The 978356-nt window shown below is 45.3% G+C and overlaps 3 protein-coding genes across 7 annotated transcripts in view; 1 reads left to right on the top strand and 2 right to left on the bottom strand.

Annotated features, from left to right (window-relative positions):
* Positions 1-74911, bottom strand: part of ZNF451 (zinc finger protein 451) — a 776596-nt gene extending 701685 nt beyond the window's left edge. For all 4 annotated transcript variants that reach the window (XM_078647977.1, XM_078647979.1, XM_078647978.1 and 1 more), the window contains exons 1-2: positions 74578-74911; positions 36735-36815 (exon numbers count right to left, since the gene is read on the bottom strand). In XM_078647977.1, the coding sequence (XP_078504103.1) occupies positions 36735-36815; positions 74578-74733 (237 nt within the window). In that variant the 5' untranslated portion in view covers positions 74734-74911. The remainder of the gene's footprint in view (positions 1-36734; positions 36816-74577) is intronic.
* Positions 74912-121413: 46502 nt separating this feature from the next.
* On the bottom strand, positions 121414-609175 carry BEND6 (BEN domain containing 6). The gene is made up of 9 exons (XM_078646806.1): positions 609084-609175; positions 375253-375431; positions 374307-374452; positions 373612-373704; positions 255519-255696; positions 223034-223251; positions 211398-211590; positions 161612-161750; positions 121414-122360 (listed from the first exon to the last, which is right to left on the bottom strand). Coding segments are annotated over exons 3-9 (945 nt in total). The 5' UTR covers positions 374430-374452; positions 375253-375431; positions 609084-609175; the 3' UTR covers positions 121414-122359.
* A 291874-nt stretch (positions 609176-901049) lies between these two features.
* DST (dystonin) overlaps positions 901050-978356 on the top strand; it is a 1569532-nt gene continuing 1492225 nt past the window's right edge. For both annotated transcript variants that reach the window (XM_078647976.1, XM_078647975.1), the window contains exons 1-2: positions 901050-901172; positions 901291-901522. In XM_078647976.1, coding sequence (XP_078504102.1) covers positions 901170-901172; positions 901291-901522 — 235 coding nt within the window. In that variant the 5' untranslated portion in view covers positions 901050-901169. The remainder of the gene's footprint in view (positions 901173-901290; positions 901523-978356) is intronic.

Here is a 978356-nt window from a genome sequence, read left to right as displayed (position 1 = left end):
TGAGGGTGAGAGGGTGTGTGAGGGTGAGAGGGTGTGTGAGGGTGAGAGGGTGTGTGAGGGTGAGAGGGTGTGTGAGGGTGTGAGGGCAAGGGTGAGGGGGTGTGAGGGTGAGAGGGTGTGTGAGGGTGAGAGGGTGTGAGGGCAAGGGTGAGGGGGTGAGAGGGTGTGTGAGGGTAAGGGGGTGAGAGGGTGTGTGAGGATGAGAGGATTTGTGAGGGTGAGAGAGTGAGAGAGTGAGTGAGGGTGTGTGAGGGGGAGGGGGTGTGAGAGTGAGGGGGTGTGAGAGTGAGGTGTGAGAGAAAGGGGGTGTGAGGATGTGAGGGTGTGGGGGTGTGGGGGTGTGAGGGTGTAGGGGTGTGAGGGGGTGGGGGTGGGAGGGGGTGGGGGTGTGAGGGGGTGGGGGTGTGAGGGGGTGGGGGTGTGAGTGTTAGGGGGTGTGTGAGGGTGAGGGGGTGTGAGGTGAGGGGGTGTGAGGTGAGGGGGTGTGAGGTGAGGGGGTGTGAGGTGAGGGGGTGTGAGGTGAGGGGTGTGAGGTGAGGGTGTGAGGTGAGGGGGTGTGAGGTGAGGGGGTGTGAGGTGAGGGGGTGTGAGGTGAGGGGGTGAGGGTGTGTGAGGGTGAGAGGGTGTGTGAGGGTGAGAGGGTGTGTGAGGGTGAGAGGGTGTGTGAGGGTGAGAGGGTGTGTGAGGGTGAGAGGGTAGGTGAGAGGGTGTGTGAGGGTGAGAGGGTGTGTGAGGGTGTGTGAGGGTGTGAGGGTGAGGGGGTGTGAGGGCAAGGGTGAGGGGGTGTGAGGGTGAGAGGGTGTGTGAGAGGGTGTGAGGGGGTGAGAGGGTGTGTGAGGATGAGAGGATTTGTGAGGGTGAGAGAGTGAGTGAGCGGGTGTGTGAGGATGAGGGTGTGAGGGGGTGTGAGGATGAGGGTGTGGGGGGTGGCGGTGTGAGGGTGTGTGTGAGGAGATGTGAGGTGAGGGGGTGTGGGGTGAGGGGGTGGGTGAGGGGGTGTGTGAGGGTGAGAGGGTGTGTGAGGGTGTTGGACAGGCCACATGAAGGGCCGCTCTCCCCCGGCCCAACCAGGCCCGAGCCCAGCCACGCAAGTACCACACACCACCATTGCACGTCCACCGTCCCCGCAGGGACCCCTACACTCGAACCTGTTGACCGCGTAGGCCGACCCACTACCGGCCTGCGCGCCCATCCTGGGCGCCATCTTGGACACTCCACCACGAGGCCGCCTGGCCCCCGATCGACCTCAACCCTGGGCCTGGCCAGGCCTCAGACATTCCGGCACCAACATCCACCCAGGAGGTGAGCGGGCTACTTGGTCAGTCAATGGGAGCAAGAGGTGTCAAGGGCTCTCCCCCGCCAAGTGCCGCTCGCCCATCGCCTCCCCGGGCGCTGGCTCCACCCCCCTGCTGGGTGTGTCAAGGGCTCTCCCCCGCCAAGTGCCGCTCGCCCATCGCCTCCCCGGGCGCTGGCTCCACCCCCCTGCTGGGTGTCTGGACTCCCTCATCCCGGACCTCCCGACCTCCAAGTGCGAGGGTCCGGACATCAAAGCACACCAGCCCTATAACTGGGGCAGCTCCAGAGCAGGACGGGAGTTGTATCTTGGAGTCGAGAGACGCAAAGAAGAACTCATCCTTGACGGACTACTGGCGCTGCCGTAGCTCTGTCTTGTGCACCCTCGTCTTGCCTGCTGGCGCTGCCGCGGCTTTGGGAACCACCCTATCCTTCATCGTCGTCGGGACCTGCTGGCGGGGCCGCGGACCGTTTGTAACCACCACCTTCATCGGGACCTGCTGGCTCTGCCGCGGACCGTCGTCTTCCTTCATCCATCTCGGGACCTGCTGGCTCCGCCGCGGCCCGTTCATCGACACCACCGAGCTCGAGGATTGAGAGCTATTTCCATCTTTTTGGTAACAAGACTGTCCCGCTACCCTTTTCCCAAACAGAGACCAGAATAGAGGGGACCCCTGAGTCCAGACCTCCTTGTACCATTCTACCGTACTTAAAGAATTGCCTATAAAGTATCGTTGAACTTTATCCTTGTGTGGTGTCCGTCTGTGGGGGGGAAGTTACTTGTCTGTACGATTCACTGGAGACGGCTCTCCCCGGAGACCTCTCCCCTTATCCTCGGCCGACCCTCCCGGTCCGTCTAACATTGGTGGCCAGCGGCGCGATCCGAATCACCGCATAAACCGTACAGAGAGTAGCTCACCCCACGGCGAATCACGATGTCAACTAAAGACAGCGGATCAACGGAGAAATTCCAGATGGAGAAATTGGATGAGTACAGCCATCGTGAACTTAAACAGTTCTGTATCGAATTAGGTATCGCTACCACCGGACTAAATACCAAAGATGACTTTAAGCAGGCCCTAGAATCTTGGGCAGAAACCGGGGCTGCCGGAACCCCCGATCAAAACATCGCAGCACAAACCCCCATGGCCCCTGAAGAGCGAAGAACGGGCCTCTCGCCAGACGAGATCCAGGAACGAGAAAGAACCCGACTACACGAGCTGGAAATGGCCCGGCTCAAAATGGACGTTGAACTGAAGTTGGCCGAACAGAAAATCAACTTAGAGCACCTGCGTCTCCGAGAAGAAAGAGAGGAGAAACAGAGACAAAGGGAGCTCGAGGAAAAGAAACTGGCATATGAACATGAGCGGAAACTAGCTGAAATCGACCTACGCAAACAGAATAAAGAAGCAGGGGTGTCCGAGCAACCCCACACTCCAGGGGCAACAGAGAAGAAGGTACACATCCCCAAGGATGTCGTTCGAGAATACTTCCGAGAGGACGACATCCAGCAATGGTTTAAGGCCTATGAAATCGCTATGACTGCACACCGGATCGATAGAAGCGATTGGGGGGCCGGTCTGTGGGGGAGATTCCTCAATGAGGGCCGCGACGCCCTGCTGCAACTCCCGGACCACCAGATGACCTCCTATGACCATATGAAAGCTGCACTCCTCACCCGCTATGGCCTCACACCCGAGATGTACCGTCAGAGGTTCCGAGACTGCACCCGCATCCCGGGTACAACTTGGGTGGACTATGTCAATTACTTTAGCCGAGCCTTCGAAGGCTGGATCAAAGGAAGCAAGGTCACAACCTACGAACAACTGTTCAATCTTATGGTATGGGAGCATCTGTCGAACAATTGCTTCATTGAACTTCGCCAGCACCTCCTCGACAGCAAGTTAACGGATCCCCGGCAGCTCGCAGCCGAAGCTGACCGGTGGGAGATCACCAGAGTGGGTCGAAATGGGTCCTACGAACAGAACCGGAACAACAATGGTCAGCACCGTCCCCGAGGAGGAGGAGGCCAAGGACGCGGAAGAAGCAACGCTCCGGTCACCCCCACTACCAGCACCACCCCCCCGGCCAACCGGGGCAGCACCCCAGCGCGACCGGGATATCGAGCCAATGGTACCTGCCATCGATGCCAACGAGTCGGACACTATGCAAACGACCCAAACTGCCCCCAGTACCAGAGCCCAAGACCCCGCCAAGTAGCCGCTGCTGCTCTGGGGGAGGAACAGATCTCAGAGGAACAAGAAGAATATGAACAGGAACACCAAGAATGGGAGCCAGCCGCCATGGCTCTCGCCTGCCTAGGGGGGAGAGACATGGTCCCGCGGGTCCCCCTACCCGCTAATACCCAGAAGTACAGCCAATGGGTGGGCATCAATGGACGCCGGGCTGAAGCCCTTCGTGACACTGGGGCCAGTGTAACAGCCGTCCGCTGTCACCTGGTGACCCCCGGACAATACTTACCAAACATTCTCTGCCCTGTACGTTCAGCCGATAACTCAGAAAGTCTGTGTCGGATGGCCTGCGTCCCCTTCGAATGGGGAGGGGTCTCCGGCATGTTGAAGGTGACGGTCCGAGATGATGCCCCCGTAGACTGCCTCCTGGGTAATGACCTGGAAAGCTCTCCATGGGCAGCAGTCGAACGAAAAGAGCACCTGGGGATGTTGGGCGTCCCGGACTGGGCGTGCGTCACCACCCGGTCCATGACCGCCCGTGCCAACCCCCGCCCAGAGGAACCCGAATGGCCGGCGCCACCGCCTCCGGTCGCCCCCGCCGAAACCACCGACCGTGACGTCCCCCCCGAACCAGCTCAACCTCCAGACCTCGCTAACCCCGACCAGTGGCCTCAAGAGGGGGGGCCCACGCAAGAACAATTTCGCCAAGAACAAAAGACCTGTCCCTCCCTCGAGGGACTCCGCCAGCAAGCGCTAGCCCAAAGCGCAGGGGATACCTCCGGAACTCACTGGGTCTACTGGGACAATGATCTGCTGTACAGTGAGCAAAGAATCGCGGAGCTGGGGGCCAGCCGAGTCCTAGTGGTACCCCTCCGTTTTAGAGACTTTCTGCTAAACCTGGCCCACGATGTCCCCCTGGCAGGACACCTGGGTCAAGACAAAACCTATAGCCGCCTGGTGACCCACTTCTTCTGGCCCAAAATGAGGGACAATGTACACCAGCATTGCCGATCTTGCCCCACGTGCCAAGCCAGTGGAAAGAGCGGCCGCAAACTGAAAGCCCCCCTGCAACCTTTTCCCGTGGTCACCACCCCGTTCGAGAGGGTCGGAATCGATATCGTAGGGCCCCTGGACCCGCGCACAAAACAAGGCCATCGATTCATCCTGGTGCTAGTGGACCACGCCACCCGCTACCCGGAGGCTGTTCCCCTGCGGACTGTGACAGCCCCGGTAGTCGGCCGGGCTCTGATGGGGATCTTCTCCCGGGTGGGCTTCCCCCGGGAGAACGTCAGTGACAGAGGCACGAACTTTATTTCGAAATATATGAAGTCTCTCTGGCAACAGTGCGGGGTTACCTACCGGTTCACGACCCCCTATCACCCTCAAGGAAACGGACTCGTTGAGCGGTTCAACCGCCCGCTCAAAGGGATGATCGGGGGGTTGGAAGAGCCCCTCCGTCGCCAGTGGGATGTGCTGCTGCCGTGCCTCCTCTTCGCCTATCGAGAGGTTCCCCAGAAGTCCCTGGGCTTCAGCCCATTTGAACTGCTATATGGACACCCCGTGCGGGGGCCGCTCAGCCTAGTCAAGGAAGGCTGGGAGATGCCCCCTCTAAAGAACCCACCAGATGTTTTCCGCTACCTCCTAACCCTCCGCAACCAGACCCGGCGATTCCGAGAACTAGCAAAAGCCCACCTAGAGGCCAGTCAAGAGGACATGAAAAGGTGGTATGACCGGAATGCCTCCTCCATCGAATTTGAACCTGGGCAACAGGTATGGGTGATGTCCCCCACCGAACCCTGCGCCCTACAAGACAAGTGGACAGGGCCCTTCAAAGTGGTCGAGCGCAAGGGTCCGGCTACCTATCTCATCGACTTGGAATCTTCCCGGAACCCCCTCCGGGTCCTCCACGCTAACAGACTGAAACCGCACTTTGTACGGACAGAACTCAGCCTCCTGATGGCCACAGACAATGGGGCTGAAGAGGACTCCGAGCCCCTCCCTGACCTTCTACGAACTCGGGAGAAAGACGGCTCCGTAGATGGGGTCCGACTCTCAGAGGCCCTCACCCGAGAGCAACGCCAGGAGTGCCGAGTTCTCCTGTCACAATTCGCCAGCCTGTTCTCCCTCACCCCAGGTGTCACTTCCTGGTGTACGCACGATGTGGACACGGGGGACAGCCCCCCTATCCGCCACCGGGCCTACCGCGTGCCAGATCGGGTACGGGCCTGCATCCAGGAAGAAGTAGCCAAAATGCTCACGCTCGGGGTCATCGAGCCCTCAGACAGCCCCTGGGCCAGCCCTGTAGTACTGGTCCCCAAAGCAGCTGCCCCCGGCACCACACCAGAACTCCGGTTCTGCGTCGACTACCGGGGCTTGAATGCGGTCACCAGGACAGACGCACATCCCATCCCCCGGGCAGATGAACTAATCGACCGCATGGGAGCTGCCCGCTACCTCAGTATCTTCGACCTGACGGCGGGCTACTGGCAAATCGGCCTCACACCCCGGGCACAAGAACGTTCTGCCTTTTCCACTCCCGATGGCCATTACCATTTCACAGTCATGCCCTTCGGCATGAAGAATGCCCCAGCAACCTTCCAACGGCTCGTCAATCAGGTCCTGGCGGGGCTCGAAGGATTCAGCGCCGCCTACCTAGACGACATCGCTGTATACAGCAACCATTGGTCCGAGCACCTCCACCACCTCCGAGCAGTGCTGCAAGCCCTTCAGCGAGCTGGCCTCACGATCAAGGCCAGCAAGTGTCAAATTGGGCAAGGGTCTGTAACCTACCTCGGGCACCAGGTGGGAAGCGGCCTGGTGGCCCCTCTGCAGCTAAAAATTGCCGCCATCCAGTCCTGGCAGCCCCCCATCACCCAGACCGAGGTACGAGCCTTCCTGGGCCTCACGGGCTATTACCGAAGGTTCGTGAAAGACTATGGTACTATCGTGAGGCCCCTCACAGAACTCACGTCAAAAAATCAGCCCCAGAAAGTCAACTGGACCCCAGAGTGTCAAGCTGCATTTGAACAATTGAAAGCCGCCATGTGCTCCGCCCCTGTGCTCCAGGCCCCCGACTACAGCCGGGAGTTCATCGTCCAGACGGATGCCTCCGACCATGGCATTGGGGCAGTCCTGTCTCAAGTAGACACCGAAGGCCGTGATCAACCGGTGGCCTTCATCAGCCGGCGACTCCTACCACGGGAACAACGCTGGAGCACCATAGAGAGGGAGGCCTTCGCGGTGGTATGGGCCCTCAAGAAGCTCCGGCCCTACCTTTTTGGCACACACTTTCGGGTACAGACCGACCACCGACCCCTGCAGTGGCTGATGCAGATGCGGGGGGAAAACCCGAAGTTACTACGCTGGTCCATCTCCCTACAAGGGATGGACTTCACAGTTGAACACCGGCCTGGGCCAGATCACGCCAACGCAGATGGCCTGTCCCGGTTCTTCCGCCTCGACGAGAAGAGTCCCCAAGAGGATGGGTAACTCTCCCCGCCTTCAGCTGGGGGGGACGCATGTTGGACAGGCCACATGAAGGGCCGCTCTCCCCCGGCCCAACCAGGCCCGAGCCCAGCCACGCAAGTACCACACACCACCATTGCACGTCCACCGTCCCCGCAGGGACCCCTACACTCGAACCTGTTGACCGCGTAGGCCGACCCACTACCGGCCTGCGCGCCCATCCTGGGCGCCATCTTGGACACTCCACCACGAGGCCGCCTGGCCCCCGATCGACCTCAACCCTGGGCCTGGCCAGGCCTCAGACATTCCGGCACCAACATCCACCCAGGAGGTGAGCGGGCTACTTGGTCAGTCAATGGGAGCAAGAGGTGTCAAGGGCTCTCCCCCGCCAAGTGCCGCTCGCCCATCGCCTCCCCGGGCGCTGGCTCCACCCCCCTGCTGGGTGTGTCAAGGGCTCTCCCCCGCCAAGTGCCGCTCGCCCATCGCCTCCCCGGGCGCTGGCTCCACCCCCCTGCTGGGTGTCTGGACTCCCTCATCCCGGACCTCCCGACCTCCAAGTGCGAGGGTCCGGACATCAAAGCACACCAGCCCTATAACTGGGGCAGCTCCAGAGCAGGACGGGAGTTGTATCTTGGAGTCGAGAGACGCAAAGAAGAACTCATCCTTGACGGACTACTGGCGCTGCCGTAGCTCTGTCTTGTGCACCCTCGTCTTGCCTGCTGGCGCTGCCGCGGCTTTGGGAACCACCCTATCCTTCATCGTCGTCGGGACCTGCTGGCGGGGCCGCGGACCGTTTGTAACCACCACCTTCATCGGGACCTGCTGGCTCTGCCGCGGACCGTCGTCTTCCTTCATCCATCTCGGGACCTGCTGGCTCCGCCGCGGCCCGTTCATCGACACCACCGAGCTCGAGGATTGAGAGCTATTTCCATCTTTTTGGTAACAAGACTGTCCCGCTACCCTTTTCCCAAACAGAGACCAGAATAGAGGGGACCCCTGAGTCCAGACCTCCTTGTACCATTCTACCGTACTTAAAGAATTGCCTATAAAGTATCGTTGAACTTTATCCTTGTGTGGTGTCCGTCTGTGGGGGGGAAGTTACTTGTCTGTACGATTCACTGGAGACGGCTCTCCCCGGAGACCTCTCCCCTTATCCTCGGCCGACCCTCCCGGTCCGTCTAACAGAGGGTGAGAGGGTGTGTGAGGGTGAGAGGGTGTGTGAGGGTGAGAGGGTGTGTGAGGGTGAGAGGGTGTGTGAGGGTGAGAGGGTGTGTGAGGGTGAGAGGGTGTGTGAGGGTGAGAGGGTGTGTGAGGTTGAGAGGGTGTGTGAGGTTGAGAGGGTGTGTGAGGGTGAGAGGGTGTGTGAGGTTGAGAGGGTGTGTGAGGTTGAGAGGGTGTGTGAGGTTGAGAGGGTGTGTGAGGTTGAGAGGGTGTGTGAGGGTGAGAGGGTGGGTGAGAGGGTGGATGAGAGGGTGATAGGGTGGGTAAGAGGGTGAGTGAGGGGGTTTGAGGGTGAGTGAGGGGTGTGAAGGTGAGGGGTGTGAGGGTGAGGGGGTGTGAGGGTGAGGGGGTGTGAGGGTGAGGGGGTGTGAGGGGGTGTGAGGGTGAGGGGGTGTGAGGGTGAGGGGGTGTGAGGGTGAGGGGATGTGAGGGTGAGGGGATGTGAGGGTGAGGGGATGTGAGGGTGAGGGGATGTGAGGGTGAGGGGATGTGAGGGTGAGGGGATGTGAGGGTGAGGGGATGTGAGGGTGAGGGGATGTGAGGGTGTATGGGGATGTGAGGGTGAGAGGGGATGTGAGGGTGAGAGGGGATGTGAGGGTGAGAGGGGATGTGAGGGTGAGAGGGGATGTGAGGGTGAGAGGGGATGTGAGGGTGAGAGGGGATGTGAGGGTGAGAGGGGATGTGAGGGTGAGAGGGGATGTGAGGGTGAGAGGGGATGTGAGGGTGAGAGGGGATGTGAGGGTGAGAGGGGATGTGAGGGTGAGAGGGGATGTGAGGGTGAGGGGATGTGAGGGTGAGGGGATGTGAGGGTGAGGGGATGTGAGGGTGAGAGGGGATGTGAGGGTGAGAGGGGATGTGAGGGTGAGAGGGGATGTGAGGGTGAGAGGGGATGTGAGGGTGAGAGGGGATGTGAGGGTGAGAGGGGATGTGAGGGTGAGAGGGGATGTGAGGGTGAATGGGGATGTGAGGGTGAGAGGGGATGTGAGGGTGAGGATAAGGATGTGTGAGGGGGTGTGAGAGTGAGAGGGCGTGAGGGTGAGATGTGTGAGGGTGAGGGGGTGTGAGGGTGAGTGAGGGTGAGGGGGTGTGAGGGTGAGGGGGTGTGAAGGTGAGGGGGTGAGGGGTTGTGAGGGAGTGAGGGTGAGGGTGGGTAAGTGAGGGTGTGTGCGGGTGGGTGTGAGGGTGAGTGAGGGTGTGAGGGTGGGTGAGGGGGTGTAAGGGTGAGGGGGTCAGGGGGTGAGGGGGGTGAGGAGGTGAGGGTGAGGGGGTGTGAGAGTGAGGGGGCGTGAGGGTGAGTTGTGTGGGGGTGAGGGGGTGTGAGGTTGAGGAGGTTGAGGGGGTGTGAGGGTTGTGAGGGTGAGGGGGTGAGGGTGGGTGAGAGGATGAGTAAGGGTGTGTGTGGGTGGGTGTGAGGGTGTGTGAGGGTGTGTGAGGGTGGGTGTGAGGGTGAGGGTGGGTGTGAGGGTGAGTGAGGGTGTGTGAGGGTGAGGGTCCAAAGTAAATGGTGGCAGGGCAGACATGATAAGACAGAGAGAAGAGACTGCGTGGTGACTGCGTTGGTCAGTTTCAGAATCAGGGGGGGCAGAGTCAGCACAGTCTGCGAGGGATCAACGTGTCTAGAGGCAAAGCATAGCGGATGTAGCTTGCAGCTATCAAGTCGAGTGTTTTCAAGCTGAGTGTCCCTAGAGAGATGGCAAAACAGCAAAGCATTTGAGGAGCAAGGCTACTGTAAATAAACAAGCACGGTAGGCTTTCACTTTCGTCCAGAAAAAACAAGAAAGGTGCAGAGAACGCCGTACAAAATACGGCTTCCCCGCGAAACGGATGCAAAAAAAAAAACAAGCTCTCGGCATTGCTGTGGCGTGTGCGGGGCGGGGGAGCGCATTCCTTTGAAGTCTGATGCCTAGGCTCAGACAAATGGTGGTGTGCGATGTGCACGCGGGGGGCGGGTGAGCGGTAGCCTTTGAAGTCTGATGCCGAGGCACAGACAAATGGTGGTGTGTGATGTGGCTGGCGATGATGTGCACGCGCATAGCTCACATGAACTGTACGCGATCCGCAGCTAGATAGACTTTTCTATTCCGCTTACTATAATCTCGCCTTTTTATCTCTGCGGGATAGAACAGGCGAGACCTAAAAACTAAGAACAATGGATTGGGATGCGGCCGCAAGCGATTGTCAGGGGCTAAGATCAATTTAAGCACTCCATTCATCACCTTTTTATTTTGGCATAAGCGTGACGTGTATGCCCAGACATGGGTCCTGGCTTCACTGTGTCACTGAAACACCCAGACATGGGTCCTGGCTTCACTGTGTCACTGGAACAAAGCTATCCCCTGCTGAAAAGCTCATAACAAGGGCAAAACTAGTCTATGGTTGCTTGTGTTCCGGTTCAGGGAGGACCTGGCCTGGCAGGTTGGGGTGAACTGTTCCTATGAGGAGCAGGGTGAAACCTGATTTGCCTATGGTGGGTCCAAACTGTGGTGGCATTGCAGCAGAAAATGATGTGGGATGCTGCCTGAGTGACAGTCAGTGGCTGAGATTAATAAAACAATTCCATCCATTACCTTGCTGTTTTTGCACAGAGTGGAGTAGAGCACAGTAAAGTGGCAGAGAGTAAAGTGGCATACAGTGGAGTAAAGTGATGTCAAGTGGCGTAGAGTCAAGTGGCGCAGGGTGGAGTATAAAGGCGTAGTGTGTAGTGGCATGTGAGTGAAGTACAGTGTCAGAGTATAAGAGCATACAGTGGCACAGAGTGGAGTGTCATATAATGGAGTGGCGTATAGTGGAGGATTAGCACAGAAAGGAGTTGTGCGGAGTGCAGTATGCATGGTGTGGTGGCACACTGCTATTGCACATTTTCAATTGAAATGATCATCATATTTGCATAGACATACAATAATACTGATAAAACGAAAGAGTGCACACAAAACAAATTGTGGAAATCTGCATCACTGTATTGATTTGTAATCATAGTATTTAAAGGTTTGTATCCACCATACTTCAGAATTACAAAAGAATTGCTTCATTTGCGCTTTCCTAACTGTGATAAATTGTGAAATACTCAACAGTTCATTTACTGGCGTTTAAATTTTGTTGTAAGGTAGAAAAACATATAATCCTACAGCCTTTACATTCACATTTCCAGCACCAAAGAAGACTGGCACATAAATCGTCCCACTTTGATTAAGAAAAGTAAACACCAAGTTCCTTGAGGTAGACCTAGCCTAACATTTGACCCCCGTCTTTGAAATGACATCAAATGTGACAAGATAAAACCAAAATGTAAAGGCATGGTTATTTCTCATTCACTTCTGAACTCCAGCATGGTTATTTGAAGGGTGATTCTAGATCCCACTCTCCTCTACTTCCAGCGCCTATGGCATGTGTGTGAAATTGAGGAAGAGTATTATTTGAGGGGCTAATGTTTAGCATGGTTAAATGTTAGTGACGTATAGTAGAGTGGCAACGAGTGTCATCGCTGAGTGGTCTAGAATGACATACAGTAAAGTAGCACAGAGTGGAGTGTCAGAGTGAAGTAGCGTAGAGTGTCAAACTGTGATGGAGTACAGTGGTGTGGAGTGGTGTAGAGTGCGGGAGAGTGGAGAGGAGAAGCAGAGAGTGAACTAAAGTGGCATATAGTAGAGTAGAATAGAGAAGTGCCATAGAGGAGAGTGGAGTAAAGTGTCAGAGTGGAGTGAAGTTTAGTGTAAAATGGCATACAGTTTAGCAACACAGAGTGGAGTAGAACAGTGTCAGAAACTGTAATGAAGTACAGTGTTGTATAGTGGCGTGAAGTGGCAGAGTGCTGCAGAGAGGAATAGAGTGGAGTAAAGTAGCATGGAGTGGAGTCTAGTAGAGTGCCATAGAGCCGAGCAGACTATCGTAGAGTAGTGTGATAGAGCACAGTAGAGTGTAGAGTGCAGTCGAGCCGTAGAGTATCGTAAAGAAATGCCATAGTGCAGTGTGTCATAGAGATTTGCCATAGAACAGAGTAGAATGTTGTAGAGTGGAGGAGAGTTTCATAGAGTGAAGGAAGGTAGGATCCTTCTAGCATGGTTACCCCCACATTTTGCCTTACGTTAGTGTGTTTTTTACTAGTCTGACTGGGACCCTGCTAATCGGAACCCCAGTCACTGTGCTTCCTCCCGAAATCGGACTATGGTAAGTACTTCTGTACCGCCACAATTGGCTACTGGGGTACCCCTATAAGTCCCTAGTATATGTATCAAGGTACTCAGGGCATAGGTACACCAGGGGTCTCCCTTGGGCTGTAGCATGTACTGCGCCACCCATTGGAGATAACTCAAACTGTGACTACAGGCCTGCCACTGCAGCCCGTGTACACTGATGCTGGCACCACTTATGACACTTAGAAGGTTTTTTTTTTATACTGGAGTTAACTACACTTAAAACCTAAAAATCACCCTAAGGCAGGCCTTTCACTCCTGAAGGCAGGGTGCTGGGTTATAAGTGTGTGGGTGCCCCTGCATGAGCAGGACACCCCTACAAACCCCAGAGTTGATACTCCAGGCTTTGTCAGTGCGGTCAGCCATTTTAATACATATAGTGGCCATCCGTCATTACGCGATGGCTAACTATATAGTGGCTGTGCCGAACCTGGGCATGTTTGGTATCAAGCAATTTGGAACCATACCCCAACACCATTACCGGTGTTGGAGGTATGATTGCATGCACTGGGTGGCTCCTCCGGGAAATCCCCGGTACTCCTGGTAACTGCCTTCCAGGGTCTGCCAGCAAGCTAGTGCTGCTGCCGACACCAGATAGGATTCTGCCCTCCTGCTGCTGAGCTCGGGTAGGGAAAGGTAGACCAATAAGTTTCCTGTCACAGGGAGGTGTGACCACCTCCCAGACAGAACCTAGTGCATTAGGCTGGGGTGGGGCGTTTCCCAGCACCACCAGACTACTTTGAAGGGCACATTTGGTGACCTTCTTGTATACTCAGGTTTGAGCCAGTTCAGGGGTGCCCTTGGCTCCCGCTCTGGTGTGAAATTGGACAAAGGAAATGGTAGTAGCCTCCCCTCTGTCCAGCCCCTCCTCTGGGAGGGAGGCCTGAGTCATCCTAACCCTTTTCCAAAGGTATTTAAAGGCTTCCCTGTGGATGGATCCTGAGATTCGTTGTGGGACAAACTCAAGCCTGAAGCCACGTCACTATTGGACCATCTGGACACTTGGATTTTGCCTGGAACTGATACTGCATTGCGGAAGACTCCTGCTGCTCCTGGTCTCGCTGTTCTGCAAGTCTTCTTAGTCATCTGTGTCTGCGCTTCATCCAGGATCTTCAACAGACCTATGGGCATCAAAAACAATTAAAGTAATCTTCCTTGGAATGAAGGAGTCACTCCCCTGCATCTGCAGGCGGACTGGTCTGCTGTTCCTGACATCCCACGGACTTCTAAAGGCTCAGCAACACCGCGGGTGGTTCTGCAGCTCCCTCGAATCCGGACCGGTCCTCTCTGCAATTTTGAGGTTAGTATCCCTCGTCAGAACCACTGGGACAGAACCCCTGTGCACTGTGTCGACTTGCCGTTGCCAATGATTATAGGCTCTGCACTCTAGAGATCTTTGAGCTACAAGAAACTCCAGCATCTCTTCGGGCCAAGACCAGCATCCTCACCGCAGCCTCTGCACCGCAGGCCTTCATCTTTGGTGAGCTGCTCAAGGTCTTCTTGCGACTCTTATGCTTTCCGCCTGTGGGTCCTCTCCTCCTTCAGTGGGCTCCCCTGCAGGCTCAGGCCTGCTCTGCCTATCCTGCTTGTGGAGAGTCTCTTGGACCTTGCTAGTCCCAATGTTGCTCCTTCTTCGCTTTCCATGCCTGTTGCAGCTGCTAAGAGTGAAGTGGGGGTGGAGCAGAGGGAGGTGTGGGAGTTGGGGTGGAGCAGAGAGAGTTGGAGCAGAAGGAGGTGGGGTGGAGCAGAGGGAGGTGGGGGGAGCGCAGATGGCACTGGGTGGTGCGCAGATGGCACTGGGTGGTGCGCAGATGGCACTGGGTGGTGCGCAGACGGGACTGGGTGGTGCGCAGACGGGACTGGGTGGTGCACAGACGGGACTGGATGGTGCACAGACGGGACTGTAGCCTTAAATCAATGGAAACTGTTTTAGCAGAGTAGTCCACTTTGAAATAGGCAACCTGGGATATGGAACAGAGGAAGCAGCCAACAGGTGAAGGCTGTTATCCCTTGGAAATGCATTCCTCCATTTGTTAAGTATAGGTTCTGAGAAGCCCAACAAGGATGGCCTGGTAGAAGGATGTCGGGGAGATGAAAGGTGTGTCCAGTATGGAATAGCAGTCGGAAGGTTCCAAAAGCAGTCCGTCTCGGATTATTGATGTAAACAGAATATCTTGGGCAATGCCGGTTGTTTCTTTTCTTTCCATTTGTTAATTTTCTTTTCTTATTTGTGATTGGGATCTGTAATATATATTATGTATTCCATTCCTTACTCTTTGGATAGAATGAAGCTCAGTTTCCAATCCCAAAATTCCATGACTTGATTTCACCGGGTGGAGCAATGTTCTGCAAATTCATAGAACGGTCCTACTATTGTCTGTCTACTTTAGCTTTTCGCTATGTATGTGAAACGTCGTGCGGCAAGGATTAATTTTACATATAGCTTCCGTATCCTCTCTTATGCGTTCTACCTTGACCTGGCCTGTAAGAATTACACAGTTAAAGTAGAACGCAGATAATGCTTCAGGGGCTTGTCAATGTGCAAAAACCCTGATGTAAAAGTCCGCATTGCATGGACTTCCTCTAGTAAAGTCCAGGTCAGTACTTCACTTTGTCCTGGCTTCTGCCTTGTCTGTTGTGCATAGTTTGGCAGAATCTCTTCTACAGTCCTAACTGGTTAAATCCGGCTGACCGATACATGACATAAATGGTTATGTGTGCAAACAATCTGAACAGAAAGGCGTAACACACTTGAAACAAAAGGCAATATATGAATATATATCTTGGTGTAAAGGCACTACAACAGTGTGGGCAGAAAACCTGACCGAAAAGTCTGAGTATGCAGAAAATTTGATAATAATGCAGTATGTGCAAAGAACCATATTGAAAAACAGTGTATGCTGACAATCCCAACTAAAAAGGCATTGTTTACAAAGCACCTAACAAAAAAAAGGCACTGTGTGCAACAGTCGGATTATGGACACATGTATACCATAGTTAAGGTTTCTCCCCCAACTCTTACATTTGGACAGGAAATCAAACTGAAGCAGAAGTAAGTGTGCTGGTGTTGTCCACTAAGACTCTAGGTTATTTTCAGCATTAAAAGGTTAGCCTTCTTGACTCTACAAGAATATGTGGACGAACAGTCCAGGCCTAGCTCCAGTGAGGTGAAGCAGGGTGACCCGGCATACAGTACTATGTCTATCTCAGTTGCAGTAAAGATGTGGATGCCTAGGCACTTGTGAGGACACAACACTTCAATGACATGTTTGTAAGGGTATTTATACAGTACGAATGGGGTGGAATTACTAGAAAGCGCATGCAACATAATACAGAATAAAAAGGTTTTGTCATTGGCATTCCTCAATTTCACCAGGCACTTTTGTAAAAACCGCTGAATTTTTACAAATGTGCCGATTTCGCGGGCACTATTGTAAAAACCGCTGCATTTTTACAAAAGTGCCGATTTCGCAGCAAACCGCGAAATCCTGGAGGGTCAGAAGCAATATATTAACTGTAGTGCCTTGGAGTCCTATCTGATGTGCATGTGTATCTGACAAGGATTATGTCTTACATTTTGTGTTTGTCACCTTTATGCTGGTCATAATGGTACTTTGTTAATCATCAATCTCCCTGTTATTTATATGTATCGTATGCTTTTTTATGAGGAATAATTACCTTTTTATTGTGAAATAATTGTAAAGCTTCATGTGGTTTTATCTTTTGTATAATGGAATGTGTAGGACAAATGATTTTTTTACATTAAAGTGTCACTTTAATGCTTTGGATATAGTATTCCATATTTTAATGTATTGTTAATCACTGGACTTGATTTTTCTTAATTTACTGGGTCAAGGGAGTTTTGTTCTTGTTGCCCCAGCGGTTCTACAGGCCCTCGGCCTCACTTCTAACTCTCATGTGGTTCTTATACCACTTTTTTTAGTATATGGTTTGTGAGGCCCCGAGGGCAAAACGTTTATTGTGTGCTATTTAAGTACTTGTATTGTACTTTTGCATCTAGCCTCATAAAGAGACTAGAGGGGTTGTGTTTAGAATAAATACATATATTATATATATATATATATATATATATATATATATATATATATATATATATATAAATATATAAATATATAAATATATATATATATATATATATATATATATATATATATATATATATTCACTGAAAAAAACCATAGGTTTCAGGAGTTATATAGTTTTTTTCAATGGTTTTGTACGAGTAAAATGTCCAGCTAACTATAACACCACTAAAACTTATAGTTTTTTGAGTGAATTTCAAAGGTTTTTTAAAAGCTAATTCCTCACTATATAACTCCTGAAACCTATGGTTTTTTCAGTGAATTTCAAAGGTTTTTTAAATGCTAATTCCTAACTATATAAGGCTTGAAACCTATGTTTTTTTCAGTGAATTTGCAAGGTTTTTTAAATGCTAATTCCTAACTATATAAGGCCTGAAACCTATGGTTTTTTCAGTGAATTTCAAAGGTTTTTTAAATGCAAATTCCTAACTATATAAGGCCTGAAACCTATTGTTTTTTTCAGTGAATTTGCAAGGTTTTTTTAAATGCTAATTCCTAACTATACAAGGCCTGAAACCTATGGTTTTTTCAGTGAATTTCAAAGGTTTTCTTAAATGCTAATTCCTAACTATATAAGGCCTGAAACCTATGGTTTTTTCAGTGAATTCGCAAGGTTTTTTAAATGCTAATTCCTAACTATATAAGGCCTGAAACCTATGGTTTTTTCATTGAATTCGCAAGGTTTTTTAAATGCTAATTCTATTAGCGGATAACGCTTTTATATATTAAAACGTTTTTTAAATATCAAATGCCTGCTTTGCTAACAGAGTTTTTAAGCACAGGCTCTTTTGTCTCTGGTGGCCATCTTGGGAGACTGCATATCAGAATTTTTTTAATGAAATATATGAGGATTTGAGAAGTCACTCAAAATGTGCCCTAATTTTTCTTTCTTCAGCACTAATCATAATTTCTATGGCAAAATGAACCCCCTCATTTTGTTCCTTTGCAAATTAAATTTTTTAAGTGTTAACACTTTATTCCAATCAAGATGACTTCAGGTGTGCCATACTTTTGTCATAAGTAAGACTGTTAGCGCTCTAGTTGTTCTTTAGAACACTCTGGGACATTCTGTCATTGGGCTATAGTTGGGCTACATCTGGCTGATATTTGGGCTTCATTTGGTTTTTTTTTGTCTCTGGTGGCCATCTTTGGGCTACATTGGGCTACATTTGGGCTCTAATATATATATATAGCCCAATGTAGCCCAATATATATTTTTTCAAAGTTCATTTTCGTAAAAACCACTGGAGCACATATCTTGAGACATAGCAAAGGCACATCGGGGTACCAGTCCCTACAATTTTGCCAAGTTTGGTGGAAATCCATTCAGCCGTTCGGGCTAAAAGTGAGTCCAACCGCCCTATGGAAATTAACATGGGGAAAACACGTTTTGGGACCCCCCTTTTATCTCGGCCCCCGCTTGACGAATCCCCCCCAAACTTTCAGGGAAGGACCGGAGCGCCGCGAGGCAAAGTTAAGGAAAATTTCAGGAAGATTCCTCAACCGGCGCCAAAGTTATTCCCAATAGAATGTTGCGATTTCCCTATGGAAAACAATCCTAACTATATATACCTACTGGCTATCGCCAGTAGGATATATGGAGATAGATAGATATATATATATATATATATATATATATATATATATATTACCTACTAGCGGTCGCCAGTAGGTATATATAGTTAGGATTTTTTCTCTATGGGTTTTTTGAAAATTCTATGTCTAATAACTTTGGCGTTTGTGGACGGAATTGGCTGAAATTTTCAGGAAAATGGCACATTTTGTTTCTGAGCAGCCCTTGAAAATTTGGGGGGGGTTCGTCCAGTGGGGGCCGAGAAAAAAGGGGGGTCCCAAAACGTGTTTTTAACATTGAGTTTTCCATAGGGCGGTTGGCCTCACTTTTAGCCCGAACGGCTGAATGGATTTGCACGAAACTTGGCAAAATTGTAGGGACTGGTAGCCCGATGTGCCTTTTGTAGGTCTCAATATATGTGCTCCAGTGGATTTTGAGAAATTAACGTTTAAAAAAAGATATATATCTGTAACAGCGGACCGGTTAGCGCTCTGGTTCGCGGACTTTTCGCGCAACGGAGCTTTGTGAAGCGAAGCTGATTGGTTCTCCGGCGTCCGTCAACATTCCAAACAGTCCGTAGCGGCCGCCATCTTGTCTCTCGGTAGGATCGAGAGACAAGAGGAGGTCAAAACAAAGGGGGAAATAACTATAAGGGGGCATAGTAGATCCTCGCTGACCCCCTAGGTTTGATGTGGAGGTTTTAAAAGGGCCCCGCGGGGCAAAAAAAAAAAAAAATAATAATAATTGAACGGCTGAATGGATTTGCACGAAACTTGGCAAAATATTAGGGACTGGTAGCCCGATGTGCCTTTGCTAGGTCTCAATATATGTGCTCCAGTGGATTTTGAGAAATTAACGTTCAAAAAAAGATATATATCTGTAACAGCGCTCCGCTTCGCGTAACGGAGGTTTGCGAAGCTGATTGGTCATTCTGTCACTGGGCTATAGTTGGGCTACATCTGGCTGATATTTGGGCTACATTTGTTTTTTTGTGTGTCTGGCGGCCATCTTTGGGCTACATTGGGCTACATTGGGCTTCATTGGGCTACATTCGGCTAATTAGCAAATAGCTCATCGCAAACTAGGAATGGTAAAGAATCGCTATTTATTCCTTAAAGTTCGCTATTTAGGAAATGCAAATAACTTTGATGATACATATGGCGGTTCATCTCTAACAAGATAAGAAGCATAGGGATAGATTTATGATGACTGGCGCATCACCAGGGATGTGTTAGTCATTCTGTGCCGCTGTTCCGTCACCTATGGTGTGCTGCATTTACAATGCGGCGCATCATGGGGCAAAAACAGCACAGATGCGTGATGTATCTGTGCCGTAAAGGTGGCGCATTGCTGGAGTTGTATCGCAAGTGTGATGAAGCTCCAGCAAGGGTCGGGGGTGCCCCTGTCGCAGGGTTTCTGTTCTCACACAGAACTGTGGACAGAGGATTGGAACCTCGGCGAATTAGGGTGTCCCAAAACTCACGTTAGTAATCAAAAACTATTTAGCAAGCTAGGTACAGTGTCACATTGGATATAACAAACTCTCAATGTTTAGACAATCCAGAATATGAACTTATAGTACCTCAGGATACGTGGAACTCATGAACAGTCGGTCGTTATATATTTCTTAGAAACCAGAACATGGAGTTAAGAAGAACACATGTGTATTTGAAATGTTTATTTACTAATGCCGTCTTCTCAGGCGTAGTACCTTAGATAATAAAAGTACACATATTATCAGTAGCAAAATTACCAGCATAGTTACTAGTACATAAAAAGTGAATGGTGATAGTATGTTAACATGCTGTAAATGAATAAGAGTTAGCAACACTTATAAGCAGCCGCGGGCCGTGGAGGGAGTTACGGTGAGGCAGGGAGGCGGGGAGGGGGAGAAGCAGGGTGGAGAATACAAGTACACATATTATCAGTAGCAAAATTACCAGCATAGTTACTAGTACATAAAAAGCGAATGGTGACAGTATGTTAACATGCTGTAAATGAATAAGAGTTAGCAACACTTATAAGCAGCCGCGGGCCGTGGAGGGAGTTACGGTGGGGCAGGGAGGCGGGGAGGGGGAGGGGCAAGGTAGAGAGGGCTCCACCCTGCTTCTCCCCCTCCCCGCCTCCCTGCCCCATCGTAACTCCCTCCACGGCCCGCGGCTGCTTATATCTCACCCTCCCTAATACACATATTATATTATTTGCTAAGAAGGTCTCTTTGTGTTGGTTTAGGGCGTGTCCATACTTTAGTGTCTTAGATTTGAAGGAATCACATCAGCATACACCAGCTCTCTCTTCATGTGAACCGCATCAACTGTTGTGTATGTGTGTTCGGCAAAGCAATATAAAACCCGCCTCATGCCCAGAATTGGCAGAAGTTGCACTTATGTTATGAGTATGAAGTCGTGGAGATCAGACCTCATAACAATTCTGTATCGTGTTGTTCTTGAAACTTTAGCACTCGCTGTACAGATATAGTTTAACAAGTAAAGCAGATAGTAGATCAATAACATATTATTCTCATGTAAACCACGATGAACTACTAGGTGGAAAGCTAAAGCAACAACTAAGTGTCGTGTGCAGAAGTTGCAAAAAAGGAAAAATGGCGTTTAAACCGGTAATGAGCCCATGCTAACTTAACACGGTGTAAAGATATCCAGGACCTAGATGACACCTCCTCATGATCCGGAAACGAACTGAATAAGATAATAGAAGTGCCATCTCATGAGAGCAGATTGCAAGTTTATATGTGGACGGTCCGCAAGGTAAAGCATTAAAAACTAGGAAAATTCAATGCTAAAGAAAAATAAAACAGCCAAGTACTTTATCGAGTCTTAAGCCAATAGGCAAGGTAAATAATAAAAACTTGACAAATAAGTCAATGAATTGTCAATGAAATGCTAGTACTCAGCATATCAAACATGAAAAAGGTCTATGACATAACTGTGTATGCAAAATAAGCTGCAACAGCCTCCAATAGGAAGTCACCGTCTTCATCCGAAAACAGTTCAGCCATCCAATTTAAAAGCGGAAAAGAACATACGTGCTCTCCCAGCACCGGATCCTCTATCACCATCAGAGGACAGCTCGGTGGGTTTTCAAGAAAGCTGTGTTCCAAGAAAGACTGTGCTGCCGCCAGTAAATTCCAGGGACCAAGTAGTCCATGCATCAATGCCACAGCCATAATCCTTTCGCCAGGACAAATCAACTCGTGAGTAATGATAGGAGTCATCAGCTGATTAAAGTCGACGTCAGGAGAAACCGGTCCGCAGAGACACAAATCAATGGCCCAATCGAAATCACAGGTCAGGCAGTGAAATACAGGCTGGACACAGGTGAAGTAGGAGAACCGAAAAGATAATCCATATGCCGTGCTTAATATCGCCAACGGCATTGTGCCATAATATTCTAGCATGCGATTGCGGAACAGTGTCAGCAGCTGCAGGGTCGGAGGTTGCATAGGAGGGACATCCATATTTAAAAATGTAAAAAAGCACAAGAGCGTCCGCTGGTAATGCAAGTAAAAATGCAATCCACGAACCAGAGTGGAGAAAATGGAATGAAAGGGAGCAGGGATGACTCCAAAGATTTTCTCAAATGAAGTCACGAGACCACTGGTAACAACTTTAAAAAAGTGTGCCAGGGATTTTGTGGAGGATGCGTTAAAGATAGTCGGAAACATGTTGCTGAAATTGAAAGGCAAACCTGTGTACGGGTGTTCGCTATGTGAAGTACGAAAGTTTCACGGGCCGAACTCAAGGCCACCTCTCTCTGAGACAAAAGAGCTCTTATTCTTGTCATGCCGTTGAAACGTGTCCCAAGGTTGGTATTTGTGGCCAGATTGAAAACTCCCTATGTTCATGTGTGGGAGGAAATAGAACATTTCTGCAGCAAATAACCCGTTCACTTACTGTTACGATAAAAGGAATACTTTTAATTAACTCAGAACAATCTTCATTATTGAGCATCAAATAACTACCATTTTCCAACAACTTGAACGTGGGGATGATAGCAGGAACTGGCGTGCCTTGCAACACGCAAGCCATATTTGGTCGGTGTTTGTTGCATGAACCGTGTAACTGTATGTGCCTACACATTAGTGAATGATCTGGCGTCTCAGTGCATTCCTCTCCATTCAGATAAACTTCTTGATCATCTTTGAAACATCTGTATGTGTATGGAAGCGACCAGACCTCATGAACAAAAGCACTACCTAAAGGTTCATAAAGACCTATTGGTATATATTTCATACAATTTGAAAACTTATATAAAGCAAAAGGCAGCGTTATTAAACCGTGGATAAGGCATGTTGCCAAAAAACCCGCAATCCTCTGCTGATGATGTCACTGAGCATGTCATGAATGATGTAATATGTGACATCATCAGTAGTGGATTATGGGTAATAGTATCTCTAGTTTACTCCCCTATAGCTGTCTTTCTTTTAACATAAGTGTGTGTTTCCTTCCCTTATACTTACTGTTTTTGGTTCGCTTCCAGTTCGCGTACCAGCGAGCGAACTAGGAAGCGAACTAAGAGAAATAGAGGTTGGCACAGTTCCAAATATTGTACCAATTTTTTAATAACGGGGAGGTAGTTCTGAAAAGAACTTTTTTTTTTATTTTTCTGAACATTTTTTTACTGTTTTTGAATTTTTCGGAACAGTTTTATATTTTTTGGGGTTTTTCTTGGAGGGGGCAATGAAAACGATTCATTGTAAAGGGCTCAACAGGAGCAACAAAACAAAAAAAAGAAGTATTTATTATTTTGGGCGTTTCGGACAAACTTGCATATGATAGTCAATAGCTCTGTTGATCAGAGTGATGCTTCTTTCTCCGTAGGAAATGAATCCATCGCAAAATACGCAGGTGTGTTTTACTTCACCAAATCTCATTTGTATATTTGGCACCATCTCCCTGCCCTCTGGTCCCGTTACTTCCGGTACAACAGATCTTCTGGCCATAATAGGGAGATTATCTAGGTCGTTCCGAAACTGTGCAGCACTGTAGTTGTTAGGATGCCACCTAGTCATATGGCGATGCATTGTGTAGTTTCCGAAACTGTATTTTTTGTCGGTCCCTCTGGACAGTCTATCTTGACATATAAGGCAAGTTACGTATCTTGCATTTACTTTTTTCTGACCTTTGGGAATTTTAAAAAATTGCCAAATGAAGTTTTCTTTCCGGTGAGACGTCTTGGGCTGCTCAGGCAAAAACTGCCTCTCTTCGTGCTCGTCCTCCTGTTCCTCTTCTTCTTCTTCTTGTTGAATTACAACTTGAGCAGGTGGTCCACTCTTCCTTGGATGTGGTGGAGGTGGTGGGGAAGCACCAGCTGAAGCTACTAAAGAAGCCATTGCTCAGTGATCACAAAGGGTCTTTCTCTCACAATGATGAAAGTCAGAGTGAGGAAAGAAGGAGGGATTTTCATCATTTGGGAAAAACAAGAGTTCTCAACCAATCAAAAGTGTTCATTTTAGATTATATGACCTAGTCTTACATCATTAGGAAACCAAAAGTGAAATGAACCAATGAAAAGTGTTATTACCAAGTCACATGACTTGCTGTGTTTACGTTAAGCGCTTTGCAGGGCCTCCCTGTTTGCTTCCAGAAACCTGCGCTTTGGCACTCGCTTCGCGTACCAGTTCGCTAACGTAGCACGTCATATGACGTATCAAGCGACAACGTGGAACGTCATGCGGACGGGAGGCGTCACGATGTTGTTTTCTAACGCGGCACTTGCGGTAAAGAAACGTTTACCGGCTCGCGGTCTATTTCGCGGCATCAAGGTCAGCTAACGGGAAGCTTCCCGATTCGCGAAGCGGGAACGAAGAAAAAAAAATATTTAAAAAAAAATTTATTCATAAACATATAAAATATATTTTTGGATTTAAAGAAGAATACATTTTACAGCTACAGATATTAGCTGTTAAAAAACCAATGAAATTCACAGAAAAAACCATAGGTTATAGACCATATATAGTTAGGAATTAGCATTTACAAAACCTTGAAAATTCACTGAAAAAACCATAGGTTATAGACCATATATAGTTAGGAAATAGCATTTAGAAAACCTTATTTTACTCACACAAAACCATTGAAATTCCATATATAGTTAGTTGCACTAACTATATATCGCGCACCTGCAATCCACTGCTGATGATGTCACATATTACATCATTCATGACATGGTCAGTGACATCACTGATGACATCACTGATGACATCTCAAATGACATCACTGATGACATCACTGATGACAACATCCAGTGACTGTATGCTTCTGTAAAGTTAAAATATGTCTTACATATTGAAAAATGAGTGGATGTATAAGTGTCTGGATGAAGGATTTAGTAGGTGCATGACTGACTGTATAAGTGAGTGATTAAATGTGTCTCACTGAGTGCATGGGTTAGTGACTAAACTGTTTTAAATTGTGCATCATTGTGTCTGTTGTTTTGTAATCTGATGCATGTGTTGATCATTAGCTATATGACTAACTATATGGGTTATTGATTAGTTGCCCAAGTATTTGTATGGGAGACTGAGTGTGTGTGTGGGTGTCTGGGAGGTGTATGACTCTGTGCATAGATGTGTGAGCAGTTGATTCACTAGATGTATGGGTTCAAAAGTGCATGTGGAAACATCTGTATGGGCGGTTGACTGTGTGCATGAGTGTATTGGTGAGTGAATGGATATCTCAGTGCTACATGTCAAAGTAAGTACATATGTAAAACACAGTACATGTGATAGTTGACATATATAAATAACTGTGCATAAGAGCCAGTGAATGTGTGAGTGGCTGTATGGATTATTGTGAACTTGTATCAGGGATTGTATAACAGAGTAAATATGTGTTATTATATGTTCCAATAAGTAAGGTGTGTATAACTATATAGTTGAGGAAATCGAGGTGTGATTGATTCTTTGCAAGACTGACTAGGTGTGTGAGTAACTCCATGGATGAGTGACAGTCTGTGAGTGTCTGTTTACACTGAGTGTATCTAAGGTTATATTAGAGTCTGAAGAGGTTCATTGTATCATCACATGAATGATGTCATCAGTGATGTGATCAGTAATGTCAAATGAGATGTCATCAGTGATGTCATCAGTGATGTCATTTGAGATGTCATCAGTGATGTCATCAGTGATGTCACTGACCATGTCATGAATGATGTAATATGTGACATCATCAGCAGTGGATTGCAGGTGCGCGATATATAGTTAGTGCAACTAACTATATATGGAATTTCAATGGTTTTGTGTGAGTAAAATAAGGTTTTCTAAATGCTATTTCCTAACTATATATGGTCTATAACCTATGGTTTTTTCAGTGAATTTTCAAGGTTTTGTAAATGCTAATTCCTAACTATATATGGTCTATAACCTATGGTTTTTTCTGTGAATATATATATATATATATATATATATATATATATATATATATATATATATATATATATATATATCCATACCACGAAAGCAACTCCTTCTGGATCTCAGCGACCCGTGAAAGGTGGCGTGCACGCCGGCGGAGTAAAGCCGACCAATTTGAATGTTGAAAACCAAACGAACTATGAAAGCACGCTCTCAGGACAAATGAAGAAGTAAACACCGGAAGGTCTGAAAGTGCTGTTTATTCCACAACGCGTTTCACCGTAAAACGGCTTGATCACGTGGAAAGCTGAATGAGAGGCATAGTTTTAAAGTGGTAAAACAGTAAACACAAACATAGGACTGGTATTCGATAATCACACGTAAGTTAAATTGCCCAACTGTACATAAACTCGCATGTTAAATTCACAAGCGGGCATGTATTAGAGGTGCTGCATTGTTGAACCTTAAAACACATATGAATAACTGGTAATATCGAAAATTATCGCAAACCAAAATTAAACATATAATATGAATCCCAACACTGTGGGGAAGTCTGTGAATCTGCGCATATGATATGCAGGTAAAATAACCCCCAAATTGTTGCATATATTTGCACTGAATAGTGCCGATCGTGTGGCAGTAGAGTCCCGCCGGACCCCGCCCCCTGTACCGCCCATGGCGTACAGAACGGCAAATGCCTTCACAGTCCAAGAATGTTATTGTAACAGAGCGCCTCCTCTGTAAATCAAAAACAAACAGCACATACCTCATGCTCTACAAGGGCCCGATCAAGTATTCGCAAGTGCTCGAATACACAGTGGAAAAATTATACCGTCCTATAGATAATCTGTCTCTCAAACAGTCAAGTGCCCATAAAGTGCCGACGCTGGAGAAGAGAAGGGAGGATTCCCGTGAAGTGAAGTGATGATGAAAAAGGGCCCCTCTCTTGCTCCTGCAACAAAATAAATAAGTACATGATTAAAATTGTGATGCAACATGAAACAGCTAGACATGTTGGCATACAAGTAAATGATATCTCTAGAGCTACTAATATCTTAAGGTATGGAAGACAACAAAGGACGTGCAATATAAATACATTTTACAGATCACATACTCATATGTATAAATGCTCATTCCTTCAAATGCACAGCCAGTTCCTCATCCTGGTTAAGACCCCCCGGAGTCTTACTCTGGAAATCTATGATCAATCTAGATTCCCTCTGTCGGAGTTTTAGAACCCTATTGCCTCCTCTAGGATTCAATGGTATCTGTTCTAGAATGATAAAACTGAGATTCTTGACATTGGAGTAATGGTGCTCCTTAAAATGTCTTGCCACAGGGTATTTGGGGTCAAAGTTGGTAATGGCTCTCGTATGTTCCAAAATGCGCTTTTTGGCCATGCATGTGGTGCTGCCTATATACCATTTGTGGCATGTGCAAATGATTGCATATACCACAAATGTAGAGCTGCATGTTAGAAATGGGGTAATTTTCTTGGTGATCCCATTGTAGGACACTTCCTTGCAAGATTTGCTGTTGGCGCAGGCCTTGCAATGGCCACAGGGAAAGAAACCATCTAAACCTTGAACGACAACTCCAAGGGCAGAGGAGAATATCACCAGCGAAAGCGAATCAGATGTCTCATTAAATATAACGGCACCCGCCAAAGGAAAAAAGCAAGTGACTTTTTTAGACGAGTACCGGACTCTGAGAAGGGGTCGTGTAACAACGAGGGAGACACCGGTACCGAAGCCCCGAGGACGAGGAAAAGGAACACGCCGAAGAGGACGCGGAAGGGGAAGAGGAGCAACAGGAGGATACGAATCAGACAGCGATGGCAAAAAAGACAAGGGCTATGGCACAGTGGGAACCAACAAAGGACGTGCCAACAGGAGAAAGTACTAATGGATAACGAAACGGTAAATATGACCATAGTAAATCTATCCAAAAGAAAACTTAACATGATAGAGAAGAAAACACTATGCCTAGGTCTGTCATTTTGTCCCTCATACCCTTCACGATACACTGACAATAGAATTGATTTATTCAAATACACCCGCAAACTTAAGCTCAAGAAGTGGTACAAACTTAAAGGTGATACAGGCCATATCGGTGCAACATCAGTTGTCTCCAATGTATATAACTTTGATGTAGGAGATTGTGACAATTTGAACATGGTCATGTCATTAGGCATAAGCGGTACGCAAGCAGAAAGATCGTGCAGCAACACACAGTTACTGACTGAATTGGAAACTGATATGTTTGCTACACAAGATGCAATGGCAAGCAGCACCACACAGTTACTGTCAGAATTGGATATTTGTACTGATGCAGCAGCCAATACGGATTTTAAGAAAAAATCTAGTTTCTTGCCAATACTGCCACATGATAACATTGATGTCTTTCAGGACTGTGTTAACAAAAGTCTCAACGAACTTAGACATAAACACTACAAACGCAGATCCAACGAACAATCCAACATGACCTACAAACAAAGACAGGCAGTGAAATCTCTCATGGAGGATAAGACTATAATTATCCGTCCTGCGGATAAAGGAGGGAATATTGTCCTGATGGACAAAGATATGTATATTACAGAGGCAAGGAGACAATTGTGCGACAAACATTTTTATGAGCCCATTGAAATGACTCGTTATCATGACAGTGTTACTAGTTTGTGGGATTTGTTATTTGATTGGAAGGAGAAGGGCATTCTTACGTGGGAGGAATTCGAATATTTAAAATGTGATTACCCAGTCCTCCCGGTGTTATATTTACTGCCCAAAATACATAAGAATGCCACTACACCCCCAGGGAGACCTATTGTGTCCTCACGTGGCAGTGTGTCGGAAAGAGTATCCAAGTACATTGACCATTTCCTAAGGGAGTATGTGATGGAACTCCCCAGTTATGTAAAGGATACTAAAGATTTTTTGAAGAAAATTGAGGACTTAAAGTGGGAGGTGGGTTACGTGCTGATAACCTTAGACGTTCAAAGCCTCTACACCATAATTGACCACAACCAGGGTTTGCAAGCGTGTGAATATTTTCTCAAAGACAGGCCCATCAAGTATAGGGAACATACACGCATGCTTCTGTGTATGATACAATACTGCCTCGAGAATAACATCTTTTTATTTAACGGTGAACTGTATAGGCAGGTCAGTGGCTCAGCAATGGGTTCCTGCTTTTCACCTAGCCTGGCCAACCTATTCATGGGTAAATGGGAGAAGGACATCCATTCTGATCCCATGCTACAACAAGATTTTGGAAATGTAGTTATGTGGCTACGCTACATTGACGACCTCTTCATTGTGTGGAGAGGTACGTTAGAAGAGGCAGACTTGTTCATCAGCAAACTTAACCACAATGATGCAAACATTGTCCTCAGTGGGAATAAAAGCTTGACCGACACAGAATATCTCGATGTTAAAATTGAGATCATGGACCACCAGGTGCATACTAAACTTTTCCGCAAGGCCACGGCCGGAAATAGCGTTTTACACGCTCTTAGTAGCCATCCTGAAAGTCTAAAATGGAGCATTCCATTCGGCGAACTGTTGCGGGCAAGACGCAATTGCAACAATGATAAGGCTTACAGAGAGGAAAGCATGGTCATATTGGACAGATTTAAGAGCAGGGGCTATCCTAACTGGGTCCTCAAGAGAGCCAAGACGAGAGCGGACTCCATAAAAAGGGTTGACACCATTTGTGACAAACCTAACGATGAGAGTGATGAGGACAATGTGACTAGACTTATCTTGACCTACAGCACAGATTTCCAGGCTGTTAGAAAAATAATATCCAAGAACTGGGAAGTCCTAAAAAACGATAACGTGATTGGGAAAGAGTTACCCAAGAGACCCAGTATCACGTACAGACGAGGCAGGAGTATCAGGGACATGTTAGTCCACAGTGACATTACCACTTATTCCCCAGCTAATGTTCAAGGTTTAGATGGTTTCTTTCCCTGTGGCCATTGCAAGGCCTGCGCCAACAGCAAATCTTGCAAGGAAGTGTCCTACAATGGGATCACCAAGAAAATTACCCCATTTCTAACATGCAGCTCTACATTTGTGGTATATGCAATCATTTGCACATGCCACAAATGGTATATAGGCAGCACCACATGCATGGCCAAAAAGCGCATTTTGGAACATACGAGAGCCATTACCAACTTTGACCCCAAATACCCTGTGGCAAGACATTTTAAGGAGCACCATTACTCCAATGTCAAGAATCTCAGTTTTATCATTCTAGAACAGATACCATTGAATCCTAGAGGAGGCAATAGGGTTCTAAAACTCCGACAGAGGGAATCTAGATTGATCATAGATTTCCAGAGTAAGACTCCGGGGGGTCTTAACCAGGATGAGGAACTGGCTGTGCATTTGAAGGAATGAGCATTTATACATATGAGTATGTGATCTGTAAAATGTATTTATATTGCACGTCCTTTGTTGTCTTCCATACCTTAAGATATTAGTAGCTCTAGAGATATCATTTACTTGTATGCCAACATGTCTAGCTGTTTCATGTTGCATCACAATTTTAATCATGTACTTATTTATTTTGTTGCAGGAGCAAGAGAGGGGCCCTTTTTCATCATCACTTCACTTCACGGGAATCCTCCCTTCTCTTCTCCAGCGTCGGCACTTTATGGGCACTTGACTGTTTGAGAGACAGATTATCTATAGGACGGTATAATTTTTCCACTGTGTATTCGAGCACTTGCGAATACTTGATCGGGCCCTTGTAGAGCATGAGGTATGTGCTGTTTGTTTTTGATTTACAGAGGAGGCGCTCTGTTACAATAACATTCTTGGACTGTGAAGGCATTTGCCGTTCTGTACGCCATGGGCGGTACAGGGGGCGGGGTCCGGCGGGACTCTACTGCCACACGATCGGCACTATTCAGTGCAAATATATGCAACAATTTGGGGGTTATTTTACCTGCATATCATATGCGCAGATTCACAGACTTCCCCACAGTGTTGGGATTCATATTATATGTTTAATTTTGGTTTGCGATAATTTTCGATATTACCAGTTATTCATATGTGTTTTAAGGTTCAACAATGCAGCACCTCTAATACATGCCCGCTTGTGAATTTAACATGCGAGTTTATGTACAGTTGGGCAATTTAACTTACGTGTGATTATCGAATACCAGTCCTATGTTTGTGTTTACTGTTTTACCACTTTAAAACTATGCCTCTCATTCAGCTTTCCACGTGATCAAGCCGTTTTACGGTGAAACGCGTTGTGGAATAAACAGCACTTTCAGACCTTCCGGTGTTTACTTCTTCATTTGTCCTGAGAGCGTGCTTTCATAGTTCGTTTGGTTTTCAACATATATATATATATATATATATATATATATATATATATCTTGTGTGGTGTACTTTTATTTGATTATTCAAGGGATTATAGACTGGTAAAACAAGCTGCTTTACATTCCTTCAAGACGTAGCCTGAAGGCTGCTCTCCACAGCTATCACTAGGATAGCTTTCTATAAAGGTTGTCTTAAACCTACCATCAATAAGGGTCGTTTAGACTGGTGCAAAGTGCCCACTAGAATAGTGGACATCATATGCCAGGCCAATTTCAAACACATAGTTCCCCAATGCGATCACGATCTCAAGATTAGGCATTTCTGTTGGTAGATCTGCCGCCTGTCTCCGTAGCCTTATATCATATTTTAGAAATATTGGGCGCAGGTGTCGTTTACGCTGCTCGAATACTGTTACACAATCTAGCAAGATGTGCTATATATCACCTTTAGTTCCCAATATGCACTTACAATAACCATCATGATGCAACATTTTTAATTTTAATTCATCATTTACCAGCCAAGGGTTTATACCAATTCTCATCCTTAGGATCTCCTGTGCGTACCAGTGGTTTGGCAAAGTATCCAAATAGGGAAACCAATTTTCATTTAGCCATGAATCCCTCATTAATTGTTTTTTCTTAGCCAGATATTTCATATCTGCTCGTCTGGAGACTTCTTGGCTATGGTTTCTAAGACCATTCTTAGTGAATTCTACATACAGGGATTCTTGGCAGCACTTCACGTTTATGTTCTCACATACCGATAATATTTTCTTCCTTGTCTCCTTAGCCCATTTTAGGTTGCTAGATTGGATCTCTTTTCAGGACCATTGTGATACCTTCTGGCTTGTGTCTATATTCAACGTTTCCAAAATCCAATTAAAGGCATTTGTGCCTGTATACTCCAGGCAATTGAGCATATCTCGGTTCTTATTGCTTGAATCATCGACGAGTGTGGGAGTGTCAGCAATGTTTTCAGGCATTTTCCTTCCTCTAAGTTCCAATCAGACTTACCACTTAAATATAGGTCTTTTGCTCCATAGAGTACTTGTGGAGGCATCATTGCGCTAAAAGCCTTTAACAGCTGTCTGTGGGACATATCACCATAGTCCCGATTACATTTTTGCAGTCCACAGATGGACGTAAAGGCTTTAGCTGTCTGGGCTTCTAGGTGAGTATGCCACTTTAAGTTACTTGCAAACCACAGCCCATGGTAACGGTATTCATTCACTATTTCTAGTTTCAAATCTCCTAAAAACCAATTAAATCTAATATCTTTTTTCCCGAAACATAACATTTTTGTTTTTTCGATATTTACAGGTAAAACATTTTGATCACAGTAGTCTCTAAAAACATTTAACTTTCTTTGGAGGCCAATTTCAGTCTGATCCAATACCACCAAATCGTCTACATACAATAGGCAGGACACTTTGGCTCCGTCCATTCTCGGACTTGCACTTCTTTTAACCTCTAGGGTTGCCGGTAGATCAGCTAGAAATATGGCAAAAAGTAGAGGGGCCAGCACACAGCCCTGTCTAAGGCCATTCTCAATTGCTATTTTTGGTGTCAGTGACCCTTCTGTGTCTCTGATTACTTGTGCCCAGTTTCTGCTATTTGGCTCTTTTATTATAGCTAGTAGACCTTCAGGGATATTTTTCTTTACAAGGGTTTCCCAGAGGCAATTCCGGTCAACAGTCAAAAGCAGCTCGAAAGTCCACAAAACAGCAGCACAGCTTACCATTTTGTTCTATTGACTTACGTGCCACTGCCCACAAGGCGAAGCAATGATCGACCGTGGAGTGGTCTTCTTTAAAGCCCCCCTGCTCAACTGGTACAATTGAAGACTCCTCCACCCAGTTCTTTAGTCTATTCAGAATTGTTTTTGCAAATACTTTTTCCTCTATGTGTAGCAAATTAATGAGCCTGTAGTTTTGAGGTACGTTCATCTTGCCTTTTTTATGGACAGGCCTTATTACAGCCCACTTCCAATACTTGGGTATTTTCCCTGTATCCAAGATTGCCAGAAACATATGGGTAAAAAATTTCACCCACCACTTCATCTGTGACTTTATTATTATTGATGGGAGGTTGTCTGGTCCTGCTGCTCGTGTTAGTTTTAATTTAATTATTGTATTTTTTACATTCTGTTCTGTGAATTCCAGTGTTAGTTCTTCCATCATCTCTTGCCAGGGCTGGGGCACTTCTACTTTTAGGTCTCTACGAGGGCCATACAATTCCGTCAGATACTTCTATATGCTGCCTCGTCTACTACATAGTTCATTTTACCCACTGGGTGGTCGGCTGCTGCTTTTACCAGCTTCCAAAATTGTCTTATATTCTTTAATTCAATAGATTCCAGTACATTTTCCCAGCATTTATCTTTGTAGGCTCTTTTTGCATTTGTAATTAACTTTTTATATGTTATGTTATGTTATTTTTACTAATACCGCGCACAGCTGCCCCAGCAAAGGGGCGTCCTGGCGCCTTAACAAGGCAAACACAACACTAAAAAAGATCCGAAGGGCAATAAAACACAGAATATTCTCTCTTCAATTTATTAAGATGATTTTGTCTCTTCAGGTCGTGTTTTTTTGCTAATGCTTCTTGTTACTTTCCGTATCTCTCTTTTTTTCTTTAGGCAGTCTACTGAGAACCATTTAGGTCGCTTAACTGTGTCTGTTGGTTTATTTTGTCTTTTTTTAATTCAATTCGAAGGCATTGCACCACTTGAGCTAATTTTCCCCATACCATTCCAAATTCTGGCCCCCTATATCTCCCAAAACTACCTTCTGTTGGAATTTTCCTAATTTTTCTATGTACTCTTCCGTTAGTCTGGTAGTCACTCTTCTAGGATATTCAACCTGTTGTGGGATTACTTTATCTCGGGGTATCGGGTTTCCCCCTTGGATCTCCAACTGCAGGGGGTTATGGTCACTACCTTCCTTCCGAAGTATCTTAAATTCCCCTATTAGATAAAAATTCCAAGCAAACAGAGACATAATCTATTGGGCAATTTTGTGTGCCTATTTTAAATGTTTTTTCTGCTGGGCAGTCCGATTCAAATCTGCCATTCAGGCAGAATAAGCCCTTCGTCCCTAGATAATTTCCCAGAGCTTCATCCTGACTTAAGGGTTCACAAGCTGGAAAGGTTGTTTGTTTTATTTCATATGCATCCAATATATCCCTGTTCCAGAGATCTACCTTCTTTGGGATCAATTTGTGATTAAAATCCCCCAACAAATAAAATATATCCAAACAATACTTTTCACATAGAGAATCTATATCATCTTTAAAATGCTCCAACTCAATTCCGTACTCCATGGCGGACTCCCATTGCATATACACATTTATGATGATTAAATGTTCATATTTTTTTCACTAAGTCAGCATACCAAAGCCATTGGCATTTTACTGTTAACGAAATCACATTCTTTGCTACTTTTGCAGTCTCTAACTGACCCTTCAAGTTGTCAAACTTGACCGGACGCTCCTGTTGGATGTCAGGGGGAACTGGACCGATTAAATCGGCCTCCGGCGCCTTAAGCTTGGCTTCTAATGAGGAGACCTCATCTTTATATTTTTTATTCCTGAAGCTTGACCTGCTTGAGATTTGACCCCGCAGGTAAGCTTTTAGAGAATCCCAGACTACTGATATAGGAGCCAAATCCAAATTAACCCACCAAAAAAATTCTATTTCTTGAGATAAGAAGTAAGTCTCCTCTTCCTCCAGTAAAAGGGTACGGTCAAAGGACCATGACCTGGAGGGACTGAGTTTTGGAGACTCTAACCCTAGTAAAATACCATAGTGATCCGCAAGATGTGAAGCCAGGTAAGAGATCTCCTTTACTCTTCCTCTTAACAGTTTACTAACCAGCACGTGGTCTATTCTAGATGTATGCCGATACTTAAAGTTCCTAAATGAGACTCCTAACTGTTCACCGGATCTTTCCCTCCATATATCTGAAATGGCGAATTGCTTCATGGCTCCCAATAAAAATTCCCATGATTTGGACGGGACCATGCCTCTATTATTTGGTGACTTATCTAGTAGGGGATTCAGAACAATGTTAGTACTACTGGGTCAAGTAGATCTACCAAGTGAAGAAAAATAGTCTTTAGGAAGGAAGGGTCGTCATGGTTAGGCCCATAATAACCAACCAGGGTGAGCTGGGACCCATAATAACAGCTTTCACAATAACCCATCTACCACCAGGGTCCGCTAACTGGAACAGGATTCGTGCTCTGGCTGATTTCTTGAAGAGAATTAAAACCCCTTTAATGTTAGCTGACTGGCTAGTGCAGGCATATGGACCAACCCATTTTTTATTTTTCAAAAGGGCAGCTACCTCCTCAGTAACGAGATGCGTTTCCTGGAGGACAACAACCTGTGCAGGGGAATCCCCAAGGTATTGCAACATCTTGTCTTTCCTTGGTGTAGTACGCAGGCCATTGACATTCCAGGACAAAATCAGGAAAGCGCTCATGGTGGATCAAACCGGGAAAACCACGAGGGCCAGCACCAGCACCGAAAGCCAACCCTACAACCAGCAAAGCTCTATGAAAATTCCATAATTATTACTCTAAAAAGTAAGATTGGTACTGTTAAGAAAAGGAGAATGAGGACATTTGTATTACATTTTTTACCTTGCAACACCTCCCAACCCCACCGTGCCCGCACCCAGAAACCGTCGAAAACCCCCATCCTAGAAATCTGGACGAGAGTCCAGGGACTGCATCCCGGAGGTCCCTACCCCCACCACCTGATGTGGGAAAAAGGAGGGGAAAAAAGGGGGAAGAATAGAAAAACCTGCAGCCCCAGATGGCGGCCGGAAACTTTAAGTTCTATACTATTCTATGTTATTTATGGTCCCCCTATATTTGTCTCCCTGTTTTCAGGGTTATATTTTTCCTTTCATATTTAAACTTAAGGTGTCTAACCACAAACCTATGCTCTAATAAATTGTATCTATTTTTTCCCCCGCACCTGCTACTCTAAGCCCTTGGTCGCTATACTGCTGCGGGTGAGGGTGATTACAATAGCCCGATTTAAACTGAGACCCGGCTCCGGATCCTGCCTTATAAAGCCTTCTTACTGATGGCAACTCATCTGCCTCCTGGACTGATCTTAAATTGTACCTTTTATTATTGTACATAACCCTCAGGAAAGCGGGGAATTTCAACTGAGCAACTGCGCCTAACTTTTTGAAATCCTCAAGCTTTTTTCCCAGTTCCCACTGCCTATCCAGAGTGTGCCTTGAGAGGTCAGAGCAAACTTCAAAAGAGTGGAGATTTCGTACACTTGGCTTGGAGCTGCAAAAAAATGAATGAGTATTGGCAGCAACTTTTTATTGCCCTGGCACAGATGACGTGGTTGACGCTAATAGCGTCTCTGATGGTGGCTCTTTTGGGATACACTGAAAATATTGGCACTGGGCAAAGAAAGTATGTGGCATTTGGGTTATTACTTGCCAAGCAGATGGGGACGTGGCAGAGCACCTAAGTTTAAGGAATGGATCAAGGATTTATTGTTCTGGCAGGAGCAGATACTTAACTGCGCAGAACTACTCCCGTCCAACTCTCGGCCAAAGGATATATGGGACCCGCTCAAAATATACCTGTTAGCTCACACAATGGAACTAACCGACGAACAGGCACCAGGATGTTTAAATAAAAAAAAAAGGGTAAACCCCACTCTGGAGTTCCATATAGGATTAAGATTGAAGTTCCTTTGCGGGATTAGATAGGAGCGATTGTGTAAACTCTGAATATCAGAATATCTCCCCCGCTCACTCTCCCGCTCACTCTCACTCTCCCTCAGCTCTGACTGGGAGGCAATTCCACACTTAAGGAGTGATGTAATGCTCTATAGCCGAAATGTTAAAATTAAAAAAAAACGTTTGTTTTTTAAAAAAAAAAAAAGGATTTTACACTCCTTTGACATTAGAAGTGTTGGCTTAGTAAATCTACATGTGAAATGAGCATTTTGCACTTACCACAACCTGAGAACAGCTGGGCTCTTCATCATCACTATCAACCAGGTCAATGAAATCCAGGACAGGTCGCGAAACTGCCTCCTAAAAGAAACACCAACAACCAAATCTCAGTACTCACTAACAAGCATGTTATCAACATAGAAAGCACCAAACCCTAGAAACATTGTACAAGACTCTCCTGGCAGAAGGTTGTGGATGAGCACAAATATCAAAAGCGTGAACTTGATAAATAAGGTTATGTCCAAAGACTAATAAAATGAGCAAATGCACATTTTTTTGTGTAGATTTTCGACGGCGGGTATTTTAATGAAAGCAACATTTTGTTGGACAAATTTCATAAGAAACAGGAGCAATGTAAGACTCCTAGCAATACAAGTATGAACAAAAGGTGAAAAATCTGAGACACAGAACAAGTAAGTTATACATGTAGGTGTTCGTGGTAACTTTGCTTCTCTTAGTTTCTAAAATATATCAATACTTTGAAATGTATTGAAGATGTTCTAATTACAAGAAATCAGGATGGGTGATTTGTCCAATAAATGCACAGGTAGAGATATTCAAACATAGCAGAAATCAGCAGCATAACTCGGAAGACACCACAGCGCCAGTATTCAAATTTTACTACACAAACAAAAACCTACCCTCAAATGACTGCTCGGTTAATGAAGATAGCTTGGCCATGGCAGACATTTAATTGATTAACAGGGGAACCTAATTTATTGTGATCACCAATAAGCTTTGAGGGTAGTGTGAAGACCTTGCTATTCACTTGTAATAGTTGTATTGGCACTAAATGATAATGCTTAATGTACAACTTAATTGCCATCCTAAATTACTCATATAATGGCAGTATTATTGAAATACTGGTAAAGTTAAAAGTGGACAGAGATGGACCGTGAGCTAACTTAAGAGGCTCCACTATGGTGAGGAATGTGGCTCACTTGGAGAGACAACCTCTCTTGCTCAGTGGGACTACATTTGTATATCTCAATTGGATAATATTAGGACGAAACACCTATTAAGTACATCTCAGTCATAAGTGAGAAGATATCTATAATTTTGTAATGCCCCCTCTTCCAAAGTTCAGCCCCCTCAATTAGCAGTTGAATGGTTAAAGACCAAAAGAGTATAACAAGTGTACCATATATTGACCGTAAACTGCACAGAACCTTCAAATTAACTGGGAGAAGGTCCTGAGTTCATTGGGCAAGGATTGTAGCAAAGTAAGGCTAAGGAGTTGGCAATTTTGGCAAGGTTGTATCTGATGCATAAGTACCTACACCATGCGTACTACTCACCTATAAGCCATTTCGGGATGACCAGGACTACATCTCCAAATTGCCTTAAATGCTGGAGGCATGTTGTCTGGGCTTGTGAGATATCTAAAGCTACTGTTTCTGGATTGCTTGAAAAATGTCTATGATGTACCTTTGGTGAGTAAACCTCATGCCTAAACTGTCAATGCTAGGTATTAGGGATGAAGAGGGCTATACCAAAGTTTTCAGTAGTGCGCATTTTATTAGGCCTTGAGTTTCTAATCAATAACACTGACGGAGCTAAATAATAGTATTCAGCCTCTCTCCTCCCTCCAACAGTGGTTGAGAGAAATGAACAGGTGCTCTATGTTTAAAGAACTTTTCTCTAGGGCAGAAGGTGCCCAAGTAAACAAGCTAAGTTATTTGGGGACAGTGGGGAGACCATATACTAAATCCCCACAGAGGAGGATACAAGAAGCTCCATGCAATACTGGACTCTTATTGAATAATGCAAGAATTTTACAAGTGATAGGAGTAGCAATTTACAATGTGATATTTCCCACCAACTATACTGTTACCAATAATAAAAAAAAGGAACGAATAGCTCCTTTAGACACAATTTTCAGTTTTTCAAGTAAAGTAAAACTAAAATATCATACTGTTAGCAAATAATAGTCAACTCAAAAATAAACTATTATAGGATAAGGTACTTTTAATACGGATTTTAAGATAAATCTTCAGCGTGCATTCTCAGTCTAAGAATTTGGGAGTGTGTGGAAGATAATCGTACCAGTAGCCCAACTTGTATTAGTTTTATTCAGAAAACTGCAATAAACTACATCTCACTACGTCAGCTAAAAAGCCATTGTTTAGACCCTCCATAATTGCGTGATTGGGGGAGAAAAATGCAAAATCAGACATTCTGTAAAAAGCCAGCTCTTTTTACAAAAGTGCTTGAGAAATTTGAAGACTGTGTCCTCCTTGAATTGGTCCAGCTTCATGCCACTAGGCCTATAGAGAGAGGGTTTCAGAGCAGGCAGGCAAGGTGTTTATTTACTCCTCACCTACTTGCTGTTTCCCATTCTTCGTGTTGTATTGGAGGGACGCAACGACTCCGACCTGCCACCGGGAACAAATAACAAGGGGAGCATGAACCTTAGAGACCATTGGGACACCATGATCAGGTAGGTTATCCCTGTCCAAGCCTTCAGCACCAGTGGGCTGCCATTTCTTCACCGGGCAAGGAACTAGAAGGGTGTGAGGGTGAGATTCTGCTGGTAAGCAGAACAGTGTATTAGGACAACAGGTCAACAGAATGTAGGGACTGAGTCTCTCTACTTCGTCAGTACCCGTCAGTCCGATACTGGCTAGCTCACAGTGCCTCACCCACACTCCCAACCTTTCCCAGATTAACAGATGATTTCTGCAACCTCAAGCATTACCATCTAGCCCCCAAGGGAACCCCAGAAACAGATCCTCCTCTTTTGTTATTAAGTTACTCACTGATGCATTCACATAGTAAACAGAAAAGAGACATGAAGAAAGTTTACAATACATATATTGAAATTATTTCAGTCGATTATGAAGCAAATGTGCTGCGATCATTAGCCAGGTGCAACTAAACAAAGCCATTGGCATTACTAACAAACTGTATAGGACAAACATCCCACCCATGGCAAATGATATATGATATATACGTCTACTCTATGTGAGCACAGGGATATATATACGATCTCTGGGATTGGCCTAGGAGCTCATACTGGATATATGCAGTTAGGTTGTCCGCATCATGAGTGTAACCTTAGATGAGGCAGGACTGCAAGGTATTTACTGCTGTTATTTCAGAACAATAATCTCTGCCAGAATTTTCCTCTCTGCCCCCAAAAGGACAGGAAACTGTTTATATGATAAACAATTGTGTTACAAGATGCAGCTGTGTGCAGGTGGTCTGTCCAGATGTTAGGAGCTGTTGATGAACGAGCAAGGACACCGTACACTATGTTGTTAGGTAGTCCCAGCAACCTTGTACAAAATGTGTAGACACAAACCCAAGAAGAGTCCCTGAATAACAAACATGTACAGCACATTCTCAGAAATACTGCCACAAAAAATACATGTGTTATATGTTGTTATGCTGAGCGAGCAAAGGCAGCCAAAAATGCAAAACTAAGGGAGGACCAAAGTGGGTCCAGAAGAGAAACCACCACAGGCGGAATAGAGTGGGAACAAAAATAATTTTTTTAAATGGGCCCGCCACCCATGAGGGCATATTTTTGTATCAAGTTTAAGACCCATGGCAGGCATGGTGGCTTTATATTTGATCAAGTTTCGAGACTGCAGTCCACAGGACAAGCAGTGGACCTTTTTGATTAAGTTTAGGGCCTGCGGCAGGCTCCGAGGGAATTAATGTTTGAGTTTAGGGCCGCCGTCTGCAGGGCACGCGGCGGGCCCATGGGAAGGGGTGACATTTGAATTTAGGAGCCTGTCATCCAAGTGCTAGTGCTAGCGTGGGGTACAGTTGTTTCAGTGGTGGGGCTGCCATTTGGCAGTTGGTATGGTAGTGGTCGGTTTGTTGGGGTAGGGGTGGCAGGGTAGAGTAGAGGGCAGTGTTTTGGCAGAAGCAGACAGGGTAGTGTTTCAGTATAGGTGACAGTATGGTGGAGCTGTGGTTTTTTAGGGCAGCGTGGTAGGGTAGGTGGCAGTGTTGTGGGGTAGGGAGACATGGCAAAGGGCCAGTTTGCTTTAACTCGATTTTGTTCTTTTGTAGTCCCGGAGTAAAGAAGCTGCTGGTACTAGAGCAGTTGGGCTGTCTGTTAACTACAATATATACTTGCAGTTGCACAACTTGGATGCTGTACACTTCAGGGGAGATATTGCATGTGGAAAAAAGCGCAGAACCTTGAGGGCCAGAGCCATATTTGTGATGTTCTACTTTCAATTGATTAGAGGAACACGCCACACAGTTTGCATCATGTCTATCCTAGACAATCTTTGCAAGTGTAGAGATGGGACTCTTTTCAAAGGAGTAGCCCAATGTCAACTCATGGTTTTGTGGCGGAGTTCTCTGTATTCCGGTGTGGTTTTTCTTTCTACAAATCAATACACTCTGTTTTTTGAGTGCATATGATTTATAGCATTTTGCAAAAAAGTGTTCAGTGTACAATTAATTTATTTTATTTTTTGGGGGAGGTAGGCGGGGGTTGCGTTTTTTAGCTCACACATTCATGTTTCATCCCTCTTACATCAGAGTTCTGATGCGTCCATTGCATTCATGTTTAAACTGTGTTTGTCTTTTGTTTGGGGTGGTCCTAGGGGGTCCGCCCCATTCCCCAATAACTGGAATTCACATGTTTTTTTTTTTTCTTTTTAGTGCATTGTTCTGTTTTACATCTGCATTGGTGGGTCTGTCCAAGCATTCCATTCCTTGGAGCCACAGGCATTGCACAGCACCTAGGTTTCAGTGTTTATTTTTGTTATTTATTGAGGGTGGTTTGGAGCATCTTTTGGATTTTCCATACACACCATTACTCTGCCTTTTCCATAATATTGTTGGATTACTGCATACCAATGCATCTTCTCCCTTAGCACTGTTGCCTGATCTTATTCTTCCCAGCTCGCCCCAGACTGCAAAAGCCGGGCTTATGTCCTTCTAGGTTTAACCCGTTTCTTGCGTCGAACTTTCAGCGCCAGTGCTGAACGTTCTAAGAAACGGGTGGGGCCGCGTCGGAGGTAGTGCTCGCAACGTCCAACGGCAGCACTAAAGGGGTTAAACTCAACTTGCACAAATTTGTTTTGAAAGGTTTCAGATTTCCCTTTCTATGCAGGTGGCTCATCCTCACCTTTTTTGTCCTTTTCTCAAAGCAACCTCATTTAAAAAAGTGCTATGTTTTCCATTGTGGTTCCCTTTCAGTTGCCTGTGTCATTTCATTTTTTTGTTGTAAGTACTTTAAAGCAGACTTGGTTGCTTTTGGAAATACTTTATGCCACTTTTTTTTGTTATGTTGCCCCCAACCAACCTCTTTCACCCACCATCCTCCACACGACTTGCCTTAGAGGGACCAAACAATTGTGCCATGTCACTGCAAAGGACTTCTGCCTTCCTGAATGCATCTAAACTCCATGTATGTAACTTAGCTTCAAAAGGTTTCCAGTGTTCCTTTCTTTGCAACTGACCATGCTCTTTTAACACTGGGTTTGCCCAACTCCATTTGAGTTTTCCAATGCTGGTTTGTTTAAAGGAGTTTTTCTTTATTTTCTTTAATTGCAAGTGCTTTAGAACAAAGGGCCTGATTTAGATCTCAGTGGATGGGATACTGTGTCACAAGTGGCAGATATCCCATGGTGCATTTGGAAATCGCCGTTTCCCCAATTTTTTCAACAATTATGTTGCCTTTTTCCCCCTTGGAACGCATCAAATGATACCAAATATATTTTCAGGCCAGTCGAGTGACTGCACCACTCACCCCCTCCTTCCCCCCTCTCAAAGACCACTCTAACATGCCTCGAGGGCCCAAACAAGTGTGCCATCTCCCTGCAAAGGAATTCAGCCTTCCGGTTTGTATTTAAACTCCATGTATGCAACTTTGCTTCAAAAGGTTTCAAGTGTTTCTTGGCCATGCTGTTTTAACACCGTTTGATCAATTCCATTTCAGTACCGCTCCTTTCCATTGTATACTTGTTTCAAAATTTTCCTTTATTCCCCACTTTATTTGCAAGTGCTTCAGAACAGTGTTTAGTGCATTTTTTTACTAACTGACTCCCTACATTATCTTTTTTTTAAAAAATATCTTCTTTATTGACATTCATGATTTTAGTGCAATACAAACCATGCATTTACCAGCATGGACAAAAGGTGCATATTCCAAATATCAGTGACTTTTGACATCTTCTATATAGTATATAGGATTGAGTAGACAATAGATTTCATCAACAAAAATCAATTCCCAGGTTATTCCCATTCCTTAGGAAGCTGCAACCTCACATCTGTCGATCTTAATGCTAAAATCTTGATATGTCGAAATATCTTACGGGGAGCAGTTATGTCCACAGTCTGTGCTTCAGTCCCACACATTCATGTCCTTTGTGAGTCGGTGTGTATGTCATTATGCAGGGCAAGAAGAAGAAAAGAAAAAAAAAAAAAAAAAAAAGAACTGAAAGGCATCATCAGCAAAACATTAGATACCAATCCAAACTTAAATGCAACTAAATGTAACAGGGGTCCACTGCCTATAAAGTGAATCATTGCTTTTTCTTTTCCTGCTTTTGGGGCTAATCCTCCTGGCATACCGGGGGACTCCATGGGGAGGGAGAGAGGATTGGAGGTTCCCAAGGGTGGGGAGGGAGGGCAGGGGGGAAATGGAGACGGGGGGAAGGGGGAGGTAAAAGAGAAAAGTAACAAGAAGAGACAAGGTGGGGCAGGGGCCTCCCGCAGCTTCCCCATGCTGTTATGTACCTAGGTCCGTCCCCCCTCAGCGTGATCCCTCAAGCCCACGAGCACAAAGCAATCTCCAAGCCTGAACAGGACCAACCTTTATCCCTCACACCCCCCCAGAGTCCGAACTATCCGTCTGTGAATCTCGGTCAGTCTTGTTATGGGTATCCCAAGCCCCCAGTATTTCTGTCCAGCGGTGTGGTATCTACCTGCTTCTATCTCCTTAGGCTATTGAAAAAAAAAAAATGTTTTTCCTTCCAGTAGATGGTTTCAGGACAGCAGTCTCAACCCTCATTTTGTCTCGCCTTGATTACTGTAATAGTCTGTACCTGAACCTGAACAAAAAACTTCTATACAGACTACAGACAGTGAAAAATGGAGCGGTGAGACTGCTAACTGGCATACCTAGGTTTGCCTCCGCTCGAGATGGACTCCGGCAACTGCACTGGCTGCCAGTTACAAAACGAGCACAATTCAAAGTACTGTGCACGGTTTTTAAGGCACTGAGGGGCAATGGCCCGGAATTTCTGACCAGCTGCTTTGAATGGTATGTTCTGGGTAGAGCGTTGCGCACCAACGATGGAAGGCTGGCAGCCGTCCCACGAATAAACAAGCATTTGCAATGCAATAGGTCTCGCATTAGGAAAGTTTGAGCTATTGGTCTTGTAAATAACAATTTTTTTTATTTATGTGTTGGTTTTGAAAATAGCTAAATTAATAGCTTTGTCATTTACAATGCCAATAGTTATAACTTTCGCAAATGTGAACCTATAGCATTTGTAATGCAACATGCTTTGTATTTACGTGACTTAGATGTATTGATATTACAAATTACAAAGGCTTAATTTTTTAAATAATTAATACTTAAATAAAAGTGATTGTAATTTATAATGGCAATAGCTTAAACTTTTGTAAATAACTTTTGTGAAGATTATGTTCAGTGTATTTTATTGTGACGGAAATCCAAGACCAGAAGTGAAATATTAACATCTTTTTGTGACATTTGTAATAAAGCTTGAAATATTGAGAGAACATATTTGAACCAGTTGTTGTTGAATGGTTGCACAGATTGATGCTGTGGTGGTGCTGAGTGGTGCTGTGGTGGTGCTGAGTGGTGATGCTGAGTGGTGCTGTGGTGATGCTGAGTGGTGCTGAGTGATGCTGGGTGCTGTGGTGGTGCTGAGTGATGCTGAGTAATGCTGTGGTCGCGCTGAGTGATGCTGTGGTGGCGCTGAGTGATGCTGTGGTGGCGCTGAGTGATGCTGGGGTGGCGCTGAGTGATGCTGGGGTGACGCTGACTGATGCTGGGGTGACGCTGACTGATGCTGGGGTGACGCTGACTGATGCTGGGGTGACGCTGACTGATGCTGGGGTGACGCTGACTGATGCTGGGGTGACGCTGACTGATGCTGGGGTGGCGCTGAGTGGTGCTGGGGTGGCGCTGAGTGATGATGTGATGGTGCTGTGGTGGTGCTGAGTGGTGCTGTGGTGGTGCTGAGTGGTGCTGTGCGATAATGTGGTGTTGCTGAGTGATAATTTGATGGTGCGGAGTGGTGCTGTGGTGGTGCTGAGTGATGCTGTGGTGGTGCTGAGTGGTGCTGAGTGGTGCTGTGCGATAATGTGGTGTTGCTGAGTGATAATTTGATGGTGCTGAGTGGTGCTGTGGTGGTGCTGAGTGATGCTGTGGTGGTGCTGAGTGATGCTGTGGTGGTGCTGAGTGATGCTGTGGTGGTGCTGAGTGATGCTGTGGTGGTGCTGAGTGGTGCTGTGGTGGCGCTGAGTGATGCTTGGGTGGCGCTGAGTGATGCTGTGGTGGCGCTGAGTGATGCTGTGGTGGTGCCGAGTGATGCTGTGGTGGTGCCGAGTGATGCTGTGGTGGTGCCGAGTGATGCTGTGGTGGTGCCGAGTGATGCTGTGGTGGTGCCGAGTGATGCTGTGGTGGTGCTGAGTGATGCTGTGGTGGTGCTGAGTGGTGCTGTGGTGGAGCTGAGTGATGCTGTGGTGATGCTGAGTGGTGGTGTGGTGGTGCTGAGTGATGATGTGGTGGTGCTGAGTGGTGCTGTGGCGGTGCGGAGTGATGCTGTGGTGGTGCTGAGTGGTGCTGTGGTGATGATGAGTGGTGCGGTGGTGTGCTGAGTGATAATGTGGTGGTGCTGAGTGATAATGTGGTGGTGCTGAGTGGTGCTGTGGTGGTGCTGAGTGATACTGTGGGGGTGCTGAGTGATACTGTGGGGGTGCTGAGTGATACTGTGGGGGTGCTGAGTGGTGCTGTGGTCGTGCTGAGTGGTGCTGTGGTGGTGCTGAGTGATAATGTGGTGGTGTTGAGTGATAATGTGGTGGTGTTGAGTGATAATGTGGTGGTGTTGAGTGATAATGTGGTGGTGTTGAGTGATAATGTGGTGGTGTTGAGTGATAATGTGGTGGTGTTGAGTGATAATGTGGTGGTGTTGGGTGGTCCTGAGTGATGCTGGGGTGGTCCTGAGTGATGCTGGGGTGGTGCTGAGTGATGCTGGGGTGGTGCTGAGTGATGCTGGGGTGGTGCTGAGTGATGCTGGGGTGGTGCTGAGTGATGCTGGGGTGGTGCTGAGTGATGCTGGGGTGGTGCTGAGTGATGCTGGGGTGGTGCTGAGTGATGCTGGGGTGGTGCTGAGTGGTGCTGTGGTGATGCTGAGTGAGGCTGTGGTGGTGCTGAGTGATGCTGTGGTGGTGCTGAGTGATGCTGTGGTGGTGCTGAGTGATGCTGTGGTGGTGCGGAGTGATGCTGTGGTGGTGCTGAGCGGTGCTGTGGTGGTGCTGAGTGATAATGTGGTGGCGCTGAGTGATAATGTGGTGGTGCTGAGTGATGCTGGGGTAGCGCTGAGTGATGTGGTGATGCAGAGGGCAGGAAGGCATAAAAACGAGTCTAACAGAGGGCAGAAAGGCACAAAAACCGAGTCTAACAGAGGGCACAAATCCACAAAAAAACGAGTCTAACAGAGGGCAGAAATGCACAAAACCCGAGTCTAACAGAGGGCAGAACTGCACAGAGTCCTTAAGACTACAGAAACAATTCAATAAACAGGAGGTATGAAAGCACAACGTTTGGAGGAATATGACACCAAAGATGTCAGGTCTAATAATTAGTAGTGCATTTTAGTTACAAATGTCCATAAAGTGTCAAAGTACAAACCTTAAAAAAAGAGCTTAGAAACAAGAACTGCTGCACTTGAATAAAAAAGTGGCCCAATAATTGTGAATACCTAAAACCTGAATTTGGTATAAAGAATAACATTGAGCAAATGAGATCCACACGATAGGTACTGTCATAAGCTGTCCGAGAAGCAGCTTTCCCACATTGTGGTCAGATTAAGGCGTTTACAGGAGAACCAGTACTTGCAGTCTATTCTTGAATGTATTTCTTTGTCAGTCAATATGGAATCCATACACGGAAACGGTAAAAAAAAAACAAAGGATGCTTATAATAAAACAGCGAACTCGGTATGTTTGACTCTCCTTCCGCTAACCCTTCAAATATGTGCTAATCCTTCAAATATGCTTTCAACACGTGCTTCTAATGAATTTATTTTCCTTTTGGTAGCCACGGGGAGATTTTTGATTTGCCTAGAATCACAGGGGACACTTGGACGTGCATTAGACTTAGCGTAAAAAATATTATATGTAGATAGACATACCATGTTAGCCAAGAGTATTAGAATAAGGCATTTATTCGGCTGATAAAATAATTGATTTCCGTTTTTTGTGCTCAAAGACCACGAAAGACATTGCACCCAAATGGGTTACTATTTAAATGATGAAACTTCCACTTCGTCCCATCTGCAGCCGCGTATGATATAATGGCGAACACTTCCCACTGTCCTCTCCGATGCACGTATCTGACATCTTTTCAACTTGGCCCTAACAAAAATAAGACAGCTACAAATGGGGATAAAGGTGAAAGGGATACCGATAAAACACCAGAAAGTAAACAAATCTAATTATCACACTAGCCCCCCCTCTACGAGGAATACAGCCCTTAAAAACTCAGTTTATCTTACAACGCAAGTTTTCACTCGTTTTACTTTTAATAACATAGGGAATCATACACATTATTCCAACGACAAGCATGCCATCTCGATGCTTACACGACCCACTGACTTTCAAACCACTGACACAGGCGGTGTTAATTTACTGTAACGCAGTAACCAATTGGCTGTGACATTTCTATGAGTCACCCTTATTCTGATTCTGCACAGTTAATTACTGGCGTCCTGCTATGCCCCTTACTCTAGGAGACTGAGAAAACAAACCAGGGCTTAAATTTCAGCTGTTAAATGACTTTAAGCTCCGTGAAATGGACTGACATTTATAAGAGAACAAAACCGACATACATCAACAAGGCTGCTGGCTATACAAATCCACAGAAATTCTCCTAAAAACTTCAGCTGCAATGCAGCGCTAAAAATACACTGAATTGTGTCGAGCAAAGCAGTCAAAATACCCCAGAATGCACTGCTCCTGGCTTGCCCCCGTTGATGACGCCAGGGCTTTGGCTTCGCTCGTAACCCTCTTGCTTGTTATGGGGGTTTAGTGAGATTTCATAACATCTGGCAGGCAGGGAGAACTGAAGCAGAGTCAGTCACACGTCAGGCTCCGACTGTCATCCAACTTTCTTTGTACCAGCCCTACTTTCCTCTGGGAGCCACTGGCCTGCCGTGAAATCTCCAGGTTTCCATGCAGGCTAGTAGCACTCTGGCACCAGCACGATCTCTGGAGAGCGCCTCTGTGGAGAGGGTGCCCGGAGAGCACATCACGCATCCCGGAGCCAGGAGGGGAGGTTCCGCTCGGCGGAAGCAAGCAGAGGGAAAGGGTAGGAGAGAACTTCAAGCGAGACGAGAGTAAACATCAGAGGAAGCAGCTTGACAGTGAGGCGATTAGAAAGCGCTTACGGCCCCCGACAGCAGTACTAGTTACCCAGTTAAATAAACAAGTCAAAACGAAACCTAAGAGCCGCGCGCGTGAGCTTCTACCGTAGACAGCTCACGTCGCGCGGCTCTTAGGTTTCGTTTTCCAAAGCGCATGGCAGAGTCGCGCTCGCACACATGCGCGCTCACGAGGTCAAATCCGAGATCCGAGACGGAAAGCGCGTGCACCTCCCTGTCCCATTTACAAAAGTATACTAAAGTATACATGAGGTCCGTTCGCTACGCTCGACCTAAAAAGGCCAGTTGGGGAGGCAAAAGCTTTTCCTATTGTGCGGCGATAGCCTGGAACAGTCTGCCGGCGCATCTAAGGAATGCCTCTGAGCTCCTTTTTTTCAGAAAGGGGCTGAAGACATGTTTAGTCACGGTATTGGCACCCTTTGTTCCAGTGAGTCAGTGTGTAGCGCCAGGACACCCATGGGTATAAGTGCACTTTATAAGCTTATATAACATAACAAATAACATAACATGGTTCTGCCAAAGGTTTACGCGTCTTCCAAGATCAAAGCTCTCATTTCCGCTCTAGCCCAACAGTCAACATCTTTCTCCCAGTCTGCTATCAGTGGGCTCCTCGCCACCTTCCATCATAGGGCTATTCACAGCTTAGCTAGCAAGAAGGTCAGATCTACAAATCTGTGCCCCATCCATTTGGATTTGGGCCTCGGGTAGAGACCCAGCAAGCAGACTTCCAGACAACATGTCATATCGTGGGCCAGGACCGCATTTACTATTTCTACTACAGTGGTCCAAAATGGCTGTCGTTCCAGGCAGGACCACCTCATAGGATCAAAGTTGGCATCTAAAGTTCGACACCTGGCACAGGTCAGGTCCACTCTCTTGTATATTACATTTAATTGATGAGGTGTAAGGTATATTCTATGCAAAATATTAAATTGTAATAGCTTAAAAGCTGCATTCCTTGACACCTTTTTCGGGCTTCCCAAAACCTTCTTCCATCCTTTCTCAAACAGCTGCCTACCCAGTGAGCCCTCCCATTTCTCCTGTTTGTGGGGGAGAGGATTCTACGACCTCTCTGTAATTGCCAGGTAAAGCAAATTCCCCAAATGTCCTGCAGACCCTAGCGTCACCACTGCTTGCGGGACCCCATGGGTAGCAGCCTCTCCCGTGCCACTGCCCCATAGTTCGGCCATCGCTCCCCTTATTTTATGGTAGTTTACAAACTGTCCCGGGGTTAGATCATGGTACTCTAAAAAATCATCGAGCAAGCAGATCACCATCTTTGTAACAATCCCCAACAGTCAAAACTCCAGCTCCTTCCCAACCCCGTAGCTTTTTCTGTGTGAAGGGAGGGCCCTTTCCCATCTGAGGAATTCCCATAAGGGGTAGTGTCAGTGCATATGGTAACACATCCAGAGTCCTTTTAGTGCATCTGTCCCAGCACGCCACCGCCACCTGAAGTACAGCCATGTTTTTGATCTTTAGGCAGGGGCTAATCATTCTGGCCAGCAAGGCTCCCCGGGAAGTTCCAGCCGGCAGCGATAGCGTCTCTAGTCCCCGTCCATCTAGCCAGCCACTGAAGCTGTGCTGCCAAGTAATAAGCCTCAAGATCAGGGGCTCCCAGCCCACTGCCTGCCAGAGGTATTCATAGTGTCTGAAAAGAGCCACATTTGCTCCGGCCACCCCACATTAAGTCCCGCAATAGTGAATCCAGGTTCATAAACCACCTCCTCGGGATCACTACTGGGAGGTGGACAAAAAAATGTAAAACCTTGTTAACACTAACATCTTGGAAAGCGTCACTCTCACCATCACTGGTAGCTTGAGAGAGCGCCAGAAGGTTACATTCGCCCGCAGGGATCTCAGGGCTCCCCCCAGGTTTGCTTCCATCAGACCCATCTGCCGATGGTATACCTGTATTCCTAGGTATTTAAAGGAGCGGAGGGTCCACTCTAACTCCTCCGGGGGGTCTAACGGGCTGTTAACCCCTTGCGTGTGTGGCAAATTTTCACGCTGTGTGGGAGTTTTTATTAGTGGGTGGGATTCGGACGGCCGGGGGCTGTCCTTGTCACCTGCCCACTGTGGCGTGTGACGGCTCCCGGCTGTCACAAGCTTGCAAGGGGTTAAGGTCGGGCCGCAGTGGGAATATACATTTTTTTTATACTTACGCGCAACCCAACAGCTCCGCAAACTCCTACAATGTACGCATCTCTATCGGGATCCCGCGAAAACCATTATGTAAATAAACCAAGATATCGTCGGCATATAGCGAGACTATATGCTCAGTCTCGTCTGGCCTTATTCCCAGGTTCCCGCTCTCTTGTCTAAGACGCTCAGCCAGCGGCTCTATCGCCTAAGCAAAGAGCAGGGGCGACAAAGGGCACCCCTGCCTCGTTCCTCTGAAGATGGGGTATTGGGTAGACACTGTGCCTCCCGTACGCACTCTAGCCCTGGGGCACGCATACAAAAGGTAGACCCATTTCAGCCTATTGTCTCCCAAATCCATCCGCTCCATTAATGCTAACAAAAAGTCCCACCACAGGAATCAAAAGTCTTTTCCATGTCTACAGCCATCTCCACAGCATGGTACATCACATGGTACAACCTCCTCAAATTATTGGATGTTGAGCTTGCGGGGATAAAGCCGTTTTGGTCCGTGTGGACCAGTCCCTGCATTTGTGGCAGGAGCCGCAACGCGGGCAGCGTGCTGAGTATTTAAAAATCAAGGTTCAGCATGGACAGCGGCCTAAAATCTGCAGTGCTCACCACTTCCTTCTTGGTTTTCAGTAAAGGGATCACCAGCGCGTCTCTAACCGATGATGGAAGATGACCTTCTTTGAATGCCACTAGGTACATTTGCACCAGTCTTGGGGCCAAACAGTCTACGAAGGGGATATAAAATACAGCCGGGAGGCACGTCGGCCCTGCTGTTAACCCCCGTGCCATTTCTTTGATGCCAGATCTGATTTCATGTAGAGCAACTCCACAGTTTCCCCTAGCAGCCCGGTCCAGACCACGCAATCCCAGTCCTTCCAGGTAGCCAGTTAGCCTGTCCCTCTGTGTTTTGGCCAGTTTCCTGTACAACCTCTCATAGTAGCCCCTAAACGAGTCATTAATACCTTTCAGGGAGTAGATCGCCTGTCCACTAGGATACTAGCAATTTCCCAGCTCTGCCACCCTCTACATGCTGCCGTTCATGGTAAGCCCAGGAATCCAGCATCCGTAACCCATCCCATGTGGTGAGGTAAGTGGACTTCACATCAACCAGTCGTCTGACTATCCACCCCTGTTCCGGACTCCCTATTTAGCAATAAAATCTGGGCCTCCAGGGTGTTAAGTTATTGGTTAATTTCTTTCCTAGCTCCCACTGTCTGTCCCATACATTGCCCCCTGATTACCACCTTAAAGGCGTCCCGTTCAATCAAAGTGGAACTAGCCATTCCCTGATTTTTCTAGAAGTATGTTGTTTGTCTAAAACTGTTGTCCTCGAACAAGTTGGGGGCCCTCTCAGGTGTGGGGCCAAATCGCATCAGTAGTGGTCTATGATCTGAAATGGATCGCCCCAAATACTCTACCTAAGTCAACATCGGGGCCAGCCTGTCTGAGCAGAACATATCCAATCTAGTGTGCAAGTGGTAAAGGGAGGAGTAGTAGAAATATTCTCTTCTGAGAGTTATGTACTCTCCAGACATCCAGCAGCTCCCACCCTACAATCCAGCCCCTCAGGCCTTTGGTGGTTATAGCCGCTGTTGTGCCCCTCAACGGGAGTGTGAACCTGTCCATGTTTAAATCACATATACTGTTAAAATCTCCCCCCAGAATCAGATCACCCTCCACCACCCCCGAATGTGGTTTACAAAGGCGTCAGGAAAGCTACCTGGTCTTGATTTGGTGCATACACGCTCTCCATAGTCACCTCTTTACCCTTCAGTTTGCCTTTTACAATCACATACCTGCCATCAGTGTCAATTATTGTACGGGAAGCCTGGAACAGTACCCCGGGTCTAATCCACATAAGCACCCCCTTGCAAATGCAGAGTACCCAGTCACATAAAATTGCCGTCAGCACCTACACCGCAGTCGAGTAACCTCTGTCGCCGTAAGGTGGGTCTCCTGCAACATCACAATGTGCGCGCCTCTGCGTTTTATGTAATTAAGGTGGACCTAGATAATACGGGAGACCCGGTGGGGTGACCACATACATATAGCGGAGGGTGGCTGGGGCTCACGAGCATCAGTACCATTCACATGGACCGGACCGGGCCTAGCATCTTTACCTATTTCCGGATAGATTGAGACACATTGGACGGAACTGTAGAGTGTACAAGAGAGGCCGACCAGGAGACGGAAGGTGGGTGGGGGGGTAAAGGAGGGTAGTTGGGGTTTAGCATTTATATAAGTCATGATTTTGGTGTTTCCAGACCGCAAATGAGATAACTTCGAGGTTGGATTAGAAAAACGACTCATACTGGTAAAGATATGCTATGTAACGATAATGATGAGGAAAACGGAAAAGACTGGTATGTAACATGATGTGACAATGTACAGTAATGTATGACACCCTATGACAGTCATGAATAAAGAGTTTAAAATTTTTTTTTTAAAAAGGATACTAAATATCGTTCGGAGGGAGAACCCATACCCCTAATGTTCCAGGTCAGGAGCTTAAACTCCTCACAGCCTGTCCATGACTTCTAGCCCTACTGATGAATAACATCCTGCCCCCCACAGCCCTCCCCAACACCCCCCATCAATGCCTTCAGTGGACCCCATAATGTTGAACAACAAACCCAACTGTGAAACTCCCCATCCCGTGAGTGGACTGACAACGGTGAGCTGCGCAAACTTACAACAAACCATCACTCTTAGCAGAAAGCAGCCTTTCCCTTCAGTGGCGGTATCTTCTGGTGAGGGGATGGCGAAAAGAAAAAACAAAAATAGAAGTCAGACAGTTCAAGAAGTCGGGTCCCACTTGCAGCAGGGGGCCATCCCTTTCCCACGGCATGCAACCAGTTCCACCATTCCGTCATAGTGCCGCCGTATAGAACCACCTTGAGTGTGCGACGTCTTTAAGCAATGCCATCTGGCGTGCACGGGGTCAGCTTCGGAAGCCCAATATAGTTTCCAGAGTTATCCTCCGAGTTGGACGAGTCTCTGACCTGGTCCTGCCCTCTAGGCGACATCAGGTGTGCCACGGCTTAAAATGCAGCCTCTCTTTCCTGTTGAGCCTGAGAGGGGGTGGGCCTCTGCAGCTCCTTAATCTTCTTAGGGCGAAAGTGCCGACCCCTAGCCCCTCGCTTCTCACCTTTCCCGTCCAGCTGTGATTTGGGCAGGGGTACACCTTTACCCTATGCCTCCAACCAGGTCCAGGTCCAGGCATCCTCCGGCGTGCTGCAGAAGTGGATAGCGCCATCTAGTATGACCCAGAGCCTCGCTAGAAACATCAAGTAGCCCTGCCTCCCGGAGGGCTTAATGGAGTGAAATGTAGGAGGCTCTCTGTGCCTGTCCCCTCGAGGTAAAGTCTCAAAACATGGATACCTTACTGTTACCCAATGTTACATGGGATCTCGACTGTTGCAATATGGCATCTCTGTCTCTATAATGGAGGAGTCTGGCTACCACCAGTTGCTGAGGCCTCCCCAGGGCTGGTGCTCGTCCTGGTACTCTTTGTGCTCTCTCCAGAGCAAAGAATTGAGTGAGTGCGCCAGCCGGCATCACCTCCTGAAGCCACTTTTCAAGGAAAGACACCATGTCCAACCCCTCCACGGCATATTTCGCTCTCCATTCAAGCTCCGTCACACTTGAGGTAAGCTTCTCTAACCAAGCCGACCCTTGCTTTTGGTTCGGTGCTAGTTTCGTAAGAGAGTTCTTGACTTCCGTTACGCTGTCCGCCAGCGTTCAGTGTTCTGCTTGCAGGAGTCCCAGCCCGACTGACACAGCCCCGATATCGTGTTGCAGCACTGTTTTGGTGTCAGAGATCGCCGCCAGTATCTTATCCAAAAGTAGATGTAAAGAGAGGTCTTAATCTGCAGTGTCCTCTTTGCCATGTCCACTGTGTTGGGGGGGAAGATTTGCGGGTGTTGGGCTGGGTGTTCCCGGCCTTGGCCTTCGGGCGCCCCATTTTATTCAGCGGAAATCTGGGTTCGGCATCACCTCCACCAACAGACTGTGCCCCCCGCTCGATGGATCCAGCGTGAGGAGTCGGCAGGGATCGGGGCACGAGCCGCCTCCACCTTCCCACCCTCTCCAGGTGGGAATGTGTTGTGAGGGAGACCAGCAGAATGTACTTCTCAGACCCCCAGTGACACTTCAAACTTAGTGCAAACACGGTGATAACAACAATTTCATAGGCCCGAGGAAAGGCGTCCGGAGCACAACCTAAGCCCCCTTTTCGTTTCACCCACTGGTCTCCCACCTGCATCACCTCCTCAGGCCATCAGGCCTCTCAACACTCACGAGCCATCATTTTCTATGTGCATCACCGGGCAGTGAGACGTCTAGGTCTGAGTCGTCTCGTCGTGCTCTGTGCCTCCTGGGGCCCACTTACAGCTACAGAGGTCCAGTCCAGAACAGGGTAGCGAGGCCCTAGCTCTCAGTTCTTCCCGCTCGCCAGGTCCCACAGCAATGGCTAAGGACAGTCAACCCCTTCCCTGCAGCGTTCGTTAGTGTCAGGGGCCGTGCTAAGTACCTGCTCTAGATGGGCATAGGGGACGTTAGAAACATGATAATAATAATAATAGTAAACATACGTGGATGCGCGGCACATTACTTGGGGAACAAGCATTTCAGCTGGAACACGGGTAAGGACCTGAGTGAACAAAGTGAACGATAGTGGGGTACAGAGCAAACAGCAGGAATGTGAAAGCTCATTGAGGCATGCAAGGCTTAATGAGCCTTGACAGAAACCACATGGCGGCTGCGCGCGTGAACGCAAGCGCTAGGCCACCAAAAGCCTGTGGCAGCACTTTAAAAACCTGTGCACTAAATTTCTCGCAGAGCAGCGCATGCGCTGGCTTAGCGGGACCTAAAAAGGGGAGATTCCTGGTGAGCTAGGTAAAGTGTCCAGACTAAGATAATCCTCTGTCGGTCCCCACATGCAGGTACTCCGTTTAATAGGCATACGTATACTTTAATTTACTGAAGCTTTAGTAATCTCCTTCCCTCAGTCACTGAACTTTCCTATTAGAGGAGTGGGCATGAAACCAGTTACAAGACTAATAAATCACACAAAAACAACAAATAGAATGGACACAGAGTGCCAATCCCAGCAAAATAATTACAATATGCCACCAGCTGACCAAATTTAGTGAATGCGGTTAGCTGATGTAAAAAGTTAAAAATCAAAAATTCCAGAAAGACATTAACCCTTTCCGTGCGGGGCTGTTTCTCCCGCAGCGCCCCGGATCTCATGACGAGGTCAGCTCGTCATGAGCTACGGCGCTCCGGTGCTCATGACAAGCTGAGCTCGTCATGACCACGCCCGTTCCAATGGAACGCTCAGCACAGCAGGGGAATCAGCCCAGCATGCGAGCGTTCCATGTAACGGGCGCGGTCATGACGAGCGCAGCTTGTCATGAGCACCGGAGCACCGAAGCTCATGACGAGCTGACCTCGCATTCAGCACTCAAGGAGTTAATTAATATACGCTCCATCTGTCCATACGTGTATGCTGCCTCTAATTAGCACTCTTTAGATGTGAAGAGTATAAGACCGTAACGCAGCCCACAGCAGCCCCTTTGTCACAGAGGATCCTCAACTTTTCAGGCCCTGAATAGGCCAGCATTTGGCACTGGCAGTGTGGGGAGCCGCTCAGGGCCCTGTGCTCAGCTAAACAAAGGGGTCCCACACCAGTGTGCCTTAAATGGCATCGCTTTTTCCCTCTTCCTCCATAGAGGCCAAGCTTTCAGATTGCTGTGTGACATTTTCATAATTTCAGTGCATTTATGAGTGACATTTCAACGACTATGAGTGATACTTTCTTGCAAGCACACTCAAGCAATGATGGTGGAAACATATAAATATCAGAAATTACACCCATTTGAGCAATAACAAACTCCAAGAAGATCCTAAAACTGCTAAAAAGCACCAGAAATGGTCTCTCTGTCCATGTGGGACCCGGCCCAACAGTAAGGATTTGTGAGGACCCACCATAAACATGTTACACAAGGAGAAATCTCAGCTGCCTAAGTGTCACACAGTCTCAGCTGACTCGGGCGTGCACATACTGTTGAGCATCATTTTGTATTATCCTCACAGGCTGCGGTCAGCACAGTAATCTCCCATACAGCATAGCCGACAGCGTATGACCGTCAGAAACCTGTTTTTAGGTCTTGACTGGGCCAGCGCATGCGCTGTAAAGCGAGACATTTAGGAGTGGAGTTTTAAAAGTCCGACCACAGTTTTGTGTGGCATACAGTGTGCGGTTACGCGCACAGGCACAAGCAGAAAAGCCATATATACTTTCCTCTAGCTCGGCCAAGCGCGCATGCCTCGCTTCAATGCCCCTCCCCCACCACAGAGCGCATCTCGCAGCTTGTTCTCTCTATCTTGTCACGTACTCCATTTTCTCTCTCTTCTTCTCTTTCTCCTCTTTCTGTTTCCTCCCTTGTCTGCATATTTCCTCTATTTTCTATATTTCTCTACTTCTCCCTCACTCTGTCTCCTTTTCTCTCTGTATCGCTATCCATCTCTCTCCTGTTTACAAGTTCTTCATCTTTGCTGCTCTGTTTTCCTCTCCGCTCTGTTTTTCGTCCCTCTTTCTCTGCCTCTCTCCCTTTCTATCATTCTATCTCCCTCTCATTCTCTCTCACTCACCCTTTCCTCTATCTTCTCACCTTTGTTTGTTGCCTATGGGTCCTCTATCTTTCTCTGACCCGCTCCCCATCTATTTCTCTCCCCCCTCTTCTTCTCTCTCACTCACTCCGATTAACTGATAATCATTGTCACTTTATCTTTTTATGTTGTGTTATGTTCCAGTTTATCTATCAGTTTTTGTCTGTCTCGCGAATTTTTCTAGTTGCTTTATGTCTGTTTTCCTCTTTATTTCTGTCAATTAACCGCTCTGTGTCTTTGGATTAGTCAGCGTCTTGTCCAAAAGCCCAGCTCAGGCACTTTCACAGTGTGCCCCGCGTGTGAAAGTGCACAGCTTTTACGATTTTCAAAGATGTGCCTGAGCTCTACTGAAAACAAATCTATGAGATGCGTCAAACTTGTTTATAGCACATTCATTTAACCACAGTCAGGCAAATGAAAGGATCCAAGTATTACAGCGAATAACTAATTATGTACGCTGCTTAAAATAATAATTATTAAAATAAGGGCTTTATCACCAGTGACAACAAAGTGTAAGCCGATGCGTTGCGTGCACTAATGAAACTAAATTGTAATGAAATGCGGTGCAGAAGCATCTCATTACATCTAGATTGGAAGCACCGTGGTCTTGTGTGGTGGTTACTGAAGCATTAATGGAAACATGATGGCATGTTTCACATATTGACTGTCAGATTCGGCTCGCTGTCACTGCCGTTGTGAAAGGCAGGCTCCTGTAGGACTGTGGCTGCAGTCTTTTGAATACTACAAGCCACTACTAACTCTCTTATTACACCGCTAGCACTTTGATTCTTTCTCCGAGCACTTTCAGCTGAAAGCTACAAGAAATGTACAGGGGCTAAAATTGTTTATTTTCAAATGCTGTTGTCTTCCAACATTTCCATAAAATCTGTTGTAGCAATAAAAACCAATGGGGCTGGTGTGAGTCTCCTGCAGTTCCGGACGGTAATTAAGTCCCTGTAAATACTTATACTGTCAGATGCGATTTTTTACTGGGCTCGTAATCAGTGGCATATCGTAAAATGGAGCCTCCTCACACTGCAGAGGTTTCCCATATTTGGCAGAGATTCTTTACCCGGAGGATAAATGGGCCCCCCCTGAAGAGCTTGGAGGGGAGGGGTGTCCCCATGCACCGCAGGGCGCTCCAGTCCGTAGTTAGTGCGCCATTCTGATTCACGCCCCTTGAATTGAAGTAATGACGTAACACTGCATGTTTTTCCCCTTCAACTGTATATACAAGTGGTACAAAATAGATCACGTCTGTGAGAGTTCACCTGGCAACAGTGAACATTGTATGTTGGCCTAAATAGTGACAAATCACACACTCATTCTTTACTTCAAAGAAAAATGTCTTGAGTCCGTACCAACAACTGTACTACTCTGTGCCACTATACTCCGTGCCAAGCCACTCCACAGTACGCCACTGTTTTTCTACACCCATCTACTCCACTTTACACCACTCCAATCTGCTCTGTGCCACTCTACTCATCTTTACGGCATGCCTCTCTACTCCACTCTACTACATTATACTCTATGCCACTTAATCCACTCTGCAATCTGCAATCTGCCACTCTACGCCATTCTGTGCAACTCCACTCGAAGCCACTCCAGCCAACACCACTCTTTGCCATTCTGCGCCTTTCTATACTCTATGCAACTCATCTAACTCCACTTTACGTCACTTATGCCACTCCACTCTATGCAACTCAACTCTACGCTATGCCGCTCCACTCCACACAACTAAATTGAATTTTACGGTGCTCTACGCCCCTCTACTACCTTCAGCTCAACTACACACCACTATCATCATCTCCCTCTCACACTGTCTCTCCGACCTTTCTTCTCTCTTCCACAATCTCACACATCCCTTGCAGTTCCTTCCCCACGCTGTTTCTCCTCTCCCTCGCTCTACACTGCAGCCTCCCTCTCTGAACTCAAACAAGTAGGCCACGCCTGCTAAAACTATATATAAGAAAAAACATAAAACTTTCCGTTGAATTTGAACTAAACAGCCCCACCCACTTTTGGATTCTGTTTTAACCGATCTTTGATTCTCCAGGTAGGTAGCATACATTTTCTGATACTGCACTGTGGCTTACTGCTAAAATTATTAGGCGTGACGTTTTCTGTGTTCATATCATCTCGCATTCCTTCTACCCGTTCAGCAACAGAACTGCTTCAGGGAAGGGAGCGGCTGCATGATGACTCCCCGTAGGAAAGTTTGTTTCTTAACCGTAGCAATTTACAATGGTAAGCACCAGGACTGTGTTGTTAGATTAACATAGTAGAATAGCTTTCTTAATTGGGTGTGAACTGAACCAGAGAGCGCACAGCTAGCAAGAAAACAAGAATTGGCATAGCCAATAGGTCTCGCATTTGGAAACTTATAAGTGTTCAACCATGCAACAGTTGATGTTGTTGCACCAAGGATATTGTGCTGCATAACTAAATACTTATAAGGTCCCAAAAGCGAGACCTATTGGCTATGCCAATGCTTGTTAATTACCCCCGGCAGTTTTGAGAAATAACCCGCAAACGCAAAGTAGGGGACAGAAACCCACACCTGGTCACAGCCAAGGCCGCAGCCGGCAGCCAGTCGCCTGTTAGCTATTCTCATTCTTTGAGCACTAAAGTCTCTGGGACAGTGACAGTACATACCATACTGTCCAGTTTTGAACATGCTGTAGATTAGACGATCTATATTAAGACATCCCAGTCAGGTGGGTGGGTGGAGAAGAGTTAATTCCACAAGATAATCAACTGGTGGTATGTTTTTCACAACAGGTTGTCAGGTTTTTCTCAGTTTGCCCCGGTTGCCAGGTGTGAGGTCAAGCTGCCAGCTGCTCTCCGCTGCATGCAATCGAGAAGGCTCCCAGTTTCATCCTGAGTATACACTGTGTGTGGTTCACTGGACATACGTTATTGTACGTGGGAGCTCTGAAATCCCAGAGTATTTGCTATGTTTGTCTAACAGTTTCAGCGTTTTAGCCCTGCCAAGTGCAAGGCATCGGTTAGTCTTTTTTTTGTGGTATAACTGCAAGCATTACAGTTTGCCACCGAAATTGACTGATGCTTGGTACTTGGCAGAACTGGCAGAAACCGATGCATTAGGTTTCACTACACTTATTAACTCACACCAACAGAGGAGAGCTGTCTCTGGCTAGATTCACGCCTGAGACAACAGATTACAAAGATCCTGCAAACTGGCACCAGTACAGTAGGCGATCCCTCAGGTTGTAAAGGGATTACAAAAGTGTTGTTATGCAGCAGAACATTCTCCCAGTTTACAGAACTCTTTTAGGCTAACACCTTATGCAGCAAAGACCTCCTCGTGCTTGCAAGCCTCTTACGACACGGTATGGTATGTACATGTCCTTGTCTTAGTATGTGTTTGTAGCGGTGTACGGAGGCCTGAGGGGCGTGCTTATAAGCACCTGGTGGATGTCTTATGTTATGGGAACTTGTATAGCGCATGGCTACCCCAGCAACGGGGCGTCCCAGCGCTGCGGACATGTCAGGGGCTAGTGCGTCAGAGCATGTACTAGATGGGCGCAAACATCCAAGTTTTTATCAGTTTTCGGAATTGCAGGTGATTTGAAGTGGCCCGAGCTTTTAGCGGGATGGAATTCCAAAGCTTGGGGGCCAAATGCCTGAAGGAGCGGCCACCGGTTCTACTCCTCCGAATCCTGACAGTGCAAGCTAGAAAAGGGTCCGGTGAGCGAAGTGCGCGCGTGGGAGTATAAAAGGAGCAAAGTCCTTGCAGAGTTTGGGGGCCCGCGTTATACAAAATTTTATGGGTAAGGCAGAGGGTCTTAAATTGAATACGTTGCTGTATCGGCAGCCAGTGCAGGCGCCGAAGAAAAGGGGAAATATGAAAGGTTTTGGGTAGGGCAAACAGAACGCGAGCAGCAGCATTCTGTGCTCTTTGCATCCTATTTATCACCGTCATATTGGAGCCTAGCATAAGGGCATTGCAGTAATACAGGTGAGATAAAACTAATGCCTGGACTATAATCTGGCGGGTAGGGGGCTCAAAGAAACCCAAAATGGGTTTGAGAGAACAGAGACGCCCGTAGCAAGTGCCCGCCACTTTTTTTGCGTGGGATTCCAGATTAAGTAGGTTATCTAGTATCACCCCCAGATTTTTTACTGACTCCTTTGGTATAGGACCTGGTCCCAGCGCAGAAGGCCACCAGTGCTCGTCCCATGTTTGCGTGCCATTGCCAATTAGTAGTACCTCTGTTTTGGAGGAGTTTAACTGGAGACAGTTGTTAGATAACCACCGTGATATGGCCAGGATATCTTCTTGGAATTTAGTTTGGTCTGCCACGTTGTTATTTGAAAAGTTGAAAATGAGCTGCGTGTTGTCCGCATATGATATTAACTGGATCTTACGTTCCCGGGCCATCAAGGCCAGGGGGCGGACGTACACATTGAACAATGTGGGACTGAGCGCAGACCCCTGCGGCACCCCACATTCAAGAGGGAGTCTGCTGGATGAGTACGGCGGGGCATGCACCTGGAAGGAACGGTCAGATTGAAATGACGCGAACCAATCCAGGGCCGATTCCCTGACTCCGATCTCCCACAGCCTCTCAAGTAGTATCTTGTGGGAGACCGTGTCAAAAGCCGCACTCAAATCCAGCAAGACCAAAATAGAGGTTGCGCCCATGTCCAAAGAAGCCCTTAGATGTTCTGTGACTGTTAGCAAGGCAGACTCCGTACTATGATTAGCTCGGAAGCCGTTCTGGGAGTCATCTAGAATCCCATTGGACTCCAAGTAGGCAGACAGAATGGAGTTGACATGTACTTCAGCCACTTTCGCAAGATAGGGAAGCAGCGAAATGGGTCGAAAACTATCTGGCCTAGAGGGATCCAATGATGGTTTCTTCAGGAGGGGCACTACTTTGGCATGTTTGCACGATTTGGGAATGGAGGCTTGATATAGAGATCGATTAATCAGCTCTCGGCCTTCCTGCAGGACAGAGTCGCTAAGTGATCTGAACAATTCCGGTTTGATGGGATCATCCGGAGATCCTGATTTTACTCTCAAAGCCAGGTGTTCCACCCCCGTCTGCTCTATAGCTGGAAAAGTTAAGAGGGAGTGGGGTCGGATCACGTTTATCACTAGCAGGGTTAGGGAAACCCATGGGGCCATCCGGTTGTAATAGGTCGTATATCCCTTTGACTTTATTAATGAAAAAACAGGATAGTTCTTCACACTGAGCATCTGATACTATCAGGTTGCCTGAACCTTCCGGAGCCTTAGTCACATCTTTCACCAAGGAAAAGATCATTTTGGAGAGGTTGGTGCTTGAGGTGAACAGGTCTGTATAGTAGGTGGCTTTAGTTTTTTTTATACGTTTGTGGTACGCTTTGGTAGCCAGTCTAAACTTATTTTTGGCCAGGGGGTCATAGGATCGTCTCCAGATACGCTCTAAAAGCTTACATTGTTTTTTAGTTTCAGCGAGCGTCTTCGAATACCAGGGGTGGGACTGATCTCGCTTAGGCCTCGAGCGTTTCATGGGGATAAAATGATCCAATGAATTATTTATCCACTCCCTATAGGCTAAGTCCGCCTCCTCAATATTGTTTGACCAAACGGGATGGGAGCGGTTAAGCCTGGCTTCAAATAGGGCATTATCTAAACTATTCCAGGGGCGCCTCCAAAGAAAGGGGGGGGGGAATCTCCCTGCCACTAATTGGAATCTTTACTGATACAGAGACCAGGAAGTGATCCGTCCAGCTGAGAGGGCTAGGTGGTTCAGCTGTAGCTTCCTCTATATTTGTGAAGACCGGGTCCAGGAGGTGACCTGCCTGGTGCGAGGGCCCCACAATCAGTTGATGCAGCTGGCACACCTCCAAATCGCCAAGAAACTTCAATATAGTGGGAGAGTCTTGACGCTCAAGATGTAAATTGAGGTCGCCAAGAACACTGAAGTTAGCTGATTGAAGCGCTAATGACAAGACAGTAGATACTAGCGACTCTTGGAATGCACTCACTGGCCCTGGAAGATGGTATACAAGAAGCCCTGTAAGGGTAAAAGTGTCAGAAACCCATATCTTAAAGAGTGCGCATTCGCTGCTTGCTATACTTATGGTCTTGAGGGTACAGTTGTATTTGGATTTATAAATTTCCCTATTCCACCCCCTCTACCAATAGGTCTATTCTGAACACTTATGAGGTAGCCTGGGGGAAGAGCCAGGGCTAGAGTGGCCGAGGAGTCCTCAGATAACCATCTATCTGTCAAAAACAGAACGTCAGGCATCTCATCTGAGAGAAGCTCATAGACGTCCTTGTGATGTTTCACAAGGGACCTACAGTTCAGGCTCAATATATGTAACTTAGAGGAGCTAGTAGCCGTTGCGGCTGAGGAGGATGGCGGTGGGCAGGCCTCAGAGGCCTTAAAGCCACACTGGTTACAGTATATAATAGGGGAGCCAGGGTGCCATCCATGCGTCATGCAATCAGCCTGCTGTCTGAAAGCAAGCAGCTCGTCTCGAGCATAAGGCGCCATCGCTTGGTCAAATGACCAGGGGTCTAGGCGTCAGGCGACGGACCAGCGCGGACGGGCGCGCCTTTGACGAGCCTTCGGCGGCCCGCTGCGCAGGAGGTAGTGGCTCAGCCTAAAAAGGCACCGGTCCCGCCTCTGTTACGCCCTCGAGGGCCGGGCTAAAGGTCAGGGATGCCCTCCACACAAGCGGCACAAGCCGTGGTGGAACGGGGCGGCGACCTAATAGAGAGTGAAGATTTCCACAGGTAGGCTTTCACACAATTCAATAACGATTTTAAAAAGAGCAAAAACAATCTCTAAATGAAGCACAAGTTAAAACAAGGACAAAGCGCTGCTGCGGCGCCTAGCGTCTCCGGCGTGTCCGCTGCGCGGGAGGTAGTGGCTCAGCCTAAAAAGGCACTGGTCTCGCCTCTGGCGGTAGTGTTACGCCCTCGGGGGCCGGGCTAAAGGTCAGGGACGCCCTCCACACAAGCGGCACAAGCCGCGGTGGAACGGGGCGGCGACCTAATAGAGAGTGAAGATTTCCACAGGTAGGCTTTCACACAATTCAATAACGATTTTAAAAACAGCGAAAACAATCTCTAAATGAAGCACAAGTTAAAACAAGGACAAAGCGCTGCTGTGGCGCCTAGCGTCTCCGGCGTGTCTGTCAGAACGGAGTGTAAAAAACAAGATGCAGATTCCCTGCTTTTGAAACCACTATCAATCCGTTTAGGTGGCTGCATGCCCTGCTGTCAGTCTGTGGGCGTGGGAGACACTTAAATCAGGGAAGGGAGGGGAGTTCGGGAGAGGGCAGGGTAACCTCCGGAAGCCAGTACTGCTGAAGTCCAAATAACTGACATGTTAAAGACCATATAAACACGTGAGAAGACAAAAGGGTCACTGGACAAAACTGATTCAACCTGGGAACAAAGCAGAAAATAACTAAAATAAAACAAAGTAAGATTCATAAATTGAATGTCGACTTTCCCACACTTTATCAAATTAAGAAAAACAATGGCATTGTTTTCCACCCACATTTTCTTGATGCTCACTTAATGGCTGAATCTAGCAGGCTTGCTCTTGCATACAACGGATCACTGTCAGGCCATTACTACATTCCGACTGGCACCCTTACGGCAGGCGCTGCGATGGCGCACTGACTGCAGGAATGAATGTAATAATTAAAAGACAAACACTCTGTGGCTGCACTGCACCCCTGGGTCTCTCTGACCTCTCAGCTTCACTTGCAGACAGACAGGCCCAGGCTGCCAAGCACCGCCATGCAATAACCACTTGCCTCCTGAGAGAGTCATCTCGACCAGGCCTATCCGGTCCAGTGACGGTCCTGGCCACTGCTGCTGCACTGCTTACTCCAGTCTATCTCACTGTGCCTTGTGGGCCGTAGCTTCGAACTCCGGGAACAGCCCACTTAATCAGACTTTCAACGGCGTACACCAGGGTGTGAAAGTGGCCAAAGGGGACATGATGTCAAAACCGATCTCAAAGGAACATTATAAAATGCCTTGGACGGTCATTGGTTGTGTTATAGTGGGGCTGGGCTCTTCATAAGCTTGCCAAATACATGCCAAGAGCCTTGTGCTAGCTCATATTTCACGTAAAAAAGAGCGACCGTCAAGTTACCTGCAAAGCGTGTGTCCTGCCTCACAGATGCCACTCTGCATGCTTCTGCTCGCTCCCGAGGCAATACTCCATGATAGTGAACGTTTGGAAAAAAGTGGGACATAAAACCATCAATAGCCATTTGCAGGCTCCAATGTTTACAGGACACACACAAAAGCCAATTCAAAAGCGAGGGAGGAGTCAGACCCCATAAGTACATACAACAGATCGCCACAGCGCATGCACTGTAAGCTTGACCCAATAAGCACGCCCTCCAGCTCTAGCATAGCTAATAATGGTAACCCCTGCCTGAAGGCTGTTTGCAGAGACCAAGTTCCTGGTGGTTGAGGTATAAACGGATTCTGGCACCCAAGTATCCTACTCCTGTGTGATGAAGCGCTTTATGAACTAAAACCAGCATTTTAAACAGGATCCTCTATCTCAGTGGGGGTCAGTGAAGGGTACAGAGATGAGGGGACACATGCGTTCTCAGCAGTAGGTTGAGGCGAATGTGGGGTGTCCGTATTCTGGACTTACTGGAGTCCATTTAACCACGTAGTCTGGCAGTCCCAGATACAAAGCGTTCATATAGTCTAATCTTGATGTGATAAGTGTCTGGACATAAGATTTACTGGCAAAAAATACAGAAATGTCTTCAGAACGCAGAGCAGCTCAAAACAAGAGCCTACCACGGAAATAGTTTGCAATTGAAAAGAAAGACAGCTGTCAAATTTGACACTGAGATTTTTGACTTCTCTTGCAGTCCACAAAACCTATAATCAGACTCCTTTCCTTGATGCTCTGAGCTCAAACGTTTAGAACATTGAGACTGCCTCTTCCCACCCAGACCTCACCTGAATGCTAGTGCAGGTCTAGTTTGCCCAACTGCAGCTCCTATATTGTACAGTACAGCTCGTACATGCACATATTAGTGAAAACAGACACTGAATTAAATCAGGAAACACCACGCTGTAATGACAAAAGCATTTGGAAGTGCTGCTTAGTAACACCCCTACATAGAAAAGAATCAGAGTTTCTATGTGGTTATCAGTTGGTGGAAGCCTGCGAGTGTGCATCTTAAAGTAAATCGACAACAAATACTGGCTCACAATGACAGTTCAGTCTTTGAATCTTGGATTTGTACTGCTCAGTCTGTGGTGGTGATGGCAAATTCTTTGATTCCTTCAAAGCATACCACATGGACAATCAGGCTACGTTTCTGAGACGTGTAGCAAGAAAACGTAACAGCCCAGTGCTCTCTCAACATGACAATCGGATGCCAACACCATCATGTATGGCTACTGTCTACATCTCTAGCACCAGTTACACTGCTATGCCACCTCTTTGTGCCTAGACTATGCTCAGGAAAAGGACAAGTGCCTGCTCAATCTCGGCAAAGGAGCTACAAGGCAGAAAATGCTGATGCACAGGGACTCCATCTATAAAGTGGACAGGACAGGACTTGTGGGGTGGTTGGCTTAAGTCCAATGGAGTAAGATGCATTTTCCTAGACATCGTTCCACCAGTCACACCTAAGTGATATGACACATACTTCTATACCTGAATGCGGGGGTGGCAGGGTATCCACTGGAGTGCTCAGTTTGTGGCCAATGGCCTGGAAAAGACCAATTTACAATGCTTGAGACAGTTTGTGCATAAAGATTGTGGGACACAGGTGACAGAGCCTCGGACCCGTTCGCAGTCCCAGCTGAACCTAGAGCAGACATTGAAAAAATCTGGCCTGGGATTTCTCCGAGACGAGTGCAGACTCCGTGAACCCAGCAGGTGACGCGCAGTCCGCAACTTGGGGTTTGGGAGATGGCATTGATGGACTAGCATCAGCCGATGGTACTAGTGTGTGGAAAAGGCCCCAAGAGATGAGGAGGCTCAGCAAGAGGCTGCAGGAGAAGCCCAGGAGACATTTCGAAGTGGATTGTAGCCTAGAGATCCATTTCTTTGCTCCCCTTGTTCTGGCCTCTCCTGCCCCCACTTTATCACAAACCAAAAGATACAGCCATTGGCAAGAGATGTATGGTGGTAAATGACACCAAGGGGATAAGGGGAAAAACGGAATCACAGTTCGGTCACAGCAGAGAACACAATCACATTCTGGCCTGAGTAAGTCAGTGAAATATTCGTAAGGAACATTATTTAATGATGATGAAAGAACTTGTAGAGTGCACAAATTCAAGGTGTCTTGCAGCTGTAAGTAACTGAGGTCAGAGAGCCCTTATTAATTGCTAAATAGCCAGGTTTTTAAGGATTTCCTGAAGGGTAATAAAGCAGCAGCTGGTTTCAGATTTATAGGGAGACTTTCATGTTAAGGCAGTGCAGATAAAGCGCCTGCCTCCCCAAGAGGAACGTTTGAAGGAGGAAACAATCAAGTTTCTGAATGAACTAGACTAACGTTCTACTAGGAAAATACCATTTGAAGCTTTCTTTCAAATAGTCAGGGCCTAGTCCGTGGAACACTTTGAATGCAATGCAATGGGTCTTGAAGTTAATTCACTGCTTAACGGGGAGCCAATGTAACCTACTTATGGCCTGTGATTCGGATTGCAATATAGGTATGTTCAGAAGCATCTGTGCTGCAGTATTTTGCAATGTTTTAAGTTTGTTCAAGGATCTCTTTAGCAAGTTTTGATAAAGGTCACTGCACTAATGAAGTCTAGATAGGACTAGGGCAGTGACAACTGTATTCGGTAAGTCAAAGGGAATGTAGTGAGCAATTTTCTTTATTAGCCTAAACGTATAGAAAGAAGAAATGACCAGATTAACTCGATCTTTATAGATCAGTTTCTCATCAAATATAACACCTTGGTTTTTTACCTTCTTACGGGTCAAGGGTGACTGCAGAGGCAGACTTTGGGTCTGCAATGAACAACAGTGAGTGAATGTGACGATGCCATGTCGGCTTGCTGAGAATGGGCCATGTACCAAGATGTGCAACTCCACATTGAGTAATGGCTGGCAATGCCATAATGCCTTGGCACGTCATAAGTAGCAGCAGTTGGTCCAGTGGACTAATAAAGAGAGTCATGAAAAAATTAGATTATCAGGGTGGAAATACACTGCCTGGCCAGATAGAGAGTAGGGAAATACCAGACAGCGAAGGAAAGATAGACAGATTCCGAGTATGGTTAACAAGCACCCAGGGCAAGCCCAATCAAACACCAGGGCATGGAGCTGGAAAAGAGTCACAACATTTAATACTGATGAGTAATAACACCCCAGTACCAACTAATGCACCAGCCATGGAGACTCTTGGAGGCAAGCCATTCAAGGACAAATTCTAGGATATTAGAGAAGATAACACACAAACTAAACCAAAAGTACCCAAGAATAAAATAAACTCTGCAGTGGTAGACATTTCCCTGCCTAGTGAAAACCAACATACTGGCAGATAGGGTCAAGGAGAATCAGGAGAAACTATTGACTTTAAAACCCTGCCTGCAGAAACAAGCAATTGTACTGACGGAGAAGGGAAAGATATCTGGGATACAGGACAGAAGACATGGGAGGCTGTCCCCATCATGACATAAAGGTTACTGGCCTAACAAAGAATATAAAAGAAGTAAGTATTGTCAAGCATATGAAAGCATATGAAAGAATAGCTGAAACAAGACAGTGGAACTAGATCTCTCTAGGCTATAGGTGGTGTAAATATTAAACAGAGTTCCAACGTTAAAGCACCCTCTGTGATCTTCCCCACGACTGATGTAGGTGCGCATACTCAACTACTATGACAAATATTCAGCTGCAACTTGCTAAGGAGGGCGGGACATTTCATTGGTAAAAAACTACAAAATTAAGCTCTTTCCCGACTATATGGAAGTACTGGAACAGTCCTGGGGCTCCTTTATATACATGAAGATGCACTTAAGAGAGGCAGATATGAAATATATGGGGTTTCTTTTTGTGCACCCTCAAGTAATTAAGGGTGACACAGGGGCGTAGCTAGAGCTTGTGGCGCCCGGGGCTATCCATCAGATTGCCGCCCCTGGGGTGGGGGGGTGCTGGGGAAAAAGGACGGTGGGCACTTGAAATAAATCCCACCGCACAGCCCAATAGCCCGTTAACTGTCAAAAGCAAAACCTTTTATTCACATCTTTTTTGTAGAATCAATCAAATGATTTGCATCAGCTTTTAGCTTGTTTACTGCTGCAACAAGTTCGCAAATAAATCTCATAATCAACCCCCACCTGTCTCAGCTGCTTAATAGCCCTTCTTCAGCCTCTGTGGTGGTATTTCTACCTCAAAATGTATTAATTTTTGCAGTTTTCCCAACGTTGCCTTTAGACAGTGGCATAATTTCTAACTGACAATTGATTAATTAGATAATTATGATGAATGGGAAAACTTAATAAATGCATGCAAGTTTATTGATTTGCATACACTGGCGAGTCGTAGCTTCCTTGGATCACTGGTCTAGGATTATGGAGCAGGTCAGGCCTCAAGCACTAGTATGCCACAGTTGTCGACAGTCAATAGAACACAGTTATGAAAAAAGTCGGTGAACAAGATTGTACAGCCAGAGACATTCTTTGTAAAGGAAATGGCTTTTTAAACGAGTGTCAAGCCTAAAATACGTGGGCAATAAATGGATTGAAGAAAACGCAGCATTTCAAGCTCTGAATGCATCACCTGAAACAGGTGGAATAAAGCCGGTGACCCTGCAATACAGGCAATAATGAGAATGGTGTCATTCTCTGTGTGCAATGCTCTCCAATAGCAGTTTCGCAGAGGGAACAGTGAATGGGGTGTTCTGATTGTTACAGTGCTGGGCAGGACAGCACCAAGGTGTGCACTGACAATATGCATTCTTAGAGGAAGCAACTTTGGTAATTAAGACTGCAACCGAGAGCTCCCTAAACAGCGCAGAGAAGACCTTGAAGCACTTTAAGGCAACCCCACACAGCTGGGGGTTGCACATGGACAGCGTCGAGAACCCCCGCACACTCGTTCCAGCACCCTGCATTAACAGCATAACAACATCACCTGGGGGCGAACATACAGGGGCCTCACAACCTTTGAGTGGGGTCCTTATTCAACCCCAGGCCAATGAACGAATATCTGTGAGCTACTGGAGAATATGGGCCCCTCCTGACATTCTGCATGGGGTGGTCAGCTGCGTCACACCGCCGCTCCTATTTTTATTTATGTATGCATTTTTATATAGCGCGGACTTTACCCGAAGGCGTCAGACCGCTTCACAATAGGAACAGTAATGATACATGAGGAGAAAATTACAAGTGAACAAATTACAACAGCAGACGTTAAGTTACATGAGGCAAAAGTGACAATTGTGAGCAAACAAAATACAAAAGGTAGAAAACGGTGCATTACAGGAGGAAAAAGTGACAAGTGTGCAGGTTACAAGAGAAAACAAAGTACAATTAGAGGTATAATACTGCAATATATGGCAGACACTCAGGCACAAGAACAAAAGTTATGTAGACAATGGTGGCACTTGTGCAAGTATCAAAAGCCAACAAAATGTGAGAGGTAGCAAACAGTGTGTTACGAGAGAAAAGTGGCGTGTGCATGTTACAAAAGAGTCTTTTCAAGCAGGTATAATGACACTAATAGGAACTGAGAAAATCTACCAAGCTCCAGTTCCATCACTGCCCACATTGTATTCCACTGTCCTGCCACTCACAGATTGTTTAATGCTAGGCAGACATTGTCCACAGCAGGAGGCCCTCAAGGCTAGGCCCCGCTCCACATCTCTTGCCCAACAGTATCAGGATGTACAGTCCTTGCTCCCCCATCACTTATTCATATCTGCCCTCCTCAAGACATCTTTGCCAGGGTGCCAAATGAAGGCCGAAGGAAAAATGGCACATTCCCTGTTTACTCCTGTTGAGACTGGACAAGGGATCTAGTCATTCTACATAATATGTTTTATTCCAAAATGGTATAGTGCCTCGGACGTTATGAGTGCTTTACCAGATGCTTCAATCATGCTATATGAGGGCTCCTATTCAAAGTCTCGACAAACCACAGTACGTACCTTGCTATTTATTTTTGAGTGTGCTGCCTGTTCTAAGCTAACAACCTGCTCATTTGCTACACACTCCGATAACCTACCTACAATACCACTACTTAGTATTACATAATGCTTTCAAAATTATGTTATTACCAATATTATTAATTCTCCAGATAAACCTTAAATACCTAACACTGAAGACCTATTTGAACACTCTCTCCATCCACTGGCGCATGATCTCCCTCTACCTCGCTTATTCTCTACTTTAAATTGCCTCTTGCACATTAGACACAATTCTCTCCTCTTCTGCAACCTGCACCTCACATAGTTCTATCCACTCCCCATCTCTTCAAACAGAAATCCTGGTGTTTTTTATAAACCCTTTGATGCACGTGGAATGATTTATTACTTTAAGCACAACAGCAGTACGCTACCACGTAATGAACATTAGAAAAATGCACTCATGTCTCCTAATTCTATTAAACAAAATGTGAGAGGAGCAAACAGTGTGTGAGAGAAAAGTGGCGTGTGCAAGTTACAAAAGAGTACCAGACACAGGTAGAAGGGTAAATTATAATACTGCAATAAATAAATGGCAAACACTCCAACCACAAGAATACACTGGGAAGGCATTTCCATAGTCATGGAGTCTGACGAAGGTTGCCACATACTTGGTTGGGCGCAGTCAAGCGGCCCCTGGCAGCGCCCACACTGGGGGCTCTGGACGTACAATTCAGCCTCACCTTGTACTGGATGTCCGGCACCGGGATGGCCGCTGCAGCCGAGAACTGAATTATTGGCACCCCTCTGGTCTGGAGGACTCTGAGTCTGAGCGCAGTGAGCGAGGCTGGGCGGGAGGGAGGGGGGCAACAACCACAACGGTCGGAGCCGGAGGACTGACGAGGACGTCACTAACGCTGCGCGGGACTTAGGCCGCGCCCGCGCTGCAGCCTGCACACCCCTGACCTGCTTGTGAGGTTTTTTTTAACATTGCAGCAGGCACAGTGCAAATGCGGGCGGCGGCCGCGGCACTGGGGGCCCGTTGCTGCCGCGGCCGCCTTAATAATTTATGTGGGACACTGTGCGCCTTGTTGTTCCCGGTTCCCCCAAGAATCCCAAATAAATTCTTAAGGCCGCGCGGCCGCAACGGGTCTCCAGTGCCGCGCGGCCGCCTCAGAAATGGTGCCGCCTGGGGCGGGCGGACCGCCTCCCCCCCCCCCGCTAGCTACGCGGGTGGGGTGACAAAAGGTACTTTTTCGCTAAACAGGAAGGCTTTTGGAGGTGTGCGGATCAACAAGGAATAGGTGTGGAATTGACACAGTCACCGCCACAGAAAGGAGTCAAACACCAGAGTAAAACAAACCGGCACTTCCCAAACATATATTTTTTTTTAAACACAAACGTCCCAGAACAAGAGTAAGGGAACAGCTGTACACAAAGGAAGCAATAACGGATTCATTGGAGAGACAATCATACAAACTTTGCGGCAGGCTCAGGGTTAACTGAAAGAGTCCAGCTTGCATAGCCAATAAGATCAAAGAATGAAGATGAGATGCTAGTGCTCAACCCGCAGATGTCAGATAACAAGTCCTTAGGCACTAGATCAAGTTATCTATGATAAGGACCTGGAGATTAACATCTCCTTAACTTAAATTCTGCAAGAAGCTGAAGACCTGGCTTTTCAAGTAGTCCCACTAGGCCCTAGGTTTGGCTATAATCACACTTGTTCAGCAGCACCAGGCAGTCCTCCCGGGATAGTGCACCCTATAAATCTTCATAACATCAACATAACATGTGCAGTACTCAAATTTCTACCAGTGTATCTCCACAGGCACACATCTAGTTCTGCCCCAAAGACCAACAAAACACAATCTGTTCGCGACTGTACAAGAGTAGAAGGCATTGCATACCGCTGTATCTCTGGGGCTCACTAGACTACACAACAGGGCCAGCAGTGACAACTACCGAGATGTGTGATTTGGCCGTCTAGGTAGGGGTTGTCACAGGGAGGGCAATAAGTGTGATGAACAAAATAGGATGCGGCCAATGAAATTAAGGGTGTGGCATTTTCTATTACTTTCACATATTAATATTTTGGCAAGTGTTCCTCCTGCACACACATCTGCACAGAACTGCAACACATGATGACCACTGCTCTGTGCAGTGCACTCTGCTGTGATCAAGAATTGGATGAACATGTATTCTGAACACATTTTTGACACACTGACGGGCACTGTGAAAACACCACACTGCTTTGAGCCTCAAATCCAGAGCTCTCAATCGTGCCTGTTTAATAAAAACTCTGAAGTGACTCAGTTCGTTAAACGCATTATACAACCTTAAAAAAAATGTACACGAAATTAAATACACAAACCCAACATCCTAGAAATAGCTAACACTTTAGGGAAGTAGGTACAAAAATAGTGGTCAGGGTTTAATGATTATCACATAGGTTACCTCGTAAAAATCTTCACATTAATGAATTATTTAAAGCTTCTTCTGTGCAGTACAAAAAATATTTATTCACACATATTCAGTGTTCAATTTCATTATCATAGGAAGTGTTAAAATTAGAAAGTTAACGCGAGCCAATTGCTTCATTGGTTCATACACATACTGAAGAGCATGAGTCTCAATTTTTCAGTAATAAACTTTCTCCAACATTTTTTCACATTATGACATTTTAACGCGCTCAAGGTGACAAAGAAAGGAGACAGTTTAAGTGGGATGGGTGTGATTGGGAAAAGGTGAGGACTGGGTAAAGGATGTTGTGACCATACTACAATCAAGGTAATATTCAGTACAGCCTTTACAGACTAATTTAGTTCATTAGTTCCAATAGATTCTTTAACATAGGGTCCGTATTAATCCATAAGTGGCATCCTATGCTAAGAAGGTAGGTACATTCCGGTCTACGTTTCGACCCCTGGATTAAGGGTTGGTTGAAGCCTCATGCTGGGGTCTTCATCAGGACATTAACGGTGCGGGAGCGCCTGTAATTGATATAGTTATAGTGAGTGGAATGTATCAAGGCATTCAGCGTGGTTGTACTGTGGCTAAGTAATTAAACACAGACTTCTTACAGAATAATAAAACATGACATATAAACAGAAGCTTGGATTCACGTTTTCAAGTACATTATTCAGAAATCGATCAATGTGTTTGCCACTGAAGTTATGGCCAGGAATATCGGGCCCGATAGGGACACGTTTTAATGTCAGTTTAATTGCTACCGGGTCTGAGACGTGGTGAGTCAGCCCATTCAAAGCCCTGCTCACAGGTAGACGTAGGGGAGGAATACTCACACTCACGAACTCGATTTCGTCCTCTTTATGGGTTGGCTCCTCTGCTTCCACTTTTAAATCCGTGCGCTCCTTGGATTCCACCTTCAATTCCTTGGCCACCTTCGCTTCCACCTTTAGATTCTTGGGTTCACAGCCACTCGGGTTAGAAGCCTCCATTCTGCTAGTAGTGAGCTAATTTTGCTGTCTGCGTGAGCGACTACGACTGTTGATGATCAGGTGGGCGATAATCCAGGGAGCCAGGATTCGCCCAACACGCCCCTCTCTTCCACCGCACTGTGCTGCTAACGGACTTACTTCCCGCCTGGTGCTCTGAACAATCAAGTTCCGGGTTACTACGTCACCTCCGACTCCTGCGCATGGGCGAATAGTACGCTTCCTCGTCGCCACGGTAACTAACGTCTATGCAAGAAAGTGGTATCCGGAATGTCCACGGAGAAGCGATGTAAAAACCAGAGGAAAACGTCTACTAACTCGACTGCTGTGTTTTAATGCTGCCGTGAATTTCAGAGAAAATGATTTAATAGCCAAAAATGTTAGAGCATTCTCTTTGAAGTATCACGGTGCAGGAATATAACACCAATACGCAAGTATGTATTTATCTGAAGTTATTTATTTTAGATAATAAGGACCACAGTCAGCTGGTAAGCAGAGTGGCTGTGATGCAACAGCTGGTGAGATGAAATGCCTGACGCCCACGGTGACGTGAGCTAAATAGGGGGAGAAGATTTTAAGTGACGTTGGTAAGAACCAACCAATAGGATGCAGTGGTAAAACCAAACTCGCTTCAACACCAAAGATATGATATACAACATCTTCCTTTCTTTTACAAAGAAAATATAAATATACAACGTAGTCTCTATACAAGTTGGGAAAACGCGATAACCTTCCCGAAGTGGTGCATGGCCCCTCAAATACTTTAGAGGGCAGAGCATCATTACTTAATGCAATACTGTGACTTGAGTCTTCGAAATTTGGTGCATGTGCATCTTGAACAACAGTTTGAGACAAATGTTGTCTGTCACCCTGACACCCTTTTTCAGAACCATCATGTGCTGGAAGCATTGAGATCCCGTTAGTGGTGGAAGCTCTAGTATTGGGTTTTTCATTGAGCGAATGGTCATTAGTTCCTAATACACCACTTTCCTTTGTACAAAAATCAAACTACACGTTACTCCGTTCTGAGTCTGCATCTTCCTTACTTGCCTCAAGTATCAAGTCTTTCTGGCCGAATTTGAGTTTGATGACGTCGCTTTTGCTCCTCCATTCTAACTTGGGCAAACAAACTGATCTACTCGACACTTCGACCACTTCATTAGGCTCGTAGTATTTGGATTCTCCTTTAAACTTGACAAAAGGGTTCTTGACAATCACCCAGTCACCTATGTGAATGTCCTTAACCCCTCCCATGCTCATGACGAGCTCAGCGCCTCATGAGCCACCGTTCCCGTGACAGTTAGAACGCTCACACGTGGGGCTAATTCCCCTGCTGTGCGAGCGTTCTACACAAACGGGTGTGGCCGTGACAAGCTCAGCTCGTCATGAGCACCTGGGCGCTGTGCACGCCCCCACCGCCCCCCCAGCACAGCAGGTGAATCAGCCCCGCAGTGAAGGGGTTAATAATGGCCCTATGAATCTTATCATGGTATTCTTTAGACTGTAATTGGTGCTCCAGAATCCTTTCCTTTACATTAAGCTGTGAATCCTGAATTTCAGCCACTTTAGAATTCATTTAATTTAGATTAGAGAACTTGGGAGTAAGAATTGTGTTACTATGTCTGCCTCTCATAAGAAAGAATGGAGAATGTCCAGTTACACTGTTGGTTGTGTTGTTGTACATATCTACTCTCTCCTGAGTGAATTCTTTCACCGGAAAACCTGCTGCAAGTGCAAGTTGAATACTGTAGTGTGAATGAGTAGTCACAGACGCAGCTTGCTGTGAGTAGTTTATTAGGCTCAAGAGCAGCACAGCGACAGCCTCAAGGTACAGCATCCAACTGCCAATGCCATGAACATTCCACTCGCAACCTCGGAACTCCCAACACATAGGGTTCCAACTACCAGTGCCATAAGGGCACAAATACAGAATACTACATTATCCTCATTTCTGCAAACAAAAGGAAGAAAAGAAAAGAGTGGAAAGATGGACAGAAAGAAACAGAAAACTAAGGAAAAACCAAGAAGGAACGAAAAGGAAAGTAAGGAGGAAAGAAAAGGAAAGTAAAGGAAAAGAAAAGAAAACAACCCTGACAGACACAAAACAGGGTAAGCACCTCACAACGCAGGACAGAGAAAGAAAACAGAACTATCTGAACCTGACAGGAATCCTGGGTACTCTCACACTCCTGCGAAGTGTGGGCGACAAGTCTTCATTACAAGGTTTGCTGCCTGAATTAGTGGATTCAGAGGAGGCAACTTTAACTTTGACAACCTTACAAACATTCCACCAATGATTGTTGTTGACTTGCACGGCATTGCCACAAACCTTGTTGACAACAAACGGTTCAGAAAATTTACTCCTGCCTTTGGTGACATGAGCAGGATTCTTAATACGAACAACATCACCAACACAGAAGCCATGAGACACCACCCTTTTCCTCTCATCAAAATGGCTTTTCTGCCTAGCCTGGGCTTTGTTAACATTTTCTCTCACAAGACCATCAATGCCATCTATGACACCCATCTTGACCCACTTTGACATCCAACCTGGACAAATCTTAGTCGACGGTTTCCTCCCTCTTAGAAGCTCAAAAGGGGAAAAACCGGTGGAAGAATGTGCGGTCGTACGGTAAAACCATAGCATGGAGCGAATAGCGTTCTCCAACACACACTTACTGGCAATGGCCGATTGCACACAGTTGTTCAACACACGGTTCATTCTCTCGACAAGGCCATTGGACTGGGGATGGTACAAGGAACTCTTCTTGTGAGATACTCCACTTTGGGTAAGGAAAGACTCGAACTCAGAACTAACAAACAAAACCCCATTGTCGGTCATGATGCATGAAGGAAAACCCTCCCTAAGAAAGATATCCTTCAGGAACAGAATGACATTAGCGGAGGAAGGCTCATTGATGAACCGAACCTCTGGCCACTTTGAATAGTAATCAATGGCCACGATAGCATATCGTGAGGTGGGAGGTAAGAGGTTAAAGGGCCCGACCAGGTCAACTCCAATCTTTTCCCAAGCTCTTTCTGGGAGTTGAACCGGTTCCAGGGGAGGCGTCCTCACTTTTAGACTTTTGTCAGAATTATTGCATATGACACAACCATCAATCATTGAATCAACACACGTATCCATTTGTGGCCACCAAAAAACATCTCGCAACCTGCGTTTGGTGAAAGTTTTCCCTAAGTGACCCTCATGTGCACCATCCATAAGACGTGCCCTCAAACTCTCCGGGGGAATCAGCCTACCACATCGCAAAAGAATACCATCCTCTACGGTGAGTTCTTCAGCAACTTTAACATACGTCTGAAAAGGTCCAGAGACATACTTTTCCCTCGGCCAACCAGACTTCAAAAATTCAATGACACGAGCAAGGATAACATCCTTTGCCAATTCTCCTCTCCATTCAGTTTCATTCACAGCACACATGCCTTCTAAATCTAATGCCGCCACAAAACAATCTTCTTGATCATCTTCCCTCTCAACCTCCGAGTCATTGCAAGAGATGGGAAACCGTGAGAAATAGTCAGCCCTGACATTTTTAGCACCAGGCAAATAAGTAATGTCGAAATCATACTGTAGAAGTTTGGTAGACAACCTTGCAATTCTAGGGGTGTGCTCTTTAATCTTTTCACCAGACAAAATTGAGACCAAAGGGCTGTGATCTGTGCGTATAGTGAAATGACTGCCCAGAGAAATGAATTGAATTTCCTGACTGCCCACCAGCAGGCCAATAACTCTTTCTCGATGACCGAGAAATTCATCTCTGCACCACGCAAAACTCTTGATGCATAAGCTATGGTGTTATCAACCTGACCATTCTTCTGGGTGAGCACCGCCCCTAGACCAAACCCGCTAGCATCAACGGTCACCACACATTCCTTATTGGGGTCAAAAGCTCTGAGAACACTGTCACTCACTAGCTGAGACTTGATCCAACGAAAAATTTCATCACACTTCTCATCCCACACAAAAGGTACATTTTTCTTGAGCATGTTGGTTAAAGGTTGAATCTTTGACGCGTAACCCTTGATGAATCTAGAGTAGAATTCACTCAAGCCTATAAAGGATTTCAAACCAGGTTTATCCAGGGGAGGAGAGGCGTCCACAATGGCTTTCACTAACCCTGGACGTGGTTCAACCCCCTTGTGAGAGACTACATGCCCAAGGAATTCCATTTTCTCTTTAAGGAAAACACATTTCTCCCTTTTAAGAACAACACCCTTGCTTTGCATAATGCCTAACACCTGACTCAAAGAAACATCATGTTCCTCTTTGCTTTGCCCAAAAATCAAGACATCGTCTTGAAAAACGATCACTCCAGGAGTGTCCTTGAACATCTGACTCATTAACCTCTGAAAAACTGCTGCCGCAGAGGCAAGACCAAAGGGCATTCTACAGTATTGGAAGCTGCCAAAAGGCGAAACAAAAGCAGTTAAGTGCCTAGACAACTCACTCAATACCACCTGGTGGTAAGCAGATGCTAGATCCAACTTAGTGAACCACCTAGCACCCCTGGTTAGCGTCAACAAATCTGTAATCTTAGGCAAAGGGTGCGAGTCAACCCAGATGTTCCTGTTGAGGCTGCGTAAGTCGACACAGACGCGTAAATCTCCATTCCTTTTCCTTGCAACAACAAGAGGAGACAACCACAACGATGACTCGATGGGTTCAATAATCCCCTTTTTGCACAAATCCATGAGCTCCTTTTCAAGACTGTCCCTGACACTAAAAGGCACTCCCCTTACCTTATGCTTGACTGGAATAGCCCCTTCCTTAACTCTGATTTCGTGTTCAAAGCCTCTAATTGTTCCAAGACCTTTACTGAAAACGGAAGGAAACTTAACGGCCAAACCCATCACATAGTCATCAGTTTCTACAACCGCCAAACTCTCTGAAAGTAAAACATCCTCTTCCATTCCCACCTGTTCTCTTGCACCCGGTCTTAATATTAACCGAAACAAACCACCATGGAACCACCCCAAAATGTTAAGACCCTTGCAAGCCACATAAACTTTCCCAAAAATTTTCCTCCCCCTGAACTGAATGATATCCTCAAAATACCCATCCAAAGCTATTCTGCGTCCCTCAAAGGACACGGGAGCCCTATCGGGAGGTTCAAGTTTTCTTCCTGGCCAAGTCTCATTAAATAGTTCTTGGGTGATCATAGTGACCTTCGCTCCCGAGTCTACTAATAAAGAAATGATTTTATCACCCACACCAAAATTTTCATATGGATTAACACAATCCGCAGGGTCACCAACAATGACCCCATCATCACGCACAGCTATGACCATGTCTTTGTCGACTTTGGTAAACACATCAACGCAATTCTCACCCTCACGAACCACAACAACCATATCTCTAAGATCATCTTGGATAGTACTAATGTAAGTAATGTGCAAGTTGAATACTCTCTTTTAGGAAACAGTTGACCCTTTCGACTTGTCCATTGGATTTTGGTGAATAAAAGGGAGGTTTCTCCTAATGGATACCTTTTTGACTTAAAAATGTGACCATCTTCTCTGAGACCAGTTGTTTCCCATTGTCCGATAGTAAAGTTTTAGGTAACCCTTTGTAAGAAAGTGACTCTGTATATACTGGACCAAAGTAAGGTACAGTGTGTACAGAGACCACAGTCCCCAGAGGTTTGGCAGAGGCTAAAGTTAGATATAACCTTACTCTCTAAAGTGGTAGCTTGGTCGAGCAGTAAGGCAGTATCAGAGGACAGTGTAAAGCATTTGTTGTACACACTCAGTCAGCAAATGGTCTCACACACTCAAGAACTGAACGCTAGGCCAATTGTTTTGTATCAAAAGATATAGTTGTTTTATTTTAGAACCAACAAGGTATCAAAATATACTTTCTCAGAATGAATTACTTTAGTTAAATACTTTTCAAATAGGCAATAGACTTTTTGATCACAATAGTTACAGTTGTTGCAATAGGCAACACAATTTCAAACATAATGCAACATTGAGCTAAATGGGAATTTCTAGTTAAATCCAATTAGTTACTTTGTAGATTACTTTTCTAACCACATGACTGGATCCTAGATTCAGTCCTGGGACATGCACTGTAAACAGTTAAGTAAAAGCGTTTTGGTTACAGTAGTGATTTTCAAAGAATATTATTGTATTTTAAAAGTTGACACTTAAAAACTTTTCTAGATGAAATTACCGATGTTATCCTATGGAAGGAAATTCAGTTTGCAGGTAAAGTATATTTACGTTTACTTTGGTAATCCAGTGCTAGGATCCTAAGTTCAGCACTGGGACATCTATCTAAAACAGGCAAGTAATTACGTTTTTATCGTTGGCACGATTTTTAAAGAATATTTCTAAGTTTCAAAAATCGACACTTAGAAACCTTTTCAGCAAAAAGCCGGCAATGATATCCTATGGAAGGAAATTCAAGTTACTGGTAAGTACGGTTAAAATTACTTTTCAGGGTCAGTACTGAGCTACAAGATGCAGCACCGAGGTCTCTCCTGATAACAGGCGAGTAAATCGGAATTCGTTGTTGGGCTGATTTTAGATGAATATTTTAAAGTTCCAAAACTCCACACTTAGAAGAATTTCCAAGTCAAACCAGTCAATGTTAGCCTATGGAAGAAAAGTGAGTTATCGGCTTTTAGGTAAGTACTCGACTGGCAGAGTTAAGGTTCTGGAAATAGACTCAGGGGTCTCCCAGGTTCAGGTAGGTACAGTTGGTACACCCTGAGCGGCACAGGGGCAGGCGGGTGCAGAGGTAGGTAGGCCAAATGTTATCCAATGAGAGGCAGGGGGCTTTCGGTTGGTGGCTGCTGGCAAATACGCGGCTGTGGGATCTGGGCTCCTGGTCACTTGCTCAGGGCAAATGGGGCAGTAGGTTAGGACAAAGGTTGCACTGCCAGAGGCACTCGGGCGGCTGGGTACAGGGGGCTTTTGAGCCGTCGAGCGCTCAATGTTATTCAGTGGAGATCTTGGCAAGTGGACAAAGGATGCAGGCTCGGGGACAGAGGATCTTCAGGAGCGACCAACACTTCGAGGGATAAGTTGGGATCTTGGAAGATAGGGAGGCACCCCGGAGTAGGGCACAGGGGGCCGTGGGGCGCCGTATGCAGGGGTGTCTTTTGACGTCGGGAAATCTTACCCTCTGCTGGTCGGTTGGAGGGGTCCCTGGTTCTGAGGCTGCTGGCATCATAGGGGTCATCGAGGAGTGTCCTTGGGCACTGGATTCCAGGTCAGAATCACCAGGGGGACGTCCTCAGGGTCTTTATCCACTCAGCCACCGGTCGGCTCGGCGGGTGCAGAGTGGGCTGGGTTCGCGGTTCTTGGCTGGCACCAGGGGTATTGCTGTTTGAGCAGAACCACTGCTCGTGGGAGTCCAGTCTCTAAGATGGTCAAGGCAGGCAAGTCCTCCGGGGTTCTCGAGGTTGCTGTCCGCAGGAGACGCCGGTATTTAGCAGGCGCAGGTTCAAGGATCAACAGGCCTGTAGGGCTGGGGCCAAGTCAGTTGGTGTCATCCTCTTGTTAGCAGCTGCTCGGCAAGTCTTCTTCTTCTTGGTCTTCTTTCTTGTTTCGAAATTGGGATCTGAGGAAGGAAGGTTCAGGGTGCCCCTAAATACTAAATTTAGGGGCGTTACAGGTAGGGGAAGGGCAGGGACCAATAGGTCCCTGTCCCGGGCTGAGTACACCCCATATCCTGCTCCTCTCCTGTGGGAGGGGGGCAGGAGCCTATCTCTGATTGTGCAGGGCTCCCCGTCCTCAAGATGGCCGGAGCCCGGAGTTGTGCTTCACCTCGCCTCTCCCACCTGAGGGGTGGAATTGGTACAGGCTGGCACAACCCCTTTCCTCACGTAGGGTTTCCCGCCAGTCTCCCCGCCAGAATGGGGGTCAGAACTGGTGGGGGCCAGTTGCTGAGTACAACAAGTGGCCTGGAAAAGCTCACAAAGGCGGTATGCCATTGAAGCTTCCCCCTGCCCTTCCTGGGGGAGGAGACCTAGCACCTCGCCCAGGATGTGCATCGTTGCAGGCCCAGGAGAGCAGGGGCTCTCCACCCAGGGGTCCAGCAACATGTCTGCTGTGTGGCAGCCTAGGCAGCCTCTCAGACAAGACGTGGATTGTAGGTTAGGTTTCAGGGGGCTTCTCTAAGATGCCCTCTGTAGTGCATTTTACATTAAATCCCACACTGGCATCAGTGTGGGTTTAATGTGCTGAGAAGTTTGATATCAAACTTGTCAGTCTTCGACGTAGCCATTATGGTGCTGTGGAGTTTGTTATGATAACCACCCAGCACCATATACTCTTAATTGCATCACTGCACTTATAGTGTCCAGGAATGGCCCTGGGTACTGTAGGGGCACAGGGCTCATGCACCTGTGCCCACAACACTGGCATAGGGCACCCAGCTAGAGGGATGACTGATTATGCCAGGGCAGTGGGTTTTTGGGCATGACACACAGGGATGTGTGCCATGTCGACTCTTTGTTTAGTTCTGTACCAGGACACTCAGCCTGCAAAGGCAGTGTGTGTGTGTCAGGGTACAGGGCCCCTAAGGGTGGCACAATAAGTGCTGCAGCCCTTAAGGGTCTTCCCAGGTCACAATGCCCTGGGTATCTAGGGTACCATTTAACAGGGGCTGACATGTGGCCAGAGATGCCAATTGGGTTTTAGTGTCAACACAGTTTTAAGGGAAGGAACACAGCCCTGGGCACCTGATTGGCAGGAGCCCAGGACACACTCAGTCAAAGCACATCAGCAATTCAGCAAAAAGTGGGGGCATACCATGCAAGAAAGATGGCATTTTCTCACACCCTTCTAAAGGAAAACAGGACTCTAGAAACCTTATAACACAATTAGAATCTACAATTGACACAAATTTGAAATAAATCCATTTACTGTAATAGTCGCTCACAACAATTAAAAATTTGGAATCATGATCTAACACATTGAATGGACTGGCAAAATCAATAGCTATTTTGCTTCAAGAAGAATGAGGGATGTGAACCAACTGCATTTCTTGTACACAAGGCTTTCAATGTTTGTCAGACTTAAGACAAATTACACAACTATCTACATATAAATTAACATCAGAGTCCATTCTGGGCCACCAATAATATTGTTTTAGCAATTTCTTGGTCATTGTTGAACCTAAATGGCTTTTGTGAGCAAGATCAATTAGATTTTTCCTTACTTTTGTTGGTGGAATTAAGAGGTCCCCCCTTAAGAGAAAACCCTTTTCAATACAAAGCTTGTCAGCAACTTGAACATACGTTTTGAGATCAGCAGATAGATTCCTGATAAGCGGCCATTTACTCAAAATATACTCTTTTACGTTGAGAAGCACAGGATCAATTTCTAACAAACTCAACCATTCCGATTCATTGCAAACTGTGGTAAAGGAAGATGCACAGTCTAGTTGTATAGATAGAGCAATCCTTTATTGTAGCTTGGTTCCAGGATAGGTAAGTAGGAGAAGATAAAAGCTACAGATGCAGCCCCACTAGGAGTAGGCTCCTAGCAGCTCAGCCTGAGATGACCAACTGACACTCTAGACACAGATAGGCACTCAGGCATTCTACGATGTCATGAGATGACCATGTTATTTTATGTTATTTCTGAGGTATCGTACTTGTCTTTCTCTTAATTTTCTGCTGTCGTTCCCCAAGGAAGGAGGATGTGTGGTAAACTGCTTCTCCACTATTCCCCTCTGTACTGCTCTGATGGAATGTTCATGACATCATAGAGTGCCTGAATGCCTATCTGTGTTTAGAGTGTCAGTTGGTCATCTCAGGCTGAGCTGCTAGGAGCCTGCTCCTGTTGGGGCTACATCTGTACTTTCTATCTTATCCTACTTACCTATCCTAGAGGCAAGCTACAATAAAGGATTATCTACTTATACACCTGGACTGTGTATCTTCCTTTACAACACAAACCTGTACGGATTGATTGAAATCACTCACATAAGACACTACCCATTCGGTGTTTTCTTCAGCTCTGGGTTCAGTAACATTCAAAGGTAAGCGTGACAAAATGTCAGCTCTTACTTTATTTTTGCCAGCTATGTGTTGTATAGAAAATTGTACTCTTGCAGTTTTGCTAATAACCTAACAAGCCTTGCAGACACTTCACCATTTCCCCTGCCATATCCCTCCATTAATAACGTTAATGGTTTATGATCGGTGATTAACTCAAACCGTTTTCCCCACAAGTACATTTTGAATTTGTCTACGGCCCTACACAGACAAGGTGGTCCTAGACACAATTTATCTAACACATGTAGATGCAATATTCATTTTAACATCTGAATGGTCATTTTAGGACTTAATCCTGAAAGAAAAAAGGAAGAAAAACAACAAGCCAAATGCGTTTACGGTTTTGTCAAAAAAAAGTACCCAAAACGCATTTCAGTATGGTAATATAAATTCACAATTTAATCCATATTCATATATACATAGTTCAATAAATCCCAGAGGTTTGGAGAGTTCTGCCAGGAGCAGTAGAAAGTGCAAAGAGTGAGTGCTCAAGTAAAAGAGGGAAAAATTAATAAAAAAGAATAAAAAAATGAAATCCAATGGTTATGACAAAGACTAAGGTTCAATTCGCTTAGTGTTGATCCTGCCCCATAAAAAATCAATCATATGGTTTATTTATGATCTTTCAAAAGGACGGGGGGGGAGACGGGGTGCAGGCATCAAGAAAGGGGGGGGGGATCGTCGACGTTTCGACCCTAGCGCTGTAGAGGGAGTATCAACACCTCAGCTGCGGGTCTTCTTCAGGACAGAAAGAAGGTAGGAGAGGGGAGAGACCTAAACTGCAGAGCAGCGACACCCCAACAATGAAGGTGACCACCAATTAATGGTGTGTTCCAATGTTCCAATAATGGAAATCTTAAATATCACTCATCCCGTTAGTGGAGAGGTCAAAAGGCAGGAAATGTATCCCAAAGGCCACGGTGACTCTTGATTTGGGTCAAGGGAAGTAAACGTAAATTGAATTCGATTTGCCCAAAAACAAACGTCAATCCTCTCAGTCCAAAGTACAGTCCTGTAATCTATACAGCCGACTTCCTACTCAGGTGCCGTCACCGCAGACGTCATAACCATTGGATTTAACTTTTTTATTCATTTTTCCCTCTTTCACTTGAGCACTCACTCTTTGCACTTTCTACTGCTCCTGGCAGAACTCTCCAAACCTCTGGGATTAATTGAACTATGGATATATGAATATGGATTAAATTGTGAATTTATATTACCATACTGAAATCCGTTTTGGGTACTTTTTTGACAAAACCGTAAACGCATTTGGCTTGTTGTTTTTCTTCCTTTTTTCTTTCAGGATTAAGGCCTAAAATGACCATTCAGATGTTAAAATTAATATTGCATCTACATGTGTTAGATAAATTGTGTCTAGGACCACCTTGTCTTCTATATCATATGATACCCAGGTCCTTTGACTCTCTCTGGCTTATACGGCCCTACACAGGCAAGAGCCTCCCTCTCTATTGTGAATTTCTGCATCCAGTAGTCGTCTTGAAATGAAAGCTACAGTGTGAACATTATCTTTGACTTTCTGTGTGAACACAGCACCAATGCCTACTGAACTGGCATCAACTGTAATGATGTTAGTACCCTCTGGGTCATATGGTTTTAAGGATGGGGCCCTGACAATGGCACTCTTTTTTTTTTAAACCTTTATTTTTCTGTTTTTTGCAAAAAGAAAAAGGACTGAACATTAAAGATACAAAGCAGTTGGATGAATCAACAGTTATGAAAAGCAATAAAACAGATCTGATACAGCGAACATACATAAAACATATTGACGCATGATATTGTGCAGTGGACAAAATAGCTTCACATAGCCAGGGACAAAAGTACAATGAAACACCACATAGAAACAAACAATAGTCCCACAATACGGGGTTAACGGCAGCAAAGATCTAACCTACTCCCTCAGGGGTAATGCCGGCCTGTGTTTGAGAGTTGTGTGCAGCCTTGCATCGGGAGACATAGTCCCTGTATGGGCCCCATATATCAATTGGTCTGGATGAGCTGGGGAGTAGGGTACTGAATTCTTCGCAGTTGATATTGCAAAATGCAAGGCTGTTCAACCAGGAACGCAGTGTAGGAGCGCGCCTCCTGCCCCACAACAGTGCAATCTCCCGTTTGGCTAAGAGGAAACCCAACGCAGCCAGCTTACGGATCTTCTTGGAGAAGTTAACCACATAGCTGAGAAGAGCAATCTCGGGGGTGGGCAGGAGTGGCATGGAGAGTATGTCTCCTAGCGCGGAGTGAACACTTAATGAACTTGGATCTTAGGGCAGGTCCAGGTGAGGTGAGCAAAATCGGCAAAGGGGGCTAAACATTTCTGACAGTGATGTGGCCTGGAATTGTCAATTCTGTGAGAAAGGGCGGGGGTGAAGTACAACCGACGAAGGAATTTAAAATGAAGTAATTTGTGTCGGCTGTTCAAGGAGATGTCACTGGTGGCCCCGCAGCAATGGTCCCATTGGTCATCTGAGATCGGTCCACCCAAGTCCGCTTCCCAAGCAGCCCGAACTCTGGAATCGTCTATGGGTCTGAGGGCAGCGCACTGTCTATTCAGTTTAGAAATCAGGTGTGCGCTATTCGGGCTCTGAATCAATAGAGTAAGGGGGGAGCCTCAACCGGGGCCGTGGGGAAGCTAGGAAACCTGGCCCGAAGAGCAGAGCGCACCCGGGTCATGATGAACGTGTCCATAAACAAACGCTCACTAAAGCGAGCCTCCTCTGTTATTGGAAATGCGAGTCCATCAGGAAACAAGTCCCCGAAAGTATGTACATTAAATTTTTCCAGGGTGCGCTTGACAAAAGTTTCCCCAGTGATCGGAAGAAGGGAAGAGTTAGGTAAAGGCAAGGCAGGGGAGTATAATAAATCCAGCCCCATAAGTCTACGTAATTTACATCAGGCCCAGCATGTGGTGGAGACAGTCTGAACATCCAGAGGATCCCGAGGCAAGCCTGAGGGGAGGAGTGTAGGGAAGCTGTCGCGGGAGCACCAGATCTGCCTCTGGTTTTAGATATGGAATGCGCGCATCCAGGGGAAACCAAGCGGATGCGTAGCAACACTGTGCCACCAAATAATAAAAATAAAAATCCGGGACACCAAAACCGCCCGGTCCATCGGCAAGGTCAAGATCCTCCAACTGACCCGGGATGTCTTGTCTCCCATAACCAGGCGCAACACTATGGAGCAAAGCTGCCAGAAAAAGGCTTTGGTGAGTGGAATGAGAATATTATTAAAATAATACAAAAATCGAGGCAGAACCACCATCTTAATAATAGCCACTCTACCTGCCATGGACAGTTGCAGATGCAGCCATTTCGTGACTCCAGCGTGCTGATAGCTCTGCCATAATTGAGGCGAATCATAGAGGCAGTGTCAAGATGTATATGGACCCCGAGATATCGAACCGAGTCATCACACCATTCCAATGGGAACTCACATTGCCAGGGCTTGGTGTTAGCTGTAAGGGGAAAAATTACTGATTTATGCCAATTAATGTGGAGCCCGGAGAACACACCAAACCGGACGATCTCCCAAATTAAAGGGGCCAGATTGACCTGGGGCATGCGAACATAGAGAACGGTATCGTCAGCATACATTGACAACAACAAAGGACCAGTACGAAATTGAAGCCCGCGTTGTAGGTGATTTTCTTGGAATTGCCTGGCTAAAGGGTCCATGGCTAATATAAAAAAAAGAGGGGATAAAGGACAGCCCTGTCTCGTGACCCGCGACAGAGGGAATGGCTCAGACAATGTGCCATTAAGGCGCAGACGAGCCAAAGGTTTAGTGTATAATAGAGCCACCGTAGCGACAAAACACTCCGGCATGCCCATACGACGCATGATTGAAAGGAAAAATGGCCATTCGAGAGAGTCGAACGCTTTTTCAGCGTCGAGCAAAATAGCAGCGGCAGGAGTAGAGGGCTCAATTCTGTGTAACACTGTAAACAACGTCTGAAGATTGAGAGAGGTGGACCGACGGGGGACGAAGCCGGACTGTACCGGGGAAATAATGAATTCCATTAACAATGATAGTCTGATGGCTATGACCTTGGCCAGGATCTTGTAATCCAAATTCAACAGGGATAGCGGCCTATAAGAGCCACAGAGCATGGGGTCCTTACCGGGCTTAGGAAGTAGGATAATCACCGCCTCGCGGAAAGTAGGGGGAAGGATACCGGCTTCAAGAGCCTTGGCATAAACCTCCACTAAACGTGGTACCAATATGTCCTCATAGGCCTTATAAAAGTCAGCGGAGAAACCGTCGAGACCTGGAGCCGAGGATGCACGCAGGGAATCAATAGCCTCAACTACACTGTCGGGAGTAATAGGGGTGAGAAGAAAGTCTTAAATATAGCGCTCCAGTGTTAAATCGTAGCTTACAAACGTGAACATCACCGGCGCCATCTTGCCTAACAAGAGCCACTGTCCGCACGTAAACGGCATCCATTTTAGGTGCCGCGGCCATCTCACGCTTTGCGAGTCACCTACGATTCACCCTGACCTCGCAACCATCCCCTGTGCCCTGATTTAGCATGACCAAATGCTCTGAGGTCATAAAACCTTGTCCTCGTGACAAGACCCCGGAGCCACTTCCCGCCCTAAACACATTTGTCCTTTCATCCTCCACACTCGAGCAGGCCCTTCTGATAACCCCCAACTGCACCTGGCCACTCGATCCGGTCCCAGGCTGTAAACCAAGTCTTGCGGACGTAGTTTATTGCCCCCACACAGCAGGACTTGTTGCAAGAACAGAAATGCCTGATCTTATCACTTGCATAACCCTTAGATCTGATCGATCCCACACATTTACAGATCCTGTCGGAATGTCCAGCTGCGAGATATCAATCACTAATTAAGATCCGGGTGGGGGGAACGACAAACTGTTGGGACTCTGTGAGAACCTGCTGGGGGCGGGAATTCCTAGGATGTTTGACCGCCAATAAAGTTACTGTAAATTTTATAAAAAGGGGAGCAGAGGAGAAGTTGGTATAACACCTCCAGAAGACATTCCTTGTGTCAGACCTGACGTGTTCTCCTCTGGAGCAATAAACCTGTTCTTGCTTTCCAGTTGCCAGCGCCTGCCTCTTTATTTTTGTAACTATCGATATTGGGAATTAGAGGCATCTTGTGCCAAGCAGCCTGGGTATTCGTTAGAGATTGGCTGTTTTTCCACAAATTGGCGTCCCAACGCGGGGCCCATCAGCGACACGAGGTCCGGTAGAGAGGTCCTAATGACGGAGTGAATGACTGCAACGGTCGGGAAAGTGCACCTGCCTGAAAGAGACCCTCGTCTGGCGGCCGATCATCCGAACTTCACCGGTTCCGAACGGACCTCTCTCGAGTGACCTACGGTCCTGACTGGGATCCCACAGGAGTGCCACGGCTAATACGGAGGAAAGAGGACGACCAGGCGCTGGAAGTGGAAGACGAAGAACGGTCCGGGTAAGGTCGTGAAAATGACTGCTGCCGAATGATTGATTATATTGGAATTGTTTGGATTGAATACTAGTATTGCGCTTTATTGGTTCATTTAGCTCGTTAGCTATTTGGTACGTTGGTTCTTTTTGAGATATTCCCTGTTTGCAAACAACGAAGAATAGGAATATTCTCTCTCTTTGCAGGCAGCGAAGGATAGGTAGTGCGGACCTTTGTCCACAATTGTTTGAGATCTTTATTTGTCCGATTATACGTCATGCCTATCTTCTCCCCACTGATTGTTAATTGGTTCAGCCCGGACCGTTTATTAGAGGTCAGTCATCCGGCTCCACCGGAGGGCACCCCTAATAAGGACATGTATGTGAAATATGGATTAGTCGCTGTAGCTTATAGCAAACTATGGCACAAGCACACTAAGAAAGATCGAGAAAATCAGTGGCCACTGACGGGATCTTTTGATCCTGCTAAAATAGAAAAACTAGAAATAGCCTTACGCGAAAAGAAAACTACACCGACTATGCTTGACAGCTTCGGCTTATGGCGAAAGGAAATAACACAGCGAAAGAAAAGAGATGAAGCGAAAATAGAAAAAGAACTACGAAAATCAGCTCACCTAGCTGGCAAAAAGTTAGAAGAGGAAGTTAAAGAAAGTGAAAAAGCCAGGAAAGAGCGAGAGACAGAGATCTCAGGTCAATACCCGGTTAGAGCTCCCTCAACTCTTTACCCTGAGCTCCCGTCGAAACAAAGAATAGACGACGATCTACTCCTAGATCCACCGATTATCTACATGCCACCTCCCAATGCCCCTACCCATCCTCTAGTGCAACAACAAGAATCTCAGAATACAACTGAAGGTAGCGCCAGGGCCTCGGTATCCACGGCCTCTGCGCCGACCGAGCCTCTCACACCTAATACCTTGTCAGACAACACATCAGAAAGAATTGAAGTAAAAGGGCCGGTGAGAATCCCGCGATTGAGTAAAAGTGAGCGAGCAGGCATCAATAGGATAGTTAAGACCCTAGTAGACAGGAAAGAAACAGAGGAATACATAACGGATATATGTAACTCCTACGTCGACAACCGCAAACGACACTTTGTCGTGCGCTTTTGCTATCACTCACTCACAGCGTATGAGGAAAAGTATAGGAATAAAGGGCCCGAGCGACTCATGACTCTGTACAGAAAGGTAGATACAGGAGACGAGAGTGAATGCGATGTAGCAGAACTTTTCTTCTATGCATTAGAAGTCTTCCGCCACCTCATGGAGCAAGGGCAGGTAGACAAAAATACAACATCTGCAATGACGGAATCCCCGATAGAGAGAATAGATAACATGATGTCCATTAAGGAAGCTGCTCCCTATTGGGTCCCCCCTAGAGGACAAGGAACTCACGATGACATAAATCACCAAGGGGCATATGCATCAAAAATCGGTATTGCATGTCCTTAATAGCGAAAAATAAGGAATCGCTATTAAGGACATGCAAACCGCGATGCATCAATGAATTCGGTATTAATTACCGAATTGGTAAAAATCGGTATTAAATAGCGAAACAACGTCAGCGAGACTAGCAAATACCGAATTAGCAAATACCGAATCGGTATTAGTGAATCTGGTATTTGCAAAATCGGTAATAGCGAAAACGGCAAAAATATGCGACGCATCGGAAGCAGGCTGATGACATCACTACCAGGAAGTAGGACAGTCCATGCTCCATTCTGTGCCCGAGGAGCTCAGAGGAGGAGGCAGAGCACAGGAGCTGAGGAGCCAGACTGAACCAGCAGCAACCAGGACTAGGCAAGCAGGTCAAGATGGAGAAGGAGGCCCCCCAGCAGGGAAAGGACACACACAGACGAGGAAGCGCAAGTTCTCAGACAAGGAACTCAAAATCCTGATAGAGTGTGTGACCAGCAACAATGACTGTTTGGGAAGTTGTCGCTGAAGGTGCCTGAGGCTGAAAAACGAAAGATGTGGCTGTGCATCAAGGACAAGGTCAATGCCTGCGGAGTCACCCACCGCAGCATCGACGATTAAAAAAAACGCTGGTATGACCTGCGTAAAAGGGCCAAGGAGAGGATTGCGCAGAGGGTCAAGGATGCTGCAGGCACAGGTGGGGGCACATCCAATGTGACACCTAACACAGCCCTGGAGGACCTAGTGGAGTCTACCATAGAGCCGGAAGCTGTTGTGGGGGTCACCCATCTGGACACCTCAGGTGCTGCGGAAGGAGGACAAGGTAAGAAGCATGGCAGCGTAGCAATGCAGCGTGTAGTCAATCCCTGCCCACTCCCCCATGGCAGACCCAGTGCACATGTAGCCGTGCCTCAAAAACATAGCCTCACCACAGTGTTGCACCATGGGAGTTGTAGTCAATACATGAATGAGTGCATGTCTGACCCCAGAGGTGAATGAAATGAATACAGCAGCAAAGGGCCATATGCCTGTCCAAAAAACAGCTTTATTTAGAGACAACAATGCCAAATCCACATAGAATACATTTATATTAACTATGCACTGTTTCACACACAGATGCATCCCCCATGGATTCTGACGGCAGTGACCGCCACGTCATCTCGGAGTCACCAGTGCTGACCGATGCGGAGTGCTCACAGGGACATGAAGCCATGTCCTCCCCTTCACCACCACCATGGACAACACCTCCACCATCCATGCGGAAAAAGACACCACCACCATCACCACCGCCATCCTCACGGAAAAAGACACCACCACCAGTGCGGTCAACTCCGCAGAGCCGCAGGGCAGATGTTCCCTCCCTGGTCGAGATTGAGTCAGAGCAGAGTTCAGCACCCCAAAATGTCCCACGCCAGGCTGTCGTCACTCCAACCATCCAAACTGCAGCACGTCAGCGGGTCAGACAGAGGTTGTGCCCCTGGTCAGGGCAGCAGCAAGACAAGTGGATCCGTCCGAAGGGTACGGAGATATGGAGGCCCGGATGCTGCGTGTCCAGCGCCTGCAGGGGAGACACATGGGTGCAATGAAACTCTCCATGACAAAATTGTGCAACAAAATAGGCAACATGACTGACGCTGTGCATGAGCACACCACTGCCGTTGCTGCTGGCAACAATGAGATCAAGCTTTGCCTGCAGGAAATGACACGTGCCATAGTCACAGGCCAACAAAGTGAGCGCCGGCGTCACAAGCAGGTCATGCTCGCTTTGAATTCCACCAACAAGGCCATCAATAAGCTGTGCAACAGCACAGCTGTGCTGTCCCGCAGGTCCGTGTCCCTGCAAGTGGACCTAGGGCATTATTGTGGGGATGTGGCAAAGGCCCTTGAGAGGGTGACCACTGCAGTGGAGCAACTGCAGCCTGGGTCAGCCAGTGTCAGCAGTGTGGGAGTGGATGAGGGGAGTGAGGCAGCCTCCAGTGTGAGCAGCGTCTCCCTGCCGGAGACTAGCGGGAGGGGGCGCAGTGTGCGCAGCGCAACTGCCACTGACACCCATCGTGGAGAAGCAGAGGAGTCACAGGACAAGAGACTGGGGGTACGCGGCAAACGCAAGTAGACATGTGGCAAAGTCTGACTATCCATGGTGACGTAACCATGGCCCAATTATAGTGCCACATGCATCACCCGTGTTGAGAAGGGACAATTTAAGTTTAACTTCTACTGCAGCTGCATCATGTTTGAGTTACATATTTCTGCACCTGTCAGGTGTTCATTTCCATTAAACCCTTCCAAATCAAATACTGTTGTCAAGACACTCTCTTACCTGTCTCAGAAATGATGCTGTGTGATGTATGTCTGCCTCCGTTGCCCTTCTGCTGTGTTGGGCACATGCGCCTGTTGGTGTTGGGGGGGTTTGCTGTGCACGTAGTTCATCCTCTCCTTCCACATCTATGGGTATCCCCCTGCGGGTGGCGATGTTGTGCAGGATGGCACAGACTGCTATGATCTGGCAGCAGGTCACTGGGTCGTACTGCAAGGCACCTCCAGTCTTGTGCAGTATTCGGAAGCGACTTTTGAGGATGCCGAAAGTACGCTCGACCACATTGCTTGTGCTGATGTGTGCTCTGTTGTAGCGCTGCTCTTGCGGTGTAATTACAAAAAGGGGGTGGTGATGGACAGAGTATCTGAGTTAATCAGAACACTCCTACCCAGTCAACAGATCAGGGCTTGATCCATCACCGTTTTTTAGCTCACTGCACCATCCCAGTTCAGAACCTGGCTATATGCAAATTAGTCTGTCCCTGGCCCAGTGCATCATGGGAACAGGGCAGACCAAAATACCAAGCCAATTATTCACTGGAAAGGAAACAAGCTTCCGGGGACCGGTTTCTGGCATTACAGCCGTCTTCGGCCCGGCTTGCTTGAATCCTGATGGTGCAATGAGCAAGGGACTCATGTCTGAGCATACCCTTCCACACTCATGGTGGCCAAAATAATTACAAAAAGGGGGTGGTGATGGACAGAGTCTCTGAATTAAGCTCATTGCACCATCAGGATTCAAGCAAGCCGGGCCGAAGACGGCTGTAATGCCCGGAAGCTTGTTTCCTTCCCAGTGTAAGAATTGACTTTTGTAGTCTGGTCTGCCCTGTTCCCATGATGCACTGGGCCAGGGACAGACTAATTTGCATACAGCCAGGTTCTGAAACTGGGATGGTGCAATGAGCTAAAAAACGGTGTTGGATCTAGCCCTGTTCTCTTGACTGGGTGAGAGTACTCTGCTTAATTCAGAGACTCTGTCCATCACCACCCCTTGTTGTAAATAATTTTGTCCACCCTAAGCGTGGAAGGGTATACTCAGATGTGAGTCCCTTGCTCATTGCACCATCAGGATTCAAGCAAGCCGGGCCGAAGACGGCTGAAATGCCAGAAACCGGTCCCCGAAGCTTGTTTCCTTCCCAGTGTAAGAATTGGCTTTTGTAGTCTGGTCTGCCCTGTTCCCATGATGCACTGGGCCAGGGACAGACTAATTTGCATACAGCCAGGTTCTGAAACTGGGATGGTGCAATGAGCTAAAAAACGGTGTTGGATCTAGCCCTGATCTCTTGACTGGGTGAGAGTACTCTGCTTAATTCAGAGACTCTGTCCATCACCACCCCTTGTTGTAAATAATTTTGGCCACCCTAAGCGTGGAAGGGTATACTCAGATGTGAGTCCCTTGCTCATTGCACCATCAGGATTCAAGCAAGCCGGGCCGAAGACGGCTGAAATGCCAGAAACCGGTCCCCGGAAGCTTGTTTCCTTCCCAGTGTAAGAATTGGCTTTTGTAGTCTGGTCTGCCCTGTTCCCATGATGCACTGGGCCAGGGACAGACTAATTTGCATACAGCCAGGTTCTGAAACTGGGATGGTGCAATGAGCTAAAAAACGGTGTTGGATCTAGCCCTGATCTCTTGACTGGGTGAGAGTACTCTGCTTAATTCAGAGACTCTGTCCATCACCACCCCTTGTTGTAAATAATTTTGTCCACCCTAAGCGTGGAAGGGTATACTCAGATGTGAGTCCCTTGCTCATTGCACCATCAGGATTCAAGCAAGCCGGGCCGAAGACGGCTGAAATGCCAGAAACCGGTCCCCGGAAGCTTGTTTCCTTCCCAGTGTAAGAATTGGCTTTTGTAGTCTGGTCTGCCCTGTTCCCATGATGCACTGGGCCAGGGACAGACTAATTTGCATACAGCCAGGTTCTGAAACTGGGATGGTGCAATGAGCTAAAAAACGGTGTTGGATCTAGCCCTGATCTCTTGACTGGGTGAGAGTACTCTGCTTAATTCAGAGACTCTGTCCATCACCACCCCTTGTTGTAAATAATGCTCTTGCGGTGTAGCTGGGTTGAGGTAGGGAGTCAGTAGATATTCACGCAATGCATAAGCGCTGTCACCTCCAAATTCTCCAAATTCACCGTTGATCAGGCGCCTGTGGAGGCCACAGTGACGGAATATGTAAGCGTCGTGTGTGCTCCCGGGGAATTGTGCTACAAGGTCCGTAATTATGTACTTAGCATTGCACACAACCTGCACATTAATAGAATGATATGACTTCCGGTTGCGGTATATGTATTAGGTGGCTGATGGAGGACAGATGGGGACATGCATGCAGTCAACACACCCTATCACATGGGGGAATTGTGCCACCTGGTAGAATTCCCGTTTGGTGCGGGTCAGCTGCTGGGGGGTTGTGGGGAAGGTGATGTGGTGATTCATGAATGTCAGCATGGCCTCTAGGAACCGGTGGAAGAAGCGTGATAATGCGCTTTGCGACACGCCTCCAGTCTCAGCTATTACCCCCTGGAAGCTTCCAGACGCCAGCAGGTGCAGGCAGGATAGGACCTGGACATGGGCTGGTATGGCGTTGGTCCTATGGGTCTCATGCTGCAGTAATGGTTCCAGATCTGCTATTAAGCGCATGATCATGGCACGGTTGAGTCTGTACTTATCGTACACCTGTTCCTCGGTCTGCCCCAGCAAAGTGATTCGCACCCTGAAGACCCTGTCCTGGATCATCCTCCTGCGCTGAGCCTGGGCGTTGATCCTCCTCCTCCTAGCAAGCACGTAGAGGGCAGCCATTTTGGATGACTTGTGGGGTTTCCCAGGGCATATGTGAAGGGTTACTGATTGTCAGCACCTGCTGAGATAAATATATATATTTTTTTTATCCTTCAAATAACTTTACCTCCTGATTCAGATTCCCCTTATTTTGCTCATGCTAAATAGCGATTTTTGCGTTTTTCGGTATTAGCGATTGTTCATGCATTCCATTGCGATTCTTTAATAGCGATTTGGTATTACCGAGGTCAGCTTTGGTGTTCGTTATTTCTGATTGTTTTATTAGCGATTCGGTAATTTACCGAGGGGATGTTGTTAGCGATTCTTTATTTTTTACCGATTTTTGGTTGATGCATGGCATTTTCAGGTTTAGCGTTCGGTAACGGCCTGTTTTACCGATTCGGTATTTTACCGGGAGGTATTTTGCTTGATGCATCTGCCAGCAAGACGCTAAGGGAAGGGTGGTCTATAATTGGGTATATCAGCCCTGGGATAGACAGGACATTCTGACGTTCCGAAAATCCCTGCCGGACTTACGAAAGAATCCTATCGCATTTTACACGGAGTTAGGTACAGCCCTAGGGTCGACAATTATGACGCTAGCCGACACCATTTGTTCTTTGGGCTATGTCTGCCAGCCAATGTGTGGAAACAGATCAGGAAAGTAGACCACACAGACCTGTTCGGTCAAACCTGGGGACAACTCAATGGGCTGGATAAACAGCGAAACCCTGGACAGAAACCCTTGAAAGCCATACTAGACCTCCCTGACAAAATAGTGCAGAAGGTAAAGACCCTGATTCCCGAGAAAAAGATAGATTGGTCTATCATAACAGCTTGCCACCAGAAACCTCAAGAAGATGTTTCAGGATTCTTCTCCTGGTTCGAGACAGTGTTTTCCGATTATAGTGGACAAGACATGTCCACTGCGACCGGACATCACTTGTTCGTACAAAACTATGTTAAGGGTCTGTTGCCAGAAGTCTCACAGAAACTACAGACCAGTGAGAGCAGTTGGGCGGCCTCTAAACCAGCGGCCATCCTCCAGATGGCCCAGTACTATGAACCCCAGAAAAACGAAAACGAAAGGGCCAACGAAAAGAAAAAGAAAGATTTGAAAGAAAGAGTCATGATAGCGCAACTACAGGGTGTAAATTCAGGAAGGGAACAGTACAAGGGAGGATATCAGCAAAATACCCCTAGAGCACCACCACCTAGAAATAACGTACCTACCCCATACAACGGACGCCGAGACTTAGGGGAAGATCAGTGTGCATTTTGTAAGGGGTGCGGACACTGAAAATCCCAATGCCCGATCCTGGCAGAAATAAAGAAAGAAAAAGGAACGAGAGAATTAGCAAATGGACCAAGAGGTAGAGGACAAGGAAGAGGGTACGCAAACGACGTTAGTGAAGAGAGGCCAGGTAGGACAAATGCTTTTGACCGCCCCCGACAGAACCAGTATCAGCAATCAGACTACGACAACACGTATGACTTTGCATAGGAGAGCCAAGGGCAAGGGAGGGATCCAGTCGAGCTCTATGTTGATCAGCAAGGCCCTTATGTTACCGCAAAGGTCCTGGGCACAGAGTCACCATTTTTGGTAGACACAGGAGCAACACGTAGTGCACTATCCAAACGACTGATTCCAAGGGCACCCTTGTCTGGCTCACATGTGACCTCAATAGGATGTAATGGTACGCCCTCCACTAACCCTTTGTCCAGGCCCATCCCTTTTAATCTAGAAAATAAAATCATCGACACGACATTCCTTCTCTCTTTCAACACCCCAGACGCCATTATGGGTCTTGACTTACTGAAGCACTTCCGTGCAACTATTCGATGTTCCCCGGACGGAGTGCGAGTCATCTTATATGACAACCACCAACATCAGAGAGATAGTCCACTCCAACGCATGTATCCCATTTCCAAAGCAGACACTTCCCACTGGACACTTTACCATCGCACTTGTGGGCTAGGGCTAACTCAGATGTAGGACAAATGATTATTGACACAGTGCATGTAACGATACGACAGGACGCGACTCTGCCAAAGATTCCGCAGTACAAAATCTCACCAGAGGGAGAGAGAGCACTCACAGACATCATTCACTCACTCGTAGAAGAAGGAGTAGTAGAAGAAGTGATGAGCAACATTTGTAACAGCCCTATTCTGCCGATCATAAGGAAACAGGGAGAGGGAGACGAAAAAGCCTACCGCTTTATCATTGACCTAAGGGAGGTAAACAAGATCGTAGTGCCCGAATATCCAGTCGTTTCCGACATTACCACCATCCTGACCCTCATCCCATCCACTGCCACCATTTTCACTGTTATCGACTTCAAAAATGCATTCTTTTCTATACCCATTCATGAGGACAGCCGCTATTCTTTTGGATTTACACTAAGATCCCGCTCATTTAGATTTTGTAGAGCACCACAGGGGTACACAGAAAGTCCGAGCATCTATAGTCAGGCACTCAAAAGACAGCTGGATGCCATACAACTGCCAGACGGAGTAGCACTGATACAATACGTAGACGATATCTTGCTAGCAGCAGACACCACTCCAATAGCAGTCACTGACACCATTCAGTTACTACATTTCCTTGCCGAGAATGGGCACAAGGTCTCCCGCAAGAAACTGCAATTCTGCCAACACTTAATTGTTGATTTAGCTTTCAACCTACAAGAGCGTTGTGATTTATATGAGAATAATATGTTATTGCTCTGATATCAGCTTTGCTTTGTAAACTATGTCTGTACAGAGAGTGCTGAAGCTTCAAGGATAACTCAACACAGAATTGTTGTGAGGTCTGATCTCCGCACCTTCATAGACATAACATAAGTGCAGCTCCTGCCAAAATTCTGGCTTTAGGCGCGTTTTATATTGCTTGGCTTAAGGCACAGATACACACTTGATGCGGATCGCATGCAGAGAGCTGGTGGAAGCTGATGTGATCTCTTCATACTAGGATCTTGAGGTATGGGCCCGCCCTGCTAAAACCCAAAGAGACCTTCTTAGATATTAATATAATATGCTAGTTAGGGAGGGTGAGAATTAGGTGTTGTTAACCCTTATTCGTTACAGCATCTTAGCATGCTATTACCTTTTGCTTTCTATGGACTAGGAACTATGCTGATAACTTTGCTTCTGATAATATGTTTCCTTGTATTATCTAAGATACTGCGTTTGAGAAGACGGCATTAGTAAATAAATATTTAAAATGTGCACGTGTCCTCATTTACTCCACGTTCTGGTTTGAAATGATTGTATAACGAAAGAGTGTGCATGTGTTCCACGTAACCTGAGGTATCGTAAGTTCATGTTCTGGTCTGTCTAAACGTTGGGAGTTTGTTATGACCAATGAGACACTGTAGCTAGCCTGGTAAGGTGATTTTGGGTACTGAGGTGAGTTTTGGGCCATCCTAATTCCCCGAGGTTCCAAATTTCTATGCACAGTTCTGTAGGAGAACGGAATTCCCGCTACATGGCGCCCAACCGTTGGTGGTCTTATATCATGACACTCGAGTAGTATATCATTCAAACCTTAACCCCTTCCCTGTCGTTTCCGGAAAATGGTGGTGTCGGACGAAACCTACCTATTTTTGAAATAGGTCTTTTCAAGCTTGAATCTTTCTAAAAACGGTTTCCTTGAACTACTTCCCAGTTGTGCTACAAAGTTTACTTTGTTTTTCTACATTCCTGTGCAGTCATGGCCCAGCCTGTGGACATTCCACAGCATAGTCGCATTGCGGTGCGCAATCATTTGCAGACTTACAATGTTCCCGTTGATGGCTTGGCTGTGATTTTAGTGGTGAGTGCGGAAGCAGCTTACCCATACGAACTCTTTTATTCGTGGGTGACATTTCCGGCTGTGGACGCTAATTCTGGTGTGTTCCACACTTACACTCCCTCACCTGTGCCGAATGAATATACTCCGTACAGGGCACTGGAGGTTCCTATTGATCATTGGCAGCATCGCGTTTGGTTTGGTGGCGCCCTACCCCATTCTTTGACCGCTCCGAAGTTAAGTCCTTTGTCCATTCCAGGCGCAAATGGGCCTGTTTTGGCTGGATTTACTCCTCATCCTCAACACGGCAACTGTACCTTGGCGGAGGTTCGTAGACTACATGTAGTTTCTATTGCCGTGATTCGTGCATTAGTGCAATACATAGGTCGTCATCTCCCGGGTGGGTCCCCGGGGGGTCCGGCTCTTCCGGCGGGACAGGGCAGTTTAAAGCTCAGTCCAGTGATGGTCAATGCTGTATTTGGTAAGCGTCCCCAGGAGAAAGATGATTTTCCTTTCTGGCTTGCCGAGAAATTTGACCAGCAGGAAGCAGTATTTCCTAATACAACTCCTGGTGATAAACATAGAATCTTAACGATTAGTTTACCGAAGGATTTGGCCCCCGACCTCGTTGACTGTGAGACCTGGGGAAAAACATTTGCGACGGTCTATGAGAGGTGTTATGGCACTCCGTCTATGGCTGTCCTGCCTACGATCATAAAGCGTGTTCAAGATGATCACGGACCGGAGGCAGCGGTTGAATTGGGTATGCACCTGTGTGGCTCCTTTGATATAGTTTGCGATCTCATTCTTGCTAATGTCAAGGGGGATGCAGTGAACTTTCAGGTGGCTAATGCTTTGGAGGCGGTTCCCGATGCCGATAAACCCAGGCAGTTAGCGAGGATTATTGTGGCTGCTTATAGAAAAGTGGGTCGCAATAGCAAGGGTCTAAAGCCTTTTTCTGTGAAAGAAAAAAAGCAACCCCAAGGGCAGGCTTCAGAAACGGAAGTTCAGCCCCAGTCTAAAAAACAAAATTGGCCTAAAAAACAGAAACAGGGTAAGCAACAGCAACAACAATAGAAGCAGGAGTCTCACCCTGCGTCGCCGATGCCTGCTCAAACAGAACGTGTTTATGACTTGCGCGATCGCGCGACGATTAAATCACCTGATCGATTTCGGGTTTCTGATCAACGCTCTCCTCGTTCCTTTCAGGATTCATCGGCCCCGAAGACCGGTGGTGGAGGAGGCGGAAGGGGTCGGGGTGGTCAGCAAGGTCGTGACCAGCCCCGCCAGACAGACGGCACAGGACAGCAGGACGGCTCAACGCCGAAGAGACCGCAGTTTGCCAAAAAGAAAGTCGCGGCTTTAACAGCGCATCGATATGCCACAGATAGTGAGAACGCAGCTTCGGAATCTGACATGGGCTCTGACTTTGCTGAACAGCGCAGCGGAGATTACCATTGTGAGAGAGGCCAAGCGTCCACTACTGAAGGTGACAGCGACTGATATTTATGTTGTGATAGAAACAGCTGATACAAGAGTTGCTCCCCCTGATAGACTTTATGAAATTGTCCTGTTAATAAAAGGTGACATACAACGTACCATCAAAGGGGTATTTTGGGAAAATCTTTCGTCTACGTATGACATTTTGCTTTCGGAGGCTGATTGGCCCCCACCTTTTGTGCTCGCAGCGCCGCGAGGGGAGGAGGTAATTCTCCCTAGTTTCGCGAACACTGTCTCGAAGGAGCATGCGCCACATTTTGCGGAAGAGTGGGCTAGGGCTCTAGCACCGGCTCTGTACCGCAACCAATGTGGTTGGGATAAATTGTCCCCATGCCACGAGATTCCTTTACGGTCTCAGCCGCAGCCTCAACCTCAATATCCCATACGGCGTGAAGCCAAAGCTTCCGTCGCGGCAATCCTTGAACAATTAGAATATCAGGGAGTTATTGAAACATGTGTGTCACCGATGAATAACCCTCTTTTTACTGTGAACAAGCCTGACGGTTCATATCGTTTGGTATTGGATTACCGGCATTTAAACTCGCATTGCCGTAACTGTGCTGTACAGAATACTCACGGCTCTGCCCTAGTGGATAGTCTTGTGCGTAAGCGTTTTAAGACCACGCTTGACATTTCCAACGGTTTTTATGCCCACAGATTGGATAGCTTTAGCTCCCAATGGACCAGCTTTACTTGCGCCGGGGTCCAAAAACAATTTCGGCGTCTCCCAATGGGCTATAAGAATAGTCCTGGTATATTTACCGCCCGCATAGTCTCTCTCTTAGAGAGGATCGACCCAGATGCTTGCTCGTATGTGGATGACATATATCTCACGGACGACGAAATTTGGGAGCATCTGTGTCGAGTGAACTCCATTATTTGTACCTTTGCAGACATGGGTTACAAATTTAACTTTGCAAAATCGCACATTGCAGAGTACACAGTGTTGTTCCTGGGCTAAGAGCTCAACAATGAAGGTAGAGGTTTGGCACCTCACTTCTTGGAGAAATGCGCACAGTTGCGCGCTCCTACGACGCTGAAAAAATTGCAGTCTTTGCTGGGCTTCTTAAATTTCGAGAGGACATACATTCCGGAATATGCCCAGCGTATCAAGCCTTTGTATGCTTTGATACAACCTACTTTTTCCAAGTCATGCTGGCTGCCTGAGCACTCGGCCATCTTGCAATCCTTGCAGGCTGATCTGCTCGCTTCTAAATTCTTACTGACTCGTGATAATTGCACTAACCTGGTGATAAGAATCATTCCAGGGATGGTGGGTTTCACGTACCTCACTTTTAATGTAAGAGACACAGTACCTATTGCTTACAAGTCACACTTGTACACTTCGGCTGAAATGCGGTTTTCCACTGTGGAGAAAGTTTTAACGGCTGTACAGATGGCGATTCTTAAGTAACGTGCTCTGTCACAGGGAAAACGCATGTTGGTTGTTACACCCTGTCCTCACTTAGAGGCAGTCACGAAAGCCAGTGTACCAAATTCTAAAGCTTTGCACCCTCGGTGGATTCAATGGGCTGCTTCCTTGACGTCCACGGATGTCACGTTTATTTTTGACGCCTCATTACGGTCGCAGGAGTACTTGCAGTATGAATTCGTTCATCCTGCTCCCCTAGCTATGCGACCTTTGGAGGACTTCCATTGCATAATTTACACTGATGGTTCGGCGCAGGTTGCGCATGGCTCTAAACATGCCTACGTTTCCGCATGCGCCATTGTGGTCGGTGCCATGGTGAACGATGAGTTCAAGTCCAGAGTAGTGCACACGCAGACTCTAGGGGACTGCACCGCACAATTGGCAGAGCTTCGTGCTCTCTTACTAGCGTTGGAGTACGCTGATCCTGGTGTGACTACTCTTATTGTGAGTGATTCTTACTACTGTGTCCAGTCTTACAATGAAAACTTGTTCTTTTGGATTCAGAATGATTTTCGTGATTCCAAGGGTATCACAATAAAACATAAGATGATCTGGGTTCGAGTGGCTGAGCTTAAGGCTACATTGCCACTCGTTTTTGTAATTCATACTCTCAGCCATCAGTGTGTGGGAGTTCACGCTGTCGGTAACTCGCTTTCTGATGAGGCGGCGAAATCAGCGGTATCTACATATTTAGTTGCAGCAGTTACACGGTCCAAAAGTAAGATTGATGATGACATCTTGGCGGCTGTTGCTGCCACTGAGAAGGGAGGTAAGCATCCTACGGGATTCCCTTCGAAGTACACATACCACTTAAGTCCCGAAAAGGTTCCTTTTGTGAAAATTCCTGAAGTTGGAGAACGTTTGATTCCCAACTCGGATCGCAGGGCTACGTTGCTTACAGCGGCGCAAGAAGGTGTGGCGTCTGCGCATGCGAGCGTCTCGGCCACTGTGGCTCAATTACAACAACGTTTCTGGTGGCGTGGACTGTACAAACAGACGCAAGACTATGTCCTTCAATGTAACATTTGCCAGCAACTTAAACCTTCGACTGCTGCGCGTCCGCCACAGACACAGTTGTACATATCTAATAAACCACTAGGTTGTGTTTATTTAGATCACTGCGGTCCTTTTTCCTCTGATACTGCGTATAAGTACATCTTAGTAGCAGTTGATTCATGCACACGCTTCGTGTGGGTCTGGCCACATCGCAGCGCTGATTCACGGACTGTCATAAGAGATTTGCGTGTCTTTGTAGGGATTTTTGCCTGTGAAACCTTCCATTTGGATCAGGGTCCGGATTTCGCCTCTAAGGCGTATAAGGATGCCATGACTTCGATGGGGGTCCAAGTCAAGTTTTCGTCTCCCTACAGACCTGAGGGTAATAGTGTAGTGGAGCGAATGAACCGTGACTTAAAGCAATCATTGACAGCTCGAGTTATAGGCACTGGCAGAAACTGGCTGGCCCACCTCAATGGCGTGCAGCTTGCTCTTAATAATCTCCCTAGAAGCTCTCTGGGTTGTCGGACCCCATACGAAATGCTCTTTGGCATCAAGATGTACGTCCCTGACCTTGATGGTCTAGACTGCGTGGCTCGCGCGACAACCTTTGACGTAGATGAACATTGCAATGTTTTACAGGATCTACAAAAGACCAGAGACAGTCTTGCAAAGGAACATTTGCCCTCCGCATCGGATGTTGCGCTGCAGATCCCGGTAGTTGGCTGGCTACCCCAAGTTGGAGAACTGGTTCGAGAGAAGATCGATAACAAGAAAGAATTTTGTCCTTCCTACAGAGCTCCGGTTCCCGTCCTTGGCGTGAAGGGCACAAGAACAGTCATTTTACCACCACTTCCAGGTCGTAAGAAAAACAGGTTTATCTCAATTGACAATGTCAAGATACACAGAGTGGCCGATTCTTCTTAGTATGACACCGGCTGTTTCCTGTCCTTCCATTGTGAGAAATTCTGTTTTGGCCACTGCTTCTAATCCTGAACCGGAGTGACCATCGAGTTACCTGCAATTTCCAGTCCTTTATTAAGTATCTTGCCTGGTACTGACCATGATAAAATAGACTACACTTACCCCACTGACTTATCTATGCCTGACCTGCAAACACGTTTGGCCACTGAATCCAGATTTTCATTTGACACTGTTTCTAATGCCTCGAAGAAACCCTCACGGATTGCAGTTTATGCGAGCCTATTTAAAAAAAAAATGTGATTCCCCCTTGGACATATATTTGGCTGGTACTTTTTTCAATTTACCTTTTTATGTCAATTGGTTTTGTGTTTTATTTTTTTCGAATTATCAATGGACACTATGTTGAGGAAAGAACATGCATTCGTCATCTCAATGGAACTTTGCCCCCCCCTTTCCTCGTCGCATTCTGCACATAGACTGAAGAGAGACTTGACGTTTGTTAACATCACTGCTTGGCCTGTCCTGGATTGAATTGTGTGGGATGCTGTTAGATTTCAAATTCATGGCCCTACGGAGGTTGTTAATGTCCCTAATGTGCTTAGAGTGAACATGGGGGATGTAGTGAAACAAAACATACGTTCTGATGATTGGGATGTTCAGGCCGCAGAGACTTTGTTTTCTGATTTGAAATGCTATGCTGCCTTTGATGCTGAAGATTTGTACTTAGAATCTGCTAATTATGGTGATTTGTTTTGCTTTCAACATTTTGGCAATCACTTCTTACATAAAACTACTTCCAGACGGAATACTGTACATTTTACACAATGGGAGCATTGCCCAGCTCCTAAACAAGGCAGTTCCAGTACTTTTTTGAAAAAGTACACTTATTTTACCGACTTCAATCAGTCCAATCCTGAGTCCTTTTATTTTAAAATGACACAGAAGCCTATGTCCAAGGTTAGACTTACCGATACCAAATTATTGTACTCGAAGTCCTTTCTCGATCAGCTGGCTGTTGGCGGCTATGAATTGTGGAAGGAAACTATTGACCTTAAATCAGTTTGGGGTTCTAAAAGCTGGCAGGTACAAGGCACTGAGGCTTTGCATCGTGCTTGTCTCATCCCGAATCAAATGTTGTTTTTGAATTCCTCTATTTCACAGACAACATGCTTTGGATTGGCTACTTCTAAAAAATTAAATACACCTACCATCCCTGAGTTAGAAGAATATTCTGGCTGGGGTAATTTTACTCAGTTTTCAGTTAGGGACTTGCAGACCCTTTTGCTAAATTCATCCTTTAACATATCCAGTATGGATCCAAAAGGTTGGCTGATGTGGCACAGAAGTGCTGATTCATGCCAGCACCGTTTTCTGGGTTTATCTGATGGCTTTAAACAGGTCAGACCTGATCCACTTTTTGAAGCTGACCACTCTGTCACAACATACTCAGTTGGCAAATTATGTCAAAATTGGCTGAAACACTCTACCTTGGCTGCGGTTAAACTACATCTTTCTAAACTGAATGAAGATGTGGATTTAAATGATTTCATAAAAGGCCCGGCTAGTGGTAGATCAAAAAGATGGATATATGCGATTTACAATGAAATCTGGAAAACATCACAGATTGAGGCGGCGACACGCCTTAGAGCTATTGATCAAGCTAATCTAGAAAAAGTGCTTGCAGTGGTAGATAATAGTATTAACATGCTTTCTTCCCGCATTTACACGTTAGATAACATTGTGTCCTCTGTACTGGATATAGTGCAGGATGAGGTGTCTGTATTGTACCATGGTCAAAATCAATTGCGTTCTATCATGCAATTTGCGTGGACCCTGCAGACACTGAAGTCTGGCAAGGTGCCATGGACCTACATGAATGTGTCCTCCCTCTTTGCCCCCTTTAATTTAACTGACAAGCAGCGCTTGCTTTCTATGCGTGATGCCTCATTTTCCATGTTACATATTGAAAGATTAGAGTCTTTGCCTTTTTCTGTGGCAGAAGCCACTGCTGCAACGTGGCTTATCCACGGTTTAATAACATTACCATTTGCTTTATATAAATTTACAAATTGTATGCGTTATGTTGCTATAGGTCGTTATGAACCTTTAGGTAGGGATTTCCTCCATGAAGTCTGGTCCCTCCCATTTACTTATAGATGTATAAAAGACGGACAGGAAGTTTATTTGAATGGGGAGGAATGCACAGAGACACCAGATCACTCTTTAATGTGTAGACACATACAATTACACGGTTCTTGCAACCAGGACCGCCCTAACTTAGCCTGTGTTTTGAAAGGAACACCAGTTCCCGCAATCATGCCCACTTTCACTTTACTGGCAAACGGGAGTTATTTACTTTTAAATAATGAGGATTGTTGTGGGTTAATTAAAGTTGTTGCTTATGTGGTGACAGTATCTCAACGTGTGGTTTGCTGCAAAAATGTACTGTACCCACCCCCGCATGGGAAAAGGGATGTTTCCATCTGGCCGCGCATCCCAACCTTGACTGCGGAGTTCAACGGCATGAGTAGAATAAGAGCTCTTTTGTCCCAAAAAGAAGTGGCCTTGAGTTCGGCACGAGAAACATTTGTGCTTCACATAGCTAACACCCGCACAGAAGTGCAGGCCCTTTTAAATACTGATTTGCCGTTGCATATCAGCGAATTGGTTCATTCAATCTTTAACGCATCCTCCACGAGTGGGCTCGCGCATTTTTTTTAAGATAGTCAGCAGTGGTCTTGTGACTTCATATCGGGTCGGGCGGGGGGTCGCTCTTTTAGGGTGCGGGCAGCCGCGCTCTGGAACGCTCTCCCCTTGAAACTCCGGACCCTTGGCGACTTGCTTTCCTTCCGCAAGGCCGCTAAAACCCTTCTGTTCTCTGAGTTATGTTAAAATCCATACCCCCATTTTTAAATAATATTTTCTGTTTTCTGTTGTGTTGTGTTCGCCACCTTGTCGGTGCGCCGGGACGCTCCTTCGCTGGAGCAGCCGTGCGCAATACAAATAGCCCTAACATAACATAACATAACATAACATTTGAGAAAATATTTGGGGTCATTCCTGCTTTCTTTCATTCCATTTTTTCGAGTTTGTTTGGTGGATTCCCGGTTTTGCTGGCACTGGCGGCGGGCGTTCTGGTGATATTTTGCTTTATTAAACATGGATGCCCTTCCTGTGCAAGAAGCCGCGCAGCCCCTCCTGGCACTGTTTCGCAACAGGATGCTTGAATACTATGGCACTCTGCCGCTTGCGACTTTAAGCACGGCATATGGGTTATCGTTTCGATTTTCCTATTTTACATGTGTCCAGCCTGTGTTTCATTGCCTCAGCTGCGATTTTGACTGGGCCATTGATTTGTGTCTCTGTAAGACGGTTTCTCCTGACGTCGATTTTAATCAGCTGATGAGTCCCGTCGTTACTCACGAGTTGGTTTGTTCTGGCGAAAGGATTATGGCCTTGGCAGCGATGCATGGACTAATGGGTCATTGGAACATACTCGCAGCAGCGCAAGATTTCTTGGCACAGAGCTTTCTTGAGAACCCACCGAGCTGTCCTCTGATGGTAATAGAGGCTCCGGTATTAGAAGAGCACGTATGTTCTTTCCCACTACTAAATTGGATGGCTGAACTGTTTTCGGATGAGGACAGTGTCTTCATGTTGGAGGCCGTTGCTGCATATTCGGTCTTGCCCTAAAAAACTTTCTTGGTTTCTGATCATGACACCTTTTTCTTTGGATTTTTTGCCTCCCGGGCCTATTGGCTTGAGTAAAAGTGAAAACTGTATTGACATTTTGGAATATTTTCATGACACTTTTTTTTCTCATCAAATTTTAGAATTATGATATTGCCCATCGCTCTTGAACTCTGCTTTCATGAGGAGGCCCTTATCTTATCTTATCCATGCTCGGATCATGGGGGGGGGTGTCATATAGTTACTGCTTATCTATATACTGTGTTAAGTTAGCATGAGCTTATTATGTGTTTAAACGCCATTTTTTCCTTTTGCTGCTTCTGCACACGACACTTAATTGTTGATTTAGCTTTCAACCTACAAGAGCGTTGTGATTTATATGAGAATACTATGTTATTGCTCTGATATCAGCTTTGCTTTGTAAACTATGTCTGTACAGAGAGTGCTGAAGCTTCAAGGATAACTCGACACAGAATTGTTGTGAGGTCTGATCTCCGCACCTTCATAAACATAACATAAGTGCAGCTCCTGCCAAAATTCTGGCTTTAGGCGCATTTTATATTGCTTGGCTTAAGGCACAGATACACACTTGATGCGGTTCGCATGCAGAGAGCTGGTGGAAGATGATGTGATCTCTTCATACTAGAATCTTGAGGTAAGGGCCCACCCTGCTAAAACCCAAAGAGACCTTCTTAGATATTAATATAATATGTTAGTTACGGAGGGTGATAATTAGGTGTTGTTAACCCCTATTCGTTACAGCATCTTAGCATGCTATCACCTTTTGCTTTCTATGAACTATTAACTATGCTGATAACTTTGCTTCTGATAATATGTTTCCTTGTATTATCTAAGATACTGCGTTTGAGAAGACGGCATTAGTAAATAAATATTTCAAATGTGCACGTGTCCTCATTTACTCCACGTTCTGGTTTGAAATGATTGTATAACGAAAGAGTGTTCATGTGTTCCACGTAACCTGAGGTATCGTAAGTTCATGTTCTGGTTTGTCTAAACATTGGGAGTTTGTTATGACCAATGAGACACTGTAGCTAGCCTGGTAAGGGGATTTTGGGTACTGAGGTGAGTTTTGGGCCATCCTAATTCGCAGAGGTGCCAAATCTCTATGCACAGTTCTGTAGGAGAACGGAATTCCCGCTACAGCGTATATGTGACCAGGTCACAAGCAGAACACTGGACTGATGCTAGGGCGACCGTAAGGGACATACAGATGACAAGCACACAGAGCGAACTGACTGAATGGGCACGGGTGGGTCTGAAAGATGAGGAAGGCTGCCGGAGGACAAAAGACTGTGACAAATGGCTGTTACCAGACGCCTATCTGATCCCCATATTGACCATGGCACACTTACCCGCAGACATAGGATCCGCCCCATGACTGAACTAATCACGAGGGTATGGCATAACAGCAAGATTGCAGACTCAGCAAGACGTTTGGAACAGCAATGCAATGGTGTGCTTGCAACACAACCGAGGGAAGGGGACAGCAGTACCACGGGGAGGGTTTGGAGTCCCCGACCACCCCTTTGAAATCCTCCAAATGGATTACATACAGTTAGAAAGGTGCCATGGTCTCAAATACGTCTTAGTTATTGTGTGTGCCTTCAGCAAATGGGTGGAAGCATATACCTACAATACTGCCAAAGCTACTGCTAAGGTGTTGCTACAGGAATTCTTCCCTAGATCCGGCCTTTGTCGAATTTTATGGAGTGACAATGGCCCCCATTTCGTAGCAGAAGTGATTCAAAACATTCTGAAAGGCTTAGGGGTGAAGCAAAAGTTCCACGCCGTCTTTCACCCCCAATCAGCGGGCCTGGTAGAACGACACAATGCCACACTAAAGTTAAAATTGGCAAAGATAGTCGCCACAACTGGGCTGAAATGGCCCGACGCACTCCCACTGGCATTACTATCGTTGCGTTCCACCCCAACCAAACACAGACTGACACCATATGAAGTAGTCTTTGGCAGGCCTATGAACATTTGGGCGGCACCGAAACCAACCACTATTAATGATGTCCCGGACATATTAATGTCTGATTACCTGTACAAGTTAACAAACGAATTAACGCTTATCCACCAACAGGTGCTGCATGCCATTCTGGACGTGTCCAGGGGCCCAGGACATGATATCAGACCTGGGGATTTCGTCTTGATCAGAAATTTCCAGAGGTCGAAGAGTCTGGAACCCAGGTGGACGGGCCCCTGGCAAGTCCTCATCACCACCCGAACTGCTCTTCGAGTAGCAGGGAAGAAAAATTGGCTGCACGCCCACCACTGTCGGAGGATTTCACCAACCCTGACAACCAGCAAGGAAGTGGACGTCCAAGAAGAGCTCCTGACCAAAGATCGACCAGCCTTGAACTGCTACCCACAGACAGAGACTCTAGAACTGGCAGAGTATCCCGTCCCCACTGTACTATCCAAGAAAGGGTACAACCTGAGGTCGACAAAAGGAGGGCGTCTCGACACGCAGACCACTAACTAAGTCAAAAGTCTCAGATAGGTAGCCAACACTACAAAGGCTACCAGGAGATACGCTAGACGAAGTATGTGGTCCTGTGAGTCATCGAGACCCTTGAAAATGATAGAAGATCCCGGACGACCGAAGAACCGCCGCAACGACACCAAGACTGCCAAAATTCACACAATAAAGACAATCACACTCATAGCAGTATCTCTCACCAGCCTCTTGCTAATGGTCGCAATCTGGATCATCGAAGAGAGTGCTCCTGCTTATCGAACATTGATGCCCACTGTGCAACCCACCACTGAAAAAGAACACTATATGGTGTCACTGTCACCACGCCTCCGAGAACGACGTAGAAAGTTCTGGAATAACTCTTTCGTCCAACTGTTGCACCAGCACAATCTTGTTGCAAATGCTACCAACTGTTGGGTCTGTGGGCTGCTGCCACATGCCACTGAACATTCCATTCCTTTCATCCCTTCACCTTTCTCTGTTCATGGGTCCTGCCTTGCTTGGTTAATGCTCCTACAAGAGAGCTACAAAGACAATGCCACATCCGATGGGACAATAAAACAATTCTATAACGAGTTCTGGCTGAACAAAACTGGAAGAACGGCTGTTCCCTTTTGTCCTCTCACTTCAAATGCAACCTTCCCAATGAACATTCCTGCAAAAGAACGAGTGGAAATGCAAGTGTTCACTAATCCAGCTAGACCCACCTTCTCCTTTCTAAAGAAAAGAACAGCTGCAACCACAACTGTGGCCCTATCTGTGGTGAACCTCTCAGGTCTTGTCTGCGTCGAAGGCCATGGGACGAAAATCGTGGGCCACAGTACTTGTCGCATCACCAGGACTCTACACACTGCCGACCCCCCTTCATTTGTTGCATCACCCAATATGTACTTCATCTGTGGTACTAACGCCTACACCTGGCTCCCAAAAGGCTGGGGGGGCACTTGCTACATTTCCTTTGTTCTGCCTCCGACCTACACTGCACCTGCTGGACATCACCGAGAAAAACGGTCCGGAGACACAGACCAAGCAGATTCTGGTGCATCCCAGTTTCTCGACACAGTTTAAGGCCTTGTTCCACTTTGGGGTCCGATGGCAAACAGCCGGGCCATTCGACACCTGTCTCAAGCAGTAGAGACAGCTTTGAATGTAAGAGCTGGCATCCTCACCAACAACACTGCTGAGCTTCAAGCGGTCCGCCTGATGACTTTGCAAAACCGTCTTGTTTTAGATGTGGTGCTAGCAGACCGTGGAGGACCATGCCACATCATCGGTGCCAGCTGTTGTACCTTTGTCCCTGACAGCTCGCCTTCTGTCTATAAGGCGATCGAGCATCTGCACAGACTGGCATCGGAGATCCATCAAGAACAAGAGACTTGGACACTTGGAAGCTGGTTTTGGGGCATATTAAAAGAATGGGGGTGGAAAATATTAATGGTCCTCTTGGTTCTGATTTTTATAATATGTGGCTGCTGTTTGGGGTTACACTGCATACCGCCCTTGTGTTCTCTATGTTTGAACTCTTTGTGCCCCAAGACTGTAGATTCTCGCATAGAACTAATTAATGTAATACATGACACAGAGATACAGAACATTATGGGGATCGAAATAGATTAGCAAGATGTCTTGGGAATGTTCAAAGGGAGGACTGTTAAATCGTAGCTTACAAACGTGAACATCACCGGCGCCATCTTGCCTAACAAGAGCCACTGTCCGCACGTAAACGGCATCCATTTTAGGTGCCGCGGCCATCTCACGCTTTGCGAGTCACCTGCGATTCACCCTGACCTCGCAACCATCCCCGGTGCCCTGATTCAGCATGACCAAATGCTCTGAGGTCATAAAACCTTGTCCTCGTGACAAGACCCCGGAGCCACTTCCTGCCCTAAACACGTTTGTCCTTTCATCCTCCACACTCGAGAAGGCCCTTCTGATAGCCCCCAACTGCACCTGGCCACTCGATCCGGTCCCAGGCTGTAAACCAAGACTTGCGGACGTAGTTTATTGCCCCCACACAGCAGGACTTGTTGTACAAACAGAAATGCCTGATCTTATCACTTGCATAACCCTTAGATCAGATCGATCCCACACATTTACAGATCCTGTCGGAATGTCCAGCTGCGAGATATCAATAACTAATTAAGATCCGGTAAAAACTGTTACCTATGCCATCTGTAAACTTAATGCCACTTTGTACAGTCCAACAACTACGGCCATTCAACGAGTCCGGAAGGCAAAATGATTACCTTCCCTCAACTATTCGATACAGGCGTTCCCAGGCAAATTTGTGCAAGACCTTGAAAAGATCCACTGTGCAGCCTACAAAAAGCTATTCTGTCTTCCAGCATGCACAAGGAACACTTTGATTCACCTGGAATTTAACCTTAATTGACAATCTTTGGAAGAACTGGCAAGCCTGACAAAATTTTTTAATATTTTTATTTTAATATTTTTATTTAACCACTGTGGATTCAGAGAATTCAATGAAGTCTATTATAAACAAAATATTCCAAAACCTGGGCAACCCGTGGTCAACTGGTCTTGCCTCAGCCAAAGATCTCTTGAACCTAGCTATAGAGAACTGGGATCCTAATATATTTAAGTATACCACTATTAAAACATCAATAAAAAAGCAAGTAAGATCATGCTCTCGTAAATTGGACATCAAAGGTCTGACAGCTAGAGGCTTCCATGAGACCCAAAGTTCCCCTTCTACATCATATGGCCTCAAATCAAATCTCACGCAGCCGGTGGGGAGGCAAGCCCTACAAAGGATTCTTGCAGCCAGACTACACGCGCTCCCTCTAAAACATCTGTATCCTTCAGTGACAGTAGGACCAGCGATTACGGAGTGTCGCCTCTGCTATTACAAGCGTGAATTACTGGCCCATATCTTACTATGCTGTACTACCCTGTTGCCAGTCAGCCGAATACATCTAAGGCTCATTCTCCTCCAACTGGTCATACGGACGGCAAAGGAGGCCTCCTTCAGCTATAGTTGCTGGACACAGTGAAGCATAGGGCCAACTTTGCTAAGTTCATCTATCATGCCCGTCAAGCCTTAATGGACAGGTCAACCTCTGCACCGCATGGAAACTATCATGAAGAAGGTCCTATGCAGTCTGGCTCCCACTGAAAGTTTGACCGGCGTATCTAAAGGACTAATATTTATTGCATCTCATAAAACAAAACACCAAATGGTGGTTTTAGGAATAAGACGTGTATATATATCACTATTTTATTCAATTTTAACTATCTCTTTTATATTGATCTTTTTTTTGTATTGGTTTTTATTAATTACACAAATAAAGAATCATTGTCATTGTCATTAGTGGTGGTGTTGGTGGTAGTCTTGGTATTGGGATTGATGGTGGTGATGTTGGTGGTGCGTTTGGTGGAGGTGGTAGTATTGATGGTGGTGGTATTGGTGGTGGTGGTGTTGTTGTTAATAAAAAAGGCTATTGAAATTAACCTATCTGGTGGCTTTAGTACACATTACATGTAACACAGATGTGCTGTTGTCAGCTTCAGCCCATTAGCACACGATTATGTGCTACATGGTATTCAATTGACTTAATTTGCTAATCATTTCTAAATCCATTTTACTTGGGGAGGTAGAAACCGACACTAGGTAATGCCAGGTTAAATTGATTGAAAGCGGGCGCCCGTGTTACGGGGGCAGCCGTACTGCTTAAAAAACACTAGTGGTTTCAGCTGTAGCAGCGCATGTCCGGCCTGCAGTAAGGTAGTAAGAGTAATTCAATAAAGTGAATAGTGCTTACAGAGTAAATAACAGGTCCTGTGTAACAACCGAAGTAAAGGGGCCAGTCGTCATGGGAGGGTACAAATGAAGACAAGGCCATACTAAGGAGGGACTAACACCCCTATTAACGAATCCGAAGGCAGCATTTACGAAAGACAATGACACAAGTCAACGAAAAATATGGGAGGAGAGTGGGCGCAGCTTCTCTCCCATACTTTACTACAGCAGTCTTGCAGAGCGAGCAGCGTATGCATGCTGCAGCTAGGCACAACCTTAAAATATTCTTCAAGTGACATGGAGAGCACGGGACCCATGTCTGGGCATACCCGTCCCACTCAGGGTGACAAATACAAAAAGAACAATTGATGGACAGAATGCAGAACAATTTCAGATATTCATCCCAGTGCAGAGATCTGGGCCTAAATCCATTGTTTTTTTGCCCACTATGCCATTCCAGTGTGGACCTAACCATATGCAAATCAGTCTTGACCCTGCTCCCAGGATGCTAGTTTCAGGTCCAGGGAGGACCTGGCTTAGCAGTTCGGTCCGGACTGTTCCCAAGAGGCACAGGGTCAAGACTGATTTGCATATGGCTGGGTCTAAAATGAGTTGGCATGGAGAGCAAAAGAACAATGGATTTAACCCAGATCTTTTGACGGGGGTGAATGTATGATTTATTCAGCATTCCGTCCATCATTTGTTCGCGTAGCACTTTTCACCCTAAGTGGGATGGGTATGCCCAGGCATGGGTCCCTTTCTCACTGTGCCACTTGATTCAAGCTAGCCTAGCTGATGACGGGTAATAACCAGAAACCAGTCCCAGGATACTTGTTTCCGGTCCAGGGAGGACCGGGCTTGGCAGTTCGTTCCTGACTGTTCCCATGAGGCACAGGGTCAGACTGATTTGCATATGGCCATGTCTGAACTGGGGTAGTGGAGTGAGCTAAAGAATGATGATGGATTAAACCCAGATCAGTTGACTGGAGGTGAGTGTTTGATTTGCTCAAGCGCTCCGTCTATCATCCCCTTTGGTATCGCTTTGTTCGCCCTAAGTTGGCAGGGTATGCCCAGACGTGGGTCCCTTGCTTACTCTGCCACTGGATTCAAACTAGCCTGGCTGATGATGGCTGATTAGCCAGAAACCGGTCCCAGGATGCTTGTTTCCGGTCCAGGGAAGACATGGCATGGCAGTTCGGGCTGGACTGTTCCCATGAGGCACAGGGTCAGACTGATTTGCATATGGCCATGTCTGAACTGGGGTGGTGGAGTGAGCTAAAGAATGATGATGGATTAAACCTAGATCAGTTGACTGAGGGTGAGTGTTTGATTTGCTCAAGCGCTCTGTCCATCATCCCCTTTGGTATCGCTTTGTTCTCCCCACCTTGTGAAGCACAGAAAATGGCGATAGTCGAGAAAATGCAGTCAGTTATGCAAGCGCTGTCATGCACATAAAGAGGCCATGTCAAAGCCAATAGCAAACACTGCCGTAAAGCAAGAAAAAGTCAGAGAGCAAGACTGACATGAAGCCATGTCGAAGTCAATAGTAAGAGCTCATATCAAAGGGTACTGTTCTACTCCATAATTGTTATCACTAGGCAGGCATATGTAAGATCATTCTACATTAAAGCTAAAATAAAATAACACGTTAAAGTCAGTTTAAGATGGTGATAGTTGATGGTCATCATGGGGTACTCAACCACAAGAGTGGCTCATTCATAACAGGAAGTTAAGGTCCTCTTCCCACCTAGTCCTCAACGCGGCCAGAAGCAATTGTTGGTCCGCTCTCAATGCCCGTTAGAGACATGACACCACTCGTATAACCCCTGCCGCAAGTGCAATTCTTTGGATAGACACTGCAGCTGGGCCAAGATGTAATAGAGCTTGAAATCCGGGACCGCTAGTCTCCCCTCCTCCATCAGCACTGCAGTGTAGCCAACACCACCTGATCTCAGCCTGATCCCCAGATAAACTCAGTATTCAGCATTTTCAGTTCCCTGAACTGTGCTCCCGGGATCCACAAACGTAGTGTGGAGAAACATAAAGAAGTTGTGGAAGGGCCACCATCTTTAGGAGAGCTATTCTTCCTTTCACCAAGAATGGGAGCGTCCTCCAAAAAGTCTCGGAGGCTCTCAAGAAACCAATTGCTCACCCTATTTTTCCCTCCAGTAGGTCATCTTTGTTGTGATAAATCCTGACCCCTGAGTATGTCAGACATGGGGGGGTTCCCATTGTACCCCAGTTAATTGCTCTAGAGGGTCCTCTTTTTTCATTATGGGGGAACAGCCTCGACTTCTGCTAATTAACACGCAGCTCTCCTGGACCGGAATCAAGCATCCTAGGACCGGTTCCTGGCTATCAGCCGTCTGCAGCCAGGATAGCTTGACTCCAGTGGCGCAGTGAGCACGGGACCCACGTCTGGGCATACCCTTCCCACATAGGGTGAACAGCAAAACACACAAGATGATGGATGGAATGTTGTACAATGGCAAAACATTCACCCCCAGTCACAGATCTGGGTGTAATCCATCGTTATTTTGCTCACCAAGTCACCCCAGTTCAGACATGGCCATATGCAAATCAGTCTTGACCCTGTGCCTCATGCGAACAGTCCAGCCCGAACTGCCAAGCCATGTCTTCCCTGGACCGGAATCAAGCATCCTAGAACCGATTTCTGGCTATCAGCCATCTTCAGCCAGGATAGCTTGACTCCAGTGTCTTAGTGAGCACGGGACCCACGTCTGGGCATACCCTTCCCACATAGGGTGAACAGCAAAACACACAAGATGATGGATGGAATGTTGTACAATGGCAAAACATTCACCCCCAGTCACAGATCTGGGTGTAATCCATCGTTATTCTGCTCACCAAGTCACCCCAGTTCAGACATGGCCATATGCAAATCAGTCTTGACCCTGTGCCTCATGCGAACAGTCCAGCCCGAACTGCCAAGCCATGTCTTCCCTGGACCGGAATCAAGCATCCTAGGACCGGTTTCTGGCTATCAGCCGTCTTCAGCCAGTATAGCTTGACTCCAGTGGCTTAGTGAGCATGGGACCCACGTCTGGGCATACCCTTCCCACATAGGGTGAACAGCAAAACCCCCAGATGTGGGTCCCGTGCTCACTGCGTCACTGGAGTCAAGCTATCCTGGCTGAAGACGGCTGATAGTCAGAAACCGGTCCTAGGATGCTTGATTCCGGTCCAGGGAAGAAATGGCTTGGCAGTTCGGGCTGGACTGTTCGCATGAGGCACAGGGTCAAGACTGATTTGCATATGGCCATGTCTGAGCTGGGGTGACTTGGTGAGCAAAATAACGATGGATTAAACCCAGATCTGTGACTGGGGGTGAATGTTTTGCCATTGTGCAACATTCCATCCATCATCCTGTGTGTTTTGCTGTTCACCCTATGAGGGAAGAGTATGCCCAGACGTGGGTCCCGTGCTCACTGCGCCACTGGAGTCAAGCTATCCTGGCTGAAGACGGCTGATAGCCAGAAACCGGTCCTAGGATGCTTGATTCCGGTCCAGGAAAGACATGGCTTGGCAGTTTGGGCTGGACTGTTCACATGAGGCACAGGGTCAAGACTGATTTGCATATGGCCATGTCTGAACTGGGGTGACTTGGTGAGCAAAATAACGATGGATTAAACCCAGATCTGTGACTGGGGGTGAATGTTTTGCCATTGTGCAACATTCCATCCATCATCTTGTGTGTTTTGCTGTTCACTCTATGTGGGAAGGGTATGCCCAGACGTGGGTCCCGTGCTCACTGCGCCACTGGAGTCAAGCTATCCTGGCTGAAGACGGCTGATAGCCAGAAACCGGTCCTAGGATGCTTGATTCCGGTCCAGGGAAGACATGGCTTGGCAGTTCGGGCTGGAATGTTCGCATGAGGCATAGGGTCAAGACTGATTTGCATATGGCCATGTCTGAACTGGGGTGACTTGGTGAGCAAAATAACGATGGATTACACCCAGATCTGTGACTGGGGGTGAATGTTTTGCCATTGTGCAACATTCCATCCATCATCTTGTGTGTTTTGCTGTTCACTAAATGTGGGAAGGGTATGCCCAGACGTGGGTCCCGTGCTCACTAAGACACTGGAGTCAAGCTATCCTGGCTGAAGATGGCTGATAGCCAGAAATCGGTCCTAGGATGCTTGATTCCGGTCCAGGGAAGACATGGCTTGGCAGTTCGGGCTGGACTGTTCGCATGAGGCACAGGGTCAAGACTGATTTGCATATGGCCATGTCTGAACTGGGGTGACTTGGTGAGCAAAATAGCGATGGATTAAACCCAGATCTGTGACTGGGGGTGAATGTTTTGCCATTGTGCAACATTCCATCCATCATCTTGTGTGTTTTGCTGTTCACCCTATGTGGGAAGGGTATGCCCAGACGTTGGTCCCGTGCTTACTAAGCCACTGGAGTCAAGCTATCCTGGCTGAAGACGGCTGATAGCCAGAAACCGGTCCTAGGATACTTGATTCCGGTCCAGGTAAGACATGGCTTGGCAGTTCGGGCTGGACTGTTCGCATGAGGCACACGGTCAAGACTGATTTGCATATGGCCATGTCTGAACTGGGGTAACTTGGTGAGCAAAATAACAATGGATTAAACCCAGATCTGTGACTGGGGGTGTATGTTTTGCCATTGTGCAACATTCCATCCATCATCTTGTGTGTTTTGCTGTAAACCCAATTCTAGCCCAAATATGACATGGTGAGCCAGTGTGATACTCAGTGGATTCTATGGTACTAGTGGAGGTGATCTGCTGGGGCACCTGCATGTACCACCAGAATAAAGGCTTCATTTATACCCTGACCGTGAAACCTGAGGCCACCCTAGTGCATGTGCACAGAGGAACAATAAGTTTCATAGCTATATTTTGGGAGATTTCTGTTCATCTTGTGTATGTGCTGTAGGGAGGCTGCAGCCATATTTTTTCTCGGTGCCATACCCTGTTGAACTTCATTCTATCTGTCTCCTTATTTGGAACTGTTCCTTTCCCTGTTTTGTACTCCGCCTCCTGGTTCTCTGTCCCCTACTTTAGAATAGTCTTTAGACCCTTTTCCACACTCCTTTTTTTTCTGAATACCTGCTCTCTAGCCCTCTCTTATCACTTCACTCATCTTCTTATCCGCTCGTCATTTTATGGGTTTTTTCTGCCTTTTGCAATCTGGGACGCAGGAGTTGTACTACTGGGCATTCTAACATGCTTTCTTTTTTGAGTGAGGGGGAACAACACAGGCGTGTTGTCATGAGAACCCATTTCCTATCAGTCAATGGAATATCAATCTTTTGCATACCACATTATGATTTAACATATTCCTTTTACCTGTTATAACTGGAGATTCAACATTAGAGGATTTCTTTGTTGTAAATGTTGCTCACTGAGCTGAATCCTTGGGGGTCAAGGAGCAGTTGCCCTACTTGTCACACTATATTGTTGTTTTGATTCCTAACATATTTTAATTAACATTCAGCTGCATAAAAAAGAATAAAAAATAGGTCCAGTATTTGGCCCTTTTTGTAAATAGGCTTTTGAACTTAAGGATAAGGTTGGTCCATTCATGTGATGATAACGATTACACTAAACATATGATGTTACAACATATAATATTTGTATAATCTTTACTTCACAAGTTTACCTTTAATCGCACGCAAGAAAATCCAGCCATAACTCAAGGAGACCACCTATAGCACATATATATTTTTTATTTTCTGATGAAATGGAAACTTTGCAAAAGGACACCAGCAGTTCTGAATTGGATTCTACATACGTTTCAGGTATCAGCCGCAAATTTAAGATTAAAGCGCATATCTAAGAATGATGTCAGGAAAAGTGTAGTAAATGTTGCAACCTTTTTCTCTCTCTCATCTCTAACTTTTCTGTCCTTTCCTCCTTACACCTATCGCTCTATCAAAAATCTAACCAGCAAGGGGGTTACCGCATAAACAGCACTGTACTAATGATCTATGCTAGCTGTGGTTAACCGTGCAGCAGTAATTGTAATTGTATATAATTTATAAAAAAAAAAAGAAAAAACAAGTTCTCATTATAAACACAAGTTTACTACTTTCTATTCCGATAATTTGCTTGGTCCATTGAGCAGGCTAACAATTACAAGTTGTACATTTTTAGGTCTTCCCTAGAGATAGCGTAAGCTTTTTTCTTCAGCCTCATTTTTTACAAAAAATAAAATCAGAATTAAAATACATACATATATACATAGACAGAGAGATTTTCGGTGGTCTCTCTTCATCCATTTGAATATTCAAATGCCATCCACATTTTGCTTCCATCTACAATAGCCTACAGTATGGGGCAAAGAGTTAACCCACTTCAACCAATGGTTTGTTATAAATTGAGTGATGTCATTTTGCTCTTGCACTTGTACATCTGCTTAAAAGATAGCCATTTTCAGTGCCAGGGTTGTTAACCCATTGTCTGACTTGATTTTTTATTTTTTTATTTCAGCAATGGATAACTTTTTTCTGATGGGTCATTAAGCATTTAGTTTATTAGTAAATATATGAATGCCACCTTTAGACATTTTCAAATATTTATTTGTTTACTTTTTATTATATGTTCACTTTTAATGTCTACTACATATGTTCGCAAAAAAATAAAAATAAACAATGATAAAAAATCGCAGGTTTGCCAAGGCTAGATATATTGGCTTTGCAAATGCCTTTTCGAAATGGCACAAAGAGGATATTTTTATCCATGAAAGAAGTCACATACTTGCCTGATAATTACTCATATCTGGACAGTTATCCCTGGAACATAACTTACTGTTGATGAAAACAAGAGAAAGCAAAAACCCTTGGGACGTAATATTGAGAGAAAGCCTGATTTTGACAATGTATGCACAGGAGACGTTCTTTGATGGCACAATGGCACATTCTGAGAAACTCCCATGAGCAAATTGCATTCCTCAAGCAAGAGTCCGTTTTGCAGCTGTTTCTTCGCTTCATTGCTTCTCCACAATTGCTTATCAAACAGGCAGTGATTCCTCAGAAGTGTAAGGATTTTATCTAGGAAAATGACATCAGAAGATTTAAATGCTGTGAGGAAATTTGATGGAATACAACAGTTAATCTTAATGTTTTAAAGATGATTTTTTCCAAGTACAAACTCAAGTAGGATAACAATAATGTAAATGATTTGGGATGATTATACCCTGGGTCTCGATGGCACTTCACCAATTACGGTCAGTATTAGGTGTTTAAGTATTTGTCACTTATGGGTGCTCAGGATGGAGGCAATCATCCAAAACCTCACCAATCAGATCAGCCGATCCTATAACTATTTTCAAAATCCTAGCACACCAAATACAGATTTTAACAAGTTTTCAGACTTCAAATATTCAACATAGGCATTAGCATCATGTGTATTTTTTAATATCTTTTGCTTGTTCAGGTTCCAGCCGGCACGTGTTTCGTTGATCGGGAAAAATAGAATAACAATAATATTAAGCACAATTAAGCAAGTTACTCACCTTCGGTAATGCTCTTTCTGGTAGAGAATCTACCTAGCTGCACATTCTTCACCTTTTGAATATTCCCCAGGCATCAGCCAGTATCAAAACACTTGTTCGTAGTTCATCTGAAAGTGGTGCTATACGGTTCTGCTCTGACGCTCTTCCACTCCGGAAGTAATGCTCAAGCCTAGAAAGTTGCCACTCTCATGTGCTGTTGTCGTTTGCTTTTGAGACTGTTTGCGCCTCCATACGAGGAGCCCCAAAAGCAAATCAGTATATCAGTGTGCCGATTCCTAGACCTAGGATCTCATTTGGCGGTACAGTCCAATCACAGAACGAGGAGGAGTGGAGTGTCGGTGAGGAATCTGCTGCTAGATTGAGTCTCTACTAGAAAGAGCATTTCAGAAGGCAAGTAAATTGTTCTTCTGATAGAGACATCTAGCCACAGATTCCTTACATTTTGAACAGATACCAAAACAGTACCTAAGGGAGGTGGGCTGTGGATGGACTTAAACCAGAATGTCCAGCAGGACAGAGTAGGCAAAGTGTTCTTCTCTGTAGACTTGGCTGTCCAGACAATAGTGCTACATGACCGTATGCAGTGACATCCATGTGGCTGCATGGAAGATGGCTAGGACAGCGACTCGGTGAGCCAATTCAGTGGTAGCGGCTTTGGCCCTAGTGGAATGGGCATGCAGTCCTTCGCCGGTGCATAGGAAATGTTAATGCAGAATATGATCTAGCAGGAGATGGTTATCTTCTGCACAGCCTTGCTTTTGTTTGCACCAGCAAACTCCACAAAGAGCTGATTGTCCACCCGTTGGTCTTTGGTGTGATTAATGTATAAGCTGAGTGCTCGTTTCAAGTCCAAGCTATGGAGTCTCTCCTCCCCCTTAGATGGGTGAGGTGGAGAATAGAACTCTGACAGAGTGATGGTGTGGCTGACGTGGAATGGTGTCACAACTTTTAGGAGAAAGGAGGCCCTAGTACGCAGAACCAGCTTGTCGAGAATGAGGATGGTGTATGATGGATGAACACATACACAGCGTGAAACTCACTCACTCACACGCTGTACAGAAGTTATGGCAATTAGTAATACAGTATTGATGGTGTGAAGCTATACAGGGCAACTGTGAGTGACTGAAATGGAGTACATATCAGGTACGTTAAAACAAGATTGACGTCCCATTGGGATGTAACAAACAGAGATGAGGAAACGTGTTTGAGTCCTTTCAAAAAATGCATCACAACAGGTGATTTAAATAAAGAGGGCTCATCAGGCAACTGTAAGAAGACAGAGAGAGCTGTAAGATAACTTTTAACTGTGCCCTAAACAAAGTCTTGATGGGCAAGATACACAACAAATAATAATACATCAGACAATTTGTCCTCCTGGGGTTAATATGGCGAGTTCCACACTTAGTCACAAATGTATACCAATGACAGGTATATCGAGTTTTTGTAGAGGGACGACTGGCTGCCAAGATGACATCAACTAGCTTTGGAGGAAGGGTGAAGATGTTCAGCTGTCAGGAGTGGTATCAGCTGAAAGGCATACAGGAGTCCTGAGTTCCACTTGAGGCTGAACATGTCTCAGAGCAAAAGAAGCCTTGGAAACTCCAAAATGCAGAAATGCTGATATTGTGCATTCTCAGCACTGGTGAACATATCGAGCCAAGGTTCTTCTCATTTGTGGAAGAGACCATGCATCACCTCTGGGTGTAACTGCCACTTGTGATCCACTAAGTGCAGATGGCTGTGTTCATCCACCTTTAATGAGCCTGCCAGGTGGTTCACTAGCAGAGACATTCATTGGTGGTGCAGCCATTTCCAGGGGAAACAGCGTTTACATCGCATGCACTACAACGCATGCGATTACAACGCAGTTGTTACAACAACTGCATTTTTTACAACGAAAACCATTACATCGCAAGTCATTTATACGATTTGCTGTAGGGGGGCGTGCTAAAACAAGGAATAGTATAATTTACTGTTACAACACCCTACCTACTGCTGCACAAGCTGGAGTTGGAATAGTAAATTATACTATTCCTAAGTCCTGAGTGCTCCTACAGCATGTTGTAGAAACGATGTAATGGTTTGCATTATAACAACAGGGTCATTGTAACGACCGCGTTGTAATCACATGCGATGTAACATCGCATAATAATTTCCGGAGACACAAGGCCCTCTGGCAAAGGGTCCATGACCCCGCCCCACCCTGCTAGTTGCAGTACCACACGGGGGTGGGGGTGTTGTTGAGGACGTTAATACCACCCCTTAAAGGATGGCAGGGAGGCTTTCACTACATGGAGCTGGGACTTCGCTGGAGACCAGAGGCCTCTGATCTCCACCTCTCACAAATGGCCGCCTCAACCCAGAAGTGATGCATCAGTCACCACTATCAATTCTGGGTGTAGAAGAGAGAGGGGTCAGCTGCTGATGCAATCACAGTCCAGTAGCCACCACTGCAGATCTTGGTTGGTGAGATCTCCTTGGTGTTAGGCTCACTAGGACTTTAAATCCTAATGCAGATCCTGCATATGCCACCTGGCATGCTTGATCTGCAGGATGGAATAGGCCATCAGTCCCAGCAGCCTCAGAGTTGACTTAGCTGAAATCCAGGACTGAAGCTTAAAGATTGGGATCATAGCCTGAATGTCCTGGACTCTCTTTACCGGGGAAAGGCATGAAACCGAACTGTGTCCAGAATGGCTTTGATGAAAGAGCCCCTCTGAAAAAGGAATCATAGGTGACTTTCAAACATGGATAGTGAACCCCAAAGATGATTGGAGGTTTGCCGTCATCTGGAGGTGGTCGACTGCCTTCAACAGCCAGTTGACAATGCAGGGGAAGACTAGCATCCCTGAAGTGGAGAGTAGAGCATACATAGCTAGAAACCTTAGATCTAGTTTAGTGGCACTCTTTTTGTTTTTACTCAAGCAGTTTACCTTCCAGAGTAAATTATCACTCGGACTAACTAACCTGTTTTAATTCACCCACTCACATCTAAACATACTAGGCCCTTACCCCACTGCACACAACGCCAGGAACAAAAGATCCCCGCCAAAGAGCCCCTTACTGGGTGCCCGTCAGGTATTGCAGCGCCGACCTGACGAGGGGCAGGCTCATCTGATGAAGCATGACACCGAGCTTGCTAGGTGTGTGAGAGCCCTAATTCCGACAAGGGAAATTCCCCCTCCCTTTTTCCTTCAAGGTAGGACGACCACCTTGTGGTGCTGTTTCGCCCACCTACACATGCAAGTTATTTACACAGATTTCGAGGAACTTCATATCCTCTTTGCACACTGGAGCTGCCACCACCGCCATCGCTTTTGCGGATACCGAGGGGGATTAGTGAGACCAAAGGAGAGCACAGCAAACTGAAAATGCTCTTATCTCACCACAAACCACAGGTAGCTCCAATGAACGGGCAGAACAGGGATATGGAAATAGGCGTCCTGCAGGTCCAATGCCACTACCCAGTCTCCAAGGTGGAAGGCAGACATGACCTGGGCCAAGATGAGCATATCGAACTTCTCCTTGCGAAGGAAGAAATTGTGAGGCAGCAGATCTAGAATAGGCTAAAGACCTCCATCCTTCATGCACTCCAGAAAGTAGCGGAAATAACAACCACGTCCTCCTTATGGCGTTGACACCCTCTCAATAGCCCTTTTGGCCAAAAGGCCTTGCGCTTCCTGCTGCAAAATGGAGAGATGGTCCTCTGTCAGTTGTTGGGTAGACTTTGAAAGAAGTGGCAGGAATGAAAGGAAGGGTAAGGCACAACCTTTGCAAACAAATATGGAGGACCTACCTGTCCGATGTGATTGTTTGCCCGCCCAGATAAAATCAGTAGATTCTGCCTCCCACCTGGTAGCTGTAACCCTGCAAGGTTACATTAAAGGGGTTTTACAGGTGGGTTGGGGAATGGTGGTCTGAGCAGCATGCTGGCCTCGGCCAAGGGACGGTGGGCACCATGGCCTCTCCTGAGAAACTCCTTATTTCTTTTTGGGTTGGTATATGCTGGCATTAGGGAATGCAGCATCCACGAAAAGAATGTTGTAAGTGGTACTGGTAAGGCTTAGTGGAAGGCCCAGTGAGCAAGCGGTAGCCCTACTCTCCTTGAAATGTTCAAGGGCAGAATCAGTCGTATCCCCAAAAAAGAGAGTGCCATCGAAAGGCATGTCCATCAGAGAGGACTGGACATCGCCCAAGAACCCAATAGAACCTAGTCACACATGTCGGTGGTGTGCAAGTCACAAAAAATTGTGAACACGTCCACATCACAACCATCCTGAATAGCCTCTGATAGAACAGGGTGAAGATCCTCAGGGACACCTGGGAGAACTTACGACATCGGGTCCTAGAGGGCATGAGTGTAGCAGCCTAGTGATTAGAAAGCATTAATCCGCCGTAGGACCAAACTGGCATTTGAGAAGAGGCATATACCAAATATTTCCACTCGCTTTGATTCCCTGTCAGGTGGAGTGGTAGGAAAATTGTTGGGGTTGGCCCATCTGGTGGAGGCCTGCACTATGAGGCTCTCAAGAGAAGGGTGCTGTGATGGAAAGGCTAGGTCCCCTGGAGCAGGACGATGGAGTTTCGCAATTTGTCTGTTAATTAGAGGGCTGGTTATCCCAAGCCCCTAGTAAGGTATTGGTCAAGATCTCATTAAAAGGTAGGCGAGTCTCAGAAGCAGTCTGGCCAGGAAGGCAGGACTTCCCTCAGGCCGTTGTGTTTTACCTCCATAGTGGGAAGCTGGAAGTCAAGTACCTCAGCTGCACTATACATAGGAGATTGTCTTTTGACTAACGGACGGCGGAGCCTCTGTGATTTATACTGAAGGTTCCCTTTGACCGCGGGTGATTTGGGGGAATTACAGCACCAGAGGCATCCCTGGTGACTTTGCTTGAGAGCGTGTATCTAAGTGTGGTGATTTACACACAGAAGTAATACTCGACATTCTTCCCCTTATATTGGATATTTTGGAAGGAACGCGTGAACCCATCTCCGTGGTGCAAGAAGTTTTTTATAGCCCTCAGGGTGGTGCCTCGGCACTCCCTGTTGGGGGGGTCACGTATACCACCTCTTTACAGTACCCTTGTCCTGACGAAGCCAGAAGACACAACTGGCGGAAACGCGACCGCGACTGCGTCGACAGATAATTAACAGACAGATAATTAACAGTGTTTGCTTCACCCCCTCCTACTTTTTTTGTGTTTAGGGTACATAGTTGTATATTTGTATATATTGTAATTACTTCTTTTTTGATTACTGTATATAGTCTGGTTCTTTTTCCCCCCCGGTTTTTTGACCCAATATTTTGTCCTGTGTTAAAATTATAATCATTTATTGGCAGAAAAGAACATTTAAAAAAACAGGTTAATAAATTGTTTCCTGTTATGAAGTAGTGTTGTTTAATTTATCCCTTTATACCTTTTTTGTTCTACTTTTTCATCTAATTGATGTTCCTTGCCCAGGTATGGGAGGGTAATATGGGCAGAACCCCTGTTCATTTCGCAGCACTATACATATCTGGCATATGCCACAGATTCTTCATTGGCCCGGAGGGTATGGGAGAAAAGGGCTGACTTAGAGTGGGTTTCTCGACCACTAGCATCTTGCAAGTCTTCATACCAATTGTAAGTGGCATAGTGTTATGTTTATTCTAGAGCTGCATGTGTCAGGGATTCCATCTCCATGGTAGTGTCTCGTGTGAGACGGTTACTACCAGGAGATTTAAGTAGGCTGGCAGCTGGAGTTGGTGGTTCCCTACTTCAAGAAATAAAGATTCGTAGAAACTTACCAGTGTATGTCTCTTCTTAACACTGGCAACAAGGGAAGCTTGTGAGGGACAAGCCTGCCACCAACTCTCCCTTTCTTCTGAACCCACGAAACGCCATCTTCTCCTTATCGACTGCAGTCCAGAGACCTGTGAAGTGGCATCTTCAAATGTGCAAATCCATCACCCTGATTAGAAACACTGTCAGAGCCTTTGCCGAAAAGAGAGCAGGGCTGGACTGGCCATAGCGGACACCAAGCATTTCCCTGGTAGGCCGGAGGAGTGGAGGCCGGTTTTGTGGCCATGGGTGCCGGTTTTGCAGCAGTGCTGCAATATCGCCCCCCTGTCAAAAAAGCAGGAGCAGTGTTTCTTACTAGCACCCGACACCCCCCACCGCTCCCAAGGCCGGTGGAGCAGCAATCTGCCAGGGCTGGTTGCTGTTGCCAGTCCGGCCTTGGTAGGAAATGTTGTCTGCCTTGGAGTGCAAAAGACACAAACTTAATGGACGAAATGCAGAACAAATTAAAACATTCACCCCCAGGCTCAATGTGCCACTGGAATCAAGCTATCCTGGCTGAAGAGTGGTGAAACCCCGAAACTGGTCCTAGGATGCTTGTTTCCGGTCTACGGAGGACCTGGCTTGGCAGTTCGGGCTGGACTGTTCCCATGAGGCACAGGGTCAAGACTGATTTTCATATGGCTGGAACCAAACTGGAGTGGCGTAGTGGGCAAAAAAACAATGGATTTAACCCAGATCTTTTGACTGGGGGAGAATGTTTGCATTGTGAGCATTCCGTCCATCATTTGTTTGTTGTAACACTTTTTGCCCTAAATGGGATGGGTATGCCCAGACGTGGGTCCCTTGCTCACTGTGCCACTGGATTCAAGCTAGCCTGGCTGAAGAAGGGTGACATACCCTGAAACCGGTCCCTGTATGCTTGTTTCCGGTCCAGGGAGGACCTGGCCTGGCAGTTCGGTCTGGACTGTTCCCATGAGGCACAGGGTCAAGACTGATTTGCATATGGCTGGGTCCAAACTGGGGTGGTGTAGTGGGCAAAAGAACAATGGATTTAACCCAGATCTTTTGACTGGGGGAGAATGTTTGCATTGTCAGCTGAAGTGTAGTTCATATATTTCCAATAGGCTCTGCGCATTGGAATAATATATCCTATAGAAATGACGTAGGACTTATGTCGACTAGGTCTCTATCGAAATATATTAGACTTAATTGTGAGTGCCAGCTAGCTCAGAGGTCACTAGAAACTTTCTCGAGTTCACAAGAAGGGATTTAGTTTCTGACAACCGCATAAACACTGTGTATCAGCAACAAGAGAGAAAGGGTATGAGTGGACACTCCTAGACCCCGGACTGATCCATGAAAAACAACAAAGGAGTGACTTCGTAAAAGAAGGTAAGAACCTAGGAGAAGGACAATCTCGGTTCCAATAATTCTGTGGTAATGGTTAGGTAAGCCAATACCCACTCATGCATTGTGTCTTAATTTTAGTCTATGTGATGCTAACTGTTCCACTAATATACCGCCTGGTACATAGCTCCCCCCCTGGTGGTAACGAACTTAAACGGAGGAGCTCTTCTCTTTTGGAAGGACCCTCACTCACCACTAGTTGGTGACATGCTTCATCATCGGGTCCCCGCTAGGGTGACCGAATATCACCCTAGCGTGCTACAATGCCTGATTACAGCGGAGCAGGATGTGGTGAGTGGAACAGTGCCCAAATTAGAAGTGACTATACGTGATGTGCTAGTGCAATTTTAAAAAATGCGTAGGTTGTAACCCTTACAAAAAATTTTAATAATGGTCAACCCGCATTAGCTAAAAACAAAATGAGCGGACTAACCGAGGTTCTGAGTTAAGGAACCTGAGTCCTAAAAATTGGTCGACATGTTTCTGCTGTTTTTAGTGCTTTTTGCTCAGCATTCTTCAGGACCTAATATCTAGTCCTCCGGTGGTGTGCGCGCGCTAAGGCGTACCCTCCCGGGAGGCTCTAAATGTGAAAGGATAATTTATATATAAAATATGTGTGAAAAATCACACATCAGTAACCATGTTCATCTCGTGCCATTTGCAGAAACAATCATAGAAACAAAAAACGGGACATACACATGCCCCTTCGGTGAGGGTGACGCGGGTATGTTTCACGCGGTGGCTTATTCGGCACTCGCGGCTCCCCGCCCGTAACCTACGTTCTGGTCAGGTCCCTCCCGGAAATGGTCACAGCCATCTTACCTTCTTTTACGAAGTCACTCCTTTGTTGTTTTTCATCAACCGCATAAACACGACAACTTTGTTTCCCCAAGATAAAACAGATCATCAGAGTCGTGGAAGCAATAGATAAATATTTTATTCAGTCAATCGTGCATGCTTCGTTTCACCAGAGGTGCAGAGAAATAGATAGACAGGCGTTTTCAATAAAAGGATTTATTGAACAGTCTTCTTTCTCAAACATAAGAAATGAACTGCTACAATCGTAAAACTGGTTGCAAAATATAATGCATACAGTAAAAAGAGTAGAATAAAATAATACTGTTAGAGCATTGTATGGTTCCTAAACCATAGATAAATACATACATAAATAACAGAGGCTAAAGGTACTCTACTGGTGCTTAAAAAATACGCCTACCCTGATGTACCTAACCTAAGCTTATTACGAGGGAAGAAGTAAGTGAGGTGTAGCATAAATGTAGTATTCTTTGCCAAGAATCTGTCCAAGATTTCTCTTAGGGTCTAATCAGCTCCGTACTTTGATTTTGAATGAAGAAGGTCAGGCTCAGGACTCGATTTCCCAACAACCTGCAAGGGTAGCTTGGAAACACTGGAGCTGGATTTCTCTGCAAGAGAAAAGAAAGCGTCTCTCTCAGTGCGTCTGCTGGAGGGTCGGCTTCCTTCGGCACTTGCAGTAGTAGGGCGCGTCAGGCAAATAGATAGTCGAACTGCTCCAAACCACCGTGTGTTTGCTATGGCAAGTGTGGGCATATTTATACCTTGAAGGAGCCGAGATTGACGTGAAGGTGGAAATATTAATGTCATTAAAGACTCTCAGTTCTTTGAAAACTCCAGGAGTTCTTGGACAAGTCAGTATTCGAGCAAGGGGAAGTCTTTAGCTGCTGAAGCCGAGTTTTCCAAGAAATCGTTGTAGATTTTCGGAGCTAGTGGAAGTAGCCCTGCCGTGTTTGGACTGCATAAGCTATGTCTAAATATAGTTATGATTCTTATGCCTATATAAGGATACAGTGAATTATACCTATATAAGGGCATGAATCGGGAAAATTACAAAAAATGTTCCACAACACCCACTCCACGTTATCATGTTCATCTAAGTTCAAGCACTAAAACATATAATCTAGAGCATGTGTTTTACAATCCCACCCAAAAATACATGAAATGTATTTAAAAAATGGTTGTACACAAAATGAGCATTTGTACAGTACGCATTTAAAAGCAATGATCTCGGGGAGGAGCCAAGATGGCGACCTGAGCGGACGTGTGGTCGCTCGGCTCCGCCGGCTCTAGAGACCCGCGCCTACATCCTGCCCTTTATCCTGCGGACCCCTTAGCCTGCGATGTGCGGGAAACGGCGCCGATTCTGACGGTGTCCCTCGGATCTCTCCGCCCGCCCGGAGTCCTGTGTTCCTGGACGGATCGCCTCTGCCCTGGGTCTCCGCCCGCTCCTCGGCGCCTGCCGGATCTCGCTTGCCCCGCAACACTTACTCTGCAGCGGCGGCTGAATATCACACGGGGGTGATTTCACCCGACTACTGCTTGGCTTACACCTGCTGTCGCGGCCCTGCTGAGAGCTCGCGGAGCTGCACCGGGACGATTGTGAGAAGACTTGCACGGTCTCCTTTGTTTGTGGCCGCCATGATGCTGGTCGGCTTTCCTTGTTGTTGTGCCTGCTACCGGTGAGCTCCTCACGGTCCTGTCCGTCTCCCTCGCAACCGGCTGTCCTCTGCTTTCGTGGCATACAGGAGGAGGTACGGTTTGCTACAGGGACAACAACCGCTTCCTGATCGGGTCCCGCGACCCCTCGTTTCTCCCCCTCCCAGCACCCCGTGGACTGTGGGCAAGATGGCGGTGCCCGATCTCCGGCACTGTGGGGATAACACTGTGCTTTCCTCTTGGGGGGGCGAGTATACCTTCGCGCAGGGGGCCGTAATTGCTTCTTCCTCTGGGAGTGCGGACCTACGTGATTTACAGCCGGTATGGACCTACAGGGATGTTATGACGATCCTGGCTGATGTGCAATCGGAGATGCGGAATAGCTACAATGTGCTGATCGGGACACTTGATGCTTGTGTTCATGGTGTGAGCCGAGCGCAGGGAGTCCACCCCCGGCAGGGTTTGGAATTGACTTTGCTGCAGTCTGCCAGCCCTTCACTGTCTCCTGGTGCTACTGTAGCGATTGCGGGAACTAGTGCTGAGGCTTTTGAGGAACTGTTGCCGCCCGTCAGGACTGCTGATGCAACATTGTCTCCCCTTTGTTCTCCGACTGGCTGCCTGCCTCGTGTACCGGTTTAGCTGTGTTTTTCACCACTGACATGTTCCCCAGCCCTGTCCCCTGCTCCTTCCTTGAACAGTTTGTCCTCCCCGTATCGTGACTTTTGTTGCCTGTATACCTCGGAGGAGCGCTTTACTAAGGGACTACTACCTACGGGGGACAGGCGATGTTCTCTCAGCGATTGTGCACCTCCCCCATCCTCGGAGTGGCCATATTTCTTCATTGACTCGTACTACTTCGGACTGCCAAGTTGGTTGGGTGATAGAATGAATCCCAGGTCGGGCCAGGGCTAGACGATCCCCTCGTTGCATTGCTATTCTGGCGGGTGTGGGCTCTGAGGGACCCGACTTTTGCATTTCACATTGGATACTGCTTGCTTACTCTCCCCAATGGTTGGTTCTTTGATGGAATTATTTGCTAGCGATACTGGGGTAGAGAATGTTTGAGGTGCTGGCGGTGTCCGAGTGTCTGTGATGTGGCCCTCCTCCTCTTCGCTCCTTGATGGGACTCCAGGGATAGATTTCCTTCCTTACTCCCTATGTCGCTAACGGGGTGCTCCTGCTGTTATGACTCTGCTCTCTGAACCATTGCTTGTTGCATAACGTTATCCTGTCTCACTGTGTGCTCCTGGTGCTTTGGGCCCGAGCCTCCTATGACAATCTCCTTTATTGAGGACTGCCTTGCGGGTGGGCGACTTTGATGAGATGGACCAGGGTCGGAGGTGGTGATTGAGGTGGCATTCATCGTGGGCTGGGATCGGAGGGGCTCCTGAGATTGGGACAGGGCTAGACGGCTTCCTGGTTGTATTACTTTTTTGCCTGGTGGGGATTGAGGCTGGAATGTTGTACGTATTGGTTGCATGGATCATAAGTATGGTGTAGATTGTTTTCCCCCATCTGTCTCTATTATTGCTAGTAGTAGTTCTGCTCCACAATCATGGCGTCCTTCGGGGTATTGTGACCCTTGTCAATGGCATAGTCGGCACCATTTACTGGCTACCCTGATATATTGCGGGCTATCGGCTCCGCCACATTCTCTTTGGTTCCTGTCTGCTGGTTATGGGAGTTTGTTGTGGCAGGGGGGCTATTTATTTAGGGTAGCGTCCATCTTGCTCTCCTTTGTCTGCGTTCTCATTATGGCGGCCATCTTGTCCCTCTGTTCCGACTGGGGCGGGCTTCTGCTGGGCGTCATGATGTAGTGGTCGCTTGCGGCCTGATTAGCGCTGGGGATCTCTGGGGGTTCCCTTTTGTTTGACTAGCTGGTATGATTCCGAACTGTGCAGCCTTTCTGGCGTCTGTAGTGGTTGTAGTTCCCCACGTTTGTTCGGCTCCTGATGTCTGTCCTGGTATTTTCGCACAGGGGGTGGGACTCTGCGTATCCTGTTAACGCCCTTATGGCCGGGGTGATCGTCCCAGTATTGCCTCAGGGACCCGAATGTATCTGATTCGATTCTCCTTTTGGTAGTGTACTTCTCGATTTTATTGTTTCATTCGGTAAAGGGAGCTATACATGGCTGGAGGACCGGGTGTCTTGTTAGTGTTGGGGCTCCTCCCCCGTTTCTTTTCTCTTTTGGGAATGGTAGAATAGCTTGTTCTTTTCTTCCTCCCGATACTTCAAGTGTGAACATCTTTATTTTCTTATCTTTTCTTCTTTCTCTTCTCTTCTTATTCTATATTTCGGGTTCTTTACTGGGCGACAGGCACTTTGCCGGGGGGGGGTAGGCCGTAGCCTCCGGATTGTTGTAGGGTGGGGGGGTAGATTTAGTTTTCCTCTTTAGTTTCTATGGGCCTTATTTCTCTAATTTCTGCGCTTTCCTGTTCTGGTTTTCAGTTCTGGGTATGCAACATGGGTTAATAGGGAGTGGGTGGCGCTGGGGGTGGTACGTACATGTGGACTGCAGCTTCTGTTGTTTTGTATGGTACTGCCATATTGACGGGGTGTTTTTTCCTAATGTTGTTCTTATTTATGCCGCCTGCTCCTGTTATGAAACTAATGTCCGGACTCAGTTCTTCTTGACTCTATTCTTTACTGATTTATATTTCAATTTAATCTTAGAAATTTAACCTTCAATGCTCCTTTTCCTTGACGGCATGACTCCATTCAGTGTAACTGTTATTATTTGCTGCTATTTTGCCTACTGCCGCTGTGGAACCGCATTGATCGCGTCTGTGCTTAAAAGTCCCGTGGCCGACCCGATGGTTGTAGGCCCGTATTTGTTCTCTTTTTGTGCACAATAAAGGTTTTCAAAAAAAAAAAAAAAAAAAAAAGCAATGATCTCATTTGTAAGCATATTATATGATAATGGTAATGCTAACCGAATGAGTCACAAAATTTACATTTATGAAATGGCTCTAAATACAGAAAAAAGGTCGAGACCATCCCATAGCAGAATATACAAACAGTTTTGGCTTTGGTATGTGTATTAGGTCAATATTGTTCCTAGGAAGTATTGAAAGAATTCTTGTTCTCTAAGAATAGTTCTACTTTAAGCAGATTGCATTGTGCCAAAGTTCATTTTTGTTTTTGGAAAAAGTCAAATCAAATCGTAGAAAAATACAGTTCCAAAGTTAGAGGTTTTTGTTTTGAAAAAGTGAAGGTCGAATTTCAGAGTTCGAAAGAACGCTGTGTGCTAACTTCAAAAGTTATTCTCGTGTCAGGAGAAAAAATTAAGTCGTCAAGGCTGGCAAAGAAATCGTCTACCACAGTAGATGAAAGTTGAACTACTTCATTAAGAAGGTCAATTGTGCACAGGTGTGAAACATCGCCGTCAGCGTCAGTCGAATTAGCAATGTTCACAGCAGATGGTACCTGTGTGCCTGTTGGTTCACGTATCTCACCTCCAGTTGGAATTGCCGGTGAGATCTCAACGAATGCAGTTATCAGGATTGGTAGCCGTTGGGGGCAACACAATACATGAGCCATTACTGGACCCAGTAAAGTGTCAATATCCGTTGGCAGTGCTGATGGAAGTGTTAGACAGATATCTAACACGCATTCCTCTCCACAAAGCAGGCATCGTAGAACAGGTAAGATGCAATCTTGCCAGATTGATCTGAATGACAGGAACCATGTGGTATTCAGATCTCTCAAACGAGCCAAGCCAAGGATCTGTGCTATTCTGTCACAATACTGCATGGCCTGGAGAGCATTCTCCATGGTGATTTGGGTATCGCTGGTGGCCGGATTTGCAATAATGGAGCAGGAGGAATAAAAATAGGATCCCTGCTACGAGTCCCAAGATGAGAGGCAGGCCGCCAAACACAGAGTGAACGAGGTTAGGAAAAATGCCCAGGACTGCTTCAAAGGGTGCTAACAGTCTTGAAAAAATCGTCTTAAATACATGTACAATACCGCTGGTATCAGACATGTTTAAGATACGACCTAACATTTCTGTGAAATTTATTAGGCAGTTTGTTGATAATAATGCATGCATCTCTGCAGAGGACCTTGCAACTTGCAGATCATACATCTCTTTGGACGAGGTCAGTGACACAGTTTTTTGTAAAAGAATGGCTTTCATTCTGCTTAAAGTATCAATTCGTATAGAAGAGATGTTCAGTGAAGGCCATAGTGGCGACTCCCTGTCTGTCTTAGTTTTCGGAAACAATACTTGCATACAACAAGTGACCCTGGCTGACACACTTACGAGATATGCTGTCCCTGGCATCATGCCACAACAGCTGTGATCATTCAGCATTATGTAGCTTCCATTGGAAAGCTGCCTAAAAATTGGATCTATCACCGCTGTCGGGGAACCCTGCAGGTAGCATGATAAGTTGTTTGAAGAACCCTCACAGGCTCCATGTAAATTAATGCCTTGACACAGAAGTGTACCGCTTAATGTGGTTTTACAGTTTTTTCCACTAAGAAATACCTCCTTTTCCCCACTCCAACATTTGTGTGTGTATGGTAAATCCCAGGTCAACATTATGTATTCTTTACTCAACCTTTCATACAGGCCTGCTGGTATATGTTTTAAGCAATACTGAAACTGGAAAATCGTCACTGGTATCGTGATGGTGCCATGTATTATCCATTCAACTGATGGTTTCTCAGAAACGGCCAATGGTAATCTCTCCAGTTTTTCTATGCTCAGCACCGTATTGTCTGCTCCCCTCTGTGCCAAAGAGATTTGTTTATCTGTAAGGTTAAATACAGTAAACAATGACGTGGTGTTGATTAGACGCCAAGGCACATAGCCAGAACGAAGGTTTTATAACGTCCAGCCTAACAGCATTATAGAACGTAATTGAGACTGGCCATGTTGTAACATTAGCACGTCCTGTTCCATTATATCTATGGCAGAGGATACAATGCTGTCCAAAAAATAAATTCTGGACGACAGAGTTGTTAACCCATTGTCAACTATAGAGAGTGCTTTCTCTAAATATTACGATCAATTGCCCGTATTCGTTCAGCTGTTTCCATTTGCGTGACTTTCCATGCATGTAAGCAGCATATATACCGGCATATATGAAACGTTTATGACGTGGTTTGTGCAGTCCAAGTAAGAATTCTCGTAAATCAACGCCATCTTCAAGTAAAGTTAAGTGTTGCTTTATTTCTGGGAGTGTGGATTTCTGTAACCATTCAAGGCACAGTTTTCCTACACTGTAAGTTGTTATTATCCCTGGATGTTGTCTCTGGATATATGTTGTATCTGGCCGAGTTACTGTAAACCCTTGTGTCTTGTTCAGGAATCTATCTTGACAGTTATTCATGTCTGTGGGCCAGATTAACCATATTTTCTATTAAGGATTTGTTCTGTTTTAAAGTAAACTATAATGTATGTCTACCTCCTCATCTGAAGTTAAATTACCATCAGGTGTGGGCTTAGGTATGGTTGGTTTGTTTAAATCTTTTATCTTAGCCAGGTCAAGACAAGATGTCTGTTGGACAGTTTCATTTAAGAACAGTATTTGTTCTGGGATGATGCAGGCTCTGAACAATGCTTCTAAACCTTGTACCTGCCAGTCTTTTGTGCCCCAAACAGTTTTCGTCTCAATGTTGTCTTTCCAAAAGTCAAAGCCTAATGTGGACAATTGAGCATAAAAGGCCGCAGAATAAATTTGTTTAGTATTTGTCAACATACTTTTCATGCCTGTCTTATTAACATTTTTAAAGTAAAAGCTTTCTGGGTTTGTGACATTAAAACCTGTAAAATATGGAAATTTTCTATAGAATGTTTTAGAACTACCTTTTGGAGGTGTTGGACAATGTTCCCATTGATTATAAGTTAAAACATTTCTAGGAATTGCAGATTTATGCAAATAATGATGACCTAAATGATTAAAACAATACATTTCTTCATAATTTGATGAACCTTCTAAGTATTCATGTTTTGCTGACATTTCTAAGTCTGCCATCACGTGATTAACAGTTTCAAAGTCCCAATCATCAGAAGATGTACTAGGGGAAACAACATCACTCAAGGAAACCTTAAATTGGTGTGGAATCTTCAGCAGCTCGACAGGGCCATAAATTTCATAATCAGTTCTATCCCATGCTATTCCACCTGCTAGAGGAACCGCTGTGATGTTCACTGATGACAGGTCTTGTTGTTCACGATGAGATGATTTGTGTGGTTTCAGGAGCAAGTTGAGGTTCTTACTTGCTGTGTCCATTTTAATATGTTTTCCATCTATCAGTTTTCCCAAACTTAAAACAAGAATGAGCCATAGCAGGAGATAAAATACACCTAACCCAATCCAAAATGCAACCCATGGTGAAACCAGATATGTATTTGCAAGCTCTTGACCAAGTTCCGTTAATTGTTCCTTGAAATATTTGTTTGTTTGCGCTGTTTCAGGCTCACTGGGATCCTCAGAAAAGGTATTGAAGTTGATGAAATAGCCAGAGGCAGTTCTGTCAATTGTTGGTATTGCATACAGATTCGTTGTAATTGCTGGAGCTACTTGTTCCCTTGACATGTTTGTATAGTCAGATGCTACTTCATTGTAGATGGGAGTTTTTTGACGAACTGGAATTTGGGTTTCAAGAGGCACAAGTTCCATGGCTTTATTGCATAGTCCTTCTTTTCTCATTGCAGAATCTTCAAAGGTGAAGAGTCTTTCAGTTTGAACCTTTTGGATAGTAGCAAGATTTGGTCGTCTGCTACATCTTGGGAGTCCACTGGGCCTACTACTTATTATCGGCCACATGATGTGGTTTTACCAGGTCAATTGATACAGACCGGTTCTCGTTTCTTCCAGCAAGAGGCGGCAGTAACACTGTTCTTGATCCTTGGACTGCTAGTACAGGTACTGGTTTTCTGTAAGAAGGCCCAAATTCCTTCTTGTACACTATTTTCTCTCTGACCAGATCCCCAATCTTTGGAATCCAGACAGGTCTTGCTGGGACAGGTGGTTTTTTTTCAGTGGTCGTTGGCTTTTCAATGGTGTTGCTTAGACTTCTTCTTGTTTCGTTTAAGTCCTGTAAAACAGCCAAACGATCTTTGATATCAAAGGGTTTTTGTTCCACCACTGAAGTATGACGATCGAGGTCTTCAATCATGATTCTAATACCAAAAAATATTTCATATGGAGTGATTCCACCCAGAGAATTTCTTGACAGGTTATTAAGACTACGTTAGACACTTATTAGGTGTTTGACCCACCCGTCACCCGAACCTAATACCCTAGCTGTTATAGATTGCTTTATGTCACGTTTTTTTCTCTCCACAACCAAATTTCCCTCAGGATGGAATGGACTTGAAAACCGCAATGTAACGCCCAAGCTGGACCCGGCCTACTTGTAAGTCCGAGAGCTAAACGCAGCAGCCTGGTCAGAATGTAGCGTGCTGATTGCGTATGTGCCGATAAAGACTCGCAAATCTTTTATAACAGTTCGGGCATCAGCCGAGCGCTGAGGCCACATCCAAATGAATCTTCTGCAAGAATCCACTGCGACTATGATGTATTTATATTTACCATCCCTCTGAAGGGGACCGCAGTGGTCTTGGTAAACACATGCTAAAGGTTTATCTGAAATTAGAAGGGGCGTCTGGCAGATTTCACATTCCAAAACATAGTTTCTGGTTTGTTTCCTCATGCGCGGCCACCAGTATCGCTGTTTTAATGATGAAACTATGGCGGAAATCAATCAATCAATCAATCAAAGCATTTGTATAGCGCGCTACTCACCCGGAGGGTCTCAAGGCGCTTGGGGAGGGGGGGTCCGCTACTGCTCGAACAGCCAGGTCTTGAGCTGCTTCCTGAAGGCGAGGTGGTCCTGGGTCAGGCGGAGGTGGGTCGGGAGGGAGTTCCAGGTCTTGGCGGCGAGGTAGGAGAAGGACATTCCCCCTGTGGTGACTCTTCGGATGCGGGGGAGGGCGGCGAGAGCGTTGCCGGTCGATCGGAGCTGGCGTTTGGGAGCATAGAAATTGAGGCGGCTGTTGAGGTATCCTGGTCCTTGGTTGTGCAGGGCTTTGTGTGCGTGGGTGAGGAGACGGAAGGTGATTCTCTTGTTGACCGGGAGCCAGTGCAGGTCTCGCAGGTGTCCGGAGATGTGGTTGCGACGGGGGATGTCCAGGATGAGCCTTGCTGAGGCGTTCTGGATCCGCTGGAGTCTCTTCTGGAGTTTGGCGGTGGTTCCGGCGTAGAGGGCGTTGCCGTAGTCCAGTCGGCTGGTGACGAGGGCCTGGGTGACCGTCTTCCTGGTCTCGGTGGGGATCCACCGGAAGATCTTGCGTAGCATGCGTAGGATGTTGAAGCATGACGAGGAGACGGCGTTGACTTGTCTGGTCATGGAGAGGGATGAGTCCAGGATGAAGCCCAGGTTGCGTGCGTGGTCTGTTGGTTTGGGTGCGCTGCCCAGGGCGGGGGGCTACCAGGAGTAGTCCCAGGCGGAGGGTGAGGATCCCAGGATGAGGACTTCCGTCTTGTCCGAGTTCAGTTTCAGGCGGCTGTTCTTCATCCATTCGGCTACCTCCTTCATCCCTTCGTGTAGGTTGGCTCTGGCGGTGGCGAGGTCGTTGGTGAGGGAGAGGATCAGCTGGGTGTCGTCGGCGTAGGAGATGATGTTGAGGTTGTGCTGTCGTGCGATGGCTGCGAGGGGACTCATGTAGATGTTGAAGAGGGTTGGGCTGAGCGAGGAGCCTTGAGGAACGCCGCAGATGACTTTGGTGGCTTCTGATCTGAACGGTGGGAGGCGGACTCTCTGTGTCCTTCCGGCGAGGAAGGAGATGGTCCACTGCAGCGCCTTCTCCCGGATTCCGACGTTGCTGAGGCGCTGTACTAGGGTACGGTGGCAGACGGTGTCGAAGGCCGCGGAGAGGTCTAGGAGGATGAGGGCCGCTGTTTCTCCGTTGTCGAGCAGGGCTCGGATGTCATCGGTGGCTGCGATCAGGGCGGTCTCGGTGCTGTGGTTGGTCCTGAAGCCAGACTGCGAGAGGTCGAGGGATCCGTTCATCTCGAGGAAGGCGGCCAGCTGCTTGTTGACGGTCTTCTCGATGACTTTTGCGGGGAATGGGAGCAGCGAGATGGGTCGGTAGTTCTTGAGGTCGGAGGGGTCGGCTGATGGATTCTTTAGTAGGGCGCTGAGTTCGGCGTGCTTCCAGCTCTCCGGGAAGGTAGCGGTGTCGAAGGAGGTGTTGATGATGTCCCGCAGGTGGGGTGCGATGACAGCGTCGGCCTTGTTGAAGACGTGGTGAGGGCAGGGGTCTGTCGGAGATCCGGAGTGGATGGTGTTCATCGTGCGCATGGTGTCTTCGGTGCTGATCGGGGTCCAGGCGCGGAGGGTGGTGGTGGGGGGCGGTGGTTCAGTCGTGGCGAGCGTCGGTTGAGTGCTGAAGCTGTTGTGTATGTCCGTGATCTTGTCGTGGAAGTATGAGGCGAGGGAGTTGCAGAGGTCTTGCGAAGGGGTGATGTCGTTGTTTCCGGCGTTGGGGTTGGAGAGCTCTTTGACGATGTTGAAGAGTTCCTTGCTGTTGTGTGCGTTGTTGTCCAGTCGTTCCTTGAATGCAGTTTTCTTGGTGGTGTGGATCAGTTGGTGGTGTTTTCGGGTGGCGAGCTTGAGGGTAGTCATGTTGTCCGATGTTGGTTCTCTGCGCCAGGCTTTCTCAAGGGCTCTGCAGTTCTTCTTCGAGTTCTTGAGTTCGTCGGTGAACCATGGGGCTTTTTTGCTGCCGGGTCTGTTAGGCGGGGTCCTCAGAGGGGCGAGGTCGTCTGCGCAGTCGCTGATCCACATCGTGAGGTTGGTGGCCGCTTGGCTGGGGTTCGCTGCGCTGGTGGGTGGGTTCCTGCTCAGGGAAGTTGCGAGTTGATCGGCTGTGATCTTGTTCCAGCTTCTGCGTGCAACCTGTTGCTGGTGGTGGTGGATCGTGGTCCTTTTGAAGCTGAAGTGGACGCAGCTGTGGTCCGTCCAGTGGAGTCCGGTGGCGTGGCTGAAGGCGATGTCCTTGCTGGAGGAGAAGACGGGGTCGAGAGTGTGTCCGGCGTAGTGGGTGGGGGTGGTCACCAGTTGCTTGAGTCCGAGGTTGGCGAGGTTGTCCAGCTGGGTGGTGGTGTTGCGGTCGTTGTTGTTCTCCAGGTGGAAGTTGAGGTCCCCGAGGAGGATGTAGTCAGCGGAGAGGAGGGCGTGCGGGCTGACGAAGTCGGCGATGTCCTCGCTGAATTGTGTGCATGGTCCCGGGGGTCTGTAGATGAGGGTGCCTCTGAGGGTGGTCCTGGGGTTGATGTGGATCTGGAAGTGTAGGTGCTCGGTAGGTGCGAGGGTGTCGTCGGTGTTGTTCGTGATGCGGATGGAGTTCCTGTGGATGATGGCAATGCCTCCTCCGGTCTGGTTGACGCGGTCCCTCCGGATGATCTTGTAGCTGTCCGGGATGGCGATGGCGATATCGGGCGCTGAGGAGGCGTTCATCCAGGTTTCCGTGAGGAAGGCGACGTCTGGGGCTGTGGTGTCGAGCAGGTTCCAGAGCTCGACGGCGTGTCTGTGGACCGAGCGGGTATTGAGCAGGATGCAATTCAGGTGGCTGTTGCTGATGTTCATCGAGGTCTTGGGCACTGCTGGAGTGGTGCAGGTCCGGATGCAGGCGAACTTGCAGGCGTTGCAGCAGAAGGGTCCGCGGGTGCGTCTCGGGGTGGCTCGGTAGCAGCCCGGGAGTCTGCCGGCGTTGAGTGCGTAGAGGTCGGTGGCGGCGTAGGTCCGGCGGGAGGGCTGGTGGCTGCGGGGGCCAGGGGTCCTGGCACTGGGCGCGGTCCAGGCGCGGACGGGCGCAGACGGGCTTACCTTTGACGCACCTTCGGCGCTCAATCGGTGCTCCCGCTGCGCGCGTCCACTGCGCGGTCGCTCTGGGGGCGTCATAAGAAGGGTGCCGGTAGGGAGGGTCTGCGGGGAGGCGGGAGCGAGTTAGCCAATCGGCTGGCGGGGGGGCGGGGCCGCGGGCTGGCAGCGGCGGGAAAAACAGGTGCGGGCGGCCCTGCGGCGGCTGGGGCGCTGGAGGAGGGAGGAGGGAGCAGGCGGCGGCGGCGGCGGCAGGTAGGCACAGGAGCAGGTAGGTGCTGGAGCGGGAGGCAGGAAGAGCGTGGGGGCGACCAGGCCGGTAGAGGCTCTGTGGAAACACCTGCGTGTGCAGAGGCAAGCCCTTCATGTGCTGCTAAGATTAGTCCTAACCTGTGTTCCATGTTTGGGATTACTCTATCCCCCACTCCAGGGATTCGAGCAAACTGAACATTATTTGCATCAGTTATAGATGAGTACTTGAGTGGAAAGCCTTTTGGTAATGTTTTACCACCGTCCTTTATTGAAGCAGTGACAGCTTGCATTATTTCACTGTTTTTTTGTTTGTTTTTGAATGAGTGATTGCAGCTACGGAAGCAGTTTGCACAGCTGCCTTCGCGGCTTCATCAGCCAATGAATACCCTTCAACGTGAACGCCATCACGCTGATGACTCAGTGTATGGATCACATGAGTCTATTGTAGTTCTTTCTGTAAAAGAACTACTTGTTCCCAAAGCATTTTATGCTTGATTGTGCCACCTTTTGCGTCTTTAAAACCATTTTGAACAGACTGGACGCAGTAATACAAATCGCACACTATCAGTGTGGGGAATTCGCAATCGGTATTTTCAAGCGCCATCTTGAAAGCCTGTAGTTCAGCTTGCTGAGCTGTACAGTCTCCGAGAGACTGAGTTTTTGTGAGCATGGGTCTGAATTTACCATCGCGCCAGCGACCTTTAACAATCGCACACGCTGCAGTATAAGCTTGTTTACCCCCAATTGCGGGCTGTTCTGATCAGTCTGTATATAATATACTGCCGTAATGTTCTAGTGGCAGAATTTCAGTAGGTAGAGGACATTCTTGTTCATATTGGAGAAATTCTTATGTCTTCAAGGAAGGGTCAAAAACATATTCAACGTCTGTCGCAGCAAGAGAATTAACCCATTGTATCCATCTTGGATGTAAAGCTTTTGCACTTGGAATGCTTGCTTTTGTTACTGCCTCTAAGGCAGGTACAGGAGTAATGATCTTTATGCGTTTAAACTGCGCGAGGGCTCTCACTTTTGTTACTGCAGTTTGAACCGCTGTCAGAATTTTTTCTGTTGAAGTGAATTTTATTTCAGCTTGTGTGTACAAGTGTGACTTGTAAGCTATTGGTACCTTTTCACCTTCATTAAAGGTTAGGTATGCAAATCCGCATTTCCCTGGGATGATTCCGATTACAAGGTTGCGTTCATTTACACGTGTCTGCAAATATGTTTTCGCTAACATGTCTGTTTGCACTGAACGCAAAATTTGTGTGTGTTTTTGCGTCCAATTAGTAGGTTTGAAATCAGGTTTGATTAGTTCGTATAGATTTTTAACCCTTTCTACGTAGTTTAAAATGTACGTTCTTCAGAAATTCAGGAATCCTAAAATTGACTGTACGCTTTTCAGCGTTTTTGGAGGTTGGAGCAGCGCACATTTCTCTAAAAAGTTTCCTGCCAGGCTTTTGCCTTCACTTGAAAGTTTGTATCCCAAGAATAGGACATTGAGGTGGGCAATTCTTGATTTTTTAAAGTTGAATTTATGCCCTTCAGAGGCAAATCCAAGTGTTATGATGTTCACCCTGGTCAAGTGCCTCCAAGTCATCATCTGTGAGATACATGTCATCGACATAAGATAATGCCTCATCATCGTACGTTTGTAGTAACTCTGTTACTCTGGCTGAAAATAATCCAGGACTGTACTTGAATCCCTGGGGGAGACGACAAAACTGTTGTTTTGTCCCCATTATTGAGAAAGCGGTCAGATACCTGCTTTCAGGTGCAATGTTTTGACAGTAGAAACCGTTTGAAATATCTAATGTCGTTTTGTATTTTTTGCGAAGAATGTTATTCATCAGTGCTGCACTGTGTGAATTTTGTACTGCAAAGGTTTTGCAGCAGGAGTTTAAATGTCTGTAATCCAAGACTAGACGATATGTATTGTCTGGTTTGGAGATAGGAAACAAAGGATTGTTCATGGACGAAGTGCATGTTTCAATCACCCCTTGGTATTCAAGTTGATCTAAGATCTCCCTGACCTGTTTTTTAGCTTCTTGCTTAACTGGATACTGCCTTCGAGTAGTTGGTTGATTCTTTAACTGGATTTTGTGGTGTGGAGAATCCTCATCCCATCCCACATGATTTTTATATAATGCTCGAGCCTGGGACACAGCCCCTTTTCTGGCATAGGTGTATTTTTTGTGAATAGGAATGTGATTTGAGAAGGCTGGCATAATGATCTCTTCGCCATGTGGGCACTCCCTGACAAATTCAGGTGGCCAGTCTTTTTCAGCCAGAAGAATGTCATAACCCTTTGATAGTTTTTCCCAAAAGAGTGCTTTTATTTTCCTAGTTATGTCCCTCTCTATTCGGAGTGTGACTTCATATATTTTGTGTGGTACACTAACCCTGGTTTCAACTTGAATGCATTCTTTCAGATCCACTGTCTCCAGATGATCCTTCAGGATCTTGCGATCTATGGTGACCTCTGCTGCACTGTCGAGCGTTGTCTGGGCCCACTCCCCGTTCTTGAGTTGTGTCCTCAAGATCCTCGGCATGTCTGATTTTAATACTTGCTACCTTCTTTTTGCTGAATTGAGTTTTCTTATTTTTTTAAACGTGTTGATCGTCTTTGGACTTCACGCGTTCTTTGTGTTCTGATCGTCCTCTTCTTTTGGATTTCTGCGAGGAAGTCTGAAAGGTACGAGAGGATCGTGTATCAGTATCTTGATATCTATCAGGTTTTCTTAAATTATCCATATTTCTAAGGTTATACCTTTTGAGGAGATCTACCTCTGGACAGAGAACGCTTCTCTTTAGGAAGTGACTATCTACTGTTTTCCCACCTCTTTTTAGGTATAGTGAGATTGTTTTTGATAAAAAACTTTTTTAGGATTTTCTGTCAGTTCAGATTTTACTGGTTTCCCACCCAAACTATCTCTTCCTAGTTCTTCATGGGATTTTTCAATAATTCTAGCAAGTTCATACGGTTGCTCAGTAATATCAAGTTCTTTTAATTTTTGGCGGATTGCCACGGATGCTGCTTCACCTTTAATGTTAGCCAATAAGATAACCGAGACCTGTTTGTAATCTTTTAGTAATTTCATGCCAAGATTCAAGGCAGGTTCTGGTCCGTATTCATTTTGAATCTGTTTCAGGACGTCAGGTATTACCACCATTGACAGAACACCATGTGTTTTTGTGTAGATTGAAGCATAGACTGTACCCCAAGTGTCAAAGTCCTCCACGTGTGGTGCTATTCCCATTGGTAAACAGATTGTTAAAATCCTGTGTTTCTCATGAGGTGTACTATCTGGAAATACTGCCTCTATTTGAGTAATTGTTTGAGCTAACCAAAATGGAATTTGTTCCCTTTTTGCGGGCAATTTACCAATGACTGATTGTATAGTCTCTGGTGTAATTTTGTTTGTGTTCCCCTGATGAGGGGTGTGCTGTGGAATTCTTTTAACAGGTTGGACTGTTAGAGTCCGCATGACATATTGTACCAATTGTCTATGGATTTTAATTCATTGTTTTAGCTGAGCTAACAGTTCTACATCTGACATTCTCTCAATGTCAGGATGTGGTGTATAGCTGGCTAGTACCGGCCATGTTGCTCCTGGTCTACCTAGTGGACCAAGCCTGGTAATGTGATTTTGATGTTGTAGGGCACCTTTAAACCAGAGCTGATGCTCTTGGTAAGGTAGTGGAATTTCAATGTCCTCGAAAGGAGCGTATTCCGCTGGTGGTTCCTCCATCTTGTAGAAGTGGAACACATGTGTTGTTGGATTTGCTTGTGGAAAGATAATCCATTAATAGAATATTTCTGTCTGCCGATATTCATGTGCCTATATGACAAATATGACTCTACCACCTCTTGCTGATAGGCCATTTTCTATAAGCTTTATAGCTGTGGCTTTCCTTACGTTTTCCAGGATGATTACAGTATCCACGTCGTCTTCATTAAACCCTGTTGTGTCAAAACTTGGTCGAGGATTTCTAGATCCACCGGCCTCGGTGTTGTTGTTATTCAACATTGTTTAATGAAAGTTTGCAGAGCACGTTTCAAGGAGATCAAAGATAAGGTGCACAATATTTTGGAACACTGTATCCCTCAACGTTGAACAAACCCAAAACTAATACTTAGGATTTTTCGTCCTACTCAGTTTAAGGCGGATATTTTATCCTTTAAACCACTCCAGACGTCTATTGGAGTTTTTACGGGATAAAGGGGTCTCTGTGAAAAGCACGACTGAGTTACTCTAGTATCTAGCGTTAAATTAGTGCCTTACCAAACTTTGGGCGCCATGTAGTGTAGTTCCTATATTCCCAATATGCTCTGCACATTGGAATAGTATATCCTATAGATGTGACGTAGGACTTATGTCGACTAGGTCTCTATCGAAATATATTAGACTTAATTGTGAGTGCCAGCTAGCTCAGAGGTCACTAGAAACTTTCTCGAGTTCACAAGAAGGGATTTCGTTTCTGACAACCGCATTAGCATGACAACTTTGTTTCTCCAGAGGTGCAGAGAAATAGATAGACGGGCGTTTTCAATAAAAGGATTTATTCAACAGTCTTCTTTCTCAAGCATAAGAAATGAACTTCTACAATCGTAAAACTGGTTGCAAAATATAATGCATACAGTAAAAAGAGTAGAATAAAAAAATACTGTAAGAGCATTGTCTGGTTCCGAACCCTAGATAAATACATACATAAATAACAGAGGCTAAAAGTACTCAACTGGTGCTTCTAAAATACGCCTACCCCGATGTGCCTAACCTAAGCTTAGTACAAGGGAAGAAGTAAGTGAAGTGTAGCATAAATGTAGTATTCTTTGCCAAGAATCTGTCCAAGATTTCTCTAAGGGTCTAATCAGCTCCGTACCTTGATTTGGAATGAAGAAGGTCAGGCTCAGGACTCGATTTCCCAACAACCGCAAGGGTAGCTTGGAAACACTGGAGCTGGATTTCTCGGCAAGAGAAAAGACAGCGTCTTTCTCAGTGCGTCTGCTGGAGGGTCGGCTTCCTTCGGCACTTGCAGTAGCAGGGCGCGTCGGGCAAGTAGATAGTTGAACTGCTCCAAACCACTCTGTGTTTGCTATGGCAAGAGTGGGCATATTTATACCTTGAAGGAGCCGAGATTGACGCGAAGGTGGACATAATAACATCATTAAAGACTCTCACAGGCACATGCATCAAAGCCAATTGCATTCGCAAACGGTGCGAATCGCAATTTTCGGCCGTTTGCGAATGCAATCGACTAATTTGGAATGCATCATGCCTTTCGCAATTTTAGGAATCGCAACCATGTCGCGATTTCTAAAATTGCGATTGCATTTAAGAAATCGCAATTTCAGATTGCTTAAATGCAATGCATGATCATTTTTTAATTGCGAATTCGCATTTTGGAAGTGGTAAAATAGCATGAAGATGACCTTCATGCTAATTTACCGAAAACGTTCAAATATGCACAAATTGCATTTTTGAAAGTATTAATTTACACACACACACGCCCTTGGGGCATGTGTGTGTGTAAATTGCATTTGAAGTTACATTTCAGGGGTGCAGGGAGGGGTTCTTTGGACCCCCCCCTGCACCCTTGAAATTGCATTCACATTTTGCGAATCGCAATTTGAAATTCGCAAAATGTGAATGCCTACCCATTCATTCCTATGGGCCTTTAGGCCCATAGGAATCAATGGGAAGGGTTTTCCTTAATTGCGATTTGCAAATTGTGAATCGCAATTTTTCATGCATTGCAGTATGCGATTTCTAAATTGCGATTCCTTAATTTTCGCAATTTAGGAATCGTAAACGGGTGCAATGATGCATGTGGAAGTCAGTTCTTTGAAAACTCCAGGAGTTCCTGGACAAGTCAGTATTCGAGCAAGGGGAAGTCCCTAGCTGCTGAAGCCGAGTTTTCCAAGAAATCGTTGTAGATTTTCGGAACTAGTGGAAGTAGCCCTGCCGTATTTGGACTGCATGAGCTATGTCTAAATATGGTTATGATTCTTATGCCTATATAAGGATACAGTGAATTATACCTATATAAGGGCATGAATCGGGAAAATTACGATAGGGTCCTAAAATGTTCCACAACACAGCGTTCTGTCCATCATTTGTTTGCATCATGTGTTTGCTGTAACACTTTTCGCCATTAGTGCGATGGGTATGCCCAGATGTGGGTCCCTTGCTCACTGTGCCACTGGATTCAAGCTAGCCTGGCTGAAGAATGGTGACATACCCTGAAACCAGTCCCAGGATGCTTGTTTTTTGTCCAGGGAGGACTTGGCCTCGCAGTTCAGTCTGGACTGTTCCCATGAGGCACAGGGTCAAGGCTGATTTGCATATGGCTGGGTCCAAACTGGGGTGGTGTAGTGGGCAAAAGAACAATGGATTTAACCCAGATCTTTTGACTGGGGGAGAATGTTTGGATTGTGAGCATTCCGTCTATCATTTGTTTGCTGTAACACGTTTCGCCCTAAGTGGGATGGATACGCCCAGACGTGAGTCCCTTGCTCACTGTGCCACTGGATTCAAGTTAACCTGGCTGAAGAAGGGTGACATACCCTGAAACCGGTCCCAGGATGCTTGTTTCTGATCCAGGGAGGACCTGGCCTGGCAGTTCGGTCTGGACTGTCCAAGTGAGGCACAGGGTCAAGACTGATTTGCATATGGCTGGGTCCAAACTGGGGTGGTGAAGTGGGCAAAAGAACGATGGATTTAACCCAGATCTTTTGACTGGGGGAGAATGTTTGGATTGTCAGCATTCCGTTCATCATTTGTATGCTGTAACACTTGCGGAAAGGAGTGAGCAGAAATTCTTATCGGATTTGGTTGGGATGTCAGTTGAATTTGAACCAGTGTTAAGTCAGAAAGAATAATCAGGGTGCCCTCTTCAAGCAGTGTAGTCGGCCTCAGCGACAACATGCCTTGGCCTGGATTGGGTAAGACTGCCAAGGGTGGTGTTGGTTCTGGAGATAAGAGTGCAAGCAGCTCAGAGGTTCCAGCTGGAGCCTTGTGCAAATCCGTCGCTGGTAATATAAGTGGTAAGACTCTTGGATCTGTAAGGCCCTATTGAGCACCGGAGGGATTTGACAAAATAACTGTAGAGTCAGAACATGGCTAACTGAAAATCTTGGATTTGGTATAGTGTGGTTGAAGGATCACTGACATAACCTCGACAGACCAAATATCGACTGGACAAAATATCGATAACAAATTATCGACTACAAAATTATCGATTGCCTATACTTAAACAACAAACCACAAAAATATCGAAACCACAATATCGACTACAAAAAACAACGACTACAACAATATCGACTAACAACATTATCGATTTCTAAAACATCGATTATCACATATTTAAATGAAAAACAGTCAAAATATCGAATACAAAAATATAGATAGCAAATTTATCGTTTTTTAAAAATATCGACATTACTACATCCTTGAATACATCACTTTATTATCTTAAAATTTAGTCATACTAATCATAATTAATCATATATTGTTTATATAAATCGATAAAATATATTATATAATTTCCTAACATTTATAACACAAAATAAATACAAACATACATTTTATAATACATAAACAATATTTCCAACAACTAAACATTTCTTACTGCAAATTATATATATTCCTCCACTTTACAAATATAACGATAACATTACCTATACTAAATAAGGCCTTACACATTAAAAAAACGTTAATTGGCGTCACCCATATAAGGAAAGCAATTAGCATAACAGGTAAAAAAATTCAAATCCACAAATAAAAACAGACTATCAATTTAAACAACCAATCCTATTTCTGAAACAATTAAACTAATACTATATAAACAAGATTACAGCAAACTAAAAATGCAGCCTACATCTCCTAACTAAAGGAAGACGAAACTCTGCAGGATTTCTGAAAGAAAACTGATTGACTTCAACATAAAGACAGCTACACCTATCTAAAGTAAGTACTACTACATTATTAGCCATCGAAAATGTAACTCTCAAACCTCACACCTATATTTATAAGCCAAATACCTAAAATATATGTGTTTTTTTTACTACTTATCCTACAGACAAAAAGAAAATACAGAAGACCTACACAACACCTGGACATCAAAAGTTAAATATAAATAAGTAAGTATATAATTGAAATGTAAATTCGACATTTAATAGATAGGTAACTAAATAGAAACTAGCTAAAAACATCTATCAAAATATCATAAACAGTAATAAAATATTTGTACACATTTTCTCAACTTCCACAGGTACAAAAAGATAGACACAGAAAATAACAGTTTGAAGAACATCAACACCTGAAAAGATCTACTTGAAATCATCACAAGAATTACAGGTAAATTAAAAATGTATTAAACTGTATTATTAGAATACAACATTATTTTTACAAAAAATGTAATGACATTCTCTTTTAATTACCTCCTAGCACTACAATACAATCATGACTGAAGGAGCTAAATTCATTTATTCACAAAAAGGGAAAATGCTTCCTTGTTACATGGGATATGTCTACACTCAAGAGAAACAAAAAGATTTGAAAGTGTTTTGGAAGTGTACGAAATATTATGCCAACAAATGTTATGGTAGAGCTATAACTCAGGAAACTACTGTTACTTATACTAAGGAACATAATCACCCACCCAATGTAACAGAAATAGAGATTAGACAAATGCTAGATTCCCTTAAAGAAGCTAGTACTAGAACTGATCAACCAACAACTGCAATTCTGAAACACCATTTAAGTGTACTTCCCCAACATGCTTCTAGTCAATTACCATCTATCGAATCCCTTAAAAGAACTGTAGCTAGACAAAAAAGAGCAACATGCACTACTCCTCCCACACCAAAAACTTTTGAAGAAGTGCTAATTCCCCCTGAACTCTCTGTAACTCACAATAAAGATAATTTTATACTCTATGACAACAAATCTAAAGATAAAAGAATTATAGTGTTTGCCACAGCAAACAACATGACTAAACTTACCCAATGCCAAACTTGGATGATGGACGGTACTTTTTCTGTATGCCCCAAACCTTTTTATCAATTATACACCCTCCATGGTCATTTCCAAAATGCAAATATTCCATTCCTTTATGCCCTCTACCAAACAAACAGCAAGCTACCTATCAAGAAATACTAACTGAAGTCATTCAACATACTAACAACTATTTTCCACAAAAAATTATCATTGACTTTGAAAAAGCAATGATAAACAGCATCCTTAAAACATACCCACACACAGCAATACAAGGTTGCTATTACCATTTTAATCAATGTATCTGGCGACATCTACAAAAATCTACCTTGAGTATCCAATACGCCACTGATAGCATATTTGCTTATCAAATAAAAAAACTCATCGCCCTAGCCTATGTTCCACTAACAGATGTAACTGAGCACTATAACTTATTAATAGACAGCCCCTACTATAAAAGAAACGAAGAAAGACTAAGCCCTATGCTTGACTACTTCGAAGACACATGGGTAGGAAGGCTACACAGATCAGGCCATAGAAGACAACCCAAATACCAAATAGCTTGGTGGAATGTCTACCTTAGCACACTAAATAAGGAAGCAAAAACAAACAATGCAGTTGAAGGATGGCACAATGCCTTCCAAGCAACTACAGGCCGAGGAACGCCTACCCTTCACAAATTAATACAATCCTTACAAAAAGAACAGAGTTACCAGGAGCTCCGAATGGAGCAATCAGTAACTTTGATCGGACCTAAACTCACCAAAGAAACTAAAAAAATGTATAACACACTCCAAAGTCAAGTTACCCTCTATCCAACTAGCAAAGGACTAGAATATCTATCAATGATTGCAAAAACTATTCTTTAAAACATTACATAACTATACACGTTAAATTAAGCATATTTTTTTCTAAATTCCTTGATTTTAACATGTAACATTTTGCAATTAAATTATCAAATACATAATATTAACATATATAAAATGTATTTAGATAATGTATTTACAAAATGTTACATACAACGTAAGTAAAGCAAAAATTAAAACAGTTTCCCCACCCATAAAAAATTTGGTAAATACTTAAAGTTCTGTTGCAGCTTCAAACGTAATCCAATTCCAAGCAATCCATACGACACCATTGCAAAAACCCATACAATCCATGGAAGGCCAAAAAAAATGCAAAAATACAAAGAAATCCATAGCGACTCCTTTCCAATGTAATAGACACGATATACGATAGAAAACCCGAAAATAGTAATGTTGAAAAAAATACGCTCCTGGAAAAATTGAAATCCAAAATAATTGTGTGCAAAAATAAGAGTATATAATACTCGTCACACAACTCTGATTGAAAAATAAGAAACTCCTCAAAAACAGTAAAACGCGACGATAACCTGCAAGAAATAAAATACATACCCACCCACACAAAAACACCCATACATATATAAAAACACATATTTATACACCAAACATATTATCTTTGTAACATTTCAACATATTACCTCACCTCACACACCTACAACTAAAACGCGGTAAAAATCTAATATCGTACACTCTACCTAACACCTAACACACAATCTTCTCTTAATAACCCTATCTACATAAACCTAAACACACCACACATACACTAACAATAACTTCATTAACTTGTAAAATACAATTAAAACAAACTTACCCTCGCTAACGCGAAGCAGCATCCAACCGCGATCTGTTGAAGCACCAAATACGCCTAAGTAACATTACGCGGTTAAAAAGTAGTCCCTGTATACAGCAAAATCCTCTTTAATTTCTATATTCCAACACTAAAAAAATACACTGAGTATTATATTAAGTGTAAATAATTATTTAAATTGTAGAAAATTATTTCCAAAATATTCATTACTTTCAAATAATTATTCAACTGTTATGTGATACTTTAAATAATATTTGATGATTTATATATACATTTTAAAAATAATGTATATGTTAAACAAATTTACATCTATAACTTTGTTACAAATAATTTGTTTATAAAAATAGCAAATATTAGTTAAAACATTATGTATGTATATAAAAATGTATTTTTGTGTTTATCTATGTAAAAATTAATATTATAAATATGTTCAATATTCATAATATTAATTTAAAAATATGAATACTTTGTAAGAAACAAAAATGTTACTGTTACAAAAGAAATGTACATATTTATCTATGACAATATATTCAATGTCTATGTGAATAAAATAATTGTTATTAAATGAAAAGTACATATTACCATTATTTTTCTTTAACTATTAAAATTACAATATATGTTAATAAACATAAAATTATGTTAATATCATTTATGTGTTAAAAACATATATATGCACTTCATATATTGTTTTGGATAATAAAAACTGTTTAATAAAAAATTTCAATTGAATTTAAAAATAAATCTCTACTTACAATTTATTTTTTATATGTTAATAAACTGTTTTTCATTTATTACATTAAACCCTGTGTATGTTTCCTTCTTTATTATTGTATATAAATATTAATTACATATGAAATATTCTATATAAAAATGCATTAAAAATTTTAATAATTTAAAAAATGTATTAATCTTTTATTTACTACAATAACAATAATTATAATTATCAAAAAAAATTCTATGTAATGTTAAAACTTTATTATAGTATCCTACCAATAATAATTATTTATATAAAAAATGTCTTCTTATTTCCACTGCACAAATTATAAACTCACAAAACCATACTACACATTAAAACCATACAAATTACAATTCCCATTTCACCAATTGTAAACTCATGGAAGGTGCTGGACACTGAACCCATACTAATTACTATTCCCACTCCAGTGGGTGCAACAGTAGGGAAAGTAAATACTTCATATATTAATAAATAAATAAAAAAATAATATACATTTAATTTTTTTAACAAATGATTAACTATTTAATTTAACATAATAATTAATATATTAAAAATACTAATTAACTATCATTATTTCTATAACTTACCTATTATTACTAAATTACAACTAATTACCAATAATTTATTTGTTAATTATAAATTAAGTTTCAATTTTTTTCTATTAAATACAATTAAATAAAATATGTATGACGTTTGAACACATACTTTTACAACCATACCTTTACAACAAAACTTTAACAACGCAAATACCATTATACCACATTTATTTACAACGAATGTTTTTACAAAGCAAAGACCTTTACAACGCCTAGCATTACAACTTAAGTATTTATAATTATATAATCTTGTATTTAATGTAAATTAATAGAAAATAATTTAATTAAATGTATTTAAATTTAATTAAATTAATGAAAATGTAAATTTACCTTATTTGTACCCTGTACCCCTCTACCCTAAAACCCCAAACTGACCCTGAACCCTAAAAACACCCCTTTACCCACAAACTGAAAACTGACCCTGAACCCTAAAAATACCCCTTTACCCACAAACTAAAAACTGACCCTGAACCCTAAAAATACCCCTTTACCCAAAAACTGAAAACTAACCCTGAACCCTAAAAATACCCCTTTACCCACAAACTGAAAACTGACCCTGAACCCTAAAAATACCCCTTTACCGACAAACTGAAAACTGACCCAGACCCCTAAAAATACCCCTTTGCCCACAAACTGAAAACTGACCCTGAACCCTAAAAATACCCCTTTACCCAAAAACTGAAAACTGACCCTGAACCCTAAAAATACCCCTTCACCCAAAAACTGAAAACTGACCCAGAACCCTAAAAATACCCCTTTACCCACAAACTAAAAACTGACCCTGAACCCTAAAAATACCCCTTTCCCCAAAAACTGAAAACTAACCCTGAACCCTAAAAATACCCCTTTACCCACAAACTGAAAAATGACCCTGAACCCTAAAAATACCCCTTTACCGACAAACTGAAAACTGACCCAGACCCCTAAAAATACCCCACAGCCCACAAACTGAAAACTGACCCTGAACCCTAAAAATACCCCTTTACACAAAAACTGAAAACTGACCCTGAACCCTAAAAATACCCCTTCACCCAAAAACTGAAAAGTGACCCAGAACCCTAAAAATACCCCTTTACCCAAAAACTGAAAACTGACCCTGAACCCTAAAAATGCCCCTTTACCCAAACACTGAAAACTGACCCTGCACACTAAATATACCCCTTAATCCACAAACAGACAACTGACCCTGAACCCTAAAACTACCCCTTTACCCAAATACTGAAAACTGACCTAGAACACTAAAAAAACACCTTTACCCAAAAACTGAAAACTGACCCTGAACCCTAAAAATACACCTTTACCCAAAAATTGAAAACTGACCCTGAACCCTAAAAATTCTCCTTTATCCAAATACTGAAAACTGACCCTGAACCCTACAAATACCCCTTTACCCAACAATCAAAACCTATAACATTTTAAATATAATTATATACTTACCAACACTTACGTCGTAATGGTATGCGTTGTCAAAATACCTGCATAGTATAAACTTTTTATCTACATACATGCATTGCTATGGTTTTTACATTGTAAAATTTTCATTGTAAAGGTAGTGCATTTTAAACGCTGTGTGCAAAACATTATATACCTTAAGTAAATATTATTATTTCCTTATTTATTATTATATTACTTCCCAGTCTATTCCCCTATAAACAGACAACCCACTACAGAAAATTATAAATTTAATGCAACATAATTAGCAAATAATTAATTAGATAAACTTATTTAGAATTTATATTTTAAATTATGAACATTAATGTTTACATTAACAATTATTTAAATATTACTACAAATTAAATAATTAACATATTTAATACATTAAAATTAAATTACTTCCCACCCTATTCCCCTATAAACTCACAACCCCCTACATGACATAAATTATTTAACATAACATAATTAGCAATTAATCAATTAAATTAAATTATTTATCAATTAATTTTTATATAATTTAAATACATTATTTAATTAACAAATATTAAAATATTACTACCAATGAATACATTTACCTTTTGAAATAATTATAATAAAATTACTTCCCACCCTATTCCCCTATAAACCCACAACCCGCTACATGACATAAATTTTATAAATTTACATAATTACCTATTATTCAATTAAATTAAATTAATTACCAATTAAATTTTATTTAATTAAAAAATATGATTTAATTATCAATTATTTAAATATTACTACCAATTAATAAAAATACATATTTAATTATTTAAATTTAAATTACTTCCCACCCTATTCCCCTATAAACCCACAACCCGCTACATAACATAAAATATATAAATTTACATTATTACCAATTATTCAATTAAATTAAATTAATTAACAATTAAATTATAAATATTTAAAATATAATATTTAATTAACAATTAATTAAATATTAATACAAATTAATTAATTAACATATTTATTTATAATTAAATTACTTCCCACCCTATTCCCCTATAAACTCACAACCCGCTACATGACATAAATTATTTAAATAAACATAATTAGCAATTAATGTATTAAATTAAATTAATTACCAAATAAATATTATATATTAAAAACAATTAATTAACAATTAATTAAATATTAATACCAATTAATACATTTACATATTTAATTAATTATATTTAAAACACTTCCCACCCTATTCCCCTAAAAACCCACTACCCGCTCCTAGAAATTATTATAGTATTTGAAATATTTTTTTAAATTATTAATTATTTTTTAAATTATTTCTATATAAACAAATACAAAAATTACATATATTTTAACAATAAATGTAGTAATAAAACATTAAAACAATGTACATTTAACTATTAGATATTATTTATATCCATATTAATAGTCGATATCATGACAGTCGATATCATGACTGTCGATAACACAACTTTCGATATTTTTAAACTACTAGAAAAATCGATATTTGTTACTAACGATATTACTTACTCGATATTTTAACAATCGATATTTTTTTAAAAACATAAAAATCGATAAAAAATACATCGATATTACTTACCTCGATATTAATGCCATCTAGATATTCTGGAGTCGATATTATGTCCAGTCGAAATAAAAAACTCGATATTAAGACTGCACACCGTGGTTGAAGGCTCTAGAAACTCGGGTTGTTCCTTAACCACCTTCAGAATCGGCTCTGAAGTTGTCTGGCTTCGGGATGGGGAACAAGACCATTGGCGCTGCCCACGAACTTCATCAGGGAAGTGGGAATGGCATGAAGGAGTGAGATTCCGGTTCAACTTTTTACGTTCATTGCACTCACCTATGGATTAGCAGCGTGATGAAGACAGGTCTTGAGGGTGCTTTGAGAGTGGCTCCGTTGGCTTCGGGGAGTAGGATGAGATGAGTGTTTGACTTGGAGCTGGACTTAGACCAGTCCTGGTGCCAAGTTGTCTTGAGCTTGGTGCCATAAAACTTTCCCTCGTGTTCCCTGAAGGCCTTTGGGTTCATCAACACACAGTCCTATAGAGTTGTTGCTCAACCTCAGACACCACAGGCAACTCTGGTGGTGATCTGTCAAAGACATCGGTTTGAGACAGTCCTTACATGTCTTAAAACCTGTCATCTTAGGGGTGACATCCTTACACACTGTTGATAATTTTGGAGAAATATCTGATAAACAGTCTCTGAGTGATAAAATAAGTTTTGATTCCATGTCTAGAGACGTGGAAAGAAAGGATTCAATGTCAGCAACCAGGAGTGGTGCCTCCATAGACCCCACACATCACACCTGGAGCAGAATGGTGGCAGTGCGGAACTTCACGGCACCACCTTCCGGCACGCAGAGGTACTACGAAAAAGTTTTAAAATCTATTCTGATGCATGGGAATGTTCAAAAGGTGAGGAATCTGCACCTAGAATTGTCTACAATAAATTAATGCATTAGCTGTGAGTGAAAATGTGTCACAACACATCTAGGGCACCTTGCTTCAGAAAGAAACACAGTTCAATAGGTTTAGATGCTATTACATATCACATTTATCAGATCATACTGTTAAAATCCTGTCATTTATTCAGTTGTACCTCTTCACGGTTATTCTTTAGTTTATCACTGTCAGTGTAGGCCTGGCTTAGGCCTTTGTTTGCATACTTTAAAGAATGGGAGAGTAGTTTTGGAGTGTATTTGCTTCTTTAAGAATTAGTGGAGTGGTATATCCTCAGTGGTGTGCTGGTACTTTGCACAAGTCACTCGCAGACTAGAGGTAAAAGACAGATAAAGCATATTCCAGGGAGCACTTTCAGATATTGTGGAATGGGGAGTGAAAGAAACTAAATTATTTGAGATACCCCAGTATCCCTTTATTATTGGGTTTCACAGGCAAAGTTAGAAGAGAAAAGTATAGGTTTTATAGGGGAATTAGTCCCTACCCATACTGGCTTGAAGAAACATCTTTCTTTTTACCTTCAGGAGCATCCATACCACCAGAGGTAGAAGTCTTTGAAAGGGCAGTAATAAAAGACATCGTAGCCATGAGTACAAACTTGTGCCTACACAAAAATGATGCGAAAGCAGAAGGCATTGCCGTAAAATCATTGAGTACCAGGAATGATTTAGTTATAAAATCAGCAAAACACACAAGATGATGGACGGAATGTTGCACATTGGCAAAACATTCACTCCCAGTCACAGATCTGGGTTGAATCCATCGTTATTTTGCTTACCATGCCACCCCAGGTCAGACATGGCCATATGCAAATCAGTCTTGACCCTGTGCCTCATGGGAACAGTCCAGCCCGAACTGCCAAGCCATGTCTTTCCTGGACCGGAATCAAGCATCCTAGGACCGGTTTCTGGCTATCAGCCGTCATCAGCCAGAATAGCTTGACTCCAGTGGCGTAGTGAGTTATAAAATCAGCAGATAAGGGCAGGCCATTGTCCTTCAAACCTTAAAGTGGTGGGTAAGTAACTTTTCATAATGTGTAAATATCTGAATTAAAAGTCATATTTTGGTGGTGTGGCATTTCATCAACTGGGCAGCCTATGCAATAGTGTTAGGTAAGGGTCAGCTGAGTGACAAAGTTAGAGATTTTACAGCCATATTAACCAGATTACTCTCTTTCCTCTTTTGGCTTGTTTCAGGCAAGCCTTATAGCTCAGTGTACTCACTCATTACTGGGTTTTCAAGTAAGTTCCAATGTTAAATTTGTTTCAACACTGGAACAGGTCATTTTAAAGGTGACCACCCTCAGGGCTATAAAGACATCAACATAGTCCCCTGGCATGTGCAAAACCAGATCACGGAAGTGAGGGCACAACCAAACTTGCCTGGAAATGCGTTCTCGATTCCATGGCAAGACCCTACATGGGTCTTCTGTGCAGACAAATGCTTGACCAGGCAGGTCAGGTCCCTTTAAAGACTAGGATAGGTGAGTGCACCAAGTTATGTTGAGGGTAGGGGTCTGCTACAGGGATGTGTGTGCTCTGGCCAAGAGATAGTGAAGGAACTACTGTCTCTATAAATCTATTAAATAGAGATTAAGGTCTGAAAATAGTACATGCGTTTTCCTCAGTACAGTGGAATTTTCCTCTACTCCAGTGGTACAAAAACTACATTTGCATTGCCGACCAGTGTAAAAACAGCAATTGCTGTAATTGGTGAAAAACTGCATTTTTGTTCAGGTCCAGATACTGTTGCTATTTTCCGTCAATGCAAATGTTGATACCAAATTGCACTGCACTGGAGCAAAGTGTGTAATACGGCTCCTTGCCTATGTTATTGGTGAAAAACCTGAGTTTCACTGGATGGGTCATAACCCGATACACCGTTCTTTAGCAACAAGACCTCCCAAGACATGCAGCAATTTGCCCATTAAGATCAAATGCAAGACAAAAGTACCGCAAAATCAATCAATACATGCATTCATTAAATAAATATGCACTATACTATGCAAACTTGGAATTTGTATATATTCACGAATTTAACAAACTGGTTCAGCCTAGTTCAACGACTTTTAGCTGATACATCTCGAAGCTTTAAGACACTTTGAAAGGCTTATTCAAATATTCAAAACATACCAAAAACTGTGGTTCTTGATGGCAGGAGAACTGTGATCTTTACTGGCATTTTGTTTCTTGGTACAGTTATTCAGTTTTTGCCCCATCATTCTTCTGATTAAAGCATCATCAATATTTGGAAATAACTGTTTTGTGACACCTGAGTAAGAGAAAAGAGAGTAATTGATTCAAGACATTATTTCAAACTGACAAAAAATAATGTGAATATTTTAATTCTAAAAGATATTCAGGGGTGCGGTGCTGATTGTGTCCCAAGATGATACAGGAGCTTCTAGTCAAGCCCTGCATAAATGCACTCCCTTGTATGCCAGTACCACACAAAGGTTGGTGGGTGCACGAGGGGTAAAAATGTGCCTGGGAGGTTGTCAAAAGTAGTCTTACATATGTGGGTTCAAGTCCTTGCGTCCTCTCCTGCATTCTCAGAAAACTGTATGCAGGAACACTTCAGACTCATCTGTGCTGGGGTGGGAACTCCAACGGTGACCAGCTGCCCAAGTGAGTGAAGGGGCAGCCGGGTAGCGAATGATTTCCTTGAGGAGGTTAGGACATAGGGAACCGCGGTGTGACTGGAAACATGGCGGGTTGATAAAACCAAGCCATACAAGACATATTGTTTGGGTCATAAAGGGCTACAATTCTGAACAAGGAATGTAGGGGCATATTATCAAGACAGGCGATAAAATTATTGCCGCTTTAGCGGCAGAAACCAGCCACTAAAACAGCGGTAATTGGCTTGATAATATGCTCTATGGAATTCCAATTGAAGGCCATGTTAGATGTCTTTCACATCTAACATGGGCTTCATTTGGAATTCCATAGAGCATATTATCAAGCCCATTATCGCCGTTTTAGCGGCGGTTTTCTGCAGGTAAAGCGGCAATAATTTTATCGCCTGTCTTGATAATATGCCCCGTAGTTCTTATTAGTATAAGTCAGGTTTAACACTTTGGTTAAAACATTGCTGTTTATCTCTCCTTCTCAGCTAGATATTGTTATTTTGATGTCCTATTTCTATTTCAATAAAAGTTAGGCATATGAAGTTGTGAATATGGGTCCAAAGTACTTGTAAATGTGACACTCTCCCCAGACAGTACAGAGGTGAAGGTATCCCTTCATGCTCGTGGTAATGGTGCCTGAAATATAACTTTAGATTTTCCATATTGCCATTTAGACTGGAAACATGTGAGAAGTTTGATATCTTTTTTTGAACTTAAAAAGAATTTTGATATCTTGATATAATTTTTTAGGTCTCGCCTGACCCAGCGCATGCGCTGCTCTGGCGAAGGGCTCAAAAAATGTTACCATTGCCAGCCTGGCTAGCCTAGAGCTACAGTGCATATGCACGGGCGCGCTCTTAGGAGCTGAGGCGCAAAATGGCAAACATTGTCATACTCATTAAGCGCCCAAGATCACTTTGATGTTCTTGTTCAAAGAACACGTTGTTGTGTTAATGCTTTGCTGCGCCCCTTTGACTTACAATCTGCGTTCTCTTTCCATAAACTTGATGTTTGTGTTCCTTTATTTTGAGATGCCTTTAGTATTACTGTCACACACACAACCACAACCACACTCACAACCACATGCACAACCACACGCACAACCACACACACAACCACAAACAACCACACACACACAACCACAAGCACACACACAACCACAACACATACAACCACAACCACATACACACACAAACACAACCACACACACAACCACAACCACACACAGCCATGCACACACAACCACACATGCACACACACAAACACACAGACAACCACAACCACACTCACAACCACACATGCAACCACACTCACAACCACACACACAACCACACATACACAACCACACATACAACCGCGCACCCACACACAACCACACACACACAACCACACACAACCACACACACAGCTACAGCCACACACACTCATCAACCACATACAAAACCACACACACAACCACAACCACACACCAAACTACACACACAACCTCAACCACACACACACAACCACACACACACACACACAATCACAACCACACACACAAGGACACACACAAGCACACACACAAGCATACACACAGCCACACACACAACCACACACAACCACAACCACACACACAACCACACACACAACCACAAGCACACACACACAACCACAACCAACCACACACAACCACAAGCACACACACAACCACACACACAACCACACACAACAAACACAACTACATACACACACACAAACACAACCACACACACAACCACACACACACAACCACACATGCACATACACAACTACACACACAACCACACACACAACCACACACACAACCACACACCCACCCACACAACCACACACACACACACACATACAACCACAACCACACACACACACACAACCACAACCAACCACACACACAACCACAAGCACACACACAACCACAAGCACACACAACCACACACACAACCACGCCCCTTTGACTTACAATGTGCTTTCTCTTTCCACAAACTCGATGTTTGTGTTCCTTTATTTTGAGATGCTTTTAGTATTACTGTCACACACACAACCACAACCACACACACAACCACACACACAAACAAACACACAACCACACATACAACTACACACACACACCACACACACAACCACACACACAACCACACACACACACAACCACAAACAACCACACACACACAACCACAAGCACACACACAACCACAACACATACAACCACAACCACATACACACACAAACACAACCACACACACAACCACATACACACACAACCACAACCACACACACAGCCATGCACACACAACCACACATGCACACACACAAACACACAGACAACCACAACCACACTCACAACCACACACACCCACACACAACCACAGCCACACATACAACCACACATACAACCACACACACACAACCACACACACACAACAACACACACAACCACACACACAACCACACACATACAATTACACACACAAACACACACAACCACACACACAAACACAACCACACAACCACACCCAAATACAACCACACAAACACAACCACACACACACAACCACACCCAACCACCCAACCACACACACAACCCCAACCACACACACAAAACCACACACACCCAACCAGAACCACACGCCCAACCTCACACAACCACACCCAACCACACAACTACACACCAACAACCACACACACAACCACACGCACAACCACACGCACAACCACACACACACAACCACACACACAACCACACACACAACCACACACACACACAACCACACTCACACAACCACACCCAACCACACATACACACAACCACACACACAACCACAACACACACAACTGCAACCACACACACAACCATACACAAAACCACCCACACCCACCCACACCCCCACACACAACCACGCACACACACAACCACACACACAACCACACACACAACCACACCTAAGCACACACACAACCACACACACAACCACAAACACAACCCCACACACAACCACACACACAACCACACACACAACCACATACACAACCACAGACACACAACCACACACACACCTCACACAACTACAACCACGCACACACACAACCACAACCACACACACAACCACACACACAACCACACACACAACCGCACACAACCACAAACACAACACACACAACCACACACAACCAAACACACAACCACACACAAACATACACACAACCACACACAAACATACACACAACCACAACCACACACACAACCACAACCACACACACAAATACACACAACCACACACACAACCACACACAACCACACACAACCATACACACACAACCACACACACACACAACCACACACATGCAACCACACACACACAACCACACACACAACCACACTGTCAGTGCACAATTTCAACAGGCACAGACAACATCAGTCGTCAGTGCACCCTTTCACCAGGCACAAACACCACCAGCTGATAGTGCATGCTTTCACCGGGCACAAACACCACCAGCCGTCAGTGCACACTTCCACCAGGCACACACCACTAGATGTCAGTGCACGCTTTCACCAGGGACACACACACCACCAGCCACCAGTGCACGCTTTCACCAGGCACTCACACACCACCAGCCGCCAGTGCACGCTTTCACCAGGCACTCACACACCACCCGCCGTCAGTGCACGCTTTCACCAGGCACACACACACCACCAGCCATCAGTGCACGCTTCCAACAGGCACACACACCATCAGCTGGCAGTGCACACTTCCACCAGGCACACTCACCACCAGCCATCAGTGCACAATTTCTATAGGCACACACACCACCAGCCATCAGTGCACACATCAATTGTTAACTCATCCACAATTAACTATTGTAGCAATCGCAGTATGGCGCACTTTGCTTTTTAACATATTCATCTAAAGCGCAGCATGCCACCATTGCTACAAAAATAAATACACATTTTTTTGGCCTACAATTTATAGACTTTTGTTGCAATTGGTGTTGCAATATTTACCAATGCCAATAGCTCAAACTAAGTTAATGCGAGGCCTATTGCATTGCAAATGCTTGTCATGGTTAGGTTTAGTTAAGATTTGGATTTAAAAAGCAAATGCTTCTTCCTGTATTAGTGTTATCATACATGCATACACATATACTTTCTAAAATAAAGCAGTGCAGCGACCAAAGTTGCTGCACTGCTTTGCAGAAGGGGGATTGAGCAGCACAGAGTCATATTTACTAAATATGGCTTGTTGCTTCTCTCTTCCACTGCACTGGTTCAAGAATATGCTGCCTAACACCACAGAGACTCCTGTACACCATGTGCAAAGAAGTATGATGTCTTGTTTTTTACTGGAAGTATACTATTCCAGTACAAAACCCTATGCAATGTTTAAAATATTACACACATTGGTTATGTGCTTGACAGTGCAGCATACGTGCAATGTGTGAACTGTCTTGAGAGAGAAATATATTTCTCCAACTTTGCGCCTGCCTAAAGAGATGTTACATTGTTTACAACAGCGCAGTTCGGCAGTTCTATTAGACAGGGTTTTGTGTAAAAAAATATGGATACTTGTGTTGGAACACCCAAGTGCCATCCATTTAACACTCCCTAGACGCAAAGTGGCACAAAGCAGTGCATGAAAGAAGCCCCCTCTACTAGCAAAAAAACTTTTGAAATATTCTCCCTGTAGGAAACTCAGATCTAGCACTCTGGACCTCCTTCAGGTTCCCTGAATTTGCCGGACCTGCTCCGGGGGGGGATGAGCCTTCACATATCTTGCGCCAAGATACTGGAATCAGCTCCCCCCCGCTCTGCGCAAAATTTCAAGCTACAGCCTCCTTAGGAAACAGCTGAAAGCCTTTCTGTTCTAACTGGCCTACCTATTTTCACCCTGGTTTTCTAATCCTCAGAATACTACCTTCTATGCAGTGCCGAGATGCCCCAGGGCGATTTTTGCACTTTATAAAACACTTAAAATAACATAACAACATAACAAATTGATATTTGCTTAGAAAAAAGGGCACTTTTCCAGTGTTGAAGAGTAAATACGTTTTCAAGACTTTGCACTGTCTTGCATCACTTTGCAAGACTTTGTGGCATTGAAAAGTCTTTATAAATCAGCCCCATAATCCATAATTTGCAATCTTGTAAAAGCATCTGTTTAGGAAGCATAACATGTTTGACTTATGGAAAGTAAAGAAGAAACTAAGCAGTATCTCTGGAAACTAAACTGGAATCAAAATTGCAGAAACTGACCAAGTTTGCAGTATGCTGCCGAATTGGAGGAACCCCTAAATCACAATAGTATCACACCATGAAAATGGCAATTTACCGTAAAAATCAAATATGACATAGATTTTACATGGTTGGGAGACCTTTTGCATTTTTTCAAACTTCCAAAGTAAAATTCGTCACACTAGAACAAACAACACTAATCATTGTCAACATTTATAAATCCCTTATTTCACAATTTATTAAATTGAATTAAATATTTTTTTTAACTTGGGGTAATAGATTACATAAACATAAATATTTTGACACATTTCTAACATGTTTTTTAGTAATCAGTGAAGCCTTTCCATTTACAACATTTATGTATGTGAATGCAGTTGACTGGAGTGTTTATAGGAGATGATTAAATATAGCCGCAAAAAGGTACCTCGTGATGTTAATGGATCTGCACTTTCATAATTGAGTATGAATTATGAACACAGTCGAAATATCAATGTCCATCAATAATTTTGGGAGTGGAGCCCGTGTGCTTTGCTTAACAGTGCTAAAGTGTTTTAGCTGTCATTCTGCAATAGGTTACCCGTTGTATATTTATACTTTCTTCAATATGGCTACTTGGTGTCTGTAGTCATTTCTTAGTGTTCTTATCTTACCAGTCTCCCATACTACCTAAGAGTGTTCTATCTGTGATGTGAAGATTCCAGCCTTGGCAGTTGATGGTCTGGTCAGCTGTGAGGTTTACTGCTCTGCTGTGTAACTTAATAAATATATCTTAATAACTTCCTGCTGCCTACCTAAACTACTTACAACATTTTGGGGACATCCGAAGCTGACCGGACCAGGGGAGCAGACCAGAAGAGAAGACCAGGAAGACTAGCGCAGCACGAGCAAGACCTCACAAACAAGAACCCACCTGAGTGCGGCCGGTAACAATAAGAAAAGCAACCAAAAACCTGCTGACACAAGAAAGCTTGAAGAAATTAGCCGCAAGTTAGAAGGAAAATATTAACTAAACAAGCGTAAGAGATCACAACCTAATCCTGTGAAACGCATGAATATAAGGTGAAAGTAACTGCATGTGACAGAGAAATCCAAGAAAGAAATCGTCTACTGCAGCAAGAATTTTGAGAAATCCTCATTTACTGGAAGTAACTAAGTATGGGCGGATCTAGCGGATCTCGCGTACGCGAATTTGCGTATTTACGGATTCGCAATCCGCAAAATCCGCGAACTCTCGCGGATTTGCGGATTTTTGTGTTTTTTGTGTTGGCGAGCGTTCGCGAGGATTTGTGGACCATTTCGCAATTGCGAACTTACTTTTCGGCTCGCAACGGCCGCGACTATGTTGTTTCTACGTCTGGTTTATCATCACAGGTTCACAGCACCCTCTGTTTCACCACTGCCACCCTCTGGTACACCCATGCCACCCTCTGGTACATCCTCACTGCCACCCATTAGGTTTGTTTATCACTGTAGATTATGGGGGTGAAAAAAAGCAAGCACACCTGCCCTGCTTCAACTGCCATGAATTAATTTGGGGTTGATTAATGTGTCAGTGATTTTGAAACTTCCAGTCTGGCTGGCACCTGCTTCCTTCCTTATCTGTAATTTGCTTTCTGTTGCAGTGAAAGCAAGCACACCTGCCCTTCTTCAACTGCCATGAATTAATTTGGGGGTCATTAATGTGTCAGTAATTTTGAAACTTCCAGTCTGGCTGGCACCTGCTTCCTTCCTTATCTGTAATTTCCGTTCTGTTGCAGTGAATTTTTTTTTTCACAGGACCTTTATGGTCTACTTGTAGCTATTCTATGAGCCTGCTGTTTGGGTCATAGCAGGGTCATAGAATAGTTGCAAATAGGCAACTGAACTCTGGAGGGGCCCCTCAGGAAGCACTAGAGTGAATGGTTACTAATGTTAAGTTTGAACTTTTGCACCTGCTGATTGCTTTCAGTTTAGCAAAAATCGTTTTTCTGCAATTTCGCGCCATTTGCGGGGCGCGAATCCGTGCGAGATCGATTTCGGAAGCCGCGAATGCGTGCGAATACACAATTTTTTTTTTGCGGCGTGTATGTTCGCGTGATTTTGTGCATGTTCGCAAGGCGCTTGTAGCGATACGTTTGCGAAGTTACCCTAACGGTCGTACACGGGCGCGGCCATCTTGTTTGCGTGACGTAATTCCGTTTCCGGCCGCTATGTGTAATCTCGCAAAGTGTGCTGCTCGCTAGTACAATTTTGCGCGTGATCGCGAGGGAAATCTCGCGCGAACTTACCCATGCGGTCGTGAACGGGCGCGGCCATCTTGTTTCTCATTCATTGCTATGGTTCTGGGCATGCTTTCTGTATCCTCTCTGAATCTCTTCCATCCTTTGCTTGTTTGAAGTTTTTTTGATCTATTTTCCTTATTATCTATCCCTCTATTTTTCTAGCTCTATATTTTTGTGTTTTCTGCTACTTTTTGTTAATTTTAAACTACTTTTTTAAACTCTTTCCTTTTCTTCTTCCCTATTCTATTTCTTCTTTATTATTTACATTCATTTCTGCCCAGACCATGGTAAAGGGAGCCGGGAAGCACCCTGAGAAGAGGAAGGGTCCCGCACCCGTGCCCGGCTCCCGTGCGGGCGTTTGAGGGGGGAGCTAGTGATGCCACGGGAGATCTTTAGCGCGGAGGAGGTGGCCGCACTAATATTCCATGTCCAGCGCCGCCTCCCCAAGACCATCCTGGGAGGCGGCAAGATTGCAACCGGCTATGGCATCCGGGAGCGCCGGAAGCGGTGGGAGAAGGTGTGCCGGGCCATGCTTAAGCTCTCTGGGGTCCGGCGCACCTATAACCAGGCCACCCACCGCTGGACGGATGTCATGGACCGGGAACGCGACTTGCTGGACGCGCTCGGCGTAGAGGTCCCCAGGCTTGGTGAGTAGTAGTAGCTATTTCTAGCTATTTCATCACTACTCTGTTTTATCCGGCTCTGTTATTTGCAAATCTTTGTTCTTTACCAAGAGCAATAATGCTGCCGATTACATTGTAGGTAAATTATATTTCAAAATCTTCTATGCATTTCAGGTGCACTGCTCTCCTTCTCAGTAGCCTTGCTTGCTACTATGCTTATTTGTTTTGTATTTTGTGTTCATTTCATTGGCCTGAGAAATTATGTATGAGTGTAGTGTAAAGAACTGCGTAATGCTAGACACTAAGGGTCATATTTTCAATTACCGGCACATCCCTGCAAAGTAGCAGGGATGCGGCAGTAATTGTGCGCCATGCCACCACCACCACCCATGGGCCTAAAACGTCACAGAAGCCTTACGCATCTGTGCCGTAAAGGCGGAGCATTGCTGGAGTTGCGTGCCAACGATGGCGCAGCTCCAGCAATGCTCTGGGGTGCCCTATCTCCCCAATGCTGCATCAAGCCGTACGTCGGCATCAAGCAGGCGCAGTGTTTCAGTCACGCATCATTGTCCTAAAAGTGACTGATTGACATCTTGTAGATTTCCCTCAGCCACTTTTAGGATTCGTTCCTGTGCGGGAACGCCCTCCCTTGCGCCGGAACGCCCCCTGATGGCGCAGGGCTTTACAACGTGATGCATCTCCCATATGCGTCATTTTTTTTTATATACGCCGCACCATGGCGCCTCTTTTGTTCTGCCGCTGCGTCACAAAAGTCACGCAACAATGGAGTAAAATGAGCCGCAAGGGACTTCTAAATCAGCCCCAACAGACTGAAGTCCAGTACTTCCTTTAGACACATGGCTATAAGAAGAAATAGTGGTGGTGGTCGGTGGATTGATAGTTTGAGTATTCACTGATCTGCAAGCACGATGGACTTTGTCTGTCACTTCGCGTGCTGCGGACTGCTGCCTGCCAGGCCTAGGCAAACCTTTTTAGTAGTCTGTTTAGTGAGTTACATAGGAACTTTCGAAGTCAACGGTCCGCAAATCAGGCAATACGAATAACGTAGTATACCATATGAGATTGGTCAATATATCCTGTGGAATAGTTGTCTATCTATTTGCTATTTCTCCAAAATATTTTGTTATTGTTCTTTTGAAATGTTTGATTTGGTTGACAAATCTCATCCATGTTTTCTGGTCTTTCTTTCTTTCATGTTGTACATCAGCTCCCCCCAAGGGCAAGAGGACACAGGAGGAGGAGGAGGGTGCTGTTCAGGAGGATGCAGGCCAGGATCGGGCAGGCGAGGGCTCCTTTGCTGGCCCCAGTAAGTTTTAATTTTAATATAGAGTACCTATTTTTTCCTAGCGTTCCTCATTCGATTTTTTCTAAATCGTCTTTGATCTTCTTGTAGACTGGATCTAAATTCTTATCCTGCCTCGACTATGACTCCCTGTGGTATTACTAGATTATTCTTATTAGTCTGTCTGTGTAGCTAACTAAGATTGCACATTTGGCAATTCCATTGGACTCCCATTCTAGTCAGCAATAGCTCTATGCACTGAGTGCAGTCCTCTGGGATTGTCCATAATGTCTTTTCAAGTCTTCTAAATGTTTATGCTTTGACAATTGCCAACAATAAAAAGGTGAATGACCACCAAGAAAGAATAAGATACTACTTTACTTTTGGTTTGGATAGGAGGACAATCCATTCTACTACTGTTGCAGGGACAAATCTGCACAAACCGAACTATGAACACTAAATAGTGCATTGTTTATCAATTATAATAGGCGCAGGTAGACTTTCTTTCCACATACCTCAGTGATATCAGACTTTGAAGAACCCCCAATCTCCTTACTGACTAGATAGTGTGGCAGAGTCATTTAGCTCCCAAAGTCACCGATGATTGATCCCCAATGATGATTAGATTATCCAACGCAGGACAAGAGTACGGAGTCAGTCAAGAAGTGTCAGAGGCACTCATGCTTGCAAAAATTCCAAAACCTTTAGATCATCCACTCTAGTCTGGAGGACCAAAAACCACAGAGTCTATTTAAGTTTAAAAGCTTATTAAAACTAAACACATTTATTAAAATACACTTTGTCATAAAAGTAAAAGGTTAACTGAAAATGGAAAAGTGCTTAGTGCTAACGATTAATTGGACACATTTCTTGTGGTCGAGCTGAGCTCTCACCTGGTTTGAACTTGAGCTTGACCCTGATCGTGTTCTTAGAAGTCAAGCTTCTGTTAGGAGAAAAAGTGGCGTGTGTTAAAAATAAAAAGCAAGCATTCATCAGTTGTGCCAAAAAGTGCAGCAAGACAACAGCCTTCCCTGGAAAAAGGGACATTTTTACTTTAGAGTATACAGTTACAAATTATTACATTGTATTTCGTTTTTTTAACATTTCTTTATTCCTCCTAGACCAAATATTATATAGTAGTGAGTGGTGTATTTCTAACATTCTTAAATGTACTTTGTAGGTGTAACATCTGGTGGCGGGGCCAGCGCGGAGGTGGTGGTGTTGGACGAGGACTCTGGGGAGGATGCGGTGCAAGTGCCGGACGTTCCTGTGAGGGTTCACACGGTGGTGGCGGGAAGGGGTAAGCTATATATTCCTTACTTATTGAGATTGAAGACTGCATAGTGTGCTTTCTGCAGGGGTGTATAATAAATCAACCAGGTAGTAGCCTCCTCTAAATGTACTTCGACTTAGCTGTGAAGTTTTTGGTGAGAAGAATCCCAATGAACTTGATGGATGGGATGAACGAAAAGCGAAAGAAGGGTGTAAGTAAGTGTGGAAGGACGAGAAATTTTATGACGGCTGGCAAAGAAGAATGATATGTGTTTGCTTGGTCCCCGAGGTGGCTGGGAAGGAAAGAATATGGTATGGTGCATGGCTGGGTCAATGATGAAGCAAAGATGGGTGGAAGGAGAACAGCCTGGGTGGGTGAAACAGAAACTGTATGTGTGCATATACTTTGAATGGATGGATGCCTGGAGCATGGTATTATCTGACTCTTAGATAGCATATGTGTATCTAGAGAGAGTAGATGGTCACTGGATGAACTAAGTGTTACCTTGAAGAGCATGTAACACCGCACCCGCACGTCCGTTCCAGTGTAGGGAAGGCAACTGGCAACTGGCAAGGAAAAGAAATTGTAAATTTGTCCAATACTACCATGAATAGTAGCAGTAGTTTGTATTGCAACTGCAAGCACAGCATATATCCGGTTATTACGGTGGACACTCCGTACCTCTCTTAATAACTTTAGTTTAGTAGTAGTACGTCATTCATGTGTGGGTGTATCACTGTTCACTCAATAATAAGCAAAGCACCTAAAGTCATCCCATATGTCATCAAATACATCCCATGTGAAGTGATAGATAATCAAATTATTTAGCTTCTTCATTTTCCTTTTCTAGTACTCATTTGCACTGTAGGGTGAAAGGTAAATTAATTAAGCAGTAGCCCTTGTAACAGAGTATTCTCAGTGCCACCCGTAATAGAAAAGTAATAGCTTCACCACCTGCATGTACTGGAACGGTACAGTAACGCAAGTCTGTCTCACTCATCATGGTGTGCGTCTGTTTTTCTCGGGTGCAAGTTCACTGCGCTGGCATTCTGCCGGCTTGCATAAGATAACGTACCAATTTTCCTAAACAAGAGAGAAGAAGAAGAATAAGACTGGTGTACTGTCATAGTCGACTGTAATGGAAGTCCATAGTGGTCGTAGAATTTGTTCATTAAACTCCCACTAATGTTAGAGCAAGGATGCAGAAGTGGGAGGTTAGATAGATACTGTCCTCAATAGTTATGTACTGTGCTTTCAATTTGCTACTTGTACTGTGACACAACTTTCGGCTCAATCACTTTGTGTTATTAATGTTAAGGAGCATTGGTTACAGACTATGTCTTTCTTTCTTCATATAGTTGCTCCTTCCAAATCGACATCACGGAGGGAGCAGGCTCGAATGGCCCGGCAACGGAGGCTGGATGCCACTGTCGCCGAATATCGGCGGCTGGTGGCCCTGGAGGAGGAGGACACGCAGTCAACCGGTGGAACCACAACATCCTCCACTGGGACAGCTGCATCCTCCTCCGTGCCCCCACGGGCTGCCAGCCAGCGCAGTGCTCCAGCGGTACGGAGCCGGGCTACCAAAGCCAACCGCCACCGCCAAGCAGCAAAGACACCAGCTGCCCCCCACAGGAGCTGCAAGGCACGCCAGCGCCGCCTAGGACTCAGAGTGTCCTACCTGGAGCAGGAGGTCCATAACTATAAGAACTTGGTGGAGGGCCTCCGCTTCGACCATGCCACCCTCCGCAAGGAGTATGATGCCCTGGCCGCTAAATTCACCAGCACCCTCCAGTAGTGTAGTGTCCCTTGCCCTTTTTTTAGAGACTTTTGGGGGGTGGGATTTGGGAAATGGGTTCTTTTTGGGACTTTTGAAAGACAATCGTTGGGGTTAGGGAGGGTCTTGAGGGAGATTATTTTGTTAGGGCTACATAAATATACTTTTTTAAACTTTATCTGACCATACCTGTTTTTTACTGCTTTTGAGTCTGGTGGGTGGGGGTTTAACAGTAAGTTTGTTTTCCTGAAGAGTCCTAGGACTTTAGTAGTACTACCGTCAATCTCTCGTCTAGTCCTAATACTCCATTATACTACCTCCCACCAAACGCTTATCTTACCTGTAATTTGTGTTTGAAATTAGGGCTAGGCCCAGGGCTGGCTCCACGGGAAATGGGGATTAAGGTTGGCAATCCTGGGCGGATGAAATGTCCTCATTGCGGTGGTACTAGTGGTGTGACACAGTGGCAGTTGCATGCCTATGGAAAAAAAGAAAACGAAACCTGGTTTGTCCTTACTGTAGCATTACAACGGTTACGGTACGATAGAGAATATAGCAGGTGACAGTACACTAGAACAGTGCCACAATGTAGCCTAACAAATGGTAAAGTATTGCAAGTATAACTATTACTTGCGTTGAATTTATTTGACATTGGCTCCTACTACTACAAGAAATAGTACTGAAGCTGAGTAAGTCTAGAATATATCCTCGGATTCCTTCACCAGCCTGTTGCTATGACCTTATCCTCCCCAGCAAGTGTGTGGAATTATTGATGTCATTTAGTCACACATCAAGCAAAACCACACAGCCCGGGGGAAGAGGGTTAGGGTTTGGAAAATGGATGGGAATGGGGGTTTCTTTTTGGGTAGGTTTTGTTGAGAGAAGAAAAAAAAAGCACAGCATGGACAAACAATAATTGAAGATAAAGAAATGGCTGTAGGGATCAAGTTAGAAGCAGAGAGAGATCCAAGAAATGCAGTCAGACTCATAGAAGAAAACAATGGATACTGCATCTGTATGTTGTTGGAGTTGTCCTGTTGAATTTGGTAAGTAAGTTGCATGCAGCAAACAATTCCTCTTATTAGCGGCACTCCTCCATTCCAGCTGACGCTTCGTCCATCAATGTTGGTGACCACTGACAGAAGACACCCTGTCCACTGCCTGCCTGGCGGATGTTGACTGAAACCCGGCCTGTAATTATTGAACGGAAAACAGGAAGTGCTATTACAATACCACTGATAAATAAATATAAGGTATGTACGCTGTGTGGTGCAAAAAGTCACACTTTGATTTTCCTAATAGACAGTACAATATTTTTGAAATTGCGTACTCTGTCTGAGTCACCTTTTGAAGGATAAATAAGTATGGCCAAATTAATTTAGCGGATCTTTCCCCTCAAGCTAGGTGTACTGTAAACTGTGTTTTAGAACAAAATTAGACCTTCCCAGCAATGCTCCCACCAAGACCCTTACTAAAGCCAGTCGCAAAAATGTAGAAGACCCCCAATCAGATCTCAAAAAACGAGGCCTAGCAGAAAAATGGTGACAAAACGTACTTTGAAAGTAAAAGTAGGCCCAAATACCCCCTTACCCACCGTGGATTGTATTCAAACCACTTGCAAGCAAGCAAAAGTATCCATAGCCAGTTGCAAAAATCTAGAACACCCCGAAACACATGCAATCCTGCTGCTAGGGCTAACCCTAACGAACCATAAGTTACAAAAAGTGCCAAAAGGCTTTTCCTTATGGATTTTGTCCAAACCACTTCTATCCGGTATTAGACCTTCCCAGGAATGCCCCAGACCCGCCAACCCACCCGCAAAAAAGCACGCAACAACACCCCCAAACAGCCAAAAAGCAAAATCTCATACTTACAATATCTCTCGACCTTTGGTCCAAACGCGCTGTGCAGCTAGGTCATCCTCATAACTCCTGTTTTCCACCACGGATTTCCTGAAAAGCAAATGCAATCAAGATTAGACTGTCACAGCAGTGCTCCGACAGAGACACCAAAACCCACCCACAAACACCAGGAAGCCCCCCAAACAGGCCCCCGAAAACGCTACATTGAGCAAGATGTCAGAAGAAATAGCAAAAAAAAATTCTGCATGGATTTAGTCCAAACCACTTCTATCCGGTATTCGACCTTCCCAGGAATGCCCCAAGACCCGCCAACCCACCCGCAAAAAAGCACGCGACAACACCCCCAAACAGCCAAAAAGCAAAATCCCATACTTACAATATCTCTCGGCCTTCGGTCCAAACGCGCTGTGCAGCTAGGTCATCAATCATCATAACTCCTGTTTTCCACCACAGATTTCCTGAAAAGCAAATGCAATCAAGATTAGACTGTCGCAGCAGTGCTCCCAGACCCCAAAAGTCACCCACAAACACCCAGAACCCCGCCAAAGAGCACCTCAAAGGCAAGCAAGTCAGCAAAAACGGCAAGAAATTTCCGCCTCATATTTGGTCCAAAACACTTTTATCCGTTATTAGAGCTTCACAGCAATGGGCCCAGAGCCGTCAACTCACCCACAAAGAAGTAGAACACCTCCACAAGTGCTGAGTCTTTCTTCATTGGGCGTAATCCAGCCCTCTGCTTTGAGGGAAATAGGAGTCTGGAGGAGGAGGATAGAGGAGCATGTTCTTCTGAACTTGTGAACCTGAGGAATGTAGACTGCGGCACCTTCAAATCAATAAGCAAACAAGTGAAGACAGTTCTGCTGATGGGCTTGTTTTTGTGATTAGGTGATTAAAGTTTGAATTAAATTAACTGTGCAAAACAAAGAAAGACAGACACACAGGAATAAAAGTGAATAAGGACGAAAAAGAAAGTTATTGATTCATTGTCTCATTTTCAGGGCTCGGTGTCAGGGAATAAAAATAAGAGTTTGTCATCATACTCTGCGAATTCAGGCAGGATGAGGTCAGCGTCACCGAACAGAGAACAAATTCCCTCATCTACGTTGCTGTCCTCCTCGTCTTCATGCGGCGTGCTTTCTCGTACTTTGTAATCTGGTGGTATGAGGTGCTGATTCATCTTGATCATTGTTAGCCTTTCCACATTTTTGGGCGAGAGGCGGCTCCGTTTGGGAGTTACAATGCACCAGCAGCACTGAAAACACGTTCAGAAGACACACTTGCGAGTGGGCAAGACAAGTAGTTTATAGCCAGGTTGGAGAGCTGTGGCCACAATTGTTTTTTCCCATGCCAATACTCCAATGGCTCATCATTAAGAAAGACCTCTGTTGAGTCATTCAGATAGTCCTGCACCATCGACTCAAGGTCCTCAACGGTTCCTCCACTTTGCTTACTTTTTGCTGTGCCTGTGACCTTTTTTCGAGAACCATACTCAAGCCAAGATAGCCAATCCTCTTCAGCAGCCAATGTTACTCTTGTGTGTGGTGCAGATGATCCGGTTGCCGGTGTCTTTAACGGCTGAGAGGTCACTTGTGCCACAGCCACAGGTGCAGAAGTGGATTCTTTTGACTGGGGATGGCCTGCTGATGCTGATGCTGATGTACTGCCTTCTCCTTCAATATCCTGCCGTTCTTTTTCAAACCTCTTGGCTGACCAGCCTAGCCAACGTTTGTACTTTTTAACATCTTCATCAGCAAAAGGAAAGAATGCTTGGCCTGCCAGTGCCTTTTTGTAGCGTGGATCCAGAATAGTAGCACAAATGTAATGCTTTTCTGAGTTGATCATTTTAAGACGTTCATCACCACGTAGGCGCTCTAATAATTTCTCCGACAAAACAAAAGGGTCTTTGTTTTTTTCATCTTTTTCTAACTCAGAAGACACCGCCTTCAGTTGGTGCTCCAGCATGCACAAAAATGGGATAGCTTTTCCCAAATTACAGTCCTCCTTGCTGACTGCACACGTGAAGACCTCAAAAGGACGAAGCATTTCTGTCAGGCTTTTAACTATTTCCCAGTGCGCCGCATCCATCCTCAGGTCCTTCTGAGCTGTACCCAGTGTTAAGAAATAGTGATCGAGTACCGTATACTGCTCCTACAGACGCTCAAGCATGTAGAAGGTTGAGTTCCAACGTGTTGCCACCTCCTGGATGAGTGCGTTCACGGGCATTCGACGTTCATGTAGCAGGCTCCTCAGATGCTTCCGGGCCTTAAAAGAATGGCTGAAATGGTTGCACATTTTTCGGCAGGTGGCCATTACCTCGCACACTGGACTGTCTTTATCACTCAAGAATTTTTGAACTACCAGGTTGATACAGTGCGCCAAACACGGCACTCTGAAATAGTCACCCAGCGCCATGGCCTTAACTACATTGGCGCCATTATCCGTGGAAACATAACCAATCTGGCGGTTTTTTGGGGACAGCCAGTGAAAGACCTTTTTGTTAAACTCGTCCAAAATGTTTCGTGCTGTGTGACTTTTCTCCAAGCCAAACATGGCTAGTGTTGCATGTTTCCGAGCAGCTTTAAAAACTTGGTCCGGGTCAACACCTGCGTTTAGCTTTGCTTTAACCCCTGAAAAAGAGACCCAGTGTGCAGTGATGCACATGTAATCAGCGCCTGCGCCACTGGTCCACATGTCTGTTGTCAGATGTATAGTGTGAACAGCACTCTTCTGCAAAGCTGCCCCAATCACCTCCAGCACATCTTCATGTAGTGCTGGAACCGCAACTCTGGCAAAATAGAACCGGCTAGGAACCTTCCATTTAGGGCAGAGCGCTGCCACTAATTCTAGAAAACCTACCGCTTCTACAAAAGAAAAAGGGAGAAGGTCCACAGCTAGCATTTTAGCCAGCTTAGTGTTATACAGACGCATCAGTGGGTGGTTGCGTTCATATGGCGCGTCTGAACAAAACATGGTTCTAATGTTGCCCTGGACCAAGCATTTACGGGATGATAATGACTTCTTTGACCCAATTATGCTCGCTGGTGAACTTTTTCGCGTTGGTGTCTCACTCGCTCCAACACTCTTAGTGTGCCTCACATGGGGTGTGCTGCTGACAGGGGTACTGGGTGTAAGTGAAGTGTTTGACACGTCTTCTTCCTCCTCGTCATCATCAGATGAAACATCAACGTTTTCTTGACTTCCAATTTGGGCTTCCTTGATCGCCTTTAGGTGCGCAAACCATTGGACAGTGTGCTGTCTCCTAAGATGACCTCTCTGGCCTCCGGTACCATAGTTGGTACCAAGCTTACCACGACTAACTGCAACCCTACAAATGGTACAAATGGCGAACTTTACCCTTTTTAGGCAAACAGTAAAGAAGTCCCAAACTGGGGACTTGAAGTGTCTGTGGGGGCCCGAGGAGGCGGCGATACTGGTGGTGGTGGTCATGCTGCTAATGCCAGATGAAGTGGAGGATCTGGATTGCCCAACTTTTGTACGTTGTGCACTTTCACCGCCACTAATTAAGGTTGAGGTGGATGGAGGTCCCTTCTTGTGAGAAAGAAATATGGAAGCGGTACGAGTTGGTGTACTACTTAACTCCAATGATTGTGGTGTTTCAACTGCCTCCTCGTCGACAACATCATCATCATCACGCTCAGCAGCTTTTTGGGCTAGGGTCAAAATGTCTGTTTGCTGCATGCCCGCTGGGGCTGCAGTGACCTTTATGATGACTGGGTCGTCGTTGTCAGAGTCTTCATCAGCAGCAGTATCCGCCACTTCTTGTTGAGCCTCATCATCACACTCCATAACTCTGAGACTTTTGACGAGCTTCCTTTTACGCTTAACTACCTTTGTCAGATCATGTGCCTCACTCTCAGACGGCAGTGGTGCTGGTTCCCAATTTTGATCCGTATCATCAGAAGGAGGTGTGCTTCAAGATGTAGACACCACCCTTGATCTCTTCCTTGCTAGGGGTGTGGAAGACAATGAATGATCATCAGGAGGAGTGTCTTCCTCAAATGATACCTCGCCTTGATTGTCGATTTCCTGATGTGCCCCTACTTCGGGAGGAACAACTATTGTGGGCACTTGTGACCCTCCATGCACCTCTGCTTGCGCATCTCCTTGCGCTGCCTCTCCTTCCACATGTACTTGGGCTTGTACTTGCACATGTGGTTTTTGTTGCGGCTGTGGTTGTTCAACACTCGTCAGATGAGTTACAACAACCTGTGTTGATTGAGGGACATTGCTGCTACTTTCTTGCAATGAGCCAACATCACTGGTCGATGGTGATTGAACAACTAGACTAAGTGCCTCTGCAGCAGTGAAGGGCTTGGACTTAAGTTGGCGTGGTGGTGGTGGTGGCACTGAGTCCAATGGAGCGGGGGTGCTGTTCCCAGCTTGGTCCCCAGCAGATCCCGCTGCTGCTGCAGGCATACTTTTTTTTTTACTCCCAAAAAAAGCGGCGGCCGGCACACCAGTCTCCTTGGTAACTTGCTTCTTCTGCTCCTTACTGGCAACTTTCTTGCTAGAGGAGCTACGGGTAACTTTTTTTGGGGCCATCTTCTTCAGAGCAGGTCAGAACAGCAGGCAGCAGTTGCACGAGTTGCAGAGTTGTCTGTGTCCAGACGTGACGTCGCGTGACGTTATGCTGCACACACACACCGCTGCAGGACTTCTTCCTGGTACTGGTGGTTCTCTTGAGTCTTGTGCACCTAAAAGCAATGGAAGACAGAGGAACATCAGTTCAGTTATACACCCCAAAAAATCGAAAAACACAGAAAAATCAGCACAATCCCATGCCATCCATGATGTTTACATTCAAGACACCCCACAGAAAGACTAGGCCCATGCAACACTCACTACCCCTGGGCATAATGGATGAAAAGTAGGAAAAATAAGTGCAGGCCTCAGACACTGCCTCTCTTCAAAATGGCCCCTTGCACCCCAAGCACATGTTGCCTGTACCAGCCAGCACTCAAGATGGCCAACACCACCACCACCCACATGGCCAGTCCACATCAACAGTACACCCCAAAAAAACAGAAAAACACCCAAAAATCACCACAATCCAATGCCATCCAGGATGTTTACATTAAAGAGAGTGAGACCCCACAGGCACACTCAGTCCATGCACCACTACCCCTGGGCAAAAGGCCACACCAGCAGCCTCAAAAAAACAACAAAAAACACAAAATTCAGCACAATCCCAGCCCATCCATGGCCTCAATGGTGTTTAAATTCAAGAAGACACCCCACAGAAAGACTAGGCCCATGCAACACTCACTACCCCTGGGGATAATGGATGAAAAGTAGGCAAAATAAGTGCAGGCCTCAGACACTGCCTCTCTTCAAAATGGCCCCTTGCACCCCAAGCACATGTTGCCTGTACCAGCCAGCACTCAAGATGGCCACCACCACCACCACCCACATGGCCAGTCCACATCAACAGTACACCCCAAAAAAACAGAAAAACACCCAAAAATCACCACAATCCAATGCCATCCAGGATGTTTACATTAAAGAGAGTGAGACCACACCACAGGCACACTCAGTCCATGCACCACTACCCCTGGGCAAAAGGCCACACCAGCAGCCCCAAAAAAACGACAAAAAACACAAAAAACAGCACAATCCCAGCCCATCCATGGCCTCAATGGTGTTTAAATTCAAGAGGACACCCCACAGAAAGACTAGGCTCATGCAACACTCACCACCCCTGGGCAAAGGGCCCCACCAGCAGCCCCAAAAAACGACAAAAACCACAAAGTTCAGCACAATCCCAGCCCATCCATGGCCTCAATGGTGTTTAAATTCAAGAAGACACCCCACAGAAAGACTAGGCCCATGCAACACTCACTACCCCTGGGCATAATGGATGAAAAGTAGGCAAAATAAGTGCAGGCCTCAGACACTGCCTCTCTTCAAAATGGCCCCTTGCACCCCAAGCACATGTTGCCTGTACCAGCCAGCACTCAAGATGGCCACCACCACCACCACCACCCACATGGCCAGTCCACATCAACAGTACACCCCAAAAAAACTGAAAAACACCCAAAAATCACCACAATCCATTGCCATCCAGGATGTTTACATTAAAGAGAGTGAGACCACACCACAGGCACACTCAGTCCATGCACCACTACCCCTGGGCAAAAGGCCACACCTGCAGCCCCAATAAAACGACAAAAAACACAAAAATAAGCACAATCCCAGCCCATCCATGGCCTCAATGATGTTTGAATTCAAGAAGACACCCCACAGAAAGACTAGGCCCATGCAACACTCACTACCTCTGGGCATAATGGATGAAAAGTAGGCAAAATAAGTGCAGGCCTCAGACACTGCCTCTCTTCAAAATGGCCCCTTGCACCCCAAGCACATGTTGCCTGTACCAGCCAGCACTCAAGATGGCCACCCCCACCACCACCCACATGGCCAGTCCACATCAACAGTACACCCCAAAAAAACAGAAAAACACCCAAAAATCACCACAATCCAATGCCATCCAGGATGTTTACATTAAAGAGAGTGAGACCACACCACAGGCACACTCAGTCCATGCACCACTACCCCTGGGCAAAAGGCCACACCAGCAGCCCCAAAAAAACGACCAAAAACACAAAAATCAGCACAATCCCAGCCCATCCATGGCCTCAATGATGTTTAAATTCAAGAAGACACCCCACAGAAAGACTAGGCCCATGCAACACTCACCACCCCTGGGCAAAGGGCCCCACCAGCAGCCCCAAAAAAACGACAAAAACAACAAAAATCAGCACAATCCCAGCCCATCCATGGCCTCAATGGTGTTTAAATTCAACAAAACAGTTGTATCATGCACCCATAACCAACCCTGGTCCTACTGGATACTGTGGCTACCCACAATATATTTTATTTAATGTTCTGAAAAAGTTCCAAAATTGTAGTTGCAGCAACTGTAATGCCCCAAACAAACTTACTTGTGAAAGTTGATTTCTAATCCAAAAGTGATCCAAAGAAAGTCAAAAAGGCCTCAAATCCAAATATCCAGCAGCACCCACAAAAAGTAATCCTTCCAGGTCAAGGTCCAAATGAAAGTGACCAGCACATGAAGAAAGCACTGGGAGGAGCCTGCTGGACAGGAACAGGAAGTTGGAGACTGTGGGGCACTTCCTCCCCCCCCCCCAAAATGGACTCCTTGCAAAAAAAAAGGCCATGCAAATGTCAACCTGAGGAGTGATTCTGATAAAAATCATCATTTTCTGAAGGTTTATCCTGTTTGCTGGTGGATTTCTTGTGCTGAATTGCAAAATCTCTATTTCGCGAGTGCGAGATTGTTCCTGTCCGCCGCAACTACGTGTTCGCAATTGCGAACTCTCGCGAGGCGTGCTCTGCAAGGTGGCAAGCCGCGATTACGTATTCGCGGGCGCCAAACTCCCGCGGGATCCTGCAGCAAGATCCAAAATGGCGCAGCACTCGCAAAATATGATCGAGAAAAACAACTCGGCAAACGCTTAATGACGGAAAGTGACCGCCGTGCACCACGCCGCGCGCCGCAATATTGTATCAACAAGCAAAAAATCCGCCGCGAGCGAATTCACGGATTTTCGACAAATCCGCGAGAGTTCGCGGATTGCGAATTTGCCGAAAATCCGAAAAATCCGCGAGCGGAACGGATTTTACGCCCATGCTTAGAAGTAACATTAAAAAAAGCACGTGTTTAAGCTGGAAAATGGCGAGCTTGAAGTGAAATACAATTTTCAACCAAAACTAGGAAAGTCTTAGATCAACTGCAATTATTGGGACAGAACGAGTGAAATCCTTACTTCAAAGATTTTGGAACATCTTTCACGAAGACTCAGGTGTTCAGTAGCAAGAGACGTTTATGCTCAATCACAGGTGAGCCACCCTACTTTTCTTTGAATCCTTTGCCGTTTGTGTGCAGAGAGATCCTTCTGCTAGGCGTTCATCTGTGCTTTGATGATGTCTGAGAATCTCCATCAGTTCTAGCGGAGAGGCTACGCCTTCTGTGTTCCAGCGTCTGATCGTAGAGGAGAGCGACGTGAATGGTCACGACGTGAGAGCAACGTGAAAGGTCACCTAGCATCGAGAAGCCATCTTGTTGCCTCATTCCATTAATTACAGCAACACCGATCCTTATTGGGTGAAGAGAGTGAGTTATATGTTGTGGGTATTTCCTCACACACAGTGTGACTCACGCGTAGTTGGCGGCCTCACTCGCAGTTGTGCCGGTATCCGATACTGGTAAGTGGACCTACTTTTTAAAACAAGAATTAAAAATGCAATAGGTCTCGCCTTTGATTAAGTTAAAGCCATTTGCTTTGCTAAAGGAAATGTATAGCAAAACAGATGGCTTTAACTTAATAAAAGGCGAGACCTATTGCATTTTCAATGCTTGTTCTGTTCAGGGGGAATTTGTGGTGATTACGAGATAATTGCAGCTCAGAGCCAGGGAGAGGTAATTAGCCCAGATTACAGGCGTTCAACAGGAGATCTTGGACTTGTTTGTGAAAAGATAAAATGCGTTAACACTCAATTAATCCCTCAGAACCTGGGTGATAGGAGGCGAAGGAAAATTGCAATTTAAGGCAATTAAACAAACAAGTCCGAGCGGCTGGCTTCGAGCTCCCCAGAAGGGGGAGAAGGAGCTGTCGGCTTCTATGCCTGACTTTGAACAGTTTCACCACAAAGTGCTGTACAATATCACACTGTCTCCCTGAGCCCCAGTAACTGCACCCTCAGTTCAATCTGCTTATTTGTGAGGGACGTAGAAAGCGCCCGCTCCGATACAAACATTGGCACACATCGGGATTCGTATTTTTAGTAATATAACTGTATTTGAAGTAGCTGACGTAGCAAAAAGTGACTGTTAGGATATAGTACAAAAAATACTAATGCTTGCGTAATGAAACACGTTTTACGGTTTTATCTTTTAAAGTGTTAGGATTTTGTGGCATATAAATAAATAATACCGGATCTATTTTTGACTGGATATAGTAATAACAGATAGCTCAATAAATAAGAGTCAAGATTCGAGGTAGTAGGAGTTTGCAGGTTTAATACAGCATAAGGACAGGAACAGGACAACCTGCAAGATCTGGGATGGCTAGGTAGCACAACTTTAATAACAGTGCACAAGCATATATACTAAAACAGTTTCATTGCAGTACATACAATAGGCGGAACAGTGGGTGTGGTGCATAGCAGTCGCGAAAGATAAGGATGAAAGTGGGTGTAACAGGAGGCGTAATACATAGACATGTGATGTAAACGTAACAGAATATGTCATAAATGGGGCGGAAACATGGAGGGGGCTACCTGAGGAGCCGGGACCTCTAACCTAGTGGTGCGCGTAAACTGACAATGACGTATTACTAGGAGAAGCTGGGGGCTATGACTTCTGCGCTAGGAGCAGAGACTGAAGTCTGGAGAGTCAGGGCGACATGTACCCAAACACTATCTAGTATCTGATGTTTGGAGAACATGTTGATAGAATCCAAAAGTTATCGGGGTAAAGGCTAACAGATTCTAAGACTGGTGCATGCATTATTCTACACGTAGTGCGTGTTGAAGAATATTAAATGACCATTAATACAGTATTTTCTCTTACATGGAGACGTAAAGACTAGACGATGACTGAAACTATTGATGCGATTCAGTAGCTTAGGAATGCAGAGAAGGAGGGCTGGACTGATAACTAGAATCATAACATACTCTTGGCAGACTCAGAGGCAGAGCCAGGCCGAGCCGGGCACTGTGAGGCAGGAAGTAAGTGAAGGGTCAGGAACACAGGTGGGGGCTGTATCGCTCCTCAGCGAGGGCTCAGGAGACAGGAGCTGAATCTGGTGTCCGGGCCCTTTTGAGGCCTAGAAACGGGGACTTTTCAATGAAATAACGTGCACACTGAGAAACGTGGCAACGTAACTTTACATAGGCCTAATACTCGTAGCTTTCACGAGAACTGGAAACTGGCATACTAGAGATGGACACAACTGTAATTGCGTCCTTAATCAAACATGGGGAATACATATGCATATTAATCATGCACACATAACATAAGATGGGGAACACGTAGGGACACAGAACATGGCAAAATTTACTTTTCCACATTCCCTCCTTGTCACTACGTTTCCATCAGGAAACATCAATATTCATGATACCATCTATCATTTCATATAGTATCATTTGCTCGTCTCGAATTTTCTTGGAACGGGATTTAGAACGGGACTTGGGACTAGGAATACAAGAGGTAGCACAAATGCCGCAAATCGCAGGGCCACATTGTATACAGAGGCAGCAACTAAATATGATCGCTACTGCAATACCTAGAAAGGACAACACTTTCCATCCCCAGGCGGAAATTATATTCCAGAACCAACCGGACCATGTCCAGGTGCCTGGATCTTGGTGTAACAGATGGGCAATTTTATGGAGTCTGGTTATAGCTGAATAAACGGACGGCGCGTTATTAGGAATAAAAATGCAGCAACTAGATCCGATGACTCTACATGCCCCGCCCCTATCGGCCAGTATGACGTCAAGGACGAGACGATTCTGGAGCACGACAATTCTCATAAAGGATTGCTCTTTGGTTAAGTTACCTAGAGCAGAAGTAGTCTCAATCACTACTGCTTCAAGTGTTCTGGTTAATCTACGTATCAGTTTACTATTTACGACAGTACCTAGATAGGGGAAGACACCTTTATTGATATCTATGTATTGTTCTAGAGCAGTTTCAGTATAATCGACAATCGGGAGGTCTCTCTTGTGTCTAGTATGTACTAGGTGGGAATTCCTATGATAGTCAGGTGGGGCTAGGAAAACTGGTGGCAGAAGGAATGCAATGTAACAGGTTCCCTCCCAATCGAGGGGCAGACGAACATATGCGGTCTGACCACAAACAAAATAAGAATGACGTGAAGCTTTGAAAATAGATTTCCTGCTGTCACTATACTTGACAATAGTAGTACAATCACTATGTCCTACATGTACGGAACCATTCTTTCGGACACATAATTCACCTTTAATGGGTAGTACTGACATAGCAGGTAAGTCTGGAGTAGTATCAGACTGAACATTCAGGACCATGAAATTCGAAGAATAATTACCTAAATTATAAACTTCATTTTCTAGATCTAACCCGGTTCTGTGGGGAAGACCTTGCTTGTCTGGAAAACATGTACTGTTAAGAAAAAACATAACTGTTGAGGATGACGTTAACGTGGACCATGCTCCACACGAACCGTTATGTGAAAATGGATAAGGAAAGAGTGGCAGAACTCCCTTCGGTGTCTGGAAAGGGGGGAGTCGACCACACACCCAACAATTAGTGGCATTGCTGGTCTGGTGTGAATAATGTAACATGCGGATAAATGAGTTATTACGCATAGCAAGACGATAAGAAAGTTCATGAGGAGACAGATCACTAAACGTGTGCTCTACCGTAACATTAGAAGACTTATTTACATGAGAAATAGGAAAATACAAATAAAATGCATAACTTGTGCAGGTAGTCATAAGGCTGAAAAACAATATGAAACTTAGAAAAACGATACATCGGATTGAGTTTTGACTAACTCTCTCACTATGGGGGTCTATTTTATACATGTCAGAAACCGGTCTAACCGTTTCACCTAGGGGAGGACTTAGACAATCAAACTGGCTGACTTATTTTACTAGACCTTAATTTTTTCTTATACTCCTGTTGCAGAGTTTTCTCTAACAGGGAGGGATTTGTATCATTGTCTTTTGCGGGACAGTCCTTGAGAATAGTACTTTGGCAGTCTTTGAAATCCTCGGGAATGTTCTTGGAAACAGTCTTTAGTCCATAAAACTTCTTTACATGCGACAAATGCACCCAGCCCTTCCTGCCTTCCAGCTTGACGGCAGTACGGGTGGCCAGGAGTACTTGTTTTGGCTCCTTCCAGCGAGGCTCCAGCGGACTTGAACGATCAAAGTTCCTTACAAAAACCAGACTTCCGGGAACGATTTCATGCGGTGCCACCTCGGTATTGTCTGGAAATGCGGCGGCAACCTGTGAACGACAAGAGTGTAGGGCAGACATCAAGGAAGCTAGGTAATCTGTCAGCATATTACTTGAAACATCTGTAATACTTCGGGGTCTAGGTGTACCCCACATGTTAGGGGGGCGGCCGAATACGACCTCGTACGGGGACAGACCTGATCTGGAATGTGCGACCATGCGCATATAAAACAGGGCGACTGGCAGAGCTACTAGCCAGTCTACACCTTTTTCTTGACAGACTTTGGCAATGCGGATTTTCAGGGTCTGGTTATGTCTCTCTACGAGACCGGCTGCTTCAGGATGGCGTACACAATGGAACTTCCACTGGTACCCTAACAACAGGGAAACGTGTTTCATCAGCTCAGATGAGAATGGCTGGCCGTTATCAGAATATACAACCCTTGGGAGTCCATAGCGGGGGAAGAATTCACGAACCAACTGCTTGGCAGTGGTCGTGGCTGTGTAATCTGGGACTGGATATGCTTCTGTCCACCTGGACAAAGCGCATACAACTACAAGGACATACTTGAAACCTCGACATCGCTCCATCTGAATATAATCCATCTGGAGGACTTCAAAAGGGTGGTCAGGGGGCTGGAATCCACCTTGTTCCACCGGGACACTTTTACCTGGATTAAACTGGCAACATATCATACAGGTACGGACTTTCTGCTTGGCTGCAGCTCGTAAATGCTTGTTGAACCAAATGTTCTGGATACTGTCTAACATAGCTTTTTCTCCTAAATGTGCTGGACTATGTGCGGTATTGATAATGACTTGAACCATAGAGTCGGGGAGAAACCATGTGGCTCTACCCTTCGTTACCCATCCCTGATCTGTCTGGACCCCTCCTTGTTCGGACCATTTCTTGATTTCATCGGGAGTAGCATGTAACTGGATATCTATGACATCTTGAGTAGGGTCCTTAACTGTCATACAGGTAGTCGGATCTGGAGTATGTGTCTGTGTCTTGTTAACTGAAATGTCTGGAGTCTGTGCTGTATTGGGAAATAATGTCAGTAACTTTCGTATGTGCTTTGCATTTCATGATAGCAATAGATGTCGGTAAGTGTATAGCATCTAACAGAGCTTGAATAAGGAAACCATGCTGAATCTTGGTTCCATGAGAAGTCATGAAACCTCTCTCCTGCCAGAGCACTCCAAAGTCGTGTACGACTCCAAATGCGTAGCGTGAATCTGTGTAAACATTAACTTTCAGGTTCTTGGCGTGTATGCAGGCTTGTGTCAGAGCAACTAGCTCTGCTGCTTGAGCAGACAGGGTGTCAATACGGTGTGTTTCAATAACTTCAGTGTCAGTAGTCACTGCATACGCGGCTACTAGTTCTCCTGTACTTGTTCTCATACATGAACCATCCACATAAAGTGTCAGGTCAGGATCTGGTAATGGAATATCTGTCAGATCTTGTCTTGGCTTAGTCATAATGTTAACTACTTCCACACAGTCGTGTGTGGCAGGATTTGGATTAACTGACGGTAACAGTGTAGCGGGATTTAGAACGTTGCAGCGTCTGATTTCTATGTATGGCTGGAACAGTGTCAGTTCATAACCTGTCAAACGTGCAATTGTCAAGTGCTGAGTCTGTGTTCGGTTTAAAAGAACTTCCACGGAGTGTGGAACTTGTACTGTCAGAGAGTGTCCTAATACTATGGAATCACTTTGTCTGATAGCTAGTGCTGTGGCTGCAACTGACTTGAGGCACGCAGGCAGAGCCTGGGCTACAGGGTCTAATGTGCTCGAAAAATAAGCACAGGGCTTGTATTGTCCTGCTTGATCTTGTGTGAGAACAGATAATGCTGTACCATCACGTTCTGTAACAAAAAGTGTAAAAGGCTTACTGTAGTTCGGTGTAGCTAGAACAGGAGCTTGGCATAGAGCTTTCTTTAGCTCATTGAAACTAAGAGTATGTTCAGATGTCCAAGGGAGGACAGTCGATACGGCTGTCTCCTGTGTCGTTAACTGTATCAGTGGTTTGGCTAGAAATGCATACTGAGGAATCCATTGTCTGCAATAAGAAGTAAGGCCGATAAAAGCACGTACCTCCTTCTGGGTCTTGGGCTGAGGAAGACTCGCTATTAACTGGATACGGTCTGGCGTCAACTGCCTACCCCACTTGGACAGTAAGTGGCCTAAGTAGATCACTTGCTGGACACAGAATTGAAGCTTCGAAGGGGACACCTTGTGCCCCATCTCGGCAAGGAAATACAAGACTGTAAGTGATGCTCGCTCGCAAGCACGTTCAGAACGGGCTGTAATCAGTAGATCATCGACATACTGGAGCAGGGCAGTGTCAGCTGGCATGTGAATGTTGTCTAGTTGTCTCTTAAGTGCTTGACTATAAATACTAGGACTTTCTGTAAAACCTTGAGGAGCTCGTGTGAATTTATAGCTCCTTCCATTTAAACAAAAACCGAAAAGGTACTGGCTGTCTGGATGAATGGGGACACTGAAAAACGCGTTCTTGAGGTCTATGACTGTGAAAAATGTTGCTTCGGAATCAATGGCTGTCAATAGGGAAGAAATATCTGGAACAACTGGATACTGGGGAATAATACATTTATTGAGTTCTCGAAGGTCAATCACTAATCGATATACTGGGGGTGCATTTGGATCAGTACGTTTCATGACTGGAATGATCGGAGAATTACATACATTGGAGTCAGTTTCTACAACTACTCCTTGAGCCATGAGCTCGTCAATAATTTTGGATAAGGCTGCTACAGGCTCAGGTGGTAATCTGTACTGTCTGATTCGTGGTAACACTACACCTGGTTTGAGAGTCACACGGTGGGGTGTGATTTGCATGAAACCAACATCAGTTGGACCTTGCGCCCATAGATGCTGCGGAACATTTGACAATCTTGGATCAAAATCTCGTAATACATAGTGACCCTTGAAGTCACGTAAAAACAAACGTATTCCCTCTGGGGAACAACATATAACTGCACCTAATTCTTTCAGTGTCTTAATGCCTAACAGATTTTCTGGACATGACTTCGTAAGTAATAGATCAGTAGTACGGGACAATGGACCTACGTCTAGAGTAACTGGCTTAGATATCTCGTTTACTATAGGCTTTCCTGAAAATCCAAGGGAAACATTTCTAGAGCCTGAGAGCGGAGCCCCTGGAACCTCGGCGTGACTTATGGTAGTCCTACTTGCCCCTGTATCAATCAGAAACTTTCTGTCTTTCCCTAATACTTGACTATGAATATAGGGACCTTCTTGATCTACAGGAATCTCGATGAGAGGCAAGCCTACCTCCCTCTCTAGGCTGTTTCATGAGTACTGCTGGTACTCTGGATACTCGGACTGTGCGTACTGGTACATCTGCTGTGTAACATGCTGTGTTGCAGCAATAGGCTGCGGTGCTGGAACTGTCTGTTGTGCATTCTGTGGCTGAGAAGTCTGTGAAACTTGTTCTTGTCTAGGCGGACGTGGTCTTTCTTTAGTTTTACCGGTAGCTATATTATGTTTCAGAACTGCACACTCGTTTATAAAATGACCTGGCTGTTTACAATAATTACATGTCCCTTTAACGGGAGCTGCAGGATGACTGGCTTGATTCGGACCCCTCGTCTGACTGTCTTGTGGAACAGATTGTGCAACTAGTACTTTCATTTTCGTGTCTTTCATACGTTTTCTCTCGTGTTCTTGCTCTTCTCTGATTCTATTCTGGTGGTACTGGAGCATCTGTAACATCTGGGACGGGGTACTAGCTTGCCATGTACTTTCGACTTTTAAAACTCGATTCTTAACTTGTGGACTTGAATTCTCGACTAATTTAGTAACAAAAAGATGAGGGTATGACTCGCTACTCGTCTTCAGTCCACTGTTTATAATGAAACATTTTTCAAATCTAGAATAAAAATCACTAGTGTCTTCGTCTTGTTTCTGTTTACAGGCTGAGATTGCATCCCAGTCTTCCTTTTTAGTGGCTAATAATCTGGGCAAAACTTGTATTAACAGTTCTGGTAATTCTTTACATTTCTCTCCAAGACCGGTACCTGGTACTCGTATCTTATCTTCAGCTTCTAGAACCGCCCAATCGATCTTTTTCTCTCCCACCTCCCATTCTTTTTCCTTGAGTTTTTCGTATACCCCTGCGGGCAACAGGACTTTTAACATTTTAATAATATCTGGATACGTGTATTCTCCCATACGGAGCATGTCTTTTAATTCTCGGTGGAACCCTGCTGGATCTTTGTCATGACAAGGAATTAATTTCTTCATCTCTAAGAGTTCCATCTTTGTAATCGGGGTGTAAACAAATACTCGTTGCATTTCACCATCTGCTGTCCTGACCGGGTGTACTTCTCGTAACGGATTCTGTCTATCTATGTAAAATGGTTTACTTTCTGGAGGTGAGACATGAACAAAATGCGGGTTCAAAAACATACTATATTTATGACGCTGTTCTAGAATGACACTAATTAAATCGGTACCTAAACCTTTCCATCTATACTGGAGTAATTTGTTCAGGACATCATGTAACGGACCTGGATCAGAATGTTGACCCTCATACAATGTGATGAGGTGCTGAATCATATACATACCCACCAGTCGCTGTTCGGCTGGGGGCAGTTTCAGAAACATTTGTGCCACTATTTCGTCTGAAAAAGTGGTAGAATCAGTAGTCCATCGGACTGCTGATCGGGCTAGTTCTTGTTCATGCATAGTACTTAACTCACTATAACCAATTCGTGATTTCAAAATGTGATCGGTAGCTTGAAATACTTGTTCTAGAGAACCTTGTTCTGGTGCTGGGAGATGAACAGTTTTCTTGTGTTCTAGGCGTAAATGTCGGTCTAGAATTCTAGATTTACCTACATACGCTATTCTGGCGGTATTCTCGTCGTCTACCTCTTCAGTAGAAGAGTCATTTTCTTTCTCGCTTACTTGTGCTTCTTTACGTTGTTCGTGTAACCTTATTATTTCTTTACGTATTTTCTTGTACATACTCTCTATACTATTGAGTGTCTTGTGCTTACCCTCGGCTATATTATCACTCCACCTTGTCAGGGTTCTCATTTCTGTCGGATCTTTGGACGGGTAATCTTGTTCCCTTATTAAACAATTAATCAGAAACTTTAATAACATCAACTGGATCTCAGCTTTTCTGAGAGACATGACTTCACCAATACTTTCTGAATCTTGTCCTGTACGAATGAAACGATACATTCTGTCTAAATCTTCTTTCATGTTCGGTAGGGTGACCAAATACTCGGACACCTGTCTTATACGTATGGAATATAGAACCATACTATCCTCGCCTGGAACTGGATCATAACCGCATTCAGTAAGAGCTCGCCTGATTTCTGCAACGGACTTATATTTGGGTGTACGCTGTAACGCACGTTCATGTAACTCGATTGTTCCTAGACGTCTACTTGGCGGCGGGGTACCAGGAGGACCTCCTCCTGCGGCCCCTATACTGGAATCATCGACTGATACTCTTCGTGCTGGCAGAGTGACTGATGTGGCGGGGATTTGTACTACTGGCTGGACCGGGGGTACCGTAGCAGGTACTGCAAGAGGTGCCCCGGTGACTGAAGGAGCAGGATTTACATTATTTACAGGAGCTGGTGGAACAGGATTTGCATATTCTGGGACTGTGTCGTCCAAATAGGACGAGAGAAAAATATCAGCTGCGGTCGGTTTGTGACGTAGCTTGGTCGGAACTAATGGTGGCGGAAAATTACTGGATGTCTCCGGGGTCGCTTTTGGCAAGCCCTCGGCAAGAAGAGGATACATACCCTTAATAAGGGCATGCCTCTGTCTGTCTGACTGTTCGGTTTTAACTCGTTCACCTATCTCGATTAATTCCCTTTCTTGGGCTCGTTCTAAGGATTCTCTACCTAATTCTGACTTTCTGATTTCTTTTTCGGTTCTTTTATGAGATTCTTTGCGCCATAACTCGATGGCATCTTTCTGTGACTGTCTGGCTTTCTTTTTCCATAATGCTTCTTCTACTCGCATGATGCACTCGGCATCCCACGTACCTGATACGGGCCATCTATACTTTTCCTCTAACTCTTTGGTGTACTCCACCCATAAATCTAGATACAATATGGCACTTATGCCATGCTTTTGATACATAAAATGACCTGGACTGTCCCTAGGCGGGACAGGAACTGCTTCTTCTAACAGACCTTTTCTAGTTTTTAACTGACGTAGTTTGGAAAACAAAGGCATGACTGGACTGTAATCTAGACACAATACAATACACAATGAACACGATAATTACACCACTTTCATTCCACGTCATTAAAATACATGAATGACATTTTAAAATAACAGTCTTGACAAAATACTACCTGGAATACTGAAAATAGGATACATGAATTTTCTCGAGAACAGAACTGACTAGAACAGAAACTAGATGCACTGCTAAAACAGTACGAACTTACCGGTCTCCTAAAGAGACACGTCAGGACCCGCATCCACCGAAGTGGACACTTCGTTTTGGGTCTGTGTACCACCAAACCCACGGACCAGAGACAATTAAATTGACCCTGTCTAGATACTCCCCAGCAACGGTACTCACCGGGCAGCAAGAACGGAAGGCCTCGGACTGGACTGGACTGCTTCGACGCCGGACGGACACACTTCGGACTTCTGTTACGGGTGGGCCTCCGGATACCTCGGACCTTGGACTCTCGGCTTGGGCTCTGGTCGGGACTCGCCGCGTTCCTCCACCGCCTCGTCTGGATGCTGGACCGCAACCTCCGTCTCCTCCGTGGGCCTGAGGGATACTTGAAGCAGAAATATCTGCACGTGCACGGTATGGTTCCGTCACGGCTGCAGAGGATCAGGGGGCATACGTGGCTTCACCGGCGCGTGGGGAAAGGGCAAGTCCCTATTCGGGCGCCATTATGTGGTATATAAATAAATAATACCGGATCTATTTTTGACTGGATATAGTAATAACAGATAGCTCAATAAATAAGAGTCAAGATTCGAGGTAGTAGGAGTTTGCAGGTTTAATACAGCATAAGGACAGGAACAGGACAACCTGCAAGATCTGGGATGGCTAGCTAGCACAACTTTAATAACAGTGCACAAGCATATATACTAAAACAGTTTCATTGCAGTACATACAATAGGCGGAACAGTGGGTGTGGTGCATAGCAGTCGCGAAAGATAAGGATGAAAGTGGGTGTAACAGGAGGCGTAATACATAGACATGTGATGTAAACGTAACAGAATATGTCATAAATGGGGCGGAAACATGGAGGGGGCTACCTGAGGAGCCGGGACCTCTAACCTAGTGGTGCGCGTAAACTGACAATGACGTATTACTAGGAGAAGCTGGGGGCTATGACTTCTGCGCTAGGAGCAGAGACTGAAGTCTGGAGAGTCAGGGCGACATGTACCCAAACACTATCTAGTATCTGATGTTTGGAGAACATGTTGATAGAATCCAAAAGTTATCAGGGTAAAGGCTAACAGATTCTAAGACTGGTGCATGCATTATTCTACACGTAGTGCGTGTTGAAGAATATTAAATGACCATTAATACAGTATTTTCTCTTACATGGAGACGTAAAGACTAGACGATGACTGAAACTATTGATGCGATTCAGTAGCTTAGGAATGCAGAGAAGGAGGGCTGGACTGATAACTAGAATCATAACATACTCTTGGCAGACTCAGAGGCAGAGCCAGGCCGAGCCGGGCACTGTGAGGCAGGAAGTAAGTGAAGGGTCAGGAACACAGGTGGGGGCTGTATCGCTCCTCAGCGAGGGCTCAGGAGACAGGAGCTGAATCTGGTGTCCGGGCCCTTTTGAGGCCTAGAAACGGGGACTTTTCAATGAAATAACGTGCACACTGAGAAACGTGGCAACGTAACTTTACATAGGCCTAATACTCGTAGCTTTCACGAGAACTGGAAACTGGCATACTAGAGATGGACACAACTGTAATTGCGTCCTTAATCAAACATGGGGAATACATATGCATATTAATCATGCACACATAACATAAGATGGGGAACACGTAGGGACACAGAACATGGCAAAATTTACTTTTCCACAATTTGGTGAGGGAAGCGTCGTTGTGAAAAATGATAAATAAAAAATAATTTGACATACAATGGGTAGTCCTCCCTTACGTAGATGAACTTGCGTAAACACTGTTACCATAAAATATGTGCTAAACCTCATGTGTGTTTATTTTCAGAAATCCGTATTGGCAGGAGATGTAGATGGTGAAACGTGCACAAGACAAGTTAAGGGATGGCAGCTTCCAGACAGGCAATGAAGATACGCATTGCAAGGAAAAATGTAAGGAGCTACATTTTTTGGGAAATGTTTATTCAAAAACAGGAGAGAAGAAAACCTAACAAGCATTTGCAATGCAATAGGTCTCACAGTTGTGAGTTTGAGCTATTGGCATTGTAAATGGCAATGCCTTTTATTTTCTGAAGACACACTTGTATCCGGCTGGCCCGAGTGCCCCACGACCCAATATGAAGCGCGTTGAGTTCATGGTGCTCGCCATGAATTCCTTAAATAAGGGCAGGGGCGCGAGATGGCGGAAGAGCACACACTGCGGCCCCATGTTTGGGCTACCCTCCCTTACCCTCCTGCGCACTTTCTCTGCCGCAATCCCTACGTGGTCTCTGGAGAGCAGGGTATCTGTTTAGATCCAAGTTCTAAATTTAGCCCTGATTGCCTGTTGTCCCCTCCCGCCCACATCCTCCCGCTGTTGTGCCGTTTGTTCGGTCACTCCCAGGCCTCGTGCCTCAGTACCTCAATGCCAAAATCTATGCTTCAAAAAAAAATAAAAGCATAAGTCTGAACAATTAACGGTGAACAAACGTGTATTTTCTCAAAACATCATTCAATATCGCAAATGTGGTTTTTGTTTCTAAAATAACCTGGGAGTGCGTTTTTCTCAACACCCAGCTGCCTCTCTTAAGTGTTCTTCTGAAGACCCTGAATAGGTTAGTGCACCTTTAAGAAGCACGCACATGGTGTCAACGCTGTATTACTTTCCGCCCAGTCTGAGATTTATTTACTACAAGCTGCATCAATGAAATGCCAAGAGCCCGCCAGAAATCGTAATGGCGTGGTTCGCCGATGTCCTGCAACAGCTTAAACCATGCACAAGGGCCGCACTAATGACAGCACATATCAGGCCCGGTTCCAGGAATTTTTATTTTGGTGGGCCCAGGGTGCATTTGGGTGGGCCACTGCGAGCTCGATTTTTCGCATATATGTCTAGGCAGGCCTGCTTCAGGGACATCCTTTATCTCTTCTTAGTCTTCCAAAGCCCAGTAAAACACACTCTTTCCCAAATCTCTTTCTAAATGTGATCACTCTCAAAAAGTGTTTTTTCCATGTCATTTCCCTTTGATGGAAAGAGGAGGTTTCTGAGGTGGGAGTATCAGGCAAGTGACACTTCTCGGGCTCCCTATGTGCGAGCCTTCATGGAGAATCCCTCTTCATTACTACCTCCACCTGACCACGGACTCTGCTACGCACTCCCTTACAGGCTTGATTATCCACTACTCCTCTCCAGTGCACCTTATCTCACAGACGACCTTGGGCCCCAGCCCCATATCAGGCACCATCGGGCTCCACTTTATTTTTCCCAGTAAAAACATTAGGAAAATCACCTTCAAACTTAAAACATTGAATATAGCAGTAAATATAATTAGCACGCACTTTAAAGTATTTTCCACAGTAGCCCTTATGACCCGACTGCTAATTAAATAAACAAAAACAGAAAGGCCGGCTTCAGCGCTGATGCGAAAGTCTTTTCTGGCGTTGCGCCAATAACCTCTTTCTCTGTAAATACCTTTACTCCCACCTTCCAACAGTGCCCCTCATCTCCCAATGCCCCCCTCTATTGACCTCCTCCTCGGATTCCATCAAAGCCACACGCCACAAGTGCCCCTCATCTCCCCATAGCCCCTCCCCCTATTGTCCTCCTCCTCGGATTCCCTTACTGCCACCCTCCACCAGTGCCCCTCATCGCTCCATAGCCCCTCCCACTACCTCCTCCTCGGATTCCCTCACTGCCACCCTCCAACAGTGCCCCTTATCTTTACGTAGCCCCTCTCTCATATGCATTTCATTTGTCGCATAGCGCTACTCATATCAGTGTAGTGTGTGTCAGTACTTTACACAACGCACACATTATACAGATACAATGAATCATACAAGTATGTAAATCAGTCTATAGGGAATGTCACATAAGCCAATGAGGATTACAAGGTGTATGAATCCCATGTCATCCATACTGGTTGGCAGGTTATTTTAAGAGGGTTTGGTCTGGGGAAACACAACCTTAGGATTTAAAGAGTATTCCATGGGGGTCAGCTTTACTGTTAAAAATGTATATCTGCCCAGACATACTCATTTTAACAACATTAGAATAATGAAAGACTGGGAAAGTTCTAACTATATCACAAAACAGAAAAAGCGAAGTTCTAACTATACCATTCATGTTTGTATGCAGCTCTTAGTTGACAGTTCATTGGTTACAGTCCTATGTTAGGATTGTAACTTCTGAACTGCAAGTAACACACGGATCTCTGTGACAAAGGCAGTAACCCACTGAGCTATCCTGGGCTTTAAGTGGGCCTGGTCTCACTGGGTCTGAGCATCGGCAGTTTTTTTAAAGGGTCCTCGAAACGGGTCTCTATCAGGCTCTGTTTTGTGTGCTGGTCACAGGTAGTCCGTTTTTTTCTGAACTGCAGTCCGGAAAAAAGTGCCAGGGCACAAAACAGAGCCCGATAGAGACCTGTTTCGTGACAGCAGGCACATCGGTGTACCCTGCTCACACTACTCACAAGTGGAATGTTGCGGCATGACGTCATGCCAGGTGAGCGTTGTAGGGAGAAGGGAAATCCTTTAAAGAGAGTCATTTTCTCTCTGGATTTCCCTTCTCATTTTGAAACTCAGGAACAGCAACATTGTTTTGATGTCACCAGTGCTTTAAGTGGAAGCTTTTGCAATTATATACAAGCAATAGTTGCTGTTATTTATCTTATGCAACTAACAACCATTGACAAAGCCAATAGTCCTGACTTGTAGGTATGATGTTACTTGTTGTATCAAATACCTGGATGCAATGACAGAAACAGCAAAATACAAGTTAGGCCGCACACTGCTAAACACAGATTTTCAACGTACTGTTTTTAAGCCACGTCCTCAATTACATTGGCCACGCCCCTTTGAGAGACCCCCCAGTTTTTTCATCCCACTCAAAGCCCTGGAGCTATCCACATAAAATACAGTTCATCTGCATTTGAAAACTACTAACAGACAAATGATTGCTCTCCAGCAGGATTATTAATCACCAGAGTTATCTGGGCATTTTGTATTCTTACTGTTGTCCTTCATCGGCCATGATAATGATAAAAACAGTTTAAATGAAGCACCCACGTATGTGTCCTGCAGGGCCTGTGCAAATTTTAAAAAGAAAAATATATATTGACACATTCTCTTACCTACTCCATTAGTCAAACTTTGTGTCACAGCCTTTATGTGCCACTGCAGGGGTCAGGAAAGGTGAATAGGAATAAACAAACTTATTTTCTCCTGTGCTGCATATAAAAAAATATAAACACAGCAGGACAGTAAGCAAAGGTTACCAAAGGTTACCCTTGTCAAAGAAAGGATTTGTCGCCTTTCACCATGCAGAGATGAAGGGGTGAAAAAATAAACAACCCTCGTTAACATATACATGGTCTTTAAAGACCTGTGAAGTCTCTAAAACTGTCTGTGTATGTGCGCGCGACGGGGGAGGGTTGAAGCACTAAGATCCCAAAGACGCCTGCCTTCAAGCCCTCACTGTGAGGGCCAAGACTCCTGTTTGGGTGGGCCAGGCTCATGTTTGGGTGGGCCTGGCCCACCCGGCCCACCCGCTAGAACCGGGCCTGGCACACATCAGCAGCACCATGTGCTGCATGGATCTCATTTGGCCCCATGATAAAGCAATGTAAGGTTTACGTGCGATTCGGAGAAGGGGTGTCAAAGAAGCAGGAAACGAAAACTGTTCGGGAAGTGAAAACGTGAGATTTTTACCCAAGGGTGTCTGCAGCATCCTGGCGAGTACAGCCCTCCTGCAGTCTCCTAGCAACGCTCAACATATTCGGGAGCATGTGACTGCCAAGCCATGGGAAACACAAGCTGAGAACCGACACCAGCGCACGTCACGGTGTGTCACACCTCCGAGACGTGCCGGGCTTGAGTTCGAGTGGGAAATGGTCGTGGGTAAAGGGTTGGTGAATTGGAGGAGGTCACTTAGTTTGAAAGCGCTGTTTGGAAGAAAGGGTCACGGCTACAAACAGAATCAGCTGGCAATTAAGATAATATAGCGCTTGACGCGGCAAAGGCAGACGCTTCTTGGTGCTACATCTAAGAGTTTTAGTGGCTACAATACTCAATCTCTAGCATGAAAACTGAATTATATTAATCCCGGTTTCTTTATTCGACCAATTTGTGTTATACCCGGTGAAGAACTGGTTTTCCCCATACCTCGTTTCACAAATATTTACAACACGTGATCTCTAAGACACAAGTTAACAGATAAAGACATGCGGTACATAGGGAATATGTGGGTTATTATTTAGATTGGGCAGACTGACGTGAATCTGTTTGGGGAGGAGGGCATTTGTTAGGTCAGAAGACATAGAAAATAGAAAGTGCTCTCTCACATTGAGATGTGCCCTTGTGGGAAGTCATGGGAGACAGTGGTGAAATAGTGAGGCGATTGAGATTGTTAAAGGTAAAGACAAGCAAAACACCATGAAAAAATGCCACACGAGGATGCACATATTGTGGAATAATCGGGGGTTGTGCTGACTGGGTAGGGCTTTAATAGTTACGGTTGTTATGATGGTGGAGTTCGCTGGGTTAAGGGACCGAGGGCACGGAAGCCCCAAAAACTGATGGAGGACCGGCATAACACAGGGTACCGGTGAATAGTGGTGGGGGTTTGAGGGGGGACTGGTTGGAAGGAGCGAGGGCATAGAAGTCCTCGGGGAAAAGGGAGACAGACAATATGGGGTGGAACTGGCATAGCACAGTGCAGCGAGGCATCTGTGGGTCACAAGGTGCAGGGGCACATGGCACATACCCCGCCAGTAACGGATGGACATGGATTGGGTGGGCGATGGATACTAAGACAGAGGGCACGAGGAGTCTCTCGGGGCAGATGCCAAGGAGGAATCCCACAGAAGGGCACCACATGCAAGGCTCGCAGCCTGTCATCCACTCGAGGGGCGTGCCTCCCTCTTGTTTACCTTTGGTGTCCAGCTCCACATGGATGATGTTGCCCATGACAGAGGTGTTGTGGAGGTGCAGCACCGCCTCCTTGGCCCCTTTCACCGAGGAGAAGACAACCTTCGCGATCCCCAGGTGCTTCTTGTTCGGTTGTATAGGATTTCCACCTCCGCAACCTCGCCGTACTTCTGCCACATGTCGCCCAGGAAGTTCTCGCGGATGTTGTCGTTCAGCTTAGCGAACATGACCTGCTTGGGGGGTACAGGCCCCACGTAGTACTCGTCGATCTGAAGGGGGCAGAGACACGTGTATCAACAAGCGACCGTAAAACAGCGGCAGAGTCTCTTCAGTGGAGGAGACGGTTCTAAAATGCGGGGCTAATATTTTAGAATGGCGAGGGTGGTCTTAGAGCTGAGGACTCAAGGTAAGCGCATCACCATGTTGGATTGGGGGTTGTTTTCGCTTTATTCAAGCCTGTTCTGCTGACTGTACTCTCATGAGAAGCGCAGCAATCCCAAACCAGAAGTGGGTGTGGCAGAACGAAGTTTCGTGGAAGAAGAAGTTTCTTGAAGGAAACACGGCGCCAGCCCGTATCTCTGTGCCGCTGTGAGTACTGAGGGCGATCTAAAAGGGCATGCAGGTAAGTGACCAGCAGGATTCTGCCCCGGAACACCATGGGTGTCAAGTCCCACAATGTACCTCCGAAGGCGGCGGCGGCGGGGTGTGTGTGTGTGTGTATGTGTGTGCGTGTGCGTGCATGTGTGTGTCTGTGTGTGCGCGCGTGTGTGTCTGTGTGTGTGTGCGTGCGTGCAGGTGGGGGCTGGCTGTGTGTGTGTGTGTGTGTGCGCGCTGTTAGTGCATGCTTGCCAAGCGAAAGCAGGGGCTGTGTGTGTATATGAAAGCGCGTCTGCGCAAGCGTGTCTCTTTAGAAGCGCGTCCACAGACATCAATCGGCGCGTGCCCCAGTCTGTACCACTTGGCAGGCAAGACGACAACAATAGATCTCCTTGGCGACAGCGCTTTCGCGCTGCATCACCAGTGAGACCTAAAAAAGGACTCGCAAAGCACAACACTGCTGGTATTATGCTGTGTATTTTGCGATTAAAGTGAATGCGCTTTAAGCATTGGCAACTGTTTTAAATCACGATCACGCTGTCAAGAAGTATTGACTCGGGGGAGGAGCCACGCTAGCAACCACGATGGCTGCATAAGCTCCCGGCTCAGCCGACCTCCGCCAGTTGCTCACAAATCCTGACGATTATCCTGCTTTCTCACCGAACTCCTGTGCAGCTGAGGTGTTCCTGATTCTAAAGGTGCAATCCCGGAATTTCTAGCTGCTTGAATAATGAAGATACGCCGTGTTCCATTCTCGGCCTAACCCAGAGTTGAAGCCGGGGCCTTGATTTCTAACCCAGCCGGGTTGGAGTTGAATAACATCGGCCGCGGGACGTGAGTGGCGTCCGGTCTCCCGAAGTGGAGTATTACTTGTCCGTTTCGGATCGTGGATCGGTGGCAGTTTTATCTCACATCTAAGGCGGCATGACGCATCGGTTGCTGTGGTCGGGGATCCGCTGCCCGGAGGCCCTGTTGGGCTCCCGGGGTCGACGGACTTGGTTCCTCGCTAGCAGCGACGGTGTTGAGATCGCGCTTTTGAGAGTGCCCACAGTTGTCATCGGATTTGCCTGTGCCTGGTGCCCCGGAGTAGTCGACCTCCAGGGTTCAGAGACCTGCTTGGTCGCTTCGCGAGGGGCGATGGAGCGGGTGGAATGTATACCCTCGCTGAATACTGTAATGGCCACCATTGAGGAGCTCCACTCACAGGTCACCGCCATCATCCAGAGGATGGTCGTAGCGGCTGATATCATCTGCCTTAGACCGGACTCCGACCCTTTGTTGGTTCTGGAACACGCTGTTTTACCCGCGGAGCAGGAAGCGTCTGAGACGGAGGGCCCCGTGCTGAAGCAAGACTTTGTATCTTTTGTCGACCCCCGAACGACGGCTAGCAAGCCCCGGACTATCGAATCCACATCATGCCCTATGCCGATGCCGCCCCAGGTGGACATGGATGAACTTATATTTCAGAATGAGTTCTCCAGTGACTGTAGGATTGTTACCTCATCCTTTTTCTCCTGGATGGTTCAAATACGCTCTAGCGATTTATCTCTGGTGGACAGCGGACATCGTTTGACTCTTAGACTTTGTGTACTATTATCCTGGCCTCAAGCCTTCCATACTGACTTTGAACTTTCTCAACATTTTGATACTCTCATTGGGATGGCGGATCGAGCGGACAGGGCTTGCACGAAAAATCGCAGTGGCCAGAGTTGACTTTGACTGGATGGGTTTGCACAATGACTTCATTTGATACAGGATTTGTAACCTATACTAGCGCGGGAGTTGGGTGGTTCTTACAAGATCCCCCCCGTCTGACTTTTATCGTTGCATTGTATTATTCTGGATACGTGTAGGGGCGGGTTGCTACTGGCGGGGAATAAGGGAGACCGGGGGCCTGTTTGATATTTCCTCCTCCACTCTTTCTTTTTCCTTCTTTTAGGTCTAGTTCCGGGGCGACAGGCACACTGCTAGTGGGGATGGGCTGTAGCCATTGCAGGGGTGCAGGGTGGGGGGATCGGGGAGGGGCTTGTTATTTTGCCTTAGTTTAGTTCTATGGCCTTTTTTTTCTTTCCTTTTTTCTTTTACGAGAGACGGGTTGTTTATCCTGTATTGATTTCTTATGTATCGGGGTGTCTGACTTGATCTTCATTCTCCTAAACTATGGGTGGGTGAGCCCTGCTGGCTGCTACTTTGCTAGATTGTTGATCGTACTTCTCCTTATTGATGTACCAAACTAGGTTGACATTGCATACTCCTCTGAATTGAATTTTCCACATTGATTTCTTCGCTCACCTATCGCAAATTTTATTCTATGTATGACACCCGATATATGTAAATTTCTCTTGTTTTCTTCAATAAAACCCTTTAAAAAAAAAAAAAAAAAAAAAAGAAGTATTGACTCATGTTTTCAAAAGACTTTCTAAGCGCATGCACTGCCAGTATTATGCGTGTGTATTTTGGAAGAGAAACAAAAATGCACATTTAGCATCACCAGCATTGCCCAGTTGTTAAGAAAAAGTATTGATTAATGTTGACATCAACGAACGGGTGCACTTTAAAAAATATATATATAAGAGAGAAACCTTCCTTGATGTTGTCTTCACTCGTAAGTGCTTTTTAAAGGCAGTAACGATATTCAACCTTTGAGAAGAGTGCCACCTTGTAGTCATTGTGTTATTTTAATGTGTAGTTTATTCTCATTAAATTTGGAATTGCAAAGCCACAATTTAGATATTGAATTGTAGATCAAAACGAATCTCAAGCAGCATCTGTGAAGTGAGAGCAAGATGTGAAATTAATAAAACTTATTACTGCATTGCTTGGAATTTACATGTGAAGAAGCTTGAGCACATACAGTCATGAGGCATTGAAGAGCAGTGCAGAAACAGTAATATTAGCACTACAGCAAAATCTTTTACATCAAAATGTTCAAGATTAGTTTGGTTAACTCAGCATCACCACAGAATTGATCTAATTCCAGCTTTTGAGAGTGTTGCTCCTATGTAAGTGTAGAGATATATAAAAAAGAAATCAGACTGGAAGTCATAAAAGTGATTACACCATTCAGAAGGATTAAAAGAATATACACCTCAAGAAAAGAAATGCAACTAGAAATTTGGAAAGTGTTTTTTCAACAATGACCTGGAGAAAACTATGCCAAGTGAAATGCGAATCTAATGGGACTCATACTTCAATTTAGGCAAAATGAAGGACTGGTCGTAAGTCCAAGGACCGGCAGAACTAGGAGGGACAAAGGTCCTGGAATCGGCAGAGGTCTTAAGTGGTCGTCACAGAATCACGATGGAGAGCTGGTACAGAGAGCCCACTACGGGGACAAGGGTCCCGGAATCCGGTAGTGGTCTCAAGTGGAAGTGGGCTCAAGTGGAAGTGGGCAAACGCCCCAGTGCCACAACAGGTTGTCCCGAGACCTAGATGGAGAGTCCTGTGGTCTAAGGAGACAAAGGGTCCATAGTGAATAAAGGTTCCAAGAGGAGACAAATGTCTCAGAAAAAAGTGAACAAAGGTTCCAAAAAGAGACAAAGGTCTCAGAGAAAAAGTGAACAAAGGTTCCAAAAGGAGACAAAGGTCTCAGAAAAGAAAGTGAACAAAGGTTCCAACCTGTCCAGAAGGGGACAACGGATGTCACAGAATCAGCATCGGTAGTGGACAAAGAGTGTCCCAGGACCGGAAGAGTTCACGACTGAGATTCGTGACAGACAAGAGCTCCAGTGCCACGACAAAGTTTGTGACAAGGTGGTTCTTTGAACCGGGATAATTGTTCCGCGATTTGAACCGGGCTGTATAGCCCACAGTACTGAGACAGTTTGTCCAAAAAAGAAATAAAATTTATAAAGGAACTTAGTGGCCCGAACTACCAGAGGAAAAGATCCAGAACCTAGACACCTGGTCCAGAACTTGTTTTTGGACTGTAAGTAAACTGGCTCAAAATGTTCTTTGGGAACATCCTTCCAGAACATTTTGAGAATTGGAGGCTTTTGTTGAACTTTCCTATCTGTTCGGAAGAAGTAAACTGTCTCTTCCCGTTTTTGCTGGCCACAATGACGGATTGTAGAGAGTAGACTGTCTCTTTTTGTTTCTTTGTCAATCTAAGGGGAGAAGGTGGTCATCATGATCTTCATGATCTTCATGTTGATCCTTGTTTTGATCCTGTCGCTTTGCCTTTGTAATCTGGAAGTCCAAGAGGTTGCTGACCTCCTATGTGTTATAGGTTTTCTTCTTCTTGTTTTCCATGCTATAACTCTTACTAGGTGTTTGAGTCTTTCATTTGTGTTTTATCTGTAAAGACAGAAGATGTGTTGTATATTTATACTTTCTTCAACATGGCTACTTGGTGTCTGTAGTCCTTTTTTAGAGTTCTTATCTTATCAGTCTCCCATACTACCTTAGAGTATTCTATCTGTGATGTGAAGATTCCAGCCTTGGCAATTGATGGTCTGGTCAGCTGTGAGGTTTACTGCTCTGCTGTGTAACTTAATAAATATATCTTAATAACTTCCTGCTGCCTACCTAAACTACTTACAACATTACCCCAATAATATTAAGGTTTAACATGAATATGTCTAACCAAAGTTTCTACTTTAACAAAAAATCAACAGCAATACAGGGAAACATTGTTCAGTGTCTCTAGAAATAGTAATGTTGAAGGAAAATAAACTGTTACTTTTGATTTTCAGGTTTGGAAGTTAGTTAATATGCTATTGGACATTGTGGATCTCTTGCAAATTTCTTGTGGGACTGATACCGGGAAGCTACAATATATTGTGTCAAATGTTTTCTCAATATCTATTACTAATAACATGATTGAGTTTTTTATTCGATATGTCTATCCATTATGATCACTCCAATGTTATCTCTGTTAATGGGAGCAAATTGTCCTAGTGCTACTAATTTTGATGACATTTGCTCGATACTTGTTGCTATGCATTACTTTGGAGAAACGTTTGGAGCTACAATTTAGGTTTCAAACATTTGTATTTGGATTTAACAACCCACGAGTTGCAAGAAAAATAACTGTAAAAAGAAGCAAGGGATCTGAGAACATCCCCACTCCCTCAGCAGTGCCTTTTTCTTCCTGAATTTGGATTCAGATCCAGAAACAGTTAAATATGCGCGTTGCTAAGTAACATTTCTTTTTCCTAGTGGCTTCTTTCGAGATCTGCTCTCACAGTTAGATTGAACTCAGGGTCACCGTGCCACATGAAGCCTGTTTCGTCGTAGGGTCTTTCTGTGTGATCATGTAGCACTGGACAATCAGACGTCGCTCTTTCGCCTCGTTCATTTTAAGATGCCCATGAAACATGCCATTGCTCCACATAGATCACAGGCAAGATCCCCAGTGCTTTCAGCTGAGCTCCTATTAAGTTCTTATGAAAAGTCATGATCCTGTAATTTGTGTCAGACAGCACAGAATCTAGCACTCCCCGGCCACCCATAATCAAGAGGGCTCCCTTGTGTTGCCGTGCCTGGTATATACAATCACTCAGCGGTTGGGAGGCGCAGAGGGCTCCAAATTGTGTGACATGAAGAACATAGTTGGCAATAAAGCCATCCTAAAGAGATGCAGCCCTTCACCTCCTATCCCACATATCTCTTGGATTGCTGCAGGCAGATCTGGCTGCTGGCGGCTAGGTGCAAGTATAGAGACATTAGCATGGCCCAAAGAGGAACCCCGCTATCAAGTAAGGAACAGCACTGGAGCGGTAAGAATTCAACAGAAATGTATTATTGTAAAAGCCCACGACGCTCCCAGGCATCCGGTCGGAAATCCCCAGCAGGAGGAACTGCCGTAGAACCAGACCGTAGCCTAGGAACCCCAGAGGGAACTTTTTATTTATTTTTATTTATTTATTGAATGCGATTTTATATAGCGCGAACATTACCCGAAGGTGTCAGAGCACTTTACAAAAGAACCAGTTGCGTTACATAAGGACTTTGGATTACATGAGTTACATAAGAGATACAAACAGAAAAAAATTGCAAATGTACAAGGTGTAAAGTCACACAAGGAAGAGATAAAAACAGGAGAAATTGCAAATGTACAAGGTGTAAAGTCACTCAAGGAAGAGATAGAAACAGGAAAAAATTGTACATGTACAAGTTGAAAGTCACTCAAGAAGAGATACAAACAGATAAACTCTAAAATCACGTAGGAATGGTAGTAAGTATAAAAGTGTACTACATATACTAGTGGTTAGAATTCTATATTTACAAATAACAAGTTCACACAGGAATACATTTTAACAGCAATTAGGCTTGGACAATTATATAATACATATTTACATATAAATTTAAGGCCGTCCAGGAAAAAGAGAAACAAGGGTCATCAGACAAAATGGTATGTCCAGGTCGTGGGTATACACAGAGACCATCTCAAAAAACAAAACAAGGCGGGAAGCACAACAGTCACGAAAGTCAAGAATCAGGAGAAGAACACAGAGAGCAGGATTCCATGGAGTAAAGTCAGAGGGGGGACACAGCATAGGACAGGATTCCCTGGCGAGGAACTGGCTGTTGAGATGGGCCGGAGTTATCCAGAGGCATTATGTCCTCCGCAGGCGCCATCTTAGAGTCAGGCAGCGCCGATTACATTAGAGGGCATGCGGGAAAGACCACGCGTCCTCAACAACTGATATAGGTGAAATGTGTACACACTGCGAGGAGGATGCAGATAATGGAAGCTTCTTCAGTGAAAGACACTTAAGAGGGTAGAAGCCCAAATGGAATAAAAAAACAATCTCTAATTTACGAGTCCTGGAAAGAATAAACTAGGGACATTCAGTGTGAAAATGGGCATTGAACGTGATGGAGCATTGATACCTCAAAGCCTTGCAACACTACCTGAAGAATAACTAGTAACCTTTAAAGTAGTGTTCTTCTGCTACCTAGAATGACAAGAATAGGTGTCTACCACCTTGAATTTGAAAGATCTGAAATGTAAGTAAGCTTTAGCTCCAGCTTGCATTTGCCAAAAGCTTGGCACCAAGGCCCCTGCTACGGTAAGGAACCAACAATGGCCGCTAGAAGGATAGTGATGCCTGCAACACACTTGCACATTTCACAAGGTGCAAAGCCACACTAGGTGACAAATGTACATGATGCTCAAGAATGCTAACAGAAAAGCTGTTAGGTCTGCGGTCACCAACTAATCAGGAGGGAATAAGGAAGCCACGCGACCAGACAGGTAGCAACAGCAGAGGTTACATGAGAAAGGAGAAGTATGCAGAAATCAACAAATCACATGAAGCGTATGTGTAGGAGCTTGAAAAAACACACAAATATAATGGTGCATGAAAATAGACAGAAGCTTCTCATGTCCAACTGCAAACATTAAATGTCTTTCAGTGATCTAGCAATGTATATTTATTGGCAAAATAAATTGAATAAAAATACCTTATCAGTATCAATGGACAACAGTAAATTCCATCCACCGATATTCTCTGTAAGCACTAAATGAAGGGAGGTAAGATGAGGTCAAATGGAGGGAAAAGAAAAGAAAAACACCTCCCTGGGCATTAGAGTTACAAGGTGTGGCATTCAAAGAAACAAAAATATTTGGTCAAGTATTTGTTTGACGTTCTCTTTCTAACAATCACTATGATGTTGAAAACTAGATGATAATATCTTCTCAGAACTTAATACCTTACAGGAAGCCTCAGAAAATTGGAGCAGATAGTATTTGCTTGGGAATCCCATGAACACATAAAAAAGTGTTGTGTTGAATGAGTTGTTGAATGAGGTCTTGGGTTGTCCATACACTGAGCAAGGAGCATCACAATAAGTCACATTGTTTCATATGATGAGCATTAGGGGCTAATTTGTCCTCTATGTCGTCCGTAAGTCATTGTCTTAAGAGCGTCAATTGAGTGCTGTCAGGCCATCGGCACCTATGATAGGATAGCATGTGAAATGTTCTTTGTTGCAAATCAAGGAGAGTTTCAGGTGGTTGGCCACAGTTGCTTTGAGTGCTCAAACATTGCCTTCAAAGAAGTGGGAATGTTGGGTAATTGCCTGGTTTGGGACTCCACTGCCAACAAATGGAATAGCCCTAATGGAGCATGCATTTCTAACTGTAAAAATGAACAGCAATGAACCACACAGAACCCCTAGTTGATACTAAAAGATGAGTTGCCGGTTAAAGGTAAACAGCATTATGAAAGCGATTTATCTATGAATTTGAGGCCCAAAAGTGGATTTTAATTCTCTTCAAGTATATGCACATACCCAAACACACACGCACAGAAACATATAATGCCGCATTCGAGCACTTAGGCCCCAGTGATGAGGACTGACTAAAAAGTGCCACAAGAGTGCGAAATGGAGATCCTCAAAATTGATGGATGTCAAAGAAAAAGTGTTTCTTCTCCAAGAAAAATGTTTTCCCCAAGAAAAAGTTACTTTACCTTTGTTCTTTTCTCACCATGCAAAAATATACCTGTTTTTTTTCATTTGAGAAAATAGAATTCTCAAAAGATTTCCTGGGTTATGTTTGGAAAGATGTGCCTATAAATTCAACAGTTTTGAGACTTCGAATACGTTGTGAATCGACGTTAGACTGAGGATTTCTTCTGAAAAGCCATACCCCTACCTTCTTCAAAGTTGAGCCTATTATGTCATCTCCCAAATTTGCTTACAGTCTTATACCAGAATAAATAATAGTCTCTTCTCAGCAGGTTTGCAACAGGTATACATTGACAATGCCCTCCCCGGAAAGCCTCGCCTAGAAATCCGTTGATAGGCCCCTGGGAATTCATTTATTGTCCCAAGTACCTTCCCTCCTGCATTCCACGTGGTAACATATTTAAAGCTTCTAATTAAATGCCATTTTAAATAGTGATGCTATGTTTATACCGTTTTGAATTTTTCAGGTGGTTTCCATTACATTTACCATGTACAACCAATATGCAATTTAGGTGCACCACAGTTCACCGAGCTGCCCATAAAATGATCTAAGTTCAGATAAATATATATATTTTTTAAATTGGATATGACAAGATCAGTACATTAAAATATGAAAGAAATCACCTATTATTTCCTGTACTTCATTCTGATTCATTGCCGGCTTAGCTGCTCTGTCTTTTGAAGACGACGATTTTGCTCCGGTCAGGCTATGCGTAGCCATATACTCGTGGGTGTAAAGAGCTTGCATTAAATCATTGATAAACTTTTGGGGTTTACTCTTGTTACAAAGTGCTATTTGCCATTTTTCAATCTTAAACTGAAATATAAAAAAGACATTGACAAGTATGTAACAACTATTTGTAGATACCGTAAATGCTCAAAGAAATTTTTAACTATGTATTAGTACAAACTGGAATCCAAACACTTCTGAATTTGGTAACTTTTATTACCTTTTATTCAACTTACTGAAAATAAAATGCCAAACTGGTACAACACATTAACTTTCGAGGTTGCTCAGGCATCTTATTTAGACGATATTCAAAACTAGTTTTAAAAGGATTAAAAGTGTTAGCCAAGAGAGCATTTTTCCCATGCATTGAAAACAAGCATTGGCAAAGCCGTAAAGTCTCACCTAAATGAGAGCTACTGGCTTTGTCAATGTTTTCTAGCCATGTTGTACAGCAGCGTGGCTGAAGTGCAAGTTAGAAAGAAAAATGATAAGACTCGGCTAGTGCTTGCTGTGTCATATCTTTTTTTTCTTGCAGGACGGGAGGGGGCAAACAACAACCTTTGAGGTAGGCAGGACAAGCAACAACAGCGCAGAAGGGCGACAGTAGGGATGGGCAAGGAACAATAATGCAAGTGGGACAGGCAAGCATCAACGCAGGACGGAGCGGGAAGTAGGAGTCAAGCAACAACAATGTTGGAGGGACGGGGCAAACAGCAACAATGTGGGAGGGGGCTGCGCAAGCAGCAACAGCGCCCACAGGTGCAAAAGGGATGGGAACAGCATGTAACAATGCGCAAGGAAGCAGCAACATGGGATGGGGTGGGCAGGGCGCTGCAAGCAAGCAACAGCACAGGAGCAGGAGGATGGGACAGGGCAAGCCAGCAACAACACAGGAGGGGGCAGGTTGGGATGGGGCTAGCAAGCCACAATGCAGCAGGGGGCAGTTTGGATGGGGCAAGCAACAAGGTGGGAGGGGCCAAGCAATGGGAGGGTGGAGATGGCCTTCCAACACCTGCACTCTGATGGAGTGCCACAACTAAAAGAAAAAAAGTCGTTCTGAAAGTGCAAGTAGTAGAAAGTCTCTGGATGAGGAAGCAGTACTTGGGCCATGCTTCAGGAGAGGGACAAACACAAGAAGAGAAAGCAAAGACAGGGCGCGCTGATCAAGGGGATGCAAGGAAAGGAGGGACGATGAAGCCGACCAATGTTAAGCAATGGAAGGGCTCTAAGCTCCCTCTAAGTAAGCCACATGTCTCTCAAACTAGAGCTCATGTGCAGTCTCAGGCAAGACCTATGAAGAGTTACATTCAGACCCATTACAGTTGGAAGCAACATCTTGAATTTATAACTATACATTCCTCAGAAAGGCTCACTTGTCAAAAACATCATAAATCCAATCTAAAGCCGGTAAGCAAAATTATGTTTAGATTCACCTTTATTAAAATGAGGGCTTTGCAAATTAATCCTACCCGATGTTTGCATTTCCTGATTGGGGCTATTACCTCAATTACAAGTGGGCCATTCCATTATGATATATGCAGTAATCTCTGTTGCTTTAAAGCTTTGCACTATGTGTAATTTTATTCAGGTATATTCCAACATTCAGTCTGCCGATATTTACACAGGGAAAGTGCCTCGTAAAGAATAGTTTGGTAAGCTGTGAGTTCTGTATGCTATTTCCCATTTATCTGGTGCCGACTCATAATAGGTGACATACTGTCCCTATTAATAGTGCATCATGTGTCGTTATTTTCTGGATAGGGAAATACTCCATTCCTGTATAATGCCTTCTAAAATTTAGCACAGGGGTGTGCGATCACCATATCAGGGATAAGTCGATTGGGTCTGTCCGCGGCATAACCTGGAAGGGGGAACTTATGGAGGGGAAGAACATCGTGTCGGGGCGAGGCAGGGGCCCTCCTCTTCCGAATAATCACAGGGTGGGCACTAAGCTTGCGAAGGAGAACAACAGGGTCATTAGCTGTGTGCTACTCAATGTGAGGTCGATGGCCAGACACAAATACCAACTTGAGTGTCTAATACAGACAGAAGATCCGGATGTACTATTTCTTACAGAGACCTGGGCCAACGATAGCAGTGACCCTGATTGGAACATCGCTGTCCCTTCAGGCTATACAGTTGCAAATATCAACCGAGCTGAAGGAAGGGGGGGTGGTTTAGCCATAATCCACTGATCCTCGCTTACTCTGCAGGCTATGCCTGAGAGCCTGGAGGGTGCAGAAGCAATGAACTTCACTTTGAAATCTGACAATACCTCCTCGTTCTCTGGCTTACTAATTTATAGGCCCCCTGGCCCTAGAGCCCCGTTTTCAGCGGCAATCCAATCCCACCTAGAGAACTCCCTGGAGCACGATTATTATACTATTCTGGGAGATTTTAACTTTTACTTTGAGAGCACAAATAACCCGGAGACACTTAACCTCCTGGACATACTCTCTTGTCATAATTTGGAGCAGATTGTTAATGAACCCACTCACAATGCGGGCCATACCTTGGACGCTATCTGCACTAATATGCCTCATGTTGCAAAAAGCAAGGTAACGCCAATGGTATGGTCTGATCACTTTGCAGTGTTTTTCACCATTCTGCTCACCAACTCCTCTATTAGAAGGAGACTTAGGCCCCCCCCAGGAAATTCCGGGCTTGGAAATCAGTCACCAGGTCAGATTTACTAGGTGCTCTTGAGGAAAGAGTAGGGGCCTACCCTGATGCCAACCAGGCGGCTACGGCCTTACAAGTCAGCCTTCTTTATACGGCCAACCTGGTAGCACCGGAGAAGGCACTTAGAGTGCCGCAAAAACGGGTTTCCTCTCCTTGGTATTCGTCAGATTTAAAAATGGCCAAAATTAAGTGCAGACAGAAAGAGCAGGTGTGGAGAACGAATTATGACCCATCCCACAAGAAAATCTATTGTGCTGCACTAGAGGACTATAAGAACCTAATCATTCAGACAAAAAACCTCCTATTATTCTAAGAAGATCCAAGATGCTGCCCACTCTAGTAGAGAACTATTCTCCACTGTTAACACCCTTCTGAGTTGTCCACGGGGCACTAGATTTCAGCCAGACAAAGCATTTACGGATAAGCTGGCGTCCTACTTCCAGAATAAGGTACAATCCGTGTATAACGATCTGTCTAGAGCAGCTAATAGGATACAGATCAAGCAAGATGGGCACGGTGGCACCTGTAGAGCACAAAGTGGCTTCTCACTGTTTTCCCCTTTGGACGAGAATACACTGGCTGACTTGCTGTTGAAAACCAAGTCAGGCTCTCCGATGGACCCTTGTCCACCTTTCGTGCTCCATCTGGCACCGGCAGAGATAAGTGCCCTACTATTGCCAGTCTTGAATCAGGTCTTGAGCTCGGGAGTCTTTCCATCAGCTTGGAAAAAAGGCCTGTATTCGCCCCCTGCTAAAAAAGCCAAAGTTAGACCCCTCCGATGAAAAGAGTTATCGTCTCATCTCCTGCCTGCCGCTGCCAGCTAAACTGGTGGAGAAAGCCATGAATGGGGAGTTATCTTTCTATCTCGAGACACGCCATATTCTCGATATAGCACCCAGCATGGCTTCCATGTAAATCATTCCACGGAAACGGCCTTACTGATGGCAGCGGAGGAAATTCGGAAAGGGATGGATGAGTGAGGCAGAGTCACACTGGTTCTGCTGGATCTAACAGCGGCCTTCGACACCGTAAATCATGAGGTACTCATCCAACGGCTACAGGATGTTGGTGTCGAGGGCCCAGCGTTAGATCTCCTCACCTCCTTTCTATCTGACAGGGAAAAAGTCATCGTCTGGAATGGCCATCAGTCAGACAAATTTTCCCTCCCAGGAGGAGTCCCTCAGGGTTCGGCGCTATCGCCCACCTTGTTTAACATTTACGTCTCCCCTTTGGCCAAGATAATAAAGAACCTGGGCTTCAAGCTAGTGTCATATGCTGATGACACTCAGCTGATCGTCTCTGTGTCCCACTCTGTGGATTCCAAGGCTGCTGATTTCTCCGGCTGTATGTCGGAGGTCATGGAGTGGATGAACTTGAACTTTTTGAAGTTGAACACAGAAAAGACGGAAGTCCTAGAGTTTGGACAGAAAGCGTCTATTTGGAACCATAGCTGGTGGCCCACATCGGCGGGAGCCTGTCCGGTTCCATTGGCGAAAGCAAGGAACCTAGGGTTCATTTTCGATAAAGATCTGTCCTGGAAGCCTCAGGTGAATCAGGTGGTCTCTGCCTGCTTCTTTACGCTTAAGGGGCTACGAAAGATTCTACCTTTTATTCCATATCATCTTAGGAAATCTGTCATAATCGCTACTATCTTTTCTAGAATAGATTATGGCAACACCCTCTATTTGGGAGTAGGGTGCGCTCAAATGGCCAAGTTGCAATCTATTCAGAATGCCGCAGCCAGACTACTTCTCCACCTGCCTAAATATCACTCCACCTCACAGGCCATCAGGCAGCTTCACTGGCTCCCAGTTAAGAGGCGGATTGACTTTAAAGCACTCTGTTTGGTTCACAAAGCATTGGCGGGAGTGGGGGCCTCTGACCTTCAAAACCTATTCACATGGTACCAGCCAAATCGATCTTTGAGGTTTGCCTCTCAAGGGCTGGCTATGGTCTCTAAGATCAATAGACAATGCTGGGGAGGGAAGGGTTTCTCCCATCTGGCCTCTAGGCTTTGGAACTCTTTACCACAGCAGTTAAGACGAATTTCCAACCATAGGCTGTTCAGGAAGGAAATCAAGACGTGGCTTTTTACTCTATAGGACATTGGCCAGCACATATCTTAGTTACCATGCACAGCGCCAAGACGCCTCGGCATTAGTGCGCTTTAGAAATACCTTCACTCACTCACTCAATCTGAATTGGGGCCCTAATGTATTTCTCTAACCGAAACTTGGAAACATTATAATAAAATGTCTATTTTAGGCTATTTCACATTCCCAAGTGTGCTGCATGTCCTCTACTATATGGAAAATGTGCCCGCGGATCCAATGCTCGGAAAAACACAACATAATCCTGTGAAATCTATAAGCCTGGTCCTTGATTAAATCTAAGCACTTTGTTATTTTGCACCTTGTATTCAGATTTTAGAATCCGTTTTTTACGACCAATTTTAGCTGAGATATGTTTTAAAACACACCAAGATTTACTGTTTTTACAACACTATGAGTCCCCAACAATTTGTTATGCAATATTGAATTTTATTACTCAAGCAAGGAGTTTAAGGAAAGAATATGCAGTGTGACTCACCATCATCATAAACTTTATTCGATTTGACAAGTAAATCATAAAAGCACAAAAACGACAACACATTCAATGAAAATATGTCATGGAGTAAAATGCATAATTTAAGTAAAATACTAAAAATCATTAATGCCAAATCCTATAAAACCATAAGAAATACATACAAATAAGTTAAGAAACGAAATGGCAACACTATAAGACTATTCCAGTGTACATTTCTTGGCAATTCTGTCACCCTCAAAAGAATCCCATTCCCAGCCTGCAAAAAAGATAAAGTCCATATGAAGATGCTATAGCGTACGCTAAGAATTGATACACTCAGTTATTTCCGTATTATTAGGGCTCCTCTTATAAAATGTAAGACAGCAACACAAATATCAAAAGAGTAGAGAGACTGTAAGTGATTAAAAACCTTCTCTATAACACACAGTAATGACGTTATGGAAAGGCAATGCTGAAGTGCAATTTAGTATTTTATGTTGACTTTATTGTGTGTGATCTGTTTGTAATCTATTTTTTACTCTGTGCTTTTATCGCCTTTTTGACCGAATAAAGATTATTTGATGATGATTAAATCTATGATGTGCAATTTTCCAAAATAAAGTGTTTTTCTACATAATATAGTGCATATATGAAAAGCAACACAATGACAGTTTCTGAATTAATCCAGAGTCCAAGTATATTTTGGAAAAAAGTAGACTTCAGTATAAATAGTGCGCACAATGTAATCTATCTAATAGTAATTCCTAACTTCACCACTTGTTTCAGTCACTTCCAGCCTTATTAAAACAATCTTGTTAGTGAGGAACAGAATGTAAAAAGCAGTCTCTAGTCATTTGAGTGTTGTTCAAGTGTGGGGATCATTATGATGACAGAAGGATCGCCATCGCCGGGCCGGCGGTGAGGTCTGTCAGCCCTGCGGACCGCGATTCTCCCACGCCATATTACAATGGCAGTGGGATTCAGATCACGACAGTGGCAGAGGCAAAGCCCGTCTGCCATGGAACCACCACAAGCAATTGTTACGATTGCCTGGCGGAACGGTCTACATCCACAAAATGGTGGCAGTGTCTAGCAAGCAGTGATGCTGTTAAAAGGCAGGCAGAGTTTGGTTTCAGGGGCCCGTTGCGGGCCCCCCTTGTGTTGGGGGCAGGTGAGGGTGCACTGGGTGGGTGCCCATGGTACCTCCTGACATTTCACTGCACCAAGTGGCAGGCACAGGGTAGTGCCTGCTATGTAGTGCAGTGAAATGCACATCATGCTAATTTTTACATCGCAGTGGTGCTGCTGTCAGCAGCCACTGCTGCAATGTTTAGGGTGCGGAACAGGACCGCTGCGGTGGCGGTCCCATCATAATAGGGTATGCGGGACCGCCGCATGCATGGCAGACGACGGTCACGGTTTCCACCACCATGGTGGATGGAGCCAGTCCGTCCGCCATCGTAATGAGCCCCTGTGTTTCTACGAATAACCAAGCACCATCAGCACCAAAAAATACGTATACAGTTCCATTGAGAAGTGTACGGGCAATTCGTTGCTAGCTCTTGAAAAGTAGCGAATCCATAGCCGCTTCAGTATGTCACTTTAGAATGGACAGGGGCACGAGTAGGGACTTGAAACTAAAGATCCAACTCCACTGACCAACATACAGGAAATTAATAAGAACGGCGCATTTAAAGAAAGATGAACTTAATTAGACAAGCCTTCGCACAGCCAGAAAACTAAGGGGCTCAGGCACATTTTGGTGTCTTGTTAACAATCTCACCTGGGGAAAAGAAAAAGAAATAGTAATATCACGCCAAACAAGTGGGGGAAATATTTACAACAATTAAATAAAATGCCAACCCCACTGTTGATATGGCCTGCAAACACAGGGGATACAGAGGTGGGGACACTGTCCTGGGAACTGATATCAGTAGCAGGGTGTCCTAATATATACATTAACATGGTTGAAGTAACATCAATCAGAGCTCATCAAATCATGTTGCTCTGAATCAGTTAATATATAGGCAGCTATGGGGAAGGGTGCATGTGAGGTGGGGTGCTGTGCCCTAGGGTGCCTCCAAGTGATCTGATGCAATAATAAGTTTTAGTATAGCGCCTATAGATTAATCCTCCAGATTCTACCTAATCAGACAGTCAGTAAAAAGTAAATTCAATTCAATTCTTGAAAAGTAGCTAATCCATAGGCACTTCAGTAGGTCTCAGGTCTGAGCAGTGGTAATCAGCTCATGCAACTTAACGATCCTGATCTAAGTGATCCCTTTCTTACGTGGTGCAGGTCACAATAGAGTACAAGGATGCTAGCAGTAAGGTAGAAAGGGAGAGTGAATCTATGTGGCTGTCTTGTTGTTCTTCCTAATTGTGCTTTGGTACAGATGTTGTTAAAGTGAGCATCAAAATTACATTATCTTCAAACCTCACCATGGATGGGAAAACAACTCATATTTATTTGGGTGTTCTTGGTCTTACTGGTGTAGCTGCAATGATGTTGCCAGGTTCAAAACTCTCCATGGTGAGATATGAAACCAATATTCCTATTCCAGATTTGTTTCTAAGTTCTAGCTTCTACAAGAATTTGAGTTTTTGAATTGTACAGCAATGTGTGTTTGTACCCCACTTTAATACCATCTTCTATGACATGCATGCTTTGCAAGACATATTTACCAACAAGCATTTCAGGTAAGTTTTTTGTGGTGTTAAATCTGTGTTTGTCTATTCTTACATGTAGCTTGTTAGACCTGATAGCCTTAGGGTGGTCTTCCCTCCAATTTTTTGCCTCCCTCCTACACTTTTCTGACCTCGTTTTCGCTGGCTTTAGGACTTTGCACACTTTACCACTGCTAATCAGTACTAAAGTGCTTGTACTCCCTCCCCTAAACATGGTAATATTGGCTCCTCTCCAATTGTCTTCTTTAATTGACTTATAAGTCCCAGGTAAAGTGCACTGCATGTCTGCAAATGAAATGCTACTAGCGGGCCTGCTGCACTTGTTGTGGGTGACAGCTGGGCTTTGTGTATTCCCCCTAGACAGCCACACACAATGTGAGCTTAGGTGTGACTTGATGGGCCGGCCTGGCAGGATGGGAGAGAGCAGCTGGACCCAGCCTCACTTACACCTGAATAGGCTGTTTCCTTTCCCCATGCAACGAGCTGCATATCCACCTGTAGTGAGTCTGGGCCAGGCTAGGAAGGGATGACCTCTGTGCGCTTCAAATACATGTTTTTGAAGTCTCCCCACTTCAAAGGCACAACCTGGTTTAATTACTAGACCTCTGACACCACAAATTAAGTACACTTCTGGACATGTGAAGATTCTGCCAAAAAGAAGGACTTGTATGGCGCTGAAGGACTGCCACTCCGCTTGACTGCTGCCTTGCTGGATTCCTGCCTCTTTGTGTTGTTCTTCTGCCTGCTGTTCCCCCGGCCTGCATGAGAGGGACGGGACCTGCATCACTTGAACCCAGAGTGACTCCAAGTGCTAGCTGAATGGCCTCCTGATCTGAAGTCTCAGGGACATAAAATACTTCCAACCACCCTCCTTCTGCACCTGTACTCTGCCATCTGTGTGTCTGCCTTGCCAAATGGTGCCACCCCAGTCCTGGACCCTTGGAAGTGGGTCTAAGGTGTTTGCTCCAGCCAAACCCATGCATCTTCTGTCGAACCAGCGCCCCACTGCGGTTGCATGGATCAGAACCGGCACATAGCTCTTGTTGTGAGGATCAGAACCAGTGCATTGCTTCTGTTGTGTGGTTCAGAACCGGTGTATCGCTCCTGTTGCATGGATCAGAACTGGCGCATCCCTCCTGTATCGTGGATCAGAACTGGTACATCTCCTCTGCTGTGTGGATCGGCCTGACGCATTGCCTTCCGAACCACCACTGCATGATAATCTTCCTGGTGCAAGGTCTTCACATCCCCGTTGATGGCATCCTCGATACAGATGCTGAATCACTGCACCGCAGCTCTCTGCTGATTGGAGCCAACGCATCGCCGCTGCTGTGTGGATCAGTACCGGCGCATCGCTGCCACTGCATGGATCGATACTGACGCATCACCTCGGCTGCACCCCGCATCTTTGATGCCTCTAGGATTTAGGTAATTTGGTTCAGAGGACCTCACTGGGTCCCTTTATTCAGCTCACGCTCCATCGCGATAGGACTGAACGTTTGACTTTGTCCTGGACTGGTGTGACCAGATCTCCCAAGTAAGCACTTATTGCTTCTAAGTGCTATTTCACAGTTAATTCTTTAAAAATGAATAAGTTAAGTTCTATTTATTGGCTTTTTGTTGTTTTGGTCTTGATTTATTTATTAAATCAAACTCTATTATTCCACCCTTGTGAGGAATCTTTTTGTGTGGTATTCTCACTGTTTTACTGTTTAAAGTGTTGCACCAATACTTTACACACTGCCTATAAGTTAAGCTTGGTTCAACAATGATGTGATGGTGCACTTTGTCGTTTAAGGTGTTAACCAGTGAGGCTGCAATCTCCACTCCAGGTATCGAGTTGGCTGAGTTCTTCTAGTCTTTTAAACGGCTTTAAGAGGACTTGAAGTATTATGCTCTTGCAAAGCCAAGCGGAACTTCTCCTCAGAAGCCCATCAAAGATATGGCACATAATGAGGTTTTCATACTTCAAATGTCCCTGCTCAGGAGCTGTAAACCATAGGACTCATACTGTGGAAGTAGTGATCACGATCGTCTGACATTGACATGTTGTTTCAACTAGAATGCCCAACTGAATGAATAATTTAAAGGTCCCTAAAAGAAATTTTTTAATTTCATTTTATCAAAACTAAAACTGAGAAGAGCGGTATGCAATCAAAATGCAGTAAATTCAAAGATAGGGATGCTCCTTATCATCAACTCTAAGTCACACTTGAAATGTTGGTCAGTTTGCAGTTAATGGAAAGGTGTGTCTAGGAGGTAGCAATGCAGACAGGTACCCATATAAGCGCTACCCTATATGAAAACACAGTTTTACTCTCCATGCCATTTATGTAGTTCCTATCATCTGCCCAACTGTTATTCCACACATATGCAACAAGCAGACAGGAAATAAACCACCAGATTGGCATTGTCTACCTATGGCAAAAACAGTGTTTTGTTCAATAAAGAAATACACAGGTTTGAAACTTGACAGGTATTGCTTAGAAATTGTTAAAGCAACGCTTCTAAAAATAATATATTCCAGAGTATTTGTTTGTGAAATGTATTAAAGTAAGGACAGTATGAAGGGGCATAAAAGCTTAAGGGTATTGAGCATAGGGGTTAAGTGTTGATGGTATATGGTTTAGGGTATGGCATTAAGAATTAAGGGCTTGGGGTGTGAGGTTAATGGTTTGAGGTACACAGGATACAGGTTACGAGTTAGGAGTAAAGGGTTGGGGTACAGGATTAAGGGTATAAAGTGCAGAGATTAAGGGAAGGGGAAGGTTAAGAAAATCGGGCTGACGGTTTGAGGTATTGGGTTGAGTTACATGCTTGAGATATAGGGATTGAGGAGCAATACGTTACGAAAGAGGGTTTAGATTAAATGTATAGGTTGAAGTGGTAAAAGGTATAGGGTTAAATGTTAATGGTAAAGGGTTAGGGGGCAAAGTTAGGGGTGTAGGGTTAAGGTCTGGGTGTGATGTTAGTGGTTTGAAGTACATGGCTAAATTTTAGGATACGCTGGTTTGGGATATGAGGTCTGGGATTAAATGTATGGGGTAGCTCATAATTCAATATGTTTACTCTAATATGTGATGGTGGGTGTTACAGTTACATTTAACCAATCTGTGCGAGAAAAAAATATGAAGGGCTGCTATTCAAATCAACACTGCACTTAATTTATTTCAGCAGTGCACTCTTTAGTTTCACAGTGATGCAATTAGAAGGCTTAAAACGAACTGATACTGTTTCTCAATTTACCGAAGGTACAAACTGCAGTTTTATCTGCAATACTCCTCTCTTTAGTCTAATTCCTTCGTTTTAACACTATTGGTATCTATGTACAGATTGTGCCCACGGTGACTCCATTACAGCCATATAAAAAACGGGGCAATTGTTGCCATCAGATACGAGAAACACACATAACAAAGGTGTAATCTAGGAAGTATTGGTAGTTTGATGTATTTATCAAATATTCTATTTATAAATGTATTTATCAAATACTCCATTTATACATTTACCATTTGATGCACTGCATACCATTCAGATTCAATGGGCTCTTAAACCAGAAAGACCTAACAACACACTAACAAGGAAAAACATCACTGACCTGCTCAATAACAGTTGGCTCCTCTTTCACCACAGTTAGCAACAGTGGAGAGTTGCAGTTGCTGTGCTTAGCTGTATTGGACTCTGTCAGAGGCGTATTTTGTGTTTGCCAGCTGGTCTGTGGTGGGATGTTAGAAGCGGCTGGGGTCACCCCGCCTTTGAGTAGTGCTTCTGCCATACCCACTAGCTCCTCAAAATGTGTAACAGCTTTAGGCAAAACTGAAATAGCACAAAACAGTCTGTAAAATATGTATTCATAGCAAAGAGTTACATAGAAGCAACAGTTATTACATATTAGAACAAAGACCGTGGGCCATTAAGTCAATCTTTCTCTTGCCGGAATTTAGAGTCTTATCTCACAGCACATGAACTATTCCGGTGCCAAGGAAGGGGAAAGCAAAATGAGTCCCCAACAGCATACAAGTCTGCGAGCATCCCAAAATATTGACTTCACAATGAACATGTCTTCAGGGAGTTTATTCAACAGAATAATTGCTCTCATCAAAAAGAACCTTTTCCTTTGACAGTGACTGAAACTCACCTTTTAACCTTAATATCTTCTGTGTAATCTATATCTTGTTCTGTGGCTGCCCCCTTACCTGACCCTCATATCCCCTAACAATAAACTTATACAGAGAAATTGCATAACATTATTTCTAAATTGCTTTTATAACCAATAGCACTTTACCACAATACCAAACCATGTTAGCCCATTTCAAGACTTTCTCAAAACACACCACTTTGTTAGGATCTCACCAAAATATAGGTGCTTATGTAATGTAGGACTGTATAAAGGAATGTATGTCAACACATCGCATACTAATACCACGCGTGCCATTACAACGCGGGTATTACTATGCGATGTCAATGACATCGCATACCATTGCATCGCATACTTTTACAACGAGTATGCCTTTACCACGCATGCCATTACAACACAAAGGCATGCGTGGTAAAGCCATACTCGCAGTAAAAGTATGCAAGGTAAGTAAAATCCGTACCCCTATACAACACACTACTCCCACCCCTACTCTACCCCTAACCCAAAAACACTACCACACTACCCCTACCTCTACACCAGACACTACTCCCACCCCTATACTACCCCTAACCCCAAAACAGTACCACACTACAAGACTACCCCTACACCTACACAACACACTACTCCCACCCCTACACTACCCCTAACACAAAAAACACTACCACACTACAACACTACCCCTACTCCTACACCTACCCTAAACCTAAATCACTACACAAACACTACTACACTACCCTAAAACCTAAATCACTACACTACATAAACACTACTACACTACCCTAAACCCTAAATCACAACACTACCCTAAACCCTAAAACACTACACTACCCTAAACCCTAAAACACTAAACAAACACTACTACACTAAAACCTAAATCACTACACAAACACTACGACACTACCCTAAAACCTAAATCACTACACTACATAAATACTACTACACTACCCTAAACCCTAATACACTACACTAAACAAACACTACACTAAAACCTACATCACTACACTACACTAAAACCTAAATCACTACACTACATAACCACTACAACACTACCCTAAACCCTAATACACTACACAAACACTACAACACTACACTACACTACCCTAAAACCTAAATCACTACACTACATAAACCCTACTACACCACCCTAAACCCTAATACACTACACTAAACAAACACTACAACACTACACTACCCAAAAACCTAAATCACTACACTACATAAACACTACTACACTACCCTCCCTAATACACTACACTACACAAACACGACAACACACACTAAAACGTTTTTAAATAAAACACACACAACACAAACATTACCACACTACTTATACAGTACCCTAAACACTACAAACCCCTTTACCTCTCTCCTCTCCAGCGTCGCCGAGGGATCCTGCTTCCTCCTTCCTGTTTGGTTCTCGTCATTGTGAGGAAACAGCCTAAGTTTCCTCACAACGACATGGATAGCCGCCCCCGCCGCCATTACATCGCATGCGTTGTAATAGCGCATGCGAGGTAATGGTATGCGTGGTTTTTTAAAACGCGTTGTAACATCGCATGCTCTGTAACGCATGCGATGTAAAAGCACGCGTGGTAAAACCTGTGTTGTAATGGCTGTTCCCCGTATCCTTTCTTCTTGTTTTGTCACGGACAGAGACGCCGCCATTGAACACGCCGGGCCTTGACCCTCAAACAGGTTATTATATTGGCATTCTACTACCGCCATTCCGGATTCCAGACTCCATCATCGTCCCAAAGCTCTTGAACGTTCTCCAAGCAATTTGGAAATCTAAACGGGAACGTGCGAGGCGCAGTACCTTTACAAAAAAGTATCTGCTCATGAGCCTGGCTTATGCGTGATATATATGACGTGATCCAAGTGCAGATCTTCGGACGTTAACTACTAATGAGCATGCTTTAATGGGACAAGAAATAATTAGAATGGCCTTAATTACAATGAGCTCCAGATGATGAAAAACTCGGAACGTTTGTTATAGTTGTATTCAAACAAAAGATCAAAGACCGTGAGGTAGTGATAGGACAGTACATCATATACTGCACTATATTTTTATCTACGAATCCTGAGAAAACATATGAAGAAATCAGTAGAAATACGCTGATATTGTCCTGAAGAAGACACACTGGTTGTGTCGAAACGCGTCGACAGACAGACATCAATTCCGTCAATCAGCCTTGGGAGTTATCAGAGCTTTTTATTTTTCCCCAATAGTAGAGTGAATACTGCAATTGAATACTGTATTCTTCCTTATTATCTTTTTACAACATTTTGTATCGAAATGAATGTGTTTATCAAATGTTATCATTGTTATTAAATTTTATATCATTATGATTATTGGTTATACCTTTTTTCTTTTACTTGTGTTTATAATGTCACACTAAGTTGTTGCCAGTTGTCTACACCGTTATTGCCTGGATGTGAATTTTTTGCTATCAATTGTTCCCCGTATAAAGTAATAGAGTCATGTACTGGGTTAGTTAAAAGATAGAATTATTACACAAGTAAGGCTGAAAGGAGGGGATGCTTGTTGACCGAATTCACTTGTTTACTTTTTTTTTAAACTGGCAAACGAATACCCACAATTTTTACTTCATAAACCCTGCCTGCACCTACCATCTGCATCCCATTTTCTTACACAGTCACCAACTACTCTGTTCCTTTAAGGAAAATGCCATTATACACAGATGTACAAGTGTACTAGTTTGCATGATTTTGACCACACCTCTATAGCTTTCAGAAAGGAAAACACTACTTCTCTTTTTAGATGGTTAGAAAACAATGTGTCTGTCAAAGGACACTAAAAGCAAATAATTGATGACACACAGATAAAGAAAATAGTCCTTTAAAAAAAAACACTAGTTATATTTTATGAATATAGCATTATTCTACTAAGTGCAAAATAATAAGGAAAACTTTCACAATTCATTGTGTGAAAAGCCATGGAGATCCACGTAGAAGGATGATCAAAGACAAAGTTCAATGTGCCTCTGGGTTAGATATGAGGGCACATCACGATATTACAACAGAGCAATACAAATAGCACAAGATCATGACAATATAACTCAGGTTAACATGACAGCACAAAATACGACACATCATGACAGCACACAACACACACAAACATGCACTACAGTACAATGATCCAATAAAAACATACAACTGACCACAATACAGCAAAATAGTGTCCTGCAACAGAGTAGTGGAACAACACCACAATAACACAAATCAGGAAAGAGTACAAGATACAAAAATAAAATAACTCAACATCACTACAAAACAAGATCATCAGAATGACACATCAGAATGTAAGAGCACAACAACACATCACAATCCAAAACAAAACTAGCCAAAACACAGCAACAGAAATGTACAGCAACATAAATGTGCAGCACCACAACACAAGACAACTCAACTCAACAACACAGCAACATACTTCACCCATAACTCAAGCTTCTCCTTCACCCACTTCACTTGATTGAAGTAGGCATTTACTACTCTATTTTCTGTTATACATCATATGCAGTGTAACCTGTTTGACATGAAAAAATGACACTGTGGTGTGCCTCATATGTGAAAAATGGATTGCACTGTTTGAGGATTTAGTGTATGCCTGTCCACCCCTCAGGAGGCCATTGTGTTGATTATAGCTCCAGCATGTGGCCGGAAGTTATATAAACACTGCAGCCTCTCTCGGGGTTCATGACTATACACAGTATTTCCCCTTTAGCAGTCTCCCTCGGACAGATCCAAGCGCTCATCTCTCCCAACTCACTGAAAGCTGTGCTTACAAGTTGTTTCCTTTGTTCATAAAATACTACATTCATTGTGTCTCTATGTCTATTAATTCAATCTTGAGTGGTTCAATGTCAAAAGACAATTTAATCTTCGAAACCATTTTAGGGATAAGCGATTGTCATAGCCTGCCAAATTCAAGTCGTCCCTTTCCTTCCCTTCGCTTTTCTCTAAAAGGTGTTCATCTACCTCCCCTTTTCATTAATTCAATACGTCCTTCCTAATCACCTTCTATCGGACAAGGCAGTGCGACCTAATAATAAAACATCTAAATTCTCACAAAGGATCTCCGATTTGGAGAGTTGCCCAATACATAGAAAAAAGCGCAAGCAAAGGACACACAATGTAATAAATTAGCAGTAGAAACTTTGTGATAAAGCTATTAGACTTTTACTATCAGCATTGAGTGTCCTGACAATCGAAATATTTTAGTGCATTTATTCTTTCTTTTATTGTTCCCTCAATGTTGTGTATTTTTTCTATAATAATAGTTTTAAGAAAGACTTCTGTACTTTGTTCATGTTTATGTGGCTGAAAGGTCAACAGCATGAAATACATTTTGAAGATGATTAGAATAAAATTGGAAAGTTTACATAGTTTGTAGTGAATTGAGCACTTTAGCAAGATATCTTTATGGCTGTATTGTATAAGAGGTAAGAAAATATGACTTAAAAACTAAGACAGCCATCAACAGATATAAAAACATCAGCTGAAATACTATACTGATGTCCCTCCCTGACAGCTCAAAGTATTAAACACAGTTCAATTTAAGTCACAACAATTATTTCACAATGATTAAACACAGGGATAATTATTTCTCGTTAGTGAGAGTAGGCATAATGCCGGTAAGGGTGACTACTACATCTGTGCTGCATCACTACTTGGGATGTCTTTGAAGTTTTGGTCAAGTGGGAAGGAAGGGACAGAGGTGCTCTTACACAAAAGTTAGAACTCTGGCAGTTTCAAATGACAGGAAAGACATACTACCACTGGATTTTGCTATGGGTAACTTTGCTGAAAAGGTACGCGGAAAACAGTATTGGGGAAATCTATCATAAGTGTGCTTTAGGATAGAATAGTATTCCAAAATAATCTCGGCTCACCCTCTACTGAATTGCTGCCAGTTATTTCTGAGAGTTGAACAAGAAGCATGTTCTCCTGTGCCTGAGTTTCTGTTGTACGTAAACTGCCTACCAGAGTTGAACCGGTAATATTTTCAACTTGTCCCGTGTCCTCCTAGGGTACTCTGCCTGTCTGCTTTGAGGTGCATGCCTCTGCTGTGGGAAATCCAAGTGCCTGACAAATCCTAAGTGGCCTGATAGATGCGAGGAACCAGAGACTACAGATGTAAACTCTTGTACATTGACAGACAATTTGCATTTACCACTAACCTTTTTGTGCACAAGACAATAAATAAAGAACTGTGTGGTGTTCCACTGAACCTTTGGTGTGTTAGGGTGTTTTTCTTTTGGTGCCTAGCCAGAAAAGGGTACCAGCCTAAAAACGCTTGAAGCTTCGCTCTGTCAAATCTTCATCCACAGTGCCATCTTCACCTGGGCTTAGAAAGAAGACTTCCAAGGCCAAACATATTCTTTAGGTTTTGATATTTCTGTTTAGATTTAATCAGTTTGTACCTAAATCGATCAATACATTATCTTTTCAAAGCCTGTTCCTTTAGTTTCTATGCTTAATCGTTTTAATCTATTATTGTGGTTAGTAAGGACTTATTTTATGAGCTTGCTCCATCCATTAGTCTTTTAATGCTGTTTAATCATCTACCCCAATAAGGACTTCACATGATACCTGTACGAAATCTTTGGCCACCTTTAGGAGGGTCCTGTATGCAAAATATTGACGGAGTTACGCGTAACACATTGACCATTCACCCACTTCAGCCATCCAGGAGGATTCCTGATAATATCTAAGGTCAACATTATGAAAAATTAAACAAAAAGAATGAAAACACGTAATCAACATTGGAGACAATCCTCCTAGTCTCTGTGATAAAATACTGGCAGATATAGTGAGTATTGTTCTATGATTCTGCTTTCAGTTGACAGGAAAGTTATCAAAATTATGTTCTAATCAACAATATTTTAAAGTTATACCAGGAATCAAACAGTAGTGCCATGTTATGCTATACTCTTACAAAGATCACTTACCTTACACACTGTATGAAACATACCCAACCCAATTGCCAGACATGTGGCACTTTGTACTGCATTAAACAGTAGGTAAGTGCACATCATGCAATGAGTGCTGTCAGAAAGAAGGCACCAAAGGTTAGGCAAGGTGACCAAATGGGAGAAACACCAAGAATCCTTGGTTCGCTGGGGAGACAGAACAGTGCCTGCTGTTAGACCTAGTAGGACTGGGGATCTAAATGTATCACCTAAGAATGTCTTTATACAAGCTTGGAGGATGGCCTTTATTTTCAAATCATGAGAGCTTGTTTCTGACTGTCACTGTCAATGTTTCCATTGCATATAAATTAAAGACTTTAACTCACAACAGATTAATACTGGGAAGATATGGGGCCTTCCATTTCTGAGCGATTCTCATTCTAGTAGCTAATGAAAGTTGAGAGTTCAGCTTACTTGTAGGGGACAGCAGCAGGTTTAAAGACTTTTCATGATAATAATATAATCAATGGCTTTAACAGCTTTGTACACTGTTCACGTTCAAATAAGAGATAAGCCCTCCACGAGTCTTTGATGAGCCTGCATATCCACCAGTTATGATGGCAAGTGCCTGCCTCATCACATCCCTTCCAACATGCGTATGAAACCCCAAAACATTGCCTTTAGTCTCACTGGTGTCAAATACCATCCTACCGGACACAATAGAATCAGCCTTATGATACATAAATACGGAATCAAACTGGCAATAAATATATAATCTTTATAAAATCCTTTCAAAATCATACTAGGCATGAATCAAAATGAGGAAAGCACAGTGCCTTCTCAAAAACATGAACAATCATCCCATTAAATCCCTATCAACCTCTTCTCTTTCTGGCTCTAATGGTGCCTACTAGAAAATTGGCAAACATATTTATTAGGCAGCATCTGTAAGAAAATTAAGTCAGGTCTTGTTTAAGAGAATTGTTTTCCTTTCAGTAGTGGTCAAATGAATTGATTACGCTACGCACTATAATATTCAGAGAATAAAACAAAATGAATTGTATCTTGATCGGAAAAGTAGTCACAGCTGCATGCGGGCACATTTTTAGTTTTATTCCAGCCCACCGGCACAGGCGTAATCCAGTGCAACAGGTTCATCCTAAATCTTGTTAACAGAAGGCGATGGATGAGGCTTTGTAACTACTGTGAGGTAGGGTTCTATGTGTTGACAAGATTCCGTGATAACATAAGCTCACACGGAGGGCTTACAAAGCTCCCTGCTCTCCCTGGATGCTTGCCCTACAGAGATATGTTTATTTACCCACATAAGATCCCCTCGAACAATCCTATCAGGGCAGCTGTATAGATCTGGTAATCAAAAATCCCTAAAGGCTGATCTGTTATAACTAAGACAAGGAATATGATCAGCCTTATCCAGATGCATACAGTCCTTCAGGATTGCCTTGTTCAGTTCCAATTCTGGACTAAGCCATATTGTAACACATTTGATTAAGGGTCATAGATTTAAGGACCGAGAGTTGACATCTCAAAAACTTATTCTTTGTTACCTGTAACTAAGAGGGCTCTTCATATCCCCAGATATTGCTGCCATAAGATACCAGGGCACAACATATATAATGATACATTTTAATCAGTGCCTTAATAGGCTTGGCCCCCAAGCTGCTTACAAAGTCAAACACCGAGGCCACTGCCCTAGCCATAGCATTCCTTTTTGGCCCATGAACCCTTACCGTCAAATAAGTTCCAGAGGTAAGAGGTTTTTATCCTAGAGATCTCACCCCCCTTCTGGAATGTATTTACTCTGTCCCTTTTCGTCCAGGTCCCAATACCATGGTATATGATTTACTAAAGATTGCACACAGGTCCAAATTATTCATAAAAATAACAAACAAATTGAGCAGATGTTGCAGACCTACTGCTATCAATGTGAACAACACCTCGTCATCAGTATACAAAAGAGTGGGAATGAGATAGGAGCCCGCCCAAGGATGTCCATAGGGTCCTCCCCAAATTATTAATATATACTGTAAATAAGAGGGGGGTCAGTATACATCCCTGTCTAAATCTCTGGGAGACCTGAAATGGTGCAGTGATGTTCTTAGCCCAATTATATCTAACTACTACAGACAGACCTTTATGCAGTTTGTGTAAAAACACACACCACATCCTTGTCAAGACACATGTTAAGGAGAATGAACAACAGTTTACTTCTTTTGACCTTGTCAAATGCCGACATAAAGGTCAGATGTAACTGGCCCCCTCTTGGCGATAGTGTTCTTCCCTATAATCAACTGCAAGTTCAGGCCTTGATCCAGGGTGCTTCTACCCGCTCTAAAACTATACTATAAATCGGACAAAACTTTATTTTCGTTCAACCAAGATGATAATCTAGAGAGACTGGCTCTTCCCATGTCCTTAACTACGATGAGTGATATTGGTCTGTAATAACACGGGTCATGTCTTTCTCCTTTTTTGAACACTACAATTATGATTGACCTAGACCATGTTTGAGGGATACCTTCTATTGCTATTGCATTTAAAGTATTAGTCAACTTTTTACCCATTTCTCAGAATGAGTTTAATAAAAATCAGTCCGCACACAATCGGGAATGAGCGTTTTGTTTTTAGACATGCAGGCAACTGTCTGTTAGCTTTTCTTCATAGAAAACCAAGTTAGATTTAACATGCATGACCTTCACAGCAGGGTCTGATATGTTAGCAGAGTCATAGCCACTTGTTGCCTGAAACTACTCTACCCAAACCTCAGGGGGTATTTGACACTCCAACAAACCATTGGTGGCACCTGTAAAATATAGATAGTTTACTATCTCCAAAAATCTGTCACTATTTTTTAAAGAGTTGTCCCGAAGAAGTGGATCCTATGCTTCTTTACTAATAGCATTCTTCCAGTTAACATGTTCAGTCTTGTAAGCCTTTCTGCATAGGGCAACTTCCTTGCTGGTGTTTGGGATTTTCTTAATAGCTAAGACCACGTTTTGGTGAAACTGTGCACAATTGTGGTCAAACCATCTACATTCTGGGGTCTTAGATTTCCCTCCCATAATGGTTAGGTTCTCACAGATGAACTTACAGATCCTGTGGAAGGCAAGTAACAATCCATCAGAGTCTGTAATGGACTCTGAATGAATGCGGATGTCCTGCCCACACATGAGATTTAAGTTTCCCAATCAGGTCTGCGGGGCAACCTTAGACCACTTCAGATTACGACCCTGAGCTACCGGTTTGAGTTCCAACACCTCAAGACCTGTTCTAGACCTGAGGTCTTTCCCCAGACACCATTCAATAGATAGTTGCAGGGGTTTGTAATCACTGAATTGACTCCAGATGGCCTTGTAATGCTTGTCTAAGTAGACTAAGTTAGCATAAATCAATATGTATTCAATAATGGAGTTAGAACTTCATCCAATAAAGGTAGGGATGGCTTCTGTGAGTTCTTCCTCACCTTTGTCATGGTTAGGGAGCACCAGATTATTGCCAGCCATAATGCGGCTCAGTCAATCACCTTGTTTCTTATGCTCAAAATGAAAATCACGATCTAGAGGTGTCTCCTCTCCAACGAAACAAGGCAGAGAACATAAATAAATATTAAAATCTCTGATTAAAATTACCACACAGGGGGAAAACTGCGTATCCAAATAACTGTCAAGAAACTTGTTTAGTGCCATTAAATGATTGTAAGGGATACTCTGCAAATAGGGATTGTAAACTGTTAGCACTAATAGACTGAATGATGTTAACCACCAATAAAAACTATGAACCCATTTTGACCCGAGGCACTTAACTAATAATATCAAGAGCAATAAATGTGAGTAGGCCATCCGCGGCTCTACCCCTTGAAAAGGGGATGTCAGGCAAAAAAGGAAGTGCATTCATCCAAATAAAAAGTTGCACCTGTATCCCAAGTCTCTTGTAGTCCCACAATACGGTTATCTTTTATTAGGCTCAAACATCTAACGTCAGATTGCTTATTGATAAGGTCAGCAATATTTCAAAGACTTTTTTGAAATGATGATCCTCTTATGTTTTATGACAGGTATATGACTTGGTGGCTGTCCATCTACGCTCCCCTGTAACACAGGTACATTAGTATCAGGGTTAATCAGTCAGTCATTGCAATCAAGGGTACTTATGAATTCAGATCTATTCTCCACCTTTATAGACTCGATCACAACTTGCGGACTCGCCTGTAACCCTGACGAATTCACAAAGGGTCTCTCAGGGATATTTCGTGGATAAAAGTAACCTAAGGGTAAATTCTTAATTTCTGTTTTACGCAGGATTAATCCGTGAGGCTTGACATTATAATTGCCTAGCACGATCTGACTGATCAAAGTTAACAGATACAGAGCTCGACGGTGGAACACGTATCAGGTGTGCTGATTCAGGAGGCAAGTGGAGTCTATATCTAGGAACCTATGGTCTTTTTAGGCAAACTATGGGCAAAGGGAGACACTGCCTCCCCTGTATTTGTTATCGTCTTCTTGTGGGGATCTATGAATCATTTTACCCTGGCAATTAGAATGCAACTGGAGGTCTAACACCCGTTCATGATTCGAGCTTCTGTTTTCTAGATTCCTAAGATGGGTGGGCTTGTGTTCACTGAATTTTTCTCTGTCCGAATTATTTGACCTGTGTAGGGGACGAGAGGGAAGATGGTACGTTATTAAGGTACCTTGAGGGTCTATAGGGAAGTTTGACATCTCTTACAGGGACGGGTATTACCCGTATTAAGATTTGATTTAACACTCCCCACAGGGCCTGGATTCATAAGCTTGGACTCTAACAATTACATTTTCTCAAAGAGACTAGCTAGTGCATTCTTAATTAACAATTACATTTTCCCACATAAGTTATTCAACAGTGACTCAACACTTGACATTATGCAGCTCGATGAAAGATTTAAGTCCTGTTTACTAATGTGGGACAGTACTTCATGCTTGTGAGTGGGACCACCTTCAGTTGTGTGAACTTTCCCTAGACAAATTACTTTTTCACAAACATGTCCCTTTTTTCTTTTTCTTTGCAGACTGTGTTGATTCAAAGGCAGAGGCACATGGCTCATGATGTATGTCAACTACTGTGACCCCCTTCTGTGCTTCATCCCTTAAAAGGGGGACCCCATGGATACAGGCCTCACCACTCTTATTTTCCTTCATAGGGCATGACAAAGGAATTTTAGGGGATTTCTCTGGTATGCCTAGGTCTTCTTCTTCTGGATTTGATCATTTAAAGCTCCCATCTCCAAGGTTAAATATAAAATAGCAGGACAGTCCTGAGGCCCCCATGTAGCCACTGCACCAGCAGAGCGAAGAGACTTCCTCTTACCCATGATGAAGCAAGATCAAATTATAAATGGGGTGGCCTGGCTACCTCTGAGCTTTAATATTTTTGGGATCTAAAGACCCACCCCGCAAATGTGCAAACACGCTGAGATTCAGAGCTGGAGGGAGCAAACCCTCCCCAGCAAGTGTACAAACACGGTAGAAGTCAGTGCTGGGAGATGAAGTCCCACCCCAGCAGGTATGCAAACATGCAAAGAGTCAGTGCTAGGGGACGAAGTCCCACCCCAGCAAGTGTGCAAACGCGCAGAGAATCAGAGCAAACAAGGAGCAGGATATCAAGGTGACCTTACAAATGAAGTGAGACTACAGTACCTGGGTAGTATGAAGTGGTCTTGTTGAGACAATAAACAGTGTTCAGACACAAAGCCACGGAGTGGCCCTGCCTCTCCCTGGCGCTGATGGACGCTAGACAGACCCAGCCTTGGGCTGGGCTTCGCCTTGGCACAGCACACGCCGCTGGAGGTGGTGGGTGCTTTTAAGCACATGGTGCGGGAGAGCACCGGCACCCCTCCTCTCCCGGGGCAGGTATTATGGGACTCGAAGTCCCAGGCAGCAAGGCAGCTACAAGCAGGGGCGTAGGAGACACTAAAATTCTGGGGGGGGGGGGGGACAGGGACAAACTTGTGGACTTCCCATTGACCCTATACAAATCACCGCCCGTTAAACAAAAACAGTTGCATAGTTTTGAAGTGAAATATTGAGAAAAGCAGGCATGTAGTCACAGTTTGCATGTATGCTTTATTGTTATTTATATTCACATAGTAATCAGACCAAATGTTAAAAAAATGTGTATATGAATCTTGCATCTTCATGCACCAAACAAAAAAGGTCGCTGACTTTGGGTGAGGGCGTCATGTTTGTAAGTGCATTATGGTTTGAAAAGTACCTGCTGCTGCATTCCTAGTAACCAGCAATTTTCAGGCAATAATAAAAATGTGAAGATAACTTCGGTGATTAATGATCTTTATTAAGAGAGATCAGAGGTCTGACTACTGGAAGTTTTGACTCATGGTAAGGTAGCCACAATGTGTTAATATGCCTGCTGCAAAGAACGTGTACCAGGCAGATCACAACATGCATTTAATGTAGATTCTTTTGCTATTTGCAGTTTATAAGTTAAAATCCTAACATTGAACAGTGAGCTATTAACCGTCATCAAAGAGCTGCTTGAAAACTGCAAGGTATAGATTAGAACATTATGATTTTTACCCAGTCTTTCATTATCCTAAGGTTGGAAAATGGGTTCATTAGGATGGAAATCAATTCTGATTATTAAAGAAAACCCCCAACCATGGTGTTATGTTTTAAATTCTGGGTTTGTGCTTCTCTAGTGTTGCAAAGCCATCTGTGCCCTGGGCACTCCCCAACTTTTTGCTGACTTGTACTGGTGGTACTTCACTCTGACTGACCCTGGCCTCTGACATGTTGAAAGAGACACTTACAAATACAGTAAAAACACCTACATACAATAGGGTGCACTATGGGTTAGGGTACCTCTATGATTGACATGACCTCTCCTAATCGGCCCTAGTACATAATAGGGCATGGGGATTGAAACTACCTTTAAGTCCCTGGTATATATTAGGGAATAGTGGTTTAGAGGCCGGCAGCCCTTCCTGCACTTGCATGTATGCACTGCTATAGCCTGAGGTCAGTTTAAAAGCAGGCCCGTGTTGGAGGACTGCTTTTAAAATGCAAATTGTGTTCAATCTTGACTTTTGGGTTTGGGGCACTTACAAATTGATAAACTACAATGTTGGGGCATGTTAGGTATCCCCAGGGGTTCCCCCAGGTGTCCCAGGGGCTAGAGGTCAGGTATCTGCAAGGAGGACCCTTATAAAAATGAGTGTTATATGACCTGGGTTTAGTGAAATTGCAAATTTCACTGGCTACATTGTAGTATAGTGCTTTTGTGCTAGGAGCACTGTGAAGTGAGGATCTGCAATATATCGATATAATCAGAACCCCTAAAGTCTTTCCCATGCATTCTAGGGGTGGGGGGTCCTGTAGGTATAAGGAGGATCCTTATATAGGCCCTGGTATTGGAGAAATCGGCCAGTTAATTTTTCGATTGCAGATCCCCAGCCCATAGGTTAACATTGCAAGAGGTTATTCATTAATAACTGGAGAAAGGAAAGCCATACAACTAGGATTAAAGGGCTCGGAAGACTGTTAATGATAAATGCAACAATGTGGTATTGTTGAATTTATTCTAAAATGTACAGACAAGAAGTTATAAGACTTTCTTGTCTGCAAACCTCAATTCAGCCCTCTAGTGTCCTGCCTTGATTTGTCAGAGGTAAGTGGATTGGACTGGCTGTTTGAAGAGGTGATAAATGACCCCTAGAGTTAGGAGGCCTGTCTGGGAGTGGAGGTTGCTGGGCATAGGAATGCCAGAGCCAGGGGGAGGGGTAGTAAACAGGGCTCTTCTAGAGAAGGAGACAAGCAGGAAAAATCACTTTCATTTACACCTATCCCACAGCCGGATGGGGGGATTAAGGAGGAATTCCCATATGTAAGGGGAGTGGACCTAGGTAGATGAAGCCAACCTGTAGGCTGGTTTAGTTCTGCTCCCTCTGCTGGAAAATCAGCCATGATGAATTTTGGAGAAATTGTACTCTCTTTGGGAAAATAATGCCACACTTTAGAGGATGTGGTCATACCCATGAGCATTGCCCTGCACCTCATTGGACAGGAGTGTCGTCCTTCTTGACCCAGAGAACTTGGAATAAGTATCTGAATGGGACAAAGAAGAAGGGTCCCTGCTGGGGAGTTTAATTTGAACCAACCAGGCACTGGACTGAAGATTGTGCCTGTTGCACAATCTGGAAATACAGTCCTATGGACTACCTTGCTTCAAAAGGACTAAAGAGTGGACTCCCTGCAAGCTGAAGGTTAACAGAGCACACCTAGACCACCAAGAATCCCCAGCCTGGAGAACTACCAGTGAATTTGAAATGGTTTTGTCCAAGGGTATTGTGGTAACTGAAGTCCATTTCAAGGACCATCTTGGAGATTCCAGACCCTTGGAATAAGTGTTGGACACCGTGAGACCCTTTGGAAAACTTCAGGAAGAAGTTCCAGAGGTTTGGAGAAGTTTGGAGCAACTTTGGTAAAAAGCTCCATAAGTGGACCGGCTCACTCTGGCCAACCAAGCCGACAACCATCAACCATGAGTTGGCCTGGCGTCCAAGTGCCTCCTGCTGAAAAGCTCCAGGGGTCCGACTTTCAGAGTTTGATTGGGCGTAGGCGGAAACCCAAGCTGGCGAACCCTCACCGAATCGGGCCTACTGAAAAGCTTGGAGGGACCCTGCAAGAAAAAGCTCTGCAAACATTTGTAATTATGAACTTAGTAAAGGTGACCGGGGCCAACCATGAGAGCCAAGCCACCCACCATCAACTGTGTGCCAGCCTGCATCCCTAGCTCGTAACGCTGGAAAGCTCCGGAGGTTGGACTTCCATAAGTTTGACCGGGAGTTCGTTGCAAGGCAGGCCGGCTAACCCTCACCGAATCAGGGCTGGCTGAGAGCTTCGACGGACCCCGTGAAGAAAAGCTCCAGAAAAGTAAGTCCCCAAAAGGGGATATACGTTTCTATGTGCTATATCATGCTACATTTTTTAAAAGTCATATTCCCGGTTCTCTACATTGGATTTATTGCATTTTAAAGAGAAAAATATTTTGTATTTTTATAAATTGGTGTTGGATTTTTATTGTGTGTTGTGTCTTAATTATTTACTGATTTGGTGTTTTTAAATGCTTTACATACCACGCTTCCGTGTTCACATGAGGAGTTGGTGATTTGGTCCCATATTGCGGAAAGAGAGACTAGTCGATTGAAGGCGACGCTGCATCTGCACTAATGAAAATGGGAGCTGTGGCCCCTTAAAAGTTGGAGGCAGAGACGTGCTGGGTTGAACATTTTCCCCTTCCAGCGCTGTATTTTGTTGCTAAGACACCTCGTTTCCGGTATAAGTAATATACCCAGAGTGATTGTCTTAAGGATCTTATGGTTAAATTGCCCTAAAGTCCTGAAGAGGCCTATACTAAGAAAAAGGCTGAAACGCGTCGACTGCATATATAAAGGCATCAACCTAAGAAAATTGTGATACTGTTTATAATAATACATAGATAAGGAGCTTGATATAGAACGAAGGGAGAAAGGAATTGACCCTTGGAAGTCCTAATAATCTTTATGTTGATGACCGAATATAAGGAATGCTGTGACATAACTATTAGTCAACGTCCTTCCACTGAACTATTTACGGGCTGTTTAGACCAACAAATTGTTTGTTTTTGAAAAGAATTGTCTTTTGTTTGTATTGTATAAATTGTGTACCGTTGTGTTTGTATATATACGTGTTGGCATAATAAGTGTTACTACTAAAAAACACAAGAAAAATGAGCTTTAAGAAATAATAAATAGTCTTGGTAATCCCTTTAAGAGTGATTCATGTATTTTTAGCTTATGTAGGAATAAGGTACTGTGATTCAATTGAGATGTATTCGTGATCATTAGTTTAGGTCAAGAAAGGACAATTAACAGTGTCTTTTCCATAATTATGTTATAGCTTACACAAAACGGTACCATAGGCATTATTTTTGTTTTTACTTACATACCTGCTCAAAGCCAAGCTACCAAGGGTTGAGCATGAGAATAATTTTTGAAGACCGGTACAGAGCTATATATTGAGGTAGTGTCCTTATTGCCGGGGACAGATATACATTTGCCCCTACTATTAACTCACTTTCCAACATCCAGACCAAGCACTCTTAAACAATACTGTCTACAAGTATGGATGACATGTGACTCCTACACCCTGTAGTTTTATTTAACATTTCCTATACACAGATTTACACACCTATGATTGACTGCCTCTGTGTAGTGTGAATGATGTAAAGTGCTGACACCCTGCACTGGTATGAGTGGCGCTATATAACTAATTAAATGCATCTGAGAGAGTGATTATGGAGACTTGAGCAGCACTATTAAAGGGTGGTAGTGAGGGAATCCGTGGCAGAGCTGGGTTGTTGAATACCAGGGCTGTCTATCTGATTTCATCTCCTGCCTCCTTTATCCACCACTATACTCTCCCTCCACATTATCTCACTCTTCCAGGTTCTTTCTCATCTTTGCTTTCCCCTTTTTCTCTGTTTTCCATATTTCCCTTCCTCCTTCTGCCAACAACTCTTGATTCCTTTCTCTTGTTCGGTTTTACAGTCTGATGGTTTAAATAATGTACCGGTCTCTAACAAAGAATACAGTTACGCCTCACCTTCAGACACCAACTTAAATTAAGCATTTTTAGCTTGCAGCCCACAAAGCAAAGGAAATGCCAGAGAGGCTATTCTGGCCCTTTCTGCATTGTATATCCTTCCTGAAGAGCAGATACACCTTTTTCTCTCCTTTCTGCAAGACACAAGGGTCCCAGCCATCTCCCTTCCCTATGGAAGGGAGAAGTGTGTGTGGCGATCAGTCTCTCTGACTGCCAGGGAACCACCCGCCATTGTAATATGGAGGGCAGTAATGCAGTCATCAATGGCGGTGGGACTGTCAACAACGCGGCGATGTGGCAGTCCCACCACCATTATAATCCCCCCTTAAGTTTAATGTGCATGCAAATCCAACATCACCAACCCCTGGTAAGTTGCACTGCTAGTGCTGAAAAAGTCCAATGGAGGTACCAATGGATGAGGTGGACTGGCCTCAAGGGTCTTGTGAACTCAGCGACAGAGTCACTGTCGCTCTAGTGTGTGCTTCTTCGTATGCCTGCTCGCAAGACTGGAAGTGAACTGCATGGATTGTGTTGGACAGACCTTCAAGGTTAACTCACACTTGCCACCGTTAGGGTCCACCTGCTGGTGCTAAGACACCAGGGTTTCTAAGGTCTATCAGGCCTTCTAAGGTGTAGCATCGGAATGAGCTCTGTCAGGAGTGTGGTCTCGTGGACTGGTCATGAAGGCTGAAAATGGTTCTCCAGTTCCAAATTTGGCAGCTCTGGCCAGAGTGCAACATCCTCTCCCCCACTGAACAACATACTGTCCCACTGGGAGAAACTGGCACTGCCTTCAGCTACAACCCAATTGTGCTGAGACTCAATTCAAATGATGCATTGGACAAGAGTAAAATGCTGCCTGAAAAAAAGTAACACCCTGTAAAAAGCAAACACTGAATGCAAGGATGAGCAAAGCATGTGAAATGTAAGCAGGAACAACATGGTAACCTTAACGGTTTTAAACTCATTATTCAGAAATCAGTAAGTGATTTTGCCTGAAAATTTCAGGACATGACTACAGGACCAGGAAGGGACCTGTTTCAATGTCCATTGCTTATATCCTTACAAAATGTAAGCAGTTTGGTTTAAAAAAGACCAAATCCCTCAACACAGAGCTGCGGTACACGTTTTATAGGCTAAAATAATTAAAACCATTGAAAACGCTCATATTAAAGCTTTTCCACTCCACCCCTCCACCAGGTATTGCAGTCCCTTTATGAATGGTACACTTCCCCATCCTGGGAAAAAAATGTTGTTCAAAGAAAGAAGATAAAAAGAAAGTAGCGCTTCACTGGAAAACTCTGTAAAGCAGCGCTAAGGTGCATGGGTGTAAATAACAATCTGGTCTGTCTGCTGACCACTCTGTATTGCTTTATTTGGATATTTAATTATTTTTCTTATTTTAAAACTTTTTTCTCTCCGTCTGAGGTTGTACTTTGGAATAGAAACCTGTCAGAAAATCTGCTCGTTTTTTGATCCATTTCACGGGGGAACAAATAAAGAAAAGGAGAGGCAAGAGAGAGTATGTAACAGCTGTCTTTTGAAATCAGCACTTAAGGATAAGCGAGACGGAGACAGAAAGAGATGGAGGAATAAAGAGAGAGAGAGAGGGGGGAGGAGGGAAGCATACAGAGGCAGAGCAGGAGAATCGGACACTGTTCTTGCCTTCTCTGGGCATGACGGAAAAGAGACGAGATTTTTTACCTTCTCTGCCTTTCCCAGACTGGCCAAGCCTTACTGCAGAATAACAAAGGGCAGAGGGCGGGTGGCCTCTATGATTGCAGGCAGGTGAGGTCACAGGTCAAGTACAGGGTCATTTGGTAGCGCTTTCGCGCGCTAATGGCCCTGCGAATAACAAGGGAGAGGGGAAATTCTTTTGTCCCCTCATCCCTCCCACCCTGTACCCCGTGTCCCCCCCATCCCAAAATCTGGGGGGATATGTCCCCCGCGTCCCCCACACTTCCTACACCCATGGCTACAAGTTTCCATGAGTATTCTGCGCGGCGGGAGGTGGTGGGCGCTTTTAAGCCCATGGTGCAGGAGAGCAGCTGCAGCTCCTGCTCCTGAGGCAGGTATTATGGGGCACAGAATCCCAGGAAGCAAGGCAGCAATAATTCTCCGTCAGTATCTGTCGTATCGCCTCTACCTGACCCTATGTAGAGACAGGGCAGGCGGAATGGAAAGGGGCGGGGAACAGGAAGTGACCTGGGAAAAGGCAGTATGGAGGTAGGCACAGAAGAATAAAGACGTGTCTAACCATAGCTCCTGGCTCTGAGTCTTTCTTGGGGGTAAAGCCGGTACATTGGTGATGAGGGTGGGATATCTACAGCCCACAGTACGTACGCCCCTGCCGTAAGTGTACGGCCGAAGACTGGAGACCCGGCAGCACCGCGACAGAAAAGGGCGCGAAGAAACCGCTAAATCGCGGAAGAGCTCCGCGCGTCACCTGGACGCTGCCCAGCAGGAGCGCTGCCTAATAGAAGGCAGCCCAAGCGCAGGAACCATCATCTCAGCTCAGATCGCATCGGGAATCAGCTGAGCTTCGGCACTGCGCGCGGAAGGCGCAAAAGGAAGGAAGAGAAGCCTGGAGCCCTCCCCAAGCGCTGTAAGTGAAAACAGAGCAAGCGAGGGATGTGCCTGAATGCCGTGTGAAATCGGAAGCCTGGAACGTTTTAATACGATTGAAGAGAGGCAGCTCGAGATTCAGTGTGAAAGAAGAGTTTGTCCTAAACGGCGGCCATTTTGAAGTCAGGCACTGGCCATAGACTCCTATTGAATTTTCTGCGGCGGCCATCTTAAGGTCAGGCAAGCCCTAACAAATCACCAAAAAGCACAAAATCTAAGTAGCAGTCAGTCAAACAGTTGATAAGTGGAATCAGGATGACCACTCAGCTTAATACCTCGCAAACCGCAGGTACTGGGGCCGCGGCCCAACTCCAACCATCGCCTCAAGTATTCATGGGGGTATCCTACTTACGTCCACCAGACCCATTGGAACTGACTTCCGGAAACAGTATGGGACCCAAATGGAAAAGCTGGGCGGAGGATTTTGAAGACTTCATGACAGGATCCCAGATGCAGGATCCCAAGCAAAAACTAATAGCGCTGCGAAACTTGGTTGGGAAGGACATTGCGCAAATCATCAAAGAACTGCCCGCTGCCAGCACCGCCTCCTATGATGATGTGAAAGGGGCCCTGGACCGAAAATTCCTACACAAGCATAACCTGGATTATGAGCGGTATACGTTCAATTTAGCGTCACAAGTAAAAGATGAACCTCTGAGTGATTTCATTGCGCGCATCAGGCGCCTAGCCCGACACTGTGAGTTTGACACCTTCACCACAGAAGATGCGTTGCGACTACATATAATCGAAGGCTGTCAGTCCGAATCCCTGCGTCGGCGATTACTAAAAAAAACCTACCCTCTGGAAGAAATAGAGGAGATGACACGAATAAATGATCAAGCGGAGGATCCCGAAAAAAAAATGGAAGCCAACAAGCCTGAAAAGAAAGAACAGGTGTTCAGGATGCAAGCCCGCACGGACACGAAACGTCGCTCGGATCACCACAAATCAAGAAAATTCACACAGAACTCCAGGAGGACGTCATCGCGTCATGAACCGTGACATAGTAGAACCAGCAAACCTGCGTCGAGGTGCTACAGGTGTGGCCAAGAATACCCTCACTCAGGGCAGTGCCCTGCCATTGGTCAACAATGCCACCGTTGTGGAAGAGAAAATCATTTTGAGGCAGCCTGTCAAACACGACAGTCAGAGTGGAAGTCAACCATGTCACGGCCAAGCACGCGTCACCAGGCTCGAGCGGTAAAAGGGAGAGAAGGGCGCTCCTCTAGCTCGTCAAGATCAAGTACTCGCTCAGCCAGCTCATACAAATCTCGAAGATCAACATCTAGTGAATCATCGTCACCCACACGCGTGTCGCAAGACAGCGACGAATATATATGCATGGTGTCAGATCCGGACCGACTAAAGAAGTACCCCAAATTGGACATTCGAATAGGAAATCACCCTGCTAAATATGTGTTGGACTCAGGAGCCTCTCTGAATTATATCTGCACCCTTGAATACCAAAGCATGAAACCCAGGCCAAAACTAGAACCAGCAGCCGTCCGAGTTTACACATGGATGTCCAGGAAACCGTTGCCATGTCTAGGCCAGTTTAGCACGACACTAGCCTACAAAGACCGACAGATCCAAGCCTATGTTCATGTAGTTGAAGGTCCTGACGCAGCAGACTGCCTCCTCAGTTTGCCAACTGCAGAACGCCTGAAGCTTGTTGAACTCCTCTACATGACAGAAGATGCCCCAGATATCGTCAGTAAATTTCCGAATCTCTTCAAGGGTCTAGGGAAGCTCAACCAGTTCAAAGTTAAGTTGCACATCTGTGGCGCAACATCACAGAAAGGTACCATTTCACCTACAACAGGCAGTGGATGATGAACTACAAGACCTACTAAAAACAGACATCTTCGAACGCTCCTCGGGACCCACACCCTGGGTATCGCCGGTAGTGGTGGTACCCAAGAAAGGGCAAGATAACAAAGTGCGTTTGTGTGTGGACATGCGCCCGCCCAACCCGGCCATCGAAAGGGAGCGACATCTGGGATCCCACATGAGTGACATGATCGCTCGCCTCAACGGGGCGACAGTTTTCTCGAAACTGGATCTCAACAAGGGATACCACCAGTTAGGACTGCACGAGAAATCACGTTACATCACAACATTCACGACTCATCAAGGACTTTTCCGCTACAAATGCCTTAACTTCGGGATATCTTCGGCTGCCGAGATATTCCAGGAAGCCATCCGTCAAGTGATTCAAGGTATCCCGAACGCTTTCAACTACAGCGACGATATCTTGGTATTCGGAAACAATCAAACTGAACATGACACAGCCCTAGACAGAGTATGCCACGCACTGCTAAACGCCAGTCTCACTTTGAACCCAGACAAATGTGAATTCCACAAATCAACTCTAAAATTTTATGGTCACATCTTCTCAAAGGATGGCATGAAACCAGACCCAGAGAAAGTATCAGCCCTCGCAGATACTCCACAACCACAAGACGTCAGTGACTTCCGATCATTTCTAGGGATGGCGAGCCATTGCGCACGCTATATCAAAGACTACGCAACTATCAGCTACCCACTCAGAGAACTCACTCGTCAGGGTCAACAATTCCTATGGACATCTGCCTGTGATCAAGCATTCAACAAAATCAAGAAGGCTGTAAGCTCTGCTATCACCCTGTTATATTTTGACACCAGGAGAAAGACTGAAATAACCGTTGATGCCAGCCCGGTGGGACTAGGCGCCATCCTTGCACAATACCAAGAGGACTCTGACCAACGCCACATAGTCGCCAACGCCAGTCGCAGTCTAACTGACACCGAAAAGGCATACTCGCAACCTGAGAAGGAGAGTCTGGCTGTGGTATGGGCCTGCGAACATTTTCATCTTTTCGTGTACGGAAAGCACTTTACGCTCATCACAGACCACCAGGCCCTCATCACAATATTCGGCAATCCCAGAGCTAAAATGCCCCCGCGCATAGAGAGATGGGGTTGCGTCTCCAAGATTACGTCTATACCATCGTCCACAAGCCTGGAAAATCAGAGAATCCGGCGGACTACATGTCCCGACATCCTCAACCACATACCAAGGAAAAGTGCTCCCTGGCAGAAGAATATATCCATTTCGTCATAGACAATGCTTGCCCTCCTACTGTACCACTGGAGGCTATCCGTGAGGCATCCACTCAAGACCCCACGTTTCAAAATGTCATGGACCGCATACGCACTAACTCATGGAGACACGTGAAGGACAGCTCTCAAAATACAGCTCATGACACCCAAGAACTTGTAGCATTCAAACATATTCAAGAAGAGCTGTCAATCAGCGTGGATGGTTTACTACTCAGAGGAGGGAGGATAGTAATCCCGCAGAGATTACGACAAGGAATCATCAACCTGGCCCCTGAAGGCCACAGAGGAATGATCGCCACCAAGAAACCGCTCCGGGAACGTGTCTGGTTCCCGCTGCTCGACCAGATGGTAGAAAACACACTCAAGGACTGCATCTCATGCCAGCTAGTAAGTCGTGACGTACCGCCGGCTCCTTTGCAGATGTCGGAGCTACCGGACGGGGTATGGCAACAAGTGGCCATCGACTTCTTTGGCCCTCTAAAGTCGGGCAAGTACATCATCGTCATCATGGATGAATACTCTCGATTCCCCATCGCACATCAAGTATCCTCCACCAAAGCGACAGCGGTAATTCCGGTCCTTGATGAGACCTTTGCAGCCTGGGGTATTCCCGAAGGAGTAAAATCAGACAATGGGCCACCGTTCAATAGTCATGAGTTTGCTGAATTCGCAAAGCACCTAAATTTCAAGCACAGGAAGATAACACCGCTATGGCCCCAAGCCAACGGCATGGTAGAGCGATTTATGGGGACACTCAAGAAGGCAGTCCAACAGGCCGAACTTACTCGCCGTGACATACAACAAGTCCTGAACGAAGTAATACGAGCGTACCGCACCACACCTCACAGTACCACAAATCAATGCCCGGCCACCCTAATGCTCGGACGAGTTCCCCGCACACGGCTACCTACTCTGAACAACGTCTCACAATCTCAAGCTGTGACCACTGATCATGACACACTGGTCAAACTAGACCACGACAAGAAGCTGAAAATGAAAGTCTACGCTGACATACGGAGGCATGCAAAACATGCAGACATCCAAGAAGGAGACTAGGTGATGGTCAGGCGCTATTGCAGAACGAAAGCAGACAGCCGATATCTTGCTCACCCCCTGCGAGTCTCCAGTCGGAAAGAGACTATGATCACAGCCGAAGCTGATCACAAACGAATAACCCGGAACATATCACATTTCAAAAAGTGCTCACCCACCATCTGGGAAAAAGTTCGAATCTATGACTCCAGCGCTGGTTCCCTGAGTCAGAGCGAGAACAGCGACCGAGAACGCTCCAGCCCGGCAAGACATGAAGACGTTAAAGGTCACCGGAAACAGGAACTGGAACAGTCCAGCCATCCCCCACGTCACATCAAACGACCAGCACGACTCATTGAAGAACTCTAAGAGACAGTAAGACGGTTTGTACAAAGGGGGGAGGTGTCGTATCGCCTCTGCCTGACCCTATGTAGAGACAGGGCAGGCGGAATGGGAAGGGGCGGGGAACAGGAAGTGACCTGGGAAAAGGCAGTATGGAGGTAGGCACAGAAGAATAAAGACGTGTTTAACCATAGCTCCTGGCTCCGAGTCTTTCTTGGGGGTAAAGAGGGTACAGTATCCTGCACCGCTGAAGGTGGTGGGGGCTTTTGAGTGCACGGCGCGAGAGAGCAGCAGCAGCCCCTCCTTTCCTGGGGCCGGTATTATGGGACTCGAAGTCCCAGGTAGCAAGGAAGCAACAAGTATTCATGAGTATCCTGCGCTGCGGCAGGTGGTGGGTGCTTAAAAGCCCATGGTGAGGGTAAGCAGCTGCAGCCCCTCTTCTCCTGGGGCAGGTATTATGGGACTCGTAGTAACAGGCAGCAACTCAGCAACAAGTCTCTGTGAGTATCCTCTCTATCATTCATGCCTGTAAGAATGTCTGAATTTCACACTAAAAGAGAGTCAATCGGATGGATAACTCATAATTTGCCGTGTTCTGATCACTCTATTCCAGTGCATTAGTGTAATCTTGATAGAAAGCAGGGTGGCACACTGGCTGTTGTGGATTCCAGAAGGCATCCATAGTAGGTTTCACAAGGGCACTCCACACATTTCCTGTACCAACTTGCACTTTGGTTCTGAGGTGACCCATGTGAGGGCCGACATCAGTCATATTGCAAGTATATACAAGGGCTAGGGTGTCCAGGTAACCATACACTGCCCCTTCATATTGTTTGTTGTTGTATTTTTTAGGACTCTGACCGAGTCCTTGAGGCTTAAGAACAAAGTTGCCAATTTTTCTTGAGGTTGCGACCAGCCAATCACAATGCATGATTGAGCATGAGGATCCGCAGCAGATCCTCTGCTGCATCAAATATACATTTTTTTTAGCCTTAATTACTCAAAAACTACTGAACGGATTCACATCTAATCACAAAAAGCACTCTTTCTGGACAAATATCTAGCACATGGCTCCCCAACCTTGGTGGGCCGGGAGATTAAAAAAATGCTCCTCGAGCAAACAAAGGTTTCCCTGACTGCGCCGAAATGGGCAGAGAAACGGCTTTGTCCCTGGGGTGGGCTCCCTGGGACATAGCTACTGAGCCATGCCTGGGGGATGGAGTCCCCAGGGCCATTAATGGCTCATGGAGTGGGGTGTGCGGCCTACCTACCTTAAAGTAAACGCCCCTGGGGGTGGCTCGGTGTAGGGGCCATGAACGCCCTCCTCATTTTGTTTCATTTTGGCCCTGGGTGTGCCTCCCCGGGCCTCGGGAGGATCGGGTAGGGGGACTGCATGGCCCCCCTCTCCATAAAAACAAATTTCATCCCCGGGTTGGACTCCCTGGGGTCTCTGCAGGTTCGGGGAGGGGCTTCATGAATACAGCCACAGCGGTGGACTCCCCAGTGCATAAACATAATAAATGCAGCCCGGCCACCATTTTTTTTTCTATCCCACATGAGTCCCTCAGGATTGTGCCATTTTTTGCTGATTCTTTTCTTTTGTGCACCAGCTGTTTCTTCAGAGTCCCTTCCATGGGGCCTTTAGAGTCAGGGTATTCTTACCATGCCCCCTAATACTATTTTTAAATTTTTTATTTCAGGACAGTGGACTAAGTCTCTGAGGGCCCGATGTAGGTAAATTAGATGTACCGATTCATAAATACCGAATTTTACCGATTCGGTATTCATGAATCGGTAAATCTAATGTAGGTAATTTTTCGGTAAAAAATACCGAATCGGTAGGATTCGGTATTTACTGATTCTGTAATTACAGAATCGGTATTTGTCTTTGATTCCTATGGGCCTTGAAGCCCATAGGATTCAATGGCAAATACCGATTTAGTAATTACAGAATCGGCAAAATTACCGAATTGCCAAGGGGGACAGGGTGTCACTTTGACACCCTGTTGCACCCCTGTTTGTGGCTTGTGTGCCATGTGACACACATACATGCCCTTAGGGCATGTATGTGTGCCACTCATGTGACACAGGTGTACACGCACAGATGTGCATGTGACACACATACATGCCCTTAGGGCATGTATGTGTGCCACATGGCACAGGTGTACATGCACAGATGTGCATGTACACAGGTATTCGTTATTTACCATGCAATAGTATTACATCGTAAATAACGAATCGGCAAGGGCCTGTGGCACTGTTTTCAGTGCCACCTACATATTGATTTACCGATTCGGTAAATTTACAGAATCGGTATTTTACCGATTCGGTAAATATACCGAATCTGTAAATTTTAAGGCCCCTACATCTCCATTTCCAAATACCGGTCGGTAACGGCCGAAATCGGCCGTTACCAACCTATATTTGCCGAACTACATCTGGCCCTGAGTCTTGTAATTGCTGCCAGCAAAAATGTTCTCATGTTTCTGGCAGTCAGTCAGAGCGTTTGCAGGAGCGAGATGGCCCAAGGGAAAAAAGCTCCCTGGGCAATAAGAACACTCTATTTTTAAATTGCCGCTCAAGAGACTCTTGCTGATCCAACCATTCAGCTATGCAATTATTTTTCAACCTTAATTTCTCAGAAACTGCTGAACGTATTTACGCCAAATCACAGAAAGCACAATCGGAGGATCAAGATCTAGCTTCCTGCAGAATTTGGTATAATTCATTTAAGAACTGGGGGTCTCTAGTTGGCAGAGGTAGGTACCATTGTCCAAGTAGGGGCTGCTGCTTCTAGTCAGGGTAAGGGGTTACACTCTTCGAGTAAACCCTGGTAGTGTGGCACGAGCAGACAGGGTTATCTCAAAGGCAATGTGTAAAGTATTTGTACTCAAAACACACAGTAACACAGTGATACAACCACAAATGGACACCACACCAGTTTACAAAAAAAAAGTATCTTTATCTAAACTCAACAAGACTAAAACGACAAACATCCAACATACATGTAGTAAAAAAGGCACTTCAAAACGGTTATTTCAAAAATAAAGGTTGTAGAAAACAAAAGGCTTCACCTGGGGCTATTACAATGTCGTGACAGCAATAACTCCAAAGTACGGCGCCGACCGCACGATGTGCGGCGTTGGGCATGGAGTCACACAAACCCCCAAACAAACAGTATCTTGGAAAACTAAGTCTATGATGAGGCATGGCTTCGAGGAGGTGAGGCGTTGGTCCCGAGGTCAAAGCCAACTCCCTGGCTGCCACAGGGGAAGCGATGCATCATGTCTGCGAGGAGGAGAAATGTGGAAACCAGGACAGGCGACGTCGGTTGTGTTAGAGTGAAGGCATTGGTTCTGGTGCAGCGATGCGAAGTCGGCGAGTTTTTAGAGTCACCCTCAGTGGTTATCGGAGCTGCAATAACAGGATGCAGGCACTGGCGATGACGGAGTCGGTGCAAGCACTGGCATCAGGAATACCATTAACTGCAGGCGTCGGCAGGCGTTGAAGCACGTCAGAGCTGCGAAGCAGGCCGGGCTGTACGTCGTGCACTTCATGAGTGATGCCTCGTGGCCCTCTGCAGGTCGCTGCATCACGGCGGTGTCTCTGACGGCATCAGAGATTGCTTTTCCTGCTTCTCTTAAGTTCAGCTCCCAACAGCAGGAACAACCTCTAGAGGCCCAAAACTGTAACAGGCACCTCCTGGCAGGTCTGAACTCTCAGCAGTAGAGTTCAGGGGAGCTGGGGATGAAATATTTGTGTCCCTGAGACTTCAGAACAGGAGGCTAGCACACAAAAGCCATTGGAGATTCTTCTTCAGGCAGGTTTCCCAGCAAAGTTCCAGTTTTTGTCCTTTCCTTGGCAGAAGCAGCAACTGCAGGCCAACCCCACACAGCACACAGCAAAGGGGCAGTACTCCCTCTCACAGCTCTTCAGCTCTTCTCAAGGTTCCAGATGTGATCTAAAGTTTTGGGGGAGGGTTAAGGTCTACTGTTTATACCGCATTTTCTCTTCGTTCTTCTTTGTGCAAGGGTCTCTGAGCCCAGTTGAAACCGGTTCTGTCTTCACTGGTGCAGTATGACCACAGGGGGTGGAGGCAGCATTCTGCAAGAAAGACAGGCCCTATTCGGGTGCAAGGAAATCTCCTACCACTACTCTAAAATGCAGCCAAGGTCTATTCAGCTCTGCTTTGAATTATCCAGGAAAGGTCAGCCACACCTCAAGTCCCCCTGTGGCTGTCTACAGTGAAAGCACATCCCTAGCTCCTTTCACTCTAAAACCCGGCAGTCAATCCACAAACAGGCAGAGGCACACTGAATGAAAAGAAAATGCCCACTTTCTAAAAGTGGCATTTTAAAACACACAATTTAAAAATTATTGTTACTAAAAGATTTATTAAATCCTGAGTTCAGAGAGACTAAACTTTATTCGTCTATCTTGTCCCAATGGAAAGTTATGCTTGTAAGATGTTACAAAGTATCTCCCATTCTATCCAATGGTACAGATAGCCTTTTAATAGTGAAAAAATGGAATTGGCAGTATTTTACCATCAGGACATGTCACACACACCAGTACATGTCCCACCTTTCACATACACTGCACCCTGCCCATGGGGGCACATTGGGCCTACCTGAGGGGTGCCTTACATGTAAGGAAAGGGAAAGTTAGGGCCTGGCAACTGGGTGCGCTTGCCAGGTCGACATGGCAGTTCAAAACTACCCGCAGACACTGCAGTGGCAGGTCTGAGTTACATTTGCAGGGTTACATATGTGGGTGGCACAATCAGTGCTGCAGGCCCACTAGTAGCATTTGATTAACAGGTCCTGGGCACAGTCAGTGCACTTTACTAGGGACTTACAAGTGAATCAAATATGCCAATCCTGGATCACCAATTGCAATAACAATTTGTACACGGAGCACTTGCACTTTGACACTAATTAGCAGTGGCAAAGTGCCCCAGTGTCAAAAATACAGGAGGTAGAGGTAAAAAGTCAGGGGAAACCATGCCAAAGATGCCAAGTCTAACAATTCCATTAAGCAGCTTTTGCTGTAGCCCTGCCTAAAAAGTCAATAAAAAATGCATGGGGATTTTGCTTTTGGGACACTTCTTTCTCTCAGCCCCCGCTTGACGGATCACCCCAAAACGTTCCAGGAAGGAGCTGAGGTGGATGAACATTTGTTTTTGGGAATGTTTTGTGAAGATTTGTCAAAAGGGGTCAAAGTTATTAGCTAAACAAAAAACACTCTTTCTATTGAAAGACCTAACCATAACTACCTAGTGGTGACGTCACTAGGTCATATATTATCATCAGGTGACATATTTGTGAAATTAAGTACAGTAAAACCTATACTTACCTACATGTACTTACCTTCACAAGATTTTTGTGCACAATATTTTTGTAGGACTTCAATTTTCTAGTAGTATTCCCCGATATTGGAAACACAATCATTCAAGTGGGGCAGTGGGTAGATAGGCACCCTTATATATCGCCCCCCCTGGCTCCCGCAAACGTTTTCTGGCAGCACTGGATGATCTCATTGGACCTCTAGTTGAATCCCCGTATTACACTATTTTAGGAGATTTTAACTTTCATCTCGAATCCCCCAGTGATATAGACTCTATTAAAATCATTAACGATCTACATTCGGTAGGACTCCAACAGATAGTGTCCTCCTCTACCCATCAAGCTGGTCACACGCTTGATGGCCTCTTCACCAATGATCCTAATATTAGCCTGTCAGCGGTCCTTCCGGTGACTTGGTCGGATCATGCAGCAGTCCTGTTCACCATTAAGGCCCATAACCCTAATCCACCTCAGTCCAAAACACATACGCCTAAGTTCACACATGCATGGAACAACGCAGATATACCGCTACTCTCCCAGACCCTCTCTAACTCTCTCTTTAACAGCATTCCCAACCCAGTCACAGCATCCAACCTGTACCGGATCCAGGACGCCTGTAATCAGGTAGTACCAATTAAAAAGACCTTTCCCAATCGTTCCACCCCTTCTGCCCCCTGGTTTACAGAGGATCTCAGACTCGAGAGACAGTACTGCAGAAATCTGGAGAGACACTGGCGGAAGCAATACAACTCTCTGGATAAACAAACTTATAAGGATGCACTGTCCATATACAAGCGTGCAATTATTTCCCAAAAAAGTATCTTTTTTTCCTCTCAAATTGAGGCTGCACAGAATTCCGCTAAGAAATTGTTCCAGGTAGTCAACACCCTTTCCACCCCTAAATTATGTGAAGCCACAGAGGCATCCCAAGACCTCTGCAACTCTTTAGCCGATTTCTTTTCCACCAAGGTTACGAAAATATACACAGCTTTTACCTCCCACCCTCACCCCATCGCTCCCATCCCCTTCTCCCCCTCTCCGTCCCTTTCCCATTCCTTCTCTCACTTTCATAAGGTCTCCTTCGAACAGATCAGTAACCTCATCGCGTCCATTAGGTCAGGCTCTCCCTTAGACCCCTGCCCACCGTCCATACTCAAACAGATGTCAGAGGTTATCACACCCCCTCCTCAAAAAACCTTCCCTAGACCCCACGGCATCAGTCAACTATAGACCGATAGCCTGTCTCCCTTTCCCTTCCAAGATTTTAGAGAGTCTTATGAACAGGCAGCTTTCTGATTTCATCAATCAGAACCATCTCCTAGATGACACCCAATTCGGCTTTCGGCAAGGGCATGGGAATGAGACCGCCTTGATAAAAGCAACGGACGAAATCAGGGCAATTCTGGACCAAGGTGGGACGGCGGTTCTTATACTCTTGGATCTATCTGCCGCCTTTGACACGGTCGATCATTCCATCCTGATCGACCGTGTCGCAGCCATAGGGATCAACCATCTGGCCAAGGATCTCCTTGTATCATTCCTCTCTAACCGCACTCAAACCGTAAAACTAGGCACCTTCTACTCCCCCTTATTTACTCTGCCTTGCGGGGTGCCTCAGGGATCCTTGCTAAGCCCTACGTTATTCAATATATACGTCTCGGACTTGGCGAGGATAATTCAATCATTCGGCCTGAGGCTAACCACCTACGCCGACGACACCCAACTGGTGCTCGCTGTGCACAAAGATGGGGCAGCTGTCGCGTCCAGATTCCAGGAGGGTATGCTAGCTATAAACTCCTGGATGTCAATAAACTGTTTAAAACTAAACTCGGAGAAGACCGAGGTAATTACCTTCGGCACTTTACTCCCCGCCTGGTCATCCACCTGGAGGCCCAATGACATGGGCCCCCCTACACAACCTGTCGCTAAGGTCAGAAACCTCGGGGTAATGTTTGATGACAAACTTACTTTTCATCACCACGTAAACAATGTGGTATCTTCCTCTTTTTACATCCTAAGAAAAATTAAGAAGCTAATGCCATATCTCCCAGCTTCGGCAGGAAAAACCCTTGTCACCACCCTTGTCTTCTCCAAGATTGACTACTGTAATTCCCTTCTCCTTAACGCCCAAGAGAAGGTCCTGAACAAGCTTCAATCCGTCCAGAATGCGGCAGCTAGAGTTCTACTCGGCATCCCCCCCAAAATCTCTACTTCTACGGCCATCCGGCAGCTCCACTGGCTACGTGTCAGAAGCCGGATCAAGTTCAAGGCGCTCTGCATTGCCTATAAGGCCATTCATAACCTAGGTCCCCAGTTCCTCAAGAACGCCTTCTGTATTTATGCCCCCATCAGATCCCTTCGCTCTTCCACTGCCTTCCACCTACCAGTCCCACGTACAAGAACGTCTTCCTGGGGAGACAGACGCTTTTTAGTGGCCACCGCCAGACTCTGGAATACCCTTCCCCATTTCATCAAAACCTCTCCCACCTTTACAACTTTTAGGAAACACCTGAAGACTTGGATTTTTAATCAATAAGTCCGTTACGGCGTTCCCATGTCCAGATACATAGTCCTCATGCGCCGAGACACCCTCGGGTATTTGCGCGCTATAAAAATCACCCAAACATAAACATAAACATAAACATAGAGTAATTTATATTGGAAACACAATCATTCAAGTGGGGCAGTTGGCAGATAGAGTAATTTGTACACAGGCTGTAATAAGAGTTATTAAAATTAAGTGTTTTGAAAATGCAATGGAAAGTTTCCAGTTACTGCCCTCATAAGCAATGAAATACAAGCACACAATATAAGAATATATGTAACGGCTCCTCAAGAAAAGCCTATTTTACTAGTTTGCCTCCTTTGTCCTGCTATTAACTGTGTTTTGGCTTGTTGCAACCATTACCTTGAAGAAGGACCAATGACTGCCTCAGTCGTGAATTCTCTCTCTTCGAGTGCGCCAGCTTCCTCTTCAGACTCCTTATTTTGGCATACAGCTCCAACTTCGATACATGATACATCGGATCATCTTCTTCGCTGCTGCTGTCACTGTACAGTAAGGCATTCGGAGACTGAGGCTCCTCCTGAAAGTAGACAAATAAATTAAGGCTACATAGACTCTCTGCCTTCCACAGAACCATTCCTTCACCATGATTGCATGCAAGGAGAATGCCTTATACAACTCACTACTACTGTTAAAATCAGTGCTCAATTTGAGCAGGTGGTTTCCGGTGCTCCGCACCAGAACGTAATTATCAAGACCGGCACTTATCACAGGCTGCCACATAATGTCACTGTTTGTCTAATTGAAAGGTCAGCACAATAACAGTTGTTTATTAGTTCAATATACATTAAAAATGACTAATACATGTCACCCAAACCATTCTTATATCTTTGGGGGGCTGAAATAGTCTAAGATTTCGCAATTGTAGATGTATGATGGTTAATTGTTGTGTTGGTACTGACACTGACAGCACTTATAAGGGCAATATGTGTAAGCAGCAGGGGCCTCCCGACAAGGACCCTGGCCCTTATTTATTTATTTACAAATTAAGCACCGGTTATCATACTCTTTTCTGCATTGCTGAAAAATAAAAACATATAACAGCCACTGATTGAACTGATTTCTGTCTAATTAAATGAGTCAACTGCCCTACCTTTTACTAAGTAACATAGTTCTTTTGCAGGAATATATCAATTAAAGCATCTGTGACTAAATAGTCCTGTCCTGAGGAGGCCTAAGATGAAGATAGGCTGAAATGTGGTCACGTCGACGACACTTTTCAGTCAATGGAGATATAGTGCACCTCTAAATTATAGAGTGTCACACTGTAAATCATAGAAGTAGTGTTTTTTTGACTTAGAAGTGTGTGTTTACGACTACCTCTGAGTGGTCTGTCCAGATGTGAATGGAAGCCACTATCTAAAATTGTATTATTATTTAGGGTGACTTTGTGTTTTTTGTAGAATTTACGTCCTTGTACAGAATGTGATTATATGAGAATTTTTGTAATTCATTGATAAGGTGTTATTGGCTATGAGGCGATAATGCATGTATGATATATTCATTGTGAACTATAAAACACAGGGAAGGCAAATTAAAAATACCTTCACCGAATTTAGTGTATTATTTATTCCTTCATACCGACTGTTGGTTACTCCTATGTGTGAGTAGTGTGCGACCCCACCCCCAATTGTAATGTTAAAGCTCTCTCGAGCAGTTGGCTGACGAGCCTGGGACCCCACACCTACGCGCCTGAGTGGTACTAAACCTGGTAGATATTTGGCAGCCACCGGCAACCCCAGAACACGGCCTATCCCTGCTAACGAGGGGTGATACCCCGAAACACGTGTCCAGGGATGACGAAGACAGCGAAGATAGCAGAGAATCGAAAGAAGATGCATCGCGGAACACGTAACTACATTTACCATAGTCCTTAGGGGCGATACCGCTGGTGCGTGAGTAGTGTGCGACCCCACCCCCAATTGTAATGTTAAAGCTCTCTCGAGCAGTTGGCTGACGAGCCTGGGACCCCGCACCTACTCGCCTGAGTGGTACTAAACCTGGCAGATATTTGGCAGCCACCGGCAACCCCAGAACACGGCCTATCCCTGCTGACGAGGGGTGATACCCCGAAACACGTGTCCAGGGATGGCGAAGACAGCGAAGATAGCAGAGAATCGAAAGAAGATGCATCGCGGAACACGTAGCTACATTTACCATAGTCCTTAGGGGCGATACCGCTGGTGTGTGAGTAGTGTGCGACCCCACCCCCAATTGTAATGTTAAAGCTCTCTCGAGCAGTTGGCTGACGAGCCTGGGACCCCGCACCTACACGCCTGAGTGGTACTAAACCTGGCAGATATTTGGCAGCCACCGGCAACCCCAGAACACAGCCTATCCCTGCTGACGAGGGGTGATACCCCAAAACACGTGTCCAGGGATGGCGAAGACAGCGAAGATAGCAGAGAATCGAAAGAAGATGCATCGCGGAACACGTAACTACATTTACCATAGTCCTTAGAGGCGATACCGCTGGTGTGTGAGTAGTGTGCGGACCCCACCCCCAATTGTAATGTTAAAGCTCTCTCGAGCAGTTGGCTGACGAGCCTGGGACCCCGCACCTACACGCCTGAGTGGTACTAAACCTGGCAGATATTTGGCAGCCACCGGCAACCCCAGAACACGGCCTATCCCTGCTGACGAGGGGTGATACCCCGAAACACGTGTCCAGGGATGGCAAAGACAGCGAAGATAGCGGAGAATCGAAAGAAGATGCATCGCGGAACACGTAACTACATTTACCATAGTCCTTAGGGGCGATACGCTGGTGTGTGAGTAGTGTGCGACCCCACCCCCAATTGTAATATGTGTAAGCAGCAGGGGCCTCCAGACAAGGACCCTGGCCCTATTTATTTATTTACAAATTAAGCACCGGTTATCACATTCTTTTCTGCATTACTGAAAAATAAAAACATATAACAGCCACTGATTGAACTGATTTCTGTCTAATTAAATGAGTCAAATGCCTTAACTTTGACTAAGTAACATCGTTCTTTTGCAGGAATATATCAATTAAAGCATCTGTGACTAAATACTCCAAAGATACTTACTGGAGTATGTTAATACTCTAACAGTACCTTTTATCAACATGAATGAATATCTCAATGGTCTATCAAATCTCGTATCACTACTCGTAATGTAACAAATGCAAGACTTCAAAAACAAATACCTAAAAATGGTACAACCGCTGTACCGTTCTTCTTAGGAAACGCTGCAGCCACACATTTCTGTTTTCTACCACAGTAGTTTCAGAACCTCAGACTTTCTCAAAGTAGAAACCGAATGAAGCCATCACAGAGCCAGTAGGATGGTAGTGGCTGTGTATAAAATATCCATATAAACAACTACGCCTTCCAGAACAAGTGCTACAGGATAGGTAACATAGTCTAGCTCCAATTAGGTTTTCCCACAGTGATGCCATCTCAATAAAAAGTCTTAAAATACCCCTTAGGAGAAGGGAAAACTCAGACACATGTTGCAGGGCCTAATGGTGTTTCTATCCAAGGTGTTGTTCTTCACCTTGATATATATCAGCTGTCACTGAATGTAAGCTATTATACCTCTGTGTGATAGTTACCTAAACGTTCTGCTTGCAGTTTTGCATTTTCTGTTTTGTGTACATATCTATGGCTATTTTTGCTACATTTATGCGGTTGTAGTACAATAATTTTTGGCTCTCTTTTCTATACCTTAGTTTTCTCTGTAGTTCATCAACATTTTCTTCGTCATGCATTTTTCTCTCCTTATGCCCGGACCCTTTTAATCGAAGTTAACATATTCTGTTCCCTTTCTGTCGTTTACAGAGATACAAACGGCAATGCTCGTCCATTCAGCCTAATGGACAGAGAACATTTAGCACACAAACTTAAAAAAGTTTTCTGATTTACTTTTGCTAGCTCAATTCTAATGTCTTCTATCTGTAAAAGACCTTGTTTTTGTCTCCAGTATCTCTGCTTAATTTTTGCTTAAGGGTCTGCAACTTAAGCTCTGCTGTTTTTTCAGATCAATTTTTTGAGTTTGCATGCTATGCCTGTAATGTTGACTAGCACTTCTACCATTTACTTGTGTTCTGAGAATTTGTACTAAGACTGCATCAAGTTAATTTTATTTATTTCCGGAGAGGCAGCTGCAACAGCATTGGCTCTGCAAGGTGGCTTTGTCGGTATGAATGGCATTATGATATTCTTGGCGACAACACAAGGAGCTGGTCTTTGACTTTGCTTCTATCACACACGTTTCTCTTCTGTCAAACTCATCATGGAACTTTCGGATGCCATTTTGTTTTCTAGGTGCACGCAAAGGTTCCATTGGTAGAGGAGAGCTGTACTCTATTGGTCATCCTGGAGATGCATAAAAGGAGGTTTTGTTTATGCTCAGCAGTTAACCTGATGCCTGTCTTCCAGTTATGCCTTCTGTCCTTTCATTCACTTGCTTGTTTTCAGCTTGTTCTCCTTTCAGATACCTGCCTGTTCTCCACTCTTTTTGTTTCATTCAACTACCCCAAAATCCTACCTGTGTGTGCAGTGAGCTGGTACTCATGCTTTCTTTGTGGACGAAGAACAACATAATAATCACATAACTATTCTGTATGTGGGATCCTTACTCCTACTGCTAGTCACAACTGCTAATGTGTTTCAAAGACAAGACTTTAAATTTCCTTCCACGTATGCTGCACCAGGCTCATGTAAAGTCTATAAAAGGCTGTTTAGTGGCCTATGAATTAGACAGGGGTGAGGAAGTTTCAACAAGGCTTCTAAAGAGCCAAACTCTACCCTGTGGCTGAGTTTGAAGATAAATACATGCTAAAAATCTATTGTGCTAAATGCCAGTCAATAGCCCTCTATGGGGCTGGAGTGTGGGGGCACGCTAACATTAGCTCCTTACAGGTGGCAGAAAACATTTTTTTAAGGTTTCTTCTAGCGGCACCCAAACGAATTTCCACATTAGCTTGTCACTTGGAACTAGGGATACCATATTTAGGGGACTTGGTAGAAATCCAACCACTTTTACTTTGGCGACGAATATTGATTTCTGAAAAGAACCTAATAACAAAGGAAATTATGGCAGATTGCATGGAATTAGACTATTCACTGAATATTACTTGGCTCCTCTATGTGAAAAACCTTTTTACTGACTTAGGGCTTGAGTCTTAATATTATAACACCCGAGCAGATTTGTGAAATCTCGAAGAAGGACCCGAAAGCAAGGGCACTGAGCCATCTGGAAGGCGTAAGGCTTGCTAGTGAAGCAACGAAACCTTCTGCCCAACATGTAATTGCTGTTCAGATTACCCTGTCTATTCAGCCCTATCTAACATATGAGTTTAAAGTATTTGAGCAACTTCTTCTGACGAGATTTATACTAAATCTCTTCCATCGTTTAGTAGCATTCCCAACGAGAAATAGCTGGGATTCGATTTTTATGCCTTGCCCCTGCGATGATACATCAGAGCAGACGACGATACACACTGTTCAGTTCTGCAAATTTTATCATGTTCATCGGAGACTTTGGTTGTTACGTCTGTTAAAACAGTGGGGTTTTAGGCAATGTTGCCCAGCGATGTTGAGATTACAGTTTTTAGAGTCCGAATGTATTTGTTACCACGTCGTCAACTTTTTGAAATGTATTTTTAAACACAGAATTAACCTGTAGAGCATTCTTACGATTTATGAACTGGATAACTTTTTATCATTCTCCAAATAATGATTTTCAATGCTAGTGTGGAACGATTATTTTTTAATTTGTAACAATTGTGTATTAATTGTTAAAAAGCTCTTTTATCTGATTACAACACTGCTTTTATGGTTTTCTATTTTGTAAAACCGAATAAAGAAATATTCATTCATTCACATGTCTGGGCAAATTTCAGCAAGTATGTAGAGACAATAATTAGAAGCCCTTGTGACCTTTCAAATGCCGGTCTTGATATCGATCCACCTTTCAACTATAATTGAATCTACAATCTCTTTATATGGGTAGTATCATAGACAGAGTAGTTGCTACAAGACTGGAGAATAGTTCAGAAGCAGTGAACTGCTCCTAAATCAAAGCTTCCAGTTTGAGAGTGGGTCATTAAATTAAGTCCGCTTTGATCTGTTTTGCTTAGTGTGGATCCTGAATATCAACTACTACAGAATACCATCTGAAACATATCGTGGATAGAATATCGAAGGACAAAATATCAAAAGGTAAGTATGCATAGATTTTCTATACCTAACTCCACATCTGCATACCTTGAAGAAATATATATATTACCTATTGGTGGTCTCTAGTAGGTAGTTATAGTTAGGACCTAGTTTCAATAGAAAAAGTGTTTTTGGTTTTGCTAATAACTTTGACGGCGTTTGCCAAATCTTCATAACATTTTTAAAATGAATTTGCCACTCAGTGCAGCTGCTGTCTGAAATGTTTCATGGTGATTCGTCAATCAGGGGCAGAGAAAAAAGGGGGGGTCCCAAGACGCATTTCACCCATGCAATTTCCCATAGGGATTTTAGATACGACTACAGCCCAAACCCCTGAACGGAGTTAGCCCAAATTTAGCAGAAAGCTGGATCTTGATCCAGAATTTTTTTATTTATATCTAGTGATGTGCAGGGTCCGCGGATCTGACAGATCTCCTGCTGAGATCTTATTGGCTGCCATCACTTCAACCAGGAAGTGGTAGCGGACATTTTGGGACTCTGGACTTTCCCGAGTCCCAAGAAAAACATTTAAAAAAAACACATGGGGGAAGGATAGGAATACCCTTCCACCCTAGGCCTGGTGGTGGGGTCCCACAGGGGCCCTGCCAGAGGGCAAAAACATATTTTTTTTAATTTAGCTGCAAATTCATGGACTCATAAAAAAAACAAGGGCAGTCCTCCAAGCTTGTTTTTTTAGCTGTCCGGGTGTGCCAGATATCAGGGGGAATTGTTTGCATTATTTTAGGTCGGGGAGGCATTCGTTGCCTTTCCCAGGCCGATTTTGGCCCGTGGACCCCAACCCCCTTGGCCTAGCCATATTAAAAGTGGGAGGGGGCATGCTGCCAACCTCCCCTGCTGATTACGGCCCCAGGGACTCATTACCCCAGGGCCCAGCCACAATAACAAAGGGGAGGAAAGCATGTGCTCCCCCTCTCTGAGCCGCTTTTAGCCCTGGGGATCCCATCCCATGGTGCCTAGCCTTATTAAAAGAGGGAGGGGCCAAGCGGGCCCCACTACCGGGCTGATTTTGGCCCTGGGGTCCCCATCACCCGTGTCCCAGATGAAGTTAAAAAGGCAGAGGGGGGCAGGCAGACCTCGTCCCAGGGTTAATTTTGGCCCAGGGAACCCCCTTACCTTGGAGTCCAGCCACAATAATAAAGGGTAAGGGGGCACACGGCTCCCTCTCCCGTGGCTAATAATTGCCCTAGGGACCCACAACCCCCAGGGCTGGCTCCTGCTCTATTCTCGAGTGCCCAGGACACAGCAGTTTCACTGTCCACACTGGCATGGGCAGGAAAACCTGCGTTTGCTCTTGCTTGCTGAGAGCAATTTCAAAGCTCTTACCAAGTGACAGCAAACATGAAGTCGGCTCCCAGTTGGCGTGACCTTTAAAAATGCTCCCACCAGCTTGTAGCAGAACTCAGATCTGTTTCCTTGCCCGCAGCGATGCAGCAGAAAAACAGACTTGAATATTGCTCCTGGCAGGATGGAGCAGCATTTTTAGCTGCTCCCTATGGGTGGGAGCATGCTGGATCTCACTGGATGAAGGGAGCCGCCTGGGGCCGCTGGAGACTTGGGGCTCCTCCCGCGGTCCTTCCCCAGGATGGAATGGAATATGTTGTTATATAGCGCAGACTGTCACCCTACGGGTATCCTGGCGCTCTGATCGAAGTAAAGTTAAACCAATCAGCAGCTAGCTTCCAGCATTTAAAGGAAGAGTAAAAAGGAGTCAAACCCTAGGAAAAAAACATGTTTTGATATGCTTCCTAAACTCAGATAAGGAGTCCATTTGTCTAATATTCTGGGGAAGCTTGTTCCAAAGGAGAGCGGCAGTCACACTAAATGACCTTCCATCCATCCTGGTGACCAGCAGACTAGCACTTGAGGAACGGAGTTGTCTTTTGGGATGATACCAGGAAAAATTTTCTTGTAAAGGAATAAGGCCTGTGTCATGCACCGCTCTGTGGACTAGGCATAAAGCCTTCAATTGGATCCTTTCCTTAATAGGCAGCCAATGAAGTACCCTCAGAGCTTGTATAGATGAGGTGCTGCGCTGCCTATTTAATGCTATTTTTGCTGCTGCCGACTGGACTCTCTGCAACCCTTTGATGATATATTGTGGGGCTCCCAGATATAGGGAGTTGCAGTAGTCCATTCTTTTAAGCACTGTGCTTCTCACCACTAATGGACGGAGTTCTTCCGGTTTTAGTGGAAGCAGCTGACGCAGCCCACGCAGCACCACAAAGCACACCCTGGCAGTCTGGTTGGCTTGTGATTCCATTTGGAGGTCACTGTCAATTAGTACTCCCAGATTACATACTGTCTCAGCTGGTGTCAGTGGTTCCTCCTCCGGAGTTAGTCTCAGCTCGAGAGGAAAACGATTGGATTGCATAGTAGAGGAGCAGTATACTACCTCAGTTTTATTGCTGTTGAACTGCAGGGAGTTTTCTCTGAGCCAATTGGCAGTACTGCGCATGCATTGTTGGAAGGTGTCCACTGATACTGCATGTTTGCCCTCCAAGGAGAAGTCTAACTGCGTATCGGCAGAGTCGTTTTTTAAATCAACTCCAAAAGATTTAATAATAGGGAACAGTGGCTGAAGGTAGATATTGAATAGTATGGGGCTGATCGCTGAGCCCTGTGGTACCCCATACACTACCGGAGTTTTATTGGAGGTAAACGGTACCATAGACACCATTTGATGTCTCCCTGTTAAATAAGACTGCAGCCACTGCAGGGCCTGCCCTTTCACCCCTATCCTGTCCAGTCTCTTTACTAGGATAGGGTGGCTAACCTTATCGAATGCTGCCAACATATCGAGAAGCACCAGTACGGAAGCATTCCTTTTGTCGGCCCGCTTACGCAGATTGTCCAGCATGGTAGCCAAGGCTATTTCGGTCCCAAGGGCATTCCTTGCGCACTCCCGTATTCTCAATAAGCGACATCCACATACTGATGGTCCAGTCGAAGGCAACAGCCGAAACGCGTCAACCGTCCTGTTTTGTTTGCACACGGTGTAATATAATGGAACAAATCACTTGAAGAAAGGAAAAAACGTTGTGGACACCCTCTGTGCTGTGGAAAATATGGTGGGAATCTTGCCAAGTTTTTCTTGAAGATATATATATATATATATATATATATATATATATATATATATATATATATATATACATATATATATATATATATATATGAAAGCTCCAAGTTACCCACAGGTTAAGGATGCACTCATCCAGCAGCCCTTGCTTCAAACGGGTAAAGACATCTCCGCACCCCAGTCTGCAGCTTCTCATGTCTCGATTAAAAGCCTGACGCGTTTCTGAGCCTACGCTCGTCTTCAGAGGCTCGACTTGAGTTAGACGCTTTCACACTCCCACTATTTAACCGCTCTCAGATGAGCGAACTCGTGTGAGTTGGAACGCACTGCCTTGTGGGACTTGTAGTTCGTGTCTCTTCCCTGTATGGGTGCGTGTTCTGCCATTTCATAGCCCTGGATGGGCCCCGGGATGCAGATGTCCATAGATCCCTTGGCTGCTGCTTCACAACAGGTTCGGCGACTTCCGACCCGTGACCCCCATGGATCTTCCGCGGGGGGGTGCACCCTTCGCGGCTGGGCTGCCGCGTGCAAATGAAAGCTCCAAGTTACCCACAGGTTAAGGATGCACTCATCCAGCAGCCCTTGCTTCAAACGGGTAAAGACATCTCCGCACCCCAGTCTGCAGCTTCTCATGTCTCGATTAAAAGCCTGACGCGTTTCTGAGCCTACGCTCGTCTTCAGAGGCTCGACTTGAGTTAGACGCTTTGACACTCCCACTATTTAACCGCTCTCAGATGAGCGAACTCGTGTGAGTTGGAACGCACTGCCTTGTGGGACTTGTAGTTCGTGTCTCTTCCCTGTATGGGTGCGTGTTCTGCCATTTCATAGCCCTGGATGGGCCCCGGGATGCAGATGTCCATAGATCCCTTGGCTGCTGCTTCACAACAGGTTCGGCGACTTCCGACCCGTGACCCCCATGGATCTTCCGCGGGGGGGGTGCACCCTTCGCGGCTGGGCTGCCGCGTGCAAATGAAAGCTCCAAGTTACCCACAGGTTAAGGATGCACTCATCCAGCAGCCCTTGCTTCAAACGGGTAAAGACATCTCCGCACCCCAGTCTGCAGCTTCTCATGTCTCGATTAAAAGCCTGACGCGTTTCTGAGCCTACGCTCGTCTTCAGAGGCTCGACTTGAGTTAGACGCTTTGACACTCCCACTATTTAACCGCTCTCAGATGAGCGAACTCGTGTGAGTTGGAACGCACTGCCTTGTGGGACTTGTAGTTCGTGTCTCTTCCCTGTATGGGTGCGTGTTCTGCCATTTCATAGCCCTGGATGGGCCCCGGGAGGCAGATGTCCATAGATCCCTTGGCTGCTGCTTCACAACAGGTTCGGCGACTTCCGACCCGTGACCCCCATGGATCTTCCGCGGGGGGGTGCACCCTTTGCGGCTGGGCTGCCGCGTGCAAATGAAAGCTCCAAGTTACCCACAGGTTAAGGATGCACTCATCCAGCAGCCCTTGCTTCAAACGGGTAAAGACATCTCCGCACCCCAGTCTGCAGCTTCTCATGTCTCGATTAAAAGCCTGACGCGTTTCTGAGCCTACGCTCGTCTTCAGAGGCTCGACTTGAGTTAGCCGGGAAGAGTGCACCCCCCGGCGGAAGATCCATGGGGGTCACGGGTCGGAAGTCGCCGAACCTGTTGTGAAGCAGCAGCCAAGGGATCTATGGACATCTGCATCCCGGGGCCCATCCAGGGCTATGAAATGGCAGAACACGCACCCATACAGGGAAGAGACACGAACTACAAGTCCCACAAGGCAGTGCGTTCCAACTCACACGAGTTCGCTCATCTGAGAGCGGTTAAATAGTGGGAGTGTCAAAGCGTCTAACTCAAGTCGATCCTCTGAAGACGAGCGTAGGCTCAGAAACGCGTCAGGCTTTTAATCGAGACATGAGAAGCTGCAGACTGGGGTGCGGAGATGTCTTTACCCGTTTGAAGCAAGGGCTGCTGGATGAGTGCATCCTTAACCTGTGGGTAACTTGGAGCTTTCATTTGCACGCGGCAGCCCAGCCGCGAAGGGTGCACCCCCCCGCGGAAGATCCATGGGGGTCACGGGTCGGAAGTCGCCGAACCTGTTGTGAAGCAGCAGCCAAGGGATCTATGGACATCTGCATCCCGGGGCCCATCCTGGGCTATGAAATGGCAGAACACGCACCCATACAGGGAAGAGACACAAACTACAAGTCCCACAAGGCAGTGCGTTCCAACTCACACGAGTTCGCTCATCTGAGAGCGGTTAAATAGTGGGAGTGTCAAAGCGTCTAACTCAAGTCGAGCCTCTGAAGACGAGCGTAGGCTCAGAAACGCGTCAGGCTTTTAATCGAGACATGAGAAGCTGCAGACTGGGGTGCGGAGATGTCTTTACCCGTTTGAAGCAAGGGCTGCTGGATGAGTGCATCCTTAACCTGTGGGTAACTTGGAGCTTTCATTTGCACGCGGCAGCCCAGCAGCGAAGGGTGCATCCCCCCGCGGAAGATCCATGGGGGTCACGGGTCGGAAGTCGCCGAACCTGTTGTGAAGCAGCAGCCAAGGGATCTATGGACATCTGCATCCCGGGGCCCATCCAGGGCTATGAAATGGCAGAACACGCACCCATACAGGGAAGAGACACGAACTACAAGTCCCACAAGGCAGTGCGTTCCAACTCACACGAGTTCGCTCATCTGAGAGCGGTTAAATAGTGGGAGTGTCAAAGCGTCTAACTCAAGTCGAGCCTCTGAAGACGAGCGTAGGCTCAGAAACGCGTCAGGCTTTTAATCGAGACATGAGAAGCTGCAGACTGGGGTGCGGAGATGTCTTTACCCGTTTGAAGCAAGGGCTGCTGGATGAGTGCATCCTTAACCTGTGGGTAACTTGGAGCTTTCATTTGCACGCGGCAGCCCAGCCGCGAAGGGTGCATCCCCCCGCGGAAGATCCATGGGGGTCACGGGTCGGAAGTCGCCGAACCTGTTGTGAAGCAGCAGCCAAGGGATCTATGGACATCTGCATCCCGGGGCCCATCCAGGGCTATGAAATGGCAGAACACGCACCCATACAGGGAAGAGACACGAACTACAAGTCCCACAAGGCAGTGCGTTCCAACTCACACGAGTTCGCTCATCTGAGAGCGGTTAAATAGTGGGAGTGTCAAAGCGTCTAACTCAAGTCGAGCCTCTGAAGACGAGCGTAGGCTCAGAAACGCGTCAGGCTTTTAATCGAGACATGAGAAGCTGCAGACTGGGGTGCGGAGATGTCTTTACCCGTTTGAAGCAAGGGCTGCTGGATGAGTGCATCCTTAACCTGTGGGTAACTTGGAGCTTTCATTTGCACGCGGCAGCCCAGCCGCGAAGGGTGCACCCCCCCGCGGAAGATCCATTGGGGTCACGGGTCAGAAGTCGCCGAACCTGTTGTGAAGCAGCAGCCAAGGGATCTATGGACATCTGCATCCCGGGGCCCATCCAGGGCTATGAAATGGCAGAACACGCACCCATACAGGGAAGAGACACGAACTACAAGTCCCACAAGGCAGTGCGTTCCAACTCACACGAGTTCGCTCATCTGAGAGCGGTTAAATAGTGGGAGTGTCAAAGCGTCTAACTCAAGTCGAGCCTCTGAAGACGAGCGTAGGCTCAGAAACGCGTCAGGCTTTTAATCGAGACATGAGAAGCTGCAGACTGGGGTGCGGAGATGTCTTTACCCGTTTAAAGCAAGGGCTGCTGGATGAGTGCATCCTTAACCTGTGGGTAACTTGGAGCTTTCATATATATATATATATATATACACGCTCTCTGTCCCACTTGGAAATCAGGGCACTCGCGGGTGGGTGCGGTGTGCGGTAATGGGCGGCCGCAGTAACACAACGCTCAGCTTTAGATTTGGTTTTCTTCTAAAGAACCGCACTCGTGGAGTCAAAGTTTGCCGTGCTCACACCATCAAGTCTTTAATCACAAAGTTTAACAGACGCGTTTCAGCATAAAGCCTTCGTCAGTGTCAATTACATTGCGCAGGTTAGCATGGGTATTAGTGCAGACATTCATAGACATGGTTGACGGACTATGTTGTTCTTTTTGGTCGCGCCATCTTAGAGCATGTTTAATACATTTTCATTCACTGCGCGCTCTATTTAACTTCAAGTGTTTTCTTGATTTCTATAATATTGCCGTGTATCGGCCTGGCTCCCCGCAATTATACACTGCGGAGAGGTGCAAAAAAAGGGGGGGGTGTGAAACCTCACAGTCCCCACTATCAAGATTCCCACTCGTCCATCAAGCCATGTATTGGCAGTTCTCTACTTATAAATACCAGCTTATTTCCACCAAGTGCAAGTCATTCCCAAAATTATTCTCAACAATCAAGAATCAAAATTCAAAATCAAAATCGAAATCGAAAATCAAAGTCAAAAACAATCAAACAAATATATCACATTATTGTCAAAAGAAGAAGAGCTTCCTGACGGATTGAGGTCGCTTCGGTCATTCTCTCATTCTATCAGTTCCTGATTATTCGTTTCCGAATTTACAGTTCTCTTGTTTACCCAAACCAGGGAGAAGAAAGAGGGTGAAAGTTATTTTGCTGGGTATTAGGGTTATTTTCCCAAGTGAACAGCCAGTTCTTCTCCGCTATTCAGTCCCCGCGGTGCCTTCGTCATGAGGTCAATGATATACCTGGATTCCAGGCGTCTCAATTTTTTCAGTCTATCACCTCCTCTAGCACAATCAGACATCAGAGAGACAGGAGCAAACTGCAGTATTTTGGCATTGACTTTGTGTCTTGCACTTGGTGGAAATAAGCTGGTATTTATAAGTAGAGAACTGCCAATACATGGCTTGATGGACGAGTGAGAATCTTGATAGTGGGGACTGTGAGGTTTCACACCCCCCCTTTTTTTTGCACCTCTCCGCAGTGTATAATTGCGGGGAGCCAGGCCGATACACGGCAATATTATAGAAATCAAGAAAACACTTGAAGTTAAATAGAGCGCGCAGTGAATGAAAATGTATTAAACATGCTCTAAGATGGCGCGACCAAAAAGAACAACATAGTCCGTCAACCATGTCTATGAATGTCTGCACTAATACCCATGCTAACCTGCGCAATGTAATTGACACTGACGAAGGCTTTATGCTGAAACGCGTCTGTTAAACTTTGTGATTAAAGACTTGATGGTGTGAGCACGGCAAACTTTGACTCCACGAGTGCGGTTCTTTAGAAGAAAACCAAATCTAAAGCTGAGCATTGTATATATATATATATATATATATATATATAATGTCAATCTCCCAGGGGCATTCCACGTGCACTCCCGGATTCTCAATAAGCGACAGAGACCTTGATCATGAGACTGCTTAGGTTCTAAGCAGTCTTGTGATCAAGGTCTCTGCGAGACCGAAACGCGTCGAGTTGTGCTGCTGGCTGAGCTGTTATGAATTAAAATAACATGACCTGCATGGAGTATGTGGATGTCGCTTATTGAGAATCCGGGAGTGCGCGAGGAATGCCCTTGGGAGATTGAAATAATTTAATTACGGCGAGGCTCTGCCGTACTTCAGACGCACCGCCTTTGAGCGCCTGGGAGCCTGAAAGTGGGCCACTTTAAGAATTTGAATGAACATATATATATATATATATATATATATATATATATATATATATATATATATATATATATATATATATATATATATATATATATATATATATATATATATATATATATATATATATATATATATATATATATATATGTTCATTCAAAATCTTAAAGTTTAGTGAAACTTCATCAAACAGGGCCAACGTTATTAGCATCCCAAAAATCATGGAAAGACTGAGTATATATATATGTATATATACTCAGTCTTTCCATGTTTTTTGGGATGCTAATAACGTTGGCCCTGTTTGATGACGTTTCACTAAACTTTCCAAAACAGTGTCCTTTTCTAAAACGGGTGTCCTAAAACGTAAAATCTCTATGCATTTTCCATAGACTTCTTTAAATAGGGCTGCAGCAAAAATTGCTGAACAGAACTGGAGGATTTTGACACAATCAAGTGGGAATCCTGTGTGATTTCGGCAAAAAAAAAAATGTCTGCTGTCATTTAGTAGTTGTAGTAGTAATACTTTATTCGGTTGTAATTAACCATCAAAATGTACACAAACCAAAATACAATAACACTGAAACATATACTATAAAAATACAAATTATCCATTTGTTCTTCATCCCACTTAAAAAAGAATGTATAAAATAATAATAATCATCTCATATTCTATAATAAAATCAAGGAAAAAGACATCATCAGTCCCTTGAGACAAGAACATCCAAACTGCATCATACCATTCCTTAAAACAACATTCCCACAGGAGCAATATGAAAAACAGTGTAATAGATCCAAAAGTAACTGTGCATAGTGCAACCAATAATCATGTGCAAAAGGGCAAAAGGTTTACAGTTACTGTATCCCAGTAAGGGTTCTCACTAAAAATATTAAAATGTTTAAACGGAAGAAATGAAATTAAAAAAAAAATTAAAAATATGTGTTCAGTTGGCACAACGTTAAGCAGCGACCTTTAGAATTGTAATTCTCTTCAACCATACTGCTTGTAGAAATGTACTAACTGCAAATACTATTTTTGGGGTTGTATCGCTTTTTAAAATCCTGATAGCTACCAGATGTCTGTATGTTCCCATCTCACGGCAAATGGGCACAATCCATTTACAACATAGATTATAGTATTCAGGACAAAAAAACATTATATGTGACTCATCTTCATCATTGAGACCACTTTCTGGACAAGTAATAAAATCGTGTTTCATATACCATTTACAAGTAAAGGATTTCAAGGGGAGAGTCCTGTGACGAAAACGTATATACAAGCTTCTAGCTAGAGGTGGGGATATTAAATCTTAAAACTGCTTGCAGGTGGGAAAAAGCTTAAAATCTAAAAACAAATTATTCAGGGAGCCATTTGAGCTATTTGTTATATAGCCCTCATTTATATAAGTCCAATAACAAATTTTCACAATCTTGAGATCATCTTTACAAATCCCAGTTCGGTCATTCCAGTATCTCTGTAACGTCAATTTCCCCAGCCAAGCCAAAACAAGTTTAAGCTAAGGAAGATTCCTAGCTCTTGCATATTTTAATAGATCTATAAGTGAAGCCTCAGGTATAGTCCAAAGTCGGAACCAATAAACTAAAATCTTTAAAACAGCCAAGTCACCAATTCTTTTCAAACCCACATCAAAGTATGAAGGGATAATCGGTGAGCTAGATGGAAGAGAGAGCGATTTCCTAATTAAATTATTTTCCGCTATTGCCAGCAGATGAAGGCCAACATAGCACTAGATCTCTGCGTCGTAAAGCACTGCCCCCTGTGCTTTAGCACAATAGATTTCCAGGGCAGGTGAGAATACATGTGATTCTGTTTGAAATTGAAATCTGATATTAGCATTAGATCTATGCTTTATTGTTAGGGTGGTCTTATTCATTTGGCTTGTCCACCTATAATTGCCCATAAGTCTAACACCCAGATAATCAAAATTGTGTACTCTTTCAAGAACCTCACTACCTACACTGACAATGGGACTCTTAAAACCATGTACTTAGTTTTACTCACGTTTAGCTCTAAACCCTAGAATTGCAAAAGATTTTTTTTTAATTGTTTAAAATTTTGAGCCCCATGGGTGTCTTGAAAAGAAGAAGAGAATCATCGGCAAAGAGAATAATTGGAATCTTCCTGGTCTTCAAGGCAGGGGAATCATTTTTACATTGCTCCATGGCTTCTACAACATCATTAATATATAAGGAGAACAAAGTGGGTGCAAGGACGCAGCACTGGTATACACCTCTAGTTCTCCATTTGGACCCCAGCAAACTTGAGCAAAGTTGTTCTCATGTAATTTGTTAATTAGGTGTATAGGTTTTCCTGGGACCTCCATTTTTATCAAAACTCTGCATAAATTTGGATGTGGGATAAGATCGAACGTGCTGTTAGGTCAATAAAAGTCACATAAAGTTTTTGATTTTGTATTAAAACAAATTTCCAATATAAAATTGTAAACCTAAAAATCTGATCAATTGTGCTAACCTTTGCTATAAAGACAGCCTGAAGGGGGGGAAAGATTTTATTTGTATAAGCCCAATCAAGGAGTTTCTCTAAGAGTTGTTTTGTAAACAAATTGTGGGCATTGTCAATGAAGCTGATCAACCTGTAATTTGAGGGATCACTTGCATCACCATTTTTAGATATTGTTACAATTTCTGGTCCAAGCCAAGAGTTGGGCACCTTGCTCCAGATGCTACTGCATTTGATAATACATTTAAATAAGCTGTCCAGAGCAGGGGCTCTGATTTGTATAAATCTTCTGGGATTTTATCCGGGTCGGGGGCCTTAGCAGAATTTAGGGAGTCAATGGCTCTGTTTGTGTCATCAAGGATAAAGACAACAGGGGCGGTGGTTTCTATAGAGGTTGTAATATCTGAATTATAGAGGTTATTATTACACCTTGAGTCACTGCAATCTCCTGTGGCATGAAGGATAGAAAAATGTGCCACCCATTTGTCAGGCAAGATGTTATAATGATGTGAATTGATCTTATCCGACTTAGTTTGAGCCACAAGATGCCAGAATAATCTAATGTCATTTGTTTTACTGGGGCTAGCAAGTCTTGACAGAGTTAATCATCCCAATGTCTTTTTGCCTTATTCTGGAGTGCCTTATAGATGGATCTTGCTTTACTAATTTTGGTCCGATCACCATCTATGACAGCCTTTCTTAGTGAAGTTATAGGGAGAGGGGCATGAGTAGGCCCCCGACCCCTTGCCCATTTTGGGCCCCAAGGGACCCTATCACCTGGGGCAGGATATAATAATATGAGGAGGGGTGCCTGTGGCCCTCTCCCCTAGCTGTTTTCGGTCCCAGGGACCCCATACCCCGGGACCAATCAAGTTAATTGATGCAGGCAGGAGACAGATCAACAGACTGCTCACGCCTGGAGGGAGTAGCATTAACAGCTGCTTCCCAGGGGCAGGAGTAATGCCTGCTCCCACACCATGGCAGGAGCCTGCTGGGGTTGCAGGGACCTGGGGCTCTTTCCTGCAGCCACCAATGTGTGCATGGTTTCTGCCCTGTGTGGGCTCGGGGCACCCACCTTTAAATGATGAGTGGCCCACTCTATATATATATATATATATATATATATATATATATATATATCTTGCTGCTTGTCTTCGTTCAGTCCTTTCACTCACGGTTGGGTGCTGCATGCGCGACAACAAAAATCACGCTTTAAATGTCAGCTGCAGGACAATAAAATCACCAGCACTCACGGAAGCAATAAGCCCCAAAATGTATTTGGTATAGAGTATGCTGAGAAGCGTTTTGGCTACCGCCTTTGTGAATAATGGATTTAAGAGATTTGCATAACTGCGGGCGATGCAGGTGCCCATGGCCAGACCACGCTCTTTCAGGAAGTAGTTGATGACATTAGATATTTCAAGTCTCTATACGAGCATCGAAAATAAGAAAGGTCTCGAGGCTGTGAACTACTTCTTGAAAGAATGTTCAATGACATTTATTGAGCATAATAAGATGCTGATGGAATTTGTTGACTTTTGTCTCAGCAATAGCGTTTTTCCATTTCAAGGAGAAATTATTCAGACAGATACATGTTATGGTATGTTATGTTATAACAATTTATATAGCGCACTAATACCCTTAGGTGTCTAGGCGCTTATGGTCCGATGCTGTAAGAGGGAAGCTAATTTTTAAAAATACAAGTTTTAAGGTGTTTCCTAAATTCTAACAGGGATGAAATCTTCCTGAGAGAAAGTGGAAGAGAAGGTCCATATCCTGATAGTACTATGTCTGAAACTCCTCACCCCCCCCCGCTCTCCCCCCAGTTCATATTTTTTACTCTGCAGGTGGGCGTTAGGAAAGCATTGGCCAACCGTAGTGATCTGCTAGGAGAGTACCAACTAAAAATGTGCCAAAGAAATTGTGGGCCTTCTCTGTAAAGTGCCTTGTGTGTGATACAAAGTGCCTTGAATTTCACGTGCTAGATGACTGAAAGCCAATGTAACTCTTGAATCCCAGCCCTAATGGACTGGTGTTTGGGAACATCTAGCACTAATCTGGCGGTGGCATTTTGTACCGATTGTAGTCTTCTGATCTGATTGGACTGCACGTTAATATATAAGGCATTACACTAGTCCAACTTTGACCAGGGAAGTTAAAAGTGTTTTTGTGGTCTTTTTAGGGATGAACGGAATAATTTTACACATGGTTTTGATGGTAAAAAATGCAGAAGACACCACCTTTGAAATCTGAGATTTAAGATGAAGCTTTTCATCTATTATGACTCCCACATTTTTAGCCTTTGCTACCGGTGTATGAAGGGGGTTCAGAGTACTTGGTCACCAAAGTGGTGACCATAGAGGAGAAAGCTTTCCAAATAGCACCACCACGGTTTTACTTGAATTCAACTTCAAGCAATTGCTTAGGGAGACCATACAATCCTGAACTTTGATGGAGTAGTTAACATCCTTGTCTATTGTTGAAATAACCAATTGGGTGTCGTCGGCATACGAGGTTGGGATTAGATCAAAACTTCTGATCAAAGGTGCTAGTTCAGACACATAAATATTAAAAAGCGTAGGGCTCAATGAAGAGCCCTTAGGTACCCCACAAGGCAGAATAAAAGGTGCAGATTTAAATCGCGTAATTGCACTGTCTGAGTTCTATCTGCTAAAAACGATGTTAAAAGCGAAAGGGCCTTTCCTCCCAAACCTATGGTCTTTAGACGTTGTATCAACAAGGTGTGGTCCACGGTATCAAATGCCCCGGACAGGTCAAGGAGGATGAGAGCCGCCGACCCTCCGCCATCTAATGCAGTATGTATTTCCTCCGAGGTCTTTATCAGAGCTGTCTCAGTGCTTTGACATGACCTAAATCCAAACTGACTGTGGTCTACAAGGTGGTTTTCTAAGATGTAAGCAGAAAGTTCCACATTATAATTTTTTCCCAAATTTTCGCTGGAAGCGGTAGCCTCGCAATGGGTCGATAGTTGGCCGGATCCGTTATATCTAGATTAGTTTTTTTTAATAACGGTAAAATGCAGGCCTGTTTCAGCAGTGTTGGAAATATTCCTTGTAAGAGCATCTGATTGTAAATGCCAGATAGCTGAGGACTAATAATATGGCTAATATTATGTAGAATCCTCGGGGGCAGGGATCATATGGAGAGCCAGATTTAGTCCTTGAAAGAAGGGTGCAATTTGCCCTGGGGAGATAGGGGTAAAATTTAAGAGAGGGGTACGGTCTTAGCTTCCTGTTCTGTGACATTAGTGCTAGGTGTATGCAAGGCAAATTGATCATAATTAGATCAACCTTTGATTTAAACGCCTGTGCCAGTGTGTTACAGAAATCTTGAGTGCAGTTGGCAGCATCATCCTTTTTAACGGTTGTCAGGTTGTTTATGACCTTGAAAAGTTCCTTACTTGAATTACCCACCATTTCTATCTTCAACGTAAAATATTAGCTTTTCTCAGTGATTATTTTTTTCTTATAATCAGCCAACATTCGTTTATATTGCTCTTTCTCAACTGCATCATAGTTTTTACGCCAGGCTCTTTCTTGCCTCCTACAGGCTTATTTATCTGATCTTAGAGCTTCAGAAAATCATGGTGCAGATGGAGTCTTTCTATTTTTGTTAGCCACCATGACAGGTGTTAATTGAGCAAAATTGGATTCCAGCCAAGAAGTATAACTTCTAGCTGAAACCTCTACTTCCAACTCTGGGTGAGGTAGACTTTGCACTAGCTGGCTTTCCAGTATGCCTAAATCCATATTGTGCCAAGCTCTCCTGCTGAGCTTAGTACTCGCCGTATTAGTTGCCTTGGATCCAGGCAGGTCATATCAAAATAGAACTGCCTGGTGATCAGACCACGTGAGAGGAAGGACAGATGTTATAGAGATGGCTGGATTATTAGTAAACACTCCATCCAGGGTATGTCCTGCTTGATGCATAGGGTCTTGGACTAGCTGTTGGAGTCCTAAATCTGATGTAATGTCGAGAAGTTCCTGAGTCTCTTTATCAGCTAGTGTTTCCAAGTGAAAATTTATACCACCCAACAAGGTAAAACATCTAGATTGGATACCCAGTTCTAGCAAAGGAGATAAATTGTTCAAGAATCCACTTCTAGCACCTGGTGGGCGATAAACTAATAATCCTTTAAATGTTTCTTGACTAGATACACCAATTTGATCAGATACAGCAATTTTAAAAAGAAGGGCTTCGCAATCCGAAGCAGGTAGAATTGAACAGTGGGATATAATTTCACTCCAATTAATTATTGCAAGGCCTCTGCCTTGTTTTATAGGTCTATCGTGCCTGAATAATTTATAACCGCATGGCACAGCAATATTAAAATCTGGGTCGGATGATTCTTCGTCCCAGATTTCCGTAACAAACATAACATCCAACTTGTTATCAGTGATAAAGTCTGCTATCTCATATCTATGTTTAATCAATGACCTGGCATTGATAAGCACCAGCTGAAGTTCTGTATTCCATGTGCTAACATTATTCAAGTTTCTGTCAAATTTCATCTTCTCCCTGCAGCTCTTGTGAATTTTAAGAAAGCACTCTGGACATTGGGGGTTTTCTAATCCCAACAGCTCTTCACATGTAAATTGATGGCATCTCTTGCCCCTAGGATAACCAAGCGCAAAAGGCTCTCTCTAGAGTAGGCTGTACTAGGTTTGTAGTTGGTATTTGGGCCAGGGATCCTGGCCCTAGGCCTGGTCCAGGCATAGACAGGCGCAGATGGGCTTGCCGTGGTACGGCCATGGGCACCTGCTTCACCCCCAGTTATGCGAATCTCTTCGTAGGCTGGTGGGAGAAGCAGGTGGCCTGGGCAAAGGCCAAGGATGAATGGACCTGTAATGTGATTAATTGGAACAGGTACATTGACGATCTTTTCATCATCTATAGGGGCATGGTACAATCAGTGAATGAATATCTGAGAGTGCTCAATGATAATGATTTGACCCTTAAATTCTCAGGTGAGATAAGTCAAACATCTGTGAGTTTCTTGGATTTAACAGTATTCGCAGCAGAGGGTTGACTGTGCACATCTTTGCACAGGAAACCAACTGCTGGGAATTCTCTGCTAAATACTAGCAGTTGCCCTTTTGATAAAAAAAAAACTAGCATAGCGTATGGTGAACTATTACGGATAAAGAGAAATTGCACAAGGGATTGTGATTTCCAGGCAGCAGCGAAAGATGGCATGCAGAGATTTACGACTAGGGGGTATCATAAAGATACTCTCCTTCAAGCAAAAAGGAAGGTGGACACCAGATCGAGATGGGAGCTGGTCAATGAGAACTCACGAGCTAGTGGAATTAGCAAAAGAGAGACAACCCATAACAATCTGAGGATGATCATAGACTTATCTAGCGATGCTAATGACATTAGGAGTGTGCTAAGGTGAAATTGGCATATTTTGAAATCCAATTCCATAATAGGTGAGGATTTGCCTAAGGCACCACTTTTGTCATTTAGGAGAACAAGGACTTTAAGAGACCATTTAGTGGAGATTAATTGTCCCTCCGACCGCAGACCAGCTGCCTTTGGTAAAATAACAGGCTTCTTCCCCTGCAGGACATGTAAGGCGTGTAGAAATTGCCACAAAGTCCTATCCTATAATGTACTCGCTCTTGAGGCACTTAAGAGAATCATGAAGTTCATGAATTGCAATACCAGCCACATGGTGTACTCTTTGGTGTGTCCATGTGGCTTGAGGTATATTGACAGCACCATACACCAAACTAAGGTGCGCATTTTAGAACACCTTAGAGCAATTGCCAACAGGGATGCCACATACCCTGTGGCAAGACACTTTGAGAGCAATCACAAAAGCAACAGGGATCTGTTGAAGTTCTTTTGTATGGGCCATGTCCCCCTTAATATAAGGGGAGGGGATAGACAGCTACAGCTTCGTAGACTAGAGTCTAGGTACATTATAGACGCCCGCATGAATATACAGTGGGGTCTGAATACCGTAAAAAAATTAAAATCACAAATATTGAAGGTAAATAGATAAAAATTAAGCTATCAAACTCGGGATAGTATGGAAAATAGTGGACGAGTATACTAACCTGGCGGCCCTCTTATGGAGCGCCCACTGGAGGGCGGATAACAAAACATGTAAAATACCAAAAATAATTAAACTAAAATAATAAAAAATTAAAACACATGAAAATAAACTGCCACATGTCATGAAATATAAATCAATTTAATAAGGGAGAACAAATACTGCTCATGTATAAGTAAAACGAACCACAATTGCCAGGACGCAATGCGACTGGTAAATACAGCAGGCCCACTAGAGGGCGACAATGCGGACTTAGTTTTGATGTTCAATAAAGTTTTTGAACACAAATCACATAAATAAATCCCGATTGAAGCATTAAATGAATACGTATAAAGTTTAAATGACATAAATGGGGTGTAATCGGATAACAGAGGTGAAACCGAATAAAATGTAATAAAGTGGATTTGCCGTCAGCCCAAAGGTAGGAAGTAGGAGTGAAAATCCAAAGACACTACATTTCCCATACTGTTTCAGCATTGTAAACCAGAAATGATGTAATGTATCACATGTTTTGGCTAACCATTTCTAAATATAGGAGGGGTTTGAAATGTGAAAATATCTACCGTGAGCAAGCCGCTGGTGGGTGGCGAAACGCCTCGGTATTAAATTGTGATGCTGGATTATTGCTGTGAATAAAATTGGAAAAGAACCGATCCTGGGAGAGCGTACTCATTCCTGTGAAGGAGGTGTGTTTAATTAATGACGGCAAGGCTCTGCCGAGGAGTATCGCACCGGTCGGAGAAGCGCCAGGGGTCACCTAAGGAGAGCCAAATCGATGTTTATATATATATATATATATATTCAAAAAAATGACGATGCCGTGTGCAGTTTTAAAATTTTATTCTCTGCCGCTACCAAACGCGTTTCGACTCTCACGCAGTCTTGGTCACTGGTAAACAAAGTTGAAAATCGCGGCCATTTTAAAGTGCATGCATTTTAACTTAATTGTCACGCCTGCTTTGGTTGTTTTTACAGATCGCTCGCATGAAATGCATGAAAGTAAGTCTTTTAATATATTTTTAAGCTGAAATCTGAAATGAATTGTAGCATGTCATGACTAAACTACGAGTCTGTTGTTCATAGCACTCACTTTAAAATGGCCGCGATTTTCAACTTTGTTTACCAGTGAACACGACTGCGTGGCAGTCGAAAAGCGTTTGGTAGCGGCAGAGAATAAAATTTAAAAACTGCACATGGCATCGTCATTTTTGGGAGTATTATTGAGACTCAGCCCGAGGAGTTTATAATAACAACGCAACTCTCGCTCAGGAGGGGCAAGGAAAGAATGCTCGAGCACAGGAAGAGAATATATATGTATATATATATATATATATATATATATATATATATATATATATATATATATATATATATATATATATATATATTACCTACTGGCGATAGCCAGTAGGTATATATAGTTAGGATTTTTTCTCTATGGGATTTCTGAAAACTCTATGTCTTATAACTTTGGCGTTTGTGGACGGAATTGGCTGAAATTTTCAGGAAAATGGCACATTTTGTTTCTGAGCAGCCCCTGAACATTTGGGGGGGTTTCGTCAAGGGGGGGCCGAGAAAAAAGTGGGGTCCCAAAACGGGTTTTTCCCATTCATTTTTCCATAGGGCGGTTGGACTCACTTTTAGCTCGAACGGCTGAATGGATTTACATGAAACTTGGCAAAATTGTAGATATGGTTTGCCCGACGTGCCTTTGCTATGTCTCAATATATGTGCTCCAGTGGATTTTGAGAAATTAACGTTTAAAAAAATATATATATCTGTAACAGCGCTCCGGTTAGCGCCCCGGTTCGCGTACCTGACGCGTAACGGAACTTCGCGAAGCGAAGCTGATTGGCTCTCCGGTGGCTGTCAACATTCTAAACAGTCCGGAGTGGCCGCCATCTTGTCTCTCGGTAGGATCGAGAGACAAGATGTGGTGAAAAACGAAGGGGGAAATGAAGGAAAGGGGGCAAGGTAAACCCCTCCTGACCCCCTAGGATTGATGAGGGGGATATTAAAGTCCCCCGCGGGGCAAAAAATAAAAAATAGAAAATGTGCGATTTTTCGCGGTAGAGGCGCTTCCCGGTACGCGAACCGGGCAGCTAACCGGCAGCGTAACGGGAGTCCGCCATCTTGTGTTTTTTGAGCGTCCGGTTCGCGTACCGGGTAGCGTCCCGGTAAGCGTAACAAGGGGAAAACCAAGAGAAACAGTAAAAAAAAAATTAAGGGAATAGATTTCCAGCAAACTTTGAAAAATTGTAGGGACTGTTTGTTTGATGTGCCTTTGCAAGGCCTCAAGATATGTGCACGTGTGGATTTTGTCTAATTAAGGTTAAAAAAAATATATATATCTGTAAGCGTGCTCCGGCGCGCTTACGTTACGGGTTTTGTTTGCGCTGAGAGATACATCACGGTTATGCGACGCGTCATGAGGCGTCTCACGTGGCTACGTGATACGTCACGTAATAAAGAATATATTTTACAGATATAGATATTAGCTTTTAAAAAACCAATGAAATCCACTGAAAAAACCATAGGTTATAGACCATATATAGTTAGGAATTTGCATTTACAAAACCTTGAAATTTCACTGAAAAAACCATAGGTTAGAGACCATATATAGTTAGCTGGACATTTTATTGACATAAAACCAATGAAATTCCATATATAGTTAGTTGCACTAACTATATATCGCGCACCCGCAATCCACTGCTGATGATGTCACATATTACATCATTCATGACATGGTCAGTGACATCACTGATGACATCACTGATGACATCTCAAATGACATCACTGATGACATCACTGATGACATCTCAAATGACATCACTGATGACATCATGACACACCAATACCAGTTACTACATACGCACTCACTGATTCCTACGTCTACACACACATTCACTCATTCACACATACAATCACTCATACATACAGTCACTCATTATTACAACACTATCATATGCACTCATACACCTATGCAGATACTCACACACTGCCACTCATCCATGGAGTTACTCACACACCTAGTCAGTCCTGTAAAGAATCAATCACACTTCGATTTCCTCATCTATACAGTTAAACACAGAACACCATACTTCAGTGACATCACTGATGACATCACTGATGACATCTCAAATGACATCACTGATGACATCTCAAATGACATCACTGATGACATCATGACACACCAATACCAGTTACTACATACGCACTCACTGATTCCTACGTCTACACACACATTCACTCATTCACCCATACAATCACTCATACATACAGTCACTCATTATTACAACACTATCATATGCACTCATACACCTATGCAGACACTCACACACTGCCACTCATCCATGGAGTTACTCACACACCTAGTCAGTCCTGTAAAGAATCAATCACACTTCGATTTCCTCATCTATACAGTTAAACACAGAACACCATACTTTTTCACACATATACTAACACATACTTACTCTCTTATACAATCACTGATACAAGTACACATTGATATGCACAGAGTCACACACCTCGCAGCCAGCCACACACACACTCAGTCTTCCATACATCCACTCATTCTTCAATATGTAAAACATATTTAAACTTTACAAAAACACACAGACACTAGATGATGTCATCAGTGATGTCATCAGTGATGTCATTTGAGATGTCATCAGTGATGTCATCAGTGATGTCACTGACCATGTCATGAATGATGTAATATGTGACATCATCAGCAGTGGATTGCGGGTGCGCGATATATAGTTAGTGCAACTAACTATATATGGAATTTCATTGGTTTTATGTCAATAAAATGTCCAGCTAACTATATATGGTCTCTAACCTATGGTTTTTTCAGTGAATTTTCAAGGTTTTGTAAATGCAAATTCCTAACTATATATGGTCTATAACCTATGGTTTTTTCAGTGAATATATATATATATATATATTCATATATATATATTTTTTTCAACAATTAGTCAGTCAGTAGTGCGCTCTTCGCACAGTAGGTGCCGGTGTCGAGGGTGGACTGTACCTCACATATAATTATCACTAAAGAATTCACTGCACTCCAGGAGAGTGAATTTCTCAATCTCAATTTATTTGCACAAGTGTAATTTTCACCACAACTGAAGTGCAGTGAATTCTTTGGTGATATATATAATATATATATATATATATATATATATATTCACTGAAAAAAACACAGGTGTCAGGGACGTTATAGTTAGTTGGACATTTCACTCGTACAAAACCAGAGAAATTCGGCCGTTAAAGTTAGTTACGCTAATTATAACTCGCGTCCCCTCAATGCACTGCTGATGACGCCACATATTACATCATTCATGACATGGTCAGTGACATCACTGATGACATCTCAAATTACATCACTGATGACATCATCCAGCGACTGAGTGTTTCTAAAAAGTTTAAGAATATTATATATAGGTACGCAAAGGTGTATTGAAGAATGAGTGTGTGTATGAGTTTCTGAATGTATGGTTTAGTGGGTGCCTGACTGCCTGTATAAGTATTAAACATGTCTTAGTGAATGCATGGGTAAATGACTAATCTGTGTGAATGTCTGTATCAGTCTGTCAGTTGGTATGTAAGTGGCTGCATGGTTGGTGAGTGGCTACATGAGTGTCTATAAGGGTTAATGATTGATTGTCTGAGCTGGTGTATGGGTGCCTGAGTGTCTTTGTGGGTAGGTGGGTGGTGTAACTCCCTGCATGGATGTGTGAGGGGGTGATTCAGTGGATGTATGGGTTCATGAATGCATCTGCGAGGGGCTCTCTGGGTCAGTGAGTGTGCGGATGGCTGTTTTGGAGAGTAAATGGATGTCGCAGTGGTATTTGTGTGAGTAACTACATATGTGAAATACAGTATATGTGAGTGTTGGAGTATATAACTGACTATATGTGAGAGTGAGTGATTGTCAGAGGGGCTGTATGGGTGAGTGTATGCTTGTATCAGTGATTGCATAAGGGAGTAAGTAAGTGTTAGTATCTGTATGAAAACGTTAGGTGGTATGTGTAACTGTATTGGTGAGTAAATGGCACTGTGATTGAGTCTTTGAGAGACTGACTAGGCATGTAAATAATACTATGGGTGAGAGGTGTTGTGTGAGTATCTGTATAGGTGTATGAGTGCATATATCAGTGGCTGTATTAGGGTGTGAGGGGGTGCATCAGATATTAGGTTGATGATGTCATCAATGATGTCATCAGTGATATCATTTAAGATGTCATCAGTGATGTCACTGACCATGTCAAGAGTGATGTAATATGTGTCGTCATCAGCAGTGCATTGCGGAGGAGCGAGTTATAGTTAGCTCAACTAACTATAACGGCTGAATTTCTCTGGTTTTATATGAGTGAAATGTCCAACTAACTATAACGTCCCTGAAACCTATGTTTTTTTTAGTGAATTTCTAAGGTTTTCTAAATGCTAATTACTAACTATAACATCCCAGAAACCTATGTTTTTTTCAGTGAATTTCTAAGGTTTTTTAAATGCTAATTTATAACTATAACATAGTAGTTGCGTTTGCAGAAAGGTGCAGTAAGGGGGCTGGGCCTCCAACCAGCGCTCAGAAATTCCGCTGCGTAGGACTTACAGGAGGTACCAGGAGGGCTTCTTGGCCCACAAAGTCCCTCAGGAGTAAAGTGGACTTCATCCCCTAATGCGTAGTGTGCCAGGAGGTGCGTTTGCAGAGTGGTGGAGAAAGGGGGGCATGGCCTCCAAAGACCTCTTAGCAATACCACTGTGTGGGACTTACTGGAGGTAACAGGAGGGGTAGTTGACCCCAAGGACGACTTTGGGGGCCAACTACCCCTCCTAGTACCTCCAGTAAGTCCTACACAGCAGCATTAGTACATTTTCATAGCAGGCCGTGCCCTCTTTGCCCACCATTCTGCTAACATGCTCCCTGGCACACTCTGGGAGGGTGATTAAAGTCCCCTTCGAAGCTGGTGGTCCTTAGGGGCCAACTAGTCTACCTGACACCTCCAGTAAGCTCCAGATAGCTAGATTGCTGAGAGCTGCACACAGACCATGCCCCCTTTCTGCACCACTCTGCAAATGCACCTCCTGGTGTGCTCTTGGTTGGAGATGAAGTCCCCTTGCCTCCTGAGGATCCTGGGGTTCAACTAGCCCTCCTGTTATCTCTAGTAAGCCCCACACAGCTAGAGTGCTGAGAGTGGTCCAAGGCCACACCCCTTTTTACCCCATTCTGTAAACGCGCCTCCTGGCGCACTGCTGCTTGTGGGATGAAGTCCATGTTAGTCCTGAGATCCACAGGACACATGTGGACCTCATTGCCCCACCAGCAGTGCACAAAGAGGCGCGTTTGCAGAGTGGTGTAAAAAGGAGCGTGGTTCCGACCACCACTCCACTGTGTGGGGCTTACTGGAGGTACCTGGTGGGCTAGTTGGACCCTAAGGATCCTTAAGATTCTAAGGGACTTATTCCCCCAACCCAGAAAGTGCCAGGAGGCGTGTTCTCAGAGTGGTGCAGGGAGGGGGCGGGGCCTCCGGCGAGATGCCATTTTTTCTATTTTTTCCTTAAAAGGGGGCTGTGTGGCCCCCTTCTCATAATATTTTGTGGGCCCTGGGGAACCCATCCCCCAGGGCCCTTGACATATTTTGTGGTTTAAAAAAAAACTGGAACGGGCCAATTGTGCCCCCCCCCGAGGCCGATTTTGGCCCTGGAGACCCCATCCCAAGGGGCATTGCCATATGTTTATAAATATATATATATATTTTTTAAAGGAGGGGAGCCGTGTGGCCCCCTCCTGAGGCCTTTTTTCGACCTCGGGACCCCATCCCCCAGGGCATTGGCTCCTTTTTTTTTAATGTTATTTCCGGGATGGGTGCTGTGTGGCCCCCCCATCCCTGGGCCACTTTTGGCCAAGGTACCCCATCTCCCGGGGCCGGCCCTTACGATGGAGACCTCGGGGGGAGTCCCAATGCCCCCGCTGTCCCAGTCAGCTCCTCGTCTCCTGTGGGAGTCGGCATTGCTTTTGGGCACAGGGAGCTGCTGACATGCAGCTCCCTTTGCCCAAAAGCAATCTGCTTTGCTTCATGGAAGCGAGAGCAGGTTTCCTGTTCTCGCTTCCACAAAGCAAAGCAGAAGTTTGCAATGACGGGGCAGGAGCAGTACTTCCGCCCTGCCATTGCAAACTGCAATGTCCCGGGGGTGGGCACCTCAGGACATTGCTGGAGCCGGCCCTGGGTGGTGGCTGTCCTCATGGCCAAGGAGGGCTCTAGGAGGTGGCGGTCTCCAGGGCTGCATGAGGGGGGCAGGAGCCCCCCCTATGATTTCTTTTTAATAATAAAGCCCCGGGGAGGTGGTTGTCCCCAGGGCTGCAGGGGTCTCCACAGGGCCCCTTCATAAGCATACAGAAATGCCCTCGGGACCTGGCCCACCCGGGGGCTCATTAAAAGGAAGCACAGGACACCAAGCTTTGTTTTTTTAATTTTCTCGGTGGGATTCATGTACTGTACGCGAGTCCTGCCGAAAAAAGTTTAAAAAAAAGCTTTTTTGGTCCTGGCAGTCCCTCTGGGACCCCCTGATCAGGCCTAGCGGGTCAGGGTGTTTCTATTCTGCCCCCTTTTCTTTAACCATTTCCTTCCCTTTTTTCTTGTGACTCAGTTTTACCACACTTTAGGTAAGAATCGCCAGAAAGTTTCTTTATTGCAGGAAGCAACTCGAAGAAAAAGCACCAGCTCACACAAAATAATCGTCCAGTCCTACGCGTTTCATGTTAAAAAAACACTTCCTATGGGGCTCTGGGCTTAGAAGTCAAAGGTGAGGCAATTTTCGGCGGCATCTAATATATTTAATTTACCCCGCCTTGGTGGCCTCCTGGTAAATGTAGTGCACGTCGTGTTTCCCTCGTGGGCAGCATCACACTTTGCTCCGAAATGTGTGCTTGTTATCCAAGTGGATTGGTGGCTGTGTACAAAGTAATTCATGCTGCTTGTTACTCCTGCAATACTGGCACCTGTTCCATACGCAGGTCTGCTGTATGACGGACTTGCAGGGATGCTTGCACAGCACCGGGGCAATCTTCCGCGGCTCAGGCACAAGCCGCAAAACATCCACAGAAAGGTATGCCTGTTGTAGAAGAAGCCACACTTCAGGTAAGAATCGCCAGAAAGTTTCTTTATTGCAGGAAGCAACTCGAAGAAAAAGCACCAGCTCACACAAAATAAATGTCCAGCCTTTCATGTTAAAAAAACACTTCCTCAGGGGCTCTGGGCTTAGAAGTCAAAGGTGAGGCAATGTTCGGCGGCATCTAATGTATTCAATTTACCCCCGCCTTGGTGGGCGTGGCCATCACGATGGCCTCCTGGTAAATGTAGTGCACGTCTTGTTTCCCTCGTGGGCAGCATCACACTTTACTCCAAAATGTGCGTTTGTTATCCAAGTGGATTGGTAGCTGTGTACAAAGTCATTCACGCTGCTTGTTACTCCTGCAATACTGGCACCTGTTCCATACGCAGGTCTGCCGTATGACGGACTTGCAGGGATACTTGCACAGCACCGGGGCAATCATCCGCAGCTCAGGCACAAGAAGGTATGCCTGTTGTAGAAGAAGCCACACTTCAGGTAAGAATCACCAGAAAGTTTCTTTATTGCAGGAAGCAACTCGAAGAAAAAGCACCAGCTCACACAAAATCTGGGAAAATAGGAGGTTATGACCTAGATGTACACTTTAGAACTGCATTCTAGGCTCTGCCTACTGTGATTTGAACTGATCAAATGCAAATATCTTTTTGTGGGATAAACTTGAGTATGTGATTGCTGTAAAATATGATTAGAACTTGAACATTTTGTGTTTGCACGCGATGTTACTGTATGATTTGAAGGAAATATGGATTTTTTCTGTGTCTATGATGACATGTATTATTTAAATGCAAAAAACAAAGACGGAGTGATTTGCACTTTGAGAAAGGTTCTGACCGAAAGGCATCAGTGCGCCCATGTGGAATAAAACTTTTTCTTTATCACAACCTGGAGTGCCTGCTTGTGATTAGGCTCTCATGCTGGAGTTTGGAGCATTTTTAGGCTGAACATAGCGACAGCAGCAGTGCACCCGCACACTGGTAAAAGCAACTACTACCTAAGTAATTGCTTAGTTTGTGTTTGAATGAAGCAGTCCCCGCTACCGCACTTATTAATTATAGGAAGAAGGTTGGGGGACCATGCATTGAAGGTGTTAGATTTGGACTGAATCATTCCCTTGGGTAGAGTCCTCCGCTACCCACATTATTACAGAGAGCAAAGCGGCAGTGCGCACGTCATGTAACTGATATGCACTGGTCAACGCATTGGATTGAAGCTAACGCTTGTTACTAGTGAGTCATATGATGGATTTACCAGAAAATGACTCACTGTGGATGGAAGCAGCTAAAGAGATTTTCAGCGACACGCTTGAGACAGGAAATAGTGGCTGTGTCACTGAAGCTGGGATTTGAAACTCTGGAACGGCATCCCTTAGACGGAAATGGCTAATACAGAAAGATTGACTAAAAAGAAAATTGAGGAATGAGGTAAAGGCAAAAAAACATCAGAAATTCCAGTGCGACAAACGTGATTATGTCTAAGGGAGAGTTCTAACCTTTGCAAGAAAGTACAACATTTATAGAAAAGAAATGCACCGCGAAGGTATGCAGAGAAGACAGGATATTGTATCAACTAAATCCAGCTCGGACCAACAAGAAGAGTTGGGGTATCAGGGTTTCGCGACGAGTATCGCATTTTGAGGCCCGCAGAGTAACTCAAACAAGATCGCCCACCACCAAGAGGAAAAGGAAATGAAGGGCGTGCGGGTAAAGGCGCCTACAAAGACACCGGATCAGAAGAAATACTGTAGGAAGAATGAATAACCACCGGCAGGACAACACCACAAGTGAAGAAGAACCGAGCTCAAAATTGACTGTTTTGAGCTTAGCCAAAAAAGAGGTAACCAAGGAGGAAATCTCATTGTTGGAACTGGGTTTATCGTTCTGTCTACGTACAGGTTTCAACTATGCACGAGCACGTATTGACTTGTACTTCTTTGTACAAAAACTGAAATTAGACAAAATTCATAATATGACGAAAATATCCGACAGCACTGATCATGTAGGTCAATCTTTTTGTGATTTACAAATTGGAGAAGTAGAAGTATTGCTGGCTCTTGAAATGCTATGAATGTGCTGACACAAATATAAATATGGAATACATGTTAAACACCTTAGGCATTAAGGCGGACATCCCCAGTGGGACTGGCTTTAAGTCACCCTCATGGGTCATCTCTATACTACCCCGTGATAACATTGATGTGTTTCATGAGATGGTGACCCAAGAACTTATATCCATGCAAGATAATAGTCCGCAGAAAGGCGACAACTTGTCTCTATCCCGTCAAGCTATTATCAGTCTAAAAAATGATAAAACTATTGTGATAAAATGCTCTGACAAGGGAGGCAATGTAGTTATAATGGATGCCTCTTGGTATGAGGAAGAGATTATGCGACAGTTGTCACAGAAGGACTACTCTGAGGTGATTAACATGGTGACCTATAACAATTCAGGGGAGAGATTCCACCAGAGTTTGATTTTGTGGAGAGATAGAGGCATCATCGACCAAGATGAATTTGATTTTTTAGGACTTGATTTTCCTAGGGTACCAGCCTTTTATATACTCCATAAGGTGCACAAAAACTTAACTGATCTGCCTGGCAGGCCTTTTGTACCTTCCAACAATGGCTTCCTGGAAAATGCATAAATTTATATAAATTCATTTCTCTCTCCCTACGTAGTTGCACTCCTGTCCTTTTGTAGGGACAGTGGAGATTTTCTCACCAAAATTAAGAATGCTACTTGGACTGATACTTATCTTATGATCACCATTGATATGGTGAGCTTGTACACCTGCATTGACCATGCTTTTGGAGTGAAAGCATGTAAGTCCTTCTGAAAAACTAGACTGGCTTGTTTTACTGAGCATAATAAAATGTTGATTGATGTGATTTGCAATTGCCTTAAAGAGAACATTTTCGTTAATTAAGGTGTTTTTTATCGCCAAATTATGGGGCCTGCATTGGGCACCTGCTTCACCCCCAGCTTTGCCAATTTGGTGATGGGCTGGGGAGAGAAGCGGGTGCCCTGGGCAGAAACAACCAGGGTTACTTTGATAGTATCCTAATTTGGACCAGGTACATTGACAACCTGTTTATTCTATGATCGGGTCAGAAGAAAAGGCATGCAAATATGTCACAAAGTTAAATCAAAATACTTATAATTTAAAATTCACAGTGTCAATAAGCTCGGAAGAGATCACATTTCTGAACATTTTTCTGCCAGTTTGGGATGATAAAATACAGACTTCAGTATACCGTAAAACCACCGTGGGTAACAGTACTTTGCATCATTCCCGGCAACACCCTAGAAATTTAATGGAGAGTATCCCTTATGGTGAAACATTGAGGTTAAAAAGGATCTGCAGCAATGCGGATGAGCTACAGACACACACAAGATTGATAAGAAAGAGATTACAAGCAAGAGGCTACGGATCCAGAATATTGAATATAGCCGCCAAAAAAGCAGAACCTTTATTGAGAGAACAACTCCTTTATCCTAATGATAAAATTAAGAAACAACAGAATGTTAGAATGTTATGAGATTGATTATGACTTATGACTCCACATCCAATAAGGTTAAACAACTAATAGGCAAGCATTGGAATATAATAAGGAAAGATCTCACCATAAGTCGAGATTTACCCGAGAAAGCCTCAATCACTTACAGAAAGGGTAAAACCCTGGGTGACATTCTGACTAGAAGCTATTATACCAAGGCTCCGATAAAGGATACTTGGCTTAAATGAACTAGAGGCTTTTTCAAATGTGGCCGTTGCAAGGGCTCTAGATTTGTCTCCAACACTATGAATGTAGATTTGATCTGTCCTGTTTTGGTTTTTGCACTTTGATGGCATTAATCAGCCGAATAAAGTTAATTTTGACTGACTGACTACTCATCCTCAGATGGGAAGAGGAGAATAAACAACTTCTTTAATTGTGGCACTGATCATTGTGTATATGTGTTACAATCTCCTTGCTCCCTCATGTATTCAGATGCACGATCTTCCAGGTGTGCAAATGGATCCTGGAACACCAGAGAGTCATTAGGAAGGCAGATTTCACGTATCCTGTGGCACGTCAATTTTCAGAACTACATGGCGGTGACGTGTCCAAACTTATGTTCTTTGTAATTGACAGAATTCCCGCTAATTTGAGGGGCGGCAACAGGATAGGGGAGCTTAGACGCCTCAAATCGAGGTATTGTTTAGATCTCCATACTAAGACATCAGTTGGTTTAATATGATTGACCATGTCCTACAGGTATAGGAATGACACAAAATCAAGACCATTATTAAAAGAGCAATAAAAATTCATTCTAATAGGATCTAAACAGAAAGAAGCCAACAGGTCCCCTTTGTTTGTAATGCACTTTAGTGGTGTTTAAACAGTAATTTATTTCTGCTGTTTTTATAATAGTGTCACTTGGTGCTTGCACGTGATGATATTTTATGGTTTGAAGGATATATGTATTTTTCTATGTCTATGATGATGTGTATTATTTAAGTGCAAAAAACAAAGATGGAGTGGTTTGCACTTTGAGAAAGGCTTTGACCAAAATGTGTCAGTGCATCCGTGTGGAATAAAACGATTTCTTTATCGCATCCTGAAGTGCCTGCTTGTGATTCATCTCTCATGCCAGAGTTTGGAGGATATATATATATAATATATGTATTTTCTTTTTACAAAACGATAATAATTTTTGAAAAACATGAATTTATTGACTGTTTTAGTAAAATGACTGATTATGTTTGATGATCGCCCATCCAGGGCTTAATCTTATCGTATGTTTAAAAGCCATACCAAGATGGCTGCATTTGAAGCATAAAATTGAGTCCATCATTGTTGTTTTGATGTCATCAATGGCAAAACTTTATTTAAAATGAATTTGTGTGCTGTGAGGTAACAGCTAGAGGAAGGCGCGAAGCCGAAACGCGTCCTGTTGCTGCAATTCTGAAAGAATAAATAATACAACCTTCTCCGCGGAGTGCGGTCCGTACCTTTACTTGAAAAGGAAATTGAGCGGTGATGTATATATATATATATATATGTATATATATATATATATATATATATATATATATATATATATATATATATGATCAAGTCCCCTGTGAGGGACGAAAGGCGTCATGGCTGCTGCATCATTTTGGGAATTTAAATAAATATTGCAGCTGGCAAATAGGGCGTCCATGCTCTTTCTTTGTGCCCTGGAGTAATGGCCAAGTGAGGAGAAGTTTGCTTGGATATATATATGTATATTACCTACTGGCGGTCGCCAGTAGGTATATATAGTTAGGATTTTTTCTCTATGGGTTTTTTGAAAATTCTATGTCTAATAACTTTGGCGTTTGTGGACGGAATTGGCTGAAATTTTCTGGAAAATGGAACATTTTGTTTCTGAGCAGCCCCTGGAAATTTGGGGGGGGTTCGTCCAGGGGGGGTCGAGAAAAAAGGGGGGTCCCAAAACGTGTTTTTAACATTGAGTTTTCCATAGGGCGGTTGGCCTCACTTTTAGCCCGAACGGCTGAATGGATTTGCACGAAACTTGGCAAAATTGTAGGGACTGGTAGCCCGATGTGCCTTTTCTATGTCTCAATATATGTGCTCCAGTGGATTTTGAGAAATTAACGTTTAAAAAAAGATATATATCTGTAAGCGCGCTCCGGGCAGCGCTCCGGTCCGAGGACCTTAAGCGTACCGGAACTTCGCGTAGCTAAGCTGATTGGCTCTCCGGTGTCTGTCAACATTCTAAACAGTCCGGAGCGGCCGCCATCTTGTCTCTCGGTAGGATTGAGAGACAAGAGGAGGCCAAAACAAAAGCGAAAATGACCATAAGGGGGCATACTAGATCCTCCCTGACCCCCTAGGTTTAATGTGGAGGTTTTAAAAGGGCCCCGCGGGGCAAAAAAAACAAAAAATTTTTTTTGTTTTTTTTTGCGTGGGGAGCGGCCCGGTCCGCGAACCGGGAAGCGTTCTGGGCAGCGTACTGCAATGAAAAATGAATGATAGACTTTTCAAATGCTGTATGTTAATTGATTGTTGGTTTTGTTGATTATTTTTTATTTTTTTTTATTTTTTAAGCAATTATTTTTATTGTGATTGTGTTTCATAATTTATTAAACTTTCTAACATTTCATTGTCAGAAATTTCATAATTATCATGGAATATACATTGTAGTCTCTGAGGGTGTAAAATGTCCTCATTTGCAAGGAGGTTATCTACTGCTTGTACACATTGCAGTAGTTCATTGTCCCAAGTTTCATCGAAAAATTCAATGTCAATTTGATCAATTGTATCAATCAATTCTTGGCTGCTCTCTTGCAGGTCCATTTCAAAAGAAACTTGGTTTTCGCCTTCCATTTTGCCTGAAATTTGGATTAAAAAAATATATATTAGTAGAGATAGGGCAATGTTGGGAATAATTTTAAATAGGCATTTTTTATCAGTGAATTTATCTTTGGGCAGTGTATAGTATCAGAGTGGAAGTAGGAATATAAAAAAGTGTATGTGATTTAACGTAAGTAAATTCATAATTATACAAGAGAAGCCTAACTCCATCCATAACTATAACAGAGAAGTCTCTCTAAATCTATAACTACTACAGAGGGATAGTATATATCTATCAGAAAAAGTTTACCATATTAACTTATAGTGCACAATATACTTCAGTTTTAAAAATAAAAACTTACCTTTAGAAAGAAGTTGAAGGAATTAGTGAAAATACTATTGAAATGTACAGCAAGAAGTAGTAGTCAAAATGGCTGTGTTTTCTTCTCTTCCTTTATATATATTCAGGTATATAACCAATGAAATGTCAGGTAAAAAAAGTAGAAAATGAAAGTAACATTTTCATTGGTTTTCAATTCCAACACTTCAGATGTGTTTTGTGAAGTAATTTACCTCAGGGTATTTAGAGAGGTCTACAGGCTAAATGACTAAATGGAATTCCAATCAAATTTGTGAAAATGGTAGGGATTGGTATGTAGTATGAGCTAATCTATATTTGGTGAAATTGTCTCCAGTGGCTTTTCTGTGAACTACTTTCCCACCTTTTTTGATGGTGCGCTTCCCAGGGAGCGACCCGGTACGCGTACCGTTGAGCGCCCCGGTTCGCGAACCTTAAGCGTTCCGGGAGTCCACCATTTTGTGTTTCGGTCGAATTAAGATACAAGATGGAGGGCAAATAATGTTCAAAATGGGTAGAAGGGGGCACGGTAGAGTTATCTTGACCCCCTAGGTTTTCTGAGGGTGGCTGAGGAGGCTTATATGTGCGAAAAAAAAAACATTTAAAAAAAAAATTTCGCGAGGTTAGCTCCCGGTTCGCGTACCGGGTAGCGCCCCAGGGAGCGTACTTTGTTGGAAATTAGTGAAAAATGTTAGAGTAAAATAATAATTGTGAGTGATCAGATGTAGGGTAGCTCTGAGAAGAGCTTTTGGGTTTATGGTACATTTAGGTACTTATAAGTAGGTACCAATGCACATTCTTAAATTCAGAGTGAAAACTCTGTTGCCCTCATCTGAGAAGTGAACTCCATCTCCTCTGTAGATATCTTGCATGTAGTAACGCAAGTTATTGTTGTACAGGGAGCCCATTCCATGGTCTCTCATGTAAGCTGAAACAGATTTGTTTACATGCTTCCTCGACTTCTCAATTTGTGGACAAAATTGGTTTGACCACCTCCATTTCTGTCTTTGGCATATATTTGAATATACCAAGGCAGTCTGAGGAAAAAGTGCCATTAATTGCTCAAAGGTGTCCTTTAAAAGCATTTCCAGACCTACACCAGTCAAAGTGCCCAAGTCATTACCTCCACAGTGCACAATTAACAGGTCAGGTTTGAGCAAATGCATAAAGGTTTTCACCAATGGTATCAATTGGTGACATTTTAATCCTCTGTGGCCAAACCACTTAATTTCCACATCTTGTAAATTGAGGTTAGGTAATTTCCTGTTTTCAACGTACCTTTGAGCCCAGTGAATATAACTATGTCCAACAATCCAGACAGAAAACATGGTGAGAGAAGGTTCTCCTGCAGTCAGATGAAGTGTGGCAATGAAATGGCAGTTGAAAAAATGAGAGTTTAAAATGAAAAAAACTGTGGAGTTTCTGTGTTCATGAAGCAGTAACAGTGATTGGTGGATTTTGATTGCTGAAAACAGAAAGTTAGGGTGCACGGATGTGTTCTTTGAAAGATGTATTTTGAATGGTCAATAAAAAATCATTAAATGAAAGAATGCACTGGATATGCAGGTGCACTGAGAGTTCAGAGTTCAATTGCAACAAAGTTGTGTGAACTTGCAAACACCAGAAGTCTTCCAAGAGGTGGTTGCCATGCAGAAAAGGCAGAAAGGGCAGAGGGGGGAAGGGTTTTCATTTGAAAAAAAGTGAGGGAAGAGTTTTGATTGGGTGACATGAGAGATATGTGTGAAGAATTACAGCATTTCTGTGCTTTTGATAGCTGCAGACTCTGGAGTGCATACCTTTTGCTCTGCTGAAGACAAATTGGTGTGTTTCTGAGACTGTTTTCAAACTCAAAGTATTTGCTAAGGTGAGAAAATATTTCTTTAATTTAGATAGAGAATAGTGTGCTTTTAGGAGAAAATTATGAATTATGTGGCGCAAATTGCTTGTAAATATGCTCCCACATGTGCATGGAAAATTTAGATTTTGAATGTTTGTGTTACATAGCCATGTTAAAAGTGATACAAACATGCTGCAAAGGCAATCAAAAAACGCTTTTATGTGTCTTAAGGACATTTTAAGTAATTTTCCCATGTGCAGTGTTTTGAAATTATGATTTGAAAATCGTTTTTGGGGAAAAGGAATTGTTTTTAAATTAATAAAAAGAAATAATGGTGTATGCTTCTTTATACGGCAATTGACTGTCCCTGATGTTATTTTTCCCATTTTAATGTAAGACCTTTCTCTGTGGCGCAAGTTGCTTGTAAATATGCTCCGACCTGTGCATGGGAAATTTAGATTTTAAATGTTTGTGTTACATAGCCATGTTAAAAGTGACCCAACCATGCTGGAAAGGCAATAAAAAAACACTTTCATGTGTCTTAAGGACATTTTAAGTAATTTCCCTGTGGGCAGTGTTTTCAAATTATGAATTGAAAATCGTTTTTGAGGTAAAGGAATGTTGTTAAAATTTATGTGTGCCATATGTCCACAAATTTCGTTTTCAGGGGTGCAGCAGGGTGTTCTTGAGACACCCCTGCACCTTTGGAAAAATTCCTAATTTGCGATGAGCTAATTGCTAATCGCAAATTGCACCTTCATTCTTATGGGCCTCCTGCTCCATGGAAATGAATGGGTAATTTGCAATTAGCAATTTGCTCATCGCAAATTAGGAATGGTAAAGAATTGCTATTTATTCCTTAAAATTCGCTATTTTGGAAATGCAAAATAGTTATATGATACATATGGCGGTTGATGTCTAACAAGATAAGAAGCTTAGGGATACATTTATGATGACTGGCGCAATGAAGTGGACATCACTTACTTCATTGGTAGAGCTTTACATGTATTATGTCCTCTGTATTCTTCATCAAGCGTAACTTTAATCTGCAATCCTGAGTAGGCCTCACCTTAAACAAACCTCTGGATAGGCCACACCTTATCGTCATCCTGAATTAATCATTTAAAATGCTAGGGACAGATTTATGATAGGTGTATGCCTCTTTTGCGCCACTTAGAAAACACTGTCCATGGGGAAATGACTTAAAATGTCCTTAAGACACATGAATGTGTTTTTTTAAAACGTTTGCAATTTTTTTGGGTCACTTTTAACATGGCTATGTGACTCAAACAGTCAAAATCTAAATTCGCCATGCACAGGTGGGAGCATATTTACAAGGAATGTGCTCCATGGGGAAAGGTCTTATAATGTAATATGGGAAAAATGACATCAGAGACACTGAAATGCCTTATAGAGAAGCATACACCATTATGTCCTTGTCATAAATTTGCAAACCATTACTTTTCCCCAAAAACGATTTTCAAATCATAATTTGAAAACACTGCACATGTGGAAATGACTTAAAATGTCCTTAATTCAAAATTTGCTATTCCTTATTTTGCGATTGCACTGAAGGATTTGCAAATTTTGCGATTCCTTAAATGCAATGTATCAAACAAAAAATATGTAAAAAATGATATTAAGGATTTGGAAACTACCACCAACTTCTAGTTTGTGGTAATTTGCGAATTCTTTTCAAAAAGCATTTTTTTCTAAAAAACAAAAGGTCCCATATGACGCCCATACATGCCCTTAGGGCATGTATGTGTGCCATATGCCCCCAAATTTCTTTTTCAGGGGTGCAGCAGGGTGTTCTTGAGATACCCCTGCACGCTTGAAAAAATTCCTATTTTGTGATGAGCTAATTGCTAATCGCAAATTGCAACCTTCATTCCTATGAGCCTCCTAGCCCATGGAAATGAATGGGTAATTTGCAATTAGCAATTTGCTCATTGCAAATTAGGAATGGTAAAGAATTGCTATTTATTCCTTAAAATTTGCTATTTAGGAAATGCAAAATAGTTTGATGGTACATATGGTGGTTCATCTGTAACAAGATAAGAAGCTTAGGGATACATTTATGATGACTGGCGCAATAAAGTGGACATTACTTACTTCATTGGTAGGCCTTTACATGTATTATCTCCTCTGTATTCTTCATCAAGCGTAACTTTAATCTGCAATCCTGAGTAGGCCTCAACTTAAACAAACCTTTGGATAGGCCACACCTTATTGTCATCCTGGATTAATCATTTAAAATGCTAGGGACAGATTTATGATAGGTGTATGCCTCTTTTGTGCCACTGTGCGTCACTTTTATGATGCAGCGGCGGTGCTAATTTGCAATTAGCAATTTGCTCATTGCAAATTAGGAATGGTAAAGAATTGCTATTTATTCCTTAAAATTTGCTATTTAGGAAATGCAAAATAGTTTGATGGTACATATGGTGGTTCATCTGTAACAAGATAAGAAGCTTAGGGATACATTTATGATGACTGGCGCAATAAAGTGCACATTACTTACTTCATTGGTAGGCCTTTACATGTATTATCTCCTCTGTATTCTTCATCAAGCGTAACTTTAATCTGCAATCCTGAGTAGGCCTCACCTTAAACAAACCTCTGGATAGGCCACACTTTATCGTCATCCTGGATTAATCATTTAAAATGCTAGGAACAGATTTATGATAGGTATATGCCTCTTTTGTGCCACTGTGCGTCACTTTTATGATGCAGCGGCGGTGCAAAAGATTTGCTATGAGGCGACAACATTACAAATTGATGCATTTAGGCAGATATGTCATGGTGTAAAAAAAACGTACCACATGAAACCGATGCAGCAGTGATGCAAAAGATGCACCATGTCGCAAGACAGGCCTCACTTGGGGCCATATGTATCAAGCTAATTAGCATTCGCAAAGATCAAAATTCTACGAATTTCGGCCTTTGCGAATGTTAATTAGACAAATGGTATGTATCAAACAAGTTTGATGCAAAATAAGGAGTAGCAAAATTTGCTATTCCTTATTTTGCAATTGCACTGAAGGATTTGCAAATTTTGTGACTACTTAAATGCAATGTATCAAACAAAAAATATGTAAAAAATGACATTAAGGATTTGGAAACTATTGTGGTAAATTGGTGGTAATTTGTGAATTCTTTTCAAAAAGCTTTTTTTTAAAAAAACAAAAGGTCCCATATGACGCCAACACATGCCCTTAGGGCATGTATGTGTGCCATATGCCCCCAAATTTCTTTTTCAGGGGTGCAGCAGGGTGTTCTTGAGACACCCCTGCACCCTTGGAAAAATTCCTAATTTGTGATGAGCAAATTGCTAATCGCAAATTAAACCTTCATTCCTATGAGCCTCCTAGCCCATGGAAATGAATGGGTAACTTGCAATTAGCAATTTGCTCATCGCAAATTAGGAATGGTAAAGAATCGCTATTTATTCCTTAAAATTCGCTATTTAGGAAATGCTAAATATTTTGATGATACATATGGCAGTTCATCTCTAACAAGATAAGAAGCTTAGGGATAGATTTATGATGACTGGCGCATCACCAGGGATGTGCCAGTCATCCTGCGCCGCTGTTCCGCCACCCATGGTGTGCTGCATTTACAATGCGGCGCAGCATGGGGCAAAAATGGCACAGATGCGTGACGCATCTGTGCCGTTAAGGTGGCGCATTGATGGAGTTGTATCGCAAGTGCGATGCAGCTCCAGCAACGCTCAGGGGTGCACCATCTCCACAATGTTGCGTCAAGACCTATGCCTGCTTCAAGCAGGCGCAGGGTTTTGACGCAGGTTTCTCCTATCTGATTGTAAATGCGGCACACCATGGGTGGCAGAGCAGTGGTGCACGTTAACTGGTGCATGCCTGGGGATGTGCCATTTAACATAAATCTGCCCCTTTACATTTAAGTATGTGCAGGGGACACAGAGTCGGTGAGGCTTATCCAAGGTTAAGAAGAGATGAGTCCTGTTCAGTGAAAAATTAGACATAGGCTTCACCTGCTCAGCATCGCTGGACATGGCTAAATAATAGCTGCAAAATATTACTCTTGTTAAACAATTTTACTATTATAATCTCTGAGATTTGTCTCTTACTCTGCAACATCTCATTGTTGTTATCTTTCTTTAAAGATAAAGACAACCTCAACATGAGCGACAATCTGCAATCAGTTGATTTTGACCTCATCATTGAACTTGTAATTGAAACATCAGTGGATGTTGATCCCTTGGATGATTTAAATCCTGAGGATGAAGAAGAGCGTGATGAGGATGCAGATTTGTCCGAATTATATGACATAGGATGGGAAGCTGACCTGCTTGAGCCTATGGAAATATAAACATTTATTTTTAAAATTTATAATTAATAAAAAGTAAAAAGGTAAACCGTTTAATTTAAAAATAAAGACACCTTCAAAAGCAGGTTATGTGTAGTGTCTTCAATAAAATATTAAAATATGCTCATAAAATTAGATCAGATTCACATATAAAATAGCATAGGTAACATAAATATAAATGTCATTTCTTTTCTGCTATTTCTGTATTGTAAATTTGCAAGGACTAAAAAATCTTCTATTTAAAATGTCAAGTAGTGTGTTAAGTTTTTGATCACTGTTATTGTTTTACTGTTTGGTAATAATGGTTAATAACATTTTTTATTATATTTTACCACAGATTCAACTGCAGATCATTTCAAGATTTCACCATGCCAACAATAGAAAGACAGAGAAAGGCTGCAAAACGTCAAAGACAGCAGGTGAAAGAAAATAAGCAGCAGTCCTCTAACAAAAAGATTTGTCAAGTCACGAAGAAAGCACCGGGTAAGAGCACAAAATATTTCATAAGAAATATGTGTAGTAAAAAAAATATTACTACAGAAAATGTTTCAGTCCATAAAACGAGAAGGAATTCAAATGGAAAGGAAAGGCCAATCAAAAATGTTAGTGCTAGAGCAAGAGATAACTCTGTGCATGATAGTAGAAGGAAACAACAGTTTAGGGAGATTCGTAAACGAATGTTCCGCAACAGGATAATTGGCAATTTGTTAAAAAATATTAAGAAAGGTCAACAGAAATTGGTTTTTTATAAGAGAAAAAAAAAAGTTGAGAAAGTTATTGATCAGGCATTTGAAATTAAACGTAAGTTATTTATTTTGATAATCAATAGAATTAGGAAGCTAAACAAGGCAATTTATGATTTCAAAAGAAATAGTAGATGGAAGAGAATAGTTAATCGTAGTAATTTTTGTGAAGTTTTTTCTGGAGAATGGATGCATAGTTCAAGCTGTGAGGCATTTTTTAATGAGGAGAGTTATTTCCAGGATAATGATTTGGTGCATGCAGTTGACACCAGTGGTCGTGCTTATGAAGTGAAAGATGGTTGTCCAGTTGAAAAAGAAAAACTTGTGACAACAGAGGCAGAAGAGGTGTTAGGTAATGAGGTTTTAGGAAGACGTGCTAAGGGTCCTGTGTACACCTGGAAGTGTAGTAGTATTTGCAGTGTGCGACAGGATTCCATCAATTTGCTTTGTGATTTTGTACGGTCATTTAATAAGAAAAGTTTGAAGCAGAAAATAAGGTTGTTGCAAGAATTAGATCCTTGCAGAGTAAGAGAAGTGACAGGTTTGCATGGTCATTCACTGGCTTGTCTTTCCAGGAGAGTATGCCAGAGTGTTTTTCATCATTTCAGGATGCTAGCAGTGCATCATAATAAAGTGAGGAAATTAGTTAGAATGTTGTATTATGCTAAGAGTCCAGCAATTATGCTTAAACAATTATGCGCTGCTCTTTTGCATGGTTCTGAAATAGATGTGAAGAATATATGTGAAGAAATTGAGTTTTGTTACTTTGGAAGTAAAGAGGAGAATGTTGAAATTGAGCAAGAAGAAGAGGGTCATGTGGAAGATAGTGTACAGGTTTCCAGTACAGATAATTTCCAGAGGGAAATTGCGACGTTTGAGGTGAAATCAAGTGAGAGGCCTAATTTCACTTGTGTGTGTTGTCGACGCACTTATTATAAGAATCAGACTAAGTTAGTGGATTTATATGCAAAAAGTGAAAGGGAAAATAATAGTGAATGGAAGGATTTCGCAACATACTTGATGGTAGAAAATTGTTTTGATTTGGGATTGGATCAACGTGTGTGTAGTTATTGTTGTTGCAAATTAAATCAAAACCAGATGCCTGCTAGAGCAGTTCATAATAATCTGGAATTGGTTGAGATTCCTTCTGAATTGAAGGATTTAAATACTTATGAATCTATTTTGATTCAAAGTATCCATCCCTTTCAGGCTATTGTAAGAATGGAGCCAAAGACAGGGAAATTGCCTCCATCAGATTTACAGAGAGGATTAAAGGGAAGAGTTGTTTATTTGCCTCTAGATTTGAAGAAAAACATTAACACAATTGGAGTAGAAAAAGTGGAAGAGGAACCTCTGGTTATCTTAGTTAATGGGGTTCCGACAAAGAATAAGAAAATATGGCAAGATTTAGTAGATGTTAGGAAAGTTAAAAAGGCAACATTGTATTTGAAAAAAAATAATAAATACTATAAGAATGTATATGTTGCAGAAGAGGAAGTAAGTGAGGAAGAGGATAGCGATTTGTGTGCTGGTCAAATTGAGAAAGTAGAACCCTCTACTAGTGAAGAAATATATGAACATTATAGTGTTCATCCTTTGCATTCCAAGGAAGTCATGGGGAATGCTATTGAGTTGTTTCAAATGAAACAAGCCAAAGGGAGTCCCATTAGTGTTTGGGAGGAAAGTTTGGAAGCTCGGTGTTTCCCACAGCTTTTTCCAACAGGTCAGGGAGGAAGATATGATGAGCGACCTCATCAAATTCCTGCTTCTGAATACCGGACTTTGCGATTGTATGCAGGAGATGCTAGGTTTCGACAATGCATTCCTTATTTGTTTCATCTCCTGTTTGAAAGCGATCTGTCTGGACTGTCATATGCAGTGAACCACATCTTGAAAAGTGGTATACACATGCAAAACATCTCGGCAAGTGACTTTATGGATAAAGTCAATGTCCAAGACAGTATTTTGGATTCTCACCTGATTAATCTCATGGCGTGTCAGCGTGGTACTAATGAGTACTGGTACCGTCGTCATGGTGATTTAAAATGTATGCTGAGGAACTTAGGAACTCCCACATGGTTCCTCACTCTGAGCTGTGCCGAGTATGGCTGGGAAGACTTACTTGAATTTCTACGAGAGGCAAATGCTAACGTAGATAACATCGAATTCAAGACACCCGGAGAACTGTGCTCTTTGGATCCAGTCAATGTATGTAGGTACTTCAATCATAGATTTGAAGCTATGATGTCTTTCATCATGAATAAGAAGAATCCACCTCTTGGAGAGGTGTTGGATTTCTTCTGGAGAAAGGAGTACCAAGCAAGAGGTGCTCCTCATATACATATGTTGCTGTGGATCAAGGATGCACCTAAATTTGGAACGGATCCAGAAGACTCAGTGATGAGTTTCATCCAACAGTATTCTACGTGTGCTGTTCCAAACGCAAAGGAGAAGAAAAGCCTAAGAGAAAAAGTTCTGCGTTTCCAAAGCCATCGATGTGGAAAGTACTGCCGTCGTAAATTCCGAAACAAGGACAAGTTCTACACTAAATGTCGTTTCGGCTTTCCACGACCGGTGATTTCTAAAGGAAGAGTAAACAGTTTGATGTCTTCGCTGCGACACAATGTCATGAAGAAATCACCTAAAAACACTTACAATTTGAAGAGGAACGAAGAGTCCAAGTACATCAACGACTACAACCCGGTGATTTTGTCCATGTGGAATGCTAACATGGATATACAGTTTGTGGCTGATAACTGTATGGCTGTGGCTCGGTATGTGACGTCTTACATCACCAAAAAAGAGAAGACAGAATTGAAGGATATGTGGGAGGACATTTCCCATGAAAAGAGCCTCAGCAAGAAGTTGTACAGTTTCAGTCTGAAGATGTTGTCGCATCGAGAAATCGGAGCGTACGAATGTTCTGACCGGTTGTCTTCAGCAAGTCTCTATGCCAAGTCCAGGAGTATCGTTTGGGCGAGTCTTGGTCTTGCTGCAACGCGTAATCGAGTTCTCAAACCTGTGCGGGAAATTGAGTATTTGGCGGAAAAGGAGCCAAACAGTACCGACATTTTGAAGACCAACATGTTGGATACATATTATCCAAATCGAAGCATTCACCTCGACAATGTTTGTCTGTATGAGGTTCTTCAAAATTACATATTCAAGAGGAACATCAAAGAAGATACTGAGAAAGGAGTGTATGCTGTAATAGGAAGTGAGGGATGTCTGGTCAAGCAAAGAAAATGCCACTTGGTAAACCATCGAAAATTGAGTGGCGAATCTCCTGAAAAAAAGGAGTTTTTCTATTTAGCACTTTTGCAACTTTTCAAGCCTTGGCGTGCAGAAGAGGAACTGCTTGGAGATTTCCTCTGTTACGAAGACTCTTTCAATGCCGCCAAGGAGACCATAGAATGTCCTGCTTTTCCCAAATATGTAGAAATGTTGAATGCGGAAATTGAGCAGGAAGCAACGATTGCAGCCGAGATTGCCAGAGACAGTTCTCAGGACAGTCAGAGTTCTGCTTCATTGAGTCAGGATCCACTAGGAGGACCTGTTATTGAAAATGAAGCTGCCACTGCTATGAATGAAGTGGAAAGAGCCATGGCACATGCTCAAGAGGATGCGGTTAACTTAGAAGAGTTGGAAAGACAACTCAACGTTGAGCAGAGGAAAATATATGACGAAGTTACCATGCAAATTGATCATGGATTAAGTCATGACAAGAAAGAGTGCTCATGTACGTCGTTGAAGCCTGTCCGGCTGTACGTGAGTGGAGAAGCGGGAACTGGAAAAAGTTTCCTCATTAAAGCAATTTCATGCTATTTGCAGGAAAGGACAGAGTCATCGCTGTCTTGTGTTGTCACTGCTCCAACTGGACTGGCAGCACATAATATTAAAGGGATTACTTTACATCGTTTACTGATGCTGCCAGTGGAGCATGACAACAAATTACAATATCACAAGCTATCTGGAGATGCTTGTTTTGAAGTTTCAAGAATCTTGAGGAAAATGAAACTTCTTATCATTGACGAAGTAAGCATGGTTTCCAATGTCATGCTTGCCTTTGTGCATTTGAGGATGCAAGAAGTTCTCAAAACAGAGTATGATGTGTTATTTGGTGGCAAACACATCATTGTTTTCGGAGATCTTCTGCAGCTGACACCAGTGAAAGGGCAACCTGTGTTCAAAATGCTCACGCATGAAGATACCAGGAAGTGCCTAGGCAGCATTGGCAACGTCAATATATGGTTAAACTTCAATTATGCTGAACTGCATGAAAATATGCGTCAGGCAAAGGATGAAGTTTACAAGACTATTCTACAAGATGTTAGAATTGGAAAAGTGACCGAGCATGGGAAAGAAGCTTTACATGCAAGATTACTGTCAAATTTATATCCAGAACAAGATGTTGTGCCTGAGAATATTTTTCAGAAAATTACTGAGAAGAAATCTGGAATATGTTTGATGCCAACTCTTGAAGAATGTGCCAAATTTAACAACAAAATGTTGCATTTAAGAAAAGCAAGAGATTGTGAAACTGGAAGCTATTGATAGAGTAGAGCATATGGGATCAACAATTATTTTGTCTGAGAATCTGAAAACAAAATTGGATTCATTAGAGAAGAGTATATCTAAAACTGCAGGTTTTGAAAAGACTCTGAATGTGTGCTTGAACTGCCGTATAATTTTTTTTTTTTTGTAAAAGGTTTTATTTTGCAGTTTAAGTACAACCAAGAACACAAATAAAGGTCATCTTAAGCATTACATAGTCCACCTTGCAAGGGCACTAAATCATGAGCAGGACCTCTACTGATGGCATAATAAGTCCGTGCCTCGTGAGCATAGCCACAGCACCAACAGTCCAGCGAAGCCAGCAGCAAAATCGTTCGAGGCGGGTGCCAAGGGAAGAAATCCCCAATCCAATGCTCCGTACAGCACATCCATACAGCTACGGACCCAGCAATAAGCAGTAAACTCCCAGAATGACCAGAACAAGAAAATAACAAGTCCCCCCCCCCCTTCCCCCCACCCCCCACATGGTGGTGGCCCAAACAGACATACAAACACTCTCCTCCCCCAACCTATACCTGAAAGAGATGCAGCGACCTCAAGGAAGCCGGACACACAGCTGAGGGCAGACCTTTGGATAGGAAGTCAACCAACGGGCCCCATTGGAACTGGAAATTCTCGAATTTACCTAGGAAGATGTCCGCCATCCTTTCCATACTTAGAAGCTTCCATAGTCGGGCATGCCACAGAGATATTGCCGGAGCCTCCCTCCGTTTCCAGGCAGCCGCCAGCGTAAGCTTGGCAGCGCCCAGGCATAGCCACAGAATCTTTTTGTCGGCCCGGGTCTGATGCTCCAGGCCAGGGTCACGCAGTCCCAGCAGAACAAAGGCAATATCATCCTTTACAGGATAATGAAGGATGTCCCTGATATGCGAAAGGATCTCCTCCCAAAACGGCCTAATCACCGGGCAGTCCCACCAGATGTGGCGGAAGTCCCCAAGTAGCCCGCATCCCCTCCAGCATAGGTCAGACGTGGACGGATAAATGCGGTGAAGCCGGGACGGGCACATATACCATTGCGTAAGTGTCTTAAGATGAGCCTCCCGCAAGTGAAGCGAGTGATTAAACTTCGACACGTCCCGCCACAGGGCCGACCATTCCGTATCTGAGACGTCTCTCCCCAACAATTCCTCCCATAGGCCCATGTAGCGATGCCTAGGCGTCACCGCCGATTTAAGTAGGAGCTGGTATAGGAAGGAGATGGCACCCCTCATGACAGTCGATCGCAATAGGAACGCCTCGAAAGGCGACGGAGGCCGCGTCGCCGCCTCCATCACCCCAGGCGTGGTGGCCCAGTGATGCAATTGTAAGTGATGGAACCGTTCAGCGTCGGTAAGCCCGTAGTCCCTCATACAGTTAGCAAAGGTAAGGGGAACCCGCCCATGAAACAGATGGGTCAGCGCCCGGCAACCTCCCTCCCTCCAAGCATCAAAGATCCCTTCCCGAAGTGCCGGCGGGAAAGCTGGATTGAAGTGTATGGGCGTAAAAGGCGATGGGAAGGTAGTCCATCTCTCATCTGCAGCCAAGGAGTCCCAGACCTTCAATGTGGTACCCGTAGGAGTACTAATGTAGGCGTTCAGCGGACGGTCCTTCCGGGGCTTCCACGCCAGGTCCCAGACCGATCTGCCTGCCACACTCCGGTCCATATGCAGCCAATGTTTCTCGGACGATTGCTGCGACCACTCCACCAGCACTCTCAATTGCGCCGCTTTATAGTAAAGCTGCAAATCAGGAAGTCCCAAGCCCCCCTCAGATTTGGGCTGCCGCAGCACCGTAAATGCAAATCGTGCCCGGCCCCCCTGCCACACAAAGCGCAGTATCTGGGTCCGAAGGCGCCGAAAAAAGTCGGTATGAAGAGGGATGGGTAGAGCTTGAAATAAATATAAGTATTTGGGGAGGAGAACCATCTTAACAGCATGTATTCTGCCCAGCCAAGATATAAATTTGGGTTTCCACTTCTCCAGCTCAATCCGAGTCTTCGCAAACAGCGGCGGAAAATTAGCTGAAAACAGCCCCCCGATTGTCGGGGTTAGGTGAACCCCCAAGTAGACCAGTGAGCCATCCGCCCAAGCCAAAGGGGTCAAGAGCTTCACTCGTTCCACCTCCTCCTGAGAAAGAGTTAGATTCAGGACATGGGACTTGCCATAGTTGACTTTGAAGCCCGCTACCGCCTCATAGGCCAGCAGGGCCTCCCGAAGGCACGGCAGGGAGCGCTCCGGCTCCGTTATTGATAATAAGATATCATCCGCGAAGAGCGTGATTTTGTGTTGCTCTCCTGTGAAAGGAATACCCCGGATCCCCTCATGCTCTCGCACCGCCAACGCCAGAGGTTCAATACTGAGTGCAAACAGGAGCGGGGAAAGGGGGCACCCCTGTCTGGTGCCCCTGGAGTGCGGGAAAAACTCCGACACATGTCCGTTCACTGTTACTCTAGACCTCGGGCCGCTAAAGTTGGCCTGGACCATAGTGAGGAATTTGTCAGAAAACCCAAAAGCAGTCAGTGTGTTAAAGAGGAAACCCCAATCAACTCTGTCGAAAGCCTTTTCGGCGTCCAACCCCACTAGCACCGCTGGAATGCGGAACCTGTCGGCCTTTTCTATCAAGTGAACCACTCTGCGAGTATTATCGTGGGTCTGACGACCCTTAATGAAACCGGATTGATCCGGATGTATGAGCGCCGGTAACAGATCCTGCAGTCTATGCGCCAGGATCGCGGAATACAATTTAGCGTCAACATTAAGCAGTGCTATGGGGCGGAACGACGCACACTGGGCAAGATCTTTCCCGGGTTTCGGCAAGACCGTGATAACCGCCTCCGCCAAGGAGCCGACCGAGGAGCCGGATACGGCCATATCATTAAAAAGAGAAGTGAGGAAGTCGCACAATTCCGAGGCGTAAGACTTATAGAAAACCGCCGTGTAGCCATCCGGCCCCGGCGCTTTGTGCAACTTCAGGCCCTTGATGGCCTCGAGGACCTCCTCCCTGGTAATCGGTGCGTCCAGCAGCTCATTCCACTCGGTGGAAACTCGTGGAAGGGGCAATCGCCCCAGGTACTCCCTCTGTTCTGCCACGGCTAGGCTGTCACCCTTATACAGGCCCGCATAGAAGCGTCCAAAGATAGACGCCTTCACCTCGTCCTTGTGTTGCACCACCCCCGCCTCATCCCGTATTCCCCCAATATACTCGCGCTCCCTCTTATCTCGAAGTTGACGTGCCAAGTGCCGCCCAACCTTATTCCCACCGGAGTAAGATTGCCGCCCCAGTCTCAGCATTGTCAGCTCAGCCCTGTTATTATAATGAGCTCGCAGCTTCCCTCGCACCGCAGTCAACGGTCGGAGGGTTATCCTTGAGGGATTAAGCTTGTGAGCCCGTTCGAGGCGGGACACTTCTTCCTCCAGAGCCTCCCGGTCCTTACGCCGCTCCTTATTTAGACGTGCATTGAGGCCCAAGCATGTGCCCCGAATGGAGGCCTTAAAGGCATCCCAAGTGTTAGCGACCGACGTGTCAGATGCAGGATTAAGCTCAAAAAATTCCCTAATGGCTATCCGCAGGGCTTTGTTGGAAGCATCATCCCGGATCACCGAAGCCGGGAAGTACCATTTTCTCTGCCCACCCCCAGCCGACGACCAACGGAGGCTAAGCACCAACAAGCTGTGGTCCGACACCGAAAGCGGAAGTATGGTGGAGTCTAGGACATCTCCCTTAAGGGCCTGACTAAGAAAAATGTGGTCCAGGCGTGAGTAGGAGTGATGTACGTGAGAGAAGTAAGTGTAATCCCTGGCAGAGGGGTGATAAAAGCGCCAGCCATCAATCAGTCCCAGCTCCCCCACCGTCTGCCGCGAAGAGTCTGAGAAGACCCCCGCTCCAGTCCTATGAGACCCCGAGCTATCCACCGTCTTGTCCCACACCAAGTTGAAGTCCCCCAGGAGGAACAAGCGGCCATCAGCAAAGTCCCCCACCTTCTGCAACAAGTCCTGGAGAAACTTATTCTGACCGGCATTGGAAGGTACACCACTACAAATGAACATAGCTGCCCTTGAACAAGCCCTTTCACCATCAGCCACCGGCCATCCCTATCAGTACGCACCTCCAGGGGCTGGAAGTGCAAAGCAGCTCGAAAGAGAAGGGCCACCCCCCTATGTTTCGTTGATGCAGAGGATCTATATATAAGGGGATACGCCTTATGCTTGAGGCGCAGCTCGTCCCTGCGTGCCAAGTGCGTCTCTTGAAGCCCCACAATATCCAGCTGGTGATCCAGCACATACTTCCACACTTTCTGCCGCTTCTGGGGCGAATTGAGACCCTTAACGTTCCAAGTTCCTATACTAACAGGCATTGTAAAAAAGAACCCCCAAGCCCTCTGAAACCATCGTGCCCGGAGCTCCACCCACACCCAGAACCCCCCCAAGATAGAGGCCCAGCCGAGAGTCCGCCCATGAAATCCCATTGGGAGGCAACTGACGAACCGGGGCCCACCCTCCACCAGCGAACAAACACATCATGACAGAGGCAATTGAGCAGAAACAGCATCTTCAAGGGCCAAATCGACAACCCCTCCTGCAAACCATCCCTCAACCCCCCCTGCAACTCCAAGGGATCCACGCCAAGAAACCCCACAGTAAATACAGAATCAGAACCTCCGCCGAGCCCAAGAGGAGGCAACAGCACGGAAGCCAAGGAGTATCTCTGCAAGAGGAAGGAACATGTCACGCACTCATCAGGCATACCCCACCACCAATCCTCCCCACCCCAACTCCCCCCCACACAAGGGAATAACAACATACAAAAATACCAAAAACCCAGAACAAGAAGAATGATAATACTCATCAGTCCAAAGTTCACGGAGATCAGTCCGCTCCAGGGACAGAATAGGGAGACCAACTCGGTTCCTCCCAAGGTCACGGTCCGGGGAGTCTTCTCCAAAAGTACCTCCATTCTCCCAGACCAGGGGGCCAATGTCCCCTCCAGCGCCGATCCTCCTCACTCAATGCACTGTCATGCCGCTCCCGAGCTGGCCTGCGATTCCGGCTGCGTCGCTGAGGCAACCGAGGCCACAGCATTCCCCCTTTCTAGCAGACTGGAACTGCGGTCTGGACGTCCCCGATCTGGGGAGGACCCCACTCTGTGCCAGGATGATGAGCGGTGGCGCCGCCGAGATGTGGAAGCAGCCGCACCCTGGGACGGCGTAGCGTCAGGCAGACCCAAGAGATCCTTCGCCTCCTGAAGGGAGCGCAGCTGCACCAGTCGATTCTGCCACCGGAAGATGATCCTGAAGGGGTGACCCCAAGAATATGCGATGTTACTGTCCCTCAGGAAGGCAGTCACCGGGCGAAAATTCCGCCGTTTCTGAAGCGTAGATGCCGCCAAGTCCTGGAAGAGCTGAGGGTGATGGCCCCTAAACTGCAAGGATGCGATAGCTCTGGCTTTACGAAGGATGCGCTCCTTTACCTGGAAATCATGGACGCAGACAAGGATGTCCGGAGGCGGCCCCCCCCCTCTCCTGGGCAAACCAACTCGATGGACTCTATCCATTTGGACGTCCTTCACGTCCTCCTCGTCCAGGACCTGCAGGAACAGTGCCTGTATGTAGCCTCGCAGGTCTCCCGCCTCGCCATCCCACGGCACCGCCTTGACGCGGATGTTGTTCCGGCGGGAACGGTTTTCAAGGTCTTCCGCGTGCGCCTGCAAGTCCAAATTTTGTTCCGTGAGGCGGAGAACATCCTGTTGGAGCAAATGGACATCATTGGCCGTGCTTAAGTCATGGTCCTCCAGAGTCGCGACTCTCTCGCCAATCCCGTCGACATCCCGCCGTACTTCCCGGAGGTCAGATGCTAGCTGCGCCCGCAGCTCAGAGATATCTTCTTTGATGGAAGCAAAAAGTTCGGACATAAAAGCCTTGGTAGCCGGGGCTTCATCATCAGACACTCTTGGCGAGCCACTGGGACCCGGGGAGGCCGGCTGCTGCGAAGATTTAGACGCTCCGTCCTTCACCACACGTCCCTTGCGAGCTTGGTTAGACATGATGCCGGGCAGCACGCGAAAGCCACACTCAAATGCAAGTTGGGGCCCCCAGCCTCCAATGGCAAGTCCCAGCGGGAAGGGTGCAGTGGGGCAACACAGATACCAGCTAACCAGGAGCCGGCGCGAAGCTTCAAAACGGCCAAGAAAGCCAGACAAAATGGCGTCGTCCCGCCCTCGTCCCGGTCACCTCCAGACCACCAGGCGTGCGCTCCCAGCCTCTCCTCTAGCCCCGCTCCAGATCTCCTCCAGTGGTCGGGGCCCGCACTATCTAGATGCACGGTAGGGGCGCGTGGCCCATAAGGCCCTCCAGATGCCCATGCACAGTAATCTGTCGCTCAGTCTCCCCGGGCCCTCGCAGACCGCCGCACTCCGGGCTCCTCCGCTCCGCAGGGGGTCAGGACTGTCCCAACCGCGACCACCCAGCCGGGCTGCGGGCGCCTCTCACCCTCACTCCCTCCTCAATGCAGGGTGCAGCACCAAGCTCGGGCTGTGGGCACTGCCAGCACCCACTCCCCCCTCCAATGCAGGGTGCAGCACCTTCAATCGCGTCCGGGCCCCACAGCGCGTCGCAGAAGCTTGCAGCGTCCGGGTCTGTCCGGCACCTCGGGATCCACGTCTCCACTGCTCGCAGGCCTCTCCACACCTCCTGCAGGGCGAACCAAGCTCCCCGGGGCCCGACAGGCTGCGCCGCCCTCCGCTGAACACAGACCCCGTCTCAGGCAGCCGGCGTATGGAGCGGACCTCGGTTGGGTCCGGACGAGCCACTCTCCTCTGCCGCTCCTCACCGAGCTTCCGGCCTGCCCTCCGATCACCCGAGCCCGGGGATCCCCAGGCCTCTCAGACACCCCGTGCCAGCAACAGCCACGAGCGGCTCAGCGCTCCGCCGATGGAACCGGACCACACCGCGGCACTTCGCCGACCTCCGCTCTTGGTCTGGGGCCAATCTGCGCCAGTGAGACCCTGCAGTAAGCCGCTATGTCAGGATCGGCGCCGGAGGGACCTGAAAAAGCGTCTTACTCCGACGCCATCTTGGCCACGCCCGTGCCGTATAATTTTAAGAAGGAATTTACATGTTGAAAGAGGTCTGGTAAATGGATCAATGGGTAATGTTGTTGATTTTGTGAAATACAGAAATAGAGATGGAATTGAATTTTTAAAAATTAAATTTGATGGCATTGAGGAAGTACAGCTAATTGGTCGTTGTTCTGCTAGATTTTTGCTTGTAAAAGACTTATATGTTCGCCGTAAGCAGTTTCCTGTTTGCTTGGCATATGCGGTGACAATTCATAAATCGCAAGGTTTAAGTGTAGACAGTGCATTGGTGAATATTGGCAGTTCTGTGTTCAAGGAGGGTATGGCATATGTGGCATTGTCACGAGTTAGAACTTTATCGGGATTGTACTTGATTGAGTGTGATGTCACAAACATTTGTGCGGATCTAGATTGTGTTAAGGAATACAATAGGTTAAGAAGAGAGTATGCGCCACATTTGCCTCAGTATCCTTTGTTTGAGAAACGTGTGGTAGGCCGGAAACGAAGAAATGAGAACAATACTGGGGAGGTTGTAGCAAAAAGACAAAAAGTCAATGAACCTAAAATTACAAGCAGAAACAAAAAGGATTCTGTTGAAGATGTTGTTGGTTTTCAGTTTGAAAACAGTTCTGGTGTCAACTGCTATGCTAATGTAGTGGTTAATGTTTTGTTTTCTCTAGAAAATGTAAAAGAAGAGATTGTGGTCAATTCTGATCAAAGATTTTGCAGTTTGTTAAATTCTGTGTTAGAGAAATGTAGCACTGATAGAAGAAACATAGAAAGTGTGTCTGAAATTCGAAATCTGTTAGACAGATGTTCAGGCCAAACACAATTCTCTCAAAATATTCAGCAAGATTGTCAGGAGTTTTTAATGTATATGCTTGATGTATTACATGCTGAAGGTGTAGATGTAGATCAGCTGTTTGGGCTTTCTTATCAATGGCAGCATGACTGCGAGAACTGTATGGTATCAAGTACTACTAGTGTAGACTCAGAAAGATTTATATATTTAACTTTGCCAGACAGTAAATCAGTCTCCTTTAATAAGCTAGTAAAAGCAGCTGATCACAACATGGAGTGTAGCCAATGTAAAGCTGAAATGATGTCCACATTATTTATACGAACATATGGCCAGTATGTCATTTTAATGTTCCAACGATGTAGGCCTGATGGAACAAAATTGACAACTTTAATTAAAAATTTTGTAGCTTCGCAGTTGTCAATATCAGGAAGGACTTTTGTAACTGCAGCAATTATATATCATGACAGCCCTTCAATAACATCAGGACATTACACAGCTTATTTAAAGTCTAGAAATGGCTGGTCATTCTGCAATGATTCTGTTTTAATTTTCAAAAAAAAATTGCCGTATGACCTTAAAAACTCTTACCTGGTGTTTTTAAAACCAAAATTTTAGGGAAATAATCTCGGGATGTGCTCTGTGGAATTTCAAGAAGTTCTAATGGCTCCTACACAATTTGGCCTTGAGGATAAGTGTAGTTCAGAGACATAACTTCTAACCATAGGACTGGACGTCATGGAGAAATACGTGCACTTTGAATGAGTTCAGAAAAACTGTTTCTTTTTATAAGCTAATTGAAGCAGCCAATCAAAACATGGAGTAGAGGGAATGTAAGTCTGCAATGCTGTCTACTGTTTTACATTGCTTTGTGATTAAAAGTGATGTAGAGAATTAAATAATTGTAGTAGTCATAGAGGTAGTGTAAGTCTGCTTCATAGTAAGCAGTATCAGTGTCATAGGAAATGTAGAACATGACTGAGCAAGAAGGGGAAGATATTACTATTCCAGGATTGTGAAAATGATCTTCAACATTTTAATTCTGAAAGTTGCGGAAATGCCAAATGACGGGATTGGCTTACAAGAAATCCAAGAGTTATAAATGGCTCTGACCAGATTTGGCCTTGTGGAAAATTGTGGTAGAGAGCAAGAAGTCATTTATTGCATGTAATGTGTTTTTAAAAACGATGGAGATTTTCTTTCAGAAAGTGGCGGGCTGAAAGTAATAACAGCACAAAAGAGTGTAAGCTGTTCATAGGACATCCTTGGACGTCATGGAAAGTAAGTTAACTTTAAGGAGTTCTGAATTTTGATTTCTGATGTTGTATGGGTTTTTTAAACACAATCATTTTGATTGTGTTTTTTTTTTCCCGCTGTTACATGATGAATACCTTCAAGTCACTGTTTTTAGTGAAATTTGATACATTCTGAGAACAGCAAAAATAAACCATTTAAGATGTATAATTAATTCTGTACTGTTTGCATTTATGATGTATATGTAGAACTGTGTAGGAGGCATGGAGAAGGTGAGGCTTCTGTAAGTGTCAAAGTTGTTGCATGCAGTGCTGCACTTCTGCGTATTCTTTCATATGCTAGACTACATCTGCACAATGAGATACCTAAGCAAAGGAAACACAAGTGATGTGATTGTGAAATGAGCAAAATAAATTGCACGTATTTCAATTACATCACCTGTGTTTCCTATCATTACGAATCACATTGTGCAGATCAAGTTTAGGTCTGTCCAGGGAAACATAGGAGATTTGGACTTTGTTGAAGAGTGCAGTGGACATGACTCACTTCATTGGTAGACCTTCACATGTATTATCTCCTCTGTACTCTTCAACAAGTGTAAATCTCATCTGCAACCCTGAGTAGGCCTCACCTGAAACAAACCTCTGGATAGTAGACATCTTATTGGCATCCTGAAGCAATTATTTAAAATGTTAGTGTCTTGCGACACTTTTCTGAAACAACAGCAATGCAAAAGATGCACCATGTTTTAAGACATTGATCCACATTCAGTCCATCACTTGTTGTTTTTTCCATGTTTTAAGATAGGCCTCACTTCATCTGCATCAAGATACTGTTAGTTTAAAATGTATATCTTTAGGACTGTGTAGGGGGCCTGGAGAAGCAGAAGCTTCTGTAAGTGTCAAAGTTGTTGAAAAACTGTTTGTCCTTCAATCTTTTCCCTTGTCTTTTCTAATTTTTAAATACATTTTTTAATATTTTTCAAATGTTTGTTCTCTCTTTCACAGATTGAAAGTATAAAAACAAAAAGTGAGTAATTTAACGACAATTATAAGGTAAATATTTTGTACTGTTTTCGTTACATTTCTATCACATTTAACTACTATTAGTTCCACTGCTTCATTTCTTTAACCCTCAGTTTCCTGCCTTTGCTTCTTCCCTCATTCCTTTCTCTATTACCTACTTACTCAACTCCTTCCACTCTTTTTCTCAGTCCCTCTCTTCTCATAGTTCCTCACTCTTGTTCACTCACTGCGTCTCTATTACTCTTAGTGTCTTTGACTGATCACTCTATCACTACTTGTTCATAATGCTTTCTCTGTGTAGTTGAAGCACACTAAGGGGAATATTATGAACACAGCCAATACAATTATTGCTCTTTTTATTGGCAGAAAACTGGTGCAAAAGTGGTTTTAGTGGCAGTTTTCTGCCACAAAAGCAGCTTTAGCGACACATTTCTGCCGATAAAAGCTGCAAAACTTTTATTGCCTATGTTGATGATATGGCTCTATGTTAATTACATTTCTTTGCTGTTTCAATTAATCTTTTTCTGTTATTTTTTGTTTTCTGTTTTCTATTTTTTCTCTCTGTTATTCCTCATGTTTTAATCTTATTTTGAACATTCACTCACATTCTCCAAGAAACTCTTCTTTGTTAATGTTATACTCTCTTTTTTTTTCTTTCACTTCGTTATCTATTTTGTGTTTCACAATTATACCCTCTTCTGTCTTTTCTTCGGTAAATAGATCTATTAAACAGTATCTCTTCTTTACTCCCTATAGCTGTCTTTCTTTTAACATCGCTCTCTGTTTCCTTTCCTTATACTTACACTTTTTTATTTTTTTTTATTTTTTTGGTTAGCTCCCGGTCCGCGTACCGGGAAGCTAACCCGGAAGCGAACCAAAAGAAATAGAGCTTGCCAGAGTGCTAAACATTCTAGCAATTTTTTTGGAAAGGGAAGGTAGTTCTGAAAAGAACTTTTTTTTAAATATTTTTGTTGTTTTATATTTTTTTTTTATTTTTTGAACATTTTTTGTTTTTTTTGTATTTTTTGAACGATTTTATATTTTTTTTGGTTTTTTTTGGGGGGGGGAACAACAAAAAACAGGCGTTGAAAAGGGCTCAACAGGAGCAAAAAAAAATTACTGGGGGCGGTTAGGGCAATCATGGTGTTCATACGCCAGGTTGAGTGCATTGATGCTCATGTTGCCACAAGCTAATAATGCACGACAGTGCATACATAAGTGAATCATGTGCCCAAAATTTTCTTGAATATTTGGCACAGTTTCCCGTGCCTCTTCTGGTGTTAGAGAAACCGGTATTGTTGGTCTGGCCACAGGAGTTGGTCTTGGATTGTGGTGCATATCCCTTAATTCCGCCCGGCTGTAATTTAGGGGATGTTTCCTTGTCATGTGCCTGTGCATTGTGTGATTTCCAAAGCTATATTTTTTGTCCGTCCCTCTGGACAATTGTTCCTTGCATATGAGGCAGGTGACATACCTCGCATTGACTTTTTTTTGGCCACGAGGTATTGAAAAAAACTGCCAGATGAAACTGGCTTTCTTTCTGGAAACCCGGGGCAACTCTTCTAAAAATTGTGGTTCTTCTCCCTCCTCATCCATTTCTTCCTCTTCCTCCTCAGTGTTGGTCAGGACCTGGGGAGGTGGTCCTCTCTTCCCATGAGGAGGTGGTGGTGGTGGTGGGGGTCCACCAGCTGAAGCCACCAATGAAGCCATTTTCCAACAAGCAAAATAGGTCTTCCTCTCACAATGATGAAAGTCAGAGTGAGGAAAGAAGGAGGGGTTTTCATCATTTGGGAAAAAACAATACTTCTCAACCAATGAAAAGTGTTATTTTTAAGTCACCTGACCTAGCCTTCCATCATTATGAAACCAAAAGTGAAATGAACCAATGAAAAGTTTTATTAACAAGTCACATGACCTCTCACGCTCATGTTACGCGCTGCGGAACGCGCCCCGGTTAGCTTCCGGGTCGCTGAGCTTCGCGCCTCGGTCCGCGCCCCGGGACACTTCCGGGTGCGCTAACGCGATACGTCACAAGATGCATTTCGCGGCAACGCGATACGTCGCGCTTTCGCGCCGCGGATCGCTTCCGGGGAGCTGCGTTTCGCGCCTCGGTCCGCGCCCCGGGGCACTTCCGGGTGCGCTAACGCAGTACGTCATAAGACGCATTACGCGGCAACGCAATACCGTCACTATGTTGATTTCTTACCGGTTCGCGGACCGGGTCGCGGAATCAAATTGAGCTAACGGGAAGCTTCCCGGTTCGCGGACCGGGAGCGAAACAAAAAAAATATTTAAAAAAAATTATTAATAAACATATAAAATATATTTTTGGATTTAAAGAAGAATACATTTTACAGCTATAGATATTAGCTTTTAAAAAACCAATGAAATTCACTGAAAAAACCATAGGTTATAGACCATATATAGTTAGGAATTAGCATTTACAAAACCTTGAAAATTCACTGAAAAAACCATAGGTTATAGACCATATATAGTTAGGAATTAGCATTTAAAAAACCTTATTTTACTCACACAAAACCATTGAAATTCCATATATAGTTAGTTGTACTAACTATATATCGCGCACCCGCAATCCACTGCTGATCATGTCACATATTACATCATTCATGACATGGTCAGTGACATCACTGATGACATCACTGATGACATCTCAAATGACATCACTGATGACATCACTGATGACATCTCAAATGACATCACTGATGACATCACTGATGACATCTCAAATGACATCACTGATGACATCACTGATAACATCTCAAATGACATCACTGATAACATCTCAAATGACATCACTGATGACATCTCATTTGACATCAATGGTCACATCACTGATGATATCATTCATGTGACAATACAATGCATCTCCTCACACTTTAATATAACCTCTGTTACACCCAGTGTTAAATACAGAATATATTTTTTTAAACAATTGACACACCAATACTAGTTACTACATACGCACTCACTGATTCCTACGTCTACACACACATTCACTCATTCACCCATACAATCATTCATACATACAATCACTCATCTTTAGAACACTATCATATGCACTCATACACCCTATACAGACACTCACACTCTGCCACTCATCCTTGGAGTTACTCACACACCTAGTCAGTCCTGTAAAGAATCAATCACACTTCCATTTTCTAATCTATACAGTTAAACATAGAGTACCTTACATTTTCAAACATATTCTAACACATACTTACTCTCTTATAAATCATTGATACAAGAACACATTGATCTGCACAGAGTCACACATCTCCCAGCCAGCCACACACACACTCAGTCTCCCATACAAATACTTGGACAATCAATCAATAACCCATATAGTTACTCATATAGCTACTGATCAACACATGCAGCAGTTTACAGAATACCAGACATAATGATGCACAAATTAAGACAGTTTAGTCACTAACCTATGCATTCAGTGAGACACATTTAATCACTCACTCATACAGTCAGTCACGCACCTACTAAAACCTTCATTCAGACACTTATACATCCACTCATTCAGTTGTGATGTGATGTCATCAGTGATGTCATTTGAGATGTCATCAGTGATGTCATCAGTGATGTCATTTGAGATGTCATCAGTGATGTCATCAGTGATGTCACTGACCATGTCATGAATGATGTAATATGTGACATGATCAGCAGTGGATTGCGGGTGCGCGATATATAGTTAGTACAACTAACTATATATGGAATTTCAATGGTTTTGTGTGAGTAAAATAAGGTTTTTTAAATGCTAATTCCTAACTATATATGGTCTATAACCTATGGTTTTTTCAGTGAATTTTCAAGGTTTTGTAAATGCTAATTCCTAACTATATATGGTCTATAACCTATGGTTTTTTCAGTGAATATATATATATTCCAAACGTCGGTAGCCCAATAAGCCGCACTCAAGACCAACAAACAGGTTACCAGCCTGAATTAGAGGTATGACATCTCACCCCAAGCCAGCGAAATCAGCAGCTTTCCCCTTTCCTGACACGTTTCGAGTAGTTCTCTTCATTAGAGGCAGAGGCTTATATATATTCACTGCAAAAAACACAAATTTCAGGGACGTTATAGTTAGTTGGACATTTAACTCGTACAAAACCAGAGAAATTCGTCTGTTATAGTTAGTTGAGCTAACTATACCTCACGCCCCCACAATGCACTGCTGATGTTGTCACATATTACATTACTCAGTGACATCATTGATGACATCACTGATGACATCTCAAATGACATCACTGATGACATCATCCATAGACTAGGTGATTTTCAAAAGTTTAAGAATGTTAAGTATAGATATGTAGAAGTGTATTGAAGAATGAGTAGGTGTATGAGTGTCTGAATAGATGATTTAGTGGGTGCGTGACTGACTGTTTAAGTAAGAGATTAAACATGTCTTAGTGAACGCATGGGTGAATGACTAATCTGTGTGAATATCTGTATCAGTCTGTCAGTTGGTGTGTAAGTGGCTGAATGGGTTGGTGAGTAGCTACATCAGTGTTTATATGGGTTAATAATTGGTTGTTAGTTTATATGTATGGGTGCCTGAGTGTCTGTGTGGGTGGGGGTGTGTGTGGCTCCCTCCATGGATGTGTGAGTGGGTTATTCAGTGGGTGTATGGGTTCATGAGTGCATGTGCGAGGGGCTGTATGGGTGAGTGAATGTGCGTATGGCTGTGTGGTGAGTGAATGGATGTCTCAGTGGTATATGTGTGAGTAAATACATATGTGAAAGGCAGTATATGTGAATATTGGAGTATATAAGTGACTATGGGGTCTATTAGGATGGTTGGTGGATCACCACCGCCAGTGGCAATCCGCCCGCCATTTCTGTCTGCCGCATAACATTTCCCCCCGCCGTATTACAATGGCGGTGGGGACCCATGCGGACGGAAAGACCGTCCGCCAGTTTTCTATTGGGTGGCAATCAGCCCGATTGTCTACCGGGCGGAAAAGATCTGCACCACTGGCGGCCTGTCCCAGCACCACTAGGGTGGCGGGAGGACTGGAGTCCGCCCGCCATCCTATTAGACCCCAATATGACGGGGGCGATCCGCCCGCCATCCTAATGGGCCCCTTTGTGTTCTGCCAGACAGATAATTCTGAATCCATTTTAAAGCCAGACCTCTGACAGCAATCTCTCGGAGCCTGTTCAGCAGGATACGATGAGAGATGGTGTCAAAGGCTGCCAACAGATCTAACAGCACCATCATAGCCGGTGCGTCCCCATCAAGTGGCATTCTTAGTGTATCGGTAACCTCTAGTAGGGCAGCTTCAGTGCTGTGTGATGCACGGAAGCCAGACTGAGAAGGGTCCAAAATCTTATTCTGTTCTAGATAGCAGGACAAATGTTGATTAATTAGAGTCTCCATAATCTTGGAACAGCAAGGAAGAAGAGAGATTGGCCTGTAATTCTGTAAGTCAGAAGGATCCACCAGGGCCTTCTTAAGCAGGGGCTTAATACAAGCAATCTTCTATTTACGTGGGAATGTGGCCGTTGATAGAGAAATATTATAAATGTCAGCGAGTTTATCCGCTAGAACCGGGGTTAGTTCAGACATAACCGCCAGTGGTACCGGGTCAAGGGTAGAACCCGATTTCGCCTGAGATAATAGAGCACCCACCTGCTCACCGGTAATGGTGGGGAAGAATTCTAGACTCAGGTAGCAGGGGATTTCCTGGAAACGGGCTCTATCGTCAATGACCTCCTCAGACCCAAAGGAGCGATATATTATGTCAAACTTGTTTGTGAAGTGGGTCGCAAGGCGATCACATCATTCCTGTGTGAGTGGCGGGAGTGGATTATTCGCTCACGGATTAGTAAACTCCTTCAAGATGACAAAGAGCTCCCGCGAGGAGTCCTTGGACTCCAGTATGCGGGCGCCTAAATGAGTTCTCCTGGCAACATTACAGCTAGTTAGGTAAGTTCTATGGGACTCTCGATAGCCCTGTTCATCTTGGTCGGATTTGGATTTTCTCCATTTCCTTTCTTTTCCCCTACAAAGGTTTTTTTCCCTTCTGAGTGTGTCTGAGTACCATGGGGCGGGGTATGCCCTGGTCTGAATTTTTACCAGCTTCAGTGGTGCGATCGAATCAAGAACATCTTTTATAAGAGGCCTCAAAGGCATCTAATGCCATGTCACAGTCCAGGCGGTTCATAAATGCAGGGGGAGTATAGACACTACTAAAGGCAGACGCTGCCACCTTTTTCCAGGCTCTGCGAGGTTCTTTACACGGTTGTGCAGAGCCTTGCGGGTTTGAGGGGGCCCAAGAGAAGTTTAATGCCGAGTGCTCCGTCCAGCATACCTTCATTGGGGGTTCTACTGTTAGTTCTACCATGTTGGAAAATATAGTTTCAAATACATGACCTGCCAAATGAGTTGGGCTAGCTTCTCTGGAGAAAGATCAAGGGACTCCCTCGCTGCAAGCAGATAGGTTGAATTCACATTGGCAAGAGCCTCCAGATGGTGATTGAAGTCCCCTACAAGTAGGAACGTGTCAGCTTGTAGCGTAAGTGGGGCCAACCTACCTAATAATGCTGTGCAAAAGTCTCTCTTAATTCCTCCCGGGGGGTGGTACACTAGAGCTCCTGTCCATTGATTATATGGGCACGCAATACTCTGAAGATCAGCAGCTCTAAATTGGGGAGGAGACAGTATCAAGGGTCTTGATATAATAAGGGGGACGCGTGGCAATTGCCAGACCTCCACCCCTCTTCCCTGATCTGTCTAAATGCACAACCAAATAATCTGCTGGGAATGCCATTGCCAGAACCGGTGTGGCATCGTTATTCAGTCATGTCTCAGTAAAGAGACAGATATCCGGTTTTGCATCATCTAACAGATCCCAAATTTCAGCCACATGTTTTGGGATAGATCTGGCATTAAGATAAAGTCCCTGAAAGGGAGCTGTCAATTCCCTCTCGAGCAGCTATCCCTTCCCCACAGACTGACCTCTATCCAAAAGATTTCCCATTAAGTCAGTGTGAGGGATGTCCCGGGGGCGTACGGGGTCTAATAATGCCCAGCCACAGTAAGGGCAGCTCTCATCTGAGAGGGACTCTGCTACTAGAGGAGTATACCTCCTCCCAGGGCAGGATACTGCATCTCCCATTTGCATCAGCCTCTCTCTCGTGTAGCGTATCCTGGGCCAAGGGCCTACCTCTTGGAAAACGGGCAGCATTTTCCTGGCAGCCGGCAGCATCCAGGCACGGACAGGCGCAGACGAACATGCCTTAGGGCGCCTTTGGCGCGCCACTGGCGCGACCGTTGTGCGCGGCCACTGTGCAGTCACAAACACGGTGCTTTTATGCCCCCGGAAGTGTCAGCTGCTGGACAGCTGACCGCTGCTAATGGCGGCGCACTGGTATCAGGAAGTGAGTGAGCAGACTCTCTCCACTCAAACAACTAGTTACCTAGTTGCGGTGTACCGGAGAGCTGCCTAAAATCAGGTAAGAACGAAATCCCCCAAAGAGTGCCCAACATGTAAGCTTTAAAGTAATGAATTAAAACGAATGCCTACAGTTCAAGTTTAAAAAACTGAGACCCCCTTCTCTGAAAGAGAATGTACAGAGAAAGAAGAAAGAGAAGTGCAGAAAGAGGCAACAGAAGTCAAGAAAGAGGAAGAAATGTGCAGAAAGAAGCGAAGTGCAGAAAGAACCAACAGAAGTGCAGAAAGAGGCCTACTTTGACTGTACCTTACAACAGACCCATACGAAGTAGCCTAATCACTAATCCTTCTCCCAAGATGTCTTAAACCTCACTTTTCTCTTGAAGGTACACTATTAATTGACTGCTCAGAATGTTAGGCCTACCTACCATATATAAAACAGCAATCCTAAGCATATCACTGTTGTAAGTCTGACCAAGTTTGTGAAGGTATGCATGCATGTCTCTGCTTTTACCAAGTGACATGTTACATAAAAATAAACATAGAAATACTTGAACACCTGTGTTTCAATCGGTATACTCTGTAAATTTGTGTAGAAAAAGGTGTATGCATTTCTTTCTGCTCACAATACAGGGCACTTGGGTATTCAATAGTATATTTGAGGGGCTCTATAACAAAACCCTAAAAAACTCGAAAAATAGCTTAAAAAAAATAACGCTCCAATAAACCCAAAAAATAAAAGGAAATGTAAAAGAACTTGTTTTAAATAAACAAAATACATTTTCCTTTTTTAAAAAAAAAAAAAACGGGTGGACACCACCATCCGTTCAAGAACCTGAAAACCTGTAAAGAAAATAAAAGAACACCCACCACAATAACAATTACAAATCCACAAACATCAACATTAATAAATAAACTATTAATATATTTACTTTACTATTACATGACTATCCACCACAAATTGTAAAAAATGTCTATTCTGTTAAAAAAATATGTTTGTAAAAAATATTGTTAATATTCCAATGCCACTTAAAAAATGTATGTTAAAAAATATTGTTAATTTTCCAATTGTATATGAAAAATGTATGTTAAAAATATATTATACTTTGTAATAAATTTTGTATTCAAGTCTGTTTTATTTTAAACACAGCGTTAAGCCTACAACCTCGTATCGAGGCCGGCCGCGCAAGATGCAGTTCTTTGAGTGCGGCGCCAGAGCGGCCGGGAGTACAAACTTTAACACAGCGCCTTGCCTACAACCCTCTCAGAAGGGCCGGCCGCACGGCTTGCAGATGCAGTGTCAAAGCGTTTGCGGCAGGCAGGAGGTTATCTGCAGTGGTAAGTAGGATATGTAAAGGGCAGATGGCCCGTCTGTCTCTAACTGCCCAACGGGGCGTAACCGTCTCTGAGAGAAACAAGTGCCATAGTGGCAAGTAGGAAGAAAGAGAGTGGGAAAGACAGAGAGTCCTAGGTGGGGACAGGGAGGGGGGGAAAGCAGAATGTCAGGCACGGGCGGTATGGCGGAGGGCAGCTGGTGCGGGGGCGTGTGTGTCTGTAGTCGCAGTTGCGTTGCGCATGGAAGTCAAGGATGCAGCCTGGCCGGGTCTCTAGGGACAAGCGCGTCTTCAAAGAGGTGCAGAGTGCGGAGCCTAGTGGGCATGTATCGCGCATATTCTATAGAGCAGAGATGTCGCACTAAAGGTTCCCATACCGCCTTGAAGCGCGTAGCCTGCGCCTGCAGCCGCGCTGTTAGGAGCTCCATCGCAAGGACCTGCCAAAGGCGCACAAACCAAGAAGCTATGGGTGGCGCCTCCATTCGCTTCCAGTACAATGCAATGAGCTGCTTGGCGGCACCCAGCATTTGGAGCGTGAGGATCCAGTCGCCGCGGGTAAGCGCCTTGAGCGCGGCAGGGTGTATGCCAAGCAGGATCGTGTTCACATCTTCGGGCAGAGGGAACCCCAGTACCCCCTTGATATGGCTAAGCACCTCCTTCCAGAAAACAGCAAGGGTCGGACACGTCCACCAAATATGCACAAAGTCACCAGTCGCAGATTTACACCTCCAGCACATCGGGGAAGCGTTGGGGAACATCTGACTAAGGCGAAGAGGGGTGTAGTACCATTGTGTAAGTAGCTTGTAGGCATTTTCCCTCTGTGGGATGCTGCGATATACCCTGGGTATATCCCGCCATAATCTGCTCCACTGGGAGGGGCCAATGTCTGTGCCCAATGTTGAATGCCATTTCCTCTGATAGGGATGTGCTGGCGCCAATGTAGGGTGCTGCAGTATGCTATAGATTTGGGAGATCAGCCTCTTCAGGCCCCCGAGAGAACGCGCCAGCTTCTCAAAGGGCGTGTACGCCCGAGTAGCTGCCTGGTACATTTCGTCGCTGGAAGTCCAGTGGCGTAGCTGTATATGTTGAAGGCTAGCTTGTGGCGGCACCCGGAATTCCTCCCTGCAGTCCTTCCAAGTTTTAGGCATGCCCTCAAGGAAGAGATCCCCAGCTACTCTACAGTCCCCTTGAGTCCATTTGTCAAACGCCCGAGTCCGGTGGGCCGGGGGGAACTGCGGGTTTCCAGCTATCGGGGTGTGCGGGGACGGGAACGAGGTCAAACCTCTTGTCACTGCTATGCTGTCCCAGATATCCAGCACCGTTTTCATGGGGATTGCAAGGTATGCACTTCTGGATCGTGCCGCCCGCGGGAGCCAGGGCAGGTCCCATATGGTACGGCCCGTAACCGCTCGGTCCATATGGAACCAGTGTTTATCACTTTCGCGTGCACCCCATTCCACCACGAAGCGGAGGTGTGCCGCCCAGTAGTAGTGCACCAAGTTGGGGCACGCCAGGCCTCCTCTGTCCCTTGGTTCCATGAGGACCTTTTGTGAAACCCGGGGGCGCTTCCCTCCCCAGATAAAGGATGTGATCTCGCGCTGGAGGCTCCGAATACAGTGCAGGGGAATAGGGGTGGGCAGGCATTGGAACACATATAGGATGCGAGGGAGGATCGACATCTTGACAGCGTTGAGGCGCCCCAGCCAGGATATCATCAGAGGTTTCCACTTCCTAAGATCCTCCAGCACTGCTTTGCGGCATTCCGTCCAGTTCACCGAGGACCAGGAGTCCAAATGCGGAGTAAGGGCGAGGCACAAATAACGAATGTGGCTCTCCGCCCATTGGTAGGGTACAGCCTCTTTTAGGTAAAGGACGTCCTCAGTAGACACAGTGAGGTTGAGCGCCCAAGACTTAGTATGGTTTATTTTGAGGCCCGACGCCCGTTCGTAGAGGCAGAGGACGTCGTGGACTGCCGGCAGAGACGTTCGAGGGTGTGTGAGAGTGAGGATCAGGTCGTCCGCGAAGAGCGCCACCTTATTGACCCTCCCCCCAAGGGCTATGCCATGTATTCTGGGGTCCCGTCTGATCAGTGCCGCTAGGGGTTCTACTGCCAGGGCAAACAGGAGCGGCGAGAGCGGACATCCCTGCCGCGTGCCTCGGTGGATCGCCAGTGGTGGTGTTAGCTGGCCATTGACCTTGATCCTGGCCTGTGGTCCCAGATATGGGGCCATAACGCTCGCTATCATTTTGGGGCCAAGGCCCATCTTCCGGAGGACCTCCTTTAAGAAGGACCAGTCCACCCGGTCAAAAGCCTTCTCTGCATCGAGCGAGAGAAGGCACGCGGGGATATCCCAGTGTCGCGCCTTGCCCACCAGGTGGGCCAGTCTGCGCACGTTGTCGGCCACCTGTCGATCTCGGATGAACCCCACTTGATCCGGATTCACCAACCCCGGCATGTGTGGGTCTAGTCTTTTGGCCAGGATCTTGGTGTAAATTTTCAGGTCGGTGTTTAAGAGGGCGATGGGCCGATAGGAGGCACATAGCGCAGGGTCTTTCCCTGGCTTTGGTATTAGCGCGATCTCCGCCATTCCCATGTCGGAGGACGGCCCCACCAAGTCCGAGAAGGAGCTGTATAGTCTCAGCAGCTGAGGGCGAAGCTGGGTTTGGAAGACTCGGTAGAAGGATAGCGGCAAGCCGTCAGGTCCCGGGGTTTTCCCCACGGGGAGGTCTTTGAGAGCCAAAGAAATCTCATCTTCTAGAATGGGCTCTTCCAACTCCGCTGTTTGGGGTGGCGACAGGGGGGTCCCCTCAAAGTCATCGAGGACGGACGCCCGCGCCTCCGCCGATGTAGGTTTCTCCGCGTATAGGGAAGTATAGTAGGCCACAAAGGCGTCCTGTTTGGCTCGCTCAGTGACAGCACATGTGCCATCATGATGCCGTATTGTAGCGATATGAGCTCTGGCTGCCCGTGCCCTCAGCCGTCCCGCCAGCTGCCTCCCCACTTTATCCCCCCCTTCGTAGTATTTTTGTTTCAACGCAAGAAGGGAATGCTCGGCCTTGTTAGTGCGTATGAGGCGAAGCTGTCCCCTGAGATTGGCCAGCGTCCTTCTGGATGCCAGCGAGGGCCGCTCTCTGTCCTGCGCCTCCGCCTGTTTGATCTCGCTTGCCAACTCAGCCTCCAGCTTATATGCCGCTCTTCTCCTCGCAATCGCCAGGGAGGTGATGTGCCCCCATATGGTGGCCTTAAAGGCATCCCACACCACCTGAAATGGCGTCTCCGGAATGTCATTGAGGGCGAAGTACGAGTCTATGGCTTCCCGAATGCTGTCAACGTCTTCCGGGTCTCGAAGGATGCTCGGCGGAAGAGTCCAGCGTCGTTCTCGAGGGGCGCATGTCGTCGGGTCCTGCATCTGCAGTTCCACGTGTGCGTGATCCGATATCGAGATATCGGAGATGGTGACCTTCAGTGTGTCCCAAGCCAGGTCGAGAGATGTGAATAGGTAGTCAATGCGCGAGTACGTTCGGTGGGAATGCGAGTAGAAGGTATAGTCACGGATTCCAGGGTTGTGGTATCTCCACGCATCCACTAGCCCTAAGTCCGTAATCTGGCCTTTCAGCGTGGCCGACATTGCACCCACACCGCTAAAGGCGGCGTCCCCACGGTCCACTTCAGGATCCCACACTAAATTGAAGTCCCCGCCTAGGATTGTGCGCGCCGCGCCAGACTGAAACTGTTCCCGTAAAAGTGTCTGAAGAAACTTATCTTGCGACTGATTAGGTGCATATACATTGCCGAGGGTGTACTGTGTTCCTCCCATCTGTACCGTGGCCCGGAGGAAGCGTCCGTCACCACTCTTGTAGGGCTTTGTGGATCCCCGTCTAATGCCAGCTCTGCATAGAATAGCCACCCCCGCCGTTTTAGTGTCAGCTGATGCCCAGAACTGTGTGGGGTACCTGGGGTGTGTCATGCGTCCAGTGTCTCCCCTCAGGAGATGCGTCTCCTGAAGAAAGACAATGTCAGGGGAGTGCTGTAGGAGGTAACGCCACACCTGGTTCTGCTTGTTGGGGGAGTTAAGTCCTTTGACATTGAGGGTCAAGAGTTTGAGAGGTGCGGGGATAGTCATCGCCATGTTACTAAGGGGAAGAAGGCCGCCTCAACACTCAGCATCTCCCACCCCATCAGGCAAGGGGGGTGCTCCTCCCCCACCCACCGCAAACGCGAAGGCACCCCCCAGCAGCCCCCAGGTCGCCACAGCACGCAACTGGAAAGAAAGCCAGGTGAAGGGAAAGGTCGAGCAAGAAGTAGGAAGAATAGAGCAGGCAAGAAAGGGGAGAACACAGAAGATATATAGAACCACAACAGGCCAACGTGGCCGTAGTACAATGTCCCAGGTTCCGGGCATCCTCTACCCGAGGGTTCGGATGTACTCAGGAATGTCACTTCCTAGGGGACAAAGTGGGGGGTTTCCTTGTCAGAGAGATGAGTCTCAGGTACCCCGAGGTCCGTCGACCCCGCTGCTCGGGGTGGAGTCGGGGGCAGGTAGCGCGGAGGCAGTGTAGGGAGAGTCTTACCATTGGAAGCGGTTCAGCAATGCTAGGCCTCAACCCGTGAGACACCGTACCCAGGCCACCCGGCCGCCAAGAGCAGATGACAGTGGCGTCTACGGGAGAATAGCTGTGCACCATTGTCGTCTAGGATAATCACTGTCCCATCGATGTCCCTGTGCGGTCATCCACCGCGCCTTGTCGGTGCACCCCAGAGGTGCATAGCAATGATGAGAGCGTGGGCAATCACGGAGTGCGGGGCTCCAAGGTTCGATCCTCGCAGTCGTGCTCAAGGGAGCGGATATGTTCTATGATGTCCTGCTTTGCCTGAGACATGGAGCCTGCGTCCATCGGGGGGGATCGGCGGCGTCGATTCACTGTGGTCCACTCTGGCCGGGCCGGGAGCCTCTCCGGCCGGTTGTTGCGAGCGGGACTGCGTTCCGGGGATTCCGAGAGCTTGAGCAGCTGCGCCGCCTCGTTATAAGAGTGGATGGCTTTGCGTTTACCTTCCCAGCGAAAGATGAGAGCAAAGGGATGCCCCCACTGGTAGGGGATCTCGAGAGCCCTCAGTTTCTCTGTCACCGGGCGAAAGACCCTCCTTCTGTGTAACGTGTTAGGGGCCAGGTCCTGGAATATTTGGATCTTGTGGGCGCCATACCGCAGGTCCTGCTGGTCCCTTGCCGCTTTCAAGATGGCCTCCTTGTCTGTGAAATAGTGCACTCGGGTGATGATGTCCGGAAGGAGGCCCGACTTGCCTCCCACTCCGAAGATTCGGTGAGCCCGGTCCAGAAGCGGTAGGGGGGCCTCCTTGTTGCCCCTCACCTCGTGCAGGAGCCGTGCCGCGTAGGCCATGGTGTCCGCCCCTTCTTCTCCGAGTGGCACACCCCGGATGCGGAGATTGTTGCGGCGTCCCCTATTTTCGAGGTCCTCCTGCTTAATCTGGAGTTTGATATTCTGCTCCTCCAGGGTTGCCACCCTCTGCCACAGTTGTTCTAAGTCTTCAGTGCGGGTGTCCACCAGTTTCTCGAGACCGTCAACTCTGCCCCCCAGCTCTGTCACATCCGTGCGCAGTTCTTTGACGCATGACTGCACCTCCGATCTTAAGGACCCTATTTCAGACTTCAGGTCCGCCATGAAAGAGGACATGAAGGCCTGCGTCACCGGCGGGGATTCGGCGGCCGTTGGTGGCACTTCTTCAGCCGATGCCGTTGCTCCTGCCGGTACTCCTGCCGGTACTCACTGTTCGTAGGGGGCACACGTCCCCGCCTCAGGCCTCAGGGAAGTTTCCGCCAGCAGTGCAGGCCACACGCTCACTCTGCACTAGTCTAGCGAGCGTCTTTACGACCAGTATATGAGGGACAGCTCAAGTGCTGGGGGGATCGGGGTCCAGGGCCTGCTCAGATGACCCCGCAGGGCCGCCTCCGCCGGACACACACCGGTGTTTCCCACCGTCCGCTGGGTCGGGCGCCCCGGACACAGACGCCGGCAAGGAGAGACAGGACGGCAGGTAAGCTCCCGGCCTGGAAGACAAGATGGCGGGCGGCTCCTCTAGCGCGCCAATTTGCAGCACCGTAGTTCAAGGCACCACCGGCAGCAAGGGTCCGCCGGTTGCAAGGATCCGCCTGGTGCGAATCTCCAGGGCAGCCTCCCCAGCGTCAGGGACTCCACAGGCGCGCGGTCGGGGTCCGCTGCACCTTCGATGCGGCCCCGCCGCCGCTCTAGAGCCGGGGTCCTCTCGTAGGGTCTGCGGCCAGGATGGAAGCACTTCCCTGGCCCACGGTCGCTCCGTCTATGGCGGCTCCACCTCCGCCGCGTGCAGGGTCCGCGATCGCCAACCCCAGCCGGGTTCTGCCTCGGTGTGTCCGGCCTGCCGCCAGGGGTCCCCTCGCTCAAAGCGCCGCCCGCCAAGGAAGCGAGGCCGGGACGCGGCGGGAAGATGGCCGCGATGCTCCGTCAGCCAGGTCTACAAGCCTGCAGTCACTCCTCGTAGCAACCTCCGCCTGGAAGCGGCCACCAAACGTGTCTCCACTCACTCAGGAGCCTCGCGGGGGATCAGGGACATCGAAGGGGCCCCCGAGGAATGCTTTTAGACGCTTATTAATGCAGCGGGGCGACGGAGCTCGCCCAAGTCGCGTCCGTTTACATCGCCGCCGAAGCCACGCCCCCCGTAATAAATTTTAAACAACATCAAAATACCTGAATAATGTTTTTAATATTGTGAAAAAATTTATAACAAAACCAAATGAGAACAAATAAACTGTAAAATAAAAATAAATGTTTTAACCAATAAAACATGTTTACAATGATAAATAACATACATCTCCTTTCTTTTTTAAATGTACATACAAAATATAAAAATAAAATAACTAATGAACAATAACAATTTACTATTTTTAACTCCAAAACCAACAAAACACAGGGAAAGTGCTGGATAATAAACCAAATTACATTATTATTCCAAATCCAAAAACAACTAAACTCAGGGAAAGTGCTGGATAATTAACACAATTAAATTGCTATTCCAACTCCAAAACAAACCAAACTCAGGGAAAGTGCTGATTAATAAAACATAATAAATTACTATTCCAACTCCAAAACCAGCAATACTCAGGGAAAGTGCTGGATAATAAACCAAATTAAATTACTATTCCAACTGTAAAACCAACTTAACTCAGGGAAAGTGCTGGATAATAAACAAAATTAAATTACTATTCCAACTCCGACACAAACTAAACTCAGGGAAAGTGCTGGATAATAAACCAAATTAAATTACTATTCCAACTCCAAAACCAAATAAACTCAGGTAAAGTGCTGGATAATAAAACATAATAAATTCCCATGCCACCTCCAACTAAACTCAGTGCTGGATAATAAAATATAATACATAACTATTACCACTCCAAATGTATAATTAATTTAAAAAAAGTTTAACTAAAAGTATCTTTATAATAACATTTTAAACATTTTAAATTAATAAACATATTTTTCTACAAATTATTTTTTTTAAATAAATTACAAAATATATAGAAAAATGTTCCCCAAATTAAAAGATAACCTCAATTTTTTTTTTTTTTTACAATTTAAAATGTTACATAAAAAATATATACAATATTTCAAAAAGTACTTTTATCAAAAATATATTTTTAAACAACATTAAAAAAAAAACTACTCCCTACCCTTATCCCCTATAAAAATCAACATCACACTGCTAAATTCTCGAAAACAAGTCTAAAAAATATGAAACATTTACAAACAATATTTTCAAATTACTCCCCACCCTAATCACCTATAAACACAATAGCCGGGTACTAAAACTTTACAAGAATTTTAAAATATTTAAATTTTAATCCTAAATTATTAAATTACGCTACACCCTTACCCCCTATAAACCCAACGTCAAGCTAATAAATATTTCAATTATTTAAAAAAAAAATTAAATGTTATTCCAAATTTCTTACCCTTATCCCCTATAAACCCAGCATCCCTACTGAATATATATTTTTTAAATATTGTAAAATTTTCATTTTTTTAAAAATTACTCCCCACCCTAATCCTTTATAAACCGAACATCCCACTCTTAAAACTTTACAAAATGAAAAAAAGTTTACATTTTATTACAATTTTTTTAAATCACTCCCCACCACCATTCCGTACAAAACCAACATCCCACTGCTAAATATTTTAAAACATTTTAAAATAATTTAAAATAGTATTTTTTTTAATTACTCTCCACCCTTATCCCCTATCAATCTAACATCCAACTCCTAAAACTTTACAAAAATGGTAAAAATATTTACATTTTAATCCTACATTTTTAAAATACTCCACACCCTAATCCCCTATATACCCATCATCCCGCTACTAAATTTTTAAAATATATAAAAATATTTTAAAATAAAAAAATGTATTTTATTTAAATTACTCCTCACCCATATCCCCTATAAACCCAACACTTTACAACATTTTTAAAAATATTTAAATTTTAATCCTACATTTTTTATTTCTCCCACCCTTATCCCCTATAAACCCAAAACCCTGCTCCTAAAACTTAATCAAAGAAAGAAAACAAACATTTTAACAGAATTGTTTTAAATAAAATATATAATAACTAATGCTAAATTAATCATAAAAATACCAACTTTAAAAAATCAATATAATTCACAACAATATTTTTGAGATCGAAATTTACAAAATCGATATTTCTGCATTACAAAAAAATCGATATTTTTAACAACGAAAAAACTACCCTTGATATTTTACACCATTGATATTAATGCAATTTGATATTTCCATGTCAATATTCTGTCTCTGCACCTGGTCTCTTATGTGGGCCATACCATTTCAAGTGTAGGGATCAGTTCCTGGATGGAGTTGGTCAAAGTAACTGTAAATGCATCAATTACAATAGATGAAGATCTGTTAAGGTAATTTATGGACCGATAGGAGTATTATTCTGGGTTTATCATGTTTTTTGCCATGGTTAGCCAATCTACTGTTGCGGCAAAAAGGATCCAAGTTTATGCAAACCTTTGATGTGTTTATTGGTACTTGCTTCCTCCCTAAGGATGGTAAGATGCAGAAACAGTTTGCACAACTTGGGCGCATACTGGCCAAAAGGCGGATTGCCATCCATTAGATGGTGAACGCGGGGCATACAGTGTTAGCGTGGATGAGAGACAATGAGGAATGGGTGGTGTCGTAGGAGCGTAGAATGAGGGTGGTGATGACTGACGAGAAGGTGGAAGTGGATAGTGTGACATGATCCTTGGTAGATACGGATGGACAGGAGCTGTCTGTCAGAACTAGGGCGGCACAACGCGATCTAGGGCCCGCCCCACTCACTATGCGTACATTTATGCTATTGTGCTCTAAACATTTATGTGGCAAGGCACATGGTTCTGTCTCTTTCGGTCGTAGGTGGTTAATGTGTTCTCATGTGCGTTGAGGATTCCATTTGCATCCCTTTAGCATTGTACATTCACACATGTATTTTAATTTCAGGTGCTACGTTACTGTTCTGCTGACTAATTGCAAGTATCATACATTGGGAGTGTTAGTTTATTAATCAGAACGTTCCCAAAATATGTAACACTGCCGTGTTTTAATCTTGTTATTGCTTTACAGGGTTTTAGGTTTACTGAACTGCATTTCCCAGAATTCTTGAGTGAGCATCACGGAAGCATGGTCACGTTAACAACAGCGACCACACCCTTTCTTCCGTGCTCACTATTCCACGGCCATCACTGAGTGAGGAGGTTTGTTCCTGGGGCTCCAGTTTCCTGGTCGCTCTTCAGCCAGCCTTTGAGCCTTGGTGAGCTCTTTACTTGTTTAGAGGCGCTGGGTTCTCTTTTAGCTCCGTGATGGAGCCCGACTCCTTTCTGAGTGTTTCTTCGGTGCTGCCGGCTCCCGCGGTTGGTCCTTGCCATCCCGCTGATTTTCCAGCTGATCTTCTGAGGCACTTGCCGGCTCCTGCAACTCTTGGCACATCATTTAGTAGAGTAGGTCATGCTCTTCAGGTAGGCAAAAGATATTTCTGACAATAGTGAACTGAAAACTGTTTTACAAAACAGGCTCATTTGCATATTATCGAGCGGCTCGTTTCATAGCGTTTTGACAGTGATTTTGCATATTTTTGAATAGAAAGTATAACGAGCTGATACCAAGGGGCACATTAGGATGGCGGGCGGGCAAGCGGAAATCGGGACCACCCGCCTAAAGGGCGGGGGTCCCGACATTGGAATTAGGATGCGCCCGCCACAGTGGCGGGCGCATTCTTCAATTTAACATTGTGGCGGGCGGTGCTCACTGCACCGCCCGCCACAATGTAAAAAAATAAATGCACGCATTTAAATGTCGAAGCGGCAGGCACCGCACGGTGCCTGCCGCTTTGATCATGTAAATGCAGGGGGGTACCACAGGTACCCCCCGTGTGCCACCCCCCTTTGGCCTTCACTCTGGGGGCCCACAGGGGGCCCCCGCAGCAATCACCGCCTGCCTTTCCGTGGCGGCATTGCCGCCGCGGAAAGGCCCCTAAATTTAGCCATTGTAATATGGCTGGCGGTGTCTTTCCGTCCGACGCTGTCCCCCCCGCCATCCTAATATGGCGGGGGGGGGATCCAGGCATTGGTGGCCACCGCCAGCCTGGCGGAGGCAATCCGCCCGACATCATAATGGGCCCCCAAGTGTTAATGTTTCTTTACTGATTTGGGTATGATAACCACTGACCACAGATTCATTATACATGCATATGTAGCACTATTATTATTATTATTATTATTTTGAGACTGTGTATGTAGGAACAAATAGATCATTGGAAAGTTACTCAGAGAAAAAAGATAAAAAGCTCTTCTTAAGTGAAGGGGTTAATAGAACAACAAAAATTAGCAGTGAATAGTCATCAAGAAGTCCTTGGTGCAAATGTAACTGCTCAATAAGTATTACAGATTCCAAGAAGCCATTGGAGCTAAGATTACCGCGCAATAAGTATTACAGATTCAATGCTATATTTATAATTATTTTAAAGTAACAAGACTTTTGTTGTTTGTTAACTTTTCCTTTCCAGATCTCCTTCCCAGCTGTTCCCATCCTAATTTCCTCTTCCCCCACTTGATCACTTCAATCCTCTGTGAAATATACAACCAGAGTTGAAGGTATCGAGAGGTGGGCCATTGTGTCATCTCGTCAGACTCCGAGGAAGACTTCGCCTGACAGAATAGTGAGCCCATAAATTTTGATTCCTCTCGGTCTGAGTGCGTTAACACAATGGCTAGCTTAGATGATTTAATGAAAGTGATTATGCAGATGCAGAGAGATTTAGTAGAGGCTTGAAACGCCACTGCAGTTCTTTCAGATAAAGTGGACCGTAAAAACAACAACGTACTCCTCTCCCTCCAGACTCTCAAACGGCTTCTAAGACTGAACCACAGTCTTCAACTAATATTGCCGTTACTATTCCATCGCAATCCCTCTAGCACCTCCTGAATGTTTTTCTGGAGACCCCTCTAAAGTCCAAATATTTTTAACACAAATTGAGTTACATTTTACATGTAGACCAGCTGCCTTTCCTGATCCTGAATAAAGAATCGCCTTTTTAATCTCTTATCTATCGGGAGATGCAGCTAATTTGACGGTTCCTTTGGTTCGACAAGATATTCCGTTACTTTACAATTGGCGGAGATTCGTAGAAGAATTTGAGAAAGTCTTTGATAGGCGAGCTGTGACTTTGTCTGTGGATCGAGAGTTGTTACAGCTGCGACAAGGAAACAGAGACTTAGGGGGTCATTAGGATGGCGGGCGGACTTAGTTCGCCCGCCATCCTATCGGTCTGTGGGACCGCCCGCCATAAGGGCGGGGGTCCCGTAGGGGGCATTAGGATGCGCCTGCCACTCTGGCGGGCGCGTCCTGCATGTTTAGCATTGTGGCGGGCGGTGCTCTCAGCACCGCCCGCCACAATGCTAAACATGCACAAATGCATTTGCATTAACGAAGCGGAAGGCGCCGCGCGGTGCCTGTCGCTTTTTTAATGCAAATGCAGGCCCCTGTGCACCCCCCACCTCTCCTACACTCTGGGGGCCCGCAGGGGGCCCCTGAAGTGAAGACCGCATGCCTTTTTCGGAAAGGCATCTATCCTGGGCCATCCTAATATGGCTGGCGGTGTCTAATAGACACCGCCACCATGTTAGACCTTTTCCGCCCCGGTCGCAAGGTGACCGGGGCGGAAAAGCGGCAGACGGTCTTTCCGTCCGCCACGGTCACCCCCGCCATACTAATATGGCAGGGGGGCATTTAGCTGAGGATGGCGGGCGGATTGCACCCAAATTAGACCTCAGGGGAGCGTATCATTTGGTACGCATTCGACAAGGAGACAAATGGAAAACCGCTTATAAAACGAGATATGGATTGTTTGAGTATTTGGTCATGCCATTTGGGCTTTGTAACGCCCCAGCCGTGTTTCAGTTTTTCTTAAACAATGTATTACGAGAGTATTTGGACCTATTTGTCATTGTATATATAGATGACATTCTAATCTACTCTGATTCCATTGAAATTCATGAAAGTCATGTTAAAAAAGTTTTGGGCATGCTTCAAAAACATAATCTTTATTGCAAACTATCAAAATGTGACTTTCACGTTTCTGAAGTTGAATTTTTGGGAGTAATCCTCACACCAACTGGAATGAAAATGACAGACAGAAAAATACAAGCAATTGTAGATGGGAAACATCCTTTACAAGGCAACTTTTACCACGCAGTGCCTTTACGACACAACTTTTACAACGCAAACCATTACAACGCATTGCGCTGGGGTGCGCTCTAGGATAGGGAATAGATTTAATTTACTATCCAACACCTTCCCTACTATCCACTGGGACTGGAGTTGGAATAGTAAATTAAACTATTCACTATCCAGCACCCCAAAGCGCTATGCGTTGTAATGGTATGCGTTGTAAAAACCGCATTGTAAAGGCATGCGATGTAAAAGCATGCGTTGTAATGTCGTACATCCGTTGTAGATTGGCCGATTCCTAAAACCGTTCGAGACGTGCAATGTTGTTAAGGTTTTGCGAATTTCTATCGTCGCTTTATAGATCATTTTTCCTCAGTAGTAGCACCTATCACTCGGCTGTTAAGGAAAAAGGTGAAGTTTGATTGGACTCCAGAAGCAAATGCCGCATTTAACACCTTGAAACAAGCTTTTACAGCAGCTCCGATTTTAATGCACCCGGATGTTCAAGAACCTTTTATCATCGAAGCAGACGCTTCAGATGTGGCAATATGTGCCATATTGTCTCAAAGAAAACAACATTTAGGCCAATTACATCCTGTGGCTTATATGTCAAGAACATTAAATCAAGCTGAACAGAACTATACTATAGCAGAAAAAGAATTGCTTGCTATTCATGACGCTTTCAGAGAATGGCGACATTACCTTTTAGGAAGCACGTTATACTGTGACGGTATATGCAGATCATAGAAATTTACAGTTTATGAGTTCAGCAAGAGTTTTAACTCCACGTCAATTACGTTGGATGATGTTCTTCGCAGAATATGATTTTATTGTGACTTATCGTCCAGGACAAGACAATAGAAAGGCTGATGCGCTATCTAGAAAAGATTCCTCTTTACAAAGATGTGAAGGAACACCACAATCCATTATTAATCCTGCTAGAGTGGTATGCGTTTTGACAGCTGACCAATTCTTAGAAGACATCCATGCAAATTTTCCTCCATCTCTATGGGCAAAATGGATCAAGCAAGATACAAGTCAATCAGTTAAAGAAGGAATACCTTTTCGTGGAAAACAAGTATATTTACCCACTAAAAAACTGCAAGAAACAGATTTTGCCTGGCTTCATTCCCTCCCGTTAGCGGGCCATCTGGGACCTAAAAAAACTGTAGAGAAGTTGCAAAAAATCGTCTGGTGGCCAACCATGAATTCAAACGTTATAAGAATGGCTCGAGAATGTGAAACCTGTGCAAGGTATAAGTCCGATCATAGTAAACCTAAAGGATTGTTACAGGTTCTCCCTACACCTACCATACCTTGGGAACACGTCTCGTTGGACTTTATTTCAGGTTTGCCTCTAATTAACCAACATTCGGTTATTTTGGTGGTAATAGACAGTTTAATGAAATATGCTCATTTATTTCATGTAAAAAGTTACCAACTTCAGGTCAATTGGCACAGATATTCCTACAAAACATAGTACGTTTACATGGTTTACCCTCAGTCCTTTTGACTGATTGAGGATCCCAGTTTTCTTCTAAGTTTTGGCAACAGTGGTGTCAAAGTTTACAGATCTCGTCAAACATGTCAACAAGCTATCATCCGCAAACAGACGTTCAAACCGAACGCCTAAATCAAACCTTGAAACAGTATTTACGATGTTACGGCTCCGAAACTAAGAAGTCTTGGTTAGATTTACTGTGGATGGCGGAGTTAGCTTATAATTCATCACCTCATTCATCTACTGGTACTTCTCCCTTTGAAGGTCTGTACGGATATGTGCCTCACACCATTCTTTTGACTTTGCCCAAAGTAAAGTGCAACACTCAAGCAGTACAAGACAAAATTCGTCATATGCAGACCATTCACCAACAGATTCATAAGAGTCTACTTCAGGCCAAGAAAAAGTACAAAGAACAATACGATAAACATCATAGGTCAGGTCGATTGTATAGTCCAGGGGATAAAGTGTGGTTGTCTACAAAGAATTTTGTTTTCAAACAAAGAAACATGTTTCATCCAAAGTTCATTGGCCCTTACAAGGTCATTCGCCAAGTCAATCCAGTAACTTTCAAATTACTTTTACCTAGGTCTTGACAAATTCATCCTGTGTTTCATACCTCTCTTTTGAAACCTGCTGGGAACACAGTTTCTAAACATCCAGCTCCACTCTTGGTTCAGGGAAATTGGGAGTAGGAAGTACAAGACATTTTAGATTGTAAACGCAGGGGTTCAAACTTATGGTACTTAATTTCATGGAAAGGATATGGAACTGAAAACGACTCTTGGGAGCCTGCTAAAAGTGTTCATACTCCTCGTTTGTTGAGACGCTTCCACCTCCGTAATCCTCTGAAGCCGGGCCCTAGACCGCTTAGGGGAGGGGGAGACCTGTCAGAACTAGGGCGGCACCACGCGGTCTAGGGCCCGCCCCACTCACTATGCGTACATGTATGCTATTGTGCTCTAAACATTTATGTGGCAAGGCACATGGTTCTGCCTCTCTGGGTCGTAGGTTTTTAAAAAATTATTTTTTAATCTTTTTATTGAATTTCAAATAACAGAAAACAGAAAAAGGAAAACAGAAAACAAGGCAGTACATTACAAATGTGTCATTTTGGCGCTGTGGGGGGCACATTCTCAAATCAAATGTCAGAAGCATGTGATGAGATTGGGGAGGGGGGAGGAAAGACCAGGAGAAAGCAAGATATCTAGAGTCCCGTGGAGGAAACATCAGGCTGGGAGGGCGACGGGTCAGTGTCCAATTCTGAATGGGGGGGGTACATATATCACCACGGTATGCGTTCCATTGATTCCAGATCTTCCCCCATTTGCGGGCGTGCCCCGGGAAACATACACTGTCTTTTCCCTAAACATGCACCAATCCATGTTTTGTTGTCACACCAGAACTGACGGCGGTCTCTGGGCACCCCACAACTGAGCAATGTCTCTCTTGGCAATCATATTACCCAAGGTCACCCATCGAAGCTGCGCCAGGTCATAATCATTCGGCTCCCAGAAATTCAACAGACACCGTCTCGCCTCAGGCATCGATTGCACACCCGTGACCTCACTCATAACTGCATGCACGCGAGTCCAATAGCGCATCACAGCAGGACATTCCCAAAGGATATGGAGAAACGTGCCTACCAAACCACAGCCGCGCCTACACAGTCCATCCACAGAGAATCCATGCGCACCAGACGGGGACCAGTCACGTATATCCTATGGAGAATTTTGAGCTGGACAAACCGGAGGCGCGCCGGGATAGCCACCTCCCTCGGGGAAGAGATCGCAGCCTGCCAATCCTCGTCATCGAGTTCTAGACCATCGCTAGTCCATACCTCTCGAAGGCTACCCAGTAGGTCGGTCCTAGCATTGATCAACTTTTTGTAAATGAGCGAGATCGTACTATCAGGGACATGCCCATCTAGTATCCGATCTTCAAGCGGGGACGCCTCCGGAATATCTGAGCCCAGGGGAAAGACAGACAAAACCGCATGTCGGAGTTGCGCATAGCGAAATGATTCTCTATCAGTCAACTCATACTCAACTTTCAGCTCCTCAAACATCTTGATTCTACCCTTGATCCACACATCATTCACCCTGCTGAAACCGATCACATCCCACTTATCGAAACCCTTCGACTTCCAGAGGAATCCAAGTTTTTCCGACGCATAAAGCGGGGTGGCACGAGTCGGCTTATCAGCCCAGCCCAGGGCCGCTGTCGCGCGATACCACACCTGCACCGCCGTCCCGGTGGGGCCCGTGAGGGATCTGCCGGCAGATCTCGCGTACAGAGCCCTGTTATAGTCTCCGCCGGGCAGCAGCAATCTATCCATCTCAAACGCCGGGCTCGGCAAGGGACCGTAAGTGCAGTGGTTGATGGCCCCCAACTGAGAGGCCCAATAGTAGCGGCGGATGTCCGGGAGCGCGATACCCCCGTCATACCACGGGAGCGTCAGCTTCGCAAGAGCGATACGAGAACGGCCCCCCCATATCAATTGTCTCTGTAGACTTTCAATCTCACGGAAATAGCGGGCAGGCACAATATCAAGTGTGTTTTGCAGCGCATAAAGGAACCGGAGGAGCGACATCATCTTAAACAACGCCGCCCGTCCCAGAGGAGAGAGAGGGAGCCCACCCCACGCAGTCACATCAGCACGGAGGCGCTGTAGAGGGGGCAACAAATTGCGTTCATAACGAAGCACAGGGTCCAAGGTGATAAAAATCCCCAAGTACATGAATCCCTCCCGCACCACCGAGATAGGACATCCACGAGGCAAGAGAGGAACCTCGCCGCAGAGAACATAGATGCAAGACTTCGACCAGTTGATGACAAGACCAGAATTTTTACGGAAAGAAGTCAAGACGTCAAAAAGGACAATCAACGATTTCCGAGGCGACGTAAGATACAGGAGGATATCATCAGCGTATAAGGATATCCGATCTTCAAACTCCGGAGTCCATATAATTCCCTTCAAGGACGGCTCCCATCTCAGCCATGCCGCCAATGGCTCCAAAGCAAGGGCAAACAAGAGAGGAGACAAAGGGCAGCCCTGGCGCGTTCCCCTACCGAGAGCAAAGGAGGCCGAGACACGACCGTTTACCACCACTTGGGCCAAGGGGTCGGTGTATAGCAGTTTCACCCAGTCAATGAAGGTAGGGCCAAAGCCGAATTTAGAGAGAACCGCCCAAAGATATGGCCACTCCAGCGTATCAAATGCCATGGTGGCGTCCAGTGACGCCAAGATGGCCGGTTCACGCAGAGTTGCCGCTCGCGCAAGGACTCCATGCAAGCGCCGGAGATTCAATGCCGTGTTGCGATGGGGTATGAATCCGGATTGGTCCGGATGAACCAGATCGCCTATGACAGTGACCAAGCGGTTGGCATGCACTTTGGCCAGGATCTTCGGTTCAGCGTTAATCAATGATATGGGCCTAAAGGAGGCGCAGCGGTCACGTGGCTTGCCATCCTTGTAAATCACCACGATGGAAGCCAATCTTTGATCAGGAGGGAGGGGGCCCGATGCCTTCCCCGAGCGAACCGAGCGGATGGCGGTCGCGACCTCATCAACCGCAGGCGGAGCCTCCAGGAGATCCCTTGCAGGGTCGGACAAACGTGGCAGCGAGATATCGCGCAGGAGCAAGTGGGGGTCCTGCTCAGGTCTATCAGATACCGGGGAGTACACTTCCCGGAAATAGTCAGCGAAACAGTCCACAATATCAGCAGGGTCGGTAATACTCACTTCATTCACATCCACAATCACAGGGACCACTCGACTCGCACATTCCCTCTTATCCAGCCAAGCAAGCAATTTCCCCGCCTTATCCCCCACATCATACAGACGTCCCTGCTGTTCTCTGCTCATCTCGTTCGCCGCATCATTCACCACCGCCCTATACTCGAGTTGTTTTAGACCCAAAAGGTGCAGCCTCTCCGGGGTGACCTTGGACTCCAATTCCCCTTCAAGAACGGCGATGTCATTTTCAAGACGGACAACCTCCTCCCGCCGACGTCTCTTAACATTGCCAATCAAGGAGAGGGCCTGGCCCCGAATGACAATTTTGTACGCTTCCCATAACGTGACAGAGGAGGACACTGAACCCACATTTTCAGCAAAGTATTGATCAATTGTTTTAATTAGTTCCGCCCTGACCTTGGGATCGCGAAGGTACCAAGGGTTTATCGGGGCCACTCTACCCTCCGACCCCAAGTGAGCGTCCACTACCAACCAAAGTGGGGAATTGTCCGAGATGCCCCAAGCTAGATGTTTCACCTCCCTTACGGAGGAGGCCTGGGAGGAGGGCATAAGCACATAATCAAGTCTTGAAAGACTGCCGTGGGCCCCAGAGTGAAAGGTATATTGCGATTGCCCAGGATGAAGTAAGCGCCAGCAGTCGATGAGCCCTAGAGCCTCCAGGAAGTCCCCCAACCAGGATTGTGACTTCGCTATTTCCCGGGGAGGGTAGCGATCACACATCCCCGACACTACAGAGTTGAAATCCCCGCCCACCACACGCAGACCCTCGGGGACTCCCAAGATCACTCTTCCCAGATCCGCATAAGTAGTAGTCTGGAGACCTGGCGGTACATATACGGAGAGCAGGGTAATAACCCTCCCCTCCCAGCGCCCCACAATGGCGGCGTACCGTCCCCTATCATCAAGGATGATTTCATCAACAGCAAGAGGGAGGGAGCTCCGAACCAGAATGCCCACTCCCCTGGAGCCAGAAGTGAAACCTGAGTGCGCCAAGAGATGATAGCCACGCCTATTCATGGCATGGCACGTATTGCCAAGCAAGTGCGTCTCCTGAAGCAGAACCACATCAGGGGACAAACGTCGCAACATCTGCAACACCACGCCCCGCTTGATCCTATCCCCCAACCCATTAACGTTCCAACACAGCAATTTAAGTTCCCTACCCCCATCCCAAAGATCAATCCCATCCCCACCCCACACCAGATGCGACACCATACAGCAGGAGATCATCGATACTATGCCTTGAAGAAAACAATGAAACATGAACTGCAACCCCACAACCCCCCAAAAGACCCCGTACAAAACACCCCCCACCCCGCACCCCTGCGTAAGACTCAAAAGCCACCCCAACTTGCAGTGTGCCTGTCGCCCTATCATACAACTATTCTATGAAAAGAACCCCAGAGGAGGAAGACTCGCAAACCCCCCGCCCACACCCCAATAATTAATTAATTAAATAAGATAGCATGTTAGCAAGCAATAGTGGTATAGCACCAAACCACAGCCGAAAGTCAATACGATAGACCGGGAGCCGATTCCGCCCCCTATTCCTGCTCCACCGGGCCTCCCTCCGCTCCACCGGAGTGTCGAGAGTGTTCAGAACGATCTGTCCCCGGAGGCAGCGTGTCCAGCCAGTCATTTGCCGCCCCTGGATGATCAAAGAAAAATGTTCGTTCATTGTACACCACACGTAGCCGGGCCAGGAAGAGCATAGCATATTTCATGTCTCTTTTCCTTAGTCTCTTTTTCACCCCCTGGAATCCAAGTCGTTGTTTCTGAACCTGCTGGGTGAAGTCCGGGTAAAAGCTGACTGTAGTGTTCTCATAAGCCGTTGGACCAGATAGGCGTGACGCTTGCAGGATCGCATCCCTGTCCCGAAAGCTAAAGATCCGGGGAATGATAGGTCGCAGAGTGGCCCCCTGCTTAGGCGGGCCACCCGGGATCCTGTGTGCACGCTCAACAGCAAAAAACTTGCTAAGGCCCTTGGGTGTTAGATGATTCACCAGATCCTCCACCAGCAGGTCCACCGAGGATGCGTCCGATGTTTCCAGGACACCGACCAGACGGACGTTGTTCCGTCGTGCACGGCCCTCAAAATCGTCCAGGCGTCGAGTGAGATAGTCACGGGCGGCCCGCAGGTTACCGACCTCTGCCTGTAAATCGGAGATGTCAGTGACAAGACTAGATGTCTTGAGATCGAGGGACTTGACCCTTTCATTGGTTTTAGCAAGGTCAGCCCTGATCAGGGTAACATCGATAGCAACCGTATCCAACTTGTGGGCCAGGGCATCATACTGTTGACCCAGGGCGGCCTTCATCCCGGCAATGGCGCCCATGACGTCCCTCAACGACAGATCTTCATCCAGCGGGGATTCTTCTCCAACATTGACCAGGGATTTAGTAGACCCGCCCGGAGAGCCCTTGGCGAGGGTGTATCTGTCCATGACATTTGATTGCACGGAGCCTCCTCGCATTGCCGGTCTGGTCTTGCGTTTCTCTCCCTCAGGCTTGGCGGCCATCTTAGTTCGTGCGCCCCGAAGGGTAGTCTGAGACCTAGTAAAAATGGCTAAACTCGATACGCCCGCTGCAATGTGGAAAATGAGACGGGGACCTAGCACCAGGTGATGAGTAGCAGGAGGCCGAGTCGCCAGTCTTTGAATCGTAGTTAGGTTGAAAGCAGCAAGCCAGGGTGATCAAGACAAAGTCAAATAGGTCTAAGCGCGAGAAACGAAACTGAAAGTAGACAACCGGGCAAGGGAGGCTCGCATGATCCGTTGTTGTTCAATTACTGTCCGGCTGGCAGAGAAACCGGGCCCGGGGCAGTACCATGGAGCAGGCCGGAAAAGTTCAAGGGTCCGTATCTTCGGCTCCCGAGGTCCAAATCGAAGTCCAAAAACGGATAAACAATCAGCAGGGCCGTGCCAGCAATAACCCGTCCTCTAAGTCAGGATAGGGTACAGGATAGTCGGTGGAGGTGGCGAAGGTCCGGGAGCCCTGAGCTCACGCGACCATCTTGGGTGCGCGCTAAGCTCCTCCTCCTCGGGTCGTAGGTTGTTAATGTGTTCTCATGTGCGTTGAGGATTCCATTTGCATCCCTTTAGCATTGTACATTCACACATGTATTTTAATTTCGGTTGCTACGATACTGTTCTGCTGACTAATTGCAAGTATCATACATTGGGAGTGTTAGTTTATTAGTCAGAACGTTCCCAAAATATATAACACAGCCGTGTTTTAATCTTGTTATTGCTTTACAGGGTTTTAGGTTTACTGAACTGCATTTCCCAGAATTCTTGTGTGAGCATCACAGAAGCGCGGTCACGTTAACAACAGCGACCACGCCCTTTCTTCCATGCTCACTATTCCATGGCCATCACCGAGTGAGGAGGTGTGTTCCTGGGGCTCCGGTTTCCTGGTCGCTCTTCAGCCAGCCTTTGAGCCTTGGTGAGCTCTTTACTTGTTTAGAGGCGCTGGGTTCTCTTTTAGCTCCGTGAGAGAGCCCGACTCCTTTCTGAGTGTTTCTTCGGTGCTGCCGGCTCCCGCGGTTGGTCCTTGGCATCCTGCTGATTTTCCCGCTGATCTTCGGAGGCACTTGCCGACTCCTGCAACTCTTGGCTCATCATTTAGTAGAGAAGGTCGTGCTCTTCAGGTGGGCAAAAGATATTTCTGACAATAGTGAACTGAAAACTGTTTAACAAAACAAGCTCATTTGCATATTATCGAGCGGCTCGTTTCATAGCGTTTTGACAGTGAATTTGCATATTTTTTAATAGAAAGTATAACGAGCTGAAACCAAGTGTTAATGTTTCTTTACTGATTTGGGTATGATAACCACTGACCACAGATTCATTATATTACTAGAGTTTTGCACATGTAGGACTATTATTATTATTCTTTTGAGAATGTGTACGTATGAACAAATAGATCATTGGAAAGTTACTCAGAGAAAAAAGATAAAAAGCTCTTCTTAAGTGAAGGGGTTAATAGAACGACACAAATTAGCAGTGAATAGTCATCAAGAAGTCATTGGTGCAAATTTAACTGCTCAATAAGTATTACAGATTCCAAGAAGCCATTGGAGCTAAGATTACTGCGCAATAAGTATTACAGATTCAATGCTGTATTTATAATTATTTTAAAGTCACAAGACTTTTGTTGTTTGTTAACTTTTCCTTTCCAGATCTCCTTCCCAGCTGTTCCCATCCTAATTTCCCTTCCCCCCACTTCATCACTTCAATCCTCTGTGAAATATACAACCAGAATTGAAGGTATCGAGAGGTGGGCCATTGTGTCTTCGTGTCAGACTCCGAGGAAGACTTCATCTGACACTGTCTTAGGAAAGAGGTTGATGAATCCGAAATCCGATGGGTGCTGCACCCCTCCCCCTGATGGAATACCAGGAACGATGCAGGGTGCTGCCAGGAGAGTTCTCTTGCTGGGGAGAGTTAGTTAAGGAATGAGTGCCGCCCTCTCAGAACCTCCTCCCCTTTTGATGAGTATGGATAATGGTGTCAGATCCACGTTAGCTTCCAGGATTCGGTATGATGCACAAAGGGGTCCACCCCCCGACGTCCCCAAATCTGGATGGTACTCAGAGTAATGAGGCAATCAGGTGAGGGAAAAAATAGAGGATACGGGCCGGAACCGCTGGGAAGGGGATGCCTGCAAAAAAGAACACAGTGGAAGTACACAGCATATACAGTCTACTCTCTTCAAGATCTCACTAAGACTGAACTAATACCTGTGGTCTAACTGCTGAAGCCTTCTCTCCTCAAGATACCAACTAATAAACACCAACAGAGATACTTCTCTCCAAGACCACGAAAAGCCAAAATCTACAACAAATAAAGCATAAGATGTTATTCAATCATTCACAACGTCTATTCATCTAAACACTCTGAGTGCACTCATACATATCAAAATGACACTTGACAAGGTTCAATCCAAAAGGGTAAGTAGGGAAAGCATCCACAGCAAAATAGGAATGATATGCAGTTTCTAGTAGATAGAACAGTAATTAGTTCCAAAATAAGTTTCAGCGGTTTTCAACAAAATAATAAACTCAGAGTCATTCAATTGCCCAATGTTGAAAACTCCCAGCGCCAGGCAATAGCGCGAGTAATCCAATTAGAATATATCCAGCGCTTTGAATTCAGCGCGAGTAGAAAAGGAAGAAGAAGCTTACCTGAGCACACTCGGCTCAGAGCAACAGCAACCCATGGAACTTAATATCAGTGTGAAGTACTCTGATGGCCGCTATCCAAAGCAAAACAAAAGCCCCACGTTCAGTTCGACTCTCAACGCTTACGTCAGCTTGAGAGGTACCGAACACGGAGTCAAGAAGACAACGCTGTCACAACGCGGCTCTAGAGAGAGTCCTAGCGAAGAGAAACGCTGTATCAGACCTGTTGCCTCCCGCAGCGCGATTCGCTGCAAGGTCCAAGGAACAGAACAGGATTCGGGAAACAGGTCTGATTTTGTGGACATCTTCCTGTCTCGACAAGGAGTCAGCCTTCCTATTCTCAGACCCAGGTCGAAACGTGACTACAAAATCGAATTCTGCGAAAAACAACATCCATCGCATTTGCCGTTGTGTGAGGTGCCTGGCTGTTTTCATATACTGCAGATTCCGATGATCGGTGTACACAGTGATCGGGTGTTTTGCTCCCCAGAGATAATGCCTCCACTCATGAAAGGCCTTCTTGATGGCCAACAACTCCTTTTCTGCCACTGTGTAATTGAGTTCCGCAGGACTCAATTTCTTCGACAAGAAGGCGATGGGATGTAATTGTCCAGTATGACGGTCTCGTTGGGACAGAACAGCTCCCACTGCTATGTCGGACGCATCTGCCTCCACTATGTAAGGAATATCACTCGGTGGATGTTGCAGAATAGGTGCTGAGGTAAAGGCTTGTTTGAGATACATAAATTCCATCATGGCCTCCCCAGTCCAACAAAAAGGATTCCCCTTCCTCAAGAGACGAGTCAAAGGAGACACGAGTTGTGAAAAGTGGGAGATGAATCTCCGGTAATAATTGGAGAACCCCAAGAAACACTGTACATCTCTCACGTTCTTTGGGGTAGGCCATTCTTGCACAGCCAACAGTTTTCTGTCAGACATGCTCAATCCAGATGGACTCAGAATCACTCCAAGGAATTCTACTTCATGCACATGAAACTCACACTTGGTTAACTTGCAAAATAAACCATGTTCCAACAATCTCTGTAATATGAGAGACACATGTCTGACATGCACTTCCTGATTGTTCGAATAAATCAGAATGTCGTCTATGTAAAGAACCACAAATTTGTCTACATAGTCCTTCAGGGCATCATTCAAAAAGTGCTGGAATGCCGCAGGGGCATTACACAGCCCAAACGGCATTACGAGGTATTCGAACAACCCGTAGCGTGTTTTAAAAGCCGTCTTCCACTCATCCCCCTCTCTCATCCTTACAAGGTGGTAGGCCCCTCTCAAATCAAGTCGAGTGTAAACTACTGCCTCTCTCACCTGATCCAGAAGAACGGGGATGAGTGGAAGAGGGTATCGGTTCCTGATGGTATTCTTATTCAACACTCTAAAATCTATGCAAGTTCTCAATTCACCATTGGCTTTCTTTATGAAAAATAAAGGGGAGGCCGCCGGTGAACGGGATGGTCGAATGAACCCTATCCTTACATAATGTTCTAGGTATTCTCTCAAATGTTGTGTCTCGGGTTCTGAGAGCGCATACACTCGACATCAAGGCAACACCGCCCCAGGTATGAGGTCTATTTGACAGTCATAACTGCGATGAGGTGGCAGCAACTCCGCCTTACTCTCACTGAACACCTCTCTGAACCGGGCATACTCAGGTGGAACTTCTACCTCTTTTTCAGCTGCGGTTGCTACCTGATAGCCATGAGATAGAGCCAATGCATGCGTAACCGGGGAGTGATTGCATGTAGTTCGACATGTCTCTGACTCAAAGACCACTTCTTTCTCAGTCCAGTCTATCGTGGGGTTATGATACCACAACCAAGGCATGCCTAGGATTATTTCATATTGTGGTGCCTCAATGATGTTCAGAGTGATTTTCTCGATATGGTTCGTGTTTTCTCCTTGTCTAACCAACTCCAATTCCTCTGTCCTTTCCGTGATAGGACCAGATTTCAGGGGTTTCCCATCAACAGCCAATACCGTCTCCGGTATATCTCTTGGTATGCGTTTCAGCTCTAAACGATGTACCAACCCACTGTCAATGAAGTTCCTCGTGGCACCGGAATCCACCATGACCCCTACTCTATGCTTTTGTTGATGATCGGTGAGAAACATGGGAAGCACAATGTGCGCTACCGCTGTCGTTTCAGATACTCCTGCCAAAGAAGGGAGTTGCAACCCTCGGGAAGGGGTCTACCTTGCTTTCCGCCTTCTCCATAGAATTGGGACCAAAATCAGAAACGGTGGCAACCGCTACTTTTTGGGTAAAACCAAACTTGCCTGTTCTCTTGGGTTTAGTGGGACAGTTCTTTACATAATGGCCCTTCTTCCCGCAATACATACATAGACCCAACATTCTACGATTCTCCCTCTCTGTTCTGGACAAGGGAGCCCGCATAGCTCCCACCTCCATAGGCTCTGACTGTTGTTCCGAGGAAGAGGGTGCGTTTCTGTTGCCTTTCTCGGTCTTTTCCGTAGGGGTGTAAGACCTTTCACCCCTCCTTTCAGCTAACCTGTGGTCCAAACAGAGCGTGAGGTTCATCAGGTCTGTGTACGTGGTGGGCTGGGGATCTATCTGGGCAAGGACGTCTTTCATCTCATCTCTCAACCCTTGATAATATAGAGACATCCTCTTGTCTTCGAGGCATGCTGTTTCTGCAATTAGACGATTGAACTTAGTTAAATATGTAACTAAATCCTGCTTTCCCTGTCTGAGCTCTAACAATTCTCTATCAGCCGACACGGTCGTAGCTCTCCTATCAAATACTCTTTCGAACTCTCTTCAAAATGAATCCCAATCCGTAAGGAGAGAATCATCGTACTTGACAAGAGGAACAGCCCAATTGGCTGCATCTCCAGTCATATAGGATATAGCGAACGCTACCCTGGAATGATTAGTTGGAAAAGAGGCGGGTTTACAAGAGAAGTGAAGCATAATTTGGGTTAAAAACGTTTGGATCTTCAAAGGGTCCCCTGAAAACCTCTCAGGACTAGCCAGTGGAATTGGAGGTGGTACATTCACTTGTAACTGAGACGTTGCTTGCGAAGCATCAAACGGATTTCTAGTCTGGCGATTTACCGTTTCTCGGAGAGCCGCTGTTTCTGCCTTAGACTGCGCCAATTCCTGTTGAACTAACACTAATGCTTGCAAGACATCATCTAATGACGCCATTTGTGCGTCTCATACAGAACCGAGGAAGCGGTATATCATGGGCGCGTAATTCTGTCAGATCCATGTTAGCTTCCAGGATTCGGTATGATGCACAAAGGGGTCCACCCCCCGACGTCCCCAACTCTGGATGGTACTCAGAGTAATGAGGCAATCAGGTGAGGGAAAAAATAGAGGATAAGGGCCGGAACCGCTGGGAAGGGGATGCCTGCAAAAATGAACACAGTGTAAGTATACAGCATATACAGTCTACTCTCTTCAAGATCTCACCAAGACTGAACTAATACCTGTGGTCTAACTGCCGAAGCCTTCTCTCCTCAAGATACCAACTAATAAACACCAACGGAGATACTTCTCTCCAAGACCACGAAAAGCCAAATCTACAACAAATAAAGCATAAGATGTTATTCAATCATTCACAACGTCTATTCATCTAAACACTCTGAGTGCACTCATACATACCAAAATGACATTCGACAAGGTTCAATCCAAAAGGATAAGTAGGGAAAGCATCCACAGCAAAATAGGAATGATATGCAGTTTCTAGTAGATAGAACAGTAATTAGTTCCAAAATAAGTTCCAGCGGTTTTCAACAAAATAATAAACTCAGAGTCATTCAATTGCCCAATGTTGAAAACTCCCAGCGCCAGGCAATAGCGCGAGTAATCCAATTAGAATATATCCAGCGCTTTGAATTCAGCGTGAGTAGAAAAGGAAGAAGAAGCTTACCTGAGCACACTCGGCTCAGAGCAACAGCAACCCATGGAACTTAATATCAGCGTGAAGTACTCTGATGGCCGATATCCAAAGCAAAACAAAGGCCCCACGTTCAGTTCGACTCTCAACGCTTACGTCAGCGTGAGAGGAACCGAACACGGAGTCAAGCAGAGAACGCTGTCACAACGCGGCTCTAGAGAGAGTCCTAGTGAAGAGAAACGCTGTATCAGACCTGTTGCCTCCCGCAGCGCGATTCGCTGCAAGGTCCAAGGAACAGAACAGGATTCGGGAAACAGGTAACACCAGCGGGCGTTGTGGGAATGGAGAATAACTGCAGACAAACAAAACGGGATACAACCAGGCTGCTACCTACGGGAAGAACAGGATTACGCGCACCTCCTGTGCGCACACGCTTGACCTTTATCATTTAGGCTCCTCCCTTAGCCAAAGAGCATGCTGGGTGATGTAGTCCGGATGCATTACGTAGGCGCATTGGGCAAACCCTGACAAATGGAGCTTGATGGACAGGGTTGGGAAATGGGTACTGCACTCTGACACCCTAATATGGACATGATATCTTGAGCAATGGGACTGCAATCACTATGGACCTTATTCTGACTCTGTTCTCTGGTTGCAAGAACCAGGGCTTTGCCTCTAAATGTTATATTTATGAATGACTACTACACTAAATAAAGTTGTTTAAACAAATGTAAAAAAATGTTTTTGCAAACCAAATAATATGATGAAGCATTCCCTAACATCAAGGAAGAAATAACTAAAATGCCCTCATTAAGAGTTTCTAATATGAAGAGAAAAACATCTTTGACCACAAAGCTAGTGTAAAGGCTGGTCTTTCACAAACTGTGGATGGAGAAAAAAAGACTAGTGACTTTTGCATCCATTGCTTTGATGGGTGTGGAGGAACACTATTCTGAGATAGAACATGAGGCATTAGCCTGTTTTTAGACATGACAGCAGTTTATGCTTCATGTTTGGAGATTACCTTTCATGGGGAGGGTACGTCATTACCCCATAGTGGAGATTTTTTCAACCAAAGGTGCAAAGAGACCACACACATGAGCAGGTGAATTCAAGGACTGAGGGAATACAATTGTTATTTGGTATATTTGACTTGCCTTTATTATTGTCTGCCAGACTACCTGTTGAGGATGCCACTTGATGGAGAAGTAGGTGAGGTGCTGGGCGAACAAGAGAAGTTCCTAATCGCCTGGATTAAAGAAAATTGTTTAATTTCAGAGGAATGGTCCAAAGATGATGTTACTGCATCAAAGGCAGATAAGAGATGTGTGGCTGAAGGAAGGCCGGAAGAAGAGAGAAATCGTTGGAATATCAGAGAGGGATTGTGTGTTTATTGTGGCAGGCTAAGTATGATGAGAAATGCCTACTACCAGTGGGAGTGAAGAATAAAGTAGTGAGTTGGATTATGCCCTAAAAGATGTTTAGAGGCAACTTATTTAGGTGCATTCCTAGCGGTGTCACCTTTTGTATGTTTGAGGGGCAGTAGCAGCTCCTCAGGGGAGTGCTGTGGGGTGGTGAGGTGGGGCGGGGAGTAGTAAACTCCGGAACTGGGCCAAATGGAGTAGAGTAAAGAAATAAATAAATAAAACGAATTACATTGCACGCTACATCGCCGGTTTGGCATTGCAGTGCGCGCAATGTAATTTGTTTTATTTATTTATTTCTTTACTCAACTCCATTCTGCCCAATTCCAGGGGTTTAATACCCCTCACCCTGCCCCACCGCCCTGCAGCACTCCCTTGAAGAGGCACTACTGTTGAGGGGGCATGTTACAATGTCCAAATTTAACATATTGTGGCTTAAGTGTGAATGCAGGTGAAAAGATCCATAGTTGGAAGAGTCAACCAGAAGAAGATTATGGCATCAAAGGTGATATTATTTATGGTATTAGAAAGGCGTTGTGCAGAGAAGATAGAATTTTGGAGAGTGTGTCTAGTTTGAAGGTCCCAACTTTGTAAAGAATTGTGACTCGAAATATTTAGGCACTTATAAGATTTCTGAGGTGAGAAGGATTGGTGTTTTGTTGGAAGCAAGAGCAGTCTGGCTAATGTTAAGGCTGTCCAAATATGAAAATGATGAAAGGAAGTTAGTCAAAAGGAGGATGGTGTCTAGTGGAGATTGTGATGCCAGTGAGAATTTGAGATGTTTTGGTGGTGGAGAGATTACAACGCGAAGTAGTACGACACAGATGGTACTTCAACATGCTGCAGTTACAACAATTATACGTTATAAGTAATGGTCGTGCACTGTGTCGATTAATCCTAATATTTAGAGTGTCCTGTGCTCCTGGGGATCACTCCCTACTCAGGAGTGTATGTCCAATATTGCTGTAGGTAGCAGCCCCAAGAATTCTTGGTCTGTCTCCCTGGGCATTAGGTGATTTGCTGAGCTACCAGCTAAACTTCAAACATAAACAAATGATTCTTTGCTCCTTTGTTTTTTGCATAATCTTCTGGACCCCTACCATCCTACCAGATCGCTGAGATCAAGTGGAACCGGGCTAGTCCAGGTACCTAGATTCCACAGAGCTAGAATGGGAGGGCGATCTTTCAGAGTATTGACCTCTACCCACTGGAACATACTACCTCAGTGGCTCCGACTTGAACCATCAGAAGCGGTTTTCCGCAAAAAGTTAAAAACCTTCCTGTTTCCGAGAGACTAATGAAGGGAGTATAGCCTGCCCAGCACTCTTGCTTCTAGACCGGTCAGTCAGCAATATTCAGCACGGGGACACACTAGCTAGTGTAACCAGGGGCTTTACAAACTAAATAAATAAATAAATACATTTAAGTGTTACTTTTTATTCATACCAGATGTTTGTTTCACATCAAATGATTCACTTTTGTATTTCTTAATGCATCATTATTCGTTCCATGTAGTATAGCTTCCACTACATCCATTTTATTCCCAATGCATTTCGGCATCTGTGCGCCTTCATCAGGGGATAAATCTGTAAAGCAAATAACGTATGTTCAAATGTTTGTGGAAATCTTTACAATATACCTCCACCCCCCCCCCGGTGTACTGTTATGCATTATCTGTTGTTTGGGCGTTGCCACGTTATTTCTGTGATGGCTTTCGTTTGCTAAGTGTGTTGCTTTCTTCGTGCTATTGCTCTAGGCTACCTTGGGTTTCCTAATAACTGGCGTGATTCAGCCTATGGTGTTTCTTCATCACAAGGTCTCTATATTGCTAGGCGTCTACTGTTAGTGTGGGTTAATTTACGCGATTTACGCGTGCTTCCTATGCGGTGCTTTATATCGTTAGATGATCCTTTCGGTGCCCTTTCTCACTAATTTCCGTTGTGTATCTCAAATGTGTTCCATAACTCCTTAATGGCTACTTTCACTGCGTATTAATGTCAAACGCCGAGTTTGTATCTTACCGTGAATGGCGTGTTGGACTCTCTACTCGCTCTCCGACCGGTGCTCGCGCACTGTTCTCTCCAGCGTCGGTACGTGTGTACGTTATGACGCTGTCATCTCTTTTAAAGCGATAGGTCCTATACCTGTTCACTATGTGTGTTGTTAATAAAGTGTTTAAATATAAAAAAAAGTGTTGAATCGAAGCCGTGAGTTAAGTGAGCGTTAAACTATTCAATGGCGCTGTGTGTGATTAAACACTAGGGTGGACTTGCACTGAGTGACTGATACTGCGAAAGGGAGTTGAACTATTAAAAATGTGGAAAAAATATATATTATTTTAAAAGGTAGAGCCTGGTGGTACCGGGCGGTCTCCCATCCAGATGCTGACGGGGGCCGACCCTGCTTGATTTCTATAACCTCGTCTCGTGTTGGAAGTGTTTGTGTATTGTTCGGGGTGAAAATGTTAGTGACTAATATACTGTGTGTTCTTCTGTATGTGGTGACCATACATCAGTAGCATGATCAGTCTACTAGTAAAAAAAGTTCAATTAGATATTGATTATAGATAACATACAAATTCAGTTCTGTCGCTCAGTCCGTTTGGTTTCATTGTGTTGAGGTAATAAATCCAGTGATTCTCTCTTTTTAGAAGGGTTTTCTTATTGTCCGTGCCTTCTCTCTTCTCCACAGTTTCTAATATACATGCTCTTAGTTGGCTGATCTGGTGTTGTGCTTCAAGAAAATGAGTAGAGATTGTGGATTTCATCATTTTTGTCCTTATGTTACTCTTGTGTTCGTTTAACCTGGTTTTTAATTTTCTCTCTGTTTGACCCACATAGGCTTTGCCGCATGGGCATTTTAACATGTAGATTATATTCGTGGTGTCGCACGTAGCGTTGACTTTGAGGTTGATTTTGTTTCCTCTGGTGGGGTGTGTGATGTTTTTACCCCTTATGATGTTATTGCAGTTACTGCAGTTCTGGCATGGTTGAGTGCCAGTATATTTCCTCAGCGTTTGGCTTGCTGTTTATTGTTTCAATATTTCTCCAACGTTTTTCGATCTGGTGTATGCGAATAAGGGTTCCTTAGTAAATATGTTCTTGAAGTCAGGTTCAGCTCTTAGTAAGGCCCAGTGTCTTTTGATTATTCTCTTGAAGTGAATACTCATGTTGGAATATTTGCTGACACAGGTTATGCGGTTTTCTGGTCTTTTCACGCCGTGCTTTGAGAAGATCTTCTCTCGACTTGTTTTGTGATCTACTTAATGCTTGTTGTAGGGTTTTATCTGGGTATCCTCTGTGTTTAAAACGGGATATCATTAGCTGTGTTTGTATGTTTAGTTGTTCTATATGGTACCCAAAGTTCTTGATAAATATTTCCAACCTAGCGTCACTGTAACCAAATCCTACATTAAAGATACCACAGACGCGAGCACCAGTCGTAGAGCGAGTAGAGAGTCCAACACGCCATTCACGGTAAGATACAAACTCGGCGTTTGACATTAAAAAGCACCGCATAGGAAGCATGCGTAAAGCGCGTAAATTAACCCACACTAACAGTAGACGCCTAGCGATATAAAGACCTTGTGATGAAGAAACACCATAGGCTGAATCACGCCAGTTATTAGGAAACCCAAGATAGCCTACAGCAATAGCACGAAGAAAGCAACACAGTTAGCAAACGAAAGCCATCACAGAAATAACGTGGCAACGCCCAAACAACAGATAATGCGTAACAGCACACCGGGGGGGGGGGGTGGAGGCATATTGTAAAGATTTCCACAAACATTTGAACATACGTTATTTGCTTTACAGATTTATCCCCTGCTGAAGGCGCACACACGCCGAAATGCATTGGGAATAAAATGGATGTAGTGGAAGCTATACTACATGGTACGAATGATGATGCATTAGGAAATACAAAAGTTAATCATTTGATGTGAAACGAACATCTGGTATGAATAAAAAGTAACACTTAAATACAAAAAACAAAGGAGCAAATAATCATTTGTTTATGTTTGAAGTTAAGCTGGTAGCTCAGCAAATCAACTAGTGCCCAGGGAGACAGACCAAGAATTCTTGGGGCTCCTACCCACAGCAGTTACAACAATAGAAGTGTTGGGTTTTTTGTTGACAATGTGTGTTTACTACCTATGAGCATAGTCCCTGATGTTTATGGTCTAGATTTCATTTTTCGGTTTTTAGATTTTCCAGTTTAATGAAGTTCTTTGTGTTCATAATTTATGTTATACTAAGGCTTGGCATTTCGTGGTGGAAGGGTTGATTTTTATCTCAATGGTGTTCGAACACAGAAGAATAAACCGTAATAACTTATTACATGGTTTGAGTGTCTGATCTTATCAATTTTGCTTAATTTTGCTTCTGGTATAATATGAAATGAAGCAAATACATTTTACCCAAGTAAAACCATTGTTAAACACATGCACACACTTTTTTACCTACATATCAATTTACTTTGTCCAGAAAACAAAGCATACTCCATGAGCAGCCTCTTTTGTAAAACAATTAGCAAACTGATTTTTGGACCAAATGATTTTACCTCAAACATAGTCATATCTTTCACATTTAAAAAGTTAAAAATGGGGGAGGAGGAGCTTGGCGGGCATCCGAGATGGCCGCGTGAGCACAGCGCTCCCCGGACCCCCGCCGCTCCCGGCTTAATATCCTGATTTAATCCTGAATTGTTGCGAGGATTCATATAGAGGACGTTGGGCTGATCTACCTGGACTTTTCGTAAACGGATTTGGACATCGGGTGCCTGAATTATGTTCACTTGAACTTTTGGGCTCCGCCCTCGAGATGCGCCCGGGACTGGGTGAGGTTCGGTGGCCGTCTTGGAGTTGAACAACAACGGCAGGGGGATTGGTCTTGTGAGTCCCCCTCTTAAGTTTCGGTTTCGTTTCTGCCTCGGACTTGGACATTGGTGAGAGGGCTGGGCCAGAGCTGCGGTCGTGACACACGTAGGTTGTCTGGCCCTTGGCTGCACTGTTTCTGGAGTGAGCTGCCTCTATCCTGGTGCTACACCTCTTGAAGTCCTTTGGTCCAGGGGCCTCCATTTCTGGTGCCCGGTCTGTCGACCCTGGTGACATTGCTCGTGACGCATCTTCAAAATGGCGGGCAGAGGGGACCGAGAGACGCGCAAAACGAAGACGCCTCTGCGCGGGGGTCCGGTTCAATCTAATGTCATGGATCGTTATACCCACTCTAAGGGGTCCCCCGGAACTGCCCTGCCCGGTCCCACTGCGTCGGACCAAGTACTGGATGCGTCGCCGGAGCCCTCCTTGCAGGACATCATGGGCGCCATTTCTGGCATGAGGGAATCCATAGGCCACCAGTATGAAACTTTGGCCCACAAACTTGACACTGTGGCGATTGAGGTGAATTTGATTCGAGCCGATCTCTCCAAGACGAACGAAAAGGTGAAGTCGTTGGATATCAAATCTTCCAGCCTCACGACGGACGTCTCTGATATTCAGACGGAGATTGGCAATCTCCGCAGGGTGAACGATTTCATGACCCGGCGCTTGGAGGACTTTGAGAACAGGGCACGTCGCTGTAATGTTCGCGTGGTTGGTGTGCCGGAGAATCCAGAACCCCACTCGGTTGATCTCCTGGTTGAGGATCTTATCCAGAATCACCTTTCACCGTCTGGCCTTAGTAAATTTTTCACAGTGGAGCGCGCACATCGTGTTCCGGGGGGCCAGGGCAAGCCAGGCGCCCCGCCGAGACCTATTGTTGCCAAGCTTTTCCACTACAGAGATCGGGACGCTATCCTGCAGGCCTCTCGGGTGAAGGGCCCAGTAGCCTTTGAAAATGCCACGGTGAACTTTTATCCGGACTTTTCCCAACAGGTCCAGAAGCAGCGGATGGGATTTCGTGGTGCCAAGAAACGTCTTAGAGACTTGGGGATGCGTTACGCAATGCTCTTTCCGACCAGGCTGCGGGTGGAGTATGATGATCGAACTTTCTTTTTTGATCGGCCAGAGGCTGTGAATGACTGGCTGGACTCCCTGCCTCATCGACCTCCTGAGACTGAGTCCGAAGCCCACCCGGGCGGTGCTGAAGGTGGTGTTGAGAGCTGAACGTTTCGTTTTTGACTGATGCCTTGTTTTGTATGACTTTTCCAGGGATGTAAGCCTATGTTCCTCTACCTCATATGTGTTTTGCTATATGGTCTTATTCTCGTGATTTGTTGATCGGGGGGCGGGTGGGACGGAGCCTTTCCTCCTCCGGGGTCTTTGTGTAGAATAGGGGTTCTTGGGCGACAGGCACACTGCAGGTTGGGGTGGCTTTTTAGCTTTTTGCAGGGGTGCAGGGTGGGGGGTGTTTTCTTGTTGTTCTTTGGGGGGTGGGTGGTTGGGAAGTTCGTTGTTTGTGTGTTCTGTGTTCAAGGCGACTTTATTCTGTATTTGAATTGCTTTTTGTGGTCGTGCTCATTGAAGGGGGGTTCGGGCTTTGTCGGGTGGGATGGGGGGTAGCGGGTTGAAATTTGTTTCGTGGAACGTTAATGTTCTGGGTGATCGTATCAAGCGCAGTGTGGTGTTGAAATGTATACGACGTTTATCTCCTGACATTGTTTTCCTGCAGGAGACTCATTTGATAGGCAATGTCTGTCATGCAATGAACAGGTGGGGCTATCGCCTCGTAGCACATTCGGGGTTTACCTCGGGTTCCAGGGGTGTGGGTATCCTCATTCGAGCTTCCCTCCCCCTGGCTATTGATGATGTTATACAGGATGACCGGGGGCGGTATGCAGTCCTTGTGGGTCGGTATGAAGGACGTACCCTCTCCTTATTAACTGTTTATGTGCCCCCCGGCTTGCAGACTTCCACTTTTTCAGATTTGGGCCGTGTCTTGTTGGACCTTCCTGATAGTACTCTCTTTCTGGCTGGTGACTTTAATTCGGTAGTCTCTGGCCTTCATGATCGCCACCCCCCTAGGGATACCCCGGCGGCTCAGCAGTGGTTGGGTGGCTTTTTGGATACCTTCGGCCTAGTGGACTGCTGGAGGCTTTTGCATCCTACGCAGCTGCAATACACCTTTCACTCCGGGGCCCATGGGAGTTTGTCTCGGCTGGATTATTTCCTGATGCCAGCGGCTCAGTCCCCGGCTGTGCGTGAGATTGTGCACATGCCCAGGGGTATCTCTGACCACTCTCCGCTCTGGCTTCGTTTTGAGGTTGGGGTGGAAGCGGTGGGCAGGGTGGCTCCCATTAATCCGTGGTACCTTACCTCCCCTGAGACCCGCACCCTTTTACTTAAGTCCCTCGACTCGTATTTTCTGGATAACGAGGGGTCGGTTTCATCTGCTGTGTCCCTGTGGGAGGCCTTTAAGACTGTGATTCGTGGGCAGGCCCTCTCCCTTATTGTTGAGGCTAAGAAAGCGAGGAATAGAGAAGTGGTTGATCTTGAGGGGGAAATTTCTGTACTGGAGGAGGGCTTGGAATCTGGTGTCACGCCTGAGAAGCTCCATGCCCTGGGTCTGAAACAATTTGCTTATAAGTCCTTGGTCACGGATGCCGCCAAAGTGATGTTTCGGGAGCAACAGGGACGTTTGTATGATGTGGGTGACAAAGCGGGTAAATTGCTGGCGTGGCTGGATAAGAAGGAGAGAGCTAATCGTGTGGTACCCGTGATTCAGTCTGCATCTGGTGTGAGTGTAACGGACCCGATTGGGATAGTTGACCGGTTTGCCGAGTACTTCCGTGTGGTGTATAGCCCTGTGTCTGTGAGGGATGTGGTTGACTCTCGCCTTCTGTTGCGTGATATAGCCCTGCCCATTGTTTCTGATTCGGACCGTGTGGCGTTGGACTCCCCCTTTACGGTGGATGAGATAGCTACTGCCATCCGTTCCCTCCGTTCTGGCAAAGCATTGGGCCCGAACGGGTTGCCAATCGAATTGTACAAGTTGCGTCCGGATAGGATTGCTCCTTATCTCCGCGCCATGTTTCTGGAGTCCCGGGACCGGGGTATTCTCCCTTATGATCAGAGACTGGCCACGATAGTTGTCATCCCCAAGGAGGGCAAACCACGTGATCTTTGTTCCTCCTATAGACCCATATCCCTACTAAATGTTGAACCCAAGGTGTTGGCGAAACTCCTGGCCACCCGTCTCTTGACGGTCATTAGTGACTTGGTCCATCCGGATCAATCTGGATTTATCCCACATCGCAACACGGCTCTGAACCTACGTCGTCTTCATGGCGCGATCGCGAGGGCGGGGCTTCTGACGGAGCCGGCCATTTTAGCATCGTTGGATGCATCCATGGCCTTCGACACGGTGGAGTGGCCCTATCTTTGGGTGGCTCTTGAGAAATTTGGTTTTGGACCTGACTTTATTGGTTGGGTCCAGTTGCTGTACGCGGCACCTCTGGCGCAAGTAGTGGTGAATGGTAGGGTCTCGGCTCCTTTCACCCTCGGCAGGGGTACCCGTCAGGGATGCCCCTTGTCTCCATTACTGTTTGCTCTTGCCTTGGAACCGTTGGCTGCCTGGCTCCGGTGGGAACCGTCTCTCAAGGGGATTCGCTGGTCTCCGGACTTTGAGGACCGCGTTTCGCTTTACGCGGACGATATCCTTTTATACCTCACCTCCCCGCGTAAATCTCTGTCTGTTCTGTTTGATGTTCTTGCTTCTTTTGGAGCCAACTCGGGCCTCGTTATTAACTGGACCAAGTCCTGTGTATATGTTCTCTCGGGGGTTTTGCCCCCCTTGCCGAGTAGACTTCCTATTCAAGTGGTCCGGTCGGGTTTCAAGTACTTAGGGATTTTTATTACGTTGGACCCGACGCTCCGCTTTGAGCGTAATCTCCTCCCACCGTTGCTTAGACTGCGCTTGGATGTGGCCCGTTGGCGCAAGCTTCCTTTATCTCCGCTGGGCAGGGCGGCCCTGTTTAAAATGATGTCCTTGCCGCGATTCCTTTACGCGCTTCACAACTCCTATGACACTATCCCTAAGACCTATTTCCAAGAGATTGAGAGTCTTCAACGGCAGTTGATATGGGATGGGCGACCCCGTATCGCACTCGCAAAGCTCACCATCCCCTGGTATGACGGGGGCATGGCGCTCCCCGATATCAAGCGATATTACTGGGCTTCCCAGTTGTCTGCCATTAATCACGTGATGTTTTCCCCGGGTCGTAATCCTGCATTCGAGATGGATAGACTCCAGCTTCCGGGTGGGGACTTTACCAGAGCGCTTTATTCCCGATCGGCCGGGCGCCATCTTGTGGGCCCATCCAAGATTGCAGTAACTGTATGGCGAGCTGCGACTGTGAGTTTGGGGTGGGAGGATCGATTGACGTTGGCGACGCCGCTTTATGCATCCGAACGTTTGGGCGGACTCTGGTCTACCAAGGGTTTCGACCGCTGGGATGTGATTGGGATCTGTAAGGTGGGTGACGTGTACTCGAACGGTTGTGTGAAGTCGTTCCAGGCCCTCCAGGCGGAATATGGTTTGAGTGGTAGGGAATTTTTTCGCTACCTACAGGTCCGACATGCCCTTGCCTCCGTCTTGGTTCCTGATGAGGTCCTGCCTGAATCTTCCCCCCTCGAGGACCGTGTCCTTGATGGGCATCTTCCCGATAGCACTATTTCTCTGATTTACAAGAAATTGATTAATAATCGGGCGGACTTACTGGTCCGACTTCGGGAGGCTTGGGTTGGCGATGGGTTGGAACTGGACGACGAGGATTGGCAATCCGCGCTCTCTTCTCCCAAGGAGGTGGCCATTCCTGCCCGTCTCCGCTTGGTTCAGCTTAAGATTCTTCATCGAGTCTATCTCACTGGTCCGCGTCTGGTTACGATGGGCTTTTCTTCGGATGGGCTATGTAAGCGTGGATGTGGCTTGAGTGCGACCTTTTTGCATATCCTTTGGGAGTGCCCGGTTGTAGCTGCTTATTGGACTGCTGTGCTTGAGGTGATGACTGCTGTTACGGATGTGGCCCTGCGGCCGGAGCCTCGTAGATGTCTGTTGAATGTGTGGGAGCCCACTGATTAATCTGTGGCCCAGACCAGATGGGCTACCCTTGGTTACATGATTGCGAAGCGGGATGTCGCGCAACTCTGGGGCGCTTCCAGGCCCCCTGAGGTCTCGAAGTGGGAAGACAATATGGACTGGTCCATGTTTCGTGAGAAGACGGTTTATGTGGCCAGGGGCAGGCCTAGGGCGTGGACGAAGGTTTGGGGCCAGTGGAATGAGTATCGTGGGGGTATTTGCACCCCTCCCCTTGACAACACTGCTGAGATTGTCCTTTCTCCCTAGACTAGAGTTCCCGGAACCTTTCCGTAAGGTTTTTTTATACTTCCGGTTCTCCCCGCTGCTCCCCTCCCCCCCCCCTCCCCGACTTGATTGGAGCCTCCGGGCTCTGGGTGTGTTCTCCTGATCGTGGAACCGTCCCCTCCGCTCTTTGGGCTGACCTTAATTATCGTCCATTCGCCTTTTAGTGTTTGTGTTTCTTTTTGTAAAAAATAAAAATACGAATTGTTCTGTGATGTCTATAGAGTAATGCTTTGTACTTGAGCTGTACCTATCCACGGGTGTACGTTTTTCTTACATGCACTGTGCCTTGTTATTAGCGGCCAGCCCGTGAGGTTGTAGGCCCATTCTTGTACTTTTCTATGCTTACTCCAATAAAGGTTTTGGAAAAAAAAAAAAAGTTAAAAATGTGTTTCTCTACTTCTTGTTATATAAATGGAGCAAAAATATATGAAATCAGATTGAACCATTTTTGCCCTAGTGCAAATGCCGCTTGATCCATTCAGTATTACACATGCAAAAATATTTGCCCATATTTTGCTTCAGTGCAGAGTTTGTGTATTATGACCCCAGGGGCTGTCAGAAGGTTATAGTTTCACATCAAGTTCTTGTGTCACGAGGTGGCTTACTGGTATCCAAAACGGGTGCTTTGCCTTGCTACTGTCACTGCACAAGCTACAGGACAGGCATATGTCACATGAATCCAAATTGCACATTTTTCACTGCTCCAGGCTTCATGATGGTCGCCAATTCCAGTGATCGGCAGATGATCACCCGTAAACAGAAAAAACACAAGGGCTACAAATCAGCGTCACATTTAAAGGACCTGTGTAGATTCCTGCTTCCTGGTCATGACTCAGCTGCATCATGTATTTAATTTTTTTATTTTACAGAGTTTTATATAGTGCAAAATTGACCCGAAGGTATCGGGTATCAGAGCACTTTACACAAGCACCAGTTGCGTTACACGAGAACACATTCATTTTTGTTAGGCACGGGGAGATTAAGGGCCTGATTACGATGCGGTTAGGGAAGCATTCCTACCTAGGGCTCGATTACGATGCGGTTAGGAAGGCCTCCTAACGGCATTTACTCCTTCTGAATTGGATCCAGAACGTGTCTTCCTGACCAAGGGCCCGATTATAATGTGGTAAGGAACATAGGCTCCCATCGAAGTTAATGGGAGTCTAACCAAATCGTATCTGGAAGCATCTGGATACATCGTACTCGGTCAGTCGGACTCTTCCGATCCCAGCGGGTCAGAAAGCATTTCTAAACCAATTCCGTCGGGAAGATTTCCTAACCGTATTTTAATCGGGCCCTAAGTGATTTGCCAAGAATCACAGGATGTTGCGCGTCCTTGCCAAGACTCGAACCAGGTTCCCCAGATTTGAGGTCAACCGCCCTAGCCGTTAGGCCAACTCGATTAGGACTCAAAGTCCCCAGGTAGTGTGGAGACTAATGGGACGCTGCCACCATTTAAAGCTAACATCTGTGTGCCTTTTGAAAGGCACCACCCTTCCTGCTCAAAATATAGTCCCCATCTACTTTGAACCTCTTTCTTTTTACTAAAATAAAAAGATGCCACTCTATATTGGGATTTTGCATACAAAAGATTAGCCTACCCTTAATATATTTGGTTCTTGCAATTACTCGAAGCAAAATAGATAAACACGTTTCTTCTGTTTACCATGGAAATTTAATTATCAATCCATTCAATATTTTCTTTTTTTTCAAAAGTGTATTCATATGTGGAAAAAGGTTCATATTGTCATTTCAACTTTCACCCACATACCAAAATCATGTGATTCATTAAGAATAAATTATATCAATAAAAAACAAACTATAATCATTATTTGGCCCTGCTTACTCTTTGTCCCTAGGGCCTAACTCCCCCTTTTTTTGCTACAACTCTATATTGGGATGTGTTGGACTTTGGCCCTTAGGGCAGGTTCACCCCGAGACTTTTTGCTTGAAATGGTGACCTGGAGATGGTGATTTTTGGATTCTGCGCACTTTCACTGTGTCCCAGTGGAAAGTGAGTGCGCACTCTGAGTGCATGTGCTGAGCTAGGCCTGCCCGCCCATAGGAATGCATGGGGAATGTATGTGTCCCTGGTAGTTCCTGATGCGTGGGGTGTACAGGCTTGAGTCTGGTATGTGTGAACTCGTGAGAGTGAATGCTGCGAGATGGTGTATGCAGCATGTATGTGTCTAGTAGCGAAGCGCCATTTCTAGACATGGCTGTACGTGTGCTGTGAGGGTGCTGGTGTGTGATTGGCTGGAGCTGGCTGGCATGCCAGGCTCCAGGAAGTCTGGATGGGTCTGCCCGGTGGTGAGTGGGAGATTAGCATGAGTGATGTGTGGGAGGAGTGTACCTGTGTCCTGGATGGGCTGGGTTTTCCCCACACAATGCTGGCTCCGCCCCCCTGTGGTGTGTCTAATGACCCAAGCCCTGCCAGTGAATAGAGAGGGTGGTTGAGGTAAACAGAGTACTCAAGAACCAGCTGCGACTGGTTCCGCCCCCACTCTGCACCTTCAAACAAAGGAATGCACTGTATAAAAATGGGGCTGTGTCCCCACAGATGTTGTTCTCTTCCAGGATCCTGAGGGGGCTGTTGCTGCTGTCGCTGGGCCAGAGGACCGCCACTTGGGGTGTCTCCCTGCCTGGAGACCCAGTGTGCTGGCTCTGGGCCCAGCCCTGCCCCCCCCTGCCTGCCCAAGGACTTTTGACTGGACTTGTGCTCTGTCCTTGCCCCTGGGAGCGCTTGATCCTGTTTGTAGCGCTAGGAGCGCGCTTTATGCCCTCTAGCGCTTGGAAGCGCTTTGTTTTCTGATTGTAGCGCCTGGAGCGCTGTGATTGCCCCTCCGGCGCTTGGGGGCGCTTGGCCTGCCAGATCGAGTGCCCACCTCGATTGGAGTATTTATTTGGGAAGGCCGGTGCCCACCCTACCGGCATCAAATTGCCCCGTGTGGCGATTGGGCGGCGCGGGTGCCACCCCGCTCATTTCCGCTTCATTTTGCCCGTTGTTGTGGATTCACGAGGGAGCCCACTCCTCGGATCCTGGGAAGCCGCCTGCCTGCCTAGGAAGCGGGCCGCCGCGCTGCCCGCGGCGACCCGGAAGTAGTAAAGCGGCCCGGCCAATCGCAGCGCGGCCCAGGAAAGGCCGACCGGAAGTCCCGCCTCCTCCGACGAGCCGGGGAGAGAGAAGCTGCCGGCCGGGTCCCCGAGGCTCCCGTGTGAAGAGGAGAGCCCCGGGACCAGCGGGAGAGACCCGCCTCCGCTGGAGAGCCCAGCGCGAACCCGGTAGGTGCCTGCAGAGGAGGGGGGAGCGTCGGGACACATTGCCGGTGTCCGCCCCGCCCCCTCTCTGTAGCGCGACCTCGCGCCTTTGTGTTTTGAGCCTGAGGGCTCAGGGGGCACTTGTGAGCGACCCGAGTCCCCAAGAGGGGGACTCCAACCCGAGCCAGAGAGGCTCCAACGAGAGAGAGCACCTCCGCGTTTGTGGAGCCACGAGGTGCCCCGGGGGCACCAGTAGCGTTAGAGCCCAGCGAGGCTCTTGGCCAGCATTATTGCTTTGGGTCCCCAGAGCGAGGGACCCCCCAGCCCAGCGAGGCTGTACCTTCCTGTTGCTGGAGCCCTGTGAGGCTCAGCAGCCCCCCTTGCTGGTGAGAGAGCCTAAGAGAGGCTCACCAGTGCCACAGTGGTGGTTCTTTGAGCCCAGAGAGGTTCTAGGGGAAATTCTATTTGCCAGAGCCTGCGAGGCTCTAGTGGGTGGCCACATCCTCCTCAATTGCACCAGTTGCCCAGCACTTTGTGGGCAACTGCTACGTTTAGGACCCTGACTTTGGACACAGGGCGTCCTAGCCCCAACAAGGCCAGAGGGCCTAGGGACAGTCACAGGTGGTGACTTACGTGAGTTTGGCGCAATTGTACTTTCTGCACCTCTGAATGTGTTTTTATGCGTCATGTGCCTTTACACCTCTGAATGAATGTTATGCATTGCATCATGTGTTTTCCTCTTACACCCCTACAGGTATTGTAATACATAGGTGGTTGTTTTCTCCCTAGTACAGGTGGTGCTAGTGAGGTCCTGGTTACCAGTGATTACTGGTTGGGTGCTATTTTGTGCTATATTCTATGTTCTAAGTGCTATTTCTGAAAGTGCTATTTCTGATTCCTGACAGTGGTCCAGGTGACCCTGTCTTGTAAATATCCCCCTGTAAATTCTGCCCGTGCCTCTGGCACATTGTAAAGTGTGTGTTTTATCTAATGTGTTTTGGTGTAATACAAAGGCTATTTTTATATAACCTTGTGTGGAGTTTCCTTTGTGGTGGGCCTTTGGTTGTTGTTGCTGGGGTGCGTGCGCAAATACTTAGCCTACATCGCCTCCAAGTTTAGCCTTGCTGCTCGCGCCACGTTACCTAGAGGGTGAGTAGGGGTTATCTTGGCGTGTAACTCCCTTGCCCTGACTTGGGAGTGGTGGTCTCTGACTGACTTTGGCGAAAGCCCTGGCCAGCCGGGGATCCCATTTCCAACATTGGCGGCAAGCGGCGGGATAAGGATTTGTGTTTGCGTTGTACCTTAGTAGTAACTGGCCATACCACAAAGCTCTGCATTTAGATGACCACATTTTTGGGGATTGTATTGTTTTGGAAGTTTCATTATTTTCTTCTCCTGAAGAGTGTCATTTGATTGTGTTCAGTAAATTTGTCCCCCGCCCTGCTTCCAGAGTTTGGTACCTGTGTCGCTTTTGGTCAGGTTGAGAAGTCAGGGGTGGTAGAAACTGCCTTACCGATCCGAGGGGAGGGTGTGTGTGGATGAATGGTGTGTTTTCCTGGACGCATGAGTATGAGTTCTCTTTGATAAGGAGATTGTTGGAGTTTTGGAATTGTGTCCTCTTACTTCAGATTGTTCAGTCCCCTGTGTTGCACGTGTCTGTGATCATCCTGCCAAGATGGAGTCTGCTTTTAATGTCTGGGGTCTGTTTTTGCATGAACTGAGAGAGTTTTGCGAAGAGAGAGACATTGAAGTGAATGAGTCAGACACCCAATCCCAACTTAGGGGTAACCTGATCCAATGGCAGAAGGATGACTGGGAGCGTGAGCACAGTGAGGAGAGGGCCCGGGTCTCACACCATGAGGGTGGTGGGTCAGAGGGGAGCCCTGAAGAGTCTGAGGAGGAGGAAGATGATAGCACAGGGACGCCAGCAGATAGTGAGGACCCCATAGATAGGGAGTCCCTTGCTGGGTCCAGTTTAGGAGGCAGCGCCTCATCCCTTTCCCTGTCCCCAGAGGAGCTGGAAGATAGGAGGAGAGAAAGGGAGCACCAGCTGGCTTTAGAGAGGCTCAGGTTGGAGCATGCCCAGGCTATGGCACAGCTGGGCATTAGAAGGCAACAGCTGGAGGTTAAGAAGCAACAGCTGGAGACCGAGAGGGTCTTAGCGCAGGACAGGATAGAGGAGGCTGAGAGGGCCGCCACCAGAGGCAAAGTAGCTCTGGAGGGTAGACTATCCCCTGCGCGCAGTGTTGAGTGTCTGGATCCCCCAGGGTGGGTTGGGTCCAGTGGTGGCAGCTATTTAAATCTCAGTCTAGAAAGTCCCAGTTCCCAGAGCATGGTTCCTGTTTCCCCAGAGGAGGAGAATAGGTTGAGGTTTAGGAACCTTAGGAAACCGTCTCATCAGTCTTGGGAAGACTTTGAGGATGACTGTTGTGAAGCCCTGTGTGATTGGGTACGGGAGCCCACGAAATGTGATTGGGACCTATTGTTCGATATGGTTCTCAGAGAGCAGTTGCTCAGTTGTTGTTCACCAGGGTTGCGCCAACACCTGTTAGGGTGTGGATTGTCTGAACCATGTGAGCTGGCAGAGGAAGCAGACCGCTGGGAAGGGACCAGAGGTTCTGTAGAGTCATTGGTGAGTGACTCCAAAAGTAGTGGGTCAGGGATCTTCCAGCCCAGCGTGGTGGAAGAGGCTCAGTGTAGCCCAGCTAGGTCCCTGGTTAGTGAGAAGGGTGTAGGGGCTGACTGCCTGGCTCAGTGGAGCAGGAGTCAGTGGGTGGCTGAGAGCCCCCAGAGGCCCGAAGCCCTGTCTCAGAACCTGGGTGGTTTCTTGAGGGAACACCAGGTTGGGGACCTAGGCTGTCCTGTTAGCCCAGTTGAGGAGGATCTCCTAGTGAGTAGAGGACCTGGAGCGTCTGTAACCAGAGCTCCTGTGGTTCTAGAGTCTGGCAGTACCGCTCCGGTAGGGAGGGTGCAGGAGTCCAGAGTGAGGAGTGATTGGGGGAGTTCCCCAGTGGAAGGACCAGTGGGTCAGGGACTACCCAGTTGGGCTAGGTTCCCGTGTAGTGACCATGGTAACACCACTTCTGGTCTGGGGGATCGTCACGCACTGTCAGGTGGACAGAGGGCGGGAGATCTGCGCCAGACAGACAGTCACGCAACAGATGTGACATTTGTTAGCCTCAGGGAGATTGTGTGTGAGTCCCCAGAAGTCCTGGAGTGCCAGGCAATTGTTCCACCGAAGGTTCTAGACCAGAGGTTGGGAGGCCAGGTTCAGGATCAGCCTGACCTGAAGGGTAGGACGACTGTAACCAGTGTCCTGACCGGTTCTTCTTCCAGAGGAACTTCTCCAGGTGGGAGAGGGCAGACCTCTGGAAGGGGGTGCAGAGGGTGGGAGAGCCCACCTCTGACCCCGGTGCAACCTGAGTGGATAAGTCCTGGGTTGGAATGGCGTTCTAGGGGTACCCCTCGCAGAGGGAGGAGGAACCCTAGGAGAAGAGGTAGGGGGAGGAGAGCCTTCCCCGAGACTCCTGGTCTGCCTGAGGTTGTAGGCCCTAGGCTGGAGTACCAGTGGCAGTCTAGTCCTGTCTTGCAGACAGGAAGAGTGGAAAATGGCTCCTATGTGCCAGGGGTTACTACCCCCCGCTCTGCGAATTGGCATGGACCAGTGGCACCTGGGTGGCCCAGGGCCTGGTCCTGGCCGCGGACAACTTGGGAGTACCAGTGGGGTAGCCCAGTTGGTCCAGACAGTGTGTTTAGAAGGAATCCCATGGGTTCACCGTGGCGTAGAACAGGAGGGTGTCCCTGCAGTTGTGGGCCCGCGTCCGTGTTCTATCGCCCCAAGCAGGGAAGTCCATCACGGTGGTGATTGTTCTCCCCTGCGTTTTGGCTGGAAGGGGGTTATGTTGGACTTTGGCCCTTAGGGCAGGTTCACCCCGAGACTTTTTGCTTGAAATGGTGACCTGGAGATGGTGATTTTTGGATTCTGCGCACTTTCACTGTGTCCCAGTGGAAAGTGAGTGCGCACTCTGAGTGCATGTGCTGAGCTAGGCCTGCCCGCCCATAGGAATGCATGGGGAATGTATGTGTCCCTGGTAGTTCCTGATGCGTGGGGTGTACAGGCTTGAGTCTGGTATGTGTGAACTCGTGAGAGTGAATGCTGCGAGATGGTGTATGCAGCATGTATGTGTCTAGTAGCGAAGCGCCATTTCTAGACATGGCTGTACGTGTGCTGTGAGGGTGCTGGTGTGTGATTGGCTGGAGCTGGCTGGCATGCCAGGCTCCAGGAAGTCTGGATGGGTCTGCCCGGTGGTGAGTGGGAGATTAGCATGAGTGATGTGTGGGAGGAGTGTACCTGTGTCCTGGATGGGCTGGGTTTTCCCCACACAATGCTGGCTCCGCCCCCCTGTGGTGTGTCTAATGACCCAAGCCCTGCCAGTGAATAGAGAGGGTGGTTGAGGTAAACAGAGTACTCAAGAACCAGCTGCGACTGGTTCCGCCCCCACTCTGCACCTTCAAACAAAGGAATGCACTGTATAAAAATGGGGCTGTGTCCCCACAGATGTTGTTCTCTTCCAGGATCCTGAGGGGGCTGTTGCTGCTGTCGCTGGGCCAGAGGACCGCCACTTGGGGTGTCTCCCTGCCTGGAGACCCAGTGTGCTGGCTCTGGGCCCAGCCCTGCCCCCCCCTGCCTGCCCAAGGACTTTTGACTGGACTTGTGCTCTGTCCTTGCCCCTGGGAGCGCTTGATCCTGTTTGTAGCGCTAGGAGCGCGCTTTATGCCCTCTAGCGCTTGGAAGCGCTTTGTTTTCTGATTGTAGCGCCTGGAGCGCTGTGATTGCCCCTCCGGCGCTTGGGGGCGCTTGGCCTGCCAGATCGAGTGCCCACCTCGATTGGAGTATTTATTTGGGAAGGCCGGTGCCCACCCTACCGGCATCAAATTGCCCCGTGTGGCGATTGGGCGGCGCGGGTGCCACCCCGCTCATTTCCGCTTCATTTTGCCCGTTGTTGTGGATTCACGAGGGAGCCCACTCCTCGGATCCTGGGAAGCCGCCTGCCTGCCTAGGAAGCGGGCCGCCGCGCTGCCCGCGGCGACCCGGAAGTAGTAAAGCGGCCCGGCCAATCGCAGCGCGGCCCAGGAAAGGCCGACCGGAAGTCCCGCCTCCTCCGACGAGCCGGGGAGAGAGAAGCTGCCGGCCGGGTCCCCGAGGCTCCCGTGTGAAGAGGAGAGCCCCGGGACCAGCGGGAGAGACCCGCCTCCGCTGGAGAGCCCAGCGCGAACCCGGTAGGTGCCTGCAGAGGAGGGGGGAGCGTCGGGACACATTGCCGGTGTCCGCCCCGCCCCCTCTCTGTAGCGCGACCTCGCGCCTTTGTGTTTTGAGCCTGAGGGCTCAGGGGGCACTTGTGAGCGACCCGAGTCCCCAAGAGGGGGACTCCAACCCGAGCCAGAGAGGCTCCAACGAGAGAGAGCACCTCCGCGTTTGTGGAGCCACGAGGTGCCCCGGGGGCACCAGTAGCGTTAGAGCCCAGCGAGGCTCTTGGCCAGCATTATTGCTTTGGGTCCCCAGAGCGAGGGACCCCCCAGCCCAGCGAGGCTGTACCTTCCTGTTGCTGGAGCCCTGTGAGGCTCAGCAGCCCCCCTTGCTGGTGAGAGAGCCTAAGAGAGGCTCACCAGTGCCACAGTGGTGGTTCTTTGAGCCCAGAGAGGTTCTAGGGGAAATTCTATTTGCCAGAGCCTGCGAGGCTCTAGTGGGTGGCCACATCCTCCTCAATTGCACCAGTTGCCCAGCACTTTGTGGGCAACTGCTACGTTTAGGACCCTGACTTTGGACACAGGGCGTCCTAGCCCCAACAAGGCCAGAGGGCCTAGGGACAGTCACAGGTGGTGACTTACGTGAGTTTGGCGCAATTGTACTTTCTGCACCTCTGAATGTGTTTTTATGCGTCATGTGCCTTTACACCTCTGAATGAATGTTATGCATTGCATCATGTGTTTTCCTCTTACACCCCTACAGGTATTGTAATACATAGGTGGTTGTTTTCTCCCTAGTACAGGTGGTGCTAGTGAGGTCCTGGTTACCAGTGATTACTGGTTGGGTGCTATTTTGTGCTATATTCTATGTTCTAAGTGCTATTTCTGAAAGTGCTATTTCTGATTCCTGACAGTGGTCCAGGTGACCCTGTCTTGTAAATATCCCCCTGTAAATTCTGCCCGTGCCTCTGGCACATTGTAAAGTGTGTGTTTTATCTAATGTGTTTTGGTGTAATACAAAGGCTATTTTTATATAACCTTGTGTGGAGTTTCCTTTGTGGTGGGCCTTTGGTTGTTGTTGCTGGGGTGCGTGCGCAAATACTTAGCCTACATCGCCTCCAAGTTTAGCCTTGCTGCTCGCGCCACGTTACCTAGAGGGTGAGTAGGGGTTATCTTGCCGTGTAACTCCCTTGCCCTGACTTGGGAGTGGTGGTCTCTGACTGACTTTGGCGAAAGCCCTGGCCAGCCGGGGATCCCATTTCCAACAGGATGGCAGCGAACATTGGGGCCGATTACGATGGCATCATCGTTGGTGCAAAAGGGACCGCCTGCCATAGGTGCGGCAGTCCCACAAAACAAATAAGAATGCGCCCGCCACACTGGCAGGCGCATCCTGTATGTTTACATTGCGGCCGGTGTCAGCACCCGCCACAAGGTAAAAATACAGATTTTGCATGCGCATGTACAACGTGGCAGGCACCGTGCAGTGCCTGCCACCTTGTACATGCACATGCAGGGGGGTACCATAGGTACCCCCACATGCAGCACCTCACCCCCCACACCCCCGGGGGCCCGCAACGGGCCGCCAAAGGCATTCTCCGCCTGTCTTTTTGCGGCAGGAACTCTGCCGCAAAAGACAGGCATTATAATGACCACGGCGGTGCCTGCACGGCACTGCCTCCAGTACCCCATGGTACCTGGTCCCGCAAGGCGGGCGGAAAAGGCCCGCCTTGCGGGCCCACGGCGGATGGTCTTTCCGTCTGCCGCGGTACCTTTCCCATTCCCATCGCCATCCTAATTTGGCAGTGGGAATATTCAGGGTGATGGCGGGAAGTCCACCACCGCCGGGCCGGCGGTCCTCACCGCTGGCCCAGCAGTGGCGGACTTCCCACAATTGTAATGACCCCCATTGTCCCCGATGTGGTGACACAGTGCCTCTTCACTGGACAGGCTGGGGTTTCAAGGAGTCAGGTCGCTCTCTAGAGAGAGCTGTAAAGATGGTTCCATGAGAGTACGCTTGTGATCTTTCAGACACGCGCACTTGAATGGAAATTAGGAATGAGATTGTGGTCCAATAAACATCAGACGAGTTTTCTTTAAGGCTAAATTCCCGGAAAGGAATTTCCTGACTCTCGTAACCATGAAATTAAAAACCTAGAAAGCACTCCAGTAACCTCTGCAGTCAGAGCAGCAAGGTCACTGTGGTCAGCAAACGCTAATTGTCGAGTGAATTATAGATGACTGTGAATTCTGCCATTGTCAGACTCACTAGTGTCCTTCGAATACACAAGGTCAGCCGCGACAAAGTGCAGTTAGATCGAAGATATTGCTTTGCTGCAAAGCTACAATGACTGCCCTCTTTAGACTTTCACAGGGCCTCATATTGCAGACACTGATATACCTGCAGCGCAATCAACACAATTAGCCATGCACGTGAACCTCCTCCACATTTCATTACAATTGGGAAACTGTTTACCTGTTTGCTTGTCGGGGATGATTCCAGATTACTTGGGATGTTTGCAGATGCAGACAATGACGCTTTCGTTTTCGTTCTCTTCGGGATTCGAGGCTGAAATTAGTTTGAAGAGGTGACTGAGTCAAATTGTAATTATGAAAAAAGACCAGTGTTTTTAAAAGAACACAATGACCAAAATGCACGTTAAAACATGTGAAGTGTACATGATCTGTTGTAATACTGCCTGGACTTGTTAAATCTTTTCCCCTGCCTCCTTGTGCTGTTACTGCCTGACCATGTCAAAACATACATTTATTTCCCCCATTGGCTAAAATTACCCTGCCTGTTTTTAATGATACTTTGTAATAGAGTGAACTTCGTCAAACAGGAATGCATGACAAACTGATGTGATTAAGCCACGGGGTTTATATTTATACTATCAACATCCGTTACAGGTGCTCACCTCTGGCCCAGGTAAGGACCTTTCAGAGGAGGGGGCTCTACGTAAGTACCCCCTCCACGACAAGCTCGTCACGTAATTGTAGAAATGACTTTGTGCTAGAATTTGCGCATGAGCATTCCAAGACTAATATAAGAATGGGGTACAAAAAGGTAGCGCATGGAGTAGGTATTAAAGCACTGTTAACTGCCTCAGTGGATGAACCTAAACAATGCGGCCTGATTCTAAAACTGGATATGAAGTTTCGGAAACAAACCTGCTCTTCATCCACGCTGTCTTCATCGCTGTCAGAGATGAGCATTTTGATCAGCTTCCGCTTTCTTTTTCCGAGGTCCGTTCCCTTTGTGATTGCCTTTGCATGAAGAAGGTTCTGCGTCATCTCTACTAGCTCCTGTGGATCTTCTGAGGTGGAGAAAAACAGGGACAAATCATGTTTTTATCGGAAAAAATGAATGTGCATTCTCAACACAATTGACAAACTTTGCAAACGTATGTATAGTCTCAGCCCTGTATTTCATGGAGCAATTTTACAGGTTGCTACATTTGCAGGTTCCGTTTGATATGAAGGGGAATGTTAAGGGTGCTTGTTTTATTTCATAAAATGCATCAAATGTCATCGGGATGGTCAGATGTTTACTAAAGGTAAAATGGCCTGTACTTTCTCTGATGGCAAAAGGGAGGGCTTTCCACAGGGAGGCGCTGTCACATTTGTGATGTTTGTAGAAGTGTTGTCGAAGGGACACTGTTATCTGATATCCCGAAAAGTAATTGCAGCAACATCTGATTTAAGAGTCATCGTTAGATCAGAAAATCCAACAGCTCGTGGAGGGAAAGCAAACATGACATTGAGCATGAACGTCACCAACCTCAACAGATTCTGCATATTGCAATTACCAGCACATTTGGATGACCACGCCCACTCATCAGGTGATTATTGCACTCATCAAGAAGAAAATCTTGCACTCACACCTGATTCATTCCCATGAACAGAGATTGCATGAATCATAAAACATAAAGCGTGCCACTCACCGAGACACAAGGAAGCAACGCGATGTACAAAAAAAAGGAGCACAACATCAACACTTGTGTAAAAAAGACAACACATTTCCACACAGCTAATCACTGTCAAATAACAAGGCTGTGGAATATTCAAATTGCTGCAATGTTACACCTACAGCACAAAACTGCACAGTCCTACTCACCTTAGAAAACCCATACATGAAATGTGACATCAAGTTTAGCTACAGTAGGTTTGGTCAACAATCCAACCACAGAGAAATCTGTGCCCCATGGATTAGGGTGATGCTTTCTGGCAACCTGCCAAAAAAACTGCAACTCATAACCATGCAATGGACCTGCCATACAACTTCATGCAAGATATCTGGAGATGGGAGAGACACAAGTAAAAGAATGAGAGTTCAACGCAGATGAATATTCACTGACTTCACAGACCCGCAAAACCCATAGACATCCTGTCTCACCAAAGATGTCAGCATTATCTTATAACATATGGCGAGAACCCACATCACATCATACACAAACAGACACACAAAATACCTCAAGTTCTATCTGCAGAAACAAAGCTCATGTGGACAGGAGGTAATCAGCTTCAGCTGGTCTGTCAAAATCACCAGACGGAAGCCGAACACCTATTAAATTATAAGCTACAATGAAGGAGACATCAATCATCCCTCAGACTTTGACAGAAGATCCATGAAGAGAGGGATAGGTTGTGGTTGTACAGTTGCTTCAATTACTATGCCTGGAATCCTCCAGAACATAGGGGCCCATTACGATGTCGGGCGGATTGCCTCCGCTAGGCAATCCGCCCGACATCCACACTTGTTCCCCCCCCCGTCATATTAGTATGGCGGGGGGACCTCGGCGGACGGAAAGACCGTCGGCCACTTTTCCGACCCGATCACATTGCGGCCGGGGCGGAAAAGGAATAATATGGTGGCGGTGTCTATCAGACACCGCCAGCCATATTATGATGGGCATTTTTCAATGCCTTTCCGTGGCGGCAATGCCACGGAAAGGCATGCGGAGAATCCCTGCAGGGGCCCGTTGCGGGCCCCTAGGGACTTGGGGGTTGGGGGGTGCACATTGGGGGTACCTATGGTACCCCCCAGCAGTTCCATGCACAGCATGGTAGGCACCGCACGGTGCCTGCCATGCTGTGCATGGAAGTGCACAGCATGCTTTCCTGCCATTGTGGCGGGCGGTGCTGAGTGCACCGCCCGCCACAATGGTAGGAATGCGGGCTGCGCCCGCCACTGTGGCGGGCGTATCCTAATGCTGGTGATGGGACCCCCGCCCTTACGGCGGCCGGTCCCTATCACCACGAGGATGGCGGGCGGGCAAAGTCCGCCCGCCATCCTAATGACCCCAATAGAGTACGTAGCCCGTGCGGGGTTAGATGTTTTTGCCAGCACACATCTAAAATATAATTTTTTATAAGGGTTCTTGTTTCATGTAACTTTTTGTGATAAAAACACCACAAGTACTCATAGAATTCGACCTTTGGATCCTAAGCAAGTAGCAGATAACTGCAAAGAAAAATTATTCCCATAAATCACATTCTGTAAGAAAACATGGGTAGATGATCCACAGCTACCAACGAAAACGCACATCTAAAAAATTCACATTAGGTTCAGACCTGAGGTCCTTTTTTTAGACATTTTCATATTAAGGCAGACGAGTTCAACATGCCTATTGCTAACAGATAAACAATCCGCATTGGTAGTCCTCTTTCCACCAAGGTGTTTGTTCCTCTTTGAGAAACAGCAGATACCTGTCAATTCAAGCACACATATACATAGAAAATCAAACATAAGGCTTACCACTTATGACTGGGGAGGCGATAGAAGTCAAACTAAGGGGCCGATTAGGATGGCGGTGAATCCGCATCCTCCGGGCCGGCGTAAGCCACTGACGGCCTGGAGGATGCGGATTCACCGCCGTGGACATTGGAAACACCCACCGCCACATTAGGATGGTGGTGGGATCAGTGGCGGACGGCAAGTCTGTCCGCCGCTGATCCGCGGTGTATGCAGGCAAATATGCATGTCTGCAAGACACCGACAGCCATTTTAGGATGCAGGCTGAAACATGCTTTTCCACGGCGGCTTTTCCGCCATGGAAAAGCATGTGGTCTTTTGTGCTTGGGGGCCCGTTGCGGGCCCCCAGGGTGTCGGGGGGTGGGGGGTGCACATGGGGGGTACCTATGGTACCCCCCAGCATTTACATGCACAAAGCGGCAGGCACCGCGCGGTGCCTGCCGCTTTGTGCATGTAAATGCAAAGCATGCATTTTTAACCTTGCGGCGGGTGCTGCTTCAAGCAGCACCCACCGCAAGGTTAAAGATACGGGATGTGACCGCCAGGGTGGTGGTCACATCCTAATTGGTATGGAGGGACCGCCGCTGCCACTGCGGAAGGTCCCTCCACCTCGGGGGTGGCGGACGGACGCAGATCCGTCCGCCATCCTAATAGGCCTCTAAGTACGTTAGCCAATTTACAGACCGTGAAGACATGATCATGTCTTAACAAAAAGGCATTTACTGGCAAGCTTCACTATGTGTATCTGGAGCCTGAAGAAAAGTGCATTTAGAGGAGATTACTGTCAGCATCGCAATAGTGCATATAGTTTAAAATATATATATTGTTACATATATATATAAAAGTAGCCTCCTCCCAAAGAAAAGAGCAGTGACCCGAAGGGGAATTCAAGGAAACACTTTATTGTGAGATCTTGTTAGGCGAATGCATTTCGGCGTATCTTGCCTTCCTCAGCGCCCCTCTCGAAAATGCTTCCTCTGTTGTGGGGGCAAATGCAGTCCTGCCTCACTTTAATACACCCTGTTCTGCCCTCTGATGATGACGAGGCTCACCTGTGCAGGCCTCCTGTGGTAAACTACACAACCCAGAATGCCGCTGTATGGTGCATTTGGATCCGATGATGCCGGGGGGGAGACCCTCAAGGAACGAGAAGAAGTGACAGGCACAGCGCCAGATGAAAACACGGAGGTAAACCAGTCCCGCAATCAGCATTGTCCTCGAGTCCCCTTCATAACCGTCGCCACCATTCCACCAGGTGTCCATCACGGGGGCAGGCAATGGGAACCATGTCGCCCAAGTAGGAGGTATGAATACCTCACAACCGCAGTCTCTTCCTAACGTAGTGGTGGGTACTGGACATCAATGCTTACACATTGACGAAGTTCAGCGCTCCGCAGAGCAAGCCAGGAAGGTCCAGACCTCTTGTGCGGCGGGGGTACACTGGGATGTGCTCTGGCTAGCGCATGAATATGAAAGTAGCCTCCTCCCAAAGAAAAGAGCAGTGACCCGAAGGGGAATTCAAGGAAACACTTTATTGTGAGATCTTGTTAGGCGAATGCATTTCGGCGTATCTTTTCTTCCTCAGCGCCCCTCTCGAAAATGCTTCCTCTGTTGTTGTGGCAAATGCAGTCCTGCCTCACTTTAATACGCCCTGTTCCGCCCCCTGATTATGACGAGGCTCACCTGTGCAGTCCTCCTGTGGTGGACTACACGACCCAGAATGCCGCTGTATGGTGCATTTGGATCCGATGATGCCGGGGGGAGACACTCAAGGAACGAGAAGAAGTGACAGGCACAGCGCCAGATGAAAACACAGAGGTAAACCAGTCCCGCAATCAGCTTTGTCCTCGAGTCCCCTTCATAACCGTCGCCACCATTCCACCAGGTGTCCATCACGGGGGCAGGCAATGGGAACCATGTCGCCCAAGTAGGAGGTATAAATACCTCACAACCGCAGTCTCCTCCTAACGTAGTGGTGGGTACTGGACATCAATGCTTCCACATTGACGAAGTTCAGCGCTCCGCAGAGCAAGCCAGGAAGGTCCAGACCTCTTGTGCGGCGGGGGTACACTGGGATGCACTCTGGCTAGCGCATGAATATGAAAGTTGCCTCCTCCCAAAGAAAAGAGCAGTGACCCGAAGGGGAATTCAAGGAAACACTTTATTGTGAGATCTTGTCAGGCGAATGCATTTCGGCGTATCTTGCCTTCCTCAGCGCCCCTCTCGAAAATGCTTCCTCTGTTGTTGTGGCAAATGCAGTCCTGCCTCACTTTAATACGTCCTGTTCCGCCCCGTGATGATGACGAGGCTCACCTGTGCAGTCCTCCTGTGGTGAACTACACGACCCAGAATATATATATATATATATATATTCACTGAAAAAACCATAGGTTATAGACCATATATAGTTAGGAATTAGCATTTAAAAAACCTTATTTTACTCACACAAAACCATTGAAATTCCATATATAGTTAGTTGCACTAACTATATATCGCGCACCCGCAATCCACTGCTGATCATGTCACATATTACATCATTCATGACATGGTCAGTGACATCACTGATGACATCACTGATGACATCTCAAATGACATCACTGATGACATCACTGATGACAACATCCAGTGACTGTATGTTTCTGTAAAGTTAAAATATGTCTTACATATTGAAGAATGAGTGGATGTATAAGTGTCTGGATGAAGGATTTAGTAGGTGCGTGACTGACTGTATGAGTGAGTGATTAAATGTGTCTCACTGAATGCATGGGTTAGTGACTAAACTGTCTTAATTTGTGCATCATTATGTCTGTTGTTCTGTAAACTGCTGCATGTGTTGATCATTAGCTATACGAGAGGCTATATGTGTTATTAATTGGTTGCCCAAGTATTTCTATGGGAGATTGAGTTTGTGTGGGGGTGGCTGGAAGGTGTGTGACTCTATGCATAGATGTGTGAGCAGTTTATTCACTAGGTGTATGAGTTCAAGACTGCATGTGGAAACAGCTACATGGGCAGTTGACTGTGTGCATGAGTGTATTGATGAGTGAATGGATATCTCAATGCTACATGTCATAGTAAGTACATATGTAAAACACAGTACATGTGAGAGTTGGCATATATAAATAACTGTGCATGAGAGCCACTGAATGAGTGAGTGGTTGTATCGATCATTGTGAACTTGTATCAGGGATTGTATAAGAGAGTAAATATGTGTTAGTATATGTTTCAATAAGTAAGGTGTGTTTAACTGTATAGTTGAAGAAATGGAGGTGAGATTGTTTCTTTGCATGACTGACTGGGTGTGTGAGTAACTCCATGGATGAGTGGCAGTGTGTGAGTGTCTGTATACACTGAGTGTATCTAAGGTTATATTAGAGTCTGAAGAGGTTTATCGTATTAGCACAAGAATGATGTCAAATGAGATGTCATCAGTGATGTCATCAGTGATGTCATTTGAGATGTCATCAGTGATGTCATCAGTGATGTCACTGACCATGTCATGAATGATGTAATATGTGACATGATCAGCAGTGGATTGCGGGTGCGCGATATATAGTTAGTGCAACTAACTATATATGGAATTTCAATGGTTTTGTGTGAGTAAAACAAGGTTTTTTAAATGCTAATTCCTAACTATATATGGTCTATAACCTATGGTTTTTTCAGTGAATTTTCAAGGTTTTGTAAATGCTAATTCCTAACTATATATGGTCTATAACCTATGGTTTTTTCAGTGAATTTCAATGGTTTTTTAATAGCAAATATCATAAGCTGTCGAATGTCAAGTACGTGGTAAGTGAAAACATTTTCGTGTTTATGCACACTGATCTGCTTTGAATGGTGCCCCCCCCCCTCATTTCTATTAGGAGTACTCTCTCTTTGCAGATAGTGAAAGGTAGTTAACGCAGGCCTTTGCCCCCGTTGTAATCCGTCGTGCCTGCTTCTCTCTCCATTTGATTGATTGTTATCCAAGTATTTACTGTTTTAGAATTAGTTCTCTTTGGTTCATTCTCTATTTACAAACAAACACAGAGTCGCAATACTCTGTTTAGTCTTTGCAGATAACGAAAAATCGTGTAAAAAAAAAGAAAAGGAATCGAGCAAAATCAGTAGGCCACTAATGGGATCTCTTTTTGACCTCGCTAAAATAGAAACATTAGGAACAACCCCTCATGACAAATACAAAACTAGTGAGAGGAACTGAACTCCACACAATGATGGCTGCAAAACAGCTCGGCTCCGCCACCCACCCCGCCCAAAATAACGATAAAGAACGGCTGCCATGATTGGTTGCGGAATGACCACGACGGAGCTACAAAATGGTGCTGCTCTCATGCTAACCCCAGCTTCAGTCTGAAACATCCAGAAACACTGTAGACTACCAATTCGATCAGTTCCGGTAGCGCCCCAATGTAACCCGGTAGAGAAGAACTAGCCCTCCCCTCTTTGACTGATGGTTCTTGTTGCCTGTCCCTTCTGTTGTCATTTAACAGAACTATTTAGCCTGCTGAAAGGGGTTGTGTTCCGACCGCTGGTTGGTGGAGACATTTTGACTATATTCTGTACCTGCGTTGTCGCGTAATGCGTCATATGACGCGCCGCGTTAGCGCATCCGGAAGTCATCCGGGGCGCGCAGCGCGTAACGTAAGCATAACAAGTCATGTGACTTGTTAATAAAACTTTTCATTGGTTCATTTTACTATTCTTATTGTAATGATGAAAGGCTTGGTCATATGACCTAAAAATTACGCTTTTCATTACTTCCGAACCTTATTTTTTCTTAAATATATGTTATAATGTTCCAGGCTAATGTACTTTCCCGGAAATTTTACAACTGTCCTGCAAGTAAAATATATTCTTTTTTCGAGAAAAAGAGCGTTTCTTCGTCCCATGACGGAGCCGTTGAGCAAAAGAGGGTCGACCTGCTGTCTTAGTCGCCGATACGCCTGAATATGAGATTCTTATCGATCACTTTATGTTGCAGGAATAGAAAACACAACAGCCCTTGACCATTTATCTTTACTGCGTTCCTTCGTATTATACCTTTTACCCTTCATGTAATTGGTCTGCTTTATTTCACTTGCCTTTTAATGATTCTAAAACAGTCACTATTATTAAAAACTTTACCAATGTATATACTACTACCATGTTTTCTTTTAAAAACCTTTATTGTGAAAATTTCATTATACAAATACGAGCCTATAACCACGTGGGCCTGCCACAGAGCAAACTGTAATCGTATATGATGAATAGACATTTACACTGTAGAGGAACGTAACGGGCGGGCCATTAGGTTGCAAGAACTAAGGTGTCTAACAGTTACGGAATCGGTGGACGTACATTTTATAATTAAAATACGACAGGGCCAGTTACAATAAAATTATCTAGATATACATTTGCGGGCAAGTACCATGGGTGACGTTAATTCGAACTTTCAACAGTACAGTAATCAATAACACATCAGAACTTAATATCAATAGGGATGTCGAAATAGTCAATCAATTCTCGTCCCCGCCCGCCATGTGCTTCAAAACTGCATACGTATCTCGTGATTTCAAGGTTCTGCAACCAGTACACAACAAGGAGTTACGAGTCCCATTTATTCCGGCGCCATTTTGGGCGAGGACGGGCAGGTCCAGGATATAGTCAAAATGTCTCTACCAACCATCGACTATGATGATGTTCATATGCTGTATTTATTAGAGTAACACTCATCTGTCCACATGAAATTAATTTGCCACAATCTAAACATGTCATTTTAATCTTTCCAAAGTTCTTCTAAATATTTGGGACTGTTTCCCTTGCCTCTGAAGCTCTCAGTGCCACTTCTTTGATGAATGTACTAGCAGGTCAGGGGTTCTCCTCCAAATCTCTCTTTTATGCAGCACTATAATTAATTGGTGCCACCTCTCCATATGACGATGCATGGTATAGTTACCACAACTATATTTTTTTCGGTTCCTCTGGAGAGTTCATCGTGGCAGATGAAGCGTGTAACGTACCGGGCATTTACCTTTTTTTGCATGTACAGGAAAGGAAAAAAAAATCGAGCGTCCGAGTTCTAAGGTGTCCCAGGGCCATTTTAGTGGACCAGGCCCAAATCCAAAGAACAGGCCGCCATTTTGAGAGTCCTCTTGCAGCCGCCTGTCGCTGTAGCATCAAGAGCAGCCGAAACTCAGCTGAATGGCAACTGAAACGGTAAAGGGGCGCCCCACTATAGCAGACGAGCCTCCACCTAGGAAGGCCCATTCACGCCGGCTCCCCCCCCCTTCGGGCACCCCACGCCGTTATTCGGAGCAGTATTGTAGGATGGCCACACCAGTGCGGCAACTTGCTAGACATCACCTCGGTGGTAACCGAATCTCAACGCCTTGTGGTGTCTTCTATTCAAAAAACATTGTTATGCTGCCTTCGACCTATTCGCCGCAAGTGCGCACACAACTCAACTGCATAGCTTGCTAGACACCACCTCGGTGCCATCCGGATCTTGGAATGTCAGCACCTTTTGGTGTCTTCTCTTCAGAAAATATTGTTGCGCTGCCTTTGGCCCCATTCGCACATCAGTCCGCTACTGACGCCATCTCACAGGCTAATGGGGCGCCCCACGCCGACTTTCAGCATTGTAGAATGACCACACCAGTACAGCAACTTGCTAGACATCACCTCGGTGCCATCCGGATCTCGGCGCCCCATTGCAGATGAAGTGCCTCTCAACTATGAAACCACCACGGTGACATCCGGATCTTGGCGCGTTGTGCTGCCTTCGGCCTATTCGCACATCGGTCCGCTACTGACGCCATCTCACAGGCTAATGGGGCGACCCACGCCGAGTTTCAGCATTGTAGGATGACCACACCAGTACAGCAACTTGCTAGACATCACCTCGGTGCCATCCGAATCTTGGCATCTCAACGCCTAGTGGTATCTTCCATACAAAAAATATTGTTACGCTGCCTTTGGCCCCATTCGCACATCAGTCCGCAACTTAGACATCACCTCGGTGCCATCCGGATCTTGGCATCTCAGCGCCTTGTGGTGTCAGTCAGAAAATATTGTTGCGCTGCCTTTGGCCCCATTCGCACATCGGTCCGCTACTGACGCCATCTCACAGGCCAACGGGGCGCCCCACGCCGACTTTCAACATTGTAGGATGGCCACAGAAGTGCGACAACTTACTAGACACCACCTCGGTGCCATCTGGATCTTGGCGCGTTGTGCTGCCTTCGGCCTATTCGCACATCGGTCCGCTACTGACGCCATCTCACAGGCCAACGGGGCGCCCCACGCCGACTTTCAGCATTGTTGGATGGCCACACCAGTGCGGCAACTTACTAGACACCACCTCGGTGCCATCCGGATCTTGGCGCGTTGTGCTGCCTTCGGCCTATTCGCACATCGGTCCGCTACTGACGCAAACTCACAGGCCAACGGGGCGCCCCACGCCGACTTTCAGCATTGTAGGATGGCCACACCAGTGCTGCAACTTGCTGGACACCACCTCGGTGCCATCCGGATCTTGGCGCGTTGTATTGCCTTCGGCCTATTCGCACATCGGTCCGCTACTGACGCCGCCTCACGTGCCAACGGATTTTCTACGCTTTTTATACCCTATGCCGCATAACAGGTCATGTGACTTTTATAAAACTTTTCATTGGTTCATTTTACTTTTGGTTTCCTAATGATGGAAGGCTTGATCATATGACCTAAAAACAACACTTTTCATTGGATGAAAACTTTTTTTTTTTCCCAAACGATGAAAGCCCCACCTTGTTTCTGGATGTTTCAGACTAAACTGGCGTCAGCATGAGAGCACCACCATCTCGTAGCTCCGTCGTGGTCATTCCGCGAGCAATCATGGCAGCCGCTCCCCACCAGAAGCCTGCAGGAGTCGGGGCCCCCAAAACTTTTGATGAATTCTCAAGGCGGAGGGGACTCTTTCGAGAATGGGGTCCAAGACCTAGCAGACAAGCGTCCGATTTCCAAGGTGTCCCAGGGCCATTTCAGTGGACCAGGCCCAAAAAGGAAAGAGCCTGCCGCCATTTTGAGAGTCCTGTGACAGCCGCCTATCGCTGCACCGCAAGAGTGGGCGCAACTCAGCTGAATTGCGGCTTTTGACACAGTGGACCAAAAACGGACGGAATGGCAACTGAAACGGTAAAGGGGCGCCCCACTACAACAGATGACACTCCACCTGGAGAGGCCCGTTCACGCCGCCTCCCCCGGGGCGCCCCACGCCGTTATTCGGAGCAGCATTGTAGGATACCAAAACCAGTGCGGCAACTTACTGGACATCACCTTGGTGCCATCGTTCTGCTGCCTTGGAACTATTCGCACAACAGTTTGCTACTGATGACCCACCCCCCGCGACGCCCCACGCCGTTATTTGCTGGGTTTTTGCAAAAACAACAAGTGATGGACTGAATGTGGATCAATGTCACACACTCCCCCAGTCAAAAGATCTGGGCCCAAATCCATCGTTTTTTTGCACTCCACACCACCCTGGGTTAGACAATGGCGATATGCAAATCAGCTCTGACCCTGTTGCCCCATGGGTGGCAACTTACTAGACATCACTTTCGTGTCATCTAGATTTCGGCGCGTTCTGCTGCCTTGGAACTATTCGCACAACAGTTTGCTACTGATGACCCACCCCCCGCGACGCCCCACGCCGGAAATCTGGACGTTGTGCTGCGTTGGGACTATTCGCACAGCCGACCGCTACTTCGTTGTTTTTCCCTAAAAATGTTTATATGTTATTACTATTTTTGTTTTCTTGTATATATTTATAAATTATTAAAGTTTTATAATCTTACTACTTTGTCGGAGTGCTATATATTTTTAATGTGACACATAATTGTAAAAACTTTGATGTACAAAGAGTCATCCCTGGAATCTTCCGCTTCACGCTCGGTCCCCTCCCCAATCACAATACAGGATGGTTTTCAGATAATAGCAACGCTTCTGCTGTGACGGATCTCATCGAGTGTGGGCCTTGATCTACTATAACTCCTTTGAAGAGGGGTGATTCTTTACAGCTGTGGCCATAAACTACATCTGCAGGGCTAGCTGATAGCCTAGGACCGGCCTGGACAATCGGACACAGAGGAAAAGGAGTGTCAGAGGGTGCGGTAGTGAATAGGGCGAAAGGGAGGTGTCGGGCGGGCACAGGGTGTGATTCTCAGGGAAGAGCAGCGCAGATGGGGGGAGGTTTATTACCCATGCATAAGACAGAGAGCGGGGGTGACCACTGCCTGGGTGAGATGCTTGCGAGGGTGGGGAGCCATGCTAAGGATCGACAGCGTGCACAGAGTGGGTCTGGTCAAGGCATCTAAAATGGCTGCCGTGCACGACAAAAGTGTGGCATTTGAAAAAAGACAAGATGGCGCAGACAATGTTTTTCAACACTTCCTGATTTCCTTCGAATCGAACGTTAACAGACGTTGGGGCATATTACCAAAGTTAAGCGATATTTATCCCTAACGATGCATTGCAAAGATTTTTTTACCGTCAGAAATTATCGCAGATAAACCTTGCTATTATCAAGGTTTATCGCAAATACGATAAAAAACGACCGCAATGCATTAATATCGCTGAAAACTCAGCGATATTCATGCATTACCGAGCTAATGCTCTTAGCCATGTTATCCACCTCCCATTGGATAACATGGCTAAGAACTGCTCAGGGCAGCTGTTACTTTTTGGAGATATTCGCGCTTATCTCGAATATTTCCAAAAGTTGATAATAGGAGATAGCGATGTTAGCGACTGTTTCCAGTCGCTAACATCTTGGCATGCCCACTTTGCATGTCATTAGTGATAAATATCACTCACATGCAAAGTGGGGCCCAAGATGGTCGCTATCTCCTACTAGCCGTCGCTAACTGGTGTTAGCAACAGCTAGGTAATACAGATATAATTTTATCTCCGCGAAGCGGAGCGCTGTTACAGATATATATCTTGTTTTTGAACGTTAATTTCTCAAAATGCACTGAAGCACATATATTGAGACCTAGCAAAGGCACATCGGGCTACCAGTCCCTAATATTTTACCAAGTTTCGTGCAAATCCATTCAGCCGTTCGATTATTATTATTTTTTATTTTTTTTGCCCCGCGGGGCCCTTTTAAAACCTCCACATCAAACCTAGGGGGTCAGCGAGGATCTACTATGCCCCCTTATGGTCATTTGCCCCTTCGCTTTGGCCTCCTCTTGTCTCTCGATCCTACCGAGAGACAAGATGGCGGCCGCTACGTACTGTTTGGAATGTTTACAGACACCGGAGAGCCAATCAGCTTCGCTTCGCAAAGCTCCGTAACGCGAAAAGTACGCGAAGCGGTGCGCTGTTACAGATATATATCTTTTTTTGAACGTTAATTTCTCAAAATCCACTGAAGCACATATATTGAGACCTAGCAAAGGCACATCGGGCTACCAGTCCCTACAATTTTGCCAAGTTTCGTGCAAATCCATTCAGCCGTTCGATTATTATTATTATTTTTTTTTTTTGCCCCGCGGGGCCCTTTTAAAACCTCCACATCAAACCTAGGGGGTCAGCGAGGATCTACTATTCCCCCTTATGGTCATTTGCCCCTTCGCTTTGGCCTCCTCTTGTCTCTCGATCCTACCGAGAGACAAGATGGCGGCCGCTACGGACTGTTTGGAATGTTGACAGACGCCGGAGAACCAATCAGCTTCGCTTCACAAAGCTCCGTTGCGCGAAAAGTACGCGTCCTGGAGCGCTGCCCGGTCCGCTGTTACAGATATATATCTTTTTTTAACGTTAATTTCTCAAAATCCACTGTAGCACATATATTGAGACCTACAAAAGGCACATCGGGCTACCAGTCCCTACAATTTTGCCAAGTTTCGTGCAAATCCATTCAGCCGTTCGGGCTAAAAGTGAGGCCAACCGCCCTATGGAAAACTCAATGTTAAAAACACGTTTTGGGACCCCCCTTTTTTCTCGACCCCCCCTGGACGAACCCCCCCCCCAATTTTCAGGGGCTGCTCAGAAACAAAATGTGCCATTTTCCTGAAAATTTCAGCCAATTCCGTCCACAAACGCCAAAGTTATTAGACATAGAATTTTCAAAAAACCCATAGAGAAAAAATCCTAACTATATATACCTACTGGCGACCGCCAGTAGGTAATATATATATATATATATATATATATATATATATATATATATATATATATATATATTCACTGAAAAAACCATAGGTTTCACACCAGTTATAGTTAGGTGGAAATTTTACTCGCATAAAACCATTGAAATTCCCACGTTATAGTTAGTTGGACTCACTATAACTTGCGCGTGCGATGCACTGCTGATGAAGTCACATATTACATCACTCATGACATGGTCAGTGACATCACTCATGACATCACTGATGATATCTCAAATGACATCACTGATGACAACATCCTTGTGACAAAGTGGCAGACCTCCTATCAGCATAAAATAACCTTTGACACACACATTCAAAAATAGAAACTAACATTTTCTTAAAAAAGGAGAAACCAATACCAATTACAACAACTTATTAAGTAATTCCAACATCTACATACACATCCAATCATTCACCAACAGTTCTATATAGTCACTCATGCATGTACTTACTCATCATATGTACTCAGGTTTCAGGTTTTAAAGTCTTTATTTCGATAACAAAATCATAAAAGACGATATTAAAACACATTTCATTATAATTACATTATTTTTAAAAAGCACTAACGCCATTGTTTAAAAAGTTATTAAACATACAGAAATACAAGACAAACCTGACCATAGCATATTAAAATTTATGAAACAAACAGAAAATGCAGGGAACATACCTCAGACTGTATACAGTATTACAGAATTAGTTGGGGGTAATGTAAATGATCCTTTGTAAGGATTTAACAAGCCCTGATATGTTGTCTGCTTCTTGCCCTAATGGCCCAGGCCCACCCTAAGAATTTGGCTACACTCACCACGATCATTTCTGAGGTATTGGTTTTTAAAACCTGAATAGCCTCCGAGGACCTTCTGAATGGGAGGTGCTGGAACAAAGGTTTTAGCCATTTGGCACGGGGCACTGAATAGATCGGGCAGGCGAACAAGAAATGGCCCTCTGTTTCTTTATAGCTTGTACAACAACTACAAAATTCGGTTGTTCCGTTAGCCCATTTTTTTGTAAAGGAGTTCAAGGGCAGTGATCCTACCCGAAACTGATGGTAAAGCTTCTTGTCCAGCTGTTTCGTAATAATGTCCCAGTAGATCTCATGGGAGGGATCCAACTTAATAGTCAGGAATCTCCCCGTGAGACCAACAGAGCTGGAGGCAGTTATTAATGATAAGCGGGCCGAGGCCCAATACAATTCCTTGAAATCCTGTTTGGATGGGAAAACATTAGTGCTAGGGGAAATCCACAAATGTTCTAAACCCATTTCAATCAAGATGGTTTTTACACTTTTTAACCAGGGGATTCTCCCCGATCCCCCAATTGACCTAACTTCGTCCAGTTCCCTAGCAAAAAGGGTAAGGTCAGGGGATGTCCATAAACGCCTCCAGAAGGCCACCAGTCTGTCTAAACCTAGCCATCTCATTGATAGGGTTACATCCCATATCCAAACACAGGGGTATAGAAGGTGAAGATTGGGGTAGCCCAATCAAGCCCCTTAAGAACTTACACTGGGTTCTGAATAGGCTGGAGAGATCAGTATAGCCCCAGAGATCAGCACCATATAAAATTGCGGTGTTGATCTTGGTGTCATAAATTTTTAATGCTGGGGAAACACGTTTGGTAATTGATCTCCTTTGCTCACTCAGAAGGCAACCAGTGAGTCGGGCAAACTTGAGCTGTTGGGCACTGACCTGATCTTTCCAACCCAGGCGACGGTCCAGGGTAACCCCCAGGTACGTCATGGTTTCAACTTGTTCCAGGTTAACTCCACTCAGGCTTACGGAGCTCCGGACAAAATGTCTCCTATTGAGGACCATGAACTTGGTTTTACCAACGTTTACCTTAAGGTCATTATTGGCACAAAACTCCTCGAAGCGGTCCAGCGCCCGCTGGAGTCTGCTACGTGTTTTCGAGAGGAGCAGAGTGTCATCGGCAAAGATAAGCATTGGAAACTTCAACCCTGCCAACAAAGGGGCGTCAGTGGGGGTATCTGCAAAGAACTTGACCACTTGATCAATAAAAAGCAGAAAAAGTGTTGGGGCCAGGACGCAGCCCTGGCGGACACCACGGGTCACGGGAAAGGATTTTGATACTTGTCCCTGGCCTCCCCATCTCACCCTAGCATAATTATCCTCATGCATTTTAACTATCAGATCAAGAAGTTCCCTTGGCAGGCCCAAGTCCCTCAGGACGCACCACAGTTTAACCCTCGGCACGAGATCGAAAGCGGACTTCAGATCAATAAAAGCGGCATAGATGGTACCACTGCCGAGCAGTACCACCTTCCAGTAGATCAGACAGAATCTGAACACCTGATCGATGGTGCTCGTTCCAGATCTGAAGCCCGCTTGCATAGGAGATAGAATGTCCTCTAGTTAAATCCAGCCTTGAACTCTACTCAGAACCATACGTGCGATAATTTTTTGGAGGGAGTCGATAAGGCTAATCGGGCGATAATTGCCCGGATTAGATCTATCGCCTTTTTGGTGGATAGGGAGTATCTCCGCTCCCTTCCAAGACCAAGGGATTCTTGCCCCATTAGCTATTGCATTGGCGATCTTTGTTATGTAGGGTACCCAAAGAGCAGGGTTGGCTTTAAACAAGTCTGCAGGAATTAAGTCCATACCAGGTGCTTTTCCCCGCTGGGTCAAGCCAAGTGCTAGCTCTACCTCAGTGTCTGTGAATATGAGTCTCTCCCCGCGAGTGGGTGGCAAAGGTACCTCATCCAAATTGAAAGGGGGTTCGGATGTTTCGGCACAGAATTGGGACGAATAGTGGCTCACCCAGACTTCAGGGGACACGTGATTTGTAGGAGTATGTGAGTCAGAATCCCTACCCCATTTCACTAAATTCCAGAATTTAAGCTGGTTGTTTGAGGTAGAGGCGTCCAGGAGATCAGACCAATACATATCCTCCCACTCCCGTTTGGCTTCCCACTGAGCTTTCTTATATAACACCCTAGCTTCCTTAACCGCACACATATTGCGGGACTTGACCGCTTTAACAAGATGTCTGTGGGCCTCCCTACATTTTTTGTTATACCATTTCTGGCGGATTGCATTCTGTTTAACAATGCCCTTCAGACCTGGTAGAGAGAGGAGGGATTTGAGCTCGTTAAAACAGCGCTCATGAAGGTCAATAACAGTATTTACGGATCCACCCCCCTGCAAATCCTCACCCATAATGACGCCCAACGATTTGGAAACCACAGTCTCAACACACTCCTGTAGGGTCTCATCGCCCGCTAGCCTAGACCACTTCAACCTTCTACGGTCATTGGTCAAGAGAACGTCCCCTGTCCGGGTAATATCAGGTTCTTTTAGTCTCTTCATACCTGGAAGCTTCAATTTGAGTGAAAGGGGGTTGTGGTCACTTTCTGGGCGAGGTACAACTTCCATATCTACCAGCTGCGGCCAGAATTCCAGCTTCAACAGGAAATAATCAATCCTGCTTTTCCTCAATCCGTTGTCAAAGGTGTAGTTAGCACCCAAGTCAGATCCTGACCGACCATTTATTGCCCTGAGCCCCCAAGTAAGGCACAGAGCCATCCAATTCAACGCGGCCTCAGTAGCTTTAACAGTTTTATTTACCAGTAGATCTGGGATATTCCAAACTGCATCTTCTGCAGAGCCCCAGCTGTCGCCGGCTACATATAACGGCTCAAAAGTGCAGTTGAAATCACCTGCCAGGAGGACAAAATCTTCTCTGGCCTGTCCTGCTAGAAGGTGGTCCAATACATCCAGCACAGCTGGGCGGCGGCCCCCTGGGAGCCCTCGTGCATAAACATTAATAATATTCATGTCCCGGTGGCCCACTTTGCTCAATTTAATTACCAGAAGGTCTGGGTTATCTACAAATATCTCGGATGGATGATATCCAAATGACTGTTTCACCCAGATCAAGAGACCCCCAGAAGCACGCCCTTTGGCACCCTTTATAGCTGGTTTAAATTTTTTTACAAAACCTAGTCTATAAACTGGAAAGGGTGCCCAGGTTTCCTGTAGCAGGCTGTAGCAGAATAATATCAAATCTGTCCACAAACTCCAACCAATCTTCTGAATTCAAGCTACCCCTAACCCCTGCAACATTCCAGGATAGTATGTTAAATGTATCCAATGGGGGGACTACTGGGGGGGTCATGCATACAGACGTAGCAGGAGACAGTACTATACCACCCCTTGGCCGAACTATTTTGCTGGAAGACACCCCTGGAGGACTCACTAGAGCTCTAGATGGTAGCACCTCAGATGGACCTGCCTCTTCGGTTTTGATCTCAATATAGCCGAATACAGGTTTCGAGTCAGGTGGAGGGCCCTCCAAGGGTGTATCGACAACAGCATGAGTTGCATGTAAATTAGTGGTGGGAGGCTTGATTACATATCTTGAAACATAACCTGTTAGTTTGAAGGGGACAGCATTTTCTACACAAACTTCTAAACGGGTAGGAGCAGGAAACACAGGCATAGGGGTGAATTTAGGATAGTGAACTGGCGCATTGTCCCTCCGAAGTCAATCGACCTCGTCGAGGCAACCAAACCTGTTTGAGGTGGGGACCCCTTCCCACCAACCATTTTGACCTTGCCAACCTTCCCTTCGTCCACCCCATGTAGTATTGTGGACTGTAGACCAATTCCCTCCTAGGTTTGTGTGTAGTCGTGGGGGATAAAAAAAGGTGAGTGGCTTAACAGTAATACCAGAGTTATCACCCCGTGCATCCCAAGAACATAGATGGTGGGCTGTCTTTGGATCTGCAAAGGAAATAACAATGCAATCCCCCGGGATAGACTTGAATGAGGGGCCTACCCAAGGAACTCTGCGAACCATTAGGATGTTACTTCTAAGATTGTTCGGTAGTTGTCTATTTACGTTAAGCCAATGGATAGCCTTGTTCTTTAATGAACAATGATCCTCTTGAGACCATGGCTCCAGAACAGGCACACCTGCCAACACTACAACATAAGACCTGGCATCTGGTGGTAAATCAATGTAGCCTCCACGAAAGTTGTGTCGATTTCCATATCTAACTCCCTTGGAGTGAGTGCGTGGGTTCACACTCTTATTTATTTGCTGGACACTAGCCTGGTTGGCCCTTTTTATAGGTGCTTGGTCTAGTAAAGGGCAAGAAATTGGGGCAATAGGGTGGGGATTAGAGGCCATGGGGTTGCAGTCCTTAGTACGGGGTTTTGGTATGGGTTTAGGATTAGGCGGGGGTGGGGCCGAAGCTGGTGCCGCTGAAGCCTGTGTGATGCTCTCAACACTCAGTAAAGTATTTGCCTCCAACTGCTTTAAGCCAAGACTTGCTAGAGCAACAATTGTCTTGTCCATTTCTAGTAAATTATTTTCGATTCGTGAGAGTCGGAGTTCCAGGGGGGGATAGAAGCCTTTTCAAAGTGTCCCATACAGTTTTGAGGAAAATTTCATCACCCCCCTGTAGCTTACCAGGGTCACCTAATAGTTCCTCAGTGGCTCCCTCAGCTAAAATTGGGAGTGATTCCCCCGTAATTGTATCTAGGACTATGCTATCTATACTGGTATCGGTGACCACACCAGTAGGGCAAGTATTGGCCGGCGGGGCACTAGTACCTGCTCTATTTGAGGCCAAGAGACGGCGATTATTAAAGAAATGTGCCCTCGCAATTTTGGCCTTTTTACGAGCATAAGTTGATCTGGCAAGACGTTTTTTTATATGTGCAGCATCTCTTTTGTCAACACTAGCTGGCAGCTTTAGCGTGTCTAATTGTTTGGGGATACCAAGGTTTAAGCTTGGGGTTTTTAACATCGAAGTCTGGAGGGACTTGGAGGGTATCGGGATGGGAATGGGTTGTGGCTCTGGTGGAGGGGTTGATGGGGGAGGATGAATAGTTGCCTGTACTATCAGGGGCCGTGGGCCAGACAGGCGTTCAGGGGTTTTGGCCGAGGCAATATTGCCTAAGGATGATTTTTTGGTGAATGCTAGGTCCTGGGATAGTCTCTGCGCTGCCTCGAGCTCCAAAGACACTCTGTGTTGCATTTTAGTGATTTCATTGTCAATGGCTAAGTTAGTCTTGACGATAAAATCATCGAGTGTCCCATTTGATTTTAACCCTCCTTTAGCAGTTTTACTGCGAGTACCCCGTGAACACATGGTGATATAAATACGAATAAATAGTAATTAAAACCTGTACATGTGAACACAATAAGTCCAGTGGGGTTGCCCAGTCCAGTCCTTTCCGTCCTCGAACGGCCTCAAACGGCCCGCTCTTTGCCCGGTCTTCGCCCCGAGCTGCGTCCCGCGCAGCGGGAGTTAGGAACTGTGATATAGGCGGTATGTTGGGCGGGGGGCGAGCCAGCAGGGAGAGCGGACCGGATGCTGTTTCCCGGTCTCGCAGGGACTCCTGGTTATCCGAGTCCCCGCACGCTCGCAGCCCCGCCGAGCCTCTCACCCTGAACCGCCTTGGAAGACCTCACCGTCAGCTGCCACTTACAACTGCGCGACGCGGCACCCGCGGAGCGGGTGCGGCGAGAGGTGGGTGAAGTCCTGCTGGGTCCGCTACAAACAACACGCCGCCGTATCCAGAGTGCCTCCGTGCAAAATAAGAACAGGTGTCCCAGGGAGGAAAGGTGGAAAGTGCCTTTAATGTCCTGCAATGGGCGGGGGGCGGGCCAGCAGGGAGAGCGGACCGGATGCTGTTTCCCGGTCTCGCAGGGACTCCTGGTTATCGGAGTCCCCGCACGCTCGCAGCCCCGCTGAGCCTCTCACCCTGAACCGCCTTGGAAGACCTCACCGTCAGCTGCCACTTACAACTGCGCGACGCGGGCGAGAGGTGGGTGAAGTCCTGCTGGGTCCGCTACAAACAACACGCCGCCGTATCCAGAGTGCCTCCGTGCAAAATAAGAACAGGTGTCCCAGGGAGGAAAGGTGGAAAGTGCCTTTAATGTCCTGCAATGGGCGGGGGGCGGGCCAGCAGGGAGAGCGGACCGGATGCTGTTTCCCGGTCTCGCAGGGACTCCTGGTTATCGGAGTCCCCGCACGCTCGCAGCCCCGCCGAGCCTCTCACCCTGAACCGCCTTGGAAGACCTCACCGTCAGCTGCCACTTACAACTGCGTGACGCGGCACCCGCGGAGCGGGTGCGGCGAGAGGTGGGTGAAGTCCTGCTGGGTCCGCTACAAACAACACGCCGCCGTATCCAGAGTGCCTCCGTGCAAAATAAGAACAGGTGTCCCAGGGAGGAAAGGTGGAAAGTGCCTTTAATGTCCTGCAATGGGCGGGGGGCGGGCCAGCAGGGAGAGCGGACCGGATGCTGTTTCCCGGTCTCGCAGGGACTCCTGGTTATCGGAGTCCCCGCACGCTCGCAGCCCCGCCGAGCCTCTCACCCTGAACCGCCTTGGAAGACCTCACCGTCAGCTGCCACTTACAACTGCGCGAGGTGCGGCGAGGGGTGGGTGAAGTGGGTGAAGTCCTGCTGGGTCCGCTACAAACAACACGCCGCCGTATCCAGAGTGCCTCCGTGCAAAATAAGAACAGGTGTACTCATACACCTATACATCCTGTTACACACTAATACTCATCCATATAGTTACTCACACACAAATTCACACATGCAAATAAACTATCAAAAAAACATTTACTTGATTATACTGCTATATACACACCACTACACATACTTCTACAGAAACGGAAACATATTTACTCTCTTAAACAATCAATTATAAAAACACATACTCACTAACCCACCCATACACACAATCATCCACCCATACAGTCTTGCACACATGCTGTCTTCAAAATACATACAAATAGTGAGTCACTCATTCATGTATCTGTGCTCTAAGTAATATCCCCCACCGAACCATACAGACACTGATACTGATACTCAAAAAAATAACTAATAACCCATATACACACTCATGTAGCTACTCACCAACCCATGCAGCCACTTATACACAAAGTGAGACACAGATACAGATATTTAAATATTTAAACATTACTCGCTAATATATGTATTCACTAAGATACATTTAATAAGTCAGTTAACCAATCAATTTTACACACAAAAACATCCATTTAGACATTTATTTACCCATTTATTCTTCCATCAACCTTTAGATATACATATATAAAAAATATTTACTTTTCAGAAAGATACACATTCACTGGATGATGTCATCAGTGATGTCATTTGAGATGTCATCAGTGATGTCATGAGTGATGTCACTGACCATGTCAGGACTGATGTAATATGTGACGTCATCAGCAGTGCATTGCACGCGCAAGTTATAGTGAGTCCAACTAACTATAACGTGGGAATTTCAATGGTTTTATGCGAGTAAAATTTCCACCTACCTATAAATGGTGTGAAACCTATGGTTTTTTCAGTGAATTTAATAGGCTTTTTTAAATGCTAATTCCTAACTATAACTGGTGTGAAACCTATGGTTTTTTCAGTGAATATATATATATATTCACTGAAAAAACCATAGGTTATAGACCATATATAGTTAGGGCTTAGCATTTAAAAAACCTTATTTTACTCACACAAAACCATTGAAATTCCATATATAGTTAGTTGCACTAACTATATATCGCGCACCCGCAATCCACTGCTGATGATGTCACATATTACATCATTCATGACATGGTCAGTGACATCACTGATGACATCACTGATGACATCTCAAATGACATCACTGATGACATCATCCAGTGACTGTGTGTTTCTGTAAAGTTTAAATATGTTTTACATATTGAAGAATGAGTAGATGTAGAAGTGTCTGGATGAAGGATTTAGTAGGTGCGTGACTGACTATGAGTGAGTGATTAAATGTGTCTCACTGAGTGCATGGGTTAGTGACTAAACTGTCTTAATTTGTGCATCATTATTTGTATTGTTCTGTAAACTGCTGCATGTGTTGATCAGTAGCTATATGAGTAACTATATGGGTTATTGATTGGTTGCCCAATTATTTGTATGGGAGACTGAGTGTGTGTGTGGCTGGCTGGGAGGTGTGTGACTCTGTGCAGATCAATGTGTACTTGTATCAATGATTGTATAAGAGAGTAAGTATGTGTTAGTATATGTTTGAAAATGTTATGTGCTCTATGTTTAACTGTATAGATTAGAAAATGGAAGTGTGATTGATTCTTTACAGGACTGACTAGGTGTGTAAGTAACTCCATGGGTGAGTGGCAGAGTGTGATTGTCTGTATAGGTGTATGAGTGCATATGATAGTGTTGTAAAGATGAGTCATTGTATGTATGAATGATTGAATGGGTGAATGAGTGAATGTGTGTGTAGAAGTAGGAATCAGTGAGTGCGTATGTAGTAACTAGTATTGGTGTGTCAATGGTTTCAAAAATTATACTCATATTTAACACTGGGTGTAACAGAGGTTATATTAAAGTGTGAGGAGATGCATTTTATTGTCACATGAATGATATCATAAGTGATGTGATCATTGATGTCAAATGAGATGTCATCAGTGATGTCATCAGTGATGTCATTTGAGATGTCATCAGTGATGTCATCAGTGATGTCACTGACCATGTCATGAATGATGTAATATGTGACATCATCAGCAGTGGATTGCGGGTGCGCGATATATAGTTAGTGCAACTAACTATATATGGAATTTCAATGGTTTTGTGTGAGTAAAATAAGGTTTTTTAAATGCTAAGCCCTAACTATATATGGTCTATAACCTATGGTTTTTTCAGTGAATTTTCAAGGTTTTTTAAATGCTAATTCCTAACTATATATGGTCTCTAACCTATGGTTTTTTCAGTGAATTTTCAAGGTTTTTTAAATGCTAATTCCTAACTATATATGGTCTCTAACCTATGGTTTTTTCAGTGAATTTCAATGGTTTTTTAATAGCAAATATCATAAGCTGTCGAATGTCAAGTACGTGGTAAATAAAAACATTTTCCTGTTTATGCACACTGATCTGCTTTGAATGCTGCCCCCCCCCTCCCCTTCATTTCTATTAGGAGTACTCTCTCTTTGCAGATAGTGAAGGGTAGTTAACGCAGGCCTTTGCCCCCGTTGTAATCCGTCGTGCCTGCTTCTCTCTCCATTTGATTGATTGTTATCCAAGCATTTACTGTTTTAGAATTGGTTCTCTTTGGTTCATTCTCTATTTACAAACAAGCACAGAGTCGCAATACTCTGTTTAGTCTTTGCAGATAGCGAAAAATATTGTGTAAAAAAACAAAAGGAATCGAGCAAAATCAGTAGGCCACTAATGGGATCTCTTTTTGACCTCGCTAAAATAGAAACATTAGGAACAACCCCTCATGACAAACACGAAACTATTGAGATGAACTGAACTCCACACCATGATGGCTGCAATACAGCTCGGCTCCGCCACCCACCCCGCCCAAAATAACGATAAACTCTATGCAAATATTACAAATATATACAACACACCAGCAAAGTAACAGGGTAAAACATTTTATTAAACAACTATTTACATAACTATTTTATACTTTTTGATGCCCGATCCGGCTAGCTCAATCGATCGAGCATGAAACTCATGCACTCTGATGGTTCAAAGTTTTGAGGAGTGCTTGTAACACTGTCTGAAGCCTATTTGCACTTGCTTCAGCTTCACTATTGTCAAAGTAAAGTGGGGACTGTTTGAGGACGTGACTGCATTTGTGAACAATGTAATGCGGTGCCACCCTGAACCGCTTGATGGAGGCCCCCGAGGGACGGTGTGATGGCGTGGACTCGGAGGGGGCGCTTGGCTCCGGCTCCCTCCCCAAGTCGTGTTCTCCTGGTGTAGCCTGAGATCGCCCCCGACATAGGTGGCCGGCTCCCGGGATCAAGCGGAACTTTTTGCCTTTTGGTAACTCTTCCATTCTTGACCTTGTCCCACAATCCGTTTCACCTAAAGACACGCTGTAGTGGGGCGCCCCTTTACCATTTCAGTTACCATTCCGCCCGCTTTTGCTACACTGTGCCTCTTCCGCTATTCAGCTGTTTACCGCCCGCTCTTTCGACTACAGCGTCTCGCTCACCATGTAGTTGAGTTGCTCCCGCTCTTGCGGTGCAGCGATAGCCGGCTGCCACAGTACTCTCAAAATGGCGGCCGGCTCTTCAGATTTGGGCGTGGTCCACTAAAATTGCCCTGCGACACCTTGGAACTCGGACGCTTGTCTGCTAGAGATTGGGCTCCATTCACGAAAGCGTCCCCTCAGCCTTGAAGATTCTACAAAAGTCTTGGGGGCCCCCGACTCCCGCAGGCTTCTGGTGGAGAGCGGCTAGCATTATTGCTCGTCGAATGGCCACGACGGAGCTACGAAATGGTGGTGCTCTCATGCTAACGCCAGCTTCAGTCTGAAACATCCAGAAACACTGTAGACTACCAATTCGATCAGTTCCGGTAGCGCCCCAACGTGACCCGGTAGAGAAGAACTAGCCCTCCCCTCTTTCACTGATGGTTCTTGTTGCCTGTCCCTTCTGTTGTCATTTAACAGAACTATTTAGCCTGCTGAAAGGGGTTGTGTTCCGACCGCCGGTTGGTGGAGACATTTTGACTATATTCTAGACCTGCGTTGTCGCATAATGCGTCATATGACGCGCCGCGTTAGCGCATCCGGAAGTGATCCGGGGCGCGACGCGCAGCGCGTAACGTAAGCATAACAGGTCATATGACTTGTTAATAAAACTTTTCATTGGTTCATTTTACTTTTCTTATTCTAATGATGCTTTCGAACATTATTTTTTCTTAAATATATGTTATAATGTTCCAAGCTAATGTACTTTCCCGGAAAATTTACAACTGTCCTGCAAGTAAAATATATTCCTTTTTCGAGAAAAAGGGCGTTTCTTCGTCCCATCACGGAGCCGTTGAGCAAAAGAGGGTCGGCCTGCTGTCTTAGTCGCCGATACGCCTGAATATCAGATTCTTATCGATCACTTTATGTTGCAGGAGTAGAAAACACAACAGCCCTTGACCATTTATCTTTACTGCGTTCCTGCGTATTATACATTTTACCCTTCATGTAATTGGACTGCTTTATTTCACTTGCCTTTTACTGATTCGAAAACAGTGACTATTATTAAAAACTTTACCAATGTATATACTACTACCATGTTTTCTTTTAAAAACCTTTATTGTGAAAATGTCATTATACAAATACGGGCCTATAACCACGTGGGCCGGCCACGGAGCAAACTGTAATCGTATATGATGAGTAGACATTTACACTGTAGAGGAACGTAACGGGCGGGCCATTAGGTTGCAAGAACTAAAGTGTCTAACAGTTGCGGAATCGGTGGACGTACATTTTATAATTAAAATACGACAGGGCCACTTACAATAAAATTATCTAGATATACATTTGCGGGCAAGTACCATGGGTGACGTTAATTCGAACTTTCAATAGTACAGTAATCAATAACACATCAGAACTTAATATCAATAGGGATATCGAAATATTCAATCTATTCTCGTCCCCGCCCGCCATGTGCTTCAAAACTGCATACGTATCTCGTGATATCAAGGTTGTGCAACCAGTACACAACAAGGAGTTACGAGTCCCATTTATTCCGGCGCCATTTTGGGCGAGGACGGGCAGGTCCAGGATATAGTCAAAATGTCTCTACCAACCATCGACTATGATGATGTTCATATGCTGTATTTATTAGAGTAACACTCATCTGTCCACATGAAATTAATTTGCCACAATCTAAACATGTCATTTTAATCTTTCCAAAGTTCTTCTAAATATTTGGGACCGTTTCCCTTGCCTCTGATGCTGTCAGTGCCACTTCTTTGATGAATGTACTGGCAGGTCGGGGGTTCTCCTCCAAATCTCTCTTTTATGCAGCACTATAATTAATCGGTGCCACCTCTCCATATGACGATGCATGGTATAGTTACCATAACTATATATTTTTTTCGGTTCCTCTGGAGAGTACATTGTGGCAGATGAAGCGTGTAACGTACCGGGCATTTACCTTTTTTTGCATGTAGAGGAAAGGAAAAAAAATTCGAGCATCCGAGTTCTAAGGTGTCCCAGGGCCATTTTAGTGGACCAGGCCCAAATCCAAAGAACAGGCCGCCATTTTGAGAGTCCTCTTGCAGCCGCCTGTCGCTGTAGCATCAAGAGCGGCCGAAACTCAGCTGAATGGCAACTGAAACGGTAAAGGGGCGCCCCACTACAGCAGACGAGCCTCCACCTAGGAAGGCCCGTTCACGCCGCCCCCCCCACCCCCCCTTCGGGCACCCCACGCCGTTATTCGGAGCAGGATTGTAGGATGGCCACACCAGTACGGCAACTTGCTAGACACCACCTCGGTGCCTACCGAATCATAGCGCCTTGTGGTGTCTTCTATTCAGGAAACATTGTTGTGCTGCCTTCGACCTATTCGCCGCAAGTGCGCACGCAACTCAGCTGCATAGCTTGCTAGACACCACCTCGGTGCTAACCGAATCTCAGCGCCTTGTGGTGTCTTCTATTCCAAAAATATTGTTGCGCTGCCTTTGGCCCCATTCGCACATCGGTCCGCTACTGACGCCATCTCACAGGCCAACGGGGCGCCCCACGCCGGCTTTCAGCATTGTAGGATGGCCACACCAGTGCGACAACTTACTAGACACCACCTCGGTGCCATCCGGATCTTGGCATCTCAGCGCCTTGTGGTGTCTTCTATTCAGAAAATATTGTTGCGCTGCCTTTGGCCCCATTCGCACATCGGTCCGCTACTGACGCCATCTCACAGGCCAACGGGGCGCCCCACGCCGACTTTCAGCATTGTAGGATGGCCACACCAGTGCGACAACTTGCTGGACACCACCTCGGTGCCATCCGGATCTTGGCGCGTTGTGCTGCCTTCGGCCTATTCGCACATCGGTCCGCTACTGACGCCATCTCACAGGCCAACGGGGCGCCCCACGCCGACTTTCAGCATTGTAGGATGGCCACACCAGTGCAACTTACTAGACACCACCTCGGTGCCATCCGGATTTTGTCGCATTGTGCTGCCTTCGGCCTATTCGCACATCGGTCCGCTACTGACGCCATCTCACAGGCCAACGGGGCGCCCCACGCCGACTTTCAGCATTGTAGGATGGCCACACCAGTGCAACTTACTAGACACCACCTCGGTCCCATCCGGATCTTGGCGCGTTGTGCTGCCTTCGGCCTATTCGCACATCGGTCCGCTACTGCCGCCATCTCACAGGCCAACGGGGCGCCCCACGCCGACTTTCAGCATTGTAGGATGGCCACACCAGTGCGACAACTTGCTGGACACCACCTCGGTGCCATCCGGATCTTGGCGCGTTGTGCTGCCTTCGGCCTATTCGCACATCGGTCCGCTACTGACGCCATCTCACAGGCCAACGGGGCGCCCCACGCCGACTTTCAGCATTGTAGGATGGCCACACCAGTGCAACTTACTAGACACCACCTCGGTGCCATCCGGATCTTGGCGCGTTGTGCTGCCTTCGGCCTATTCGCACATCGGTTCGCTACTGACGCCATCTCACAGGCCAACGGGGCGCCCCACGCCGACTTTCAGCATTGTAGGATGGCCACACCAGTGCGACAACTTGCTGGACACCACCTTGGTGCCATCCGGATCTTGGCGCGTTGTGCTGCCTTCGGCCTATTCGCACATCGGTCCGCTACTGACGCCGCCTCACGTGCCAACGGATTTTCTACGCTTTTTATACCCTATGCCACATAACAGGTCATATGACTTGTTTATAAAACTTTTCATTGGTTCATTTTACTTTTGGTTTCCTAATGATGGAAGGCTTGATCATATGACCTAAAAATAACACTTTTCATTGGATGAAAACTATTTTTTTTTCCCAAACGATGAAAGCCCCACCTTGTTTCTGGATGTTTCAGACTGAAGCTGGCGTCAGCATGAAAGCACCACCATCTCGTGGCTCCGTCGTGGTCATTCCGCGAGCAATCATGGCAGCCGCTCCCCACCGGAAGCCTACAGGAGTCGGGGGCCCCCAAGACTTTTGTAGAATCCTCAAGGCGGAGGGGACGCTTTCGAGAATGGGGTCCAAGACCTAGCAGACAAGCGTCCGATTTCCAAGGTGTCCCAGGGCCATTTCAGTGGACCAGGCCCAGAATGGAAAGAGCCTGCCGCCATTTTGAGAGTCCTGTGACAGCCGCCTATCGCTGCACCGCAAGAGTGGGCGCAACTCAGCTGAATTGCGGATTTTGACACAGTGTACCAAAAGCGGACGGAATGGCAACTGAAACGGTAAAGGGGCGCCCCACTACAGCAGACGAGGCTCCACCTGGGGAGGCCCGTTCACGCCGCCCCCCCCCCCCCCGGGGCGCCCCACGCCGTTATTCGGAGGGCGGCAACTCAGCTGAATTGCGGATTTTGACACAGTGGACCAAAAGCGGACGGAATGGCAACTGAAACGGTAAAGGGGCGCCCCACTACAGCAGACGAGGCTCCACCTGGGGAGGCCCGTTCACGCCGCCTCCCCCCCCCACCCCCCCGGGGCGCCCCACGCCGTTATTCGGAGGGCGGCAACTTACTGGACATCACCTTGGTGCCATCGTTCTGCTGCCTTGGAACTATTCGCACAACAGACCGCTACTGATGACCCACCCCCCGCGACGCCCCACGACGGATACCGAAATCAGTGCGGCACCCAGGCAACATCACCTTTGTGCCGTCCAGAAATCTGGACGTTGTGCTGCCTTGGGACTATTCGCACAACCGACCGCTACTTCCTTCTTTTTCCCTAAAAATGTTTAAATGTTTTTACTGTTTTTGTTTTGTTGTATATATTTATAAGTTATTAAAGTTTTATAATCCTACTACTTTGTTGGAGTGCTATATATTTTTAATGTGACACATAATTGTAAAAACTTTGATGTACAAAGAGTCATCCCTGGAATCTTCCGCTTCAGGCTCGGTCCCCTCCCCAATCACAATACAGGATGGTTTTCAGATAGTAGGAACGCGTGTGGTGTGACGGATCTCATCGGGTGTGGGCCTTGATCTACTATAACTCCTTTGAAGAGGGGTAATTCTTTACAGCCGGGGCCATAAACTACATCTGCAGGGCTAGCTGATAGCCTGGGACCAGCCTGGACAATCGGACACAGAGGAAGAGGAGTGTCAGAGGGTACGGTAGTGAATAGGGCGAAAGGGAGGTGTCGGGCGGGCACAGGGTGTGATTCTCAGGGAAGAGCAGCGCAGATGGGGGGAGGTTTATTGCCCATGCATAAGACAGAGAGCGGGGGTGACCAGTGCCTGGGGGAGATGCTTGCGAGGGTGGGGAGCCATGCTAAGGATCGACAGCGTGCAGAGAGTGGGTTTGGTCAAGTCATCTAAAATGGCTGCCGTGCACGACAAAAGTGTGGCATTTGAAAAAAGGCAAGATGGCGCAGACAATGTTTTTCAACACTTCCTGATTTCCTTCGAATCGAACATTAACAGACGTTGGGGCCTATTACCAAAGTTAAGCGATATTTATCCCTAACGATGCTTAGCAACGAATTTTTTACCGCTAAGCATCGTCAGAAATTATCGCAGATAAACCTTGCTATTATCAAGGTTTATCGCAAATGCGATAAAAAACGGCCGCAATGCATTAATATCGCTGAAAAGTCAGCGATATTCATGCATTACCGAGCTAATGCTCTTAGCCATGTTATCCACCTCCCATTGGATAACATGGCTAAGAACTGCTCAGGGCAGGTGTTACTTTTTTGAGATATTCGCGCTTAGCGCGAATATCTCCAAAAGTTGGTAATAGGAGATAGCGATGTTAGCGACTGTTTCCAGTCGCTAACATCTTGGCATGCCCACTTTGCATGTCATTAGTGATAAATATCACTGACATGCAAAGTGGGGCCCAAGATGGTCGCTATCTCCTACTAGCGGTCGCTAACTGGTGTTAGCGACAGCTAGGTAATACGGAGATAATTTTATCTCCGCTTTCTTGGCTTTTAAAGCCAAAAAAGCGGAGATAAACCCCCTTGATAATATGCCCAGTTATCTCTCCCACACTACCGGTCCCCCTGGGCTTAAACGCCGAGATGGTAGGGACTGCATCCCGTGAAGATAGGCCGAGACGTCACTCAGCAGAAAAAAAAGTTTTAAAAAAGTCTATAAACATACAATAAGTTAAAAGTCAATCATTCTTCATTCCTTGTAGTACGCTCCCCAGTCCGCTTCCCGTTACGCTAACCGGGCGCACCCCACCAAAAAAATGATTTTTTTTTGCCCCGCGAAGCCCTTTTAAAGCCTCCACATCAAACCTATGGGGTCAGGGAGGATCTACTATGCCCCCTTATGGTCATTTGCCCCTTCGCTTTGGCCTCCTCTTGTCTCTCGATCCTACCGAGAGACAAGATGGCGGCCGCTACGGACTGTTTGGAATATTTACAGACGCCGGAGAACCAATCAGCTTCGCTTCACAAAGCTCCGTAACGCGAAAAGTACGCGAACTGGAGCGCTGCCCGTTCCGCTGTTACAGATATATATCTTTTTTTGAACGTTAATTTCTCAAAATCCACTGGAGCACATATATTGAGACCTAGCAAAGGCACATCGGGCTACCAGTCCCTACAATTTTGCCAAGTTTCGTGCAAATCCATTCAGCCGTTCGATTATTATTATTTATTTATTTTTTTGCCCCGCGGGGCCCTTTTAAAACCTCCACATCAAACCTAGGGGGTCAGGGAGGATCTACTATGCCCCCTTATGGTCATTTTCCCCTTCGCTTTGGCCTCCTCTTGTCTCTCGATCCTACCGAGAGACAAGATGGCGGCCGCTACGGACTGTTTGGAATGTTTACAGACGCCGGAGAACCAATCAGCTTCGCTTCACAAAGCTCCGTAACGCGAAAAGTACGCGAACTGGAGCGCTGCCCGGTCCGCTGTTACAGATATATATCTTTTTTTGAACGTTAATTTCTCAAAATCCACTGGAGCACATATATTGAGACCTAGCAAAGGCACATCGGGCTACCAGTCCCTACAATTTTGCCAAGTTTCGTGCAAATCCATTCAGCCGTTCGGGCTAAAAGTGAGGCCAACCGCCCTATGGAAAACTCAATGTTAAAAACACGTTTTGGGACCCCCCTTTTTTCTCGGCCCCCCCTTGACGAAACCCCCCCACATTTTTAGGGGCTACTCAGAAACAAAATGTTCCATTTTCCTGAAAATTTCAGCCAATTCCGTCCACAAACGCCAAAGTTATTAGACATAGAATATTCAAAAATCCCATAGAGATAAAATCCTAACTATATATACCTACTGGCGACCGCCAGTAGGTAATATATATATATATATATATATATATATATATATATATATATATATATATATATATATATATATATATATATATATATATATGTATAAAATTTCTATGGCAAAATGAAACCCCTCATTTTGTTCCTTTTCAAATTAAATGTATTAAGTGTTACCACTTTATTCCAATCAAGATGACTTCAGGTGTGCCATACTTTTGTCATAAGTAAGACTGTTAGCGTTCTAGTTGTTCTTTAGAACACTCTGGGTCATTCTGTCATTGGGCTATAGTTGGGCTACATCTGGCTGATATTTGGGCTACATTTGGGCTCTTTTGTCTCTGGTGGCCATCCTGGGAGACTCCATATCAGAATTCTTTTAATGAAATATAAGAGGATTTGAGAAGTCACTCAAAATGTGCCTTAATTTTTCTTTCTTCAGCACTAATCATAATTTCTATGGCAAAATGAACCCCCTCATTTTGTTCCTTTGCAAATTAAACGTTTTAAGTGTTAACACTTTATTCCAATCAAGATGACTTCAGGTGTGCCATACGTTTGTCATAAGTAAGACTGTTAGCGCTCTAGTTGTTCTTTAGAACACTCTGGGACATTCTGTCATTGGGCTATAGTTGGGCTACATCTGGCTGATATTTGGGCTACATTTGGGCTCTTTTGTCTCTGGTGGCCATATCAGAATTTTTTTAATGAAATATAAGAGGATTTGAGAAGTCACTCAAAATGTGCCCAAAGTTATTCGCAATAGAATGTTGCGGATTTCCTATGGAAAACGATCCTAACTATAACTACCTACTGGCGACCGCCAGTAGGTAATATACCCAGAATATATATATATATATATATATATATATATATATATCCAACAACCAGGAACCACACTTTTGAAGGAGACCACAGAAAATGAAGAATATGCTCTTTATTTTGCAATATGGCAGCTTGCTGGCAAAAGTCTTGTTCAGGATGGCTAGTTCATCACATAATAGCCGGACGCGTTTCAGGATGCAAAATCCCTTCCTCAGCGGCGTGATTATCAGCACAAATGCAGGCGCTGGAACGCCACACTTAATATCCTCATCCCAACCTGGTAGGCGTGGCCTTCACTGTGGCCTTGTGGGATGCGTAGTGCGCGTTTGATATTGCCTCAGTGGGTGCGCTGACATTCAATGCAATTTAATCTATAGTCTTTGATATTGCCGTCCTGGTAGACGCCTGCCCCGCTTTATAGTTGCCATACAGAGCTCAAAGCAAGCGCTTCCCTGTAAAGCGCCGGCATCGATGTTTTCTCCCCAATTCCGACATCAGCGTGATGCTCGAAGCGGGACCGCCTGCGGCGGCGGGTCTCCTTCACGACTTGGGCAAGCCGTTACAAATCCAACAACCAGGAACCACACTTTTGAAGGAGACCACAGAAAATGAAGAATATGCTCTTTATTTTGCAATATGGCAGCTTGCTGGCAAAAGTCTTGTTCAGGATGGCTAGTTCATCACATAATAGCCGGACGCGTTTCAGGATGCAAAATCCCTTCCTCAGCGGCGTGATTATCAGCACAAATGCAGGCGCTGGAATGCCACACTTAATATCCTCATCCCAACCTGGTAGGCGTGGCCTTCACTGTGGCCTTGTGGGATGCGTAGTGCGCGTTTGATATTGCCTCAGTGGGTGCGCTGACATTCAATGCAATTTAATCCATAGTCTTTGATATTGCCGTCCTGGTAGACGCCTGCCCCGCTTTATAGTTGCCATACAGAGCTCAAAGCAAGCGCTTCCCTGTAAAGCGCCGGCATCGATGTTTTCTCCCCAATTCCGACATCAGCGTGATGCTCGAAGCGGGACCGCCTGCGGCGGCGGGTCTCCTTCACGACTTGGGCAAGCCGTTACAAATCCAACAACCAGGAACCACACTTTTGAAGGAGACCACAGAAAATGAAGAATATGCTCTTTATTTTGCAATATGGCAGCTTGCTGGCAAAAGTCTTGTTCAGGATGGCTAGTTCATCACATAATAGCCGGACGCGTTTCAGGATGCAAAATCCCTTCCTCAGCGGCGTGATTATCAGCACAAATGCAGGCGCTGGAACGCCACACTTAATATCCTCATCCCAACCTGGTAGGCGTGGCCTTCACTGTGGCCTTGTGGGATGCCTAGTGCGCGTTTGATATTGCCTCAGTGGGTGCGTTGACATTCAATGCAATTTAATCCATAGTCTTTGATATTGCCGTCCTGGTAGACGCCTGCCCCGCTTTATAGTTGCCATACAGAGCTCAAAGCAAGCGCTTCCCTGTAAAGCGCCGGCATCGATGTTTTCTCCCCAATTCCGACATCAGCGTGATGCTCGAAGCGGGACCGCCTGCGGCGGCGGGTCTCCTTCACGACTTGGGCAAGCCGTTACAAATCCAACAACCAGGAACCACACTTTTGAAGGAGACCACAGAAAATGAAGAATATGCTCTTTATTTTGCAATATGGCAGCTTGCTGGCAAAAGTCTTGTTCAGGATGGCTAGTTCATCACATAATAGCCGGACGCGTTTCAGGATGCAAAATCCCTTCCTCAGCGGCGTGATTATCAGCACAAATGCAGGCGCTGGAACGCCACACTTAATATCCTCATCCCAACCTGGTAGGCGTGGCCTTCACTGTGGCCTTGTGGGATGCGTAGTGCGCGTTTGATATTGCCTCAGTGGGTGCGCTGACATTCAATGCAATTTAATCCATAGTCTTTGATATTGCCGTCCTGGTAGACGCCTGCCCCGCTTTATAGTTGCCATACAGAGCTCAAAGCAAGCGCTTCCCTGTAAAGCGCCGGCATCGATGTTTTCTCCCCAATTCCGACATCAGCGTGATGCTCGAAGCGGGACCGCCTGCGGCGGCGGGTCTCCTTCACGACTTGGGCAAGCCGTTACAAATCCAACAACCAGGAACCACACTTTTGAAGGAGACCACAGAAAATGAAGAATATGCTCTTTATTTTGCAATATGGCAGCTTGCTGGCAAAAGTCTTGTTCAGGATGGCTAGTTCATCACATAATAGCCGGACGCGTTTCAGGATGCAAAATCCCTTCCTTAGCGGCGTGATTATCAGCACAAATGCAGGCGCTGGAACGCCACACTTAATATCCTCATCCCAACCTGGTAGGCGTGGCCTTCACTGTGGCCTTGTGGGATGCGTAGTGCGCGTTTGATATTGCCTCAGTGGGTGCGCTGACATTCAATGCAATTTAATCCATAGTCTTTGATATTGCCGTCCTGGTAGACGCCTGCCCCGCTTTATAGTTGCCATACAGAGCTCAAAGCAAGCGCTTCCCTGTAAAGCGCCGGCATCGATGTTTTCTCCCCAATTCCGACATCAGCGTGATGCTCGAAGCGGGACCGCCTGCGGCGGCGGGTCTCCTTCACGACTTGGGCAAGCCGTTACAAATCCAACAACCAGGAACCACACTTTTGAAGGAGACCACAGAAAATGAAGAATATGCTCTTTATTTTGCAATATGGCAGCTTGCTGGCAAAAGTCTTGTTCAGGATGGCTAGTTCATCACATAATAGCCGGACGCGTTTCAGGATGCAAAATCCCTTCCTCAGCGGCGTGATTATCAGCACAAATGCAGGCGCTGGAACGCCACACTTAAGCAGTTTGAAACCTTCCTGTGCGTGGCTTCTCTAAATTGGGCAATTTTCTTTTGGATTTAAAACGGCCAGCCTCGGTCGGAGAGAAGCCCGATCATGATGTTATGGACCCGTGCCACGTTATATCAGGAGGCACACGAAGGGACAGGAAGGGCAGATGGAGAGGTAACACAGAGCATGATGTCGTGTCCAGAAGTGTTCCCCAGCCCACTGTGGTTTTTTACATTTGAATCCATTTCTCTGCTGCAAGCAACTTACTGAAGTTGAACTATATGGACTACCTAGACCATAATGCTCGGGGCGCGCCTACGCCCTTTGTGCACGTGGTCACAGTCATTTAAAAAGGATGAAAGCTACGAGCAGTGAACGAGTGATGCCTCTGATGAAGTGCGATCCCGCACGAAACGCGTCAGGCACTTTGAACTTTGGGGTTAAACCTTTTTGTACAGCATTCTGCAGCCTGCTCCATTAAAAGCAGTTTGAAACCTTCCTGTGCGTGGCTTCTCTAAATTGGGCAATTTTCTTTTGGATTTAAAACGGCCAGCCTCGGTCGGAGAGAAGCCCGACCATGATGTTATGGACCCGTGCCACGTTATATCAGGAGGCACACGAAGGGACAGGAAGGGCAGATGGAGAGGTAACACAGAGCATGATGTCGTGTCCAGAAGTGTTCCCCAGCCCACTGTGGTTTTTAGGGCGAGGCCTCCGCCCACGTAAGTGGGAGGAGTTTCGAGATCCTAATGTTAAAGAAGAGGAAAAAAAAGTATCTCCTAGGGCTTTTGCGAGACAAATTCCACACATTCCTTAGTCTGGTATCTCATCTGGCCAGTGATTCGTCTTCGTTGTGGTGTCGTTTTAATAGGCTTGAAGTGATAGGGTAAATGTAGTTTTCGGACGCCATGTTGGGCATTTTTCGTGCGTGCTCGCGCAAAGAAGTACATTAATTATAATTAGGAGCTGTCAGGGTACCTCCGTAAGTGAATCCAGATGGCCGGGCGCGTTCACCATTCAGCAGTGCTCAGCGCGCAGCTGCTCCATGCCAGGCCGGGGAAAGGGCTTCATTAGTTCAAGAATTCTAAAAGCAAGCATCTATCGGAAGTGGGAGATAGGAACCTTTTGACTGGTTTCATATAGTTCAGAGATTCACTTTCATTCCTCTTTAAATATCACTCTTTAGGTGTTCAAGGTTTGTGTATATTTTTTTTACATATCTTAAGACAATCCAAAAGTATTTTTTCAAGATGAAATGCCAAAGCAGCACAATGCAGAGCAATGACATACTACAAGTGGCATACTATAATATTTTTTTAATAAGGGGCAAGACGTTGAAAGCCTAATAGCATTCTCAAAGTTTATGTGTAGTGTTCATAAAAGCAGCAAATCTGGGATAAGCTGGGGGGAACTGTCTTTCGCTCTAAAGGCTGTCTGTCAACAGGTTTCCCCTTTCAGAAGTCTAACTGGAATTCTTCAGGACTGTTTATATGGAGTAGTTGCACTATTCTAGCAGACAGTAAAGCATCTGATTACAGTGGTCTTGGGGGCAGAAAACATGACCGCCTTGCTCCTGTCACACTCACATACGTGTATATGACAATTGTGAGAGTGCAGTTTGAGAGTTGAGAGTGCAGATTGAGAGTTGAGAGTGCAGATTGAGAGTGCAGATTGAGAGTGCAGATTGAGAGTGCAGATTGAGAGTGCAGTTTGAGAGTGCAGTTTGAGAGTGCAGTTTGAGAGTGCAGTATGAGAGTGCAGATTGAGAGTGGTGTTTGAGAGTGCAGAGTGGAGATTGAGAGTGCAGTTTGAGAGTGCAGTTTGAGAGTGCAGAGTGGCGGTGCAGAGTGCAGAGTGGCGGTGCAGAGTGCGGAGTGGCGGTGCAGAGTGGCGGTGCAGAGTGGCGGTGCAGAGTGGCGGTGCAGAGTGGGGGTGCAGAGTGGGGGTGCAGAGTGGCGGTGCAGAGTGGCGGTGCAGAGTGGCGTGGCAGAGTGGCGGTGCAGAGTGGCGGTGCGGCGGTGCAGAGTGGCGGTGCGGCGGTGCAGAGTGGCGGTGCAGAGTGGCGGTGCAGAGTGGCGGTGCAGAGTGGCGGTGCAGAGTGGGGGTGCAGAGTGGGGGTGCAGAGTGGCGGTGCAGAGTGGGGGTGCAGAGTGGCGGTGCAGAGTGGCGGTGCAGAGTGGCGGTGCAGAGTGGCGGTGCAGAGTGGCGGTGCAGAGTGGCGGTGCAGAGTGGCGGTGCAGAGTGGCATTGCGGCGGTGCAGAGTGGCGGTGCAGAGTGGCGGTGCAGAGTGGCGGTGCAGAGTGGCATTGCGGCGGTGCAGAGTGGCGGTGCAGAGTGGCGGTGCAGAGTGGCATTGCGGCGGTGCAGAGTGGCGGTGCAGAGTGGCGGTGCAGAGTGCAGAGTGGCGGTGCAGAGTGGCGGTGCGGCGGTGCAGAGTGGCGGTGCAGAGTGGCGGTGCAGAGTGCAGAGTGGCGGTGCAGAGTGGCGGTGCAGAGTGCAGAGTGGCGGTGCAGAGTGGCGGTGCAGAGTGGCGGTGCAGAGTGGCGGTGCAGAGTGGCGGTGCAGAGTGGCGGTGCAGAGTGCAGAGTGGCGGTGCAGAGTGGCGGTGCAGAGTGCAGAGTGGCGGTGCAGAGTGGCGGTGCAGAGTGCAGAGTGGCGGTGCAGAGTGGCGGTGCAGAGTGGCGGTGCAAAGTGGCGGTGCAGAGTGGCGGTGCAGAGTGGCAGTGCAGAGTGGCGGTGCAGAGTGGCGGTGCAGAGTGGGGGTGCAGAGTGCAGAGTGGGGGTGCAGAGTGGGGGTGCAGAGTGCAGAGTGGCGGTGCAGAGTGGCGGTGCAGAGTGGCGGTGCAGAGTGGCGGTGCAGAGTGGCGGTGCAGAGTGGCGGTGCAGAGTGCAGAGTGGCGGTGCAGAGTGCAGAGTGGCGGTGCAGAGTGGCGGTGCAGAGTGGCGGCCCAGAGTGGGGGCGCAGAGTGGGGGCGCAGAGTGGGGGCGCAGAGTGGGGGCGCAGAGTGGGGGCGCAGAGTGGGGGCGCAGAGTGGGGGCGCAGAGTGGGGGCGCGGCGGTGCAGAGTGGTGGTGCGGCGGTGCAGAGTGGCGGTGCAGAGTGGCGGTGCAGAGTGGCGGTGCAGAGTGGCGGTGCAGAGTGCAGAGTGCAGGTGCAGAGTGGCGGTGCAGAGTGGCGGTGCAGAGTGGCGGTGCAGAGTGGCGGTGCAGAGTGGCGGTGCAGAGTGCAGAGTGGCGGTGCAGAGTGCAGAGTGGCGGTGCAGAGTGGCGGTGCAGAGTGGCGGCGCAGAGTGGGGGCGCAGAGTGGGGGCGCAGAGTGGGGGCGCAGAGTGGGGGCGCAGAGTGGGGGCGCAGAGTGGGGGCGCAGAGTGGGGGCGCAGAGTGGGGGCGCAGAGTGGGGGCGCGGCGGTGCAGAGTGGTGGTGCGGCGGTGCAGAGTGGCGGTGCAGAGTGGCGGTGCAGAGTGGCGGTGCAGAGTGGCGGTGCAGAGTGCAGAGTGCAGGTGCAGAGTGGCGGTGCAGAGTGCAGGTGCAGAGTGGCGGTGCAGAGTGCAGAGTGGCGGTGCAGAGTGCAGAGTGCAGGTGCAGAGTGGCGGTGCAGAGTGCAGAGTGCAGGTGCAGAGTGGCGGTGCAGAGTGGCGGTGCAGAGTGGCGGTGCAGAGTGGGGGCGCAGAGTGGGGGCGCAGAGTGGGGGCGCAGAGTGGGGGCGCAGAGTGGCATTGCGGCGGTGCAGAGTGGCGGTGCAGAGTGGCGGTGCAGAGTGGCATTGCGGCGGTGCAGAGTGGCGGTGCAGAGTGGCGGTGCAGAGTGCAGAGTGGCGGTGCAGAGTGGCGGTGCGGCGGTGCAGAGTGGCGGTGCAGAGTGGCGGTGCAGAGTGCAGAGTGGCGGTGCAGAGTGGCGGTGCAGAGTGCAGAGTGGCGGTGCAGAGTGGCGGTGCAGAGTGGCGGTGCAGAGTGGCGGTGCAGAGTGGCGGTGCAGAGTGGCGGTGCAGAGTGCAGAGTGGCGGTGCAGAGTGGCGGTGCAGAGTGCAGAGTGGCGGTGCAGAGTGGCGGTGCAGAGTGCAGAGTGGCGGTGCAGAGTGGCGGTGCAGAGTGGCGGTGCAAAGTGGCGGTGCAGAGTGGCGGTGCAGAGTGGCGGTGCAGAGTGGCGGTGCAGAGTGGGGGTGCAGAGTGCAGAGTGGGGGTGCAGAGTGGGGGTGCAGAGTGCAGAGTGGCGGTGCAGAGTGGTGGTGCAGAGTGGCGGTGCAGAGTGGCGGTGCAGAGTGGCGGTGCAGAGTGGCAGTGCAGAGTGCAGAGTGGCGGTGCAGAGTGCAGAGTGGCGGTGCAGAGTGGCGGTGCAGAGTGGCGGTGCAGAGTGGCGGTGCAGAGTGGCGGCGCAGAGTGGGGGCGCAGAGTGGGGGCGCAGAGTGGGGGCGTAGAGTGGGGGCGCAGAGTGGGGGCGCAGAGTGGGGGCGCAGAGTGGGGGCGCAGAGTGGGGGCGCGGCGGTGCAGAGTGGTGGTGCGGCGGTGCAGAGTGGCGGTGCAGAGTGGCGGTGCAGAGTGGCGGTGCAGAGTGCAGAGTGCAGGTGCAGAGTGGCGGTGCAGAGTGCAGAGTGCAGGTGCAGAGTGGCGGTGCAGAGTGCAGAGTGGCGGTGCAGAGTGCAGAGTGCAGGTGCAGAGTGGCGGTGTAGAGTGCAGAGTGCAGGTGCAGAGTGGCGGTGCAGAGTGGCGGTGCAGAGTGGCGGTGCAGAGTGGGGGCGCAGAGTGGGGGCGCAGAGTGGGGGCGCAGAGTGGGGGCGCAGAGTGGGGGCGCAGAGTGGGGGCACAGAGTGGGGGCGCAGAGTGGGGGCGCAGAGTGGGGGCGCAGAGTGGAGGCGCAGAGTGGCGGCGCAGAGTGGCGGCGCAGAGTGGCGGCGCAGAGTGGCGGTGCGGCGGTGCAGAGTGGCGGCGCAGAGTGGCGGTGCAGAGTGCAGGTGCAGAGTGCAGGTGCAGAGTGCAGAGTGCAGGTGCAGAGTGGCGGTGCAGAGTGCAGGTGCAGAGTGGCGGTGCAGAGTGCAGGTGCAAAGTGGCGGTGCAGAGTGCAGAGTGACGGTGCAGAGTGGCGGTGCAGTGGTGCAGAGTGGCGGTGCAGAGTGGCGGTGCAGAGTGCAGAGTGGCGGTGCAGAGTGGCGGTGCAGAGTGGCGGTGCAGAGTGCAGAGTGGCGGTGCAGAGTGGCGGTGCAGAGTGGCGGTGCAGAGTGGCGGTGCAGAGTGGCGGTGCAGAGTGGGGGTGCAGAGTGGGGGTGCAGAGTGGGGGTGCAGAGTGGGGGTGCAGAGTGGCGGTGCGGCGGTGCAGAGTGGCGGTGCAGAGTGGCGGTGCAGAGTGCAGAGTGGCGGTGCAGAGTGCAGAGTGGCGGTGCAGAGTGGCGGTGCAGAGTGGCGGTGCAGTGGTGCAGAGTGGCGGTGCAGAGTGGCGGTGCAGTGCAATGTTGGTGCAGAGTGGCGGTGCAGAGTGGCGGTGCAGTGCAATGTTGGTGCAGAGTGGCGGTGCAGAGTGGCGGTGCGGCGGTGCAGAGTGGCGGTGCAGAGTGGCGGTGCCGTGGCGGTGCAGAGTGCAGAGTGGCGGTGCAGAGTGGCGGTGCAGAGTGGCGGTGCAGAGTGCAGAGTGGCGTTGCAGAGTGGCGGTGCAGAGTGGCGGTGCAGAGTGCAGAGTGGCGTTGCAGAGTGGCGGTGCAGAGTGGCGGTGCAGAGTGGCAGTGCGGCGGTGCAGAGTGGCGGTGCAGAGTGGCGGTGCAGAGTGGCGGTGCAGAGTGGCGGTGCAGAGTGGCGGTGCAGAGTGGCGAGTGGGGGTGCAGAGTGGGGGTGCAGAGTGGGGGTGCAGAGTGGGGGTGCAGAGTGGGGGTGCAGAGTGGGGGTGCAGAGTGACAGTGAGTGCAGAGTGACAGTGAGTGCAGAGTGACAGTGAGTGCAGAGTGAGTGCAGAGTGACAGTGAGTGCAGAGTGACAGTGAGTGCAGAGTGACAGTGAGTGCAGAGTGACAGTGAGTGCAGAGTGACAGTGAGTGCAGAGTGACAGTGAGTGCAGAGTGACAGCAGAGTGCAGAGTGACAGTGAGTGCAGAGTGACAGCAGAGTGCAGAGTGACAGTGAGTGCAGAGTGACAGCAGAGTGACAGTGAGTGCAGAATGACAGCAGAGTGACAGTGAGTGCAGAGTGACAGCAGAGTGACAGTGAGTGCAGAGTGACAGTGAGTGCAGAGTGACAGCAGAGTGACAGTGAGTGCAGAGTGACAGTGAGTGCAGAGTGACAGCAGAGTGACAGTGAGTGCAGAGTGACAGCAGAGTGACAGTGAGTGCAGAGTGACAGCAGAGTGACAGTGAGTGCAGAGTGACAGTGAGTGCAGAGTGACAGCAGAGTGACAGTGAGTGCAGAGTGACAGTGAGTGCAGAGTGACAGCAGAGTGACAGTGAGTGCAGAGTGACAGTGAGTGCAGAGTGACAGCAGAGTGACAGTGAGTGCAGAGTGACAGCAGAGTGACAGTGAGTGCAGAGTGACAGCAGAGTGACAGTGAGAGCAGAGTGACAGTGAGTGCAGAGTGACAGTGAGTGCAGAGTGACAGTGAGTGACAGTGAGTGCATAGTGACAGTGAGTGCAGAGTGACAGTGAGTGACAGTGAGTGCAGAGTGACAGCAGAGTGACAGTGAGTGCAGAGTGACAGCAGTGACAGCAGAGTGACAGTGAGTGCAGAGTGACAGCAGAGTGACAGTGAGTGCAGAGTGACAGCAGAGTGACAGTGAGTGCAGAGTGACAGCAGAGTGACAGTGACAGCAGAGTGACAGTGAGTGCAGAGTGACAGTGAGTGCAGAGTGACAGTGAGTGCAGAGTGACAGTGAGTGCAGAGTGACAGTGAGTGCAGAGTGACAGTGAGTGCAGAGTGACAGTGAGTGCAGAGTGACAGTGAGTGCAGAGTGACTGCAGAGACAGTGTGTCAGGGTGCACATTGTGTGAGTGTGCAGAATGAGTGTGCAGGGTAAACAGTGTGTGACTATGCAGGGTGACATTGGGAGTGTGCGGGTGAGCAGTGTGTGAATGTTACGGGGCAGTGTGTGAGTGTACAGAAAACACCACACACACATACACCACACACACATAACGCACACACAAACCACACACCTCAGTCTCTCAACACCACACACTTGTCACCACTCAACACAACACACTCACCACCACACTCACTCCCCAGGCTCACCCCCACAGACTCACCAGCACACACTCACCAGCACACAGAAAACAACACACACAACAACACACCCCCAGCCGTCAATGAATGCTTTCACCATGCACAAACACCAACAACCATCATCCATCTGTGCACGCTTTTACCAAGCACACACCCACCAGCCGTCAGTGCACCCTTCCACCAGGCACACACACCTCCAGCCGGCAGTGCACTTTTCCACCAAGCAATCGCAGTATGGTACACTTTACTTTTAAACATATTCATATAAAGCACAGCATGCCACCATTGGTAAAATTACAATTCAACCAACATACTTCCACTACACACCACATGCACACACTCCATAACACATGGCAAAAAGACATTGGCATTTACAATGCCATTAGCTCAAACTCAAATAAATCCGAGCCCGATTGCATTTCTAATGCTTGTTTACATTTGAATCCATTTCTCTGCTGCAAGCAACTTACTGAAGTTGAACTATATGGACTACCTAGACCATAATGCTTGGGGCGCGCCTACGCCCTTTGTGCACGTGGTCACAGTCATTTAAAAAGGATGAAAGCTACGAGCAGTGAACGAGTGATGCCTCTGATGAAGTGCGATCCCGCACGAAACGCGTCAGGCACTTTGAACTTTGGGGTTAAACCTTTTTGTACAGCATTCTGCAGCCTGCTCCAATAAAAGCAGTTTGAAACCTTCCTGTGCGTGGCTTCTCTAAATTGGGCAATTTTCTTTTGGATTTAAAACGGCCAGCCTCGGTCGGAGAGAAGCCCGACCATGATGTTATGGACCCGTGCCACGTTATATCAGGAGGCACACGAAGGGACAGGAAGGGCAGATGGAGAGGTAACACAGAGCATGATGTCGTGTCCAGAAGTGTTCCCCAGCCCACTGTGGTTTTTTACATTTGAATCCATTTCTCTGCTGCAAGCAACTTACTGAAGTTGAACTATATGGACTACCTAGACCATAATGCTCGGGGCGCGCCTACGCCCTTTGTGCACGTGGTCACAGTCATTTAAAAAGGATGAAAGCTACGAGCAGTGAACGAGTGATGCCTCTGATGAAGTGCGATCCCGCACGAAACGCGTCAGGCACTTTGAACTTTGGGGTTAAACCTTTTTGTACAGCATTCTGCAGCCTGCTCCAATAAAAGCAGTTTGAAACCTTCCTGTGCGTAGCTTCTCTAAATTGGGCAATTTTCTTTTGGATTTAAAACGGCCAGCCTCGGTCGGAGAGAAGCCCGACCATGATGTTATGGACCCTTGCCACGTTATATCAGGAGGCACACGAAGGGACAGGAAGGGCAGATGGAGAGGTAACACAGAGCATGATGTTGTGTCCAGAAGTGTTCCCCAGCCCACTGTGGTTTTTTACATTTGAATCCATTTCTCTGCTGCAAGCAACTTACTGAAGTTGAACTATATGGACTACCTAGACCATAATGCTCGGGGCGCGCCTACGCCCTTTGTGCACGTGGTCACAGTCATTTAAAAAGGATGAAAGCTACGAGCAGTGAACGAGTGATGCCTCTGATGAAGTGCGATCCCGCACGAAACGCGCCAGGCACTTTAAACTTTGGGGTTAAACCTTTTTGTACAGCATTCTGCAGCCTGCTCCATTAAAAGCAGTTTGAAACCTTCCTGTGCGTGGCTTCTCTAAATTAGGCAATTTTCTTTTGGATATATATATATATATATATCTATATATATATATATATATATATATATATATATATATATATATATTCACTGAAAAAACCATAGGTTATAGACCATATATAGTTAGGAATTAGCATTTACAAAACCTTATTTTACTCACACAAAACCATTGAAATTCGCATATATAGTTAGTTGCACTAACTATATATCGCGCACCCGCAATCCATTGTTGATCATGTCACATATTACATCATTCATGACATGGTCAGTGACATCACTGATGACATCACTGATGACATCTCAAATGACATCACTGATGACAACATCCAGTGACTGTATGTTTCTGTAAAGTTAAAATATGTCTTACATATTGAAGAATGAGTGGATGTATAAGTGTCTGGATGAAAGATTTAGTAGGTGCATGACTGACTGTATGAGTGAGTGATTAAATGTGTCTCACTGAGTGCATGGGTTAGTGACTAAACTGTCTTAATTTGTGCATCATTATGTCTGTTGTTCTGTAAACTGCTGCATTTGTTGATCAGTAGCTATATGAGTAACTATATGGGTTATTGATTGGTTGCCCAAGTATTTGTATGGGAGACTGAGTGTGTGTGTGGGTGGCTGGGAGGTGTATGACTCTGTGCATAGATGTGTGAGCAGTTGATTCACTAGATGTATGGGTTCAAAAGTGCATGTGGAAACAGCTGTATGGGCGGTTGGCTGTGTGCATGAGTGTATTGGTGAGTGAATGGATATCTCAGTGCTACATGTCAAAGTAAGTACATATGTAAAACACAGTACATGTGAGAGTTGACATATATAAATAACTGTGCATAAGAGCCAGTGAATGTGTGAGTGGCTGTATGGATCATTGTGAACTTGTATCACGGATTGTATAAGAGAGTAAATATGTGTTTGTATATGTTTGAATAAGTAAGGTGTGTATAACTGTATAGTTGAGGAAATGGAGGTGTGATTGATTCTTTGCATGACTGACTAGGTGTGTGAGTAACTCCATGGATGAGTGACAGTCTGTGAGTGTCTGTTTACACTGAGTGTATCTAAGGTTATATTAGAGTCTGAAGAGGTTCATCGTATTATCACATGAATGATGTCATCAGTGATGTGATCAGTAATGTCAAATGAGATGTCATCAGTGATGTCATTTGAGATGTCATCAGTGATGTCATCAGTGATGTCATTTGAGATGTCATCAGTGATGTCATCAGTGATGTCATCAGTGATGTCATTTGAGATGTCATCAGTGATGTCATCAGTGATGTCATTTGAGATGTCATCAGTGATGTCATCAGTGATGTCATTTGAGATGTCATCAGTGATGTCATCAGTGATGTCACTGACCATGTAATGAATGATGTAATATGTGACATGATCAGCAGTGGATTGCGGGTGCGCGATATATAGTTAGTGCAACTAACTATATATGCGAATTTCAATGGTTTTGTGTGAGTAAAATAAGGTTTTCTAAATGCTAATTCCTAACTATATATGGTCTATAACCTATGGTTTTTTCAGTGAATTTTCAAGGTTTTGTAAATGCTAATTCCTAACTATATATGGGCTATAACCTATGGTTTTTTCAGTGATATATATATATATATATATATATAACATTTCTATGGCAAAATGAAACCCCTCATTTTGTTCCTTTTCAAATTAAATGTATTAAGTGTTACCACTTTATTCCAATCAAGATGACTTCAGGTGTGCCATACTTTTGTCATAAGTAAGACTGTTAGCGTTCTAGTTGTTCTTTAGAACACTCTGGGACATTCTGTCATTGGGCTATAGTTGGGCTACATCTGGCTGATATTTGGGCTACATTTGGGCTCTTTTGTCTCTGGTGGCCATCTTGGGAGACTGCATATCAGAATTTTTTTAATGAACTATAAGAGGATTTGAGAAGTCACTCAAAATGTGCCCTAATTTTTCTTTCTTCAGCACTAATCATAATTTCTATGGCAAAATGAACCCCCTCATTTTGTTCCTTTGCAAATTAAATGTTTTAAGTGTTAACACTTTATTCCAATCAAGATGACTTCAGGTGTGCCATACTTTTGTCATAAGTAAGACTGTTAGCGCTCTAGTTGTTCTTTAGAACACTCTGGGACATTCTGCCACTGGGCTATAGTTGGGCTACATCTGGCTGATATTTGGGCTACATTTTGTTTTTTTTGTCTCTGGTGGCCATCTTTGGGCTACATTGGGCTACATTGGGCTACATTTGGGCTCTAACATATATATAGCCCAATGTAGCCCAATATATATTTTTGAGCATATATCTTGAGACGTAGCAAAGGCACATCGGGCTACCAGTCCCAACAATTTTGCCAAGTTTTGTGGAAATCCATTCAGCCGTTCGAGCTAAAAGTGAGTCCAACCGCCCTATGGAAAACTCAATGTTAAAAACACATTTTGTGACCCCCCTTTTTTCTCAGCCCCCGCTTGACGAACCCCCCCAAACTTTCTGGGGACGCTCAGAAACAAAATGTGCCATTTTCCTGAAAATTTCAGCCAATTCCGTCCATCAATGCCAAAGTTATTCAACAAAAATTTTCAGAAATCCCTATTAAAAAAAATCCTAACTATATATACCTACTGGCGACCGCCAGTAGGTAATATATATATATATATATATATATATATATATATATATATATATATATATATATATATATATATATACATATATATATATATATATATATATATATATGTATATATATATATATATATATTGCAGCTCAAATAATCTCTCGTAGTTTCAGAAAGAAAATTCGGCACTCGCAAGGGAAGTGTTCACGTTGGTTTATTTCATGCAAAACACTCAGCAGACAAACGCGTTTCGGTTTTCCTTCGTCAGTGTCTACCATTGACACGGAGGAAGCGGATATAAAAACATTTCCTCGTGTTTTGGCATGTATGTAGAAAGAGGACTGACGTTAAGCCCCGTGAGAGAATTATTTACACAGTATATTACTTTTTCTATTACATATTGTGATACATGATAAATGGCAATATGGATGAAATATATTATACGTTTTCATACCACAGTTTCGGATAAATTAAATACATTATTTCTGAAATTATTTGCAATATATGTACAATTTGTTGAGTTGCCCTTTGTCATGTTATAAATGCTATCAAGCCGTGGATCGGCAATGCTCACGGGGTGAGAAATACTCATTGAGTTCATAATTCAGTACAGTTACAAGGGTCTATGCATTTCCCAAATGAGAAGCTAATTCCTCGTTCTTATTGAATCCCAGAGGGGCCTTTGTCTGAAGATCTATTATATAACGGGACTCTAGCCTTCTTAGTCTCCGTAATCTATCTCCACCTCTTGGGTCTACTGGTATATGGTCTAAAGCATAATACTGTAGGAGTTCTCTGTTGCTATTATGCTTGAGGGCAAAGTGTTTAGCTACGGGATAGTTAAAGTCTTTATTCATAATAGCGCGTTGGTGCTCTAATATGCGTAGCTTGACATTCTTTACTGTACTACCTATGTATTTCAGTCCGCACGGACACAATAGACAGTACACAACATGGGTAGTAGTACAAGTAAGAAACTTAGATATTTTTCTTGTCTTTTTCAACCCTGGTATTTCAAATGATGTTTTCTTTTTGCTTTTTTCACAGGCTTTGCACTTTCCGCATGGGAAAAACCCTGGCATATCTCTGATCCTCCCTGTCACTGTTATTCTATCAGGAAGATGGCTATGAACAATTTTATCTTTGATAGACCTTCCTTTCTTGAATGTGATTAGAGGAGATACAGGAATTTCTTTTCCTATAATCTGATCTGTTTTTAGGATATGCCAGCTCCTCTTCAGAATTTTTCTTAGATGATTAGAATCATCCGAGAAAGTGGTAATCAATCTGAATTTTCCCTCATTTTTCATATTCAGCTCAGTTTTCTTGATCTTATCTTTTAACAATTGATCTCGAGGTATCTTCTCTACTCTTTTTAAGGTGTTTTCTAAGAGGTTTTTGTTATAACCTCTCGCTCGAAACCTGCTGATGCTGTCTCTTGCTGCTCTTGCAAAGTTGGAATCCTTAGAGCAATTTCTTTTAATTCTCAGAAGCTCTCCATAAGGGATGCTTCTGATCAGGGTTGGGGGGTGGCTACTTTCAGCGTGCAGAACTGAATTGCCTGCTGTTATTTTCCTAAACAGTTCAGTTTCTATTTTGGTACCCATCAGATTTACTCTCAAATCCAGATAATTTACAGATGAAGCATTTTGCAAGTGCAGCAAGAGACAGCATCAGCAGGTTTCGAGCGAGAGGTTATAACAAAAACCTCTTAGAAAACACCTTAAAAAGAGTAGAGAAGATACCTCGAGATCAATTGTTAAAAGATAAGATCAAGAAAACTGAGCTGAATATGAAAAATGAGGGAAAATTCAGATTGATTACCACTTTATCGGATGATTCTAATCATCTAAGAAAAATTCTGAAGAGGAGCTGGCATATCCTAAAAACAGATCAGATTATAGGAAAATAAATTCCTGTATCTCCTCTAATCACATTCAAGAAAGGAAGGTCTATCAAAGATAAAATTGTTCATAGCCATCTTCCTGATAGAATAACAGTGACAGGGAGGATCAGAGATATGCCAGGGTTTTTCCCATGCGGAAAGTGCAAAACTTGTGAAAAAAGCAAAAAGAAAACATCATTTGAAATACCAGGGTTGAAAAAGACAAGAAAAATATCTAAGTTTCTTACTTGTACTACTACCCATGTTGTGTACTGTCTATTGTGTCCGTGCGGACTGAAATACATAGGTAGTACAGTAAAGAATGTCAAGCTACGCATATTAGAGCACCAACGCGCTATTATGAATAAAGACTTTAACTATCCCGTAGCTAAACACTTTGCCCTCAAGCATAATAGCAACAGAGAACTCCTACAGTATTATGCTTTAGACCATATACCAGTAGACCCAAGAGGTGGAGATAGATTACGGAGACTAAGAAGGCTAGAGTCCCGTTATATAATAGATCTTCAGACAAAGGCCCCTCTGGGATTGAATAAGAACGAGGAATTAGCTTCTCATTTGGGAAATGCATAGACCCTTGTAACTGTACTGAATTATGAACTCAATGAGTATTTCTCACCCCGTGAGCATTGCCGATCCACGGCTTGATAGCATTTATAACATGACAAAGGGCAACTCAACAAATTGTACATATATTGCAAATAATTTCAGAAATAATGTATTTAATTTATCTGAAACTGTGGTATGAAAACGTATAATATATTTCATCCATATTGCCATTTATCATGTATCACAATATGTAATAGAAAAAGTAATATACTGTGTAAATAATTCTCTCACGGGGCTTAACGTCAGTCCTCTTTCTACATACATGCCAAAACACGAGGAAATGTTTTTATATCCACTTCCTCCGTGTCAATGGTAGACACTGACGAAGGAAAACCGAAACGCGTTTGTCTGCTGAGTGTTTTGCATGAAATAAACCAACGTGAACACTTCCCTTGCGAGTGCCGAATTTTCTTTCTGAAACTACGAGAGATTATTTGAGCTGCAGTCTGTGACGTGGTGCGCCACCACGAAGAGGCACCCGTCTGCGAGTGACCCGGTTCCTGGCGTAACGGAGCTACAATATATATATATATATATATATTACCTACTGGCGGTCGCCAGTAGGTATATATAGTTAGGATTTTTTCTCTATGGAATTTTTGAAAATTCTATGTCTAATAACTTTAGCGTTTGTGGACGGAATTGGCTGAAATTTTCAGGAAAATGGAACATTTTGTTTCTGAGCAGCCACTGAAAATTTGGGGGGGGTTTGTCAAGGGGGGGCTGAGAAAAAAGGGGGGTCCCAAAACGTGTTTTTCCCATGTTAATTTCCATAGGGCGGTTGGCCTCACTTTTAGCCCGAACGGCTGAATGGATTTGCACGAAACTTGGCAAAATTGTAGGGACTGTTAGCCCGATGTGCCTTTGCTAGGTCTCAAGATATGTGCTCCAGTGGATTTTGAGAAATTAACGTTCAAAAAAAGATATATATCTGTAAGCGCGCTCCGGGCAGCGCCCCGGTTCGCGTACCTGACGCGTAACGGAACTTCGCGAAGCGAAGCTGATTGGCTCTCCGGTGTCTGTCAACATTCTAAACAGTCCGGAGCGGCCGCCATCTTGTCTCTCGGTAGGATCGAGAGACAAGATGTGGTGAAAAACGAAGGGGAGAATGAAGGAAAGGGGGCAAGGTAGACCCCTCCTGACCCCCTAGGATTGATGAGGGGGATATCAAAGTCCCCCGCGGGGCAAAAAAAAAAAAATTGCGATTTTTCGCGGTAGAGGCGCTTCCCGGTACGCGAACCGGGCAGCTAACCGGCAGCGTAACGGGAGTCCGCCATCTTGTGTTTTTGGAGCGTCCGGTTCGCGTACCGGGTAGCGTCCCGGTAAGCGTAACAAGAGAAACAGTAAAAAAAAAAATAATGGAATAGATTATCAAGAAAACTTTGAAAAATTGTAGGGACTGTTTGTTTGATGTGCCTTTGCAAGGCCTCAAGATATGTGCACGTGTGGATTTTGGCTAATTAAGGTTAAAAAAGATATATATATCTGTAAGCGTGCTCCGGCGCGCTTACGTTACGGGTTTTGTTTGCGCTGCAGAGCCGATACGTCACGGTTTTGCGACGTGTCATGAGGCGTCTCACGTGGCTACGTGATACGTCACGTAATAAAGAATATATTTTACAGATATAGATATTAGCTTTTAAAAAACCAATGAAATTCACTGAAAAAACCATAGGTTATAGACCATATATAGTTAGGAATTAGCATTTACAAAACCTTGAAAATTCACTGAAAAAACCATAGGTTATAGACCATATATAGTTAGGAATTAGCATTTAAAAAACCTTTTTTTACTCACACAAAACCATTGAAATTCCATATATAGTTAGTTAGTTGCACTAACTATATATCGCGCACCCGCAATCCACTGCTGATCATGTCACATATTACATCATTCATGACATGGTCAGTGACATCACTGATGACATCACTGATGACATCTCAAATGACAGTGGAAGTATACGTGTCTGGACGAAGGATTTAGTAGGTGCATGACTGAATGTATGAGTGAGTGATTAAATGTGTCTCACTGAGTGCATGGGTTAGTGACTAAACTGTCTTAATTTGTGCATCATTATGTCTGTTGTTCTGTAAACTGCTGCATGTGTTGATCAGTAGCTATATGATTAACTATATGGGTTATTGATTGATTGTCCAAGTATTTGTATGGGAGACTGAGTGTGTGTGTGGCTGGCTGGGAGGTGTGTGACTCTGTGCAGATCAATGTGTACTTGTATCAATGATTGTATAAGAGAGTAAGTATGTGTTAGTATATGTTTGAAAATGTAAGGTGCTCTATGTTTAACTGTATAGACAAGAAAATGGAAGTGTGATTGATTCTTTACAGGACTGACTAGGTGTGTGAGTAACTCCATGGATGAGTGGCAGAGTGTGAGTGTCTGTATAGGTGTATGAGTGCATATGATAGTGTTGTAAAGATGAGTGATGGTATGTATGAATGATTGTATGGGTGAATGAGTGAATGTGTGTGTAGACGTAGGAATCAGTGAGTGCGTATGTAGTAACTAGTATTGGTGTGTCAATGGTTTCAAAAATTATACTCTGTATTTAACACTGGGTGTAACAGAGGTTATATTAAAATGTGAGGAGATGCATTGTATTGTCACATGAATGATATCATCAGTAATGTGGTCATTGATGTCAAATGAGATGTCATCAGTGATGTCATCAGTGATGTCATTTGAGATGTCATCAGTGATGTCATCAGTGATGTCACTGACCATGTCATGAATGATGTAATATGTGACATGATCAGCAGTGGATTGCGGGTGCGCGATATATAGTTAGTGCAACTAACTAACTATATATGGAATTTCAATGGTTTTGTGTGAGTAAAAAAAGGTTTTTTAAATGCTAATTCCTAACTATATATGGTCTATAACCTATGGTTTTTTCAGTGAATATAGATATATATAGATATGTACTATTTAGGCTCATAGCATGAGACAGGCCAGTACTCACCACTCATATATACCACTTTCACCAAATGCTTCTCTGTTTTCGATTCACCCACTGGCCAGTCCACTATCACATTTGCACTGTCTTTAAAGAGCTTTTCCACTTCACTGTCTGAATCTGGCAAATCCTTTATCCAGGCTGTCTCTCCAATTTTCAGGGAATTATCATTTACAAAATCGAACAAACCGAATTTCTTCATCCTCATCATTGTTCATTACCACATGCAATATGGTCACGCATTACCTAGAAAATATATGTATCTTAACTTGTTATACAGCGGAATATATCTTTAAGCGGGGAAATTAACAAACACAAAGCAAATAGTTAAAGCACACTGACATGTTATTAATATATACAAAAATGTGTTAAGCCATATTTCCATAGGAGTGAGCTAAAATCTATTACTATAGATCAATAACTCTATTGATAAGCATTTACAGAGCTATAAAGTGAAGACTTTGGTAAAGTGTGAATGTGTGAAAAGGGTTACCAGAGATATCTTTGTTTATGACCTCGTATGTGCTCACTTGTGGTATCATTGCTATCGAGGTAGCACAAATAGATAAACACATGTAACTGTAGTTGCCTTGGAAACCAGTTGAAAGAATGCGAGAACAACCTTATTATACTGATGCACATTATGGTGGGTGTAGCATCTATTTCAATTAAAATTGTAACCCTTCAGCTAAGTGTCCCTTCATAATTTGCTGGTTAAAGTGCCTCAAAAGAGGAAAAACAGAGAAGTAAGTGTGTACTTGGCATAGGTATTACACAGGAGAAAAACCAGCGTCCCACTTTACTTGGGCACTCTGAATGAAACTGTGGGAGCAAAACTGTAACTCAACATTTTAGATACCCCAAATCTTCTTACCTTGTACAGTTCTCCCACAAGTTGATCTTTCACGTCAATACTATTCCCTAACATAATTTAGCAGAGTATACAGTTCAACATTTTGGGGCCCACTCAATAATAGAGTTCTACATCACTGACAAGTTAAAGGGATTTATTTCAAAATTCAAATATAAGCAGTATAGAATCGATGCCAAAAAGGCTCAAATGCAGAGTTACATAGAGCAGTCAAAATATGAAATGATTTTAAGTCCCACATGAGCAGCAAAATCAAACAGGAAATGGGCAGCATTTCTAGTAGAACAGAAACAGCTTCTGGTTCATCCCTATAATCAAGGGGTACTTATACATAATTCTTGGATACCAAATTAATAAAACAGCAAAATCATCATTGTGTGAGCAAATGTAGCCTTTCTTTAGAAAATCAGAACATGACTAAAATGCATGTAATTACTAAGACACAATTACATCCCACTTTTTTATATTATTATTCACCACTCTCTACACTAATGTTATCCACAGATTTTCTAGCAAATATGAAATATTTAACAATGGAGCTTTCACTTGCTGAATGGACCAGTGGAAACACAGTAGAAGGACCTTGAGAATGATACAATTGAATGCAATGTAATCATAATAGTGAAATAAACCATTACACATCAGCTTAACTGTGCTCTGCGAAGCCTCTCAGCTCTCAGAAGAAGATGGCTGCCTGGGTGAGGGGTGGTGGGGGAAGAGGAGTGTTTGACAGAGAAGAAAACCATCTTCTCTAAGATAGCGTTTCACATAGAAATTGCAAAAAACACTTATAAATCAATTCCTACACATTGTAGGAAATTTGTTTAAATTGGAAACATCAAATTCAGTCTATATAGTTAATTCATAAGTAACAAAACACAGAAAGTATTAATTTCAATGTAAAACAATTTGACAAGACCCTTTGTTCTGTAACGGAGAAGTTAAAATCACTCATGAGCTAATGACTTCTGTTTACTTCCAATATTGAAACTTAGGGGTCTATTTGGGTGGCGGGTGGTGGCGATATAAAATGCAAATGCCCTTTTAACATTGTGGTGGGTGCTAAATACAGCACCGCCCGCCACAATGTTAAATATACAGGATGCAACCACCATGGTGGGGGTTGCATCCTAATAGGCACATCGGGACCGCAACACCTCTTGCGTTCGGTCCCGTTTACCGTTACGGTGCCGGGCGGACATTGTCCACCCGCCATCGTAATAGGCCCCCAGGCATTTCCGATGCGCACACTTTCATAATCATGAATCCAAAAGGTTGTTTAATTTGAGTGATCAATGGAAATATTCGCTTTAGTTTCCAAAGCTAACTTAGCTATCCACAACACATTTTTCTACAAAGAAGATTTGTATTTGCAATATTCAACTACACATGAATTTGTAGGGAGTTGAAAGATAAGGAGCACATTTTTTTAAACAGTGTTGAAAAGTGTTAGACCTGGCACCTTGGCGTGGGTTTCCCTTCCACTTTTTGCTGTTGTGCCTCAAATGTTTTGCTGGTGTCTGCGACTCAGGGCACTGCGCCACGGCCAACCCGTGCCGCAGTGCAAGTGCTCCCTACTGTAAAGTGTACATATGATTGATGTCCATGATTGGTTCATTGGATTTACTGTTAGTCCCTAGTAAAGTGTACCAGGAGTGCCAGGGCTTGTGAATGCCAACACTGCTAGTGGGCCTGCAGCGCTGGTTGCGCCACCCACAGAAGCAGCCTTAAAATGTGTCTAGGGTCTGCCATTGCAGAACCTGCGTGCAGTCTGGTACTGTCACCCTGGCTGGGCAAGTGCACACACTCGCCAGCCCCTAAACCTTCCCTTAACCTTCATATTAGTCACCCCTATGGTAGGCCAGAGGGCAGGGTGCATTGTAAGTGTAAGGTAGAACATGCCCTGATGTGTGTGGCATGTTCTAATAGTGAATTACTGCCAAAGTCGTTTTTCACTATTGTAAGGCTACCTGTTCCCTTCTAGGCCAGATGGGCTGCTGGAATTATTACACTCTATAATCCCAGCAGGCTCAGGGAACATGGTAGAAATTCATGTTTAGTATGCCTGAACTCAGAATAATAAAATACTTCTTTTAGTAAAGTTTATTTTAATCTCCTGTGTTTGCAAATGCTACTTTTAGAAAGTTAGCATTTGCTTGCCTAACCATTTCAGCCCGCCTCTGCTTGGATGTGGATCTGACTGTCTGGTGTGTGTGAGTGACAGGGCTGGGAGTTGACAGGTAGTGATTAGCAGGAGGACCCCTTAATGGGTGGTGGGAGTTTCCCCTGAATGATGCATCAGGCTGTGCCCCTGCCACCACAATGCTGGCTCCGCCCTCCTGGGGAGCGACTGTTGACTCAGCCTGCACCTGGCCCAGGAAGGACCGAAGCTTGTCAACAAAGTACTCAGGCCACTCCTGCCCTCTCAATGCCGGCTCCGCCCCCCTGGGGAGCGGCTGATGTGCCTGCCCTCACACTGAATGCAGAAGTCATAAGTACCCACAACAAGTACTCAGAGACTGGAGCAGTTATGCAGAGGCCCCCCTGGCTTGCTAGAACAAAAGAAACTGGGTATAAAAGTAGGAGCCCTGCTCCTTGTAAATTAGATCCTGTTTGTGCTACAAGAGAAACTCTGCCCGAAGAGAAGGACCTGGAAGGACAAGGAGGAGTGCTGTCTCTGGCCTGTGTCTGGTGCCTTGCTGCCAAAGGAGAGGAAAAAGAAGAGACTTCAAAGAGACTTTTGCTTTATTTTTACTTTGTGCCAAACTCTGCTAAAGATCTCCAAGGGCTTGCCTGTGAACTTGCCCCCTGACCAGCGCCCCAGGAACAGTGGGCGCTACCCTTCCTGGAAAGAGAAGCTGCTGTGAGCCTTGCATCTGTCCTCTCAAGGAAGGCTCTGGGCACACTCGTCCCGCCAAGCACCGCAAACCGCTAACTGGCAGGCCCCAGCTGACATCGCCGAAGACCAGCCTCGCTGGCCCCAGCACCGTCCCTGTCGCCTGCCTATCTGCCGTCTGCCCCGCAAGACCGGACCCTGCCTTGTGCCTGCCTGCTTCCTGACGAGAGAAGCGCTCCTGAATCCCCAGCCGCCGCCGATCGTGACCTGCAGCGGCGTGGGGGGAGAAGAGTTACCCGCTGTGTAACTGAGACGCTTTGCTCGCGCCTCACAGTACCGCCCGGGGCCCCGCCCCCTCTTTCTGCGACCTAAGACGCTGTGCCCGACAGATCCGGCCCGGCCCGCAACGTCAACCCCCTGAATCGCCCCGAGCCGTGGCTCGCAACCCAGGAGGAAGACACCGCGACGAGGGACATCGAGCTGACACCGGCACTGCGTCGAGAAACTCTCCAGCGAACACTCCAGGTACTGTGCGCCCTTGCGACACGAGCCGCCTTGAAAGCCAGGCTCGCATCCCCCTCTGAGCAGCCCTAGTCCGTTTCCCCAGCCTGCCGTCCCCGATCCGCCTCCCAGCGCGCACTCCCTGCAGTGCGAGCCGCACGCCTAGATAGACCCGGCCGAGCCGAGCGCGAGAAGCGTGAGCTTGGGCGGACCGGGCCTGATCCTCCTACGCAAAGGATCCCAGAGGCGCAGGGAGGCACACGGGACGTCAGGGGAACCCTTGCTGAACAGGGATTTTGGCCTACAGAACTGGAACAGTACGTTGGAGAACCCGTAACCCCCTGTCTTTGAAGTAAAGAACTATTTTAAAGAGCTGAATAAGAACTGTGGCATATTAAGAGTAACTGGAGCCGTGCAATTGCAAAAGTAACCAAGACTGTATTTACAAGCCTGCGTTTTACAAAATATAAAGAACATATATTTTTTTACAAAATACAGTTTGGTGTCATTGTGTGGTGGGTTGGTGGTGATGGTGTAATATTGCAAATGTTTAACCCTACATGCCCCAGAGATTAGCCTAAGACTGCTTAAGCCACACTACCTAGAGGGTAAGCAGAGGTTGTCTTGAAGGTAACCCTCAGCCCTGACGAGGAAGAGAGAGGCCCTGATTGTCGCCAGTGTTGCACTGCGCCAACCAGAGACTCCCCCTTCCTACATTGGACGCAGCGGTGAGGATTCACGAATTTACATTTGCAGTGTTTTACCTTAGCTACTGACCATTGCATAAGTGATTGCAGTCCAGCAACTTAGCCACAGACTTTTTGTTTTTCAATTCTGCTAAAAAAAGAAGATCCCTAGTGTTGCAAGCATGCCTGGCACAAACAGCGTTGATGGGGCGGAATCCCTGACCTCTGAGGTGTTGGAGGTAGAATGGGATCCATCAAAGTTGGATGACTACAAGAGGAAAGAACTGTGGAGCTTTATAAAGAGATTCAAGGTTCCCCATGCAGGGTGCAGGAACAAGGATGATTTCTACAGGGCCCTGAAAGCCTGGAGTGAATCAAGGGATGCGCCTGTGGATCCTGTGATACCTGAACGACCAGACAGCGTCCACAGCTTTGGCAGAGGCCTGTCGCCAGAGGAGCTGGCAGACAGACAGGCAACCAGGGATCATGAGATCAAGATGGCAGAATTGAATTTGAAGGGCCAAATGGAGCTTGAAAGCAAAAAAATGGCTCTGGAGGAAAGAAAACTCCAGTTTGAGTTTGATATGAAAATGAGGGAGATGAGTCTAAAAGAGAAAGCCTTGGATCGTCCTCCCTCTGGTGGCAGCACAACGCCGGTGCAGGTAGAGTCAAGAGTGCACATCCCCAAAGATGTAGTTAAAGAGTTCTTTAAGGGGGATGACATAGGACAGTGGTTTAGGGCATATGAGGTAGCCATGCTTTCCCACCGGGTCCCTGAGAAGGATTGGGGAGCGGGGTTATGGGGAAGGTTCCTTAGCGAAGGAAGGGACACCCTGCTAGATTTGCCCACTGAAGACCAGAGATCCTATCCCCATATGAAAGAAGCTTTAATGACCAGGTATGGGCTTACCCCTGAAATGTATAGGCAGAAGTTTAGGGGGTGTAATAAGCGGCCTGGGAATACGTATGTGGAGTTTGTGACTTTTTTTTGCAGAGCACTGGATGGTTGGGTGAAGGGTAACAAAGTGAATGATTTTCAAGGTCTCTTTGATTTAATTGCATGGGAGCACTTGTCTGATCAATGTTTTCCTGAGTTACGCCAGCACCTGATTGATAGCAAGTTGTCCAACCCGAGGAAACTTGCTGAGGAGGCGGACCGCTGGCTCAGCACCAGGGTCCACAAGGGTCCAGTGGGAGACTCCGCCAAGGGTGGGCAGGGTCCCCAGCAGAAGAGTGGGGGGGACAAGGGAAAACAGAAAGGGTTCCAAAAAGGCCCCCAAAGTAATCCCCAAGGGGACCAGCAGAAAGGTTCTCAGCCTCCCCCACCCCCTAAGCAGAATGGGGCCCCGACAGGTCGACCTGTTCCAAAGGGGCCCTTCAATTGTTACAAATGTGGTGACCCGGGGCACATAGCCAGTGACCCCAAGTGTCGCCTGTTTGGAAAACCAGCACCCACTGGTGCTCCGCCCCGACAAGTGACCAGTGTTCACTTAGGAGAAGAAGTGATGGTCCCGGGGGGTGGAGATCCTGTTCAGATGACCCTAGTCTCACTAGGAGACAGTGAGATGGTCCCTACAAGCTACCTGCCCTCTAACACTAAAAAATATGGGCAGGTGGTTACCATCAATGGTAAGAAAGCTGAGGCTCTTAGAGACACAGGAGCCAGTGTGACTGCAGTGAGGCATCACCTGGTGTCTCAAGAGCAGGTTGTACCCCATGCCTACTGTAGGGTTGTCAACGCTGACAATTCAGAGAGTCAGTGTCCGATGGCTCAAGTTCCCTTCGAGTGGGGGGGGGTCTCTGGTACTCTGCAGGTCTGTGTGAGGAAAGCCATGCCTGTGGACTGTTTGCTAGGGAACGACTTGGAGGACTCCCCTTGGGAAAAGGTGGAGAAAACGACTCACCTGAAGATGGTGGGTCTACCTGACTGGGCGTGCGTGACCACCCGGTCAATGGCAGCCAGTAGGGGTGATCAAGAGGTCCTGGGGCCTGACGGAGAGGCCCAGGAACCGGCCTTAGGGAGAAGGCGCAGGGTGCGCGGGAAACCGGCCCCTGAAGTTCCCACGGTCCAGGAGGAAGCAGACCTTGAGGGGGATGCCCTGGAGCCTACTGGGGAACAGATTGCCGAACTGGGGGACCTGCCTGAGCTGACCCATTGGCAGCAAGAAGGAGGCCCCTCCAGGGAGGAATTCTGCAGGGAGCAGAAAGAATGCCCTTCTCTCGTGGGTATGCGGCAGCAGGCTGCAGACCAGGCCAATGGTGTTCAGGCCAAAACACATTATGTGTACTGGGAGAATGACCTCCTGTACTCAGAGCCTAAGGCTGCTGAACCTGGGTCAGCCCGTGTGCTGGTGGTACCCCAGAAGTTCAGAGCCTTCCTACTGGGACTGGCTCATGATGTGCCTTTAGCAGGACATTTGGGGATGGACAAGACCTATGACAGGCTTGTCACCCACTTCTACTGGCCCCAAATGCACAAGAGCTCAGATGCTCATTGTAGGACCTGTCCAACTTGCCAGGCAAGTGGGAAGAGCGGAGGGAAGAACAAGGCTCCCCTCCAACCCTTCCCTGTGGTCAGTACGCCATTCCAACGAGTGGGTATTGATATTGTTGGGCCTCTGGACCCCAAGACAGCCATGGGCAACAGGTTCATCCTGGTCTTGGTGGATCATGCCACCCGGTACCCTGAAGCCATCCCTCTGAGGACAGTGACGGCCCCCGTGGTGGGGCGTGCACTAATGGGAATTTTCTCCAGAGTGGGGTTCCCTCTAGAGGTGGTGAGCGACAGGGGGACCAACTTTATATCCAAGTATATGAAGTCCCTTTGGCAAGAGTGTGGTGTAACCTACAAGTTCACCACACCTTACCATCCACAAGGAAATGGGTTGGTTGAAAGATTCAACCGAACCCTGAAGGGCATGATCATGGGCCTGGAAGGTCCAATGAGGCGTAAGTGGGACGTCCTCTTACCATGCCTGCTCTTTGCATACCGCGAGGTGCCTCAGAAGTCTCTAGGGTTCAGCCCCTTTGAGCTGCTGTATGGCCACCCCGTGAGAGGACCACTGAGTTTGGTAAAGGAAGGCTGGGAGCAATCTCCCAGGAAACCTCCCCAGAATGTATATAGCTACATGCTGGCCTTCAGAAACCAAACCAGGCGCTTCAGACAACTTGCTGAGGAAAATCTGGAAGCAAGCCAGGAGGAGATGAAGCGGTGGTACGACCAGAATGCCACTCTGGTAGAGCTTCAGCCTGGACAGGAGGTGTATGTCTTGGCCCCAGTGGAACCCTGTGCACTTCAGGATAAGTGGACAGGCCCATTTGAGGTTGTGGAGCGCAAGAGCTCAGTGACATACTTGGTGGACATGAAGACGCCCAGGAATCCTTTAAGGGTCTTACATGTCAACCGCCTCAAGCCCCACTTGAAAAGGTCCGAAGTGGGCATGCTGTTGGCCACTGATGATGGAATGGAAGAGGAGTCTGAGCCTCTTCCTGACCTCTTAGTGGCCTGTGAGAAGGATGGGTCAGTGGATGGAGTTAACCTCTCACCCACCCTGACCCCTGAGCAACAGGAAGACTGCCGCCAGTTGCTGGGGCAGTTTCCAGACCTGTTCTCCCTGGTTCCTAGTGTCACAGATTGGTGCGTCCATGATGTGGACACAGGGGACAGCTTACCTGTGAAGCACAAGGCTTACAGGGTAACTGACAGGGTACGGGCCTGCATCAAGGAGGAGGTCTCCAAGATGCTTGCTCTTAGGGTGGTTGAGTCTTCCAGCAGTCCTTGGTCCAGCCCCGTGGTCTTGGTCCCAAAGGCTGCTGCGCCGGGAGCCACACCTGAACTCCGGTTCTGTGTGGACTACAGAGGACTCAATTCAGTTACCAAGACTGACGCGCACCCTATCCCCAGAGCTGATGAGCTCATTGATCGGCTAGGGGCTGCCCGGTTCCTCAGCACGTTTGATTTAACGTCTGGGTACTGGCAGATCGCCTTGACCGATGGGGCAAAGGAGAGGTCAGCATTCTCCACACCAGATGGGCATTTCCAGTTCCGGGTTATGCCATTTGGGATGAAGAATGCCCCTGCCACCTTTCAGAGGTTGGTCAACCAGGTGTTGGTTGGGCTGGATGAGTTCAGTGCCGCCTACCTGGATGACATCGCCGTGTTCAGTGGCACCTGGCCAGAACACCTGCGGCACCTCTGGGAAGTGTTGATGGCGCTGCGCAAGGCAGGCCTCACAATCAAGGCAAGCAAGTGCCAGATTGGGCAGGGTTCAGTGGTGTACTTGGGACACCAAGTGGGGAGTGGCAAGGTGGCACCCTTGCAACCCAAAATTGAGACCATCCTGGCTTGGGAACCCCCCAAGACCCAGACAGCAGTGAGAGCCTTCCTGGGGCTCACTGGGTATTACAGGAGGTTTGTCAAGGGCTATGGCACTATTGTGACCCCCTTGACAGAACTGACTTCTAAGAAGCAGCCCAGGAATGTGATTTGGACTGACACCTGTCAGAAGGCTTTTGACACCCTGAAGACTGCCATGTGCACGGCGCCCGTGCTCCTGGCTCCTGATTTCTCCAAGGAATTCATAGTGCAAACAGACGCTTCAGAGCATGGTGTAGGGGCTGTTCTCTCACAGATGACTGAGGAGGGCTGGGACCAACCCGTAGCCTTCATCAGTAGGAGGTTACTTCCACGGGAAAGTAGGTGGAGTGCAATAGAGCGAGAAGCATTTGCTGTGGTCTGGGCGCTGAAGAAGCTAAGACCCTACTTGTTTGGGTCTCACTTCCGGGTTCAGACGGACCACAGGCCCCTCAGATGGTTGATGCAAATGAGGGGTGAGAACCCAAAACTGTTGAGGTGGTCCATCTCCCTACAGGGTATGGACTTCACGGTGGAACACCGCCCTGGCACAGATCACGCCAACGCTGATGGTCTGTCCAGATTTTTCCGCCTTAGTGATGAGGAACTCCCTGGGGAAGGGTAGTTCTCCCCACATTTCAGCTGGAGGGGACACGTGTTAGACCTGGCACCTTGGCGTGGGTTTCCCTTCCACTTTTTGCTGTTGTGCCTCAAATGTTTTGCTGGTGTCTGCGACTCAGGGCACTGCGCCACGGCCAACCCGTGCCGCAGTGCAAGTGCTCCCTACTGTAAAGTGTACATATGATTGATGTCCATGATTGGTTCATTGGATTTACTGTTAGTCCCTAGTAAAGTGTACCAGGAGTGCCAGGGCTTGTGAATGCCAACACTGCTAGTGGGCCTGCAGCGCTGGTTGCGCCACCCACAGAAGCAGCCTTAAAATGTGTCTAGGGTCTGCCATTGCAGAACCTGCGTGCAGTCTGGTACTGTCACCCTGGCTGGGCAAGTGCACACACTCGCCAGCCCCTAAACCTTCCCTTAACCTTCATATTAGTCACCCCTATGGTAGGCCAGAGGGCAGGGTGCATTGTAAGTGTAAGGTAGAACATGCCCTGATGTGTGTGGCATGTTCTAATAGTGAATTACTGCCAAAGTCGTTTTTCACTATTGTAAGGCTACCTGTTCCCTTCTAGGCCAGATGGGCTGCTGGAATTATTACACTCTATAATCCCAGCAGGCTCAGGGAACATGGTAGAAATTCATGTTTAGTATGCCTGAACTCAGAATAATAAAATACTTCTTTTAGTAAAGTTTATTTTAATCTCCTGTGTTTGCAAATGCTACTTTTAGAAAGTTAGCATTTGCTTGCCTAACCATTTCAGCCCGCCTCTGCTTGGATGTGGATCTGACTGTCTGGTGTGTGTGAGTGACAGGGCTGGGAGTTGACAGGTAGTGATTAGCAGGAGGACCCCTTAATGGGTGGTGGGAGTTTCCCCTGAATGATGCATCAGGCTGTGCCCCTGCCACCACAATGCTGGCTCCGCCCTCCTGGGGAGCGACTGTTGACTCAGCCTGCACCTGGCCCAGGAAGGACCGAAGCTTGTCAACAAAGTACTCAGGCCACTCCTGCCCTCTCAATGCCGGCTCCGCCCCCCTGGGGAGCGGCTGATGTGCCTGCCCTCACACTGAATGCAGAAGTCATAAGTACCCACAACAAGTACTCAGAGACTGGAGCAGTTATGCAGAGGCCCCCCTGGCTTGCTAGAACAAAAGAAACTGGGTATAAAAGTAGGAGCCCTGCTCCTTGTAAATTAGATCCTGTTTGTGCTACAAGAGAAACTCTGCCCGAAGAGAAGGACCTGGAAGGACAAGGAGGAGTGCTGTCTCTGGCCTGTGTCTGGTGCCTTGCTGCCAAAGGAGAGGAAAAAGAAGAGACTTCAAAGAGACTTTTGCTTTATTTTTACTTTGTGCCAAACTCTGCTAAAGATCTCCAAGGGCTTGCCTGTGAACTTGCCCCCTGACCAGCGCCCCAGGAACAGTGGGCGCTACCCTTCCTGGAAAGAGAAGCTGCTGTGAGCCTTGCATCTGTCCTCTCAAGGAAGGCTCTGGGCACACTCGTCCCGCCAAGCACCGCAAACCGCTAACTGGCAGGCCCCAGCTGACATCGCCGAAGACCAGCCTCGCTGGCCCCAGCACCGTCCCTGTCGCCTGCCTATCTGCCGTCTGCCCCGCAAGACCGGACCCTGCCTTGTGCCTGCCTGCTTCCTGACGAGAGAAGCGCTCCTGAATCCCCAGCCGCCGCCGATCGTGACCTGCAGCGGCGTGGGGGGAGAAGAGTTACCCGCTGTGTAACTGAGACGCTTTGCTCGCGCCTCACAGTACCGCCCGGGGCCCCGCCCCCTCTTTCTGCGACCTAAGACGCTGTGCCCGACAGATCCGGCCCGGCCCGCAACGTCAACCCCCTGAATCGCCCCGAGCCGTGGCTCGCAACCCAGGAGGAAGACACCGCGACGAGGGACATCGAGCTGACACCGGCACTGCGTCGAGAAACTCTCCAGCGAACACTCCAGGTACTGTGCGCCCTTGCGACACGAGCCGCCTTGAAAGCCAGGCTCGCATCCCCCTCTGAGCAGCCCTAGTCCGTTTCCCCAGCCTGCCGTCCCCGATCCGCCTCCCAGCGCGCACTCCCTGCAGTGCGAGCCGCACGCCTAGATAGACCCGGCCGAGCCGAGCGCGAGAAGCGTGAGCTTGGGCGGACCGGGCCTGATCCTCCTACGCAAAGGATCCCAGAGGCGCAGGGAGGCACACGGGACGTCAGGGGAACCCTTGCTGAACAGGGATTTTGGCCTACAGAACTGGAACAGTACGTTGGAGAACCCGTAACCCCCTGTCTTTGAAGTAAAGAACTATTTTAAAGAGCTGAATAAGAACTGTGGCATATTAAGAGTAACTGGAGCCGTGCAATTGCAAAAGTAACCAAGACTGTATTTACAAGCCTGCGTTTTACAAAATATAAAGAACATATATTTTTTTACAAAATACAGTTTGGTGTCATTGTGTGGTGGGTTGGTGGTGATGGTGTAATATTGCAAATGTTTAACCCTACATGCCCCAGAGATTAGCCTAAGACTGCTTAAGCCACACTACCTAGAGGGTAAGCAGAGGTTGTCTTGAAGGTAACCCTCAGCCCTGACGAGGAAGAGAGAGGCCCTGATTGTCGCCAGTGTTGCACTGCGCCAACCAGAGACTCCCCCTTCCTACAAAAAGTAATGCAAAAGTTGATGACGTTGGTGCCCTAATTTAATGATGTACAAAACATTCTTCATTTTACAGAAACTGTAGGAATGGTGCTTGAATAGTACAGACAAGGACTCTTTTTGGATGGAGATCAAGTCTTATGCAATAAAAAAAATAGAGGATTTAGGGGCATATTATCAAGGAACGGCGATAAAATTATCGCCAATTTAGCGGCAGGAACCTGCCGTTAAAACGGTGATAATGGGCTTGATAATATGCCGTAGAGAATTCCAATAGAAGTCCATGTCAACACCAGAACATGGGCTTCTATTGGAATTCTCAATGGCATATTATCAAGCCCATTATTGACGCTTTAGCTGCAGTTTCCTGCCGCTAAAGCGGCGATAATTTCAACGCCGTTCATTGATAATATGCCCCATAGTCTTTAACTAATTATGCCAAATCAGTCACCAGAGACAATACCAGCATTTAAACAACTGTAATTCAGGAGCCATTCACTTTTAGCCTCAGCAAAGTTGTTCCTGGGTTTTATCCATTGTAACAAATATTTCAAGAAAGCCCAAAAGAAAACTAGTTTGGTTAAGAGAATGCATTTCTGGAAAGGCTTTATGAATCTAACGTCTTTGGTTGTGGGAAGCCAGGTTCCTAACCTTGGGTTGGAGGTTTACCCATAGCTGCCAAGTTTTCAGTTTTGTTATGTGCGACATTTCCATTCTGCTGTGTAATTGTGTGTGACATTTCAATACCTTTGTGTGAAATTTTGAGTGACAGTTTATAATGTGTTGAGCAGTTGTGTCCATGTATTAAGGTTCATTTTTAGAAAAGTGTCCCATTTAATCAACGTAATTCTCTGGAGAGGGCTCGAAATTGGATCAGTACTCACCTACATCATACTTCTAACATAATAGCCATGCCATAAAAACAGCACACAAGCCATCTGTGAAAAGACCCCCAAACACAAATGCTCTTACTTCTTCCACTTTACAGATTCCTCTGTGGCCCTGACTTTGCACAGATCCTCTGATACCTGATTCCATATTATTATTGCTTAGCCAACACTTAACAATCTTCCTGCGCCAAATACACATTGTGAATTGTAATGTAGACCACTCCATACAGAGATGTCTGTGGCTTATTCCATCTACAATTTTCAAAGACCAATATAACACCTCTTTGGATGCAGAAAGGCCCAGCTACCCTTTATCCATATGCATCCCCTTCATACACAGCTCCTTTCCTGCCTCTGTCTAACACATATCGCACGTGGTCTCGCCATTCATATAGAAAATGGAATAATTCCTAATTTGAAATTACTTTATACTTTTTTTTAATTGAAATTAGAACATAAACAACATAGTACACTTCACAAGGCAAGAGTCATTGTTGGGAAGCATGTAGGAGCGGGGAGCAGTCACAGTTCTTATGTATAAAGGATTACAGTAATCAATTCCAAAATTAGGCGGGGGCAGCAAGGAAACCATGAATACATACATTTAAAGTGCGAGAACCAGGAATGTCATTTAGGGAGACAATGGGGTATTAAGGGCAACATCGAGAGGGGGAGTACATATATTCCCACGATAGGCATTACATTGAGACCAAATTCTGTTCCACTTCTTAGGTCTGCCCCGGGACAAGTACACCGTCTTTTCTCTGAACATGCACCAGTCCATATTTTCCTTCCATGCAGATACAGTGGGCAGTCGGTGGGAACCCCATAATTGTGCAATGTCCCTTTTCGCAATCATGTTACCGAGGGTTGCCCAACAGATCTGTGCAGTATTATAATCATTCGATTCCCACATATTGAGGAGACAGCGTCTGGCTTCAGGCAGGAGTGTGACCCCCGTAACCCTCTCCATGGTGGTATGCACTCGGGACCAGAACCTAGCCACCTCAGGGCATTCCCACAGTATATGAAGGAAGGTGCCACTCATACCACATCCACGTTTACACAGACCATCCACCGAGTGCCCCATACGTACCAGACTCGGACCAGTGACATACACTCGATGTAGGATCTTGAGCTGGACGAACCGAAGGCGAGCAGGGATGGCCACCTCCTTAGGGGAGGAGACGGCCATTTGCCAGTCCTCATCGTCCAGCTCCAACCCATCAGCAGTCCACAAGGCCCGAAGGCGCACAAGCAAGTCGACTCTGTTGTTAATGAGCTTTTTATAAATCAGCGAAATTATGCTGTCAGTTACGTAGCCATCAAGGATACGGTCCTCCAGAGGCGAGGACTCGGGGATCTCCGTCCCCTTAGGGAAGACAGACAACAAGGCATGCCGTACCTGGACATACCAAAAAAATTCCTGATCGTCAAGCTCATATTCAATCTTAAGCGCCTCAAAAGTCTTAACATTCCCTTTGGACCAAAGATGATCAATCTTGCTTATACCTATCATGTCCCATTGAACAAAACCTTTCGACCTCCACAAATTGCCCAAAACATCCGAGTCATACAACGGAGTTGCACGAGTCAATCTATCCCTCCAACCCAGAGCAGCATTTGCATCTCGCCACACTCGCACAGCAATTTTAGTGGGTCCGGCCAGAGTCTTATAGGGTTCTTTAGAGTACAGCGCCCTGTTGAAATTTCCACCAGGCAGAAGACACTTATCCATTGCAAAGGCTGGCGTCAAACCGGGGGCATAGGTGGCGTGGTTAATAGCACTCAGCTGAGAGGCCCAGTAATAGCGTCTGATGTCCGGGAGGGCAATGCCGCCATCGTACCATGGAAGAGTGAGTTTGGAGAGGGCAATGCGCGCACGCCCATCCCAAATCAGCCGCCTCTGAAGGCCCTCCACTTCTCGAAAATAGCCAGGGGGAATAGGATCATAAGAATTCTGGAGGGCATATAAAAATCGAGGTAGCGACATCATCTTGAAGAGAGCCGCACGTCCCAAGGGTGACAGAGGGAGCGGCGCCATCGAACAACATCAAGCTTAAGCCGCTGAAGGGGGGCTCGAAGGTTACGGTCGTATCGAACGGCGGGATCCAAGGAAATGTAAATACCCAAGTATTTAAAGCCGGACGTAGCTAACTGGATCGGGAATCTACTGGGCAACGGAGGAAGCTCTCCAGCCAAAACAAAAACACAAGACTTGTTCCAATTGATGACAAGGCCCGAGTTCTTCCCGATGGAGGTAAGGACATCAAAGAGCACATTAAGGGACTTCCGAGGGGACGTGAGGTAGAGGAGGATATCATCCGCATATAGCGAAATTCGGTCCTCAAAGTCAGGAGTCCACCGGATGCCCTTCAACGAGGGCTCCCAGCGAAGCCATTCAGCTAGCGGTTCCAAAGCAAGGGCAAAAAGCAATGGGGACAATGGACAGCCCTGCCTGGTACCTCGGCCAAGCGTGAAAGTGCCAGAGACCCTCCCGTTAACAACCACCTGGGCCAGCGGCCTCTCGTACAGAAGCTTGGCCCAGGCGATGAATGTCGGACCGAACCCAAACTTAGCGAGAGTAGCCCAAAGGTACGGCCATTCGACGGTGTCGAAAGCCATAGTGGCATCAAGGGACGCCAAAATGGCCGGCTCAGTCAGAGTCCCAGCTCTCGCGAGGACTCCATGGAGCCTCCGGAGGTTAAGGGCGGTGTTCCGGTGCGGAATAAAACCGGATTGGTCCGGATGAATCAAATCACCAATCACCCTTATCAAACGAGTGGCCAAAAATTTAGCAAGTATTTTGGGTTCGGTGTTAAGCAACGAAATAGGCCTATATGAGGCACAATGATCACGTGGTTTACCCTCCTTGTGAATCACAACTATAGTGGCCAGACGCTGATCGGCGGGGAGGACACCAGACTCAAGGGCCTCAAGGAACATGTTCCTTAAGTGAGGCGCCATTTTGTCCGGCCGCAGCTTATAGAGCTCAATGGGCAAGCCGTTGGGGCCCATGGCCTTACCCGACCAGAGGGCACGGATGGAGACTGCGATCTCGTCCACCGTGATAGGAGCATCCATTAAGGCCCTATCCTCATCAGAGAGGCAGGGTAAAGCAATATCGCGCAGCAATAACTGAGAGTCACGTTCATCCCTGTCACTGACCGAGGCATACACCGTCTGGAAGTGGTCCACAAAACACCCAACAATACCCACCGGGTCAGTAACGCACTCACCAGTCAACTTCTCAATCACAGGCACGACCCGATTCATCCTCTCTTTCTTATCCAACCATGCAATCAACGTACCCGCTTTGTCACCCACATCATAAATTCTACATTGTTGCACTCTATTCATGACTTTTGCAGCGTCAGTCACAAGGGCTCTATAGTCTGCCTGTTTCAAGTTAAGGGAGTGCAATAGAGCAGAGGAGACATCACCATCGAGATCGTTCTCAAGCACAGTAATTTCAGATTCGATGCGTGCAAGTTCTTCACATTTAGCCTTTTTAACAGCAGCAATCAATGACAATGAATGCCCACGAACCACAGTCTTGAACGCCTCCCACAATGAGATAGAGGAAGAAACAGACCCCACATTTTCAGTAAAGTAACAGTCAATAGACTTCACCAAGGCGGAGCGGGTCGCAGGATTCCGAAGATACCACGGATTAATAGGAGCAACTCTACCTGCAGTACCCACCCCAGCCTCGACACTACACCAAAGGGGGGAATGATCAGAGATGCCCCTGGGAAGATGGTGGATTTTCCTAATGGAGGACGATTGCGATGCAGGCATAAGGAAATAATCAAGCCTGGAAAGGCTACCATGAGCCCCGGAATGGAACGTATATTGTAACTGCGTAGGATGCATGAGTCTCCAACCATTCGTTACCCCAAAAGTTTCAATCAGTTCAGTGAGCCACATTTGGGACCTAGGCAAGTCCCGGGGGGGGGGTAACGATCAGAAGCGCCAGAAACTACAGAGTTAAAGTCTCCGCCAAGAATCAGAAAACCTTCAGGCAGCCCCAGGAGAAGCCGCCCTAAGTCAGCGAAGGTAGAGGCCTGTAGGCCTGGAGGGACATATGCGGAGACTACAGAAAGCGTCTTACCCTCCCATCTCCCAGAAAGCGCAGCATAGCGTCCCCTATCATCAAGCATTACATCGTCGATTTCGAGGGGAAGAGAGGACCTTATCAGAACCCCCACCCTTCTGGAGCCAGAGGTAAATCCGGCATGTGCGACCAATCGATACCCACATCTATTCAACGCTTGGCAAGCATTCCCAATTAAGTGCGTTTCTTGCAGCAGGAAAATATCAGGGGAGTGTCGTCGAAGGAACTGCAGCACCACCCCTCGTTTTATCCTGTCTCCCAAACCATTGACATTCCAGGATAGTAGTCTCAACTCACTACCCCCCATCCCAAGAAGGAACCAACGCCCCACCCCCACTAAGTCCCGCAGGAGAAGGAGCTAAGCAGATAATACGGTGCCTTATGAAGGAAACAAAGGAACAAACACACCCAACCCCCACCCCCCAACAAAAACCCGATACATCACCCCCCACCCTGCACCCCTGCATACGAACTGGAAACCACCCCAACTTGCAGTGTGCCTGTCGCCCAATCAATAAACTAGTCTACACAAAGAACCCCAGGAGAAGGAAAAGTCCCCTACACCCACGCCACCCCTGGGCCCATTAAAAACAATAATAAAAGAGCAAATAGCAAAACTCAGGCAAATAACGATAAAGAACAGACGACGGGAATCATAATGTCACTCTTGATCCGACGCGCCCCCCTCGGCTCCACCGGGGTGCTCAGATCGATCATCCCTTTTCGGCAAAGAATCAAGCCAGTCACTGACACTGTCCGGACGGTCAAAGAAGAAGGTTTGTTCCCCATGTTCGATCCGGAGTCGAGCCGGAAACAGCATAGCATACTTGAGGCCCAGGTCTCGTAAACGTTTCTTCACCCCCTGAAACCCCTGTCGCTGTCGCTGGACCTGAGGAGTAAAGTCCGGATAAAAGTTCACGGTGTTATTGTCAACCTTCAAGGGGCCATGTTCCCGAGATGCTTGGAGAATAGCGTCTCTATCCCGAAAATGGAAGAGCCTAGCAACAATCGCTCTCGGGGGGGGGGCACCAAGCTTCACCTTCCCGCCCGGGAAACGGTATGCACGCTCAACCGCAAAGAACTTGCTGAGTCCGGCGGGAGCTAGATGATTCAGGACCAGGTCCTCCACCAGGAGATCGACAGCAGAGTTATCGGGATTTTCCGGCACGCCAATGATGCGCACGTTATTGCGCCTGGCCCTGTTGTCATGCTCCTCGAGTCGACGGGCCATCGAGTCGTGCGACGATCTCAGGTTGCCGATCTCAGTCTGTACACCCGAGACATCAGCGATCAGGCTGGAGGTCTTTAAGTCCAACTCCTTCACTCTCTCATTAGTTTTGGCCATATCCGCTCTAATCAGCGTGACATCCACCGCCACAGTGTCGATTTTAGATGCCAGAGCCTCATATTGCTGTCCCATAGAGGCCTGCATGCTGGTAATGGCAGTCATGACTTCCCGAAGAGAGACATCCGCAGGCACGGTTGGGTCAGCCCTGGGATCGTCAAGAATACGACCGGTACCACCGGGGCTCCCATCGGTTGGGTGTATCTATCCATGACGTTAGTCTGGGTATGCCCCCCGCGGACCGGCGTCTTTGTCTTGCGCTTCTCCAGCTCTGGTTTGGTGGCCATATTGGAAGCAGTGCCCCGAAGGGGCCCCCTAGACCTGGTGAAAATGGCCGAACCTGGTGGGGCCAGTAAAGACCAGAAATGAGCCAAAAAATTATCAAACGGCAGCAGAGCAGGGGGGCCAAAACCCTCAGGAGAGGCAGAGGCCAACAGCAAGGCAAAGCCGCGCCAAGTCCGGAGTAGGTCTCAGAGAGTATCAGCAACTCGGAGCTCTTCATGAAAAGCGAAACCGAAAGTGGGGATGAGGCCGACCGGGGAGGATCCCTCCAGCCGTTGTTGTTCAACTACTCCCCGGCCAGTGAAACAACATAGCACCCCGGCCACGTCCGGGGCAGGCCGGAAAAATGGAAATCGATATAAAAACAGCTCCCGACGCCCGAATTCAATTTTGAAAAGGATGTTGAGGTCCACGAGAGTTCGTCTTCAAAGGCCCATGTTCAAAATAAGGATATGATAAGGATATTTGCGGAAGGGCGGCACGGGTCCCGGGAGCCCTCTGCTCACACGACCATCTTGGATGCCCGCCTAGCTCCTCCTCAATTACTTTATACTTAAGGGCAATTTGTCAAAGCTCCTCTATAACTTAGTTACTGCACAGTTGTGACAGGTAAGGGCTTCAATCTTGAGGGTGAAATATCAAAATCTAGTCAAATGCAATGTTTTCCATTAAGCATACCTATCATAACGTGTAGGAAAAACTGGAGTTAAGTTGCTTGGGGATACATTTCAAAGTGAGTTTCAATGGAGTAAATGGAAAATGCTCAGACTATAGGTATTCATATCAGTGAATGTGTATCCCTGCAGCTAATAGTTACTTACATAGAAAAGAGACAGGGAGAGTAACTGCACTTCTGAGCATTTCTGCAATATAGTTAATAGGAGAGTACTGCCCTTCTTAGGAGTAAGCAGGTGTGTACCTACACTTCTATATTTCCATTTAAAGCACTGCTGGCAACAAAGGGGATAATTAAAGCTACATTCTGGCCAGACACAGATAGGTTAGATGATACTTCTTAGGGTATGGAGATGAGGTTGTCACTAGACATGTGTCTTTGTACATATAACTATGCTTCCTGTGATAAGCAGATACATAAATATTCAGGGAGAAAGAAACAACTTTGTATACTTTCCCACAAGATACATGTGAGTATCAGGCCATGTAAATATTGCTGCTTCCATGTAATCAAGGTGTATATATATCCTTTCTAGCCAATTCACCCTACTAACAAGTCATACATGCCCACTACCCCATATCTAGTCCCACCGTTGTATTCCTACTCTAAACACTATTAAATACACAAGATCTTGGGAGCCCAAACGTACCACGCAGTAAAAAAAAGCACATATTACTAATCTGCTAACTAGTTAACTGTAATTTTGGGATCGGAGTAGCGTGCTACTCGCAGCAAAGCGTTTCAAAGCCTCGTCTGGGGAAGTAAGCACAAAATAAATACAATTTACAATATCTTCAGCCCCTATTAAAGCATTTATGTTGCTTCTAGCAGGCATGCAACAGTTAAAACCCGAAGATGTTGAAAGGGTTTTATTCTTTTTATGTTATAAAGACATTGCAAATCGATGTGCAGCTTCACCCCATTCACTGAGATACTGAAAACATTCAGCATTGGCTTGTGAAGATTGGTGACAGGGCTGTCCTATATGATCCAGTGGCCCAGCACTGTCTGGCAACCTGCAGAGAAGAAGTGCCTCAGAGGAAAGGCAACTGAGCTCCACCCTTTAGCAAGGGATTCCATATACTTGGAAGACCTGCTGCCTCCAGAGGCAGTTAGTGGGTTAATTAGGTGACCAACACGCCTTTCGAATGCTCAAAACCAATAACACAAGCTGCCTTCAGTGCCTCAGCTGCAGTCAGCTATGAAATTAAACTGCAGTCAAAAAAGTTTTCCGGAACTCCAGCACTCTGTGAATCCTGTTTATTTCCTGATGTAAAGGGTTAAGTGTGGACCCAGATCCTTGATACAGATTTTAACCATAGCTGCCAAGGTTTCAGTTTGCTTATGTGTGACATGTATATGTCTTCATGGTATTTATCTGTGACATTTTAAAGGTTTGTGTGTTACCTTTTGATTTACACTTTATGGCAAATAGGAATGGGATAAATAGTAGAAATTACCCCTTCTTTGGACAGTTATACACTAGAAACTGCTTTACAACAGCCACAACAGTTCTGAAGTGTTTATGCTAGGTTACTTACTTATCCCTTTCTAAATGTGGCACAGGCACCTGGCCCTTGTGGTACCTCATTGTTCTTCCATCTTTGTACCTCTGGGTCCTGTGTTGGTAAAATATTTCAGACCAGGACTTTGAGTGTCACATCCTGTCAAAAATAAACAAGCACATGCTGGACCCTTTTATATTGTTGTGAAAAATAATGCATTAATGTGCAGTTTTAACAGATCAACTTTAAAAAATAAATGTGTTTAAATGCAAAAATTGTAGTGGGCAACCATATTTACTTGTGTTAATCCTGAATAGCTAAAGCAGCAGTGCTTGATCAAAAGCTAAGATGACTAAAAAATGCTGGCATAACCTAAAATGTTTATTTTCTGACCTTCCCATGAACAAATCTTTTCCTAATGAATAATAGTTGCATAAATGTTTTCATCTAACTCTGCAAATGTTTCTACTTACACAAAGAAAACTGTTAAATGATGAATGGAGCTTGATATTTAGTGGGGGAATAAAGAAGTTCAAATACGAAGATGAAAATGCAGCATTTCTAAAGAAAATGAATGGTGTGAATATGTAGAACAAATAACATTGTATTTGATAAGAAATGCTTTACTAGGCACTGCTGCTTAAGCTCATTGTAATCTTGGTGAGAAGGCAAGGAGGGATTCTGTTTCCATGAATGCATCGAATGATTATTGGCTGGCTGAAAAAAAGTAGAAGACTAACCACAACATGGAAAATATGCGTTGTTTATATAAGTGTGTGTCCCTAGAGTAGGCAACACACTATTGCCAGACCCAGCTTGCCCATTTCACGCTTGAGACGCTACTGAGTTTTTTTAACCCCTCTTTATGAGAAGTTCTGCTTTGATTGATTATTTGACTTATTGAGCTGACTTTAATGCGGAAGCTTCATGCTTTATGATTTCTCTCGATATCAAAACTCTTTTTAGGTTACGAACGGACCCCTTTTGCTTCACATTCCTAGAATAAGAATGCTTTCCTTTATGGAAAGCGCTTAATGCATTTATGATGTATTGATTTCTTCTTTTTTGATTATTGACAAAACTATTTATTGATATTGATGTCTTTATATGATGACAAAAAAAGATAAATTACTAAAATCTTTGATTACTAAAACCCTTTAAATAAAACTAAACTCTCCTTATTGACTGAAAGTAGATTGCAGATTGTAAAGATAATTTAAAGTGATGCATACCTCCAGGATAATCTCAGCCAACGACAAAGATCCATCGCCGGTTTGAGAAGTAAACAGCAGGGAATTCTCCTCAATGACTGGTAAATTCTTCTTGTGATAAACCAATAATTTAACTGAGATCCCCATTCCAGCAAAGTTGGTAGCAGGAGGACAGTTTACGTTATGGGAAAGAGGAGCTGTAAATATTTGCCCTGATTTAGAGAGATGCCCATGTCCTGTAGCCCGAAGCCCAAGTTTTGAAGATTGATGGAGTGCAGTTTCGAAGGCGTTGCAGAATTGAAGGAGTGAGTATCAATAGGGTTATGCGTTGCAATTGTTTTGGTTATTAAGGTTTTAGTTTGGCTATTTGTATCATGCATGTTGAATGAATTAGTGTTGTTGATGTTCTTAGTCCAAAGAAGTTGCAGAGATTATTGGGCTTGACGTGTCCTACGATCCCGGGAAAGATAAATGTTTCTGGTTTTCTTGTCTGCTAAAAGGCTTGTGGTGCAGGTCATGAAGTACAGTTGACTGCACAATGGAGATAGAAACTATAACAATTTGTTGTGATCGTACTAATATTAATTGATGTTAGTGAACCCTATTTGCACAAAGGTGAAGCTGCATTGGTTAGAATGATTTCCCGCTGGCCTAGATTTCATTCGCATGTGTAAGAATTCTTTCTGTACAAAAAAGTTGGAGGGTGTAAAAACCTGAAACTTCCAGTTGTTGAATTGCCTTTGGTTTTCTTTAGAGGAGCAGGCAGAGATTGTTTATTTTATTTCACTTACAGTTGTAGAATTATGTGTGAGAAAATTGTAAAGGAGCGTGAACTGCTGCAAGGAGTGAGAAAGTGAGCTGTGCTGACATTGGTTGGTTCGTGTACTGTCGCAGTGCTATTGGTCAATGACGAAACAGAGTTCCACACTGGTATAAGTCAATTTTTGGGCAACTGATATTCGTTAACAAGTCTTGAACAGTGGTGGCTGGTGACATTTGAAAGTGGTGAGGCATAAAAGCTAGGGAAGAGTGCCCTGAGGCGAGGGAGCGACTCTGAGAAAACTCTTTTTTTAGAGTAGGCAATTGGTGCACTTTCAAGCAAACTTGAGAAAGCAAGGTGGTCACCAATGCACTTCTGAGTTTCCACTCCTCCACAGCTCCTCTCTCATCCACCTCAGACTCTGCTCCCCCCCAGCCGCTCTCTCCCTCTCCTCCAAGCTTCCACTCTCCCTCCAGTCTCTCTCTTCAAGTATCAGTCTCTCTCTCTCACCTGCAAGGATCCGCTCCCTCTCTGTCTCTCCCCTCTCCACCCTCAAGGCTCTGCTCTCCCTCAGTCTGTCTCATTCCTCCGCTTCCAAGCCTCCGGTCTCTCCCAGCCTCCCCCTCCTTCTCCTCCAAGTCTCCAATAGATGAGCCAGCCAAGGCCAAATGTAGACTTTTCAACATTTCAAAGGCACCCACAATGGAGAACGATGCAAGAGCCCTACAGAGGCACAAGCCCTACAGAGAGGCACGATCATCATCCCTACAGATGGGAGCCTTGCGGAGGCACGATTAGCAGCGAACACCGGAGTCACCTCTTCTCTCCATGTGGCCTGGAAACCACTTGAGCCTGAGCGTCCCTGTTCAGTTCCAGATGATTGCCATCAGGTGCGTTCATTCAATGCAGCTATACTACAGCACCGAAACGCCAGCTCCCAGAATGCACTAGGCTGTTAAATTAAAACTCAAGCCTTAAAACACGCAAATCTGACAATATGGAGCCAGGTGATAGCCCCAGTTAGTAGCACTAGATCTGGTTTAACCCCTCGTAAGCAGAACAAGACCCCACAAAACTGCGGCGCATGAACTGAAGCACTTTTAGCCTCAACTCCAGATATTGCCCTGCGTTTGGCTTCTGAAAATTCTGCGATGGGGCCTTAATTGTCACAGATACCCCTGCTGCAGGGCCTAGGGCAATCTTCACACAACAAAACACAGGGTATGGTGTGTGGTGGGGTTGCTATGGAGAAGAAGGGTGGTATCACCTGGGTGAGAGATAGTGGCAGAGAAGCTTGCCACAAGAAAATAGTGTTGTGATTTCTCCCGTGTTTAAGGCCGTGCGCCTCTTTAGACTATCACTGCTGTAAGGCAATAGATAAAACACCACGGGGATGTTAAAGGGGCCGAAGAGACAGCTGCTGGCCGCCCCCTGCTCTCCGGCTCTTCAAAGCCCCATAGCACCCCATCACACCCTTGCACTGGCCAACACCCCGGCAGCTCGGCAACATAACCTGCCGCGCAGGAATGCCTCAGAAGTGCAGTCCTAGGTCCTGAAGGGAGGAAGTGTAAGTGTCTCGTGGCATGGATCATCGGAAGGAGAGACTGCGTCCCCAGTCTGTGCGGGGTTACATGACAGCATGGAGGGAGGGTCACATGCAACTTTAGCTGGAAGAGAAGGGCTTGGAGCAGCCACGGCAGGCATGCTCGCGGGAAGAAGGGGGAGTGCAGGGGAATATACAAAATAAAAAATTAAACTGACCTTACAGCCGGTTACCGTACTACCTCCGCTCTTGGCTAAGCCGATCCGGTTACGGTGTAATGGTGAAGCTAGCTCGCACTCCCGCGTGCTCCTCCGGCAGGCAGCTTCCCTCCCCTAGGCAAGCCAATCACAGATTGGTAGGCGCAGCAGGACAGCGCCCCGGCCGGGACATTTTCTCCTGCATAAAGAACAAGGGAGAGTGGGCAGTCCTGCTCGAGGGCAGGGGGGAGTGGCTTACCCACTGTTGTGGGTACTGACTATGTGGTCAGCTCCAGGGCCGACCAAACAGTCAGTACTCACAACAGTGGGCAAGCCACTCCCCCCTACCCTCGAGCAGGACCGCCCACCTGCCCGTCCCCAACCAGGCACTTCTGCTTCCTCGCAGTGCGAGAAGCAGAAACATAAAATGGTAGTTTTACCATTTTATGTTTCTGCTTCTCGCACTGCGAGAAAGCAGTGTGGCGACGCCCAAACGCCCCCATGGAGGAGCTGCCACTGGTATTGAAGTATTAAAGCTGTAACAGGTTTGGAGAAACAAACTGACGTATACGGAATAGAATCAAAACATTGAAGATTTAAATTACTATGGTTGTTCCTTGTTGAATAATCCAAAATCATAAACTATATAAAAGCTTTTAAAGGTTTTGTGAGAGATGATGTGACAATTCCTGTCCAGGAAGGTGAAGAGGCACCACCCGAGGGTACAAAGCAGTAAATGCTTGGGAGAAAACTGCACACGCTAAAGAAAGAGGAAAAATATCAGCGCAAGGCTAATAGAGCAGTGTGTAATTATGCAGATGCTAGATGGGATGGGGAGCAGCAGAGATAGAGGAAAGCCGTAGTCTATACCCAGCAATTACTGCTGAAAAACCTGGAAAGTTGAAAAAGAATAAAGCACAGGGAATTGAATATGCAAAAGATTAACAGAAATCAGACCACAATAGTGATTCTTGGGATGAAATTCTGGCTGCATTGTTGTCTGCATGTCCACCACCTTAAGTGCCCCCCTACTACAAATACTGATGGTGCTTCGGCACCTAATGCAACAGTGGCTACAACCCCTGTTGACCCAAATGTGATTCAAATTGAAAGACTATTACAAATGACACAGCCTGTGGTACAATCTATTAAACCTAATGTTGTGCCTACCCAAGTTGAGACTGTTTATACAGAGATGCCTCCAGATGTTACTGCTTCCATTGTGACTATACCTGCATGTGTTGCTAGGATTATTATAGCACAGCCATTGGAGATTTGCACATCAACTGCTCCAATTAATATTGTCTCAAATTCTGTAGTTCAAGAAGCTGTTGGAGGAGCACCTGCGACAGGTTCAATCCCGACATTGCAGAATTCCCAAATTGTTGCTTGACCACCACCACAAACTGTTCAGTCATTGATGGAAGTGAGAAGGATTGCCTTTATGACCCCGATAGCACAAGGCAAGACTACTTTATTTGAAGAGGGGATTTTTACTCCATGGTTCAAAGAAACCGCAGAAAATATAAACGCAGGAAATGCAGAAAATCAGCTTGTCATTAGCCAAGAGGTAGAGAAGGAAAGACCGTTAAATGTCACAAGATTAAAAGTAGAGTTAGACAAAATAATCAGAGGATGTTTTTATATTAAACGTGTAAATCAATACAAAGAAAAAGAGCAGTTTTTTTGTGCAAAGAGATTACTAGGCATGCAGTGGTTACTCAAGATAAATTAACTGAATTGGCCCAAAAAATTTAAGTCGATCTTTTAAAAAGTGTACCCTTGCAAAAAAGTTCTAGTGTACAATTGGATGATGAAGCTATTGAGACTATGCACTCTTCAGGAATGCGATTACATATTACTGAATTAGTAAAATACATTTGGAAATGGAGTGATTTTGAGAAATTACAGAGCAAATGGGCATAGAAACATGAAAAGAAAAGAAACAGTCGGATATGGCTGAAGCAAATAGTAAGTCACTATCAGACCCCTCAGAACCCCCGGCTTTTACATTGAAAGAAATACCAGGTGATGGGTATGTCATGTACCTTGGAGTAGAGGTCATTTTGCAGCATTTATGACAAATTTTCCAAAATTGAGAGAAAATCCTGTACAGTGGTACACACAAGTTGACACATTTGTAAACATTTTGAAGGTGCTGTGGACCGATTTGAATACATTCTATGATATTGTAGTGTCTAGTGATTTGTGAGGCAAGTGTAAAATTGCTGTACAATGGCTGCATACAGAACCAATGAGAGATGCACATACTAATGCACCATCTCCTGTGGTAATGAATAAATACGATGAAGGGATTAACTTTCTGAAAGGCAACGTTCCTGTGAAAGATATTGATTTTCTGAAAATAAAAAGAACAACCCAAGAACTGAAAGAATCTGAACATGACTATTATGTCCTCATGTAATGCAACTGGTACTATGTAAAGCGCTCTGATACCAGATTCGGGTCAAGTGTGCGCTAAATAAAACTCTGTAAAAAAACAAAAATGAATGATTGTTGCAGATGAATCCCAACAAGAGTGATAAGGGGTTATTTTATGTCACAGTTGTTCTTGAGTGAGAACAGAGATCAGTATGCACACACAACAAAGTGTGATTTGTTGCCAGACAAAACGTTAGATGAAATTCTGAGATATGCAAAATATTCTAGTGAAGACCAGAAATGAAGTAGAAGAAACTTGAGGAGAAATTCATGCTTGTGCAGACAAAATTGTTGTTTGCAGGAAATTCTGGTTGTATACAAGGTGTTGGGTTTCAAGCGGGTATTCAAGACAATTCCTCACATATAAAATAAATAGATAGGGAATTGCCTTTGGTGGCCTATGGGTCAATGTATGTAGCTGCACACAATGTTCCAAAACATTTTAACATCAACTCCAATCTATTACTTTCATCTCATTATAATTTTTCGGGAACAAATTTGTATGGGTGTAAATTATCTTTCATTAAGCAGACAATGCTTAATGATGGTTGGCCGTGCATAACAAACATTCATCACTGAGTCAAGTATACCACAACAGGAGCATATGGTTCGTTATTGATTAACTCCAAAAACTGGATAACCATAACAAAATAGCCGATCACAGAGGGATCCTGGACATTTAGATGGTCAGCATCCCAGATGCCTCACACTCCAGACATGAGGGGTGAGACCGTGGTCTCTAGTACAACAGCCATTGTTAACAGTTGCCATTTTAGCATATGTGGATTCTAAGACCCTTTCCTCCCTGTGATTGAAGGAGGAGAAGTCAGGCAGCCTGTCTGCCCCACATGACAGAGTAGCAGCTTTATCTAGCATGTCAGGACCACCTCTGATAGGTCTATGACCACATGTCCATGCGCCTGGTGATCCAAAGGCCTTCACCCTTCCAGTGTTTCTTCCTGTGTATCCTGTAACAAGTTGTACCACAGGTCAGAAATTGCAATCCTGCTGTGCCCACTACTTCCTCCCTGCATAGCGTGGTTGCCTCAGCCTACCCCAATTGAGAATGCATGCACGTGTTGTTGTGTTTGGGTGTGCAGTGGCCTTCCAATGCATATAAATGTCCTGGTGTGCTATGAGCATTGTTAAATCTATGATTCGTTTGGATACCATTTGAGCCCTCTTCCACCTGAATATCACTAGCATCGTCCCTCCAATGGAAGGAGGTTGGCACAGCCTGTCACTGCGGAAAGTACATCTGTTAGTCTGGGCCACTGGTTTGCTGCATCCAGCCATGCACAGATTTGTATTAAATCCAAAATAGATGCATGACATAGTGGGCAGAGAGGGAAGGACACAAACTTTATGTGTAGGACAGCAGGGGTGAGATTTATCCTGTGCAGGATGTTGAATTGAATGTACTGGAGTTTGACATTAAGAGATACTTTACATGGTTAGTGTATAGTGCCTTCCCACTCCTTAGGCTTAAGGGTTAGTCCCATATAAGTGTCCCATAGCCGGCAAATGGGCAACAGAGGGTCAGTCACTGTGTGTGCCAAGGCATTAACGAACAAGGTCAACAGTTTCCATTGCTGCAGCCATGACGTGCAGGGCATGGGTTAGTGGGTGATGCTCCGGTTCAGTGTCTGTGGCCCTGCACAGGTGTCCCATCTCAGCTATTAGTGTTCCATGTGCCAAGAAATGACCCACCGGAATGTCACGATCTTTCTGCAACTGGCCAAAGGGTATGAGCTCCTGGTCCCCCACTGAGATCAATCCTGTGTCTCTCGATGCCATCAGTCCTCCCTAACAATGCTTGTATGGAACAGTGGGATAAAGTGCAGACTAATGGCCGGGCAGTACAGGATCATGTCCACCCTTCTGGAGTCAAGCAAGCCTGGCTGAAGACGGCTGTAATGCCAGAAACCGGTCCTGGGAAGCTTGATTCCGGTCCAGGGAAGACATGGCTTGGCAGTTCGGGCTGGACTGTTCCCATGAGGCACAGGGTCAGACTGATTTGCATATGGCCATGTCTGAACTGGGGTGGCGGAGTGAGCTAAAGAACGGTGATGGATTAAACCCAGATCAGTTGACTGGGGGTGAGTGTTTGTATTGTCAACGCTCCGTCCATCACCACCTTTGGTTTTTCTTTGTTCGCCCTAAGTTGGCAGGGTATGCTCAGACGTGAGTCCCTTGCTCACTTTGCCACTGGAGTCAAGCAAGCCTGGCTGAAGACGGCTGTAATGCCAGAAACCGGTCCTGGGAAGCTTGATTCCGGTCCAGGGAAGACATGGCTTGGCAGTTCGGGCTGGACTGTTCCCATGAGGCACAGGGTCAGACTGATTTGCATATGGCCATGTCTGAACTGGGGTGGCGGAGTGAGCTAAAGAACGGTGATGGATTAAACCCAGATCAGTTGACTGGGGGTGAGTGTTTGTATTGTCAACGCTCCGTCCATCACCACCTTTGGTTTTTCTTTGTTCGCCCTAAGTTGGCAGGGTATGCTCAGACGTGAGTCCCTTGCTCACTTTGCCACTGGAGTCAAGCAAGCCTGGCTGAAGACGGCTGTAATGCCAGAAACCGGTCCTGGGAAGCTTGATTCCGGTCCAGGGAAGACATGGCTTGGCAGTTCGGGCTGGACTGTTCCCATGAGGCACAGGGTCAGACTGATTTGCATATGGCCATGTCTGAACTGGGGTGGCGGAGTGAGCTAAAGAACGGTGATGGATTAAACCCAGATCAGTTGACTGGGGGTGAGTGTTTGTATTGTCAACGCTCCGTCCATCACCACCTTTGGTTTTTCTTTGTTCGCCCTAAGTTGGCAGGGTATGCTCAGACGTGAGTCCCTTGCTCACTTTGCCACTGGAGTCAAGCAAGCCTGGCTGAAGACGGCTGTAATGCCAGAAACCGGTCCTGGGAAGCTTGATTCCGGTCCAGGGAAGACATGGCTTGGCAGTTCGGGCTGGACTGTTCCCATGAGGCACAGGGTCAGACTGATTTGCATATGGCCATGTCTGAAATGGGGTGGCGGAGTGAGCTAAAGAACGGTGATGGATTAAACCCAGATCAGTTGACTGGGGGTGAGTGTTTGTATTGTCAACGCTCCGTCCATCACCACCTTTGGTTTTTCTTTGTTCGCCCTAAGTTGGCAGGGTATGCTCAGACGTGAGTCCCTTGCTCACTTTGCCACTGGAGTCAAGCAAGCCTGGCTGAAGACGGCTGTAATGCCAGAAACCGGTCCTGGGAAGCTTGATACCGGTCCAGGGAAGACATGGCTTGGCAGTTCGGCTGGACAGTTCCCATGAGGCACAGGGTCAGACTGATTTGCATATGGCCATGTCTGAACTGGGGTGGCGGAGTGAGCTAAAGAACGGTGATGGATTAAACCCAGATCAGTTGACTGGGGGTGAGTGTTTGTATTGTCAACGCTCCGTCCATCACCACCTTTGGTTTTTCTTTGTTCGCCCTAAGTTGGCAGGGTATGCTCAGACGTGAGTCCCTTGCTCACTTTGCCACTGGAGTCAAGCAAGCCTGGCTGAAGACGGCTGTAATGCCAGAAACCGGTCCTGGGAAGCTTGATTCCGGTCCAGGGAAGACATGGCTTGGCAGTTCGGGCTGGACTGTTCCCATGAGGCACAGGGTCAGACTGATTTGCATATGGCCATGTCTGAACTGGGGTGGCGGAGTGAGCTAAAGAACGGTGATGGATTAAACCCAGATCAGTTGACTGGGGGTGAGTGTTTGTATTGTCAACGCTCCGTCCATCACCACCTTTGGTTTTTCTTTGTTCGCCCTAAGTTGGCAGGGTATGCTCAGACGTGAGTCCCTTGCTCACTTTGCCACTGGAGTCAAGCAAGCCTGGCTGAAGACGGCTGTAATGCCAGAAACCGGTCCTGGGAAGCTTGATTCCGGTCCAGGGAAGACATGGCTTGGCAGTTCGGGCTGGACTGTTCCCATGAGGCACAGGGTCAGACTGATTTGCATATGGCCATGTCTGAACTGGGGTGGCGGAGTGAGCTAAAGAACGGTGATGGATTAAACCCAGATCAGTTGACTGGGGGTGAGTGTTTGTATTGTCAACGCTCCGTCCATCACCACCTTTGGTTTTTCTTTGTTCGCCCTAAGTTGGCAGGGTATGCTCAGACGTGAGTCCCTTGCTCACTTTGCCACTGGAGTCAAGCAAGCCTGGCTGAAGACGGCTGTAATGCCAGAAACCGGTCCTGGGAAGCTTGATTCCGGTCCAGGGAAGACATGGCTTGGCAGTTCGGGCTGGACTGTTCCCATGAGGCACAGGGTCAGACTGATTTGCATATGGCCATGTCTGAACTGGGGTGGCGGAGTGAGCTAAAGAACGGTGATGGATTAAACCCAGATCAGTTGACTGGGGGTGAGTGTTTGTATTGTCAACGCTCCGTCCATCACCACCTTTGGTTTTTCTTTGTTCGCCCTAAGTTGGCAGGGTATGCTCAGACGTGAGTCCCTTGCTCACTTTGCCACTGGAGTCAAGCAAGCCTGGCTGAAGACGGCTGTAATGCCAGAAACCGGTCCTGGGAAGCTTGATTCCGGTCCAGGGAAGACATGGCTTGGCAGTTCGGGCTGGACTGTTCCCATGAGGCACAGGGTCAGACTGATTTGCATATGGCCATGTCTGAACTGGGGTGGCGGAGTGAGCTAAAGAACGGTGATGGATTAAACCCAGATCAGTTGACTGGGGGTGAGTGTTTGTATTGTCAACGCTCCGTCCATCACCACCTTTGGTTTTTCTTTGTTCGCCCTAAGTTGGCAGGGTATGCTCAGACGTGAGTCCCTTGCTCACTTTGCCACTGGAGTCAAGCAAGCCTGGCTGAAGACGGCTGTAATGCCAGAAACCGGTCCTGGGAAGCTTGATTCCGGTCCAGGGAAGACATGGCTTGGCAGTTCGGGCTGGACTGTTCCCATGAGGCACAGGGTCAGACTGATTTGCATATGGCCATGTCTGAACTGGGGTGGCAGAGTGAGCTAAAGAACGGTGATGGATTAAACCCAGATCAGTTGACTGGGGGTGAGTGTTTGTATTGTCAACGCTCCGTCCATCACCACCTTTGGTTTTTCTTTGTTTGCCCTAAGTTGGCAGGGTATGCTCAGACGTGAGTCCCTTGCTCACTTTGCCACTGGAGTCAAGCAAGCCTGGCTGAAGACGGCTGTAATGCCAGAAACCGGTCCTGGGAAGCTTGATTCCGGTCCAGGGAAGACATGGCTTGGCAGTTCGGGCTGGACTGTTCCCATGAGGCACAGGGTCAGACTGATTTGCATATGGCCATGTCTGAACTGGGGTGGCGGAGTGAGCTAAAGAACGGTGATGGATTAAACCCAGATCAGTTGACTGGGGGTGAGTGTTTGTATTGTCAACACTCCGTCCATCACCACCTTTGGTTTTTCTTTGTTCGCCCTAAGTTGGCAGGGTATGCTCAGACGTGAGTCCCTTGCTCACTTTGCCACTGGAGTCAAGCAAGCCTGGCTGAAGACGGCTGTAATGCCAGAAACCGGTCCTGGGAAGCTTGATTCCGGTCCAGGGAAGACATGGCTTGGCAGTTCGGGCTGGACTGTTCCCATGAGGCACAGGGTCAGACTGATTTGCATATGGCCATGTCTGAACTGGGGTGGCGGAGTGAGCTAAAGAACGGTGATGGATTAAACCCAGATCAGTTGACTGGGGGTGAGTGTTTGTATTGTCAACGCTCCGTCCATCACCACCTTTGGTTTTTCTTTGTTCGCCCTAAGTTGGCAGGGTATGCTCAGACGTGAGTCCCTTGCTCACTTTGCCACTGGAGTCAAGCAAGCCTGGCTGAAGACGGCTGTAATGCCAGAAACCGGTCCTGGGAAGCTTGATTCCGGTCCAGGGAAGACATGGCTTGGCAGTTCGGGCTGGACTGTTCCCATGAGGCACAGGGTCAGACTGATTTGCATATGGCCATGTCTGAACTGGGGTGGCGGAGTGAGCTAAAGAACGGTGATGGATTAAACCCAGATCAGTTGACTGGGGGTGAGTGTTTGTATTGTCAACGCTCCGTCCATCACCACCTTTGGTTTTTCTTTGTTCGCCCTAAGTTGGCAGGGTATGCTCAGACGTGAGTCCCTTGCTCACTTTGCCACTGGAGTCAAGCAAGCCTGGCTGAAGACGGCTGTAATGCCAGAAACCGGTCCTGGGAAGCTTGATTCCGGTCCAGGGAAGACATGGCTTGGCAGTTCGGGCTGGACAGTTCACATGAGGCACAGGGTCAGACTGATTTGCATATGGCCATGTCTGAACTGGGGTGGCGGAGTGAGCTAAAGAACGGTGATGGATTAAACCCAGATCAGTTGACTGGGGGTGAGTGTTTGTATTGTCAACGCTCCGTCCATCACCACCTTTGGTTTTTCTTTGTTCGGCCTAAGTTGGCAGGGTATGCTCAGACGTGAGTCCCTTGCTCACTTTGCCACTGGAGTCAAGCAAGCCTGGCTGAAGACGGCTGTAATGCCAGAAACCGGTCCTGGGAAGCTTGATTCCGGTCTAGGGAAGACATGGCTTGGCAGTTCGGGCTGGACTGTTCCCATGAGGCACAGGGTCAGACTGATTTGCATATGGCCATGTCTGAACTGGGGTGGCGGAGTGAGCTAAAGAACGGTGATGGATTAAACCCAGATCAGTTGACTGGGGGTGAGTGTTTGTATTGTCAACGCTCCGTCCATCACCACCTTTGGTTTTTCTTTGTTCGCCCTAAGTTGGCAGGGTATGCTCAGACGTGAGTCCCTTGCTCACTTTGCCACTGGAGTCAAGCAAGCCTGGCTGAAGACGGCTGTAATGCCAGAAACCGGTCCTGGGAAGCTTGATTCCGGTCCAGGGAAGACATGGCTTGGCAGTTCGGGCTGGACTGTTCCCATGAGGCACAGGGTCAGACTGATTTGCATATGGCCATGTCTGAACTGGGGTGGCGGAGTGAGCTAAAGAACGGTGATGGATTAAACCCAGATCAGTTGACTGGGGGTGAGTGTTTGTATTGTCAACGCTCCGTCCATCACCACCTTTGGTTTTTCTTTGTTCGCCCTAAGTTGGCAGGGTATGCTCAGACGTGAGTCCCTTGCTCACTTTGCCACTGGAGTCAAGCAAGCCTGGCTGAAGACGGCTGTAATGCCAGAAACCGGTCCTGGGAAGCTTGATTCCGGTCCAGGGAAGACATGGCTTGGCAGTTCGGGCTGGACTGTTCCCATGAGGCACAGGGTCAGACTGATTTGCATATGGCCATGTCTGAACTGGGGTGGCGGAGTGAGCTAAAGAACGGTGATGGATTAAACCCAGATCAGTTGACTGGGGGTGAGTGTTTGTATTGTCAACGCTCCGTCCATCACCACCTTTGGTTTTTCTTTGTTCGCCCTAAGTTGGCAGGGTATGCTCAGACGTGAGTCCCTTGCTCACTTTGCCACTGGAGTCAAGCAAGCCTGGCTGAAGACTGCTGTAATGCCAGAAACCGGTCCTGGGAAGCTTGATTCCGGTCCAGGGAAGACATGGCTTGGCAGTTCGGGCTGGACTGTTCCCATGAGGCACAGGGTCAGACTGATTTGCATATGGCCATGTCTGAACTGGGGTGGCGGAGTGAGCTAAAGAACGGTGATGGATTAAACCCAGATCAGTTGACTGGGGGTGAGTGTTTGTATTGTCAACGCTCCGTCCATCACCACCTTTGGTTTTTCTTTGTTCGCCCTAAGTTGGCAGGGTATGCTCAGACGTGAGTCCCTTGCTCACTTTGCCACTGGAGTCAAGCAAGCCTGGCTGAAGACGGCTGTAATGCCAGAAACCGGTCCTGGGAAGCTTGATTCCGGTCCAGGGAAGACATGGCTTGGCAGTTCGGGCTGGACTGTTCCCATGAGGCACAGGGTCAGACTGATTTGCATATGGCCATGTCTGAACTGGGGTGGCGGAGTGAGCTAAAGAACGGTGATGGATTAAACCCAGATCAGTTGACTGGGGGTGAGTGTTTGTATTGTCAACGCTCCGTCCATCACCACCTTTGGTTTTTCTTTGTTCGCCCTAAGTTGGCAGGGTATGCTCAGACGTGAGTCCCTTGTTCACTTTGCCACTGGAGTCAAGCAAGCCTGGCTGAAGACGGCTGTAATGCCAGAAACCGGTCCTGGGAAGCTTGATTCCGGTCCAGGGAAGACATGGCTTGGCAGTTCGGGCTGGACTGTTCCCATGAGGCACAGGGTCAGACTGATTTGCATATGGCCATGTCTGAACTGGGGTGGCGGAGTGAGCTAAAGAACGGTGATGGATTAAACCCAGATCAGTTGACTGGGGGTGAGTGTTTGTATTGTCAACGCTCCGTCCATCACCACCTTTGGTTTTTCTTTGTTCGCCCTAAGTTGGCAGGGTATGCTCAGACGTGAGTCCCTTGCTCACTTTGCCACTGGAGTCAAGCAAGCCTGGCTGAAGACGGCTGTAATGCCAGAAACCGGTCCTGGGAAGCTTGATTCCGGTCCAGGGAAGACATGGCTTGGCAGTTCGGGCTGGACTGTTCCCATGAGGCACAGGGTCAGACTGATTTGCATATGGCCATGTCTGAACTGGGGTGGCGGAGTGAGCTAAAGAACGGTGATGGATTAAACCCAGATCAGTTGACTGGGGGTGAGTGTTTGTATTGTCAACGCTCCGTCCATCACCACCTTTGGTTTTTCTTTGTTCGCCCTAAGTTGGCAGGGTATGCTCAGACGTGAGTCCCTTGCTCACTTTGCCACTGGAGTCAAGCAAGCCTGGCTGAAGACGGCTGTAATGCCAGAAACCGGTCCTGGGAAGCTTGATTCCGGTCCAGGGAAGACATGACTTGGCAGTTCGGGCTGGACTGTTCCCATGAGGCACAGGGTCAGACTGATTTGCATATGGCCATGTCTGAACTGGGGTGGCGGAGTGAGCTAAAGAACGGTGATGGATTAAACCCAGATCAGTTGACTGGGGGTGAGTGTTTGTATTGTCAACGCTCCGTCCATCACCACCTTTGGTTTTTCTTTGTTCTCCCTAAGTTGGCAGGGTATGCTCAGACGTGAGTCCCTTGCTCACTTTGCCACTGGAGTCAAGCAAGCCTGGCTGAAGACGGCTGTAATGCCAGAAACCGGTCCTGGGAAGCTTGATTCCGGTCCAGGGAAGACATGGCTTGGCAGTTCGGGCTGGACTGTTCCCATGAGGCACAGGGTCAGACTGATTTGCATATGGCCATGTCTGAACTGGGGTGGCGGAGTGAGCTAAAGAACGGTGATGGATTAAACCCAGATCAGTTGACTGGGGGTGAGTGTTTGTATTGTCAACGCTCCGTCCATCACCACCTTTGGTTTTTCTTTGTTCGCCCTAAGTTGGCAGGGTATGCTCAGACGTGAGTCCCTTGCTCACTTTGCCACTGGAGTCAAGCAAGCCTGGCTGAAGACGGCTGTAATGCCAGAAACCGGTCCTGGGAAGCTTGATTCCGGTCCAGGGAAGACATGGCTTGGCAGTTCGGGCTGGACTGTTCCCATGAGGCACAGGGTCAGACTGATTTGCATATGGCCATGTCTGAACTGGGGTGGCGGAGTGAGCTAAAGAACAGTGATGGATTAAACCCAGATCAGTTGACTGGGGGTGAGTGTTTGTATTGTCAACGCTCCGTCCATCACCACCTTTGGTTTTTCTTTGTTCGCCCTAAGTTGGCAGGGTATGCTCAGACGTGAGTCCCTTGCTCACTTTGCCACTGGAGTCAAGCAAGCCTGGCTGAAGACGGCTGTAATGCCAGAAACCGGTCCTGGGAAGCTTGATTCCGGTCCAGGGAAGACATGGCTTGGCAGTTCGGGCTGGACTGTTCCCATGAGGCACAGGGTCAGACTGATTTGCATATGGCCATGTCTGAACTGGGGTGGCGGAGTGAGCTAAAGAACGGTGATGGATTAAACCCAGATCAGTTGACTGGGGGTGAGTGTTTGTATTGTCAACGCTCCGTCCATCACCACCTTTGGTTTTTCTTTGTTCGCCCTAAGTTGGCAGGGTATGCTCAGACGTGAGTCCCTTGTTCACTTTGCCACTGGAGTCAAGCAAGCCTGGCTGAAGACGGCTGTAATGCCAGAAACCGGTCCTGGGAAGCTTGATTCCGGTCCAGGGAAGACATGGCTTGGCAGTTCGGGCTGGACTGTTCCCATGAGGCACAGGGTCAGACTGATTTGCATATGGCCATGTCTGAACTGGGGTGGCGGAGTGAGCTAAAGAACGGTGATGGATTAAACCCAGATCAGTTGACTGGGGGTGAGTGTTTGTATTGTCAACGCTCCGTCCATCACCACCTTTGGTTTTTCTTTGTTCGCCCTAAGTTGGCAGGGTATGCTCAGACGTGAGTCCCTTGCTCACTTTGCCACTGGAGTCAAGCAAGCCTGGCTGAAGACGGCTGTAATGCCAGAAACCGGTCCTGGGAAGCTTGATTCCGGTCCAGGGAAGACATGGCTTGGCAGTTCGGGCTGGACTGTTCCCATGAGGCACAGGGTCAGACTGATTTGCATATGGCCATGTCTGAACTGGGGTGGCAGAGTGAGCTAAAGAACGGTGATGGATTAAACCCAGATCAGTTGACTGGGGGTGAGTGTTTGTATTGTCAACGCTCCGTCCATCACCACCTTTGGTTTTTCTTTGTTCGCCCTAAGTTGGCAGGGTATGCTCAGACGTGAGTCCCTTGCTCACTTTGCCACTGGAGTCAAGCAAGCCTGGCTGAAGACGGCTGTAATGCCAGAAACCGGTCCTGGGAAGCTTGATTCCGGTCCAGGGAAGACATGGCTTGGCAGTTCGGGCTGGACTGTTCCCATGAGGCACAGGGTCAGACTGATTTGCAAATGGCCATGTCTGAACTGGGGTGGCGGAGTGAGCTAAAGAACGGTGATGGATTAAACCCAGATCAGTTGACTGGGGGTGAGTGTTTGTATTGTCAACGCTCCGTCCATCACCACCTTTGGTTTTTCTTTGTTCGCCCTAAGTTGGCAGGGTATGCTCAGACGTGAGTCCCTTGCTCACTTTGCCACTGGAGTCAAGCAAGCCTGGCTGAAGACGGCTGTAATGCCAGAAACCGGTCCTGGGAAGCTTGATTCCGGTCCAGGGAAGACATGGCTTGGCAGTTCGGGCTGGACTGTTCCCATGAGGCACAGGGTCAGACTGATTTGCATATGGCCATGTCTGAACTGGGGTGGCGGAGTGAGCTAAAGAACGGTGATGGATTAAACCCAGATCAGTTGACTGGGGGTGAGTGTTTGTATTGTCAACGCTCCGTCCATCACCACCTTTGGTTTTTCTTTGTTCGCCCTAAGTTGGCAGGGTATGCTCAGACGTGAGTCCCTTGCTCACTTTGCTACTGGAGTCAAGCAAGCCTGGCTGAAGACGGCTGTAATGCCAGAAACCGGTCCTGGGAAGCTTGATTCCGGTCCAGGGAAGACATGGCTTGGCAGTTCGGGCTGGACTGTTCCCATGAGGCACAGGGTCAGACTGATTTGCATATGGCCATGTCTGAACTGGGGTGGCGGAGTGAGCTAAAGAACGGTGATGGATTAAACCCAGATCAGTTGACTGGGGGTGAGTGTTTGTATTGTCAACGCTCCGTCCATCACCACCTTTGGTTTTTCTTCACCCTTCTCAGAGCTCCAATAAGCCACTTTCACCACGCTGTCAGCTCCACGGGGGAGCTGCGCTCCAGTGAGCAAAATCAATCGCACCATTTTCTGTGCCCTGCATGTTGGTAACCTGCCCACTTCATCCAACTGCCTCCCAGCCAGCCATCACTTCAGCCATTGCAGCGGTGCTGTCACATAACATTTTACAAAAAGCTGCACACCCAGCACACCCTTTCCTACCGGCAGCTGCAGCCTCAGCAGAGCCATATTCTTACTGCCCCTGTTCCAGATGGATCCTCCCAGCATGGTGTCCAAGTCTGTGAAGTGGGCATGAGGCACAGCCACTGCTAGGTGATGGAAAAAATGCAAGATGCGTAGGAGCATTACCATCTTGGAAAGTGATATACATCTTTGGACTGTAATTGGGAGAGTGCTCCAAAAAACCATCTGTGGACGTAAGGAGGATATGGCCCTGGTTAGATTTCCATAATGAGATTGTTTGCATCATGATAGTTACAGATCCCTAAGTACTGCACCATCCGAAGCCAACACCTCACCCTCTGGTCTCTTGCCATAACCTCTTGTGGAGGGTAGTCTGCACACAGGGAAAAAACACAAGCCTTGGCCTAGTTAACACCCAAACTCTACACTCTCTGGAAAATCGCTCCTTTATCAGAAATATTTGCCAATCCAATTCAGAATTCTAAAATCCCCTCCTTATAAAGATATTTGACCATGAAACCAGCCTACTGGAATTTTTCCTGAATCAGAACGTCTACATAAACTTGTTCAGACATCTATTTCTGAAACCCAGAGAGAGAGCCAGGGAACAGACTGACTGTGAATAAAATGAAGTTCACTTACTTCCGAGGAAAGAATTGAAATATAATACAATAGGAACTTAATGAATTTGCTAAGGATAACTTAATGTTTCCGGACTTCTTAGTGAGGTATTGATCATACCATGAGCAGCCCACTGTGAACAACCAATGGAAACCATATCGGGTGATGGAATAGAGACTTTGTGAGTGTAAACCGAGTACGTTTGGAATAATAATTGCCCCTTGGAGGAGGAGTAGGGGCTGGCTGTCATTTTCCATTTTCCCTGCCTAGCATGCTGTCGAACTGATCTTTGATTTTCCTTAATGCCAAACCTTCAAACTGAACTTTCCTGGCTGTTCTGTAACCTGCACTTAGCCGGCTGGTAAAGTGGAGCAGGGAATAACCTTTTGGATGAAGGGTTAACTGACTCCTTTCTGTGGCACGCTGTGCTTCAGTACTGCTTTCTTCAGATCCCTATCAATGACGGACAATATCTCAATCATATTTGGTTTGTATGATCTAAATGCTGAGTCTTGATTTTTCTCATGTTCTTCTCCCTTCCCAGGCAGCCAGCAAATGTTTTTATTGAATCTGTGTTATATTGTGTGGCTATTTGTACTAATTAATTGCTATTAAATCTGATTATGAAATGCAATTTCACGTTCTGACCATTCAAGTTGAGGCTTTAGATAAATGTTTCCCATGAACAATCATTAGCATATGTGTGTCATTTTTTGGGGTTAAAAGAATGTTATCTAAGGTATGTACGTTGACATAATGGTGTATAGGCAAGGAAATTGGCAGGCATTTGGCATTTCTTCATTCCAGGTCCTTGTAAGGAAATTGCCTCACATTCTCTAAATATCCAAGCCCCTGTTCACTCAACAGAAAGATCCATTGGAGGACCAATGTTTGATAATTAGGATGTGAAAGTATATAAAGTGATATGATTATAGGCCCTTGTTGATGGTGATGTGAAATTTTATAGAAATATAAAATTTGATAAGCTTTCCACCGCATCAGTTTTCTGGTAGCTTGTTGGATGGTTAATTTGACTAATTAAACTAGGATATGAGGTAACATGGTTAAAAGGTGTTTCTAGTAGCTTAGACGAGATAGTAGGGTTCTGACTGATGGTGAAATTTTGACTTGACAAAGAGTGAAATGGACTTGTGATCACAGACGTATTATGTCATATTGTGAAAATTGTATGTCGATGCTATACTGAGTTTAAGTCTGTCGAGGCCTAAGTGAGTACTGGTCTGTCGTGGCCTAAGATCCCGGGATACACCTACAGGCAGGTCTTAGTGTGGCATACACTGAGGGCCTCATTACGAGGGCGGTCGGAAAGCTTTCCGACCGACTGCTTGTCGGAATGGTTTCTGGGAAGTCTGACCAACCGAATATGATGATTCCTAACACCATTCTGTCGTACTCCCATTGACTGGAATGGGAGCCTGTGTTCCGACCGACAACAAAGGCTCCCATTGAAAAAAAAGGGTTGGTTCTGGAAAATCTTGCACCCTGTGGCGGGCAGTCCATGGTGCCTGCCACACTGTGCATGGTTGTACAGAGGGGTTCTATGGGTACCCCCACAGGCCCCAACTGGTGGCTTATGGGTGAAGGGGGGACTGCTATGGGCCCCCAAGTCAGTTTACGACAGCTGTTTTGTGTCAGACAGATCGAATAGGGAAGGCAGTCAGAATCCGTCATTGCAATACATCGGTTGGAAACGCAGTCCATAGACCTGCATGATTCAGTTCCGACTGACTCGAAGTCTCCGAATATCAGCCGGAACCGAGTAGGAAAGACTGAGGGGCACATGCATCAAGCTATTTCGTGATCACAAACAGTGCAAATCGCAAAAAACAGCTGTTTGCGATCGCAAAATAGCACTAAGCAATGCATCATTGAAAATCGCAGAATTTGTGGTAAAATCGCTAAATTTGAAATTGTCAATTTTGTGACCATGACATAACGATTCCCTCTTTGCGAATTTGCAAATAGGGATTCGCAAACCAATGCATCAAACAATCGCAAATTGCGATTATGTTAGAATTTGCTATTTAGCACATGCAAAATTGCACCAATTCACATCAGGTGTTAACAAACTGAAAACTATTTAAACAGGCCCAGAATGCCTCAGAATGTTTCACAATGGCCGCGCTGTACGTCATGGTGAGGAGGATGCGGATACAAGCAGCATCACAGAGAAGAAGGAGGTACAGGAATGCATTTTTAGTTTGCACATTACATTTTTGGGTCAGACAGAGGAAGAGATTTATGACAAATATAGGTTGAATTATTCCATGATATATGACCTGATAGCTGGATTAGATCAAGTTTTGCAGCAACAGTCTCGCAGAACACATGCCATACCCACCCATGTGCAGGTCTTATGTACACTGCACCTTCTGGCCTCAGGTAGATTCCAAGGGGTACTAGCTATTGTGTCACTTTAACTCATTCCTGGACGCTATGTTGCTGAGGATGCACCACCACATAAGATTTCCCTTTACCCCACAGGAATTGCAGGAAACAAAATTGGACTTTTACCAGATCGCACAGATCCCCCATGTAATTGGTTGCGTCAATGGTACGCATGTGGCTATATGTCTCCCCTCAGTGAATGAGTACGTTTACAGGCATAGAAAGTCATATCATTCACTGAATATACAAGTCATATGCAATGCAAAGCACATCATCACAGACATAGTGGCAAGATTCCCAGGTAGTACGTATGATTCCTACATCTTCAGACACAATGGCATACACACACGTACTGTGTCTGGGGGTGAGTGTCTGAAAAGTATCAGCGCTCCGTCCATCATCTCCTTGTGTTTGCTTTGTTCGCCCTAAGTTGGCAGGGTATGCCCAGACGTGGGTCTGAACTGTGGTGGCGAAGTAAGCTAAAGAACGATGATAGATTAAATCCAGATCTGTGACTGGGGGTGAGTGTCTGAAAAGTATCAGCACTCCGTCCATCATCTCCTTGTGTTTGCTTTGTTCTCCCTAATTTGGCAGGGTATGCCCAGACGTGGGTCTGAACTGTGGTGGCGAAGTAAGCTAAAGAACGATGATAGATTAAATCCAGATCTGTGACTGGGGGTGAGTGTCTGAAAAGTATCAGCACTCCGTCCATCATCTCCTTGTGTTTGCTTTGTTCTCCCTAATTTGGCAGGGTATGCCCAGAAGTGGGTCCCGTGCTTACTTTGCCACTGGATTCAAGCTAGCCTGGCTGTTGAGGGGTGTTACCCTAAAACCGGTCCCAGGATGCTTGTTTCCGGTTCAGGTAAGACCTGCCGTGGCAGTTTGGGCTGGACTGTTCCCATGAGGGACAAGACTGATTTGCATATAGCTGGGTCTGAACTGAGGTGGCGAAGTGAGCAAAAGAAAGATGATGGATTCAACCCAGATCTGTGACTGCGGGGGAGTGTCTGAAAAGTATTAGCGCTCTGTCCATCATCTCCTTGTGTTTCCTGAGGATGCACCACCACATAAGATTTTCCTTTACCCCACAGGAATTGCAGGAAACAAAATTGGACTTTTACCAAATAGCCCAGAACCCCCATCTAATTAGTTGCGTCGATGGTACATATGTAGCTATATGTCCCCCCTCTGTGAATGAGTACATTTACAGGAATAGAAAGTCATATCATTCACTGAATATACAAGTCATATGCAATGCAACGCATATCATCACAGACATAGTGGCAAGATTCCAAGGTAGTACCTATGATTCCTACATTTTCAGACACAATGGCATACATACACGTCTTCTTGGGGATTAATTTGGCGAAGGATACCTGCTTAGTAAACATATGTAATTCTCTTTTGCTGATTCTCAGGTCATTGCGAGGCATAGCAGTGACTAATCCATTGCCTTGTACCCCATAGGTGACAGCCCATATGCTGTGCGCTCATTCATATTTACACCATACCTTATTCCAAGTACACCAAGTGAACAGCGGTTCAAGGCAGCGCACAGGTCAATGCACAATGTGATTGAGAGGACCTTTGACCTACTGAAAAGTCGCTTCAGCTGCCTACATAAAACTGGCGGTGCATTGCAGTACAGCCCAGACACTTGCTGTCATGTTGCATACCAGAGCAACTGCTATAGGCGTACCCCTGGAACTCTCAGATAGTGAACCTGACGAAGATGAGGAGCCATTACAACCACAACAAGAAGCAAGCACATCTAGTGCAGCAGAATGAAGACAGCAACGTGCAGAAATAATGCAGAATTATTTTTGCGGTGGGTAATGTTTAAACCAGACACTCATGGTTTCATTGCCATTGTGATTTATTAAAATAAAAAGTCTTCTGGATGTGTTGATGCACACATACCAAGCAGAAAAAGTCCAATGTGTACATTTTAACACAACAGGATAACTGTGCCATAGTACTTATACATCAGTCTAGACAAATATAGATAATCGTTACCTAACCAAAACACAATCCTTGTGCTCATGTCCACACTATTTTCAGCGTCCACGCACACCCTTTGCCCTTTCTGGGTGTTCTGACATATCCCTGTTTGAGCACTCAGATGCTGGAGTTTTCCGAGTACTGCACCTCCTGCATTTAGTCACTGGTGCCATGCTGCTACTGCAGCTGGAGCTATCCTCACGATCCCCTCCACCCATGACACTACTGACAGCAACAGAAGTAGTTTGCTTTTGCTACACAACATTGGTGACCTGTATTAGTACCCTGGCCACATCACTGCAGCAATGAGTCATTTCCAACTGCATGCCTACAGCACGTCAGGATAGTTGTGCAGGTGTTGTGCTTAGCCGGTTGATGGCCCTAGTGTACCCATCCATGCCTCCAAGAATTCATGGTGTCTTTTGCGATGGGACACCTAGTCTTCTTGCATCACCTTACATAAGTCCCTGAGTGCTAGGGTCATCTCGCCAAAGTGTTTGATGTGTTTCTCTGCGGCCTTCCTGCACAGCTGTTCTGAACTGTTTGATGCTGTCTCTCATCTCTCCCATATTGCTTGCAAGAGATGAAAGGTGTGCCTGCATTGAATGCATGTGTTTACATTGCAGGAGCTGTACCCTCAACATTGCGATTGCCAGGCCAACAAAGGACCTTGAACTGCCACCTTCCTCAGCTCTCATTTGTGCAGCTGCCCCGCGTCTCCTGATGCGGGTATTCCTACCTTGCACCCGGACACGTGGTTTTGATGTGGGTGTCTGCACAGGCTCTGCTTATGGAGGGTCAGGTTGGCCTCCATCCTCTATTTCTAAAGTAGGCAATGGTGCCACTCTGATCCTGCATCTTGTGGGTGCAGGTGTTGTGGGTTATGGTGACACTGTGATGTCTTCTCCTGACTGTGACTCACTCTCTGGGAGTGCATGGCCTTCACTCTCACCTACTCCTGCTCAGGTGCATCTGTGATGTTAAACAGTGCATTTTTAGTTTGCAAATTTGGACATGTAGTTAATTTTACACATTGGATTGTTAAATAAATGTATTTCTCAATGTGTGAAGATTAAACTTGCTTGTCATAATCGACTGCAACTATGCTAGCTTGCTACCCACTTCCCTTCCCATTCTGATTTGCTGATTGCTATTCCCATAATGCATCTGTGTGTTACAAGTAAAACATGGTCTGGAATGCTATTTTCTACACTAAGCTGATTCGGACTTATGGAGTATGTTTAGTAATTTTAACATTGTATGGTCATTTGCATGCATCTTTCCTTGGGAGGTTCTGGGCGGTGCAGAGGAATCGATTGATGTCAATCTAACAACACCCTCAGGCTAAAGAGTGGACTCCACAAGCTCCTCTAGGGCTGTGGGGGCTGTTTGTGTGGCTGGTCCTCCTCCAGTTGTTTTGCTTCAGCTAGCCTTGCAGCAACCCTTTCATTTGCCCGGCTCTGCAGGTCATATCACTGTTTGTGCAAGTCAGGTATGGAGCTCTGTGTGACCCCCACTGCAATGAGTTTAGATTGGATTCCCAGCGATAATTTTCTTTTTTCGGACTCTAGGACCTGCAGTGACTGTTTGCCAAAAAGTTTATCATGGCTCTTCACAACTTCCTCTATTAGTATTTTCAGCTCCTTTTCACTGAATTTCGGCTTTCTTTTGCACTGCTTCTGGGCAGTTTCTGATGCAATGTTGGATAATTGCACCAGTTCAACGGTCCCAAATGGATTCCTAATGCTGTTCTCCTGCAGTCTGCTTCCTCCTCCTCACTCTCAGCACACAGATAACAGCATGGGATCGTTCACTTCCTGATTGTGACATCATCATGCTGCATTAGATTCTCAGATTCGCTATTAGCGACTCGCAAATGGCGTAATCGCATAAATTGCGAGTTGCTATTTTGAGATCGCAAATAGCGATTGCAAATTATACCGATTCGCCCAAACACCCGAATCTTTGGATGCATTGCAATTGCGACTCACAAATTGCAAGTTGGTAATATTCGCAAATTGGTAATCACAAATCAGTATATTGATGCATGTGCCACCGAATGGTTACCATCTATCGTAATCGGTCGGTTGGAAATGTTTCCGAGTCAGTTATGCGAGTACTGTGCCTGAGACATTGTTGCCAGTACTGAGAAAGGGAACTTTAAAATGTGACTAGTTGTTGTTAGGGTTTCTTCAGGAAGCGGACCAGGAGAGATCTTAAGGATTTTTACTTAAAGAGAGTGAACTTGTGCTGGTCGAGGGTTCACTAGAAGCAAATTACATTTGATAGGTTTCATTTTCCGATGCCCCGCCCACTTACACTTACGTTTATGAGTTAGCATAATGTGTCTAATCAATGATATATTCATTTTGTGCATTTACGTTTATATTCTCCATTTCATTATTCATTTATGCGTGTGACATTATTCAGTTTTCTTAGCTTAGCCTGTGTGCCACCATTTTGGAGTGCTTCTCTCCGCTTGCGAGTCGCACTCGCTCACCCCTCCCGTAGGAATAGAAAAACCCTGAACACAGCAGTTTTCGTTTCTTGGCTAACTGTGATCGAAACTATAACAAATTCCTAATCTGTGCTGTTCCCATGTGCTGGAGACGCTGAGGCCTGGCTCCGCGGCCTTGGGCTGAGATAAGCAATGTTGCCATCGCAGGTGTAGATGCTTCTTGTGTGAGGCCATTGTTCGCTCTTTCAGGGGTTCAGTACTTTTCCAGTATGGGCGTGTTTTATCCTACTGTATCCTGTTATAATGTATTGCTGTGATGAGATGAGGCAGTCCTCTCGGCGCACTCTTAGGGGTGAGGTCGGACAGGGCCCTCTCATATGGGAGTTTGTGACCTAATAAAATATCCTGTTTATCCTTCACCGCTGTCCGGCTGACTTATTACTTGGTAATTATAGGTGAGTGCGGTAAGTCACTCGGGTGGATTTGAACCACGCTTATCAGATGGCGCCCGAACAGGGACCCCGCGATAAGGATCTTTCTCACCCGTAAGTGGGTAGCAGAAGACCGGGGACCCTCTGGTCGGCACGGTGGATCTGGGTACCCACTTTGATGCCGAGCTTGGTTCTCGCAGCGCTGCCCCACCCTGCTGATCGGGAGAGGTCCCGGTTCGGGATCCTGCGCCGGGGTCCGGAAGGCGGAACTTTGGAGCTGACCGTGTTGGTCCCAGCAGCCGGCGGTGGAGAACAGTAGGGGTCGGTACCGCGTATAGAAGGTGAGTGGTCCGACTATTGATTGAGGGAGCTGGGATGCTCCATGAGACCGGTGTGTCTCTAGTGATTGGAGGAGCCGGTGTGCTCCTGGGGCTAGTGTGCTCCGGGGAACTCAGGGTGCGAGTGGCGCCCTGACAGACTTGGTGGAGATTGGGTGGACGTTTGTTTTTGTCATCCGACCGGATGGTACTGTGGTCGGGGCGCGGCTCACTGTGGACGGATTCTGGGACATACCCGAACCCCTAGGGTGTGTGGTTCGTTGGGAACGGGTCCCGGGTCTCACGTGGTGTAGTGCGCAGCGATCTGTAGTGCCGACGGGAGGCGGATGTGTTCCCCAATCTCGGAACGGTGGATGTACTGTTCGGTCTGCGGCAGGGTCCAGGTTCCCCAGGACTTGGTCGACGGGCCTTGTCCCATTTTGGTAACACGTGTTTGGTAGGGATTTGACGTATAAGAAGTGCGAATACGTGCGTGTGTGTGTTTCGTTGTGATCGTGCGATCTGGGAGTCGGTGAGACGGTGAGTGTAAATTTTGTGTTGGTGTGAGAGTGAGTGAGTGGAGATGCCGTGTTTCAGTAAGCTGCGGTGTCTCGGGTGCTGCTGCGGCACCTCAGACACTAGATTGGCCGAGAGCCAACGCGCCCCAGTGGAGGGCTCCCCTAATTTCGAGATGCATGTTAAGCATGGGCTGACTTCGATTTTGTTTAACACTTTGTGGCACAGATATACTAAAGGAAATGTGGATTTGCAGTGGCCCTTGACTGGTTCTTTCGATGTGGCAAAGCTAGATTATTTGCAGGACAGATTATTTGCTAGGCGCAGTCACCAGAGTATGTTTGACTCCCTGAGGATGTGGCAGAAGGAAGTAAAGGAGCGACAGCACAGAGAGGAGAAGGTAGCTCAGAAGAGAGCGGCACAGACAATGGCGCAGAAGGCGAGAGAACATACTAAGAAAGAGAATGAGCAGCGGATTGAGCGCGCAGACAGACTTTATAGGTTGCAAGACAATAAAAGCTATGTAGCAAGAGAGGAAGAACAAGATGAGATGGAGGACATCTTGAATGCTCGTCCCCCTCCCCCGTATGCCCCGCAACCGTTGTACCCTGTGTTGACGGGTTCTGCTTCCTCTGCAGTGGTTTCGGTTCCGCAAACGGGTGCCCCTCCCTTGTCTGGCACCCCCACCTCCTCCTCTGTTTCAGCCCCAACTTTGTTGAGAGATGTTGAACAAGCCTTGTCTTCTGTCACTTCTTCATTGACCGCTCCCTTGGTCTCTCTCTTGGTGGCGAGCTCACCTGCCCCCTCAGTGGCCTCCCCTGCGCTTCCTACTGTTTCTGCCAGCGCTACCCCTCAAGGTGGGTTGGTGACTCCGGCTCGAGGTGCGGGAAGTGGGCTACTTACTCAGGTACGAAAGTTGCTTACGCGCTCCACTGTTGGGTTGGATGAGAAAACGGTAGTGGCTAATCAGGTTTGTCAGTGGGCCAGGAATAACATTTATTCACTTGAAGACATTTGGTCCACGATGAAAGATTATGAACCCTTGATGCAACAGCATGCTTTATGGCATATGTCAACGACTCTAATAGCGTTGTGGGAACAGGGCTATGGTGGAGCGGCGCCTGTGGTTCTTCATGACACTAAGAATAGAGCCTATAGGGCTAATACTGGTATAAAAGATGTGTTGCAGAGTTTGCGGTCCTTGTTGGAATACAGAAATGAGTTGCCGACGGCAGGAGAGCCCCATTTTCCTGGGGTGCACCCAAGGCGTGAGGTACACCCTATTTTCCATCCTGAAGTGCCTGAAGTGGTAGACCCAGTAACTCAGAATATTACTAGGGCCCATGTGGATGCCCATTTCCAAGAACAGTGGGTATGCACGCCTTGGAAAAGGAGTGAGGTTCTAGCCTTGAAAGCTCAGTTGCCTGATTCAAGAAAAAATCCGACTGCATACTACAAAGAGTTGACGGAAGCAGCTTCTTCGACGGTTATGACTTTAGCTGACATAGAGTTGTTTTTTGGGCTACTGGTTCCGGTGGATGTGTGGAGACAGGTAAAGGGGACGGATCATGCAGAGGAATTAGGCGGTACGTGGGAGGAAATTAAGGATTGGAACAAGGAGCGGAAGCCAGGGGAGAAGCCGAAGGCTGAGATTTTAGCATTACCAGGACGAATAATAAAGTATATGCATTCCCTTATTCCCCCAAAGAAAGTGGATTGGGATAAGTTGACTGCATGTAGGCAGAAGAAGGATGAAGCAGTTTCTGACTTTTTCACTCGTTTTGAGGAGGCTTTCATGGACTTCAGTGGTCAGGATCTATCTCAGGATGGAGGCTTGCGACTTTTCGTTAATAGATTCGTAACGAATTTGTTGCCGGAAATAGCGGCTAGGTTACAGGCATCGGAGAGTACGTGGACGACGTCCACCCCCTCTGGTATTTTGAGTATGGCTCAGTACTATGAGCATAGGTAGAACGAGAACAAAGACAGACAGGAAAAGAAAGCCAAAGACTTGAAAACGAGGGTGTTGTTGCAGCAGGTGTCGAAGGGTCGGGGACGTGGAGCCCCACCCATGGTAGCGGGTCGAGGGGGAAGTAGTTACGGAAGCGGAGAGAAGAGAAAGCGTTTAGGGCAGAATCAGTGTGCGGAATGCAAAAAGGAAGGGCATTGGTGGAAAGACTGTCCGGAGCTCCGGTCCAATGTTGGGCCAGGCAGAGGTAGAGGTCGAGGTGAATTTCGTCGGGATGACAGACAGTTTGATGAAGGCAGGAGACCAGGAAGGAATTATTTTGACAGAGAGAAGGATCGCCAACACTTCCAAGCGGAGGGTGACGCCGGTAGAGACAGACAATACTACAATGACGCATATGCTATGGACGACTTGACTGGGTTCTCTCATAACTAGGACAGCGTATGACAGAGCATGGGACCGGTTTCTGTGGATGTTGATCCACAAGGACCCTATGTGTTGGCGGATTTGTTGGGGTCTTCTCAGAAATGATTGGTGGACACGGGAGCTATGAAGAGTTCTGTGGCACGTTCTCAGGTCCCAGGGGCGGCTCTGTCAGGCAAGAATAATATCCCCGTAGGGTTCTCAGGTACTCCGGTGATTAGCCCCATTTCTAAGCCTCTTGCTCTTACGATTGGTCCTTTCACTGCTGACTCCCCCTTCCTTCTGACTTCGAATTGTGGTGAAAATTTGTTGGGTTTGGATTTGTTGAAAAGGTTAAATGCTACGATTTACTGTTCTCCAGACGGTGTGTGTCTCACGTTGGGTCCTACTGTGGCGCATGCGCAGCAGTGTTTCTCGAAAGACGAGCCTCTCCGGGCTGAGTTTGTGGGAGTCCCAGAGACTCTGTGGGCCAATAGTGATACTGATGTGGGAAAAATGGATATAGCTCCCGTGTCCATCAAGGTTAAGGTGGGAGCCCGATTGCCACGAATACCCTAGTACAAGATATCTAGGGATGGAGAGAAGGCTTTGCTCCAGATAATACAGGATTTGATACGATCAGGTGTAGTGGAGGAGACAGACTCTAACAGTTGTAATAGTCCTATTCTCCCGATCCTTAAAAGACACTCTGCCGATGCCGCCGATGGTACACCTGACGTCTATCGCTTTGTGATTGATTTACGTCACATTAATAAGGTGGTTGAGCCTCAATACCCGGTGGTCTCTGATATTACCACGATTTTGACAATGATACCCCCCACGGCCAAATATTTTTCTGTTTTGGATTTAAAAAACGCTTTCTTTAGCATTCCTGTGCATCCTGATAGCCGTTTCCTTTTCGGATTCTCATTGGCTGGCCGAAGCTTCAGATGTTGTAGAATTCCCCAAGGCTATACCGAAAGTCCCAGCATTTACAGCCAGGCTTTGAAGGCTCAATTGGACGACTTAGAGCTACCCAAGGGCAATGTTCTTTTGCAATATGTAGATGATCTTCTAATCGCATCTGACACCGAGGAAGGGTGTCGAGAAGCCACGGTCAAATTACAGCATCATTTGGCTCGCAAAGGACATAAAGTGTCCCTTCCTAAATTCCAATACTGCCGACAGGAGGTTACCTACCTAGGTCATCTCCTATCGAAGGAGGGGAGGAGGTTGACACCGGAGTGCATCAAGGCGATAACTAACATGGCTGTACCTAACACGCAGCGAGAGGTGCGCGCATTTCTGGGTATAACATCGTATTGTCGCCAGTGGATACCTAATTATGCCTTACTAACCAAACCCCTTTTGTATTTGACTACTAAAGAAGTGTGCGAACCCCTACCCTGGACTCCAGCATGTCAAGAAGCGTTCGAGTTACTAAAAACAGCTTTGTGTTCTGCGCCTCTTTTGGGAACTCCTGATTACCAGAAGCCTTTTGTGCTTTATGTACATGAGGCGGAAGGTTGCGCGTTGTCTGTCCTAACTCAATGTTTCGGAGGGAAACAAAGACCGTGTGCTTACTTTTCTGCTATGCTTGACAATGTGGCGAGAGCGTTGCTGAGCTGTCTAAGGGCTACAGCGGCTGCTGCGGTCTCAGTAAGACAATCGGCAGGGCTCGTGTTGGGTTCAGAACTCACAGTGATGGTACCGCACGCTGTGGATATTCTACTGAACAGAACGCAGACGCAGCATTTAACAAGTGCTCGTCTTACTGGTTATGAGATGACGTTATTTGCACCCCATGTGACAATTAAACGATGTGCCACTCTGAACCCGGCCACGTTGATACCTATCCCTTCAGATGAAAAGGACGATGAAGTCCATGATTGCTTGTTTCGGACAGAGGAAGAGACAAAGGGAAGGATAGATTTGACAGACACCCCCCTAGATGATCCCGACGGGGAGCTGGATGTTGATGGTTCCTGTTTTAAACTTGCGGATGGTACCTCAACTGCAGCATATGCAGTCACGACATTGAAAACAGTGGTGGAGACTTCTAGGATCCCGTACCACTCAGTCCAAGCTGCAGAAATATTAGCATTGATGCGTGCGTGTGAATTGAGTGAAGGACTGGACGTGAATATTTATACTGACAGCCAATACGCCTTCGGCGTGGCTCATAGTTACGGGCTACTGTGGGCGGAGAGGGGATTTTTGACATCACACGGACAAAGGATTCAGAATGGTCCATTGATACTACGACTATTGACAGCATTGACGCTTCCCAGACGACTGGCAGTGATCAAATGTAGCGCGCCCAAAGTGGTGGTGGATGATGTAGGATGGGGAAATGCATTTGCAGATCAGACAGCTAAGGAGACGGCTAGGATGAAACTCCCACGAATGTTTGTGGCAGGACCAGCTAGATGGGTACCAGATGTTAATATGTTTGCGAATACTGTACAAAGTGTGCGGAACATACAGGAAAAAGCAAGTGACGATGAGTTGAGGACATGGAAGAATGGTGGGGGGCGGTTGGACTCGGATGAGTGTTGGATGGATGTGACAGACAAAAGACGATGGTTACTCCCGGACGCGTATGTCCTTCCAGTGGTGACAATGGCTCATGGGCCAGCACACATTAGTGCAAGGGGGATATCTAAATTGTTAGACCCAGTGTAGAGCAATAAGAACATTTCCAAGGTAGCAACCCAATTGGTGAGACAGTGCATGGTTTGCTTACGGCATAATCCGGGAAAAGGGAACACCTGTCCCAGTTGGTAACTTTGCCCCTCCTTCTTTCCCTTTTGAAGTGATTCAGATAGATTATATTGAAATGGAGAGGGTCAGGAACCTCAAGTACGTCCTAGTGGTGGTATGCTCCTTTAGTAGGTGGGTGAAGGCTTTCCCAACTAAGGATTGTACGGCTATCTCAACAACTAAGATGTTGATCAAGGAGTACTTTTCTCGCTATGGCTTGCCCCGGGTGATCTGGAGTGATAATGGCACATCTTTTAACGCTGAATTGATGAAACAGATATGTAAGGGACTGCAGATCTCCCAGAAGTTCCATGCAGCACAGCACCCCCAGGCTGCGGGTTTGGTAGAGAGGTTCAATGGGACCCTTAAACTAAAGATGGCCAAGATACAAGAAAGTACAGGGTTGCAGTGGCCAGATGCACTTCCCCTAGCATTGCTTTCCACTAGAGTGACAGTCAACTCCAAGACAGGTGTCTCACCCCACGAGGTTATTTTTGGCCGCCCTGACAATGTGTGGGGTGTGCCTAGACCAAAATGATTCTCCGAGATTGAATATCCTTTGTTGATAGATTACCTGTATGCTTTGACTAAAGATCTCCGTTCTATTCATCAGCAGGTAGCAGACACCCTGAAGCCGCTGCCGGAGGGGCCAGGCCACGCCATACAACCCGGGGACTGGGTAGTCGTGAAGAAGTACCAGAGGAAGTCCTGTTTGGAACCCAGGTGGTCAGAACCGAGGCAGGTGCTTCTGACCACCCGCACCGCGCTTCGGATCCAGGGTCGAAAGGCATGGACGCATGCCTCCCATGTTAAACGCGTCCCCTTGCCGTTGCCATATGATGAATGAGTGAGAGAAGGCGTCGCTGATCAAGAGTGTGAGACGGTTCCTCGGTACATACCCTTCTCGGATGCTTCATTGAGGGGTGAGGAGCCGGTTCAAAGAGCAACGAGGCCAGTGCTGATTACAAGTGGTGAAGCCTCTTCTGATCACAGTGAGCGAAGATCAGAGGATACGTCTCTGCCATTGAGCCCCCCCATTCTGTTCACAGATCCAGAGGTGCGAGTGAGCACTCGTTATAATCTGCGGCCCAGAAAGGAAAAGAAAAAGTACTGAGCACTGGAAGAAGGGCTGCGATAGGGATTAGATGAGGACTGTGTTGCAGACTAGTTAAGTGCTAGGGATGGACTGCTGGTAAGAGCCCTGGTGCACTGTCGAGACATTGTCGAATGGGACACTAGGATTGCGTCTGGGCCCAGATTCAGTACTCCTGAGTTGCAAAGGTTGTGTGACTCCGTTATGGGATTAGGGAACAAACAATAGAAGCCTGCCTGTGAGGCTTTAACGGACACAGGGAGAAGATCCCTTTGAGGGTGAAGAACCCCTCTGGCCGGCTTCAGCGTGACTGGAACTATTTGAGTACCTTTTAGTTTAGTTTTGGACTTTTAGTTAGGGAAATATGTATCCCTTTGGTCGTCCCATCCCTGAGGAGGAGCAACCCTTTGCAGCTCCACATAAACCAGCACCAGATTCACCAAGGCTTGCTCTATCACGGAAAGGGAAAGTGGTGGTCATAGTGATGCTGATCATTGTATTATTTTTTATTTTTTTTTTTAAACCTTTATTGTACAAAGAAAGCTCACAAATACGGGCCTACAACCCCACGGGCTGGCCACCACACGGTAAAAAACATAGCAAAGGAGAATAGGTTCTTCACAGGATATGGCACCAGGAGCACAGGAGAAACCACAAAGGCCATCGAGCAATCAGCACAAACAGGATAACAAAAGGTTAATTTTCTAATACGGGGCGGGGGAACAGAAGAATAACGGGCCGTGGAAGAAACAACAAGGGAGGGGCCGCGGCAAGCCGCCATTTTATGAACACAGGATGAAACAATAAGCCATACAAACATAGCTACCAAAGAATATACACATAATCGGAGTACAAAGAAGCTACAATGGCATCAGTCAAACCGCGCTCACCCTTCACCGCCCCCACCCAAAATGAGGAGTCAGAACCAAAAAGGCCCCCATTGCAAAATACAATACGATACGCACCCCAATGGAAATAAAGAGACCCCCATAAAGGAGGAAGGGGAAGAGGGAAAAGGGGGACAAAAGAAGGGACTCCCACCAAATCACGCACCCCCAGGAGACAAGACAGAACAACATGACCCGGCAAGTGATATACCAAAAAGTCGATACCAAAATAACCAGCGGGCCACAATCAGACACACACCGGAATACGAACGCCACAGAAACTCCCCAGGGGGACACATGAGGAGACAGAGTTCCGAAAAGGTGAATACACAAGAGCCATAGAACAAAAAAAGGAAGAAATAAGGGGGGAAAAAGACCCCCCAATAGAGACAGACCCCCCCCACCCACCCCTAAGCCCACCCTGCACCCCTGCAGAAGGCTACGGCCTACCCCCCCGCAGCGTGCCTGTCGCCCTAATTAGAACCCGAAATATAGCGGAGCAAAGTGAAGTCGGAAACAGAAGACAAAAACGGGAAGGGCAAGGGAAGGGAACACAGGATGGGAGACACATACATACACATACACGGGGGAGGGCCGGGAAACAGGAGGGAACGCACCCGGCCACCCGCCTGAGTCGAAGGTCCAAGACCCCGGGAAGCCAAAGATTATCAGGTTACAGTCCAAGAGCACCAAACAGTCACACATAACCATACCAGGACACGTTGACCATCCAAACCAGTACAAGACTACCGCACGCAGATGCCAGTGCACATCAGCCCTGTCCCTGTTTGTCCAAAGTGGGAACAGTCCGATCCAGCGAGGTCCAGGCCACGAAGAACAGAAGGCAGACAGCAGGAAAATCCAACGGCAGTCCAGAAAATACACGTGAAGGACAACACGGAAGATCCAGGAAAGTCACGAAGTGTAGCAAACGATGCAGGCACAGGTCCAAGGATATGTCCAAAGAAACCGACCCATCTGGGCCTGCACAGGAGAAATCGCCGGGCAGCGGCGGCAAAAAGGAACCGGGAGAGTCATGAAGGTCAGGCCGAGCAAAATCCAGCTCCCGGGCCAGAGGCAAAGGAGGCAGAGCCGGAGGAGGAGGCACCATCAAGTTCCGCACACCCACGGACGCGGTCGTAGCCGGGGCCAATTCTGCCAGGATAATTCCAGCCGCACCCCGCAACGGCAAAGCCACATCCGGCCGTGGGGGCCCGGGAGGCCCGTAGCGAGGAACCATCTCCGAAGTAATGACAGGCGCGGCCACCAAGAGTCGCCAGGAGAGCAGGGCATCCAGGACCTCTTTAAGTGTAAGAAAACCTTTACAGTATTCGTCACCCGGGCCATGCGGCGGGCCTCCAGCGCTCGTCCAGGCCCGGCCAAGACAATTGGGGTCGGTCGCCATTTGAGAGCCCAACAAGGCCGTGCGGCCGCCAACCTCCGCCGGGGCGACGGCAAGGCAAGTGTAGTCGCGCCGATCAGCGGCAGAGCACCCCGGGCAGGAAGGGGGGCCACCAGAAGAAAGGGACCTCACCGGCCACCCAACGCCGCCGGTCCCGTTCTCCGAGTCCGGACGGCAAAATCAAAATGGCCGGGCCGGAGAACAAAGGGGGAGCAAGCCGGATACACGAGGAGCTCCGGCAATGGAAGGCAGCGCCTCCACCAAAGGCCTCCTCCCCACGGGAATCAGCCAGGAAGGACCTCCGGCCCACATGAACAACGGCCTTCCGACCACCTCCACTGCGTCCCGAAGGGCAGCACCGCAGGCTCCGTCCGGCCCGGGAGCCGGCAAGAAGATCCAGGCCAGTCCGCCTCCGACACCCCAATACAATCGGGGGCACTGCACCGGATCCACAGCAGCCAGGATAACCGAAACAAGAGGTAAGTGCCTGCAGGGCGTCGTAGCACTACCACACAGCAAAGAGGGCTTCCCGGGGCAGGATAACAGCAGGATAAATGTGAAAATACAGGCGGGCGAACGGAGCCGAGCTAAAGCGCGGCCATCTCGGTCGCGAGCTAGGCTCCTCCCCGATCATTGTATTTTTGTTAATTCTTGGAATACTGTTTTTCCTTGATGAAGCTTACCCTGTCCATAAATTCATTCCTACCCCTTCTGCCTTGCCCGAACATAATATGGTTACTGTTGATTATGGTGAACAATGCATGCGGAAGGGCTATCGAGATAATGTTTTTATTAAGACTCTACATCATGCCCATGCCGTGTATAATGTGACAGATTGTTGGGTCTGTGGGTTGCTCCCTTCTGCTGCATACAAAAAGGATAGATTGCTGGCACTTCCTTTAACACCTGTGAATAGTTGTGTGGGTTGGTACACTTTAATTGGTATGGTGAAATTCTTTCAGCAGCCTGATTTCTTGGACCCTCGATTACCTGGTACAGGATCGACGTTGACGATGCGAGTACGCCCTATGCCTACCTCTTCCCTTGGACGGTTGTTTACTGATGGACGTTTTGATCAGACATTTCTAGAGACATGCTCGAGGAAGTTAGAACGATTTGTGACCCCCAACTGTGGTAAATAAATAAATAATACCCTATTTTTGACTAGACATATATCATAACAGATAGCTCAATAAATAAGAGTCAAGATTCGAGGTAGTAGGAGTTTTGCAGGTTTAATACAGCATAAGGACAGGAACAGGACGACCTGCATAGGAATAGGATGACAGGGCCCAGCAGCTGCTGGGGCTGGATCTGGGATGAGCGCGCTGACTTTTAATAACAATACATGAGCATATATACATAACGCAAACACATAGTATTACATTGCAGTAGGCGTAGCAGTGGGTGGAGCAGAAGGCGTGACGCGTAGCAGTCGCGAAAGATAAGGGCGAAAAGAGGTGTAACAGGGCGTATACATAGACACGTGATGCAAACGTAACAGAATATGTCATGAATGGGGCGGAAACCATGGAGGGGGCTACCTAAGGAGCCGGGACCTCTAACCTGATGGTGCGCGCAAACTGGCAATGACGTATCACTAGGAAAAGCTGGGGGCTATGAACTCTGTGCTAGGAGCAGAGACTGAAGTCTGGAGAGTCAGGGCGACATGTACCTAAACAGTATCTAGTATCTGATGTTTAGAGAACATGTTGATATAAACTAGAAGTCAGGAGAGGAAAGGCTAACTTGATTCTAAGACTGGACCATGCATTATTCTACATGTAGTGCGTGATGAAGAATATTAAATGACCATTAAATGCAGTATTTCTCTAACGTGGAGACGTGAAGGCTAGACAATGACGGAAACTATTGATGCAGTTCAGTAGCTTAGGAATGCAGAGAAGGAGGACTGAACTGATAACTGGAACTATAACATACTTTTGGCAGACTCAGAGACTGAGCCAGGCTGGACCGGGCACTGCGAGGCAGGAAGTAAGTGAAGGGTCGAGGATACAGGTGGGGGCTGTATCGCTCCTCAGCGAGGCTTCAGGAGACAGGAGCTGAATCTGGTGTCCGGGCCCTTTTGAGGCCTAGAAACGGGGACTTTATAATAGAATAACGTGCACACTGAGAAACGTGGCAACGTAACTTTACATAGGCCTGATATTCGTAGTATTCACGAGGGCTGGAAACTGGCATACTAGAGGTGGACACAACTGTAATTGCGTCATTAATCGAACATGGGGAATGCATATGCATATTTAATCATGCACACATAACATATGATGGATGACACGTAGGGACACAGAACATGGCAAAATTTACTTTTCCACACAACGACACTGACAAAGTGAGGGAAAGTTTTCTATAGTTGAACTCTTCCTTAGCCTATAGACATCCTCCTTCGAGAAATAGTAGTGGTCGTTCTCTGGTACCCCTGGCAGTTGTTGGGCCTTCACCCTTTTTCTGTATCCTAGGGAGGGGTCCTATTAAGGTGGGGGACAGCTCTTGCAATGTGACTGCTTCGATTCGCCTGCCCCTTAGTCCTTCTTTAGTTACTCCCCCGAATATTTATTTTGTATGTGGGGATAATGGATACTTGTGGTTGCCTGAGGGTTGGGGTGGGGTCTGCTACCTGGCCTATTTACTTCCTCCTGTTTATGCAGCACCCTCAGATTATCATAAAACACATTGACGGTTTGCTATAATGCCTGGACAGCGTAAAAGGAGGGCGCTCCAAGTTGAGGATGTGGATCAGACTGACACCTCTTTGCAGCAATGGACGGATTTCTCTAAGGGTTTACTGCCGTTCTGGGGTACTATCTTTAACAGTAGAGCTATTCGGAGACTGTCATGGGTGATGGAAAAGGTAGTGAATATGGAGGCAGATATTGCGGCCAATATGTCCATTGAGATGCAGGCTATGAGATTATTTACGATCCAGAATAGGATGGTGCTTGACGTCATCCTTGCAGATAGGGGTGGAGCCTGCCGCGTCATCAGGACCTCTTGTTGCGTATATATTCCTGACTCGACTCGACTGTTAACTTAGCGGTCCAGAACTCCATAGATTGGCAGCTGAACTTCATCAGGATACTGGTACTTGGTCACTAAAGACATGGTTGTGGAGTGTTTTCTCTTCATGGGGCTGGAAGATTTTGATGGGTGTTGTGGAAGTTGTAGGTATCTTGCTGACCTGTTGCTTATGTGTTTATTGCCTTTCCCCTTGTTGCTCTGTCTGTGCCAGCAATTTACGAGCTTCTCGGACACCAACACGCCAATATCCTGTTTCCGATAATGTAGAGCTTCATGATATCCATTGGTTGATGCTTATTGATGATGATATTTTTGATTGATGTGTTGCCCCGTCCCTAGTATTTTGTTTAAAGGCCCTACCTTTTAGCTAATAAAGGCTACACTCCTGTTAGCCACATTCTGCTAAAAGGAGGGTCTGATAGGTTTCATTTTCCGATGCCCCGCCCACTTGCACTTACGTTTATGAGTTAGCATAATGTGTCTAACCAATGATATATTCATTTTGTGCATTTACGTTTATATTCTCCATTTCATTATTCATTTATGCGTGTGACATTATTCAGTTTTCTTAGCTTAGCCTGTGTGCCACCATTTTGGAGTGCTTCTCTCCGCTTGCGAGTCGCACTCGCTCACCCCTCCCGTAGGAATAGAAAAACCCTGAACACAGCAGTTTTCGTTTCTTGGCTAACTGTGATCGAAACTATAACACATTCCTAATCTGTGCTGTTCCCATGTGCTGGAGACGCTGAGGCCTGGCTCCGCGGCCTTGGGTAGAGATAAGCAATGTTGCCATCGCAGGTGTAGATGCTTCTTGTGTGAGGCCATTGTTCGCTCTTTCAGGGGTTCAGTACTTTTCCAGTATGGGCGTGTTTTATCCTACTGTATCCTGTTATAATGTATTGCTGTGATGAGATGAGGCAGTCCTCTCGGCGCACTCTTAGGGGTGAGGTCGGACAAGGCCCTCTCATATGAGAGTTTGTGGCCTAATAAAATATCCTGTTTATCCTTCTCCACTGTCCGGCTGACTTATTACTTGGTAATTATAGGTGAGTGCGGTAAGTCACTCGGGTGGATTTGAACCACGCTTATCACATTTTCTTAATGAGTGGGTGGGTATCTATGATTCTATTAGTGGAGCAAACAAAGTTGTTTTATGTTGTATTTGTTATTTTGTATATTTTGTTTTAAAAAAGACAAAAGAGAAAAGGACGGCGAGCAGTTTGTGAAGGGAGGCGTTAGACTGATGTCATACAATTGCTGAACTGGTATTGGTGATTGAATTGAAATAGAGAAATCATGACATTCTTTAAGCTGTTAAAAGCCTTAATAGGCAAAGATGAGCCTATACCAACTTGGGAAGGAGTTCCTGTGGCTCAGGAAGGTAGACTTACTTTGCAGATGTCATTAGAGAGAGGATATCACATTTGTATCTGGTTGGAAAATTGAGTAAAATATACTGAGAAGGATGGTCCCTTAGCATTTCCACAATAATGTAAGGATTTTGGAAAATTTGAGGAAACAGATGAATGATATGAAACCTAGTCCTGGACCTATGCAATATGCAGCCCTTGAAGAATGGCAACACAAAGCCTATCGAAGAGATAAAGAGAAATGTCAGGGAAGATATAGTAATACATTAAATCCATATGCAGAGGCAAAATGGTATTCCCAGAAGAAAATATGGAGACAAGATGTTGCTTAGAAACACAAATGTATCCTGTAATGGTAGCTGAAAATAAAGAAAGGGGAAAAGTGTAAGGAGAAAAAGAGTTGAAGGCTCAAGTACTCACAATGACAGGTGAGAGTTTAGAGGATATATATGATGAATTATTGAATGAACTATTACTAAACAGACCTCCAGAAGCCAGAAGTCCCACCTGTGAATTTAGATCCAGCCTATAATAGTATTTTCTTGGATGGAGATGAGACTCTTGAGAGAGCAGGATTTTCAAATGTGGTCATAACAAATAGTCCTGATGCATTATCAGTTCCCGTAACTATAAGTCCGATTGTTCCTCTATATCAAACAGGGCGAGGAGTTTCACAAACTCATGCAATAACTGTTCCAACTGGAACTATAGGAGAAACCCGTACCTTAAATGACAGCGAGAGTGCGAGTGTGAGAAATCAGGGAACATTTTCTACACCAGAAAGAATTGATGCTCTTGAGAGTGGTGCGGAGATGCGTAATAGAATGAATTCCGCCATGGAAGGGGGAATAGAGCCATTAATAAGCATTACAGAAACGAGTCTTGAAACACCAATTAGGTAGGGGTCAGCAAATAATTACTTGGAGCATTTTGCAAATGGGAAATCAGAAAACAAATTCACAAGTAGTGCAAAATACAGGAGAAGCTAGTGGAGAATCTCAGAGATCAGAAACAAATACGTCGATAGAGCCATCTCCGGAAAAACTTGATGATTGGATTAGAGATAGAGCTCCTACTGGTAATGTACAAAGTAATACAAATAGAGGCATGAACATAGATGTAAGCAAATTAAAGGTGGAATTAGAAGAAATGATATTTGGAACAATTAGTCCATAGAGACTATTGCAATATTGTGATGAGGAATTACCATTTAGGTGTAAGGATATAATACGAAAAGCAAGAAATATCCATGAGAAATTTACTGAGGTAGCACAGAAATATGGGGTGGATATAAAAAAATACAAAGCCTTCCAGAAAACATATAGATTGGATTTTAGTGACGGCGATTTGGAGAGTCTGAATCCCTCTGGAAAAAGACTGCAGATTAAAGAATTAATAACTACTTTGAGGCGATCGGAGAAGTAGAAAGATAAGAAGGCAAATGGGATAAAAAGAAAGAAGACGCGACAATGGTGCTGCCTTTATACTCTATGATAGGAAAAGAAAAGGCGTAATGGCATATCCCATGGTAGAAGTTTCAGGAGGAGAGTATGTTCATGTCCCTTGGATTAGACAGGACATATTGTCCTTTACCAATTATTTTCCGGGGTTTGAGAGAGAAGATTGTCGAGTGGTATAAACAGGTAGAAAGATTTGTAAAGTTTCAATGGTCTTTCTAAAAGATTTGGATGCTTTGTTCGGGAGCCCAATTATACCTGCTAACGACTGACCCTTTGCCTGCAACCTGCCACAGCACCATGCAGGGTCCAGCAGGACTCTGCCACTGCCGGCCTTAAGGACTGCTTAATTTTGTCGATTTTGGCACCCGAGAGTGCAGGCCTACATTTCCCAGCACCCACATGCGCCAGAAGGCGCTTAAGTGGAGGCCAGGGCTCCCGCAGCACGGGACAAGCACGGGCAAAGCCCTGGCCAAGGGCGGGCCCGTCTGCGCCTGTCAGCGGCCGACAGAGGCCGGGCCACCCACCTTTCTTGCTTGCCAACCGGGATGTTCACCGAGGTGAGTGTTATTAACTGAAAAGTGATTCTTGTAACAAGCCTCCAATATGGGGAAATGAATAGGGACACTACCACCTCGACCAGTCATCACAAGCAAAGATAGCATGCTGGAAAGGGCAGTCAACATAGTTGCTAATGAAATTGAATTAACTGAGAGGCGGCTGTTCTTTGGGATCGAAGCATCTCAGGGTGGCCTCATGTTAGGGGCGGCTCTAGTCGATACAGCTGCTTCCCTCTCGCCCTGCAATGTGCAGACCACCAATCCAAGTAACACACCTTGCTCGTGCACAGGATTTATTCCCAGTAATGAGGGCCCCGATATCGAGACTTCTAATGTTGACATTGTTGCCCCTCCGTATTAAATGAGCATTACTCTTTAACTCCTGTGGCTTTAGGGGCTAGTCGCAAAAGGAAGACAACCAAATCTATCCCCACAAAGAGGAAACAACCGTCCCTTACTAGTTCATCTCGTACTGTTATGAGTTCTTGGTTACAGGCACCTTCAAACACTCAGATCCCCAAGATTGCAGAATTTATTTCCTATGGGGAATCAAGGATCTCTATTGGCACCCAGACTGGCGCTACACTTCCCTCCTTTTGCTGAAGCAACCTTGGAGATACCTTAATTGACACCCTCGTGGACACTGTCTTCGGTCGTATCAAAGATCTAATTGATATGAACTTTACTGCTTTGTGGAAACAGCTAGACAGATTGGACAGCCTGTCAAATAGATTAAGTTCACAACTTAAAAGTGCCAAGCCTGTTACTTCAGAGGGGTCTGATCTAAATGTAATAACTGATGGCACTTTTTGCCTCCCACATGTTTCTGTTCCAATATCGCTCGCAACGTCCGGGCCCTCTAGTACTTGTGTTAAAGTTAAAGAGTGTTTTTCATTAAAGGTAACCACTGTTTAGGGAAATCCATCTAATGTTGGTGGTGTTAGTGGCTTGCCTGTTACAGCCCCATGTGTGTCTTCAAATACTAGCAGAATGACGCGTGATAACTCAGACATATTAAACTCGGGGGGAGGTAAAACATGAGCGGGGATTACAGATCGTGAGAGAATTGAAACCCTTCAAACTAGTAAAGATATACTGAGACTGCCACCGGCTTCTTGCCCTTATGTCTTAGTCCTTGCAGGGGTACCTCCCCTCAGGAAAAAACAAACAGAGACATGGTACCAATTGCGCAATAAAAGCGTTAATTGGTTGTCAAAACACAAGGGGTTTAGGGTGGCAGACGCAAACAACATCATCATGGTTCGCAGGGCAAGTTGGGTAGGGCACTCCACAAAAAATATTGAGGGGTTTTGTATTGTTGTGGTTAGATCCTTATTGATGGTGCAGGAAGAAATATCCACTGGCTCAAGTAATATTTGCTCACTGCCATTGAGCTATTTCTATAAACCAATTGTGGGTTTAAAAAGAAAATGATGTACCGCCTTTAACGATGCATACCAGGGTCCCCATTAGGATGGCGGGTGGACTTTGCCCGCCCGCCATCCTCGCGGAAAACGGGACCGCCCGCGAGCTGAGCGGCGGTCCCGCCTTGCATATTATGATGCGCCCGCCACAGTGGCGGGCGCATCATGCATTTATAACATTACGGTGGGCGGTGTTTACACCAGCACTCGCCGCAATGCTATAAATGCATGGCATGCATTTGCATACACAAAGTGGCAGGCACTGCGCGGTACCTGCCACATTGTGTATGCAAATGCAGGGGGGTACCACAGGTACCCCCCATGTGCACCCCCCACCTCGCCTTCACCATGGGGGCCCACAAGGCCGCCTGCCCGCCGCGGAAAGGCATCCCCAAAAGCGCATGCTAATATAGCTGGCGGTATCTGATAGACACCGCCACCATGTACACCCTTTTCTGCCCCGGCGGCAAGGCGACAGGGGCGGAAAGGCGGCGGACGGTGTTTCCGTCCACCGCGGTCCCTCCGCCATAGTAATATGGCGGGGGGGGGAAACGGGTGGCGGGCGGACAAGGATGTCGGGCGGGTCGCCACCGCTCGCATGGTGGTAGCGATCTGCCCGACATCCTAATGGGCCCCTAGGTTTCTACCATTCTCCTCCATAGAAACACAAGATTGACTCCTACCCGCTCAGATACTTAACAAGAGCATTCCTGCATCTAAGGAGTAACCGTCTTGCGGGCCGCATACTCCGACTAGGATTGATACTGACCAAAATGTAAATATACTAAGTTGGAATGTCGCAGGTCTGGCATCTAAAATAAATTTACCTGACTGGATTGAAATAGTCCCAAACCAGGACATCCTAATGATGCAGGAAACTTCGGCCACGCTGGACTTTTATTCAGAACGGTTCCAATGCTTTAATATTGTTGCCCCTGTCCCTAAGGCAGGTCACCCATCTGGTGGGCTCACAATTTGGGTTAACATCTTAACTGGGGGTACTGTAAAGGCTCTTGACACAAAAATGATAAGTTTCAGGCTCTGATTTACACAAGGGCTGTCTCTATTTATTTAATTAGTTTTTATAACAATGATTTCCACACCGTACCTAATATGAATGTTATTAATTTGTTCAATTTTATTTCAACTCTACAAAACCTCAAGGCTTTTGCTAATGTAGTTGGTATTTGCTTGGGGGGGGGGGATTTTATTGCTAGGATTTCTAGGGGGAATAAATTAACGACATATTCACTCACCAATATGCCCCGGTGCAATGGGGGGTAGAATTGTTGGACCATGCTTGTAAGCAGAAGTTAACGCTATGGAAATTGCTGCAGCACCCGATGAGGATAATTGTATTGAACCAACATATAGAGGCAGGGGCTGTGCCACCACCATTGATTATGTTTTTATCTCTTCACCTTTCGAAGATCGTCTGTTAAAAGCTGAGGTTATAGCGACTGTTCATTGGTGACCGCAATCCTATCAAAATAACAGAGAATTGCCCATAAGCCCACATACAGTAAGGAGTGTGGTGCTAGGAACTTATCACTCTCCAGTGATAATCTAAGATTAGTTTACCGGGGTATTGATAACAGCAATTTGTTTCTTAAAATGGTAAGCGAATACTCGTCAGTTATTGATACCTGTCTGAAACTAAAAGACCATAATACTGAGGTAATTGGTGCCTTTGTTCAACTGTGTGAGGGTATCAAATATTTGCAAACTAGGCCCATAATGGAAGTACAATCTGAACCTAGATGATTTAATTAAGATTGTTCCTTGGCCAATAGAGAGTTTCGTAAGGCACTTTCAATGATCCCCAGAGACTTGGTACTTATCAAATCTTTGAGGCACTATTATAAGACAGTTATTAGGCTCAGAAACGACAAAATTTTAAAAGAGCGCTGGGATAACCTTGCATGTGCAGCTGCTTTAAAAAATGCGAATGGCTTCTAAGTTGCAGTCACAAATATCAGGTCAATGGGACACTCATTGACCCCCCCTAAGTTGCAATATGACTAGCGGCACATTTTTCCAAAATCTATTCAGCCCCAACTGAAAATGAGGACTCTTAGGATTCAGATAAATAATTGGCAAATGTTTTATTATTTCTAGGGACCCCCGAAGAAGGGCTCTGTGTAGCCCGAAATGCATTGAGTTTTGAACGAATAAACGCTGCCTGTGATGAGCCTTGCATCAATCGTATTTATTCAAGAGGTCCGGAGGGGCACAGTTTAAATATAAGAAATTTGAAAATAGGCGACATATTCCGCATGTGAATTTGAATAACAGAAAAGGAGAAAAGGATAAAAGTTGAATTAAGTGGATTGTTTAAAATTGAAGATGTGGACCTAATTGATATACATGTGACGACGCTAACGCGGCACAGAGCTGTGCATTGGGTTGGGGCATAAACATGTCCCATTGACAGAGCTCCAGCATTGGGCATGCCCGACTTCAAAAAGAGTTTTAAACTGTTCTGCATTGAGCGCGAAGGTTATGCAATATCAGATCTAACAAAAATGCATGGAACTGCCCGCAGACCTGTTGCATACTTTTCAGCTGCATTGGATCTTGTAGCTGCTGCTTTACCTGGAAGCTAGAAAGCGCTTGCTGTGACATGTGTGAATTTGGAGCAGTGTAAAAACATTGTGATGGGTCATCCTTTAGAAGTGTATGTGTCACATTCTGTTGAGATTTTGTTAAATTGAATTCAAACACAGCTTCTCACGAGAAGTCGGCACACAAAATATGAAAAAATTATTTAGGGTGCTGAAAATGTGACTGTGACAAGATGCACAAGTTTGAATCCAGTTACCTTGATGCCCTTGCCAGGATATGAAATTGTGATGGAAGAATCTTATCATGATTGTCTTAATGGGACAGAATTGTGTACCAAACCGCGTCCTGACCACCAAGATACCCCTTTGCCTGAGTCGGATCATGTTTTGTTTGTGGATAGATCATGCTTGAGAGATTCAGGAGGTGACTTGCAAGCTGTGGATGCTATCAGTACTGTTGTGGTTGTAGTTGAAGCGTCGTGGTTGAAAGGAGTGTATTCAGCACAAGTGGATGAATTGATTGCACTTACCAGGGCTTGTAGCATTACAGAACTAATGAGAGTAACCATATGTACGGACAGTCAATACGGTTTTGTGGTGGTACATGATTTTGGGTAGTTGTGGTCTCAGTGTGGGTTCATGACCTCTTCGGGTTCACTGATTTGTAACGGAGAGTGCATGAAAAACCTACTGAATGGCCCTACAGCTGCCGGCTCAGATTGTGGTGGTGAAGTGTTTTACCCTACCAGACTGGCCATGATTATATGACAGTTGGTATCCGATACGCAGATGAGACTGTGCGTTATTGCGCCCTAAAGTCTTATGCATTTAATGGTGAATCTTTGAAGGAACAGTCTGATGACACAGAATGCAGATTCATGTTTTCAGTTGTGAAAACTTGTGAAGAAATAAAAGAATTACAGGATTCAGTACCACAAGGAGAGAGATAAGGGTGGATTAAAGCAGGATGTAACCGTAGACAGGAAGATGAGGTGTGGGTGTACACGGTTTACTGACACAAGATCGATGTAATAAATATCGATGTAAAAAATATCGAGTAGAAAATATAGACAACAAAAATTTCTACTCCTATTCTTAAACAGGGAAGTACAAAAATATTGACTAAAAAATATCAATTAAAAAAATATAAATATATAAAATATCGACTTTTATATATAATTAAATATATTAAATATAAAATTTAATTTCAACAAAATAAAATAAATGTAATGTACATTTTAATAAAATATAACAAATAAACCTAATTAAAAAAGATAAACACACAAACATAATTATTTATATATATATTTACTTTAAAACAATTATTAAACTATTATTTGTAATTTATGTTAAAAGTTTAAAATTATATAAAAAATAAATACAGTCAGTGCTACAGTAGGGAAAGTGTTGGATAGCAGAGGGGTAAAAATTACTATTCCAACTCCAGTGAGTGCAACAGTAGGTAAATTGTTGGATAGCGGAGGGGTAAAATTTACTATTCCCACTCCAGTGAGTGCAACAGTAAGGAAAGTGTTCAATAGCGGAGGGGTAAAATTTACTGTTCCCACTCCAATGAGTGCAACAGTAGTGAAAGTGTTGGATAGCGGAGGGGTAAATATTACTATTCTCTCTCCAGTGAGTGCAACAATAAGGAAAGTGTATGATAGCAGAGAAGCAAAAATTTCTATTCACACTCCAACAGTTTATATATCAAGAATCTTTGTGTGCGCGGCTTAAACACCGCTGTTACAGCAATAAAATCCTTTCCAATGCCATTAGCAAAGCCAGTGAGCGCCCAAGAAACATTTTGTTTTCCACATCTGTAACTGAAATAAACACAACTAAGGAAGTTTCGGATAATCCTAGATTTATTACAACTTTTTCTAGGCAAGAGAGAAAGATCAGAACTATCATAACCAAACATTGGCCAATAGTTTTGACCGATGTTTTATTACAAGAAAGGCTGCCCAATGTTCCCTCTATTACCTTCAGAAGAGGGAAATCTATGGGCACAGAACTCGATATAAACTCCCCAGAAACTAGAAAACCAGTGTTGTGGTTGCATGCTACCAATGGCTTTAGGCGCTGCACCACGTGTCGCGCATGTAAATTTGGCTGCAATAAAACAAGTTACCAAATACCCTTTCAGACATCCCCAATACCAATAAAAGGTAATTACAACTGCAAAACAGATTGTGCTGTGTACGTGTTAACGTGCACTTGTGGGCTCAACTACATTGGTAGCACTAAGCAACCAGTGCACGTTTGAATATTACAACACATACGCGCAATTTTACATAATGACCCTGCTTATCCTGTGGCCAGGCATTTTGCGCACTGTCATAATAAGGACATTAATTGTCTCTCATACTATGTTGTCAGTGCTATCCCTAAATCCAATAGGGGTGGCAACAGAGAACGCCAACTTAGACAACTAGAAACTAAATTCATACTAGAATTCGACAGTAAGTGGCCCCAGGGATTAAATAACACAGAGGATATGTATACCTTTTTATAAAGTCATTATGTTGTAAATAGTATCAACAAAATTGTCGATTTTGCATAGTTGTTCTTACGCTATTTTTAATTAACATTCTGTTAATTTTGGCAGTTCTGTATCGTGCATCAGTACTTCTTTTCACCTCACCTTGATTGTTGTTTTATAATATACTAAATTTTAGTGAGAATAACATTTTTGTACAATTTTATCAATTTTAATATTTTACCTGGATGGAGTATCTTATTATTGATGAATTGTAAATATACTTGCTATACATTTGGTATATTGTATTTTAGAATATTAATCAAGGTTTTATCTCATTTATATTGCACCGCACTTCTTTATGCTTATTTGCACATCACTGATTATTCACAAGGAGAATGCAGTAACGGTAATTTACAGTGGCATATAGATACAAGATGGATTTAACCAGTTATTTATTAATTTGTATCTATATGACTAGCTTGATTTTGTAGAAAATGCTACAAATTTACAATAGCAATATTGTGTGTAAAAACAGCTTATTAGCATTTAAGGATATGTTTTTAATAACAATCTTAAATAATGTTTATAGCAAGCACTGTTGTCAGGAATGGAAGACATACTTTATACATCCTGTTGAACTTAGTCTGTTTACACTGTTAATTCACCTCGTGAATGCAATTATAATGCAACTCAGGTGTGCACATTTCACCACTGGCATATATAGAAAAAAATGGCGCAGTTTAAGCTGAATGTGATCAAGGGCTGCATAGCCCGAAACGCGTCGTCGCGAGGAGTGACTAAATAAAAGTATTTCTTGCCTACATTCTGCTGCAGAGGCCTGAGTTTCCTTCTTCGCCGGGAGTTTTCTCTGGAAGTGGTCGGAATTGTCTGCATATATATATATATATATATATATATATATATATATATATAAATATATTACCTACTGGCGGTCGCCAGTAGGTATATATAGTTAGGATTTTTTCTCTATGGGTTTTTTGAAAATTCTATGTCTAATAACTTTGGCGTTTGTGGACCGAATTGGCTGAAATTTTCAGGAAAATGGCACATTTTGTTTCTGAGCAGCCCCTGAAAATTTTGGGGGGGTTCGTCAAGGGGGGGCCGAGAAAAAAGGGGGGTCCCAAAACGCGTTTTTCCCATGTTAATTTCCATAGGGCGGTTGGCCTCACTTTTAGCCCGAACGGCTGAATGGATTTGCACGAAACTTGGCAAAATTGTAGGGACTGGTAGCCCGATGTGCCTTTTGTAGGTCTCAATATATGTGCTGCAGTGGATTTTGAGAAATTAACGTTTAAAAAAAGATATATATCTGTAACAGCGGACTGGGCAGCGGCCCAGGACGCGGACTTTTCGCGCAACGGAGCTTTGTGAAGCGAAGCTGATTGGTTCTCCGGCGTCTGTCAACATTCCAAACAGTCCGTAGCGGCCGCCATCTTGTCTCTCGGTAGGATCGAGAGACAAGAGGAGGTCAAAACAAAGGGGGAAATAACTATAAGGGGGCATAGTAGATCCTCGCTGACCCCCTAGGTTTGATGTGGAGGTTTTAAAAGGGCCCCACGGGGCAAAAAAAAATAATAATAATAATAATCGAACGGCTGAATGGATTTGCACGAAACTTGGCAAAATATTAGGGACTGGTAGCCCGATGTGCCTTTGCTAGGTCTCAATATATGTGCTCCAGTGGATTTTGAGAAATTAACGTTCAAAAAAAGATATATATCTGTAACAGCGCTCCGCTTCGCGTAACGGAGGTTTGCGAAGCTGATTGGTCATTCTGTCACTGGGCTATAGTTGGGCTACATCTGGCTGATATTTGGGCTACATTTGTTTTTTTGTGTGTCTGGCGGCCATCTTTGGGCTACATTGGGCTACATTGGGCTTCATTGGGCTACATTCGGCTAATTAGCAAATAGCTCATCGCAAACTAGGAATGGTAAAGAATCGCTATTTATTCCTTAAAGTTCGCTATTTAGGAAATGCAAAAAACTTTGATGATACATATGGCGGTTCATCTCTAACAAGATAAGAAGCATAGGGATACATTTATGATGACTGGCGCATCACCAGGGATGTGTTAGTCATTCTGTGCCGCTGTTCCGTCACCTATGGTGTGCTGCATTTACAATGCGGCGCATCATGGGGCAAAAACAGCACAGATGCGTGATGTATCTGTGCCGTAAAGGTGGCGCATTGCTGGAGTTGTATCGCAAGTGTGATGAAGCTCCAGCAAGGGTCGGGGGTGCCCCTGTCGCAGGGTTTCTGTTCTCACACAGAACTGTGGGCAGAGGATTGGAACCTCGGCGAATGCATTGCTGGAGTTGTATCGCAAGTGTGATGAAGCTCCAGCAAGGGTCGGGGGTGCCCCTGTCGCAGGGTTTCTGTTCTCACACAGAACTGTGGACAGAGGATTGGAACCTCGGCGAATTAGGGTGTCCCAAAACTCACGTTAGTAATCAAAAACTCCTTAGCAAGCTAGGTACAGTGTCACATTGGATATAACAAACTCTCAATGTTTAGACAATCCAGAATATGAACTTATAGTACCTCAGGATACGTGGAACTCATGAACAGTCGGTCGTTATAGATTTCTTAGAAACCAGAACATGGAGTTAAGAAGAACAGATGTGTATTTGAAATGTTTATTTACTAATGCCGTCTTCTCAGGCGTAGTACCTTAGATAATAAAAGTACACATATTATCAGTAGCAAAATTACCAGCATAGTTACTAGTACATAAAAAGCGAATGGTGACAGTATGTTAACATGCTGTAAATGAATAAGAGTTAGCAACACTTATAAGCAGCCGCGGGCCGTGGAGGGAGTTACGGTGGGGCAGGGAGGCGGGGAGGGGGAGGGGCAAGGTAGAGAGGGCTCCACCCTGCTTCTCCCCCTCCCCGCCTCCCTGCCCCATCGTAACTCCCTCCACGGCCCGCGGCTGCTTATATCTCACCCTCCCTAATACACATATTATATTATTTGCTAAGAAGGTCTCTTTGTGTTGGTTTAGGGCGTGCCCATACTTTAGTGTCTTAGATTTGAAGGAATCACATCAGCATACACCAGCTCTCTCTTCATGTGAACCGCATCAACTGTTGTGTATGTGTGTTCGGCAAAGCAATATAAAACCCGCCTCATGCCCAGAATTGGCAGAAGTTGCACTTATGTTATGAGTATGAAGTCTTGGAGATCAGACCTCATAACAATTCTGTATCGTGTTGTTCTTGAAACTTTAGCACTCGCTGTACAGATATAGTTTAACAAGTAAAGCAGATAGTAGACCAATAACATATTATTCTCATGTAAACCACGATGAACTACTAGGTGGAAAGCTAAAGCAACAACTAAGTGTCTTGTGCAGAAGTTGCAAAAAAGGAAAAATGGCGTTTAAACCGGTAATGAGCCCATGCTAACTTAACACGGTGTAAAGATATCCAGGACCTAGATGACACCTCCCCATGATCCGGAAACGAACTGAATAAGATAATAGAAGTGCCATCTCATGAGAGCAGATTGCAAGTTTATATGTGGACGGTCCGCAAGGTAAAGCATTAAAAACTAGGAAAATTTAATGCTAAAGAAAAATAAAACAGCCAAGTACTTTATCGAGTCTTAAGCCAATAGGCAAGGTAAATAATAAAAACTTGACAAATAAGTCAATGAATTGTCAATGAAATGCTAGTACTCAGCATATCAAACATGAAAAAGGTCTATGACATAACTGTGTATGCAAAATAAGCTGCAACAGCCTCCAATAGGAAGTCACCGTCTTCATCCGAAAACAGTTCAGCCATCCAATTTAAAAGCGGAAAAGAACATACGTGCTCTCCCAGCACCGGATCCTCTATCACCATCAGAGGACAGCTCGGTGGGTTTTCAAGAAAGCTCTGTTCCAAGAAAGACTGTGCTGCCGCCAGTAAATTCCAGGGACCAAGTAGTCCATGCATCAATGCCACAGCCATAATCCTTTCGCCAGGACAAACCAACTCGTGAGTAATGATAGGAGTCATCAGCTGATTAAAGTCGACGTCAGGAGAAACCGGTCCGCAGAGACACAAATCAATGGCCCAATCGAAATCACAGGTCAGGCAGTGAAATACAGGCTGGACACAGGTGAAGTAGGAGAATCGAAAAGATAATCCATATGCCGTGCTTAATATCGCCAACGGCATTGTGCCATAATATTCTAGCATGCGATTGCGGAACAGTGTCAGCAGCTGCAGGGTGTGAGGTTGCATAGGAGGGACATCCATATTTAAAAATGTAAAAAAGCACAAGAGCGTCCGCTGGTAATGCAAGTAAAAATGCCAATCCACGAACCAGAGTGGAGAAAATGGAATGAAAGGAAGCAGGGATGACTCCAAAGATTTTCTCAAATGAAGTCACGAGACCACTGGTAACAACTTTAAAAAAGTGCGCCAGGGACTTTGTGGAGGATGCGTTAAAGATAGTCGGAAACATGTTGCTGAAATTGAAAGGCAAATCTTAATTGAAAAGGGTGTGCACCTCTGTACGGGTGTTCGCTATGTGAAGTACGAAAGTTTCACGGGCCGAACTCAAGGCCACCTCTCTCTGAGACAAAAGAGCTCTTATTCTTGCCATGCCGTTGAAACGTGTCCCAAGGTTGGTATTTGTTTCTATTTTAGCGAGGTCAAAAAGAGATCCCATTAGTGGCCTACTGATTTTACTCGATTCCTTTTCTTTTTTTTTACACGATTTTTCGTTATCTGCAAAGACTAAACAGAGTATTGCGACTCTGTGTTTGTTTGTAAATAGAGAATGAACCAAAGAGAACTAATTCTAAAACAGTAAATACTTGGATAACAATCAATCAAATGGAGAGAGAAGCAGGCACGACGGATTACAACGGGGGCAAAGGCCTGCGTTAACTACCTTTCACTATCTGCAAAGAGAGAGTACTCGTAATAGAAACGAGGGGGGGGGCACCATTCAAAGCAGATCAGTGTGCATAAACACGAAAATGTTTTCACTTACCACGTACTTGACATTCGACAGCTTATGATATTTGCTATTAAAAAACCATTGAAATTCACTGAAAAAACCATAGGTTATAGACCATATATAGTTAGGAATTAGCATTTACAAAACCTTGAAAATTCACTGAAAAAACCATAGGTTATAGACCATATATAGTTAGGAATTAGCATTTAAAAAACCTTATTTTACTCACACAAAACCATTGAAATTCCATATATAGTTAGTTGCACTAACTATATATTGCGCACCCGCAATCCACTGCTGATGATGTCACATATTACATCATTCATGACATGGTCAGTGACATCACTGATGACATCACTGATGACATCTCAAATGACATCACTGATGACATCACTGATGACATCTCATTTGACATCAATGACCACATCACTGATGATATCATTCATGTGACAATACAATGCATCTCCTCACATTTTAATATAACCTCTGTTTCACCCAGTGTTAAAAACAGAGTATAATTTTTGAAACCATTGACACACCAATACTAGTTACTACATACGTACTCACTGATTCCTACGTCTACACACACATTCACTCATTCACCCATACAATCATTCATACATAGAATCACTCATGTTTAGAACACTATCATATGCACTCATACACCTATACAGACACTCACACTCTGCCACTCATCCATGGAGTTACTCACACACCTAGTCAGTCCTGTAAAGAATCAATCACACTTCCATTTTCTACTCTATACAGTTAAACATAGAGCACCTTACGTTTTCAACCATATACTAACACATACTTACTCTCTTATACAATCATTGATACAAGTACACATTGATCTGTACAGAGTCACACACCTCCCAGCCAGCCACACACACACTCAGTCTCCCATGCAAATACTTGGGCAATCAATCAATAACCCATATAGTTACTCATATAGCTACTGATCAACACATGCAGCAGTTTACAGAACAACAGACATAATGATGCACAAATTAAGACAGTTTAGTCACTAACCCATGCACTCAGTGAGACACATTTAATCACTCACTCATACATTCAGTCATGCACCTACTAAATCCTTCGTCCAGACACTTATACATCCACTCATTCTTCAATATGTAAGACATATTTTAACTTTACAGAAACATAGTCACTGGATGTTGTCATCAGTGATGTCATCAGTGATGTCATTTGAGATGTCATCAGTGATGTCATCAGTGATGTCACTGACCATGTCATGAATGATGTAATATGTGACATCATCAGCAGTGGATTGCGGGTGCGCAATATATAGTTAGTGCAACTAACTATATATGGAATGTCAATGGTTTTGTGTGAGTAAAATAAGGTTTTTTAAATGCTAATTCCTAACTATATATGGTCTATAACCTATGGTTTTTTCAGTGAATATATATATATATATATATATATATATATATATATATATATATATATATATATATATTACCTACTGGCGGTCGCCAGTAGGTATATATAGTTAGGATTTTTTCTCTATGGGATTTTTGAAAATTCTATGTCTAATAACTTTGGCGTTTGTGGACGGAATTGGCTGAAATTTTCAGGAAAATGGCACATTTTGTTTCCGAGCAGCCCCTGAAAATTTTGGGGGGGTTCGTCAAGGGGGTGCCGAGAAAAAAGAGGGGTCCCAAAACGCATTTTTCCCATGTTAATTTCCATAGGGCGGTTGGCCTCACTTTTAGCCCGAACGGCTGAATGGATTTGCACGAAACTTGGCAAAATTGTAGGGACTGGTAGCCCGATGTGCCTTTTGTAGGTCTCAATATATGTGCTCCAGTGGATTTTGAGAAATTAACGTTTAAAAAAAGATATATATCTGTAACAGCGGACCTGGCAGCGTCCCAGGACGCGTACTTTTCGCGCAACGGAGCTTTGTGAAGCGAAGCTGATTGGTTCTCCGGCGTCTGTCAACATTCCAAACAGTCCGTAGCGGCCGCCATCTTGTCTCTCGGTAGGATCGAGAGACAAGAGGAGGCGAAAGCGAAGGGGCAAATGACCATAAGGGGGAATAGTAGATCCTCGCTGACCCCCTAGGTTTGATGTGGAGGTTTTAAAAGGGCCCCGCGGGGCAAAAAAAAATAAAATAATAATAATCGAACGGCTGAATGGATTTGCACGAAACTTGGCAAAATTGTAGGGACTGGTAGCCCGATGTGCCTTTGCTAGGTCTCAATATATGTGCTCCAGTGGATTTTGAGAAATTAACGTTCAAAAAAAGATATATATCTGTAACAGCGCTCCGCGTACTTTTCGCGTTACGGAGGTTTGCGAAGCTGATTGGTTTTTCGGCGTCTGTAAACATTCCAAACAGTCCGTAGCGGCCGCCATCTTGTCTCTCGGTAGGATCGAGAGACAAGAGGAGGCCAAAGCGAAGGGGCAAATGACCATAAGGGGGCATAGTAGATCGTCCCTGACCCCCTAGGTTTGATGTGGAGGCTTTGAAGGGGTCTCGCAGGGCAAAAAAAAATATACCGTTTTTTTAGTTTTTTTGCGTGGAGTGCGCCCGGTTCGCGAACCGGGAAGCGTTCTGGGGAGCGTACTTTCTTGAAAATTAGTGAAAAAAGTTAGAGTAAAATAATAATTGTGAGTGATCAGATGTAGGGTAGCTCTGAGAAGAGCTTTTGGGTTTATGGTACATTTAGGTACTTATAAGTAGGTACCAATGCACATTCTTAAATTCAGAGTGAAAACTCTGTTGCCCTCATCTGAGAAGTGAACTCCATCTCCTCTGTAGATATCTTGCATGTAGTAACGCAAGTTATTGTTGTACAGGGAGCCCATTCCATGGTCTCTCATGTAAGCTGAAACAGATTTGTTTACATGCTTCCTCGACTTCTCAATTTGTGGACAAAATTGGTTCGACCACCTCCATTTCTGTCTTTGGCATATATTTGAATATACCAAGGCAGTCTGAGGAAAAAGTGCCATCAATTGCTCAAAGGTGTCCTTTAAAAGCATTTCCAGACCTACCCCAGTCAAAGTGCCCAAATCATTACCTCCACAGTGCACAATTAACAGGTCAGGTTTTGGCAAATGCATAAAGGTTTTCACCAATGGTATCAATTGGTGACATTTTAATCCTCTGTGGCCAAACCACTTAATTTCCACATCTTGTAAATTGAGGTTAGGTAAATTCCTGTTTTCAGCGTACGTTTGAGCCCAATAGATGTAACTATGTCCAACAATCCAGACAGAAAACATGGTGAGAGAAGGTTCTGCTGCAGTCAGATGAAGTGTGGCAATGAAATGGCAGTTGAAAAAATGAGAGTGTAAAATGAAAAAAACTGAGGCGTTTCTGTGTTAATGAAGCAGTAAGAGTGATTGGTGGATTTTGATTGCTGAAAACAGAAAGTTAGTGTGCATGGATGAGTTCGTTGAAAGATGTATTTTGAGTGGCGAAGAAAAAATCATTAAATGAAAGAATGCTCTGGATATGCAGGTGCACTGAGAGTTCAGAGTTCAATTGCAACATTGTTGTGTGAGAGGTCTTGCAAGAGGTGGTTGCTATGCAGAAAAAGCAGAGAGGGGGCAGAGGGGGGAAGGGTTTTGCTTTGAAAAAAAGTGAGGGAAGAGTTTTGATTGGGTGACATGAGAGATATGTGTGAGGAATTACAGCATTTCTGTGCTTTTGATAGCTGCAGACTCTGGAATGCATACCTTTTGCTCTGCTGAAGACAAATTGGTGTGTTTCTGAGACTGTTTTGAAACTCAAAGTATTTGCTAAGGTGAGAAAAGATTTCTTTAATTTAGATAGAAAATAGTGTGCTTTAAGGAGAAAATTATGAAGAAAGTTGTGTTTTTCAAATGTTGCTTTGTCTCAAGTGTTTCACAAATAGATTTTGTTTCTTTGAGAAATTGTAATTGGAGAAAATGTGAAGTATTAGTACTGACAGGGCTTTTATGTGCATAGGAGCTGTGGAGTGTTTTCAAATTATGACTTGTAAATCGTTTTTGAGAAAAAGCAATGGTTTTAATATTGATGAGAAGGACATAATGGTGTCTGCTTCTTTATAAGGTAATTGAGAGTCTCTGATGTTATTTTTCCCATTTCAATGTGAGAAGTTTGTCTGTGGAGCAAATTGCTTGTAAATATGCTCCCACCTGTGCATGGCAAATTTAGATTTTGAATGTTTCCGTTACATAGGCATGTTAAAGGTGACTGAAACATGCTGCAAAGGCAATCAAAAAATGCTTTTATGTGTCTTAAGGACATTTTAAGTCATTTCCCCATGTGCAGTGTTTTCAAATTATGAGTTGAAAATCGTTTTTGAGGTAAAGGAATGTTTTCAAAATTTATGTGCGCCATATGACCCCAAATTTCTTTTTCAGGGGTGCAGCAGGGTGTTCTTGAGACACCCCTGCACCGTCGGAAAAATTCGTAATTTGCGATGAGGTAATTGCTAATCGCAAATTGCACCTTCATTCCTATGGGCCTCCTGCTGCATGGAAATGAATGGGTAATTTGTAATTAGCAAATAGGTCATCGCAAACTAGGAATGGTAAAGAATCGCTATTTATTCCTTAAAGTTCGCTATTTAGGAAATGCAAAAAACTTTGATGATACATATGGCGGTTTATCTCTAACAAGATAAGAAGCATAGGGATAGATTTATGATGACTGGCGCATCACCAGGGATGTGTTAGTCATTCTGTGCCGCTGTTCCGTCACCTATGGTGTGCTGCATTTACAATGCGGCGCATCATGGGGCAAAAACAGCACAGATGCGTGACGTATTTGTGCCGTAAAGTTGGCGCATTGCTGGAGTTGTATCGCAAGTGTGATGAAGCTCCAGTAAGGTTGAGGGGTGCCCCTGTCGCAGGGTTTCTGTTCTGACACAGAACTGTGGACAGAGGATTGGAACCTCGGCAAATTAGGGTGTCCCAAAACTCACCTTAGTAATCAAAACCCCTTAGCAAGCTAGGTACAGTGTCACATTGGATATAACAAACTCTCAATGTTTAGACAATCCAGAATATGAACTTATAGTACCTCAGGATACGTGGAACTCATGAACAGTCGGTCGTTATATATTTCTTAGAAACGAGAACATGGAGTTAAGAAGAACACATGTGTATTTGAAATGTTTATTTACTAATGCCGTCTTCTCAGGCGTAGTATCTTAGATTATACAAGTACACATATTATCAGTAGCAAAATTACCAGCATAGTCAATAGTACATAAAAAGCGAATGGTGACAGTATGTTAACATGCTGTAAATGAATAAGAGTTAGCAACACTTATAAGCAGCCGCGGGCCGTGGAGGGAGTTACGGTGGGCAGGGAGGCGGGGAGGGGGAGGGGCAGGGTGGAGAGGGCTCCACCCTGCCCCTCCCCCTCCCCGCATCCCTGCCCCACCGTAACTCCCTCCACGGCCCGCGGCTGCTTATATCTCGCCCTCCCTAATACACATAATATATTATTTGCTAAGAAGGTCTCTTTGTGTTGGTTTAGGGCGTGCCGATACTTTAGTGTCTTAGATTTGAAGGAATCACATCAGCATAGAAAAGATAATCCATATGCCGTGCTTAATATCGCCAACGGCATTGTGCCATAATATTCTAGCATGCGATTGCGGAACAGTGTCAGCAGCTGCAGGGCGGGAGCTTGCACAGGAGGGACATCCATATTTAAAAATGTAAAAAAGCACAAGAGCGTCCGCTGGTAATGCAAGTAAAAATGGGAATCCACGAAGCAGAGTGGAAAAAATAGAATGTAAGAAAGCAGGGATGACTCCAAAGATTTTCTCAAATGAAGTCACGAGACCACTGGTAACAATTTTAAAAAAGTGCGCCAGGCCCTTTGTGGAGGACGCGTTAGAGATAGTCCGAACCATCTTGCTGAAATGGAAAGGCGAATCTGTATTTAAAAGGGTCTGCACCTCTGTACGGGTGTTCGCTGTGTGAAGCACGAAAGTTTCACGGGCCGAACTCAAGGCCACCTCTCTCTGAGACAAAATAGCTCTTATTCTTGCCATGCCGTTGAAATGTGCTGCCAAGGTTGGTATTTGTGGCCAGATTGAAAACTCCCTATGTTCATGTGTGGGAGGAAATAGAACATTTCTGCAGCAAATAACCCGTTCATTTACTGTTACGATAAAATGAATACTTTTAATTAACCCAGAACAATCTTCATTATTGAGCATCAAATAACTACCATTTTCCAAGAACTTGAACGTGGGGATGATAGCAGGAACTGGTGTGCCTTGCAACACGCAAGCCATATTTGGCCGGTGTTTGTTGCATGAACCGTGTAACTGTATGTGCCTACACATTAGTGAATGATCTGGCGTCTCAGTGCATTCCTCTCCATTCAGATAAAGTTCTTGATCATCTTTGAAAATCTGTATGTGTATGGAAGCGACCGGACTTCATGAAGGAAACCACTACCTAAAGGTTAATAACGACCTATTGGTATATATTTCATACAATTTGAAAACTTATATAAAGCAAAAGGCAGCGTTATTAAACCGTGGATAAGGCACGTTGCCAAAGCAGTCAACCTTTTGGATTTATACTGGAAATGTTAAAGGAAGAATTACGGAGTAGGGCCTGTAAATCTTTAATAGACAACGAGTAAAATTACTCCAACCATCATATTCCTCTAACTCCGGGATAGTAGGGGTGTTTAATTTTTTAGAAGTAGCCAATCCAAAGCATTTGGTCTGGGAAATTGTTTCATTCACAAACCACATATGTTTTGGGATGAGACATGCACGGTGGAAAGCCTCAGTGCCTTGTACCTGCCAGGTTCGTGAACCCCAAACTGATGTAGATCCTGGATATTTTTACTCTGTATTACGTTAGCATGGTCTCATTACTGGTTTAAACGCCATTTTTCCTTTTTTGTAACTTCTGCACACGACACTTAGTTGTTGCTTAAGCTTTCAGCCTAACTGCGTCAAGATCTATGCCTGCTTCAAGCAGGCGCAGGGTTTTGATGTAGCTTTGTCCTATCTGATTGTAAATGCGGCACACCGTGGGTGGCAGAGCAGCGGTGCACGTTAACTGGTGCATCCCTGGGGATGTGCTAGTTAATATAAATCTGCCCCTTTACATTTAATTATGTGCAGGGGACACAGAGTAGGTGAGGTTTATCCAAGGTTAAGAAGAGATGAGTCCTGTTCAGTGAAAAATTGGAGATAGGCTTCAGTATATTATATACTTAAGTAGTGTGTTAAGTTTTTGATGACTGTTATTAATTTACTGTTGGGTAATAGTGGTTAATAACATTTTTTATTATATTTTACCACAGATTCAACTGCAGATTATTTCAAGATTTTAGGATGCCTAGCAAAGAAAGAGTAAGAAAGGCTGCAAAACGTCAAAGACAGCAGGACCATGGAATAATGCAGCAGTCCTCTAACAAAAAGATTTGTCAAGTCACCAAGAAAGCACCTGGTAAGAGTCGAAAAACAGTCATAAGAAATATGTGTAGTAAAAAAATATTACTACAGAAAATGTTTCAGTCCAGAAAAGGAGAAAGAATTCAAATGGTAAGGAAAGGCCAATGAGAAATGTTACTGCTAGAGTAAGAGATAACTCTATGCATGAAAGTAGAAGGAAACAACAGTTTAGGGATATTCGTAAACGAATGTTCCGCCACAGGATAATTTGGAATTTGTTAAAAAATATTAAGAAAGGTCAGCAGAAAGTGGTTTTTTATAAGAGAAAAAAAATAGTTGAGAAAGTTATTGATCAGGCATTTGAAATTAAACGTAAGTTATTTATTTTGACAATCAATAGAATTAGGAAGCTAAACAAGGTAATTTATGATTTCAAAAGAAATAGTAGATGGAAGAGAATAGTTAATCGTAGTAATTTTTGTGAAGTTTTTTCTGGAGAATGGATGCATAGTTCAAGCTCTGAGGCATTTTTTAATGAGGAGAGTTATTTCCAGGATAATGATTTGGTGCATGCAGTTGACACCAGTGGTCGAGCTTATGAAGTGAAAGATGGTTGTCCAGTTGAAAAAGAAAAACTTGTGAGAACAGAGATAGAAGAGGTGTTAGGTAATGAGGTTTTAGGGAGACGTCCTAAGGGTCCTGTGTACACCTGGAAGTGTAGTAGTATGTGCAGTGTACGACAGGATTCCATCAATTTGCTTTGTGATTTTATACGGTCATTTAGTAAGAAAAGTTTGAAGCAGAAAATGAAGTTGTTGCAAGAATTAGATCCTTGCAGAGTGAGAGAAGTGATAGGTTTGCATGGTCATTCACTGGCTTGTCTTTCCAGGAGAGTATGCCAGAGTGTTTTTCATCATTTCAGGATGCTAGCAGTGCATCATAATAAAGTGAGGAAATTAGTTAGAATGTTGTATTATGCTAAGAGTCCAGCAATTATGCTTAAACAATTATGCGCTGCTCTTTTGCATGGTTCTGAAATAGATGTGAAGAATATATGTGAAGAAATTGAGTTTTGTTACTTTGGAAGTAAAGAGGAGAATGTTGAAATTGACCAAGAAGAAGAGAGTAATGTGGAAGATAGTGTACAGGTTTCCAGTACAGATAATTTCCAGAGGGAAATTGCGACGTTTGAGGTGAAATCAAGTGAGAGGCCAAATTTCACTTGTGTGTGTTGTCGACGCACTTATTATAAGAATCAGACTAAGTTAGTGGATTTATATGGAAAAAGTGAAAGGGAAAATAATAGTGAATGGAAGGATTTTACAACATACTTGATGGTAGAAAATTGTTTTGATTTGGGATTGGATCAACGTGTGTGTACTTATTGTTGTAACAAATTGAATCAAAACCAGATGCCTGCTAGAGCAGTTCATAATAATCTGGAATTGGTTGAGATTCCTTCTGAATTGAAGGATTTAAATACTTATGAATCTATTTTGATTCAAAGTATCCATCCCTTTCAGGCTATTGTAAGAATGGAGCCAAAGACAGGGAAATTGCCTCCATCAGATTTACAGAGAGGATTAAAGGGAAGAGTTGTTTATTTGCCTCTAGATTTGAAGAAAAACATTAACACAATTGGAGTAGAAAAAGTGGAAGAGGAACCTCTTGTTATCTTAGTTAATGGGGTTCCGACAAAGAATAAGAAAATATGGCAAGATTTAGTAGATGTTAGGAAAGTCAAAAGGGCAACATTGTATTTGAAAAAATATAATAAATACTATAAAAATGTATATGTTGCAGAAGAGGAAGTAAGTGAGGAAGAGGATAGCGATTTGTGTGCTGGTCAAATTGAGAAAGTAGAACCCTGTACTAGTGAAGAAATATATGAACATTATAGTGTTCATCCTTTGCATTCCAAGGAAGTCATGGGGAATGCTATTGAGTTGTTTCAAATGAAACAAGCGAAAGGGAGTCCCATTAGTGTTTGGGAGGAAAGTTTGGAAGCTCGGTGTTTCCCACAGCTTTTTCCAACAGGTCAGGGAGGAAGATATGATGAGCGACCTCATCAAATTCCTGCTTCTGAATACCGGACTTTGCGATTGTATGCAGGAGATCCTAGGTTTCGACAATGCATTCCTTATTTGTTTCATCTCCTGTTTGAAAGCGATCTGTCTGGACTGTCATATGCAGTGAACCACATCTTGAAAAGTGGTATACACATGCAAAACATCTCGGCAAGTGACTTTATGGATAAAGTCAATGTCCAAGACAGTATTTTGGATTCTCACCTGATTAATCTCATGGCGTGTCAGCGTGGTACTAATGAGTACTGGTACCGTCGTCATGGTGATTTAAAATGTATGCTGAGGAACTTAGGAACTCCCACATGGTTCCTCACTTTGAGCTGTGCTGAGTATGGCTGGGAAGACTTACTTGAATTTCTACGAGAGGCAAATGCTAACGTAGAAAACATCGAATTCAAGACACCCGGAGAACTGTGCTCTTTGGATCCAGTCAATGTATGTAGGTACTTCAATCATAGATTTGAAGGTATGATGTCTTTCATCATGAATAAGAAGAATCCACCTCTTGGAGAGGTGTTGGATTTCTTCTGGAGGAAGGAGTACCAAGCAAGAGGTGCTCCTCATATACATATGCTGCTGTGGATCAAGGATGCACCTAAATTTGGAACGGATGCAGACGACTCAGTGATGAGTTTCATAGAACAGTATTCTACGTGTGCTGTTCCAAACGCAAAGGAGAAAAAAAGCCTAAGAGAAAAAGTTCTACGTTTCCAAAGCCATCGATGTGGAAAGTACTGTCGTCGTAAATTCCCGAACAAAGACAAGTTCTACACCAAATGTCGTTTCGGCTTTCCACGATCGGTGATTTCTAAAGGAAGAGTGAACAGTTTGATGTCTTCGCTGCGACATAATGTGATGAAGAAATCACCTAAAAACACATACAATTTGAAGAGGAACGAAGAGTCTAAGTACATCAACGACTACAACCCGGTGATTTTGTCCATGTGGAATGCTAACATGGATATACAGTTTGTGGCTGATAACTGTATGGCTGTGGCTCGGTATGTGACATCTTACATCACCAAAAAAGAGAAGACAGAATTGAAGGATATGTGGGAGGACATTTCCCATGAAAAGAGCCTCAGCAAGAAGTTGTACAGTTTCAGTCTGAAGATGTTGTCGCATCGAGAAATCGGAGCTTACGAATGTTCTGACCGGTTGTCTTCAGCAAGTCTCTATGCCAAGTCCAGGAGTATCGTTTGGGCGAGTGTTGGTCTTGCTGCAACGCGTAATCGAGTTCTGAAACCTGTGCGGGAAATTGAGTATTTGGCGGAAAAGGAGCCAAACAGTACCGACATTTTGAAGAGCAACATGTTGGATACATATTATCCAAATCGAAGCAGTCACCTCGAGAATGTTTGTCTGTATGAGGTTCTGCAAAATTACATATTCAAGAGGAACATCAAAGAAGATACTGAGAAAGGAGTGTATGCTGTAATAGGAAGTGAGGGATGTCTGGTCAAGCAAAGAAAATGCCACTTGATAAACCATCGAAAATTGAGTGGCGAATCTCGTGAAAAAAAGGAGTTTTTCTATTTAGCACTTTTGCAACTTTTTAAGCCTTGGCGTGCAGAAGAGGAACTGCTTGGAGATTTCCTTTGTTACGAAGACTCATTCAATGCTGCCAAGGAGACCATAGAATGTCCTGCTTTTCCCAAATATGTAGAAATGTTGAATGTGGAAATTGAGCAGGAAGCAACGATTGCAGCCGAGATTGCCAGAGACAGTTCTCAGGACAGTCAGAGTTCTGCTTCATTGAGTCAGGATCCACTAGGAGGACCTCTTATCGAAAATGAAGCTGCCACTGCTATGAATGAAGTGGAAAGAGCCATGGCACATGCTCAGGAGGATGCGGTTAACTTAGAAGAGTTGGAAAGACAACTCAACGTTGAGCAGAGGAAAATATATGACGAACTTACCATGCAAATTGATCATGGATTAAGTCATGACAAGAAAGACTGCTCATGTACGTCGTTGACGCCTGTCCGACTGTACGTGAGTGGAGAAGCGGGAACTGGAAAAAGTTTCCTTATTAAAGCAATTTCATGTTATTTGCAGGAAAGGACAGAGTCATCGCTGTCTTGTGTTGTCACCGCTCCAACTGGACTGGCAGCACATAACATTAAAGGGATTACTTTACATCGTTTACTGATGCTGCCAGTGGAGCATGACAACAAATTAGAATATCACAAGCTATCTGGAGATGCTTGTTTTGAAGTTTCAAGAGTCTTGAGGAAAATGAAACTTCTTATCATTGACGAAGTAAGCATGGTTTCCAATGTCATGCTTGCCTTTGTGCATTTGAGAATGCAAGAAGTTCTCAAAACAGAGTATGATGTGTTATTTGGTGGCAAACACATCATTGTTTTCGGAGATCTTCTGCAGCTGACACCAGTGAAAGGGCAACCTGTGTTCAAAATGCTCACGCATGAAGATACCAGGAAGTGCTTAGGGAGTATTGGCAACGTCAATATATGGTTAAACTTCAATTATGCTGAACTGCATGAAAATATGCGTCAGGCAAAGGATGAAGTTTACAAGACTATTCTACAAGATGTTAGAATTGGAAAAGTGACCGAGCATGGGAAAGAAGCTTTACATGCACGATTACTGACAAATTTATATCCAGACGAAGATGTTGTGCCTGTGAATATTTTTCAGAAAGTTACTGAGAAAAAATCTGGAATATGTTTGATGCCAACTCTTGCAGAATGTGCCAAATTCAACAACGAAATGTTGCATTTAGAAAAGCAAGAGATTGTGAAATTGGAAGCTATTGACAGAGTAGAGCATATGGGATCAACAATTATTTTGTCTGAGAATCTGAAAACAAAATTGGATTCATTAGAGAAGAGTATATCTAAAACTGCGGGTTTTGAAAAGACTCTGAATGTGTGCTTGAACTGCCGTATAATTTTAAGAAGGAATTTACATGTTGAAAGAGGTCTGGTAAATGGATCAATGGGTAATGTTGTTGATTTTGTGAAATACAGAAATAGAGATGGAATTGAATTTTTAAAAATTAAATTTGATGGCATTGAGGAAGTACAGCTAATTGCTCGTTGTTCTGCTAGATTTTTGCTTGTAAAAGACTTATATGTTCGTCGTAAGCAGTTTCCTGTTTGCTTGGCATATGCGGTGACAATCCATAAATCGCAAGGTTTAAGTGTAGACTGTGCATTGGTGAATATTGGCAGTTCTGTGTTCAAGGAGGGTATGGCATATGTGGCATTGTCACGAGTTAGGACTTTATCGGGATTGTACTTGATTGAGTGTGATGTCACAAACATTTGTGCGGATCTAGATTGTGTTAAGGAATACAATAGGTTGAGAAGAGAGTATGCGCCACATTTGCCTCAGTATCCTTTGTTTGAGAAACGTGTGGTAGGCCGGAAACGAAGAAATGTGACCAATACTGGGGAGGTTGTAGCAAAAAGACGAAAAGTCGATGAACCTGAAATTATAAGCAGAAACAAAAAGGATTCTGTTGAAGATGTTGTTGGTTTTCAATTTGAAAACAGTTCTGGTGTCAACTGCTATGCTAATGTAGTGGTTAATGTTTTGTTTTCTCTACAAAATGTAAAAGAAGAGATTGTGGTCAATTCTGATCAAAGATTTTGAAGTTTGTTAAATTATGTGTTAGAGAAATGTAGCACTGATAGAACAAACATAGAAAGTGCGTCTGAAATTCGAAATCTGTTAGACAGATGTTCAGGCCAAACACAATTCTCTCAAAATAGTCAGCAAGATTGTCAGGAGTTTTTAATGTATATGCTTGATGTATTGTATGCTGAAGGTGTAGATGTAGATCATCTGTTTGGGCTTTCTTATCAATGGCAGCATGACTGCGAGAACTGTAGGGTATCAAGTAGTACTAGTGTAGACTCAGAAAGATTTATATATTTAACTTTGCCAGACAGTAAATCAGTCTCTTTTAATAAGCTAGTAAAAGCAGCTGATCACAATATGGAGTGTAGGCAATGTAAATCTGAAATGATGTCCACATTATTTATACGAACATATGGCCAGTATGTCATTTTAATGTTCCAACGATGTAGGCCTGATGGAACAAAATTGACAACTTTAATTAAAAATGTTGTGGCTTCACAGTTGTCAATATCAGGAAGGACTTTTGTAACTGTAGCAATTATATATCATGATGGTTCTTCAATAACATCAGGACATTATACAGCTTATTTAAAGTGTAGAAATGGCTGGTCATTCTGCAATGATTCTGTTTTAATTTTCAAAAAAAAATTGCCATATGACCTTAAAAACTGTTACCTGGTGTTTTTAAAACCAAAATTTTAGGGAAAGAATCTCGGGATGTGCTCTGAGGAATTTCAAGAAGTTCTCATGGCTCCTACACTATTTGGCCTTGAAGATAAGTGTAGTACAGAGACATAACTTTTTACCATAACACTGGACGTTATTGAGAAATACGTGCACTTTGAATGAGTTCAGAAAAACGATTTCTTTTTATAAGCTAATTGAAGCAGCGAATCAAAACATGGAGTAGAGGGAATGTAAGTCTGCAATGCTGTCTACTGTTTTACATTGCTTTGTGATTAAAAGTGATGTAGAGAATTAAATAATTGTACTAGTCATAAAGGTAGTGTAAGTCTGCTTCATAGTAAGCAGTATCAGTGTGATAGGAAATGTAGAACATGATTGAGCAATAAGGGGAAGATATTACTAGTCCAGGATTGTGTAAATGATCTTCAACATTTTAATTCTGAAAGTTGCGGAAATGCGAAAAGACGGGATTGGCTAACAAGAATTCCAAGAGTTATACATGGCTCTGACAAGATTTGGCCTTGTGGAATCTTGTGGTAGAGAGCAAGAAGTCATTTATTGTATGTAACATGTTTTTGAAAACGATGGAGGTTTTCTTTCAGAAAGTGGCGGGTTGAAAGTAATAACAGCACAACAGAGTGTAAGCTGTTCATAGGACATCCTTGGCCGTCATGGAAAGTAAGTTAACTTTAAGGAGTTCTGAATTCTGATTTGTAATGTTGTATGGGTTTTTTAAACACAATCATTTTGATTGTGGTTTTTTTTCCCCGCTGTTATATGATGAATACCTTCAAGTCACTGTTTTAGTGAAATTTGATACATTCTGAGAACAGCAAAAATAAACCATTTAACATGTATAATTAATTCTGTTCTGTTTGCATTTATGATGTACATGTAGAACTGTGTAGGAGGCATGGAGAAGGTGAGGCTTCTGTAAGTGTCAAAGTTGTTGCATACAGTGCTCATATTCTACGTAGTCTTTTATATTTCATTACTTTCACTGTTTCTGACTGATCTAAAAAAATTTTTTTTAAAAGAACAGTAAGTATAAGGGAAGGAAACAGACAGTTATGTTAAAAGAAACACAGCTATAGGGAATAAACTAGGGATACTGTTACCCGCAATCCTCTGCTGATGATGTCACTGAGCATGTCATGAATGATGTAATATGTGACATCATCAGCAGTGGATTACGGGTAATAGTATCTCTAGTTTACTCCCCTATAGCTGTCTTTCTTTTAACATAACTGTCTGTTTCCTTCCCTTATACTTACTGTTCTTTTTTGAAAAAAAATTTTTGGGGTTCGCTTCCGGTTCGCGTACCGGGGAGTGAACTGGGAAGCGAACTAAGAGAAATAGAGGTTGGCACAGTTGCAAATATTGTACCAATTTTTTAATAACGGGGAGGTAGTTCTGAAAAGAACTTTTTTTTAAATTGTTTTTGTTGCTTTATATTTTTTTTATTATTTTTCTGAACATTTTTTTACTTTTTTTGAATTTTTCTGAACAGTTTTATATTTTTTTTGGTTTTTTTTCGGAGGGGGCAACGAAAACAATTCATTGTAAAGGGCTCAACAGGAGCAAGAAAACAAAAAAAAAGAATTTATTGTTTGGGGAGTGTCGGACAAACATGAGCATGATTGTCAATAGCTCTGTTGATCAGAGTGATGCTACTTTCTCCGTAGCAAATGAATCCACTGCAATGTACGCAGACTTGTTTTACTTCACGAAATCTCGTTTGTATATTTGGCACCATCTCCCTGCCCTCTGGTCCCGTTACTTCCGGTACAACAGATCTTCTGGCCATAATAGGGAGATTATCTAGGTCGTCCTGTTCCTCTTCTTCCTCTTCTTGCTGAATTATAACTTTAGCAGGTGGTCCACTCTTCCTTGGATGTGGTGGAGGTGGTGGGGAAGCACCAGCTGAAGCTAGTAAAGAAGCCATTGCTCACTGGTAACAAAGGGTCTTTCTCTCACAATGATGAAAGTCAGAGTGAGGAAAGAAGGAGGGATTTTCACCATTTGGGAAAAAAATAGTTCTCAACCAATGAAAAGTGTTCATTTTAGATCATATGACCTAGTCTTACATCATTAGGAAACCGAAAGTGAAATGAACCAATGAAAAGTGTTATTACCAAGTCACATGACCTGCTGTGTTTACGTTACGCGCTTTGCAGGGCCTCCCGGTTTGCTTCCAGAAACCTGTGCTTTGCGACTCGGTAAGCGTACGAGTTCGCTAACGTAGCACGTCATATGACGTATCACGCGACAACGCGAAACGTCATGCGGACGGGACGCGTCACGATGTTGTTTTCTAACGCGGCAGTTGCGGTAAAGAAACGTTTACCGGCTCGCGGTCTATTTCGCGGCATCAAGGTCAGCTAACGGGAAGCTTCCCGATTCGCGAAACGGGAACGAAGAAAAAAAAATATTTTAAAAAAAAGTTATTAATAAACATATAAAATATATTTTTGGATTTAAAGAAGAATACATTTTACAGCTACAGATATTAGCTGTTAAAAAACCAATGAAATTCACTGAAAAAACCATAGGTTATAGACCATATATAGTTAGGAATTAGCATTTACAAAACCTTGAAAATTCACTGAAAAAACCATAGGTTATAGACCCTATATAGTTAGGAATTAGCATTTAAAAAACCTTATTTTACTCACACAAAACCATTGAAATTCCATATATAGTTAGTTGCACTAACTATATATCGCGCACCCGCAATCCACTGCTGATGATGTCACATATTACATCATTCATGACATGGTCAGTGACATCACTGATGACATCACTGATGACATCTCAAATGACATCACTGATGACATCTTACTTGACATCAATGATCACATCACTGATGATATCATTCATGTGATAATACAATGCATCTCCTCACACTCTAATATAACCTCCGTTACACCCAGTGTTAAATAGAGAGTATCATTTTTGAAACCATTGACACACCAATACTAGTTACTACATACGCACTCACTGATTCCTATGTCTACACACACATTCACTCATACAATCATTCATACATACAATCACTCATCTTTACAACACTATCATATGCACTCATACACCTATACAGACACTCACACTCTGCCACTCATCCATGGAGTTACTCACACACCTAGTCAGTCCTGAAAAGAATCAATCACACTTCCATTTTCTCATCTATACAGTTAAACACAGAACACCTTACATTTTTGAAACATATACTAACACATAGTTACTCTCTTATAGAATCACTGATACAAGTACACATTGATCTGCACAGAGTCACACACCTCCCAGCCAGCCATACACACACTCAGTCTCCCATACAAATACTTGTGCAACCAATCAATAACCCATATAGCTACTTATATAGCTACTGATCAACACATGCAGCAGCTTGCACAACAACAGACATACTGATGCACACTTTTAGACAGTTTAGTCACTAACCCGTGCATTCAGTAAGACGCATTTAATCACTCACTCATACAGTCAATCACGCACCTACTAAAACCTTCATTCAGACACTTATACATCCACTCATTCTTCAATATGTAAAACATATTTAAACTTTAGAGAAACACATAATCACTGGATGTTGTCATCAGTGATGTCATCAGTGATGTCACTGACCATGTCATGAATGATGTAATATGTGACATCATCAGCAGTGGATTGCGGGTGCGCGATATATAGTTAGTGCAACTAACTATATATGGAATTTCAATGGTTTTGTGTGAGTAAAATAAGGTTTTTTAAATGCTAATTCCTAACTATATATGGTCTATAACCTATGGTTTTTTCAGTGAATATATATATATCTATATTCAAAATTTAAAAAACGTATAAAAATAAATAAATAATATAAAAAAATTAAACAATCAAATACATTAAACGAAAACATATTATAATATTAAGTACATATAACAAATACCTACAAATAATATACAAAATAAAATATTAAATACATTTAAAAAAGTATTTATTTTATTTCCTACCCTTTAACACCACACCAAAAACAACACACTTCAACATTTTAAATTAAATGTCCTTCCATAATTAACTTAATCAATTATCTGTTTAAACATTGTATTAATACAAAATAAACATTAATTAACTACACACACACTTTAACACTAAAACTATAAAATAATAAAACATAATGAAAACTTATTTTTAAATTAAAAACTATTACTATTAACAACTAATCGAAAGGGAATTAAAATGTATTTAATGGCCACCCTTTACACCTTAGTAAAAACAAAACACACAAAAATAAACAATTACCCAAAATAAATATCAAATAGTTCACATTAATCAACATCTATATATTAATTAATTAAACACAAATTACTTCCCATCCATTACCCCCATAAACACCACAACACACAAATACACAATTGCCATAATAATTTTTAACTAATTTAATTAATATTAATTAACAAATAATTATTGATAAAAATAAATAAACTACTTAACACTCTGTACCCCTATAAACCCCAAAACACACACCTACAAATAATTATACAATTACCATAATTAATTACCAATTAATTAATTATAATTAATTATCACCTTGAGTGCTCATGACGGCTCTGGCCGTCATGAGTCACGGTAGTCATGTGCTCATGACGGCCGGGAGCCGTCCGAACGTTGCCGCTCCGCCCCCGTGCGGTTAACCCCTTCGCTGCGGGGGTTATTCCCCCGCTGTGTTGGGGGGCAGGGGGTCGCGCACAGCGCCTCCATGCTCATGACGAGCTCAGCTCGTCATGAGCTACGGCGCTCCGGTGCTCATGACGAGCTGAGCTCGTCACAGGTGTATTGACTCCCGTGGAACGCTCAGCACAGCAGGGGAATTCTCCCCGCACCTGAGCGTTCCACGGGCCATGACGAGCTGAGCTCGTCATGAGCACCGGAGCGCCGTGGCTCATGACGAGCTGAGCGTCAAAGGTGTTAATTCCCCGCCTGTGCGGGAGAATTAATCAGTGGGCGGAGTTCAAACGGCTCCCGGCCATCATGAGCCTACGCCTATGGTGACTCATGACGGCCGGGAGCCGTCCTCAGTATGGCTATTATTTACAACAAGGGGTGGTGAGGGACAGAGTCTCTGAATTAAGCAGAATACTCTCACCCAGTCAAGAGATCAGGGCTAGATCCAACACCGTTTTTTAGCTCATTGCACCATCCCAGTTTCAGAACCTGGCTGTATGCAAATTAGTCTGTTCCTGTCCCAGTGCATGATGGGAACAGGGCAAACCAAACTACAAAAGCCAATTCTTACACTGGGAAGGAAACAAGCTTCCGGGGACCGGTTTCTGGCATTACAGCCGTCTTCGGCCCGGCTTGCTTGAATCCTGATGGTGCAATGAGCAAGGGACTCATGTCTGAGTATACCCTTCCACGCTTAGGGTGGACACAATTATTTACAACAAGGGGTGGTGAGGGACAGAGTCTCTGAATTAAGCAGAATACTCTCACCCAGTCAAGAGATCAGGGCTAGATCCAACACCGTTTTTTAGCTCATTGCACCATCCCAGTTTCAGAACCTGGCTGTATGCAAATTAGTCTGTTCCTGTCCCAGTGCATGATGGGAACAGGGCAAACCAAACTACAAAAGCCAATTCTTACACTGGGAAGGAAACAAGCTTCCGGGGACCGGTTTCTGGCATTACAGCCGTCTTCGGCCCGGCTTGCTTGAATCCTGATGGTGCAATGAGCAAGGGACTCATGTCTGAGTATACCCTTCCACGCTTAGGGTGGACAAAATTATTTACAACAAGGGGTGGTGAGGGACAGAGTCTCTGAATTAAGCAGAATACTCTCACCCAGTCAAGAGATCAGGGCTAGATCCAACACCGTTTTTTAGCTCATTGCACCATCCCAGTTTCAGAACCTGGCTGTATGCAAATTAGTCTGTTCCTGTCCCAGTGCATGATGGGAACAGGGCAAACCAAACTACAAAAGCCAATTCTTACACTGGGAAGGAAACAAGCTTCCAGGGACCTGTTTCTGGCATTACAGCCGTCTTCGGCCCGGCTTGCTTGAATCCTGATGGTGCAATGAGCAAGGGACTCATGTCTGAGTATACCCTTCCACGCTTAGGGTGGACAAAATTATTTACAACAAGGGGTGGTGAGGGACAGAGTCTCTGAATTAAGCAGAATACTCTCACCCAGTCAAGAGATCAGGGCTAGATCCAACACCGTTTTTTAGCTCATTGCACCATCCCAGTTTCAGAACCTGGCTGTATGCAAATTAGTCTGTTCCTGTCCCAGTGCATGATGGGAACAGGGCAAACCAAACTACAAAAGACAATTCTTACACTGGGAAGGAAACAAGCTTCCGGGGACCGGTTTCTGGCATTACAGCCGTCTTTGGCCCGGCTTGCTTGAATCCTGATGGTGCAATGAGCAAGGGACTCATGTCTGAGTATACCCTTCCACGCTTAGGGTGGACAAAATTATTTACAACAAGGGGTGGTGAGGGACAGAGTCTCTGAATTAAGCAGAATACTCTCACCCAGTCAAGAGATCAGGGCTAGATCCAACACCGTTTTTTAGCTCATTGCACCATCCCAGTTTCAGAACCTGGCTGTATGCAAATTAGTCTGTTCCTGTCCCAGTGCATGATGGGAACAGGGCAAACCAAACTACAAAAGCCAATTCTTACACTGGGAAGGAAACAAGCTTCCGGGGACCGGTTTCTGGCATTACAGCCGTCTTCGGCCCGGCTTGATTGAATCCTGATGGTGCAATGAGCAAGGGACTCATGTCTGAGTATACCCTTCCACGCTTAGGGTGGACAAAATTATTTACAACAAGGGGTGGTGAGGGACAGAGTCTCTGAATTAAGCAGAATACTCTCACCCAGTCAAGAGATCAGGGCTAGATCCAACACCGTTTTTTAGCTCATTGCACCATCCCAGTTTCAGAACCTGGCTGTATGCAAATTAGTCTGTTCCTGTCCCAGTGCATGATGGGAACAGGGCAAACCAAACTACAAAAGCCAATTCTTACACTGGGAAGGAAACAAGCTTCCGGGGACCCGTTTCTGGCATTACAGCCGTCTTCGGCCCGGCTTGCTTGAATCCTGATGGTGCAATGAGCAAGGGACTCATGTCTGAGTATACCCTTCCACGCTTAGGGTGGACAAAATTATTTACAACAAGGGGTGGTGAGGGACAGAGTCTCTGAATTAAGCAGAATACTCTCACCCAGTCAAGAGATCAGGGCTAGATCCAACACCGTTTTTTAGCTCATTGCACCATCCCAGTTTCAGAACCTGGCTGTATGCAAATTAGTCTGTTCCTGTCCCAGTGCATGATGGGAACAGGGCAAACCAAACTACAAAAGCCAATTCTTACACTGGGAAGGAAACAAGCTTCCGGGGACCGGTTTCTGGCATTACAGCCGTCTTCGGCCCGGCTTGCTTGAATCCTGATGGTGCAATGAGCAAGGGACTCATGTCTGAGTATACCCTTCCAGAGACTCTGTCCATCACCACCCCTTGTTGTAAATAATTTTGTCCACCCTAAGCGTGGAAGGGTATACTCAGATGTGAGTCCCTTGCTCATTGCACCATCAGGATTCAAGCAAGCCGGGCCGAAGATGGCTGAAATGCCAGAAACCGGTCCCCGGAAGCTTGTTTCCTTCCCAGTGTAAGAATTGGCTTTTGTAGTCTGGTCTGCCCTGTTCCCATGATGCACTGGGCCAGGGACAGACTAATTTGCATACAGCCAGGTTCTGAAACTGGGATGGTGCAATGAGCTAAAAAACGGTGTTGGATCTAGCCCTGATCTCTTGACTGGGTGAGAGTACTCTGCTTAATTCAGAGACTCTGTCCATCACCACCCCTTGTTGTAAATAATTTTGTCCACCCTAAGCGTGGAAGGGTATACTCAGATGTGAGTCCCTTGCTCATTGCACCATCAGGATTCAAGCAAGCCGGGCCGAAGACGGCTGAAATGCCAGAAACCGGTCCCCGGAAGCTTGTTTCCTTCCCAGTGTAAGAATTGGCTTTTGTAGTCTGGTCTGCCCTGTTCCCATGATGCACTGGGCCAGGGACAGACTAATTTGCATACAGCCAGGTTCTGAAACTGGGATGGTGCAATGAGCTAAAAAACGGTGTTGGATCTAGCCCTGATCTCTTGACTGGGTGAGAGTACTCTGCTTAATTCAGAGACTCTGTCCATCACCACCCCTTGTTGTAAATAATTTTGTCCACCCTAAGCGTGGAAGGGTATACTCAGATGTGAGTCCCTTGCTCATTGCACCATCAGGATTCAAGCAAGCCGGGCCGAAGACGGCTGAAATGCCAGAAACCGGTCCCCGGAAGCTTGTTTCCTTCCCAGTGTAAGAATTGGCTTTTGTAGTCTGGTCTGCCCTGTTCCCATGATGCACTGGGCCAGGGACAGACTAATTTGCATACAGCCAGGTTCTGAAACTGGGATGGTGCAATGAGCTAAAAAACGGTGTTGGATCTAGCCCTGATCTCTTGACTGGGTGAGAGTACTCTGCTTAATTCAGAGACTCTGTCCATCACCACCCCTTGTTGTAAATAATTTTGTCCACCCTAAGCGTGGAAGGGTATACTCAGATGTGAGTCCCTTGCTCATTGCACCATCAGGATTCAAGCAAGCCGGGCCGAAGACGGCTGAAATGCCAGAAACCGGTCCCCGGAAGCTTGTTTCCTTCCCAGTGTAAGAATTGGCTTTTGTAGTCTGGTCTGCCCTGTTCCCATGATGCACTGGGCCAGGGACAGACTAATTTGCATACAGCCAGGTTCTGAAACTGGGATGGTGCAATGAGCTAAAAAACGGTGTTGGATCTAGCCCTGATCTCTTGACTGGGTGAGAGTACTCTGCTTAATTCAGAGACTCTGTCCATCACCACCCCTTGTTGTAAATAATTTTGTCCACCCTAAGCGTGGAAGGGTATACTCAGATGTGAGTCCCTTGCTCATTGCACCATCAGGATTCAAGCAAGCCGGGCCGAAGACGGCTGAAATGCCAGAAACCGGTCCCCGGAAGCTTGTTTCCTTCCCAGTGTAAGAATTGGCTTTTGTAGTCTGGTCTGCCCTGTTCCCATGATGCACTGGGCCAGGGACAGACTAATTTGCATACAGCCAGGTTCTGAAACTGGGATGGTGCAATGAGCTAAAAAACGGTGTTGGATCTAGCCCTGATCTCTTGACTGGGTGAGAGTACTCTGCTTAATTCAGAGACTCTGTCCACCACCACCCCTTGTTGTAAATAATTTTGTCCACCCTAAGCGTGGAAGGGTATACTCAGATGTGAGTCCCTTGCTCATTGCATCATCAGGATTCAAGCAAGCCGGGCCGAAGACGGCTGAAATGCCAGAAACCGGTCCCCGGAAGCTTGTTTCCTTCCCAGTGTAAGAATTGGCTTTTGTAGTCTGGTCTGCCCTGTTCCCATGATGCACTGGGCCAGGGACAGACTAATTTGCATACAGCCAGGTTCTGATACTGGGATGGTGCAATGAGCTAAAAAACGGTGTTGGATCTAGCCCTGATCTCTTGACTGGGTGAGAGTACTCTGCTTAATTCAGAGACTCTGTCCATCATCACCCCTTGTTGTAAATAATTTTGTCCACCCTAAGCGTGGAAGGGTATACTCAGATGTGAGTCCCTTGCTCATTGCACCATCAGGATTCAAGCAAGCCGGGCCGAAGACGGCTGAAATGCCAGAAACCGGTCCCCGGAAGCTTGTTTCCTTCCCAGTGTAAGAATTGGCTTTTGTAGTCTGGTCTGCCCTGTTCCCATGATGCACTGGGCCAGGGACAGACTAATTTGCATACAGCCAGGTTCTGAAACTGGGATGGTGCAATGAGCTAAAAAATGGTGTTGGATCTAGCCCTGATCTTTTGACTGGGTGAGAGTACTCTGCTTAATTCAGAGACTCTGTCCATCACCACCCCTTGTTGTAAATAATTTTGTCCACCCTAAGCGTGGAAGGGTATACTCAGATGTGAGTCCCTTGCTCATTGCGCCATCAGGATTCAAGCAAGCCGGGCCGAAGACGGCTGAAATGCCAGAAACCGGTCCCCGGAAGCTTGTTTCCTTCCCAGTGTAAGAATTGGCTTTTGTAGTCTGGTCTGCCCTGTTCCCATGATGCACTGGGCCAGGGACAGACTAATTTGCATACAGCCAGGTTCTGAAACTGGGATGGTGCAATGAGCTAAAAAACGGTGTTGGATCTTGCCCTGATCTCTTGACTGGGTGAGAGTACTCTGCTTAATTCAGAGACTCTGTCCATCACCACCCCTTGTTGTAAATAATTTTGTCCACCCTAAGCGTGGATGGGGTATACTCAGATGTGAGTCCCTTGCTCATTGCACCATCAGGATTCAAGCAAGCCGGGCCGAAGACGGCTGAAATGCCAGAAACCGGTCCCCGGAAGCTTGTTTCCTTCCCAGTGTAAGAATTGGCTTTTGTAGTCTGGTCTGCCCTGTTCCCATGATGCACTGGGCCAGGGACAGACTAATTTGCATACAGCCAGGTTCTGAAACTGGGATGGTGCAATGAGCTAAAAAATGGTGTTGGATCTAGCCCTGATCTTTTGACTGGGTGAGAGTACTCTGCTTAATTCAGAGACTCTGTCCATCACCACCCCTTGTTGTAAATAATTTTGTCCACCCTAAGCGTGGAAGGGTATACTCAGATGTGAGTCCCTTGCTCATTGCGCCATCAGGATTCAAGCAAGCCGGGCCGAAGACGGCTGAAATGCCAGAAACCGGTCCCCGGAAGCTTGTTTCCTTCCCAGTGTAAGAATTGGCTTTTGTAGTCTGGTCTGCCCTGTTCCCATGATGCACTGGGCCAGGGACAGACTAATTTGCATACAGCCAGGTTCTGAAACTGGGATGGTGCAATGAGCTAAAAAACGGTGTTGGATCTTGCCCTGATCTCTTGACTGGGTGAGAGTACTCTGCTTAATTCAGAGACTCTGTCCATCACCACCCCTTGTTGTAAATAATTTTGTCCACCCTAAGCGTGGATGGGGTATACTCAGATGTGAGTCCCTTGCTCATTGCACCATCAGGATTCAAGCAAGCCGGGCCGAAGACGGCTGAAATGCCAGAAACCGGTCCCCGGAAGCTTGTTTCCTTCCCAGTGTAAGAATTGGCTTTTGTAGTCTGGTCTGCCCTGTTCCCATGATGCACTGGGCCAGGGACAGACTAATTTGCATACAGCCAGGTTCTGAAACTGGGATGGTGCAATGAGCTAAAAAACGGTGTTGGATCTAGCCCTGATCTCTTGACTGGGTGAGAGTACTCTGCTTAATTCAGAGACTCTGTCCATCACCACCCCTTGTTGTCCTCAGTATGGCAGCGCCAGGCCCAGCCCCGCCCCCTCTCGCACCACGGCGGAATTTGCCCCGCAGCGAAGGGGTTAACAACCAACTATTAATTCATCAATTAAAAATAAATTGCTTCGCACCCTTTACACCAATAAACACCAAAACACACACCCAAAATTAATTACACAATTACCATAAGTAATTACAAATTACATAGTTATTATTAATTATCAATAAATTATTAATTATTTAATAATAAATTACTTTACACATTTAACACTATAACATATCAATTAAACAAATATTAATAAATAAAAAGAATCAATTAATTCAATATAATTAAATTACTTCCTATTCCCCTATAAACCCACAACTCGCTATGGAACTAAAAACGCGAATATCAAATAAAATAAATTAATAACTACTAAATATTAAACATATTTTAAAAATACAAACAAATCTTAAGCAAAAAATACATCACATACATTTAAAACATATACTAAAATGCATAACATCAATTAAAAAAATCTATATTTTTTAACAACTATATTTTTGCAAATTATATTTTTAAAATCGATATTACTTACCTTAAGTCAATATTCTTGACACTGATATTCTTGCTGTTGATATTTCTGAACCATGATATTTCTGACTCGATATTTGTGCAACTCGATATTTTAAACTCGATATTCTGTCTACACCCCGGTGTACACAGAAAAGAGACCTGTGTTGCCAACTAGCCTATTGTCTCTGATGGCAAGGATTTGCCATTGACCTGCCCATGTGGGAAGAGATGCTATGTTACGTCTCTTTCGCCCGACTTGGTTCAACCACGACTTAGAGCCATTGCAGAAAGTCTGTGTCAAAGATGTGTGATACGTCAACAACAGAATGCAGGAAGAAAACAGTGGTCAGTACAAGTCACATTGGGAAATCGGGAGGTCCTTTTACCTGCATGCAGCTTGTTTCACCGAGATGCCCCCTTGCAATGAATTGAAATATGTTCTTATGATTGTGTGTTTGTTTTCTCGCTGGGTAGAGGCTTACCCCACAAGATGCAATGATAGTCTAACAGTAGCTAAATTGCTTCTTAGAGAGTTGATCCCTAGATTTGGATTTCCAGTCTTGTTGGAATCCGATAGAGGAACTCACTTCAACAATGAGTTGATACGAATGCTTTGTGCTGCAATGCAAATTTAGCAAATGCTACACTGTGCCTATCGACCAGAGGCATCTGGTATGGTAAATGGATCTATAAAGTCTCAATTGGCAAAAGTGTGTGCGTCCACATCCCTGAAATGGCCTGATGTAAATGTAAATGTAGAGAAGTGTGGCTCAATGGTTAGCGCGGCAGACCCTGATGCAGAGGTCTAGCCCGGGACCAGGGTTCAATTCCCGCCTTGGCGGGTCTTGGGCTCAATTTCCTCGGACCTGATCATTCTCGCCTCGGTGCCTATTCCAATCATGGGTCCCACTCTGCAACTCTGGGCAATAGCTTGCTTAATCTCCACAACGGCCCCAACAACGCTCGGATGCCTGGCTTCACCTTGGGGGTGCCCAGGAGTGGGCACTTTACAGGAAAAAGCCAGGAAGGGTTCCACAGCGGTATCCGTACAAGCGCCGAGATACCCTCATGGGTCGATTCGTGCGCTATACAAGTACTACTACATTTACATTTACAAAGATTTGGAGGGAGACAAGATGGCGCCTACCTGAGACGGCCGTGCTGGTCACCCCTTGCTGGCCAATGCATTGGGAAATATAGAAGTATTTATAAAACCCTAACCGAGCAAGAATATGCTCCCTGCGAAGACTCATCGCTTTTAGGCTCATGCCACGGACATCTTGCGGACCCTCGAAGCAGCTTTAAAAGCGATTTTGGCAGGCGTGCGGGGGTTGTGGAGAGCGCTGCAGCTTGCATTGGTGGCTGTCTCGAACTGGAGGAGAGGAGGGGCAGGAGCAACTGACAGGACAGGGTGGGTCACGGTGTAGAGCAGCGCCAAAGGAAATTCAGAAGGGAGGATGCCTCCCTAGCCAAGTCGTGCGGCACACCTGAAGGCTCCTGAGGGGCAGGCAAGTGCAGATGCAAACACCAGCATCCTGATACAGCTATCTAAGGAAGAGAAGCCAGGGAGCTGTCCAAACTCCAGCACTAGGACACCCCTGAAGGTGAGACAACCCCAGGATGGTATTAAAAAAGGAGAAATAAAAGAGGCTGAAAGACAAGCGGAAACCCTAGAAGGTAATATGGGGCAAAGAAAAAAGACCACTACAGTTACAGTCTCAAGTGGGGGGTGCAGCAGCAGCAACAGCATAGCATTACTGAATTATTTTCTACAATTACGGCCCCCACAGCTAATGGGACGATGGATATTCACAGGGAACAGAAGGTTCAGCAAGCAAGCATGGATAGCACTGAAAGAAATTTCCCAGATGCAGCTGACTCTTCAAATACAAAATAGTTGCATGGCGAGGCAATAACTCGATCAGGTGCCATCCATGATGAAATTGCCACTGGATGGCCTGAAAGCATTAACAATCAAAGATCTACTCGATGGAAGGTGGTTGGTGAAGTAAAGGGCAAAGAAAGGGTCACCTTGAGGGGTGGGCTGAGGTTAAAACAACTAAAAACACCATTGTACGGGGAAACTAAGGAGGGATGGCGAGAAAAGGAAGGAGTGACGGAGCAGGGTGGAAAAATACACTTAGCATACTGATAACAACAATAAATATATGTGGGTTGAATGACTATGGTAAGTTAAGGAGCAGCTCCGGATGCTGCATGCCGACAAAGTCTGCATGCAGGAAACGCATATCGAGGGGATAAGGAAAAATCTCTTAGAGCAGCTGGGGTTTCAATTGATAGCATACCACACTGGGGACCAGAATGATTGGGGTGGCGATAGTGGCTCAAAAGGGGGGGAATTGTAATTAAAACTCGCTCAACTGATAGACTAGGTTGTTGGGCAATTGTTGAATGCCAATTGCAGGGGTTTCATTTTACGCTATGTACAATTTATGGCTCTACAGGTGATGATCCAGAGGTGTTTGAGTTTCTCAATTCAGAACTGGCCAAGTGGCCTCTACCGATTATTGTATGTGGTAATTTAAACACCAAGGGGTACCCATGTATTATACAGGTCGGGGGAAAAAAGTACATCTCGCCCTTATTCAAATGATGCAAGAGAACGGGCTCTTTGATGCTTGGGCAAAACTTAACCCACAGGAGGGGGGTAGCACATACTTCTCTGCACCACATAGAGCTGTAGCGCGACAGGATTACTTCCTGGTCTCGCAATGCCTCCTTACAACTTGTACCATTAAGAAATTTCCCTGGCTAAGTCTGACCACAATCCTTTGGTCTTGGAGATAACAAACATAGCGGTGGATGTGCCAGAACGTACTTGGACATTTGAGAGGTCCCTGCTTCATGATCCTAACTATGTTCAACCTATGAAGAAATGGCTTGGGGAATACTTGGAGGTTAATTGGGGCTGTGCTAGGAGTGGGATGTTGTGGGATGCTCTTAACGCAGGGGTTAGAGGGGAAACCTTGCGCTATTCTCTGAACCGGAATAAAGAAGTTAGACACCATTTAAATACCATGTATAGCACAAAGTTAGATACAGAAGAAGAGTTGGTTAGGGCTATTTCTAATGGTTTAAGTATAGAGGGAATTCTCCAGAAATTGGCGTTAGTAAAAGCTGCGGCAGAAGAAATTGTGGCAATAAGAAAAGCAGAAAAATGTCTGGCCTGGAGGCAAACTTGCTAAGAATATAGCAAGCAAGTTGGGCACATGCTTGACACTAGGACAAGAGAGAAAATTGCTGGGGGGGACATCTTAGAGGTAAAAATCAAAAGAGCGAAGCAGTCACCGAAACCAGGGAAATACGTGTGATATTTCAAAGGTACTATGAAAGTTTATATGGGGAAGAGGGGCATAAGGAGCCAAAACATATACAGGAATATTTAGACTCGCTCACTGCTGAGACATTCTCACAGGAAGATTCAGAGGCCTTAGAGTATACATTTACAGATGAGGAAATTCAAAGAGCCCTCCAGGAACTCCCTTCCGGCAAGGCTGTGGGACCTGATCAAATCCCATTAGAATTTTATAAAGTTTTTTTCTGGCTTTGGGGGATGAATTAAGACATATAATGCATCAGGCACAGAAAGGGGAAGCACCCCCGGAGTCAAGGGCAGAAGCCAACATAGTAATGTTTTTAAAGAAAGGGAAACCCGCTGATGAGGCCGGATCTTACAGACCCATTAGTCTTATGAATAGTGATACAAAGATCTTTTTAAAAATCTTAGCAAATCACTTTAGTATCATGATTGGGAAGGTGATCTCACACCGCCAGTATGGGTTCATCCCAGGCAGAGGAACGGCCGAACATATTCGTAGAGTTATCACCATTTTTGATGGTACTGCAGTCCCTGGAGACCCTATGGCACTCATCCTGGGGAACATCCTTTTTAACGCGGATGTTACCCCACAGTGCTTTTACGATGCATCGTTTACAACGCAAGTCGTAACCACGACTTGCGCTGGAGGGCGCTAAAGGATAAAGAATAGTATATTTACTATTCCAACACCTTCCCTACTATCCAGAGGGACTGGTGTTAGAATAGTAAATTATACTATTCACTATCCGCGCCAAACAACGCAAGTCATTGTAACGACTTGCGTTCTTAAAGACGCGATGTAAAGGCACGCGTGGAAACGGTACGCGTTGTACCGTCATACATCCCTCATCCAACTCGATGCAGAGAAGGCGTTCGATAGGGTTTTGTGGGATTACATATGGGCCGTGCTCGAGAAATGTGGGGATAGGAAAGGAGTGTATAAAGGCCATAAAGACATTATATAGAACTCCTCAGGCTCGACTCCGGTTAATGGGTGGACAGAGTGAACCTATTTTTAACACACAAGGGACAAGACAGGGGTGTCCATAATCTCCCCTCTTATTTACATTTGATATAAACCCGTAATCAGGAAAATTGAGGCGAACATGGGAATCCACCCTATCCGACTCACGGATTTGAAAACAAAATTCTAGGGTACGCGGATGAAATGACAATAACCGCTGTGAATCCGCTTGCAGTCTTAACAGAAATAGAACATGAGGCTGAATTCTTCGGGGAGATTTCTGGTTATAAGCTCAACCGGGAAAAAATGCAAATAGTAATCAATAGTAGGCTTTCTTTATTGGATCCACGGGTGACTGAATGTGCAACTTATCTTGGGGTTACTATAACCTCAGAATTGGGTAAAGTTGTGCAAATAAATTCGCCCCGGTGATCCAAAAGAGTAAGAAAGATTTGGAAAGGCTCAATAATCTGCATCTTTGTATTGTGGCATGATGTAACATTATTAAAAGTATACTTCTTCTGATAATGTATAAACATCAAGAAGCAATATGCCTTGGGGAAGTGGGGGGGAGAAGGTGGGGTGGCCTCGCTTGTAAATGATAAAAAATGTGTGTCTCAATAAAGATTGGAGAAAAAAAAAGGATACTTCTTCCAAAAATATTGTATCTATTTAGAGCGTTACCCCTAGTGTTTGAGAATCCTTGGTTTAAGGAAATGGAAAAAATGATTAAGAGATTTTTTGGGGCGCAAGAAAAGACTAGAAGAGCCCTCAGATATATGTCCTTACCAGGGAAAGGGGGTCCTGGGCGGTTCCAGACCTAAAAATGTATTACTGGGCTGCAGAAATCCAAAACTTTCGAGGGTTACTGGGTGGGAAAGTTGTGGACTGGTGGAGGGAGAAGAGATGCTCCTCCGGATCTATATGAACCGCTACTACAGAGAGAGGCCCTTAACTGGCTTTTGAGATTCACTGAAGCCAGTTACTATAATAAAAAGTTACATTTAAGACCCTTGGTGCAGCAGCAGCGGTTTGGACCAGTATCAGGAATAAGTTGGGGCTAGGAAGAATGGATTATTATACTACTCTGTTTGGAAATCCATCTCTCCCGGATGTATTTCATGATGGGGTTATGCTGTGTTTGGATGCGCTGGGGTGAAGAAGATGGAGTATTTGCTTGACTCAGACGGTATAATTTAATTTGAGAAGGCTCAACTCCTTTTTTATCTCGATTGTAGGGATTTTTTTTAATATCTCCAGATATGTAGCGCCATCGCAAGGAAGAAGGGAGGGGGAGCCTTCTCTAAAGATCTAGTTATAGAGGCAATTATAGACCCAGATGGCTGTACTATTACCCAGAATTATGGCGGGCTGAGGCAACTATTGGTTGACGATTTAGATAAGTATTGTGATAAATGGCAGCAGAAGTTGAATATTGAAGGAGACAAGTTTATGGCTTCACTCAAGCCTGGCCACACCGTATTGAGGGTAGCGGGTCTACAAGCACAACATTATAATATGATCTTTTCACTGTACTACACGCCAGCCAAGGTTGCTCAATGGGGTGGTACGGATGGGGTCCTATGTCCCGCTGCCATAGTGGCAATGCAAATATAGTTCACATGTTTGCTTCTTGCCCGGCTTCAGATCCTCTGAAGGGAGCCATAGAAGAATTTCTAGTGTAAACTTTGAGAATTTAAACAAAACAACATATGGTACAGCGCAAATTTGCCTTTTTAGCCATGGCTGTAGTAAAAATGTGTATCTCATCTGCCTGGGTAGACCCTGGGCCCCCAATATTTAAACAATGGCTTTCACAGCTCTTAGCTATGTATAATTTGGAAAAAGGTTTATATGAGAGGAAATGTTCGAAGGCCCAGAAACTAGGGAATCTTATCTGGGCTCCTATAAATGACTGAAAAACAGAGTCGAAATCAACCTAGGCACAACTTAACGATCTAGCGCCCTCAGGGTATCATATTGATAATGTGTAACCTTTTGCGCTCTCTTATACAATGAAAGTTCTGTATATTGCTTTGTGCTCCATTATTTATCGTTTTTATGATAGAGAATCTTTCCTCTTATATTCATTCATCTATGGATACAAATGTACAAATGAATTTTACTGATGGTGAATAATAATTTTTTTTTTTTTTTATTAAAGGTTTGGCTAATTTGGTGCGTTCGGTGTCTCACCAGGTTGGAGAAGTTGCACCTACAGGTCAGCAGGAGCAGGGTCACAACTTGTGCCTAGGTGACTGTGTATTAGTAAAGAAGAATGTGCAAAGTTCCTGTTTGCAACCTCGTTGGCGTGGGCCTTATCAAGTGATACTTGTAACCACAACTGCTATGAAATGTGGTGGTCTACCTAATTGGGTGCATGCAGCTGACACTAGTCGAGTCCTATGTCCTCTTGAAAGTGCGGGGTCTGTGGTGGGTGAACCAGTAGTAACAGAGGGATGTCCCATTCAGACAGCATAGAGTAGAGAGGGTGCCAGTTACTGGGCCTCGAAACACTGATTCAAACGAAAGTCAAAGAGAGTTGATCCCGGTTGGTAACGAGGGTCAAAGTGAAGGGGATTCAACTAAGTGAAGTATCGACTCAGTTGATGTGAACAGTGTACCAAAAGAAAAGAGCGCGAAGAGGAGATTGAATGCCCAGAAAATCTGAAATATTGAGACACATATTGACCACAGGAAAAATACCTTCCACTGTGATCAAAGTCTCCAAATAATCTGGGCAACATGACATGGACAGAGAAGAATCTACAGTATGCAGAACAAAGAGACTACGAACACCACATCAAAGATATGCAGCTCCGGAGTGGATATATTAAGCTGCTGCAAACGACTGGGAAAAAGAGTTTTACACACATTGCTTCAAGGATTACATCTCATACAAACCACCGTGAAAGAACTGGTGTGAAAAAGGTGCTGGAGAAATAAAGGCCAAAAGAAAGCAAAGGGATAAAGATAGAGTGACAAGACACTGCTTTAAAGTTCACGCACAAAGCCTATTGATACAAAGCATTATATAAAAAAATGAAAAAGAAATGAGTACCTCTGGCTCCGAGATAGAAAATCCAAATCAGGTTTCACTAAGGCGTAAGCATATATGTGCTTGCTTTTTAATTGCTTTTGTTCTAATCCTTGTCTTAATAATACTAGATCTACCTCATCATGTTTATCCAAATAAAAATACTAATTTGCATGTAACCACAGCAACTGTGATGACTAAAGTGCAAGAAGAGATGATAACTAATGATTTAGCAGGTACTGACTTACATCATGATCGTTCTATTAATGATTTCTCTCTAAATGTGTTCCCTAAATTATTGTATGAGTATGTTGATACAATGGATACGAGAGATTGTTATGTGTGCATGCAATTACCTACTTCGGTGTCTGAAGGGGTGACTTACCGATAACATATGGTATACCTTATAGTGTAGTAACAAGTTTATTCTATTAGAAAGGCAGTTTCAATATTATTATACAAATTATGACTTGATTTTCTCTGAAGTTCCAGTCAAGAAAAATCTAAATATAGTACCAGATTCACAAGATGCTGAAGTAATGGGTAAGCTTTTCCATCCAACATCACCTATAGATTCTGTACATGTATATCGATATAACCCAACTTGTGCTTTGCTTAGTGTATAAAAAGAATTTAAAAATTCAAGGGAAGATCGTCGGGCGAAAATAAAGAGAAAATGTGAAAAACAAATAAAAACACCTCCATGGGCACATAGGGAAGGTGATTATAAAAAGGGAGAGACATACGCTGCAATGACACTAGATTGGCAACATAAAGGGAAGCTTTGCATATGGAGACGCAAAACAGAACATAACAATACATCCTTGGTTGCAGTGAATGTGAACAACCCTTTCTACTTATGGGAGGTTGGGCGTTATATTTGGCATGATTAGATCCTGTATTTCTTGGAGTATATTTTGTTTGTTGGAAAAATGCTTATTATAAACTACCTAAACAATGGCCTGGGAGTTGTTATATGGGAATAGTGTTTCCAAAAATGTATCATTTGAATGAAAACAGTGGAACCAATGAAAGAAAACTTACATGCATGAGGAGATGAATAAGTACTGCTGAAATTATTGGGGATATTTTTGGAGCGATAATACCCTCAATTGGGGTAATCTTAAATTCACCCAAAATTTGAAAACTTTCAACAGTAGTAGATCGACTATTGACGGACACTGCTGGTGGACTTTTGGTAATTGATACAGAAATGGTTGCTATCAGGTCTATGGTTTTAAAAATAGACTTGCTTTAGATGTACTCTTAGCCAAAGAAGGCGGAGTCTGTCGCATGCTGAAAGTTGAACAATTTTGCAATTATATCCCTGATAAAAGAAAATATTTCAAGGGATATATAAGCAATAATACTAATTTAGGAAAGGAACTAACTGAACTAAAAGTAGCTTGTGCTTGGGAGAAAATTGGGAAAGGATTCTCATCTGTGGGAAATTGGTTTGTAGCACTAGGAAAAAGTTTAATAGGAAAAATACTGACACCATTAATAACAATTGCTATTGGCTTATTAAACATCATACTAATGTATCAATATTTGAAACGCAGAAGAAACAATGAAGAAATTAGAGGGAGAAAAAAAGAAATAGAGCAGTAATTGGATTAGAAGATATAAAATGTGGATTTTATGATGATATGAAAAATTTGGAACAAGTTAGACTGAAACAAATGAAGACAACTGCATTCTATTGTGTCATCAGGATAGGATCAAATGACAAGATAGGATTGTGTAATGGCTTGATTCACACTCAAAGGGGGAATTTATGGAGCGTAAATGTTAAATGATGGTTGCCTCTATCAATTCTCACTATCAAAGGCAACTTACAATAATATATGTTTATGAAAACATGAACTGGCTATGTTGAAAAACATGAGATTTCATACTGTATCCTAAAAGCACACAGAAGTGTTTGAGACATGGAAATGTGAAAACGTAAACAAAAAGAGAGAAACAATATTTACCTATGCATGTAATCAAGTGTTTTGAGGAATTAAACCTAATTAACATAGAAAGTGTGGTGATGATAACTTCTAAAATCTGTCAGAATGAAATAATGTCAGCATATTAAAGCACCTGAAATGATTAAAATGTTTAATTCGGAAATAATCTATAGTATGTAAACCTACAGCTTATTCTAACGTTATGTGACGAAAACATGATCTTCAGGATGATACGTTAATATATGCTTTGAAAATGATAAACATGCAAATTATTTTTGTAATAGTGACTAATATTGACATATAACCTTTAAAGAAGAATAATGATTGAATTGATTAAGAAAATCAAAATACTTATATTAATGTATGTTTTGTATTAATAATAATGTGGTAATGATTCAGTGAAATTTCATGTAGGCCTCAGATGCTTTTCTCTTTTTCCTGCTCAAAAGCCAGAATCTAGCTGAAGTAGTCACTTTAGACGCTGTGAGAACTTTTCGCAAAGTTTCTTTTCTGTATTTTACAATAACGGACTCACTTTAGATTTAGCAACACATTTGACAGAAATGTATCAATACTATTGAAAACCCAGAGAGAGCGACAAGGAACAGACAGAATGTGAATAAAATGAAGTTCACTTACTTTTGAGGAAAGGATGGAAATATAATACAATTGGAACTTAATGAATTAGCAAAGGAGTACTTAATGTTTCTGGATTTCTTAGTGAGGTATTGATCACACCATGAGCAGCCCACTGTGAACAACCAATGGAAACCATATGGGGTGATCCAATAGATACTTTGTGGGTGTAAACCTTTGGAAATATAATTGCCCCTTGGAGGAGGAGTAGTCGGGCTGGCTGCCATTTTCCATTTTCCCTGCCTGGCATGCTATCAAACTGATCTCTGATTTTCCTTAATGCCAAACCTTCCAACTGCATTTTCCTGACTGTTCTGGATCCTGAACTTTGCCATCTGGTAAAGTTGAGCAGGGAATAACCTTTTGGTTGAAGGTTTTACTGACTCCTTTCTGTGGCACGCTGTGCTTCAGTCCTGACTTCTTCAGATCCCTATCGAAGACGGACAGTATTCTAATCATATTTGGTTTGTATGATCTAAATGCTGAATCTTGATTTTTCTCATGTTTTTCTCTCTTCCTAGGTAACCCGCAAATGTTTTTTATTGAAACAGTGTTATATTGTGTGGCTATTTGTACTAATTAAATCTGATTATGAAATGCAATTTCATGTTCTGACCATTCAAATTGAGGCTTTAGATAAATGGTTTCCATGAACAATTGTTATCGTATCTGTGTAATTTTTTGGGGTTAAAAGAATTTTATCTAAGTTATGTGCATTGATGTAACTGTGTATTGGCGAGGGAATTGACAAGCATTTGGCATTTCTTTATTCCAGGACCTCATAAGGACATTACCTCACGTTCTCTAAATATCCAAGTCCCTGTTAGCTCAACAAAAAGGTCAATTGGAGGACCAAGGTTTGATAATTAGGATGGTAAAGTGCGAAAAGTGATATGAATATGGGCCCGTTGTTGATGGTGATATGAAATATTATAGAGAGATCAAATTTCCTACGTTTTACGCTGCATCAGACTCATAGGCCTTGAAGAGCTTGGATGGGAGGCCGTCCAACCCCGGAGTTTTTAACGTGGTAGCACTCATAATCACTCCGTGTACCTGGGGTGTTAATCTCCGCACATGCTACAGGATCAAGTAAAGGCAGATTCAATCCAGGAACTTGATAATATCTTCCTGTAGCTCCGAATGCGTGGAATCGTACAGGCCACGACAATACACTGTGAAGGCCTCATGGATGGCTGACTGACTAGTGTGCATCTGTTTCAGGTGATCCCTAATCATCGTAATGTGTTGGATTGGCGTTACGCTGCGGAGGAGGCAGGCCAGGAGCTGCCCAGACTTATCACTTGCTAAATAGTTGCTAAACAGCTGAAAGCTTTCTTGTTCTAAACTCTCTCCCCAGGCCTATGTACCCCCCAGCAGGATCCCAATCTTCTAGTCAGCGCCGAGATGCCCCAGGGTGATTTGAGCGCTTAATAAACCACTTAACATAACATAACTAAATGAGATGGGTGTGGTGTGTTTGAGTATCTGTCAGCGTCGGTAACATCCCTAGCTGCAACAGGACCACAGTGTCCTGCTGACCTAGTGTTGCCTCCGTTTGTCTCAAAGCCCTGTGGATAGTGGCCCTAGCCCCCACTAAAGCCCCTATGCACCGCCACTCAGTACTGCTTTCAGTGCTTCCCACTCCACCAACCTAGAAGTGGCTGTGTACTAATTGTCAGTGAAATAATTGGAGATGGATTCCCTCTGTTTTTCCCATAATGCAACAACGTAGGCTGCAGTTACCATGTGTGGTCTGAGAATGTCTGCTCCAGGCATTCAGTATCTAGCACCTCAGGCTGTAGTGTGTGTTGATAACAAATATTATCTATCCTAATGTGTAGATTGTTTACTGCAGAGTAGTGGGAGTACTCCTGGGTCTCTGGATGTACGATTCACCAACAGTGTTGGAGGGACCAGTGCACAGCCCATTGTTTAACGCTGCCTACAATGGAGAGGATGGCAGTGGGTGGTGAGAACGGTCAAGCCGTGGCTGTGGTACACAATTGAAATTGCCACCCATAACCCAGGGGATATGGCCCCACATAGAGAGGACGAGGGAAAGGCGCATAAGGCAGGCCGGTTGGGCTACATTGGGCACATAAACACTGCTCAATAATATTGACCTACCGTCAAGGAGCCCCTCTACAAAGACATATTGCCCATCAGGGTCTATGTCAGCATCTAATGGTCTAAATGGGACCCCTGGACGGACCAACCTAGGGTCTCCCCTTGCAAAACCAGAGTAGACTGTGCTAATACAGCGACCCCACAAGCATTTTTGTAATTGGGTCTCCTGCCCCTGTGCCACATGGGTCTCTTGTAACAGTGATATTTGTGCCCCGTGCTTCCTGATATATTGTTTGAATGAGTCTCTTTCTTCTCATCCCCATACCTCTGACATTCCAAGTCATGATGCCAATAGTACCCATGTGTGGGTAGTGTACTGGGAAGTGTGGGGAGGGGTTTCAGGAGGTGGGCCAGCTACACACATCCTGAGTCTTTCCTTGGGGAGCTATCGCCTCTCATCGATGGTCCGCTACTCAATGTATCTGCATCAAGCAATAAAACATGAAACCTCAATACCTCCATCCCAGGACAGTATACAAGGGGAAGACTGCCCAAATAGTCAGCAAATCCACCTACAAAGAGTAACTTAGCATTTATGCCCACACACAACTCGGCCAAGGCATGCAGGGGGAAATGAACCCTGTGATGCTAATAGGTATTGCCTATGCTCGTGGTCTCCTAGGGGCAATTTCTACAATATGAACTGAACAATCAGTGGCGGACAGCAACCAACAGCGACCCCTAACTATTTCTCTTACTTTCATCTAGCAAAATATTTTTGCATACTTACATCTACCTCTGCTCTCTATGCGTACCTTTCCACATTCCCTCTTGACCTGTCTCTTTCCTACTTTTGCTGGTTTGACCCCTTTTACAATCACCTCAAACTACATGCTCATCTCTCAACCTCTCCTTCATCTACAAGCACCTTGCAATCCCCCTCTGGTACTGCCACTCTTAAATCCATCTCTTGCTTCTATACTCTACCCTTGAACTCTTATCATTCCACCCAGACTCTCACCTTCTCATTCTGGTCCTGCCCCTCTAATATCCACACCTACATTCCCTGCACAACTCTTCACTTCTATGTACACAACACCTCTCCCTTCATGCTGTACTCTCAATGTACTGCACTTATCACCACCTCAGCAGCCATTAACCGTATCATGTGTAATGTGCACCTTCATCCCCATCTGTACCCTTACCACCGGCTTTGTTGCACCAATTTTTCTAAAGGTGCACTCTTATATCAATCTCTTATATTCACTCTTCACACCTCATCACATCTCTCACTCTGACCCTTACATTGCTCACAGAATCTCACCTTATTCATTAGCCCCTCACCATTTCACTCACTCTATTCTGCTTAACGCCTACTAATAGTCCTTTGACAAACTAGAGCATTCAAATATTTAAACACACCATACATCTACAGGCCAACACCTCTCATCTTTCCATCCAGCATCCTATCATTCACAGCTGGTATATTCCCTTCACATCCACCTATCCACTTTTACATTATCTCATAGTGGCTCTCTTACATCCACTTCTCAGTTCTATGCTCCATACCTCTAATAGCTTCTCATATTAACAACTACCTTTCGCACTGATTCTCGCTCTATCACAGCCACCTTTCACCGTAGTGCTACATACTTCATCGCTCATCTCTTGCTAGCCTCTAACCTCGTCTAGCTGGTTCTACCTTTTTCACATCCACCTCTTCCTAGCATACATCGCCCAGTTTTTTACCAGATTTTCCATGTCCTACACTCTAATACCCACACCCCAGCATATCCTCCAATCCACATTTTTGATAATAAAGATACATTACTTATCCTATCCAAGCACTGCCTATGCCATTTACTCCTTCCTTTCAGTCTCATCTTATTTTCACTGGTTCAGCCCCCTTTACGTCTGAATCACCCCTCTATGCTCAAAATGTCATCACAACTCACTCTCACCTCTATCCTCGTTTAGCTATCTCTGTCCCTCAAACATTTTCTTCTCCCCCAACATGTGCTGCTATGTGCTGCTATCACAGTTCTACCCCCTCCTCTTCCCATGTCTTTAAATTTAGTGCATGTGTGTAACACAGGCCCCTGTAGCACCCTGCACAGCAGACGGGGCCCCATCACTTCTGTGGACTCAAGGTCCACTAGGCTGACCACATGTAGCACAGGGCAATCCACTTGCATTGGCAACCCTTTAAGTCCATCTCTGTTTGATCACTGCCAGAAATAAGTATTTCTTAACCTTCTATTTTTATTTTCAGTACACAAATTACTAAATACACAGCTATCATATTGTCAGCTACAAAGTAGGTGTGTGTAAATTAGTATATTTGTAGCTTGTACAAACAAAAGAATCTTATTGAAATTGTTTCACAAAATGCCACTCCCATCCATTCTCTACTCTTCTCCCTTTGCCGTCATACCTAGTGAGCAGTCCCCATTGTGATATATCAACCAATCAATCCCGCGATATGATGGCACAATGGATGTTAGACTTTAGTTTAACATCCACATAGGATCCCCTGCTTTACATTCAGGCAGGGGCAGGAGCAGGCCTCATCTCTAGCACCCTCAAGTGCTGTGGCTATTCGCTGTCATTATGCAGATGCACTGTTTAGAACAGAGGGAGAGGTGACAGCAAGGCACGTCTGGCAGAAAAATATACTCATATTAAACAAACTCATTACAATTTGTATCCGACAGGGTGTTTGTGTCAAACATTTTGCTATTTCAGCCCATTCCTAAGGGGCCCATGTGAGGGGAGTTGTGTGTTAATTGTGCCTCACATTGCTTCACCATTGCTGCAAAACCCAAGGGAGAGGGCTGACCACCTGAATCTTGTAACACTGAGGCCTCCTAAAGGCAGTGATCTGTTGAAAGGCCCTACAGTAATTAGTATTTGTGAGGCCCTGGTCAGCTGGCCACGGCCAGCCCCAGCCCGGACTGCAACACAGCATCCACCTTGAAATTAATATCCTCTACACCACTGCTGTTACCAAAGACTGAGGTTCCATCTGCTTGTCTAAAGTGAACCAAAAGGGAGGGTGTTGCTGTGTAGTGTCACGTGGAAAAAGAATACCTTCAGCTATATCACATGAGGGGGCTAAAGGGGCATTTGATGACCAAGCACAGACAACTGTAGATCACTCCTAAAATACTAATAGGACTTGACTTGCCTAGCATTAACAACATGTCCATTTAATGCTCTTAAAAATACCATTTGAAATAAATAGAGTTCATTAAATATTTAAATAAATAATTAACATACTTAGCCCATGTAGCACCTATCTGTGGCCGAGAACAAGTAGATGAAGTATCTTGGACACAACAGGCACAATTCACTCCAGTCAATATTGTAACAACTACAAATCTCTATGGAGCAAAGTCACATGTGTGTCACATAACTGATATGGCAATCACATGTGTTTTGCCAAACACAAGCTGTCAGGCATCTTAGGTACAATGTTTGGTGTGTAATATCCAATCCCCAAATTATTATATGCCTGAAAGTACAGCTTTTTGAACTTGTATCTGTATGTGAAATTCACTATCAAGTTATTCATTTGATGGAAAAAGGTAGCCACAAACTCATGATATACATCACTATGACTCGCCACAACAAAACCCTTGTCAAACTAAAATACCCAATATGATGTTGTGAAAAACAACATTAACCATGTCACAATGAAAATAACACTAGGCTAATCCACTAAAATACAAACCAGAAGTCCTAAGCCTTGTGTCTTGGTCATAGTTTGCATGTCACTCAATCCTCTCTGGGCACATAGACACACTCAACTTCACTTATCTCACAAACACTTATTGAAAAGCTTGAACAAAACATAACAACTAACATGACCCTCGGATAGGCCATACATCCCCTATCATGCTGCTTACCGTTATCTAGTATAGTGCCTCATATTTCAGGGTGTAGGTGCAAATGCAGGGCCATGTGTGCACCAACACAGATTCTAAAGGAACATCACATAAGCATGATGTGACCTATGCCCAGTTCACAGATTACATAAATACTCTAACTGTGGCATAAGCCCATAATGATAGGTACATTACAACACAATGCATTGTCGAACTCTACACTCACACCATGTCATAATTAGCATTCAGATTGTGTTCCACCCATTCGTGTATCATACACTGGGTTCACATGCAACTAACACATACAAGAATAGTGTAACTTACTGAGCCATGTCATGGACCCCCACACACCATCCAAATGATGTACACAAATAATTTCTATGTAATGACTAACATCAAAAATTGACTGAACTGGAGGATACAGACCATAAACACCTTGCCTAACACAAATATCAATTTAAAGGGAAACCCTGGAAGCCAACAAGGCCAGGACACTGTCAGAAGCACACCTACCTCACACTCACTGTAGGCACAGGACATGTATAATATGGGCCAACTGCCTTGAAAGGTTATTGGCATAAAGTGGCAGCCACCTGTGGCAATGTTGTCATTGCAACTACTCAACCAGATTTATTGAAGGCACAGACATTGGTCAACCACTATTAAGTCACATACATTGTTTGTCTCATTACTCTGTGTACATATACGTGGCTAAAGTCACTACGATGTACGCTTCCAGGTGTATTGATAAGACAGTTGTCTTTCAACCCATTAATACATATGTAGTATATTTCTCCAACACTGTTGTACTTTGCCGCACTTGCACTATGTTGATATATGTAAGCAGAAACTATGAGGAAATCTAAATTCCAATGCAAAGGTTTGTGACTTCAGGCCACACTCCTAGACCAACCTAATGTGGATATTGACACCTAGCCAACGTAGGCACACAAATCTATACTACATCATATACTATCATCCATTAAACCTTACAACCACTTCAATGACCCGCTTCCATCCAATTGCTTATTCGCAGCCAACTATTTTATCATACCCATCTGGGCTACAATAATCAATGCTTCCCTAATGCAAGGGTCCATTCCAGATGCGTTAAAAACTGGACAAGTCATCCCCACGCTAAAAAAACCCTCAATAAACCCTGCTGAACCATACAATTTCAGACCAATATCTATTATTCCTCTACTAGCTAAACTACCTGAGAAATGCATGCAACAACAACTTAGCCTACACATCGCCACTTTCAACTTGCTAGATGAGTGCCAATCTGGTTTCAGGCCAGATCACAGTACTGAAACTACTATTCTCCACATAGTAGATGACACCCTCAAAGCTTTGACCAAGGCAAAACATGCCTCTTAATTCTTTTGGATCCATCATTGGCGTTCGACACAGTCAACCATGAAAAGCTACTAGAACGTCTGGGATTCAGGATGGGACTAGGGGGAACCGTTCTCAAGTGGTTCAAATCCTTCTTATAGAACTGCTCCCACAGATTCTTAGTTAATCGTAATCTATCCTCTTCCCCGATTACAAGTGGTGTCCCCCATGGGTCAACTCTCTCCCCAACTCTCTATAACCTCTATCTTGAACCATTAGCTGAAATTCTACTTATTGCCAACATCTCTTTCCACATGTACGCAGACGACACTCAGATCTACATCAAATTGTAATCTCTTGAGGAGGTCAAAATAATGAATGATGCTCTGAAATGGACTGTTCAATGGCTTGCTAGCAACCAGCTCAAACAATATGCACAAAAAACGGAATTCTTAATAATTTCCCCTCCGAAAAGCTTCCCTGACATACTTTAATGGACCAACTTGAACTGCACCTCAGCCAAATCACTAGGAATCACACTGGACAAAAACCTGAATATGTGAGCCCACATAAACACACTGGCCGAAAGTGCCAGGTTTCACCTGAGCTACCTGAGAAATCTCTAACCTTTCCTAGATACTTCAGACCTAAAAATGGCAGTTCAGGCTTTAGTTATCTCTAGGATCGAATATGGACGCTCAACCTTATCTGACCTACCCAAGATCTCAACAGCTCCCCTAAAAGCCTGCCTTAATGCAGCTGCAAGACTCCTAACTGGCTCAAAAAAGTTCGATCACATTTCACCCCATCTGTAGGCGCTGAATTGGCTGCCCTACGAAGCCAGAATCCAACTCAAACTGGCGTGTATCACTCATAAAGCAGTACACTCCAAGTCTCCTGTGTATCTTGCTCAGAAAATTGTAGTTTTCGGAGGAGGTAGGCACTCCCAGTGTGCCAGAGATTTTGTGTAGAAACTACCCCTCTTCCGGAAGAGGAAAACATACAACAGAGCTTTCTCTGGGGCTGCCCCAGAATATGGAACTCGCTGCCACCTTACATCAGAAGACTACCTGCTCTATCAAGATTCAAAAAGGAAGCAAAGACTTTCCTAATTGGCAAATTCATACCCTAATCTCTCTCAGCACTTCTGCAGTTTCAGCAGTCCAGCGATTTGCTATTACCATGTACTTGAACTCTTCCAGGATTTCCGACTCTGCTCTTATATATGTAAACCACAGGATTCCTTTTTTCAGTGATTTTGCTTACCACTCTGCATTCTTTTCCACCTCACTGTCACTTTAAGGGCAAATGCTGGTGCCTTGCAGTCTTCCCCTGCTCTTGTCAACGTCCTCTTGCTATCTCCCCAACTGTTCTCCTGTTCACCACCCCAATTCCCTGTGTATAGCCTGTTTTCCCTGCACTGTTTTCTCATGTTCGCATACTCCAATTTGTATCTAACTTGTTTTTGATAATTCTTGTAAATAACTTGCTACTGCTGTAAAGCACTCTGATACCCTAACGGGTCACGTTTGCGCTATGCAAAACAGTAAATAAATAAATAAAATTAATAAATCATAACAAAGTGATCATACTCCATGGACCATATGCAATCCATGTCATACTACCACCATTGTATACTTACATCACAAATTTCACATGAATGAGAGTTAACAACAATTCAACTTTTTGGATACAGGAATACCAAAAGAAAATTAAAACATACTTTACTCAGCATACATGATGGTCTCAAGAAATCAAAGGCCAATGGACAGTCCAAATGTCTTAGCAATGTGAACCACCAAATTGTTGCCCAAAAACACTTGCCTACACTTGTCCTGGAAAGGGACACTTCCCCAGGGAGGGGCATCTAGGGGCCTGGCCAGGCACCAAAATAACAAGATTGTGGTGGACTGGGTTTGTCTTTGGGAGGGCTGGTATCAGGAGGAGGTGGGACAACATCAGTAGGAGGGCTAGATGGAAGGGGTGGGACAGTGTCAGTGCGAGAGATAGATGGAGGGGCTGGTGGGCTGGGTTTTAGGATCTTGGGTATCTCCTAACTGTGAAGGGTTTGAAAGAGAATCGAGAGGGGTGTTGTTTTTTACACTTGGATATTTTGGGTTTCAGGAGGGGGTGGGAACTTTTAGAATGGGGAGATTTCCTCATCCAGGGACCTTAGGGTGTGCTTTTCCTTTTTGTAGGGGGCTGGGTTGGTTTTTGGGGAGGTGGGGTAGAAGGGTATGACAGGGGTGGCAGGATATTTTTTTTAGGATTGAGAGGGGGTTGGTCTGTTTGGGTAGGGAAGAGGTCAAGGGCAATGAGGTGGAGTTTTTGAGCAGAGTGGGCTTGAGGAGAGGCAAGGGTAGGGGCTGTGGAGGCAGAGGGTTGTGAGGTATGTGGCATGTCTTTGGGTGCTGGTGTGGTATCTGTTGTGTCTGTGTGTGATGGTGTGATGTCTGCCTGTTTTCCTGTTTGTGAAACGTGGTGCAGTGGGTGTTGTGTCCAATGGCATGTCTGTGGAATTGAGGGTGATATATGTCTTGTGAGTTTGTGTGCATGTTTGTCTTTCTGTCTGTGTGTTTGTGTGCTGCATGTGGATGTTGATGTGGATGCTTGTTTATGTTTGCGTGTGCTTTGGTCAGGGAAGGGAATCGGGACTGTGGATGGGGAAGAGGCAGGAGGGGGATGGGAAAGCTGGATTCGGGCGAATGTTGCTGTCAGTGTGGAGGCTAGAGTCTGATTAGATCTCTGTAGGGAAGACATGTTAGAGTGAATGCCCTCCAGGAAAGATACCATCTGGAGAAAGTGATTGGGAGCGCGCTTTCCGGTTGATGGTCCTCCATAGGTAGACCTTCTAATGGGAGTTGGCCTGTAAGGATGACATGGTGACAGGCCCTAAGTTCACATGCAACATGCACATATACAGACACCTATACATATAAGTCATGAACAGCTTGCCCAAACAATGTAAAAGTTAGACTAGAGGTATTCTCTGCACTGCACCTATGGTCAACCAGGACTCTTTCCCATGAGAACAGTGATATAATGTTACAACCAGTACATAAACATATAGCACCAGTGTACTAGACCAAAACAGTTACAAACATGCTTTTCAATGTTTAGAAACAGATTTAGACGGCTGTCTCAATGATTACTAATGCCAGAAGTGCATGGTTATTGTACAATGAAACTAACAATACTGTCTGATCAGCACTCACCTGCTCCTCTGGTGTCCCATATAGGTGCCTGTACAGGGGAAGGACTGTGTCGACCATCATCTTGAGTTCTTCAGCTGTGAAAGTTGGGGCTTTGCGCTCTGTACAGTGAGACATTGTAGCTCTCAGAGGATGTGCCCAACAGCAGAGAGAGTTGGGGAGATCCAGAAATTGCAATAAGTTAAGGCAAAGGAACTCTCTCGTAAACCGCAAGACTTATATCAAGACCGCATAGGCGGTCCTTAGTCCAGGTGGTCAAAGCGATAGGTCCTTGTCGGTCGCATTTTCCAAACTCGTCCAATGCACTCCATTGCTTACTGGCACCACGCCTATCGTGCTGTTAAAAAAATATCTTTGGTCCGCAAGTAACTTTGATAAATAACTAATGGGAGTTTACTGCGCCCGTTTACACGTGAGGCCGACACAACCAGAGATCCGCAACTGTCACCATAACAACTAACAGCCTATGGCTGTGTCTGAATCGGTTCGGAATCGCCTACAGCGACAATTAAACAAATTGTTTCTGCGGTGCAAACACTTTTGACAATGTGAGTTTCTGATATTCCATGCCTGGGTGCAGCATATTTCTTGCAAAAGGGGCCTCTAACTGAAACGCACACACTCTCATGATGACCTCACCTTGAGAGGCACATGACACACTGATTGGAACTGGAAAATGCTTACACCATTTTGGTGTTTATTTATTTTTATTTATTTATTTATTGAAGTTTTGTATAGCGCTGGCTGGACCCGAGGGTATCAGAGCGCTTCACATCAAAGACACATATGCAATAAAAGAACAAGGAGCACAGGCGGACATAAAGACAGTACATCAACATCTTGAGCAGACTACAGGACGGAGATCAGGAGCGAATCATCCGGCTCTGGGTTCAAAGAGAAGGCGGCCTTTCGCAGTCCGTTGTGGGGTTCTGACTACAAACCAGAGCGCTCTAGGAAGAGGGCTTTGAGTAGCGTCTTGAATTGCGGAAGGAGGCGTCATTCTGATGTGGGGGGGGGGGGATGGAGTTCCAGATCCTTGGGGCATTGCCCGCAAAGGATTTATTCGCGGTTTTGTGTTTCTGAGATTTCAGAGGGATGAGTAGGAGTGTGTTGGAGCTTCTGAGGTTCCTGGATTCACCGGCCCTTTTGAGTTTAGAGGCCAGGTATTCTGGTTTGCCTGTATGCAGTGCTTTATGTGTGAGGCAAGCCGTGCGGAAGTTGGCTCGTTGGTCTATCGGGAGCCACTTCAGTTCCTTGAGTGCCGGGGAGATGTGCTCATATTTTTTTGTTCCTCTGAACATTCTTCTGCTGTGTTGAGGGTGGAGGTGAGAGGTCCCAAGTGCGATTTGGCTGTTCCAGTCAGCACTGCGATGCCATAGTCAATTCTGGAGAGAACTAATGCCTGGGGGGCCTGTTTCAGGTCTGTAGGGGGGAGGAAAGGCTTGATTTTGTAGAGAAGTTTCCAGTTCAGGAACGCACTTTTGGCGGTTTTTGAGATGTGTTTCTTCATGTCCAGTTTGGGGTCGAGCGTGAACCCTAGGGATTTTGCGGAGTCCGTTGGTGCTAGAGAGACATCGAGGGCATTTACGGCTTTGAGCCATTCCACTATTTGGGGGTTTTCATCTCTATTTGAAATGAGGAGTACTTCCGTTTTCTCTTCATTAAGTTTGAGGTGGTTGGCTGAGAGCCAGTGTTGGACCTCCATGAGTGTATCGTTTAGTCTGTGAATGTCCTCGATCTAAGTGGTTTCCAAATAGAGTTGAGTATCGTCTGCGTAGAGATGGAAGGAGTTCCTTAGAAGTGCGGTGAGGGGTTCCATGTAAATGTTGAAGAGTTGTGGGGAGAGTAGTGACCCTTGAGGAACTCCTAGGATTTATATCAGTCAATATGGGTCTCCGGTGTGTTTCAATTACAAATTAAACCCAGTGTGCAATCGGCGCGATGTGCAGGTGGAAAGGGGGAGTGTGTCTGAAGTCCTGTATACTACATTCCCCGAGGAATTACTAAACTCTAACATAAAACAGCCTACAGACGCTTTGCTCTGATATGTGATGTTATAGGGCATCTATGTGTGTTCAACTTAAGTGGACAACAGCATTATATGAAACTTCTACATTGTAAATGGTTTGTGTGTGTAATTGTTTGTGAAATGCAGACATGACAAAATGACTGTGTCCACCATTTGACATTAGTGTGCATATATTGCATTGTAATACGCTAGATGTATGTGGTAAACAACTGACACTAGTGAAAAATTACACAACGGAACTATCATTGCTTTGTCATCAAATATCTTACACATGTTTAGCAATGACATGAATGCTGAGATATGTATCTAATTATATCATTGATCAGTGATCAGTGAAAAGTTTTTTTCACTGACATGGAGTGTTATGCATGGTTAATTGCTCTTTGCTATTTGTCTAAGTGCATGTTGCATGGTACATTGAGAACTGACACCAACTGTATAGACACTCTACACGGAGAGACATAATCAAAAAATACCATCTCACAAGAGCATTAATCAATGATTTGTGACAGCAGTTGGCACCTTATTTGCAGCCTCATCGCTCCTATCCAACAGCACTAAACCACAAAGTGAAGGTGATGGCAGCACTGCATTTGTTTGCCACAGGAACATTCCAGTACACAGTGGCAACATCGGGTAGAATGTCCCAGCCCATGTTTAGTAATGTTCTTCAGGATGTGTTGCAGGCATTGGCCCAATACATGGACCACTATATAACAATTTCTAAGCCTGGAGATTTGGCCGTCATCAAGAGTGATTTTTATGGTTTAGGAGGAATACACCATGTCATTGGAGCAATGATGGCATTCATGTTGCTTTGGTACCACCACAGACAATGAACAGGTCTGTCGCAACAGGAAACACTTCCACTCCATCAATGCCCATGTGGTGTGTTTACCTGACATGTGAATTTCACACGTCTGGCCAGATTTTCGAGGTCTGCACATGACTCATATATCCTGTGTAACAGCATCGTCCCATATTTGATGAGTCAACTGCAACCTAAACTGGCATAAGCTTGTTGGTAGGTGATGTTTAATTTGAATGTTGTAGTGTGTGTTGTTTGTATCTCAGATAGGAATATGTTATTTGACAACTGAACTATTTTCTATCTTCAGTGTAGGAGACTCTAGATACCCCAACCAGCCATGGTTACTGAAACCACTGTGCAACCCAGTCACCTGATCGGAAGTACGCTTTAATGAGGCCTAGGCCAGACCAGGAAGATAGTGGAGCGGACTTTTGGCCTCCTAAAGTCAAGATTCCGCTGTCTGGATAAGACAGGAGGAGCCCTCTAATATGGGTCAGGAAAGGTGTGCCATATAATTGTGGCTTGCTGCATGTTACACAAAGTAGAAGTGGTAAGAACATACCTCTAATTGAGGATGAAGGAGACCAGCATGTCCACCGACAGAGGATCCAGGACAGGCCAGCGATGACAGTGGTGCTCATGATGGAGTGGACGTTAGACAACAGCTTATCAACTTTTTCACATGACTGTAAGTTTGCATTGAGAGGATGTTACAAAACACCATTGCTTGTTGTTGTGTAGCTATGTGGACAATGTGTATGCATGCTTCAGAGTGTATGATAAGTGTCCTGAAGTTTGTAGGAGACTGGTTTTGGAAATTGTTAAATTTACATGTACAGTGTTTCAGTGAAGCCTAAACTAGTGTTAACAATGACATTGTGGTGGCTGAGGTGACTTGTGAGACATAATTAATGATTGCTAAACTATGTTTTAAAATATTTTGTTCCAGTTTACTTTGCAATGTCCTCTACAGAGTGGACTTACTGAGTTGTGACATCCCCATATGATGCTGTGACAAACACCAACACAAACCTGCAAATATTGATGAAATAGGTGCCACACACTTTCTTCAGACATATATTGTATTATTTTAATTATTGGTGCTTTTCACTACTGTGTGATATTAATGTAGTTTGTGTTCAGGTACCAGGTTGTATCTGAACAATAAAAATGTGTTCCACAATGAAGTGTTCATTGGCTGATATCACACATCCAAACAAGTAATATTCTAAATTCGAACATGAAGAAATAGTTGACTAATATTGGTTGTTGATGAGGCTGGCAACTAGTGATGATTGTGTTTACAATTGACTTTCTGGGAATATGTACTGTGAACTACAGTTTTTATGATACTATGATTGTACATATCTGTCTTGTTGAGCAAAGGTTTATTAACTTAGTGCACCTTAAGTTACAACTTAAAAGTACTTGATTACCTAGGTTGGTAACGCTTACATCATTGTGACAAAAAGCGGATGACCACATTTTGAGTTTTATGTCAAAGTCACAACATGAGCTAGTATTGATGTGTAAAGTGGTTCATTTTTAGGTACGCCTTGGCAGCCCATGCGCTGCATGCACTGTCTCAGAGAGACATAAAGTAATCTATATATTGACTGAAACTCCGTGTAATTTGTTTTCCCGCTTGCGATTGGTTTACCTGTGGCATTGCTGTTCTTATCTTGCTTTCTGTTGGCTGTTGATCCTATGGTAACTGCTGTGTAGTCCCGAACCAGCGGCACCTAACTACAGTTTTTGTCCGCTCCGCTCGCACTTGTTTTAATTGTGTGCAGTGTGCCATCTGTTTCTCACGCCGAGTTTATTTATTTTGGAGATCACCTCCTGTGTCTCTACCTGGAGACTCTCCTCATGGGATTATACGCTGGGCAGTTATTTTAGCCTCTGTGAACAGAGTGGCAGCATTGCAACACAGAATTGTGATGATTGTGCGTTTTTTCTGTGGATCATTTTTTCAATACCATCATTTTTTTCAATACCAATTCCGTATGCCACTTCCAGACCGCAATGCTAACCCTACTCTCCCCCCGCCTCTCGTTTTGACAATGGCCACTTGCGGACACACCGTTCTTGTGGGCCGACCAACACGTCCCCGCAGGGGACACCCATAGGAGGGCGGCCCCTTTAGTGCCACAAGATGGCACACGGGGCAGCCCAGTGTTTCCACGACCCTAACAGGGTCCTGAACGTCACTTCCGGCCATGGTGGTGGGCGGGGAGAGGTATATATTCCTCCCCCGCCCACCTAGCGGCCTCTTTGTCCCCTCACCCTGACACTGTTTGGTCGTTCTGCTGACGACGTGTTTTTTTGCCTGGTCTGGCGTCGGTTTATGCGGTCTCCCGTCCCCCACACAACTCGTATCCCTTTGTTAATTGGATGTGGATTGCCCGCGTTTTGGGGACGGGTGGCCCGGGGTTGGAGTTCGGGGTAATGCGGACCCTGAGCCTGCTGGGCCTGGCGGTGTGTTGTGCGTGGGGAGGATTGCCTGGGGTTTGACCCAACATACCCCTATTTGCCTGTACACTCGCTTCTGCCTGGGGTCGTTGTCGCGAGGGGCAGAGGGTGTCTAGGGCTCCGAACGGTTGCTTGGCCTGCCGAAGGGTAATAGCGGTTTGGGGGGGGGCCGCGACCCACCTGGAGCTGGAGGCGCTGTTGCTTGCACCGGGGGGCCGGGTTCGAGCCTCGATGGGAGCGCGACGTGAGTCCCTACGGCTCCCAGCCTGCTACTCGTTTCTTCTCAGCATTTGCAAGTATGAAGGGACCTCCCGTTCTGGTGCTTTTCAGCAGGGTACTTTCTATTTAAAGGTCTTGTTGCGCCATCTTGGGCAAATTTCTGTTAGCGACTTTCTCCAGGCTTATTCACTGAATTCCCTCCGTGGGCTGTGCATATGTCCCCCCTTTGTGCCCCCTCCCCCCCCTGTTGGTTTTGGAGGTGTTGAGGGGTCAGGCGGCCTGTTTTGGGCCGCGGAGGTGAGGATGTGCAGAGGCTGTTTTCCGAATGCTCCGTTTTGGGTTAGCCGCCCTCCCCCCCTTTCGGGGGGCTGGAGTTGGTCGGGCGGCCGGTTTGTACTGGCCTCGGCGAGGGGGGCATACCAGTTGTCGTGTTCGGGGTTGCTAGGCTGCCCGGTGGCCACCTTGGGTCTGTTCTTTGCGGGGGAGGAGAGGCTTCTTCCTCCTTTGAGGCAGGCATGCCTAGCGGGTCGAGTGTGCTTGGGGTGAGCTTGTGCGTGTGAGGCTCACTCGGGTCCGTCTGTCTCGCACCAGGATCTTACCCTCGCGCTTGTTTTGGGTTTATTTATTTATTTATTGATGCGTTTTGATTTAGCACGGACTTTACCAGATGGTGTCAGAGCGCTTCACTATAGGATCAGAACTGATTCTTGAGAACTTTACAAGTGAGCATATTACTAAAGCAAACGTTACTTTATATAGGCAAAAGTGTTTTCGTGTGCCAACAATTTACAAGAGATAGCATACGGTGCATTACAGGAGGATAAAGTGACATGTGTGCAGGTTACTAAAACATTCAATGTACACTTGGAGGTATATACTGCTATATATGGAGGACACTCAAACACAAGAACAAACGTTACTTAGGCACTGGTGGCACTTGTGCAGGTAGCGATATCAAACAATATGCAAGAGGTAGATAACAGTGTCTTACAAGAGACAAGTGACGTGTGCATGTTACAAACGAGTACCAAACACAGGTAGAAGGATATTTCTGCAATATCTGGCAGAACACGCTGGGAAGGCACGTCCTTAGTTATGTAAAGTAGAATTTTCTACATTGGAAGGACTTCCTTCAGATAATAGAGAGGGCGGTGGTGCTTTTGTAAGTCCGTCTTACACTGTGCGGCCTCTATGCGGACAGGCGGCATGGAGCGCGCTGATTCCAAGATTATGCTATTATCAGCACACGTAGGTTCAGTCCTTTCGGCCGTGAAATATCTCAGTGTCAGTAATGCTAACTAGGTTTATTTATCCTCCGGGCGGGGGGCGTTCATGTCGTTTGGCGGGGGGATCTAGGCGGTAGTGTCAAGGCGCCTAGCTCGGCGGCCATTTTCCAGCGTTGCCGCGAAGGCTCGTCGGGCATGTTCGTGGCCATCTTTGAGGAGGGTCAGAGGTCCAACGCTTCTATCAGGCGGGCTTAAGCTTTTCGTCCTGCTCTTGCCGCGATCGCCTAGGATTCATGTATCCTTCCGGAATTTTGCGTTACTCAGCGCGGACTTTTCTTTTAGAGTCAGAGCGCTTCTCGATAGGAACAGTTTTCCCATTGGGGGTTCACAATTGGGCCTTTTGGCCCGCTTTCATTTATCGGAGAATATCCGTCTTCGGTCGTCGCTTTGGTGGTTCCTTTTGCTGCTGGGTCCGGGTAGCCCAGTGGTTTGGCCCCTGCTACCTCGAGGGGAATTGGGTTTCCAGTTCACTGCGGGATGCATGCTGATTGTTTTCGTCCGATAGAGCTTGTGGTTCCCTTTTCCTGCGGCACGCACGGGTTCATTATGGCGGGTTCACCGCTGAGTGGCAAAGCATTCTTGCATCGTTCGAGCAGGTTTAGGTTAGACAGGTTTGTGCCGGGCCAGAGGGCTGTCGTCTTGCAAGCGAGCGCGCCTTGTACATTTGGCGCAATGATCACTCACACCCCACATGGTGGTGGTTATTAAGTGCGACAAACATCTCTGCTTTCTACCAGTGTACCCTTACACAATGTGCACTTTTTTTGTTCAAATCTGTTTTTATTGTGAACACAGCGATAAGCCTACAACCCCTCATCGGGGCCGGCCGCGCAGAGAAAAATCAGTAATAGGAGTAGGTAACCAGGTGAGGTGGAATCCTTAACACAGCGCCCTGCCTACAACCCCCGGGGGGCCGGCCGCGTGGCTTAAGGGAGTAGAAAGCAAGAGGTGGCCAAGTGCTGGCAATGTGTCATAGTACGGGGGAGGCGCGTATGAGGAGGAGAGCAGTGGTGTCACATTTTCAAAGGCCCAACAGGGACCAAACTGCCCCAAAGGGGGGCGGAAGCCAGAGTGGCAAGGCAAGAAAAAAGAAAAAGTCGGAAGAGGGAGAGCAGGGGTGAGGTGGAGAGGGGCCAGGGAGATGTACCTGCGGTCGCCTACAAGAGGCATAAGACGCAAACCAGCACTGGGGGAAGTGACTATGAGCCTAGTCTGCTTGGGTCGGCAGGGATGAGGGCGTCCTCAAACAATTGCAAAGCGCGGAGCCTGGGAGGCATGTGGCGGGCATAGCTGATGGAGCACAGGTGACGCACGAGGGGTTCCCACACTGCCTTGAATCGCACCCCCCTTGATTGTATCCGTGCCGTGAGCAGCTCCATGGTCAGGACCTGCCAGAGGCGCACGAACCAGGAAGCTATCGGCGGTGCCTCAGCCCGCTTCCAGTATAGAGCAATGAGTTGTTTGGCAGCGCCTAGCATGTGGAGGGTGAGGATCCAGTCGCTGCGCGTGAGTGCTTTAAGTGTGGGGGGTCGTATACCCAGCAGTAGTGTGCAAACCTCCTCAGGGAGGGGAAAACCCAACACCTCCTTAATGTGACTGAGGACCTCCTTCCAAAAGACAGCCAGGGCAGGGCACGACCACCAGATGTGTATGAAGTCGCCAGTCGCAGTGCCACATCTCCAGCACAGCGGTGAGGAGGCAGGGAACATTTTGCTGAGTCGCAGGGGGGTGTAGTACCATTGTGTTAACATCTTGTACGCGTTTTCCCTCTGCGGGATGCTGCGGTAGGATTTGGGGATGTCGTTCCAGAGCCTAGACCACTGAGATGGCGTGCTTTCAGTGCCAGTTGCCGTCTGCCACTGCCTCTGGTAGGGATGCGCAGGCGGAGTGGAGGGATGCTGCAAGATGTTGTAAATTTGGGAGATGAGTCGTTTCAGTCCCCCGAGGGAGCGTGCCAACTTCTCAAATGGAGTGTGCGCCCTGGAAGCAGCCTGATACATGTCGTCTCCCGAGGTCCAGTGGCGCAGCTGCGCGTACTGTAAGCTGGCAGTCGAGGGGAGGTTGAACTCTTCTCTGCAGTCCAGCCACGATTTAGGCGACCCACCAAGAAAAAGATCTCCTGCAACCCTGCAGTCTCCTTGGGTCCAGCTCTCGAACGCCCGGGTCTGAGCAGCAGGGGGAAAGTGCGGGTTGCCTGCAATGGGGGTGTGCGGAGAGGGGAACGTGGTCAGACCTTTGGACACTGCCACTCTGTCCCATACTTCAAGAACCGTCCTCGTGGGGACCGCCATGTATGCACTTCTGGAGCGCGCCACCCGCGGTAACCAAGGCAGGTCCCATATGGTGCGCCCCGTAACCACTCGGTCCATGTGGAACCAGTGCTTGTCGCTTTCGCGTGCACCCCATTCTATCACGAACCGGAGATGCGCCGCCCAATAGTAGTGGAGAAGATTCGGGCAGGCGAGGCCGCCCCTGTCCCTCGGCTCCATGAGTACTTTCTGTGAGAACCGGGGCCGTTTGCCTCCCCATATGAAAGACGTGAGGTCGCGTTGGAGGGTCTTGATGCAGTGAATCGGTATCGGGGTGGGGAGGCACTGGAAGACATAAAGAATGCGGGGGAGGACCGACATCTTGACCGCGTTGAGCCGCCCCAACCAGGAAATCATCAGGGGTTTCCATTTCCGCAGGTCCGCCAGGACATCCTTTCGGCAAGCAGCCCAGTTCCTCGAGGACCACGAGTCGAGGTGGGGAGTGAGGTCCAGACCCAGGTATTTGATGTGGTCATCCGCCCAACGGTAGGGCGTGACCTCCCTCAGGAGGCAGACCTCCTCCTCGGGGATGGTGAGGTTAAGCGCCCAAGATTTGGTGTGGTTAATTTTAAGGCCGGACGCCCGCTCGAACAGTGTGAGGGCGTCGTGCACCGCTGGGAGGGAGACTCGAGGGTTCGTGAGAGTAAGGATCAGGTCGTCCGCAAACAGCGCTACTTTGTTAGTACGCCCCCCATGGGGGATGCCATGGATGTCAGGGGCACGCCTAATCAGCTCCGCCAGCGGTTCAACCGCCAGGGCGAACAGGAGCGGCGAGAGCGGGCATCCCTGCCTCGTACCCCTGTGGATCGAGAGCGGCGGTGTCAGTTGGCCGTTGACCCGGATTCTAGCCTGTGGTCCAATGTAAGGGGCCATGCACCTGGAGATCATGGTAGGGCCGAGACCTAGTTTCTCAAGGACCGCCCTCAGGAAGGTCCAGTCGACCCGGTCGAAGGCCTTTTCCGCGTCTAGCGAGAGGAGGCAGGCCGGGATTTTCCAATGGTGTACCTTTCCCACCAAGTGCGCCAACCTGCGAACATTATCGGCCCCCTGGCGGTTCCGTATAAAACCCACCTGGTCCGGGTTCACCAGACCCGGCATATGCGGATCCAGCCGTTTGGCCAGGATCTTAGTGTAAATCTTAAGATCGGTGTTAAGGAGGGCGATGGGGCGGTAGGAAGCACACAGGTCGGGGTCCTTCCCAGGTTTGGGGATCAAGGCTATTTCCGCCATGCCCATATCGGGGGACGGGCCGGTGGCGTCAGAAAAGGAGCCGTAGAGGCGCAGCAGATGCGGGCGGAGCTGGGTCAGGAACAGGCGATAGAAGGCCAACGGCAGGCCATCCGGCCCCGGGGTTTTCCCCACGGGGAGGTCCCCTATAGCCTCTGTCACTTCCTCCTCCCGCAGGGGGTCCTCCAACGTGGCTGCACACGCCGGGGACAGCGGGGATCCCTCAAAGTTCGCGAGCACGGCCTCCCGAGCCTCCGCAGAGGTGGGCTCCTCGGCGTATAGAGAGGAGTAATAATCAACAAATGCAGCCTGTTTGGCCCTCTCAGAGGTGGCACGGGTGCCATCCTGCCGCTTGACATTAGCGATGTGGGCCCTAGCGGCGCGCGCCCGCAGTCTGCCTGCTAGTAGGCGACCTACTTTGTCCCCTCCCTCATAATACCGTTGCTTGAGCGCCAGCAGGGAGAATTCCGCCTTGTTAGTGCGCAGGGCGCGGAGTTGCCCCCTGAGATTGGCAAGGGCTCTCTTTGTCGTCCGAGTGGGGGCGTCCCGATCTCGGGCCTCCGCCAGCTTGATCTCACTGGCCAGGTCAGTTTCCAACTTGAACACCTCCTTCCTCCGCGCCACCGCCAAGGAGGTGATGTGGCCCCGAATGGTGGCCTTGAAGGCATCCCACACCGTGTGAAAGGGCAGGTCAGGGGTGTCATTAACGGTGAAATACGAGTCTATGGCGTCACGGATGCTGGCGACGTCATCTGGGTCTCGAAGGACTCTCGGCGGGAGCACCCACCTGCGTTCGCGAGTGGCACGAGCCTGGGGGTCCTGCAGTAACAGCTCCACGTGGGCGTGGTCCGACAGGGAGATGTCGGATATAGCAGCAGCTAAGGAGTCTCGGGCCAGTTCAAGGGAGGTAAACAGATAGTCGATACGGGAGTACGTCCGGTGGGAATGCGAGTAGAAGGAGTAATCTCGGGACCCCGGGTTATGGTAGCGCCACACGTCCACGAGACCCAGGTCCGTAAGCTGCGTCCTGAGGGTAGAAGACATCGCTCCCGCGCCGTTAAAGGGGGCGCCCGCGCGGTCCAGCTCGGGGTCCCAGACAAGATTGAAGTCACCGCCCAGGATTGTATTAGCGTCGCCCATTGGGAAGTGTTCCCGCAATAGTGTCTGGAGGTATTTGTCCTGCGACTGGTTGGGTGCATACACACATCCTAGAGTGAACTGTGCACAGCCTATCTGTACCGTGGTTCGGAGGAAGCGCCCGTCAGTGCTTTTAAAGGGTTTCACGGGTCCCCGCCTAATGCCAGCCCTACAGAGGATTGCCACCCCCGCTGTCTTGGTGTCAGAGGATGCCCAGAACTGTGTGGGGTATCTAGGGTGCGCCATGCGTTTGATGTCCCCTCTGAGAAGGTGTGTCTCCTGGAGGAGAACAATGTCGGGGGAGTGGTGCAGGAGGTAGCGCCATATCTGCCTTCGCTTGTTGGGAGAGTTGAGCCCCTTGACGTTAAGGGAAAGGACCTTCAAGGGTGTAGGGATGTTTGCTGTCATAGCGCTAAGGGGGGTTGGAGTCGCGCAGGTCCCGGCCTAGCAGACCTCCCCGCAAGCGGGACAGCAGAAGCGTCAACTCGTCGCCAGCGCGGCAACCCCCGCAGGACCCACCATGCCACCCCTCCGCAAGCGCGGGGAAGGAACAGGAAGAGGGGGATGTGTAAGGGGGAAGTAGGAAGAGAGGAGAGAAAGAAAGAAGAAAAGGCGCAGAGGGGGAAGAGAACCAAAACAGGCCAACGGGCCCAGTGTACAGTGTCCCAGGTACCGGACATCCTCTACCCGAGGGTTTGGACGAACTCAGGAATGTCACTTCCTACGGGACAAAGGGAGGGGGCGGAGATCTGGAAAAGTAGTGTGCAAACAAGTCGTCTCAGAGCCCGTCTACCCCGCTGCCTCGAGGTAGTTCGGGGGGTGCGCCGGGCCGTGGGGTCCATTCGGCCCGGTCAGGCGCCCACAGGGCGCTGGAGCTCGGCGATGGGGTGCTCGGCCTGGAAGAGGCGAAGAGTGTTGTCCATTTCTAGAGCAGTGGGATCAGGCCATCGTGATTGAAGAGGGCAAGGCCAAGCGCCCAGCTGGCAAGCGCACGCCCAGGGTAGCATGAGATACAACAGCAGCGATCAGCGGCCATCCGGCGTTGAGGGGCGATCCCCACCCTCCGAGCCAGAAGCGAGGAGTTGGGAGGCCTGCCCCTCGCGGTCGCCCTCAAGGGAGCGGATGTGTGCGATGATGTCCTGTTTGGTCTGAGAAGCAGAGAGCGCATCCACCGGAGGGGACCTTCGGCGGGGGCGCACAGTGGACCAATCTGGGCGCGGGGGGCCCTTCTCCGAGCGGGGGGGGCGAGTCGGGCTGTGGTCCGGGGACTCCGGCATGCCTAGCAGGTGTGCCGCTTCTCGGTAGGACCGGAGAGCCCTACGCTTGCCCTCCCACTTGAAGATGAGAGCAAAAGGGTGGCCCCACTGGTAGGAGACGTTGAGGGTCCGGAGCCTCTCGGTGATCGGGCGGAAGACCTTTCTTCTGTGGAGTGTTGTGGGGGCCAAGTCCTGGTAGATCTGGATCCTGTGGCCTTCGTACCGCAGGTCTGGATTGTCCCTAGCTACCTTCAAAATGGCCTCCTTCTCAGTAAAGTAGTGGAGCCTAGTGACGATGTCGGGCAAGAGGCCCGCTTTTCCTCCCGCTCCAAAGACCCGGTGTGCGCGGTCGAGGCGCGGCGGGGGGGCGTCCTCCTCACCCCACACCGCTTGCAAGAGCAGGGCCACATAGGCCATGGTATTAGTCCCCTCTTCTCCAAGTGGCACACCCCGTATGCGGAGGTTGTTGCGTCGTCCCCTGTTTTCCAGGTCCTCCTGCTTGATCTGAAGCTGGATGTGTTGTTCCTCAAGGGTCGCCACTCTCTGCCAGATCTGCTCCAGGTCTTCGGTGCGGGAGTCGACCGTTTTCTCCAGGCCGTCGACTCGATCGCCGAGGTCAGTGACTTCCCTGCGCATTTCTTTGACGCAGGTGTGGACCTCCGTTCTGAGGGATCCAATCTCCGTCTTCAGATCAGCCATGAAGGAGGTCATGAAGGCCTGCGTCACCGGTGGAGAGTCGGCTGGCGGCGGGGGCTTCCCCCCTGATGCCGATGAGGGGCCACCGGAAGATGGTGGGGAGCCCGCCTTGCCCCACATAGAAGCTACTGATGCCCCTCTGGTCGTCGTGGGCGGGGGTTCCAGCTTGGTCCCCTTGCCGCGAGTCATGATCCACTCGAGGCGGCACGGGGCAGTGGGGGGCAGGTTCGGCTTCCACGCACAGTCGCCGGGCCGAGGTGGGGGGTGCTTCGAGGGAGGACGCACTGGTGCCCTGTGGTGTAGCTGCCCGGGTCCCACGATCTAGGGCTCAAGGTCACGATGCAGGAGATGGCAATGCGTGCCGCTGCCCTCGCTGTCCGTAGCCGGGTCCGTCCTCTGACAAGGCGTGGGGCGCACTCAAGTTGAAGGAGTCCAGAATGTGGTGGGGCCGCCGGAGCGGGAGCAGCGACCGGGGAGGCAAGGTAGCGATGAGGCAGGAGAGACGTTAGGTGTGTGATGGCTACAGGTGTCCCACGGCAAATCGGGCCTGGGGCCCACAGGCGGGGGGCCTCCGAAGAGTCCTGGCTAGGCGCAGTCCCCTTGTCCCACCAGGGTCAGGGCCTATTCCCAGAGCAGCGTCCAGCCAGCCCCTTCACAGCAGTCGAAGAGTGTCCAGGAGGGCCCCCCAGGCGTCCCAGCTCCCTAGCTGCGGGAAGCCCAGCGCCGGGAAAAGCAGAAGGCAAAGGCTCCCGGGGTCCCCGTGTGGTCGCGGCAGGTGCGCCCGGTCTGCGGCCCACCAGGCTTGGCGGGGCCGGGCCTTAGCAGGGAGGCGGCCAGAAGACTTGTCCAGAGGATATGGGGCTCACCAAGGCTCAGGGCCCGCTTGCACGCTGCCAGTGAGTCTAGGGCAGCCGGGGGCACTCCGGCAAGGATCGTCCGTGAGCGGGATCAGCCCTCCGCCGAGGGGGGAAGATGGCGGGTAGACCAACCGCCAAGCCCCGCAACCGCCGGACCCCCCGGGAAGGCAGCAGGGGGGGGGGGAGGAGGTCAGCGCGCTGCAGCTCACCGGGTGGGTCCAGCGACGGGCGATGGAGCAAGGGCTCGTGGGCAGGGGCCGCCGGCAAGTCCTCGGGTCTGGGCCTGTTTTTCCCGCCGAAGCCGGGGGCTCGCGTAGGCTCGGCGTCCAGGCCGCCGCTGTGTGCTCCGCTCGTGGCAGCCCGGCTCCAACAGCTCCGGCGCGACTCCGCCGGCGACAAGCTGGTTCCGCTGGTGCAGGGAGTCCACGGGTGGGAGCAGGGGTGCTCCGGAGCCTCACCCGGGACGCAGTGTCGGGCCTCTCCCCGGGAGCCAGTCCAGGCGTGTCAGCAGTGGGTCCACAGCAAGATGGCGGCCAGCGGCCGACTGCGGGGGTCCCGGAGGCCGGTGCTGCAACCACTGAATGCCCCACAGCCGCCGCTCGCCGTCCAGGAAAAACACCAGCAGGGTCGTTGGCGCACGGGGGGACCCCAGGAGTGGATGTTCCCCCGAAACTACGCTGAAACAGGCCAATTAAAGCAGCGGGGCGACGGAGCTCAGGCGAGACACGTCCGCTCACATCGCTGTCTCTGCCACGCCCCCACAATGTGCACTTTTATGCTTGTGTTCACGTGTAATGTTATGATGTTTGGAGTCTTCACATATGGGTTGTCTGTAAATAAGTGAGACTACCTGTCTGTTCACATTCAGTTTGAGTTTCTTTTGCCTCGCTGGTGGTTACCATCACTTATTTGGAGCAGATGGTTTTCCAGCGCGTGGCACGGTCGCAGGCACTTTTGAATGTGGCCTCATGGTGGTGTGTTTTGTTCCACTACTTTGCATGATTCGATAAATTGTTGTTTGTAGTACACTTTTAACTCATCTAGTGCCTACTCCGAGTAGTCTATGGTCTGTTGCCTTGGTGCATCTCTATTTCCGTCCGGTGCGAGTTGTATTTACACCATGCGATGGAAGGTTTCGTGGCCTGTCCTCTCGATTCTTATGCATATATATGGCACGGACGTTAACTGAAGGTGTCAGGCGCTCCACATGAGGGTCAGAACCGGTACATGGGAGCACTTTAAGTAAGCACCTTACTTTATCGTAACTTGAGACAGGGAGCAAAGTGACATACGTGGGCAAAGAATATAAGAAGTAGCTTTTGGTGCATTGCAGGAGGAAAAAGTGACATGAGTGCGGGTTTCTTAAGCGTACATTGTGCAAGCAGATGTATAGGCTGCATTACATGGCAGAAGTCTAACACAACAACAAAAGCTACATAAGCAACAGTGGCACTTTTGCAAGTACAGGAAGCAAGCACGATGTAAGAGATAGCTAACAGCGTGACACAAGATAGTGTTGTGTGCATGTTACAAAAGTGTGCCAAATATAGGTAGGTTGTGCACGATTTTCAGATATGCGGGGGAACTGGGATTCGAGGCTTCATTACGCTACGCAGCCCGCTGCAGGTCTCTATCTCGTATTCACTCTAAATTTTTTCCTTTATTTAGCGCGTACTCTACCCGAAGGTGTCAGGCGCTCCACAATAAGAACAGAACTGTTACACAGGAGCAATATAGTCCACACCTTTAATTTCTAACATGATTTATTTCACGGTACATTACAGGAGGATTATGTGGCAAGGGTGCAAGTTTCTAAAGCGTACAATGAACAGGTAGAGGTATAGGACTGCATTACAATGGCAGCCAGCCTAACACAAGATCTATAGTTATGGAAGCATTGGTGGCACTTGTGCAAGGACAGGAAGCATTCACGATGTAAGAGGTAGCAAACTACAGGATACAAGTGTAGTGTGCATGGTACAATAGTGTACCAACGATAAGTAGAAGGATTAGACTGCATTATTGGCAGCTCTCGATTCACAAGTCACTGGGAAGATCTTCCATAGTCAAGGGGTACCGAACTTTCTCTATTTTTGGGTCCCCCTTCACAATTTAGAAAGGGCACTAGGATGTGTCACATGACCCATCAACAGGTATAAGGGTCATAGCACACTAAGGGGGTAGTGAGCCAGGGTCTGGGACACCTATTTCCGCCCCAGGCATCATTCCTGTCCCTGTGATTGGGGCGCGCAGGTTACGCCACATAGAAACATTAATTTGGTAGTCAACTGGTGAATGTGAGCAGGGCAGGTAGCTCCTGTGCATTAATGGGATGTTTTCGCATTTAGAGCAACTGATGAGTCTGGGCAATTTGCTATCTACTAGGCAATATCTGGGTGTTCTCTTGGGAAGCAGTGAAGGAGTGTGGGCAAATCTTACATCCCCTGTGACACATTTGATTTACGTGTCTTTTAAACAAAGAGTGTGTCTGGGCTATCTTACATCCCATGTGCAGTAATGGAATGTGTTCTTTTGTACAGCAACTGCTACGTCAGTCTCTTTCCAGATCGGGCACCTGACTCCCAATTATTGTTGTTTGTCTGTCCCACACATGCACTCTCCAAGATTGGGATATCCCATACAAGCAGCCTTAAACCAGGTTCTTCCGAGTTCCTTGCTGGTCAATTGGGTGTTGTCAGAGATAGCAGGTTTTCCTCATCTCCTTTGTTTCACTCCTAACACGAAAGTGTCAGTCATAGTCTTCGCATGCCACATATAGCGCACCGATAGGATAGGTCACACATGGCAGGGGGAAGTGGGCAGCCATGTTGGGGGTGGCTAGCTCTAGGTGGGCTACGCAAGAAAGCGATATGGTAGCTCCTGTTTTGATGCAACTAAAAAGCATGGACTGAGCCAGCAGCTGGGCTGGTTATGGAAGTAGTGCTCCCTTTGTAGCATTCATAGTGAGGCATTGGTATATTTGGGAATTACCAGGCAATCTTCAGCACATTGTCTGAGCACACTGGGTAGCCCCACGGATTAGTTGGGCCTGCATTAGCTACACGTACACCTCGTTTTATATGGCTCATGCTGAAAAATTCCCTTAAGTGGAGCACAGCTTCACCAGTTTATTATCCGCAGGCCCATTCGCACGAAGGTGATGCGTGAGCAAGCTGTACAGAATTGGTGCCTGCTTTAGCCGCACATCCCTCCTTCAGCCTGACCCCACTGAGACCTTTTCAAGTCTGGCTCCGCAACAGGTCTGGCTGATACAACGAAGCCTCTACCTGGCTCCAACTCACTGGACACAGGTTGGTGCGTTTTTGGCCAGTTAGGTGTTTGGTTTGGCTGACCTCACTTGTGGGGGTCCCGAGATTGGCAGACAAAATTTTGACATTCAAATCAACAGCTAGTGTTGACGCGCAGTGGAGGGCCCTTGACTAACTCCACGGGTAAGCTTTTACCTAGACAGTATTTTATTTGGTGGTTATTCAAGGATTAACGTAGGGTTTCCTTTGCAGTGTTCACATGCCAGGGAGTAAGAGGAGGAAGTAACTGTCCCTCCAGTTGCACAACATGTATATACTGTTGTTTAGTTTGCTTGATATAACTTCATAGGGGCCACATAGGCCAGGCACATGGGGACGACTAGTACAAGCGACAAACACGAGGAGAGACTCTACACTATTCCCTATTCAACCAATGCCCTCAACTCGTAGAGGATTGAGGGATATCCACACGGGTACATTGGCATAAGACTGGTTTGTTAATCAATAGGGGGGGTGCACAGGGGTCTTTTCCAGAAGTCTGAAGGCCAGACTGGTGACGCACTATAAGGTTTTGCTCACAGCATGGGAGAGGGCCCGTCCAGGTGGGCGGGGCTACGGTAGCGTCAAGTCTGGATTTCCGTAAGTGTGACATTTTGGCCCATTTTGAGACATCCACACAAGTGGCATCACCAGTTTCTTACACTCAGGACCATTGGCACTAGGGTGGTGCGGGATCGTTTACACGGAACTATGGGCCTGATTCAGACACACATACCATTGATAAGCGTTCGCCCGGACAGGATGTTATTTAATTAATTTAGGTACGAAGTAAGGTTTCCTTTTGCAGTTTTCATACGCCAAGAAGTACGAGTGTTAGAGTAACATTTCTCCTGTACACAACATGTATATACATTTGTACAGGGTGCAGTGTCAGCCTAAGGGGGACGATTAATACAAGTGATCATCTATGCCTAAGCAAAACAATATTTATTCTGTCCTTAGACGCATGTCAGGAGAAGTTAGCGGCCAAACTGGGGGCGGTCCATCTATTGCAGTTGACTAAGTGCAAGCACGCACCAAGAGTTGGATCCCCAAAAACACCCCAAACACACTAACCCCGTTCTAGACAGGCCTAGGCTGTCGCGGCCAGCCAGTTGCGTGTTGTGGTGCATCCTGTCACAGAATTTACTCTATCCCAGAAGGGGACCAGTGGTTCTACCAGAAGACCAATATGGGAAACTGGTGACACACAGTTTTGTAGTTCGACACCATTTCTGGTGTAAGTATCTTAGGTCACAAGCGGTTAGCAGGGCCCGGGCACCGGTGACCAGTCAAAGGTGCAGCAAGCAGCATAGGCTATGTAGGTTGGCACGTCACGTGTGTGCAGTGTCTTGCGACGGGCACAATACAAGTATTCCCTCAAACCAGTGTAACACCTCGCTGTGTCCAGCAGGGTTAAGTTGGCATCTATGTAATTGTCTGGTCATTGTGGCGTAATAATGCATCAGAAGAGAAGACCAAAAGAACATCAGTGGGAATATACCACCATAGGGTGGGAAGTAGCCGACAGTGGGGGGACAGACGATATTGAGTAGTCAGGAACTCCCTCCCGGCTTTGTAGGCAAGGCGCTCGGCAGGGGAGGCACTGGAGCCAGCGCGTAGGAAGTTCCCCTGAGCTATGCGGAATTGCTATGGTGGAGGGTCTAGAGACGGATACCATATACTTATTCCCTCTAGCATGTGGGACACCTTGCTATATGCACCAGGGACAAGTTCATTTAACAAGATATTTGCCTGGTCAATGTGACTTGCAAGAACCAGATTAGAAGACCACAATGACCACCCGGTGCAACGTAGCACCCAGGGGGACAGGTAAACGCCAGGGGTAGGAATCCACACCAGGTTCCTGTGGCAGGGATCTTGGCAGGGGAGGCCATGGAGCCTGCGTGCAGAAAGCTCTGCGCTATGTGTGATGGCATTGGGCAGAGGAGTCTTGACCCATTAGAACTGGGTGCTACACGCCATATTCTCAGTTGTGTTGTGACGGAAGGGTTCATCTGCCCAGTACAAGCATGGAACGATTCTTGCGGGTTAAGGAAGAGGCCCTAGAAATAGCAGGATGTAAGTAGGAATGCCGGTCTTGGTGGGGGGCCCTGGCTGCGACGGTCACCACACCCAGGGCTGTGGCGGAGTTACAGGGCGATCCAGAGGCGGAAAGGTACTCAGGGGTACCCTCTTCAGGACCACAAAGGGTGCTGAGGCCTAATCCCCAGGAAGTCGGTGCGGTGGACCCTGGGGTGCGTTGGCGCCCCGTCTATCCTACGGGCGGTTGGAAACCTGAACAACTGGGGGTCGCTTGAACGCTCCGCCCCTCGTAGGGGGGGGAGCGTGAGCAAGAGGGTGGACCGATGGTTCACCGGAAGTGGGAGTGGCTATCCCCTCCCACAACCGCTAAGCACCGATTGGCTAAGGCCGCGATGCAAGCTGGCCCATCAGGTGGTAGGTCGCGAGGGGCGGCTTGCCTTTGGATCGTCTGTAAGATAACCCACCATGTTGGCATATATGTATGCTAATAAACCTGCAGCTATCTTTTCCCAACAAAAAGTTGTCTTGTCTGATTATTAATGATACATGCATGTTGCTGTGGGAGGGCTGGTGAGTGGGCCGATATTGGCACTATGTATCCTGGGCTTCATGGTGTTCATTTTTTTGCGTGGCCTGAAATGCTACTGTTTAGGTTGTTTTTTTTGTGGCGTGTAAGAAATTTTTGGGGTGGAAAAGGGTCGGACTGTGTTGGCGGAGCGTTAGTGCAGCCATATAGAGGGACAGGTTCACAACAGCGACGTCAGAATTTTCATGAACAGCAGGGCGTGCTCCTTTTGTTATTCATCAATATCTACTTTCCCTTCCAGGGACCAACATTCACCATGGCGTGATCGCTGGCAGTATATGAGTGCTGCAGCACCACGTCGAAAGCAGACACAAATACAAAACTAAACTCGAAGTGGCCTTCCCGTCTCGTGGATTCCCTACACAGACCCATGTGTTCCCCTTCTCCCCCTCCTACCCGCGCGGCATTCCGTCTCATGGATTCCCTACACAGACCCATGTATTCCGCTTCTCCCCCTCCCACCGGCGCAGCTTGCATTGACCCCTATCCCCCCAAACCTTCAACGAAACGTTTCCACCTGGCCCTCTTACCATCTTCAAAGGCTGCCACAAGTACACCTGTTCAACTTAAAATACTTGCTATCCAGTCATGATACAATTTACTTCCCACAGGAAAAAAACACAATCACAGGACAAGCCCCTATAGAGCAATGCTTAACACTGCCGGAGGAGCACATTATATTTTCAGGCAACAGGCTTTTCTGCAAAGAACACTCTTCTCACCTCCGAAACTGCATGGAGCAGGCTCATCGTACGCCTTTAATTATTTATTTACGGTGCCTTTATGTTTCTTTTTTTGCATTACCTCTCAAGTACACCCCTCCCACCAACGATAGCATCAACCAGTTCTCATTGTGCGCCTTTATTAACATCGCTGTATGCTTGTCTTGGGCTTCTTTTCACTTCTTTTAATGGAGGTGGGGTTTATTAATGTTAAGGTCCTGCTGGCCCGGGCCCGCTAACTCTCCCCTTGACTGCTGACGTTAAGTGGGGCAGCCCCGTCTCCAGGGAGGCGGGGGCACCAACCTACAGGATCAGTGCATTGCACCAAGAGTCCTAGGCTTGGTGGGCAGGGTGCAGCACTTGGGTGCAGCAGGAGTCAGAGTGCATGCAGTAACGTTGCCCCAGTGCGCGGTGCAAATAGAGACCAAGCAGCTCCAAAGTGCATGTGCACTACAAAATCGCATTAGAGAGACGTGCTATATTTAATTGCACTGCACGGGTCACTCCTGTGCAGTGGGATGATACAGCACATCAGGAGCGGTTAAAGTGTGTGTAGTAATGCTGTGTACTGACCCATGTGCAGAAAGAGTTTGTGCAGCAGTAGGAACATGCAGCTGCAGCTCACACCTTCTGACCCCAGAACTGCACAGAAGTGAAGCCTGTAGGGGTAGTGTCTGGTCCATGAGTGAGTCAGTAGATAATTTGGCGCTGGACGGGCGGGCGGGCCGGGAGCTTCATTGAAGCTGAAACTACTGCCCTCGTGTCACGTGGTATTGTTAGGGCACACTGGGTACAGCAGACAGCTGAGACCATGATGATTTGACCCCTGAGACACAGATGTTGCAGGTTGCAGCTTTCCTTTCAGTTGCTGTTCTGCCGCCTGTGCCACCCGGTCTCGAGACAGCAGGTCAGTATATGGGATAATTATTTGTGTCTGTTTGTGGGCCTATTGGGCTAGGTGGGTGTGTAGGGTTAAACTGATTTTTTTTTCTGATATAAAATAATTCAGACAGAAAGCTTAAATGGACGGAGTGTGACATATGCAAAACATGTCTTCTTCAGCGCTGTTGTGCAGTTTTCACAGCAAGTCTATACTGGCTACAACTTCAGAAGATATAAGGAAATGTAGAAACAACTTCTATTCCATATTTGACAAACCCCAAAAGACTGAACTAACAAAAATACCGAAACCCAACGCAATTGAAAACCTATCTAGGAAAAATCATAAACTACTTGATGGGAAAGAGGTTTCCAGGTCCCATGATATCCTGCCACAGGTAACCGAAGTGGATATAAATCTAAAAGAAGAGAAAAAAGAGCCAAATAAATGTCACTTTGACAAAGTCCCTGAAACTAGCCCTATTAAATCAACCATAATAACGATTCCGCACTTAAATCAAGGTTTGAGTATAAGAACAATAAAAGACGGGGCCCCGATAGGAGAGAACGAGGTGAAAGCTCCACCAAGTATACAAGAATGGGATAAACTACAGATTAAAAGTACAGAGGGGAAAAAAACAATTAGCTATAAGCCAAATCAAATTGAGATAAACGAGCTCCCCCCTCACGAGAATCCCAAATCTGCTGTAAAACTGTTGTTTACTCCAGAATTCCAGTCAAGGGGTAGGCACGACATATTAAACCGTGGGAACTTGCTTAGACTTTTTAACTCCATACCAGCATTGAATAAAATCGTAAGTAAGGATATTATCTCGATTGAGTTCATAGAGGGGATAAACAGTACCCATACCCCAACGTTGATTACACTAACATCTCCCATAATATCGGAAAAGATCCTGAATGAGAGTCTGACATTCAAAACCTGGGGCATAGTAATAACCAAACATAGCCCTGAGGTCTATCCTATTCCCTTTATAGGGGACGATCCAGTACTAAAACAGAATAAAGTGGAAACACAGATAGTTACTGTCCTAAAAAATGCACTGGGTAGATCACCTATGAAAAACGTATGTACCCCAACTCAACCCTTACCAGATAAAAGTTTAGAAATAAATGAAAAATGGATCAATGAGGCCCTTCACACCAAGTATAAACAATGAAACGGTAGTATCCTGCAACTAGGAGGAAGGAGCAATAATAAAGAATTGATTAAAATGTGTTCTTGGAATATTAACGGGTTAAGAGGCAAGATCCAGAACGCACAAATTGATGCCCTAGTAGATACATTTCACATTGTAGCATTACAAGAAACATGGGAAACCAACCCATTTCTTTTACATGGATACGCTGGCTATTACGAACATGCCAAGAAAGACCAAAGGTTCGGGCGAGCTAGCGGGGGTCAGGCGATATTTATTTCAAACACATTACAGGCACATCACGAGCAAGTGGAAGTAAATCGCACTAACATTTTGATAGTTAAACTAAACTACAAAACAAATAATCAAAAAACTAAAACCTTATACCTGATCACTGTCTACATATTGGCAAATAACCAAAGTAGAGAAACAATTTGTGGAACACTAAATAATGTTTTAATCACCATGATGCTAGAGGAACCGCTAGCAGACTATTTGATTACTGGGGATTTCAACCTTAATCTTATGTCAACCCACATAAGAGATGATATAACCCAAACACAAAATCATCAATGGCTAATTCCAGAGCAGGACTTGGGCAACGATAATTCCGTCAATATGAACAGAATGGGGAACAAATTTGTAAGGGATATTGAAGCAATGGGACTTCGAATTCTAAATGGCAGAATTAAACCGGATGTGCCTTCTGCATATAGTTACTTTGGGTATAATGCCCACTCCAGGCTTGATTATACTATGACCACATTATATATGTTTCACAGCATTACTTTGTACCAACTAAAGAAAGTAAAGGAAAGTGACCACGCCCAGCAAATAATTACAATGAACATCGGACCAAACACAAATAAGCTTTACCGGACTGTTCATGGGCAAATTGGCACAACTAACTATAAAAAAATATTTTGGAATGTTGATAACAAAGAAGTAATGAACGAGCAGATAGAAAGGCTCATCGAAACAAGCTTTAAAGATACTGCACTTGAATCAGGAATTGAGCAATGGGAATATTTCACTGGATTACTAATCAGGACTCAAAATGAATGGCAAACAAATAAGAACCGAAGTAGGAATGACCTACCTAGGAACAAGGATCAGCAGTTAAACCTACCATACGCAATTACGAAATTAAAGAAAGAGCGCAACAAGATTATTAGGTCAATGAAGAAACCAGAAGTAAAAGCAGAAAATATGGGAATTTTAAAGCAACTAAATCAAAATCTAAAAAAATTAATTTGGTGTGAGAAAAATAAAGCAAAACAAAAAAGCTGGGCAAAATTGCTTTTCGCTAGTAAGCAGAAGAACCAAAGAGACTTCTGGAAAATTATCAATCAACTGGCTAGGCCCAATAAGCAAATAGTCTCATCACCGCTAACTGAGCAGGAATGGGATATCTACCTGAGGAACCACCTAAATCAGGATATTACTCAAACAATCGCGTCGGATAAGTCTTATGAGGATAAAAATGATAACAACATGGAATCTTCCTTTCATTGTAAAGAATTTGATATGCAAATACCAGTCGAGAAAGAAGAGATAATTAAATTAATAAAAAAACAGAAAAACGGTGCACCCGGACCAAATGGGATACCATTTGCACTCTTTAGGGAAAACCCTGAACTTTGGGCGCCTATCCTAGAGAAATTATTCTTAGAAGTCATATTAACAGGAACTGTCCCCAGGTCATGGCGAGGATCCCTAATAACTCCAATTTTCAAAAAAGGGAACTGGGCACTGGCAGAAAACTATAGGCTAATCACCCTACAAGACGCAGACGCCAAGCTGTTTGCCAGAATCCTGTTGACTAAACTAACAGAATGGGTGTCGGACAATAAGAAATTGCCTTTAAATCAAACTGGCTTCATTCAAGGTTTGGGTACATCCACAAATATTCTTATTCTTACCCTACTTATTGACAAGTCAATTAGACGGAAGCAACCTTTATATTTATGTTTCATAGACTTTAAATCCGCATTTGATTGTGTAGGCAGGAATTTACTTTGGGAAAAACTCGAGGCAATGAAAATACCATCCTCACTACTAAAACTGATTTGTCTCTTGTACACAGACACATGGGTAAGTGTGAGGATGGGGACGGCAGTACATTATCCAAGGAAATTCCAGCAAATGAAGGCCTGAAACAAGGCTGTGTTTTGGCTCCCCTTCTTTTTAATCTGTTTCTTGCTGACCTAACGCCAATATTGGACAATGAAAACGCGCACCCCCCGAAGTTAGCAGATAAGCGGCTCACAAACCTATTATACGCAGATGATGTGATATTATTGAGCCATACCAAAGTGGGTTTACAGCGATTAATTAGGAGGACTCTCATGTACTCTAAGGCAAATGGTATGGTCATAAACGATTCAAAAACCAAGATTATGGTAGTTACTAAAAATAATACAAAAAATCACACTACTAAGATGTATATGGATAACATCGAGCTGGAGCAACTGGAGTCCTATAAATATCTGGGGGTTCTATTTGATTCAAAAGGCAATTTTCAATTACAAAAAAGGGACATCCAAAGGAAAACAAATGCACTGACTGCTGCTTTCAGAATTGTGCAGAAATCACTTCCCAACTTAACTTATGGCCCTCTTCTCAGTATTATTTCTGCAAGACTTGAACCGACTATCACATACGGTAGTGAAGCTGCGATGGGTAGGGATACTGAAACCCTGAATAAAAACATAACCAGAGTATATCGGGCGTTATTTCGGCTTCCAGTAAACGCTTCTCCTGCACAAGTAAGGTTGGAGTTTGGTCTAATTGATCAACATTATACAAGGCAAGCACATTTCATAAAAGTTTGGAACCAAATAAAAACTGACCACCAAAATGAAATATCGCAACTTTTATGGAAAGAATTAAGTAATGACACAAACTCTCTGGCAGGGCTGTACCTAATGAAAGCGATAAAAGAGTTTGAGGTGACGTCAATATGGGATACAAATATTACCAAGACATCATTTAAGAGGATAATCAACAAAACTGCAAGCTTTTTATCTATTCTAAACGATAAAGCTATCCTTACCAAAAGAAAACATGCTTGGACAATAATAAATGGTTATAAAAAGAAAGAAATCCAACAATATTTGGTGACTCCCTGGACTGAAACAAATAAACACGCACTCCTCAATGCAAGATTTGGCAATATTCCAGGCCTGTGCCATCGTCCACCCTGGGCAAGAACAGTAACGCAAACGGAATGTAGATTGTGCAAGGCCTGTGAGGAAGATATCCTTCATCTTCTTTGTATTTGTCCAGAACTCTCCCAGGAGACAAAAACTTTGCTTAAGATTCCACTTAATGCACGAGGCATAAGGACATGCAGGCAGGCCCTAATAAGGTGCTTGGACTCAAATGATATTACTTTAAATGCTGTGTTTGTAAAATGTGTTAAGATTGTCAAAAGGAAACTAGGAGATGTAACTATTTTAACCTTTTAAATTTTTGTATTGTTTTTTAACTGTTTTATGCATGAATATAGCTTTTATATGACTTTTTCCTATCGAATGTGCAAATATTGTAAGATTTTAAAAAATCAACACAATAAACTTTACTTACTTACTGGCTGGTGCAACAGAGTTCCTTACTGTCTTAATTGAGATGAACAATGGTGCCTCAACTGTTTTATATAATGGTCATCTTAGAAAGCGGTTTTCTGGAGTTTTGCATTAGTTTCAAGTCATTTTTAAACCTTCTCACTGCTCAATAGTTTAAAGTTTCGTGTATTTTAGCTTTTTCAATGGCACTCCCAGTTTCATTCATCATAAGTCCATTGAAACAATGGAAATGTCATATATAACCAATCTGAAAACGTGGCAGCTATGGTGTAATCATGATCTCCTACTGTTACACTGACTTCCTATGCTATGAATATGTGCCTTCCCTTGTGCAGTCACGTTGCTCACAGAGGTGTAATTTCTGATATTTATTTATATGTTTCCTTCGTCTTCATTGCTTGACTATGCTCGCAAGAAAGTATCTCTCTTGATTGTTGAAATGTCACTCATAAATACACTTAAATTATGAAAATGCCACACATAGCAATGTCAAACCTTGCAGCTATGCATGATATATAGTACTTTTCCCACTCCCTCAATCATTATCTTCCTATAAATACAAGTTTAGACTGATATAAGCAGGCAAACAATGAGCGTGCACTCCACCGTTTCGCCGGGGGACAAGCAGGGACCTCCTTGTGGGCTCCCATGTTCTTTGTGCACTCTTCGGTGCCCCTGGGGCCAAGCCATCCACATCCCTGTGCCTTGTTTCAGTGCCGCAAAGTAAGTGGGCAAGTGGTTTTAGTACATTAAATCAGTGCGATCCCTGCCACTGACAGCTTTGCGGGTGCTATTTTGTGGCAAATCAATCCAGCCTCTGTCATCCTATCCTGGTCATACTTGAACCAGCTTCAGTAGCCGTTCATTTTTCACTTTCTAACTTTTTTTTATCTCTCTTGAGAATGGCATGTAATGTACGCTGCAAACTGTCATCAATTGTGATAATGTTTTTATTCATGTGAATAGTGCAACTCTGTTTCTTGTTTTTAAAGGCTCTGCTTGTTTGATTTACTTTTGGCCAATCACTCTCTAAGAGAGCATTTTGGCAGCCAGCCCCCCGCTGCTCCCTCCCTCCTCCCTTGGTAGGTAAAAAACATTGCCATTTACAATGTCAATAGCTCTAACTTAAAAAAAGCGTGACCTATTGCATTTCTAATGCTTGTTATATACATGGTGCATAGGTGATGACACACAATAGTGATATACTGATACGACAAAAATGTGATGTTTGGAGTTGACAGTGTTTTCTGATGAAATCCAAAAGAGCCTAGCCACAGTTATCCAAGTCCAAAGTCCAACTTTGTACCTCCATCAGATGTGGAACAGTTTGTATGAACAGTCAACAAAGTGAACACTCAGCATACAACAGATGATATCATGTGCAACTTTTTTACAGGCTGGGGCTTGTGCATGGCCATCTGATTCACCCTTATCTTTCCCCGGGTGACCCATCACAAGTTTGGGCACGGGAGTGAGAACTGTAGCCCCCTGGGGTACTGACGAATTTCTGCCAGGCACAACATCCCTCCCTGTGGCTTGTGCAGATGTTGGCAGAGATGGAGTAGGTGCACAGTGACGGCTACTTTGATGACAAACTAACTGGCGGAGGCTGGTACTGATCAAGGGTGGATCTTCCGCTAAGGTGGAGGAGCATCACCCAGCTGCTTTCAGAGCAGTGTAGAGGTAAAGTAAAATGATAATAACACAATGTTATTATCATTTTATTTTTCCTGTTCCTAGGTGCGGGCGGGATTGGCCAGAGCAGGGGCCAGGGGTGGAGTGGTGAGCGCACTTTTAGTGGGCATGACTATATTGCCAGCCATCTTGGCCTGATCAAACAACCCTGCTCACTTTACATCATCCACACCAGGCTGCATTACACAGCCTGGTAGGGAACATGCCCAGGCTCCCAGTCTGAGCACCGAACCATGGCGCTCAGACCAATCAAAATGCTGCATTGCAGCTTTGGGATTGGCTTAGAGGTACCAATCACAACGCTGCATTGCGGCGCTGTGATTGGCGGGGAGCCTGGGTGCTTCCTGCTGCAATGGAGGAGAGGCAGCAGAGAGGCAATGGCTGACGATGCGAGGAGAAGTTTTCTTTTTTTATTTTCTACCCCCTGCCCCAGTTCCCTACCTGACGCCACTGGTTCTGATATCCATCAGCACCCCTATGACCTCGTCCATTTTTGGGTTGAACCGTTCTAGTCTCTGGTCTTGGGAGGCCTGCAGCTGTTCAATGATTCGGAGGTGTTGTGCAACCTGGTCCATTGCCCCCTGGTACCCCTCATAGGCATTGAGTACCCAGGAGAGGGTTGGATGGGCATCTTTGGCACTAGCTGATTGACACCATGGATTCACACGACCCCTCCCACCACCCCTACCCCCAAGGGTATGCACGGTTTTTGGTGGCCCAGGTAAACATGAACCTCCTTCCTCATTGACTGTGTTGGTGTCTATCAACTCCAGAGTGTTCAGTGTTGCTGTGCTGGTGTTGTCGCCTGTGGCTGATGTGCCTGTCAGGGTAGGGGTCAGCTGAGTGTTGCTAGCTGAGGCTGGAGTTGTCGCTGTGGACCCTGTTGTACATGCTGGTGCTGTCTGCCGACCCAAACCTGATGGGCGTGGTTGCTCCTCCTTGTCCGAGGGTACAGGAGAGTCCTCAATGCCAGTGAGCTCATTCTGCTTTGAGTCTGAGCCTGGCTGTCTTCTTCATTGGCCAAGGAGGTGCTCCCAGCTCACCCTGTGGTTACATAAATAACACAGTCAATTCTGTGAATGTCCACTGCACCTCAGATGGTACCCATTATGTAAATGACTCGACCAAAAAACATTTTAAGAGGAATGATGTGCTTCCTTTATCCATGATGGTAGCCTCTGTTTGGCAGGAACAAGGCAACTTTCACAAGATGTGTATTGGTGGTCAATTCCACCTATGTTCAGAAATGCCATGTTCTTTTATTTTCTACTGGCATGTCCACTGACATTGACTTGCACATGACACTATGTAGATGACACTGGTGGATTAGTGTGATCCACATCTGTAGAATGGCAATGACATAGGTACTCTTACAATCAAAATATGTTTGATTTTGGCTGTCCTGTGTACTCTGCCTAGTCTCAGTATCAGCAGTCACCACATTATATTTATTTCTCAGACATTTTGTAATCATGGTGTGAGTGATGTGCTTATTGTTTTCAACTCATGATCTTGCATTGAATTCCCCTAAGGAGGCAAACATGTAATTGCTATACTTTGTGTATACACAGCTCAGTGAATTTTAATTTTAACTCCATAGTTAGATGTGATGTTAATGGTTTTGTTGCTACCTTATAGATGTCTTCATTTGTGAGCTGGTGTTAGAAGGGCTGCTTGGATATTTTGAAAAATAAAAGACTCCTCCTCCCACCCTGCCCAACCAGGCCACCAGGAAGAATGGTTTCCTGACAGTGAGGGGAAGTGGACTAGCAAGATAACTGACACTGATGCATGGTGTTTGACTTGGCCACAACTCCCAACAAGGCCTTGTGCTCCAAACACCATGCACCAGTGTCAGACGTCTTACTAGTAAATTTCTACTCACTGTCAGGAAAGCATAGTTTCATGTGGGCTGGTTGAGCTGGGTGGCAGGAGGAGTATTTGTAATGACTACATCTCCCAACAGGCCCTGTACTACACACACTCTTCCAACCCAGCCCAACCAGGCCACCAGGAATAGTGGTGTCCTGACAATAAGGGGAACTGCAGTTGCAAGATGTCTGACACTGGTGCAAGGTGTTTGGAGCACAAGGCCTTGATGGAGTTGTGGTCAAATAAAACACCATGCACTGGTGTCAGCCACCTTGCTAGGAAATCTCCTCTCACTGACAGGAAAGCATAGTTCCAGGTGGGCTGGTTAGGCTAGGTGGCAGGAGGAGTATTTGCAATGACTACATCTCACACCAGGCCCTGTCCAATGCAAACACCTTACCACCCAGCCCAACCTGCCCACCTGGAACTATGCTTTTCTGACAGTGAGTGGAATTGTATAGCAAGATGGCTGGCCCAGTGTTGTACCTTGGCTCATCTCCTTGTTAGCTGCTCAGCCAATATGAATGTGATGTCTGTGTGGAATGTTGAATGCTGGATGACAGAGTGAGTAGAATGTTAGTGTGCCTGGTGTGTGTGGGGAATGACAGTTGAAGAGAGTGGGCTGAGCAGTAACCATCCAGTTCCTGGTGGGGTTTTCTCCAGTTTATCTTGTTACCATCTTACTTGAATAAAGGAGCATCAAGAAACTACATGACTAACCATCTTTTATTCACAACACACAGGTGCATAATGTGTGGAGCACAAGGGCTTCATGGGAGTTGGGGTCAAGGCAAACACCATGCACCTGTGCCAGCCATCTTGCTAGTACATTTCACTCACTGGCAGTAAAGAACAGTTTCAGGTGGGCTGGGTGGCAGGAGAAGTGTTTGCAATGATTACCAACCAGCCCACCTGAAACTATGCGTTCCTGACAGTGAGTGGAAATGTAGTGGCAAGATGTCCGACACTGGTGCATGGTGTTTGGATCACAAGGCATTGATGGGAGTTGTGGTCATGTCAAACACCATGCACCAGTGCCAGCCATCTTGCTAGTAAATTTCCACTCACTTTAAGGAAAGCATAGTTCCTGGAGAGATGGTTGGAATGGGTGGCAGGAGGAGTGTGTGCAATGACTACATCTCCCATCAGGTCCTGTCCTACACACTCCTTTCCAACTAGCCCAACCAGCCCACCTGAAGCAATGCTTTCCTGACAGTGAAAGGAAATTTCCTAGCAAGATGGCTGACACTAGTGCATGTTGTTTGGAGCACAAGGCCTTGATGGGAGTTTGGGACAAGTGTGTACATGGCAATAGTTTTCAGCCTTTTTATCTTCATTGCAGGTATTACACATCACATAATCTTTGACTATTCGTTTTTTTAATATAAAATCTTCATGAAGCTCACTTGAACCATTACATTGGTGGCTGCAGAAGTGTCATCGATAACTTGTGTGAAATATAGAGTTTATACTTACCAGACTCCAGTCCGTCAGGTATTCCAAATAAGCTCCCCGGCGGAAGGATGGCATGCACCTTCTTCTCTCAGGTAATAAAGTGCACAGGTGGTATGGGAGGGCCACCACCAGTATGTTCTGTTGTGCGGCCAGGTGGTTTTTGCTGGCCAAACGCTTGACCTTCCTCCTGGCATCGTACCACCTCTTTTTTATATCATCCATTACGCACAGGATAGGGGGTACTGCGTTCACCTTGCTGACTATCCTGTCCCACATCTGTGTTTTCTGGCTCATGGGGGTCTGTTGAACTAGGCTTCCAAATAACTGTGGCTCTACTCAGAGGATTTCATCAATAAGCACTGTCAACTCCTCATCAAAAAAACGTGGCTGCTTCTTCTTTGTCATAGAGAGTGTAAGTGTGAAGGTGAATGTGAATTAGAAGAGGTGTCTAAGAAAGGAATCTAAACCAAAACAGTGATATGTGCAGGTAGTGATATGATTACAGTCTGTAAACGCGTGCAGGGCTGACAGCAATATCTGAGAAAAGAGTTCTCTACTTCTCTCAGCAGTATTGTGTTGGCAAAGGATCATGATCTGGCAATGTTTTTTTAATAGATGGATTGATGGGTGTGTCTAGTTTTTCAATTGACATGAGCTCTTTTTTTGGGGGGCGCTTACTATGCTTGTTGGTGTGTTATTTAGCCTGAGATTTTTGTTTTACACTTGTCATGTGGCACACAAACCGCCATGTGTTTGCAACCACGTTGGATGCATCATAATATGCTCGGTGGGACAACCGATGAATGTTTGTAATCGGAATCCCTAGGGGACAGACTTTCCGACCGATGTGGTCAGATGGGAATTGTTTCTGATCAACGCAGTCGGTTCGGAATCGTCTCTGACCAACACAGTTGGAGATTGGCCTGGTATACATCATAACACAGCGGTCGGAGACATCGCGGAATAGTCAGGTGAAATGTCTCTGGGGCCGCGTCAGTCGGACGGTCTTTCCGATCAACATCATAATAAGGCCCTAAATATACTAAATTACCAGTTCCCACTCCAATGTAACTTAAATCAGGGACGTGCTGGACACTAAACAAAATTAAATAACTATTCCCATTCCAAATATAAATTAATTCAAAGAAAGAGCTGGACACTAAACGTACAAAATGTGCTATTCCCACTCCAAGATAACTTAAGTCAGTGAAGGTGCTGGACATTTACTAAACTTAACAAATATACTATTACCACTCCAAACATAAATTAATTTAGGGAAAGTGCTGGATACTAAACATACACAATGTACTATTCCCACTACAATATAACGTAAGACAGAGAAGGTGCTGGACACTAAGCTTAACAAATATACTATTCACACTCCAAATAATAATTAATTCAGGGAAAGTGCTGGATACTAAACATGTAAAATTTACCATTCCCCTCCAAAATTACTAAAATCAGGGGAGGTGCTGGACACTAAACATACAAAAATAAATATTCCCACTCCAAACATAAATTACTTCAGGGAAAGTGGTGGACACTAAACATCAGGGAAAATGCTGAACATTATAAAAAAATAAAACTATTTCCACTCCAATATAATATAAACTCAGATAAACTATTACACACTAAAAAATAAACATATCTTAAATAAAATACTGCACACAAGTTCATAAATATGAATAAGTAAAATAGAAATTGTAACATTTAAAGAAATCTTTGTCTCTGCTCCCTGATTCTGCATCTCCCTTCTCCTTTTCAGTCATGCCATTGGACCTCTCTGTAGTCATTTATATTTTACTCTCTTCCTCTGATACTATATCCCTCTTTACTGACATTCTCTTTCCACCCTCCATTTTGTCTCTTCAAACTTTAGTCACCCTGTTCTTGTCCCTCTGTTTTCCCTCTCCCTTGTTTGTGCCTCAACCCAGTCTTTTTTCTATCTCTTCTCCTCTTGTCTTTATTCCAGCCTCTTATGTTTACGCTACTCTATCATCTATTGTCTCTCCTTCATCTATCTACTCTCCTTCATTGTCTCTTAATCTCCGTCACTCTCTTCTCCCCATTTTTCTCTTCCATCTCTCCATCTTCCTCTTTCATTTGTGTTACCTTCCCTCATCTCGCTTCTTCCTCCTTTGTCACTGTTGACATTACATCACAAAAATAAAATAATTTGGACCACCGTGTCACTTGGTTGCACTGCATACATATCAGTTCATTTAGTCAACAAACATTTCTCATTTCGGCCAGTGATTAAATCTGTGAAAATAATGTTTTAGATACAGGTTGTCAGGAATAGTATTTTTCGCACTAGTGATTGAACGATTAAAAGCACCTCACTCACAATTAAATGTGCTTATTAAGCATATGAATACTTTTGCCCAAAACTTTCTTTTTATGTGGGATAGGTAGGATGCCTGCACCATTTACTGATTCTGCTCAATTTTAGGAAATGTAGCACTGTGCTTCGACAGAGAATGCTCAACTGAATCTTATTTTTGCCGCTAAGTAGGTGGCATTCAGCATAAAGGTGCGGCAGTCAATCAGGGCAATCAGGCAATAGCTCCACTCCTCTCCACACATCAACCTGCACAGTGAGGCACCACTTACCTTCAAGATACTTTAAACTGTACTGGTGTATTCATTGCAATCTCACCTTCACTTGACCCAAGCCTATGCTTGGGTACCTAGCAGCAGCAGTGACATTCAGTGCAGGCAAAAGAACATTGTGCTAAGTGTCTCAAGCAATAGTAATACAGATGAAGAGAGCTCTAATTGTGTGGCTAGTGCACTTCAGTGAGTAATGCGGATACCAGCACTGAAATGCATTAGTTTAACCCCTCATGTGTGGTACTTGGCAAGGCTGTTTAACTGTCTGTTTTTTTTTACTTTCTGTGGCAGCTTACAGCAGAAAGCACTGTGATGGAGCAAGGTTTCTCTCGTAAAGAGACTTGCTTGGATTCAACCCTCTCGAAATAATATATAACATTTTAATCAACATGTTTCATCTTACTAATAACGCACTTCACGCCATTTTTGACATCTAGGGGAAGCTTGCATATGTGCTTTTACTAACTATAACTCGAATGCATTAAAATGGCCGCCGCAACACGGGAACTTTTCTGCGCATGCGTCTGTCACACTCACGTGACGTGACATATATGGTGTGAAATCTTTGCGCACTAGAACTAAAGATGGATGCCCTATGTTTTCATGTGCTAACACTTGCATTGCTGCTTTTACTAAATTGTTTGTTCTGCTTAATTCCTAACGCTGTAGTTAAAATAAAGTAATGTGAATAGAGTAAAGATAAGTGGTATACAGTGCATTCATTTATTCTTTGTTCTAAAACTGTTGCTCTTTGACTTTGCTATTAGCTCGTATTTGACCTGATGTAATCTTGCTGCACTCCGTCTTGCAATCCTCAAGTCATGGCATTGAATCTGTGCCAGTGACTGTCTTGCCTGAAGATGCGCCTGGGAAAGTCACCCTTTGACCTCTCGAGAGGAAGCAAAATTGAACATATTAGATACAATGTAGTTGTTATTGAAACATCCATTGTTGGGTGGAATAAAATGCATGAGAACATAAAGTTATGGGCGGGAAAGATAATTTGCATTATTGAATCAAGTGACCTCATAACTGGTATGGTGTGATGAACTCTCCTCATCTTTTGACCAATCAAATTAAGGGAATACACACATTTGCAACATTGGGGGTGGTACACTGCCCTGGAAAATGGTATATCTAAGGTAGGCCTAGCTAGCTAGATTGTCCGACTGGTCCGAATAGCTGACCTGTCACTGACCCAACGCACTCAATAGGTAATCGAGAGCAGAGATGCTGGCGGAGCACTCTGTCAGAAGATTCGATAACCCAATTGGGTTTCTGGGAAGGAGTTCGATAACCCAATTGGGGTTCTGTGGGAGAAGGTTCGATAACACAATCGGGGTCCGACTGTTAGCTGCAGAGTGGGGTGTGACGCTGGCGTTGCACTTTACCTGTGGGTGCCGGTCCTGTCCTTCGGTGGTCCTGTCCTGATCCAATTTGGTCCGTACTTACCCTGATTATGGTCTGCACCTGTTCTATCCTGTCGGCACCTGAACTATCGGGGTCCTGTCCTTTATCCCAGCCCGTTGCCAAGGTTGGTCTTCACACCATTCTAGGTAAATATAAAGTTGCGTGGGTATGTAATTGTACTGTTTCCTTTTCTTACCCATCCTATGTTTCAATGCTTAAAGTTTGTCTTATAATATTTTCACATCATCTTGCCTTAAATATATACGTTCTAATTGAATGCGCCTTAATTGAATTGGGATGGACTCTGATATTTAAGAATTTACATAGATAAAGTGTTAAAACTTTTCCCGAGTCTGTGGTTATTTTATGAGTGCAAATGTTTATTTACTGCCTATTATGCTAACACCCTTGATCCCTTAGGACTCTAGCTACCGGTGACAAGGATTGATAAGATAAACTGGTATAGGTACTAAATGGTTTATTAAGAAACATTCTGATTAAGTGTATGTTTACCTGTTCAAAGTGTAAATGTATTCATGGGCCCAGGTGAGTATGGTAAAATGAGCAGGTGAGCCCGCGCTCTATCAGTATTTCTTTTGGTAGCAGAGCAGTGGTTGGGGTTTAGTTAAGATAGGTAGTTAGTTACGTATTGATTATTTTTGATTTGTATTTGATTTTATGCATTAACCAAAACTTGTTTGTATTGTTCTATGTTTGTTTTGGAATCCCCGGGGGCAGAATAGCGGGTGGTAAATGGAAGCCACACTGCAGTGAGCTCACTTGCCTAAGGAAGTAAGTGCATGGTTATGTAAAACTGGAAGCACTGATTAGGGATTTTCTGTATAAATGTGTGAATAAGTGATAGCAGAAGAGTTTGCTGGTGAAACTTTGGCCTTATATCACCTAGAAAGGGTAATCCCGAGTAACACGTTCTCTAATGCTTGTATGAAGAGTAGGCAGAAGGGATCTACTCGCAGTGTATGAAGAGTAAACGGAAAAAGGTTTTACTTGCAGTAGGTTGAAATCATCTTTTCTTTGTATGTAGGCACTTAGGCACAGTGGCAAATGTTTTTACGTTGTTAATTAATGAATATTGCATTTAAAAAGTAAAAAGCAATATCTTTTCGTATTACCTTACAAAGGAGGGAGTCAGTTGCAGAGCTGCGCTGACGTCACCAAGAGCCGCGCTGGTATTGGTTGAGACAGCGGGTGTTTATCTGAGGTAATAATTGTAAAGGAGGGGTGAGTGCAGGAGCGTGGGAACTTGTCTCACGAGAAAAGCTGCGCAATTTTTGGTTGAAATTTATTCGAATTCAAATCACTGATTGGTTCTTGAAAATAAGAAATGCGCTGGTATTGGTGAAGTATTTAGTAAACAATTGAGTGTAGCTGCCTATTAAAATCCTCAGTATATGTGGCATTTAGATCCAACAGTGATAGGAAATAGACCCGATAGGAGGTATTTAGGTTTTGCGCAAGAACAATACATAAGTGGAAGACCTCATATCATGTACGGAGGAGAGAAAAAAATGTTGCTATTTAGGAAAATTAATAATTTCTTTAAGAAAGATAAAATGATTAAAACAAGAGAAGGGATTATTATTCCACCACCAAATACGCCCGCACCATACATGATGGTAGAAAGGGGCTATCACACTTGTGTGTGGTTAGAGAATTGTACAGAGTACACTAAAGATGATGGTGTTTTGGCATTTCCAGAACATGGTACCTTTAATGGTAGAATTCTGTATATTTTGAGAACACGCATGAAGGAATTAGATCCCAGACCTAGATTGACCCAGTGCTAAGCATTAGAAGAATGGGAAACTGAGGCTTTTGAGCGAGATAGACCCAGAAGCGACAGAAATTGCAGTACATTTTATCCTAGATTTCCTAAAGAAACAAGAGATAAGCAAATGGAGAAATGGAGACAGTCTATGTTAGTGGAACGATTATATCCTGTATTAACCTTAGAAGAACTATCAGGAAGTAAGTGCCCAGAGAAAACAAGAAATTTAATGACTAGTGGTGAATCGGATGATGACTACTTGAAGCATCTGTTAATGAAAAGTCCCTCACCTTACCAGGAGGAAGCAAATAGAGTTTTAACCCTAGCGCCCCGTTCTTAAAACCACCTTTAGTCCCGCAAGTTGTGCATGAAACTTCATTAGAAAAAGTATTACAGGATAGGGAACGAGAAGCAATAAATAAACAGAGAAGTGAATTAATTCAGAAAATCTCCCAGTTGAATACTAGTACTGAAGCCTTGACAATTCCAGTAACCATAGGTCCCGTTGTTCCATTATATGGAAAAAAGCAGTCCTGTCCTAAACCTCCCGTTCTGACTACACCTGTAGTGCAAACAAGAAAGGAACCCTTAATAAGTGATGATCAAGCAAGTGAATGTGAGTCTGTAATTTCCCTGATGGATTTACCTATAAGAGAACCGATGGGTGACTCGATCAGGAAAAACACTCCCAAAAGCTCTAAAGAGTTACAGATGGAAACATCCTTAGGTACAAGAAGCGCTACTGTAGTAGCCCCAGAAGAAATAGAAAAGTGGTCTTGAGAAATAGAAAAGCCAAAATCACAGCCGAAAGCATTGGATATTTTCAAATTAAGAGTAGTATTGGAAGAATTGCTTGCTGGAAATGTGGGGTTAGAAAGGTTAAACACTTTCAATGAAGACAAATTGTTATTTATATGTCGAAGTATCACTCAAAATGCAAAAACATTTCAAGAAAAGTTAATGAGTTTGACTTCTGAAATGGGAATTGATATTGGAAAATCAAAAGTGTTACAGAAACCATACCAAACTGAATTTTCCAATAAAGATTTAGAAAACATGAATTTGTCAGGACGTAAATTGCAAATCATAGAATTATTGTTGTTGTTACATAAAATGGGGTGAATTAGACAACTGAAAAGCAAGATGGACAAAGAAAAGGGAGGAAGCCCAGGGAAAAGGTACTGCATCTGAAAATGTACTAAAAGAACCAGAGAGAGTGGAAAGGTTGTGCCCAATGAGATAAGTGCCCGGAGGGGGTTATGTGCATGTCCCATGGTCCCGACAGGATATTTTATCATTTACAAATAATTTCCCAAAACTCAGAGAAAACCTGTAGAGTGGTACAGCCAAGTCGAAAGATTTGTAAAAGTTTTAAAAGTACTGTTAAAGGATTTAGATGAGTTGTTTGACATTGTAGTACCTGCAGATTTATGGACAGATTGTAAAATCACTATTGACTGGCCCACTGACGAATACCCCAGAGACCCAAAGAAAGAAGCACCATCAGATGACGTGATGAAAAAGTATCATCAAGTCATAACATTTCTGAAAGGGAAAGTACCCCCGAAAGGAACAGATTGGACAAGAATAGACAGAACTACACAAAATAAAGATTAATCAGTACATGCATATTATGAGCGTCTTTTACAGGTATTCAAGCAGTACAGTGGGTTGGAAAGCATTGAAACGAAAGACATGATACATTTTATTTATCGATTTGTGTCAGGATTAAAGCCAGAAACTTCGCAAATGATTAAAGATCATACAATCTGTTGGCAGGCCAAGCTGGTAGATGAAATACTTAAGTATGCAAAATATTGTGGGGATCAAATTGATAATAAATAAAAGAATTTAGAAGAAAAGGTAATGTGGGCACAGGTAAAATTAGCAGAGCAACAAGAATACCATGTTAAATCATTTAAAAAAATAATCAGAATCAAGGATATGTAAATGGGGGTAAACCAAGAGGTAGGATGAATAGAGAGGAGGCCAAGAAAAAATGTCCTTGTCATGGGTGCAGAAAAATGGGGCATTGGAGAAACGAGTGTAAGGCTGTATTGAGTAACAATGTGCAAACTGACAATTTGAATCCACAGACGCAGACTGGGGTGTCAAGGAAGCCACTGCAACAGGTAATACAGAACCAGTTACCACTTGCACCTATGCCAGATTCTGGGAGCCAAGCAAATTACAAGGTGGATACCACAAATTGGGAGGGAAGTGGAAGGAGAGACGCACTGACATCACAATTTCTTTTGAGTGACGCATTTTTTGAGGAAGATAGTTACTGACGGTGCCTGAGAGGGGAGGACGAGGAGTGCTTGCTTGGCGCATCATTGCCGGTAGATCAGTCAGGTCCATACATTGAGGGAAAAGTTGAGGGAAATGATGTTACCTTTTTGTTGGATACTTGCGCCACCCATTCTACTGTGGGAACAGCAGACGTTCCAAACCTATCCCTCTCGGGAGAAGCGCTCCAAGTAGTGAGCGTTTCTAATAAACAAATTATTACTCCTGTTACAGAACCTACGGAAATCAGAATAGGTAATTTTAAAGAAATGCACAAGTTTGTAGTGGGCGACTCCAGTCCAGTGAACCTATTAGGTAGGGACTTACTGTGTAAGATGAATTGCACAATCTTTTGTGCCCCAAGTGGTGTTGAAATTCAAACTCCAGATGAAGATGGAGTTTATAAATTAATGTTAGCCACACAAAAAACTGAAAATAAAAAGATGCTAGTGGAAGACCTCCCAAAAGAATTGCAACATACAGTGAATCCTGAAGTTTGGGATTCCACTGGAAAAGATGTAGGATTAATGGCAAATGTTGATCCGGTAAAAGTGACAGTGAAAGAAGGTGCAGTTTACCCAAACATTCGACAATACAAAATGAGTCCAGAAATAAAAGCAGGTGTTGCAGCAGAAATAAAGCGATTGGTTGAGCAAGGCATTTTACAAGAAATAATGAGCAGTCCATGTAATTCACCAATAATTGGCATCAAGAAACCGAGCGGGAAATATAGGGTCATACAAGACCTCTGCAAAAGTTAATAAAATTGTCGTCCCATGTTGTCCAGTTGTGCCAAATCCAGCAGTAATTCTGTATCAGATACTGTGGGGAGCCGGATGGTTCACAGTAATTGATTTGTGCCATGCATTTTTCTCCATACTATTACATCCAGTTAGCACATTTCTTTTCTCGTTTAAATTCGACGACCATGTTTACGTTTGTAATCGTGTCCCTTAGGGGTACACAGAGAGTCCATTGATTGATTTTCAATCAGATATTGAAAAAATGTCTTGAATCTCTGGTTTCGTCCAGACACTCTGTCCTGGTGCAGTATATAGACGACCTGTTGGTGGCGTCTAAAACTCGAAATGACTGTGTTGTTGATACCATTGCATTGCTGAATCATTTGGCTGAAGGAGGGCATAAAGTGTCACCTATAAAGTTACGATTCTGTACCACATCAGTAAAATATCTGGGGCACCAGATAGAGAGAGGTGTTAGGAGAGTTACTTCCGAAAGAATCAAAATAATCAGAAACATGAATCTACCTCAAACACAGAAAGAAATCAGAATGTTTCTTGGAGTTGTATGTTACTGCAGGCAGTGGATTGTGGGACTTGCAGTCCTAGCTAAACCCCTGATACGGATGACAACAAAGAAAGCAAAGGATACAGTAGAGTGGGATGACGAAAGCATGACTGCCTTCTTGAAGCTGAGAGACTGTCTCTGCTCAGCTCCAGCCTTAGGGATGCCTGATTATTCAAAGGAATTTGCATTGTTCTGTGATGCACGTGACAATTGTGCATTGTCTGTTCTGATCCAAACTCATAGTTTAATGAGACGTTGTCATGGATAGGCAGAGGTAGACACAAGAATAGGTACACAAACTGTATGAATGGCACGTAACTATTGCCTACAAATCCCATTATCCTAAGGGAGAGGTATTCAGAGCACGTATACAGGGCTTGCCACTCAAGTAACTTGCCTAAGCTCGTAGGAGAGCGATCTCTTACTTGTCTGGATTTCCTGCAGCGTCTGTCTGTAGACTGCTGCCTTTCTATGACCTACGGTGTTTGGTGGAGCGGCGTTCTAAGCGGAGGATTCTCTTCCCCTCCTCTTGGATCATGATTCAGCATTCTCCCTCAAACGGTGGTGCTTGCCCGAGGTGTCTTTGCGCCTCCCTGGCATCGGTGACTCACACGCCGCGCCCTTGCTAGCGGTGCTTCGCCCGAGGCGTTTCTGCGCCTACACGGGAACATTCAAGTCCTGTTTATTAATCATGGACAAAGCAAGCTTGCTTCTACCTGTTGAGGCAGTGCGAGGGAATCGAGTAGCGTCTCCTACGCATAACTCGGTATTGGTACAGCTTCTGGTCTCGCTGTGTACATGCAAAGTACTTAGTTCTCCTTACGTCCAGGTGATTCCTTTTTAACATCTTGCCGCTGGAGGAAAACTAAATGCAAAACAACAGTTGATGGACAGAATGCAGAACAATGTCATACATTCACCCCAGTACAGAGATCTGGGCCTAAATCCATCGTTTTTTTGCACTCCACACCACCCCAGTTCAGACATGGCCATATGCAAATCAGCCTTGACCCTGTGCCTCATGGGAACAGTCCAGCCCGAACTGCCAGGCCATGTCTTTCCTGGACCGGAATCAAGCATCCTAGGACTGGTTTCTGGCTATCAGCCGTCTTCAGCCAGGATAGCTTGACTCCAGTGGTGTGGAGAGCATGGGACTCACGTCTGAGCATACCCATCCCACTCGGGGTGACAAATGCAAAACAACAGTTGATGGCAGAATGCAGAACAATGTCATACATTCACCCCAGTACAGAGATCTGGGCCTAAATCCATCGTTTTTTTTCACTCCACACCACCCCAGTTCGGACATGGCCATATGCAAATCAGCATTGACCCTGTGCCTCATGGGAACAGTCCAGCCCGAACTGCCAGGCCATGTCTTTCCTGGACCGGAATCAAGCATCCTAGGACCGGTTTCTGGCTATCAGCCATCTTCAGCCAGGATAGCTTGACTCCAGTGGTGTGGAGAGCATGGGACTCACGTCTGAGCATACCCATCCCACTCGGGGTGACAAATGCAAAACAACAGTTGATGGACAGAATGCAGAACAATGTCATACATTCACCCCAGTATAGAGATCTGGGCCTAAATCCATCATTTTTTTGCACTCCACACCACCCCAGTTCAGACATGGCAATATGCGAATCAGCCTTGACCCTGTGCCTCATGGGAACAGTCCAGCCCGAACTGCCAGGCCATGTCTTTCCTGTACAGGAATCAAGCATCCTAGGACTGGTTTCTGGCTATCAGCCGTCGTCAGCCAGGATAGCTTGACTCCAGTGGTGTGGAAAGCATGGTCCAGTGGTGTGGAGAGCATTGGACTCACGTCTGAGCATGTTATGTTATGTTATATTTATTCTTATATAGCGCACGGCTACTCAAAAAGAGTGTCCCGGCGCTTTTGATAATGAGACCTACAGCAGAATAACACAACACAGTGATAAAACAACTTAGTCGAGAGCAGAGCAGAAGAAAAAGAAAAAAAACAGCCTAAAGGGCGAACAGCCAGGTTTTAAGGCCCTTCCTAAAAGCAAGTAAATTAGTGGCTCCGCGAAGTGTCAGCGGCAGAGTGTTCCACAGCTGTGGCGCCAGCAATCCAAAGGAGCGACCTCCAATGCGGGCTCTCTTTACACGCGGCACAGCCGCCAGAAACAGAGATTCTGATCTGAGAGAGCGAGCCGGGTGGTAAAAGGCAAGTCTCCTTTGGAGGTACTTAGCTCCCACAGCATGAAGAGCTTTATAGGCCAAAGTTAACGCCTTGAAGGCAATCCGTTTTCGGATAGGCAGCCAATGTAAGGTCTGCAAGAGGCCAGCAGCGCTGGCTCGCCTGTTTAGGCCATAAATGGCCCTCGCGGCCGCATTCTGCACAACTTGAAGCCGCTGCAGCAGATACTCTGGCAGGCCCAGGTAGAGGACGTTGGAATAATCCAATCTTGAGCCGATCAGAGCCTGCACAGTCAACTTCCTATGTTCCTCAGACAGAAGAGGCAGAAACTTCCGGGGCATCTTGAGATGGCCGAAACATGAACCCGTAACACCTAGGATCTGGGACCTTAGCGTCAGACCCTTATCCATCTTGACCCCCAAGTTCTTAACTACATGGGATGAACAAGACGGAGGGAACATGTTAATGGGCCACCAAGCCTGCCAGTCCGGATCCGACGCACACCCGAAGAAGAGTACCTCAGACTTATCTGAGTTGCACTTGAAGCTGTTCAGCTGGAACCATTTAAAAACAGCCCCAAGGCAATCCCGGATACTCTCTCCATCAAAGTCTCCTCCCTTCTTGCAAGAAAAGAGGAGCTGGGTGTCGTCGGCATAGGATACGATCTGGACCCCGAACGACTCCGCCAACGCCGCCAGAGGGGCCATAAAGATGTTAAAACGAGTCGGGCTCAACACAGAGCCCTGTGGAACCCCGACTCCCAATGGCGGCATCACGGCAGCGTCTGGGGAGGCCCAGACCGTTTGTCGGCGGCCAGCTAGGAAAGATGAAAACCAGCTGAGCACCGTCCCCCGTAAGCCAATCTCATAGAGTCTTGCGAGAAGGCCCTCATGGGGGACGGTGTCAAAGGCCGCCGACAAATCTAGCATAACCAGCATGGCTTTGCCCCCGGAGTCCAGTGCCCCTTTAATGGCTTCCGACACTTCCAGGAGCGCAGTCTCCGTACTGAGATTGGGGCGGAAGCCAGATTGAGTGGCATGCAGAATCTCATGAGTTTCCAGAAAATTGGAGAGCACCATATGCACATGCTTCTCCAAAATGTTCGTAAAAGCCGGCAAGAGAGAGATCGGCCTATAATTTACCAGAGCCTCAGGATCAAGACCAGGTTTCTTCAGCAAAGGGATGACCATTGCCTGCTTCCAGGCCTGCGGAACCACTCCCTGGCTCAATGAGAGATTCAGGAGTGGATTCGCCAGCGGGTTAATAGCTTCCGCCATTTTTGCCAAAAATTTGGCAGGGCAGGGGTCCAAAGGCGACCCAGATTTAAGATTGCCCATAAGCACCAGGGAAGCAGGGGCTGAGATAGATGGAAAAACGGCCAGCACAGGGCCCAGAGGGGCCGATAAGCCTGAATCGTCCTCGGGATCAGTCAGCCCCACGGGCGCCTCCAAAGTAAAAGAATCCTGGATACATTTAATCTTGCTAGTAAAAAAGTTTGCAAGATCGGACGCCCAGGACTCAGAGGCATACCTTGGGATGCATTAGATCGAGGGGCCATAAATTCTCTGACAATGGTAAAAATTTCCTTACAGGAGTTCGAGGCAGCCTCTATCCTCCCCGCAAGATAGGCTTTTTTTCCTAGGCGTATGTCCCGATGATAGGCCTTAATCGCTGTCTTGTATGTCAGCCTTGCCACAGAATCATATTGCGATCGCCAGGCTCTTTCAGCTGCCTTGCACTGCTGCCGAGCGATCGACAATGTCGCAGTAAACCAGGGAGCCGAAACACGCTTGGATGTTGAGCGGGGGGTCATCTCCGGGGCTAGATCATTTAGCCTATCTAATAGCCATACTTGCAGAGATTCCAGATCCCTCTCTAAATCTCCTGTAAGGGGGCAAGGGTGATCCAGGGCGGCCTGAGACAGCATAGCTGGAGTCACTCGGTGATATGCTCTAGGAGCTCGGCCCTGCTGCCGAGACACGGGGTTAGACGGTTTCGCCGTGCCCCTGACCATAAATTTGGCTAGTCTATGGTCCGACCACAGCACCGGAATAATCTCCTTCACCTCCAAAGCATACCCATCCCACTCGGGGTGTCAAATGCAAAACAAAAGTTGATGGACAGAATGCAGAACAATGTCATACATTCACCCCAGTACAGAGATCTGGGCCTAAATCCATCGTTTTTTTGCACTCCACACCACCCCAGTTCAGACATGGCCATATGCAAATCAGCCTTGACCCTGTGCCTCATGGGAACAGTCCAGCCAGAACTGCCAGGCCATGTCTTTCCTGGACCGGAATCAAGCATCCTAGGACCGATTTCTGGCTATCAACCGTCTTCAGCCAGGATAGCTTGACTCCAGTGGTGTGGAGAGCATGGGACTCACGTCTGAGCATACCCGTCCCACTCGGGGTGACAAATGCAAAATCAACAATTGATGGACAGAATGCAGAACAATGTCATACATTCACCCCAGTACAGAGATCTGGGCCTAAATCCATCATTTTTTTGTACTCCACACCACCCCAGTTCAGACATGGCCATATGCAAATCAGCCTTGACCCTGTGTCTCATGGGAACAGTCCAGCCCGAACTGCCAAGCCATGTCTTCCCTGGACTGGAATCAAGCATCCTAGGACCGGTACTGGCTATCAGCCGTCTTCAGCCAGGATAGCTTGACTCCAGTGGTGTGGAGAGCACAGGACTCACGTCTGAGCATACCCATCCCACTCGGGGTGACAAATGCAAAAACAATAATTGATGGACAGAATGCAGAACAATGTCATACATTCACCCCAGTGGTGTGGAGTGCAAAACAACGATGGATTTAGGCCCAGATCTCTGTACTGGGGTGAATGTATGACATTGTTCTGCATTCTGTCCATCAACTGTTGTTTTGCATTTGTCACCCCGAGTGGGATGGGTATGTTCAGACGTGAGTCCCATGCTCTCCACACCACTGGAGTCAAGCTATCCTGGCTGAAGACGGCTGATAGCCAGAAACCGGTCCTAGGATGTTTGATTCCGGTCCAGGAAAGACATGGCCTGGCAGTTTGGGCTGGACTGTTCCCATGAGGCAAAGGGTCAAGGCTGATTTGCATATGGCCATGTCTGAAGTGGGGTGGTGTGGAGTGCAAAAAAATGATGGATTTAGGCCCAGATCTCTGTTCTGGGGTGAATGTATGACATTGTTCTGCATTCTGTCCATCAACTGTTGTTTTGCATTTGTCACCCCGAGTGGGATGGGTCTGCTCAGACGTGAGTCCCATGCTCTCCACACCACTGGAGTCAAGCTATCCTGGCTGAAGACGGCTGATAGCCAGAAACCGGTCCTAGGATGCTTGATTCCGGTCCAGGGAAGACATGGCTTGGCAGTTCGGGCTGGAATGCTCCCATGAGGCACAGGGTCAAGGCTGATTTGCATATGGCCATGTCTGAACTGGTGTGGTGTGGAGTGCAAAAAAACGATGGATTTAGGCCCAGATCTCTGTACTGGGGTGAATGTATGACATTGTTCTGCATTCTGTCCATCAATTGTTGTTTTTGCATTTGTCACCCCGAGGAGGAAAACTAAAGACACAGTTTCTTTGTTTAGTTTAACCTTGAACTACAACCAAAGCATTAGCACTAGGAAGCGCCATAGTATCATTACTGTCACAGATTCCTCATAATCAAGCCTTGGCAAATGCAAATGCCTGGGAGGAACTAGAGAGTTGCAAAGAAGATGTACAAAGACTATCAATGGATGGTATATCAGTCAACTTGGAGAGAAGTATCTTCATTCAGATAAGTGCCTCATTTTTTGGTATGGACTGAACTGCTGTATGGTTACGGGGTTGTGCATGACTTTGGCCAACTTTGGATGCAAAGGGAGTTTCTGACTTCTTCGGGTACTCCTATTAAGAATGGACATTATGTAAAAGACTTGCTGGAAGCAATTCAATTACCAAAAGAAGTGGCTGTGGTCAAGTGTGCTGCTCACCAATCTGGAAATGACAAAGTGACAGCACGTAACTGATATGCTGACCAACTAGCCCACCATTGTGCCAAACATAAGCTGGCAATAAATAAGAAAATCGATGCATATGAAAACAGCTGCCAACTTATGTTGCTTGAAAGAGTGAAACATAGGAAGAAGTGAGAGATTTGCAAAATGAAGCAGCAATAAAAGGAAGAGTGAGAGAAAATAGGATGTCGGAGAAGGGCCGAGGATGATGTTATTGTTTACCTTGATAGGAGACCTGTGTTACCAGATTGTATGCTTGCTCCTATGGCTAGGATGTATCATGGAAGTTCACACACAGGTAGGGACGCAATGATACGGTTATTCAGACAGAGTTGGTTAAATGTGAAGTTCAGGAATGTAGCAGAGAGTCTTTGCCAGATGTGCATAACCTGCCAACGAATGAATCCTGGTAAAAGAACTGTAGTATTGCCAGGAAAGATTGGGAAGGCTGAAGGTCCCTTCATACGATTACAGATTGATTTCATACAGTTACCCCCATGCCGAGGACTGAAGTGCGTCCTAGTCATTGTCGGCCTGTTTTCAAAATGGGTGGAAGCCTACCCTACCCGCAGGAATGATAGCATCACTGTAGTTAAAATACTACTGAGGGAACTCATACCACGTTTCGGTTTTCCAGTAACAATTGAATCAGACCGAGGGTATCATTTTAATAATGAAATAATTCATCTGATCTGTGAAGCATTCCACATTGAGCAAAAACTGCACTGTGCATACCGCCCAGAACAACTGAATGGCACAATCAAGTCACAATTGGGAAAGATGTATGAATCTACCCGATTGGAATGGCCTGATGCTTTACCTCTTGTTCTGATGGGACTCAGAAGCATCCCAGACAGAAACACAGGCTTGAGTCCCCATGAAATACTAATGGGAAGAGCAATCAGGCAAGCATGGGTACCAGGACACAAGCTGATAAATATATCTGAATATTTAGTACTCGAGTACTGCAAAGAACTGGCTGACCAAGTGCGTTCTATCTCTCACCAGCTTGGGGGAAGACGCTGTCGCCAGACAATCAACTCCAGCACACGATCTGATTCCAGGTGACTGGGAAGTGATAAAGGAAAATACTCGAGAATCTTGCCTAGCACCAAGGTGGGGAGAGCCACATCAAGTCATATTGGTTACCACCACAGCTGTAAAGTGCAGGGGAATTCCAAACTGGATCCACGCGAGTCATACCAAGAGAGTGACTAGACCTGATGATGTAGGAGCTGAAGGTTGTGCAGCTGAGGGGTCTCAAGAAGTTGATCCCAAAGTAGTTGATGAGGAACAACCGAGCATCAGTCAAGATGAATGGATTCCAGTAGTCGACATACCTGCAGAGTTTGTGAGAACCAGAAGTCAAACCTATCTAGATAGACAGAGTGATAGTGAGGATGAGTCAGAAATAGAAGAATGTACTCAGATTACAGAAATCCAAGTCCATAGTAGTTCTGAGGAGGACCAATTAAGAAAAATCAGTGTACTCAGACATTTGAAACTCCAGCCAGAACTCCAGAGTCTGAGGAAGGAAAGATAGGTATTAGGGCGAAAGCACAGGCAGAAGACAATCAAGAAATCCAAAGACCTGAGCAGGACCAGATAGGGGTAGAAAAACATGTTCAGGAAGAAGAAGGCGAACAAAGTCAAACTCAAAGTCAAATACAGCAAAATCCTGAATAAGGCCAGATTAGTATCCAGGCAGAAGAAACAAAATTAAGCCCTGGACCAAGTTAGATAGAGAGGAATTCAGAAGTTGATGTAGAACAAGTAGTGCCACAACTGATCGAAAATAAAAGAGCATTTGAAGAAAGTCAATGCACAGTGCCAGCTAAAAGACTCAGAAAGGGGGATAAGTGGCCTGGTTTTGTCAAAAGACTGAAGTCTCGCCTTAAAACAATAAATGAAGAACCAGAGCATGTAAATGAAATATCAAGTCAAGCTGGACCGTCCACAGAGCAACCAAGAAGGAGAAGTCCACGTTTGAAAGACTGAATAACAAGTTCAAAGGACCTGAGTGGACCTACATCATACTTGAAGATTTCGAAAATCTAGAACTGAGTGATGATGAACTTATTGTTGATCAGACTGACGAAGAAGTGAGACCAACTTGAGTAAAGATTCACAGGTTAAATTCTGTGGGAAAGTTACAAAGAGGGGATAAAATCTCCTTAGTCAAGAATGGCTGATTATAATGTTAACGGAAGACCGAAAAGAAATTGTCTAAAGACATGTTGTAGAATATGCACATGTAGTATATTAATAGTAGTTATAGTATGGTTTGGATTGACATTAGCTATACCTTACCTAATGAGCAAAGAAATGCAGAATAATACTAATATACCTGAGCAAGTAGATTCACCTAAGAGAGTAGATACACATACACATGAGAATGCAGTTAGTCTTAAGCAATCTGGAGTAGGTTTAGACAGACTCCCCAGGATATAGTGGCATGGATTAGCAATTTTAGCGGCACAAAAATGGAAATTTAGCGGCACAAATATGGAAATTTAGCGGCATTTTTGCGGCACTTTATTTTACTCATAATCATTCATTCTCGCGAAATCCTGGAGGGTCTGACATTATCTTCAGCCCCTGGGAGGTGTTTTAGCCCACAGCGACCTCACTCAGCTCAAGTTCGTCCCCGGTTGTAGTCAGTGTTGCTGCTCTCCCACCATTCTATATCCATCACTCCTCCCTTAGAACGTGTCTTAGTGCAGGTGTGGAAATTGTGGCTCCTGGTTTTGTTTAAAAAAAACATAGCAGGAATTCTGAAACAGATGGAAATTAGAAAACAGATTTTGGCTCACTACCTTCGCCATGGTTCACTTCTGTATGCTAAGGTTCTGAAAATACACTCATTCAGAACTGTCACATTGGGTTAAGTCTGCAACATTAACTTACCACTTTTCGCATTGTGCATGCACACAAAGGTGGAAATAATTGGCTGCAAAACTATCTAAGGTACTCTAAATATGTTCATTCATGCTCAGTCTGCATACATTTGTGGAGGGCACACATACCTACCTCACCCACAAATAAACAGTGGTCCTGCCATGGGGCTCACTTTAAATTAAAGTTACTATCATCAGAAGGGAGGCTAACTAATACTACTCTTTCCTTGAGGATGCAGAGATTAGCTGAGGCGAGAGTGGGGTGTTGGTTCGAGTTAGAAAAACTTCTTACGGGAATGGTGGAATTGCCTAGGTCCAAAAAGAAGGACTTGGGGATGACAATCATCAGCGTCATGGACAGGTAAGTAGCACATTCACTTTGTTGGTTTCATCATTTTTATCAACACTTAGTCAATTCACCCCACCTATTGAGAACCCTTCAGAAATGGCAAGATGAAAAATATTATTATTATAAAATGCAGATAAGTATAATAGAGAAAAGACACCCACATATATGAAGGAAGAGGCCTGAAGATTGATGTCCTTCATTTTGGAAGAAAGCTCACCCCCAGTCACAGATCTGGGTTGAATCCACCATCATTCTTTAGCTCACTTCATGATCCCAGTTCAGACACAGTTATATGCAAATCAGTCTTGACCCTGTGCCTTATGGGAACAGTCCAGCCCGAACTGCCAAGCCATGTCTTGTCTGGACCGGAAATGAGCATCCTGGGACTGGTTTCTGGGTAACACCCTTCATCAGACAGGCTAGCTTGAATCCAGTGGCAAAGTGAGGAAGGGGCTGCATGAATGTAGACCAGTGAAAGGGTACACCGCTTCTTCACCTACTAGTAATGGACATCACTACTGTGAACTGCCAAGCAAGGCTTACACATGCGGCCATGCTCTACCCACAAGGGTTCAGAACTGTAGGTGTTGTGCACTGGGGCGTGTCACATTCACAGGCCTCTCAATGGACTTAGTCACATAGAGTACAGTCTTATAAAATACCACACATTCATTCTAGTGCCAGCTTGTAATCATGTGAACTGCTCCAGATCACCCGTTGCTGCCCTCTTACCACTGCACAGAAAGTGCCATCTCGGCTGAGATTACCTCTCAATTGCTTCTGTCTTCGTCAGTTGTAAAATCCTATATGTGGTAAACCAATGTATACTATGGAGCCGGGGTGAGAATAAGACATTGTCCACTGGGTCATGGTGGCAGGAGTGTTCTCTGTCTATAGCAGCCGTGAGATTGGCATTGTGTAAAATATCTACTTATGAGAGCCTGCATTCAGTGGCATGTGCCTAGCGAATGTGGAAATCCTTCTTCGCTCTTGTTTGACCAAAAGTACTTTGGTTGTTGCGGTTCCTAGCACTGTTTATTTGGTGTTATAGAGATTCCACTGCTTTAGAGCTACATTTTGGACATTGCCTGCAGATGTCTGAAAATGAAGGACTTTAATCTTCATCCGTTTGAGGCAAAGGTCAGTGTTCTGTGTCAAATGAATCACCTCACATCTGTCCTTGTAGGTATCCGCCTCGAACCTGTGATATGGTCTGAAGAGCCCTTGCTTATCACCAAACTGGTCTTGTACCCAGTGTTTGTGCTCACAACTTGCTCTGGTCTATCAGGCCTCTACATCACGGACACTGACAGTCCCAGGAACCTAGCAGTGATATTGGCTGAAGAGCCCTTGTTTATCACCAAATCTGTCTTGTTTCTGCTGTTGATGCTCCGAACCAGCTCTGGCTTATAAGGCCTCGTACCCCGTGACAGTACCTGGAACCTGGCTGTTATAGTGTCTGAAGAGCTCTCGTTTGAGATCTCATACTCACCGGCATGATCCCTTAAAAACTGTGGCGAGGGCGGCATTCTCCAATCTCACACTGGCTCCGGACTGGACCAGAAACAGCAAATCTGCTTCTGTTTGCCATTTGTCTCTTTGATATTCATCCAGTGCAGCTCTACAAAAAAACATTTCCAATCGAGTTGTTGTTTACTCCCTTCATGAAAATCATGATTATTTAACCTTTCTATCTAGAAAGATCTTTTTTGTAATCAAACTCATTGCTAATTAGTTGTTCCATTGGATGAATACAATGCTCCTCCTTTGAACATGGAAATTTTGAGAGCTCCAAAGAATCAGCAGCGGGCTATGAATACTAGTATTGGCCCAGTCCTGTCACGCTTGCAATGCCCACAGTTACTGCGAGTCGCACTCTCCGCTGCCTCTTGCAGACAAGTGCAAGTGAGGGCTGAAGATATGGAAGCACATCTGATGTTTGTGCTTTTGAGGCCACACAAGCATACCTTTTGGAGTCGGTGGGTGTCTCCTCAGCTCAAGAGAGGTGCCCACAGTGCACCCTCACCAATCAAACCTGGTCCACTAAAAAAAAAAAAAAATCCCCTTTTGTAAAAATTGCAGCATTTTTACAAAACTGCCGATTTCGCGGGCACTTTTGTAAAAATCGCGCCATTTTTACAAAAGGGCAGATTTCGTGGCTTCCGCGAAATCGTGAAATCCTGGAGGGTCTGTTTAGAAGCACCAGATGAGGGAGACTTACATTATGAAGAGCTAGAAATGGAACTTATTTAAATGTATTTGCCAATTTATTAGTACATTATGTAGAAGCAATGAAAACTAGTGAATGCTACATGTGCATGAAGTTGCCCACATCAGTAGCTGAAGGGGTCACTTACCATCACTTACCTCTGACCTCTGGTATTTCATGTAGCATTTTAGTTAGTTTATTTTATAGAACTGGAAAATTACAGTATTATTATTCTAGTTTCAATGTAGTCTTTTCTGAAGTTCATTTACGTAAAAAATTGAATCGTATTTCAAGCACTAGAGATTCTACACACTTTATGGGAGATTATTTTCTAACAATAGGATCAATAGACATAGCCGAAGCACACAAAAACAGTCTAACATGTACATTACAGGAGAAAGAAAAGATATTTTTAGATTTAGTAGAGAAAAGGAGACAGGATTTCCATAAAAAAGCCTCTGAACAAAAAACAAAAGATTCCTAAATGGGCTGAAAATAAAGAGTTTACCTCCAATGGCAAGACTCAAGCTGCTATGTTATTGGATTTCGAAAAGAAAGGGAAACTCTGTCTCCATATAAAGAAAACAGATTATTATAACAATATATTCATTGGTTCCAGTGAATGCGTACATAATTTCAAAGTTATTGGGGGTTGGGGTTTCAAAGATGGAACTGAACCAGTTTATCCTGGAATTTATTACATTTGTGGGAACAAGGCCTATTTTAAATTGCCTGGTCATTCGGTATGGGAGTTGCTATTTTGGAATAGTATTCCCAAAGGTGTATCATGTGGAGAAAATCACTGGAAGCAATGAAGAAACTAATGGATTAACTCGTAATAGAAGAGCATCATTTGCAGAAATTGTAGGTGACATATTTAGTGCAATAATACCTTCAGTGGGAGTGGTTCTGAAAACTCAAAGAATTTGCAAATTGTCAACAGTAGTGGATCGCTTATCGACTGACACTGCTAGTGGATTTTTAATGATCATACCGAACTAGTTGCGGTAAAATCAATGGTTTTACAAAATTGACTTGCTCTTGATATAGTATTGGCAAAAGAAGGCGGAGTCTGTAGAATGTTGAAGACTGAACATTGCTGCACTTACATTCCAGAAGAAAGTGTAGAAATTAAGAAGTACGCAAGAAATATTACACATTTGAGAGAAGAATTGAAACCACTGGAGGTTGACAGTGCATGGGAGAAACTAATTAGTGGTCTCTCTTCAATAGGTAGTTGGTTTTCTAACGTAGGAAGAGTTTTGTAGGTAGAATACTGATGCCAATGGTGGGAGTAGCCCTACTGATTTTAGGGATAATAATTTGCTGTAAATGCCACAAACATAGAAAGATATATACAGTAAATAAGAAAGGGAAGAAGAAAAACTTCAGTGAAATTGAGCTTGGAAAATTAAATGGGGATTTGTATAAAAAGATGAAAAACTTCCACATGAATAATGGTGAAAAACCTAAAAGATTGTTTAAAGAAATAGAGATGAGTAAATGTTGAAAAGTTGGCATCTGTTTCTGTAATTGGTGATGATATAAAATATCATCAAAGAGGGGATTGATGGAGCAAGGTTTTTACTCGTAAAGACACTTGCTTGGATTCAACCCTCTCAAAATAATATAAAATATTTTAATCAACATGTTTCGTCTTACTAATAACGCACCACATGACATTTTTAGCATCTAGGGGAAGCTTGCATATGTGCTTTTACTAACAGTAACTCGCATGCATTAAAATGGCCGCCGCAACGCGGGAACTTTACTGCGCATGCATCTGTCACACTCACGTGACGTGACGTATTCTTTGCTTGGAGGGAAATCTTTGCTTCTGCGCACTAGATCTAAAGATGGCTGCCCTATGTTTTCATGTGCTAACGCTTGCATTGCGGCTTTTACTAAATTGTTTGTTTTGCTTAATTCCTAACGCTGTAGTTAAAATAAGGTAATGGGAATAGAGTAGAGATAAGTGGTATACAGTGCATTCATTTATTCTTTGTTCTAAAGCAGTTTCTCATTGACTTTGCTATTAGCTCGTATTTGGGCCTGATGTAATCTTGCTGCACTCTATCTTGCAATCCTGCAACTGCGCAGAAGAAGCTCAAGAGTACACAATTCATGGCATTGAATCTGTGCCAGTGACAGTCTTGCCTGAAGATGCGCCTGGGAAAGTCACCCTTTGACCTCTTGAGAGGAAGCAAAATTGAACATTTTAAATACAATGTAGTTGTTATTGAAACATCCATTGTTGGGTGGAATAAAATGCATGGGAAAATAAAGTTATCCGCGGGAAAGATAATTTGCATTATTGAATCAAGTGACCTCATAACTGGAATGGTGTGATGACCTCTCCTCGTCTTTTGACCAATCAAATTGAGGGAATACACACATTTGCAACATTGGGGGGTGGTACACTGCCCTGGATAATGGTATATCTAAGGCAAGCCTAGCTAGCTAGATTGTCTGACTTGTTCGAATAGCTGACCTGCCACTGACCCAACGCACTCAATAGGCGATTGAGAGCGGAGGTGCTGGCGGAGAACTCTGTCAGAAGATTCGATAACCCAATCGGGGATCTGGGAAGGAGTTCGATAACCCAATCGGAGTTCTGTGGGAGAAGGTTCGTTAACCCAATCGGGGTCCGACTGCAGAGAGGGGTGTGACGCTGGCGTTGCACTTTAGCTGTGGGTGTCGGTCCTGTCCTTTGGTGGTCCTGTCCTAATCCAATTTGGTCCGTACTTACTCTGATTCTGGTCTGCACCTGTTCTATCCTGTTGGCACCTAAACTATCGGGGGTCCTGTCCTTTATCCCAGCCTGTGGCCAAGGTTGGTCTTCACACCATTCTAGGTAAATATAAAGTTGCGTGGGTATGTCATTGTACTGTTTCCTTTTCTTACCCTTCCTATGTTTCAATGCTTAAAGAAAGTCTCATAATATTTTCACATCATCCTGCCTTAATTATATACTTTCTAATTGAATGCGCCTTAATTGAATTGGTATGGACTCTGACATATAAGAATTTACATAGATAAAGTGTTAAAACTTTTCCCGAGTCTGTGGTAATTTTATAAGTGCAAATGTTTATTTACTGCCAATTATGCCTTGATCCCTTAGGACTCTAGGTACCGGTGACAAGGATTGGTAAGATAACTGGTAAAGGTCCTAAATGGTTTATTAAGAAACATTCTGATTAAGCGTAGGTTTACCTGTTCAAAGTGTAAATGTGTTCATGGGCTCAGGTGAGTATGGTAAAACGAGCAGGTGAGCCCGGGCCCTATCAACTTAAAGGATCTACATAGTTCCCAGCCACACAACTAGTGTGACACAGAAAATCCACGATAACCTTACAACTAACTCCTCGACCATGGTGCTCCTTGGTTGTACCTAGACACTGGACAGCAGACTTTGGAATAATGAACAAAACAGAGTCCCAGCTCATCCTTGGTAATTACACACTGGCCAGGGACTTGAGACTGTCGTTAGAGACTCTTAAAAGAGCTCTGAAATGCGTGACATAACATTTATGTACAGTAATGCGGGACAAGTATGGAAATACGTTACTCTAACCCTCAATGAGTGATACTTGGGAAAGGCTGTTTACCATATGCTCCTACAAACCTCTGTGTTGATATGATTCAATTCAGTCTTTCTTTCTCATTTGTCTGATTTAACTTTTGTGTATTACTTGTCTTTTTCCCTCCCATTTATTACCTTAACAAGGTAATGTATGTCTTTACCGAATCAATTCTGATACCAGAGCAATCGTTTGGATGCCATAGGGAGGCATGGGTGTGGAAATGAGCAATAAGCAAGGTTTTGAGTTGTTTGGCGTTTCAGGGGGCGGATGCCTGGTATGAGGGTTGTGTGGCTCGGTGCCAGATATTGGTATTGACATGCCTGTTATTTATGTTTAAGTTTAAATAGGATTTTGATCACCAGACGGCTCTATTTGGAAAAGGAGCTTATTTTTCCCATCCTAGGGGCCCATTAGGATGTTGGGCGGATCGCCACCGCCCGCATGGCGGTGGCGATCCGCCCAACATCCTTGCCGCCTGCCACCCATTTCCCCCCCTCCATATTACTATGGCGGGGTGGACCGCGGCGGACGGAAACACCGTCCGCCGCTTTTCCGCCCCGGTCACCTTGCGGCCGGGGCGGAAAAGGGTTTATATGGTGGCGGTGTCTATCAGACACCGCCAGCCATATTAGGATGGGCTTTGGGAGATGCCTTTCCGTGGCGGAAAGGCAGGCGGTCTTTACTTTGGGGCCCCCTGCGGGCCCCCATGGTGAGGGCAAGGTGGGGGGTGCACAAGGTACCTATGGTACCCCCCTGCATTTCAATGTACAACATGACAGGCAACGCGCAGTGCCTGTCATGTTGTGCACTGAAAAGCACAACGTGCATTTTTAACATTGTGGCGGGCGGTGCTGAGAGCACCGCCCGACACAATGTTAAAAATGCAGGATGTGCCTACCACTTTCACCCACATAGCCAGAGTTAAAGTAAAGTTATGGTTATGTTACACATAAATTATTATAACTCACGTTCAAAGAAAAACTTCAGACACTGACTCAAAGACACAGTTAAACTGACGGTATGCTTTTATCACATATATAACAGTGTAACTAAAATTTTACATAATATCAGAAATTCACTGAAAAAAACAAAGATAGAGTAAAGCCATGGTTACAAAATAAAAAATACTTATTGAAATTCAACTGTTATCATCGGTAAGCTAGCCATTACTTTCGCCCGTCATGCACTGCTCATGACATACAAATTACATCACTGATAACATGTTAAATTATGTAGTTAATGGCATTATTAATGACCTCTCAACTGATGTATAATGGGTAACATGTAAAATTATAATAATAATAAAAAAGAGAGTAACCCCTCAAGCCTTAAAGGGACCGGGTTCAAACGAACAGGGAAACAAAATTTCCGAGGGTAGCAATGCTTTAAGAATGCACACTACTTACACTCATAAAACGCCTTCAATCAACCACTATTAAGATTATGACATATACACTCATCTACCACACGGGTTTTAGAGAAAATACATGGTTTTTAATATATTATATTTTATTGATCACTATATAAAAAAATCTCTAAATAAAATCATCACATATTAAAAAACATTAAAATGTACATGGGAAACATTCGTAGACATAACAATCTGTCTTCATAAGCAGACATGTCAACTAAATACATCACTAGTTTTCTATGGATTTAGTTCACATGTGCAAAACAACCAGTGTGATGTAGATTGCGGCTTCAATCACTCGTCGACGCGTTTCACTGATAACTAAAAATACCAACCACCTTCCTCAGGACCAAAATGATATTACTTCCCCAATGATCAATTTATTTGACATCATGCTAAGTAGGTATTGTGAATGAATATAATTGGCTCCATTCCTCGCGGAGATTTTGTCGAGAGGCAGATAAAATGTAAGCTAATTTTCCTAATATAACGAATGCACTGCTATGTTCTCGGTCTGTTTAATTAAAAGAATCTGATCAAACTGAAGTCCACTTGATAGGATACGGTTGTAGGGCCTCTCTCCAATATAGACCTATCCATGGCCGCCCCCTTAATTTCGATTCATGAGACCTTCACCACCTTGCTTTGAAGTAATTAGCCACCATCAACAATCCATTTCCGTTTGGAATTTCCGGGAAGTACGTCGCACACATCATGATAAAAAAAAACGGAATCTAAATTAAGGGGGCAGCCATAAATAGGTTCACTCATACACACAATGCATGTACCACGCTCTCTATACACATATGCACACACAACATACACTTAGGATGCTAGCACTATTTGGATAGGCAAATTGAAGCAAAACTTTCCACAAGTGGATTCACAAAATATGGGACGCTGCCACCACCACTCTATGAGATAAACTCATGATAAAGACAGTAGTCCTGACTGTTAATAAGACAGCTCATGGTCTCTGAGCACAAACTAGGATAGCATGACATAAGGCAAAAAATACAAAACGTAGATATCAGATACACACAATTGGGCACTCAATCAGAAAAAACTCGACTGTATCCAATTAAAGGGACATTCCCGTCCCAGCAAAAGTGCAAATATGACAGTCAATAAGAGTTACTGGGTAGTACAGATCTGAGCATACTTAATAGTAGTAATTATTGAGACACTATAGTCATTTTTAGGATGATGGTGCACATTCCTGTGTAATGCTTACACTTGCATATAATTGCTTATTTCTGGCATTTTTGTAATTTTCACTACGGCTGCATGAGGCCTCACTAAGTCTGTAAGATTGCTATAACCTGTCTGAATCCATTCACTTATTCAATCATACATTCTCCCGTTAATGCATACACCCATCAACTCACTCGAGCAAATGCATCTGCACTTTAGGAACCACCTGCGATATTTTACACATTTTATTAGATTGTACGAGATTTTTAGACTTTCGAAAGGAGTTTTTATGTCCGATTTTTAAAAAATATAAGATTACGCACAGAATGCAAGCTGCTACTCTGTTGGTGGAAATGGAGAATTTAGATATAGCCTGTGCGTTGGGGAAATATATGAATAAAGTTAAGTTGTTCCTCAAATGCGCAGAAGAACATGTATAGTGCAGCCCTTATCTTTGAATAAAGGTAGAGACCCCAAGGTATAACAGTAGTAAAAATTGCATTCTGAAGAAGTCATGTATAGGCAAAAAAAAAAAATATATATATATATATATATATATATATATATTTATTTCTTTTTAGCGATTTTAATAAATAAATGTTATAATACTCCATTTTAAAAGGAACAAGAGAAGTTAAACTACATGTATCTCGAGGTGTAATTGTGGTTTTAAAATTATCATGTTATGCTGCTGCTCTTTCTCTTGCTGAATATTGTCATGTTTTGTTGCTGTTCTTTCTCTTATCACGGAATGTGGGAAGTGTACTTTTAAGATTTTAACAAATCAATAAAGTTTTGTTTGACTGACTGACACTCGAGCATTAATTATCCATTCACTCATTTATCAATCTGTGCACCTGCCAATGCATCCAACTATTGACACTTTTGAGTCTTCATCCGTTCACCCATACACATACGCACACTCTCTCTAATGAAAAGGTTTGTTTTACTATTAAAATGCCCAGGTCTATTGAATTTCATTGCCAATGCTCATTTCCTCTTGTCTATAAATTTTGAATTTTCCATTTCCTTGTCTGGTGACATATCATCACTGTTATGTTAGTTACAAAGGCCCAGATTTGCTAGCATTTGGTGCAATGCAACATAGCAAGACAACTTACTGTGCTGCACTGCATCAAATGTACACAGCAGGAATACACCTTATTTACTAAGATATGGCTACATTACTGCTACCTGCCAAGCGCCAATGCAGGCACCCCAGCCGCGGTCGGTAGTAGGAGTTCCTGCAGGGCGGTGACGTGGGGAGGGGGAGGGGCAGGGTGGGGGGTAGTAATGCTTGGATTACGGAGTTTAACAGGTAAGTAAACATATAAATAAATAAAACGAACTTCTTTGCGTGCACTGCATCACCAAATGCGACGCAGTGCACGCAACAAAATTTGTTTTATTTATTTATATGTTTACTTACCTGTTAAACTCCGTAATCCATACATTACTACCCTCCACCTTGCCTCTCCCCCTCCCCATGTCACCGCCCTGCAGCAACTCCTACTACCGACCGCAGCTGAGGCACCCTTGCGCCATGGTGCAAGGGAGCCTGAGTTACAGGCAGGATTGTTTTTGTGCAGGAAGGGATACCTTCCTTCACAAAATCAATCCTCAGAGGCATTTTCCTTTTTCTACGTGTGCTGCAGCACATGTAGAAAGAGGAAATAACAAGGAGAAATAAGCATGGTTCTCATTTTCATGCCTCTGCTGGGATGGCATAGCATTTTGACGCATTCCCAGGTTGACTATTCTTATTAAATTAGGTAATACGTCAAATTCTATAGGTAGATGGATGGGAACGTCCACACTCCACCCATGGAAGCCATACCAACGCAGAGTACCCCAAGGCAGCGACTAGCCGTGTCTTGCATTACTCTAGATTTACTAAGCCACACAGAGCCACGCAAGGTGGCTCAATACATCTGATTTAAGGGCTTATGTTACCGTGGCGTCGCCTTCCGTGACGCCACGGTAACAAAAGATCTTAGTAAATCTGGGTACAAGTGTTTAAAAACCATATGCCCCGGAAAAAAATATTAATGTTTTCTGGAAAAAAAATTTATTTTCGTGTGAGGCTGGTTCCTATGCATATTTAATAGCTGTAGATTGCAAGGGATCACATACACACATAAAGTGCACGTGGACGAGCGAAGCCGGAACTGTCCATTAACACGGCTGTTTCTTTTTAAAGTAAAATGTGCTAACTTCATCCAGTTAAATTGTGTAGGCGTAAATACAATGTATCTACTTGAATAGATTAACACACCATATTTAACCATTGTCGTGAGTGATATGTTACAAGAGTGACACTGAAATAAAATACTGCTTATTTTATTAATGGATGTCCACGTTTACCCAGCAAATTTAAAACGCATTTTGGTTTAGTTGAGGGCGCCGCTGCGCAGCAGAGGCTGTGGTATTCTGCAGCTATAAACAACCCCTCCTGGTAAAGGGGCGTGTGGCACGCGCAGTTCAGACCTGCAGCGGGTACGGTGGCTGGCGGATGTTTGGGTGCCATTTTTGAGATCATCGGCGTATGAAAACTGCAGAATTCTGCATCCATTTTACAGCACCGTACTACGAACCCGCAGCACTCCCAAAGCCGACTGACGTAGAGACTGGGCACAATAGAGCTGCCAATAAAATACACAATCAATACACCGCGTGTGGGGAAACAAATACCCATTGTACTTAGAACTGTTAAGCGCAAAAAGGACACGTAAAATGCCCTGCTGAACGGATGGGGATGTGGATGAAAATGCCGGTACTTACATATTCGATACGCCGGGGTGGAGCCCCTTGTGCAGGTCTAGACTGGATGCTGATTACTGCAATGGCGGGGTTCGGAGAAAGCTGCAGGATCCTGCAGGAAAGCACATAAATCTACAGCGGGGGCACCAGGGGGCGCTCTAAGTTCCGTAAACATTGTCATGGCTCGGCGCCAAGCAGAACAAGGTGTTCTCCCAATTCGAAGGGGGCTGTTGAGAAATCCCAGCACTCACACGCATTTTGTGCCAGTGCCCATTAAAAACACAGGCCGTGAAGAGAGCGCTTAGGAGTGACTGGTTTTGAAGTACAGCATAGAGAAGAGGTCTTCAAACCTTTTTCTCTGAACCCCTCAGCACAATTTTTGGAAGTTGGACCCCCTCCAAAACTATATGGCCAGGATTAGTCTCGGGCGAGGGATGATCGCAGGGCGCGGGGACCGTGAGATTCTTTTAGGGGTGCTTTTCTGTAGCTTGGAATTCATACTAATTGTGGGACTTATAATAAAAAAGTAACTGCATCAAACAAGAACAGAATTGCCCAAAACACTACTCCCCATAATTTGGGTGCTGTGGGCCCCAATGCCCTCCACCTGTGCACTAATGATGGCTGTATCCCTCAGAAGCCGCTATCTCCGCTTCTTTCACCCCTTCCCCACCATGTCTGACCATCACTGCAATCTCAAAACAAGTCCAGTCTCTTTCTAAAAGAAAATGAGATACTGGATACTATCTCCCTTTTTGCACCAATGCTAGCAAAGAAAATGAGCCCCCATGCCTAATTTCTAATCTAATACATTCATAATTGTGATGCAGTGGTACTAGGGTTGAATTGGGATTAGAAATTGGCACGGGCTCGCAAAAATAAAGTGGCCCACATTTGCATATTGCCTTTCCGCAAAACACTGCTTCGGCAAAGTTTTATAAATACCTGAAAACAAGTGAGGGCACTTCTGCTCAGGCCCCCTGCCCCCGCTTAGTGCACACATTATTTGGCCGGCCGAGCAGCAGAAAGGGAGTGACACCTCTGCCTTTGATAAAAGGGAGGTAATGGACGCCCATCTGCCTCCAGAAAGGGCACTCAGGGCCCCACTGGGCCTCTGGCGAGATCTGAACGCACCAGACACAGCCCAAATCGCCCCTCCCAGGCTGCCAAGAAATCAGCCAACAGCTGGAACTTCGATACCGGCCCCTTGGCCATAGCCCGAGTGCCCGCTTTACCAATCCGACCCTGAGTGGAACCCTGGTCAAAAGTGTCACCACACCTGTTTCACTACTGATAGCTGTAGCCTTGCTGCTGCCTCTGACCTTTGTTAACAACATGAGCTCCCATTTCACACCAATCCTCTCCCTCTCCCGCTCTTCTCTGATGTCCAAATCAAGATGTTTCCAATGCTTCATTTTCCCTGCCTTAGGCTTTTGCTCCAAGGCTCAAAGAAACACTGACACGGGAACTATGCCCTTGGCTTCTAATCCATCTGCAGCACCAATGATTCATACAGCTCTGCAAAGCAGGTTGTCTACCCTGCTCACTCAGCAGGGCCTTTACTTCTAGGCCAGATGCCCAAATCAGGCTTTCTGCCTCTTTGTGTAAACAATAATAGAAAAAGCACTTTTAGTATACCCCCTACCCCCACTGTTGCTTTGGCACAACAATGGTGACACGAGCCTTAGTGCTAACAAGGAAAATGTGCCCCATGTTCTTTTTCGCAGTAAGACTGCAATAGCTGGGGTCCAGTGCCCACTCATAGATGGTGAAGGGCCTCCTGTGCTGTGAAACAGAGAGAGAACTAAAGAAGAAACATGTCTTCTCACCAAGGTACTCGCTACCTGAAAGAAATGTAAATGTGTGCAATGGTTGGAGCCAGTGTAGATTTTAATTAATAGAGTCACTTAGCCTCATGGTGACAAATATTTATTCTTTTTGAGAAGTAATATATGTCTCCATTAAAAGGAGTGCACCCTGTTAAACATATATACAAATATTCACATAAGATATAGTCTGAATTCTTTTTTTTTAAACTGTATTTTATTTTAATTTTATATCCACCAGCAACAAACATACAGTGCTGGTTGGCAAATCCGGATGGGAATCATTGCCAGACATGAGCCGAATACATGTGTAATCCAATAAAGTATACATCACATATAGTCATATGTCCGAAGGTATTCCAAAACAGCTAGCAAGAGGACTAAGACAACAATCCCCATATCACACAGGAACATTGCTATACCCACATGGTTGTCATGAAATCAAATGGAAAAAAATTAAATAACTGTAGCGTCCTTCAACCATTCTCCTCTGATCCATTCTTTGTGGATTGATCTCCATCCAAGCTGAACATACCCAACAGTTGTGCTCACTGTAGGATAGCCTCAGTCATCCCTTCATAAGCATGTGAAAGGTGCATATGTTCCTCCTCCGCAGCCCTAATTCTATCAGAGCTTTCGGCCAATAAGATAACAATGGGGCCTTTGCCGTAGGGAAAGCTGGGCTAGCTTGTAAGGTAGTTTACGGCCCCTAGGGTGGGCCACCACCCCCAGAAGACATGCAAGTAGATACAAGGGAACACTAATCCCATGGCCGCCTCTGAATGTATGACGTTACAACTCGTGCTTTTACCACTCGGTAGGTAACAACGCGGTCGTTACAACAACTGCGCTGTTACCACGCGTGGCACTTCACTTAGGAATAGTATAAATTACTATTCCTACTCCAGTTAGTGCAACAGCAGGGAAGGTGTTGGATTTAAAATCCAACACATTCCCTGGTGTTGCACGCCACCTAGTGCAAGTTGTTGAAATGTCTTGCGATGTAAAGGCACGCGTGGTAACAACGCGGTAGTTGTAAGGACTGTGCTGCTACGAACCTGCGTGGTATTGCCAGCGTTGTAAACGCTGTCTCCCCAGCCACTATATGAGGTATAGTATCGCCAATGACCTGTAAGACTGGACCGAAGTTCATCTCAGGATAAATGGAAGAAGGTGGCCCCAACCAGTTCGCAACGTGTTCAGGCAGTATTCCTCGCTGGGTCTATTTTGTTAATGCTGTTTGGAGTGACATAGGTGCGTTGTACAAAATAAAAATGTAACAGCTTAAATCGGTTATTACATGATAGAGTATGGACATGGTCTAACTCCAAATCCCATTCTACATCAGCAATGAGCACTGCTGCGTCCCTTTTCCAAACTCTGGGGCATATTACCAACCAATAGAGATAATTTTTGTCTCTAACTTGTTTAGAGACAAAAATTATCGCCGCAAATCGGCGATTTTTATCGCAGATAAACCTTGCTGTTAGCAAGGTTTATCGCAAATGCGATAAAAAACGGCCGCAATGCATGAATATAGCTGAAAAGTCAGCGATATTCATGCATTATCGAGCAAATGCTCTTAGCCATGTTATCCACCTCCCATTGGATAACATGGCTAAGAACTGCTCAGGGCAGGTGTTAGCTTTTGGAGATATTCGCGCTTAGCGCGAATATCTCCAAAAGTTGGTAATAGGAGATAGCGATGTTAGCGACTGTTTTCAGTCGCTAACATCTTGGCACGCCCACTTTGCATGTCATTAGTGATAAATATCACTGACATGCAAAGCGGGGCCCAAGATGGTCACTATCTCCTATTAGCTGTCGCTAACTGGTGTTAGCGACAGCTTGGTAATAGGGAGATAATTTTATCTCCGCTTTCTTGGCTTTTAAAGCCAAAAAGTGGAGATAAAGCCCCTTGATAATATGCCCCTCTGTGTGCAGGGTACTGCCGGGGTTGCATGTCTCTCCTGAGGGCTTTATAAAAATGAGTGACGCGATGACACACCTCCCCTCAACCAATGAGGCCATCAAGGACCCCTGATGGCTGGGAAGCTGCCGGGAAGTCCACCCAGAGGTCTTTGGCCGCACTTTCCATTTTATCATATTGAAGAAAATGAACCGGGCCCACACTGAAAGAGTCCTGCGCATCCCGGAATGATAGAAAGTTGTCCCCAGGATAATGGTCCCCTACTTCCAGACACACCCACCTCCATTGTTCCATAGACATGGTGGAGTCAATATTTCTGAAGAGCCGTAGTTTCAGCTCTCTACTAAAGGGTGCCCTGTGAATGACCTTCTGAACCACCCTTCCCAGAACCCCCAGTGTGGGTAATCAAATATGGCAGTGCGAACTCTGAGCTCCCCCTGCATCAATAGCTGAGGAAGCATATCTGAGGCAGCGGGTCTTCCACAAACTCAGTACCCAGGAGTCGCTTCTCCCAATTATTGGGCTCCGCAAGCCAACGGGCTGCAAGATGCAGGAGGGTAACATAGTAATAAAATTGTAAATCCGGGACCACCAAGCCACCCTCCACCATGTCCGGTTTCAGAGTTGCAAGCACCCCCCACTACACCTCCCTGCTCATAGAAGTATCACCAACAAGCTATACAACCTACGAAAAAAGCGATCTGTTAAATGGAAGCATCACATTTTGTGCAAGATACATGCATCTTGGGAGGAAGACCATCTTTGCTACCGCTGCCCTACGCATCACAGAGAGGGGGAGCTGAGTCTAAAAAGCAATAGAGCTCTCCAGACCTGTCAGCACCCTATCAACATTGTGGCGCTGATGTTGGGCTTCCGTATGGCTAACTCCGATCCCCAAATAGCGGAATCCCTGCAATTTCCATCAGTGCCCCGCCACCGGCAACTGGTGTGGCTGCTTCCTAATCAACTCACCCAGGGGAAACACCAATGACTTGCAAAAGTTACGTTTTAGCCCCAAGATATCATCAAAATCACCCAGTTTCCTCATCAACAATAGGATGGATTCTCCCTTCTCACGTATGTAAACTAGAGCATCATCCGCATAGAGTGAAAGCACATGACCACAGGGCCCCACCGAATGCCCCAAGGGGCTATCTCTATGCAGAGTAACATCCAAGTGACTCGATTGCTAACACGAACAACAGTGGCGAAAAAGGACTCTCCACTGTCCAGGATTCCGAGAGCTGCCCCCCAAACTTAACACAAATCGAGGGTGCAATGTATAGCAGTCGAATACAGGCACATAAATTGGGACCAAACTCGTTACCCCGTCAATACTGCCATTAGAAAGGCCCACTCCACCACTCCACTGTATCGAATGCCTTTTCTAAGTCGAGCGAGACCAACGCCATCTCTTCCCCCCTGTCCAGAGCAGCATGGAGCACGTGAGTCAATCTGCGGAGATTATGCTTAGTACTGCACACCTGCATGAAGCCACATTGGTCCTCATTAACCAAATCCTGAATAACTTCACCTAGTCAAGTCGTTAGAATCTTGCATAACATTTTGAGGTCAGTGTTCAGCATAGTCAATGGTATGTATGTTAATGGATCTACAGGATCCCCTTCTGGTTTCAGAATTAAGCATACCACCCCCTCTCCCATAGTCTGTGGTAATTGTCCTCTGTTTTTCACTTCCTGATAAACCTCTAACAGTTTCTCTTTAAGGGGTATGGGGAATAGGCCCAGTGAAATTCCACCAGAAATCCATCTCCGCCAGGAGCCCTAGACTTTCAGAAAGCCTTAACGGCAGTACCCACCTCCTCCACAGCCCTTTTCCAGCTCTAGCATGGCTGTCTTTTGCAACTGTGGGAGTCCCACCTGGGCAAGGAAGTCCTCCGTTCTGCCATCAGTATTGGTAAGGCCTGCCCTGTAAACTGACTTAAAGTGGTCCAATAACGTTGTCAGTATGTCCCAGCGCCTAGTGTGCAAGGGACTGTGCATGTCCCACATAGAGACAATGGGAAAACTTCCATCTCCCTCTTTAGAATCCATTCAAATAATTTACCCGATGTATTCACTTCCCTGTGCAGTAGCTGTCAGTATGTCTTTTGACCCATTTTATCTAGGGTGTCTCAGAGAGACTGTATCTCCCTATGAGGCGCCAGTGCTCCCTCGCACTTCCCAGCTGTGAAAGCCTTCTACTGTTGAAAAAGTGCCAATTGGTCCTCTTGAGTCTTTAAATCTGATATAAGTCTTCTACGTACTCCGCAAATAGTGCTAGTGCATTCTCCCCGTACAATCGCCTTGAAGGCCTCCCATTCAATGGCCCTAGTGTCCATTGTCCCCCAGTTAATATAACGGTAAGTATCCATAACATTCCACAGGTCCTCTTTGCACCTGGGGTCCTCCAACAAATCAGAGGGCATACACCATGATCTGCAGCCACCCGACCTCCCACTCCAGTCTAGCGTCAGTAGAGTCAGGGCATGGTTGGATAAAAAATGGGCCAGGTGTGACACAGTACTGAGCCTGGAGTAATCCAAGCCACCCTCCAGTCCAGTCGGCTGTATGTATTATGCGTCAGTGAATGACATGTTGTACTAATGGCCTCCCGGATGTAAAAGGATCCCCACAGGATGCTCTCCCGGTCAAAATTCTTAAACAACTTGATCCCCTCACTCACCCCATTATTATCAAATTACTTAATGCTTCTTTAAGTGAGGCCCATGTCCCCCAACCTTGGAAACACGCCATGGTTGTACCTTTATTGAAAAAACTGGGTGCAGATCCTTCCAACTCTGCCAATTTTCGTCCTATATCTTTGTTGCCAATCTTCTCGAAGATACTGGAGAGACACATAAACTCCCAGCTTTCTAAACTGGTCGAAAACACTGCTTTTCTCCATCCTTCTCAGTCGGGCTTTCGGCCTAGGCACTCAACTGAGACAGCCCTCCTGAGGGTGACAGAGAGTCTCAGGCACGGTGTCGATCAGGGAAACACCATGGCGCTCATCCTGCTGGATTTGAGCGCAGCCTTCGACACCGTGTCGCATTCCATCCTCATTGACTCTCTGAAATCTCTAGGCGTGGCAGGCCAGGCCTTGGCCTGGCTGATGTCTTTCCTTAACAACCGAAGCTTTCAAGTGTTTTCTTCCAAAGCAGTTTCCGCCATCTGTCCATCTACCCGCGGCGTCCCCCAGGGATCAATTCTTAGCCCTTTATTATTTAACATTTATGTTAAACCCTTGGCAACCATAGTTGAACAGGCGGGGTTAACCCTGTTTTCCTACGCGGATGACACCCAGATTGTGTTCTCCTTATCAGGGAAAGAAGAGAACGGTGTCTCCGCACTCAAGTCGGGCCTCACTCTTGTGGCCGATTGGATGCGGAGAAACTGTCTCAAGCTGAATGGGGAGAAGACCGAGGTGGTCATTCTGGGACGGAACAAACATCTATGGGGCCCCCACCACTGGCCCACCGAACTGGGAAATGCGCCTACTCCATCTGCTGCAGTTCGCAACCTGGGTGTCATCATTGACGACAGGCTAACTATGAGGCAACAAGCAACTAAGGTCGCAGCCATCTGTTTCTCAACACTGCGGTGGCTTTATAAGATTCTGTGGATGCTCCCCCTCTCCTCCCGTAGAACCGTAGTCCAGGCACTCGTAACATCTCGCCTGGACTATGGCAACATTCTCTACTTGGGCGCAGACAAAGCCACCATACATGTGCTGCAAGTTGTGCAAAATGCGGCTGCGCGCCTACTAAAGAACGTCCCTAGACACATTTCAGCCACTGCCGCCTTACGCGACCTTCATTGGCTGAGCATCCCTGAACGTGTTAAATTCAAGGCACTCTGTTACATGTTCAAGGCCAAGCAGGGTAGCGCCCCAGCATATATTCAAGGGCTGGTAAGCCCCTACAGACCCCTGCGCTCTCTAAGGTCATCGGACACTGGTAACTTTACAATACCAAGATGGAAGCTGACAAAAATGGGAGGCCGTTCCTTTGCCACCCTGGGTCCCAAATATTGGAACTCCCTCCCTTTGGCATTAAAATCAGAGACCAACCTACTCCGCTTTCGCAAGGCTCTGAAGACTCTGCTCTTCACTAAGCGTGACCAATAGTCGGCTGTGGCCTTACGCCAAGGTGATACTTTCCTCCTTCTTCTACAGTCTATCACTGGCGCCGGGAAACCCATTGTGGGTAGCTGTGCGCGATACAAGCTTAAATAAATAAATACATAAAATAAATAAAAGGTGCCACCCATCTAGTAGGCCCAAATTCTGCATCACCCTTTCCAGATCGCCTGTCATTCCTGGCTTGGTCCCATCCCGGGTGGGAGGCAATGCCTCCCGCCATCTAGAAAACCGTTTAACTTGCCCTCCCAAATGATGGGGGACCCCACATTATCCGCCAGCAAATCCTGCAACCCCTCAAAAAATAACCTGTCATCTTAGTTGGGGGCATATGAGTTGAGCAACATAATCTCCTTCCCATCCAAGGCACCCTGAAGCAGTTCATACCTCCCCTCCACGTCTGCCTCACAGTAGGTGAGCTGAAAAGGGATCCCCCGGCCCACCCAAACAACCACCTCCCTAGCATAAGAGGAGCAAGAAGCAGAAAACACCTGACCACTCCATTTCTTTTGCAATTTTTGTGCCTCAGCATTCCCCAGGTGTGCCTCTTGGAGACAAGCAATTTAGATCTTGTGGCGCCTAAGGAAAGAATGGACCCTAAAGCATTTGACATAATCTCAGAGCCCCCGGACCTTCCACGTAACAATGTTAATTTTGTCAGCCATACTCACAATGGGTGTGACTCTCTGTCCATCCCCTAACCGCACCATCTAGTAGAGTCAACAGCAGGGCCGAAAAGCCAACCCGCACATTACTGTTGCAGAACATAAACCAGAACAACAATAAACAATAGATCCCCATCTGCGGAATACCGTAACCTTCTACCCCTCCCTGGACATACAGTTTAACAACATTCCTTTTCCACTTCAAATCCAAGCATAATCTTGCTGTCAGTACCTACAGCCTAACACCCACCCCCCAACCTTTACCTACCACAACTGTGGAAAGGCTACCCAGCAAATCGTATCCTGAGTTTTCCAGAGTACAAACCAATAGTCCTTGCAGAATGCTAGAACAACAAGCCGCCCCCCTTACAGTGTTTGGAATTGCAGGATAATGATTGACACCATTACCTCCCCCACTTAACATCAGGATAATACCCTAGCACAAGATGCAGGAGTGAGGACCCCCAGCGGATAGAAAACAATCAAACGGGCTGTATGAGGAAATTCAATTCTTTTCATCAGAGGCCGCTCCCTGTACATCTTCCTCCCGTCACGCTGCCTCGTCTTCCTTCCCAGAACACTCTGCAACTCGGCCAAAGCCATAGTACCATCCCCTTGGATCTCATCCTGGCATCATCTGTCCTCCCCGGGCTTGGAGGAGGGCTGGCCACCAGATCCACGCCATCTCTCCAACCAGAGCCCCTCGGCAGCGACTATCGCCTCAACCCTGATCTTCAAGAGTAAGTAAGGGCACCTTGTCCCACACCTCCAGCCAGTGCCAAACCCCCTCGGGTGACTCACAAAAATAGGATTTGTCCCCAGATAGAACCCTTACGCGCGCTGGGTATAATAACATGGAGCAAAGTCTCATGGAGCACAATTTGGCCTTGAACTCCAGGAATATGTGGGGCCCCTGTACCTTATTTGTAGAGCCTGGATAAATGAAAATCCTATGATTTCTATACTTAGCAACATCTGTTTCTCTGGCCACCTTCAGGATACTGTCCTGGTCTTTATAATTAAAATGCGTGCAATCAGAGCCCAAGGAGGGGCCCCATGCCGCAATGCGCTCTTTCAATAATGAATAGAGGAGACAATCCAGTAGGCTTCAATATGCCCTTGATCCAAGTCTCAATTAACTGTTCGGGTGAGCCCCCTCTACTCGCTCTGGGAATCCCAGGAGACGCACATTGTTGTGGCGGGAGCGGCCCTCCGCTTCCTCCACCCTCGCCTGTGAGACTCCAGACCGGGATGTTACCTCAGCGATCTGTTCCTGTGAGGTGGCCACCTCTGTTTGCAATCCCTAAATGAAACCTTCTGCCACTTGTACCTTGTCAGAAACCTTGTGACGGTCAGTGTGTAGTAGATTGACGTCCAAGGCAACAGTTTCAATCTTGTTCTACAGAGCAACGCGTGAGCTCTGTATAGCCTCCAACAGTTCAGCCCTCGTAGGCTTCCCAGACGGTTGTCCAGAGTTTTCACCAGCTCTTCCTGTTATTGCCTGCATGGAGCTCTGTGAGGTGGAAGCCTGTGTTGTATAATGATCCACGGTGTTGCCTTCAGGGCCCCTTGATTGTTTATTCTGTCCCATGTATGCCCCAAAGACCAGTGTTTGGAATTGCAGGATAATGATTGACACCATTACCTCCCCCACTTAACGTCAAGATAATAACCTAGCACAAGATGCAGGAGTGAGGACCCCCAGCGGATAGAAAACAATCAAACAAGCTGTATGAGGGAATTCAATTCTTTTCTTCAGAGGCCGCTCCCTGTACATCTTCCTCCCGTCACGCTGCCTCGTCTTCCTTCCCAGAACACTCTGCAACTCGGCCAAAGCCATAGTACCATCCCCTTGGATCTCATCCTGGCATCATCTGTCCTCCCCGGGCTTGGAGGAGGGCTGGCCACCAGATCCACGCCATCTCTCCAACCAGAGCCCCTCGGCAGCGACTATCGCCTCAACCCTGATCTTCAAGAGTAAGTAAGGGCACCTTGTCCCACACCTCCAGCCAGTGCCAAACACCCTCGGGTGACTCACAACAATAGGATTTGTCCCCAGATAGAACCCTTACGCACGCTGGGTATAATAAAATGGAGCAGAGTCTCATGGAGCACAATTTGGCCTTGAACTCCAGGAATATGTGGGGCCCCTGTACCTTATTTGTAGAGCCTGGATAAATGAAAATCCTATGATTTCCATACTTAGCAACATCTGTTTCTCTGGCCACCTTCAGGATACTGTCCTGGTCTTTATAATTAAAATGCGTGCAATCAGAGCCCAAGGAGGGGCCCCATGCCGCAATGCGCTCTTTCAATAATGAATAGAGGAGACAATCCAGTAGGCTTCAATATGCCCTTGATCCAAGTCTCAATTACCTGTTCGGGTGAGCCCCCTCTACTCGCTCTGGGAATCCCAGGAGACGCACATTGTTTTGGCGGGAGCGGCCCTCCGCTTCCTCCACCCTCGCCTGTGAGACTCCAGGACGGGATGTTACCTCAGCGATCTGTTCCTGTGAGGTGGCCACCTCTGTTTGCAATCCCTAAATGACACCTTCTGCCACTTGTACCTTGTCAGAAACCTTGTGACGGTCAGTGTGTAGTAGATTGACGTCCAAGGCAACAGTTTCAATCTTGTTCTACAGAGCAACGCGTGAGCCCTGTATAGCCTCCAACAGTTCAGCCCTCGTAGGCTTCCCAGACGGTTGTCCAGAGTTTTCACCAGCTCTGCCTGTTATTGCCTGCATGGAGCTCTGTGAGGTGGAAGCCGGTGTTGTATAATGATCCACGGTGTTGCCTTCAGGGCCCCTTGATTGTTTATTCTGTCCCATGTATGCCCCAAAGACCAGAGGGCCAGCGCGCACTCAGACCAATACAGCCCAGGAAGTAGTCCCAGGCCGGGTCGCACTGTATCGTGTGGAGCAATACGAGGGGGAGGGATCGATCTGTCACTAGTGGATGCTGTGGAAGAATATTTTTAGTACCTCTCTCCCAGAAACAGGGGGTCCACAGAGCACCAGACCAGGCCCCGGCACTCATGCAGAGTTTCTAGGTGTTGCCACAAAGGCCAGGACCACACGGTCATCCCAGGCTTCTCTTTTATGCACCTCCATGGCCGAGAATCCGTGGGCCCCACTCACCACCAAAGGCCCCAGCAGTCAGACAACAACAGGGGCAGAGCACCCCGGCTGCACCGCCAGTCGGGCCTCCTTGCCGGCAGCTCGTAGTAGGGTCCCCCGCATTGCAGAGCCCGGTGCAGGCAAAAGGAGGACAGGGCCATGCAGGGCGTACTCTGGCACTGTGTCACTCCACTCAGCCCCGCCTCACACAGTCCAACAAAGCACCGGCTCACAGACCCAAAGGCCCAGAACACTCTCCTCAGGCTCACCGGAATCGGATTGGCATCCTCAAAGCACCTGCAAAGGTCACGGGAGGGTGAGCAGCTCCCCCTCGAACCGTTCAGCACCGTTCAGCAGCTCATCTGGCCCCAAAAGGGGAAACGCTCTCATTGAGGAGGGAAAAAGCCCAGGCAGTTACCGTCCAGCAGGCCGCAGCATGCTGCTCACTGGGTCTGGGCTAATAGTGAGCCTCCTCATTTCTGTGCATCCTGCCCTCTGCCGCAGTCCATGGCGCTAAGGTCAGCAAAACTGTGGTACATACCCTTCGGACAGCCAGTTGATGTCCAGTAGGGCAGGGTTATTGACGATTTAGCGGGATCCGCCGAGAGCCTCTCTGAGGCGTGTCCTGTCAGCCATCTTGCACGACCAGGCCATAGTCCAAATTCTTATAACTAAATATATAAATATATATATTTTTGAAGTACATGTTTTATCTTAAACAGTATTTTTCAGCATCCTGTTTTACACAGTTATACAAATTTAAAGCAATGACATTCACAGTGCTTTCTGTCACAGATTGGGATGTATAAACAAATCCCTATTCCTCACTGCACCAATCAGGATTTAATTCTGTGACTCTCTGGTCACACATGAAGTCATCTGCAGTGATCACAAAAGCTAACTGAGGTTTCATAAGGTAAAATTGCATGTTTCCCGTTGATTAGTTTAACTTTCATTTATATTTCATTTGAGGTGTGTGCCTGTTTTTATCTATCTCTATATATAAAAACGAATGTATGTCTGTCTGTCTGTTTGTCTGTCTGTTTGTCCTTTATGCATTACTACACCATTCATCCGATCGCCATGAAACTTTGGGAAGTTGTTGAGTACACTCCCGTGAAGGTTTCTGGCATAATTTCTTTTTAAATATCAGCCCCCCAGGGCCCTCATAATCTTTCGAATACTGATGTACGCACCAGACGGAAAAACAACAAATCGTGTATCCACAAGCACTCAAATAAATAAATAGAATTAAAACACTATTCATCCGATCGCCATAAACTTTGGGAAGTTGTTGAGTATACTCCCGCGAAGGTTTCTGCCATAAATTATTTTAAAATATCGGCCCCCCAGGGGCCTCATAATCTTTCGAATACCGATGTACGCACAAGACAGAAAAACAAAAAATTGTGTATCCACAAGCACTCGAATAAATAAATAGAATTAAAACACCATTCATTCGATCGCCAGGAAACTTTGGGAAGTTGTTGAGTACACTCCCGCGAACCTTTCTGGCATAAACATTTTTAAAATATCAGACCACAGGGCCCTCATAATCTTTCGAATACTGATGTACGCACCAGACGGAAAAACAACAAATCGTGTATCCACAAGCACTCAAATAAATAAATAGAATTAAAACACTATTCATCCGATCGCCATGAAACTTTGGGAAGTTGTTGAGTATACTCCCGCGAAGGTTTCTGCCATAAATTATTTTAAAATATCGGCCCCCCAGGGCCCTCATAATCTTTCGAATACCGATGTACGCACAAGACATAAAAACAAAAAATCGTGTATCCACAAGCACTCGAATAAATAAATAGAATTAAGACGACACTTTGAAATGTTTTCCATATTAAAATTAATACGTTTCAATAAAAATGACACAATGTAAATTGAATGTTATCATAACGAGTTCCCTTGAATTTCCTTTCTTCGGAGATCGCAGCAACTCGCGACCGGTAAGCTAGTATGAAATAAAATGCTGTATCTTTGCTTCTTTTCAGTCATGTCTTTGACCCGACTTCACATTCACTGACCCTGCCTCATGCAATCAGCAGTACCATCCTCACACTTTTTTATGGACTTTAACTGCTGCATAAAAGCGAAGACAGCATAGAAACGCACCTTTCACAAGTCCATGCTATCTTCATTTACATGCAATTGCAGACCCATTTGTGCTCCCCTGAAAACACATCCATTGCTCCCCAGGGAGCTCACCCCACAGTTTGAAGACCTCTGGCATAGAGGATGTACCTGTGATTTAGGAGCAGTATGTCCACCCCTAAAACACTGAACCCAGGAAGTGTGCTTTTTAGGTCCCACTGGCAAACGAGGATGACGTTAAAGTGAACAAGTTTTAGCAAAGCAAATAGGTCTCTCCTTTGGGACCTATTGGCTTTGTCGACATGTTTTAATGATGTTGTGCATCAGGCTAAAAAGTTAACGCCAAAAAAGTCTATGATGAGGCTGATGCACCCAGATTATGTTGTAGGTGCATGCACCTCAAAATGCGTGGGTGCTTTTTTCTTTTTATTTACTGATTCAAGTTGGATTGGTAAATAAAAAAATATAGTGTAAAAGTGCTTTTCTTTTCAAAAGTGAGTGAGTGAACTACAAGCACAATTGGGGTGGAAGCAACACTGAAAGTGTAGGTGGGGGAAGCATCATGGAGGGTGGGGTCGGAAGGAACACAGAGGGTGGGTGGGGGAGAAGTACATAACATGTGTTTGAGAACAAAGTGGAGTGTGTGGAAAAGAAGCACATGGGTGAGAGAGAGGGCAACGTGGAATGGGGAAACACATGGGCGAGAAAGTAATCCAAGGGAGAAACACACAAGGGAAAGCACAACACAGAGGGAAGTGAGGGAGAAGCATATGAGCAAGAGCAACATTGAGGGGTAAGGAGATGTACACAAGGGAGACATCTGGAAAAACACATGCACTCTCATGGAATACTTAACCAAAAAAAAAGAAGTGCCTGAAAAGTAATCAGTGGCAGGACACAAATAAAGAGGTATTGCTCCAAAGAAAGGACAAACACAAGAAGAGGGAGGAAAGACCACAAAACCAGTCTTTTAAGCTGTATTGACTAAGCTTACTGATTGCTTTATTAAAAGTATGCAATGTAATGCAACAAGCACTAATTTTCTTATTCACAGTGCACAGAATGTAAAATGTAGAAGGCAGTGGTTAGGGGGCTTGGTCATAGGAGGAAGGTAGGCTACAGTGGTGTTGGATAGGGTTGGGTGGCTAGGGTAGGGTGGTAATGGGGGTTAGGGTAGAGAGTGGTGCTTGCTGGTGGTAGTGGTTATGGTGGTGGTGGTGGTTAGGATATGTCGTGCCCAGGCAATGGACACTAGGACCCTGAGGCAAGGAGCAAGGGACAGGGGACACCAGACACCACTTCCGGTCAGGGGACGGAGACAGGAAGGACGGACACAGCCGAGAGGGCGACCTCAGGACAAGAAGTCAGGGGATATGTATGCAGAAGGAATAATGAATAAAGAGACTTACTACTAGATACCGTGTCCTGTGATTCCTGGGGGCAGCACATGACAACTGGCGACGAAGGAACGTGCATCGAGTGCCCAGCAGGATTGTGAAAGTGAAAAGGAGCCCGCCGTGTGTCGCGTCGAGGGACGAGCAACGACGTCATCGAGACCAGGAGCCCACCCTGTCTCGCGTGTGCGTGAAGGAAACGGCGCGGGAGCCCGCCCCGACCGCCGCAGAAGAGGGAAAAGAAGCGTCTGTAGCACTTCGGTAAGCGGATTGAAAAGCGGAGTGAGAGCACGAATTGAGCAGATACAAGCGCGAGATCTCGCGAGAATCCCGGTGGCCATCTTGAAGTCAGGCAGCAAGGGCCAATCAGCGCGAAGGAAAATAGGGCGGCCATTTTGAAGTCAGGCAGCGCTCCGATTGGTCACGAAGTCTTGCGAGACTACTGGCGGCCATTTTGAAGTCAGGCAAATCGACCAATAGGAAGACAAAACAGCGCAGCGGCCATCTTATGGTCAGGAAACAAAAAGAAAAAGCGGAAAGAGTGCCAGAAAGAGCACCAGAACAGCTAACAAGCACCAGACACTGCAAAAATTACAAGACTAACAACAGAAGAGTGCCAGAAAGAGCACCAAGTAAAGAAATAAGCACAAGGCAAGACAAATAACTAGAGCAACAATAAAAGAGTGCCAGAAAGAGCACCAAGAAAACAAATAAGCACAAGGCAAGACAAATACCAAGACATCAACAATAGAACAGTGCCAGAAGGAGCCCCAAGACAACAAATAAAGATGGCAGACCAAAAAGGCGAACGACAAAGCGCACAATATCGGAGACCTCTCCCATTCAACCTGTCTGAGTCACAAGTGGGTATAAGATGGGAGAAAAGGGCCTATTCCTAAACTTCGTAGGTGATGAGGTCGAGGATCGACTAGTGACACTACCAAAGGAATAGACCTCCACCTTCGAGAAACTAATAAAGTGCCTAACAGACAAATTTGACCCACAGAAAACGTCGATTTTGAACGATACACCTTCACAATCGCTTTTCAGCACCCGGATGAAACACTGGATGATTTTGCAACGCGACTGCGAAAGCTCGTAACTCACTGCGAATTCGACAAATATGACAATGAACAGGCAATTAGACTGCGTATCATTGAGGGCTGCCGTGATACGGATTTCCGTGCAAGAATTCTAAAGGAACCGACTTCACTAGAAAAGATCCTGTCACTAGCGAGAGCTGAGGCAAGGGCGACAGCACACGCAAAGGAGATGGAGCGGGGAAAAGAACGACGAGTGGAACAAGCGCACCGCATGACAAACAACAACCGTACGAGTGGCTGGAAGAAAGATAGAAATGAACAGATGCCAAAGAAACAACAAGATGTGACATGCTACAGGTGCGGACTTGAATTTTCACACAGAGGTCCATGCCCAGCATTTGGCCAAACATGCAGGAAATGCAACAGAAGTAATCACTTTGCCAGTGTATGCCAGGGACTGCAGTTCAGGAATGAAAGAGGAAGAGCGGGAAGACAAGCAGACATGTCAGACATGTCAAAACAGGAAACAGAAGCTCTTCAATAGAATCAGGCGAAGAAGAAGAAGAAAAGGCAGAACGACTATACCTCATGTCGGATACTGCTGCCATATCCTCGGATGAGGGCGAAAAAGAAGAAAGCATCTGCCTTATAGACAAAAACAAAATAAAAAGACAGAATCCGTGACCATAAGAGTAGGACCGCACAAAGCAAAGTTTGTCCTAGACAGCGCCGCAACATGTAACATCATGTGCGTGTCGGAATACGAGAAGATGGAAGTAAAGCCAACGTTGAAACCGTCCAGAGTTGAAGTATTCACCTGGGGGTCCCGAAAACTAGTAACAAACATGGGAAAATTCACGGAGGACCTAACATACAAAGGTCCAACGACAAAGGAAGAGATTCACGTACTAAAAGGTGACATTCCATCACCATGCCTACAGAGCAATATCACGGCCCAGGTGATGGGGATGGGTCTCCTTGAAATGACATACAACATGTCAGAAAAAAAAGCTTTTTGAAGGAATACCCCAAGCTACTGCAAGGACTAGGGAAGTTAAAAGGGCGCCAAATAACACTACATATTGATGAAACAGTGAGGCCAGTAGCGCAACTTCATCGGCGAGTGCCAATACACCTGCAACCGCAAGTGGAAGAGGAGCTTGAGGCACTGCTCAAGCAAGATATCATAGAACCAGCGGAAGGACCAACGCCCTGGGTGTCACCGATAGTGGCAGTACCAAAAAAGGACACGTCAAAAATACAAATCTGTGTCGACATGCGGATACCAAACAAAGCGATCGAACGTGAGAGACACCCTGGACCTCATCTTGATGATATGATCAGCTGCCTAACAGGCGCAAGACATTTCTCCAAGTTAGACTTGTGTAAAGGATATCACCAACTAGAGCTTGATCTTCAATCACGCTACATCACAACGTTTTCCACACACCTAGGCCTGTTCAGATATAAACGTTTGAGTTTCGGAATATCGTCCGCTGCTGAGATATTTCAGGAGACAATACGACAAGTAATAAGGCCAGTGAAAAACAATTTAAACTATAGCGATGACATTTTGGTGTTTGGCAAGTCGAACGAGGAACACAGCAAGGCATTGCGAGAGGTGTGTTCCCAACTGGAGCGGGCGGGGTTGACTTTGAATGAAGCAAAATGTGAACTGGTGCGAGACGAGCTAGTATTCTTTGGCCACATTTTCTCCAAGAAAGGAATGCGGCCAGATCGCAGCAAAGTGAACACGCTAGAAAGAGCGAAACAACCAGGTGACGTGGCAGAGGTGAGATCATTCCTCTGCCTTGCCAGTTACTGCGCAAGATACATTCAAGATTTTGCCACCGTGAGTGCACCTTTGAGAGAACTAACAAGACAGGGCCAGAGCTTCACATGGACGGAGGAATGCAGCAAAGAGATTAGACACGCTGTGACGGCAGTAGACCACTTGGCGTACTTTGATCCGAGGCTGTGCACTGAGTTGACCGTAGATGCCAGCCCGGTGGGTTTAGGGGCGATACTGGCACAACACCAACCAGGAAACGACTACCCAAGAAGCATAGTAGCCTATGGAAGCAAAAGCCTATCGGGCGTCGAGAGAGTGTACTCCCAGCTGGAAAAGGAGAGCCTGGCGGTGGTATGGGCATGGGAACACTATCACATGTTCATCTATGGAAAACCGTCCACAATAATAACAGATCACCAAGCACTGATAACAATCTACGGAAATCCCAATGCAAAAATACCACCCCGGATAGAAAGGTGGGGGATATGGCTAATGGAATACAATTTCAAAATAATACACAAACCAGGGAAGGAACACAATCCGGCTGACTACGTGTCAAGGTACCCCCTGCCACAAGCACCAAAAGCAACCACAATGGCAGAGGAATACTTAAATTTCGCACTCAAACACAACACACCGACATCAATAACAATGGAAGAACTAGAACGGGAAACGAAACAAGACCTCACCATGCAAGCCATAATGAAAGTGACAAGACAACAAAGGTGGAGGCACGTAAACAAAAACAGCAGTTTGGAAGAAGGAGTGATAAAAGAGGAACTTCTGGCGTTCAAAAAGATCAACGAAGAGCTCTCAGAAAGCGAGAATGGGATAGTGATGAGAGGCACTAGAATAGTGATGCCCGAACACTGAGAAGAAGGACAGTAGAACTAGCACACGAGTCACATCGAGGGATAGTGGCGACCAAAAAAATGCTACGAGAAAAAGTGTGGTTCCCGGGACTCGACAACATGGTCGAAGAAACTGTCACACACTGACACATCTGCCAAGTGACAGGGCCCCCATCCTGTGATTCCTGGGGGCAGCACAACGTGACAGGATAGTGATGGTGGTTGTGGGGTGGTGTTATGGTGGTGGTAGCGTAGAGGTGGTGAAGGTGGTGGTAGGGGGGTGGTGGTGGTTGGGGTCGAGGTCAAGGTGGTTGTGATGTTGAGGGTGGCGGTGGTGGAAAGTGGGGATGGTTAGGGTGTTGGTAGGGGGTTGTGATAGTGAGGGAGTTGGTGGTGGAGGTGAGGTTAAGGATGGTAATGTCTAGAAGATGGTCATGGTGGTGGTTAGGGTGTTGGTCATGGTGGTGAGGGGTGTTGTGGTCGTAAGGATGGTGGTCATGGTGGTAAGGGTCATGGTGTGGACTTTGGTGGTGGTGAAGATGGTGGTTAGGTGATGGTTAGGTGAGAGGTGGTTTGGGTGCGAGTGGTGGTTAGTGTAGTGGTGGTGGATTATGATGGTGGTGGTTACAGTAGGGTGGTGGTTAGGGTGGTAGTGGCCAGGGTAGGGTAGTGGTGGTTAGTGTGGTGGTATTTAGGATGGTTTGTGGTGCTGGTTAATAGGGTTGTAGGTAGGGTGATTGTAGGCGTGGTGTTGGTAGGGTTAAGATGGGGGTAGGGTGGTGGTAGTAGGGTGGTAAGATGGTAGCTGTGGTAGATAGGGTGGTGGTAGAGTGATGTTTAAGTTGGGTGGTTGGGTGATGGTGAAGGTAGTGAGGGTGATGCTCAGGGTGGTGATGGAGTTAGGGTGGTGATGGTGGTTAAGGTGATGGAGGTTGTTGTGGTGGTGGTTATGGTGGTGTGTAGAGTAATGGTAGAGTGGTGGTTATGATGGTGGGTAGGGTGGTGGTAGGATGGTGTTAGAGGGTGGTGGGGTATTTATGGTAGTAGTTGGGTGGTGGTAGAGTTTGGGTATTAGGAGGGTGGTGGTTGTAGTATAAAGGGAGGTGGTGGAGGTTAGGATAATGGTGGTTGTTGTGAGGGTGGTTGGTAGGGTAGTGGTAGGGTTGCGGTTAGGGTGGTGATAGTTAGGAAAGTGGTCAGTGTGGTGGTAGTTATGGTGGTTGTTATAGTGATGGTGGTTAGGATGGTAGTGATTATGGTACAATGGTGTGGTTAGGGTAGGGTGGTAGTGGGTAGATTGGTGGTTTTGTTTAGAGGTTAGGGTAGGGTGGTGGTGGTGGTTGTTAGGGTGGTGCTAGTTAGTTTCCTGGTGTTTAAAGTGGTAGTGGTGATTAGGGCTGTTGTAGTTCACGTGGCAGTGGCTAGGGTAGGGTAGAGTGGTGGTGGTGGTTAGGGCAGGGTGATGGTTGGGGTATGTTGGTGGTTGGGTGATGGTAGTGAGGTTAGGGTGCTGGTAATTAGGATAGTTGTGGTGGTGCTAGTGATTAGAGTGGTGGTAATGAGGTGGTCATGGGAGGGCAGTGGGGTGGGGGTTATAGTGGTGAGGACGGTGGGGTTGGTTAGGGTGGAGGGGATGGTTAAGGTATTGGTGGTGGTCAAGGTGATGGTGGCTTGTGGTGGTGGTTAGGTTGGTGGGTATGGTAGTGGTAAGGTGGTGTTAGGAGCTGGTGGTGGTAGTGGTTAAAGGTTGGCAGTTAGGGCAGTGTGGTGGTGATAGCTAGATTGGTGATGGTTTTTGAGATGGTGATTGGGTGATGGATAAAGTTGCGGTAGTGGTAAGGTGGTGGATGGGTGATGGTAGTGTGGTTCCGGTGGTGGTGGTTAGGGTGATGAGAGTGGTGGGGTAAGTGTAGGGGTGAGGGTGGTGGTTAGGATAGGGTGCCTTTGGTAGGATGGTGGTGGGGTTAGGGTGACGATGGTGTCGCTGTGGCATTCCAGTGTGTGTCATAAACTTAGTTTCAAGGTATCCTCCTATTTTGATGACAAGTGTGTTATATCATTACGGATGTTTATAGTGGTTGAGACACCTTCGTACATACCCTGCTTTTACTCCAGAACCGGAATCTGCATAATAAAGAAGCCGGTTTGGGAGTACAAACACGGCACGTACGAAGGTGTCTCAGCCACTCTGTAGTGAACGAAACGCATTGGTTGTTTCTTGTCCCATTCAAAAGAAACATAAAGATTGCTTTGGATGATATAATACGAGATTGGACAAATATTTAAGAATACTGGTCATGCGGTGCACTTCACGGACATTTGTAGAACTTTTCTGACCTGCGGAGTTCGCACCTCTTGTGACAGCAGGTGCAGTGTTTTATGCACGCAACGTTTCTTTTGATGTTTTCTATCCAAAAGAAGTGGTGATAAGAAGGGAGGTCCGATTGTTGCTTTGGCTCGTTGTCTCATTGTGGTGCATTTTTAGGGTGATGGTGGTGCTTATGGTTGTGGTGCTTATGGTGGTGGTGATTATTATGGTGGTTACGGTGGTGGTGATGGTTAGGGTGGTGATTAGGGTGGTGTTAGGGCAGTGGTGGCAGTGGTGAGGGTGGTGGTGGTGGTGGTTGTGGTATTGAGGGTGAAGGTGGTGTTTAAGGTGGTGATTGTAGTTATGGTGGTGGTGTTGAGGGGTGATGGTAGTGGGGGGTGGCCATGATGAGGAGGGTGATGGTGGTGAAATTAGTGGTGAGGGGGTTGGGGTTAGGGTGGTGGTGGTCGGAGTGGTGATGGTTGTTAGGTGGGTAGATAGGGTGGTGGTGCTGGGGTTATGGTGATTTAGGGCAGTGGTGGTGGTTGGAAGCTAGGGTGGTTAGCGAAGGGTGGTGGTAGAGGCAGTTATGCTGGTGGTGGTTGTTAGGGTGGTGATGATTGGGGTGGGGGTTAAGTTGGTGTTAGAAATGGGCATCTCTAGTTGGCAGTGGTATGCCATGTGTCCAAGTAAGGGGACCCTGCCTTCTAGTCAGGATATGGGAGCTAAATACCCAAGATAACCCCAGCAGTCAGGCCTATCTCAGAGGCAATGTGTAAAGCATTTGTAAATAACACTCACGATAACACAGTGAAAACACTACAAATGGACACCACACCAATTTAAAAAATAAACAACTCTAATCTAGACCAAACAAGACCAAAAATACAAAAATACAACATACATAAATCAAAATATCACTATTAAAAGGTTTAAGCAATTTTGTCCCTAGAACTCTATGGATGTGGTGATTTTACACAAACTACCTTTTATGAATTAAATTCCAAAAGGAAAAACAGCGGCAGAGGAGGAAAGCATCAGAAAACACAGCAATAAATTGGTTCTTGAGTCCCTGGGGATGTGTCAGATCTGCTGCCTGCAGGAGAACTTTTGGATTGGTTCCAGACTGTAAGGAGAAGCGATGCGTCGAAATCCAAAAACAGTTCTGGTCTGCGGGTGATGCGCTGGAAAAGTTGCTGCACAGGTGCGATGCGTGGCAATCCAGACACGCTCGAGGTCGATGTGGCGGTGGCAAATAGGCAGTGCGCCAATTCTTTTAGCCACGGACCGGTAATGCGTTAATTATTTCAGCCATACAGCAGGGCCGGCTTCAGAGGTCTCAGATGTCAGAGACACAGTGTACTAGATTTAGGCTACAGTGGTCCGTGGGCCACGAACAGGCACTGCGTCGATTTGTTAGGCCGCACAGTGGTGGTGAGTGGAAACTTCTCCCACACAGCAGTGCTGTGTTGGAAAAATTTCTTGGGGAATCAAAACAAGCTACTGACCTGTGATTTATTGGCTGTTTATTTATTAAACAGACTTAAACCATTAATTAATTTAGTGGGTCTGAATTCTTTTATTTACTTCTATTTATGATTTTTGAAACATCATTGTACATCATTAAAGCATCTCCATGAAAAAGACAGACTACCTTTGGCATTACACATATAAATACAGTGCTCGACATAGAATTTAACAAACATTGTCAACAAAAACAAATGAACATATCACATCAATTGAACATCAACCAGTCATTTTTAAACAGAACAGCCATATGTGTAAGTTTTTTCAACACTATTGATTTGTGTGGTTGTTTAGGCTGTAACCTTCTGGGTACAGATTTTCAATCAATGAGGATGAATAAACTTTACAAAATTAGCTCCGCATAGATAAATATTATACAATTTCTATCCCAGGAGGAAAAAACGCTGACGCGTTTCGGTCCCCTTCATCAGTTATTGGGGATTTTGTCTCTTCAGGGCATATGACTGGATAATATCTGTTTCGTTTCAGGATGAAATCAAGTTTCCACTATGGGGCTTGTGTTTCCCAGTGTACAGGTAATTTGCACGTCTGGTTCGGTTATTATTGAATGATTTCTGTCCGTGTTTAATCTGCCCAGTGTAGTAGATCATGATTTCTTGGATATATTGTATTGTTGTTATAGATTGTGAACCTTGTTACGTGGTGTACAAGAGACTTCTGGTATTTTCATTACGAGGATGTAAGCTGTGAAGGCACACCCACTCCCTTAATTGTGTGGCTGTCTGGGAGAAATACACAAAGGCCAACTGCCAAATACACATAGTCAGGGTCTGGTGTCTCAGTGGATTAATGAATCCACTCCCGGGTCTTGTGCTTGACCTCATGGTCACAGGTTCAAATCCTGGTGGGTCCACTCAACCTTTCGGCCATCTGAAGTCAATAAAATGAGTACCGTTTGGTAACAATAAACATCTGTTATTCAGCACCAAAATACCTACGGGTGAACATGCGCTTTACAAATACACATGGAATGTGATCTAGTAACAGGATGCAGGCACTACATGGTTGAGACAAAAAAATGGCAACTTTATTATTTTATTTTTTTCAAATTTTATTTAATGAGATTTCGTGGTGCACACAGGGACAATGGCAGCATCCTTTGAGAGACCATGTCTCAAACATCTCGGAATGTAGTAAACAAAGCAAAGTAAATTAAACAACAAACTTCATTATGAAAAGTAGCTATCACAACCATTTACTGCGCTAAACACTCTGTCTATGGGTATTATTATTGAACAAACGTATGTCTCATGTACAATCCTTAAGGCATCCATAGCTCAGTGAGATAGGCAATGCGGGCCACTTCCTATTCTATAACCATCCCCCCTTCAGGATTCTCTTTACAAATTCATAAACATGCTTCAGTCTGTGTGCACAAATCTCCCCTCCTCCCGGTAGGCATGTTACTGCAGCAGTACCAAGGGATAGTAGGCAGTTCACACGCGCGGCCGGCGGTTGCAATGTGGCATATATATATATATATCACTGGTGGTATTGCAAAATATCAGGTCGCAAATCCAGGCCTTTACAGTCGGGACTTGGGCACTACCCCAAAGTAATGAGATCTGACGTTTTGCAATGAGCAGGGCAATGGCAGTGAACCGTCACATTCCTTTCTGCAAAGGCATAATGTAACCCAGCAAGGCCCTTAGCGGTGTAGGTTGAATGGTATGTTCTACCATCAAGGAAAGTAGTCGGAAGACCTCTCACCAGTATGTCAATATGGTCTCGCAGCTCCAGGCCAGGTGTGAAAACCCCGCCTGATCATCAGCACACCTGGTACATGAGTGTGGTATGCTGGGATCCATCTTAGCCAAAAGGTGTGGTGTTATGTACGCTCCGTGCAGGTACTTAAAGTGTACTGTGTACAAAAAGGTATCCCCCAGTTAAATTCAGGCCTAAGAGGAGAGGGGAAAAATACATACAATGCAAGCAACCTCTTATCTGGCCTATCCAATTTGTACAATGGTGTTACTCCAAAAAAGACATTTCCCCAAGAGAGACCAAACCTCAACACAGAAAATCAATTCTATTTTTTTTGTGGTTTTCTGCATTTTCATATACTTTTTTTTACATATAACATTTTTTTTTCTTATAGTCATATAACATTTACAGATGAGAAACACATTTATCACATTTCATTTGGAAAGCTACCTAGATTGGAACCACTGTGTTTCAATGCAATTTATAGTATCCCCAAAGAAAATATTGTCACACCATCATCCTTCCATTCTCACGTAGGTTACCTCTCCCACATACCATCAATCAAACAACACTGAAGAATCAAAATAAAAACACATCTGAAATGGAATCCTGCTCATAAAACCTATCCATCACAGTTATTAAAGTCACAAGTACCAGAACATTATCAGCAATCAAACACGAGGGCTCCCGTGCAACTTGGAACATTGATTGAAACAGCTACTGCTAAAGCCTTTGTAGGGGGTAGTCAAGGATTATCAGCTAATGGTATATGAGGAGAGTTCAGGAACCCAGCATGTAAATATCTCAATCAATCAATCAATCAAAGCATTTATATAGCGCACTACTCACCCAGAGGGTCTCAAGGCGCTGGGGGAGGGGGGTCCGCTACTGCTCGAACAGCCAGGTCTTGAGTTGCTTCCTGAAGGCGAGGTGGTCCTGGGTCAGGCGGAGGTGGGTCGGGAGGGAGTTCCATGTCTTGGCGGCGAGGTAGGAGAAGGACCGCCCCCCTGTGGTGGCTCTTCGGATGCGGGGGACGGCGGCGAGGGCGTGGCCGGTCGATCGAAGCTGGCGTTTGGGAGCGTAGAAGTTGAGGCGGCTGTTGAGGTATCCTGACATATCTCAGTAGCTTGGACCATACCCAGCATGCAGTATGCAGTGTCTGGATCTCCGCAGGGTTCCGCAGCAGCCTCTGTGGCAGTATGACTGAGAGCAAGTTTCGGGTGGATCTGGGAACTTTCAGGTTTCAGATACTGCAGCCTGGCGTCCGTATGATACCAGTCGTATTTAAAGTGAATTTGAGTGATCAGATAGTTCAAGTAGAAATCTGGGACCCCAAACCTTCGAAGCTGATATGGCATGACTAGTGTATTACACCCTATACCTGTCCATACCAGCCAGATACGAAAAGCGCGTAATGTGCAAAATAATTTTAAAGTGAGCGGAATGGGAATATTTAAAAAGAGATACAGAAAACGTGGAAGCACCACCATTTTCATAATGGCAATTCTACCAGTGATCGAGAGAGAGAGTTTGATCCATTGCTCAACTTGTGTTATGAGGTTGTCAATTGCGGGCCCATATTTGAAGCGAATCACCTAAGGAGTACTACAGTGCAGGAAAATGGCTAGATACCTAAAGGGGTCAGGGCACCTGAGTGTACTCCAAATCGTACTAATTCGAGCAGCAACGGAGAGAGGTTAACACTCGGTTCTCTCACAAATAGCATCACATCATCAGCATCAAACGAGGCCACAAGTGGCCCACAATGGAATCTCAACCCACGGTACATGTGTTTCTCCTGGATTTGCCTCTCCAGGGAGCACATAGCAATAATGAACAGCAAGGGCGAGAGGGGGAACCCTACCTGGTGCCTCGCGTGAGAGTAAATTGGGGGGACATCTCGCCATTCAGTTTCAGGCAGGCCATAGGTTTAGTATATAAAAGTCGAATTAGACTGATGAAGCCAACCAGCATCCCCAGTTTCTGCAACACCACGTATAGACAAGACCATTCCAAAGAATCGAATGCCTTTTCGGCATCCAATAGCATTGCTCCCGCTGGGAGGGTAGGTTCTAGCTGGTTAATGACAGCAAGCATTGTATGCAGATTCACCGTCGTGGATCGGTTAGGGACGAATCCCACCTGGAAGGGGCATATGATCTTATCAATTAATAGAGAGATGTGGTTGGGTAGAATTTTGACTAAGATTTTGTAGTCTTGGTTAAGTGACAATGGCCTATATAAAGTGCAATTTCGGGGCATTTTACCTGACTTAAGTAGAAGTGTCATTATAGCGTGCTGCATAGCATGGGGAGGGAGCCCTGGAGCCCTCCCACAGAGCTTCATCATATACCTCTATTAATTGAGGGGCCAATAGGGTCTTGTAAGCTTTGTAAAACTTGCCCGTTAGGCCATCCGTACTTGGGGCTCGGTTGCCAGCAAAACCATCAATTGCCAGTCGATGGGGGCAGCTAGAAATCGGCGCTGTCTCTCATCTATCCGGACCATGGCTACCTCTTCGGGGTAATCTGCAAGGGCCTGCCCAAGTGCGTGGTATAGAGTTTGATGTAGTAGGATAAGAATGCTGCACTAATTTTGTCTCCTTTCAGTAGCGTTACCCGTCATCTAAGTCAAGCTGTGTGATATCCATTGATTGGTGCTGGGGGCGGAGCAGTCTGGCGAGTGTGCTACCTGGTCACTCACCTTCACCATATGCTAATGCTCCATCATGTTTGCCCAGATAATTTATCGTGTGCACCGCTAGTTTATTGAATTCTTTCAGTAGTGTTGCTCAGTCATGCAGCGAGGGGGCAGTCTTCCGTGCAGCTTTGTCCATACCCTGCAGTTTCCCCTCCACCAGCTCTAATTCCCTGTGAATAGACCGTAACACTCCCACTTGCTTGGCTATGCAGACCCCTCTAATGTAGGTTTGAAGGTATCTCATAGTGTGGGCTGCCTTTCCACTGTGCCTTCGTTTAGTGAAAGGAATTCCCGAATGGCACCCCAACCTCACTATGGAAGACCAAATCTAACAATGCCTCAGCTAGTAATCTCCAGGAGGAGTGCGGGTGTTGTATACTGGGCATCTCCAATACGAGAAGGACAGGGGAGTGATCAGATAAAGTTTGCAGCAGATAGTCGATAGACTGAACCGCTAATAAGAGCCGGGGAATGAGATACCAATGGTCTATTCTTGACCATGTGCCTTGTGGGGCTGAGTAAAATGAGTAGTCGTGACCTGTGGGGTGCTAAATCCTCCAGGGATCTCTAAGAAGTGAGGAGCGCAGCAGTGAGGTAAGCACTTGTACAGCATGTGCTGGCAGATGCATCAACGTAGCCTTTTGCTATTACTAAATAGCGATTTTTAAGGAATCGCTATTTAGGAATAGCAAAAGCCTATGCATGTAGGAATCGCTATTAAAATAGCGATTCCTTAACATTCCTTAATTGCTACTCACAAATTGCTAGTCGCAATTTAGGAATGCTGTCCCATTCATTCCTATGGGCCTACAGGCCATAGGAATGTATTGGAGATTGCATGAGCAATTTGCGAGTACCAGTAGGTATTCGCAAATTGCTCATGCAATTTCAAGGGTGCAAGGGTGTCAAAATGACACCCTGTTGCACCCCTGAAATTGATCTATGCACATATGTTGCACACACAGATGCCCCATGTGTGTGCGCAACATTAAACTTTGAAAAATGCACAAAAGTGCTTTTTTCAAATTTTTAGCAAATTACCATGAAGTCCAACTTCATGGTAATTTGCTCCCCCTATTAGCGAATTCGCTATTTTTTTGACTTTCATGCATTGCATTTAAGAAATCTCAATTTGGGATTCCTTAAATGCAATCGCATTTTAAGGAATCTCAATTTAGAGATTCCTTAAATTGCGATGTTTGCATTTAGGATGATGCATCCCAAATGCAAAAATACCGGGAGCAAAGGGGCAGATTCTGAGAATCTGCCCATTTGCTCACGGTATTTACTTCGATGCATATGCCTGGTGGTTTGGTAATATGCCCTGGCCCAGTAGTGTCTGTTACGGGATCTAAAGTTAGGTTGAAGTCTCCCTCCATTAACGTGTTATCAGTGCCTAATCTTGTAATGTGTGGGGTGGCCTTGGGGAAGAATTCTGTGAAAGAACTCTATAGAATCCACATTTGGGGTATAACTGTTAACCAACAGAAGCGGTTCAGTACTCAGTGTACCCGCAACCAGGATGTGTCTAGCCTCTTCATACGCCGCCACTTCATGCACCCAGAAGGGGAGTGTCTTATGTACTAGAAGACATACGCCCGAGACTATGTGCTATAATTGGCGAAGAACCGGCTGGTACCCCAGAGCGGTGCATAATGTGTCTCTTGTAAGAAAGCTATTTGAATGGCATGCCTGGTCATCTATGCCAAAACATGTCTCCTTTTTTGGGGTTTTGAGAGCCCTCTCACGTTCCAGGATAAACATTTTAGGCACAAACCTTTATGCTTTACAAACCTTTATGCCACCCGCAGACACCATCAGCTCATCAGATCTGCCAAAAGAGCCTCCTTCAAGGACCACCTAGACAATAACGCGCACAACAGCAAAGAGCTCTTCAACATCGTGAAGAAACTCTCCAACCCCAGCTCCAACACCAACGACATCCCGCCCTCGCAAGACCTGTGCGACTCGCTGGCCACCTTCTTCCACCGCAAGATCTCAGACATCCACAACAGCTTCAACGCCACGAACGCCCCGACAACCACTGAGACCTCCACCCCCACGACCACCATCCACACCAACCACCTGCTCTCCTGGACCAACATCAACGATGACGACACCATCAAGATCATGAACACCATAAACTCCGGATCTCCGTCAGACCCATGCCCACACCACATCTTCAACAAAGCCAGCACAGCCATCACACCCCATCTCCGGAAAGTCATCAACACCTCCTTCGAGACAGCAACATTTCCGGAGAGCTGGAAGAACGCCGAGGTCAACGCCTTCCTCAAGAAACGCAAGGCGGACCCCAAGGACCTCAAGAACTTCCGGCCCATCTCCCTGCTCCCTTTCCCAGCAAAGGTCATAGAGAAGACCGTCAACGAACAACTGACCCGCCACATTGAGGACCCTTCCCAGTCCGGGTTCCGCAGCAACCACAGCACCGAGACTGCGCTCATCACCGCCACCGATGACATCAAGTCCCCTGCTGGACAATGGAGAAATGGCGGCCCTCATCCTCCTGGACCTGTCAGCTGCCTTCGACACGGTCTGCCACCACACACTACGAACACACCTCCACAACGATGGGATCCAGGAGAAGTTAGTTTTTAAATTTATAGTGTGCAACAGATACCCAAAAAGGGTTTTCCGGCGCAAAAGACGGGTCGGGGCTGGGAGCCAGGCAGTTAGAGCACTTATTTGTTGAACAGCAAAGTTTTCAAAGACTTATGAAACTGTATATAGTTTGTTTCATTATGAAGGATTGTGGGTAAAGCGTTCCAAGTCGAGGGACCGAGATATGAGAAAGACCTACCGCCCACCCGGGCCAGTTTGAATTTAGGGACAACAAACCTTTCTTGGGTGGCAGAACGGAGATTACGGGGGAAAGTAGGGACTGACCAAGGACTGAAGATAGCGTGGGGCACAGCGGGATTTAATTTTGTGCATGTAATCAGGGCCTTGAATTTTATTCTGTTTTCTATTTTAAGCCAATGCAGCTTGCGTCTGTAGTTTGAAATGGAAGAAAACTTAGGGACTCCACATAGAAGTCTGACAGCGGCATTTTTTGAACCATTTGTAATCTGTGGACTACAGCTTTGGTCGTCCCCAGGTAAAGAACATTTCCGTAATCAAGTCTTGATGTTATTAAGGCATTGCCTACTGTTTTTCTGGTGGATTCAGGTAGCATCCAACAGATTTTCCTTAACCATCTAAGGATGGTGATACAGGTTGCTGATACTTTGATTGATTGAGAATGCGTGCTGGGTGAGTCATCTATTATAATTCCCAGATTTTTGACTTGAGCTGAAGGGGATACAAAATTGCCCATTTCACTCGGCCAGTGCAGGGGATTTCATAAGTCTTTTTTCTTCCCTATTACCAGAATCTCAGTTTTCTCCCCATTTGGCTTAAGAAAATGTTGCTGCATCCAAAAAGCTATTTTGTTTAAGCCAATTTTGAGACTCGATGAATCATCTGTTTTCTTTGAGGAAAGGGAAAAAATGACTTGTGAATCATAGGAGTAAGAGTAGAGAGGGAGCCCTGGACTGGACCACCTCCTTCCTCTCCGGCAGAACACAGAGCGTACGCCTTTCCCTTCCCCTCCGAAGCCAACGAGATCATCTGCGGCGTACCACAGGGCTCATCCCTCAGCCCAACCCTGTTTAACATCTACATGGCACCGCTTGCCCATGTCGCCCGTCGGCACGACCTCAACATCATCTCCTATGCCGATGACACCCAGCTGATCCTCTCCCTCACCAAGGACCCACATCGCCAAAACCAACCTTCAAGAAGGAATGAAGGCCATCGCTGAATGGATGAGGAACAGCCGACTGAAGCTGAACTTGGACAAGATAGAGGTCCTCATCCTCGGATCCACCCCTACGGCCTGGACCGACCGCACTGGGAACCGCCCCAACACCCACCGACCACGCACTCAACCTAGCGGTCATCCTCGACTCCACCCTCTTCATGACCAAACAGGTCAACGCCGTCTCCTCCTCCTGCTTCAACACATTCTGCATGCTCCGCAGGATCTGCAAGTGGATCCCCACTGAAACGAGAAGAATGGTCACCCAGGCCCTCGTCAGCAGCAGGTTGGACTACGGTAACGCCCTCTATGCAGGAGCCTCGGCCAAACTCTTGAGACGGCTCCAACTCCTCCAGAACGCCTCTGCACGCCTGATCCTCGACATGCCATGCCGCAGCCACATCACACCCCACCTGAAAGACCTGCACTGGCTCCCGGTCAACAAGAGGATAACCTTCAAGCTCCTCACCCAAGCACACAAGGCACTCCACAACACCGGATCAACGTACCTTAACAGACGACTCAGCTTCTACACCCCCACCTGCCAGCTACACTCTGCCGACCTTGTCCTCGCCACAGTCCCCCGCTTCCGAAGAGCGACCTTCGGCGGCAGATCGTTCTCCCACTTCGCCGCCAAGACTTGGAACACCCTCCCCATCCACCTATGGCAGACCCAAGACCTGATGACCTTCAGAAAACTCTTTAAGACCAGGCTTTTCGAGCAGTAGCAGCATTCCCTACCCCAGCGCCTTGTGACCCTCACGGGTGAGTAGTGCGCTTTACAAATGATATGATTGATTAATTGATTGAGTGATTGATTGATTACATTTAGTGGGGACATACAAATGGTGTGTCACGACATGAAGCCAGTGACACAACTCTACCTCAGAAAAAATTCTACCAACTACTATGCGCTCCCAGCCACCAGGTCCCCAAACCTAAAATGGTGGCTGGGAGCGCCTCTATGACAGCCTTAAACGGTTGAACTATAATTGGGCTATAACTGTGTAGCCCATAAATACAAAATGGAGGCCTCCCAAACCGCACGGGGTGGAGACCTCCCTACGGTCGGCTACCCCCCAAACCTCTTTGCGCGTACATAAAACTGCATTTCCAGTTAAAACAGAGCACCGATTTCAGATTTGATTTATGACCAGCCTACATTACAGGAGTTCTTCACTTATCAGGCTGTTGCATGTTTCATTTTTCACAAAACTACATAAGAAAGGAAGAAAGTGGGCAGATCCTTAGCTCTGATCTGACCATTCATTCCAATGGGACAGGGAGCGGAACTACAGTCACTCACTCTGACTGAGCTGGACTCTGGCCTGACTTTGCTCACCAAGCTATGATTAAAACATGAGCTGCTAGCCCCAAATCCTCAAATCTCAGCCATGTAAAGATGTGAACCTCAGTATGCGACGGGTGAGGGCCTGGCATTGCAGTCAGTCCAGACTGGTGAACTCAGAGGCATGTAGGTGCAGCACTGCTGGTGATATAAACCACACTTGGCAACAGGAGAAGCAGCAGGTGAGCTGGCCTAATCTCCCCAGTCCTGGGGGTTGATAAAAGAACAGTATCCCTGGATATCTGAACAACATGTGAGCCACACAATCAGAAAGAGAGTAACCCCTCAGAAACAAGGGGATAGGCTTAGAAACCACCAAAGACCAAATACCTCCCCAGGGCTTTGACTAAATAAATCATATATGATATTACGTATTAATGTTTAACAAAATTGTGCAATCCTGTGTAAAAAAAACTCTGCTTTTCTCATATGTATATACTGAAAATATAAATGTATTAAACACTCATTACAATAATTATAGACTTACAAATTAACACAATTCACATAACATAATATCTGTCAGAAGAACTAAAAAAAGATACATCAAAAGGCCGTCAGCAAATCTCCACATAGCCAGTGCTATTAATATATACTTATGAGTTAATACTTCATTCATATTTGTGCCGCGTAAAGTTGATTGCAGTACAATTACTTTTCAAATCTCCCAAATAACCAATATGATGCACACTTTTTTGCAGTTAAAATCACATAGATGGTTTAAATCACCAAATAAAATGACAACATTATGCACCATACATAAATGTATCACAATACATACATCATATTTTGTATCTCTCTTGTCCATTGTTTATACAGATATGACACTTCCCTCATAATGATTAACCTAGAATTAAATAAAACATTTATATTAATATATGGCATGGTTTTGCACAGAATGCCACAATTTAAAAAGTAAGGCTAATGCCTATACTTTTGATCCCCCTAATCAAAATGATTATTTAAAAATTGCATGATAGAATAATATTGTCTATATTGTACCAATATTTTATTTATCTGTTTAAATGATTTGAAGCCATTATTGACATATAGATACCTACTTAGAACTCCCGATCTATATCCTTAATGAATTTCCATTTAATGATTTCCATTTTTTAAGGCCTCAATCTGTTCCTATAGATAGAGTCCATTTTGCATAATAAATAGCATGCTCGGAGGGATCAGAATGTATTAACTTCCCCTTTACCATAACTGATGTATCAAGGTTACTCAACCTACCTCAGGTAATTATTTAGGCGTTTAATGACCCACCAAATGCCACATGACTTGGAGGAGTAAATTTCATAGGGATTGGTTGATCTTGATGTTCATCGCCACTCTCTATATACCCAGTGCATATGGATCCCTCCACAAGGCACACCAGGACAGACACCTACATGTAAACAAATGTTTTAATATCAACCAAAAAGTTTCACAATGTATTTATGTAAAATGCAAGCAGTAAAGTATCCAGGTGTCCCCATTTTCAACATCTATTTCCTTAATTATTAATTTAATCCCAGCAAACAAATTCTTTATAATTACATTGGGTAGGTTGAAAAACCTCAATACATTGCTGCTGGTGCAATAGAATGACAATTGATCAAGGATCTAGATTGGGAGTTATAAGTGGATTCTCGTATTATCAGTGATGCTTTTAAACCAAAGAAACGGATTACTAAAGAAATGGTACACTATAGACAATATTAGCATGTAATGTGTTTTTTTTAATTAAATCATTAGCAGGATGAATAATAAAGGCGTTAGTTGTACTTTTTTAATTATGGCATTTTGTGCAAATCCATGCCTTATATTAATAGAAATGCATTTAAACATATGGTAATCATTTTAAAGGAAGTTGTTATATATGTGCAAACAATGTAGAAGAGAGATAAATATGATGTGTTGTATTTATAGATGTATCCATTTCGTTATATGTATGCTAAATAATGTTGCCATTTTCTTCATTGTTTTAGACTTCCAATGTGTTTTTCATTGTTGTCATTGTATATCGGTCACTCAGAAGATACCAAAACTTTTTGGGTCCTGAAGAAGGTGTAGGCAACTATTAAATCCACTGAAACATGTCAACGATTTTTAAAATGCAATCAGCCTTACTATGTACAAATACAAATGAAGTATTAACTCATAAATGTATAGTGGAGCTTTGCTAAAGACCAATTTATGTGTCTTTTTTAGCTCTTCTTGTCATTTTTTATGTTATGTAAATTGTGTTCATGTATATGTCTATATTTATCGTAAAGGGTTTTTAATAAAAATATATTTTAAGTATATGTGGGGAAAGAGTTTTTCTACCCAGGATTAGACAATCTTGTTAAACGTTTATATGTAGTGGCATATATAATTTATTTAGTCATAGCATTGGGGAAGTACTTTTTATTTGGTGAAGCAAACAGTGCTTTTCACGAGACAATTTACACATAGGCATATCTCTTTATACAGTGGACAAACGCCATAATTTAGCTTCTGTTTTAAGAGGTCCTACTAACGCTGAAAAGTGTACTTGTTAGTGTATGTAAGTTCTAGCACGATTAATATGTTTAAAGATGTTGTTTTCAATATATATTATTATATAATTTTATGTATTTAAATCATGGCCTTCAATATACCAATAAAATCTTTGACTTAGGTAAACAAAAAAAAGCATATGCTTCACAGATAATTTCGATGGGCGTGGTTTTATTTCTGTATCTCATCTGTGCTGGTCTAAAAACTGCATGTGCAACAGAAAAATATGTGTGCCAAGAAAGAAGCAGTGAATGCCTATCTCTGATAGGGTGTAAAGCCGCACCGATAGCTGGCCATACCTCAGACGCCAGGAGAAATGCTCCTGTGTTGTAATACCCATCGTTCCTAAGGGGTTTAAGAATTCACCAAAACTCAAACCGATCAGAATTGATGAAGTCCACTACCAGTGTCTGTCCAATAGACCTCTGAGTGTTGCTCATCATTTCCTTCTGGTGTCAGTAAGAGTTTTGGAGTGGGAGCTGCTCAGTTATCACAGAATGCTGCAGGTCACGCATTGCGTTATGTGCTATCCTGCAGTGGTTGCTGGCTCCTGGCTGGGGCTGATCTTGGGTTAGCACCGTCTGCAGAAACTTGATGAAGTCAGAAGTAGCTGCATCTCTATCATCGGGACATGGGCTTCCCGGCATGTGAGGGAGAGGCAGGAGCCGCAGCAAGCATCATTTAAAGTGAGCGCAGCACAGAGCGGGCCCTCTCCCATGTATGTCCTCTTGAAAGAGCACCGAACCAAGGCCCTCGGGTCTTTCTTGGATGCGCAAGAAAGGTTCCAGCGCTCAGTGTAGAGGAACTGCGATCTCCACTCCCGCCATGCGCCTCAGCCCCCGGCCACCATCGCCAGCGCTCGGATGCGACTGCTCCAGAGGCTGCCCGTGACGTCACGGCGGAGCTTGACAGAGGCTGCACTTCAATCCCTTCCCGGGGTCTGAGGGGCTGCTCTCCGGGCCCCCCACTCTGCATGCAAACTGTCCGGAGTAGGGCAGCAAGAGCAGCCGCCTCCGAGGAGGCCGAGCCGGGGAGGGATGCTCCAGGCATCAGCCGGGCTGCTCCATCTCCTCCTCCGCTGCCGGTCGCAGGCTCTGGGCGTCTGAGAGCACCGCGCAGCCGGAGGCACCTCCCACCCTCCCTTGACTTGTGCACACATAGGAAAGATGCGTTCATGCCGCCGCCACCGCTGCTGACTCATGGACTGAGGTCCTGCTCATCACCGGCGCTGGAGGAGGAGGAGGGCTGCAGCCACCAGCGCGGGGGGATGCTGGGACGCGCACGGCTCGGCTCCGGGGGATAAACCTCGCCTCACTCTCATCATCCCTGCGCCGCACTCCCCTCCGGACACCATGATCGCCGCTGCCTTCCTGGTGCTGCTGCGGCCGTACAGCATCCAGTGTGCCCTGCTGCTGCTGCTGCTGCTAGTGGGCACCGTGGCCACAATCATCTTCTTCTGCTGCTGGCACCGCAAGCTGCAGAAGGTCCGGCACCCCATCCGCAGCGTGTTCGCGGGACGAGCCAGGCGAGGTAAGCGGCCCAGGGTGCTGCCCCCATCACTGCGTTGGCGAGGGGGGGGGGGGGGGGGGCGGGGGAGGCAGGATGCTAGGAAAATGCATCTCTATACAGCATGCATGCCACGTATCACCGCCAGTTACCTCATGCCCTGCTCTTGTGTCATGCCACACACTCACTCATCAGTGAGTCAGTCTCCCTCCAACCAGGTCCCAAAGTAAGTGTTACTGGTAATGTGCCAAGTTGGAATCAGGACTGCGGCATGCCAGCCTCCTTCTACCCTGGCAGACAGCAGGAGGCGCCCAGAGGCGAGGAGAGGGCTGCGGAGCGCTGACACTAGTCAGTGAACTACCAGCAACCAGGGCAGAGAGGCCTGTAGGGCAACCTGAAAGTGCCAGTAGGGCTGGTCTGACAGGTCAGTGTGTGGCCCCTTTTTGGCTGTTTGTGGGCCTGTTTTCTGGTCTGGTGGGCCGGGTTTTATTGTTGATTTCCCTGATATTACCACAGACATTGCCTGCAGCAAGTACAAATGCATGCGCTGCATTGTCCCATGCCTTGAAAATCACCTATACAGTTGCTCCTTGCAAGTTAAAAACGGTTCCAAGTTGCAAATGTTGGCTACTTTTTTGCTGATTGGCTGATTGCAGACACTTTTACTTTGGTGCATTGCTTACTTTCTGACCCAGTCGACATTGTCAGCATCTTTACTATTTTTCCCAGCAATGGGGTCACCCAGAAGGGTGTCCCACTGCAGCAAGCCTATAGATACCAGTAGCAACCCGCCAGTCATCTCTAAAGGGGCTCGTACAGCATGGCCGAAAAAATGAAGGTGCAGTCATGTTTTTTGCTCATAAAAGTGTGGTGGTTTGGGTGGATGGTGGGGCTATGGTTTGAGGGGAGGAACATCTATCCCAAGGAGGAACCAGTGAGTGGTAGAGATTAATTGCTTATCTATCATTGTTGTGGTGGACGGACATTTGTGTCGCCAGATATGTCTCCCTTACTGGAGAGGGTGTTGCATCGCAGTAGCATCATGTAACTAGTTTATATTACCTCCTCGTCCTGTCTTCCTCGCCACAGTATTATACATATGAGCCTCCGGCTCCACACAGAACTCCAAGTAAATTAAAAGAGCAGCGCTCTAGTCTCCCCTCCCTCCTCCAATAGGGCCCCAGAGGCTTCATCCAATCCTATAAAAGGATACAGAACAACCAGCCCAGCCTGTTCTTTTTTTCTGCACTTCTCCGAGTGCTTTGACTTCCCTGCTGGTCAGGTGAGTGGGGCTGGGTTCCTGCTTTAGCGGTTCCCCTTGTCCTATGGTATCTAGTTGGGGGATGTTAGTGATATGCCTTATGTTAATTTTTACATTGTCGCCTTCGTTTTGTTAAGTTTTGTTTCCCCCTTCTATTGCCTAGCTGCCTCGTGTCCTGCTTCAGCGGACTTGCGTGGTTTAGTTTACCGGCTGGTTTGATCTGTTTTGGGTTCTTCTCTTCATAAGCGGGACGCTTGTGTTCTTGAGGCCGTTTTTCGTTTTTACCATTCCTTCCCGGCCGCGCGTCCTGCTGAGCGGACGTTGCACGGCCGGGTGCGGGTTCTCAGGGAGCCGGGGGCGTCCGTGGTGATATTTGCGGTCTGCGGCCTTACCTGATGCCGGTCTCCGCGCCGGCGGGCGTTTTTCTGCCTCTTCGTTTCCTGCTGAGCGGGAGGCGCATTTGGGGTTGATTGGGCTTGGCGCGCTGCGGTCGGGGCCTCTTCCTACTGCGGCGCGCGGCTCTTCCGGATGCTTTATTGCCTTCGGCTTCGGTCCGGGTGGAGTTTGTTCCGTTGCCTAGCAACCTGGGGTCCTACTTTACCTGGCTGTTCTTCGTGATGCCTGTGTTTGTTTACTTTCACTTGGCTGTCGGTCATGGATTCTTCTAACGTGGATGATCCTGATCCTTTGGACGTGCCTTCAGGTTCGGGGGTGCATGTTCCCTCTATGGAAATTTTGCAGCGGATGATAAATACTGCTGTTTCTGCTGCTTTGCAGGGTCATGTTCCTGTCCCTCCTCCTAAAAAGGCGAGGGTTGATGGCGCTACTGCTGATGCTGATTCTGATAATGAGGAGGAGGTTGATGTCAGGGGTCGCTTTGTGCAAGGTGCCGACCTGAAGGAGGTACTGGGCCACATTCGCGAAAACTTGGTGTTCCCTGCTTCTGTGATGCCTCTGGAAGACGATCTGTTCTCGCAATATCGTCGTCCCGAGCCTGATTCTTTGCCTCTCCATTCCTCTGTCTTGAAGGTCCTGGAGTATGAATGGAAGGATGTTGACAAAGGTTCTTTTCCTCGTTTCTTGAGTAAGAGGTACCCTCTTCAGGATTTTGCGGTGAAGTACCCTGCCTCCGTGAAGGTTGACTCCTTGTTGGCGAGCATGTCTTCACATGGGTCCGTTGTCTCGGAGGACTCTTCTCCTGCTGACCCGGTTGACCGTAAGGTGGATGGTGCTGTGAAACGCACTTTTGCGGCTGCCAATTTTTCTATCAGAGCTGCGGCCTATTCATCTTACACTATCCAGTCCTTGCTCAAGGATTTTCAGTCTCTGTCGGAGTTGTTAGACCAGGGGGAGGATGTTTCTTCTACCCTGGCGATGATGGAGCAGCAGGTTCGTCTGCTGTCTGATGTCTCCTTTGATTCGCTGGGGGCTGCTGCTTCTGCGGCCGGATCCTCTGTGGCTGCGAGGCGTCAGTTGTGGCTCCGTTCCTGGAAGGCTGATGCTGCACAGAAGAACTTGCTCATGAAGATCCCTTTTTCTGGGGTTAAACTTTTTGGTTCATCTCTTGACGACATGGTGAAGAAGACGGCGGAGGACCGTAAACTGCTTGCCCCTGACCGTCCTGGCAGGTTCCGTGCCTTTGGTTCCCAGCGGTCTTTTGGTTCCTCGAAGAGGGGTCGGGCTGGTCAGCCCTTTCGTGGACGGGGGCGTGGCCGGGGTGCTCCCTCCTTTGATAAGTCCCGGTTCTCCGGCGCTTCTGCCTCCTCCGCTCCTGCTTCCAAATCGTGACTGGATCGCTCCTGGGGTAGGTCCGGTTGGGGGTCGACTCTCTTGCTTCCTGGACTCTTGGCGCGAGACTGTGTCGGACAAATGGGTGCTTCAGGTGATCTCAGAGGGTTTGCGCATTGGATTTGCCCGGACGCCCCCAGACTGTTTCAGGGCCACTCCTTGTCCCAGGGATCCTGTGAAACGGTTGGCGCTTTTGGACGGCATTGCTTCCCTGGTGGTCAAGAGGGCGATCGTTCCGGTGCCCGGCGACCAATTGGGAAGAGGGGTGTACTCGATTCTTTTCCTGGTGTCCAAGCGCACAGGGGATCTTCGTCCGGTGATGGACCTGAAGTGGGTGAATACTTTCATCCCTCACCAAGGGTTCAAGATGGTTTCCCTTCCTTTGATCCTTCCTCTGATATCTCAGGGGGATTTCCTTGCATCGTTAGACCTGAAGGATGCTTACCTGCATGTTCCTCTTCATCCGGACTTTCAGAAGTTTTTCCGGTTTTGTGTACAGGGTCGTCATTACCAATTCCAGGTATTGCCTTTTGGGCTCTGCTCTGCTCCCCGGATCTTTACTAAGATTCTGGCTCCTCTTGTTGGACATTTGCATGGAGAAGGGGTTAGTGTTTTTCCTTATCTGGACGACATTCTAATTTCTGCTTCTTCTCTTCCTAAGGCGGAGTTGCATGTCCAGAAGGTGTGCCATGTCCTGACGCATCATGGGTTCCTCGTGAATGTGCCGAAGTCCTCCCTGGTTCCTGCACAAGAGTTGACTTTCATTGGGGCTCTGTTCAAGACTCTGTTGGGGATGGTGTTCCTGCCCCCTCCCCGTGTTTTGTCCCTGATGTCTGCTGTTCGTTCCCTGTTGGTGGGGGTTTCTCATCCTGTGAGCCTGTGGTTGCGTGTTCAGGGTCTGATGTCGGCCTCATTGTTGACGGTGCCGTGGGCTCGCCTCCATATGTACCCGGTGGTGTCCCACATTTTGTCGCATTGGGACCCCTGTTCCCTCGATATGGATGTTCTGGTTCCTATGTCAGAGGAGGTTCGGGTGGTCCTGGGTTGGTGGTTGGACGAGGGTCATCTGTCCAAGGGCCGCCCTTTTCTGATTGCGCCCTCCCGCGTGGTCACTACCGATGCCAGCCTGCTGGGATGGGGTGCTACTCTGGGGGTTTCGACGACTCAAGGGATTTGGCCTCAGTCGGTTTTGTCATGTTCCTCCAACTACAAGGAACTGAAGGCCGTCCTTCTGGGTCTGTTGGAATTCTCGGATCTTGTTCGGGGTCACCACGTGCAGATCCGGACGGACAATCAGGTTGTGATGTCTTATGTGAACCATCAAGGGGGGTGCAAGGTGCGCTCCCTCAGTTGCCTGGCTCGTCGGATTGGTTCTTGGGCGGAGATGCATCTGGAGTCTCTGTCTGCCATCTACCTGCCGGGTGCGGAGAACACTGTGGCGGATTGTCTGAGCCGGGTGTTTCCTTCCATGGGTTCCTTGTCTCTCACGAAGTGGGTGTTCAGGAGGTTGCAGATGATGTTTGGTTGTCCGATTGTGGACCTGTTTGCGTCCCGGGACAATGCCCAGACCCGTTGTTTTTGCACGATTATGCCTTGCCGGGACGCCTGGAGGGTGGACGCCCTTTCGTTCCCTTGGCCGGAGGGTCTGCTGTATGCGTTTCCCCCTGTTCCCCTGCTTCCAGCGGTGTTACAGAAGATCAGGAGGGAGGGGTCGCTGGTGCTTCTGATTGCGCCTTGTTGGAAGCGTCGCCCTTGGTTTCCCCTTCTGAGGGAGTTGGCTGTGTCTCCAGGTTGGCCCTTGCCGTTCGTGCCGTATCCTCTGATGGGTCCTCTTCTTCCTCTGCCTGTGTTCCGTTCCCTGGGTCTGCGGGCCTGGCTCTTGAGAGGGAGTCTCTGATGCGTGGGGGTTGTTCGGTGGCTGTGGCTGGTGTCATTCAACAGTCCCGGAGGCCTTCTACGCTTAAGTCTTACGCCAAGCATTGGGATCATTTTGCTTCTTGGTGTGTTGATCGTGGGATGCCGTTGGATGCTTTGGATCCGGCTCGCATTCTGGACTTTCTGAACGATGGGTTTGTGTTGGGATTGGCCATTTCGACCCTTCGGGCTCAGTGGGCCGCCATTCGGGCATTTCATGTACTGCCTTTGGTTTCCATTTCTCCGTTGGTTGCTCGGCTTTTTAAGGCTCTTTCTTTCCAGCGGCCACGTCCTATCATGTGTCCTCCTCCTTGGGACCTTCCTTTGGTTTTGCGTTCCTTACAGTTGGCTCCTTTCGAGCCTTTGGAGTCTGTGGACCTGAAGTTTTTGACTCTCAAGGTGGTGTTTCTGGTGGCGATTGCCTCTGCCAGGCGTATGGGGGAGTTGGGTGCTTTCCTTCGTTCTGCCCCGTTTTTGTTGGTTTTGGCGGACCGGGTGGTCTTGCGCCCTCATCCCACTTTTGTTCCTAAAGTGGATTCTTTTTTTCACCGGTCTGCCGAGGTGGTTCTTCCGGTTTTGTGTCCTGATCCCTCCTCGGCTGAGGAGTCGCTTTTGCACCTCTTAGATGTTAGGCGTGCCTTGCTGATTTACATTTCTCGCACTTCTGCCTTCTGTAAGGTTGACTGCTTGTTTGTGAATTATGGTTTGTCGCGTCAGGGTATGAAGCCCTCCCTGTCCACGATCAGTCGGTGGATCAAGGAAGCCATTCTCTTGGCTTATGCTTCGGTATCTGAGGTTCCATCCCTTCCTATTCAGGGTCGTTCCACCAGGTCGGTGGCTGTTTCCTGGGCTTCTTTCAAAGGGGTGTCTATGGAGGATGTTTGTAGGGCTGCTACGTGGTCCTCTCCGCATACCTTTATGTCCCATTACCGCCTCCAGATTGGGGGTGGGGGTTCTGTTTCGTTTGCCTCCTCTGTTTTGACTGCTGGGGTTCCTTAAGAGGTTGTCCATTTTGGGTTGTTATGCCTCTGTATATTAAAAATATGTTTTCGCTGCACTGATGGTGTGGTCTGTTTTCCTTACATGAAGCTGATTGCTTTGGTATCGGCTCATATGTATAATACTGTGGCGAGGAAGACAGGACGAGGAGGTAATGCCCCGGTTACTTACCGGTAATCTTCATTACTCCGAGTCCATGTCTTCCTCGCCACAGTATAGTTTCCCTTCCCTCCCGGCCCTGGTGGTGGCTTCATGTCTGCGGCTTGGTTTTTCAGGCTGGGCTGGTTGTTCTGTATCCTTTTATAGGATTGGATGAAGCCTCTGGGGCCCTATTGGAGGAGGGAGGGGAGACTAGAGCGCTGCTCTTTTAATTTACTTGGAGTTCTGTGTGGAGCCGGAGGCTCATATGTATAATACTGTGGCGAGGAAGACATGGACTCGGAGTAATGAAGATTACCGGTAAGTAACCGGGGCATGACTGTCTGTTGGTTTCGGATGACAGGTGACATAAACCAGCCGAGGCCGAGCATCTCTTGCCTCGCCACTTACAATCTGTAACTCAGTCTACACGAACCTTTCCCAAAAACAATTTAGCAACCGGCTTCCGCCACACCCTTAGTGACCGGTCAGCTGGACTCTCCAATAGGGGTCTAAAGCTGCCCGTGGAATTAGCCAAGGCCTGTTGAGGGTTTAGTGATGGGACTGTGCGCCATGCCCGGTAATCCACACAAATCCTGCGCTGCTGCTGCCTGCTGTTGTTTACAGTTTATCTTTTTTCTCTTTTCCGCGCAGATGCTGTGCTGAGATACCACTACCTTCGTTCAGAGGTAAAAGTTATTTCTTGATGGTTTCAATGTGGGCTTTTTCGAGGCAGAGAAGACGAATTCTTAACATTGTAGAGTGGAGCTGTTTAAATGTAAACTCTCGCGGCCACGCCAGTGGTCAGCACAATTGAAACCGGTGATTCAGTGGTCTGAGGTAAAAACAGGAATACTGCAAACAATTTGATCATTGCGGGCCTGGTTAAATAAAGTGTGACGTTTTTTAAAAGCCGAGAAGCCTTTGTGAAATAAGATAACTCTGGGCATGACAGCAGATAGGCATGTGCTCTTTTTCAAAATAAAGGCTGTGTTTCATACATAAACCTAAGCGGAGATTCTTTGGCTGAAATATTTCACCTTCCCCATTTCTATCTCTGAATCTGTATGAATGTTTTAAAACTAATAATCGTTTCCCAACTCAAGGAAAAAAAGGAACTACGTTTTTTGTTTGTTTCTTTTTATGTATTATAATACAAAAAAGAAAGCTGGAAAAGACACTCCGTTTCAAAATTAAAGTGTAGATGATTTATAAAGCGTTTCGATTAGCGGCGTGCTTTAAAATGTATGAAAATCCTCTTTCCAGAAAGAAAAATTATTTTCTAGAGTCCTCTCACCCACCAGGGTTTTACCCTAGGTGGCATGCTTCATCATTGGGGTCCTCTCAATCCGCTGCGGATTGAGGCGTGCTGCGACTTGCAGAACTACGTAGGAGCACTATTTTATTCCTGCTCCTAGTTGGTATGGTCATTAGGAATTAATGAGCTGCACACCTACTGTGTATACACCTAACACGTAATACATACAAGATGCGGTCTCCGGGCATGCCATTAGATGATTTGCCAGAGGTGCTCTTTGACAAAGGTCTGACTACAAGCCCGTCTACCCCTGCAGATCATGAGGCAAAATTCTACCTAAACTAAAATACTACGTGTCAGTGATTAACCATATGTATTACGTGTTAGGTGTATACACAGTAGGTGTGCACCTCATTAATTCCTAATTATAGGTGTGCTTAGGAATGGCACGCACGGGCTGGTCCTCATGTGGTCCTGAAGAATAGCTTTGAGGGGACAGCTCGAAACATGTCGACACAATAGTAGGGACTCTATACTCATTATAGTTAGACTTCCCATATTATTAACCCCTGATTTTAGTCATACCAACTAGGGGCAGGAATACAATATTTGCCCACTAATTAGGTATTTTTAACTTTTGTTTTTCCACTCCACTTTCACTGCACTACACATTTTCCACAACTTAGTGCTCCTACGTAGTTCCGCAAGTCACAGCACGCCTCAACCCGCAGCAGATTGAGAGGACCCCAAGGATGAAGCATGCCACCTAGGGGAAACCCTGGTGGGTAAGGGGACACTAGAAAATGCATTTCCTTTCTGGAAAGAGGATTTTCTCACATGTTCAGTGAAAACCCTGTTCTTTCCCACGGTTAGGTTTTTATTCTGGTATTCCAGATTTTGTGAAACTTCATTCAGTTAGGAGGGTGCACCTAACCTCATCCTCTATCTCCCCCATCTGTTGATTGCTTTAAAATAGCCATAACATGGAAGTATGTGATAGTTTCTATAACAGGTATACCAGAGAATTAAGTGGCCAAAAAAGTACCTATACCTACCTTACATATCAGTATGTCTTGTATCTTGTTTACAAAGGTCCATTTTATTTTACTAAATATATTTACTGCTAAACCAGAAAGTAATTTCTGTCGCTCCAATGAGATCGATGGGTGTTGGTGAACTTTGAAAGTGGTGAGGCTGCGCCAGCAAAGCAAGCAAGCACAACATCCCTTTGTGTGCCCTGGGGACTTCCCTCCCAAGAACATAAAAAAAAAAACAATTGATGCATTTCGGAGCATAATTTCACACAAATTAAATAAAAATAAAGAGTTTCTGATGGGACTCTAATTAAACATTCACATACTTTCAAGTTGTGGGCAGCCAAGTGTTAACAGCCCTATAGATGTTGGTGGCTAACCATCATTAAGAATACTTTGGAAACAATATATTTTTAACCTAATTTTTCTAAAAGTTGGATACAGAACATGAGATATTAGAGACAGTTCAAAAAACCGACTCATGACATTTTACACAGAAAATCTTCCTTAAACTGTATATAGTGTATGCCCTCAACGTCCCATTAAATTTCTTTTTTCTTCTTTCCCCTTCCAGGTAGGTTCTTAGTATATGTCTGAAAACGTACTCAGTAGTGGTATGGCTAAAAAATAAAAAATATATCCAGATCTCAAAATTACTGGCTGTTGACAAAAGATGACACATCTTTTAGAATCATACAGGAGTGGTACATGCACAGGCCTCTGACATCACTACCGATAATATAAAGTAACAGCATTTGCAAAATAAATAACAAAATGAAACCACCTGAGTTATGAAATAGCAGCCATAGCAATAAGTGCAATCTGGTACTAATAACCAAGATCAGCAATACATCTAAAAATCTGCATGGTTAGTCACACAAATATTTGCGTTCCCTTTATTTTGGAAGGGTACTACTTTTGTCTCGCATTGTGTACATTTTTAAATATACTCCCATTTTGCTTTCAAATACAAACTAGCCATTTTTGGAAACAGTTCTCCAATTACCCTAAACAAAAGCTTATGATTATAGATTTGGACCGAAATGCCATCTTTTCTTTTTTGGTTTTATGCTTGTTATGTATCCAGATATCAGATTTCATACGTGGACATATTATGACTTTCATGCACCATTATGTCAGGCCAACCTTGTACTATTTCTGACCTGGAGGAGCACATCTTCTGCCAAGAGAACTCTTATGTCACAGTCAAGGGAATGCTCCCTTCATGCTACAAAATCATGCAGATCTAGACTATACACAGGCAGTCCCTCAAACAGATATGCAGGTGTACATTCGCAGGCCTAAAAACACAAGTATGAAACTCACAAAATGTAAGCTTGGTCATAAAACAAAACAAAGAAACACAGTACATCTATATAGTGTGCTATATACAATTGCATGTGTGTGTGACCGAGCTGTCAGGGGCGAACTCCTTTCAGGACAGGAAACCTCACTCACCCGAAGGTGACATGCTTCATCATTGGGTTCCCTCCTCACACCTGGATTTCAAGGTCCATTGTGTGGGCTACACCTTCCTTGCAGAAGGAGCTGAGGTGTTTTAAGGTTGAGCAATGTTATAGGGTCAGTGAGGCACAAGTGCAAAAGGGGGAACAACCTTTACTATGCAACTTTTAGCACGCAGTGCTATTACAACGCAGACTTTAAAGCGAAAACCATTACAACGCATTACACTGGGGGGCGCTCTAGGATAGGGAATAGTTTTAATTTACTATCCAACACCTTCCCTAGTGTCCACGGGGACTGGTGTTGGAATAGTAAATTAAACTATTCACTATCCAGCACCCCCCAGTGTAATGCGTTGTAATGGAATGCGTTTTAAAACTCGCGTTGTTACAGCATGCGTGGTAAAAGCATGCGTTGTAACAACGTACATCCGTGCAAAAGAAGTGGTGGCTAAAACTATCCCCTGAAGCCAAATCCATTTTATTCAGTGGTCCACTGGGATAGGATTAAGAAGAGTTGACTCAGGGTTTTAATCAAATAAACCGCTATAGATGGTCAACATGTTTCTGCTCATGATTGACCCTTGCGGGGTTCAGGGGCATTCATCAGGACCTGGCAATTTAGTTACTCTGCTCAAAGTTGTGATAATAAAAAAAGGTATACTGGCAAACAAGATACCAGACCGGCCAGACTGGTGATGGTCCTTGTATATTCTGGGTACACGTCTTTCTAATTTGGGGGTGAATAGTGTCCACTCTCAAACCACTGGGTACGCCTTTACCGCCAAACTCTTTCATATGTGCACCAAACAACGGACGTCCCTTGAAAGACGGTGGACCCAGAATATACACGGGCCATCTCTAGTCTGGCCGTTCTGGTATCTTAGCGGCCAGTATACCTTTTATTTATTATCACAACTTTGAGCAGAGTGATTAATTTGCCAGGTACTGATGAATGCCCATGAACCCCGCTGTGGTCAATCATGGGCAGAAAACATGCTGACCATCTTAGAGGATTATTTGATTAAAACCCTGAGTCCTCTCTTTTTAATCCTTTCCTAGTGGACCACTGAATAAAATTAATTAGACCCTCGGGAGATAGTTTTATCCATCACTTCTTTTGCACGCTGCCCTGCACTGACCCTATAACACCATTCATCCATAAAATACCTCAGCTCCTCCCGCAACGGAGTTGTAGCCCACACCATAGACTGGGCAGTCCAGGTTTGAGGAGGGAACCCAATGATGAAACATGTCACCTTCGTGTGAGTGAGGGTTCTTGTCCTGAAAGGAGTTCTCCCCTGATAGCTCTCTCACACACATATACAGTCGTATATAGGACATTATAAATATGTACTGTGTTTCTTTGTTTTTGTTTTATGACAAGTGAGTTTCATGAAAGTTAGGGATTAGTACGTCATTGGTCGGACCCTTCCCACTAGACCCTTTGTGTGGATGTAATAATGAAAACACAAGTACACATACATACACAGAAACACACATCCTACTTCATGCCTTACAAACACATTGAGGAACAGGACAGGAGCATGGACATCCACAAGCTGTGAATATTGACACTTTCTTCTTTTCCTACCTGGGCACTGCCAACTCTGCTAACAGCTGGGGAACAAAGACATCCTTAGCCAATAACCATTGGAGGGAAGAATTGGGTGCTATTTACCTATATGAGGGCTGATACATACACCACCTTCCACACAGGTGGAGGTGTGCACTCCACACGTGAAAGTATGGCTACGCACTTTAGAGGCAGTCACTAGCTAAGCTGATAACCTGAATTGTCCATTAATGGTGACATGAAGGTGGTGGGGCCTACCCACAGCACCCTAATCTAGCTGCTACTTGATAAGACTAATTGAAACGATAACCATTGGGAAGGCAACAGCTGCTATCTGTGATTATAGAATCAAATACAATGCTCTCCAGCTCAGGCAAGGAGTTTTGAAATATAGACACAACTAGAGTTGTTACATTTTTTAATATAATTTATGTGTTATACTATCTTTGACCCTATGATCAGATTGAATGATTTCCATATGAAGTTTGAAATATATGCTGTAGAGAAACAACTACAGTTAACTATATCATTTACATAATTTACATGATGCAGTGTCTGTGACCATAACATTAAATAGAATGGTCTCCAGCTCAAGTTTAGAGTATAGTTTAGAGGGACAGAAATAGAGTTATTATATCATGTAGTGAACTCATTTCCTGCACCCTCAGTGCATCATACTAACATTTACTGGCAGGGTGATGTTAGAGGAGGAACATGTGGTAGCTGTGATCTAATAATAACCATGTGAAACTATTTACAGAGGCAGGCAACATACTCTCTTAAGGGCACTTTGCTCACCCTTAGGTTACAGAGGCAACACATCTAGACTACTTTGTGCCAGAGGTACTAGACATGGATGAATAAACAAATAGCAGCTGAAGTGTTAAAACCTACCTGACAGAGTGGTGAGTGTGACTGAACAGACTTGTGGCTAACATCTTGTTACCTCAACAATCTAGTCATAGTGATCATAGAGGTGCAGCAAAAGATTTCTTGAAAGTACCTGTGTCTCACCTTTTGGTAAAATGGGCCATGATTGAAGGGTTATTTCTAGGAAGTGTTTGGAAGAAAAAAGGTTAGGCAGCCTTTGTTGTGTGTTCAGTATACCATCGAATAATGCCCCGCCTGCACTTCAGCACTGTATAATAAAAGGGCTGTTGAAGTAGGTGGAGAAATGGAAAAAATGAAGGGGTGGGATGATGGTTAGAGAAATCTCCCCAAAATAAAACAAAATGACAGAGACATGTTAGGGTACCTCTGTAAAACAAACAAAAAAAGATAGAGGCAAGCCTTAGAGTGGATTCAGTTCCAGTCAAGATCTGCCCAAAAGATCCTCAAACGAGAGGCCACTCTTCCAGGAATAACCAAAAAAAACGAAAACAGTTGCATGGAAGTGAAGTGCAAAACAAAAAGCGAAGCATGAGTGTAGAAGGACCAAGGGAGGGGCGTGCTCACTGCAGGAAACTCACCCACTCACCTACTCAGCAGCTGTGTTCTGAAGTGGGAGTTTCCAGAGTGGAAAAAACAGGAATAGTGGAGCATGCATCGTGGTTGGCCACTCCTTCTCCTTCAGGCTTGGGTTTCCATCCTCCAAGGATGGTGGTTGGTTGCTGGCTATGGTCCTCTAGCTTGTTGGGGTGCATATCGGTGGCTTACTCGAGATGTTCAGGTCCCTTCTATTTCAGTTCTTGGTTTTCCGACCCTCACCCTGGTCTTCTTTCTATATCTTCATATGTGGAAAGTGATGAGGATTCCTGACATTCTTGGTCTTTCATGGGAGAAACACAGACTTGAATGAAACACTGGCATACAAGTTTACTTTCCTAGTACCATTTGGTTAGTTTCTTGGGATAGTGAGTCATTTATCAGCTTGGACTCCTAGGACACTAAGGCATGATTAGGGATCAAGGAGGACACCCTATGACAAATTCCTTAACCATCTTGTCGGATATAGCTGCTGCTCTGGTGTAGGAAAATGTCAGGTCACCCCCATTTTTGCTAGATTTTGTTGCTGGTTTTTTTCTCCTTACACTTATGTAGTCAGACCCATAAAAACAGGTCAAATTGGTGAAATCCCTCATTGAAAATTTTAATTGATCTATAAGTCCCTGATAATTGGTACAAAGTGTACCCAGTGCATGTAAGTACAATTGTCACTAGTTGACTGCAACACATATTGTGCCACCACTAAAGTGACAATGCAAAACGTGACTGTAGGCTTGCTACCAGTAACTTGGCTGTGCAGGTTTTAATCTCAAAATTTGGCCTATCAAAATAACATCTTTTGACAACCTAAATCTTCGTTTTAGATACTAATATTTCACCCCATAGCAGGCCTAAGTGCCCGTAAGTCAGTGTGCCTGGAACTTAAAAGTAGGACATGTAAAAGTGTAATATTAACATATCCTTACAGTGAAAATGCCCAAAGAGCAATTTTCACTGTGGCAGGGTTAACTACTTCATAGCATTGGTATAATTTATTAAAAATAATAATGTTATCTATGCCTAGGAACCAGATACAAATGTACTTCTAAGACTTATTAAAATATTTATTATAAATGCAATTCTTTGCCAATGCTGATTTGTAACACATATTTTACAAAAGCTACCTTTAGCCTGCTTAAAGCATGTAGAAGCCCATTTGTCTGAGCTTCTAACTGATAACCCAGAAGCTGAATAGCTCCTTGATTAGGTGGGAATTGGCTCACAGAGCTGAGGCAAAGGACTTGGGTGTGGGGAGGTATCCCTTTTCTCTAACAGGATGACCAGCAAAAGTGTAAACATATGATAAAGTGTTTTCAAAATTCAAAAAGTGCATTTCATTAACATGCAGAACTGTTTCATCTTAGTACATCAGATTATATAAGTGGATTCCGTTTTTGTTTTTTAAAAGTGCTAGTTTTCAACATGAATATAGAAACATTAATCACCCACCTCTCCACGACGGCCACCCTGCTAGCATCAATGCGGCCTCCAGTCACATCACAGATCAAACATTGTAGTATCTGAGAAAATGTTTGCGAGTAACCCCACACCATACAAGGACAATGAATCACAGAAGTGTGTACATCCTTGTATAGGAAATATTACATAAGACAATGCGGCCTATAAGGTATAGGAGTCACATGACATCCATACTGATAGGCATTATATTTTAAGAGTGCTTAGTCTGGAGGAACACAACCTCTGGATATAAAACATAGGTTTTGGGGTTTACTTTAATAATATTAATTATTATTTTTTACCCAATTGAAATCTCTTTAGCAACCATAGGATAATGAAAGACTGGGGGAAAACATAAAGTTCTAAACCCCTGCCTTGCAGTTTACACGCAGCTCTTAGATGCTAGGTCATGGTTCACTGTGCCATATTAGAATTGTAACTTATGAACTACAAGTAACGGGTTCAGGCAGTAACCTGCTGAGCTAGCTAGATAAAGTAGAATTCTGTGATCTGCTCATAACATGTGGTTTGCAGCGAGCACATTAACCCTCTGTGCGACTTTATGATCAGCCAAAGTCTCTTTAGCAGGTATATTAATTGCCTGAGTTTGCTTTTTTATTTATATGGGGCAATTCGACCCAAGGTTATTGGAACGCTTTACGTGAGCATCCGTTATGTTACACAAGGTCAGAGTCATTTTTTAGAGAGGGGAAGATTAAGTGATTTACCCAGATTCACAAGATGTTCAGCTAACACCAAGACTCAAACCTAGTTCCCCAGTGCCTTTGTTGGCAGCTCTGGATGCAATACCACAACCTTTCTCTCAAGAGTTATCTTGAAATTATTATTATTCCCTGCCAATTGCTGGCACACAAGGAACTCTGCAGCAGTTACTTTTAATCCCATCAGATATTTGAAAATACACTGCCCCCTGCTTGGTGCCCAGTGCAACAGCACCAATCTCACAGGCAAAGACCAGAACTTGCATAGTATAACACAGCATACTTGTCACTGTCCAACTCAGATACCATCTCCTTTTCTGCCACTCAGAAGAGAATGCGGGTGCCTTGTGATGAGCTCAATTTCTGCCGATTTGATCATACCTGGATAAATGCCCAAGAAAAAGGGGTGGCAAAGGAAAGAGTCCATCGCCAAGCGATAATCAAAGTGGACACATTCACCTTTGTGAATTATGTCAATGGCCTTGCGAGGAGCCAGCAGTGACTTACAGCACCACTGCCTGTTCGCCTGGATGTCTTTCAATGAGAACGTGGTTTATTAGTTAGGTGCGATTGGGGTCTAACATAAGTAATACATTCACTGTCCTTTAAGGTCCCATGAAAGCTTTCAGTTTTTAAACCAGAGCTCAACTCCCTGTGGCTATGGCACAGAGCAGACAGGCTTTATTTAATTACATTTTTAAAGAATTTAGAAGCAACAAATCAGTTAACAATTGAAAACACAACACAGTAACACAATAAAAACCCCACTCCAATTTATAAAAAAAGATAAAAAATAATAAGCAAAATTACACAAAAATCCGAGTGCCAAGTCTGTCTGTGATCTTCATTCTCGCTGGACCTGCGAAACTGAAGGTGATACTGTCTTTCCGTAGTTTGTCCCTCAGGGCCAGGAACCCTTTCCTTGTTTCCACCGTGTGTCGAGAGAAGTCTTGCGTTATGACAATCTTCTGGCCATTCACTTTCACGTTTTGCCCTTGGCAAAGGCGAAGATAGCTTCTGTGTGGTTGGCACGGAGCGGTTTGCATATGATTGGCCTAGGTCCTCTACTCAGTGGGGGTTTTGTTGCTGGGACTCTATAGGCCTTGTCTACTTCAAATGGCCTGTCGAAGTTCAGACCTGTAAGCTTTGGCAGGAGGTCTTCTAGTAGGGCTGTGCACGAGCCTAGGGTGTCTTCTTCTCCCTCTGGCACGCCCAAGAGCCTTATGTTCCCCTTCCTGCTCCGGTCGTCCTGTTCTGCCAACAGTTTCTGCAGATTGTAGGTTGTTTTGGCAGCTTGTCCCAGGTCTCTTTGTGCTCTGTGGGTGGAGTCTTTTAGGTCGCTAACCCTTTTTTCCACAGCGTCGATTCTGCAGTTTGTCTTGGATTGGTCCGCTCTTATAGCTGCCAGCTCAAGTTGCATGTTATCAATTGTCTTTTTCGTGGCTTTGGCTAGTTCGTTCCCGTCGTTGATTTTCTTTAGGAGTGTATCTAGTGCCGTCTCGTTTCTGTTATCGTTCTTAATCTTGGTTGGCGATTCCGAAAGGTCCTTCCTAATCTTTTTGATGTCGTTGGTGTTCTTATCATCTCGTCCTGCCATGGTGTCGAAACCTCTTCTGGCCAGATAGGTGTGCAACCTGTTGTCTCTTTGTTGTTTGGTTGGGTTGCCTTTTGTCGCTTTTTCTGTGGTTTCCTTGTGCGTGGGTGTTGTATCCACTCGGAATCTGCTTGGCCACCTGACTATCCTAGTCCTAGTCTTCGCCCCCGCCAGCTCTGAGGACTTTTCCTGCCTTTGTCTGGGCGGATTGGGCCCCCTTCTTGTTAGCTTTCACCACTTGTTGTTACCACTTGTTGTTACCGCTGTTTTGGCTAGTTGCATATGTGTGCTCGAGGCCTGCGGGTTTGCAGTTGACCTTTTTTTTCTCGCTTGCGCTGCTGCTCGTCCGCCAGCTTTTCCACTGGGTGAAGTAGCACAGCCCACCGTACCTCTTCTGCGTGCTTGGTTCTGCTCAGTGGGGAGGCATGGCGTTTTCTTGCAACTTGCCTCTTGCTTGTGGCTCTGCCAGTTCATGCCCTGCTAATGACCTTCTTGGTCTCGATTCTGCTGCTGCGCTTGATATGCTGCTTGCGGCGGACTTATGACCACGGCCTGTCTGGTATCGCTCTCCAGTGCCTGCCGTTGTTGTCTTCCGTGACTGTGGTAAAATGGCCTGTGGTGTTCGCGTCTGTTTTTAACATCCGGACATCTGAACTAAGATGGCCGCCCCCTGTATAGTTCCGGTTTCATTTCGTTTCCGGGCCGGTAGGGTCTTGTTCGTGGCAGCGTCGTGGGTAAACTTTATGCGGAGTGCTGGGCGTTTCCCCTGTGACCGCTCTTTGTCTGCATCTTCTTTCCGCTGTACCTTGATCCCTCGTTCGCCGCATTTACTGCAGGTTCTCCTGTCACAAAATGGCTGCTCCCGGTGTTGGTTTCAGTTTCGCCCGCTAGCTTTGTTATTGTTCTGCTTTGGGGGTGCTCGCCTTGTTAAGTGTGCTTGGCCTGGGTGTTGTCTGGGTCGGAGGGTTTTATTCGGGGTTGCTTTTTGTGCTTTCCGAAGGCTCGCGGATTCTGTGGTCAGCGTGCGCCCCTTCCGCTGCTTCGCCCGTCTGTAAATGGCTGCGCCTGGTGAGGCTTTCCGTTTCTTTAGCGCTTTCTTGTTCGGCTTAAGGGTGCACCCTAGTGCAGTGCTCAGCTCGGCTGCGCTTACCAGCTCGTTCACTGTCTTCCACTGCTGCCTGGTTACCGCTGGTCCTCTACTGGGCTGCCGGTGTGCTGCTCCCTACGGCTCCGTGTGCCGCCATCTTGCGCTCCTCCTCTCGGCGCTCGCCCGAACCTTTTCTTTTGCTTTCTCGCTTGTTGCACCCTTCCGACCCGGAATGGTTCTTCCTTTATGTGCCTAGAAACTTCAGACAGCTTCCCTCGTTCTTTTTTCCCTGGGTTTTGGGCTGATTCGCCGCTATAATCGCCGTTAGTTACTCGGGGTGGTGGTGGCTCCGGACTTAGGCATCTATCCTCCTCGCCATCCAAACCACGCCCATATTTTATTTCTAACTATAGCATTAGGATTAGGCAAAACAAACAGCTTAGCAAAAGCAGCAGTGCAAGCTTCTCGCATGTGACAACATAGAGCAGCCATATTAATACTAGCGCGCAGAAGCGACGGATTCCCTCCAAAGCAAAGAAACGTCATGTCACGTGAGTATGACAGACGCATGCGCAGTAGAAACCCTCGCGTAGCAGCAGCCATCTTAGATGCAAGCGTATTACAATTAGTAAAACACATAAGCAAGCTTCTCTCGGACACCCAAATGTTTATGTAAAATGTGATATTAGTAAAACAAACATGTTGATTAATTAATTAACGTTATTCGAGGTTAATGAATACAAGCAAGTTGCTTCACGTGCGAATCCTTGCTCCATCAGCCTCATTTAGGTCTACTCCATAAACTCTCTAATGTGGTTCATCACTCAATCCCATATTTGTAATCTCTATGCAGCTCCTTTAGAAGACCCAATTCTCTCATTTAACGTATTCTGAATGTGTTGTGCAGGTGATACACAATTAATTCTGAAACTGAATAGAGAAAGTGACGTGGCATGTTGTGACTTTCATACCTGCCTCAGCAACATAGCTCAATGGCAGGAAAATGCCACAATGAATTCTGATAAGAGGGAGCATGAGGAATTGGGTTATTAGTTGAGGGGGTAAGTACACACCTCAAGTAATGATCACAATCCTTAACATAGGCTCAACTGCCACTAAACTGACAGGCTTAACGTAGAGGAAATGTGTAATGTATTTATGCAGTAATTAATCAGTAATAATCTTGAAATGCAAAAGAATAAACATCCAAAAATGAATAAGAACAAAAGAGTAAAAAATAATAAACAAAATGACACCAAAATTACAAATATACAAAAAGGGGATTCAGAGATATTATTTTTTAAAATGTTTTAAGAAGATTTAGCACCAAGAAACACAAAGTGCCAATGATAGTCAATGGTCATGGTAGAAGATGACCTAGGCTCAATTTCACTCTGACCACAATGGAGCATGGGTCAGACACACTAACCTGGTCAATGATTTTACCTTGTGACTTTATCCACCACAAGAGTACACTTTTAAAGCCCCCAAGGATGTCAGGGAAGGCACTTAGGGGCAGATTTATGATAACTGTCGCATCCCCAGGGATGCGCCATTTATTTTGCGCCGCTGCTCCGCCACCCATGGTGCGCCGCATTTACAATGCGGCGCACCATGGGGCAAAAACGGCACAGATGCGTGACGCATCTGTGCCGTAAAGGTGGCGCATTGCTGGAGTTGCGTCGCAAGCGCGACGCAGCTCCAACAAGGCTCGGGGGTGCCCCATCTATACAATGCTGCATCAAGACCTACGCCTGCTTCAAGCAGGCACAGGGTTTTGACGCAGCATTGGCCTGAAAGTGACTGAGTGAAATCTTATAGATTTCACTCAGCCACTTTTGCGAGGAGCACCTGCCCCGGAACGCCCACCCTGCGCTGGAACGCCCACAAGTGGCGCAGGGCTTTACAACGTGACGCATCTGCCTAGATGCGTCACGTTGTAAATGGGTCGTAGGGATCCGCCACGTTTACGCCGCAGTTGCGTGACGCAAACGTGGCGCATTCCCATCATAAATCTGCCCCTTTGAGACTCACAGGGTGGCAAGCCAGGTCCAGTTGCCCCTGATCAGCGAGAAGTTGTAAAAAAGCCCTCTTAGAGATTATTGTGTCTATATAGCTTGAACAGGAGGTTAGCTCTAAGACCCTTGGAGTGCACTTCTTCATCCTGGATATAAGAGAGAGACTATGTCTCGTCCTCCAGGGTTCTTTTCAGGGTGTTCTGAAGAGAGTGCTTGGAGACGCCACTGTTGTATTGTCTCGGGGCATGTAGAATGTATGGAGTGCGCCCTCATTCCATTTTGGATCGATGGTCAGGGAAATGGTTGTACTGAGGGAGGACAGAGACGGTTGGCGTTCTGGCCGGTTGCTCCCTCTTCATGTTGCTTTCATCTCAAATAAATATAGATTTTAACCCACCTTGTATGGCCACCATTTCTTCGCTGGTGATGAGGTGGGACGGCAAAGAGAAGAGTGTTCTGTCATAGGAGCTGGCAGCAATGAAGCAGAGAAACACGGAAACAGTAGCAAAGAAGCAGTGCAGCCAAACTTGCGCAAGGCTCTCGCAAGTGAGGAGGCACTGTGTGCTCAACCTTGGGGCCGGCGCAGAACCAGTGCGCCTAGATTGAGTGACTGTTGGCAAACCCATGTGAGTAAGGTGGGCCACCAGAAGGATTGTGACCACTCGTTTCAACAGAGACTGAGGAAAAACATGATGAAGTTTTGTTGAAAGGGCTGGGAACCTTACAACATGAAGGGTTGACCATAAAGATGGAAAATGTTAAGATTTGCATCAAGGGGTGCATGGGTTGGATCTAACGTCTTTATCACCAAAGCTGAAGTTGGTGAAGTCCATTGAAGAGGATCCGTTGACACAGGACAAAGATCATTTGAGGTCCTTTTAAGGGCTGGCCGAATACTGTTCACCATTCATCCCTAGGTTTGCGGACAAAACTGAGTGTATGTGTAAGTTTATGTTAAAGAATGCCAGATTTGATTGGTGCGTTGAATGTGAGCAGGGGATTAAGCAGCATAAGAGAGAGATTACATCTGCTCCTGTACTCAAGCCTTTTGATGTACATGATAAGAGTATTGTGTATATGGATGCCAGTGCCTTAGGTTTGGGTTTTGTACTCTTACAACAGGGACATGGAAAGGAAGTAACTATTGCGTATGCCTCAAGACCGCTGAGAGATACTACACGTATGTATACTGCAATAGAAAGGGAAGCTCAGGTGTGCTGTGGGGGGTGAATCATTTCAAGACATTTGAGTGGGGAACAGAATTTCTGAATCTCACCGATCACCACCCCTTAGTTGATGTGTTTAGTAATAAAAGGAAAAGTATAGCTTCATCCAGAATTTTGCATTGGGTTATGAGAATGTTGGAATTCTTTTACACCATGGAATATATGCTTGGCCAGAAGAATGTGGTGGCTGACTGTATATCGAGGTTGCCAATAAGTAACCCGAGCAACGATGAGGTTGAAGATGGTGGGCAATTGGTTATCAACATGTACATAATTACGGAAGGTCTCATAGAGCATGAAGAGTGGTTGTAAGCTGTGACCTTACACAAGGTTGTGGGACACATGATTGTTGGGAGGCCGGCGAAAGGGAAGGTTTCTGAGAAGGTGGAGTCATTTCGGAATGTTAGTAAGGAATTTTTGATGTAGGATAACATTTTGTTACGAGGGGAGTTGTTGGTGGCACCAGAGGCGTTAAGAATACACTTCTTGTTGTTGGCTCATGAGGGCCATGGCAGTATGAGTGCGCCCAAGTGTAGGGTGAAAGCAGAACACTGGTGGACAAAGATGTGGAGAGGATGGTGTGGGAGTGTTTATCATGTGCATGGAGTGATAAATCACACAAGACGGTGGGATATCCCCCGGTTGAAGTCGAAAAAATGGATGCTGCCTGAAGAAAAATTGGTCTGGACATCTCTGGGGCATATAATGTGTTGGCTTGCAGTCCCACACATGCTATGATAGTTGTTGATTAATATTTGAGGTAGCCTGAGGAATTTGAGGATCAGGTGACAACCCAAGATGTGATAACATTTTTGGAGGAGCTTTGGGAAACAAAAAAATAACCTAATAAACTGTCTCACTGAACTCGCAGATTGGATGTCCCAGCACTGTTTAAAACTAAATGCCAGAAAATCAGAAATCCTGCTTTTCGGTGGTGCCCAGGATATCTGGGACAATAGCTGGTAGCCCCAGGCACTAGGCACCGCCCCAGAATCCAAGAGAGCGGCAAAAAACCTGGGCGTTATTTTTGATGACTTCCTATCTATGCTGGACCAAGTACGCACATTGTGCGGTAAAGCCTATGCCACACTGAAACTTTTTAGACAACTCTTTCCCTGGATTCCACAAAACTGCAGACAAACAATCACCCAGGCTCTGCTTATGAGCAGACTCGACTATGGCAATGCCCTTTAAGTAGGCATGGCTGAATATCTTTTTACCAGACTCCAGGTAGTTCAAAGTGCTGCCGCCAAACTAATATGTAACAAAATAAAATACAGTTTAGCATCTCTCTGCCTGAGGGAACTACACTGGCTCCCAGTCCTCTAAAGGGCTAGTTTCAAGCTCCTATGTTTTGCGCCTAAAAACGCTTCATAAAAATTAACCACAAATTCTACATGATAAACTACAATTCCACATTCCCTCACGTAACTTGAGATCATGCCATCAAGCTCTTGCCTCCATCAAGCGCACTTCCAAGGGCAGAATGGGTCCTTCTCCAAATCAGCTGCGGTCCTCTGGAACAACCAACCCCTTGATCTTTGCCTGACAGACGACTACTTACTGTTTAGGAAAAAATTGAAAACCATCCTGTGTCCTAGACACTGACCCTACCAATGATCAATCACACCTTACTCTAATCCGTCTTAGCGCTGTGATGTCCCGTGGGATGATTGATGCGCTTTATAAATACTGCTAAAAAGAAATCCAAATACAAATATTGGGACCAGACCTGTCAAGCAGGATGTGACATTCAAGCAGGATTTTACACTTTAATGTCAAAAAGACTCTACACAGACCCCTTGCATATTCTGTCAGGACAAGATGGGGCATCTCTCCCCATTCAGGTTATTATTTTCTTTACTCTTCGGAGAAAGTTCACACTTCATTCACTCCTATTTAAATGCTGATTACTGGCAGCTGAAGGGGGAGAGCAAAATGCAGATTCAGCTCCCAGGGCCTTAGGCAGGGTAAATATAACTTTTCAAAAAATGTCTTTTCTGCCATATTTATTGTTTTACTATGGCACACCTAGCCTCGCTACAATGAATATAGCTTTGAGGTGCTAGTCACTGTAAGGAAATGGCGAACATTAAACTTTTACATGTCCTACTTTAAAGTACCATGAATCCTTCCTTATCGGGAATAGGAGCTGCTTAGGGGTTAATTATAAATATTTAAAAGGAAAGATTAGACCTGTCAATAGGGATTATTGTTAAAGGTCGAATTTCTGTAAACCCTGCAAGCTACTGCAGTCATGTTCACGTTATCATTGTAGTGAGTGCCACAATGAGTGCTGCAGTTCACTGGTGACATTTAACTTAGACCCTGGGTCCACCTTAGTACCATATACTAGGGACTTGTAGATAAATTAAATATGCCAATCAGGGGGTTTACCAATTTTGCCATGTTAAAAGGAGGAGCACAAGCAGTTTACTACTGTTTAGCAGGGCTAAAGTATACATAGTCCTTGGGCAATAAAAACAGCATTTTGAAGGTAGGCAGAACATTTAATGATGACCCAGCAGGAAGGGCAAATTTCCATCAGGGAGGGATTGGTAGTGAGGGCTTCCCTTCTATATGAGTATCTGGTTGGTGGCCCGTTTCCTAAACTGTGTGTCACGAACCACTCGATTTTCATTGGGATGCGAATGTTGTGGTCTTCAGAAGGTGAAGAAGCAATAAACATGGATGCCTTTAAATTTTGCATTCATCTTGTTACGTCTGCTGTTCTTCAAAGACAACTCAAATGTCAGCCTAAGCCTTCTGACAAATTGCTGCTTATTCTTTAAACATGGGGATTGGTGTTTACTTTTCCTTCTCTGACTGCACAGTAAGAGGAGTTTTAAAAGTGAACTGTGACAAACTTGCTGGGTACAACGAGTGACAAAGGAACGGCTGTAGTATGTCATTTGTTTGTAACACACAACAAAATGTAAACACCAGTAAATAAACTGTGTATATATTTCAGAATGTATCAGCAGCCAGGAAAGCCTGAATTAAGCACAATTCTGAAGTTTGATGGAAACAAAGATTTTAGTACACTCAAAATAAATCAAGACACGTTACTTGATGATGTGCAAATGACAAATATTCACTGACATTTGATATTCACACATCATCATTTGTGTGCATGAATACCTGCTCTGAGACCGAGACTAGAGGCTGAGCAGGTATTGTTTAAGGCAGGCACGCCTCTCTCATACACACCTAGCATTACCACCCTGACCAGTTCTGCACTGAGGACTGTACATCAGCGGAGACTGTGTATGCAGCCGGCTGAGCCAGTGAGTGTAATAGACATAGAGACACTTCTCGAGGACTTGGCAAGCTGCATTATTTTATTTTACCCCACCTAGCAGTGTAGTGTTGTGACTTTACTAGAAACAAGGTATTATTAAATTAATGGCACCACAGTAATTTCACACTGAGGAGTGGTTAAGTATTTCTGGTGAAAACACTTGACTGTACCAATGTGATACATTGCATATTACCAAAACTACCATCAGTTTAAAAGGGCAATAGGTTAGTGCCCTTCCATTTCTGGTGATTTGCCTCAGTTTTAAGACTTTCTTAGAGTTTCTTGTTGAACAAATAGGTGTAATTTCTGATATCCCTCGTCTTTACTTCTTGATTTTGCTTGCAAAAAAGTGTCACTCATAATTACACTGAAATGTTAAAAATGTCACACATAGCAATCTGAAACCATGGCAGCTATAGTGCTACATAGTGTTATCAGTAAAACTGTATATCTGTGCTGTCTGTAAGTGACCGTGTGCTACCACACAATGGTTTAGTAATATATTTGAGACAGTGTGCCCTAAAATGCACCACCAGCTACCTACTACACCCTTACCACTGTTATGCTGAATATATTTGCTACACTTTTTCTTTGTGTGAAGCTAAGATTTTTCACAATCCCTATGACTTCAGTGATTTAACATTAATAATCTGCACCCCCACTCTGAGAATTATGCCAGCACCACTAGTACAAAGGTGCTTAAATATGTCCCTAAGTGCAGTTTCAAAACAAACCCTTGCAAGTATTCCCAAGCAAGACTCCATGTGAACCTAACAGTATTTATTGCTACTTAATTTTTCATTTTACAAAGCCATTTCAACAGAGAATATGGTCACTATATGTGATCATAGGGATGAAAACCTGGGAGAGGAACATGGCGGCAGGCTGACGTCTGCCGTGGGAGCTCCGGACCGGGAGGTGGTTTTCCCCGAAGAGAAGGCAGCGATAGAAGCTCTAAAATGGTGAGGACAGAGCGGACGATATAGTGGCTCGTTACGAGGCAGTTTTTTTTGACGAGGCATTCCCTGTGTTTTCTTCTCCCCTTCACCAAACGGAGAAACGAGCACCCGGCACTAGGACCCAGGAGAAGACCCAGGAGAGACGGTGATGGTGACGGTGACGGAGTCGGGACGTGAAGGGTGCCGGCCGGCGGGTGAGGTAGTTGCAGAACGCTCTCAGGCGGGGTAGTAGGAGCGTGTACAGGCTCCTTCCTCACCCGAGCTTAGATCCATGGTGGGAAGGGAAGCCGGAAAGGCAGCTGGTGAAGCGACAGGAGCAGGCATCACACCGTCGAAGGAGAGGAGGAGTTCTGGCGGTGCAGTGCGGGGTCCAGGTGACTGGGCTTGTGCTTGGGGGCATGCCAGGCGGTTGCTGACAAGAGTAAGCCTCAGCTCGCCTCTAATTAACAATTTTCTCCACCACGCACTATCTAAGGAGGGGGGCAAGGAGGGGGATCAAGTGTTTAAGAACTCGAGGGGTATTGTTGTGCTAAAACTGAGAAGTGGAGGGACATTATGTGAGTTGCAGAGTTTGTTACGGGACAAGGGCATGGACATAGGAGCAAGCCCAGCCTCAGTGATTTCACACACATATCCTCGGCAAGAAGAAGGGATAGTTGTTCTCTCGGGGAGCCTTGTCGGGGAGGAGGACAAGAGTAAGACTAGAAAGAAAGATAGGGGAAGTAGTAAGGAGCCTTTTAACGCACCCCCCCGTCCCAACTGCCAGGAACAGATATCAGCTGAGGTCGAGACTTGCAATACAGAAGACAGGAGTCGAGGTCCCTTACACTGCTAAGGCAGGAGCCATCCCAATCCCGATCTCCCCGATAGAAAGAAGGAGGGACATGAGGGGTAATAACTCGGGGGAAGTGAACAAGCAAAGGCAGAAGCCCCTGAAGGCGCGCGGGACAAAACCAAAGCCTACCCCTTCCTTAAAGGCCTATTTTAAAATTATGGAGAAGGTGGTAGATATCTCAGCAGGGGGGGGGAGTAAGGAACTACCCGGGTCGGGACTTACAGATAATACAGTTGATACCCTGAGTGTTCCTCTCCCCAGCCCCTCCGGCTCCCCTGGCTCACTCAGTCACCCACCATCAGAAGACCCGAAAGGTGCAGCTGCACCAAGTGTCTGCAGTCTACTTGATCATACTTCTCCCATCATACCAGGCGTCTCCTTCACAGTTCCTCTCAAAAATAGCTATACGGTGTTGGCAGAGTTAGAGGATAACGTAAGTCAGGAGAGGTTGGAGGAAGAGCTAGTGCAAGTAGAAGAAGATAGTACAGAGGGGATAGGACAGAATTCATCGCAAGGGGCTCAAGCTAGTCCCTTGCCTCTTGTAAGAACGTTGTCAACAACCCCCGATGCAGGTTTGTCACAGGTTGGGACTCTCCTTTTAAGTCTCAGAGAGGACCTTTTGACAAAACTCGATCAGAAATTTGATACATCCGAGGCAAACCAAAAAATCATTCATGAGCAGTGTGCTAGCTTGGAACAAAAATTGGTGGATGTAAGCAAACGCACAGAGGTGCTCGAGGAAGAAGTTAGCCTGTTAACGGGGGCTTCAAAAAGACATGATAGGGACATTGAGGCACTAAGAACACAAAATAGGGCTCTACAGATGGATGTGGAAAGACTCGAAATTCACTCTAGAAGGAACAATTTGAAATTCTTGAAAATACCAGAAGGGACAGAAAATGGGGATGTCAAGGCCCTCATTTGTAAAATCCTTAGAGAGGGTGTCCTTAAGGATTGTCCAGATATAGACCTTGAGGGCGAGATACAAAGAGCCCACAGAGATCCCTTTCGGCAGCGTCAAGGGAGGTTAGGTCCAAGAAAAATTTTGGTGAATTTTCTGTCCTTTTGAATTTGAATTTGAATTTAAAAGTATTTGTGCAGCGCACTTCTACCTAGCGGTTTCATGGCGCTATTGCGTTACGGAGGGTAGCAGCAGTAGGGGGGGGTTAGACAGAGTAGGCTTTAGTGAACAGGAAGGTTTTAAGATCCTTCCGGAACTGGGTATAGGAGGGCGAGGTGCGGAGGGCAACGGGAAGGGAATTAATCCTGAGTAGAGCTCTGCAGGAAAAATCCCTACAATTCGGATCAGCTAACTACTTGATCCGATCTGATGTGGGGAAGGTAACAGCACAGAGGCAGTGGGAGTTGGGGAGCCGAATGCCTGAGCTTAGGAGTTTAGGGGCACAGGTGCAGATGAAGTTCCCTGCTTTTCTAAGAGTAGTTTGGAAAAACAAGACATCCAACTTTAACTCTGCCCAAGATGTTGACTCCTTTCTCACTTTGATGCGAGAGAATACGCCTCAGTAAGAGATATTAATTGGTCAAAGGCAGTAGGACGTAGGAAACCCCGGGGGAGGCAGAGATTATAATCAGCAAGAAATATAGTTCAGAATGTAAGTAATACACGTATACACGTATCACGTATCACGGTGAACAATGGGGTAAGTGAAAGGGAAGAAAAGGGGAAAAGGGGAAAGAAGAAAGGAAAAGAAAAAAAAAAGAAAAAAAATGGGTGGAGAAAGGGAGAAAAAAAAAGGAAAAATATATATATATATGTATATATGTATATATAACGAGAAAATGTAATCTGTAAGGGGAGGAGAAGAGAGGTGGAAAAAAGGGGGAAAGGAAGAAAGGGTAGAAAGGAAAAAAAAAAAAAAAAAACATGAATGACCTCCTTCTATTGTTTTTTTTTTTTTTCTTTTTTTTAGCTTTTGTCACATTTACTAAGTTAAACAAACCACAAGGGTCACCATCCAGGGGTCTGGCGAGCTCCCGACTGGCGACAGGATCGCCGTAGGAGTAAAGGGGGGGTGGTTCCTCAGGGGAGGGGGGTGGGAGGGTGGGGAGCAGGGGGAAAAAGAAAAAAAATAAATCCTCATATATGTTTGAAACTAAACCACACACAGGTAGGGAACCGGCTCAGAATTCATAGAGTGAATATAGGGAATTATGGCCAATATGATAGGTAGAATAAAACTAATAAGCTGGAATGTTAATGGGTTAAGGGATAGGAAGAAAGCAAGAAGGGTTATTGATTTTTTGTTCAGATCAGGGGCACATATCTGTTTACTGGAGGAGACGCATTTGGAAAGGGAAGAATGTAATCAAATCTTTGGGAAATGTAGATGGGTCCAGGATGCTGTCTCCTCGGGCCAAAGCGGCAGTACACGGGGGGTGGCCATAATCATTAGAGCAGGCATGGGGATCAGGCTAATTAAACATGAAACAGACAACTCAGGCAGATGGTTGATAACTTCCTTGATTGTAGGAAGTACCCCTTTAGTTTGTGCAGTCTACTATGGCCCGAATTTAGATGCTCCGGGGGCTCTGCTGAAACTTAAAACCAACTTAATAGAGACAGCAGGCCCCATAATTTTAGGGGGAGATTTCAACTTGATATTCGATAGAGAACTAGATAAAACATCAAGAGTGAGATTTTCCCCCCCTAAAAAAACAAGTCAGGAATTGAAGAACCTTATGAGAGATTTTAACCTGATAGATATTTGGAGACTTAAAAACCCGGGGGGAAGAGATTATTCTTTCTACAGCAGAAGGTATGGGCATCATTCTCGGATAGATTTTTTCCTGCTAGACAATAACCTCTCATCAGCAGTTGACTCCATAGCATATGTTCCGGCAATTCTGTCAGACCATTCAATGGTGGAAATGGTGGTCAAATTAAAACAGGAAAAACAACAAAGGAGATGGGCATTGGACCGGACATTGTTACTGGAAGAAGGGGTCAGACAGGACCTAGTGACCCAGTCTGAAGAGTTCTTTAGGGTCAATACTGGATCGGCAAGTAAACAAATTGTGTGGGAAACATATAAAGCCTTTTCCCGAGGTTTATTAACAACCCTGATGATCAGGAGGAACAGTCTGAGGAAAGAGCAAAGAGAAGCTGGGATTCTGAGAATCAAGCTCAAGGAACTGGAGTTGCAGAAGGCATCGGCCGAGGAGTCGGATAATAGGCCACTCCTCCAGAGGGAATTGGACGGTTTGCGAGCAGAATTCCAAGCGGGGATGGATAAGGCTCTGAAGGAAAAGTGGGACACAAGTAATCTACAACAGTTTGCCTATGGTGAGAAGTGTGGGCGTCTCCTAGCTTGGAAGGCTCGAGCGGACAGAACTAGAAACCAGATAGACAGTTTGGTATTAACAAGCACAGGGGAAAAAACCAACGAGGATGACCTCATCAGGGAAGAAGCAAAGAGATATATGCAGTCTTTATACGGAACTAACCCCTCTCTGGGTAGGCAACAAGCAGAATCGTGGTTTGCAAATGTACAGCTCCCTGAGTTGTCGGATTCTGACAGGTCTTATCTCAGTTCAGAAATCAAGGAAGGGGAAGTCAGGGCTCAGTTGGTGAAAATGGCTAAGGGCAAAGCCGCAGGTCCTGATGGGCTGCCGGTCGAACTGTTCAAGATCGTTTTAGAGCAGATTATAGGGGTTCTGACTCTATTGTTTAACGAAATCTTACTCTTGGGGGGGCAGGTCCCTAGGTCATGGGCGGAGGCGACGGTCACATTACTGTTGAAGCCAAATAAGGACCCGAGTAGGATAGAGTCTTATAGGTCCATTTCACTACTAAACGTGGACTATAAGGTATTCTCGGGGGTGCTGGCAACGAGATTAGCAAAGGTTGTAAAATCGGTGGTACATTGTGACCAAAGGGGCTTCATCCCGGATAGGCAGCTCAACGAGTTGACCTTTCAAGTTGTGGCAGCGATGGATGTTGCTCAAGAAATGAAGCAGCCTCTGACCATAGTAGCAGTCGACGCCGCAAAGGCTTTTGACCAGGTGGACTGGGACTACCTCTGGATGGCGATGGAAAAATTCGGCTTTCCTATGAGTTACATAACTGCCATTAAGCTCCTATACTCAGCCCCGACAGCTAAGGTTCTAGTAAATGGTTCCCTGACTGAGCAGTTTTTTATTTTTCGAGGCACACGACAGGGATGTCCCTTATCCCCCCTTTTGTTCGATTTGTATATAGAGCCTTTTGTTTGTCTGTTAAGAGCGGATCCAATAATTAAACCCTTTAAGATCGCGGATATGGAGTTGAAACTGGCATTGTATGCTGATGATTTGCTAATGTATACAATAAATCCTGATGTAGCAATACCCAGACTATTAGATCTAGCTAAGGGGTTTGGTAATATTTCAGGGTATTCTATCAATGCTGAAAAAACGGAAATAATGGAATGGAATCAGCAGATTAGCTCGATGGGGAAAAAGAATAAAATGAGGTATTTGGGAATCCATCTGGTCAATAAGATTGAAGAAATCCCCAAAACCAATCTAGAAAGGTTGATGAAAGACACAATCGCTCTGTTACAACGCTGGTCCTCACTACCTTTAAATATCTACGGGAGAGTGAACCTCTTGAAGATGATAGTCCTTCCTAAAATTACTTTTTTATTTAATGCTATCCCTTTATCTTTTCCAGTACCTTTAATTAAAAAACTCCAAGGAAAATTGGGTTCATTTATTTGGAATGCCAAAGGTCCTCGAATAGCGTGGAAAAAACTAAGAAGAGGTCTCAAGACAGGAGGGCTCGCCTTCCCTGACCTACTGTTGTATTGCCACGCTTTTCATTTTAAGCACTTTAGAACCATGGCGGCCCGTCTGGACGAATCATCGATGGGCTAGCTATTCTCTGCCTTGTTAAAAGATGTACCTCAGGGATTAACTTTTTTCCTGTATAAGTTTGGGGACCCAACATTTTTAAAAAAAAGTGAGGTTGAAGATCTTGAGGTCAGCTTTGAAAAACTGGGTATTTGTAAGGAACAAATTAAATATTTCTTATTATACACCGCAGGCACCTATATGGGACTCACCAGGCCTTCCAGCCTGTCTAAATGATCATTTATCCTTACCATTGAAGCAGGCAGGGTTGGAGAGCTGGGGAGACCTGCAGGGAGATGGCCAACTTTTAAGTTGGGATATATTGTCGAATCTAACTAGGGGATCTCTGACGCGGTTTAAATACTATCAGCTATCAGGCTGGTGGGCAACGAGACCTATGACACCCGGAGAAAACAATCCCCCTAACCCCAAATTTGAAGCGGTAACTAGAAGGGGTAAGTGGAAGAGCCAAATATCTTTTTGGTATTCGGCATTGTTAGAGGGTGAGGATGTTACGGAGGCTGAAATCAGCAAATTGTGGTGCAACGCTTTTACCCCGGCTAGTGGGTCCTTCATGGATTTCTGGCACGACTCTTTCAGGGTGTTAAACGCCATTATCAAGCCTGCAGCTCTGAAAAGGAATCATATATACACTATGTACAGGGTTTATATAACTCCCAAAAAACTGGCCAAGTTTTCAAACATAGATTACAACTGCCCAAGGTGTGGCCTTCTGAAAGCAGATGATGTACATATGTTCGTAGATTGCCCGGAATTGGTGGAATATTGGAGTAAGATAAGGGAATTTCTAGAAGAAGTCCTCTTAATGTCTATATCAGTCCCAAGGTTTACAATAATGTCTGGGCTAGTCACGAACTATCAGGTTAATGATCTTCCCACGAAATTTGTATTCTACATTATCCTGTTAGCAAGGCGTGAGATCTGCAGGGTGTGGAAAGATCCAACTCCCCCCACCTTTGCTAACTGCCTGAGGCAGATTATGATAACGAGCAAATCAGATGTGGCATGTGATCCCAGAAGCGAGACGAATGTTTGGGCGGCCATGGCGGCATGGCAATCTCGATGATTGGTATTCCAATGATGTGTCTGGAGCCCTGCTGGTTCCCCAATCTCCTAAGTAGCATGGGGCGCCCAAAGATCGGCAAAAAGAGGAGTTTGGAGGGGAAAGCAGTGGCAACTTGAGGGTACGGGCAAACCAAATTGCATCTGGTCGAAATTAACAAGGGCCGGTACAGAATGACCAGTGGTGCATGGAGGAGCCAGTTTCCCATCAAGAGTTCCATCTGTGATATATGAGGATTACCAAAAAAAAAAAACTAAAAAAAAAAAACTATATGTGATCATACACAATCATCCCACTCGTGTATGACTTTCACACATACATTGAGAAATATGTATGTGGCCTAATAGCCAGAGGTTACCTATCTCGAGACCGAAGGACTCGACCTCTACGCACAATAGCTGTGGTGATTCAACCAAATAAACACTCTATAGCAAATGTTAGACTTTAACATATCACATTCATGATGATTTAATTCGACACCAGAATGCAAACTTCTGTTGAATTCCTAATGAAAATTCATAAACATGCATCATTACATTATAAACAATTGAAAAATATCACAGTGTGCGAACATACATTTTTTTTTCAACAACTTCTTCTGTGATTCTTCTTTAGCTCAATACATTTTGGGCCATGCTTGACCCTTCATCAGGAGAGTACTAATCTACAAAAACAATATATAAACGGTCATCAGCATCTTTTTTCAGCTAAGGAGAAAATTGCTTAATACAATATTGCAAAAGTGTCCTTCACTTAACATCAAAAACTCTCGTTTCAGGGTAAATGTGTGCTTGAAGGGATGACGCTCGAGCCACCAGCACCACACACACGTGTGAATCGTGAAACTTAAGATTTAAAAGGAAAGCGAAGTAAAACATGCCTACATGCTCTAGCTTCCAGCAGAATAACGTAAATCTGAAAATATAACACCTCTGTCATTTTCTGACCTACACTCTTAAACAAGTGTCAGAGTACTGCTACGCTGTAAAAACGCCTTAGAGGAAACCTGCTCTTACCAGAAAATCACGGTCTGGTGAGTCCCGATATCCTAATAAAAACTGCTCTGTCTGTTCTGTAACCTCCTCAACTCCTGTGGTTCTGCAAACAAATAAATGCCATAAATAAAGGGCTCCCGAGCCACTAAACTCTACAAACTCGAACTGCCAGGGATTTCCCTCACCTATTGAAACCATTCTCGGCGCGTCCTCAAACTCTTCGGTTTACCCGCTTCTGAACAGCTGCTCGGATCACCACAAGTCCTACGAACTTGTGCGGGGCCATGAACATAAACGACGGACTTAGTTTAAGCGCCATCTTGGAAAGGCAATACTAGTTGAGCATCAATACTGAACAAAACTTTATCAAAACAGCCACTCTGAAGGGTGCAGCCACTCGTGGAGTGAAGCTCCTATCCTCGTGTTCCCCAACTAAACTTTGCGTCTTAAATGACTACAGATGATCGAATAATAAAACAACCGACAAAGGACAGGTGTTGAAAAACTGAAAAAGTGCTCAGGGTGGGAAATAAATGTTGTGTGTGAAAACCTTAAGGACATCCTTCAAAAATACTTAGGTATAAACACTTAAATGTACACAAAAATATATATATACAAAACACATAAATTTCTTGAGCATTGCACAGTATCCAGATAATGACTTCCAACATATGCATATTACAAAAAACACGCAAAATCTATGTGTTCATTTAACCCCCTTGGATCTTGAGTACCTATTTTTTTGATCCAAAAAGTCTCTCTTTGAAGGAGGGATCGGGTTCGATCCGCACCTTCAGAGAGTAAAACTTTAGGTTTTTTGATAAGTAGGCTAACATTAAAATTAGAAATTAAAAATAAATGTATTTATAAAGGGCAGTGCATCTCAATATAATTTCAAAACTAATAGCCAGAGGTGCCAACTTTGAATAAAGGGAACTAGGTTTGAATCCCGTCATTGTCTCAACATTCTTTGATTTGGAGCAAATTACTTAAACTCCTGTGCTTAAAATAATTTGACCTTGTTAAATGGAATCTGATGCTCAAGTAAGGCACTCCAATGCCCATATAAGTTTGCCAATTATATATATGGAGTCCAAAATGTGCCACTAGTCCTTGTTTTAGCACCACATGGATAAAAGCATTACCCTATACAGTATCAGTGGTTTGTGCAAATTTGCAATAATCACTGGTATCAACACCAAGATTTGTCAGAAGCCTTGTGATTTTAGCGAACGTGTGATACAGGCTAACACCTTACTCTGAGAAGTGTTCCAGCTACAGACTCTAAGGCAGTACACCATCTGCCACTTTTATTGGGCATTGTCCGATGAAGACATATGAAATGGCGAGGTCAAAGTTGTGACTTTTACAAACAGTTGTTGTTAGAAAGGAATAACAAAAATGGTAAGGAGTTTGTTATTTTGGTAGTTCACAGCAATTTGAACGTATGCCTACTATTACATTGAAAAAATCACTCCCCCCTCAGGTCCAATAAAGCTTGCTGGTTCGCAAAAGTTTGTCGTTCTAAAAATTGGGTTATGGTTCTAAAAAGTTTGGGAAGCACTGTCATAGGGAGGTGGCCCTTGCCTGCATAGACAGTGAAAAATCTGGTGACACATTTGATGAATAGCTTTCTATGTGACCAATGATAACTAAAATATCAATCTCATGTTTTCTCCGCCTCAAAGTAAGGAAGAAAATGTTACCAAGTGCTCCAAATATTTTACATTACACCATTTTGCAGGCAATTGTGGGGTTCCATACAGATTATGGCAGTACTCTGTATCTTGGACTTCTGACCTTCAATCCTTATAAATTACAAATTGTACAAAACACATCAGCACATTTGCTACTCAGGCTGCTTCAAAGGATCCCAGCTTCAGGACTTCTGCCTTCCCCACACTGGTTTCTGGTGGAGAAGAGGGGGCTTTTCAAAAGCCTTTCAATGTGCTGTAAGGAATTGCCTTTAAATGTTTTTATGGTAGTGGAAAGCACGTAATTTAAGATCTGCTTCTACATCTTTGCTGGTGGTCCCTGATATAAAGAAAATGACTGTCGGGGAGCAGGGGTTTTTAATTCCAAGTAGCTGTAACATAGAATATTATTCCCATTGAGGTTAAGTCCTCTGACAATTTACTAGCCTTTAGGAAGAGATTTAAGGATTGCATATTCAGTTCATAGGAACATTGATCTTGTTCTTGTAGTATATATTAGAGGGCTTATTTACAAGCCCCTTGCGCCGCTGATGCGTCACATTTTGTGATGCACAGGCGGCGCAGCCTGCTGCCCCATATTTACAAGGACACGCAAAGCGAACCTGCGTGGCCCTGCAAATATGGCCCCTTTACATGTAACACTTTGTGTGAAAAGGGCGTGCCATGGATGTTGCTGTCGGCATTCACACGTAAAAACCATGGCTTCTGCCACATTCAAAGATTTCAAGAAATCGCAAACCTGTAAATGCGTCAGAATGCTAGGACTCCCCAGGGGAGGTGCAACGAGGAGAAATGTTTCCATTTCTCCTGTCTTTCTTCTTCCTATGAGTGCTGTATTATGAGTGTTGCATTATGCAGCATGCATAGGATGAGGAAATCACCTTCTGTGATGGCATCCCTGTGACGCAGGCACCCTTTCACCATTGTGCAAGGGTGCCTACGTTAGTGCATGACAGCTAATTGTGCACCAGCGCAGGGGAGAGCGAAGGAACACGTCATATTGTTGTAGATAGGACGCATCCCTTTGCTTCGGAACTAACGCAACGTGGCGCAGCCAAATGGCTTGCTGCAACGCACTGTATTACTTCCTTGTAAATAAGCCCCATGGTCTTAAACATAGTGCAAGCATACACTTGGGTAATTGTTTGTCTGAGTAACTTAAATAGTAACTATGGCACATAGAGACGAATTGTGGAGCCCGGGCATCTAAGCACCCCCCCAAGACAAGGCCTGGGCCTTATACAGCGCTACAGTAGATATGTGAGGTTAACTTACTCTTTGCAAGTTCAAATTTATTTTTCGTTTGTAACTCATTCGAGTCTGTAATTCCTAAATACATGTAATACCAAACCCATAAACATAAGCAGTGAAGGTATTTATAGATTTGCCAGAATAGTGGACAAACATACTTCTGTCCGAATGGACAAAGTCTCAAGTGCGAAAGTCAATTGCATTTACTATGACATATTGTAATGATACTGAAATGTGGTGCTTAGAAAAACAATTATGCAAAAATGAGATCGTTTCTAAGGAATGCCTGGAACAACTCTATGTACCTTCTCCAAGCAGTTCTCACAATGAATCCGGGAGGAGGTATAAGGTTCATATCTATTCAGGATCGAGTATCTGTGGCCCGACTTACAGGTCTGGCGGTAAAATCCTGAAATGGGTGTTGCACCTGCACATATTCAGTTTGTTTTCTCCAACATATGATGGTGTTATGAAATTTGACCTCTGACTTCTAGATCGTGTAAATTTTTTATGTATGCTTTAAATGTTTCGATGAAAGGTTTACACTGGTATTATACGTTTTAAAAATGCATTTAGATATATGCACCATGAAATGCAGTACTGTTCTTGTACATATTAAATGAAACTGAAGGTTTGGGTCAAAGCTTAATAACTGGATTTATATTGCATGCATTGCTATTGCAAATCACAGTTCTTTAAGTTTCACACTGCTTGACAAGTAAATGACCTTAAGTGCAGGTATTTTTTCTTTGGGGGCTGTTGGCAGCAATTTATTGTAGAAATATGTTTTTATAGCAAATGGTAGAAACGTACTAATTATCATATTCTAATGAACAATTTTACTAGTTTAGGAGTAGAAGCTTATTGATTCTTACAGTATTATAAGAATATTTTCGTAGTTAATGAGAAGAAGCATATTGGTTCTTGCACTCTGAAATTAACACGTTTTATAATTAATGAGTAGACATTATAGGGTCTTATAAAATTGTACTACTATTGTTTCTACTTGTGGGCGGAGGCTTTCTTGCAAAAGTGCATATAAAAGCCAATGATTTGCATCAGGGAAGAGAGAAGACATACAGGGACACAGCAACACAAAGAGTGAGAGAGACCAACCTACCAAATCAGGAGAAGAAAGAAAAAAAATAATGGATGGCATCTTGTAAGGAGAGTTAGAAAGAAGGGCCCCTGTGGTAATTACTGTAAAGTGCTCCTGGTAAGATAGAGGTATGTGCACAGAGATGAGATCAGGAGAGAACAGACTGTTCCTAGGAGACAAATGTATAATTTAGTGCCTCGGAATCTTGTCACACTTATTTAGTGCAGAATTAGAGATGCATTATAACATTTATGTTACGCAGATTCGTGGAGTGTACTGCCACCTGGTAGGGAATACTGCCTATTTATTTGATATTTACATTGCCAAAGTGGATTTTGTGTGGCAACAATTTTCATACTATGGTGAGTATTTGTAAATGCAAGTATAAATTGTTACAAATACAGAGTCTTAAGGAGTGTATGATCATGAGAAGAACTATCGACTGTTTTTGATATGTGTACTAACCCTATCAAAACACCTGTCAGCCTTTATGGGTAAAAGTCATGTATAGAACTGTGCATGGAAAGAATCCCTAAACACAGAAATAGACTGGCTCCACTGTACAATGTGCCCTCTGTGTGCATGAAGGTAAACCTATGTGATTGTAGAGGGGTACGTAGGTTCTAACTGGAATGTTTTGGACTAGTTAATATTTATCAAGAAATAGTGGATATCACTCAACTAGCCACTGAAAGAGGATGAGGAAATTCCAACTACTGGATGGCATTGCATTTGGTATACAGATGGTAGATAAATCTTCATTCTGTTCTCCATTCCTCAGAGTCCGCAGCAGCATAGACCTGGTTATTGTGCCTGGGCTGTGGTGGGAATATCTTTTTGAAATCTTGGAAGGGATGAACTTTGAGAAAAGATATATAGGTTAGCTAAATCTTTTGTACAACAAATCAACAACATTGTCCAATATATGTTAAGTTAGTCTCAGAAAGTTGGGAAAAGAGAGGCACTGGGCAAAGATGTTCTTGATCTGTCATTCTAATTTCCCTAATGACATTGCCATTGCCTCATTTACTGAAGAAGGGCTCAGACAATATTTTGCTGCACATCAACATCCTTTTGGACAAGAATCCGCCAATGCTCAAAAAGGTGTTTTTACTAGCAGTGCATTACTCTAACACTTTTGAGTAACTTTAATGCTTTTCACAAAATCAGAGTGTAAAGATTCACAAAAGTGTGGGCTTACATATCCACACCCCCTGAAACAGGGGTGGAGTCAGTAAATTCATCATATACACTAAAACATTTACTACTAGAGATGAATTTATGACTGTGTTTGACATTCCCCATAATTGGGGTAGATAGAGATCTCCCTATGGAAAAGTATAGGGAACATTTTTAAAGTTTGAGAAAGTGAATAAAAAAATAAAAAATATCTTAAATATTAATGTAAAATAACTTTTTCTATTTAAATAAACTGTAAAACAAATTATTTAAAGTGTTTCTGCACTTCAACTTAAATAATAATTAACATAATCATTTTTATACATTAAATTAAGATACATTTTGTTTGTAAGCTAGAATAAACAAAACATGTCACCTAATGTATGCATGTCATATTAATTTGTAATGTACATAAAATACTAATAGTCATGTTTAAAAATATTTAATGAGTAAGTGAAATATTTTGTATTAAAAATGTAATGTGAGTCCGTTGCCAATTGCCATTTATATGCGTACAAACCCAATCCAGCCAATAAGCGCACTATGGGATCTGTAGTAAATGACAATGATTCACCAAACATAAATTTGAATGCATTCAACATAAGTTCATTGACGAAAACAATAGTGTAATGCAACAAAATATACATCGCAGTTAGGCATGTCACATTACCTATATAATGGCATTGTTATTGCATTTCCGTCATATTCTCAATATTGGTTTAATTTTGCACATTGATACTGTACTTATTAATGGCTGAACATTTATTCTCCCCTAATGATCTTCCCATTTTGGGTATAGCTCTATAAATATTTCTGTAAATATATATTGTCGCCAACTGTACTAATATAAAGTAATGATATGACACCTCATTCTCTCTAATTGTTCTGTCGCCAGAACGGTGCTATCAATTGGACTAATCATAGTTAAATTAGTTTACTTATTAATCAGAATATTTTGAATGTATGGGGACATAGAGGCATTAGGCATAGATATCCGACATGGGGGAGCAAATCATGCTGATTCATTTGTAGTACGGTAGTAGGACTATTGTAGTACTACTAAACATACTGCAAAATGCAGTTTGCGAATAGCCTCCTAAGAATTTTGCACTGATTATGATTCTCTGGAGTCTTGACTATTCCTTCTAGTTGAGCCAAAAGGCAAACATTGTTGACAGTGGCTTCGATTGCAGAGGCTCATGATTATCTAGCAGTCCAAGTGTGCACCACAAAAGTGAAATTCCTGAGGCTCATTCAAATGGAGTGATGAAACACTTAAGGCAATCTGTGAAGTTCTGTCTCAAAGTGATTTTTTTGGTTAGAGAAGAGTACAAAACATGGTAGTATTTAATAGGTAAATGTACTATTTTCAAGGTGTTCAAGCGTGCGTGGGAGTCAGATTTTTGAGTAATTCAGACAGACTGGTGAATACCATTAAGAGAAGCTATGGCAATAGGTAAATTATTTTATTCAGACTGAAACAACTGTCTTGGATAGATTAGTGGTTCTTAACATGTGGGTCCGTGACGCCTACTCAGGTAGAAAATTAAAATCTATTAACAGATTAATAAGGTACATCTAAATAAAGAACCAAAATGTACATTTTAAAATTAGAAAACGCTCTATAAACATGAAGGAATTGAGGGATAAAAATGAAGTTGATATCCTCAGATCAATTAGTGGGAGCAATTAAACAGAATATAGCATGGGTGATGAAAGCCTCAGTTGAATGTAGAGAAGCTCCAACCTTCCCTTTAAAATTCAAATAGATAGTCTATGGTTTCATGATGTTTGGAAAGTATTATTTGGTTGTACAACTAGCATATGTTTCTCCATGATGCACAGAGCAGGGTTTGTGAAATTCCTCTACTGTGGGATAAGATGGTATTCTATGCTTTCAAAGAACTGTTGATAGCAGAGCTGCTCAATGAAAATACAAGTACATTTAGGCCCCCATTAGGATGGCGGGCGGACTTTGCCCACCCGCCATCCTCGTGGAAAACGGGACCGCCCGCGATCTGAGCGGCGGTCCCGCCATGCCCATTATGATGCGCCCACCACACTGGCGGGTGCATCATGCATTTATAACATTGTGGCGGGCAGTGTTCACACCAGCATCCGCCGCAATGTTATAAATGCATGGTATGCATTTGCATAAACAAAGCAGCAGGCACCGCGCTGTGCCTGCCGCATTGTGTATACAAATACAGGGGGGTACCACAGGTACCCCCATGTGCTCCCCCCATCTCGCCTTCACCATGGGGGCCCCCAAAGTAAAGACCGCGTGCTTTACCGAAAGGCATCTGCCGAAGCCCATCATAATATGGCTGGCGGTGTCTGATAGACACCGCCACCATATGAACCCTTTTCCGCCCCGTTCGCAAGGTGACTGGGGCGAAAAAGCGGCGGACTGTGTTTCCGTCTGTCACGGCCCCCCTCGCCATAGTAATATGGCGGGGGGGAAATGGGTGACGGGCTCGCAAGGATGTCGGGCGAATCGCCACCGCCCGCATGGCGGTGGCGATCCGCCCGACATCCTAATGGACCCCAGAGTGTTTAAATAAATTATGCAGTTATGGAAAGTAATTAATAATAATATCATTAAATGCACCCTTGGAACCTTGTGGTGTCTGAATGCGTAAAAGGGCATACTGTTGTGACTTCATTAACATTACTCTCAGACAGGTGAACTCTTCCATTAAATGCATGGGCTTGCCTGCTCCGTGTTATTTCTCATTATATAGCGCTGCTAATGATTAAGCTGTTCATACTTTGAGTTGTTTTTCAAACTAGGTTTGCTCATGTCTACCTTTCTACCTGAAATAGTTCATGTTTTCCTCCACTTGATCAAGTATTAGTGGCCACGCTTTCATCTGTAGGCATCTTGCCCTACTACCAATTCTAGTGTAAGTGATGACATCTTCCGGTGCAGCCTAGCTGGATTGCCGAGTAAGCGGGGGCTGGAATATGAGGAGAGTCTATTGCCCAGTATAATATTCACCTTTTCCAGGTGACTTAGCCTCTAGTTGAATTTTTCCTTGAAGATTTTACTGTAGATATGCACTACAGATGTCTAGCAGAGCTGTATTCATGCCTGCAAATCAGGATATTCACGGAAGATATATTTTAATAGTTTGAATTCCTTTAGTTTGAAAAAGGGTGTTGGGTGGCTAAGGCGAACCATTTGAATTTGGTTAGTAATAATTTCATCATAGCAAAGTTTATTTCGCACAAAGTCTTAGAAACAAAGGGGCATATTACCAAGCAATAGCGATAATTATCGCTATTGCTTGGTTAGCGGGACAAAAATATCGCTGAGCACTGAGGATTTTTACCGCTGAGATACCTTGATATTATCAAGGTTTATCTCAAAAGCGGTAAAAATCCTGCGAAATGCATGAATATCGCTGAAAAATCAGCGATATTCATGCATTATCGTGACAATGCTCTTAGCCATGTTATCCACCTTCCATTGGATAACATGGCTAAGAACTGCTTTTAGCAGGCGTTAGCTTTTGGAGATATTCGCGCTTAGCGCGAATGTTTCCAAAAGTTGTTAATAGGAGTTAGAGATGTCGCTAACATCTTGGCACGCCCACTTTGCATGTCATTAGCGATAATTATCGCTGACATGCAAAGTGGGCCCCTAAATGCCCGCTATCGCCTACAAGCTGTCGCTAACTGGTGTTAGCGACAACTTGGTAAAAGGGCGATAAAATTATCGCCGCATTAGCGGGAAAAAGTCCCGCTAATGCGGCGATAATGCCCTTGGTAATATGCCCCAAAGATCGACCACACAGAAAGACAAAATACATTTTGAACTAATAATTCTTAAAAGGAAAAAAAATCAACATTATGTGTGACTAGTGCCCTTTCAATATTCACTTACTTGACATTCCAACAACTGGAATCATTTATCATTTGTACTGATTAAAGTTACTACACAGCAATAGAGAACAATATAAATATACAAACACTGTAGCTTTAGAAATTATATTTATTGACAATGGTATTATCTTTAGCAATCTATCTCTCCTCTGCCATGCACACATTAAATATACTGTCGCAGCAAAAGTCATGGCTTCTCACATTAATTGTTTCCATGCACAAACAGTTGATTTTACTATACTCACCCACAGACGCAGAAAAAAGAAACAATTTTTCGGTCAGATCTTTATCTAATGGATACAAATGTTCCAGCTACTTCAATAAAATGTGCTCAACTTTCAGAATTATGTTGGAGTTTATTCCATGTTTCTGTAATTTACGATATACAAATGGAATTTTCACTATTGATGGTTGAGTCAGGTATGTGTTGAATCTCCAGTTTCCTTTTATACGACAGTACTGTAAATTCAATGAACATTTTAAATTGGATCCAATAGAATGAATTATTTGTAATTACCCCAAGATGGCTCCTTAGCTGACTAATGCCAAACATCGTGGTCCAATGTTCTCTCAAATGTGTTTAAACCAGTGGACCATCTGGACGCTGTGTTGATGTAAAATATCACTTAGGTCTACTTCATAACTTTGCAAATCTTCCAGATCCTAGGCGTGATGTCAAAGCACTAAGAGGCAGATTTACAAGCCCCTTGCGCCATTTTTGCGTCAATTTTCCCATGTTAAAATTGACGCCAAAGTGGCGCTAGGGGATTGTAAATCTGTCCCTAAAATTGGAAAGTTGGTATTTCTGTCAATGTCATCTCACCCTAACTCATACTGTAGGATTAGTTGGTGAAAGATGTACAAGCCTGTGAAAAAAGAATTATCTATACTATTCAGATCTGAGTAATATTGGACAGCAGAAGCAGCTTTTACCACAAATGCCTTGAGTGTTGGTAATACAGCTCTCTGACCTGCCCATTGAAAGTTACATCTTTTCAAAGGCCCAGTATGGTTTAGAAGGACAAGGCCACATTTCTCAGGCTAAGCCTACCAGTTGGACTTTTCACTAAAAAGAACATCCAGAAATGTATACATGGATACTTGAGGCATATTTCAAGAGCTTATTGTGACATTCTGGTGGCGATAAGCCCTTTGCCTTATTTACAAGGTGGCGCAAAGCCACTTAGCCTGAATAAGGGGCGGAATATGGTTGTGGCAGTGGGCGTCCCACTGCAACAGTCATTGCCATTGGACACTGCCCCCTATTTACAAGGCTGGTGTAAATAGGAGGCAGCGCCAAAAATAAGACCAGGGAGAACCTGGTCTTAACCTCGCGAAACGAGGAGAAATTATTAATTTCACCTCGTTTCCGCTGTTTGTATTCTGCAACACACATAGAAACAGCAAATCACCACTTGTGATTGTTCATGTGCAGGAGAAGGTCTCCCTACCTGCACATAAACAATCATAAAATAATGACAAGTTGCATAAAGCAGCACACATAGAAGTTACAAATCACCATTACTTATTGTTTATGTGCAGGAAGAGTCACCTTCCTACACATGAACAATCATTCCCTGCAATGCAGGCACCCTTGCATCAGCGCTAGTGAAAACACAGGGATGCACAGTATTGTATGAAATACGATGCATCCCGCCGTAAGCCGCGGCCGGCATGACTCGCGGGAGGGGGGGTCACGCGGGGAGGGGGTCGCGTGGGGGGAGTTAATTTAAAAACAATTAATTTTAAGAAAAACTTACCTTCGCCTCCGGTCCCGGACTTCCGTGTTACGTCTCCTGCTCTCTGTCTGCTCACAGGAAGCAGAAGTGGGCAGCCTCCCTCTCCTCCCCTAAGCCAATCACAACGCTGCAATTCGCAGCATTCAAATCAAATCAAGTGTTTGTTAAGCGCGACTACTCACCCGTAAGGGTCTCAAGGCGCTGGGGGTGAGGGGGGGTGGTTCGCAGGTTCCAGTCCATCAAGAATGGGGTCTGTCGAAGAGCCATGTTTTGAGGTTTCTTGCGAAAATGGGGAGCAATGTTATTTGTCTGAGGTGGAGCGGAAGGTCGTTCCATGTACTGGCCATGCGGAAGGAGAAAGAGCGGCCTCCCGATCTGGGGCCTCATTTATGAGGCTGTGCGTCACGTTTACGCCGCCGGTGCGTCACTTTTTGTGACGCACCAGTGGCGTAAAAAATGCACCTTGTTGCGCCATATTTACAAAGTGACGCATCTAGGTAGATGCATCACTTTGTAAACCCCTACACCACATTATACCTGTGCCAGGTATAATGTATGCAAGGGGGGCTTATTGACGCAAGAAAGGGTCATGGAAGTGACGCAGTGAAATCTATGAGATTTCACTGTGCCACTTCTAGGACTCAAATGCGTCAAAATCTTACGCCTGCCTCACAGCAGGCGTAACACTAACACAGGCCCTTTCACATGGGGCGTGCCCCATGTCAAAGGACACATTGCTGGAGTTGCGTCACTTTATGACACACTCCAGCAATGCGTCACTTTTGCGCCACACACATACGTCAGAAATACTGACGTATCTGTAACTCCTTGCAAATGATGCGTCATACTGTACATATGACGCATCATTGGTGTCGCAAGGAGGGCGCAATGAAAAGTGACACATCGCTGTTTTCATGCAGCGATGCATCACTTTTCATAAATGAGGCCCCTGGTGTTTCTCGTGCAGGGGACCACGGCGTAGGAGAGCTGGGCTGATCGTAGGGTCCTTTGGGGTGCGTGGAATTTGAGCCGGCTGTTCAGGGATGCTGGTCCGGTGTCGTGGAGGGCCTTGTGAGCGTGGGTTAGCATCTTGAAGGTGACTCTAGTTCCGATGGGGAGCCAGTGGAGTGTGCGCAGGCACTGGGAGTGGCAGTGGCTTGGCAGGTTGAGGAACAGTCTTACGGTGGCGTTTCGGATGCTCTGTAGCTTGCGGGTGAGGTTTTTGTTTATTCCGGCATAGAGTGCTTTGCCGGTGTTCGAGCCTGCTGGTGACCAGGGCGTGAGTGACGGTCTTTCTGTGTTCGATCCATTTGAAGGTCTTACATAGGAGGCGGAGGGTGTGGAAGCAGGAAGACGAGACGGAGTTGATCTGGTGGTCCATTTTGAGCTTTGAGTCCAGGATGATTCCCAGGTTGCGTGCGTGGTCTGTGGGGGTGGGCGAGCTTCCAAGGGCGGGGGGTCACCAGGTGTTGTTCCAGGCGTCTGGGTTTGGGCCCATGATGAGTACTTCTGTTGTGATTGGCTAGGACGCCATCCGTATAGGCAACTAGGGGGAGGCCGTTTTCTCCATGCAGGCTGCATACAGCCCACATGGAGAAAACGGAGAGCGCTCATGATAGGTTTGGTTGGTCCCGGGGCCATAACATTGGGCTAGCCACTCCTCTCTGATCCGCCCACCCGCCTGCCCCTAACCAGGCATACCCTTCTTCTGCTTTCTTGCAGTGCGAGAAGCAGAAAAGTGAAATGGTATTTATACCATTTTACTTTTCTGCTACTCACACTGCGAGAAAGCAGTGGGGTTACACTCCGATGCAGACGAAGAGAGATGCCCCTACCCTGCATTTTCAGAATGACTGAGCGCGGCGTTGGCAATTTTGGCTTACCGCTGCGCTCTGCCATTCTCTTGTAAATATGCCCCTTAGTTTTATAATTATATATCAAGCAAAATCTTCCTATTCTGAGAATTACTTGGTCAACGCTTCATCCTTGGTGGATTAACAGTCAAACTAGGGCCATTAATTATATAGGTGTACGCCGGAGTATAATTCAAGAGGGTTCTACTGCATGCTCTAAAGCCCCTGCTGATTGTAAGTTGGAGCAATGTTTGAGTCCTCGAGACTGATGTTGAAGAAATTTCCCTTAAAGCTGGCCATTCCCTATCACCCACCTTCTAAATTTGTTACATCCTGACATGCCCTAAATTCTTCAAATTGACAACCTAAATCTCTGGCAATGATCAACAATGGAGCTTTCTGGTCATTCAATCACAGGCCGAAATCCATAACAAGGGGTTGTTATAATAAAAGACTTTGTGATTTCTGAGATTAGGTTTTGCTGCTATTATACAATTATCAAATCAACAACCTAGCCACTAAGAAATTATATTAATTACTGCCGTGTGTGTCATTAAAAGGGGTTGAACTTGCAACCTTATAGATAAAATCTATCTTAATCTAAACAGCCAAGCCAGCCATTGACTGACCCCTGATGTGGCATTGACAATCATTCAAAGTAAAGGGTATAGTTGGCATTGGGCCTTTTCTCTTTATTGCACAGTAGTAACTCCATACTCCTATGAGGGTGACTATTTAAAGACTGGGTGGTTGATTTAGATCTTGGTGGATGGGTTACTCAGTCACACCAGTGACGGGTATCTTGTCAGCCAAAAAATAAATTACATAGAATATAATGGAATGTATATTTTGGCGGATGGATATCCGTCACCTTTGTGATGGAGTAGCCCGTTCGCCAAGATCTCAGGCCCCTAATTGTAGTAAAAGTTGGGAGCAATAATATAAGAAATATTTCCACAGAATTGATCATGAAAAAGTAAAAAAAACGTTTTAAACAGTATCTTATTACAAATCTATTTCTTAAAAAGCCTATATTAAAAAGCTACTTTATATACAGCTAGCCAACAAGTGTTTTACAGAATCCTTGCTTTTTCAATGCTATGCAAAGAACAAAAGATAGATAGAAACCAAGAAAGACAAAAGAGAAGCAAGTTATATAAATACAGTTTGCTTGCAAAAAATCAAAAATCATATACAGACCAGAGTATTTTGTCTAGTTATACAGACATAAGACTATCCTATTCTTACAATTAAAAAATAAACCTGTTATTCTTACAACCTACTATTTATTGATAGTGTTATCAAAAATATTTAATGGCATATCCTACGATCTTCAAAAAAGATATCACATTTTACATATATGATGTATGTGATCATTCATATCTCTTTCATTTCATTATTATTTCCTTATGTAAACTGTCACACATCATTTTTATGTCTCTCACAATGTTTTGTTACTTGTGACACCATTTCCTATTCATTCATCATGCGTAGAAATAAGTAATACTTATATTAGCATACCTCATAATATTATTGACCTGCAGCCTTGTCTGAAAAGTTCATATTTCCAAACCTAAACAAAGGTGCTAAAGATCAGATCCCCAGCTATGTTAAAAAACACTTTTTAAACAAGCATTCTTCCCAGAACTAAGATTTAGAAGCTACTGGAGTGGCAAATCCAACTCAGGCTCCCCTTAAGTGAGTCACTCTACTTGGTCCGACTATGACACCCCTCTTTCTTTCTTCTTCTAAATGAAGTGTTTGAGTGACAGTTCAATATTTAGAAATGTTATTGGTATTTAATTCTGATTATTTTTTGTTTATTAAAGATTGTCAGAGGACCAGAAGATGGCCTAAGCTCAATGTCCAGACATTCAAAAAGCTCCTAGTTGACAGTAGACCAGCTCTTAAACAAATTTCTATCAAAGACCACAATCGTATCCATAATTGGATGCTAAATGCGGTAGAAGCATGCCTCCTTTTGTCTACTAGACTTTTAAATAGACATCTGCCACCAGCCCCCTGGTTCACTGATAGACTTAAAAGTGAAAAGTCTAAGTGTAATACGCTAGAAAGGTGCTGGAAGAAACATTACAATGAAGAGTCCAAAATAACATACAAAAAAGCCCTAAACCAATATCACACACAATCCTCCAGGCACAAAACTGTTCAAGAACGCCATTCAAAGTTGTAAAAGAACTATCCGGGTCAGATAACCAGACAACTTCCCCTGCTCTTACCCGTAATCAATGTGAAGAACTTGCTCTCTCATTTACTGATAAAGTTGAAAATATACACTGTGCATTGCTGAGCAACAAAATCTCAAGGTACTCTACTAGAGGCTGAGAACACTCCCAATGCCATTCGGGGCCCTCTGATGACAGATTCTAAAAACAACATCAACCCTTTCTGCAAATTAGAAACCTGGACCCCCTTGGAACCTAGCTCTTTTAATCACCTTTTGTCTAGCATTTAATCTGGCTCCCCAGTGATATGCTTCCTTCTTATGTGCTCAAACAGCTTGATACTTCCATACTTTTGTTAATAATGGAACTCCTAAATGCATCTCTACAGGAGAGTATAGTTCTGCTGGAATGAAAACATTCTATGGTACTCCCTCTCTTAAAGAGAGCCAATTCCGACCCTGCCACTCCGTCTAGCTTTCTCCCCATTTCGTTGCTCCCTATCTTTTCAAAAATTCTGGAAAAGCATGTTAATAGTCAGTTGACCTCTTTTATTGAATCGCTGAACTTTTTGTATACTTCTCAATCAAAAAAAAACGGCGCTGACCCCTTGCCCCCAGCTAATTACCGCCCCATCTCCCTCCTGCCCTATTTGGGAAAGGTCTTAGAAACCCACGTCACGAGTACCCTGAGCACTTATGTGGAGGCAAATCATTGCCTCTCCCCTTGCCAGGCGGGCTTCCGACCTCTACACTCCACAGAGAAGGTAGTGATCTCAGTGATGGACGGACTCCGCGAGGGTATTGACATCAACCCCTTGTTCTCTTGGACCTGTCCGCCGCTTTTGACACGGTGGATCACTCCACTCTTCTCACTCGTGTCAGGGTGGCGGGCATAGAGGGCTCTGCCCTCTCCTGGCTTAATTCCTTCCTGTGTGACAGGGCACAGGCTGTTCATCTCGCTGGTTTTACTGCCTCCTCACGAAAGGTGGAGTGCGGCGTCCCTCAGGGCTCTTCCCTATCCCCTCTTTTGTTTAATTTATACATCTATCCCCTTATTTTTTCATTACAGCAGCTCGAGGTCACGGTGTTTAATTACGCCGATGACCTCCAGCTTATCTTTAATCTCTCTCACTCCCCCTCCTCTGTTCAGAATTTTCAAACCGTTATGTTATTCATCCAAGATTGGATGAACTGCAACCACCTTAAACTCAACCCTGACAAGACAGAGCTGGTCTTGACAGGAGGTGGTTGCAGCCCCTGGTCCCCCTCGTTTTGGCCCCCTTCACTTGGTGTCCCCCCCCTCCCGGTTCCTAAAGTTAAAACCCTTGGGATCTTTCTCAATTCCCAACTATCTGTAAACCCCCAGGTCAGTTCGGTGGTTTCCTCTTGCTTTTTTTCCCTCCGGATAATTAGGAAGATATCTCGCTTCTTCTCCCTCCCGGCACTGAAAATAATTGTGATGGCAATGGTGCTCTTGCGCCTTGATTATGGGAACATAATCTATAACGGCGCACCGGCCTATGCCATACACCGATTGCAGCTAGTGCAAAATCAGGCTGCCCGCCTGATCCATGGGCTTCCCAAGTCTCATCGAGCAACCCCACTGCTGAAATCATTGCACTAACTACCTGTGAGGGAGCGGGCCTTATTTAAACTAGGTTGTCTCACCTTCCAGGCTAGGATGGGCACTGCCTCCCGAGTTTATATGCTCAGCCATCAAACCCTACCTGCCGGGCAGAGAACTCCGCTCTACCCACATGGCACTCCTGGTTACACCTCGCTTTAAGAAAAAGAGAGCAGGTGGGGCGAAATTTGCGGTCCTTGCACCTGCCTTCTGGAACTCCCTCCCCATGACACTCAGATCCACAACCTCCTATTTGGAGTTCCGGAAGAATCTGAAAACCTTCCTTTTTCCAGAGCGTTTGCTGCCTAACCTGTCCCTCTTGCTGCTGTTGCTAGTAGTAGCTCCTACAGCGCCATGAAACCGCTGGGTATAAGCGCGCTAAATAAATGCTTTTAAATTCAAATTCAAATTCAAAATTCAAATTCAAAATTCAAATTTAAATTCAAATTCAAAATCGGCGTTTAGAGCTGGTTTCTCCACTGAATCCACTCTCCTAGGAATGACTGAAATGTTAAGGCACCTGTTAGATGAGGGTGAAACGACAGATCTCATTTTTCTGGAACTCAGCGATGCTTTTGAAATGGTATCACACCACGTTTTGGTGAGAGCCTTGCAGTCTTTGGCTTGGTGGGAACAGCCTTGGAGTGGCTCAGCTCTTTCTTAAAGAATTGAGCTTTCCAGGTCTTCTCTGCGTCAACAAGTTCTAACTCCTATCCTTCCCCATATGGAGTTCCACAGGGCTCGGTGCTGAGCCCACTACTATTTAATGTATTTGTCCGACCATTGGCAGAGGTTGCTGAAGAGGACAGTTTGTCCCTTTTTTGCGAGGCTGATGATACCCGGATCATCTTTTCCCTTTCTTCTTCTAAAGTTTCTGAATCCTCAGTCCTTTATTTAGGATTGAGTAAAGTTACGTCCTGGTTGCAAAACAACCTGCTCAAATTAAACAGGGACAAGACTGAAGTCATGATCTCAGGTAAAAAACAGGACCTTTGGGGACCGCAACATTGGCCCTCTGAAATGGGAGCTTTACCCATGCCGGTGAATCAGGTCGGCAATTTGGGTTTCATCACATAGGAACATCTGTAGATGAAACAACAAGTCGCCAAGATGTCTTCTACCTGTTTTACTGTTCTGAAATGGCTACAGAAGATTTTGTGGATTATTCCTATCTCAGCAAAGAGAACAGTAGTCCATGCCTTAATTACTTCTAGACTGGACTATGGTAATGTGCTTTGCCTGGATTCTAACAAAGTGACGATATAAAGGCTTCAATTAGTGTGAAATGCAGCTGTTAGACTGCATTGTCATGTGCCTAAGTACTCTACTGTCTCGGGCTTTCTCCAGGACATACACTGGTTGACGGTGGAGAAACAGGTCAAATTTAAGCACTGTGCTACATGTTTAAAATTAAAACAGGAGTGGCCCTCAATATCTTCAAGATCTGTTTCAGCGTTACCGGCCCTTGCCGCCTCTATGCTCCATCATACCAAGCTAAAAAAATCAGGGTTTCAATTTTCTAATTGATTGAATTCACTATTTCCATGTGTAGATTTACATCTAGAGGTAAACCTATGAGCCTGTACCCCCTTGGATGTTATTAATATTTTAATAATTAATTATCATTGACAATATTTTGTATAAAATGATGTTTTTAGGTACATTAAAAAGTTAACATTTAGCATATGTTATGTTAATACATATTTGATAATAAAGTGAAAGTTAATTTAAATACAGTTCCATTTGAAATGTTATTTAAAGTGATTTATTGTATATGTTTCTCTTTGAGTTAGTGTTATTCCTTCTCTTCGCTGATTTCTATGGGAGTGTTTTGCAGCACCTGTGGTAAGCCCAGAGTTGCGCTTGACTTACTCCAATACTGTGCTGGAGTACATTTAAGCCTGTTGTGTCAGTAATACCACTGTAGTAGATTTAACTGTGTATTTTGTGAATTGCAAACCTTACTCTTATGTAGGAGCGTGTTTTTTAAACCTAAACACCACCTTCAATATCCCTTAACCACACCTATTTTGTAGTAATTATTCTTCACGGTGCCACCACTGCCTCTTGTCTCACTCACATTTGCTACAAAATCCTATACTTATTTGTGCAGAGATATCCACCAGTAGGGCAGAGATCTCATAAACGTTTGAGTATTGCATTTTGGAGTATATAGAGTAGCTACTTTATATACTGCTAAATAGCTTTTCTTAATTGTTGTTAATGGCATACCCAAGTGGCCACACTTGGGAACAGAGATACACTCATGGTTACTATAGGGCAGACGTCTTCAATCTGTGGGGCGCGACCCCCAGGGGGGCCCTGGAGTCCTGGGAAGGGGGTCGCGCATTCCCCAGCCTCACTTTGCCTGAATTCTAAAACATTTGCTTTCATATTGGGAAAAAGACAGTCGTACTGGCACAGCTAATTTCCATCGTTTAAGGAAATGTTTCAGCTGAGTCTCCTGTGCTGTGAAGCTTTCCTCCCAGGGTGCCTCCTCTCCTGAAAGAAATACAAATGTGCCCCATTAGTTAATCGGCGAGTGTAGAGGATGCTTGGGACCTGGTGAATCACTCCAAGCTTTGTGATGACAAATATTTTTTTTTTCTTTAGAGTGGTGGTGCAAAGAGTTAACAACTGAAGTGTTTGCTTTTAATTGAACTTACACAGCAGCCCTTAGTACCCCAAAGGAGGTGTGGAATGGACAGTTAGGTAAAAAAGCAAATGCATTACATACTCCCTGGTTTAACCAAAATCTACATTTTGGAAGCACCATTTATTTTAAGACTATTTTGTATCAGTTTTTATTTTACTGTGTGTAATGCAATGCAAATATGAAATAATAACTTGCGTACTCATAGTGTTTTCTGTCACAGGCTCTGACCTCGTAGTACTAAAAATACACTATTCTCCACTGCACCAACCAAGATTTAATTCTGTGGCTCTCTGGTTACACACAGACCTCTGCAGTGCATTAACTAATTGAGGTTTCATAATGTACTACAGTGCATTTCCCACTAAGTAACAACTTTTTACATTTATTTTTCATTTACGCTGCCCATTATTTCATATGTAGGTACCTGATGGCGAAAGACCTAAAAAACATACAGAATGTTTGGGGCTTATCTATGCGAGGCTTGCGCCACCAGAACACCCGCTTCATTGACGCTCCTGCGGCGCAAGCGTTCCAACCATACCTATGAGGTGACGTAAAGTCACTCTGCATGGCTTTGCATGGCCTCTTAGATATTCAGTAAGACAAAGCAGGGCAAGTTTCTGCCTCGACCTAGCTCTGCATCAAGGAGGTGTTCCAGGGGTGCTGCGTGGGAGTATCCACACAACACCCATGGATTTTGATGCTGCGCCATATTTACAAAATCACTTAAACCTGGGGAAGCACCAAAAACTTTCATCTCCCCAGTGAAAACATTTCTCCTAATTTTTTCTTCTTTCCATGTGTGCTGCATTCTGCAGCTCACATAGAAGGAGGAAAACATGTCCCAGGATTGTTGTGAGGGAAGGAGCCCATTTCTGCAGAAAAACAATCCTGCCTATGTCGATGCTAGGCAGCAATTTGTGCGTCAACGCAAGGGGTACGTACAGGAATGCACCTTATTTCATAAATATGGTGCATTTCTGCCCTTTCACATTGGCATAGGGCAGCGCCGCAAGAAGACTTGCAGCGCTGCCCTATTACCATTCCTCATAAATGAGGCCCTTTGCTTTTAGCTACAACTTTGACCACACCCACACGCTAACTGACCTTTGGTTTGCTAAACACGGTTTAATAATATTTCCCCATGTCAAAATTATTTCGTGTGGGAATTAGGGGCGTTCATGGTCGTCAAGTGATGAGTACCGGGTTCTGGAAAACAACTTCAGGAGGGGGGTCCTTACTCCTAAAAAATTTGACAAGGTGGTCTCAACATCAAAAAGTTTGAAGACCTCTGCTAAAGGGGATTATGGTGTAGTTCTAAAAACGGGAAATACATAATTAAACCATTCATTTACCCATAGATAAGCAACATGGCAAATGTGTTGGCACAGGAAAATATATAATTTAGCCTCATTGGTTAAACAGATCAATTTAAACTCATAGGGTAAGACTTTCTGCATCTATATGATTTCTTGTTATTTTGTACTCCTTGACACTCTCCGTGTAACATTACTCGTATGATGCTGAAACATTGTCAAAAATGCACTACAATAACATATTTTTGATTGAACATAAGATTTATTCTAGTGGCAATCTGATGCTATTGCTGGGCCATGCTTTATGCTGTTTGACAGTAACATGGTGATTTTTCTTTATGAAACATAACACAAACAAACAAGAAATAAGTAGAAGTTAATATCAACCTATTCGCTAGTACTAGTAATATCTCATATGTAAAATGTACTTGACAAGTCATTAAGTAGGCTGGGATTGTAAAATCAGAAATTGGGGCAGCACTCATAAAAACAGATCATTTGAATTTCTTTATTCTACACTTGCAATACCATTCTATAACCTGTTAATACGACATAAAAATGCTTTGACCGCTAAAGGTTGAATTTTGTTCTTGAATGTGTCACCCTGTAACATCAACCATAGGACAACTGCTGAAGGCCAGACGGCATTGTTATCCATGGTCTGTTTAGCGCTAGTGGTGCCCGGTGCAACAATCTTATTTGGGACCCCCATATGACCTCCTCCTCGGATTCCCTCAGAACCACTTTGCAAAAGTGCCCCGTATCTCTCTATAGCCTCTCTCATAAATCATTTCACTTGTTTTAAAGCACTGCTAAAGGTTGGCTTTGCTAATCCACTCAGCTATCCACACAAAATTCAGATCTGTTCTTTTCAGCAGGCATATTAAACCTCTGTGCTCCTTATATATATAAAAACAATAATTAAACAATTAAAAAAACATTGCATTACATATACTAACAACAATTTAAAAGTAATATAAGGGAAACAGATATGAAACCTAATGCAAAAATTAAGATTAATATAAAATAATGTTGATTAATTAATAATGTCAACTAATTATTTCATGTATATATATTTTAACAAATATTTAAACTAAATAAATCCAAATGTAGGTGGGACTTTTCTGAGTCCCAAAGGCCTTACAGATTCGGTATTTTACCACCCAATTCAATTGGGTGGTATAATACCGAATCCAGGTGTGCATGCACATGTGTGCATGCACACCTATGCCATGTGATAGACAGACATGCTCTTAGGGCATGTCTGTGTGCCACATGGCACACATGCCTGTATTCGGGGTGCTAGAGGGTGTCAAAGTGACACCCCCTGCACCCTTGCAAAAATCGGTATTTACCGAATCGGTAAATACCGATTCGGTATTGCCCATTGATTCCTATGGGCTTCAAGGCCCATAGGAATCAATGGGCATTACTGAATTGGTATTTACCGATTCGGTAAATACCGATTTTTACAGATTCGGTAATTCAATTACCGAATTTACCTAAATCTCCCCCCTTCTATTTTACGATTCATAAATACCGAATCGGTAAAATTCGGTATTTATGAATCGGTAAAATAGAATTACCTACATCTGACCCCTAATTCCTTGATAGCAGCATAACTAACAATGAAATAGCCCAGGCAAATAGGAGCTTACGCTCGGGGAAGGCGCTTGGGCCAAATGGCCTGCCCATCGAGCTTTACAAGCTGCGTCCCGATGGCCTCGCCCCGTTTATCCGATCCATGTTTGAAGAGAGTAGACGTGTGGATGTGCTTCCTCCAGATCAGAGGCTGGCTTCCCTTGTCGTCATTCCCAAGGAAGGGAAACCCAGAAACAAATGCACCTCCTACAGACCGATCTCCCTCTTGAATGCGGAGCCCAAGATTCTTGCCAAACTCCTTGCCACATGGTTAGCTCGGGTGATAACGACTTTGGTTCACCCGGATCAGTTGGGCTTTATGCCCCACCGCAACACAGCCCTTAATTTGCGCAGGGTCCACAGAGTCTTGGGGAGAGTGTATACTGTTGACGAGCCCACGGTGATAGTGTCACTAGATGCCTTTATGGCCTTTGATACTATAGATTGGCAATACCTGCTGGCTGTCCTTACCAAACTGGGGTTCGGACCGGTCTTTATATCATGGATTAGATTTCTATACTCGGAACCTATGGCTCAGGTGATAGTTAACAATAGGCGATCAGACCCTTTCCAGCTGCTTCGTGGGACCAGACGGGGTGCCCTCTTTCCCCTCTGTTGTTTGCCCTCGCCCTAGAGCCACTGGTGGCCTGGATCCGTGCAGACCTTATGATTCGTGGATTGCGATGGTCAGCAGAACCGAATCTCGCTTTATGCGGAGGACGTCCTCCTCTATCTAACCTCCAACAAAAAATCTTTCATTTGTGTGCTGGATATCTTCACAACATTTGGCAAATATTCGGGCTATTCGATCAACTGGAGCAAGTCGCTTATATACATATTGGGAGGCGCAGCTCCCTCTTTGGCTAGAAATTGTCCGATGCAGACAGTGAGGGATGGTTTCCTTTACCTTGTGATCTTTATCACCGCTGACCCTAAACTCAGGTATGAGCGGAACCTGGTCCCCCCCTTGCAGCGCCTTAAGAGGGATGTGTCCTGTTGGAAGACCTTACCACTCTCGCTTTTGGGCAGAGGGGCACTATTTAAGTGATGCCGCTGCCCCGGCTATTATATGCCTTGCAAAATTACCCAGATACGGTCCCAGCACGATATTTTAGAGAAATTGAGGGGGTGCAAAGAGAGTTGCAGTGGGAGGGAAGGCTCAGGATAGCGCTTAACAAATTGGTCCTGAACTGGTACGATGGAGGCATCAGCCTCCCTGACATTCGGAGATATTATTGGGTGTCCCACCTAGTGGCTATCAATCAATCAATCAATCAATCAATCATGCCATTTGTATAGCGCACTACTCACCCGGGAGGGTCGCAAGGCGCTTGGGGGGAGGGGTATGCTACTGCTCGAACAGCCAGGTCTTGAGTTGTTTCCTGAAGGCGAGATGGTCCTGGGTCAGCCGAAGGTGGATGGAGAGGGAGTTCCAAGTCTTGGCAGCCAGGTAAGAGAAGGATCTTCCTCCGGCGGTGGCTCTTTGGATGCGTGGTACGGTTGCGAGGGCGAGGCTGGTGGACCGTAGCTGGCGGGTGGCCGTGTAGAAGGTCAGGCGGTCGTTGAGGTACTTGGGGCCCAGGTCATGGAGAGACTTGTGTGCGTGGGTGAGGAGCCGGAACGTGATCCTCTTGTCGACGGGGAGCCAGTGCAGGTTCCTCAGGTGGCTGGAGATGTGGCTGCGTCGGGGGACATCCAGGATGAGTCGGGCGGAGGCGTTCAGGATGCGCTGGAGTCTTTTCTGTAGCTTTGCTGTGGTTCCGGCGTAGAGGGCGTTTCCGTAGTCCAGTCGGCTGGCGACGAGTGCCTGGGTGACAGTCTTCCTGGTCTCGGTCGGGATCCAGCGGAAGATCTTGCGAAGCATACGCAGGGTGTTGAAACACGATGAGGAGACGGCGTTGACTTGTCTGGTCATCGAGAGGGAGGGGTCCAGGATGAAGCCCAGGTTGCGTGCGTGGTCGGTTGGCTTGGGTGCGGTGCCCAGGGCTGGGTGCCACCAGGAGTCGTTCCAGGCGGAGGGCGAAGATCCCAGGATGAGGACTTCCGTCTTGTCCGAGTTCAGTTTCAGGCGGCTGTCCTTCATCCACTCGGCGACGTCTTTCATCCCTTCGTGTAGGCAGGTTCTGGCGGTGTCGGGGTCTCTGGTGAGGGAGAGGATCAGCTGGGTGTCGTCGGCGTAAGAGATGATGTTGAGGTTGTGCTGGCGTGTGATGGCTGCGAGAGGTTTCATGTAGATGTTGAAGAGGGTGGGGCTGAGTGAAGATCCTTGCGGGACGCCGCAGATGACTTCAGTGGCCTCGGAGCGAAACGGGGGGAGGCGAAATTTTTGTGTTCTTCCGGCGAGGAACGAGATGATCCACTCCAGTGCCTTTTCTTGGATACCAATGTTGCTGAGGCGCTGGACTAGGGTGCGGTGGCAGACCGTGTCGAACGCAGTGGAGAGGTCCAGGAGGATGAGGGCCACTGTTTCCCCCTTGTCGAGCAGGGTCCGGATGTCGTCGGTGGCTGCGATGAGGGCGGTCTCGGTGCTGTGGTTGGCTCTGAAGCCGGACTGCGAGGGGTTGAGGGATCCGTTTGTCTCGAGGAAGGCGGTCAGCTGTCTGTTGACGATCTTCTCGATGACTTTAGCAGGAAAAGGGAGGAGCGAGATGGGGCGGAAGTTTTTGAGATCGGTGGGGTCCGCTGTAGGTTTCTTCAGGAGGGCGCTGATCTCGGCGTGCTTCCAGCTCTCCGGGAAGGTGGCGGTGTTGAAGGAGGCGTTTATGATGTTCCGGAGTTGGGGTGCAATGGTGGAGTCGGCCTTGTTGGAGACGTGGTGTGGGCAGGGGTCGGTCGGTGATCCGGAGTGGATGGTGTTCATCGTGCGGGCTGTGTCTTCGGTGGTCACCGTGGTCCAGGTGCGAAGGGTGGCGGTGGGGGGCGTTGGTTCGACGGTTGGGTGCGTGGGTGGGACGCCGAAGCTGTTGTGGATGTCGGCGATCTTGCGGTGGAAGAACGAGGCGAGGGAGTCGCAGAGGTCTTGTGACGGAGTGATGTCGTTGGTGCCGGCCCTGGGGTTGGAGAACTCCTTGATGATAGTGAAGAGCTCTTTGCTGTCGTGGGCGTTGTTGTCCAGTCGTTCCTTCAGGGATTTCTTCTTGGTGGTGCGGATGAGCTGGTGGTGCTTCACATATTGCACATATTGCCAGACGGATGGCCCAGCTTTTACTATGGACAGGTGGCTATTGCCCGAAGGGAATTATAATAGAGCCTTGTATTCCACCCCCCGGAAACTCTCCCCCACTGACCCCACCAAGCACTCGGTTACTATTTGACACTATGTCAATAAGAACCTAGGCTGGGACTGGAAGCTCATGCTGGCTACGCCTCTGTGGGACTCTGAATTGTTGGGTAACCTCTGGTCCACGAAAGGCTTTGATAAGTAGGACCTGATTGGTATATCCTGTCTGGGTGATCTCGGGGTAAGGGTGCTATGGTCCCTTTTGACACACTTCAACAACAGTTTGAGCTCTCCGATACGGAACTATTCCGATATGTGTATATTCGATATGCTATCACCACTGCCCTGCAGAAAGGCACAACCCCCTCAGAATCATTGCCATTAGAGGATCATTTGCTGGACGGCTATCTTCCCCAAAAAGCGATCTCCCTTACATACACAAAACTGATCAACAATGTGAGTGCTGGGAGAGAGATGGTTTAGAGTTTGAAGACGAGGAGTGACGTGAGGCAGTTGCATCACCTAGGGAGGTGGCAATCTCGGCACGTCTGCGATTGGTCCAACTCAAGATACTCAGCAGAACATATATCACTGGGCCACAAGTAGTCCATATGGGGAGGAGTGAAGAGGGTGATTGCAGACGCCGTTGTGGGCACGCGGGTACCTTCATCCACATAATATGGGAATGTGATCAAGTACAAAAGTATTGGCGAGAAATACATGAGGTAATGGAGGAGGTGCTTCATAAAACCTTTCTTCTGGAGGCTGAACAATTTCTTCTAAACATGTGTGGTCCCACTGATTCAATGAGTATGGAGAGGCTTTGGGCTACATTGGGGGCAATGGTGGCCAAACGAGACATAGCCCGGCAGTGGGGAGCAGTTGCTCCACCTACCCTGGCGTCCTAGGAGAGGAGTCTAGACTGCTGCATGTTCAGGGAGAAGACTGTATAAGTAGCACAAGGATGCCCCAGAAAGTGGTCCGCGGTGTGGTCTGGGTGGAACGACTATAGGGGAGGAATCTGTGTAGCACCTGTGCATTCCTCGGAGGAGGAACTACTATCCCCTTGACGCAACTCAAAAGATAATTTGTCACCATTTGAATCATGTAGTTTGTTTTACTGCTGTTACCATTGTGTTTTCCCATTGTGACTGTGCCATTGCCGATTGTGTCTGCATTTGTTTTTCTTGTATAAAACTATAAAAAGATATTTAAAAAAAAATAACAAATGTGCATGAACATATACATATATCACACTTCCTTTTTATTACAGCTCTTGATTATAAATAATATAAACATTAAACATGTCGTTGAAGTCGGCATCCCCTTGTTTCAATTCTCCAACCTCATTATAAGGTGGTGGCCTCCTTGACGACAATAAATCACATAATACCTATTCATTTTCACCAGTCTATCCTTTCCTCTTTTTTCTTCATAGGCTTTTTTGATTTACCCTTTGCCTGCTTCTCAGCTACCACAGGGTATGCACCACAGTTTCCAATGAATATGACACGTTACTGCGTGTACTAATACCATGCTTGTCATTACAACATGGGTATTACTATGTGTACTCAATTACAACGACCTGCCATTTCAAAGGATACTTTTACCACAAATAGGCCTTTCCAACGCATGCATTACAACAAAAATGCATGCGTGGTAAAGGTATATTCTTGGTAAAAGTATCTAAGGTACGTTACACTACCCTGCCCTAGCCTAAACCCCAATTTCTTACCCTTGCATGAACCCCCCGAGCCCCAAACCTTTCGCTATCCTAAACCCTAACTCACTACCCCTGCATGACCCCAACCCCAACCCTTTCCCTACCCTAAACCCTACAAACACTACCCTTGTATGACCCTCCCCTAACCATCAGACCTCTCCCCACCCTAAAACACTACCCTGCACAAACACCCTGACCCTACCCTAAACGCTACAACACTACCCCTGCACAACCCTCGCCCGCCCTCAGTCCTCTCTTTGCACTAAAACACTACCCTGCATGACCCCTAACACTACTCTAAATGCTAAAACACTACCCCTGCACGACCCCCTTTGACCCCAGTCCTCTCCCTACCTTAAACCACTACCCTGCATGACCCCCAGACCCTATCCTAAACCCTTAAACACTACTCCTGCATGACCGACCCCCTGTCCTCTCCTTACTCTGAAACACTACCCTGCATGACCCCCGGACCCTATCCCCTGCATGACAATTCCTCTCCTTACACTAAAACACTACCCTACACAACCCCCCACATTACCCTAAACCCTAAAACACTACCCCCTCCACAACCCTCCCCCGACCCTTAGTCCTCTTCTTACAATAAAACACGACCCTTCACAGCCCTCCGACACAACCCGAAACCCTAACACTACTACCCCTGCACGACCCTTCCCCGACCCGAGTCCTCTCCCTTCCCTAAAACACTACCCTGCACGACCCCCCAACCCTACCCTAAACCCTAAAACTCTACCCTGTATGACACCCCCCCCAACGTGACCCCTCTTTTACCCTATAAAAGCAACCCCCACCCCTAACACTACTCTATACGCTAAAACACTACCCCTGCATGACCCTCCCCCGACCCCCAGTCCTCTCCCTACCTTAAAACACTACCCTGCATGAACCGACGGACATTATCCTAAACCCTAAAACACTACCCCTGCATGACCCTTTCCTGACCTCGAGTCCTCTCCCTACACTAAAATACTACCCTGCACAACTCCCCTACCCGAAACCCTAAAACTCTACCCTGCATGATACACACACCCTATAAAAGCAACTCCCACCCCAAGCCCAATCCACCTTACCTCTCTCTCCTCAGGGTTCTCTCCTCCTGGTTCCTGCTGCACATCGGGTCTGAGGGGTGGTGCACGTTGTTGTGAGGAAACGGAAGAGCCTCTGTTTCCTCACAACGAGGCTCGCCTAAATTCTTTTACAACGCAGGTGCTTTTACACATTGTTACAATGCATGCGTGCTAACGCATTCGTTGTAATGGTATGTGGGGAAACAGCTGTGTTGTAATGACTATTTGCCGTCTCGAATATGACACGTTACTACGCGTACTAATACCACACGTGTTATTACAACACAGGAATTACTAAGCGTAGTCAATTACAACGGCCGACCATTACAACGCATACTTTTACCACGAGTATGCCTTTACCAGGGATGCCATTACAATGCAAATGCATGTTTGGTAAAGGTATATTCTTGGTAAAAGTATTCACCACTCCATACCCTTTTCTTTAAACACAATTTAGTATCCTTCCTAGGCCTGGGTGGTGAACGCCGCTCCGTTCGTGGAGTTTGCGGAGTTTTCTGCACGCCACACTCCACGGAGCTCGTGGAGTGCAGAAAACTATGCTTCACGCAGTGCAACAGAGTTTTTTCCCCGCTCGCAAACTGCCGCTCAGGTGGAATTTCTACCTACGCGGCAGGAATACCAGCGCAAACAGCAGTTCGCACTACACTCCACCACTTGCGGAACTTTGCAACATTTTTTGTACCTTCGCGGAGTTCAGCGTAGCAAAACTCAGCGAACTACGCCCAGGATTAATCATGAACAGCTTTACCAACATGACCCTTCAACATTTTCTAAGGTGCTTTCATATTGTCTCTAGAATCCCATTCATTCAGTGTGTCAAACTGTTCAGGTCTTGGTTGTGGAGTTGTATTTAACAACATCGTCAAGTGAGCAGTTTTCTTAAAATTAAAAGTACCATTCTCTGGAAATTATAGCTTTTTATCGTTCTCGGTAGCCATGTACCATTCTTTAAGCCATAAACAAGTGTGCATCCCATAATTCACAATCATTGACTTAGGCAGGACTCAAAATGGTGGTGGAAATTGTGCTTCTTCTAGGGACTTAGATTCAGACTTATGCAAACTCGCACACATTCCAAATTAAACATTCTGCACAATACACCACACAATCAAATACAATAAACCACTACTCAATATAACTTTGAACACAATCATTCAAAAAACAAGACAATAAAGCCTGTGTCTGTGTTGCTGGAAAACAGGATGCAAATCAAATGCACCACAGGAGCAATAGCCCTTTAAAGCACTCCTCAATCATTCACTAGGAGGGCTTCAACCCGCAATGACATACCATTGGACCTGAAATAGCTCATGTTTAACCTTTGTTTGTGCACAGCAAATTACCATTATTCCTCTTCAAATTTGTGCAGTCACACTAGACTATTAAGGAAATTATACATTCAAAATCTTAAACCTGGAGCCACAACTTTTACCTTCTACAAACACTATACCTAAATTCTGAGTTCTCCAAAATTCCAAAATCTTCACATAAATACACTATGTCATGACAAATGAATCACAACAATATTTCAACACGCTGTCGCACTAATGGGCAAAATTATTCTATGCAAAAAACACAATATCCAAAATCATACCAGCATACAGGCTGATATAATACCATACACACAGAGAGGATGTGGTCCATCGGCTAGACTGCTGACTTTTGTGCTGGAAACCAGGGTTCAAGCCTCGGGGTCACGTCCACATCCTGTGATTCTGGGCAAATCACTTAATCTCCTCGTGCCTGAATGTGTAATGTAAATACGGTGCTCATGTAAAGCGCTCCAATACCTTCGGGTCGAGTTCGCGCTATATAAATATGCAATAATAAAAGAAAAACATATCCTGTTGCTAAACTCGCTGTACTTGAAACACCAAGGGGCATATTACCAAGGATGGAGTTAAAATTATCGCTGGTTTAGCGGCAGAAAACTGCCGCTAGGGCAGCGATAATGGGCTTGATAATATGCCCTGGAGAATTCCAATAGAAGCCCATGTTCACACCAGAACATGGACTTCTATTGGAATTCTCAAGGGCATAATATCAAGCCCATTATCGCCGCATTAGCTAAACCGATGATAATTTTTAACGCCGTTCTTGATAATATGCCCCCAAATCACCACAAAGTCACACTCACCAATCCTTCCAGACTGAACATCCAGATCACCTCACTGTCAGACTACACCACGATAAAGTTTCAACATAGGGCAGGCCACCTGTACATGATTCATCAATCCTCAGGATTCTCCACGAGTGTCTAAAACCTACTAATTAGCTTCTAGTTAACCTTTGCCTTAAGCATTTCTCCACTAAACTAATGAATTACTTTGCTCACACTTCTCCACCATCAACTGTTGATGCTCCTACTCAATTATCATTAAGGAGTGTCAATTCATGGAAAAGGGAGAAACCTAGATTCAAATAATAAACTGAGAAGATTAATGAAAAATGGCAGTTCTCGTTCAGTATACTTATTCAAATTCTGAATTAATCATTCCAGATGGTAAAAAGTTAGTTAGAATCAAAATCCAGCTTCATTAACCCCTTCCGCGCTCATGACGAGCTGAGCTCATCATGAGTTGCGCCGCTCGCACGCTCATGACGAGCTCAGCTCGTCATGTAACGCGGCTTTTTTCAAAAACGCAGCGCGCAGCGGGAAAACCGCTAGCGCACATGCGGTTAATAAATGCAATAATTCAGTGTGCCTTTAAGACATTAAATAGCCACAGCACACGTAACAATAGGCAAATTAATAATAAGAAGCCCTAATACCAAAGGACCACGCAGCGTCTAGGTATTTCTAGTGAATAAATGAAAAGTGTTATTTCCACCAAACAGCACATCTTTCATAATGTTCCAGACAATGAAACCACACAATTTTATAGCATGGTGTCATGTAGAAAGGCACAATATGTATACAAAACACTGATGGATGGAATGCTCGAATTAATCTTAGCCACTGGTAATCACTTGGGGCCGCATCCTAATCCATTGTTATTCTGCATATCATGCCTCCTCAGTTTGGACCCAGCTATATGCAAGTCAGTCTTGACCCTGCTCCAATGGGAACAGCCCAGCCCAAACTGCCAAGCCAGGTCCTCCCTCAATAGGAACACAAGCAACCCAGGACCGGTTTCGCCCTAGTAATGGGCTCTTCAGCCGGGACAGCTTGGTTACAGTGACACAGTGTGCATGGGACCCACGTCTGGGTATGTAGAAAGGCAGCAATAAAATGACACTTGGTCATCAAATCATTAAGACTGCTAATTTCCAAAACACTTACTAGCAAACCATTTTCATTGGCCAGAAACATGAGAAATGCAGCTTAATACCAGCCGTGGCCCGTGCAGGTAGGAGCGGTAGGGCGGTGGGCCGGGTTGAATGGGGATTTTAACGGACGATGATGAGGGAAAATTAAACAAATCATACATTTTCTCTTGTGGTCGTATGTTGAAATCCCCCCAAACCCACCCACCACTCTTACCCGCATGGGCCGTGGCTGCTTAATACAATGGACTGTTCTGCATTATGAACATAGCAACTATAGATTTAGCACATAACCTTGCAATGTTTCAAAAGCACATCCCTTCAGCCGAGGAAGCTAGTAAAATGTTACCTTAAAAGTACAGAGATACAGGACCGACCGTAGCTGCAGTTGAATTGCACTGATTATCTGCAAAACTAAATGAAAAAAATGCTCCTGCTCAACAGTTAAGCATGCACTTTTCATGATGTGGCCTAGTGTGTCCTGGTCCTGCTTAATGAACCAAACCTAAGTTAAGCATTTCTTTTTCTGATGAAATGTAATTTCTTGTTAGGGCATAAAGACATACTCGACATACCTGCTAAATGCATGTGCGGCCACATCCACTTATTTAACAAAATGAAAAAAAGATTATCATGTCTGCATCAGAATATGCCAATATGCTATGCATACCATTTCTTTCTATAAACATCAAGAAAATGCCCATTATTGCTGCTAAACTACTCCTGACGCACCTTACCATGACCAGAAGAAAGATGTGTGCAGCTAGAAGTAACACACCTCTACTGTGATTACAGAACCTACAAGCTAGAAAAATGACTGGCAAGTGAACCATAGATGGCCAAACACTAGGATCTAGGGGGCTTATTTACAAGCCCTTTGCTCTGCTTGTACATCTCTTTTTCCCATATAAAACGTGACTCACCCGTGGCACAGGAGGCTTGTAAATAAGCGCCTAGGTTCCTGCAGGGTCATCAGTGCTATCAGTTTGGTTCATGACATAGACTCTCATTCTGAGTCAGGTGCAAATCTGTGCACAGGTTGTGAATCCAGTAAATACTGAAATTGAATGGGTTTTTTCACATGCTCCCATGTGTTGCTGAGGAAGGAGTCAGCCTTTTTGGAAGCACACAAATGCAGAAATGTCACCATTAGCATCAAGTGTCATCATCCCCAACATAGTACCACTCGGGAACAGCAGCCATGACAGATGGCAAAATGTGATAGATGCAAATTTCAGAGATATTGCTAGAGGTTCTCTTTGAAGAGGTCTGCTTCTTTTGACTGCTATTGCTGAAGACCCCACACTCTTCAAAGGTGCGCACATGGCTGCCAGGGGTTGTGCTGTCTTCACCTACCTCAGAGAGGTAGATGACATAAAAAAGAAGTGGAAGAACCTCAAATGCAGAAAGAAGGAGTAAATTGCTTGCCATTGACAGTATAGGCAGGAAGTTGTCTCTCACCCAAAATGACACCTCACCTTTAGAAGTGTGGTAAATTGCAATTTCATTTTAATTAAATTTCACTACCAATGCGCAAACTTAGAGGAGAGTTCATAAAATGTGTTTCTTGCATTTTGCTTGAAGGCAATGCTCCTGTTCAGAAGTCACTTTAAGTACAGTAAGTTGAATGGTTTGGCGAGAAGGTTTCTCCTGAAATACATTTTCTGCATTAACTTGTCTCCAAGAGGGAAAATGATGTAAATCTTCAAGCCTGTAACATTTTTCAAAATGCACTGAACACAAAATTCACAAACTAAATTTTGCGGGTGTAAATAAACTTTGCCTCGACATACTAAAAGCTTAGGTTGAGGAAGTCATACAGGAGGTTGACCTGATGTGCACAGTAGAAATTAACAGAGATGTGGAGGATGGAGGCACCCCACAACGAAGTAGGTAATATGCTTGCATGTAAATGAAATTAGTATGGAAAATTACAAAAAATAAATTCTGATTTTATACACAAGAGGAGCATATACGGCTTAAAAATACCACATCAAATCATAAATAATTATAGATCCTTCATAAAGATACCTCATCAAATCATCAATGCATTAAACTTCACATAAATACAATTATAGCTCCAGTGAATACATTATCTTCCCCAATTCAAATTCACATTATAATTCACAGTGAATTCATAGAAAGAAATAACAGACAGAACCCCTAGAACTCCTTTGCCTCTGATGAAGATCTCCTGGCCCACCATTACAAAGGCCCCCAGATCCACCTCCCCCTTTTCCTGTTCTTCTTTCCCTTTCTTATATATAAACTAATCTCCAGATTAGCTATTGAGAGTAGTCACGCCTGCCATTGACCAAATGTCTGCGGGAGTGGGTTGAGCCAGATGGAAGCGACGTAGATATGTATTACAGTCATTGCGAGAGATACAAATTCGGAATGTCCCACAATATCCCCAGCGTCAGTATCGCCATCTGCACCCAACAAAACCAGTTGTGGAGTGAAAGCAATATCACTTTGAAGTACCACTCCCCAAATTCGAGCCACTGCTGATTTAAGAGAATCAAGCATGGGACATCCACTAAACATATGTACTAAATCTGCCTCTCTCTCTCTCGGTATCGAGGGCAACAAATTCCAGTCATTCCCTCCACCTGGCAATTTTTTCTGGGTTATAATATAAATTAAATCTCGTTTTAAAATGTTGAGCCTAGAGTCCTACAGACAAAAAGAGAGTGCGACCCAGTCCAAATGACTGATAGAAAAGTTGTTGTCACTACCCCCTAAGTTTAACTGCCAATATGAGGAATGCTTATCTAAGTCATCAGGCACCAGCTCTCCCAAATGACTATAAATCTGACTAAGTGTACATTCCGCATTTTTAAATAAGAGCTCCATCTGCAAGTGTTTAAACAGCTCAGTAGTGCCTGAACATTTTTTAAATAAGAAATCCTGGTTCTGGAGGTATTTAAAAAAAAATCCTTTTCTCTTTACCATATTCAGAATGCGATTCTAAAAATTAGATAATATATGCCCAATTATAGAAATCCCCTAGCTTCCCCAGGCCACTCCGCTCCCAACTAGAACATTAGGCTTTGGAGAAAAAAGAACGAAAAGCGACGACTTCCACAGAGGGTATAATACACAAATCGTCCAATACCAATCATTCATCTGATACTAACCCAAGTTTTAAAAGCCACCAGTAAAGTCTTGAATCTGTTTTTTTGTAGTAGCTAAATCCCCACATTAAAAAAAGTCCTCTCTTTTGATGCCCTATCAATAGCTCAAACACTGAAGGGACTCCTCCTGCTTGTGAGTTTCACCCGGGCATGTCAACTATGAGCACTTTCATACCCTGGAGAGCCGCAGACCAGTAATAGTACCTAAAATTTGGCATTGCCCACCTTCTCTCTCTTGTGGTAGCATTAGGAACTTTAATGCTCTTCAAGGCTTAGCGGCACAACACCAGATAAAACTATTTGTTAGCCCCTCCATTACCTTGAACCATTTATTTTCAAAGCACAGGGGAATTGCTCTAAATAGAAATAACACCTTTTGGAGAAAGAGCATGTTTGCCACATTGCATCTTCCAACAATTGAAAGATGGAGGTTATCTAGCCTCCTGAAATCCTTCCTCAATTTTTCTATCACTGGCGCTAGATTCAACTCTACCACTTGGCCGAGATCGGCAGAGATAACAACCCCCAAATACCCAGCATGGTCCATAATCCAATCATCAACCTCTTGGATCTTATCATTAGCTACAATTTGACTCTTTTTATGGTTCAGCTTGTACCCCGAAAACTCCCTAAACTCTGCAACTTTCCTAGTATGTCTAGTAAGCAACTTTTCCGGATCGAGAGTTACAACGGCTATGTCGTCCGTGTATGCCAAAATATTAGTTTCATACCCCTGTGCTTGCATAGGTTTAACAAGTGGGTTAGCTTCAATCCTCTTTATCAGTAGATCTATGTACAAAGCAAATAGAAGGAGAGAACAAGGGCAACCCTGCCAAGTTCCTCTTGTGATCTTAATTAAGTCTGATTGACCGTCCAGCATTTGAAAGCCTAGACGCGGGATTAACGTGCACAGCACACACAGCATTTATGAACCCCAGTCCTATATTATTGCTATTAACGCTGCCCATAGATAATCCCATGACACCCTATAAAAAGCCTTTTCAGCGACCAATAAGATAAGGGCTACAGGATTGTCCGATACCCTTGCCTTATCAAATATTGTAATGACACGCTGGATGTGATCTGTTGTCCCCCTCCCTGGGATACACCTATGCTGCCGATGCCAGACTAGTTTGGAAATAACACGATTTAACCCAAAGGCTAACACTTTAGTATAAATCTTCAAATCACTAGGTCGGTGTGAACCTGGTTTGAGAGGCGACTTACCTTTTATTTTATAAATACCACCATATTACAGTGGGCCCAAGATTCAGGCACGGGAGACACCATTTGTATTCTACCAAATGAATTGACAGGAGTTGTCTCATGGGGCGAGAAAAAACCTTTTAAATTTCGAGAGGTATACCATCTAAGCAGAAAATTGCCACAGAAAATATAGATGGTTCTAGGCCTGGTTGATTCTCAGACTTTGTATCCCCTTTGGTATCGCTTTATGTGTGGTAAAGCATAAGGGAAAATTGATGGGTGCTCTGAATCTTGTGGTCCCAATTCCAACCAGAAAGCTCAGGATAGGTTCCCTTGAACAGCTTGACTAAGAATGCCTTTGTGTCATTGCCTTCAACACCTTTTTCTAGACCCAAAATACGAAGATTGTTGTACCTCTGCCTGTTTTCGAAGTCTTCTAATTTCCATTGAATGGCAGACAATTGTGAGGCTTGAGATTCCATGTGGCCCTTTATACTTGGTAGGTCTGTCTCCAGTGTAGCCGCGCGGTTTTCTACTACGGCGACCCTTTCGCCAATCGCTCTGCAAACCTTAGAGATTTTCCTGACAGTATCCTGCAACTTTTTAGTAGCCTATCTGGCATTATGCCCATCTGCCCAGATTTTCTCCTGATGCAACTTTATTGAGTCGTAAATTACCTTAAAAGAAGGCTCCCCTACCCCGTCAGGTGATGTTTAATGCGACTATGAAAATAGTATAGAAACTAACCTAAATTAAAACTAACAACATCATTATCAAGGAGAAATGCTGGAATTTAAGGCATGTGGGGATAAATGATGACAATGTCATCAATGGGAGGGTGGTATAGAGGAAACTAATAGTGGGACCAGAGCTGGCTGTGGCACCCTAGGATTATTTTGTTGTTCTCATGGTGTCCTTTGCCTGTTGCCCAGTGACATCATAATAACTGCTTTCAGGTTACAATATTACAATTGAAATGCAAGAACTTAATTTTCAAATCAGCCATACAAGTTTCGACACAGGGCATCAGGTGACTAATTTTGAAAAGGAATTATTTGCATTTCATTAGTAATATGAATCATAATTCATGCAGCTAAACTAGCTTGAAGGTAGCACTGGTCAGGGTTATATCAGGGACACTAAAAAGATAGCCTGGGAATACAGGTCCTTCCTTTGACTGGGCATCTCCCTGATTTCCTTTCTGGCAGGAAGGAAGCTTTGGGTGCCGTCTATGAGGTCCGTAGTGGGGACAGAAGTTAAGGGAGCCTCCCCAGACATAGCTATCAATAGTGCACCAGGAACAGTAGCACTAGGGCTCAGGGAGGTTAGGGACCCACTGCATCCATGCTCTGGCTTCCTTTTACTGTCCAGGTTGTGGATGGAGGGCACGTTTTCCCTGCTTACATGCACTTGCTATATTACTGGGCCTCTCTAGGAAGCAGTGCCTGTAGAAGGTGTTCTGGAAAGCATGTAAGAGCTAAAACATATACATTCTAATCTAATGAGTATTTTGTTCATATTTTCTCTACAGTAGGCCATGTAGCTTTTTTTAATTAGAAGAAAATAAATAACTACCTAAATTCATCAACGTAAACACAAGCCCTTTGTTAAACATGTGCTATTACCCTGTATAAAGTGAACATGGAACTAGGGATCTGTGCTTAGTGACTGCTAAGTACGTTTGTGTTTGGAAACTGTGAAATGTATTTATTTATTTTTAAATATATATATATATATATATATTTATATATATATATATATATATATATATATATCACTGGCTGCAAGAATAGTTCTAGGGTAGTTATCGTTCGGTCAGAGATTCCATAAGTAAGGCACTTTCTTTTTCTTAATAAATTTGATGCCATTTCACTAATCTGCACAAACATTTCCACAAAGGTACATCTGCTTTTTGTTTTTCATGGCAAGTATTGTGCAAGTCTATTAAACAGGGGCCAAGTAAAAAAGAGGAAGTAGCAAAAGTGCCATTTCCCATTTTAATTCCCATAAGATTCTTTACTCATTTATAGAATAAAAACAGCGGAATAAAATGACTCCAAATTTCGGTAGAATTTTACTCAAAGAAGTGCCTTTGATGGGTTTGGTGTAAATCTATTGGGTGGTTTTCAAGAAATTAGTGTTTAAAAAGGTGCTTTGGTTTGGCATGTACAAGTAACATTTCATAAATATTTCGGCAATTAATTTGCAAGTCCTCTGCGATTTTGCAAATTCATGGAGTATTCTTGAATCTAATTTAAAAAATAAAGGCGCACCATTGGATGAACTTTTTTCTCCTCTCTTCCTTGAGGTTGTGTGAATCCATTGCATTGAATTCGCATTGGCCACATGTGGGGGCTGGCCACACATAACTAGGTTGTAGTAGGGCCTGGCCACAGTCCAGGCACTGCAAACCAACTCCTCAGTGCATGGCCAAAGGCCATTGACAGTGTGGGGTGACCAACCACAGAGAGTCATATTCAGCAGCTGAACAGAAACATGGCCCTGCAACAACCCAGCTGCAAACTACTGAAGGCTGGGTGCAGGCGAGTTATGCTACCCACAGAGCTTTTGGTGCAAAATTCTGTTGTTGATCTCTCGATGTATTGTCAATTGCCATATGCTATAGGTGTTGGCCAACCGCAGACGGTTGGGCACAAGGCCTTTCTATATTGATAAATCTATACTACTATTATAAAGGAAGAACTTTGAACCTTGGAGGCGGGTAAACTCGGGAACCACAGCGCCAATCCACACACCCGATACATCGTTGTAATCATCAGGGTGTGCAGATGGACATAGGCTATATAAACGTAATAAATATACGTTATTTACAAAATTTACCGGAAAAAAAGTAGTCCCTTGGAAGAAGCGCCGGTCGCGACGTGCGTGCTGACGTGAGGAGCGCGGAGAGGAGCGGCGTCCAGGAGCGCGAGGAGGACTAGCGGACATGGCGCGGGGAGGTGCGGCGGACAGGCGGTGAGGAGCGGCGGACAGGCGGTGAGGAGCGGCGGACGGGCGGTGAGGAGTGGCGGACAGGTAGGTTATTTATTTATTTAGTTAGGAGCGGTGAGCGGCGGAAAAATTAAGCAAAAATGACAATCGTGAGCAAGAGGAAGCAAACGGAGCATTCCAAAAGTGAGCCAAACGGTGCGTTACAGGAGGAAAAGGTTACGTGTGCAGGTTACAAAAGCGTACATCGTGAGCAAGAGGAAGCAAACGGAGCATTACAAAAGTGAGCCAAACGGTGCATTACAGGAGGAAAAAGTTACGTGTGTAGGTTACAAAAGCGTACAAAGTAAACATAGAGGTATAATACTGCATTACAGGAGGAAAAAGTGACGTGTGCAGGTTACAAAAGCGTACAAAGTAAACATAGAGGTATAATACTGCAATATATGGAGGAAGGCTCCAGGGGACCCACGGACTACGTTGGGGCGGGCGGGGGCCCTGAAGCCTAATTGCTCCCCGGACAACGTCGGGACGGGCTGCTAGTATAACAATAAAGACAGCACTCTGGTATATTTCATGATTGCCTGTGAAATATGGACTTCATCCTCATAATTTACAGCCCCACACTACTCTGCAGAGCTTTACCAGTGTCAGGGCCACTAAGATTATGCAGAAGTGTAGTACCAAACTGTGTGGCAGGGTTATTTAAATTAGACAGCATGCAAAGCCAAAATGAATCAGCATTATGTAAATCAATGTGTACTTTATATAAGTAAGTATGAACATATCTTGTGCTTAGAATCTAACAGTAGTGATGTACTCTTCCATCATTCACCAGTTCCACCAACGGCCACATACAGGAAAGGAGAATGTTACTAACTTAGCTACGCAAAGCACTACGCGAACTGCGTAGTGCGGTAGGAAATTCTGTTCGCAATGATTGCACAGTGCTGAATGCTTGTCAGCACTGTGCAATCATTACAAACAGCATCTTGCACAGTGCAAGAGGTCCTTTTCTGCCGTTCGAGTAGATTTGTACTCGAGTGGCAGTTTTCTCAACGCGGACAGGTAGTTTCTCATCGCGAGCGGTCGCGAGCATACGCAACCCCTCACAATGAGAAACCTGACCTCCCCGCGTTGAGAATCTCGCCGGGAGTTTTTTTTCCACGCTTGCAATCGGCAACTTGATGTTGCTGATCGCGGACGAGGAAAAAGGCTTGTCAGGATGAAATTTTGCTCGCTCGCGGTCGCCAACTTGACGTTGAGGACCGCGAGCAAGCAAAAAATGCCTGCTACGCTACGCATTTTTTAACTGTGCTAGGTGCAATTTGCGTAGCGCGTAGTTGCGCAATCTACACGAACGTAGCGTAGCTTTCCGCCCAGGCTTAAATGTGACAGGAGAGACTTTGACACTTTGACTTGTCACTTCTGTTGCTCAAGTATGTCTGCAGGAGTGGGTATTTAAAGGCAAAAGAGGCCTTTACTAATTTGCTATAAAGGGCCCTGCACTCAACTGTAATAGTAAATAAATATACTTAGCAATATTTCAGTGTAACCAACTCTCGGTATTTGAATGTGGAACTTGCATTTACTGAAAATGAAACATATAGAGAATACGTTCATTAAATATATATATGCTTACAGTTGAATAACTACTTTAAGCTTTGTAATCAAGCATCCTGTGTTAAAGTAGGGCTATAGTTTCTACTTGACTCTAATAGCATTGAAATATAGCCAACAAAATTAATATTCTGCTATTCCCGAACTCAGAAATTCTTAAAAACATAATAAAACTCTAATACCATATATGTTGACATGCATTCCTAATATTAGCGCCATTGTCCAGTCTAAGAATCCTTCCTGTTCCATAACAGTATCACTCTTAATAAATGTAACAATCCCTAGTCTTAGATAAGTGACTATTACTGTTCCAAAGAAAGGTAAAAATGTGTTACCGTTATTACCATGACTTCATTAAATACTTCTCTGCATTCTGCATTGCCCTTCAATACAAATTCATAGTGCATGAGTTGAAAAGGAAATCCATTACCATGTAACAAGGCCCTGGCTGCAGAAAAATTGTATAAAGAAATATTGAATCACGATTGCCTACAAAGATGGTGTGGGCCACAATATGAGGTATAACCAAATATACAAAACGACTGCTGTCTCTTCATCCTATGTGATAGTTCATGGCCTGCTAAGAAGTTTTTTTTCGCTTGGCTGTTGCATAGCGTTTTCGCTACACACATGAAGTTACCTGCACTTACCCAGTTCCAAGCGTTAAGCAATAACTCCAGCCCCACTTCCTGTTAGTAACCCACTTGGTATGAAAGGCCCTGGTGTTGGTGGCATGGCCTCTATTTTGTCAGCATGTCTTGCATAAAATTGTTGGATTTGGTACAATAAGATTGGAATTAGATTTCCATGTTCGTTCCTCAGGATCAACCTTCTTCCAATTCATCAAGTATTGTAATCTTTTTCTTACAATCCTTGCATTCAAAATATTACATACCTCATATTTAAAATCCAAAATTCAGCTGAACTGGTAAAGGATGTAAAGCAAGGCGTGTCTTTGGAGAACAACGTTTTATCAAATATACATGACAAATTTGGTGGATTTTCATAGACTGTGGTAATTACAATCCTAATGTAACTGGATTTATAATCTGTTGAATCACAAATAGACCCACAAACGTAGGTTGCAATTTCAAAGTTTTTTTCAAATTCACTTACAACATACTGAGGTACTAGACTTCACTTATGGTCTTCATAATCCTGTAAGCAAATGTAGCTTTTTCTAAGGCTTTCTGTGATTATTTTTAAGTGTTCTTGCAGAAGGTACTGATGTAGACAGAGACTGATCCAAAGAAAATATGTGGTGATGTTTGCCATACACAAAGAAGAAAGGTTATATTCAAAAAGATGAATGTTCTATGTTAATGTAAATCAGTGGCCATCAATCCTTGTAACGCTAAGCCCCCCACCACCCCCCAGCAAAATATTTTTGCTTTGGCATCCTCTTCAAACTGATGTGCATGGGGACATTACATTCTTGGGAGTACAAAATCTATATAAGATGAAGGAGTATATTCTATCGAATTCTACTAGAACATGGGATGTACATGAGTGGGTTATTCCACTTGCCCCCTCATTAAAGGGACATTTAGCCCTCTGTCACTGCTGATTCTTGCACCTCTTCCATCAGGTGTGCAGAGTCTTTCTGCCTACCTACTAAATTTCTCCCTAGTTTCAAAGTTCACTCTTTTCTCTCAATGTTCTAACCATCTGGACTCTTGCAGCACACCTTCCCCCCTATGACATACTGCTTAACTCATCCTCCTCTAGAAGGGTCACACTCCATGGACTAAAAGGCGACCGAAGAGATCAGAGTGGTTATGGATGGAGGAGGCACTGCTGCATTAATTCTACTCGACCTCTCTGCCGCATTTGACACTGTTGATCATTCTCTTCTGATTCACCGATTAAACATCTTGGGTGTGGATGGCATGGTATTGGCTCTGCTAGCCTCCTTTTTGCAGGAGAGGAGATCAACAGTGTCTCTTGATGGGTTCAACTCGGAGCCCTGTGTGCTGCCTTGCGGAGTTTCACAGGGAAGCTCGCTGAGATCACTGTTATTCAATGTCTACGTTTCTGCTGGTCAGGGAGTTTGGTTTTTTGTTAACATCTTACGCGGATGACTCACAGATTGTGGTTGCAGCTCACAAAAAACAGAGTTCACCTGCTGTGCAGTTTCATAACTGCATGGCCGCAATTAACACCTGGATGAGCAGTCATTGCCTTAAATTAAACTCCGATAAGACGGAAGTGTTGATTTTCGGCAATTTACAACCTTCTTGGAGTAATCTCTGGTGGCCAGCAGAAATGGGCTCTCCGCCCATTCCAACGGCAAAGACTAAAAACTTAAGCGTACTGATTGATAACAGATTGACGCTTACTCAACAAACTAATGCCATAGTGTCTGCTTCCCTCTTCCTTATAAAGAAAATCAGGAAGGTATTACCCTACATTCCAGTGGAGACCAAGAAAGTGGTGATCACCTCCCTTATACAGGCCAAGCTGGACTACTGCAACGGGCTTTATTTGAATGCCCAGAAGCAGTGTCTGAAGAAACTTCAGGTAGTACAGAACTCGGTGGCTCGCCTTTTGTTGAGTCTGCCTCGGCATAAGTCAGTCTCAGAGAAAATTCGGAAGTTGCATTGGCTTCCAGTGGTGTAACAAATCAAATTCAAGGCACTCTGTGTGGCCTACAAAGCCCTGACACAGAAGGGTCCGCTGTTTCTTCAGATACTTTTTGTGTGGTACCAGCCAGCCAGATAGCTCCGTTCCACTGGTGCAAAATTACAGGCGGTGCCTAAAATTCAGACCATGCACTGGGGGGGGGAGTGGGGGGGAGGGGGCTGAGTTTTCAGTATGGTACATCGAAGCTGTGGAACTTGCTGCCTCCCGAGATCAGGAAGGCCAGCTCCCCTCTGAGCTTTAGAAAAAGCTTAAAAACGTGGTTTTTCCAGTGAGAGGTGCTCTGTAGGGTTGCCTGCGGTCCTTAGCGCTTATTTTGAGGCCTAACCCATTCACATTCCAAGTTAGTACGAAATATTGCTTACCATCTTGCCTCTCTGCCCCTCCCATCTGTGTTTTGTTGCAACATCCGATCGCCTTGTATAACCATCTTTGTTTTTATGTCTGTGCTCACTACAATTCCACTCCACAGGCATAAACTTCTTTCCCCCACCCAACTCTTGTACCCAGTCACTGACCTGCCCTTCCCCCTCCCGACCCCCTTCAGCCTCCCGTGCTCGTCTCCCTGCATGTCAACATGAGAACTGTGTTGCCGATCAGGCTTGAGAGGTCTATAGCCCCCACCCATGGTTTAACCACCCACCCTGTTGGTCAGTAACACAAACTGTTTGCTAGTCAATCAAACCTGAACCTGTATTGGAAGGAAAGAAAGAAAGTTAAGAAAGAACACACTCCCAACATTCATTGAGAGGCTTTTGGAGGGGGCATAGTTTACTGTCTGCTCCGAGCCCGCTGCTCTGGCATGGCTCATCTGTGGCTTCAACTCTCATATCCATCTCGTGCTGTGTCCACATCTGGGTCAGGGGAATTTTGGGCCAATGGGTCTCTCTCTATGTTGTGAACTGCAGTCATCAGTGGATGACTGTCGTCAGAGTCTGACAAACACTCTCATTCTGACAAGTCTAGAGTGGTCATTCCCTGTGTTTTATCTTGCTTGGTCTTTTTTGTTGCAGTTGTCTGGGTCAGTTCACTCTCTGTGTCTGAAGAGTGACCCAATCTCAAGCCCCTTCTGCTGTCCAGGGTAGGGTGTTCTCGGGAATTTCTTACTCATGTTGCCCCTCTGCCTCACCTCGCCTGCTACTGGGTCACAGGTCTTGGTCTTCCTAATGGGGCATTGCATTAGCACTACCGGCCTCCAATCTGCCTTTGAGGTGGGTGTTCCTCTATCTAGTCCCACACCAACTCCGCTGTGTGAAAAAAGAGTGCTTTACCTTCATTAAGGACTTTAAGTTTCGCTGGAAAGGGTAACATGTATTGTAGGTGGAGGGCCCTTAGTTTTGTTTTGACTGAGTCAAAGGCCCATCTCTACTTCTGCACGTCTCACGAGTAGTCAGGAAAGATCATGATCTGTACTTGGGGAACGCCGACTGACGGAGATCATATACCGTGTGCCCAACTTCTTTCCGACGCACTTACCTGACTCCTTTGCATTTGACTGAATATCGGAATAGGAATATTTGGATTTGACCTAAATTAATCTGAGTACAGAAATACAGCATCTCGAACTGTAGTTTCACCCGTCCGGTGGAATGCACCAATAAGCTGCCTTGAAAAAGCCCCAGGCTTGCAAGGCACTAGAGGGCGAAACATGTGCTGGCTGTGCCTCAAAACTGCTTGGTATAATTTTGCTTTATTAGTTCTGAAAGACTAAGAATCCCCTCTGACTTTTTTCTTTGATCTGGTGCAATAAATACTACATTTATACCTTACATGGATTTTTATGATTTATTATGAATTCATCCACTTGTCCAGGTCAACTGTTGCAAGATCATGATCTGGGAGTTTTCATACTGGATGTCTCCTATACTATCTCCTATATCTATTACAAAGCAGGATGAGAACTGTGCCATGAGAACTCTTCAACCATTTTTTGAGAAATGTGCACATGTTTGGACTCTCAACCCCCTAGGGAAATCCAATGAAACACAAGTTGTTCCTCCTTGCGCGGGTTTCGGCATCATCCACTCTCCAGGTTTCCTGTAGTTCTTTGAATTCTTTTCAGAGACTGTGAGTCACATCTTCTACTTCTGATATTCTGGTTTCCACATTGGTGAACCTTTCTGGAACATTTCGAAGGTCTTGACGAAGCAAGGTGATCTCTGAGCACAGTTCTCCTATCCTCCCTTTGATTTCTTCTTTTGAGGCACATATGGCTTGCATGAGTTCTGTGTTGTCTGGCATATTGGATACTCCCTCTCCTGGCCTTGTTTGGGGAGCCACCACTTGTATATCGGTCAATTTTCCCCTGTTTTGGTACCTAAGGATCTTTGTCTTTGCCCATAGTTTTAGGGTGGAGTCTCCACTCATGTTAGACAACACTGGGGTGAAGACACTAAGGAGGACGTCGAGGCAGGTGCAGGGCTCGGAAGGTTTTACCTCCCCTTTTTTCACAATGGCACTTGTGAATCGCTTGGTACTGTGCTTGTCTGCAGTGGGGTGTGGGTCACAGTACAGAGTAAAGTTCAGTGCATTCTGAGGTTTGTGCCCCGTTATCTAGTTAGCAAGCAGCCCAGACCAGGTGTAGGCAGATGTTGAGGCCAGACCATATCGTGTGCCTCACAGGGTGTACCCTGGGGGCCGGAAGAGCACCTCATGGATGAGTTGCTGTATTGAGGGGTCCAACCTCTGTCCCTTCTCCCTTCCCAAATGCAGGCTTCTCCTCTTGCTTTCAGAGAGTTAACAAGGTCTCCCTTTAATCTTAGCCAGCCTCCAGAGCTATCAACCTTCTGTGCATTGGCTGCCCTCTTCTGTAGTTCGTTATGAGTAGCACCGGGGGAGCAGGGAGACAGGAAAGCGTTGGGCCCCTTTTGCACAGTGAGATAAAATTCAACCACCTCACACCTATGCCAAGTCACTCCTTGTCAGCCACCACTCCCCCTTGCTTTCAGCATTCCTGGACTCTGCTTGCCAGTGTCCTCTCCCCCTGCCTCCCTCTTGAGGAAAGCCAGTTGGCGCGCAACCAGTGGTGTGTTGCAAGGTAATGGCATCTTAGGAATAACTCTAAGCATCAGTCTGTCGCCATTCAGTCATTGATTCGCTTTCTGCAGCAAAGAATTCCTCAGGGCTTGTCTCTGAGTCCTACTCTTTTTAATGTTTATGTCAGCCCCCTGGCTGGGGTCATTGAGCAGTATGGTTTTACTATTATCTCATACGCTGATGACACACAGCTTGTCATAGCTCTGTTCCACAATAGCGAGCAGATTGACTCCTCCCTTTGTGTATGTCTGGTGCATGTTGCCTTTTTGATGGACCTTAATTGTTTAAAACAGAATGCTGAGAAGACTGAGGTTCTGGTTCTAGGCAAGCATATCAATATCTGGTCCAGTGCTTGTTGGCCAGATAACCTTGGCCCTTTACCCTTCCCCAAATCCAAAGGTTAAGAATCTGGGCATTTGGTTTGATGCAAAGCTTTCTTTTGATGCCCAGATTAATGCCCTCACAGGAAAGTGCTATGGGTTATTGCAGGAAAATCCTTCACCTCCTACTTCAGTTCGCCCAAAAACAGTAGTCCAGCGCTAGTTATAGCCAGACTGGACTACTGTAAGGTTCTATATCTGGTTGCTATCCAATTGCTTTTGCATAGACTTCAATGTGTGCAGAATGCAGCAGCTGGGACTTTGCTTGGGTTCTCGAGACGAGCCTCTATTAGCAGTGCACAGAAGAAACTGCACTGGTTACCAGTGAAAAAGAGAATCATTTTTCCTGTCAAGGTACTGCTTATTTGCAGACTATGGTTACTCCCTATGCTCCAGCCAGATATCGGAGATTAGACACAACCAAATTGGCCTCCGTTCCTAGATTTCAAAAAGCCAGAATTGGTGGCCGTGCAATCAGTCACCTTATTTCTAAAATCTGGAACTCATTACCTGTGGAACTTCAGCTAGCTCCGTCTGAACTGATTTTCAGAAAAAAAATGAAAACCTGGCTTTTTGGTTCTAGCTAGGCTTTTCCTGTTGTATGTAACTCTTTTTCTATATTCAGCCTCCTAGCCCTGGGACACTCTGTGTGAAGTAGCCATGCACTTTAGAAATTGTATTATTATTGATAATAGCCAAAAAGTAAGTCGTAAACTTACTCAAAGGTGTAAATTACTCAAACGTTTATGTTATATTTGTGAATATGGCCTTGAGTCTCCATTTTTCAAAAAGATATGTTAATTGGCCAAACTCCATTGTCAGTGATTGTATAATTTAACTCTGCTGTTGAGAATTTCTTAGATAACTACACTATTGGGCAAACCTGACTGGTATTTAGGCTTGTCTGAAATAAAACACATCCAACAGCATGATAAGGGGCATCCGTTTCAACATTGAATGGATATTGTGCATTAGTATATTGCAAAATTGGAGCCCTAAAAAAATTGTTTCCAAAAACAAAACGCTTCATCTGATTCTTTGACCAAGCAAAACCTATTCTCTTCCATAGTAGCATGTTAATGGGTCTCATGGTTCCAGAAAATGGATGAATGAACCTCCTATGAATTTGGCAGAAAATGTTTGCCACTTTATTTTCATCTATTTGAATGCCTTCAAGTGTACCCCAAATGTCTGACAGTAGAGACATAAAAAAGGAGTTTGTCCATTTTAGACTAAAGGTGGTGCTCTCTTCTCCATAGCAAAATTGCTTAAACCTGAGGCATTGCAGAGTCCAAAAGCCATTTCCATTCATCATCATCTTAGACCCTAGTAGGTTGCAATCTCCCTGAAGTTCAAACATTGTGAACATGTTAACATTTCTGATCTGATCTAATAGAATAGATATTATTGGCAAAGTATAATGATTCTACAGTTATTTAATTGAGAGATCTGTAGTCTATACATATTATCAGTTCATCTCGTTTATTGGGAGCAAAAAATACCAAAGAAGAAGCAGAATACCATTAGGGCTTAATAAAACTATCAGCCAAATTCTCAGATACTGTTGAATATATTCATTCTCTGATTCAGGAAGTGTATATAGTAAACTGCATGGAATTTGTGGTCCTAGTTCTAAATCCTTTACAAACATAACTTCAATATGGAGGTACCGCATTTGTCTTTTTCTTATCAAAATCATTACTAAATGCTTAGTAGGCAGCTCTCTCAATTGACATGCAGAAATACAACTAGTCTAACAATAGTCTGAATTCACTTGAACTGTCTTGGTGATCTGATCAATGCAGCAATTATGTAAGGTCAAAGCACCTTGAAGTTTATCTATCAAATAAAAACAAATTTGCCCATGACGGATTGCAAAATTAAAAATATCCACGCCAGGAACCTATTGTTAAGTGGTAGGTGGAAAGACATGGGGGGAAGTATTTGGATAACTGTTCACCTTACCAATATTTAGGGGTAAACTTAAAAAACGTGCATATGCCCAATTATGTAGACAGTACAAATGGTACCCAACTTAGAATGTAATGCAAATTCCCAAATATTTCCAATGAAGACATTTTAAATATATTTGCCAATATTGAATCTTTCTCGTCTTGTAGACACAACCAAAGAGGATCCCCTTTCCGGTCCTTAAAGGACAGCATTGGAAAAGGTGTTTTTAGGAAGCTGAATGCCTATAAGAGGTGCTATAATTGAATAGTTAAATATTTTGTTAGGGATCTGTTGTTCAATTTCGATCAACCTGATCATTCATTGAAGGTATTTTCAGTGGTGCAGTAGTAAAAACATGAGATTTTACTTTACTTCGTATGTAGAGAAAATTGGTGGACTTGAACTAATTTAAGTAGAAAAGTGCTATCTCCAACACCTGCACTAACTTGATTAATTAGCTCATGCGCTTGAGAGAATGTAGTACAGAAACACAGATGATCTCATTAGGAGTACTCTGGAATTTCCAATGGGACTTTATTAAAATGCTGACAGCCCTTCCTGCATTTTTGGCACTCTTAGTCTCTGTGCAGAACAAAGCCTTTGTCCTATGATGTGGTCCTGGAGTGTTTATGCCCTGGCATCCTTGGGGACGTGCTAATGTGCAAAACCTCCTGTGTGATGCAACCATAGTGTTTCCATTGCCTTTTTGTCCATGCACCAGCATTGTTAATATGGATTAGAGGCACAGGCAAAATTATTTCTCATTTCCAAACTGTCTCACCCCCATGCATAGGAATGCTTTGAATTCTTAACGTAATCTTCATTACTCTTAGCCCTACGTGTCACAATCCCTCCTCCAAGACAGGAAATACGCAGGAGAATTCTGGAAATGAATGTGCCACCCACCCACCTTACTTGGTACTATTAGAGGGCTAGGATTCACAGAATCCTCTGTAATCTTCAAGGTATGTCAAAGGCCAAGGAGCGAGGAATTATAATGATGTTTACAATAACAAGTAGGTCTAAGATTAATGAAGATTACTGGTAAGTAATCAGAGCATTACCCTTATGCCCCTTGTCCTTGTCCCAGTCATTACTTTTGAGGTACACCAAGGAAGAAGTATTTGACTCTAAAAAGATGCCACTTGAAGTCTAAGTATGAACACTCATAAAACTTGAATGCACACTTAAAAACTGATACACAAGAAAGTGAATAGGAGAGTAGCTGGCCATCTCCTTATATATCATTGACTTAAGAACCCCAACAACAATGATTGTATGGTTAGCAACAACATTATCAAGTCTATAATGTTTCACAAATGTATTTTCCGAACATCAAGTTGCTGCCCTTCAGATTTCTTGAATGCAAACACTCTGCAACTTGGCCCAAGATGCTGCCAAGCCTCTATTGGATCTGCCCTATACCAGACCCTAATCAGATTCAATCTGATTGCTTGCATAATTGTGGCCTTAATATTATCTGCTTAAAGTCATCTTTGCTGCTCTCCTTCCTCTTTCTGATTGACCAAAAGTCACAAACAGATTATCGTAATTGCTGAAATCATGCTATTTGTGAAGATAAATAGAGAGTACTCTTTTAACATCCAGTGTGTGTAAAGCATGTTCTTCCTCTGAAGAAGGTAAAGGAAAGATGTAAGAGAGAATCAGCTCTTGTGATAATTTAAAGGAAGAATTGGCTTCGAGACAAAGGAAGTGTCAGGTGTGAAGATCAGCCCATCATCAAAAAATCTTTAAAAATGGAGAGGGCATAGTAAAGCCAAATGTTCCCCAATCCTACGGGAAGTGGCTGCAGTCAACAAAAGGGGCACCTTTTAGGAGAGACATTTAAAATCTATTGAATCCAATTGTCTGAATAGAGGGTCCAGTAAAGATCTGAGGGAAGATTTAATGGCGGGGAAGAGGAACATAGAGCAGCTACTAAAAATTCTAGGCACTAAAGAATCAGTTTCACTCTGTGATTCCTCAAATTCTCTGAATGCTTTAGTTGCAAACCATTTTGATCTTAATTTGGAAAGAGATACGTTGATTTGAAAACCATCCCACCAGAAACTGAAAAATGGAAAAAGGTGGTGCTAGCAAGTCATGCAAAGAGGTCTAGTAGAGTTTTGAATAGGATCGACCAAATACGTTGGAAGTCCCGTTCTTAGCAAATTTAACCCCTCAACTTCCAAACTGACAGATTTAGATTGAGATTTAAAGCAAGAGAAGATGTTTTAAGAGGCAAGATACAAAGAACCCAAAGAGGGTGAGCAGCCAAAGCTTTCAATATCAGGAACCACAATTGATTACTTCTGTCTTCTCTTGCTGAACCCTGGCCAAGACTGCCAGGATTAGAGGAACAGAAGGGAAATCATAAAGTAACATTCTGACTAATTTATCAGTATCGCAGCTGTTCCCCAAGCTCCTTTCTCCTAGATTCTAGAACAAAGTCTGGGTACCAGAGCATTGTTCTTTTAAGAAAAAAGATTCAGATACAGAGTTCTGAACCTCTTGCTGATACTTCTAACTAATGTCTGTGATAGCAATAGGTTCATGGATGAAGGGAAGTTTCTGCCTAAAAGGTTTGCTTGCTTGTTGTCTCTGCCTCTAAAATCTTTGCTGGTTGTCTTTGGTAATTGATGCAGGCTTGTGAGACTGATTTGACTGTTCTGATCAAGACTTTCTTCTGAAGAACCAGGAACCTAAATTCATGAGAACTCTGTCGATCGCAGTCAATTCTCTCTAATTTGATGACATCCACCTCTCCATCAATTACCATTTGTATTGGCATGAATGGTGATTGATAGTGACTGACCAGTCTATTTGACTATCATCCATCATCAAAATTAAGGACTGCTGAGAATGGATCTCTAACCCCTTGTATGCATTTGTAAATAAATAACATCAACTCTTTTTTGATCCCCACTGACCAAGTAGTTAGAGAGAAGAACTTCTGTAGGTGCCACTGTAATGGGCAGAGATGAAGTATGTCCTATTGAATTGTGAACTCAGAGGCTACCATATGCTCCTGGATCTCCATACAAAATTTGGCTGAAACTTCTGTCTTGCTCGTGAGAAGCCTGCTCAAACTCTGGAGATGAAGGATTCTCTTTTCCATAAAAACACTTTCCCCAAGTCAATTTGATTCTTGAAATTAAATGAAATGAAATGTCGCATTTATAGAGCGCAAACTGTCGCTCCCAAAGAAGCCTCCTGGCGCTATACAGATAACGAACAAACTAGTGAGGAGTTGAAGCCTAAATAAGGGCAAGACAAGATTCATCACTTATTCCATAGATATAGGTCTTTAGAGCTTTCCTGAACTGTTTTTCTGATACCATCATTCTCAATTTGTTAGGCATAAGATTCCATGCTTTTACACCTAATACTGTAGCAGGCTTTCCTCCCCTGGTTTTAAATGTAAAGCCAGGCAATGCGAGGAGGTTAACAGATGTAGATCTAAGTATCTTCCTCCCTGTGGTTTATGGTGTGAATCTCCTAGAGAGATATTCTGGTCCAATTTGATGGGTAGCTCTGAAAATAAAAACCAAGAGTTTGAAAAGAATCCTCTTGTGTAACGGGAGCCAATGAAGAATTTTCAGAGCTTCTGATGCTGATGACCTATGCGGGAGTTTCAAAACCAGTCTAGCAGCTGCGTGTTGTACTACCTGTAGTCTCTTCAAAGTTGATGTATTAACCCCTGCTAGAAAGCTATTACAGTAGTCTAGGTGTGAGAGTATTAACACCACAGCCACTGTTTTCCTTGCAGCCAGTGGAATCAACTCAAAGAATTTTTTCATAGTTAAAATTAGGCCAAAACAAGTGCCCACCACCTTAAGGGTATGATGTTTGAAAGAAAGAGAAGAGTCAAACCACACCCCTAGGTTTTTGGCCACGTCCACTGTGGCTGGGGGAGCTGCTGCCTCTTCCGTCCACAAATCCTTTGGTTGGAAGGGATTGTCTTTACTGATCAACAGGATCTCTGTCTTATCCATATTACAGCAGAGATGGTTGTTTTTCATCCATGTGATGACCGCTGTGAGACAGGCTTTAACATTTTCTTCAGCCTCTGTGGAGTTTTTCTCAAGCGAGAGGATCAGCTGAGTGTCATCAGCGTAGGATGTTGTCTCAATCCCGTAGGCTGAAATAAGGGAAATAAGCGGGGCCATATATATATTGAACAAGAGTGGACTAAGTGAGGCCTCCTGTGGGACTCCTGTGTTGATAGTACGTTCCGAGGAAAGAAAAGTGCGAAGGGAGACTGTCTGCCTCCGATTGGACATTAAGGATGTGATCAAGGCCAGAGCCGTGTTGGATATGCCGCACGATTTTAATCTGGCCAGAAGGATGTTATGAGATATAGTATCAAAAGCGGCCGACTGATCTAAAAGGATCAGCACTGCCTTCCTCCCATTGTCTGTAATGAATTTCAGAGTGTCAGATATCTCCAATAAGGCTGATTCTGTGGAATATTTCGAGCGGAAGCCAGATTGTCGAGAATCTGGGCTGATTCGACCAAATTAGAGAGTTCCTTATAGACTATTTTTTCGGTAATCTTACCCAGGATTGGCAGTAAGGATATGTGTATATAATTAGACAAATTGGAAGGGTCAATATTTTGTTTTTTCTTTAGGGGCTTGACTATTGCAAATTTCCATTTTTCAGGCACTATTCCAGAGGACAGCGAGAAATTCACAATCCCATTAATCGCGGGGTTCACTATGTCCATAATGTGATACAATATCATTGGTGGACGAGCATTCAGTGGGGAGCCTCATTTACATGCTAGGATAGCTTCATGTGTCTGAGATGGGGTAACTGTTTGAAAGGTGTGAAGAGAGGGTCTATCCTGCCTGTGATTTGATCCCAACTCGTTCACCACTTCTTCTGTTCTTAGTACTCCAAAGTCTTTTTGGATCTTAATGATTTTTTCCTCAAAGAATGTAGCGATGTCATTATAGAGAGATTGAGAGGGGGGACTTCTGAGTGAAGGGCTTTAGGATCCATAAAAGAATTTACAATAGCAAATATCTCTTTTTGATTTTGCTTTGCCATAGCTATTCTATTCCCAAAATAGTTTTTTTGCAAGTTTGATAGCTGTATGGTATTGCTTCCTATATGATTTAAAGATCTGTAGATTAGCTATCTCATAGCCCCGTCTCCATTTACGTTCTAGTTGTTTACTGTGGAGATGGAGCTTCGCTAGATCTTGAGTAAACCATAGATCATTATGTGATTTTATTTTACCTCTTCTGGAGGAGTGTTTTAGAGGCATTAGGTCATCACTTAAGGTCGTCATCCAGGTATGGAAGCGATGGGAGCCTTCCGCTGGCTCTCCAGTAAGCGTTGGAGTTGTTTTCACTTGACTCTGTCAATCACAATGCTTGTCCTGTTCATGATCTGTAGAGTCTCTTCTTTGGAAGGAGGAAGGATTAACCAGTTGTCTTGATAAGGGTAAACTGGGATTCCCTGGAGATCGAGAAGAGTAATCACTGGTGCCGCCGTCTTCGCTGATTTGAGACCAAATGGCAAAACCATGTACTGCTAATGTTGTTTCATCAGGAAAACTCTACATAGTTCTAATGTTATTTAGCAATTAGACTATGCAGGTATGCATTCATAAGGTCTAGTGTAATCATGAAATGATTGAATGGAAATAAAGGAATGATCATCTCAGAGTCTCAATTTTGAAGTTGAAATCCTGAAAGAAATACTTCGGGTACTTCAAGTCTATCACCAGACAAAAACCTCCCCTTGTCATTTTGATTAGGAAAACAATGGAGTTAACTTCTCTCTTGACAAATTTTACCTTTCTGAAACAGGGATGCTATTCCTTCCAGAAGAACATACTTACTGAGAGGCTTTCCAGGAACTGGCATAGGACTGGTTCCTGATATGTCCGAGAAATATTGGAATTAAAAACGGGTAGGTTCTTCACTATGTTGAGTACCAATCTATCCGTAATTTTATTCTGCTGTCCTGAGAAAAATAGCCTTATATGACATCCAAACTTTATCCATTGGCCATTTTTCCCAACCTGGCATATTCAGGAGTACTGATGTTTGGATTTTGTATCCTACTTGTACGTCTTCAAGGAAGGAAAGGAGGACACCTTTCCTTGGAACTTGGAGAACATGGAGAACTAGTCACAGTCCTCTCTCCTGGAAGGCTGTCTGAAGGATTGCCACTTCAATGCTTCAGAAGTTTCACGGGTTCTCATCTAACAGTTAAGCAATGTTTTGCACTTTGAATAAGCAACAAAGCTTATCTCCCAATTCTCAGCTGAGCAACCTAGACCCTTCAACAAGCATTTTTAAAGCGGTTGTTCTCTGGAGTGCATCTGTATTTCAGTCCTCTAAATAAAGATTACATTTTGCAGCAATTGAAGCCCCACTTACCAAGGCCATAGATTTCACAACATCAAAAGATATGTCAGAAAAGAGCTCTACGTGTTGTTTTGTTGCCTCTAAAAGGTCTGAACAGTCAGAATCCTCCCGAATGACCTTGAAGAGTGACTGAAAGTATGAAATTAAAAACGGTGCTGTATATGCTCCCTACACTCTAACCCTCATAGCCACATGGGAACCTGAAAAGATATTCTTAATGGATGAACCAACTTTCTTGTCAACTGGATCTTTTAAAATGTTCTCCTCTGCCATCGGAGACCTTCCAACCAAACTGGCCACCACCAAATCCACATGAATATTATCAGGCAAAACATATTCCATTTCTTCCAAAGAATAAACTATGGTCATGAATCCTGGAAGAGCAATTTTATCAGGGTCTTTCCATTCTTGCTTTATCACCACTAATGCCAGCTGATGAATGGGTTATGAATTCATGGGTTTCTGAAACAGTCGCAGGACATAATTCTGGCTGGTTTCACAGCCGGAACAAAAGCCATGATTTTCCTCACATTGTTCCAAACATCCTGCAACGTTTCCTTACAGATCTTCTCTCCCTTGTGTTATGGAGCAGTAAAAGAATCATCACTGCCAGTAGAAATGTCTGACACTGTTAGCATCTCTCCGGTCAATTTTCTACCAACATCTGTTTTTGGATTCTCTTTATTAAAATCAGCCAAAGTCTCTAACACAATCCTTCTGTTCTTCCTACTGCTTAGGTGAGTGACAGGAATCTTTAGAGGAATGTTAAGGTACTGGAGACCTCGAGCATGAAGGAGAGATATGTCTTCTTTTAAGAGAATGCTCGCCAATTGTTCAGTGGCAGCCGATGCTTATAAACAGTAGTGGAGTGGGTGGAGGGGTGCGGGGTGGAATAATGAAAGATAAAACGTACCTGATGCTGCTTCTCCCACCTTGCGTCTCGGAGCTCCTCTGCTTCCTGGTCCCAGCAACCCCTAGGACAGCATCAGAGACTTACTGTGCAGTCCCCACCTGCTCTCATGCTTCTTGGGAGCAGCGCAGGGATTGGCATGAGCGGGCTTGTTTAATGCTCACTCTAGCACAGAAAGTCGGTGCTGCTTCTCCAACCCGGCTGTGCAATAGAGCTGGGTTGGAGAAACCTAACTGGGCATGTCTGTTTGGCCGGCCTACTACATCCATCCAAACAGACATGCACAGTTAGCAGTGCACATCACTCCCCACTACCATGGCCCGGCCCGCCCATCCCCACACACGCAGGCTCACAAATCAGCTGAAAAATAAAATGATATTGTTTTATTTTTCAGCTGCTGGCTGAGCCAGTTGGGTGACGTTCCTCCACCATTGCCTCTGCAATTGTTAACAATAGCTTCTTACTTTGCCAAGTAAATTCAACCAGCTCTTTTTTCAAAACCTCAAGGATGAGAGAACATAAACTATGAAAACTCTCATGTGATAACGCTTATCTGATAGCCTTCATGTAAACAACACTGAGGAGGCGCATCCGCCTCGTTCTCCTTGAATGAACGTTTGTGCATGTCCACCGCGCAATGCGGAAGATGAAACTCCCCCTCAGAGACCACCTGACGGTGACCAAGAAGAGAGGTTTTATAGGGGACTTTGCTACACTGTTGCCAGCTCTGTAAGTCCTCTGGTACAGCACCTAGGAGGGTGGGAGGGGCTTGCATTTACAGAATTCTCCTGCGTTTCTTCTGTCTTGGAGGTGTGATCACCTCAAAATGAATGACTGGGGCGAGGGATGTAGGGGTAAAGCCATCTATATATAACGTGGGTGGTTTTGCTCTGGCATTGAATATCTTATATATATATATATATATATATATATATATATATATATATATATATATATATATATATATATATATATATATATATATATATATATATATATATATATATATATATATATATATATATATATATATATATATATATATATATATATATTACCTACTGGCGGTCGCCAGTAGGTATATATAGTTAGGATTTTTTCTCTATGGGATTTTTGAAAATTCTATGTCTAATAACTTTGGCGTTTGTGGACGGAATTGGCTGAAATTTTCAGGAAAATGGAACATTTTGTTTCTGAGCAGCCACTGAAAATTTGGGGGGGGGTTTGTCAAGGGGGGGGCTGAGAAAAAAGGGGGGTCCCAAAACGTGTTTTTAACATTGAGTTTTCCATAGGGCGGTTGGCCTCACTTTTAGCCCGAACGGCTGAATGGATTTGCACGAAACTTGGCAAAATTGTAGGGACTGGTAGCCCGATGTGCCTTTGCTAGGTCTTAATATATGTGCTGCAGTGGATTTTGAGAAATTAACGTTCAAAAAAAGATATATATCTGTAACAGCGGACCGGGCAGCGCTCCAGTTCGCGTACTTTTCGCGTTACGGAGCTTTGTGAAGCGAAGCTGATTGGTTCTCCGGCGTCTGTAAACATTCCAAACAGTCCGTAGCGGCCGCCATCTTGTCTCTCGGTAGGATCGAGAGACAAGAGGAGGCCAAAGCGAAGGGGCAAATGACCATAAGGGGGCATAGTAGATCCTCCCTGACCCCCTAGGTTTGATGTGGAGGTTTTAAAAGGGCCCTGCGGGGCAAAAAAAATAAAAAATAATAATAATCGAACGGCTGAATGGATTTGCACGAAACTTGGCAAAATATTAGGGACTGGTAGCCCGATGTGCCTTTGCTAGGTCTCAATATATGTGCTCCAGTGGATTTTGAGAAATTAACGTTCAAAAAAAGATAGATATCTGTAACAGCGCTCCGCTTCGCGTACTTTTCGCGTTACGGAGCTTTGCGAAGCTGATTGGTTCTCCGGCGTCTGTAAACATTCCAAACAGTCCGTAGCGGCCGCCATCTTGTCTCTCGGTAGGATCGAGAGACAAGAGGAGGCCAAAGCGAAGGGGCAAATGACCATAAGGGGGCATAGTAGATCCTCCCTGACCTCTTAGGTTTGATGTACCATTTTGCCAAGTTTGGTGTAATTCCGTTCAGCCATTCAGGCTGTAGACGTATCTAAATGTCCTATGGAAAATTGCATGGGGAAAACACATTTGAAAGTGTTGAAATTTAGAACCAATTAAAATGTTACTTTGGTTTTGTATTTGTGTGTGATGAAAGTTAATTGGTTATGTATATATCTAAAATGAGAGTAAACCACAGCCATTTTGTGATACTACTGTCTGAGGTATATTTGTGAGGAATTTTTGGTGCTCAATTTCTGGTGTTTGATTTACACAGTACTAACACTTCTCCTACTTTTAAAAAGGTGAGTTGTTAATTTGTAAGGGGAACTATGTTGTACACTTTAAGATAATTTGAAAAAAAATTTCTGTTATTTATTTACAGTCCTTCTGTTATACTAAATACTTGATAAAGTTAGTTTTATATTATGTATTACTAAAAACGATAAATGAAAGTGATTATTTTTTTCTGCAATTTACAGCAAGCAATTTCAAAATAAAATGGCTCACAATGAAGAGACCGTGGCAATTTCTTTTGAATTATCCACTACATTTATTGAAATTGACAGCACCAATAATGAAATATTCTCACAAGGAGGAGATGACTTGATTGATTTTTTTGATCAATCTCTTGATGGCGAATTTATCGAATGTTTGGAGACCATAGAGTTACAAGAATCATCATTGCAGACTTTTCATGAGGAGATTCCTGATGAGATGATTGAAGAGGAAATTCCTGATGAGGACATGTTACTAGTTCTTTCAAATTTTGAAAATGCAGAAGAATAAATTTATATTTAGAAATCAAAAATTGTTTGAGACATTATTCATTTTTATTTTTAATTTATGAGGTTGTAGCGAAGTGATTGTAGTATAAAATGAGACTTATAGTATAGAGTGCAACATTTTTATGTTACATGGTAAGTTTACTCATATTTACTTTCCTTCTCCCACTATATTATCTCCAATGTGTATTTGACATCTCTTCTTCATCTCCGGCCTCCTTTCTCTCACTGTCTGTGTCTGATGCATCTTATCGCTGCCATTTTGTGTAATTACAGAAGAGAGTAAAATAAAATAGTTTGGAACGTGAAAAGGGGGCAAAGTAGAGTACCCCTCACCCCCTAGGCCTTCTCAGGCGGTCCCAAAAGGATCAGTTTCTGTTTTCCTGAGAGATTATGGTATGAGTTCCATATACCACAATAACTTGCATTACAACATGCAAGATATCTATCTCCTATTACCAACTTTTGGAGATATTCGCGCTAAGCGCGAATATCTCCAAAAACTAACACCTGCCCTGAGCAGTTCTTAGCCATGTTATCCAATGGGAGGTGGATAACATGGCTAAGAGCATTAGCTCGGTAATGCATGAATATCGCGGACTTTTTAGCGATATTCATGCATTGCGGCCGTTTTTTATCGCATTTGCGATAAACCTTGATAATAGCAAGGTTTATCTGCGATAATTTCTGACGATGCTTAGCGGTAAAAAATTCGTTGCTAAGCATCGTTAGCGATAAATATCGCTTCACTTTGGTAATATGCACCAACGTCTGTTAACGTTCGATTCGAAGGAAATGAGGAAGTGTTGAAAAACATTGTCTGCGCCATCTTGACTTTTTTGAAATGCCCCACTTTTGTCGTGCACGGCAGCCATTTTAGATGCCTTGACCAGACCCACTCTCTGCACGCTGTTGATCCGTAGCATGGCTCCCCACCCTCGCAAGCATCTTCCCCAGGCACTGGTCACCCCCGCTCTCTGTCTTATGCATCGGCAATAAACCTCCCCCCATCTGCGCTGCTCTTCCCTGAGAATCACACTCTGTGCCCGCCCGACACCTCCCTTTCGCCCTATTCACTACCGCACCCTCTGACACTCCTCTTCCTCTGTGTCCGATTGTCCAGGCTATCAGCTAGCCCTGCAGATGTAGTTTATGGCCCCAGCTGTAAAGAATCACCCCTCTTCAAAGGAGTTATAGTAGATCAAGGCCCACACTCGATGAGATCCGTCAAACCACACGCGTTCCTACTATCTGAAAACCATCCTGTATTGTGATTGGGGAGGGGACCGAGCCTGAAGCGGAAGATTCCAGGGATGACTCTTTGTACATCAAAGTTTTTACAATTATGTGTCACATTAAAAATATATAGCACTCCAACAAAGTAGTAGGAATATAAAACTTTAATAACTTATAAATATATACAACAAAACAAAAACAGTAAAAACATTTAAACAATGAAGAGACCGTGGCAATTTCTTTTGAATTATCCACTACATTTAATGAAATTGACAGCACCAATAATGAAATATTCTCACAAGGAGGAGATGACTTGAATGATTTTTTTGATCAATCTCTTGATGGCGAATTTATCGAATGTTTGGAGACCATAGAGTTACAAGAATCATCATTGCAGACTTTTCATGAGGAGATTCCTGATGAGATGATTGAAGAGAAAATTCCTGATGAGGACATGTTACTAGTTCTTTCAAATTATGAAAATTCAGGAGATGTTGCCTGGGTGCCGCACTGATTTGGGTATCCGGCGTGGGGCGTCCCGGGGGGTGGGTTGTCAGTAGCGGTCTGTTGTGCGAATAGTTCCAAGGCAGCAGAACGCGCTGAAATCTGGATGGCACGAAGGTGATGTCTAGTAAGTTGCCGCCCAGCAAATAACGGCGTGGAGCGCCGCGGGGGGGGGAGGCAGTCCAAAGTTCCGTTAAAAGGGCAAAGGAAAGGATCGGTGGTTTGAACCATCAGTCAAAAAGGGTGCAACAATTTTTCCTACCGGGTCACACTGTGCTTTCACCGGAACTGAGGTCTGCAGGTTTCTAGTCATTCAAACTGAGGCTGGCGCCAGCATGGGAGCGCCGACGTCCCGCGGCTACAGTTTCGTCACTCCACGGGCGATCATGGCAGTCATTCCCCATCGGGGGTGTCTGCGGGGGTCGGGGACTCCCGCGGCTCCTCTAGAATCTTCAAGGTCGTGGAGGACTACGGTGGTGGAGTCAACCAGTGACCGGGCCATTTCTTCATGCTGGGCCCGCTCTTGCCAGGTCGACCGCCATTTTGAGAGTTCGGTAGCTACTGGCGATCGCGGGGTCAAATGAGCGGACGGGCTCCACCCTGCCGGGCGAGACGTTGCAGCATCGCCACAGTGGAAGAACCCTTTTCCGGGCGCCTGGAGCGCTGAGGGTGCAGCTGGGAAGCCTCCACCTGGGAAGGCGGGAGAGGCCTGTTCGCACCGTCTCTCCCACCCAGTGCACCCCACGGCGTCTCGCTTGACATTTGTTATGGCCGGACCAGGCGATGAGGAGGAGGGGGGGGGTCGGAGGCATGTGCAAGACATCCCCCCCAGTGTTGTCGCAGCCATTATAAAAGAAAGAAGAAATGTCCCGTCCGTCTTTGGGCCGGACCTCCGGTGGATGGCGGCCGGACGCCCTTTGCTCTGGCCCCATGAACGGGTTCCTTGGCTCATCCGGTGGGGCAGGCCTTGGCGTGTGGTGCCTCTCCTGGGCCTTTCGTGCAGTGGCCTCTCCACTCCCAGGCCCTCCATGGATGCTGGCCCAGACTGGGAGAGAGAGGGTCTAACCTGCAATTCTCCAGGGTTACCGCCACCGCGGCCGGCTCCCGTCGGCCTCGGCCTCTGGTTGATGGTGGCCGGACTGGGAGAGAGAGGGGAGGGTCGAGGACACGGACATTCACCCCCCCTGCAACTCTCCAGGGTGGTCGTAGCAATCCCCCTGGCCGGGTCCCGCTGGCCTCGGCCTCTCCTCCGGCTACACCCTACGTGATGATCTCCTGGCCGACGGTTGGCAGCAGGACCCGCCTTATTTGTGTTGCTTCCGGCTGGGCGTAGCCGGAAACCTGTTTCTCAAACAAAGGATATTGAGGCAAATGTGGCGCATACTCTCTTCTTAACCTATTGTATTCCTTAACACAATCTAGATCCGCACAAATGTTTGTGACATCACACTCAATCAAGTACAATCCCGATAAAGTTTCCAGAATGGGGCGGATGTCTGCTGACTTGTATCTTTCCCAGTTTGCCGTTATTTGGGCGTGGCAGGCGGTGGGACAGACACGTTTTGGGGCAGTGAGGGGCGATGAAGCCTCGTTGCCTTGTGGCCAGTGCAATGTCACACTTGGTTTCTCTTACTGTTTTCAGGTTTCTTATTACGGGCTTACTTCTAACGTTTCTTGTTTCTAGGACAATAATAGGTTTTATCATTACGTATTGTTATCGTTTCTTTGTTTGTTATTTAATAAAAAGTTCATCAGTGGCCTACTGATTTTCGTTTTCCTATTCCTTTCTTTCCAGGTTGTTTCATGCTAAAGTTTCTGTTAACAGGATACAGTGATCACTTCGTTATTATTGCATATGTCCTTTTCACTAGGGGTGCTCTCTGGTCGGGCCAGATGACCTATCTCTAGTAAATGGTCCGGGTGAAACAGGTGCATCAATCAGTGGGGAGTAGATAGGCATGACAGATTACAACGGGGGACAAAGGTCCACATTACCTACCCTTTCACTACTTGCAAAGATTTTCCTACGTTTATTTGCAAACAGGGAATACCTCCAAAAAGAACCAATTCCCAAACAGTCAATGTTCGGGCAAACAATCAATCAATGAGGAACGAAATAGGCACGACGTGTTAAAGGTTTGCGTTACCTACCTTTCACTATCTGCAAAGGGAGAGAGAATATTCCTATTCTTCCTCGTTTGCAGGCAGAGAAGATCCTTAAGAGAACCAACTTCGAACAATTCAATGCTCGATTCAAACAATCAACAAGGGGTACTGTGAACACAAATGAACGCCGCTTATGTACATACACATTGCTATTTTCAACAGGTTGTTCCTAATGTTTCTATTTTAGCCAGGTCAAAAAGAGATCCCATTAGTGGCCTACTGATTTTGCTCGATTCCTTTTGTTTTTTTACACGATTTTTCGCTATCTGCAAAGACTAAACAGAGTATTGCGACTCTGTGCTTGTTTGTAAATAGAGAATGAACCAAAGAGAACAATCAATGAAATGGAGAGAGAAGCAGGCACGACGGATTACAACGGGGGCAAAGGCCTGCGTTAACTACCCTTCACTATCTGCAAAGAGAGAGTACTCCTAATAGAAATGAGGGGGGGGGCAGCATTCAAAGCAGATCAGTGTGCATAAACACGAAAATGTTTTTACTTACCACGTACTTGACATTCGACAGCTTATGATATTTGCTATTAAAAAACCATTGAAATTCACTGAAAAAACCATAGGTTATAGACCATATATAGTTAGGAATTAGCATTTACAAAACCTTGAACATTCACTGAAAAAAACATAGGTTATAGACCATATATAGTTAGGAATTAGCATTTAAAAAACCTTATTTTACTCACACAAAACCATTGAAATTCCATATATAGTTAGTTGTACTAACTATATATCGCGCACCCGCAATCCACTGCTGATCATGTCACATATTACATCATTCATGACATGGTCAGTGACATCACTGATGACATCTCAAATGACATCACTGATGACATCACTGATGACATCTCAAATGACATCACTGATGACATCACTGATGACATATCAAATGACATCACTGATGACATCACTGATGACATCTCATTTGACATTACTGATCACATCACTGATGACATCATTCATGTGATAATACGATGAACCTCTTCAGACTCTAATATAACCTTAGATACACTCAGTGTAAACACAGACTCACAGATTGTCATTCATCCATGAAGTTACACACACACCTAGTCAGTCATGCAAACAATCAATCACACCTCCATTTTCCCAACTATACAGTTATACACACCTTACTTATTCAAACATATACTAAAACATATTTACTCTCTTATACAATCCTGGATACAAGTTCACAATGATGCATACAGCCACTCACACATTCACTGGCTCTTATGCACAGTTATTTATATATGTCAAGTCTCACATGTACTGTGTTTTACATATGTACTTACTTTGACATGTAGCACTGAGATATCCATTCACTCACCAATACACTGATGCACACAGTCAACCGCCCATACAGCTGTTTCCACATGCACTTTTGAACCCATACATCTAGTGAATCAACTGCTCACACATCTATGCACAGAGTCATACACCTCCCAGCCACCCACACACACACTCAGTCTCCCATACAAATACTTGGGCAACCAATCAATAACCCATATAGTTACTCATATAGCTACTAAACAACACATGCAGCAGTTTTCAGAACAACAGACATAATGATGCACAAATTAAGACAGTTTAGTCACTAACCCATGCACTCAGTGAGACACATTTAATCACTCACTCATACAGTCAGTCATGCACCTACTAAATCCTTCATCCAGACACTTATACATCCACTCAAGACATATTTTAACTTTACAGAAAAATACAGTCACTGGATGTTGTCATCAGTGATGTCATCAGTGATGTCATTTGAGATGTCATCAGTGATGTCATCAGTGATGTCACTGACCATGTCATGAATGATGTAATATGTGACATGATCAGCAGTGGATTGCGGGTGCGCGATATATAGTTAGTACAACTAACTATATATGGAATTTCAATGGTTTTGTGTGAGTAAAATAAGGTTTTTTAAATGCTAATTCCTAACTATATATGGCCTATAACCTATGTTTTTTTCAGTGAATTTTCAAGGTTTTGTAAATGCTCATTCCTAACTATATATGGTCTATAACCTATGGTTTTTTCAGTGAATATATATATATATATATATATACATGGTCTGTGCTTTAATTCTAATTTGCAATAACAATTAGCATTTCTGTAAGCGCTGGTTGCTTACTTCGTGTACAGTGTTTCTAATGTCACTCTCTCATTCTATTTTTTTCACATCATGTTATTTTGTACATCTGAAAGTTTAAGCAGTAAGGGGGAGGCATCTGCAAGTTGAAGCAGTAAAGGGGTGTCTATACTCGGTTTTATTCTCGCAGTTCAGTTGCAGTGTGCAAAATCTGATAGGTTGAACGCTGTATGTTTTTGTGACAATTGTTTAATTTGGTGTGGCACTGTTGCTGAAACATGTTTATAATCTGGTTCTAATTGACAGAGCTGTGTTTCTAAACGAGAACTTCAACTGACCGAATTCCCAGTGGCTATTATTGCTTCATGCAAAGCCTTGCATTTTCTCGGACAAAACTGTGATCGTCTCCAATGACACGCCTATGCCTGCTGGTCATTTTGTATTCTGCACAGGCAGCTCTTCTATCTTATCGATGAAGGGTTTTCTTTTCTGCACTGACAGCTTCCGGTGCAGTAATTGCATGCTGTAACTCTTCTGTTTCCGAGTGAGCCGAATGACTTTCTGCGTGGCTTCTTCAAACTGCCTTTTGAAAAGTAACATATTTTCCCCAGTCTAAACCACGTCTGTCTAACTGACCGTAAATATCCCGGTTAATGCATGCATCTCATTTCATCAGTCAGTTTTCACTCTCCGTGTGAGGTTTTAACTGAAGTCCTTAAGCAGGAGATATCGGCCAGTCATGCCCACCCGTCTTTGGGGGTGTATGTGATATTACTAACAACCTTTATGGGGTCATTTGTGATGTCATTTTTAACGTCAGAAACAGTGCAAGGGGTCGCAAGGTAAGAATTACGATGCATTTTATACCGAGATCTTACCGGCGAACAGTACAATCAAGGCCTAAGTCAACCCAAACTTATAAACAGTCAGTCAGTGGCCTTGTTCAGTAGGTTTGACCATAACCTGTGCGTCGTGCATTGCAGGGAGAGAGCACATGTAGGGACATGTTGTGCACACTGACAGGGTACCCTGATAAATTTGGCATCAGCGCAAAAAAAAATGAGGGGCTTTTTTCTAAGCCCCTTGCACCGCAGGCGCGTCACTTTTTGTGATGCTCTGGTGGCGCAGGAGCCTGCTCCATATTTACCAGGTAGCACTAAGACACTTTTTTTTGGCTTAATGCTGCCTTGTATTCATTTATTTATTTATTTATTTTGTGTACTTGTAGAGCGCGGTCCTGTCACCCAAAGGGCATCCTGGCGCTTGAACTTCGGTCAGCAACACTTTTCACAGCTCAAACATTTCTAGGAAAGAGATGCGTTTTTAAAGCTTTCCTGAACGGAAGGTAATCCCTATCGCTTCTCAGAGAGAGTGGCAGGGAGTTCCAGAGTTTGGCCGCTGCAACACTAAATGAGCGGCCGCCCATCCTGACTCTCTGAAACCTTGGGACCACGAGCAAATGTGCCGAAGAAGAGCGGAGAGGCCGCGAGGCAGAGTACCAGGCAAACATGTTCTGCAAAAGCACTGGACCCTGTCGATGTACCGCCTTAAAGACCAGGCACGCCGCCTTATACAATACACGCAAGTGCAACGGTAGCCAGTGAAGATCTCTTAAAGCTAAAGTAGAGGAGCTAAAGTTAGGGCGAGAAAGAGCCAGCTTCGCGGCCATATTCTGCACCCGTTGTAACTTCCCCAGCAGGTTTTTTGGAGCCTCCAGAAGTAGCGCATTACAGTAGTCTAAACGACTTAGTATAGTCCCACGCACTACTTCCAGCCTGGCCTGAGCGGGGAGGAGGGGTAAGACTTTACGCAACATGCGTAACAGCATCATGCACGTAGAGATGGTCTTGTTGACGTGCATATCAAGCTGTAGATTTGGGCCAAAGATCACCCCCAAGTTGCGAGCTGACTCCGCCGCCGACACTGACTCGGGAAAAGTCACAGGCCAAAAGTTCTCTGGGAGTACTCGCGGAATCCGGTCTATGGAGCAGTGAAGCACCTCCGTCTTTGTGCTGTTAAATTGGAGGGAATTAGCCCGCAGCCAGTCCGCTGTGGCTGCCATACAGCGGTGGAAGGTCTCCAATGGGACCGCATTATTTCCTTCCAGAGAGAAAACCAGCTGGGTGTCATCAGCGTAATTAAAAGCCGAGACACCAAAAGATTTAATAAGCTGGACCAAAGGGCGAAGGTACAGATTAAAAAGTATAGGGCTGATGGCCGAGCCCTGTGGAACCCCCTGCCCTACTTTCCGTGGCTCCGATCGAAATGGAGGTAACAAGACCAACTGCTGCCGGTTACTAAGATAGGATACCAGCCAGTCTCTTGCTCCCTCTGTGACCCCACACTCCTCGAGCCTCCCGTTAAGGGTCCGATGGCAAACCGTGTCGAACGCGGCCTACATGTCGAGCAGCACTAAGAAGGCTGCCCGACCACTGTCGACACGCGAACGAAGATTGTCCAGTACGGTCACCAGTGCGGATTCCGTCCCGTGCCCAGGACGGAAGCCGAACTGAAATTGAACTGAACTTGTAAATATCGTTCCCTTGAACCCAGTTTTCTGTGTTAAAGGGACGTGCAATGGGTATTGCTGGGGCTGTTCCAGCAACATACATGGCTTTTCGACACTGCCCCAGATTTACTAGAAATTGTAACTCTGAAGCAGCGACAAAAACTTACACCACTCCCAGGGAGGCCTAAGAGAGTCACTACGAGGAGAAATATCTTTATTTCTCCTCGATTTTCCTTTTTCATGCTAGGAAAGACTCTCACATACTCCCTCTGCACACACCCCTCTTGATATATGCATCATCATGCAGCGACATGCCTTTATTTTATTTTAAGTACTTATAAAGTGCAACACTCATCCCCTAGAGGACATCATGGTGCTGTAAAGCTCCCTAAAGTTGCGCCTAGAAGGGCCACTGCAAAAGAACCTAAACCCAAGGAGCCTTATCCCAAAAACAGCCAAGTTATCAATTTCTTTCTGAATTGAAGATGGTTGTCAGTAAGGCAGAGAGGCAGGGGTAAAAGATTCCACTAGGCTTACCCTAAGTACGAAAAAGAACGCCCACCAGTTCTGGTTTCCTAATACGTATGGTCTTGGCTAAGGCTAATTTACCGGATTTTAAGTCTAGTGAAAGGCCTGTAAAATTCGATTCTGGTTCGTAAGATTTCGGGTTCAGTGTTATACAAGCTAGCTCTTTTCCACATAGGAAGCCAATCAAGAGATGTCATGGATGGTGCAACCATTTTTCGAGGACAGGAGGTGATGCTTCAACCCACTTCTTGCAAATTGTCACCCTAAATACCAACACAAAGTGAAGAAACCAGCGTCGGTGTGATAGAGCCCATTTTTCCTAATCATTTGCAATTCTGAAAATGACCAAAAGATTTGACACCACTGACACCTTCCCAATGATCCTAACGATTAGTCAGGATGCTAGTACTGTGTCAGGACAGCCATGGAGCATATGTACGTCATTAACACAGACTCTATAGCATATAATAGACTAACCATTGGCTTTAGTGTTCCACTTGGTTAATTTTACTGGGGAATCGCATAACTGTTTATGGAGTAAAAGAAGTCTCCTTGTTAAACAAGCGTGCTGTCAAGGCAGCTTAACATAGCGCCTCCCTTTCCTGGTGTTCTGCTAAATTCCCAGTGGGGTGCACTCACTCGGCAGGCAATCAGACTCCCTCCTGGAGCCTGGAGAGAGTTGTGCGCTGGTTCTATACTGGGCTGTCAAGCGGATGCTAGCAGAGGCGGGATCTACAAACCACCATCTGCAGTGGCAACCGCCACAATAAAGAGGTGGTGAGGTGGGTGGAGAGCATGCGGAGGAGCATGGGAGGGGGGCTTAATAATAATAATTTTTATAAAGGAAAGTCCTGGAGCTGTCGCCATTTCCTGCATTACGCTCAGCCTTGTCCTTGGTCACAGCAAGCACTGGGGCTGCGTCATGGACTCCCTGCAATCCTATGTGAGAGCAGCGCGGGGATTGGTCTGAGCCGTCTGGAAAGTTGCTCCGTTCAGACCAGGGAGTCTGTGAGGGTTTCTCCAACCCGGCTGTTTAATGCAGCCGGGTTGGAGAAACCTAAATGCGCATGTGTGATTTGGTTGGCCTGAGGCAGCTGGCCAAACACATATACGCACTTTGAGAGTGCACATAACACTCCTCCTCCCCATGCCCGCCCATCCCTGCGCAGGCTGGCTCAGAACCGGCAAACAAAAACGAAAAAATAACATTGTTTTATTTTTCATTTGCTGGCACGGAGCCAGGCAGTGGGGCGACGCATCTCCGCCATTGCGGAGGAGCAGCCGCAGGGTTGATCGTCTGACTCATCTTTGCATCATCTTTTTCGTTGTACCCTGGCGATTTTGTAATTCCAGCAATTTGTAAGTCCTACTTTCTTAGTATCATGTGTGTGCTGGATTGCTTGTCTTTTCGTACACCCATCTATTCTTCAATTCGTTTTTGTCATAAGATATCTGGAGTCACTGCAACACAGGTACTGTAGTGATTTGGGGTTGGTTTTTTAGATGTTCATCTCTTCTGCTTGTGGAAAAGGATAGTAAGAAAAGGTTTTCTATGTGGTTAGTAAATGTCCCTCTCATTCCATTTCAGTGCTCGTCCTTGGTCCCAACTAAGAGTTGTCATCCCTGACATCTTCCTTCGGGGTTCTTCCTCCTTCCTTTGGGAACACAGTGTACGCCTGCCCATTGTGTCAGCATCTGAGTTAAATATTCAGTTCAGTGGTTGATATTTGGGGTTTTGGTGTGTGCATCCATTGGGGCCTGCATCATGTCCAGGTTAGTGTCTGAATGCCCTGGAATGGACCACCTCCTTCCTCACCGACAGAACCCAGAGGATCCGCCTTCCCCCATTCCGTTCTGAAGCCACCAAGATCATCTGCGGCGTGCCCCAAGGATCATCCCTCAGCCCCACCCTTTTCAACATCTACATGGCACAGTTTGCAACATTGTCCGCTCGCACAACCTCAACATCGTCTCCTACACCGACGACACTCGGCTGATCCTCTCACTCACCAAGAACCCCACGACCGCCAAAACTAACCTCCAGGAAAAAAAGAATGAAGGCCGTCGCCTACTAGATGCAGAACAGCCGCCTGAAACTTAACTCAGACAAGACAGAGGTCCTCATCCTTGGCTCCACCCCCCCCGCCTGGGACGACTCTTGGTGGCCAACCACCCTGGGAGCTGCACCCACACCCACCAACCATGTATGCAACCTGTCCTTCATCCTGGACTCAGCGCTCTCAATGACCCAGCAAGTCAACATCGTCTCCTCCTGCTTCAACACCCTACGCATGTTCTGAAAGATCTACAGATGGATCCCCATTGGAACTAGAAGGATGGTCACCCAAACCCTCGTCAGCAGCAGACTGGACTACGGCACCACCCTCTACGCAGGAACCACAGCCAAACCCCAGAAAAGACTCCAATACATACGAATGCCTCTGCTCGCCTCATCCTCGACATACCCTGCCACACCCACATCACTGCCCACCTGAAAGACCTCCACTGGCTCCCAGTCAGCAAGAGGATCACCTTCAAGCTCCTCACCCACGCTCACAAAGCATTCCACAACGCCGGACCAGCATACCTCAACAAATGTCTCACCTTCTACCCCCGAACCGCCAGCTTCGCTCTGCAGACCTCGCCCTTGCCACAGTCCCACGCATCCACAGGACCACCACTGGCGGCAGATCCTTCTCCTACCTCGCCGCCGCCAAGACATGGAACACCCTACCAACACAGCTGAGGCAGACCCAGGACCTGCTGACCTTCAGGAGACTTCTCAAAACCTGGCTGTTCGAGCAGTAGCTGCAACCCCCCCCCCCCCCCCTCCCTCAGCGCCTTGAGACCCTTACGGGTGATTAGTGCACTCTGCAAATGATTGATTGATTGATTGATTGAAAGATTGTAGCATCAAATTATAATCCCCGAAAAGAGGAAGATGCAATTCAATAGTTGCTCTACGCATGCTGATAGATCACATCAATACCTTCTGATGCAGCCTTGGCACCTAATTTGATAGCTTCCTTACCTGAGAATAAACACATACCATCAGCTCGCACTGCAACAGCTATTTCTTATCATTCATGTTACAATATTGTCTTCCACCAAAGGCTTTATGGTTCTATGGTGTTTCTATTACATTTTCTGCATTTCAAATGTTCTGTTTGTTATTATATTTTATGTCCAAGCCTACGCTTTTCATAACTGGTCAATCAGAAGAGATATTTATTATTGCTATCTCGGAAGTGGGTTCTTTAGTGTGTGCCAACCCATATTTATGTCAGAACCATGCTGTCTTATGAGACTGTGCTTCCTACAGTCTAGAAGTAAAGCGTATGTTTGAGTTGTACCATGTTAAAAAGGCTGGAAAAGCAGAAATGCTACATCTAAATCAAGGTCCAAGAGACTGACGGGCTTATTTACAAGCCCCGTGAGCCTCTGGTACGTCACTTTTTCCCATATTAAAAGTGACTCACCGGTGGCTCAAGGGGCTTGTAAATAAGCTGGTAAGTCTCTTGTTTTAGATGTAGCATTTCTGCTTTTTCATCTTGTTTAGCTATAATATGTAGAGCATTGTCATCAGCTGACCACAGAGACCGATTGATCTGAAGACTCAGAACTCATTGTGTTTTAAGAGAAGAATTGCATTGGCATTATTCCAGCTCCCAAAATTGGATAATTTTCTGCAAGAAAGACAATGCAGATCTACAAAAGGGATGAGTTCAACTAAAAGTTAAATTTCCGTTTAATATCCAATGTGCGATCTTCTCCTCTCTCACCTCAACCTGTGCAAGTTGCTAGTACAAAAGCATGAAGACGATCTTTGCTTCATTTTCAAAATAAATTAGCTCTGTATTATTTATTTATTTATCTTTTTGGGTTAGTGCATATGTTTCATATCATCAACATAGTGGTTTACACTTATAATACATGTCAAAAAACGTATCACATATTAGGATAGTCACCCACACTTCAAAGGCACATTTGAGTATAAGTATTGGAGCTCTGACCCTCTTAAGACAGTACACTACTGGACCTGTGAAGAACACTACCAGGAGTAAGGACTGTTGTGCTACAAAGATTGCCAATCTGCTTGACTAACTGTTCAAAAGAACTGTTTCTGCTGATCTCTGCCCTGCCAAGGACAAGGATTGGACCTATCTCACTTGAACCCTGAGTGACTCCAATGGCTTGTTGGCTTGCCTCCTGTTTCCTAAAGTCTTACGGGCATAAAAGACATCTTGTAACTCTGCTGGTGCTGCTGGACTCTTCCATCCGTGAGTCCAATGCTTGCCTGAGGTGCCCTCTCCAGTCCTGGGCCTCAGAAGTGAGTTCTGCAGCTGTTTTGCTACAAAATCGACGCATCCTCTCCATATCTCAATTCGGAACTGATGCAATGCCCTTCGACATTGACACAGGGCCCATTCGAAGACATTACCTGTGCATCTTGATGATGATGTCGCACCCGACTGCGAGGTTCAATGACGACACAGTGCTAATCCGAGGTTCTGACTTTGTGGCTCGATTTCGACGCAGCAACGCGACTGGGTGAGTCTAAACCGACGCATCATACACTCAATGACGACACTTTGCTACATCCAAGGTACTTTGTCAGCGGGAACTGCTTGATTCCTGTAGCCAGCCTGCCCTTCATCGGGATCGGCTTGAACTATGGATCTACCCCAGTCTAGCGTGACCTCAAGTAACCTTTTAGCGCTATTGACTTCTAAGCACTATTTTTGGTTTATTCTTTAAAAATGCATAACTCCAGTTCTACTTATTGGATGTTTGTCTTTTTGTTCTTGATTTACTCACATAAATATTCTCTATGTTTCTAAACCTGGGTGGAGTATTTTTCTAGTGTATTCATTGTGTTACTGTGTGCGTGTGTGTGTTGCACAAATACTTTACACATTGCTTCTTTAGACATGCCTAACTGCTCTGTGTCAAGTCACCAAAGGGTAAGCACAAGTTGTCTTTTAGTTTGTATCTAACTTACCCTGACTAGGATTGTGGTCCCTAATTAGACAGGGTGCCTGCCACCTAGACACCCAATTTCTAACAGCAATGCTCTTGCATCTTTCAGTCCCTAGAGAATGGTGTGCTTTGTGATCTCATTGGGATGCACTTACTGTCTTGCCTCAGTGAAATTCTTATCTACTCTTGTACTCTTCCTAAGCACATTCATCATGTACAAACTGTATTGCAAAATTTACAGCATCAACGACTATGCCAAAGGCACCACAATTTTTTATCTTACTGATCTTGTGGAGTTTTTGGGTTGTGTATTGTTCCAGGATGGAGTTGCCATGGACCCCGAAAAGGCATTATGGAATGGCTGCACCTACCAGAAGTAAGGACTGTCAGAAAGTTCTAGGTTTCACAAGTTTCCAGAAGCAATTCATATCTCATTATACTGGTATAATCTCTCCTTTAACTCATTTAACTAAAACGTACCTTTTGAGGGATCCAGTGCTGCTCAAACTGCCTTTCAAGAGTTGAAGAATCACTTTTGTAAGAACCCTGTACTAATCGAACCTGATCCTAAGAAAAACTACATGCTAGGATTGATGCTTCTAATTCTGCTTTAGGTGCCATACTTTATCAATGAATTCATGATGGCAATCTACGTCAAGTGAATTATCATTCCCGTAAATTAACTACTGCAAAGTGTAGTTATACCATTTTGCCATCAAATAATGATTCATATATTGGAGGCTTTATTTTGAAGGTTGAATTCTTCTCACTGAAGTTATCACTGATCATAAAAATTTGACCTTCCTGAAGTCTGTTTGTTGTCTAAGCCCTAGGTATCCACAACTGATGCATAAGAAATCGGGTTGTTCGTTGACTAGGCTATACATCCTGTTGAACCAGCAGTCAGATTCCTTGTCAGGGCAAGGCACAAGCAAACCCTAAATTAACCTGTGCTCAGCCCTTTGGTAGCTTGGCACAGAGCAGTCAGGCTTAATTCAGAGGCAATGTGTATATTACTTGTGCAACACTTCAAACAGTGAAACAGTGAAAACACACCACTAAAGGAGCCCAAACAGGTTTAGAATAGAGTGATTTTTAATAAATAAAACAAGACCAAAAAAACAAAAATACATTTAATAGAACCATAGGTATTGGACGTTAACGTTCTTGTCAAAATCGCGCCAAAAAGCTCAAAGCACCAACTAGGGATATCTGGTCACACTGAACAGGGTCAAAGTCACAAGTTCAGACTGACTGCGATAGAACGCATGCTGACTACAGAGACCCAGTTAGACCTGCTGAACAGAGTAACTTGAATCCTGGCTGCAGAGCTTTGCATGAATTTGTGTCAAAGAAGGTGCTGTTGCGTTTTCTTTGAGGATCCTGTCGATGGGGCTTGCACTGCGAAGTCTGGCATCGGGGATACGGCACGCTACGGGTGACGCGTCAGCTCCAAGGAGCTGCGAGGCTGCGATGTGGAGTCCAACGTCGTCATGGAGGCTGGTGTTGACTCGAGATGCGAGGACCTGGGCAGTGAAGGTGCTGCATCGAGGACTGTGGAGGAGATGTTGGCCTTTGCAAAGGATCCAATCCGTTCAGCAGCAGCGATGCATCAGTTCTGCTCGGGGATGCTCAGCAGAGGAGATGTGTGGGTTCTGCTTGGGGATGTGTAGCTCAGCAGAGAAGATGTGTCAGTTCCACTGGCAAGCACTGTAGGCCCACTTCCAAGGGTCCAGGACTGGGGTGTCACCACTTGGCAGGGTAGACTCACAGATGGCAGAGTCCAGGTGCACATGAATGGCTGTTGGAAGCCTGCTGTGCTCCTGAGCCTTCAGATCAGGAGGCCAGCGAACTAGCCCATGGGCATGCTGATGTTAGTGTTTACCTATTCTGAGAGAAAAACCAACATCAGAGCACTGTACAATAATCCCAACATCAGTTTATCATCAGAGTCAGTGTTTCCCCTTATGAGAACTATACAACTCCAATGTGTACATCTTGCTGCCTATACAGGTTATCATGTTCAGGTTGCGGTTAGTGGTTATATATTCGGACAGTATGACAAGACTTTAAGCAGACTCCGATAATTATACACAAGGTGTCTTGTACACAGATGTCTCCATTAAGGGTTAAGATTAAATATGTACGTCAGTTTTGCTGATCCAGTGATGAATAAGGGTTGTGGGTAGGATCTTGCCATGTGAACAGGGTTTATATGGACCCAATTGGAAGATGATGAGGAGGAACAAGGTTGATAAGCTAGCAGTTCTCTCAATAATCCTTGAAGCTAGCCAAGTTACCTGATTTAACTGTAGGTGCTGATGGAGTTATAGTATGACCAGAAACTATTCATATCATTTCAAAGTGTTCCAACAAGTTTTATGTCAATGGTGTCATGACATCTATTGATCTGATCATCCAGGAAAATATAAGTCTTTGGATTTGTTACAGCATTGGTTCTATTGCCTTAAAATGAAAGAAGAGGTGAGAAATATATGTAAAATACTGTATCCCTTGTACTCAACAAAAAAAATCCTTGACCAACATAAGGAATTGTTGAACCACTTGGAACTCCAAACCAGTCATGGCAAAGAACCATAGGGGATTGTATCAGTACTATACCCACTTCAGAAAAAAATACTGTAATCTGGGTGACGGTAGACACTCACTAAAGTGGCTTATTTTGTTTATCTTCCTAAACTACCCTCAACTGCAGCATTAATTACTCTGTTTATTCATCATATCAACTGATTACATGGATTACCTGATCAATCAATAAGTCAATTGACCAATTGATCAATCAATCATTTGTATAGCGCAGCACCATCACCACCCCTAGGGGTATTTGGGCGCTGAGGGTGCAAGGTCTCTGTGTAAAAGCAACAGAGGGTGCTGTTCGGATGTGGAGGGGCAGGTCGTTCCATGTCTTGGTGGCGATGTAGAAGGAGCGGCCCCCACCATGACTACAATGGATGTAAGGGTGTGTGCGAGGGTGAGGAAGGAAGTGCGCAGGTGTCTTGCTGGCAGATGGAAGTTCAGACAATGGTTGATTTATGATGGTCCTTGATTGTTCAGAGCTTTGTAGGTGTGTGTGAGGATCTTGAACTGGCATCTATTCTGGATGAGGAGCCAGTGGAGGTTTCTGAGGAGGGGGAAGATGTGGGTACGTTTGGGTAGGTCCAAGATGAGTCTGGCTGCAGTGTTCTCTATGGTCTGGAGTCTTTTGAGGAGCTGGGTGTAAATTCTGGCATAGAGAGCGTTGCGGTAGTTAATCCTGATTGTGAGGCATTCAGCAGGTGGTTTTGTGCATGGTGTCCGATGAGCTGTTGGTTGATGGTTTTCTTGAGTACTTGAGCTGGTAGGAGAGCAGGGAGATCGGTCGATAATATTTTGAGATCGCTAGGGTCGGCAGAGTGTTTCTTTAGGGTCAGACCTCTGTGTGTTTCCTTCTGCCCAGGAATGTTGCTTTGGAGATGGAGGTGTCGAGGATGCTGGTGACTTCCCTGCTGATAAGGTTGGTTCCGAGATGGTGGGGCAAGGGTTCGTGGGTGCCCCTCAGTGGATGAATGACATGATGGCTGTGGTGGTCTGCATGGTGAGCGGAGACCAGGTGGTGATCATTTGGTTGCTGATCACTGGTTGCTGAGGTTGTCGAGGCTGAGAGTGGTGGGTTGGGGGTCGAAGTTGTTGTAGATGATGGCCATCTTGCTGTGGAAGTAGTCTGAGAGTGAGTCGCAGAGTTCTTGGGAGGGGTGGATGGTGTTCTTTGTGACTGTCAGGTTGAAGAATTCCTTGACTATTTTGAAGAGTTCCTTTGTGTGGTTGGTTGTGGTATCGATGAGGTCATAATTACTACTCTAGGTCCTCAAATTAGAACATTATTCTGGAAAAGTTTGAAGAAAGTGATACAAAATCAAATTTGGTTTTCTAATGCATTTCATCCGCAAACTGATAGACAAAAGAGGGAACTCTCAAGCAGGACATAGGACGCAACACAACTGACCACAAACTAATTGAGTTATTTTCCTGACCTTGTTTGAACTTACATACAATGCAAAGTGTGCTCTACATGCATCAACTACGCCAACGCTTTTCTACATTCCTTACTCAATGTGATTCAACCACCGTAATCCATTGAGGTTTCTGCTGTTACCGACCTAGCTCATAAATTAAGTGATATTTAACTGAAAGTACATCAGAATGGAATATAATCAAACAACATTACAATAAAATATGTAGGTAACAAAGAGACAAGACATACGCAAAAATGAAGTTCAATATAGAGTTAGGTTATTTAGTAAACATATACCTCTTCACGGTTTCATGCTAAACCAAAACCTTGATACATTGGGCCTTTTTTCATAAGAATTGTGATAAATTTCAATTGGATTTACCCTCACAGATGCTAATACATTCTGTATTTTATGTCTTCTTGTTAAAACTTACCAGGGGTAATCATCAAATACCCTTACCTCACATCTCTGTCCAGTCAGATTATGCTGAGTATGAGGTCTAACATGCACTAGAATCCAATAAATGGGATAGATGAATGAAGTATCCTTTAAATTGGAAGGAATAGGGTCTACACGACAGATAATGGTTCCTTATGATTATAATAATGCATCTAGACTATTACAGGATTTTTTCATGCTCTACATCAAATCAAATACATTTTAAATATTTTAATATACCCTGTGCCCCTGTTATTCCTGAAGGGACAACACTTTTTTGGAATGGAGGATAATGTCAGGGCCCCTGCTTGACGTGCTTTTCTTATCTGTTTATATGGTGATCCGCTGAATTCTCTTTGGGGAGTGCTCACTCACCCAGTGAACAGGCTTGCTCCTAGAGCCTAGGAAAGTTATCCGCTAATTCAATACTGGACAATCAAGTGGACGCTAACAAGCGTAGAATCCTCTGACCACCATCTGCCTGGTCTTTGTATCATTGCCTGACTTCCTGTCCACTCTGCGCATGCACTATAATATAATACTTCTGATTAGCATCATGTGCCTTACAATAGGTTATCCCAGGCACTTGCTTGGCAAGTCTTCATTGTTTTACTTCTTGTGTGAGTCTTTTTCATTGTACTCTGGTCCTGTGGTGAATTTCTTTAACCTCAGATGGATTTCTTTGTGGTAAGTAATTACCTGCCCCTCACATTCTAGCTCCTGCCCTCATCCTGAATAGTTGTTGGCATCTCTGACATTTTTATTTTGGGGTTCTTACTCCACCCAGTTAAAGTGCAGAGTATTTGGACCATTAGTGGTATCTTCTGAGTTGATCAGAAATACAGATATGGATCTGTGGTTGACATTTGGTATTTGGGTGTGCATATCTATTGGTTCCTGTGTCCTGATCCAAGTTAGTACCTAACACTTGCTATGCAGTGGAATATAGCAAATTAATTGACACTTGCCTTCTAATTTCCAGTTTTGCATCACAGAACTACTTCAGCCAGATCGTCCTGGGTGGGTGCATGGTGGAAGCTTCTAGTTGCTTGAAGAACCTTTGGAATCTATCTTCTTAGGTGCATTCCCCAGTCATTCTGAAACGTTTCACAAGTGAATCCAAGTGGTTGGTTCTTTTCTAAATGTATTCTAGATGTACTTAAATTTCATCAGCCTGCCACCATTTGCCACAAGCAAATGACAATTCCATGTATGTCAAACATATCATCCAAAATAAGCACACCTGCCTCCTGTAAATGAAGTTCAAAGACTTCAAGGAGAGAAAGAGGTATCCTTGGGATCACCACAGTAGTTAATGATAGGAATCGTATACGGTTAGTCGATTTGCTTGCAGGTACCCAGTAGTAACCCCCCAAAACAAATTTGGCTTCACTGCTGCAGTGAGGTAAGTGAGCTCCAGTGAAATATCTGGGGAATACTTATGCTGCAGTTGAGCCCCCAAATAGTATAATTCATAGTCTGGTGCTCCTAGCGGATCGCTGACAATATCCAGGTAAATAGTTGACAAAAATATTGTTTACCACAATATCGTGCTCCTATACTTATAATGGTAAGTGCAAAAAAAATTCTGGGAAATAAATTCATAGACACTAACATCGTCCAAAAATAGACAACAACATTGATTTTTTAAATATATATAGAGTTTAAAATAATAATACGCATTTCAACACAGATGTGTCTTGATCAAGACACATCTGTGTCAAAACGCGTAACGGTTGGCGAGAATAAATCCTTGGTGGAGCAACTTTGACCTCTGAGAGTGAGTCTAACTTTGTTGAACTTTAATGTTATGTTATGTTATGTTAAGTTTACTTATATAGCGCATGGCTGCCCCAGCAGCAGGGCGTCCCAGCGCTTGCGGAGAACCAACCAAAGGTAGCAGCGGGGGGCAACAGAGAAAGTTCTGTGAGACAACCGAAGAATCGACTGTCTAGATGGAGGCGAACAACCAGGTTTTAATATATTTTCAGAAAAGCCAGTGGTTTTGAATTGCACGTGCCTCAATGGGGATGGAGTTCCAAAGGGCCGGGGCAAGAGACCTAAAAGAACGGCCGCCAACTCTGCTCCTGCGTACCCTAATGGTGCAGGCAAGATGGTGGTCAGCAGAGCGCAAGGCCCGGGTGGGAGTGTAAGGGGTGCAAAGTCCTTGCAGTATTTGAGGGCCCTGGCCGTGAAGAATTTTATGGGTTAAACAGAGAGACTTGAATTCAATTCTTTGTTTCACCGGCAACCATTGGAGCCGGTTGAGGAGATGTGAGGTATGGCTGTGTTTAGGTAGGGCAAAGAGAGTGTGGGCGGCTGCGTTCTGAGCCCTCTGGAGTCTTTTGATGACTGACTTGTTAGTCAGCAGTAGTCCATTGCAATAGTCTAGGTGGGATAAGACCAGGGACTGGACTATAACTTACCGGGTGGGTGGCTCAAAGAAGCCCAAGATAGGTTTGATGCAGCGTAAGCGGCCGAAACATGTACCAGCAACCTTCTTTGCATGCAACTCAAAGGAAAGTGCGCTGTCCATTAGGATACCCAGATTCTTCACAACCTCCTTTGGTTTGGGGGGGGGACCCATAGCCGGGGGCCACCACTGATGGTCCCATTTCAGTACGTTGCGTCCCATCAGGAGCACTTCCGTTTTGGAAGAATTAAGCTGGAGATAATTGTCGGACATCCAATTTGAGATGGCCATAACGTCTTCCTGAAATTTAGCCTAGTCGAGCAAGGTGTCATTGGGGAACGTGAAGATAAGCTGCATGTCGTCCGCATAAGAGATCATTTTGATCTTACGTTCCCTAGCCAAAAATGCCAGGGGGCGGACGTACACGTTAAACAGCGTGGGGCTGAGGTCCGAGCCCTGCGGGATCCCGCAGTTGAGAGGGAGCCTGCTGGATAAGTAGGGAGGAGCGTGAACCAGGAAAGAACGGTCCGATAGAAATGATGCAAACCAGGCGACTGCCCCGTCTCTGACTCCGATCTCCCCGAGACGTTTGAGCAAAATCTTGTGGGAGACCGTGTCGAATGCTGCGCTTAAGTCGAGCAGTATGAGAGCGGAGATGTTCCCCAGATCTTGTGAGGCCCTCAGTTGTTCCGTGACTGCCAGTAGGGCTGACTCCGTACTATGATTTGCTCGGAAGCCATTTTGCGACTCGTCCAGGAGCCCATTCGTTTCTAGGTGGCTGGTCAAGATGGAGTTCACATGGGCTTCCATCAATTTGGCCAGATACGGCAGAACGGAGATGGGTCTGAAGTTCTCCGGGCGCGAAGGGTCCAGGGTCGGCTTCTTTAGCAGGGGGATAACTTTGGCATGTTTCCAAGACTTGGGAATGATGGATGACAAAAGTGATCTATTGATCAGTTCCCGTCCCTCAGTCAAAATGGAATCCCGTAGGAGTCGAAAGCTGTCAGGTTTAACAGGATCATCTGGGGACCCAGGCTTCACCTTAGTAGTCAGGAAATCAAAATCTTTATGGGTGATAGGGGGCAGGGCTTGCAGAAGTGGGAGGGAGTCAGGTAGATAAGTTGATTGGCCAGATGTCAGGGTGGGCCTTCTAGTGTCCAGTGACGTATAGATTTCCTGAACTTTGTTAATAAAAAACTGGGCCAGTTCTTCGCATTGCGTGTTAGAGGCGATAGTGTTTGGTCATATCTTTTACCACGGAGAAGATGGTTTTGGAGGGATTATGACTAGTGTTAATTAAAATGCAGCCTTCGTTTTTTTGTATGAGTTTATGATATACTTTCGTGGCTGCCCTGTAATTGTTTTTTGCTAAGGGGTCATAAGAGCGCCTCCAGGCGCGTTCGAGGGTCTTACAGTGCTTTTTTATTTTTGCTAGTGCCTCAGTATACCATGGGTGCATCTGTTCGCGTTTGGGTCAGGACTTTTTTTTGGAATCTGGAGATCAAGGGAGTTATTAATCCATCCCCTGAATGCAGTGTCTGCTTCCTCCAAATTGCTGGGCCAATCAGGGCGGGAGGAATTGAGGCTAGACTCGAGGCTGAGGACGTCCAGTTTGTGGCATGGGCACCTCCAGAGGGGGGGATGGATTTTGACGACTTTTTGCTCCAATATTGATACATACATGAATGAGAAAGTGGTCCGTCCAGGTGAGGGGGAGGGGGGCGTGGGCTCTAATTCCCTCAATGTTAGAGAACACAGGGTCAAGTAGGTGGCCAGCCAGATGCGATGGACCCCTGACCAACTGAAATAGCTGGCAGGCTTCCAAATCCCCAAGAAAGTTTGTGATGCCATGGGAGTCGAGTTGCTCTAAGTGCACATTTAAGTCTTCCAATACACTGAAATTAGGTGTCTGCAGGGCAAGAGTGGAGGCAGTCTGGGGCAGAGCTTCCTGAAAGGTTCTTGCCGACCCAGGGGGGCGGTAGATGAGGAGCCCAGTGAGGGTAAAGTTGTCTGATATCTTAATCTTAAATAGAGTGCACTCGCACTCAGGTATTATCACTGGGGAGAGAGTACAGGGGAAGGAGGATTTAGCTATGACAGCTAGCCCACCCCCCCTGCCACTAGGTCTGTTCTGGGTGAACATAGAGTAGCCCGGTGGGAGAGCCAAGGCTGGAATGGCAGTAGAGTCACTGGTGAGCCAAGTCTCCGTGAGGAAAAGCAGGTCAGGGGACCTATCCGTGAGGAGCTCAAGTATATCCTCATGATGTTTTACTAGAGACCTGCAGTTCAAGCTATATATGTTTCAATTTGTGAGCTTGAGTGAATCGGAAGAAGAGCGAGCATCTTCTGTGGTCTTGAACCCACATTTATTACACCTAGTACATGTGGTATCTAAGCGCCAGAGATGGTCGGCGCAAGGGGCCCGGATGCGGAGAGCTAGCAGGTCCTCGCGGGAGTAATGAAGCACCTGAGCAGTCCGACAGCCAGGGGGTCTGGCGTCTGGCATCGGACTGGCGCGGACGGGTGCAGACGGCTTGCCTTCGGAGCGCCTTCGGCGCGCCCGCTGCGCGGGAGTGCAGGCATGGCAGCTAAATGGGTGAAGGACCCACCCCTGCCGGTAGTGCGTCACCCTCGAGGGGCTGAGCCAGGTCTGTCAACGCCCTCCACACAAGCGGCACAAGCCGTGGTGGAACGGGGCTCAGACCGGAAGAGCAAGCAGAAGTAAATTAAAGAGAACAGTTACAATATTCACAAGTGTTAAAAAACTAGCGTCTCGAAATTTCTTAAATCAAATTCCAAGCGCCACAGCAGTAATCACCTCACCGCTAGCTAGCGCCTAACTGGTCTGGCGCATCCGCTGCGTGGGAGTGCAGGCATGGCGGCTAAATGGGTGTAGGACCCGCCCCTGCCGGTAGTGCGTCAACTTTGCCGGCTCTGGGTCTCGCCGGTGACGCATCACCTGACACGGGACTGATCTCGGGAAAACCCGCTTTCGTTTGGCGTATATATATATATATATATCCACAATAGCACCTCTCTGCTGAAAAAAGGTGAGAAGCCACACGGGGGAAACCTGTTGGAGGCTTTTTTATTGAGAGCAATGCGGCATAATGCATTTTGGCGCAACAAGCGCCTTCCTCAGATGCCAATTAGAACACAGTCTCTGATGTCCCACACCTTTAATTGCGTCCTGGTGTGCTCCCATTCATCAAGGAGCACCACCCCTTAGATCACATGTCAGCATACCTGCTGCAGCACGATGGAGAAACTACAGGTCCCAGAGTTCTTTGTATCGGGACTGGCTTTGCTGGGGGAAAGAAATTTTGACGACCACAATAGTCTGTGTTGCAGGGGCAAAAGGTGCGGGATTTTCGTTTTTACCTCCATGTTTTGAGCATGTCCTCAAGCCCCCTTGGGTCCCCACGATCGTTCAAGCCCCTCAAACAGAAATCAGGCGGGCCTTGCGACGGGATACAGTGATTCCCTCCGCTTCGTATAGTGACGAACTGCTATCGGCAGAAGCCCTGTCCTGCGTCTGTTCTCCGAGGCAGGCCAGAGTAACCAAATCCTTGGTGAAGTCACGTCGAGCAGCCTGGGCCGAACCAGCAAAAACTCTGGCCTCTTGCTGAAAGAGGGCCTCTCAAGCACGCCACTGGCAGCGTGCAAATATCCACAATAGCACCTCTCCGCTGAAAAAAGGTGAGAAGCCACACGGGGGAAACCTGTTGGAGGCTTTTTTATTGAGAGCAAGGCGGCATAATGCATTTCGGCGCAACAAGCGCCTTCCTCAGATGCCAATTAGAACACAGTCTCTGATGTCCCACACCTTTAATTGCATCCTGGTGTGCTCCCATTCGTCAAGGAGCACCTCCCCTTAGATCACATGTCAGCATACCTTCTGCAGCACGATGGAGAAACTACAGGTCCCAGAGTTCTTTGTATCGGGACTGACTTTGCTGGGGGAAAGAAATGTTGACGACCACAATAGTCTGTGTTGCAGGGGCAAAAGGTGCGGGATTTTCGTTTTTACCTCCGTGTTTTGAGCATGTCCTCAAGCCCCCTATATATATATATATATATATATATATATATATACACATTTATATATATATAGGTGTGTGTGTGTATATGTGCATATATATATATATATATATATATATATATATATATATATATATATATATATATATATAATATATAGAGGAGAACTCTGGGTAGTTCTAAAGTTTAGGTGGAAAGCAGCTCCTGTATAGAGCACCTTCAATACTAGTGACATTCTAGATCTGCTCACTTCAAATGTCTGCTTTTCTATGAAAGTCTTTAAGCATAGGATTAGCAAGTGCCATCCACGCCGAGATAGGAAGGCACAAAGTCTTTTGCCATATCTACAGCAAAGTCTTTAAGCATAGGACTAGCGCAGTGCTGTCCATGCCAAGTTGTAAAATGACAAAAGTAATTTACCACTCCAGCCACAGTATTACAGCTTTGAATTGGTAAAATACCAACCAAGCCAACCTGAAATGAGTAAAAGAGGCTGCTAAAAGTATTCAAAAGAAGTGCTGGCCATTCTAAAAGGGCAGGCTTTACTACTTCCAAATTAATATCAGATTCCTGATAAAGTGGGAAGAGGCAAAAGTCTATCCCCCATAAACTGTAATACCTGATATTTGAGTGAAACAATTCAATAAGGTTTTAACAGGAGACCAACAACTGCTGGGTTCTTATGAATGTAGCAGTATATTATCTGCATACAAAAATAATGTGTGTGTTATTCTTGACCCTGTTTACCATTGTTAGCCACCTGAGTTCCAAAATAATTTGCTAGTCGTTTCATTGCCATGTCAAATAAAATCCGTGAATGGGGGCATTTCTGTCTCATGCCTCTCCCTGTTTACCATTCATCAGAATCAATGTATTCAACCAGTATCCTACAGCAATCTAATTCAGGAGCATGTTTATGAACCAATACCCATTTCTGCAAACACAGTGATTACATATTCCCAACTCTAGCAGTTGAATACCTTATTTATGTCTAAAGATGCCTGTCTGAGGTAGATGCCACTAGGTGGACTGGCGCTGAAGGTTGGGTGTTGTACCACATCATGGGACAAACCCACATTGATCTGAATAAATTAAAGTTGTCTATACTCTCAGTATTCTATTTGCTGTTAATTAATACAGCTGCTCATTAAATTCCGACCCATGCATAAAACAATGTTGAATGAAATGAAAAAAATATTTGGTAAAGCGCACTGCGGCCAAGCGGCTTCCTGGCGCTGGGGACCTGATCAGAGCTCGCAGAGGGAACCCAGGGAGACTAGGAGGGGAATGCCTGAGAAAAAAGGAAGGTTTTGAGGGCTTTGCGGAAGTGAGTGTAGATGGGGATGGAACGAATGGAGAGTGGAAGACTGTTCCAGAAATGGGGGGCCAGGACTGAAAACCGGGTGCCACCCATTCTGGATTTACGGAAGCGGGGGATGTGCAGAAGAGAGAGGGAAGAGGAACGAAGAGTGCGGCTGGGGACATGAGAGGAGATGAGAGAAGTGATGAACGGGGGAGCAGAGCAGGAGTGAGCCCGAAATGCTAGACAGGCCAGTTTAAAGAAAGATCTGAAACGGACAGGAAGGCAATGAAGGGACTTGAGAACAGGGGTGATGTGAGAGGATTTAGGGAGGGAGAGGATGAGGTGGGCAGCTTGGTTTTGAATGGCCTGGAGTCGGCGGGTTTCGTAGGCGGGTATGCCCACGTACAGGCCATTCCCATAGTCGAGACGGGAGGTGACAAGGGCCATGACTATGGTTTTAAGTGCGTCGGTGGAAAAAAACCGCGAAATTTTCCGGATAAGACGGAGGGACAAAAAACAAGAAGACACGACGGAACTGATCTGGCTGTGCATGGATAAGTCATGACTGACTTTGATACCAAGGGTACGAACGGAGGAAGCGGGCAAGGGAGGGGGACCAAAAGAAAGGGGCCAATGTGCAGGAGACCAAGGGTTGGAGGGACCACCAGTGAGGACAAGTTCCGTCTTGTCTGGATTGAGCTTCAAATGGTTAGCGCTCATCCACTCAGAAATAAAAACTAAGGTGGAACAAAACTTAGGGAGAGAATCAGGGGTAGAAGAAAGGTCAAAAACGAGCTGGAGGCCATCTGCGTAATTGTACACAGAGACCCCCAGCTCAAGAAGGGAGGTGATGAGGGGATAGATATAAAGATTGAAAAGAAGGGGGGAAAGAGAGGAACCTTGGGGAACGCCACAAGTGACCGGGCGGGGAGGGGCAGAGAAGCCGGAGAGGTGAACCGCCTGGGACCTGTCCCGAAGGAAGAATGCGAGCCAAGAAAAGGCCGCGCCCGAATGCCCGCTGCCACGGTCGAGAAGGATGGAGTGGTCAACCGTGTCAAACGCAGCGGACAGATCGAGAAGGACCAGGGCTTAGGGGAGGTTAGAGTCGGCCTTCCCCTTGAGTTCGTCCAAGACTGCCAGGACCACCGCCTCCGTGGAATGGCCCGGGCGGAAGCCCGCCTGATGGGATGCCAGGAGGCCATTCTCCTTGATGTAAGTGGAGAGGCAGGAGGTAACATGGGCTTCAAGGATCTTGCCAAGATAGGGAAGAAGGGAAATGGGTCGAAAATTAGAGGGGAGAGAGGGATCCAGACCGGTTTTTTTTTAGGATAGGGAGGACTATAGCGGATTTAAAAGAAGAGGGGACAGAACCGAGAGCCAGAGAGGAATTAAGAAGAGCAAGAGGGGGGGGGGGGCGGGGCAGTTAGTGAAGAGAGTTTTAAGAATGCGTGCCGGCGCACAGTCCGCGGGAGAGCCAGACTTGACTTTGACCAGAAGTTTTAGAAATAAATCAGGGGAGATAGGGGGGAAGAGAGCGAAGGAGGAAGGGGGAGGAGGGAGAAGACAAGTGAAACGGGGTTGAGGCACAGTGGGGATGTTGGCTTTAATCTTCACGATCTTATCGATGAAGAAATCATTAAGTGAGGAACAGAAGGACTGTGAGGGGACCAGACTAGGGGTGGAGCGATCAGAGGTGGCAAGATTGTGAACCAGGGAGAAGATTTCACGAGGTTTGTTAGCAGAGAGAGCTACTCTCTCGGTGAAATATGCGGTTTTAGCCACTAGGATCGCTTTTTTATATTCGGTGAGAAGTAGTTTATATTTGGCGCGCAAAGAGGGACAGTAATTCCGTCTCCAGTGGCGTCCCGACCGCCTAAGGTCGAGTTTAAGCGTTTTAAGCCCTGGAGAAAACCATTTGTGCGCGTCGTAGGGGCGGACCGCCTTGATCTTTCTAAGCGGGGCAACTAGATCACACGAAGAAGATAGCCATGTGCCAATGGCGTTGACCTGGCATGTTCACTGTGGAACTACCCTGTTTTCCTTAACCGTGTTAATAACTTGGTGGCATTGTTGTGTGTGTAATGTTTCATAAAATGCAGTAGAAAGTCCATCAGATTCTTGTGTCTTGTGCCTTAATCCTACTCATATAGTTTATTGCCTCCTGTATCTCATGGTCTGTAACCTAACCATGCTTTATATGGGCATAATGATATTCTTTCAAGATGTGGGGCTTGGGGCTGAGCATATAAAATCTAATAGTAACCTCTAAAAAAGTATTCATGCCGGTTTTGAGCACTAACTAGTGTTCTTCTAAGTACTGTTAGCTCTTATCTAGTCGTTTCATTTCAAGTATATTAAGCAATCGTCTGTATGTATCCATAATATACATGTTATAATCTAATCATCTAAACATATCTAGCACTTTGGTAAAATGATTTTAAGCATCTGATAGTTAGGATTCACAGACTCCACTATTCACATTAACATTTTCTAATTTCCTTACTTTGGCTTCTTTGGATATCAGCTTATTTAGTCATTTTTCTCACACCCTCTTTATTGTCTTGATACATAGCCCTCTGGTGACAACCTTAAACGTTTCGCATCAATTCTCAAAATGTTCAGTTATAACTTCATTATCTTAATGGTACATAGCTTCATGGAAAGTTCCCCAAAATGCCAGGTCTAGTAATGTTTCCAGTTATAATTCTGATGATTGGATATTTTTAATGGGTCTGCCCAAATGTATGTGGCAGAGTGGGCTAAAGAACGGTGATGGATTAAACCCAGATCTTTTGACTGGGTGTGAGTGTTTGATTGGTTCAGATGCTCCGTCCATCACCATCCCCTTTGTACCAAACTTATTTATTTAGCATTTGTATCGCGCAAAGAATCATCCCCACAGGGATCTCTTGGCGCTTTTGGCTACAGAGTGATGAAGGCTAGGGCAAGATTGCAGATTTAAAACAGCCAGGTTTTTAACTGCTTCTTAAACTTCCCCAAACTTGTGCAGGTACGTAGGTCGTCCGGCAAGCGATTCCAATGGAGCGGGGTTAGATGTGGGAAATGCGCGCCCTTCCATTTTTGAGCTGCAGAAAATTCTCGCTCATCTAAGCGGCAATTTTCAGCATGCAGGATTTGAACTTTGCTCTGGCTTCCGCTGGGTCTGTCTCAATGGGGATTATCACCTGTGTGTCATCTGCATACGAGATTGTCTCAAAACCGCAAGATCTTATAACGGTGGCCAGTGGTGCCACATAGATGTTAAATAATGTGGTGCTTAAGATGGAGCCCTGCGGAACCCCCTTGTCTTCTGTGGTGGTCTGAGAGATGAATGTGTCTAATTGGACACATTGTGCTCTGTTGGTAAGAAAGCTCTACAGACACGTCCATGCCAAGCCTTCGACACCAATCCCCCACAACCTGTCCAACACGACACGATGAGAGATGGTGTCAAGGGCTGCCGATAGATCGTGGAGCACTAGTATGGTGGGCGTCCCTCTGTCCAGTGACATCCTGATCCTATCCATGACCTCCACCAGTGCCGCCTCTGTGCTACGGGCTGCACGGAAACCTGATTGGGAGGGGTCTATTAACCCATGCTGCTCCAGATATCTGGTGAGTTGTTTGTTTACCAGTGTCTCCATGACCTTCGAACTGCAAGGGTGGAGGGAGATTGGTCTATAATTTTGAAGATCCTCCGGGTCTGCCTGAGCCTTCTTCAGCAAATGTTTTATGCATGCTTTTTTCCATTTCCTGGGAAATACTGCCATAGCCAGGGAGATGTTACAGACCTCAGCTAGAGACGGAGCTAAAATTGGGGTGAGTTCAGCCATTATAAATGGCACCGCCGGGTCTGAGGTGGCACCTGATTTTGTTTGTGCCAACACTGCTGCCACTTGCTCTGTTGTAATAGCTGTGAAAGTGTCTAGTTAGTGTGGGGTCTCTCTCCAGAGGGGCCAACCTCATTGGTGCCGCTCCTGCCGCTAGAGAGCTATGTATCTTGTCTACATTATCCCTAAAATGGTTTGCTATGTCATCACATAGTGTTTGCGCCTGGGGTATAGAGGGACTGTTAGCTGTAGGGTTTGTGAACTCTTTCAGTATTATAAAGAGCTCCTTAGAAGAGTTCTTTGCCTCCTGTATTCTTGAGCCTAGGTGGTCTCTTCTTGCTGAGTTACAATTTGTTAAGTAGGCTTAGTGTGCTACTGAAAATGCTAGTTTATCCGCTTGGTTTTCCTCCATTTTCTTTCTCTGCCTCTACACCTGGCCTTTTCCTTCTTCAAACTTTCCGAGTGCCAGGGGCTAAGACTGCCCTTTCCTGCGTACGTACTACTTTGTATGGGGCGATGATATTTAGCGTGTCTCCAATTGAGGCCTCCCATTTTCCTAATGATTCAGAAAAGGGGGTGGTGATGAACAGAGTGCCTGAATTAAGCAGACCACTCTTACCCAGTCCAAAGATCAGGGCTTGATCCATCACCGTTTTTTAGCTCAATGCACCATCCCAGCTCAGAACTTGGCTATATGCAAATTAGTCTGTTCCTGTCCCAGTGCATGATGGGAACAGGGCAAACCAAACTACCAAGCCAATTCTTATACTGGGAAGGAAACAAGCTACCGGGGACCGGTTTCTGGCATTTCAGCCTCGTCGGCCCGGCTTGCTTGAATCCTGATGGTGCAATGAGCAAGGGACTCACATCTGAGTATACCCTTCCACGCTTATGGTGGACAAAATGATTCAGAAAAGGGGGTGGTGATGAACAGAGTGCCTGAATTAAGCAGACCACTCTTACCCAGTCCAAAGATCAGGGCTTGATCCATCACCGTTTTTTAGCTCAATGCACCATCCCAGCTCAGAACTTGGCTATATGCAAATTAGTCTGTTCCTGTCCCAGTGCATGATGGGAACAGGGCAAACCAAACTACCAAGCCAATTCTTATACTGGGAAGGAAACAAGCTACCGGGGACCGGTTTCTGGCATTTCAGCCTCGTCGGCCCGGCTTGCTTGAATCCTGATGGTGCAATGAGCAAGGGACTCACATCTGAGTATACCCTTCCACGCTTATGGTGGACAAAATGATTCAGAAAAGGGGGTGGTGATGAACAGAGTGCCTGAATTAAGCAGACCACTCTTACCCAGTCCAAAGATCAGGGCTTGATCCATCACCGTTTTTTAGCTCAATGCACCATCCCAGCTCAGAACTTGGCTATATGCAAATTAGTCTGTTCCTGTCCCAGTGCATGATGGGAACAGGGCAAACCAAACTACCAAGCCAATTCTTATACTGGGAAGGAAACAAGCTACCGGGGACCGGTTTCTGGCATTTCAGCCTCGTCGGCCCGGCTTGCTTGAATCCTGATGGTGCAATGAGCAAGGGACTCACATCTGAGTATACCCTTCCACGCTTATGGTGGACAAAATGATTCAGAAAAGGGGGTGGTGATGAACAGAGTGCCTGAATTAAGCAGACCACTCTTACCCAGTCCAAAGATCAGGGCTTGATCCATCACCGTTTTTTAGCTCAATGCACCATCCCAGCTCAGAACTTGGCTATATGCAAATTAGTCTGTTCCTGTCCCAGTGCATGATGGGAACAGGGCAAACCAAACTACCAAGCCAATTCTTATACTGGGAAGGAAACAAGCTACCGGGGACCGGTTTCTGGCATTTCAGCCTCGTCGGCCCGGCTTGCTTGAATCCTGATGGTGCAATGAGCAAGGGACTCACATCTGAGTATACCCTTCCACGCTTATGGTGGACAAAATGACCACCCCCTTTTTGAATCGTTTTGGCCACCACAAGCGTGGAAGGGTATGCTCAGACATGAGTCCCTTGCTCACTGCACCATCAGGATTCAAGCAAGCCGGGCCGAAGACGGCTGTAATGCCAGAAACCGGTCCCCGGAAGCTTGTTTCCTTTCCAGTAAAGAATTGGCTTGGTAGTTTGGTCTGCCCTGTTCCCATGATGCACTGGGCCAGGGACAGACTAATTTGCATATAGCCAGGTTCTGAACTGGGATGGTGCAGTGAGCTAAAAAACGGTGATGGATCAAGCCCTGATCTGTTGACTGGGTAGGAGTGTTCTGATTAACTCAGATACTCTGTCCATCACCACCCCCTTTTTGAATCGTTTTGGCCACCACAAGCGTGGAAGGGTATGCTCAGACATGAGTCCCTTGCTCACTGCACCATCAGGATTCAAGCAAGCCGGGCCGAAGACGGCTGTAATGCCAGAAACCGGTCCCCGGAAGCTTGTTTCCTTTCCAGTAAAGAATTGGCTTGGTAGTTTGGTCTGCCCTGTTCCCATGATGCACTGGGCCAGGGACAGACTAATTTGCATATAGCCAGGTTCTGAACTGGGATGGTGCAGTGAGCTAAAAAACGGTGATGGATCAAGCCCTGATCTGTTGACTGGGTAGGAGTGTTCTGATTAACTCAGATACTCTGTCCATCACCACCCCCTTTTTGAATCGTTTTGGCCACCACAAGCGTGGAAGGGTATGCTCAGACATGAGTCCCTTGCTCACTGCACCATCAGGATTCAAGCAAGCCGGGCCGAAGACGGCTGTAATGCCAGAAACCGGTCCCCGGAAGCTTGTTTCCTTTCCAGTAAAGAATTGGCTTGGTAGTTTGGTCTGCCCTGTTCCCATGATGCACTGGGCCAGGGACAGACTAATTTGCATATAGCCAGGTTCTGAACTGGGATGGTGCAGTGAGCTAAAAAACGGTGATGGATCAAGCCCTGATCTGTTGACTGGGTAGGAGTGTTCTGATTAACTCAGATACTCTGTCCATCACCACCCCCTTTTTGAATCGTTTTGGCCACCACAAGCGTGGAAGGGTATGCTCAGACATGAGTCCCTTGCTCACTGCACCATCAGGATTCAAGCAAGCCGGGCCGAAGACGGCTGTAATGCCAGAAACCGGTCCCCGGAAGCTTGTTTCCTTTCCAGTAAAGAATTGGCTTGGTAGTTTGGTCTGCCCTGTTCCCATGATGCACTGGGCCAGGGACAGACTAATTTGCATATAGCCAGGTTCTGAACTGGGATGGTGCAGTGAGCTAAAAAACGGTGATGGATCAAGCCCTGATCTGTTGACTGGGTAGGAGTGTTCTGATTAACTCAGATACTCTGTCCATCACCACCCCCTTTTTGAATCCCATTTTCCTAAGGCATTATCACTTCCCTCTCCATTGTCGAGGGAGGGGGGTCTGAAGGCCTGATTAATTGCCATAGGGGTGACTTTTCTCCACGCTCTACGAGGACTCATTCTCCTTTGGGACTGGCCTCCTCTATCCACCAAGGTCAAGGTGAATTTAAGCGCAAAATGATCGGGCCAGGTTAGTGGCCCCAGGGATTCTACTGCTAATCCTATGTTTGCAAAGATGTTGTCCAGGGTATGCCCTGCAATATGGGTAGGTTCATGAATTCTTGCATCAGAAGGGGGTTTTACACAAATATTCCACAGGATAATCTGACTAAGCCTGTTCTTATCAAGAACTTCCCAAGTCTTTTTTTTATTTTAATTTGTTTGTTCATTTCTTTATTAACGTTTATTAGTTACAACCACAATATTTCATATATTAAACATCATGTATCAGTGTACAATGTTAGAATAGAACTAGCGTCCATACTATAAGGCACTGAAATAGAAGAGGACAATGTTCAGGATATACATTCCTAACAGTAGTATAGTTAGACAGCCATTCATCACTGTCAACAGCATTATAGCACAGCATAGCATAGCATAGTACAGTACTCTTGGTTGCAACAAAGATATAGCAGAAAACATGTTCTATCTAGAAAACAATCACACCTACCAGATAAATATTCTGGTGTAAACAGTTATCCTTCCACCCACCCTCCCTCTAAGCTTGCATGTGCATGATAACTCAATTTGCGTGGGAAACCATGCTACAGTGCAGAGTCTATGTACCATTCACTCTCCATACATGTTATTTACTAAGTTCAAGTTAATAAGTAATGCTATCCCACAGTACCTACACCCTTCCACCCCTCCCAGGTGGTCTGGTGTAAGTTGAGTTTGACCAGGGCGTTCCAGCAGTGTCTGTGCTATTGCACACAAGTCAAGCAGGGCATCCTGCGCCTTCTCATCTCTGCTGGTTCTCCTTGTATGTGCCTCTTCCACCCCGCCCACTCAAGCAGATCTTTCCCCCAAGCTTAACTTGTCGGGCGTCGGGGGTCGAGGGCTCAGCCAGTGAATTGCTATACATCTTTTCACCACAGTGAGGCCTAGTATTATAGAGCGCCTGCTCAATCGCATTTTCAGTCCACCGCGAGGAGCCCCAGCACACACTTATTAATCATGCAGGAGACATCCCATCCTGACGCATGCTTAAACTGGGGCAGTATCTCAAGTCAGTAAGAGACTATAACCGGGCAGTGCCAGACCACATGCAGGAAGTCTGCCACTGTGACCCTGCATCAAGGACAACACTGGTCCCTGGATGGGTATATGGCATGAAGTCGCTTAGGGGAAAGGTATGTCATATGTACTATTGTGTACTGTATGTGCTTGAACCTTGCAAACACTGACACCTTACGGATCCCCGCATGTATCTTGGACCAGTCCTTGGGGAAAATGGGTTTATCACTCAAACGCTGCCATGCTTCCTCTATCTGCATACAATGCGCGATAGAGATGAGTTATAAGCCTACATCCTCATGCCATTGACAGCATGTAGTGTGAGTGTGGGTTTGGGAGCCTCAGGGACCTTCGGCCACAATTGGCGCACTGTAGCAATGATTCTGGTGTACTGAAGGAACTGGCCTGTACCTAGGTTAAATGTCTCCATCTGTCCTTCAGGGTGATGAACTGACCCTCTGGGTACAGGTCAGAAACATTATACACCCCCCATCCTGCTATTTATCAGTCAACATTATTTGTGCTAATTGCTCAAAAGGACGTACTATCTATTTGTCGAGGTCAGGGGCACAGGATGCTCGCTTTATTTCCCGTTGCACCGCTCATTCCCACAGTCTGCGTATCAGACAAATCAAATGTGGGAACTCCTGTGGCAGTCCCCCACCATTCATCATCAGTGCCCCAAGCTGGTGCCATCATGGGTATCTCCTAGTAGGGACCTCTCCCAGTTGGGATCTCCATCCAGCCAGTGTACCGCATGCTGCAGCTGTGATGCCAGATAATATAATTCCAGATCTGGAACTTTCATTCCCCCTTTTCCCCACTCCCTCCTTAGTGTGGCCAGTCCCAGTTTACATCTTTTACCATTCCAAAGGAGCTCCCCTAACAGTGAGTCCAGTTCTCGGAATACACTCAAAGAAGGCACCCTGCATGATGTATATGCACCTCGGGAACACCACCATTTTAGGAGAGCTATTTTTACCATCAAAGTTAAGTTTTAGGAGTTCCAGTGTCAGACTAATGGACCTAAGTTGTCCAGCACTCGTCCAATATTATGGTTGAAGATCTGTCTCTTGCCATGCGTAATGTGTGCGTCCAAGTGCTTGACTGTGTCATCTGTCCGGGGCACTCCTGACTTTGATAGCAGTTCCATTGGTAATCCCTCAAGCGGGAAATGGACCACTTAGTCATATTAATACGAAGTCCCAAGAACTCCCAGAACTCTTTCATTACATTAGCAGTGTCAGGATGGATATGTCTGGTTGCCACAAGTAGATTATTGCGTCTTCATTATACGGCATTACTACATGATCCGCATTTCCCACTCATACACCCCAGCCACTGAGGGTCTGCCTAAATCTGCATGCTAAAGGCTCCATCACAAGTGCGAAAATCAATGGGGACAGTGGGCGCCCCTGTCGGGTGCCTCACTGTAATACTATCTCAACCGAGAAATTGCGTCCCATGCGCACTCTCGCCCGTGGGTTCGTTTTTAGGAGTTTAATACAGTTTATAAAATGTGGTCTCATTCCCATCCTGTGGAGTACTTGTCAAACATATTCCCACTTCACAGAGTCAAATGCTTGCTCAATGTCAAAAAAGGCAAGACCATATGGGTCATTGCGTAACTCTGGTGCATGTAGAACATGAGCAAGCCGTCACAGATTGCGTAGTGTATTCCTCCGCAGGATAAAGCTTGACTGATCATCATGTATGAGCTGTGGGAGGCAGGGAAGCAGTCTCGCCGCTAACAAATGGCTAAGAAGCTTGAGAGCTATATTCAGTATAGAGAGGGGCCGGTATGATCCCATCTCCATATGGTCTTTACCAGGATTTGGCATTACTATTGTTAGGGCCTCCCTCATTGACTGCGGGGGTGTTTCAGTGAATACTGCCATTAATTTATCTACCAGGGTTTATGGGAAGTGCTCGTAGAACTCAGAGGGATGCTCATCGCCGCCCAGCAATTTGGCAGTTTTTAAGACTTTCACTGCACCAAGCAATTCCTGTCTGCATAATGGCGTCTCCAGTGACTCGCGGTCAAAAGAGGTGACACATGACAGCAACAGCCCCTACAAGTAGGCAGACAACTTACAAGCCCTCTCTGCATACTGCAGTGCAGGGTACACCATTCGCAAGTGGTCTGCAAAGACATAATTTATTACCTGCTGTGTATGGACTTCTCATCTCCCCGATCTCTGATCACAAGGATAGGGAATGGCACAGTCTCAGATCTTACAAGACGCGCCAATAGGCATTGTGTCTTGTCTCCCTTTAAATACCACTGCCTTTTCCCCGCAATAATCTTGCTATGTTTTTCCAGTTGGTCCCATAGTTTGCACACCCTGTGCCGCCATCTGTCCCCATGTTTTAAAACGGTCAGGTTTGTGGAGTGTGTTTTCTCCAGCTTCTACTGTTCAGCTTCCTGTCTGATCAAGTCTCCCTCCAGGGTACGTGCATGCCAACCTTGGTCATCAGACACACTCCCCGGATCACCACCTTTATGGTGTCTTATTCTGTGGCCCTGCTTCTGGCAGTCTTCCGATTTTTTTTCTAAGTATTATGTCAATGCCCTCAGCAATGTATTCCTGAAGACCGGATCGGTCAATGCGTCAGTATTAAGCCAACATAATGGCACCTTCGGTGTGTGTCGTTGCAGTAAATATGTTAGCAGGAGTAGAGAGTGATCCCAGAAATATAGGGCCTGAAATTGTCCTCCACCATTCTGTACACAGTAGCTGTGTGTATAAAGAAATAATCCAAGTACTGTATGTGCTTGTTGCTGGGGTGTAACAAGAATAGGGTGTGTTTGTGGGTGATGCTGGTGCTAGAAGTCAACTAAGTCCAGACTAGTCTGCGCTTGCAGGAGGGCCTCGGTCATGCTGGGGTTACGACCCAGTTGGGTGGGGAGATCTATCTAATTGGCCATCTAGCGCACAGTTGAGATTGCTCCCCAGGATGGCCTCCATCGCGGGGAGATCTGCACAGCTTTGAGCACTGAACCAATAAAGACCCCATCATGGGTGTTGGGTGCATAGACGTTTACATGACAGAGATTGTGTACATCAAGGGCACCCTGTAGTATGACATAATGCCCCTCTGCTTCCAGGCACACTCATGTGGGTTTAAATGGAACTCTGGGGGCTACCCATATCAGGGCTCCTCAAGCATAATTCGAATAGGATGTGGCAAAGACCTGCCCCCACTGCCTTTTCTTTAAGCATTTAATACACTCTTCCCAGCGATGGGGCTCCTGTAGAAATGCCACTGCTATTCCGTACCTCCAGAGGTATATGTTCACCCTCTTACATTTTGCCAGACTGTTCAGAACGTGCGCATTCCATGTTATTACTTATACCTAGTTCCCAGACCTTCCATAGGAACGCAGTACATGACGACCAGTTCATAACTATTTGCGTAAAGGAGTGGTAGTATTATACACTATGATCCCCAACGATGGGAGCTTCCCTATTCATCTTATCCAATCTTAACATTGTAATAATAAACAAGCATTGGCATAGCAAATAAGTCTCACTTTTGGGACCTTATAAGTATTTAGTTATGCAGCACAATAGCCTTGGTGCAACAACATCAACTGTTGCATGGCTAAACACTTATAAGGTCCCAAAGGCGAGACCTATTGGCTATTCCAATGCTTGTTCACTTTGTATGCCCTGCAATAATAGTCACCAAGGTCAAGACACTCATTGCTTCGATTTTACAAGCACGTTTGCAGCAGGCACACTTGCACTGTCAGCTGTCTTACTACATGTAAAGTTATGTAGTGGGAAGAAAATCCTTTTCCTCTCTACTGCATACCAACTGGACTCCGTCCTAGCCTTCGGCACGTCACTAGGAAGCAGTGTTTGCAGATAGCGTAATGACCCTGTGGCTGAAAGGAGCAGGCGGGGACTCGACGATAAGCCGCGGCTTGTACGCACGTTTAAGGTGAAGGGTTGCAACGGTCAGTGGGAGGCCAGATATGAGGGGAAAGGCTGGGCCATTGTTGTGCCCTTGGCAGTCGTTTTCCGGCAGTAGGTGTGGATTCAGCTAGGGTGGTGGAGGTGAGTCCTATGCGTGCCTGAGAGGCAGAGCGCGTGGTAGGTACGTCTAAAGGAGCTGAGTTCCTGTGTGTGACTGTTGGCGTTGTCCGTGAGTCTCCATGTTTGTGTGTATGACTTCAGCCGGGTACGAGGCGGTTTTGTGAGTGCAACAATGGGAAAGCAAAGCACTGAATAATCCAGAGTCAAACCTGCTATGTAGTGTCCTGCCCAGTGAGCACCACTTACTAAAACCATTAGCTTACCCAAGTAAGGTCCTGCAACTTTTTGTTTGCATATAGGAGCCGTCAGCGACAACTGTTGCACTGCGGGGTGAAGGGTGTACGTGTGTGCTTTGTACATCCCTGTGTGTGACTTTGTATGCCCCTGACTTTTTGGTTCCTCACTTTTCTCAGTAGGTGTCTGGGCTCGTAGGCGTTTTCGACGCTGCTCCTATGTACTGTGGCAACCCTGCTTCGTAAATACAGGCAAGGCACAGGCGAGAAGCCAACCATCCGAAGAGAAGCTCACGGGAGCAGCGAGCTAGAAGGAGCATTGTTGGTCCAAAGATGCATTTGGTCTGTGTGGTCTCCAATCCATAAGTAAGATTTAGCGTGGAGTACCTGAAGAGACCCGCAGTACCCATGGCCACTCGGCCGTAAAAGTAACACCGCATGGTGGTGAAAGCGAAAGTCATCGCGATCGGGGTGAAAGCGAAAGTGATCACGATCGCGATGACGCGCTCTGTGCTAAGCACGCGAGGGATGCGTACGCAGCAGTGATTGGCGAGGCGGAGCGAGGCATGCGTACTTGTGCGCGTAACAGCAAGCTGGTGACTGGAAAAAGCAAGTGGGTAGCACTTCGAAAACCAGCTTACTAAATGTCTCGCGAGACCAGCGCATGCACTCGCTCAGGAGAGACCTAAAACACAGAGCATAAGCAAGAATAACAATACATCTCTTCCCCAACCCCACACGCGGGCAGAAACCACAAATCCCTCCTGACTCAATAAATGATCAGGAGGGCACCAGCTTCCCTCCCGCACCCACCTACCCCAACTAAAGTACTAGAAAATTACAGAGAGTAGTTTGAGACCCGGAAACTAGATCCCCCGCAAATCACGAGCTTCCAACGAGAGCTCAGTAATCCACATTGGCTTAGCTACCAGACAGCCCTGGTCTAGGAATTTAAAATACAGAACCGTTCCTACACAAAAGTAGTCTTTGTTTCTGTAAATGAAAGAGAAGGAGCACCAACCAGTCTCACTTAAGGACATGGCCAGCCCTCTACCTCTCATGTTACCTTAATCACAGTGCCAAGTTACATGCATTAGTTACCAGGGGACTGCTCATCCTGTCGCAGTTTATTGCTCTGATATCCTGGACAAGGTACGATGATGGAAAGCGAATCTGTGTCTCGAAGGGTTTTATCTCAGCCTGTAGTGTGCCATCTGAGCAGACCAGGATACCCTCCCCTCTCTATTCAGCAGGGTTTCTTTGGAGAGGGGCCACATTCTCGTTCAGGAAATCAGAGAAATCACAGGTTATTTCAGCTGGGGCACCTTTCAGATTCCTCAAGACGATCTTCCATTTGTGATGTGCTGCACTTTAGGACTGCTACAGTCGCCTGCATGTCTCTGACATTTTAGCGGAGAGTAACCACTTCCTCTTCAATACTCGTGACCCTCTCGCCCACTTTATGAAGATCTAGTCTCAGGTGATTAATGTCCATGGCCATAGTGTCCATTTTGGTCTCCAGCAGCACACAAACCCAGGATGGCATTCAGGATTTCTGCAGTACCCGGTGGTGATTCTCTGTGTTCCAGACTGTTTGATGTTTTCCAGGACAATTAAGGGTCGATTGGAGAGATTAGTTACATCTTTTGCAGGTTAGAAGCAGCTTGGTCATTGAGATTGGGGAGGTGTAAGCTTCAGTAAAAACCGAGGCCATGAGCTGGAATACGCACCACAGCACCCCATACTCTAAAGACAAAATAAAATACCTGGGGATTAACTTGGTCAAGGATATAGAAAAAGTGCCCCAAATAAATCTCAACAGAATTGCTGGAGAAACTAGGAAACTCCTCAAAGTATGGGATGGACTACCTCTTAACTTCCTGGGAAGATCTAATATAATAAAAATGTCCATTGTACCCAAATTTACCTACCTCTTTAACACTATACCGTTGGAATTCAAGAGAGACGCATTGAAGAAAATCCAGGGAGAAATCACGAGTTTCATTTGGTCATCAAAACGAACAAGAATCGCATGGAATAAATTAAGGAGAAGAAAAGAACAAGGGGGAATAGCCAGTCCTGACCTCTTTGAATACTACAGGGTTTTTCAACTTAAAAACATGAGACCTCTTCTTAAGAACCACCAGTTCTACCCCGACTTCCTACAAAATATGACAGGTAGAACAGATCATTTCCTATATAAATTTGGACACCCAAAAATTTTCAAAAAGATAAAACTAAAGATCCTAGTTAATGCAGCAAAACTATTGTATCAAGTCAGAAGCACACTAAACATACCATACTACAGCACTATGGCCCCCATATGGGAATCTCCGGGCACACCAAACTGCTTAAAAGACTCCATGGCCTTGCCTCTGAAAGCTGCAGGAATCAAAGAATGGGGCCAGCTGATGAAAGAAAATTCCATAATCTCCTGGGATCAATTAGACACAAATACCAGCTCATCCGTGTCTAAATTCCAATATTACCAACTCACCAGCTGGGCTAAATCACTCACAGAGAAAAAAAAGGGAAATGAGGACATAGAGAAAGAAACGATGAAACCCATCCCAATAAAAAAGAAATATCTAGGTGGTATTGGGCTCTAATTACAGCAGGGGAAGAAGACTTTCTGATCCCAGAAACAGTTTGGAGGAAAGATATACCGGAGATAGACTTTCAAAACATATGGCAAAGATCACTGGAAAAGTGTTGGTCCACCATAAAACCGGCCGCTCTGAAGAGAAATCACCTATTTACAATACATAGGGCCTACTGGACCCCCAAAAGATTATCGAAATTCAAGGGAGCCAGCATAAAGACCTGCCCCAAATGCGGATTGGAAAGGGCGAACGACCTACACATGTTTCAAGAATGCCCCCTCCTTGACTCCTCTTGGCAAGAAGTCGGCAAGACGATAAGTCTGGTATTGGGAAAACAACTAGAAGTAAGTATAACTCTTATTATCTTCGGGATCGACTCCACTACTGATCTGGGTAAGTTAACAAAAAAACAAGAAAACCTGCTGTTTGTATTGATACTGCTAGCAAGGAGAGAGATATGCATAAACTGGGTTAAACCAGTACCACCACTACATGGGGACTGGCTGAATTCCATAATAAAAACAAATAGAATCGATAGGAAAGGAAAACCCAGTAAAAAGCTCAGTTTTTGGGAAATCTGGGAAAATCACTATGATTCAGGCACTTAACGTATTTATGTGGCCCCGGAAAACAAAATCCAATGATTAAAGCGGTGACAATAATTCTGACGGGAAAAATTCCCCCCGAGTAGCCAGGAGGGCTAGCTCCCCCACACAAGAAATTGGAATTATTGATTATGATAAAGGATGCAAGAGACCCCGGACTAAAACAACCGTCAAAGGGAAACTCCCCACCCCAGGATGGCCAATATGGGGCAGTGAAGGCACAAATGTTTAAAGGAACGGGCTCCCGTCAAACTCCATACACATATAATCACAAAATGAGGATTAAAAAAAAAAAAAAAGATTCAGGTTTTCCCAACAATCACGCTGGTATATCTTGTTAAAATACTTTCCGAGAGGCAGGACATGAGAAGGGCGTAAGAGGAAGTGGAAAGAGAGAGGAGTGTGGATTGTTAGTGGTACTTAAAACACGTTAGTTTTCAAACTAACCAAGTTTTAAGGCCGAAACAAGAGTGAAAGAAAGAGAGTGAGTGTGTGTGTGTGTGTGTGGGTGTGTGCGTGTGTGTGTGCGTGTGTGTGTTTTTGTCAGTTTGGACATGTAAAAATCCAGGATGAAATCCGACAGATACCTCACCATACCCGACTGATAGTACCTGTATCCCACTATTCACTACAAAATGCATTTTGTTGGTGGTGTAATAGCCCAAATACCTACCCTGAAGCTACATCCCAGATATTTCGTTATCCCAGCTACTTAACAGGCTTCTCTACAAATAATAGTAGCTAACTCCTTTAAGGGGGGTAGGTGATACCTACATATTTCCACTCTGCAGAGAGTGGCTGTGTTCTTCTCTGCTGTAGGACTTGGGTTATGGAAAGTGGGGCTGTTCCTTGCATAAACAATTGAGAGGCCTGCATGGATGGGGGTTGTTTTCTGTTTGAAGTTTCTAATAACCCCAAGAATTAACCCTCCTTGGATATAAATGCATTTGAACATGCTGATTGACATGCAGAATGTGGAAAACAAGGGTGCCTTAAATATACTTCTGATGATGTATGAGGGGGGAAAGGGCACTCATAACATGCAGCGTATCAGCAGGCCCACAGGCTCAAAATGTTGGTAGAGCCACTACGTTATTTCCACTGATGTATCATGTAAGACTGTAGCAGTCTGAACAAGCAAAGATTAGGAGCAATGACACAGCAGAGTGTTTTCTATAAACAAGACTCCTGAAGCATATATTCCTGTCAGAGCCTAAGCGTCCACAGTAGCGCTGAAGTCCATGTGGCTGCCCTAATGACGAGCCTCTGGTACCCTCCACCAAGTGACCAAATGTCTTTTGCCACTAGCACCGTTACCTCATATCCTGTTGCAAGGATCCTGCTCATACACAGAACTGTGCACAGAGACCTAGGACATCAGTCAATTGTAGTGTACCAGAAACTCACCTCAGTACCTAGAAAAACCCCAACCAGCTAGCATCAGTGTCACATTAGCTCTTCGTCCTATAGCAAAGTAACCAATGATTAGACAACCTAGAACATGCAACTTAGGACCATCTCAGGAATGGTGGGAAGTGAGAACACTCTTTTGTTATACTCTCATACCAGTCCACAACAGGAGTAAATAAGAGACACAGTAAGGTTAAAATATTTATTTTAACAACGTGATCTCATATGCAGTATTTTAGCCAACATAAGCAGACATATGATTAAAAATAATCCAGAAACACTTCCCATCTAAAGAACAGATCAGGATACGACATTAACTACTGCTTCCATGTCCCACTAATCCAGAATGTCCCATCCACTTGAGGTAATTTCTTCTGGGGTTTCAAGTGACCATTGTATCTGGAAAAGACACCAGCGAGTGAGCGGGTGAACTCTGTTCAAGTAAATTCAGATACATGAATCTGAAGGCATTGAAATAAGAAAGCATGGTCAGCATGAACAAGTTGCAATATTCTAGTTATAGTGGAGAGATCAGAGACAGTGCCCGCCTGCAACATGCTAATAGCCTTCACCTGCCTCCATCTACCCCTAAGCCCCATATCTGGTACTCATTGCTTCTCAGTATATTCAATAAAGTCTCTTCACCGATGGTGAGTGTTGTGGAATCAATAGCTATCTCACAATGTAAGCATGATGTGCTAGCGCTAAATGGAGGGCTTACAGCATGGTTCAAGGATATGTTTAACACAAGGCTTTAGTATGTGTTAAATGTAGCATAAGGGGTTACACACTAATGGCCCATTCCCAAAAAGTAGTAAATCTGCACCCTTAGATTTACATCTGCGTGCAGGAGTATATTTACTACTTTTTCCTAGGCACAGGTTTCTAGGCATACTAATGAGAATATCCAGTGACTCTTCTCGCTGGCTTTTATTCACACTGCATACAGTTCTTTACAGTGGATAAATCTGCACAGGAGTAATGGACACCCATGAGCAATTGCACTTTTTTTTCTCTACAGAGAAAATGTTTTACCCAATGAAGTAAGCTCTTTCCCTACACTCCCACCAAATCTGGTGGTGATCCTTTCCCATCTTGGAAGGGGAGTTACTTGAACCCTTCGATGGAATACATTTATGTCCCTTTCCAGGGCACAAAGGTGACAGAGAGAAGTTTTGAGAATGTCCACAAATGCACATATTTGTGGGCAGTCCCAAATTCCCAAGGTAACCCATTCCCTATAACACACACTTGAGTGGAATTCACAAGTGTGGGTACCTAAACACACTGTGTGGAGAATACTACACCCATAAATGAATTTACATCTACCAGAAATCAAGTGGTGCTGAAAACATTTCAGATTTGGTGGTGATGGCATCAATGTTACCTCACTGAAGTCAAAAGTCAAAGGGATTGTGAAAACTCTAAACATAAAAAAAATAACAAGAGTAGCAAATGAATCATGCCCATTCGCAGGAGAGTGGTATGGGTGTGGTATGTAAAGAGTGGTGTATTCTGGAGCCCACTGTTGCAAATATATTACTAAATCATAGTGTGGTAGCACACTGTCATTTAGAGACTGCACATTTTCCATTGAAATATCGACAAAATTCTCACTGAGATGCAGTTTTACTGATAAAGTGCACAAACAAGTGGAAATCGGTTTTCACCAAATGTTTACTATTTGCACATCATCAAGTAAAGTTTCTTGATTTGTTTTGATCATATTAAAATCTTTGTTTTCATCACACTTCAGATTTACAAAACAAATGTGATGCGTTTTTGCTTTCCTTATTGATTATATATTTTGAAATATGTGTACAGTTATTTTACAGGTATTTAAATGTTGTTGATGTTAGTAAATGCTGACATCCTACAGCCTTTCTTGTTATATTCGGTGTACCACAGCAAGATTGGAAAATAGTTCACTTTCCACAATTCTCTATCTCCACAGTTCAGCGAAAGCAAAGGAAACACCAAACTCTACATTAAGAGAATAAACAGAAATTTGTCAGAAAACATAGCATTACATTTGACTTCTGTCTTTGAACCCACAGCAAATTTGACTGGATAAAACCAAAATGTTAAAGCATTTCTATTGTTCATTCACCTTCTGAACTCCAGCATGGTTACTTTAGGAATACTGCAAAATCCCCTGCCCTATCCAGAAATTCCTTTGTGAATTCCTAGCAAATGTAAAAAAGGTTAATTTGATTGTAACCTTTATTTACTCCTACATACAATTACACCAATATAATATTATTACTTGTGAGCAAGTTTACTTCCAGTAACACGGTAGGCATTTATTCACAGGGAAACATAATTTTCCCATGGAGAAAAAAACAAAATGTATCAAATACAAAAGTAGAGAGAACCTTTCATGTTACTCTTGTGAATATACACTCCATGTCTTGGGAATATGGTAGGAATGTGACTGTAATGGTAGCGAGCTGCAAACCCTCCTATATATATTTTTTAGTAGTACTGTAGAGGCACAAACTGGAGATGAGGTATTTCAGAAATGGGCTGAGACGAAGTCGAGTTGAACTTTTTAAACTCAGTGTGCAAATGAATTATATACACTATCATCAGGGTCTATAAGTTATATATTGCAAATCTTCTCGAACACAGTTCTTGTTCATAGCATGTCGGGTTTAAGACATTACGGCCGAAACATAAGGTGCACAGAGCTGTCCCCACCATTCCTTGAGTGGACAACTTTATTTTGTTCTTTAAAAGTTAACCAGGCAATTGTTTATGGTTCCACTGTGACCTACATTATTCACATTCTCCTTAAGAGATAGAAGCTGATATAACTTATACTTGTGATTCATATTTAATTCAAACCAGTGGCATAAGATGTTTCAGCGATTTTCCACACATAACTACCAAGGTTTGGGGGTTACAACAGCTGTTCCTTTCAAACCCAAATGCGGCCCTCAATGGAAAGACTCTTACCCAAATGCTGTTTAATGAGTGGGATCCTAACTTAGTTTGAAATACTATTTGTCTCAGAATCTCCCTCTCATCTGCAGCTCTCAAACTGAGAATGGGAGGTTGAGTCACTGAAAACTCATCTGATGTTCTGAGGAGCATGGAACCTGTTTTTTATTCTGGCTCCTGTCTCTCCAGCGTCCTGCTGACAATCTCTTCACATTGTCTACACCTCTGTACTAACATTCTATTGATGATAACACAGAAGTCCAGCATTCGCTGACTTCGGAATATTCTGCAGATTATCTGTCAAAGATACAAAATACTCTAAGAAATACAGACACACCCAGAGATACACACCTCTTATTTGGCTAACAACCCATTGCTGCATGAAAACCACAAACTAAATAACACTGTCACAGTGTAACGGCTTTAACCTTGCTGTGACATTTACTCATTACTATGTACTAAAATCGTTACCCTCACAAGGATTACACAATTGCTCTTTTTTAAATATTTTTTTTATTGAGCAGAATTCAATTAGGACAAAAACATTCAACTCATCGATCATGATTACAAATAACAATAATGTGGAAAACATAGAACAAATATAAACCAACAAAAGCAAATAGCATTCAGAAAGACATGTTCAACCTAGATAAATGCAGGCTATCTAAAAATGTATTTGTAATGTTTCTGAAAAATGCACAGTAAGACAAACGTTTAAAAAAAATACTCATTACTACTGTCCCTTTCCGATATTATAACGTGCATGTACACAGTTTATAAAGTGCATATAAAGTTGAATAATATTCATTATGACAATTCCTTACTGATATAATAAAGTCATCAACGCAAAAACAAAATGTTATAGAAAATGGATCCCCATCACTCTATAAATGCAGAATAAAAAGATACTTCAACAATAAAGCGCAGCAAGCCAGCAATCATGTTTCCAACCAACCTGGATTAAATGAGCTATAACTGTGTCATAATAAAGAAGCACTGTGGTCCCGACCTCGAGGACATACAAAATGTATTCATATATAAGACCTGCATCTTCTTATAAATATAATAAACTATGTGGTGTGTATATATTAGAATGTCCCTGCAAGAAGCAATATGTGGAAAGCATAATTAATAAATTGAAATTAAGAATTCCCCAACATTTGCGGGCTGTCAAGAATAAAGATTTCACATATTCGAAAGCCAAGCGTTTTTATGACTTCCACTCGAGTGGCAGTCAACAACTTAAATACTTTGGCATAAAAACTGTGAAGCAAAAAGAACGAGGAGGTGACAGAACCTTGAACCTAAGACAACCAGAATCTTGACTCATCTTAGCCATTGGTACTGAAAATCCATATGGACAAAACTTGGATGCAGAATTGCATATACATCTATAGATATTGATATTCAATCTATAAATAAGAACATTGGATTAGCAATTCACACTCCCTTCACACCTTGGAGCTTTCCTTTTTGTTACTCTCAGCTTCACAACAAAGATAGAATAGCTTAAAAGGGCCAAATTCGAAATTGAACAATGTTATGATGCATCGTCCCACATCTCCCCCTTTTTTTATTTAACTGAGATTAAAACAGATTAGAACTAGATAGGGATTATTTTACAACTTGCTTGGAAAAGTCCTGATCAAATCAAATAAACAGGGCGTCCTTTTTAAAGAATACTTCCTAGATGTTATGATCATGATGTGGCATAGGAAATGATGGACATGTTCTTTACATCACAAGAGGAGAACATCTGTTTACCCTTAACTAAATCAAATGTACTGTTGCACATGGTACCTTATGATATGGAAATTCTGACAGACCTACTCATATGACTAAGATATTACTTGACTTGTACTTTACTTGTATCTAAAACGAAAAAGGAATATTTCCACCATCTTAATTGATATTATATGGATGTTTTATGACATAGAAATGTTACCATGAACTGCTAGATGTACATAAAAGGGAATTTACTTAAAGTGAGCCACCATCTTGTCCTTTGTATATACATACAAAATAATTCCTTCACCTAGACCAAATGTATAGCTGCATATTTCACTTTATTCATATGGAAAATTCTTTCATGAATTGACAGATGTCCATACAAATTGGGTTTTAATTGAGCTGTACTTTACTTGTAATAGAATGAGACTTTTCTCTCTCTTTCACTCTCTTTTTCACCCATAATGTATAAATGCACAGGTCACATTATAATACAGAAATTACTTCATGATTTGAGATATGTATATATAAATCACGCGACTTCGTAATCTGATGTATATTATTCAGATTTTTTTAAAACAAAGGACTCCTATAATATTGTCTAATTGTATAAACAGGAATTAATTCCGTGATGAAAACAAGAAATGCATGTACCTGCACTTTCTGCCATATAGAACTAATTGCATGTACTTAACAAGTAATGTGATAAAATGGCCGACTAAACTTGCCACTGTTTGTATATGAGGTCTAGCAGTCTAGTAACTGAATAGTAGTAGAAAGCAATGAAGGATTAAGCATTTGAGCACTTTAAATGATGCTCTAGACGAAGGGACTCTAGGGTCCAGTAGAAGGCTGGGAGCGGAAACGCGTACACCGTCCATAACTTTTTGATTTGCGCTATGGTGTGGTAAATAAATACTTTAAAAAAAATTACCTTGTCTTAATGGTGCCATGAATTTTTTGCCATTTGGAGATGTGAAGATTGTTGGACATAATAAAGTATATATGCATGTGCACTAGTGTCCAAAAGTCACTTCAACTCTAAGGAGCATAAACCAGTATTAATATTTTCATCTCACTAGTTTAGATCGATCATTCAGCCTATAGCCCATTAAAAAAACACTATATCCCTTTTCTTAAATGCATATTTCAACTTAAGGCGATCTGAAAGGATGCTGGGCCCTCAGTCCTTATTTTCCAATCAAGTCGAAATACTGCCAGGAGGTATTACTGTGGTTTATACCCTGACACTCTTTGCATAGGCTTCCTTTGATCATTTTATTCAGCCATTCTTGACATACAGGAACCTAACAGGTTCGCCAGATTTGTTAAATCAAAGACAGAGCTATAATAAAAACAATTGACAAGAACCTCTGTCCTGCTTTTACCTTATTTGAAGATTGCCCATTTTTAAAAAAACGAAGAGTACCTAGGCAGCATCTGAATCAATTGTTACTCCCATGGCAGAAATCAAAACCTTAGACAACCGACTCCAAAAGGGAATTAACATAGGGCAGGAATAAAAAATGTACAACCAGCTCCCTTTTCCCTGCTGTGTACAACAAAAACAACAATTATCCAGTGCCGGATACACTCTATTCAAGGCTGCGGGAGTATAATATGCTGTCCAATGAGAGAGGAACAACATCCTCTTAAAGTCTGCCCCTCTCTATGACTTATGTCCTAAAAGTGATATGGTCTGCCATTCACCCTCTGAAAAATGGTGTGTTGTTACACTGATTTTTTCTAAAATATTCTTAATAATATTGGATTGCCCCTCTAAATTCTGTATTAACCAATACCAATTCCCTAACCCTACCATCCTAGACTTTAAAAAAGCTTGAAATAGAGAGTGGGTATCAAGATTAGGATCAAAGAGTTGAGCCCTTGATAAAGAAAAAATCTGATGATAACCCAGAAAAAGTCTCACCGTACTGAGCTGAAATCTCAAGGCAGGTCATCCATTTACCTAGCAAAAGAAAATGCCCCAACTCTCCGAATTCAGAATGGCCCCAAAGACTAACTTTAGTCAGGGAAATGTTAAACACAAAGGCCCTAATTCCTGATGTGTGAGAAACATCTAGCCTGAGGCAACTTTATGAGAACGATATAGATTGAAGAGTCTCACCCTTAAATCTAATAAAACCGTATATCTAGGATTTTTGGGAAATTTCATAACCTTAATAAAAAAATTGCAGGGGAGTGCCGACATCATGTATCATTTTATCAAGAAAAAAGGAATCAATCGTACCTCTCCCGTCCAGAACCCTTGTGTACAAATCTAAAAGGGCTGCCTGATAATAGCTATGAAAATGAGGAAAAGCCAACCTGCCGTGTAAGCTATCCAACTATAAGGCAAAATATTTCACCCTGGGTGCCTTGTTCCAGATGACCCGCCTAAAAAGCACATCCAAATCTGCAAAGTAGCTGCTGTTCACGTTAATAGGGACACTGGAAAAAAGGAACAGCAACAAGAACAGACATCTTTATAAGGGTAACTCTGCCAACCAAGTTTAAAGGAATCAAAGTCCATCTATCAAGCAGCCCCTTGATTTTATAATACATTAGGAGATAGTTAAATTGTAAATGTTTAGAATATTCTTGGGTAGCATAAACCCCTGGGTAACAAAGTGGTGACTGGTTCCGGGCCTGTGGTTGTAAAAGGGCTGGGAGAGCATCGCCAGAAGAATTAAAAAGCAAAACTTCTGTTTTCATTGATTGAGCTTACATCCCCCAATAACCTTAAAATGATCAAATTCTTCCAAACTTTGCAATATATTGGCCTTTTCTGGTTTCAAATAAAGGATATCATCGTCTGCGAACATTTTTAACTTTGTCATACCTGAAAGAGGGGCCTCAATTGCCTGAGAAGCCCTAATCCTGTTCTCCAGAGGTTCTATAAAAAGTAAATAAAATCAATGAAAGGGGTATCCCTGTCGGGTCCCCCCATTTATCGCCACAGTGCCTGCTAGATGGGAGTTATCAGAAATGTGAGCATTAGCGCCATGATATAAAATTCATAACATTCTAATAAAGTGCTGAGGGAAGCCATATCTTTCCAGACCAAAGAATACAGCATCCCAGTTAACCAGATCCAAGGCTTTTTTCGTATCAACCATTATAACTACAGCCTTTGACTGATTAACTGGGAAGAAATCAATTGCTTGAACAAAAAAGGCTGCATTTGCGGACATCAGCCCATCTGCCACAAATCCTGTCTGATCCCTGTGCATTAAAACCTGAGCAAGCAGAGTGATACGAATTGCCCATAGTTTCATGAGCAGTTTTTAATCAGCATGGAGCAAACTAATTGGCCTGTAGGAGTTTACATCCTCAGGATCCTTGCCCTAATTCAAAAAGCTAACTATAGTTGGTTTCTTAAAACAGGATGAGACTTCACCCCCATCTTTAATATAATTGAATAATAAGAAATGTAATAATTCAAGAGGGAATGTTTTATAAAATTCACCTGGAAAGCCATCATTACCGCAAGCCTTGCCATTAGGCATCCTCGCTAGAGCATCTTTAACCTCTTTAAGTGAAAAAAGGTCATAAATTGGGCCGCCTGATTTTCTCCCAGTGATAGTATTCTAATAGCCTGAAAATATTTGGTTAAACTTAAGTGGGATGTAGAATAACTGGTTTCATATACATGATTATAATGCTCTACTAAGAGCTCAGAGACTTGATCCTTATCCACTGCTATAGCCCCTGAAACTGGATTTTTCAAATTTTTAACAAACGTAGCCTCTTGTTTTTCCCGAGCTGATCAGGCTAAAAATTTCCCAATCTGTTTACTTTCTTCATATAATTGCTGATGAAAGGCCATGAGCTAGTAATTTCATGCACCACAAAAAAATCTCTCAAATTCTAATTGGCCTGTGCATAGGCCGATGAATATCTACATATTTGTGATGCTTGATCTACAGCCATTTGCAACTGAGCAATTTTTTGTTGGCGCTCCCTGTATTTATTTTCCTGATAGGCTATAATTTGCCCTCTAGCTGAGGCCTTACAAGCTTCCCATATATAAAACCAGGATGTTGTACCTTATTTTGTTGAAAAAATTCTAAGATACATTTTCTCGTACCAATAAGCCATTGTAGAGCTGATAGTAACGAGCAGTCCAGCTGCGACCTAGGCCTATTGTTCCGAGTTCCCCTAACCTCTATAACAACTGAAATAAGCGAATGATCAGAAAAAGAATTAGCCCAAATATTAGAGCCTGCCTAGTAATCGAATGATAAAGTTTTAAAAAATCAATACGAGAGGCGGTCTGATACCGACCTGAAAAACAAGTGATTGTTTAAAACCAGGGTGGTCAAACCTCTATGGATATACCAAATGGGAATCCCACTTAAGGGTATCAATTACCTTTTTAGTTCAAGGTTTTAGTTGTTTTTTTGTTTTATTGTAATTATCCTTGGTAAGCTCCTGGATGTAATTAAAATCCCCTTCCTAATATAATCGGCCCAACCGCCCCAGCGCAGTCTTATATATCTGCTGCAATGCTCTATTTATAAGCAAATGTTCACCATGCATAATAATGTGTGAGTTTATGCATAAGATTGACACTTCTCCTAGAAAACTGCAACGGTTGCTGCTTTCCAGAAGGAATAATGAAACTCCAGGATTTAAAAATCATACATTTACTTCAGATATAGGTGCATATCTACCATGGTGAACTTATGATTTTTCATGAATAAGGCATTTGGGGCATATGTATCAAGCCCTTTTCCCATTTGCGAACGGGAAAAGGCCTTTAGGGATGTATCATCGCAAAATAGGGAATTGCAAAATTTGCAATTCCCTATTTTGCGAAAGCATTTAAGGAATCGCAAATTGAGATTCCTTAAATGCGACGTAACAAGCACCCAAGTTGTGCGATTTCTCCTTAAGAAATCACAAATTACCACCAACTTCAAGTTGGTGATAATTTGCGATTTCTTAGAAAAATGCACTTTTGGCATTTTTCAAAGTGCCATATGGCGCACATATGGACACCATATGCGCACACATGCTCATTTCAGGGGTGCATCAGGGTGTCCTTATGACACCCTTGCACCCTTGAAATTATTTTCAATTTGCGATTCCCTAATTGCTAATCGCAAATTCTGGCCCACCGGAATGAATGGGAAGGTATTCCTTAATTGTCATTCGCAATTTGCTAATCGCAATTAAGGAATGCCAAAGAATCGCTAACTATTTGCGAATTATTAATTACATCTCATTTGCGATTCTCATTTAGCGATTCTCAAAAAATTGCTATTTGAGAATCGCAAATACAGTATTTGATACATATGCCCCTTTGGTGTTTCACACTGGACCCACTCTGCTCTGTACTGTCACGTCTCTGGCAGATCTCCAACATGCCTGCAGAGAGCTGAGGAGGGTCTGGTCTCGAGAGAGAGACATTGGATCCTGCTTCCTGGGGTGTGGGAGGTTCTGGGGTAGGGGGCAGGAAATGTGTAGGGGACAGGAACTCGCATGTGTGGGATTGGAGCTCCTGCATGATTAGGCCATGTTTATCCAGCATAGGGACATTCAAATAAAGGATTATTGACGAAGCCTGCGAGTCTCCTGAGTCTGAAGATTTCTAATATGTTTCAGAGCAGGCACAAGTCGATGGACCTGTTCTAAGTGCTATTGGAAACGAACGGGAAATTGCATGAAAGCCCTTGACAGAAAATATCTGCGTCTGCACAGTCTAAATAAAACAGTTCGCCTGGTTTGTACAATGATGTTTCCCAGAAGAGGCCATTTTATTTTCAAGGGCAGTCATTAAAAGAGACAGATGTGATTCCTAAGCTTTTCATTTTGTGTGAATTTGTGTTCTAACCATTAATAGGAGACATCCGATGTGTAGCAGTGTACGTGAGCTAGTGGAGGTCACGTTCTTTCCAGATGATAATTTGTTGTATTTTATAATAATATGTTCACAGTCCTGTGTGCTCGTACAATGACGACTAATGACTGCTTATCTAATTACTGAATCAATGAAAGGGTGAAGGGCACGCCATGCTCCTTTACAAAATGTGTCCTCTTCTTCATCTTATTACAATAACAATATCTCATGACAATCAAATCATTCTTCTATATGAAGATTGAATAAGTTAAGGATTGCCTATAAACCATGTTTTGGACTCTCCTTGATCGCACCGATTGAGAATGAACGAGAGAGTCTGTGCAACACTGAGTGGCTTTACACCAAAGACCTTGAATATTAGACATTGTTATTATGAACATATACAGAGTGCTGAGTGTAATGGTTGGCGGTCTGGTCGCCAACGCTCCTGCACCCACTACATCCGCAGGCAAGGTGTGGCCTGCGGGGATTAGTAAAAGGAGGACTGCCACTCGTGGCACGTCACTTCCGAGTCAACTAATGGTGTGGTCTTACTGTGTGTTGCTCCGCGCACCCACCCCCGCGCTAGGCCTTCCACACCCCTGAGGCATCACGACATAGCCTAGGCCCGCAACACCACACTGGCGATGAGCGACGGGGCCCAACCCTCGCTCTCACCGTGCAACACTGGGCTGGACCAGCCGACACCTGCGAGCTCAGGCGTGGCTGTGCGCCGCATGAGGGAGAAGACTGCCCGACGCCGGCAGCGTGTGTGCACCCGCCCCTGCTCCAGCACCAGCCGCGTTTGATAGGAACAGCATCGGAGGCATCTCGCGACCGCTCAGGCTGCCCCACTGTGCCGCGGCGGTCACAGCGCTAAATGGCAACTTTGACCGGCAATGGAAACCGGATTTTGAAGTTTTTAAGCTCGGACAAACCCGCCAGAGGGAAGGAGAATCGATGGACATGTTCTACGGACGTCTCCAGGAGCTGGCCAGCACGTGCATCGATGAACACCAGCCAAAAGAAATCAGGAGGCAACTAATTCAGGGATGCCGCAACAAGACCTTAAGAGGGCTCATACTGGGCGAACCAAGAATCACGCTAGAAGACATACTAATACTAGCCAGATCAGATGACCTGTCCGCGGGGAGGGCAAACGAGATGGATCAAGCCCTAACCAAGCCCCACGGGAAGCCGGAATCCATCAAGTCAGAGCGAGCTGATGCCGTGAGAACCAGGCCCAGAGGAGACACATTTAGAGGACCAATAGGAGACGCCTCCAGATCAAGATGTGGGTACTGCGGCCATGAGCCACATGCCGCCAAAGAATGTACCCCCCAAGGAAAGAACTGCACCAACTGCGGGATACCCAATCACTTCGCATCCGTCTGCAGGAGGCGCAACAAGAACCGAGAATTCCGAGGACAGAAGCCACCAACGAGGGCCGTTCGGCAGCTATCGGTGACAGACACTGCGTCAACCGACGACGCACAGAGAAGACCCGCCAAACACCTACCAACCGTAGAAGACTCGTCGGAGGACGACGACTAAGAGGTATACATTTTGTCTTTCGCAAGGGAACTCAAACAGCGACGCCAACCACAGCCCACATGCTTAGTCCAGATCGCGGGAACAGAGGTGAAAGCGGTCATAGACACAGGCGCGACAGTGAACGTCATGGGTCTACAACAATACAGAAGCTTACGCCCTCACACTCCTTCAGTGCCGTCCAAGACCAGAATCTATGCGTATGGGGCTGACACCCCCCTGCCCCTGAAAGGAAAAATCTCAGTAGGCAGACGATCTTGAGGTAACGGCAACCATCCATGTTATCAACAGGGAAGCGTACACCCTCCTGTGAAGTCACACTGCAGAAGATCTGAAACTAATCACGTTCGCCAGACGAATCTGAACATACCAAGTAGACGAGCTCCTCGGACAGTTCCCCAAATGATTCCAAGGACTTGGGTACATCAAATGTGACCCTATCAAGCTCCACATAGACAAGTCAGTCACCCCAGTCACCCTACGACACAGAAGAGTTAATTTTCACCTGTGACCGCTCGTGGAGAAAGAGCTAGAAGCCCTAGAGGAACAAGGAGTCATTGAGAAGGTATCCGGGCCGACGCCATGGGTATCCCCGATGGTTATCGCTGAAAAGCCAAAACAGCCAGGAGCCATACGCCTATGCATCGACATGCGGCTAGCCAATAAAGCAATCAGGAAGGAATGACACATAACGCCAACGATGGATGACATCATCGCGGATGTCAACGGATCCAAGTGGTTCTCAAAGATTGACTTGAACGCAGGGTATCACCAACTGCCCCTGTCCGAGGACATCAGATACATTACCACTTTCAGCACACACCTAGGGCTCAGAAGATACAAACGACTGAACTTTGGAATATCCTCGGCAGCCAAAGTATTCCAAAACACAATACAGGAACTGTTATCAGGTCTGCCTGGAGTGTTGAAGTAAGTGATGACATCCTCATCCATTCAGCAACGGCCGCTGATCATCACAATCACCTCAGCGACACACTGAGGCACCTCAGCGAATACGGAGCCACTCTACACAAGGACAAGTGCCAGTTCTTCCAGCCATCCCTCGAGTTCCTTGGTTACGTATTCAACCAAGAAGGCATACAAGTGGACCCGAGGAAATTGCAAGCAATTAAGGATACCCCCGCACCAACGACACCGATGGAGGTACCGAGCTTCTTGGGGATGGCCACGTACTGTGGGTGATTCATACCTGGTCTGGCCACCCGGAGCGCGCCACTGCGGGCCCTCACGAAAGCAGATGCAACCTGGCACTGGGGCCCAAAGGAGGAATAGGCATTCCAAGGGGTAAAAGATGCCCTCCTAGGAGAGGCCACGCTGGCCTACTTTGATCCCGAAAAGAGCACGGAGGTGCTAGTCGATGCGAGCCCAGTAGGACTCGGTGCAGAACTGGTTCAAGAACGTGAACCAGGTCAGTGGGCCGCCTTGGCATTTGCCAGCAAGTCACTCACCCCCACAGAACAAGGTACGCCCAGATTGAGCCCGAAGCACTCGCCATCAAGTGGGCCTGTCACCATTTTCATCTGTACATCCATGGACGACCGTTCGCCATGGTCACCGATCATCAGCCTCTCGTTCCCCTCTTCAGGGGGACTGCACCGCACCCACCCCCACGCATTGAACACTGGACAGTCCAGTTGCAACCATATGAAATGGAGGTGGTGTAGCGCCCAGGGGCCAAGAACCCAGCTGATTTCCTCTCGAGACACCCAGTTCGGCCGGAGAATCAAGAGGACGATGAGGACATTGAACAATATGCCCATCTGGTGTCTCTGACAGCATGCCCCCAGAGCATGTCCCTGGATGACATCAAAGAAGCTGCCGACACTGACACGGTCTACACCAGGACACTAAGCGCCGTGCAAGAAGGCTCGTGGACCAACTACCTTCGTCAGGCCAACACGTGGACTCCTCACAAGGATGTGGTGGGTCCGTCACGAACTTAGCGCTACCAGCGAGGGCACCCTGCTGAGAGGGCCCCGGCTAGTGATCCCGCAGAGCCTCAAGCACTAGGCAGTCCAGCTAGCCCATGGAGGGCATCAGGGAATAACAAAGATGAAAGCACAGATGCGAGAAAAGATCTGGTTCCCAGAGCTGGAAGACATGGTAGAGGAATACGTCAGGAGATGCTCATTGTGCCAGCTCACCAGCGGCCCAGAGAAACCTCTCCCAGTCATCACCGAAGAGGCATGCACCGTCCCGTGTGATCATAGATGCCTACTCAAAATATCCAGTGGCGGAACTGGTCGTATCGACGGCTTTTAATCACGTCGGGCTGAAGAACTGTAATCTTCATTCTCAGGGAATACTTACTAATAAAAAGAACTTGGCACAGAAGCTGAAAATATGAAAAGACATCTTTATTAAATTTAATAAGTGAGGCCACGTCACACAGAAGCCGTAGCAACTGAATGAGGTAGTCTGAGGAATACAGAGAACAGAGGCCTTTTATATGCTCTCAGGGTTACAAACTTCAGCATACAAGTAAGGGGCAGTCCTAGCTTTTGCAAGCATGCAAAATACCTAACATTCCTTCTTACACAAACCGGACAAACCCATAATAAAAGGACCACAACCCATATCATAAACAGACCATAAAAGAAGGAACAGAAAACAGATAAGGGGTGTGTGTGTGCATACCAAACTCTACAATGTCCTGTGCTTTGATCCTCAATCTTGATCAGCTAAAGGGCAGGAACTGGTTTAACAAGGTCAGCTTCAGGCAACAGGGTCAGTTCACTCAGGTCAAACAGGAGTCAGCACAAACTCAAGCTAAGGTCTACATGTCCTTAAAAGACTTGTTTCAGCCACAATCATGGCCTATGTGAGGGCAACCTCAAAATGGCTGCCATACACAAAATGGAACCCACGGGTTCAGAATTCACAGAACCTCAGGGCCAGTATTGGAGAAGGTCTTCGCCATGTTTGGTTTCCCTCAACAAGTACGCAGCGACAATGGCCCCCCGTTCCAAGGAGTCAAATTTGCCACGTTCCTCCAACAGCGAGGCATATCACACCGCCGCATCACCCCTCAGTGGCCCCGGGCGAATGGAGATGTCGAACGCTTCATGCGGTATGCAACCTTTACAACGCAACTTTTACCACACAGTGCTGTTACAACGCATGTATTACAACGAAAACCATTACAACGCATTACACTGGGGGCGCTCTAGGATAAGGAATAGTTTTAATTTACTATCCAACACCTTCCCTAGTGTCCACGGGGACTGGAGTTGGAATAGTAAATTAAACTATTCACTATGCAGCACCCCCAAGTGTAATGCGTTGTAATGGTTTTCGTTGTAATACTTGCGTTGTAACAGCATGCGTGGTAATAGCATGCGTTGTAACGTCATACATCCCTTCATGCGCACCCTGAAGAATATGTTCCGCATAGCGATCGTGGAACAGGTGGACCCGGACCAGAGACTCCACGGGCCTCATTTATGAAAAGTGATGCATCGCTGCGTGAAAACAGCAATGCGTCACTTTTCACTGCACCCTCCTTGCGATACCAATGATGCGTCATATTTACAGTATGACGCATCATGGCGCAAGGAGTTACAGATACGTCAGTATTTCTGACGTATCTGTATGGCTCAAAAGTGACGCATTGCTGGAGTGTGTCACAAAAGTGACGCAACTCCAGCAATGTGTCCTTTCACATGGGCAAGCCCCATGTGAAAGGACCTGCGTCAGTCTTACGCCTGCTGTGAGGCAATCGTAAGAAATTGACACATTTGTGTCCTAGAAGTGGCGCAGTGAAATCTAATAGATTTCACTGCGTCACTTCTATGACCCTTTCTTGCGTCAGAACGCCCCTCCGCATACATTATACCTGGCGTAGGTATAATGTAGCGCAGGGGTTTACAAAGTGACGCATCTACCTAGATGCGTCACTTTGTAAATATGGTGCAACAAGGCACATTTTTTACGCTGCTGGTGCCTCACAAAAAGTGACACACCGGCGGCGTAAAAGGCACGCACGGCCTCATAAATGAGGCCCCACGAGTTCTTGAGAGAGTACCAAAGCACCCCTCAGTGTACGACCCAGCGAAGCCCGTGGGCCCTCATGTTCCATGGCCCCCGGCGAAACCTCCTTCCCACCAGGTCGCCACCTCCACCGGAGGTTGAAGAGGCGCAAGAGAGAAGAGAGCGACACAACCAGGAAGCAAGCGTCAGACGCCCCGCCACCCCAAGAATGCTCAACCATGGAGCGACAGTCATTCTGCGAAACCAACGCCAGGGAGGAAAATTACAAACAAACTTCGAGCCTGGCACGTGAACCGTCACCACCAACTGCGGCACTATGATGATTGCGCGCAAGGGAGCGGAGGAAGTATCAAGGAACATCTCGTGGTTCAAGGAAGTCCTGCCAGAACACCGCAGGGAGACCTCCAGTAACCACAGAAGCCCCATGACCGACGCTGAGCCCGAAGGAAGGGCAGAAGAATCGGCTAGTGATCAAGTCGGAGAGGCCCCAGAAGTGAACTTTTCATCTCAACAGGTAGCTTGCTCCGAGGACCCCGGAGGGGCGTACCGGCACCCAGAGATACAGCCTGAGGCCGAACCCCCACCCGAGTCAGGGGCTGAGAGACTATGCCTGCTGAAGAGGCCCGGAGCTCGCTAACTGAATCTCACGCAAGTACTGTACTTTTTCTATGCTGAGATGAATACCATTTGTAGTTATATGTAAAGAACTGTTATAACAAAAGGACTGAGTTGGATAGGGATGTAATGGTTGGCGGTCTAGTCGCCAACGCTCCTGCACCCACTACATCTGCAGGTAAGGCGTGGCCTGCTGAGATTAATAAAAGGAGGACTGCTGTTCGTGGCACGTCACTTTCGAGTCAACTAATGGTGTGGTCTTACTGTGTGTTGCTCAGCGCACCCACCCCCGCGCTAGGCCTTCCACACCCCTGAGGCGTAACGACATAGCCTAGGCCCACAACACCACACTGAGGAACGCCATTTAATTTGCGATAAGGGATTTCCTTGACAGAGGGTTTGTGGTGGCTTACTTATTAGAGGGGATACTTGTTGGCTGTGGTCCTTAATACTATTGGTCATATATACTTAATGTTTGTGCACAGCAATCAAGAGAGCTGGACATGTATTTTCCGTATTTATTTGCTCATTCTTCTGAGCAAAGTGGCAGTGCGTTAACCAATATGTGTGCTGAGTCAGCAAAACTGTCTTTTGTGCAAGACAAGCGAGTTTGTGATTTCTATTTATAATACATTAAAAACTGCAAGAAACTTTTTTAAAAAGGTAATAATGTCTTTCTTTTAATATGTTTTCTTTGATCTGATCATAATGACATGGATCAAACAATTTAAAACATTTATGAGGTTGTGTCAATTCTGAAGGCATTTTAAGAGTTTTACAGTGATTCCTTTCTAAGTGTGTATTTAAGCAAGGAACTGCTCCTAAACCTACCCCTGGCAAGTTTTCTGACTGTTCGGCCCGTAGAACTACACGCATCCCTCGCCCATCTCCTGGTCCGCCTTGCCCATCTCTCCGGAGGCCCACACACTCACAAAGGGGCTTTACGGATTGAACAGAACCACAAAGCTCACAATTAGAAACAGTTAAAAAAAATAATCGAGGATGCTTCTCTTTCAAAAGCAAATTAAATCTGATTAATGATGAATCCAGATATTGACAAAATAGGTTATTTCCTTCGTGTAATTGTTGCTGAACCAAAATATAAACCTGTATTTAAGGAAAATGCGAATTTAATCTTTCTTTGCGTTCTTAGAAGATGTGTTATATAAATGTATTAAAGGTGCTCGCTGTAATTTCCCCTGAGATTGATTTAGCATTACTCCCAAGTATTACCTTGCACAAAGTCCTGGTGCTACAGCGCCCTCCAGTGGTACCTCATGACACATCTTGAGACAAGTCAACCAACGCTTTCGGACTGCGCTGTAAAAAACATATTCATAACCAGATCATACACTACTAGACTACACTAACAGGCGCATGATTGAAAGAAGGATTCATTTTATTTGTGTTGCTATTAATTTATCGTATATCATTGTTGCATTTTCTATTATGATACATTTTCTCTACGGTGTTGATGTATACATCCAGCATTATGAACAATGAATGGGGGAAAGGATGTGGCCTAATGACCAGAGCTCTCGACTTTGAAGCTGGTACCAGGTCCGAGTCTCGGCTCGGTTCAACATCCTGTTATTCTGGGCAAATCTCCCCGTGCCTACCAAAAATGAATGTGTCTTTGTATAATGTAACCGGTTCTCTAAAGCACTCCAATATCTTCAGGTCGAGTTCGCGCTATATTAAAAAAAAATGCACACAAAAAAAAAATGAAGCGCGACCATAGATAAGTATTGAGGAATGGAAAGCAACTGAGATAACACCCATGACCTCGACGAGGAAGTATGCCATGAAAAAAAGCATAACTGGGGGCGTGGCTTGGACGGCGGTGAGAATGGCCGACTAATCTGTCTCCGCTCCGCACAGGGACAGAGTCAGGTCCTGCTGCAGTGCGACCCAGAGCCCGAGCGTCAAACGGATCAATGACATCTCCAACCGCTTGATTTGGTGCGCGGGGAAATGTGAATTGCGACTCCGTTGCGGACATTGAATGGAGTTTTGTGGCCGATCGGGCTGACAGTCCGGGACCCGATGACCAGCCGCCATCTTGTGAGCGCGATCTCCGCTCCTGACTCGGAGATGCTCTGATGCCTACAACTCCCAGTTAAAGTGTGTTTTCAACACCGGAGGTGAGCGCTTGACTTACCCAAACCTAGGACGGCGCACGGAGGATCCCGGCGATTTGCCACGGCAAAATAACCTGACGTGCGCCTCTGTTGCCTGTCTACAAAATGGCGTCCTGATAAGACCCTGATAAGACCCTGCAACGAACACAGCCTGCCTCTACGCCATGCTATCTTGCTCAGGGGCTCCTTGGGACTGTCTTAATGTCCCCATACTAAATTATGGCTGCCGATCCTTCTAACATCCCCCAAAACACACGTTAAGGGGGGCTCCCAGACGATCGCCCAGTGCATCACGCCTGACCTCAAGATGGCGGACCTACACTGTTCTACACTGACGGCAATTTTTTCTTTTGGCAATTCAATGCAGCGATCAGCCTCCACAAAAAACGGCCAGCTTTAGCTATAGCTTTAGCCCATAACTGCTCTTCAGCCCTTTTTTCGCCAGCAGTAGGTACACCATCAAGCAACAGAGAGGAAGGTACACTGAGCTCACATATGGCAACTGCAGCCAGCCACCCAGCGACTGAGAGGAGCATCACTCAGCACCTTCTTATCAGTGACCAGCCATCATAAAACGGCCAGCTCTTCTACCTCAGCAGTAGTTACAGGCAGTACCAGTCAACGCCGTCCAACAACTGAGAGAAGGACACTCTGAGCCCACACTATAACTACTGCAATCAGCCTATCCTGACTTTCTGGGGTGTCCTGCAACAAACGCATCGTTCAGAAAGGCAAGGAAGGTCTTGCTGTCACCTACGACCCGGCCCACAGCTCAGCGTCCCTGTCCTCCTGGTCCTCCTGGCACTGAGTAGTGTTACTGGTGCCAAACTACAAAATTGGATCTCATAAATACTGTGGGCAAAGAAAAGCAAAGATAAGCAAAACTGCCAGAGGTGCACCCCCAACCACTGAATACATAAATCTGACTCTGATTCTGCAGTCGGCCGTGGTTCAACCGCTATCGATCCTCCTGCCTACTGAGTAGACACCACGTTATTCTGAAAAATGGCGGACAGAGACTCCAAAAACACTAAGAAGGTACGACCAGAAACATCCGTCTCAGACTCACCTATCAAAAACAGGGGCGACGTCGCTAGCACTCTAGACATGATTTTGAGGAAGCTGGCGGACGTGCATGAGCTAGCCAAATCGACGAAATGCAACACCGACGCGATGCAACTTGAACTAACCGCGATCAGGGCAGACATGAACTCCTTATCTCTACGCCAAGACGAGGCAGAGCAAAGAATTAGCGACATCGAAGACAAGTCCACGAACGGCGCTAAAATTACGCAGCACCTCCAAACAACCACCAACGATCTCAGACGCCAAACCTCAGAATTGGAAGATCGCAACAGAAGAGGAAATGTGCGAATCTTTGGGGTCCCAGAAAATGCAGAAAAGGACGCTGACTCCTGCATATCCTTCCTGGAAGCGTGGATTCCTTCTGTTACGGGGATACAGTTCCAACACGGATTGGAGCTGGACAGAGCCCACAGAGTGCCGACCTTCCCACACCGCACACTGAGAGGCCCTCGACCTCTCATATGCAAACCACTGAGGTTCCAGCACGCGGAAGCCATCCTAAGGTATGCTAGAACAAACCACAACATCAGCTGGGAAGGTAACAGGATCACATTCACCCAGGACTATTCAAGAGAAACGGTGGAAATACGGAAAGGTTTCCTTTCACTCCGAGAGAAATTACGGGCGAAAGATATTCAGTTCTCTTTTGCAGGCCCGGCGAAATTCAAGATCTCAGACCATGGTCGCTCTCACCTATTCACCAATCCGCATGACTTAGCATGTTACCTAAGCGTCAAACCTCAACAAGAAATGGACACGTCTGGGGGTCAATCCAATAAAAGGAAAACAGATGCCCAAGAAAAAGGCAGTTAAGTCTATTCCTAGTCCTCGTCTTCAATGATCTTACTGACAGGTATGTCCAAATGTTGAAATATGGAAGGTGAATACAGGCGGCCTGCCACTCCAGCTCTAACAGCCTGTAACGACATGTCCTAGACTTTCATTGTCTTCCATAGACAAAACTTTGCCCCACTGATCGAACTCTGTAATCTGTTGATATGGTCTGCTCTACGTGCAGTGCTTAACTGAGTTCTGCCTCACACTAGCTATCACTAACTATCACTAGCTATAAAGGTCTAGGGTTCTTATGACCATCAGCTACTGCAGATAGCCTGTTGATAATCTGCTGTGAGACTAAACAAGCGACATACGATATATTGTATACTAGTTATAAGATGTAAGTCCACTGATCCGCTCCATGTATGTGGGGGCCCCAGCACTACAATGCACTACTCACAGTGCTCAACTGCCTTGTGCCTCTTAATACTATGGCTACCCATAAGCCAATGAGAGTTGTAATGTACGTTAACTAGCACCGATAACCTGATGTGAGTCGATTGTAATACGAGGTTGATTTACCAGGTAGTTGCTTTACTTACCTTTAAGCAAGGGTGGCACGCTCTATTGTTTAGACATAGACTTACGTTATAATGATTGCGTACAAAAGTCTATACCTCCCACAAGTCCCCTGAATGCCTAACTGTACCTATTCACAACCGAAACTGTTAGCAATAATTCTATCTATCATATGCAAAAAAAAAATAGGGGCTCTCTAAGTAAGAAGTTCTTTGTTTACTTGTTTACTTATATAATTTTTATCAAACAAGGCGTTACGTCAGACATCCTTTCGGAGTGCCCGAGGTGCTAAGTTAAACGGTTAAAGGATATAAGTTGAATGTACTTAAGTTGCTTTATCTCTTAATGTTATCAGAACTTTACCAAGATGTTTGAACGCAAAAACATATCAGAATGTTACTGCACAATGGGTCATCTTCTGTTCTACATATGTCCCTGTGCGGGCGTCGACAGCACTGCTGTCGCAGCTCTTCAGTTCGAGTTCCGGGGAGGGGGGAGGGGAGGGAGGGGTAGGAGGGGAGAGGGGTGTAAGGAGGGGTAGCCTCAGTTGGGGGATGAGGGCTGTAGGGTTGTAAAAACGGTTGTTTCAGGTGTATCTCTGCTATGTACTATTCTTTATCTACTCATTACTCTTCATTCTTTCCTCTCTTTCTCTACTCGCACTTTCACTGCTTCCTCTTACTTACTAATTACTCTCTACCACTGCGATGTGTGCCACGCATCCCAAGGCCTTACTAGGGTTGCAGCACTATCTATTGGAGTTTCCATAGAACACAGACTACCTAGATGTGCGGAAGTCCACGTTACAGCAAGACCATATCCACACATAATCTCGTGGCGGCCCATCACCACACTAATCCGAACATATATCCATGGCCTCAGATAAGAACTTAGCAGCCTCTTTACATATTGTTTCGCTAAACGTTAAGGGGCTTAATCACCCAGTAAAACGCAAAAAAATCTTAAATTACTTAGCCAAAACTAAAGGGGACATAATTCTCATGCAGGAAACCAAATTATCTCAGAATGATGCTGATAATCTTAAACAAAACTGGATCTCACTGACACTTTGTTCCCCCGCGACTCAAAAGAAAAGAGGGGTGATCACCCTGGTTGCTAAAAAGGCAAACTTAGCCCTGATATCACACTCGGTAGACTCCGAGGGTAGACTGAGTATTGCACACCTTCAAAGAGACGAGGACCATATCTATGTGGCAAATATATACGGCCCTAATACAGACCTGCCCGAATTCTGGGAATATGTGTCGAAAGAACTTGAAAATATCCCACAAGATGAACTTCTAGTGGTCGGGGGAGATCTTAACCTACCATTAGACCCCTTGTTAGACAGGCAATCCAAAAGTACATACCACCCCCCTCGCGCCCACGAGGCATTGAAACGAATGTGTGCCAAATTCCACCTAAATGACTCATGGCGGCTCCAACACCCGGATGGCCGTGACTATACTTTCTACTCCCCTCCCCACAATTCTTACTCAAGAATTGATTATTTTTTGATATCCGACTCTCATACACACCTCATCGACGAAACTGATATAGCCCCCATATTGGTGTCGGACCATGCAGGTATCCATATGAAATTGGCAGGCTCCCACTCACTTATCCCCCCTAGACGATGGAGATTCAACGATGAGATACTATCAGTGCCAGGAAACAAGTTAAACATAGAACAATGCATACAAGAATACTTCCAGATAAACTCACAACCAGAAACAGACCCCGCCTTAGTATGGGATGCGTTCAAGGCCACATTAAGAGGTAAGCTAATAGGTATCAGGGCTCGTATGAATAAAGAATTAAATTCCGAACTGGACTCTCTAGAGAAAACAATCAAGCAACTAGAGTTGCAACACTCCCGTGATCTGAACAATAAAGTTACCATCGACCAATTGACGAACCTGAAATATAAATACAACGCCATCCTTAGTAAAAGAGCAGGAGTATGGATTAACAAATTCAAGGCATTAAGACTTTGTGAGGGTAACAAAGCAGGAAAACTCCTTGCTTCCTATCTTAAACACAAAAGGAAGCAATTCCATATAACATCGATTAGAGACCAATCCAATAACACCAAAACCAAACAGAAAGACATCCTTCACGCATTTCAGTCCTTTTATGAGGAGCTCTATAAAAATAATAACCAATTCAACATGGAAGAATGTAACACCTATCTGAACTCAATTCGACTCCCACGGTTATCCGAACCTGACAAAACCAGACTAGGGGCCCCACTGACTATGGCAGAAATCTCTTCCGCAGTCAAAACACTAAAGAACAATAAAGCTCCGGGGCCTGATGGCTTCACAGCCAATTTTTATAAAACTTTTGAAGAACAACTTAACCCAAGACTCCTTAAACTGTTCCATTCATTTTCAATGTCAAACAAAATCACTCCCACGATGAGTGAAGCGACAATAATAGTGATCCCCAAAGATGGAAAAGACCCCCTACTCCCTAAGAATTATAGGCCGATATCCCTCATAAATTTGGACTGCAACATTTACGCGAAGGCTCTAGCATGCAGACTAAACGAAGTTTTACTCGCCCTAATAAATAACTCACAGGTGAGGTTCCTGAAACATCGCCTTTCCAACGACAATACGAGACTCCTATGCCATGTACTGGAGAAGTCAAAAATCTCAAATGCCCCCGCTGTAGCAATCACCCTGGACGCGGAGAAGGCGTTTGATAGAGTGTCGTGGCTCTTCCTTCGCCAATGCATGCACATATTCAATATGGGTGAGACTTTTATTAATATGGTCATGTCATTGTACGCCTCCCCTTCGGCTAGAATTGCCATCAACAGCTCGCTATCAGAACCATTCCTTCTCGAACAAGGAACTAGACAGGGTTGCCCATTATCTCCCTCCCTATTCCTTCTGGCAATGGAACCCCTCCTCCGCGACATACAACAGAACGCAGATGTTAGTGGCATCAACTTCGGGGATAAAACTGTAAAACTTGCTGCTTACGCAGACGATATTCTGATAGTCACTGAAAATCCTGATACTTCTATAGCCGCACTGATGAACTCTATAGAATCATACTCTAAACATACTTCTATAGCCGCACTGATGAACTCTATAGAATCATACTCTAAACATTCAGGCTACAAACTGAATCGGGATAAATCTGAAGTTAAACCCCTCAACATATTCACTAACAAAGAATCTTTAGGCCTATCTGGTCTAGTCTGGCAAAACAACTACATCAAATACCTGGGTATAGAATTTGGAAGCTCCATCATAGAGACCCTACTACATAATGAGAAACTCACTCTTGAAAAAATAAAAACTCAACTAGACGGATGGTCACCCCGCTTCATCACTTGGTGGGGTAGGCTGGAGACCATCAAGATGATGATTACACCGCTAGTAAACTACCTAATTACCATGCTCCCCTTAATGCTATCCCAAGAATTTCATAATAAATTGGACAAAACTATTAACAATTTCATCTGGAAAGGGAAAAAAGCACGTATCAGCCTGCAAAAGCTGAAACTTGACAAATCCATTGGCGGAGTCAACCTCCCTGACTTTAAAAGATATCAGATTGCCTTTTTAGCGAAACAAGGATTCTATTGGCTGTCCCCCACAATGGACTACTCGCCGGAGTGGTTGGAGGTCGAAAAAGCGCTTCTGGAAGGCATGCCCCCCATCTCGATCCTTTCAATGAAAGCGAATCAGATCCCATGCTCTAAACCCATATTTAACAACACCAGAATAGCCCTACTCAAAGTGGATAAACTGTTAGACTCAACGATAAGAAAATCTAGGTGGGAAGCGATCTGGAAAAACTCCTCAATCACCTACAAAGGTAAGCCACTATTCAACCCAACCTGGATAAAGAAGGGAATCTTTTTCCCCCACCAACTCTATGACAATGGCTACCCTCTACCCTTTACGAAAATCCAATCGAACTTTGGGATTGACAGTTCCGACTTCTACATATTCCTCAACGTTAAAACTGCCATTACAAAGGCTGGATTGACACCCAAACACCCAGCTCTTCCTTCACTCCTCTCCTCCCTAAATAAAATAGGCCACCAGGTCTCGAGGCTATACAAATTATTGAGCCCGCAGTCATCAACATTAAATACCAAAACAACGCAGTTCTGGTCGTCAGTCGCCTCCTTCTCCATCTCAGAGCTGGAGTGGTCCACGGCGTGGAGATCTTGCACAAGCCATAAAATAGGCCCTACATTATCACAAGCCAAGTTCTGGCTCATGCATAAAGTCTTCTGGACGCCGGCTCGCCTATATGCACATAAACTCAGCCCTGACGCATTCTGCTGGAACTGTAAGCGTGCAGAAGGGGATTTAGAACACCTCATACTCCAATGCGACTGTGTCTCACAGTTTTGGGATAAGGTATTTGACTTCGTCCACAAAGTATTTAATATCTCACCTGCCAAAGAACTCCCCTATCTTATTTTCGGCTTTACTAAAGAGACCCAACTCCCAGAAATAGGCAGGGCACTCCTTGACCTCCTCCTTACGGCAGCTGTGAAAGTTGTCCTAAACAATTGGAAAAACACCAAAAAGGCAAGCTATGCCTGCTGGCTAAACTGGGTGATTAACCTCCGAGGAGCTGATAATATCACTCTACAAAACACACCGGGGCGAACCTCACAAAGGAAACTCTGGAACTCACTTGATATCTACTTCAAAACCCATAAACCACCGTGACTCACCATACCCCCCATAACTTCCCACAGCTCCCGGGGGGCCGTTCATATTTTCTCACAGCTTAAATAGCCCGTCACTCGTTACCTGGACTGCTAAGCCGCATCGTGGTGGACCATCTAACATCTAACATCTTACATCTAGCTTCTTACCTCTTACATCTCACCTCTAACCTCTAACCTCTATTCTCTCTTTCTATTTTCTCCTTCTTCCTCTTATCTACTCCGTTCCTTTCCTTTCCAACTCCATCTCCAATTCCTTTGTTTTATAGCCCCTCAGGAACCCAGCCTAGGAAGGCTGCATGGTGGTTTGCCACATTGTTTTCAAGATCGTCCCTAATGACCACCACCATGGGACATAATGCATTCTATGCTGTATGATGTGTATTTACAAGTAGTGATTGTATGTACATTGCAGTTTCTGATTTGTATGATATATAACCCTGAAACTTCCAATAAAAACTTTTGAAATGAAAAAAAGCATAACTGCAAGTTGGACCATGAGACATTTATTAACATGTTTCTGCTTTGAGGAACTGCCATTCGGTTGCTTCCTTATAGAGTTAGATGCTTTTCGCACCCACTTATCGAAAGCAATGCGTCGCGAGCTGCAGATCTGCGCATGCGTTGGTTTTTATAAGCATGCCTTAATCACTGGTCTTTAAGTTGAAATGTCTATAACTAGATATCGTTCTGTTTCATGGATTACGTAGCTCGTTGGATTCTTTGTATCTCTATTGAATAGGACTGAAAATAAAACAGGGTTCTCCGTTCTCTCTATTTCTGTGCTCCAGGGTTTCAGGCCAAGCCCCCGCCACGCAAGAAGAGCTGCGAGGACTCGTGTGGATGAAGTGAGGCCTGTCGTGGAAGTGCGTCAGAGTGACCAGGAATGCCAGACTTCTCCGAGGAAAAGAAAAATAAAGAAAAGCAGCAGAGTGCAGCCAGAGTTTTACCATTCAGTACAGGTTACTCCCACGCGAAGGCCTGTAAGTACGTTATGTTATACCTATTTATGTAAGGCAATGGCACAGTCATTGGTGGCCCCACAACAGTGGCCAAAGTGGGAGGAATCTGAGGGGCACAACGTCCCCATTCTTTTTGAATAAAAATAATAAAAACAGTTCCCCTACTTTGTGTGAAAGCAGGATGGATAATTCTGACAGTTGAAATCAGTGGCGGCTGGTATTCAACAGCGTTGGGAGGGTGAGGGGGTGTGGCGGGAGGTGGGGTCTGAGGAAATGAAAAAAATAAAAATAAACACTTACCTGTCTTCTGCTGCCTCCTACTCTTGATTCTCGGTTCTCTTTGCCCAGTCCCAGGGCAGGAAGCACCCAGCCTCCCAATAGACAATCACAATGCTGCAATGCAGCGCTGTGATTGGTCTGAGCGCCGATGTGCTCAGCCAGAAAATGGGAGGCTGGACATGTTCTCCATGCAGGCTGTAATGCAGCCTGCATGGCGAACATACAAAGTGTGCATGACTGTTTGACTGGCCCGAGACAGCTGGCCAAAGCGTCATTCGCACTTGGAGTGAGCAAACTACTCCTCCCTTCACTGTGAGCAGAGCAGCCCCACCTCTACCCAGCTCAGCAAGGCAAACCGTTTTTAGGTCTCGGCTAGCGAAAGGCTGCGCTTGCGTAGTCTCGCTCCGAGACTTTATGTCTTAGAGAGTGGGGCTTGAACCCGCCCCTCTTCTCCATTGGCTGGCTTCATAAACGGAGGCCAGCCATTGGAGGAGAGGGGCTTCACTCCGTTCAAGCCCCGTCTTTTGGGGATTCGTGGGTGTGTTTTTTCGTTTCTTTCTGTTTTCTTTCTCTCCTCTTCCCATTGGCTGGAATTTTATATTCCAGCCAATGGGAAGAGAGAGAAAGAAAAACACGCCCCCGAATCCCAAAATGACCGTGTGTTTCTCCGAGGCATTTCTACTTCGCCTCGGAGAAACATGGTGGTGTGCATGGCGTTGTCCGACCAGCCGCGCAACAGACAGAGACCCCCCCAAACCCCCTGAGCTGGTAAGTTTTCTTGTTTTATGTCAGCTGCTGATTTAAGCAGCTCAGGTCTTCCCATCGCCCCCTCCCGCGTGCCAGAAATGTTTTAAGAGCTCTGGGTTACAACTTGTTTTGTTCGGTTTGAAACCCCCTCCTCGGTTTTGCCTTGAACTCCTCGCAGCTCCCCCCCCCCACTCCACCTATGGGACACTCCCTCCACCCCCCCCCCGCCTAGAGTGAAAGAACACTTTCAATAACAAACAAACTTAAAAGAGAGGTGAACCGTTTGCGTTTTTCTTTTTGGGGAGTGGATATGAAAGTGCATTGGGTCAGGTGGAGTCTGGTGCTGTGTGCCTGTCTCCCGGCAGGGCATCTTGACCCGGCCGAGGACGGGAGGGTGCGGAGGTTCTCCTACGTGGTGCAGCAGCACCATGCCGGCCTTGGCGGACTGGCGCCACTCTGGGGAGGGCACCAGAGGACTTACAGCGTGGACACCGGGGACACATAGGAGAGAACCTGCCTGCCGCATGAGCCCGCTCGGCCCCGGCCTGCAGCTCCGCCAGCACCTCCAGCTCGGGCCCGGCTTGCAGCTGCACCAGCAGGCGCCCGGAGGAGGAGGTGGCAGCCATGCGGGGGTGCAGTACAACAGCCAGCAGCAGAGCCCCAGGGGGCTCAGCTCCTCACAAAGCCCAATGCAGCATCGCTATATAATAACACATAAATATTTTTCTAAATAATGCTGTCCGTGACCCCCCCCCCTTCCCCCACTGTTGCCCCTCCCACCCGGGCCATAAGTACCATGCCCCAATCTTAGCTAAGACCAGGGCCACCTAGACTCAATCGGTAGGGGAGACCACACTATGCGGCACGGATGACTGAAGTATGGGGCAAGAAAAAAGGTACATTACATAACTTAATGCAGCATATATGATGGTATTTCCTCTTGATTTTGTCATTTGTACACAGGTAAACACTTTTGGGCCGATATCTCACCTCATTAGTACAAGTTTAACTCCTGAAGACAGCAGCAAGCATCAGAAAGGGGCCAGTCTCTGCACAGGGCATGGCACTGCTCTGTAATGTGCGTGGCTGCAGAGGGTGGGTTATGTGGCAAATTATATGGAAAACACTGCAGTTACAAACTCGCATAATTCCAGTGGGCCGGGCTAAGACCCACTAGCGGGACTTAGACACATGGCCAAGGCTGCAGGTGCCGCCTCTAACCGGAGCTTACTGCACAGTAACGTTAGTGGTATTTCTTTAGCGCTTTCAATTATTCCCACGCTGCTGTAGTGCTTTGTCCATCTGATAACCACTCCTGAGGGACTAGAACAGCCGTTGTTTGGTAGTGTCTGTCGCTTGTGTGTGGTTAGAACAGAAGAGAGGCTTTTAGTCTTCAGGCCTTGTTTATGTCATTTACCCTGAAAGTAAAATGTATCTGTTCCAGGAGAATGATTGTGTCTGTTGTGTATGTGTGAGTGTGATGGGAGACTTTCCATCGCAACCAAGCTTCTTATCAGAAGCTTCATCATGTTACTTTCCTGTTCCCACCCCCTCCCATCGGCCGTGTTTTCCATCCCCCCGCCCCTTCCAGTTGTCATGTTCCCATTCTCTTTGGTCCCACGGGGCTTGCCCCTCCTGTTCACCGTGTTCTCAATTGCCTCCCCCCCGCTTCCCAGTTTACACCACTTTTGGAATCACTAATTTTCTATGTGTTGACAAAATGTGCACGCGCACGTGCATGGCGGCGTGAACAGAAGTGAAGCAAGGCGGTCTGTGGGAACTGGGGTTTGTGCTGGAGCACGGTGGGGTTTAGAGGTCGTTTTTTTTGCTTTCGCTCGTACCTTCGCCGTGCATGAAGTGGTCCTGCTGACTACCGCCTGGACTGTCTTACCTTCGATGCCTACATTGTCTATCTGTGAGCTATGCCACCGCCTGGGGGAGCTACAAAAGGGGTGAGTCTGGCCTGCGGGGGTGAGGGGATAAACCCTTACCCATATGTTTAACATGCCCTTCTCTGCGGGGTGAGGGTGACTTACGAGGGCACCCAACACTTCTGTTATTGGACGCTTGCCATATAATAACAGCTTTCTGTCTCATTGGAGAGTCAGGCCAGTGAGAGCCTTGGGGACATTTACACCACCTTTTGGGAATCACAAATTTTCATTGTAAACACGATACGCCTGGGCTATAGCGCAATCTGGTCGTGCCCAAAGTGCAGACATTACATGCAAGTGCATGTACTGGTTTTAGGCTGTTTGTAGGCCTCTGTTATGGGCCGTGTTTCCGGCTTTTACTGTTGATTTCTATTATATTACTACAAACTTTGCCGGCAACGGGCACAAATTGATGGTGTCTCCCATCCCTCTCCAAACACCTATACACCATTACACATTTTAAACTGGCCTGCTTTGCATATGTGTGCCACTTTTCAGCTATGTGATTCGCTTATGAGGGGCCACTTTGCTACATAACCCTATTTTCTATTCCAGTACGACCCTAATTGTCAACTTGCTCTCGTGATCTGTTCTACTCAAATAATTATAACAGACATTGTTTTATATGGTGGTTTCATTCCAAACCTCTCCATTTTCTAGGTTTGTAAATAAAAGGTATTCGTTTTGGTGGTGCCAGTGTCAGCGTTTTGAGTGGCATGGAAAACACTATATGAAGCGCGACTCTAAATGGAGGGTTGATAAAAAATCAATACCATCAATAATTTACAAGGAGCATGGTGTATGGAATCGAGTATATTGTTTACAACATTGAAAGAAAGACCTGGTGCATCTGGGTAGGATTGGTAAGGCGGGCAATGGGCTGCTTTCTGAGTTGCAGCCAGCGTAAAAGCTGATTTGGACAGTGTCTGCTCTGTTTAGATGCCACCAGCGACCCTTTTACCATTTGCTGCGGAGATGTAATTATTTCATGCAGATTGGGCAGGGGTGGGGGGCAGCGAGCAGAAGTGGCCTAACTTCTATTCAGGTGTTGTTCACCAGTGTGAACTTATCCATGCACAAAGAGTCCTGGCAGTATTTGCAGACACCAGATCACTATTTCGCCACTACCTAACCAACACGAATCCCTCAACACACTGTGTGTGTGTGTGTGGCTCTCTGTGTGTGTCTGTGCGTGTGTGGCTGTGTGGCTGTGCGTGTGTGACTGTGTGTGTGCGTGTGTGGCTGTGTGTGTGTGTGTGGCTTGGTGTGTGTGGTTGTGTGTGTCTGTGTGTGTGTGTGTGTGTGTGGCTGTGTGTGTGTCTCTGTGTGTGTGTTTGAAGGGGGGCTCTGTGTGTGTGGCTCAGTTTGCATTGCCGTTGTATGCAAATGTGATTCAGGTGCAAAATATCAGTTTTTGCATTATCAGCTTTCTGCCTGCAGTGGACTAGAAAATGAATGAATTGTAAGCTGCATTTTTGCAGTGATCCATTGACTGCCACAAAATTACTGCGCAGGCACGCCAACTTGCAGATACATTTCACAATGGAGGGAGGGGGTTTGGGAGGAGGATCTTATAGGAGATGTGTCTATAAAGGGACAAAATCATAAGCAAATTGCTTTTACGAGGCATGAGGGCACAAGGTCATGAAGAGGGGTCGGGGCTTCCGCCTGAGATCTGACACCCAACATCCCTCCCCCAAAACAAAAGCTTCTGAAGCTACCACTAATGCCCTGGGGAGTATGTAAAAAAAAAACCACATGAAACGTAGCAGCGCCCACCCTCCAGATATTAGCTGGAAACCCACATCCCACAACCCACACCTACAGTGTGAGAGACAGCAGTGTGTATGAGAGACAGCAGTGTGAGAGACAGCATTGTGTTTAAGAAAGACAGCAGTGTGTGAGAAACAGCAGTGTGTGTGAGAGAGACAGCAGTGTGAGAGACAGCATATGTGTGTTCTAGGGAGAGGCAGCAGTGTGAGAGAGACAGCAGTGTGAGAGACATCTTCATTATGTTTTGGTTTTTGAAACATAAATAAAACGTATTGTTATTTGCAATATCAATAGCTCGAACTCTCGTTTATACACGACCTATTGCATTGCAAATGCAATAGGTCTCGCATTTGCGAGAGATTAAGCTATTGGCTTTGTAAATGACAATGCCATTTATTTATCTGTTTTCAAAACCAACACATAAATACAAATGTTGTCATTTATAATGCCAATTGCTCTAACGTTTGCAAAGGCGAGACCGTTGCATTGTAAATGCTTGTTGATGCTTGAATACCATGCAACGGGGCAGAAAGATTTTGCTCCAGTTCATATTACAGAAAAAGATTTGCCCCACGGTGGCAGCTTGTCCCTAAATCTAGTGAGAGAGGACAAAATAGATTAAACAAATTATGGAGCCATTTATAACACACCCATCATTACAAATTAATGAACATTTTAGTACATAAATGTTCAAACTTAAGTAACCCTTTAAAAACAATAGAGACAGCTGATTTAGCCTTATGTTTTGAACTTGCGTGATTTGTTTTGCTTAAACTGTACTCCTATTTTTCACATTTGGAAAGCAGAGAAAAAAAATATTCACACCTCTCATTTTATGACCATAGCAAAATAATGTGAAATCAAATTGTGTCATGTTTGCCTTGATGCAAATATTGTTTAATTTATTCCAATAAAACAAGCAATAATAATCGCACAAATCAACCCGTATTGTTCATCAGAGCAAGTATTACAATTAAGGCCCCAGATCAGTACATGCTAACTACTTTGGACACAAGAGACTTAAGTTCAATTCAACGGGTGCATGCCCTAAGTTTGAAGCACTTGGCGCATATATAGACCTTTGTATCTGATTTGCTAACTAACTAACTAACTATCTAACTATCTAACTATCTAATTAACTAAATAAATACATAAATATATCAAATAAAATATAAAAATGCTCTATCCATCTGTTAGAAATTGGATTACTGGTTGACTGGGTTGTGAGTCCTGGTCAAGCAGCAGCCACAACCCTAAGGCACAAGCAAATCCCAAATTAACCTGTGCTCACACCCTGGTAGTTTGGCACAGAGCAGTCAGGCTTAATTTAAAGGCAATGTGTAAAGTATTTGCGCAACACTTGAAACAGTAACAACACCACACAAAAAGGATCCCACACCAAGTTAGAAAAATAGAGCAAAATGTAATAAATAAAACAAGACCAAACAACAAAAATGCAATCGGTAGAACCGGAGTTAAAAAGCGGTTTGGGAGCTTTTTGTGTCCCTGAGGCTCAGATCAGGAGGTCAGATGACTAGCCCTTTGAGTCACTCTGGGGCCCTGGGTGCAAAATGGAGTTGCAGGTCCAGTTCTTCTTCCCCAGGCAAGAGGGCAGCAGGTCAGCACAGCAGAGGAACAGTTCCTTCAGAACAGCAATTCAGCAGAGTGGCAGTCCTTGTACCAGCACAGAAGTCCTTCCTCCTGGCAGAGTATCCACAGGTCTAGAAGTGTGCTGAAGGGTTGGAGTCTGAGGTTCCTCTTTTAAACACAGTTGTGCCTTTGAAGTGGGGTGAAGCTTCTACAGACATGCCTTTTAAGTGCACAGATGACCTACCTTTCCTGCCCTGGCTCTAGGGTAACTACAGGGGGTATGGTGCCCTTTGTATGGAGACAGGACACAGCCTATTCTGATTAAGTGAGCTTTAACTCTGTTGCCTCTCTGATTTTGTGCAGCCTTATGTTACCTTAGCTGCAGCATTCTCTGTGCCTGCAGCTAAGGAGCCCAGCTGGTTGGCAGGCAATAAAACTCTTCATTGAAATAAAAACAAAGCGTGAAGTCACAGATTGACATCAGAAAAAGCTGCATATAATCAGAGAAGCTGCAAAAGAACAATTTACATTGTGGCGCGGCAAGGCAAAGTTTAAATCTGTTGGCTGCAAATTAAAGTTGGGAACTAAGGCAAAGAGATGCATGAAAAGCCCACGATTGGCTTAAAGTACTCAATGCAATTTTCAGCCACAGTGGATATATAGCCCTTTGAATGAAAAAAGAGAGTTTTAAACCAGTTTTGGTCCAGACACCAGTCTTGGTCCTGGGAATAACACTAAATAAGGGGAATTTGAAACACGTTGACCTTGGTGCACTAGAGCGGTTGTGACATTTAACAACTACACTTTGGTAATCCTAAAAGGAAATTAAGGTGGTCCGTGCACTTCCGTAGGTGAGAGGGTAGTTGATTCCAATAAAAGGGGGCCAGGTAAGAGAAAGCTTTACCCTTTGTGTTTTCCTAGTGCGGGCCATAGTGAGAAGAGATTTCACCATGGATCACAAAGGTCTGTTCTGCTGGTGCGGAATACGTGTCACTGACAGGTATCTGGGTCCTCTGCCATTCAGTGATTTGGGCACTATGCAATGGATCGTGAATATAATTATCTTGCGTATGGGAAGCCAGTGGAGTGAATCTAAGAGGGGGCAGAGAGGCTGTTCTGGCCTGCATGGTAGGAAGTGTGCCATTTGCCAGAGTTTCTGGAGTTTTCTTTCACAAAAGTGTGAGTAAATTAAGAATACTCTGACAATGTTTTAGGGAAAATTACTTAAAATCGGACAAATGTCATGTTCAACAAGTTGTCCATTCCAGCCAATCAGAGCTTGCACTAGAGATACCTTAGGTTGTACAGAAATGGAAACTACATAGGGGCATATCTACAAGGACGGCAATAAATAACCGCAAGGTGCGCTTAGTGCTTTGTTATTTATCGCCGTCTATCTCTGGAATTTCTCGACCTGGTAACGCGTTATTAACAACGCCTTACTTCAGGTCGATAACAATTCTAGAGATAGCGGGGAAATCGCCGTTTTGCAGGGACCATTGCTGGTTTTCCAGCGATGTTCCCTGCAAAACGGCGATAACCTTGCTGATACGACCCACGTGGCCGTATCAATCAATCAAGTAATTTGTAAAGCGCACTACATACCCGTGAGGGTTTCAAGGCGCTGGGGGGGCTGCTATTGGTCGAAGAGCCAGGTCTTGAGTTGTCTCCTGAAGGTCAGTAGGTCTTCGGTTTGTGGTAGGTAGAGGGGGAGGGTGTTCCAGGTCCTGGCGGCGCGATGGGAGAAGGATCTGCCTCCGGAAGTAGTTGTACGGATGAGCGGGACCGTGGCCAGGGCGTGGTCAGCAGAGTGGAGTTTCCTGTTGGGTACGTAGAAGGAGAGTCGATTGTTGAGATAGGCTGGTCTTGTCTTGTGGTGTGCCTTGTGTGCGTGGATCAGGAGCATGAAGGAGATTCTGCTGTCGACGGGGAGCCAGTGCAGGTTCCTCAGGTGGGCGGTGATGTGGTCGCGGCGCAGGACATCGAAGAACAGGCGTGCAGAGGCGTTCTGGATTCTCTGGAGTCTGTTGACGAGCTTGGACGAGGCTCGGGCGTAGAGGGTGTTTTCGTAGTCGAGTCTGCTGCTGACTAGGGCCTGGGTGACTGTTTTCCTTGTGTTTGTCGGGATCCATCTGTAGATCTTGCGGAGCATGCAGAGGGTGTTGAAGCAGGTGGAGGAGAATGCGTTGACTTGTTTGGTCATGGTGAGTTTCGAGTCGAGGATGACTCCCAGGTTGCGTGCGTGGTCGTGGGGGCCGGGGGGGTCCCCAGAGATGTGGGCCACCATAAGTCGTCCCATGCTGAGGTGCTCACCCAGCATGGTACTGAACCTACCCACATCGCCAAACAACAATTGGACCTGATTTTCTCCTTAATCAGCAACATCACTGTCAACAAGCCAGCAACTATGACCTGGACAGAGCACGCCCTCGTCAATTTTAGTTTACCTAACCCACACCATCACAGACCTAGCACCCCCCGAACCACCTACTGCTGCTGGAAAAACATCTCCGAAGAGGGATGGGCTTCCGTCCTCTTGAGCACTGGCACGAGCACACCAGCGACTTGCTGAAAGCCATTAAAGACCTCAACAGCTGGATCACTGCATTCGCCAACAACCTAGCTTCCCTCTAGCACAAATCAACAGCAAGAGCCTGACCAGAGGGCAGCTGGTAAACAGAGGAACTCGGGCTGATGAAATGCCACTGCAAGCAACTATAGCACAAATGGAGAGCAAGTTGAGATACCGTAGATAAAGACATCTTCAAATCAGTCATAAGACACTATCACCAGCAGATACGGAACTCCAAGCTCACAGCTCTTTAAGATCACATCAACACAAGCACTAACAGCAGCAGGGAAATTGTCACCATCATCATAGATTTCACTGAGCTGTGGAAAAGTAAATTTTGCCATGTTCTGTGTCCCTACGCCTCATCCATCATATGTTATGTGTGCATGACCAATATGCATATGTTATTCCCCATGTCCGATTAATGACGCAATTACAGTTGTGTCCACCTCTAGTACGTCAGTTTCCAGTCCTCGTGAATACTACGAATATCAGGCCTATGTAAAGTTACGTTGCCACGTTTTCCAGTGTGCACGTTATTTCATTATAAAGTCCCCGTTTCCAGGCCTCAAAAGGGCCCGGACATTAGATTCAGCTCCTGTCCCCTGAAGCCTCGCTAAGGAGCGATACAGCCCCCACCTGTATCCTCGACCCTTCACTTACTTCCTGCCTCGCAGTGCCCGGTGCAGCTCGGCTCTGCCTCTGAGTCTGCCAAGAGTATGTTATAGTTCCAGTTATCAGTTCAGTCCTCCTTCTCTGCATTCCTAAGCTACTGAACTGCATCAATAGTTTCCGTCATTGTCTAGCCTTCTCGGCTCCACGTTAGAGAAATACTGTATTTAATGGTTATTTAGTATTCTTCATCACGCACTACATGTAGAATAATGCATGGTCCAGTCTTAGAATCAAGTTAGCCTTTCCTCTCATGACTTCTAGTTTATATCAACATGTTCCCTAAACATCAGATACTAGATAGGGTTTAGGTACATGTCGCTCCGACCCTCCAGACTTTAGTCTCTGCTCCTAGCACAGAGTTCATAGCCCCCAGCTTCTCCTAGTAATACGTCATTGCCAGTTTACGCGCACCATTAGGTTAGAGGTCCCGGCTCCTTAGGTAGCCCCCTCCTATGTTTCCGCCCCATTCATGACATATTCTGTTACGTTTGCATCACATGTCTATGTATACTCCCAGTTACACCTACTTTTACTGTTATCTCTCGCGACTGCTACGCGTCACGCTTTCTGCTCCACCCACTGCTACGCCTACTGCAATGTAATGCTATGTGTTCGCGCTATGTATAAATGCGCATGTATTGTTATTAAAAGTTAGCGCGCTCATCCCAGACCCAGCCCCGGCAGCTGCCGGGCCCTGTCATCCTATTCCTATGCAGGTTGTCCTGATCCTGTCCTTATGCTGTAATAAACCTGCAGAAACTCCTACTACCTCGAATCTTGACTCTTATTTATTGAGCTATCTGTTATGATTTATGCCTAGTCAAAAATAGGGTATTATTTATTTATTTACCACATAATGGCGCCCGAATAGGGACTTGCCCTTTCCCCACGCGTCGGTGAAGCCACGCCGACCCCCTGACCCTCTGCAGTCGTGACGGAACCATACCGTGCACTGGCAGATATTTCTGCTCCAAGTATCCCTCAGGCCCACGGAGGAGACGGAGGAGGCGGTCCAGCATCCAAACGAGACGGTGGAGGAACGCGGCGAGTCCCGACCAGAGCCCAAGCCGAGAGTTCAAGGTCCGAGGTATCCGGAGGCCCACCCGTAACTGAAGTCCGAAGTCCGAAGTCCGTCGTCGTAGCAGTCCAGTCCAGTCCAAGGCCTTCCGTTCCGTGCTGCCCGGTGAGTACCATTGCTGGGGTAGTATCTAGACAGGACCAATCTAAATTGACTCCTGGTCCGTGGGTTGGTGGTGCCCAGACTCACAAACGAAGTGTTCACCTAGGTGGATACGGGTCTTGATGCGTTCCTTTATGGGACCGGTATGTTCCGTACTGTTACAGCAGTACATCCAGAAATTCTAGTCTGTTCCGTTCTCGAGAAAATTCTTGTATTTCTGTTCTCAGTATTCCAGGTAATATTCTGTTCAAACTGTTATTTATAATGTTTTTCATGTATTTCAATGTCGTGGTATGAATGAGACAATAAGTATCGTGTTTACTGTGTATTGTATTGTGTCCAGATTACAGTTCAGTCATGCCTATATTTTCCAAGTTACGTCAGTTAAAAACTAGAAGGGGTTTATTAGAAGAAGCAGTTCCTGTTCCGCCTAGGGACAGTCCAGGTCACTTTATGTATCAGAAACATGGCATAAGCGCCATATTGTATCTAGATTTATGGGTAGAGTATACCAAACCGTTAGAAGAAAAGTATAGATGGCCCGTATCGGGTACATGGGATGCCGAATGTATCATGCGAGTAGAAGAAGCATTATGGAAAAAGAAAGCCAGACAGTCACAGAAAGATGCCATCGAGTTATGGCGTAAAGAAGCTCATAGAAGACACGAAAATGAAAGTGCTAGTTGCACAATCTGTTCCTCAAGACAGTCAGAAGAGGGGTCCGAATCAAGCCAGTCATCCTGCAGCTCCCGTTAAAGGGAACTGCAATTATTGTAAACAGCCAGGTCATTTTATAAACGAGTGTGCAGTTCTGAAACACAACATAGCTACTGGTAAGACTAAAGAAAGACCACGTCCGCCGAGACAAGAACAAGTTTCACAGACTCCTCAGCCACAGAATGCACAACAGACAGTTACAGTACCGCAGCCCATCGCTGCAACACAGCACGTTACATCGCAGATGTACCAGTATGCACAGTCCGAGTATCCAGAGTATCAGCCATATTCATGAAACAGCCTAGAGAGGGAGGTAGGCTTGCCTCTCATCGAGATACCTGTAGATCAAGAAGGTCCCTATGTTCACAGTCAAGTATTAGGGAAAGACCGAAAGTTTTTGATCGATACAGGGGCAAGTAGGACCACAATTAGTCATGCCGAAGTTCCAGGGGCTCCGCTCTCAGGCTCAAGAAATGTTTCCCTTGGATTTTCAGGAAAACCCATCGTTAACGAGATTTCAAAGCCAGTTACTCTAGAAGTAGGTCCATTGTCCCGTACTACTGATCTGTTACTTACTAAGTCATGTCCAGAAAATCTATTAGGCATTAAGACACTGAAAGAATTAGGTGCAGTTATATGCTGTTCCCCAGAGGGAATACGTCTGTTCCTACGTGACTTTAAGGGTCACTATGTATTACGAGATTTTGATTCTAGACTGTCTAATGTTCCGCAGCATCTATGGGCACAAGGTCCAACAGATGTAGGTTATATGCAAATCACACCCTATCGTGTGACTCTCAAGCCAGGTGTAGTGTTACCCCGAATCAGACAGTACAGATTGCCCCCTGAGGCTGTAGCAGCCTTATCCAAAATTATTGACGAACTCATCGCTCAAGGAGTAGTTGTAGAAACTGACTCCAATATATGTAATTCTCCGATCATTCCAGTCATGAAACGTACTGATCCGAATGCACCCCCAGTATATCGATTAGTGATTGATTTACGAGAGCTTAATAAATGTATTATTCCGCAGTACCCAGTTGTCCCAGATATCTCTTCCCTATTGACAGCCATTGATTCCGAAGCCACGTTCTTCACTGTTATAGACCTCAAGAATGCATTTTTTAGTGTTCCTATTCATCCAGACAGCCAGTTTCTTTTCGGATTTTGTTTAAATGGAAGGAGCTATATGTTCACACGCGCTCCTCAAGGTTTCACAGAAAGTCCTAGTATTTACAGTCAAGCACTCAAGAGACAACTAGACAACATTCACATGCCAACGGACACTGCCCTGCTCCAGTATGTCGATGATCTACTGATCACAGCCCGTTCTGAACGTGCTTGCGAGCGAGCATCACTTACAGTCTTGTATTTTCTAGCCGAGATGGGGCACAAGGTGTCCCCTTCGAAGCTTCAATTCTGTGTCCAGCAAGTGGTTTACTTAGGACACTTGCTGTCCAAGAGGGGTAGGCAGTTGACACCAGACCGTATCCAGTTAATAGCGAGTCTTCCCCAGCCCAGAACCCAGAAGGAGGTACGTGCTTTTATCGGCCTTACTTCTTATTGTAGACAATGGATTCCCCAGTATGCATTTCTAGCCAAGCCACTGATACAGTTAACGACACAGGAGGCAGCCGTATCGACTGTCCTCCCTTGGACATCTGAACATACACTTAGTTTCAACGAGTTAAAGAAAGCTTTATGCCAAGCTCCAGTTCTAGCTACACCGAACTACAGTAAGCCTTTTACACTTTTCGTTACTGAACGTGAAGGTACAGCATTATCTGTTCTTACACAAGATCAAGCAGGACAATACAAGCCCTGTGCTTATTTTTCGAGCACACTAGATCCAGTCGCCCAGGCGTTGCCTGTGTGCCTCAAGTCAGTTGCAGCCACAGCACTAGCTATCAGACAAAGTGATTCCATAGTTTTAGGACATTCCCTGACAGTACAAGTTCCACATTCCGTGGAAGTTCTTTTAAACCGAACACAAACTCAGCACTTGACAATTGCACGTTTAACAGGTTATGAATTGACTCTGTTCCAGCCACACATAGAAATTAGACGCTGCAATGTCCTGAATCCTGCTACACTGTTACCATCAGTCAGTTTGAACCCTGACCCACATGACTGTGTGGAAGTAGTTAACATTACGACAAAGCCAAGACAAGACCTGACAGACATTCCGTTACCAGATCCTGACCTGACACTTTATGTGGATGGTTCATGTATGAGAACTAGTACAGGAGAACTAGTCGCCGCGTATGCAGTGACTACTGACACTGAAGTTATTGAAACACACCGTATTGATACCCTGTCCGCTCAAGCAGCAGAGCTAGTCGCTCTGACACAAGCCTGCATACACGCCAAGAACTTGAGAGTTAATGTTTACACAGATTCACGTTACGCATTCGGAGTTGTACACGACTTCGGAGTGCTCTGGCAGGAGAGAGGTTTCATGACTTCTCATGGAACCAAGATTCAGCATGGTCTCCTTATTCAAGCCCTGTTAGATGCCATACATTTACCGACATCCATTGCTATCATGAAATGCAAAGCACATACGAAAGTTACTGACATTATTTCCCAAGGTAACGATCTAGCAGACCGCACAGCCAAACTTACAGCACAGACTCCAGACATTCCAGTTAATCAGACACACACTCCAGATCCGACTACATGCATGACAGTTAAGGACCCTACTCAAGATGTCATAGATATCCAGTTACATGCTACTCCCGATGAGATCAAGAAATGGTCTGAACAAGGAGGGGTCCAGACAGATCAAGGATGGTTAACGAAGGGTAGAGCCACATGGTTTCTCCCCGACTCTATGGTTCAAGTCATTATTAATACCGCACATAGTCCAGCACATTTAGGAGGAAAAGCTATGTTAGACAGTATCCAGAACATTTGGTTCAACAAGCATTTACGAGCTGCAGCCAAGCAGAAAGTCCGTACCTGTATGATATGTTGTCAGTTTAATCCAGGTAAAAGTGTCCCGGTGGAACAAGGTGGTTTCCAGCCCCCTGACCACCCTTTTGAAGTCCTCCAGATGGATTATATTCAGATGGAGCGATGTCGAGGTTTCAAGTATGTCCTTGTAGTTGTATGCGCTTTGTCCAGGTGGACAGAGGCATATCCAGTCCCAGATTACACAGCCGCGACCACTGCCAAGCAGTTGGTTCGTGAATTTTTCCCTAGGTATGGACTCCCTAGAGTCGTATATTCTGATAACGGTCAGCCATTCTCCTCAGAGTTAATGAAGCATGTTTCCCTGTTGTTAGGGTACCAGTGGAAGTTCCATTGTGTACGCCATCCTGAAGCAGCCGGTCTCGTAGAGAGACATAATCAGACCCTGAAAATTCGAATCGCCAAAGTCTGTAAAGAAAAAGGGGTGGACTGGCTAGTAGCCCTGCCAGTTGCTTTATTTTATATGCGCATGGTCGCACATTCCAGATCAGGTCTGTCCCCGTATGAGGTCGTATTCGGCCGCCCCCCTAACATGTGGGGTACTCCTAGACCCCGAAGTATTACTGATGTTTCATGTAATATGTTGACAGATTACCTAGCTTCCTTGATGTCTGCCCTCAACTCATGTCGTTCACAGGTTGCTGCCGCCTTTCCAGACAACACCGAGGTGGCACCGCATGAAATCGTTCCAGGTTCCCTTGTGATGGTCCGGAATTTTGACAGATCAAGTCCGCTGGAACCTCGTTGGAAGGAGCCACGTCAGGTCCTCTTGACCACCCGTACTGCCGTCAAGCTGGAAGGCAGGAAGGGGTGGGTCCACCTTTCTCATGTAAAACTTTTCAATGGATTGAAACCCGTTTCTAAAAACATTTCCAAGGAGTCCCAGGATTTTAAAGACTGCCAAGACATTGTTTTAAAGGACTGTCCCGCAAAAGACATTGTTACAACCCCTTCCCTGTTAGAGAAAACTCCGCAACAGGAGTATAAGTTAAAGCTCAGGTCTAGTAAAATAAGTCAGTCGGTTTGATTGTATAAGTCCTCCCCTAGGTGAAACGGTTAGACTGTTTCTGACATGTATAAAATAGACCCCCATAGTGAGAGAGTCAGTCAAAGTTCAATCAAATGTATCGTTTTTCTAAGTTTCATATTATTCATCAGCATTATGATTTCCTGCACCAGCTACGCATTTTTCCTGTATTTTCCAGTTCCTCATGTAAATAAGTCTGCTAATGCTACAATAGAGCACACGTTTAGTGATCTGCCTCCTCACGAATATTCTTACCGCCTCGCTATGCGTAACAACACATTTATCCGTATGTTACATTACTCACACCAGACCAGCAATGCCACTAATTGTTGGGTGTGTGGTCGACTCCCCCCTTTCCAGACCCCGAAGGGAGTTCTGCCACTTTTTCCTTATCCATTCTCACATAATGGTTCGTGTGGAGCATGGTCCACGTTAACGTCATCCGCAACAGATATGTCTTTTCTTAACAGTACATGTTTCCCAGATAAGCAAGGTTTCCCCCACAGAACAGGTTTAGATCTAGAAAATGAAGTGTATAATTTAGGTAATTATTCGTCGAATTTCATGGTCCTGAATGTTCAGTCTGATACTACTCCAGACTCACCTGCTATTTCAGTACTACCAGTCAAAGGCGAATTATGTGTCCGTAGTTATGGTTCTGTACACGTAGGACATAGTGAATGTACTACTGTTATCCAGTATAGTGACAGTGGGAAATCTATTTTTAAAGCCTCACGTCATTCTTATTTTGTTTGTGGTCAAACCGCATATGTTCGTCTGCCCCTCGATTGGGAGGGAACCTGTTACATTGCCTTCCTACTGCCACCTGTTTTCCTAGCCCCACCTGACTACCATAGGAATTCCTTCCTAGTACACACTAGACACAAGAGAAACCTCCCGATTGTCGATTATACTGAAACTGCCGCAGAACAATTCATTGATATAGATAAAGGTGTCTTCCCTTATTTAGGTACAGTTGTAAATAGTAAGCTAATCCGTAGGTTAACAAGAACCCTTGAAGCTGTAGTAGATGAGACTGCCTCTGCTCTAGGTAACCTAACCGAAGAGCAACCCTTTATGAGAATTGTCGTTTTACAGAATCGTCTCGTCCTTGACGTCATACTGGCCGATAGGGGCGGGGCCTGTAGACTCATCGGATCTAGTTGCTGCATTTTCATCCCAAATAACGCGCCGTCTGTTTATTCAGCTATAACCAGACTCCATAAAATTGCCCATCTGTTACATCAAGATCCAGGCACCTGGACATGGTCCGGTTGGTTCTGGAATATAATTTCCGCATGGGGATGGAAAGTCCTGTCCTTTCTAGGTATTGCAGTAGCGATCATATTTAGCTGCTGCCTCTGTATACAATGTGGCCCTGCGATTTGCAGCATGTGTGCTACCTCTTGTATTCCTAGTCTCAAGCCCCGTTCTAAATCCCGTTCCAAGACAATTCGAGACGAGCAAATGGTACTGTATGAAATGATAGACGGTATCATGAATATTGATGTTTCCTGATGGAAACGTAGTGACAAGGAGGGAATGTGGAAAAGTAAATTTTGCCATGTTCTGTGTCCCTACGCCTCATCCATCATATGTTATGTGTGCATGACCAATATGCATATGTTATTCCCCATGTCCGATTAATGACGCAATTACAGTTGTGTCCACCTCTAGTACGTCAGTTTCCAGTCCTCGTGAATACTACGAATATCAGGCCTATGTAAAGTTACGTTGCCACGTTTTCCAGTGTGCACGTTATTTCATTATAAAGTCCCCGTTTCCAGGCCTCAAAAGGGCCCGGACATTAGATTCAGCTCCTGTCCCCTGAAGCCTCGCTAAGGAGCGATACAGCCCCCACCTGTATCCTCGACCCTTCACTTACTTCCTGCCTCGCAGTGCCCGGTGCAGCTCGGCTCTGCCTCTGAGTCTGCCAAGAGTATGTTATAGTTCCAGTTATCAGTTCAGTCCTCCTTCTCTGCATTCCTAAGCTACTGAACTGCATCAATAGTTTCCGTCATTGTCTAGCCTTCTCGGCTCCACGTTAGAGAAATACTGTATTTAATGGTTATTTAGTATTCTTCATCACGCACTACATGTAGAATAATGCATGGTCCAGTCTTAGAATCAAGTTAGCCTTTCCTCTCATGACTTCTAGTTTATATCAACATGTTCCCTAAACATCAGATACTAGATAGGGTTTAGGTACATGTCGCTCCGACCCTCCAGACTTTAGTCTCTGCTCCTAGCACAGAGTTCATAGCCCCCAGCTTCTCCTAGTAATACGTCATTGCCAGTTTACGCGCACCATTAGGTTAGAGGTCCCGGCTCCTTAGGTAGCCCCCTCCTATGTTTCCGCCCCATTCATGACATATTCTGTTACGTTTGCATCACATGTCTATGTATACTCCCAGTTACACCTACTTTTACTGTTATCTCTCGCGACTGCTACGCGTCACGCTTTCTGCTCCACCCACTGCTACGCCTACTGCAATGTAATGCTATGTGTTCGCGCTATGTATAAATGCTCATGTATTGTTATTAAAAGTTAGCGCGCTCATCCCAGACCCAGCCCCGGCAGCTGCCGGGCCCTGTCATCCTATTCCTATGCAGGTTGTCCTGATCCTGTCCTTATGCTGTAATAAACCTGCAGAAACTCCTACTACCTCGAATCTTGACTCTTATTTATTGAGCTATCTGTTATGATTTATGCCTAGTCAAAAATAGGGTATTATTTATTTATTTACCACAGAGCCACCTGCCCTTTTCAACAACATCAGCCCCTCATAAGACCTTTGTAACAAACTCTCTAAATTCCTATGTAACAAAATCACCACCATATAAAGCAAATTCGATCTTCAACCAGACCCCATCACAGTTGCAACTCAATTTCCAATCACAGCCGATGAATGAACCCCGACCTTGTGGCCTGCCATCACCACTGTCGAAATCTCTGCTACTATGAAGGCCATCCACTCGGGGCTCCAACCGCCCCCTGTCTACTCAACCCCTTCACCACAGTTGCATGGCCTTCCCCCATCCAACCAGACACTTCTGCTCTGCAGGACTCCTACTTGAACACATCCCACACATATACAGATCCAGATCAAGGAGGACGGGTGCTCTCTGACATCACACCAATAGCATGGAACAACTTCCCACTTCACAGCAAGAAGCTGAAGACAATGCCTTTGACTTATCCAACCTACCATAAGCAGGGAAAATCACACATACCTTGCTTGTACCAGGATACGCTTAAGGGTGATAATGCACTTTAAAAATACACATAATAACATAACATATGATCAAACCAAGTCAATGAAATTAGATTTAAGAAAAATACATACAACTATGATATTCTAAAGTAGAGGGGAGGAGCTGAGTGTTTGTGTCATTTCGAGTTGATGGACCCTGTTTAACCTCCGACTTCTTGCTGAAGCACACACACAGCTCATTACTCTCCCAATGCTGCTCACAGCAGAGAAGATTTGTGAGAGTAGTAACTGTCTATCACAACAAGTTAGAATTGGAATGAGAGCCACAAGGAACAATGCAAGCTCCTCCCCTTCCAACTCACTTCATCGGTCATTTCTTCTGTTGGTGGAGTGGGAGGAAGGGTGGTAGGAACTGGGATGCTCTTCCGCCCGCCCTCCCACCTCCAGACAAACTAGATCAGGTTGAAGGCCTAGCTTGGGAGGAGATGGAGACGGTCAGAGGATGCAGGCCTTAGTCCTTCCTATGGGCCCACCTATGGGCTTTATCCTGGAAAAGGAACTGAGTGAGGATAGTGAATCCCTCTTTTCTGTTCTGAAATACGTTACCTCACATTTGATATCATACTTTTTTCAATATTGAGGCCTAGAAGTTAGCACTATTATCTGTGTGTTTGGGATGTTAGCCAGCATTATCAGCATAACGTTTTAGCAAAGTTGAAAAGTTGAAAAGTGTGCTTGAGTTAAATGCTTTGCTCACACTAATGGCTACCTTAGAGTTACCTGTAGCTGTTCACAAAATGTTATTTTTTAGGAATTACGGATGCAAGATGGAAGAAGGATGTGCCTGCAGAGAACAATTCCACTCCCCTTCTTCTTCCTCTACTTTTGTTTTGTATCAAGCACTGACTGGAGTGAATACACATAGTTTTCCACTAGGAAAGGTTTGTATATTCCTGGTGATCAGCACATAGGCAGTGACACCAGAGTCATTTCTGTGGAGAAGCTTCACGGCAGCTTATTAACAAGTCTGGTTCTGCCTGGACCCTGCTACTGTTGGTGCATCCCGTAGGTGGAGCCGAGCATTGCCCATGTCCACCTGGCTACAGATAAGGATGTGGTGTCCCAGTGGTAAGCCTCATCATCACTCAAGTAGTGAAGTATATTCACACTTTGAGCGACCAACACCATGAACTTTAAACTTAGGAGGGGGTGCAGCTGGCAAGGCTCATGGTAGCTCTAAATGATCTGGTCTCCCACTAAAGCCAAACCATTTCACTTCCTTATATTGACAACAGGGCCGAGTGATCTAGGTTAAAAGCATTGTACATTTTCGCTGCTATTTAGAAATGTACAACATTTGCCTTGCGATCACTTTTTTAAAATTTTAAAATACTTTATTGATTTTCACAAGGTCAGACAGAAAGCCTGTAACAGGGTTAGCATAAAATATCAAGGCAAAGTTATACATATCTATACTAATATAATAAAGAGAGACCCCAAACCTTTGAGGCGGGTAATCTCAGGAACCACAGCACCAATCACAACACCCAATACAGCGTTGGAAAGGGCAGTTGCAGCAGGAGGACATAGGCTATGCAGACACCCAACATATACATTTAAAAGGTAAAATAACTCAAACTTAAAAAAAAAAAGGTAAAATACCCGTGCCAGCAAAGTAGTCCCTTGTGGGCGTGTCTGTGTTGTGCTGTGGGCGTGTGCTGGGGGCATGACAAACGCTGGGGGCACGTGGTACGTTCCGCCCTTCATGCCATGTCTCATATCGTGTGCTGTGGGCGTGTGCTGGGGGCGTGGGCGTGTGCGGGGCACGGGATTACGGAAAAAAAAGCGAGCGTTGTGCCCAATATTTCATTGTTTTTTCTTCCCAGGTTCTGTACATTCCAACCCCGGGTGTCCACCCTGCTCCCTTTAAATACCCCTGCACCCCATAATCATAACCCACCCTTACTCCTTAAAATACCCCAACACCCTTAAACACTAACCCATCTTAACCCTATAAATATACCCTGTACCCCAAAACCCAAACCTATCCCTAAACCCTAGAAATACTCCTGTACCCCAAAACCCAAACCTAGCCCTGAACCCTATAAATACCCCTGTACCTCAAAACCCAAACCTACCCCTGGACCCTAAAAATACCCCTGTACCCCAAAACCCAAACCTAGCCCTGAACCCTAAAAATACCCCTGTACCCCAAAACCCAAACCTACCCCTGAACCCCAAAATACCCCTGTACCCCAAAACCCAAACCTAGCCCTGAACCCTTAAAATACCCCTGTACCCCAAAACCCAAACCTACCCCTGAACCCTAAAAATACCCCTGTACCCCAAAACCCAAACCTAGCCCTGAACCATAAAAATAACCCTGTACCCCAAAACCCAAACCTAGCCCTGAACCATAAAAATAACCCTGTACCCCAAAACCCAAACCTAGCCCTGAACCCTTAAAATACCCCTGTACGCCAAAACTCAAACCTACCCCTGAACCCTAAAAATACCCCTATACCCCAAAACCCAAACCTAGCCCTGAACCCTAAAAATACCCCTGTACCCCAAACCCCATACCTATCCCTAAACCCTAAAACTACCCCTGTACCCCATAACCCAAAACTATATCTGAACCCTTAAAATACCCAAACACCCCAAAGCATATACCTCAGTACCCCAAAACATATACCCCTATACCCATACTTACCTTATCCAAACATTAAAAAAAACATGCTTTTACCATTCATGCATTTACAACGAATTTCGTTGTAAATGTATGCATGGTAAAAGCATATAAAATGTAATGCCATGCGTTATAATGGCATTGTGGAGTCATGGTACTTTCGTAATGAAAGTATGCGGAGTGATGGTATGCGGAAAGAAAGTTGCGGAATAATGGGTGTTTACCCTCCCCCGGTAAGTACATTGGTGGCACGGCGACCCATATCTCCAGCAATATACTCATATTTTTTCACCACCGATTTGAAAAATGCACAGGTCTCTCTCATTGATGGCCAGCACCGACCTACACTTTTAGACACACCTCCCGCCACAAGTTCTAGAACTGCAAACTTTAGAGCTGGGGAGCTACGTTCGAGTCTCGGCATCAGCTCAACATCCTGTGATTCCAGGCAAATCGCTTAGTCTCCCCGTGCCTACCACAAATGAATGTGTTCTTCTGTAATGTAAATTGTGCTCATGCCATGTTGTCGAGTTTGCGCTATATAATATTGCAAGGAAAAATAAAGTAGGGAAACTCGCGTTCACACACTACTGAACGTGCACTCTTAAGTGCATCAGCAGTGCACTGTGAATTGGAGCGTTTCACAGGCCTGTCACAGATAAGAAATGCTATCAAAACGAAATCCTACAAAACAATATACTACTGGCCGGCAGCAATTCGTACCCGGACAACGTCGGGACGGGCTGCTAGTTTATTCATACAGTGAGGGCAATGCGCCTATATGGGTAGTATGAGACTAACCCCAGTGATCAATAATAAAAGAAGAATGACACCTTTGTTACTCTAATAAAATTTTACTTGAACTAAAAAAAAAAAAAGAAGAAAGGACAGGCAAAAGAAGGACACAAGGAAAGAAAGAAGATGAGAAGGGAAGGAAGAGCAACAGCTAGTCGAGCTGTATCAATCACTTCCAACATTCTAATCATATGTTGGCACCAGAGCAATCCGATATTGGCAAACCCAACATAGAAACACTAACCAGTACTGTAATGATATTTTTAGCCTTGAATGGCAGTGTTAGCCCAGATGCAAGAGTGGAAAATACCCTAACTTTCCTCCTTCTAATGTCGCCCTGGATATCACTTGAGTCAAATGTATGTCTAGATAATTTGGGTTAGAGATGTTTTTGAAATACAAGTCTCTGGGTGTTTCAACACTAAGCACTGCCAAATCCTCTGAAAACGTTCACTTCCCCCCATGCTTAGGCGCCACATTGCAGTACATGTTGCAATTTTCTGCAGTTGTATGTCACTGGCACTTGTGTGAATCACTGTGCACAGTCTTCAGGGTCTTGATTTATGTGCACGCCTGTCATTTGTTCTGCAGTAAACGTCTATTTGCAAATGGACCTGTAAGAAAATACATCTGATGTTCATGTTACCCCCAGGCTTTTATTTGAAACTCTGATTTTTCAAATTGAGCAGTGGGCCGAGTCCTGCTAAAATATCCCCCATCACTAGTGCTGTGTAAAAACGGTATGCCTTTATTACCTCAGCACAGATCCCTCTTCTGTAGACTGGTGCTGACTGTTAATGCACTAGAAAGCCACTGATAGGTATAAGCAGTGCTCAATTTAAGGCAGCAGTTGCCGTGGGAGGGGTGAGGGGAGGGGGGGGGGGGGGGGCAGTGCATTGGCACTTATTTTTGGGGACCAGCACTTATTTTTATGAATCACAGAACAAGGGAGAGAAACATAGAACCAGGAAAGATAGAGGAAGAGAAAGACGGAAAAACTGTCACAAAGGAAGAAAGCAGGAACCTGCCCGATTGAGATAAAGGGACAGGCAGTGCTTAAATTGAGCTGGTGTTTTTTGGTGCTCAGCATCGGCACTTAATCAACACCGGCGCTTTTCATGAGTACCAGTTAAGACTACATTAATTTACGGGGAGATTAAATGATTCGCCCAGAATCACAGGATGTTGAGCTGACGCCGAGACTCGAATCTGGTTCCCCAGCTCCAAAGTGAGCAGCTCTGGCCATTAAGCCACATCCGCTCCCACATTCGTGGTCGATAGTTGGCTCTGTTTTAGGCGGCATTAAAATGTTAAATTGGGCTGGTGCAAGCTGCCCCTTTTGGGAGCCCCAGCATTTTTTTTTTACTCAAGTTAACCACTGGGGGCAGGGAGTATGAAGTAATGGATTGAAGAGATATGAGGTGCATTTAAGACTACCAGCCGTGGCATTCAGTGCGCTGACATTTATTTGCTCCAACCGTGGGCTCATGTGCAGACTTTCGGCACCGGATCTCTATCTTTTACAAAATAAGCACTGGGTATAAGGAATAAATAACTAAGCCCATGTAAGTTAGCAGTATCAGTATAGAACTGACTGGCTGTGCTGCTGCCGAAGTATCACTTATTGATTGTCATGCCGAATAAATCAGCCTCACAGTTCCCATCCTCTGAAGTCAGCTAAAAGTCTGTATGGAAATTCTGAACCCTTTGATGCAGATCCAATGCCTACTTAGGATACACTTATAATTTCACTATTAAATTGAATGCATCCTTAAGCATCATATGGAACACACACAGTGGTCTCAAAAGGGGAGGTAGGTTGATCTAGCCACACCATCTGAACATTTCTGACTGAATGGAATTACCCACTTTTGGGTGCTTTCAAAAGGGGCTTCCGGCAGATACACTATCAACACTGCACATCACATGATACTGAGATAACTGGAGCAGAACACATTAGATTCACTCTGCAAGGGACAGGATTGTGCTGGCTACAGGCTGATGGAGTTGATAGCTGAGGGGCGCTCCTTAGCTATAAAGTGGTCATATACCAACTTAGTTTAAAAGAACTATGAGTGATGTTTCATGACCCTTGCATCAAGAGGAAGCAAAAGTGGGTGCAGTGTGGGTGGATAATGTTTGGAGGTTGATTTAGGTTCACCCGCCAAATCAAAGGCTAGTTCTCCTTTTAAAAATCATTACCTTGTCGCTAAACACTTTGGAGAAAAATATAGAAACAACAGAAAAAGAAGAAGGGCCCTGCCTGCTGCAATAAGACAATAACATACCATATGTATTTGTAAAGCGCACATTCACCCATGGGCATCATGGAGCTGAATAACAGATGTTTATTGTTACCCAACTCAATGGTACACATTTTATTGTGCTAACAATCAGTGAAACACTCCAAGATTTCGTCCTCCTCTTTACTCCAATCTCTTTGCAAATGGCTTTCTTCCAGAACAAGGGGAATTTGATTCCTGTCTAGATTTGCTTGAATATTTGAACCTGAATCTAATGGGAAGGCTGCTGGATGAGCATGCTTCAAGGAGATTTGTGCTGTGATTGTGATGCCAAAAGGTCCAGAGCCAGGCAGATATGCTGGCCACAGAAACCCTTATCTAAGTGGAGTCAATGCAGAAAGAACAGACCTAGAGTAGTACATCACGAATGTGGGGTTGGTAAAACTGCACTTCTTCGTCTCCATTTTGAACCGAAAGTCTCCATACTGAAGCGATGAGGCAGCTTGACATCTAAGTTATTTCACTTACTTCAAGCCATGGCTGTTTGAAATGATTTGGCGCTCTGAGAACTTTTCAAACTCTTATGGAACGCTTGGTGGGATGCACATCTGAAGGTATCTGATTTTGAAATGACCTTGCCATCTTCCCCTATCTGCCACCACTCTGTTCAGTGATCCGAGCTCTAGAAAAAAAAAATCAGACTATCAATGTGGACTTTCCAATTTGGGCAAATATGATTCTACAGGTGGGGTACTGGCATTCTTGGGAGTTTGTGTTGCTTGGAACTTTTTCAGTCAGAGACCTCACCTCACCAAGCTCTTCTGCTAGACCCATCTATTAGGATGGGTCATTAGGGACAGTCACCAGGACTGTCTCTTGTTGCTCTCACACACCCCTAGAGGTCAAAACATGTAAATAAACCCGGGCACTCTAATCAATTTAACATTGATTCAAACAATGTTTTTAAATATGGGTCAATTTGAAACACCAGCAAATAAAAAGTGTATTACTTGCTGTTCAATTTAATATATATATAGAGAATACAAATTTGGACCATATATTTAGAGGCAATAACATTATATTTCAACGATGGAAAACTTGATACAGTGATCCTTCTGTCAGACGTTGGACCGGCAGCCGACACGTGTTTCGTTTCAAAGAAACTTTTTCAAGACTTCAGTGGATAATATTTGAGTTATCAAAGTATTCCATAAAAACAATCTGGTTTTCCATCGGCGATATTCATTCCCTAGCAAATACTATTCGAAATATTATTTGTATCCGGAACAAAAGTAGTGCCCCATAATTTCAGGTAAGTCATGTAATTAACATAGATTAGACTGCGAAGAGCATCGGGCTATGATATGCCCCTGTCTTTGAGTATTGCGCCGCACACCGAGGCCGTTCCGAGTAGGTGAAAAAAACCTCGGTGTGCAGCGACATTACCACTAGGTTCATTTGAGCCACAGTGGGCTGACACCATAGGTAGTGGGGTGTGGATCTTTTAACCTTGAGTGGCACCAATACTGTGAATGGATAATGCACATAGAGAGTGATGTGCTACCAATAAGACCACCACTACCTTTTGTAAATATTGTAGACCCCTAGAGGTGTCATGCTTTATCAGAGGAGGAGAGGAGGAGGGTAGGTCTGTTGTACTGGACGCACTCCTGATACCCCGCAGCTGTGCGCAACCTCTGACTCGACTGATGAGTCATAGCAGTACATTTAATTAAGTTGGAAGATAATTTTAACTATGAAGACGTAGGTACCTCCCTTTTAAAGGGGGACCGATCGTAAAGGCATAAGTGTAGGGTAGGCTCATTGCCCTTTTCGTCCTGAAGAAGCGCCACGGATCATTTAGAGACCATAGAGGCAAGAAACGTGGTGACCCGTGTTTTACTTCACTAAGTTACACAGCGCAACTTGGGCACATTAGAACCCTTAAAGTAGCACTAACTTATCCAGGTTTCTTAACCTGGCAGGGAGTCTATACATTAAAGGTTAATCTGACATCCCCTAGTCAGTTTTAACTCATTTTGTTGCACACATTACACCCCACCCCACCTGGACACCCTTCCATTCATCGAACGACGATGAAACGAAAAAATCTCCACTAACGTGATCCTTCGGGGGACCCGTAGGGCATTGCAGAGCCGGCCCGACAAGGAGCACCTGCCCAATGATGAAGAATGACACCCCTAGGAGTGTGTGAGGGCAACAACAGACAGTCCTTATGGCTGTCCCTAATGTTCTGTCTAGAGCCTAGATATATTTTTCATGTCTTTCTCTCTCAGTAACAGTGACCCTCCATTTGATTTGATTATAGTTTTGGAGCAATCGTACTGGACCTTTATTTTGCTCCTAGTACCCCCCTCCTTTTCTTTTGACATGTTGACCTGTGTTTTACTTCACTAAGTTACACAGAGCAACTTGGGCAAATTAGTACCCTTAAAGTAGCACTAACCTATCCAGGTTTTTTAACCTGCCAGGGGAGTCAATTCATTAGAGGTTAATGTGACATCACCTAGGCAGTTTTAACTCAGTTTATCCCACACATCACAACCCACCCCACGCAGTAGGTCAGGAAAGTGTACTGTTGTTTGCAGACGGAAGAAGCTGTATATAAGGCAAGAGGATGCCTGAGAAAGTTTTAAAACATTTGGGGCCCAGGGCGTGAAATATGTGAACAGGACTAACTAGTTGGTTCACGATCAAATATGAAGCAAGAGAGCATATACCACAGTGTGGTTCATGTGTATATATGATGAATAAGTAAATAGACTATTTACATACATACGAATGGGAAACACATGAATAAAACTTTGCTCTTTCCTAGAGGTCTTCTTGAAAGGGTTTGTAGATGCTGTAAAGCTGTATTAGTGAAGGCTTTCTGTATATGTGCATGCAAACAAATATTAAAACTCAATAACATTTTTTTAAATAAAATAAATAAAAAAGGTAATAGACGGAGTTCACTTTTGTCCCACTTAATTTTTTACACCAAGAACAAAGCAAAATAATCAATCAATAATATATTAAGTTAGGTACCCTCGAGCTCCTGAAAGAAGGTGGAATGTTAGCTCATACTTACTGGGGACAGAGTTCAGCATTTCCTACGTCATTGAATGCATCATTGCTTTGTTTTTGGTATTGCACTGCTATGTAGTTTCTCTAGTTTGTGTCAACACGGTTTTCTATGGTGTGTGTCCTGGGCAAATTGGTTCCTGGTGGCAGCTTTTCAGTAGAATTACATGTCATGAAGTTGTTGTTGCCTGCAACGTCTCTATAATGCTGAAGGCATGGAAGAATTGGGCTTAATAACTTAGTAGTCCACGCCAGGTTTTCTTCCTTTGGTTAAGGTGGCAGAATGGGGGCTTTATTTATGAAAGCCTGCAACACTTTTACTCCGCCGTCGCGCCACTTTGTGTGGCCACAAAAAGTGGCGCGACGGCGGAGTAAAAGTGTTGCTGATGCGTCACTTTGCTAAGGTCTGCGCTACAATATACCTGTGTCAGGGATAATGTATGCAGGGTGGGTGTCCCCCCGCAATAAAGGGTCGTAGAAGTGGCGCCGGGAAATCTGTGAGATTTCACTGCGACACTTCTAGGACGCTACTGCATCAATATCTTACGCCTGCCTCACAGCAGCCGCAACACTGATGCAGGCCCTTTCACATGGGGCTTGTGAAAGGACACAAGGCTGGAGTTGCGTTTGTTTTCAGACACACCCCAGCAATGTGTCACTTTTGAGCCTACAGATACGTCAGTAATACTGATGTATCTGTAACTCCTTGTGACATGGAACACTGTACATTAAATACGGAGCATCCATGGTGTCACAAGGAGGACGCAGTGAAAATTGTTGCATTGGTATTTTCACGCAGCGATGCAACAGTTATTATAAGTGAGGCCATAAGCATTTTCTGTTTCTTTCCACAGGTATAGTTCGTGTTTTGGGTCATTAACCCCTTGGCTGCTGAGGTCATTTCCCTGCCATGCTGGGGGGAGGTGGCGCGCCCAGCGCCCCGGTGCTCATGACGAGCTCAGCTCGTCATGAGCCACGGTTCTTGTGTGCTCATGACGAGCTGAGCTCGTCATGACCACACCCGTTTCATTAGAACGCTCGCACAGCAGGGGAATTTGACCAGCGTGCGAGAGCGTTCAAACGGTCATGACGAGCTCAGCTCGTCATGAGCACACGAGAACCGTGGCTCATGACGAGCTGAGCTCGTCATGAGCGTGGGAGGGGTTAAACGGAAACCAGGCCAGTTCCAACTTGTGTCACAATCATGCTTCTCTGTTTGTTGCTCGCTTGTTGAACTCACTGGTTCTCCTTTATATCCTGCTACTTTTTAAAAGTTGTGTTTCTCTGTTCATCATGTTAATTGGAATGGCTTGATGGAAGGTTTTATTTGACTGCATCCAGTTTTATTTATTCCATCATGCTTCACATCTAGTCTTATCTGTTCACAACCTGTAACAAATCTGGAATTTAATATTCCTTTTAGAAGTGGTTGCTCTCTCTTTTTCTCAAGGGGAGGCTTGAGCCGCTGCCTAAGAGACCCGCCCTTGACACAGCGACTAAAGGTTTTCTTTAGGAGTGGGTGAATAGAGATTGAAGCCTATTGTACCAGTGGTGTCAACTGAATTATCATTTATTAACAGTTTACGTTGATTATATTTTTGAAAGGTGCCAGTATTAAAACAAGACCAGTGATAAGTATAACAGTGTTAACAAAAAGAAAAGTGGTCCAAAGCAAAACTGTTAATTGCGCAAATGATCGGTTATATAGGGATTCGCATAATATAATTGGAAAGAATGTTTCAGTGAATGGCCCATCTGACATTAAGTCAAACTTGGTAGAACCCTTGGCCTATATAACATTAGTTTCCATGACGAAGTTTTTAGAACCTCATTTAATATGTTCCATCAAGTAAATTTGAACTCATCTAGTGATAAATAGTCTTGTCAGGGAATTCCAGCTGGTACTGGTAATTATTTAACCCCCAAAATAGAATTGACTCACAAATGTAGATAGAGGTTAGAAGGCAGCAGAATCGGGAAGTCCAAAAGAGTTTCTTTCAAACTTCGATATATCTGCCTCTGTGCCATCCTCAATGTTGGATGTTCTACTTATTATGGGGAAGACCGCAGCCCATTTTTTTGGAAACATTTGTTAACAAGCACTTACAATGCAATGGTCTCGCCTTTGCAAAAGTTAGAGCTATTGGCATTGTAAATGACAAACTTTTTATGTATGTGTTGGTTTTGAAAACAGATAAATAAATGGCATTGTCATTAACAATGCCAATAGCTTAATCTCTCGCAAATGCGAGACCTATTGCATTTGCACACACACAGAGCCACACACACACACAGAGCCACACACACACACACACACACACACAGAGCCACATACACACACACACACAGCCACAGAGCCACACACAGCCACAGAGCCACACACAGGCATTCATATTGTTTGGTTTGGAGATCATCAGTGCTTCTGTGTTTTGAGTCAAGACTGCTAGCCTCCTGTCTTGTCATTAAATCATAGTACTGCATAATAACTGGTGTCGCAAGCATATACATATTTTTGCAGTGATCTCAAGTAACATTAAGCACACGCGCACCACTCACCACATGTCCTAAAAATATGCATAACACTTAACTTTAAACAAACCCAATATTGAACCATCCATATGAAGTAAGGAGGAATGAGTTGGTTATAATAATTGTCCACTATGGAAAGGCAGCTCATGCTCATTTCAGGTGACTTTGCATGCCTAAAAGGCAACTGCGCATTTGCTGCGACACCATATGAGCAGTGTGCGATACATACACACTATAGCAACTCCCACGCAGGCCAAAAGGAACTCACGCATTATTAACCGATACAATAAGATCTAATGCTTTATCATCCTCTCTATGCCCGTCACTTAAACGGAACCAAGACGCAACAACAAAACACGAGAGCATTTAGATCACGCTACCTTTCTACAAGTGTTTCGCGCCTCGCAGGGAGTATGAGGCACTATGAAAATGCACATAAAATACCAACTCTGGGTAGGTTGCTTAGCCTTCAAGCAAATTGGAATACGGACAAATTAAATTCTAGCGATTTAGTCGATACCAGTGCTGATTGTCACAAGTACGGCTAACACCCCAACGGTATTTATCCGAATTTAAAGTGGATAGCCCGTTTCTGAAAATCCGAATACGGTGATAATTCAGTGGATCATGGCCAGATTTAGGGTAAGACCTCGACGCCACATTCTACCAACGCAGTACTATGTATAAGTCATTATATTGGTATAATATATGGTAATGGGTACCTCGTACCAGACGCATACGTGCAGAGAGATAATTGTATCAGAATATTGTCCACAAGTTATATATAGGATCTAGTACAGCGCGCGTTCTGCCACAGGTGCGGACACTTTCCAAGCAGGACCTGCATGTGCAAAGATAAGCAAACCACGATTTCGGCCTCGTGAGATCCAGCTCTTTCCTCGAATAAGACTCCAACACAACATGCGCCTGCTGACCCATCTCCTAATATTCGCCTCATCTTCCTTTAGTTGATTTAAAAAACGATGTACACATGAACCAATGAATTACTTCTAAATTATCGTCACCCCGCGCGCTGTGGGTACTTTCGGGCAGAATACACATCCCATATGGCGACTTCTGTCCACACATCAGTTACTCTCGTCATGACACGCCCAACATCTGCCCTCCCGTCATTATTGCCTGCTGATATTATCCCACCCCTGCTGCGGTGGTCGGCTTCACAAAACATCGGTCAACCAGCAAAGCTTCAACACTAACACAACCACCTGCCCAGCGGTGCTTACCGCCTCGCAGTGACAAGCTCTAACATCCACAGTCTCGGAGATCATGGAAACCCTCTCCAGCCTGAGGCCAGGAGTATAAACTGGGCACCGGCCACCTTGACCTGATGAAGCCCGGGCTCTCTCCCCGTCACACCGACCCAACTTTGGATTCGCCGGTGTTCCCTCTCTTTAGGAGCTGGAAGAGTGCTCGGGTGAACTCTCAGAGCTCCTTTTCTAAACAAACGTCCCTCCTTGAAGCACGGCGCTGAGCTCTTGCCCCGTCGGCAGGTTCACCAGCCTCCCAGCCTGCGTTCAAACTGTCCGTAGGATCCCAGTCACCCTTCCTTAGGTACGGTTTCTACCACCAGCTCCCCTCCCATTCTCACCAGAGCTCCACGGGCGGTGCTCGCGTTCTCCACCATGGCCGGGCCTCCCCCGTACCCAGAGCCGCTCTATCGGCTGAACTCTGCCCGGAGCTCAAACCTCCCAAGTCTGCTTCCACCTCAACGTCAGCCCCAGGAACACCTAAGCCCCGCCCGAGCATGCGCCCTGTGCATACTGACGTCAGCGCCGTAGTAGACCAGACGAAGAAACAAGCTGCAAGAAAGCACTGGCCACTGAAATAACAAGCACCTGTAAAAAAAAAAAAAACATCAAAAAACTAAACAACAGTCATAAACACACCCCCCAGTCTGAAAAGGACGGGGCTTAGATAGAAAGAAGAACGTCACTAGGACCTCTTCTCCAATGGCTGGCCACCATTGAGGAGGCCAGCCAATGTAGGAGAGGGGCGGGGCTTAACCTCGCTAGTGATGTTCTCCACAATCTCATTAAATCTCGCCAGTGAGACTGCGCAAGCGCAGCCATCGCAGGGTGAGACCTAAAAATATTAGATGCAAGGAAAACCCGTGCTGGATTTCTTAAACCAATTATGTTGGAATTCATGTATGCCATTTGTGGTAAGGGCATTAGAGCTGCTGCCTCCTAGAGGGGTGGAAAATAACCCATTAGATGAAGATAAAATGGCTGATTAAAGTTATTTGGTTATCATGTAGGCCAATTCGAATTAAAAGCCAAAGTCACTACATCTTCTAAAGTATCATGTCCCTTTATGGGCAACCCAAGGGTGGCTAAAAGAGGAAACTATTGTGAAGGCAGCCTAGAATATGTAGAATCAAACATGCAAAGGCCTCATAGCTGGCTTCCAATAGAAAGGCCACAAATACTGTACCTTCATTGCTGTTAAAGTAGCTACTTGCAATATAAAACAACTTATTAGTATAAACAAATCTCAAGGAGGAGGGGTGCATTCAAAAGCGAGTTTTAGTGGGATGCAGTGCTCTGGGTCCCTTTCAGGGAACAAGCTCTGATGAAGGAAAATTGCCCCAAGAAAACCAGACGGTGCTGGAAGGAGTGAGGGGAGTGGGGGAAATGTAACCTCTGTATGTACCTCATAGGAAGTGCACACCAAAAAAACAAATAAGGAAAAGATTGAGTTACTCAATTCAGAGAATAATGAATGTGATTATAGTTTGTACTTATATTTAACTTGCTTAGATTGAGGATAAAAAAGATAGTCAAAATGAAGACCACTAAATCAGGCAAATGTACTTCAGATATTTCAGATTTGTTCCTCCCTAAAAGTGATATACCCAAATGATTTAAAGCAGGTAAGTTTTCTAAAGAATAAAGATGGGAAGGAAGTTTCAAAGATTCTGTTATTCTCCCGTTAGGTTCAAATATCAATATGGAATACTGAGCAAGAAATAAAATATCAAGTAATTTGACTAATTCCAAAACAAGAAATAAAACAATTGCAAGTTAATCCATTTTTGAATGATCATGCTGGAATAAGTAGTAACCAAGTTTTTCCCCCCGAATAATGATATTCAGGGGGTTTCAAAAGAGGAATGTTGGGCTGAATAAATGGAATTTTAAAATATTAACTCTAGGACAAGTGATATCTATTAGGGTAAAATATCCCACCACAACCTGTTTTTTCTTCTGTTATATTCACGGTTTAGGTAATATGTTGTACTAGGAATGTATAAAGGAAATATTGTATCAGGATTACATCATTTGTTTCCAGAAGACAAGGTTATGGGGAGAAAAAAACAGTGTTTGATATGTACACAGAGAGCAAGAGGTACAAAGAAAGTTAACACCAAATGTGACAAGAATTAGACGTGCAAAATCAGTTTAGATACTAATTCTGCTTCCATTGATAGCTTGATAATGGTTAATGTATATGTAATATTGGCTGATAAATAATATAATATGAGGCAACAACATCTCTTCAGTGATAACTTGGGGATATAAATTAGTAAATTCCTTAATAGTTTGTCTGTGATAATGGATGATTTCAACTTACGTCTGAGCTCAAAACAGGAAGGCTCATGCCGGATTGACTTGTTAGTTTATAATATTCCAAAGGCTGTATCCCCAAAATCTGTTAGAATGAAGGAAGCTTTTGAAATGCAAAAATATTTAGCCAACTGGGGTTTGATTTTATGGTTGTTTTATTTCTGATAACCTGCGTCTCACACATTTATGCAAGGCAAACAAATGTTCCTGATCGATTACAGATTTATCAAAGGATGGTATTCTTGGTTGATTACTGATTTATAAGTGGTCCAGCTAGAAGACAGTGACCACTCTCTCATAAGACCTATCCCAAGTTTGTATGTTAATTAACAGGAAAAGGTGATACTGTAACATGTGGAATTTTCAAGGCACTTAACAAGTTGTATAGATGAACAGATTTTGGTGGTCCAGCAACCTAGCAACCTTATTCTTCGTGTTCTTGACAGTTCAGCACACCGCTTTTAGCATTTTCATACACAAAATACATATAATTCAGAATCTTCAACAAATATTTGGAATTCTTTTGTTCATATTCTTCTTTTGTTGGTTTCTTTAAAAACAGTAGCCAACAAGTTTCATCCTCATGGACTTCTTCAGGGCTACAAAATACATATAGATACAAAAACTATATTTAAAATATGTACAAATAAATCCAGTTACACTAATCTTGAGATATACAAGAAAACTATTGCCTGCATTAAACACACCCCACAAGCGACAAAATCCAAATCTATAACAATTCATTTATATGCATTGTTCACCTAAGACAGTTTCATTTGACAACTTTTATTGGTCCAAAGAAAACCTTATGCTGAACTACATTTTCAAAAGTTGGTTCTTCTTATTTGAAAAAGGAGGATCCTCTTTACTTTTTTTCACCATTATTTTAACATATCGAAATAAGGAAGTACCCACTTCATTGTTTTATCTTGTAACCAACTAGATTAACAGAGTCAGTTTTAATCCTTAATTTGGATTACCAAATATCTTAATACCTTATTCTTTATGGTATATTCATCACTACCTATGGGACGAAGCTTTTTGGTGACTACTACTTATTAATGTCTGCATACCTCGGTTTACAGTTCCTCTGAGCGTTAAATCTATGCTGAAATAGTTATAGTGAGTGTCATTTGTTATTTCCTGGAAAACTTGCACTTTGAATCCTAGAAAAATAATTAGAGGAGGCAAGGAAATTAAAAAAAATAATAGAGGATGGTTTGACTCTCAGTGACAAGGTTTATAAAGTAAGTTAAGAAGCCTAAAGCATAAAATGTGAGTAGTAACTAATTGTAATTTGAAATTGTATCTATTTAGCACTTGCTACCACTGATGAGTATTGAAGCATTATGTGGCGAGTAGCACGCTACTCCGGAACCCAAGCTTAGAGTCTAATAATTAGCCGATTAGTAATAATGTTTTTTCCCCTGGTGCACATGTGTTAGGTTTATGCTCTTTTTCATGTGTGTTTACTAGAGTTTAGAATAGGGATAGAATGATGATGACTGGATTTGAAAAGGGGAAGTAGTATGTTGGTTTTGTAAGTAGCATTTGTGAGTGCATGTTAGTTCACTGAGTTGGCTAAAAAAGCAGGTGGAATTTTGAGAAGGTTGTTTATGAGTTCATTTGTAGTTAGAAAGGTTTGGGATGAGTGAGAAAGAAGAGGGATTAGGCAATAGTTGAAGGGAATGCTTTATTTTTGTATAAAAAAACAAAATTAACGTATACATGCATATATATGTACACACATGACAATTGTTAAAGTTTTAAGGGTTGGAGTAAATCCCTCTATATAAATACCCATATGTACATAAAGGCAACAATATTTAAATTAACTATTGTGCACACGGATCCTTTGGTATAGTATGCCGTTTTATTTACAAATTACTGTGATAAACTTATACACACACACAAATATATATATATATATATATATATATATATATATATATATATATATATATATATATATATACACACATGATGCTTCTTATAGTTTTAGTAGCAGGCACGAACCACACTATATATGCACCTATATGTACATAGAGGCAGCAATACTATATTGGCATGGGGTGATGTGCACATGCATCTTGGGGTGTAATATACCCTTTTCCCTCATATAAATGTATCAACTGATAACGGGAAGCTAAGTTGAATGTGTAATGACACATGTATAGCTACAATCTCGTCTCCATACTGTGAGAAGCATAATTTGTCATGTCTGAGGAAACTGTTGTACACCGTTGTGTTGTGAGTATAGTTGTCATGTGGGGAAGAGCCAGCTCTTGACTAATGTAAGGAACACTTCTATAGCGCTTCTTTCACTCCAAGGAGTATCTTGGCGCTCAATCCAACCTAGATGAAGGGGTTGGAGGGAAAAGAAATGTCTTGCATACTGCACTACATATTACACCAACTCCCAACACGCCGCATCAGATAGAGAAAAGATCCAGGTTTTTAATGCTTTCCTAAAGTGTGTTTCTTTGGAGAATACTCGTAGATAGGGCGGGAGCTTATTCCAGGCCTTGGAACCCAGTACAAAAAGTGATTTACCACCCTTTGTTGCCAGCTTGAATCGGGGAATTGTAAGTAGATTCTGACTGGCAGACCTCAAACAGCGTGTCGGGTGATATCTTTTAAAGCCATTGCACAGGTATTTTGGACCCTGCTGATGGAATGCCCTGAAATTAATTATGAGAATCTTAAACAGAATTCTTTTGCCTATTGGTAGCCAATGAAGTATTTTGAGTGCTGCCGAGGCTGAAGACCTGCGAGGCCAACTTAATACAAGACAGGCGGCTTCCTGTTGGACCATTTGTAACCTATGGAGAACGATTTTGTTAGCTCCAGCATATAAACCGTTACAATAGTCCAACCTAGAGTTTATTAAGGCCACTGCAACTGTTTTCCTAGCCGACAGTGGGAGAAAATCAAAAAACTTTCTCAAAGCTTTTATAATCTGGAAACACGTTCCAGCTACTGCCACTGCTTGATGTTTAAAAGACAGTTGGTCGTCAAATTTGATGCCCAAATTACGAGCAGATGTAATTGTGTTGGGAGGTGCTTCTGCATCCACAGGCCAACACGCTTTTGGAGAAAACAGGTTGTGGCTCCCGAACGGCAGGATTTCTGTCTTACCAACATTACATTTTAAATGATTGTCAGTCATCCATTTAAATGTTGCTGCTAGACATTCCTTAAGATCTTCTTCGGCCCTAGGCCGTTCCCTGTCCAACACCAGGATGAGTTGGGTGTCGTCGGCATATGAAATGGAACTGATCTGAAATGATGCGATCAGTTCCACTAGGGTTGCCATGTACAGATTAAAAAGTACTGGACTTAAACTGGAGCCCTGAGGGACCCCTGAGCTGACGACCTTTGCTTCAGACTGGTGTTGACCCAACACTGTGACTTGGCGTCTATTGCTAAGAAAGTTCGTGAGCCAGGCCAAGACTTTCCCCCCTACACCTGCGGCAGCCAACCGGTCCATTAAGATGTTATGTGAGACCGTATTGAAGGCTGCCGACAGGTCAAGTAGGATTAGGACCGTCTTCTTTCCCTGGTCCATAGCCGCTCGCAGGGTCTCTGCTGTAAAAAGCAGGGCCGTCTCGGTAGAGTGTTTTGATCGGAACCCTGACTGGTTAGGATGGAGAATGTTATTCTTCTCCAAAAAATTCGTCAGTTGACTGTTGACGAACTTTTCCGCCAGTTTGAACAGCACAGGCAACAGGGAAATGGGACGCAGGTTGGAGAGAGTAGTAGGGTCGGCTAATGCCTTTTTTGGAGAGGCTTAACAGCTGCACGCTTCCACTCATTCGGGATGTCTGCCGTGGCTAAAGATGAATTTATAATCCCATTAATTATGGGATTTACCGTCTCTACTAGAGCTTGTAAAACTAGAGGGGGGCAGGGATCAAAAGGAGATCCAGATTTACTGGCTAGAATAGCCTTGAAGGTCTCCTCAAGAGAGACCGGGGCAAATTCTTCCAGACGGGCAGAAGTCCTCATCTCCTCTATCTGTTCAGAGGCCATCGACATAGTCGGTATTGAAGGGAAAGTCTTCACGATGGCAAGGATCTTATCTTCAAAATAATCAGATATCGCATTGCAGAGATCTTGAGACGGAGGAATCTCCTGCGATAGAGCTGATGGACTCATAAAGTCCTTTACAATCTTGAAGATCTCTTTTTGTTCCTGGCCTGCCATGGAGAGGGCCTGTAGGTAATGAGCTTTCTTAGCAGATTTTATTTCAGCGTGATACTTCCGTTTTGCTGACCTATAAGTATTACGGACGGTGGCATCATAGTTTCTACGCCACCTCCGTTCCAGAGCTCTTACCTCTCCCAGTTCTAATTTCAAGGCCAATGAGAACCAAGGGGCGCTCTTTTTGGTCTTAATAGTTCTTGAGTTATTATTGCTGGTTGATCTCAACAAGGCCCCCGCTCTGACAATCCAGTCGCAAAAGGTCTGATTATCTGTGGAGGTGTGACCGGATAGAGCCGGTATACTGGCTTTTAGTTGAACTACAACATCGGGTCTACTGGCTAATTCTTTCCAGTTAGGGGTGTGTCTGACTTCAGGGTTTTTGGTGCTTGTCATAGAGGTGGTAATAGGTATAGAATTCAAAACAATGTGAAAAGGGATGAAGAAATGATCAGTCCAGATCTGGGGGCTGGGAGATTTAACTCTCAACCTAGTGGAGTTAGAACAGATACAATCTAATAAATGTCCTGCCAGATGCGTGAGTTCCCGATTCAAAAGAGTAAGTCCTAGCACATCGATGATGTCCATGAAGCAACTCACTCCGGGTTCTTTAAGGGAGTCCAGATGCAAGTTTAGGTCACCCAGGACTGTGAACTGGGAAAATCTAAGTGTTAATTCACTCAGTACTTCGCCCACAGTTTCCAGGAACTTTGTCGGGGGTCCCGGAGGGCGATAAATAAGGGCGCCTGAAAAGGTAAAAGAATCATGGATGCCTAAAGAGAAGGCTAACGCCTCTGCCCCTTTAATATCCACCAATTCTTGAGTAGAACACTTAAGAGAATTATGGTAGATTATAGCGAGGCCCCCTCCTCGTATTTCAGGTCTATCCAAACGCTGTATGAGGAAGTTTTGCGGGAGGGCAATGGCTAAATCGGGATTGCACCAAGGTTTTAGCCACGTTTCTGTGACCAAAAGCAAATCAAGGTTACTCTCCACAATGAGATCATTAATGTTCTGTGCATTTTTGGAGAGAGATCGTGCATTAATTAAGCCCCCCCGTAGAACAGAAGAATGTGAGGATGTTTTCAGGGTAGGCTCGGGGTTCAACGTGAGCTGGCACCGACTGCAGCAAACAGGGCCAAACCAAGTATCAGGACGTAGCACATCATGACAAGGTACGTGGGCCCCTTTACAGGACAACAAGAATTCCCTAGACATACCTGGATGTAAACGGGACGATAGTGAATAACAGCACAGAGTCTTCCGCCTCCCCGCCTCCTTAGCGCTGACGGGCGCAGACGGGCAGGACTCTGGCTTGACTCCGGCGCGAGTCAGGCGCTCCCGCTGCGCGTCACCGCTGCGCGAGTAGTGGGAGGATTAAGTAGAGGCGCACCTGACCGTCCGTCTGAGCACTAGAGCGCTCAACCCGATGGCACCACGAGAGTTCCCCAGCTACCTCCAAAATGGCGGCAGAACGCCACGAGCAGTAAGCACAACTATAGTTTTATCCGCTAATCTCCTTAAGCTGAGATGGTTGTCAGTGAACCACATGTTTGTGGGAAGCAGATTTCTTAATTTGGCTGCATGAACAGAGAAACTTGGTCCACCCCCTTTTAGTGATGGAGCAGGTAACATATGAAATACTGGACCACAGGTTTCAGGAGGTCCAGGTGTTTGGGGATGCAGTGCTTTGGGAGGCCTCTGGGACTCCTTTAGGATGCCCTTCACAATAGGCATCCTTTCACCCTACTTGTATTGGTATTTTTGTAGCCTTGTCCTCCTGCACCAAAAAGCATATTAAATATTTTTATTGTGGACCCTCACACACCCTATTGGTGCCATACTTTGTCATCGGGTCCCACCCTGGCACCAAACAACCAGGGTGGGCTCAACCATCTTTCAGGGAGCACTTTGGATAATATTTTAATCCTGGCAGGGAATATAAATATTAGAAATACAGTGGTCACCCCAGTTTCCCTTTATTTTTAGTGCCACAGGTATGATTAAAATATGAATGACTAACTCAGATGATTTAAGGGGATGGTTACTACCCTGTTACCCTGTTACTACATCAACATGTTTCATCCCTCCTTCACGACACGTCCAGGGTCCCGGGCTTTCATCAGGAATGATTGTTCCTGTACACATCGACAACAACGCGCACAATAGCAAAAAGCTCTTCAACGTCGTGAGAGAACTCGCTGCCCCCAGCTGCAGCTCCAACGACATCCCACTGTCATAAGAACTCTGCGACTCCCTGGTCACCTTCTTCCACAGCAAGATCGCAGACATCCACAACAGCTTCAACACCGAGACGACGACGACAGACGCTGATACCCCCGGCTCAACACTCACAAAACACACCGACCCTCTGCTCTCCTGGAAAAATCTAAACGATGAAGACACCATCAAAATCATGAACACCATCCACTCCGGCTCACTGTCCGACCCCTGCCCCCACCACATCTTCAACAAAGCAAGCTCCATCGTCGCACTCCAACTCCGAAAGAACATCAACAGCTCCTTTGAGACCGCCACCTTCCCGGAGAGCTGGAAATGCGCCGAGATCAACGCCCCACTCAAGAAAGCCAAGGTGGACCCAAAGGACCTCAAGAACTTCCGACCCATCTCCCTGCTCCCGTTCCTGGTGAAAGTCATAGAGAAGACCGCCAACTGACCCACTTCCTGGAGGAGAGCAACGTCCTGGACTCCTCCCAATCCGGGTTCCGCAGCAATCACAGCATTTGGACCGCCCTCATTGCCGCCACCGGCGATATCAGGACCCTACTGGACAACGGCGGCACTGCAGCCCTCACCGTCGTGGGCCTCTCGGACGCCTTCGACACCGTCTGCCACCACACCCTGCGCACCTGCCTCCACGACGCTGGGATCCGAGGCAAAACCCTGGACTGGTTCACCTCCTTCCTCACAGGCAGAACCCAGTGAGTCCGCCTCCCCCTTTACGATCCGATGCCACCACGATAACCTGCGGCTTGCCCCAAGGATCATCCCTCAGCCCGACCCTCTTCAACATCTACATGGCACCGCTCGCCAACATCGTCCGTGCACACCATCTCAACATCATCTCTTACGCCGACGACACCCAGCTGATCCTCTCTCTCACCAAGGACCCTGCCACCGCCAAACCCAACCTACACGAGGGAATGAATACTGTTGCTGACTGGATGAAGACTAGCCGGCTGAAACTGAACTCGGACAAGACGGGGGTCCTCATCCTCGGCTCCACCCCCTCAGCATGGGACGACTTCTGGTGCCCGGCAACGATGGGAGCCGCCCCTACTCCCACCAACCACACAGGCAATCTGGGGTTCATTCTGGACTCAACGCTCTCTATTACCCAGCAAGCCAATGCTGTCTCCTCCTCCTGCTTCAACACCCTCCGCATGCTCCGTAAGATCTACAGATTGATCCCCTCCAAAACCAGAAGGACAGTCACCCAAGCACTTGTCAGCAGCAGGATGGACTACGGCAAAGCCCTCTACGCGGGAACCTCGTCCACACTCCAGAAAAGACCCCAATGCATACAAAATGCCTCTGCACGCCTCATCCTTGGACTCCCTCCCCACAGCCACATCACCCCCCACCTGAGAGACCTGCACAGGCTCCGGTCAATAAGAGGATCATCTTCAAGTTCCTCACCCATGCTCACAAAATGCTCCACAATGCCGGACCAGCATACCTCAACGAACGACTGTCCTTCTACACCCGAACTGACAGCTTTTCTCCGCTGACCTCGCCCTGGCCACCGTCCCACGCATCTGCCGAACGACCACTGGCGGCAGATCATTCTCCCACCTCGCCGCCAAGACATGGAACACCCTCCCAGTCCACCTGCACCAGACCCAGGACCTGCTGGCCTTCGGGAGACTCCTTAAGACCTGGCTGTTCGATCAGTAGCTGCTGCTCCCCCCTCCCCCTTAGCACCTTGAGACTCGTGATTAGCGTGCTTTAAAAATACTTGATTGATTGATCGATTGTTAAACCACATTTCCTTTTACATGCCAATGTTACTGTCTGTCTAGTCAAGGATGTTGGGCCTATCACTCATCAATTGTCACTAACACTGGACGTACGACAAACATCAACTGGTGAGGTTGGCCTACTTGTCTGTTTCCCAAATGGAGAGGCATATACTGGTGCCTGTTGTCATCAAAATCAGAACGGTGCAAGTGGAGAAAGTAACATAAAAAGAAGAAATAAAAGAGATAAAACAGAAAATCATTAACCTCATCTGTTTTGAATGACTGTTGGAAGATTGTATAAATTGAGCATAATCTCTTGATGTTGGCGATGACATGCGTATTCCGTGCATGCCCATGCACAGAACGTTTGCCCACATTCCCTAACGTTCAGTCTAAAACACCTTATACACACAGCATGCAATATCATGCTTTCTATATGCTTCTCAATGTAATAAACAAACATGAAAAAGCAGTTGCGGCTGGTGGATTTGAAAAGTGGTGGAGGGCGCGAATTTTAGGTCGGAGTTGTAATGCATGAGCTAGCATAGCTAAAACTGAAAGCGGGAGGAGGGGATTGGGCTAGAATTTCTAGAAAATATACAAGAAAGAAGCCAAAAGATATCCTACGGAAAATAGTCTGTTTCCAAACTGCCTCATAGCCTGAGCACATACTAAAACACAATTGGGGCCGTATTATTTATTGGCATTGTTTGCTCCCAGTGCACATATGAAAAGGTGCGCCAGGCGCAAACAATGCCAATGCGCCCCATTATGGTTAATGCGCTGCCCCCGGGGCTGCCGCGAACTCAGCTGCCCTGGAGGTAGCGCATTTTTAAAGGGGTTTAGATATCCCCTTCCAGGCCTGCAAGGGAATGTCTGGGGGGGTCCATGGGACCCCCATTACCCCCTGTTGAGGGCTGCTGTCAGGAGGCACACTGACAGTGCGCCACCTTTTAAATGGTGCATTGTCAGTGAGCCTCCTGAGAGCTTCTTTGACTCTGCACCCACGTCTGTAATATGGCGCGGGTGCAGAGTCAAAGGAATTTCCTCATTTGCACAGGGCACACCCCTATGCAAATGAGTGAACACCCTCTGTTGAGAGTGCTGGCGCTTTAAGTACGCCAGCGCTATCAGTATTATAGAAGGGGACGCACAAGCGTCTGCGTCCCCTTCTATGATACCAAAGTGCACTGGGGGTGTGCAAAGCGGGCGCAAACGCCTGTTGCGCACCCACGGCACTTATTGGAATACGGCCCTTGATTTGTTAAATGTACAGCATCGCTGACACTTTACCACATCATTCAATCAAGTACTAGCGAAGCTGGGTCAATGTACAAGCAACACTGATAGTTAAAGATAGATCATTTCATAACTCCCTTCTGTCATTTGTGAGGAACCTTGGAAGGATTGAATTCTGAGTCTGTTTTTCCCCAATTTGAACTTGTGATCTCCAGATCATTGCAAGTGTCAGAGCTATGCGTTAATTCTTGCTTATTTGGCTTATAATGACTCTGCACTTAAAATCCCATTCTGCTATTGTGCAGTTCCCAAAACATTTATTTTGCAGATGTGAACGTAGCTGAGTCAGAGGCACTTATCTTCACCATTGTGTCCCTGCTCTTTCAAGATGACTGCTTACTCCCCTTGATGCACCATTCATAGGCAATTTTATATGTACAAGTGACCTCACACTTGACTTTCTTCCAGGCTGCTTCAGCCTTGATTTCCTGATGTCATGGATATTTTATTATCGGGGTTGGTTACCCAATTAGTCGGAAATGGCCGGTTTCCAAGGCAGGCTCCTTCATACCCTGACAGGTGAGAACAAGCACCGGTCCCTTCCCTAAAGATGGATGAACACCTAATTTTGTTGCTACTTAAGGCAAGTGCTACTTTAGTTCTCATGAAGTCCTTGTTATTGCTGACTAGCATTTCACGCCACAAAATATCTTGTTTTCTTTGGTATTGGAACGTGAAGTTCAGGGAACATGCTGTGCCACAATTGGGACAGCCTTTTCTGCAAACCTTTTACGTTAGTTTGTCCTCGTATTTTGTTTCTCTTATCCACACCATTTTCATCCTCCTCATCATCATATATTACATGTTCTCATCAATTGTCAGACTGTCTTATCTCTCCTTGTCTTTTTTGATCTATCTCATTTTTACGTTTTTCCTCAGCTGCTCTCCCAAACATCATGTTTCCCTTTCCTTTTCTGTTAACTTTCTCCTCTTTTGCACCCCCACATGGTCTACCTTTCCACTTGTTGCCCATCCCCCTCTGCACCACTCTCTTCAGACAACTCATTGGGCATTGTCCTTCCCCCTCAGACTTGCCCTAGTCAGCACCTGTATTCGCTGCGCTCTTCATATTCACATGACATAACTACATAACAGAGAGAAAATGTAAGAAACAGGAAAGAAAGGGAAAAGTAATATGAGACTGTAGAGGAGGCTGGTGTCCATGCAATATTTCTTAGTAAATATCACTAACAACTTTAACGGATTAATAAGCCCTTCTGGGAATGTGAACCTGTGAGCTGTGGGCAGATGCATGACTATGTGCTCAATTTGGGCTCACGAAAGCCAGAGCCTAATTTGAGCCAGTGGTTTCCGGTGCTCGGGACCAGCCCTTAATTTTCAACACTGGTGCTTATGCTGCAAGACGGGTATGTCTGGCTAATTTAGAGATGACCACAACAACAGTTAATTATTAATTCAATATACATTAAAACACGTTTGTCTGCTATACAAGCCATTCTTATAGTTTTGGGGTCTGAAATAGTCTGACTGTCACACTTGTAGGAGTGCAATGGTTAGTAGTTGCATTTTTACTATCATTGGCAGCATGGCTGGGGCCATGTGTGGTGCAAGCTGCAGTGCCCTCCTGACGTGAGCCCTGGCACTTATATGTTTTACAAATTAAGCACTGCTAAAATCACATCCTACTGTGCACCACGATTACCCTTACAATGTCTACCTCCAAACCCCTTGTGACATATCACTCTTCTAGGAGTATTTCCTTTGAGTGCCACATTATTATTGTAAAGTATGTCAAGCCTCTTCTTAAATCTCTCCTTTGGGCCACAACTGTGCCTGTTTTCATGGCATTTAGAATAAAACTCTGCATGAAGTAATACATTAAAACAACTGTTATGCAACCCACCCTGTTCCTCTGACTATTGTGCAGATATTATGAATTGCACAGAGTTGACCTCACTGTTACCCCCACACAGGGGCGGCTCTTCCACATGGTTGTTGGAGCGTCGCCCTACTGCTTTCTCGCAGTGCAAAAAGCAGAAATTTAAAATGGTATAAATATCATTTTACGTTTCTGCTTCTCGCACTGCGAGAAAGCAGACGAAGGGTATGCCTGGTTGGGGGCAGGCGGTGGGCGGGTCAGGGAGGAGTGGCTAGCCCAATGTTATGGGCGCAGACTGTTTGGTCAGCCCTTAAACCAGTCATAGCACTCTCCGTTTTCTTCATGTAGGCTGCTAAGCAGCCTACATGAAGAAAACGGCCTTCCTAATGCGCCTGTAAGGACGGAGTCCTAGCCAATCACGTTGTGAAGAGAGGGAGGCTGCCTGCTTCTGCTTCCTGTATGCAGAAAGCAGGAGGCGCGATGCGGGAGTCCGGTACCGGAGACAAAGGTACGTTTTTTAAAAACGTTAAAAAAATGTAATTAACCGCCTCCCCGCGTGAACCCCTGCCCCCCCACCCGTGATTCATGCCGGCCGCTACTGCCCACAGAATGTTTGCGTGGGCCCCAAAAATGACATGGGCAATGAAAGCAAAAACATTATATTATGGCTTATTAAGTACATTTGGAAACCTTAAAAGGTTTAGACGGGTGACACACTTAAAATTAAAGTGATATGGTTCTAGGGGCGGAGATTCCAGTTTCTATAGACTCACATATCTCCTTTTCAATTAACTGTAGTTGTATTTATATAGCGCTTACTATCCCTGATGAGCTCCCCAATAGCACCAATTAATTGCCCAGTGCCTTGGTGCATTGCACTGATTTTAGAAGCTTGAAGGATTCTAGCACTTCCATGGTTTAATATAATCCCACAAATTGTTCCTGTGTGTTTTAAATGTGTTGTTGATCGCATTTTAATGTGAATATGTGCACTATGTGAAAAGCACAGTGCTGCCAGGAAACTATACAAAGGGACAACAAAAAAGCTTTAAAGGCTGAGAAATAAGAATGAGAGTGCAGAAAACAGATGCAATCCTTTTTAATATCAAAATAAATATGATATTATTATTACACCTACAACTACCGCTACTGTGTCCAGGGCCTTGCAGATGTTGCAGTACTTCATAGATGTTATTTATTTATTTTTATTTATTTAATGCGATTTTATATAGCGCGAACATAACCCAAATGTGTCTGAGCGCTTTACAAAAGAACCAGTTGCGTTACATAAGGAATTTGGATTACATGAGTTACATAAGAGATACAAACAGAAAAAATTGCAAATGTACAAGTTGTAAAGTCACGCAAGGAAGAGATACAAACGGATAAACTCTAAAATCACATAGGAATGGTAGTAAGTACAAAGGTCTACTACATATACTAGTGGTTGGAGTTATATATATACAAATTGCAAATTCACTCATGATTACATTTTAGCAGAGATTAGGCTTGGACAATTTTATATTACATATTTACAGCGCAGGAAATTCTTGCCATCGTTCTGCCAGGTGTTCTGGTGGTGTTGCATACAAGGGTGGCGGTCTTGGGTCTGGAGGGATCCCCTTGTTGGAGATGTCCATAGGGGTAGAAGGCCGGATGGTGGTGGGGAAGCAGCATGCTGGATCCCCGGGCTGATCTTGAGGTCATGCTGGGCTCTATCTTGTGGATAGAGGAGGGCGCTCAAGGGCAGGCGGAACTGTGCCATGAAGTCAGGTCTCCTGCCTGGCTCAAGCAACCGCAGTGAGGCCCTGGAAGGCCAAGCGCCCCAAAACTGCGTATAGGCATTGTAAGCCATGGGCGCCATGTTTTAGCCAGGCAGATCGTGTTTGGGCGCCCCCGCTGCACTTTTCAGCCCATTATAAAATGCAAACATCGTTTTTCAAGTCACCACAGGTGAGTATTTAATTTGCATTTCAAAGGCAGGAGCGGCCCGCGCAGGTAAGAGCGTCTGGGTGGGGGGACTTGACAGACAACGACGAGGGAAAATTAAATGAATAATTAATTTTCCCTCGTAGTTTTCTTTCGAGTCCCCCCCACCCCTCTTACCTGCTCTGGTCGCTCCTGTTCAAAGGGGTCATAGGTGAGCCTTAATAATTCACAATATGAATGTGGCTTAACACAAACAGTGGTTTACCACATATCCAAAGTGCAATTTAACCCATTTGCTGTTACTCAAAAAGATGTTGATATTAACGATGGCTTTTAAATAGCATTCGTCACCCAGACTTGCAGCAATAAGCGGGGTTCAATTACCTATGTCAATAGTTCTTATTTTCCCTAGCATGGTAAATTATTTGCAGTGCACATCTGGAGATGCACAACACGGCGGTGAGGCATGTGCCGGCCCCTGCTTGGTTCGTGGGTACCTTTAAGCATGTCTGGCCTTCACCCTCCATACAGGCCATCAACTTCCGTTTTGAGTGCCTGCGCCGACCAAGGTCCCCCATGCCACCTGCAAGGAGTGAAACGGGATGAGGCCACTTCCAAATGGCCATTAAATGCTGTTATCAAACTTAGAAAGAATTGTCGACCTGCAGGTGCAATAAAATGCAAGAGCAATATGCACACTCACTCACACGTTTAGTACACAAGAAGACAATGCTCACAACGTTTGTTCACAGAAAAACAATGTGGTTAGCTTTTGATTAAATTCAAATATATAACGATATTATACACAGAATTGTGGGTTTCTCATGTAAATATGTTTTAAACATTACACTTATGACTTATAATCGGAAACACGAAAATGCAATGCGTGTGTTCTTTGTCTCACGTCATTTCATGGCTGCAACCCCAAATTAAACAATTGTTAGAGTACCTTCACTGCTCACTGCCACAGCTTTCGAAGCCCTGGGCCATTATTAGCATAGTAAATCGAATTGTAAAATCCCACATATATGCTGCCATGGTTGTATTTGGCAACCTCCGTAAGCACCCCGTAGACTAGGCATTTGCTTCCATAGGTCTCCTACGAGATGCTAGGAGCAGGCCTCCGAGGCGAATTCACCTGAAGCAGCCCGAGTTTAGAAACACTCCCCTATTGCAAATATCCTCTTCTTGTTGGTAATTGTCACCCGCATTTTCTCTTGTGATGGTAATCTGAGAACACTGCGCCACGTAACAGTTGTTCAGGCTCTCTCTCCCTCAGCTTTCACCAGGTCTCGCCCTGCCCCCCCCCCCCACCCCTCCTCCCCACACTCTCAATCACAATCAGAGTCATTCACGCACACAGACAAAAGCTCACAATACAAAATTACCTTGGGACGCCACATTTGACCTCTCTGTGATTCTTGCTCCCTCAAATTGCGCGCCAGTATAAATAAGCGGAAGCACCTCATGAATCACAGCTTTTGTTTGTCCTGGCCAGGAACACGAGCTACTGCCCCATCAGATGGCAGGATAGGGCTGGAGGCTATTCTCTATTTATTTATTTAACGCAATTTTGTATAGCGCAAACTTTACCCAAAGGTGTCAGAGCTTTACAATAGAACTAGATAAATTGCATAAGGTACTCGTGAAGACATTTACACATATACAATCATGATAGAAAAAAATGAAAGGTTGCAAAATTAAGGTAATAAAGGTACAGAATAGATATTTACAAAGTTAAGCTCACATGAGCACCAAGCGGCCATGAGGTTCATAAACTGGGTTGGATTATTCGCAGAAGTGTATTTGGAACAGAAGAGTTTTAGGATCTGTTTTAAAAGTCTGGAAAGAAGCGTGGTTAGTAGGGTGGAGGTAGCATTTTCCAAATTCTAGCTGCATTACCTGAGAATGATTGAGACATAAATCTTCCTTTTTTGAAAGTAGGAGATTCAAGTCGTACGTTTTCAGAATTGCATGAAGGTCTGGACTCACCTGATATTTTGAGCTTATGTGCCAGATAGCGAGGGGTGGAACTATGCAAGGCATTGTGGGTAATACAGGCAGTCTTGTAAATTGACCTAGATTCGATGGGAAGCCAGCAAAGAAAAAAAGTATGGGTGTGATGAGATCATTTCTTTTGGCCCCAAATGCGAATGTGCCGCTGAGTGGAGGATGGATTTCAGAGAGGAATTGTGGGTTTTAGAAAGCCCAGCAAGTAGAGAGCTACAGTAGTCCAATCTGGATAGAACCAGAAATTGGACCAAAGTTTATAGGTCTTGCTCAGGAAAGAAATTCTGAACCCCCCCAGAGAAGGTGTAATTGTTAACATGCGTTCCTGGGGATGGTATTGATATGGGAATGTAGGTTGAGTCTTTTGTGTAGAATAACACAACAAATATTTTTCCCTCTTAGACCGTACTTATTCACTCATGATATAATTCATTTTCCTTATTTTTGCATTTTGTCTCAAAAGTACATTAGTGACAATCACAAAAAGTTCATTTCATTATTTATTCTTTGCACAAGTTCTATTTTCCTTTTTCTTTTTTCAAACCATTTCATATATATCTCATTCTTTTTCTTTTTTTAGAACAGTAAATTACATCTCATGTTTTGTAACACCCAAAAATCAAAAATATTTTAAATTATATAGACACATTGTTAAGTGATTTATATAAATAGAAAACATCTGCATTAAATATATATAATAAAAGAGAAAAAAAACAATTATCAAAAACCAGACAATTCATCAAAAATAAATTCACAATTTATCACAAGTATATATACACAGTCCCTGGAATCATACCACTCTCACACCAATCATACTCACACATTTCAATACTTAAACATAATCTGAACAAGGATGGGATCTAATTGACAAAGACAATTCTTTATCAATAAGTGAATCTCAGAGCCTTAAATGAGATTCCGCACTAGAATGGTCGACGCGCGTTTCGGTGGAGCAAGCCACCTTCCTCAGGACCTCTCCAGATGCAGACATACAATTCCCAGTGGACATAAAAAATGGAATCCTATCTCCAACATCAGGTTCAAGAAAAGATTGTAGAATCTAAATATAGGGTAGCACCTGCTAGCCCGGTCAACATTAAATGAGCTACCAAATATAATAACACGAGCGCTTTCAATTTCTCCTAAGAGATAGTGTTCATAAAAACGACAACAAACTGGAAAATGAATCCCATAAACTTATACCATAATGGTCAAATATTCTAAATCTTCTTCAAATAATCAGTGCGGAGTATGATACTCCTTTTCAGGTCAAAGGTGCTCTTCTAACCACACGGGTGAATAGAGTTCAGCTCATAGAAACATGATTTAGATTAATCATGTCAGTCGTCCTCTCAGGTACGTCTCGTGTCAGAAGTCAAAGATAGTGTAGAATAATGCCTAGGGATTTGGCGCTATCAACGATGATAGGTCTGTTGTTAAGTATGTTCAGATTGTCCATCAATGATTGAACTGGAGGAGGAGAGAGTGAGGTAGAGAGAAGAAGGAATTCCATTTTGAAGGAATTCAGAAGTAGGTGATGAGTTGACATCCAATCTTGGATGGAGTTGAGGAATGAAATGTGGTGTGCAGAGGACACTTTAAGGTAGATTTGGGAATCACCAGCATAGAGGTGATAATGGATTCCAATATTTTTAGGTGATTTCTCAACAGTTCAATGTAAAGATTGAATAGGGTGGGCGCGATCATCGAGCCCTGAGGGACGCCTTGTCGTACAGCCATTGAATCCTGCCTTCTGATAGGATAAAGGGATGAAGAGTGACTAGCCCAACTGAAGCCTCATTAGCAGACATGCTGCACTGCCCGAGAAAAGGGCTTCATGTCTGCTATGTACTGTGAATGTGTGAGGTGGGCTGAAGAAGCCTCCTTCTGACTCAAGTGCAGTTTGAAAGGGACAGTGGAGTCCCCTTTGTTGCTTGCATGATGTTGCACTTTAATTTGAAAACAATTGTTTTCCTGAAAAGTGTAACATCATGTCAGCAGGAAATTGGAGATTAGAGAGGCTTTAATTTCTGCAATCTGTTATAAAGGCGCTGGCGATTACTCACTGAGGAATGTTTAAACACCTTATCACCGCTGGTCAACGTCTCGGCAACCTCATATACTCACCGCCTCAGTTCACGCTTATGGGTGAGTGCAGTCACTTGGACTCTTTCACCTTATGTCGCATGGATGTTTTCCTCTTGTCGCTATTGTGGGAACCAGCAAAAAGTGAAATGTAGACAGTACAGCAAATTCACAGGTTTATTCAGTACACGATATCTTGTGCTCCTCCCTTCAGTTCTATCTCCAACTGCCTTGTGTACATTCCATTTCTCCTCCACTTTCCACCCCTCCATGATATCACAGTATACATTACATCATTACACAGACCTGGACATTTTTTAGTGAGTCAATACCCCTGCGCCTCTTATGGGCAAACCGTGATTGTGAAAAAGGTGAGCACGATGGGGTATATCCTGGGGATTGCTAATTGCGTGATGTGCGTAGCTTTTTGCAAGGTCACAGTGAATCATAATTCATGTACTCTTACTCTCCTAGGTGTATACTAATACCATGTGTGGGCTGGTGGGACACATCCCTGTAGTCACACTCTGGTGGTATTTAGATAAAAGCCATTAGTGCCCCCATAACTCACCTACTGTCCAACAATAAAAGGTGGTTTCGAAAATGCCCATCTTACCACTACAAGAGTTGCATGTCGCGGGTACCCTACGGTGCCATCAAGCACCTGAGCCAATGTTTCCTCATCACTTTCCTGACATATTTATTGTGTGTTTCTCCATCCCATGGGTTGTTGCATTGGGCTATAAAGCCTCGATACTTCAAAGATGTAAATCACGGTATGATGCCATCCGCGGTGCTGTCTGGGAGTTGTGGTCATTCTGCAATGATAAAAAACACTCACTCTTTGCTGACAGTAATGGTCAATCACTCTGTGTTGGCGGAGCCACGTCGCATGCAGATGCCTCAAACCATCTGTGCATGTATTTTCGTCATAAAGGTGATGACTGGAAGTTATAGTCATATTCCTCATTGCCTGTTTATTGTATAAATCTACATGATCACTTGTCTATGTGAACTTAGATGTATAGAAATGACCACCAGAAATGTTCGCCTGAGAATTACAGAATATCGTAGCACGATTCGATGGTACAGAAACCAAAATGACTATCCATTTTAAATCCAAAGTACCCAGCGAAGAAGATATAAAATGGAAAGCATTGGAAAAAGTGAGAAAGACGCAGACTACCACTTGTATCCTAACAACACAGTAGCAAAGATGGGTGTACAGACTCAATACACATAAACAGGGCCTCAATGAATGCACAGTACATGGGGCTCACAACTGGATATATGATTGGTTCATGGCTGATCTTACCAAAGATATAAATCAGCCATATCATTTTTATCACAAATTTCTATTATTGTGCAGGCAGCATTTTGCTGACTTAAGGCAAACAGTGTTACATATAATTAAATATTAAGTTATATTGTTATTAACAAACTTTTACCACTTTATTTCAGTGGTAATAGGTTACTGTTAGACCTGGCATATTTTGGCATGGTTTCCCCTTTCTTTTTGCTTCTGGCCTCCTGTTTTTGATTGTGTGCTGGAATTGGTTTTTGCTGGTGTTTGGACTCTGGGCACTTTACCAGTGCTGACCAGTGCTAAGGTGCATGCACTCTGTATCTAAAATGTAATGGCATTTGGTTTCTCCATGATTGGCATATTTGATTTACTAGTAAGTCCCTAGTACAGTCCACTACATGTGCTCAAGGCCTGTAAAACAAATGCTGTTATTGGGCCTATAGCACTGATTGTGCCCCACATATGAGTAACCCTCTAAACATGTCTCAGGCCTGCCACTGCAGAGCCTGTATGTGCAGTTTTTGTGGCCCAAATCTTCCCTTTCAATACATGTAAGGCACCTCTAAGGCAGTCCGTAGGTAGCTGCAGTGGCCAGGTGCTGTGTATTTAAAAGGTGGGGCATGTGCATTTAAGTTTTACATGTTCTGGTAGTGAAAAGCCATTAAATTCGCTTTTCACTACACCAAGGCTTATCTTTTCCATAGGTTAGCATTGGAGCTGCCCTGTAGCATTTTACACAGCTAACTTCCAATTGGGAGCTGATATAAAATTGTACTTTGGTGTCTCTGCACTCACGATTTAAAAACACTTCTTTTAGTGAAGTTGGCTTTTAAATTGCTGGTCTGAAAATGCCTTTTTTAGAAAGTTAAAACATATGCAAACATAAACAGCAGTGGTGCACTCTGTAAAAACACTTATCCAATTAAACAAAAGACTCTAGTAATCACTATTGGTGTGCTCACTCTGAGGTGGTTCCACCCTCCCACCAATTCAGGAAGAAAAATTGACTAGAGCCCAACAGTCCTAGACAGAATGTGCACTACCTGTGACACTCATGAATGAGTGTGTCTATTTATCAACCTTGATATAGTTTTGTAATTGTTTTATAGTACTCAATCTAAACAAGGAAATATGTTCTCAATGCTTCTAGAGTTAAACTTAAAACAACAACTCTATCCGTCTTTTCTTCGCCACGCTTCCTTTTATTCTGAAGCGAAATTCGTGAATCGTGTACAGCTTCAATCTGTAAAATGCGTCTTCTTTACAGTCATGAAGATAATCAGTCCCAATGCATTTCAGGTGTGTTTAACACCCTTCGTCAGGGGATATCTACAATAAAATGTGCGAACTGTAATTGTATATACCATCATGTTTAACTAATTAATCAATGATTCACTTTATCCGGGAAGGAAGAGCATAAAGATTTGATAATCAGAGCAGTGGTTGTGTGAGTCTTTCTTGAGGTGCCATAAGAAGGAAAGTAGCCAACTACAGAAAGAAAAGAAAAAGGGTGGTAGCCACGCCACCAATCATGTGAGCTACATTGTTGATAGTGGTAGTCAAACCATTTCCCCATGTCATACTGATGTTATTGATGATTAGATTTGTGTGAGGGCTGTACCTGTCATCACACAAAGATGTCTCACCCACTGCAGTGTGTCTGGAACCTGGTCAGGAAAAGGCAGGGTCTTTAGCACTACAAAGACTTTCATTTGAAGTGTGCCTACTTCAAAGGCAGAAAGGGGTATAAGTATTGGACCTCTGACACCCCAACATCAGAACACTTCTGGGCGAAAGTACAATCTGCCAGGAAGAAAAGCTGGATGCTGTAGGGGGGACTGCCACTCTGCCTGTTGCTTTGTTGTGCTGGCCTTCTGCTTGCTGCCCTGGCCTGGGAGTGAAAAGACTGGACTTTTCTTTCTGTATACTGCTTCCAAGGTTCTCAAACGGCTTGTGCATATTTGCCTCCTGTTAAGAAGTCCCAGGGGCATCGAGACTTGCACCCAACAGTGCATGGGCTCTTCTGCTTAGAGCCCAGACTTGCCAAGTGGTGCTAAATCCAGTTATTTATTTATTTTTTTTTTTTATTTTATTTGAAAAGTTTTATGAAGCCCAAACATGACCCGGCAGGGTATTAGAGCGTTGTCCAGTGCCACCTGCTGGTTAAGCTTGAGCAGGAAAACATAATGGATACCTTTGTATAAACAGTAGAAGCATATTAAAGACTAAAGAAAATAGACATCAACACCTTGAGAAATAGGTAGATTGCATCGTAGGTCGGGTGGGTCAAAGTTGTGAGGTCATTTCAAATAGAAAGTGAGGCTACAGCATTATTGTCTCAAGTGTCTATTCATGATCAGGCCTTTGGCTTCTGACCAGGCAGGGTAACAGAACACTGTACCACTTCGCCTGCTGGTTAATCTTGAGCAGGAAAACACAAACAAAAACTATGCATAAACAGTGGAAGCATAATAAAGACAAAAGAAAATGGACATCAACACCTTGAACAATAGGCAGATTGCATCATAGGTAGGGGAGGTCAAAGTTGTAGGGTCATTCCAAATAGTTTATGAGGTTACAGTACTATTGACTCCAGTAGCTATTCATGAGAAGGACTTTGACTTATTTTTTAAAAATAAGAGGATGGAGGGAATGTTCTGATTTCTGGCGGGAGAGTATTCAATATTCTCGGAGCAAGACCGGAGTAGGGGCGGTTGTAAGTTCTCCTCTTTTTAAACCTTGGGGGCTTCAGCAGTAGAGTTTTTGAACTTCTTAGTGCCCGATTCCCACCGATTGTTCAAGTTTACTTGCCAGGTACGTGGGCGTGTTATGATGCAGTGCTTTGTGAGACAAGCAAGCTATCTTATCCTTGCATCAATGGAAAGCCAGTTAAGTTGGATTAGATCAGGTGTTATGTGGTCACCCTTTCTTGAGCCGGTGATGAGTCTGGCAACAGAGTTCAGAGTGGCTCTCAAAGGGGCCAGGTTCATTTTGGGCAGTCCAGCCATGGTCGCAATTCCGTAGTCTAAATGGGAGAACACAAGGAATTTGATAGCTTGTTGCAGGTCAGAGGGCTGCAGGAACTTTTCGATTTTCCTTAATGTGCAGAGTTAGTAATTGGCTTCTGTAGTTGTAGCACTGATGTGGTCCTGCATATTTGACATTTGTCCAGGATTAGGCATAGTGATCTAGTAGAGCTAACAACATGTGGGGTCCAATTGAGCGCTGTTAGCTGTTTGAGCCAGTACTGAGGGGTGCAGTATAATTATGGAGGTGAGCAAGAGGAATTCAGTTTTGAGTGAATGAAGCAAAAGGTGGTTGTGAGATAACTATTGTTGGGTTTTTAAAAGTACAAGGTTGAGAGTAGTAATGTCGTCCGGTGAAGAGATTTTCATATACAGTTGGGTATCATTAGCGTACATATGATATTGATGTTCGACCATTTCAGAATTTCGGTGAGAGGCTCCAGATCAGACTGAAAAGAGTTGGTGATAATGTGGATCCTTGTGGGACTCCAATTGAAACCGGATTACTGTTGGAAAGGTCACTGTTGACTTTAAATCTTTGAGTTCTACCTTGAAGAACCAGATAAACCACTGTACCTGATAACCCCATCCTTGTTTCAATTAGGTCAATTAATTTGTCGTGTTTGACCGTATCAAATGCTGAGGAGAGATCCAACAGTATAAGTACGCAAGGATCATTCTAGTCTAGTAGTCTTAGGGCATTGTTCACAATTGAATGTTAAAGTGGATTCTGTGCCCCAAAGCCAGACTGGTATTGGTCAATGAGTTCAAAATAATAAATGTGATTACAGAGTTGAGAATATACGTATTTTTCAAGTAGTTTGAATGGAGCCATGATATTGGAAATAGGTCTGTAGTTGTTAGAATCAGATAAATCTGTTTTAGGTTTCTTTGGTATGTGGATGACTTGTCCAATCTTGAGGCACATCTGGAATAAGGCCTTGCATGAGGAATTCATGTACAATCTTCAACCAAAGCGGGAAAAAAGGCAGTTCCTGGGCCATTGGAAGTATAATCCGGTGATCTGAAAAAAAAATCCACATATCGACCCTCAGCGCCTGTTTTATCAATGCAGTACAGCTATGAGGCTAAAGAATCACTGCATTGCCAGCTTTGTGGCTGAAAAATCACCACAGCCTGAATCCCAAGCACTGTGTCACCCCCTCCAATGCCGATGCAGCCCCTGCTTCATGGCTGTGAAATCAATGCAGTGCCTACTTCGCTTCCACCGCATGGACACAGTGTCTGGATTTTCACTGCATCATCCCTCGATTTCGTCTCTTCATCGACGTTGCCCAGCAGTAAAGAATCAAGGACACGTGTCTGAAGATTGATGCAATGGGGACATCTTCCTGCACATAAACAATCATTCACCACAATGTAGGCACCCTTGCTCTATTGTGGAAGGTTGCCTGCGTTGATGCTAGGCAGCTCAAATTAGTGCCAGCACAGGAGGAAATGCAGGGCTTCACGTATTGTTGTAAATTCTGTGCTGCCCTGCGTTTCAGAAGTGGAGGAGCCTGGTGTTAAGCCAAGAAGGCTAACACCCCACTCCGTCACTTCTTTTTTAACTATGCCCCTGATGGGGCACAGTAAGGAACCAACACATCACCTTCCCTGACAGTTAGGAGCCGATGCGTCATCTCCGCCACGTAGCAGTAAGGCACCGATGCCTCACCTCCCCTGGCAGTAAGGAATTGATGCATCACCTCCCAGGGAAGTAAGGAAGCGACGCATCGCTTTGCTTTTCCAGCACTTCACCTTCCCTGTGCCTGTTTCCTCTTTGAATTGTGATGCATCCAAGGTACTTCGCGCCAAAAGAAACACATCCATAGATTTCTATGGACTGAACGTATTTAACTTTGAAAAGTTATATCTTTACTTGTGTATATTCGATTTTTGTCATTTTGGTCTTGATTTATTCCGATAAATATTGGCTATCTATTTTTCTAAACTGATGTAGACTAATTTTGTAGTGTTTTCACTTTGTGACTGTGTATGTTTATATACAAATGCTTTATACATTGCCTCTGAGATACGTCTGACTGCTCATGCCAAGCTATCAAGGGGGTGAGTAGGGGTTATCTTAGCTGTGTGACTTCCTTACCCTGACTAGAGTGAGGGTCCCTACTTGGACAGGATGCAAGCCACTGCCAAGTAGAAACCCCATTTCTAACATTGGTGGTCAGCGGTGAGAATAGAACTTGTGTTTGTACTTTGCATACAGTGATTGGAGTACACTGCTCTACATCACATACCATTTGGCAACCACATACTGTTTTTGATTTTTCTCTTCTATGCAACTCTTGAGTTTAATCCACAATCATGTTCCAGGCTGGTGAGCCAGCAGTTGGAGCTGCAGATTTGGTGTTTGAGCTAGAGAGCTTGGAGACCTCTACCGTTCCTCAGCTCAAAAAGTTCTGCAAGAAGCTCAAATATCCACCCAGAGGATAGGGATAATAATGTGGAGATGGAGGAGTTGATCCTACATGAGGATTTTGTGAATCGGGATCCATCTGGGAGGAAAGCATCTTCCAGGACAAGCAGCAGTGTTTCTTCCAGAGGTCTATCACCAGAGGTGCTGGAGGAACGGCAGGAGACTAGCTCAAGAGCTGAGCTTAAAGGAGTTGGGCTTGAAGGCCAAGACCAGCACAGATGGCAGCAGCATTGCATCAGTGCATTCTGAGAAAACAGTGCACAATCCTAAAAATACAGGGAAAGAGTATACCAAGGGGGTGATATCCAGAGGTGGTTTGAGGGCTATGAGTCAGCTCTTCACCCTAATGGGGTCCCTGGGAAAAATTGGGGGGGGGGGGGCTGGATTGTGGCATCACTTCACAGTGGAGGGGAGGACACATTGCTGGTCTTAGTGAAAGCACATGAACTCACCTACACTTACATGAAGGACTATTTTCTCAACCGGTATGTTCTTACCCGAGATAAGAATAGGGATCCGTTTTGACAGAGCAAGAAACTGGATTCCCAAACATGGCTTGAATTGGTAGATTCGTATTGCAGAGCACTGGGTGGTTGGGTGAAAGGCAGCGAGGTAACAGATTACAAGGGGCTGTACAATTTGATTTTGTGGGAGCACTTGTCTAGCTTGTGTTTACAGAGCTGCGCCAGCACTTGATGGACAGCAGGCTTACTGAACCCAGGAAGATGGCTCGGGAGGCAGACCGCTGGGTGTGTACCAGGGTCCACAAGAGGTAGTATAGGGAAACTTGCCAAAGGTGGGCAGGTTCCCAAGCAGCAGCTGGGGTGACAAGAGTAAAAATGGTGAGTACTCTAAAGGGTCCCAAAATCATTTCTATGGTAAGGATTCCCATCCCCCCATTGAGAAGAAGACTTTTCTCCCACCAGGAAAGCCTGGGGGGAAGGGGGGGTTTCAGGTCCTTTAAGGGTAGCTGTGAGCCCATCCATGTCGGTGGATTGTCTGCTGGGAAATGACCTGGAATACACCACCTGGAGGGAGGTGGAATACAGGTCACACTCATAGATGTTGGGTTTGCGTGAGTGAGTGTGCATGAACACACTGTCCATGGCAGCTTAGGGTGGTCATAAGGACCTGGAGCCTGAAAGAGTGACCCAGGTGTCTGCCAAGATGAGGACCGGCAAGGGAAACCCGCTCCAGAAATTCCCACGATCTGGGAGGAGGCTGAAATTGAAAGGGATGCCCGAGAACCTACAGGTGAAGAAGCAGCAAACTGGGGAACCTGCCTTGGCTGACTCATTGGCAGCAGGAAGGGGGCCCCACCAGGGAAGAATTCTGTGCAGCGCAGAAAGAGTGCCCTACTCTTGTGGGTCTTTGGCAGTAAGTCGAGGACCAGGCAGCTGCAAAGAGTCTAGACCTCACCTAATCTATTGGGAGAATGATCTCCTCTATAGTGAGCCTAAGGTTGCTCAGCCTGGGCCAGCCAGTGTGCTAGTGGCACCCCAGTGCTTCAGAACCTTCATATGGGTTTAGGCTCGTGATGTGCCTCTGGCAGGACATTTGGGGCAGGGCAAAGCCTCTGACAGGCTTGTCATCCACTTTTACTGGCCCCAGATGAGAAAACACTCAGATGCATTCTGTAGGTCCTGCCAGACTTGCCAAGCGAGTGGCAAGAGTGGGGGGAAATGAAAGGCTCCCCTGCAACCATTCCCTGTCATGAACAACCCTTTTTTGCGGGTGGGCATTGACATTGTGGGGTCTCTGGATCTCAAGACAGCCATGGGCAATAGTTTAATTCTGGTCTTGGTGGACCATGCCATCCAGTACCCGGAAGCTACCCCTCTGAGGACAGAGATGGAATCCATCGTGGCCCGGGCACTGATGGGGATCTTTACCCGCATGGATTCCCCGAAGAGGTGGTATCTGACCGAGGTACCAACTTCATGTCACTGTACATGAATGCCATGTGGAATGAGTGTGGCGTGAACTACAAATTCACCACCTCCAGAGTAATTGTTTGGTTGAAAGAGTCAACCAAACCCTGAAGGGCATGATTGGTGGTCTTTTGGAACCCATAAGGTGTAAGTGGGAAATCCTCTTGCCATGCCTTCTCTTTGCTTACATGGAGGTACTGCAGAAGGGAGTGGGAGTCAGCCCCTTGGAGCTTCTGTACGGGTACCCTGTGAGAGGACTTCTCAGGTTGGTAAAGGAGGACTGGAAGCAAGCTCCTAGGTAGCCACCTCAGGGTGCATTCAGTTACATGCTGGCTCACCAAAACCAGACAGCACGGTTCAGAAAACTCACCCAAGTGAACCTAGAAGCTAGCCGTGAGGACATGAAAAGCTAGTATGACTAGAATACCACTCTGGTTGAGTTCCAGCCTGGTCAAAAGGTGTGGGTGGTGGAGCCAGTAGAGCCTCACGCTCTACAAGATAAGTGGTCAGGCCCCTATGAGGTGAAGGAGCACAAGAGTGACGCCACCTACCTGGTGGACTTGCAGACTCCTAGGAACCCCTTGAGGGTTCTGCAAATGAACCAACTCAAACCCCACTTCGAGAGGTCTGAGTTGACCATGTTCTTGGCTACTGATGATGAGATGGAAGAGGAGAGTGAGTCTCTCCCCAACCTTCTGTCTGTCCAGGAAGGATGGGTCAATGGAGGGTGTAATCCTACACTGACCCTGAACTAACAGAGTGATTGTTAAAAGTTGCTGGGGCAGTTTGTAACTCGGTTTTCACTCATCCCAGGAGTCACCCATAGGTACCCTCATCACATAGATAGTGGGGATAGTCCACCTGTGAAACACAAGATTTACAGACAGACTGGTAGAGTGAAGGTTAGCATTAGTTAAGAGGTTTCGAAAATGCAAGTATTTGAGGTGATTGCGCCCTCCGGCACACCTTTGTCCAGCCCAGTGGCCTTGGCACCCAGTGTCACTCCTGAACTGCAGCTCTGTGTGCACTACTGTGGGCTAAAAGCTGTCACCAAGACTGACGCGCACCACATCCCCCAAGCTGATGAGCTCATTGATCATCTGGGAGCTGCCAAGTTGCCCAGTAAGTTTGATTTACTATCTGTGCCCTGGCAGATTGCCTTGACTGAAGGGGCACAGGAAGTCATTGTTCTCAACACCATAACCAGTTCTGTGTTATGCGCTGTGTTGAAGAACGCCCCTGCCACATTCCAGAAACTGGTCAACCAGGTCCTGGTTGGACTGAAGAACTTCAGTGCTACCTACCTAGACATTATTGTGGTCTTAAGTTCTACTTGAGGACCACCTGCATCACCTCCAGAAGGTGTTGAGGGCCCTGCAGAGTGCAGGCCTCACTATCAAGGCCAGTAAGTGCTAGATAGGGGAGGGGTCTGTAGTGTACTTGGGGCACCATGTAGGAAGCAGCCAGGTGGCGCCCCTACAACCTAAGATTGACACCATTCTGGCTTGTATCAGAAAAAAGGGGAGAGTAAGGGGATATACCTTCGAATGCGTGCAGACAGGGGCCAGGCAGTAGCTTTGATTCTGCTGGACCTGTCTGCCGCATTCGATACGGTTAATCATGGGATTCTGTTGTAGAGACTGAAGGAGGCCGGGGTCGGTGGCACTGCTCTTTTCTGGTTTCGCTCCTTCCTGCGGGATAGGAAGCAGGCTGTGTCCCTTCTTCCGTTTCAATCGGCTTTCTCCCCAGTGTCTCACGGGGTGCCTCAAGGCTCGTCCTTTAGCCCGATTTTATTTAACATATATCTCAAACCACTGATCACGTTAATAAAGTCTCATAGGCTAGAGGCGATCAATTATGCTGACGACACTCAACTCATCCTCTCTTGGGAGGGTGAGGAATCGATCCCTTTGGAATCCTTTCATGACTGTTTACGAGACACAGCTGACAGGCTACACAACAACTCACTTCAGTTTAACACCTCCAAAACCGAGGTTCTGTTCTGTGCCGGTAGTCGGATCCCTCGCCCTTTCCCGGTGGATTTTTGGCCCCCTGAATCCTCGGAAAAACCCCAACCGGTCACCACTGTTCGCAATCTGGGTGTTATGATGGACAATAAACTCAGCATGGAAGCCCAGGTTGCGAAAACAGTATCCACCTCCTCGGCCCTCATTCGCTCCCTACGTAAGATCCTGCCACTACTTCCCGTACAGGCCCGGGCTTTAATAGTCAGGTGCACTATTCTTAGCCGCCTTGACTATTGCAATGCGATGCTACTCGAGTCTCCAGCCATGCTGTTAGACAGACTCCAAAGAGTACAATCCGCCGCTGCTAAATTAGCCCTTGGTTGGCCTAGGAGATCATCTGCCATAGCGGCGATGGCCGAACTACACTGGCTCCCGTTGAAACAACGAGTGGCCTTCAAATCCCTCTGTCTGGTTTTCAAAGCCCTGCAGGGACTCGGGCCCAGCTCTCTACAAGCCATGTTCGACTGGTACACCCCAACCACCTTCGCTCTACAACGGCATGCCTTGTAAAAGTACCGAGATTCAAAAAAGTTAGGACCGGAGGTAGATCTTTCAGAGTTGCGGCTGCTAAACTTTGGAACAGCTTGCCCCTAGACATCCGTCAAACGAAAGAACTCCTCCCTTTCAGGAAACGGGTCAAAACCTGGCTGTTTCCTATATGTTAAATTCCTGGCCACTTTTCTGCCGCACCCATGCTCTCCCCCCTCTGGAGATATCTCAGCGCCAGGATGCCTGTAAGGTGACAGCCGCGCTATACAAATGTTTTAAATAAATTAAATAAATAAATATACCGGGTTCATCCATCCTCAAAGAAATATTCTACGCCAAAAATAGAAACCCAGTAATGTTACACTAAGTAGCTCTCCACAAAAGAAAAAACAAGGTTTTTCTTGTAAAACCCTCACCTACCAGGGTTACACCTTGGTGGTATGCTTCATCATGGGGTCCATCCCGTTCAGCAGCGGATCGGGGCATGCTGCAACTTATGGACTACGTGAAAGTACTTATTGATCTTATATAAAAATAATTGTTGTCCTCATTCTGCCAATTCTCTTTTTGGCAATACTCCATTCCCGTTGCTAGGTTACCTAGCCAGGGATAGAGTCATTCCATCCAAGAAAAAAGCTGCTCCCACTTCCAACCCTTCACTGGTATGCCGGTAGCAAAGAAGGGGCCGGGACCGACAGCAATTCTTTGGCTTAATCATTGGACCCCACTAGGTTTTTGACTCTGATCGACAAACATTGCCCATATTTTCTCCTGACTACTTGGATCACAGGCTATATCAAATTGGCTAATAGATATGATATTTTTCTTATATTCCCATGCCTCCTGATTTCCAAGACCTGCAAATCTCCCGTCTCCCCAATAAAATCACATAAAAAATAAATCTTGAAATAAGATTATTAAGTCGAGTGAGACATCCCTGACGTAATCCCAAAAATATAAGTAAAGGGCTTACCTTCACTTGTATGCCTGTTACTTCCGTCAAAAACTTACACACCTCAATCCAATAGTTTGTGATCTTGGGGCATGTCAAAAACATGTGCATATCGTCTGCCAGGGAGGACATACATCTTGGGCATGCAAACTGTGTTCCTGAAAATGTTGATAATTTTGCTGGGTACCAATATACCCTATAGACAGTAAATAGATGGTTACGCTTAGGAAAGGCGGGTTTTACTATCTTGCGGAGCATTGCAAATGAGCCAAGCCTCACTTAGGTTTAAGTTTGCTACATCGTCTCCCCAGATCTTTTGAATGTCTATATCCAATTCATCGTCCACCTCTGCCAAAGTACGATACCACAGAGAGACCTCCTCATATAATGATGAAGATGTTAGAAGAAGGGGAGTGAAGGATAGTGTAGTGCTAGGGTAAAGTTTAAAAAACACCTGACTAGTCGGTGTATCAAACTTGTTTTTCTCCCTCTAGTCGGTATGGTAAAATAAAGGGGGGGTAAGGAAAAGAGGTTTATGATGTACCTGCCATCTTAAAGGTCAACATGTTTAGAGGTGTACCCCTATTGGCTCTTCTTCAGGACCTCTAGAACCTAGTTCCCTGGTAACACTCCTATTAGTTTACACTGAACGCATACTACTTGCATGCCATATCATAATGTAGAATATATACTTTTGTTTTTTATTTGTCTATTGAATTTAACAAACAAGAAAAACATGGCAAGCTATCTCAAACAAAATGAAATGAAAGCAAAACAGTCACAGCGTATATATACAAAATTCAGGAAACATGCCTTATATCTGAGCACGGGTTCACAGGGCTTATACATTAATATGGGCGCGAGCATCCCAAGTAATTCCTATACAATCATTTCTGGGGAAACATAATGACAATACGAAAGCACCACTCATGTTGACAATTACGAGGCAAAACCCCTATATCAGCTTACAGGTGCAATGTACCTAGTTGGCACTTGGAGAAGGGGCCCAAAGGGAAAACCGAGAACATCCAACCACTGCCCACAGACAAATCCCCGCAGCGAAGGAGTGACAAGTTCCCTAAATGCCTAGTTTACTCTTTACCCTCTAAGTAACTCTGGTATTGGCTCCGAAGTTCTTGGGAAAGCTTTGGAGGGGGGGGGGGAGCTCACTGTATAGTTTGGTTTGTGTATTGCAATATAACATGTCTGTGGACCTTTGCACTGTAGTAGGAGGTGGCCCTCTAGCCCAACGCATAGCAACCACACGTTTACTCCCATGTCTACCAAGCACCTTTGAGGTACTGGGTTTTTAAGAACCGGCACAGAACCGGTAACCCAGCGGTGCCAGGGAATCAACACCCAAAGACCTCGGGTTCTCCTGATCCAGACCTACAGAAACTCGGAGTCTTCTAGGTGAAGTCAAAGATTAGTTTATTGGCTGCAACCAAGGTAACAGGTGTCCTAGAAGTACAATACGGGTATGTTCTCAGGAGACTGCACACTTTCATGAAGTCAGGCTTCTCTTCTTATACACAGTTTTAGACCCTAGGCAAAACATTCTTGGTTGTAAAGTAAATAGTTAACATATTCTGGTTCAAAGAAAAAGCAGAGTCATGATGACATGTCCATATTTCACTTTGTGCTGCCTACAACAAATCATTTGGCAAGGCCCAACATTTCATCTGATATCACTGGACCCCTAATAAAAATGGGCACCTCCCCACCATAAAGTAAGTGAAGCAAAGGAGTGGAGTAAGATGTAAGCGAGATATGGCAGGTGTGCGCGCTGAAATGGTTTTATGGCTGGTTGAGCCTAGATGCTATCTTGCTCGGCCACTGGGAGGGAACTGACCTAACGAGTTCGGCCTGGGGCAATGGTTCTAACTTGTACTGAGGTCAGGGAGAAGTCGATTAAGGAGTATGTGTCCTTGTGGAATCAAATTCAACTGGATTAAGGCCTATGTAAAGGGCAACATATAAATGGGAGCCAAGGGTTCAGAATGTAAATGACGATTTCGAGGTGAAATCGTCACTCGAACACGCCGAAAATACATGTACTCGTCATTCTCGGTCTTTTGATACCAAATTCGTCATATTTCGACGAAGTTTTATTTCTCGAGTCCAGAACTATTATACGAATCCAGATTTTCAGAACCTCACCTTATGTCCTTAGGTATATGCTTAGAGAATCCAAGCAGGGCCAGCAAAGGGTACGGGATCAGAGACTCTAAAGTGATATCACTAAGTTTCCGGAAAAAAGCAATTCAATAGTTAGCTATATCTGGACACAGCCAGGCCAAATGGATATACCCTGCAGGCTCTGTACCACATCTTTCACATCTCGCTGTGTCCCGGAGGCCATAATTGTGTAAGCAGATCAGGGTGTAAAATACTCTGTTAAGAAATTTGAAATGTATAAGTCGATGTCGTCCATTCAGGGAAACATGCCGTATAGCCTCAAGAATATATACATTTACCAACTAATGGATGCTCATTGTCTGCTTTTCGGTGGAAATATAAATGGAGAGTTAGGATTAATTAATTACCACTGAACACACTTGAGCACCTCAGCGTGAGGAAACAGTGCACAACTTTAAAAACAAACATATATCGGGTGGGCACATCTAGTGCAATGCTAATGAACTGATTAATTCCCACAACCATTGGTCACAAGATGCAGGATGAATTGTCATGACACACAAACACTGAATGTGTAAGGATATACATAATTGTAAACACATATCAAACAAAAAATCCATATACATTTTAGATGCTAAAATATCGCATCATGGTTCCTTCGGGGGGCGAGGGTGGCCTGTTGTCACACTGTGGGAGATAGATTTTAGGGATACTGTCCGGGCATATTGAAGCCAAAATGTTTACGAAAATCCCATGGGATCCCTGATGCCCATCTGTTTCGAAGAAAAAACTGCTGTATCTTTTTCCCGGTGCCAACAGGCTGTCGAAAAAGTGTTTGAGGAACATCTTCTCCTCTAAAAAGGTCTGAGCAGCAGCCGCTGCCGAGACATGTCCTTACCGCATCAAGGCGAACCCTTTTCTGTTTCACCTATTATGGGTTTCCGACAGGGACCGCATATTGCCCATGCGCAGTCTTCTGGAGTGTTAAATTTGGATGATTGCATGCAGACACGACGTCCTCGCTCTCCTCCGAAAAGGCTAGACTGTTACCTTTGACCAAAATGACAACTGGTTCCATTGGGGTACCAAATCATTGTGGGTAAAAGCTCATGTTCAGGTGAAAGAAAGCTATTTAGAATGCAATGGAATCTTTGGGGCTATTCTTTATTATTATTTATTTTTAATAATAGAGGCAAAATGATGGTACACAAATGTATACTGGAGAAATAGTGGTTCATAGTGAGTAAAAAAGAGAGAGCTGGTCAGCTAGATTTGTTTACGTACCCTCTTATTGTGATAACGAACACAATAATTACTTCTGACTACTTTATGTAATAAACTGGCCCCACGGGATATTATCATTCAGGCCATTAACAGGCGTTTTGAGTTTGAACACCCAACGTTGTTCCCTTTCTAATAGTCTTGCTTCCGAGTTCCCTGTCTCCATTATGTGTTCCAGGATAACCCATGGATAGTCGTGTGCTGTATACCTCATTTCCATGTAATGAGTTGACATCTTTGTGATTAAACGGCCATATTTGAGGTTACTGCGATGATCGCAGATTATGTTTTTTATTTTCCTGGTTGTCAACTCTACATAGTGTATGTTGCACCAGCATGTTATTAGATATACCACTCTTTGTGTATTGCAATTAGTGAAATTCCTAAGCTGCCAGGTCATTTGGTTGTTAAAAACTACTGTTCTAGTTGCTTTCGTCAGGTGGCAGACGCTGCAGATGCCATAAGGGTAGTGGCCCATAGTTGGTGTTATGGTGCTCTGTGAATTCAATACGATGTTCTGTGGTCCGCTTTGGCATGTCTGTACTAACATATCTTTCAGGCTCTTTTCTCGTCTGTGGGAGAACATAGGGCACGTTATAGACAGACACCCACTATTCAGTATACGCCAATATTTTTGGATGATTTCTGTTACTAGATTGGACGCTATATTGAAAGTGGTGAAGTATATTGGTTTTTCTTTGTTGTTTTTCTTTGAAGGAGATTCTTGGAGGGCATCTCTGTTGTTTTGTGCTTGTTTTTTTTCTTGGGACACAATCTTACTTGGTTATTTTCTACCCTGTTTTCTTCATGTGGGAGGCTTTTGCTATCCAAACCCATCAAGAAGTGTGTTTCTGGGTCATATTGTATGTCTTTCAGGAGGCATAATAAGTGTTGATTTTCTGGACAATTGGTCTTCGAAAGGTAGCCGCAAATTTGGATAGAGATTCCAGGATTGATCCTATTCCAGACACTATTAGAAATCCAGGGGAGTTATCCAAAGTTTTATGGATTTTGGGGATGGTGTAAAAATATGCAGGCTCTGCGCATTGGAATAATATCTTCAATAGTATAGACCTAAGGCAGAGGTTAACTAGGTCTTCTACCGACGATATTAGACTTAAAGTTTTGTGTTTGCCAGCTAGCTCAGAGTTCACTAGAAACTTTCTCGAATAGACAAGGAGGATTTTAACCTCCCTGGGTAGACAAGAAGGGATTTAGTTTCTGACAAGCATAGAACATGACAACTTTGCTCTCCCCTAATCAAGAGTGTATCTCTAGAGTCGTGTGAAAACAATAGACAACTTATTTTACTCAGTCAGTACGTGCATTCTTAGTTTCACCAGTTTGTAGAGAAATAAGAGATGGGCGTGGTTCAATAAAAGATGTTATTTATTGATCAGTCTCTTTTCTCATACAAGAGAAATGAATCGCTATTATTGCAATACTTATAGTTAAGTAAAGTGCATACAGTAGAGACAGAATTATAAAATAATACTGCAAAAGCATTGATATGGTTTCTGAGCCATATGATACTTTAAAATGGATAAAATAGATATATACATATATACATTTGACTAATCGTACTCAACTGGTGCTTCTAACCACGCCTACCCCAATGTACCTGACCTAAGCCTAATACGTGGGCGGGAGTAGATAAGTAGCAGTTTAAGTTAAGTTTGTTTTGCCAAGGGACTGACTCGAGAATTCTCTGCAAGGGGTTATTCAGTTCTGTACCTGAGATCTAGAATGATGGAGGGCTGGTATCTCTTATCCCAGGTCTTGATATTCCAGCTGCCTGCGAGGGCTGCTTGGAAGCGCCGGAGCTGGATTTCTCGGCAGGAGAAAGGCAGCGTCTCGTTCTCAGCGCGTCTGGAAGGCGGGGCAGCGTCTGTGGGCTTCGCTCTCTGCTGGGCTCCTCAGCACGTCTCGCTGCTCCGATCTCGTCACCACCGCATGTGTTTGCTTAAGGCAATGTCGGTAATATTTATACCTGAAAGGTGCCGAGATTGACGTAAGGATGGACATATATACGTCAATAAGGATGTCATATGAACGGGCTCGTTCGCACATTCTTTTGCTGAAGTTCTCGGTGAAATCAAAACAATGGCTATGGGAATTTCCCAGGTCGCTGTAGGTTTGATTTGTTTTGAGAACTCCGTATGCCTTATCAGGGGCTGGAGGAATATCGCTTGTCTAATTAGATGGCATGCGTTATGACCTAATCAGATAACGCGCTTCTGTGCCGTGGTGTGGCTTAATCAGATAACGGTTTTTGCACCGTTGGATGGCTGCTAGTTAGTTATTAACCAAACCAGGGTCAGGAATAGGGGAATTGATACAGTACCTATAGGAATACATCACACCCACTCCACGTAGACTATGTCCATATTTACAAATCTAGGCATAGTGAATATCAGTAGCGTTTGTGTATACCGTACCACCCCAAAAATACATTTATATGCATTCCGGAAATTGGATTTTTCTTAGAATATATGAAACACAACCACATATACTGTCACGTATACTATATGCACAAGCTGTCTAATAATGCTAAACATATAATGCATGAATGAATGCGAAAACTACACATGAAATGGCTCTTAATACAGAAAAAAAAATGCAAGACCATTTCATCCCAATCATAAAGTTATGTATAATAGTACTAGAGGATAGCGAATGTCTCGTGATTACCTAAAATAGAAATTTAGTTCTCTAAGAATAATGTCTACTTTAAGCAGAAGATAAGTGTCCCAAAAATCGTAAATATTTTGGAATTGGGGAAAAGTTCTTGCAGTCTGAAAAAATGAATAGAAAAAAATTTTCATATCGCTTTTCTTTAAAAAGTTGAAGGCCAAAATCAGGATGTGGGGAACTCCAAGTGCTAGTTTGCTCAAAGTTATTCCTGCTGCTCTGGTGATAACATCATATCATTTAGACTGTTGAAAAAACTGTCAACAGCTTCTTGCGTAAGTTCCACTAATTCGGAAAAAGATGTTACCATGCATTCATGAGCTTGAGCATGATTGCCTCCATTGATGTTTTGATCAGCATAGCTGACTGAAGGTCGTACCTGATCGATGCTGCTTTCATCTTGTACTTCACTACCCTTCAATCGTAGTGGTGAAGACTCCACGAATGCCATCATCAGGATTGGTAGCCGCTGGGGACAGCACAATGCATGAGCCGTTACCGGACCCAACAAGGTATCTGCGTCCATTGGCACATCCGATTGTAGTGCCAGACAGGTGTCCAACACGCATTCTTCTCCGCATAGCAAGCATCTTAATACAGGCATAACACAATTTTGCCACATTGGTCTAAATGAAAGAAACCAAGTCATGTTCAGGTCTCTAAGCCGGGATAGTCCAAGGATTTTAGTCACCCGGTCCCGGTAGCCAATGGCTAGGATCATTTCTTCCCTTGTCGCAGGTGTTTTGTCTGTGACACGGTTTGCCATAGCGAAATAACAGGATCAAAAATAGAATACCCGCTACTAGTCCTAAAAGGAGAGGGAGTCCGCAAAAAATGGAATGGACAAAGTCTGGAAAAATACCCAGGATGGCTTTGAGTGGAGTTAAAGCACCCGAAAACACTGCTTTAAATACACTGGAGATCCCAGTGGTATCAGAAATATTTAAGATTTCGTTCAGTATTTCTGCGAAATGTATGGGGGAATTAGTTGATAACAATGAATGAATCTCTTCTGTTGTCCTTGCAACTTGGAGATCATACGTTTCTTTTGATGACGTGAGCCTCGTCGGCGTCTGTAGGAGCACAGTCTTCATTCTGCTTAGAGTATCTATTCGAATAGAAGCAATTTTCAAATCGGGCCATAACCTTGCCTCCCTGTCTACAGAGTCGCTGGGGAACAATACATGTTCACAGCACATGACCTTCCTAGTCACATTTATGAGATAAGGTTTTCCGGGCAGCAAACTACAACATCTGCGATCTACAATTAGAATGTAACTCCCGTTCGAGAGTCTCCTAAAGAATGGTCTATTCGTGCTGCAGGTGTGCCTAGCTGGTAACATGAAAGGTTATTTGAAGTCCCTTCACAGGCTCCGTGCAAACTAATACCCTGACACAGAAGTGTACCGCTCAGTGATCTTGCACAATTATCGTCACTGAGAAACACTTTCTGGCCTTTATTGCTGACACATTCGTGTGTATAGGGCAAGTTCCATATTGACTTAATGTATCCTTTACCCAACCTTTCATACTGGCCTGCCGGTATATATTTTTGGCAGAATTGAAACTGGAAAGTAGTTATCGGAATATTTATTATTCCATGTATTATCCATTCAATGACAGGTCGTTCTGACATTGTCAATGGTAATCTCTCAAGTTTTTCAATGCTCAGAATTGTATAGTCAGCACCCTTCTGTGCCAAACTGATTTGTTTATCAGTGAGATTAAAGATATTAGATAATGACGTTGTGTTGATTAAACGCCAAGGCACATAGCCAGAACGCAAATTTTGTAACGTCCAGCCTAGCTGTACAATAGAACGCAATTGGGACTGACCGTGTTGTAACATCAGTAAGTCTTGCAATATTATATCGATTGCTGAAGACACAATGGTGTCCAGAGAATATATTCTGGAGGACAGAGTCATTAACCCATTGTCCACCACAGAAAGTGATTTTTCCAAATTAATACGGTCAATTTCCCGTATTTTTTCTGCTGTCTCAATTTGAGTTACTTTCCAGACTTCGTTATAAGCTGCATATATAGAGGCCGCTATGAAACGTTTTTGACGCTGTTTGCGTGGTCCCAATATGAAATCACGCAAGTCAGCACCTTCTGTAAGTAAAGTTAGGTGTTGCTTAATTTCAGCCAGTGTGGACGTTTGTAGCCATTGAAGGCAGAGCTTGCCCACGCTGTAGGTTGTTACTATCCCTGGATGTTGTCTTTGGGAATATCTAGGGTCTGGTCTAGTCAATGTGAACCCCTGTTCTTTGTTCAGGAATCTGTCTTGACAGTTGTTTGTATCTGTGGGGCAGATCAACCATTTTTTCCATTCAGGATGTGTTCTGTTTTGGTTTAATATATGGTTTACGTCTATCTCAACATCTATAGAGCTATTACTGTTCACTGTTGGCTTTGGAATAGACGGTTTGTTCAAATCTTTGATTTCGGCTAAGCCAAGACAGGTAGTTTGTTGAATGGTGTCATTCAAAAATATAATTTGTTCTGGGATCATGCAGGCTCTAAACAATGATTCTATACCCTGTACTTGCCAATCTCTTGTACCCCAAACAGTTTTTGCTTCAATATTATTGTTCCAGAAATCAAACCCAAATGTATTCATTTGTTCAAAGAATGAATCGGAATATATCAATTTTGTGTTTGTAAGCATGGTCTTCATACCTGTCTTATTTGCCAATTTGAAATAAAATGTTTCTGCATTACTTGTGTTAAACCCTGAAAAGTATGAATATTTATCATAAAATGTTTTTGAGCTATCTTTTGGAGGAGTAGCACAATGCTCCCATTGGTTATAATTTAAAACATTTCTAGGTTGAGCAGATTTATGTAGATAATGGTTACCATAATGGTTGTAGCAGAACATCTGATCATAATTAGACGAACCCTGCAAATAATCATGTTCTGTGAATTTAGCAGACATAACAAGATCAGACATCATATCATTGATACTTTCAAAGTCCCAATCATCTGCAAATGAGCTTGGTTTTACAAAGTCACTCAATGAGATCTTGAATTGGTGAGGATACTTCAGGATTTCAACCGGACCATAGATTTCATAATCAGTTTTGTCCCATGCTACACCACCTGGTATGGGATTGGCTGTGAAGTTTACTGAAGAAAGTTCTCTTTTCTCGATGTGCGAAGATGTGTGTGGTTTAAGGACCAAGTTGATTTTCTGGCTTGCTGTGTCCATTTTAGCATATTTCCCCTCAATGAAATGTCCCAAACATAGTACTAGGATGAGCCAAAGAATGAGGATAAATGCACCGAATGCCACCCAAAATTCAATCCATGGAGAGATCAGATAGGTTTCTTTCAGCTGTTGAAAAAGTTCCTTAGCTTTGTCTTTAAAAGTTTTTGTTGATGGCTGTTTTTTTGCTTCACTCAGGTCTTCAGATGAATCATCGAAGTTGATGAAGTAGCCGGATGCTGTTCTGTCAATTGTTCCAATTGTTTTTGGATTTTGCTTTCTTTCATTAGCAAAGTCTGCAGTTACATCATCATAGGTTGTTGTTTCTTGATGAAAAGTTTTAATTTGGGTTTTAAGAGGTTCAAGTTCCATTGCTTTGTTGCATAGTCCTTGCTGATTCACTGTAGATTTCCCAAATGTGATCAGTCTTCCATTTTGAGCCTCTGTATTCGTAGCAAACATTGGTGTCCTGCTACTTCTTGGGAGTCCACTTGGCCTACTGTTTGTTATCGGCCACATGATTGTGGTTTAACCAGGTCGATGGATACAACTCGGTTCTCCTTTTTACCAGCAAGGGGCGGTAGTACTACTGATCTTGTCCCGTTGACAGACAAGACAGGAACTGCTTTTCTGTAAGAAGGCCCAAATTCCTTCTTTACCGCGATCTTTTCTCTGACTAGATCCCCGACTTTTGGAATCCAGACAGGCCTTGCTGGGACAGGTGGTTTCTCTTCAGTGGTTGTTGGCTGTTGTTTCAGTTTTATGTTGCTCAGGTCTTTTCTTGTTTCATTTAAGTCCTGCAAAATAGCCAAACGATCTTTGATATCAAAGCTTTTGTCTTTAACCACTGAAGTCTGACTATCAAGATCTTTGATTATCATTCTAGTCCCGAACAATAGTTCGTACGGACTGAACCCTTTCAGAGAATTCCTTGGCAGGTTATTTAGACTACGTTGGACACTTATTAGATGTTTGACCCACCCAGCACCCGAACCTAATACCTTTGCTGTTATAGATTGCTTTATGTCACGTTTTTTTCTTTCTACGATTCCGTTTCCCTCAGGATGAAATGGACAAGAATACCGCAATGCAATGCCCATGCTGGTCATGGCCGCCTTATAAGCTCGAGAGCTAAAAGCAGGACCCTGATCAGAATGTAGCATGCCAATTGCGTATGTGCCGATAAAGACTCGCAAATCTTTTATAACAGTTCTGGCGTCAGCCGATCGCTGGGGCCACATCCATATGAATCTCGTGCATGAATCCACTGCGACCAAGATATATTTATAGCTACCATCCCTTTGTAAGGGACCACAGTGGTCCAGGTAAACACAGGCTAATGGTTTATCTGAGATTAGAAGGGGCGTCTGTGCTGGTCGTTTCACTGTTGATACTTTCATTCTTTGACATATTTCACATTCTAGAACATAGTTCCTTGTTTGTCTTCTCATTTGTGGCCACCAGTATCTTTGTTTTAATAATGATACTGTGGCTGAAACGCCAGCATGTACAGAAGCAAGCCCTTCGTGTGCCGCTATAATGAGCCCTAACCTATGTTCCATGTTTGGAATTGCCCTATCCCCCACTCCAGGGATTCGAGCAAACGGAACATTATTTGCATCAGTTATGTATGAGTACTTTACTGGAAAGCCTTTCGGGAGTGTTTCTATCGCATCTTTTTCTGTAGCGCTGACAGCCTGTAATATTTCACTGTCTATTTTTGTTTTTGACCGAGTGATAGCAGCTACGGAAGCCGTTTGCACGGCTGCCTTCGCTGCTTCGTCAGCCAATGAATTCCCTGCAACGTGAACGCCATCACGTTGATTACTCAGTGTATGTATCACGTGAGTCTTTTGTAGTTCTTTTTGAAAAAGAACTATTTGTTCCCAAAGCATTTTATGTTTGATTGTGCCCCCTTTTGCATCTTTAAACCCATTCTGAACCCAGATCTGCAAATATTCATTGTAAGATTGGACGCAGTAGTACGAATCGCACACAATAAGTGTGGGGAATTCTCGATCGGTATTTTCAAGCGCCATCTTGAATGCCAGTAGTTCTGCTCTTTGAGCTGTACAGTCTCCTAGAGATTGCGTTTTAGTGACCACTGGTTTAAATTTTCCTTCGTGCCAGCGACCTTTAACAATCGCACACGCAGCACTGTAAGCTTGCTTACCCCCCACTGCGGGTTGTGCTGATCCGTCTGTATATATTATACAGCCGTAGTCTTCTAGAGGCAGAATTTCGGTCGGCGGAGGACATTCGAATTCATATTGGAGAAATTCTTGTGTTTTTAAATTGGGATCAAATTCGTATACCACGTCTGTTGCAGCAAGAGAGTTATCCCACTGTATCCATCTTGGATGGAGTGCTTTAGCATTCGGAATGCTTGCCTTTGTTACCGCCTCTAGGGCTGGTATCGGTGTCACGATGATTATACGTTTACCCTGTGCTAGGGCCCGCTCCTTTGCTACAGCAGTCTGTACCGCGGTCAGAATTTTTTCCGTTGGGCTAAATTTCATTTCAGCTTTTGTGTACAAATGTGATTTGTATGCTATTGGTACCTTTTCTCCCTCATTAGAGGTCAGGTATGTGAATCCGCATCTTCCTGGGATGACTCGAATCACAAGGTTGCGTGTCTTGTCACGTGTTTGTAATTTTTTTTTAACTAACATATCTGTTTGTAAAGATCTCAAAATTTCTGTGTGTTTTTGAGTCCAATTGATTCTTTTAAAATCTGGTTTTATTAGATCATAGAGAGGTTTAATTCTCTCTGCATAAGTTATAATGTAAGTTCTACCGAAATTCAGGAAGCCTAGAATTGATTGTAGGTTTTTTAGTGTTCTGGGTGCTAGGATTACAGCACATTTCTCTAGGAAATTGTCAGCCAGGCTTTTGCCTTCACTTGATAGTTCATATCCTAAAAATAGGACTGTTAGATGGGCAATTCTTGACTTCTTAAAGTTGAATTTGTAACCCTCTGCTGCGAACCCAAGTATTATGGTGTTCACTCTCTTCAAGTGAGTATCCAAGTCATCGTCTGTTAGATAGATGTCGCCGACATAAGATAATGCCTCGTCATCATAGGTTTGTAGTAACTCTGTTACCCTCGCTGAGAATAATCCTGGGCTGTTCTTGAACCCCTGGGGCAAACGACAGAAATTCTTTTGCGTGCCATTTATTGAGAACGCCGTCAAATATCTGCTCTCTGGTGCTATATTTTGACAAAAGAAACCATTAGAAATGTCTAAGGTTGTTTTGTATTTTTTGCGCACTATGTTATTCATTAGTGCAGCACTGTGCGAGTTTTGTACTCCAAATGTTTTGCAACATGAGTTAAGGTGTCTGTAGTCCAAAACAAGACGATATGAATTGTCTGGCTTGGAGACAGGAAACAAAGGGTTGTTCATTTGTGAGGTGCAAGTTTCAATCACCCCCTGGTATTCAAGTTGATCTAGGATCTCTTTTACCTGTTTTTTAGCTTCTTGCTTAATCGGGTACTGCCTCTGGGCAGTAGGTTGTGATTTTAACTGGATTTTGTGAGGAGGAGAGTCCTCATCCCATCCCACATGATTTTTATATAAGGCAGGGGCTTGAGCTACTGCCCACTTTCTTGCAAGTGTATATTTTTTATGAATTGGAATATGGTTTGAGAAGGCAGGCATAATTATTTCTTCGCCATGTGGGCACTCCCTGACAAACTCTGGAGGCCAGTCTTGTTCAGCTAGAAGGATGTCATAGCCCTTGGACAAATTGTCCCAAAATAGTCCCCTTATTTTTCTAGTCTTATCCCCCTCTATACGCAATGTTATTTCATATATTTTATGAGGTTTGCTAACTCTGGTATCTGCAGTTTCCACCTGAATGTATTCATTCGTGTCCACTGTCTCCAGATGATTCATAAGGACTTTGCGAGCTATGCTGACTTCTGCTGCGCTGTCTAGCATTGTCTGAGCCCATTCTCCGTTTTTCAGCTGTGTCCTCAGTATTCTCGGCATTATTGATTACTTTAATACTGGCTACCTTCTTTTTTGGAAATTGTAATTTTTTATTCAGATGAGCAGGTTCTTTGTCTTTGGACTTGACGTGCACTTTCCTTTGTTCTGATCGTCCTCTTCTTTCCGATTTCTGCGAGGAAGTCTGAAAAGATTTAGAGGGACGTGTATCAATATCTTGATATCTATCAGGTTTCTTTATATTATCCCTATTTCTAAGGTTGTATTTTTTCACAGAGGGCTCCCGTTGGGGAGATTTGCGTCCTTGGTCGGGAGATCTTTCTCTCTGCCAAGGAGACCTTCCTCTGGACTGGAATCTTTTTTCTTTAGGATTGGATTGTTTATTTCCATCCCAGCTCTTTTTTTGATTATTTAAATTATTTTTTATAAATACCTTTTCAGGACTTTCAACTAGTTGGGGTTTCACTGGTATTCCACCCAAACTATCTCTTCCTAGTTCTTCATAGGATTTTTCTATGATTCTGGCAATTTCAAATGGTTGGTCTGCTATATCTGTCTCTTTTAACCTCTGGCGAATCGCCACATTTGCTGCTTCTCCCTTTATGTTGGCTAATAATATCGCCGAGACCTGCTTGAAATCTTTCAGTAATTTCATACCGAGAGTTAAGGCGGGCTCTGGACCGTATTCATCTTGAATCTGTTTTAGCACATCTGGTATTACTGACATGGATGGTACACCATGTGTTTTTGTGTAAATGGAAGCAAAGACTGTTCCCCAAGTGTCACAGTCCTCCACATGTGGTGCGATTCCCATTGGAAGACAGATAGTCAGAATCCTATGTTTCTCAACAGGGGTGGTATCTGGAAACACCGCCTCTATTTGAGTGATTTTTTGTGCTAGCAAGAAAGGAATTTGTTCCCGTTTTGCGGGTACCTTACCTAGACAGGACTGTATGTTCTGTGGTGTAATTTTATTTGTGTTCCCCTGATGACTCGTCAGCTGTGGAATTTTAATTGCTGGTTGGATTGTTGAAGTCCGCATTACATATTGAACTAATTGTCTATGTATTTTTATTAATTGTTTTAGCTGTGTTAAAAGCTCTGGTGCAGGCATTTCTTCAATGTCTGGATGTGGTGTATATCCGGCTAGGACCGGCCACGTTGCTCCTGGTCTACCTAGTGGACCGAGCCTGGTGATGTGATTATTATGTTTTAGGGCGCCATTAAACAAGAGCAGGTGCTCTTGGAATTTGAGTGGTATTTCCACTTCCTCGAAAGGAGTGTACTCACTAGGAGGTTCCTCTATTTTGTAATAGTGGAAGTCCTTTGTTACAGCGTTTGCTGCTGGAAAGTTTATCCATGAATAGAATACCTCTGTCTGCCGATATTCGTGTGCCTCAATTACGAATATGACTGTACCACCTCTTGGTGTCAGTCCATTTTCTATAAGTTTTAGGGTTATAGATTTCCTTATGTTGACCGGGATGAGTATTGCATCTGGGTCATTTTCCAGCAGAGTATTGTCTGCTACTAGGAGTTCAGCTGCTATTCTAGCTGTCTCCCTTTCTTCTTCAGTTTCTGACATACTATTGTCAAGAAGATTATTTTATTTATTTGCAGATCAGGTTTCTATGGAAACAAAGATTAGATGCACAATATTTTGGAACAGTGTAATCTTCAACGTTGAATAAACCAAGAACAATACATAGGAGTCTCCTCCTGCGAGGTTTGGCGGATATGACCTTTCACCCACTCCAGACGTCTTTGGAGTATTATGGGAAAAAGGGGTTCTGTGTGAAAAAGCACGACTGAGTTACTCTAATGTCTTGTGTTAGTTTTATCGCCTATCCAAACGTTGGGCGCCATGTAGTGTAGTTCCTATTATCCCAATAGGCTCTGCGCATTGGAATAATATCTTCAATAGTATAGACCTAGGGCAGAGGTTAACTAGGTCTTCTACCGACGATATTAGACTTAAAGTTTTGTGTTTGCCAGCTAGCTCAGAGTTCACTAGAAACTTTCTCGAATAGACAAGGAGGATTTTAACCTCCCTGGGTAGACAAGAAGGGATTTAGTTTCTGACAACCATAGAACATGACAACTTTGCTCTCCCCTAATCAAGAGTGTATCTCTAGAGTCGTGTGAAAACAATAGACAACTTATTTTACTCAGTCAGTACGTGCATTCTTAGTTTCACCAGTTTGTAGAGAAATAAGAGATGGGCGTGGTTCAATAAAAGATGTTATTTATTGATCAGTCTCTTTTCTCATACAAGAGAAATGAATCGCTATTATTGCAATACTTATAGTTAAGTAAAGTGCATACAGTAGAGACAGAATTATAAAATAATACTGCAAAAGCATTGATATGGTTTCTGAGCCATATGATACTTTAAAATGGATAAAATAGATATATACATATATACATTTGACTAATCGTACTCAACTGGTGCTTCTAACCACGCCTACCCCAATGTACCTGACCTAAGCCTAATACGTGGGCGGGAGTAGATAAGTAGCAGTTTAAGTTAAGTTTGTTTTGCCAAGGGACTGACTCGAGAATTCTCTGCAAGGGGTTATTCAGTTCTGTACCTGAGATCTAGAATGATGGAGGGCTGGTATCTCTTATCCCAGGTCTTGATATTCCAGCTGCCTGCGAGGGCTGCTTGGAAGCGCCGGAGCTGGATTTCTCGGCAGGAGAAAGGCAGCGTCTCGTTCTCAGCGCGTCAGGAAGGCGGGGCAGCGTCTGTGGGCTTCGCTCTCTGCTGGGCTCCTCAGCACGTCTCGCTGCTCCGATCTCGTCACCACCGCATGTGTTTGCTTAAGGCAATGTCGGTAATATTTATACCTGAAAGGTGCCGAGATTGACGTAAGGATGGACATATATACGTCAATAAGGATGTCATATGAACGGGCTCATTCGCACATTCTTTTGCTGAAGTTCTCGGTGAAATCAAAACAATGGCTATGGGAATTTCCCAGGTCGCTGTAGGTTTGATTTGTTTTGAGAACTCCGTATGCCTTATCAGGGGCTGGAGGAATATCGCTTGTCTAATTAGATGGCATGCGTTATGACCTAATCAGATAACGCGCTTCTTTGCCGTGGTTTGGCTTAATCAGATAACGGTTTTTGCACCGTTGGATGGCTGCTAGTTAGTTATTAACCAAACCAGGGTCAGGAATAGGGGAATCGATACAGTACTTATAGGAATACATCACAACTTGTTTAATCATATTTGAAATCTGTATTCTAAGAAAGTCAGTTGGGTCTCGTGTGGTTTGTAGTTTCTCATGTCTCTTAGAAGTCTCAGACATTCATTCCTGTAGTCTTTTGTTGTTAGGATAACTGCAGCTCTGCATTTATATGCTGGTTTTATGACTAGGCTATTGTCATTAGATGGTTCACAAATTGCTGCCTGTTCATCTTTTGAGGTGTTGTGAAAGACCCGTATGGTCATAGGGTCAATGTCACAATTTCATTCAGAACTGCTTTCTCAAAGGTGAGAATTTCTACTGGGATACAGGAGTTGGGTGGCGTAAATGAAGATTTTAGGCGTAGGCTAGTGTCCTCTGGATGGTCATCCTTTCACAACATGTCTTCAATAAAGGCCCTCAGTTTTTATTTTTCTGATAAATTCGTTCACCTCATAGCTAAGTTTGAATTTATCCAGGCAATCTGTGGGGACAAAACCAAGGCCTTTCTCTAAAACCATCATTTGTGGTGATGATAGGGTCTGTCAGGGAGGTTCATCATTTAGTTATTTATTTTATTTTAAAAAATGTGGTTTACAAAAAAATAATTATTAAACATTAAGGCATGTTACATGTTACAGATTCAACAAGATCTGTGGTATCCATTAAATTGACAAATAAGATTGACATTGCTACATGCATTGAATCGATGTGCAACCCAGCCCATTGAAGCAATAGGAAGATGTGAAGACAAAACGATAGTGTTGTGTAAAGGTACATTTCTAAGCTCAAGGGGTCAGTCTATTCGGGGCCAGTTGCCGTGATCAGTGGATCAGCAGGGTGGGAGTCGTCAGTGTGGTCGTCAGGATTCTCCAGGCGTTTAAGGTAGGAGATGAGGGGGCCCCATATATCAGGAGGTCTGTTTGCAACAGGCATCAAATCCCAGAATTACCCCAAGATCAATTGACAGTGGGCAGCGTCGGCCAGCCAGTTTTTAATATTCGGCGCTGGCCTGCGGCCCCAATTAATTGCCACCCGCCGTCTGGCCCACACTAGCAGCATGGCAGTGAGGTTGGGGTCTGAGATGTCTTTGACGTGACCTAACAGGCACTGGAATGGGTCAGGAACAATACGCTCCGTGGTGATTTCGCTAACTGCAGAGCACACCTCCACCCAGAACCTAGGGACCTTGGGGCACAGCCATGCCAGGTGCACGAAGTTGGCACCAGGGGATGAGCAGCATGCTCATCTATCGTTGTCTAGTAGCCCTATCTTGTGCAGCGAGGCAGGCATGCGGTAAAGCCGATGTAGGTATTTGAAGTGAATGAGCTTTAGTCAGTAATTTGGGGAAAGTAGCTTGGCCTGGCTGTAGCAGTACTGCCATTGCGTGGGGGAAATGCCTTTGTCTAAGTCCGCGTCCCAAGCACCAGGAGCGCGTTCCGCATCACTAGGAGAACCTACGTCAATGCATACAATCTTGTAACAAGCTTACCCGGGGACATGAAGGAGAGAATATATTCAAGTGCGGCGCAAGGCTGGGGGGTGAGCGGGAATGTCGAATGAATGGCTTTGCAAGTGGCCCTGATCTGATAATAAAGCAATTTGTCGAGTGGTGCGGCGTCCTCTGGAATAGTGAAGAAGTTGTTATTGGGGTAGAGATCTGCATTAGTGCAGACAGCCAGGGCAGCAGCCCGGCGAACCATGCCAGCTGTCTGTAGTGGAGGGAATGAAGGGTTATTAGAGAGCTGCATGGAGGGTGCGAAAAGGTCCTTAGTGCATGTGAACCGACAAATCCCCTCCCAGGACCAGTGCATGCATTCCGCAGTGGACCTTGTGCGGCAAAAACAGCGCCTTTTGCAGTGGCCAGGGTGAGGCTAGGTCTGTTTCAACCGCTATGTGGTGCTGAAAAGGCGTTGGATGGATCCAGAAGTGGAGAAAGCTAGCTTGGGCACACATTGCGTAGAGCTTAAAGTCGGGTGCACCCATACCACCGCAGCCAGTGGCAGAGTAAGGAGCTCAAAGGCGATGCGAGGCTGGCATCCAGCCCAAAACTATGTAATGATGGCCGATCATAACGTTTTAAAGAAATGTGATGAGTGGTATAGGGATGTTTAGGAATAAGTATACAAATTTCAGGAGCACAACCATCTTCACGATTGTGATACGCCCGGCGAGTGAGAGGGGGAGATTGTGCCAAGATTGTATTTTGGATTCGAGCAAATCCATGGATCTACCGAAGTTAGACCTCCATAATTCGTCCACATCCCTGCTCAGCCAGATGCCCAAGTATTTGGTAGGGCCCGACTCCCAGAGGAACAAATAGTTGGTCGGGAATGGCCAGTTGTGTCCGTGAGGGGGAAGAGAAAAGACTTGCTCCAGTTAACCTGAACGCCAGAGAGGCAGCCAAAACGGATCACCTCCCTCGTCATGGAGGATGGAGGCCAGGGTCTCTTGCGGGTTACGGATGTAAATTGTGACATCGTCAGCGTACATTGAGGTCACTAAGGCACGCGACGAGAATCAGATGCCCCAGTTCGCGTGAAGCTAGCTGCCAGTAGCTCCATGGCGATGGCAAATAACATAGGGAAACGGGGACATCCCTAACTGGTGCCTCTAGTAATCGGTATGGGGTTGGTGACCACCCCATTAATCCTGATTTTTTTTTACATATTTTCATTAGTTTCAAACAAATGCATCCTAACATACAGTTGAGTCATGGATATACAGACGCCCTTGAGACAAATCAGTCTTTGCTCCCAATCAGTTACAAAATGCCTGCTCCCAGGTAACAGGATTATACAATAGCCTTCAAAAGATGTCATCCTAGAAAATATGTTTTAGTCGCTAGGCTAGGTCTGCAATAATAATTGATAAGTTGCTGAGTAACAAATGAGCAGTATCATAATAATTGGGTAGCAGGGTGCCAACACAAAACAATTCCTAATTCCCCCACCCTCCTAACCCACCCCCCTCCTCGACGTGTCACTCAAGGCAATCGTTATTATAGTATCTAATTGGGGCACAATAATTCACAGCACAGATCTCAAGGGAGAGATATCCAGGAGCATCAGGGTAACAGTAGTAGCCATAATGAAATAGGTGATCAGTATAGTCAGCCAGTTGTAACAACTCATACACCAGTATTCATCGGGGTGAACTGGTTGGGGTGCTTGCCACAGAATTCACATCCAATTCAACCTCTGGGGATTTCAGTAACACCACCAGTGCCTTCCAGGCCCTTGCGGCTTCTAATGCTTTGTCGCTGTTCGCTCTACAGGCCATCTGCAATCTAACTGCGCCCTCACATTCTGCCCATTTAAGGAGGTCATTCCTCCACTTCTGTACGCTGGGGCCACTTTTAGACTTCCAATGCGCTGTAATATCAGAAGCAGACCCAAGTTCAAGAATTTGCTAGTTACTTTGGTCATGGTTGTGTGGGGAAACCAATGAAGCAAACAAGGACTTATAGCAGGCTCCAATTCCTGCTCGGTAATGTCACACAACAGGGAGACGACCTCCTCCCAGTGTGTTCCCCGTTGGGGACAATCCCACAGCATATGGCGAAAATCCGCACCCTTCGAATTGCATCACGGGCATCATGTGGTGTCTGTGGCAAAATATTTGTTCATTTTAGCTGGGGTGAGGTGTAGTATAAAAAAAATGCACCAACTGTAAATGGGCATTTCTAGTACTTTTCCACACTCTCTCTACCAATTCAGACCACACCTTTTCTGGGATCTCTTTGCCTAAGTCCTCTTCCCATTTCTGTTGTAGCTCTTGCAGGGGGGTCAGCGCTTCGCACGTCATACGTCTATAAAGGCAAGTAACTGCCTTAAAGGTCCCTGCCACCATCACTACGTTCTGACACGGCATTGAGGTCTGTGGCTCAGACAATCCTTCTCTCCAGCACTTTTGGATGGCCGCAACTAGGGCAGAGTGAAACAGAAAGTCCCCACGGGGAGGTCGTATCTGTCCTTCAATGTATTATAGGGGAGGAGGGCACTATCCTCATATAGATCACCCACCATATGTAACCCTCGTTCACCCCAGTCAGCCAGCGCTGTCCAGTTGCCTTTATGTGGGAGTGCATCACACGTAACTAAAGGGATCTCCAGGGCATAAAGACGGCCGATCTGTGCTCTCCGCTGGCTCCTGTTCCAATAAAAGCCGAAACATCTGTAGCTCAGTAGTAAGCATCCGGAGCAAAATAATACAGGATAACACCTGACCCAGGTCTCGTTGTCCAATCCGATCAGCGGGGCCCCGACACTCCAGCGCCACTGCTTGGGTAAGCCACTGCAGCTGGGCTGCCAAGTAGTATGTTTCAAAATCGGGCACTGCTAAACCACCATCAGCTTTCGGCCTCATGAGCGTTTTCAATGCCAACTGCCATCTGCCAAAACCACAAATGAAACCCATAGTCATTGATTGTAGTTGTTTTAAAGTTGACACGGGTATCCATACTGGTAGCTTACTAAAATAATACAACGGCTGGAGAGACACCATTTTAAGTAAGGCCACTCGGCCTGCTACTGAGAGAGGTAAGGTCCCCCAGAAGTCAAGGCTGCCCCTAAGGCTCCGGATAGCTCTTCCCACATTACCCTCCAGCAGATCGGCCGGCGTATGATAGATGTGGGTCCCAATGTATGGCAAGCATCTATACTCCCATCGTACGCTGCCAGTAGTCATAGGTCCCCCATCCTATGGGGCCGTAGGGAACAGGCAAGATTTCTCTAGGTTCACCTGAAGCCCCGAGACTACTGCAAGATCTCGGCGCAAACCCTTCGCTCCGGCAAGGGCATCTGTGGTGTTTGCTAAGAACATGAGCAGATCATCTGCATAAAGTGCAATGTATTGGGTAGTACCATAAAGGCCTGAATAGTGCCGCCCAATCTGGCCTGAGCTTCTAGGGGCTCTAAGTCCAAGGCAAACAACAGCGGGGAGAGCGGACATCCCTGTCGCGTCCCTCGGTTCACAGTGCAAGCCGGCTCATATCAAGCCTCTTGTCTTCACTCGAGCAGTAGAAGACTTATATAACAACTCCGTCCAAGTGAAAAAAGTATCACCTAGACCTAACCTGTGCAGTACTTGAAACAGGTATGGCCATTCAAGGCTGTCAAAAGCCTTTTCTATATCAACCGAGAAGATGGCAGCAGGCGCCGACGGGTAGGAGTCAGATTCCAGTATATGGAGTAAACGCCGGACATTAATAGCAGTGTTCATTGTTGGAATACACCCCGCCTGATCTTTGTGCACTAACCGCACCATATAGGGGAGCAATCGAGTCACCAGTATCTGGCTCAGAATTTTAGAATCAGTGGTGAGCATAGAGAGCGGGCGATAAGCGGCTCTATCCGAAGGCGTGTTCCTTGGTTTCAGCAGCCTTGCGGGTAAGAGACACGGGTTTCACCTCATTAAAAAGGACCACTAGCTTAGGAGCCATAATGTCGATATAAGTCATATAAAATTTGATCTGAAGCCCATCTGCCCCAGGTGTTTCTTTCCTTGCCATGTTTTATCGCACTCCTAACCTCCCCCAGTGTAATTTCCTGACTTAAGAGGTCAGCATGCTGTTTATCATGGGCGCAGGAGATCAGCTGTAGTTAGAATCGCCCCTAAAGCAACGTCATGCAACACTATTTTACTCCAGTAAAGGTCCGTGTAGTAGGCTAAAAACTGGTCATAAATCTCCTGTTGGGTATAAGTATGTTCCTCCGTCGGGTTGTTTAGTTCTAAAATGACTGTCCCCCTTTGGGTAGGGTAGGCCAACCAAGCTAATAGTGCTCCTGACTTAACACGTTCAGCATGCGCGCTTTCTAAGTATTTCCTGTAATCGAAACAACGCAGTCATTCAACCTGTGTCGCGACCGCCTCTCTAGCCTCTAACACTTCTTTCTGCTCAGCTTCCCTGGAATATTCAGTGACGGCCGCATCAGCGAGTAGCGACTTAAGCACCGCTTGATTACTTTGTCGCATTGAGCACCGAAGATTGTGACACTATTTTGAACTCGCCCCCAACACGATCTAGAGCAGATACTTGAGACTGAACACTTTGTAGCAGCTATATGGTTTACACAGATACGACTATTTGTAATGATTTACGCTTAGAAGGGACACGCTGCTTGTTCCGTAATTTTGAGGGTTGCTGTCGCACTCTATACTTAGGAGCTACTCGGCCCTATATCTACATTGTGTCCTCATTGAAGGATCATGGTGCCCTTCTCCCCACCACTGTCCTGATGAAGACCCCTGCGTAAGGTGTTAACCAACCTACGTTGAGATTTCGGGTTCGAAATGTCGACATTTATTTTGCTTGAAGCTAGCCTTTGAAACAACAGAGACTATACTTATTGTGTTTCGCTAATGGGGCATAGCGTATTTTAACGTGTATGAAAATTCATGTAACATTGGCTTGTTATTATAAGCCTGATTTCGTGTGTAAAGTGGTTTGTGATTCTAGTCTACAAAGTCTAGTTAGTCCTTTATTACAGAGACCGCTATTTATTATACTACTATTCACCCAGGTCCCAATACCATTGAGTTTACCCTTTTTATGTAAAACTGGCTGCTCAGGCCGGGCTCGTTCCACTGTGCGCAAGCGCTGATCCACAGTCTCTATCTCCTGCAGGAGTGTCTTACGCACCCCCACCATATTAGCAATACAGAGCCCGCTCAACACAACCTTAAAGTCGTCCCATTCAACTGCAATCGAAGACACTGAGCCCGTATTCTCAAGAAAGTACTGATTAATGCCCGTACCCACCACTTCGCAAAAGATCGGATCCTTGAGGAGCTCCGGATTTAAGCCCCAAGTTGGAATTGCAGGGCGCGCCTGGGACCAAGTAAGTCGTAGGAGTAGAGGATTATGGTCGGACAGCGTTCTGGTGAGGTGTTCACTATGTATCACCACCGCGTGTACATCTGGGGAACATTATATCACATCTAATCTTACATGGAACTCATGCAGCACTGAGAAGAAAGAATAATCACGCTCCCCTGGATGCAGTGCCCTCCACGTACCAACCAATTTCCATTGACGATGCCAATCCCTCCGGGCCTTAGAAATGTTATGGATAGGCGCATCAGGGAGAGGCGGATGCGATCTGTCCAAAGAAGTATCTGGGATAGTATTAAAATCTCCACCCATTATCACTGAGCCAGTCATGTAAGCTGCCAGCTTCCCAGACAGGTAGGTGAAAAAGGCCGGATGTTTTGTGTTGGGCGCATAGATACTGCTCAGCATCACATCCCTCCCATTAGTACGGCCCGCTACCGCCACAAATCTCCCCTCCGGATCTGCTCCCATTAATCCTGATGCACGCTGTTGGTAGTATGTATACAAGCTGAATCTTTTGTACAAAGCCCGGGCTGAAACCCATTCTAGGAAGGAGATAGAATAGAAATGGCCACTCGAACGTATCAAAGGCCTTGGTGGCGTCCAAGTGGGCGGCCACTGCAGGAAAAGCAGGGTTCATTTGGTGGATGACTGAAAAGATAGTACGCAGATTATGCGAGGTGGCTCGGCCAGGGATAAACCCTGATTGATCAGGATGGGCTATTAGCGTCATAAGGGGGAGAAGACGATTGGCCAGCAATTTTGCATAGATTTTGTTATCGGTGTTGATTAATGATAGGGGCGGTATGAGTCACAGCATTCATGGGATTTATCGGGATTAAGGAGAAGAGCGATCATATCCTTGTGAAGGGAGGTGGGGAGTCTGCTCAATTCTAGAGATTTGTTGTACATTTCGGCCAGGTGGGAAACAAGACGGGGAGCGTAATCCTTATAAAATACTGGGGTGAGCCTGTCAGAGCTGGGGCCTTTATCACCCGGAAGGCCGGCTATAACCTTAGTGATCTCTTCAGGGCTGAATGGCTCATCCAGGTATTTGCGGTGTCCATTGCTAAGCCAAAAGAGCTCAATCGACTCAAAGTACTGATCGAGGATCTCCCAGGACTCGGGACCACCTGCTGTATATAGCTGGCCATAAAATGCGAAAATCCTGGTGATAATGTCGGCTGGGGTAGTGGTTCCACCAGCACCCTCGTAGCTAAGGGCAGTAATATAGGAGGAGGCATGCGGCTCTCGCAGCAGTTGCGCATGAGTCCTGCCAGGGAGATCGCCCTCTCCGTAACGGCGGGCACGTGCCTCTCTGCTAAGGAAAGCAACCTCTCTGTCAGCTTTCTTATGGACCTCAGAAAGTTTAGGGCAGATGGAGGTTAGGATGGCGGGATTGGGGTCCTGAGAGTGTTGCAAGTCTAGCATTTTGATGTCCCTCTCCAGGCACTCCAGGGTGCCTCTGATCGACTTTAGGACCCCTGCCTGTTTAGCAATGCACTCCCCCCAAATTGTGGCTTTGAAGGCTTCCCAAAGCATTGAGGGTGACTCGAGAGAGCCAATGTTTTGCTCGAAATAGTCCATGATGGCGCCTCGAATCTCTTCATGGTACACAGAGTCTCAGAGCGATTTTGGAGGCAAACTTCACGAGAACATGCAGCGAAGGATGTGTGGAAATGGCAAGCGTAGGTGCACCGAACTATGATCCGAGAGTGTGCGAGCCAAATGGTCCGCAGTGGCGGACCAAGATGCCATGTCACGAGTAGTGAGCCATAAATCGATGCGGAACCAGGTACTGCGCGTGCCGGAGGAACAGGTGACTTCACGTGTCTCAGGGTGCGCGTGGCGGCAGATGTCCACAAGAGAGTTGTCAGTCATTATGGAGTGTAGTGTGGCCTTGGCCTGAGGGTGTAAGACACGCTCCCCGGAATGGTCAAGGGCACGTGTAGGCGCAACGTTAAAGTCACTGCCCTAAATGAGAGTGGGATACTAGAGAGGAAATAGTGTGCCAGATATGAGTGAAGAAGCTGGGGTCGTCAACGTTGGGACTATATATTGCGGCAAGTATCAATGGCTGGTTGTAGAGTGTGCCAGCTAAGATCACGTAGCGACCATCAGCATCAGTAAAGGAGTGGGTGCCGTGCCAAGGGAGACCCTTTCAGAGGAGGATAGCGACGCTGGTGCATAATTAGAGTAGAAAGCGGTGTAGGAGTCCCCCCTGTGACGGGAGCGCAGTCTGGGTGAGGTGACGGGAAGGAGGTGCGTTTCCTGGAGGAAGCAGACATCCACATTGTGTCTGATGAGGTAAGCATGCATGAGGCGCGCTTTGCGGTTATCGTTTAGGCCCTAAATATTCCATGTTAAAAAGGTTGTGTCAGCCATGCAACTGCAAGGGAGGGGAGGTGTTGTAGAGTTCTCGATCATTGGGCTGGTGGAAAGAGTAAGCATCTAGAAGATGTGTGAGGTGTATGCAAACAGGAACATGCCAAGGACAATACATAAATGACAACTGAATGATTTCCCAGAGGTGAGAACCCAAACCCAACCACCACCCACTCCAACCCCCCAATTAGGTTGAGCATCAGAACCCCCCCCCCTCTAGGAACCCAACCTTGGAAGGGAGAAGCTAGAGATGGGAAATATCCCTTCGGGTGCGAAGGCTCAACCAATCCCTTGTTATGTAGATAAGGTGATGAGCGTTGCAATCATCAGAGGGAGCCAGGTGTAATATAATACATGTAGCCATGTGCAGGCATCTAGCAGAAGGAGAAGGGAGCAGGACATGCAGAGATGGCTATGGGACCCTAAGGCGTTAAAAGGAACATTTGCCGAGTAAAACATGGTCAGGCGCTGCAAAGCGCAGCAATAACCTTGCAAAAACAGGCAATGAGGTGCGGCAGGTATTATAACAAGCAGGATATACAAGTCAAATACTAAGTGCCAGGTGTGACCTTGGAAGAGGACCCGGAGGCAACAAGATCAGTCATTGTTACTTAGGTGGGCGCCCTCAGGAAGGGTGCAGCGGTTTCGCAGGGAAGATTTTTGTAGCTGTTTGGTGAAGTTGAGGGCGGCCTTTGGATGGGTGAAGAATTTTGGCTTCTCCTCTGAGTCGATGCGCAGCCTTGAGGGATACAGCATAGCGTAGGTGATGTGGAGCTGCTGTAGGATACGCTTAGTAGGGAGAAAGTCCCTGCGGGGCAGCTTGGACAGATAGGATGAAGTCTGGGTAGAAGCCCGGATAGGAGGTTGCCCTGATGACTGATTTCCCCATCTCCCAGGCCCTGAGGAGGATAGAGTCACGGTCACAATAGTTCAGCAGGCGAGCAATGATGGGACGTGCAGGGGCCCTTGGGGGGGCGTGGGGGGGAGACGCGGACCAAGAGATCTGTGGGTCCGCTCAATAATGAAGTGATCGGAAAGGACAGGGCCAAAAGGTCGCGGAACAGGGACTCGAGATCGTCTTCCATCCTTCCAGTCGCGTTGGACTCCAGCAAGCCAACAAGTCGAATATTATTCCGTCAGGAGAGCACCTCTAAGTTCTCGTTCTTGGCGCGTATGAGTTCAAGGAGTTTGTCCATCTTGAGGAGCTTCTGCATGCCCTTGGCACCGGCATCCTCCGCGTCCGAAACTCTGGACTCAAGCTGGGTGATGCGGGCGTCGTGAGAGTCCACCCTCTGTTGACCTATTCCAAGCGTGACGTGAGATGGTCTATCTTGGCATCAATGGATTTTAAACTTGATTGCACTTCTAGAAGAATTGTGCGAAGGCTGTCGTCTTGCTCCGCAGAGGGATCGGTCTGTGTGGATTGCTCTCCGGCGTCAGGGAGGGTTCACTAGCACATGCCCTTGTTCAAATGGGCTGCTATTGCCCAAAAGGTCCCTCTCGCCGACACTGGGCCTGCTCCTAAAGTCAGCATCCCCCATTTTGGGGGGACCTCGTTTCAAAAGCAGCATTACTTGCCAAACTGACTGTGCTATCTCACCCTAAACTTTTCTATTCCTCGATCTAACTTGAAATACTTTATAGCTGTCATTCTATGTGTGTCTGTGTCTGTGTGTGTGTGTGCTTCTGTGTACATGAGTTGAAGGCAACACGAACAAACTTATAATAACATGTATGAATATGATGGCCTTTTATGTACGTTTGTTCTAAAGTTCAGCCATATAAGGCAATAGAACTTTGTAGAAGGAAAGGAAACTAGGGTGAAAAAAAAAAATGGGGGTGGGGGGCACTCACCATCTAGCGCCAATGGGGTTTGGGGATGAAAACAGAAGTGACTACTTGCAGCTGAGGTGTTCCTTCAAAACGTCTATTTTCATCTGTTACTTAAGTAGAGGAGATGATTGCAGGATATTTTTCGGGATTGTATTCCAGATTCTTGGTGCATATCAGAAAGGGTGCATCTCTTCGTGCAGCAGGTGCCACAGTACTGCAGCCCAGGGCATGAAGGGACCACTGCACCCCAATGATATCTGTGTTTTAATGCCCAAGTGGATCAAGACAACACTTCTTTAAATGGAAATATGGAAGTGAAGGTACTAACTATCCCAGAGTACCGTTTTGTTCCTGAGAAGTGCTGGTACTTTCCCGCTAAATGTATTGCACCACTGCTGAGAAGTGCTGAACTCTCCCCCTCAAATAAAAGACGTGCAGGCACTCGGAACCTGACAATACCTGTCCATATAAAGCACTGGAAGAAGATTCATTTTTCTTGCTTGGACTGGGCTCATTGCACCAGTGCTACACCAATGCTGGGCAGCAGGGGAAGACTTGATTTCTGGTTCTCCTTTTAGCTCTTTTTCATCTCAAATAAGGCAGGGACAATGCTGTGGGTTAAGCTTTGGCCTCAAGAGAGCCTTAGCTTGCCTGGCAGTTTAGCTAGCATGTGGAGGTCATTCCCTTGCAGATGATGCAGCAGATTTGAAGGTGATTCGCTGGAGAGGGAGAGGAAGGGCTCTAGGAGTTTCTGAAACGTAGATGTGAATCAGTTTTCCTTAACCCTTTCATGAATTGTTTGACTGCATGTTGGATTCTCATTAATAGTGCAATTTGGCCATCTGGGTTTCTGGTTGAGCATGACATTGCTGACGTCATGGTGGAACTGGCAAAGAGCATTTATTGTTTGCTAACACAGTCTTATGACTTCATAGTCAGTGACGGCTCCTTCCATAATGGCGGGGGGCGTCACCCCCTGCCAGCAGACGCAAACACAAAAAATAAAATGATAATAAAACTATTTTATTACCATTTTATTTTTCTTCAGGAGCCGAGTCTTAGGAGCATGGCCATCATGATGACAGCACTGAAAGAGGAGTTGTGGGCACTACTGCAAGGGCGCATGTCGGTTCGGCCTGGCTGTCTTAGGTCATCCAAACCGACATGCGCACTGAGATCTCTCCAACACAAGCTGCGTTGCCAGGTGGAGAGAATGGCAGGCACAGGCTCTTAGTCCCCGTGCGAGTGCATAACGAGCCCGCTCAGGCCAATCTTGGCGCTTCTCTCATGCTGGTGTTAGCAGCATGACAGCAAAGTCTTGATAGGCTGGTGGGGAGTCTGGGAGTCTGTGCACTAGCAGTAGAAAAGTACTGAGGCGGCAGGTAAGGGCTTTTATTTTTTATTGCTATTGTCCCCATGAGCAGCCCCTGCCATGCCGACCCCAACGCTGCCCCACAACTTTTATCACATAGCAGCCGCTATTGTTCATTCTAGTGTAAAAATGGGAGTTACTATCATCTAATTACATGTTACACACACTATCAACCGTGAGGATGAAATGTCACTCCACGCTATTCACCTTGTGATCTACAGCAGCATACTGATTTCTCCACCAGAGGGTAAAGTCTAGCTGTTTAATTCAAGCATTGATCAGACCTTATGACTGCTAGTTTTCTATTTGGTCCCTTGCATTCTCCCTGCCTTACGTGTTTGCCATTCTGCTCACGAAGTGATGTCACCAAACCAAAGGGTGAGATAATAAGTATGACAACTACACCTATTGGAAATATGGATTTCGATTTCTATATACTATAACCAGTGTTTTGAGGGCAATATAAGGTAATAATAAATATTCATACAGAAAATAACATAAATGAAACCCCCACACTGACCATACAGTGCAAAACCTACGTCAGAAATATAATTTATATTTTAAATTATACTGTTTCCTTGTAATTGGTTCTTTTGACCATGATACAAAACGCACAACACAACACAATCCATACACGTTCTAAACATTGTGCATTTTCATAAACAAATTACTTAGAAGGCGTATTTGCTATAACAATATAATAAAGCATAACATTTAAAAAATAAAGAAGTGCACACTACCCAGGTAAAATAAAATAATTCATTTTTCTTTCTCCCCCAAAAACATCTGGAGAAAATAAAATGAAATTGAAAGGTCGGATTGTCATTCTGCCTGGTGCGCCTTTAGGATTATTTTTGGAGCTAACTAAGAAAGGCAAATAAATACCTATAGTGCCTCCCGTGGGGTGGGTTGCGCGCTGCTCGCGCTCTCGCTGTGGGGATGGGCTCTGCCATTGCGCTGATGGAAGACACATAACCCAGCTAGAGATGCCCATGCCTTCCAGTAAACGAGCAGTAGCTGCTTTCCATCCCCTCAGCGTGTTTACCCAGAAATTGATTGCGGTCCCCTTCTCGTGCCACTGCCTGGCTCCTATTTTTTATTTCTTTGGCAAAGCGTTTGACCACAGGCGGCTGCGAATACTCCATCGAAATGTCAGAGCGGCTCATGCACTGCATTAAACCCGGGCCGGCCGTTTTTTTTTTAAACTAAAGCTGGCAGCACAGTATATCCCACTGGGCGCATCCCTCTCGCGCTCATTGCGTGCCGGAGCTCCTCTTGAAAACAGGTCTCCCCCTTCCTGCTGCCTCCGAGCTAGAACGCCGTTTCCCCTCTCAGGGGGAACGCAAGGGATGAAGGCTGCATGTGGGGCTAAAGGAATAAAAAAAAAAGGCGTGGTCTGGAGAAGCAAAGAGCGCAGCAACAAAAGACCCATCTCCTCTCAGATGTGCTATTTAGAGCGCAGGAGGGTGTAAATTATTGAGCGGCTGGTCGATCCTGCGTTCGGCCAGGCGGTGGCGCCAGAGGCCGCGCTTTGGCCGCGGGAGCACCGGTTGCAGCAGTGTAGCAGCAGCAGCATTATTGTCCGGGAAGTGGGATCATTCATTGGGCTGGTGCTGACCGCAGGCCAGGCTTGCTCTCCAGCCAGAGGAGGGGAGCCCTCCATGTCGCTGCTGTTTTTTTAGGGGGGACCTGAACTTCGGCTTCTGCGATCATGGTGAGGGGCTTGGATGGTGCCGCTCATGCTGCTGCTGGTGTTGTTGTTTTGTGGGTCCCTCGCCTCCATCCCCCTTCTCACGCTGCAATCTTTGTCTCTCTCTCCCTCTCCCCTCCAGAGCTCGGGAAACGCGTCCTACCCGGGGTCCTACCCGGGCTCCTACCGCTGCTCCATGTCCTCCTCGGCGGACTTCTCGGATGACGAGGACTGCAGCCTGCGGTCGGGCTCTGCCTCCCCCGCCCCCGGAGACACGCTGCCCTGGAACCTGCCCCGCCACGAGAGGAGCAAGAGGAGGACCCTGGGGGGCTCGGTGCTGGACCCCGCCGAGAGAGCCGTGCTGCGGATAGCAGGTGCGAGGGGAGGGGGTGCACGGGGGTGCTGCTTGGGGCGGGGTGGGTGATGATGGAAGGGCGGACGAAGGGGCAAGGTGGGCCATGGGGGGAGAAGGGGTGGTGGGAGCGCACGGGGGTGTTGTGGGTGTGACAGGAGAGAGCCCCCATGCAGTGTCATCACCTCAGCCACCCCTGACACCTGCATGTATGGAGAATGTGCCCAGTCTGGTTTGGGGGGTCAGCCCTGCCGCCTGTCCTCATGGACAGGCCCTCTGGCGGTAAGTGCACATTGCAGATCACCCCCCTGCGCTGACGTCTGCATACATTGGCATTGCATGGAGGTTCCATGGAGTCAGGGCTGCAGAGTAATTTTCCGCCATAGAAATAATACAAGCAGAGCAGATACGTGGCATCGCCTCTTCTGCTCGTCACAGAGTCACCAGGCCGAGGCCCCTGACAGGGGCAGGACAAACCCTGGATCTGTGTGCAGCTAGCGTGGTGGTCACTTGTGACTGCCGCTGCTGTGGCTCACGCTTCTTGCTGCTGCTCCCAGATGAGTAACCCGGGCTCTCTGAATGACATTACTGTGTGCTGGGAGCCGGCGCGGACGGTTCGTGTTCGCAGAGGGTTAATACTCCCCTGGGAGCACCATCAATGCTGTTGCCAGGTAGCCTGCGCCCCGTGGCACCAATCCTCGCTCCCTGGGGCGCGCTCCCTCAGAATGGCACTGGGATGTTGTGACAGCAGGCAGGGCGCCTGCACTGAACGGGCTGTTTATTTTTCTGGTGGTGATTTGGTCTGTCATCCACATGCTTTGTTGGTGCTCTCTGGAGAGGGACATGTTGTGAAAAATGGGCGTGTGCTACAGAAGTTTGTCAGAAAGAGGTTTATGTTCGAAAGACTGCCCCTTCACTTTCTGGGTGGTTCCCAAAGCAGGGGACAAATCGCAGTTAAAAGCTACAAAAAAACAGAATGAAACACTTAATAAAAAGGAAATGTGTACATAATAGCAGTACAGCACAAGACAGAAAGAAAGGCCAGATGAAAGAGGAAAAAACAAGGTTCATGAACCAATAATTTGCTCACGGCATTGCTGCAGATGGTTTGAAATGGTGTGGGAGTGTCTAAAGTGGCCTTTGGTATGGTTTAGTATTGGCCAAAATACCTGTCCCTTGTTTCCTGATGGGCACAGGCTTCTAGGCCCTGCACATCGGCGTGTTTTGGGAGTCGCACAGCAGGTAAACGCGACCCGTACCGTGCTTCGAAGGTTGTCCGCAGGCTTCGTTTAGCAGCATGTTTACACTACAGCTACATCGTCATTTAATTGAACTATTGTTCAAAATCTACATTTGTCATGTTTAAGCAGACTTACAAATCTGTCCACGGTGTTTCTGATATTTCTATCTCTATATTTATGAAAGTTCTGTTATTGACAACACAGTTTTTCAGGTCACAGTGGACTAACGCCAGGATCAGTTGTTTATAGCAGTGATAGCAAAAAGCCATACCTGGCAATGCTACCCCCACAGTTTTGAGATGCATGCACCAGAAAGAGAACACACAGGCATCACAATGCATACATTAAACCCTGCATGAGTGAGCACACGAGTGAAAAGCAACCCAGTGAGCGCACAGCCTTCCCGACCAATCAGAGTGCTTGGATCCGTTTTGGGGTAGAGTACTGGCGCCAGTCAGCCGGCCAGCGGCTCTCCCAGTGTTAACCAGGAAGTTGCAGTGCATTTTCCAGAGTCACACGTTTTGTGAAAAGAAAGCAGGCTGGGATGTGATCCATATCATCCATGCATACCAACATTTTAAAATAGGCAAGTGAGAGACTTTCAGAAAAAACTTTGGGGGAATGTATTTTCCTCATTGGTTTACAATTGAAGCCGAGGGTATCTGAGGGGTGAGACTGCTAACATAAACCCATTTCTCTTCAAAATTCTGAAGTCCCCCCGCTTGATTCAAGTCTATTGGCGTGTATGCGAGGACTCTTCCTTGCATCACAAGTCACCCAATAAAGACAGTACCCTCTAGTTCACACTTGACCTCCCTTTGACTCTGTTTGCATGTGTAAAACTAGCCCCCTCCCTGCTTTTGTTTCATAGCTCGATGCCCGAACTCAACCCAAAGGTATTGGAGCGCTTTATAGGAGCAACAGTTACACCATACAAGGACACGTTCATTTTTGTAGGCACGAGGAGATCAAGTGATTTGTACAGAATCACAGGATATCCAGTCGAGTTTCAAAAGCAGCTCCCTATTCCAAAGCCGGAAGCTCTGGCCCTTGCGCCACACCCTCTCCCTTGACTCCCGGTCGGCACCTCAGAGGCTGGCGGGACAGGGGCGTGGCTAAAGAGCAGCAGACAAACACTCCACGTTTATACAGAGTCCTTCATAGCTTGAAATATACTGCAAACATGGAAACCGCACAGGGTTGTGTTACAGTCTCAAGTGGGGGCTTCCCCGAATTCCACGCCGAGATCTCACTCCACTCCGTTGTTATGTTTTATGTGGTTAGTTGTAAAAGGGGGACACTACCAACCAGAATATAAGATCCTTAAGTATTGCCCGGCGGTGTCGCCTCTTAAACCCACAAGGAAGTTAAAGTGCTGAAGAGGCAGGCGCTGGAGACTGGAAGGCAGGAAACAAGGTTTTTATTCTCTCCGGAGGAGAACACAGCAAAACAGACAGCAGGTATCGTTCTGAGGTGCTCTACTCGCATCTCTGAGGCCTGGCCTCTTATACACAAGTTAATCACTTTATTGCATGAAACACATTCTCGTTAATACTTTGATGTACGAAAAGGCATCCTCGGAATCTCCCCTTCAGGTCCGTTCCCACACATAGTTACAGTTGAAGTCCCCACCCCGGTCACAATAGGTGGTGATCATCGCACAGTTGGATATTCCGCCGATTCACGGAATGTGTGGGGTTCGACCGGATCTCATGGGGTGGGGGCTTTGATCAACTCGGGGGTCCTTTGATGAGGGAAGCTTCCTACTGTACTGGGGGGTAATAAACAGTATCCGCAGAGCCAGATGGCGGCCTGGGAGCGGGGAAGACAGACGGGCACACAGGAAAAGGGGGTTTGCATCAAAAGGACCTGGGATCATGGAAGGGAAGAAGGGAGGTGTTGCGCTGGGAACAGGATGGGATTCCGAGGCCGGGCTGCGCTGGAGAGGGGTTTATGACCCGAGACATGTGAGGGCGAGGGGGTTGTCAGCATGCGGGGGGGGTGGCCGTGAGGCTAGGAGAGGGAGAGAGACGCGCTGGTTATCAGGAAAGGGCAGGGAAGCCATGGTGTTCAAAATGGCGGCTGTTTACGCGCACGAAAAAGGTTCGAGAAGAGCAAGAGGGCGCCGATAATGTTGACGGTTTTAGCCTAACTTTCAACAGTCCTCCCTTTTCAACATATCTAGCCAACTTGCTTACTCAATGTCAATTTTCATCAAATTCCTAACCTCGGTATCGTATAATGCTCTCATGTGTTCGTTTCCAAAGTCCACAGTTTTGGGGAAAATACAACTTGCACATAAAGAACACAAAGGTGGCAGACGTTGAATTCCTAAGCATAGACCACATATTACGATCACAGGAATCAGGATAATGGCGAGCAGTCTCCAGCCCCAGTTCTTAACGGAGTCCCAGAACCAACCACCAAGTGACCATTCTTCTTGTTCTTGGTGGACTTCCGAAGAGAGTCTGTGAAGATGTTCAATGGCTTTGTACACTGATGGTGAGTTGTCTGGTATATATGTACAACAGCTGGACCCAATAATGCGGCATGCTCCTCCACGGTCCGCCAGAACCACGTCTAGAACAAGGCGGTTCTGGAGAGCCACCAGACGGACCGCTTGGAGCTCGGCAGTGTTGTTAGCAAAGATACCAGCTGTGATGTTCATAGTTGTCTCAACTGCCTGAGTCAGGTGTCGGATGGCACGGCTGTTTGCCATCGGGCCCCAGAGGGGGACGAGTCCTTTCATGGCATCGAGGAACTGTGCTCCTGTTGAGTCGGTTTGTTCAATGTCTTTGGCTCGTTTTTGTCTATGGTGATTCGCTGGGGCCACATAAGTCGGAGGTAGGATGAAGGAGATGAAACAAGTGCCCCCCCAGCCTTTGGGGAGCCAGGTGTAGGCCTTGGTGCCGCAGACGAAATACATGTTTGGTGATGCCACAAAGGAAGGTGGATCCGTGGAATCCAAAGTTCTGGTAAAACGGCAGGCGCTGCGACCCACCAGCTGTGTCCCAAGTCCTTCTACGCACATGTGGCCTGTGACGTTGATGACCGACAAGGCCACAGTCAGAGTGGCCGCCGTTCGTTTCCGCAGATAGGAGAAGGTGGGTCTGGTTGGATTGTTGAACACCTGTATTTCGATCCGTTCTTTAGCCGGGATGTCCATTTGGATTGAATCGTTGGAGGTCTGCGGGCAGAAGTGTATCTTCGTTTTGTTTCGTCGGACCCCGTGGGAGAAATGCGTTATGGTTCTGCCTGAGGTGGCATTGTCCTTATAGCTTTCTTGTAGGAGGATCAGCCAAGCAAGGCAGGAGCCGTGAACAGAGAAAGGTGAAGGGATGAATGGTATTGAATGTCCAGTGGCATGGGGCAGCAACCCACAGATCCAGCAGTTGGTGGCATTGGTGGCAAGATTGTGTTGGTGAAGCAGCTGCACGAAAGAGTTATTCCAAAATTCCTTTCGCCTCTCTCTTAGTTGAGGAGAGAGCGAAATTAGATAATGTTCCTTCATGGTTGTAGGCTGAGCAGTGGTTAGGAATGTTTCGCGAGCAGGTGCATGCTCTTCCATAATCCAGAGCGCGGTCATGAGGAGAAAGCAGAAGAGGATTACGATGAAGAGTGCAATTGTCTTTGAGCTATGGAGTCTGTCTGTTCTCGGAGTTCTGTAGTGGGTATTTCCTGCTGTCTCCGTCGGCTTCTTATTTGGCGCTTCCATCATCTTCTTATCTGGCGCTTCCATCATCTTCGTCTTCAAGGTGCTCGGTAGTGGGCAGGACCACAGACTTAGTTTAGCTTCTCTCCAGGTAACCCTTGGTAGTTTGGGTCACCGTTCTGAGATCCTTTAACCTAGTCCGTGGCCTACTTAGCCGAAGCTCCCTCCTTTCGACGCAGGAAATACCCTTCTCGAGATGGTACAGTGGGGTCAGGATGTTTTGAAAGTTCAAGTGTCTCTGTGTCAGGATAGCAGTTCAACGATGGTCGGTCCTGGTTCAGGAGCTCTTCTTGGGTGTTGACGTTGTCTGTCGTGGCCAGGGCTGAGGAGACCTTTTTGCAGTGATGGGCGTGCAGCCAGTGCTTCTTCCCCTCCACTCGAAGTGCGGTCCGAGTGGTGATCAGCACTTGCCAGGGGCCCGTCCACCGGGGTTCCAAACTCTTTGATCGCTGAAAATTCCGGATCAACACGAAGTCCCCCGGCTGGATGGCGTGACCCGGACCCCTGGAAGCATCGGGGATGGCCTGCTGCACCTGCTGATGAAGGACAGACAGAGTTTCAGTCAATTTATACAGATAATCAGACATTAGGACGTCCGGAACGTCATGAATGGAAGTTGGTTTCGGGGCAGACCAGACGCTCATGGGTCGACCGAAGACAACTTCATAAGGAGTTAAGTGATGTCGGGTGGGGGTAGAGCGCATCGATAGCAATGCCAGTGGGAGGGCGTCTGGCCATTTCAGGCCCGTGGTAGCCACTATTTTGGCCAGTTTAAGCTTTAGTGTGGCATTGTGTCGTTCGACAAGCCCAGCAGATTGGGGGTGGAAGACTGCGTGGAATTTTTGTTTAATACCCAACCCATTTAGGATGAGCTGGATAACTTTGGCTATGAAGTGGGGACCATTATCACTCCATAAAACACGACAGAGGCCATAACGGGGGAAAAACTCCTTTAACAGAACCTTTGCAGTGGCCATAGCGGTGTTGTCACGGGTTGGATATGCTTCCACCCACTTGCTAAATGCGCACACCACAACAAGTACATATTTCAGGCCTTGGCATCTGTCTAGCTGGATGTAGTCCATCTGCAGGACTTCAAATGGGTGGTTTGGGACCCCAAATCCCCCCCGGGGTACTACGGTTCCTTTCCCGGGGTTGTGTTGCAGGCATATTAAGCATTGCTGGACCAGGCGTTTGGCGGAATCTGGGATCTTATCATTGTGCCAAACCCTGGAGACAAGTTCGATCATGGGGGCTGATCCTATGTGGGCAGGGGAGTGTGCCATGGTCAGTATGGGAATCAGGTATGAATCAGGTAGCAACCATTTGTTTGTGTCTTTTGTCCGCCAGCAGCCTTCATCGTCTTTTAACCCCACCCGTGTCCATTCAGTCAACTCGTGTTGTGTGCTAGCTGTTTGAATGTCCCTGATAGTGTCTCCAGCGTCAGTCCATTTTTCCGCTTGTGACCTGGTTACGTACATATGTGTCGTCGTCCTATTTTCAGCTGTCGTTCGGGCAGTGATGTCGGCTAGTGCATTTCCCTGTCCAATAATGTCTGTTACCTTCTTGTGTGCCTGACATTTGATGACGGCAAGCTTGTTGGGGAGAAGGACAGCTTCGATTAAGGCGGAGACTAGATCCCCGTGCAAAATGGGTGTGCCGTGCGAGGTCAGGAATCCCCTTTCCCTCCAAAGGAGCCCAAAATGGTGAACCACCCCGAAGGCATACTGGCTGTCGGTGTAAATGTTCGTTGTGGTTCCTGTTGCCAGGATGCAGGCTCGTGTCAAAGCAATCAGTTCCGCTGCCTGGGCAGATCGCTGGGTGATGCGGGCTGTTTCTACTACGGTTCGAGCTGTGGTGACTGCATAGGCAGCGGAAGTGGTACCGTCGGAGAGTTTGATGCAAGAACCGTCCACCCACAGCTCCCCGTCGGGGTCAGGGAAAGCCGTGTCTCTGAGGTCAACCCTACTCCTGGTTTGTTCGTCCGTAAGAGTCACGCAGTCATGCGCAGGGTGCACATTGGGATCGTTCTCTGGCAAGGGTAACAGAGTTGCCGGGTTCAGTGTGGTGCATCTTTTCAGGGTGATATGGGGGGCAAGCAAAGTCAGTTCGTATCCAGTCAGTCGTGCGCTCGTCAGATGTTGCGTCTTGGTTTGGTTCAGGAGGGTGTCGACTGCATGGGGTACCAGTACCGTGAGGGAATTCGAGAGTACAATCCCCTCACTTTGTCGGATAGAGATTGCAGCAGCAGCTACAGCTCGAAGGCAGGCAGGCAAGGCTCTGGCGACAGGGTCAAGAGTGGCAGAGAAGTAAGCGCACGGTCGTTGCTTAGGGCCGATGGCCTGGGTCAGGACAGATAAAGCGCACCCCTCCCTTTCGTGAGTGTAGAGGGAGAAGGGCTTTTTGTAATCAGGGGTACCTAGGACGGGGGCTGAGCAAAGGGCATCTCGCAGTTCCGTGAAGGAGGTTTGACACTCAGGGGTCCACGGGAGTGGGAAAGGGACGTCTTTGTTTAGCAGAGAAAGCAGTGGTTTTACAACGAGGCTGAAGTTTGGTAACCATTGTCGGCAGAAGGAGGTGAGGCCTAATAGGGAGCGAACCTGCTTCTGGGTCTTAGGGACAGGGGTATCTAGAATGGTTTGGATTCGATCAGGAGTGAGTTTTCTTCCATCTTTGGACAAAAGGTGGCCTAGGTAAGTGACCTGGGGTAGGCAGAATTGCAACTTCTTCTTGGAGACCTTGTGGCCATTTTCCGCAAGGAAGTGCAAGAGTTGAATGGTGGCGGTAACCGCTAGAGGGGTGGTGTCGGCTGCCAAAAGGATGTCATCGACATATTGTACCAACACCACTCCGTCGGGTAACTGGACTTGGTCTAGCTGTCTTTTGAGGGCCTGGCTGTAGATGCTAGGGCTTTCCGTGTAGCCCTGGGGCGCTCGGCAAAACCTATATGAGCGGGCTTTTAGGGTAAAGCCGAAGAGATATCGGCTGTCTGGGTGGATGGGGATGGAAAAGAATGCGTTCTTGAGGTCGATGACGGTAAAGGTGGTGGCAGTAGAAGGAATCGAGGTCAGGATGGTGGTGATGTCTGAGACCACAGGGTACTGGGGTACCACCACTTTGTTGATCTCTCGGAGGTCGAGGATAAAACGGTATGCTTTCTCATCTCCCTCTCCCTGCTTCTTGATAATGGGCAAGATAGGGCTGTTGCAAATGTTGCTAACCACTTCCTCTACCACTCCTGCGTCTATCAGTGACTGGATAATCATTACCAATGCCTTCTCGCCCTCTGGCGATATCCGATATTGTGGGAGTTTTGGGAGTGTTACGTCTGGTCGGACAGTAATGTGTACTGGGTCAATTAACATACGCCCTACGTCCGAATCCGCTTTGGCCCACAGATACGGAGGCAGAGTGTCAAGCAGGGATGCGTCAGCGTCGGTGATGGAAAACATGTGTTGGGGAGAGCAATGTCTAAGCAGAACGGGGTTGTCGTAAAGAAACACTCGAACTCCATCTTGAGAACACCTGATCGTCGCTCGGAAGTGTTTCAGTAAGTCAAGTCCCATAATGGCGTCAGGGCTATTGGAGGAGAGCAAGAACGTGGTGTCAGCGGTGTTGTTTTCTACGTCAAAGAGAATCGGGGCAGACAAAGGGTTGGTGGAGGGCGTTCCATCGAAACCTATCGATGTTATGAGTGAGCCAGACAAGGGTGCCCTTGGAATCAGTCGTTTAGATAACGCACTACGTGTTGCGCCAGTGTCTACCAGAAATGGAGACTTGGTACCCAGGACCTTAGCAGTGACGTAAGGGCCCTGCTGGTCAACATAGAGCTCGACTGGATCCCTCCCTTGCCCTTGGCTGTCCTATGCGAAGTTGTGGGTGTCTTCATAGTCAGATTGTTGATATTGGTTCTGCCTGGGTCGATCGAACGTATTTGGTCTGCCTGATCTGTCGTTAGTCGCGTCATTTGGGGGCCCTCGCTGTTGTCCCTTAGGTCTCGGTCCGTTTGCTACGTCCCTGGGGTCTTTGTTTCTGATCATTTCCAGAAGAACTGGGCACTGGGATTTCCAATGGCCAGTCCCTTTGCAGAAAGCGCACTGGTTCTCTCTAAGGTCTGTGCGTCCACTGTAGGAAGTCAGAGTGCGGTCCTGGGGAAATGTAGTCTTAGGGACGTTCGTCTGGTAGTTTCCCCGATATTGGTCTCGTCCTTTAGTCACCCCTTGCAGTTTGGCAATCATCACCCTCTCCTTTAAGTCCTTCTTCTTTTTCTCTGTTGCCCTATCGTTTTCATTTTTCTGATGCTCATAATATTGGGCCATTTGGAGAATCGCTGTAGGTTTGGAGGCTGCCCAACTACTCTCGCTGGCCTGTAGTTTCTGGGAGATCTCCGATGACAGGCCCTTGACATAATTCTGGACAAACAGATGGTGTCCGGTTGCAGTGGTCATGTCCTGGCCGCTGTAATCGGAGAACACCGTTTCAAACCGGGAGAAGTATTCCGATACATCCTCCTGGGGTTTCTGGCGACAGGCTGTTACTATCGACCAGTCCACTTTCTTTTCTGGGATCAGGGTTTTTAATTTCTCTACGATTTTATCTGGAAGGTCTAGAATGGATTTCAAAGGCTTTTGTCCTGGTCCCCGTTGTTTATCCAGGTCATTGAGTTGTGACCAGGTTTGTCCAAACAGCTCAAGGTGGTCGACTTTCCGGATTTGCTTCCACACATCAGCTGGTAGACATAACCCGAAGAACAAGTCGATGTCAGCCAGGGTCATAATCGTTGAGCCCAGGGCTGTACCCAATTCAGTATAGAAGGCAGTGGGGTTTTTACGTAGGTCGGGTAGAGATTTCCGGAATGTCAGAATCTCTTGCCGGTCCCATGGTTGGTAGACCCAGTTGTACACTACCCTTCCCTTCGCATCTTGGTTGTTTGCATCATCGTGAGTCCCTGTACCTCGGGGAGGAACCCAGTAAGGGGCAGCCTCTCGTATCGGCATCATGGTGTTAGATTGCTCGGTTGGTGGTTTGGTCACTACGGAGGTCGCGGATTTAGCTCCCGGCTCTCGTTCAGTGAGGTGGCGGAAAACCTCAAGCGTACGCGTAAGGAGGTCCGACACATCACACTCGCCCTCATCCCCGATATCGACCTTCCGGTACAGAGTCGTTAGGCTCCCGGGACCGTTGTCTCGATATCGGTCCTCGTATGCATTCAAGACATGATAACACAGTCGTACGGTAAAATGTCGTCTGTGACTCCCTGTATACGAGCTGAACATATCCGTGATGTACTCTTCATCATCCTTCCTTTCTACCAGTGTCCTTGCTATTTTGTCGATCCCCGCTCGCTCATCTTTGCTTAGTCTGCTTGTTCTTGCAGGGCCAGCCCCTCGAGTCTCATGGTCGTCTAACGTTGTTGTTGATGCGGTTTTTAATACAAGGGGTTCGGCTGGCACAGAGGCCATTGGGGCCGAAGCTGTGGCGGTACCTTCGTTTGTACCTGGGGGTGGCGCGTGCTGCGCTAAGGGTTGGGAAGGGGCATATGGAGGGGGCATGTAGATGATAGGAGGACCTAACAGCAGGTCCTCGTTGGCTCGTTGTTTCGAGGGTAAATCAGGGTAGAGCATGGAGGGAGTTCTAACCGGACACTGGCTTGGTGTTTCCATTTCTAGTTTCTGTTTAGCCTTCTCTCTTTCCTTTATCTCTTTTTCTAGTTTCTGGGCAGCTAGGTGGGCTGCTTTTCGCAGCTCTTTTTCCAACCTACTCTCAGTTTTCTTTTTACGTTGTTCAGTTTCTTTTCGCCACATGCCGAAACTGTCAAGCATAGTGGGTGTTGTCTTGTTTTTACCCAGGGCAGTTTCTAGCGTTTTTATTTTATCATCCTCGAAGGATCCTATCAGGGGCCACTGACTTTCTTGACCCTTTTTCGTATATTTATGCCATAGTTTACTATAGGCTATAGCGGTCAATCCATGCTTCATGAACATGTCCTTATTAGGGGTGCCTTCCAGTGGGGCTGGATGGTCCATCTCTAATAAGCGGTCCGGGCTAAACAGGCTACTAATCAGTGGGGAGAAGACAGACATGACGGCTCGTAACGAGGGACTAAAAAGTCAGCACTGCCTATCTTATCACTAGGTGCAAAGACTGGACAGAATATTTCTATTCTACGTTGTTTGCAGGCAGTGAATACCTCATGGATCAAAATAACAAAAAGACCAATAAATATTCAATGGGGAGAATGAGTAGGTCCGCAAAGATCTGCGTTACCTACCCTTTTCACTATCTGCAAAAAGGGTGGTCTCTTCCCTGTTTGCAGACAGAGAATCTCCAGAAAACAATAGTTTTGCGAACAACAGTTCAGTTTCAAGTAATTATTGAGTGGGGGAGAAAAAAATAAGCACGGCTGCTGCCCTACCTATCCTCCACTGCTTGCAAAGAGAGAGAGCCCGTTGTTTCTCCGTTTGCAGACAGCGAATCTCCAAATAAATAAGAAGAGCAATACTAGTATATATATATTTTTTTTAAACAATCAAGCAATCAAGCAATCATTTCGCAACTTGTCGTGTTTACACGACCTTACCCGGACCGCATGGACAGTTTCTTGTCTTCCGAATCCAGCGCCCGATCGTCCTCTCTTCTCCGTTATCCTCGCGGCACTCCTGATGGTTCCCAGTCAGGACCGTAGATCACTCGAGAGAGGTCTGTTCGGAACCAGTGAAGTTCGGATGATCGGCTGTCAGACGAGGGTCTATCGGACAGACGCGTTCCCGATCGTTGCAGTCGTTCACTCTGTCGTCGGGACCTCTCCCACTGGATCCACGGGTCGCTGATGGGCCCCACGCTTGGGACGCCAATTGTAAAAGGGGGACACTACCAACCAGAATATAAGATCCTTAAGTATTGCCCGGCGGTGTCGCCTCTTAAACCCACAAGGAAGTTAAAGTGCTGAAGAGGCAGGCGCTGGAGACTGGAAGGCAGGAAACAAGGTTTTTATTCTCTCCGGAGGAGAACACAGCAAAACAGACAGCAGGTATCGTTCTGAGGTGCTCTACTCGCATCTCTGAGGCCTGGCCTCTTATACACAAGTTAATCACTTTATTGCATGAAACACATTCTCGTTAATACTTTGATGTACGAAAAGGCATCCTCGGAATCTCCCCTTCAGGTCCGTTCCCACACATAGTTACAGTTGAAGTCCCCACCCCGGTCACAATAGGTGGTGATCATCGCACAGTTGGATATTCCGCCGATTCACGGAATGTGTGGGGTTCGACCGGATCTCATGGGGTGGGGGCTTTGATCAACTCGGGGGTCCTTTGATGAGGGAAGCTTCCTACTGTACTGGGGGGTAATAAACAGTATCCGCAGAGCCAGATGGCGGCCTGGGAGCGGGGAAGACAGACGGGCACACAGGAAAAGGGGGTTTGCATCAAAAGGACCTGGGATCATGGAAGGGAAGAAGGGAGGTGTTGCGCTGGGAACAGGATGGGATTCCAAGGCCGGGCTGCGCTGGAGAGGGGTTTATGACCCGAGACATGTGAGGGCGAGGGGGTTGTCAGCATGCGGGGGGGGGTGGCCGTGAGGCTAGGAGAGGGAGAGAGACGCGCTGGTTATCAGGAAAGGGCAGGGAAGCCATGGTGTTCAAAATGGCGGCTGTTTACGCGCACGAAAAAGGTTCGAGAAGAGCAAGAGGGCGCCGATAATGTTGACGGTTTTAGCCTAACTTTCAACATAGTGTACTCATTGTGAGTCTGTCATGGGCATTTTGTTGTGTTCAGCTATTTTTGGTGTATTATTACTATTTTGTATTGCTCTGTGTTGCATATTGTTGTGGTGTGTTAGAATTTGCTGTGTTCTTTTTTGCGTGTAGCATTGTTTTTGTGTTGTTTTATTCTGCTATGTTGTCCGCAATGTTATTGTATTATACTGATGTTATGGAATTGGATTGTGTTCTGTTGTGATTGCTATTAGCTTTGTGCTGTGTTGTTTTATGTTTCTTTTGTGTAGTCGCTTTGTTGCATTACTGTGTAGCATTATTGTGTATTATTGTATTTTGTTGTGTTATATTGCTTCTTTACAGATTTTAACTAATACTGGTACATTTACCGCCAAAAGCAAAACATTCCAATAAAATTCCAGTGAAATCAACTATTCTCCACTAGCTAATGTTGTATCGTACAGCTGCGACAGGCTTACTGCTTATGACCTCATTTAGTCACAACCATGTAAAAAACATGCCCTAACACAGCACTTTCCAATCTCACTTTATAGCATGTGGTGACTCCACAAGAAGTGATAACAGGTGCAGGGATGTGTGCCACCGTAAGCAAGGAGCAGTGTGCCACTCTGAGCTGTACAAGGCATGGACTGACTCTCTGACAGGACACAGCCATTCACCAGGGCCTGCTTCTCTCAAGCTAACAAGACACCTTGTAGGACAACTAGTGAAAATAGGGCAACTAGAGAGTGATACTATGTATTTCCAACACAATTTCGCTAATATTTCCAAGTGCTGTTTTGAGAAAAACACGAGAAGAAGTGATTTCACTTTTGTTTCGAAACCTAATTAGACTACCTACCAGCCCTGTATGAAATTGTTTTATTTAAATAAAATAAAAAAACAGTTTTTGACAAGCCGGCTTGCCCCACCTGAAATAAGCAAGTTCTTCCCCATTAATGAATAAAACCCCATTAATTAGGAAATAGCCTTTAATGTAGCACTTCTAACTGGCTCCATCTTCATGCAGGAGGTCCATTTGGTGAGAAAGCTGGGATGCTGGTTGCATGCAGCAAGCCTGTTTCATGTCTTCATCCTCCAGTATGGAACACTGGCTAGACCTAATGTCTGGCTAGTAACCATGTGGAGGACACGGGTGACATGGTGCTTTCTGGAGAGAACAGGTTCATGGAGCTTGGCAGGCTGCGGTCTCATCCCCTATGCAGTGCTGCTTCCAGTACACAAGCGGGACATGTCTGCGGGGCCAACGCTCTGCTACCTGTTGCAGCCGAGCAGTGCTACAAAGCCTTAGTGTTTGCACTGTAGTGTAGAGCCTGGCACAATAAATATGAGAAGGTTTACGGTGAGGGCAGTGCCAGTAGAGGTGTACCATGGCGACACAAGCAGTGGTGGATGGTGAATTTCGAATTTGGTAAAGCGAGCCAAGCATGCCAACCCAACTTCCTCTCAAAGGGTTAGCAAGAAGGGAGTTAACGCATCTGTAAAACTTTGAAAATATGAGTGCGACTGGCACATTTTACAGCTCAATTTTCACAAAAATTGGTTTAAAATCCAGAGACTCTGAAGAGACATACATTAAATATTACAGTACTTTTATGGTGTGACAGGAAAGCCCTAGCCTCCCTAGAACTGTTTGTGGTTCGCCATCTTTATGAAAACTTGAAAAAATTGATGCTAACCAACGTGTTTTCAGCAGGTCCCTATGTGTTAGATTTTTTAAGATTATCCATGTACCACTACCCAGTTTGAGCATGACTTAAATTGATTTGCTACAAAGATTATCAAATATAGCACTAACTTCTCAGTACTATTAAGTAAAGGTAGGTGAGTCAACAAATTAAATGGGAGAGATGAGCAAATGCTCTGATTTGGCTGTAAGAACCGATGCACAAGCCATTAAACTGTTTAACATGTAAATCGTTCAGCAAACATCGTGTAAAGTATGAGAAAGCCTCTCCAAAGTTAGAAAAAGTGTATTTCTTTCACAGGTTTCAGGCATTTCACCTTAATACATTAGATTATATCAGTATATTGAGAGGCATTTAGTAAAAGTGATAGTTTAAGAAAAAACACTTAGAAATTATTCATGCAACCTCTCCACACAGATGACGAATGTCCCTTTTTAGTAAATCATTGAAGACATGGCTTTTTGTCTCCATCATTAACCGCTACCGCGTTTTCCCGCTGTGCGCTGGAATTTAAAAAATGCGCGGTTTGTGACAAAGCCAGCTCGTCATCCGCGTAGCGCAGGTAACCCCCATGACGAGCTGGCTCTGTCATCAGCACTGAAGGGGTTAAGCAGATCTCTTTGGTCAGACCAGTTCTAGGAAGCTAGCGCCGATACGCCTCAGCATTCGGGTGCTCTATAAAACTTTACTTACGAAACCAGAATTAACTAAAAGGCAAGTCATTTTTCATGCCTAAATGTGGCGTACATTTTTATTATACATGGAGCAACATTGGGGTCTTTTAAACTAAAAAGAAATTCTTGTACAGCACACATCCTGCACTTTTGAATTTGAAGATGCTCTGATATGTGATGATGAAAAAAAGGGAAGCATGGCGAAATAAAAGTACTGCATAGGATTGCACACAGCTGGGATTGTTAGCAGTTTTTCAGGTTTCACAATGAGCAGTTCAGCCACTAGATTGTTAGCTCTTTCTCCCTCCAATTTGGCATCATATTGTAATGCTCTACGTTTAATTTTGGGACATGGGGTGAGAGCGTGGGTGGGAAGCAGAAGCCAAGCACAACTTGTTTTTACAACTTGTCTTTACCCTTAAAGTTATATGCAGCTATAGTGGGATAACTTACAGAGTGGAAAGGTTTATTGCAAACTGAGGCAAATTCAAAATATATTAAAAATTACTTTTTCCCTGAAAGGCTCTGGTGCCTTTGCAAAAAGCAAAAACATATCGAGTGAGAAACAAACAGACACTTATCAAACTGGTGGTGTAAATCAAGGATTTAAGGACAAAGCGTTGTTAATGATCGTGGGAGCGCGCTTTCTCACTGACTTTTACTTTATATTTCTAATGTGATTTAATTACGCAGGGGCGTAACCGCTGTTTATTTTTCAGTGCGGAACGCGTGCACTCTTGCTAAAGATGTGTGTTAGACCCTAACTCATTATTACCTGAATGTTTGCCTCCAAGAACAGCCTTGTAACGCGCTGCCTCGACGAAAATAAATCTTTACTCTGGCTAGCTTTCCTAACATCAGGAAAAGGAGTCGACAGTTTCCCCCCCCCACTGCTGGACGTGAAACGTCTGAGGTCATCCCTACGACGCTGAGCTGTTACGCCAGGCGCCCATGCAGCTTCCGTTAGGGCGGGCTGCTTCACGTCCATATTTTCTCATGGAGCATAGCACGTCTCCCGGGTGATTTAGGGACGGGTAGAGAGCGCTCTGACATGCGCAGGGAGAAACAGTTTGTTGCTGGAAACATAATTAAGCAAAGAGCGTAACGTACTTAGGAAAAAAGAATATCGTTACGCTCTTTGTTTAAGCAGCAACAGAATGACTATTTTGTTTGCTTTTTGCTGCTCTTCTTATTAATGGGGGCGCAGCTCTTCCGACCATTATTAATGAGCTGCCACTGGCACTCGAGTAGAACAGAACTAGGCATGGCACATTTGTATTGGAAATCAGAAGGGGGGGGAAATAAATAATCGTTGGATGTCCTTACTCTTGGTGAGGGAGAGACAGAGAAAGACAGAGGGAGATAGACAAACACATATACAAATAAAAGTAGAGAATATATTTCAATACTAACCATTGTTTCTAATTTTATATAACAGAATAGCTTTTCGCTGATAGCGTTGTGTGCTTCTGTAGCCTTACCATGCTAAGTGCTTCTTGTGGAAGAAAACCATGGTGCCCAGTAATTATTAACATCTGTTTTGATGTGCCTTTTTATATGAACGCATAATGATAAATTTAAGTAGTGATAACAAAACACGCTTGTTGCTATGTGAATGCTGGTTATAATATCTTACTCTTATCAGTATCAACCTCAAACCCCCATATGTCTTCTCCAGTCCAATCAGCTGGCCGTGTAATGACGGTAGCGGGAGCTATCCTTGGGGTCTGCGTCCCCTGGACAGGGCTATATGTGATACACCTAGAAACTAAATCTATGGGTGGACCACACCATAAGAATTCACAAAACAATTTTGAATGGTGAGTAAGGGTATGGGTTTACGACCAAGGTAACAATAACCGAAAAGTTCTTCCAGTCCTCTGCAGTGACTACTCCGAGCTCTGCTCCTTACTCACCTAGACTGGGCCTGCCAGCATCATATGTTGACGCTTAGTTCTTGCTACTGATATTCTGATACTATTTCTCGGTGTTTCAGACGGAATCACTGGTCCTGTCTCTAAGTACCCAAAATAAAGACATTTCAATACACAGGTAAACCTGCCTTGAAAAAGTCCCACGCCTGCGGGCCTGCGCTGCGTGCCATGGGGACCTGGGGGGAGGGTGGGTGCACCTGTTGGCTCAACCTGTTTCGCACATTTGTGTGTGCTGCCAATAATGTCTGACAAACATCAAGGATTACAAGAATAAATTGTCAAATACAAAACGAAAGCTATTTTGCTCTTTGCTGCAACTAAATAAAATAACCCCAATACTATTTGGAAGGTAGCCTACACATTAATGTGATTAGACTTATACTCTTACTCACTGTTCAAATCACCTGACAAAGCTTTTGTACAAAAATGTATTTCTTCAAAGTTGAGGTACTTAAAATGTCTCTAAGCTGAATTTACAGATAAAAAATGAGCCAAAAAAGCAACAATTTGAGTGTATCAGGCACTTACCAGAACTAAAATCTGTTGGCAAAAGCTATAACAAATAAGACTTAAATGCATGAATATGAAAACAGAGCTTTTGCAGAGGCTTATTGCTGGCCTACAACATCATTTCATACATCAAACCATTACAAGCCTTATTTATGATATCTGTGTAACTTCTGGCATACATTTTTGTAAAGATGTGTTTTGTTAACACCCAGACATAGTGCACATTATCCCATCATGATTCCTGTGTGAGGGTGCTATTCCATACTATAGAAGGGGTGTGTTATTATTCAGTGATTATGCTTTTATAAATTAAGCACTGGCAATGTCTACTAAAGTTACCCTCTAAAGGTAGAAAAATATAATGTATGCTGTCTCGGAAGACTTTATTCTAAAAATTATTATAATCACTTTTCAACCCATAGGGCCATATGTATCAAGCAAAATTGCGATCGCAAGTGCCGAAACTCGCAGAATTTTGGCGTTTGCGGTCGCAATTTTGCTTGTAGGAGGCAAATCTGCGTGCAAAGTAAGGAATCACAAAATGTGCGATTCCTTATTTTGCGATTGCATTTAAGGAATCACAAATTTTGCGATTCCTTAAATGCAATGTAAGAAGCACCAAGAAAGTGTAATTTGGCCTTAAGGAATAGCAAATTACTACCAACTTCAAGTTGGTGGTAATTTGCGATTTCTTTGAAAAATTCACTTTTTTGCATTTTTCAAAGTGTAATGTGAAGCACAAACATGCCCTTAGGACATGTATATGTGCTACATGTGCACCCATGCTTATTTCAGGGGTGCAACAGGGTGTCCTTTTGACACCCTTGCACCCTTGAAATTGCATTCTCAATTTGCGGTTCTCTAATTGCTAATCGCAAATTGAGAATGTCTTCCCATTCATTCCTATGGGCCTCTAGGCCCATAGGAATGAATGGGGAGGTATTCCTTAATTGCGAATCGCAATTTGAGGTTCGCAATTAAGGAATATGTAGGATTTGCAAAATGTATTGCAAATCCTACATACGTAGAATTTTGCGATTCTCAAATAGTGATTCGCAAAAAATCACTATTTGAGAATCGCAAATGAGGATTTTATAGCCTTTTCATGTGATGGACCCAAATTACTGACGCTTTGTGAGGTATCCGAATCGAATTTGATATGTGGGTAATCCTGTATACAACAAATGAGGATTCAAACTGCTATTTGGGTTTCTATTTCAAAAAGTATATATTTTTTTAATTTATAATAAATGGTTCACATACACTACTTTTATCCCATACCTGTAATCAGGACTTTTGGGAAGGTGTCTAACTTCATCAGTCTAACCATTACCAGTTTGTTGGCCACTGTATATCAACGTCTAAAAACAAGATAGTTAAAACGTCAACATTAATCCAAATTGAGGGTCAGATGTGCAAAAATTCAATTTGCAAAAAGTGGTTACAAACTGCACACCAACATTTTTTGTGAATAGGGAATAGTTTTACAAGATGACGTATTTACTAATAATTTGAAAAAAAGGGGAGTTAGGCCCACGGGACAAAGAATAGGCAGGGCCGTTCTGTATGAAGCAACTGGGGGTACGCCTATATCTCTGAGTTTTTTAAAGCTTAATTAATTTCAGCTTAAAGACAAACACTTTCTCCTTGTGTTTATCCTGGTATATTTATTCAAAGCTTTTTATTTTATATTTTACAATTGTGTTTTCACACATTACCACATGGAGAAATGGAAAGCAATGTCAATTAATTTCCATATCACAAAGACATTTCATAAAAAACATTTACACTTTTATACAAAATAAATTATATTTTACAAACAACCTCTTAAATGTGCAATTTGTGAAACAAACAATTTGAAAAAAAAGATATAGTACAATCAACCAACTGCTCCCTGTCTAGTTGCCCTATTTTCAACTCTTCATTTAGTATCCATAAAGTGTTAGCGTAATTTTTAACATAAAGGGTATTTTATCTTTTCGATTCAAAATAGATTTAAACCGTATGCCGACCCGGTTCGTGTCCTGATTTTTTCTTCACAGGACTCTCATCAGGGCTTTTCTTTTAAGTCTAAAAAGAAGTTGTGACATAAAAATCAATCTTTAATGACTCTTCCGTTATTGTCAGTTTTTTCTACATACACTGAGCTATAAGCTTGTAATGCCAGTTTGCTTATAGTACCTATTTTTGTGTGAATACAATCTCCTAACTGTTGTTAATCACAAGATGGGAGATTTTCTGCTTTTGCTGGCACGGTTTTCTGAAACAATATCAGAAGCATTTTAGCGGTGGTATTCAAGCAAAATTAAGTCGCAATTACGACTTATATTCATTGATGCCTACCTCGACCTAGTGAGGATATTAAATCGGTTAAAGGTTTTGGAGAATTTGGATCATGGATAACCACTAAAGTGGCCACAATAAAGTACCTGAGAAAGTATGCGTATAGACACTGCTATGTAAACAAGCAATGTTTTCTCAAAAAAACTGTGCATAAGGTTATTTGGGTGCAGGGAATGCAAAATAATGCAAGCATTGGAAAAGACATGAGGTAGCTTCTTTGGTGCGATTGACTTTGCCAGTGCTGCTGGAGATGCAGTACACCATGGGCAAAAGAAAAAAACAGAAACACGTTGTAATGACACAGCTTCTGCCGTCAGTCTTTTCATTTTGTGGATATGCATGCGTGATGACGTAATAACGTGCAGGTGCCATCATGCACCCCTATGCGGGCGACAGATTTTTTATTTACTCATGCAGGATGGATAGGTAAATAAAGCTGCACACTAGTGAGAGAGTAAGAGAGAGCAAAATGGAGGGCAAGGGGAGAAACACATAAAGGAAACATTGGCAAAAACTTTAAACCCAGGAGGAGAAATTAAATCTTCTGCCCTCTGCCCACCAATGGATCGTCTGTATTTAACTAGACGTTGGGCATATTGTGGCGCACCCCTCACACAATTATTGGTCACTTCACTAAAAGAAGTATAAACTTACATTTGAGGAGGTTGCATCTTCAATATTAGGGCTTTCACATCCCTAAAACCCAGAGGAGAGCTATTCTCCTAGCTCCAGATTCCATACCGCCAGCTCTTCCCACAGAGGAGAGCATGCCTACAGAACTACTGCCTCATTACCAGACTCAGCAAAGGTGGAAAATGCGGTTCATCAATGACATGCTCGGTTGTAGGGTTTGGATCCCAAGGCGAGGAGCTTTTTGCATAAAGGCTTCTCCACCTGATGAAACATTAGCTAAGAGTGTTCCTTTGCAAATTGCAGTGGAATTCAACAATTTCCTCATAGAGACTTTTTCCAAAACTGAGAAAACTAACCAATACTTGCCTATGCTGGTCACACCGCAAGTAGAGAGGAAATTTCAGTGTGCATGTAAATGAGTCATTTTTCATCAGAGGCTTTTTCCTCCAGGTTAACTGGTTTTGCATACATTAGGGAAGCAAGCTTTCATGCAAGGGAAAGGTTACACTCTACCCGCAGATAAAGAAAGCAAACAATTGGATGTTTCTGGCAAGCAGGTTCAGCATTGCAATGGCATATTGACAACTTTTTGACCATGTTGGAAAAATATGATAGACATCGATGGGAAGAGATAGAAGCGGGTTGGAACATCTACTGGGTGTCTACTGTAAACAGGCTTAGGGGCTATCTGGGAGGGCAAAGTCATCTTCAAAGCTAGCTTTACTGTGCGTTGGATGTGCCCTACACATACTTCTGACAGACGAAGGAGGGATGTATGACGGTACAACGCGGTATAAAACACCGCAGACCATCACAACGCAGGTTTTACAATGCAAGTCGTTACAACGACTTGCGTTGGAGGGCGCTGGACTAGTATAATTTACTATTCCAACTCCAAACTACATACAGTAGGGAAGGTGTTGGATAGTAAATTATACTATTCCTTGTCCAAGAGCGCCTTCCAGCGCAAGTCGTGGTAACGACTTGCGTTGTGAAACCCGCGTTGTAATGGCACTGCGGTGTCATTACTGCGTTGTAAAGGATATTCCCTAATAGGAGTAACCTCATTCAGTGCCGTGCACGGTTGCACATTTTAAGGTTTCGCTTGAAAGTCTAGAAGCAGAATATTGCTCTGTGAGTCGACAGAGAGCATCCCATAGGGATGTAGGTTCACAAGATGCTAGAAAAAGTAAAAATGCAATAGAGACTGTGAAAGCTCTGCATTCCATAATCCAACAGCAGAAAACTCCTTTTCACGAAGGCCAAACAAGACGTTCACCTACAAGTGGAACAGCCAGCTCATGCCAGACTTATTATATGTTACGCCCCTGTCCTTCAGTGACCCAAAAACTCCTGTTTACTCTTGGATCCTTTTGCATTAACAACCTCTCCAGAGGTGTGCAAGGTAGGGGTGTCTACAACAAAGCAGTGACTTCCCACGTATGTCCGTACTACAAAACACCTGTCATTCGGTGGGAGGCTGCTCCCGAAGAGTGGATACTTTCCAACACAGCGCAAGTATATTGTCTCAATTTTCATACCGTGCCTCACAATCACCCTCAGTAGCTTCACAAAACAAACTGAGTACATTTTCTGCTGCTGTTGAAAGATGTGACCTCCTTACTGGCCAAAGCCAAAGGAGTCATAGGAACAGCTTCTGTGTAGCAGTGACAACAAGGTGTGTACTCATTGTATTTCTTCATCCCCAAAAGAAGATGGAGCTTTCCAGCCCATCCTTGACCTACAACTACTCACCCGCTACATTAGCACCATCCACTTCAAGGTGACCACACTTCTGTCATCCCTCTTTTACAGCAGGAATGCCTGCTTCCACATCCCTAGACATCAGGAGCTTTGACAGTGCCCGAGGTTATATGTAGAACACATATGGGTCTACAGCTGCCCCATAACTATTCACCAAATATCTAGTTGTTCCAGTGGTGAATCTCCACTACAAGTAAATAAATACATGTGTAGTCATATCTCCAAAATTGGCTGTTTAAGTGGGTGACTCACAGTGTTTCACTAACAAGCAAGAAATAGTTTATTTTCTGCAAAAACTAGACTGTGCAAAAAAATCCCACATTCACCCTCAAAAGATTCTAACATTTCTTGGTACCACACTCAATTCAGAGACGAACAAAGCTTATCCCACGCTAGAGAGAGTTGTGGCAATCCAGAGTTCGCTTCTCCTTTACCAGACATCAAATCCTCTGACAGTGAGAATGATCATGAAATCGATTGCATCATGCATTGCATCGGCCCCAGTGCTCACCTACAACTGTGCCTGTTGCAGGACTATGTATCCAGACAATAGTCTCAAGTGACTCTGGCCAGGGATGGTCTAGTGGAGGTACAGCCCAGATTTCAGTATTGATTACAGAACTGAATCAGGGGAAACCTTTTACTGGGTGTATCATTTTTGACCCACTGGCACAGGTGACCATCACTACTGCTGCGCCCCTCCTGGGATGGGGAGCACAGATAGCAGGCTTCTCAGTTCAAGGTCAATTGCCCCTTCAGGAGACTTTCAACCACAATAGTGTATTAGGAGTTACTTGTAGTTCAGTCGGCCCTGAAAGCTTTTTAGACCAAGATACACAACATAGAAGTCATAGTTCGAAAAACATGACCACCATGTATTATATTGGCCCCGTTCGAGACTTGGCATTGGCTCAAAATCCTGTGATTATGGGGAAAATCACTTAATCTCCCCATGCCTGTAAGCAATAAATGGGACCTTGAGTAATGGAACTGGAGCTCATTCAAAGCTCTTCAGTTTGGCCTCTGGATCGAGGTTACGCTTCATAAAGAAATTCACAAATAGATCAAAACAAAGCCTTAACACAAGGAAAGACGCACAGATATCCGTTTCCTGGCTGATGTGTACAAAGGGAAACCCGAAAACCTGGACAAATTGCAACTTCATCGTGTACATTGTTCGATATTAGGAAAATATTTTATTTTTCCCAAACTCTTTCTTTATTAATGTCAAAGATTCGCCTGTTAAAAAGATACACTCTTTTTGAATTGTGAAGCAACCATATTTTACGTGGGGTTTGTTGTGTGATTTACACTGCAAACATTTTCAGGACTTGGCTCCTGAAAATCTAAGCCAGAGCACTGGCTCTGCTCTCCCTGTAAATGTATTAGCTCACCCACCTCTAATGTTTAATGCAGCATTGTGGAAACCATGCAATTATTTATGTGCATTACAGCGACATTTGGCAGGCCGGTAATACAACTTTACTGGGGCATCCGTGGAATATTGCTCAATGTGCTGATGGCCAATTTGCATGATAAGTGGTAAATGTGCAGGTATGCAGCTATTTTGACTTTCAAGCTGCTGTGTGACATGTATCTGCATGGATGAGGCCAGCATGCTTCAATCACGTGGGCAGTATTCTATGATTTGGTATTTTGTGCTGGTGATAACATTTGGGCTTTTGTATGCTGATTTTAACTATGTTCTGATTTTAGGGTCACTGTGTATTGATTTAGGACACTGTTTCACTGAGAACTATTGCTGCTGATTTTGGGGCACACCAGACGTCTGGCCCGGATTGGCCAATGAAATGTTCTTGCACACGTGCTGGTGTTTGTTAGCAGCATTTATAGGGTTGACTGTGGTAATATGGCTGCTATGTGTACTGGTAAAAACGTAAGTTACTAAGCTCATGCTCCCTTTAAAGTTTAGCAATGCTTTGGAACCCAATCCAATCATCAGCGAGGCTCTTGGAATAAAATATGCCTTTTTATACCCTATTTGCCACCATTGTTTGTGCAAAACAAACAATCGGGAGGGGCTTCTAAAATTATGTCTGAATCTCCTTTATTTTTGACCACTTTTACTCATTAATATGCCTAGAAATGTTGCCATTTGCCACGTTTGTTTCTATACATTACATTGGTCAAAAGCTGCAAAACTCCTTCTTACATTGGTTTTAAATCCAATCTAGCTTTAACCAGCACATTGGCCAGGTGCTTTCCAGAAAGCACTGTTTGACCCAACGTTTTGTAAAGATCTTTTAGGGATAATCCCCAAACTTTGTATATTGCTGTTTTGATCAATGGCTCAAGCCTAGGGCGTACTTTAAATTGCATTATACACCCCAGCATAACCTAAAGACTGTCTGAGTGAAAAAAATGTCTCCACATGCTATCTAGAATCTTACTGATCGATTGTGCTTTGTCGAAGGGGATCGTGGGGCACAGACAAGCATGCCGTACATTTTTATCAGTAAATCCTTTCCAATTGGGACCAGTGTTACTTCTTGGATTCCTCAGCATGCAGCATTTTCCAGGCTTGTTTACTAGCCCTACATAAAATTATCTTTACATCTCATACAGTTTAACTCATGGTAATTTCTCACTGTACTTTTGAAAGCATGACCCCTGACTGCTCTACCCATTCCCTGTTTTTCTGTCTGCCCACATGTGGTTGGTATTCCTTGGGCCAGCCTAGCCATTCTGCCACTCTGGCATTTCCCTGGTAGACTACAGACCAGGGGTCTGATTGTAGATCAGGATGGGCTGCTATGACCCAACCATTCTCCCTCAGATACCTGCAGCAGGGGCTGGTTTTAAGACTTTTGCCTGGTCTGGTCAGGGTTTCCAGACAGGCCTTGGGTTATCCTGATCTTCTCCACTACTCTTTTGCTCTATGCTCTCAGGACTTTAACAGACCCGGGTCCCTGCGGGTATCAGACCCAGTAGTAGTTACAGTAGTAGACATTGAAATGGGTCCCTATTGGCCCCTGTATTCATGTCTTTAACCATAATGAATGTAAAATACGTTTAGTTAATCCATGTCAGCAGTCTGGTTTCTGTTTATATTTCATGTTTGACATAATAATATATATCGTAGAAGGGCTAGCTATTACCAGAATGGTGTGTTTCTGTTTTTTGTTTTGTTTAGCAAATTACACTTGGATAATGCATACTTTCAACTCGTCACCTCCATGTATTCATAACGGGCCATGACTGAGCCCTCATGAGTTGAGGCTGAAGGCAGTGCGAGTTTCTTACTGTGCCTGTCAGTGGGTCGAAAATATGTTTAGAATATATGGTCATCCACTCCTTGGCCTCTCCGCAGAGCGCACAGTTATGCTCACAAATTTCAGTTGTAATTATGATTCTGTACAAATATGTGTGAGTGTTTTATGTTTTTGGGGGTAGTTAAGTGAAAGAGGTGCAAGGCAGTGCATTAAGGAGAGGATAAAAGATGGCGGTGAAGAGTTAAAATGCGGTGTATGATATGCAGATGAATGAGATGTGGAGAGGAAAAGGGTTTACACGTTTAACAGGCAATGAACTTAACAGGCGTGATTGACACACCCTGAAGACCACAATGTCCCCTCCAGAGTCCTCAGTAATGTTTAATTCACAGTCTCTCAATTTCAGAGTTGAAACATTTTAATTTGTATTTGAAATAATATTAGTGTTGTTATTTATAGTAAACAGCTAACAACCATTGACAAAGCCAATAGGTGTGGCTAATTTTAGGTGTATGTCAGTTGTATTATATATCTGTTGCTTTTTATATTTGGCTATATCTCGTTGAGTGGCACACAGTGGAAATCACAGAAATCTAGTTTATGTGTTTAAGCTACTCCTACACAGGCCACCCCCTCCTCCCCTACATTCTCATCCCACTTAAAGCTCTGTGTGCCCCACTCCCTGAAACCATTCTGCTTGTTCCTTGCCCACGGCCGACGTGCTAAGTGTATGTGTGTTGGGGGGGGGGGGGGAGGGGGTGCGAGGGGAGGGGGGAGGCGGAGTCCCTGCAAAATGTAATGAGGGGTTCTCAACAATTCCAATTAAAAAGGTAATCTCACAGATATAGAAAAGGTTGTGCTGAGCCTGGGTCCCTTCTGTGATGGCATCCCCTGCACCGCTAGGGGGGTGGTGCCTACCTTACGGCCCCTCGTTCACCTCCTTGAAGACTCCCTTCCCCTGACCTGGGGAGGGGCTCTATACGTCCTGTCATACAAAGCGCTCATGACTCGCATGCCCGTTGGCGCACTGGCACAGGTGCCCGAGAGACAGCTGTTGGCACTCTTTCGAAACTCTCGCTGGGCACCAAATATTAAGAGTGTTTATTTTGTGCCACCAGCGCGTGGACACTCGGCATAGCCCCAGCTTCTGCCGTCTGTGGTGAACATCTTGTGACGATGCCAGTGGGGCTTAGGCCCCCTGAGATGTGGACGGTGCATCGCGCACAACAGCAGCACTCAGCAGCACCCCGGACACAGCAGCACCCCAGACACAGCAGCACCCGGACAGCAGCACGGTGACGGCCGCGCACTGCCCTCAGCAGGCGCAGGCTCTCATCATTATTCAGCAGTGACAGCGGCGCGGGGGGCGGCGCTGTCCGTCAGTCTGGGCTCACAGGGCTGCTGAGGCCGGGAGGGAGGAGTGCAGGGAGGGGCGTGTCCCGGCGGCGTGGAGCCTGCCGCCCCGCCCTGCTGCCTCCTCCTCTTCATCCCGGGAGCGGAGCCGTGGTCCTCCTCAGCTCTCCTCTCAGGGATAACAACCATGGCCGGCTCCCGGCAGCGCTCCCCCGCCTCCCAGCGCTACAACACCGAGGAGCAGGAGAGCCTGCAGGCCTACGAGGACGTGCTGGAGCGGTGCAAAGGTAGGGGCGGGGGGCTGCAGGCTGCAGCGGGGCAGCGCCGCGGGCAGGGGCAGCAGCACGCCTAAAATAGCCCCCAAGGCGAGGTCACACACTATAAACAGGTGTCAGGGTGTATGGTCAGCGGACACAGCCATGCGAGCAGTCATAGGCGTGGAGGAGCAGGCACGGCTCCCCCAGGACAGACACAGGCAGGGACAGCTCCCGTACACCACGGGGGCGGCTTAGTGCAGGTGACACCCAGTGACACCCAGTGACACCCTCCCTGCTGGGGACTGGAGCTGCATCCCAAGCGGATTATGGTATTCCAGGCTGCGCTCCAGGCAGGCAGGGCGTAGGATACGGTGTCACTGGGCAGGGATACAGGCTAGGGCCGCCTGTGCCCCTGACCCACTCCTTGAATGTGGGGAACATGGACCAGGGACCCCCCAGCCCCTTAATCCGGGCTGTTTCTTGTCTGCTTTTTAGTACGCATTCTGCTGTGTTTGGCGCATGGCTGGTGATATTGGATAACGGCGTGGACTGTGGGTAGCATAAGTGCGCACAGGCAGCAGCTACATACAGTGTGTCTGCTGCTAATGATTCATTGGTATTATTAAACAGCTCCGGTTCCAGGAAGCCACATGCGCCTGCAAAGCACCGCTGCTTCCAGCAAAGCGACAGGACACATGACTAGAAGCCGAGTGCATTTTATTTCTCTTGCATATTAATATTGTGGTTGTTTGTGCCTGCGGGGCAGTGGCGCCGCTTTCCTCTCCGATGAGGTATCCTGTGCGCTTGGCGGCTGCTGTGTGTTTTCCGTTACAATAGGTGGAGTCATTGACAGCCAGGCCGTGGGATTGGCAGGCGCTCTCCAAAGCATGCGCCAGATCTGGCGGAGAGATCAGCTTTCAATGTGCTTTCCATATGGGCCGGGGCTCCCCGGGGTCCCTCTGTGCAGGATGACTTCACCCGGACGAGCCTGCCCTCGGAGATGATTCAACCGGACCGGAATTGGATCATGTGGGTGGGAGGGGGTAGGGCAGACTCAGCGCAGGCAGCATGGGTTGCTGCTTGTTGTGGGATCGCCCCTCACCTCTCCTCGGAGGTATTCCCCCCAGAGACGCGTCACTGTTGCCCCCTTCAGAGTGCGCTCCGGCTGCCAGGCCGCCCACCCCTCAGCTGTCAGCAGTCAGCTGTGGATGCTTCACCGTCTGCCACGGGCCCTTTCAGAGGGGATCATATGACGGCCGGGCCGGGCTGGGCTCGGGGCGGGGTGTTTGCAAGCTGGGTTACTTAAGGACAGCGCCCCCTCTCGGAGCACCTCTGATGGGGTGCATCTGCTCCCTCCTGAGTGTACGCGGTGGTCACAAATGTGAAATGGCTGCAGCAGACAGAAGCAAGGCGCGTGGACCGCACCAGGCTGTCCGCACATGCACTGTGTGGGCTGCATAGCTGAGGCATGACAGCCGCATAACTGGGCAACTGTTCAGCATATCATGGGCGGCACCGAGATGATGTATGCAAGCAGGCTTTGAAAGTGACTGTTGTGATATGTTCATCAAATGCTGCGACAGGTGGTTTGTGGTGGAGGGCCTGCAAACCACCTCTGTCGTATGTGGATGTGGTAGCTAGCCCCTTTGTGAGAGCCCATAGCCATGTCCAGCTCGTTTTACCATACATGATTTGATTGTGTGGCGAGAAACCTTCCTATCCCTTATTATTTTTTTTATTATGAAGTATTGTCTGGTTTCAGTTAGTGTGCATGTGCGTCACCAACCACTTTATGCTCATCTGAACACAGCATAATGATGCCAGGCTGGCTTCAAGACCCCCTGGTGGGACTGCTCAGTGTACCGTATGCACCAGGAGCGCAGTGTGGGTCCAGTACAAGATAAAGGCAGTGTTGTGTAGTGCATGAAGTATAACCATTGCAGGGTCCTATCCAAAGAGCTTGGAGGGACGCAGGCTTTTTGTGGAAGCTGCTTAACCCCAGGACGAGTGGGAAATGTGATGCATTCTGTATGGAGTAAGGAACCGAAAGTAACTACATCAGAACTTCATTGGCAACCCTCTCCTTCCCCTATTGTTTATTTCTCCCGTTATATATTGCGTATTACTGTATACTTCATTTTGTATTGTATCCCCTACATGCATCCTACTGTTTTATATCACCTGTAATTGCTGAGGTGTGGCGCCGCGGCCAGGGCGACTGACGCTGGAATCTGGGCTCCGGCGGCAGGTTAGCCCAGCACCATGTGACTCTGGGCAATAGCTCGCTTAATCTTCCCGACGGCCCCCAGCGCCTAGAGACCCTTACGGGTGATTGTGGACTTTACTTTACTTTACTGTATATATAACCCTTGTAAAACTCTCTGATGCTCTAGGGCCAAGATCGCGATATGTAAAACTCTAAAATAATTAAATAGGAGGCAGAACTCTGGGGCTCTTATTTATGTAACTGTGATTTAGAGGACACACTGACTAGACAGATCATGCACCCACTGCTTCAGATGTGCACACTCTTTCTTAAGATCCAGGTGCACAATGTCATGCTTTTCCCAATGGTCCCAGGTGCAGATTTTCATGCGTTTCCCAATGGTCCCAGGTACACATCTTCATGCTTTTCCCCAATAGTCCCAGGTACACATCTTCGTGCTTTTCCCAATGGTCCCAGGTGCAGATTTTCATGCGTTTCCCAATGGTCCCAGGTACACATCTTCATGCTTTTCCCAATGGTCCCAGGTGCAGATTTTCATGCGTTTCCCAATGGTCCCAGGTACACATCTTCATGCTTTTCCCAATGGTCCCAGGTGCAGATTTTCATGCGTTTCCCAACGGTCCCAGGTGCACATCTTCATGCTTTTCCCCAATAGTCCCAGGTACACATCTTCATGCTTTTCCCACTGGTCCAGGGTACACACCTTCATACGTTTCCCAATAGTCCCAGGTACACATCTTCATGCTTTCCCCAATGGTCCCAGGTACAGATCTTCATGCTTTTCCCCAATAGTTCCTGGTACACATCTTCATGCTTTTCCCACCGGTCCAAGGTACACACCTTCATACGTTTCCCAATAGTCCCAGGTACACATCTTCATGCTGTCCCCAATGATCCCAGGTACACATCTTCATGCTTTTTCCAATAGTCCCAGATACACATCTTCATGCTTTTTCCAATAGTCCCAGATACACATTTTCATGCTTTCCCCAATGGTCCCAGGTACACATCTTCATGCTTTTCCCAATGGTCCCAGGTACACATCTTCATGCTTTTCCAAATTATCCAAGGTACACATTTTCCTGCTTTCCCCAATGGTCCCAGGTACACATCTTCATTCTTTTCCCAATGGTCCCAGGTACACATCTTCATGCTTTTCTCAATGGTCCCAGGTACACATCTTCATGCTTTTCCCAATGGTCCCAGGTACACATCTTCATGCTTCCCCCAATGGTTCATGGTAAACATAGTCATGATTTTCTTAAGGATCCCAGGTACACATCCTCATAATTTTCTCAGTGGTCCCAAGTACACTTTTTCATGCTTTACCCTAATGTCCTAGGTACATATAGCCATGCTTTATCTTAATGGCCCTGACCCAGATGTAGCATTATACATGTAACTCATGCACAGGTCTGTGTGTGTGAAGCACACTAGAGCGCTTAGTCGTGATTATTCATTTACCGCTTACTAAATCAGCTGCAGTTGTTGATTCCCCCGTCGATGATGACCTCACGCACACTCATGCATTTTGCTGCTAGCCCGGATTGGTGATTTCATCTCTTTGACTGTAACACTTGAGCTCCTAACAGTTCCTATGATTAAGACATTGCGGGACGTACTGTAATAAAATGTTGCCAGTAGCGACAAATAGAGGATACAGCCAGTGCCAACTGATAAGTAGTTTTTCTCTCTTGTAAAATTGTTCTATCATGAATTGTCCCGTCATTGTTGGCTTCCACTTAAGGGAAGTCGTGACCTTGTGTTTTATAGAGACATGTTGGAATGGATAATTCATCAAAGCAATTACTTTTATTGTGTGTTTTTGGTTTGCATCAGATGAAATAAAAATGCACACAGATCGGACATTCAGTGATACAAGTGAAATGGTAACGAAAGAAGAGAATAGGTCACAAATCAGAGCTATAAGAAAGAATAAACAACTTTCCCAAAGCTGCAAAAGCATAAATAAGTGCAGCTACACACGTATTTCTTGGCACCCTAACTCTGATTTTTATGATTGAAAACAACGGTTTTGTGTGGACTGGTAATGCAGAAATAATACGTTTTTGTCAGGTGTTACTAATTCTTGCAGATTCACTTTGTCTTTGAAATGCAATGAATTGGACCTTTTTCAAACATGCCTAAAATAGATATTGGTTCACGTGGATTTAATTTGTAAATGTTGCCCCTGATGGCTGTTCTCATCTGGTGATCTAAAGAAGGAACTGTGTGATTTTCTACACTATCTAAAAAAGAACGCCAGAGTAATTCAAACTTTCCAATCTCCCAACATACTGTCTCTATCATAAAGCCCATGTCATAACTTTAATCGTATTACACTCACCAACGTAATCCCGCCTGGTTCTCATGCGGTAAAAATTAACTTGTCCAATTGCTCCATAATCGCATACATCTCAGTAGGTTTAACTCATTAATTGGGCTTTATCAAAATTAAGTCAATACCCATTCTGGTAGGACGGGTCAAAACACTTTTGGGGCACAGTATGGCTTCATAATAGATTATATTTCATCACAATATGTATACATGATAGCAAATTCTAACACATTATATTAATCATTGTGGCATATACTGCCAAATGTTATTAGAAACTTCAAGGTATGTCAAACTAGTTAAGGATAATAACCTTAGGGAGACCTTTTGATTCAATTCCAATGACATTATGATGGGAAATGGGTATCCCACCTTACCAAACAATCTGTATACCACACCTCTGAACCACATGATGGGCGGGGGCAATGGTGCCAATGTCACAATACATATGTTAAACCACACATTCATTCCCCCCCAAAAATATTGTAACTCATGGTCATTGATTAAGCCATTTCAATACCCCTCAATCCTATTATCCACATAGCTTCTCTTTGTCTGAGGCACAGCTCTATATTCCCCCTCAGGGGTCACTGATCACAGAATGTTTTCCAAAGAACTTAAAGATCTTATACATGAACCTCTATTGGGTATTGTACATCATCTGATTTAAGTGCCCTCATATGTTTCCCAAACCTGTCTCTTAAGGCTCTTATCATGCTCCCTACATGGATACGATCACATTTGCATACAATATTGTACACTACAAATTTAGTGTTACAATTAATGGTAGATCATATTTCATATTCCTCTTTGTCTTCATTTCTGAACCTTTTTGCCTTGCCTATTGCCCGCCTACACATTCCACAGTGACCACATTTGTAAAACCCTAATGTGTGCTGTGTCATGCAATTACTTTTAGACTGCTGTGTGGGATAGCTGGGATTCAGTAAACTCCCCAGTGATTTTCCTTTCCGAAAAGTAATGTCTTGTCTACCCGATATGTGATCATGTTGCATCTTGTCTGCTTGCAGAAGATGTTAATGTATCTGGAGGCGTTTGCAAAATCCAACATCCAACTGTAATCAGTAATGAACCTTACTTTCTTCGACTTTTCCTTATCATGTATGATCTCACTTAATGTACTCGCCCTACTTATTGCTCAAATCCTATTTCTGGTTGTTCTAATAACATGCATATTATAACTTCTCTCTAAAAATCTTGTCTCCATATCCTGTAAACACTTATGGTAGTCCTGTTCTTCGCTACAATTGCGTTATGCCCTCATCACCTCCCAGTAGGAGATTGCATTAATCTGATATCTGGGATGTGCGCTGGATGAATTAGATGCAGTTGGTTTCCGAAAAAGTCTACTGTCTATTCTATTTTCCTCTTATGTTTGAATCATTATGATTCATATATTCACGAAAACCTTCAAGTTGTTACACACTACCCGTCCATATCATGAAGCAGCTGCCCATATCATGAAGCAGTCGTCTATGAAACGCCCCAATAAAAATTTATTCATTTCAGTTAGTTCCACTTGGGCCCCAGATCTGCTCTTCGTCCACCCACCCCATGAAGAGGTTTGTGTAAGAAGGAGCAAAGCTGGAACCCATTGCATTCCCTTGTAGTCGCCTGTTCTACTAATACTTAAATAGGAACACATTGTTATGCAAAATCAATTCTATCATTGCTAACAAGATCTGGTTATGCTCCCATAGGCTTGATGATCTGCTGTTCAGAATAAGTTGCTGTGCAAACATTCCCTTGTCATGCTTTATTCTTGTGTATAATAACACAACATCTAGTGTCACCATTAGCATCCATGGCTCCCACATAATATCACTCAATGGACTCAGTATGTGTTGAGTCTTTCAGCCCGACGCTGTTCAATATCTACATGGCACCACTCGCCCACGTCGCCCGTCAACACAACCTCAACATCATCTCCTACGCCGACGGCACCCAGCTGATCATCTCCCTCACCAAAGACCCCCACACAGCCAAAACCAACCTCCACGAAGGAATGAAGGCCGTCGACAAGTGGATGAGGAACAGCCGACTGAAGCTGAACTCGGACAAAACGGAGGTCCTCATCCTTGGGTCCACCTCTTCGGCCTGGGACGACTCCTGGTGGCTGACCACACTGGGAACTGCTCCGACACCCACAGACCACGCACGCAACCTAGGGGTCATCCGCGATTCCACCCTCACAATGACTAAACAGGTCATCGCCATCTCCTCCTCCTGCTTCAGCATCCTCCGAATGCTACGTAGGATTTTCAAGTGGATCCCCACTGAAACAAGAAGAACAGTCACCCAGGCCCTCGTCACCAGCAGGCTGGACTACGGTAATGCCCTCTAAGCAGGAGCATCGGCCAAGCTCCTGAGACGGCTGCAACGCATCCAGATCACCTCGGCACGTCTGATCCTCGACATCTCCCGCTGCAGTCACATCACTCCCCACCTGAGAGACCTACACTGGCTCCCCGTCAACAAGAGGATAACCTTCAAGCTCCTCATCCACGCACCCAAAGCCCTCCACAACACAGGCCCAGCGTACCTCAACAGACTACTCATCTTCTACACCCCCACCCGCAAGCTCTGCTCTGCTGACCTCGCCCTCGCCGCTTTCCCCCGCATCCGAAGAATGACAGCCGGAGGCAGATCCTTCTCCTACCTCGCCGCCAAGACCTGGAACACCCTCCACACCAACCTACGGCAGACCCGAGACCTACTGGCCTTCAGAAGGCTACTCAAGACCTGGCTTTTCGATCAGTAGCAGCACCCCCATCCCCCCCCCCCAACGCCTTGAGACTCTCACAGGTATGTAGTGCGCTCTACAAATGTCCTGATTGATTGATATATGGGTGGGTAAATTCATTACAAAGAGCTACAACAATACATCAACAAATTTAGATAACCGTTCAGTTCCCACAATGCTTTGAATAAATTATTATTAATAATAAATTGTAACACTATATGTGTAGTGTACATTATTGTCTGCAAAATGTGATTGTATCTATGTAGGGAGCACAATAAGAGCCTTAGGAGACATGGTTGGAGAACATATGAGGGCACTTAAATCAGACGATATACAATGACCAAAAATTACAATATTTTGGGGGGATTGAATGTTTGTGTCAACATATGTAATATAACATTGGTACTATTGCCCCCCTACCCCATCACAAGGTTTATAGATGTGTTATACAGATTGTTTGTAAGATGGGATACCCATTCCCCATCATGATGTCCTTGGAATTGAATGAAACGGTCTCGTTAGGATTATTATCCTTAGCTAGTTTGAAGTACCTTCGAGTTTCTAATAGCATTTGGAAGAATATACCATAATGATTAATATAATATGTTAGACTTCGCTATCATGTATATATATTTTGATGAAATGCCAACTATTAGGGAGCCATATAGTGCCCCAAAATGATTTTGACCCATCCTACCGGAATTGGTATTGAATTAAAACTGATATGGCCCAAATAATGTCATAACATACTGAGATGAATGTGATTCCAATACTGTGCACTTACAAGAGAATGACGTCAAGGGGACCTGAGTTGAATTGTTTTTACTGCTTGAGAACCAGGTGGGATACGTTGGGGAGTGTTTTACGATTAAGGCTAATACATGGGTTTAATGGTAGAGATGCTATATTGGGAGAACGGATATTTTGACTTACTGTAGTGTTCTCTTTTTAGATAGTGTTGTAAATTATGCAATTTATATCAGCGTATGAGAACATTACTCCAGATGACTGATAGGAAATATTGTCTGTAGAGAATAAATAAGACCATAGGATGAGGATTGTTTGAAATTTGAGTTTGATTTATCTTTATTTTCATAATTGGTGGATACTATCCAGATGCAGCACAGGTACCACTTATGCATATATGACGACATTTGGAGGGCACTAACAGAAACTATTACACTATGTTATGGGTGCTTTAAAATTTGAAATGTATGCCAATGGTGTGGTATGACATGGTTTAACACTTGGATTGAATTGTCATGAATGTAATGCAACAGACTTTGTGATGGAGTGGCAATTTGCATATGACATCATTGAGAAATTATATGTACAAATAATTATAAAAATATTGTTCACTCTACCTTACGACAATTGAATGAATAATCAATAATTCTCTCCTAGATAAGCGTGTTGTATTAACTTTGAAGTTGTGTTTATTCGGTGCATGGGTTTCCACAATTGGCTCACTGCTTTCCTTGCATTGTAAATCACGTGGATTGATTTTTCAGGGTGATGTTTCCCATGTTGTGGATATACTGTTTGGCCTATGTAATAGTGAGTTTTTAAAAAAAACTTTTAGCCCTGACGAAACACGTTTTGGCTAAAACTAAGAGACAGAGAATATTCAATCTTTAATAATTATCAAGATTGAAAATGAACAACTGAAAATTTATTACAAAGAGTCTGTTTATACCTTTGCATGTGCTGGAGGCTGTGGAAACGTTTACTTAAACCGTTTTGGGTTTGTAGGAGGTGGTTGGGTAGGCATCCCCCCTATTAAGCACCATAATACCCAGTTGTTCCACAAGATAAAGTTTTTACTGTTAAGCGAGCCACCAGAATCCTAAAATGCATCTCTCGCTAGTAGTTAGAGACGGTATATGTGCACATGCACAACTGCGATTTGTTTACGTATGCCCATTTGTGCAACATATTGATGACAACCTTACTTTCATTCAATGCCTGAAAAACAATTAAAAGGATGAAGGAATTTCTACCTGATCTGTCGCTCCCTAAATACCAAAGCACCCTATTAAACGACTCATGACAGACTGTTGGTAAATCCTGTTTCTGCCGGATAAAGAAGTGACCAGCTGATTTGGGATTGTGAGATGCGCAATAAGGCTTCAACCTTTGTACTTTCCTCAGAAACATTTTGGATGTTAATAATGCGTAGAACATATACAAGGAAAAACATTGGGGTGTGATAGAAAAACATAAAGTAATAGTGTTCAAACACTGTTTCACCTGGTTATTGTAAAACCCTTACGTAATGGTACAGTACCATTGCATGTAGCAGTTACTGTACCCCATAGTATCAATAGTACTGGGTGCTTTATCACTTACACACAAAAAGCAAAATGATGGAATGAATGCTTGAAATAATCTCAGCCACTGGTGATCACTCTGGGACACGTTCTATACCACCATTTTTTGACAACTATGCCACTGTAGACAGATAAAAGCCACACGCGAATTAGTCTTATTCCTGCGCCCATAAGCATTTAAGTGTATGGTATTTCAATCCTGCAGATCTAGTCAAAAGGCAGCAGAGTGCTGTAGATGGTCAATTGAAACAGTTCAGCATGTCCTGCCAGCAACAGTTCAGCATGAAATGCCGTCTCATGTCCCCTACATAGGGAAACCCCTCTATATGGCTTGTACAAGCAACCCCAGACCAATTTCAGCCTAATTGGGCCTTGTCCGTGAGATATAGCATGATCAGCGTCGGATTGGTAACGCGGGCATTCGGGCAATGCCCGATGGGCCGGTGTCCGAGTGCTGCTGTGGGCTGCTTTTTTGAGCAGTCTGGGGGAGCAATTTGGGCGCTGTCTCTATTGTTCGAACAGCCAGCGGCCCAGTAGGTATCTGAGTGGCCCTTCTATAGGCAGATGGGCGCTCATTACCTCCGTTTAGCAAGAGGTATCTCGCTGGCCGGCCCATTAATGTATGCACATACTGAGCGGGGGCATGGGGGCCTGAGTAGAAGTGGCCTCACTTGTTCCCAGGTGTATTTCAGCAGTGTAAACTAACGTGTACATTTTGTTTATCCCCTCCTCCCCCCCATACACCCCCCTCATTTTTTTTTATAAGATTACGCCGAAGCAGTCATTTGAGGAGTGTTTATGCAAATGTGGGCCGATTTTTTTTTTGCGTGCCCGGGCCGATTTTCAATCCCAATCCAACCCTGAGCATGATTTTTGTGGCACTGAAAACATGTGAACCCCCTCTAAGAATAACTGTTTCACTTAGGGTGTCTACCTCAATAAAGAACAAAGTGATGGAAGGAATGCTTGGATTAATCTCCACCACTGGCGATCACTTGAGGCCACATTTCCGACAATCCTTCTTTGTCCGTTATGCACCCCTGTACAAAAACTAGACATTTGCAGAGCAGTCTTGGTCCTGCTGCAACAGGAACAGTCTAGCTGAACTGCTAGGCCAGGTCCCCTCCGGATGATCCAGTTTTTCTACACAAATTGTAATGAGGACCCATGCAGGTACAGGATTTAACAAGCAATGGGTTCCATCGAAGCGCATGGTTAATGACCTTAAACAAAGAATCAATTATTGGACCAATGTGGGACACTGGTATTATGGTAGGAAAACTTGAATTATATGAGTCTGAAATTGTTGTATTTTTTGCACAATTATAGATTTGCCACACTTGCCTTAGAATCCATCAATTCTGCATGAATAGCAGATTTTAAGAAAAAAATGTGATTCGAGCTTGAAAGGATCAAAAGTTTATAAACACATTGCCACACGTATTGTTGCACAGTGGCAGCCTACCTTTCGATTGCTGATTGCTGTATATAGGTGGTAAACTGATACTAATGAGATGAAATGTTTGTCCATGCAAAATTAACATTTAAATAGTAATATAATTTTGCCACAAAATGTGGCGCATTGCACCACATAATTCGCTTTTTCTTGCTGCATAATTTACTCAAGTCTGACACATAATTTGGTCCTCCCCTGCCGCATAATTCAATTGGCCTTGGTTATAGGCAGGCAAGAAAATCTCACCCCTGAGTTAGTTGTTAATACTGTCTATGCTGTGCATGTCTTTGCAGCCTCCATAGTGTAATGGTTCACATCCACACACTTGGAAGGTTCGGACATCCTCAACTTCCTCTAGGCCTTACTTTTTAGAGTTAAAAAGATCCACCCACCTTGAAACAGCTTCTCTTCATTCACACTACTAAGATATCCGAGTGTTAAAGCTTGCTCATTTCAGTGCACGACTCACCACTTTGGCATTCCTTTGTAGCCTGCATCAGAAAGATTGAGGATTATCCTATCTTCAGGAAGAAGGTACAGACCATCCTCTTTTAGGGACCATCTAAAGACTGCTTGTCCCTTGAGCACCCTTATTACCGTGACCTGACACACGCCTTTGATCTGCACTGTAGAACCATCGCGTTCTTCTAAATCTTGATCTTCGTGTTCATCACTCCACCCAGAGTGCAGCACCCCAACACTATGTATCACCACCCGCAGCCGCTAGATCCAAAGGCCTATGTAGAACTCAGATTCCGAGGAGGCACTTTTACTGCACGCCTTGCCCCTTCTAGACTGTCTTGGACAGGCCTACACAATTGGTGTCAAGGATGCTTCTCCTCCACGCAATAGACACATTAAAAAAGGCCTGCACGTCAGTTTGGTAGTTATACCGTGCCATATCACGTGTGATTCTAGAATCCAACGAAAGGAGCATTTATCCGAATCTAATGTCCTGACTTTCCCTGGAGAAGTAACTCGAACAAAGCAGCTCTGTGGCGGCTCAGCCGCCCCCTCCTCGCCTGGCAAAGCATGTACGTCTGTGTGCCTGGGAGCCCTCTGAATACATGAGGAGTATGAAAGACACAATGTGGAGCATTAACTCTTGATTCCAAAGCCCGGGCGTCAGGGAACTCTCCTGCAAGATAAGTTATGTATGTAAAGTGTTATTTGTATATATAGCTGGGAGATGGCTGCTGCGCATTAATATTACAATCACGGGGTCCTTGTGGCACACTGTATTTTATATTAAGCAACAGTCCGAGAGCTGCTCAACATCTGGGAAGTACTGTGACCATTAACAAAGATTCCACTTAAGCCCGCACTGCCGCGGGGTCTGGTTCGCTAATGGTTCTGCCCGTCTGTGAGAAGAAACCAATCAAAGCGCCGCTTCCTGTGTGTGGGCCGTGGCGCGTGGTGGGCGGAGGCGCGAGCGACGTGCAGCAGTGACAGTAACAACACAGAATGGCAAATGCTCCAGCCTGGGCCGTGTGTCTTCAGGCTTGTAAAATGTGTGTTCAGGCATTTGTGTCCTCATTTGTCTGCCCCAAACAAGGCTGTCATACACCCTAGGGTTCTTTGGAAAAACCAAAGCTAGAAAGGTGAAAATTAGCCTGTGTTATCCATCATGTGTGCATCAGGCACGCTTGGGTTAACTTTTCCAACCCCAGTGCGTCGATGGGATTTGGGAAAATGTTCTAAGAGGTCATATTGACATGAAGGGAAATACACGCTCATTGTTTGTTATGAGCAGTGTGGCCTCTTGGGTAGTGCAGTGGGACTGAGTGACCTCTTAAAAATAAAATGGGACAGAATGACCTCTTGAGTAGTGCAGTGGGGCAGAGTGGCCTCGTGAGTAGCGCAGTGGGGCAGAGTGGCCTCGTGATTAGCGCAGTGGGGCAGAGTGGCCTCGTGAGTAGTGCAGTGGGGCAGGGTGGCCTCGTGAGTAGCGCAGTGGGGCAGAGTAGCCTCGTGAGTAGTGCAGTGGGGCAGAGTGGCCTCGTGAGTAGCGCAGTGGGGCAGAGTGGCCTTGTGAGTAGTGCAGTGGGGCAGAGTGGCCTCGTGAGTAGTGCAGTGGGGCAGAGTGGCCTCTTCAGTGGTGCAGTGGGCAGAGTGGCCTCGTGAGTAGTGCAGTGGGGCAGAGTGGCCTCGTGATTAGCGCAGTGGGGCAGAGTGGCCTCGTGATTAGCGCAGTGGGGCAGAGTGGCCTCGTGAGTAGTGCAGTGGGGCAGAGTGGCCTCGTGAGTAGCGCAGTGGGGCAGAGTGGCCTCTTGATTAATGCAGTGGGCAGAGTGGCCTCGTGAGTAGTGCAGTGGGGCAGAGTGGCCTCGTGAGTAGCGCAGTGGGGCAGAGTGGCCTCGTGATTAGCGCAGTGGGGCAGAGTGGCCTCGTGAGTAGTGCAGTGGGGCAGAGTGGCCTCGTGAGTAGCGCAGTGGGGCAGAGTGGCCTTGTGAGTAGTGCAGTGGGGCAGAGTGGCCTCGTGAGTAGTGCAGTGGGGCAGAGTGGCCTCTTCAGTGGTGCAGTGGGCAGAGTGGCCTCGTGAGTAGTGCAGTGGGGCAGAGTGGCCTCGTGATTAGCGCAGTGGGGCAGAGTGGCCTCGTGAGTAGTGCAGTGGGGCAGAGTGGCCTCGTGAGTAGCGCAGTGGGGCAGAGTGGCCTCGTGAGTAGTGCAGTGGGGCAGAGTGGCCTCGTGAGTAGTGCAGTGGGGCAGAGTGGCCTCGTGAGTAGTGCAGTGGGGCAGAGTGGCCTCTTGATTAATGCAGTGGGCAGAGTGGCCTCGTGAGTAGTGCAGTGGGGCAGAGTGGCCTCGTGAGTAGCGTAGTGGGGCAGAGTGGCCTCGTGAGTAGCGCAGTGGGGCAGAGTGGCCTCGTGAGTAGGGCAGTGGGCAGAGTGGCCTCGTGAGTAGCGCAGTGGGGCTGAGTGGCCTCGTGAGTAGCGCAGTGGGGCAGAGTGGCCTCGTGAGTAGTGCAGTGGGGCAGAGTGGCCTCGTGAGTAGCGTAGTGGGGCAGAGTGGCCTCGTGAGTAGCGCAGTGGGGCAGAGTGGCCTCGTGAGTAGCGCAGTGGGCAGAGTGGCCTCGTGAGTAGTGCAGTGGGCAGAGTGGCCTCGTGAGTAGTGCAGTGGGGCAGAGTGGCCTCTTTGGTAGTGCAGTGGGGCAGAGTGGCCTCTTGAGTAGTGCAGTGGGCAGAGTGGCCTCGTGAGTAGTGCAGTGGGGCAGAGTGGCCTCTTTGGTAGTGCAGTGGGGCAGAGTGGCCTCTTCAGTGGTGCAGTGGGCAGAGTGGCCTCGTGAGTAGTGCAGTGGGGCAGAGTGGCCTCGTGAGTAGTGCAGTGGGGCAGAGTGGCCTCGTGATTAGCGCAGTGGGGCAGAGTGGCCTCGTGAGTAGTGCAGTGGGGCAGAGTGGCCTCGTGAGTAGTGCAGTGGGGCAGAGTGGCCTCGTGATTAGTGCAGTGGGGCAGAGTGGCCTCGTGAGTAGTGCAGTGGGGCAGAGTGGCCTCGTGAGTAGCGCAGTGGGGCAGAGTGGCCTCGTGAGTAGTGCAGTGGGGCAGAGTGGCCTCGTGAGTAGTGCAGTGGGGCAGAGTGGCCTCGTGAGTAGTGCAGTGGGGCAGAGTGGCCTCTTGATTAATGCAGTGGGCAGAGTGGCCTCGTGAGTAGTGCAGTGGGGCAGAGTGGCATCGTGAGTAGCGCAGTGGGGCAGAGTGGCCTCGTGAGTAGCGCAGTGGGGCAGAGTGGCCTCGTGAGTAGTGCAGTGGGCAGAGTGGCCTCGTGAGTAGTGCAGTGGGGCAGAGTGGCCTCTTTGGTAGTGCAGTGGGGCAGAGTGGCCTCTTGAGTAGTGCAGTGGGCAGAGTGGCCTCGTGAGTAGTGCAGTGGGGCAGAGTGGCCTCGTGATTAGCGCAGTGGGGCAGAGTGGCCTCGTGAGTAGTGCAGTGGGGCAGAGTGGCCTCTTGAGTAGTGCAGTGAGCAGAGTGGCATCGTGAGTAGTGCAGTGGGGCAGAGTGGCCTCGTGAGTAGCGCAGTGGGGCAGAGTGGCCTCGTGAGTAGCGCAGTGGGGCAGGGTGGCCTCGTGAGTAGCGCAGTGGGGCAGAGTGGCCTCGTGAGTAGTGCAGTGGGGCAGAGTGGCCTCGTGAGTAGTGCAGTGGGGCAGAGTGGCCTCGTAAGTAGCGCAGTGGGGCTGAGTGGCCTCGTGAGTAGTGCAGTGGGGCAGAGTGGCCTCGTGAGTAGTGCAGTGGGGCAGAGTGGCCTCTTGAGTAGTGCAGTGGGCAGAGTGGCCTCGTGAGTAGCGCAGTGGGGCAGAATGGCCTCGTGAGTAGCGCAGTGGGGCAGAGTGGCCTCGGGTGTAGTGCAGTGGGGCAGAGTGGCCTCTTGAGTAGTGCAGTGGGCAGAGTGGTTCTTGGGTACTGCACAGCAGTGGAGTGGCCTCTTGGGTACTGCAGAGGGACAGAGTGCCCTCTTGCATAGTGCAGTGATGCAGAATTGCCTCTTGCGTAACAAAGTGGGACAGAGTAGCCTATTGGATAGTGCATTGGTGTTGAGGCTCCTCTTGGGTAGTGCCGTAATGCAGAGACATCTTGGTCAGGGTAGTCGAGCAGAGTACCCTCTAGGTGATTGCAGTGGGACAGAGTGGCCTGTTGGGTACTACAGAGGTGCGGAGAGGCCTCGGAAAGTGCAGTAGGGGCAGAATGGCCTCTGTAGTAGTGAAGTAAGGTTGAATGGCATACGGAGGGACCTCTTGGATAGTGCTGTGGGAAGAGTGCTCTCTTGGGTAGTGCAGTGGGACAGAATAGCCTCTTAAGTAGTGTCCTCATGGGTAGTTCAGTGTTGGTTGCTTTGGGAGTGTGGCCGAACCTTCTGTGATAATGATTGAAACCGAGCTTAGTGTTAGCATTGTATTACTGAACCAGATGCAGAGTTCACCTCTCTAGGCTGTGCTACAGAATCGTAATTTTTTAATCTACCAATCCAAGTGGTGTCCGCCATCATGGATCGTTATACAGAAAAAAGAAAGTAAATGACTCATGCGTTATTCCAGCAGTGCTTAAACAAAATAAAGTTCCTTAAAAGGGAGCCGTGAAAGAACACAGGTATGCTCCAAGGCCGTGACAAACACAAAACGGACAAGGCAAGGCATTGAATAAGAAACAAGCACATGAGAGTGACAGTAAAGCCAACCACTGTAATGTAAGATCTTGGTAAGCTGACAGAAGGTCTTTTGCAACCCGACTGATTGATCTGTCAGGTAGGCTCGACCTATGAAATAAAGAAAATTCATTTAAAGCATATACATTATCAGCAGAAGCAATTGCAACCTAAACCATTGCATGTTATTTTTTTGTCCTGTGCATGGAGTATTAATGATGGTAACAAAATATAATTTTCTGCCACCAGTGTCTGACTGGGACAAAAAAATATGCCCCGGCTTCAAAACAAAAGTGGCCCCCGTCTGACAATAGATAGCCCAAAAAAAGTGGCCCATGTTTGTAAATCAGTCCAGTTTTGAACATGCAAGTACACGATATGTGGTTATTCTGCAAAGTATGGGCGATTGCATGCATTTGCTGCATGCAATTTCTGTGGTAATATCAGGAAAATTAACCGTAAAAAAAGTCCCACCAGGCCACAAAACAGGCCCTCAAACTGCTAAAAAACCGTCCCACACACTGATCTGCTAGACCAGCCCACTGAGCACTGCCTGATTGTCCTCTAGGCCAGTCCAACACAAGTGCCACCAATGAGCAGAGGTGTGTCTTTGTCCAATCACTGCGCACTAGAATGAGATGTAGGGTTAACAAGTAATGCTCTAAACTGGCTGGAATTGTAATGTTACAACCATACCCAAAAAGAATAAAAGTGGTGAATATAACAAAACTTATACCCCCTTTTCGAATAATCTTCCAGTAATTTAGAAATGGCGGGACAGTCTGCAAACATTGCAGAAGAGCTCTAAATCCAATGTTCTACTTTTAGTGGCATATCGGAAATGCTCACAGGTCACGCCGAACTATTCATCAGGAGGTATAATGTATCCTTCCTATGAAGTTGAAGTTGAAAAGCATTTATTGAGCGCGCTAACACCAGGCGGTTTCATGGTGCTGTACCCAGATTTCAGACAGAGAAGAAAAGGAAAAGTGAGCAAAAGAAGGTTATTATAAAGGAAAGGCTAAGGAAACGAGATAAGTTTTAAGAGCTTTCCGGAAATCCATATAATTGGTTATGGACCGGATGGAAAAGGGGAGGCTATTCCAGAAGGTGGGGGCAAGAGTGGAGAACCGGAGGCCACCGTGTTTTTTCCTCTTGAAGCGAGGAACTACCTGAAGGATTTGGGAGGAAGAGCGAAGGTCTCTCTTAGGAAGATAAGGCTGAATTTTGGATTTGACAAAACCGGGGGCAGTGCCTGCAAGAGCCATGAAGGTGAGGCAACCCAACTTGAAAAGGGAGCGTTGGGAAATGGGGAGCCAGTGAAGGGATTTGAGAAGGGGAGTGACGTGGTGGTACTTAGGGAGCTGGTATATCAGGCGTGCTGCCTGGTTCTGAATGAGCTGTAGGCGCCGGAGCTCATATGCCGGGATTCCTACAAAAAGTCCATTGCCATAGTCCAGGCAGGAGACAATCATGGTCTATGGTGTGGAAGATTTACAGCAAAAGGGTGAGGTTCACTCAGAGCAGCTTTGTCGTTTTATACAACATTGTTGTCCACCCTTGTAACAAAATCCATTTAGTGGACCAGCATTCAGCCTGTACAGGGCTCCAAGCCAAAGCTGTGCTTAGAAATATTGTGTATTTTTCATCAGCTTTTTACAACAAATGTTGTATTCGTCTTGTTTATGAGGAATGAAGATGAAAAAGTGAACTTCTGATGGAATTATCGCTGGAGTAGGGGCAACTTTATTCTAATTTCAAAGCAGAGAAATTACAGCAAGTCTATTACTATGTGAAGTACCGTTAATGCTTGCAGCAATACTTAATTCTGTGCTTATGACTAAAGGATCTACTTTTAGTTAACGGCAACTGACAGCTTTCAGCTGTCCTTTGTTGAGAGCCCTGTTGTGGAGCATACCAAAGCTTACATTGGGCTTTATTTCAGCCTATTGCTTGCCATTTGTTTGCTTTCTTGTCACTCTCGTTTGTTTGCGTCTTATTCAATGGCTTTCCCTCCTCTTCTAATGCTTGTCCCTCCCTTGGAACATAACTTCTTTATCAATCTTTTGATTGGATGGCTTGTACCCTTCCACTGTTCACATTCAGAGCTCCACTTTGGGTGTGATTTAGAGTTTGGCAGGTAGGTTACTCATTCACAAACGTGAGAGATATCTTATCCACTGTATTACAAGTGCATTATATACTCTGCCGGTGTTAATAAGGCGTACAGGATATCTGGCACGGTTGAGAGTGAGCATCCCATCTGCCAAAGTCTTAAACAGGCCCTTTGTTCTTTTTGTTTCTTCACTCCATGAGAGTTTACATTTTTTTTTGCTGTGTACCGTATTTTCCGGCGTATAAGACGACCCGGCGTATGAGACGACCCCCTACTTTTCTTGATAAAATGTAGGTTTCGTGCTATACTCGCCGTATAAGACTACCCCCACTTCCAACGCAGTGCACAGTGCCACCATCGCCATTATCCACATTAGTATTGTTACGTACTCATATGCATGGTGGTTTGCCATTATCCACATTAGGGTAGTTTTGTTACTCATATGCATGGTGGTTTGCGGTGGAAATTACTTCTGTTCATTAGCATAGCCTGTGGTGGAGCCAGATGATTTCCCCTGTGTCTCGAGAACAATAAATAGGGTGGATATGCTGCTGGATGCATTAAGGAAAATTTGATGTTTTTGGCAGATTACCGGTACCGTAACTGTAATTTATTTCCCTTTTTCAGATCCGCTTTCAGTGGGTTTGCTTTTGATACTTCCACAGTGCCACCATCGCCTACGTAACGTTAGTTCTTGTGTTTGAGTGCCCTCCTATACCGTACCTCTACTTGCACACATGTAACTTTTTCCTCCTGTAATGCCCATTTCCTATTGAGAAGCGGTCTGACACCTTCGGGTGAAGTCCGCACTATGTAAAAACACATGAAAACATACCTTCAAATTTTGTACCCGGCGTATAAGACGACCCCCGACTTTCCAGAACATTTTAAGGGGTTAAAAAGTCGTCTTATATGCCGGAAAATACGGTACTTTGTGTGCTGCATCTCCCTTAGCACTCCATTTTGCTCCCTTGTCCCCAATTCCAGTTTGTCTATTCTTTCCATCACTACAGCCGTTTTTGATTTATATTTGTTTTATATCCTCTCCCCACTTCTAGCTCCTCTGTTGCTTCCCTGCATTGTCTTCTCCCTCATCCTCTCCTCTGTTGCTACGTCTCCCTGACTGTCCCAAAGGATTTTTATCCCCCAACGTTCTGAATGGCCCAACAGTTACCATTTGCTGACGGGTTGCTCTGTTTCCAAAATCCGCCTTTGCGCATGTATGCATTTTTTTTACGTACCACTCCATGGCGTCTGACATCCTGGAATGAGTAATTAATTGATATCTGTCTTATACCATATGTTCTTGCATACAACGTCATGCTGAGCTGTCACACCGCCAGGAAGCATTAGTGCACTTGTGTGCGTACCCATCATTGCATGTTTTCATTTATTTATTTTTTCTTTTGCCAATGATGCACAGCATTTTGAAAATGTAATGCCAAAGCAAAAATAAATAAATAAATAAATAAGGTCAAATAGCAGAAACTTATTTGCTTTGCCAAAGCTTTTTTATATTGTTTTATTGACACAACAGAGGTAATCTGGATTGACTGTTCATATCTGTGATTTAACCATATTAGCACTAAAACTAACATATGAATTCCACAGAATTTGGGAGGAATTGCAGAGATTATTAGTCAAAAGTCTGAGAAATCAGCACTCATTTTGTAGCTCTATTGATAACAACAGTCTTTCCATCTAGCTACTCTCCTCGAGCAGAATCTTCTTCAATGCGAGCAGCAGATTTCTCAGCGCGAGTGGTTGAGAACTGCCGCTACTGCTCACGTTGAGAAATCTCGCCGGGAGGAGGTCTATGGTGCAATTTTTCTTGCTCGCACTCGCCAACTTAACATTGGAGAGCCGTGCAAGAGAAAAAACTCTGCTCCGCGTCACTTCATGGAGTTTAGTGTAATGTGGTGCGCAGAGTGGGCAAAACTCTGCGAACTCTGCCGGTGAAGCGGAATTCTTTCCCCACCCCTAATTTGGATAACATATTTGAATTATAAAGAGTGTCATAAGGGCCCCACGAGATTCTCTTTATTTTCAAATGAGAAACAAGTGGTGCACATGTTTTGCATTGTATCAATTCATTACCTCTCTGTACAAGCAATAGCTATTCTATCTTCCAATATTGCCGAAAAAAGCCTACAAATGTGAGTTTATACAAGTTACTTAAAGGTATTGAGTCAAGTTGTTTTCCTATAGGGAGGATTAATCTATTACCCATCATCCATCCTCCTCGTTCCAGTTCTTAGTTCATTGAGGATTGCCGTGCACTGGTTGTATTTAAAGATTTCAAAAGAATAGCCCTATTTTTCTTACCATTAACCCAGCCGAATAATACCCCCCTCCCTTCCATTCCCTCTATATATGACAAACTGAAAACAAATGCAAGGAGGAGCTAGCTGATGGGTGTGTGGGAGGGATAGTTGGACTAGGACAAGGAGGACTAAGATTCAGGGTAATGAAGATTACTGGTAAATGATATATTCATTAAAGGCATTTGGAACTGATCAAGTTGAGTGACTGCTTAATAGTTGCTACCTAAAGCACCAGGGCTACAAACAGTACAGTTCATAATGTAATAAAAAAGCAACACCCAGTCAGAGGGCAGGCATGTGTTCTACCTGCCTAGATTACTGCGGCTATCTTCACCTGAATACTGCTTCCTTACTTCAGTCGGTTTACACAGGTATGCCACACACTGCAGATTGAAATATTTAGCCTCAATATTTTCTCATCTCAAAACACATAAAGAGCGGGCAGGTACCACAATCCAAATTAGATGCCCAGATTAAACGAAACCTTGGTGCACCTGAATGATAAACCAGATGATTGGTGGTCTTTTGATGTGCACCTAGATCTCAGTATTCTGTTTTAAAAAAAAAATAACATTAGGTTTTCAAACTGAGTTTAAGAATAAAAGGTTCTCATCTTTTATTCAGCACCAGTGAACCAAACCAGTAACTCTAAAAGTCGCACTCTGAGGACAGTCTCTGTTGATGCTTATGATTAATTCATGTAATGGATCTAGTTTGCCTGATACGGAAGCACTTTGCCCCTGGATAGCGGCTTGCAGCAGCGCTATATGGCATCAAGGTGTTTAATCCAAGGAGGAGCTAACTGTAGAAACTAGCTTCTCTATAATGCCCCTTTCAAATTTATGAAAACAAAATGCAAATCAAACCTCCCTCCGTCTCTTGCTTCTACTATTTTAACAGAAAATTCTACTTTGGTGGTGGTACTCTACGAAACAGAACACCGCTTTTATTCTAAAATGTTTTGGAAATTTGTAAAACATAGTCACTTTTCCAAAATATTGAAAGAAATGCCAAACCCAAGACCCGACAAAGCCGAGCTATTGAAATGTAAGCTTTCAAGCCTAGGTTTTTGGTGCTGTCTAAATGCGACAGATAAACCAGACACACAAGCATTGGTAAAGCTAATGGGTCTAGCCTACTAGAGGTATTGGTTTTGTCTGTGTTTTTTAGCCATTATGTGCAGCAGCATAGCGGCAAAAAAAAACACCAAAATTTGACTTGATGATGCAACCAGCGCTGGCGTCTTATAGTACCATTTGTTTATTAGCAGGGTAGGAGGCAACACAGAGAGGGGATGGTGTGTGGGGGCGAAATGGATAAAGGTGGGTTATGGAAAAAAGTGCTTTGACACAGCCAGCGTTGGCTACTTCATAGCGCTTGTTTAATTGCAGGATGGGAGGCAACATGGAGGGATGATGGGAGAGCAGCAGGAGGCAAAAAAGTGGGGGGAGGTAGAGGCGAGAGGCAACATGTTGGGACTGTGAGTCAAGGGGCAACACAGGCAATGCAGACGAATAACAGAGGGTTGAAGGGAGTGACTGGGAGCAAGCACACAGACGGCAGAGGGTGCAAGGGACGTGCTGGGGCCAACCAGACAGACAACTGAAGGTGATAGGGAGGTACTGGGTGCAATCAGAGAGACAACGGAGGGTTTGCGAGAGGGGCTGGGTCAAGCAGAATGAGAACGGCGTGAAGGGAGAAAAGTAGTGCCTAAAAAAAGGAGAAGCGCAAGGACACAAGTAATATGTCCATGCTTCAGGGGAGGGACAAACATATGAAGCAGAATGAATCCTGCGGCAGCTGAGCAATAAGAATCAGGCAAATAAAAGTGAGAATGAAACCAACCAAGCAATGGGCGGCCTCTAAACCCATTGTTAGAAAACAAAAGGTCTCTGAAGAGACAGCACATATGCTGTCTTAGATGAGATCTAAAAACAAGACATTGTACTTTCAAGCAGTAAATGTAGACTGATGACTGACCTTCATTCATCCAGGGAGAGTGGAAAACACACATGGCCCTGTTGACATTCCATCCCAAAAAAGTGAATTTTTTACTTAAAAGGATGACTAGTGTAAAGTAAAGTCCACATTTGTAAAGCGCACAATCACCCGTAAGGGTCTCTAGGCGCTGGGGGGCCGTCGGGAAGATTAAGCGAGCTATTGCCCAGAGTCACATGGTGCTGGGCTGACCTGCCGCCGGAGCCGGGGATCGAACCGTGATCCCCAGATTCCAGCGTCAGTTCCCCTGGCCGCGGCGCCACACCTCTTCCACAGTGTCAGTTCCCGCGGAATGTTTTCTCATATACGAACTTCAAAAGGATCAGCATTTTCGTGTGTGGATCCTTCAAATGCATATTAGTCAGATTTCTGTCTGTGGAAAACGTATTTTGTTTATGTTGACATATTCTAGCTTGGGCCCTGGCTTGAGTCTGCTTGCCGCTGGTGCAAAGCTTTTGGAAATGCCAAATATGAATGGAGTCATTCTGAAATTTGTCTTGAATAGAGCCGTTATGACACGGAGTAACAAAGGCCTCCAGTGAGTGTGGATACTGGGCTTGATTGTTGTGTGCACAGCCTTCCTGCTGTGTGTTTGAGCCGGCGGTAACACATAGCAACGGGAAACGGCCACTACAACGCGGCCGTTTCCACGAATACATTAACCACGCATGCATTACAACGCATGCGTGGTTCACACGAAAGCCTTTACCACGCATACCTTTACTACGAGGTATGTAGTAAAGGCATATGTGGTAAAGGTTCAAAATAAACAAGTGGGGTTTGGGGGGGTCTCCCCCCCAAATAAAAACCTCACCTGAAATCACGCCATATTATGCAGGCAATCGTCGTCATTTAAGAGGAAACGGAAAAAAACTTCCGTTTCCTCTTAAGGACGTACGACGTCACCACGCAAGAATTAGAGGAAAAGGTTATGCGTTAAAAAATCATTCCGTTGTAACGCATGCGTGGTAAAGGCATGCGTTGCAACGGAATGCGTTGTATAAACATACAACCATAGCAACAGCATAGTGAATGGAGTTTGAGGGTTTGCACAAGCCAGCTTCTACATTTTATCCCATTATTCAAGTGTTTTTTAATTACAGGAACTTACGTAGTGAAATAACGATAAGTACTTTAGAATAATTAACGAAACTTTGTGTCAAATTTACCTTTTCATGTTTGTCACACGCTAGCCACCTTCCCACATGTTGACGCAATGAGGAATAACACATGGGTTCCTTTTATTCAGGTCCCAATAGAAACATTCACTCTTTGAAGAAGGAGTTTTGGGGAGCTCTAACCTGATGTAAGAACTGCTCCTTCAGGGTAGAGAGAACGCAGCCTTGTGTTGTATTTACATCGGTGTTGGGTGGGGAGTGGCTTACCAGGCCTGCTTTTATCACCAGAGCTTTCAGTTTCTAACTCGCGGGGGAAAGACTTCTGTCGCGTTGTCCGTCTTCTTGACCACGGATGCTTTGTTTTATCAAGTGAAGGCCCCGGATGTTGCTGCTTCCTGCTGGGGGTGCAGTGCAGCGCCCTACAGGGAGGCTTCTGTGCGTGTGCACATAATACTTCTCATTATTTTATATCTTTGTAATGTTAAGTACTTTACACGTGTGTTTGGGGTTCATTATTGAAATATACCTTAAGATAGCGCCTTGTACATAGTACCCATGCTATGAACTGTGCTCTACTCTTAACTCAAAGCATACCATGTCCTCTGTGCCCTTTGAACAGGTGGGGGGTTACGCCGAGGTCAGGTTTGGAGGAAGGGGGGCTGGAGAGGCTGAGGGGGCTGTCATACTCCTTAAAACCAAAACTTCAAAAAACATTAGTCCACATACGAAAAAAGCCTTAGGCTAAATGGCTGTTGTGTTTAAGAATTAACGTTCTTCATTTTTACAGAAGAAATCATGGCAAAAACTTTGTTTCATATTTACATAACATGTCTAAATCATATAGACATATTCCATTTTATGACAGTAATCTACACATTGGCCACCCTAAGCAACAGTTCCTTGCAATCATGCTTCACCACCTTGCTGGCCCTAACAGCATAAGTAAATGACTTGGTCCCTTAGTTAACTCACAAGTCCCCCGGATGTATCTTCTCAAAGAGCAAACTCATTTCCTCTTGCCAAGGAAGCCTGGACCAACATGTAAGCTGATCGCCCCAAACCACCTCTGCTAAACCCCACCCCACCCCACCCCAAAATAGGATCCTGCCAGGCACCCTTCAGGAGATGGGCCTGGGCAACCAGCTCTCGCTTGGTCCACTGACACAAGCACCAACTATCAAGCGTCCCCAGGGCAGTGCTATAGAGTACCAGTGATGGGCTAAGGGCAGTCAAAGTAGCACCCACCCGTAGCTCCACCCTGGACACCGCAGAGCCACTGTCCTTGCTTGGGTTAAGATTTAAAGCTAGATGAATTAAAAATTAGACTGAGTTTTCGATGCCTGATGTCAAAGTGTCTACCTGCTTTTTGACCAACCACGAGAATAGCCTCCTCAACATGCACATGACATGGAAACAGCAATCCAGAATGTTGACAAGGCAAAACAGAACTAGACAAACACCCACTCTCCAAATACATTAGGAATGGGAGGACTGGAAAAAAAGTAACTCAGGTGGGGGGAGGCAGAGAGCCTGTTAGTGGGCTACTGGGGCACCAAGCAGGACATGATATTGGCCTAATCCAACCCAACCAGCTTAGACACTGATTTCTTGGAGCACCAGCAATACCATCCTACCCCGGTGAACCTGCCAACCTGCCTCTTCGCAGGCTTTTCCCACTGCCAACATCAAAGGGCCCATTTGAAAAGAGACAGCATATAGCTGCCATGTTTTCAGATTGCTTATGTGTGACATTTCCATGGTTTCAGTGTACTTATGAGTGACATTTAACCCTTTCACTGCGGCGGCTGTTCCCCGCAGTGCTAAGAGGTGGGGGGGGCCGCGCGGCGCTCCGACGCTGGTGACGGAACCGCTCCGTCACGGCCATCGGGTGAGCTGTGCTTGTGACAGAACGGTTCCGTCACGGCCCGCCCGCTCAATAGAACGCGCCACGCAGGCGCAAAATCAGTGCCGCGCAGGCGCGGCGAGCGGGCCGTTACGGAACCGTTCCGTCACCAGCACAGCCCACCCGAGGGGCGTGACGGAGCTATTCCGTCACCAGCGTGGGAGGGGTTAACTGCTAAATGTGTGCCATTTAGAGTGACACTTTCCCGTGAGTAAAACTGAGCAATGAAGACCACAGAAAGGCATAACTATCTGAAATGCACCCTTTTGAGCAAGAGAAGCTCTAAAAAGGTTTTTGTTACAACACAATTTGGACAGTGGACCACTTAAACACAGAACAAAGCACCAATCCAAATATCACCAAATTATTCAATTTTCAATAAACCAGCGTGCACATTCCACATGCTCCCTGTCCCAAGAGCATACCCAAACTTGGGAAAAAGTCTATTTTTATCCTGAGTGGAAAAGCAGTCCTGAATTGGGGACGATTACGCGTCGGAATACCGAGACGCCGACTCGAAGATATCCGGATCGACTGAATAGGTAATTGCCACAAGGAGATATCGTTATGGTTGTCTGCAAACTATAGGATGTGGGACCTTTCGACCTTGAGGAACAAACCTTTGAACTATACAAGGTTGAACGCCCTATTTTGAGATAAACAAGAACCTTAGATTCTAACCTGGGAACCAGTTGAAGTACTCAGACCTTTGGTCCCACTACAGTAGGACAACCTAATATAGAAAACCCTCAAATACATGGGAAAGATATTGACAAAGGAATTCCTTTGAAATTCAACACACCTTGAAACATTGTTTGCGCCCTGAAGAAGTTCTGGTTGACAGAACGAAACGCGTTGGCTGGTGTCTTGTCTAGAAGTGGATCATTAAAAGAAAATTGAATTTTGTATATCACGACTCAGCGTCTTTATAAGTGGACATTCAAAAGACTTATTATTCTCTCATGATCGGTGGTGATTCATTTTTGCAGCGGTGCTTTTCCACTCAGGATAAAAATAAACTCTAAAAAGGTCACTGTTGCATATTTTTAATGCTTTCAGTCGCAGGTTGGGACCTTATAGCAGTATGAATACAGAGGTCACTATTCACCACTATGCCAACCAGGGATCAATACAGTTTCTCTCTGGTTACGCACAGACAGAACAGGCAGTAATTGTATTAACCAATTGAGTTTTCAGAACGTAAACATAAAACAAAAAAAGACTGCATTTTCCTATCTATTATTTTAACTAGCATGATTTATCTTTCAGGTTATTTTATATGTGGTTACCTGAAGATGAAATATCAACAAAATACTTATAAAATAAGGGGTGGGTTTCAATGGCAGCAGAAGAGGTTGAATATTGAAAGGGTTGTAGAGTATCAAGAAATACAGATGCAATAGAAGCTCAGGAACAGGGTTTCATCTGGAAATAGTCCTTCTAGAAATTACATCGAAAAATAGGTTAACTTATGAACAGAAACTGGTGCTGACAGTCAAAATCAAAAATTAGCGCATGCAAGGAGATTGTACCAACCCGAAGAGCTTCCAGCTATGACTGGCTCCGATGGGGTTCACTTTGGCACAGCAGTAGTGCGCCTACTAGTGAATGCGCAAGAAGCGTCATTCCATAGGGGCTGCAGCATCATGCAGTGCCTGAAAAGGGGGAATGGGGGCAATTTGGATGTGAACAAGAAATGACTGCCTGAAAGGAGTGAGTGTTGAAGGAATGCAGTCCTAGCAGCAGAACACTTAGTTCATAGCAAAGATTGCAGTTAACATGAATCTAATGCAATCAAATAGAGTTTAAACGCTACCACCAGTTCCTGCCCGAACTGAGATAAGGTACAAAGTGAGGTTCAAACTGCTGAAAATAAGTAAAACACTGAATAGTAAAGCACAATGCGGTCGACTGATCATCTTCAATTCTTATGGTGAGATTTCCAGGCAGGATGCACACTGAGGGGCCGATTCACAGAACTAATCTGAGATAGAATCCTAAACGTACTACTTTTGGTATTCACAGAAGCCATTTAGTGGTAGTAAAGTTAGGACTCCTAACTTTAATACTACTAAACTGAGACAAAATCCTAACTTTACGACTTTCGGTATTCACAAAAGGCATTTAGTAATAGTAAAGTTAGGAGTCCTAACTTTACTACTACTAAATGCCTTCTGTGAATACTAAAATTAGTAAGTTTACTAAACACAGGTCTTGTTTTGAGGCACATTAGACTTGAACCTCTTTTTAGGTCTGACGTTAGCTAGGGTCTTTTGATTTTACTAAAATTATATGAATAACATATTTATTGGGGGCCTTTATCCATTTGTCTGCTATTGTGTCATGTGCATGTTTCTTTTGCCAACTACAGCATATAGAACATGGGCAGTGGCTTAGCCCTCTTCAGCCATTGACTAACTTCATTGTAAGTGATGGCATTCATCCCTTCCTCAATTATCCCATCCACACGCAAAGTACTTCCTTTAAGGAGAAGGGACTACTATAACAATATGAGCTTTTTGAGTCCAAAAACACTGTTTGCTTTTAAGCAATGCTTTTTTAGATTGATGAGGGTTCAGCAGCTTCTCCAACAATAACATTTTACAAAAACCAAAGACAAAACAAAACGAGTCACTGAAAAAGCCGAAAGACGGACGAGCAATGGAAACCTATTGGCTTTGCCACTGCTTGTGTGATGTTTCCCCTTAGTGCTAGAGCTCTGCAATATGAGTGGAATTTAGTCTCACAAAGCCTAGATTGATATTAAAGCTTCATGGATTTTGGCCTGGGACTCAGGTAGCCCGTTCTTTGCCAGCTGTGACACCCTACACCTCGGGGTCTAATATTAGTGGCGCTGCAGTGCGCTATTCATAGAAGCAGTAGATGACATTTATCACGTGGCGTGCCCTGAAAGCTTAGGTGCTGTTCCTGCTGTCGTGGCAGAGCCTTGTTGTGTCAGGAACGGTGGCTCTTGGAGGTACTTATGCTAACATTTCAGCTATGCACGTTCCTGGCTCCAGGTTCCTACTGCTTGCTATGCACTGCTGCTGGCCATCGCACTGGAGGAGTTGAACCTATCCCAGAGGCGGAAGCATGTCCGTGCAAGGGAGAGCTTCCATGCGGCACGCGCTACCAGAGTGAGTCACCCTCACCCTGGGTCCAGTGCCAACAGCTTCCACTTCTGCATAGGGAATGTGACTGCCACGCCAGTCCAAGGGACACCACTACTTTTTTGTCAACATTGCAATGCATTCTGCATTCATAACCCCCTAAGAGTTGAAATTTAGCAGCTCAGATCATGAAAATGTACAGAGCTCTAATTGTTATTGAGTCTCATGTTTTAGAGAAACGCAAGATTCAAAAACTGCCAACAATTAAAAGATCTGGATTAACAAAATGGACTGCACAAATATACAATATTTTGTGTTTGTGTGGTCCCGAAATCTAAATCGAGATATGGACTTCTTTTTTCACAATTCCATTTGAGATTGAGTAGTACATTTAAGCTGGCGCCTGTATCTCTAGTGCTGTTACTTCTGCTGCTGCAGCATCAGGTCCAAAAAGTGCAGTTTCGCAAGCCATAAGGGGAAGCAGCATCTGCCAATATTCATAAAATTAGCTCAGTGAAGGATTCCACCCACTGAGTCTTCAGGAAGAGTCCAGGGAAGCGACTAATAATAATATGTCAAAGGGGTACATTTAATCATATATTTATGACCATATGTTCAGTAGGAAGCTTTTCACATGCTGCTGAGCCTAAGATCAGAGGACGTTTGCTCACAGCCAAGAAATGGGGCGTTTCAAGTGTTAAGCCTGGTACGTCTGCTGATTTCATTATGTGATTGGCTGAGGAGCGTAAATGCCAAGCCAATCCACTTAGCTCATCCTGGAACGGCAGCACTCAGGACAGAAGTCATTACCATAAGCTTGAGTTAGTACACAGAAGAAGCTGTGTGGCACAGGCATGTTGTGTCCTTACTCCTCTTTGTCGGAGAAGAGGTAGTAATGAGATGGCATGGAGCGTGTCTCCTAAAACAGTACCGCAATAACAAAATATTACTACTATAGCCAGAGTCCGAGAGGCGTACATTTGTTTAAGACCAGAACGTTCTCAGGATCTTGCAAAGGTTCTCCAGCGCAATATAAAACATCAGTATTATAAAGAATGTTATCCCAACATCTGAAGTAACCAGTGGCGACCTCACTATTTGTAAAACCTTCACTGGACCCCTGTTCTACCAGAAACTGACCTACATCCCACCCTACCCAAATGGGCTGTTTGAAAAGACAGAAGAGAAACATCTAACTCACATGAGGCAAGGCAAGGGGCAGAATCAGTGATTTAGGGGAAGGATCAGTTATTTTAGTTCTTGGTGATCTTTAAATGTGGGTGGTCATGTATAAAGACACTTTCAGCACCCACACTTAATTAGATGTGTCTGTGACATTCAACATTGTCAACCACTGTATCTGGACAGAAAGATTGACTGATTAAGGAACTGAGAATCTAGGTGGTTTCTTTCCTGTCTGACCAGAAGCAGTTGCATTGATATTTCTCTGTTATGAATCATTACTTTCTGCAGGCATAGTACTGCAGGACTCTATTCTGTCTCACCCTTTTAAAATATATACCTCTGCTCTCAAGAAACAATGATTTCATAAATTGGCTACTTATTATACAACTTTGTACCTTCAGCTTCCTTTTGTTTTCTTTCCTAGCCCCTTCCAAGTACCACGTCTGACATTTAATGTTACTGAGAATCTACTTAGACGAGGGAGAACCAAGCACTTATCAATATGTTTCAGGATATATTTAGAAGGGGCATGATGGCACAATGAAAAGCTACAAAGAACTTGCACAGTCCCAGTCCATAGACAGCAGAGCTTTCCCTGATTTTCTGTTGAGGTTACAGATAGCTTACAGGTTCAGGCAGCAGTCAAACCCCATAGTATATATATAAAAGTACAAACTTTTTATTTTTCAGTGAGTAAACATAATCATCCCCAAATATGAGTTAGTCATTTTCTGAAAATACAATCCTTCGTTCAAAGTGAGGTTAGCTTGTCAGTAAAAACACAGATTTGCCCCCCCCCCCCAAAATAAAAGTTTTCTCTTTCAGTCAGTAAACTCATTTTGTACTCATAAAAAGCATGAAATTTTCTGAAAATATACTGTCATCCCTAATATCAGCTCATACCTTCCAGTGAATACACTTCCTACCGGTCAGTCCTCCACTCTTAATGCTGCTGCTGCTTAGTGTGGCATGCCTGGCTGTGGACCAGCGGCTTTATGCCTCCAGGCTCTGTCACACATGAACAGATTAGGCTTCGTGTGCACAGGACAGAATCCTATCCACTGATGCTGCCTCGGAGCCTGGATCCAGCCTCACATCTCTAGGAAGGTACCCTCATTATATACCAAAGTATCCGCCTTCTAGACAAAGCCTTTGTATGTCGAGGCAGGAACATTCTCATATGTGTAGATTCATAGACTCAAGCGTTACAGCACATGTCAAGGCATTGCCCCACATGCATGGGCATTGCCTCAAAGATCTCTCTGTCTTTGCCTCTCTCTCTCTTTCTTTCTCTATTCTCTCCCTATCTGTCTTTCTCTCTTTCACACACACACACACACACACACACACACACACACACGGGCACGCGCACACACACACAACCACACGCACACACACACAGTTTTACCTACACACTTTTTGTTTCTTCTATGTTGCCCTTTCCTCACCTCTAGCGCTGATTATTCATTATCCCACCACCTGGATACTTAACAATGTCCTGACAGTGGTAGAGGCAAAGTCTGGGAATGCCCTTGCCAGGACCTAATTGTAGGCCACAGAATACTTGATGTGCAGCCCCTAGCCCTCCATAAAATGTTTAACCTCTCCAGTGAGGCCTTGGTGTATGGAATCTTCTTGTTCTTATTGAAACTTGCCACACCCACCAACATCTTTATCAAGCCAGGTTAGTGATGAAGAGAGCCTACCACTGACTCAGTAGCACAGATCTTAGATGCCACAATAGCTCCTTCCCTTGTGAAGCAGGGTTTCTTAATGTCCCTGCCATAGATTCCTTTGAAGCAAGATGAGGGTGTCAGGACTGGAGACCCAGGCAGTAACACTGAATCTTAACCCAGTCATAGGAGCGACTTGGTTTAGCTATAGGGGAGATGGGCCGTGGATTCCCTCATTGGTCGTCACCTACCCAGTCGGTCTTTAGGCAGACTTCTTTTTTTCGTCTCTCCTTATTGTCTCTCCCCTAGCTACTATCCTCTCTCCCCTGAATATCTCCCCCTGCCTGCTACTCAGCCTACCTCCCTGTCCTTTGTGCCCTTTGACTAAGCACTCCTCCTCCCCTTGTTGGGGAAAGATCCAATATTTATACTCTGGAGTCTCAGCGAACCCGCTGAGTGAGTCCACTGCGCCAAGGGAGCCACTCACACTTGAGGTATGGTATGGCACCCCTTTCCAAAGCCCTCTCTCTCCCCTTTTTGGGGAAGGATCCAGTGTGTAGGCCTTGGAGTCTCAGAGACCCCTCTGAGAGAGTCCACTGCGTAAAGGGAGCCTCTCGCAACAGAGATAGGGAAGTGATACCACTTCCCCAGGGATCACAGCTTACTGGACTTTGGACGTTGCCTTGACTCGTCTACCGGTTTGTGTCCCCGTCACCCTTCCCCTCCTCTTCCCATGCTGTGTCTCTCACCCTCCCCTCCTCTTTCCCGCCTTCATTACCTGTCTACTTCCTCTGCCCCAACCCCCCTCCCCTGAATCTCTCACCTTGCCTGCTGTTTCCCCTTACGTATTTGTACTTATTGTTTATCTCTACCTTACAAGTAACTATGTTGCCATGCTCTAAGAACTGTGTAACCTTTGTAACGATGTAACCTGTAACTATGATCTGATGCTCATGTAAAGCGCTCTGATACCTCCGGGTCTAGCCAGCGCTATATAAAACTTTAAATACATAAATAAATAAAGCAATTGGTGCCGCTGTTGTGATGCACGTACTACACATATGTTTAAGAAATACAGAGCAGTGTGCTCCACACATACTCAAGGTTCAGCAATTCATTGCCAATTGGGTAGAGCTCTAACTCATATGCCTTGTATGATTGTGAGCCTGCTTCATTGGTCCTAACTTATGTCAATCTCATTCTGCAGTACCTGCTTGGCTCTTGCAGGTGGCTGATTCCTTCCTCAATTGTGAATGAACCACTACTGCTATCTTATTAAGTCTGTAGCTGTCAGTTGTGCTTATTGGCGAATACATTTATTTGAAAAGTTTTATACAGCACGAACATGACCCGTCAGGAAATCACAGCAATGTACATAGAAGCTGGCTAGATGAGCAGGTGAAGGCTTAAATACTAAGCATAAAAGAAGCGAAACATACAAAATGCGAGAAAAGAGCAGCCAACTGCACAGTAGATATAAAGTATCACAAATTGCCTAGTTGGATGGGAGACCAGTGTAACAAGAAATAAGAGTTAGTTTGGGTGGCTTCAGGTCTATTGTTGCAATATTCAGGAGCAACAATATTTGACTTATGGTTTTTAATGAGGCGGTTGAACGGTTTGAGCTGATTTTGGGAGGAAGAGCATTCCATATTCTCAGAGCAAGACCGCAGAAGGCGTGGTTATAAGTTCTCTACTTTTTTAATTTTTGAAGTTTCAGCACTAGAGTGTTAGAACGTCTTTGGGTCAACACTGTAACAAATCACCCCTCGACACTTTGGGGTTCCACAAGATACTCCAAATCTCTTTTCTCAGAAGTCGTTTGATTGTCTACCCTAGTACAGGCCATGAGTAGGGCACCATTCACATGTACCTGCTGTCTACTGTATTTGAAAGTGGCTTAGGGATGATCCTATTATTACCAGTCAGACAAGAGAACCACAATTAAGGCCAGATTAAATATAATTGCATCATTCAGACCCTGTAAATTATAATTCACAGCTATGGAATTGAACAATTTAATTCTCAGATGTTGATTACAAACATTGGGCAATCCACCTTAAGGGGGCTCTCGCCAACATGGTCATTTGGCACAGTATTGAGAAGAAGCAGACACAGTGGCCAGTGAGGAGCAGGACCTTTATTGGATATCACCTTTGGAGAGCTATGTCCTTTGAACGTAATGCGCAGCTGTAGAGGATGAGGGGTTGCTTGGAGTGACCTCCGAAGATAGTAATATGCCTGAATCATGGATTGTAGGGTGTCCAGATAAGTATTACGAGGATGTCATTCACAGGAGAGTAGCACATATCGTGGTCAATGCGGCCTTCCACACACACTACATCAAGTGCACCTATTTTAAACAATATAAATGTAAAGTTGTATAGATTTATAATTTCAAGAAATTAACATTGAAGTATCCCTCACATTTCCTGGGGTGGTGAAGACAAGAATGCTTTGATGAACGGTTTTCACTTTGTGATTTTAGTCATTTTAGGCTTAAATTGGTGTAAGCCACAGCTAAAACCGCCTTTACACTTCGCCATTTATTAAATGGGATGTTGACAACTAAGTCTTCCACTAAATGCCCTTATCATGATTTCCTGTGAATTCCGGGATGTCAGTTCATCTCTGTTGTGTGGTCTTTGCTATGGAACCGGCAGTGTCTACCCTTTGGATACTGTTTTTCATACTGAATTGCAGACATCAGTTGAAAAAAATTCTGTACTTGCCAGAGTTCCTTCTCTAATGGTCTTTCATCGTGTTTCTATGTGGGGCTTTCTGTGTGCCCTGGCTGGGCAGCTTGCAGCACTTCCTCCTGGAGCCACACTGTAGGCTCCCGCACCAGCCGACGGGCATGCTGTCCCAGGCACATCACCTATGTGAGCAGCTGTTCCTGCAGTCCAATGACAAATCGAAAGATTTGGAGAGACGACAAATAAAAATAGACCGTGCCCTCTTTCAGCTGCCATCCAGATTCTGATTGGCTTGTGTGGACTCATCATCGGGTATACTGTGCTGCTGCCAATTGTCATTTGAACATATGTTTCCAATTGTAGCTAACAGAAGCAAGATTGTATAGGTATGCATACCTCAAAGGTAGGGAATTATCAGTCAACCTTTTCTGCCTATCTCGCTGCCTTCAAAGCAGCCGTAGATCATCTGTGGGCAGGTCTTTAGGTTTACTATTGCTTTCCATTACTATCGCCCTCCGGTGTCTCTCTTGCAGTTTTTTCACTTATTTAATATGTTTGTCTTTGTTGCTTTATCTAAGAGGACATTGCATTCTCTCATATGTTATCCATGAATACAATGCCCCCTAGCTTGGTCCCCATGCCTCCACGTCACTTGTGTCTTGAGGTGAACTCTAGTTTTAGGGGTACACATTCGCTGAAAGTATTTAACAATTCTTACTGCTCTCGCTCTCTTTCGAAAACAGAATGATCTCTTTATAGCGGCCTTCTTTCCTCCACCTCTTCAATGTAGGCATGCTGACACTCTTTAGTGGTGTAAATGCATTCTTGGGATGTGGCCATCTGAACTGAGGGCACCATACCAACAAGGCCTTATGAACTTTGTCTACACTGGGAAAGCAACAGCATCCTACCTGTTGCCTGTTCTCTTTATGCTCCTCTTGGTCTTTTTATTTACCCTACAGATTTCTCTTACTCTATCCACATTGAGGTGGTCAGAGTACTAGGGAAAGCACCCAGGGCACAAGTCTTAGCATTGAACAAAAGTCCCGAGCACACGTTAGGTTTAGAATATGGTCAAGATATTCATTGTAAGTAAGCAAAAACATGTTTTTTTGACAACAGACAGCCCTGAAGAGCCACGGGGACAGCACCCGCATGACGAAACACGTGTCGGCTGGTTGTTTGCCTTGATGTTACCATTCCTTCCTATTGGGAAGGCTAAATACATTGCACTTGAAATAAACTTTTCAGACTTGTCCACCTTGTCTCATTAGATGTTTTTGTTTACTTACTATGAATATCTTGACCATATTCCAAACCTAACGTGTGCACAGGACTTTTGTTCAATTCATTGGGTGAGCCCTTGTCACTCCCTGCAGAGGTTTAGGGGTCTCCTCTTACCTGTAGCACCGTCATATTATTAGAACTTTTCACGAATTAATTACCGCTTCCAGCCCAGGCGCCATTCTTCCTGCACACTCAGAAACCCTACACAGAACCCACACAAGTCTTAGCATCCCCAATTTTGAAAAAGCCCAAAACCAACTTGCAAGGAAAATGCCACAATAGCTTGCCAAAGAGCCCCAAACCATCTATTCACTCGCCCCCCCCCCCACGTTTTATTTGCTCTCAAAAGCCTTACTAGACTATAGTGATATATATATAGGACTAGAAAAAGTCTAAAAAAACAACTTAGCAGAGAAGTATGATCATTCTGAAGTGCCACAAATCATCAACCCACCTAGTTTTGCTCCTTCTCTTGAATCCGTGCCCTGGGAACTACTGCGGGATTAAGGAGGTGTAGCGCACTAGACACATGCTATATAAGAACCAAAGCAAATACTGTCAATCTAGTCCTTGGCACCATACTATACAATGTCTCAGCTATTGCCCACCTGGCCACTATCTCAACTTTTTTTAAATCACTAAACTATCCTCATTCTCTGTTGCAAAACTAGAATGACGTATAATTTTCTCGCTATGATTAATTTGTATTCTTTTTAAACTGTCTTTCTTGTTGCCCATTTAAATTTTGATCCTGCGGCTAAAAGTACATTGTGTTCTGTGACTTTCTTCACTGTGTGCTAACTACTTAAAGAATTCGGCAATCCTTTGTGGGATTTGCAAGCGATGTAAGCTGTAATAAAACAGTTTTTGAACAAGTGACATTTAATTTGCACTTTCGTATTAAATCAAGGGGTTGGAAAGAGAAGAGTGTACCTATTTTAAACCAAAGCAGTTGAAAAGATTTTTCAGTTGATTTATATAGGGTGAATGACTCCTTTATATTTTTCTGCTTCTTTGAGCATAGTATATGCCCTTGGATATTTGGGGACACTCTTTCACCTACTCATACCCCTTCCTATCCGCCTGTGGGGCATTTCATTATACAGGGGCAGAAAAATGCATACAACAAAAAAAGGTACATGTGTAATCTTATCCTAATGGGCTAGAATGCCAACAAAGTAGGCCTGTGATACCAGCCGTGATGGAAAGCTTTAAACATTCCAAGAAAGGCTGCAAACATTTGCCTGTGCTCAGAATTTTGAGATGTATCTGAAGGCGAACCCTTTAAGGGGGCAGGTCATGTTGGGTCCCATTGGCTGCAAGAAGCACAGTCGTCTCTTGTCATGCTTGAAATGTCATTTCCAATCCCTGCCTCATTCCTGTCCGTGCAGTCTCAGACGTTGGCAGCAAAGGTACATCAGGCAGGCTGATAGTAATAAGATTACTTCTAAGTTAAGTGAAGATAGAGTGCTGTGCACGAACAGCATACTAATGGGATAAAGGCCCCTGCTCCTGGATGATGTCCACGAGAGGTTTAACGTGCACATTGGACCACACTGCTGACAAAAACAAGGCCTGAAAATAATACATAATGTGGGGCCCTGGTGCCAAGAGTCAGTCCTCTCCCCCTCTGCTGCTAGGTGGCATTTCACAGTATTCAAGAAATCGACACCCCATCAGTTTGTCATCGCGTAGACCTTCCATCCAGATTCCCATGATTGTTAATATGTGGCTTAACCTCAGCGTGAAGTCCTCCCTGACACAGCTGTCCTTGTGTGTGCATCTTCCTGCACCCTCGCTTGGAGTTTCTCCCCCGCTGCTCATCTGCAAACGTTTTCTTTTGTCTGACTTGAGCACTTCTCCTTCCGGTTAGATTGCATGTTCTAGCGACCATCTCCCAAAGGCCAGATTTAAATTCCACCAGTATATTTACTTGGTGCACTGCACATTAAACAGCCTTGGTAGAAGTTGGGTTCTGTTAATGTGCCTCCTGAAGCACCAGAGCTGGGGCGGCAACACAAAATGGTTGTTACTTGCTTTTCCCTACATGATTTGAATTAAAATGTTGTGAGGAGCCTCACTCAGGAAATTTACAGAAATTGTGCATGATTTGTATCTCAGTAATGTTGCAAACTACTAGTCACAGAGCAACATCCACAGATATCAGTAGCAGAGACTTTGTCAGAAGAGTAGACGTATTCAGCTATCACTGCCGCTTGATCATCGCCCACAACCCAGCCGAACCAATGTAATAGGTCACTAATGGACCCACCTGGTTCTTCTGTAATTCAGATACCCTAAGCAAGCTTGAAACAAGACGCCCACTGACGTAATAAGATACAGTCTCTGTAGATGTCGTAATATTTACATGTTATCTTAATTCCAAATCTAACATGGTAAAATTGAGGCTCCAAATAAGCATTTGTTCCCACTCAGAAATGGCGCCAAATCTCAGAAACTCCAATTAAAGATGGCTCCCAAGGAGACTACTGGACTACAAAATGATGCTCCACATCATCCTTCATGCACGGGTGCATCTGCAGGGCAGAGCCATCATCTGTACAGCAGCCCGCTGGGTCACTGCTGCAGATGATTAAAATATACCATCAGATAGGAGGTGCTTTATTTATTGATCTGTTTGGAGATGGCTGTCTAGGATCTACTGCAGCTCCTTTTATATTATATTATTGATAACTGCTCCTGGCTCAGCTTTTAGAAAAAAGTGGCATTGCACACAGCTTTGCAATGGTAATGTGAATGTACATGAAGTGACTGAGTAATGGGATGAATTCAATATTGTGCGATCTATAGAGTGCATTAAGCCATAGAAGTGCCCACTTAGAGAGCTTGAAGACAAAATTCAAAGAAGGTCATGCAGCCGGCAAGGAAGGAGGATGACATGGCTACTTGTCTTCATTGCTCAGACCCTTTTGAAATATGCAGAGCTTTGCACTGCTTATCATTCAATAAACACAATAAAAAAATTAATGTAAATGTAGTGCTTATATAGCGCACAAATCACCCCCAAAGGGGTCTCAAGGCGCTGTACACATACCGCTGGGGAACCCTTCCTGGCCTTTCCCTGTGAAGTGCCCACTCCTGGGCACCCCCAAGGTGAAGCCAGGCATCCTAGCGCTGTTGGGGCCGTTGTGGAGATTAAGCGAGCTACTGCCTAGAGTTGCAGAGTGGGACCCATGGTTAGAATAAGCACTGAGGCGAGAATTATCAGGTCCGGGGAAATTGAGCCCAAGACCGCTGAGGCAGGAATTGAACCCTGGTCCGGGCCAGACCTCTGCCTCAGGGTCTGCTGCTCTAACCATTGAGCCACACTTCTCCAATCCGATGGACCACTTGCATTTATTACAGACATACATGGAATGCTCGCTATTCCAACTCTCAACACAGTAAATACACAGAGGGTTTCAGAAATTAAGGTTCTTTGGGTACTGTTCGGATACACACACACATACCAGGAGTTTCGATTGAGTAGACATTACCGTTATGTTTAATGCTGTGGAAACTGCATTTTAACCCTGCAGTTTTTTAGATCGAGCCTGGCCAGCTCATGCGCTGCTCTGTGTAGCATGCTGTACTCGGGTAAGGATTTGAAGCTCCCTCCACTCTCCGCCCATCTTTTCAATTGCCTCCTGGTGCTGTCCTTTCTAAATGGGTGCTTCTGATTCCTTAATAGGCTTGTTAGTCCCTCCTTACTAACACCTTGTCTGCATTTGTAACCTCCCATGAGGACTGGACTTTTACTTGTGTGGTTACACGGTATGTTTATTTAGTCCGTGAGCACTATTTTCTGTAATTATTTTATTCTACTGCAGACACGACTTTCCTGCAATGGCTGTTAAGATGTGCCCGCGGCAGCCGCTTAATTCTTTTGTTATGTGTGGCTGCCGAAATTAACACGTACTCACTAATGGCCCCCGTAGATCGTAGCCCCTCATCTCCGTCCTGCTCCCTTGAGCCACGCTTTAGGTTTCAGCACGGCACCCGCTTTAAAATTAACATGGGCACCCGCTTTCACATTAACACTGGCACCTGCTTTCTTTGCCACCAATACACATGAAAATGTAGTGCACGCACAATCGCATTTCCACTGCCCAGCGCTACCGCAGGGACACAAGTTAAATGCTTTACAACACACGGCTTTGTTGCAAAATCATTCCCATCTTAATAGGTCTCGCATTTGCCAGAGTTCAAGCTATTGCCATTGTAAATAATAATGCCTTTAATGGATCTATTTAAAAAAAAAAACACATAAATAAAAGGCATTGTCATTTACAATGCCAATAGATGAAACCCTCGCAATACGTGATCTATTGCATTGCAAACGCTTGTGGTACATTGCAAACAAGGGCTGTTTGTTTACTTCATGTTGTACGGAAGGAAGTTTCAGGCCTGGGCTCAGAGTGCACAGTTATGGTGCATATTATGAGGAGACAGGAAATTGTTATCCGACTGTGGGCAGAATTTGTGGAGACTAGGAAGGCACAGTGCCTCTCATCGATACACAGCCTGTGGTGGGCGCTGAAGCTACTGTTTCTACTTTTAGCTTTAAATATTTGAACTCCTCCAGGCAGATAGTGTCTTCTCCAATGCCTCCCTTCTTTGTGGACCTTGTGCTGACAGCATCTGCCTCACAGTTACAGTTGCAATACTAATAACACTGAGAAAAGAAACAACTGTATTACATAACATTTAATAGCAGTGTTGCCAGTGTTTTAGCCCTGTAAATAGCAGGTGTTGCTGTTACCCGGTTTTAGCAGGCTGGCGCCATTCCAGCATGTCGCAGGGATAACTCGAGGACTTTTTGCTGCCTATTATCATCACGTTTGATTGTTCGTGACTTAATTCTGTATTTACCATTTTATTATCATTTACTGTTTTTATTATGCATAGTTGTTATGCCATTTTCGTTGTCACTGGGGTACGCACTAAATACATGCTTGGAGGACTGTTCTCAGTTGCAGTCAGCTGCATGCTAAGGATGCAATACTAGTATACCTTGTAATAGTGACTTGTTTCTTTATATGGCGCTAACGACAGTAGTTTTAGTTTGTAGGTCCTGTGTGACACAACTGATGGCTGCAGTCAGGTTCTTACAATATACATACAGTGGGTTTTGTTTCTGCTCTGTTCATTTGCATAGTTGGGTCAGATGCCAAAAGTCATTGTCCTGAGGCAGCCTCAATGCCATCTTGAATCTACCTAGAGCTAGAGGGACATACATCTCTCACCTCGTGCTGTAGGCTGCTTGGCTTTTCCTTTTGGCTCTTATGTTGTTGTATTGCTTTTCCTTTTGGCTCTTATGTTGTTGTATTGCTTTTCCTTTTGGCTCTTATGTTGTTGTATTGCAATGCCTGTCTTCCACCTCCGTGCTCTGTGCATCTCATTCCGTCCTCTGTGTTGCTCTCCCTCATGGCTGTGTTTCCCCTTCCCACGCACACTCCTCGTTTCTATCCACCCCAAATGCTCCTCCATTACCTCACTCCGCACCCATATTTTTAAAATAATGTTCTTAAAAACTTAAAAAAGGATTTATCAAACTGTTTTATGTTATTTATGTAGGGCATCCATGGTCACATACATGTGCTGCTGTATTGACGAATGCGCGCACATACATCATTACACATGCATGTAGACAAAATGACCTCGCAGGGGTGTACAGCATGAACAAAAGGAATTGGCAGAGTGAATAGGTCTCAAAGGTGGGACCTGTTGGCTTTGCCACTGCTTGTTTTTTCATCTCCTGCTCCATCTCGAATCAGTAAAGGAAATAAAAAAAAGAGTGCCAGTGCCATCTCTGCAGGAAGTGACATCACTGTCTTCCTGCCTAAACAGCTTTACAAGAAGCTATACAATCAGACTTCCTTCCCAAGCATCCTTCTCCACAGAAAGTAACCTAATTGCATTACCCAACACCCATCTGTACAGGAAGCAAAATTAGTGTATGCCTTCTCTCCAGTGCTTAACTTGTAAAAATAAGTTCCAAGGCCCTCGTCAGGAGGCCCCTACATCTTGCATCACCCATTGCCCCTGCCAGCGCTGCAATTGACTGTACAAACACAGCTAACATCCCACTTCTAACTCAGACTTTTGCTATACATTAAAAATAAAACTTGCAACCTAAATCTATTCTGATAGCTTTGTTTGGCAGATATTAGTCATTAAGTAACTGTTGTTGTTCTCATAAAAAAATTAAACAGAGAGCACCACCATGTGGCAGGCTGTCATAAGTGCTGGTGTTGACAATAAAGTGCCAGTGTTGAGCACTGGACACCACTGGCTCAAACTAAGCACTGATTCTCTTTACTTCAAGTCATCAAGGCATTTACTACTCGGGCATCCTTGTCAAAGCATGAACAGAGACAGGGATATCTCTTGCTTGAGGCAGATAGGGCATGGTAGTGTATTGTGCCAGAGCCTCTGCTCGACTGCAAACTGGGAGCTACGATATCACAATGTGCCTTAACCAGCATCCCACTCTGCCCATCCTCACAATCTCACCTAGATCTAGGCATTTCAATCATTATCAAAGCATCTTCACAACACTATACCCCATCTCATACACAGCCCACTAGCCACACCACAGAAGCATGACCCACCCCAAATCATTGCACATCCTAGACATCCCTCGTTTCACAGGCTGCAGCATTCATTGTGAAGACCAACCTCCTAACAATAGTGAAGGCTTCGCTTTCATCAGTAAGTCCCCAACTTTAGCCAAGCAACCAACAATTAAATCCATGGAGCTCTCAGATGCCACCTCCTACTACCCACAACGTACCCTTCCATTTTCCACCTTATCTGCATTGTTCCTGGACAGAACAATTCCCATACCTCCTCACCACCACATCCATCCAACACACCTAAAGAACCACCCTCCATTACTTCAAACTTACACAGTAGAAGCATTGAAGAAAACATGAGACACACAATCAACCTCACTGACACACTCAACATAGTACACCATGTCGTCCAATCAATACACTCCAAAGACTATATCCCGGATCTTATGTTCTTACCATCACCAGCCATCCGATGTATCCTGTGTACACCTATACGACTAGACTGAAATGACCACCTCGCTATCCCAACACCCTGCCCAGCATCCAACTGACACATCATACAACAGACCTTGAAATTGTTTAAAGATTTCTCTACAGGTAAGCTCAAGCTCAAACTCCTCTTTTTCCCATGCCCCTCCGTGTCTGATGTCAAACCTTTCTAAGCAATTCCAGTGCAGTCCTTGAAAACCATGTGAAAATCAACTAAAATACTCAAATGCAAACCAAACCATTCATCACTCTGGTACTCCAAAGACTTTACTGACAAAGACGGAACCCCGTTTGCATGACCTCACACTACTGAAATCCCATCTCATAAAAGCACAATAAATATATATATTTGAAACCCATTAATCGTAGTGCATCGAAGTACATCCTCCCCATAACATGCAGACAACTCATCATATCAGCAAAGCCAAGCACTAAACCAACACCATCAATAAAGTTTCTAATAGAAGCAGACCGCTTCTCAAAACATTGAAACACTGCGCCAGGCCCCTCATATCCCACACTCGATGGACAAGTGCAATATCCTCAACCAATTACTGCAAGATGGAGGCAGCAGTAATCGTCCACTTTCTCTATTAGAAACGAGTTACCCCTCAAGCTACACATTGACTATATTTTTGCCTTTGACCCTGTACAGTTCTCTACTCCTTTCTGGCTAGGTTCTCGGCATACAAACACTGCATATATACAGGGGTGAACCCAAATATCACTGAGACTGAATGTTGAGGACAAAATATTTTTTTAAATATCGACATGTAAGTAAATCTAGATTTTCTACACCTAAATCCACACATATGTACGCCCTTGATACATATATATTTAAGGCACATAAATGTGGATTCAGAAATAGTAAACTATACTTTCCTAAATGCACTTACCTTTCGATAATTTGTCCCTCAATATTCTGTCCTCTATATTCTCGTATCTCGATATTGTTGGTGCCGATATGCAGCAGTAGAACCATACATACACTCATACATAAAGGCGTGTAGTTGTTTATAGCAGCCTCAGTATGTGAATGGTTCTGCCATCAATACCAGTTTCTACTGTTTGAAGACACTCTGAGGGTTCTGGATACTTCTTGATGCTCTATGCTTGCATACCTGTGTGGATGCCGATGAATAATGGGCACCCTTGGAAGGAAGAGCTTTCACGTGTAATGGTGAATTGATGTCAGCACGTGCAAAACACATCAGTTGAAATACTGAGATTCCCTGTCCTAACACATTATACACAATGGTAATGTGGAGGAATAAATATCTAACTGCTACCCATAAGGTACATCAAATTGCCCATTTCCAATTTCCAATGCATCAAAACCCCACATACCACTGTATCTTCCTTTTTGGAATAATTCTTCATTGGTTTTTGTAGAATCTTTTTTTTTTTTTAACATAAACATAAACACAGACATAGAAAATTTCACACAGAAATATACATACAAGCATATATACATCATTACCTAAACCCCAGTTTTCTTAGTACCAGTGTTCACACCCTCATTAATGGCGATACACTGAGAGGTACTCCTGTATGCACATGGGGTATCCCTATACCTCCTCAAACATTTAATACATGTGCTTCTCCACTTAAATGCAAATATTAATCTTGATTTTTAGTGGATTCCTCCATTTAGGAGATTTGTACAGTGTTGCATGTCTATTAGGCAACTTCAGAGCACCGAGGGAAGGAATAGTATACATTATACAGTTCAAAATCCAGGAGAGCCAAGAGTCGATCCAGGAGCAGAGTAGAACCTAGCTCTGGCATACTTTGAACTCCCTCATTGAGACATCAGGCTCAGAAGAAAGCCTGTTTGAAAACGTTTGCTCTGTTGGAGTTTCCTCAACTGCCGGTGATTTTGTGTGCTTAAGCAAGGGCTGTGGCTCATGGAGTATGGAATGAACTAGTTACCAGTAATATCCGTTACCCTTGGGGTAGTCTTCCTCGTCATAGGAAGACTTCTGTCTGGAAGCATGGAGGGTGGATGCGTTGTCAATCACATGGCCTCGATAACTTTTGCATGTCTTGCCTCGGAGTCCTCCCCTCCTCCCAAAGGTGCTTCAGAGGATTTGGAGAAAGGAGGTGACAGTAATTCTCTTTGAGCCATTCTCGCACAGGTGGCTATGGTTTCCATAGATTCCTGCCTTAAAAGACCATTGGTCGTCTGTTTTCTACATATTTTTTTTTCTTCTGGCCTAACAGCTGTAATACCCAGTATTGTTTACCATACCATACCAAGTAATGCGTGTGCGCATCCTTGTACATTTTTATTAGCTCATTATGTTATCCTCTTGTACTTCCTTTACAATCTTCCCCTTTTATCTTGTTCTCCTGTTCCATTATTGTGAAGCGCTCTGATACCCTTCGGGGTCTTTTTCGCTCTATACAAAACTTTTTAAATAAATAAATTGCTGACCCTTTAAGCATCAGCACCTCATCTGAACTCACCTGACCCTTTAAGCACCCAATCCTCACCTCCCTGCCTTTCAGTCCCAGTCCAGTTCAATTTCCAGATCCATCTTTCAGGCAGAGCAGCCAGTTGGTGTTGATGGCCTGGAAGTTAAGCTATTAAGGATTCCAGTCTCAAGTCATATGCCAATCATTGAAAATGCTGTGCTAAAATTCCCTCGTATCCCGGCTCTGGGGATCCTTTTAAAGTATTAGATTTCTTAACGGAAGGCTTTATTAAAGGGTTAGGAACTTCGAGCTTATCTTTCCAGTGGGCATCCATTAGGTTCTGTAGGGAATCCATGAGAGATCTATCTGCTATTTTTTCTCTGGTAAAGAAACTCCTCAAAAGTTTTTGATATAAAAAAAAACAGTGGTTTCTTTACCAATTACTTCCTGGGATCTGTCAGTGGTTCTGGAGCGCTTGCAGACAGAACCTTTTGAACCTTTGGAACAAGTTGGCATGGCTTATGCCCAAAAGTGGCTTTTCTAGTCTCCATTCCTCCGGCAAGGAGGATAGGTGAGTTGTCTTCCTTACTGATAACTTACTCTCATTTGAAATAGGGTTTTCCTGAAGCCAGATCTGATGTTTAAGTTTAAGCTTCAGTCTACTTTTCACTGCTCTCTGGAAATAATTTTTCCCATTTTCCAGTTCTCGGACAACATCGCTTCCACCCTGGATGTTCGTAGAGCACATCTGATAGCTAGAGAGGACTAGATCTTTTAAAGTATATCTCTTTGTTTCTCATGGGACGGATTATAAAGGAAAAAAAGGCATCTAATCAGGCATAAATAAATGGGTCAGGGAGGCCATTTCTCAGACCTATTCTTCCTTGGGGAAGGACTTGCCTTTGTAAAGTTGTTGCAAGATCTAACAGAGCAGTATCTGCTTTTTTGGGCTGAGGCAGGAGAGGTGTCGCTACAAGAAATACGTAGAGCGGTCACCTCGGCCAATTATAATACTTTTCTTTTACATTGGAGTTGTTCTTAGGAGACAGACAATGTTGGTGTATCAATGCTGAAAGCAGCAATGAAGTAATTGTTGTAAATATATTTCTGCTCAGAAGCATATACTTGTGTCTGTTGTGTCTTTTCTTTTGGGCACATCCTCACAAGTTACAACTACAATGAGGAGGGCTTCCTTGGGTGTAATGAACTATATACTTACTAGTAATCTTTATTACACATAGAATAGTCCTCCTCAACATAGTAAGATACCACCCTCCCTCCCTTCTTGGAACAGATTTATATGAGCTTGGAAACAACAGGAAGCGGGGGTGGTGGCGAGGTATTTTATGCACATCTCGCTTATTTTAAAAGAAATGGAAGAAATGTTGGCAAAACTGTTTCTGTCTGGAGCCAGAGCAGCCTCACACGTTTGAACGATGACGAAGAAGGCTTCCATGGGGGTAATTACCATTTTCCATGGTAGCATTTGTTTCACGCCAGATTTTTTATGCAAAGCAGACCATGTTGATGATCTGGAGATTTCCACAACAAACTGATCTTGCAATCCCACAATATGCATTCTAATCAGACATTGAGACTGGTGCTTGTTTTGCTAGGAACTCTGTATGACTATGGGCGGCGCTGCTCAGGAACTGAATTATGGTATTGCTGGAATATTGCATTTGCCTGTTTTGTATTTTTTTTTGTATTTTGGTAACTGTAGACATAGGTCGCTCTTAATAAAGACATGGTTTTAGGTAGTTCTTTTAATCAGAGTAGCATAAAGCATTTTGAGGGAGGAAGTCAAGAAAGTTGATGCCTAAGTATTAAAATGTTGGAAGTAAAATAATTCTATAGTAAACAAAAAACAAAAACAGCATTTAGGTGAAATACTATGCAGGTTTTCTGCCTTCTGTCTTTTTAATTCCATAACAATACAAATGTGGTGTGCCCAATCAGATTCATAAACGTTTTAAACAGTACATGGGTGTAAACAAAGGACTGGGGGAGAAGTTAAAGAGAAAAAAATGGCCACTAGCCACTTTAAAAATATTTAGGTGAGTTTCATACACAGCTCTCTATTTTCATTTTGGTAATTTCAGAGTGCTAGGAGTTAGTCAGACAATACGTTCAATTAGTCAATTAAGAGTTTGCTAGAAATCTTGATTAGGGCAGAACAAGAGTTTCTGCTCAGATCAGGATTACCAGGTGAGCGGAAAACCCACAGCCTCATCTTTTTGTCTAAAAATATTGCATATGTGGGAAGCAGATGGGATTAGTTTGCCGGAATATTACCGATGTGAGAGGATAACATCCAGAAATTGGTGTACAAACAGCAAATTTCTTGATTATACCTCTTGTAATACTTTGGGAATTCCATCCAGGGAAACTCATGAGGGGGAACATCCTTTACCACGAAACGTTTACAACGCGGTACCGTTACCACGCAGGTTTTACAACGAAAGTCGTTACAACGACTTGTGCTGGAGGGCGCTGTAGGATAGGGAATAGTTTAATTTACTATCCAACACCTTCCCTACTATCCACGGGGACTGGAGTTGGAAATCCACTATCCAGCGCCCCCCAACGCAAGTTGTTGTAACGACTTGCGTTGTAAAACCTGCATTGTAACGGTACGCGCGGTAATACCACGCGTTGTAACGACATACATCCCTCATGGCGAGTACAGCTGGTGTACTCCAAATGAGGGTTTGAGTATCATGGGGGGGGGATCGAGCTCAGTCATTAATGGAGAGAGCCGATCTGTGATTTAAGTTCCACTGCAGAAAAGGTGTAAGAGGTTGGTTTTAAGGCTCTTCTTGAAGTATATGTAGTTTGGTTCTGTCCTCGGGCTTGGCTTCATAGTATTTCCATCCCTGGGGCCTGAACTCCAAGAAACCTGCTTTTGTGTAAATACTCGTTGGGTGACCAGGTGTGTAGTCCTTGAGTGAGGTGGCCTATATGGATCACTGTACGGTTAATGGTTCGAAAGGTACACCAGGCCAGTTGCCCCAATAGGCTGTCTGTACAGTGCAAAGAGTTTGATTCTTGTGTTCCCTGAGAGCAGATGCCACGTTTTCTTGTCGAATTTTACTTTTCGATTTATCAGGAACTTTTGCAGCCTTATCAAGAGTTTGTTTTTCTTCAGGAACATGTCACAACCAGACTCATCAGATCAGACTGGTGTGAAGGACTGGGAGAATGTCCAGAGCATGGAAAGCTGTGAACATATTTTCTTTGAGCACTGCTTTAACCTGGGGAGTGAAGGAGAGGTTTGTATTTGAAAAGACCCTCAGGTTCCTCATTTTTAATGTGCTAGAAGGAGACTGCGCCAAATCTGGAGTGATGCTTTTAACACAGTGCAATACACTTTGGACATTTTTATTTCTTAGATACTTGTTTCAGGCATTCACTTTAACTTGTATTATATGTGAAGTGTCAAAAATGGTTCTCCTAAAGCTTTGCATCTAATAATCTAAATCAAGGCACTGTAAGCTCCTGCAGATGTGCTGGTTGGTCTGGTCTGTTTGGACAGGAAATTCTACTGTGAACAAACATTGAGGGTGAAATTCCAGTGTGTTCTTCAATTTTTTCTTGGCTTTTAATTTAAAGTTTAGCTGGTTCCTTTTGGCTTTGAAGTGCCAAAATGACTGACCTTAAGCCTTATATTTTTTTATCTAAATTTCATATATCGTGTGTTGGCTTGTGTGGTGTACGCAGTCATACTGGATACGGGAATAGTACTCTGCAACAGGGTTCACTGTGAGTTTTGAGTGTGTTCTTGACCAGAAAGGCCAATGGATAGCTGACTTAGTTCTCATCTGGTTCGAATCCACAGTGCAATCAGCGGAAACCCCGAGAACATTATGAAAGTTGCCAGAATAATCACACAGTTTAGGAAGGCAGTCAGTCGCTGTATTTATTTCCTATAAGAGTCATGTTATCGGACTGCACTGCAGCCTTTGTCTGTTGACAAGTACATACTGTGAGCCGACAACACCTGAGTAGCGACTACCAGAAGTTGGTGAGTATTACAAATCCATCTCACTGTACTATGTGCTATGAATATGATAATACCGTTTTATGGTCTGCCTTAACAGCGTAGATGTCACCAGACAACTGTGTGAGTATCACCAGGACAGAGGCTTTGGCTCTGCCCACATGTTGGGAGCCAAAAGTACACATTTGATTGACCAGACGTTGTGTACTTCCACAAAAAAGTGCATGCCTTCCACACAGCTGTGATCATTTTGTTTAATCATCCAGCTGCCTGAGCTTGACCGTTTAGGGGCACCCGCATACCATTGAAGTGCTATCAAAGTAACCAGATAATTGATGGCGTTCATTTCTGGCAGGAGCACAGATGCATACATTTTTAGGTCTGGCTTGACGGTGTAATTATAAGCCAGACTTATTGGCATTGCCAATGCTTGTTTCATCTTAGTATCTGTATACTTTTTTCGTGACTGAAGTGTATGCACAACTGACCTGCTCCTGAGCCAAATGCATACAATGTTATGTGCTGTAATATCTTCATGCTGCCTCAGTGGGCTGGGTTCTTTGAAAGAAATCAAGGCTATAAAGGCCAAGCTGCCCAAGCCGTTAGCCAAGGATACCCTGTTTGATTTGTAACCCCAA

This window comes from Lissotriton helveticus, chromosome 6, assembly GCF_964261635.1.
Source record: "Lissotriton helveticus chromosome 6, aLisHel1.1, whole genome shotgun sequence".
In the NCBI taxonomy this organism is placed as follows: Eukaryota; Metazoa; Chordata; class Amphibia; order Caudata; family Salamandridae; genus Lissotriton; species Lissotriton helveticus.
This window is presented reverse-complemented; position numbering and strand designations above follow the sequence as displayed.

Coding starts and splice junctions, on each gene's coding strand:
- BEND6 (XM_078646806.1), bottom strand. CDS start 374,429: ATGACGCAGAACCTTCTTCATGCAAAGGCAATCACAAAGGGAACGGAC. Junction 373,705..374,306: donor ACAGCGTGGATGAAGAGCAG/GTTTGTTTCCGA, acceptor AACTAATTTCAG/CCTCGAATCCCGAAGAGAAC. Junction 161,751..211,397: donor TGAAGTACAGGAAATAATAG/GTGATTTCTTTC, acceptor TCTCTTACTCAG/GTGTCACAAAACAGTTATTT.